Source organism: Lissotriton vulgaris, chromosome 9, assembly GCF_964263255.1.
Source record: "Lissotriton vulgaris chromosome 9, aLisVul1.2, whole genome shotgun sequence".
Lineage (NCBI taxonomy): Eukaryota > Metazoa > Chordata > Amphibia > Caudata > Salamandridae > Lissotriton > Lissotriton vulgaris.
This window is the reverse complement of record NC_141697.1, coordinates 416,568,188-417,721,620: the sequence shown is the minus strand read 5'-3', so window position 1 is coordinate 417,721,620 and position 1,153,433 is coordinate 416,568,188. Positions and strand designations below refer to the sequence as shown.

The 1,153,433-nt window shown below is 46.1% G+C and overlaps 4 protein-coding genes across 5 annotated transcripts; 3 read left to right on the top strand and 1 right to left on the bottom strand.

Annotated features, from left to right (window-relative positions):
* Positions 1–43,787: 43,787 nt before the first annotated feature.
* ANKRD9 (ankyrin repeat domain 9) lies at positions 43,788–70,288 on the top strand. The gene is made up of 2 exons (XM_086937836.1): positions 43,788–43,946; positions 63,611–70,288. Exon 2 carries the CDS (start codon positions 63,689–63,691, stop codon positions 64,571–64,573), a length of 885 nt encoding a protein of 294 aa, XP_086793962.1. The 5' UTR covers positions 43,788–43,946; positions 63,611–63,688; the 3' UTR covers positions 64,574–70,288.
* Positions 70,289–297,950: 227,662 nt separating this feature from the next.
* Positions 297,951–924,060, bottom strand: TECPR2 (tectonin beta-propeller repeat containing 2). 2 transcript variants are annotated; one of them, XM_086937834.1, is made up of 21 exons: positions 923,874–924,060; positions 865,804–865,916; positions 845,259–845,512; positions 831,625–831,753; positions 784,436–784,567; positions 763,876–764,033; positions 744,456–744,768; positions 727,146–727,278; positions 694,704–695,186; positions 672,549–673,543; positions 641,962–642,145; positions 597,525–597,698; positions 595,785–595,965; positions 562,642–562,783; positions 531,862–532,102; positions 525,325–525,414; positions 497,887–498,120; positions 406,829–406,977; positions 372,378–372,519; positions 330,178–330,327; positions 297,951–299,856 (listed from the first exon to the last, which is right to left on the bottom strand). In XM_086937834.1, the coding sequence occupies exons 3-21, from the start codon at positions 845,481–845,483 to the stop codon at positions 299,699–299,701; spliced, it is 4,413 nt and encodes a 1,470-aa protein (XP_086793960.1). In that variant the 5' UTR covers positions 845,484–845,512; positions 865,804–865,916; positions 923,874–924,060; the 3' UTR covers positions 297,951–299,698. The 2 variants fall into 2 exon arrangements, with proteins under 2 accessions (XP_086793960.1, XP_086793961.1); XM_086937835.1 differs by having other exon boundaries at positions 672,549–673,540.
* Positions 924,061–924,459: 399 nt separating this feature from the next.
* CINP (cyclin dependent kinase 2 interacting protein) lies at positions 924,460–1,018,735 on the top strand. Its single transcript, XM_086937831.1, has 5 exons — positions 924,460–924,907; positions 976,783–976,951; positions 986,437–986,554; positions 1,003,093–1,003,222; positions 1,018,407–1,018,735. Exons 1-5 carry the CDS (start codon positions 924,901–924,903, stop codon positions 1,018,607–1,018,609), a joined length of 627 nt encoding a protein of 208 aa, XP_086793957.1. The 5' UTR covers positions 924,460–924,900; the 3' UTR covers positions 1,018,610–1,018,735.
* A 59,615-nt stretch (positions 1,018,736–1,078,350) lies between these two features.
* Positions 1,078,351–1,079,409, top strand: LOC147690203 (uncharacterized). Its single transcript, XM_086936652.1, has one exon. It carries the CDS (start codon positions 1,078,351–1,078,353, stop codon positions 1,079,407–1,079,409), a length of 1,059 nt encoding a protein of 352 aa, XP_086792778.1.
* The last annotated feature ends 74,024 nt before the right edge of the window (positions 1,079,410–1,153,433 follow it).

The window sequence follows — 1,153,433 nt, the reverse complement described above, 5'->3', positions numbered from 1 at the left end:
CCATGCTACTAGGATAGCTGGTCTATAAGTTTGACTTACAACCAATCATCAATAAGGGTCGTTTGGACTGATACAAAGTACTCACTAGAATAGTGAACATTATATATCAGGCCAACTTCTCACATTGGTGAGCAGCAGTTGGGGGTAAAATACCATCACTCCGCATTTTTTACTCCGCATACTTTCACTCCTCATACCATTAGTACGCAGGTACCTTTACTCCGCATTTTTTCATACCGCATGCCTTTATATATTATATGCTTTTATCTTGCATGCTTTTATGACGAAAATCATTGTAAAAGCATGATTGGTAAAAGTATATGTTTTAAGGTAAGTTGTAAGGTAAGTATATGGGTTTTTTGGGGTTCAGCAGTATTTTAAGGGTGGGTTTGGGTTATGGGGTGCAGGGGTATTTAAGGGTTAAGGGTTAAGGGGTACAGGGGTATTTTTAGGGTTCAGGGGTAGGTTTGCGTTTTGGGGTACAGGGGTATTTTTAGGGTTCAGGGGTAGGTTTGCGTTTTGGGGTACAGGGGTATTTTTAGGGTTCAGGGGTAGGTTTGCGTTTTGGGGTACAGGGGTATTTTTAGGGTTCAGGGGTTGTTTTGGGTTTTGGGGTACAGGGGTATTTTTAGGGTTCTGGGGTTGTTTTGGGTTTTGGGGTACAGGGGTATTTTTAGGGTTCAGGGGTTGTTTTGGGTTTTGGGGTACAGGTGTATTTTTAGGGTTCAGAGGTTGTTTGGGGTTTTGGGGTACAGGGGTATTTTTAGGGTTCAGGGGATGTTTTGGGTTTTGGGGTACAGGGGTATTTTTAGGGTTCAGGGGTTGTTTTGGGGTACAGGGGTATTTTTAGAGTTCAGGGGTTGTTTGGGGTTTTGGGGTACAGGGGTATGTTTAGGGTTCAGAGGTTGTTTTGGGTTTTGGGGTACAGGGGTATTTTTAGGGTTCAGGGGTTGTTTGGGGTTTTGGGGTACAGGGGTATTTTTAGGGTTCAGGGGTAGGTTTGGGTTTTGGGGTACAGGGGTATTTTTAGAGTTCAGGGGTTGTTTTGGGGTACAGGGGTATTTTTAGGGTTCAGTGGTCGGTTTGGGTTTTGGGGTACAGGGGTATTTTTAGGGTTCAGGGATTGTTTTGGGTTTTGGGGTACAGGGGTTTTTGGGGGTTCAGGGGTTGTTTTGGGTTTTGGGGTACAGGGGTATTTTTAGGGTTCAGGGGTTGTTTTGGGTTTTGGGGTACAGGGGTATTTTTAGGGTTCAGAGGTTGTTTTGGGTTTTGGGGTACAGGGGTATTTTTAGGGTTCAGGGGTAGGTTTGGGTTTTGGGGTACAGGGGTATTTTTAGGGTTCAGGGATTGTTTTGGGTTTTGGGGTACAGGGGTATTTTTGGGGTTAAGGGGTTGTTTTGGGTTTTGGGGTACAGGGGTATTTTTAGGGTTCAGGGGTTGTTTTGTGTTTTGGGGTACAGGGGTATTTTTAGGGTTCAGGGGTATGTTTGGGTTTTGGGGTACAGGGGTATTTTTAGGGTTCAGGGGTTGTTCTGGGTTTTGGGGTACAGGGGTATTTTTAGGGTCAGGATGGGTTAGTGTTTAAGGGTGCTGGGGTATTTAAAGGGACTAGGGTGGAATTAGTTTTTAGTTTTTTTTTATATATATATATATATATATATATATATATATATATATGTTTGTGTGTATTATTAATATAGTTCCAAAATATAATGTAATTTTAAAGACATAATTCTTCATTTTATTTAAAAATATATATATATATTGCGAGCAATTTCAGGAGCGCTGAGAGCCTAAGCCACGGCTGACATTGGAGGGACAGTCAGCTAATCCCCTTGACATTCCGCCCAACCGGGTAAACATTTTTAACCCTGTGTGATGAAGCAGCGCACTCGTGCGTAGTAACCAACTACAACATCCAGAATGCTCGAGTGCGACGCCCACTTGGGCGGGACCTGATATCTAAATAAAGCTGATGGTCAACATTTACCTGCCTCGTTATTCAGGGTGCCAGTGATCAAGAGCGATTAGCCAGCTCGAAACGCGTATGGCATGCAGGAAGGCCGGAGGACACGCTGACGTCCTTCCACCCGTGACAGTGAGTGCTGCAACCTCAGCGCGAGTGGTGAATCCACAAGGGCAACCTTTTTTGGGGAGAATATATATATATATATATATATATATATATATATCTTTAAAGATAAAGTACTTTTACAAAGTATATGACTTCACCACACATGCATTTGCGTTATAATTGCATGCGGAGTGAAGTCATATGCGTTGTGAAAATTTGCGGAATTATGGCTTGAGGAGTAATGGTTTTTGCGGACTTAAAAATGCGGAGTGATGGTATGCGGGATTTTTTTTTGCGGAATGGAAAGATATATTCGAGGTTGGGATTTGAGCTTGCTGTTGTTTTACCACACGTATCCTAAGAATATCATTGTGAAAGATCACGTAAGTATTAAGGTACATATAACTTAGCTTAGAATACTCTGAGTTCTACTGAACCAGCTGTTGTAGTTCAACAGGGCCTAGCACACCCTGACTACAACTCTTAGCAAGGGATCAGTAGGCAAACAAATAGTGTAGGTAGGTGCATCACTTACACCACACTAGAAGCATGTCGGACAAAGGAGGGAACTCAGAAGCCCCCCTTGTGTCAGTGGACCCTCCACAGGCCACTTCACGATATGCTGCTCTTAGCTTCCAGGAGATTAGACAAATCTGTACATCCAGGAAGCTAAAACAGGGTTCTAACCCTACCATTCCTTTTCTGATTGGTCTCTTAGAGACTTATGATGTCAGGAGGACTGCCAACACAGATCCTTCTCATCCAGATGGGAATATGCCCCCCTTAGAGGGAACCCTTGGGGACCCTGAACGCCTCCTCAATGGCACTGGTAGTGAAGAGGAGGAGGAGGAACAGGAGTTGTCAGGGGATGAGGCAGACAACGGTCAGGTAGAAGTCAGTAGACTCACTAGGACCAACTTAAGTAGGCATGAGAATGGACTTGGGAGACCCCCAGGGCCACTCTCAGGTGGACTTAACATTGGGAATGGACGAGTTAGGTCTCTATCCAGAGGCTCTAACAGATCCATTCGAACCAATGGCTCTCAGACCTCTTCTCATAGAGGGATGTCATCCCCTAAGAGAAGGGAGCATGAAGCTAAGATGAGGGAAGCCAATCTAAGGATTGAAAGGGAAGAACTTGCCCTGGCCAAAGAGAGGCTTGCCTTTGCTAGAGAGCAAAAGTTAAGTGGACTAGATTCCACTGGTGGCAGCCTTCTCCCAAGAGAAAAAGACAGGGGTTTAGACACTAGACACCTGAGTAAGATAGTGCCCTGCTTTAAACAAGGGGATGATATCCACAAATGGATAACTGCTTTGGAGAGGGCCTGCACTGTCCAGTGCGTCCCCCAGAGTCAGTGGGCAGCTGTCTTGTGGCTCTCCTTTGAAGGCAAAGGTAGAGATAAGCTCCTCACTACTAGAGCTGAGGATGCTAACAATTACCAAGTCCTGAAAAATACACTGATAGATGGGTTTGGCCTAACCACTGAGCAGTACAGGTTGCTGTTCAGGGATACCCAGAAAACTCAGTCTCAGGATTGGTCTGATTTTGTAGATTGTGCCACTAAGGCTTTGGAGGGCTGGTTGCTGGGCAGTAAGGTTACTGATTGTACAGGATTGTACAATCTGATCATGAGGGAACAGATTTTAAACAATTGTCAGAACCAGTTGTTGCATCAGCACCTTGTTGACTCAGATCTGACTTCTCCCCAAGAATTGGGAAAGAAGGCAGACAGATGGGTCAGAACAAGGGTTAAGCAGAACCAGGGCCAGAACCAGGGTGGTCAGAAGAAAGCAGACCAGAAGGGTAATAATACCAAAGGTGAACAAAATGACCAGAAGTCTTCGACAGGTCCCCAACAAACCAAAGAGGGTGTGGGGGTCAGGCTTCCCAGAAGAAGAAGACTCAAGAAGGCCAGTCTAAAAGGTGGTGCCAATACTGCAAAAGTAAAACTCACTGGTTTAGTGTCAGGAGGACTGCCAACACAGATCCTTCTCATCCAGATGGGAATATGCCCCCCTTAGAGGGAACCCTTGGGGACCCTGAACGCCTCCTCAATGGCACTGGTAGTGAAGAGGAGGAGGAGGAACAGGAGTTGTCAGGGGATGAGGCAGACAACGGTCAGGTAGAAGTCAGTAGACTCACTAGGACCAACTTAAGTAGGCATGAGAATGGACTTGGGAGACCCCCAGGGCCACTCTCAGGTGGACTTAACATTGGGAATGGACGAGTTAGGTCTCTATCCAGAGGCTCTAACAGATCCATTCGAACCAATGGCTCTCAGACCTCTTCTCATAGAGGGATGTCATCCCCTAAGAGAAGGGAGCATGAAGCTAAGATGAGGGAAGCCAATCTAAGGATTGAAAGGGAAGAACTTGCCCTGGCCAAAGAGAGGCTTGCCTTTGCTAGAGAGCAAAAGTTAAGTGGACTAGATTCCACTGGTGGCAGCCTTCTCCCAAGAGAAAAAGACAGGGGTTTAGACACTAGACACCTGAGTAAGATAGTGCCCTGCTTTAAACAAGGGGATGATATCCACAAATGGATAACTGCTTTGGAGAGGGCCTGCACTGTCCAGTGCGTCCCCCAGAGTCAGTGGGCAGCTGTCTTGTGGCTCTCCTTTGAAGGCAAAGGTAGAGATAAGCTCCTCACTACTAGAGCTGAGGATGCTAACAATTACCAAGTCCTGAAAAATACACTGATAGATGGGTTTGGCCTAACCACTGAGCAGTACAGGTTGCTGTTCAGGGATACCCAGAAAACTCAGTCTCAGGATTGGTCTGATTTTGTAGATTGTGCCACTAAGGCTTTGGAGGGCTGGTTGCTGGGCAGTAAGGTTACTGATTGTACAGGATTGTACAATCTGATCATGAGGGAACAGATTTTAAACAATTGTCAGAACCAGTTGTTGCATCAGCACCTTGTTGACTCAGATCTGACCTCTCCCCAAGAATTGGGAAAGAAGGCAGACAGATGGGTCAGAACAAGGGTTAAGCAGAACCAGGGCCAGAACCAGGGTGGTCAGAAGAAAGCAGACCAGAAGGGTAATAATACCAAAGGTGAACAAAATGACCAGAAGTCTTCGACAGGTCCCCAACAAACCAAAGAGGGTGTGGGGGTCAGGCTTCCCAGAAGAAGAAGACTCAAGAAGGCCAGTCTAAAAGGTGGTGCCAATACTGCAAAAGTAAAACTCACTGGTTTAGTGAGTGCACCAAGAAAGGAGGGCAAACTCCTACCACTACAGCCCCTAAGGCAACTGCACCCCCTAGTACAGCCAGTAGTGGTAGTGCACCTCCCAAGGGATTAGTTGGGTTAACCTTGGGTTCTGAGGGGTATGACAACTTAGTTGGCACACTCACTCAGGCTGTCCTTGTCTGTACAGGGGATGTGGATATATCCCCTGATGCCAGTCCCAATACTTTGGGCAAATACAGACAGACACCGTTTATCAATGGCAAGATGGCTCAGGCCTATAGGGACACTTGTGCCAGTGTCACAATGGTGACACCTAACTTTGTGGACCCTGGGCAGATCATGCTAGGACCAGGGTACCTAGTGACCAATGCCAGCAATGTCACTACCCACCATAGTATGGAAATTGTTGATTTCTCCTGGGGAGGGGTAAGTGGCCAAAAGAAGGTTGTTGTTAGTTCAGACCTCCCAGTTGAATGTTTGTTGGGCAATGATTTGGAGTCATCCCTATGGTCAGAAGTGGAGCAGAGGACTCATATGGAAATGTTAGGCTTGCCGGCACATGTGCTTGCTGTGACTAGGTCACAGGCCAGAAGATGCCCCACTGAACAGGTGCTGGATCCTGGAACAATGGACCAGACACCTTCCAAGAAGAAGAGCTGTAGGGTTAAGGCATTGCCTTCCCCCTTGCCCCAGGTTGTGGATCAAGTCTCAGAGGAGGCTGACCTCAAAGAGCTGAGGGAAACTGAGCCTAAAGAACTTGAACCTGATCAGGTTGAGTTTCTGGGTTCAGGGGGACCCTCCAGAGAAGACCTGGGGAAGGAACAGTTAGTCTGCCCTTCCCTTGAACCCCTCAGACAGCAGGCTGCTGCTGAGGCTGCAGGGAACGCCACAGGTGCCCACAGGGTATACTGGGAAGATGGACTCCTGTACTCTGAGTCACGAGACCCCAAACCTGGTGCAACCAGGAGGCTGGTCATCCCCTTGTCTGAGAGGTTTCCTTCTCACCTTGGCCCATGAGATTCCCTTAGCAGGACACTTAGGCCAGAATAAGACTTGGGACAGAATTGTCTCACACTTTCACTGGCCTCACATGAATGAAGATACCAAGGAGTTTTGTCGCTCCTGTGTCACTTGCCAAGCCAGTGGTAAGTCGGGTGGCACAACAAAGGCCCCCCTTATACCAATGCCAGTGGTGGGGGTACCCTTTGAAAGAGTGGGGATTGACATTGTTGGTCCAATGGAACCCCAGACAGCATAAGGGCACAAGTTTATACTGGTGGTGGTGGACCATGCCACCAGGTATCCTGAAGCTATTCCACTTAGGACCACTACAGCAGCTGTAGTGGCAAGGGCCCTAGTTGGAGTGTTCTCCAGAGTGGGCTTCCCTAAGGAGGTTGTTTCTGACAGAGGTGCAAACTTCATGTCAAGCTATCTAACTGTTATGTGGAAGGAATGTGGTGTCAACTACAAGTTCACTACACCCTATCATCCACAATGCAATGGGCTTGTTGAAAGGTTCAACAGGACCCTAAAAGGGATGATTCATGGACTACCTGAAAAGCTCAGGCGTAGATGGGATGTCCTGATACCCTGCCTTTTGTTTGCTTACAGAGAGGTCCCACAGAAGGGGGTTGGCTTCAGCCCTTTTGAACTTCTGTATGGGCATCCTGTGAGAGGACCCCTATGTTTGGTGAAGGAAGGATGGGAGAGACCTCTCAAAAAGCCTGCAACCAACATAGTGGACTATGTACTTGGTCTCCGCTCCAGGATGGCTGAGTATATGGAAAAGGCTTCTAAAAACCTTGAGGCAAGCCAAGAACTCCAAAAAGCTTGGCATGACCAAAAGGCTGTCCTGACTGTGTACAAGCCTGGACAGAAGGTGTGGGTGTTGGAGCCAGTGGTCCCAGCAGCAATCAAAGACAAATGGTCTGGGCCCCACACAATCCTTGAGCAAAAGGGAGAGGTCACCTACCTGGTGGACCTTGGAACTCCCAGGAGCCCCCACAGGGTGCTCCATGTGAACAGGCTCAAAGCATATGTTGACAGGAAGGACATGAGCTTGCTCATGGCCACAGATGAGGGACGGGAGGAGGAGAGTGACCCTCTCCCAGACCTGCTCACTCAGAATCCTGATGATGGATCAGTAGATGGTGTTGTCTTTTGTGGCAGCCTCTCTGGCCATCAACAGAAGAATTGCAAACAAGTTCTTCAATCCTTCAGACATATGTTCTCTCTAACACCCAGTCAAACCAATTGGTGTACCCATGAGGTTGACACCGGTGACAGCTTGCCAGTCAAGAGTAAAATCTACAGGCAGCCTGATCATGTCAGAGACTGCATCAAAACAGAAGTGCAGAAAATGTTGGAGCTGGGAGTCATTGAGCCCTTAGATAGCCCTTGGGCTAGTCCAGTAGTTCTAGTGCCAAAGCCTCACACCCAGGGTGGTAAGAAAGAGATGAGGCCTCAATGCAGTCACTAAGACTGATGCCCACCCAATACCAAGGGCAGATGAGCTTATAGATAGATTGGCTTCTGCCAACTACTTAAGCACATTTGACCTGACAGCTGGGTATTGGCAAATCAGGTTAGCTGAGGATGCCAAGCCCAAGAGAGCATTTTCTACCCCTGGTGGGCATTATCAATTTGTGGTAATGCCCTTTGGTTTGAAAAATGCACCTGCCACCTTCCAAAGGCTGGTGAATCAAGTTCTCACTGGGCTGGATGACTTCTGTGCAGCAGATCTTGATGATATAGCTGTCTTTAGTTCCACCTGGGAGGATCACCTGGTCCACCTGAGGAAAGTATTAGAGGCACTGCAAGCAGCAGGTCTCACTATCAAGGCCACAAAGTGCCAGATAGGGCAGACACTGGTTGTATACCTGGGCCACCTTGTAGGTGGAGGCCAGGTTCAGCCACTGGAGAGCAAGATACAATCCATCAAGGATTGGGCTCCTCCAACCACCCAGACTCAGGTTCGAGCTTTCATGGGCCTGACTGGTTACTATAGGAAATTTGTCAGAAATTATGGATCAATTGTGACTCCACTTAATGAACTGACAAGTAAAAAGATGCCAAAGAAAGTTCAGTGGACAGCAGGCTGTCAAAAAGCATTCGATGACCTAAAGCAGGCCATGTGCACAGCACCTATCCTAAAGAGTCCAGACTACTCCAAACCATTCATTGTCCAAACAGATGCTTCTGAGTTTGGTGTGGGAGCTGTTCTATCTCAGCTGAATTTTGATGGTCATGACCAGCCCATTGCTTTTATAAGCAGAAGGCTGACCCCCAGAGAGAAAAATTGGTCAGCTATTGAGAGGGAGGCCTTTGCTGTGGTTTGGGCCCTGAAGAAACTGAGGCCATACTTGTTTGGCACTCATTTCAAGATTCAGACCGACCATAAGCCCCTCTTGGGGCTACATCAGATGAAGGGTGAAAACCCCAAACTGCTTAGGTGGTCCATTTCCCTAAAGGGGATGGATTTTACAGTGGAGCATAGACCTGTCACTGATCATGGCAATGCAGATGGGCTCTCCAGGTATTTCCACTTAGAGCAAGAAGACTCACCTGGTCAAGGTTAGTTTATTGTCCCAAAGTTTGGGGGGGGGGGTCATGTAGGAGAATAGGGTCTGCAATCCTATGATCACCCCAGATTTTTGCTTTTTGCTTCTCTGGTTTACGACTTCTCTGGCTGTGGGCCTGCTAATCAGACCCACAGCCTTGCTGTTCTCTCACTAAATTGACACGTGTACCTTAGGTGCATTTACCAATTGGTACTGGGCCACCTTATCAGACCCTGTAACTCAGGGGATAGGTGTACCCAGGGCCTACCAGGGGCTGCAGCATGTATTATGCCACCCCATCTAAATCTGACACAACTGGCTGCACGACAGCTGGGGCAAGGTGGTGTAAACACCCTTTGCTTTAGATATAATATACCTATATCTAACCCTAAAATGGACACATAGATTCCTATCAGTCACTCCTATGGCAGGCCTTGACAATCCTGAAGGCAGAGTGCTCGGAATTATGTGAGATGGTGCTCTGGCATGAGCTGAGCCCGTTTGCAGCTTGCGGAACCAAGTCCTAATAGCTGTTCCATGATAACGCATACCATATACTCTTAAGTGCATTATAATCCTCGCGGTTATATGCTAACTCTGGTATTGCTTTATCAAAAAATGTCGAGTAAGGTGTCATACGAATTGGAATACTAACCCCTCGCCAATTCTGGCGACGGGGTTAGCATTCCACCCTTCTAGAGGGACACGACATGTATGTAACTGTGAACCCCGGTTAAAGCTAACTCGAGCCTCAGCATCACAAAATGGATGCTGCCACCACAGACACAAGTCTGACCCCCTGCAGCTGGGAGTCCTTCCAGCGAGGGGAGCTTGGACAAAGGGTTTCCTGTCAGGGTCGGTGCTAGCACCATCCCAGACAGGGTTTTGTGTATCCTGGGTAGGCAGGGCTTTAGAGGAAGGTGACTGCAAGTGGCACCCCGGTGCTCACTATGCATAGGCCGGCTAGAACCAGTTCCAGGGGCACACCAGCCCCTGACCTGGGGAAAGTCCGGCATGGGAGAGGGGTGTAACCACCCCCCTTCCTGGTCCCACCCATAGGCAGGACCTAGTCGCGTGCCAGCCCCTTTTTCTAGTATAAAGATAGGAGCGGGCCCCCTTCCAAATTAGATCATCTTTGAATCCTGAAACTACTTTCTATGAAAGGAACTCTCGACTTCTTCTCAAGATTTCTCCCTTGTGGCTAAGGAGTAGTCACCCTGCATCCGCAGGCACCATCCAAGAACACTGCGGTTTCCTGCATGTCCTTCCTCCGGAATCCGACTGACCAGCACGACGAGACCCGGCTTCCCTGGCACCTCTGACCTCTACCCACATCGTCAGCTCAGCTGAGATCCGTGGGTGCGACGAGACCTCGAGGGACCGGCCATCTTCAAGACTGCACGACGCTTGCCCAGCACGACCGCCGAGGGATCCTCGAGTGAGTGCTTTGGGTTCCGAGAAGCCCCAACCCTGAGCAGCTCCAGCACCGAAGTTCAGCCTCCACGAGATCTGCGTGGGGCCCTTCTGCTTTTTGCTGCTCAACGCGTTGTCTGGCTACTAGCCCGCTGGCTTGTGGCCTTCCCGACGACGAACGACGACATCAACACTGCTGGTCTGGTTGCTCCAGACTGACCCTTGCTCCCCTCCAACAGAGGAGCACCCCGGACCCTCCTGGTCCACTCCAGACGCCATTTTGAGTCCACCGCGTGGGCTTGCATTTGCCAAGACTTGTTGCCCCAATCCTGGGTCCAGCGACGTCGACAGCAGATACCATCGCGGGACAGCTCGCACCTCCATCCTGGTCGCCGACAACGCCTCCTGGTCCGTGAGACTGCAGAGCCCAGCGTCGCCCACTCACCTGGTCGAGGTGACTCCATCCGGTGCCATCCTGGTGCCCAGCTAATCTCTGGCTAGTGATTCAGAACTTGGTCCCCTCTGCTTACAGGTGTCTTCCATCTTCGATCCAGGCTTGGATCACTTCGAACTTCTTCACTGGTCGCCTGCCAGCAACTTCTTCTTTCAGGCTCCATAGACTGCAACGAGGATTCCCGATGTCTTTCCAGACCTATGCATCCGCAGCCCCTGGGCTAGGTAACTTCGGCATTTCGGTGCCCCAGCTTAGCCTCACTATCCAAGGGTCCAGATCCTTTTTCTTTTCAGCTCTACCTAGTCGGATTCGTCCGATAACACTAACTTTGTAAATTCTTGCATCCATAGACTTTGTCCCGCATCCCGCGTGAGAGTGCACACTCTGCACCCGAGTCCCCTAGGCCTCCTGCTAGTAATCTGAAGGTTCAGTAGTCCAGTCCTAGCGATTCCAAACCCTATGAGATTAGTACTTACCTGCTAGTAATTTCGCATTCCACTTTTATAGTATATGGTTTTTCGTGCCCCTCGGGCATTTGTGTAAATTGTGCAATTAAAGTATTTTCGTAAGAGTTTTGTTGTGTGCTTAGTACCCTGTCCTCATAAAGAGTACAGGGCTGTTGTGATCTAAATAAATACACTGTTTATTTTCATAACAATTGTGTGGTGTCCTTTCACTTGGTGTTCAAGGGGTATATGTGATGGTATAACAGCTGGCTTAACACGCCCTCTAGAGTTTAGCCCGAAGACTGCTCATATCCATGCTACTAAGATAGCTGGTCTATAAGGTTGACTTACAACCAATCATCAATAAGGGTCGTTTGGACTGATACAAAGTGCTCACTAGAATAGTGAACATTATATATCAGGCCAACTTCTCACACTTGGCATCAGCACTTAATTGTCAGCACTAGCACTGTTGGCAGTCTGCCACATCGTGGCACTGATTGTCTAATTTGGAGGTGAGCACAACAACATTAGTTTATTAATTGAGTATATATAAAAAATGACTGATGTCTGCAGCCCTAGCCATTCTTATAGCTTTGGGGACCTAGAATAGTCTGGATTGTCACATTTGTAGGAATACAAGGGTTAGTGACTGTGTTTGTACTGTCATTGGCAGCGCTGGCAGGGGCAATGGGTGACGCAAGCTCCATCGGCCTCCTGCTGAGGGCACTGGCACTTATTTTTTTCAACAAATTAAACACTGGGCTGAGCCAAATACCACATCCACATTTTTGTGCCTGAAATCTACTCCACTCTTGTCCTTCAGTTAACAAGAAACAACCATTCCAAACTTCCCCTTATCTAAGCCACTGAGATTGTACTCACTCAAATGATCACCATGAGACACGATCATCAGTCAGAGCTTTGCGAATTAAAATATGCTGATCCAAAGTTCCTTTGAGTCCAATGTCTTAAAAATCTAGACTGATGATAGCACGGACTGGACTCAAAAGTTTGTCTTCAGTCAGGGTTTAGCCTTGTTGTTGGACTTGGCCCTTTTTGCAGGGTCATCCCTGAACTTTTTGCCTTCCTCCTGTACTTTGTTGTTTTTGTTGTTTTTATGACTCTGGACACTTTACCACTGCTGATCAGTGCTAAAGTGCATATGCTCTCCCTATTGTAAATTGATGTATGGATTAGTGATTTCATGATTGGCTCGTTTGGTTTACTTGTCAGAGCCTAGTACAGTGCACCAGGAGTGCCCAGGGCTTGTAAATCAAATGCTGCTGGTGGGCTTGCAGCACTGGTTGTGCCACCCACAGAAGCAGCTTGTAAAAGCGTGTCTAAGGCTTGCCATTGCAGAGCCTGTGCGCAGTCTGGTACTGCCATGTTGACTGAGCACGTGCACCCACTTGCCAGTCCCTAAACCTTCCCTTTTCTTCATATCAGACACCCCTATGATAGGCCCAAGGGCAGGGTGCATTATAAGTATAAGGTAGGACAAGCCCTGATGTGTGTGACATGTCCTAATTGTGAATTACAGACATTTTCGTTTTTCACTATTGCAAGGCTACCTATAGTGATTTCATGATTGGCTCGTTTGGTTTACTTGTCAGAGCCTAGTACAGTGCACCAGGAGTGCCCAGGGCTTGTAAATCAAATGCTTCTGGTGGGCTTGCAGCACTGGTTGTGCCACCCACAGAAGCAGCTTGTAAAAGCGGGTCTAAGGCTTGCCATTGCAGAGCCTGGGCGCAGTCTGGTACTGCCATGCTGACTGAGCACGTGCACCCACTTGCCAGTCCCTAAACCTTCCCTTTTCTTCATATCAGACACCCCTATGATAGGCCCAAGGGCAGGGTGCATTATAAGTACCCTGCCCTTGGCAGGGTACTTAAACATGGGACCGCAAACCTCCCTTTCAGGCATCCTTGTGTACAGACCACCGGGCAGGATGTATGACTTTATTGCTAACCTGTTGGAGGTCACCGCTCACCATGCGATTAGGAAAAAGAGCTTTCTTGTGCTCGGCGATATGAATGCCCATTTTGATGACCCCTTGGATAGGGAGGCAAGCGACATTAGGTCCGAACTCCACTCCTTACAGCTTGATCTCATAAATCAGGACCCCACTCACAGACTTGAGCACCTCCTGGATCCCATCTTTGGAAATCACTGCAGAGTACAATCCTCCATCCCGTTTCCGGTCCCCTGGTCCGATCATTTTGTCATTCCTTTTTGCATTCAGTCATCTGAGGATGACTCAAAAAAAGTTTCTGAGCAGCGGTACCCGCGGCGGAAATGGAAATCCTTTTCTCAGGCTACCTTCAATGAACTTCTCACAATAGGAGGTCCGATAGGAGGCATGGACTGTGAAACTGCGTACAGTCACCTACAGACCCGCATTTTAGGAGCCCTTGATAAAACCGCTCCTATTCGTAATGGGAGTAACCCCAAAAACACGAGGAAAACTACTTCGTGGTATACTCCTGAACTTCAAACGCTCAAATCTGGCTGCAAAAAGCTGGAACGTGAATGGCGTGTTAATTTTTGCCCAATGATTAAGGTACAATATAAAAAAATGCAAAGGGAGTATTACAGAGAAGTTCGCATCTCCAAAGCCGCCCATTATAAAAATCGGGTTGATGAGGCAGAGAACTCTTCTAAGGAGCTTTTTAAAATCTATAAGGAGATCTCTGTACTCTCAAATGATAATAGGTCATCTAGCGACTCAGTGGAAACCTGCAATAGTATCGCGAGATATTTCTCTGGAAAAATCTCGGACATCTATGCAAATTTCTCTGGAAGCCTGACCACTAGCCATGATCTCAGGGTAGACAGAGAGGTCAGTCCCACGGAGTCAGGTTTACATAGCTTTGTGGTCCCGCCACCTGATGTACTGGTAAATGTATGCAAAGGTATTAAATCGGGCTCCCCTCGAGATCCGGCCCCTCCTAAAGTACTGACTGCTGGTTTAGAAGTACTGGAGCCCTATTTTAGACACATCATCCAACTATCGTTTTCTTCGGCCTCCCTTCCGGGAGACTGGAAGAAGGCTATAGTGCTGCCAATAAAAAAGAAACCTAATGTAAGCCAGGACCTTCTAGAGAACTTAAGACCGATTTCCCTCCTACCTTTCCTTGCTAAAGTGACTGAAAAAATAGCCAATACACAGCTCATGGATCACTTAGAAGCTAATAAAGCATTGCACAGCTCCCAATCTGGCTTCCGGAAGAACTACTCGACCGAGACGGCCCTCTTGCGAGCGACCGAGACTCTGCGGATTGGAGCGGATGAAGGTCATACTATGGCTCTCATTATGCTGGACCTCAGCGCTGCGTTCGACACTGTGGCCCATTCCATCTTGCTACAGTGTCTGAGCAGTGCTGGGGTCACCAAGGCGGCACTGGGTTGGCTTAAAACCTTCCTATCTGACCGCAGCTTCCAGGTTCAGAGAGGCATGTTTCTTTCAGATAGCATAGCCTTGGAACAGGGGGTGCCTCAGGGCTCTGCCCTGAGCCCCACCCTGTTCAACCTGTATATGGCCCCATTGGCAGATGTGGTCCAATCATACGGCATAGAATTAGTATCTTATGCCGATGATACTCAACTGCTCATCTCCCTATCACAGACACCCACTTTAGCAGCGGCCAATTTCAAAGCCTGCATGCAGGAGCTTGCAGGCTGGATGAACCAACACTGCCTGAAGCTCAACGGCTCAAAAACTGAGGTTCTAGTGATAGGGGGAAAGGATACCAGCTGGACTCAGGAATGGTGGCCTCCTTGCCTTGGCCCTACACCTATCCCTGGCAGGGAGGCAAAAAATCTGGGGGTCTGGGTGGATCCCAAACTCTCTTTTGAGAACCACGTTAACAAAGTTGCAGGGAAATGCTTTGGGATAATGAAGACCTTAAACCGTACGCTGGACCTTCTGCCCCTGGAGGCTAGACGCACCATGACCCAAGCATTAGTCACCTCCCGCATAGATTATGCTAACGTATTGCTACTAGGGACTACTGAGAAGAACCTAAGGCGGCTCCAGGTGTTACAAAATACGGCAGCACGACTGGTTCTCAGACTCCCCAAAAGAACGGCATCTAAACCCACTCTATCTGCCCTTCATTGGCTTCCTATAAAAAAAAGGATCCTGTTTAAAGCACTTTTAATTTGCTATAGGATAACCGTTTTGAAAGCCCCTGAATATCTGATGGACCTAGCCATCCCTTATCAGCCCAACAGAGCACTTCGCTCCATGGGCATGGGTCTTTTGAAAGTACCTCGTATAAAGAAGGCCAGAATGGGAGGACGCTCCTTCCGAGTGTTAGCAGCCAACCAATGGAACACTCTTCCTACCGCAATTAGACTGGCCAAGTCTGAAACTATATTTAGGAAGCTTCTAAAAACACATTTGTTCACCCAGTAGACCGGTCATTGCCTTTCTGCCTCTCTCTCCATAGCGCGGGGACACGCCGGGATGGCGTCACCAAGCGCTTTATAAGCCCCTTTATTATTATTATTAGGACAAGCCCTGATGTGTGTGACATGTCCTAATTGTGAATTACAGACATTTTCGTTTTTCACTATTGCAAGGCTACCTATTCCCCATAGGCCAGAATGGGCAGTTAGATTATTACATCTTATAATCCTAACTGACTCAGGGAACATGGTAGAAATTCGAGTTGCCTGAACTCAGAATGATAAAATGCTTCTTTTAGTGAAGTTGGTTTTAACGTTCTGTGTTTCAAAATACCACTTTTAGAAAGTAAGTATTTTCTTGTCTACCTATCCAAGCCTAGCTAGCTAGATTGTGTTAGGAATTGTCTGGAGTTTGAGTGACAGGGGCTGGGGGATTCCAGGAGACAGGGTGGGTCAGCCCAGTGGTGAATAGAGAGAGCTGCATCTAGAGGGGTGGGAGGAGTTGTACCTGGGACCTGAATATTGTTGTGCCTTCTCTCCACAATGCTGGCTCCACCTCCTGTGGTGCGTCTGATATCACTGCCCTGCACTGTGAAAGGAAAGAAGGAGTTGTGTAAGCAGAGTGCTCCAGGACTGACCAGAACTGGTTTGAACTAGGCAAAGGCCTCTCTGCCTTCAGAGAACAAAGACAAACTGTGTATAAAAGAGGGGTCCCAAACCCCAGAGAATTAGATCACTTTTGGGACAAGAAGAAGAACCCTTTGCTGAGGAGTGGAACCAGAGAGACTGAGGAGAGACTATCCCTAAGCTGAAGGGCTGCTTGGGGGATTGGCCTGCAGTGGTTGCCTGACTGTCAAAGAAAGGAGAAAGGGACTTTGTGTACTTTCATCAACTTGTGTAAGGATCTCCAAGGGCTTGGAACAGAGCTTGCCTCCTGCTGAAGTCTCAGGGACAACAGACTTCACCCCCAAGCACTACAAGAGTTCTTTTGAAGTGCCTGCAGTTGTGCTGGACTTTCAGGACTTGCGTGTCACAAGGAGCTGGAAGCGCGACTCAAGATCAAGAAGCGTGTCGCCGAACTGCCGCTGCCGCTTGACAACACGAAGCACCTTGCGTCACCGCAGAAGAGAATCAACGTTGCAGCAGACGCCACCGCATCACCGGGAAGCGTGTTGCAGGAGAACAGGATCGCATCAAACACCGCCGCATCTCCGAGAAGCACGTCGCAGGGCTTGTCGCGGCTCATCGACGGAGAAGAGGATCGACATCACAGCAGATGCCGCTGCATCGCTGGGAAGAGTGTCGTAGGGCCTGTCGCGGCTCGCATCGTTGTGGAAGCAACTCGCATCCCAGGAGAAGAGGATCGATGTCGCAGCAGATGCCACTGCATCACTGGGACCATTAATTGCAACGGGGCGACCCTGTAACCCTCAGAACCTGAGCGGGTAGTTCAACAACTAATAATGGTTCTGCTGGGCAAAGATATCTAGTTGTGTGGTATCCTAAATCAATTACTTCATCAATATGTCCCAGTCGGGGTACATATACCGTGGTATTAATACCCTAAAACAAAGACAAAGACCACGATTGTAAAGCTTTAGTCAGTTACTCTTATTTTCCAAGAATTAGTTATGCTGTCCAAGCAATACATGACCATATACAATACAATACTTGGGTATTGGTGAAGGACTAGTGTACATTTAAACATACATACATAGGTGATACAACAACAGGTTAACACATTGCCATCTGTAAGTACAATAGTCCACATAGGTCTCTCTATTTGTATTTTGTTCCTAGTAGACTTTGTACAGTCTGAACTCATAAAAGATGCGTCGACGTTTCGACCCTGAGGGGTTGATGCGGTGATTTGCGCATATGGGGCAGGTCTTCTTCAGGAGTGATTGGTAGAAGGACAGCCTATGAATGTAATAAACATGTGTCAGGGACGTGGACCTTGCCTGGGGAATCTAAAAAGAAGGAAACCCTACTATGCTCACCTTCTGAGGTGTGGAATTCCTCTGTGTTTCGAAAGGGGGGGTGGTGTTAGTCAGCCAACTTAACACCTGTAGTTCTGGGTAGCTTTATTCTTTTCTACAATTAAAAAGTAATTGACAGCTCAGTGGTACTGTTAATGGTACCATATGATCGATAGAAAGACTGAGGCACTATTAAGTTTCCTACCTTTAGATGGTACTATAAGGGGGAAACATCATTTACAACGAAGTCTTTTCCACGCATGACGTTTTCAACGAGCCACTTACCCCGCAAACGTCTCTTCAACGAGGGAGCCTTCAACGACCGTCTTTACCACGCAAGTGGTATTCCTTTTGGTCGTCCAGCATGAAAGTTCTGCGTGGCCTTGGGGGGTTGGGGGGGTCTCCCCCCCATAAAAAAAAAAAAAAACGAGCAGGCTACATACAATGAAAACACGCACTAAAGTGTCATTAAAAAAAAAAGAAAAGAGCCGAGAGAAGACGTCATAATTGAAGTCCTTTTTTAGTGTTGGTAGACGTGTTTTAACGCATATTTCGAAGGAGGATGGAAGTAAAAGCTGGTGAACGTAACGTTTTTGAAATGCGAGTTTAGAACTTGCGTTCTAAAAAGCTGCGTGGTACAGCCACTTGCGAAGTAAAATTCGCGTGGTAATGCCATGCGGAGTATTTGTATTCGTGGTAAAATCATATATTCGTACTGTTAATGGTACCATATGATCGATAGAAAGACTGAGGCACTATTAAGTTTCCTACCTTTAGATGGTACTATAAGGCGAACGATTCTGGCCTGGGTACCTCAACAATCTGTGGAGTAATGATGATGCCGGATTTAGTCTGCTAATATTGAAAGGTATACAATGGTGCCTGTGAAGTGCTTTTTACCTACCTTAATATTTCTCTCATATTACAAAACATAACCTACACTGGTTGTGAGGCTGTGGAAAGTGATTTAACACTGAGTACTGTGACTGCACATTAATAAGTGGTGCTATGTTGTGTCAGGGGTGATTTAAAAAGATAACTTGCAACAATGGGTGGAGCCGAGTCCGATATCACTGTCATTAGACCTCGGTGCTCGGGTATCAAGGTGTCCGTGAAGTGCTGTTAGCCAACCGGGTCTGGCTACGTGCGGCCTCCTGAGTAATACGCTAAGCCAGCGACATTGTTTGTGGTGTTATGTGGAGAGGGATTTAAAAACAAGCGCTGTGGCTATACTGTTACGTTGTGTGAGGGGTGTTCTGGAAAGGTTCAATTGTGGCTATGCGGGGATCCAGTTGACTTTTAAGCCGTAAGGTGCGGTATCACTGTCATTAACACTTAGTGGGGAACAATAAGTTTAACACGGGCCACGCAGTCGCGGTGATTAAAAGACAATTCAAAGTGAATGCTACTTAAAGACATTGTGGGGTGCCCGCTGAAGGAGGCAAGAGGTCATCATTTCACCTACTTCTTTCCGGGAAGAAAGCGCACGTCAGTCTCCTCGGGATCCTTATTGCGGATTACCGATGAAGATGTGTTAACATGTCCTATTTGACATGCGGAAAGACGCAACCTACGTGTTCTACGTGCCTATCATGTGGATGTGCTGCCCTCGACTGGTAATACCGACTGGGCCTCGAGACCAACTTAAGCGAGTGCATCGATAGGTGGGAGCGCCATCTGGAGGAAATGGTCAGTAATGGTGTAAAGAAAACATCCTCTGTATGCCACGGCATATAAAACCGATTATGTGGTTGTTGCTCAATCCATCCTTATTAAAGCACTGACTTATGCGGAGTTTTGATCCTATGGAGCAAATACCACATTGTGGTGCTCTTGTGCATCGACCAAAGGATACATAGGCTTGCCATGGTGTTTCAATGGCGGCTCGTTAGTGACATTTAATAATTATCCTGGAGGGTTAGAGCAATGAATCATTGGGATACTGCAATACAAATGTCGTGTCAAATCGGAACCTGAACCTACTTATGCATCTCATATTCATACACAGTACATTGGGGACAGTTTTACAAGATTAACAAAAGTGGTGCAATGATTCAACATTTCTGGTATACAGTGCTTAATTCATAGCATGACATTGGCTCATTGTAGTGAATAAACAGAAGCACGGTCCTATTGTATTCACTAAAGTACTATAAGGTTATGTGCATATATCAAACAATTGCTTACATATGTGCTCAGTTCACTGCAAGTATATGTAGAGATTGGCCTGACAGAGCCCTGCTAGGGAACAATCGAGTCTACATTGCAGATCTGAGATATCAAAATCAGCTTATTTGTATGTATGTCTCTTCCTGCTCGTTGAGTCCATATGTGGTTGCTTCAGTGATATGTATTCATCTGCATTCTTTATAGTTCAGTTGATTAGAGATGTCACCTCCCCTCTGGTGAAGGACGACCTTTTCCAACACTGTCCATTCCATCTCTTCCGATGTGTAACCTTGTAGTGTATAGTGTTCAATCAGTGGTGCACCAACCACTTTACACTTAATCCTACTCTGGTGCTGGAGGAATCTGCTCTTTAACTTTTGTGTTGTTTGGCCTATATAGATGAGTTGGCAAGGGCACCTAATGGCGTGAATAACGTTCTGGCTGTTGCAGTTTGTGAATTGGTTCATAGTGTACGTTTTTCCACGGTGAGTGATTTTATTCCCCATTATGGAATATTTACACGCTTTGCATGCGCCACATCTTTGATGTCCCAACAGAGGAGGAAGGCCAAGTTGTGTCCTAATGTCTGTGGCCTGAGTGGTGTCCAGAAAAGAGGATACAACATGATCCTTGATGTTCTTTGCCCTTTTAAATACAAACATGGGTACCTCCTCTATCCCGATTTCAGGTCCTACTAGGTTTCAGTATTTCCTAATGATGTTGTTAATCTCATGGCTCTTGGTGTTGAATGTAGTTACGCACATTATTCTGTCCATTTTATTATTTCTTGTTTGGGTTTCCAAGAGTGTTTCCCTTGGTCTGTACCAAGCACGTTTTCTTGCTCGATTAAGGAGTCCTTTCGGGTACCCCCTGTCCCGGAGTTTGATGATCAGTAGGTCACTCTCATGGAAGTAGTCTTTCCTTCTCGTACAATTTCTTCGCACCCTCAAGAATTGTCCATATGGTAAATTGTCCTTCAAGTTTCTTGGGTGGTGAGAATTGTATTTGAGGAGTGTTTTTCTGTCAGTCGGTTTTTTGAACAGATTTACTATGCTTTTTTCCATCTTCTGTTTCCAAGGTGAGGTCAAGGAACGGGATGGATTCTTTGCTGTGTGTCATAGTGAATTGAATGTCCTGTGAACATGAGTTGAGCCGCGCAAAGAAGTGTAGTAGATCTTCTTCATTTCCTGTCCAAATCATGATGACATCCTCTATATATCTGTTCCAGGAGGTGATGTTCTTCTTGTATGGGTTGTGATCTGGGTAAAGATGTTCGTGCTCAAAGTTGTTCATGTACAGGTTGGCTAGACTAGGGGCGTAGCCAGCTCCCATCGCCACTCCCTTGCACTGGTAATAGAGGCAGTTCTGAAACATGACATCGTTTTTGGTCATGGCTATTCTGAGTAGTTCAATGAGAAATTTGGTAGGAATCCACTGCGGTGCCGGGCGAGTGTTGAATACTTCCTCTATCACAATGATCGCCTTCTCTTGGGGAATACTGGTGTACAAGGAGCACACGTCTAATGTCACAAATATTTGCTTGGTTTTGTCAAACGGCTGATTTTCTAAGATATTAATTGTATGCATGGTGTCTTGTAGGAAAGATGTAGTCTCTAATACGAATGGCTGTAAGAAATTGTCCAGGAATTGATTCACTGGTTCCAGAATTGAGACGCATCCAGAAACTATGGGTCTTCTAGGGGGTTGCTGTAAGTTCTTGTGGACCTTCGGGATCGTATATATGGTGGGGATCCTTGGTCTTTCATTGTTCAGGAATTTGTGCTCGGCGTCAGAAAGAAACCCTTCTTCCAATCCTTGTTTGGTCAAAACTCTGATGAGGCTGGCTATTTCTTTCGTAGGATCCCCCATAATGGGAGTGTAGCTATTCTGACAATCCAATTGCTGTCTGATTTCTGAGATGTAGTCCTCTCTGTTTTGGATCACCACGGCACCTCCTTTGTCAGCATTCTTTATTACAATAGCTTTGTAGTTCTTTAGCGAGAGTAACGCCTCTCTCTCTTCCTTCGTCACGTTATGTCTGATATATTTGGTATCCCGTAGGTTGTTCATTACTTCGGTCATGACGACCTTTTCGTATGCCAAAATTCTTTCATTCATCAGGTGGTTACCTGGGTTGAAGGTGGATGGTGGACGAAAGGGGGTTGCTGTAGCTTTTCTCGTGTAGTCATCCTTTTTGTGAAAAAAATATTCGAGCCTTATTTTTCTGAAGAATTGTTGGAGCTCTAATTTGATGTTAAAAGAGTTCGGAGGTACAGTCGGTACAATAGTAGACCTTTGGCTAGGACATCCTGCTCTGCTTTGCTCAGGGTATGCTTGGATATGTTCAGTACGGGATCTTTATCTATTAGCAGATTTCTTGGATTGGTCTGGGTGGTTCCAAGTTCCCTCTGGTCTAGACTTATTTGTCCTTGTTCCGCTGATGTGGTTTGATTGCGTGCTGATGCTGTATGTTCTTCTTGGAGTTCTGAGGGCGATACCGGTATTGGAATACCCATGTTACTTGCTTCACTCATGGTATCTGGGATCTCGTCAGTATTTTCAGGGATCATGTTGTCAAGGATCTTGTCAATATTTTCTGGGATCACTAGCCGTAGGTCTGCCTCCTGGTGCTGATTTCTCCATAGTTCTGTGGTGGTTGAACCTGGAAACTGACTCTGGTGTTGCCTTGACGGTTGCCGTTTCCTCTGTTCCAGCTCTGCGGGCGGTTCCAGTTGGGGTCTCTGCTGTTCCATCAGGGATCCCCTAAAAAAGACGAAGAATTCGGGTTCTGCTGGGGTCCAAAGGCGTCTTGGTATTGTTGTCCTTGTTGCTGGCCTCCTGTAGTGTAATTCCTCAGTGGTTGATAGGATGAACCCTGCTGGTATCCCCTAGTGTCAGAGCTAGTACTCACCCCTTCCGACTCGCTTTCCTGTCCACTCCCAAAAGAAGAGTTGGAAAATGAGGCAAATCTTCTATTTGACTGTTTATTCCGATGTGTGTAGTATCCTTGCGGATCCTGGATGTAGTATTCTTCACTCACGTATGGGTATGTCACTTTTTTGTCATACGTCTTGATATCTTTGGACAGCTTGTCCAATTTCTTATGTAGAGTGATGCTGTTGAATTCAATGGTTGCTTTTTCAGCTCTTTCAAGCGCTTCTCTTGCGTTCCTCAAAGATTTGTCTTCCAGTATTTCTTTTTTCAAGCCTGCAATCTCTTGCGTTAGCTTTTTTACATATTCCAAGGCAGTCTCAGCCCCTAACACCATCCAGTGTCTGCTGCAGTTTTTGGCCACAAAACTAAAGCGTTCTCGGAATTTTGGTAATTCGATGAAGATCCCCTGTTTGCTGCGTACTTGCAAACCTTTGGGTATTATGTTCTCCTTTAAATATTTAGTTAGGATATGCCCATGAAGGCGTGTACGTATCAGTTTCTTTTCTAGTCTTTCCAAGCGTGTAAGTTTATCATTTAGTGTGGCATCAATTAGTGTAACTCCTGTGCCCAGATAGTCAAAGTCTGCTTGCTCCTGGATCAGTTTTTTTATATATTCTTCTGTATACGAAAGTGTTTCGTTTTCTGACATGTTCCTTCACAGTCAGATCAATCCGTGAATGAGGAAAGAACCCTCGCAGGTGTGCACCTGCAGCTAAAGACCATTAATTGCAATGGGGTGACCCTGTAACCCTCAGACCCTGGGCGGGTAATTCAACAAATAATAATGGTTCTGTTGGGCAAAGATACCTAGTTGTGTGGTATCCTAAATCAATTACTTCATCAATAGGTCCCAGTCGGGGTACATATACCATGGTATTAATACCCTAAAACAAAGACAAAGACTACGATGGTGCAGAGAGTAAAGCTTTAGTCAGTTACTCTCTTATTTTCCAAGAATTAGTTATTCTGTCCAAGCAATACATGACCATATACAATACAATACTTGGGAATTGGTGAAGGACTAGCATTTAAACATACATACATACATAGGTGATACAACAAAAGGTTAACACATTGCCAACTGTAAGTACAATAGTCCACATAGGTCACTCTATTTGTATTTTGTTCCTAGTAGACTTTGTACAGTCTGATCTCATAAAAGATGCGTCAACGTTTCGACCCTGGGGGGTTGATGCTGTGATTTGCGTATCAAGGGCGGGTCTTCTTCAGGATTGATTGGTAGAAGGACAGCCTATGAATGTAATAAACATATGTCAGGGACGTGGTCGTTGTCTGGGGAATCTAAACAGAAGGGAACCCTACTATGCTCACCTTCTGAGGTGTGGAATTCCTCTGTGTTTCGAAAGGGGGTTGGTGTTAGTCAGCCGACTTAACACCTGTAGTTCTGGGTAGCTGGATTCTTTTCTACAATTAAAAAGTAATTGACAGCTCAGTGGTAATGTTAAAGGTACCATATGATCGATAGAAAGTCTGAGGCACTATTTAGTTTCCTACCTTTAGATGGTACTATAAGGCGAACGATTCTGGCCTGGGTACCTCCACAATCTGTGGAGTAATGAGGATGCCGGATTTAGTCAAGGATAACGCTCGGGCTGCTAATATTGAAAGGTATACAATGGTGCCCGTGAAGTGCTTGTTACCAACCTTAATATTTCTCTCATATTACAAAACATAACCTACACTGGTTGTGAGGCTGTGGAAAGTGATTTAACACCGAGTACTGTGACTGTGCATTAATAAGTGGTGCTACGTTGTGCAAGGGGTCATTTAAAAAGAGAACTTGCAACACTGGGTGGAGCCGAGTCCGATATCACTGTCATCAGACCTCGGCGCTCGGGTATCAAGCATGGAATCTTCCTAGGAACCTGCACTAATATGACCGTCAAGAAAACATTTCGAAAACATTATAGCAGGCTTCTTTCTCCATGAACCAATCAGTAGACAGAGTACTTCAGTAAGCAGGTTCAGCTCTTCCGTTCCCATGAATTATGTGCAAATAAACTGTTTATTGAATGGTTAGGTACACACAGTCTTGCATGATGAGATTCTTGAAACACCAAGCATAATTTCCATAGATCTTAAACACAAATCGACTTTCCACATAAAAATGTGTTTCTTAGCAAGAACAATTAACTACTAATTAAAAGACAATATCACTGTTAGGTAATGTATTAATTTATTTTATGATTCAATCATTATTATTTAAATCCACGGTTTTAAGTAGACGTCCCTGTGCTGGAGGCGTGCGTTCCCGACCCCTCGCTTCAACATTAGGCTAAGTAAGGACACCATCTGAGATAGCCCTGCTCACCCCCTTAGTAGCTTGGCACGAGCAGCCTGGCGTATCACCAACAAGGCCTAAATCATTGAGGACATCAATACTCTGATTATATTCTGTGTTGTTTGTTGTATAAGTCTTTTACTCTGCCATTGTGTGTGTTTTATGATGTCCTGTTCTTTGTATTGTGTAGGAGTGTAATTGTTTTAATGATTTTTGGGTATGATTAAAACTCTTTATACATGGTACATGGTTTTTCTTGATATTATGGTTGTTTCTGGCCTCCCTTTATCTGTTTTCTTTTTCTTAAACTTCTTTTTGTATGCATGATGCACATTTATGGGTATCTAATTTAGTCCGTGAATGTGTATGGCTCAAGAGCCACTGTTTGGATAATTATCATTATAACCCCTGGCTCTTGTACTAGGGTTGCCCCTGTGTTTTGAAAAGGCTTATCAGCAAGGCACGAGTGTTCAGTATGTGCAACCACGCTCACAGTAACCCCATGATGTCATCACAAATAGACTCCACACGAGTATTGATAAAATCAGTATAATCTTTATATAAGCAATTATACGATATGACCACACGATACAAAATCAACATATAAGAATTAAAAAGTATTCTTTCCGGTGGGTTGGTAGCTTCTACTCCCAACCATTGCTTCTAACCAACAGTTAAGCTCACTTCTAACCGTTTCCCAAAAGGTTAGGCAAGTAGTATTGCTAGAATCACACACGTTGCAAAAGGAAACAATACTGCAAAGCGTAACGATATTCTCTTATACTGTGCAACAGAGAAACAATGCCATACATAGCGCCACAGTCATGTACTTTGCAATTGAAGGAATAATACAATGCGTATCACCACCAGCTTGCCCTGTACCAGGAAGGAAACAAAGCAATGCGTCACCCTACAATCCTGTACGGTGCACTGAAGAAATAATACAATGCGCCACGTTACAATCAGGTAATATGCAAGGGAGAAAATAACGCAGTGCATAGCGCACCCAGCATAAAGTTCGTCGGGTACAAATACAACAGTCTTACGTGCTCCGTTAACAGTGCCCCCGCTATGGATCAAATGATGACACAAAAAGTAATGCTTCCCACTCCGGCCACAGTACTGCCCCGTCTTGGGTCAGCACGGGCCGGGATCCGAGCTGAAGCAACGGCTCTCGTAGCTGACTGAAGCGGGAGGCCGAGAGAGTGTCTCTCCGGGCCCGCGCCCCACCCCAGGTGTTGATCCATGTTACCTGGGGAGGCGCGATCCCACTCTCCTCACCGACGTCAGCGACTTTGGCCTTAAACCAGAACTCCGTCACAGGCTGCGGCGAAGTCGGGCCGGTGGCTCAGCTCTTCCACAGCTGCCGGTCTGGGCCGCTGCTGATTAACTACAGGGGCCCCAATGACTTGGCCCTCACTCCGGCAGTCTCAGCCCACACCAAGATCCGCCCTCAGCACTGTGCAGACTTTACTTCAATTCGGTGCACACCCGAACCAGGCACTCCTCACCAGCACCTCAGGTGGCACTTCGGCACCCACACCGTGCGTCCGAGACTCGCATCTTCCCTGGTGCTCAAGTCTATCCGGCGCTCTTCACCAATGCTCCGTTTTCACCTCAAAACGGACCCTGCGTGTTCGAACCTCTCCTCTTCTCCCGGTGCACATATTGTCCAGGCGCTCCTCACCAACGCCCTGGCTGCACCACGACACGCACACTCCGTGTCCGAGTCTCCCTTCTTCCTTTGGTGCAAATGAGGCCCAGGGCTCTTCACCAACACCCGGGCTGCACCGCGACACACTCCCAGCGTGACCGAGTTTCCTTTGAAACTTCAGGTGCCCACGATCACAGAGCACAACTTGCGAAGTTCTAAGGCTAGACAGAGCACACACACCCACGGCGTATCTGAGAGTCTTCTCTGGAAACTTTTATGTTCCTGTGTTTTCAAAACAGGGAGCCAGATCACCTTGAACCCTTGGGGGTACAAGATACAGCACAAGGCACAGTCTTTTTCAATCAGGGGCACCCAGTGCCTCCAAGCACAGTCCCAACAGTCTCTTCCTTAGTTAGAACAGCAAACTGCAGACCAGCACCAGATCACAAAGCAAGGATTGGTCTATCCACAGCAGTATCTTCAGTTGTTCCTTCTTTAGAAGAGGTTCCTCTTGACCACAGAATGGGTCCAAGCCTTTTCAGTCTCCATCCATATCTGTTTCATTGCCTCGTTCAGGGGCTTCAGCTCTCATAGTTATACCCCTTAACGTCTTTGAAGTTTGTATGTGCTCAGGGATCCCTGACCCCTCCCTAAACCAGTTCTGGATGTCTCCCTCCCAGTGTCACCTCTCTCCATTTGATACTGGGGGTCTGGATGCTTAATCACTCAGCAGGAGATGGGTCAATTGGTTTATAGTACCAGCCCAGGCCTTTTCACCTCCTGGGCTTCTCCTCCCCCTAATCTCCAGATGCAGGACAGCCTGGTGCCATCTCAACCCCTCCTTGGGTAGAGACCTCTCCCAGCTCCTCTCACCTTTTAGTTCCAGACATACAATCCACATTTCAGAGACACTCAGAAATGCTCAGAGCACAGAAACCAGCCTCTTTCTAAAAGAGTGGTTTATAAACACACAGTAACAAAACCACCTTCACAGAAAGATGCATTATGACACTGTGAGTTCATACATACCAAACGTCATCTCTACAATATAAAGTGAAAGAAAACTAGTCTAACAAACACAACACCCCGACTCCCCCATTCTGTCCTATGGGCAGAATGGCCTTTAAGCAGTGAAAAACAACATGGAGAGTTTTTCACTGTTAGAACATAACACACACCTCAGTTTATGTTCTGTCTTTTACCTACACTGCACCCTGCCAAGAGGGTACCTGGTATCTACCACAGGGGTGCCCCATGTGTAAGGCTTGCAAAGTGGTCACATTTGTCAGGACTACATGCTAACTTAGCATCCTGCGCGCAGGCCCTACACTGAAGGCCTGAGTTCCCTTCACTGCGCGCCCTTGCATTACTAGCCCTTGCACACACAGTGCACATACCTAGGGATTTTTACTAGTAAGGCAAACATACCAATCATGGCCAATCATGTACTCGATACGGAACCCCCATGATCAGCGGGAGCGGTTTTCCCTCAGAGGCTATTTCGTCCCGATTGTATTGACGGCTAAAGTTCACCCAGCCATAGCGCTTTAAGAAGAGGTCTATGTGAAACCTTTTTGAATTCAGGCCCACTATCTACAAACAAAAAGGAAGGGCAGCTTTCCAGTTCTTTTTTCATCTATACTCTGTGAGAATTACGGCGAGCGCCTGCAACAGCAGACTCTGCCAGGACTATTATCTATAAGAATAAGAAGGGCAATTTCCCCGCTTCCTCTCATACAAAACTTGCGAGACGTCCGGCACGCCCCTGCAAGAGCAGGAATATTCTCTACCAACGCTGAAACATAAATCCACAAGATATACCAATAGAGAACGTAAATTCCAGAAACCCGTTCCCCGTTCTCCTGGAAGGTGCAGATCTAATACAGGATCGTTTCTGAGAACTCTTGAAATATTGACACCTCAACAATAAGTGCGCTAGTATACGTACAGCAGAAAACCGTAGACTTCCAGGACATAACTCCATAGGGAAATTGTACAGACCCTTCATTACGACAGACAACAAAGAAATGTCTTGATAAAGGTGGACTCCATTTGTTCCGAACCACCGAAACGCGTCAATGCTTTTTTATTGTACAATTTAAGTCTCCATCACCCATGTTTATATTCAAAATTAATAGTGGTAAAACATAGGTGTTAATATCTGGCAGCTTTAAATGTACCAACTGTATTTTACAAGCTTTGTGTTTTACAATTTTTGTCTGTCTTTTCAATTGTGCAGGCCACAATAGATTGTGTTATTACTTGTAAGTTCTTTTTAATCATTTGATTAGGTAACCATGATATGTATAGGTATGTAATGATTTGTTTTTATTTTCGGTTGCATAATAAATATATTATATTTTATACTTTTGTGATTGTATTAGTTTTGACTATAGTGTGTACTCTGAGGCTATGTTTTACCTTTTCTTGTATTTATCTCAAGGGAACAACTTCTTCCTCCAATCATTTACCACTACATTTTACATAGGAAACTTCTGTACTTTGACACTGATCAGCAGTGGCAAAGTACCCAAAGCATCCAAAAGCAAAGGTGGTAGAGGCAAAAAGTCAGGGGTACTCATTCCAAGATATGCCAGGTCTAACACGCGTCCCCTCCAGTCAAAAAGTGGGGGGAACTACACACCCTCAAGGGAGTTCTCATCACTAAGCAGAAATATCTGGACCGACCGTCAGCATTGGGGTGTTCTGTTCCTGGACGGTGTTCCACCGTGAAGTCCATCCCCTGTAGGGAGATGACCACCTCAACAGCTTCGGGTTCTTACACCGCATCTGCATCAACCAACTGAGGGGCTTGTGGTCGGTCTGAACTAAGACGTGGGTCCCAAACAAGTAGGGCCTCAGCTTCTTCAGTGCCCAGACCTCAGCAAAAGCTTCCCTTTCAATTGCACTCCACCTCTGTTCCCTGGGAAGTAGCCTTCTGCTAATGAAAGCTACCAGTTGGTCCAAGCCCTCATTTTTCAATTGTGAGAGCACTGCTCCCATCCCATGCTCTGAAGCATCTGTTTGCACTACAACCTCTCTGGAGAAATCTGGCGCCCGTGACATGGATGCAGTGCACATGGCAGTCTACAGGGCATCAAAAGCGGTCTGGCAGGCATCGGTCCAGGCCACCTTTTTGGGCTGTTTCTTAAACATCAGTTCCGTTAAGGGGGCAACGAGGGTGCCATACCCCTTCACGAACCGTCTGTAATACCCATTAAGCCTGAAAAAGGCCCTCACTCATGTCTGGGTCTTGGGGGGCTCCCACGCCAGGATGGTATCAATCTTTGCCTGTAGGGGCGCCACCTGGCCCCTTCCCACCAGGTGTCCCAAGTACACCACAGAACCCTGCCATATCTGGCACTTACTGGCCTTGATAGTTAGGTCTGCCCTCTGCAAGGCCTTTGATACTTCACAGAGGTGCAGCAAGTGTTCCTCCCAACTGGAGCTGAACACTGCAATGTCGTCCAGGTAAGCAGCACTGATTCCTCCAGCCCACTCAGCACCCGGTTAACCAGTCTCTGGACGGTGGCAGGGGAGTTCTTCAACTCAAAGGGCATAACCCTGAACTGGTAGTGCCCTTCTGGAGTTCAGACCGCCGACCTCTCCTTGGCCCCCTCGTTTAAGGCAATCTGCCAGTACCCCGATGTCAAATCAAATGTACTGAGGTACCGGGCAGCCCCCAGCCGATCCACGAGCTCATCAGCTCTGGGGATGGGGTGCGCATCAGTCTTAGTGACCGCATTGAGCCCACGTTAATCCACGCAGTACCGAAGTTTGGGAGTGGCACCCGGCGCAGCAGCTTTTAGCACAAGAACCACTGAACTGGCCCAGGGGCTGCTGGATGGCTCAATCACCCCTAGCACCAGCATCTTGGAAACCTCCTCCTTGATGCTGGCCCTGACTTTATCAGCTACCCTGTAAAAATGTTGTTTTACAGGCAGGCTGTCTCCAGTGTCCATATCATGGACGCACCACTTGGTGACTCCTGGGGTCAGGGAGAACAGAGAGGCGAACTAACCCAATACCTGGTGACAGTCCCTCTGTTCCGGGGTCAGGGTAGGTGAGAGATACACCCCATCCACTGACCCATCCTTCTCCTTGGCTGACAGGAGGTCAGAAATGGGTCCACTCTCCTCTTCCACCCAGTCGTCTGTAGCCCAGAGCATGGTCGCCTCAGATCTCTTAAAGTGCGGTTTGAGGCAGTTCACATAGAGAACCCTCAAAGGATTCCCAGGAGACAGGAAGTCCACCCGGTAGGTCACTTTTCTCCTGCACTCCACCACCTCATGAGGCCCAGTCCACTTGTCCTGGAGCGTGCAACGCTCCACTGGGGCCCTCACCCACACTTTCTGCCCATGTTGAAACTCAACGAGAGTGGCATTTTGATCATACCACCGTTTCATATTCTCCTGGCTAGCTTCCAGGTTTGCCTGAGCGAGCTGCCTGAAGCGCCTAGTTTGGTTCCTGAAGGCCAGCATGTAGCTGTATACATCCTGGGGGGGGTTTGTTAGGAGCCTTCACCCAGCCCTCCTTCACCAAACTCAGAGGTCCTCTGACCGGGTGCCCATACAGGAGCTCAAAGGGACTGAACCCCAATGACTTTTGTGGCACCTCCCTATAGGCAAACAGTAGGCATGGCAAGAGGACGTCCCACTTACGCCTCATGGGTTCTTCCAGACCCATAATCATGCCCTTCAAGGTCCGGTTAAACCTCTCAACCAAACCATTGCCCTGGGGATGGTAGTGTGTGGTGAACTTATAAGTTATACCGCACCTCCTTCCATAGAGATTTCATATACCGTAATATGAAATTAGTACCCCTGTCGGACACCACCTGTCTGGGGAGCCCCACGCACCGGAGAAAATCCCCATCAGTGCACGGCCCACCATGGGGGCCGTCACCATCTGGAGAGGGATGGCTTCCGGGTACCGGGTGGCGTCGTCCACCAAGACCAGGATGAACCTGTTGTCCATGGCCATCTTGGGATCCAGAGGCCCCACAATGTCAATGCCCACCCTCTCAAAGGGTGAGCTGACCACAGGGAAGGGTTGTAGATGAGCCTTTTGCTTCCTTCCACTCTTACCACTTGCCTGACAAGTCTGTCAGGTCCTGCAATGAGTATCAGAAATCTTGAGCATCTGGGGCCAGTAGAAGTGGGTGACAAGCCGCTCAAAGGTCTTGTCCTGCCCAAATGTCCTACCAAAGGTACATCATGAGCCAACCCCAATAGGAAGGCTCTAAAGCGCTGGAGCACCACCGGCGCCTGGGCTGACCCCGACTCAGCCACCCCTGGCTAACTATACAGGAAATCGTTTTCCCAGTAAATCAAGTGTGATCCCCACTGATCACCTGTTGCCTGGTTTGCTGCCTGCTGCTGCAACGCCACAAGAGAAGGGCACTTCTTCTACTCCTCACAGAATACTTCCCTAGAGGGCCCCCCATCCTGCTGCCAATCAGTCAGCCCGGGTAGGTCCCCTAATTCAGCCACTTGTTTTCCGCGTAGGCTCCGGGGCATCCCCCTCAAAGGGTGCCTCCTCCTGGACCAAGGGAACTGTGGGGCCGATTTCCTGCGCCCCCTGCCGCTTCTCTTACTGGTAGGTACCGGGCCACTGTTTCAGGCTCCAGGTTCTCTTGAATACCTTTACTGGCTACCATAGACCGAGTGGTCACACAAGCCCACTCATCTCCAAATGTGCCTGGTGCTCCACCTCTTTCCAGGGGGGACTCTCCAGGTCATTCCAGAGCAAACAGTCTCCAGGCATTGACAGACTTACCACTGCCTTCCAGGAACCTGAGACTCCTCCCCATTCAAAGGGAACCAGTGCCACCTTGCAGAGGCGCACTGAATTGTCTGCTGACATTACAGGGTGAAGCACATTGGGAATTACTTGCTCTTCAGACACCCACTGACACCTAACAGATGTCAAACTGGCTCCGGTATCCACCCTCTGTCCATTGATGGTCATCCACTACATGTAATTTTTAGTGCTCTCAGGCAGAGGGATTTCCTGGACCATCTCTTGGTCTCCCAAGGAGACCAGGGTCATAATTGCTTGCTCCTCCCCATTCCAAGGACTCTGTTCCTCTCTCAACGCTACACTCACTAAACCAGGTGTTGGAGCACCGGTGGGTGTAGATGGATGACTTTTTGGGGCATTTGGACCAACTTCCTTACAGAAGTAACACGTAGGCAGACCTCGGGCTCCTTCTTGCCCTTGGCCCTCTTGGCCTTGGGGGACTGGGACCCTTTCTTTGGGGAACTACATTGGGGCCCTTTAGGGGTCTCCTTGTGGTTACCCTTGTCCTCCGCCACCTTCGGCGGGGGACCATGTGCACTCTTGGCAGTGGTATTCCCAATCCCCTTGTGGACCCGGGTACTAGTCCAATAGTCCGCCTCCTCAGCAAGCTTACTGGGATCAGTCAGCTTACTATCCAATAGATGTTGGCGCAGCTCTGGAACGCACAGTCTACTCAAGTGCTCCCAACTGTTTAAATCACATATGCCCTTAAAATCATTGAACTTGCTGCCCAGCATCCAACCATCTAGTGCCCAAGTGTACTCATTCAAACATTCTACCTAAGTACGGGATTCTAGTTTCTTGGAGGCTCTGAACTTCTGCCGGTATTGTTCAGGAGTGAGCCCATACCGGAGGCATAAAGCCTCCCTCATGTTGGCGTAGGTCAGGGTTCTCACCCTCTCTAAGGGTGTTAGAACGTCCCTCCCTGAAGCCTCAAAAGTGTTTCCATATGCTCGCCCCCCAATGCTTTTCAGTTACCTCATTCATCCTCAGTGATATCTCATATACTGTGAACCAAACATAAATGTCATCAACCCTCTGGTAATCTTGCACTAAATCTTTGGGAATGTACACCTTCCCTCCTGGCACTGGTGGTGCACTGCCACCAATCACACTGGACTCTGCTTGTCTACCTTTAATGTCCAGTTCCCTCATGCTTAACTCATGAGCTAAGAGAATCCATGTATCTTCTAATGGGAGCGTGTTCCTGCTCTCCTCTGGTGAAAAAACGCTCCCTGAATGGCTACTACAAGCCCCTACGGCTGGTCCTTCCACTGGCAAATCCTGTGGACCAAATCCATTCCCTGGGTCATCCTCATCCACCTCACCATCACCTGTCTCCTGAGCCTCTTTGGCTTCCCGCCAGGCCCTCAAGGCCTCCCGTGGATTGGTGTCGTTACAACGCAGGCTATTACAACGCCTGCTGTTACAACGCGGTTTTTACATCGCATACCACTACAACGCATAGTGCTTTTAAGCGCTGGATAGTGATTTATTTAATTTACTATTCCAACTCCAGTCCCCGTGGATAGTAGGGAAGGTGTTGGATAGTAAATTAAATATATTCCCTATCCTAGAGCGCCCCCCAGCGCAATGCGTTGTAATGGTTTGCGTTGTAATGGTTGCGTTGTAATGGTAGTGCGTTGTAATAAATGCGTTGTAAGTGATGTTCCCCCCTCCCGTAGCTCCTCCTTCTTGGTGCTACTCTTCATGGAACATCCCAAAGCCCTGCAGAATTTCCTCAACTAATCAAACTTGTAGGTAAACGGTGCCTCAATGTCAAACTCCAATTCTGCAATCTCAGCCTCACCAGCTATCTGGCTCTCCCCATGAGACATGATGTGTGGATTAAAGGATACTCAACACTAGAACCACCAAATCAAAAAACAATATGTTGTTGTATCGTGGTATGCAAACAACTTATGATGAACACCAAATACTGTGAGTGATTTTGCACATATGCATTTACTTTCTATTAGGATTGAATCCCACCGCTCTGCCGCCAAATGTTGGAAGTGAAGGTCCCTGTCGCTTATCGCCGTCACCAAATGCTGGATGTGTGCGTCCCCGACCCCTCGCTTCAACGTTAGGCTAAGTAAGGACACGGTCTGAGATAGCCCTGCTCACCCCCTTAGTAGCTTGGCACGAGCAGCCAGGTTTATCTCCACGGCACGAGTGTTCAGTATGTGCAACCACGCTCACAGTAACACCATGATGTCATCACAAATAGATTCCACACGAGTATTGATTAAATGAGTATAATATTTATATAAGTAATTATACAATACGACCACAAGATACAAAATCAACATATAAGAATGGGTAGTATTCTTTCCCGTGGGTTGGTACGTTCTAATACCAACCACCGCTTCTAACCAACAGTTAAGCTCACTTCTAACTGTTTCCCAAAAGGTTAGGGAAGTCGTATTGCTAGAATCACACACGTTACAAAAGGAAACAATACTGCAATGCGTAACGGTATTCTCTTATACTGAGCAACAGATAAACAATGACATACGTAGCGCTGTAGTCATGTACTTTGCAATTGAAAGAATAATGCATCGCGTATCACCACCAGCATGCCCTGTACCAGGAAGGAAACAAAGCAATGCGTCAAGCTACAATCCTGTATGGTGCTACGGTGCAATGAAGAATAATACACTGATACTGTGTACTCAGATACTGTGTACTGAAGAAATAATGCAATGCACCACGTTACAATCAGGTAATATTCAAGGGAGAAGATAACGCAGTGCGTAGCGCACCCAGCATAAAGTTTGTCAGGCACAAATGTGGTCAGGCGTCACACGACAGTTTGATAGTTCTTTAGCAGCAATAATGCAAAGTGTAATACGACAATCTTACGTGCTCCGTTAACAGTGCCCCCGCTATGGATCAAATTGTGACACAAAAAGTACTGCTTCCCACTCCGTCCGCAGTACTGCCCAGTCTTGGGTCAGCACGGGCCGGGATCCGAGCCAAAGCAACGGCTCGCGCAGCTGACTGAAGCAGGAGGCCGAGAGAGTGTCCCTCCGGGCCCGCACCCCACCCCAGGTGTTAATTCACGTTACCTGGGGGGGCGCGATCCCACTCTCCTCCCTGACGTCAGTGACTTGGGCATTGATACAAAACTCCGTCACGGGCTGCGGCGGAGTAGGGCGGTGGCCCAGCTCTTCCGTGGCTGCTGGTCTGGGCCGCTGCTGATTGACTCCGAGGGCCCCAATGACTTGGCCATTAATCCGGTGGTCTCAGTCCACACCAGGACCCGGCCTGAGCACTGTGGAGACTTTAACTCAATTCTGTGCACACCCGAACCAGGCACTCCTCACCAACACCTCAGGTTACACTTCGGCACAGACACTGCGTGTCCGGGACTCGCCTCTTCCCTGGTGCTCACGACGACCCTGTGCCTTCAAGCCTCACCTCTTCTCCCTGTGCACACGATGTCCAGGTGCTCTTCCCTAATGCTCTGGCTGCACCACGACACGCACTCTTGCACGTCGGAGACTCACTTCTTCTTTTGGTGCCTACGAGGCCCAGGCGTTCTTCACCAACACCCGGGCTGCACCATGACATGCAGCCAGCGCGTCCGAGACTCACTTCCTCCGTTGGTGCACACGATGTCCAGGCACTCCTCACCAACGCCCTGGCTGCACCATGACACGCACACTGCACATCTGAGTCTCGCTTCTTCCTTTGGTGCACACAAGGCCCAGGGCTCTTCACCAACACCCGGGCTGCACCATGACACGCTCCCAGCGTGTCCAAGTTTCCCATGAAACTCCCGGTGCCCACGATCACAGGGCACAACTTGCGAAGGTCTCAGGCTAGACAGAGCACACGCACCCACGGTGTATCTGAGAGGCTTCTCTAGAAACTTTTATGTTCATGTGTTTTCCAAAACAGGGAGCCAGCTCACCTCGGGCCCTTGGGGGTACAAGACACAGCACAAAGCATAGTATTTTTCAAGCAGGGGGACCCAGCGCCTCCAAGCACAGTCTCAACCGCCTTTTCCTTAGTTAGAAAAGCAAACTGCAGACAACGAAGCAAGGATTGGTCTATCCACAGCAGTTTCTTCAGTTGTTCCTTCTTTAGCAAATGTTCATCTTTACCACAGAATGGGTCAAAGCCATTTCAGTCTCAATCCATATCTGTTACAATTTCCCACTCAGAGGCTTCAGCTCTCAAAGTTATACCCCTTAAAGTCTTTGAGGTTTGTATGTGCTCAGGGGTCCCTGACCCCTCCCTAAATCCGTTCTGGGAGTCTCCCTCCCAGTGTCACATCTCTCCCTTTGATACTGGGGGTCTGGATCCTTAATGGAGATGGGTCAATTGGTTTATAGCACCAGCCCAGGCCAAGCTTCTCCTCCCCCTACTCTCCAGATGCAGGGCAGCCTGGTGCCATCTCAACCCCTCCCTGGGTCAAGACCTCTCCCGCTGATCTCACCTTTCAGTTCCAGACATGCAATCCACATTTAAGAGACACACAGAAATGCTCAGAACACAGAACTCAGCCACTTTCTAAAAGAGTGGTTTATAAACACACAGTGACAAAACCACCTTCACAGAAAGATGCATTATGACACTGAGTTTATACATACCAAACTTCACCTCTCCATTATAAACTGACAGGAAACCAGGCTAACAAACACAACACCCAGCCTAGGGCAGAATGGCCTTTCAGCAGTGAAAAACGAAATGGAGAGTTTTTCACTGTCAGAACATAACATACACCTCAGTTTATGTTCTGCATTTTACCTACACTGCACCCTGCCCAGGGGTTACCTGGTACCTACCACAGGGGTGCCCCATGTGTATGTAAATGGGAAAGTCAGGCCTGACAAGTGGTTACATTTGTCAGGACTACATGCTAACTTAGCATCCTGCGCGCAGGCCCTACACTAAAGGCCTGAGTTCCCTTCTCTGCGCGCCCTTGCATTACTATCCCTTGCACACACAGTGCACATCACTAGGGACTTTTACTAGTAAGGCAAACATACCAATCATGGCCAACTAATCACCACTACATTTTACATAGGGAACTCCTGTACTTTGACACTGATCAGCAGTGGCAAAGTACCCAAAGCATCCAAAAGCAAAGTTGGTAGAGGCAAAAAGTCTGGGGTAATCATGCCAAGATATACCAGGTCTAACATCCACAAATTATTCTATTCAAACTTTAGGTAAAACCAAAGAAAATAGGAAGTTCATGAATCATTCAAGAATTTAAAAAATGTTGCTTCTACTTTACTGAAAATGTGGGATCAGTTGACTCTGCAAAAACAGTATGGGAGGCTTTTAAAGTAGTTTTAAAGGGGCAAGCATTGGTGCTTAAGTTGGGATATCGGGAAAAACAGCAGCAGCAACGAATACAGTTGGAGAATGATCTCCAACAACTTGAAATCGATCATGCACAGTCCCCTAATGAAACTACGGCCCATTGCTTGGACCTTAAATAAGCAGAATATAAAACTCTGACTGGAAAGCGGGAACGGGCCCGTATGCTAGCTACACGGCATAGGTTTTATGAGATGGGGACAGAGATGGCAAACTACTGGCGTGGTTGAAGAGAAGGGAGCAGGATGAGCCTTGGGTGCCTAGATTGACACTCGACAATCAGCAACTTATCTCAGACTCGCAAGAGGTTGCAGATGCATTGGCGGATCATTTGGAAAAGTTTATACCTCCTCAACTACTGCCACAGCGGACGACTCCCAGCAATTGCTTGCTGACATCCAGCTACCTACCTTGTCCTTAGAAGACAGAGAGGCTTTAGAGGAGGATCTCTCGGGTGATGAAATGCTACCGAAAAGGGGTTCTGCCGGAAAACCAGCAGCCGGATACCATTATGGTTATCCGTAAACCAGGGAAGCCTGCGGACCACTGCCATTCCTACAGGCCTGTATCGCTTATAAACGTGGAGGCAAAAATGTTAAAAAAACTCCTTGCAACTTGCCTGCTCTCGAAGCTTCCGTCATTAGTTCATGCAGATGAATCGGGCTTCGTGCCTGGCTGAAACACGGCATTAAATATCCTCCGACTCCATAATGTCCTTGGTCGCAAACACGTCATAGCAAGAAGACGCAGTGGTAATGTCACTGGACCCCAAAATGGCGTTTGATTCTATAGAATGGTCATATCTCTTTGAGGTGCTTCGGCGCCTGGAGTTTGGCACGAAATTTAGGAACTGGGTTAAGTTACTCTATAATGACTTGAAAGCGAAGGTTAGGGTCAACAATCGGGTGTCTCAAATGCTCTCCTTGAAAAGAGGGACCAGACAGGGCTGTCCAGTCTCCCCTGATTTTTTCACTAATTCTTGAGCATCTGGCGTCATGAGTGAGGAGGGATCCACTCGTGAGAGGGCTCAAATGGGTGGAGGGTCAAGAGGACAGCATTTCTCTGTACGCAGATGATATCCTGCTATACCTCGCATCCCCTATGCATTGGTGATTAGAATCCTAAACATATTTACAAATTTTGGAAAATACTCGGGTTATTCAATAAACTGGAGTAAGACGGTGATCTTTGTAATTCAAGGTTCAATACCGAAACTACCTCGGGGTGTGAGGTGGCGAGGGCCACAGTGGATTCAGATATCTGGAGTCCTTATAACTCCAGACCCTCAGACCTTTTATGATAATAACATGGCTGTTCCACTGGAGAGACTTTGTAACGATGTCAAACATTGGAGGTCACTTCCCCTCTCCCCATTGGTTTGAGCTGCCCTTTTTAAGATGCTGTTGCTCCCCCGGTTTCTGAATATTCTTCAGAACTATCCACACAAGGTCCCCGACTCGTACTTTAGAAATATTGGCAGTGAGGTTAGAACTTTGCTCTGGGGTGGGAGGGCACCTGGGATAGATTTACATAAATTGACTAAGGGGTGGTATGATGGTGGTATAGCCCTCCCGGATATGCGACTATACTATTGGGCCTCCCAATTGATAGTGGTGAACCATTGGATGCATCGTTCACCAGTGGACCCAGCATATCTGCTGGATGTATATCCAGTGGCGGTGCGTCCATTGGGGGCGTTGGGGCGTTGCCGCCCTGCCCGCACCCGCAGCTCCCTCTGCGGATTGCTTTGAACTGAAGTAAACTCTCAGTTTACTTAAGTTCAAAGACGCTGAGGAACAATGCCTTTCAGTCAGCATGATGCAGGACCGCCCACCCCCTTCAGAGTGTGAAGGGGGGGGGGGGGCGGTCCTGTGTCATGTTGACTGACAGGCATTGTCAAGGGCAGGCAGCAGCACAGGTGCGCATGAGTGGGGACGGAGGGCACATTTTTCAGCCTTGCCCACTCATGCGCACTTGTGCCTGCTCGGTTGGCGCATGCCCATTAGAAGAGCAAAACCTCGCTCTCCTAATGGGCAGGTGGGCAGAAAGCAACCATGCCCTGTGTCAATCCTTGGCTGAGGACGGAGGGCGGGGTTTCCGCTCCAGTGAAGGCGCCAAGGTCCCAGAAGATGCGGCGCTGACCGGCGGTCAGGTAAGTTTTCTTCCTTCTTAATTCCCCAGTCCCCCACACCCCCTGCCCGCGCGACCCCACCCCACCAGTACAGACATCACAAACCATGTGCTTCAAAAAGGAGCCTATAGCCTACGTAGCAGAAAAAATGTGTCCCGTGGGGCGATGGAAGAAAGGGAACAGCAAAGCAAAGGATCTATTCCTATCCAGAGACCTCTACAAGTTTTGTTTTTTTACGTTTGTTTATTGGCATTTTAAACAACGCTTACATAAATTAACATAGCTTCAGCATTACTAGGAGGGGAGGAAGGGGAGTCGGAACATATTCAGCGCTTACCAGTTGACATAACAGGAATAATTACATAAAGTTGAATAAAGAAAGGTATACATTAACAGTACAATCATGGTCGGTAGTCAGAAAGTCTCAATTATGACAGTCAGATTAGAGGTCCGGATGCATGTCCAACGGCCCGAATAGTATTTCCAGAGTTATGAATTAGGGCTACTTTACAATACTGCCTCACATTATAGGACACCTTCTGCAGTACAAACAGGAGTTCCCCAGTTCAGAGCGACATGTTTCTAGGGTGGGGTGGTGGCGTGTCACGTGATCTTAGATACATTAAAAACGGTTTGCAGAGGTCTTTTGGATGAGCTTGCATAGGCATCAGCTTCCAATAGGTGGCCTATTGTTCTTTGCAATATGTGGCTTCTTGTAGCCACAGTGCAGCCCAAGGGCCGCTCTCCTCCCCCAATGTTTAGCTAGTTGGCGCTCATGCTAATGTGAAGAGCATTGCAAATAAGCGACGAGAAGTCAGTCGCAAATTTTTAACAAAGCCAAGGAGACTGACTAGCGGAGTTAAAGTAATCTGATGCCCAGTAATTTGCTGAAGTATAGAGTGTATCTCGCGCCAGTAGTCTGCGTTTTAGGACATTCCCAGGCCAAATGTAGAAACGAGGCCTAAGGTGCTAAGCATTTTTAACATAGTGCCTCCTCCCTCAACCACATGCGCTGCAGTTGTAGGGGTGTACGGTATAGTCTATGTAGAAATGTAAAGTGTATGAGGTGCAGTCTGTAGTTAGGTGATGCAGCAAACAGCGATTGTATGCATGCTTCTGTGCGTGTGCCTCCCAATGTTTTTTATGGCTGATGGCAACGAGGGGCAAATGTTAAGGCAAAAGCTTACAATATTCCATATACAATACACAACGTTTGTGTCCTTCATGCACCAAAAAAAAAAAAACCAGAAGAGTTTTACATATTTGTGATTTCTTCTGCTAACAGTATATACTTTTGTGTATTTGTGCTGTCCACGTGTTTGCTTTTCTCAGATGGTGCAGAGAGATGTGTCTTTACGGGTATGCTGTGCTGTTATTTCACAGTGTGAATTTGATTCTGTGACTTGAATTCACGGTGCGATGTTTAAGCTGTTCTGCCATGATTTTACTGCTGGTTGTTTCTGTACACGTTTGCAGCGCTTGCACACTGACATGGTATATTTTTGTGCTGTGGGGTCACAGTGAGCTATTACTGTTGGTTTTCTAAGTTATATGTCTGTCTCAGTAAAATCATGTTTCTGTAGGTTCACTCATACCTATGGAGTTTTTACATAAGGCTGGCCACGGGCAACAGTAGAAGTGTAGGGCATTCCTTGGCGCTTCTGGCAAAGATCGTCCTCTAGAGCTCATAAAAATTGGCAATTTCTTAAATGACAAATAATTCAATTGTATTGCTTTATTAACCTTCCTGCTTTCTCAAATTTGATTAAAAATGCACCATTTGCCCACTCTTTTTTCAATATGTTCTCCCCCGAGGCCCCGGAGGTTGTACGGGCTCACTTGCTACGCTCGCTTACCGCCATTCGGGCCGGCAATAATTTGCCGCCTCACCACTTTCAAATGTCACCAGCCGCCACTGTATATATCAAATGGGCAGGGAGGGCTACTTAGGAGCCCTCTACTCAAAAGTTTGGAAAAATCGATACCTAGGTCCGACAGCCCACACAGTAGAGATATGGCACCAAGCCACTCGAAGTTTGGGATGGTCTGGCCGACTGACTCAAGCTACTCCGCTTTGGTCTACCCAACAACTGGGTTTACTATGTCACCAACCAGGATTTGATAAGCGGGATACCATTGGCATCTCATCCATTGGCCACTTAGTGAAAAAAGGTAAAATGTTAACATTCGTGGAACTAAAGAACCAAAATCAACTAGCTCAAGGGGAAATATTCTGTTATTTTCAGATCCGTCATGACCTCACAGGAGCCCTCTCTGACTTTGCCAATCTCCCAGAGTCCTCCCCTCTAGAGGATCGATTGCGGTCCGAACCTATATCAGAGAAAGCTGTTTCGTTGACATACAGGAAATTATGCAATAATCTACCAGATCCGTTTTACACTCTTCAGGAGAGGTGCCAAGCCGATGTTGGACAGTTTGAAGATGACGACTGGCAAACAGCATTAATGTCCCCGAAGGAAGCAGCCATTTCTCTGAAGCTCTGCTTGATCCAATTAAAAGTCCTTCACAGAACACACCTCACTGGGGTCACGCTAGCTAAACTTGGGCACAGACCAGACTCAATGTGTTTACGTCATTGCAGTCAGGAGGCAACTTTTTACCATATTATCTGGGAATGTCCCTGCATACAGATTCTATGGGAAAGAGCCACGAGACACATGCAAAGGGCGTTAGGTAAAGAAATTAGCCATACGCCATGCTTAGGGATTCTTAATATTTGGGAGGCAATGGACCTAACAGAGGTGGAACAACAAATGACCACACTGGGATACACAGTAGTCAAGAGGGCTAATGCAATGAAATGGGGGTGGGAGAGGAGCCATCACCTAAAAGTTGGGCGCAGGAATTAGATAAATGTATGATAGCTGGGAAAGATATGTTTAAATTCCGGGTTTGGACTAAGAAATGGGATAGAAAATGGGGTAAATGGAACATGTATCAAGGTAAGCTGGGTACTTCGCCATGGAAATGACTAAAAGGGGCCGATCTGAGTCCGAAGTCATTATTGATTCCATTAACCATGTAGATGTTATCAATGTGGTGCATTATGTGAAACTATTTGACTTGTGATGTATGTTTTCTGTTTTAAACTAATAAAAATAAAAAAAATTAAAAATGTTGCCTAAAAGGGAAATACATTATGTTAAACCTAAAGATTCTGCAGTTATAACATCTCTAAGAATGTCGTTCCAGGGTTTAGCTACTACTTCAGGTTGTGCACACTTCATCAACATCGAGTTCCCCTCTGGCATGAAAAAAGCTTACTTCATGGCCTTTCTAAGGCTACATGTCCATGAATAACAACGAATGCCTACTGTGAGCTACCACATTTCCAATGCATGTTAGTTTAACTTAAAATTGTACACTTTATGGCACATTTAGCTTTTCATGTTAATTATTTTTTCGTTCTAATTGATTATATTACTGCTCAATTATTTTCATGCTTGCAGAGAAGCAAAGTCCTCTTTTCTGCATATTGTAACATTTTAGCATTCTTTATATGAAATATACATCAAGCGACTCTACTCACAACCTTCCTCGGTGACACTTACTGGTTAGTTTAGCTTGAATTGTGTCCAGGTATTATTGTGAAACCAGCTTCTTATTTAGAGCATCTCGATGACTTATCAGATCTGCATTATGCCGCACTGCTTTCGGCCAGTACAGGTGCTGCTGTTTTCCCTGTTTACAACGTCCCCGTGCAGGCCTCCCTCCTTGGCGGTTGCCCCCTCGAGGCCCTTGCCCCTCCCTCCTGTCACTGTCGGAATGCCAAACACAGCACAACTTTCTTGGAACTTTGCCCTTGTGTGACGCACTGTAATAGAGGAAGCCGGGCTCCCTCTTCGGCCAATCACAGGCGAGGGCGCAGCCGCCAGCCAATTACAACTAACCAGGCTCCTGACGACCTTCAGGGTTCAGGGAATGAATAAAAGCGATCCGGGCGAGCAGCAAGTGTTTGCCGGCAGGAGAAAGGAGGTACCCCCGGGAAGCCCCGGACGGAGGAGAGGAACGCCGACACCACCTCTGGGCAACCGCGACGGAGGAAAGGAAGCAGAACGAGGAGCAAGGTCAGTCCACAGCAGCATGTGTCTGACTGGAGCTGCATGCTTGTACACGAGGTATTTCATTGTGTGTGACTGGTGCGCCTCTGCGTACACGGGGAAATTCCATGATGTTGACTGGTGCCGCCCTTCTTTAGTGAGGGTTTCTTCGGTACATATGCGTGACTGGCTGGGCCGGTCGAAGATGGCGAGGTCCATTTCCCCACTCCAGTCACAGTGCATTATACAAATAGGTAAAGCGCCCCATTCCTTTCATTCACTCTATTTCACTGTCACCTTTCTTTCCTGCCGTTCTCTCCCTCCAGGTTTCTTTTCCACTCTCCCCTTCTTTCGCTATTTCCCTCTCTCTCTCTCTTCGGGTCAATCTTTATACACCTGGCCATTTTCACCCAGCACTCTCCCTTTCCACCACCCTCTTTTCCTCTCTTTAACTTTCACCCCTTTACTCTATCTTTCGTGTATTCTGTACATTAAGGACAGCTTTCCAGAGTGACCGAAGTAATAATATACAATAAACACTTGGTAAAATCATTCAGGGAGTGCGTTACTATAATTCATAGTCATCAAAAGGTCTAACATTTAAAAAGTGATGCGCTAATACATGTCTGTCAGCCACACACTCATAAGTCCCGCCACTACTTCATCATCTTTCACTTCTTTCTCCCAGTTTTCCTCTTTCTCCCACACTGTCCTTCGCCGATTCCCACTGTCCCCTCTTTGATGTTCATTATACGTACCTGGTCTCATGGAACAAAGTTGATTAAATGTCAATAGTAAATGTTTTCTTCCAAATAGCACAACTCTGCGTTCGGAATACCTCTCGGAAAGAAAATTATTTTAGCCTCTCGGATAAGTCAGTGAGTGTTAGTTATTTTCGCTGTCTTGTGGTACATGCAGTTGTGTTCTTCCCTTATAAATACGGAATTGATGGTAGCAAAAGTCAAGGTAAAATTCATACAGACTCATGGGCCAGCTAGAGATCTCCGTTGCATTAAAGGAGCCCTTTAAAAGTGATACCATGGCAGGCTTTTCGTGCTTTACCCCTTGGCAGTGCTTAATAGACAGGTAGAAACAATTATCCCTTGGTGGAAAAATATGCGATCCCTAGGTTAAATACTCAATCTCAAAGTACACAGCAAAAAAGTTTTTAAAAGTTAACAGCCCATGTGGTAGATCTCAATAAGTTGCACATACAACAATTGTAATATTCCTAGAATATATTCTTTTATTATAAAAAGACACAGATATCACAACAATGGTTAAAAAACGCTATGAAAACACACAAATACAGAACTTTGATCTCAAATTATTCTACAGTTGAAATCATGTATCCTATAAAAAACCTTAAATTCCTATATTTCTAATCATAAAAGTCTCCAACACTTAGTCATTCTTTAATAGAGGCGTACAGCTTGTCAAGCATGACACGAATAGGAGCGAGCACCCAGATGAAACGCATGAATCGGTTTACTGCAAGTCACAAATACACTCATGAGTTTTTTAATGGACTAAAAACCTTTGTTAAATGCGAAAAGCAAAAAAGTTATGATTTCTTCCAATGTTGTTTCCTTGAAGGCAGTCAAAGGAGTTGAGATTGTCAAATGCAGATGCTCGCATCTTTATTCTGTGGGTCATGCGTCAACACTTTAGGCTTCATTTGTAATCTTATTTTGCACATTGTGGTTGAATTTTGTTTTGAAATAGACATGAATTAGGTGACTGAATTCACAGATTATTTTTGACTGAGTCTGGATCTGTAGATATTTCTACCTGCAAATATATTTCCGCCTGCAAATATATTTCCGCCTGCAAATACAAGTTGTACTGTGGATAATTGATCAGTAGGCTAGATTGTAGTTCTAAATTTACTCGTGGGGCAGGAAAGGATGGGTTAGAGGTGATGATGGCCACCCTGGAAACAAATATTAGACTACTCAAGTAAAAGGTGTGAATGGGTTCCTCAATGGTAGGAAATGAAATGGAACACTCATCTTTCATGGGGGTTTAAAGGAAGAGGTTTCTCCAACTGGATTTCTATTTTACTGGTGCACAAAAAAGTAAAGCAAAACATCTCCAAATGTACACTTCTGCCTCATTGACAATTGACAAGGGCATGTTTGGATAATTAGCAGTACACGTGGACTTATGCGACTTGCATACAATTTCTGGAACATATGAGGGGATCTTTGTGAACCTGCAAAAAGTCAGAAACCTCAATAAATCGTAGCCAGAAAACGACTATGCATAGATTTCCACATCTTCAGCAAGACCTTTGAAGTTGGCCTAGACGGCATGTAAATTTCACCTATTGCACAAAATCCCTATAATCGCACCAGTTCACACAACTATTATGATTACGTTTGATGTCTCATAATGACGCGGAAGCAAATGACTGTCGTCCCTACTTTGGAACCCAAACCAGTGAGAGTCTTGGACGATCCATAAGAGTGACATGCTATCAGGCGAACCTGCACCGACATCTTCCTTGAACTCTCGAATAAAGTTTGTCACTAATGCTCTACTTATTCCGTGTGTGAATGATAGTGTCTGTGCTTATTCAGCGGTAAGGACAGTGTGTGTGGCTGATACTGCCCATGCTTACTGAGGGGGAGGGCGGTGTCTGCCCATTCAGGTTAGCACTCTGTGTACTTGTGGAGAGCAGTAGAACGTGATTTATATTGTCGGTTTATTTAGAAGTAGCGTATTGTCTGTGTCTTTTCAGTGTTGTTTTAGTGAGGTGCTCTGGTTCTGTATGTTCTTATGTATTGAAAGGTCAGTGTGCTCAGATACTGTGTCTTTATTGAAGTTAGAGGGTGGCTCTTACGTAGACTGTGTTTATTCACAGTCTGCGTATTCAGTGGTAGGTAGGTGTGGCTCTTATGTAGTCTGCTTATTCATTGTGTATTCTGTATTAAGGTAGTGCCTGGCTATTATAAGGTCAGCACATTGAGTGTTAGGTGTGGCTCTTATATACTGTGTGTCTCTGTTCACAGTCTGCACATTCCATGTTAACTAAGGACCACATTTATCAAGGGTTGCATCCCTTTTGCACCACGCAACGGGGTGCAAAAGCGGCTCAACCCTTGAAATGCGATTTAACAAGCCACGCAAGGCCAACTTGCGTGGCCTAGTGGCTTGATAAATCCAAAGTAATGAAAATCAGCTCAAATAGCAGCATTACTTTACTCTGCCCCAGGGAGGCGTTCCATGGGTGGTGCGTGGGTTTTCCCCTCGCAAAACCTATGGAATTTGACGTACTCGCAGATTTACCATAAGTGGTAGACATGGGAATGCGCCTAAACTGCTATGCCAGGTGAGGCGCAACGAGGAGAAATATGTTTATTTCTCCTTGTTTTTTTCTGCTTTCTATGGGTGATGCAATCTGCGAGACGCATAAAGGAAAATGCCTTAGGGGATTGTTTTTGTTCAGGAAGGTGCTCCTTCCTGCACAAACACAATCCTGCCAACAACACAGGTACCGTTGCACCTGAGTTGGCGCTAGGCAGCCTATTGTGCACCTGTGCTGAGAAAAGGCAGGAACACGCCATACAATGTTACGTACCCCATCATGCAGCGCAGCAAGGTGACTTGCTGCGCTGCGTGATATAATGATAAATATGCCCCTTGGTGTGTGGCGCAGTACGCACATTCAGTGGTAGTCATTGGCGCTTTTTCAAAGTTAGTATAGTGTGAGGGTCTGATTCACAGTAGGATATTACATGATTTTGAGCAGTGTCTGGATATAATTTGTGGGCTGGTGTGCCAGCAGATTTGAAACACCTTGCTGACACTGAGGGAAGGGATGAGGGGGTGCTGAGTGAGATGCTATCAGAACTACTATGTCTGCCTCTGGGAGGGCGTTTGTTTTTGGGGGTACTGCACATATGCTGCTGCAGGAGGGGTCTTCTTACCTGTGAAGAACCCGTTTGTCTGTGTCTTCCGGAAGCAGCTGTATTCTATGCCTCCCCCGAACATTGGAGTGTAGGTCTCGAAATGTTCCCAAATATTCAGGTGCACACTAGTTTGCTATTCTAACTCCAGTCCCTAAATATTAGGGATAGTGTATTTTTAAAGGCAAGATTAAGAGTAAAAGTTCTGTGCTATCAATTGCATGCGTGCATACCAGTGAACCTTTTGCCTCAAAAATGCGGGTGAAGTCAGGTGTTGAAGAAAGTTAGCACATATGGGTCAACGAGGAAGGACCGCTTTATTAAGTTTGAAAAGCAGGTTACTCTTAAAGTCTTTGTGGGCATTTCGTTTTTCAGGCGGGTGAATAGAAGTAAAAAGCAGGTGACACCTTCCAAATACGGGTGTTGACAGTTGTGTGTACAGATGACAGATATGAAGCTTCAGCAGAGACACAATATTGGCTGTAAAAACAAATTAAGTGTGAAGTTGGAAGGTGCTTGCTAGATGGTGTCTGAATAATTTATTGTTAATTGGCATTTAGATGTGACAAGATCTACCATTAGTATGGCACTGCATCACATTTTGATAGCCCCAGGGTATTACTTTCCAAACGTTTCTATCACAGAACGGTTGTTTAGAAGTGTATCTTCAGTTGGGTGAGTGTTGCAGTTTTCAGAAAATGTCAGGTCGGGCTCTACCAGATTTCTCACATATTTCCTCTAGTGTTACAGGTGCCCATTGCCCAGCAACTGAGAGGCTTGCACAGGAGGAAGAGTGAGAAATCTGAGAAATGGCATTGTATACGCCTCCAAAGAATGAGACGAGCGGGAATGGGGCTGAGACAGAGACCTGATCCTGTGTCTGAGGTTGGGAGCACAGCCAGAACCAGTCGGGGCCAGACACGATAGACAGGTTGAAGCGCCAGGTCCAGTTTCTGTGAGGTCTGTCAGGCCGTAGCAGGTTCCCCTCTCCTGGGACTGGCCCAGTCCTGCACTTTTATACCTAATATTGTGCAGAGTGATCGAGACTGCGGGCCATGTGGGTCGTTCGACCGGTTTGTGACGCTGACTGACCATGTGTAAAGAATAAATAAAGGCTCTTCATGTTCTGGTTTAGCCTGGGGCAGAAGTGGTTGGAAGCAGGCCTCTCTTACAGCTGGTATCCTTGTTCTGCACCTCTGCAGGAACAGGGGATAGGCAAAGAACCCCTACGATTAGGAACATTATTTTTATTTACTTAGGTTTTTATGTAGAGGTAACATTTAGCTTGGAAGATGCCAGAACCTCACATGTTCGAGGAGAATCATTCCGTTTCTTAGGTGTAAAACACTGGTATGTTATTGTCGATTCATGAAGAGAGAAATACATTGTTGACATCAACAAATATGTTTGAAAGTTATATTTTCTTGAAAAGTGGAACTTTTATTGGATACTCTTAAAAAGCCGCAACTAGTAAAAGAAAAACTTGCACAGGGGTGGGGATCCACTTTTAGAAAATAACCACATGTCTTTGAGCACTCTCATATCTCAGAGGGACAGGGCGAGAGAGTAAGGGAGCGTGGAAAATGACGGGAGAGAAGGTTAGTGTGAAGCATGGGACCAGCTGTATAGACTTGACAGAGCAGTAGCGGTCCAAAGATGATGTGTTCCATATCATACATGATTATATTCGCCCATTCTTGTGGCTTCAGGGTGCCCCTAAATTAGTGTATTCAGTCTGAGTAGGTCGAGGCTCTTAGGATAGCGGAAATGCAACTGTGTTTTTGGGCACCCCATCTGATAGTAATAAATGACTGGATGTTGACCGCTAGCATAGGGCCCTCAGGTACATAAAATGGGCTGGTAAGTTGACCCAGGAGTCTCCCCTGTGGCATGGCACATGGTTGGCCCCAAATCACACCCTTGACAGTATCCGGACCATGGGATCTGATGGACATATCGAAGTTGGGGGAATGTGTGCGACCTATGTATAAGAGCGGAGGACTGGGTGGTTATTCTTATTATTTTACTTGGAGCTGAGCTGGCCTTGGGCAGGGGTCCCCGGCTAACCATGAGTCAAATATGTTCAATAAGTTGCACATTCTGTATACGATTCAAATGTTAAATGCTACATGCAATTTGGTTTCTGTATCTTATTACTCACCACTCAGTCGTTGACGCCTCTTCGAAATATGGGGAGGACCTCCCCCACTGTACTGTATTATTGTTTCTTTCCAGATATTTGGTTCCTTAAGCACTGATATCCTGTATCACTGATTATGTACTGATATATGTTATTTTTCCAATAAATATAAACAACAAGAAGAGTTGGGAGATGCTCTGGAAGGAGACTGTAAGAAATCCTTTAGTGAGTTAGGAATTAAATTGAGCGTACATAAGTCCCATTGCTATTTATATCTACAAATGTCAGTGCATAATTGGTAAAAGAAAAGTGCTGATATGCAAAGGTTTGCTCAGAAGCCCGCAGCTGGCACTATCGAAAGCCGGGGTAAGTACCAGCGCTGCGTAGTCTTCTTTCCACCTCATGTCCCTTTAATCCACCACCAGACACTCCCTGCTTTTTTGTCCCACTCTTCCTTGCAGGCTCTTTTTCATCCCTGTTGTCTCCATTTGTCACTTTTTTTCCTTCTCTCGCTCTTGCTCCTGAACATAGGCTAATGAGGAAAGTTATATGCAGCAAAAATCAGTGCTGGTGGGTCCCATCAGCAATCACTGGCACAAATTAAGCACTGATACATACATCTGTCAGAGGCTTAACTAACGATTACTGAGTTGGGGGCAAAATGAGTTTCAATGGTTTATCCTATAATGATAGTTAAGGCACCAGACAAGGAATGCTCCAAGGGAAATTGTCATCTCATCTATGGAAATTGTCATCTCATCTATGCTGTGTCTAATTCAATTTGTATATTTACAGAGAATATACCACATGCCTGAATGACTGTAGAGAATGGAAAGAGGTTTCTCGCCCAGTTGTCTTAGGGCCTGATTATGAGTTTGGCGGTCCGGGAATCAATGTACCCGTGGTTGCGGACCGACCTCCGCGAGCTTAGTGATCCGGCACTCTGGCAATCATCTGCAGACTGCCATGGCTGCTGTATGAGAAAAGCAGCTGCCATAGTGCGGTACTGAGAAGATCACCGACCTCCGTATTATGAGTTGGCATTCAGACGAGCCGACCACAGCAGTAATACTGTGTACTTCAAATTTGGTGGATATGGGGTGCATACTCCCCCCTTTCTTGTCAGAAGTTCGATGTGGATCCCTTTCTCCAGGTCGCCCCTTCACAGCAGCATCTTCACCCCAAAGAATACGAGACTGTTTGTGGCGATATACAGGTAAGTCTGTTTTGTACCATACACCTATTGACTGGGCTGCCCGCATATGGGTAAAACTCCGGCAATTGGTAGGTGGAATTTTTCCACATGTATCATGCATGTGTACATTTCACTCATGCGCAGTCGAAATATACGCACATTGATAAATATGGAAAACCATTGACCACCGTCAAGAAGACCACTACTGGCCCCCGTGGTCTACTCTTAATACAGTGGTCGGAAGACAGCCGATACTGCGGTCTTCTAGTGACCGCGGCGTCCGGGAGGTATACCGCCAAATTCGTAATCAGGTCTTAAGTGTCATATACACTGATAGGAAAGTTCTTCCACCCAACCCTGTGAGTATGAGCAACACAGTTTTTGGCCAGTACAGTGTACTCTCTACTACGTATAACCTCAGGGTACACCAATAATTTATCGGGATTGCTTTTGATGGTTTGCATGATGCTTAGGAAGGTGCAGTCCCCATACCCTAGTCCCTCTCGTTTGTCCTCTCTCTCGCTGAGCGAGGGCTTGTGAATTATTAGAAGCACAAGTCTCGTCTGGGGCAGATATTGAGTTGTCCCCTAGGATGGTACTTTTGGGTCTGCTGGAGGATCTTGGGTGTACTCGGGCTCCTCTGAGTTTAAATACTAAGGGTCTGTTAGTAGCTAATAGAGATGTAGCTAGGCACCAGAGTCAAGCATATATTCCAGGCCATAGCAATCACCACTGCTCAATATATGCAGTTTCCCCTACGTCATGTTATGTTGCTATTTATATCAAATGGAAGTAAAGTGTTTCTAAAAAGAAGGGGGGGTGTGATGTGGCATAAATGTTTTGGTAAAAGGGAGCGGTGAGAGTAGGCGAAAGGAGGAATAGTAAGGGTCATAGAGTTCCGTGAGAAGGAGGCTCGGGCAGAATTAAGTTGTCTCCACAGCAGGTGCTCTGTCAGCATATATATTTTTGAAAAAGAAAATTAGGGCCCTTGCAAGATCTCTTGTACCTAATCAAAGGACAAATTGTGGGTGAGGAAGAAAGCAGAGCACAAAATACAGAAGAGATATGGCACCAGCAGAGTTTGGGGGGTCTTCAGGAGGCAGGCGCGTGCAGTCGGAATGCATTTGTTGATTTTTAAGTTCTCTTTTAAGGTCAGGTTTGACAGCACAGCTGTTTGCATGACATATTGTCACCAATGCAATATAATATATACATGGAGTGGGCTTTGCCTCGGCCCTGCAGGAGTATCTTGCCCTCACTTCATGATATTGGTTGTTTGGATGTATCTTTCCCCGCTTCTATTACAGTGCAAACATTACACTGTCAGCGCACTCTGAGCAGTGAGCTTTCGCAATAGGATTGAATCCGTTATCTACAAGAAACACTTCAATCCCAGCAGTTGTGTGTGCTAGGCCAGTGTTTCCTATGATGGGAGATTGTGATATAAATATTAAATAAATGCAGCTCTCTAAAGTAGTTGCAGCGACACATTGTACCCAAAGAAATTACGACCTGTATGCTCCAGGCTACACACAAGTGTACACATACTCACCTCTTTGCAGAAGATATACTAACCCAATGACTTCTGCCCCTGAAAGACCTGAATATTATATGGAGATCTCAACAGTAAGTGCATTAACTTGCGGAGAGGTGCTGCTCTTATTGAAATTGTTAGCAAAACAAAAAAAAAAGTTAATAACGAAATGCTTGAATTGATCTTTGCTACTGGTAATTACTCAGAGGCGCATTCCAGTCTATTGTTTTAAGCTCATATTGTAATATACAGCGGCTGCCAGGCTATCATTGGCCCCCTAAAAATTCAGAGCACTTCTCCCATCTCTGCCTGCCTCCAAACCTGCCCAATCGTGCCACTTGGCCTCAACTGTCCACCAACCAAACCATCCTCTGTCCGTGAGCACACAGACTCTAGTTGGCTATCGCAGGCTGAAGTTTACTAATCACATCATAAATCATTGATAAGACCTGTAAATCACAATTCAGTCAATCAATCAATCAAGGCATTTATAGAGCGTGCTTCTCTCACCTGTAAAGGTCTCAAGGTGCTGTTGGAGGGGTGGGGGGTGCTACTGCTCGAACTGCAAGGTCTTGAGTCTTGAGTAGCCTCCCGAAGGTCAGAAGGTCTGCCGTAGGAGGATGGGGAGGGCAGGGCATTCCAGGACTATAGGAGAACGATCTGCCACCGGGGGTCGTTCTTCGGATGCGGGTGGCGAGGGCGGCGGAGCGTAGCTGGCGGTTTGGGGTGTAGAAGGTGAGTCGTCTGTTGGTCCGGTGTTGTGGCGTGCCTTGTGTGCGTGGATTAGGAGCTTGAATGTGATCCTCTTGTTGACGGGAAGCCAGTGCAGGCCTCTCGGGTGGGGTGGGATGTGGCTGTGGCGAGGGATGTCAAGGATCAGGTGTGGGGAGGCGTTCTGTATGCGTTGCAGTTGTTTCAGCAGTTTGGCCGGGGCTCCTGCATAGAGGGCGTTTTCGTAGTCCAGCATGCTGCTGACGAGGGCCTGGGTGACCGTTCTTCTTGTGTCGGTGGGGATCTACCTGTAGATCTTTTGGAGCATGCGGAGGGTGTTGAAACAGGAGGGTGAGATGGCGTTCACTTGCTTGGTCATGAAGAGTGTTGAGTCGAGGAATGTCATTGAGGAGTGTCGTCACTCAGTGTTTGGCTAGACTGTGGATTGAGCGCAGCAACTTCTAGGTTTCCCTTGCTACTGATGCCTGACCTCGTAGGCTCCTCTGGCTGTGGCTGGGCAGCAGGTGCCATGTTTGCTTTGCGACTACCCCGTCAACTCCTCTGTTGCTCTCCCCAGTGCCCTGCAACATTTGGCATCCCAAGGCCCAATGGTATGGCAACCTTACCCTTCCTTAGGCCTTCCGGACGCTCATGAGTGTTCTTGATACCGGCCAATGGTGCTGCTTCCGTCCACTAAACCCTGGAGAGTTTGTGAATGCGAGACCCACAAACTTTGTTCCTCAGGTGTGAGCGGGACAACTTCACAAACAGTGAGGCTGTTGCCCTGTTCCGTGCCTTTTTGGCCATTCAGATTCGGTCACCCTCCACCCTCATTGGCCAGTTTGAATTGGTGTGATCCAATCCCCTGGAAGGCACATTCGTGCGCTTTTAGTGGGAGGAGGTATCGGGCCAGTATGGTACCCTGCCGGCATCCCCTTCTCTGCCCATTCCTACACCCCCTTTGGTCCTGCTATAAGGAGGGGAAGGGTCCCTCCCCCAGGTATCTCTCGAGCCACACCACAGCCAAGTTTTGGCCTGAGCCCTCAGGCACTTTAGAGTGAAAAGGCCTGCAAGGGCCGCCTGCACAGCTAAGCGTACACTCCTTACCCGTGTCAGCACGTTCACACACGCCAGAACTTGTTGCGTGCCAGCACGTACATGCGCGCATGTCTGTCTGCTTGTATGAGCAAAGTTACGTTTTTCACAATGTTGTTGTCGTCATATGATTAGATTGCAATTACTGATAAGTGCAGTATGTGTATGTACACCCACACATACTTGTTTACACAATTTCACAGACAGAAGATTCTGCAGAAGAGGTGCCAGAGCAGACTCTGCAGTCTAGAGATAGTGAATCGGTATCACACTGGGCCCACCTCCCCCATTTACCCATCCCACACGCCGTCCTGCTGGGCCTGCCTCCCGCCAGATAATCTAACGGATGTCTAACGGAAAGACTTGGGGGGAGGTGAAGCTGTGCTAGTGTTTTTAAGCGATTAGAGACCTTCTACTGACAAAATGCTGCACGCCAAATACCAGTAGCAGAGTGTCCCTGTAAGAGCAATAAGTTAATCAAATCCAGGTTTCATTTTTTGCAATCTGATACTTTGCGGTCAGGCCCTTAAGTTGTTATTGTTTTCTTATTGTTGGTGTTTGACTGCAATTCCCAGAATGCAAAGATAAAAAATAATTAGTGGGTCAGGAACTCTTGCCGACGTGAAACAACTTACTTTCCCCATTGCTGTATGCGGGGAGCACCTTTGAGGCAGGCAAGTCTCACAGCACATCTGAGACACCCTGTACTGCAGAACAACATAACATGGCCGTGGCATGGAAAATGCCTTTTGGCTTTGCAGTTTAGTTTGGTGCAGTACGCATTCCATCTAAGGTGCTGATGTTTGAAGTGCAGATTAAGCGATATGAAAAATAACTACAACATTTCCGGAATCCAAAAATCAGTGTTCCACGGGACGCCAAAACATTCGAGCGATGGAAAATGTTCACGTAAACAGCTCTGTTTTTAGCTTGTTTGGTAGAGGTCTTGTTGCTGTTTAGCACTTGTACTGACATTTGACACCCAAGGACAGCTGTTAATACCGTTTCAAAATTAAGATGCGCCATGTTATGCTTAGCGTGTGCATACACTTTTAATGGCAGCTGCACCAGTGCACTAATAGCCCCCCCAGGGATCCAGCACAACTCCTCAAAGAGAGTGATAATACTCCCCAATCAAAATAATAACTTGATTTTACATAGTGCTTCATGCCTCGCTTATGCCTTTTCAATACCTATACGTGACTGGGGCAGGTTACATAAACTTAAGGTGCAGATACCAGTGTGCAATTCATTTTGCACAATGTTGGCACTTTTCAAATATGGAATTGTCCCAAAAATGTTTGTCTGAGTCCACATTACAGAGAGATCTTTGTACCAGGGAATCGATTGTGGAACCATTGCCGACCATATAAATTCACCTTTTTTTGCTTATAAATCAATTTATGCGTTCATAGAGATCTTAACAGGCATGCCATTGTCCATGAGCAATTCTTTATTTAAAAGAACGAGCAAAGACACTTTTTTTTCTGCTGGTGGAAGGAAAAAATGGAGCAGACGGATTATCCTTCAGATGTAGTCCTCAATCGTGCGCATTTGAAAAATGCTGAACATGTTTTTTTCTTTACACCTGCTTATTAGAAAACTGTAAAAACCGTGGCTTCACTTTGTGCCTTGCTTGTCCTGGTGAAGCTATCATTTATCTGAATCCCTGTTACAAAAGTAGCAAAATGGTGCTAATAAATATGCTCTGATTTTGGGGTATCAGTAAAGTGTTTCTGCAAAACTCAGTGATGTTTCTGTCATTCGACTTAATAGTGCTCAGTTTGCGCACTTTTGGAAGATGGAACGCTGACGTGAGCTTTCAAGGATTAGAACTCGTGCCCTGGCGATCATTGCAGAGGGCAGACGGGATCGTCTAACTCACTGGCCCATCTTGGCGGCTAGTGATCTAAATGGGACTGCAATGTCGAGTACTGAGTATCTACACATCTTTATTTGGAGAGGGAGAGCCTGCACTTCCTATTCTTTAATGGGAAAGAACCGACCCTTTTCAGAAGTAAACAGGTACTCTTATATATAGGGTACCTGCACTTCTATTTTTCTTTTTAAAGCACTGTTGGCAGCATATATAAAACATATAAAAGGTTGTCCCAAAGATTTTCTAAAGGTGGCATTTTGGGCAGCAGTCACTACCCCATGCAACATACGCTTGCCACCCTTTGTAAACTGCTTGCATGCCCTGGGGTTTAACCCAATTTTATTTTTAAATTAAGTGATCAACTTTTTATAGTTGCAGTAACTGTTTTGTCAGTGCCTGTTGTCAAATATTTGCGTGCTGCTGCTTCGTTTCACAAACATTAAAACAGTTATGTCGTCCACTGGTCAAGTGTTCTGTGATCACCTCGGAGACATTTTTTTTCCGTTTTATATAGCGCGAACAAGACCTGAAGGTATTACATGAGCACCAGTTATATTACACAAGAACACATTCATTTTTGATAGGCACGGGGAGATTAAGTGAATTGCCCAGAATCACTGGATGTTAGCCGATGCTGAGACTCGAACCTGGTTCCCCAGTGCCAAAGTTGGCAGCTCTGGCCATTGCGCCACATCCTCTCCCCTAAGGGAGGCCTCTCCTTTAAGGGGCCTACAAGGTTGTTTCCGCTCCCCATTATTTTGCTAAAATGGTGTAGCCGAGTCTAGTCTTGTCCCCCCTCACCCTTCCCTTCTTATATGTTGAGGCCCTTCAAACAAGAAGCAGAAGGCGAGAGCAGTGGAGCACACGCTTGGCACCATGCATGTTATTGTTCCCTCCTCGAGTTGGCAGGGAAACCACACCAAGTTCTCCTACATTATTTTTAAAATTCATCAAATCCTAGTTTACTGACATATAGTGCTACCATAAGTTGTGGTGTGAAAACCTTCTTTAGAGAGAAATTTCACCGCTACCAAAAGGTTAATTGTATGTACATGTAAGAACAATTTAATACAGCTGCTAGCCACGAAAGTATATTTGCAGTGAATGGACACTTGACACATTCTGCCTCACTGTTTCAGGGCAAGTCTTTCTAGGCACCAAATAAACGTTAACGTGTATACTTAGGACTTCATTGATTGCCATGTTAGGTCTCCCTTATCTGTAACAAATGTAAAACTGCTAGTGTCAACCCCCTCTTGGACCTACTCCATACCAAGGGGCCCTTACCAACAACAGATGCTAAAACTTTTTTGCATCCCAAGGGAGTGAACTTATTGGTTGTCCTGATGGTGGTCTGCATCATTAATTGTTTAAGAACCGAAACATTGACTGATATACCTGAGCTCCTCCTTAATCAACTTCAAAATAGATACAAAATTATCGTCAAAGCCAGTAGGTGTGGGTTCAATGAGAAAATGCATGCAAAAACTAGCATGCAGACATGAGGTTTCCCTTTGATTGCAGAATAAAGAAACATTGGGAAATGCTTTAAGGTTCACCTATGTGATTAATAATAAGCTGCTTATTTGTTGTAAGTTGTAGCTTGTGGAGCAGCTGTACAAAAAGTCTGTTAAAGTTTTATGACTTGATTATATAGAAAAAAGCAATATATTGTGCTGTTACTAGTGGTATAGTGGGGGCGAGTAATAGCAACATTTTGAAAAATAAGAGTAAAATAATAAAATTAATTAATGTAATAGCAATATTATGTGTTTAGAGGAGTTCTGACAACTTTTGGGCCAGGTGCCACTGCACTTGCTGCACCATTAAAATTATGCCTCTAGTGCCTGCAAGATAACTGCATTTGTGCCTGTTTTGTAGTCAAATAAAGCAATATTTGGTATTTAGAGGAAATATGACAACTTTTGGTCCCGGTACCACTGCACCTTTCAAATCATGACCCTAATGCCTGTAAGGTAACTGCACTTGTGACTGCCTGTTAAGTAGTATTTTGCAATATTTGGTGTTTAGATAGGTCCCTAGACCTTTGGAACCTGGTGTCACCGCACCTGCTGCACCATTGAAACATGACCCTAGTGCCTGCAAGGTAACTGCACCTGTGACTGCTTATTTAGTAGTTAAATATAGCAATATTTGGTGTTTAGAGGAGTTCTGACAACTTTTGGGCCCAGTGCCACTGCACCTGCTGCACCATTTAAATCATGACCTTGTTATCTGCAAGGTAACTGCACTTCTGACCCCCTGTTTAGTAGTAAAATATAGCCATATTATGTGTTTAGTGGGGTACCTAGAGCTTTTGATACTGGTGCTACTGCATTTTAGTGGGGTGCCTAGAGCTTTTGATACTGGTGCTACTGCATTTTAGTGGGGTGCCTAGAGCTTTTGGTCGTGGTGTTACTGCACCTAATGCGCCATTCGAATCATGACCCTGTTGGCTGCAAGGTAACTGCACTTGTGGGTGCCTGTTTAGGAATAAAATATAGCAATATTAGGTGTTTAGTGGGGTGCCTGGAGCTTTTGGTCCCGGTGCCACTGCACCTGCTGCACTATTGAAATCATCACCCTAGTGCTTGCTAGAAACTGCACTTGTGACTGCCTGTTTAGTAGTAAAATATAGCAATATTTGGTGTTTAGCAGAGTTATGACAACTTTTGCCCCAGTGCCACTGCACCTGCTATACACCATTAAAATCAAGCACCTTTTAACTGCAAGGTAACTGCAATTGTGACTGCCTGTATAGTACTAAAAATAGCAATATTAGGTGTTTACAGGAGTTCTGACAATGTTTGGGCCAGTGCCACTGCACCTGCTGCGCCATTCAAATCATGACCCTGTTGTCTGCAAGGAAACTGCACTTGTCACTGCCTGTTTGCTAGTAATATATAGTAATTATAGGTGTTTAGTATGGTACATATAGCTTTTGGTCCTGGTGTCACTGCACCTGCTGCCCCATTGAAATCATGACCTCGTTGTCTTCAAGGTAACTGCACTTGTGACTGCCTGTTTAGTATTACATTTTAGCAATATTCTGGGTTTAGTGGGGTCCCTGGAGCTTTTGGCCCTGGTGCCACTACACCATTCAAATCAAGTCCCTTTTAACTGCTAGGTAACTGCAATTGTGACTGCCTGTTTAGTAGTTAAAAAAATAGCAATATTATGTGTTTAGAGTAGTTCTGACAACTTTTGGGCCCAGTGCTACTGCACCAGCTGCACCATTCAAATCCTGACTCAATTGTCTGCAAGGTTACAACTGCACCTGTGTGTGAAAAGAGATGGGTTTGAGTTGTGGACAGGAAGAAGTGGCGCTCTAGCAAGTACGATATAAATGTTAACCGTGAAGTGTGCTAATTTTATATGTGACCAGATTTGGACCATGTCACTACTCATATGTGATTTGCACGTATATTACCTTGTCTATTTGCTCCAACCCGTTCTCCGTGACATTGGGTATCTCGCCCGATACTGTACAAGCACCATTTTGTATTCTTTTAGGTACTACTGCCAGGAAGTGTCAATGTGTGATTTCTACATGTGCTCATAATTTGAGACGATTTCCCCATAATGATTTATTCATGTATGACGACAATAGATGTAACATGTTGCCTTTATATATATAATAATTTTTACTTTATACCTGATCCCACCAGCTTTTATAGCCACCTGTCTGGTTGTGTTTTCACAACATTCTATTGAAGTTACAGTGACTATTACCCCATGGCATAATTATTTTTGTCTTCTCTTAGGCACTAGCACCAGGCATTTACTCATTAGACCACTTGCTCTCGGTCTCTCCTTCCTGTCCTTTCGGAAGACCTTAACTTACCATCCGTTTAGATTTGCCCATCTGTATGTGTCATGCATATTCCGTCATACTTGTCCATAACATTACCAGCTCATACGTTTGACAATTTTTTCCGAAGATTACCTTTTTGCTATTTTCACCGTGTCACAACACTATTATGTTTGGATTTCTTCATTCTTTAGTCACTTTACTATGTCTTTCGCACAATATAGTGTCTCCACCATTAATTAGATAGGTGTTTTCTCATATGTTCACAACACCACCCATCCCTGCAATTGTATCCGGCTAAATACATGCACTATATCTCATGATTGTCATGCCTTATGTCCTTCCCAGCCCTGAAGAGTCATATCCTCAACACGGTGTGACGAAACACGTGTCGGTTTGTTGTACTTTTGTATGTACTGATCATAACTGCACCATAAACAAACACCTCGAAGTTGCTGGATCTCAACCTCCTTTTTGAACACTATCCGAACCTTTGAGCTCTTACTAAAGAGCTAACTAATTTGTAAATGTGTGCACAGGACTTGTTTTCTTTTTTTTTCACAACTGCACTTGTGTTTGCCTGTTTAGCAGTAAAATAAATATAGCATAGTTCTGGTATATAAACTTTTTTTTTATCGTACAATGTTTATTACAGCATTTAGAATTTGATCATAAAGACCAAATAGATTACGTTGAAAAAATCATTCCGATAATGCCTACAAAGGTCAAAGAAAGGTTCTGAGGCATGAATTTGGAAATGCCACAAATGTTCTAAGGCTAAAGCATATGCTTTACACAACTAAGTGATAAAAAGAAAGCAGTCCAGCATACTGTTAGAAGCTGTCTGCCTTTTCCGTGGGAAGAGATCTCATCTTGACAGTGAATGGGGCTTAAACAGTGTGGACAGCTTTAGTAGAAGTTAATGTCGGTGATGGGCTTAGATTTATACACAGGAAGTGATGGCGCTCTTGCTTGTGCATGTATGAGATATAGTTGTGACTGATGAGTATGCGGTGCAAACAGGTCAGGGGAGAACAAACCCAAATAAAACAACTCCTGCACTTGTGTGGATGTGAGTCCACACGTACAAATGAACAAAAGTCCTGTGCACACGTTTCTATGTAATGGGTTTTAGTGTCAAAACCAATTTTCAATACATGAATTTGTGCAAATAATGAAGGCTGAGACCTTGAAAGTTTCAGCAAATTAATTTATAAGTCAATCCAGATCAGTACATAGTACATTCTACCAGCCGACCTGTGTTTCGTCACAACGTGTTACAATTGTGACTCTTCAGGGCGGTTGAAAAAGTAGTCAAAGTCAAGCAATGTGTCGGTCATGGCTCGTTCTGTTGTATCAGAACGAGCCACGAGACGTGCTGCAACCAGCATAGCTTCTGCACCGTGAGGGACAGACCTGTCCTTTACTTTCTTTTTACCCAGATACGATTGTGATGTTTATGCGTACATCACCCGATATATATTAAGACCGTCACATTGCTTGCCTTTGACTACTTTTTCAACTGCCCTGAAGAGTCACAATTGTAGCACGTTGTGACGAAACACGTGTCAGCTGGTAGAATGTACTTTGTACTGATCTGGATTGACTTCTAGATCTATTTGCTGAAACTTTCAAGGTCTCAACCTTCATTATTTGCACAAGCTAATGTGTTGAAAATTGGTTTTTACACTAAAACCCATTACATAGAAACGTTTGCACAGGACTTTTGTTCAGCTTTAGCAGAAGTATTGTAAATGCATGCAGCCAGGAGAACTAAACAAAAAAAAAGTTCCACAAAAAAGCTATTGAACACAGTAATTCGGCCATGGGAACTGATTAGAGCCCCCTGTTTAGATATATTAAATACAAGAGATTTTGCAAGCGCTGTGCCAGCGAAACCTAAAAAGACTGACTGGCTTCATCATTGCTTGGCTGTGGTGGTGGTCAGAGGCGCAACTAGAGCCACATTTTGGGGGGGCTAAGAAAAAATTTCGGAGTGGGGCTGAAATATTAAGCCTGGTACTGGCACCTGTGAAGTGCTCGGGTGCGGCTGTGTGTGTGCCTGGGAGCTGTCGGAGCCCGGGCTGCCGCACACGACGGGAGGTGGGGGGGGGGGATGGGGGGGGACGACACTGAGGCCCTTTGATTCCAATGGGTGTTGCACGCCTGGTGGTGGTGGTGGTGTTGGCGTTTGTGATGGTGGTATTCTTGCTATTCCTGGCATTGGTGGTAGTACTGGTGGTGTCTGGCTATGCTCGTATTGGTGACCCTAGGTGTTGGTGGTAGTGGTGTGGTATTATTGATATTGTGGTGGTGATATTCTCTGTGGCACTGGTGGTGGCAGTGGTTTTGGTGGTGTCAGTTGGTGAGGTCTGGTGATATTGATAGTTTTATTGGTATTGGTGTTGTTTTGGTATTGTGGTGCTGGTATTATTGTATTGTTTGGTAAATTCCTTTATGTAGTGCTTACTATCCCTGACAAGGCATTCAAGCACTTTAGCTATTGCATTGGTGTGGCATTGCTAGTGGTGATACTAATGGGGATTTTTTTTGCAGAGGAATTTTTGGTGATGGTAGTGGTAATGGTGCTGTTTGTATAATGCAGATATCAAATAACTGAGTGTGACAGCAAAAGGTGTAATGGCTGAGTGTTTTTGTTGATGTAAGTCCCCCTCTTGCATTACAAATGCAAACTCCCTGAAGAAGGCAGAAGGATACACCAAGCAGCCAATACCATGCCAGTGAGAGAAATACTGGTCTGGGCTAATCTTCGTTGAGACTGACTGCCGAGCCGTTATATGTACGAAGAAAAAGATAATTGTGCTATAAAATATGAACATTCAAGTTTCTCATCATTGTTCGCCATTATAGTGTTGAAAAAATGTTTAATTGAATGACAAAACAATCTTTGCCTATAGACTTTACCTTTAATGAAGAACAATGTAAAAGGGTGAAAATACATGTATTTCTTTATGGGGTTCACCTTTGTTTAAGTGGGTGAATGTACCCAGATCACCCTAGGGGTATTCAGTAGCCCTAATAGTATGAAATAATTATTTCGGGGACACATGAGTAATACTGTCCTCCGAGTTGAAGGGCCATAATTGTCATTGCACCTTATGTGAAGAGCCCTTCGATGTAAAAATACAACATTTTAATTTTTTTATATAAAGTATAATCTACAGAGAAAGGGCGAATTACTAAAGAAGCATATTTCTACTTGTCTAGGAATACAAAATGCAGCTTAAAACCAAATAATTTGACTTGCGATATTAGGGAGTAAAATGCTTCATGTTTTTGGTTAATGTGGGTCACTGTGGTTTTTGTGTTAGCGAATAATAGAGAATGTTACTGCATTTAAATTGTTCTGAGTCAAAAAAGTGAATGAATAATGAACAACATTTTTTCTCTGCAGTAATATCGGATCCTTGCCCAATGAAGCGTTGTGATCACAGCGAGAAAGACGCGCCCTCCTTCAAAGTGAAATCTAAGAATGTCTGGGAACGTTAAATGGCTGAACAGTGGCAAAAGCGCTGATTATCAGTGCCAGAAGCGCTGCAAAAACACCTCCTTCGCCTTCTACCAAGCCGTGAGGGACCTGCGGCCTGTATGGGTCCTGGAGGACATGCGCATCATGGAGGTGCTCCATTGGCAAGAGGGCGGCAAGGTGAGTTCCTACACGCCGTCCGAGGCGCTGCTGTACGCCCTGGTGCATGACCACCAGCCCTACGCGCAGTACCTGCTGAGCAACTTCCCGCGCGACGCTCTGGCCATGCCCAGCATCAACTTCCATTGCTGCCTATCCCCTGCGCCTCACTTGGCTATGGCTGTCCGCTACAACCGCGTCAGCATTCTCCTCAGGATACTGAAGACTATGGAGGCCTTGCCGGACAGGCAACGACTCAGCTACCTCGACCGCAGGGGCTGCCAGCCCGTGGAGAACGGACAAACGCCCCTGCACTTGGCCTGTGAACTTCTGCACCCAGAGTGCCTCATTCTGCTGCTGGGGCATGGTGCCTCGCCCTCCATATTGGACGCTAATGGGTACACACCACTTGACACTCTAGTACAGCACATCGGGCGTAGCCAGCAAGACCTGCGCTGTAAACTGCTCTGCCTGGACGCGCTCTCGCTCTTCCTGCCAGAACAGGTTCAGTTCACTTCAAAGCAGCAGCTACAGGCCAACGAAATGTTCTGGCAGGAGCGGCTGGGCAGGAACTTGTTTCAGTGGCTCTCGGGTCAATGCCCGCCATCTTTGTATACTCGATCAATGCAGGTTTTAATCCGCTCAGTCCCTGTGGCACGGTTCCCGGAAGCCCTGGACGAGCTTCCCCTGCCTGCCCTTTTGAAACCCTGGGACCTAAAATGGAAGCACTGAGTGGTGTAACCCGGTGCACTTGTGCGTAGGTGCACTCTCCACAATGCATCTACTATGTGACATTTCTTAATGTGGATAAAAGCACTTTTTAAATATTTATAAAATTAACTTGTTGCACTTTATAACTTTTAAAAGTTAATACATGCGTTGAGTGCAGTAAAAGAAGGCAGTTTAGCACCATGCGCTCCAGGCAAGGCCGGCCTTTAGCATGGGCGAGCTGGGCCCAGGGCACCAATTTTCTGAGGGGTGCATAGAGCGGTGTGCATTAAGGTTATGTCAACAGCAGCGCCCTTGTCATTGTCCCTGCCTGTTCATTTGTGCCTGATTGGCCAGTTTAAAGTGGTTTTAGTCCTCATTATCACAGGGCGGGCAATGTATTTTAACACCCCTATAGCCCACTTCCTTCACCCTTTGACCACTGCTGGCACACATCAACAAAACCGTCATCTAACCGAGGCAGCTAAGCTATCGGTGATTTAGGTGAGCTGGGGGAGGTCCGGGATGTTTGTGTTCAGCGGCCGGTCCCTACTCATCCAGGTACAGCCCAGTGAACACAAAAGCCTGCTGCCTCATTTTATCACTCCCATAGCCCAGAGTGCTATTTTAGCAAAGGTCGGCTCTGGTTACAGGATCATAACATATTAGGTTATTTATTAAGATTTTTTAAATGTTTATGAATGTTAATCAATACGTTTGTATTGAAGTTAAATCTGATATGTGCAAACCTCTACTTTTTACTATAAAAATGCGATAAAACGGGAAACTACTTTCTGCTATTTATTGAACACTGTTGCAACGTCATGATACTTTCTTTCATGCCCCCAGAGATTATGGAACCAACTATATCTGCTGTAGCTCTGATTAAAACTCACTGGGGCTGGTGTTTCCTGATGTTGTTCATTTTTTTATTATCCGTTATTTTTAAGTGGCACACTTACAACACTACCATAGTACCCCAACTATGAATGATTTGTACACTGTAATGGTCCTCTCAAATAACTCGGCCTAAAACTTAAAAATCCTGGATGAACAACCACAAACATTTCCCCCATTTTTACACCAACATTTACATGATTGGTTGCCCCAAAATGTTATACAAAAATAAACACTTTAGGTCAGCCGCAAACTGTTTTTGCCTGTGTAGCTCAAGGAAGAGTGAAAATTAAAGTTGACACTGCAATTACGTTGCCCAAGTCTCATGCGATACCCCAGAGGAGTAGATACTCCCATTATTATGCTAATTTATGGAACTTTTCCTTTAGCTTTACTCTGAGATTTGTCAGCAAGTGAGTGACACTGTAGCAGTAGTGTAGCAAATACTGAGTTTTATACAATCAGTATGAGACACATTTACACATTGTTAAACGGCAAAGTAACTAATGTCCTGATTTTCAAGGAAATGGCTAAGGCAGCTAGATAAGTCACACATCTTTACTGGATATGAATTCTGTAAACTGTTTAGGCGTTTAGAAGAATAGTATTGCATGGGGAACTCTCCCCAAAATAATAAATTGCACAGCTAAGGCCAAGCAATTAAGCAGAGGAGCTGCTACTCAGGATCTTACACCTTGACATCAGTCTGTCCATTCTCCAAATTAGTAGAATCAATACTTTCTCCAAGAAACTGCACACTAGTTTATAACGATCATCATCAGCATCTTACTACAATGCACATAAGTTCTTCGAATCATCCTCCTTTTCCAGAGACTAAGACCTCAGTTTAGAATCCCGCTTAATTGCATTGCTATTTACCTCACTCCATAAATAGCTATACCTTGGGGCTCATTGTTTCTCAGATGTGATCAGTTACATCTTTTGCCATGAAAACGGAGCATATCATGCAGATTTTGGTGCTTACTGCACCGACAACTGCATGTCCCGTTATTTGCTGGGCTTCTTTCACCCATTCAATTTTGGCAGTTATCGGGTGAAAAATCAGACTGTTGGTAAAATCCAACAAACTTGTAATTCCGATACCTCTCCAAACAGTGGTTGCATGGCTGTCGGAATTGTTTAGAGCCACTCGCGCTTGAGGCTTAAGATGTCTCACACTGTCTTCCTGTGGCGTGTGTGAGATCTGGAATATTCTTTCCCATTTATCATGGCTTGAGATCTGTTTCAGCAGTCAGACCACTAGTGCCATTGATTGTCCACTCCAGTGTGTCGGCTCTTTAATGTGAGTTACCATTGTCCCCGATTTCTGTTCAGAACTTAGGAATAGCATAATTATCATCAAGCTTTCTTACTAGTGCTGTCCAATGCAAGTCCACTACAGAAGTAGCCATGCTACATTTTCAGGATATCCGTCGGATACGTTTGCATACATTGTATCCAAATGTGAGTCATTTACATAGTCACTTGGCATCTTGAAAATATTTACTTTGGACAGCTTTCACTGCGCTATTCATACAGGTTGATTTTCACATCCTAGAAGCCTCAGCTTTCATAAACTCCTCACTAGTTCCCCAGATTGCACTATATGACAGTGTCAGGCACACATCGGCTAAACTCAGCCGGGGCTAGATCCATACACGAAGTTCTTTTACAAAGTGGAAAAGAAATATGAGTGCCTTTCTGAGAATGATAACCAGAATATCGTAAATAAAAGAAACCATTTGCTTCATTGGTATATCATATGCATTGAACATCAGATCCACACTGCTGAAGAGTCAAAAGACTTCATTAATGTTGGGTGGCATCAGAGGATTAGTTGTTCTGGTTCCTTCAGTCCTACAAACGACTAACATCAAATCACATTGGGCACATTTCTCTCCAGTATAGATCACATCAACTACGATGCACCTCAATGCTTAGCTGTGTCACCAATGATTGTTTACATTTACTTGGCCCCTGCTGCTGACCTTTTGGACACATAAAATATTAATTATTGCATGTGTGTTGACAGCACTTCATTCCAGCTCATGTTAGAAGATTGGCCAGGAACCATCATTCTCAGTTTATCCTATTGCCTTTCACATTTGCATTGTTGGGTGCTGAACAAGTGGTTGTGCCTAAACAATGAGAAAACAGAAATCCTTCTCTTGAGGGTCTGTCAGTCATGCTCGCCTTCCATGTCTCTTGTGCTTGTGCTCTCTCACTGCAAACTGCCATTTACCCCTCAAAACAATGTGGTTTGCCTCTTCAAAAGGGTGGTCAGCTGATTTGCTACTGCTTACACCAGTCATTTCCTGCTTAGGTTATTATATTAGCCTGTACAAGGGTCTCCCCATTAAACCACTTTCAAAATGTCTGAAACTCCAAGATTATGTAGCACCTGTTGTTTGGGCAGAACCAATAAAATCACTTCACCAACCCGAAGACCCTCCACTAGCTTCCAGCGAAAGAAAGAATTAAATTCAAAACACTGTTGTACACAAGGTGCCATATAGACTCTTTCCACAAGCTCTTGCAAATTTTTTGTTCCCAACAATCAAACTGGAAGCCTATGGTCCACCAACTGAGGCCAGTTGACGACCCTATTATTTAACTATTTAGGCATAGACATGGTCGATCTCTTCATGGCCAAGGCTACTCCCTGTGGAATTCCCTAATATTACAACCGACTATCTGTATATTCAGAAAATCCTTTAAAGATTAATCACTTCACCCAGGCATTTGGATACCATCTTAGAGTCCTTTTGAGTGTTACCAATCCTGCCTGATCAGATGCCTAAGACTGGCTACTCTGCCTTCATCCAGGCAGGACTCATTACAAGGCTTTGTAATCAATTTAGGATTGTGTTTGACAATGGGTGTCCACCGGGACACTGCACTGTTATGTTTAGTTCCCCATCACCAGGTTTGTGTTGAGTGACTATATTGAAACCCACCACTGCTTTATGAGCCCTTACAGAAAAACCTTTCCAAGGAGACTGCAAGATGATTAGTAGTGCTTTACAAAAACGCCAAATTAAAAAATTTACACACACTGCTTATAAACAACCAAGTAAACTATGGTCAGTGCTTATGTGACTCCTTTCTCTCTTAATATTTAATTTATTTGTAGAGAATTTGTCAGAATGTGTACCTGCACATTGACAGTGTTTACTGATTCTATTAGCAATTAAGCCCTCTTTCGTAGTCTGTGCAGTGGTATACTGCCCGTTTCAGGGGTAGAGAACAAACAAAAAAGAAGTTGGTGTTGCCTAGAGAGTAGGCAATGCTTTGCCACATTACTGTAATTTACACAGGGATTGTACTTGAGCTATCACGGATAGTGACCTATACATCTTCCTCTATTCCTTGCACAGATAATATTTAAATGGAAATGTTTAATTTTAAATCTTTAAGCAGAGAGTGGCTTTGAGCATCTCTACCTCATGTATTCACGTCTACATTTTTTGCCTGCAAGCAGCTGTGCCACTCTTGCGAAGGTATTTCTTTGTCCATGCAAGGCAATCCTATCAGGGACAGGTAATCACTTGCTCAGGGAGCTCAGAACATGACTATCAATATCCATATCATCCGCACGGCGTGCACTATGGATTGAGAAACCTACTTTAAGGACTTATGAATGTCCCATTAATCTCAGTGGAGCTAGTAACAGAAATGACCAGCCACATCAGGATTACAAAAAGTCAGCGGCGTAGCTAGACGGCCTGCGGGGGCTGCAGGTTAAGATCGGGGGGAGGGTGCTGGTGATACCTGCGTACCTCGCCCCCGCTGCAGCAGCAAGTAAGAGCTGAGGGGGAGGCCACCTCCCTGCTATGCCACTGCAAAAAGTGCAGTAACACTGGAACTCTGAAGTTTTTCACCTAGAAACTTTATTTGGTAAAAGCAGGTGAAGCCTTTTAGTGAAAATTTAGCAGAGGATGTGTAAAATGTGCAGGAATCAGTGCAGAAAATAGAAATAAATATTCCTACATGTTATCCACCATTATCCTGCAATCATGAGTAATCTGCCCCCCCCCCCCACACACAGGTGTACCAATGCCCATAGTATCCATAAATCCACGTGGAGGAATTGGGGGGGATACCGGGCAATTTCTCGCTAATTTGTAATGATCTAACTAGAGCTGTGGCACCCATATCGCCATTCATGCCTTAGCATACCTAGCTTTTCACATCAGCCTTCCTTGAAAGAGACAGTTATATCATTTCTTCTGAGATGCTGGGACCTAGGTGTGCTCTAAGGTCATGGCTATCATGAGATAAAACCTTTTCCAGTTTTCCAGATGTTTGCAATAGCATTCAAGAAGCGAGCACATTCTCGTCATGTCATTATGTTTTGTGTTGGAGCACTTCCTTCCGACATCTTAAATACCTCTAACTTTCACTGTATTCCTCATCAATTTGAAATGCCTTGCACACTACGGTAAAGGCAAATTCCAGTAAGCAAGAGCAAACCGGTGCCTTACTGAGACTGATACTCAGCATATCAGCCACTTAAACATAACACAACTGCTCTATCAGTGCCTCATATGAAGAGAAGTAAAACACCCAACGCCACATAAAAAACATTTTGAATGGTTATCTGTTGTTTCAGTTAGTTTGCTGTTCAGTCCTCTGGTTTATTTTGTCATGTAACTTCAAGATCTCACCAATGTATCGGGATCAAATCCCCACCCACAAGCCCCACAGTGAAAAGGCCTTACATGGAAATAACTACTGTTTGCTTGACTGATCTGTGTACATTGTCCTCTTGTTAATGTGTTACAGTTTCTTTGAAAGTCAGTGTTTGTTGCTTATTCTTAAAATAAATGTTTATCCAAAACATTTGTGCAGTTTGTGCATTTAATTTTTTGTTTGTTACCCAGCGTCCCCCTAAAAGGGCATTGCAATATTTTACAGCGTACTAATAAAATACAGTACACGCTGTGACAAACAGGGGAGCGCAATGAGGAAAAATGTCTTTGGCATAAGACCCAGAAGCACACAGCTTAGAGCACGGCAGGTGCCCGGCTTTGGATGGAAGAACCACAAGCTGGTTCAGTCTGGCTATTCTAGCTGACCCATAACCTCAAAGGCAAGGAACTTCTAAAGTGCTGCACCCCACACTGTGCCTTAAAAAACATTGTGGGTGGATTAGTGGAAGACGATGCACAAGTGGATTGTCAGAACTAATGGGGACCAAATTTGTTAATATTTGAAGCTATGTGGCACAGAACCAAAGTTGCTACACTGCCTTGCATCAAAGGGAGAGAGAAAAAAAATGCACCATAACTACGGGTGCCTTTCTTCTCTCTCCCAGCACTGGTGCACTATTGGCTGCTATGTGCCAAAACATAAGCCGTTGTGCCCTAGTACAAGGGTGTGTGCGTTCTCTAAAGCATGGGTTTTACACTGGAAGGGCACTCTTCCAGTGCAAAAACAATCCTCAAATACTTTCCCCACTTTGTATGTGTGTTGTACAGTGCAACACACATACAAAGTTGAAAAATAAGGATAAATTAAAACATTTCTCCTGGTTACACCTGCCTCAAAGCATAACGTTTGGGTGCAAATCCTGGTCTATGAATGTTAGTAGATAAGGATTTGCATCAAAACCCATGAATAGTTGCAGGGAAATGCCCATCTGTCACCAGGAGTATGCCCCTTTGAGGCAAAGTAAAACAAAGTAATGCACAGTGCAACTTTGCATGACTTTGGGATACTTTACAACGCAAATCTTGTTTTGCTTTGGATACTAAGGGCCTCATTTATGAGGCCCCTTGCGCCATCGGAACGTCACTTTTTGTGACGTTCCGTGGCGCAGAAGCTTGTATGATATTTATCAGGCAGTACTAAGCCACTTTTTTGGGCTTAATGTTGCCTGATAAATATCAGTCCCTTTAACGCAGTGTTCTGCGTTAAAAGGCCGTGCAATGGGTGTTGCTGGGGGCGTTGCCAGCAACATCCATGGCCTTTTGACACTGCCCCAGATTTATGAGAAATCGTAAATCTGAGGCAGTGCCAAAAGCGTACTCCTCCCCGCAACGGGAAGAAATATCTTTATTTCTCCCAGTTTTTTAGGTTTCGCCTAGCGGATGCAGCGCAGCTGCTTATATCTTTATTTCTCCCAGTTTTTTAGGTCTCGCCTAGAGAATGCAGCGCAGCTGCTTTGCTGGCGAGACTCTATTGTTATGGCTTTCATTCACGAAGGGAGACAAACCATGTGCGCGCCTGGACAGGCGATGTGCAAGCGCATGGCGTCTCCTCTCTGGCATCTCCTTTGAAGTGATAGGGACCTTTACACGCTCCCACCGCGCCTTGATTTATTAGCGCTTGTATGTCCTTTGGAGCCTCTCCGCGCTTGATTTATTAGCGCTTGTCTGTCCATTGGAGCCTCTCCAAAAGTGCCCAAGTATCTGTTTCCGATCACCAGCTGTACATCAACAGACTGGTGTTAACATAATTGGCTCATCCCACAGTTGGCCCGGAAGCTAACTGTTAACAACGGCACTGCTGTGCAATTTAAACTCCACAGCATATAGTGCACATTTCTAAGTCTGCACATACCATCCAGTCTTTTAAGAATGTAATCCTCTTTGGTTGTGATTGGGCCCCTGTCCCAGTGTACTTGATTTGGTTAACAAGATGGTGCCTTTATAAAGGATCGAGCCAAAAGATGTTTCTTATTTGACCATGTGAAGGACGAACGCCATTTTTCTTTATGTTGTGACAGTAGCAGAAGTTCAGCCTTCTGATTTGCTATTGTATCTGTGTTGTTTTTTTGCAGAGCTTGAAATGTGTTATATGTGAATCCCAAAGTATTTTTTCCAAGAGGCCGGGGGGTACTGAACCGACTTCCAAGGCCTCTCGTTTGCATCCGATGGAGAACTCTAACCCCGATTACTGGGCTGTAATTCATTAGTCTGCGTTCTAGTCTTTCTCGTCACAGTACTTGCAAAGGGAGCGTGGCCTCATCCAGGAGACACCATTTTCCTAATCCGACCCTAGAAATGAATATTACCCACAAGTAGTTGGAGCACAGCCTCCTCGTCAGTGGCGCAACACTAAATGAGCGTGGAGAGGAGCAACTGTCAGAGCTGCCGACTTTGGAGCTTTGGCGTTGGCTCAGCACCCTATGATTCTAGGCAAATCACTTAATCTCCCCACCAAAAAAAGAATGTGTCCTTGTGTACCATAACCGGTGCTCATGCAAATCGTTCCAATTTTTTTCGGGTCGAGTTTGCGCTATATAAAACTGCAAACAAACAAATTGCATCAATCAAGAAAAAAAAAACGAGACCCACTGGGTAACGTTAAGAGCAGCCGAAGCCAAGAGGACACAACCCCACACACATCCTTCAGCGGGACATGCAGGAGACCAGAGATGCCCAGTTGGTCGCATTGGCAGAACAGCAGACGCGGAGGAACTGACCGACGCCTGGCACTTCAGAGAATTACAGAAATGGGTTGTCTCGAAGCCCCCCTCTCTGTACGTCCTCTTCCTTATTGTATTTTTCTAAGAATCGATGACTCAAGGGGGGACGGAGATAGCGCTGCCTATAGACATCCCGGAAAAGGAGCACACTTGCACCAAGCCCCAGACCAACCTCCGTAACCAGTTTCCCAATTGTAAAAGAAAGCAGCCCTTCATTGGACCACACAATGTGTTTGAGCATAGGGGCAAGCCCTCCGTGGGGGAGCGGAGCTCTCCACCCGGTGCGAGGCCTCTGCTGCGCGTCAGTGATGGATGAACGCACTTTGCAGCTAGTGTCTATGGTTTGCAGCTGGGCATGCTGCCAGGGAGGCGCGCGGAATTGTGTGCCCCACCCTGGCCCTCCCCTGACAGGTGTGCGATCCAGCAACGTGTCGTGCCCAGCGGCCCCTCCCTGTCAGCCTGGCAGCGCACCCCGACAGTGAATCACACCCCTCACTAGGAGACAGTCACCCACCTGTACTAAGCCCCTACATGCGGGGATGCAGAAGTGCCACTAACGTTTATCAGCGTGCCTTGTGCACATAACCTGAATGCGTGCGGCTTCGAGGTGCTATTACAGTGCGTAGCTGGGGTACTCATTCTGCCGGCAACGGATGGTTAAAACACGGATACAATTTCATCAGCGTATGAACCCTTAGCACGCAGCTGGCATCTATTTATTTATTTATTTTTGCAACTTATTGAGCACGAACAAATACCCGCAGGCGTCTCGGCGCTAGATTATTCACCTAATTTTCCCTAGATGAAAAAAGGCTCCTGAAGGTTAATTGTCGATATTACAGATTAAAAAGCCAGGTCTTCAATCTTTTGCGAAACTGCAAAAGTGAGGGGCTTGTCCTAATGTGCTGCGGCAAGGTATTCCATAATTTGGGTGCCGTGACTAAAAAGCGGCGATCACCCCATGAAACTGTTTTAGACCGTGGAACCACTAGTTGGTTGAGAGTAGCAGATCGAAGCTGTCTGGCAGGTTTATAGGGTATCAGCTGGTCCTTAAAATAATGTGGTCCTTGGTCATGAAGTGTCTTGTATACTATGCAAAGTGATTTAAATTTGATCCGATTGCGGATCGTCAACCAATGGTATTTCTTGATTGTGTCTGATATGGCCGAAAACTTGGGTGTTCTAGAGAGCAGACGTGCTGCTGCATTCTGTATTGTCTGAAGCTTATTGGTTACCCTGACCTGGGCATTTAAGAATAGGCCATTGCAATAGTCAAGGGACGATACAACTAAAGAGCTAACCAATGTTTTAGCAGCTACATCTGGCAAAAACGGGATGATTTTTCTGATCAATCTACCCATGTCTCAGCAGCATGCGCTGTAGCCCGATCAGTTATGAACTGGAATTTGACAGTGGAATTTGCCTGGGAAAGCTGGGACTTAATGCACCACATGACCTGCAGCTCCCACACTGACTTTAGCAACAGGTACATTGACTCCCCTCGGCCGTGCATTATTTAAATGTCAACACTGGCAGCTCTTTTGTAGGGAGGAGGTAGGTGTTACACAAGAGGAAACAAGCATTTACAATGCAATAGGTCTTGCTTTGACACAATTTTGAGCTATTGGCATTGCAATTAACAATGCCTTTTAGTTTTGTTTTCTTTTTTAAAACAAATAAAAGGCATTGCCATTTACAATGCCAATAGCTTAAACTCGCGTAAATGCGAGACCTATTGAATTGCAAATGCTTGTCCTTGTTCTATATGTGCTGCATTCTGCAGCACACATAGGAGGAAAAGCCTCTTGTGAATTTTTTTGTACAGAAAGGTTTCCCTTCCTGTACAAAAATAATCATCCCCGCAAGGCAGGCAGCCTTGCACCATTGTGCAAAGGTGCCTGCGTTGGTGCAGGCGGCCCATTGTGCGCCGGCGCTGGGGAAAATGACAGGAAAGCGATGTATCTTATAGATGCGTTGTATTCCTGCCCTTTTCTTTTGCCGTAGGGAAGCGCAGCAGGAAGGCCTGTATATCCAAACACACCTATGTAGCTTTGAGCTTGTAACAGAAGTGCACACACTGCATGGCCAGAAGCAGGCGTGCACAGCCGCTTTCCAGCAACCCCACTTATTCTGACCCACTCCGCTGACATAAGACTTGTTATCATGAAGTGAGTACAGAAACCCGATTGCAAAGCACACACTGTCTACTTGTGCCTCTGTTACATTTAAACATACAAAACTGGTTTTGCATTTGAGTAATTCCGAAATCCGAGAGGAATTCTTGAACTAATTTTTGGGAAAATGCTACTGTCAGCATTCCAAGAATAGCTGTGGAATTCTCTGTAAATTCTAAAAAAAAGTAGGGAATTTAGTCCAGCACGACGGGTGAAAATGTGCAGGTGTTTTGAAAATTGGGATCCTGTGATCAAGGTTTGAAGCCTCAGGGTTCTCCTTGGTCGCAGCTTTAGTAGAAAACAAGAAAAATAAAAAAGCTGAGACACAGATAAGTCTGCAGTGACCACCACAGCTAAGATGCTTAATCGTTTTCAGATTGCTTTTTCAGTTTCGGATTATAGAATCATTCACTCACGCTTTCATATTGGCTAGTTTAAATTATGTTACACCCTCACAGGCTGGATGTTAGCTGAGGAGGCGCACATGAAACTCAATAGACGGGATGATAGATTACCGGATGACTTAGAAATTTGGGCCACATTGCTGGATGCCATGCAGACGGACAGGGAAGGGAGTTGTGAGTAGGGGCCACAATCATAGGGTACTGAACATTCTGACACACAGAGGCAGCAGTCAGAGGACGAAGCGGGGAGGTGGCCCACCCATGCGGGTTTTAAGAGAGCCTGTGAGGTGGAAACAGGCCAGGGCCTACAGCATGTGCTCTGGGGGTTCGGATGTTTCGTTGGTTAGGGACGGCTGGTACGAATTGTGTAGAATTAGCCAGGGGGGGACAATGGGGTGAGACTGGGTGATGGGGAGGGTAGGGTCGGATCCTTGAGGCTCGCTGGAATTTTGAAGTGCACAATGATTTACTGTACCATTTGACGTATCGATTTTGGTTATTAATGTTTTTGCTGTAACTGTGTACTTGAGATTTGTGGTTATATGTGACCATGACAAAGGATTTGCCCAACAAAACCTGAATAGATAGGTGATAATTTACCCTTGTTTCTTGTGGTCTTCAGAGTCTTTTACAAATCAGCAGATCGAACTTTAAGATGGATTGTAATTTACCCTTGTTTATTGTGATCCCATACAAATTCTTTCCCATTCTTTCAGGTTGCTTTGGGGCAACCTGAAGGAATCATTTTTCTAGCCCGCTTTTGTTTTCACATGTGCGTTTATTTCTAAGGGTTTGCACAGCAATAACCAAGCTTCTCGGGCATGAACGTCCTGTACATGACTGGGTAATGTCCCAGTGAACCAGGCACACTTATTAACACATTAGAGGGCATTTTAAACAGAGAAAGGATTACATGGAGTGTAACCAATTCTTAGAGGGATAAAGGCTTCGGACACAGATCATGTTCATCATCATCCTGATCAATAATATATGGGACAAAGTACCCACCTTAGTACATTATAAGGATACAGCAGGACACTGAGGAGTTCTATGGACATATATAGACATGAGGCCAAAGGCTGAGCCCGTTAACATCACCTCGAAGTGATTTGCAATATCCTTTCAATTTACAGGAGAGGGTATTTTATTCCTCATAATACATAGGTACACTATCACCCATCCCACACGCCATTTAAATGCATGGGGTTGTGCTCTTTCGTATAAAAAAGATGGTATAGTTGTAGACATGAAAAAATGTACCATCTGCAGTGCGAAATTAAACACACCAAACAGCAGTTAGTAATTTGTTGCAAAAACATATTAAAATCAGTTTAGTGTAAATCTGATTTAAAATAATCTGCAGGTCAGAATGAATAGTAAAATGCAGAGATTATTCCCTGTACTGAACTGTAGCATGCAAAAAATAAACTTTGGTATAAATCGGCCCTTTGTAGCAGGCCCCCGTTTACCCAGGGGTCTCCGAATGGGGCACTTGGGAGTAACCATGGAACCCCTCTTTCTATCCATGCACAGTGTGGCAGGCACCATGGGGTGCACGCCACAGGGTGCAAGATTTTCCCCAACCAACCCTTTTTTCAATGGGAGCCTGTTCTAGTTCGGAGCACAGGTGACCATTAATTTCAATGCAAGTCCGATCGAATAATGTTTGGAAGCATCGTAATCGGTCAGTCGGACTCACAGAACCCAATTCGGTCAGAAACTATTCCGTAACCTATTCGGACAGAGGAGTTTCCGAACAACATCGTAATCAACCCCATAGTGCAGAGTTATTCAATCTGTGGGGTGCGCCCCGTCCTGGGCGGGGAAGTGCAGCACCATCTCTGGGCGGGGGGTGCACTCCACCCTAAACTCTTACCTTTGTTTTCCACTGTCCCACATCGCAAGTCTTGATTGGAGAACTCCGGAGCAGCAGCCAATCAGCGGGGGTTCGGTGGCATTGGAGGGTCATAGGGGGGAGGGAGGGGAAATCGATGGGGCACGATGTGCCCATGCGTTTGTATTTTCAAGAGCTAACCATCCTAGGACAGGGTTAATTCCTAGAGCTGAAATGCTTCAGCTACAGTGGGATTCAAGGAGTCTCCTCTGCTGTGAAACCGAAAGCAACAAACAGACAGTCCACTGTGGACTGTCTGTTCCTCCACGTTTGGTTTCATAGCAGAGGAGACTCCCTGCCTCCCACTGCAGCTGAAATGACTGTCTGTTCATTGCTTTCGGTTTTAGCAGTGGGAGACTCCCTGCCTCCCACTGCAGCTGAAGCATTTCAGCTCTAGGAATTAATCCCATACTGAGACGGTTAGCTCTTCCCAGAAAGTAGTCAAAGTTTCTCTTAAAATTACACAGGCAGGCGCGCAATGCCCACAGGGCTAAAAGGACTTCAAGTTGCCAAAAGAAAAATGCCAGCCATGTGTTGTTTAAACAGCTTGCAAACACCTCGTCTTGACACTAAATAGGGTTATAAATAAAGAAGTATGTATTCATTTTCAATGTGCGTTTTCTGTCTTTGTTCCCTTTAATTATCAGTTATGGATCATTCAGGCAGCCCTAGAACACAATTAAAAGAGCTTTCTATTTATATTTGCTGTTCAAAGTATGCCCAGATAAGTGCTGAATATACGGCTTTAAGTGACTATTTATTTTTGTACCTCCTGGGACATCAAAATAATGAGCTGGCAAGCCTAATCATAAAACTGAAAGTTTGTTGCAAGATCAGCACATTATTTATATCCTCCACCTGCATTCACAATGCACTTGCGCTGGTCACCCTGTACCTCACTCTGCAGTCACATGAGCACACTACTCAACCAGCACTCATGTGACACTTCACTCACCTGTCCCCCCTCACTGCTCAATCTGCAATCTCACTCAAATAAGCCCGTCACTAACCATACATTAATTCGTCCCACCCTGCACTTACATCTGCACCCACATTTATATGGTCCCCTCACTCACCCTGTAGTCACTCCTCTTACCCTACTCTCACACTGTCGCATCACTCACCGTGCACTCACATGGGCACTTCTGCCACCCTCATAGCGCAGAGGGTTAATGTGCCTGCTACAAAGAATGTGTACCATGCAGATCAAAGAACTGAGTGTGAGTAAATTATGAGTAGCGCTACAAAAAATGATATGTTTGTCAGAAAGGTGTTATTGAGAGATGAGGTGCATTGTTGGTGAGTAGTAGTGATGGAATTTATGGAGAAGGAGGAAATGGGGAAGGGGCGCCAAAAAAAGACTTGCACTTTGTGCGACCAGTGCTAGGGCCAGCCCTGGCTGGGAGTGTTAGCCCCCACCCCAAAGTTGGGGTACAGTTGCTCCCCTGTACACAAGTATGGGCATGTCATGCCCCATCAAGGTTTTTGTCCTAAATTACAAAAGTACACATTTACATGCACGCCAATCCAGCCTTTCAGGGGGCCCCTTGATGGAGGCAGCTGTTTTGCCTGATGGCCTGCAATAATTCCTAAACAGATTCTTGTAAGTACTATTTTTTCATTTCTTTTTAATATGATTGATGTGAGGGAGTCTATTACTATTTGCAGAGAAATGTGTTTGTTTCATGCAACAGCCATAAAGTTTATTTTAGATCAAAACGGGTCCTTACATATGAGAAATTGGAGGATGTCACAGATATAATTTGCTGTAAAATGAGTGGGCTAATGCTGTTACAACAATGAAAACACACATCACTATCTCTGAATATTAGATGTAAACACTTTTAGAATTTCAACCATAGTGCCTGTGCACTGTTAGTAGCCTGGCTAAAGAGGGTGTGGCAGAGCTGAAAGTGAATCCTAAACTCAAAGCTGTTCTGAAGAGGGGCCCCCAAAATAGTTTTGGCCTAGGGCCCCCAAAATCCTTAACTTGTCTGTCACCACAAAGTCTGTCAGACAACATTGCTCTAAAGTAAAATAGGCAACATCATGAATTTTTTTTATAAGTTCTATTTTTTTAAACATAAGCATGACGTGTCCTAAACCCCCACTGCTTCAGGCAAGCAACTTAGTGTACCACTAAGGAATTCTCAATGAGGTGTTCGTTCAGCGCCCTCTCTGTGGACTTTCACCTTTGTCTTCAGATCCATATCTATTTGGTGGGCAATTATCCCATTATAATGCTGCCTAGAACGTTTGTTAATGATTTCTAGAGAAGAATTGTTCCTCGTGTACCAGCTAGGTAGTGCCAGAAAAATCTGGTGAGACTGTCTCCCCTTACAGACATTCAAACATTTACATGAGTACAAATTCTGTCACACATAAACACATACTAGTGCGCATGTGCGCACACACACAGCTATCACTAGCAGCCTTGAAAGTGCAACAAAAGCTACAGAGATTCAAAGCGTCATACACACATTATTGCACTTAGCATGATTCCACATTGAATATTGATTTGGGCTGAAAAAGCATACTTAAAATTCTAATTTCTGGCATTTTTAGGCTTATTTTACATAAGAATGCTAACTCTTCATAGCTATCTGGGTTTGTAGGACGTTCGATGTTTGTAAAATCGAAGCAGTGAGGATGTAGTTTTATAGTCAGAGCTGCTGACTTTGTAACTGGGGAGTCTGGTGTGAATCCTGGCCTTGGCACAACATCCTGTGATCTTGGACAAAATAATTTAATTTATCCATGCATAAGATAATAAGTCTGAACCAGCACCCCCTCGGTAGCTTGGCACGAGCAGTCAGGATTATCTTAGAGGCCGTGTGTAAAGCATTTGCACATAACCGACAGTAATACAGTGTAAGCACTACAAAAGGACACCACACCACTTTAGAAAATTAGCCAATATTTTTATATACAAGATCAAAAATTAGAAGAATCCACAATACAGTACTTGAAAAGCTACAGTTATCAAAATACGCTTTAAAAACACTTCCTTGATGTCGATAGCTCTGTCCGGGGCGGTCACGGCGTTGTGAGCAAACAAATCCAAACAGTTCAGGCTGGTTGCGGCATCGCGCACCAGCTACGGTGTCAGAAAGACCCACAAACAGTACCTGTTAGAGATGCAGGGTGCCAAGGCCCTTGAAGTCACTCACGTTGTAGGTCGAGCTCCTTTCTAATGGGATCAGGAGCGCTGGCGACGGCGGGTGCTGGGGTGCGCGGTGCAGTGTGCGGTACCTTAAGGTCGAGGTGCGAGCAGCGGCTGAAGCGCTGTCGTCGGCTGATGAACGGGAGTAGATGGTGCCGGTATCGGTAGGCCAAGGCTGCGGTGCGGGATGAGGGCGGTGCGTCGTGTAACTTTACGAGCGGTGCCCTTGAACCATGGTGCAAGCAGCGGCGTCTATTTCGGCAGGTCATGGTGCGAGCAACAGCTCAGTGGTGGCGTCAGCAGGTGTCGTCAGTGAAACCAGGGCCACAGTGCGGCATTGGGGCAGTGCTCTCTGCGGTGGCCAGGCTTTGGCATGAAGCGAGGCGGTGCGGAGTGCGGTGCCCACAGGTCTCGTTCGAGCAGCAGCTCGGTGGCAGTGTCAGCAGGTGTCCTCTATGAGACCAGGGTCGCGTTGCGGCGGTGCCCTCTGCGGTACCTTCAGGACACTGAGTCGGTGTCGTAGACGTCGAGGAGTTCCTTTTCTTCTGTCGCAGCACAAAACGCATAGTCCCCAGTGCTGAGGGCAGAAGAACTTCAGACTTCTTGAACAGGGGGCAAGCTCTAACTCAAGCCCTTGGAGATTGCAGAAAGTTCAGTCCAGTCCTTTCACTGCCCAAGACAGAAGCAACCACTGTAGGCCAACACAGCAAAGCACACAGCAAAGTGGTAGTTCCTCACAGCTTCTCCAGCTCTTCTTCGTGGCAGTCTTCTTGATCCAAAAGAGTTCTAAAGTTCAGGGGTCTGGGCCCCAGTATTTGTATCCAAAAATCCTTTGATCCTATATGTCAGAGGGTGTCTGTGTCCACCCAGAACCAGTTCTGCCTTCTTTTTTCAGAAGGCATTGTCAGAGGCAGACCAGGATCTTTAAGGTGCAAGGAAATCTCCCCTCTCTTCCCCATCGCAGCCCAGGCCTATTCAGCCCTTTCCTGACCTACCTAGACTATCGGGAGCCACCCTTGCTTCCTAGCCTTCTGTTGTCCAAAACCCAGACAGGCAATCCACATTCCAGCAGAGGCACATGGGATGACTGAGCAAGAAAATACCTACTTCCTAAAAGTGGTATTTCAAATACAGAATGTAAAATTCACCTTTACTAAAAGATGCATCGTTAGATTCTAAGTTCAGGCATACTACATTTTATTTTCCCACCTAGTTCCCAGGGTCAGTTATGTTTATAAGATGTTATAAACAAATTCCCATTCTGTCCTATGGGGAACAGGTAGCCTTGCAATAGTGAAAAACGAAATATGCTGTAATTCACTATCAGGACATGCCACACACACACCAGGGCATGTCCTGCATTTCACATACACTGCACCCTGCCCACAGGGGTACTTTGGGCCTACCTTAGGGGTGCCTGACATGTAAGAAAAGGGAAGGTTATGGACTGGCCAGTGTGTGCACGGGCCAAGTTGACATGAGTTACAAGCTGCATGCAGACTCTGCAATGGCAGGTCTGAGGTACCTTTTCCGGGTCACTCATGTGGGTGGCACAATCCGTGCTGCAGGCCCTCGCGTAGCATTTGGTTCCCAGGCCCTGGCACACTCAGTGCACTTTACTAGGGACTGACAAGAAAACCAAACAGCCAATCATGGAAACACCAATCCATAACATACTTTACCACCGGAGCACTTGCACTTTACTACTGATCAGCAGTGCCAAAAGTGCGCAGAAACACTACGCCAGCAAAAACAGAGTCAAAACCGGGAGGGCAGAAAGCAAGAACTCAGGGGAAATACGCCAAAAGATGCCAAGTCTAACACATGTCACCTCCAGCTGAAAGTAGGGAGAACTACCCAACATTCTGAGAGTTCTCTTCACTAAGGCGAAAGAACCTGGACAGACCATCTGCATTGGCGTGTTCTGTGCCAGGACAGTGTCCCACCGTAAAGTCCATTCCCTTTATGGAGATGGACCACCCCAGCAGTTTTGGATTTTTACCCCTCATTTGCACTAACCACCTGAGGGGCTGGTGGTCTGTCTGAACCCAGAAGTGAGTCCCAAACAGGTAGGGCCTCAGCTTCTTCAGTGCCCAAACCCCAGCGAAAGCTTCCCTTTCTATGGCACTCCACCTCTGTTCCCTGGGGAGTAGTCTCCTGCTAAGGAAGACTACAGGCTGGTCTAGGCCCTCTTCGTTCAGCTGTGAGAGCACCGCTCCCACCCCATGCTCTGAAGCTTTAGTCTGCTTGACTAATTCCTTGGAGAAGTCGGATGCCTTGAGCACGGGTGACGTGCACATGGGGGCGTTCTGGGCATCAAAAGCCTTCTGGCAGGACTCAGTCCAGATCACCTTCTTGGGCTTATTCTTGGAAGTCAGCTCAGTTAAGGGGGCAACAACGGTGCCATAACCCTTAACGAATCTCCGGTAGTACCCGGTGAGTCCTAAAAAGGCCCTCACCTCTGTCTGGGTCTTGGGGGGGCTCCCAAGCCAGAATGGTGTTAATCTTTAGCTGTAGGGGCGCCACCTGGCCACTCCCTACCTGGTGTCCCAAGTACACTGCAGAACCCTGCCCGAACTGGCACTTACTGGCCTTGATCGTGAGGCCTGCCCTCTGCAGCTCCTTCAACACTTCACCGAGGTGCTGCAAGTGTTCTTCTCAGCTGGAACTGAACACTGCAATGTCAGCCAGGTAGGCAGCACTGAAATCCTCCAGCCCAGCCAACATCTGTTTGACCAACCTCTGAAAGGTGGCAGGGGCATTCTTCAACCAAAAGGGTATCACCTGGAACTGGTAATGTCCTTTCGGGGGTTGAAAATGTTGACCTCTCCTTGGCCCCATCGGTTAAGGCAATCTGCCAGTACCCAGACGTTAAATCAAACATGCTGAGGAACTTGGCAGCTCTCAAGCGATCAATGAACTCATCAGCTCTTGGGATGGGGTGTGCGTCAGTCGTGATGACGGCATTTGAGTCCACGGTAGTCCACACAGAACCTCAGTTCTGGAGTGGCCCTGGGTGCAGCAGCCTTTGGGACCAAGACCACTAGGCTGGCCCACGGACTACTGGAAGGCTCAACAACCCCTAATGCCAACTTCTTAGAGACCTCCTTGATGCTGGCCATCCAACCTGTACATTTTGTGCTTCACAGGGAGACTGTCACCGGTGTCCACATCATGGGTACACCAGTGAGTAACACCTGAGGTCAGGGAGAACAGCGGGGCAAACTGTCCCAGCAACCGGTGACAGTTGCTCTGCTGCTCGGCGGTCAGTGTCTGGGCGAGGATCACACCTTCCACTGACCCATCACCTTCCTTGGCCTACAGAAGGCCAGGGAGAGGCTCACTCTCCTCTTCCGCCCCATCATCTGTCGCCAGGAGCATGCTCACTTCGGACCTCTCGAAGTGGGGTTTGAGGTGGTTCACGTGGAGGAGCCGCAAAGGGTTCCTGGGAGTCTGCAAATCTACCAGGTAGGTGACCTCACTTTTGCGCTCCACCACCTCAAACGGCCCAGTCCACTTGTCCTGTAAGGTACAAGGTTCCACTGGGGCCATGACCCACACTTTTTGTCCAGGTTGAAACTCGACCAGAGTGGCATTTTGGATACACCACTTCTTCATTTCTTCCTGACTGGCCTTGAGGTTCGCCTGAGCGAGTTTCCTGAAGCGGCAGTTTGGTACCGGCAGGCCAGCATGTAACTAAACACATCCTGGGGAGTTTTCCTTGGAGCTGCTCTCAGCCTTCCTTCACCAAACTCAGAGGTCCTCTCACAGGGTGACCATACAGAAGCTCAAAGGGACTGAACCCGAGAGACTTCTGGGTTACCTCCCTGTAGGCAAAGAGAAGGCACAGCAAGAGGACGTCCCACTTATGCCTCATGGGTTCTGTTAGACCCTTAATCAAGGTCTGGTTGAACCTTCCTACCAGCCCGTTACCTTGTGGGTGGTAAGGGTTGGTGAACTTGTGACATCACGCTCCTCCACAGGGATGTCATATACTTCGATATGAAATTGGTCCCCATGGAAACCACCTCTCGGGGGAACCCCACGCGGGAAAAGATCCCCATTAACGCCCGGCCCACCACTGGTGCCATCGCAGTCCTGAGCGGGATTGCCTCCGGGTACCGGGTGGCATGGTCCGCCAAGACCAGGATGTACCTGTTGCCCATGGCTGTCCATCCCAACACTTTCAAAGGGTGTCCCAACAAGGGGGAACGTTTGTAGAGGAGCTTTGGCCTTCCTCCCACTCTTACCACATGCCTGGCAAGTTTGGCAAGACCAGCAATGTACATCTGACTGCCTTCACATTTGGGGCCAGAAGAAGTTGATGACAAAGGTCTTGTCCTCCCCCCAAATGTCCTGCCAAAGGCACGTTGTGAGCCAGACCCAGTAGGGAGGTCCTGAAGCGCTGGGGTACCACCAGCACACAGACTGGCCCAGGCTCAGCGACCTTAGGCTTGCTATACAGGAGATCATTCACCCAGTAGATCCAATGCGATCCGGACTGATCACCAGACGCCTTGGCTGCGGCCTGCCGCCTCAGACCTTCTAGAGAAGGGCACTCTTTCTGCTCCCGGCAGTACTCCCCCCTGGTGGGGACCCCCTTCTTGCTGCCAATGGGTCAGATCAGAGATGTCCCCCAGTTCATCTACCTGTTCCCCTGTAGGCACCGGGGCGTCCGCCTCCTCCCGGGCTGTGGGAACTTTGGGGACCGGTTTCCCGTGCCCCTTGCCCTTTCTCTTGGCAGGGACCTGGGCCACTGTTTTAGGCTCTGGGTCCCTCTGTTCACCCTCTCTGGCCGCCATGGACCGAGTGGACACGCATGCCCACTCTGCCAACCCAAGCATCTCCAAATGGGACCTGAGCTCAACATCCTTCCACAAGGACTGCTCCAGGTCATTACCGAGCAGACAATCTACACGCCTGGAAGGGCTCACAACCACCCTCATGGGACCTGCGACCCCCTCCCACTTGCAGGGAACCTGCACCACCAAACACTAGCGCTCTGAATTGTTGACTGCAATTACTTGTCGGAATGCCCCGGGTACTACCTGCTTCTCAGAGACCAGGTGACATCAGACTGAGGCCACATTTTCTCCGGTATCCCTGAGAGCCTCTACCCTCCTCCCATTTGTTTTCCCTCTCACTTTCCATTCTGAGTTTTTCCAACTTGATCTTCCTTGCTTCCCGCCTGTCCTCCAGCTCCTCTGGGGACAGGCTATTGTTGCCTGGCCTGAAGGATCCCCCCCCCTCCCAAAAGCACATCCATCCTAGGAATAGGCCCCTCCGCCTCTCCCCTAAGATTGCCAGATTGCACACTTGCATCTCTGGCTGCTACCCAGGCCCTCGGCTCCTATTATAGCTCGTCCTTCCTCTGACTTGGACGTTTAGGCTCTTGCATATGGATTTCAATTTCCTAACATTGTAGAGTTCCAATCTATCCTCCTCAAAGGCAATTTCCAGGAATGCAACGGATGATGCGTTTGAGTCCGGCATGACAAAGTAGCAAGTTCAAACTGGCAAGATGAAAAAATAGGCCAAAAAGAAAAAGGACTAGTATGTGGCACCTAATGGTCTGCAATATGGTAGTACTGCATACCAATCGGTGTAAGTCAAGTGCAAACACAAGTCCTATCCCACCAATTTCAGAAATATGGGTCTCTGACAAAGGTGCAAGCCCTTGCCAACTAAAGTAGGGAGTTACACACCTAAAATAACCCCTGCTCACCCCCTTGGTAGCTTGGCACAAGCAGTCAGGCTTATCTTAGAGGCAGTGTGAAAAGCCTTTGCACATAACCAACAGTAATACAGTGTAAGCACTACAAAAGGACACCACACCAGTTTAGAAAAATAGCCAATATTTTTATATACAAGACCAAAAACGAGAATAATCCACAATACAGTACTTAAAAATCTATAGTTATAAAAATATGCTTTAAAAATAGTTCCTTGATGACGATAGCTCCGTCCGGGGCTATCATGGCGTCGTGAGCAAACCAATCCAAAAAGTTCAGGCTGGTTGCGGCATCGCGGACCAGCTACGGTGTCGGGAAGACCCGCAAACAGTACCTGTTAGAGATGCAGGGCGCCGAGGCCCTTGAAGTCAGGGATCAGGAGCGCTGGCGTCGGCAGGCATCTTGTGCTGCAGTGCGAAGTGTAGCGGTGTGGCATGCGGTGCCCTCCGGTCGCTGTGCGAGCAGCGGCTCGGTGGCGGCTTCAGATGGCGGCACAGTGAGCCCAGGGCTGCGGTGTGAGGTGAAGGTGGTGCTAGTCCCGGTGCTGGCAGGTCACAGCGCAAGCAGCGGCTTCGTCGTTGCTGAAGCGCTGTCGTTGGCTGATGAACGGGAGTCGATGGTGTGGGATGAGGCCGGTGCGTCGTTTAACTTTACGAGTGGTGCCCTCGAACCACGGTGCAAGCAGTGGCGTAGATTTCGTCGTGGAGCGGCGGCGTTGGGGAGGCCTTGGCGATTGTCGTGAAGCAAGGTGGTGCATAGTGCGGTGCCCACAGGTTGCGTTGCGAGCAACAGCTCGGTGGCGGTGTCAGCAGGTGTCGTCGGTGAGACCAGGTTCGCGTTGCGGCGGTGCTCAGGCTTTGGTGTGAAGCGAGGTGGTGCGGAGTGCGGTGCCCACAGGTCGCGGTGCGAGCAGCTGTTTGGTGGCAGCATCAGCAGGCATCGTCATTGAGACCAGGGTCGCCTTGCGGCGGTGCCCTCTGCGATGACTTCAGGACACAACAGAGTCGGCAGCGGTGTCGTAGACGTCGTCGAGTTGCTTTTCTTCTGTCGCAGCATAAAACCACAGTCCTAAGGGCTGAGTGCGGAAGAGCTTGAAGTCTTTGCTGTTCCTGAGACTTCTTGAACATGGGGCAAGCTCTACCTCAAGCCCTTGGAGAAACTCACAAAAGTAGATTGCAAAAAGTTCAGTCCAGTCCTTTCACTTCCCAAGACAGAAGCAGCCACTGTAGGGCAACACAGCAAAGCACACAGCAAAGTGGTAGTCCCTCCTCACAGCTTCTCTAGCTCTTCTTCTTGGCAGTCTTCTTGATCCAAAAGAGTTCTAATGTTCAGGGGTCTGGGCCACAGTATTTGTATCCAAAAAGTCTTTGATCCTCTAGGCAAAGGGTGTCTATGCCCAGCCAGAACCAGTTCTGCCTTCTCTGGTGTGATTTCTTGGTAGGGGGTGGGGATGGCATTGTCAGAGGCAGACCAGGACCTTTGAGGTGCAAGGAAATCTCCTCCCTCTTCCTCCATCGCAGCCCAGGTCTATTCAGCACTTTCCTGACCTACCTAGACTATCAGGAGCCACCCTTGCTTCCTAGCCAGCTGTCGTCCAAAACCCAGACAGGCAATCCACATTCCAGCAGAGGCACACAGGAAGACTGAGCAAGAAAATACCTACTTCCTGAAAGGGGCATTTTCAAACACAGAATGTAAAATTTACCTTTACTAAAAGATGCATTGTTAGATTCTGAGTTCAGGCATACTAAATTTTATTTTCCAACCTAGTTCCCAGGGCCAGATATGTTTATAAGATGTCATAAACAAACTTCCCATTCTGTCCTATGGTGAACAGGTAGCCTTGCAATAGTGAAAAACAAAATTGGCTGTAATTCACTGTAAGGACATACCATACTCACCAGGGCAAATCCTCCCTTTCACATACACTGTACCCTGCCCACAAGGGTACTTTGGGCCTACTTTAGGGGTGGCTGACACGTACGAAAAGGGAAGGTTAGGGACTGGCCAGTGTGTGCACAGGCCAAGTCGACATGAGCTACAAGCTGCGTGCAGACTCTGCAATGGCAGGTCTGAGGTATCTTTTCCGGGCTACCTACGTGGGTGACACAATCCGTGCTGCAGGCCCACGCTTAGCATTTGGTTCCCAGGCCCTGGCACACTCAGTGCACTTTTCTAGGGACTGACAAGAAAACCAAACAGCCAATCATGGAAATACCAATCCATAACATACTTTACCACAGGAGCACTTGCACTTTACCACTGATCAGTAATGCAAAAAGTACGCAGAAACATTATGCCAGCAAAAACCGAGTCAAAACCTGGAGGGCAGAAAGCAAAAACTCAGGGGAAACACTCCAAAAGATGGCAAGTTTAACAGGGTTATAAAAAAAGAATTATGTATTCATTTGCAGTGTGCTTTTTCTGTCTTTGTTCCCTTTAATTATCAGTTATGGATCATTCAGGCAGCCCTAGAACACAATCAAAAGAGCTTACTATTTGTAATTGCTGTTCAAAGTATGCACAGATAAGTGCTGAAAATACGGCTTTAGGTGACTGTTCATTTTTGTACGTCCTGGGACATCAAAATAATGAGCTGGCTAGACTAATCATAAAATGGAAGTTTGTTGCAAGATCAGCACAATATTTATTTCCTCCACCTGCACTCACAATGCACTTGCGCTGGTCATCCTGTACCTCACTCTGCAGTCACACGAGCACACTACTCAACCTGCACTCATGTGACATTTCACTCACCTGTCCCCCTCACTGCCCAATCTGCAATCTCAATCAAATAAGCCCATCACTAACCATACATTAATTTGTCCCACTGTGCACTTACATTCACACCCAAATTTATATAGTCACCTCACTCAGCCTGCAGTCACTCCTCTAACCCTACTCTCACACTGTCGCATCGCTTACCATGACTCACATGGGCACTTCTGCCACCCACACAGCGCAGAGGGTTAATGTGCCTGCTACAAAGAATGTGTACCATGCAGATCAAAAAACTGAGTGAGTAAACTATGAGTAGCGCTATAAAAAAATGATAGGTTTGTCAGAAAGATGCTATTGAGAGATGAGGTGCATTGTTGGTGAGTAGTAGTGAGGGAATTCATGGAGAAGGTGCGCCAAAAAAGACTATTGCACTGTGTGCGACCAGTGCTAGGGCCAGCCTGGCTGGGAGTGTTCCCCCCTGCCCCGAAGTTGGGGTACAGTTGCATTCCTGTACACAAGTATGGGCATGTCATGCCCCATCAAGGTTTTCATCTTAAATTACAAAAGTACACATTTACATGCACACCAATCCAGCCTTCAGGAGGCCCCTTGATGGAGGCAGCTCTGTTTTTGCCTGATGGCCTGGAATAATTCCTAAACAGGTTCTTGTATTGTTTTTTTCAATTCTTTTTAACCCCTTCCATGCTGGTGACGAACCCCAGCCGTCATGCACTACGGTGCTCGTGTGCTGATGACGGCTGGGGTTCGTCATGGCCCGCCCGTGTTCGGCCGGCGGCCGCACACGGGAAAAAAAGCGGCCGCATCGAAGGGGTTAATGTGATTGATGTGAGAGAGTCTATTACTATTTGCAGAGAAATGTGTTTGTTTCATACAACCATAAAAACGTTTATTTTAGAACAAAACGGTTACTCACATATGAGAAATTGGAGGATGTCAGATATAATTTGCTGTAAAATTAGTTGGCTGCTGCTGTGTTACAACAGTGAAAACACATCACTATCACTGAATATTAGATGTAAACACTTTTAGAATTTCGACCATAGTGCCTGTGCATTGTTAGTAGCCTGGCTAAAGAGGGTGTGGCAGAGCTGAAAGTAAAATATAAACTCAAAGCTGTTATAAACAGGGGCCCCCAAATTAGTTTTGGCCTAGGGCCCCCAAAATCCTTAACATGTCTGTCACCACAAAGTCTGTCAGACAACATTGCTCTAAAGTAAAATAGGCAACATCATGAATTTTTTTAGAAGTTCTATTTTTTTTTAAACATAAGCCCGCATGTGTCCTAATCCCCCACTGCTTCAGGCAAGCAACTTATTGTACCACTAAGGAATTCGCAATGAGGTGTTCGTTCAGCGGTCTCTCTGTGGACTTTCACCTTTGTCTTCAGATCCATAACTGTTTGGTGGGCAATTATCCCATTATAATGCTGCCTAAAACATTTGTTAATGATTTCTAGAGAATAATTGTTCCTCGTGTACCAGCTCTGAGCTAGGGAGTGTGTAACACACCGCGGGGTCATCACGAATAAAAGACTCTAAACAACATGCAAATAGTCAATTGACAAATACTACCTCTTCCTCCCCACAGAACGTTGAAACCGAGGTAGACACGCAATCGACACAGTGGCCCTTTAATTCCGACTGGAACTTGGAATGGGAGGAGTCTCGTCAGGACACGGAGACCTCTTATGCCGGAATCGACGAATCAAGGACGTGCTTGTTCACCAGGAGAGAGGAAAGAGACGACGAGGAAGACGGAAGCGGAGCGGAGCGAAGGAGGACAGCGTATGAGGAAAGACAATGGAGAGACGACGAGGAAGACGGAAGCGGAGCGGAGCGAAGGAGGACAACGTATGAGGAGAGACAGCGGAGAGACGAAGAGGAGGACGTTGAGCCGGAGAAGCCAGGAGGCCACCGACACTACGAGCCGCCCAGCCATACACCCGCGGGAGGTGTATGGCTTAACCAGGTACGTGATAAACTCAAGGGTTGGGTTACACGTAAGATAGCAACGTCGGATTAAACCCGGGATACCCTCCTTCCTGGTGTTTCCCTACCCCGAGCACCAAACCCTTCACCACGGCAATAGTTACAGAGTGCATCACGTGTGTTTGATCCCTCACTCCCCTCCCTGTATCAAGTGAGACACCTAGAACGGTTTACTGATACACCGTTTGCCTTTTCCCTGTTTATTTACTTGAGGGGCAACACGGAAACCGACGGAGACCTACCTCGACGGACACCCGACCGAGGACGTAGAGCTGCATCTACGGAATCAGGGATCCGAAAAGCTGCGAGGAGCCGTTCCCCAAGACTATCCCAAAACACGAGGAAGAAAAGCTCAGATTCACTATATACTAAAATAAAACCTAGAACTACTAGAATCAGCGTACTGCCTATTCTTCCCGCGCCTGCTACAGTGGTGGAGAATGCGGGCATAGGCACCATCTGTGGAGTCAAGATGGAGACAGTTGTAGAACAATTAGTAAAGGGTCAAGGACGAACTGAGTGGGTGTTAGAACAACATTTAGTATCTGCACAAGCAGATAGAGAGATAATCAAGAAGGCAATTGAAGATAAGAACGAACAACCCTGGGTGGATCCTGTACAAAGGGGTGGGACAACTGAAAGAACCTTAACCCATGGAACTCCAGCCGTCTCCCTACAAAAGTATAGAAACGGAGAAGATCCCGATGCGTTTCTATTAAATTCGAAAGAGCAGCAAGGGCCTGTGGCTGGCCAGTATCAAAATGGCCGTTTTTTTTGGCACCCCTCTTAGGCGGAGAAGCCCAGGCTGCTTATCAAGTAGCAAATCCAAAGGGGGACACCACATATGCCGAAATCAAAAAAATAATACTAGATCATTTAGGATTAGATCCCGAGGCATATCGCCTAAAATTCAGAAAAGAGAGAGGGTCTGTAGGCGAAAATCCCAAAACTTTATTCGTAAGATTAAAAATGGCCGCGGACAAATGGCTAACACCCACTACCAGCACTAAAGAGGAAATACTTGACCGAATATATTTGGAGCAATTTCTTGAGGCTCTCCCCTACGCCACACAAAAGTGGCTTCGCCAACATAATAATTTAACAACTATACAAGCGGTGGAAATGGCCTCATCGTTTACCTGGGCTCAACCTAAAAGTTTCCCTTTTGAGATGGAGAGAAAGATAGTAGTACGACCTGAGAAAACTGTTGTACGAGGGAGAGAAACTACACGTCCCCGTACATGGAGGACTGAGAACAGTGCCAATACAGGGCCACAATGCTTCGATTGTGGTCAGTGGGGACACATTGCCCGGATGTGTCCAAGGAAAAGGAACGAGGAAGAACCGATGGAGGTCGGGTACCTCCCCAAGGCTGTGCTATTTTCCGCGGAGATGGGAGGATCCTTTAGAGTAAGTGTGAAAGTCAATGGACACTCATAATTAGCGTTATTAGATTCGGGCTGCCGACAGTCAGTAGTCCAAACTCCCTATGTAAGCACAGGACAATATGTTTCTCAGGGGGTAGTCAACATTAAATGTGTTCATGGGGATGTCCGGCCCTACCCCATTGCTGACATTGTAATTGAACCGACTGGGGGAGCCCCACAAACTGTAAGAGTGGGGGTAATGTCTAACCTACCCGAAGACTTAATAATTGGGACAGACAACCCTAGTTTCCTGAACATGTTTAAGGATAAACTAAAAACGGTATGCCACACAGGGGAGGAGGGTAGTTCCCAAATTGAACGTCCGCTTATACCTAGCCTCCAAGTTGTAAAATTGACTGAAAATTCGACATCCCCCACTAAAGGTTCTGCAAAAGCGGCTGGATATGACCTCTACAGTGCATATGATTATGTGGTACCCGCCCAGGGAAAGTCCCTAGTCAAAACTGACCTGCAAATTGCAGTACCTCCCGGGTGCTATGGTAGAATAGCTCCACGATCAGGGATAGCAGCGAGGCACTTTATTGACGTTGGGGCTGGCGTTATTGATGAGGATTATAGAGGTAACGTTGTAATCCTCCTGTTTAATTTTGGTCCAGAGGCCTTCCAAGTGAGAAAAGGGGATAGAGTGGCGCAACTAATTTGTGAGTGTATAGCTGAGACTAGGCTGAAAGAAGTCCGCAGGCTAGAAGACACTGAGAGAGGTTCTAATGGTTTTGGCTCTTCAGACACACGTAACTGGCCAGTGAACTCGGTTATTGCACATGATCCCTGGGTTCTGGATAAGAGCTTTAAATTTGCGCAGATTAGTGATCCCACTCTGCTTAATGCGTGGGAACAAGCACATCAGAGAGCAGAAAACTCCAAAATTTTTCCCGGGTTCATTATTGATGATGAACTGTTGTATAGAATAGGTAGAGAGGGGGAACCTGCTCAATTATTGGTGCCTGTCTCCTTCAGAGAGCAGGTCCTTTTCTTTGCACACAGCCATCTCGTCGCCGGTCACTCCGGCGCCGAAAAGACGGCTCAGAATATCCTCAGGCAATTTTTTTGGCCCGGTATTTATAAAGATACCGAATCCTACTGCAAGTCCTGTGAGATCTGTCAAAAGATGAATATGGTTCGGCCACCGGCGGTCCCTTTACAACCGTTGCCGGTCATTGGCAAGCCCTTTGAGAGGGTCGGCATGGATCTTATTGGACCGCTGCCTAAACTAAGAAAGGGTTACAGCACATTTTGGTAGTTGTCGACTACGCCACACGGTTCCCCGAGGCTTTTCCCTTATCTGCGGCCAATTCCAGACAGGTCGGGGACAAAATGATTGAGTTGTTTAGTAGGGTTGGATTCCCGAAAGAGATTTTGACCGACCAGGGTACGCCATTCATTTCAAAGTTAATGAAAGAAATATGTGACACGTTGAACGTCCACCAGATCCGTACCTCAGTTTACCATCCTCAAACGGACGGACTGGTGGAACGTTACAACCGTACCCTAAAATCCACCCTTCGTAAGATGATGGAAGTTAGTGGGGAGGATTGGGATCGTATGTTACCTTTGGCGTTATACGCCATCAGGGCGCAGAAACAGAGTAGTCTGGGGGTATCGGCTTTTGAAATGCTATATGGCCGTCAACCACGCTCACTGTTGGAAATGACCAGGGATGCCTGGATCAATGAACAGGCGGAGGAGGCGAAAGCTACTCTTGATTACGCCAGGGCCCTTAAGGCTAAATTGGGAAAACTGAGGGAATTGGCGTTTGACCATCTTGAGATTAGTCAGCATAGGCAGCAGACTGGTTACGACAAGGGAAGAAAATGGAGGCACCTTGATCTCGGGGACTGGGCTTTAGTTCTTCTGCCTTCATCATCTCATAAGTTCAAGGCGGAATGGATGGGTCCCTATAAAGTGGTGGAGGTCATTGGGCGTACTAGCTATAAGTTACAGGTGTCCCCACGGAAACAACAGTCGTATCACATCAATCTGTTGAAAAAATGGTTAGGTCCTCCTCCCGCCGACGTCCATGTGACTACTGCGCCAGGCTTGACATGCTTGTTCATAATGAGGAACTGAAGGCCCGACAACAGGTAGAGCTGAGAAAGACTTTGGAACATTATGGGGATGTGTTTTCCAACAGGCCTGGGAGGACCTCTCTAGCAGAACATTGTATTGACACACCGCCCAACAAAAAGGTTAGGATTAAACCCTACAGAGTCCCCGAAGCCAGGAGGGCTGCAATTAAATCGGAAGTGGATGAAATGCTGCGGTTGGGGGTGATTCGCCCATCGAAAAGCGATTGGTCTAGTCCTATCGTCATGGTCCCTAAACCCGATGGCAGTAGAAGGTTTTGCATGGACTTTCGTGCTCTTAATGATATTTCACTCTTCGACGCCTATCCCATCCCTAGAGTGGACGAGTTAATTGAGCGACTAGGCCAGGCTAAATACATTTCTACCCTTGACTTAACTAAAGGGTATTGGCAGGTGCCTCTACGACCGGAAGACATCAAAAAAACAGCATTCTCGACGGATGAGGGGCATTTTGAGTTCACGGTGCTTCCATTTGGCCTTCATGGCACGCCTGCTACATTTCAGCGCCTAATGAACACTGTCCTCGCGGGATTGTCGGATTTCACATCGGCATATCTAGATGACATTGTGATTTACAGTCCAGATTGGCAATCTCATCTCCAACACCTGTCTGTGGTTTTGATGGCGCTGAGGAAGGCTGGGCTCACTGTAAATGCTAAGAAGTGCAAACTAGCTATCCATAAGGTTAAATACCTTGGATATGTTTTGGGTCATGGTTTAATAGAACCACAAATTGAGAAAGTAAGGGCCATTTCTGACACTCCTTTCCCGTCCACTAGACGGGAATTGCGTTCTTTTTTAGGCCTAGTGGGCTACTATTGACGGTTTATTCCGCAGTTTGCGGACATTGCCGCCCCTCTCACTGACGCTTTGAAAAACGCTGGGCGAGCATCTTCTCCGGTACGTCCTACCGTACCAATGCAGGAAGCCTTTAGGGTATTGAAGTCCGTGATAACATCAACGCCAGTTTTGTCTTCCCCAGATTTCTCTCGCCCGTTCTCATTGCGCACTGATGCTTCGGACTATGGGATTGGGGCAGTGCTTTCACAAATTGGTCAGGATGGCCTTGATCACCCAATTTTATATGTCAGCAGGAAGTTGTTCCCTCGTGAGTTAAAGTATGCAACTGTCGAAAAAGAATGTCTTGCAATAAAATGGGCTATTGAAAAACTGGCATATTACCTGGAAGGTCGGCGTTTTGAACTGTTTACAGATCACGCTCCTTTGCTCTGGATGGCCCGCAATAAAGCTAACAATGCGAGAGTTTTGCGCTGGTTCGTCTCACTGCAACCATACTCTTTTTCTATACACCACCGAAAGGGCTGTGAGAATGTTGGGGCGGATTTCTTATCCCGTCACCCACTCACCGATCGTGAGTGTCCGGAGGGGGAGGTGTGTAACACCGCGGGGTCATCACGAATAAAAGACTCTAAACAACATGCAAATAGTCAATTGACAAATACTACCTCTTCCTCCCCACAGAACGTTGAAACCGAGGTAGACACGCAATCGACACAGTGGCCCTTTAATTCCGACTGGAACTTGGAATGGGAGGAGTCTCGTCAGGACACGGAGACCTCTTATGCCGGAATCGACGAATCAAGGACGTGCTTGTTCACCAGGAGAGAGGAAAGAGACGTCGAGGAAGACGGAAGCGGAGCGGAGCGAAGGAGGACAGCGTATGAGGAAAGACAACAGAGAGACGACGAGGAAGACGGAAGCGGAGCGGAGCGAAGGAGGACAATGTATGAGGAGAGACAGCGGAGAGACGAAGAGGAGGACGTTGAGCCGGAGAAGCCAGGAGGCCACCGACACTACGAGCCGCCCAGCCATACACCCGCGGGAGGTGTATGGCTTAACCAGGTACGTGATAAACTCAAGGGTTGGGTTACACGTAAGATAGCAACATCGGATTAAACCCGGGATACCCTCCTTCCTGGTGTTTCCCTACCCCGAGCACCAAACCCTTCACCACGGCAATAGTTACAGAGTGCATCACGTGTGTTTGATCCCTCACTCCCCTCCCTGTATCAAGTGAGACACCTAGAACGGTTTACTGATACACCGTTTGCCTTTTCCCTGTTTATTTACTTGAGGGGCAACACGGAAACCGACGGAGACCTACCTCGACGGACACCCGACCGAGGACGTAGAGCTGCATCTACGGAATCAGGGATCCGAAAAGCTGCGAGGAGCCGTTCCGACTATCCCAAAACACGAGGAAGAAAAGCTCAGATTCACTATATACTAAAATAAAACCTAGAACTACTAGAATCAGCGTACTGCCTATTCTTCCCGCGCCTGCTACAGAGTGCTAGAAAAATCTGATAACACTGTCTCCCCTTACAGACACTCAAACATTTACATGGGTACACATTCTGCCACACATAAACACATACTAGTGCACGTGTGCACACGCAGACACACACACAGCTTTCCCTAGCAGCCTTGAAAGTGCTACAGAAGTTACAGAGATTCGAAGCATCATACACACATTATTTCACTTAGCATGATTCCACTTTGAATATTAATTTGGATGAAAAAGCATACTTAAAATTCAAATTTCTGTCATTTTTAGGCTTTGTTAACATAAGAATGCTAACTCTGCATAGCTACCTGGGTGTGTAGGACGTTCGATGTTTGTAAAATCGTAGCAGAGAGGATGTGGTTTTATAGTCAGAGCAGCTGACTTTGAAACTGGGGAGTCTGGTTTGTATCCTAGCCTTGGCGCAACATCCTGTGATCTTGGATGAAATAATTTAATTTATCCATGCGTAAGGTAATACATCTGACCCTGTGTGATGTCACTGGTGCTCATTTAAAGTGTTTCAATGCCCAGGTGCTGAGTTTGCACAATATAAAACTGTGAAAATATAATATTTTTAAAGTAATATTGGCGCTAATTTTTCCCACTTTATCAAGGTGCTGTCCTAATCAATGGAGTCTTAGCATTGGCATAGGAAAGATTTATATTTTTAATACAATTAAAAAAAAAAGTACAGTGTGGCGGAATAGAGTATTCCAGGAACCCTCCTTGGTCCTTTCTAGATGCCATTCAGCACCACACGTTGTATGAACCGTTTTTATGCAGTAGAATAAGTTATTTTTTCCAGTTCTGTTTTGCCTTGGCCGTTCGTCTGTAATATTGCAAAGGCCTATGAGCAAAGGCCTGAGCTCCATGAAAATTATGCATAATTATTTTAACAGTCCAAAAACCACAATTAAGACCTCTAAGGTTGAGAATCAAAGGCAGTGCAAGTTTCTCACAGTGCCTGTGCAGAGTGCACATTAATTTAGTCACATGTACCAGTTGTGATTCTGTGCAAGATGTGTTGAAATATTAACACGGCACAAGTAAAGGAAACTATGTGCTTACAGGAAAGTGGGTTTGTTATGTATGGGGGATATTGAAGTGAAGGAGCTGCAAGGAAGTACATGGAAGATCAATTTAACAAACCTGAAAGAATGGAAAGTTTATTTGGCCCTGTCAGAAATCATATTTTTAACTTGCCGATCATGGCTATCTTACCAGCCATAAGGACTTCAAACTAAGAACTTGAAGATCATGGCATATTTTATTTGCCCTTAAGATAAGGCAGCAGGTAACTTCTAGGCATGTCATTCACTCCCTTGCCCATCACTATGATTCTGATCTCAGGGGAACTTTCATAGTGTCTCATGCAAAACATACTGAGAACATGCAAGTAATATTTCTTAAACATTTTCTCTTCATTGCAAGTGAAAAAGCTACTTGATTGCTAGGCCAAGGATTCCAGCAGCAGCAGGAACATCTGAGGAAGTGAATAAGAAGGTATGCATTTGTTTTTGAGTGATGGGTGAAGGGGCAGTGCTTACATTTGCCCTCATTATCCTTTTAACAAGTAACTTGCAGAGCCTCAATAGTGGTATACAGCATATACATACTGCCGCAGTTTTAGGAACAGCTACTTAAAGCCTGGATGAGCTGGAATTACTTTTTATCCACTTACCACAAAATTATTCTTTTATCCAAATGTATTTTATATAAAACAGAAGATATTTTTAAAGAGTTTTTATGAAACTACAAAGTAAACACCTTGGCTGCTTGACTTATTCCCTTGCTGTGCTGGACCATAATGGAAATGGGTGTGGTCATGACGAGCTCAGCTCGTCATGAGCACACGAGCACTGTGCCTCATGACGAGCAGAGCTGCTGTACCTCATGTAGATATAAAATTGCAGCCATGTACTGTTCATTAACATGCTGCTTCGAATTTTGTATCTTAGGTTAAGCAAACATTTGACATGGATTGTTTTTTGCTCCCAAAAGATGGTAGAGTGCTCAAGTGAAAGGCTGAAACAGAAACAGATGGAGAGAGAAAAGCTGCAAAAACTATTTGGATATTTCTTTCACTTGCATTGTTGTTCGTGGAAAAAGTAGACTACAGTGTGTGGCGTAATCTTAGCTAACAGCAGCTTGAGGCCAACCAAACTAAGACGTCACTTTGAAACAAAACATGGGTCCCTAGCAGGAAAAAGCAGAGATTTCTTTGCCAAGAAGTTGCAAGAGATAACTCGGCAGAAAGAAGCAGTTAAACATGTGGCAAATACTCCTGCAAATGCATCATACGAAGTAGCATACCACATTGCCAAAAACAAAAGGCAGTTTGTAGATGGAGAAAAGGTGATTCTCCCAGCATTACTCAACGTGGCTAGGACAATGTTTGGTGAAAAAGCAGCAGAGAAGTTCAAAAGTATACCAATCTCAGACACAACAGTTTGCTCCTGCATCTCTGACTCTGACATGTCAGAAGATATCTAGGGAAAGCTCATAGCCCGGTTGAAATAAAGTTTGTTTCCTTTGCAGTTGGATGAAGCAACTGATGTGTCAAAGGATGTCCATTTAATTGCTTATGTTCGATACTGCTATGAAACGCTATTACTGGAAGATTTTTTATTATGCAACCCAATCAAGGGATGAGCAACAGGATACGATTTGTTTGCCATTATCAATGACTTCCAGAGTATCCATGGCGTAAAATGGGAAAACTATGTTGGAATCTTCACAGATGGTGCTCCTTCAATGTGAGGTGCTGGGGCAGGCCTAAAAGCTAACATATTGAAAGTGGCTCCACATATTCTGTGGACCTATTGTATGATACAATGGGAAGCTCTTGCTGTTCAAAACATCGACAGAGAACTTGAGGATGTGCTGAATTCTGCTGTAAAAATAGTACATTTTTTATAAAGACCCATCCCACAAGCATGATGGCTCGCTGTTTCATACAGAAGTGCAGTGGTATTCCCGGGGGAAAGTGCTGACTCGCATCTTTGAATTAAGGAATTAAGTACAGCAGTTTCTTCTGTGTTTGGATCCCCCACAGGCTTGTGCTTTTAGCATACCTTGCTGACAATTTTGAGAAATAAAATTCCCTGAATCTATCTCTGCAAGGAGCTAAAATCACTTATTTTACCATGAATAAAAGAATAACTGCATTAAAGAAGAAGCTTGAATTATTGAGAAGACTAGTTGAAGAGGGCCTGTTTGAGCCGTTTAAATGGCTAGTAGATGCTCTTGAAGAGACTGAATATGAACTTCCAAGTGTTGCTGAGATAATAAAAAATAACCTGACGTCTCTCAGGGCCAGTTTACAAAAGTATTTTCCTGAGGAAAACGATCACTTCAATGACTGAGAACTAAGTCCTGGGCACACGCAATGAAGATAGGACACTGGTAGAAATGTCTAGTATTCGTATTCAAGTGGTCGACACCAGTGGATACTTTTTAAAAATTTTAATAATGCAACAAAAGAGCAATGACCAGCCGACACGTGTTTCGTCACAAAGTGGGAAGTATCCCGTGACTCTTCAGGGCTGTGTGGTGATGTGGGTGGATGTCATGATCACAGAGCCGATTGGATAACCAGAGCGGCCAAGGGGTATGGCGAAGACAGTGTTCAAAACAGAAATCAAACAAGGGATAATGTGAAAACAACCAATCCCGAGTGCCTGCTCGGGATTGTTTGTTTTCATATTATCTCTTGCTTGATTTCTACTTTGACCGCTGTCTTCAACATACCCCTTGGCTGCTCTGGGTATCCAATCGGCTCTGTGATCAGGACATCCACCCACACTGCCCTGAAGAGTCACGGGATACTTCCCGCTTTGTGACAAAACATGTGTCGGCTGGTCATTGCTCTTTTGTTGCATTATTAGAACTTTAAAAACGTATCCACTAGTGTGGACCACTTGAATATGAATACGAGATATTTCTACCAGTGTCTTATCCTCATTGCGTGTGCCCATTACTTTGTTCTCATTTACTGGGGTGGGTTTCACGACCTACACATACACGGGGGTTACAAGGCATTTCCCCGACCTGGCAGCACCGTGCTTACTCTCCTCATTACATACATCACGCATATTAGCTTGAGTGCCAAGCTTCCTGTCTTACTAAAAACCCTACATCTAAATAATACTTCAATGACTGTGTCATTGAACCAGTCTGGCCGAGGTGGCAAGCCATCTCCCGATTCATATGCAGGAAAAACTGATTCATCACCAAAGTGACCGCACTCTGCAGATGCCTTTCACCAAAGTCTCACTGGGAGAGTTTTGGCTGAAAATGTCTGCAGAATATTCAGCTTTGAGAGAAACTGCTATCAAAATTCTCTTGCCTTTCAGCTCGTCCTATTTATGTGAAATTGGGTTCTTTGCACTTGTGGTATTCAAGACTAAGTACTGTTCAAGACTGGATGTGGAACACAACCTGAGCAGCAGCAAACATCCATCCACAGATTGACAGTCTCTGTAGTGAAAATGTGGCAAACCCGTCACATTAATGTAGGTGGTGTTATCAATCTATGTCATGTGTAAAACAAAGCATCCTAGTAAAAACAATGTGTGCACATTTTGTCTTGAAAAATTGTGTTTTGAGCTGTGTCAAAATCCTCTGCCATTTGACCATACCAACTCGCAAACCTGCAGTTTACTAAACACTCTTATTGTGTTGAACATTATTTGCCGGATATGGCCCGGGATCTGCGGGGGCGGTCGATTATGTAGTGTACCAGATTTCAGAAATTTGTCAGGTGGGGGGCCGACATCTAAACAAATTCAGCTGGGGGGCTCATCCTACAATAGTTTGAATACCTCTTCCTTAGTGTATGCATAGGTGGTGCTAGAGACTCAAGACATGGGCATACAGGGCACAGAGATGTAGGAATAGAGGAGAACTTGGACATGCAACACATCAAAAGACTACATCAGAAAGATGTGATCTCCTAGAGTAACATATAATGGTACCCTTTTTAGAGAGGCGATAGGAGTGACTATGTGCCAAATAAAAAGACAAGAGACAACATTGACAGTCTGCGTAAAGTCTCTGCATAAGGCTACTAGAGATCTTGTATTTTTTAAATCCAGACATGACAGAAGATGTAATCTTAAAGTTATCTCCACCAGAACCCTCTCATTTAGCTGTCGTTTATATAGACAAAAAGATTTTACCATTTTTGGATCACTACTGAACTTAGGCTTGAGCCTTCGCCACCTCGCCCGGATTCTCCTCCAGTTGCCGTTACGCAAAGGAGAGGTGCCAAGGGATCAGTGGGTAGTGCGACAATGCTGGAACAGAGCCAATAGGCGAATTAAGGTGGGTCCCCCGTAAGCACCGGAGATTCCAGTGTGGCTTTATGAGGCGCTACCGCATGGAGGAGACTGGCAGAGGTTGAGGGACTGGGAAGATCTGGGGATCTCCAATATTGGGGATCTCAATGAGGGTGGTGTCCTCATACCATTTTAAGACCTCAGGGAAAGGTACGAACTACCTGCCCAAGATTTTCTCTTACATGCGGCACTGACGGCAGCTATGCGCAAACACTGAAAGAAGGGGATGGAGGAGCCACAGACCTTTCTTCTCTGTCAATACGTCAGGGAAAGGTACGAACTACCTGCCCAAGATTTTCTCTTACATGCAGCACTGACGGCAGCTATGCGCAAACACTGAAAGAAGGGGATGGAGGAGCCACAGACCTTTCTCCTCTGTCAATACGTGGTCACTTCAGCAGTAAAAGGTCAAGGCGGTTACCTGTCTATATTGGAGAGTTACACAGGGAGCTAGAACTCCATTAGAGGGGCTGCACGTTAAATGGGAGGAGGATCTGGGACATCTATAGAGGAAAAGCTGTGGGAGATGTTGCTGGAACGGACATGGAGATGTTCCCGGAACACGAGATTCCAGCTCATACAATTTTATGTGTTTCATCTGGCGTACCTCACTCCCCTCAAAATCAATGAGTTTTTTGGGTCTCACACAACCTGCCCGCGGTGTAAACTGGAAAATGCTGCGTTTGTGCACATGCTCTGGGAATGTCCACTGTTACACGGGTTTTGGGGGGAGGTCCTGGCCAGACTAAAAGAGGTGACAGATAGGGATCTGCAGCTGACTCCAGGTGTTTGCCTGCTACACTGATTTCCCCAGACTGCCCGTAACAAGATCACCAGCAAATTCTTAGACTTAGGGCTAGTCCTAGCTAAAAGGGAGATTACTAGCCATTGGAAAGCGGTCACTACCCCGAATACAGCGCAATAGCTGCGGGAATTTAGAAAATGGGTGGATTGTGAGGGGATTTTCCGACTACAAATGGCCCGTAGAACCAACAATCATAAATTACTGGAAGTGGTCAGGGCAAGGGTAGCGATGTTGGACCTGCTTAAGAGCCCGACTGATGAGGATGAATGAACTTTTGTAGGCGGGAGGCTCACCTTCCAGCTCTGGAACATTGCCTCTGGTCTGTAGATGAGCCGGGTGTTGGATGAGATGACGGACGTGAGAGCATCCACCTAGTGGGAACCCTGATCACTGAAATGAGGATTTTAATAGGATGCTAGGAATGCATACCTGGCAACAAGGAAGGTACGGGGGAGAGCGACATGTCTGAGGGGAGGGGGGTGGAAGGGTTGGATGGGGAAACAGGAAAGGGCGGAGTTGTTGTTTTTAGTGGCTTTATTGGGGGAGGAGGGAGTTAAAGTATGAACAACCTTAGAACAGAGTGGACTTGCTCTCCGGGATAAAATTAAAGGTTGTAAAAGGTTAGATAAATGCACTTTGCGGACAATATTACTGAAGAAGCTGGAGAAGAAGACCTGGACCGTGTAGACTGGGTTGCGCATGTGGCATACCTTACCCTTCATAGATGCAATGCTGTACGCTTGAATGTACTATGCAGAAGCAACATGGAAACTCATGCGCTTGCTTAAGGAAAGTTGAATAAAGTTTGTTTAAAAAAAAAACTACTGAACTTAGGCTTGTCCAAAAGATAATGGTTTTTTTTTGTTTTAATATTTCTTTATTAGTTTTATTTCTCCGAACCATTAGAGCCTGTGGAAATACAAATATACAACATTTCCATCTCAGCCGGGGTGGTGTTCGCGACCATAGTAATACATGGCAGTATGTAGACCATATATCACCTTCTCCCCCAAGCTATCCGGTGTAGGTTGGAATGCCTGTCCTGCTATCTCCTGAATCATCGCCCCCCACACCATTAGGACTTTGGGCCCTTTAACGTCCCTCCTGGTGTTCCGAATGTGTCCTCCTCAGCTAAAGCCCACTTTCTTAGGTCTGTTCTCCACTTTGCTAGTACAGGCCCTACTGGGTTAGCCAATGGATTGCAATACACCGCTTGGCTATAACCAGACCCAGCATCAGAAATCGCCTGCTAATCTTCCACTTAGGATCTCGGCGAATCAAGCCTATGAAACAGGCATGTGGGTCCAGGGCGATCGTCCACCCCGTGATCTTGGCCAGATCCTCAAGGACCGCTACCCAGTACGTCTGGATTATTGGGCACTCCCTCACCATATGTGGAAAATCCGCCTGATCGATGCAACATCTAGGGCAATGTGAATCCCTGGAGCTATCAATGGCTTGGAGCCTCCTGGGTTAGAGATAGGCCATGTGTATGATATTATATTGGATTTGTTTGAAGCGGTTACTCACCGACACCTTCCACACACTCTCGTGTATTTTTTCCCAATCTCACAATGTGATCTCCTACAGACACACCTGCTGCCATTTGTGTTCTATCTTCAGGGGGCCAATCGTCTCTCAATGCCCTGTAGAGGTGGGTACCAAGCTTTCGTCCCCCTGTCATAGAGATCATGGTGACCAGGGTTTGGGTGAGATCCGGAGCCTCTGGAAACGCGGGCCATAATTGCCGCGCCGTTGCCGCCAACTTAGCGTATTGCAAGAATTGCCCTGATCCCAGCTCGAAGGTGGTCACCACCTCTTGATAAGTGATGAATTTATTGTCCGGGTAGAGGTCAGATAACATCAGGCAGCCTCCTCCTTCCATTTATCCATAGTCATAACCTGGTCTATTTGAGCAAAGGGTGGCATCAGCCAGAAGTCATGTTCCAGGGCAAACAGCCGTTCTCGGAATACGCGTTGAACCACCCGATGCCATAGGGTCGCTACAAGCCTCGCCACGGGAGGGCCATGTTCGTGGTGCCCCCCCACCCGCCATAGGAGCGCTGCCGGTCCCCTATGTACCTGCCAGCAGGGATCTCTCCCACGAGGGATCCGTGTCCAACCAGGCTATTGCATGTTGCAATTGTGACGCAAAATAGTAACGTTCCAAGTCTGGGATCTCTAAATCCCCCTTACCCCGTCTACGTTTCATTACCTCTAGACTTATCCTACATCACTTCCCATTCCACAATAATAGGATCAGCAATGTATCCAGTTCCCTGAATACCCGGTGCGGAAGTTCAAAGAAAGAACCCTGCATAGTGTATAGGCATCGAGGTATGACCACCATCTTTATTAAGGCAATCTTACCCATTAGGGAGAGTTTAAGTGTGTTCCAGAAGGCAATACTACCCTGAAGACCCGGTATTATCCTTCCCATGTTATGCTGATGAAAGATAGTTGCATTCCTTCCAATCCAGATCCCAAGATAGCGAAGTGTGTCGTCCACCCACGGAAATCCCATCTCCGGGCGTTGGGCCCCCTCCCAGTCACTCTCCAGTCCAACCAGGTAAATCAGTGATTTTGTTTTATTAATGGAAAGCCCGGAGGCAGCTGCAAACTGTGACAGTGCAGCCATAAGTGTTGGTAAGGACTGAGTTGCCGTATCAGGTATATCAACGCATCATCAGAGTACATCGATACTACATGCTCCGAACTCCCCACCCATATGCACTGTCCTTTGAGTACCCAGCGGAGATGACAAGACAGTGGCTCCATCGCCAGGGCAAATGCGGGCAGCCCTGCCGTGTTCCCCTCTCTATGGTTATGATGTCTGAAACTTATCGCCTGTGCGAACCCTTGCCACCGGTCGAGCATAGAGCAATATCACCCAATTAACAAACCCCTCTCCATCCCCATTTTTAAAAGTACCTGCCATAGGTAGTCCCATCTGACCGAATCGAATGCTTGTTCGATATCAAGGAATACCAAGGTGCTCTGCTGAGCCCGTCCTTCCAGTGATTGCATGATGTGGGCGAGGCGATGAATATTCCGCAGTGTATTCCTGCCCGGTATAAACCCGGACTGGTCATCGTGGGCCAGCCGCCGAAGATAAGGGAGGAGCCTACTTGCCAACACCTGGCTAATGATTTTAAGATCTACTTTCAGCATTGAAAGGGGCCTGTAAGAGCCGGGGAGGAGGGGATATTTCCCCGGTTTAGGGATCATTACTATCAATGCTTCCCGCATGGATTCTGGGAGCATTCCGCATTCATTGGCCACCGCTGCGATGCCCAGGAGTTTGGGGATCAGGACCCCTCCATATTACTTATAGAGTTCGGCTGATATGCCATCCATCTCATGGGACTTCAGGTGGGCGATTGCCAACCGTATTTCCTCCCCCCTAATGGGGCCCCCAAGGCCTCCTGACTTTCCGAATCTATGCAGGGCAAAGTTACTTCAGCAAGATAGGCCTCTACGATCTCGGGGACTGTGGGGGGCTGGGGCTCGGAGTATATTTTAGTCAAATGGGTCTGGAATGCGTTGTTAATCTCATGTTGAGTGTACACCACCTGGCCCCGGTCATTCTAGAGCGCCAGGATCGTGTGATGTTGAGTCTCTGCTCGAATCAGGCATGCTAGTAGCCGTCCCGCCTTATCCCCTTCTGTATACCAGCGTCGCCTACTAGCCGTTCCAATAAATTTGCTGAACAAGTCCCAAGTGTCCCCTAACTTTAACTGCGCGTCAGTCCATCCAGGCAGCCTCTCCCTGCTCAATGGAAGGTCTTTCTCTAGTGCCGCCAAGCGCTCTTCATATCGCCGGAGGTCACGTTCCAGCACTTTATTAACCCCAACCTCCGTGGGCAAACATGTCCCATGCAGGGCCACCTTCAGAGCGTCCCATTCGGTCGCCCTGGTACCTCCTGAACCCCAGTTGACCTCCAAATAAGCATCCAGCCCATTCGAAATAGCGTCCTTATCGGTCGCGTCGCCAAAGGCCTCAGAGTTAAGCCTCCATAGTGGTATCTTCGATCTCGGCTGGCCTAGCGAGTAAGTGATTAATAGTGGGGAGTGGTCAGACAAATAGTGAGCCAGATAGTGCGTCTCCGCTATCTGATGTACCGCCGTCTTTTGAACAAAAAAATAGTCTAATCCACTGTGGGTATTGGCAGGAGGTGTGTGGCACGAGAACACTCGGCGACCAGGATTGCGGTGTCTCCATACATCCAACAAGCCATAATTATGGAGCATCTGGCCTATCGCCTCTCTGACTCTAGTTTTAACATCCAGCTTCGGGGGGTGCCTGTCTAACTCCTCATTTAGGGCACAGTTAAAGTCACCTGCAACAATCAATTCCCTGTCCGGGTCCAGATCTAACTGCCCCAGAACACGACTCAGAAACCCACCATCCTCACTGTTCGGGGCATAAATATTTACCAGCCATATACTACGCCCATCTAGCATCCCCAACACTATCACAAACCTCCCGTCCGGGTCCTGCTTAGTGAGCAGAACCTTAAAGGGAACTCCCAGTGCCACCCAGATTAGCGCTCCCTGGCAAATCCTGAATAGGATGTCGCGAAAAAATGTACCTCTCCTACGTTGGACATATTTAAGACAGTCTCACAATAGGTGTATCTCTTGAAGCAGGGCGATGCTCACCCCATAAAGTCTGAGGTATGTTGCCACCCTGATCCGTTGACAATATTATTGAGCCCCCAAACTTTCCATGTTATCAGTTTATACTTCTGCGTGTCACCTGACATGAGTTAGCTGTTGTTGATGTCGCAGCCCCCTAATCTCCGTGTGGGGGACCCTCTGTAGTATTGCAATGTGACCCCATAAGATGCATGCTCCTGCGGCCTTTAGTGATGCAACAATAACTAGACCCGGCATCAACCCCAACAAAACCATTTTCTGAAACCCCAAGTCCCCCCACCCACAAGCGGTAGTACCTCATTCTCTGAACGCAGTCCTGGCCGGAGGACTCAAATCCCCGCCCCAAAGCACCTCCCTCCCCCTAGATCACCCCCACAACTTAAAATATCAAATACAAATATACATACTTTCCCAATTCTGGAAAAAAAACCTTTCCTCCAAACTCTGATAGTCAGCCGACTGACTGGCACTGCACCGCCCTGCCTGACGCAGTGGTCTAGCCTGGCCGCCTCAGCACTCTACAGTCGTCGAGGCTAAACAGTTTATGGGCGCCAAAGTGCAACCTTCTCAGTGAAAAAATGAAAACATGTATCTAGCTACCCCTTCCATTGTCTCTGGGCCCAATGCCCCCCCCCACCCCATGGAAGTCTCTCATGGAAGCCTAGTACCCCTCAGGTCAAAAACAGTTACTCACAGTGTTCATGACCCCGAATTCCACGGTCTCTGCGGTAAGTCCACCACTCACTTGACTTCAGACCCCTCAACAACCGGGCTGGGGGCTCCTCCCAACTCCAACTGTGTTTCATGTACTAAACCTAATGGAGAGAACTGGTTCTTTGTCGGGATCGCCTCCAGTTCCGTAAGGAAAGTGCCATCTGGTCCCATCATAATACGATCTCCATCCGTCAGGTCTCGACCCCTCGATCTCTGCTCCTCCTCTCTACGTTTTTGGTTCCGCCGTCGATTGCCCCGGCGCCTCTGCTCTTGCCTGCCCTGGTTCTGATCTAAACCGGACATGCCCAGCGAGTCGATCCAGTCCGCCACCTCCGACGGGCTACCAAAAAAGTGTGTCTTGTCTCCATGTTGTACTCGGAGTCTTGCCGGGAACATTAAGCTGTTTTTTATATTGTGGCTACGCAGCCTGCGTTTAACACCCTAGAAGTCATTTTGTAGATCTTGCACCTTTTTTGTATAGTCCGGGTATATATGGATATCATGATTTTCAAATCTGGGCGGGCCATTGGTGTGAATGTGTTGCAGGATCGCGTCCCGGTCTCTAAAATTGAACAGTCGGGCGATCATAGCTCTGGGCGGGGACCCTGGTTTCGGTGCCAGCCCAAGCAATCTATGTGCTCTTTCCACCGCGAACATCTTGGAGAGTTGGAATATCGGGAATGTTGTGCCGATCCAGTCCTCGAGGAAGAGGTCCGCCGCCGGCCCTTCCGTTTTTTCTGGAAATCCCAGAAAGCGGAGATTGTTTCATCTAGACCGCCCTTCAGCATTGTCTGCCCAGTCCTCCAGCCGAGCTGTGTGGTCCTGAAGCACTGTTACTGTCTCCCTCAGCTGACGGACCTCCGCCTGCAAAGTGGTCAAGTTTCCTTCCCTGGTGGTAACCCTGTCTGCCATCTTCTGGAGGCCCAGGCGCAGATGGTTTCATCCCGTCCATTTTTGTTTCTAAAGCCAATCTGGAGTCAAGGATGGCTTGCAAAATGTCAGCTTTGTCCGGGGCTGCTGCGCCCCGGTGAATCCCCTGTTCCAGGTCTAGTCTGGGGCGCTCCATCGAAGTCGTCCCCGGGACTGTGTATTGCATGATTTTATTCGATTGGACTCCTCGTACTGGTTGATCTTTCCCCATGTCAAGTAAGGCTGTCTCAGAATGCTTCCCAGAGGCCCTCCGAAATATGGAAATAATATTGTATTCCGTTCAGTAAAGAGGATCCTTCAGGTGGTCTGTCTCATCCCCGGGGGCTCCAGCGTCCTCGAAATGCCGCAGGCACTCCCTTCCGCAAACCGGGCATGGTAGCCTAGACCACCAGCCCTCCCAGCGTGCTCCGCCACGTGATCTTGCCTCTTCCCATGGGCGTCCGCAGGGGGGGGCAAGGAGGGGCACTTGCCCCCCCCTGGAGTGACCCTCCTTGCCACCCCTGCGGACGCCCATAAAAACCGTGACTTCAAGACGGGGGGTCTCACTCTCTTTCCTCTCCTTTCTTTTATTTGCTTCCCTGTGAAATGGATCCAAAAAAGAAAGACGCTTTTCCTGGAAATGTCATATTTTTCTGACATTTTAATTCCAAAGTGCAGCTTTGGGAATGAAATGCTAAAAATATGACAAATAGATAAATAACTGAATAAAGTAAGACAGAGTGGTAGCAAACTGGCCAAACTGATTTTATTCACACTGAAACACATTAGCGCCACTTTTACAGAGTTTGCCAGTGAAGCGCTATTTTTTTTCTTGTCTTTGTTTTCCCTGGACTTGGAACTAGTGCACCAATCCTGGAGGTACTGCAATGTGTGGATTGGAAAACAAAATGTGTGTTGCGGCTCTGCGTCCAGGGATGTGGTCTTTTTACCCTACTGCTTATGTTTTGTAAGGATATAAGCAATGGCCATTGAAATGGGTCCATTCAGGGCCCTTTAGTCGTGTCCTTAACTTTTCAGGCAAAAGCACTAACTGATTTCTGAATAATGAGTGCAAAAGCATTAAGGTAACCATGTTGTTCCTGCTTACATTTCCCATGGTTTGCTAAATTGTGCATTCCTTATAAGTGTTTGCCTTTTCCAGGATGTTTTTTTCTTTTTTTTTTGTAGGCTGCATATTGCTCTTGTCTAGTGTGTAATTTAAATTGAGCTGCATCCAGGTGTTTATAGCGGGCAACAATTGGGTTATACTTGAAGACAGTGGGAGTTTTTCTCAGTTTGGCAGTACGGTGTTCAGTGGGGGAGAGGATGTGGCACTATGGTCAGAGCTGCTGAATTTGGAACTGGGAACCAGATTCAGCCTTAATAACCAGTCCACCAGACCACTCTCCAGGGGCAGCACAATTACATGCTAGACCTTAGAAGGCTTCGCAGCACCTTAGAAGTCCTGGTGTCTTCGCTCCAGCAGGTGGACCCTAGCATGACAAGTGTAGGTTAACCTTCAAGGCTTGTCCACCACTATCCATACTGAAGTTCACCTTCAGTCTTGCGAGCAGGCCTATGAAGCAGCACACCCTAGAACAACAGTCACTGAGGTCACAGGACCCTTGAGAAGGGCCAGCTCTAGGGCAGTGCAACCAATGTGACCGCACCGGGTGCTGACTTTAGGTGGAGGCATCATGTATGCAAGTATATTATGGTTTTAAAAACGCTTGCTGCCTCCTGCCTGGCCTCCAGCAATTTTCGGCAACAATAAAAATGTCATGATGACTCTGGTGATTAATGTTCTTCCTAGAGAGAGATCAGAATTTTGTCTAGTGTAAGTTTTGACTCGTGGAAAGGTAGCTCAGAGGATTAATGTACCGGCTGTAAAGAACATGCGCCATGCAGATCACAAAGTGCACATAATATAAATAGGTCAGTGGGCTACTGCTTTTGTCAGAGAGATCCTTTTGTTACTTACAGTTTATAAGTTAAAATCCTAACTTAGAACAGTGAGCTATTAACTGTCGTCTAAGAGCTGCATACAAACTGCAAGGTGAGGTAATATAAATTCTATGGTCATGTTGTGTTCCCTAGCGAGTACCCCACCGACTCCATGTACGAGTTAAAAGTGCATGTAACTTCCCTCCTGTACCAGCTATGAAGACGCAAATACATTTGCGTCCAACGTTAACTTGTCCTCTTTCAGACCCACCATGAATGGGTTTGATGGTCCGTTCCTAAGTATGCTATGCCAACGTCTTTTTGAAGTGTACTCCTACGTTTTTCAGCCTGGCTGAAAGTAGGCCCTGAATCTCTGCCACCGAGCCTCTTTTCTGGCTTCTGACTGCGAGGGCCTCTGCCCAAGCAGCCCCCGTACCCGTGAACTCTGACTTACTTCTAGCGCGGCCCTCCGTGCTCAGCTCAGCCTGCTGCCTGCCAAGATTGACTATAACCTTCGAGTTATCTGTTTTCCTCCCCGAAGATACATTCCGGCCTGCTAGCTTCAGTAAACATCCTTCCTCAGCTACAGGGCTAAAGGGCCGACCTGTCTTTATGCAAGTAATTCATAGCCTCTGTTGCCATGCTTCCATGGAAGGCCCCATGCCCCCACGCTTCTCATACAGACACTCAGGCGCTTATACACGCACTCACAGCAAGTATAGAATAGCTTCTGCTCTAGAGACCTTTCTGCCCAGATAGCTTAGTTCCTAAACATCAGACATCAGATATGATAGAAGCACAAGTTGATCTGACATGCCAGACTTCTGTCTCTTTCCGCCAGTGTAAATGTCAAGTCCCCTGCACCCCGTCTATCACACGTCATGCAGCTGCGCGCGCATCCAAGCTTCCGGTTTCCGCTGACATTGCAACATTCTGTTAGCACCACCCCTTGGTGCCACCCACTTGCGTCACCTATCAGTGACGTTTTCTAGCACACACCCTAGTTCACGCCTAGTTTACGCCTCTTGATGATGTACTAGCACCACGTGTATACTGTTATCTTGTCTTCTCTCAGCTGTTACGCCTCTTACATTGAACATTATGATGTAAATCAAGTATATAAGCTATGTATTGTCAATAAACGACGGCGCGCTCATCTATCCCTTCTGACATCCTGTGTGGTGGTCAGAACATGATATCCTGATTCCTTTATGAGGAATAAAACCCTTAGAAACTCTTACACCACGGACTCTGTTTTCCTTCTTTCCGATTGAGTTATTATTGATTAAGTACTTACCTGCATAGAAATTAAGAGAGTAAATTAATTATTTACATCAAAGGTATAAATTAGAGCGTTATGTCCCCCCAGTCTTTGTTTATCCTAATGTCCCAAAAAGTGTTCTTTTGGACAGAAATAAATTCTGATTATTAAGGAGAACCCCTAACCATGGTATTACGTTTTAAATTCCGGGTATTGTGTTTCTCCAGACCAATCACTATAAAACTATACAGGCTACTAGTATGGTTGTCATGTGACTCCTACACCTTGTAGTCCTTAGTCTCATGTAACATTTTCTATACAGTGATTTACACACATATTGATTGTCTGTGTAATGTGTGTGATGTAAACTCTGACACCCTACAATGGTATGAGTGGAGCTGTAAATCAAATTAAATGCATCTGCGAGAGAGTGGTTATGGAAACTTGAGGGGCGCAGTTAAAGGGTGGTAGTGAGGGACTCCATGGCAGAGGTGGTCATTGGGGGGCACTAACAAACATTAATGCACAGGACACCACCACTGCTATGGCTGGCCCTGCCCTTGAGGCCAGTCTGCCTCACCCATAGGTACTTCCATTGGCCTTGTTTCAGCAGTAGTAGCTGCAACTCACCAGAGATTGGCAATGCAGGATTCACACGCACACCAAACTAAGTTTGCAAACTTAGTCACCCGGCTTCATTCACAAGCATTTTTAACATGTTCTGCCTGCTGTGGGGCCAGTGGAATTAATTATGCAGCAAAGGATGACAACATTATGCCGTAGTGTTGACTAAATTATGCATTAAAAAAAAGGCTGCAGCGTAATGCATTATATTTTCAGATATTTTATTATTTTGATGTGTGAACACATGCTAACAGTCTCTGGAAAGATTTTGCCTTATTAGTACCAGTGTAACATACAAACGCAGCAGTGAGAAAGGTGACCAGTCAACCTTTACAATCGGCCATCCACTCCGCAGCAACACAAGTCACATTTTATATTAATTTTTGATATGTTTGAGCTACAAACCATTTATTAGTTTAAATGGTCAGATCATGCAGCAGATCTTGCATTATGAGGCAAATATGGCAGACCCATAATTTTAGAGAAAACATTTGCAAACTAGGATATTTTGCCATTCATGTTTGAACAGCCGTTATGGAAAAAGGGAAGTAGTGCTGATGACAGAAACTCCATGGCTCGGAGACAAATGGCTTGTGTTTCCACATTTTATCGTATTTGGTACATTCTGTGATTAGAAACATATCCCAATTTGTGAATATATTTTAATGTCAATAACTCATTATAACCTTAAATAATCATGTGTATCTATTGGTTGATTAAACTGGGCAGTGAAATGCCAAACAAATACTAAAAATGGGGATATCGGCGCATTTTGGCCACTCCTCTGGCTCCACCCACAGATCCAATCCTTGGGTTATTCCATCCCTTTGATTCTCTGCCCACTGTTACCCTACTTTTTTCCCCCCACTTTGACCACTGTGTAAGACTCAGCATCCCTGGACCTGTGATGTGCCGCCGCTGCGGGCGCCGCATGTGCCACGCATTTACGGTTCTGGGCTTCCGCATAAGGGAGCTGGCCATTATTGTATCCCTAAATGTGGGCTCGTTGTCAGTTTGACTTTGACTACACGGAGAGGGACTCCAAGTTTCTTTTTAAAAATATAGCTAACATTTGGACCTATACATTTTCTTTTGTATACATTAATTGAATGTGTGTAAAATTTAGCAATGCTCGGGGAATTCTAGTAAAGGGAACACCCATTGGTGAATCACTAGCGTGTGTGATTGCTGCATTATGTATTACTAACTTTGACGTTGTGGTTTAACTTTGGATAAAAGTTATCATGAATTCTAGCACCAAGAAGCCAATATTGTTAAATCTGTGTGCTACAAATAATCCCTAACATACACTGTGCATACAGTATATTTAATCAGGTGCTTTAATCATAGGCTGTTTTAAAGTATTCTGATGAAAATCGAATCGTGCTAGAGACAGCCTTGATTGGTGTTGGATCGAGGACCCGGAAGTCTGCACACCTAGCAGACAGAGATGAACAGCCACATGCATCAAAGGAAATTGCATTCGCAAACTGTGCGAATCGCAAAATTCGTCCGTTTGCGAATGCAATTTTCATTTTTGGGATGCATGAACATTTTAGTAAGTCTCGCAATTTTAGAAATCGCAAAATTGCGATTTCTTAAATTGCAATTGCATTTAAGGAATCTCAAATTGAGATTCCTTAAATGCAATGCATCAAACTTTAAAAATTTACAAATTCGCAAATAAGGGGAGCAAATTACCATGAAGTTGACCTTCATGGTAATTTGCGAAAACTTTGAAAAATGCCCTAAAGGGCATTTTTCAAAGTTCCATTTTACACACACACATGCCCTTGGGGCATGTGAGTGTGCAAAATGTACTCCTAAGAAGATTTCAGAGGTGCAACAGGGTGTCCTTTGGACACCCCTGCACCCTTGAAATTGCATTCTTAATTTGCGAATTTTCAATGCAAATTAAGAATGTCTTTCCATTCATTCCTATGGGCCTTTAGGCCAATAGAAATGGATGGGGAAGTATTCCTTAATTGCGATTCTCAATTAGAGAATCGCAATTAAGGAATTTTACGAAATCGCTATTTTTATAGCGATTTGTTGATGAATTGCATTTTGCAATTCCTTAATTGCGATTCCTTATTTTTCGCAATTAAGGAATCGCAAAATGCAATATTGATGCATGTGCCTGAAAGCACCTTGTCAGAAAGTTTAGCGTTTTCCCTACAGGTGGTGTTTGTTAGCCTGTGGCAGGGTCAGTCACATGTCCTGGATTCCTGGCATTTAATTGAGTCTATCCCAGTTCTGCGCCCCAGTGTTTCTTGTGCCCCACCTGGCACACATCATGTCGGAGGATGGTGATGACGTTAACATTTTGCCCCCCCCTGGAAAAATTTCTGCGGACGCACATGGGCTCTTCCCACGTGGTTGACCAACATACTGCCAATCCGCCAAGTGAAACCCTCAGGCCCAGGGCCACTCACACGCCGTATAACCCCATCAAGCCGGGGGGGGGGGGCCCGTTGATGCATGGGGGGCACCTCCACACCTCAGCTACTGGGCTCCAGCCTTCAAGTTCTGGCTGTCCACTCTGGCTCACCTGGTTCTCAGGTGTACTCAGGTATCCCCACACCACTTCCCACCGCTGTCCACTGTAGAACCAGCAGGTCTCACCTCACCAGCCCCTCTCAGGCCTCGCTCCTGGCCACAGATTTTATGTGGGGGCTCTTCCCCTCAGCAACTAGGCGATGATTGCTGGTCCTTGGAATTGCATATTGCTTGACGGGCCCACCAGCAGCCCTCGTTCTGCTCCAGGCCCCTCCCGCCAGGGTGCAGGAAGGCCGCACCACACTGGCCTCGCATAGGTCCCGGCCTCAGGATATGCCACTGCAGGGGTGCTCCTCACCTCCACATCCAGGCTCCGATTTTCAACGCAGGTGGTGTACCCGTACTTTCACGGGCCCCCAGGCGGCCCCTCACATCACTCTGGGGCACTTCCAGCCGGGGCACCCACAGGCCTCCCCACACCGGCCTGGCGTGAGACAGGCCCCTGGCCATCGGAGCCCCACCGACCACGCCGCCACACACTGCAGCTTAGGGTGACCAACCGTCCGTAAATTTCACGGACAGTCTGTAAATTGGACCTCACGTCCGTTGTCCGTGAGTATCCCTTTTACGGACGCCTTTTGTCCGTAATTTCGGGTCTTGCAGGGAACAGAGACCCGTTCCCTGTGAGGGCCTCAGCTCCCTGATGGGGCGCCTCGCACTCCTCTGCGAAGCACAGGAGCAGCCTCAACCCCCCCATTGTCATTCTGTGTGCCGGCTGATTTCCACACACAGAATGACAATGGGACAGCCAGTCTGGGCTGTGAAATCATGTGGTGGCCTCCAACAGTCTTGGGCAGGGCATTCTGTTAGGGTTAGATGGACTACATTTAAATGTAAGACTCCTCTGTAGGTGGTGGTGTGGAGCGTGACACTGAACACTAGTCTATATAGCCTACAGCAATATAAAGCTGACTTGAAATTTCATGACTTGCAATCCCATTTTGATTCTCACGCAAATCTAGGTGTGAGCTGAGCATTTAGTAAACCCCATTGACACGGGGTACAGCCTTTTTTCGGGTGACATGTTCCACTTCAATCAGTGTTGACGTTTTGACCCCCAGAATCAGGAATAACGGTTTACTTGTGCATGTTTTTTCCGACTCCAAGTTGCAGAAACTCAGATTTCTTTCACAGATTTCTGTGTGTGATTTGAGCCAGGATTTGCCTGGTGAAAACCAGGCAGGCAAATAAATACCCGTGGGGTGCACAATCGATGCCTTACTCAAATTCCCAAATCTGCTGCAGGTGGGAGTTGGCGGACAAATTGGGATTAGCTCTTGTTTCAAATGGGTCCCTCGTGCCCTTGAAGGAACTACAGCACACAAAATGTAGGATTCCCATTACTTACCATGACCCAGACCCTTTTCTGTACCAGGTATTGTTCCAAAACACTATTGCCACAGGCGCAAAAGATACACCAAGCAGGCTAACAAAAAGAATATATAGAAGAGAAGTACCGTGATTACAGTGTAAAAAAATTAAAAAGACCTTATAGTTCTTTCACACTCTCATCATTTCAGAGCTGAAGCATTGTTAATATGATATACAACAAAGCCATAGTTTCTGCTTTTTTATTTATTTTATGCAACTAACATCCATTGACAAAGCCAATAGTCATGGCTTGTAGTTGGTCTAATGTTACTGGATGCAATGATAGAAAGAGCAAAATACCAGTCGGGTGGCACACTATGTTCAGCACATATTTTTAGCTTAGGTGTTTTAAGCCAAACCCTTAATTACATCAGACACACCCCTTGGAGAGACCCCTCATTGTTTCATCCCACGAAAGCCCTTGAAACAACACCATGCCACAGTCACTTCACGTCCTGGCACTGTGCTTCATGCATGACTCATGACTTCCAATTTTTCAAATTGCCTGTGTGCAGGAGCATAGTGAACCCTCCCCCACCCCACCCCTTGCTTTAGGAACTACAGCGAGGGTGAAGTTCTTGATGGGCCTCTTCTGTCTGTAACTGGATGGGTGGGTGTATGGGTGGATGGGTAAAGTGTGGCTGGAAGGATGGGTGGCTAAGAGAAATGGGAATGGAGAGAGAAAGGGAGGGTGGATGGATGAGTGAAAGCATGGATGAATGATTGGCAGAATCGATGGGCGAATGGGTGCGTGGATGAGTGAAAAGAAGAATGTAAAGATGGATGAGTGAAAGAATGCATAATGAGTGAAAGGGAGGGTGGAGAGCTGGAAAAAGAGATGAGTGAAAGGGTGCATGGTTACATAGATGAGTGACTGGGTGGATGGATGAGTAAGTGAAAGGATGGCTGGATGGGTGAAAGGGTACATGGTTAGATAGATGAGTGAATGGATGGATGGGTGGAAGCGTGAATGGATGAGTGAAAGGAAGGCGTGGGTGAAAGGGTAAATGGCTGGCTGGATGAGTGTATGGATGGATGAGTGAAAGGATGGATTGGGTGAAAGGGTAGCTGGATGATGAATGGATGATTGACTGGGTGGCTGAAGGGATGGATGAGTGAAATGATGGATGAGGGATGAATGAGTGAAATGATGGATGGAAGGATAGATGATGGATAGGTTTGCAAATGATTGAAAAGGTTTGGATATGGATGAGCACAGAGAAGGAAGGACAGAATGAATGGTGAAAGATTGAATGATGGATGAAAGAATTAATGGATGACTAATGTAAATTATCATATGAAATACCACAAAAAGACCTGCGCAGTTGCTCAAAGCTGCACACATAATAAACGTGAAGTGCACGATTGTCTTAACCTAATATAAACTTATTTTTACTTGTACTTAAGTGGTTGTCTATTTACTTACTTATATACTATTTCGCAACTTCCTCTGATGTGTCTGAAAAAAGTACATTTATTCACAACGTTTTGTCCTGAATTTTGACCTTCTGCCCTGAATTTTTGTCCTGAATTTTGACCCTCTGTCCTGAATTTTTAACCTTACCGTCCTGAATTTGCACCCATGCCAGTTGGTCACCCTACTGCAGCTACTCCTTCCGGCACTGCCTCCTCGGGCCCAACAGCGGTCCAGGTCGGCAGCGGGGACCCGCACAGGTCCCAGGGCTCCCTCACTGCACCCCGATTGACGCCTCTCACAGCCACACGGAGGCCACCATTACCGGAGCCAGGATCACAACAGGACTCCAGTTGCCCTTCACGACGTTCTCCAGTGACAGGCCGTTTTCTCAGCACCGCTTCGGGACCCTTGGAGGTAGGGGGGATTCTGTTGCTGGTTCGGCTTGAGAAAGTTACTGATGCACCAGGATTATGCAGGATTTAACATTTGTGGGGCAGGAGCAGCGCTAAAACACGTCTAGCCGGCCATCTTGTCAGGCCACGCCCCATTCAAAAGATAATGGTATTGCCCACATGCACAAACACAAAAAAAACCACTACTTAATAGTGAATGTATACATCGTTAGCAAGCTTGCCTAGCATTGATTGTTTTTACCACAGCACACAATCCAGCAGTGGAATTGCCATTGGTTTCGATTGTGCAGTTGATTTTTGCTCCAACATTTTGAAAGCTAGCACAAGTAAAGTCTGATAAGAAACAACCACAGATGGGAGAATGAAGCAGAGAATATTGCTAGCACCCAACAGCAGGTGGCATCATTATCTGACAAATATAGATCAAAATCACCTGCTCAAACAATCATCACTGACCTTAGTATCTCCCTCTTACCTGAGCAATCAACAATACCTGCCAAAAACAGGTAAGCCCATTAGTCCAAACCACAGCAATAAAGGCTGCATTACGGAAACATCTGCTTCCTGCATCTCGTACGCTGCTGGAGGATACATGCTTGCTTTTCCTGAGCTACTCTATGGCTAGATGCAAACTACTGTTTGTCAAGATGATTGCTGTCTCAGAGCTACTTTCGTATGGATTTTGTTGCGACGAAGGCACCAAAGTGATGAGATTGACTTCAATAGGGGGCCTTTGACACCCTGGACCATAATGCTTTCGCCTCTGTCGAAAGTAATTGGCACACATCATGTCGGAGGATGGTGATGACGTTAACATTTTGCCCCCCCCTGGAAAAATTTCTGCGGACGCACATGGGCTCTTCCCACGTGGTTGACCAACATACTGCCAATCCGCCAAGTGAAACCCTCAGGCCCAGGGCCACTCACACGCCGTATAACCCCATCAAGCCGGGGGGGGGGGGCCCGTTGATGCATGGGGGGCACCTCCACACCTCAGCTACTGGGCTCCAGCCTTCAAGTTCTGGCTGTCCACTCTGGCTCACCTGGTTCTCAGGTGTACTCAGGTATCCCCACACCACTTCCCACCGCTGTCCACTGTAGAACCAGCAGGTCTCACCTCACCAGCCCCTCTCAGGCCTCGCTCCTGGCCACAGATTTTATGTGGGGGCTCTTCCCCTCAGCAACTAGGCGATGATTGCTGGTCCTTGGAATTGCATATTGCTTGACGGGCCCACCAGCAGCCCTCGTTCTGCTCCAGGCCCCTCCCGCCAGGGTGCAGGAAGGCCGCACCACACTGGCCTCGCATAGGTCCCGGCCTCAGGATATGCCACTGCAGGGGTGCTCCTCACCTCCACATCCAGGCTCCGATTTTCAACGCAGGTGGTGTACCCGTACTTTCACGGGCCCCCAGGCGGCCCCTCACATCACTCTGGGGCACTTCCAGCCGGGGCACCCACAGGCCTCCCCACACCGGCCTGGCGTGAGACAGGCCCCTGGCCATCGGAGCCCCACCGACCACGCCGCCACACACTGCAGCTTAGGGTGACCAACCGTCCGTAAATTTCACGGACAGTCTGTAAATTGGACCTCACGTCCGTTGTCCGTGAGTATCCCTTTTACGGACGCCTTTTGTCCGTAATTTCGGGTCTTGCAGGGAACAGAGACCCGTTCCCTGTGAGGGCCTCAGCTCCCTGATGGGGCGCCTCGCACTCCTCTGCGAAGCACAGGAGCAGCCTCAACCCCCCCATTGTCATTCTGTGTGCCGGCTGATTTCCACACACAGAATGACAATGGGACAGCCAGTCTGGGCTGTGAAATCATGTGGTGGCCTCCAACAGTCTTGGGCAGGGCATTCTGTTAGGGTTAGATGGACTACATTTAAATGTAAGACTCCTCTGTAGGTGGTGGTGTGGAGCGTGACACTGAACACTAGTCTATATAGCCTACAGCAATATAAAGCTGACTTGAAATTTCATGACTTGCAATCCCATTTTGATTCTCACGCAAATCTAGGTGTGAGCTGAGCATTTAGTAAACCCCATTGACACGGGGTACAGCCTTTTTTCGGGTGACATGTTCCACTTCAATCAGTGTTGACGTTTTGACCCCCAGAATCAGGAATAACGGTTTACTTGTGCATGTTTTTTCCGACTCCAAGTTGCAGAAACTCAGATTTCTTTCACAGATTTCTGTGTGTGATTTGAGCCAGGATTTGCCTGGTGAAAACCAGGCAGGCAAATAAATACCCGTGGGGTGCACAATCGATGCCTTACTCAAATTCCCAAATCTGCTGCAGGTGGGAGTTGGCGGACAAATTGGGATTAGCTCTTGTTTCAAATGGGTCCCTCGTGCCCTTGAAGGAACTACAGCACACAAAATGTAGGATTCCCATTACTTACCATGACCCAGACCCTTTTCTGTACCAGGTATTGTTCCAAAACACTATTGCCACAGGCGCAAAAGATACACCAAGCAGGCTAACAAAAAGAATATATAGAAGAGAAGTACCGTGATTACAGTGTAAAAAAATTAAAAAGACCTTATAGTTCTTTCACACTCTCATCATTTCAGAGCTGAAGCATTGTTAATATGATATACAACAAAGCCATAGTTTCTGCTTTTTTATTTATTTTATGCAACTAACATCCATTGACAAAGCCAATAGTCATGGCTTGTAGTTGGTCTAATGTTACTGGATGCAATGATAGAAAGAGCAAAATACCAGTCGGGTGGCACACTATGTTCAGCACATATTTTTAGCTTAGGTGTTTTAAGCCAAACCCTTAATTACATCAGACACACCCCTTGGAGAGACCCCTCATTGTTTCATCCCACGAAAGCCCTTGAAACAACACCATGCCACAGTCACTTCACGTCCTGGCACTGTGCTTCATGCATGACTCATGACTTCCAATTTTTCAAATTGCCTGTGTGCAGGAGCATAGTGAACCCTCCCCCACCCCACCCCTTGCTTTAGGAACTACAGCGAGGGTGAAGTTCTTGATGGGCCTCTTCTGTCTGTAACTGGATGGGTGGGTGTATGGGTGGATGGGTAAAGTGTGGCTGGAAGGATGGGTGGCTAAGAGAAATGGGAATGGAGAGAGAAAGGGAGGGTGGATGGATGAGTGAAAGCATGGATGAATGATTGGCAGAATCGATGGGCGAATGGGTGCGTGGATGAGTGAAAAGAAGAATGTAAAGATGGATGAGTGAAAGAATGCATAATGAGTGAAAGGGAGGGTGGAGAGCTGGAAAAAGAGATGAGTGAAAGGGTGCATGGTTACATAGATGAGTGACTGGGTGGATGGATGAGTAAGTGAAAGGATGGCTGGATGGGTGAAAGGGTACATGGTTAGATAGATGAGTGAATGGATGGATGGGTGGAAGCGTGAATGGATGAGTGAAAGGAAGGCGTGGGTGAAAGGGTAAATGGCTGGCTGGATGAGTGTATGGATGGATGAGTGAAAGGATGGATTGGGTGAAAGGGTAGCTGGATGATGAATGGATGATTGACTGGGTGGCTGAAGGGATGGATGAGTGAAATGATGGATGAGGGATGAATGAGTGAAATGATGGATGGAAGGATAGATGATGGATAGGTTTGCAAATGATTGAAAAGGTTTGGATATGGATGAGCACAGAGAAGGAAGGACAGAATGAATGGTGAAAGATTGAATGATGGATGAAAGAATTAATGGATGACTAATGTAAATTATCATATGAAATACCACAAAAAGACCTGCACAGTTGCTCAAAGCTGCACACATAATAAACGTGAAGTGCACGATTGTCTTAACCTAATATAAACTTATTTTTACTTGTACTTAAGTGGTTGTCTATTTACTTACTTATATACTATTTCGCAACTTCCTCTGATGTGTCTGAAAAAAGTACATTTATTCACAACGTTTTGTCCTGAATTTTGACCTTCTGCCCTGAATTTTTGTCCTGAATTTTGACCCTCTGTCCTGAATTTTTAACCTTACCGTCCTGAATTTGCACCCATGCCAGTTGGTCACCCTACTGCAGCTACTCCTTCCGGCACTGCCTCCTCGGGCCCAACAGCGGTCCAGGTCGGCAGCGGGGACCCGCACAGGTCCCAGGGCTCCCTCACTGCACCCCGATTGACGCCTCTCACAGCCACACGGAGGCCACCATTACCGGAGCCAGGATCACAACAGGACTCCAGTTGCCCTTCACGACGTTCTCCAGTGACAGGCCGTTTTCTCAGCACCGCTTCGGGACCCTTGGAGGTAGGGGGGATTCTGTTGCTGGTTCGGCTTGAGAAAGTTACTGATGCACCAGGATTATGCAGGATTTAACATTTGTGGGGCAGGAGCAGCGCTAAAACACGTCTAGCCGGCCATCTTGTCAGGCCACGCCCCATTCAAAAGATAATGGTATTGCCCACATGCACAAACACAAAAAAAAACACTACTTAATAGTGAATGTATACATCGTTAGCAAGCTTGCCTAGCATTGATTGTTTTTACCACAGCACACAATCCAGCAGTGGAATTGCCATTGGTTTCGATTGTGCAGTTGATTTTTGCTCCAACATTTTGAAAGCTAGCACAAGTAAAGTCTGATAAGAAACAACCACAGATGGGAGAATGAAGCAGAGAATATTGCTAGCACCCAACAGCAGGTGGCATCATTATCTGACAAATATAGATCAAAATCACCTGCTCAAACAATCATCACTGACCTTAGTATCTCCCTCTTACCTGAGCAATCAACAATACCTGCCAAAAACAGGTAAGCCCATTAGTCCAAACCACAGCACATAAAGGCTGCATTACGGAAACATCTGCTTCCTGCATCTCGTACGCTGCTGGAGGATACATGCTTGCTTTTCCTGAGCTACTCTATGGCTAGATGCAAACTACTGTTTGTCAAGATGATTGCTGTCTCAGAGCTACTTTCGTATGGATTTTGTTGCGACGAAGGCACCAAAGTGATGAGATTGACTTCAATAGGGGGCCTTTGACACCCTGGACCATAATGCTTTCGCCTCTGTCGAAAGTAATTGGCAGTCTGATAAGCCTTGCAGTGGATTGAGTCTTTTTCCCTTCCTTTCTACAAGTCTATTGAAGCCAGAAGATGCAGCACAAATGTAATGTGGATGACTTGGCCTGCAGATCTATACCGAGCACTAGCTGCAGCACCATGATTCTAAAGAGCTGCCGGACTCCACCCACAGTGGTGACACCACACATCTGTGGGACCTGTCTGGATGTATTGGTCAACATAAGTGTGCATAATGCTGTTTTTCAAAGAGATGTGTTGCTAGAGCATTATGTTTTAACCCCTTCCATGCGGCCGCAATTCTGTGGCTGAGCTGCAGAATCGCGAGTGGGCGGGTGCATGGCGGCCCCCAGCCGTCATCAGCACACGAGCACCATAGTGCATGACGGCTGGGGGCCGTCATCAGCATGGAAGGGGTTAATATACAATTCAAGGTGGAATGGGTGTAGTGTCATTGCTGTAGGAGGAACGGGAGGACATATGTGCTTTTTTAACAGATGCAACCTGTAACCCTTAACACATAGCGTGTACACACCTGGTGCATGGTGGCACCAGCCTTCCCATCGGACATGGACATGGACCTAAAGGCAGAAAGGTACCTTTGATACATTATTATATTATTATTATTTTATCAATTTATAGGGCGCAACAGCTACCCAAAAAGGGTTTCCCGGCGCCTAGACACAGCTAGATTGAGGGCAGAGAAAAGAGGTGACTGTTAAAGTGGTTATTGTTCATACAGCCAGGTCTTTACAAGCTTTCTGAACCTACAGTAGTTTTCTTCCTTCCGGATACAGGGGGGAAGCGTGTTCCAAAGGGAGGGTCCCAGATAGGCAAAAGATCTGCCACCTGTTCTTGCGCGTTTAAACCTTGGTATGCAGAAACGGGCTGCTGTCTGTGACCGGAGGTTTCTCTTGGGCGTATAGAGGCAGGCAAGAGATTGGAGATATTTTGGTGCTGTTCCTGCTTTTATTCTGAACATGTAGTTCAGGGCCTTGAAACGGATTCTGCTCTCGATCCTGAGCCAATGAAGATTCCGACGATGGTTCGAGACTCCAGAGTTCTTCGGAATATTGCAGAGGAGTCTGACCGCAGCGTTTTGCGCTACCTGTAGTCGTCCGATCACAGATTTGTTTGCGCCCAAATAGAGGATGTTGCCGTAGTCAAGCCTTGATGTGATAAGGGCATTGACTACGGTCTTTTGCGTTGACACTGGCAGCATCCACAGGATCTTCCTCAACCATTTAGCTATGGTGAGACAAAGGCTGGTTACTTTGCTGGCCTGTTTGTTCATGGATAAGGCATTGTCCAGTATAAAGCCCAGATTTCGAGCATGGGACACCGGGGTAGGAAAAGCGCCCATCTGGTCCGGCCAATGTGCAGGGTTCCAGAGAACTTGGTCCTTTCCCAAAATCAGTATTTACGTCTTGTCACCGTTCAATTTTAACTGGTTAGTTGTCATCCAGTTCAATATTTCTGATAGTCCTTCCTTAAGTAACGAAGGGGAGTGGGGACAAGATTCAGATAGGGAAAAAATGATTTGGGTGTCGTTGGCGTAGTTCATAAGCGTTAGACCTAACTTTCCAACAAGATCGGCCAGAGGTTTAAGATAAATATTGAAAAATAGAGGGCTCAGGATGGACCCCTGAGGCACTCCATGTGATGCAGGTAGGGTGTCTGACACGGCTTGTGCAGATGCGATCTGAAAGGTTCTATTTGCCAGGAAAGATTTGATCCAATCCAGAGCCTTTCCTCTTACACCATTTGTATATAGCTCTTTAATGAGAGTTTCATGGGAGATGGTGTCGAACGCCGCACTTAGGTCCAATAACAGTAGTGCGACCGTCTGGCCTTGGTCAAGAAGTTTTCTGATGTGTTCAGTGACACCTAACAGTGCGGTTTCAGTCGAGAAACCAGCCCTGAAGCCAGATTGCGAAGGATGGAGTAGGGAATTTTCTTCTGCAAAAGTGGCTAAAGTAGAGTGTACGTGTCTCTCAAGACATTTAGAAAAAGCTGGGAGCAGAGATATGGGTCTATAATTGGCCAGTATTTCTGGGTTGGCAGTTGGCTTTTTCAGAAGGGGTGTCACCATGGCATGCTTCCATAAAGCTGGGACAGTGGCGAGGTCGAGGGATGAGTTTAGGAGATTGGCAATGATTTCCAAAAACTGGTCATCCAATTTTTTAATAATTTTAATAGGGATGGGGTCCCTAGAGGAGCCGGATTTAACAGTTTTTAGGATTTCTTTCAATTTCTCTATTGAAAGAGCCGGCCAGGATTCCAGTAAATTTTCACCTAGAGAAGTGGGTTGAGTCAATATTGGGTCAGAAGTAGGGGGAAGGTCTGGATCCAAATTTTTTGTCTTAATGTCTGAGATAATTTTATCGATTTTCTCAGTAAAGAAGCATGCTAACGCCTGGCATTGTTGTGTGCTTAGTGGGGGTGCAGCAGCTGTGCTATGTGCGCCTGCCAAATCCTTGACTTTGGAAAAAAGAGTTTTAGGCATGTTAGTTGCTTCGATAATTGTTTTAGAGACAAAAGCAGCTCTTGCTTTTGTGCAGGCAGCGTGATAATGATTCCTGGCTTCATGATAGCTTCTTTTAGCATTGGGGTCGTACTTTTTACGCCATTTGCGTTCTAGTACTTTACATTTTGATTTTTCAATTTTAAGGCTATCATTAAACCATGGGGCCGGAGGGCGATGCCTACTCCCTTTGGTGCGAGTAGAAGGCAGACATTTGTTTGCTGCATTAGTTAGCCAGTTTTGTGTTTCAGTTGCTACGCAGTCCATGTTGGAGTTTAGGCTTGGAGGGTTTTGTTTTAGTGCCGCATTTAATGCATCAATGTCTACTGACTTCCAATTTTTTCTGTATGTGGCGTCAGTGTTTTGTTCCAAACTGGGGGAAGGTGGAAGGGTAATGCTAAAATTAATAAGATGGTGGTCGGACCAGCCGGAAGGTAAGGTAGCAATGCACGTAAATTCCCTGATGTTGGATATTATGGGGTCCAACAGGTGGCCCGCTATGTGAGTGGGGCTAGAATTTTTTATAGACAAATTTAGTGCTGCTAAGTCTTCCAACAGATTAGAGCATGAGGGAATGGTGGGATCTTCTAGGTGCAGATTTAAATCACCCAGCAAGGAAAAATTGCTTGATGACATATAGTAGGGAGTAATAAGATTTGCAAAGTTTGATACCCATTTTGAAGGGTTGCCTGAAGGTCGATAAATCAGAAGGCCTGACATTGTAAAATTGGGGTTCAAAGAGATTTTAAAAAGACCCGCTTCACAGTCTGGAAGCGATACAGATTCCAAAGTGCATTTGAGTTCTCTGTTAAAGATGATAGCTATCCCACCCCCTACCTGTTTTTCCCTGTCTATTCTGACAATGGCATAGTTATCGGGGAGGGCAATAGCAACATCCGGGCCGGCGCTGTCATGCAGCCATGTCTCAGTTAAGAAAACAGCACTAGGGCTTTTTTCGGTAAGGAGATTGAATATATCATGCTTATGCTTGGGCAGTGATCGACAATTTGTGCTATAAAAAACATAAGTTGGCGGCACGTTTTTACGTAACAGTTTGCATTTCCTGTGTCTCCTAGATGGGTCGGGTGGGGTTGATATATGGTGGTAGACAGCTTACATTCGGAGCAAACATGAGTTCCAACTTTATGAAGGTTAAACATAGAGCAACTCAGATTGGGGGTAGGGCGCAACGCTTTCAGAGCGGATGATGTTCTTACCAGCCTAAGGGGTGAAGTAGGAATGAGAGCCTCGGCCTCGTGCCCCGTCCTGGCACGGACGGGCACAGACGGGCTAGTCTTTGGCGTGTCTTCGGCGTGCTGATGGTGTGCCCGCTGCGCTCGACCGCTGCGCTGTCGAGAAGTGAGCATGATAAGGAGGAGAATAGAGGAGTGGGCGTGGCTACGTGGGTGGGCGTGGCCCCGAGTCACGTGGGTGCAGTGACGCTGAGTAGGGATTTTGATCTTCCCCCTCAGGCGCTGTTTTAGTGCAAACGAGCAAAACAAATAACTAAGTAAGTTTTAGGTTTTAAAATCAACATACAACGCAAGTGCAATTGACAATTTTAAAAATGCGCTAGTCTAGCAGCAACACAGACATCCCGGCTTCCGCCTCAGGGTACTTAGCTGGTCAACACCGGCTTAGAGCGAGCGCGGCGTTTTTCTACTTCCTGGAGTGGGCGTGGCTACGTGGGTGGGCGTGGCCCCGAGTCACGTGGGTGCAGTGACGCTGAGTAGGGATTTTGATCTTCCCCCTCAGGCGCTGTTTTAGTGCAAACGAGCAAAACAAATAACTAAGTAAGTTTTAGGTTTTAAAATCAACATACAACGCAAGTGCAATTGACAATTTTAAAAATGCGCTAGTCTAGCAGCAACACAGACACCCCGGCTTCCGCCTCAGGGTACTTAGCTGGTCAACACCAACTTAGAGCGAGCGCGGCGTTTTTCTACTTCCTGGAGTGGGCGTGGCTACGTGGGTGGGCGTGGCCCCGAGTCACGTGGGTGCAGTGACGCTGAGTAGGGATTTTGATCTTCCCCATCAGGCGCTGTTTTAGTGCAAACGAGCAAAACAAATAACTAAGTAAGTTTTAGGTTTTAAAATCAACATACAACGCAAGTGCAATTGACAATTTAAAAAATGCGCTAGTCTAGCAGCAACACAGACACCCCGGCTTCCGCCTCAGGGTACTTAGCTGGTCAACACCAGCTTAGAGCGAGCGCGGCGTTTTTCTACTTCCTGGAGTGGGCGTGGCTACGTGGGTGGGCGTGGCCCCGAGTCACGTGGGTGCAGTGACGCTGAGTAGGGATTTTGATCTTCCCCTTCAGGCGCTGTTTTAGTGCAAACGAGCAAAACAAATAACTAAGTAAGTTTTAGGTTTTAAAATCAACATACAACGCAAGTGCAATTGACAATTTTAAAAATGCGCTAGTCTAGCAGCAACACAGACACCCCGGCTTCCGCCTCAGGGTACTTAGCTGGTCAACACCGGCTTAGAGCGAGCGCAGCGTTTTTCTACTTCCTGGAGTGGGCGTGGCTACGTGGGTGGGCGTGGCCCCGAGTCACGTGGGTGCAGTGACGCTGAGTAGGGATTTTGATCTTCCCCCTCAGGCGCTGTTTTAGTGCAAACGAGCAAAACAAATAACTAAGTAAGTTTTAGGTTTTAAAATCAACATACAACGCAAGTGCAATTGACAATTTTAAAAATGCGCTAGTCTAGCAGCAACACAGACACCCCGGCTTCCGCCTCAGGGTACTTAGCTGGTCAACATTACTACATTGCATGCACCTCTCGATGTGATAACAATGTTCATGGACTGTGAATGCAAATACCACAAGTGCCATATTGTAATGTCAGCAGTGTGCCTGCAGAAACGTCACCCCTCGTACATTTTTGCTGACACACCAGTAGTGTCACAGAAACTGATCAGCTGCATAACCCATTACACGCTACAGGTCACCCTGGAGAGCTGCTGGTTACTCTCACTCCAATTGATGTTAAGCTGCTGCGGTACAACTTAGAGGTAAGGACACACAAAACAGTGACGCGTACCTTTGGTCCGCTGAATCCCCAAAGCTGCTGTTCCCCAGTACAGGTGGAGCACTGTTGTAGAAGGTTGATAAGGTTTGTAGGAATGTAGTATTGTTTTGCATGCTACACACGACTCCTGCGCACAGGGTGCTGTTATCAAGGGAAGTGAAACTAATTAGTCAGTGAAGAAGAGGAGGAACCGGGAGATGCCTTCAGTAAGACGAGATGTATGAGATAATTCACAAGGTAACAAAACAAGAGGGGTGATACCCAGAAACCGGTCCCAGGATGCTCGTTTCCGGTCTAGGGAGGACCTGGTCTAGCAATTCATGGGGAGCAGGGTCAAGGCTGATTTTCATATGACTGGCCAAACATCCCTGCACGTGGAGACAGGCGGGCAACTAGAGCTAAATTTGGGGGGGGGGCTAATTCTTCCAACCATAGACAGAGTGACTGAAAGAAAGGGTGAAAACACAACAAAAGCCTAATTTACAAGTAAATGGTCTTTTAAAGACCTGTTAAGTCCTCGGTGCGGCTGCAATTAGATGCTCGCCAGCCCGCGAAGCTGTGTCAGCCTGGGCTGACACACACGACGAGGGGGGGGCTAAAGCCCCGTGAGCCCAATGGGTGTTGCGCACCTGCGTGGAGACGTGGTGAGCAAAACAACAATGGATTAAACCCAGATCTGTGACTGGGGGTGAGATGTTAGCGACTGAAAACAGTCGCTAACATCGCTATCTCCGATTACCAACTTTTGGAAATATTCGCGCTAAGCGCGAATATCTCCAAAAGCTAACGCCTGCCCTGAGCAGTTCTTAGCCATGTTATCCAATGGTAGGTGGATAACATGGCTAAGAGCATTAGCCCAGTAATGCATGAATATCGCTGACTTTTCAGCGAAATTCATGCATTTCGGCCTTTTTTTATCGCTTAGGAGATAAACCTTGATAATAGCAAGGCTCCTAAGCGATAAAAATAGACGAAGCACGGCGATAAAATTATTGCCGCTAACCAAGCATGGCGATAATTATCGCTTATGCTTGGTAATATGCCCCAGAATCCCCAGCATCACCTTACCAATACCTAGCTTCAACAGACCCATCCAAATTACAGGCCATATTATCAAGAACGGTGATAACATTATCGCTGCTTTAGCGGCAGTTCTTATCGCCACTTTAGCAGCAGGAAACTGCCGCTAAAGCAGCGATAAGGGGCTTGATAATATACCCTTGTGAATTCCCCTAGAAGCCCAGGTTCTGGTGTGAACCTGGGCTTCTATGGGAATTCACAAGGGCAAATTATCAAGCCCCTTATCGCTAGCAGTAGTTTGCTGCCGCTAAAGCGGCGATAATGTTATCACCGTTCGTGATAATATGGCCCTGCATTCCTAAGCAGCAACATACCACCATCTCCTTAAGCCCACAATAACGTTCAAAACACAGTCTTCAGCACAATCATTCTCCCGTCCCTAATTCCAACATAATACTGAAAAGTGCAATCCCCAGATCTTGTACCCTACTCCGTTTCTAACTTCAACATACCCCTCCAAGCACAATACCTAAAAGCTGCACTCTTCCCTCTCAATGATTCAAAAACACTACTCCAAAGCACTACAGCCAGCAGCAGTATTTTCTTTCTCTCTACCCCAACATACACAAACATTTTACTGCTGAACTCTATCCCCTCCCTATTGCAACACGCCCTGGAAAATAGCGCATCACACAGAGGAAAACAAAAAGCAAAGGAAGGCGTGCTCGAATCAACCCACTTCACTGGTAACTACCATGGGCCGCATTCCAGCCTATCATTTTATTGATCACCCTGCCACCCCAGACGGAAACCCGCTATATACATAGTGGGAGGAAGACAACTGGCTTGAGCCAGAATGGGTTGAATTACTTTTGATCCCATGACGAGTTGCAGATGGCTTTCTTTAGGGTTGATCTGAGCTGACATTGTGTAGTGAGACTCGCCTGCAAAGTGAATATAGGAATTTTGTGTCTGTGGACTTTGTCACCCATGCTGAACTATACTTTTAAATCAGCTGTCACATTAACTTCCTGGGTGCAGGGATGTTTGGCCAGCCCCCAAACTGCCATCCACCTTTGTGGATCATGGTGAGCAATGGTTCCTCCTAGGTCCTCTCTACTTAGCTGGTGTGGTCTTCTGCAAAATCAGGTGCCTGTGCTTTTCCACTACCCCTCTAACATGGCAGTGTTGGTCTGCCCATCCTTCGGCTCATGTTGTATGGAGCAGAAGAACGGTGTTATCGCCTTCAACCTGTCACTCATATGATTGAAATCCTGGCCTTCTCACAGAAAAACTTTTCTGAGAAACTTTCTAAGCAGGGGGCCACAAACTCATCAGACAAAATCACAATTACATCTGAAAACTCATGTTTGTACCTTTCACCTGTTGGTGTGCCTATGCCTACAGGTTATTGATGTGTGTGGCCTTCGTGTTCACTGAACTGCAATACAGCAATTGATGCATTCAGGCTTTGGACATCTTAAAATGGTGGCCCAATTTAAGGAACTCTCATCTCAGTTGTATTTCTGGTCGCCATCCAGTAAGATGTGGCTATTTGGGAAACAGGAGCACTCCCTCGCTGCTACCTCGCCGCTACCTCGCCAACGTACCTTGTGAGTGCAACACGTTTTCTGCAAATGTTCAGTAGTGGCACATGCACTAATATCAAGTAACATTACAAAAATGAATACCTGCTAAATTTGACAGCAAGACTAAAGCGGGCACCGATGGAATTACCCATGGTGCTATGTTATGGGACGACACCATCAATGTAAAAATGAGTCCCACTGAGGTTAATTCTTGTAAAAATAGAGTTGAAGCTTTCTGATACAGCTGTGTAGGATCACTCGTGGTTTATAGAACAGCAGGTCTAGGCAAGACCCGCAGGTATCCGGGATTCCAGTAATCCTGTTTTATTGATGAGCATATACCCCAACTGCATTGCCTGTATAATATTGCATGGCAAAAATATCACATGGGCTACATCCACCTAAACACTACATCGCAAAGTAAGTCTAGGTAAATAGACAGTGGAAATACAAATAATTATTTACTTAACTTGGCAGCATAGTGGTAGTCAGTGAAGAGGATGCAGTTTTCTGTACCTCGATATTCTTGACCTCAAAGTGTCATGCAATCCTGGTAAGTCATAAAGTATTAGGGCCTGATTAATAGTTTGGCGGTCCTGTAGCGGGCTGCCCCGCGTCCGCCAAACTCGACCAGCTGCTGTCAGCCAGATTACGAATAATCTTGTGGTCTGGTGGGCCGTCCTTTGGCTATCCCACGCGCTGCCTATTAAAAAGGCACTGCAATGGGAATGCCGCAGCAAGTTCCTGCATGGCAAGATCTGTAAAGGCCATGCCGTGCATGAAAGGGGGTCACTGCACATGGGGGGGGCACAACAGGAGGACTGCCCATCTGGTTGTCCAGGAACCGCCACCAAGGGTTCGGTGGGCCATCATAATTGGGTCCTTAGTCTGTTTATGTTAGGAGATTCATCTATGCAGCTTGTCCATATCATCAGGGCACCCTCACGTATTTTGCATGGACTTTCGTTTAACAAACTATTGATTGGTTAAATTGCATGCTGACCTGTAAATAGTTCCAAAATCATGCATGTTCAGACTGTTTTAAAGAGCACTTTGAATCTGGTAGATTCCAGTGTTTGAAAGATTTTATGAGTATAAAAGCACATTATGATTTCCTGTCTTTCTTAGACACCTTTGAGTTTCCATTCGCTAAACTATAGAAATGCCACAATATACGCTTACCAAAAATATACTGGTTAAGGCACCACCCTAGTAATTCAACTGAAGATCCACAGCCTTGGCAAACACCACCATCTCTGAACCACAAGGATACAATTCTAGATACATTCAAGTTAAAAACAGCATCTCATCAAGGCTGATCATTCTCACTCGAAAACCACACTATTTAAAGCTGCAGTTAATCTCTGATTAAGGGCCTCCCCCCTCCTTCAACAAAGCAATCCGTTGTTCTTTGCTTATTCCATATTGTGGTGTGCAGGCTGTGCCATTTCAGAAGCTCGGCTGCCTGCTGTAATATCTCACTTCCCTACAATTTATTTATTTATTTATTTATTCATCCTCATACGCCAAAAGATGTGCCCAGGGTCTGCTGTGTTCGTTTTGCAGCTTCCCAAACGAATTATTAGCACCAACAGTACGTAGACTCTGATGATCTTAATGGATGCACTTTCCACAGATGCCCTCACAGTTTGTCAGTTCAGTTCTTCTAACTTGACGGCCCGTGTAACTGATCCGAGGGGTAAGTTTATCTGCAAAAAGGCATAATCATTGGACATATAGGTCACTATTATCCCAACTTGTCTAGCCAGCCTATACATGGCAACCCAATTTTTTTTTCTTTTCCATTTGACCCTGACTAGATTTAGTGTACATTTAATCGCATTTACCCAGTCTAGGTAACTCGGTTCAGTGCCCTTAAGCCAGCATTTACAAATATCTCTGTGAGCAAGTAAGATTAAATAAAACGACAGCCTACTAACTTCTCGAGGAAATAAATCAAAATGCTGAAAAATACCAAAAACAACTAAAATAATGCTCACCTAAATTTCAAAACTAAACATGGCTTCCATACCTTCGCAAACCGCACCCCAGAATGTATGTAACACAGGGCACCTTAAAAACATATGAATATCAGCCGCTTTTTCCTGCTGGCACTTCGGACAGTAGGGGATAGAACCCTTCGAGAATTTTGACAGCCTGTCTGGGGACCAATAAACTCTGTGGAGAGAGAAAAGATGATTTCTTTTTAAATTGGCAGCAGCCACTATAGTGTGTAGTATATCATAAGATACTTGCCATAATTCTTTTGTGTCTTCGTCTGGCAAGTATTCTCCCCAGAGCTCATTCGGTAATGTGAGATCTCCATCTGCCATTTCCAGCATCGTCCAATAGAGATTCGCTGTCTCTTTCTTATTCCGCTTTGTCTTGTGTAGCACCTTCTCCAGTTCGATTGTGACGCCCGCCACTGAGCCTGCTGCCTGGCTCCAGCTTCTGATTTGAAGATACTTAGGACTTAAGTCTTGATAGTTCCCTTTCTCGTCCCACGATATCAGCAAACCCTTGGGCATTAGCTGAACCCAATGTTCTATCCCTGCATCTTTCAATGGCTTTGCGAGTGCATCTTTAGTCCATTCTGGAGATCCTGGCATATCCCATATAGGTGCCAGGGCGCTATAATAACCAATTTTCAGAGCTTTTCTAATTTCTTCTTGAAGAATTGCGGATCTCCAAACGTATACCTAAAGCCTTGGTCTCCCCCTTTTATGTCCCATAAAATTTTTTTAAATATTGTCCCTGTATCTGAGTCATCAGGCTGATTTAGGAGCATCTTTCCTGCCCTTAATGAAAAAACCCAGGCATAAAGCTTTATATCCGGTGCACACAACCCCCCTTTATTCTTTTTCCTTCGCAACATTTTTACACGAAATCCTTATGCCCTTGGAGGCCCAAACATAAGAATTCATTCTAGCTTGTATTTTCCTTAGCTTCTCTTCCTTAAATGATAGGGAAATATTCTGAAATAGGAATATAAGTTTAGAACGAAGCATCATTTCCAATATATTAACTCTTCCTATTAATGTCAGAGGAAGAAACGCCCAACTTTGTAAAGAATCAGTTATTTCTTTATCCATCCTAGCTAGATTTCTATCAGTGATCTGATCGATATCCTGTGTGATTCTGATACCCAGGTACCTTATCTCTCTTTTCAGTATGGGAGATTGAACATTGATATTCCAGACCATACATTCTGATTTGGACTGGTTGATCTCGTAACCAGAGAACTGCCCAAACTGCGAGGCTATGTTGTATATTATTGGAATCGCCTCTGCTGGGTCGGAAGTGTATATCATCATGTCCATCTGCATATAATGATACTTCTTTTCCCAGCTTCGGAACTTGAAGGAAGCTATGTTGGCCTCCTGCCTGTTTCTCAGCCGGCGGCTCGATATAGAGATTGAAAAGTAAGGGTGACAAGGGCCATCCCTACCTTGTCCCTCTTTTGATTGTAACTGGTGCCGAAAGGTTACTATTTACCAATATTCTGGCTGTAGGATTTTGATAAAAAGATAGGATAGTTCTATAAAAGTTATCATCAAAATTACACCTCTGAAGCACTTGTGCTAAATAAGCCCAGTTCACTCGATCAAACGCCTTTGTGGCATCAAGTGTGATGATAGCTAATGGCAATTTGTGCAGAGTTGCTATATCTATTGCACCCATCAAGCTATGCGTCAAATACTGAATGCTCCGCCCTTTAACAAACTCTTTTTGATCCTTATGAAGCAACTTTCCTACTACCTCATTTAGTCTCTCTGCTAAAATCTTGGCAAGAATCTTATAGTCAAGATTCAGCAGAGAGATTGGCCTATACGAATCACAATGGCTTGGTGGCTTTGAATGTTTTAGAATCAGAACCACAGTTGTCTCATTCCATGACGGGGGTGCCTTCCATCCATCCTCAAAAATATGTGCGAATAGCCTTTGCAAGACAGGAGCAAGGGCTGGCGCTAGAACTCTGTACAATTCGGCTGGCAGCCCATCCGGGCCCGGCGCTTTGCCTTTCTTTCCCATCTCAATTGCGTTGGCTACCTCACTTGAGCTAATGTTTTTATTGAGAATATTAGAATTGACCTCGTCAATTTTTGCCAGAGAGTATTGGTCAAGCCATGATTGAATCAGGTTGTCTTGTGAGGTTAAATCTTCCTTATAAACCTGCTCGAAGTGCTTATAGAAAGCTTCTTCAATATCTTTGGGATTCTTCAATACTTTCCCATAGGTCTCGCAGAGGACTCCTTTAATCCTATTTTTACTTTGATCCTTTTTAGTTTTTCAGGCTAGGAGCTTTCCACTCGATTCTCCATATTCAAAATGTGCTAGATTACTGGCCTCCCACCTTTTCCTCACCCTAGCGTCGAGCACCCCGCTAGTTCTGATTTATGTGCTATAAGCTCCTCCTGGATATGTTCCTGGAGCATGGGCCTCTGGGCTAGGAGATCGAGTTCTAAGTTACGATTTTTTTGGTCTATACCTGATATCCCTACAATTTCAGGAGTAATAATAGTGGGGCTCTAATCAATTCAAATGGTGTAAATGTATTAAGAATATTATACCATGAGCAATAACGATGGTGTGCTCGTTATTATATGGCATTTAGAAAGAAATGTTGAGGTCACTTATCGCTATGGGAACATTGTTAATAGATAGTTTATGTGGCCAGATTCCTAAGGAGTTAGTGGGCGACCCCGTCTTATACTTCAGTGTATTTTCTCAGCTGTGCTGGTGTCGTAGACACCATTGTATGCACATCTATACAGCAGGAATGTTCCCCCATGCAGAATATCTGCATGGGTATGCCATTGGCATAGGGTGGGGGTGCAGGTGCACCAAAACCCGCCTTGTGTATGATTTACCCAGGTTTAAATGAAGGTGTGACACCTGACAGCATATATGGACAACCTAAGTAGAGAAGAGGATGAGGAGTTAAACGGCAATAAATTGAGGCCAACAATAACTTCACCAACCTGGGGTGTGGAATAATGCTGCCATTTCAGCTTTTAATAAGAAAGGCACAGGCAGCTGCTAGACGGCTAAACTCCTCTCGTAATAGATTTAAATAATTGATCAGCCATCCGAAAATATTATAATTCCATATGAATATCAAAACGCTTGTAGTCTTGGTTCAGGCTACTATACCCTAAGTCTACAGCTAGAATAGGGGTTAATTAACATTTCTCAGCACCAATAACTATAGGCAGAGGAATGGGGCAAGGGTGTGCCCTATCCTTTTAGCTGTGGCCGTGGAACCACTCAACAGCATACCAAGGGAATACCACTGTAGGTGGGGCATAAACTTTGACTATAAGGTCTTGCAGGTGCCAATGTATGCAGCCATCATTCTACTGTTGCTAAGACAGCCAAAACAGAATCTTAACCTGATAAAAGGTGAAATCATTGAATTTGGTTGGTGGCCCAATCTATTGATAAACTGGACAAAATCTGTCCTAATTCCACTGATCAAGATAAAAAAGCCCTTTTGACTTAGACTATATTGTTAAGTGGCAGACTGATCCAGTATACTCTCTGGGAATTCAATATCATTGGGCAATCTAAACAGTTATTGGAGTAATCTATGGGAAATGTATGACCTCAATGATTGCATCAGTCAAGAAATGGATAGAACTTCCATTGTCGGTGGCCGGAAGAATCGCGCTGAAGACAATCTTCATACTTCCCAAGCTTTTCAACTTATTTCAGAATATCTCAATCCCTCTTACAAAAGGGCTTATGGGAAATTTGATGGGAAGACTAGCCTGGGCAGGTCGACAGCCCTGGGATAGCATGGTATAAATTACATCTCCACTACGACAGAGGAGGATTTGCTGGGCCTATTGTTAAAGGCTATTATTTAGTCACACAGGCACAGTTGGCACATTCTTGACTGCAAAGTTAAAGACAGGAGCCACACGGCAGCCTCGGAGCTGGTCTATCAACCTCGAGCGCCCTTCCCATCCCGCTGTTTCAGCCGCCTTACAGACCCCACAGTGCGATGCACGATTTGGGCAAGGGATAGGCTATCCACAATGGGTGATATTGAGAAAGCATTCTCCCCTTTAAACCCCTTGGGTTCAGCATTACAATGACCACTGAAAGAACCCGAGCAACAGCTGCAATACAGAAATCTGAAGAAACTGAGGGACCTTTTTATAAACAACAATTTAAAATCACATGAAGAGAACCTGGACGGATCGAGGGTGACTTTGGTTGATGTAATGACATATCATAGACTAAAATCCTCTTTTGGGCGACCATTCGGGAGGGTCTGCCTGATGAGCCACCAGAATGGACACTACTTACGATGCTAGTATCTAACCCTTTCCCTAATCAAATACTAATGAGAATGTAGAATAATGTTGTAAATGATATTCCGAACGAGGTGTTTATATTGAGTATTACACACCGGTTAGCATGCTTCAGGGTGGCATCCCCTACCGACAGCAGGCGCTGTGGTGAACACGACGCTGAAGTACTGCATTTGGCATGGTTTTGACCTCAGGTATTTTCATATTGTCAGGAGGTTCTTGATACTTGAAAGAATGAATTGATGCTGATTCGAAGGCGACAACATGGATGGCCTTGTTGGGGTATGTCCAGGAGGTATCTCACATTCATTGCACTGGCATTACTTCCAGGCAAATGCATGGTTGCTAAGGGCTGGGGGCAGGACTGACCTCCTAGTTGAGACAGTTGGATCATGGGCCTATCAACCTGTCAGGAGCATTTGGAGGTGTGTGATTCCAGGCTTCCCTGCTCCTCACATCCTGGAGACATTTGGGCTCAACTACAAGCATACTTGACTCATGCAAACGAGGAACCATAGCAGACACCTGCAGGCAATGGTTAATACACTCATGTCCTGCTTGGATCTGGTCCACCACCCTATTATGGCATGATTATTGCTACAATTCACTTGAAAAAAATGTGTGCTTCGTACTGATGTGTTTTACACCCATATATGTTTAATAGGCCACATTCCTATGGGTTGGAGGAATAGAACTGGGTAATACACATTTGCGCCAAGATGTGTAACTAGTACTTGCTGATGCAATGTCGTCTGTTTGTAAAACTTCAAATAAAGTTAAAAAATATCTTGCCGTTTTCTAGCCCCATACCGCTGTCAAGTCTTTAACTTGTGGAAAGATATTGGCTAATTTCAGTATAACAAACAAGATTGTGTCTCTTCGACAACCGATGGTGGGACGAAGCCCAAGGGGTTTGCCTTGTTACGTCACGTCCTCTCTGCCCAAGAAATGACTTCTCAGTCCCTCAGTCCTGCATTACGTCGCTTTCTCCCCACATCTGCAACTGTTTCCCCAGCTGTGCATGTAAACCCTAGTACTTAAATTATAAAAACATAAGTGCAGGGGCCCAAAGATTTTCTCAGGAACCGACCCCTGATGGTGCAGAATCCGCGGCGTAAATGTCAAGTCTGCCTAGTCTTAATTCTATTTCATACTTATTTCTCCCACCACCTCACATTTCCTGTCTCTTTATCTCACACTTACTGGTCCTTTTTCATACCTGCTTTCTCCCTCTGTACTTCTTTTCTTATCTTTCTCTTCCTCCTTTGTTCACCATTTTTCACCTTTCTCTGGGTCAAGATCTGATGATAAAAGATATGTCTAGGAACTCAAAAAATGTGTGCTGGGCCCACCACCTAGAAGCACATATATAAATTAAGCACTTGTACACCATTGAGATTAATGTGGCTTCCCTCGCTTGCTTGGTGTAGTTTATATCGTATAATTCTTTGCAACCCATGGGAATCCTGTTTGTGGCTTCCAGATAAACAATATAATGTGTGTGTCAGGTTAATAGTGCATGCACATGAGGTTCTCCCCCAATTGTGTATCCGAACCCTAGTACTGAAACAGTAAAAAGATAACCGGAGGGACCCCACAATGTTTTCTCAGGCACCAGCGGCAGAATCCTGTGGGCCAAATGACAAGGATGTGCCTCGTCTTGACTCTACCTCACACCTTTTTCTTCCACCACTCCACACTTCCTGTCTCTTTATCTCACTCTTGCTGGCTCTTTTTCATCACCGCTTTTTCCCTATGTCAATCTTTTCTTATTTTTTTCTTCCTCCTTTGTTCACTGTTTTCTGTTGTTCTCCAACTAGTTCTTTGTCAAGGTCTGATGATAAAAAAAACAAGCCTGGGCCCTCAAAATGAGTGCTGGGTCCACCATCTGGAGGCTCTTACACAAATTAAGCACTTCTTACACCCATGAGGTTAATCTGGCTTCCTTTGCTTGGTGCAGTTTATGTTATCTAATGCTTTGCACACCAAGGGATGCTTGTTTGGAGCTTCCAGATAAATAATGCAATGTGATTATCTAGTTATTGGTGCAGGCACACGAGATTCTTACTTTCACAAGAGCCAGCTAAGTATTTTCTTAGGTAATCCATCGTGCCGGTTGGGTGTGGTACCATCATATCATAGTCAGCATATTGTCTGATATAAACATTGTGTCTTAAGTATTGTGTACAATAATATCACCCCATTTGAATAAATAACAGAAATTCTTCACTCAATGCTTAGGACACAGTACTTGTGTCAGAAGATGTATCTAACAACAATATCCGAGTCATCCGACAATCAGCAAGAGGTATAGCAGATGTGCTATGCGCCATAGTGCAAGCAGGGAAAATAGGTCTCTGATTACTGCATGGATGGCACCGCACAGCAGTACTCAGGGTTCCGTGGGGCCTGGTGTCACTGCACCTGCTGCACTATTAGCAACTACTCCCCTCCAATCAATCCAAATCGTGTCCAGGTAGGTGAAAGAACGACAACGTAGTTGCTTTTTATTTCAAACGAAATAGGTTTTCCATTGAATTTGTAGAGCGGTATGTACTCTCCGATAAAAAAAAAAAGGTAACCGCTCCTCAGAGCCTGGGCTGCAGGAAGGAAGGGCGTTTCCCACCACATAGCTGGTTTTAATGCGTGGGTTCAGGGTGCGTGGTGTCTCATGGGGTTGCGACAGACCGTGACATCACGTTTGGCAGCCCTTTGTTTTGTGTTAGTCGGGAATCTGCCGACGACGAGCTGCTCCCATGTGTGTCACGTTCGTCTGACCACACCCCTGCCACGCATGGACAGTCCGTGACTTGGCCTTGGACGTTCAGCGTGACAGGCGAGAGAACGTCTTGTGCCCGCAATCCGGTAATTAGGCGGGTTGTTTCACTCGAGGTGAACAAAAACTGCAACTCACGGGGATCTTTTTTGTCCAAATGAGTTCCACTGTCAGCAAATAGTCGCCTGGTATCTTTATTCCTCACATACGCACTGCAGAGCGGGTTGCTCATAGATTACTCGCAGAGTCGGGTAAATGGAAAGGCCAGAAAATGGCGCTCGCTAAGGGCTACATGGGCTACAAGGGTCGGTGCTGGGACGCAGCAACAAGGTGTGCAGCTCCTTGGAGTTCCGGTCGTATGCTTCTCTTTCAGACAATACTTGTGTCCTCAGGCCAAACTGTTTCCCCTTTCAGTGACGAGACCAAGCATATGTGCGGCATACATTGTCCACTCATTTCAAGTCATGCTGCTTTTCCACATAGTGATGTTTCATCAATAGGTCTGGGTTTTCTCTGTATGTGGTGAAGTAGAGGGATTTAAGTGGAGGGATATTAGTGACATACTGTTATCAGAGACTCTTCTATTTCTTTTTTTGTATAATGAAAGGGTGAGCTTGTTGTTGGGAGAGATCTTTGGGATACCGAGGAACCGATGGTCTAGATTTGAAATTACATGCTTAAAGCAGGGCACGCACGCATTCTTCGATGGTTTCCAGGAGTGCGTTGAAGGTGGAGAGTAGGGCAATGACACCAGAGGTCTGGGTGGTGGTGGTCTGGTGAGAGTTACTTTCAAGATGTATCTTGTTAACTTGGAAGACCTTGAAGGAGTGAAAGGTTTGTTTTAATTTGGTTGGACAGCTTGTTGACCACCAATTAAGTACACTGGCAGAGATGGCTAGATACATCTGTCCGGTCCAAGAATGTGGGTGGGTTGCAGAGGATGTAAGGTGACACTGAGGGGGTAAGGTCAGTGATGTGGCTTCAGGAGTAGCTTTATTCCGTGGCATGCTTTACCACTCTGGGTTTGTTGAGGAGGTTGGAGAGGGAGTCTCTTGTTTTCTTTGTGCTTTAATTGTTGGAGAGGTCGAAGTCTCATAGGAGGGTGTATGTTTATGTTGAATGGGCACCTACTCTCACACCTACCCTCACAACTCAGCGCCTGGATACCCCCACGGATGATAAGCAGCGCTCTACAAATCCACTTTACACGGTGAGGCGATCGCAGATTTCACCTATGAAGTCCCTGTTCTGTCTGGAATTCCTGTAGATGAGGTCAATCCGGGTGGAATGGGTTGCCAAGAGTAAATAGTGATGATTCATGAGGAGCTTTATGAGCATGGGTGCAGCTTGTTCACCTAGGGTGCAGGGCCAGGAGAAACTAAGGAAGACAGCAAGTCTCTCCCTATTTTGAGTGTGCATTGTGCACACAGAGTGTTGTAGCTTATGTATACAAGTATCTGTAGAGCCTTTTTGAAGGGCATGCCGGAGTGGACGTGCTGTAAGTTACAGGCGGTACGTACGCAGACTAATCTGTTTCAACTTTGGGCTCAAAATATAGATTTTAACTGCAATTCCTTAGAGTAGTGTTGAGGAAAAGGATATTTAATTTTCTGTTGTGCCGCATTGCAGCATCTACCCTTTGGTCCGCCACAGAGTTTCTGTGCAGAAAGGGTTAGGTTACTGCAGTTAATTCCCCACTTCCTGGTCGCCATCTTGTGAAGTCAGCGCTCTAGTGCTCCCTCCACGGGGTCTATTTGAAGGGCATGTCAGCAAGAATGCGCCGCTGGCTTGCTGAAGGTGCATCAAAGGCAAGCCCGGTTGCGCCCATCCGCGCCTGGACGGTGCCAAGGGCAAGGACCCCTGGTGGTTTGGAGTCAGCCCCTATTCAATACCCTAAACAGATACTGCTGGGACTCACAAATTACCTGCCTAAAGGTTGCCATCATGTGTTGGACCCTGCAATGGCAGAGTCTCAGTGTAAGAACTGTGGGTATCTACTCAGAGCTCTGCCAAGGAATCACCCAGTAGGTAATTTAATCTATATACCTCCGTCCATGGCAAAGTTTTTCTCTATTAGTTGCAGGTCCCTAGTCAAACACAAATTAGATGTGTAGGACTTTCTGGAAGAGCATCAGCCAGATGCAGTCTTCCTTATGGAGATATGACTTACACAGGATTTGCCTTTATGAGAATTGATAGGTGTGAGAAAGTGCCCTCTTTCTGCATGGTAGCACCAACTTTTTGCTGAATTGCTTATGTGCTTTGACTGAGTGTGACCTGGGCTCCTGCTAATCAGGTTCCCAGGGCCTTTGTTTTTTCCCTAAAACTGAATTGAAACCAAAACCGAATTGCCATCCCTGGCCACAGGTCAGCCCCTAGTAAATGGTACCACAGGTACCCAGGGCACTGTGACTAGGGAAGGCCTCTGAGGGCTGCAGCACTTATTGTGCCACCCTCAAAGATCCTGTACCTTTACACTCACACACTGCTTTAGCAGGCTGCATGTCTGGGTGCAGAACAATGTGAAGAGTGGACATGGCACCCATCCCTGTGTGCCATGCCTACAACCCACTGCCCTGGCATAGATCAGTCACCCCTCTAGATGGGTGCCCTATACCAGTGGTGAGGGTACAGGTGCATGAGCCCTGTACTCCTTCAGTGTCTAAGTCCATTTAACTTTGAACTTGGCTCCAACCTCTGCACTTGCTAGCAGCATCCAATGCTGGTAAGGCTCCCTTGTCTAGTCACCTTCCGCGACCGGTTCTACATGCATTAGGTCACTCCTACTCAACACACTATTCTGATCACCCACCATACACCTTGTCACTGCGCCTGAATTGTTTTCACCTTGTCACTGCGCCGTTCACACCCTCTCTTCCCCCCTATTTTCCTCCCCATCCCATTCCCGCGCCCTTTTAAATTCTCTCAAATTCTGTGCTTTAATGCAAACTGTCTTAAATTGTATTATGCACTCACCTAGCCGCTCCTTCCTTCACCAATGCTAATTCGCCGCATTGTACTCTGAATCAACTGTAACAGATAAGCATTGGAACCATTGGACAGTTGCCCTAATATCTACCTTTGTTTTGTTTTTCCAACTTTTTCCCTCCCGTTTTTAATTGTGTAAAGTGATGAAGGTTATTTAGGCACTTAACTACAGGCATCCATATTTTTAAGTCCTGAAGATGATCCCTGTAATTACGGTTGGGATCGAAACGTCGTCGTCGTCGACACCTTATAACTGCTCATACATATACGCTTGATATCTTTAATTGTTCGTGTAGAGCAGTTACTTGCGATTTGTTTGTTTAATTACTTACCCTCTTGAAAAACAAACCGTGAGCATTGCCTGAAACTCCCCTCCCACCTCTATATGTCTCCCAATTGTATGTCTCAATTGTCTCTGTAGTTGGACACAGGCTTGTGCCCCACTCTCAGTATTTGTCTTTGCTTATTCTCTTAAATTGTTTCTTAAATTAAATATTGAACCTCTGTCCAGCTGGACAAGTTTTTTTTGCCAATACAGTACTGATTGGGTCTGTATTCATTTTTCGTTTTGCGCATTTTCTGTTATTTAGTAGGGACCACTGTTGTGTTAATAATTGATTCCCAAGGTCCCTAGCAGACTTAATTGGAATACCCTTGTTGTAATAACAGATACAAACTCCACAGCACCATAATGGCTACACTGAAAACTGAGAAGTTTGGTATCAAACTTCTCAGCACATTAAACCCACACTGATGCCAGTGTGGGATTTAATGTAAAAGGCACACAGAGGGAATCTTAGAGATGCCCCCTGAAAAACGGCCTACCACTAGTGTCCAGGCTAGTGACTGCTTTCAGGTGTCACCACCAGACATGTTTCTGTACCCCTGGGTCGAGAGCCTGCTGCTCTGGGGTGCCTGAAACAATGAACATCCTGGGATGAGGTGCTAAGGCTCCTCCCCCAGGATAGGCAGGGTCCACAAAGGGGAAGCTTCAAAGGATTGCCGCCTATGTGAGCTTCCCCAGGCCATGTGCTTCTTTCAGCAACTGGTCCCCACTGGTTTTGACCCCCACTTTGGGCAGGAGAACCAGCGGGAAAAACAAGTGAGGAAGAGAGGTGTGCCCACCTCTGCCAACTTCACTATAAAAATAAACTAACATAACATAACCCCTCAGGTGGGGGAGGCGAGGTGAAGCACAACTCTCAGTCCCCGCCAGCTTGCAGATGGAGGGACCCAGTCAACCAGGGTGAGGCATATGCCCCCCTCCCACTGGAGGGTGGCATAATAGGGGGTGTACTCACCCCAGGGAAGGGACCCATTGGTTCCAACCTTTAACCTACCTGTAACACCCCTAAATCTAGTATTTATGGGCACCCCTGAAAGTTGCTTCCTCAGACAAGAAACCACAAGAAAAGAAGAAGTACCGAACAGCCATACCGAAGCTAAAAGAGGAAGACTCCTACTGACTTGTCTCCAGCCCTACTGGCCTGTCTCCACCTCGAACCTGCACCTGCGAAATCCCTGTGTGTCCTGCAGCCAGCAACCTCGAGAAACCCGGAGGACCTGCCTGCCTTCCATTCCAAAGACTTTTTCTCCCATGAACACCGGATTTGTTAATCTCCAACCTCTGGTTCCGGCCAGAAACCGCGAATCGGCACCACTCTGCACCCACTGTCCACGGCCTGAGCTCGGTGGGCAAACACCATGAGGAGGTCTCCCCGGCAATCCTGACCTGAGATCCAGCGACCCCTGACCTGCCGCCAGCCGACGCCTGCAGCCTCAATCCAGTAGGTCCCCCCAACTGCGACCAAGAGCTGGTAAGAAGATCCAACCCTAAAAGGCACCCCTGCACCCGATGCCCCACGACCATGGGTGGCCCAACCGATGGTGCCTAACCAACCCCCAGCATCCCAACTTACCTCTCCAAGTGGTGGTCGCACATAGAAGACCTTCATCCCCGAGCCTGCAGTGCATTTGCAAACTGGAGAATCCCCATTACAAGTAATAGGGCACCTGACATCGAAGCAGCACTCTCCAACCGGCCGCCCTAGTGCTGCTGAGGGTGTACCATTGGTGCTACTTTTTTCCCCCATTTGCCCTGAGCTAAAGTCCAGGAGCTTTGCTCCCACAATCCAGTGGCTTGCTTGTCAGCAGCCACCAACCAGAGGCCCTTTATCCCCCATTGGATAACATTGGGACTCAGCGCTCTGCACCCGGCCACCCTAGTGCCACTGGGGGTGTAACGAGAGTGCATCCCTGACCCTGGGGGACCCCTGAATCTACCCCCAGAATGCCAACTACCCCAACCGAATACCTCCCTTTAAACCAATAACACTATTTTCCTCTATAGGATAACATTGACTGTTTTTCTTTGAAAAGTTTCTAAGTGTGAAGTTGGGAAATCTAAGAAACCCTTTAAAACTGTAACTAAATAACCACAAAGCTTTTACTTCCCTGTTTACAGGAAATTTCCCAGTGCAAAGAATATTTGTATACAAAACCAATTGGTCTGAAGTTCAGTCTTTGAATGTGTGATATCATTTCCTGATTGAGTGTGTAGAACAAATGCTAAACACTACCCTCTGATACATCCTTACTGCTCGCCCACACTACCACAAATAGAGGGTGAGGTGCTATCTACTTTTACCTCTGCCTACCTTTGGGGTTCCACTAGACTCTGTGCACACTATACCTCACTTTGGTATAGTATATACAGAGCCAGCCTCCTACAATAGACAAATAGATTTTAAATAATTTTCAAGCAAGCGATAGTGTACCCTATCCAAGTTGAGCACTGAAGGTAGTGAAGAAGCTTTCTTTTTATTGGTGCTGACCACTAAATGTACGATATCAGGCAGTTTGATCTATCATCCACCAGGTCCTGCCACTAAATTTGTTTCACTGTTAGTAGATGTGTTGCCTCCTTTGGTTTAACTTTACAGTAGTTGGAGATCTTAATCTGCATTTTTCACTTGTCTGTGACCGCTGGCCTGGAGAGGCTGCAGCTCAGGCGCGGCTGGTCCATTTGGGAGGAAGGGCCCTGCCCGCCCCCTTTTCCCCCCGTAGGAACAGTGTCTGTCAGACTGAACAAAAGTCACTATTCACTTTCAGGTTAAGCAGCCAGGAGACACACATGCGCATTTAGCGCTGGCTCCTGGCTGCCTGAACTGAACTTTGCTGGGCTGAGAAAGTCACAGCTCCATTGGGAGTGACTTTCTCAGCTCAGCAAAGGTTGCTGAGGCTCTCCCCTCAGTGACGAGGAATAGCGTCACTGATTGCCTCACACCTGGGCGCTTCAGTTTTAAGCCCTGAAGCGTCCAGGGTTGAATGTCAATCAGTGACACTTCATCACAGAGTGGGGTGGGGTCAGTAGTCTCCCTGACCCCCTCCCACTCTGTGATGATGATAGGACTGCTGCCTTCCCTCATTGGCTGACCTTAGGTCCTAAGCCTCCTGGAACCTCCGAGGCAGAGCAGAGCAGGCTGAAGGTAAATGTGATATATTTTCTTTTAACATTGTTTGGTGTGTGCGTGCGTGCATGTATGAATGTTTGAGAATGAGTGTTGTGAATGAATGTGTTTGTGTGCCTGGTTGTGAGTGTTCTGTGTATGTGAGCATGTGTGTGTGTCCCATCCGTCCCCCTCCCCTCAAAACTTACCGGCCGCCACTGCTGCAGCTTATTCAATTTGTGACTTATCTCACACATAAGCTGTGGCATATTTTTCTAATTTGACGGGGGATAGTGACTAAACAGCCTATTCTCCTCATCTGTTCTGACCATATAGCTATTCTTTTCTTATTTACTTACCAGAAGGCGCCTATTAGTCATGCCGCAGCCTCGTCAGCACGGGCATGGCAGTAAGCCAAAATTACCACTCCTAAATGTTGTGATGCTCTGGACACTAGCTGGCCTGTTTTGGATAGCGATATAGACAGAGCAGATACACAAGTGAATAATTGGATCAATGAAGCATTGGATAAAATAGTGCCGCTAGAGAATCAGATCTTCTGCATCTTAAATCCATTGGCTGACTTGTTTTATGAGGATCTGCTGGTTTAAAAAAAAGAAGTGTACGCGCCCTAAGCGGCGATGGTACAGAGCGTATGATCCCGCCTGTAAGAGGGACTATGTGGCTCAGTGCTTAATTTTTAAAAGAATAAGGGCTCTCGTCGGGAAGCCACTGCAGCTTGCACCACACATTGCCCATGCCAGCTGCCAATGACAGTACAAACATAGCTACTAGCCATCACACTCTTACAAGTGTGACAGTTCATTCTATTCCAGGGCCACAAAGCTATAAGAATGGCCTGAGAGGCAGGTATTAGTCATTGCAAATGCAAATTGAACTAATACACAGCTGTTATGCTCATACCAGTATTGGCTCCACACTTCTGGAACACTCTTCCCTATGAACTCAGATCCTGTACAGTGCTATCTGTATTCAGGAAACTCCTTAAGACATGACTCCTTGTCCAGGCTTATGAATAGACCCACTGGGGCTCAACTTCTCCTGCCAAGAAACCAATCGGTGTGCGTGAGCTCCAAAAAATAATTTGAACATAACATAACATACCTAAATTAGTCAGACAGTGCCACCATGTGGCAGACTGTCATAAGCTCCGGTGCTGGCAATTAGGTGCGGGTGCCAAGTACCAGAAACCAGCGGCTCAAATTAAGCACTGATTTGGTTGCACAAAAGATTTATTATTGTCAAATTAAGAAAGCTCGCTGTAACTTCTACACCAAAAAAATTCAGTCAGCCCAATGCTCATCCCATGAAATATTCATGCTGGTGCAGTCACTTTAATCTCTACCTCAAGACTCAGCGCCATTTCACCTTCTGAAGAAGGGTGCAAAGTACTGGCCCACTTCTTCATGGAAAAGGTAACCAAGATATACAATCCTTTCCGGAAAAATCCAAAGATACCCAGTGCATGAGCTCTTGGTTCAATTGCCCAGAGAACAGCTCTAAGTTGTTGAATTTTAGGCCTATAAGCCTGAGGAGCGGACCTTGCTATGTATTTCGGTGAAGTCAGGCTCCCACTGGACACAGCTTCCCCGTCCATTTTGGAAAAACCAGTAGTAGGAAAACTGATTAACAGATTCCTGGCTCTGGCCGGGTACCTTGGCGATGGAAGCATGCTGTGGTGGTTCCATTTTAAAAACAAAATGCTGTTGGGTCCCACCAAGCTGGAAAATTACTGGTCTGTTTCACTGCTACCATTATTTTCCAAAATTATGAAGAAGTTCATTATTAAACAGCATTGAAGCTTTATAGAGAGTCACAATTTAATCCACTTGATGCAAACAGGCTTTCGCCACTGTAGCAGTACTGAGTCAGCCTTGCTGCTGGCGACTGAGTTGATCCGTAAGATTCTGCATGCAGGCGATTCTGCTGCCCTGCTATTATTAGATCTCAGTGCCACTTTTGAAATTGTGACCCAAAACATCCTGATTGAGAGACTCTGGAACTGGGGAGTGGGGCATAAAGCATTGATCTGGGCGGCCTCTTTTCTGCAGGGGTGTACCTTTCAGTCATAACAAAAACTGCACCAGTCAAAAGTACTCCCATTAAAACAAGGAGTACTGCAGGGCTCGTCTTTGAGTCCAGTAATGTTCATTGTGTATATGTGACTGCTTTAGGAGGTCATTGAACGCTAAGGGTTTACAATCATCTCAAATGCGGATGACATACAGCTAATCATCATGCAGTCACAAAACTCTTCCCACCTGGCTTCGTCCTTGTGCCTCAGCCTTGCAGAGGTTGCCAGGTGAATGGAATGGAACTGTTGTGAGCTCAATGCCGAAAGACCCATGTTCTGTCCTTTGGCAATCATTCAAACATCTGACCCACTGCCTGGTGGCCCATGAAGCTGGGTCCACTACCTGATCCAAAACCCAAGGTTAAGAACCTGGGAATTTGGTTTGATGGAAAACTGTTGTTTGACAGCCATATTACTGCAGTGGCAGAAAATGCTTTGGAATCCTCAAGATGTTGAGAAAAATGTTGTGCAGTAATTCGGGCCCTGATTGTATCGAGGCTAGATTACTGCAATGTGTTGTATCTCAGAGTTACACAAGGCTGTATCAGGACACTCCAAAGAGTGTAGAACGCTGCTGCACATCTAATATTTAACCTTCCATAGCGTGCGTCAATGGGGGCCGCACTTAACCCCTTCCGTACTCCTGTCCGCCAACGGCCGCCACGAGCACTACCTGGCTAGTGCTGCACACGTCAGTTGGCCGACCTGGCCCCTCCCACTCCCAAACCGCCGCACCGTGGTGGAATTCACGCCACGGTTAAGCGGTTAAGAATCACAAATTTGCTAGCATTCGCGACAAGAATTTGCAATTCTATTAAGGACACGGAGGCGAGGATTATGCTTCTCAATCTTTACTAGAAGTTCACAGCAGCCAATGAAAATGCTTGCTTTTCATTCAAATATAACGTTAAACTACATATCCCATCATGTCTTACACATAGACACGCCCCCTTAGTCCATAAGAGGCCTTAGCCTGCCGCCATCTTCCTCTTTCTTGCGGCTAACAGCTCCAACCAAAACTTGGAAAACTTCATAACACTTCCAACGGGAAGAAGAAACAACTTCAGGCGAAACATCCTGGCATTCTTTGAGTCTCAGTCACTCTTTTTATCAGAACCTGAAAGAAAGGATAAGAGACCTTAACCACCGTAACCATCTGGGTGGGCAAGCATTTATAAATACATATACAATGCCGGGTGGGATAATCCTCGCCTCCGTGTCCTTAATAGAATTGCAAATTCTTGTCGCGAATGCTAGCAAATTTGTGATTCTATGTCAGGACCGGAGGCTTCTGATTATGCTAGTTTAACGCTTATTGAAGACAACAGAGGTAATATCCCCCACCGGCTTATAATAAAACGTTTTGAAGGTCGATTCTGACGACCAGTCTGCACAATGCATGATATCATGAATGCTGGAACCCAACATGAACGATTTTGATGCCATAGCACCCCTGACAGAATGCGCACCAAACATGGTGATGTCAATGCCTGCTTCTTTCATAACATAACGAAGCCATCTGGCAATGGTGGCTGCAGCCACTGCTTTGAACGGCTTTTGTAGTGCTATCAAAAGCTGCGAACAGCCCTGAGGCCTAACAGCCGCAGTACATTCCTCATAAGTCTTTAGACATTGTACGACACATAACTTTTCATTTTCCTGAAATGCATTATAAGAAACATGTGTGGACAATGTTTTAGTGCGTCTAACAATCTGTAAAGAAACTCCTTCCGGAGTAAATACTCTACCTGTTATGTCCAGCGCGCGTACATCCGATGACCTCCCGCAAGCCGACAGGCAAAGTAACATGGCCAACTTGGCCGACAACTGCTTTCTGGAAAGAAGCGGGTTCGCTGGCCATTTGTCGAATAGGTCCAAAACCCGAGTAACGTCCCACAAACCAGAATACTTAGGTTTAGGGGGACTTTCTACTCTAATACCCTTAAACAATTTGCACACGACAGGGTGCATACCAATAGGCCTACCATCCAGCTGGACATGGCCCGCTGAGATGGCAGATCTGAAATTGTTGACCGACCGATAGGCCAAACCCTGTGACGCCTTATCCGTCAGGAAGTTTAGCACATGGGGTAAGTCGGCCCCCACGGGATCCAAATGTCGTTCCACGCACCAATCCACCCAGCCTTTCCAGGCCGAGGAGTATTGCTTCCTCGTGGAAGGAGCCCAGGCCTGCTTGATGAAATCTGCAGCCCTGCTCGAAATCCCTGGCACTTGCCACTGTTGCCTGAAAGCCTCCAGGCCATCAGCCGAAGTCTGCCCTCCATTATCAAAGGATGCCTCTCTTGATGAGGGCCCAGCAACAGTATCGTCGACTCCGGGAGGAGTCTGGGTAGGTCGCAGCTCCACTGCATCAGTTTGGGGAACCAAGATTGCGACGTCCACCAAGGGGTCACCATGACCACTTCCACTTTCTGCCTGATCACCTGCGACATCGCTCTGGGGATCAGCAAGAAGGGGGGGAACGCATACTGCACCCCCTGTGACCAGTCTTGGAGAAAAGCGTCCGTCGCTTGAGCCAACGGATCCGGCCTCCAACTGAAGAATCAAGGGATTTGGAAGGTCAGCCTCGACGCAAATAAATCCGTCTCGAACGGACCCCAAATCTCTTCCACCCACTCGAACATCCTCGGGAGCAACTTCCAGTCGCTGAAGTCCCTGAGGTACCTCGAGTTCCAATCCGCTACCTGATTGGAATGACCCGGGAGATATTCCGCAATGATCGATATCTGATTGCGCAGGCAGTAATGCCAAAAATCTTTGGCTATCTGCACAAGCATGGATGACCTCGTGCCTCCCAACTTGTTGATGTACCTCACTGCCGAAATATTGTCCAGTCGCAAGAGGATACAACAGGATGTCTGCTTCGGGGACAACGTTCTCACCGCGAACGAGCCCGCAAGCAGCTCCAGACAGTTGATATGAAGAGCGAGCTCTTCCGGGGACCATCTCCCTCCTGTGGAGATGTCTCCACAACGCGCGCCCCAGCCCCATCGGCTGGCGTCGGACTCTATCGTGATTTCCGGGAGGGAACCGAAGATCGCACGGCCGTTCCAAGCGTCGACGTGTCCCAACCACCATTGCAATTCTGTCCTCACCTCCTGCGTGAGGGGAATGCTGTCTGAATACGAGAGACCCTTCTGAAGATGTCTGATCTTCAACTGTTGCAGAGCCCTGTAATGTAGCGGGCCCGGGAATATCGCCTGGACTGAAGACGCTAGAATTCCTACCATTCTTGCCAGTGCTCTTAGGGAGACAGTCTGGCTGCTTAGCAGTTTCCTGATCTCTTTCTTGAGATCCCTTAGCTTGTCTTTCAGAAGGCACAACTGGGCTATTACCGAGTTCACCGTGAACCCTAGGAAATCTATAACTTGCGAGGGAATCATGACCGACTTCTTGGCGTTTATTACAAAACCCAGATCCTGCAAAATAGTCGTGGTCAGCTGGAGGTGCCGCAAAAGAGTCTGCTGGCACTGGTCCACTATCAGTATATCGTCGAGGTATATGATGAGGCGGATACCCCTCTCTCGGAGGTACGCCACCACAGGCTTCATCACTTTGGTGAAGCACCAAGGAGCCGAGGAGAGCCCGAAAGGCAGAACCAAATATTCGTACCATTGGTCTCTCCACCTGAACTGCAGAAACCTGCGATGCGGGGGAAAAATCGGAATAGAGAGATACACGTCTTTCAGGTCTAGCCGGACCATCCAATCCCCCACTTGCAGAAGATCCGTTAAGAGATGGATGCCCTCCATTTTGAAATGGTTGTACGTCAGAAATTGATTGAAGTCCCTGAGATTTAAAACTAGTCTGTTTCCTCCCCCTTTTTTCTGAATAACAAATATATTGTTGCAGAAACCGTGAGGGCTGTGAACACTTGGTGCTATCGCGTGCTTCTGCAGCAAGGCCGCAATCTCTTCCTCTATAAAACTGGCCTCTAGTTGGAAAAAATGGAGAGCTGAGGGTATGCTTGACTGAACAGGACGTGAGTAAAACTCCAAGTGAAAACCCTGAACCGTCTGTAAGACCCAGGCGTCCTGTGTAAGGTCTCTCCACCGCCCTAGGCAGTGTTGAGTCCGACCCCCCAAAGGAAGAAGGGAAATATCTGAAAGTCTCACCTGAGCTCTGTTGGTGCTTGAAGTTCCCCCTGCCATTTCCGGATTGGTATCTGTTCTTGCTGAACCTCCTACGGGAGGGGTAGAAGGTCCCTCCACGGGTGGAGTCAAAGTCATTTCTGCCCGTTCCGAAGTCGCCTCTGTGGGAGCCGGGAGGACCTCCTCGGCCTGACGAGCGACCCCCGCCTCGTCCGGCCCTGTGAAAAACACCCTGGTTCAGTGCGCGTTTGATGCCCGATTGGGCTTTATCCAACGCCGTAAAGGTACCTACGTACTTGGAGACGTCCTTGACGAACTTGTCAACAAACAGAAGGCCTTCTGCAAGGGGCCCCGGCTCTGCGTCAGCGAGCTCTGTTAGATTTAAATCCATCTTCATGAGCAAAGATTTCCTCCTCTCTGCAGAGACGGCACAATTAGCGTTGCCCAAAAAGCAGATGGCCCTTTGGGTCCATCCAGCCAGCACGTCAGGATCTATAATGACAGAGGTCTCCTTGGCCACAAAGGCCATCTCCAAGATTTTTGCCAAGGGGCCGATGGCATCCAGCATCTTGTCCTGACACCCCTTCCATGCCCTGTCCAATCCTCTCTTCGGATCCTTTGTGAACTTCTTTAAAAAGGTGAGAAGGTTGGGGTCTATCTTAGGCGTTTCCGCCACCTCATCGGGGGTGACGTGTACTGCGCCTCGTGTGGATCCCTTATGCGGCCCTTTTACGTGTGGATGCGGTTGTTTCACACTCTCTGCCCCCGTAAGTAGGGACTGTAGGGATGAAATCGCGGTGGCCATTAGTCCACAGTCTTATATCAGAATCTGGAACCTAAACGCTAGGTCGCTTGTCAGGCACCATCTAGATATTTTCGATCTGCTAGATAAGGATGCTCCTGACGTGTTTTGCCTGACGGAGACCTGGCTGCAGGATGCCGACTCGGCCGTTGTCAATCTGGCCTTCCCGCCGGAATACTCGGTATTCACCTTGAACCGAGCTTCTAGAGGCGGAGGAATAGCTCTTGCGGTCAAGTCCTGCTATTCATGTACGTGGCATGGTCAAAAAATCCCGGGTTGCGAAAGTGCAATGTTTAAGGTAGCTATTACACCTAATTTCACCCTGTCGGGGCTACTGATATATCGGCCCCCAGGGAGTGAAGTGGCTTTTAGAACGGCGCTACCTGACCCCATTAGTGAACTGGCTGCGGGGTGCTCCAATTTCTCCATCATTGGAGATTTAAATCTGCACTTTGACAACATAGCTAGCCCCACGGTGTCCAGTTTTGTGGCCGATCTCGAGGCGCTCCAGCTGATTCAGTTGGCGGCACAGCCCACCCATTCAGGGGGTCATACCCTCGATCCGTTTCTTACCAATCTTACGGATGCCTGCATCTCCAGCTACATACCTCTAGCATGGACTGATCATTACTTGATACAGATCCAGTGCCCTATACCGGCTAGACAATCTAAGCCAGTGGTGTGTACTATTCCAAGACGTCGCTGGAATAAACTCAAGCTAGACGAGTTTTTCCATCTCCTATCGGTCGACTCATTTGACATCACGGGGTCGGCTGATCAGGTCTATGACAGGTTTTGCCATTGGGTTTCCAAGGCTTTAGACACACTCATTCCCTTGGCATGCTGTAAAACTGGAACCGGTAAAGCCAGCCCTTGGTACGATGACTCGCTACGGGCACTGAAGGTTTCTTGTAGGCGTGCAGAGCGGGCTTGGCGCAAGTCTTATAACAGCATGAAGAAGGTTCTCTACCTGTCTACGGTGAAATTGTATCACCGGGCAGTGTGTAGAACCCGTGCCGCCTTCTATGCTGCACAATTTAGGACGAGTTCGAACCCGTCTAAGGCTATCTTTAAGGTACTGAAAGACCTCACGGCCAAGAAGGTAACTTCGACGCACCAGAGCTCGGTGGAGCACTGTGAAAAACTGGCAGAGTTCTTTCTGGAAAAGGTAAATGCCATTTATCGAGCTTTTCCGGTGACCACCCCCGCGGCTAATCCACCTCTTAAGCCGTTTCCATCTGAGGGGTTGCATTCCTTTCCTATCCTAACATCTGATAGTCTCGACACTTTGGCCCGGCAGGTGAAGTCGGGGTCCCCAGAGGACCCGCTCTGCCCAGATGTGTTCAAAGACCTAGCGGCACATGAGACCTCGCCGCTATGCTCTCTGATCAACTCGTCACTCACATCTGGCGAGGTACCACTGAAGTGGAAGCGAGCCATGGTTCGTCCTATCCTCAAGAAACCTAGCCTGGACGGTAGCAAGCCTGAGAGCTATCGGCCAATTTCACTTCTGCCGTGGCCGGCTAAGGTGACTGAGGCCCATGTCAACGCAGTCCTCTCGGAACATCTCCGCCATGCAGATATCCTCGATGCTACGCAGAATGGGTTTAGGGCCGGTCACAGCACGGAGACGGCTCTGCTTTATATGGTGGAGCATCTTCGCTCCGTGCTTGACGCGGGACAAACGGCAGCGCTGGTGCTATTAGACCTGAGCGCTGCCTTTGACACCGTCTCGCACCTGATCCTTCTGCGGCACTTAGAGGAGGCTGGTGTCACCGGCATTGCTCTCCAGTGGTTCCGGTCGTTCTTAGCCAATCGGGCCTTTAGCGTGACCGTCCCACCTTACCAGTCCAAACTCCATCCGTTGAACCTGGGGGTCCCCCAAGGCTCCTTGCTGAGTCCTACGTTGTTCAACCTTTACGTAAGGCCGCTAGCTGAGGTTGTCAGGCAATGGGGTATGACGATGGTGTCGTACGCCGATGACACCCAGCTAGCGGTCACGATCAGCGGGGATGCCGAAGTCGACGCCCCCAGGTTTCAACAAGGACTGCGGGCGGTCGCCAGCTGGATGACGTCCAACTGTCTCCAGCTGAACGCTAGTAAGACCGAGGTCATGGTCTTTGGCAGACAACCGGATCTTTGGGGAGAGAGATGGTGGCCAGGGGAGTTGGGTCCTGCTCCCATCCCAGTCGCCGAGCTTAAGAACCTCGGGGTCTGGCTGGACCCTACCCTTACGTTTGTGTGTCATACCAAACGGACGGCTGCCTGCTGCTTTGGTATCCTGCGTGGGCTCCGTCCAGTGCTTAGGTTTTTCGATGCCCCCACGAGGCAGCTCATGATCCAAGCCACAGTCATCTCTAGGCTGGACTATGCGAGTTCCCTACTGGTTGGACTGAATCAAGCAGAGATCGGGCGTTTACAACGGATCCAGAACGCCGCAGTTAGAGCGGTGGTAGGCCTACCAAGATTCTGCCCTACCACTAGCACTCTGCGTTCTCTGCACTGGCTCCCGGTGGCCCAGCGGATCCAGTTTAAGGTCCTCTGTGTCGCCTACAAGATTCTGAAGGGGTCTCCAGCAACGATTCTTATGGCTCTCGTAGCTCATTACACCCCAACCCGAGCCTTAAGATCTGCGGACCTGGAATTGGCTGTTGTGCCACGCTTTAAACGGAGTAGGGCAGGAGGGCGCTCGTTTCAAGTTCGCGCGGCGGTTCTGTGGAACTCCCTGCCCCCGGTGATTCGGGCTGAGAGGGACCTGCTCTCCTTTCGCCGTGCGGTGAAAACTTTCTTATTTCCTTAGGTTGTTTACTGTTTGTCTATTGTTTCGTTGTGTTGTGCTGCTGCCTTGTCGGGCGCCAGGACGCTCCTTAGCTGGAGCATCTGTGCGCCAAATACAAACGCATAACATAACATAACATAACATAACCTGATTCGGGATTTCGGGTCTAGGGCATTCTGACCGCAAACGATTCCTTACCTCCCTAGGGAAGCTCTTACGTAAGTTCTCATGAATATAAGCCGTCACCGCCGTAGGCGGCACCCAGTCCTGTGACCTGGGGTGTACTATTTCCGATGGGTCAAAGGTGAAGGGTGTGTGAGCCGGCGCAAGGCTCTTGGGCTGCGCCGCCTTTGCCTTCTTCGGAGGGTTGTGATCCTCTGAAGTGTCCGTGTCCGTATCCGTGTTGGTACCAGTGTCTGTGTCCGTGTCGGTATCATGGACCCTACGCTTAGCTGTGGCTTTGCCCCCTGCGTATGAACAGTCCGCCATGTCCGGCAAGGTAGCTAAGGCCTGCGTGTGAGGCCAAGTGGCAGTGTCCCCTGAAGGTGGACCCGAGGCGGACGCCTCGCCTTTCTTTTTCTGAGGTTTAATGAAGCCATGTCTCTTGGCGAAACCTTCTAGTTGTCGTCTTATGGGACGAAGGGCTGAAGCAAGTGCCTGTTGCACCGTCTGTGGGACAGTAGTCTCCATCGCCCTGTTAACTGAGGACTGGACCGATGCGTCCAAGGCACTAACCAGGTTGTCCTCCAAGGCAGCCGTCTGCCTAGTCTCAAAGTCCTCCTCCTCATTGTACCCTTCATTATACTGTTCTTCTGACATCCTGATGTATTGGGAACTAATCACCCTATAGGTTGTTGACACTCAGGGCCAGGCACAAGGAGGGTCGGGGAGGCTGGGGGGGTCAGCCCACACAGCACACTTAACCTTTCACCACCTTCAACCCCCTCAGCAAAGCTGTAGTCAAACTGGGCCAGGGTCCCAGGCCACCGCAAATTCCTTGAGCGTGTGCACACTCCAAAACGGCCTTTTCTTGTATTTTACAACCTCACCAGGCGATATCCGAGGCAGAGGGACCCTTCCTAACTCTCCGATGCAAAAAGCGTAAGTGAAACTAAATTCGCGGGTCGCGCCGCAACGCGCAGCCCAAACGCGACTGAATTCTACCAAAATCCAGCCCAATTCAACGCGTTTTGGGCGCCCGTCGCGGCCGAGAGCCACCCGGCCTGTACTCGCGTCAGCGGCGATCAGGGAAGCCAGCTGCGCATGCGCTAGACGCGCGTTCGTGAAGGGGAACACCGGGACCGATACACCTTGGCTCAAAATGAAAATAAAGGCGCCCGTCTGCCTCCGGTCAGCGACCGACGCTACCCTCGCGCCGCTGAGGCGCGTTCTCTGCCACAAAAGAGGAACTGAATTACAGAACGGCGGGCGCAGAGGGGGCCCGCCGAAGCACCGCTACTCCCCCTAAACAGGTAGCTACCTTAAGGAATATAATATGTGGAAAACAGTGCTCAATAAGGTAACAACCATACAGTAGTCATGCACAAATTAGCGAAAATAAACATCAGAGGGAGTAAACGAAGGTGCACTTAGCTCTGTGAGCAGCAAAGAAAGAGGAAGATGGCGGCAGGCTAAGGCCTCTTATGGACTAAGGGGGCGTGTCTATGTGTAAGACATGATGGGATATGTAGTTTAACGTTATATTTGAATGAAAAGCAAACATTTTCATTGGCTGCTGTGAGCTTCTAGTAAAGATTGAGAAGCATAATCAGAAGCCTCAGGTCCTGACATAGAATCTACACTGGCTTCCGGTGAGGCAGATGTCTTCATTTAAAGCACTGTGTTATTGTCACAAGGCTTTTGCTAATAAAGGACTGCGGTACCTTCCATCGTTGGCTAGATGATATGTACCGGCGAAAAACCTAGGATCGGCAGGGAATAGATTGCCTTCTGTTCCCAAAGTAAAGAGATCATGCTCATGTGGAAGTTATTTTACTTAGTTGGCACTGAAGTTGTGGAATGGTTTGCTGCTGGCAGTTTATCAGGTTCAGTTGGAGTGTGCCTTCAGGAAAAAAATTTAAACTTGGTTCTTTAGTGTCTGATCTAGGGGAGTTTAATTGTTGCACTTAGGGCTGCGGATACCTGTACCTAGTGCTGGGACACCTCATCTGAGGTAGCTATGCGCTTACAAAAAGCGTTATTATTAGGATGGGAGAAGAATGGGGCCAGAATGGGGCCATGTTTCAGTGATGAAGAATGCACTGTGTGTGTGATACTTGTATGAGGCCTGCAAAGCTGAGTACTGTAGATTATTGGCCAACAAGCATGAATTGTAGGGTGTGGCCATAGTGAAATACTGATCTGGTAACAAATGTGTTTATGAACTCAGTGTGATCACTGATGAAATCATGACTGGAAATCCTTGGGCCATTGTTAGGCAATAAGCTTACTGAATGTAGCAATTATAACCATCCTGAGGATATGTGGTGTGGCAGTAAGCCAAAGATGTATCATCCAAAATGTGAAAAAAGCATAAGCTTCATGTTTTTCTCCCCATGTGAGGAGGTGGTGGTGGAGCAATGGTACCAATTATAATGAGGAATTAAGGTGGTGCTCTCCTTCTTGGCCAATTTCCTCATACTTGCTGTTTTCCGGTTAGATAATTATGGCTGCTCTTGTACAAGGTTGCCATTATTTTTGCTTAATAAACCCAGCAGAATCGAAAACAAGTAAACAGGTGAGTTGTGCGGAGCATGGATTGTTATAGCGACCTTTTGTTTTCTTTGCATGTTGTAATGGATGAGTTTCATATTCTAAAAACTTACTATATCATTAAAGTATACCATAAATGTAACACAAATACCACTTCTAGGTGTTCAATGAAGGTAGCTGGTCAGCATGCCATATTACAGGATACTATATTAACATGCTGCTCTAACTCCACCTTGGGGTTCAGCTAACAAAGATCACTACTACCGAGATATCCTCCCTCCCTAAGTAGCTTTAACTCGACTATCGGATTGATCGCGAAGTGGCGCTATCTATCTGGCCTCTCCCCTGAGTTGTTGTTGCTCTGCTTATGGGTAGACATAACTCTGCTTCCAGGTACTCCTAACCGTGATCACTATAAGGTTCATCCAGCTTTCTCTCTGAAAAACGAATTTTGATATTGCAAAGCACTAATGGCCTTGAGCTTCAATGATATGTGCCTGTCTCGGAGTGACCAAACAACCAATAATAACAAACCACCTTAAACACAACACAACAGATCAACACCTCAGATTCCAACATGCAGAGATTGGAAAAACTATGACCTGTTAACAACATGGCCTGGGAGACCCAGCAATAAATTCAAAAGAAAGTCGTTGTTATATACTCAGGCCACACCATGAGCCCTTAGGTTAATCAAACAACAAAATTAATATTTCATAACAAATGGATACTAGGGTAGATTTTCTTACTTCTGGAATTCCCAAAGAAGATACAAGTAACTACTTACCTCATCATGTTACAGTTGGATTATGCAAGTTATCTGCATCCTGACGTACCACGCACCAACTATGAGACTCCTTCAAAGAATCCAGAACGCAGCAGCAAGACAACTTCGACATGTAAACCTCTGAACCCTCATCTCCCCTTTTATAGATGTAGTCACTGGTTGCCTGTCGGTAGATGATCTTCCGTCAAGGTACTATGCATTAGACGCAAGGCAATTATTGACAATAGAACACTATTCTTACAGGTGAAGCTTACATGATTCTCTATGGTCGCCACATTCCACATGAGCACCCGAGCTAGTCACTCCATCCCACAAGAAGAAAAACAACAGTTGAACCTTCTTCTCTGTCCAAGACACTAAAGTATGGAATTCACTTCAAGCAAGGAAACAAACCATCAAGACCCACCTGTATTCAGGAGGATGGCGAAGCACTGGATTTTTCGTACCTGAATCCTGATTTTCAAGAAGATAGTGAAGTTCTAGCTTTCTGCCTACCTGAATATATTGGAAACAGACAGTCCAGCTTCATCCTACTACAACCATGGCAGGATGGGAATCTCTGGATCCTAGTTAGAACAAGCAGAAACTTTGAACATATACCTGTCAACGCAAACTTGTTCCCATTATCACTCACTACACAAGACACAGGAGGCTCAGAGAATACATATCTCAAATGCAAGAGCAGCCATTGCAGACGAAATGGAGAGCTTTGGCTGCCAATAACGGAAAAAATAGAATGACAACAAAATAAGAGTATCTTTAACAAGCCAGAGTGTACCATTATCTACCCGCAATACATTCTTTGGGAGCCAACTAAATAACTGCTAATCTTCTGCATGACCGTTGTAAGCCTGTTACACATGTTGTCATGCTAAACATTTATGGTAACCACAAGGAGATGATGGACAGAGCACTGAAACTTTTCAGACAGTAACCCCCGGTCAAAGATCTGGGTTGAATCCATCATCGTTCTTTAGCTCACTCAGCCACCCCAGTTCAGACACAGCTATATGCAAATCAGTCTTGGCCCTGTGCCTCATGGCAACAGTCAAGCCCGAACTGCCAAGCCATGTCTTCCCTGGACTGGAAAAAGGCATCCTGGGACCAGTTTCGGGCTAACAGCCCTCATCAGCCAGGTTAGCTTGAATCCAGTGGCAAAGTGAGCAAGGGACCCACGTCTGGGCTGGGCGTGAGTGTCTGAAAAGTTTCAATGCACCGTCCATCATCTCCTTGTGTTTCCTTTGTTCGCCCTAAGTTGGCAGGGTATGCCCTGACGTGGGTCCCTTGCTCACTTTGCCACTGGATTCAAGCTAGCTTGGCAGTCGTGGGCTGTTAGCCTGAAACCGGTCCCAGGATGCTTGTTTCCGGTTCAGGGAAGACATGGCTTGGCAGTTCGGGCTGGACTGTTCCCATGAGGCACATGGTTAAGACTGATTTGCATATAGCTGTGTCTGAACTGGGGTGGCGAAGTGAGCTAAAGAAAGATGATGGATTCAATCCAGATCTGTGACTGGGGTGAGTGTCTGAAAGGTTTCAGCGCTCCATCCATCAACTCCTTGTGTTTGAAACATTTACGGTAAGCATAAACCACAGCTGAATGACCGCATGAATGAGTGCCTCAGAGATCTGATGGTCCAATTAGATTAGATTTTTTTGCTATACCTCGAAACAGCCATATTCATTAAACCAATTGGTAGTATTATGATGTTCATATACAACTAATGTTCTCCCATAACCAATGGTGTGAAGAAATGATCATGAGTTAACTTCTAGATGTAAGAAATTGCACAATAGATTTGCGCAAGAACAACATTGCAAAAATATGGCACAGCATGAAAACTACTTGACAAACTAACTATTATGCATGACTAATTCATTAACACTGGCCCCCCATGGAGAAGTATGCTACTCATTCACAAAGGCAAAAACAACAGTTGATGGACAGAATGCAGAACAATGTCATACATTCACCCCAGTACAGAGATCTGGGCCTAAATCCATCGTTTTTTGCACTCCACACCACCCCAGTTCAGACATGGCCATATGCAAATCAGCCTTGACCCTGTGTCTCATGGGAACAGTCCAGCCCGAACTGCCAAGCCAAAGGAAAACAACATTGAATGTTGCTTGTGGGCTTCCACCAGCCAGCACAATGGAGTGCTCAACATTCCAATGTCCTAATTCAGATTAATAATGTGTATATAGCATAATGAACATTTTGCACTAAAAACACAAACGCTGCATTTTGTAAAACTGATTTTTTTAATGTCCATGACTAAAGAAGGCCCAAACTTCTTTGATTTTAAACGCAGCCATGATGTGTGTTTCGTTTCTTGTTTCCTTACATGTAACAAAATGTCCACTTATGAAATGCCATGCGTTGACATGCTGTTCTCGAAGATCTCCGTAGAAGCTCATTCTCTTTCCTCTGTGTCATCAATTCAAGCTTCATCTCTTTCCTTACTGTACCACAGAAGGTATATCCTTCTATTAAGCTCATCATTGTATTGTGTGTAATAAGATGTGTACTATTACATCCGTTGACATTAGGGTCTTTTTTCAGTTAAATTCGGTTCCATAGTGCTGTACTGTGATTGGTTGAATCCATGACACGTTATTTTTTTTTTTTTATTCTTATACTTTATTTTTCCAGTTTTTGCATAAAGAAAAAGGTTAATCATTACAGTGCAGAGTACCGCATAGGTGATAATAAAGCACATGCATAGCAAATATAATGTAAAATGATCACAGGTAACAATGAAAATAGACGGTGCAATATGGTAAGATGTCGAGGATGTACAACCAGTGGAAGCAATAAGTTGTTTCGCAATATAAAGATACAAGAATCACAACAGCGATCAAGCATTACAAATAAGGACACATTGATATCTACAGTAGGCAAAAAAAATAGATTGATCCAACGTTCCTCTCAGAACTGACATCTAGCCAATTCCTTCGGGAACAATGCCGCTCGCCGTTTGTGATTCCTGTTCGGATTGAGTCTTGGCTATGTAGTCCCTATATGGGCCCCAGATATCTACAGGTCGTGACGAGCTAGGGATCAGGGTGGAGTATTCTTCGCAGTTCACATTGCAAAATGCCAAACTCCGGAGCCACACCTGCAGGGAAGGGGTTCTCTTGCTGCCCCATAAGAGAGCAATCTCCCCCTTGGCCAACAGGAAGCCCAGAGCCGCCAGCTTCCTGATCTTTTTAATGGAAATTGGCCACATAGCCCAACAGTGTGATCTCAGAGGTGGGTAATAGTTGCATGGACAGCATGTCTCCCAGTGTGGAGTGAACGAGGGGCCAGTACTGGTGTATCTTGGGGCATGTCCAGGCGAGGTGTGCAAAATCGGCAAATGGAGCCAGACATTTCAGACAATGATGGGGCCTGTTGTGATCTATTCTATGGGAGCGTGCGGGAGTGTGATACATTCTGCGAAGGAATTTAAAATGAAGTAACTTGGCCTGCTGTTCAACAAGACCTCTTTGGTAGCCCTACAGCACTGTTCCCATTGGTCGTCCGTGATGGGCCTACCAAAATCCACCTCCCAGGCCGCACGCACCTTAGCGTCGGATATAGGTCTGGACGCCCCGCATTGCTTATATAATTTCGAGACCAAATATGCACCAGTAGGGTTCTTTATCAGAGGTGTCAGAGGCGGGGTTGGTTCGGGGGCCAAAGGAAATGAAAGGAAAGTGGCCGAAGCATGGAGTGCATACGTGTCATGACGAAAATGTCCATAAAGAAACGCTCTGTGAATCGGGCCTCCTCTGATACTGAGAAGATGTGGCAGTCAGGAAATAGGTCGCCTATTGTGCGAATGTGACATTTCTCAAATGTACGCTGGACCAAGACTTCACCAGTAATTGGAAGCAAAGAAAGATTAGGCAGGGGCAGCTCAGGAGAATAGAGTAGCTCGAGTCCAAGCAGTCTGCGCAGCTTATCCCATGCCCAACATGTGGTGGAGACAGTTTGAATGTCTTGGGGATCCCGAGGGAATCCCTTAGGTAGGATATTAGAAAGGTGGCGTGGGAGCACCAGGTCTACCTCCGGTTTTAAATATGGGACGCGTGCGTCAGGTTGAAACCATACATGTGCGCAACAACATTGTGCTATGAGGTAGTACAAATAAAAATCAGGAACCCCAAAGCCCCGCCTCTCATACGGTAGGGTCAAGGTCTGCCAGCGAACCCGAGGTGTCTTGTCTCCCCAGATAAGGCGCAAAAACAATGATCGCAACTGTGTAAAATAGTCTTAGTAAGAGGTATGGGGATATTGTTAAAAAGATATGAAAACCGGGGGAGGACAACCATTTTAATTATGGCAACTCTACCAGCCATTGATAACGGCAGCCACAGCCACTTCGCAATTGGTGATTCAAGGGAGCTAATAGCCCTGCCGTAGCTAAGTCTGATCATAGTGATGGTATCTAGATGGACATAAACCCCAAGATATTTAACTGCCTCACTGCACCATTTAAGTGGGAACTCACAGGACCAGGCAGTCGTGCCAGTCGTTAGCGGGAAGATGACCGACTTATGCCAGTTAATGCTGAGCCCATAGAATTTGCCGAACCGAACAATTTCCAATATCAAGGGCTCCAGATTCAGATCTGGCATCCTAACATATAGAATAGTATCCTCCGCATAAAGCAAAACTAAAAGGGGGCCAGTGCGGAACTGGAGGCCGCGGTGCAAGTGTTTTTCATGAAAATGGCGCACTAACGGGTCCATGGCTAGAATAAAAAGCAGTGGAGACAAGGGACAACCCTGTCTCGTACCACGGGATAGAGTGAATGAGTCGGAGATGGTACCGTTGAGGCGTAATATGGCGGTGGGTTCAGTTTACAGAAGCGCCACCGTGGAAACAAAACATTCTGGCATACCCATATGCCGCATGACAGACAAAAAAAGGCCACTCGAGTGAGTCGAATGCTTTTTCGGCATCCAAGAGGATGGCGGCAGCCGGCGTGGCAGGGTCGATCTATGTAATACAGTGAATAAGGTCTGAAGATTCAGGGAAGTGGACCTATGAGGAACAAAGCCAGACTGCGCCGGCGAAATGATGGATTCCATTAATAAAGACAATCGTATTGCAATTACCTTAGCCAGTATTTTATAATCGAGGTTTAATATTGATAACGGCCTATAGGAGCTACATAATTTGGGATCTCATCCAGGTTTGGGAAGTAGAATAATGACCGCTTCTCTGAACGTCGGAGGAAGGGTGCCTATTTCAAGCGACTCCGCATAAACCTCCACCAATCATGGAACTAAGATGTATGCCTTATAAAAATCGGCAGAAAAGCCGTCGAGACCAGGCGCAGAAGAGCCCCGCAGTGCATCAATGGCTTCAATTATGCTCTCCTGTGACATGGGAATGGACAAAAAATCCTGCATATATCGTTCCAAGTAGACAAGTGCAATTTCGGCCAAGTAGTTCCCCTGTTCACGCAGATCTACAGTATTTCTGGAAGTATGTAATGTTTTGTAATATGAAAGGAAATAATCGCAGATTTCCGGGGTAGAGTGTTGTAGGTCGTCATGCGGACCGGCAATTTCCGTAATGTAAGCAGAGTCACGCGGAGGGCGTAGTGTGTGCGTTAGTAATTTACCAGGTCTCTCAACTTGCCATATCTTTGCGCGGCGTGTTGTTTATTAAGGAATAGTAACTCACGCTCAGCCGTTTCCCTAGGCGCTTTGCCTCTCCCGTACTGGAGGTCGAGCCACAACGCTCTCGGTCCAAGGCAGCAATGTCCTTCTCAATGCGATTCAGGGTAGAGAGGAGATCTCGTAGGACTCTGACATGTTTGACAATACAGACGCCTATAATATAAGCCTTAAACCCCTCCCAAAAGACCACCCAGGTGTCGACCGTCCCGGTGTTAGATTAAAAATACTCCTCAATTGCTTGCCTAACCTCCTTATTAAAAACCTGATCCAGTAGCGCATTTCCGGGGAATCGCCACTGTCGTTCGTAGCCTCCCGGCCTGGGGACATTCAATCGGAGCACGACAGGTGAATTATCTGAGTGTGTGCGGGGAAAAGTGAGTATACCATCCAGCCAGCCAGCCACCCCCGGGAATACCAACCAATAATCTATCCTGGTCCATGTGTTATGAAACCCCGAATAGTGTGTGAAGTCCGGAAGGCGTGAATTGAGTCTGTGTTCGACATCTATCAAAGAAAAGTGAGTACATATGTCTCTGAGGGCTTGTCGGGCACAGGGATTGGCGTCAGGGGAAGCTGAAGTACTGTCTCTGGATGGGTCCAATAATAAATTGAAATCACCCCCAAGTATCAATAGCCTGGGGTCAAGTGACAAGAGCTGAACCTGCAGCTTGTGGAAGAAGGATGGGGAGTCTACATTGGGGCCATAAACCCCAACTAGTGAAATCTTGTGCCCCATCAGTGAACCAGTGACGATCAGGGTTCGACCTTCAGCATCAATCAAGGTTTTGTGCAGTGAAAAAGGGACACGTTTGTGTACTAAAATTGCAACCTCCCTGGCATAACGACTATAATTGGAAAAATATCTATGGGAACCCCAACTCGTCGTTATAGGAGTGCGGTCAGAGTTAGACAGATGCGTCTCCTGCAGAAACACTGTCGATGTGGTGTCTGACGATATAGTTGAGGACTTACTTACGCTTCCTAGTATTATTTAATCCTCTGATATTCCATGACATCAAAGAGAGCCCGGAAGGAACGGGCTGGCGTCCTAGCTTGACCATTGAAGAATTAGCACCTCAATTGCACCGCAATGCATGTCTCTCACACGCCATAAACTAGCACCTTGATCAATAATGCAGCAAAAACCATTGAAACTGAACAAATGACCCCTCCCCCCCACCCACCACCCAGCCTCCTACTAACCCCAAAGAGGCATACCCCATCGTTGCTAACCAAATGCCTGTGCAATGAAATCAGTATCATCATTGTAGGAGTCAAAGGCGCACATAGCAAAGTGAACATATTATATAAAGATATTGTGGTATTCACCATAGGGCGTGGCAACGCAACGCCGGTCGGGCAATAGAAAGAACTATATCAGCATGAAGAAGAAAAATGTGTGCATGAATTAAACTTAGCATTACAGACTGATAAATGCATAAAATCGGTTAACCAGTCCCGGGATGGGAGAAAAGTTCTACACTGTCCTGTGACCCCCCCTGTGATGGGGAGGCGGGGTGTGGCACAACAGGTGACCCAGAATGGTTTTTCTTATAGTTCTGGCAGAACTCCTGTGCCTCCGTAAGGGTGTCAAATATGCAAGGTCTACCATCCACATCTACCTTTAATCTCGCCAGATACAGCATGCCGTATTTGAGCCCCAAGTTCTCCAAGGCAGCCTTGACTCCATGGTATTTACGCCTTTCCTCCTGAACCATGATGGTAAAGTCAGGGAAAAAAGCCAACTTGCTACCCTGCCATTGGACGTCTCCCATGTCGCGGGCCGAGCAGAGAGCAGCATTCCTGTCCCTGAAGTTCATGAGCCTTGCAATGATGGGTCGCGGGGGAAGGCCATACGACCAGTGGCGGTCGTCTCCGGAACGCCGATGATTCGGATATTATTTCGGCGGCCGCAAGCCTATAAATCTTCTTTCTTGATAGCTATCTCTTTGAGGATCTTTTCCACTCTGTCCAGTCGTTTCAGGGAGGCTGACACACCGTCCTCAAAGTCCGAGACCCTCGCCTCTACGACATCCAGCCGTCGGTTATGCGCCTGAATCTTAGTTCCCATGTCGGCCAATTTCTTGTCCAGGTCGTCGAATCGACCATCCAATGCCTTAAAGCCGGCTCTTATCTCGGCTAGCATGGCTGTCACAAGGGAAGGAGGGTCCCTGGTGTCACTTGGGCCAGCAGCCCCAACAGTCAAATCAGGAGGGACATTCGAAGCCGGGCCAGCAGCCTTATCAAACTGCAGCACATGCTGTTTAGGGTCCTTCTTCACCCATCTCAAGAGGAGAGGAAAGGGACTTGACTGTGGCCCAGCAGTTCTATAGCCCCGGCGAGACCAGAGGGCAACAAGACGAAGAGTGAGCATGTGGGTGTCTCACAGCCAAAGCGCCAGGTAACAGAATCAATACATGGCGGACAAATCAGCGCAGCAGCTGTTACAACACTAGGCAGCAAATAGAGGGTTGATAGGCTCCCACATGAGAATGAGCGTGAGGTCACACAGGATCCGTGATATGTACAGGGTAGAGCGCAGGGGAAATCGCAGAACGCTGCAGCTGCAGAGCGTCAACTAGGCACACAGCGCTAGGTGGGACGCACAGGACGTCTCGAGGAAGGCGGCCAGCTGTTTGTTGACGGTCTTCTCGATGACTTTGGCTGGAAACGGGAGTAGCGAGATGGGGCGGTAGTTCTTGAGTTCGGTGGGGTCTGCTGTAGGTTTCTTGAGTAGAGCGCTCAGTTCGGCGTGCTTCCAGCTCTCGGGGAAGGTGGCGGTGTCGAAGGAGGTGTTGATAATGTCCCGCAGGTGGGGTGCGATGACAGCGTCGGCCTTGTTGAAGACTTGGTGAGGGCAGGGGTCAGTCGGAGATCCGGAGTGGACGGAGTTCATCATGCGGACGGTGTCAACAGTGGTAGTATTAGCCCCCTGGAAGGAGTTAGTGCCTCCAATGGTCGCCAGTCATCAGCGGGAAGTCAAGGGCTCAGGACAGTTTGCGCCCCCAGGTCCACAGTATCCGGGGTCAAGAAGGCTTCTGCACCACGTACACGCTCGCGCGTGTGTTCACCCCAGGGTAGGCCGCTGCTCACTCCGGCCGCAGCACAACCAGGAGGGGCTGAGGGGGGAGTCAGCGCACCCAACGGGTCCAGCGCCGCCGCAGCTCCAGAGCAGAATACCGGGGCCTCCTCGCAAGCCCGCCTCTCTCCCCGCCGAGACCAGTGCGCCAGCCCGGCACAGACAAGCCCACAAGGCCCGGAAAGCCCGAGAGAGCCGTGCCAGTGGGGGGGGGGGGCCCAGCCAAAGCTGCAGCAAGGGGGGGCAGAGGAAAGCCCACGTAGAGGAGCGTGGGGGGAGCGCCGGGCGCCAGTCGGGGCAAAAACTCACCACCTCCGCAGATGTATTTTCCTCCGCCGGGGAAGGCCGCAGGGCCGCGCCAGGTCTTCACGTCGGCCCGTCTCGCCCCAGCCCCGGGAATCTCAGCAGCCCGCGTCCGGCATCAGGATGATCCCCACGGTCTCCGGGGGTTGCAGGTGGGTGTCTGCTGATGTTTAGATGCTCCTTCATCAAGCAAATAAAGGATTATTGCGCCCGGCCGGCGGAGCTTCAGGCAAAGGCGGCCTTCTTGGTCGCCTCCTTGGCCACGCCCCCGACACATGTTATTAATTTCATATTGACTACATTTCTTTGGCTGCCTATTTTGCTATAAAAAGCTTTATATTTGGAGGTGAGCTACTCTGGTTTGCCCCGACTCTATGAGAGCAGACAAATGTCAGTCTGCCTCTTGCTTAGGACTTTGAATATTTTTACTCTGAGACTTGACTTCCTGTCTGATTTTTTGCTGCATTTGAAAGAGCCTTATGATAATTCCCTATACTGATTTACAATGCATTTTGACAGATTTTAGGACTAACCATTATTTTTTCCTTCTGTATTGAACTTTAAATATTTAATAACTGTTCTTGGTTTCTAACTTTTGCTGGTCTTGAGCCTTTCTGACGGAGGCTTATTTAATTGACAATGCTGAATTGTTTACTGTTCATCTAATCTCCCTAGGGACACATTGCCTCATATGTTCTTGAGGACAACATTGTCTATGTATGCTTTTTTATTTTAAGATTACCATATAAGATAGTATCAACAGTTAGGCATCGTCGGTTGTGAAAAGAAAGGGACAAGCTCTGATTATGAAGATAGGATAGGAAGCAGAGGATTTGAAAATCATATCTGTTATTTATCAGCAGAGCTAGTCAACATTTTTATGGCTGAGGACTATTCCTGAACTAAAGGACAGTAATACTCCAAAGAATTGGTTCAAGATATTAAAACAACCTTTTTGAAATTAGTGACAATTCTTTGACCCTCAGAACGACAAAGTAATTTCCCATGGCAAGGCAAACCCTTGCGAAAGGTTGACAGTTCCCCTAACGGACCCTCTAGACTTCAAAAGATCATGCCTTTGATGTCTCTTTGATGTCTACAGTCTGACACATTTTTTTGATCTGCTCTATTTTGAGACTTTCCTTATGCCCGTGGTAAGGCAAAGTTAATTTTCTGAATGAATTCTGTCATACTATTTTATTTTTAATTGCTTCACATTTTTTTGTTATCGATATCATTGTCTTGATTCTTATAAATAAACATCATACTCAGTGTTAAGTTGCCTGGAGCGCCACTCCCTTTGATGTGTATTCTGATAATGCGTGCACACCACAAAACAAAAAAACACAGTATAAATGATGATTTTATTATCTGGACATCATTCTAGCACTGGTTAGTAACGCCAAGCCAGAAATTGACGGTTATGATAATCATGCAATAAGTGTGTGTACATAGTTGAAGACACGTCTTGCATCAGATAACTTCCCATCACACCCTTCTGCACATACGCAAGAATGCAAACATCATTCACATGTAAAAAAAACAGGGTGGAATAAGTGTGTATCGTTCAGTATGCTGAGAGTCTGAAATCTCACAATAGCAAGGAGGGATTGAAGACTTGGGCAGTGGGGCATGGGGACCGGAACTGGGACGGAAAGGCGGACACTGGGCCAAAGCGGCAGAGACACTGGACATTGGAGATACTGATAAATGCACTGAGGCAGGGAGATACCAACACATGCACTGGTGCAGGAAGATACCAAAACATGCACTGGCGCAGGGAGATACCAACACATGCACAGGCACAGGGAGATACCAACAAATGCACAGGGGCAGGGAGATACCAACACATGCACAGGGAGATACCAACACATGCACAGGGGCAGGGAGATACCATAACATACACTGGGGCAGGGAGATACCAACACATGGACTAAGGCAGGGAGATACCAACACATGGACTGGAGATGCCATCACATGCACTGGGGCAGGGAGATACAAACACATGCACTGAAGCAGGGAGATGCCAACACATGCACTGGGGCAGGGCGATACCAACGCATGAACTGGGGCAGGGAGATACCAACTCAGGGACGGAGGCAGGGAGATACCACCACATGTATGGGGGCAGGGAAATACCAACACATGGACTGGAGATACCGTCACATGAACTGGGGCAGGGAGATACCAAAACATGAACTGGGGCAGGGAGATACCAACACATGGACTGGGGCAGGGAGATACCAACACATGAACTGAGGCAGGTAGATACCAACACATACACTGGGGCATCGAGATAACAACACATGGACTGAGGCAGGGAGATACCAACACATGGACTGGAGATGCCATCACATGCACTGAGGCAGGGAGATGCCAACACATGCACTGAGGCAGGGAGATACCAACACATGAACTGGGGCAGGGAGATACCAACTCATGGGCGGGGGCAGGGAGATACCAACACATGCACTAGGGCAGGGACATACCAACACATGGACTGGAGATACCAACACATGAACTGGGGCAGGGAGATACCAAAACATGAACTGGGGCAGGGAGATACCCACACATGGACTGGGGCAGGGAGATACTAACGCATACACTGTGGCAGGGAGGATGCCAACACATGCACTGGGGCAGGGAGATGCCAACACATGCACGGGGGCAGGGAGGATGCCAACACATGCACTGGGGCAGGGAGATGCCAACAATTGGACTGGGGCAGGGAGATACCAACACATGCACTGGGGCAGGGAGGATGCCAACACATGCACTGGGGCAGGGAGATGCCAATAATTGGACTGGGGCAGGGAGATACCAACACATGCACTGGGGCATGGAGATTACGATGCCAACACATGCACTGGGGCAGGGAGATGCCAACACATGCACCGGGGCAGGGAGATACCAATACATGGACTGGGGCAGGGAGATACCAACACATACACTGGGGCAGGGAGATACCAACACATGCACTGGGGCAGGGAGGATGCCAACACATACACTGGGGCAGGGAGATGCCAACACTTGGACTGGGGCAGGGAGATACCAACACATGCACTGGGGCATGGAGATTATGATGCCAACACATGCACCGGGGCAGGGAGATGCCAACACATGCACTGGGGCAGGGACATACCAATACATGGACTGGGGCAGGGACATACCAACACATGCACTGGGGCAGGGAGACTATGATGCCAACACATGGACAGGGACAGGGAGATACTAACACATGCACAGGGGCAGGGAGATGCCAATACATGCACTGAGGCAGGGAGACGCCAGCACATGCACTGAGGCAGGGAGACGCCAACACGTGCACTGAGGCAGGGAGATGCCAACACATACACTGGGGGGGATGCCAACACATGCACTGAGGCAAGGAGATGCCAACACATGCACTGGGGCACGGAGATACCAACACATGCCCTGGGGCAGGGAGATACCAACACATGCACTGAGGCAGGGAGATATTTATTTTATTTATTTATTTATTTATTTATTTATTTCAAAGGTTTTATATAGCGCTGCTGGACCTGAGAGTATCAGAGCGCTTTACAAGGAAGGTAGACATAATACGATAAAGTTAACAATGTGCAGGAAAATGCAAGGGATATAGTATTGCAATCAGAGCGCTATACATGTAAGGACAACATAATAAGATAAAATTAACAATATGAAGGACATTCATAAGGGATATAATATTGTATTGAGAGGAGCTAGGGGGTAGAGAAACAGGGATGTACATTAATGGGAAGATGCATGCTGAGAGTTGAGGGAGAGAAAGGAGTGTAGAGAGGGTGAGCGAGAATATGAGAAGGAGTGGGATGGGGTGAGGAGAAGTATGGGCCAGAGAAGAGAAAAGAGTGAACATGATCAAAGACAATCAGCCTAGACACCCCAATATCTGTTGAGGAGGAGTATTTTGAGTTCTTTTTTGAAGAGAGAGTAAGAGGGGTTGCAGCGAAGATCTTTGGGGAGAGTGTTCCAAATCGTAGGAGCATTACCAGAGAAAGCACGGGCTTGGGTCTTTTGGCATTTAAGTCTGGGAGGGATCAGGACTAGGGAGTTAGTGCTCCTCAGAGACCTAGAGCAACCTGTTTTTTGTAGTTTGCTTGCAAGGTAAGAGGGGGTGTTTTGGTGAAGAGCTTTGTGCGTGATAGCGGCAATCTTGTAGGTGGATCTTCCTTCTATTGGGAGCCACTTGAGATTTTTGAGGACAGGTGAGATGTGATCAAACCTTTTACAGTCAGAGATAAGTCTGGCAGCTAGGTTGAGAACAGATTTAATTGGAGTAAGATGGACTTTTGGGGTGCCGGCAAGTGTGGCGTTGCCATAGTCAATCCTAGAGAGGACAAGCGATTGGACAACGATTTTGAAATCATCCGCTGGAAGGAACGGTTTAATGTTCTTGAGGTGGAGAAGGGTGAAGAGAGCGCTTTTGGCTGCATTTTTAATGTGTGGGATGAGATTAAAATTTTGGTGGATGCTGATGCCTACGGATTTAACAGAATTAAAGGTGGAGAGGGAGCAATTAATTGCTTTGATATCATTGATCCAGAGTTGGATGGGAAGGGGATTGTTTTTGGGGGTGAAGAGGATGATTTCAGTTTTTTTCGGATTCAGTTTGAGGTGATTCAGATGGAACAAGGCTTGAACTCTAGTCAAGGTGTCATTGAGGTGAAGAATGTCTTTGTGGGATTTAATCTTGTAGTATAATTGTGTATCGTCGGCATAGAGGTGGTAGCTGATTTAAGCTTGTTTTAGGATGAGGGTGAGTGTTCCATGAAATGATCAAATAGGGTAGGGGAGAGGATCAATCAATCAATCAGTGACACTTGTAAAGCGCGCTACATACCCGTAGGGTCTCAAGGCGCTGGGGGGGGGGGGGTGCCGCTACCGCTCGAACAGCCAGGTCTTCAGCTTCTTCCTGAAGGAGAGGTGGTCTTGGGTCAGGCGCAGGTCGGGAGGGAGGGAGTTCCAGGTCTTGGCGGCCAGGTAGGAGAAGGACCTTCCTCCTGTAGTCGCTCTTTGGATGCGGGGGACGGCGGCGAGGGCGTGGTTGGCTGATCGGAGGTGGCGTTTGGGAGCGTAGAAGTTGACTCGGCTGTTGAGGTAGCTCGGGCCTTGGTCGTGTAGGGCTTTGTGTGCGTGGGTGAGGAGGCGGAAGGTGATTCTTTTGTTGACGGGGAGCCAGTGAAGGTCTCTCAGATGTCCGGAGATGTGGCTGGTTCGTGGGATGTCGAGGATGAGTCTGGCTGAGGCGTTCTGGATCCGCTGGAGTCTCTTCTGGAGCTTGGCGGTGGTACCGGCGTAGAGGGCGTTGCCGTAGTCCAGTCGGCTGGTGACGAGGGCCTGGGTGACGGTCTTCCTGGTCTCGGTGGGGATCCACCAGAAGATCTTCCGTAGCATGCGTAGAATGTTGAAGCACGCCGAGGAGACGTTGTTGACTTGCCTGGTCATGGAGAGGGAGGAGTCCAGGATGAAGCCCAGGTTGCGTGCATGGTCTGTTGGTTTGGGTGCGGTGCCCAGGGCGGGAGGCCACCAGGAGTCGTCCCAGGCGGAGGGTGAGGAGCCCAGGATGAGGACCTCCGTCTTGTCCGAGTTCAGTTTCAGGCGGCTGGTCGTCATCCACTCGGCTACCTCTTTCATCCCTTCGTGCAGGTTGGCTCTGGCGGCGGCGGGGTCGTTGGTCAGGGAGAGGATCAGCTGGGTGTCGTCGGCGTAGGAGATTATGCTGAGGTTGTGTTTGCGTACGATGGCCGCGAGGGGGCTCATGTAGACGTTGAAGAGGGTGGGGCTCAGAGATGATCCTTGAGGGACGCCGCAGATGACTTCGGAGGCCTCTGACTTGTACGGTGGTAGGTGGACTCTCTGTGTTCTTCCGTCGAGGAAGGAGATGATCCATTCCAGCGCCTTGTCCTGGATTCCGATGTTGCTGAGGCGCCGTACTAGGGTGCGGTGGCAGACCGTGTCGAATGCCGCGGAGAGGTCTAGGAGGATGAGGGCCGCTGTTTCTCCATTGTCCATCAGGGCTCGGATGTCATCGGTGGCGGCGATGAGGGTGGTCTCGGTGCTGTGATTGGCTCGGAAGCCGGACTGTGAGGGGTCGAGGGATTCGTTCGTCTCGAGGAAGGCGGCCATCTGCTTGTTGACGGTCTTCTCGATGACTTTGGCTGGAAACGGGAGGAGCGAGATGGGGCGGTAGTTCTTGAGGTCGGTGGGGTCCGCTGTTGGTTTCTTGAGTAGAGCGCTGAGTTTGGCGTGTTTCCAGCTCTCAGGGAAGATGGTGGTGTCGAAGGATGTGTTGATGATGTCTCGTAGGTGGGGTGCGATGACAGCGTCGGCCTTGTTGAAGACGTGGTGAGGGCAGGGGTCGGTCGGTGATCCGGAGTGGATGGAGTTCATCGTGCGGATGGTATCTTCGGTGCTGATCGGGGTCCAGGCGTGTAGGGTGGTGGTGGGGGGTTGTTGTTCGGTCATGGTGTGCGTTGGTTGGTTGTTGAAGCTGTTGTGTATGTCCGCGATCTTGTTGTGGAAGTATGAAGCGAGGGAGTTGCAGAGGTCTTGCGATGGGGTGATGTCTTTGTTTCCTGCGCTGGGGTTGGAAAGCTCTTTCACGATGTTGAAGAGTTCCTTGCAGTTGTGTGCGTTGTTGTCCAACCGGTCCTTGAAGGATGGATCCTTGAGGGACACCGAGAGAGACAGGTTGAGGTTTAGAGAGGAAGTGGTTAAGCTTGATTTGCTGTGATCTGTTTTGAAGAAATGAAGAGAACCATTTGTAAACAGTGCCTTTCGAACCAAATCGATCTTTGAGAGTGTGGAGAAGAGTGGGATGGTGTACAGTATCAAATGCAGCCGAGAGGTCAAGGAGAATAAGTAGAGAGGATTCACCTTTGTCTAGGTAGCGATGTATGTCATCAGTAATGTTTAACATAGCAGTTTCAGTACTGCACCCCTTTCTAAATCCGGATTGGAAAACATCAAGGAGATTGAAGGAGACGATGTGCTTCTCTAATTGTGATAATACACATTTTTCAAGGGCTTTAGAGAGAAAGGGAAGGTTAGAGATAGGGCGAAGGTTATTAAGATCATTTGGGTCGGCAGAGGTGTTTTTCAGGATGGGTGAGATTTGACCAAGTTGAAGGGAGGCAGGAACACAACCAGTGGAAAGAGAGGAGTTGATAATATTGGTCCATATAGGGGCGATGATATATTTGAGTTTTTGAACCAAATGTGCTGGAAGAGGATCTTTGGAGTGGGAGGAAGGTTTGAGTTTGGTAATGATATTGATGATCGAGGATTCTGATATTGGACTAAATTCACTCCATGCAGCTTTGTTTTTAGCTATGAGGCCGTTGGGAGAGGGGTCTGGAAGGGGGAGATCCGGGAGGGGTAGAGATAGATCATGAAGTAAGGGAGAAGTGGGCGCAAGTGTATCTGGAGTGTTGGGGAGAGTATGTTGGATGAGGGGAGGGAGGAGTGGGACGGAGAGGGAAGAAAAGGATAGTTCGATCTTGTTGACTTTGTTCGTAAAGAAGCTAGCAATTTCTTCGCATCCGTCAGTAGATGCTAATATTTTTGGAGGGCCAGTGGAGGTTTGTTTTTTAACAATGTTAAAAAGTTCTCTAGGGCGCTTTCTAGCCTGGTCAAGTTGAGATCGGAGAAAAGAGGCTTTTTCGTTGAAGATGTGTTTTTTATATTGGGCTCTCGCAGTTCTAAGGAGAACCAGATTATAAGCTGTGGGATGGTTCCTCCAAACACGTTCATAGTGTCTAAGGGCTCGTCTTTCATTATTGAGTTCAGAATTGAACCAAGACTTGGGAGGGTTGTTTTTTTGAGTTTAACTGGAGCGATTTGGTCGAGGGCTTTAAGAATAGAATTGTTATAGTGGTTAGTTAAGTCATTGGTGCAGTCAGAGAGAGGAAGGAGAAGTAAGCGGGTTTTAATTGTGGATTCCAGTTCGGCAGGTGGAATACGGTGGAGGTTGCGAGAAGGTTTCATAAGTAGGGTGTTGATGGGGGTGGGGCGCGAAATGGATCTATTCAAGGTGAAGAGTATAAGGTAGTGATCAGACCAGTCTACCGGAAGTATATTCGAGAGGGACGCCAGATCATTGCTAGTCATAATAGCATCGAGGGTGGCCCCTTTGTTATGAGTGGGTGAATGGCAGAGGTGGGTCATTTTAGTGATATCCATGGCTCCCTTAAATATTATAACAGAAGGGTCTTCAGTTTTATTCCAGTGGATGTTGTAGTCACCAATGAAGATATTCTTGGATGGTGAGAGCGATGCTTGAATAATAAGATCGGACATCTCTTCAGTAAAGGAGATGCAATTTCCAGGGGGGTGGTAGATAGTGTGAAATCGAATGGTGGGGGAGCCGTGTATAATGAGATCTGCGCAAAGGTATTCAAAGTATGACGGGTCTTGTAGATGGACAGGCGAGATGTTAAGTTCAGTTTTAAAGATTAGGGCAAGGCCTCCTCCAGTTTGCTCTATTCTATCTTTCCTAATGATAGCATAACCGGGGGGAATGAGTAGGTCGAGGATAGGAGTGGAGGGGCGGTGAGCCAGATTTCAGTTAGGAATGCGATGTCAATGTTTTTTACTGATAAATGCACTGGGGATACCAACACATGGACTGGGGCAGGGAGATACCAACACATGAACTGGGGCAGGGAATTACCAACACATGCACTGAGACAGGGAGATACCAACACATGCACTGAGACAGGGGGATAATGATACATACACTGGGGCAGGAACATACTAATACACACACTGGGGCAGGGAGGTATCGACACACAGACCGGGGCAGGGAGAAACCAACACATACTTTAGGGCAGTGAGATACCGATATATACACTGGGGCAGGGAGATACCGACATATACATTGAGGCAGGGATTTACCCACATACACAATGGGGCTGGGAGATAGCAGCACAAGCAGCACAAGCAGCACAAGCAGCACAAGCAGCACAAGCAGCGGGACAGTAAAATACCGACACATACTTTGGGGCAGGAAGATACTGACACATACACTGGGACAGGGAGATACAGATACATACAGTGGGGCAGGGAGATTACTGACACATACATTAGTGCAGGGAGATACCGGCATATACACTGGGGCAGTGAGAGACCAACATATGCACTGGAACAGGGAGATACAACCACATACACTGGGACAGGAGATACCGATACATACACTGGGGCAGGGAGATCACGGACACATACATTCGGGCAGGAAGATACGGACACATACACTGAGACAGGAGATACCGATACATACATTGGGGCAGGGAGATCACTGACACATACGTTTGGCCAGGGAGATACTGACACATACACTGAGACAGGAGACACCGATATAAACACTGGGGCAGGGAGATCACTGACACATACATTCGGGCAGGGAGATACCGACACATACACTGGGACAGGAGATACCGACACTTACACTGGGGCAGGGAGATACCGACACATACATTGGGGCAGGGAGATCGCTGACACATACACTGGGACAGGAGATACCGATACATACACTGGGGCAGGGAGATCACTGACGCATACATTGGGGCAGGGAGATCACTGACGCATACATTGGGGCAGGGAGATCACTGACATACATTCGGGCAGGGAGATATCAACACATAAACTGGGACAGGAGATAAGGACACATACACTGGGGCAGGGAGATAGTGATACATACATTGGAGCAGGGAGATCTCGACACACAGACCAGGGCAGGGCGATACCAACATATACTTTATGGCAGGGAGATACTGACACACTGGGGCAGGGAGAAACGAACACATACACTGAGGCAGGGAGATACTGATACGTGCACTGGGACAGAGAGATACCAACACATGGACTGGGGCAGGGAGATACTGGCATATACACTGGGGCAGGGAGATACCAACACTTGGACTGGGACAGGGAGATACCAACACATGAACTGGGGCAGGGAGGTGTAAATGTGAATGTGTGTATACTTGTAAAGCGCACTGTCACCCCATCTCGGGGCATCCTGTTGCTGTATACCACTGTGGAACCCTTCCTGGCTTTCCCTGTGAGATGCCCCCTCCTGGGCACCCCCAAGGTGAAGCCAGGCATCCCAGCGCTGTTGGGGCCGTTGCGGAGATTAAGCAAGCTATTGCCCAGAGTTGCAGAGTGGGACCCATGATTAGAGTAGGCACCGAGGCGAGAATTATTGAGTACGCGGACATTGAGCCCAAGACCCTGCCGCGTCGGGAATTGAACCCTGGTCCCGAGCCTGACCTCTGCTTCAGGGTCTGCCGCTTCTAACTAGTGAGACACACTTCTCCACAATACCAACAGATACACTGAGACAGGGAGATACCAACACATGCACTGAGACAGGGACATACTGATACATACACTGCAGCAGGGAGATACTGATACACACACTGGGGCAGGGAGGTACCTACAAACACAGACCAGGGCAGGGAGATACCAACACATACTTTAGGGCAGTGAGATACCAACATATACACTGGGGCAGGGAGATACCGACATATACATTGGGGCAGGGATTTACCCATATACACACTGAGGCAGGGAGATAGCAACACCTGCACTGGGGCAGTAAAATACCAACACATACTTTGGGGCAGGGAGATACTGACACACACTGGGACAGGGAGATACAGATACATACAGTGGGGCAGGGAGATCACTGACACATACATTGGTGCAGGGAGATACCGGCATATACGCTGGGGCAGGGAGATACCAACATATGCACTGTGGCATGGAGATACCAACACATACACTGGGGCAGGGAGATACTGATACATACATTGGGGCTGGGAGATCACTGACACATACATTCAGGCAGGGAGATACCAACACATACACTGAGGTGATACCGATACATACATTGGGGCAGGGAGATCACAGACATATACATTCGGGCAGGGAGATACCGCCACATACACTGGGACAGGAGATACTGATACATACACTGGGGCAGGTAGATCACTGACACATACATTCGGGAAGGGAGATCACTGACACATACATTCGGGCAAGGAGATACCAACACACACACTGGGACAGGAGATACCAACACTTACACTGGGGCAGGGAGATCACTGACACATACATTCAGGCAGGGAGATACTGACACATACACTGGGACAGGAGATACAGATACATACACGGGGGTAGGGAAATCACTGACACATAGATTCAGGCAGGGAGATATCAACACATACACTGGGACAGGAGATACCGACACATACACTGGGGCAGGGAGATACCGATACATACATTGGAGCAGGGATATCCCGACACACAGACCAGGGCAGGGAGATACCAACATATACTTTATGGCAGGGAGATACTGACACACTGGGATAGGGAGCTACGGACACATGTTCTGTGGCAAGGGGATATGGACACATACACTGAGACAGGAGATACCCACATATACATTGGGGCATGAACATACTAACACATATTTTGGGGCAGGGAGATACCGACACATACATTGGGACAGGAGATGCCAATATATACATAGGGGCATGGACATACTAACACATACTTTGGGGCAGGGAGAAACCAACACATACAGTGGAACAGGAGATACCAACATATACATTGGGGCATGGACATACTAACACATACTTTGGGGCAGGGAGATACCGACACATATACTGGAACAGGAGATACCGACATATACATTGGGGCATGACATACTAACACATACTTTGGGGCAGGGAGATTCCATCACATACATCCAGAACTACTGAGGACAACACCAATGCTTAGTTTGCTAGTTTCATTGGGCATACATAAGACTACAACCATATGCAAAAAGACACTAACCGAACTTAAACATCGGTGGGTTGGAGGAATGAGATGAGGGACGCCTTCATCCCAAACAGAAGTGACCGTGGCAGGTTGATGCCCTTAGAATAGTCCCTCGGCCCTGCATGGACCATAGGAGTCTTCCTGACAATTGGAGGGGGAAGAACTGCCTGCTGAAGGTGCATGGGTGGGGATGAATTGCAGCACTCACATTTGCATTCACTGTATTCAAGTGTAATAGACAGATATTATATGGTGTTGTTATTTGAATAGTATTTTCTTCCCCCAAGTAATGCACAGATCAGTAGGCGGTAGGAGATTTTTCGACTCAGATAGTGGTGTTTGTTACTCAAGTATTGCCCTGGTAATGCCTCCTTTTGTAAATGCTGTTCTCACTTTTGAGGACATGCAATGGTGTCTACTAGGGAATGACTGCGAGAGTGCATTCATGGTCCCTCTAACAAGGTGGGCGAATGCTGTACAACTCATGTTTAACAACAACATTGTGTTGTTGCTGGAGTTATTTCACTATAAGTTACATTCACTTGAGTATTACGTGCCTAGTTGGGTGCTCTAAATAAACGGAGAGAGAGAGAGAGAGAGAGAGAGAGAGAGAGTGTGTGTGTGTGTGTGTGTGTGTGTGTGTGTGTTCGTGTGTCACAAGTTACAAGTATCACTTGAAATACACACATTTGGACCCATAAACCACTCTCACTTATGATATCTGGTCGATGAAAACCCCGCTGGTGAACAATTTAGGGCTTCTTTATATGTCTGTTTGCTTATAGAATTTTTTTGTAAATTCTTTTTATTGACATAAACAAAAGAAAGAAGCATCAGGTGACATACATCTTTTTCACAGTTGTCAATTATACATTTCCATAGAACAGAATGCAGTTAGGATAACAGTAGGGGTTACAGGGACTCCAGCACTGCCGTTTCACCGTCAACATCTGGTGGAGTGCATATATCCCCTTTATAGCCATTCCAAGCTCCCCAAATCTTCCCCCATTTCCGGGGCCGCCCCCTGGTTACATATACCGACCGTTCCCTGAACGTGCACCAGTCTAGATCTTCTATCCATTTCCCAATCTGCGGCACCTGAGTGGCCCCTCACATCTAGGCTATATTACGCTTGGCTATCATGCATGCCAGGGTCACCCACAGTTTCCCATGTGAATTCAGATCAGTGGGCTCCTAGACATTCAATATACAATGTCGGGTCTCTACCACCAACTCCACCCCCATTACTTCTCGGATTTTCTCTTCAATCCTGACCCAATATTCCTGTATTGCCACGCAATTCCACAAAACATGCATGAACGTACCAGTCTCTCCACATCCCCGCCTACATTCCCCGCTTTCCGCCAAACCCATATGTACCAACCGTGGACATGCTATATAGGTTCTACGTAAAATCTTCAATTGCACCAATCTAAGTCGCATTTGGATGGCTGCTACCTTCAGGGAGGAAACCGCCTCTCTCCAATCTTTATTGTCCAAGACTAAGCCATCTGCGCCCCACTGCTCCCTAAGAATAACCAGGGGGTCCTTCATGTGATTGATCAGCTTTTTATATATCAATGAAATAGTTTTTGTTGGAAGAAGACCATCTAGTACCCGGTCCTCTAGTGTGGAGGCCTCCGGGAGTTCAGAGTCCCTGGGAATATTTGCGAGCAGGGCGTGTCTGACCTGGAGGTATCTGAAACGCTCGCACTCCTGCATCTGGTGTCTTTCCTGTAAGGCAGCAAACGTGAGTATCCCATCCTTCCCCCATACGTCCTTTATTTGCGAGATCCCGATGAGGTCCCATCTATCAAAGCCCTTCGTCTTCCACAGACTACCCAGCCTCTCCGAGATCCACAGTGGGGTCGCCATAGTGAGCCTCCCCTCCCACTGAAGACATTGAATAGCCGCATGCCATACATGAATCGCATGCGCCGCCGGCCCAACAAGGGGAAATCGACCATTTCTAGCATACAATTCCCTAGTGAAATCTCCCCCAGGCATCTGTCCGCAGTCCATCGCCTAACCAGGATCCAAGGGAGACCCATAAATAGCATGATTTATGGCCGCCAGCTGCTTATAGAATTTTAACCTATTTTTTTACTAAGCCCTTCCTTACTCAAGGATCTATTAGTTGAGTTACAGTTGGTAATTAATGACATTAAAGCATTTACTTAGTTATTTCATTGAATAACCACAGACTAATTTTAAGTTTTATCTGAAATATTTAGTGAATTAAATACAAATTACATTGTTAACTCCATGATTCTGGAAAGGTGAGATTCAATTGCTTAAATTAGTCTATAGCTTTTAATGACAAGTACCTCAAGAAGACAAGACAGAGAGAAAAGGCACATTGACACAATACAATTATATTTACCTAGGATGGTGTGAGATCAGACCCCTCTGGCCAAGAGTTTGGACCCCACAAATATCAGATAACAGGTTCAGGACAGGATTAGGACAGGATTAGGACAGGACAGGCCACCTCTTCTGGATTCGACGCTTGCGTGAAACCCCTCTCAGAGACTAGTTTCCCTCCTCGACTATCTTCCGCACCTCGTTCCTAGTTCCCTCGCCTCCTCGGTCCTCTTCCGCACTCTCGTTCCTAAATTATATTTGTAAAATTCTAAGTCTGCTTTCAGGTAATCGGTCAGCAATCGGACAGCATCTCTATCTCTCAGCCTTCTGGCAGCGATCAGCCTACTTTATTTAGCTAACTATCCCAATTATGGGCCATATGTATCATCAAACCAATTTGCATTTCCTAAATAGCGAATTTTAAGGAATCGCTATTTAGGAAATGCAAAATGGTATGTATGAACAAAATCGCTTTTTTATAGCGATTCCTTACCATTCCTAATTTGCGATTAGCAAATTGCTCATCGCAAATTACCCATTCATTTCTATGGGCCAGGAGGCCCCATAGGAATGAAGGGGCAATTTGCGATTAGCAATTTGCTAATCGCAAATTAGGAATTTTTTCAAGGGTGCAGAGGTGTCTCAAGAACACCCTGCTGCACCCCTGAAAAAGACATTTGGGGGCATATGGCGCACATACATGCCCTAAGGGCATGTATGGGCGTCATATGGCACCTTTGGTTTTTTGGAAAAAAGCATTATTAAAAGAATTCGCAACTTACCACCAACTAGAAGTTGGTGGTAATTTGCGATTCCTTAATGGCATTTTTTGCATATTTTTTCTTTGATACATTGCATTTAAGGAATCGCAAAATTTGCGATTCCTTAAGTGCAATCGCAAAATAAGGAATAGCAAATTTTGCGATTCCTTATTTTGATGCAAAAATGTTTGATACATACCATTTAGGTAATTAGCATTCGCAAAGGCCTAAATTCGCAGAATTTCGGCCTTTGCGAATGCTAATTAGCTTCATACATATGGCCCTATACCTTCTGGTGGCATGTTCCACCCCCAAATGTTTCAGACTTGTGTATATTGTGTATTCTGATTGGACAAGCCAAGGGAAATGTTTGTCACACCACACTAAGTTTATCACTTTTCTTAAGAGCATTGTCTTATGTTCCCGCCCATTTAATTTGTTTCACCCAAGCTTTATTCCCATCCGTTTCTCATATTAAAATTAAACATTGTATAACTTTTATAAATTTCTTCATTGAGTCTTCAGGATGTTCCCTCATTTGTGCCTATGAGAAAAGATTGTCCTTGATCAGGTTCCAAGACTAGAGATCCCGACTCCAGGGTTGCTGTCTACTGTGACTGAGCGCGTTACCCATATAAGTTAAAGCCTTGTCTCTCAATTTAGGCCCAATTACGAACTAACATCGAAGTCAAAAAGACAAGACATTAGATTTAAATAAAATGGTTTCACTGTATACCACTTATGTCTACTCTAATCCCATTTAGTCAAAATAATTCTTTATGCATTAGCTCTTAGTATAAAACACAGTTTAGTTTTCAGCAGAGCAGATGCTTAGCATGTGGTTTCTGAAGCGGCCATTTTGCACGTTAGTGCGCAGAAGCAAAGCTTTCCCATCAAGCGTTATGTTATCATGCAGTTGGCGCATGCGCAATTCATTTCTCGCGGCCATTTTTGTCTTATTCCAGTTACTTGTTAGTAAACACATAGGCAAGTTTCCCCTGCTTCTACATTGTTATACTAATTTACACAAAATTTATACACAAACATTTATTAGTACTTTATTATGATTATACTAGAGGATTCATCCAGCAAATTACCTGTATGCAATCCTTGCTCCATCACTATTCCCTGGGAGAATCCTGTCCATTGTAAGAGCTGCCAGGATACTGATAATGTGACGTCCCCTGTCAAATAACATAGCGACACATGGATTGCAAGGAGACAATGCCCAGGTGTGTCATCATTCTAATCCCACAACATTTTATAAGAGGAACGCAGCTTGTGTGTCAACTTAGTTGAATGTGACACATCAATCAGGTGGGTTTTCTCCTATCCCAATTCAGGAAATGGGAGCTGGGATGAGTTCCTAAAGGAGGATTCTTACATTAACTAGCTTATGTGTAATGCCCTATAAGTTAAATAAGATACCTGGGAGGGGTAATGTCTGTCTGTGCAGGAACCCGCTTGTTATCTAATGGGACAAAAGGGGTTAACATGCTCTTCAGAGGAATATATTCTACTGAGCAAGCTAAAGATCTCCCCCATGAATATGAGTAAATTATTGGGTTTTTTTAAGGGCCTGACTCAGAAACGACCCGGGGATATAAAATCCTTCCATTTGTAGAGAAAACTGTAAATCTTAAGTTGAAGGGTTCTTTCTCAGCGGGGAATCATGAGGCAGACTTACCGCTTTCATAGGGATAATATGGCAGTGGCAGATCTGTGTGAATGTCTCCACCACTAGAGGATCTCTAAAGGGGGATTTACCACTTTATTCCCCAAATATAAGGATTTCCAGTCACTCCTGAACTTTAAATCAGGCCCCTGTTGTTTGATCTCCCCCGTTTGTGGCTGATGTGTTTTGTGTATGAAAAGGCATGCATTGATACCTTGAAGGGGCTGCTCATGAGCAGAGTGTGAATAATAGCCAAAGAAAGAGGTTTGATGACACTATTATTAATAGAACCCCAGCAAAATCAAACAACACTCTACAACAGCAAAGTAGTCCCAAGGATTCATGACGCACAACTTCTGCAGGGGACAAGAGGGTCAGGCCCCGTCTCCTGACTAGGAAGAGTGTAGGGTGACCAGTGTTAGTCATCTAAATTATAGTGAATCCTCGCAGGTGACAAAATGTGGCAGGTACAAAGGTGAGGCACGCGGCAGACAAATTATTAACAGATACATAACACAGCATCTATGCATAATCCTGTGACATTTCTCCATCTTCGCAGGCGGAAAAGCATACAGGCTTTGCAAGGTTTGTCTTGTACTTTCCCCAGTTGTTGCTTTTAAATCCAGGGGAATTTAAACATTTTTCAAAAGATAACCCTCAAGTGAGCTTGTCCGAGCCCATATAAAATACTTTCCAATTTCTCCATTGAAGCAATTAGACCAGTGAACATGGGTAACATAGTAGAAGTTTACAAACCAGACTGGTATATAGAGCAGTTATCGTAAGAAACAGCAATTCGGTAAACACACAAATAGCAAAGAAAAACCAGGAGCCCCAAGCAAAGAAATAAAACAAATGAAGCTTCCTCGATGAAGACCAGGATCCGAGCAAGCAAGGGAATGGTAGCACTGGGAGACGAACACGAATGTTGACAGTTTGACCAACAAAATAAGTGTATCCAGACTCAGGGTGTTTTGAAGAGGGAACCATTATCATAGCACTAACAATATACATTCATGGTGGTTTATTCGTTTTGTGAAAAGTACACCGTTGTTTTTGAAGTTGGTCATATTGACATATATTTCCCTAAATATAGACACAGATGGTTAAAACCATGGGGCATATCAAATTTCCAGTGGTTTCCCTGCGGATCAATTAAGCACCCCAATTAAGCGTCTGGCTCCTGATTAGAGTTTCTCTCCCTAACCACCAATGTGGCAAACTCGTGCTAGTCTGTATCTGAGCCACAGCCACACCCCTTCACGAGGCCCAACAACTGATAAATGTACTTCTGATTCCTTTGCAGGCATAGTCAAGCTGAATCGTGTTTTTGGAGTGATATCGGCCTACTGCAAATCAAACATCAGCAAAATCACAAACCATATGCAGATTATCCAATAAATCACATTCTTTTTGTTTCAGTGTAATGTAAAGCATCCTTCCCTTTGTTCCTTTTCCACCTAAAGGAACACATATGTCATTCACAACGTGTTGCCCTCAGTGCATTGAAAGGGAATCAAGTAGAATTTAAGTTATAGCCAATCTCTATCTCTGTGGATAAAGTCTGGTTTCATTAAATTTACGTTCAGGATTAAAATTCAACGAGGAGTTGGTCGAAGCGGCTCGTTCACTATCTCATATTTGCAGCAGCTTTGCCAGGATAGGCTAAAGTTATTGTCACATGTTATAGGTTTGCTTCTCTAAACTCCATTTCTAGAACATCTGATCAATAAAAGATAATTTCTCTCTGCTCAGCTCGGGTGGCACATTATGTTGGTGTCGTGTGAAGCACACACTACAAATTGAATCGACCCTCTGTGCGGCACCCAGGACCAAACTCTAAGGGGCCGACTCAGAAAAGCATTTATGAGTAAGGAACCAGTACTACAGGAGTAGTCTTTTACGTACTCCTACATGCCTTCATGAATTGGCCTTGAAGCAACCATCTCCCTATTAGTAAAAAGGTCAAAGAAGGCATGGTCCTTCCTATTTGTACTAATAGTATATGAACAGTCCCTAAATATTAATAATTTAGATGTGTGTTGCCAATTCACAAAATCCTGTAAAACTGCTCAAAAGAGTGCTACAGGTGCTCGAACGGCGTAGTCCAAAATGTCCTTGTGAATTTGCCCTTAGAGTAAAGGGTGAGCATGGAAGAAAGAACAGGGATTACAGAGAGAAAGGAGCTAGCAGTGAATAGTGTTTTAGGAAGGATGAAATAAAATAAGTTGTGAATTAGGATATTTCTGGGTAAAGAATAGAAGGGAAGGCCCTCCCTTCAAAATAGAAAGCTGGCAGGGATGTAGCTTGGTCAGTAAGATGGGGGGGGGGGGGGGGGGGGGGGGGGGAGCTTCAGATTTTCCAAAAATCACCCTGGCATATAATGTAAAAATACATTATATGGGGGCACGGCGTATGAGAGGAGGTTAAGGGGCAGTGGAAAGGGGGATGAATACAGCTTGATAGGGGTACTATGTGAGGGAAAATATAGTATTACTTCAATTTACCAATATTTGTTAACACTTTCAAAACAGAGAAAGAGGGAGAGTGTATGTGCATCTTTGTCTATGTGTATGTAAAAATTCATGGTGAAATCCGATAGACACCTCACCATATCCGACTGAAAGCACCTGTACCCAGCGATTTACCCCAAAATACATTTATTACGGGGGTATAACATGCTAAACATTCCCCTGAAGCTACGCCCCGAGTGTTAGCAAATATAATCAGAGAAGAAGATTAGCTGTGCTCCCCTGCCTCTACTTCCTTGTCCTTTCAATTTAGAACAGCTGTGGACAGCTCCTCTGGACACTGCTTTTATCTCCCTAAATAATAAGGTCTTCACTGGGCATAGCATAAAAAAAGGAAATGAGATAAAAGCTGAAGGATATTTATCCTATTTGCATTTGGGATGTGGGTTCTGAGAGAAAAGATATGTTACATCTTAAGTATGAGCACTACCTATAGTTTCGAGGCAGGCTGCCACCACCTATCCTTCACCCCTGCACTCATTGGGGCACTTTTGTAAGGAGAAGCCTGTGGCATTAAAATGACTATTCAATGTCGCCATCTTGGTTGCTTACATGAGATATATATATATATATATATCCTACTGGCGATAGCCAGTAGGTATATATAGTTAGGACCTAGCTACCATAGGAAATCCGCAACATTCTATTGGGAATAACTTTGGCGCCGGTTGAGGAATTTGCTTGCAATTTTCCAAAATTTAGGCCAGTACCGCTCCGCTTCTTCCCTGGAAGTTTCGGGGGGATTCGTCATGCGGGGGCCGAGAAAAAAGGGGGGTCCCAAAACGTGTTTTCCCCATGTTAATTTCCATAGGACGAATAGACAAGGCTACAGCCCGAACCGCTGAATGGAATTACACCAAACTTTGCAAAATTGTAGGGACTGGTACGCAGAAGTGCCTTTTCTGTATTTGGTGAAAATTGGTCTAGTGGTTTTTATGAAAATGAACTTCAAAAACACATATATATCTGGGCGGAGCCTAACCACACATCTCATCGTGAGATCTGATTGGCTGTCAGCACTTCATCCAAGAAGTGTTGGCAGCCATCTTGGGACCAATATACATGATAGCACCTCATTAAAAAGCATTGTAGTTAATAGTTACATTATAAATCATTTGTTGATGGTACCATACTCATTTTAGGAATTATGGTGTGTTCTAAGGTGATTTTACCATGTGAAAAAGCCTTCTGCTGGGATATCATGAATCATGTTTGAAAGAAAACTATTATCTCATGCTTTTCGCACAGTGGTTTGGAAGGGGATCTATAAGCTAAACTGAAAGCATATTTTCTGTAAATTCACATTATCTTTCTCAGTCATGTGAGAATGAAGTCTGACATTCTCAGTAAAACATGTACATACAACAAGGACAGAGACTGTCAGTTGATTCCTTTGTGTTCTACTGCAGCCTCCTAGAGTGTTCTAAAGAACAACTAGAGCGCTAACAGTCCTACTTATTACAAAGGTATGGCACACCTGAAGCCATCTTGATTGGAATAAAGTGGTAACTCTTAAAACAATTAATTTAAAAAGGAACAAAATGAGGGGGTATATTTTGCCATAGAAAGAATGATTAGTGCTGCAGAAAAAAATATTTGGGCACATTTTGAGTGACTTCTCAAATCCTCTTCTATTTCATAAAAAAATTCTGACATGCAGTCTCCCAAGATGGCCACCAGAGACAAAAGAGCCCAAATGTAGCCCAAATATCACCCAGATGTAGCCCAAGTATAGCCCAATGACAGAATGAAAAATTGTCTAGCAGACGCGACAAAGAATTTTCAATTCTATTAAGGACACGTAGGCGAGAATTATGCTTCTCTAATCTTTACTGACAATAACAGCAGCCAATAAAACTTTAAACTGGCATGACCCCGGAAGGACAACCCCCTCCACTGGTCTGCACCAATCACGGTCTAGTCCCACACATAACAGTCTCTGTAAACAGGAAGACCTCCTCTTTCTTTGCTGCTGCAGCAGCGAGTTAAGTACCTTTCCCCAGATTTTCTATTTGTCTAATGGTTTTGGCATTTGCGGGGTATTTGTAATAGTAGCGCTTGGGCGCTTTCAATGGTATTGCCCCGTTAGTGTTATGTACGTTTATCGGCGTTTTTTGAATGCTTTTGAGTGTGATGAGCGCGCGCAAGTAGCGCGATTCGGCTGAGCGCGTTGTGCGCGACAGGGGGCGGTGGAGCAGGAGGAGGCAGACGCGAGTCGTTCGCGCACAAGGAGCAGGCGAGTGCGGGCCCAATACGCTGTGCGCATGCGCGAGGCGCCGGCTTTCGATTTGAGTTGCCGGTTGCCTCGCGCATCGCGTTTCTCGGCCCTGCATCAATCCTTGGCCTCACAGAACACTAACCGGAGCGTGTTTGGATCAGAGCTAGGCTCGAGGAGAGCACTTGTGTGCATATAAGAGGGGTCTCCTTCCACCTTGAGAATTTGCCTCACAGTGTGTCGATATTTGAATCTTGATGTGTGTGTGTTTGAGGCACCCCTGGGCTGCTCCCCCCTTGAAATTTCCTCCTTACCTCCCAGCTTTAGAGCTATGGCGTACTACACCGAGGAGGGTGACCAATGGGTCGAATATAATGAATATGAAGAGTATGAGCCACACACGAGCCAATCAAACTTTAAACTGGCATGACCCCGGAAGGATAACCCCCTCCACTGGTCTGCACCAATCACTGTCTAGTCCCACACATAACAGTCTCTGTAAACAGGAAGACCTCCTCTTTCTTTGCGATTTCTTCATCAGTCCAAACCAAGACCGGAACCCAACGTGGCAACTCTCGCATCCAGTTCCGAAGGGAATCAACTTCTCCTCATAAACAGCACACCAATTCAGCTCGCAGGTTGTTCTTCTCAAGTCTGCTTATACTGATCACCTAAAACGAAAATATATACCATAATGGCCATTCCAACACTCTGGAATACAACAAGCCATAAACATCATTCGGGTGGGTAAGATACATCACATTTCCAAATAATAATGCAAGAATTCATCTCTGCTAGCCTGGGTGGGATAATCCTCGCCTCCGTGTCCTTAATAGAATTAAAAATTCTTTGTCTCGTCTGCTAGACAATTTTTTATTCTATGTCAGTCCACGGAGGCTCTGATTATGCTAGTTTAAAGTTTCTCCACCACCACCGAGGCCACATCCACAATAGGTGTATGATAAAACGTTTTAAAAGTGGAGTCAGATGACCAATCTGCCGTAGTCATGATATCCTGAAGCCGAGAACCGGCACCAAAGGATTTTGAGGCCATAGCCCCTCTAACAGAATGTGCTCCAAATTTGGAAGTATCAATACCCGCTAGACTCAGCAACCAGGAAACCCACCTGGCCAGAGTGTCAGTGGCGACTGGGCGGAAAGGTCTCTGCAATGAAATCAACAATTGACCAAAATCATTCCTAAATTCCCTAGTATAATCCTCATATACTTTTAAACACTTTACCAGCCATAATTTACTGTGGTGAGGAAATGCAGGGTAGGAAATACATTTTGAATGTGTTTTAGTTTGCTTTGAAATAGTAAAGGAAACTCCCGTAGGAGTGAATACTCTACCTGCCAAATCCAATGCTCGAATGTCCGATACTCGCCTGCATGAAATCAAACAGAGTAAAATCGTAAGTTTCGCTGAGAGTTGTTTCAGACACAGACCCTCATTAGCCGGCCAAGCTGATAAAAAACGCAAGACCACTGAAACGTCCCAAAGTTCAGTATACTTGGGTTGAGGGAGATACACTAAACGGATCCCCCTGACTACCTTACACACCAGGGGATGTTCCCCGACCGGTTTGCCATCTACATGCGGATGTCCCGCCGAAATAGCGGACCGAAAATTATTCACTGATCTATATGCCATGCCCGACCGCGCCAGTTCCGACAAGAAATTCACTATCATATGGATCGGATCCCATCGGATCTCCCTGTCGTTCGTTACACCAACCAACCCATCGTCTCCAAGCTGACTCATAGCGCTTGTGAGTGGAAGGTGCCCATGCCTGTGACAAGAAAAAGAGAGTGTCCTGTGAAACCCCCGGCACTTGACAACGGCGCCGGAAAGGCTCCATGCCATGAGGGATAATTGATCCTGTAGAACCAACGGGTGGCGAAGACCCACCGGGTCCGTAAGAAGGTCTGGAAACTATGAGATTCGCACTGGCGATGCACATGCGAGACTCATTGCGACCAGAAACCACGCTTGTGCCTTCCAACACGGGGAGATCAAGATCACCTCCGCCTTCTGCCGCCGAACTTGAGCCAGAACTCTCGGGATCATGATAAACGGAGGAAACGCATATAGAATGCCCGTCGCCCATGACTGAAGAAAGGCGTCCGAGCTGATCGCCGAGGGATCCGGACACCAACTGTAAAACTGGGGCACCTGTCTGTTGAGCCGTGAGGCAAACAGCTCTATCACACACGGACCCCATTTGTGGTCCAATGCCCTGAAAATCCTGGGATGCAACATCCAATCACTGGCATCCCTTAAATACCGAGAATTCCAATCTGCTGTCACGTTGACAGAGCCCGGTATATATTCCGCCATCACCGAGATTTGATGTGCCAGGCAATAATGCCAGAAGTCCTTGGCTATCTCCGCCAGGAGGCGTGATCTGGTGCCGCCGAGGCGATTTATATACTGTACCGCGGACACATTGTCCATACGTAGGAGAATGCAGTAGGACACTTTCTGCGGAGACAGAGTGCGAATCGCGAAGGAACCCGCCAGGAGTTCCAGGCAAATGTTGTGGAGGTTGAGCTCTTCGCGGGATCAACGACCCCCGTCTCCACCGAGCCGCAACGGGCTTTCCAGCCCCTCCGACTCTATCACCACCTCCGGGGAGTCCCAGAGTGTTCTAAAGAACAACTAGAGCGCTAACAGTCTTACTTATGACAAAAGTATGGCACACCAGAAGCCATCTTGATTGGAATGAAGTGGTAAGTCTGAAAATATTTAATTTAAAAAGGAACAAAATGAGGGGGTTCATTTTGCCATAGAAAGTATGATTAGTGCTGCAGAAAGAAAAATTAGGGCACATTTTGAGTGACTTCTCAAATCCTCTTCAATTTCATTAAAAAATTCTGACATGCAGTCTCCCAAGATGGCCACCAGAGTCAAAGGAGCCCAAATGTAGCCCAAATATCACCCAGATGTAGCCCAAGTATAGCCTAATGACAGAATGTCCCAGAGTGTTCTAAAGAACAACTAGAGCGCTAACCGTCCTACTTATTACTAAGGTATGGCACACCTGAAGCCATCTTGATTGGAATAAAGTGGTAACTCTTAAAACATTTAATTTAAAAAGGAACAAAATGAGGGGGTATATTTTGCCATAGAAAGTATGATTAGTGCTGCAGAAAGAAAAATTACGGCACATTTTGAGCGACTTCTCAAATCCTCTTCTATTTCATAAAAAAATTCTGGCATGCAGTCTCCCAAGGTGGCCACCAGAGACAAAAGAGCCCAAATGTAGCCGAAATATCACCCAGATGTAGCCCAAGTATAGCCCAATGACAGAATGTCCCAGAGTGTTCTAAAGAACAACTAGAGCGCTAACAGTCTTACTTATGACAAAAGTATGGCACACCAGAAGCCATCTTGATTGGAATAAAGTGGTAAGTCTCAAAACATTTAATTAAAAAAGGAACAAAATGAGGGGGCTCATTTTGCCATTGAAAGTATGATTAGTGCTTCAGAAAAAAAAATTAGGGCACGTTTTGAGTGACTTCTCAAATCCTCTTCTATTTCATTAAAAAAATTCTGACATGCAGACTGAAACATGCACTTTGAACACCAGCAGCAGACTTCCCTGGTGAGCAGTAGCTTTACTACAGTGATCTAATGAGCAACTAGAGTGCTAACATTCAGAACTTATGGCAAATGTGTGACACATCTAAATGCCTTCTTGATGGAACCAAAGTAAACAAGCACTGAAAATGCAATAGATCGCGCCCTTGTTTAAGTTAAAGCCATTCTGTTTGTAATGAGGTGGCGTTTTAGCTTTGCTTTTATTAGTGTTTTTAAAACTATCATGTAAATAACATGCATATGTATGCATATATGTATATGTATGCATGCATTTATATTTGTATTTATATAGATATGCAGATTATATATGTTTATATATGTATGTATATATATATATACACACATACATATATATAAATGCATATGCATATATATGCATATATATATGTGTATATGTGTGTGTGTAGAGAGAGGTAGAGGTAGAGAGGTAGAGACTAGTAGAGAGAGAAGTAGAGAGAGATAGAGTGGTAGAGAGTAGAGAGTGATTAATAGAGAGTAGAGAGTGAGTAGTAGAGAGTAGTAGAGAGCAGTAGAGTAGCAGAGAGTGAGTAGTAGAGAGTAGTAGAGTGAATAGTAGAGTGAGTAGTAGAGAGTAGTAGAGAGTGAATAGTAGAGAGTAGTAGAGAGTAAGTAGTAGAGAGTAGTAGAGAGTGAGTAGCAGAGAGAGAATAGTAGAGAGTAGTAGAGAGTAAGTAGTAGAATGAGTAGTAGAGAGAGAGAGTAGTAGAGAGTAGTAGAGAGTGAGTAGTAGAGTGAGTAGTAGAGAGTGAGTTGTAGAGAGTAGTAGAGAGTGAGTAGTAGAGAGTGAGTAGTAGAGAGTAGTAGAGAGTGAGAAGTAGAGAGAGAGTAGTAGAGAGTGAGTAGTAAAGAGTGAGTAGTAGAGAGAGTAGTAGAGAGTGAGTAGTAGAGTAGTAGAGAGTGAGTAGTAGAGAGTAGTAGATGGTGAGTAGTAGGGAGTGAGTAGTAGAGAGAGATTTGTAGAGAGTAGTAGAGAGTAGTAGAGAATGAGTAGTAGAGAGTGAGTATTAGAGAGTAGTGGAGTAGTAGGGAGTAAGTAGTAGAGAGTAGTGGAGAATATTCCAAAGTTTGGCACAGCACCACTTGCACAATAAGTCCAATCAAATCATGTCACTTAGAGTCCTTATTGAAGCGCTGAATCTTGGTGTATATTCAAATGCTTTTATTTTCCTTAAGTTTATGTATCCCAGCCAGCCGACGCGTTTCGTTCTGTACAACAGAACTTCTTCAGGGCATTCTTATTTCCTTCAAGTTATGTCGGTATCCTGTTGTCATATAGCTAGACATTTCTTCCAAATTTTAGACGAGACGTAAGTACATTCTTATTCAAAGTGACTAGGTATCAATTTTACCCACACAATTCGGGCAGACTTGAGTAATTTATAGCATCCTCAAAGTCAGTCTTGTAAAAATTCAAAAGTATAGGACATGATAATCCAAATCCAAATGTTTCTCAAGAAAATTCATTTTCGATCGTTTGGAATATCGGCGTTTGGGCAGATATGACCCAGGGACCCCCAGTATGCAAGGGGAATTTGTCCCACCTCTGCAAACGCGCCAGTGGCCTGCGTTGCAGAGAGGTGTAAAAAGGGGCATAGCCTCATTACACCTCTGTGCAATGCAGCCCCCTGTCGTATACTGGAGGTTCCAGGGGGGCTAGTTGGCCCCCAGGGACCCCCAGTATGCAAGGGGAATTAGTTCCCCCTCTTCAAACATGCACGGGGGCTGCGTTGCAGAGAGGTGTAAAAAAGGGTGTGGCCTCATTACACCTCTCTGCAATGCAGCCCCCTGGCGCATACTGGAGGCTCCTGGTGGGCTAGTTGTCCCCCAGGGACCCCCAGTATGCAAGGGGAATTAGTTCCCCCTCTTCAAACATGCACAGGGGCTGCGTTGCAGAGAGGTGTAAAAAGGGGCGTGGCTTCATTACACCTCTCTGCAATGCAGTCCCCTGGCGCATACTGGAGATTCCTGGTGGGCTTTCAGGTCTTATATAGTTAGGAAATAGCATTAAAAAAAACTTTGAAATTCACTGAAAAAAACATAGGTTTCAGGCCTTATATAGTTAGGAATTAGCATTTAAAGAACCTTTGAAATTCACTGAAAAAACCATAGGTTTCAGGCCCTATATAGTTAGGAATTAGCATTTAAAAACCTTTAAAATTCACTCAAAAAACTATAAGTTTTAGGGGTGTTATAGTTAGCTGGACATTTCACTCATACAAAACCATTGAAATTGCTCCTATATAGTTAGTTGTACTAACTATATATCGCGCACCCGCAATCCACTGCTGATGATGTCACATATTACATCATTCATGGCATGGTAAGTGACATCACTGATGACATCTCAAATGACATCACTGATGACATCATCCACATGACAATCACATACACCTTTTCATACACTAGTAAAATCTTTCATCACTCTTTGTAAAATACAGAGTATCATATTTGAATCCATTGTTACAGCAATACAAGTATCTAAAAACCCACTCAGTGATTCAAAGATGTATACACACATCTAATCACTTACCTGTAGATTCACTCATACATGCTGTCAATGAACAATAGAACACTATCAAAAATACTTATACACCTAAATCGACATTACACACCAGCACATATCCTATTCACATATGAAGTCATCCCACTCACTTTATGCAAACAATGGATCATACTTACATATTTACTTAGCTACACACTAATAAAAACACAACTTCATCTATTCATTTAGATAGTAAGTCATACTTAGTGAATTATAAAATCATTATTACAAGTATAAAGTTATCCATACAGTCACTTACACAATCATTGAGTCGTATGTATACTTATTTATATACAACAACTGACACATACACCGCCTTTTATTTTTCTAGTTTGTTGGACATGTACCATTGAGAAATATATTTGCTCATCACCACACCCATAAAGATATTCACTCACCTATACAACTGTTAGAAGATGTAGTTTTAACTTCATATATCTAGTGAATTAACTATTCACACATCTTTTGGCAGTCACACACCCCCCACCGAACCACACACACATTCACTCTCCCATACAAATACTCAGTTAACTAATCAATAACTAATATAGACTTTCACATAGCTAGTAACCAACTGGAGAACCAGTTTACACAACAACTGACAAAGTGATACAGATATTCAAACAGTTTAGTCACTATCCACTATATTTAGTGAGACGCTATAAATTGGTCAAGTAAACAGTCAATTACACTGCTACTAAATCCTCCATCCAAATATTTATTTTTATATATCCACTCATTCTTTAATGCAAATTGCTATATATATAATGCATATTTAAATACGAAGCAAACCACATTCACTGGATGATGTCATCAGTGATGTCATCAGTGATGTCATTTGAGATGTCATCAGTGATGTCACTGACCATGTCATGAATGATGTAATATGTGACATCAGCAGTGGATTGCGGGTGCGCAAAATATAGTTAGTACAACTAACTATATAGGAGCAATTTCAATGGTTTTGTATGAGTGAAATGTCCAGCTAACTATAACACCCCTAAAACTTATAGTTTTTTGAGTGAATTTTAAAGGTTTTTTAAATGCTAATTCCTAACTATATAGGGCCTGAAACCTATGGTTTTTTCAGTGAATATATATATATATATATATATACATACTATGTTGTCAGTGCCATACCGAAATCCAAGAGGGGTGGCAATAGAGAGCGACAGCTCAGGCAACTTGAGACCAAGTTCATATTAGATTTTGACAGCAAGTGGCCACAGGGATTAAACAACACAGAAGATATGCACACCTTCCTGTAAGGGTACAAGTTGGATTGTTGTGTTGATGATGTAAATGGTTATAATTATGATGTCTGTCAATTATTTGGTACCATTGGAAACTTACAAATACTTCCAAATAGCTAGCTGCTATCTTTCCTAGACCTTTCTTTGATTAATGTTTTTATAAGACAATGGTTTTTTAGCAATATGCCATTTTACGTAATAATTTTATAATTTTTAATACTTTACCCCGGCTGGAGTATTTTATTAATGATGGATTACAATATGTGCTTGCTATCAACTATTATTATTGTATCTTAGTACATTATTCAAGGTCTTAACATAATATATTTATTACTGCACTGCACTTTTTATGCTATTTTGCAAACTACTGTTTTTTGCACTGTCATATTAGTTCCTAATTTAGGACCTTAGCACTCAAGCACTTTTATTGGGTATTTTGGTTGCCTGGATTTATCCGGATAGAATTGTTATGTACATGGGCAGTGCATGTGTGAAAAAACAAAAAAACAACGCTGATTCAATATGGATTTATCCAGAGAGAATCTTTTTGCATTCACTTGCAATTACCAATTGTATTTAAACAATTGTAGTTGTTTAAATATGCTGTATTTGTTAAATTAATGTTGTGTGCAAAATACATCAACATTTCAAATTAAATGAATAGCATACAAGCATGTATTGGTGTAGGGCATAGAAAAAGTATGCTACACACCTTGCTTCTAAAGTCTTTTTACACTGTCTTCTGATCATGTGACTGTTTTTCAATGCAACCCAGGTGTGCACTTTCACTACATGTATAAAAAGAAAAAAAATTCGCAGTTTAAGCTGAATGTGATCAAGGGCTGCACAGCCCGAAACGCGTCGTCGTGAGAAGTGAACAATAAAGTTTTTTTTTTGCCTGAAAATCTGCTGCAGAGGCCTGAGTCTCCTTCCTCGCCAGGTGCTTGCTGGAAGTGGTCGGGGTAATCTTTTGATATACATATATATATATATATATATATATATATATATATATATATATATATATATATATATATATACACATCCACAAAAAAAGCGCTTCTTCCGGAGTGCTGGGACCAGAGAAGCAGTCCGGTATAATCAATCCATCAAGCAACAAGTAAGTTCATAATGCGCTCTCAGGCAGTAATGACAGCGGACCCAAATTTCTGGATTGCAGTTTATTACACAACGCGTTTCAGCTAAACAGCCTTGTTCACGTGTAACCAAGCACAACAAAGCCGGCATTGATAAAGTTTTCGGTCTCCACAGAATGCATGGACATGGAAAGAGGACATGAAAAATACAAAGGTGGCGGACATGTTGGAGTGACAAATCTTATCGAAGAAAATATATATATATATATATATATATATATATATATATATGAGGTAAGTTGTCGTCTTTCAACAGCAAGTCCGGCCAAGAAATAACGAGGCAAAACCCAGTAATGGTGCGTGGTAGTTTATTGTGCTAAACACCAATCCGCCATGACGCGTTTCGGCCTCACAAGTCCTTGATCACAGGATATATGGTATCCTTTGCGCTGCTGTGCCTGTGAAAATAAAGTCTGCATCTCCGGTATTGGGCCTCTGTGTGGTGTGTAACGGAAGTAAATGACGGGCTGCTCCATGCCCGTGGTTAGAGGCCGCCCTGAAGGGTTGGAGGCTCCTTGCTTGGAGGCATGTTGTTGGAGATTGAGATATATATATATATATATATATATATATATATATATATATATATGCAACTGGAGTCATCCATTAAAATAGACAGTGGCTGGTCTGGCACCATTGTGATTTCAGTCGACAGACACAGGGTGTATCAACTACATTATGTACAGGTTTCTGGAGAAGGTCCTTGTTGCGCTTACAATGCCAACAGCCTGTGCCTCATCCGTGCATGCTTTCACAGAGTCTCTCCTACAAAGAAATCTGGCAGCACCAGAAGGGCTGGTCTGACAGGTCATGTGTGGACCGATTTTCTGTTGTTTGTGGGCCTATTTTACGGTATGGTAGGCCAGTTTTACTGTTGACTTTCCTGATACATATTACTACAAAAATTTCCTGCAGCATAGACAAATGAATGCAGTCTCTCATACCTTGCAAACAACCTATACAGCATGTATATGTTCAACACTTCTCCTGATTTGCAAATGTGGTATGCGAGTCACTAATGGGCACAGTGGTGCTGGACGAATTTTGATCACTGCAGTCAAATGGACATTGACAGTTCAAGCGTCATAGTAAGTAAAAGTATAACAAATGAGCTTAGCCCATTCAGCAGGATAGTGGTAAGAGTGTGGTATGTAGCTGGTGGTGCACTTCAGAGCATACTGTCAACCATATATCACTAAAGCATGGAATGGGTAGTGCATCAATTTACAGGCAAAACATTGTCCAATAAAATGGCCACTACATTTATACAGACAAGCAATTTCACTGATTAAACTATATAACGTGAAACGATTATGGGGGTCATTAGGATGGCGGGCAGACTTTAGTCCGCCCACCACCCTAGTGGTAACGGGATCCCGCCTGCCATGCGGCAGTCCCGCCACCCCAATCATGATGAGACCTCTACCGCGACGGTCGCATTTGGCGATTTAACATTGAGGCGGGTGCTGCTGGATGCAGCACCCACCGCAATGGTAAAATGCCATGTGAATTTCCATGCACAACGTGGCAGGCACTGCACAGTGCCTACCACCTTGTGCATGAACATGCAGGGGGGTACCATAGGTACTCCTCAAGTGCACCCTCAAGTGCACCCCCAGGCCCCCCAAGGGCCCGCAATTGGCCCCCTAAGCAAGTCCCTGTAACCTTTCCATGGCTGCTTCACCGCCATGGAAAAGTTTTTAAAAACCAACATCGTAATATGGATGGAGGAGCCTGCTAGGTACCGCCATCATATATGTGCCCCAGCTCCGCCCGGCCAGCAATCGTAATGATTGCTGACCGGCGGAAAAGCGGTGGACGGACTTTCCGTCCACCGCGATACCCACCACCATCTTAATATGGCGGTGGGTAATTCATGTTACGATGATGGGCGGATTGCCACCACCGGGCCGGCGGTGGCGATCCACCCGCCATCGTAATCAGCCCTATGTGTGGGATTCGAGTTACATGAATATTTATCATTTGCCCATTACCAAGTAAATCACCTTGATTTGTATTGATCGTAATAAAGTCTGTTTCTATCATACTTCAGAATTACAAAAAACATTACTGTGGATATATTTTCCATAATTTGTACAGTACATATACATGTATTTAAATGTTGTAGTGTTAGGAAAAAATAATGTCCTGTTGCTTTTCATTTCACATTCCCTGTACCCCAACAAGATTTTTACATAGGTTCTTTCACAAAATGCTCTACCTTTGCAGTCAGAGAATTAAAAGTAAACAATTTGACAGAAGACTTAACCTAACATTTGACTCTGTTCCTGAATGCGCAATGGGCGTGACAAAAAGAAAACAAAAATATAAAGGCATCTATATTGCTCATTCAACTTTTGAACTCCAGCATAGTTATTTTGGGGGTGAAGCCCCAATGCCCCCCCCCCCCTTGCACCTACACTTCCAGCGCCTACGAATAAGTAGCCAATTTTATTTTGGTGCCTATTTTCTGTCCCAGTCCAGCCCTGTACTAGTATAGTCCTTCTGTGAGGCTGGGACAACCCTTCTCTGGCAGACATGAAGAATGGCATTTGGAGGGGTTTGGGAAGCATACAGTATCAGGCCCGAACAACAACTTGTTGGTCCCCGGTATCGACCACAGCGCCTTGAGTAGCTGGGGCAAGACTTCTAAAGAGGGCCTTTTGTGTAGAAGTGTGGAAGTGCAAGAGGCAGGGACAACAGAAGATATGCCTCATATGTACAAAATAATCCTTCCAGCCACGTCTCTCAAGCACCCCCCCTGACCCCTCCCTATACCCCATGTCAGGTAACTAACGAGCTGCATTGGGACTATAAAACTGCACCTTTACTACTGTTCCTCTTCTGAGATTTCAGTCAAAAAAGTCAAGATGATATTGATTATTATGTTAAAAGATGGTGAATGAGGTTTTATCATGGTGATGCTCATGCCATAATAGCACAACTAAAACTGTATATAATTCGGAAATATGAATTTATTTTCTTGATGCTGTGATGCTGAAAGCTACCCAATCTCAAAAAGCTACTTTCCCAAGATTCAGACGGCTCCTTTGGAATCCTGCCAGAGGGCCAACATTCTAACCCCAGTTCTTGATTATTTGTCAATGTGTATTTTTGGGTGCCTTAGATGACATCACAGGAAGGGACATCACGTGACAGCTGACCTTGGTGACATCACAGGAACTGATGTCACATAATCTATGTTTGCTTTATAAGGCTTAACTGAAGTTAAAAAGTCTACAATAAATGCTAATGAAACGATTCAATGCAATAGGTCTTGCATTTGCAAGAGTTTACGCTATTGGCATTGTAAATGGCAATGCCTTTTATTTATCTGTTTTGATAATTAACACATAAATAAAAAGGCATTGTCATTTACTATGCCAGTATCTCAAACTCTTGTAAATGTGAGACCTATTTCACTTCAAAGTACATTGCCCCGCGCTCCTTGGAAAGGGAAAGCGCGCATGGCATGCTGAACTTTGCAGGAAAGCATGTCGTGGCTGCAGGACCAGAAACTCATTAATGAAAATAGTGCTTACAGACAAAAAAAGAAGTACCATGTAACAACAGAAGTCAATGGGCCAGTCCTCATGGGAGGTTACAAATGAAGACAAGGTGGTACTAAGGAGGAACTAACAAGCCTATCAACGAATCAGAAGCCAGCATTTACAAAGGGCAATGACACAAGCCAATTAAAAATATGGGCGAACAGTTTGTGGAGCTTCAAGTACAAACTCCAGTACAGCATGCCTAGCAAAGCAGATCAAAGTGCATTTTAGTTATTAACTGTATACTGAGAAGGCTCATGTCAGGATATGTCAGAGGAACAAGTAGCCAAGGGAAAAAGCCAATGTTGACACTCTAGTTAAGGAAGGTATTTAACGCATGACTCTTTTAATTGTATTTGGCACTAGGTGCTAGAGGCAGCCAGGTCATTTGAAGGGCAAAGGATGGCAACCAAATGCCAAGCGGTTTACATGATGAGCGCATCGACAGGGAATGTGCAGTGGGTGAGACTGGCTGAGAGGATTTGGGCACATGCTGACGGCATGGAAAGTGACTGCTGTGGCTGTGTTTTTCAGTGTAAGCACGAAGGCAAAGTATTGTTGTAGTGAGTGAGTTTAGACTATACAAGGGGAATTTGAATTCTCAGAGAGCTCTGAAAATGAAATTACTTTTCTCGAGTTAGAACTTTTAAATATTGAATTCGAATCTCCTAACTATTGAACTTTAATCTGGGGCCAGCCCATTTCTCTCAGTAGAGAGATCCGAAGCAGCAAACCCATCATTAGGGAATAGAGAAATCGTTGAAAGATGCCATGCAAATTATTTTCCGGTGAGCTTCAATATGCCACATATTTCTGTTTTGACAGTAGAGATTGTTTATTTTCCAGTTGATCGTAGTTGGCAAACTATGCCTGTTGAGTATTTAAGTTTAATTGTTTGATGAGGGCAGGTGAATTTGTACAACCCAAGTATATACTGGCTCTCGGGGAGGGGTATTCTTTTTGATTAGAAAGAAAGAACAGATCTGGGGTCGGCAGGCCTGATGCACATATGTAGCTTTCATATTTGAGTAATTTACACTTTTGAGTATGTTTACGATGGATTAACTTTTATGGACCATGCTAAAAAAACAGCATCTACAGCTCATTTTAAATTAAAGATGATTAGGAAGATTCGTCCGTTTCTTCCGGAAACAGCTATCAAAACTTTGATTAGCTCATTAGTATTGTCCACCCTGGACTATTGCAACGGATTATTCCTTAACGCACAATCCAGAGTCTTAAGGAAACTTCAATCCATTCAAAATGCCGCAGCTCGCTTGCTTGCGAGGAAAACAAAGTTTGAGCCTACTTCAAAAGTCATAAAGGAATACCACTGGCTTACAATTAGGAACAGAATACACTTTAAATCCTTATGCATAGTTTACAAGGCTCTGAATGAGCAAGGTCCACATTTTCTGAAAGAGCAACTCCAACACTATAAACCAAGTAGACTGCTCCGATCAGCCACTCTCCGCCAGTTAACTGTTCCACGGGCCAGAACAGTTTCCTGGGGCGATCGCCGCTTTTTGGTGGCTGCACCGAAACTGTGGAACACCCTCCCCCAACATATCAGGCAAAGCTCATCCCTCTTCCAGTTTCGTAAACAACTAAAAACTTGGCTCTTCGAGCAATAATTTTCCACCTGTTCTCCAGTTACCCCAATGAAAATAAGGGCAGTTTTAGCGCCGAGACGCCTACGGGTATTTGTTGCGCTTTAGAAATGTCAAAAATAAATAAATAAATAAAATACTACTTTTCGGTATTCACAAACTCCACTTGTAAATGTATTACAAAGTGTAAGTTACATGTTTCTACTTCCTGGGGGTGGAAACTTTGCTGCCCTGCTTTGTGTGAAAGGAAGAGAGCAGAAATGTGTCATATCGGGAGGAGGAGCCAAGATGGCGACGGGAACGGACGTGTAGCCCCTCGGCTCCTCGATCCTTTGTTCCTCGCGATGATATCCTGACCTTTATCCTGCCGCTGGGTGATACAGAGTGGACGGCAAGCGAGCGCTGCATTTACTGGTGCTCCCCCGAGGTCCCTGCCTGCCCGAGATCCCGAAATATTACCAAGTGCTCTACGGTGTTCGTCCCTACCCCCGTAATCGAGACCCAGGCTGGGATGCAGGTATGGCGGCTGCCGGAGCTACGAGGGGGTATGGCTGCAGAGTGACCCTTACGTCTTGATTGGCGCCGCAGTCTCCGAATGTATGGGACTGCCTGCCACTTTTGGATTATGTACCTGCCGACCGGGAGTTCTCACGAGTGCCGCTGCAACCGGGACCTACAGGGGAGGTGAGTGGCGCCACCCCCATGATGGGAGACATTTGGACACTGTAGCTTCCCCATAAGCCTGCTACCGCTCCGAATTGATCTGCGTGAGGTCATATCACGGATCGCCCACTGCTTACGGATCTGCCCAGGGACAGCGACCTGAGTCTCTGTGATTCTCTAGTATTTGCGCCCCGGTGCCACTGTGATTCCCCTGACGGGGCTGCCAAGATGGCTGATCCAGCGGCGCTGATTACCAACGTTGACTCGATAAGCACTAGACTGTGCTGCGGGGCCCTGAACACTGTACTAACTTTGGAGACCGCGCCTGTACAAGTGGAGAAGATGGGACCCCTGGCTGCTCTAACTCCTGGCTCTATTCTCAGTGCACTCGACGACTTGCGGGCGGACGCGCGTGAAGGCTTTCTGTCGCTGTCCGAGAGTCTTGATGCCGCCATGACCGGGGTGGATCCTACACCATTGGCTTTCTTCTTTCACCGTGACGCTCTGCCTATCCTCACTCTAGACCGGGCTACATTGTTGCGTCACGACTGCTCTCCACTTCGGCTCACTGACAGTGCCGGCGGACGCGTTCTGATGCCTGTTTTCATCACCAGCGCTACACTGTCTCCATGTCTGTCGGAACTTGTAACTTTTGCCTGGACTTTGCTGCCTTCTGGAACGGCGCCGCAGGCGCGGCATTTGGTTAGCCTTATTGTCCACGCTCAGCTGGCCCTGCTTCTGCCTTTCATCATTCTGCAGCATTGGTTGACACCACTCAGTGGTGTTCATGGATTCGGTCTAGACTGGAACCGTCCATTTTGTCTTGGAACAACATCTCCCTGTCGAAAGCGGCCATCTTGTTCCTTTGTTTTACTAGTGGGGGTTCCCCCACGAGGGTCCCGGTCGGGGGGACGGGTACGGACTGGCCAGGGTTAGCGGACTTAAATTGGTGGATTGTAATTTCCTGGCTGGCGAGATCTCGGATTGAAGCGCTATTATACAATACATCAGTGAGACTCTAATGACTTTAAGTGATGCTTTCATCTCCCCGCTTCTGCCGATTCACATGTGGGGTGGTGACGACTTGGTTTCGATTGGCGGGTGGGGACTCGGACTGGGGTACCTCCTAAGTGCGTACTGCTGTGATACCCGTGATCTCTCCCTATTTTCTCAGTATTGTATGCTAACTATTCTTTACTGTACATGGGGTAGAAGAGGTTGTATGGCTGGGGCGTCCGGGGGACTTAGTATTTGGTGGGCTCCTCCTCCCTTCTTTTCTTCTTTCTTGGGAGTTACCCTTCTGTGGGTTTCTTGGGGCGACAGGCACGTTTGTGGGGGGGGAGGGCCATAGCCTCTTCAACGTGCAGGGTGGGGGGGTTGGGGCTTGATTTCCTTTCTTCTTGTTTCTATGGCCTTTTCTTCTTTTTCTTCCTCTTATTCCTCTTTTTCTTCTTGTCCATCTGGGGTCAGACGGGAGGTTGGGTTTGGTTCTTTCCGGGACGATTTTTTGTGCTTCGTATCTACGTCTTATCACATGGTCGATTGATTCTCTAACTACGATATCGACTACACTGCATAGCCACTGAATGATTACAATTCCTTTGCTCTTCCTTCCCCCTTTTCCACAATTGTTTGAGGGCGCATTATCTGTCACGAATTTTTTCCCATATAAGGAGTGCTTTATATACGTCGTCACATCCTTCCATTGCTGCTATTCAATGATCCCTCTAATATCCTATTATACTGTTGATAAGTTGGATTATAACTCCTTACTGTGATATATTCTTTGGGTGGGCGCTGACTAGGGCGATATGTGCTTCTGCGCTTGTGTATTATTATTGTAATAATGTATGCTAGTATTTTGATAACGATGTCTCCTTGTTGGATACCTTTATATGTTGTTCGCCCACTCAGCCACCCGATCTGACTTTAGGACGATTCGTCAAAATGATAAAATGAAACCCTCTTTATCCTTTCCCTCCGGTCCCTTGCCTGTTTAGCGCGGCGTTGTTACCTTTGTCATCTACTGTAGAGCAAGGTACCTTGGTAGGTTGGATATTGTCATAGCGGCCGGCCCGCAGTGGTTGTAGGCAGACGCTGTGTACTATGTTTGCGATAAATAAAGGTTTTCAAAAAAAAAAAAAAAAAAAAAAAAAAAAAAAAGAAATGTGTCATATCAACTAGCATATGGTGGATTGCCGCTGTCTCCTAGCGCTGGCCCACTGTGTGCAGCCTAGCACTGATGCTGGTGATAAGAGTGGATCAAATCCACCTGAGCGACTTACCTCACTCATCTATCATTAAACAATATAATAAGCCAGCCAGGCAGTGGAGAAGAATTAGACACATTTTATTGGCCATAATATTCATCTGCAGATGGGCCCTGTCAGGTCTACACCCCAGGGAGTGCATCGAGAGGACTGACCCCTCTCATCACAGCAATACATTATCACACCCAGCACCATAGTGCAAGGGTGCCTGCGTTACAAGCAGGATTGTTTTAATGCAGGAAAGAATACCTTCCTGCACAAAAACAATAATTGAGCGCAGGTTATTCTTTCTACATGTGCACACATAGCAAGAGGAGGTAACAACGAGAACTATTGATATTTCTTCTTATTGCGCTAGGTCCAGGGAGGCATAGCATTTGGATGCATTCTTAAGTTTACAAGCTTCAATAAATCTGGGAATATGCCAAAATTCATGGGTGGATGCATGGGAACGTCCATCATCCACCCATGGAACATCTCATTAACACAAAGCAATGCAAGGCAGCACTATACTAAACCTTGCATTACTTTTAGGGAAAAATTTAATGCAAACCCAGGCATATCTATTTGCGTGGCTTTGTAAATTCCAAATAACATTTTACGCAAGATGTTAGTTAATCTCCCCTCAAGTGTATAGAAATTGGCTTACTCTAGAGTGGGTATGTAACATCTGTCCAAAACGTACCGCAAAGTGCAGTTTGTGAATCAGACCCTGTTTGTTTAAAATTTCAAAAGGAGACTTACTTTCCTCAATGGCATAGTTTACAGATAAAAGTAGATTTTACAGTGCACACATGTTCTGTACACTAGACAGGAACATCAAATATACATTCTACAAGCATGTTAGAGGTGCTGAAACCTATACATGCTTTGATTATACCAGTTCCAAATACCGTTTTAGTAATGAAATCTTTGCTGTTAACTGAGACATGCAAAAACACTTCAGTCACTAACATATTTGTATATGAATTCACAGTTTACATTTAGCAAGTAAAGTATATACAAAATATACATACCATTGATTTGAAGAAAGCACCAAATTGACACCTTAAATAGACATTCACAATCATTTATTCGCAAGTTTAGTTTTTGTTTTTAGTTTCACTTATGGCCACATACTGTCTGCTGATCATTAAATTGTGCCTACTTACCTTCTTCTCAGAGCCAGATCAGACTCTAAAAGGTTAGCCGGTCCGGGTCAGTGTCTGTGACATGCTAGGGCAGCTCTGGCCACACTGGCCAGGAGCATGTGAGTGGTACGTTGCCACGCACCCTAAAAAATCTGGTAGATTTACGTAGAGTTAATTACTTGTCAGGCTGATTCCTCTAGATGGCTGGTACAAACTGAATCACAATTAGGGTTACATGAGATCTGTGCCACTTGGAGGAGAATGACCTTGGACATAGTTTGCCCATAACTATGGTCAAATGCCTCTGGAGCCTTCAAACATTGCGGACTACCCTGTCCACCAAACCTTTGGTTCACCTGCTCTATTTAGAGTCAGGCGAGCTGTCATGTTTTCACCAGCGGAGCCCCCACTGGCTCTGCTGGTAGAAACCAAAGACCCACGGGCCTACAGACTGCTGATGCTCAAAGTGCCTCAGCTGGTCCACCCTATTTAGAGCGGTCTTTCTGACATATCTTTTTAACTCTTGCCGACCAAGAAAAGAGTAGTGGTCTAGAACAGAATTTTTTTTTAAATGGCCACCACACTTCAGGGGAAAAGTCCAAGGGTGTCAGGGGCATTAGATTTAAAAAACCCAAAACACACAAACTCACCTGTTGGAAGTTTGTTTGTGAAAAACAGAAAGGTTTGCTGGGCGGACGTCTGACACATGGTTGCCACTCAGCAACCTTATAGTGCCTGGGGAGAAGCCACAGTCGCGATTTCTCCTCTGACAGCATAGAAATCTCCGCCAGGAAGACAGAGGTCCGCCAGGGCAAGGAAGTACAAGCATCTGCTGCCCTGATAGAATTGAGTAAAGCCTACACATTCCTGAATAACTCCTTAAGTCAGAACCTTTGGAAAGTTAGAAGATTCAGGATGCTATTAATCACAAACTAGCAGGTGTCAGAGGCACATGGGTCAGGCTTGGTCAGAACCATTAACAGATCAAGATGATGACTTAAAGCAATTTTCAGGCCCAGGCACCGTCAGTCACTTGACCTAACTTTGATTATTAATGGTCGAGTGGGATGAGGACAATTGGTCATGTGCGAAGCAAATACCTCTGAAAGTGTTGTTGAAGGGTTACTTACATTTCCAGTGAATGCCCCTGCATTACTGGTAGTGACAATATACTGTCAGTTGAATTTTATGTCATTGCATCTGGAATCTGAAAAGGCTTTGAGGAAGTCAAATACATGTTCGAGGAATGCTTCTGTAGGAGGGCTGGTCTGGGGCTAAGACTAATTGGTCTCTGGCCAGCCAGTCACAAATCAGTAGACAGAACCTGAACACAAATAAATATAAAATATACACATACTAGGGCCATTCACAAAGATAAATATGGTTGTATATTTACTCATGTGTATATTTGCTACCACATCTAGGTGAAACTGTATACTTTTTTGCTATTCAATATTTCAGAGTGTAGACTTACACCTAGGTGTAGACTTGGATTTTCCCAACCCCCTAAAATCAGGGTGTGGACCCTCCTAAAATGTGACTTACCAGCATAAAGTGACTTCTAGTAACTTTGCACAGATAGGTGAATATCGCCTGAGCCACCATGGCCAAGATTTCCCTATGGAAAAGTTTAGGGCACGTTATTAAACTTTTGTACTAAAATATTTTAATTTACAATATACATTGAAATTAATTTTATATATTTATTTGTTATCTAGAAATAATAAAATAAAGTTTTACCGCACACTAAATAAAAATAAATGTGTATTAAATAATGTATTTAAATATATATTCAGTTAATTGATAAACAATTTCAAACAATTTTAAAATGACACCCTCACTAACATTTTTAATTTTATTTACTAGGTAGTAAAGTTTGTTAAAAATGATGTGTGTAATGTAAATTATTTGGAAATGTTTAAGTAAAAGTAAAAAAAAATTGGAATGTATAAATGTATATAATTTAAATGTTTAAATAAATTAATCATCCTAACATTAATTCCTGTGGAATTCTTTTGGGTATTTGCCTGCAAGATTGATTTTAATGTGAGTGTATTGCAGTTCCTGTGATCAGCCATGTGTGGTGCTTGACTTACTCCAAGACTGCGTTGTATAGTTTATGAAAAGCAATAGTCTTACTCTTTTGTGGGTGTGCGTTTGTATCAGTATGTGGCTCCCTAAAGCTTGCCCTAAATTTACCTAAAACCCTACCATTTAATACTTAGGGCCTGATTTAGATCTTGGCAGTACTCCCGCCGACCCTTTGTGGCGGTGGTTTTAATGTACTCCATTGAGTTGATGGTACACCGCCTGCCGTATTTAGATGAGTGCTGGCTGAACTGCCACGGCAGACTACTCTGGTGGCTAACAGTACCCCGATTGGCCGGCGGTATTGCGCCGATCCTATTGAGATGTTCCCGTTGTGCTGGCGTTGTCCTAGCAGCGGAGTCCTGACAGAGTGGGTCCCTAGTGAAGTAGACACTGGTAAGTACCACCCAGTAATGTGTCAATACACATATATGCTCACTGGACCAACTTCCAAGTCTATGACGAAGACTACGTCTCTAAAATCCTATCTTCCTTAAAACTGTATAACCATTTTAATGACCCGCTCCCTTCCAACTGTATAGCTGCCGTCGCCCAATCCATTATTCCTAGCTAGACTGCAATAATTAACGCCTCTCTCCAGCAGGGATCGATGCCTGCCTCTCTAAAAGCCAGCTAAGTCCTCCCCATTTTGAAAAGACTGTCGTTGGATCCAGCTTCCCCAGACAACTTCTGACCCATCCCCAACATCCCGCTCCTAGCCAAAGTGCTGGAGAAGTGTGTGCAACAGCAGCTAAGTCAACACATCAACAACTTCCACCTACTCGATGACTTCCAATCCGGATTTAGACCTGGGCACAGTACTGAAACCACCATGCTCCACATCGTTGATGATTCCCTCCAACCCCTTGACCAAGGCAAAACATGTCTTCTAATCCTCCTAGATCTATCCTCGGCCTTCGACACGGTCAACCATGAAAAACTACTTGAATGCCTCAAACTCAGGATGGGATTGGATGGCACTCTTCTAGAATGGTTTACGTCCTTCCTCCTAAACCAATCTCAGCGATTCCTAATCAAAGTCAACCTATCTGCACCCGTCACAGTTGGAGTCCCTCAAGGGTCAACCCTGTCCCCCATCCTCCTCAACCTTTACCTAGAACCGCTTGCTAAAGTGCTGCACACTGCAAATATCTCCTACCATAATTATGCTGATGACACTCAGATCTACATGAAAACATCATCTCTCGAAGAGATTCTCTCCCTGAACGAATCCCTGAAATTCACTGTCCAAAGGCTCGACTCCAATCATCTCAAACTCAACGCTAAGAAAACTGAATTTTTCCTAATTTCCCCTCCTAATACCAACCACGAGATTCAAACATGGATTAATGCTATCATAGCCTTAAATTGACCACTGACCATCGTGGACTCGGCCAAATCCCTGGGAATTGCCCTTGACAGCAACCTGAACATGCGGGACCACATCAATTCGATGGCCAAATCAGCCAGATTCCACCTGAGCTACCTTAGAAAACTGAAACCCTTTCTTGATGCTCCTGACTTGAAATTGGCTGTCCAAGCACTCGTCATCTCTAGACTGGAATATTTTATTTTATTTATTTATTTGAGATTTTTATTGCGCGACAATTACCCTTGGGTGTCTCGGCGCATGTGGTTAATCAGATAAGGACCAGGCTGCTCTACCCTCTCAGGTTTACCCAAGATCTCCCTGGCACCTTTAAAAGCCTGCCTCAATGCGGCAGCCAGACTACTTATCGGCACAAGGAAATTCGACCATATTTCCCCACACCTGAAAGCTCTGAACTGGCTTCCCTTTGAAGCAAGACTACAGCTCAAGATAGCATGCATCATACACAAGGCTTCATACTCAAACTCCCCTGCATATCTTGCACGGAAACTTGTGATTTCCAGAGGAATCAGAAACTCGCAGGCTGCCAGAGACCTCTTGCTCCAACCTGCACACTTTTGGAAAAAAAAAAGTACAATCGTCCTTTCTCAGAGACCGCACCAAGAATATGGAACTCGCTTCCACCTGACAGCAGAAAAATCCCTTCTCTGGCCCGCTTCAAAAAGGACGCCAAGGCCTTCCTTATGAGTAAATTCCTTGTTTAAACTTTTCCCTCAACCACCACTATGGCCCTGATCTACGTCTGTCTATTGCCTCCCCTCGGATTACCTAGTCACCCCACAAAGAAACCTGGGATCTTGTCTTGAGTAAAGGTAAATGTAATCTGTAAATACGTGTCTCATCTTGAGTAACTATAAATGTAATTTGTAAATATGTGTCCTTCTATCTCTTATGAATCCTATACCCCTTGGTGATTCTATGTCTTTTTGTACAATGCTATGTTTCCTGTAAAGGGCTCTGATACCCTAACTGGTCAAGTTTGCACTCTATAAAATACAGTAATAAATAAATAAATAATAAAAAAATAGGTTGTGTTTGCTTTAAAATACATATGTAGGTAACGTGTAATGGCCATTCTAGATACATATTGCATGCCACACACACAACATGCACATCTACAAGCACCACAACAAATTCAAATTTTTCTTGTGTCAATACAGGTGTGTTCATTTTATATTGATGAATTGTAAAATGAACACTACTGCATTACACAGAAGAAAAAATTGTATGTAAGAGCAATGCAAAAAGACACAAGGTCACAGCAATTGTCAACGCATGATTCATAGTAAGACAATTGTTAAAGATGCCCACCTTGGATCCCAGCGACCACAGAGCTGTTTGGCATCATTGTGAAGTCAGAACAGCAAAGAAGGGACCTCAACGATGTGGTTCAAGATGGAAACAAAAGTGAAAAACTGTGAAAAGGTAAGTTCTTACCTCATTTCCTTCGATTCTGATACTCAAAGTAGGAGGTAACCCCATCACAGCTGCCTCGATGGAAAGGCTCATCGTGATTAGCTCAGCGGTAATGTCGATTAACCCTGAGAGCCGCTTCTACCTATCATCGCCATCGATGCGAGTGAAGATTCCTGGCGCAGTCAACAGAACTCTGGAGGTCTTTTGTCTATGGACCCGCCAACATCTAAATAGGGTGGGCGGACAGCCAAGTAGGCGGGCAGTGAATCAGTCGAAAAAGTGGCTGTGGAATTATTACCGCCAAAATCTAAATCAAGTTCTAAGTGTTCCCCATTTACCAGCCACTCCCCATTCTCCTTCCCACATTTACTACTAAAACATAAACTGACGTGTACGGAGGTCTCTGACATTGTGGCTGAGATCTTTGCACTGAAATTATATGAGAGGCGGACGTACGGCCTGTACGTTTGGGAATAGCATTTTCTATTACATGAGTAGTACTACTGTAGGAATACTGTTCAACAAAATCAGTTTTTGAATATGTTATGTTATGCCAGTATGACTGTACATATGCAAGCACACACACACATACATATATATATATTGATTGAAAAAATACAGTTGAAACGGAGTTCTGATTCTGACTTGAATATATAAAACCAGTGAAAATTGCTAGTTATGGTTCTGAACCTACACAACACACACCGTCTGCTATTTTGTTCTCCTGTCATCTGTTTTTGTATATCTGTCCTGTTGGCAAATATGTGTTTTGTTCATTGCAGACATTGTGACTTATGGCGTGTATTGTGTGCGTTCGTAATCCTAATTGGTGAATTTCAGTGGTTTTACACATTTGAGACAAACCATAGCATAGTTTTTAACAGTGATTTTTTTCAGTGTTTTTTAATTTATTTTTTATGACACTTAAAATCCAGCTCCAAATGGCTTGGGCACATGGCTTGTCCGTAGGCCAGGCGCTATGCCCAATGCATCATGGCCACACATCCCCCACTGCCACAGTATTTGGCCGTTCAGTGGGGGGGTTGGGTGCAGGGCCTCCTCTGAGGCCCAGTCCCCACTGTGCATGACCATGCCTTGAGCCCAAACCACTGCAGGTGGGCAAACACCAAAACGCACGACATGTGGCCATGAACAGAAGGGTTGGGTGCAGGACCTGAGCACAACCTGCTGCTAGAGGGCAATACCCACTTTTGGGAGGTGGGTACAGTACCTAATTTGTGCCAGGCCCTGTGCCCATGCTGCAGTGGGTACCCAACACCCCTGTGCACATTCTTCGGTCATGCACTGGGGGTGTTTGGGTTTGCTTTGACTGTATTCTGCACTGATGGCATTCGGCTCTTTCACAAGGAGCATATTTGCATACAAAGTAGTTCCCTATCGTGCCACGGACAACTAAGGCAATGTGTGCTTTTAAGACTAAAAAAAAGCTTGCTTTTTCCAGTGCTTTCAAAAATATTGGCTAAGTACCAGCAGCCCCTACAACATGGTATTGACAAAGCCACAAAGCTGGCAGTCAATGTTATTAATGGCTGGTTCCCACTGTCATGTAATACTCCTTTTAGCTAATGTGAGGACCAGCCTCACAAGTTTGGACATTGCATGATTGCTTTCACTGCTTGGAACCAGTCCTAGTAACTCATCCGCACAAATGGCTGTAAGGCCATACTGTTTAGGGTTCTCAGCTTACATGTCACTTCCCACCCCTCGCATTCCCACCTTGTGCGAATCTATATACATGCCAGTATTGGTCAAGCATTTGGAGTACTTGATACTATTTTAAACTTTTATACTGTGCGTTAATTAGGGTGTCATATAAATAGAGACTTTTGGCAGTATAAAAATACCCTGTGCCATCCCTGCAACCTTAGGGCCATATTTGTCCTAGGTTGGCTCACTTTTGCACCAAGCAACGGGTGCAAAAGCTACGCAAACCTTGAGATGCGATTTATAGAGCCACCCAAGGTCACCTTGTGTGGCTTGATAAATCAGAATAATGCAGCGGAAATCGCTGCGTTGCCTTACTCTGCCCCAGGGAGGCGTCCCATGGGTGGTGCATGGGTGTTCCCAAGTAAAACCCATGGATTTTGATGCATTCCCAGATTTACCATAAGTGCTAGACCTGGGAACGTGCCAAACCTGCTACGCCTCCCCAGGTGAAGCGTAACGGTTTATTTCTCCTCGTTTTTACCCCTTCTTGCAAAAAAAAGAATCCTGCTAACAACACAGGCAGCCTTGCACCATGGTGCAAGGGTGCACGCGTTGGTGCTAGGCAGCACATTGAGCGCCAGTGCTGGGAAAAGGCAGGGATGTGCCGTACAATGTTCGGTACAGAGCATTCCTGCTGTTTCCCTGTCATGCAGCGCATCAAGGTGACTTGCTGCATTGCGTGATAAAATGGTAAATATGGCCTTCATTTCCTCCATTGCATCTCTGTTCCATGCCTCCTTTCATCGATTTACTTTCTTAGTCTCAGTAGGTGAGCATACTTCATAGCGGCTCACGTTTTCCCTCTTTGCCTAGAATAAAGATCGCCTGTTTACTGTGAGTGTCTCTGGCTCTTGGGAAGGCAGACCACCCCTTTTGAATCACTGTGGCTATTTTTTTGCATATGTAAGGAATTGCCATTCCAGATTCCCCATTTGGTGCATAATTCTCTCATCACTCAACACCCTTCCAATATATCTTCCAAGCTTTGAGATTTTGTCTCTTCGCTCCCCGCCTTCATGAAGTTGGGAACATCAGGGGAGAGCAATGTATGCCATACTGTCAGTTGAGGGGTTTAATGAAGGTATAACCCTTTTCACCATCCTCTCATGTGCCAGACAGTAACTATACATTTGACACATGTAGGTAGTGATTTGTTTTCTTTGGTGATAGTGGTAGGGCTGTCAGCGCCGCTGGTTGTATCATTGTTGACTTGTCCTGTCAGTGGCCTCTGTTTCAAACCAGGGCATCATATATTGGAGCGGAGTAGCCCTATAACAGACTCTGAAGTCTAGGGCTGACATTCTCTCATCTACCAGGGCAGGTTGGTGTTTCTAGTCGATGTTATTCCTTCTCTGACCCACTCCTAGTGTATTGTCTCATCATTGCGTTTTGCATGTGGAAACACGACTCGAGGATGTTATCTGAAAAGCAAAGTCCACCGCAGGACTCTTTTATGAAACAGTGGGAAAACTCCTGCTCTTGTCTGGAGAATCCAACACTAAATGTAATATTTTAAAGAACAAAGTGGTCAGTACCTACTTTAGGAATGTTTTACACAAAAGAAAACTTTTTGTCATAGTATTATCAACATTGATATCCCTAAATGATCAAAACTTCCACAGAATTGGCACAAGAAGGGGGCTGGGGGGCGGGAGGGGATGGGGTTCTGAGCTAATGCTTTGTATATGTAGAGGTTTTCGTCAATTTGGATGCAGATATTGTGACAACACTAAACATACGTGCAGGAGACACAGTGCTCCAGTATGTGACTGAATGTGGAAATTATATACAAGGGACACAAACTAATATTTACTGGTTGCAAATATTTACAGACAGGAACATGTGTAAATATGGCATTGCACCATGTTCAATCATCAAGGAACAGTATACGAATGAGACGCTTTCGACGTTTCGACCCCTAATGTCTTTCAGGGTCTCTTCACGACAAAGGGTCATCTGACTTATTATCAATTATTGGTAATAGCGGAGTATGGACAGAATCATATACAGAGGGGAAGTGAGTCTCGGTCCAAAATCCTCCATGAGAACCTCACTGTGGTTAGTGGATCCATTGTCCCATCCACATAGCATGTGTCACTCAGCCTGTGCATGTATTTAATTCAGAGAGAGGTGCATTTCTATCCAGCTCCAGGGATGAGCACTGGCATTGTTGCATCACATGTAAAAAAAACATGGGGCCAATATAATGTTGCTCATTGCTAATTACTCCATTAATGACATTGGGAACTGTAACCATTTTGTTACATTAATGTCAAACGATGTCAACAGAGACCTCTCCATAATCTCATATACTATCTCATAATCATCGCTTATGTGTATACCTAGATATTAAAATGGTAATTGATAATATGTAGTCAGCAAATAAGAATATTCTGTGTATTGTGTTATTAATTGTCACTTCATCTTTCAAATGTCTTTTTCGCACTATTTGTGCCAGGGTTCAATTACTAATGCCAAGACTAAAGGGGACAGAGGGCATGCCTGTCTTGTACCTCTATTTATTTTCCACTGACAGATATTTGTGTGCCTGGTTTGACTCGGGCAGCGGCTTCACTATTAACGCCTTAACGGCAGCGGAAATTCCGCTGCGGTGCGGGCGTTCCATTGAGTGGGTGGGGCTGCGACGGCCGTTGGCCATTCGCAGCACTGGGGAGGGAGTGCTCGCCGACGGGAGCACAGAAGGGGTTAATGAGTAAACCCACTTTGAGATCATATCTGCTAATTCATATCCTTTGAGCACCTTGGCCATAAATCTCTGGTTTACCATATTGATTGCCTTGTGAGCATCCACATTTGCCAATGCACCATGTGCATGGGGTTTACCCATTACCATTGCTGCCTCAATTTAAGAAGGACAAATTCCGCTGCGGTGCGGGCGTTCCATTGAGTGGGTGGGGCTGCGACGGCCGTTGGCCATTCGCAGCACTGGGGAGGGAGTGCTCGCCGACGGGAGCACAGAAGGGGTTAATGAGTAAACCCACTTTGAGATCATATCTGCTAATTCATATCCTTTGAGCACCTTGGCCATAAATCTCTGGTTTACCATATTGATTGCCTTGTGAGCATCCACATTTGCCAATGCACCATGTGCATGGGGTTTACCCATTACCATCGCTGCCTCAATTTAAGAAGGACCACAAGACCTGGCTCTTCGACTGAACCACAGATTCACCCCTACTTCTCAGCACCTTGAGACCCTAACGGGTGAGTAGTCACACTTTACAAGAAACCTAATTGATTGATTGTTCCAGTAGAAGAAATACCATTCTAATGTTTGTTGTGGTATTACGACTTCTTACAAATCCTGACTGATCAGTGTGCAATAATTGTTCAGCTGCCTCTACCAGGCGTTTAGCTAGGGTTTTTCCCTAAGATCCTGTTATCTACATTTATCACCAACAGAAGTCTGTAGGGCTTGTAATCGATTGGATCCTTGCCTGCCTTTGGGAGCACCACACGTTCGCCTTCCTGAGTGGGCTGGTGAGCTTCTATTCCTAAATGCCTACTTCATATCCAGCAAAGGGGACTATTTGCACATATCCAGCAATGGGGGACTAATAAGTCTGCATATTCCCTGTAAAAGTCGGATCATGAGCCATCATTTCCTGGTGTCTTGCCTGTTCCCAGTTGCTGGATGGTCAATTTTATGTCATCTATTTCTGAAGAGGTTTTTAGCAAATCGATTATTTCCACATTTAATGTAGCAATTTGGCCTCATATACGCGGGCCATATCAGTCCATTGTTCATCAGTCAACTGCTTGTTGCTGATGTTATAAATTGGCATCAAAGTTCTGTATCTTTTATCAATCTTTACCTAATCTGCTTGGATTTGACCAGCCGCAACCGCACTGCTTCAGTTGTCCTGCCTCCTCTTTCTCTGTTGATCAGCCATGCTAAAAGATGTCCTCCCTGGTCTCTGTTTTCATGTTCCAGTACTAGCTCACTTCTGTACTCCTCTTTGCCTCGCCTATCCATTGCCTCATCTGGTTGCTCTGTTTTCTTATTCCTTTCATTGTGGTGACAATTTCCCAATAAACTGTGCCTATCTATGTCCTGAATGTCTTTTTTCAAGTCTAGTTATTTCATTTACTAGATTTCTTCTCACCTATAATTGTAACCTTGAAGTCTCCTAAACTACTCCAGGTGATTCGACTTAGTCTTTATTGATAGTTCAAGATTCTACAATGACTTCCCTTATTTCCCCCCCTGCATGGTTGATCCAATAGGGCTCCGATCTGTAGTTTCCATTGTATTATCCGGGTGTCCTGTCTTCCCTTGCCATTTAATTAGTAAAGGGCTTGATCTGATAATGTGCCATCTAGGTGTATCCCCTCTTTGAAGTCTCCTATCTGTTCTGGGTGGGTGAGCATGAAATTAAGTCTTACGAGAAGTGTCATGTGGTGGTGAGTAAAACAAGTATCTCCTTACTTCCCCATGGTGTGTGCTCCAGATTCTACAAAATTTAGAGGGTCCATTGCATTAGGCACTGCCATGGTGGAGAAACCCAGAATGCTTTCAAAGTTGCCCATCCATTTATAATGTACATATGGCATAGAACGTGGGCATATCTACGATTAGCGCATATTTTTCAGTAGAAAGGTGGGTTGGCCATTTAGTTTACCGGCTACCTCCCAATAAATGTATTTTCTGGTTGGAGGGGACAGTGTGGGATACTCCTCAAGCTGATGAGTTGAAGTCTGCCTGCCAAAATGTTCACCCCTCAACTTCAATTTGAGCTTCCAGTGCTTCAAGGACGTCGTGGGCTACCTGAAACATTACTATTTTGGCATTCCTTAATTTCAAGAATGATCATACACTTGGCCTCTTGCTTACCCCGTCAATGCCATTGCCATTCAATGATAGTAATATGTTTGCAACTTTGTGTTTTCATGATTTCTTTTGGGGGACAGCATTTCTTATTGGATGTAGGCTCCCTTCATATTCCATGATATCCACAACTTCATTCTGCAGCACACTTAGAAGGAGGAAAACACATCTAGGTTTGTTTATGTGCAGAAAGATGTCCCTTACTGCACAAAAACAATTCTGCCTGCAACACAGGCACCCTTGCACCCTGATCCAAGGGCGCCTGCATTGGTGCCATGCTGCACAGTGTACACCAGCGCAGAGAGAGAGCAGGAATATAGCATATCTTGATACATATGGCGCATTCAAGCTTTCTCCATTTGACCCAGTGCAGCAAGTTGTCTTGCTGCTTTGCTCTGCATCAAAGTTTGATAAATCCGTTCCCAAATATTTATCTGTCTGAGTTTCCATTTCAATGTTCAGATGTTTTTCTTCTCTTTTATGTAGTTAAGCTGAATTCAGGGTAGAATGAGAGTGGATTTTCATTGTGCATGGTTTCTCTTTAATGTCTTGTTGCTGACAATTTGCAAATCTTTCACAGAACGTTTGCATCCTCAACATAATCATCTTGGGAGGGGCCACCGGTGGGGGATGGTCACCTGGGGTTCTATGTACACCAAGAGTCCGTCAATCTCACAGATTTGGTAGAAACTTTTCCTGTAAGAATTCCAGTGGGTAGGCTTCTGTGCCCTCTGGTAGGCCAAAAATGTGTATATTGTTGCGCCTTGATCTATCGTCTACATCCGTGAATTTTTCAGAATGGCATTTTCGCAATCTGTTTGAGTGCAGCTGGTTGCTCTGCAAACCCACAGGTATTTTTTCTATTGTGGATATTTTGCATTCAGCTTCAGTGGTGAATTCTTGTGTATTATTTAGATCTTGACTTAGCAACGTAATACCGATCATTAGGTTATCCATTTGTCTTAACAATTGCTCTGTTGTCTTCCATTATCAGTTGTTGAGTGCTGTGTTGGAAGTAGAACTCCTGGCCTGGACAGCCTCCTGTGTCAGTTAACATACTCTGCTTGATTGTGCCATTTTTGCATCCCCATCCTCAATGTAATGCTTATTCCAGGTGTATTTTGCGACATCCCTTCCATTTATGCAGCTTTAGCTCAATTTCCGTTCTAGGTGCAGCCAGGTATGTAGACTCTTCATCGTGGGTGGTCTCTTTGGCATGACTACGCTTAGTGGGATGTCACACTGATACAGATGTCATTTGTGTTTGGTCAAGGATTCATTGTCAGGTTTACTTTGCCATTTTAGGAGGTACTGTCCTTTCTCTCTGCAGCACCTTTTTGTTCACTGTTCATATGTGTATTGTTGCAGGAGGCTGGGTATATCCTGTTTGGTCACAACGAAGACCCCGGTCAGACAGGTGCCGGTAAATCCCAGCTCATATATTTTCTCTGCAAGTGCACTACTGAATCGCCCTGTGGCGGGCCACTTTCTTCTGTTCCCTCCTGCAGAACACCGGCATGCCCAGTGCTGCAATAAATTGTTAGCTGCACCCCTCACAATATCTTTCATGGACTTTTTGTGGTTAGGAAATAGGTTTCTCCAAAAGACAGCTGAGGAATTAGGAGTGAAATGTTTAGGTACACCATCAATGGAGAGCCCAGAAGCAGGGTTGGGTGTGGATTGATGAACAGGAGAAGACAGCAACAGGATGGTGATAGAGGGAAAGTAAAAGGTAGGTTTACACTGGGGCAATAGTGGGAATCTCTCCTTGTTGAGATCATATTTTTTTGATATTGTTGAACCTCCACTGTGTGCCAGTTAGTTACAGGGCTCAGTTCAAAATGCCCAACTGGGTGGTTCGCTGTATGTAGAAAAACTATTTTCCGCTTACAAAGAAAAAACATGGCAGCTCCACCATTTCACTTCTTCTAATAGTAGACTATTTTAGCAGCCATAGCATTAACATTCAGAGCAGGCTTGCTTGTGCTTTAGAAATGTATTAATAGATACAGCAGGCGCGTGAGACCATGAAAAGCTCTGGGCCTCGTACATAATGCTTCGCTGCTCTCCCTTTGTTTCGACCATGGCTATCACTCTCTCGAATAAATCTCTCAAAGTTCTAGAAACAAATCTCAGAACACAGGTCTCATTAGCAACTACCCATCCTACCCCAGGACCACATCTTACACAGCTATGACTTAAGTCCCTGAGATCATTCGTTGGTGATTGTGTGCTTTACAAGAAGTTATTATCCTCGTCTGGGGGTTCACTAAACCTGTGATACAAAATTAAAAGATCTATTGGCAGTCTACATTTCAAGAAGTGCACCTTGCATGGATCCTTCTCAAGCAATGCTCCCTCAATCCAGAATGATGCGCTGGATAGATCTGGAGTTAAGTCAGAACAGCCAATTTGGGTCCTCTCTGGAACAGAACACAAACAACCCAAAATGGCTGTGCCATTTCGGGCTGGACTGTGCCTATTGGTGCAGGGTTGATTTGCATAAGGTTGTGTCTAATTTGATGTGTATGATGGGCAAAAAACAATGGGTTGGGATGCTACCCTAAGCATTTACTGATGGTTAGACTATTTGCAAGCATTCCTCCCATCCTCTTGTGTGTTTATGATAGTTATGTTGGTGTCAGAGATTACCCCCAAATATTGGAGCCACCATAAACATTTTAGAGGACTGGCTTCTAGAGTAAGCCAGTGCCTTTCAAGGATGCACACAACAGCAGTCCCATACACAATAGCACACATATGCACTGAGAAATTCACATACATATATGCACAAATCACTTCCACCATGTGAAACAAACCACTACCTATCTCCACTCATAATCCAGCCTGGACAGAGGAGAGACAGTAGCCCTCATCCTCCTCGACCTTTCAGTGGCCTTCGACACAGTCTCTCACCGCACCCTAACACGCAGACTTCACACGCGGGGATCCGGGACAGAGCCCTCGACTGGATCCACTCATTCCTCTCCGGCAGAACACAGCGGATCAAACGCCCTTCCTGCCAAGGCTGTTCAGACTAAATCCCAGGAAAAGATTAAAATAAAAAATCATGTTCTGGTCCTGTGTGAAAATATAATGTGGCACAAAGGTAAGCGTCTTATTTAGTAACATGTGCAAAACAAACGTCACCTACAATGTGCATGAATAGGCTAACATAGAGCAAAAAGCAATGGTCCACATGCAAAACACACGACAATGTTCTGTAGTATGGTTTAAGGCAATAAAAGGTAAAGCTACTAAAAAATATTAATATATATTTCTCTTTACTGCTTGAACCGCCTGACCACGAGAAGTTTATCAGCTTAGATATATTCGCCAGACTCCAGCACGTAGTTAATAGATCCTACTATTTCTTACACTTGCATTATGTGACTACGTAGTAAACATTGCCTCACCATATCAGTAAGATAAGAACTGTGGCAGTGTAACCCAATGACGCAAAGTCGAGAAGTTAATACTGCATGTAGCCTTATCGTACTGATTAAGAATCCAAGCAGGCATGGCTGATATTGTGAACGTGTATGGACTTTATATCACATTACGTAATGAAGCCTTAAGTTCTAGTCAAATGAACTTCACATTTCGCTTCGCTAAACTCACGCACTGCTTGGCTTAGTCGAACGTGATGACCAGTAACCAAGATGACCTCTCTCTGTCCTTCACGAGCAAGCCTCCTTCTCAGATTGCCTGTACACACCTAGAAGTAGCTATCTGCTTACATTCTTTGTGCTATAATGCAGCAGAGTAGGTGACAGAGCAGTTGAGAAGAGGATATTTACAACTGTGTTCCTGCCACAGCGAATCAAATCTCACATCCATTGATAAGGGCTCGGATGTCCTTTAAGTCATGAAATATTTAATATTTGATGAAGTCTGTGATGAAATAGCTCAGGCAGAAGGAATTGTTTTACATGTTAATGAATCTATAAGTTCAATAAAATGCTAACGTGTGAAAGCAATGAGAATAGCTTAAGGTAAAAGGGGATTAGCCGCGTGGCCAGATATGGGACCAATTCAGGCAGCTGGAGAGGTAAGTGTGGGACACTAGTTAAGATGGGCAGGCGATAATACGGGGCACATGGAATACTTCAGTTTTCAGCAGCCACTCACTGGTAGGCTGCTGGGCGGAAGCATCCTTGTGATATGGTGGCTTGCCAAGTGACTTACCGTCCATGCATGGGCAGCCTAAAAAGTCGCCTGCATCAGGATTATTTGTGTCATTGGCAGGCCAACTTGCTTTCATTGGACACTCCTGAAATTGATTACACCACGACCCCTCCCCACCAACCAACATGGAATAGTTGTGGAATGCCCGAATATTGATGTATTAACAGGGTCGCTGCCCCATTCTCTTTCCTTGTTGTAAGCAGGGCAGACCTTTGAGCGGATAGCACCCTGCGCAGAACCAAGGGGCATATTTACAAGAACAAAAGCATTGATGTGTCAGATTTCTGGTGCCTGACACAAATGACCTAACAATGCCATGGATGCACTGTATTTACAATACAGTGCTCCATGGCACAAGGATTCACGGATGCATCAGAAATGTTGACAAATCTTTTGGTGCTAAAGTGACACATTGATGGAGTTGGTCGTAAGACTGGCGCAACAACAGCAATGCGCCAGAACACAGAGGCGAGTCCCATGTTAACAGACCTGCATCAATCCTTACACCTAGTTTGAGAAGGCGTAGGGATTTTGCCACAGTCAAGTCCTAGAGTGACGCAGTGAAAAGTTGTACATTTCACTGCAACAGTTTTACGTGGCTTTTAACGTGGTAATGCTTACCCTGCACACATTATACCTGGCACAGGTATAATGTGACACAGGACTCTACAAACTGATGCATTGAGCCCAATGCGTCAGTTTGTAAATATGGAGCAGTGTGGAGCACTGAGTGCGCCACCACTGCATCAAAGAAAATGATGCTGCGGTGGCGCTAGTTCCTTTTAAATATGCCCCCAAATTTGGTGCCCCTTAATACTCTGCTTTTCACCCTAGTTGTAGCCTTATATACAAGGAGCAAATCATCATCGTCATTAACTTAGCAAAAATGTTTCCTTTGCTTCCTGATACTTGTAGCCCTATATTTACAGCGAGAAGAAACAAAACTGCAAGTACTAGAAATCAAAGAAAAATGGTAGAACTATTGTTTCAACATTTTTATATAGCGAACTAGTTGTTCCACTAAACAAGGTCAGATTAATTTAATCATGGGTGATTTGCCCAGACCTTCGAGATCTTAAGCCGATGCTGGGACCCGAACCTAGTTCCCCAGTTCCGATGCCACAACGCCACATTCTCTCCCACAATAAACGTAATAAAATACCAGTAACCGAGTAACACATTAGTTTTGTATTTGCAACAATGTGACCAGAAATATGTAGGAAGTTTCATGTTTAGAAACCAAAACTTAGAATTTAGTTTTATAGAGGTTCAGCAGTTCCAACTGAGAACTCCCTGCCAGGCTGTCAGCTGTGCTGTCCAACCTCTTCTGCCTCAGCTGTCTTAGGTGTCATCTAACATTTTCTTCCTTGCTGCTTCAACTAACTAAAATTTGCCAGGTAGGGGAGGCTGGGGGTTATTGTATTCAGGGCAGGCCTTGGCTGATGACACAGACGTTGCTATTCCTCCTCCATTTTCCCCTTTATTTATTTATTTATTTATTTATGCAATTTTATATAGCGCGGACCTTACCCGAAGGTGTCAGAGCGCTTCACAAAAGGACCAAAAATGACATACAGGAACAAAATACAAAAGCAGACAATAGGTTACATGGATCAAAAGTGACACTAGTGAGCAACCAAAATACATGAGGTAGCAATCGGTGCATTACAGGAGAAAAAAGTGAAATTGGTGCAGGTTACAAAAATGTACAAAATACAAGTAGAAGTATAAAATTGCAATAAAAGGCACCCTCAGCTTCAAGTGCAAGAAACAAGCATGATTAAACACAATGTGGGCTGAATTGCAGGAGCCATTTCAGAGGGTGACTGCTGCATGATCTGCATGCAGGCAGCTCCTTGTGCCCCTATGAATGCCAACACCCTGGGCATGGGCCCAGCTCGCCCGTGCTAAAGGCTGGCCCATGTTGCGAATGATATATCAACACTGCTGCTAGAAAACCCGGCCCTACCACGTCACACAATTATGGATGAAGTAAGACTCCAGCAAGTACCATGCATGAAGTATTTGGGCATTCACTTAATCAGTGTGGTTCACATCAGGCACAGCTGGCAACCTTAAAAGAATTTTCCTTATCTATGGACATGAGCTTCCAAAAGTTGTTGAAAAATATGCGTGCCCAGACCGTATTGGCATCTGTAGAGTAATCAATGGCAAGTTAATGCCAACCTTGATTTATGGCTCGTTGATATTCAAAGATCACCTTGCCACATGGCTAGATAAAGCCTAAACACAATGCTACAGACGGCTGTTCCAGCTGCCAGACGCCACCCCTTCTTCCCTAATAGGTTTGGAATTTGGCCTGTGCAAACAATCAACTATGCCTAACCCCTTCCATGCGGCCGCGATTCTGTGCCTGTGCGGCAGAATCGCGAGTGGGCGGGTGCATGACGGCCCCAAGCCGTCATCAGCACACGAGCACCGTAGTGCATGACGGCTGGGGACCGTCATCAGCATGGAAGGGGTTAAAGCTCGATTCTGAGATATTATGCTAAGCTCGCGGCGACCCCCATATGATCTCTGAAACATCTGGTACGGTTAGGCATTCAGGATAAAAAGCTCCATTGGGAGCCCTATGGGTAGGACTCAATTGAATTTTTTAATGCACAGTCTTTTTTAACAAAACATGCCGCCCAAATTAAGTGCTAAAATCTTTCCCAAAAATGCAAAAATAGAATCGGGCGTAGAAGACCGCCAAAAGTTAGCACTAAAAGCACATGCGGACCTGTGTGTAGCTTTCTACCAAGATCTAGGGAAGGCCGCTTACCTATGCAGCTCTTTGAACCTAGCACATAAAAAACAGAACTCATGAGACTGAGATATGGACGAATCCCTTTAAAAGTGTACACATTTGGGAGTTTATAAGGTTCTTCCCATCACAACCTGTAGACTGCACAATTACAAGCAAGAATCACTAAAGCATGTTGTGTGTCTTTGGCCTAATTTAAAGAGATTAAGGTGTTACTGCCTTACACCAATATTTTGTCACCTAGGCATAAACCAATGCAAAATAGCCATAACCACTTTATAGCGGTAAACGCTTAGCTATCGGCCAGGTTTGTGAAATTTCTTTGGGAGCCTTACAAGATAACAAACATAAGTTCTGGGGGCGGTTAAAGTTGCAGATGGTTTTTGCCTTCTCAAATTTAGCCCAAGTACAGTTGATGACCGGTGTCGCGGCTCATGATATTATACAGGGCTAGTGCTTTAAATGGGCCGGTACTCACCGGTACTGAGTACCGGCACTTCTTATTTTTATCCCTTCAAATACTGGCACTTCTCCCCCGCCAAGGAGGTACCGGTACTATTGTCTGATATATTGTTCATTGCTAATTCTGCGGAGGCAGGGTGGCTCCCGCCTCCATGATGCTCTGACAGCCAAAGTGCCCCTGTAGCCCTGTGCGGAGCCCCTGCGGAACCGGAACCGTTCAACAGCCGCTCATTGCATTATGTCTTTGACTTGTAGGTGTCGATAATTTCATTTTCACTCTGAGATTGACAGAGCAGTGTCCATATCATTCAGACACTGCTTTGTCAATCACATTTACACTATGATGTGCATTGTGCACACCCTGGAATCCAGACGACCCACTGAGAGCGGCCATTAAGGAAACCACAGGAGGTAAGGGGGTTAAAATGTCCTTTATCCAGGGTGAGCCTTTTGTGTGAGTGTTTGACTGCTTGTGAGTGTTTAACGGCTTGTGTGTGCCTAATGTGTAAGGGAAAGAGGAAGACATAGAATGTGGATAGTTTAAGAAGGTGTTTTAAAGAACGTGTGAAGACTGCTTTCTATGTGCATGCATGCTCGTGCCTGGCTGTGTGTGTCCGCACACGAGAATTTGAGTACTAAGCCCAATGCAAATAAATAATATTAATCAGAGCCACTGTAATTATGCGTCATGGTTGATTAAATTATGCAGCAACAAAAGGCGACTTATGCTGCGTAATGCAGAATAGTTCCTGATTGTATCACTTCATTATTTTGAAAAGGGCCTTCCACTGTGCAGCAGCATGTGTTGGTATGATTTTACTAACTTTTTTACTGTTTGAGTAGAGGTGAAGATTATGCATCAGATGATGTGGCAAATGCAGCATATCCATCATTTATGTGAAAAGGAATTGCATAATCCCACTTTCCTGACAATAACAGTGTGACATCAAGAAGCTACACTAGATGAACAAGTATTGGCTAAGCCATTAGGTTTGGCCTTGGTAAAGCTGGTGCAATTGTTAATTCAAAAAAGATTATTGCACTAATATGCCACACAAAAAGAAAACATGCCTCCTATATGTGGTGAGCTTAAGCATCCACAAATTACTTAAAATAAAAAAGGATTTACCATTGCATATAATCTAGCAGTATCAGTAAACCCTATCAGGCATGTGACTCAGAATAGCTTTTTGGTTGGGGGGGGGGGGCTTTTATACAGCACAAAATAGACTCCAAGGCATTAAGCACTTTACATGAGCACCAGTTGCGTTACAGATGAACACATTATTTTTTTTTGCCAGGCACAGGGAGATTAATTGAGTTGTCCAGTAGAGTCACAGGATATTGAGCATCCCTGTTGAGACTCGAACCCGGTTCTCCAGCTTTAAGGTCAACTGCTCTAGTTGCTCTCCTCAACTGGTTTAGAACCCCATTTTAGTTTTAATACACATCCCATGGAAGTATGATTCTTATTGATGTAAGGAAAAGCTACATTGGCCCTTAACTACTGTAACCAGGAGACTTATTTTAAACAAACACAATGACTACCCAAGCATTGGCATAGCCAATAGGTCTCGCCCTTGGGAACTTAATAATCCAGTCATTCCCATAATTTAAAGGAAGACATTTTAAACCCAATTAATTACTGGCCAAGTGGTGCATTATCTACGTATTAAAGTATTGAGTTTCCTTACTTACACTAAAGTCCTACCTGTTCAAAACTAACAACAAAGTAAAACGAATGAAAAAGCAATAAAAAAAGAAATAAATGTCACGGCCTAAAGGTGGCATGCATATGCTTGGAAAAAAGGTAAATTTGACCTGTTGCATACATAAACTACGACAACATGAAGCGAATGCTGAAACGGCCAACTAATTCTGACATTGAAGTGGACGACTTTATATGACGAGGACTAACATGCCAATACTCAAAGTGTAAAAAAAAATGTTGGTTTAACTGGGGGGACTCGGCACCCCTTACTGTAGTTCAAGGGGGAAGGAAGTAAATTGTGGACAACATTGGCACAGATCCATTGATAACGAGAGCTGACACAGTCCCTCTATTCATGTGAAATGTTTGTATTTTTGATTAACATTTTTGGAAAAATTAGGATCAGACCTAAAAAGGAGAGCAGAACACTACTACAACGAAAGGCGCTACGAAGCTGTGAGAGAGGCACGTGATTCCTTACCTGAAATCTATTATTTACATGCTAAGAAACTATGACAGAGGCACATGATGCCTTACCTGAAAATTATTTACAAAAATTGTAACACCCTAGTCTATTTACAAGATGTCCCCGGCCGCCTGGCACACGAAGCAGCACACTGTGTTTTTTGGCAGGGCACTTGGAAATTTGAGCAGAGGTTTTTAATGGCAACATAAAGTAATCTAATAGAAGAAATGCTAACGTTATTTCAATTCCTCAGACAGGATATTTGATTGCTTCTGGCAGAGAAAGGTAGTGGGCAGAATACCTCAGACATGGGTACCATTTTATGACATAGCCAACATTTGCCATGTGACCACAGATATTTGTCTGCTCAGTCGTTTAAGCGGGCACGCCATTTTCTGAACAGTGCATTTGATGTTGGTCATGAAAACTGCTTTTGTGTCAGATCCTAAAAGCACAGAGCTAGTTCATGAATTCAACTTTGGAAGAGATTATATTTCTAAATATATAACTCAGAAGCCAATATAATTGGGGAAAATGGCTGCAAGATGCAGCATTTAGCCTTGTTTTAAAATTGTCTGCAGGAGGGGCGCGCTTCTTAAATTCCCATGAGGTGTTTGTGGCTCTCGCAAAGCTCTCTACAGTTTGGAGCTTGTATTGCACACGTGGTTCTCAATTTGGCGCTGGAGGTAGAGATGGGGGAAAAAAGGCGGTGTGAGGTGGAGAAACGGAGAAGTGGAGGGAACATCGAGTTAATGGAAGACTAGGAAAATAAAAGGTGACATAAAAAAAGCAGAAAGAGAATTCACAGAAACTAGAGCCAGAGGTCCGCTGCAAGATGCGGTGAAAAGGGGGGGGGGGGGGGGAGCTATAGGTAAACTGATTTGGAGGTGGAAAAAAAGTGGAGAAGATAGGAGGAATTTCTAGAGAGTCATGTCTGAGCTTGGTTAAGGAACACATTGATAGGAAAATACAATTTATTTTAATTCTGTTATTTTCCGCCTTTTAATGATGTTTAAACTGCAGGAAAGCGAGGCTGAGGAAGGGGACGGGGGGGGTCGAGGGTTCTTCTAAAGTTAATGGCTGTGACTCATGGCTCGGAAATCTGCGCGAGGCTGCCAACTGCAATACAGTGGGTTTATTTGGTCAGTGTGAATGGAGCTCAGCCTGTCCTGCGAGGCTGAGCCCCATCCATATCCTGAGTTAAAAAGGCAGCCTGCCTCTTTCAGGGCACGCAGACCTACCTTGAAAGATAAAAAGAAAAGTTTCCCTACCATTAATAAAGCGAACGGGCGAAAGGAGCTTTAAAGCCCGTAATCTTCAAAGAAGGTAATGACACATCAACGGCTCGCACTGAATAAACATGCGGCGGGCATTTCAGTCAGTGATGGAGGGAAGACGGCGACTTCTGTGTGGAAACAATGGAGAGGACAGTGGGGGGACAATGCTTTAATTTCCACCAAGGGAAATGGAAGAGTGGCGAAACACAGCAACACAACAGCTTTTCACAAACGGAGACAGCAGCCCCGCCGGGTTGGTGCCGGGAGTTCTGGTGCCAGTCGATGAATGTAAACTCAGCTACCAGAGCCAGAGAGCAGATGGCCTGAGCGCCCCAGTACAGCCGCTGTTTGTTGATATAACTGGGCCAAGGGCGGGGGTATTCGGCAGTGCCTCATGCCACGACTGAACAAGCATTTGAAAATAGAGCATGGCTGCGCGTTCTGTTCAATTAGTATCCTAATCCAGGATGAGGAATGTAGCTGTCAGCCTGCACGTTGTTGCTCGCTCCCGAGAGCAAAACGTCGAAGGAGTGAACATCTGAAGAGGAGGTGGGACATGCACCCGCCTCTGGCCATTTGCGTGCTTTCATTACTGAAAAACACACGCAAAGGCCAATCAGATATGTGGGAGGAGTCTGACCCACACAGTGAAGTTTGGAGTGATTTCATGAAGCCTCCCATAGAGAAGCGTATGTGCGCTGCGCTAGGCTCGACCTAAAAATTTATAAAAACAGGGAAGAAAAAAGTTATTACCAAAGTAAAGTACTGGCCCACCAGCCTGGCATTGAAGTGCACTTTTGTAAGGCAAATTTGCCCATGTGATTAGGAAAAATGTCGTCATTCACAGTGCAAGGTAGTTAGTACCTTCATGGGATGCCGCTTTACCCCATGCCATTTGTTGTGCTGAGTGGAAGCAGAATGAGAATGATAGCTGAACGGACCCAGGGATAAAAACGGTTGAGTAAAATTCCCCTCTAAATGTGTATTTTTTATTTATGGAAATTAATTTCATAAGGCTGATGAAAATCTTACCAAACTTTAAAATGAAAAGGGGGTTAGCTGGGCGTCACTTTCCTGCAGGATCTGAAGAAGGACAGATCTGTGATGTTCTTTTGCTGCATGTATTGTTTTCTACTGCCCGTGTTAAGATGAGATGTCTAGGGACGTGTGTGTGTGTGTGTGTGCGGGATGGTGGGGAGGGGACGGCAATTAAAAGAATCTGGCATGGCTGGATAAAATGCATTAAAAGGGTTTCGTAGGTTGTAAGAGAAGGATCCTCTCCTCTATGTTATCATTTTACACATCATTAAGATGGGTAATGAATGAATTGGGTATAATTCCAAGACATGTCCAGCAAGCAGAGAGACTTGTAGAATCCGTCCTTTGTACTTAGTGAGTTCTTTCAGGTTGTCCTTGCACTGTAGGCAACATACCCCTGTTTAATCACGAATCTGAAAAGGAAATGCTCTTTGTGAGCGGAGATTCCTTCTGTGCCAGAAGACACCACAAGCCAGTCAGCCTTGATTATTTGAGGCCTCAAACATATTTCCATGTGTAACGTAGGATAGGTAGAACCAGGACCCTAGAAGTCCCTAAATGGTTGGTGGCTTCACCTTCTGACACCAACTAACAATGATGTAAGAAGACCAGGTGTGAGAGAGACACGATTACACATCTGCCTTCATGCTTGACTGTGCCGCGCATGGGCAGGTGGATTCGTGACTGATAAAGAGGGATAGTTAAGAACGTTTGACATCCCCCTGCCAGACACTAAAAATGTTTGTCATTGATTTGTTTCAAAAGCGATTAAAAACCATGAACTAACAAAGGTCCCACCCATCACTGACTCTACTCTGCACACCAGCTCCAGACCCATTATGACAGTGCCCTAATTAACATACTAAACTACCAACACCCAGTACGCCAAAGTGCTGAGATCTCATTATATATAAGAGGAAATGAGGATGAGCCCTTTAAATGAGGATCTCTTGAAAACTATGGTGCTAAAGGAGAGACGTTGCCCGGGACTGTACAAATACTGTTTGGTGTTACCTGGTTTAAAAGTAAAAAATGGAAAAGCAGTAGTCTAGGAGTGTGCATGTTGAAGCTGCTGTGCCAGGGTTTTCCCCTGCGATCGCCTTTCATGTAGTAAAGATAGGTGAAGAAACCATGGCCACATACATTACAGACCCCCAATGTATAAATGTCAACATATTGGGAATAGCAAAGAGTTATTAGAGAGATACATTTCAATTTTATTTTCTGTTAGCTTTCTTGAGAATGAAGGAAAAAGGATGAGAAAGTTAAAATATAATTTAAAGCTAAAAGTCTCCCCTCCGTTTCACAAGTTTTTGCATGCAACACATTATGAACTAAGTGCTATTCTCCATGAGCTCATCCTGATCTTTTTGTGGTCTGTGATCTCTGTGAGAAACAAGGTACAGAGCAAAGATCTGAAATTTGAGAGGCAAGGTCTGATAGGGCTGAACCAGGGCCCCAGATCACTGGCACAAGATAGTACATTGGTGGCCCAACATCATTCAGTGCTGGCCTAAATCACAGTAACAGCTCATGATCAGACAAAGAAGATTTAAAAATCACACAGTGTTGAGCAGTGTGAAAACATTTCTGGCCAACGACCACACAGAATACGTCAAGATCACTTTAAGTTCAATGGGCTGCATACATATTTTAGGGGGTCATAACAGCAAAAACCTATTAATTACAAAGCATGTGTTATGTCACATATGCAGAGGGAATCTGCACATATGGGGAATTTGAGATTACTAACAAGGATAATGCAAGTACAAAATGAATACACATCAGATGGAAGAAGTGTCACTGTATCATATTCCACCCCTAGCCCCACCCTTAGCCCCGCCCACTAACCACACCCCTAACTCAGTTTGAGTAGTACCTGCACTTATTGTTTTCCATTAAAAGCACTGCACAGTGCATTCTATTAACTGGACTAAGATTTTGCTGAACCCTGCTGGCAGACAGAATCACAGAATTTGTAGGCTTTTCCAATTTTCAGCTATGTCCATTGTGCGACAGGTTCGGTAGGCTCCTTGATATCGTATTATGCAGTTTATGAGTTCGATTGGAAAACTGCTATTCAAACACTTGTGTATACTGCTAATGCACGGTGCACTTTATCACTTTGTCTTATGATCTGGTGTCTGGTGATCTAATCTTTCGCAGCAAAGAATTACAAATGGTCCTTATTTATGAAATTACAAAATCAATATACCAACGGTTGCATGGTTTCACTTGACACATCTACTCTCTCGTCATTTGAGGATGAAACGTAAGTACAAAAGATAAATAGAAAGGAGGATTAAAAAACTGAAGAGAGAGGGAAGAAAAAATGAAGCTTGGAAAGGATAGCAAAAAGAAAGGAACAAATAAATAAAAATAAAAGATGGAAGGTAAGAAAGAAAAAAGGAAAGCAGAAAAATTGAATGGAAGAATGGAAAGTAGAAATGAGTGACCAATGGAAGGGCAAAGAAAGGAAGAAAAAGAAATAATTGACAAATGAAAGGAATACAAAAATAAAGAAATCTGGAAAGAAGGGCAAAGGAAGAACACAAGGTTGATAAAAAGAAAGGACGAAACAAGAAGAGAAGCATGGGAAGATGGAAAGCAGCAAAGAAAATTGAACAAGACTATTGAGAAGGGCTGAAAGCTAGTGTACACATGAAATGAAAAAAAATGGACAGAAGGAAAGGAGGATAAAAAGAAGTAATGAGGAGAATGGAAATTGAGGAAATAAATAGAAGGTAGGAAAGAAAGGTAAACAAGCATTTACAATGCAATGGTTTTGCCTTTGTTAAAGTTAGAGCTATTGGCATTGCTCTTGACATTATTATTATTTTTCTTAACATAAATAAATGGCATTGTCATTTACAATGCCACTAGCTTTATCTCTCGCAAATGACACACACAAACACACACAGAGCCCCCCCCACACACACAGAGCCCCCCACACACACAGCCACACAGAGCCCCCCACACACACAGCCACACAGAGCCCCCCACACACACAGCCACACAAAGCCCCCCACACACACAGCCACACAAAGCTTCCCACACACACAGCCACACAAAGCTTCCCACACACACAGCCACACAGAGCCCTCCACACACACCCACACAGAGCCTTCCACACACACCCACACAGCACAAGCAGGCAACAGGGGCACAAGCAGGCAACAGGGGCACACGGAGGCACAAGCAGACAACAGGGGCACACGGAGGCACAAGCAGGCAACAGGGGCACACGGAGGCACAAGCAGGCAACAGGGGCACACGGAGGCACAAGCAGGCAACAGGGGCACACGGAGGCACAAGCTGGCAACAGGGGCACAAGCAGGCAACAGGGACACACGGAGGCACAAGCAGGCAACAGGGGCACACGGAGGCACAAGCAGGCAACAGGGGCACTTACGGAGGCACAAGCAGGCAACAGGGTCACGAAAACAAGCACAAGCAGGCAAAAGGGTCACAAGCAGGAATTGTAATTTAGACGGGGCTGAAGTGGAGAACGGTCAGTAGGGAAGTAGTGCGGCTGGTGCAGTGGTACCAGGCCGAAAGGCGAGAGGGGCTGTCTGCACCCCAGTTTGGACAGTTTCCACTACCTAACAGGGATTGGTGGGAGGGGGGCGTATTTCTTGCTTGCTTTAGGGCTGTTACTTCGGGGACGCAGTGCACGCTCCTGCCTGCTGCCTGCTGCCGCCGGGACACGACAACAGGCAGGGAGAGGACAGGCTGGGAGAGGGCAGGGAGGGGACAGGCTGGGAGAGGGCAGGCTGGGGGAGGGCAGGGAGGGGACAGGCTGGGAGAGGGCAGGCTGGAAGTGGGCAGGCTGGGAGAGGAAAGGCTGGGAAAGGGCATGGAGGGGACAGGCTGGGAAAGGGCAGGCTGGAAGTGGACAGGCTGGGAGAGGACAGGCTGGGAAAGGGCAGGGAGAGGGCAGGCTGGGAGTGGGCAGGCCGGGAGAGGGCAGGCCGGGAGAGGGCAGGCTGCGAGAGGGCAGGCTGAGAGAGGGCAGGTTGCGAGAGGGCAGGTTGCGAGAGGACAGGCTGCGAGAGGACAGGCTGCGAGAGGACAGGCTGGGGGAGGGGAGGCTGGGAGAGGGCAGGCTGGGAGTGGGCAGGCTGGGAGAGGGCAGGCTGGGAGAGGGCAGGCTGGGAGTGGGCAGGCCGCGAGAGGACAGGAAAAGGACAGGCTGGGAGAAGGCAGGGTGGGAGAGGGCAGGCTGGGAGAGGGCAGGCTGGGAGAGGGCAGGCTGGGGGAGGGCAAGGAGGGGACAGGCTGGGAGAGGGCAGGTTGGGAGAGGGCAGGCTGGAAGTGGGCAGGCTGGGAGAGGAAAGGCTGGGAAAGGGCATGGAGGGGACAGGCTGGGAAAGGGCAGGCTGGAAGTGGACAGGCTGGGAGAGGACAGGCTGGGAAAGGGCAGGGAGAGGGCAGGCTGGGAGTGGGCAGGCCGGGAGAGGGCAGGCCGGGAGAGGGCAGGCTGCGAGAGGGCAGGCTGAGAGAGGGCAGGCTGAGAGAGGGCAGGCTGCGAGAGGGCAGGCTGCGAGAGGGCAGGTTGCGAGAGGACAGGCTGCGAGAGGACAGGCTGGGAGAGGACAGGCTGGGAGAGGGGAGGCTGGGAGAGGGCAGGCTGGGAGTGGGCAGGCTGGGAGAGGGCAGGCTGGGAGAGGGCAGGCTGGGAGTGGGCAGGCCGCGAGAGGACAGGAAAAGGACAGGCTGGGAGAAGGCAGGGTGGGAGAGGGCAGGCTGGGAGAGGGCAGGCTGGGAGAGGGCAGGCTGGGAGGGGACAGGAAAAGGACGCCTGGCTAATTCTGGCCTAATGTCCTTGGTGATGAAGTAGCCTCCGCCTTCCTGGCCCCCCAGGGACAAAGGGGGGGGGGGCCAGAATAACAGCAGGGATACTGAAGTACCTCGACAGCCGTTAGAAGGAGCGGGGAGGAAAAAAGATAACAAGCATTGACATAGGCAAAGTCTTGCAGCCAATGCCAGACCGATTGGTTTAGCCAGTGCTGGTTTGGTCCACCGGTGGAGGTTCTGTCTTTCATTATGAAAGTAGCTGGGAGTCTTCAAAGCTGTAGAATGCTGGCCCTCCGTCTTTGACACATCCCAGTCTGCACCTTCAGATGTATATTTATTCCAGAGTCAAGATGATTTTTGTTAACGTATGTTTTTTCACAGAGAGATGGCTTTATCGAAGGCAGCAGTTGGAAATTAAGTTCACGTCGTGCTAAGGCCTGGTCTGCTGTATGGGTATTTAGTAAGTAAGTGAAGGTTGTAAACAGTATCCCGAGCAGTCATCTGAGGACTATCTGAGCGTGCTACCGCCAAAATATCAGTCACGCATGCAGAGTTACAACCTGTCGCATAGTTATACTCGCAAAGACTCAAATCACATACATCGCCATACAGGCCTAGGCAAGCCCCCCCCCCCCGGATTTCTCCCGTGCCCCTGCCTGGGCACGGTACCGCCTGTGGCCTCTGGGTGGGGACATGCGTAGGACAGAGAAGGGGAGCAGACCTGCTCCACGTCGTGCCTAGCATTCGCCCGGCTTTGTTCCTCTCTCTGCCTCTGCGTGGTGGGCAGGATGCCTCACGCTGTCAAGTGTGGGAGCGGACGGAGTGGGTGGTCCCCGGGCTGGCTCTCAGCGCACCACAAGGTGATTCATGGCGCCGGCATGTCATCCTTGGCAATAGAGAAGCGACGGGATGTGAGTGCTTCGGCTTCTGCACGCACTCTCCCAGGTGGGGGCGAATGCTCTCATCTCCTGAGCCTGAGTCAGCCTTCCCTATGTGCAGAGACCACCACGTGCAGAGCGATGGGGGTGTGCACCGCTCGTGTGGTAAACATTTTTACACCCAGGGTCCGCTAAGCCGCAGGCCCCTCCTCTCCCCTAGAAAGTGTCTATCGCAGAGAAGCACGACAACCGAAGGGGCAAGTGAGGCTCGAAAACGGAACTTTGACAACTCCAAGCAAGGCAAACTCCCCGCCCCTCCCCTCCTCTCGCACCTCTTCCTCGTGGGTACCAGTGCGTGGTCCTTGGATATTTCACTTCTCTCCTCCAGCTTCCAGGATTGCAAGAACCCCCCCATGTCTGTGGGCCCTCCTACCTTGGGTCTCATGATCTCCTATTGTCTACCCTTAATAGGCCTTCTGTGCCTTCCCATCCTGACAGTCCCATGGATATTGGGCTTTCTGGGGCAGTGGGGCCCCTCACGGGGACCCGCGAACACGTGGGTGCCTTTGTTTGGAGTCCCCCCTCTGGGGGACTCGAGATGCCTGTAGTGCCCCTTGAAGCCCTCGTGGCTTCACAATGGCAATGAGCGCGAGCTCGCGCTACGGGGGGGGGGGGAGGGGGGGACACCGACAATGTGTCCCGGCACCCCTCCCTCTCCTTCTGCCCCACTCACCGGGTGTCTCGCGGCGGCTCTGCTCCTTCTCCCGGAGCTCTCCCTTCGCTCGGGAGCCTCGGCAGGGCACGGCAGGCTGCTTCCTGCTTCTTCGGTCCTCCCAGCAGCCAATCACCGCGCAGGTCGCCCGGCGAGCCTCCCGCTGCCTAAACCAATGGGAGCGCGGCTCCCGGGTGACGTCAGCGGTTGCTCCTTCGGCGTCTCCTCTGACCTGGGGCTGAGGCGGTGATGCGGGTCTGAAGAGGGGTGGGCTCCCTCGATTAAATAAAATAAAAAATCCAAACGGAGTCGGCACACGCAACCACGGGCAAATAAAGGTGGCAAATGAGTGGCACCCGCGCCGCTCGGTCAATCGCTCAACGGAGAGTGAAACCACGCCACGGAGAGTGAAACCACGCCCATGGAAAAAATCTCGGGAACGCCCCCGAATCTGGTCCGGCCTTGATGGACAGATCTCTGTTCCAATGGCTAGCCTCCATTTATGGAGCTAGCCAATGGAACAGAGGGCGTATTCAAGTGTCCCTTACTGAAAACTACAGATTTCTCCTGGGGGCGGAGCTAAAGCTCCGTGCCCCAGGCAAAACCTAAAAAGGAAAGAATTAACGAAAGTAGTTAATACTGGTAAATATGTAATTTTCTCAAATTCTTTTAAAATAATGATGCAAAATGCGTCATTTTAAAGCACTGTACTAAAGGGGAAAAATTCCACTAGCTCTTTAATAAAAAGTGTCGGGATCACTAACTTTGGTAGTATATTTTTACTTACTTACTTACTCCACTATCAGAAGCAGAGAAAAGCAGACTAGGGGCCAGATGTACCACAGTTTTTTGCAGTCGCAAAGGGGATTCAGCCCAATGTACTAACCCTATTTTGCGAGTTGCTAATCAATTGGCGACTCACAAAATATGGTTAGAGACTCGCTATTAGGAAGGGGCGTGCCAAGGGTGTCACTTCCTAATAGCAAGTCCATAACCTATGTATGAATGTTCCTTCTCAGAAGGGTGGTAAAGCACTCCTTTGGGAATGGAGGTGCAAAAATATTTTAAGATTAGGCAATGCCTGCCCTTAAAAACGGGCTGCATTAAAAAAAACTGCTTTATTGACAAAGCAGTCCCAGACATGGTGGTCTGCTGATCCCAGCAGGCCACCATCCCTGGTGCCCACCATTTCCAATGGGGTCGCAAATGGCGTCAGCTTCATTAATATTAATGAGGCATGCAATTTGCAGCCCCTTTGGGATTCACAAACAGTGTCTGACACACTGTTGTACATTGGATTTTGCGACTCGCAAATTGTGATTCGCATATTCCAATGGTCATCCATCTGGCCCTGGGTACCTCTGTTATCAGAAGCAAATGGAAAGTAGATCAGACAGATCAAGTATCTCAACCAGAAGCAACGGAAAAACAGACCAGGTACCTCTGCTATCAGAAGTAGAGGGAAAACAGATATGGGGCTTCTGCTACAGTAGCAGAGAGAAAGAAAACCAGGGGCAGTATTACATGAAGTGCCTTGGAGGTGCAACAGATGTGTGCAGCTGGGTTCTGCGCCCCTGGGGCACTTTGGTATTACATAAGCGACCATACTGTAATACAGATACCACCAGCGCCATCTTAAGGAGCCCATGCAAATGAGGGAGATACATTGCCTCAGTGCCTGCACTGTATTATTGGAAAACAACTACGGGGGGGCTCTAATCAGCAAGGCTGAGCCAAAATATCAAATGAACAGAAGAAAATGCCAGTGCTGATGTGAATACTATTTAAACAACTAATGTCCAAACCTGAACTCAAAAATAAGAACGGGGTGCACTATTTAATAGTTTTTTTATTTAAACAAAATTTAAAGCAAACAGAATTTTTTTTCAATGTTTTCATTTACACAGGGACGTATTTACAAAAGGACACAAAAAGCTAAGATCGTGATTTGGAAACCATCAATCATACAAGATTTCATACATGTCACATCCATTCAAAACACAATCACACCATACAGGGACAAGGGGAATATACAGCGTGGTTAAAAATCTGTACACCAGGATATACTACAAAATCAAACAATAGGCCACTGTCTGCGAAGACCTTTTTTCGAGAACAGATAACAAAACAATTCAAATCGTTATGTATTGTACAATCCTATACAAGTTAACAAACAAAAACTTCTTAGTGATAGAACACGGTATTGTACTAGCGACCAAGGGAAAGCAAATAAACTCTTGTCGCTCTGGCAGACACGTTGTGGCTGGGGCCTACGCGTTTCGAATCCCGTTGGCTTGTAAGGGATTCTCCTCAGGGCCTTCTGTAGTATCTGAATGAAAAAAATGGAAAACAAAAGTACAAAAAGAACAAATTACCAACAAGAAACAAGTGTTTTAAAGTAATCAAGAGACTCAACATCAGTAAACCCGACAAAGTGAGTTTCCGTGTTTGTAATTTCTTACCAATGGAAACAAAACCAATTTTGAGCTGGAGCGGGGGGTGATACAGTGGTCTTAGTGTCTAGAATAAGAATGCATGTTTTTAGATTAACATTATGTGACTCGGTGGAATTGAGAGGTTAAAACATAGTTGACAATCCTACTTGCCTGATGTCCTTGCTTAAGGTACCGGCAGAGACGTTAAGAGAAACCGGGGACGGAGTTCCTTCAATAGTGTGAGCTGGCCTTGAAGTTACAAGGTTGAACCCGCAATCTGGTGCTTTATCGTCCGTTCTAAGCAGATGAAAAAGTGGTTATAAACAGCGCTTCGCTTGCCACCCTTTGAGAAGTTTGTAGTTGTCGAACTATTATTACCTGGGCTCATCCAGCGCGGCGCGTTTAAGGAGATTTTCTAAATTCTTCCCAGGGCAGGGAGAAAAAACGCTCAGAGTATTTGAAGGAAATAGTAATTCCTGTATCGAAAGGGATAAGACAGAGGATGTAATCAAGCACGATGGGATTAACATAGGCTCAAGCATACTATAAGCCGCAATCGCTTACCGCATAGTATATCAATCAGGCTTTCTAATGTAGATAATTCTGACACGTTCAGAAGATTTTAACTTTAGTGCGACCTGGAAAAAAGCAGGCTGGGTTTTAGAGGAATTTAGTCGCACCACCAAGGGAACAAGAGCAAGAAAGGGATTAATTAACTTACTTGTGCGTTCAGCCGGCAGCCGCCGGTCCACTGGCGTTGTAAGGAGTGCTAGTCTCTGGCGCATGCGTCTCACGAACCAACGGTTGTGGCTAACTCAACTATATATAGGGTTACGTCGCGCGCTTTTGAGAACGGAACAAAATCCCGGATTGGATTGCAGGCCTAACGTACTGAATGATCAAGGATGAAAGAAAGGATTTCATAGTTTGAAAATTTCACTTAATTCATTCAGGCCGGATGTGGTAGTGTCGAATTTAACGATGAGATATGCCTCTCTTTTGGACAACTGTAAATCCATGTCCCCCCCACGGGGATCTTTTTCAATCCGTGATATCACCGTCCATTTGAGGTCACTGATGTTATGCTGTAATTGTGTCCAATGTTGCACCAAAGGTGCGTTCTCGGTTTTATGTCTCAGTCTGGATTTATGTTGTGAAATGCGCTGCCGCACCTCTTGGCTGGTTTTACCTATATACAGAAGTAGACAGGGGCATAATATGCCATATACGACATATTTACTTTTACAGTTGCTGAAAGAATTGTGCCTCCAAGATATTCCATTATGTTGGAAAAGGGAACCTTCCAATGTGGAGTCACAACATAAGCAACTGCCGCATTTGTGATGGCCCGTCACAGGTGGCATTCCCATCATTTGTCTCAGTGTAGGCGGTCTAGGTGTGGGCAAGGCCGCACGAACGATGTGATTGGCTATGTTGTTTTCCTTCTTGAAAGCGAACAGGGGTGGTTCCAGAAGGTTGTCATCTAACTTGCTCACTAAATGCCAATTTTGATTGATGATTTTTTTGAGTTGATTAGCATTGGGGCAGAATGTAGTTACGCAAACCTGTCGTTTCAATTTGGCTTTCTCTTTACGTTCTAGGAGGGTTTCACGAGGGGTCCACTGGGCTCGCTTTTTGCAGTTTTTTACTAGCTTTTTCGAATACCCCCTCTCGCACAGTTTAGATATTAGTTTCTCTGAGTGTAGATGGAAATCCTCAGTGTACGTGCAGTTTCGGCGAACCCGTAGAAACTGCCCGTAGGGGAGATTCTCCCTAAGGCTGCGCGGGTGATTGCTGTTAAACATCAGGGCTTTGTTGCGATCTGTGGGTTTGGTAAACAGCGTGGTAGCTAATTTACCTTCTCTCGGGAAGACTTCCACGTCTAGAAAAGAGATTTTACTCATGGACTGAGTGAGGCTGAATTTGATGTCGGTTGTCCTAGAGTTAAGCCACTGGTGGAACAGGGATAGAGTGTTAGTATCACCTGTCCATATCATGAACACATCGTCAATAAATCGGAGCCAAGTTCCGATATATTGAATGAAGGGATTGTTGTCATGTATAAAGGTATCCTCGTACAGGGACATAAATAGTACCGCCAATTCGGGCGCAAAAGGGCAGCCCATGGCTACACCTTTTACCTGAAAGAAGAACTCTCTATTGAAACTGAAGTAGTTCCTCTTTAAGGCAAAAGTGGCAAGATCAAGTAAAAATTTGGTCGGTACTCGCATTGGGCGTGGTCTTTGATCCAAAAAATGGGACAGAACAGCAATTGCCTCGTCTTGAGGAATTTGTGTGTACAAAGACGTCACATCAAGAGTGAGTAAGATGTCATGATGTTCACAGAACTCAATATTAGACAATTTGTTAATAAAGTCTGTGGTGTCCTGCAGGTAAGATGTCACCTGGCACATACTATGCGGTAAGCGATTGCGGCTTATAGTATGCTTGAGCCTATGTTAATCCCATCGTGCTTGATTACATCCTCTGTCTTATCCCTTTCGATATAGGAATTACTATTTCCTTCAAATACTCTGAGCGTTTTTTCTCCCTGCCCTGGGAAGAATTTAGAAAATCTCCTTAAACGCGCCGCGCTGGATGAGCCCAGGTAATAATAGTTCGACAACTACAAACTTCTCAAAAGGTGGCAAGCGAAGCGCTGTTTATAACCACTTTTTCATCTGCTTAGAACGGACGATAAAGCACCAGATTGCGGGTTCAACCTTGTATCTTCAAGGCCAGCTCACACTATTGAAGGAACTCCGTCCCCGGTTTCTCTTAACGTCTCTGCCGGTACCTTAAGCAAGGACATCAGGCAAGTAGGATTGTCAACTATGTTTTAACCTCTCAATTCCACCGAGTCACATAATGTTAATCTAAAAACATGCATTCTTATTCTAGACACTAAGACCACTGTATCACCCCCCCGCTCCAGCTCAAAATTGGCTTTGTTTCCATTGGTAAGAAATTACAAACACGGAAACTCGCTTTGTCGGGTTTACTGATGTTGAGTCTCTTGATTACTTTAAAACACTTGTTTCTTGTTGGTAATTTGTTCTTTTTGTACTTTTGTTTTCCATTTTTTTCATTCAGATACTACAGAAGGCCCTGAGGAGAATCCCTTACAAGCCAACGGGATTCGAAACGCGTAGGCCCCAGCCACAACGTGTCTGCCAGAGCGACAAGAGTTTATTTGCTTTCCCTTGGTCGCTAGTACAATACCGTGTTCTATCACTAAGAAGTTTTTGTTTGTTAACTTGTATAGGATTGTACAATACATAACGATTTGAATTGTTTTGTTATCTGTTCTCGAAAAAAGGTCTTCGCAGACAGTGGCCTATTGTTTGATTTTGTAGTATATCCTGGTGTACAGATTTTTAACCACGCTGTATATTCCCCTTGTCCCTGTATGGTGTGATTGTGTTTTGAATGGATGTGACATGTATGAAATCTTGTATGATTGATGGTTTCCAAATCACGATCTTAGCTTTTTGTGTCCTTTTGTAAATACGTCCCTGTGTAAATGAACATTGAAAAAAATTTCTGTTTGCTTTAAATTTTGTTTAAATAAAAAAACTATTAAATAGTGCACCCCGTTCTTATTTTTGAGTTCAGGTTTGGACATTAGTTGTTTAAATAGTATTCACATCAGCACTGGCATTTTCTTCTGTTCATTTGCACTGTATTATGGACATGGGCGCAGAAGCAGTGAGGAGGTGCACGGACTATGCACCACAAAGAGGTGGTGCACAGTCAGCCCTCTGGAGATAGTAAGTGGGGGAGGGGTCCCCCAGACACCCCCTGCAGGCTGGTGTAGTCACTCACTGCACCTTCCTACAGGGGGATCTCTGTCCACCTTTGAAGGGCAGGCCAGGTGCCGCCTACACATTGAAAGACAGAGCGGCTGCTTGTAACAGCTGGTCATCCTTTCACTAATGTGCTGCCACTAGGGCAGCCACGACATTGCGGCTCCCCTGGGGGCAGTACCGTATTAAGGTGCTCTTCCCCTGCCTGAGCCTGCTGCACCTTGCTTAACCAAGGCATAGGAAGGCTCACAGCAGACTACCTGGAAGTCCTGTGATAATGCACAGTATTGAGAACTTGTACTGTTGGTCGTTTCCTCTGTGGTTAAAGCTACTGGAAGTCAGTTTTAAGGCCCATACTGCAGGCACTATATGAGGGCTGAGGAAAGAAAAAGAGAGAAAATAAGAGAGATAAAGAGAAAGAAAGAAAGAAATTGAATGTAGAGAAAGAAATGAGACAAGAAAAAGGGAGAGAGTTAGAGAATGTGAGTGAGTGAAAGAACAAAGGCGGGAGAGAGAAAAAGCAAACTCAGTTGGTTTCAACATTTTTGACAGGTCTACATTTGGGGGCATATTTATCAAAGTTTTGTGTTGCCCTTGTGCCACGCAAGGGTGCCGGAAAACCTAAATGAGATTTATCAAGCCACGCAAGGCCTTGAGAGTCTTGATAAATCTAGAGTACAGCATGGCAGCCCAAATCACTGCCTTGTGTTACTCTGTGGCAGGGAGGCATGCCCTGGGTGGAGCGTGAGGTGGGTGCTCCCACTCAACTACCCATGGACACTGACACATAACCAGATTTAACAGCACTGGTAGACCTAGGACTGTGTCAGAATTGTACACCTCCCCACCAGAGGCACAACAAGGAGAAATATCTTTATTTCTCCTCGTTGTTTCTTCTATCTACGTGTGCTGCATTCTACTGCATACTTAGAAAGAAGAAAATGCCTCAGAGGATTGTTTTTGTGCAAGAAGGCATACCTTCCTGCACAAAAACAATCCTGCCTGCAACACAGGCACCACTGCAACATGCATTGGCGCTACATAGCCAAATATGCGCCAGAGCTAAGAAAAGACAGGAATGCGCCATATAATAGTAAGTACGGCACATTCCTGTTCTTTCACGCAGTGCAGCAAGGTGGCTTGCTGTGTTGTGTTGCATGAATTTTCGATAAATATGGCCCCTCCGTTCTCAGTTAGGTGAAGTTCGGGAGTCTACTTTTGGTGAGGCTAATGACCAGGAACCCCCCAAGAACAGCTCTGGATACTAAGTGCGAACACTTAGGATCGGGCTCTGATAAAAACACATATTGGAAGCTGGGGAGAGGCATGCTATTATTCCCCAGCTCCTTTTGAGTATTTTAATGCAATTTCGTACCGTGACAGAAAGTTGCACCACTTTCTCCATATAGTTAGGCCCAAAACATGTTGATGTGTCCCCTTTAGAGAATCCCATCAACAGCCAGCTTAACAATGCCCCAAATCATACTTCAAACACCCAAACTGTAAATATTGTGGGACAAAAATAGAAAAGTGAGTAAAGAACACCTCATATAGTTAATTTGGAATCAATTTGGAATCAGGATCTGAACACGCCTGAGGAATAACTTGAAAATCAGTTGCTGCACCCTTTTCCTTTAGTGTTTGCTTTTCAAATGTATGTTGGGTGCAGCCATGTGCCTTGTCAACAGCATTATTGAACAAGTCACTATGGTAACTAGGAAAGACACACCTAGCCTCTTATGACTTAGGACCAACATACTTATAATACACCCAATATTCAACAACAAAACATTTAACTACCTCATGCTGCCTGCTACCTACCACAACTGACAAGTACTACTAGACTCTGATAGGAGATGGAATCCGCAAATCCATGGAGTGAAAATACTGACTCCTACTGGTGCTGCGAGGCAATACCAATGGCAGCTTGTGTACAATACAAAAACATAACATTTGAGCAGCTGTGTTTCAACAAATTCAACCCTTTGCAAAATGCGTATCAACATTTTATTTTTGAAGTGAATAAAGAATGTGTGCAACCGTCTGTATTCAATACTACAACCTACTGTTGCTAAAATTAACCTTTTCTTTTAATGGTACGGCTAATTGGATATTGCTACCAAAAAGAGTGGGCTTGGAGCCTACCCACTAATTACCGTTGGTTGGTTTTCTTGACCCTCTCATGTGCTTGTTTTGTATTCAAGACGAAAATGGGTCAACACAGTAAACCAGGGACCAGGGTAGGAAAATGATTAGTAGAGAAACAATGGTCCTATGAGGGAAGTGTAAGCCCCAACTTCCGTGGCAACATGTAAAATCCATGAATAGATTGGTTTAATCTGAATCAAAACAAAATGTATTTAGTACATTTTGTAAAACATGAATTAAAAGATGACTTAACAAATAAATTGAACTAGGGTGCTCCAAGTAATGTTGTAGTGCAGTGCAAGTGATATCGGCGAATTTAAAGTGTGCGAGTGCTATACAGAAAGCATACATATACAAGTGACTGATAGATATAAATAGATGTTGTACATCACTCTGTGTAGGAGTGTTATCTAAAATCAATTAAAACAGTCCACTGAAAGAATTGTCGACGTTTCAACTCCACAAAGAAAGTATTTATACAAGGATCATCATCAGGGCGAGAGAATAGGATGGAAGCACCTAGAAGTGAAAAAATCATGTTTCAAAGTAGAAAGAAGATGTTATCAAGTTATTCCATAGTACATCACACTAATCGGTTGTGTTAATCATTTTCAACTAGTTGGTACGTTGTAGCCAACAGTAAATATGTAGTTATTGCTTAGATCCCAGATTATACCCAAATTACTGAAAAGTGATTTGCTGCCGGGCCACTCTGCTTTCCATAAAGCCCTTTGCAGAATTTAGATTTTATTTTTTTGTTATTTACCAATCTAAGTCATACCTGCTATGTTACATAGGTAATAAAAACAGAAAGGCACTGCATCATTCTGTAGGCAGGCGCACACCTACATTATCACGCATGAACGCATCCTCTTTTTGCTCTTTTTGTTTATTTGCTGATGTAGCACAGCACTGGCATAAAGCGTTGCAGAAACCAGCAAGTTAACAACGCGAGACCAATTGGCTTTGTCAGTGCTTGTTTTTAAAAGCAACTGTTTGATTTGTATTCATTAGCAACGTCATGGTTAATGTCTTTGGGGTTTGTATAATGCTAAAAAAAATGTAGTGCTTTATTTCGAACTCATTTGCATTTCACAAAGCACGCAATGTTCACATGATCACTCGTCAATATTAAATGTAATGCATTAACAGAAAATAACAGTTGCATCTTTGCAGCACACACCTGAGGCCTAACTCAGAAGCCTTGCCATAGGAACACATGGAGCACGACTTGCATAGCATGACCTCCTGGGGTACTGACAGTGCCAGTTGTTTAGGTCGAGCCTGGGCAGCGCATGCGCTGCTCTGCCAGGCATGCTGAATTAGAGCATGGACTTGAAGCCCCGCCCACTCTCCACCCATATTTGTCACTGGCTTGTGTCATTGTCCTTTGTAAATGCAGGCTTCTGATTCGTTAATAGTCTTGTTAGTCCCTCCTTAGTAGCGCCTTGTCTTCATTTGTAACCTCCCATGAGGACTGGCCCTTTTACTTTGGTTGTTACACAGTACGTCTTATTTAGTCTGTAAGCACTATTTTCTTAAATGAGTTCCTCCTACTGCAGGCATCGCATGCCTTCCTGCAACATTCAGAGCGCCATTCGAGCTTTCACTTTCCAAGCAATAGGGCCTGCATTTACAAGAGTTTGAGCAATTGTCCTTGTACAGAACAATACCTTTTATTTATGTGTTAATTATCAAAACAGATGAATAAAAGGCATTGCAATTTACAATGCCACTAGCTTAAACTCTCGCAAAAGCATGACCTATTGCATTGCACACGCTTGTTTTACTCTCCTCATTTGATGAACAAGGCCAAAAAAATACACTACCCCAAATAATCGAGGAGTGAAGTTAGGAAGATAAATCATACCCTCATCGAAATTTTTGAATAATTCTATGCCTCTTTTGGGAGCTTGAGGGGAGGCATCGAAATGCAGGAAGTATTTCTGTGTCGCTCCATGAGTTCCGGTGACAGCATTGAAATACAACACTTCCGGAAGCCATGGGCAGAGAGGGAACTTGAATGGACAGAACACTGGACTGGGAACCAAAGTCAGCCCTGGCTAAAATGTTCTAACCATCCCACACTGCAGGAAACCGTGACTAGAGTGGTGCCATGGAGGCATGATTGGGTCATGGCAGTTAGGACCGGCTTTTGGGAGGTGTGACTGGTGCAACTACACGGGGCGCTGACCTGGAGGGTGGGGGGCACTGACCTTAGGGGGGCGCTGTGTTTAGCAATACCTTACAATTTGAAAGCACCTGCTGCAGAGCTCCTTGTTGGTACAGCTTTTAGGCAGCAATAAAAATGGCAGAGAGAGAGTGGAGTTTTTTCTAGAGGCAGCTTTGACTCGTATAAAGTAGCGCATTGGTTAATATGCCTGCTGCAAAGAAAAGATCTGTATTTTATATGGATAGCTGAATGGATTAGTAAAACCAGTCTCTACCAGTGCTTTAAAACAAATGAAATGTATGTGAGAGAGGAGCTATGGAGAGATGAGAAGCACTTTTACTGGGTGGTAAGGAGGGAATCCAAGGCCGAGGAAAAAGGTAGGGGGGAATAGACTGTCTCAATAGGCGCCACCAGCGCTAAAGCCAGCCCTGATGGCAATCCACGAGCCCTGAAAGCAGCCACTTGTTTGGTAGACCACTGACTAGGACTATAACCAGTCCAGCTCTGCGCAAGGTCAACAATCTTGAACAATCATGGATTGGAAAGTGGGGTTGGGGTGACACTTATGATGGGCTGACCATCACCAGAGCAGTGAACGTGCTTGGAGAAACATCATTAGCATAACATCCCCCCAGGAGCACTCTTACAGCACCTACCAGGGACCTCACTGTCAGCCCAGTTGCAAAACACACAGTGGTGTGCAGCACCTCCTCAGAGGCAGGAGTGGGGCATTTGTGACTATGGTAGGATGGCGGTGGAGAATGCCACTTGAAGGGTGGCTTGGTTTTAACTTGAGGTTCCAGAGCTCCAGCTACAGTCTGGTTTGAGCCTTTAGTTGCTCGCCCACCTCTACTCTCAACTCTCAACAATGCCAAAACTGAAAGGGGTTTGGGAAAAATTACTGCACCAGCCAGGATTCCCTCTATGAAATGCTCTCCTGGTGCATCTCGCCAGGAAAAAAGCAAGATTACTATCCTAGATAGCGGCTTGGGACAGGGGTGGTGCCACAGGTTATTATGATTGTTAGGGCAAGGTTGAGAGGTGACGAAAATTGAGGGGAATAGAGAAAAGGTATAATGATGTATCTTGATTCGATGACTAGAAAAAAAAAACAAAGTTGGGTAATAAAAAAAGATACTTTAGGTAGGGTTGACTGTAGACACGTCAAACTTCTCCTTCTGTTTTAGAAGTAAGTCCAGGTGTTATCAGGCAAAACTTTACTGGAATCAATTGAGCCCATTTTGGTATTCATTGGCGAACACATCTTCCTGAAGCCGGACTGATCTACGGGGATTTCCGAAGATTCCCAGGTCTACAATCTACAGTAATGCAGTCTGTCTTGGTTGTTTATTCATGAACTACTATCCTCTTCATCCATTTCAAATCAAAAACCGACGCCATTCTGGGCAATTTTTTTTGTACAAAACCATGACTAGAGGTGTTTCAGATAAGCCTCAATGGGAATGTCTGGGAGATTGTCAGCATTTGTAAATAATGTTCTGCTTCACCATGACCATATCACAGATGTTCTTGTCATGAAAAGGGGCTATTGATTCACTGGCCCGGACAATGATGGAAGATCTTTCTTGATGGCATTTTTTAACCTCTTCTCCTTCCTTGAAGCTTTTTTCGTATCTCCCATTCCTCTCTCCGATTTAATCTGGAATCTCTGGGTGCATTAATTACACAGTTTTTCGTTTGGAATTTCCATTTAATTTCCGAGTTATTTATTTTGAAAAGGGAGTTTTGCTTCTTTATCACCAGTGAAACTCCTAGGGCCATATGTATCAAGGTACCAATTTGCGATTCTGTAATAGCGATTTTTAAGAAATCACTATTTCAGAATCGCAAATTGGTATGTATCAAGAAAATCACATTTTTTTAGTGATTTCCTAATGTTCCTTAATTGCGAATTCGCAAATTGCTAATTCGCAATTAAGGAATACTTTCCCATTCATTTCTATGGGCCAGGAGGCCCATAGGAAGGAATGGGAAATTTGCAATTCGCAATTTGCTAATCGCAAATTGAGAAGAATTTCAAGGGTGCAGGGGTGTCCAAAGGACACCGTATTGCACCCCTGAAATAAGCATGGCTGCACATGTGGTGCACATACATGCCCTAAGGGCATGTATGTGTGTCACATGGCACTTAGAAAAATGCCACAATTGGCATTTTTCAAGAAATTCGCAAATTACCACCAACTTGAAGTTGGTGGTAATTTGCGATTCCTTAGGGACAATTTGCAAATTTTTTTAACTTCATACATTGCATTTAAGGAAGGAGTTGCTTTTTGGACTCGCAGAAACTTGCCTTGCTGACGCTTGACACTTCCTGGCGCTGATACCTTCTGGCGCTGCTATCTCCTGGACTTGGGCCCCTCGACGCTGTTTACCGGGGGTGCTTGCTGGTGACTCTCTGCCCTGTAGCCGTTCCCCCCCGCCGCAGGCGCCGCAATCCATCAGGCGCAGCCGCAGAGTGGGGGGAATCAGGCACAACAACTTGCAGGTGCAATCGCATTGGCCACGCCCCCTAAACGCGAACGGAGGCGCTTTAAAAAGGCGCTGCATCTGCTGGAGAGCGGGTTGCTTTTTGGACTCGCAGAAACTTGCCTTGCTGACGCTTGACACTTCCTGGCGCTGATACCTTCTGGCGCTGCTATCTCCTGGACTTGGGCCCCTCGACGCTGTTTACCGGGGGTGCTTGCTGGGGACTCTCTGCCCTGTAGCCGTTCCCCCCCGCCGCAGGCGCCGCAATCCATCAGGCGCAGCCGCAGAGTGGGGGGAATCAGGCACAACAACTTGCAGGTGCAATCGCATTGGCCACGCCCCCTAAACGCGAACGGAGGCGCTTTAAAAAGGCGCTGCATTTCCCGCAACGCGGGACTTCGCCGGGCTAAGCCCGGGCAAAGGGCGGGCCGTCTGAGGCCGTCCGAGGTCGGCCAAGGTTGGGTTGGGCCTGGTCTCTTGGTTTGCTGATCTGGAACTGACGCCTCTGCATAACAACACATCTCTGCAGGCTGCTACGTAAGTTATTCTGACTACAGCTGTGTACAAAGTGTATTATGCCTCCTAAAAAGTTAACCACTCCTAGTAACTCTATTGAGAACTATCTGGTACAAGTAGTTGAAAAAATTAACAACAGCAGAAGAGCATCTTTGGGAATAGATTCATCTACCCAATCTCCCTTTATTGACATCGAGGCTGACGATCCCTTTGGCCTTCTAATCAACAATAGCACTAATAGTGCTGCACCTGACTTGTTTCCGGATACTATCACTATACAGCCCAGTGGTACCGTTGCTGGAACTGAAGACCTTAGCGTCAATGAGGTACTGTCTGATATTATTATTAGTCAGGATCATTCTACCTCCCCTCCAGCACCCGTCCCGGGTAAACGGGAATGTCTCAGGTCAGCTAAGAATAAAGTAGCAAATCCCCCGAGGAAACACTCTGAGGAAGAGGAGCATGACCTGACTAATGAGGCGTATGTTACACTTTCAAATGCCCAATTTAACAAACTATTGGCTCTGATGGACACAAAAATTAAAGGTGTGGTCAAACCCCTGGTTAGCAAAATAGACAAGTTAACTTCTGAGGTTAACCGACTGGAAGGTCTATTACAAAAAACCATGGGTGAGATAGGGGAACTTCCGGTAAATGTCTCTGCAAAGATAGAGGAATCTTTAAACAAATCAGTAACCAACGCTATTAGTGGTCTCATCCCTGCCCCTGTATCAAACCCCCTGATGGCAAGTAACAGTACTCTACCTGGTGATTCCCATATTACCTCGATCCCTGCTCCTGCTGTTGAAGACCCATTTACTGAAAAAGGGACTTTCGAGCTTGTGGTTGAAGCATCCCCATTGGTACTTGTCCTCGCCAATGTTCCTCCCTTGGCTCAAGGTGAACGGGAAACAACATCTTCTCTAAGAAACAAATCCTTATCATGGTTAACCACCAACATGGTAATTACTCCCTGGGGAAAGCAGCAACTCTCTGAAGAGCTCGTCAAAGCAAGAAGGGTACAGTGGATCGGGGACAGGGTGAAAAAATTCAAAGGGGAGTGTGTCGTCCTCCATTTCTCTGACCCTGGGGTCTTGCCTAACATCCTACCAAATATCTTACCACCACAAAGGCGAACAACTTCAATTGTTCCATTGACTTTGGACTTCTTCTATCCTAGAAAGGGAAGCGGACCAAACTCAAGTATTTTAAGAACCAAATGGAACATTGTGACTAAGAGGGGGAGAAAGGATGTTGCTTCAGTGGACTGGGGTTTGGGGTTGGAAAATCGTCTTTCTGCATTGTCTAACCTAAGCGATTGCGATTGACAACCATCCACCTGTAATTCTGTTACCGTGCCTCTCTGTGCCAAAAGTACACCTGATTTAGCCTGTAATCTACCAACAACTAGCCCTCTGGGGCTTCTGACTGCCGATTTACCTGGGCTATCTAATGTTATAACCATAAACAAGGCTACTGGGGGTAGGACGCCAAACAAGCATATTACAAACCCCGGTACTCCTATGACACCTATTTCAGGGAATCTTTGGTCATGGAACGTGGCCGGAATATCTTCCAAAATGGACAGCGTTGATTGGTTTGAATTTATTAGCAAGTATGACCTCTGTATTTTTCAAGAGACCTGGGCGTGTGAGCCTACTTTTGCATTGGGGTATGTGAATTTTCATGTTCCTGCTATTAAGGGCCCTAAAGGGCGGCCGATGGGGGGCCTTACTATATGGGTTAGGCAGTCTTTAAAAATTGCTGTAAAATGTGTGGAACTTGACCAAAAAGATATCCAGCTTATCAGATTGACCAGTGATTTACCCATCTCCATGGATATTTATAATATCTATGCTAGAGGTGGCAGCAAAGGTAGATCTGAGGTTCTTATGTGCCTTTTTACACTTCTTGAGACCCAATCTGCAGGAAAAAACATTCTAATTGCAGGTGATTTGAATCGGACATTCGAACCTCTCATCACTGGGGATTTTCCTCTGGGATCGGAGGAAGATAAGCTTTGGGACATTCCTACACTAGAGTCACCCCCGATAACTCGGTGGACGGCTGACATCCTAGGTCTAAACGCTATGTGCTTGGAGCATGGGCTACGAGCCCTGAACGGCCGAACCCAATCAGACCGTGTTCCCGCCATGACGTTTAATAACGGGCGAAGCAAAAGTCGCATTGACTACGTCATCTGTAGTATATCGATATGGTCATTACTCAGTGACATGGTAGTTACAGTCAGGATAGAAAGCGACCACGACCCGCTATGCGTCTCACATAATTGGTGGACACCTAACGTAATTACTCCAAACCCCTGTGACCTACTTGTCCCCCCAACGATTACGCCATCCAATAACATGCGTAGGTTAAGATGGTCTGGTGTTAAGACTGACCAGCAGGCCCTGGAAAAGATAGGAGAAGCGGCAGATAAGGCCATTCTGGCCCTGGAAAATATTACTGACTATGTACAAGGACATGAAGATGTCAACATAGTTCATACGACTCTCTTTAATGAAGTCAAAAACTTCTTCCTAAAACCCGCCCGAAATAATAGGGCTTGTCCATTTAAACCAGCAAAGTGGTACAATAAAGATTGCAGGGCAGCAAGATTTAAATTAGGAGCTGCAATCAAAAGCAATAAATTGAGTGAGATTCGGTCTGCCAGGAAGCACTATAAAACCTGTATTGCCAGGGCAAAAAGAGACTGGGACGAAGACCACTGGCAGAAACTGAGATGTGCTAGTGAAAGTAAAAATTCTAGACAATTTTGGCATATTGTCACATGGGGCCATGATAGATCACCAGAGCCTCCCAACAATAATGTCCCTCATGATGCTTGGGTTAAATTCTTCAGCGAGCAGTACTCTTCCAGATATCAGCCTGTTAGCAACTCAAGCCTAACATACCTGTTCGCAGATGAAGATATTTTTATGCTAAGCGAGGTCCTGACTGCCCTGAAATCTGTGCATAGGCATAGGGGCCGTGCCCCGGGTAATGACGGAGTTCCGGCGGATGTCTTCTTAGATGACACCGACAGGTGGAGCAAGTACATCTGCCTTTTACTAAACCACATAGCCAGGGGCGCTGAAATCCCGGTATCCTGGCGGGGTGCTGTCATTATCCCAGTATATAAAAAGGGGGATCGTGCCCAACCCTGTAATTACCGCCCAATCAGCCTAATAGACACGGTCCAAAAAGTGGTAGGACGTGTAATCATTAATAATTTGCTTGATTGGGCTGAGGAACAGAACGTCCTATCCCCTTTTCAGGCTGGGTTTCGCAGAGCAACTAGCACTGTGGACCAGGTCTTCCGCTTCCAATTGATTCAATGGCGGACAGTGGTCCTGGGCAGATGCAGTCTCTACGCAGCTTTTGTTGACCTACGAGCTGCATTCGACCTGGTGCCGAGGGCAAAATTGTGGGAGGTGTTGGCAGCTCTGGGGGTCCCTATGACTATTTTAACCTTGATCATGAGACTCCATGAGGGCACTTATGCTAAGATCCAATGGGGTGGCTACGGCAATGATACTATTGACTTCCCTGTCGAGCGTGGGGTTCGACAGGGTTGTTCTATGGCACCGACATTGTTTACTCTTTTTATAAACGGAATTGTTCCCCGTATGCAAGCTGAGTCCGTAGATGCTCCCTCACTCGCTGGTGCAAAAGTTCCTATTTTAATGTTCGCAGACGACACCTTAATTTTATCAAAATCCCCTAGCGGTCTGCAAAAGGCATTGGTAATTTTTGACAAATTTTGTAGTGATCATGGCTTGGAGGTAAACGCAGCTAAAACAAAACTCATGGTTTTTAATCCTTGTAGGAATTTCAAATCCAAAATAACCATGAGTGGGCGCTGCCTTGAAGTAGTGAATTCCTTTACTTATCTGGGGATACATATCTCAAATGACAACAGATGGAACCACCACTTAAATCTGGCAATATTAAGACATAAACAACTGGCTGGTACCATTATTAAGGAGCATATGAAATCCTTAACTAAACCAATTAAACCGCCATTAATCATATATGAGGCTAAAGCAATAGGGTCTGCACTGTATGGGGCAGAGCTGTGGGGGCAAGAAAACCTCCAGGAACTACAGAGGTCAGAGAACAGCTTCCTCCGAAAACTAACTGGCACCCCACAGAGCAGCCCCCTCTTGCCACTCAGATATGATCTTGGCAGGAAGGAAATCTCGGCTATGTGTAAACTTAGACCGATATTATATTGGCGTAGAATTTGGACCACCCCCGAGTTGTCACAATATGCAGAAGGATTTGCTGATGTGATCAGAGCAGATCGATTCCATAAAATCAAATGGTTTAGATCATTAAGAACAGCATTAAGTGAACTAGGGTTAAGCGAATTGTGGTCTGATCCAACCGGGTCATCCTTTCCATCTAAGTTGTTTATAAAAAACCTCTATTGGGAACAGGTTGAAAATAAGAGTCTCCTTAACAATAATAATGGGTCTATGACGACTGCCTTCCTTGAAGCTAAACTGTTTCCAATGTTTGAAATTTACTGGGATATTATAACCAAACCCATGGACAGGAAGCTGTTTTTTCAAATGAGGGCTGGCTCTCTACCTCTTGGTAATTTAACATCTAATTGGAGAAATGGAGGTCCAGCTACTTGCCCAGTTTGTGGGGAAGGTAAAGAGACGTTGGGTCACTTCTTGTTTGTTTGTCATGTATATTCTGTTCCTAGACGTGTTTGGTTGGCCCCCATGTGTAGAAATTTGGGTACTAAAAGCAGCATGGTAGCTCTACGCATTGTTAAAACTACCTCCTTAATTTGGATTATTATAGCGACTGCTAAGTACCTGGGGTGGGCGTGGGTAACTAGGCAGAGATTGCTAGTAGGGTGACTACTCTCTGCCTAGCTGATCAGAGACTGCTAGTTTATCTATTCTCTGTCCCCATGCCAGGTGTCTATCTGACGAAAATCTTTTTTTTTTTTATATATCAATTTTTAAATATGAAGTAGGATTGCTTTTAAATATGACCTTTATTATATGAACTTTGCACCTTATGGTAAACAACTAGATGTAAATGTTATTTTAAACCCCTTTTTTACTGTGTTTGTGCTTAAAGTCAAGTCTGACTTTGTAATTTAATTGTATTTTATTATGTGTTTGTTTGTCTGCTTTTATGAGTAAATACTCGAATAAAGCACTTTTGAATTGAATTGAATTGAAAATTTTCGATTCCTTAAATGCAATCGCAAAATAAGGAATCGCAAATTTTGCGATTCCTTATTTTTCACCCAAATTCCATGATACATACCATTTTGCGAAAATGAGTTCGCAAACGCCGAAATTCTGCGAATTTCGGCGTTTCCAAACCCATTTGGCCTTGATACATATGGCCCTAAGTCTTAGTCGACACTCTTCTTCTAATAGTCTCCTGTCCAGAGTTCCATGCTTAATTTTCAGGAACCTACCCAACTCCTCTCTAAATCTGATGATTAGGAATTTCTTGAATAATAGTTTTGTACTACAGCATTTCTAAAGTGTTAGTCGTTGATTTGCCACAGATCTCTCTTGTCTGACTCTCCCCTATATGTCACAGTGGTGGACAAATTAACAGATAGGAGGAGGTCCGAGAAGATTCTATTTAGCGTGGTCGCCATTGCCGGCTGTCTGCGACGCTCTGTATTAAGATCACAACTGGCTATAGACTGATCATTTTGTCTGATGGTAAAGTCTCTTAGTTCCTAAACTGATTCCGCAATAGAATCACCAGATTAATACCGGACAAGTCTGTTTCATGCATTTTCTACACAGGATCATTCTCAATCTTTGCTGGGTTGGAAAAATATCAACATAGGAAGTTTGCTGTGGCCTGGGGGAAAGAGAGGGAAGATGCAGAAGGTGCTGTAAAGTTTAAAGAGAGTGTTGATTTGGGAGGCTTTTTACACCCCATGCTTCTATGGGTCCTTCAAACCGCATCTGCATTCTAGTGTCCCTGTTATCTAGCACAGATAGAATGCAAATGCAAATAGCTGGGGTAACAGGTGGCAAATGTGGGGTATCTGCTGGCATGATAGAGAGTGCTGAGAACATTATTCGGTATATCTACCCCTCTTTGTTGTAGGATCAAACTTCTTCTTCATTCCACCTATGTGGTTATCATGGAAAAATTTCTGATGGAAGGGTAGCTTACCCTCACCACTTTCTTTCATACAGAACCAGATTCTTTCAAGAGAATCACACTTCTCTTCAAAAGGGAAGGGGGACTGTGGAGTGGGTTAGCGTAGCGACTGCTAACACCTCATGTGCGTCAGGAAATCTAAGTGAGGCTATACTGCATATAATCATTGGGTCTTTGGTGCTGTAACAGTCTGGGCCTTCTTAGCACAGAATTCAGTAATATTGGCCTAATTATTGGACTTCACAGATAAGAATGCAATGGATGTGCCAGTGAAAAGCATCACTCCTGTTGTCAGCCAGAGATGCCCAGTTCTGTACGCCTATCTGATACCCTTAAAATACATAGGAGGGTCCCCGTAACCCCTTGACAATTTGGTATAAGTAAATTCTCTAAAGTGTAAACACATTCTAAATTGGGGCTAGATAAAATAAAAGTATTTACGAAAGCCAGCTCATCTGTCACTGCTTTCAAAATCCATTTATGGAATTTTACTAGGATCAATTGCTTACACAATAAGGAGTTTGTTTCATTTGTCTTGACCCTTAGAAGATACACCATGGGCTTGTGTGTCAACAGTTCCTTGCACTTTAATCATTTTCAGTTTTATAAACATATATTCCTATTTCTTTTTAGACAAGCCAAAATATTTTTGAAGTCCTTGTAGTTATGTTTCATTGCAAAAAAGCCACTGAAAGTGGATTTTAATTGGCAATTGGAGGCACATTTCCAACATGGAAACTGAACTGTTGTTATCCCGTTCAGATGTTGCATATATTCCACTAAATGGCCTTTTATATGTTGGCCTTCCTTTGTGTTGATGACACATTTTGGCCTCTATTGATTCACAGGTCTTCTCAGGACAATCAGAACAAAGGTGATCAAATTAGTTTGAACAACTCAATTCAAAAGTTCTTGCCTCTCCAATCCCATCCACGGTCCAGGCTTTTACATATTACAATTCAATTCAGAACTTACAGCATCTGTATAGTCCCCATTGTTAGACATATTGCATCATGGTCCATATCTTTGTCAGATATTCTATACTAAAGAAGGGCTGGCGAGTGTGCTACACAGGGTCTACACACACCCAGGGCCTTGACTATAATTGGGCTGTCTGGTGTCGAATCTAGGTTTTTTTTTGGCAAGCAGGCTAGTTTCTGCTACTTCTGGCGCGTAGGTCTGCACAGATTCCAATAGGTGTAATAATGGAATATGCCTGAAATATGAAGGGCTGGCTCCAACTTGACTCAGAGCTTAGGAGATTCATCATGGTGGTTCATCCTTGAAGTCTTGTCCTACACATTTTCTTGGCTCTCAGAGACTGTTACAAGACAGGATCCAGGTTAGAATCAGGCCAAACGAACTGGGCATGCGCACGCCTGCTCAGTATCATACTAAGAGCTCATGCTTAATACTACTGGGTATTAGGCATAGGAGACATTGCCAGACTATCCAGAGCAGGGCCATTTCTAGGCATAGGCGGTCACTTATGACACTACCTGCCAGGAGCGCTGCTAATAAACTCCTTGAACAGGCATGCTGCTACAAGGAGTGCTAAATCGAAAGAGCCCTAAAACGGGTGTGGCTTAAGAAGTCCTTACTCGAGGCGTGCCCATGTATTTATTACACGTGAAACAGGATCCTATCTTATAACAAATTCATAAACAGAGCCTCACTGTACAAACCATAATCATTATTCACAGGATATTATAATTATGGTTCAAATCTGTTTTGTTATGTGTATTACAAGACAACGTACAACAGATATGCCAACGGCATGTATTCTATTTGTGCCACAGGAGCCAGGCATAGGTTACAAGGCAATATATTCGATTTTCATGAGCACCAGTTAAGGACACATTTATTTACGGGGAGATTAAGTGATTTGCCCAGAATCACAGGATGTTGTGCTGACTCCGAGACTCGAACCTGGTTCCCCAGCTCTGAAGACAGCAGCTCTGGCCGTTACACCACATCCTCTCCCCACTTTCATGGTGAGTTCTGTTTTAGTTCTGCTGAAGAGGCTCAGAGAGGCAGGGGTCGACGGCACCGCCCTGTTCTGGTTCCACTCATACTTGAGAGATAGAAAACAGGCTGTGTCCCTCCCCCCTTTCCAATCCGCTGTTTCCCCAGTACCTCACGGTGTACCCCAGGGCTCGTCCATTAGCCCGATCCTTTTTAACGTTTATCTAAAACCACTGATCACGTTAATCAAATCCCACAGATTGAAAACGGTAAACTACGCAGACGACACCCAGCTCATCCTCTCCTGGGAGGGGGAGGACTCAATCCCCATGGAATCGTTCCATGACTGCTTAAGAGACACAGCCGGCTGGCTGCACATGAATTCCCTGCAATTCAATTCCTCCAAGACCGAGGTCCTGTTCTGCTCTGCGAGCCGGATTCCTCGCCCATTTCCTATAGAATTCTGGCCGCCGGAAAACCCAGAAAAACCACAGCCGGTCACTAGTGTCCGCAATCTGGGTGTTATGCTAAACAACAACCTCAGCATGGAAACGCAGGTAACCAAAACAGTCTCTACCTGCTCAGCCCTACTGCGTTCTTTATGTAAAATCATGCCACTACTCCCCGCCCAGGCCTGAGCACTAATAGTCAGGTGCACTATCCTTAGTCGCCTCGACTATTGTAATGATCTTTTGCTCGAGTCTCCAGCTGTTTTACTGGACAGACTTCAAAGAGTCCAGTCAGCTGCAGCCAAACTGGCCCTTGGTTGGACCAGGAGATCCTCGGCCACAGCAGCCTTAGCCGAGCTACATTGGCTCCCTCTGAAGCAGCAAATTGCTTTTAAAGCACTCTGCCTCGTCTTCAAGGCACTACACGGAACGGGCCCAAGATCCCTACAAAAAATGTTTTCCTGGTACACCCCCACCAGAACTCTCCGATCCACCTCAGCCTGCCTTGTGTCGGTACCCAGATTTAACAAGGTAAGGACCGGGGGAAGATCCTTTAAAGTGGCCGCAGCCAAACTTTGGGACAGTTTGCCAGTCGACATTCGCCAAATTCCAAAACTCCTGCCTTTCAGAAAGCGAATCAAAACCTGGCTCTTCCCCAAACCCGTCCACTGCTAACCCCCTAATTAGCCTCCCGTCTCTTTCCATCCTAAGGAGTGAGCCTCAGCGCCAGGATACCTGTCAGGTGACAGTTGCGCTTTACAAGTGTTTTAAATAAATTAAATAAATAAATAAATTAGGCGATGACAACAGGAGAAATGGGTTGGTGCAAGCTGCCTCCCGGGGCTTGGGCCTCAGGAATCAGGCATAGGACCCACAGATATTTATGGCATGTCAATTCGGTAAACTCTTTGAAAATAAATGAGATAAAAGGGCCCCTCAGCGCTTGAAATGCCTTTCTCAGTGTTACACTACCAGGGTGAGTTTCTCCATACCCAAGGTCCAGCACTGCCTATGTAACGGTGTGGTGTGTGTGGGGACTGTGGTAGTGTCCCACTGTGTGAGTATGGTCTGAAGTGCTGCTCTCAATGCTAGCCTAATCTGGCGTCACCGTCTGGATTTTAATAGGCATGCCTGGGAGTTATGTGGTAAATTAATTTTACCGAATCATTTTTCCATATAATTATCAATAAAAGACAGCTCATTCAAATGAGAGGCAGAGTCCGTGGGATCTGAGTTATACGGGCTTTAATGGAAAATCCTCGAGGATTGGATATCATGTTCCATCACCTCTAAGGTTCAGGAAGGGACATTCAACGTTTTATTAGCATTACACATTATATATAGTAAAATGGTACAATTGAAACCAATACAGTAGGCGTAACAGGTGAAAAGAGAGAGATAAGAACACATGTGCGTAACAGGAGGCGTGTAAAAAGGCGTACACATGGGCGTGCACTGTACATGTCAGAGAAACGTCACAAGAAACGTCACATGTGGGTGGATGCATAGAGAAAGTTTGCAGGATCAGCAGAAACCTATGACCTGAATGCGCGCGCAACTAAGCATGACGTGGAACTGGGGAGAACTGGGGGCTTTGACTTTAGCACTAGTGGAGGAGACTGGTGTCTGGGATGTCAGGGCAACCTGTACCTATAACATATCTGGTATCTTATGTTTGGAGGATGTAGTGTCTGAAGTAAAAGGTCTCTCGGGCAGAGGCCGTTCAATACTGAATGCTAGTGCGTGCGTACGTGTCTTGGTGCAACGTGCGGAGCCAAGGGCCTACCATGGTAACGGGTTCAGTAAATCACTTGCAAGGAGGACAGGAAGGCCGGGCCCTTTGCTCTGCAGCCGGGAATATGTTTACCTATTTCACTAGACTGGAATGTGTTTTCGAGGAGGCTGAGCAGATAACTGTAGGCAAAATACGATTTTGGCAGGCAGTCCAGGCCGAGCCGGGCACCGCTTCGCTGGCAGGAAGTAAGGCAGGGGTCAGGGATACATACAGCTTTCGGAGACAGGAGAGATGAGGCTCGGGGCCTCGTTTAAGGGCCTAGCTCGACTGGGCCAGGAAACATGGAGAAAACGTGTGCGAGATTCAGAAGTGCACCATGTAAAGACGTTGGCACCATATGCCTAGAAGCCTAATTAACGGGATTTCTTTGCATGACGGGATAGCTGACATGTTAAGGATGGACGCAAATGTATTTGCGTCTTTCTGGTATGCACGGAACAGAAGTTACACGACATACAAGGAACATGGGTGCATGGATAGGGTGCGAGTGGGGGACACATTAGCTACCTGAAAATTTCTATTACCTCATTCCCTCCTTGGACCCTACTACACCCTTTAGGATATATCTATATTCATGAGACCATCTATCTGTTCGTAAAGCATCATTAGTTCTTCTTTCTTTATTCGGGAACGGGAACGTGTACTTGGACGGGGAATACAAGCTGTGGCGTACAAGCCGCAAATCGCTGGCCCACATTGCAGACAGAGACAACAACTGAATACTATGACCAATATTACTCCTAGGAATGATAACAATTTCCATCCCCAGGCGGATATTACACTCCAGAGCCAACCGGACCAAGTCCAGGAGCCTGGATTCTGGTGTATCAGGTGAGCAATCTCATGAAGCCGAGTTATGGCCTTATAGACGGATGGCGCGTTATTAGGAACAAACACGCAACAACTGGATCCGATGACTCTACAAGCCCCGCCCCTATCTGCCAGGATGACGTCAAGGACAAGGCGATTTTGAAGAACAACAAGTCTCATAGCAGACTGTTCCTCAGTCAGGTTACCTAAGGCAGAAGTAGTCTCGTTCACTACTGCTTCTAAAGTTCTAGTTAATTTGCGTATCAATTTACTATTCTGGACAGGACCTACAAAGAAAAAGAATCCTTTATTGAAATCTGTATATTGCTCCCATGTTGTTTCAGTCTGGTCGACAATCGGGGTCTTGATCTCCCTTCTATGTCTTACATGCACAAGGTGTGGATTTCTGTGATAATCAGGCGGGGCTAGGAAAACAGGTGGCAATAGGAACGCAATATAGCACGTCCCATCCCAATCCAAAGGCAGACGTACATAGGCTGTCTGACCACATATAAAATAAGAATGGCGGGAAGCTTTGAAAGTAGACTTTCCTTTATCACTGAATTCGACAACAGTATTACAATCACTGTGTCCTAGACTTACTGAACCATTCTTTCTGACGCATAATTCACCTTTCACTGGCAAGACTGTAATAAACGGCAAGTCCGAATTAGTCTCAGACTGCACATTCAGGATCATGAGGTTAAGTGTAAAATTACCTAATCCATACACTTCATTTTCTAGATCGGTCCCTGTCCTTTGGGGAAGACCTTCTTGGTCTGGGAAACATATTTTATTCATGACTGTATTCAGGTTCCCCCATATCCAATTGCCTTGGGAAACCTTGGACTTACTATCTGGGGAGGACATTAAAGTAAACCATGCACCACACGAACCATTATGTGTGAACGGGTAAGGAAAAAGGGGCAGAGCTCCCTTGTATTTCTGATAGGGAGGGAGTCGGCCACATACCCAGCAATTGGTAGCATTGCTGGTTTGGTGAGAATGGTGTAACATACGGATGAATGTATTGTTGCGCATGGCTAAACGATAGGACAATTCATGGGGAGGCAGGTCACTAAAAGTATGCTCTATAGTGTCATTAGAGGAAGCATGTACATATGAATCAAGAGGAAAGAAAATGTGTAGCATTAAACTAATGCATATAATCGTAAGACTCAGAAGAAACATAGAAATTAATGCGATAATGCATCTGCTGTGCAAAACTTTACAGTACTGTTTTCTCTTTTCGCTACGCCTATCTCTCTGACTACTTGGGTCTATCTTATTCATGTCAGAAACCTGTCTAACCGCTTCACCCGAGGGGGACTTAAACAATTAAACGCTGTCTGACTTACTAGACCTTAATTTTGAACGATACTCCTCTTGGGGAGTTTTCTCTAGCAGGGGGAGTTTAGAGTCAGTCTCTAAAAGTGGGCAGTCCTTAATCGGGATTTCTGGACACAGTCCGTGAAGTTTTTTAACGTGGCTTGAGTGCAGCCAGCCCTTGCGTCCTTCCAGCTTGACTGCAGTTCTCGTTGACATCAATACCAGCTTGGGCTGCTTCCATCTGGGTTCCAGCGGACTTTTCCTATCAAAGTTCCTCACAAGGACATAATCGCCAGGGATGACTTCATGCGGTTTTACTTGGGTGTTGTCCGGAAAGGCAGCCGCGACCTGTGAACGACAAGATTGTAGTGCAGACATCAAGGAAGCCAAGTAATCTGTCAGCATAGTATTATCAACATCTGTTATGCGTCTAGGCATAGGCGTACCCCACATGTTCGGGGGACGACCAAAAGTAATTTCGTACGGAGACAATCCTGTTCTAGAATGGGCTACCATTCGCATGTAAAAGAGTGCAACTGGCAGGGCAACCATCCAATCTACACCTTTCTCTGCACATATTTTTGCTAGGCGTGTTTTCAGGGTTTGATTATGTCTCTCTACGAGACCTGCGGCTTCGGGATGTCGGACGCAGTGGAACTTCCATTGGTAACCTAACAGGAGTGATACCTGTTTCATGAGCTCGGATGAGAATGGCTGTCCATTATCAGAGTACACGACACGGGGCAAACCATATCGTGGGAAAAACTCACGTACCAGCTGTTTGGCAGTGGTTGCAGCAGTGTAATCGGGGACTGGATATGCTTCTGTCCATCGGGAAAGAGCACATACGACTACGAGGACATACTTGAATCCTTGGCATCTGTCCATCTGGATATAATCCATCTGGAGGACTTCAAAAGGATGGTCAGGAGGATGAAATCCACCTTGTTCCACGGGGACACCTTTTCCTGGATTGAACTGACAACAGATCATGCAAGTACGCACTTTCTGTTTTGCTGCTGCTCGTAAATGTTTGTTGAACCAGAGATTCTGTAAACTGTCTAACATGGCTTTCTCTCCTAAGTGTGCTGGACTATGTGCTAAATTAATAATGATTTGAACCATAGAGTCGGGGAGGAACCATGTGGCTCTTCCCTTCGTCATCCATCCCTGATCTGTTTGGATCCCTCCTTGTTCAGTCCATTTCTTGATTTCATCTGGGGTTGCATGTGTCTGTATGTCGAGTACATCTAGAGTGGGATCCTTAACTGTCAGGCAATGTGTCAGTGTAGGTACATCAGTCTTTGTCATGTCAGTCGGAATGTCTGTCTGAGCTGTGAGTTTGGCTGTTCGATCTGCCAGGTCGTTACCCTGGGAAATAGTGTTGGTGACTTTAGTATGTGCTTTGCACTTCATAACGGCTATGGCTGTAGGCGAGTGCATTGCTTCTAACAGGGCTTGAATGAGGGGACCATGCTGAATCTTGGTACCGTGAGAAGTTAAAAAACCTCTCTCTTCCCAAAGAACTCCGAAGTCGTGAACGACTCCGAATGCATACTGTGAATCTGTGTATATGTTAACTTTCTTGTTTTTGGCTAGTATACAGGCTTGGATCAGAGCAATAAGCTCTGCAGCTTGAGCAGATAGTGTATCAATACGGTGTGTTTCTATGACTTCAGTTTCAGTGGTCACTGCATATGCGGCCACTAACTCTCCTGTGCTTGTTCTCATACATGAACCATCCACGTAAAGTGTCAGGTCTGGGTCGGTCAATGCAATGTCTGTCAAGTCCTGTCGGGGCTTTGTCACTATATTAATGACTTCTACACAGTCATGTGGTGCTGGATCAATTGTACTCGAGGGTAACAATGTGACAGGGTTGAGTATGTTGCAGCGTCTGATTTCTATGTGTGGCTGGAAAAGTGTCAGTTCATAACCTGTCAGTCGTGCTATGGTCAAGTGTTGAGTCTGGGTTCGGTTCAGAAGAACTTCCACGGAGTGTGGAACGTGTACTATCAAGGGATGTCCTAACACTATTGAATCGCTTTGTCTGATAGCTAGAGCTGTTGCTGCAACTGATTTCAAGCACGCAGGCAGAGCCTGGGCTACTGGATCTAATGTACTAGAAAAATAAGCACAAGGCTTATGGTGTCCTGCTTGATCTTGTGTGAGAACAGATAATGCTGTGCCATCACGTTCTGTGACAAAAAGTGTAAAAGGTTTGCTGTAACATGGTGTCGCTAAAACTGGTGCTTGACATAAAGCTTTCTTCAAGTCATTAAAAGCTTGTGTATGTTCCTGGGTCCAAGGGAGGACAGTCGAAGTCGCTGCCTCCTGTGTTGTCAACTGTATGAGTGGCTTGGCTAGAAATGCATACTGGGGAATCCATTGTCTGCAGTACGAAGTGAGGCCAATGAAGGCCCGTACTTCCTTTTGTGTCTTGGGTTGTGGCAGATGTGCTATTAACTGGATACGATCTGGTGTCAACTGTCTACCCCTCTTGGACAGCAAGTGTCCAAGGTATACCACTTGCTGGGCACAGAATTGGAGCTTCGAAGGGGACACTTTATGCCCCTTTTCGGCCAGAAAATACAAGACTGTCAGTGACGCGCGCTCGCAGTCACGTTCGGTCCGTGCTGTGATCAATAGATCATCAACATATTGCAGTAGAGCAGTGTCAGTAGGCATGTGAATACTGTCTAGTTGTCGTTTCAGTGCTTGGCTGTAAATACTAGGACTTTCCGTGAACCCTTGAGGTGCACGTGCAAATTTGAAGCTTCGGCCATTTAAACAGAATCCGAAAAGGTATTGGCTATCGGGATGAATGGGGACACTAAAGAAGGCGTTCTTAAGATCAATTACAGTAAAGAACGCAGCTTCAAAATCAATGGCAGTCAATAGGGATGAAATGTCTGGGACCACTGGGTACTGTGGTACTATGCATTTATTGAGTTCTCGAAGATCGATCACCAGTCGGTAGACTGGAGGTGCATTTGGGTCAGTTCGTTTAAGAATCGGAATGATTGGAGAATTACATACATTGGAGTCAGTTTCTACAACTACTCCTTGAGCAATGAGCTCGTCAATAATTTTCAGTAAGGCTGCTACAGCCTCGGGGGGCAATTTGTATTGTCGGATTCGGGGCAGTACAACACCTTGCTTGAGTGTGACACGATAGGGAGTAATATGCATACAACCTACATCAGTTGGACCTTGCGCCCATAAATGCTGTGGAACATTTTTCAATCTTGCATCAAAATCTCTCAACACATAATGACCCTTAAAGTCACGTAAAAATAATCTCACTCCTTCCGGAGAACAACATATAACGGCTCCTAGAGCTTTTAACGTTTTAATACCAAGCAAGTTTTCGGGACATGATTTCGTAAGTAACAAGTCTGTAGTACGGGACAATGGACCAACTGCAAGGGGAACTGGCTTTGATACTTCGTTAACAATAGGCTTTCCTGAAAATCCAAGGGAAACATTCTGTGAGCCTGAGAGGGGTGCCCCTGGAACCTCGTCATGACTAATGGTAGTTCTGCTCGCCCCTGTGTCAATCAAAAATTTTCTGTCTTTCCCTAATACCTGACTATGTACATAGGGACCATCTTGATCTACAGGAACCTCGATAAGGGGCAAGCCAACCTCCCTCTCTAGGCTGTTTCATGTGTACTGCTGATAATCGGGGTAATCGGACTGTGCATACTGATACATTTGCTGTGTGACATGTTGTGTTGCGGCAATGGGTTGGGGTTGGGGTACAGCTACTGTCTGTTGCTGTGCATTCTGTGGAGGTTGCGTATTCTGTGGAATATTCTGTGGAACGTGTTCTGGTCTAGGCGGACGTGGTCTTTCTTTAGTTTTGCCTGTAGAAATATTGTGTCTGAGGACGGCACATTCATTTATGAAGTGACCTGGCTGTTTGCAATAATTGCAATTCCCTTTAACAGGAGCTGCAGAATGACTAGTCTGTGTGTTCTGCGTGTTACCCCTCTTCTGACCATCTGCTGGAATGGACTGGGCAACTAGTACTTTCATTTTCGTGTCTTTCATACGTCTCTGTTCATGATCGTGTTCCTCTCTAATTCTGTTCTGGTGGTACTGTAACATTTGTAACATCTGGGAAGGTGTATTTGCTTGCCATGTGCTTTCGACTTTCAGTACTCTGTTTTTAACCTGGGGTAAGGAATTCTCGACTAATTTGGTCACAAAAAGATGTGGATATGATTCGCTACTTGTTTTCAGGCCACTATTAATAATGAAACATTTCTCGAATCTGGAATAAAAATCACTAGTGTCTTCGTCTTGTTTCTGTTTGCAGGCTGAGATTGCATCCCAGTCTTCCTTTTTAACTGTCAATAATCTAGGCAAAACTTGTACTAATAATCCTGGTAATGCTTTAGTTTTGTCCCCAAGACCTAAACCTGGGGTACGTGTCTTTTCCTCGTCTTCTAATTCAGTCCAAATAATCTTTTTATCTCCCACCTCCCATTCTTTCTCTTTCAGTTTTTCGTAAATCCCTGCTGGCAACAATACTTTTAACATTTTAAGAATGTCGGAATACGTGTAATCTCCCATCAGTAACATATCTTTTAATTCACGGTGGAACCCTGCAGGGTCTTTATCGTGACAAGGTACTATTTTCTTCATTTCCAATAATTCCATTTTGGTCAAAGGAGTGTATACGAATACGCGTTGAAGCGCACCCCCTGGAATCTGGACGGGATGAACTTCTCGTAAGGGATTCTGTCTGTCTAGGTGATATGGCTGTCTTACTGGGGGTGGAACAGAAACAAAATGTGGAGTCAGGAAAGTTCTGTATTTGTGACGTTGTTCTAGAATGGTATTAATTAAATCGGTACCTAGGCCTCTCCATCTTCTCAGGAGTAAGTCTTGCAATATATTATACAATGGACCTGGATCGGAGTGCTGATTTTCATATAGTGTAATGAGATGTTGGATCATGTATATACCAGCTAGTCGCTGTTCGTCTGGGGTAAGGCTCAAAAACGTTTGTGCTACTGAATCATCTTTATATATACTGTCATTTCCAGCCCATTGGACTGCTGACCGTGCTAGTTCCTGATCACGCATGGTACTAAGTTCATGATAACCTATTCTTTCTTTCAGTATTTTATCAGTATCTTGAAATACATGTTCAAGAGAACATTGCTCTGGTATCGGGGAAAGGAAAAGTTTCTTGTTTTCTAGACGAATGGGTCTCTCAAAAGGTCTGTCAAAAGAATACTGTTTAGGGAGCTTCACTCTACCTACGTACGCCATTGTGCCTTGATTCTCTACTGGATTCTCTATTTCTTCCTCCTCTGAGGATTCATTCTTGTCTGACTCGGCTTCCTTTTCAGCCTTCTGTTTGTCATGCATCGTTACTATTTCTTTACGGATCTTTCTGGACATGGCATCTATACAATTCTGTTTATCATGTTTACAATCTGCAATATTCTGACTCCATTTTATCAGTACATCCATCTCTTCTTTGACAGTACCTGGGCGGTCTCGTTCCCTTATCAAACAATTAATCAAGAATCGTAATATTAAACCTTGTGTCTCAGCTTTCTGATATGCCATGGCCTTGCGAATACATTCTGGTCTCTCCCCCGTTCTAATAAAATGATATATATTGTCTAGATGGTTTGTCATTTCTGGTAATAACATCAAATAATCTGTAACACGTCGTAGACGTAACGAGGCTAACATCATGTCTCCTTCCTTGCCAGGTACTGGATCATATCTACAATCTGTAATATGCTGTCTAAGGTTTTCATATGTGACCGCTTTCGGTGTACGTTGCATTGCTAATTCTCTGATTGTCATTCGTTTCACTTGTGGCGGGGTGCGGAGGTGGCCTCCTACGGCACCTCCTGAGGCGGAAGCGAGGGTATGAACTGACTGGGTTGTAGCTGTTGAGGTCATGGCGGGTATAAGAGGCATATGTAATGGGGGTGGACTCTGGGTTGCAGCTGTCGCAAAAGGATTGAGAGGACCAATAGTAGGGGGAACAGTAGTAGGGGGGCCAGTACCAGTAGCAACAGCAGTAGGGGAAGTGACAACAGGCACGGGAAGCGAGTCTTGGAGACGTGGAGGGGTCGTGGCTTGAACAGACGGAGCAGGCTGCTGTACATTATTAACGGGTGGTACGGGTACATTGGTATATGCTGGAGCTACGCCATCTAAATAGGAAGAAAGAAAAATGTCTGCTGCGGTCTGTTTGTGACGGAGTTTAGTCGGAACCAATGGTGGTGGCAAGTTACGGGGTACTTCCGGGGTCGCCTTGGGCAGGCCCTCGGCAAGAACTGGATACATGCCTGTAATGAGTGCATTTCTTTGACGGTCTAATTGTTCTAATCTGACTTGTTCGCCTTCTTCTAGTAACTCTTTTTCTCTAGCTTTTTCGGATTCTTCTCTACTTTTCTCTGCTTTTCTGATTGCTTTTTCTGTTCTTCTATGCGATTCTTTACGCCACAATTCTATGGCATCTTTCTGAGATTGTCTGGCTTTCTTTTTCCACAATGCTTCTTCTACTCTCATGATGCATTCAGCATCCCATGTCCCTGAGACAGGCCATCTAAACTTCTCTTCCAGATCCTTGGTATAATCCACCCATAAATCTAAATACAGCACGGCATCTAAGCCATGCTTGTGGTACATAAAATATCCTGGAGTGTCCCTAGGCGGGACAGGAACTGCTTCTTCGAGTATCCCTTTCCTAGTACCTATCTGACGTAATTTCGAGAACAGTGGCATGATTGGAGTGATTCGAACGTGAACACAATAAACACAGTAATAAACAGTAAACAATCATTCACCCCACGACATTAAAAACACATTAAAACATTTCAGACTGAATTACCTAGTACACAGAAAACACATATTCTGAAAATCTCGAGATAATACTGAATAACTAGATGCACTGCTAAAACAGTACAGACAATACCGGTCCCATAAAGAGACACGTCGGACCGTATTCACCTAAGTGAACACGTCAGGACCAGGTCTGTGTACCCAAACCTGTCTTGACCGGGCACAAATTAATGAACCCGTCTAGATGCGTTCCCAACAACGGTACTCACCGGGAAGCAAGAAACTGAAGGCCTCGGAAACTGGACTGGACTGGACTGGACTGCTACGACATCTGACTGCCACGCATCACGCTACCACGCATGCGCTTCGGAACAGGTGGGCCTCCGGACACCTAGGACCTTGCTCTCTCGACTAGGGCTCTGGTCGGGATCCTCCGCATTCCTCACCGCCTCGTCTGGACGTCGGACCGCAGTCTCCGTCTCCCCCGTGGGCCCGAGGGAAGATAGCAGGAAAACCCGCAAACGTGCACGGTTTCCGTCGCGGCTGTAGAAGGGGTCAAAGCCTGCGTGACTTCACCGGCGAGTGGGGAAGGGGGTCCCTGTTCGGGCACCAAATTATGTGGTAAATTAATTTTACCGAATCATTTTTCCATATAATTATCAATAAAAGACAGCTCATTCAAATGAGAGGCAGAGTCCGTGGGATCTGAGTCATACGGGCTTTAATGGAAAATCCTCGAGGATTGGATATCATGTTCCATCACCTCTAAGGTTCAGGAAGGGACATTCAACTTTTTATTAGCATTACACATTATATATAGTAAAATGGTACAATTGAAACCAATACAGTAGGCGTAACAGGTGAAAAGAGAGAGATAAGAACACATGTGCGTAACAGGAGGCGTGTAAAAAGGCGTACACATGGGCGTGCACTGTACATGTCAGAGAAACGTCACAAGAAACGTCACATGTGGGTGGATGCATAGAGAAAGTTTGCAGGATCAGCAGAAACCTATGACCTGAATGCGCGTGCAACTAAGCATGACGTGGAACTGGGGAGAACTGGGGGCTTTGACTTTAGCACTAGTGGAGGAGACTGGTGTCTGGGATGTCAGGGCAACCTGTACCTATAACATATCTGGTATCTTATGTTTGGAGGATGTAGTGTCTGAAGTAAAAGGTCTCTCGGGCAGAGGCCGTTCAATACTGAATGCTAGTGCGTGCGTTCGTGTCTTGGTGCAACGTGCGGAGCCAAGGGCCTACCATGGTAACGGGTTCAGTAAATCACTTGCAAGGAGGACAGGAAGGCCGGGCCCTTTGCTCTGCAGCCGGGAATATGTTTACCTATTTCACTAGACTGGAATGTGTTTGAGGAGGCTGAGCAGATAACTGTAGGCAAAATACGATTTTGGCAGGCAGTCCAGGCCGAGTCGGGCACCGCTTCGCTGGCAGGAAGTAAGGCAGGGGTCAGGGATACATACAGCTTTCGGAGACAGGAGAGATGAGGCTCGGGGCCTCGTTTAAGGGCCTAGCTCGACTGGGCCAGGAAACATGGAGAAAACGTGTGCGAGATTCAGAAGTGCACCATGTAAAGACGTTGGCACCATATGCCTAGAAGCCTAATTAACGGGATTTCTTTGCATGACGGGATAGCTGACATGTTAAGGATGGACGCAAATGTATTTGCGTCTTTCTGGTATGCACGGAACAGAAGTTACACGACATACAAGGAACATGGGTGCATGGATAGGGTGCGAGTGGGGGACACATTAGCTACCTGAAAATTTCTATTACCTCAGTTAGGTAGGTCCAATATCATATAAGTCAGAAAGCGAGGTAACAGTGTGTCCATGTGCGCATCTATATCCACTAGTATGTCTTTACAGTACCAGTTTAGTTTGGGACAGGGCCACGGGAGATGCAGTAGCATGCCAGTTTTGCTCTGCAGCCCACCCGGTATGTCTCCCTACGTATGGGATTCAATATGTGTAGCCCAGTTGGAGTGAAGTATTAGTATGTGGTAACCATAGTGGCCTTTGGGTGCTCACTACATTACATGCTATGTGTTGCACTCTCTAGTATACTTCTCCTTATTCCTTGTGTGTGAGGGGACGTCCAGCATCGTCATCCCAGTGCAGCTGAGCAGGGAACTTCTCATTCATGGCTGCCCATGAAGGAAGGATGTAGAGTTTTGTTATTAACCGTTTATCGCCTTCATTTAGGAAGACTCACTTATTGAAAGGGCTAAGTGTTCCCTGTGCTCCACTCCTCTTGGAGGGCTGCATGACCCAGTGTTGAATATGGAGATATCAGAGGCATTCAGACTCCAGTAGATCGTGGGCTGTCTTTAGGCGGTCAAATGGGATTACCCCGTCTTAGTCGACGAGGTGGGAGAGGTATCCTATCAACTTGAAGGCAGATTGCTGTCAGACAGCTAAGGCATTCATGTGGAGGCTTTTGGGTGAAGCCTCTGTTGCTCAGAAAGGGAGTCATTGGCGAAGGGAACATGGGCAGTCCTTCCCATATCGCTATGGAGTCCTAGGTTGCTAGTGTGGCCCTGGTGATGGGGAAGTAATAGAGCTCCCGTGCTCTATGCCAGCGAGGCAGCCAAAGGATTTTCCATGTGTCCCCACTATCATAAGGACCATGAAGCACCAGTGTTTCTCTGAGTTGCTCCGGTGCATTTCTACAAAATACCTACGCTGACCGACCTGGAAGTATTGGATCAGGCTAGAGACTCCCAAACTGCCCTCCCGTGTGGGGCGATAAGCTAAGTACCTATGGATGCGAGGTCGCCTACCAATTCAAACAACAGCGAAGGAGTTCCGCTTGTAGAGTTTCTAAGTATGGCCTGCGGGACTGTAAGTCGGAGTGCTATGAACAGATACAGGGCCATAGGGAGCCCTGCGATTTTCAAGGCCACAATGTGGCCAAGCCACAAGAGGTAGTATTGCTTCCATTGGGATAAATATGATTTGACTTGGCATAGTAGAGTGTGGTAGTTACGTGTAAATGTGTCTTTGAGCATAGTGGCTATCTGCATGCCTAGATAGGAGTTAGAGGAATAGGACCATATCAGGGGATATTGGATAACTGGTTGTGCCTGAACAGCTGGTGTGACTGAGATGTTGAGGGCCTGAGACTTCTGCAGGTTTATTTAAAAAGCTGATGCCCTCCAAAGAACTGCAACTCTTCTAAAAAGGCTTGCAGGTAGTGTGTGGGTTCCTCAAGAGAAACCAAGACATCATCAGCGTACTGGCTGATGGTATGCATGTCCCCTCTAAAGCGGACCCCGGTGATCCATGACTCATCCCAGACTCTCTGTGCCAATGTTTCCATGTAAAGGGGGGACAGCAGGCATAATTGCCTGCCTCCCTCCCTGCGAATGGGGAAGGGGCCCAATGTGATGGCGTTAACTCTCACCATCCCCTGTGATGCACAATAGCCACTTCGTATCAGCTGCAGAATCTGTTCCCAAAACTGAAGGGTCTCAAGGTAACGAGAAGATAGGGCCAGTATAGCCTATCAGACTATTTCTCTGTGTAGGCCACCTGGAGGATTATCTCCCATCTGGAGCGATTTGCCTCACTAAGCAGGTGCAGAGTCCACTTAGTGTTATCCTCACATTTCTGATGTGGGGTGAAGCCTGCTTTAATCTGATCGACTAAGGATAGCATAAGGGGATAACAGCATTATTATTATTAGTCAGATTTGTATTGCGCATAGCTGCCCCAGCAACGGGGCGGCCCAGCGCCGCCACAGACCTTAGACGTGAACCAAGGGAAGAAAATGAAAGGTTAAACAGGGAAAAGCCAGGTCTTTATGGCTTTTCGAAAGGCCAGGTGGTTCTGGATTGCTCTGGTGGAAGCAGGGAGCGAATTCCCGAGTTTCACAGCCAGACTGCGAAACGAACGGCTACCAGCTCTGGCTTTCAGAACTCGAGGAATGCAGACCAACGCTTGGTCAGCTGATCTAAGAGGACGCCGTGGCACATAAAACTCTAACAAATTGGCCAGCCCCAAAGGTGCCTGTAGTGTCAGGATCCTGTGCGACACACAAAGAGACTTGAATTGAATGTGCTTCTCAACAGGCAGCCAATGAAGTTTAGGGAGCACATGAGAAACTGAGCAGGATTTCAGAAGTGCCACCTAAATGTGAGCCGCTGCATTCTGTAGTCTCTGCAGAAGCTTCATGCTGGCCTTGGAAGCGCCCAGGTAGAGGGAATTGCCATAGTCCAGTCTGGATAGGATTGACGCCTGGACAATGGTTTGACGCACTTTGGGAGGAAAGAAACCCAGCAGCGGTTTCAAGCCGTGCAAAAGCCCAAAACAAGCCCCTGCCACTACTTTCGATTGAGTGCGAAAGTCAGGCCACTATCGAACCACACGCCCAGGTTCTTCACAGCCTCCTTGGGAAAAGGGGCGGGTTTAAGACGATCCGGCCAACACTGCTCGGACCACAACTCCCAATCCTTCCCGAACAATAAGATCTCGGACTTACTGGCGTTCAACTGCAAGCAGTTTACCGCCATCCAGTCCGCGACCGCTAAAAGGTCCTCTTTGAACTTGTCCAGATTGGTACAACATTTCTTAGAGAAAGCGAGCACCAATTGAGTGTCGTCGGCGTACGACACCAATGACAATCCCCTACCTTTGGCTACCTCAGCCAGGGGTCGGACATAGATGTTGAACAATAAGGGGCTCAAGACTGAGCCCTGCGGCACCCCCTGATGCAAAGCGAACTCCTGTGAGTGAAAAGGTGGCACGGAAACTTGGAAAGATCTCCCCTCCAGAAAAGACCGAAACCAATCCAAAGCCACATCCCTCATACCAGTTTCCTGTAGGCGTTTTAGAAGCATCACGTGAGAGACGGTATCAAATGCGGCGCTTAAGTCCAAAAGAACTAAGGCTGCTGAATCGACATCCAGGCTCCCCCGGATAGCTTCCGTCACTACCAACAGAGCGGACTCGGTGCTGTGACGCGCTCGAAAACCATGCTGTGACGGGTCCAGGATGGCATTCTGCTTAATAAACTTAGCGAGAGTGGAGAGCATGCTGCTAGGATACCTTGAAAGAGTTTAGCATTATTTATCACATAGATGGGGCAGTATGAGCTGCACTGTAGACCATCCTTCCCGGGTTTCAAGAGGACCATTACGAATGCCTTGAGCATTGATTGTGGAAGGGTCCCCAAGTCCTCAAAGGAGTTAAACATCCTGGTGAGTAGTAGGGCCAATACCTGACAGAAGATCCTAGAGTAGAAGGAGTTGAAACTGTCTGGGCTGGAGTATTTTAGGGCCTTCAGGCGAGTGATGGCTGAGATGACTACCTCTATGTGGATAGGTTTATCTAAGGACACAGCTTGTTGCACAGTCAGCCGTGTAGTGTGCACTCCTCACAGGTACTCCAGGAAATCTGGCTCACTATGATCCTGGGAGTTGTAGAGGGTCTTATAGAAGTCCCTGAAGCATGTCGCAGTGACAGCATCGCCAATCACGTCAGGGCCATCCGGCGTTTTAGGAGATTTGACCTGCTTGTAGGAGAGTAGGGTCTGCAATCCTATGATCACCCCAGATTTTTGCTTTTTGCTTCACTGGTTTACGACTTCCCTGGCTGTGGGCCTGCTAATCAGACCCACAGCCTAGCTGTTCTCTCACTAAATTGACACGTGTACCTTAGGTGCATATACCAATTGGTACTGGGCCACCTTATCAGACCCTGTAACTCAGGGCATAGGTGTACCCAGGGCCTACCAGGGGCTGCAGCATGTATTATGCCACCCCTGGCTGGCCATCTAAATCTGACACAACTGGCTGCACGACAGCTGGGGCAAGGTGGTGTAATCACCCTTTGCTTTAGATATAGTATACCTATATCTAACCCTAAAATGGACACATATATTCCGATCAGTCACTCCTATGGCAGGCCTTATCAATCCTGAAGGCAGAGTGCTTGGAATTATGTGAGATGGTGCTCTGGCATGAGCTGAGCCCGTTTGCAGCTTGCGGAACCAAGTCCTAATAGTTGTTCCATGATAACGCGTACCATATACTCTTAAGTGCCTTATAATCCTCGCGGTTATTTGCCAACTTTGGTATCGCTTTATCAAAACATGTCGAGTAAGGTGTCATACGAATTGGAATACTAACCCCTCGCCAATTCTGGCGACGGGGTTAGCATTCCACCCTTCTAGAGGGACACGACATGTAGGTAACTGTGAACCCCGGTTAAAGTTAACTCGAGCCTCAGCATCACAAAATGGATGCTGCCACCACAGACACAAGTCTGACCTCCTGCTGCTGGGAGTCCTTCCAGCGAGGAGAGCTTGGACAAAGGGTTTCCTGTCAGGGGCGGTGCTAGCACCATCCCAGACAGGGTTTTGTGTATCCCAGGTAGGCAGGGCTTTAGAGGAAGGTGACTACAAGTGGCACCCCGGTGCTCACTGTGCATATGCCGGCTTGAACCAGTTCCAGGGGCACACCAGCCCCTGAGCTGGGGAAAGTCCGGACAGGGGAGAGGGGTGTAACCACCCCCCTTCCTGGTCCCACCCAGGGGCAGGACCTAGTCGCGTACCAGCCCCTTTCTTTAGAATAAAGGTAGGAGCGGGGACCCTTCCAAATTAGATCATCTTTGAATCCTGAAACTACTTTCTACGAAAGGAACTCAAGACTTCTTCTCAAGATTTCTCCCTTGTGACTAAGGAGTAGTCACCCTGCAGCAGCAGGCACCACCTAAGTATCTTGCGGTTTGCTGAAACGTCCTTCCTCCGGAACCAGACTGCGCAGCTCGACGAGACCCGGACTCCCTGCCCTCTCTGACCTCAACCTGCCTCTACAGCACAGCTGAGAACCGTAGGTGCGACGAGACCAGAGGACCCGGCGACCATCAGAACCAGCACGACACTGAACCAGCATGACCACCGAGGGACCCTCGAGTGGGTGCACTGGGGTAAGAGAAGCCCCAACCCCAAGCAGCACGAGCACCGAAGTCCAGCCCCCCAGCATCCTCCAGATCTGCGTGGGGCCCTTTTGCTTCCACGTTGTCCGGTCACTTGCCCGTTGGCTAGTGACCCTCCAGACGACGTCCTACGTTTGTTTCACCGCTGGTCTAGCTCCTCTAGACTGGCCCTAGTCTCCTCCTGAAGGGGACCCTCCTCGGACCCTCCTGGTCCACTCAAGACGCCATTTTGTGTCGCCACGTGGGCTTGCCGTAGCCAAGGCTTGTTGCCTCCTTCACCGGATCCAGCATCGCCAGCAGCAGACATCCGACGCGGGACAGCTCGCAGACCTCCAGCCTGGTCGACATCAGCGCCTTGGTCCGTGCAGCAGCAGAATCCAGTGTCACCTCTTCGCCTGGCTGAGTGACCTCGTCCGGTGCCATCCTGGTGCCCACCTAATCACTGGCTAGTGATTCAGAACGCGGCTTACAGGTACTCTTCTTCAACTGATCCAGTCCTTGGATCAGCCCGGAACATCTTCACTGGTCGCCTGCCAGCAACTTTTACTTCAAGCTCCTGGTTCGTCAACGAGGATTCCCGACGACACTTGAACCCTATGCAGCCGCAGCCCCTGGGCTAGGTAAACCGAGTACCACGGTGCTCCAGCGTAGATCCACTCTCTAAGTGTCTAGATCCACTTTAGTTTTTGACCTACCTAGTCGGGTTCGCCCGAGAACACTAACTTTTGCATTTACTAGCATCCATAGACTTCGTCCCGCATTGCGCGTGAGAGTTCCCACTCTGCACACGACGTCCCTAGGCCTCCTGCTTCTAATCTAAGGGTTCAGCATTGTAGGCCCAGCATTTCTAAAGCCTATGAGAGTAGTACTTACCTGCTAGTAATTTCGCATTCCACTTTTGTAGTATATGGTTTTTCGTGCCCCTGGGGCATTTGAGTAAATTGTGCGACTTTCAGTATTTCTTTAAGAGTTTTGTATTGTGCTTAGCACCCTGTCCTCATAAAGAGTCCAGGGTTGTTGTGTTCTAAATAAATATCCTTTTATTTTCATAACAACTTGTGTGGTGTCCTTTCACTTGGTGTTCAAGGGGTATATGTGATGGTATAACAGCTGGCTTAACGCGCCCTCTAGACTTTAGCCTAAAGACTGCTCTTGTCCATGCTACTAGGATAGCTGGTCTATAAGGTTGACTTACAACCAATCATCAATAAGGGTTGTTTGGACTGATACAAAGTGCTCAGTAGAATAGTGAACATTATATATCAGGCCAACTTCTCACACTGCTTAGCACCAGTCTATGAGAAAGCAATCTGTTGCATCAGTTCCCCCGGTAAAAAATGTATGCAGGAGTCGGAGGAGCACATATTCTGCGCTATCTATATCCAGCTGCCATAGTTGTGACCAAGCGGCATCCAGCTGTCACCATATCCTGGGGGCCTCAGTGCACTTATTAATTGTTTCTAGCCCTGAGACCCAACATTGTAGTTCTGCCCTTTTTTCCACAGTTTATTAGTTGCGGGATGCAAATGAGTTGCCCCCTCATCACCACTGTCAGCGTCTCCCAAAGGGTGGCTATGCATGTGTCCCCTATGTCGGCTGTCAGGCAATCCGTTAGGGTAAGAGTCCGTTTTTGGACTTTGTCGGATCGATGTAGGAGAGTGTCATGTGGTCTCCATGGGCCAGGCAACAAATTCAAGGGTTCTATGGCAATCTCCTGGACTCTAGATTGTATTGCTGAGGAACCAAGAAAATGATCAATGTGGGAGTAGTGTAATCCCTAACATTCGGGTGTGCTACCCTCCATAAGTCACCCAGCCCCACTTCCTGCAACTAATCCCAATCCTATTGGATATAGGTCCTGCTTGGCTGATGCTCTGCCCGAATCTGTCCAAATCATTATCTATTACTAAGTTAAGGTCCCTCGCCTATAAGTATTGCTTGATCAGGTGTCTCTAACATGTCTAAGAGTGTTTGTTTCAGGAACCTTTTCTGGTTGTTGTTTGGGACGTAGATGGTTGCACTCGTAAGCAGGTGCCCCCCAAACAGGATATGCAAGGCCAGTAATCTACACCAAATCTCTACCACTTTGGTTACAATAGCCCCGCCAAAGTAGCCCAAAACCAGGATGGAAACCCCCCCTTCTTGTCCGGACCAGAGGAGAAGTATTGAGGAGGGAAATGTTGTGATCTCAAACTATGACAATCTTGAGACACCAAGTGGGTTTCTTGGATAAGGCACATCTCCCCGCCACCCAACCCTCAACTCCCCCTCAACGACTCCTCCAGCTTGGGTTAGAAACTAGTAACCTATTGGGAGTCACATTTGCCCATAGATACTCAGGGGGAATAGTAGCCCTATGTAGGATTGTTTTTACTTGGTTCTTTTTCAATAGAGAGAGAGAATCCCAGTCTTATTTGAGGCTATTAGGTGGAGTACTCCCATTGTTGCCAAATATGGAAGGAGATCTCAAGATGGCTGCTACCATGTTGTCATCATAACTTAATCCTGGTAATTCTGCCATTGCAAAAAAACTGTTGGGAACGGACACCACCAGAAGTGAGATAAGGTCAATTTTTACCAAATCTAATTAGTTGCGGCATTATCCCAAGAAGGGGATTTGCCTTCTAACCTGCCCTCTTGTAATAATATAAATCATGTCGCCCACAGCTGGAACGTTGTGCTGAAAACAAGGTAAAGTGGAGGGAAAGAGAGGATGCTATCAATCCAGAACACTTCCTCTCTAATGCAGTTATCGAAGTATACTCTGTGTTTAACATTTGCTGATTTAAATAGAGCCCGACATGTAAATTAGGCATTAGTATATTGGTCCTGACGAATTGCCACTGATCCAATTAGGGACAGTTCTAGGCAAAAAACGTTGACCCAGGCTAAATTTCATGCAACATTATTTCCCTGGTGTCTCCATTCTTTATAACGTTAACAAAGGTCACCCAGGATTAAAAAAGTATTTAAGTGGGGATCCTTTAGTTAATTTTATATTCCCCTTCGCAGCGGTGGCTGCTACCTGTTAGCAGCAGTGGGTGGGGTGGGGTGGAGGGAAGGGGCGCAGGGGTCAAATAGGTTAAAAAAAATCACTTACCTCCCGGCCGGCCAGCTGCCGCCTCTCCTACGTCCTCTTCCTGGATTCTTCGGGGAGACAGGAAGCAATAAGCCCCAGAGCTCGCAGGCACCCTGCATCCAATCACAATGCTGAAATGAAGCGTTGTGATTGGTCTGAGCACCGTGATGCGGCGCTCAGCCAGGGGCTAGAGGGGGAGGGCATGTTCTCCATACAGGCTGTAATGCTTCCTGCATTGGGAACACATATGTGCGCATGACTGTTTTGGGAGGCCCGAGAGGGCTGACCAAGCACTCATGCTCACATAGGGAGTGTAAACCACTCCTCTCCCTGCTCTGAGAGCAACCCTGCCCACAAAGATGCCAGAACGGGGAAAACAAAAATGATAATAACCTCAAGTTATCATCATTTTATTTTTCCTTTTTTTACACAGCAAAAAGCAGTGGGACAACGCTCCTGCGCCTTAGCGGAGGAGCCGCCACTGCCCCATTGCTCATTTTTTGACCAATCTACTCAGCATCCACGTCAAGTCCGAAACTTTAGATTCCAATGCCGATTTTGAAAAAGATCTCTGGAAAACAGCCCCCATGAGGAGTCCATCGGGCAATTCGGCACCAGCTCGACAAGGAGCACAGCCCAATGACGAAGCATGCCACAAGCTTGTGCTCCATAACACGAATACTGTGTTTGACATCCATATGTTCTACTCGTCATAATTGAGCGCTTGAACTACGCCTCCGGAACTGTACACAGGATATACTTAGATTACTGCATTTTGAAGGAAGTGTGCTGGTGTGACCATATCCTCTCTCCCCCTCCACTTTAACTTTTAACATCAGTAGCCATCCATCACTTCGTCCCTCTGTCACAATAGGGAATTCTAGTGTCACTGCATTGCAGCATTTTATGTGAACGAAAGGAAGGTAAGATTTTTTCAGCAGCAATAGAGGGCAACATATGGTCGTGGCTCAATGCCAGGCCCTGGCCTACTTAGAACACTGTTTATAAAGAAGATTGTTGTCACTTCAGTGCTCTGCCGTCTTTTGGCTAGGTTTGTGCTACCGAAATACCACATGCACACTTCATTGTTATAAAGCAGGCCCTTGACGACATGACCTCCTTAAACCTCCTACTACTCCATCACAAAACCCATACCCAGTTTGAACAGTTTTTCCTAAATATGCAAGGTTATAGTTTGCTAGTTAATATGTTAATAGCTGTTTGACTATTGAAGTGGGATGTAGATGTAGGAATAATATCGATGGAATGGATCTGTTTTAAGTCAGTGAAGGATTAATGGTCTCCCTTTGGGGGTTTGGAGCTCTAGCTGGCAGAATAAACAAAATGATATTCGTAAAGATTACTACTGTAAACGTGATGGTACCATAGGAATGATGCATTTTATTCTGCAACTAGACATGATGATGGTCCCGAAATCGACCTCTCAGAGCAATTTGGAAGAAGCTTCAACATGGCCTCCAGATGGGAAGTCATTGGTTTCCCTGGGTACAGCATGGAACAATACCTGTACTTCCTACAAAAATGTCTGTCCAAAAAAAGCACATATGATTCGTTTTAAAGCTATAAACAACTACTTCATAGTGAGATCACTTCCACACTGACCCTGCACTTCAGTTTATTCAGAGAAAAGTTTCTGTGAAAAAGCTTCAACATGGCTGTGCTTGGCTCCTTTCAGTCAGGCTAAGCAACGCTCTCCAAAATTCCATAGGCCTCAAACGTTTCACTCGGGCTAGTATTTAAACAAACACAAAAGAGTAATTAGTTCAAGTAATGTAAATCATTCTGTTACCCACCCTCCATTGCTAATGTTAACCCATTAATATAAGTCACCTAGCAGAAGCGCACAGAAAAAGCAGCACATTTAAAATCTACCATTCTTCATAATGTCCAGCAGGATTCTTTATATATCTGAAAAAGATAAAAAGATAAACAGACACAACATAGACAACAAAACAACATAGACAATGGCACATATAAAATAAGAAACAAAACAGGTGTGTGGAGGGTCTGGGGAAATATTTTATGACCTGTCTACTCATTCCCCTGTATCAATATGCAAAACACACAAGAGCAGACCAGGTCAAAGAATGGTGTATAACTACCACAGCTACTGTGAAACAGAGAAGGTGGGTGCGTTGAACAAGTTGTTGAGAACAGCAACTGTGGATGACAGAAGGCTGAAACAATTTCCATCAGACCCCACGCAGGTGGAGTGTTACATCACGTGGAAATTGCTGATCATACCATGCTGACTCCGACCGTAAAGTGTCGGTACGGACAAGATGTCAGGAGTTCTCCTAATAACGTACATCCTAAAGTGGTATGAAAAAAGTGCAGTGCTTATGTAGTGATAGTGAATAAAAATGACTACTCAGACTCCAGATAGTATTTACACAGGAGGCTAAGTGACAAGGGTTAAAAACACGCCAGGTGGTGAAGTTGACCTATGGCGCTGTGCAGTACGGTCGACATGTTTCAGCCTAATGGACATTTAGCCTGGCTTTCTTCAGGACCTTGGATAGAAATAGCTACTGCAGTCACATATGATATATTGCATTACAAGTAACAAAAATGTACTACTAGAGAGTTACATCTATATCTTAAACTAAGATACTTAAGTGTCCACTGAGGAGGGAGGAAGAGGGCTCGGTCACCTTTTTCACCAGAGAGTGACTCACAAAGGCGCACATACGCTTTGTAATTTAAGGTCTCTATTGTATATGGTGTTATGACTCTTTGAACACTGTATGGAACCTAACAACATCTTCTATTTTTATTAACATCGCTAAATTCCATAATGGGAGATTTGTTCTTGGAAATAAAAACATGATCCTCTATCCTTCTCTTCTTGCCATTGAAAGTCCCTATAAACTGCTGTGCCCGGGTCGGTATTTTTCACAGGGCGCATGACAGAGGAGCAGTGGCTCTCACCGGGTTATGCTAACGAATTACATGAAGAGATTGAGCTATTCAGAAACTGTACTGGACTTTTAACACCTTATTTTCATAAGATTAAGAACGACTCCAACAGAATTCACACTTTCTACATGCATAAAAAAACGGCATACTTTTGATGCGCACGATCAGAGGTTTGCGCGTGCGCCAGGGATTAGTGACTACTGCTTCTCGCGCATGCGCGATAGTAGCAGCGTCGCCCTCCGTCACTTGGCCCAATCTTTACGCGATGGAGCTCTTGTCACGTCTTAAACGGATGCTACTTAATGGAGGAATGGCGGCATCCCGCTTACCTCCACTTCCGCTTGTTACCGGATTTAGGGCACCGACGGACAGGTCAGTCACCGGGCGTTTTCTCTTATTTACAGTCAGTTCCTTCTCAGGACGCTACATTAACTATTGTCGGCAAAGGGAGGAAGTTCTGAAATAGTCAGGATGATACTGATCTTCCTTCATACTTTGCTTCTGGGAGGTTGGTCTGTCGTTTAGATATTCGTTGACAGTCAAGGAGTATAAAACTATGAGTGGCCCATTTTGCTTCCCTCGTAGGTTTTGAAGTACCCCTACCCATTGCTTTATAAAAAATATTTTCCTACAGTGTGCTGAAAATAAGTGTAATAAAAGCCATTTAAGATCTAACTAGGGAGTCAGCAGTAACCCTGTATCATGGCTCACATAGTAACAGGTACCATCCCTATGCGCCCTTGGGTAACCCTTGAGTTGTGGGTGTTTGGCATGGCAGCAGGGCACTATCACACGTGTGTTGAGTTTTAGGTGTAGAGCCATTGGTCTGGACACTGTAAAGTAGTGAGCTTGCTGTGTCCTTTTTCTCTACACTGCAGAGCGGGGCCTTGCACTCCCGAGCGGTCGCCGGGTGAGGTGAGGCCATCACCCACACAAAGCTGGGTGAGTATCACTCCGAGGAAATGCCTCGGTGCGATTAAGCTAGTATGCTTTTTACTGTACAGGTTGTAAATTACTCCTGTAGGTGTGGCTATACGGTCTCTGTGTACATATTTAGGTGGATGTGTTTGTTTGAGTGTTGATTTACATATGGTCCAACTTTTTCTGTTTTTTTGTTAGGAAGAAGACGTATATCTTCCCCCTCAGTGGACACTTAAGTATCTTAGTTTAAGATATAGATGTAACTCTCTAGTAGTACATTTTTGTTACTTGTAATGCAATATATCATATGTGACTGCAGTAGCTATTTCTATCCAAGGTCCTGAAGAAAGCCGGGCTAAATGTCCATTAGGCTGAAACATGTCGACCGTACTGCACAGCGCCATAGGTCAACTTCACCACCTGGCGTGTTTTTAACCCTTGTCACTTAGCCTCCTGTGTAAATACTATCTGGAGTCTGAGTAGTCATTTTTATTCACTATCACTACATAAGCACTGCACTTTTTTCATACCACTTTAGGATGTACGTTATTAGGAGAACTCCTGACATCTTGTCCGTACCGACACTTTACGGTCGGAGTCAGCATGGTATGATCAGCAATTTCCACGTGATGTAACACTCCACCTGCGTGGGGTCTGATGGAAATTGTTTCAGCCTTCTGTCATCCACAGTTGCTGTTCTCAACAACTTGTTCAACGCACCCACCTTCTCTGTTTCACAGTAGCTGTGGTAGTCACATATAAAATAAGCACATGCCATTAATTAATCAGCCGCATTAGTGTTGACAAAGACAATAGGACAGACAAAACAACATTTGTTATGTATTATAAAACATACTTGCAAATGCAACATGAGCACATTAACATTAGTCCCGCGTGTAATGCAATGATGAATTTTAATCTAGATTGATTTAGTATAACAAATCGTGCAATAACTCATTAATATATTAGTTCATGTTACAAGAGATTTAATTTCACGAGCCAGATTAAAACTATTTCTGAAGCTCGCTCTATCAACTCCCTCATCTGGTGATTTCAAAATCACCAAACAACACCCAAAATTTAGAAAATTTTGGACCCAATTTAGAGACGTCACATTTTGAGTCCTTTCAGTATTAGTCTCCCTAAACCCCTGTCTCTTCGCATTTCCTATTCAGCTTCCACAATGGGTTCTTTAGGTAGCCGATTCATTCATTGTTGGGCTCCCTCCGCGACAGTGACCATGCGCGCGGATAAAATAAAATATATAAAGTAAGTTCGAGGATTTATCAGGTTCACCTCATTGCTGTCGTTTTTTAGTATTATGTTGAACTTTTGAGATGATGTTCGCTTACACTATTTCTGTTCAACACACAGCTTTTCAATCAAGGCACAGCCTAGACTTCACAATCCCCACGTGAGACAAGCTCGTTGACTTGCCACATTTCGGTAAAGCAGCACTTTATATTTTAGGTATTTGTCTGAATTTCTTCCTCCGCTTTCAATAACAAGTCCAAGCATGACATAGAACTCTTCTCCCGATTCTTTGCTGTTTTTATGTACAGTCTCAAAGATGGAAAGAGAACATACGAGATTGATTTATCGACAATAGAACTCACAGACTGCCCACAAGAGACACAAATATTCTAGGCAGGTTTTCTATACCATTGAGCCATACCTCACCTGATATACATGGATCGCTGGTCTCTTACATGGTGTCTCCTCTTAATACAGGATAAACGTGGAGGTCCCCCCACAACGCTCCCAAAACAGTGTGTAACACTTAGATACAGGTGCACGCTCTATCACAAATAGGTAGTCTTGAGAGTAATTTCACAGAGCAATATGCATGTTCGCCATTTCTTAATTCAAACATGGTCCTTAGCAAGGCAATACTGCATGTATAAGCACAGATAGGAACATTTAAAGTCAAAGACAAGCCGGTACTTTATTAATCCTTCGTGCACTTTGATTTCTTTTACCGACACATAAACATAGTGCAATATAAACGAATCCATAAGGTGATTGGTCCACTTAGTACACAAACCGTTTTTAACTTACATATTAGTCTTTTTTTTAGATTTTATAATCTAGTTTTTTGAGGGCACATATCAAAATTAAGAATATATATATTTTTATTTTTCACTGTCATTACTTTGATTCATCTATCCTGTGGCTTCCTGATGAATGCAACATGCGGAAACGTGTATAAAGAAAACTATATTTCTTCAGAATTCTGTTTTTTAACCACAAATATGTTTAGAATTTGGTATTATTAGCACACTGAAATAGCCTGTTCAACTCTGTGATATCGATGAATAAACATTATGGGGGTCATTACGATCGCGGACGGACTTGAGTCCGTCCGCGACCCCAGAGCATGAGGGAACGTCCGCATGGGCTGCGGCGTTCCCTCTGTGCAGATTAGGATGTGACCGCCTGGGTGGCGGTCACATCCTCTATTTTAACATTGCGGCGGGTGGAGCTTCAAGCTGCACCTGCAGCAATGTTAAAAAAGCATGCACAGCATTTGCGTGCACAAAGCGGCAGGCACCGCGCGGTGCCTGCTGCATTGTGCATGCAAATGCAGGGGGTTACCATAGGTACCCCCCATGTGCACCCCCCACTACACCTAGGGGGCCCGCAACGGGCCCCCGCAGTGCAGTTACACATGCTTTTTCACGGCGGAAAAGCCGCAGCGGAAAAGCATGTTCAAAAGCACATCCTAATCTGGCTGACGGTGTCTGAGAGACACCGTCACCATTTTAGTGCTTTCCCGCCGCGGTTGTAAGCCAGCCGCGGCGGAAAAGCTGCGGACCTAAACCATGACCCACCAGCCATCCTAATGTGGCGGTGGGTCCTGGTGGGTCCGCAGAGGATTTTCCGCATCCTCCGGGCCGGCGGTGGCTTCCGCCGGCCCGGAGGATGCGGAAAATCCTCCATCGTAATGACCCCCTATGTACTTCCAAAACATATTGATAATGAGAAAGATGAAGAATGGAGGCTTGTATGCATGAGTATGTCTAACGATTGTAACGCATGTTATTTATACAATTTATTTTTTTATCGCTAATTATTATGCTTAAAGACACAGTGATATTGTTCTTTACAGACAAACAAACAGATGTCTAGACACCCTTAGGGCTTCATTCATCCTTTCCAGATGATATTTCAAAACTGTATTTGTTTATTCGGACAATGTGTCCATATGATATATACATTTCTAATAATTAATACACCTGCAACTACTGGCACAATCTAAGCACTTCTAGCTGCTGCCTTGCCGTTATTTTTCTACAGCAATCTACTTATTGCCCGCAAAATAAGCGGTTTTAGGTCTACATTATTCTGTAAAATACTGATTCCAAATGGCATTCTCAAAACAAAATGTGGGTCCACTTTGAGGAAGTAACAGTAAAGTTCCCACCCAATTTTTTTTTCTTCATAATCGCTCTATGTGCCTCAGTGCGAGCAGCTAACACAACCCCTTCTGTGTGTTATTGAAAATGTTGGTGACATTTTTTGATCTTATCATTACTAACCTCATTTTCGGGTGTGTATAGCTCTTGATAGTACTGAGCAAATTGCTGCAGAATTGCTTTAGAATCCTGGAATATTTGATTATTAGTCCCTTTAATTTCTTTAATAGCCATTTGAGCTCGATCTTCAGCCACTTTATACGCTAAAATGTTGTCTATCCTTTCACCCCCTTCATATTGACTTAATTGATATTTTTTAAGTTTAATAATACTTTTTTCCCTAAGTAGATTTTTTAGAGCTGATTTTAACTCAATTAATTTAAAGTTTAATGCTTCCACCTTATACCCTTTTAGCAGAGCTTCAGGCAATAGATTTTCAATATAAAGTATATAAGCTATCGTTTTCTCATTTTGACACCTACGTTCCTTATTTTGTTGCCAGATATACTGTTGTGAGAACCCTCAAATGCTCGCTTTACATGCATCCCACACTATCCTTGGTGAGACAGAGTGAATATTTATATCTATGAATTCTTTTATATGTTCTTTTAATTGATCTAAAAAGATAGCATCCGAGAATAAATATCTAGGGAATGAAAAAGGGCGAGGAGCTTGTCTTTCAGTCATTACCTCAAATGTCAAAAGAATAGGGTTGTGGTCAGTGCTAGTTTCCAGGATAGAATCCGAGACCCAGACCATATCTATGCGTGAGCATAATTTGTGTGCGGCAGAATAATAAGTATAGCCAGCTAAGTTAGGGTGTAAATATCTCCAAGCGTCTTTAATTTGATCTATTGCCGTCAGATCCCAAATTGCAGCCCTAGTCTTTCGCATCTTTGGAATGATCCCCTTCTAGTTATATCCAAATTGTAGTCCATAATGCAATTAAAATCTCCTAGCACGATACACTCCCCTTCCCAACTAAGCAGCTCCACATTAATTTGATCAATAATTCTAGGTTCATCTATATTAGATGCATAGATACCGCAGATTGTATATTTACAGCCTTCGATTGTTAACTGTACAATTGCCCATCTGCCGGCTTTATCCGTCAATGTTTTGTTTACTTCTAACTTAAGCTGTTTATGTTTTAAGATTGCCACCCCCGGAATTGAAGCATTAAAATCCGTGCATACCAAAGTATCATAACCAAGTTGTTTAAATAGTTTCCTATCTTTGTATGCTACATGAGTCTCAGTTATTACTGCAATCTGAGGATTATACATTTTAAGCTCCTCAGACACCAGACTTCTCTTAGTCCTACTATTTAAACCCGCCACATTCCATACCAAACACTTTAATTGATACATTTGATATAATACATTTTCATATCCTTGATTTCAACATACCAAAATAAATCAGCCTCGCTACACCGTAGTATTATTAAATTACTTGCCCCTATGATGCCTTTTTTCCCCTGAACCATACCACCCCCCCCCAGCCCCTACCTTGCAGAGTACTGTCCCACCCCCTCCCAGTTCTGTTCCTACCTACAGGCGCCCTATTATCCCAGCTGCCGTTGAAGTGGCAGCAAACGCAGAGTCGCGGCCCTGAAGAGCCGGCCATGCAATACTACAAACTCGTAGCTACGTATCATATCTTGCAGTGTCTTGTAAAACAAAACAAAAAAGGGAAAAAATTTAAGATTTTTCGAATTTAACTGGAAGTTCAACTAGTAAACGACCAAAATCCAATCATGATCACCCTGTGTCTAAAATAATTCCATAATTCATCATTATTCATAAGATAGACAAGAAATATTTCAATGTCAATTTTTCTCCCCTTTCCATTTACCCATAATATGCTCAACCTCTTTGTCTTCCATAAAGTAATATACCCGACCATTCTTTAAAACCTTTAACTTGGCTGGTTCTTGCAGAAAAGCCTGACCCCCCAAGTTCCTTTATCGGGTCAATGTATTGTTGTAATTTCCATCGCCGCTCCATAGTTAGTTTGCATAGATCCGATCTGACAAAGAAGGTAGTTGAATCGATAGTGACTGGGATATTAGGTCTTGCTTTAAGTGAAATCGCCTGGCGAAGTAGAAAGTTACCAATACAGATCAAAATGGGGCGCGGGTATTGATTACCCTTATTTCTTTGAATCAGAGGGAGCCGATGGGCTCGTTGTATTTGTGAGTCCCAATCCCAGTCTGATAGCTCAGGGAATGCCTTTTGGAATAACTGTACAATGTATGCTCTGGGATCGGCTCCTTCGGCCCCTTCCATTATGCCAAAAATTCGAAGATTCTGTCTTCGCTGTCGATTTTCTAAATCTTCGAGTTTGATTTGCATTTGAAAGATCTGAGCCTCGTGTTTAGTCACTGCTGTTTCACAATAAGTTGACTTTTCTTCTGTTAAGACAACCCTCTGTTTCAGCTCTTCCATCTCCTGAGAAATAGCCCCTAATTTATGTGGCATCTCCTGAAGCTATGATAGAGTCCTGCTACTATCCTCCTGCATCTGTTGATAGTGAGACTGTTTTTGCTCGCTGAGCAACTGCAAAATCATCTGAAATGACGAGGAAACCTCCCCATGCAGATTCCAATCAATATGTGTATCAACTTGAGAAGAGGTTAGGGAGGGTATACTGTTGATATTACCTGCCCCTATTAGCGTAGGACCAGTATCTTTTATTACTACTGCAGCTGGGGCTAACCCGGATAGTACAGTTACTGAAGCTGGTACGGGAGCTATCCCTATTGCTCCCAACTGTGGAGCAGAGGGAAAAGAAGAGACATCTTCCATTTCTTCCAATGTAGCAGTCGCAGTGTCCGATCCGTCGGCCAAAACCACTACAGGGGGTGTCTTATCACCAAGACTATTTGTCTCCCTTGATATAATGCCTGTCTCAGTAGGGCTGTTCCCTGAGAGCCTTAGGGCCATAGATTTAACGCCACCTTTAGCCTGTACCCATTTCCGTATGGGGCTATTCTCTGCTATCACTTTTGCCATCATAGGTTTTGGTTTATTTACCATCTTTTTTACTTTATTTTTCACTTTACCTCTCCCTTTCCTTACACTATTAATTTTATCTTTAGTTAGACACGAGGGTGTACTATTGCCTGGGTCAGGAAAGTCACTATAATTCTCATCCGTATCAGTTCCCTCAAAGTGTTCCACCTGATCAGCTTCCCCTGCTACTTCTGTTTCCCCAATATTCTCTCCTCCTTCAGCTGACAGTTGACCAACCTCCGTTACTTCTCCTTCGATCAGTTCATTATCGCCCCCACCTTCCGTCATCTCTATCAGTATAGACGCAGGTGCAGATGAAGTCGGTAGAGGTGGCGTGATATTAGCATTAGGATTAGCATTATCATCAGTCTCATTTTCTAGTTGAACTTCTAATTGAGTCTGAGTATCAATGCTGGGAGGACAGCTTTTAAGGGAGATTGTATTCAGTCCCATCACATCATAAGAAGTGCCGGCGGTGGTTTTTAAGGCGATGGTTGTAACATTATTCTCGCTGTTTGTTGAGTTAGCAAGAATGTTACCCTGTAACCCCGGGGAACCGGGGGCCTCCGATAACACAGTAGAGTCATTAGCAGTAAGATTTTTTATATTTTTAACAGGTACCAAATTAGGTACTAGGTTAGTTTTAGCAGAAAGCGGTAAGCGAAGAAGTGGCTTACTGGCATTAAGTCCGGGTCTCTCCTGCTTGCTCATCTTCTTTCCGCCATCTGGAATCTGCATTGTCGGTTTCTCTGTGGTAGCCTCTGTCGTCGCTATAGTGGATGCCATTTCCTTATCCACAAGATTTGCCCCCGTCTGTTTTGTAGATCATGCATTCCTCGTCTGAGGTTTTGGCGCCATTCCGGGTAAATCCGCCGCTGCCGTTGAATAAAGTTATGACTATTGAGGCAGAACAATCAGACCAATTAACGTGGGATATCACACCGGCAGAAATCAGAATAGCTATTAATTCTTTGGCACCTGGTAAAGCTACGGGAGAAGATTCGATCCCTATAGAATTATTTAAAACCTGTGCGGAGGAATTGATACCTTTATTAGTTAAGGTCATTCAAGCTATCGGGAATGGGGAGCAAGCGCCAAAGTCCTGGAACTCGACTCAAATCATTTTTTTTTCTTAAAAAAGGCAAGCCAGCTTATGAAAGAGGGTCTTATAGACCTATATCGCTTATAAACAGCGATGCTAAAATATTTGCAAAGATATTAGCAACCAGGCTGGCACCACTAATGTCACAAATGGTATCACCCCAACAACATGGTTTCATCCCTAAGAGGGACACTACGGCCCATATCAATGTGGCCATTATGGCTTTTGATGTGGCGCGGATCGAGCCAACCCCACTCGGTATGATTTTATTAGATGCAGAGAAAGCATTTGACCGAGTGGGGTGGGGCTTTTTATGGGCCACACTACAGGCTTTTGGCATAAAAGGCCAATATCTGAAGTGGATTCAATCACTTTATGATGAGCCTATGGGTAAAATCTCCTATATGGGCAAATGCTCCTCTATTTTTCCGATTAAACGTGGGACAAGACAGGGGTGCCCTCTGTCGCCTCTTTTATTTGCCCTTATAATGGAACCATTCTTGATTGCATTGCAGAGTCAAGATATGATCTGTCCTTTTGTAAACGGCACAGACTGAAGGGCATTATAGCAGAGGCAGGGGAATTCGGCTTGGCTTCGGGATACAGACTTAATACTGGCAAGACCCAAATTGTTATGAATTATAAACCATCAAGCTCAGTGATGGGGGTATGTGAAGACGTTTTAAGTATTTGACTCGGATTAACACCCACAAAGTATAACATCAAATATTGATCTGTGTCCCGAAATGGGCTAATAACGATTACACCGATATTGATTTTATGCTTGTCAAATGTGGCTGCCCCACCACACCACACCATACCATACTAAACTACTTAAGGTTGATACTTCGATTTGATAATGTGTCTTCTTACGTTGAAGTAGGGTCTGACAATAACTGTTGACCTCACATTGATTGTTCTGATCCATTTTCTTCAGTTACCTAGGACATGGGTAAACTTTCTTGGGCTGGCTGTTTTCCTAGCCAATCAGAAGAATGCATTAAAGTATATGAAAAGAGGGGCACACCCCCAATGTTGATGATCAGATGACGGGCCCAGCACTGTGTAATTTTATGTTACGAGTTCATAAAGCGGATGCAAACTCACGAGTTTCTTGCTGAGGTAGACCGGAACTAGGACTAGAAAATGAAAGTAGGTTCTGGGAAACAAGAAGATTTTGATCATGGGTTTAAACTTACTGTGGTATGCTGTCACTGATCGGTGAATTCCACAGTCTAGCAGGACAGAGCGAGAAGGTCCGCCCTCTCAAACTACTTCTAGAGGACTTGGGGATAGTGACCAAGTAGGCAGAGAAGGAATGTAGTGTTCTAGAAAGTGTAGGTATGATAACACCCACGTTTGAATGAGGCAGAGAGAAATATCACCATGCAAGATCCTGTAAACGAAGCAGAAAGTTTAAACTGAAGCGGAGTCAACTTGGTGCTGTGAGCAGGATAGAAGCGTCCATGGTTCCTCCTATATCAGTCAGTTTGTAGCAGTTATTCAATTGTTTGGCCACACAATTTTCTTACAATTTGGCAGCAGCTGGTTGGCGGTATAGGACATTATTAGGTCTCGCGACCTATCAATGCGCATGCGCATTGAGCGGAGCGAGAATTCAAGTGCTCAAAATCCTCGTCAAACCAAGGGCTTCTTGGTGCGGTTTTCTTTGAGTTCACGTGAATCACGTGACCAAACAAGCACGCGCATCAGCCTCCCTCCCTCCCTCCCTCCTAATTGCATTTTTTTTAACGGCCGCCACCACATCAAAGGGCTTCGCATAGCGTGCGCTCTGCGGCTTCTCCTCCCCTAATTATTCATGGCTGGCTGGTGGCCGGCCGTACTTTCAGTTTCCCTGCCACTCTTGTCTATAATAATCCCTGCCATGGTTTCCCTTCTCTTTCATACTCTTCCCCTTGTTTCATATGTCTTCACTTTCAGCAGTAACAATGGTGGCTGCGCAGCTTGCCAAACCGTGAAGCCTGCTTTATGGAGGTCGCGATACAACTTTCCTTCCCATAACCCCTCATCCATCGTCCACGCTTCATAGTTCGTGAAGCACAGCCAAGCAGTCCGGCACCCCACTTTTCAGCAGTGGTGACCGCATACATCACTCATGGGACTATGCCATTGTTTTTATTCTCAGTGCGCCATGCACGCTTTCACTTTCATTTTTCATTGTTATGGTATTCGAACGGTTTGGGAATCAGCGCATTGTACTTTCTTTCCAACAATTAAAAGGAAATGGACTGTTCTGGTCCTTTGGTCACGCTCTGCCCAATTGCCCCGGCTTCGCTTTAGCTCCATTGTATTCTTACGCACTTTCGTCACCTTAGCTCGAGAGATGTCCCGAAAAGTTTGTGCTGTTCACTTTCCCAGCTTTTTTTCTCCATTAACCACATCTCTGCTTCATACCTCCGCTTTCTTTTTTCTTCCACGCCCTTTCTACTTTACAAGTCTCTCTCCTCACTTTACAGTGCCTTATTCCAATTAGGCTAGTCACATTTCATAGAGCCCGCCTCTCCCTACTCCCTCTCCCTAGCATTATATTTGGCATCGCCTTTTTGGTTAGCTCCACCTAACAACCCTCTGCTTCTTTCCTTCTGTAGCTCTGCCCACAGCCCTTAAACTACATCTCTGTAGTACTTCAAGTACTTAACCTCTTTTCCTCCTTTCACCTCCTGTTTGCCTTGCTCCTTCCTGATTTCCAACCCTCCTCTCCCACCCTTACCACCTCATCAGCTGCTGCAGCGCATTGTGTCAGAGGACAACATGGAGGACGCATTTTCCTGGTATTGTATGTGTGCAGCAAGGACCCTGGGAGTTTGGGAATTGCAACCCAACTGTAAAGGTGAGCGTCTGAGTGGACAGGTATGCTGCAGGTCGTGGCTGCAGAAAACGGCGAGAGAATTCCTGAGAGGTAAGAAACGGAAAACCAGATCCAAATTTTATTGCAGGGTGGCGGGGCGGAGAGCAACAGGGTGGGCGGAGCCCATTTTTCAGCCCCAGGCATTACAGCGAGTGAGAAAGAGAGAGGTCAGTAAGCATGGGAGTTGTTAAGTACATGTTGGCAGTTTTTTAATGTAAGTTACTTTTGACACGTCGTTTCAAAGTAAGGGACCTACATATATGTCACAAAGAGTACTTATTATTGCAACTGCTGTCAGCCCTTGCACTACTCACCAGGGTGAGTTTTCTCATTTAACATCGACATGCCTACAATAGGACTTTATAGCATGCACATCACCTGGCTCACATTGTATTCATGTTCGTCATCTAAACTCATTATAAGTATCCTCATAAAGATACCCCGAGCCCCCATTTGCCACATACACATTGGCTTCATTAGTAGCAGACCCTGGTGGCGTAAGATGATCACTACTTAATCTAAAGTCTGTAAGGTGTTCTTTAAGGAGGTTTTTGTATAGGTGGTGGGAATCTGAGGGTCGTCATCCAACACATAAATAAACAAGCACTGGCGTTGCCAATAGGTTTCGCATTTGGAAAGTTGGAGCTATTGGTTTTGTAAATGACATTTTATATTTATATATTGTTATTGACAATGCCAATAACGATATATAAATATAAAATGTCATTTACAAAACCAATAGCTCCAACTTTCCTACTGCGAGACCTATTGGCAACGCCAGTGCTTGGTTTTTTTATTGTTGTGGAGTCCAGGCCTGGTTTTGATGTCGGCAAAATCTTTGTAAACTAAAAAAAGATTAAAACAAGCTTTTTAAAAACCCAGTCCTTACCATTGGTTGGTTTTGATGCAACTCCTTTCCTTGCTTCTTAATATTAGTCGGTGCCTCATGCTTCCCTCCTGCTTTCTCCAGGCGCTTCCAGTGTTTGTCCCTGCTGTGGAGCCTGGACCACATTCAGTTTCCTGCCTGCCGCTAGTGTCCATCCACTGGCCGTGCACTCCTGAAGTAGCTTTTAATAAAATAAAAATAATAATTCATGCACTCTGTAAGAGTGCATATGTCTGCTGTCCATCCCCTTCCCTCTGTCTGTCCTCTTGCCTCATCCGCCCTCCTCCTACTGTGCGTTGTGTTGCTGCACCTTCCTCGTGTTGCCTGTCTCACCCGCCTTCCTTCTACTGTCCATTGTGCTGTTGCTCTCTCCTCCTCCTCCACACCTTCCTAGTGTTGCTGTGCAGCATGTGTAAAAAACATTGACAAAACCAAAAGATCTTGCATAGACGAAGCCTATTGGCTTTGACAGTGCTTGTTAAGAATAGTGGTAACCAAGGCGTTTTTACAATATTTAAGAAATAAGCCCTGCATGAGTGAGGCGTTGAGGAACTTTTGTAAAGGGAGGAGTTGCTCTGCAGATTCAGTGAGTAAGTCTACAGGTCAGGGGTCAGAGAGTTAATCTGAGTAAACTGATTGTGAAGAGCGCTACACAACACGTTTGCATCCTGAGCAGGAACATAGGGGTATTTGGACAGAATACAGATTATATGAATCAATTACACTCGGAAGAGGTAGCCGAGAGATTGATTTTCAGAGAGACTCAATAATAGATGTTCACTTTACCTTCCCAGCTACTAGCGGGGGTCTTATAGGCATGGGGGTATAAGCTGATTGACGGCTATTGATGCACTTTAAGGACACCATAAAGATGAGCTAGACTATGTAACAATTGGACAGTAGAGTAGTACCTTCGAGAAAGCTTACATTCCCCTTTTAACCCTTATTCAAATGTTGTGTAGTTTTAAAGAACACCACAACTAAAAGAAAACACGCACAGGCAAATGTATTAATGTTTACTTTATTGCACATTTTTCATAACAAAAAAAATCTGAGAAAAAGCTGTTCTAATAAATAGTACAAACAAGGGAAGTTAAAAACTGTTTTAATAATTTGCCACCAACTAAAAAAAGGACATATTTTATTGCACTAAAAAACTTGGAAAAATGAACAAGGAGTTTACAGTACTGCACGAAGAAAGCAAGATGTGTTACAACATCCCAAAGCACATCTAATAATCGCAGCACAGCCAAGTGTCACTCAGCTCGTGTAAACCCGGTCTCCCAATACCCATTTCCTGTAGTGCACTGAGATGTCCCTCTCTCTTAGAAATGTTTTCGGCCCTACGCAGTTCAGCAGACAGCTGTGCACGTTCTTCATTTGGACCCACAATGTCACTCCCTTTCTCTCCTTAAACTTGGCAGCTCCGAAATTCAGGGTCATTTTCGGTGTGACTCAAAAATATTAAGTGCCAATACAAAATGGCGCTAAGTCTGCTTCTGGACTGAGACGGTTAAACTAGCTAGCAACAGTCCACTCTGTCACACGTGGTCCCCTTTCTTTAACCGTTCTTAAATTACTACACTCGCAGCAACACTACACTCTGCTCAGTACAAGCACCCCTTCCAGAAGGCTACAGGCCCAAGGGTGTTCCTGAAAGCAGAAACCGCTTGAGGGGTCTATTTATGGCTACAGTATCCTGTGTGAAAACCCACTGGATGTATCCCCTGAAGGCACAGTTCAGAGGCCACGATTATACAATTGTGTCTAAGTTCTGTAACCTTTCTACAACAACTTTTGATCACAGGGGCATAAAAGCTCTACAAGGTTCACATTCGGGTGAGTGGCATTTCTTAACTTGTAGTTGCTACTTCCTCTGACTTGTGAGTTTCTCTCTCGTCCACCTGTTGACATTTTGTATTTAGTGACGTGTTATACACCGACAGTTCACATTATGCAGGAATCCGGTCTAAAGGTACGAATTGTACCGTTGTAAGATTACTAATGAACGAGGCCTTGTCTCCAGCGCAGCCTTTTGGGTCAAACGAGGACGTAAATAATGTAAATATGTTGGGAAACAAACCACTTTGTAAACGATCGAGACAAACATGCCGCATTTGTTTAAGACACGGATCTCCAGAACCCACAAACTCACCATTTTGTGCATGTTGATTAGTAATAATATAATTTCATAATGCGACTATAGTGACGTAGAAACATGCACCTTTATGTGGCAATGTAATGTTAACTCGAATGAAACCAGGGTTTGAGGGACGTTTTTTAATGTGCAAAAAACGTATGCTTCGTGTGCTGTAAACAAACATTATGAAACAAAGAGATATGTAGTGAAATGAAGATATGCAGTGAAAAAGAAGTGATACGTAATGAAATGCAGCAGAAATGCAAAGGTGTGTATTGAAATGAAGAGATCGGTACAGTAATCTGATGCAGGCATCATTACATGATAGCAGCTTTGGTCGATGTACTCGACAGACACGTGAAGGCATGCTGTTGTGAAACATTCGTGCTCACTATTAATAAAGACTATTCACTGCACAAGTGTTGCATCGTTAGTATGTTGAGCGGACTTCCTCAAAGTCTAAGTTACATGAACAGTTCTCTTATGTGATTAAAAATGAACATTAGTTGCCTGACGTCAGTGTTTTTAAAGCAGCAAATAGTGGACATCACAACAAGGCTCCCACAGACATTTCTCACTGCTTGTAGAAGAAACCTCAAAGGTGGACATCATTTCATATGACTTCCCATTCATCTTCAAAATCATCGGCGTGGACAAAAAGCGAGTGGTCGCTGTTCTTCTGAGTACTCTGCGAATGGCTGAAGGTTTTCGTAAGGCGTTGCAACAGATACCCTGAAGAACCTACCGCCCACAAGTCATCCATAGGTGTCACTGCAAAGGGAAGGTGAAGATGCGTTAGTCCTAAGCAATACAACAAAAAATAGAGAAACCACTAAAACAAGCTTTGGTAAACCCCGAAGGTCTGGCTTTCATTTTCTGTTATTACTCAGAGCATGGCCCCGGAAAAGCTGCGGACATACTGAATTTGTATTTCAACAACAGCCCAGCATCTGAATATGGTTGCTAGGACGCCAAAGATTCATACTCTATTTAAGACTATTAGAGGAAAGTAAAATTTGCGTCCCCAGCAATGTATTTGGTTTGCTGTTTAGTGAACCAATGTGTCTTGCTGTGACAAAAATAACAAAAATATTTTTTTAATATATAATGCACGTATGGGATAATGTATTGGATGTGACAAGACCTTTGATGACTGAGTGTACTTTTCAATTATTAAATATTTGATATAATGCATTCCAATGAGAGCACTTTCTAGGCTGTAGAAGGATAAACCTAAACAAACAACAGAATAGGGAGACTAGAATACTCTCTGGGCAACTCCAATATCTGATAGACAATGCCTCAAGCCAATGACCAAAGGGAGCCCACCCATGCAAACCAACACTTTGACGGTGACTGCACCAAAGCCTACCCACTTTCTATTAAGCACAAGAGGTTACATGCAATATACGTTACCTTACCAGTTTTCTATAAGTATCACTTTACTGTACCAAGTTTTCCAGATATTAAACATCATCATTATTATGAATGTATTCTAAGTACCATCTACGACTCAATTAGTAAAAATGTGTACTTGATAACAAAATGAGTTAGGAGGCCAAGATACTCGCATTGCAATGGCCAAGGAGAAGATATACCTCCTGCAGTGGACCTCGATAAATGAGAGCAGTGTAGGGCATTTAAATGGGTCATTTGGTGAATGATTTCACAGTTGGTACCAAAACCTATGCAGATATCAAATAAAGGCACATTCTGGAATTAATATTGTTGCTGATTGTTAGCGAGGTAGGACTTGTTGCAAAATAACCAGGTTTTTTTCAAAACAGGATAGCAGTTTTATTGTAAAGGTGAGAGTGAGTTCCAACAGGCTGCTGCCATAAATGAGAATGCATACCCTACCAGGGCTGAATGAAAAATGTTTGGTTTAATTTGGTTTAATGAGGCACATATCCACAGATGAACTTAGCATTAAGCTACTGCACCTCAGATACACCTGTAAAGACTGCAATAAAGCCAACCTTGCAGAGTTTTGAATGTATTTCCCAAGATCACAGGTAACCAGTGCAGGACACACAGGTGATCAATGCTCAAAACAAGGGAGAAGCTGCAACATTACAGCAGAAGATGTTTATGTAATGAGGCCTTCGACCCAAAACACCCTAAAAACCCAGAAATGCCAGCAGCGTCAGACCCATTGCAGTCATTTCCTTACCAAGACAAGTGAAATACCAGCTCAGACTCAACTAATAAATATGGCGACCAATGCAAGCCACATAAGAAACACAAATTTGAATTCAGGCTAAAGCATAGCATGGAAAGAAATACTGCCGATCTTCAATAATGCTAGACTTCGCCGGCTGTTTTTATAGTGGGTACAGCTCCGACACGCCCATTTGTGTGGTTCGCAGGCTAGCTATTGTGCTGGAATTCAATTCAATAATTGCTGCAGTGGCGAGTTTTTAGCTGCTCTTTCTTCTTCCATCCTCTGGATGCTAAATTCATTATGGCTGTAAAGAACTCTTTTCATCAAATTGCTATCAAAACCATTAAATCTAGGTTCTGGTAGTAAACATCAAAGCTGGCTTGATCAATGTCAATTTGGGCCCTCTTGCATGTCTTCTGCAAAACCTCAGGTGGAGTTTCTGTTTATATGCAGATTAAAACAAGTTTTATATAAGGAACTAGAGAGTAACATCTAATTCCTGTCTTCCTCAAGCTCTTGACGCCATCAGATGGTGGATGAAGAAAAGTAGTAAAAATTGAATCCTAAAATTTAAATCATGCCTGTTGGAAACTGACCAAATAATGGTCCGCACAAAGATCAATTTGAATTCACATAGTAATAGTTTTCCTCCATTCCCGTCGTATATGGTAGACCCACTAAAACAAGTGGAGCTACGACTTCTTTGGCAGAAGTGTGAGAATACAGGGTGGTAGGAATTTTGTGGATCCCCACAGATTCCAGAACTTTACCTCATAGAAAATGTAGTGGCATTCATGTAAGACACACCACCCTGGATTTGTCTGAGTCAGTAGGTTCCAGAAATTACCTGGGTTCATGGAGCTCCTTGGTTGCCTCTTGACCCAGAGCTCGAAAAGAACAGCATTTTACCATGGCAGCTGAGAGGAGATTGGATTTGAACTCCCTCTAAGCCGGCCCACATGTCAAAATTATGCCTTGAAGAAACCAAATATCCTCTTGCTTGCCATTAGGTGGGAGATGCTCTAGGCGAACAGAAAGATTGTTGGGCGCTTAGAGGTGGAGGTAAGGCCTGATGCCAGGGCAGGCCACCCTACTAGGCCTTGGCAAGGGCAGACCACCCCACCACACTTTTGTTTTCCCCCCAAAAAATATCCCTACCGTGCCCTGGAGGGAGCAGACTGTGAATAAACAACCAATCGGCCCTCATGGGGTGGGACAGAAACACTGACGTGCCCTTTAGGGGGAGTGAGTCAGGCAGATTGTTTGGGCGGGCTGCCCCCACCAACATATTTTATTTCTTAGTTCTTCCCAACTGGGGAGAAGACAGATTGGGGGTAAACCCCACAAATCTACCCCCAACTGGGGTGGGCACAAAGCCAGCTACACTGATTCTGCGGTGGGAGCATGGCCCGGTGCCACGGTGTTCGGCTTACACTTCCTTCCACCCTTCTTTTTTTACCATTTTTCTCGATGTCTAGCAGCCATTATGTCCAACCGGTGGGGAGACAGTAAGATTAATGCACCTGTTCTAGGGGGGTCGTGGTCAGATGCAAGGGGGTGGGAGGCATGGCCCGATTCTAGGGTGGGGCATGGCCCTATTCCAGGGCGGGCTGCACGTCATCACCTTTGAAAAAGAATTATTGATCTCTGGTGTCCAGATGGATTTCTGCCCTCCCAGGAGTGTGCATGGATCCACCTGGGAGAGATAAGCTGGAATGGGGACATTGTCCTCTTTCTAGCTTTACCTCTCCCACACAGATCAGTACTCAGGTGGGCTAAGTTATGCCCCCCCACACCCCCCACCTGCACACCCCCCAGCACCGATCAAAGTGAAGGAAGTCCACTCCTAATGGTGCTATACACTTTCATTTTTGTTTACTGTGCCTTCAGTGTGCAACACACCACATTACGTTTGTTTTTTAACCAGAAGGATTTTCTTCTTTTGAGTGGTAGACAAACTGTTCATGTACACCATAACATAGAGGTTCTAGGGGTTTATCCAAAAATAATTTTTAACATGGTTTGTCCAAAGTGATCAGTTCTAAATTGCGCTATCATCATTCTACCTGAATGTCCATATTGGCAAGGTGTGAAACAAAGGATAAATCATTAGGGCAAGACAAGGCCTTTTGTGGATACAAAGGATTCTATGGTTAGGATAACAGTAGAGAAACTTCTCTTTTCAGCCCCCAACAAATCAGAAATGAATGCCAAATGGGCCATCTGGAAATCACAAGAATTACTGTGTAGCTTAGTGCAGAAACGGATAATTCTGGAGATCAACGGCTGGCACAAAAACAAGACTGGAGAAGGATGGCCTGGAAGGAGGAGCACTAGAAGCTCCCCCTTTTCTTGTCTGATGATCGGGTGAAGGCCTGGGAATAAGCCTTAGCTGCAATGCAGCCCTTTCATGAGGCGAATTTACTGGCTTTCGTGGACGGTAAAATTGGGTCCGCTGTTCCCACAACTGGTAAATCTGATCAACTCATAATAGAGATCTTAGTCAACAGAGCTTATCCATTTACTGTTTGTGTACTCCCATCCCGTGAATTGATGACAGAAACAAATGTGGTTTTCAGAGCTCATTTCCATAGGCTCACCACAGCACACAGAACAAAGGATAACCTGCACAGTCCATGTTTGTGAATGTAAGATATATTGGAGTATTACAGCTTGGATCAGAACTCTTTTGTCTTGGATAAAAAGGCAGCAAGCTTACACTGATCTGTATCAGTGGCGCAGATTAAGGCGTGTCATGTACATTGGTAACCACAACTGGTGAATTTCATTGGGTTTTGTATGTTCGAGTCAGAAACATAACTCAGTTTTTAACTTTGTTCAGTGAATGTCCTTTTTTTATGCACTTAAATTCCAAACCTTTACTGTTCACGGCTGTATGCTACCAGACCTTCCATCCAATCTGTGAACGGCCAAACACCACTGCTAACACTTTTTAGCAGTGCATAATGTTTTTTTTTTTTTAAACTTTATTTTGGTTATGCAAGAACAGAAACATTCCCCCCAATTGCGGCATCATACAAAAACTGTTGCATACAGAACGACAACCTCATTAAGGCACATTAGGGACACAAATATCACTAAGCAAAAATTGGACAGTGGGACTATCAGAAAAGCCAGGCATTACAAACAAATCATATCAACAGTGAACATGAGGCAGACAATCCAGAATTAACCGTCTCCAACACCCTCCCCCTCCCCGTCAGTCCCCGACCCATCAGGCGAGAACAGCTCTGCACTAATCCCCTCAGAATCACTCAAGGTCAGACCAGCAGTGCACATAACTCTCCATGCCAACAGGTCTTCCTGCAGTCTCTCGTCCCTGCGCACGCTTTTCATATGAGTCTCCTCCGTCAGAGACCACTCCCGAACATCTCTCAACCATGCGGGAATCTCCGGGGCCCTCCGCCCCATCCAGGTAATGGCCACCCTACGCCGCGCCAGGACCAACATAAGCTGTAATAGTTTATAGGGGATTTTCCGTTTCCTAGGCCGGGGAACCAGAGCCAACAGACAATGGAGCGGGGTCAAGTCTAGCGCAAGGCCAGTAGCGGCGGCTATACGTCCCACCACCGCCGTCCAGAAACTTCGCACTAAGGCGCAATCCCAGGCTAAATGTAGGAACCCCGCCCTCTCAGCTCCGCATCTGGGACAAGTGTCCTCCCTATCCGGTGAGAAGCGCTGCAAGGAGACCGGTGTCATATAAGTGCGGTGCATAAAATTCAAGTGCGTGAGCTTGAATCATGCGTTACATGACTCCTTACGGGTAAGCCCTCCTATACGCCTGCGCTGCCCGGCCTCCAGGGTCTCCCACAGATCCGTTTCCCAGGCCCCCCACGCAGGCTGGACCGGCAGCTCGGAGTCCTGACGTAGTGCAGAATAAAGCAAGGATATCAACTTACGACCCTTACCACAGGAGAGAATGATGTTCAATGTATGAGAAGTCTGAGGCGTCTCCGGGAACTGGGGCCAAAACTCCCTCGCCACCCCCTGAACGCCGCGGTAATGTAGATATTGTCCGCCCCCCCCAACTCAAAGGCCTCCACAGCCTCCTCGTAGGAGACAAACGAGTCTCCCGGATAGAGATCAGCTAAGGTATGGCAGCCTCCAGACCTCCAGTCCCTAAAGGACATGTGCTCCTCCATGGCCACAATGGGAGCTAAGATCCAAACCGGCAATTCCCTATGAAAGGGGGCCCGGCGCAGTACCCGTTCCACACACCTCTGCCAGATTGCAGTCGTGTGGCGCACCACATATGGTAGGGTCACATCCGCTCCCCTCCCCTTCATCAACGCCACCTGCAACATCCGATCGGTGGCACACCCAGCCAAAAGCTGCATCTCCCACCCCTCCGCATCCGCGAACCACCTCGCTGCCGGCAACAGTTGCGCTGCGTAGTAATAGAAGTCAAACCTCGGAGCTTCCAAGCCACCTTCCTCCCAACTCCGAACCAGGGTATGTAGCGCAACCCGGCTACGACGTCCCGCCCAAAGCAGCAACGAAATATTCGCGGTGAGATCGAGCAGAGCGAATTCTGGAGGGCATATAACGTCCTGGGTAGCATCACCATCTTTGTGACAGCGAGCCGTCCCATAAGGGAGAGCGGCAGTGCATTCCAAAAGGTTACCGAGCTCTGCAAGGAAGTAAGTACCCGACCGATGTTTCGAGCCAGCACCTGGGAGTCTGTCGGGGCCAACTGAATTCCCAGATACCTAAAGGCCTCCTGTTCCCATTGTAGTCCAAGGTCTAGAAGGCCCGCCGCATCCCCATACCCCGCCAGGGGAAAAATCAAGGACTTGTTACGATTGATTCGCAAACCCGAGGCCTCCCCAAAGCGGGCAAGATGACGCAACAATACAGGTAACGATTCCTCCGGCGCCCTCAAATAAAAGAGAGCATCATCTGCATACAAAGAGATCACGTTACACATGTCCCCACCAGGATACCCCATTGAGCCTTTTCAGCGCGGATCTTGACTGCCAAAGGCTCTATAGCCAACGCAAAGAGGAGCGTCAAGAGGGGACACCCCTGCCGCGTCCCCCGACCTAACCGCCATTCCGCAGAACGCCCCGCACCCAACCGCACTCTGGCACAGGGAGCTGTATACAACAGGCGGACCCAGCAACAAAATTTGGGGCCCATACCCACCACTCGGAGGACCTCCAGGAGGTAGCCCCAATCAACCGTGTCGAACGCCTTAGCGATATCGATAGACACGACCACCAACGGTTCCTCCCGCTCGCGAACTTCATGTAGAATATGATTCAGCGCCGCAAGTTCATGGCGGTGTTGCGGCCCGGAATAAATTCACATTGATCCGAGTGTATCAAATACGTGCATAATGGGGGTTAGCTGCAGGTCTGGCCTTCAGCCATGCCTAGCCCCCAACTAACTGCACACAATCAGGCCAAGCAGTTAACTCCCGCTGCTCATTGCCTAAGACGGTGTGCAGCGGGAATTGATGGGGAGCTTGGTCTGTGGCCATGCCCTACACCCAGGCCGTTGCAGGAGGAGTTAACTCATGGAGCTTGACTTTTGGACCGCCTTTTTATTTTTTATTTTAGAACTGTTAATCCAAGGCCAGTGTCATATCCCAGTACCACAAACCCAAGGATTCCTTATCCCTGATAAGCAATGCATGTGACGGAGAAGTATGCTATGAGTTTGCTGTACTTAAACAGACGGCTGTTCTGGATTGCAGAACCTTTTAGGGATTCGCAGTTCCAGACACCTTAAATACTGACTGGGTTCCACAATACCCGTCATAGTACTTTGGACAATGGCTGCCAATTTCAGTGTCGGGATACATGGATCCTGAAAAGTACAGAGGATAAGGTCTCAATTTAATAATTGTAATAGTCTTTTTTTTAAACTTAACTCAAGAGGAAAGGCTTTTAAGGTCTCCAGATTATGGCTAGGGGGTCAGGGTTTGCTCACTCTACCCCTTTATATGGCCTTTAAAAAAAACCAGGAAGTAGGGACAGTGTGCAGTGTCCTGAAATAGCCACGGTAGGAGAAATTTCTCTTGCAGTAACCAATCACATCGTTTGGTTCGGCAGTACAAGCTCTGTAACCGAGAAGCCAAAAGGATGAAGGGAGAAAAGATTCACTTGTTCAATCTGATTCCTTTTTTATTTTGGATTAACTAAGGAGTCACAAATCCCAAAACGCACAGATATACAAATGTTTTAACTCTTAAAGCCCAATTAGCAACTTTTATAAACACTTACATCTCCAAAAAGTCTGAAAAGATTAACAAAAAACCAACAAAATCATAATATCGGATTACGTTCAACTTTCATGCCATATTTGGTGTCAATCCGTTTAGCAGTTTGGGCTGTAGGCGGGAGCAAAAACTTCCTATGCGACCTACAATGGGTAAAAACACATCTTTTTAAATTCTCCATGCATTTTATTCTCTGCACAGACCTGCATGAAAACCTTAGCTGACTACTTCAAGCAACGTCCAAATCCTTCCACAGGGTCAAAATTAATAGGCACATTTAAAAAAAGCATTTTCAATGGAAAGTGTGGCTAACCATAATTACACAGCAGCACGCATCACTGTGTAATTTATATTTGTGCACTGACAAATAAATGGGGCTTCAATAAACAGACCCACTTTCTCAAATGTATTACAATAGCGAGAAACTCAGTTCCATGTAGTTACCACAGTACAGTTTAAATTACTTGGGAAAACAATGCTGGTTGCAATGTAGATTCCATCTACAATCACTTGAAAGACGGAAACAACTGGAACTTAACTGGACTTAACCCTTATGCAGTAGGTTGAGTATATACCTTTGTGAATAACGAGTGTATATACAAACAGTACGGCATAAACCATGTCTGCATATTCACTGAGTATATCATCATATTTATTACCAATAATTCTGTATGACTATCTCCAGGCTGGAAGAAAAAAACTTTAGCAAAAGGTGGTCTGAGATAAATATTGAAAAAGCAAAATACAACATCGCCGAAGATGAATAAACTCAAGAAAGGAGCTATCCAAAGAGAAACAACAACACACAAATAACAAACAGCAAGTCTAATAATGAGTTGACCAGTTATAATTTATCAACTAGACCTTTAATTGAACTAGAACAGAATGTGTTATCAAAGTGCTTGTCCTTTTATCCCACTTCTAATCTTAAACTGGTCTACCTTCAAACTGGATCTGCTTCACTTTACACACAAATTGAGTCCAATTAAATATTCTACATGACACCTAGGTTCAATTTTACAGAAAGAGATACTGTAGTAATTAGTTATTTGCATTTCAAGGAGTTTGATGTATTAGATGCTTTGCATCATCTAGACACCAATGCAGACATGGAAGATAACGTTGATATCTAAGTGTTAAACCCTGAAGCTTGAGAGTTTGCTCAGTCTTCTATTTAAATTGGCTTTAAACCCAATTTCAATTTAAAAATTCAAGTACGATTACTTAATCTCAGCATTTGAGAAATTAGCTTGGGATGAGTGTAGCTAAACTTTCTCAGAGAATCAACGAGATCTGCATTTAAAGCCCTGAGATGGCGAAGTTCAATTTTACCCCTCCCACGCTTGTGACGGAACGGTTCCGTCATGGCCCGCTCGCCGCGCCTGCGTGGCGCGTTCTATTGAGCGAGCGGGGCCGTGACGTCACGGCCCCCCCGCCCCTTAGCACTGCGGCGGAATAGCCGCTGCAGTGAAATGGTTATTAAAGCCCTTATATAAAGGAGATTTTGTTGTTCTTGATAGAAAGCAATATTTTCTGCAGCTTATAGACAATTAAATGACAAAAATAACTATATTAGATTGCACAGACACCTGACTAGAATGCTTCAGAAGAAACTAGTTATCCTTACTAAAACATGTACTGAATTAGGTATTAGTGACACAAAGACGGAAGGTAAATGTTTATTTAAGGAGCATTCTACAGCACCAGTCATTTATTTGTTGCCTAGGACTAATAAATCATTAACCTCACCTCCAGGAAATTCAATATTGATATCTCAGTGTATCTGGACACATTTCTAATTCTATGTGACATGCTAGGAACACTGGGAATTTCATGAACATTTGAAGGGCTTCCAATTAAAAAAAATGATTGTATAATCATTACCTCAGATGTCTTTTCCAGTGATACTTCTATAAAACATACAGTTTACATGCACTGTAGTATTCTCTTTCAGGTTTACCAGCTTCTCATTTAAGACACAGAAAATGTTTACTAACTATGTTACTAGAGAAGAATTTATTTATGCTCATTGTGGAGCATTTTTTACAATTATGTAGAAATGCTTGACCTTAATTGAAGGGTAAAAAACAATAGTTCACATATATCATTCTTCTAAAAGGAGACTTCATCTAACTGTGTTAGAAGCCTTCAGCTGTCATCCAAGAAGCATGATTAAGGCAATAACCTCTGGGGAATTTCTGCATCCAAATTGTAATTGCACATCAGATACTGAATATCGAGAGGTTGCTGATGACATGACTGTTTGCTTTGCTAGAAGAGGATACTCAAGTAGGGTTTTGAATAAAGCTAGAAGAAGCCTCATGGGAACAGTCCAGCCCGAACCGCCAAGCCATGCCTTCCCTGGACCGGAAACAAGCTTCCGAGGACCGTTTCTGGCATTCCAGCCATCTTCAGCCCGGCTTGCTTGAATCCAGTGGTGCGGAGAGCATGGGACTCACGTCTGAGCATACCCATCCCACTCGGGGTGACAAATGCAAAAACCACAGTTGATGGACAGAATGCAGAACAATGTCATACATTCACCCCAGAACAGAGATCTGGCCCTAAATCCATCGTTTTTTTGCACTCCACACCACCCCAGTTCAGACATGGCCATATGCAAATCAGTCTGGCCCTGTGCCTCATGGGAACAGTCCAGCCCGAACAGGGCAGGCGGTGACACTTTGATAGGCCGGAGCCTCAGAAACAGGAGGCAAGCCAACAAGCCTGGGGAGATCACTCTGGGTTCAGAGTCCAGTTCTTTTTCAGCAGGGTAAGACGACGGCAAGCAGCAGCGCAGCACAGCACAGCAGAAAAGCAGTTCTTTCACAGCAGCAGTCCATCAGAGTGACAGTCCTTGTAGCAGCACAGCAGTCCTCCCTGACAGAGTTCCTTTAAAGGTGCAGAAGTGCCTGATTTGGTGGGGTCAGAGACCTAGGACTTACACCCAGTTGTGCCTTAGAAGTGGGGTGAATTCATAGCGGGGTCTTTGAAGTGCACAGAGGTCCTTACTTCTAGCTCTGGCTCCAGACTCACAACAGGGGGGTAATCAACTCTCTGTGTGGGGACAGGCCTATTGAGGTGTGTCAGTTTGTCCATCCCATCCAGCCCAGGAAGAGCCATCAGGATGCAGATGGGCACTCAGACATACCTAGCCTTCCTTTGTGTGAGGCCATCTAGAGTGAATGCACATAGTCAAGCTGTCTCCCACCCCAGATGTGTATTGGAGACAGGATGCAGGCACACAGAGCTTTAAGAGCAGAGAAATACCAACTTTCTAAACGTGGATGTTCTAAAATAGTAATGTTTACCAGTAAAGAGAATTTATCATTGCCATTCAAATGACATGAACCATTACAGAGCTACTGCTTCTCAATCAGGAATTACAGCTTAAAAGTGTAATAAGGAATTCTAAAGTTAACCTAGGAGCGGAGTAGGCCTCGCCGTAGGTGTTTTTCACTACCAGGACTAGCAGAACTTAAAAGTACCTGTCCTACCTTTTAATTAATAATGAAAAAGATGGTGGGGGGGGGGGGGGGCGTGGCAAAGAGAGCCATCATGAGGGATGCAGCCTGAGAGAGCTCCGTCCCGCCGATAGTCAATCCTTATCCTGGTTCCCCCTCACCATACTGAGTCCCGGAGGTGTGGGAAGGAGGAAGATAGCAGCGGCAGGCTCCGTGGTGAATTGGGGCAGCCTAGGGGCAAGAGCAGCCGCGATGCAGACATCAGAGCGGTGAGGCCTACATCGAAAGGTGAAGCCGGGGTGCTTGAGTTTGGAGCACCCCGCAGATTGCTGTGGCTCGAGACAGGCGGAGCGGCGCAGGAGAGCGGGTGACAGGGGAGTGCCCTGGTGATCTGGGCCTCTGGCGGAGACTCCCGCCCTGCAGCGGGCTCCGGGGGGGCTGACACCGGGAGTGTGGAGTGGACTTTGGCGGGCGGCCAGGAGGTGCGGCCTGCTATCCACCGAGAAGCCGGGGCATCGAGTTTTTGGCGACCTCCCCAGCAGGAGCAGACCTGGACGCAGGGGTGAGGGAAACATTATGTGGCGACGGCGGGCCTTATAGGGCCGCAAGTAAGGCGGCTCATCGCCCACCCCCTCCCCCCCTTTGGACAGGTGCCTCCGGGTGCCGCCGAATCTGGGGCGCGTGTGGCAGCTGATTCGGCGGCTGGTTCGTGCTGCAGTGGTTCTGGGGACAGGTGAGGAAGCCCCCCCACGAGATCTAGAGGGCCATGCCGCTCGCTGACCAGACGGGACGGTGAGGGAGGTTCGGGCCCTCTTGAAAGGTGGCGACGGCGGGAACGTCCTCCAACAGACAGACAGGCATCCGGCGGGCCCCGTCGGTTCGGGCCGGGCTCCCCCATGGCACTACATTTGGTCACTGGCCGCCGCCCCGGAGGGCGTGGGATATGGGCACTTGGGTCTGTGCCTTTGCGAGCTCCCGGGGTGAGAGGAGATAGCCGAGCCCCTGAGGGCTGGTGCATAGGGGCGAAGTGATCCTCCTCCAGTGAAACGACATCGGGAACCAGAGGGACACGTGCGGTGAAGCCCGGAGTGGAGACCCCAGCGGCCACCGGACATGACCAGAGGCGGGAGTGGTGGTGGTGGTGTCTCGAAGCAAGGCCCGATAGACAAGTTCACGGGCCCAGGTGGGGGTGCTGGGGCCTCTGGAACCCTCCAGACACCGGGGTCGGACAATGCAGCCCTCATGGTGGCCATTACACAATCTAGAGACATGCTGGATGCGAAGATCGGGGCCGTGGGGGCAGATGGCACTCTGTTACGCCAAGACCTGCGAAATGCTGTGGCCCGTATCACAGAAGCTGAGACCAGAATAACGGGAGTGGAAGATGATGTGGCGACCCTAAAGAAAAAAGTAGCCAACATGGAAGGGGTTCAGAAAGGCCAACTGCTCCGAGCGGAGGACGCGGAAGGGCACGCTCGACGCAACAACTTGAGGTTCGTTGGATTTCCGGAGGGCTGCGAGAAGGGCAACATGGAGACCTTCCTGACCCAATGGCTGGAGGGATGGCTCCCCCAGGAGTCCCTCTCACGCTGCTTCATAATCGAGCGGGCACATCGAGCGCTAACCCAAAAGCCTCCGGTGGGCGCTCGCCCCCGGCCGGTGATAGCCAAGCTACTCAATTATCACGATCGAGACACTATCCTGCGACAAGCACGAGTGAAAGAGCCCCTTATGTATGATAATCAGAAGATCCTGATTTTCCCTGACTACATCAGGATGGTGCAGCAGCAACGGCAATCTTTTACAGCGGCCAAAGCACGCCTGAGGGACCTCAATATCCAATATGCCTTGATTTACCCAGCCGGCCTGCGGGTGATATTTCAATCCCGCACACTATTCTTTAATACTCCAGAGGAGGTGTTTGCCTGGACCGATGAGACTGTTCGCGTCAGAGTGCACACTCTGCCTGCCAGAGACTCTGACTCATCCTCGACGACGACGCAGCCGCGGATCCCCAGACGCTCGCGAAGTAGGAGCAACTGGAGATCCAGACCGTTGAGACGCTCTCCATCCAAGGAGGTTGAAAAGGGGGAGACCGTCGCTCCAGACACTCAGAAGCCAGATTCATGAGGGTTCGAGGCGTTCCTCTTCAAGGCTCATTGTACGGACCTGCGGACGAAGATTGAGCCGACATATATGGTCCAGCTACTGATAGACAATGATTATGGGAATTACTATTGGGGACGTGTAGATGCTTATGGTATTGTTGACACAGGATGTGAGTATGGGTGGGGGGGAGTGAACTAGAGGGCAGACACCCATCCCAAGTTCAGAGGAGGACATCTCCCAGGGGGGGTAGGTTGGGGATTAGGTGGGCTGTTAATGGGGATCCATTGGGATAGAAGGTCTCTGGTCTCCCGTTGGAGGTCGGGGATATCCTATGCCGCGACAGGTACTTCAATGTTGCTGAGGTATGGGTGGTGGGGCAGGGGAGTTGGGGGGGAGGGTATGGGAGTTGTTGGTTGGGGGTAGGTGGGGGGGGAGGGTTGGGGGGGCACAATGTCGTCTGGATCGCTGTTCATGGTGTGTGCATGCCCGATGTGCCCGTTGCTGCGCCCGGTGATGTGCTTGCAATTAGATGGCGGTTGAGGGCCCTGGACTGGGGACGCCTATGAGAGTACTAAGCTGGAATGTACGAGGGATACTTGATAAAATTAAAAGAGGCGCAGTTCTGAGACTGGGGAAAAGAGAGAAAGCGGATATTCTCTTGCTCCAGGAGACACATCTGTTCGGTAATAAGATGCTCAGCCTGCAGAGATATGGCTATGACCAGGTCTACCATGCTGGGTTTGTGAGAGGGTCCCGAGGTGTAGCCATACTGGTCCATCGTAGATTGTCCTATATCCACTCGACACAGTGGATTGATCCACAGGGACGGTATGTGTTCATAAAGGGGATGATTGGTGCGGAGCCGCTGGTGATTGGGAGTGTGTACGCCCCACCCCCACTACAGTGGTCACTAATTGAGAAGTTGTATACGGTATGGGCGGAGATTCCTGAGAGCCTTGCGGTGATAGGGGGTGATTGGAATGATGTTATGCAAAGTTGCATGGATCGCTGCAGACCCGGGGAGGGACAGGTTGCTGACACACCCACCAAACTGGGAGACATGGTGCAGGGAATGGGATGGGTGGACACTTGGCGCTATCCACATATACATAACCGGGAATATACATTTGTCTCAGCAGTACATAAATCGTTTTCTAGGCTTGACTACATCTTTGTCCCCAATGCAGTGATAGGGAGGGTAGACGCGGCATCCATCCTACCACGCGGACTGTCAGATCATTCTCCAGTGACGGTGGACATTACTTTAGACAGGGGGAGGCAGCCATTTCGGTGGCATCTTCCGGCTTGGACTTTGCAACAGGAAGGCTATCAGCGCCATATGGGCGAGGCCGTAGCCCATTACTGGGAGGATAATATTGGCACAGTGTCAGATGTGGGGACGTTATGGGAGGCCCTAAAGCCCACGCTCCGCGGGGTGGATATTGCCTGGTGCGTGGCGGCACGTCGGAAACGAAAGGAGGAGTTGGTGAAGGCGGCAGCTGCGGTGGAGTTGTTGGAGACCCAATGTAGGGGGACTCAAGACGGTGGGGATGTGGGACATCTCCTTCTGGCACAGCAGTCCTATGCGTCCCTGCTGCTTGACGAGGCTCGGCAAGTATGGCTGGCGACACAGAGCAGAATTTATCAATGGGGCGATAAATCTAGTACGATGTTACATAGGCTCTGCCAAAACACATTTCAGCCGCGGGTGTTACCGGGTCTTAGGGACGAGTCTGGGGCCTCGATTTCGGCACTGAAAGGGCTGGCGGATAGCTTCGCCCGGTACTACACGTCCCAATATGCTCCATCGGAGAGCCTCCCAGCGCCAGACATTGATGACTTTATCACGGCCCTCCCGCCCCGCGCACTCCCAGAGGACGTGCGGGAGCAACTTGGGACTCCGCTGTCGGCAGACGAGCTGGGCACACCCCTGGGAGAGCTCAATACGGGTAAAGCCCATGGGCCAAATGGGTTTCCGAGCAAGTTTTTCAAGAAATATCATCTTTAGTTAGGTGCACACTATAAGGATGCGCTGAAAGCGGCGAGAGAACGGGGACTCTTGCCAGCGGATTGGAGACACACAGAAATTGTTGTGTTTTGTAAACCCGGACGACCCCATGATCGGCACGAGTCATATCGACGATCTCTCTTCTGAATATTGAGGCCAAAATACTAGCTAAGGCGCTTGTGAACCGGCTCCTCCCATATATCACGGACCTAATTCACCCTGATCAGGCCGGATTTATGCCCCGTAGAGCGACAAGACATAACATCAGACGAGCACATATGGCGGTGGAGGCGATCGGGAGAACTGGGACCCAGGCAGCGCTGCTGCTAGCTAACATTGACAGGGCCTTCGACTCCCTAAGTTGGGTATACCTCTTTGCACTCCTCCCGCGTCTTAACTTTGGGTCGCATTTCCTGTCATATCTGAAGCTGTTGTATACTGATTTGACGGCCTCGGTGAGGGTAGCGGGGGCTGCATCTGAGGCCTTCCCCATAGGGCGAGGCACTCAGCAGGGGTGCCCTCTGTCGCCGTACCTGTTCGCTCTAGCTATGGAGCCACTGGCGGCGTGGGTCCGGATAGACGCGCAAATGGTTTGAATGGGAGGCGGGCCATCGGACAGAATTGCACTGTATGCAGATGACGTCCTATTTTTCCTTACAGATGTGAACAGATCTGGGCCCAGAGTCCTGGAAATCATGAGCATCTTCGGGGAGGTGTCGGGATTGTCCTTAAATCCGCGTAAATCTACCCTTTGGGTGCTAGGAGATTGTGGGGAGATTGGACCATGGGCATCCATACTGCAGGAAGCGACTGGTGGTCTCAAGTATTTGGGGGTGTTTCTGACAGCCTCGCCCGCTATTGCGTGGGAACGCAATATAATACCTGTCTGGGACCGAGTGCAGACGGAGATGAAGTCGTGGTCTCGTATGCCACTTAACCTTTACAGTAGATCGGCTATCTTCAAGATGGTCGCCATTCCGTGCCTTCTGTACCAATTACAGAATCACCCATATCCGATCTCACCGCAGTGGTTCAGGCAAGTACATTCGGCCCTGGGGCAGTTCCTGTGGGCGGGAGGGGCAGTGCGAGTGGCCTTGCGCACCTGCTTTTTGTCCACGTACTGTGGGGGACTGGCGACGTCAGACATTCTGTCCTATTACCAGGCATCCCACCTTCTGGTCCTGAATGAATGGTGGTATGGGGACAGGGGAGACCCAGCCTATGCCCTTGAACCATATCTAATGGACCCTGAGACGCTACACACTATTCTATACTCTGCACGATTGAGGAAGGCGCTGCCCAGGGCTACGCAAGTAGTCTTTCAGATCTGGCGACAGTCGTTGCGGCGCATGGGATGGTGGGGCAGGCTTACGGGGGAGACCCCACTCTGGCGTAATGGGAGGCTGCCGGCGCTGACATCGCTGCGGGGCTTCCGAAACTGGGATTCTATAGGAATCTCCACCCTTGGACACGTTCTGAAGGGCACGTCTCTTAAGTCCTTTCAGGAGCTCAGCGAAGAATTTAGTATGCCCCGAACGCAGTTCTTTAGATACCTACAATTCCGTCATGCCATCGCGCCCACATTGGAGGGATTGGACTCCGTGCCTGAATTTAGTCCGATAGAGGCGAAGGTGGTCATGAGAGACCTGGAGGAGAAGAAAATATCCTGAATTTATCAAACACTAATCACGCATTGCTCATCCTCTCTCCAGACTCTGCGGGACTCCTGGGTCAGGGATGTGGGGGAGCTAGAGGAGGAAGATTGGAGAGAAGCCCTCGAGTACCCTAGAGTTGTGGCCATAGCGGTACGTCTGAGATTCATCCAGTTTAAATATTTGCAGAGGGCCTATTACACCAGGGAGAGATTGTGGCGAGCTGGGTTGATTGAGTCCCCAGTATGTTTGAGATGTGGGCAAGAGGTGGGCACCTTCCTACATACAGTGTGGAGTTGTGGTAATTTGACAAGGTTTTGGACTGGGGTGTGGGACTGCTTGTCTGAGGTGTTGGGTTGGGACCTCCCGCGCACCCCTAAATTGGGGCTTCTTCACGTCCTTGAAGGCGTTGGTGGCAATATATATAAGAGACACTTACTCCTGCTGGGTCTTGCAGTCGCAAAGAGGGATGTGGCTCAGGCATGGAAAGACCCCCGGGCTCCCAAGGTGGGGGTTTGGAAAAAAGGCCTCGATTTTTGCATGGGGCTAGAGCGACCAGTGTTTGAGGCCTGGGGCTGCCCCAGGAAACATTACAAAATATGGAAAAGATGGGCAGATTACAGGGGACTCTGGCTGGAGCCGCCAGCATTGTTAAGAGACGCAGAAGGGCAGATGTGATGGGGACATGGGGGCGAACAGATACACTCTGATATATATATATATTTAAAAAAAATCACAGGAATAACAGAGACATTGTGCGGGGGAGGGGGGGCTTGGGTTGAGGGCGAGGGGGGAGCTGGAGGGGGGCAGTGGGTGGGAGGTTCAAGGCTATTGATATCAGAAGTAATATAGATCGCTGATTATATTGTGATTTGTATGTGGCAGTTCCTCCAGGGTACGGAGTGCTGTGTCCTTTGTACGATCTATCAATAAAAAAGAGTTGTTAAAAACAAAATAATGGGGAGGAGCCAAGATGGCCGACAGGACGGACGTGTAGGCTCCCAGCTCCGCGAGCCTCTTATTCCTGCACCGGTATCCTGTCATTAATCCTGATAAATAGCCGCGGCGCCACGACCGCATGAACGCGCAGATCACGACCGCGTTCCTCCGAGGGCTCTACCGGCCGTGTGGACGAAGATACGGTAACGCGAGCCGTTCGCCATTGTATTCCCCTGGACCCCGCTCTGCTGGCCGCCGCGGGATGACGCTGCGCTGGGAGGACTGACACGGGAGGCACCGCACCTCGTACCAGAATTGCTGCCGGTGGAGTGAAACGGCGAGGTCATCTTCTTAACCCGGGGCTCTCCGGACTTGGATGCGGCGGGCGCTGGCGGGATGGGACCCCTAACCCCTTTGTTTTCCGGAGTGACTCGGCTGGAGGGCTGACTCGGCTCCGGCTGGCGGCGCCGCCTGCGCCGGGGGCTGCCTTCAGACCAGCGGCGAGGGGTCGCTTGCTCTTTGCCACTCTGATATACGATCTGCTCCCCTGCCGGCGCCCCCGCCTGCTGCATCCCGATTTTCGATCGTCTCTCTCCCCCCCACCCTTTGTTTCTGGATTGCTGCAGTAAAGATGGCGGTCTTGGGGAGATGATTGCTTCATTGTCCCCTGGATGTACTGCCTTGCCTGCACTGCCCCACTCCTGTTCGCCGGGGACATCGACCCAAATGCCGTATTGTGAGGCCCCGCAGCGGGCCCCGACTTGTGTGGAGGTCCTGGCGGCTCTTGTGGATCTGGGTTCCGCATGTCGGCAAATTGCTAGTGAGTTGAGCCGCAAGTTTGATGAGGTGATTTCTGCACCGGGACACCAGCTGCCTGCAACTATCCATGGCCCGGATACTATGTTTCAGCTGGCGCCTGCCACGGAGCTGATGGTTTCTGGCGACAGTGTTACTGACTTGCCTGCCGATGTGAAGGGGGATACATTGTCTTTCTCCACCCTGCACTCTCATGCTCAGCCTCTGCCATTACTGCTTCCACATGGTTTGCTGACACCCCGGCTGCTGGACTTCCTTGCTGTTCTTGCTGCTGGAGCTTCATCCTCTCCTCAGTCGGTGGTACCTTCTCCTGTGTGTGCTGGGAAGCCCCCCCTTTTTGTCAGTCATCCCCTTGTGGACCGGGACCCTGCACCTCTTTCTTCCAGGTTTTCTCCTCGTTGGGGACGGCCATCTTGTCCCTTTGTTCTGCCTTCGGCATGGTTCCCGCGGTGGCCATTTTCGGACGGACTGCAACGCTCAGGCCAGGGGTGATGTATCTTTGTACTGACTTTGCTTGCCTGGCTGCCAGATCTCGGGACTCTCGACCTATTTTGGAACTTCTGACGGCGTTTTGTATTGACCAGCATGGGGTTGTATTTGGTGGGCACAGCTGCTGATTTCTGCTTGAGGGATGGGGGTTCGGCGTGCGGGCGGTCCTGGGGTATGTGCAGATGGAGGGGTCCCTGCTGCGGTTTTCTTTATTTGGCTGGTTGCATTTTGGATTGTGTTATCCCTCGATGTACTGGGAGGCTACATGGTTGGTATACTTGCTTGTTCTGTGCTACATCTGACATGGTCTCTGGTGGGTCGTGGTTGTCGGGTGGGAGGTTAGGTGTGGGCTGGGAGCCTGGGTAATAATGTTTCTGGCCCTCCTCCGGGATTCTGTTTTATGGGAGTGGGATTGGATTTTCTTCTCTTACTCTCATACTTCAGTCACTATCGTGTTTCCTTTTTCTTCCCTCTTTCTTTCTTACGCTAAATTTCGGGTCTACTGGGCGACAGACACACTGCTGGGGGGGGGGGGTAGGCCGTAGCCTCTGCATGCGTGTAGGGTGGTGGGTTGGGGGATGGGTTTTCTTATTTTTGGTCTCTATGGTGCCTTGTTTTTCCTTTTTATGATTTCTCTCTTTCTTTCTGCCTTGGGCCTGTGTCGGGATTGTGTGCGGGTGGCTGGGGGTGCACACCAGATAGTTTATTGATCCTGATACCCCTGTTGGTCGTACTTGAACCCTATGCTGCCTGCGGAACCTTGATTTTATATCATTATCTGTATGGTGGACATACCGCCACCGATGCGTTTACACCTGCACGGGCCCTGCCTTATTATTCCTCTACCCTTATCTTGTATTTTATATTGAAACAGCAATGTTGGACTTTAATTGTTACCGAGGAAAAACCTTTAAAATTAACCTTACAGCTCCTGTGACGCGATATCACGTTAATTAATGGTGTACCTTTTTGATATCAGCCTGTGTTCATTCTGTGCTACCGTGTCATTGTATTGCTTGCGACAGTGCTGCTACAGTTTTTCGTGGCCGGCCCGAGGGTTGTAGGCCCGTATATGTACTGCTACAAATGCACAATAAAGGTTTTCCAAAAAAAAAAAAAAAAAAAAAAAAAATATAATGAAAAAGATGGGTCTGCACACCTGTGATATTTTATCAGTTGGTTAGTGTGGTTATTTGTTATTAATCCTTAGAGACATTAAGAGGTTTATTCTTGCCTGCGTGCACGTGTGACTGGGATTGTACCCTACTCACTAAAGGCAATAAGTGGAAACCAAAGACTACGTGTTGCACAGCTGCAATGGCTCAAAGAAGCCTAATAAATAAAGTTGCTGTATCTTTAACTGTTGTGTCTGAATGATTTCAAATAATACTCAAAGTTATCGTTTTTCTTCAAAAGTATCAGTTCTTTTTATGTACATACTCCATATTTGTGGATAACATAAAACACTTATTATTTCAGTTCATTAGTGATGAATGCTGGTTATATGCAAACATAAATATAAATTCTTTCAAAACAAGCATTTACAATGCAATAGGTCTCGCAATAGAAAAGTTTGAGCTTTTGGTGTGTAAAATGTAAAACATTTTTAATTTTTGTTTAAGTTTTTCAAAATATAAAAGTATAAATTTTGTTATTAGAAATGCAAATAGTTATAAAGTTAGCAAATGTTAAATCTATAGCATTAGTAAAGGTACATGTTTAGTTTTCCCCTGTCTTACATGTATTGATCTGACAAATCACAATGTTTTAACAAGAACAGAAGTGAAAACATTTAACATCTTTTTATGACATTTGTAATAAAGCTTGAAACATTGACAGAAAATATTTGAACCACTTGCTGTTGAATGGATGCACAGATTGATGCTGTTGTAGCGCATAGTGATGTTGTGGTGCCCCTGAGTGATGCTGTAGTGGTGCTGTGGTGGTGCTGAGTGGTGCTGTGGTGGAAGTGTGCACTGCCGGCTGGTGGTGTGTGTGCCTGGTGGAAGCGTGCACTGACGGCTGGTGGTGTGTGTGCCTGGTGAAAGCGTGCCCTGACGCTGGTGGTGTGTGCTTGGTGAAAGCGTGTACCGACGGCTGGTGGTGTGTGTGTGACTGGTGAAAGCGTGCACGGATGTGGTTGTGCGTGAGGTTGTATGTGTGGTAGTATGTTGTATGGCGGGCGTGAAACTTAAAATACGGCCGGCCGGAAAAAAATTAATTAGGGGAGGAGAAACCCTTTGAAGTGGTGTCACGGCCGCAATTAGGAGAGGGGAGAGTGGTGAGGAGAGTGGTGTTGAGAGGGGAGAGTGGTGGTGAGAGGGGAGAGGGGAGAGTGGTGAGAGGGGAGGAGAGAGTCAGGCCTGGAGAGAGTGAGGAGAGGGGTAAGTGAGGAGAGGGGAGAGAGGCGAGAGAGAGGTGAGTGAGGAGAGAGAGAGGGATTGGAGAGGGAGTCCTCAGAAGGATGAAAGGCTGAGTGGACCCACCAATATTTGAACCTGTGACCATGAGGTGAACACAGGCCGCTACAGTGGTTGCATTCTTCCACTGAACCACAAGACTCGGCATAGCAGGGTCGAAAACCAGGTTATGGAGTAGCAGGCCAAAGCATGTGAAAAGGGACAGAACCGGTGAGAAAAGTGAGACAGGGGATGGCATGTGAGAAAGTACAAGGAGATCAGCGAGAAAGACGGGAGCTGAGATAAAGGAGGAGAAGAGGGTTAAAGAATACCGCAAGAGATGACAGATACTCTAGCACAAGACCAAATGTTATGTAGGCAAGGGGGGGCCTGGGGAGAGCGCAACGGGGGTGGGCAGGAGAAGCAGATGCGAGTCACGGCCTGCGGCCGTGATGGAGAGGGAGGGGGTGGTGATTAGGGGGGAGCAGAAGGGAGGCCGGCCGAGCGCACGCTGGGGAAGCCTGTGGGAGGGATGATTTGATGAACATCGATAAAATTCCTGCAAGCAGCCACGAGGAAGCAGCACAAGTTTTAACAGGCACCCATGATGTAATAATAACTGTGTGTGTGTGTGTGTGTGTGTGTGTGTGTGTAGAGAGGGGAGATGGGGGGGTTGGAGGGGGTTAGGGGCGGATGCAAAGATCAGTGCTGTGTTAGGAGTGAAGTGCAGGACCTGGGGCCTGTGGATTAATCCCTTCACACCAGTAATCTGTGCTTGCCCTCGTGATCGCAGGTTCAAGTCATGGTGGTGCCACTCAGCCTTTCATCGTTCCGAGGTCGATGAAATGAGTGCCATTGACAACAATAAACATCTGTAATACAGCTCCAATGTATATGTGCTTTATAAATGCACGTTATGCACAATAGCAGCATGTTGTGTGTACTGAGTGCCGATGTGAGTGTGGTGCGTCAGCGGAGCTTTGCCTAATGTTCCTCAGGATTAAAGTACATCGGAGACATTTATGTAAGCGTTGGTCCTGGGTGTCTGCTGCGCCTTCTGACTCTTGCATGGCAGCGTGGGTGGGGTACAGCATCGGTACCGTGTTTCTTCTGTGTGTCTCAGGAAGGAGGTTCCTCGTCAGAGCCGTGTGTAGATCAGGAGTGAGGTGCCCTGGCAGAGTTCGATTTCCTGAAGAGTGACCGCTGTGGAGCCAGCGCTTTCCCAGGACTCTGCGTTGTCCCAGTTTTTAACTATAAAAAGGTCTCTTGCGGTTAGGGACTGGGTGTATTGGCTGCGCTGTTTGGGCCGCGGATGTGAAAGAGCACTGGTTTTTGTAAGTGAGGGTGGAGGTGTAGTGACCCAGCTACGGGTGGGGTCTGATACTCAATTCGTGGATTGTTGCCTGAAGACCATCCTGGAAAACCCTGGGCAGAACTGGAAGTGCTCCACAGTACTGGAATAATTGGCAATACAGACATTAAGGGCTGATTTACATTGGTAGAGCTTTATGGGTATTGTAGTACTGGAACATACATACATAGCATGTGCATTCCTAAAGCACACGTTCACTCAGAAGGGTATCTTCACGCTGAATTTCAAATGTTTATTGTTGAATTTCAGATGTTTATTGTTAACCAACTCAGTGGTACTTATTTTATTGACCTCAGAAGGATGAAAGGCTGAGTGGACCCACCAATATTTGAACCTGTGACCATGAGGTGAACACAGGCCGCTACAGTGGTTGCATTCGTCCACTGAACCACAAGACTCGGGATAGCAGGGTCGAAAACCATTTTATGGAGTAGCAGGGCAAAGCATGTGAAAAAGGACAGAAGAGATGAGAAACGTGAGACAGGGGATGGCATGTGAGAAAGTACAAGGAGATCAGTGAGAAAGACGGGAGCTGAGATAAAGGAGGAGAAGAGGGTTAAAGAATATCGCAAGAGATGACAGATACTCCAGCACAAGACCAAATGTTATGTAGGCAAGGGGGGCCTGGGGAGAGTGCAACGGGGGTGGGCAGGAGAAGCAGATGCGAGGGAGGGGGTGGTGATTAGGGGGGAGGAGAAGGGAGGCCGGCCGAGCGCAGGCTGGGGAAGCCTGTGGGAGGGATGGTTTGATGAACATCGATAACATTCCTGTAAGCAGCCACGAGGAAGCAGCACAAGTTTTAAGAGGCACCCATGATTTAATAATAACTTGGAGAATTTTCGCCTTTGGTTCTCGACTTTGAGACATATGCTGACGTACTATAACTTTTCATAGGAATCTCATCAGAACTGCCTGCACAATCTTTAACTATGTTGTAAACTGTGCAGCAGGTGGTGGATTATGCTGAAAATGCAGCAAATCCATAATTATGCAGACAGAGAAAGGGTAGAAAATCCAAATGAGGAAAGGTTAGATATAGGTATGCGATATTGAGACAACCAGGTGGGACAGACAAAGCAGTAACAATGGTGGGAGACAGGTGAAAAAGGTTAAAAGGGGCAGAACCGGTGAGAAATGTGAGAAAGTACAAGGAGATCAGCGAGAAAGACGGGAGCTGAGATAAAGGAGGAGGTGGACAAAGTTAAAGGAGAGATATAGGTATGCGATATTGAGACAACCAGGTGGGACAGACAAAGTAGTAACAATGGTGGGAGACAGGTGAAAGAGAGGTGAAAAGGGACAGAACCATTGAGAAACGTGAGACAGGGGCTGGCATGTGAGAAAGTACAAGGAGATCAGCGAGAAAGACGGGAGCTGAGATAAAGGAGGCGGTGGACAAAGTTAAAGGATGCACGGAGAGAGAGGGACAGAGAGGAGGAAAGGTGGGAGGGAACACGGCCTGGGGGAAGCTGGCTGGGGAGGGGGAGGAGAAATCCGAGTAAGGCTGTGTGCGGGGAGAGAGAGGGGAGGTGTTGGAGCTGGGGAACAGATGGCCGTGAAGCAGGGGGCGGGGCAGCGGAAACCTTTGATGTGGCCTGGCGGCCGTGAAAGGAGAAATGCTGCTGCCAGGGGGAAGGCTCGTGCATGAGAGCAGGTCACGTGATTGTGATTCACGTGAACTATCCAAAATCCGCTGGAGGAGAGCCCTTGGCCTGAAGTAGTGGTTCAGCGGCATTAGACTCACAATTCATTCCTTGCGGAATAGAATAGGCGAGACCTAAAAATGAATGAAATACAATAACAGTTCTTTCAATTCTACATGAAAAACAAATCCCAATGCATTTCGGGTTCATCTCGAACCCTTCTTCACGGGATTAGCATAAGAAATTAAAAACAGTTTTTACAATTTTGGGAATTGATTTCTTCAAAAGTGCTTTCGTCCGGATCTACAACACAAAATTATATTTTTCAGTACATGATGCCATTGCAGCTGTGCGACACGTAGTCTTTGGTTTCCAAGGACTCCTCTTTATATACTTACTACCTTTTAATTACACAGCACCTTGCCCTATGGGCTACCTAGGGCCTACTTTAGGGGTGACTTAATAAAAGTGGAGTTTAAGCCTCTCTTGCCATTTACTCAAAACAGCCTCAGGATGCTGCTCTTGGTGCCCTCTCCTCTTCACAACCCACCCTCTGGGAATTCCCGCAGCTGAGCCTTGCTGCTTCATTAGACCATCTGACAAGCTTGAAGTCGGGCTCTCCTCTAGATCCTTGCCCGGTCTCTTGCCTTAACAAAATAGCCCCTGTGCTAAATGGCCCCATCAATTCCATTCTTAATTCCTCATTGTCTTCTGGCGTAGTCCCTCAGGCTTGGAAGAGTGCTCTCATCCTTCCACTCATAAAAAAACCAGCTTTGGATCCCATCATACATGCCAACTACAGGCCTATTTCTCTCCTCCCTGCTCTGGCAAAGGTGGCGGAAAGACATGTGCACAGATCTATCTCTGACTTCATCGAGAATAACAATCTGTTGCACCCCACTCAATCTGGGTTTCGTGCGAATTACAGCACAGAGACCGCGCTACTTGAAGTCACCACTGCCATCAGAGAGGTCTTGGATACTGGAGGAAAGGCCATGTTGGTCATGTTGGACCTGTCGGCGGCGTTCGACACCGTTCCCCATGATACCCTCCTAATTCGACTCTGGGATTGTGGTCTCCGGGGGACGGTGTGGAACTGGCTCAAATCATTTCTAGCTAGCCGTCGACAAACGATCTGGGCGCCACCTCACTCCGCAGCTATGGCAACTCTGGAAGTGGGGGTCCCTCAGGGGTCTATTCTTAGCCCCCTGCTCTTTAACATCTTTCTGGCCCCCCTTGCAGAGGTTGCGGAGTCGTTCGGCGCTCAGATCGTGTCTTACGCTGACGACACCCAGCTCTTGTTCACTTACGACAAGAATGAGGTGTTCGATGGGATCCGCATCAGAGGCTGCCTAGAAGCAGTCTTTGATTGGTTCAAAAGACACGGCTTAAAAGGCAACTCCGATAAATCGGAGCTGCTTTTTTTTGGATGTGTCTCTGAACCAAACTGGAAAAGTTGGTGGCCACAAGACCTGTTTCCACCGGTTAATGCAAGTACCAAGGCTAAAAATCTAGGTATCATTGTTGACAATGAGTTAACCTTTGGGCCTCAAATATCCTGTCTTTCGGGGAAATGTTTCGGGATCCTGCGGATGCTCAGGAAATTCCTCCCCTTGATTTCTATGAACCATCGAAGGGTCATTGTCCAAGCACTTGTCAGGTCGCGTTTGGACTATGCAAATGCCCTCTATCTAGGACTCCCTAAATATCTCGTGAGGAGACTTCAAGTAGTCCAAAATTCAGCTGCCAGGGCTATTTATGGACTCCCTAGACGAGCTAGTGCTTCTGACTTGTTGAAGGAACTGCACTGGCTTCCTATAGCCAAGAGGGCTCTCTTTAAAAGCCTGACGCTGACCTACAAGGCCCTTCATGACTCAGGCCCTAGGTACATTAGGAAGCGCCTTGCTCTTTATAAGCCGAGCAGAACTTTGCGATCTGCCTCATTGTCTAAAATGGTTGTTCCAACCATCAAGCGAACCAGACAAGGGGGGCGCTCTTTTCATTACCTGGCCCCGCGCGCCTGGAATGAGCTTCCCATTTCTCTCAGACAGGCCCCTAGTCTGATGTCGTTCAGAAAGGCATTAAAAACCTGGCTGTTTACCAGTTAACTTCGCTGTTCCTTTTATTCTGCAGTTATGTTTCCTCTTCTTAAAGGACCTCTTCGCTAAAGCGCCGGGACACTCCTACTGGAAACAGGCTCTGCAGTGTAAGGCCTGAGACAGGTTTAAAGGGCTACTTATGTGGGTGGCACAATGTATTGCGATTTATATAGCGCACGTATCACCCGAAGGCATTAAGGCGCTTGCCTTGGGAACCCGTCCTGGTATTCCCCTGTGAGACAACCCCAGCAGGGTATCCACAAGGTGAAAGCCAGGCATCCCGCCGCGAGGGGCCGTAGTGGAGATTAAGCAAGCTATTGCCCAGAGTCGCAGAGTGTGAACCCGTGAGTCGAGTAGGCACCGGAATAAGAATTATCGAGTCCGTGGAATTTTTGAGCCCAAGACCCGCCGAGGCGGGGAATTGAACCCTGGTCCAGGACCGATCTCAGCTTCTGGGTCTGCCGCCTCTAACCCCTGAGCCACACTTCTCCACAATCAGTGCTGCAGTCCCACTAGTAGCATTTAATTTACAGACCCTGGGCACAGGGAGTGCACTTGACTAGGGACTTACAAATACATTTGATATCCAAATTATAGCTCAACCAATGTAAACATGTTTAGGGGAAAAGCACATGCACTTTAGCACTGGTCAACAGTGGTAAAAAGCTATAGTCCTAAAGCGAACAAAAAGAACCAGCAACAAACAGGAGATAAGCAGGCAAAAGGTTTGAGGGAAGACCACATTGAGAATGACAAGTCTAACACAGGCCCATATGCTCAAACATAAATGAATATACACTCACTCAATAATAAACATCCCTTGGTACTACATCTTCGTTTAAATGCAGCCAGATTATCATTATACACATGAAAGTTAAGATACCCTACTGTGGCCTTTGGTAGCTGCAATGGTCAACTATACACTTACAACATAATTCCCTCTGCGGATATACATAGTGGAAGTGAAGAGCTTATATAACACACACCGTTGTAACCTTGACAATGCTGACATACTTAAAAGTAAGCATGGACATTAAATCATGGATCAGGATGGCACCACTGTGGAAAACATGTGAAAAGAAGCAGGGATACAGTGTCACTGTCTTCCATACAAAGTGGCTGAGTGAGGACATCAATGGTATACTTAATGATCACAGGCAGAAGTGGATTGCTTGATAGTGGTTGTACCCCTGTTATTGTGGGAGAAGTTCACAACACAAGCACATCCTAATATTTACTATTTAGCATGGGCTGTTATCTACCAGAAATGTATGCAGCGGCAAGGTGTCCCTCAGGCACAACACACAAAATACAAATGGTCAGAGACAACAATGAAGTTCCTTGAGATCTTAGCTGGTGGTGTTTCTAATAATCCTTAACAAAACAAGCATTTGCAAAGCAATAGGTCTCACATTAGGAAAGTTTGAGCTACTGGTATTGTAAATAACAAATTCTTTATTTATGTGTTGGTTTTGAAAATAGCGAAATTAATAGCTTTGTCATTTACAGTGCCAATAGTTTTAACTTTCGCAAATGTGACACCTATAGCATTTGTAATGCAATATGTGTTGTATTTACGTGACTTAGATGTATTGATATTACAAATAACAATGGCTTTTATTTTTTTAAAAATAATTAATACTTAAATAAAAGCTATTGTAATTTATAATGGCAATAGCTTAAACTTTTGTAAATAACTTTTTCGAAGATTATGTTCAGTGTATTTTATTGTGACCAAAATCCAAGAACAGAAGTGAAATATTAACATTTTTTCGTGACATTTGTAATAAAGCTTGAAACATTGAGAGAACATATTTGAATCAGTTGTTGTTGAATGGTTACACAGATTGATGCTGTGTGAGATAGATAGACAGATAGAGTGAGGGCGATAGATAGATAGATAGATAGATAGAGATAGATAGAGTGAGAGCGATAGAGTAAGGGCGATAGATAGAGTGAGGGCGATAGATAGATAGAATGAGGGCAATAGATAGATAGAGAGAGGGCGACAGATAGAGTGAGGGCAATAGAGAGATAGAGTGAGGGCGATAGAGTGAGGGCGATAAATAGAATGAGGGCGATAGATAGAGTGAGGGCGATAGATAGCGTGAGGGCGATAGATAGATAGAGTGGGTATGGTTGCCTCAGGTAACTTATTCCCCCTTTGGAAAGGGAGAACCACCCACCCCAATTAATTTATTTTCTTCCTGAGTCCATTGTTGTTGTATATTAATTGTTATTTACTTAGAGACATATCAGGGAGTCTTGACCCTCCCCATCTTCACTCACTTGACTGATATAGTAACCCCACTTCTGGTGTTGATGTTGTATTACAGGATTTGTTCTTATTTTAGTTTATTGGTTGACCTTGTGGCCAACTGTCATTGAAACCAGAAGGTTTCAACAACCTTCTACTGCAGGTCGACTCAAGGGTGCACAACTTCATACAACTGCTGGTTTTGTACTGATTCCTGGTAGCCAAAATAGGTACAAATCACTGGATATATTCCACAGACATAGTCATTACTAAGACATTGCTGCACTACCAAATCCATCCTGACCTAGCTCCAAAAAAACTTAGGAGTCCTTATTTCATGGAAAAGTTCAATGACAATTACTTTCAATCGTGAGAACTCAGCTTTGAAATTCACAAATATTACTCCCATCCTCAGTACTAAACCGCGATCACAGTTCAGACCTTACTATTGTCAAATACTCCTGTGCTGGTTTGCCAGATATTTACTGCATTGAGGCCCCCAAATATTCAATAGGGATGTCTTGGGTGAGCCACTTACTGAAGTTCTTGTTACTTGTTCCTGGCAAATCCGGGCCCCCTCCCAACAGGGTCAGAGTAAGGTACACTCCCAGATTATGTGTAGGAACGTGTCTCTTTGCCCACCTTCCCTTGCACATTCAGGAGAGGCCGCCCACCCCATTCTGAATAGTGTAACTCTAGTCTAGTACAACCTGTGTAGTACACACAATTGCACTAATCTGAATCCTTCTCGGATTGCAATTTCTCAGGGTCTCCTCCCATTACCCCTCTTCCATCTCGCCCAGGTCCACCTCCCAGTCTATTTGTTTTCGGGCAGGTGAGACAGGGGAATTGTTAATTATTTTTCGATAGGTTACCAATATTGATTTTTTTTTATTTTAAACCAAAGTTAATTCTCTATACATATTTTTGGATCACAGACACCGATCTACAAAAAATACTTTAGGCTTCAAAGATGATGTGCTGGCTCTTGTGGGATGCATATGTGCAGCATACTGACAAAGTTCAATCTGGAATAGACAACTAGATGCATTCCTTCAAACCTGGGGACGATAAAGCATAACTAGCTATTTAGGGTTTAACAGCAGCACTTATTAAAAGTAGGATAGAGATTTATTAGTATAGGCTTGTCTTAAAGGATTTCTCGGGCTTTCATGTGAGGTATGACATTGAAAATAAACATATGTAAACGTATAAAAAAAAATAGGCTTGTCAGTCTATGTGATAACAATAGACAATATTACACATTTCAGTCACTTGAAAATACAGGAACTGTATATTTTTGACACCACTTTAAAATAAGTCAGAACTTTATCTGACTTACCAAAGAAATTGGTCTATTGTAAATTATATAGAAATGATAGGGGCCAGATACAGCGGGCCAGTAATCATTTAAAACACTCTGAAAAATGTAATTACCTGCTAAGCTAGACATATGTCCTGGAATCTTCTTCCAGTAGTCACCTGCTGGATTTTTATCTGTGATACCATACCGCCTTGCTACATCTCCATTTGGGCAAAGTGCCCATACTGTCCTTGTGCTGATAGCCAGTCGACATGCTTGCAGCCCTTATTAAAAGAAAAAAGATAATGTCATTAGCAGAAGCGTTCTATCTGTGGGAGAGCACTTTAGCAATCTTTTTGATAAAGAGGAGCCCAAGAAAATTATGCCTTGTATGCCAGGCATACAATTGATTTTAACATGCAATACTACTACAGAACAAGCTACTTACCTTTGGTAACAATCTTTCTTGGGGATACAGCAGGTTCCTCACCTCTTGTATCCTTCCAGGCACAAGACTGATTCTGGAAACATATAATAGCTCCCCTGCTCTGGCATGTAGAGCCAGAGCTTCTTTTCATTTCTGGGAATCATCCTGGGTATGACATCATGGAGACGTATAAGGCACCGCCCGACACAGTGATCTCAGTTCCTCATCAATTTTCATGCCCACAGAGGCCGATGCTGACTTGATTCATAGAAGTTTCAGTACACCAAAGGTACATTTGGGCCTTATTAATAATTTTCTGATCATCCCCAGAATGGCAAGTTGGGAGGGATAGATGAGGAATTTGAAGGTAGAGTATCCACCAGAAAGACCGAAGATAAGTAACTTTTTCTTATGGATGTCACTTACTGCAGAATGTTCATCTCTTGCACCAATGCTATAGCAGTACTGGAGGTGGTGGGTCTGAGGAAACCAAATAGCCCTGCAACAAATATCTAGCAAAATAGCCATCCCTGCAGACTTCAGAATCAAGGCAACACTGTGTGCAGAAGGCAATGGTGGAGCCGGGCAGATATCCAGGACAAGAACACCATTGGACATTGCCAAACAGCCAACCTCCACACAGGTGAAAGGGGCCCATGTGTCCCGAAGATGGCCTAATTTCACAAGTGCATAGTAACTCTTAACGCACATCATGATCCAGCAGGAGATGATCTGCTTCTTAATCACTTTTTCTTCTTGCAACGAGCACAGCCAAGGAAAAGCGGATCATCAATCTGGCACTCATGAGTCCTATCAATGCAAAAACTGAGGATTCTGTAAAGATTCAGGCAATCCTGTCTCTTCTCTGCTATGGAGGAATGAGGAGGCAGGAACAGTTTTGACAGAACAATGCACTGATCCAGGTGAAATGGGGTCAGCAGCAAGTCTTCAGCAGGCAAGAAACCTTGGTCCTAAGAACCAGCTTGTCTAAGGAAAAAAGTGGTAAAAGGAGGAAAAACAGGCAAAGCAAAATGGAGCTCAAGAACATGGTACGCAACCACAAAGGACATCAGTGTGTATCCTCAATGGGAGAAACTATTGAAAACACAAGCACCAAGTTAAGGTCCCATTAAGGCAAAACAAAGGAAGAATGGGGAATAAATTAATCATCTCCTTCAGAAAACACTACAGGAGAGTTAAATAAGGGTGACTGATCTGATACATAAAGAAAATCTGAAAGTGATGACAAATAGCCCTCAACTGTGCCCAGCGCAAAGCCTTGATGGGCCAAGAAAAGTGCAAAGTGCAACACATCATGTAAATATGTTCTGCTAGGGGGTTCAACTACTGCTTCAGTGCACCAAGAGACAAATTGGAACCAGAGCCCAGAAAAAAACAATTTGACAAAGTGGCAAATTTCATTAACCACCTCAGCAGGCAGATGTAAAGGAATCAGATTGTCCCATTGAATCTCTAGACATGAATGCAGAGACTCTGGAGATTCAGATACAGAACCATTCCTCCCACTGTGAGAGGAGCTCTGCCAGAAGTAAAAAAGCAAGGCACAGGGATGGATGTAACAGGCCTAAGTACCATACCCTTCTTGGCAAATCCGGTACATTTAAGATCATCTGCGCATGGTGCAGACACAGCTTCATCATAATACAAGGAATCAAAGGGATGGGATAAGATCAGTAGCGGAGATGCAAGTCCTTCCTCAGACAGAACATAACTCCTAGGGCTCCTTTTAGTGGAAACTGCAGGGTGCTGAACAGCAACCACTGCATGTTTTTGTGAATGGCAAACATCCAAGCAACAAGCAGTGCCCTGGAGGTCGAATACGGCTCAGACTACCTCTGGGTGAAAATGCCAATCGTGGTCAGCAAGATGGCTCCAATATTGATCATGGCCCCTACACAGTTTGTGATCCTGTCCGATGGTTCACTATCAGCCAGATATCATGAGACTACACCCAAGACCAAAGACTTAGTGCTTCCAGAAACCAACTTCTTGTTGGCATATTGTGTTGTCCGTCAGGACCAGAATCCAACGGCCACAAATGGAGTGCAAGAATGCTTTAAAAGCAAGGCTGATCACACAAAGCTGTGATCTCCAGTGCATCGAAATGCCCACCCCACTGAGGGAGAAGGCCTCAGTCACCACGGTTGCTACTGCTGGTGGAAGGTAGCCAGGCGTTCCGCATGTGAGGTGATCCGGCACCAGCCACCAGTGAAGGGCTCGAGATTTCGCCAAAGAAGTCTAGATGCTGTTCATGAAGGCTCCCCATTGTTGGGTCAACTTGAAGCTGCATCACTGCGTGAGCAGAAGCATATGTTATCAAGCCTGCTGCACCATCAGAATGCATGGTGCGAGCAGGCACAAAAGGCACAGGGCCGCCAAGGCTGGAAGAAGAGCTCCTTCCAGAAATAGAAGGATCATAGCCTGAATGTCCTAAGGCGACTGGGAAGTGGGAAGACATTCAGATAGCCACTATCTAGTCCACTCTGAAACAATTGGGAGGGCTGGAAGTGCAACTTGTGGAGGATGGCATACCCCCGATTGAAAAGCAGGGAGATTGTAGCCTGCAGATGGCCTTCAGCAGCATCCAGCTATTCAGTTAAGAAAATACAGAGATTCACGACACGCAAAGATGTGCCAAACCAACCTACATCACCTTTGTAAAGTCCTGAGGTGCAGATGTTAATCCACACAGAAGAACCACAAACTGATCCTGGGTGGGCCCCATCACAAGGCGCAGATACCTTCGGTGTGACCATAAGGTTGGTATATGAAAATATGCCTACTGCAAGACAGCTAAAGGAACCTTGGCCAACAACAGCATCTTCAACTGCTGCTTGTGGAGAAATGCTTTCAGAACTTGAAGGTCCAGATTGGGCTCCATTGTCCTTGAGAATCAGAAAACAGCAGTGTCTGTACCTGATTTCATTCTCTGTAACCAACTATATGACATCTTTGCTTAGAAGAGCCAGATCCTCCTGCTGTAAAATGGGAGCCTGGTCACCTGAGTTGATGGAAGGGAAGGGAAAAAAAGAGGGGGCAAGTCCTGGTAGGGCCTAACCTAGCCCAACAAATTGCAGGGTGCAATGGTCCAATGAGATGGCCTGTGATTGGACATCCTTCCCTCCACCAACCGCACCTACACCGCCAAGGGTGGATTAAATCGGTTTTGAAAGGGAAGGTATGCGAGAAAGAGAAGGACTAATACTGCTGCCCATGATGGACTCTTGAAATGCCCCATCCGTCATTGCTCCAACAGAGCTTGTTGGTCTGCTGCATTGGTTGCAAGGACTGAGCTGTCGAAAGGGCAGACCGTTAAACTGGTTCTGCTGATTGAACAGCGTGCAGGGAAAGTCAGCCCCAAGTAGTGGACTATGGCCCACCCTGGCTTGTAGTGCTCCAGGGCTGGGAAGGCAATGTTGTCACTGGCGCAGTTCTTAGGCTCTTGATTTGTTTCACTGCATCTGCAATTAATGCATAACTTCTGCAGAAGGGTCACCAAGATGATTGGGAAGAATCAATCAGAATGAGTATTTGTGAAATTTCCCATAAGGTGTAGGAGTAATGGGGCAGAAGGCAAGCAGTATTCCTGCAACAAAAGGTATGGCTCCCCAAAGACAAAAGAGAAGACCTTCTTCCTCATGGCCTCAATCTTCTACTCCATGTCAGCAGGGGATGTGGGAAACAAATCAAGGTGGAATGGGCGGCAAAACCTCTTGTGAGCAGTTTGGTCTTATTCTCTTAAACAGAAAAAGATGGCTCAGTGTAATCTTTGGCCTTGCATAGGATCTTGGTGGAGGAGAAAAAAACTCCTCATAGTGAGGTCCTAATGGACACTCCAAGTTCATCTCTGGAGAGGTGTCTAGGTCACTTATGTTCTGTTCTGCAGGGCCAAGTACTTACCAATATCCATACTGGGGGGGGTTGGTCTGTATCACTGTATCGTCGTTGTAGTGATAAATGATGTTCGGCATCTGAATGGTGCTCGAATACAAATGAAAGAGCTCCCCAAGGCTGCCCAAGTACTAGTTAGGAGGCAAGGGCCTGTAGCGAGCTTCTTCCAATAACTGCTGCAACCTGCATTTGGAGCTGACTAGGGTGGCCTTAGTCTTCAGAAACTTCATCAAATTGTGCAACGGATCAGCAGTCAGTGCTGATATCTTCGGACTGTGTGCTGATGCCGACACTGAAGAACCAGAAAGGCTTTTAGTGAAGGGAGTAGGCTCGTCCAGTGCCTGAACAATGTCATGGGGCACCAGAGTGAGGTCAACCAATGCTGTGGGTGGAACCACCAGCAGGGGCCCAATCAGTGCTCCTGAAAGCTCAATGGGGCCCTGAGGTGCACCAAAGGGAGTCGGAGTGGGTATCTTTAAGAAGAAACCCAGCATTGTCTGGGTGAAGGCCGCAATTTGTGTGGGGTCAGCGCCAGACGTCAGGAAGGCCAGAAAGAGATTGGAGGGCTTTGCATCTGAAGCCGGGGCCAAATCCAGTATTGATCGCTTCTCTTCCAAGTTCGACTCCGAAGTCAATGTTAAAGCTGAAGTTGGAGAATGTAGCTGCAGACAGTGAGACCTACCTCTGGAGTGGGAACAAGGTCATGGAGATAGAGGATGTCCCTTCTGTACCCTGTTGTGCCTTCCGGGAGGACGTCTCTTTTCACCTTGATGGGCCCTCTTCAAGGATTGCGTGTTGAAGGCAAGAAGATGCTAAACTTGATGTGGGACCTGAAATAACGTCACTTATCCTGGTGTTCACACTAAGGCCATGTCTTGAAAAGTTTAGCCTCTCACTTTTTAAAGGCCTTAGCGTGCATCATGCAGCCACACTTTTAGCATGACTTGGATTTGTGCTTAAAGCTGAAGTAGCACAAGCAGATGTCATTCAGGTCTGAGAGTGAAATTTGCCTGCCATACGAGTGGCACTCCACAAAGTCTGACATCTTTGGGGAAGACATTCTTCCTATTTAACACTGCAAAAACCAATTTATTGGAAAGGTTTCCAGGACAGCAACTCCAGATCGGAGTCATAAGGTATGGTTAAAAAAAGAAATGACCTCAGTTCATTGGGGTTGAATGTTATATGACTCCGAGATGCCATGTCCGGGGTGTTTCCTGGAGCTGCAGCTGTGGTACCAATGGCTGACACAGGAGAGTTATTGCAAGCTTCTGGATCCAGTCTGGCACCTGTAGGGATTCAGGAGGTGAGGAATCTGTAGATAAAAGTATCCATCCGAAAGACCTACTACTCTGAATTAAGGTTTATGCTGTGCAGCATCTAGAATACAGAGCCAGTTTGTGGCAGATCCTTAAAGACATGGGCATTTCACCTCTAATTCTTAACCTACTAATCTGTCTCCATGAGGGAAACTATGCCCAGGTGAGATGGGGAGCCCAAGCTCAGCTGACAGAGCAGATATCGGTTGACAAGGGAGTCCGCCAGGGTTGCGTCATGCTCCCACTCTGTTCTCTTTATATGTGAATGGGGTGGTGAAGTTCCTACAAGATGATCTAGCTAACGCCCCTATCCTGGCGGGGGCGAGAAAGTGCCAACCCTCCTATTCGCAGACGACACCTTGTTGGTGTCAAAGACCCCAGTAGGGCCACAAAAATTAATGAACAGATATCAACTTTTCTGTGACTCACGGGGCCTAGTTATTAACACCACAAAGACAAAGCTCATGGTTTTTAACCCCCATAAATCTTTTAGGAATAATTTTACACTGAATGGTATCCCTTGGAGAGAGTCAAGACCTTCGAATATCTTGGTATTCGACTCTTTGATCAAATGCATTGGAGACCCCATTAGCCAAAATGCTTCTGTATCATAAACGTGTGACCGGGGCACTAACCAAAGAACACCGCTGCTCGTATAGCAGACTGTTCGCCCCGGCTCTCGTAGTCTATGATGCAAAAGCAGTTAGTTAGGCCATTTACGGAGCAGAGCTATGGGGGTTTGAAAATGTAGACGAGATCAGCAGGTCTGAACATACATTTTTGAGGGACTTGGTCATGCTTCCCCGTAACACCCCATTAACACCTCTAATATATGACATGGGTAGGCGGCCATTTAGAGCCATTGCTAGGCTCCGCCCATTGCTCTTCTGGGCCCGTCTAAGACGCACCGCAGAGCTTACCAACTATGCTACAGACCTAACTTAGGTAATGAATTTGGATGTGGACCATAAGGTCAAGTGGATATCATACGTGAAGGAAACCATGATACTACTTGGCCTTACAGAATCATGGGACACCCAAATGCCGAGATTTCGCGAACGGATGGAACGAGCAAGTGTAGGAGTCGGGAATTGCAGCCGGTAAGCAAACTTGCACTAAAATACAGACCATAAGGGAGTTTTGCAATTTATATAAACAAGAAGTAACATTGAACTAAATATCGTGATACTCCTTTAGAGAAAAACAACCGAACAGACTTGGAGAGCCCAAACCTGTCACCCTCAAGCACACACAGGAAAGCATCTCCATACGAAAAGGTAGGAAAGGCTCAGATTATAATTGGAACACTTATTAGCGGTAGACATGTGTGACAGATTACAATATATTGATTATCGTTTTCACAGTTTCCCGTATATTCACTTCTCCACGTCCTGCATAATTGTACAGAAAATAAACGTCGAAGGATAAGGTAAACTAACTTCATTATTTACGGATTATAGATATCACTTCCGTTAGGAACGGTCTACTAGGTCATTTAGCATTCTTAAGCGCTCATTCAGCTAACCTTACATTGCATGATGCTTCAAATCGTTTTTTTAAAAACACAAACAGGATCTTTGAAAATGAAGTCCACCCAGGCAGATAAATGTGAATTTCAACCCCCCTTGTTTAGATAACAGGAACACACTTATTCAGTGAATGGAACCACTCTAGAATGGAACTGTATAATTAAATATGAATTCATAAGGAGATATGTTCATTAATAAGATATTGGTGATTGATTTGAAACTAAAAGTGTCCTTGAATACAAAAGGAAAAGCAAACAGAATATTCATAAGTTTAAATTTCATTTACAGGAGGCCCCCGAAGAAGGGACAGGGTCCCGAAATGCATTGGGCCAATGAATCCTCAATCGTCGTTAACAATTGTTATGGGATTTGTTAATGTGTGATTAGAATCACACCAAAGATAAAATGTATATGAAATGAATAATATTTGATATGTTATGGACAATATGCAAAGCAAAATAATTTAACATTATATTCATTGAAAGAAAAGATTGGTGAATAAAACCAAGTGAAAACAACTGAAAAATTGTGTAAAAGTTGCAAACTAATTTAGAATAGCAGCTTAATTAATTCAGCTGTGCAGTAGGTCAGGGAGTAACAGTCGGTTACCACCCGCTTGATCAAAGTATTTCAGACATAGGGGAAAGGCAGCCCCATGACACCTGCTAGCACGCAATAGGTGGAACAAATAATTTAAGTATCACTAAAACAAACACAAAGTATTAGGTGTGCCAAGTGCCTATCATTCCAAAAATAACTGGGATCAAAGCCATACATGGGGTAAACATAACATAGGCTTTTTCGACACTAGAGGAAACCAACAAAGTATTGTAACTTTGCACTTTTTAAAACCACAGATTACATCGGGATGTCTCTATTAACCTAGACTATCTCTTGAGTTGAACATAGCACCTGCACTTTATATAAACATGATTGTGATGAATTGTACTCTTTTTTTATCCTGTGTTCTTTTATCCCTATTTTAACAATTAAGTATCTGAGGTGGTAGGAATTGATATGAAATTGGTAAGCATGCCCTTAGAGTCACTTGTTTTTAGTGATGTCCGTTTCATGCTTTGCATGACAACTTGTTGCCAAAATTGTTGCATTAAGACTCTTAAAATGAACTTTTGTATCTTAAGATCGTTTTATCATTCAACACATCAAATCTAATCAAATAAACTTTATTCGGATTCATAAAAGAAAGCCATAAAAGTTAAAACATACAGAGACCTAAAACCTACTTACATTAAAAAGATACATATAAAATAACATTCCAACATTCCAGTAGCAGGACCCCCTCAATTTAATGCATATAACCAAGTGTGTAAAAAGCACAGGTTAAGAAAAAAGATCACATACAATACATATAAAACATAACATGCAGTTATAAAGTGACACGTGCCGAGTAAGACGTTTCTCCCTCTACATATTTGACCTTGTAATGTGGGCTAGAACTTCACATTTTTTCAAGAACCTAGTTATCCGGGCACTAACTAGGCATCCAAACAGGCCCTGGTCTTTACAATAAATTTCAAGTATCACACGATAAAAAAACTTAGAATCCTCTTTCAACAACTGCAAATAGAAAAGGGCAGATCGAGCCTGAGAGAAATTCAACTTCTTTAAAATGGGAACCAGAAAATGCCTTTGGGGGGTTTCATAAAACCTACATATAAACATTAAATGCAGCAAACCCTGTGTCGACTGGCCGTAGTAGCCACAGGATGCAAATACTTGTCCTCTACTGCATCCCTTAGGCCTTGCTAACAGGAGGTGAAAAAGATTCATCCGAAACCTTGATAATAAAAACCTCTTGTGTATAGATAAGGACCCTAACATGTAAGGCTCCGTTAGGAACCAGAAAATGCCTTTCGGGGGTTTCATAAAACCTACATATAAACATTAAATGCAGCAAACCCTGTGTCGACTGGCCGTAGTAGCCACAGGATGCAAATACTTGTCCTCTACTGCATCCCTTAGGCCTTGCTAACAGGAGGTGAAAAAGATTCATCCGAAACCTTGATAATAAAAACCTCTTGTGTATAGATAAGGACCCTAACATGTAAGGCTCCGTTAGCGGGGTTGTTTTAAGCATTAAACACTTTCTAACACTTGGTTTCAGCACCTCCTGTTCATCCCTTTCCATTTTCTTTTTTAACAATAGTTTCAGGTTTAAAAAATAAATCAGCTCCACCTAACCCTTGTAAACTACTTCTAATGTATCTTAACCAGGGAATTTGCATTGTCTTATCAAGAGACATGCACTCCCGCAAAATCAAATGGTTTAAAGTTAACTCCTCGTTCATCCAGCACTTCATCCAAAACACAAGAGTGCGTAGAGCCAGAGTGTTCCTTAAAAAGGGGACTCCCAGCTCCTCATGGGCCGCTAAATTGGATAAACCGCACGGAACACAAAACAACCGCTTCAGGAATATATGCTCAAACACCTGAATGGGATTCACAGCGATATGTCCCCAAATTTCGCTTCCATAGCTAGCTACAGCCACGCTTTTGGAATGATAAACTATCAACATGGCACCAATAGGTTTCCTCCCTACTTTGGAAGCAAAGTTAAAAATTGCTGCGTTTCCCCGAGACAGGTCCCCCTTTTTCTTCGTAATAAGTGGCCCCCAATTTAGCTGGTCATCCAAGAATACCCCAAGATAAAAAAAAAAACATTTGTACGAGGGATCTTTGCAGATCCAATGCTAAATTGATAACTCTTTATAGGTCGCTGCCCCACTTGCATTATATAAGATTTAGCATTGTTTACTGCCAGATTACAATCCGTCATAAATTTGGAGAATGCATTTAGTAGAGATTGCAGTCCTAATGAAGTCCTGGATAAAAGAACGGCATTGTCAGCATAAAGTAAAACTGGGATGCCGCGCCTACCTACATATGAAAAGTCTACTCCTGTGGTTCTAAGTACACTATCCAAATCATTGATATAAAAATTAAATGCAAAAGGTGCCAAAATACAGCCTTGACGAACTTCCCTCTTAATCTCTAGGTCCCTGGTAACCCTAACATCCTTAGAGAACCTAACATTGGCCATTGTGGACCTATGCAGATCCTCCAAGAAGTTAACACTGTTGTCCACCCCCTTTGCCCTCATGGACTGCCACAGTTTGACACTTTTGACACAATCAAAAGCTGAGGACAAGTCCAAGAAGGCAAGGTAAACAGTGCAGGACGGGCTACTGTGTACTTACTCAATAACATAGAAAGGTTGAGGCACTGGGCAACCGTTGACCTCCCCTGTCGGAATCCAAACTGGATATCCGACAGAACTTTATGCTCCTCCGCCAAAGTAGTTAGTCTCTCCAGGAAAACACAACCTATAACCTTGACCACGGAGTCAAGAAGGGAGATAGGCCTATAGCAGTGAGTGCTATTCCTATCACCCTTTTTGAAGACAGGAACTATAGTAGAAGTGGCCCAGGACTGGGGACAACCGTTCCTTGCGGTTGTGTTAAACACAGCCACAAGTACCGGAGCCCAGAATGAAGGGTCAGACTTGTACAAATCCGGGGGGATGCCATCTGGGCCCAGAGCTTTGTTGGTAGAGAGCTCTGCGATGACCATCCCCACCTCCAGCTTGATCAAAAATGATTACCGGGGCATTTGAATCCAGAGTTTCTTTACAGGGACTGGAGTGGTCCATTGGGTTTGCGAACATGGATTTAAAATGCACATATTTATATTGTACAAATGTCAAACAATGCTTTTATATACATGCTGTCGAATAAAGCAGTTTGAATTGAATTGAATACAAAGCACAATCCGAGATAAAATGGTGAAAAATGTACACAACTTTCTCACCGCCGACTTCTTGCAAAATCACAAAACACACTTCATGCACTTTTACCTCCAGAGGAAAACTACTTTTCCAGCATTTGATAATAATCTAAAACAAGTAATACCGACATACTTCATATATTGCTAACATACTCCATATATTTTCCTAATAAGGCACCAAAATCTGTTGAGGGGATTTTAACTTCTCCTCATCTTCTTTGAAAATATGCACACCTCTAAGTAAGATTTGACAAGGATCATATCCAACAAAACAAGTGTAATTGTTGCACGATCTGAAAATACTAAGACAAATGCATTTCTACAAATAAAATGTTTTAAGACCTTAATACTTTCACCACATTCTTGCACAACAGTTGAGTAGCCAACAATCTTGAGGGTTTATACAGCAGTGACCTGTACAAAGGTTCTGAACTAGCAAAACTAATATGGTTAATATATGTAAATAGAAAACTTCATCAAGGAGAAAAGAGGGATCAGTACACTGCCTACTTGCATTTGGAGAGAAGAAGGAGGCATTTCCCTCCCTCCTGCACCTCACTCCAAAATGCTTCCTATCTCACCACTACTAGAAAGCGATCTAATCAGGCATGAACTATTCACTCTTTTCACATCAAAGTTTCTTCACTAATTGTTTTCTCAATGCTCTTAACTAAACTAACTAAAAACCTCTATCTCTCCTTTTGTGGTAAACTAAGCAGGAGTCTCTATAATCACTGAACACTTCTCTCTTGATTTTGCAGATCACACATGGCATAAGAACTAAACAGGAAACCAGCTCCTTGCCAAAAAGGAGCCAGCTCCTTGCCAAAGCCCCTCCTTAAAATCCTGGGGAATCAACCTAGCTCACAAACATCAGACATTTGGAGTTCTTGTCCATTGTAAACATGTCTCACTGAGGCTTTCCCAACCTTTGGAAAACGAGTCCCCGCCAAATGTTGTCTAACTCTAATTTGAGGTTGTCCAAGTTCCTCCTGCTGAGACTGTCCACCCATTTGTTCTGAAAGCCTAGCTCACGTTCCGCTGATCGATCCACATTGTTATCCAGAGCCCAGAACCAAAGGTTTTGAAATATATAGGATAAAGGAAGAGATACATTGTGCACTTTCACGCTGTCTTTGTATGTTTTCTTACCTAAAATGCGAATAAACTTGATTATAAAAAAAACTATCCCTTAGAAATGAAAGACAGTACCTCCTGAAGAATGACCATCTGGAATTTCAGTTTATTGAGCTATTTGTTGAAGCGCCTTAGATCTAGCACCGGCCACCAGTTATATTTAGTACGAGAAAGAATCTCTAATAAATCCCAGACTCTTTTGTGAGGCTGGCACCTCTTCTTTTACATCTTTTCTTAACATTTTGCTTATCTCGAAGTTTACTTCTTTTAGATGCTTGTCCTCCCCCTTCCTTGGGAGGATAAAATGATGGTTACTCCAGGATTTGTAAAGTGATTCCATGTTCTACTATATCCAGTACTCATCTCTCAGATTTTATCTTCTGACAAACCTGTACGAGGGGTCTATCCTGTCTCTCAGTTGCAAGTCAACAGGGAAGAGTAGAACCTGATCAAGTCATGTTCGACCTACTTTCCCTCCAAACTCCTTTGCTCTTGTTTGATGAACTGGCCTTGTTGTTGCCTTTGTTGGTTATAGAAAGATGACACAGATCCACGGTCTATATTGTTGGTTTTGACGAAAGCTGGACCCTGGGGAAAAATTGCATTGGTTTTGGCTCCAGTAATGTTTTCAAGGCTGCCTGTTCTAAGTCTCCCTATCTGCCTTCATTGCTTGCAGAGTCTTGGCTATATAATTGCTAAAGACATTCTGATGTTAAAAATGCATGTTCCTAATTTTTGATTAAGCTTCATGGCTAAAAGCTGTACTTTTTAGCTATCAATAATGTCTCATAACTGTTACCGATTTGACAAAAGCCACACACTGAAGATTACACTGCTGCGTCTATTAGTGTAGTGGAGAACTGTTGACTGTCTCATAAGACTGCTCTTATTTGAATCTCGTCCTCCTTTGGGAGCTCCTCAATGAATGGGGGTATGTCACGCTATAGTTGATTGTCATACCTGACTAACACTGCTGAAACATTTTACCAGCATCCTCTGCTAACATGATGACCTGTTTTTCTATGGAGTCCAATTTGCAGCTCTCTTTATCTGCGATGGTCGGGTTTTTGGGGGTGCAGTACAAGGGGTTGCAAGCCGTGCCTTACATTGCACCGCTACCAAGACTACAGAATCAACCTTCACCAGTTTAAGCATACAGGCAAGAGCTCTCTCAGATGTCTTATATATTGTTTCTCATTGCATGATACATTCACTGTTTGCAGTTGCTGGATCCTTCATCAATAGAAAGTCCTCCTCCCATACAAGGTCAGGATAGTATTTGAAGTAACACCTTAATGGGACTTTTCTTAGAAATCAAACAGAAAACATGATTTCTCTATAGAGGGCACCGGAAGACAAACACTGTGAAACCTTCATCAGTGAATGAATCTTTGAAATTAATCCTGTAGGAGAATCCCTTGGTATGAGGATCTGGGCTTGCATTGTCCGGGCATGTTTTCACACAAGTCAAGCAGAATCACCCCCATTATCACTGTGGGCTTCATACACTCTGGATCTGTTATTCACATCCTGATCATGAAGCAGGTTCACCTTTGTGCTGAACATCGCTGTCTGAATGTGATGCATCATCATTCTTGTCAGCATCTCATCATGCAGCACCTTCAGAGAAAGGTGCAGAGGAGTTGTTAGAATTGCCTTAGGAGGCTGATCTCGTGGGTCTGGAGAGCTCAGAGAGTTTGAGGAATAGGACACAGAATAGGAGGCTGTGGGGTGAACACCAATACTTGATGTTGTTGCACATGGAACACTTGAGGTAACATTTGATAAATGTCCCAGACCATGCTTTGTAAGTGGTCAACAGTTTTAGTGACAACAGCACTAGCTGCATCACAGGAGAAAGTGCCTGACTGACCTGATAGTGATGAGGTATTGCTGGAGGCATTGTTGTTAGGCCCCCTCTGCTTCAGAATGGATATCCTTTCCACTTCTTCTTGTTAATCATCTATATCCACGTACTGTATGAGGAGTCTGGACTTCGGATTGGTCCTCGTTCTCAGTAAAGAATACCCCATATGATCAAGATCAGGCTCTTCATATCTTTCATCCCTTCTTGTATAGAAGATCGATATTACAACATTTTCTTGGGATTGGGGGTGTGGCTGTAGAAGCACTGCTGAAACCAAAAAAGACTTCAAAGTGATAACTGGAGGCAGATGAACAACTTCCATAGCTAATGACCCCAGAGAAACCGTCACTCAGCGACGGCTCCTCCGCTATGACAGAGGAGTGTGGCCACCCCTCCCCTGTCAGCAGCCAAATAACTAAAAATTAAACGATAATGAACCTGTGTTTATTATTGTTTTATTTTTCTCTGTAGTTTTGTCTAGGGGTGGAGCCATGGGGATTACAGGCAGAGGGGGAGTGGTAGGTGCACTGGTTATCAGTGCGCATGACTGTTTGGCCGGCCGTCTCAGACCGGCCAAACCGCCATGCGCACTGAAGTGCTCTCCAACCCCAGCTGCATTCCTGGGTTGGAGAGAGCAAGCACAGGATCCCTGTCTACCTAGGGGCCCGAATTCACAGTGCTCGGGCCAATCCTGAGGCTGCTTTCATGCCTGTGCCTGCAGTGAATGAATGAATGAATGAAAGCCATCTTATAATGCGCAACTTAGCCTTCGGGCATCAAGGCGCCTAACAAAAAACATGGTATGGAAGCCAAAGTGCCAGATTACAGATAAGCCTCGGCAAAAAGCCACGTCTTTAGTGCTTTCCTGAAGAGCACCTTAGAAGGTTGTGCTTTCAGTTCCGGAGGAGGGAGTTCCACAGCTTAGGGGCCAAGAAGGAAAAGGCCCTTCCTCCCCACCTAACTCTACGAACCCGAGGAACAAACTGGAGCTTCTTGCTGGATGAACGAAGATTTCTGTTGGGTAAATAAGGAACCAGCATAGATCTTATACCGTCAGAGCTTTCACCAAACAAGGCCCCGTAGACAAGGCACAGGATCTTAAAAGAGATCCTGGCTTGAATCGGGAGCCAATGCAGGCTCTTCCTAGCTGATGTGTCAGAAGAGAGGCGGGAGCAGCAAGGACAAACCTGGCTGCCGCATTTTGAACAGTCTGAAGGCGTTGTATCAGGCCTTTATTAATGCCTGAGTAGAGCGTATTGCAGTAGTCTAACCGTGAGGCGACTAAGGCAACCACGATCTGTTTACGGGTTTGAAAGGAAAGATAGTGGGTCATTTTCCTAAGGATCCTGATAACCCCCCAACAGGTGAATACCGTTCTGTTTACCTGCTGAACCATGGCCAGCGAGGTGTCCATCATCACGCCCAAGTTCCGAGCGGATTTCGTGGGCAGTGGGAAGGCTCCAAGGGATGGGGGCCACCAGTCACTTGACCAGATGTCCTGATCTCCACCAAAGACCAGAACCTCAGTTTTCTCTCCGTTCAGCTTCAATGAGTTCCAGACAATCCACTGTGCGACTGCCTCCATGCAGTTTCTGAAGCTGCACAGTGACGGAGCCAGAGAGGAGCATCAAACAGGTAAGTTCTTTTATTAGGATTCTTTTTTTTTTTGGTTGTCCGTCTCTAGGTCCCTCCTCTTCCTCCGCCCTGCCACTTTGCCCAGACACCGGCCGTTACTGCAGTCACTAAGGAACCTGGCATGCTGAAAGCTGTAGGAGTCTTAAAGAAATCCATAGTCGATGACAGCGTCGTTGATGGTTGTAAGTCAACCATGGAAAATGTACAAGACATTGATGAGGGGATGTACTTCGTAAATGAGAAAGTTGTTGTAATTGTCAAGAGTATTGCTGACTATGAGATAGCAGTTGTTGAAAGTTGCAGCATAGACGGTTGGGAGCTGGCCATCATCTGTCAGTGGCGAGGATGAAGTGTGGCTCACTGGTTAGAGGAGGCAGACCTGGAAGCAGAGGTCAGCCCGGGACCAGGGTTCAATTCCCGGCTCGGCGGGGTCTTGAGTCCTAAAAATGTCCATGGACTCAACAATTCTCGCTCTGGTGCCTACTCGATTCACGGGTTCACACTCTGCGACTCTGGGCAATAGCTTGCTTAATCTCCACAACGGCCCCTCGCGGCGGGATGCCTGGCTTTCACCTTGCGGATACCCTGCCGGGGTTATCTCACAGGGGAATACCAGGACGGGTTCCCTAAGCAAGCGCTTAGAAACCGCTCGGTGATTTGCGCTATATAAATTCCTGTACATTTACATCATCAACAATGCTGTCATAGCTGTTAATGGATATTTTTGAGTCAGTGTTAACGCTGTCGGAGGTCCTCTCATCAATGAGGTGGAAGAACATTTTACAGGCTCATTTTTGGGAAAACCTCATCCTAGACGATGCAATCTTATTAAAAGCATGTGAACTAATTGATGGAAGAGTCATCGACTATTGTGATACTGCCAAACTCATCACTGAAGCCATTTTGTTGTGGCAAATCAGGGTTTGCTGGCACAGACCGTTTTGCCTTCTATGAATGCATCCTGGGAAGGCCATTTTCTCTCTGCCTGCCATTTGAAGACGTTCATGACTGACCAGAGGTCTGACACAAAACAACAGGGTCAGAGGGTCTTAGAACCAGAGTTGAAGTCTAGGACTTCGACTTCTCAGAAGAGAGTTTAAAGCCTGCATCTGCTTAGCAGGCTTAAGCCTCTTCTTCTCGTACATCTAGAGCCAATCTTCTCCTGCTGTCCTTCAGCAACTTTGAAGAGACATTTCTGCAGATGGTGCATTTCTTCAGTCTGTGACTAAGATGCAGGCATGATAGACATTTGGTGTAAGGGTCAACAATATAATTTGTTCTCTTGCTACAGGCTTTAGAATCCTAGAATAGATCTTTCTTCTCAGCAGCCTCAGGTCATCTCAAAAGAGGAAGAAATTCAGAGCCAAAACTGGGACAGAATATCGCCTTACTGCTTGAAAGCAGTTCTGAAAATGTAGAAATTGAAGGTGTTGTGGAAAAACAGCTCAAAAAGTCAAGTGGAGACAGACTCCTGAGAATTCCCTTGGAACCCTTTTTCAGGGGAAGGAATGTGGGCCTTGGCAGCTGTTTGGTTGAAGTCAGGGTCACACAATGAGGTGTACCGGTTGTACATCGTCTATGGTATGGTTTTTTCAATTTTATTGTGTGTAATGGAGATTACTATGCTAACATTTATTATTGAGGGTTCCCATTCTGATGAAGGGGAATGATTCAAGCATGAGAATGTATGAAAGATCCAGTTCTGGAGAACACAGTGTATTACAAAAACAGCTTCAATGCAGATTATTTATTTAAGCGCGAGATGAACTATCTAAACATGGAGAGCACTGTTCAATCTTCACAATGTTATTTTCAATCACTTTTTTAGCAATTTTCATAAATATTAGCAATCGTGCAGTTTGCTGTGTATTACTGCCTTTCTTGTTAGGAATAGTAGTGTCCAAACAGAATCTGGCCCATACCTTAACAAATACGGAGCATAGCCATTCTCTGCATTGACTTAATAATGAGGGAAACACAGCCACCAAAATATGCTGGAGTGATTTTAGTCTGCAAACACACACAATCTGTTTTCTTTCCTAACCTCAGTCTTCCATTGGGGATCAAATTCCCAAAGGCTGACTAGGCAAATTTTAATCAAATAAATTACTTTTTCTCAACAGGTTTGCATCTTACTTACCAAAAAGCTTTTTTTTTTAAAAATATTGACTTCTTTAAAGGCGTAACTTATTCTCAGGCCCAGAGCCATCTCTGTCCTCATTTAAAGTCTTATACTCTTTGTTAATCTCATTTTGGGCCTTTAAACACCTTGAGCAAATGCCTTTGCAAGCCAAAGCCTGGGGTTTCTTTCTCGAGTCAAAGAGTTTTCAAGAGCTAACTGAACAGGTGCTGAGATTAGTGACTACCAAATTCCACAATGCTAACCTGTTTTTTGTTAGGCCATTAGTTAAGTCGGCAAAGAATCCTTCAATCTCCTCTATACTCTTGCAGGCCTGCCAACGCTAATCAACTTGCGCTGACCATTTTATAATTTGATATTAAATAGTCCCCTCCACGACCCCAACTTCAAAAGCATGCTTAGATGGAGGGAGATTATTTTAACCCAGAAAACCTGATGGTGAGAGTAGGAGTCTATTCATTTAAGAATTCAATTCAATACTCTTTATTCGGATACGAATATCCGTAAAAAGCACAATTCAATCACCACCAACAGAAATACCAACTCTTATTTAAATTCTTACTTAAAACCGCAGTGCTTAAAGCTAGGTAAAAAAAAGTGGCTTTGATAAAAAGACTACAATTGTATACAATGTTAAAAAGGAATAATATACGACAACAGTACCATAGTAACGATTTACAAGTTAATGAACAAAGTTAAAACGTTAAAAGAGGTTGGACAGGCACTTAGCAGCAATATCATAATAAAATAAAGTGCAATTAGTTGTAAACAGTAATAGCAGCATAGTACAAGTCTAACTGATGACAATGACTGTGTTCAAAGGAACATTATCATGTGGGCACGTGCCCTTAGCACATTAAAAATCACTCATGGAGATACGTGAGCGGACTGTCGCTTTCAGAAACTAGCTTGCACGGAAAATCAAGTTGTCGTTTTCGAGTCTAAGAATCTCGAGATGCGCTGATCTATAATCAATGTTGGCAAATGCCTTAAAATACGGAATCAAATATTGTTTTGTATAATTTCCGTAAAAGTTACAAAAGAATAAAAAGTGTACCACCCTTTGGCTACTGTCAGTACCACGTGGACAGGGCGTTTGCTGAAGGTTATTGTTAAATCTCAAAGGTAAGCAAAGTGAGTACTTTATAGTGCCATCCATAAGGTGAAAAAGCAGACTCCTCTCCCATCGTCCAATACTCTTCAGGAGGTACTTAGATGGCATATATGTTTGAGGGCTGTTTACCTCCAGTAGGGACATGTGCCTGGCAACTGAAGGTTTAGAACGCTCTGTAATGTGTCTTTCATTGTTATAAGATTCACACAATAGACCCATGAGTGCTCTTTTGTTCATGCCCTCTAATGCTGAGGGGTGTAGAAAAACATGTTCAAGGTTCACACTATTTAGGCTTTCACTGACAGCGGAAGCCAGGGTATAGATCCTCCCTTATCACATTTAAGGCAGTCTACGATGATCTCCCTTGTTAAAGATGCTGCTGGGTTTAGCCATATTTTTAACCAAAATAGCTGGGCGTGACCTAATGAAATCTTCTATATAATACAAATTTAATTCCCTATGACATACGTAGGTCGGGGAAGAAATTTGGGCCCCCAGGATTCTCCTGCAGAATCTATTTTCTTCTCTTTGAATCCCGCTGCAGTATATAAAACCCCAGACTTCAGCGCTGTATGTGGAAGTGGGGATGCACTGCCATTTATAGATCTTCATTAGGGGTAAAACTACTTCTGCCTGTTTTGGTTGGGGAAGGCTCAAAATAGAATTAGTTGCTTTTAAAAACTTACTTTTACTATGGGCAGCATGAGCTGCCTAAGATCCTGTCTCAGAAAAACCTAAGCCCAAATAGGGAAAAGTGCGAGTGCGTAGTAGGCGTTCGCGGCCTGAAGTTATTGAGTTAATGCAATATTTTTCATTATGAATGATTTATTAAAATTGGTGCAAAGCTCTAAATCAGCCATAAAGGATACAAAACCCCCAACTAAAGTGCGCAGTGCGTTTGGGGTGCGGCCCTTAAGGACCGCATCATCCGCGTATAAGAGCGCGGGGAGTATATTACCATTGATTTTTGGTACACTATTAGTGAGTTCCGACAGGGTGTTGTGTAATCATTTAGATAAAGAATAAAGAGTAAAGGGGCCAGTACACATCCCTGTCTGACCCGTCTACCGATGGCAATGTCACCTGAAACCTCCCCATCATTACTAATCCTCACCCGCGCCTTTAAGTCCCTGTGCAAATGTGCCAAAAAGTCAACCAAAGCCTCATCTAACCCGTAGTTGAAAAGGACAGACCACAAGCTGACCTGTTTACAAAATCAAACGCTGATGTGAGGTCCATAAAAGCCAAATAAATAGGTGACTTCTGTGCTATTGTATACTTTCCAACAATAAGATTTAGGTTAAGACACTTTTCAATTGTTGGAGTACCCCCTAGATGCAAAATATACAGTGCAGGAATTTCCTCTGTATCTAGAGCATAAGGCTCAGGTTAGCAATAAGTGCCCCAACCCTTAACCGGACAATAGTTGTCCTTTTGAGAAGACCCCTCACTCACCAACCTTTTGGAAACAGTGCTTTCTTTTTAGAAATGGACCGGGGGTGATCTTAAACAAGTGGAGAGACTATTCAATCCAGGCATAGATTGAATAAAGAGCTAGGCAAGTGGGACTTGAAAATCTCAGTATCTAAATTAGGTGGCAGAAATCTGGGTAACTTTATAGATGTGGTAGACCTTGCAAGAGTCCATATTCTTTCTGGACTTTTTTAGTGTGTCTCTGTTTCCATAAGACCATATAGGAAAACTGGAAATTAACTCATTACAGTGTAATAGGGACAAAGCACTCAAGAATAAAGTCTTGTTGTGAGTAGTCTTGTCCCTTTTTAATACACTTTTCACTGTTATTTTTTTCACATATAAAAAAAACAAAAGAACCCGCTCCACTGTAACCAGGTGTCGCAGCACACCCTATGGGCACTCGGCTATGGGGTGGGACCCCAATGATGAAGCATGTCACCAACCAGGTTGGTGAGTGAGGGGTCTTCTCAAAAGGACAACTATTGTCCGGTTAAGGGTTGGGGCACTTATTGCTAACCTGAGCCTTATGCTCTAGATACAGAGGAAATTCCTGCACTGTATATTTTGCATCTAGGGGGTACTCCTCCATTGTTGTTAAAAACTTTTCCCGGGGACCAGGAGTTCCCACTACACCTAGCCTGTGTAATCTCCCTTACTCTCTCCTTTGATTTACACTTTTCAATTGTTCCCAGTTTACTTCTGAAACCCATCTGGCACTGATTTAAAATGTTATCCTTTTCGGCCAATATCCTGATTTTGTTCAACACGACCCTTCCTAAGATTTTTAGGGTATTGTCTATCAAGGAAATTGGTCGGTAGCAACTAGGATTAGATCGATCTCTTTCTTTAAAAATGGGCACGATAATGCTGGTGGACCAAGTACTTGGGATGACAGTGTTATTAAAACCATTACATAAAAGGGGTGCCCAGAAATCCGGTTCATGTTTAATAAGATCGATTGAAAGCCCGTCCGTCCCTGGGGCATTGTTCCCCACGCTTTGGTGTATGGCATCCTCAACTTCTGACACTGATATAAATACTTTAGTGACGGAAGGACTAATAGGCATATTGGCAGTCTTGGGCGGGGCTGTGTAAATCCTAGCAAAATGAGCCTCCCATGATTCACTCGTTATATTGCAACTTATGGGGGTAAGGGTTAAGCCCCAGGATCTCATAGTTTTGACTGCCGCCCAGAATCTGTTTTCGTCATTGAGTGTAGCCGCACAGGCAAGATTAACCCAATGTTCCTTTAAAAGCTCATCTTTTCGCAACCTGGTCGCTTCTTTGTAACGGATCGTAAAGATCTAACAAGGGTTGTGTCCCTGGGTGTAGCCGCTAATGCTACATGCAGTTCTCTATTTGCCCGTGAGCAGGTGCCATTAAACCATTTGGGTTTCTCACTGGTGTTTAAGGCTGGTCTAGAAATCATATGTTTGATGCCAGCGCATAGGCTACTAAACTCCTCAATAATCTCTGTGTTAGGGTCGCTGGTTGACAAGCAAGTTTCAATGAGCAGTGGGTATAATTTTATCATATTGGCAAATAGAACTGTATTGTCTATGCCCTTCCAGATTACTCTTAGTTTGTCAGTAGATACCACTAAATTATTGGCCACAGGTTCTTTGACGGGACTAGGTTTAGGAGAAAATCTGATTGTAGTTGAAATTGGATTACGGTCACTCTGCGTGGTACGCAAAACCTCTGCCTTTACTAAAAGGTCCTCCAATGAGGCAGATATAAAAACATAATCAATTGTAGAGAAAGAGCCACGACACCTATAGGTAGGTATTGGACAATTTTTGTTTTGATATGCGTCAGCTGTTTGCATTACATTAGTTAAATTGCAAATAGATAAATGGTCCAATAGTTCCATCCCTCTTTAACATGGGGGAGTGGCCAAAGAAATAAGAGTTGGTCCGTTGTCCCTAGGAGGTCTAGCATTAAAGTCTACGCCCAGACAGATTCCAGCCAATTTATCGTACACATTCTGATTTTGTAAATTGGCAATAAACTCAAACAAATTAATAAAATTCATATTTGGTAGTGTATGTATAAATCATTGCTTGGAAGTTATCATTATTTGTCACAAGAGACTTTATGCTCCCCCTGCTAAGATATTAATGCAGATTGAAAGACCACCTTATGGGCGGCCTGCTTTAGGGCTAGGTACAATGCTATTATTACATACAAAGCCTTCTAAAAATGGTTCATTTGTGCACCATGTTTCTTGGAACATTAAAATGTCATATTTCTAGACTATGTCGACCCACTCTGTAGAATGTAACTTAGAAGCTAGCCCTGCAAAATTCCAACTAAGCACATGTAAATTTGAATCGTTCAGTTTGGGGCCAACAGCAACGGGAGGGTCTGTGGAAGGTCCATTAATGACAGATACAGCAGGTGATGAACAGGGAGACAGTCAATCCAGGCTCTCTAGACTACACAGAACAGAGAACCTGTTATGCATGGTGTGTGGGGGGATAGCAAAGTTGTGTGAGTCCCGGGATGGTTTGTAGAAAAAAAACCAAGGGCAACGACCAAATGAAGTTTGAAAAGTTGTTATTAAGTTCCTGTACTGACAATAACCATTTTACCATTGGGGGGTGTCTAAAATTAACAACAATACAGTCCCCTTTGATGTTCTTTTGTGAGGGTCCAACCCAGCCCACCCTGCGTACCATTAATATCTCGCTGAAATTTGCCATCCTAAGGCCTTTAGGTTTGGCTAACCAGTCGGCGCTCTTATTCCGGAGTTCTTCCAAAGACTCAGTTTGGTTTTTCCTTAGAGGGGGAACGCCAGCTAAGACTAGGACATAAGGGCATGCTTCAGGTGGTAAATTAAGATCATCCCTCCTGGTCTCTAGGGACGGCCGGATATTATGGTTGTCTGGGATAGGGGTGGCATTTGAGATGTTTAATTGCACGGGGCCAGGGTTGTGGGGTTGTTGGATGCTGAAGGGTTGCTGATGAGACGTTGCAGTGCAAACTATTGCTATTATTACTAGACACTGTGCATGTTGAAGGAATCTCACTGGGAGTGTATCTGGAGAGTAAACTATCTTTGTTTGCCACACATTGCAATACCGATATTGGAAAGAGAGGGTTCCCCCCATACCCCGCCCCCACACCCCCGTGTTTTATTTGTAACTTTGGGTGTGCATGTAAATTTATTAGATTTATTTATCAGACTCTCAAGCCGATCTAGGAGTTTCAAAAAAGCATTACAATTTTTTTCCACCAAATCTTTCATAAGTTCATAAACTGAGTCCACTATGGCATCAATTGAAATGTCACCAGGCCTGATACGAGTCATCGAGGCGATTATGTACTCAGTTTGTGTACAAATGGAGTGGTTTACGGCTTCTGATGCAGTCAAATCAACAGTGGTATCAGTTGTGAAGATGGTAGGCCCTGTGTTTACTGTGGTCACTGGGGCAGCTGTGCCTTGTATCCATGAGCTCAGGGCTGTGCATTGTGGTATAGAGCAGGGTGGTTGTTTTCTCTTAATACTAAGAGGTTTCACCACAGTTCTTTTTCTTTTAGCCCCTGTTGTTTTGGGGTCGGGGAAGCATTTTGGACAATGTTTTTTGCGTGAGTCAGAGGTTGACAATCCGTAGGGCCTTCAATGACCTCATTACCCACAATATTTGCCAGCTCATGACAGTCTTGTTGTGTTGGTGAATGTCTGATGGTACTAATGATTACATTAGGTGACAGAGGGGGGCTGCTGTGATCCTTCAACTCCTCTCCTTCCAGCAAGGTGGGTTGGGGTGCCATTAATCCCAAGGATAGGCGCCTCTCTGTTAACTCAATCTCTGTTGAGACAATGCTTACAGCTCTTTCTAACATGCTGTCTATAGTGGCAGTAGCCCGGGAGCCTGGTGTAACAGTACGTTTCCCCATATCACAGTATCTGGTTACCACTCACCTCACTCACTCTAGAAGCGCAGCAATTCTGGCAGTACCTCTCACGGGGTGGCCCAGCCTGGCCTCCTCCGGCCTCTGACGTGCGCAAATGAGCCCGCCCTTGGCCCGGGCTTCAAGCAGCCCCGCGTCCCGCGCTGCGGGGGGCTGGCACTGCTTAAATCGTGCCTCCAAGCATGCTCCGCCGCGTCAGGACAGGCGGCGAAGCAAAGGACTCTGGGGATTGAAGTCCCAGTCCCAAGGAGCCAATGAAGGTGTTCCCCTCACGGCAAGAAGGTGAGGGCGTCTGCAGTGATGGTAGCGATGACCGTTGCCCTCACAGCGGTGGTAAAGCAGCGGTTTCCGGAGTGCTGCTGGCCCCGCTAGGATCCTCCGTTTAGAGCGTCTAAGAATTTGAATATCGGATATTAATGATAAAAGTTCTAGAGCTACTGCTGCATGCTAATTTTGTGCTTTTATGTGGAAAGGTATGTGTATATGAGACAGGGCGGTTCAGTGGAGACCTTCCATTAAAAATATGCCACCCCCATACTATACAACTGATCAACTAAGAGAATGGCCAATGTGTCATTCCCCTGGATGTGCATTCGCAGTATATTCCAAATTCCATGTGTCCATTAACGTTCTACTACCCCAAGAGCTCCCAGGCATAAATTAAAGTCTCATGTGATAATCCTTGAGACCTAATAATGTTATTTTCTCCTATCATGCAATGTATCTGTCAGTTTTTCGACTAACGTGTGTCCTTATACTTTGGATGTAGGGAATCTTTGTCTAAAATGACCTTAGATACTACTTCTCAATCACCCGTATCTATCATTAAAAACATAGGTCACTGGCCACTAGCAGACAACAGGGTGGCATTAAGATGCAAGTGGTGCCTACCTCAATGGCCAGACCACTTTTGGCCACTCCTTCGCCCATCTAATTTGTGGTATCTTAGTACTGAGTGTGCTTTTAATGCCCAGATATCCAGGATAAACAGATATAGAAAGAGAGAAACATTGAGAACCTTAATAAATCTCTCTTACACCCTACCGTTCCAGAGGCATAGACATACATTTCTTTGTTCAGAGCACTTACAATGACTTAAACTAGTCGATTTAAATTGGTTAAAATTGAAAGTACACTGAATCTTGTCCGATGTAATCGCCAGTGCAACCCAGCTCCAGCTGCTGTCTTACATGCTGTGTTGGAGTGGCTGCACGTGGCCTGTCCTTACTAGCTAAGTCTCACTAATAGGGAATTCTAAATTAAATCATTTGTTTTCTCACCACTGGGTGCATCTCAGTAGGGCAGCTTGCTCTATTATCAGGGAACTAGGTACTGTGTAGACAGGCTTGTTTCCAGTAAGAGCAATGGGGAAGCTTCTGTATTGGGTTTTGAAACCGTGATAGCCCAACCTTCAAAAACAGATTTCTGTTTAAAGACAGCAATATCCCTTCAGGATGAGACCACTACTGAGGTTTTGTGTGGTGAGAACTGGGCAGGCCCCACACAGAATGTCATTGATAGAAATGAAAGCATGCATGGAAGGTACACAATCCTGAGTTTGCGTAAAAATGTCTCATGTTCACGATGAGGAAGTCAGCCAGAGACCAAGGACGGCTTTTATTTCCACTCAAGTAAGCAAGCCAAAATGTAAAACGCCGAACACTTTTGGGTATGATGAGCTCTTGTGAGTCATGCTGATAAAAGATCACAAGGGATGTCTGGTAGTCTTACAACACCTTAAAATAGTATATATTTTAGGGCAACAGTGATCCTCATGCACTGTGGTTGTGAGCCCGTGTTCTGTACAGCTTGGCAATTTTTACATGCGTTCCTCAGTTAAAACAACTCATTGATTTGTAGTCTATGGATCATATTTATATAGTCACCTTTAGGTTTAATTTTTGCCCGTGTATATCTTTCTTTCTATTTTTTTTTTTTTACAATTCTTTATTGCTTTTTAATGTAACAAACTCAGCAGTTTCAATCTATAAACTGGGATGAAATTACACTAGAGGTTGCAGATTTTTATCCGATCTAATGGTGCAACAGCAGCCAAGGCTATTTAAGAAAAGAACCTAGGTTGGTGGGTGAGGGCTTCATGACCTAACCAAATGGTTCTGTCCACATACGTACCCATCGAGTCTCCTTTCACAACATAGCAAGTCCTTTTTAGGTTTTGCCTAGCCAATGCGTACGAAGTACGCATGTGCTAGGAAAAACCTAATGAGTATAGTATAGGGGTTGGAATCCGCCCCCGTCTTCCATTGGCTAGCTCCATAAATGGAGGCTAGCCATTGGAAGACACGTTTGTCCGTCAATGCAGGACCAGATTCGGGGGCGTTCCCGAGAGTTTTTGGCTTTTGGCGACGTCAGCCGAAAGCCTGTTCTCGGGAACGCCCCCGAATCTGGGCCGGCATTGGAAACACCGGAAGAAGATGTCCGGCCCGCCGCCTGGTTGTGGGCGGGGCCGGGAGGACGTGGTTTCCGCTTCCCCCTTCCTTGGGGAAGCCATTTCCTGCCTTGCCGGTCTCCCGTGTTGTGAGGGAGACCGGAGATGCTGCCCGCAGCGAGATCCGGCCCGAAGGAAGCAGCCGTGTGCCTCCAGCCAGGGCCGCGCTGGGATTGGCCCAGCCGGCCGAGCCTCCGCCACGTCTCTCCTGCGCTCTCAGCGCTTCCGGTCACCTTCCCCGTGCTCCTCGTTATGCCCCCACAACAGTCGGGGATCTCTGGTGACGAGTTCGCCACACGCGGGGTAGGCAGCAGTCACGCGAGGGCCCAGGGGCTGGCAGGAGGACTTCCCCGGCAGCAGCGCCTCTTCTCGAGGGGCACAGGCGTGCGTCCAATCCGTGCGCGGCTCTCGGGACGAGCCCCTGATGACGCCGCACGCCTCTCCGGTCCTCGGCCAATAGGAGCGCGGCTCCTTCGTGTAGACATTGGCGGTGGACCAATGGCAGCGCGTCCTTCTCAGGCGAGCCTCCCTGAGTGATCCAATCCCAGCGCGGCCGCTCCGATGCTGCTCACGGGTCCCGGGCCGCTGGCGGTGTGTTTTCTTAGCAGTTATGAGTCCCGGGTCGCGGCGGTGATGCGCGGATCTGGGTGGTGTGGCGGGAAGGGGCAGGCGGAGGTGTAAATATTCCCTTGATGGTATTGCACCCGTCCCTTACCAGGTGTGAATTCAGGATGGTAAGAACTTTGGAGAAATTTACATCCTAGTTTTATATAATCATATTGTAAACATTCTCGCATTAAAAATAGTGATCATCAGAAGGACTGGTCATCACATAACATTACACAATATTTTTAAGGCGTTTCCATAAAGATAAACGTGGAATCACAAAGATTAAATGTTGCAAATTTTATCTATGCTTCTTCATGATCGAGAGATAACAGCCCATGAGTGAGAAAACAATTGCCAACACGTCTTGACGTGTAGCTTTTTCAAGACTATAAAGTGAATGTCGGGCTAAAAACGATTCTCTGTCATTGCCAACCCATTCTCTGCAAAGCTTGAAGTAATCGTTTTAGGAGTGTAACTCTTCACAATTTAAGGTTGTCCTATTGAAGGCGTTACTGGTCTATCGGATGATGCGGTTTACAGACCACATGAGCTTACTCATTCTGGATGTCCCAGTGGCTGCAACTTAAGAGGACGTGACACACACCGATATCGGGCCCCAAGATGTACCTCAGCCGACAGACCAGTTACATTGACCCGTTTTCATCCAGGAAATCCTGCTGACCTTGCCTTCATTCAAGGAACTACTTTAATATTTTTCTTAAATTACTCTATGGGTGTGTGTGTGTTTTCTAGCTCTCTCGCCCTTGTGTTTTTTTCCCCCTTCAACTTTTCCCCACGGCTCCTCGCTTTCTGTGTTGCTTCCCCCACCCCTTCCAATCCTGCCCTTATCGTTTTATTATTTTAATTTACCAGTCTAATATGAGTGTTAACAATGACACGTGACCATCCACATCACATTCATTTTAGAATGTGCTTTCTTTAATAGAAGACCTATTTCAAAACTGCTGTTGAATACTAAGCTAGCCACACCTCACAATGGCAGTTCTTTTAGTGCTTATTATTATTAAATAGTATTTATTAGCAATAGAATTAATTTAAGTTAAGATGTGGTCTGTTTTCATATTTACTCTGTGACCATTTATAATAGCCACATTTATTTTAATATCTGCTGTAATAATTTTACATATGCTTTTTGCATAAAATTTTGTTAACCTTATAAACATTGCTTTCGATTTATTGTATATATACTATTGGCTGAAATAGAGATGGGAACTGATAGAAATCTCTGTGTCTCTGAGTAGTATTATTGTAATATTCCTACGTGAAATATCTCTTGGTAAATTCAGCAGAGATTTGTGGGTGTCAGACTCCATGTCACTGTGTTTCAACTGCCTGGGTTGAGTTTCTTTCCCTCTGTTGTCTCCGGGGTCCATCTTAATATTGCTCTGCAAACCGAGCCAAGTACAACCCCATAGCAATTGACACTCAGTAGTACGAATGGTGAGCAGTGACAGTCTTCTCAGCAATGTAGTATGAGGGTCAGGACTCAACACACAACAGTATGATTGCCGAAATCAAGGGAAAAAAATGACGATTTCTGTTGGCAAAATAGTACACACTTTAATATAAAGAAAAACAAGCGCAAAAGGTCAGTCAGCTCTAAAGAACTAAGGGGCATATTATCAAGAACGGCTTTAAAAATGATCGCTGATTTAGCAGCAGAAAACTGCTGCTAAAACGGCGATAATTGGCTTGATAATATGCCCTTGAGAATTCCAATAGAAGTCCGTGATCTGGTGTGAACATGGGCTTCTATTGGAATTCTCCACTGCATATTATCAAGCCCAATATCGCTGTTTTAGCGGCCGTTTTGTGGCGCTAAACCGGCGATAATTTTAACGCTGTTCTTGATAATATGCCCCTGGAATCTGATCCTCGATTTAGTGTGACACACAGCTTCTTATGTTTTCTTATAATTGTGAATATGGAACACATTTACATAATCAATGAACATCTTCTACGAACAACATTGTTATCAAAAGCAACGCTTTCTGCAAAAACGACTAATCACGTGGTTTCGAAAATGCATCTCCGGTGCACATGTTATCATTGGTTACGCTTTCACATCAATGCAACACTACTGGTGACCTTGGTGTGTCTTGAAGAATAGCAATCCTCTACTTTCTACGCATCTGCTGCTTGGCAAATCCTAACCTCCCAATTATACTGCGCCTCTGGCTTCCTTATCTACATTATTTCTCAGATATGTATTCTTTCAAAGCGGGCTTGTGACGTTCATCTTGTACTATACCTGATTATATATTTTTTTTTTTTTTAAACCTTTTTTATTAATTGCGGTCAACAGAGATACATGACAGTTATAGCATCAACATTCCAATATAGCATGACAGTTATGGTACATTCAGTAGTAAAACATTGGCTGGACATGGGCTGGTACATCACATTCAGGCCGGTCAACAAGATACATGCCCCAGTGATCAGCATTGCGAGGATTACCACGGTTGAGCACGCCTCCCACCCATTCACGGCCATAAGGTGTGGGGACCCCTCAGTACCTTCGCATAAAGGCGTTTTGCCAATCAAGGAGGGGAGATGCCACGAAACCCCCCGACCTCCGACTGCCTCAGTCCCTACCAGACAACCAGCTACGTCACCGTGTGTATTAGTGTGCCTCATTTGTGTCAAGGGGAAGGTGGCCTCCCTCGTCACCCCAGGAGTCGTGCAGTGCACCGGCAATAGAAGAGCAGCACGTCAAAAAGCGGAGCACAGTGCTCACCCATGCAAGTGCCATCTCTACCGATGCGCAGTCACAGGAGCCAATGTGTATGTTCACCCCCTGCTGACTTATTGTTCTAGGATATCGGGAGGGCCTGGAAGGCGTGCGTTGTGAGTAGCAGCACATGGCGTGTAAGTACCCCAAAGTCCCTAGCAGCACTCCAGCAGGAAGCCCAACACCCCAGTCGAAGCAGGAGGGGCTGAATTCCCACCCATCGGTCGATATGTAGTATGGTGAGTGTATTACGCAACGGCCACATGCTCAGAGGGCGGGCAACGGATCTTCATCCCCAGAGGAGTCGCTGTGAGTCGTCTGGGACAACCAGTAAACCTGTAAAGGGGACCAAAAATCACTGGGCCTACAGCGGGCGGGAAGCAATTCCGCATAGATGCCATGCTGGTCTTGGCAGTACGTGAGGCCATCCAGCCATTCCTTAAACTTCGGTGCCCTGCCCCTCCCCCACCTGCAAGCGATCCTCCTCTTAGCCAGTAGCAAAGCAATATTAACAAACCTCCGGTCCGCCTTGGGCACATCCTTGGTATACCCCAGCAACATCACCACCGGGTCCAGAGGGAGAGGGCCAGCAATCATGACTTGGAGCGCAGTATGTACCTGCGCCCAGTATGCCTGTATCGCTCCACACTCCCAGGCCAAATGAAGGAATCCCGCTCTTTCCGCGTGGCAACGCGCACTCCTGAGTCCTCTGAAAGGTGAAAACGCAGCTTCCGGACTGGAGTGTAATAATATCTCTGTACAAACTTGTAATGAATAATTTTCAATTGACAGCTGGAGGATATGTCAGCCGTGACCGAGCAGCAATACTTCCACTGCTCGTCAGTGAGGTCGACGTGCAGTTCAGAGTCCCAGGCAACCCGTGCCTTTGACAGAGCCGGCGGCCGCTGCTCACGGATGGCAGCATACAGTTTGGACACCAAGTGCCTGCCATCCGACACCAGCAACACATGCAAAGGCAGAACTGTCCCCGGCTCCTCCGGGAAGCTAGGGAGTATGTTCCGCATACCCTGACGAAGTCTAATATAATAGAACACCTCCATCGGTGTCGGGGGGCCGGCACAAAACACCTGATCTTTGGTGTGGAACAACCCATCCTGGAACAAGTCACCCCATGTGGTAAGGTGTACTCGTTTGCACGTGGACCGAAACCCAGTTTCCAGTAATAGCGACAGCTTTGGGTGGTACGCAAGGGGCATTGCCGGTGAGTAAAGCATGGGCGCCCCAAGCAGTTTAGTCACTCTTCTCCAAGAGTCAATAGTGCAGGTAACAGTGGTAGCAGGCGTCTCGACATCGCCAACCTGACCCAGTAGCATGCCCTTGAGCGGGAGTGGATGTACTATCCAATCCTCGGCAGCAACCTGCGGCATAAAAGGGGCGGGGCTAACCCAGTGATATGCATGCTGCGCCTGAGCGCTGAGATAATACACTTCTAGATCAGGGACATCGAATCCGCCCCTATCATATGGCTGCGTCAGGACAGTCCAGCTAAGGTGCGGTTGTTTGCCGCCCCAGAAGAGGCGAAGCAGCTCAGTTCGAAGCCTTTTAAAGAAATAGTTTCCCGGGTAATAGGGAATGTTCTGGAATAGGTACAGGAAACGCAGAAGTATGACCATTTTTATCAGTGAGGCTCTGCCTGCCATCGACAGCGGGAGGGCCAACCAGCGGGTCACATTATCAGTCAATTGCGAGATAGCCACTCTGTAATTCAACCGAATTGTGTCCTCTTTATTGAGCGATATCTCAATGCCCAGGTATCTCAGGTCAGAGCCACACCATTCTAAGGGGTAGTCCAATGGAAATGGGGTAACTGCGGCCGTGAGGGGGAAGAACTGCGACTTCTGCCAATTAATGTGCACTCCGGATATGCCGCCAAACACGATAAATTCTCGCAGAAGTGGGTTAAGGTTTTGTTGTGGGTGCCGCATATACAATGTAACATCATCTGCATAAAGGGAAATCCCAATCTGCCATTGGTTACAGTTAAAGGCGCTGGCCTTATGTAATTGCCGGATCCTGCAAGCCAGTGGCTCAATTGCCAAGGCGAAGAGTAGGGGCGACAGTGGGCAGCCCTGCCTGGTACCTCTCGTGATAGGCATTTGGGCAGATAACACCCCATTAATGACGACCCTAGCGACTGGAGAGGTGTAGAGCAGTTTCACCCAGGCAATAAATATCCGAGGGAACCCCATTCTGCCTAAGATAGCCATGAGGTAGCCCCACTCGACTGAATCGAACGCCTTGGTGGCGTCCAGGAACACAGCAGCGACCGGTAGCTCAGGCGCTATGGTGGGTATAAGGGAGAACAGCGTACGAAGATTATGCGATGTGGCTCGCCCTGGAACAAACCCAGATTGATCCGGCAGCACCAGTGTAGTCATGAGCAGGGACAGCCTAGTCGCCAGCACTTTAGCAAGTATTTTTGCGTCGCAATTGAGCAGCGAGAGGGGTCTATAGGCGTCAGTATCAACCGGATTCTTCCCTGGTTTCAGAAGCGGGGTTATCGCTACCTCCCTCATTGAGCCCGGCAGTATCCCCACCTCCAGCGATTCTTCAAAGACTTCCTTCAGCACCGGTGCCATGATGTCGATGTAGCACTTATAGAATTCGGCCGGAAGGCCGTCCAGCCCCGCAGCCTTGCCATTGCTGAGGGACATGATCGCTTCCCTGATCTCATCAAGTTCAAAAGGACATCCTAGGAATGCCCTATCGCCGTCACTCAGCCAGCATAGTGCTATGTCATCTAGGAAGTTCCCGAAGTCCACCTCGCTTTCCTGCTGTGTGGAGTACAACCGTTGATAGTGCTGCAGGAAGGTGTCCTGGATTCTCTCAGTGTCCTGATAGGACCCACCTTTGCCATCAGTGATTTCTAATATGTGGGTGGCATGGCGCTGGTGTCTAGTAAGTGCCGCGAGTACCTTACCCAGTCGGTCCCCCTCACAATAGCGCCTAGCCGTCCAGTACTTGCCTCGGAACTTCACCTCTCTGGCTGCCTCCTCCTCAAAGGACGAGAGTTTGGCCCTGAATTCCTCCGTCAAGTCAGGGCGAGGATTTCTGACCATCTCTGCCTCCAGCGCTTTAAGCTTTAATTCAAGTTTAGACAACGTGCGCACTATGGCCCTGAGTATACCACAGCTCTTAGAGATCGTGACGCCCCTAACAGTCACCTTAAAGGCTTCCCAAATCGTTTCCACCTTATCGACTGACCCCTTATTTCTAGGGAAGAATGCCTCAATCTCCTCACCAAGTTCATGTTTAAAAATAGGATCAAGCAGGGCAGAGGGGAAGAGCCGCCACGGCGGCCGCACTCTGGCATACCCAGGCATCTCCAACACAGCCAGTACGGGGCAGTGGTCCGAGTAAGTACGAGGCAGATGTTGCACCCGAACGACACCCCCAGCCAGACCCCGCGAGATAAAGCAGTAGTCAATCCTCGCCCATGAGCGTGCGTGCGTCGTGAAATGTGTGCCCTCCCTAGACACCGGGTGTGTGTGCCTCCAGATATCCAATAGGCCCGCCTCCGACAGTATTCCTTGAAGAGCGTCCCTAGCTTTCGTGTTGTACTGTCCACTACCATCTGACCTATCCGCCCCAGGATTCAGTGAGAGATTGAAGTCCCCCCCCCAGATTAAGTGTGTAGCTTCCACCTCCAGTACATGACCCCACAATGCGAGGAAGAACCCGGGTGTGTCAATATTGGGTGCATAACAATTAACAAGCATGACCACATCAGTGCCCAATCTGCCCCAAAGGATCACATACCTCCCCTCATTGTCCACCCTCGCGCCCAACTTCTGGAAAGGAAGCACTTTATTAATCAGAATAACCGTACCCCTCGAGTAAGTGGAATACGAGGAAAACTCCCTCACAGTTGCCCATCTACTTGCAAACTTAGGAACATTACGTGGGTTTAGGTGGGTTTCCTGAAGCATTGCGATCTGTACATGATGCCTATCCAAATATGCAAGTACATTTCTGCATTTCCGGGGGTCATTAAGGCCCCGAACATTCCAGGACACGATTGAGACGTTACTCAAGGCGACATCACCCATGCTCATCATCACATCTCTGAAAAAAGCCCATGGGCAGTGCACCAGCCCTCGCTCGGAACATACCAACGACAAGTCTCTTTGCTGATTGGAACCTTCGCATCGCCCATCCACTAATGCACGCGCACACTTCGACATCGAACTCTGCATACATGCCATGAACACCTCCCGCAAAACTGCCCCTAGGGCCAACAACGCATACCCCCACAGTCATACACCCCCCCACCCCACACGCGCAACTCCCCAACCCCCACACTCCAAGACCTCCCCCCTCCCACTGAAGCAACCCAAACTTGCCAGTATCATACCCCCCCCTCCACCCCGATCCCCGCCCTCAACAACCATAGAAAAACTGTATGGGGAATCCCCTTCTGGGGGCATCAGAGGTACACACCAATACTCCCCTACAATCCCCTCCCGCCCCGCACAGACCATACGGGAACAGTCAGAGAAGGGGGGGTGGTGCCTGGTATATATTACCCCTGCAGGTCAGAGCCTGTCCAACATATCAACGTCTCTCGCGGCAACCTCCCCTGGTGGAGAAGATGCCAGTCAGGCCCAGTGAGCCGTCTATGTATCCGCCGCTGCGCACACCTCCCCCAACATTACCACCATCCTGGACATTCCAATACCAAACTCAACCCTGGAGTACAGCATACGACCTGTCCGCCAGTCCACATCCAGTTCACATAGTGATGACACTGCAATCCAGTTCTTCAATCCAGGTCAGGACAACCAAGGCTAAGACAGGTCGAAGGATCCAAACCGAATGCCAGTTCAGCAACGGGAGGTCAGCCAACTAGCAACAAATAGTCAACCTCAATCTTCATCTTGCTCCTCTGGGTCTCTGTCCGCATCTCCATTGTCCGCGTTTCGTCTGTCTCTCCTGGTAGCTCGGAGTTTCTTGATGTAGTCCTCCACCTGCTGCGGATTGGTGAAAAAATGTTGTTTGCCCTGATGGGTCACCCTAAGTCGTGCCGGGTATAGGAGGGCGTAATCCACCTGCATGTCTCTTAACTTTTTCTTCACAGCCAGAAACTTCTTCCGCTGTTCCTGCACCAGCGGCGTAAAGTCCGGGTACACTGAAAAGGGCACTCCATCGCAAGACAAGTTGTGATTCGTCCGAGCTGCTCGCAGTGCCGCGTCGCGGTCACGGTAGTTAAGCAACCGGGCGATGATAGGCCGCGGCTGCGCGCCCCTGGCTTGGGCACTGGGCCCAGGGAGCGGTGCGCCCTCTCGACGATAAATTGACCAGAGAAGGCCTCTCTGCCCACTGCTGCGACCAGGATTTTCTCTACGTATTCCTCCATGCGACCAGTGTTGGTGGATTCCGGCACACCCGTTACGCGAATGTTATTGCGCCTACTTCTCGCCTCCAACTCCTCATTCTTAGCCGCTATTACTCTCAGTATGTTGTCCATTCTGGCGAGGCGCACGTCGTGAGAAGCCGACGAGTCCTCCGAGGCAGAAATACGTCTCTCCGCTTCCGTCAGGCGTTCTTCATGGACCTCCAGCTTCTGTACGACCCCATCCATCCTGGAGGACAGGCGGTCCACCTTGTCCACTATTGTGGCGAAGCCCTACCTCATCTCTTCCAGCATTACACGCATCTCAGGGGCCATGGACGTGGAAGGGGGCTCAGCGCCCGATGGTTCGTGGGCACCGCCAGCGCCAGTCATGCCACGCAGTTGTTTCTTGGGGGGTGCGGGCTCAAAAGAGAGTTTAGGCTGCTTATTGTCGTTCTTCCCCATTGCGCCCCGCCTGTAGGAGCCCGAGGTGCCCAGCGAAAGGCGATCAGTTTGGCGCTTACTGCCCCTCGCCAATCCTCTGTGCATCCGCGCCCCCTGTGCAGTGGTTGCGTCGATGGCAGTGTCTTCTGCGTGAGGAGCGGGGTAGCAGTGCCAGAATGTCTCCCCCAGCTCCAGTGACCAGGACTAGCCGCCACTGCTTACGAGGGGGGTTGGAGTTCCAGCTGGCCACGTTGTGTGGGTGGCGGGCAGCAACGTGCCGGTGAGAAGCAAGCAAGGTCCGCACTCAAAATGCCCTGGGGGGCGGTGGGGGGGTAGGCCCAGCGCGCCACCACCGGGCAGCAATGTCCGCAGTACGATCTCAGCCCGTGGCCCCCAGTGGTCTCAGGTCGCTCCTCGACCCCCCAGTCCCCAGATGTAGCGAGCCCAAGGTAGGATCAGGGGGCACCGCCGGCGATCCGCAGTCAGAGGCCGGGGTCCCGGTCAAGCACCTCCCGGCTCAGGCGGTAACACACGGCACTCTCCGCACCCCCAGCAGGGCTTAGGTCCGCCAACCAGCACCACCGCACGGTGCCGCGGCCAGAGGAGGGGGAAGACTCACCGCCGCCGCCGACCTCCGAGGTCCGGCAGGTCCCGCACCTCCCGGGCCGGTCACTCCAACTCCGAGGCCTACCTGCCTCGTGGCCAGCCCCGACCTCGCGTGGCGCCGCACGCAGGCTGTCGCGCCGCCTCTCCCCAGCAATGCGTCCCGGCCAGAGTCTTCGGTCGGCTAAGTCCGGCGCCGATGCTCGGTTCGTCCCCAAAATCGAACTGGAGCTGCAGGGTAGGAAGACTCACACTCGTTGAGAGTTTCAGGCATAGATCCGCAGGAAAAACAGGATAAAATTAGGATAAAGCTGACCAGGCAGCCAGAGATTCACTAAAGTGCGTCCATTAGCTTGTGCGCCCTCTAGCGCCCCCCTATACCTGATTATATTTCCTATTCTGCTGAAGCTCTTATCCACTGTCCTCCCCCAGGGTCCTGTCTCCTTCTGCGCTCTTTTTAGGTTTTGCCTCGGCGATGCGCACGAAGTGTGCATGCGCTAAAAAACCTCATGAGTTCAATAAGGACTCGGGTACACGCCCCAGGCTCCCATTGGCTAGCTCCATAAATGGAGGCTAGCCATTGGGAGCCGAATCTATCCGTCAACGCGGACCAGATTGGGAGGCGTTCCTGTGTTTTTTTCCGTGGGCGTGGCCACAGAAGGATGGGCGTGGCTACAGAAGAAGGAAGCCGTGCGTTTGTTTTCGTCATTCCGTGATGACGAAGTCCAGGTAAGTGCTTTGTTTGTTTACCCTCCGTGCTGGGGCTAGGGGTGGCTCCCTCCCGCTATCCGTGTGTCCGTTCCCGCCCCCGCACCCCTCCTCCCGCTATCCGTGTGTCCGTTCCCGCCCCCGCACCCCTCCTCCCGCTCTCTGTGTGTCCGTTCCTGCCCCGGCACCCCACATCCCGCTCTCCGTGTGTCCGTTCCCTCCCGCTGATTCTCCCTCCTTCTCTCTCGCCCCCTCCCCTGGTGGCCCTGTCGTGGAATGGGGTGTATGTCGTCCGCAAACACCATGAGGCAGCGGCAGGGACGAGCACACAGCACCCCTCAAAAGCGTGCATCCGTGTACGACCCTTGCTGCGTGGGGGGCCGGTGAGCCGACCGATGTGCCCGGCGGCGCATTCAGGGGGTCCTGGAGAGTCAGGCGTATGTCGCTCTTACAGCTCCCACTACCGCACCTTCCTCCGCCCTCAGTATTTGTGAGGTAGTGTCGGGCTGGTCACTCAGAGCTCCCTCGCTCCTCACAGTATTCAGCAGGAGGATCCGGGCAACAGCAGGCCCGCCGCACCCTCGTTCGCTGCCCGGACAGAATTTGTCCACCTACCCTTTCCCCGCAGAGCAGCAGGAGCCGGGGCTCCCAGTTTCCAAGAGAGGGTTGGTACAGTGATGACGCCCACCAGTGTCCTGTGCTACGGGCGGCCGAGTGGTCAGTGCCGAGAGCTCCACACCTTAAGGAGGGGGGTCAGTACTCACAGAATTATGGCGCTATAACATGCCCCATTTTCACGGCGTCCTCAGTCCCAAGGCACAGCCCGGTAGTGTCCTGCCTGCAGTTGCCTCCGTGTGCCCCTGTTGCCTGCTTGTGCCTCCGTGTGCCCCTGTTGCCTGCTTGTGCCTCTGTGTGCCCCTGTTGCCTGCTTGTGCCTCTGTGTGCCCCTGTTGCCTGCTTGTGCCTCCGTGTGCCTGCTTGTGCCTCCGTTTTCGTGCCCCTGTCGCCTGCTTGTGCCTCCTTTTTCGTGCCCCTGTCGCCTGCTTTTGCCTCCGTTTTCGTGACCCTGTTGCCTGCTTGTGCCTCCGTTTTCGTGACCCTGTTGCCTGCTTGTGCCTCCGTGTGCCCCTGTTGCCTGCTTGTGCCTCCGTGTGCCCCTGTTGCCTGCTTGTGCTGTGTAAGTGTGTGTAGAGTGCTCTGTGTGGGTGTGTGTGGGGGGCTTTGTGTGGCTGTGTGTGTGGGGGGCTTTGTGTGGCTGTGTGTGTGGGGGGCTTTGTGTGGCTGTGTGTGTGGGGGGCTTTGTGTGGCTGTGTGTGTGGGGGGCTTTGTGTGGCTGTGTGTGTGGGGGCTTTGTGTGGCTGTGTGTGTGGGGGGCTGTGTGTGGCTGTGTGTGTGGGGGGCTCTGTGTAGCTGTGTGTGTGGAAGGGCATTGTGTGGGTGTTTGTGTGTGTCATTTGCGAGAGATAAAGCTAGTGGCATTGTAAATGACAATGCCATGTATTTATGTTAAAACAAAACATAAATAAAAATAATGTCAAGAGCAATGCCAATAGCTCTAACTTTAACAAAGGCAAAACCATTGCATTGTAAATGCTTGTTGATATTCTACTATATTTAAGAAAAGAGTCAGGATACAAAACCAACTGCACGGGGCACCAGTTGCGCTTAAATTTCTTGCTTTGGCAGTGCAACTATACTACATACTTCCAAAGGGGCTTCTGAACATAAAATTATTCAAACAGGCTTTCAGCCGAACAGAGCACCAAGAATGCATTCAAACATGCCTAGAGAGGGGAATGGAGCACCAAGGAACTGTTCAACTGTGCAGAAAATGGAGACCTTAAGCTGCAGTGACCAAACAGCACGCAAGGACTGGCCACACACGTCTAAGCACCCACACCTTTCAACAAGTTACTATCCTCATCCTTCCCTTCTCCCATGTAATTGACTTCACACACATCAGCCTAACCTCAGTTTAACCCAGAAGAATGACTTGTTAAATTTTGAACAAATTCACTGACATTACTACAACTACATGATCTATAAATTATCCCCGAAAGTTTCCACCATTAATATGCCTGACTTGTCAAGAAACTGCTATGAAATATCCGGAACGTGACAGATTTGGTGTAAGAGAAAATTAATCGTAAATCATTAAATAAATGTGTTTCAACAATAAGAAAATAAAAATAACACTTAAAGTGCTCATTTTTGACCCAATTTTTACAAAGCTACCTTAAGCTAAAGCACTAATAATGTACATATTGCAGTCTCTACATTGCAGTATCACATAACTAGGTGTTTCAGCTTTGACTCTTCCACCATGCTATCCTTCTTAAGAGAATTGCTTTGCCTATTCCAGTAACGGGTGCATCATCCGTAAATCTAATTCTGTATGTATTAATAACAGATCTCCTTTTTTATGTTGATGTGTATGACACTTGTTTAAATTTATTGCACACACATTGTATCCTATGCTCAATTTAAGGGAATTTGGGTAGCTTCTTTCAGCCTTAGGGTTTTTTTTTTTTGAAACTGTGTTTTTTTCTCTTGAAAACAATACAGGCCATATGAGAAATATCAGTGCAGAAGTAAAAAAAAGACAGGAGCATCCTTACCAGTGGGAACAACCCAAAATGTGCCAGTCAACCTCATGAAACAAGATACAGAACAAAAAATGAAAAAGTGCAACATCAGCGTCATTGTGCATTCGCCCATATTACATGAACAAACATTTGCGGTCTAATACAAATGCCCTTGGCTTCTTTAGTTCTAGAACCATCAGTCATCTGCTTGAGCTACCTTGGATCAATCCACAGGAGCATTTTGGTCAACCCATTTTTGTTTAGGCTATTGGGGTGTGTCCTTCCGCTGCCACTGGACTGTATGATTACATCTGAAATCAGTCAGTGAGCAGCCCTTTAGCACTGGGGACTATGAGTTGACAAAAGCATCTGAAACAATCGAGCTATAGAAGAATAGGTTTGCTTTATTTTCTGTAGCATCCATTTCAGACGCTTTTATCATTGCTCACTCTCCAGTGCTGCTGCACCGCATGAAGACTGACTATAAAGCTATCTTCTAACAGTACTGTACATACTCTATTATTGATTTACTGTTCCAAGATTGCTACCACATTGATATCAGTAGCCAAGTGGCCCAGGTGTTCTATTCAACAGTGTCCTTCACTCATTACAGGTGAACACCACCAATATTCCCCAATAATAAATTAAATAATATTTGGCTAGGTAACTAAAATGAGTATGTATATGCATCCCCTCCACATTGGGAGCACAGACATTTGGAACACCTGCTGCACTGGGGAGGAGCTGCTGCAAAATCATCAAAAAACCTTTCCGTAGATTTTTCTTTTTCTCCAGATTTTGTATCTGTGTTTTGTTTCCAACAACTTCAGGATAAACAAGCATTGTCAAAGCCAATAAGTTTGTATCCCATGGGCCCCATACAAAATTAAACCTTGTGACTTTGCTAATGTTTGTTTAGAGCACTTGCTGAACACTGCAAATATTTTAGTTAGTTGCTTTTAACATCTCTTTTATAACTGTTTTTACCTTCTTGCCATTAAAATTTTGGTGGCCGTATTTCATTCTGGGGGCACAAAAGGTCACACCGAACTCCAATATAATAACATTTGAATTGTATCTGCTGAACGAGAGGACATCACATATATTTCCCATAATTGCCTCAAGACCATTTAAATACAGAACATGTAATACTCTTATAGCAGCTGTCATATGAGTTGACTCAGTGGGCCATACAAAGAATGTGCCCAGATACAGGACCTGACAAAGGAGCCTCACTGAGGAGAGCGCCTCCACCTATATCTGATCTCTTCGCCTGGAACATGGCACTTAATGCAACCGCAAAGGATGTAGGTTCTCAACGGCCGCTCCTAAAAACAGGTACATCAGGAATCTTACTGTGTTTCAGAAGTGGAGACTAAGTACAGTGAAAGGTCGAGATGGAACTAGTATCATCATTATTTTCGCTCCACGTTGGAAGCTGAGAAAATGAAAGTCTGCTGCTGCATCCTCAGCTGGAAAAAAGAGTTTCATCACAACAGCAATCCGAGGAGGGCTTAGCCAGGTGACGCTCCATGTGCCAAGTTTTGTGGCAGGCAAGGAATAGGATGTGGAATTCACTGCCGCTGGCATTAAAGAAAGAAACTGAACTTCTCTCTTTTCGTAAACTTTTAAAAGCATGGTTATTTAAAAAAACACTAAAAAAAGGAATGCTAAGTGGGGTTTTTCACTACTGTATTTTTTTGTCTATTTTCTATTGTTTGAAATCTGAGTTCTCGCGCCTAGACACCCTTGTGTATTAGTGCGCGTTACACAAATTACATTTTCATTTAATTTCTTTACCAAATGCAGACACTTCACCCTGGGGCGCAGGATTGATACTGGGCATTAGCAGAGATATGCAGATTTCAACCGGAGGTAAAGGACCAAACCGCCAAATACCTTAATGTCAGTTTTACTAGGCTTAGTTTTCAATGTATTTTGGTTCTGTTTGCTCATTAATTGCCAGCAACAACAGCTTTCTGTGAGATCAATAAGTGGCAACGTTTGAACAACAGCTGAGCGGTTTACCAGTGAATGTAGAAATTCAGATAAAAAGAATAGTTAAGCCAGATCATGGAGTCGCTGATCTACAGTTTATAAAAATGTGCTACCATAATCACAATTGGAGCCCAAACAGTTCTATCCCAACATATAATCACTTAATATACAGCCTATTCCATATTGTGTGCTTCACCTTGATTGTTATATTATTAGCCTCACCCACTTTCCTCCTGCGCATTTCATCACTCTTTAGCCACCCGCTCCTTTTTTGGGATCAACCAGAAGGCCCCAACTTAGAACTTTATACAAACTAATCCCACATCACCTCTCTTCAATTACTTAATTTAAGTTGCAGTGGTTCACTTCATGACCTTGGATGTTTGCGGTGATCATGATGCTGCTCAGGCGAAAAGCACATACTACGCAGCTATATCTACTGAACTGTAGTTTCTAGCCTTCGCAACTCTACGGCAATCTATGGCCATGACAACAACAACAGATCACAGCCCCACATCAGTATCTACCAAAGCCCAATGCAGAAAGAGAGTGTACCTGGAACATGCTCCCAGTCAGTGCCTACGGGCATTTCCTCTGTGATTCCTACTCGCACATGAACATTCCATCGGTTATCAGTGGCCCACAACATCCGATCATTGGGGCTCGAGTGGACACTGATCAGGTTCATACCTACAGGCTAAAACAGAAAAATTCAAATTAATTTTAAAATAACTGCACAATAATAGTGATATTAAATCCATTTTCAAATGACACATTGCTTTAAATTAAGACTACATCTACAGGTAGCCTACTCAATTATGTAATAAAGCTTTTAGCTAAAAAAAATTATCTGGTAAGAAAGCAACTGACGGTCCTTCACTGCGGTCTTAGTTGGTGAACTCTCTTCTCTCTGCTTTGGAACAATTTAGCAGGTTCATTTTCACATATTCATCACCCAGTTCTTAGACATGAGGGCAGACTTCATGCGTCTAGTGCAGTGGTGGCTGTTAGGGAACGGTGGCAGGGGGTGGGGTAGGTTTAGAAGAAAAGAAGAGACAAAACTAGAAAAAAGACGACGTACCTGTGATGTTCCTTCCTTCTCCTGTTATCCCTTTCTTCCCCTTTAAGATGTGTCATCCTCCTTTGCATTCTAAGTTCTCAGAATGTACTTGCTTACATGATTCTCTACTTGTCAGTTACCTGTGGCTGTTTATGGATGAGGTTTTTATTAAACCCACTCTGCCTATCCAGTTTGACTTCTTCTTCGTTTATTACCTAAATTGTACCATATTATAGTACCTGCAGGTCGCCGGCCGCCTCGCCTCCGTTCTCCCTCCGTTCATGGCGCCTGGCAGCCCCCAGGCTCCCAGACTCTGCTAAGCCAATCACGACGCTGCTGTCACAAGCATGACCCCAGCATCGAGATTGGTCTAAGCGGCCTGTTAGGCCACTCAGGCAGTGCCTGGGACAGTTCTATGCCCCGCTGTGCAACACAGCCAGGTGGAGAAATGCTAAGTGCACATGACGATTTGGCCAGCCCAAAGCGGCCGGACAAACCATAATGTGCCTCTTAGAGAGTGCCCACCACTCCTCCTCCCCCCTCTGACGAGAGCCCAGTGCACCCCACCCAAACCTGCCTCCATACTAAAAATAAAATGATAATAACGTTGTGTTATTATCATTTTATTTTTCCTATTCTATTGTGACGCTCCTCTGCCTCAGAGGAGGAGCCGCCACTGTACTAGTGGCACCTGAGCAGGGGCGGATTGGCACTGCGGGCACTCTGGCATGGGCCGAAGGGCAGGTGTCCCAGTGTCCTCCGTGGGCCGGTTTTTTCTCCCCTTTCCCAGTGCTCTCTGTGGACTGGGAAAGGGGAGGAAAAAATGGCCCACAGAGGGCACTGGGACAAAGACAGAAAGGAAAGCAGCTTCGCTGGTCGGCCATGATTTTCAGCTATGGCCTCCTTCACCCCCTGCCATGCACAGCAATCACGCAGTGGGTGGGCTGGGGAGGGGTGATTGTGTGGCCAGAATCGGCCTCCCTGGGGGCCAGGTGTTGCTCAGTCCTTTGAACAATTTTCACATCGACCCACCTGGGGCCCACGCAGCCCAAAAACTGTTTGTTTTAACACCTCGCCCACAGCCCTTCACATGCAGGGCATAGTGGGCGAGGAAGAGGGGAAGAATGGGTCTCGCAGTGGGGGCCAGGCGATGTTTGGAACGAGCACATCTTCATCTCAGCCTCCCCCTGGCTACCATGGATGACCCAGCAGCTTTACTGCGTTACTAGCCTTACTGCATGATTAACCACTTTCCTACAGGCTTTAAATGAGATTGTGCAGCACAGGCCGAGAAGTTAAACATTTTTGACCACCATCTGTGGTCTGGTGATAGCAGCTTTTTTGTGTTACCCTGATAGGACATTGCCCTGAGACCCTAGAGGGCTGAGTAATTTACTAATAGCAGGGTCCTCGCTGCTTTTCAGGTGCTCCTGCGCTGGAGGGCTAAAATAATTTTGCAATAGAAAGGGGCCTGGCTGTTTTATTATTTGCTCAGCTTTTAGGCCATTGTCACCTTGGCCCTGTGTCCTTCACAAGAACAGTATCCCCCCACTTACATTCCTTGTGTGTGCATAGGCATATATGGTCTGATGCCAGAGTTGCAGAGATGGGGAATCATGTTTGAGTCCCAGCGTCTTCTCAACACCCTGTGATTCTGGGCAGATCACTTCATCACCCAGGCCCTTAAATAAAAAAATCGGATCTTGAGTACTGTAATTGGTGCTCATGAATAGAACTCAGGTCTGGTTTTCTAATGTTGTGGATTTCTGATTTATGTGATTAGAGTCAAGGACATAGCTGGTTGTGAAAGAGTATCTAACAACATTGTGCAGGGTGTTAAGACTGCAAGTAAGTATTCGGTTTTCAGAACTATAGTGCTCCTAGTCTTTACTAATGTTACTGGCTCTTTAAGCTTTAAAATGCTTAATTTACTAAATATTTCTCTACAAATTAGACCTCAAAGAGTAACCAAATGATATTTCATGGAAGGGCACGCCACGTGACTGTAGGGCACGCCCCTTGAATGTAGGGCACGCCCCTTGAATGTGGGCCACGCCCCTTGAATGTGGGCCACGCCCCACAAATGTGGGCCACATTTTTCGTCAGTGCTGGGGCCAAATTGTGATCCCAATCCGACCCTGCACCCGAGGACGAATTTGCACTCACTCTGGGTGTGATTAGCTGACAGGTAGGTCGGAACCAAAAAATTAGAACTCCTCATTGAAGGATAGTAAGTCTGAGCTAGGCTTTGAGCCCTGCACAGTGACAGGGGCAAGACAATGGGAGGCAGCGGCACCCAAGACGGATTGTGCAGAAAAGAGCAAGCCATTCCAGAGACGACTGAGAACATAAAACAGAAAGCCCATTAACTGGGAAATGGCTCAGGGCAACGGCCATTACCCCACAAAGTGAGAAGTGTGCCGTGAGTGATGGAGAACTCCAGTAATATCAGTGGAGGCCCAGTTGGAACCTGACTTTACTTTGGAGAAGGCAGGTGAGAGGAGCAGCAAACCTCTTCCCATTGCAGGCAGATTAGCAGTTGTTTGTCTACAAGTTACGGTTGTTGGGCTTTATCATTTTAAAGTTACCTGGATGAAGCCCAGATTGGCAGAGATAAAGGGGCCAGTTAACAGTGCTTAAAGTGAGATGGAAAAAGTGGCGGTCTCAAAAGGGGTATGATAATGAAACATAACTAGGATTCCTTTAAAAGGGTGGGGCCTCTATAACGAAGGGTGTGGCCAAGTAGACAGGACTATACCCCTGTGCTACACAAATAAATAAACAAACAGTTCCTTCAAAAAATCATGCGCAACAATTTATTTAAATGTATGCAGAAACATCTTTCTGTGCCACTAGAAATAGTAAGTCTGTAAAATATTAATTTTTTTTTTCTCCAGAAAATACTGGTATTTTTAAACCACTGACACATTTTATGTGCTAGTTACTACAGGTAGCCTATTTCCAAACTCAGCATACAAATGTCTAGAGGAAATTATTTGGGTTATATTTATGTACCAGCAAATGGAACAGTACTGTTCACTTTGGGTTTGAAAATATTACGTAGAGATAAGATGCCTAATAGCTATTCTATAGATTCTATTTCATTCTGAAAGTCTTGGTGGCCATGGGAGAGTGAGAAACAAGTAGTAAGTACTGAATGAAGGGCTAAAAAAATCCACGAGTGACAAGCAGCAATGACAAAGAGCACCATGGTGCATGAAAGCCAGAGATGAACAAGTTACTTACTTACGGTAACGCTTTGTCTGGTAGGGACTATCTAGCCGACAATAACCACAAAAATTTAGAAAAAGGGTCCAAGGGATATATAGTTTAGAAACCAACACCTGATTAAATCCCCAGCTCCTACTTAGTGTATAACACAAGAAACACAGGGGGTCTACCAGCTGAATATTAGAGCTGTACTGTCAAAACCGAGTCCACAAGATCTCAGAGTGTGTATATCAAAAAGACAGTGTGTTTGAGAGAAAAGAAAGAAAAAAGGGTGAACTATACATGCATAGAAGAGACCGATACATCATAGGGTATTCATAAATGGCTAACCAGTCCAAAACAATTCAAATAGGGTTTCCATCAAACAGACTTAATGATCAGTCATATCATTTGGCCAAACCCTTGTGCATAAAAGGCTGATCCCTTGATCATAGGGACAAAAACCGCACCTTATCGCTGTTTTTGGATTTGGTCCACCAACATAAACAAAACGTCCATGATGACTGATCTTTTGATGGTAGAATAGACAAGTGCAACAAAACAAATGGTGAAATTAAAATAGGCAAAAAGGACAGTAACAGATATCTTCCTATAGAAGGGCCCTTCTATAGGCAGATATCTGTTACTGTCCTTTTTGCACTGTTCTGGTTTTTAATTAGGAGGTGTGTCTTGTCCGCAGAATAAAGTTGTTAGAAGGAGGACATTCCATCCTATTTTAATTTCACCATTTGTTTTTTTGCACTTGTCTATTCTACCATCAAAAGATCAGTAGAATAGACAAAATATCTTGTCTGTTTGATGGAAACCCTATTTGAATTGTTTTGGACTGGTTAGCTATTTATGAATACCCTATGATGTATCGGTCTCTTCTATGCATGTATAGTTCACCCTTTTTTCCTTCTTTTCTCTCAAACACACTGTCTTTGTGATATACACACTCTGAGATTTTGTGGACTCGGTTTTGACAGTACAGCTCTAATATTCAGATGGTAGACCCCCTGTATTTCTTGTGTTATACACAGGGACTATCTAGCAGCAGATTCCTTACCTTACAATATCCTGAGGCGTCTGATTGGATCCGGAAGATTTTGGAGCAGTACACCTTCTTTTTGGTAGGTGGCGCTGTTCTGCTTTGCATCAGCTGCACTAGAAAGGACAAATTGGTACCTATGTAGGTGCTACCTTGGCGTGCTGGGGTCAGTTACTTTACATACACAACAGCTTCGGTGCCCAATCCACGCACCCAACCACCGAACAAATGCCCCCCACCACCACCCTCCGCACCTGGACCCCCGTCAGCACCGAAGACACCACCCGCGTGATGAACATCATCCACTCCGGCTCCCCGGCCGACCCCTGTCCACACCACATCTTTAACAAAGCCGACTCCATCATCGCACGCCATCTCAGGAACGCCTCTAACAACTCCTTCGCATCGGCCACCTTTCCGGAGGGCTGGAAACATGCGGAGCTCAGCGCCCTCCTCAAGAAACCCACCGCTGACCCCACGGACCTCAAAAACTTCCGCCCCATCTCGCTCCTCCCTTTCTCCGCCAAAGTCATCGAGAAGACCGTCAACAAACAGCTAACCGCCTTCCTCGAGTCTAACGGTTCCCTTGACCCATCGCAGTCCGGCTTCCGAGCAAACCACAGCACCGAGACCGCCCTCATCGCAACTACCGACGACATCAGGACCCTGCTCGACAACGGAGAAACTGCTGCCCTCATCCTCCTCAACCTCTCAGCCGCATTCGACACAGTCTGCCACTGCACCCTAACAACTCACCTCCACCACGCCGGGATCCAAGGAAAAGCTCTGGAATGGATCACCTCCTTCCTCTCCGACAGAATTCAGAGAGTCCACCTCCCCCCTTTCCGCTCAGCGGCCACCAAGATCATCTGCGGCGTTCCTCAAGGCTCCCCGCTCAGCCCCACCCTCTTCAACGTCTACATGAGCCCACTCGCAGCCAACGCACGCCAACACAACCTAAACATCATCGCCTACGCTGACGACACCCAGCTGATTTTCTCCCTCACCAACGACCCCGCCAGAGCCAGCCTCCATGAAGGAATGAAAGATGTCGCGGATAGGATGAAGCTCAGCCATCTGAAACTGAACTCAGACAAGACGGAAGTCCTCATCCTCGGATAATCGCCCTCCGCCTGGGATGACTCCTGGTGGCCCCCCGCACTCGGCACCGCCCCCAAGCCCACGAACCACGCTCGCCACCCGGGCTTCATCCTGGACTCCTCCCTCACAATGACCAAGCAAGTCCACGCTGTCTCATCATCCTGTTTCAACACCCTGCGCATGCTCCGAAAGATCTTCTGGTGGATCCTCACCGAAACCAGAAAGACGGTCACCCAGGCCCTCGTCACCAGCCGACTGGACTACGGGAACGCACTCTACGCTGGAACCACAGCCAAAATACAGAAAAGATTGCAGCACATACAGAACGCCTCTGCACGACTCATCCTGGACATCCCCCGTCACTACCACATCTCTGCCCACCTGAGAGACCTGCACTGGCTCCCCGTCAGCAAGAGGATCACATTCAGGCTCCTCACCCATGCACACAAGGCTCTCCACGACATGGGCCCCAAATACCTCAACAACCGCCTCACGTTCTACACACCCACCCGCCAGCTCCGATCCGCCAGCCTCGCCCTCGCCACCGTCCCTCGGATTCGCAGAACCACCACCGGAAGATCCTTCTCCTACCTGGTGGCCAAGATATGGAACACCCTCCCCTCCCACCTGCGGCTGACCCGGGACCATCTCTCCTTCAGGAAGCAATTCAAGACCTGGCTCTTCGAGCAGTAGCAGCACCCCCCGCCAGCCCCCCTCCCAGCGCCTTGAGACCCTAGCGGGTGAGTAGCGCGCTTTATAAATGCAATGATTGATTGATTGACTTTTACAACTTTTCACGCCAAGAGCGTGGAGTCACGATGAGGACTTACCACTGGCATGGAAAAGACCAAGGACCCAAAAAAGCTGTTCCTTACATCTTAACTGGTACACAGCGTGGGGAGTATGGGCGGGTCGGTAAGCAATATACAGCTAGATAGAGTCTCCACCAGATAAGGCATTACTAAAAGTAAGTGACTTGCTCATCTGATAAGAGACTTCTAGCCACAGATTCCTTGTCTTACAATAGATACCCAAGCAATACCTCCTCAGAGGTGGGTCTGCAAACCCCATTAGACCAAAAAGTCCTGCTGGACAGAACAGGTGAAGTACTCGTCACAACGGACCTATCCGTCCAGGCACTAATGTGTGCAGTGATGCCCACGTCACCTCCTGACCGATGTCGAGGTTATTGACGCTGTGCACTAACACAGTGATTGCAGCTTTGGCTCTGGTGCAATAAGCACAGAGGTCCTCAGGGGGCTGTTTCTTGGTCAATGCATAGCAGATCTTAATGCACAGGACAATCCATCACAAGAAGGTCTGCTTCTGCACAGCCTTCACTTTTTGGGCTCCAACATAACTCATGAAGAGTTGATCACTCACCGGACTCTTTTGTGTGGTCAAGGTAGAACAACAATGCTCTTTTTGGGTCCAGGCTGTGAAGTTTCTACTCCTCTTTGGAGGGATGAGGCGGGGCAAAGAAGGTAGGCAGGGTAATGCTCTAGCCTACATGAAAGGAAGTGAGAACCTTCAGAAGGAAGGAGGCACGCGTCCGGAGGACGAGTTTGTCACGGTAAAAGGAGTTGTAGGGATGGTGCCCATAGAGGGCCTGCAATTCACTGACCCCCCTGGCTAATGTAATGGCCACTAAAAAGGCCGTTTTAATGGTCAGCAGCCAAAGAGGGCAATTGTGCAAAGGTTTGAAATGGCGCACACATCAGGAAAGTGAGAACAAAGTTGCCACTGAGGCATGATAAATGGTGTTGAGGGGAAACAGGTGCTGCAGACCTATAAGGAACCTGGCTACACCAGGTGATTTGAAAAGAGAGGGTTGGTCTGGCAACCTAAGGAATGCAGGGATTGCAGAAAGATACCCTATGACAGTGTCAATAGCAGGTGCATGCTGGGCCAAAGAGAGGGCAAACAAAACACCCTTGGATAAAGGTGCAGAAAGGGGTTCAAGGTTGTGGAAGGCACACCTTGACACAAACGTATCGCAACAGCAGACGTATGCAGACTTGGTGGAGGGACGCCTGGCTGCCAGAATAACATCACAGGCTTCGGGCGGAAGGTCAAAAGCTGTCAACTGTCGCCACTCAGTCTCTACGCATGCAGGTGGAGGATGCACAGTTTTGAGGGCAGAACCCTCACCTGTTGCTGTGAAGAAGATCATCCTGAAGAGGCCGCCTGATTGGAGGACTAATGGTCATACTCAACAGCAAGAGATACCAGACTCTACGTGCCCAATCCTGAGGCACAGGAATGATTTGGGCCAGTCTTCTTGCATGATCTTCTTGCAAACACTGGGCAGGAGTGGTACTGGCAGAAATACATACTCGAGATGAAAAGCGTCTCCGAGCGAGAGTCGCCTTGGAAACTCCAGCGTACAAAACTGATGACATCACACATTCTCGGCGGTGACAAAACAACCTAACCAAGGCTCTCTCCACTGCTGAAAGAGACCTTGTACCACTTCCGGATGGAGAAACTATTTGTGATCTGCTAGGCATCAGCGGCTGTGTTTGTCTTCTCTGGCGTTCAGCGAGCCCACCAGGTGTTGAACCACCAGGGAAATGCCCTGATATTCCAGCCATATGCGGAAGCACAGGGCCTCTTGACACAGGATCCATGACCCACCCCACCCTGCCCTGTTTGTTGCAGTACCACACCCCTACCAGGTTCAGCACTCAAAGTTGCAGCTAGGGCAAAATCACAGGCGCATACTGGCTCGGCGCCCTCAGCACTGATCTGCCTAGCCCCACAGAAAAACTTGACAAAGACATCAACAACTGGATCAAGAACTACGCAGACTCCCTTGAACCCATCAAACCCAACAAGCATAGTAGATCAAACAAGCAGGCCAGCTGATACACAGAAGACCTCGGAGACACCAAGTGACATTGTAAACAGCTGAAGAGTCACCCACAACACCACTGACCGAACTACCTACAAGACTGCACTCAGAAGCTATCCCCAGCAAATTAGACACACCAAGAAAAAAAAACAAATGGACTCTATCGAAGGAGGCTCTAACAGATGTAAGGAGATCTTGTCTATCTTCAAGAATTTCACCTCAGCCACTGTCAACAACATTGCTGCCTCCCAAATAACCTATTCAACTTCTTCCACAGCAAAATCTCAAACATCTACAGCAACTCTGCACACCAACCCCTGAGAACTCATTGCTACCCTACCCACCACCAATCAAGACGGCCGCCTGACAGAATGGACAACACTCACCAGAAATGACACAGCAGCAATCAAGCAGGACCATCCACTAAGGGGCTCCAACTGACCTATGCCCTCACCACATCTACAACCTGAGAACACCATCAATCAGCACAACTCTGTCCCACATCATCAACACTTCCATCACAAATTCCACTTTCCAGGATGAATGGAAATTTGCAGCAATCAACACTCTCCTCAAGAAGCCCTGAGCCAACCAGAATAAACTGAGCAACTTCCGACCCACCACCCTGCTCCCCTGACCAGACAAAGTGATTGAGAGGGCCAGTAAAACGCAACTCACAACCCACCAGGAATTTCATAATCTTCTAGACAAATAACAATCAGGATTCAGAAATCTCACTCATCGTGGCCACTGACTACATTCGAAAAATCCTGGATCGAGGAGAAACAGGGGCCTTCATCCTGCTCGACCTCTCCGCGGCCTTTGACACAAGATGGAAGTACTGGTCTTTGGCAACAAGCCCTCCCCATGAGAGTTTACCTGGTGGCCGTCGGAGCTAGGACCAACACTCACACCCCCTGACCACGCAAGAAATCTATGAATTATCTAGATGTCAAGCTCAACAGGACAGCTTCCACGTCCTATGCATGCTGTGAAAGATCGTCAAATGGTTGCCTCAGAACACCAGACAGACCATCACGCAAGCACTCATCACCAGCAGGCTGGACTACAGCAATGTTCTATATGCCGGAATCTCCAAATAACTACTACACAGACTCCAGACCATCCGGAACACAGCAGCAAGACTCATACTCGACCTACCATGCCACAGCCACATCACACCACACCTCAGGAAGCTTCACTGGCTCCCTGTTCACAAGCACATCCAATTCAAACTTCTTGAGCACACATACAAAGCCTTACACAACAGAGGACCAGAAAACCTATACAGCTGCATACACTTACACCAACCCAACAGACACCTACACTCTGCCTCACTCTCACACACTCCCCACACAGGACCTCACCCGCTCTGCGCACTACCAATGCAAATGAGGCTAACTCTCAGTGGTGGCTGGTGGGGAACAGGGGGCAGGTGGGCAGGCAGGATGGGTGGTTGGTTGAGACAATATATAAAAAACAAAAATAAACACCTCCCCGCACCGCGGATGCCTCCATCTCTCTTCAGTTGTTGCCGAAGAGTCCGGAAGCACACAGGCTCCCCATAGACAATTATAAAGCTGCAATGCAGCGTTGTGATTCGTCTGTGCACCATGGATCAGAGCTCAGATGTGGACTGGGCATGTTCTACACCAGGCTGTGTAATGCAGCCTGGTGGAGAACATGCAAAGTACGCACAACGGTTTGGCCCAGCCAAGACTGACGCCCAAGCAGTCAAGCACACTTAGTGTGCACAGTCCCTTCCACCTCGCTCATTTTATTTTTCCCTTTTCCACTGCTTTGAGAGCACTGGGGCAAAGCCAGGTCTTCCCTGAACCGAAAACAAGCATCATGGGACTGATTTCTGCGTAACACCCTCCATCAGCCAGGCTAGCTTGAATCCAGTGGCAAAGTTTCTGGTCCAGGGAACACATGGGTTGGCAGTTCGGGCTGGACTGTTCCCATGAGGCACAGGGTCAAGACTGATTTGCATATAGCTGTGTCTGAACTGGGGTGGCGAAGTGATTTAAAGAACGACGATGGATTCAACCCAGATTTGTGACTGGGGGTGAATGTCTGAAAAGATTCAGCGCTCCGTCCATCATCTCCTTGTGTTTGCTACAGTAGGAGGGGAAACCAGGCCAATATCAGATGGGGTTTCCAACCCACTGGCCTCCCCCTGTTTCTCAAACCAGTTGTCCTGTCCTCAACTGGTTCACCTTCATAATGTTCTATAGACCCTTCGATATTATTTCCCACACCAGGTCTATCCATCAAATAACACACACGCTCCGCTCTGGGAAGAATTTAGCCATTGATTAAATGGGGTAACCCAACTGAAGTCGGTGGACCAGGGGAGCAAATGCAGTAAAGAAAACAATGGTCCTGGACCAATATCTATTTATCCATAAATTAATTCAAAGGTACTGATAATCTCAACAAGAGCTACTATTAAGTCAGCTCACATTATCAGGAAACTAATACCAAAAAACAGATGTGCACCAAACATAGTCTTTGCAATACAGTTTTTCAAAAGAGAGCATATCTTTTATTTCACATATGTATGTATAATACAATAAAAGATCATCATATGATTAAAAATCAGTCAGGAAAAAGAGGGGGAGAAAGGGTTGCTCCAAAGGGGAACGTGAAGGAATTTATGTCCTCAAGTGTAAAAGGATTTAGAACAGGGAAAGATTCCCAAAAAGAGTAAGAAGCATATATTTACAAAATTCAGTGTAAGCCTGGTAATTATTAACCAGTCATCGGAAATCTGGCCCAATAATAGTACATGTCTTGAGTTTACACAATTGATTTATAAAAATTGGAGAATTATGTCTCCTTTGAGGGAGGGGGTGGGGCCGGAAAAGAAAGTCCAGGTTTCCAAATTGGAGGGGGTGTGGTGTCGACGTTTCGACCCGACTTGACAGCACGAGAGGGAAATTTTAACCTCAGCCACGCGGGTCTTCTTCAGGACTGGGACAGGACAACCCTCACAAGTTCATGGGTAAAGCCCAATGTTTTGAACCCGCCTAATGAGTGTGGTATGGTGCCCAAGGAATGGGAGAAGGACCCCGCAAGGGATTACGCGGGATTCATTTAACATGAAAGGGACCTGTGTAGTCTCATTCTACAGGGTCCGCATTGATTGCACGGTAGAGAATCGATCATTAATAGATTCTCACGATGTCGGAATGTCTCGACCTACCGGAGCTTGAGCACCATCGGTCGCTGTTTATCTCCACACGGCATCGAGCTGCATGGAGATAAATAGTGCACAAGGAACCCGTTTAAATGGAAGTGAACACGCCAAATTGAAGACATGATGGAAGGCCATATTTAGTTTAGTGCTCATGTTGCATCTTGATTACAAATATGCTGCCTATAACTATCTAAGCACAGGACAAATGTGTTCCCAGGATTTCATCGACCCTCAACCCTCCATGCTTTCTGTAATAGCACACTGTCAATAGGAATAACAGGGCAGAGAACAAGTTTGTGGAACTTAAAGTAAGACTATCAGAGGTAAAATTATTTCTCTGCAAGAAGTCAAATCTTAGAAATCCTTTATGGCTAAGCTGGTGAAGGCAATCCGTTTAACTCTGGTACTCGCATGTACCCCTAATACTGGTTAAAGTGCTGGTTTACAGTGTGATTAAAAGGTATAAAGCCTGTATAATGCCTTTATTTCCTGTTGATTAAAACAGAAGATAGTTTGTAGCAAAGTACAAAAAACTGACCTAGTGGTGCATTATTAAAGGGAAGCAGTAATCCATTATTGGTACTGGATTTTAAAACACATGCAAGCTTGTTTATATTGTCTTCAGCTGTAGGTACAGAGGTGCCATGTGCCTTAGACACTATTGCCAGTACTGCAGAAAAAGATTCAGATTCTTCTGTCAGGGTGATGTAGTGATTTTGAATGTCAAATTTGGCAAATTGCCCAACCCACAAGGTCTTTTTAGATACATTTTGCTTATTATTATTAACATAGCCAATGCACATTAAGACACAGCTTGTCGCCTACAACCCAAAGGGGCCGTGGTGGTACGAATATATGACAGCATCCGCCTACAACCCTGGGGCTGGCTGCGTGGTACAGGCTGGTAAAATGTAAAATTAATGAGAATAAACATTAATCACCCCCCTTCACATCCTTCAGGCTTTTGGAAAAACAAGCAAAGTAGCTAATATCAAATATGCGAAAGAGATTACATCTGGTACAAGAAATGGCCAAGGCCGGCTACGCCTCTAGGTGAAACATCTCAGGAGTCAGGCGAAGCAGCCGAAGCTAGGACACCCGCAATTTTGGTAGAGAGGATGTAAATGAAGGGGGACCAGAGCTCGGAGTAGGAGGAACAGTCCGAGGTCGCCGCTAGGGAATATTTCTCCATCTCCAGAACAAACCACAGTCTATACAGCCATGAAACATGCATGGTCTGGAGGCCTATCTGTACCCCAAAGTGAGAGTATCACCTTGTGGGCCACATTGAAAGCAAGGGCCATTTGTCTTTCCCTGTTGGAGGGTAGGGGATAAGTCACAAGATTCGGGAGTCCCAAGATGGTGTAAGGTGGGAATTGAGGGATGGTAGTGTTAAAAGCTAAGTCAATATCATCTAAAACCTGTTCCCAATATCTAGTGAGTTTGGGGCAGTGCCATAGAAGATGAAGCAGGGTCCCTGCATCTCCAAAGCCCCTCCAACAGTCTCCGGAGCACCCCATGTTCCATTACTGAGTTTCATTGGGGTAAAATCCCAATCTGAGGCAATTATGTAAGTGTTTTCAGTGCAGGGGATAGTGGGAGCCATGTGGTGGACCCGGTAAAATAGGTCATACCATTATTTGGTGGAGAGAGATTTACCAATTTTGGCCTTCCATCTCAGCTGTCCACGAGATTTTATTTGGGGCCCCTTATCTCCCAATAGAGCACAACATTTGGATATTAGGCGTCTATCATCCACCTTGAAAAACATGCATTTCTCAAAAGAGGTCATCGGTCTACCGGCATTCTGTCGCATCTCACCCAGTGTCGTAATTGTAGGTAGGAGATGTGATCGGAATCAGTCAAGGAATAGTCTGATTTGAGTTGGTCAAAAGGGATCAGTCCGTGTATGTCAAAAAGGCAATCCACCCATTTGCAACCCCATCTATCCATCAGCGAAATCTACCCCAACACATACCAGGAGTAAATTGAGGCTGGCGAAAAGAGGAGACATTGGCCAGGCGAAGGTGGTCAGACCCGACTTAACTGCGTCCCAGACCTTGAAAACTGCATTCGTCACCGGTGATAGATAAGGGCCCTAGGCTCTATGCTTTCGGGGAAGCCACATTTCCTTCCAAATCTGAGTGTCTGCCACAGCTTGATCCATAAAGGCCCAACGTTTTTCGGATAGCCACTCAACCAAAAACCGTACCTGGGTAGCCTAATAATAACGAAGCAGCTGGGGAACCGCAAGTCCCTCCTCCTGCTTTGAGCGGTATAGAAGGTGTTTATATAGTGGAGGCTTCCTCCCGCCCCATATAAATGTATTGGTATCCAGTTGAAGGGAACAAATAATATTAGGCGGAGAGGTCAGGAGTAGAATCTGAAAGATATATAGAATGCAGGGGTGGATAGTAATTTTAACTGCTGAGGCGCACCCCATCCTGGAAAGAAGAAGGCGATTGCAGGACGCCAGATCCATATGAGTTTGGGTAACAAGAGACTTGTAGGTAATAGCTAGAGTATGAGATATTGTGCGGGCTAAATAAATGTCTAGATATGGAATGGCATCCGTAGCCCAGTCAAAAGGAAAATGATAATGTAAGGCAGTCTCAGTCGCAAAAGTAACCGAAAGATTTATAATGTGTGACTTCTGCATGTTAGCCCTGAACCCAGAGATCGCACCAAAGGTCTGGAGCTCCGTAACTAAAGCCGGGAGGGAGGTTGAGGGCTCTGTAATGGACAAATTGGTGTCATCAGCATAGAGGCTTATCAAATGGTGGTCAGTTCTGAAAGGAATCTTTTTGACGACCGGGTTTTTCACGGAGCTGCTGCACCAGGGGCTCCATACATAGAGCAAATAAAACAGGGCGAAAGAGGACACCCCTGACGTGTGCCCCAATGGATGGAATATGGGAGGGACTGAGCTCCACTGACCCTGACCAATGCCGGGGACCGCTGTATATGCTCCGGATCAACCTCCAAATATCTGGCTAATGCAAAAAATCTGTAGTGTATCGAAGAAGTAAGGTCAGTGTGCCCGGTTAAACGCCTTTTCAGCATCAATAGAGAGAAGCAAGGCTTCTTTGCGCGACCGATGTATTTTATCCATAAGATAGAGTAGATGCTTAGTGTTGTCTCCACACTGGAGGGAAGATATGAAACCATTGGTGGCTCGCACTGGTAATGCTGTGGGGAGATGAGGCGGGGTGGGGTGGTAGTGGAATACGACAGCGGGGGCAAGGTAAGTGGGTTTATTTATTTACTTTCACCTTTCCTGTCGTACTCCACTATCACACCACCACACCCCGCCCCATCATCCCACAGCGTTACCTGTGCAAGCCGCCAATGTATCAAACCTGACTGATCAGGGTCTATAAGACCCAGGATTAAGGTGATGTGCTAAGATGCTAGCAAACAACTTTGTGTCCACATTTACAGGAGAACAAGGTCTATACGACCAACAGAGGGCTAGATCTTTGCCAGGCTTGGGAATTACCCAAATGACAGCTTCTAGAATGGTATCCGCCAGACAGCCCATTTCAGAAAACAATTAATAAGTAGAGTGAGTAAAGGAGCTAAGTGTTGCCAAAAAGTCTAATAAAACTGGGCACTGAAACCAGCCGATTTCAGTGGCTTTAGGTGCGCAATGGCCAATGCCACTTCTTCCAGATGGATAGGCTGATCAAGAGTGCAAGACTTCTCTGTAGGTAGGGAGCTAAGAGCAATACTGTGGACATACACAGGGGCCACAAACAGAGCCATCGGTAGACAAATAAAGAGGCATGGAAGGCCTGAAAAGCCAAGGCAATACCTTAATCGCGGCTGGATTCCGAATTAGGACCAGTGCCGATAGTTTTTACTGAACCTTTGTGTATTTTACTGCAGAGACGGTAGGCCAACATGCGACCACAGCAATGGCTGCCAAAGTAAAATTTCTGCTTGGCGCGTAGCATAGCAAATTCTAGGTCTAACTGTTTGAGCTGAAGCTGAGCCCTCTCCAGCTCCCTCTATCTGATGGATGGCCTTCAATAAAAAAAACATTTTCTCGAGTCTGCCATGTTTATCCAGACACCAACGATTTTCATCAGCAGAGAGAGCTATAAATTCTCCCTGAACCACCAAGTTAAGGGCCTTCCAAACTGAAGTAGGGCGGTTTCTCCATTATCGTTAGTAGCTATGTAATCTTAAATCACAGCTCGAATCGCGTTGACTATAGGCTGAGATTGCAGCATAGTGTTGCGGAAGCGCCATTGTGGGCAGGGGATGGGGAGGGTGAAAGCCGAATCATCATGTAGATAGGTGCATGATCTGAGAGTGAGTGACGATCAATAGTAGCATCTACTAGGGTCGGGATGACTAAAAAATGATCGATCCACGCATACGTAAAACGTGTAGTTTTTCATTTTGAGATGCAACCGTCACCTGACATCATGTAGGCCACAGTCTGCTAACCAAAACAGCCCCAAGGGCAAAAAGGCCTCAGTCTGAGCAGCGCATTGGCTGGAATGGTCTAAGTCATTGTTCATGACGAGATTCATGTCAAACCCAACCACTATTGATGCATCAGGGGTCTGAAGAACAGAGGCTAGTGAATGTGTCAGGAAGCTCTCCTGTTGTTCATTCAGGACATAAACAATGACTAAAGTAAGGTGGAAAGAGCCTATCTTAAGACAAACTTCAAGAAGGCACCCCTTGACCTTCACCACAGTAGTCAAAATTTCCCCTGTAAAGGGTTTGGAAAAGAGAATGGTGACTCAACCCATTTTTGAAGGACCAGATGACATATGTTGGCGTGGAAACCAATGGGATTGCATTCTGTGAACATCTTTAGGAACAAGGTTGGTCTCTTGGAGAAGACAAATATCACCGCCTGACTGCTCAACGGAGAGAGAGGATGGCTGATCTATTGGTAGGATTATTCAAGCCCTGGATATTAGGGCTGACAATATTAAGCCCAAGGAGGCCTACAGTGGGAAGTGAAGCTCTGAAGAGGCTCCCTGCAGGAGCGTGTGAGGCACATAGCAGAACAGTGTCATCCAGTACAGACAGCTGGTATCAAGAGCATAGACTAACCCAGGTTGAATCGCAGAGTGAGAGGGAAAAAGAAAATCCTCAAAAATCCCACAACAAAAATGTTTTTTAAAAACCTGTGTGCTAACAATCGTAACATGTCCATCAATCAGGAAAACAATAGTGGAGGGATAGTTCCATCAGGTACATCCAGAATCAAGACATCATTAGAGCCTCAAGACCCATCACCACAAGCCCAAAGCTCAACCGCCTATCCAGTGGCATCAAGTCGAATGTTCCAGTGTTCAGATTTCCTCAGTCACAGCACTGTCCCCGGACAATGTGCGCAGCGCGGCTTCCTTTTCTTGTGCTACGGTCTCAGGGTCAGGACGTAAGCCCTAAGGGGCCGATTTGTGTCAGGTCCGGCAGCGCCAGCGAGACACCAAGCGATCTTGCGTGCCATAAGATTGAGCATTGTGGGAGGGATGGTCTAGACTCAGTCTGCAAGCCTCAGAGATGGATCTGATTTGGTGGACCCTCCTTCAAGGAGAAAGACAATCTTAAAGAGATGTCACCAAGAATAGGAGACGCCAATGTCCCTCAGGTGGGCCGTGACTGGGCAGAAGTCAAGCGGTTTTTGAAGTATGATTGTCGCTAAATCTTAAAACAGTTGGGGTGAGTGGCCCCCAAACTGAATTGAATGGGCATCTTGGGCCTTGCGCAAAATTGATTCCTTAGTTTGAAAATCATGAACACATACCAAGTTGTCCTCTAAGGTGGGGGTTCCTCACCGGCCTCGGCAACCAAACACGATGGCATCTATCCAACTTAATCGTCGTTTCAGCCGGGGTCTCTAAGATGAAATGAAACAACTTGAATATTTTCCTTCAGATCAGCACATTTTGCTTCAGTTAGAACAACTCTAATTCAAATAATGTTTTTTCTAAACCTGTTTTCAAGATCTTCAATGTTTGCCTGGAGGTCAATTTGTCGTTCCTGGAGGTCAAGCACCTTCTCCTGTAGGCCCTCAACTTTTTCATTCCTCTTCGTGACCCCATCCTCCAGGGGCGGCGACCCTTTCCCTCACTTCGTCCAAGTCTCTATGGACCTCCGGGAGGTCTGAGGAGAGGTCTTTCTTGACCACCTGCAGGTCTTTGCGTAAAAAGGTAAACAGGGACTCCATGAACGTGCGGGTGACCGGGTTTTCTATGTCTTCAGCTTCAGTTGGGGACTCCATGCTCGCCGCAGTCGTCTTGTTGCCCGTAGCTCCCTCGGGGTGTCTAGTGAGCATTTCCCGTACGAAGCAGTCCTTTTAACCCTTAGTTGTGGACATGACTGCGAACTTTACCAAGAACCACAGCTGCGACAGGGGAAATCTCAACAGGAGCCAGGTCTGATGGAGACACACAAGGAGCCTGCGATTCCCAGTCAACTCTCTCTCAGCTGCGTGTCGACATCCCAAACAGCACGGCTTACCTGACTGCCAGCGGGCAAATGGTTTCTCTGAGGCCCCGTTCTAGACGTATTTTATTCTGCTTTATAACAGGGTCTTTTTATGGTGTGATTAGCACCAGTGAGTCAGTTGCACTTCTGTTTCCGACCCTGAAAATATTACGCTTCGAATCTCACAAGTAAAATGCTATCCAGAAATGTATTTTCTGTCAGCTCCAGAGCTACGGCCATTCCCTCTAGAGCCCCCGATAGCATTAATCGATGTGCAGCAGCTGTGCATGATTGAAGTCTGAGAACTGCTTGTTAGAGGAAGCAGTACGAATCAGCATATAATAACTGTGAGAGGCTTAAGAGTCACTGTGGCCCAATGGTTAAGGTCTTAGACTGTTACTCTGAAGGCTAACTGTTCAATTTCTGGTGTTTTAATGGCTCTGTGTGCTCAGTTAAAAAATATATATGAAATGGCACTTTCTTTTCAGCCTTCGCCTCAAAGGGACCCGCCGAATGAGCAAGTGCTTGATCTGCTTGCATGTTTATGTCAAATAAGTAAAGTGGAGGATAATGCTCTGCTGGATGGCCACGAGTTAACCGGTCGCCATTAACGCAGGCTGACAGATGATAAGACCAGTGATAATCCGAGCAGATATTGCTTAGCAATCAGTCTTGGAAGTTGATGGGGCCCCAGACTTCTCCAATGGCAAGTGGGATCACAGATTTCATTAGCCGGAGCACAGTACGGAATGCAGGCCTCACAATGATAATACCCCAGTCATAAAATGCTATCTTGTTGCGGTTTTATAAGAACCTCAAAAAGTGCTGGCCGGCCTCACTTGTGCCGCGCTCTCGGCCTCCGTCATTTCGGGCAAGCATAAAAAAGTTGAGATAACTCCAGTGATTAATGTTCTTCCTGGAGAGCGGCCGTAGTTTTTGTCTTGTGGATTTTTTGACTCATCGAGAGGAAGCGCAGAAGGTTAATACGCCTGTCGCAAAGACTATGTCCTAAGCAGATCTCAAAGTGTTTTAAGATAAATAAGTCAGTGGGCCACTGATTTTGTCAAGGAAATACTTGTGTTATTTGCAGCTTAGTTCAAATCTTAGTTAGAACAGCGAGCCATTAACTGTCAGCAGAGAGCTGCATGCAACGGCAAAGTATAGTTTAGAGCGTTATGATTTTCCCAGTCCTTTGTTATCCTAATGTTGCAAAAAGGGCTTATTAGGGTAGAAATCAATTCTTATGATAAAGAGAACCCCAACTATAGGGTTACGTTTAGAGTCTGAGTTAGTGCTTCTCCAGACCAAGCATTCTGAAACTATACTTATCATTAAGGTTGGCTTGTGACTACAACACCTTGTAGTCGTCTGTATTAAGTAACATTACCTGTACACTTATTTAAACGCATATGATTGATTGTTTCTGTGAAATGTTTGTGAATGGTGTAAAGTGCTCTCACACCCTACACTGGTATGAAGGAAAAAGTGCCAGGTCTCTTGTCAGGAGGCCACCTCAGCTTGCACCTCCAATTGCTATTGCCAGCACGATCAGTTATGGTCCCCACACAGCTACTAGCTGTTGGAAAGTAGGGTCTGCTTCTTATGGTTAACCCCACTTTTTGCTGGATGTTACACTGTTTTTGACTAGTCTGAGTGGGATCCTGCTAATCAGGACCCCAGTCTATCTGCTTTCTCCCTAAGCTGTAATGACATGTACTTAGGTACACTACAGATTGGATACCGGGGTACCCTTATAAGTCCCTAGTATAAGGTACCCATGTACCCAGGGCATAGGTACCCCAGAAGCCTCCCATGGGCTGAAGCATGTATAATGACACCGCCGAGAGGCCATGTAAAATGGAACTACAGGTCTGACATTGCAGCCTGTGTAAGCTAGTGCTGACACCACTTACGTTATATATAGGTTTACTATATATATAGGTCACTACACTTAAAACTTATAAGTCACCCCTATAGCAGGCCTTGACAATCCTGAAGGCAGGGTGCTGGGTTTTACGTGGGAGGGTGCCCCTCCATGAGCAGAGTCCCTCTGCAGCCTTCGGAGACCAATCTCCCGGGTTGTCTGTGACTCAGCCAGACATATAGGTAGAGGTGCATTATAATCTCGCTGTAAATGCTATCTCGAAAACGGCTGAAACAAAACATGTTGTGTTTGGTATCTAAAACCTTGGAATCATACCTCCACACTGATAACCGGTGTGTGGGAGGTATGATTCAACCTTTCTGAAGCGAGCTTAGTGGGGTCACTGTTCTTTCCGGTACCAGCCTTCTCGACCCGGGCAACACAAAATGGTTGCTGCCGACCAGAGACGCATATCTGCCCTCCTGCTGCTGAGCCAAGCTCGGCAGGAGAAAGCAGGACAATAGGCATCCTGTCACAGGAAGGTGTGACCACCTCCCAGACAGGATTTAGTGTATTGGGGCTGGGTGGGTGCACTTCCAAAGTGGCTGAAAGTCTGCACAAGGGGACCATTTGGTGTCCCTGTGCATAGTCCAGCTCAAACCAGTTCTGGGAGCCGTTGGCTCCAACTCTGGCGCGAAACTGGACAAAGGACATGGGAGTATTCACCCCCCTGTCCTGACCCTCCCCAAGGAGGGTCCCCGGAATCTGTCCAACCCTCTCCCGTGGGTACATAAGGGCTTACCTGGCTGTAGGACCTTATAGTTCACGTGGACAAGATTCTGAACAAGAAACCATTGACCTTCGACGGTCTGGACACTCTAGACTTCGCCTGGGCCCGAATTTGTCTCCCTCTCCGTCCAAAGCATCGTCTGTGCCCGTGCACCATACAGGCTTCGTGCAGGACCTGTGGAGCATCAATGACATCTGAAGAATCTCCCTTGGGGTGAAGGAGTCCCTCTCCTGCATTCACAGGCACCAAATCGCAACTGACTGGTCTGCTGATCCTGAGCTCCTGCAGTCTCCGAAGGCTCCAGCAACACAGGAGATGGGTTCCGACATTCCTTGAGGTCGAGTTGCCCTCATCAAGTTTGAGGCCAGTTTCCCTCGTGGGGACCGCATAACCCAAACCCCTGTGCAAAGCGTATTTTTGCAAGTGCATATGCTTATTGGTGATTCCCGAGCTTGTGCATTGGACTCTGTGTAGTCCTGACCCTGAGCAGTATTTCCACCAAAGAACTCCGGCCTCCTCGCACCAAGTGCTCCGTGGGCTGGTACTTTGTGATCTTGCTCGAGGTCCCCTTGAGACTCTGGGTCATGCGGCCTGTGGGTCCTCCTGAGGGTCATCTTGAATTCTGTTGGGCTTCCCTCGTTGCTCCAGATGTGCCCTGACTCCCCATTGCTTGGTGAGTCCCCTGGACCTTGCTTGTCCACACTATAACCTGCTTGACCTTCCTGCGTGGGTTGCTGTTGCCAAGACTTGTTGGTGCCCCAGCCGGACACCGACCCCTCAGCACTCAAAATCCTTCGTGGGACAGCTCGTATATGGCTCCTGGTCATCCACGATGACTCCTGGTCCTCATGGCTGCAGAGTCAAGCATCCCTTCTTCGCACCCGACTTCGTTGGGCATTCGTCTACTGAGCCCCTGGTCACCCTGAGGTGACCCAGACTCTGTCCCCTTCAGATGTGCCCTGACTCCCCATTGCTTGGGGAGTCCCCTGGACCTTGCTGGTCCACATTATAACCTGCTTGACCTTCCTGCGTGGGTTGCTGTTGCCCCAGCTGGACACCGACCCCTCAGCACTCAAAATCCTTCATGGGACAGCTCGTAAATGGCTTCTGGTCATCCTCGATGACTCCTGGTCCTCATGGCTGCAGAGTCAAGCATCCCTTCTTCACACCCGACTTCGTTGGACATTCGTCTACTGAGCCCCTGGTCACCCTGAAGTGACCCAGACTCTGTCCCCTTTGCTTTCAAATTCCTTCCATCACAAATCCACCCTTGGATTCCAACTGGCACTTTTCTAGCTTCCCGGCAGCAGCTCTTCTTTGAATCCTCCATTAAAAACAACAGCAGTTTCCAACACTAATCCGGACCTATGCATCTGGCTTCCCTGGGATAGGTAACTTGGGTACTCCGGTATCCATGGGTGGGGTGGCTGGGGTGGCTCTCCAACCTCCTAAGTGTCAAAGGGTTTTCTCAAAGTCCACAGAGAAGGGTTCTTCAACTTTAAAATTGTAACCGCGACGTCTCCATAGAATTGTACGGAGCCTGAGGTCGTGTTAGCACACTGCACCCGTCCTCCGTTGGGTCTCTTTTTACTCACCTTGGGGGGTTCCTTGGGGTACCAGCGATTCTAAGTGTTCTACACACTGTCTCGACTCAAGTTGTGGTTCTTAGACCACTATTTTAGTATATAGCTTGGTTTCCCCTGGAGCCCACTGTCTATTGTGCTACTTACAAATGTTTCTTTGCTAAAGTATTGTGTGCTTTGTGTTGTATCCTCATGTATAGGATACTAGAGAGTGTTATATAAATAAATACATATTTTTAAAACTACTGTGTGGTTCTTCTTTCATTTAATTAATACTAAAGGTGATATTCAGGTAAAACAGTAAAGCTTTACATTCCTTCAAGATTAAGCCTGAAGGCTGCTCTACACAGCTACCACTAGGATAGCTTTCTAAAGGTTGTCTTTGACCTCATACATCATAAGGGTTGTTTGGACTGGTGCAAGGTGCCCACTTTAATTCGTGGACAGCATATACCAGGCCAACTTCTCACACTAACATCACATTGCTGCAAGTGTGACAATTTAAATTGTTCAACACCCCCAAAGCTATTAGAATGGCTTGGGCGACAGGTAACAACAATATACGTAGTTACATGAGCTCGGTTACCTTTCTCCCACCTGTGAAACTGTTAAACAAACTGATTCATTGATACCTTAATGAATTAAACAAGCAAGACTTTCAGGCATGACAAATCAGGTTCCAGTGTCCGTAAAGTTGATAGTTTTTAAAATAGCATCATAGTGAGATGCGCTATTTGGCAACCCACACATATCAATTTTCTTGCACAGCCGGAAGAATTTAGTCCAATTGTGCATGATATAGCCCAATCTGGCATCACTGATCTCACGGCAGAACATGCTCTGCCAGGCGTGTGAGCTGATTGGTTGTGGAGTCTGAGTTTCTGGTCGAGGTGCTGCAAGTTCAGAGCACTCCTACGAAAGAAGAAAAACAAGCATTTACAATGCAACGGTCTTGCCTTTGCAAAAGTTAAAGCTATTGGCATTGTAAATGACCATGCCATTTATGTATCTTTTTTCAAAACCAACACATAAAAATGTTGTCATTTACAATGCCAATAGCTCTAACTTTTGCAAAGGCGAACAGGCAGACAGGGGTGCAAGACAACAAATACAGTGTGATCTGTGTACCGACAACAAACTACTACGTGTGCAGGCTCCACTCTGGTAGATCACAACTACAAGGAGACTGATACTTTAAATACTCGGGGCACGCAGTCACCGGTTTATTATTACAGAGAAAATCATGAGTGAATTTAGTACCATGCACACAGCGTTTTCGGTGTGTCTCAATTCTAACTAGTCTCTATCCACTAGGTAAAGCAGGAACTCTAGCACGTGTGTATTCCAGCCAATGTGACACTGTCACAGGGACCAATATCAGCGTCTTGGATCATGCAAATGCATGCTTTGGTTTGTCATCGTGTGCATCAGCACACAGCTCGCGTGAGCATTTAGTGAGGCACTTCAATGGGTCAAGCAGAGTGCACACACTGCTCTCTGCAGCCGAAATTACTGCAAGCGAGGGAATATCCGTTCTTCGGTTAAGCCCTATTAGGATGCTTTGAATTCCTATTAGAATGCTTTGAATTCTAGCTAACAAAATATGGTAAAAAATATAAAAGACAGTAAGTCCTAGACTCCCCTTGATGCAACTTAAAGCCTCGGAAAGAGTTTACCAGTAGCTACTGGGGAGTTTATTTATAACCCAGTCGCTGCCCGAGTCTCCTCCACCACTCCCACCCACTCGCTGCTGTTCTGCCTGTCGCTTTACTCTGGGACTTTAAATGCAGGAGATTCTTGTCTGGCACCACACGCATCTCTCGGGAGTCTCTTCTTATTTGCTAAGGTAGTCACAGTCATGCAAGGCAGCCGTGTATTCAGCTTTTCAAACATCAACGATTATAACTTCTGATGAAGTCAAATGACAACACGTTTCAGGTGCAGAGTTTTTAGAGCGTCCGCCTCCAAACACTGCAAACAGTGCCACCTCGTGGTAACTGTGCAGCACTCCAATATCAGGTGCGTCAGCCGGCTGGTCCAGGGGGAGCTAAGACTCGCACTTCCCTTCCCCAACCACTCTGGGTGAGGACGCATGCTGCTATATCCATGTTTCACGCTATAAAAGCCTTTATAGGTTTTGTGGGTTTCATTCAGCTTGCAGGCACACATCCCATTGTCTACAACCACCAGGCCGTAAAAGCCTGTTTTGGACTCTTTAGGCCAACTACAACCCTGGAAAAGTGACGTACGTGTATGAGGTGGGAGATGAGGGGCTGGTTCGTACTGTACATCACCGAGGTTGTTCCTTCGGATATTGAATGGGTGCGAGAGATGGCTGGTTCGTTATACTCTACATCCCCAAGGATGCCCATTCCGATTTGAAGATTATGCCCGGGATCCATGCTGCTGGAGGCGCAGGGCAGAGGCTAGGAGGAGCGGAGGAGCAGGGCAGGCGCCAGAGGGGTCATTTGGAAGAGCTGGGTGCACACGGGTGAGAAAGGCACTCGAGGACTGCACAGTCAGAGTCTCCTTGGGATCCGGGCCAGGTCTGGCAGCATGGGCCGCGGAGACGGCCAAGATGCTGCCAGGCTCCCATCCAAGGCCACCCCACTCTCGATCCTGCAGCCCCTCCTGTCTCCAGCTGGACGTGTAAAGAGGGGGGTCAGAGAACCTGTCCGACCAACAGGTCAGCTGCCCAACACCGAGGAAGAGGCCACTAAATTCTGGAGAACCACTGGACAAGAGGAAACAAGAAGGCATGTCAGCGATGAGGGGGGTAGGGGGTGGGAGAGATAGAGGGAGGATATCGAAGGGCTGATAAGACCAGCAGGTGACCCCGCACAACAGTACTAGCCTCAATGCTGGGAGCCATGAAATGTCGCATTCACAAACATTCAAATTCCGCTGTAGGTTTCCACCCAACCCTTTAAATCAATGCGTTTTTGTGACCCCGGAGGCAAATGAAAACTACTGGGACACTTTTACTGAGTTGCTTTGGGATGTATTAGTGTGTATGCAGACCAGAACAATGGATAAGATGCCAGGCTGGTATCGTTACTAAGCAGTCGCAAAACTGTGTAGTATAGGACAACAAGCGCTCGCTATTGGTCTCGAAGCCCCGTCCTTTTCAGACTGGGCGCCCCGACTTCCTGCTGGGGTAAAAGGTTCCTTATCTTCTTTATGGGGCCATCTGGACCCACAAAGAAGATAAGGAACCTTTTACTTCAGCAGTAAGTCAAGAAACGCAATCTGAAAAGGACGGGGCTTAAAGAAAAAGAAGAACGTCACTAGGACCTCTTCTCCAATGGCTGGCCACTGTTTAGGAGGCCAGCCAATGGAGAACAGGGGCTGGGCTTAACCTCGCTAGTGATATTCTCTCTATCTCATTCAATTTCGCCAGCGAGACTGCGCAAGCGCAGCCATCGCAGGCTGAGACCTAAAATCTCCAACTAACTAGTATCCTGCGTTGACATTCAAAGGCAGGGAAGCTGAAAGCTGCGAAGAAATTAGGAAGGGGAAATTGAGTCGAATTCATTTATTTAGAGGGTAACACTTTGGAACATATGCTGCCATTTGTGAAGCTATAGAAGAATATTGCCTAACGGCAGCATACTTGGTGCAGGGATAATGCTTGAGTCAGTAGTTTAGCATCACAGGTTTGAATCATACCGTTTTACGCTACCGGGACCAAATGTGGTAATCTCCTGTAACTGTCAGCATGCCTACTAGTTGCATTATGGGATGCCTGAACCTGGCATTATTAAATAATATATGGATTCTGCAGTTTACATCCCTGTACATGCTCTAGGTGGGAAACGCACTGGTTCAATCTGGGGCTAGTTTAAGCTGGTATAAGAAGCCATGGGGCTTCATGGCTTCTGCAGTTGTCACAGCTCATAGTTACACACTTACTGCTCAGGCAGGGCATTTCAATAAAAGCCAAATACACAGGGGCAAAATCGGTGGGTAGTAGTGCAGCATGTCTTTGTTTCCAACCACACCAGTGTTAATCTATTGATTATTATTAGTGTTACTACTGTGATGAAATGTTTTCACTTAACCACAGGGGTCACCGAATGCACTCCGTGACAGCTTATAGGGCATTCATAATGCTTCACTAGTGTTTCTTTAAATAGAAACAGTGCACACTGGTGGAAATTAGAAGCTAGTTCACGATTTCCTAAGGAGCCATGTTATTTCATGTGATAGTTGCAATTCACAGGCTTTCACTTTATTCAGGTTGGAGTCCTCTGGTCGGGGGAAGTTCAGCCTCTCTGCTGCTGTTTCAATGATGCAGGATATCAAAATATTTGCTTGATATTACTGATAGCGGGACAGTTAAAGTAGGTACTTGGGCAATGTGGTCAGTGAAATCACCCGACTTGCTCAAAGTCCGCTGAAAGGCTTCATGGTTGAAGGGAGTTAGGGTGGCTAGGTCATCGCCGCAGCAGATAGCAGATGGGCTCAGGCAAGGGGGGACAGCACAAAGGGTCAGCAGAGGAAGCGCAATAGCCAAAGCTGGAGCCGTTCAAGTGCATGCCCATGGGATGCCTTACGGCAGGGGCATGGGGAGCAGGCTATAGGTCAGCATGGGGTCAGCAAAGGGTGGACACAACACTTGAAGCCCGGGTCAGGCAAGAGGGCTGCCCACAAACCTTGGCAGCAAGGTGTAGCCTAAAGAGCGCATCACAGCTGACAGACTTCGCTTTCACACACGATGAGGTCAGGGAGAGAGTCATCCAAGGGCTGGGTCACTAGTTTAAACATCAACAGGCGAGGACGAGTAGAGTCAACGGCGAAGTAACAGGGCTCACATTGGCACCAAGGCTGTACACAATCGGAGATATATGATCAGGAGCTCCACTGAAACGGATTTGGGGGAGCTCTTCACTTGAGGAAGGAATAGACGGAACAGATGTGTTTGGTGAGCTAGGTTACTCACAATACCCGTAGAGCAGAGATAAACCTGAGCATCATCATACCGCACCCTCTGGTTCAGAACACATGCGCATATTACGTTAGGAGCACAGGAATCCAATGGGGTACACCAGGACACGAGCCATTGGCCACGAGCCAATCCGTAGGAAAACCAGGACTTCCGATTGGGTCGTTGCATTAGGGTGAAGACATGTAACTCACTATCGCGGATGGACATGGCGAAGTGGGAGACTGCAGAAGTCTGGGAACTCCCCCACCCCCTCGTTGTGTCCACGGGGATGACTCAGAAAACAAGGTACATCTGACTAGAGGAGAGATTGAAGAGACATTATAACTGTAAGAATGATGCAGTGCAGGACTAGGCAAGTTACGGCAGTGGTTAATTTGTAAGCAAATAAGTTCTGGGGCTCTCGTCAAGAGGCAGCTTGCACCAGCCTATTTCTCCTCTTAGCGTCGCCTAAAACAGAACCAGCTACTATCCCTGAAAGTGAAGGGAGGATGTGGCCTAATGGCCAGAGCTGCCAACTTCGGAACTGAGTAACAAGGTTTGAGTCTCCGTGTCGGCTCAACATCCTAGGCAAATCACTTAATCTCCCTAACCATGCCTACCATAAATGAATGTATTCTTAACTGGTGCTTATGAAAAGGGCCGGTGTTGATGATAAAGTGCCTGTGCTGAGCACCGGGAAGCACTGGCTCAAATAAGCACTGAGTTACGGATATTAATATGCAATAAAGTATAAGATGTGCTCTGTATAACCTGTTATGAAAATACCTTACGTTGTAGTCTAAGATAAGCAAGAAATGAGCATGTTAATGACCAATGCCATCATGACAAGTGTGTACCAACTTATGATGTGATTAAACTGCAGCTGTCTAACACCACGAAAGGGGGGGTGTTAAGGACAAAGACAGTTTGGGGTCAGGTTCTTACAGTACCTCTTCAACACGTCAGGCAGAAGGAACCCCTACAGGTCTCAGTGAGATCTCATGAATGTATTTTGCTCCAACGCCCTCTGGAGCCGTGTAAACATTTTCCAAGCCTTGTCCAAGCTTGCATTTACTTTTATTAGATAGTGAATCAGTTATGTTCGTCGCAATTTCCATTTATATGAGGACTACTCGTACTGGTAATTTGGGTTACTGACATTTTTCTGATCCGGGTATAGACTACCTAAACTGCTATTACAAAATTCGTTTCCAGCAGCCTGGTTTTCTGTAAACAATCTGCGCCAACTCTATAAATGTTGCCAGGCAGTGGGTGTTAATTAGCATTTCCAGCGGCAAGCTTGACAATGACGGGAGTGTTAAATAATATTGTTGAACAGGAATTAAAAGTGCAAGCCTGAGGCGGAACCTTCAAGATGCTACCTTGTTATTACAGGGCGCCATTCTTCACGGAACCCTTTTCGACATTTGACCCACTTGCGATTGAAATTCATTTAGGCTAAATCCGAAAATTCTGTGTCAAATTATACAATTGCGCCAAGTGTATATTTCTCGAATAACATGTATTTAGGAAGCAAAGTGTCCGAGCACATTCGAGCACCACACAGGTGACTTCGACGAGAATGTAGGCTTTGCCATGGAGATGAGCAAACATCTCAGCTTCCAAAAACGACCGTTCCAGAGCGCGCGCCCTGCCGTTCCAGAGCGTGCCTGAACATGGCTGAAAGGGGAGTGGAGGGGAAATTAAAAATAAACTTGTGACGTAAATGTATTAATCTTCCCTGCTCCTTTTACTGAAAGAGCATCTTGCTCCTGTCCGTGCAACTGTGGGCCAGTCCTAGTGCTACTAATTTGGTTATTTACTTAGGAGTTTTATAAAGCGGTGACGAGTGCTCGCTTTACATATACTGGTACAAAAGGGGGTGGTGATGGACGGAGCATCTGAATCAATCAAACACTCACACCCAGTCAAAAGATCTGGGTTTAATCCATCACCGTTCTTTAGCGCACTCTGCCACCCCAGTTCGGACATGGCCATATGCAAATCAGTCTGACCCTGTGCCTCATGGGAACAGTCCAGCCCAAACTGCCAAGCCATGTCTTCCCTGGACCGGAAACAAGCTTCCGAGGACCGGTTTCTGGCATTCCAGCCTTCTTCAGCCCGGCTTGCTTGAATCCAGTGGCAAAGTGAGCAAAGGACTCACGTCTGAGCATACCCTGCCACACTTATGGTGGCCAAAAGTGGTGCAAAAAGGGGTGGTGATGGACGGAGCATCTGAATCAATCAAACACTCACACCCAGTCAAAAGATCTGATTTTAATCCATCACCGTTCTTTAGCGCACTCCGCCACCCCAGTTCGGACATGGCCATATGCAAATCAGTCTGACCCTGTGCCTCATGGGAACAGTCCAGCCCGAACTGCCAAGCCATGTCTTCCCTGGACCGGAAACAAGCTTCCGAGGACCGGTTTCTGGCATTCCAGCCTTCTTCAGCCCGGCTTGCTTGAATCCAGTGGCAAAGTGAGCAAGGGACTCACGTCTGAGCATACCCTGCCACACTTATGGTGGCCAAAAGTGGTGCAAAAGGGGTGGTGATGGACGGAGCATCTGAATCAATCAAACACTCACACCCAGTCAAAAGATCTGATTTTAATACATCACCGTTCTTTAGCCCACTCTGCCACCCCAGTTTGGACATGGCCATATGCAAATCAGTCTGACCCTGTGCCTCATGGGAACAGTCCAGCGCGAACTGCCAAGCCATGTCTTCCCTGGACCGGAAACAAGCTTCTGAGGACGGTTTCTGGCATTCCAGCCTTCTTCAGCCCGGCTTACTTGAATCCAGTGGCTAAGTGAGCAAGGGACTCACGTCTGAGCATACCCTGCCACACTTATGGTGGCCAAAAGTGGTACAAAAGGGGTGTCCCACGGCTGCAATGGCTAAAAAATGCCTAATAAATAAAGTTGCTGTATCTTTAACTGTTGTGTCTCAATGATTTCAAATAATACTCAGTTATCTTTTTTCTTCAAAAGTATCAGTTATTTTTATGTACATAATCCATATTTATGGATAACATAAAAAACGTATCATTTCAGTTCATTAGTGATGAATGCTGGTTATATGCAAACGTAAATATAAATTCTTTCAAAAAAATGAATGAAATACAATAACAGTTCTTTCAATCCCACATGAAAAACATGAAAAACAAATCCCAATGCATTTCGGGTTCATCTCAAACCCTTCTTCAGGATTTTATCATAAATGTACCGCTTTTTGCCGCCATAAGTGTGGCAGGGTATGCTCAGACGTGAGTCCCTTGCTCACTTTGCCACTGGATTCAAGCAAGCCGGGCTGAAGACGGCTGGAATGCCAGAAACCGGTCCTCGGAAGCTTGTTTCCGGTCCAGGGAAGACATGGCTTGGCAGTTCGGGCTGGACTGTTCCCATGAGGCACAGGGTCAGACTGATTTGCATATAGCCATGTCTGAACTGGGGTGGCAGAGTGGGCTAAAGAACGGTGATGGATTAAACCCAGATCTTTTGACTGGCCTGGGTGTGAGTGTTTGATTGATTCAGATGCTCCGTCCATCACCACCCCCTTTTGTACCGTTTTACATATACTAGCGCTCATTTACACCATAGCAAAAATATGGAGCCGCCTTCCGCAGTAGTGTAAATCTGCTGAGATGTGAGGAGGGCCTCCCATCCGGCGCTCTTCAGCCGCTTCTCTGCTTAGGACTTCAGCCGAAAGCAAAAGTCTGTTTTGAATGTAATAGGGCTCAGTCTCCCAGTCAACATACACCCATGGGATTGTAACACAGGCCCCCCAACACTTCAGGGACCCCCCTTCTGCCCACGCCCAATTAATATCTTACATCTGTGAGAAATGGGAGGCTCGGGGGCCCTCCTCACATTCAAAGGGGGGGGGGTTATTTTCCTTTACGCTGGCCGCTGCCTCCTCCTTGTGTTAGCCAATTGAACCAATTAACATTGATATTGTGTTCTTGCCTTCTATGATTTTACCATACCTCTTCTAGTCTCCTATTGATTTTTATAACGTTCTATTCTGTAACATTTCTCTCATGTAACGTAACTGGTTCTATTGTACAGGGCTCTGACACCTTCGGGTAAAGTCCGCGCTATATAAAAATGCGTAACATAAAATAAATAAAAATAAAGGATGGCTTCCGGACCCTGACTGAAGGGGCCGACCTGAAATCCTTGGCAGTTATGTAGAGGGGCGCCAGCTTTCAGACGCCCCCGTGATTTTTATCCCAGTAGACGTTGCGTGCAAAGCACAGTCTTGTAAAAAGTATTCCTTTAATTCACTGAAAGAGCGTTTACAAAGCAACGGTTAGACGTGCCAACCCGGCCTTTGTAAAACCGATAGCTGGCAGACTCTCTGCTGGGTGTGAGCTGGAACAGGAACCTTTCACTGGTATACAGCGTTAGGTCGCTGCTTTGTTCTTCAGTTGTGGGTCGAGGATGAAGGCAGCGGTGTTTTCTGTCACATGTACTTTAGTATAGATCATTTAATTTGGCTAACTGGAGTAAAAAGAATCAGAACGTGTTGATTAAAGGCACGTTTTCTAGTTTGTTTACATATTTAAAAACGTGTTATTTATATAAAATAAATGTGTTTTAGAAACCCACACGTGCAGAGATAGTGTATCCTTTATGCGTTTTATTAATGATATATAAAAAGAAACAGGGTACACAGGGCTTGGTGGCAAAAGGAGAACAATTACTAACCATGGTGGGAATTGTGAACCTGAACCGGTGTGTAAAGTGGATGAAACGTTTTCCAATTACTTCCACATTTGTATTTATTTAAAGGTGGGTATGGGGAGTAGAAGAGGAACTCAGTAGAAGCAAATTCCAATATAACCACATTTAAGGAAATCGGGTAGGGATACCACATGTGTTGTAAAGAAGGTCCAAGCAATCCGAGAAACACCATAAGGATGGGTGAACAAAAGTAAAATGGGTGGTGCACCACTGGAGTTCCAATTTCCTCTCTCCAAGGTCAATTTCACACAGCCTCCTTCTGACAGAGTGCCACACAGAGTTCAAAAATGTCAGAGGCGACAAGATCCAGGCCTGTGGAGTCAGTCAGCCTGACCTCCAGAGAAATCATGGAGAGCAGAGACAGTCATGAAGGGAGATCTGCTAAAGAGCTGAGCCACGTCTACACAATACCTGATAAGTTTAGATGATCAGAAGGACGGACACAAGTCAAAAACAAGGGAGAAAAATGGATCAAGTGTTGGGAGTGTGTGCAGCGTTCGGCTATTTTGGCACCTCGGGTCCAAACTTGATCTTGGGTCACAAATGTACCTGAAGTTACCACTGGTAGACGGCGCCGGCTCCTCCGCTAAGGTGGAGGAGTGTTGCCCCACTGAGTGTAAAAGGAAAATTAAAATGATAACGCAACGTTAACGTTACATTATTGTCATTTTATTTTTCTTAAGGAGCTGAGTCAGGTTAGCGTAGGGCAGGCCGGGAGGTGCCTCAGGGAGTGGGAGTGGCATAATGTGAACTTAAGTGCACATGACGGCTTAACCAGCCAAACCGTCATGCGCACTTAGCATGTTCTCCACCCGGCTGTATTTCACAGCTAGGATGAGAACATGCACAGGCTCCCACTTCCTGTCTGAGGGCTAAACCAGGCCGCTCAGATCGATCACGAAGCTGCTGTCAAGCTAGTGATAACAGAGTTGTGATTGCCTTTGGGGAGTCTGGGAGCCTGTGTGCTGCCAGGAAGAGTAGAAGCGGCGGCCCTTCAGGTAAGTGAACTTGTATGTATATATTTTTTTTCATCGAGACCCCCCACCACCACTAATTTTCCGAAGCGCCCTCCACTGCTGTTAGAGTATTCAATGGAATAAGCCACCCAATGACTGCAGAAATCCTTCACAGACTGGAGTTTCTTCTTAGAAACTTTAGCAGGTACTCAGGGACTAGGTAAAGAGTTTAGCCATCATATATTTCAAAGTGTAATAAATTCCCCAAAACACTGCACTGGGCATATACCAAAGATGTCCATCAACCAATGTAGGTGGCTTTTGAGTCTTCTAGCTGAAAAGGAAATACCGATGCTGCAAACCATAGGTTAACTTTCTTAGAAATATGGTCAACCATATCCACATAATTTAAATGATTTGAACTGGAACATAAGAGGTAGATAAAGCAGTGGAAGGGAGAAAAACATTACTGAGAAACTAGAACAATAAGAAGGGATCCCATATGTGGACTAAAGACGTCCACTCACTAACCTTGGAGATGAAGGACTTGAGTTTGAGAATGCTGGGTAGGGTGGCAGGGGGGGGGGATTGGGTTTAAAGTGCATAACGGAAAAAGGCAATGACCACAGCAAATCTCCAAATGTTTTTAAAACTATGTATGCTGTATAAAATGGCATCATCTACTTTCACCATTAGAAGACCCCCTTCCCCCCAAGTCTTGAGCACGGGAAAATTGGTGGTTAAGGGTGTATTGTGAGATTAGATCCTGTCCATATACAAGAACCTAAAAAGAATGAACTGGTATTATACAAAAAATATTTTTTACTAAGCTAAATAAAGGGAAATATTAGTCCATACCACCTACATATGGTCCACCAAAATGGCATTTAAAGTGCCCAATATTTCATTCAGGTATGCTGAGTTGCCTTCTTGTCTCCATTCATCTGGTTCAGTCACCACCCACTCTTACCTGGAGCAATTCAAAGATGCTCTGCTGTCAGACAAAGTCTTTCTTATTGCCTACTCATATGGTGAAGCGCGTGGCACAACATTTTACAGATTCCATTAAAAAAGCTTACATTGCCATCTATCATTAGCAAATAAATTCTGATTCTGTACATGCTATTTCCTTCAAATGGGCGTGATGAAGGTATACCAACACTATCACATGTAATAAATCGTAACCAACTTGGCTACAGTTACCTGTAAAGGAGGATCAATAATTATCCATGCAGGGAGCATCATACTTGGATTAAGAGGCTGAGTTCCAACTCTGAAGTATATCAGTCCACTTGAATCACAGGCCCAGATGTGCTGGTTCCCACATGTCAGACTGATCAGCTTAACACCACCTAGAGACAAATGTATACAGGTAGTGTTGGCTCGCAGTATGAGGCGATCATAGCAAACCGGACCAAGCACACTTATTTAATCTATGAGAAAGCAGTTGCTCACAACGATTAAAGCAGAACAAGAAAAACATTACAATTAAAGGTGAAAACAGATGTCTATTTTGTTCTTCTGCTCCACTAGATTCATTCCCACTTCATAAATTGGCAGAAGTCTCCCAATGGACTCTTAGCACCCACTGAGCATGGAGTTAGAGAAGTCCATGGTTTGCTATAGATATAAGCTACTCATGACATCATTTGTATATGACCATAGCTGCCTTTAAGTGAAGTGATATCTTGCTGGTAATGATTGCAGGGGTTCATTCTATTTGACTGTTTAGTAACAGGGCCCTATATGTTGCAAACTTTGATTAATAATCTATCCTTTCCACGATTATTCCTCCAAATCCCAGGACTTAAGCAAGTATTCTCTGTACTCGACCCAGATCATCTGTTTTTAACAGGAGACAAAAACCTAGGATACATCTCAGGATACCCATAGGCCTGCTTAACCTGTGTGCCCCTTGTCCATAATTCTGTCCAAATTGGACACATTTCAGGCTTATTTATGGAGCGGGTACAGGGCCAACTCTGCAGTCCATTTCATTATTGTCAAATTGACAAACAGAAAGGTCTTTTAAAACAAGAATTGTTTGAAAACTATTTAACAGTCTTTGGGTAGGTTTTAAACTCTTCCTTAAAGCCAAAACCATAGTAACTGGTCGTGCAACTTACTACCTGCAATTTCCTGGAAGCGATGGCCCAGATTTAGACTGGTCAACCAACCGCAAAAGCAGATGCCATTGTGTAACAGTGTCACTTCTATCTCGACTATGTGAATGAAATTTATCTGAAAAATACTGCAAACAACTCTGGAATAATTTCTGTTGCTAAGGCACGTAAATGACTAAAACTTTCTGTGCTCTGTCTAGTCTCCTCTTCAGCATGGCCCTCAGCCAGTGTTTTCAGAAATCTTATTGCGGGAGGGGTAGATACCTGGAAAAAGTACAGACATAGCATCTAATGTAAACTGTTGGTAGGCCCTCACTAAACCAGAATCTGACAGATAAGAAATGCTACGCAGGGAGAAGTTAAAGTTGGTAGGCACAGCGTCCCATGTACCCAGGATCTAAGTGTTCCACCCAGACACACAGCAGGCGATTCTGAGCTTCTGTACCTCAGGGGTTTCGCAGGACTGGTCTAGAATATGTAGTGCCTCACAGAGCTAGGGTGGGATCGCAGAATTTTAACTGCACCAGTAAGAACACACATCCCTGCAAGGCAGCAAATACGGAAAACAACTGGAAAAATCAAAAGGTCAACTAGCACATGTTGCTGGCCTCGTGGAGTGAGTAATCTGTGCATGACCTAGGGAGGTAGAGTGGCACATATATGGAAAAAGAGAGCCTACGAGACTGTGGGACAGTTTTAAAGTAGGCCTGTCTGAATAGAACATTTGGAAACAATTAAAAGGAGAAAATTAGAAGATATATCTTAATAGTTAAGCACCACAGAGGTACTCCAGAGTACTGTGAAAATGAAAATGAAGAAAATACTCGCCTCTAAACAACACTGTTATCAATAACAAAGAGAATAATATCTTCAATGTCTCGTTTGAAGTGCACCACAATCACACTGATAAAACAGGAAAAATTGTGGCAGCTACAATGGGCACCTTGGGGGGGCTGAAAACAAAAAATAAATGGACCAGATGCAAAGTAAATGTCGCTGAAATCCTATAGGAGGAATAAGGCAACTTTGGATACATTGAAGACTGCTCGATAAGGCAGCAAGAAAGATGTGCAAGGATTCTTGATAACCTTTATAACGCTGATCATATTAGAAACTTGGGTCTCAACTACTTTCAGAAAATGATGACCTTAAAATTTTAATTAGTTTTCACACCACCCATATATATTCTGAGGAGTCAACTACCCTAATACTTCTCCTAAGAAAAAATAGAAAAATCGGGCAAGCCGGTGGGTTCGGAACATTCTTCAGAAGCCACAAAACAAATGGAAAATCGTGATATAGTACAATGTAGACTGACAACTATCAAAAAGACAGAAAGCAGTCCACCATGGATTGTGCCATAGGAGGGGTAAAAAACGCACAGTGAGAGGCGACTTGTTACTTTATTTTATATCGACCTTCCTGCACTGGGAGCTACTAAATCCATCCCCTAAGGGCCCTGCGCTAACATGTATGCCTTGTTCAAAAGATGCAGACGCATTGTACTCAGAAGCCAGAATAGTAGCCCACAAAGGATCTTTTATTGTGCAACGGAGCATGGGCCCCTCAGCTTGCCAATCCTCCATTGAGTCCGCTACCTTTAGGCTTCTCAGTGCAGATTACTCCCACATCTTAGCCAGCATTTTAACACGTCCTTCCTGTTAACACAGGATGAATCTAATAGTATCAAGTGTCTCCTGAGGTCGGAAATCCTGTGATCTCATTGCTTGCCCACAAGCATAACACCTTTTGTTGGGCTCCTGGGAGAGTCGGTGATTACTGGACAGCATCCTGTATGGCTACTGTCATTTTTCACAGGTATACTGGTGCACTCCTGCTGAATGGCCACATTACTAATTTTGGACAGTGATAGCAGGGTCAAATAGTGAACTCCAGGAGGTGGGAGTAGGGGTGGAAATTAGGACAATGTGATACAGAAAATAACACTGAACTACAATGTGCAGTCTTTGCTTATTGGGAGATAGCTACAACATAATGAATGGGGAATGGGCGAGTTTCGCCCGGTGAAGAGGAAACCTACTCTGGACAATGGGAATGGTGTGATACCCTCCTGAACCCACTGTGTGCAGAGGGTTCACGGATGGAGGCAGAAAAGATTTATGAGCAGGCTGTTATATCTAGGATTTAGAATACTGGCTTACACAGAAGTAAATATTGTTTTTGCCGCATGCAAATGTGATCCAAATGGACTCGCTATTTATCAGTCAACCCGTGAACTACACATTCACACACACATAAACACATTCTTAATACATCCCGCAGATATTGTGAAGGCAGGGGACTCGATTATAGGGGCTGGGCTAACTTTTTACTGAGTTGAGCTCATAGGCAGTATCCCCAAAGGATTGAGAGTCAAAAGGCTTGTGCTGTAGACCAGCAGTTTTTAACTGGTGGTCCGGAAATCCGTGGGCATTTGCTACACGCCTACTCAGGAGGTCTGCGACTGCTTAGAAAATTAAATATTGTTAACATATTAATGAAGTGTATATGAATAAAGTAACAAAACTGAAAATGCTAAAACGTTCTGTAAATGTGAATGAATTTGAAATTGGAGGTTAAAAATGAAGTTGGTATCCTCAGATTGATTTGTGAGATTAGTTCAAGTGCATTAGACAAAATATAGTATGGACGATAGGTGGCCTCAATTGAATTTAGAAAAGCTCCAACGTTCCCAATAAAATAAAATGTTTACTTTTTTAAATTTGTGAAATATATAAAATATTTTAACATTTGAGTATTTGGTGAAAGCTTGGTTCTGGTTTTCATTGTTTTGTTTTGCAGTTCAAAACATTGAAATTGCTTAGGCCGGCATCCACATATACTGCTAATGATGCACAGAGGGACCCTAGATTTTAGTAATGATTAATTGGGGGCGTCCAAAGAAGTCAAAAGGGTAAGAACTCCTTCCGTAGACTATGATTACGTTACCATAAACAAATTAAGGGAAGTGAATAAGTGCTGTGGAGCAAGGGGTAACCCTCCTCTGACACAGAACTTTACACAAACTATAGAGCCCAACTCGATTTGATCAATCTAAGAACCCTCCCTTTGACCTAAGGGAAAAAGAATAATTTTGCTTTAGAAAACTCTCACCCACCTAAGGTACCCCTTGGTGGCATGCTTCATCATACAAATGCAAAAAGAACAATTGATGGACAGAATGCAGAACAATGAGAGATCTGGGCCTAAATCCATCGTTTTTTTGCTGGTCATTCCAGTTTGGACCCAGCCATATGGAAATCAGTAAAATGGGGTGGCATTGGGAGCAAAAGCACAATGGATTTAACCCAGATCTCTTGACTGGGGGTGAAGCACAAGTTACTACCTGTGCAACGATATATCTGTAGGAGACATTAGTTAGTGATAGATTCCTTGCCTTAGAATATCCCCAGGCATCAGAATGGATCCGGAAATTTTTTGCGTAGCAATACCCCTGCGCGTCGGAAAGGCGTCGTCCGCGGCTCAGCGTCCGTCGTCGGCGTCGTTTGCCCCGGAATGACGTCGTCGGAGTACTTAGACGCCGCCCATGCGGGCTGACGTCAGTTCTGATACACAGCTTTTCTGCGCCAGATACGCAGAGCCATGATAGAATCAACACTGGTGCCATGAAACTAGGGCCCTGAAAGGGGATGACCGTAACCCTAGATATTGGTTCGCAGAACGAGGAGGATGGGTAGGTCGGTAAGGAATCTATCACTAACTAATGTCTCTTACAGATATATCGTTACAAAAGTAGTAACTTGTGCATCTGAAAGAGACACATTAGTGATAGATTCCTTACCTTAGAATAGATACCCCAGCAATACCAACCCCGGTGGTGGGTCTGCGAACCAATAATCACACCAGAAAGTCCTGGAGGACGGAACGGCCAAAGAAGCCATCCCTTCGGACTTGGCTGCCCAGGCAGTAGTGTCTTGCAAACGTGTGCAGCGAGGCCCACGTAGCTGCCTTGCAAATGTCCTGCAAGGGCACTCCTCGGCCCAGGGCAGTTGTAGTTGCCGTAGCCCGAGTAGAATGAGCCCGCAATCCAGCAGGGGGCTCCTTTTTCGCCAAGGAGTAGCATGCCTGGATACACAAGATGATCACCGCGAGATGGTCCTCTTGTGCACCGCCTTTCCCTTCTTAGCGCCCAAGTAACCAACAAAGAGTTGGTCATCCACCCTGAACTGGCGTGTGCGATCCAGATAGTAAGAGAGCGTACGTTTTGGGTCCAGACGGTGGAGCCTTTCTTTCTCTTTAGAGGGATGCGGAGGCGGAATGAAGGTGGGCAAGGTAATGGACTGCCCGATGTGGAAGGCCGTGACAACCTTGGGCAGGAAAGAGGGTCTCGTCCACAACACAACCTTGTCCGGATGGACAGAGAGGAAAGGAGGTGTAGAAGAAAAAGCCTGGAGCTCACTCACTCTCCTGGCAGAGGTGATGGCCACCAGGAAAGCAGTCTTCAAAGTAAGAAGACGGAGAGGACAGTTATGGAGCGGCTCAAAGGTAGCACACATTAGGTAAATAAGTACAAGATTCAAGTCCCACTGGGGCATCACGAAGGGAACAGGAGGGAACATGTGTGTGATGCCCTTCAAAAACCTATTTACAATGGGGGACTTGAACAAGGAAGGCTGATAATGCAGCCGTAAGAAGGCGGAAAGGGCAGAAAGGTACCCCTTGAGAGTGCCCAGAGCAGCGCCCTGCTGGGCAAGGGAAAGAAGAAAGAGGAGAACCTCAGAAAGGGGTGCAGAGAGTGGGTCCACAGCCTTTGCTGTGCACCATGCCACAAATTTGTTCCACCTGCAGGCGTATACCGACTTTGTGGAGGGACGCCTGGCTGCCAGAATGATATCACAGACTTCGGGAGGCAAGTCAAATGGCCTCAACTGCCGCCGCTCAATCTCCAAGCTTGTAGGTGGAGACTAGACAGGTTCGGGTGCAGAACCGTCCCCTGCTGCTGCGACAGAAGGTCCTCCCGAAGAGGCAGACGAATCGGGGGATCAACTGACATGCTGAGTAGCTCGGGATACCAGTATCTTCGTGCCCAGTCCGGAGCCACAAGAATAACCTGGGCCCGGTCGTGCCTGATCTTCTTCAGCACTCTGGGCAGAAGTGGTATAGGCGGAAAGGCGTACAATAGACCGCAACTCCACTTGTGACGAAAAGCGTCTTCGAGCGAGTGCCGCCTTGGAAATTCCAACGCGCAGAACTGATGACATTGCGCGTTCTCTTCTGTGGCGAATAGATCTAACCAAGGCTCTCCCCATTGCTGAAAGAGGCCTTGCGCCACGTCCGAGTTCAGACGCCATTCGTGATCCATCATGCACCGACGGCTGAGTTTGTCCGCCCTGGCATTCAGAGAACCTGCCAAGTGTTGAACCACCAGGGTCACGCCCTGAAGTTCCAGCCACTGCCAGAGGCGCAGAGCATCCTGGCATAGGGTCCACGACCCCACCCCGCCCTGTTTGTTGCAGTACCACATGGCGGTGGTGTTGTCCGTGAACACCTGCACTACACTCCCCAGGACAGAGGGGAGGAATGCCTTCAGTGCTAGTTGGATCGCCCGCAGCTCGAAAAGGTTGATATGGAGCCTGGACTCCGCCGGAGACCACAGGCCTCTAATCTCCGCCTCTCCCATGTGGCCTCCCCAGCCCTGGAGGGACGCGTCCGTCACAACCACGTGCTCCGGGTGGGGTAGGGAGAGGGATCTGCCACTGACCCAATCGCGGTCCGTGTGCCACCAATGCAGCTGTCTTGCAGTGCCCTCCGAGATCAAGACATGATCGGACAAGTTGCCCTGATGCTGGGCAAACTGAAACTTCAGGTCCCACTGCAGAGCCCGCATCCGCCACCGGGCATGATGCACCAGAAGGACGCAGGAGGCCATCAGCCCCAGAAGCCGCAGCGTCAACCTGACCGAGACTCGGGATAAAGGCTGAAAGATCGGAATCAGAGCCTGAATATCCCAAACCCGCTGTTCGGGTGGATAAACCCGAAACTGCGCCGAGTCTAGAACCGCTACGATGAAGAGGAGCTTCTGAGAGGGACACAGGTGCGACTTCGGCACGTTGATGGAGAACCCCAGCAAGTGCAGGAGGTCGGCCGTAGTCTGGAGGTGGCTGACGACTGTCTGGGGCGAGCCCGCCTTCAACAACCAGTCGTCGAGGTAGGGGAAGACTGACACTCCTAACCTGCGCAGATGAGCTGCGACCACCGCCATCACCTTCGTGAACACCCGTGGGGCGCTGGTAAGACCGAAGGGGAGCACGGTAAACTGAAAGTGCTCGTGGCCTACCGTGAACCGCAGGTAACGCCGGTGGGCCGGCAGGACGGGGATGTGAAAATAAGCGTCCTGCAAGTCCAACGCTACCAGCCAGTCTCCAGGGTCCAGGGCAGCTAAGACCTGAGCCAAAGTCAGCATCTTGAACTTCTCCTTCCGGAGGAAGCAGTTGACGTTCCGTAGGTCCAAGATAGGGCGTAGGCCCCCTTTGCCTTTCTTGGGTACCAGAAAGTAGTGGGAGTAACAACCACACCCTACTTCTGGCCCAGGAACGCGCTCGATGGCCCCTTTGGCCAAGAGGGCCGTGACTTTCACTTGCAGGAGTTGCAAGTGATCCCCCGACACGCGGTGGAATTGCGGTTGCATGGCTGGAGGGGTCGCCTCGAAGGGGAGGGAGGAGCCCCTTCGGACGATCTTCAGCACCCACCTGTTTGACGTGACTGTGCGCCAGTGGAAGAGGTGATGGCGAACCCTGCCTCCCACTGGCGTCACGTGTGCCTGAAAACTCGGACTAGGAAGGTTTTGAGGCAGGTGCTGCGGAGGGAGGTGTGGACTGGCCTCGCCGTTGTCCCCGGCTGCCGCCACGGCGGTTTCCACGGCCGCCACCGCGCTGTTGAACTTTCTGCGGTGCGTGGCTGGCAGCACGTGTGGGGGCGCTCCTTCCTTGGCCACGAAAGGAGCGAAAGGCATCCGATTGCTGGCGTGTGGCCGAGAGGCCCAAGGACTTGACCGTAGCCCTGGAGTCCTTAAAACGCTCAAGCGCATGGTCTGCCTTGTCGCCAAAGAGGCGACGGCCATCGAACGGCATGTCCAGAAGTGTGGCCTGGACATCGGCCGAATAGTTGGCGTACCTCAACCAGGCGTGGCGTCAAACCGCCACTGTCGTTGCCATCAACCTGCCCAGTGAGTCTGTGGTATCCAGCCCACACCGGATGGAATATCGCGCTGCATCTCGGCCCTCCACAAGGGTTTGGGCGAGTTTAGCCCGGACCTCCTCCGGACATTGTGGCAGCACGTCCGCGACCGCGTCCCGCAGGGTGTGGGTGTAGCGGCCCAAGGGACAGGTGGTATTGACAGACCGCAGCCCTAAGCTTAGGGACGAGAACACTTTCTTCCCGAACTGTTCATATCTCTTGGATTCCCGATCGGGCGGAGCCGACGGGAATGCAGTCTGGGAAGTGGAGGCCTGGATAACCAGGCTCTCGGGGTGGGATGGGTGGACAAAAAGCAAGGGTCGCCCGGGGCCGGGCGGTAGCATCTGGCCACGTTCCTATCCACAGGCGGACCTGTGGCGGGCTTGGACCAAGTGCCCACAAGAACGTCACACAAGGCCTCATTGAACGGCAGCAGAGGCTCGCTGGAGCTTGACTGCGGTTTGAAGACCTCAGTGAGGAGGTTAGTCCGCGATGGGGAGTTCAAGGTTTAAGGCCTTGGCCGCCCTCGTCAGCACTACACTGTAAGTAGACCCCTCCTCCGAAGCCACGGTTGGAGGGGAGACAAATCCAGTGTCTGGCGAAGTGTCAATACCACTGGCCTCCCCAAGCTCATATGTCCGGTCCTGTTAAGACTAGCACTCCAGTGCGAGAGGGTCCTCAGACCCCTCCCAATCTCCCTCGTCACCAGTCTCCTGTAAAACAGGATTAACAGACGGGGCCTCCTCATGGAAATAAAAATCTCCAAAGGCCGTCGGAAGCGGCGCCGTTCCGGCGCCAGAGTCGGACCGAAGGGAACATTGGGGACAGCGTCCACAGTGGGCGCCGGGGGCTACACCCGTGGGGCCGGCGCCAGTGAGGTCGTGAGGTTGACCAGCGACGACCCGGATCCGGAAGCGGATCGGGTGAGGTCCTGCGGCGCCGGGAACGAAGTCGCCGGCGGCGTCGGGGCCTAAGCACCCGACGGCGTCGGGGCCGAAGCACCCGATCCGCTAGGGCCTCCAGCCGGGACCGTTGGGCCCGGAGGCGCCACGGAACCCAACTGAGGAGGGAGGGACCTCATGGCCATGAGGTACCGCTCGATTTCCTCCGGCGTCGCGCCGTGCCCAGGGACCTGAAGGTGTGGGGCAGGCGGCGACGCCTGCGACTCCCTCGGAGCCGCGTGGGCGGTGTCGCCCGAACCCCCGGCCGCATCGTGCGAGTGTCGGGGTGGGCCGGAGGAACGATGATGTCTCTCCCACCTCTCATGCCTCTTACCTGAGGACTTGGATCCTGACGACCGATGACCACTCCCGGAGCTGCGATGACTCCCACCCCGCGACCGGTCCCTCGACCTCCCATGGGACCGGGACCAGGACCTGGAACGGCGCGGGGCCGACTGCCGGAGCAGGTGCGTCGTCGTGGTCGAGGCCTAAACACTTCAGGCACCGGCGATGGGGGTCAGTAACCGACATCTGTCGGTCGCACTTCGAACAGGGTTTGAACCCGGGCATCCCTACCGGCACCGATAGAGTCGAAGACTCGAGGAAAGAAATGATCAAAAAGATCAAAAAGTTCAGTCAAAAAATGACTAGGGGTAGAGCTTCTCCGGATCTGCGCTAGCTTGCGCGGAAAAAAGAAGAACTGACGTCAGCGCGCATGGGTGGCGTCTAAGTACTCCGACGACGTCATTCCGGCGCCAACGACGCGGACGACGGACGTGGAGCCGCGGACGACGCCTACCGACGCGCATGGGTATTGCTACGCAAAAAAAATTCCGGATCCAGTCTGACGCCTGGGGATATTCTAAGCTAAGGAATCTATAACTAACGTATCTCTTTCAGATTGTATGATTCAGTCAGCATTCCGTCCATCATTTGTTTGCATAGCACTTTTAACCCTAAGTGGGATGGGTATGCCCAGACGTAGGTCCTTTGCTCACTGTGCCACTAGATTCAAGCTAGCCTGTCTGTTGAAGGGTGATACCCAGAAACCGGTCCCAGGATGCTTGTTTACGGTCCAGGGAGGACCTAAATTGGCAGTTCGGTCTGGACTGTTCCCATGAGGCACACAGTCAAGACTGATTTGCATATGGCTGGGTCTAAACTGGGGTGGCATGGTGAGCAAAAGAACAATGGATTTAACCCAGATCTCTTGAATAGGGGTGAATGTATGATTCATTCAGCATTCCGCCCATCATTTGTTTGCGTATCATGCTTCATCATACAGTTCCGTGGGAGAATGGGGCGTTCTACAACTAGTGAGATTAACAGGAGAGGAGGACTTTGTTAGAAAAAGAATATGGTAGTGAGTGGGGGCAGAGTTACTCATTTTTCTTTAATTGCTCCTACCACTGTCTTACCCATGTGTGGTGCCATGGTGTGCTACTGGCAGGAAGACTGCCCAAACCTTTCAATACTTTCTGAAGTGCCAGGAGAATTTTAATCGATTTGATAAAAGCTCAAAATTAGGGACGGGGGGCGTGGCCAAGGCGGCGAACATGGCGGACGCAGCCTAAGAGAGCTCCGTCCCGCCGATAACATATCCGATGAATATCCTACGTCTCCCCGACCCTGACACATCCTAACCGGGGTATTTGGCTGTCGGAGGTGAAGGAGGTGCCCCAACGGCGATCTGAGCAACTTTGACGCCTGCTTGATGGTGACCCAGACCCCAAAGCGGCGAGGCCTTCCTGGCGCACGGAAGCCGGGACCTCGAGTCCGGGACCATCCGGGCGGAAGTGCAGCGCGGCCGGTGAGTGGAAGACCGGAGTGCGTTGACGGCGCGGCGTGGAGAGGTCGCTGCAGTTAACGACGCCGCAGCCACAGTAAGCTATCGGAGGCTGCGCCACCAATGATGGTGAGGAGTGCGGGGGGGACTGGGCAGGCCCGCTCGGCGGTCGTGTCGGGGGGAACTGCTAGTTCGCGGGTGATGTGGAGAACCTCTCATGCTCCCCTGCTGCCCTCCGACGGATCCTAGACGACAGCGACAGCGCTCGCCACAGGGGAGGCGGATGACTTCTGCCGAGCTTGGCAAACGGCCATAACGAGATAGCGCTTCATGCACGGCGCGCCATTACGCACCCCCTGCTCGGCGGTGTGGTCGGACCGCGGAGGAGACCCTTTGGGACGGGGGCCTGGGCGCCAAAGACTAGCCCCTGAGTGGCGACAAACAGAAGGAAACACGGAGGGGTTCAGAGGTGGAGGCGAGCAACCACTCGCAGATCCTGCGACTGCTTACGCATTGAGGCCCCTGGCTCTCTGCGGAGGTCGCTGGCGGAGGGGTGGCGATGCCCCCGGAGTGACACCTGAACAACGGTGGGTCCCATACATCCCCTGCATTGGCCGTGGAGTGTCTGTTTAGAGTACAGATGGAAGGGGGCGCCGAGACATTGGTGCGATACTGGTGTAAAGAGACGAGATAGCGCTGGCGGGCACACAGATTGGCCTAAGAGTGGACAATAACCTCCTCAGTGCCTGCGACTGCGGGGAAGGCCCAGACACGGGTCCGCTACTGAAGAGGTTGGAGTAGCTGATCTATACTCCCATAGCACCCTGGACCCTATACACATCTCCGTAGGCCACCATGACGTGGGGTGGCAACAGCCGAGGTACCTCGAAACAAGGCACAATAGACAAGTTTACTGGGCTGACTGGGGGCGCCAGAGCCTCCGGGGGCCCTCCAGGGTCCGGCCCGGACAATTCAGCCCTCATGGCAGCGAATACACAATCCAGAGACATGTTAGATGCAAAAATAGGGGCAGTTGGGGCTGATGTTACTATGCTGCGCCAGGATCAGCGAAACGCTGTGGCCCGCATTACAGAGACTGAGACTCTACCCGATTTTCCATTACAGAGACTGAGACCAGAATCACGGGGGTGGAAGACGGTGTGGCGACCCTGAAAAAGAAAGTGGCCAACATGGAAGGGATTCAGAAGGGTCTTGCCTTGCGGGCCGAGGATGCAGAAGGGCGTGCTCGGAGAAACAACCTACGATTTGTGGGATTTCCGGAGGGCTGCGAGAAGGGCGATATGGAAGCCTTTCTGACCCGTTGGTTGGAGGGGTGGCTCCCTCCGGAGTCCCTTTCGCGCTGTTTTATTATTTAGCGCGCGCACCGAGCACTGGTCCAAAAGCCGCCGGTGGGAGCTCGCCCTCGGCCGGTGATAGCCAAGCTACTCAATTACCATGACCGCGACACGATTCTGCGACAAGCACGCACGAAGGAGCCTCTATTATTTGACAACCACAAAATCTTGATATTCGCAGATTACACCAGGCTGGTACAGCAACAACGCCAGTCCTTTACCGCGGCCAAGGCGCGGCTGAGGGGCCTAAATATCCAATATGCTTTGCTCTACCCGGCCCGTCTGCGTGTGGTCTTTCAGTTCCGGACCCAATTCTTTCATACTCCGGAAGAAGTCTTTGCCTGGACAGATGAGACAGTCCGGATCAGAGTAAATACTCCTCCGGGTCGAGACTCAGACTCATCCTCCACGGCGGGGCCCCCGCGGACCCCCCGGCGATCACGAAGCAGGAGCAATTGGAGGTCACGATCTGAGAAGAACCCTCCTCCTGATAATGGGGCGGTGGAGGCCACTAAAGCTACAGACTCTCAAAATCCGGAATTGTGAGTTCCAAAGGTGTGCGGCGGCTTTCAGACAAGGGCCCGGGGAAGGGGCTGGACGCCTCCTGGGCGAAGATGACTCTTGTAATTTATCACCTGAGACTCCTGACGAACAAGTAATTTTGTGACTATGGGACGCGGGTTGGGGGACGACAAAGGGAGGGCGTTCACGACCCCTCAGTTCAGAGGAGTTTGTTAGTGGGGGGTAAGTTGGGACTGAGTGGGTAGTTCATGGGGATCCATTGGGATAGTGGGTCTCTGACCTCCCATTGGGGGCCGGAGATGATCTATACCGCGACAGATACTTCAATGTTGCTGAGGTATGGGGTGGGGGAGTTGTGGGGGTAGTTAGGATCGGGGAGGTAGCGGGGGGGTCAGTTGGGGGTGAGTTGAGAAGGGGAAGGGGGGTTGCTTTCATCTGAACAGTGTTCTCTCAAGTCCTATGGAAACATGATATGTGTGTGTGGTCTCTGACACCTGGGCCATTCCTCTTTCTGCCTATAGATGGCGGTTGATACTCCTGAGACAAGCCCTCAGAGGGCATTGATGCGTGTGGTGAGCTGGAATGTACGGGGAATGCTAGATAGGATAAAGCGAGGCGCAGTCCTGCGACAAGGTAAGAAAGAGAAAGCTGATGTGTTACTGTTGCAGGAGACTCACCTCATGGGAACCAAGACTCTTAGTTTACAGCGCTATGGATATCAGCAGGTATTTCATTCTGGTTTTGTGAGGGGATCTCGGGGAGTGGCTGTCCTAGTACACCGCAGATTGTCCTATGTTCATGAGGCTCAATGGGTTGATGCACAGGGCAGATATGTATTTGTCCAGGGCAGGATAGGCACTGAGGCGATAGTCTTCGGTAGTGTATATGCCCCACCTCCACTACAAGGTGCTCTTATTGAAAAGTTGTTTGATGTATGGGCCGAGATACCACAAGCTCTGGCAGTAGTGGGTGGTGACTGGAACGATGTGATGAATGCACGAATGGATCACCACAGACTGGGGGGAGACGTGCCAGCGGACACGCCTACTAAACTGAATGGCATGGTGAGAGGGATGGGATGGGTTGACGCATGGCGACACCAACACACCTAAAGTCGTGAATTCACATATGTCTCGGCAGTGCACAGGTCCTTCTCCAGGATCGATTACTTGTTTGTCCCCCACTCCTGGGTTGGGAGAGTGGACTCCACTTCTATCCTGCTGCGCGGCCTGTCGGATCACTCTCCAACTGCGATTGACTTACTTCTTGATGAAAGACGACAGCCATTTAGATGGCGCCTTTCCACATGGCACTTGCAACGAGACATCTACCAGACACACATGAGGGAGGCCATTGCTCACTACTGGAGCGATAATGACAGGTCTGACACAGACGACATGACCCTGTGGGAGGCCCTGAAACCCACGCTCCGTGGGGTAGACATTGCTTGGTGTGCGGCTGCTCGTAAGACACATAGAGAGGACATAGTGAAGGCTACGGATCGGGTCAGAGACCAGGAAGAAAAATGTAATACTGGAGAGGGTGCGGAAGACGTGGGTCAGTTGCTACTGATGCAGCAATCGTATGCCTCCTTACTACTAGATGAGGCTAAACAGCTGTGGCTGGCGACTCAGAGTAGGATCTACCAATGAGCCGATAAATGCAGCTCGATGTTATATAGGCTTTGTCAGAGCACTTTTCATGCGCAGTCCTTCCCGTGTCTTCGTGATAGTGAGGGAACAACCATGACGGCCCCAGCAGCTCTAGCGGCCAGCTTCGCACCGTACTATGCCGCCCTTCCGAGACCCTTGACCCTCCCCCTGAGACCCCCAATCCTCAAGAGCTGTCTGGACTTCCTCCTCAGGCCCAGAAGCCTAAATTAGTTCGATTTGCTTCCACTACCCCTGAGAAGCTTCTACCTGTCCTCCAATCAATTAAAAGCGGATCGCCGTTAGATCCTGCGCCTTTAAATATCTTAAAACTAGTCACTCCAACCATATTGCCTTACCTGGTCCACCTGATTAATGCCTCTCTCTCTTAGGGCATGGTGCCACCGAGTTGGAAAAAGGCTATTGTCAGAGCCTTGATTAAGAAACCCAATCTGGACCCCCTAGAATTGAATAACTTCCGTCCAATCTCTCTACTGCCAGGTGTCAGTAAAATAGCAGAAAAGATAATCAATCATCAGATCTCCGACTATCTGGAATCTAACGGTCTACTTAAATCTTCTCAGAAGGGCTATAGACCAGGCCAAAGTACCGAGACTGCAATGGTGGCCGTGGTCGAAGAAGCCAGAAAAATCATGGATGAAGGAGGGTCAGTGGCAGTGATCCTCCTGGACCTCAGCGTGGCCTTCGACACCGTGAACCATTCCATACTGGTTCACAGGCTTAAGGGGATGGGAATTTCAGGGTCCGCCCTGTCTTGGCTCAACTCTTTTTTAAGTGACCGGTCCTTCCAGGAGGCAGAAGGGAACTTCACTTCTAAAAATATACCTATACATTGTGGGGTTCCCCAGGGCTCATCATTGAGCCCAACCCTTTTTAACGTATATATGTCCCCCCTGGAGAGTATTGTCACCGCGTCAGGGATTAAGTTACTTACCTACGCGGATGACAACCAGATGGTGGTATCTCTTAGTCAGCAAAATCATCCATCCCCTGACCTTTATACCCGTCTTGGAGAGATAACTAAATGGATGGACAGATCCCATCTGAAGCTAAACAGCGGAAAGACAGAGATCATGATTTTGGGAAACCAATCCCATTTCCGCCCAGAGTCCTTATGGCCCCCATGTATGGGACCCCCTCCATCTCCCAAAAATGAAATTAAGAGCTTGGGGATTTGGTTGGATGAGGGTCTCACCTTCTCCTCCCAGGCCCGGAAAACAGCGGGCACCTGTTTTGGCCTCTTACGAACCTCTAGAAAATTTTTGTCTCTGCTTCCCCCCCCATTCTCAAAAACTCCAGATCCAAGGATTAATACTGTCTCGCCTAGACTATGGTAACGCCCTTTACCTTGGAGCCCCTAAAAAGGTTGTTTCACAACTCCAGGTCGTACAAAATACAGCGGCACGTCTTCTCACGGGCACGCATAATCAATGTTCAGCTAAACCCTCCCTTAAGGTCCTTCATTGGCTGCCCATCCAACAAAGAGTGCATTTCAAGGCCCTATGCACCACACATAAGATCTTGCACAATAAGGCCCCTCCCATTCTGAAGGATCTTATCATGCCCCACACATCCAACAGAGCCCTCCGATCCTCCCATCTTCACCTTACTTCAGTGCCTAGAATCAAGAGAGCATGATCTGGAGGCCATCTGTTCTCCTATAACGCCTCCAAATTGTGGAACTCTCTCCCGCTGGACATTCGGGCTGAATCGAATCTGCTCTCTTTTCGTAAACTTCTCAAGACATGGCTGTTTCCTTAAACTCACTTCCCCCCATTTTGTCTTCTTTCATTAGCGCTGGGACGCTTACGGGCAGCCATGCGCTCTACAAATCAGTAATAAATAAAAAAATATATATATATATGCCCCCCGAGAGTCCCTCCCAGCAGAAGATGTTGACAAATTCCTTGCTGACCTCCCGCCACGGGCGATCTCAGATGAAGGGCTTGCCCTCTTGGAACTCCCTTTGTCAGCGGAGGAGCTGGACACAGCCCTCAGCGAATTAAATGTTGGCAAAGCCCCCGGACCCAACGGGTTCCCTTGTGAATTTTTAAAGAAATTTCACCTCCAACTAGGAACATACTACAGAAGGGCGCTGGTGGCAGCCAGGGAGTGCGGCAGACTCCAGAAGGACTGGCGACACGCTGAAATAGTGGTCTTCTGTAAGCCGGGGAGATCCCCTGAACAACATGAATCCTATAGACCAATATCATTATTGAACACCGAAGCGAAACTATTGGCGAAAGCACTGGCCAACCGTCTACTCCCGTACATTACGGACCTTGTCCACCCAGGCCAAGCCGGGTTTATGCCCCACAGAGCAACAAGACACAATATTCGACGCGCACAGGTGGCGGTCGAAGCAGCCTGGGCGGCGGGGATTCCTGTGGCGCTCTTATTAGCCGATATAGATAGGGCCTTCGACTCAATGAGCTGGGTTTACCTCCGCGCACTCCTGTCCCGCCTAAATCTCGGGCCCCACTTCCTATCATATTTGCAGCTACTATATACGGACCTGACGGCTGTTGCCATACTTATTTGCCCTGGCCATGGAACCGCTGGCGGCGTGGGTGCACAGATGCGAGGTATCGAATGGGAGGAGGGGCTTTTCGATAGAATCGCACTCTACGCGGACGACGTTCTATTTTTCCTTACGGACCTGAATAGATCGGGCCCGCAAGTCCTTGACATTATGCGAATATTTGGGGAGGTTTCGGGCCTCCGCTTGAATTTACGTATGTCTGTGCTGTGGGTGCTGGGTGAGCGCTGTTGCCTGAGGTCCTGGGCGGCGGCATTACAGGAGGCGACGGGAGGCCTTAAATACCTAGGTGTGTTCCTAACGGACCTGCGTGGGATCTCCTGGACACGCAACGTAGTACCCGTGTGGGATCGAATCCGATCTGACATGGCCACATGGTCCTGCATGCCCTTAAACGTTTACGGTTGATCAGCCATATTTAAAATGGTGGCCCTCCCACGTTTATTATATCAACTGCAAAATCACCCATACCCTATTCCACCGCAGTGGTTCAGGCAGGTGAACTCGGCACTCGGTCAGTTTCTCTGGGCGGGGGGCGTGACAAGAGTTGCACTCCGCACATGTTTCCTCTCTACGTATTGTGGCGGTTTAGCGACGTCGGACATTTTGTCATATTATCAAGCCTCTCATTTATTGATACTGAACGAGTGGTGGTATGGGGACCGGGGTGACCCGACCTATGCCCTTGAGAGACTTCTAATGGACCCTGACACGCTGCACACCATACTTTACTCGACAACTAAGAGAAAGAGGCTCCCGGTGGTTACTCAGATAGTGTTTCATATATGGCGTGGAGCACTTCGCCGCATGGGGTGGTGGAACAGATTAACGAGGGAAACCCCATTGTGGCAGAACGGACTATTGCCTCCGCTGGCGTCCCTGCAAGGGTTCCGAGGCTAGGACACAATCGGTATATCAGTCCTAGGCCACGTCGTCAGAGGCACAACCCTCAAGTCGTTCCAGGAGTTGTGGGAGGAATTTGACATGCCCCAGACCCAATTCTTTAGATACTTACAATTCCGCCATGCTATCACACCCACCCTGAATGGCCTAGACTCACTGCCTGAATTTAGCCCACTGGAAGCCAAGGTGTTTATGGGGGAATTGGAAAGTAAGAAAATATCTAATATTTACCAAACACTGGTCACACACTGCTCCTCCTCCCTGGATAACCCACCGACTAAATGGGAGAGCGATGTTGGGGCGCTTGAGGAGGAAGACTGGAGAGAAGCGCTTGAGGCTCCAAGAGGAGCGGCAATTGCGGTAAGCCTGCGATTCATTCAGTTCAAATATTTACATAGAGCCTACTATACTAGGGAACGGCTGTGGAAGGCAGGCATGATTGCGTCCCCCGATGTGGTCGAGAGGTGGGAGCATTTATACATACAGTATGGTCGTGTGACGGACTGAGAAGGTTTTGGTCGGGTGTGTGGGACTGCTTGTCTGAGGTGTTGGGCTGGGAGCTCCCCCGCTCGCAACAGTTGGGGCTACTCCATGTCTTGGGACAAGTGGGGGGGGGGGGAATATCTACAAACGCCATTTACTGCTTTTGGGCCTCACAGTAGCTAAGAGAGGCGTGGCCAGAGCCTGGAAAGACCCCAGGGCCCCCCTGGTGGGAGTTTGGAAAAAAGGTCTGGATATGTATATGGGGCTGGAACGCCCGATCTTTGAGGCCAGGGGCTGTCCCCGGAAACATTATAAGATTTGGAAGAGGTGGGCAGATTATAGAGGACTATGGCTGGAACCGCCAGTGCGCGATGAAGCTGAAGAAAGACAATTGGTCACTGATCCCGGGTGACGAGGAGTACACACTGAATGTTTTGTGACATGTTTGTTGTATATAGACTAACTAGATGCTGTGCAGGGGGCGGGTTCGGGTGGGGGGAGGCGGAAGGGTGAAGGGAGGGGGGGATGTAGGAATGTTACTTTATTATTTTTATTTCACATACAAGAAAACATTGTTGTTTGAATTGCCTAAATGTGATCATTCCACTAATGCTCACAGCTTCTCCGGTGTCCGGGGCGCTGTGCTTGTCAGACATCTCTTCAACAACATAATAAAATTTTGTTCTGAAAAAAAAAATTAGGGACGGGAACAAGGGCCATACACATTCTTGGGGTTAGTGTTGTTACACTAATTTAAACCTACAGAATGCGGGTTTTCAGACAGATTTGATCAGAGGAGAACAGGGTGCATAACCTTGGCAAAGGGTCAATCACCACACCCACCTCCAGAAATCCATTTTACCATGCATCTGACACTTTTCTGAATGAGAAAACTACTCTCCATGTCAGACAGATTCTCAATGCATCCAGGGTCGGACTGGCTGTAGCTGGCACCGGGCGTTTTCCCAGTGGACCAGAAGGGTTTGGGGCCGGTTCTGGAACGGTGTGGGGCATTATTGTTACTGGGAATAGGTTTTGCAGCAGCACTGCAGTATTGGCCCTCTGTAACAAACAAAGCAGAAGTGATTCCACAACCCCCCTCAGGGCCCGGTCCGGGTTAATTGCCAGGGCTGGTTTGCATTCCCAATTTGTCCTTGGATGCATTCTTAGAACAAGGTAAGAGCTGGGCTCAAATCCCTGGACTTGTGATAGAGAGGCAACAGGAAAAGAAAAGGGAGCTTTATTTTCCTATTTAGATGTACAACAAAACCGTAAACATGGAAGGAGCATGACTAAATTATTTTCTGAATTGGACACAGAGAGCAACAGAAACCTAAAATGATAGATTTGACCAAAACCGGATTGATCGCTAGATGCATTAAGGGTGTAGGTCTAAGGAACAAGAGTTCCTTGAGGCTATGTCCAAGGACATCAACTCATACAGCCCACAGTTTATACATCAGTGGTGGCTCCTCCGCTAAGGTGGAGGAGAGTCGCCCCACTGCTTCAGCTGCAAGCTGAATACAAAAAATAAAATGAAAATAATGTTTGTTATTATCATTTTGTTTTTTTGTATTCAGCTTGCAGCTGAAGCCAGGCAGGCGGGGTTGGGCTTCCCATGCATCACAGGGGTAGAAGTGGTGGCAGCACCAAAAGTGCCACTTCATTCACACTCTGCATGTTCTCCACATAGGCTGTATTACAGCCTGCGTGGAAAACATGCAAAGCCTGCCAGCCACTGTCTGAGCGCAGAACTACGGCGCTCAGAACAATCACAATGCTGCTATGGCAGCGTTGTGATTGGTCAGGGGATTCTGGGAGGCTGTGTGCTTCCTGGCCGGAGTGCCGGCAAGAGGACGGAGGAAGAAGAGGCGGCAGCAAGAGGTAATAAGTGCTTCATGCTTTATTCCCTCCCTTCCCTCCGTCTCCCCCTCCCCCGCCACACCACCCCCGGTCGGTAGCAGCCGCTACTAGTCCTGGTGAAACTATTTGCAACATATGGAGCCTGACAGTTTCTCTCCGTGTGAATTCAGAATTTGTGGGTAAGTTTAAGAGTTCTCACTCACATTGCTAATGCCACAAATACCCAAGGCAAGTTGACAACAGTACTCGCATCTAGTTCCATTAAGTATCAAGGGACGCTTGAGATAAGGAAAAGCTTGGGGCCCTTTGTTATGCAAGTGGTGGAGAGGCACCCTGAGAGATCTCAACACTTAATCTAAGAGGAGAGATCACAAACCGACCGGGTGGCAATTGTCAGGGCAGGTGATCACACTATTTTATGCCAGGTGGCAGCCAACCGCCAAAGACAAATAGTAGGTCGCTTGAAGTTGGCTGCTGAGGCGAACAATGCTCTAGGTCAGTGGAAAGAGGAAGGGCATGAAACAACGTCAAACCAAGGTGTTGGGGGGGGGGGGGGGGCATGAATAAAAAAGATTAATGCACAAAGTCATTTTCAGCCCACACTGTCTGAAACAAAGCAAGGAACAAAGGTGGGTGAACAGCTCTACAGCGAAGCTTGCTTAACATAGCATATTTGGTGAAAGAGATTTCTAACAAAATAATGTACAGCCAAGCCACTAAATGTCAGGACCAAAAAAAAATTGGCACAGGGTGGGGACAGGACTCAAACGCTATGCATCCATTTATTGGTATAGTACTATTTTGCATATGACACACAGTAAAGCCAGTATCAATTAGTATTCACCAGTGTATTCTTCAAACTATCTAATGCAAACGCCAATGCAATAAACAATGTTTTAGCTGTATAATGTTTTTGTTCCACTGCTCATCAGGCACTATACCAAAACACGTTTAAAAAGTGCCACGATTGTAACCCACAGCATTCTAACCAAACATAATAAATGTATATAAAGCTAAAAAAGCATTTCCCTCATTCCTCTGCACTCCTCAAATCAATTCCACACAGTGACCAATTTCAGGATAACAGCACCACTGTTGTCCCCACCGCGACACCAAAACATAGGCCACACCACAATCCAACATTCTTTCGATCAAGCACACCAGAGGTTGCGATCCTTGCATGCTAATATAATGAACTCCTGTGCTTCGACGGGGATATGAAGGGTTATCTAAAAAACAACTACAACACCCCGGAGCCTTGGGTGTTTTTCAAACTAGAACAGGGTAATCACTCTCACAAAATCAGCAATCAACAACTGAGGGTGATTGGAGATAAATAGATTAGCGAACAACAACCACTCTGCAAGTTTTCATAGTGGTAAGCATAAAGTCTGCAACCACAAGGGCACGTTGTCAAGCTGCCGCGGTGACTAAGTAGCCACCCTACATATATACCGCATTTCCGTCACGCGCACCGTGCATTGGATATCACTGACAGGCGCATTAAAGCTCAGCTGCTAAAGCACTTGAACGCAAACGGTGTCAGAGGCCCACAACAAGGAGTCACATATCACCCGGTCAGCACTGCCCCCCACTTCACACCGACACATTCCAAGTGCTGCGCGCGCTTGACGTACCGTGTTTACATTCTGATTGCGTTCAATGCAAAGCTGCTGGTCATAATTAATTACTCGCTGACCGAGTCCTATCAGGGCGCCCTCTTACGAAAGCGATTTTCGATAGGGTGGCCTTCTTCAGTGCCCTACCCTTGAGCTTAGGACACCGTGTTCAGAAACGTATATGCCAAAGGTGACCCTCAGCCAATGACGTTCGTCAGACGCGGCGGGCTACGTTAATAGACGCACGGAGCCTGGACAGCGTTGAGAGACGCTTGCCACGCGCACATTCTTTCCGACTGGCTTTAAATACACGGGAGAATACAACGTATCCAGAATACGGTCCTAAGAATAGCTGCGTGGTAGTCGATGATCGAGTAATCGGAGACACCCCGGCAACTCGACATCGACGACCACAGTACTGAGACCGTATTCCTCTATCTAAAACGATCGAGGGTTTCTTGAGCACACTCCGCTCAAGCTGCGAGGTTACCCGGCCGCTGCCCATGCAGATCTGAAGACACGGGGATGGCTAGCTATCGGGAACTAGAACCAAAATAACACAAAAAAAACCCTAGCTATCTGTCTCCACCGACTGGCTATACAGTCCAGCTCCACACCACTTGGAGAATCACAAATCCCATTATAGCTGAGTGATCCTATTGCTGATATTAAAGATTAGCTGTTGGCCCTGATGAGAACCGGACAAAAAGGGTCCGGTTTGAAACGCGTCGACCTTGTTTTTTTGGTGTACTCTACGTTGTTTAGTTAGCTTTATTTGATCAAATTCTTGTAATAAGAAGCATACAAGTCATTATTATTTAGTGGCTCATTTTGTTTGTGATTTAGGTTTCACGCAGCCATTTATCAAGATATGATTGTCAAAGTTGTACTACTATAAAAAACTTCACGTAGACACCATCACAATTTTTTATAATTGTTTTTGTCTGCACAAATACATGTATGTTTTGTCTTCTTTATGTTGAAAGTGTGTGAAGAGAATCTGGTTGTGATTGAGGGAGTGATTGTGAAATAGGGTGGATGTAATTTCTTTGTGGAGCACTTGTATTTGTTTACTGACGTCGTCTGTCTTTATTGACTGCACATATTTATAAAAAGTTTGTATATTCCTTTGCAAAAATTGAAAAATAAAAACCAAATGTTGATTAATTCAACTATATGACTAAAAATTGACGTTTCTAGTCGGTCACAAAAATTATTTAGGCAATTCAGTTTTCAGTGCTGGCACTTGTTTTGTTAGTTTTTCATGGGAACAGTCCAGCCCGAACTGCCAAGCCATGTCTTGCCTGGACCGGCACAGGGTCAGACTGGTGAAGGCAGGCAGCGTATCCACCAGAAAGACCATTACAAAAGAGAATTAAGTTTTTCGTCTGATGGATAACACCTGCAGCAGAAACAAGATAGCGCACAACAAAGATCACCGAAGAGGGTGCCCTACATGGCTGCACAAAAGGTGAAGAAGGATGTGCTAAATTTTAACAACCGCAACCTCAAAATTAACACAAGCGGCAACAACATCAACACATACTAACAGACAAACTAAGTCCTGGAAAGAGCCAGAGTACAAAGGATGATGATGGACTGCTAGCCACAGACAGCACACTGGCAACCACACAGAAACCATACACTTGCCAGAGAAATCCTAACAGTGAGTTGTAGTTTGAACCCAACTACGGTTCCAGTGTAAAGGAATAGGCATGAGGGTGCAGAATAAACGAAAAGAAAGGAACCAGCTAACATTGCCACTCCTTCACACACTAGTAGAAGAACCCCCATTAACACCGAATCCTTGCAGGTCAAACACATAACCCGCCATGAGGAAAAGGCATTACACAGGGCACAAATCAGCAAGAGGTCACCTGTCTGAAGGTATTATTCAGAAACCATAGGCAATTGCACTAAACCAATTCTACAGCAAGGCACAGCAGAACTGGGCAAAACTATGCAATGCCCGCTCCAACACACACCAACAGGCTGCAACAGAGATCAAACAGAATCACTCACAATTCTTATACAGAAAAAACAAAGGCTCAGATTAACCCAAAAATCATCAGTCAAGAAAGGTGGAAAGTGGAGTAGTTGTCTAAAATGGCCAGAAACACACTAAGGAACAATCAGAAACAGTGTAGCATACTCTACCATTACAGTTAACTGGAGGACAAACTACATCACCAAAGGTGCAAACTGACTACTCACAACAAAACTGCCCAGTTGGACATAGGACTCTGCCATGGGCAACAGCAGCCCAGAGTGGAAGAACGCCGAGCCCTCAAAATCTGAAACAAGACCGAAGGGGGACCTCCTCATAGGACACTGAGACTTCCAATATGTGTATGCATTATCAAAGGGTACAGCTGGACATCTCAGAAAGAATCAATCAGAAAGAACAAGCCAAGACATGCTATCAAATGCCAGCCCAAACGCGTAGGAACTATGGGAGGGAATCGCACTAAAACCAGGCATTGTCCCCAAGAACAACAGGAACAAGATCAACAGAAATGTCAATGCAAACACCAGAAGGAAACCTGGTCATAACAATGAGCATGGCCACATAAGCACTAGTCTGCATTATGTCGGAGGGTGAAGCTCAGCAAAAACACCCCCAAACCATAATGAGAAACTCGAAAGGCAGAGCATATCTCTTCAGCATCAACATGAAAAAGAAATACAAAGATAGTAGGCAACAGCATTCCAATGGCCAAAGTCACAATCAATCATTAGCCTACCTGTGCAATCTATACAATCCCTGCACAGGAGAAACCTGATACTTAGGACACTAAAGAGTATGCGCCTACTGTACTTCCTCCGCACCTGCTCAGCACCTACTCCGAGATGACCAATACAGAAAATATGCTCACTGGAGGGACCCAAGAGAGGAATAAGGCATATGATATAAAGAAGTCTACTGATCTGGCCATTGGAGTAAGCAAAGATAGAAGTCTGAGCCAACAGTGTCCAGAGCGGTGCAAGTACCGGAGGAAAACACCATGACAACGACAACCAAAGGCGTCAGAGACAGGACTGACAGTTTGGAAAAACTTGAAAATCAACAAAAAAATTCAGAAAAGAGCGCTGAACCCACGTGAAAGGTGAATGGAAAGATGTCAAATCACGGGGTGGCCCAATTAAGGCAGTAGGTTTCAATGCTAAAGCAATCACATTAGTGGGTTGGGTATTTTTACCCTCTCAAACACCTGTGAAAAGAGAACGGTGTCAACTGCACCCTGCAGCACCAGTACTGTTCCATTGAGAAGTAGTTTAACAAATTAGCCCGTTGTGCAGCAATCTTAGTACTTTCTGTTTTTAGAACTAAAATGTCTTAGCTTTACAGTGCTATAAGTGTAACAACACAAAATACTGTCTGCCCTTATGAAAGATAAATAAAGAAATAGGCCCATGCTGACTCCTTACAGACCATACTATGCCCACTACTTCCACCACTCCTTTTTGTGTTTCTGTGGCAGCCTCAGGACAGGTAAACAGTTTCTTCAAGTTTGGCAGACCAGTTCATTCCCGCTCACCAAGGGGGGAGGGGATGGAGCACTCCAGTGCTCCGTGAAGTCCCTTTTGGCGAGCCCCGTCCGCATACCCAACAAAATACAATCTACCTGTGTTCCCCCCAAATCATCACCAATACCAAACAAGGCAAATTTGAGGAACAGGTCCAAGAATTTCCCGGTCAATCGGGCGAGCAATGCAATTTTTTGTTGTTGTCAATACTGTTTAATGGGGACAGGCCCACACTACATGGAAGAAATGGGCCCTATCCTCTTGCCAGCGAGTGCAGGTAGGCATAGCTAGGGTGTTGGCTTGCCATAGTCGAATAGGCGCATGACAGGTCCAATGGAAGTAATTGAGCTGCATGAGTCCGAGTCTGGAAGAAATGACCAGTGTTCTGGGTAGCACGCATGCGTCCCTGCAGTTGAAGTTGTCAAGGGGCCCAGCCATGTCTCCTATCGAGACTTCAGGGTGTCAAGGGAGCTCAGGGAGTGGATGATAAGAATTTCGTTTCAGCCTGATTTCAGTAACCTTCCCTGCAGATATTGGACTGCTGAATAGCAATGTGGTTTGCCCAAAAATGTAAAAAAGCATAGGCCTGGGTTTACTGCATCAATATGAGGTGCGCTTAGAGGCTTAGCAAAAGTTTTTGGGCAAAAAGCAAGGAAAGAAATGTGCTTCTCTGCCAGCCAGTTGGGTAGTAATAGGCATAATTAAACCCTTGCCCCCTGTGCCATGGTGCCACTGCACTGCTTCTGTTGTCACTTGTTACAACTAAAGTGTAGAGCAAAGAGATTTCTATAGCACTTAATTCGTCATATATATATTCACTGAAAAAACCATAGGTTGGACACCAGTTATAGTTAGCTGGAAATTTTACTGACATAAAACCATTGAAATTCCCACGTTATAGTTAGTTGGAATCACTATGACTTGCGCGTCTGCAATGCACTGCTGTTGACGTCACATATTACATCACTCATGACATGGTCAGTGACATCACTCATGACATCACTGATGACACCATCCAGTGAATGTGTGTCTTTCTGAAAAATAAATATGTTTTATATATGTATATGTAAAGGTCGATGGAAGAATAAATGTTTAAATAAGTGTCTTAATGGATGTTTTTAAAAAAAAATTGATTGGTTAACTGGCTTATTAAGTGTATCTTAGTGAATACATATGTTAGCGAGTATTGATTAAATATTTAAATGTTTGTATCTGTGTTTCACTTTGTGTATAAGTAGCTGCATGGGTTGGTGAGTAGCTACATGTGTGTGTATATGGGTTATTAGATTTTTTTTTAGTATCAGTATGAGTGCCTGTATGGTTTGGTGGGGGTGTTATTGTTTGTATGTGTTTTGAAGACAGCATATGTGCAGGACTGTATGGGTGGATGTGTGTGTATATGTGTGTGTTAGTGAGTGAATGACTGTCTCACTAGTGTCTTTATCAGTAACTTCATATGTTTTAATCTAGTATATGTGAGTATTGATGTATATAAGTGAGTATATGTGAGAGTGAGAGATGGAAAGAGTTCTTGTTTAAATAAGTATGTGTTTCTATAAGTGATTGTTTAAGAGAGTAAGTATGTGTAAGTTTCCTTAGAAGTAAGGTGGTAGTGTGTGTATAGCTGTATATGCAAATAAATGGATGTTCAATAGTTTATTTGCATGTGTGATTATGTGTGTGAGTAACTTTTGGATGACTGTCGGTGTGTAACAGGATGTATAGGTGTTTCACTACATATGATGAGTGAATATATGTATGAGTGACTATATAGAACTGTTGGTGAATGAGTGGATGTGTATATAGATGGTGGTATTACTGAATTGGTTGTTGTAACTGGTATGGGTATCTCTATTTTTTTGAAAATGTTTGTTTCTATTTTTGAATATGTGTTTCAAGGGTTACATTACCCTGAAACGAGGTCTGTCACTCTGTCACAAGGATGGTGTCATCAGTGATGTCATGAGTGATGTCACTGACCATGTCATGAGTGATGTAATATGTGACGTCATCAGCAGTGCATTGCAGGCGCACAAGTTATAGTGAGTCTGTTGGACCTGGGGTCTCCAGGTCACATAGGGTAGCTTGGCACTAAGTAGAAAGGCCTAACTCAAAGGTACATGTGTTAAGTTTGCGTCACACCCTCACAATAACTCAGTGTCCATCTGCCAAAAATAATGACACTACACCGTAATTTATAAAAGCAGGAAAAGCTTCATCTTTCCTTAAATTAGTTTAGCTGAAGCATGTATTCAATTTCACTTAGCATTTAGTCTACGTTCCAGTTACACTTGTTTTTGAGGATATATGAGAAAGCATAGAACAAGTTTCAAAGACTACCCTCACTTGTATCAAAATTATGAGGTTATGAATTAGACATATTCCTACAATCATTACATTTCCTAATAGAAAAGAAGGAAGATTCTGAGGTTCTTTGGTTACAATAATACTCTGAAAAGAAAGAATTTTATCAGTTAGCCGCCTAGCCTGCTAGCTGTGGATCAAGAGGAACATCATTACATTTCCTTGGCACATTCTCTACTCCTTTGCTTATGGTTATTGAACAATTTCCCCTTTTCTCTCAGGCCTTTGAAATTCTAGGGGAATTCACCCCCTTGAAGGGCCGACTCCCAACACAGACTATCACCAGGAGGAAGAGTTTGTCCACTCGATGTGCAATGACCTCTTGTCTCTCCCAGCGCAAGCCTCAACTCCCCTTTTGGGGTATCACCCAGAGCGCCAGATTCAGGACAGCCCAGAACCCCTAAGTATGGCTCCTGAGCGTTCAGTTCAGTTGGCTTCTCTCCTCCGGCTCTGCTGTGAGATTCTTCGATTTCAGCCAGAGGAGGTGTAGTACATAGGCTAATAATCACTCGGCTCGACCGGGGACCCCAGAGCACTGTCGGGCCTCTGTCAAGCCCAATTCCCCACCTTTCTTGTTGTCAGTGGCGGCAGAGAAGGACCGGTGAGCGCTGTAGGCGGTGTCTCTCAGCTCCGTCGTCCGCCGCTTTCCTCAGCTGCGAGGGCCCTTTGCGGCTGGTACACGGAAGAGGATCTCCGTCGACTTCGATCGGCGAACCCGCCTCCTGATGTCCCCTCCCTTCCGTTCACCAAGGAGCAGGGAACCCCTCCAGGGTCGGCTTCCTTCACGCTCGTCCCGCCTCCCTGCGCTCTTTCTTCACAGCGCTGGGCGGGACTTCCCTCGGTTACGCTGCTGTTCCCCTCACAGAGAGTGCGGCACCCTCGTTCTCTGTGCCGGTCCACCACAGTGGGGCAAACGCTCCGATGGTCAGCGGTCCCCTCACCCACGTCCACCAGACCCCGCAACAGAACCTCAGCGGGTCCGACACCACCAGGTACTCACTTAGCTAGCCGGGGGCTGTGGCAGTCAGAGGGGGGGGGGGGAAGACCCGCGTTGGAGGGCAAGTTCGGAGGGGCGATGTTAGGATAACTGGAGTCTGGTTTTCTGACGTCACCGGTGGCCGTTCATCAGGAAAAGGGGGGGTGACGAAGAAGATTAGTCACAGTTCCCTTCAGGGAAAAATAGTTTTCACCACTCCTCCTGTCGACTGGTATGCCCCGACTCCCTAACACCAGATTCCCTCTCAGGAGGCGTTGAAGGAGGGTAGAGAGATTTACTCCCAGTCGATAGCAGTGGGGCTAGATCCACAAGCAGGGGACAATGTCAATCATGAGGGTTCAGCAGCCCCAGGGGGTAGTCAAAACTCTCCCACAATGCACTAACATCCCTGCCCAGTAGTCTAAACTCCTCACTGCACTGACCTGGTTCTAAAATGGCCGCCCTAGTGCTGACCCTTTTATAGGCTAACCTCAGGCTTCCAGAACCAGCTGGAAGGTTCTGGAGTTCTCCTATAATACCCTATGGGCCCCTTCTCCTAAAGTGTCAGTTATGGCAGTTGCTGACCACCATTTTGTGTGTCTTGTAAATTCAGTCAGGAAGGCTCCTAGGCCTCAGGCAAAAGACTATGAGGGCAAAGAGTTCCTAACCCCAGAGTCAACACCTGAAAAATTCCAGTGGACATCAAAAATAAAAGGTTTGAAGGACAAAAAGGGGACGAAAATAAATAATGAGAGGAGGGACCACCCAAAAGGCCTACAGGTCTTACAGAATCCAACTAACTATAACGTGGGAATTTCAATGGTTTTATGTCAGTAAAATTTCCAGCTAACTATAACTGGTGTCAAACCTATGTTTTTTTTCAGTGAATTTAATAGGTTTTTTAAATGCTAATTCCTAACTATAACTGGTGTGAAACCTATGGTTTTTTCAGTGAATTTAAAAGTTTTTTTAATGCTAATTCCTAACTATATAAGACATGAAAGCCCACCAGGAATCTCCAGTATGAGCCAGGGGAATGCATTGCAGAGAGGTGTAATGAAGCCATGCCCCTTTTTACACCTCTCTGCAACTCAGCCCCGTGCATGTTTGAAGAGGGGGAACTAATTCCCCTTGCATACTGGGTGCCCCTGGGGGCCAACTAGCCCACCTGGGACCTCCAGTATGCGCCAGGGGGCTGCATTGCACAGAGGTGTAATGAGGCTATGCCCCTTTTTACACCTCTCTGGAACGCAGACCACTGGCGCGTTTGCAGAGGGGGGACTAATTCCCCTTGCATACTGGGGGTCCCTGGGTCATATCTGCCCAAACACCGATATTCCGAACGATTGAAAATGACTTTTATTGAGAAACATTTGGATTTGGATTATTATGTCGTATACTTTGGAATTTTTGAAAGACTGACTTTGAGGATGCTATAAATTACTCAAGTCTGCTCGAATTGTGTGGGTAAAATTGATACCTAGTCACTTTGAATAAGAATGTACTTACGTCTCGTCTAACATTTGGAAGAAATATCTAGTTATATGACAACAGGATACCGACATAACTTGAAGAAAATAAGAACGCCCTGAAGAAGTTCTGTTGTACAGAACGAAACGTTTCGGCTGGCTGTGGTACATAAACATAAGGAAAATAAAAGCATTTGAATATACACCAAGATTCAGCGCTTCAATAAGGACTCTAAGTGATATGATTTGATTGGATTTATTGTGCAAATGGTGCTGTGCCAAACTTTGGAATATTCTCCACTACTCTCTACTACTTACTCTCTCCTACTCCACTACTCTCAAATACTCACTCTCTACTACTCATTCTCTACTACTCTCTACTACTCTCTCTCTACTACTCACTCCCTACTACTCACTATCTACTACTCTCTCTCTACTACTCACTCTTTACTACTCACTCTCTACTATTCTCTACTACTCACTCTCTACTACTCACTCTCTACTTCTCACTCTCTACTTCTCACTCTCTACTTCTCACTCTCTACTACTCACTCTCTACTACTCACTCTCTACTACTCACTCTCTACTACTCACTCTAATACTCACTCTCTACTACTCTCTACTATTCTCTACTATTCTCTCTCTCTGCTACTCACTCTCTACTACTCACTCTTTACTACTCTCTACTACTCACTCTCTACTGCTCTCTACTACTCACTCTACTACTTACTCTATACTACTCCCTACTACTCACTCTCTACTACTCACTCTCTACTACTCTCTAATTCTCACTCTACTATTCACTCTACTACTCTATACTAACTCTCTGCTACTCTCTCTACTGCTCTCTACTACTCACTCTCTACTCTATATTACTCACTCTCTACTCTCTACCTCTCTCTACTAGTCTTTACCTCTCTACCGCTACCTCTCTACCTCTACCTCTCTACCTCTACCTCTCTCTACACGCACACATATACACATATATATATATGCATATATATGCATATGCATTTATATATATGTATGTGTATGTATGTATATATATATATACATGCATATATAAACATATATAATCTATATATCTATATAAATACAAATATTAATGCATGCATACATATACATATATGCATACAGATGCATGTTATTTACATGAAAGTTTAAAAAACACTAATAAAAGCAAAGCTAAAAAGCCACCTCATTACAAACAGAATGGCTTTAACTTAAACGAAGGCGAGATATATTGCATTTTCAATGCTTGTTTACTTTGGTTCCATCAAGAAGGCATTCAGATGTGTCACACATTTGCCATAAATTCTGAATGTCAGCACTCTAGTTGCTCATTAGATCACTGTAGTAAAGCGACTGCTCACCAGGGAAGTCTGCTGCTGGTATTCAAAGTGCACGTTTCAGTCTGCATGTCAGAATTTTTTTAATGAAATAGAAGAGGATTTGAGAAGTCACTCAAAATGATCCCTAATTTTTCTTTCTGAAGCACTAATCATACTTTCTATGGCAAAATGAAACCCCTCATTTTGTTCCTTTTTAAATTCAATGTTTTCAGACTTACCACTTCATTCCAATCAAGATGGCTTCTGATATGCCATACTTTCGTAATAAGTAGCGCTCTAGTTGTTCTTTAGAACACTCTGGGACATTCTGTCATTGGGATATACTTGGGCTACATCTGGGTTATATTTGGGCTACATTTAGGCTCTTTTGTCTCTGGTGGCCATCTTGGGAGACTGTATGTCAGAATTTTTTAATGAAATTGAAGAGGATTTGAGAAGTCACTCAAAATGTGCCCTAATTTTTCTTTCTGCAGCACTAATCATACTTTCTATGGCAAAATATATCCCCTCATTTTGTTCCTTTTTAAATTAAATGTTTTAAGAGTTACCACTTTATTCCAATCAAGATGGCTTCAGGTGTGCCATACCTTTGTAATAAGTAGGACTGTTAGCGCTCTAGTTGTTCTTTAGAACACTCTAGGAGGCTGCAGTAGAACACAAAGGAATCAACTGACAGTCTCTGTCCTTGTTGGATGTACATGTTTTACTGAGAATGTCAGACTTCATTCTCTAATGACTGAGAAAGATAATGTGAATTTACAGAAAATATGCTTTCAGTTTAGCTTATAGATCCCCTTCCAAACCACTGTGGGAAAATCATGAGATATTAGTTTTCTTTCAAACATGATTAATGATATCACAGCAGAAGGCTTTTTCACATGGTAAAATCACCTTAGAACACACCACAATTCCTAAAATGAGTATGGTACCATCAACAAATGATTTATAATGTAACTAAAGTCCTAAAACCCTCTATTAACTACAATGCTTTTTAATGAGGTGCTATCATGTATATTGGTCCCAAGATGGCTGCCATCACTTCTTGGATGAAGTGCTGACAGCCAATCAGATCAGATGTGTGGTTAGGCTCCGCCCAGATATATATATTTTTTTGAACGTAAATTACTCAAAATCCACTGGAGCACATATCTTGAGACATAGCAAAGGCACATCGGGCTACCAGTCCCTACAATTTTGCCAAGTTTTGTGGAAATCGATTCAGCCGTTCGGGCTAAAAGTGAGTCCAACCGCCCTATGGAAATTAACATGGGGAAAACACGTTTTGGGACCCACCTTTTATCTCGGCCCCCGCTTGACGAATCCCCCCCAAACTTTCAGGGAAGGAGCGGAGCGCAGCGAGGCAAATTTAAGGAACATTACAGGCAGATTCCTCAACCGGCGCCAAAGTTATTCCCAATAGAATGTTGAGGATTTCCTATAGAAAACAATCCTAACTAGAACTACCTACTGGCGACCGCCAGTAGGTAATATATATATATATATATCACGTATAAATGGACATTAACCAAGGAATGTCCGTTCTCATCCTTTCTTTGTCGAGCCCTACGCTTCAGACAAAACAAGACTATCAATGGAATCACAGTGTCAGGAAACAAAAAGAAAGAAATACAGTAATTCATGGTCGCAGATTCACTAAAATTACAAGGGTGGCAGAAAAAACATTGCACACCCTTTGGCATCAAATAAAGCGACCCCATGTGGCCTTTGACCCAGATGTATCACAGGAAATGACATCGGGTGACATTTGATCCTGAAGCCGTCAAAAGAAGTAGAATCACGGACCTTTCAAAAAGCATTCAAGTGAGGGTGTCTTCCATATAGTCACATTTCAAATAGATAGCAAAAACATTCACACCGAGAGATGTGTTTGGGAAGATGGTTTAAGTTATGACCTCTCACTCACGTGCCCCTTGTCAATATCTCGCCTCTCTAGTTAAATAGTACTTAATATATATAAATAAAATACAGTGTGACAGAACGACATCTTTAAGAATGATGGGTTGTGGGGGCCCATGAGCACCATATTAGCATTCGGTGTACAGGAGAAGTAGAACAAAAATTGGTTTATTTTTAGTCTTATTCAGGGCTACTTCAAATTGTAATGCGCATGTTATTATAGAGGCTTTTGTAGCGCGCTCTGTTACTAAAAAGTATAGTATCCTGGCGCGAATAGTGTGTGGTAGGAAGGCACATTTATATAGGAAAAAGTGCATTTCGAATTAAACATAAAATCACAGACAGATACTACCCTTGGGTGTCTGTAGCAGGATGGTCACTGCATGCAATAAAACTATAACTTCACTTGAGTTGAAGTCATGCACATCTTTCTGGTTTTCCTGGTATAAATACAGGTTTGAGCGGTGCATGTTCGGGAATTTTGCTTCCATTTTGTTGGTGAGGTTAATTTAATTGCAGCATTCTTATCACCGTTTAACGATCACCAAAACAAGTGTCAATTGAAAAACTAAAGAAAATTTATTGCCAAGATGTACTATGCTTAAAAGAAAATAATATATTACCATGTGTAATATGAAAACTAAAATATAACACAGCTCTGCATAACGTGATCAGTCTTTTCAACGTGAAAACATTTGCTCTTTTCCATGTTAAGTTTGCATGTATAATTTGGAATCTTCAGAGCATGCAGCTTTGTTTGAAGGTCACCTGTGAATCTACCACAGGACACCACCAGAAGGCTCAAAGGGCAAGCTAGGGCGAGCAGCTCATACCTCGGACGACTCCTAACTGATGTCTATTAAAGTGTTCTTGTGCAAATATGCCAAAAAGTGCACAAGTGCTGGATCAATTCCTCGGTTAAAGAGAATTTGTCATAACTTCGAGCGGTTGGCATAGTCAATCGCTGAGGTCAGGTCCATGAACGCCAAATATAGAGGTGTTTGTTTGGCAACAGTGTATTTGCCCATGACCAGGTTCAAATGTAGGCACTGCTAAATCATCCCTATGCGCTTTCTGAGCCTATACTGACAAGGATATAACATTGACTCATCCTCTATACACTTCTCAATTCTATTATACAGGACACTCCCTAGGATTTTAACAGTTGCATCTATTAATGAAATAGGCCTATAGCAATCTGGTTTGGACTGATCACCTTTTTAAAATATAGGCACTATAATAGCTGTTGTCCAAGAATTAGGTACTAGGGAGTGGGCAAGATTATTAAAAACATTCATCAGTAATCGAGCCCAGAATTCAGTGCGGAGCAACAAGTCGCCTTCTACTATTGATGTCCTTTCCTCTTTTTTTTTCTTAGATATCTTATTGAGCAGTCCATTGGAGTGCATATCTTTCTCCTTCGGCTCTGGTAGCAGTGAGAGAATGATTAATTTGTACCTCGCGCCTCACCCAACCAATCTCTCCCCCATCACCCCCACAACCCTTCCAGTACTCTTCAAAAGGGTGCCGGGTGCCGGGTGCCGATGCCAGACGTCCTATTTGGTGATATTCACATGTTATCTTGTAGCCCAAATCTCCATGACCTGGTCTCTCCCACTATTCCTTAGAGGTGTGCCAGGAACCGAATAGTTGGCTTGGTGATGGCCTGGATGATGTCTAACAATAAATTCTTGTGCCTCTTAAAGGCCCCTTTTTCTTGCCTTTTCTCCATCTCCATTTACCCCTCTCTTGCTCCAAAATCGCATCCACAACTAGTTAGATACATTTAAAATGTACTGAAATTGGCAAAGCAATTACTACCCACCATCATAAAAGTACAGAAAACACTTTTTTCCATACCTATAGAATTGCCACCAGGATGTTTGATGCAACACAGCAGTGCAACTGGGTGGCCATCATAAAAGTATGGAAAACAATCTTTTCTTATTTTCATGAGGGTTGCCGGACTGTGTGATGCAATGTGACAGTGGAACAGGGTGGCCATCTTGAAAGTATAGGAAACTATGTTTTCTATATGCCGCATCACGTTGTGTCACACAATGTGGCGGCAATATCTTGTAAGTATGAAAAGAGTGGTTTCTATACTTTCAAGATGGTCTCCGTGCACATCATCAAGTTGCATTGTGCAAGGTGGCAGCTGCAGTGGTGGACCTAGAAAACTTTTTTTTTTTTTTACAATTTCAAGATGGCAACTAACCACTTTTGTGTATTTGCTAATGCAGACATATTATAAAAGCATCCAGCATTGTCAAAGTTGTAGCGGCTACTGCAGGGCATTGACAAATCATGAACGACTGGCTTTAACGATGGAAAAAAAAAATTACTAAGTAAAGACTGAAGTTTCCTCTGAGGAAAATTGGTCTATTTTTTTAGAAAATGCTAATGTGATGTTTGTAACAGGGACATTAGTTTATTTAGTTAAAAATTAAAAATGTATATCTAGGGGCAAAATGGGCATTTCTTCCAAATATTCTGAGTGGCGATCTGAGTGATAATTCATGCAGATTTAAGGACACCGGTTGCTGATGTTGCAGAATAATCTCCTTGGTTACAAGAAGGCACTTTCCTGCTCTGTGGCCGTTACTTTAGGACTCCTATGGAGGCATTTCATGCTCTACAATCCCATTAACATATTAATGATAATCCTTTCATTCATTTATTTTCTCTCTATGTAACTGGAGTGCTCTACTGCAGCTGTAGGATCCATATGGCGTCCTTCCGGTCAAAGGCTTCGGTGTTTACAAGATCTGTGTAAATTTGACATATTCCCATGCAACAGATTCTCAGATATTGTATGTGAAACTGTTAGAAATGGGATCTCTGGTTGGCTAAGGCTTGCGCCAAAGTCAGGCAGAGACCACCACTCTAGTCAGGGCAAGGGAGTTACACGCCAAGATAACCCCTGCTCACCCCCTTGGCAGCTTGGCACGAGCAGTCCGGCTTATCCCAGAGGCAATGTGTAAAGCGTTTGCGCAACACACACACACACAGCAGCAACACACTAGGCACACCACAAAAAGGAACTCCACACAAGGTTATATATAAAAATAGCCTTTGTATTACCATAAACACATTAGATCATAATGACACAGATACACTGTGCCAACTGGCACTGGGCAGTATTTATAGGGGATTATTTACACATGACAGGGCCACGTGGCCCACTGTCAGAATCTTAGTACTTAGTAGAAATAGCACTTAGTAGAAATAGCACTTCTAGAACATAGAATAATTGTAGCACAAAATAACAAGTGTAGGACACAACCAGTAACCACTGGTAAAAGGTAGGTACACACAACGCAATACTAATCACTATAGGCATAGGTCACGCAGTGAAACATAAATTGACTAGCATAAACTATACTAGGCAAAACAACCTCCTAATCATAAAAACAGAGTTAGAGGTATCACAGGCATAAAGGCATTGCACATTACGCATAAATCACACTAGTCATAGACACAGTGCGCCCCAGGCGGGGGCACAACACAGGAAAACTGTCCCCAGGCCAACTGGCCTCTCATGAGGCTCAAACGCCCTTTGTCCCAAATAGTCAGGGCTGGCTCGGCACACAGCCAAAAGCAACAATGCAAGAGAACAGCCTAAACGTGGCAGCTGCCCACTAATTGCTGGGAAGCTGTAGAATCACCAAGAGATGGGCACCAGCTCTCAATGCCCCCTAAGAACAAATGCCAACAAACAAGCACTGGCACTACCGTGCCCCTGGGCTCCGTTCTGAGGCTCTTTGAACAATATTGCCTCTGTTGGAGCCACTCAGGGCTCTAAAATAATGGGGCCCCCGTGTTGGAGCCACCAAGGCTCTCAGAGCAATCAGCCATACGTTGCAGCTGCCCACTGTCGGGCCGGGCAGCTGTAGAAGAGATTAGTCCTGGCGCCACTGTGCCCCTGACCCCTCACTGGGGCCCTCCCAAACGAAAAATATGCCCAGCGTTGCAGTTGCCCGCTTCGGTGGCGCCACTGATGAAAACTTGGCCCCCTCATGGGGGACAAACTTGTCCCCAACGTTCCAGCTGCCCACTGGCATTCGGGGCAGTTGGGAATGTTCCAAAATTGAAGCCCTCACTCACCAGGCTTCGGGGATGCTTCCTTGGTCTCCCTCCTCGTAGTCGGGGTTCTCCTCGGCATGCAGGCGGAGCTCTCCTCTAGCCGCGGTGGGGGCAGGCACCGACAATGTGCCTCGTGCCCCCTCCGCTTCTCCTGATTGGACGGGGCTTTTCCTGTGGAGCCTCCGAGGCTCCAGGGACTTGGGCAGCACGTGGGGCTCTCCTCAGGCACCTGGGCCCCGCCCGCACCTCCCGTCACTCGACGCTCCTCCCTGGGCACCACGGGGCTCTCCCTCGCTCTTGGGGGCCCCGGGTGAAAGCGCCGCCTTTCTCTGTGTACAGGAGTGCGGGGTGGGCTCCTGTCCGCTTCCTGTTTACTTCTCCTGTGGGCAGCCAATGGCAGCGCGGCCCTGGGCATCGAGCCTCCGGCTCAGGGAAGCCCTCACCAATGGCAGCGCAGCCCTCACGATGAGCCCCCAGGCTCCGGGGCGCGATAGCCAATGGCGGCGCGACCCTCATCAGGAAGCCCCCGGTCCGGCGTTGGTGATCTCAATACTGGCAAAACGAGGGGTAGGCACCCTCGAGTTTAGAAATAGAAAGTGGGGTGGGCACCCGCTGTTATTCAGGGCAAAGTCGCGGGGCATGCACCCACGCAATTTAAATAAAAGTAACCACGGCAGCCATAACGCAGGGTGGGCACCCGCGATGCATTACAAAACAGGCGGCGGCCAGTTAAACAGCGAAGCGCTCTCCCCCACAAAGCGCAGGGTGGGCTCCTGCTTTACCAGCGGAGCACGGGAGAATCCTACATGGTGCAGCTTGGCGCTGCAGGCCCCCAGCAGTCCTCCTGGGGCAGCAATACAGCGCTCCTCAGCCCCTAAGGCAAGCGCTTCTCAGGCACTTGGCAGAAAAGTCCACAGAAAGTCTTGTAGAAGGTAGGGGGGCAAAGGCTGGGCCCAGGGGCCAGCTCACAGGGTCCTCCAGCAGGGAGGCAGTCTCCAGTGGCGGTCCTCCTGACGCCCAGCAGCAGCAGCAGGCCCCCCTCAAGTTATGATCAGAAAGAACATTTTTCATGGGGTCACAGCCCCTTTTTATGCACACATTTCCTTTGTCTAAGGCTATAGGGCTGGGGGAGAACCAGTTACAACTGGTTCTTGAGCACTTTGTTTTGCTCAGACCCTCTCCCTATTCACAGGACAGGCTAGGGACATCAGAAGCCCCACAGGGGCGGAGCCAGAATTGTGGAGGGAAGGCACAGCTCTATTCAGGTCCCAGGTGCAACTCCTCCCTCCCATCCCATCTACATGCAGATCTCCCTATTCACCACCGGGCAGACCCATCCTGGCTCCTGGAGCCAGGCACACCAGCCAGCCCCTGTCACTCACAAGCCAGAGAGGCAATCCACATTCACTGCACACAGACATTCCAACTTCTAGAAGTGGCACTTCTACACTAGTCACATTACATCTGCGCACACCGTCGCGCAGCACTTAATCTCACGAGTTTGCACATACCAAACTCGCCCCTGCACTCCTCTCACATCAGGAACTACCATGGACACCCATCTCCCCCATGCATTCCTATGGAAGGGCAGGCCAATCTCACCACACGCACTGAGATTGTGCACGCACTTTACAATGGGACAAAGTGGTAAAGTGCGCAGAAGCCAAAAACAACTAACACCAGGTCAAATTTAAAAGCAAAAAGTTTGGGGTGAACCTGCCAAAAGTGCCAAGTCCAACAGAAACAAACTACTAAATGGGACATATTGGAAATATGAAGGAGCATTAACAAAGCCAGTAGGTCTGCCGTGGAAAGCTGCTGCTGATTACTTTTTTAATTAGATTTTTTAAGCATATGACACAAAAAGGAAAAAAAAAGTGAGCAGATTGAATGGGGGTGCTATAAGCTCAATAAAATAGAAATAAAATCACATTCACATTTTTTAAAGAGATCCGTCTAACCTCTTCCTAGAAAGCAGGTCTGTTTACAACAAGTATGGAAACCCTTTTGGAAGTTAAGTACAGCACAGGAAAATAGGATTTATATTGCTGCAAAGACAAGGTAATGCTAGCTTTGAATTACTGCACACTGAAGACCCAGTTTAAGCATAAAATGACGTCTAAAAAATAAAAAAAGGATTAAGAATGTAAAGAAAAAAGCACTGGCAAAATAAAGCATTGACCCACTGTTCCTGAAGTGCACTTCTTTTTAGGCAGATGTGCACATGATCAGGAAAATGCGTTGCTCAGACTGAAAGAGAACCAATGGCAGATGGGGGCTGATCCGTGGCCTCAAGCTGTAAGCTCTGGTTAGTGGATGCAAACATGTGGATGACGGGTGAGCAGACACTTGATGAAGAGGACTGGCTCAAACACCCTCTATGTGGGAATATATTTTTTATTTATGAATTTTTTGGTTACATGATGCGAGGCCAGACCTCAAAAGTGAGAGATGAAGAGAAGGGAGGGAATTGCTTTGTTCTTTTGGAATAACGATGGCGGTTAACTGCGTATCAAATTATCTGTACTGCTTATAAATCATGACACCCATGGCTTTTTATCATCTTCTTTGGAAAGATATGATGTAAAAGGCACTGCTTGTTTATTTTCAAAAAATTGTGGGAGGTTACTATGAACACAGTGAATAGAAGCCCAAATGTTATTCTTCACAGGAAGAGAAAGAAAGATGGGGTCTTAAAGAGGGGGAGCTCCTGGCCCTTGCCCAACAAGGCAGCCAGTTCTCCAGTTGATTGCAGGTGTACTGCATATACTCTCTTACAATTCTTTTGATATATACAAGCCTCTGCGGGATTGGTTACAGTGTGAATATTTCCACGTTAAATAACAGTGTCAGCAGAGAACAGGTAGTGGCTGATGCCAAACACTAAACCAGAGTAACATTTAAAGGCCACTTATGACCGAGGTGATGTCAGTCTTTCTAGTACAATATATCAGGCTACCGGGGACAGCATTCAAAGATCCCAGGACCTACTTCAAAATTCAAAGTCCCCGCAGTTTATAATGGCCTCACCCAAAGTGTGGATGGGTACCGGCTTTTATCCTTCTTGATGAGAGGAAATGTCCGATTGATTCTGCTCTTCATGTTTTTGTGGCTTCTCGGCTCAGAAAATATTAAAGACATACACTGAGTTCATCTTCTCACTTGTGCAGCATCTTGGAACTTCTTCTGCAGAATAATTTCAAAACATATCATTAACTTCTTGGAACTTTTCAAAGAATAGCCTTTCATCCTTGTAGCTCTTCAACCTCTTCCAGCACTATCTTCAGAAGCCTCATGCTAGTGATCAAACTGGGAGAGTTAGCTTTATTTGTTTGGAATGTAAAACTACTGTTAGATTCTTGAAATGTTCCTTGAATCAATGTGCTGGATCTCTGCTTTGCAGTCTGACTTGTGCTATAACAACCACTTGTGGGGCCTCCACAGAATTATTTACAAATCCTGAGGGAACATTTGTGTCTGTTTAATGCCTCAAGTTGTGAAGCTTTAACAACTGCGTATAGACCATCGGAACAAGACCAGTATCAACACAATTCTCTGGACTCTTCTAGAGTAAATCTTTGATATTTTATTTCAGTGTCTGTAGACTATTACCATTCATGTGCACTCCATATAAAAGAAAAAAACTGCATGCATTTGAAATTAAAGTAAGAGAAGAGAGTAACTGCAGTCTTCTGTTCTGTTTGGCATGACTGAGCTGTGAATTGTGAGACTGCAGAATACATGAGAGAGCTGTGACAGTTTGCCTCATCTATGCGGCAGGCTATAGCGGAATCTGAGGATGAACTGCAGGATTTGGGTGTAGGAGAGTAGGGTCTGCAATCCTATGATCACCCCAGATTTTTGCTTTTTGCTTCACTGGTTTACGACTTTCCCTGGCTGTGGGCCTGCTAATCAGACCCACAGCCTAGCTGTTCTCTCTCTAAATTGACACACGTCACTTAGGTGCATTTACCAATTGGTACTGGGCCACCTTATCAGCCCCTGTACAGTATACCTTAGGTATCCAGGGCATAGGTGTACCCAGGGCCTACCAGGGGCTGCAGCATGTATTATGCCACCCCTGGCTGGCCATCCAAATCTGACACAACTGGCTGCACGACAGCTAGGGCAAGGTGGTGTAATCACCCTTTGCTTTAGATATAGTATTCCTATATCTAACCCTAAAATGGACACATGTATTCCTATCAGTCACTCCTATGGCAGGCCTTATCAATCCTGAAGGCAGAGTGCTTGGAATTATGTGAGATGGTGCTCTGGCATGAGCTGAGCCTGTTTGCAGCTTGCGGAACCAAGTCCTAATAGCTGTTCCATGATAACGCGTACCATATACTCTTAAGTGCCTTATAATCCTCGCTGTTATTTGCCAACTTTGGTATCGCTTTATCAAAACATGTCGAGTAAGGTGTCATACGAATTGGAATACTAACCCCTCGCCAATTCTGGCGACGGGGTTAGCATTCCACCCTTCTAGAGGGACACGACATGTATGTAACTGTGAACCCCGGTTAAAGTTAACTCGAGCCTCAGCATCACAAAATGGATGCTGCCACCACAGACACAAGTCTGACCTCCTGCTGCTGGGAGTCCTTCCAGCGAGGAGAGCTTGGACAAAGGGTTTCCTGTCAGGGGCGGTGCTAGCACCATCCCAGATAGGGTTTTGTGTATCCCAGGTAGGCAGGGCTGAGAGGAAGGTGAGTGCAAGTGGCACCCCGGTGCTCACTGTGCATATGCCGGCTTAAACCAGTTCCAGGGGCACACCAACCCCTGAGCTGGGGAAAGTCCGGACAAGGGAGAGGGGTGTAACCACCCCCCTCCTGGTCCCACCCATGGGCAGGACCTAGTCGCGTGCCAGCCCCTTTTCTTAGAATAAAGGTAGGAGCAGGCCCCCTTCCCAAATTAGATAATTCTGAATCTTGACTACTTTCCACGAAAGGAACTCTTGATACCTTCTGAAGACTCTCCCTTGTGGCTAAGGAGTAGCCACCCTGCACCAGCAGGCACCATCTAAGTATCGCGGTTTGCTGTAAGTCCATCCTCCGGATCAAGACTGCCCAGCTCAACGAGACCCGGATTCCCTGGCATCTCTGACCTCTACCTGCATCATCAGCCCAGCTGAGATTCGTGGGTGTGACGAGACCTGAGGGACCGGCCATCTTCAAAACTGCACAACGCTTAACCAGCACGACCGCCGAGGGATCCTCGAGTGAGTGCTTTGGGGTTTGAGAAGCCCTAGCCCTGAGCAGCTCCAGCACCGAAGTCCAGCCCCCCAGCATCCACGAGATCTGCGTGTGGCCCTTCTGCTCTTTGCTGCTCACCGCATTGTCCGGTCACTCGCCCGTTGGCTAATGGCCCTCCTGACGACGCACCACGACGTTTTCACCACTGGTCTGGTTGCTCCAGACTGGCCCTTGCTCCCCTCCAGAAGAGGAGCACCCCGGACCCTCCTGGTCCACTCCAGACGCCATCTTGACTCCACCGCGTGGGCTTGCCTTTGCCAAGGCTTGTTGCTCCAATCCTGGTTCCAGCATCGCTGACAGCAGACACCTTCGTTGGACAGCTCGCACCTCCATCCTGGTCGCCGACAACGCCTCCTGGTCCGAGGGACAGCAGAGTCCAGCGTCGCCCACTCACCTGGTCGAGGTGACTTCATCCGGTGCCAGCCTGGTGCCCACACAATCACTGGCTAGTGATTAAGAACTGAGTCCCCTCTGCTTTCAGGTCATCTCCATCACCGATCCAGGCTTGGATCACTCCGAACATCTTCACTGGTCGCCTGCCAGCAACTTCTTCTTTCAGGCTCCATAGACTACAACGAGGATTCCCGACGTCTTTTGAACCCTATGCAGCCACGGCCCCTGGGCTAGGTAACCTGAGCATTTCGGTGCTCCAACGTAGGTTCACTATCTAAGTGTCCAGATCCTTTTTCGTTTTTAGTCTACCTAGTTGGATTCGTCCGGAAACAGTGACTTTAGAATTACTAGCATCCATAGACTTTGTCCCGCATCCCGCGTGAGAGTGCAAACTCTGCACCCGATCTCCCTAGGCCTCCTGCTCCTAACCTTAGGGTTCAGTAGTGTAGTTCTAGCGATCCTAAAGCCTCTGGATCTTGTTACTTACCTGCTAGTATTTCGTATTCCACTTTTAGTGTATATGGTTTTTCGTGCCCCTCGGGCATTTGTGTAAATTGTGCGACTTAAAGTATTTTCTTAAGAGTTTTGTATTGTGCTTAGCTCCCTCACTCATAAAGAGTTCAGGGTAGACTTGTTATAAATAAATATCCTTTTATTTTCATAACAACTTGTGGTGTCCTTTCACTTGGTGTTCAAGGGGTATATGTGATGGTATAACAGCTGGCTTAACACGCCCTCTAGAGTTTAGCCTAAAGACTGCTCTTGTCCATGCTACTAGGATAGCTGGTCTATAAGGTTGACTTACAACCATTCATCAATAAGGGTCGTTTGGTATGATACACAGTGATCACTAGAATAGTGAGCACTATATATCAGGCCAACTTCTCACATTGGTGAGCAGCGGTTGGGATTTAAGCTTGCTGTTGTTTTACCACACGTATCCTAAGAATATCATTTGAAAGATCACATAAGTACCAAGGTACATATAACTTAGCTTAGAATACTCTGAGTTCTACTGAACCAGCTGTTGTAGTGTAACAGGGCTTAGCACACCCTGACTACAACTCTTAGCAAGGGATCAGTAGGCAAACAAATAGTGTAGGTAAGTGCACCACTTACACCTCACTAGAAAGCATGTCTAACCACGGAGAGTCTTCAGAGACTCCCCTTGTGGTTATTGACCCTCCACAGGTCATGTCAAGATATGCAGCTCTTAGCTTCCAGGAGATGAGACAACTGTGTACCTCCAGGAAGCTAAAACAGGGTTCTAACCCTACCACTCCCTTTCTAATAGGTCTCTTAGAGACTTATGATGCCAGGAGAGCTTCTAACACAGGCCCTTCTAATCCAGATGGGAGCATGCCCCCCTTAGAGGGAACCCTTGGGGACCCTGACCTTAACCTCAATGGAACAGGAAGTGAAGGAGAGGAAGAGGATCAGGAGTTGTCGGGGGATGAGGCAGACAAAGGTCAGGTAGTAGTCAGAAGGCTCACCAGGACCAACTTAAGCATGCATGAGAATGGAACTGGGGGACCCCCAGGCCCACTCTCAGGCAGGCTTAACATTGGGAATGGACAAGTTAGGTCTCTCTCCAGAGGCTCTAACAGATCCATTCGTACCAATGGCTCTCAGGCCTCTTCTCACAGAGGGATGACATCCCCTCAGAGGAGAGAGCATGAAGCTAAGATGAGGGAAGTCAATCTGAGGATTGAGAGGGAAGAACTTGCCCTTGCCAAAGAGAGACTTGCCTTTGCCAGAGAGCAGAAATTGAGTGGGGCAGACCCCACTGGTGGCAGCATTATCCCTAGAGATAAAGACAGGAGTTTAGACACTAGACACCTGATTAAGATAGTGCCCCCCTTTAAACAAGGGGATGACATCCACAAATGGATGACTGCTTTGGAGAGGGCCTGCACTGTCCAGTGCGTCCCCCAGAGTCAGTGGGCAGCTATCTTGTGGCTCTCCTTTGAAGGCAAAGGTAGAGATAAGCTCCTCACTACTAGAGCTGAGGATGCTAACAATTACCAAGTCCTGAAGAATACACTGATTGATGGGTTTGGCTTAACAACTGAGCAGTACAGGTTGCTGTTCAGAGACACCCAGAAAATTCAGTCTCAGGATTGGGCTGACTTTGTCGATTGTGCCACTAAGGCTTTGGAAGGCTGGTTGCTGGGTAGCAAGGTTACTGATTACACAGGGTTGTATAATCTTATCATGAGAGAACAGATTTTAAATAACTGTCAGAACCAGTTGTTGCATCAGCACCTTGTTGACTCAGATCTGACCTCTCCCCAAGAATTGGGAAAGAAGGCAGACAGATGGGTTAGAACAAGGGTCAAACAGAACCAGACTCAGAACCAGGGTGGTCAGAAGAAAGCAGACCAAAAGGGTAGTAACAAGAGTGAACAAAATGACCAGAGGTCTTCAAAAGGTCCCCAACAAACCAAAGAGGGTGGGGGTCAGGCTTCACAGCAGAAAAAGAAGACTCAAGAAGGCCAGTCAAAAAGGTGGTGCCAATACTGAAAAAGTAAGACTCACTGGTTTAGTGAGTGCACCAAGAAAGGAGGGCAAACTCCTACCACTACAGCCCCTAAGGCACCTGCACCCCCTAGTACAGTCAGTAGTGGTAGTGCACCTCCCAAGGGACTAGTTGGGTTAACCTTGGGAACTGAGAAGTATGACAACCTAGTTGGCACACTCACTCAGGCTGTCCTTGTCTGTACAGGGGATGTGGATATATCCCCTGATGCCAGTCCCAATACATTGGGCAAATACAGGCAGACACCTTTAATTAATGGAAAAGTGGCTCAGGCCTACAGGGACACTTGTGCCAGTGTCACAATGGTGACACCTAACTTTGTGGACCCTGGACAGATCATGCCAGGTACAGATTTCCTGGTGACCAATGCCAGCAATGTCACTACCAATCATAGTATGGCAGTTGTTGATTTCTCCTGGGGAGGGGTAAGTGGCCCAAAGAAAGTTGTGGTTAGTTCAGACCTCCCAGTAGAATGTCTGTTGGGCAATGATTTGGAAACATCGCTATGGTCAGAAGTGGAGCAGAGGACTCACATGGAAATGTTAGGCTTGCCAGCACATGTCCTTGCTGTGACTAGGTCACAGGCCAAAAGATGCCCCACTGAACAGGTGCTGGATCCTGGAACAATGGACCAGACACCTCCCAAGAGAAGGAGCAGTAGGGTTAAGGCATCGCCTTCCCCCTTGCCTCAGGTTGTGGATCAAGTCTCAGAGGAGGCTGACCTTAAGGAACTGAGGGAAACTGAGCCTGAAGAGCTTGAACCTGATCAGGTTGAGTTTCTGGGCTCAGGGGGACCCTCCAGGGAAGACCTGGGGAAGGCACAGTTAGACTGCCCTTCACTTGAACCCCTCAGACAGCAGGCTGCTGCTGAGGCTGCAGGGAACGCCACAGGTGCCCACAGGGTATACTGGGAAGATGGACTCCTGTACTTGAGTCAAGAGACCCCAAACCTGGTGCAACCAGGAGGCTGGTCATCCCCTTGTCTCAGAGGGGTTTCCTTCTTACCTTGGCCCATGAGATTCCCCTTGCAGGACACTTAGGCCAGAACAAGACTTGGGACAGACTTGTCCCACACTTTCACTGGCCTCACATGAATGAAGAAACAAAAGGAGTTTTGGCGCTCCTGTGTCACTTGCCAAGCCAGTGGTAAGTCAGGTGGCACAACAAAGGCCCCCCTGATACCACTACCTGTGGTGGGGGTACCCTTTGAGAGAGTGGGGATTGACATTGTTGGTCCAATGGAACCCCAGACAGCATCAGGGCACAAGTTTATACTGGTGGTGGTGGACCATGCCACCAGGTATCCTGAAGCTATTCCCCTTAGGACCACTACAGCACCTGTTGTGGCAAGAGCCCTAGTTGGAGTGTTCTCCAGAGTGGGCTTCACTAAGGAGGTTGTCTCTGACAGAGGTGCAAACCTCATGTCAGGATATCTGACTGCAATGTGGAAGGAATGTGGTGTCAACTATAAGTTCACCACACCCTATCACCCACAGTGCAATGGGCTTGTTGAGAGATTCAACAGGACCCTCAAAGGGATGATTCATGGACTACCTGAAAAGCTCAGGCGTAGATGGGATGTCCTGATATCCTGCCTCTTGTTTGCTTACAGAGAGGTCCCACAGAAGGGGGTTGGCTACAGCCCTTTTGAACTTCTGTTTGGGCATCCTGTAAGAGGACCCCTTTGTTTGGTGAAGGAAGGATGGGAGAAACCTCTCAAAAAGCCTGCAGCCAACATTGTGGACTATGTACTTGGTCTCCGCTCCAGGATGGCTGAGTACATGGAAAAGGCATCTAAAAACCTTGAGGCCAGCCAAGAATTACAAAAAGCTTGGCATGACCAAAAGGCTGTCCTGACTGTGTACAAGCCTGGACAGAAGGTGTGGGTGCTGGAGCCAGTGGCCCCAGCAGCACTCAAAGACAAATGGTCTGGGCCCCACACTATCATTGAGCAAAAGGGAGAGGTCACCTACCTGGTGGACCTTGGAACTCCCAGGAGCCCCCTCAGGGTGCTCCATGTAAACAGGCTCAAAGCATATGTCGACAGGAAGGACATGGGCTTGCTCATGGCCACAGATGAGGGACAGGAGGAGGAGAGTGACCCTTTCCCAGACCTGCTCACTCAGAACCCTGATGATGGGTCAGTAGATGGTGTTGTCTTTTGTGGCAGCCTCTCTGAACATCAACAAAAGGATTGCAAACAAGTTCTTCAATCCTTTAGACATATGTTCTCTCTGACACCCAGTCAAACCAATTGGTGTACCCATGAGGTTGACACTGGGGACAGTCTGCCAGTCAAGAGTAAAATCTACAGACAGCCTGATCATGTCAGAGACTGCATCAAGACAGAAGTGCAGAAAATGTTGGAGCTGGGAGTCATTGAGCCCTCAGATAGCCCTTGGGCTAGTCCAGTAGTTCTAGTGCCAAAGCCTCACACCCAGGGTGGTAAGAAAGAGATGAGGTTTTGCGTAGACTACAGGGGTCTCAATGCAGTCACTAAGACTGATGCCCACCCAATACCAAGAGCAGATGAACTTATAGATAGATTAGCTTCTGCCAAATACTTAAGTACATTTGACCTGACAGCTGGGTATTGGCAAATCAGGTTAGCTGAGGAGGCCAAGCCCAAAACAGCATTTTCTACCCCTGGTGTGCATTATCAGTTTGTGGTAATGCCCTTTGGTTTGAAAAATGCACCTGCCACCTTCCAAAGGCTGGTGAATCAAGTTCTCACTGGGCTGGATGACTTCTGTGCAGCATATCTTGATGATATAGCTGTCTTTAGCTCCACCTGGGAGGATCACCTGGTCCACCTGAGGAAAGTGTTAGAGGCACTGCAGAAGGCAGGTCTCACTATCAAGGCCACTAAGTGCCAGATAGGGCAGACACAGGTTGTATACCTGGGCCACCTTGTAGGTGGAGGCCAGGTTCAGCCATTGGAGAGCAAGATACAGGCCATCAAGGACTGGGCTCCTCCAACCACCCAGACTCAGGTTCGAGCTTTCTTGGGCCTGACTGGATATTACAGGAAATTTGTCAGAAATTATGGATCTATTGTGACTCCACTTAATGACCTGACAAGTAAAAAGATGCCAAAGAAAGTTCAGTGGACAGCAAGCTGTCAAAAAGCATTCGATGACCTAAAGCAGGCCATGTGCACAGCACCTATCCTAAAGAGTCCAGACTACTCCAAAACATTCATTGTCCAAACAGATGCTTCTGAGTTGGGTGTGGGAGCTGTTCTATCTCAGCTGAATTTTGATTGTCATGACCAGCCCATTGCTTTTATTAGCAGGAGGCTGACCCCCAGAGAGAAGAATTGGTCAGCTATTGAGAGGGAGGTCTTTGCTGTGGTTTGGGCCCGGAAGAAATTGAGGCCATACTTGTTTGGCACTCATTTCAAGATTCAGACCGACCATAAGCCCCTCTTGTGGCTAAATCAGATGAAGGGTGAAAACCCCAAACTACTTAGGTGGTCCATTTCCCTACAGGGGATGGATTTTACAGTGGAGCATAGACCTGGCACTGATCATGGCAATGCAGATGGGCTCTCCAGGTATTTCCACTTAGAGCAAGAAGACTCACCTGGTCAAGGTTAGCTTATTGTCCCAAAGTTTGGGGGGGGGGGGGTCATGTAGGAGAGATGGGTCTGCAATCCTATGATCACCCCAGATTTTTGCTTTTTGCTTCACTGGTTTACGACTTTCCATGGCTGTGGGCCTGCTAATCAGACCCACAGCCTAGCTGTTCTCTCTCTAAATTGACACACATGTACCTTAGGTGCATTTACCAATTGGTACTGGGCCACCTTATCAGTCCATGTACAGTATACCTTAGGTATCCAGGGCATAGGTGTACCCAGGGCCTACCAGGGGCTGCAGCATGTATTATGCCACCCCTGGCTGGCCATCCAAATCTGACACAACTGGCTGCACGACAGCTGGGGCAAGGTGGTGTAATCACCCTTTGCTTTAGATATAGTATTCCTATATCTAACCCTAAAATGGACACATGTATTCCTATCAGTCACTCCTATGGCAGGCCTTATCAATCCTGAAGGCAGAGTGCTTGGAATTATGTGAGATGGTGCTCTGCATGAGCTGAGCCCGTTTGCAGCTTGCGGAACCAAGTCCTAATAGCTGTTCCATGATAACGCGTACCATATACTCTTAAGTGCCTTATAATCCTCGCGGTTATTTGCCAACTTTGGTATCGCTTTATCAAAACATGTCGAGTAAGGTGTCATACGAATTGGAATATTAACCCCTCGCCAATTCTGGCGACGGGGTTAGCATTCCACCCTTCTAGAGGGACACGACATGTATGTAACTGTGAACCCCGGTTAAAGTTAACTCGAGCCTCAGCATCACAAAATGGGTGCTGCCACCACAGACACAAGTCTGACCTCCTGCTGCTGGGAGTCCTTCCAGCGAGGAGAGCTTGGACAAAGGGTTTCCTGTCAGGGGCGGTGCTAACACCATCCCAGACAGGGTTTTGTGTATCCCAGGTAGGCAGGGCCGAGAGGAAGGTGACTGCAAGTGGCACCCCGGTGCTCACTGTGCATATGCCGGCTTAAACCAGTTCCAGGGGCACACCAGCCCCTGAGCTGGGGAAAGTCCGGACAAGGGAGCGGGGTGTAACCACCCCCCTCCTGGTCCCACCCATGGGCAGGACCTAGTCGCGTGCCAGCCCCTTTTCTTAGAATAAAGGTAGGAGCAGGCCCCCTTCCCAAATTAGATAATTCTGAATCTTGACTACTTTCCACGAAAGGAACTCTTGATACCTTCTGAAGACTCTCCCTTGTGGCTAAGGAGTAGCCACCCTGCACCAGCAGGCACCATCTAAGTATCGCGGTTTGCTGTAAGTCCATCCTCCGGATCAAGACTGCCCAGCTCGACGAGACCCGGATTCCCTGGCATCTCTGACCTCTACCTGCATCATCAGCCCAGCTGAGATTCGTGGGTGTGACGAGACCTGAGGGACCGGCCATCTTCAAAACTGCACGACGCTTAACCAGCACGACCGCCGAGGGATCCTCGAGTGAGTGCTTTGGGGTTTGAGATGCCCTAACCCTGAGCAGCTCCAGCACCCAAGTCCAGCCCCCCAGCATCCACGAGATCTGCGTTGGGCCCTTCTGCTCTTTGCTGCTCACCGCGTTGTCCGGTCACTCGCCCGTTGGCTAGTGGCCCTCCTGACGACGCACCACGACGTTTTCACCGCTGGTCTGGTTGCTCCAGACTGGCCCTTGCTCCCCTCCAGAAGAGGAGCACCCCGGACCCTCCTGGTCCACTCCAGACGCCATCTTGACTCCACCGCGTGGGCTTGCCTTTGCCAAGGCTTGTTGCTCCAATCCTGGTTCCAGCATCGCCGACAGCAGACACCTTCGTGGGACAGCTCGCACCTCCATCCTGGTCACCGACAACGCCTCCTGGTCCGAGGGACAGCAAAGTCCAGCGTCGCCCACTCACCTGGTCGAGGTGACTTCATCCGGTGTCAGCCTGGTGCCCACACAATCACTGGCTAGTGATTAAGAACTGAATCCCCTCTGCTTTCAGGTCATCTCCATCACCGATCCAGGCTTGGATCACTCCGAACATCTTCACTGGTCGCCTGCCAGCAACTTCTTCTTTCAGGCTCCATAGACTACAACGAGGATTCCTGACGTCTTTTGAACCCTATGCAGCCGCGGCCCCTGGGCTAGGTAACCTGAGCATTTCAGTGCTCCAACGTAGGTTCACTATCTAAGTGTCCAGATCCTTTTTCGTTTTTAGTCTACCTAGTCGGATTCGTCCGGAAACAGTGACTTTAGAATTACTAGCATCCATAGACTTTGTCCCACATCCCGCGTGAGAGTGCACACTCTGCACCCGATCTCCATAGGCCTCCTGCTCCTAACCTTAGGGTTCAGTAGTGTAGTCCTAGCGATCCTAAAGCCTCTGGATCTTGTTACTTACCTGCTAGTATTTCGCATTCCACTTTTAGTGTATATGGTTTTTCGTGCCCCTCGGGCATTTGTGTAAATTGTGCGACTTAAAGTATTTTCTTAAGAGTTTTGTATTGTGCTTAGCTCCCTGACTCATAAAGAGTTCAGGGTAGACTGGTTATAAATAAATATCCTTTTATTTTCATAACAACTTGTGTGGTGTCCTTTCACTTGGTGTTCAAGGGATATATGTGATGGTATAACAGCTGGCTTAACACGCCCTCTAGAGTTTAGCCTAAAGACTGCTCTTTTCCATGCTACTAGGATAGCTGGTTTATAAGGTTGACTTACAACCAATCATCAATAAGGGTCGTTTGGTATGATACACAGTGATCACTAGAATAGTGAGCACTATATATCAGGCCAACTTCTCACATTGGGGATCCCAGAACTTGAGGATCTACCACAGAAGTGTGCACTGTAGTATTCAAGGACTGCAAAACTATAAAAGCATCACCAAGAGGGTGGCTGAGTGCTTGGCTTTCCACACAGTTAAAGAGTAAGCCTGTGCCCGGACTCAGCACTTCAACTGTTCCCTCTTCTTGGGTTCTTCTCTTCATCTATGTTTCAGGCTCTCTTGCTAAGACTATGTTCAATCCAGGCGCCGAGTGAATTCCCATTGGAGATTTCTGCTTGTATTCCTTTTGTAACTTCTTCTGCAAAGTCATGTCAAAAAATGTCTGTACATTATGAGAGCTCTTCGACCTCTTCCAGCGCTGAGTTCAGCCGCCTCATGTTAGTGATTAGCTTTGGAGAGTTAGAGATTGTGAAACTACTGAGCGTCTTGTACTAGCTTTTGCACCAATGTGCTAGAACTGCCTCGCCTTCTAAGCTGTCCTGCAATACATCTCTCAGACCTTCACAGAGTTATTTATCAATGCAGAGTAAACCTTTGTTACCTTCGGTAACGATATATCTGTAAGAAACAGTAGTTAGTATTAGATTCCTTACCTTAGAATATCCCCAGGCGTCAGACTGGATCCGGAAATTTTTGCGTAGCAATACCCCTGCGCGTCGTTAGGCGTCGTCTCTGGCTCCGCGTCCGTCGTCGGCGTCGTCTGCGCCGGAATGACATGCGCGCTGACGTCAGTTCTTTTTTCCGCGCCAGCTAGCGCAGATCCGGAGAAGGTCTACCCCTTAGTCACTTTTTTTTTTTTTTTAACTTTTTATTTTTGTTGTTGCTATCACATATTAAACAATGGCAATCAGTCGTTCCGTAGAGCAGCTTCAACATTCCGCTGACTACGTTAAATAGAGCAACTTTTTATATTTTACCCCCCCCAACATAAAACTCGCTACTTCAAGGGTTACAATGCATGATCACAAGTTGTATTCTAATGCAACATCGGTGTGTATCTAGGCGTACAACAGCCCCAAAGACCGTCTCTGGTGATTACAGTCTCCCCATCGTTTATGTTCCCCAGGTCCCTGATCAAACTGTGCATCTGGGCCTCCCCCCGCCCATCGCCCATTACTCCAGGTCCTCGTCCTCCCCTGAGCTGTCCCCATCCTCCTCTTCGGACAAAGGCTCACAAATGTCCCCCCTGTATGTGTTCCACGGAGTCCAAATTCTGTTCCATTTACGTGGATTATGTCTCTGTTGATACACTGCCCTCTCTGTCACCATGAGCACATCCATATTCTTGCACCATAGCGCTAGCGTTGGTGCCTCTAGTGCCCCCCAATTTTTAGCGATATCACGTTTTGCCATCATTACGCCAATGGTCACCCATCCCTTTGCATGCAATGACAAATCTGTTGGGCCCCATATATTTAGAAGGCATGTTCTGGGGTCCGGCGTAAACGGGTTCTGGAGGGCCTGGCTGATCGTGCGTGTGACACGCCTCCAGTATTCCCGTATGATTGGGCAGGACCAGATAGTGTGGAACAGTGTACCCTCCTCCCCACAGTTTCTCAGGCAATATGGGTGTTCCGCTCTGTGTATTTTGTGTAGTGTGGTGCGGGTGTAGTAGACCCTATGAAGTACTTTGAGTTGTACCAACCGAAATCTGGTGGAAATACCTGCCTCCCTGGGCGATGCTAGGGCTGCGTTCCAGTCCGCCTCATCTAGGTCTCCTATCTCGTCCTCCCAGTATCCCTTCAGCTTTTCAAGGGGATCCGGCAGGTTGTTCATCAGCTTGCGGTAAGTGAGGGAGGTCGCACTGGACTCCATGTAGTCCGTAAGCAATCGGTCCTCTAGCGGGGCCGATTCCGGGAGCGCCACACCTGGTTCCAGCACTGACAAGAGTGCGTGCCTAATTTGAATATATCTGTACGTCTCGGTCACCTCCATGTTATACTGCTCCCTCAGGGTCGCAAAAGAGAGCACGCCCTCTCCTGTCCATAGGTCGCCCACCAAGGAGATCCCAATGGTATCCCATTGATCAAACCCCTTGGAGCTTCGCAGGCTACCGAGTGCTTTGGTGTCCCATAGTGGCGTGAGTTTAGTGATCACCCCCTCCCAGGCCAGTCGCCTTTGCGCTTTGTGCCAGATGGCTACCGTGTGTTTGGTGGGTCCCTCCAATTTTCTCACTATTCCTTTGTTGTAGAGTGGGGCCAGAAGGGTGGACGTGCCCAGCTGGTGCCTATCCGCCTCATACGCCGGGTCGTTCTGTGCCGCGTGGACCCATTGGTTGATCACCTTGAGGTGAGCGGCCCAGTCCCTTAGTCACTTTTTGACTAAAACTTTTTTTATCATTTTTGATTTTCTTCAAGCCGTTCTCGACTGTTCAGGTGCCGGTAGGGATGCCCGAGTTCAAACCCTGCTTGAAGTGTAGTCGACTGATGTCGAATACCGACCCCCATCGCCGGTGTCTGCAATGCCTAGGCCTCGACCACGACGACCGTTCCTGTTCCGACTGTCGAGCTCTGACGTCGAAGGCTAGGCGGGAGCGGTCCCGCAAGCGGCTCGAGCTCCGGCAGTCGGCCCCGCGCCATTCGAGGTCCCGGTCCCATGGGAGGTTGAGGGATCGGTCGTGGGGACGGAGCCCTCGCAGCTCCGGAAGTCGGCATCGGTCTTCTGGTTCCTCCTCAGGTAAGAGGCATGGAAGGTCGGAGCGGCGTCATCGCTCCTCCGACCGCCCCCGACGCTCGCCCGACGCGGCCGGGGTTTTTGGTAGCACCACCCACGCGGCTCCGCAGAAGTCGCTAGCGCCGTATCCTGCCCCACACCTTTGGGTCCCTGAGCAGGGTGCGACGCCGGAGGAGATCGAGCGGTACCTCATGGCCATGAGGTCGCTCTCTTCTCCACCGGACCTCACGGAGCCTTCGGGCCCAGTGGGTCCGGCTCCGGGGCCTAGCGGGTCGCGTGCTTCGGCACCGACGCCGCAGGCGGCTTCGGCCCGGCGCCGCCGGCGACTTCAGTCCCGGCGCCGCAGGCCCCGGCCGGATCCGGCTCCGGATCCGGGTCGACGCCGGTCGACCTTACGACCTTACCGGCGCCGCCCCCAAGGGTGTCACCACCGGCGCCGACTTTGGTCGACGCCGGCCCCAGTCCTTCTATCGATCCCGTTCAGCCGTCGACACGGCCCCGTTGGGCGCCGTACGAGACAGCTTTGGGTACATTCTACTTTAACGAATGGGCCCCACTTGTTGATCCTGGCTACCAGGCATTGGGTGACGAAGAGGACTGGGAGGGGTCTGAGGACCCTCTGACACAGGAGTGTCAGGACCAAGCGGACTGGACAGAGGAGCTTGGGGAAGCCAGCGGCCTGGATCTCTCTCCAGACACTGGTTTTGTCTCCCCTCCAACCGTGGCTACGGAGGAGGGGGCAGCCTATAGCGTAGTACTGATGCGGGCGGCTAAGGCATTAAACCTTACGCTCCCCTCAGCGGCCGTGAGGACTAATCTCTTCACCGAGGTCCTCAAACCACAGTCAAGCTCGGTCGAGCCTCTGCTGCCGTTCAATGAGGCCTTATCTGACGTTCTGCTGGGCACCTGGTCCAAGCCCGCCTCAGGACAGCCTGTGGACAGGAACGTGGCCAGACGCTACCGCCCGGCTCCGGGTGACCCAAGCTTCCTGTCGACCCATCCAACCCCCGAGAGCCTGGTTATCCAGGTCTCTAACTCCCAGACCGCGTTCCCGTCGGCCCCTCCCGACAAGGGAGCCCACTCGGGGTGAAAATTGCAAAAAACACAGTGGGCTGGGTATGCTCAGACGTGAGTCCTAGGCTCTCCACATCACTGGAGTCAAGCTATCCAGGCTGAAGAAGGCTGATAGCCAGAAACCGGTCCTTGGATGCTTGATTCCGGTCTAGGAAAGACATGGCTTGGTAGTTCGGGCTGGACTGTTCCCATGAGGCACAGGTTCAAGGCTGATTTGCATATAGCTATTCTCTGACCTAGGGTGGTGTGGAGTGCAAAAAAACGATGGATTTAGGCCCAGATCTTTGTACTGGGGTGAATGTAAGACATTGTTCTGCATTCTGTCCATCAACTGTGTTTTTTGCAATTTTCACCCCGAGTGGGCTGGGTATGCTCAGACGTGAGTCCCAGGCTCTCCACATTACTGGAGTCAAGCTATCCAGGCTGAAGAAGGCTGATAGCCAGAAACCGGTCCTTGGATGCTTGATTCCGGTCTAGGAAAGACATGGCTTGGTAGTTCGGGCTGGACTGTTTCCATGAGGCACAGGGTCAAGGCTGATTTGCATATAGCCATTGTCTGACCTAGGGTGGTGTGGAGTGCAAAAAAACGATGGATTTAGGCCCAGATGTTTGTACTGGGGTGAATGTAAGACATTGTTCTGCGTTCTGTCCATCAACTGTGTTTTTTGCAATGGACTACACAGGGGCAAAGAGAGACATTGCATGCCATGGAGAGACAGCGATCCTCCGATAGTCGTAGAATGGACAAGAGACATGGACCACCGTGCCAAGCTTAAATAACTGGTATAGAAAAATAGAGGCGTGGGTAGGAAGCCTGCTAAAATATGGGGTCCTTGGCTTGATGGTAACGCACCTATGTGAATGTTATGTGGATGCTGGAAATTTCGCTAAACCCCTTCCTGGTTTTGCTGTACCATTATGACATTTACTTGTTCTGCATTATCACAAACTGTACTGTGACAGACACAAAGTTTAATTTACCTTTCAGGTAATGTAACTCTAAAAACCAATAAAAGTTTATTTTTAAAAAAGCTTTCTCAATACAATTGTGTGCCTGTACATCAATGCAGAACATGAATAAAAGTTGTTTAAAAAATTGTTGCTTGGGAATTCCAATATTTTAAGATGGGAGCAGGAGCCAGTGGAACTGGTGAAAATGAATGCAGACTTGTCGACCAGCTAATCGAAATGGCATTACTTAAAGAACCTAGTTCCTATACCCTAAATGAAAATTATTTCCCATTTTTATTCAGAGATGAGGTGAAAAGATGTAATGTTGGATGAACCCCATTCAGCAAAGATGTTTTTGAAGAACTAGTTTGTTTAAAACCTGTGGAGAACATCTGTTTATAATTTTGTGTTCCTGGCAGGTTGCTGGTATTTAATGTTTGACCTCTGGCTAGGGATTCCAAACAGATTTGCTGAGCTAGTCGGACAAAGGTCTCAATCTCGTTGTTGGTTTAAGTAAAACATGGTCATTGTGTTGTCTTTCTGAATGAGAATGCTGTTGCTCGTCGGAGATGATAGGAAAGCCTTGAGGGCTAGGGGTCTGCTCTGGACCCTAGCTGAGACGACAGTGGCTCTCCCTCTTTCACCATAAACTTTGCACAGAAAGGTCACCCAGATAGGCTCCCCAGGCAGGCAGGGATGTTTCTATGACTACGTCTACACAGTAGGATCATGCTGAAAAGACAACCTAGTAGAAGCCCGCCTTTTGCACCACCAGGAAAGAGAAAGTGTTGCTGTTATTGAGAGTTTGCATTTATTGTTCCAGTTGCTAGGTCTTGACTGCACATGCGCTGTTTGCTGCAAGACTTTAGCTTACAGTGTGCTTAGAGCCTGGCAATTGTTTGGGTTGATTGTCACTCTCATTTGCTTCTTATTCGTCAGCTTGTGTAGGCTTTAATTATGCTTCTTGTGTTTGTCCCACCACTGGAACACGGACGCATTACTTGTGTCCTTCCAATGCTTGCGTTCCAAACACTACTTTATTCTTTTCACTCCCCAAAAGTGCATGTGTTTTCTAGATGTGTCCTTTATGCATTTCTCTCCACTACTCCGGCACAGTACATGTTCCTCTCGCTCACCTTTGTGCTTTTGCCTGCTAGCTCCACATTGCTCTCTCACCAGTTTGATTTCCTCCCACCCATCTTTGCTTCTGCCCCCACACCTGCACCTCCTTCATGCTGCTTTCACACCTACACCCGTGCTCTCTGTGTTGTTTCTTTTTCTACATGTACCCCCGTGTTGCTCCTGTCCCCAATGCTTCAACCACCCTGTCCCCAATGCTTCCACCACCGTGACATTTTGTAGGCCCACGCATGTGTTGTGCACGTGCCTAAAACAAATGACATGGCAGGTCGTAGCATAGGCATTTATTTTTATTCTTTAGCTATGCTGCACCGCATCAGGGATGTGCAGGCTGAGCAGCTTGGCTACTCCCCATTGGCCAAGCCAATAGGAATCACAGGTGCAACCTATTGCCTTTGCAAATGCTTGTTTTCCCATTGAACCCATTGATCCTCTGGACACTTGGTGAAGTGGACTCATAGGAAGTTCTGCACTTGGGTTGTTCAAGATGGATGATGCAATGGATGCCAGACGGGAGAATATTTGAAGAGCTGTTGGACAGTGTGTTTTGAAGAGGAGCTGGCTCTTCTACCAGATTGATAAAACTATTTCCTCTGAAGGAAATACTTTTCCTTGTGCTGTTACAAATGCGGCTCCTATCTAGAACAGGATTTGCAAACAGGTTGTCACTAACCTTTGAATGGTCACCTGTAAGCCAAAGTGGTGTACCAGGAAGGCTGGCATCTGTAATCCTTTGCCACTTCATTTGGTTATAGAGTTTTATGAATTAATAGTCCAGGCATGGGTAGATAAATATTCTATGACAAGAGAAATGGGCTGCCACTAGTGACATGCACTTAGAGAAAGTTTGAGGGGCAGACTTCAGACCAAAGGGTAGCACTGCATATTGGAAGTGGGTAAGACCTACTACAAATCATCGACATTTTCTGTGTCTTTTAGCACCAGTAAAGTAGCCATCGGCAGGTCCACGTGCAAATCCATTCTCCTTGCTTGAAAGGTGAAAAAATGTAATGAAGTGCTAACATGGGCAATTTCTCTCTATTGGGCCACTTTTTTGAAAGACACTCATGCAGGACTGTTCTGAGCTCCTTCTTTGGGCTTTTTTTCCAAACCAAGACATATTTTGATTCCCCTTGTGGAAAAGGGGGAGTCGTTCTATTACTTGTTTTTATACCACTGATCTATCCACCTTGTGCACCTCAGCCATATGGACTTTGGAAGACTTCTTTGGTGCCACAACCAGTGGAGGTGCCTTGAAAAACAGCGAGTTGCTGCATTTTACAATAATTAAGACCCAACTGTGATTTTTTTGCCACTCAATTAGATGTTGTGTTATGACACTGCCCAGCGGAGTGGATGACGGAAGGAGGACAAAGAATAAGTCACTGTATTGTCATCCGCGGTTGAATTTGAAATGCTTTATTTCACAGACTTCATCTCTGATGATACAAGTGCCTTTGGCCCTCGTGGTGTTAAAGTTGTTGCGGCTGTTGGTTGGGCCAACAAGATTTAAACATTTGTCTAAAGTAGGTTGTGCGCCTCCATAAACTGTGATCTGCAGAATGTCTGCTTTTTCGATCAGGTTTCAAGGTCTCATTCTTAATTCTCTGCATTTCCTCTACAGTGGGTAGACCAGAACCTGTAAAATGAAGGATTAATATGTTCAGATGTCTGGTTTTAGAGAAGTAAGAGGTAGCCAAGAAGAGTATCTAAAGGTTAAGGTGTAACAATTATCAGAATCTGCTAGTTCTATAGAGGTATAAACAGCATCGCAATGCCCTTCGCGAGTGGCCTTTTCCAAGTCTTGTCTGCAGTCCTGCAGTCAGCCTTCAGACAACTTTTGAAGGTTGTCCCAAAGTTCTCAATCATTTCGTACAGAAGCGCTGTTGCACTTGCTGTCCTAAGAGCTGTAGCATAGATCTTTTTCACTCATTTGTTTACGCTTCATCGATAGTTGCAGAAGTTTCCAGGCATGCTTTCTGCAAATTGCCTATTGACAGAATCAGGCTTGCTATCAAACCTCAGAAAAATTGGCTCTTGCTGGAGAGTCTTGTACTTTTTGAGCAAGTGAAGTGTGGCTGATTTCATACTTACTGGTGTTAAAGTTTTATTTTACGATCTTTAATAGAGCTAGTAATAGAAGCAACCGAGATATGAAACAAGGTCTTGCCTGAATAGTCTCCATAACCGTAAACACATTAGGTTTGGGTGTTTCAAGAGCAAAGTTCAGCTTTGTTGTGCCTGCCAAAACAACACATCATAGAGAATGTGGTCATCATCCATGGTGAAATCCTCAAGGGGGAGGATGTAAAAGATGTGAGAGTACATGAGGATGATGTGTTAACATCGGAATGGGAGAATCCTGAAGGAGGTCTTGTAGGAAACCTTTTGTGCCTAAGCTTAGGCAAAGGCTGACCAAAAGCCAAATATCCAGTGGGCAATACAGGCTACTGTGTTCGTTATACTAATGGAAAGTCCAGTCCATAGGTGTCACTGGTTCCCTCCTTACAGTTGACATGGATGCATGCCTGGGACAATTTTGCACATAGGAAAATACAAAAAAGTCATGGATGGATTGCTTGAAATATTCGTAGCCACTGGTACTTACTCTGAGCTGCAATCCAGACCATTGCTTTTTGTTATCACCATGCCACTCGAGGCAGGAACTAGCCATATGCAAACCAGCCTTGATCCTACTCCAAAAGGTCCTCTCTGAGTGGAGACAAAAGTAACCCCAACACCCGTACTGGCTTGCTTGGTCTCCATCAGTAGGGTGCAGCTCGAGTCCTATGGCACACTGAGCACCGTGACCCACGCATGGGAATGCCCACTGCACGTAGTGAGTGGCACTAAGGAAAGCAAAAAAGTGAAGTTCTGAGGAGCATGTGTCTTCCATGCACAGGAGGGCAGAGGTACATCCAGAGTGTAGGCATCACTTGGTACATTGCTTTATGGCCCTGCACTAGGCAAAATATGCCAGTGAAATTAAAACAAACTACATTTCCCAGAGCACACACAGATCTCTCTTGAGACTCGCAATAGTGCCTGCAATCTTAGATCCATAGAGTACAAATTCCTTATGTTACAGATTGATCCTTTTAGGCAATCTTGATGTAAATTGCTTCAGTCAGACTTTAGTTGCCAGCAAATTGGAATACATTATGCTATAATTAAGAGTTGTCAAGGATCCTGTTCTCAGATATGTATTCTTGATAAACCTTAGAGACCAGGGATTTTGATTTTCACTTTAGTTTTAAAGTCTACCTTTCTAGTATTACAAACTATTTGCATCTATTCACAGGAGGGGCTAGGTAGGTCACTATACTGCATAGCCTTTGTTTATGTTGAATCACATATGGTGTTAAGGTTTTGCTGGTGGAGGGGAAGTCAAAGTATACAGTCAAGAGTGAAAGCACACTACTAATGAGTAGTCATTATGTTACAGCTGATGAACTATGTGTACTGAGAATCTTTCCGATCACATACTTGATTTCTAACTCCCTTGAGGCAGCAGTAGATATACAAACTTGTACTACAGTTCAGGTTATTTCATACATTGTTTACAAAGGTTATTTCTTTCTTTGGACTCTAGGAAATCATGGATTTATCTCAGTGAGCTAGTACTAAAAGAAATATTTTAGACATCAAAGCCTCTGAAGTACAGGTTGAGTTGAGCTCTACGAACAGGCGAGGTGAAGTGATCCAGTGTCTTGGTTTCTCTACATGTACCATTCTTGTTTCCCCTAATCTACCTCCAATCTGCATAGATATTCTTTGCAATAGATCCTAGGTATCTATGTCATGCTCACCCCAGTACGAATCCATAAATCAACCCCTACTCATAAGCCATAATGTGCCGTATGTCAAGGCAGGGGACGGCAAGATCATTGCGGTTTAGTTCGATGCACGGTCAGTAGCTCGTGACCCCCGGATCTACTGTATCACTACCAGGGATTAAGTATAATAAGACTCTTGATACCCACCCTAATTCAGGGGTAGAAAACATATTTTTTTGGTCCTGAAGAAACCCTAGGGGTCCAGTACAAGACCAACATAGCCTGAAACATGTCGACCTGAATAGTAAAACCACGATAGTTCACTACAACACACTCACTTAGTAGTGGCTTATCATAACCTTCCACACTACCGCATCTTAGTTTTTAACCTTACTGAGACTCTCTCAATAAAATTTGATCTCCTTTAGGTAATTTTAAGATCACACTCTCCACCTTACACATTATACCCCAAGCACCTGCATGCAATGTCACGGCTGATACAAGAAAATATCTCAGACAAAGATCCCTCTCGCGGGGCCCTTGGGGCATTGCAGCACCGGTCCCATGAGGAGCAAAATGCCTGATGATGAAGCATGACACCCAGAAGGGTGTGTGAGGGCAACACTTCCAAATAAGAAAGATCCACCTGGAATCATATATTCGAACCACACCTTTTCTTTAATATTTTCTCCACATAGGAACAAGTGACCACACTGATTAGATGTATCAGTTATAGTGAGGAGCATGGGTAGTGGACCTTAATCTGGCTCCTAGTTCCCCTCTTTTTGATTCATGATTTATGTTTGAGGATGAGCGTGATTGTGTTCGAAAGTGAGGATGCACATGCTCGAAAGCAACCTTGACTGTGTTTGAGAATAAGCATGATCTTGTTTGAAAGTATGTATGTGCACATGCTTAAAAGCAAGTGTGCCCACATTTGAGTGGGCAAGTATTTAAAAGTTAGCTTGTACAAGTTCAACAGTGGCTGAGCATGAGTTTGAATACCAGCATGTGAGATACTGTGTGTATGTGCATGTCTAACAACTAGCATACATGCATTTAGAAGAGAACATATGTGTTTTAGGGACTGCATAAGAATATGTATTTGAAAGTGACGTTTACAACTAAAGCATTCATCATTGTAAATGTAAAGGATCTTTAAGCATAACAACCCAGTGGAGACATGCGGCTCACTGGTTAGAGGAGGCAGACCTGGAAGCAGAGGTCAGCCCGGGACCAGGGTTCAATTCCCGGCTCGGCGGGGACTTGAGTCCTAAAATGTCCATGGACTCGACAATTCTCGCTCCAGTGCCTACTCGATTCACGGGTTCACACTCTGCGACTCTGGGCAATAGCTTGCTTAATCTCCACAACGGCCCCTCGCGGCGGGATGCCTGGCTTTCACCTTGCGGATACCCTGCCGGGGTTATCTCACAGGGGAATACCAGGACGGGTTACCTAAGCAAGCGCTTTGAAACCGGTTGGTGATTTGCGCTATATAAATTCCTGCACATTTACATTTACATTTACCCAGTAGAGACAACGTGTGTCTAAACTACACTGTTTGTGCGTGTTTAAGACACATAATCTGTACTCCAGGTCTCCACTTTCTCTCACACTGGAAATATGCGGCTCAACTTCCAGAACAGTACTTTGCTGGTTGGTAAGTAGGCTCAAGTCACTTCATCTGTACTCTCATTGCAGCCAAGAGGCACAAACCAAACAAGCAATTTACAGGTCTTGCATTACAGAAAGTTTGAGCTATTAGCGTTGCAATAATATTTACAATGTCAATAGCTCAAACTTTCAGTAATGCAAGACCTATTGGATTGCAAATGCTTTCATTAAAAATTAACTGCGAGACCGTGTTGAAAAAAAATCGAATGGCAGAAGGTGGGGTGCAAGACCGGAGCCTGGCACCCAGAAAGGAGTTTAGTGTCTGTGCAACGCGGGCCACCACCTCCCCAGCACTGTGGAGGCCAGAGCCCAGGCACAGCGAGCCACAGAGATGGCAAATGAAATACCAGGTGAGAGAGGGACAAGGGGGCAGCACTAACATGGTAGGGGTGGGAAAAGGGTAAGGAGGGTAAACCTCCAGTCCACAAAAAGCGACAGAAACTGAAACAACTAAAAACTATTGTTTTTAAAAAAAATACAAAAGCAGGCACTGTGCTCAAAGTATGGCGCCTGTGTTGTAAAAATGAAAGCGGGCGACATGCACGTAAAAGTTAAGCGCATGGCACCCGTGAAGTGACTGGTTTGATTTACAATGCAAATAATGCGAGCCGCGCATATGTTATGTTATGTTATGTTATGTTATTTTTATTTTGTATAGCGCACAGATGCCGCAGCCAAGAGGCGTCCCGGCGCTTTTGGAGATGAAACGCACAACACAACAGAGAGGACCAGAAACACTGAGCTATACAGAGGAAAATAAAATGAGTTTTTAATTGTTTCCTGAACTGAAACAAATCAGGGATGGAACGAAGTGAGGCAGGCAAAGAGTTCCATAATGTAGCCGCCATCACCGAAAAGGAACGTCCACCCATTCTGGACTTTTTAAAGCGAGGAATAATGGCCAAATTAGACCCTGCAGACCGAAGAGCTCTTGAGGGGACATAGTGGAGAATGGTCTGGGTGAGAATAGGAGGGGAGGCCAGATTGAGAATTTTAAAAGTAAGGCACAAAGCCTTGAACTTGATTCTTTGGCCTACTGGGAGCCAGTGGAGGTCATGGATAGTGCTGCATAAACAATGGTACGTGGCCGCCGTTCTTTGAGAGAAAGCATGGCATGGGGCACTTTAAAACAAAGTTTATATTTGGTAACCTGAATAAGGTGAGCTGCGCACAAAGGGGAGCAGCTGCCATTGTTGAAGTGAAATTGTAAATTAAACAAAAAAAATACTATGAGGTCAAGCAGTGGTGTGGGGTATGGGAAATGAACCTGCCAGAAGCAAAGTAAATAGAACCGTGAGCTAAGAGTGGCGGTCAAGCACTGTTGTCAGAGGAGGAGAGGGCATGGTAAAATGAAGCTGGCAGAACCGAAGTAAACAGAACAATTAAGGATCAGATGCACAACAACAAAAAGAAAAGAATGCAGTCAAAGGTCTATAAATAGCCCTGACCAGTATGATACACGTAACAGTTTGCATGGGAGGTAACAATGGAAGAAAGGGAGGTACTAAACAGGAGGAAGGAGGGACTACTAACAAAATGAACCAATGAAATTTAAGATCCTCTTTTACCTCTCAGAAGCTGGATAGTTGCCCAGGTAGGAACTCTTTTTATGAAAGTGCAGTCGCAAGTTTTACAGGTCCTGTCGAATCATTTTACTTTTCACGATCATTCACCACGCTCAGAAATTAAACCACAAATAATACCAGACGAACACAATAGCATTACAACAAAAATATATACCCTCCACAGGAACTAATATTATACGTTTTCTGGAAGTCACAGGTCAACAAGGATCCCAAGAATATTTTTACAAGAGCATTCTATTAAAGGTGGAACCATCTTTGGAATTGCAGCGGGTCAAATTTGTATTTCCTTATTTGGAAATATTGTTACAGCAATGCAAAATCCAGTACAATAGGAAATGATTCTACATGGCACTGACCAGACAAGCGACAGATCCAAGAACTCGCTGGCATAAAATGTCTAGTACTCTATGTGGCTCAACATTTATGCGGCCAGACTAGAGAAAGTAGGCTGTTTGGGTCTGGTGAAGGACTCTGCACTACTTCCTATGAAAAGAAAGAATTAAACACTTGCAATAATCCCAAATACTTGCCATGACTGATTAGAAGTTCCATACGCCAAACTTCAGTTAATATAAGGCAACCAAAATTGTTACGATTTCACAATGGCCCAAACATACTGAGAATCAGGGTGATGATTAGAATTTACAAGAAGGCAAGAACTGGATGCAATGTTCAGGGAACCATAAGAACAAGTTACTTACCTTCGGTAACAATATATCTGGAAGAAACAGAAGTTCGTATTAGATTCCTTACCTTAGGATATCCCCAGGCCTCAGACTGGATCCGGAAACTTTTGCGTAGCAGTACCCCTGCGCGTCGGTAGGCGTCGTCTGCAGCTCCGCGTCCGTCGTCAGCGTCGTCTGCGCCGGGATGACGTCACCAGAGTACTTAGACGCCGCCCTCGCGGGCTGACATCAGTTCTTATACACAGCTTTTCCGCGCCAGAAACGCAGAGCCATGATAAAAACCAACAATGGTACCATGAACCGAGGGCCCTGAAAGGGGATGACCTTAACCCTAGATATCGGTTCGCAGAACGGGGAGGATGGGTGGGGCGGTAAGGAATCTAATACTAACTACTGTTTCTTCCAGATATATCGTTACCTGACCTGACCCTGGTCGGTTACGGTCGCTTCACCCACCGCGCAGCTCTCCCTGAGTGTGCCCGGTCTCCCTGCCTGCCTCGCCGCTGCCCTGTGACATTGGGCTCCACTTCTCCTCGTTGCTGCTTCTAGTGCTTGTTCCTATTTTTTCGTTCACTGCTACCAGTGCTCGTTTTTTTTAGTTTCTTGCCCTTCTGTGCCCCTACCTTTGTGTTCGTCGCTCTTCCCCTCGGGACCGCTTTTCCCGCCTCTGACCCCTCCCTGCTCCCTGCCGCTGCTCCCCTGCGGCTCGCTCCCTTTTTTATTCTGTACCCCGATCCCCTTCCCCGTGCCACCCCGCTCCCGCCTCCCAGCTGCTCCTCCCTCCCACTGCGCCATTTATGGCGGAGTCCTCGTGTACGTGCAGCGGGCGCGCCGATTGCGCGCCAAAGGCAAGCCCGTCTACGCTTGTCCACGCCTGGACCGCGCCCAGCGCCAGAACCCCTGGACCTCACCAGAGCCAGCCCCCCGACAGAGATACGACGCCGCCGCCATCCACGCACTCAACACCGGCCGACAACCAGCCTGCTACCAAGCCACCCCGAAATGCACGCACGGAGCCTTCACCTGCCACGCCTGCAGCTTCACCTGCAACAGACCCTGCTCCGCACCCACCATGCCAGGCTCCATCAACGATCACCTCAAGTGCATCCTGCTCAACACCCGCTCCGTCCACAGGCACGCCGTCGAACTCTGGAACCTCCTTGACACAACATCTCCAGACGTCGCCTTCCTCACAGAAACATGGATGAACGCCTCCTCAGCTCCAGACTACGCCATAGCCATCCCGGAGGGATACAGGATCGCCCGGAAGGACCGCGCCAACCAAACCGGAGGAGGCATCGCCATCGTCCACAGAAACACCATCCGAATTACGACCAGCTCCGACGACACCCTCACCGCCGCCGAACACCTTCACTTCCAGATACATACCGACCCCAAGACCACCCTCAGAGGCACCCTCATCTACAGACCCCGGGGACCACGCACACAATTCAGCGAAACCATCGCAGACTTCATCAGCCCGCACGCCCTCACCTCCTCAGACTACATCCTCCTAGGAGACCTCAACTTCCACCTGGAGAACAACAATGACTGCAACACCGCCACCCTGCTGGACAACCATGCCAACCTCGGACTCAAACAACTGGTGAACACCCCCACCCACTACGCAGGCCACACGCTTGGCCCCGTCTTCTCCTCCAGCAAGCACATCTCCTTCAGCCACTCCACCGGACTATACTGGACAGACCACAGCTTTGTCCACTTCAACTTCAGGAGAACCACGACCCACCACCACCCTCAACGCTTCCCCCGCAGAAGCTGGAGCAAGATCACCGCCGACCATCTCACCACCTCCCTCAGTCTGATCCACCCCACCTACACGGCGGACCCCAACGAAGCAGCCCGCAACCTCACACAGTGGCTCACCAACTGTGCCGAGAAAGCTTGGCGCCATGACCAGACTACAGAAAACATGACAGCCCTCAAGTATTCCACCCGCAAGCACCTCCAACTGATCCGCGCCGCCAAAAGGACCACATTCAAAGAACGACTGGACAACAACTCCCACAACAGCAAAGAACTCTTCAGCCTCATCAAAGAGCTCTCAGCCCCAGCGCCTGCAACAACGACATCACTCCCTCACAGGACCTCTGTGACTCACTCGCCTCCTTCTTACACCGCAAGATCCGCGACATACATAACAGCTTCGGCACACATACCACGCACCCTACCACCACTCCGGAACCTCCCACCACCGTCCTCCGCACCTGGATGCCAATCAGCACCAAAGATACCACCCGCACGATGAACACCAGCCACTCCGGCTCCCCCACCGACCCCTGCCCACATCACATCTTTAACAAAGCCGAATCCTTCATTGCACCCCAACTCTGGGACATTATCAACAGCCCCTTCGCAGCCGCCACCTTCCCTGAGAGCTGGAAACACGCCGAGCTCAGCGCCCTCCTGAAGAAGCCCACCGCGGACCCAACGGACCTCAAGAGAGACGTCGCAGAATGGATGAAGCTCAGCCGGCTGAAACTGAACTCTGAGAAAACGGAAGTCCTCATCTTGGGAACATCCCCCTCCGCCTGGGACGACTCCTGGTGGCCCCCAGCCCTGGGCTCCGCACCCAAGCCAGCGGACCACGCACGCAACCTGGGCTTCATCCTGGACTCCTCCCTCACAATGACCAAGCAAGTCAACGCTGTCATGTCATCCTGCTTCAACACCCTGCGCATGCTCAGAAAGATCTTCCGATGGATCCCCACTGACACGAGGAAGACGGTCACCCAGGCCCTCGTCACCAGCCGACTGGACTACGGGAACACCCTCTACGCCGGGACCACAGCCAAACTACAGAAAAGACTCCAGTGCATACAGAACGCCTCAGCACGTCTTATCCTGGACACCCTCCGCTTCAGCCACATCTCGCCCCAGCTGAGAGACCTGCACTGGCTCCCCATCAGCAAGAGGATCAAGTTCCGACTCCTCACCCACGCACACAAGGCTCTCCACGACGTGGGTCCCACATACCTCAACAACCGCCTCGCCTTCGCCACCGTCCCACGCATCCGCAAGACCACCGCTGGAGAAAGATCCTTCTCCTACCTGGCGGCCAAGACATGGAACTCCCTCCCCACCCACCTACGACTGACCCAGAACCATCTCTCCTTCAGGAAACAGCTCAAGACCTGGCTCTTCGAGCAATAGCGGACCCCCCCCCTCCCCCCCCCCCCCACTTCCCCCCCGCGCCTTGAGACCCTACGGGTGAGCAGTGCGCTTTACAAATTCCGTGATCGATTGATTGGTTCATCTGATAAAAACAGGTTAGTATTAGATTCCTTACCTTAGAATAGATACCCCTGCAATACCAACCCCGGTGGTGGGTCTGCGAACCAATAATCACACCAGAAAGTCCTGGAGGACGGAACGGCCAAAGAAGCCATCCCTCCGGACTTGACTGTCCAGGCAGTAGTGTCTTGCAAACGTGTGCAGTGAGCGAGGCCCACGTTGCTGCCTGACAAATGCCCTGCAAGGGGACTCCCCCACCCAGGGCAGTAGTAGCCGCCGTGGCCCGAGTGGAATGGGCCCTCAAACCAACAGGAGGTTCCTTCTTAGCCAAGGAGTAGCATGCCTTGATACACAACACGACCCACTGAGAGATGGTCCATTTGTGTACCGCCCGTCCCTTCTTAGCGCCCACGTAACCAACAAAGAGTTGGTCATCCACCCGGAACTGGCGTGTGGGATCCAGATAAAACGAGAGCGCACGTTTTGGGTCCAGACGGTGGAGCCGCTCTTCCTCCTTTGAGGGATGCGGAGGCAGAAAGAAGGTGGGCAAGGTGATGGACTGCCCGATGTGGAAGGCTGTGACAACCTTGGGCAGGAAAGAGGGCCTTGTCCACAACACAACCTTGTCCGGATGGACAGAAAGGAAAGGAGGTTTGGAAGAAAGAGCCTGGAGCTCACTCACTCTCCTGGCAGAGGTGATGGTAATGGTAATGGTATAGATCTTATATTGCGCAACTAAGCCCGGAGGCATCAAGGCGCCTAAAAAAACAGTATCATAAAAGTGGTCAGATAACAAGCACTATGGATAGGCCTTGGAGAAAAGCCACGTTTTCAGGGCTTTCCGAAAGTTCTAGACCGATGGCTGTGTTTTAATTCCAAGAGGCAAACTGTTCCACAATTTAGGGGCTACAGCTGAAAATGCCCTCCCACCCCATTTGGTTTTACGAACTCGAGGAACCACCAGCAGATTCTTGGTTGAGGATCGGAGAGCTCTCTCCGGAGCGTAAGGATGCAGCAGTTTCCTCACGCCACCAGGAAAGCAGTCTTCAGAGTAAGAAGGCGAAGAGGACAGTTATGAAGGGGCTCAAAGGGAGCGCAAATCAGATAGGTAAGAACAAGGTTCAAGTCCCACTGAGGCATCACAAATGGAACAGGGGGAAACATGTGTGTGATGCCCTTCAAAAACCCATTTACAATTGGGGACTTGAACAAAGATGGCTGATCAGGTAGCCTTACAAAGGCTGAAAGGGCAGAAAGGTAACCCTTGAGAGTGCCCAGAGCAGAGCCCTGCTGGGCAAGAGAAAGAAGGAAGAGGAGAACCTCAGAAAGAGGGGCAGAGAGAGGATCCACAGCCTTTGCTATGCACCATGCCACAAATCTGTTCCACCTGCAGGCGTATACCGACTTCGTGGAGGGACGCCTGGCTGCCAGAATCACAGTACAGACTTCAGGAGGCAAGTCAAATGGCCTCAACTGCCACCGCTCAATCTCCAAGCATGTAGGTGGAGACTGGACAGGTTCGGGTGGAGGACTGTCCCCTGCTGTTGCGACAGAAGGTCCTCCTGAAGAGGCAGACGAACCAGGGGACCGACAGACATACTGAGTAGCTCGGGATACCAGTACCTTAGTGCCCAGTCCGGAGTCACAAGGATAACTTGGGCCCGATCGCGCTTGATCTTCTTCAGCACTCTGGGCAGAAGTGGTATAGGCGGAAAGGCGTACAACAGACCGCAACTCCACTTGCAACGAAAAGCGTCTCCGAGCAAGTGCCGCCTGGAAATTCCAACGCGCAGAACTGATGACATTGCACATTCTCTTCTGTGGCAATAGATCTAACCAAGGCTCTCCCCACTGCAGAAAGAGGCCTTGCGCCACGTCAGAGTTCAGACGCCATTCGTGATCCCTCAAGCACCGTCGGCTGAGTTCGTCCGCCCTGGCGTTCAGAGAACCTGTCAGGTGTTGAACCACCAGGGTCACGCCCTGATGTTCCAGCCACTGCCAGAGGCGCAGAGCCTCCAGACAGAGGGTCCACGACCCCACCCCGCCCTGTTTGTTGGAGTACCACATGGTGGTGGTGTTGTCCGTGAACACCTGCACTACAATCCCCCGGACAGAGGGGAGGAATGCCTTCAGTGCTAGACGAATCGCCCTCAGCTCCAGAAGGTTGATATGGAGCCGGGACTCCGCAGGAGACCAGAGGCCTCTGATCTCCGCCTCTCCCATGTGGCCTCCCCAACCTAGGAGGGACGCGTCCGTCACAACTACGTGCTCTGGTTGGGGAAAGGAGAGGGACCTGCCGCTGACCCAATCGCGGTCCGTGAGCCACCACTGCAGCTGTCTCGCAGTGCCCTCTGAGATCAGGACATGGTCTGATGCTGAGCCCACTGAAACTTCAGGTCCCACTGCAGAGCCCGCATCCGCCACCGGGCGTGATGCACCAGAAGGATGCAGGAGGCCATCAGCCCCAGAAGCCGCAGCGTCAACCTGACCGAGACCCGGGATAAAGGCTGAAAGATTGGAATCAGAGCCTGAATATCCCGAACCCGCTGTTCGGGAGGATAAACCCGAAACTGCGCTGAGTCGTGAACCGCTCCGATGAAGAGGAGCTTCTGAGAGGGGTACAGGTGTGACTTTGGCACATTGATGGAAACCCCCAGCTGGTGCAGGAGGTCTGCCATTGTCTGGAGGTGGCTGATGACTGTCTGGGGCGAGCCCACCTTCAACAACCAGTCGTCGAGGTAGGGGAAGACTGAAACCCCTAACCTGCGCAGAGGAGCTGCAACCACCGCCATCACCTTCATGAACACCCGTGGGGAGCTGGTAAGGCCGAAGGGGAGCACGGTAAACTGAAAGTGCTCGTGGCCTACTGTTAGGTAGCGCCGGTGGGCTGGCAGGACGGGAATGTGGAAATAAGCGGCCTGCAAGTCCAACGCTACCATCCAGTCTCCTGGGTCCAGGGCAGCTAAGACCTGAGCCAGTGTCAGCATCTTGAACTTCTCCTTCCGGAGGAAGCCGTTGACGTTCCGTAGGTCCAAGATAGGGCGTAGGCCCCCTGTGCCCTTCTTGGGTACCAGAAAGTAGTGGGAGTAACAACCACACCCTACTTCCAGCCCAGGAACGCGCTCGATGGCCCCCTTGGCCAAGAGGGCCGTAACTTCCTCTTGCAGAAGTTGCAAGTGGTCCCCCGACACGCGGTGGTATTGCGGTGGCATGGCTGGAGGGGTTGCCTCGAATTGGAGGGAGTAGCCCCTTCGGACGATTTGCAACACCCACCTGTCCGAAGTGACAGCGCGCCAGTGGAAGTGGTGATGGCGAATCCTGCCCCCCACTGGCGTCACATGGGCCTGAAAGCACAGACTAGGAGGCTTTAGAGGCGGATGCTGCGGGGGAAGGTGTGGATTGGCCTCGCCGTTGTCCCAGACCGCCGCCACAGCGGTTTCCATGGCCGCCACCGCGTTGGATTTTAGTCTGCGGTGCTTGGCTGGCAGCACGTGTGGGAGCGCCCCTTCCTTGGCCACGAAAGGAGCGAAAGGCACCAGTTTGCTGGCGCGGGGCCGAGAGGCCCAAGGACTTGACCGTAGCCCTGGAGTCCTCAAAGCGCTCAAGCGCATGGTCAGCCTTGTCACTAAAAAGGCGATGGCCATCGAACGGCATGTCCATAAGAGTGTTCTGGACATCGGCCGAAAAGTTGGCGGACCTCAACCAGGCGTGGCGATGAATCGCCACCGTCGTTGCCATCGCTCTGCCCAGTGAGTCGGTAGTATCCAGCCCACACCGGATAGAAAACCGTGCTGCATCTCGACCCTCCGCAAGATCTTGGGTGAGTTTAGTCCTGACCTCCGCCGGACATTCTGGCAGCACGCCCGCAACCGTGTCCCATAGAGACTGGGTGTAGCGGCCCAAGAGGCACGCGGTGTTGACTGACCGCAGTCCCAAACTCAGGGAGGAGAATACTTTCTTACAGTAATGCTCGTACCTCTTGAATTCCCGATCGGGCGGGGCGGTCGGGAATGCGGTCTGGGAGTTGGAGGCCTGGATGACCTGGCTCTCGGGGGTGGGGTGGGTGGACAGGAAGCAAGGGTCGCCCGGAGCGGGGCAGTGGCGTCTGGCCACGTTCCTATCTACAGGCTGACCTGTAGCGGGCTTGGACCAAGTGCCCAAAAGAACGTCTGACAAGGCCTCATTAAACGGCAGCAGAGGCTCAGCCGAGCTTGACTGCGGTCTAAGGGCCTCAGTGAGGAGGTTAGTCCTCACGGCCGTGATGGGGAGCTCCAGGCCCAAGGCCTTGGCTGCCCGCATCAGCACCACACTGTAGGCAGCCCCCTCCTCCGAAGCCACGGTGGGAGGGGAGACAAAACCAGTGTCTGGCAAGGTGTGAAGCCCACTGGCATTCCCAAGCTCACCTGTCCAGTCCTGCTGAGACTGACACTCCCGTGCCAGAGGGTCCTCAGACCCCTCCCAATCCCCCTCGTCACCCATCTCCTGGTAGTCAGGTTCAAAGGATGGGGCCGGTTCGTTGAAGTAAAAATCTCCAAGCACCCGACGGCGTCGGGGCCGAAGCACCCGACGGCGTCGAGCCGAAGCACCCGGCGGCGTCGGGGCCGAAGCACCTGACGGCGTCGGAGCCGAAGCACCTGACGGCGTCGGAGCCGAAGCACCCCACCCGCTAGGCCCTCCAGCCGGGGCCGCTGGGCCCGAAGGCGCCGCGGAACCCGGCGAAGGAGGGAGAGACCTCATGGCCATGAGGTAGCGCTAGATCTCCTCCGGCGTCACGTCATGCCCAGGGACCAGAAGGTATGGGGCAGGCCGCGACGCCCGTGACTCCGTCGGAGTCGCGTGGGTGGTGTCACTCAAACCCCGTCCGCGTCGCGCGAGCGTTGGGGTGGGTCGGAAGAGCGATGAGGCCTTTCCGACGTCTCATGCCTCTTACCTGAGGATCTTGAACCCCAAGACCGATGCTGACTCTTGGAGCTTTTATGGCTCCGACCCCGCGACCTGTCCCTCGACCTCCTGTGGGACCGTGACCACGAACGGCGCAGGGCCCGGCAGTCGGAGCAGGTTCGGTCGTCGTGGTCGAGGTCTAGACACTGAAGACACCGGCGATGGGGGTCGGTAACCGACATCAATCGGCTGCACTTGGAGCAAGGTTTGAACCCGGGCATCCCTACCGGCACCGTCGGAGTCAATCGACTCGAAAAACAGATCAAAAGTTTAGTCCAAAAATGACTAAAGGGTACTACTTCTCCGGATCTGCGCTTAGCTGGCGTGGAAAAAAAAAGAACTCACGTCAGCGCGTGAGGGCGGCGTCTAAGTACTCCGGCGACGTCATCCCTGCGCAGACGAAGTCGACGACGGACGCGGAGCCGCAGACGATGCCTACCGACGCGCAGGGGTACTCCTACACAAAGGTTTCCGGATCCAGTCTGACGCCTGGGGATATTCTAAGGTAAGGAATCTAATACTAACCTGTTTCTTTCAGATTCACATCTACAAGAGCTCCCATCCTCCGTGACTCCTTTGAGTAAAAACCTGGTGCATTTCAGTTACGTTGCAAAGAGGGACACCAGTGTAAAGATGTGTCTATCAAATGGTCAAATTAAAGCTAAAATCTCAAAAAGACAGGAAATTGCATTGACAGCGTGCAACTGTGGACAAATACACTTTGAAGGAGTAGCATGCCTTGATACACAACACGACCCACTGAGAGATGGTCCATTTGTGTACCGCCCGTCCCTTCTTAGCGCCCACGTAACCAACAAAGAGTTGGTCATCCACCCGGAACTGGCGTGTGGGATCCAGATAAAACGAGAGCGCACGTTTTGGGTCCAGACGGTGGAGCCGCTCTTCCTCCTTTGAGGGATGCGGAGGCAGAAAGAAGGTGGGCAAGGTGATGGACTGCCCGATGTGGAAGGCTGTGACAACCTTGGGCAGGAAAGAGGGCCTTGTCCACAACACAACCTTGTCCGGATGGACAGAAAGGAAAGGAGGTTTGGAAGAAAGAGCCTGGAGCTCACTCACTCTCCTGGCAGAGGTGATGGTAATGGTAATGGTATAGATCTTATATTGCGCAACTAAGCCCGGAGGCATCAAGGCGCCTAAAAAAACAGTATCATAAAAGTGGTCAGATAACAAGCACTATGGATAGGCCTTGGAGAAAAGCCACGTTTTCAGGGCTTTCCGAAAGTTCTAGACCGATGGCTGTGTTTTAATTCCAAGAGGCAAACTGTTCCACAATTTAGGGGCTACAGCTGAAAATGCCCTCCCACCCCATTTGGTTTTACGAACTCGAGGAACCACCAGCAGATTCTTGGTTGAGGATCGGAGAGCTCTCTCCGGAGCGTAAGGATGCAGCAGTTTCCTCACGCCACCAGGAAAGCAGTCTTCAGAGTAAGAAGGCGAAGAGGACAGTTATGAAGGGGCTCAAAGGGAGCGCAAATCAGATAGGTAAGAACAAGGTTCAAGTCCCACTGAGGCATCACAAATGGAACAGGGGGAAACATGTGTGTGATGCCCTTCAAAAACCCATTTACAATTGGGGACTTGAACAAAGATGGCTGATCAGGTAGCCTTACAAAGGCTGAAAGGGCAGAAAGGTAACCCTTGAGAGTGCCCAGAGCAGAGCCCTGCTGGGCAAGAGAAAGAAGGAAGAGGAGAACCTCAGAAAGAGGGGCAGAGAGAGGATCCACAGCCTTTGCTATGCACCATGCCACAAATCTGTTCCACCTGCAGGCGTATACCGACTTCGTGGAGGGACGCCTGGCTGCCAGAATCACAGTACAGACTTCAGGAGGCAAGTCAAATGGCCTCAACTGCCACCGCTCAATCTCCAAGCATGTAGGTGGAGACTGGACTGGTTCGGGTGGAGGACTGTCCCCTGCTGTTGCGACAGAAGGTCCTCCTGAAGAGGCAGACGAACCAGGGGACCGACAGACATACTGAGTAGCTCGGGATACCAGTACCTTAGTGCCCAGTCCGGAGTCACAAGGATAACTTGGGCCCGATCGCGCTTGATCTTCTTCAGCACTCTGGGCAGAAGTGGTATAGGCGGAAAGGCGTACAACAGACCGCAACTCCACTTGCAACGAAAAGCGTCTCCGAGCAAGTGCCGCCTGGAAATTCCAACGCGCAGAACTGATGACATTGCACATTCTCTTCTGTGGCAATAGATCTAACCAAGGCTCTCCCCACTGCAGAAAGAGGCCTTGCGCCACGTCAGAGTTCAGACGCCATTCGTGATCCCTCAAGCACCGTCGGCTGAGTTCGTCCGCCCTGGCGTTCAGAGAACCTGTCAGGTGTTGAACCACCAGGGTCACGCCCTGATGTTCCAGCCACTGCCAGAGGCGCAGAGCCTCCAGACAGAGGGTCCACGACCCCACCCCGCCCTGTTTGTTGGAGTACCACATGGTGGTGGTGTTGTCCGTGAACACCTGCACTACAATCCCCCGGACAGAGGGGAGGAATGCCTTCAGTGCTAGACGAATCGCCCTCAGCTCCAGAAGGTTGATATGGAGCCGGGACTCCGCAGGAGACCAGAGGCCTCTGATCTCCGCCTCTCCCATGTGGCCTCCCCAACCTAGGAGGGACGCGTCCGTCACAACTACGTGCTCTGGTTGGGGAAAGGAGAGGGACCTGCCGCTGACCCAATCGCGGTCCGTGAGCCACCACTGCAGCTGTCTCGCAGTGCCCTCTGAGATCAGGACATGGTCTGATGCTGAGCCCACTGAAACTTCAGGTCCCACTGCAGAGCCCGCATCCGCCACCGGGCGTGATGCACCAGAAGGATGCAGGAGGCCATCAGCCCCAGAAGCCGCAGCGTCAACCTGACCGAGACCCGGGATAAAGGCTGAAAGATTGGAATCAGAGCCTGAATATCCCGAACCCGCTGTTCGGGAGGATAAACCCGAAACTGCGCTGAGTCGTGAACCGCTCCGATGAAGAGGAGCTTCTGAGAGGGGTACAGGTGTGACTTTGGCACATTGATGGAAACCCCCAGCTGGTGCAGGAGGTCTGCCATTGTCTGGAGGTGGCTGATGACTGTCTGGGGCGAGCCCACCTTCAACAACCAGTCGTCGAGGTAGGGGAAGACTGAAACCCCTAACCTGCGCAGATGAGCTGCAACCACCGCCATCACCTTCATGAACACCCGTGGGGAGCTGGTAAGGCCGAAGGGGAGCACGGTAAACTGAAAGTGCTCGTGGCCTACTGTTAGGTAGCGCCGGTGGGCTGGCAGGACGGGAATGTGGAAATAAGCGGCCTGCAAGTCCAACGCTACCATCCAGTCTCCTGGGTCCAGGGCAGCTAAGACCTGAGCCAGTGTCAGCATCTTGAACTTCTCCTTCCGGAGGAAGCCGTTGACGTTCCGTAGGTCCAAGATAGGGCGTAGGCCCCCTGTGCCCTTCTTGGGTACCAGAAAGTAGTGGGAGTAACAACCACACCCTACTTCCAGCCCAGGAACGCGCTCGATGGCCCCCTTGGCCAAGAGGGCCGTAACTTCCTCTTGCAGAAGTTGCAAGTGGTCCCCCGACACGCGGTGGTATTGCGGTGGCATGGCTGGAGGGGTTGCCTCGAATTGGAGGGAGTAGCCCCTTCGGACGATTTGCAACACCCACCTGTCCGAAGTGACAGCGCGCCAGTGGAAGTGGTGATGGCGAATCCTGCCCCCCACTGGCGTCACATGGGCCTGAAAGCACAGACTAGGAGGCTTTAGAGGCGGATGCTGCGGGGGAAGGTGTGGATTGGCCTCGCCGTTGTCCCAGACCGCCGCCACAGCGGTTTCCATGGCCGCCACCGCGTTGGATTTTAGTCTGCGGTGCTTGGCTGGCAGCACGTGTGGGAGCGCCCCTTCCTTGGCCACGAAAGGAGCGAAAGGCACCAGTTTGCTGGCGCGGGGCCGAGAGGCCCAAGGACTTGACCGTAGCCCTGGAGTCCTCAAAGCGCTCAAGCGCATGGTCAGCCTTGTCACTAAAAAGGCGATGGCCATCGAACGGCATGTCCATAAGAGTGTTCTGGACATCGGCCGAAAAGTTGGCGGACCTCAACCAGGCGTGGCGATGAATCGCCACCGTCGTTGCCATCGCTCTGCCCAGTGAGTCGGTAGTATCCAGCCCACACCGGATAGAAAACCGTGCTGCATCTCGACCCTCCGCAAGATCTTGGGTGAGTTTAGTCCTGACCTCCGCCGGACATTCTGGCAGCACGCCCGCAACCGTGTCCCATAGAGACTGGGTGTAGCGGCCCAAGAGGCACGCGGTGTTGACTGACCGCAGTCCCAAACTCAGGGAGGAGAATACTTTCTTACAGTAATGCTCGTACCTCTTGAATTCCCGATCGGGCGGGGCGGTCGGGAATGCGGTCTGGGAGTTGGAGGCCTGGATGACCTGGCTCTCGGGGGTGGGGTGGGTGGACAGGAAGCAAGGGTCGCCCGGAGCGGGGCAGTGGCGTCTGGCCACGTTCCTATCTACAGGCTGACCTGTAGCGGGCTTGGACCAAGTGCCCAAAAGAACGTCTGACAAGGCCTCATTAAACGGCAGCAGAGGCTCAGCCGAGCTTGACTGCGGTCTAAGGGCCTCAGTGAGGAGGTTAGTCCTCACGGCCGTGATGGGGAGCTCCAGGCCCAAGGCCTTGGCTGCCCGCATCAGCACCACACTGTAGGCAGCCCCCTCCTCCGAAGCCACGGTGGGAGGGGAGACAAAACCAGTGTCTGGCAAGGTGTGAAGCCCACTGGCATTCCCAAGCTCACCTGTCCAGTCCTGCTGAGACTGACACTCCCGTGCCAGAGGGTCCTCAGACCCCTCCCAATCCCCCTCGTCACCCATCTCCTGGTAGTCAGGTTCAAAGGATGGGGCCGGTTCGTTGAAGTAAAAATCTCCAAGCACCCGACGGCGTCGGGGCCGAAGCACCCGACGGCGTCGAGCCGAAGCACCCGGCGGCGTCGGGGCCGAAGCACCTGACGGCGTCGGAGCCGAAGCACCTGACGGCGTCGGAGCCGAAGCACCCCACCCGCTAGGCCCTCCAGCCGGGGCCGCTGGGCCCGAAGGCGCCGCGGAACCCGGCGAAGGAGGGAGAGACCTCATGGCCATGAGGTAGCGCTAGATCTCCTCCGGCGTCACGTCATGCCCAGGGACCAGAAGGTATGGGGCAGGCCGCGACGCCCGTGACTCCGTCGGAGTCGCGTGGGTGGTGTCACTCAAACCCCGTCCGCGTCGCGCGAGCGTTGGGGTGGGTCGGAAGAGCGATGAGGCCTTTCCGACGTCTCATGCCTCTTACCTGAGGATCTTGAACCCCAAGACCGATGCTGACTCTTGGAGCTTTTATGGCTCCGACCCCGCGACCTGTCCCTCGACCTCCTGTGGGACCGTGACCACGAACGGCGCAGGGCCCGGCAGTCGGAGCAGGTTCGGTCGTCGTGGTCGAGGTCTAGACACTGAAGACACCGGCGATGGGGGTCGGTAACCGACATCAATCGGCTGCACTTGGAGCAAGGTTTGAACCCGGGCATCCCTACCGGCACCGTCGGAGTCAATCGACTCGAAAAACAGATCAAAAGTTTAGTCCAAAAATGACTAAAGGGTACTACTTCTCCGGATCTGCGCTTAGCTGGCGTGGAAAAAAAAAGAACTCACGTCAGCGCGTGAGGGCGGCGTCTAAGTACTCCGGCGACGTCATCCCTGCGCAGACGAAGTCGACGACGGACGCGGAGCCGCAGACGATGCCTACCGACGCGCAGGGGTACTCCTACACAAAAGTTTCCGGATCCAGTCTGACGCCTGGGGATATTCTAAGGTAAGGAATCTAATACTAACCTGTTTCTTTCAGATTCACATCTACAAGAGCTCCCATCCTCCGTGACTCCTTTGAGTAAAAACCTGGTGCATTTCAGTTACGTTGCAAAGAGGGACACCAGTGTAAAGATGTGTCTATCAAATGGTCAAATTAAAGCTAAAATCTCAAAAAGACAGGAAATTGCATTGACAGCGTGCAACTGTGGACAAATACACTTTGATCAAATACCAGTGCATACATAAACAATGTCATTTACAATACATTCTAATATTACACCTGGAAAGCAGTGACTAGCACAGCTTTCTAGAAATAACCTGTGGGGTTTAGTGAACTTCAGAAAAACTTGATACTATTGCTACGAAGGTGCGTAAATCTCTTAATATTCCTTCTCATTTTTCTTTCTGAACTAGACCAATCTGGTGTTCTGTTTCACCAATCTTAACTCTAAGTGTCGGTGCTGGCCAATAAACGAAAGCCGCATTCCCTCCCCAGTGTGTTTGACAGCCATCGCACAACACTGGGGAGGGCTTTAAAGGAACCTCTTGTGCTTGCATCTGAGGATTGCTTTTTTATTCTTTAAAGGGTGGAGGCAAAGCGGACTTGCTTCCGCTTCAGCCCCAGACATCCCTCCCGCGCCCATCTGTGATAACAGCCACGAGGCGTGCTGACATCACAGATACCCATCAGAGGCAGGTGAGTGCTTTCGCCACAATCCCCTGTGAAGGACTGGATTTTTCTAAGACCCAGCGGTGCCAGGGATAACACCTAAAACCTTCGTGGGTAACCTGTTCCGGCGTACAAATGACAGACACGGGACACTTCCTTCGGCGTCAAAGATTCGAGGTTTATTACTGCAGGGAACACAGAAGTCACGAGAAGTACATAGCATGTAAGTTCACGGAGACTGCTTCAAATTGTATCTGTGGATCGCTCTTCTTATACAGTTTTCAAGCATAGGATAACATGGTGCACAAAGGATTACAACCTGGTTCCCATCGTAAAGATCATAAGGGGTCGCTTTCATGTATTCAAGGCCCGGAACATAATTACAGTAACATTTGGCAGTTCCCAACTGTAAAAGTACATCTTCCCACCATTAGTACATTCCATTCGGCAGTAAACGAATCAAGGAAGAGACAGAAACAGATGCAGAGGAAGATGAGGACAGTGAACAGATCGGAAAGGGTATAAAAGGGGTGGTATCAGGAAACATGAGTTGCAGGCATCAAAGGGGACGTGCCTAATGAATGCACAACTGAGACAATAGACCGGCACGGCAAGATGAGCCTCAAGCGGGGCCATCTGCCTTACAGTATCATCCCCCTCATCATAAAGACACCTTCAAAGGAACACGTGTCTTCCGCAAGAGTTTGGGAATCCCAGGGTCGCGAAGGGGACAGCGTCCGTTCGCTGGCTACTTGAGGGCAAGAAACAAAATGGATGCCGTATCTAAGATGGAACCCGTGGGTTCAGATAAAGAAACCCACGAAACAAACCAACGGTTTAGGCTAGCACAGCGAAAATGCGTACACCCACTAAACTCGTCATTTGCGGTTCATAGATACCAGACTCGACCATATTCGTGCGAGTCAAAAACACCGCTTACGATTGTCACGGAACCTCACCTGGGATGTTAGGGGTTTCAGGAAGGCAACAATGCCTTTCAGAAACAGTATCCTGGTTGTGGATTGCGGTAGCACTGTGATTCACAGCACTAGGCCACCAGGAACCTGTGTTTGTGGGGATGAGGGGGTTGGCTCTCTTTGTGAACAGCCTGATCCCCCTGGGGACACAATATTTGTAAACAAACTTCCCAAGGGGGGAAGTGGAGTGGCACGATTGCGACTCAGAGGAAGGGAAAAAGAGATTAATTTTTTTTAAATAATAAAATTGTTCGGGGTTCGGACCTTCCAACATAAGGGCTGACCCCCTTTTGGACCCATATTTTGTGGGAAATGTGTGCTGATTGCAACTCCCAGGGAAAACTACACATTTCCAAAAAAAAAGAAATAAATTGTTTTGCTCTGGGTGGGGGGATTGCGTCCCCAAGGGGAAAACACACAGTTACATAAAAAGAATATGCAACATTTGTCACATAATCTACCATCTGCTGCATAGTCTGCAGATGGTAGTAAGTAAAAATAGGTTTGCTGCTCAAAGGGATCAAAAGTTACTACAAATATGGCAACATGTTTACATGCAGTGGATGGCCCTGCGCAAAGGTTGACTGGCCATTTGATGGATATTTCAGTTGCCTGTTTCGCTGTTTGGTTGCTAAACTGGTACTAATGAGGTGAAATCTTTGGCGCGACAGTGTTACCATATTCATAAATCACAAAATAATGAAGAAACCCTATCAAAAAATGTGCTGCATTATGCCGCATAATTTTGCCTTTTTTTGATGCATAATTTAGACAACTCTTACATAGTTTGGTGCTCTTCTGCTGTGCAATTCAGCATAATTCCAGTGCATCGGTTATAGCACTGTGAATTTTCACACGGAGCACACCTCCACACAAAGTTGCAGGGGCTGCTATGCGAATGAGTGCTTCTTTAGAGTAAAGGTAGGTTTTTGGCTTTAGAAATTACTATTATACTGGCTATGGCTTAGCAGCTCCCCCAACAATAAAGTTTTGCATAAGCCGTAGAGGTATTTGGAGAACTTGCAGCTGCAGTGAAAAAGATCTCTATTTTTTGTTTATTTACTATAGTATACATCTTGCAGATGCACACACCCACCTACTGATTTAAAATCATACTTCTGCTTTCTACGTAGGACAGTGTTTTAGAAGGAAGGTTTTAGCCAATCAGCAGAGATGCAGGGGATGACTACTGCCCAGGGCCTAACTTGTGTTAGAGAGGGCCGCTCGGAGGCAGGATCAGATACCGAGACAAGACCTGAGGGAGAGGAAAATGGAGCAGAATCTACGATGCTTCATCTAAAGTGACGTACAAAGATCTCATTAAAGGCTATCATAGGGCTATCATTGCAGAGAAGAAACGGTACTTCTCTAGAAGAATTGACGCAGCGGGTAACATTAGCAAAGAAAATTTTAAAATTGTCAAGGAGTTTACTTCCCCTTCCTCCTTAATCCCAAAATCCTCCCCCTCAGAATCCTGGGTCAAGCAATTGGCTAGTACCCTTACCAACAAGATTCTAAGCATCCAGGCCTCTTTTTTGCCTACTGTTTCTACAAGTGATACTGGCTCAAATCCTTCTGTAATGTGATCCCTCCCTGAAAATCATATGCTCTTAACTTTTTCCCCTCTATCTCCCCAAATGTCACTAGATCTGCTATTAAAATTAAAATCCGGCTCACTGTCTGATCCTTGCCCTGCCAAAATCCTGGCCAAAATGGCACATGTTATCAACCCTATTGTTAACCCGCTCCTCAATGCCTCTCTCGAAACTGGCACCGTCCTGAGTGTATGGAAAAAGGCGCACATCGTTCCACTGCCAAAAAAAACGAATTTGGACCCCTTAGAGCACTCTAACTATAGACCGATCTCGCTGCTCCCTGCTTTGGCTAAAATTGTGGAAAAGCACGTTCACTCCACTTTGTCCAACTTCCTTGAAACGCGAGATATCCTGCACCATACTCAGTCCGGTTTCCGCTCAAATTTGAGCACTGAGACTGCGTTATTGGAAGTCACCGAGTCTATTAAGGAGGTGTTGGATAGTGGAGGGAAGGCGATGTTGGTGCTATTGGATTTGTCCGGGCCTTTGATACTGTCCCTCACGGTCGTCTTCTCTCAAGACTCCAGGAGATCGGACTGAGAGGGACGGTATTCAATTGGTTCGTGTCTTTTCTGTCTGGCCACCAACAAGCAATCTGGTCTCCTCCCTTTTCGGCTACTGTTCCCCCGTTGGATGTGGGAGTTCCACAGGGTTCAGTATTGAGCCCCACTCTTTAATATTTATCTGTCTCCCCTGGCTGACCTGGTGGAATCTCATGGAGCCCAAATTGTGCCCTACGCTGACGATACGCAGCTTCTCTTTACCTGCGACAAGAACACTGAGTTCGCCGGTAATTCCATCAGGAGCTGCCTTGAGGCCGTCTTTTCTTGGTTTTAACAGAACCAGCTAAGATGCAACTCGGATAAGTCTGAGAATATTTTCTTTGGCTGCCCCCCTGACGCCCATTGGAAATCCTGGTGGCCTGCTGATATGCATCCTCCATCATCAGCCACCTCGTTGGCGAAGAATCTGGGTGTAAAAATTGATAGCAGCTTAACCCTCAAACCCCAGATTCTTAATTTAGTCGGCCAGTGTTTTGCCCTGTTACGAACCCTTAGGAAATTCCTTCCCTTTCTCTCCCATAGACACAGGAGAACTACAGTTCAGGCATTGATCTGCTCTCGGCTTGACTACGCCAATGTACTCTATTTGGGCCTTCCGGATTACCTTCTTGCTCGCCTCCAATCGGTTCAGAACTCGGCGGCCAGGACCATTTTTGGCCTCAGCCGTAGGGCCCATACCTCAGCTCTCCTGAAATCGCTACATTGGTTGCCGGTGCAGAAACCTATCTATTTTAAGACTCTCACCATGGCCTTTAAATCCTTGCATGGTATTGGTGCTGTCTACTTAAGGAAAATAGTCCAGTTCTATTTTCCCTCTAGATCTCTTCGCTCGGCCTCGCAAGCATTGGCTATTGTCCCAGTCACCAAACGCGCGCGCATTGGTGGTCGTTCATACAGATTGCTGGCCCCTCAACTTTGGAACAAACTTCGCAAGAGCCGAAACTGGCTTTATTAGGAATGTCCAATGATGTGGATTTACCACGCCCACTTATAATTTTCCTGGTCCTAGCACTGGTGGTGGCCAAAAGGGACATTGCGAAACGATGGGGGTCTCCGTCTCCTCCTGACCTAGAGGAATGGAGGCAAGGACTAGACCGCTACATGGCGGCTGAGAGGGTGACCTACAAATCCAGGGGGTGTCCTATGAAGTTTCGCAAAATCGGGGCTAAGTGGAGACAATATCATGGACTGGATGGAGGATTGGGGAATGACTGAGCTTGCCGGGGCGTTCCTAGTTCATATAGGGGAGGGCGGATGGGGATGGAGGGGGGAATGGGGAGTTGGAACCTTGATGCATAGTCCTTTTTTACAATTCTACAATGTACTGCATATCCACAGTGTGTTTTTTCGGGGGGGAGGGAATGGAATTAGAGAGAGGGGAGCAGTTGAATACATGACTGTATTGTTCAGTTGTACACAAAAAGCAAGTAAAAATGTGTTTAAAAATAAGTTGGGGATGGGTGGAGGGGGAGGGGAGGGGGTTAAAAATAGAAAAGCAGATGCAAGGACTTCCTGCTGAAAAGTTACACTTGTTCTCTCCTATGATGCATATAGCGCTTTTATGAACAATGTCGCCCATCCTCCGGGATACAGGTTTGATGGCTGTGTAATGTTTTAGAAAAATAACAAGAAGAGGGAGGGAGAGGAAGAAGTGGATTCTATCTCCCCTGGTAATTTTCTTAAACAAAAGGAATCCACTTTTTGTAGTGGTAGTGATCCCTACAGTGGTGGGGAGCACACAGTGTTGTTTAAATACCCCTCACACACCAACAGGCCCCTTGGTGTCATGCTTCATCATCGGGGTCTTCGCACCCCTCTACGGGATGCGGGGTGCTGCGACTCACGGCTACGTAGGAGCACTGAAAGTGGACTATGTGTTGATGTGTGTGAAGGAATTAAATGTGAGTGGTGAGGTGAAAGATAGTGATTGTTAAAAGACACCTGGCTCGTAGGAGAAAAAATAATAAAAAGTTTTTATTAAGCCCTCGGCTGGTGTCGTTAAAAAAGTGCAGAGTGAGGTTGTTGGTACTATTTAGGGTACATCAACCTCTCAAGTGCGTCGACATGTTTCGGAGTAACAAGGACTCCTTCTTCAGGACGGGATGTGCACTAATATCCCCACCTTACTCACATGTGTGTAGATGTCAAAGTGTGCTCTACAAAATTGGTTTGAAAAGGTGAAATGTACCTAATCGTGTTATGGATGCAGTGGCGTAGTTAATACAGAACTTTCTGATAAAGGCTAAATGGCCTCATGAGCCAAGGCGTCGGAGCCGCGTTGAGGGGAGGAAAACCACCAGATTTGGCAGCAACCGTTGCTACATTGGGCAAGAAGACAAAAGAACCCCCAATACCACGCCTTGGCTCATGAGGCCATTTAGCCTTTATCAGAAAGTTCTGTATTAACTACGCCAATTGGGCGCAACAGACTGCATCCATAACACAATTAGGTACATTTCACCTTTTCTAACCAATTTTGTAGAGCACACTTTGACATCTACACACATGTGAGTAAGGTGGGGATATTAGTGCACATCCCGTCCTGAAGAAGGAGGCCTTGTTACTCTGAAACATGTCGACGCACTTGAGAGGTTGATGTACCCTAAATAGTACCAACAACCTCACTCTGCACTTTTTTAACGACACCAGCCGAGGGCTTAATAAAAACTTTTTATAATTTTTTCTCCTACGAGCCAGGTGTCTTTTAACAATCACTATCTTTCACCTCACCACTCACATTTAATTCCTTCACACACATCAACACATAGTCCACTTTCAGTGCTCCTACGTAGCCGTGAGTCGCAGCACGCCGCATCCCGTAGAGGGGTGCGAAGACCCCGATGATGAAGCATGACACCAAGGGGCCTGTTGGTGTGTGAGGGGTATTTAAACAACACTGTGTGCTCCCCACCACTGTAGGGATCACTACCACTACAAAAAGTGGATTCCTTTTGTGTAATGTTTTATTCAACGACTTATGCCTTGTCAATCTCAAAGCAGGAATGTGGATAAGAATGATTATGCACTGTAGGTATCTGCAATAAAAAATATTTTTAAAAAAACAAAAAACTTTGGAACAAACTTCCCCTTTCCCTTAGGAAACTAGATAATCTGTTGTCCTTTAGGAAAGGACTGAAGACTTGGCTTTTTGGCCTATAGTCTGTCTGCGTTTCTCTGGCCACTCCTCTACAGATCTGTATAGCGCCGGGACACTCTGCCCGAGTAGCCGAGCGCTTTATAAGACACCCAATAACATAACATAACATAACAATCTGGAAGTTATTTCTCAATAGGCAGAGTTCCATCCGACGATTCATCTTCCAGAGATTCTGAGGAACATGGTCATGGCATTCGTGATGTTTTTTCACAAGCACACTCTGTGCAGTGTGGCGGCCCTCGCAGGCCAGATCAACCCAGAGAGCCGGGATGCGCAGCAGCAAACACTGACTGAGTGCTCTCTTGGCAGCCCCCAAATTTAGGGCAACCCAAATTCTCCCGTTCATTGGAGACGTTGGATGTAAAGTCGATACAGCAAATTCTATGCCGAATGAGCTAGAAACATTTTTTGGGGGTAAAATCTTCAGATTATGCAGCAGATGATGGATTATGTTCCAAATGAGAGAAATCTAGAATGATGCAAAACACACTGCGGCTGCTCAATCACATAATTCCAGTGGCCCTATCTTTGGGGAATTTACGATTGCATTTCCCACCATGTTTCCATGGTAGATATGCTCACACAGTGGAATGTGAGTCTTAAAAGGCAGTCTTGGGCGTCCCCCAATTTGCATCCACAAACTAGAAGGCATTGGATTTAGCACAGTGAATGTGGTAAAGGTGCATGAAAGACATGTCTTCCTGAGCTTCATGTGGCTGTCATGAGAGCCATTATTAAAGTTTCAATAGGCATGCATTCGGTAATGCTCAGAGTGTCGACGGAGACGGATACTTGGCAGGTAGTGAAAACTTACTTAAACCTTTTTTTATTTGTGAAGGTTGTTGACGGACCAACCGTCAACCTGTCTAGCCATGTATGTAGTTGTGTGCTAGTGGTGTGTTTATTTGCAAGTTGGTTGATGACTGGGTGTGGTATTCCTAGTTTTCCGCCGTAAGTTGCGCCCTCATGGCAGCACTTTCTGCCATTCACAATTACTACTTTTCAACCATTCTTAAAAATACTTTGAGAATTTATAACTTTTCCCAAAATATTCAAGGACTGGAGTTGAAATACTAGATAAGCCTCCTGGAACATTTGGGGGAAAGTTGTTCTTTCCACAAATATTGTAGGACTGGTGTTACAATAGTTCATATTGACTTTCCAGTGTCCACCACGCCCACTGCTGCCCTGGAGGTGCAGTTCAGGGCAAGAAACAAACAAGCGTTGGGCGAGAGCTGGTTTGATTAGGGATTCCGTCGTATGGCGTATTAATGTGATGGGCCTTTGAACAGGCACTGATGTGTTGGATTGGTCCCTTGCCTGACAGTAAAATAGTATTGTGTGTGGTGCGTGAACAGCGTGTGAATGGCCAGTAAACCAGTAGGTACTTTACCAAGACTTCATCGCTCACCTTCTGTAATCATGCTTTCAATATTTTGATACTGTGATTAGTATCTGTCCTTTGAAGCTTGCACTTCAGGAGGTGTCAAAATAAATCTGTAAAAGTGGTGTTATTTTGAAAGTTTAGTAACAACCCCTCATGTTTTTTTTTTAAACTGAACACCCACAGGTGTTAAGGGTGGCATAACTTGCATTGATTCCAATTCTCCACAATGCCCTGCAAAACTTGAAGGTTTGCATAGACGGCTAAGATCACTCCTTTATTTATAATTTGTGATTGATATTTCTGAACTCTGTTGTGATCAACAAATTGCAAAACCACTCAGCGTTATCACGTATCCACTTTAAAATAAAAAGAATTTCTGTGGGTGGCCCTAGCGCCCACGGTTGGAAAGTGCTAAAAAGGAAATCTGTGGCTCTCCTTAGATACCAGAACATTCAGTCATAGAAATGTACGTGCCTTTAGGCAAAGGTTGAGGTTTGCTAAAGCTACTGGTTAAAATTACCTGGTGAGTGTCACACAAGTCAAGCACCCCTGGACACACCTAGGTGTCCAGTGTTCAAAAATTTACAGGTTTGCTAGGTTTGCCTAGGTGCAGGCTGAACTAGGGCCCAAAATCCACAGCTACCCACATTGCAAATAAATTAGTCAGTTTTCATTGGAAAATATGATGCGTCCAAGTTGCGTTTTGGGCAATTTCCTGTCGTAGGCACTAGGCCTACCCACACAAGTGAGGTAGCATTTTTATTGGGAAACTTGGAGGAATGCTGGGTGATGGGACATTTGTAGCTCCCTACAGATTCCAGAAGTTTTCCTCACAGAAATGTGAGAAAATGTGGGTTTTTAGTCAAAGTTTGAGGTTTGCAATAGCGGATGAGAGCCATGCAAGTCACCCCATCCTAGATTCTTCTATGTGTCTAGTTTTCGAAAATGTGCAGGTGTGCTAAGTTTCCTTAGGTGCAGACTGAATGTGAAAAATGTGATGTGTCCAGGTTGGTTTTTAGCCTGCGTCCTGTCGCGGCACCTAAGCCTACCAACACAAGTGAAGTACAATTTTTTTAAGAAGACATAGTATAGGAGAACATTTGTTATTACCAATTGGATCCTGCTGCATTTGTGTCTTCCAAATGTAAGCCAATGTGTAAGAAAGAAGACATTTTGAAAAATGCCCTCTGAATCACATGCTGGTATCGGTCCTCACAAATTCAAATATGCAGGATTAATCACAGCTCCTAAACTTCATATCTGGTGCCTATTTCTGAAACACATAGGTTGTCTTGATACCCATTTTTCACTATACAGATTTCACCATATGAATTGGTATATACAAAGTACACAATGAAAAACCACTGTACAGTGCAGCTCAGCTGTTGTCTCTGGGTACCTCGGGTTCTTGGACAACCTACAAACTCTATACATCCATGCAACCAGAAGGGCCTAGCTAAAGTAATGGTAGATTGATTTTGTAAATTTGCCATTGTGACAAAAAGTTATAGGTGAGAATGTCACAAATGCCCATTTTTTCCTACTCATTTTCAATAATTCCTTATTTCAACTGTTAGTTTCTTTGGGAAAACCTTGAGGAATCTACACATACGACCCCTTGCTGAATTCAGAATTTTGACTACTTTTCAGAAAGCTATAGCTGTCCTGGATCACCGGTTTTACACAGGTTTTTATGACAATCTGGAAGTAGGCGGAAAACACAGAAAATAGGAGAAAAAAAGAGCTACCTCTTTGAAATATGCCAAAACTGTGGTGAAAAAAAGACATAGTTTTTTGATTCAGCTCTGAGTGCCCCCGACTTTTTTGTGGAGCATCTTTTTTTCTATTTTTCCCCCAAAACTCAAAAGTTATATTTTGACTATTTTCTTGGTCTCCTCCAGGGAAATCCACAAACCCTAGGTACCTTTAGAATCCGCAGGATGTTGGAGAAAAAAGGACACAAATCTGGCGTGGACACCTTATGTGTAACAAAAAATACTTATGGAGGTCTAAGAGCGAAGCAATCTAAACAGCCAAGAAAGGGCTCACTCAGCTCTGGGGTGAAAAAGCCTCAGCAGATAAGGGCTTATTAACCAAACTTGTTCCTTTTCTCCCTTGCAAGCTACCAAAGCCTGTCCACCCCAACCTACCTAGCCCTCATGCTTGCTAGTAGTTCTACTGGCAGAACTTCACCCTTCTTTCCTCTCCTCCACTAGCCAGTTGCCACAATTTTTGCTTTGCATTTCAGGAAATGTGTTGTCCAAAGTATAGCAATACATTGTTTCTTTGAGCCTTCATACATCTTCTATAATAAACTACTTTGGTTAGAGTCCCGGGTAACACCCTCAGAGCATTAAGACTTCCTTTTGAGGGATGGTATGGAATCTACATGCTCTTGTAAGGCAAGAGATATCGCAGCCATTATACCTTGGAAAACCTAGCCTTTCTTTGACCTAAAAGCCGCTACATAATCCGATAAATGAGAGAACCGAGATAAGAGATTTGCTGATTTAAAGACTTAAACTGGTTATCATGATCAGACCAGATGCTCCAATTGATTGCACCTTTAACCCTTTCCATGCGGCCGCGATTCCCCTGGTGTGCTGTAAACAGCACGAACAGGGGCGGGCCGTGACGAACCCCAGCCGTCATCAGCACACGAGCACCGTAGTGCATGACGGCTGGGGTTCGTTATCAGCATGGAAGGGGTTAAGCAAAATAGCGCATATGTAATAAAACATGATAAAGAATAGAGACCAGCTCAATCAACATAGGAAAAAATGAATTACAGATCACGAAGCGGTCCATAATTCAACAGTTCATGTAACAACAATTTTAGACTTTCGTGACCCAAATATATAACTCTGCAGTTCAAAATGTCAATTTGAAAGCCCCACAGGTAGAAATCTTTGATCTTGGGCAGCAGGTCGAAATTTCTGCAGGCAAACAGAGTCAGATGACATTGTCTGCATTAGTGTGCACACATTAAGGCACATATTCCCCATATTTTGAGAGCTATAGTAATAATTTAGCGCAAAATCATCACATTTAAATTATGGCTTGCAAAATAATAAAAAGCCTCATAACCTTACCTAGCTGAGATAGGTCCAGTTGTGTCCAGTGCATGCCTATGGGACAACTTTTAGACAGAGTCCGGATAAAAACGCGTCCAAATGTATCCAACAACCAGACCGCATCCTGGCAGGCGGCAAAATGCACCATTTCAACTTCAGGAGGCAGCTGCACCGTTGACGGACGGAACTGTGAATTTTGATCAGTGACACAAAACAGATCTTTGTTGCTCTGGCAAAGCCACAGGAAGGCGCCTATGGAAAAAGCATTAATCGTGTTCAATCCTTCATACCAGAAGACACATTCTGTTCCTTCTATATTAAGGAATATATACAGTAGATGCCAATTCCTGTGACAAGGTCAAATTTCAAGTTCATTTATTAGTTTGAGTAACGTATTTAAAAACGAAAACCCGCATTGATAAAACACAAAGAAATCAGACTCTTAAAAGTCAAATTGTAAAATAACACAATTCCAAACTAATTGCTACAAGGAAGTCGGTTTAAAATCACAAGCATTGGTCCTACTGGAGCCTAAGAGTTAAGAGAGACACTTGCATCATCGCCATCAGTTTATAGACTCAATTTAATAATTCAATTCAAAATTCTGTCCCCTGCCTGGTTGGTTCCGACAAGTTAATGCCACAAACTCACTGCAGTCTGCACAGCGAGGCATTTCAGTTTCTTAACTGCAAGCAAAAGGCATCAACAAAACCATGTTTTTGTGGAATTAATAAGACACATACTTACATTTTCCTTTCCCTAAATATAGATGACATTTCAGTGGTTTAGAAGCTGGCAAATTGTCAACAGGTGTCTTCAGTGCTTGCAGCGCTGCTGTTCAACTACTGTGCCACTTGTAAATCCAACAAAGGGACAGGGCCAGCCAAGCTCCCAAGATGTGGCACGGCTCCATCCTCGGATCAGTGCTGGGAGGTTAAGGGGGTGTTGGAGTGGTGGAGACTGTGGAAGCAGCGGTGCCTCCAAGTGAGGGGCTCCCCCGTTCTCCATAATCCCACAGACTCCAGATAGAAGCCAGTTCTGATGACTGCATTTTTTGGAATAGCGGCACGAGGACGGTCATAGCCTAGTCGCTTGTGACTGCAGCATCAGAAAGGGGCTTGAAGAGGTTGTGGTGATGCCAGAGTAACCCTGCTGGAGCCAGAATCTGATGGAGGGACCTTTCAGGGGCACACATAAGAGGGAAAGATATGCCCGGAGATGTACAGGCATTGGCAGGCCGCTGCTTCAACACCTACTCTGAGGTAACTTGCTGGCACCCAAAAGACCTGAAGAGAGATACTGCGCCTGGTAAATGAGGTCGTTCTAGAGGAGAATATGCATTATAAAGAGCTGCACTGAAAGTTTCCCACATTCCAAACAAGAGTTGCTACGGTTCTGGGCAGATAGGAGTAGAAGAGAGAAAAGCATGTGCAAATAGTTGACCAAAGCAGGTGTCCTATAGAGAGATTTGTCATTGTAGGGATCCAAGAACCACATCTACCCTGACTGCAATGACCTACAATGCAGGTGAGGCTTGCAGAACATTAAACAAGACCTGATCTCCCTGTGAATATAGGTTCCCTAATGGTTTCCTGTTAGGTTGCGGATTAAGGATGATGGAAATAAATTTGTGTCCTCCAATCTCAAGCCTGAATAGGACTTTCTAAATGAGACTTTCTAAAAACAGAGGGAGTGCAGAGGTCACCACTGAATAATTGGGAAGCAGTAATGTTATGTTGTTGAGATGGTTCAGTCCACAAGCTATGTTTACCCTAAATAAGCTAGTAAAAACACTGACTATTGAGAGGACTCACATATTATTGAAATATATGTCGGAATTTAGGTGTGGGTACTTCTGGGAAATTTTCTGTGTTCTTTGCTTTGCTTCTTTTTGGTTCTCACCTCTCCTTCCTTCATCCAGAGAGACTTTCAGGGCTGAAGCATTAGTTCCATGGCACACTGTTGAGTAGATATATACCCAAACGTTCCTCGCAGGTTTCAGTGGGGATACAGGCACTTATAATTATTGTCAATATAACTTACAAAATGGCTTGATGCTGTAAACTTCTGTGCTATGCCTATAAAAAAAATATCCAAACCATATTCCAAGTCAAATTTACTGTGTTCGACCTCAAAAGATTGGCAACGCGGTTGAAAGAAACACGAGATGTATATTACTTAAATCTTGCTCCTGCAACTAGATATTCTCATTTTAGTGTTTGGGCTCACTTCAACATTTACTTAGTTCCAGTAAATACAATTGAATAACACACTTAAATATATAATTTTATTTTAACTTAAAACCATTACAATAGATACTAACATTAAGATTTCATATACCAAGCTTTTCCAATAAATGATAAAAACAAAGGGCAGAGTGTGAAACAGCAGCAGACTTTCATGAACAGGACTTAAATGCGAGAGCCAATGCAAGCCCTTTTAAAGCGAACGCATAGTTTTGCCCATTAGGCCTTAAATAAATACATACAAACTCAAGGTCCGCAACACACCGCTATCCCCATGAAGCTATAAAACTGACATTTCATAAACGAGATCCACAGTAAAAAGAGTTTAAAAAGTAGCATTGATGCAGGTGGGAGTCTCAGCAGGGTTGGGATTGAGCAAAAGTTAAGAGTTCTTTACATGCTGGGAAAACCTCAGATGGGCACAGTGACCAGGCTTCCCAAAGACACTATCAACTGGCCGTTCCTTTGAGTCAAACCCGCTGCTCTTAGAACCTTCAACTGCACAAGTTAGCCTCCGTGTGTTGTGGAACAGACGGTCCGTCATATGAGATGTTTAAAGTTAAGGTTGATGCCACACCCTGGATTGTGACCTCCCGGCTTAGTTTATTAATCGCTAGGGCTTCAGACCCGACCAGCAAAATGTTCAAAGTGGTGTTGTCAGGATTAAGGGCTTGTACCACCTGGCTAGGTGTTTCAGAAATGGCAGCCCCCTAGCCTAAGAGCCATAAACAATCGTTTTTTATATTTTGAGAACGTGAAGGCCAAATAAGGTTGTCCATGCCTCAGCTGGAAAGAGCTGAGACTGCCCAAGAGTGCCTATGCATCGCCAGAATGTCCAGGGCTAGATTTGGACTGAAAGGGTATCTTTCCAGTACAAAGCCTATGCTAGCCATATCACACACACCTTTGCCTCATTGGGCAAAAAGGTCTTCGTGCTGCTAGGAAGCCTGTTGCTCACCAGCACTAGGGAAGGAGAAACACCGTCACATCTCAGTAGGTATGGCTCTGCAATGCACTCTCTCTCCCTAGCGAAAAACAGCATAGCACCTTTGATTGCTGCACTGATTTGTGCTATTTTTTTTAAGTAAATGTGGCCTTGAGTTTCAGTGAGTCACTGAAAATTAAGTGAGTTATAGAAAAAGTCACTGCAAGTGACTGAATGAGAGTGGATGATAATAAATAAGCTTGAAGGAGTGCTAGAGAGTGTAAGGGAGCATGTTAAACATTTTTTTAAATTATTTATTGAGCGCTTGAATACCCATGAGCAAGAATGAATGCGTGGCAGTAAGCGAGGGTAACTGAGTGAGAATGACAATCAAAATGAGTGAGAATGAGTGAGATTGAGTGATGAGAGTAAAAGTGAGTGTAAGTGATGAGTGAGTGATGGTAAAAGTGAAAGAGCATAAGCAAGAATGAGAGAGTAAGATTGCAAGTGAATGAGTGAATTGGAGTTTAGAGTGAGAACATGAGAGTGATTAAGAAAGAGTGAGATTAACAGTGAGTGGAAGAGAATGAGTGAAATGAATGTAGCCATTGTGTTATGTTTGCTTGGGGATTTGTTACCACTGCAAACAGGCCCAATGCCTTGGGAAATACGTAAAACGTACAAAATTGTGACTCAATTTGGAAAGAGAGACTATAAAAGAAAATTTGTAATTTTCAGTTTGTGTTTGGCACCTTGCCTGGAATATGATGCATCAGATTGAGAACAGATCTGTTAGGTTCCCTCTTTAACTTCTTGCTGGGCTTGGGGTTTAAGGTGTGAAACCCTGAATGATTGCGCTTTCATTAGTACATCATGCTAAACATGGAAGCTGCACTTTGGGTCTACAGTTATTTCTCTCTAGTGGTGCTCCCGGTCTCATAGTATGGAGTGGTGATTTACAGTTATTCTGTTTCATGGCATGCTGGCCTCCTCTTTTTCATATGGTTTAACTTAGAGCTTCAGAACTAGGTGTTTTCATAATGAGTATGGAGTATATAAGATCATTATATACCTATTTTGGCTGTGAGGGCTCCCTGGTAGGTTGAGAGCTTGTTTATTATGATTTGATTGCAGTTGTTTCCTTATTTGTTCCATGCTTGTAATGCATATCAGTGGCTGGAATGTTTCAGTCTTGACCATCCTGGTTCCTTGTTGGCTACCTATCCCTTTGGATTCACCGAAATTTTCTCGCAGTGTGGGAAAATTTCACGTGTGCGCAAATCGGACGTCTCCCGGCCGTCAGGCACACACACACCACCCGTGGTATCAGAAGGCCGGGGGCTGTCCGACGCATCCAAAGGGTTAAAGGTCCTGAGGCTTGCACAACTGGTACCAAGTCTGTTGAGATTTGATGTTGTTTTGCTTCACTTTGTTAAACCCTGTTGGGTAAGGAGTCATGGGATTTTACCTCAGTGACGCTTTATAGGAGTCAGCTTTTTGTGGTTTAAACACAAGTTAAATTAGATGCTATACATTATGACGGGTCTTTTTTGATCATGCTATGTTTAGATCTGAGTTCTAGGATCATGTCTAACTTTTGGTTGTTCCTCTTGTGGTCCTTATAAACTCAGGTGAATTAGGTTTTGATCTCTTTGGATATATTGTCCATAGCATTTTATTTACCAGAACTTTTCCATTGTAGTTTCATATCCAGTAGGGTTATTGAACTCACTAGTTTCAATGACACTTTTCTCCAGTTTGGAATACATTTGTCCTTATTTTCACTTAAAGTCTGACTGTAGTTATTTCAGATTTTTCAAGGAGTCTTCGATAGGTGAAATCCTGGTGATTAATTTGGCTTCCTGTTGACTACATTTTATGTTTAGAAGATGGGCTTTAAGACAGAGCTGCACTGTTGGCTATAAATATGTTTTGGATTTCGGAACTTGTATTTTGATCCATGGTTAATCTTTTTCCTTATATATTTCCTGCTGGTTTGGAGCATGGGGTTCAAACGCTTGTTTCTGTCCCTGCTGGACATACACTGTGATGTATCTGTCAATAGTCTTTCAGCTCTATATAGGTACTCTGCTGAGTTATAGTTGTGGATTATCTTTGACAGATCGTGATCCCTCTTTTACCTTTGCTGGGCTTGGAGGCTGAGATAAATAGAAGTGGGGTGAATTAGTCACCTCCTTGCTCTATTTGCCAGGCATGGATGAGGGTGTCCTAAGTCATACCATTGTTGATTCCTAAGTATTCCCTGTCATTCTGGGAATTTAAAGTGTAATTTTTGGTTCCCTTTTTATGAAACTGCATGGGTTAAGGAATGAGGTTATATGAACAAGTAGACATTTTAGTCACCTAAGTAATTCTATTTTGGATAATGTGGCTCTCCAACATGTGTGAATGTCTGTGGGCAGTATGGGAATTTGCAGATTAATTTTGGCTCATCATGTACCCTCTTTTGCACCTGGCATTGGGATTTGAAGTGTTAGAACCTGATCACCTTGGCCTCGGCTGGAACTGCAGGAGTGTCAACAGAGGTGAAAGTTTGACCAGTATAAATTTATGCTTGTCGCCTTTTTAGGCTGCTTAATAGCCTTGAGGGGTTAGGACCTGGCCACATAACTCTCACTAGTGTTTCCAGTTGGGCATTTAAGGTAGGGAATTTGCTGATATTTGTTTTGGTGCATTATTGTGGTTTCCTCTTTAGCTCATGTCTCGGCCTTAGCTTAAGGTGCATTACATTTGTATTTGCAGCTGAGCCTGGAAGGTCGGTCAACATTTGTTTTGTGGCTTTACTCTGGTTCCTTATTAGTCTCCTTGCTGGGCTTGGGACTGAAGGTGTTAGAACCAGGTTGCTTTGGCTTCCACTAGTACTTTCAGCTTGGGTACGGAAGGTGGAGGGTTGGTCACTATTTGTTTTGGTGGGTTATTTTGCTTCCCTCCTATGTCCCTTGCTAAGCTTGGGGCTAGAGGTTCGAACTGGCTCACTTAAAGATTTCTCTTGCCGTTCTCTTGGAATGTTGAGTTTTGTTTTTTTGTAAGAGCACTACTGAGAAGATTGATAGGCATAACGGAGGAGAGTGACAGTGACCAAAGTTGCCTTTAGGTTGTTCGTCTCTTTCAGAGGCAGTGGGAAGGTGGAGTAGTTGCTTCACACACTTCTAGTTCATTATGCAGGGAATAATCAATTGCAGGGCAGTGCTATAGTTCCCTTGGAATGCTTTGGCTCCTTGACCAATGGATTCTGGTCCACTGTCTTTCTTGGTCTCTAATTTCAGGTTGTCACGAGTTGATTGCCCAGAGCTCTGCTTCCATTTTAGGTCAGACGGTTGTTTTTTCTGATTTATACTCAAGCAGGTTAAGCCTTAAGTCCGGAAATGCTGGTTAGTTTCTTTATGGTTTTAATCATTCAGAGATTTCTGAGGGCCTGATTATGAGTTTGGATGTGTGGCGCTGGGTCCGCCCTTATGCCGCATCGCCAAACTCGTGGTCGGGCAGCCCACTAGATTATGAGTGTCTCTCATATCTGGCAAGCTTTTTTTAGATGTAGTAGATATCAAAGGAGAATGAATCACATGTCCTGTGTATTACTAGGGTCTCGGGTTCTCATAGTTTGGAGACCCTCATTTACATTTAACATCCGGTGCAGTATATCTTAGTTCTCCGCACTATTAGTTACGCGAAATGCATCACCATTGGGTCTTTTTCATTAACTTGAGTGTTCAGTTCTCCAAGTGATATACTTTCCTCCACTAGAAGGGAGACCATCTGGTTTGTCCAACATTTGTGATTAGAAAGTGCGAGAGCATGTTTGGAGTTTGGTTAAAATTACCTCCTGTCCTCAGTACGGTCTTTAATTTCTCAAGGACAGGGTAAGATTAAAAGAGTAAATGGTGCTTGGTGGAGGAGTTACTGTTCCACCCCACCTAGTAACGGTTGTGACTGGTCGATATGTTTTGGCCCTTTGGTGCCCCTACTCTTTTGATGATGTTTTCTGCTGGTTAGACGTCTAAGTCACACGTAATACAGGTTTTGATATAAGTGTAGAAGGTTAGATGGCTTCTTGCATGATGTAATCCTGACTCTTCAAAAACCCTTGTCTTCATTGGTTGTCCCTCCCTTTCCTCATTCTACTCTAAGTTGCAAGGGCATTTGGGAGAAATGTGTCCCAAAGAGTAACGCTCCTGACATTTGGGGATTTATCACTGTATTCCTGAATGTATTTTTGGGGGGGCATTGTCTCAAGAGGTTTATGTAGAAGAGGAATCCTAAAGGATTAGACTGAGAGTGCAGACTAATTAGCGAAAGACATCAACAAGTAGCCAAAATGGTTGGCATTTTAGGTTTCTCCGAGTTAAAGGGGGTTGCGTCTCTATCAGCAAATATTCCATGTGTCACAGTGAAATTTTTTAAAAAGATGACTAGGTCAATCAAATTCACGGCTGGAAAGCAGAGGTCTTTAAACGGCATCACATTGTTAGGAGTTGTTTTGGTGAATGTTGTTGAAAGCTGTGCTCTTTACATCAAGGACCATAAATAGCGATACTTCCTTGACCTGAAAGCAACAGAGGGTTTTGACAACCAGACAGAAATGGAGATTGCTATATGTTCAAGTGTCCACTCATGCCACAATGCTGTACTCGTTGATATTTTACTTTTATTGATTTAAACTGAAATGTAATCAGTAATAAACAGTGCTCTGAAGATTGACAAGTGCAATGTAGAAGTCAGTCAAGTAGACTAGAACACTATGATGAACAATGCATAACAGGTCAGATATATAACAAAACACCACCACTTTGTTAGTTCTAGTGTAGTATTATTAAAATAGAAGAGGTTCTGGTTTAGATGAGAAGAGAATCATCAGATTTCAGATAACGTAAAGTCAGGACCTCAATTTTTACATTTAAGCACAATATGTTTTCATTCATCTAGCAACATATGTGCTAAAGAAGAGTGAGAGAAATGAAAATATTTTACAAGAAAAGGTTAGTATAGGGGCTGCCAATATGAAGGTAAAATGTGCGACATAGTGCCAAAATACCAGCAACTGGTTGGATTTTGTTAAATTTTGCAAGATGACAAACATAGGTCATAGCATACATGGATTCATCGGTTTAGGAGGTAGGAGCTGAAACACATGGAGCAATTGCCAGTGGCATTTCCGCCTGTGTCAAAACTCAAGCAGGCATCTAGCTTTGCAACAGGACTAGTAGTACGAATGCTAGGTGTGCCACAATCCCACGAGTGGAAGTGGTACAGAAGCAGAAGCAGAGAATTGGAAATCAAGCTTAGGAGTGTGCCCTCAATTATTTCTTCATTTTTCTTATGTGAAAGTAGTGTAGAATCTCATTACACACTGATGTGAATGGACAAAGGAGGGATGGTGTCTTGAAATCATATGTTGTACTGAACAACCCTCTGAGTCTGTACAAATATTTGTAAACCTTGCCTGGATATGGTTATCAGTACTATCGACTGCAGTGGAGTGGAATCCTTCTAGATATAAACCTTTTTAAAAGAAGTGACAGGGTGAATGACTTGTGTTAAAGGTGTCAAAAAACAGACAAATGTAATGGACTGGAAATAAGAGTTTCTGTCTTGGGAACAGAAAAACCTTCATAGTTCAAATGGGTGCAATTTTGCTCCAGGGCAGACTACTTGATCCTTCTCAAATACATTTTGTGTCCTCTTAAAATAGAGAGTCAGTGTTAGAAAAGGGATCTCCGGCTGGCCAGGGCTCAAGCCAAAGTCAGTCAGAGACCACCACTCCTAAGTCTGGGCATGGGAGTTACACGCCAAGATAACCCCTGCTCACCCTCTAGTTAACGTGGCGCGAGCAGCAAGGCTAAACTTGGAGGCGGAATGAGTTAAGTATTTGCGCACGCACCCCAGCAACAACACCCAAGGCCCACCACAAAGGAAACTCCACACAAGGTTATATAAAAAATAGCCTTTGTATTATAATAAAAACACATTAGATAACACACGCAAACTTTACAATGTGCCAGAGGCACGGGCAGAATTTACAAGGGAATTATGTACAGGACAGGGCCACATGGACCACTGTCAGGGGTAGGCACTTGTTAGAAATAATACTTGTAGGTATACACTTAGCACATAAACATATAATGATTAGCACCAAAATAGTACATGTAGCACACAACCAGTAATCACTGGAGAAGAGTAAATACCTCCTACGCAACCCTAAAACACTGTAGGAAAATCACGCAGGGAACTAGGACCTTATCATCAGGACCTAAGGAAGGAATACCAACACCTAAGCAGGTCACTTTTAGCAAAGGGAAGGAAAACCTAAACAATCACCTAAGCAGGTCAGCAAAGGAGATAAAACATAAAATGGGACGTCAACAATCCTCTAAGCAGGTCACTCTTAGCAAAGGGGATAAACATAAAATGGGACATCAACAATTGCACGTGAGGCATTAAACACATTCAGAGGTGCAGGTTAGAACTTTTGCGCAAGAATCACATACATCAGTAACTTACAATGCGCAGGGTGCATGTAGCACAACACTAGAACTTGTCCCTCAGGCCAACTGGCCTCGCAAGGGGCTGAAATGCCCTGAGTCTCAATGTCAGGGGGTCTGCGCAGGCAGCACAAACCACAAGCCTAAACGTAGCAGTTGCCCACAAAGTGCTGGGCAACTGGTGCAGGGAAAGTTAGGGCAACGTTGGAGCCTCGTGGGCTCAAGAACACAGGTGACTGGCACCTAAGAGCTTCAGCGCTCTAAACAATGAAATGCCCCCAGAGCCTCTCTCAGGGCTCTAAATCAATGTGTGGGCCGGAGCCTCGCTGGGCTCAAAGAACAGCTGGCTCCTCAGAGCCTCGGGGCTCTGCAATACTCATGCTCCTCGAGCCTCTGTGGGCTCGCAAACTCGTGGGGGCGGGGAGCCTTTCGGGGCTCAAAATGCACAGATTGCCCCCAACGGGGCCGCTCGACGAACAAAGGACCCTGTCCCCGCACTCACCGGTACCTCGCTGGTGCTGCGGGGGCAGGAACACTGCCGGCTCTCCTCGCGCAGCTCCTCTCTCCTCACGGGGAGCCTCGGGCACGGCCGGCTGCCTCTCTTCCTTGCTGCTCGGCTCCGGGGGCGGGACTTCCGGTTCGCCTCTCCCGGGCCGCACAGCAATTGGCTGGGCACACGAGCACTTCCGGGTCGTCGCAGGCAGCGTGGCGGCCCGGCAGGGGCAACACACACTCCTGGGCTGCGGCGGTGATCTCGGGGCAATGCCGGGTGGGCACCGGCTTCGAAATAAATAAACACAACGGGGCAATGCCGGGTGGGCACCGGCCTTCGAATAAAAGGCAATGCGAGGTGGGTACTCGCTCTGCCGAAAATCGGCAAAACAGAACGGGCAGATGCCGGGTGGGCACCGGCGACACACAAAGCGCTCCTAAGCGCTGGCAATGAAGGACAGGTGCTCCAAAGCGCCACAGGACAAAAATAAAGCGCTCACAGCGCTAGGAGCCAAATAAAGCGCTCTCAAGCGCTAGGCAAGGGATTCCAGCGCTCCCCAGCGCTGAAGGGCAGAGAGCAGCGCTCTCTCAGCACAAAGTCAAGCACAAAGTCTCTTAGGCAGGCAGGGGGGGCAAGGCAGGGCCAGAGCCAGCTCACTGGGTCTCCAGGCAGGGAGACAATCCAAGTGGCGGTTCTCCTGGCCCCAGCAGCAGCAGCAGCCCCCTCTGGCAAGGGTCCACAAGAAGAACCAAGGACAAATTGTATGGGGACACAGCCCCTTCTTATACTGTAAAATCCCTTTGTCTGTAGGTGCAGGGTGGGGGAAAACCAGTCGCAGCTGGTTTTGAAGTACCCTTGATACCTCAACCACCCATTTCATTCACTGGCAGGGCTAGGGACATCAGTCGCACTACAGGGGGTGGAGCCAGCATTGTGTGGGGAAAATCCAGGCCCATCAGGGACCAGGTGCACTCCTCCCAAGCCATCAACATGCTAATCTCACACTCACCACCGGGCAGACCCATCCAGCCTTCCTGGAGCCAGGCTCACCAGCCAGCTCCAGCCAATCACACGGCAGGCATATTTTACATTAATATGCCAAGTCCTAGAAATGGCATTTCTACACATGACACACACATGCCACATACACCATTGCGAAGCATTCATTCTCACGAGCTCGCACATACCAAATTCGAGCATGCACTCCCCACGCATCAGGAACTACTAGGGACACAGACATTCCCCATGCATTCCTATGGGAGAGCAGGCCAGCCTAACTACATGCACGCACTTTACTCTGGGACACAGGGAAAAAGTGCGCACAGACCAGAAAATCATCCACATAGATCACAGATCTAAAGCAAAAAGATTAGGGGTGAACCTGCCTTAAGGGCCAAGTCCAACATAACCCCCTTCCAGCCAAAACGCAGGGCAGACCAATCACCACCGTGATGGACTTCCCTGCTTGGGGCGATAAAACACGGACGCGGGCCCGCAACTGCAGGGACACCCTCCTGTTTTACGCCACGGTGAACCCCTGGGGTTCTTTCTAAAACTATGGTAGGGACTAACTGGACTACCCCACTGGTACTCTCCAGCTGCCCTCGGCCAGGACCAGGCCCTAGGCCACCCAGGTGCCACTGGATCCTGCCTACTCACAAAATGGGGGGTAGTAACCCCTGGCACATAACAGCCATTCTCCACTCTTCCTGTCTGCAAGACAGGGCTAGACTGCCACTGGTTCTCCAGCCTAGGGTCTACAACCTTAGGTGAACCAGGAGTCTCAGGGAAGGCTCTCCTCCCCTTACCTCTTCTCCTAGGGTTCCTCCTCCTCATGCGAGGGGTACCATCTAAACAACTTTCTCCCAACCTAGGGTTTAACCCCTCAGGTGGTACCGGGGTCAGTGGTGGGCTTTCCCACCCTCTGCACCCCCTTCCAGAGTCCTGCTCCCTCCCAACCGGGGCGGTACCTCTGGAGAAAGAACTGGTCAGGACACTGATTACAGTATTCCCACCCTTCAGGTCAGGCAAACCCTGAACCTGGACCTCCAACCTCCGGTTTAGAACCTTTGGTGGAACCACTGCCTGGCACTCCAGGACTTCTGGGGACTCACATCCTATCCCCTCACCACTCTTTTCACTGGACTTCTGTACTCTCCCTACTGGAGCAGTACTGCCAGACTCTACAACTGTAGGAAGGGGGAGGCTCTAGTTGGCGCAGTGCAACACTAGCGACAAGCAGGGACTCTCTCTTCCTCGTCAGGGCTGAGGGTTACCTTCCAGACAACCTCTGCTTACCCTCTAGGTAGTGTGGCTTAAGCAGTCGTAGGCTAATCTTTGGGGCACATAGGGTTAAACACTTGCAACAGTACACCTTTACAACCAACCCACCACACAACGAGACCAGACTGTATTCTGTAAAAATATATATCTTTATATAGATTTTAAGCAGGCTTGCGAATACAGTCAATACTTTATGAAAACGGTTGCAGATTACTCAATTCGGGTTACCACAGTTCTTATGCAGTTCTCTTGAGGCCCGTAGGCCGGTGTTACTCAAAGTTCTTGTGGAGCCGGCGGCTTCCAGGGGATCTGTCCCACGTCGCGTTGCCTTCCCGGGGTCGCTGATCGTTGCGGCTCTTCAGCCGAGCAGGTCACGGGTCATCCGGGGCAGCGGTGTTCTGTGGCGGCAGGGTCCTCTCCTCGTCGTCCGCTCCGACCCTGGAGGTGGCGGCTGTGCGGTGGTGACAAGTGGCAGTACGGTCCCCAAGTGCAGGACGTACCCAGCCAAATGTCGGTGCAGCTGTGGGCTCACAGCCGGGCTGTCGGGCAGACTACCGACCTTGCGGATTCTCGTAGGGCAACTGTCCGTCTTTGCAGGTGAGTGGCTGCTCGTTATGCAGTCACCTCGGGAGCTCGGACCGGACGGGTCCTCCTTTGCTTTGCTCTCGGGCTCCCGGTGCAGTTGCGGTCAGGGTGTTCGGGCCAGTGGCGGCTGGTCCTTACTTTGCTTCCGCTGTTGCTTTGGGCCCCGGTCACGGTGGTCGGGAGGTCGTTGTCTTGGAGGAGATTCCTCCGTCGGTGCTGCGGCGATGGTCAGCACCCGCAGTCGCTTTCTTCCAAGGGGGTAGCGTCCACTGGTCCTGGGACGCTGGTCAGGGGGCAAGTTCAGTTGCAAGCCCTTGGAGATCTCTTTAGCAGAGTTTGGCACAAGTAGAGCAAAAGTCTTTTCGTAGTCTTTTTGTCTTCCTCTCCTTCAGCAGCAAGGCACCAGACACAGGCAAGAGTCAGCACCCTTCCTTGTCTCTCACGGTCCTTCTCGTAGGGCAGAGTCCTTCTGTGGCCCAAACCGGATCTAATTTTCAAGGAGCAGGGCTCCTTCTTTTATAGGCCAATTCTTTTGTTCTCGCAGGCCAGGGGGGCCTTTGCATAGCCACTCTCAGTTCTGGAGTACCCCGGCGGGTGTACTCCGGCCTCTCCTTTCAGTGTGAGGGGCAGGCGCATCAGACGCCCCACAGGAGGTGGAGCCAGCATTGTCCGGACAGGGGTGGCCAGAGTACCTTGTTGATGGGGGCTTCGCCCTTCCTGGGCCAGGTGCCGGCAGAGTCATCCGCCGCTCCCCAGGAGGGTGGAGCCAGCATTGTGGTGGCCGAGCACAGTGACAGTTCGAGTCAAGAGGCACTCCTACCTCCCACTAAGGTGTAATCTGCGCATTCACCACCTGTCATCCCTCCAGCCCTGTCACTCACACATCCCAGACAGTCAGATACACATACCAGCAGAGGCGGCTGAAATGGTTAAGCAAGCAAAGGCTAACTTTCTAAAAGTAGCATTTGCAAACCCAGGATATTAAAATAAACTTGACTACAAGAAATATCTTATCATCCTGAGTTCAGGCATACTAAACATGACTCGCTACCATGCTCCTTGAGCCTGCGGGGATTATAGGGTGTAATAATCCTCGCAGCTCAGTCTGGCCTAATGGAACAGGTAGCCTTCAATAGTGAAATACGGTCTTCGTTGTAAGTCACTACTAGGACATGCCACGCTCATCAGGCTTGTCCTACCTTGCACCTACAACGCACCCTGCCCGCAGGCCTACCATAGGGGTGACTAATATGTAGTCAAGGGAAGGGTCGGTGCTGGCAAGTGGGGACACCTGCCCAGCTAGCGTGACAGTACGAGACCGCACGCGGGTTCTGCGGTCGCAGTTCCCAGACACATCTTTACGGCTGCTTCGGTGGGTGGCGCAACCAGCGCTGCAGGCCCACCAGCAGTATTGGCATCTACAAGCCCCGGCACTCTCTCGTGCACGTTACTAGGGACTAACAGTAAATCCAATGCACCAATCATGGATACCAATCGTATGTACAATTTACAGTAGGGAGCACTTGCACTGCGGCACGGATCAGCCGTGGCGCAGTGCCCTGAGTATCGGAAAACCAGCAAAACATCGGAGGCACATCAGCAAAAAGTGGAAGGGAGACTCACGCCAAGGTGCCAGGTCTAACATGTGTCCCCTCCAGCTGAAATGTGGGGGGAACTACCCTTCCCCAGGGAGTTCCACATCACTAAGGCGGAAAAATCTGGACAGACCGTCAGCGTTGGCGTGATCGGTGCCCGGGCGGTGTTCCACCGTAAAGTCCATACTCTGTAGAGAAATGGACCACCTCAACAGTTTCGGGTTCTCACCCCTCATTTGCATCAACCATCTGAGGGGCCTGTGGTCCGTCTGAACTCGGAAGTGAGACCCAAACAAGTAGGGTCTTAGCTTCTTCAGCGCCCAGACCACAGCAAATGCTTCACGCTCTATTGCACTCCACCTACTTTCCCGTGGAAGTAACCTCCTACTTATGAAGGCTACGGGTTGGTCAAAGCCCTCCTCAGTCATCTGTGAAAGAACGGCCCCTACACCATGCTCTGAAGCGTCTGTTTGCACTATGAATTCCTTGGAGAAATCAGGAGCCAGGAGCACGGGCGCCGTGCACATGGCAGTCTTCAGGGTGTCAAAAGCCTTCTGACAGGTGTCAGTCCAAATCACATTCCTGGGCTGCTTCTTCGAAGTCAGCTCTGTCAAGGGGGTCACGATCGTGCCATAGCCCTTGACAAACCTCCTGTAATACCCAGTGAGCCCCAGGAAGGCTCTCACTGCAGTCTGGGTCTTGGGGGGTTCCCAAGCCAGGATGGTTTCGATTTTGGGCTGCAAGGGGGCTACCTTGCCACTCCCAACTTGGTGTCCCAAGTACACCACTGAACCCTGCCCAATCTGGCACTTGCTTGCCTTGATTGTGAGGCCTGCTCTGCGCAGGGCCATCAACACTTCCCAGAGGTGTCGCAGGTGTTCGGGCCAGGTACCGCTGAACACTGCGATGTCATCCAGGTAGGCGGCACTGAACTCGTCCAGTCCAGCCAACACCTGGTTGACCAATCTCTGAAAGGTGGCAGGGGCATTCTTCATCCCAAATGGCATAACCCGGAACTGGAAATGCCCATCTGGTGTTGAGAATGCCGACCTCTCTTTTGCCCCATCGGTCAAGGCGATCTGCCAGTACCCAGACGTTAAATCAAACGTGCTGAGGAACCGGGCAGCCCCTAGCCGATCAATGAGCTCGTCAGCTCTGGGGATGGGGTGCGCGTCAGTCCTCGTGACTGAATTGAGTCCTCTGTAGTCCACACAGAACCGGAGTTCGGGTGTGGCTCCCGGCGCAGCAGCCTTCGGAACCAAGACCACGGGGCTGGACCAAGGACTGCTGGAAGACTCAACCACCCCGAGGGCAAGCATCTTGGAGACCTCCTCCTTGATGCAGGCCCGCACCCTGTCAGTTACCCTGTAAGCCTTATGCTTCACAGGTAAGCTGTCTCCAGTGTCCACATCATGGACGCACCAATCTGTGACACTCGGAACCAGGGAGAACAGGTCTGGAAACTGCCCCAGCAACTGGCGGCAGTCCTCCTGTTGTTCGGCGGTCAGGGTGGGTGAGAGGTTAACTCCATCCACTGACCCGTCCTTCTCACAGGCCACCAAGAGGTCAGGAAGAGGCTCCGACTCCTCCTCCATTCCGTCATCGGTTGACAACAGCATGCCCACTTCGGACCTTCGCAAGTGGGGCTTGAGGCGGTTGACATGTAGGACCCGCAAAGGGTTCCTGGGCGTCTTCATGTCCACCAAGTATGTCACGGGGCTCTTGCGCTCCACAACCTCAAATGGTCCTGTCCACTTATCCTGAAGGGCACAGGGCTCCACTGGGGCCAAGACATACACCTCCTGTCCAGGCTGAAGCTCGACCAGAGTGGCATTCTGATCGTACCACCGCTTCATTTCCTCCTGGCTCGCTTCCAGATTTGCCTCGGCAAGTTGTCTGAAGCGCCTGGTTTGGTTTCTGAAGGCCAGCATGTAGCTATATACATTCTGGGGAGGTTTCCTGGGAGATTGCTCCCAGCCTTCCTTTACCAAACTCAGTGGTCCTCTCACGGGGTGGCCGTACAGCAGTTCAAAGGGGCTGAACCCTAGGGACTTCTGTGGTACCTCGCGATATGCAAAAAGCAGGCATGGCAAGAGGACGTCCCACTTACGCCTCATCGGACCTTCTAGGCCCATGATCATGCCTTTGAGGGTTCGGTTGAATCTTTCAACCAACCCGTTACCTTGGGGATGGTAGGGTGTGGTGAACTTGTACGTTACGCCACACTCCTGCCAAAGGGACTTCATATATTTCGATATGAAATTGGTCCCCCTGTCGCTCACCACCTCTAGAGGGAATCCTACTCGTGAGAAAATTCCCATCAGTGCACGCCCCACCACGGGAGCCGTCACTGTCCTCAGAGGGATGGCTTCAGGGTACCGGGTGGCATGGTCCACCAAGACCAGGATGAACCTGTTGCCCATGGCTGTCTTGGGGTCCAGAGGCCCAACGATGTCAATACCCACTCGCTGGAATGGCGTACCGACCACAGGGAAGGGTTGGAGGGGAGCCTTGTTCTTCCCTCCCGTCTTCCCACTTGCCTGGCAAGTCGGACAGGTTCTGCAATAAGCGTCTGAGCTTTTATGCATTTGGGGCCAGTAGAAGTGGGTGACAAGCCTGTCATAGGTCTTGTCCATCCCCAAATGTCCTGCTAAAGGCACATCATGAGCCAGACCCAGTAGGAAGGCTCTGAACTTCTGGGGTACCACCAGCACACGGGCTGACCCAGGTTCAGCAGCCTTAGGCTCCGAATACAGGAGGTCGTTCTCCCAGTACACGTAATGTGTTTTGGCCTGAACACCATTGGCCTGGTCTGCAGCCTGCTGCCGCATACCCATGAGAGAAGGGCATTCTTTCTGCTCCCTGCAGAATTCCTCCCTGGAGGGTCCTCCTTCTTGCTGCCAATGGGTCAGCTCAGGCAGGTCCCCCAGTTCGGCGATCTGTTCCCCTGTAGGCTCCAGGGCATCCCCCTCAAGGTCTGCCTCCTCCTGGACCGTAGGAACGTCAGGGGCCGGTTTCCCACGCCCCCTGCGCCTTCTCCCTAAGGCCGGTTCCTGGGCCTCTCCTTCAGGCCCCAGGACCTCTCGATCACCCCTACTGGCTGCCATTGACCGGGTGGTCACGCACGCCCAGTCAGGCAGACCCACCATCCGCAGGTGAGTCGTTTTCTCCACCTTTTCCCAAGGGGAGTGCTCCAAGTCGTTCCCTAGCAAACAGTCAACAGGCATGGTTTTTCTCACACAGACCTGCAGAGTACCAGAGACCCCCCCCCACTCGAAGGGAACTTGAGCCATCGGACACTGACTCTCAGAATTATCAGCGTTGATAACCCTACAGTAGGCATGGGGTACAACCTGCTCTTGAGACACCAGGTGCTGCCTCACTGCAGTCACACTGGCTCCTGTGTCTCTAAGAGCCTCGGCTTCCTTACCATTGCTGATCACCACCTGCCCATATTTTTTAGTGTTAGAGGGCAGGTAGTTCGTAGGGATCATCTCGCTGTCTCCTAACGAGACCAGGGTCATGTGAACGGGATCTCCACCCCCCGGGACCATCATTTCTTCTCCCAGGTGAACGCTAGTCACTTGTCGGGGCGGAGTACCAGTGGGTGCAGGTTTTCCAAATAGGCGACACTTGGGGTCACTGGATATGTGCCCAGGCTCGCCACATTTGAAACAATTGAAGGGCCCCTTTGGAACAGGTTTACCTGTCGGGGCCCCATTCTGCTTCGGGGGTGGGGGAGGCTGAGAACCCTGCTGCGGATTCCCTTGGGAACTACTTTGGGGGCCTTTTTGGAACCCTTTCTGTTTTCCTCCCTTGTCCCCCCCACTCTTCTGCTGGGGACCCTGCCCAATCTTGGCGGAGTCTCCCACGGGACCCTTGTGGACCCTGGTGCTGAGCCAGCGGTCCGCCTCCTCAGCAAGCTTCCTCGGGTTGGACAGCTTGCTATCGATCAGGTGCTGGCGTAACTCAGGAAAACAGTGATCAGACAAGTGCTCCCATGCAATTAAATCAAAGAGACCTTGAAAATCATTAACTTTGTTACCTTTCACCCAACCATCCAGTGCTCTGCAAAAGTAAGTCACATACTCCACATACGTATTCCCAGGCCGCTTAGTACATCCCCTAAACTTCTGTCTATACATTTCAGGGGTAAGCCCGTACCTGTTTAATAAAGCTTCTTTCATGTGGGCATAGGATCTCTGATTCTCAACGGGCAAATCTAGCAAGGTATCTCTCCCTTCGCTAAGGAACCTCCCCCACAACCCCGCTCCCCAATCCTTGTCAGGGACCCGGTGGGAGGACATGGCTACCTCGTATGCCCTAAACCACTGTCCTATGTCATCCCCCTTAAAGAACTCCTTAACTACGTCCTTCGGGATGTGCACTCTTGACTCTACCTGCACTGGCGATGTGCTGCCACCAGAGGGAGGACGATCCAAGTCTCTTTCCTTGAGACTTATCTCCCTCATTTTCACCTCATAATCCATCTGGTGCTTTCGCTCTTCCAGCGCCATTCTTTTCGTTTCAAGCTCCAGCTGGATTTTCAATTCTGCCAACTTTCTTTCGTGATTCCGGGTTTCCTTCCTGTCCGCCAGCTCCTCTGGCGACAGGCCTTTTCCAAAGCTGTGCTCGCTGTCTTGCCTCTCGAGATCGATCAGATCCCCAAGCGCATTCTGCTCCTCCGTTGCATTCTGCTCGGCGAGGACGTCTTGCTCCTCCGGGGTCTTTCGGGACTCTATCCAGGCTTTCAGGGCCTTGGAGAGCTGCGTCTTGTTTTTGCAGCCAGCGTGCGGGACTTTGAGTTTTTTGCAAAAGAACTTCAGTTCGTCTTTGGAATATTTATCCACTTTGGCGGGGTCCCACTCCACCTCCAACACCTCGGAGGTCGTGGACTCTGCTCCATACAGGCTCTTTGTGCCCGGCATGGCTTCTGCACTCGGAATCTTCTTTCAGCAAAATTCACAAATCAAAGTCTGTGGCTAGTGACTGGACCGTAATCCTTGTGTAGTGGTCAGAAGCTCAGGTATAGCTATCGCAAGTGTAAATTCGAAAATCCTCTCGCTGCTGCCAATGTAGGAAGGGGGAGGCTCTAGTTGGCGCAGTGCAACACTAGCGACAAGCAGGGACTCTCTCTTCCTCGTCAGGGCTGAGGGTTACCTTCCAGACAACCTCTGCTTACCCTCTAGGTAGTGTGGCTTAAGCAGTCGTAGGCTAATCTTTGGGGCACATAGGGTTAAACACTTGCAACAGTACACCTTTACAACCAACCCACCACACAACGAGACCAGACTGTATTCTGTAAAAATATATATCTTTATATAGATTTTAAGCAGGCTTGCGAATACAGTCAATACTTTATGAAAACGGTTGCAGATTACTCAATTCGGGTTACCACAGTTCTTATGCAGTTCTCTTGAGGCCCGTAGGCCGGTGTTACTCAAAGTTCTTGTGGAGCCGGCGGCTTCCAGGGGATCTGTCCCACGTCGCGTTGCCTTCCCGGGGTCGCTGATCGTTGCGGCTCTTCAGCCGAGCAGGTCACGGGTCATCCGGGGCAGCGGTGTTCTGTGGCGGCAGGGTCCTCTCCTCGTCGTCCGCTCCGACCCTGGAGGTGGCGGCTGTGCGGTGGTGACAAGTGGCAGTACGGTCCCCAAGTGCAGGACGTACCCAGCCAAATGTCGGTGCAGCTGTGGGCTCACAGCCGGGCTGTCGGGCAGACTACCGACCTTGCGGATTCTCGTAGGGCAACTGTCCGTCTTTGCAGGTGAGTGGCTGCTCGTTATGCAGTCACCTCGGGAGCTCGGACCGGACGGGTCCTCCTTTGCTTTGCTCTCGGGCTCCCGGTGCAGTTGCGGTCACGGTGTTCGGGCCAGCGGCGGCTGGTCCTTACTTTGCTTCCGCTGTTGCTTTGGGCCCCGGTCACGGTGGTCGGGAGGTCGTTGTCTTGGAGGAGATTCCTCCGTCGGTGCTGCGGCGATGGTCAGCACCCGCAGTCGCTTTCTTCCAAGGGGGTAGCGTCCACTGGTCCTGGGACGCTGGTCAGGGGGCAAGTTCAGTTGCAAGCCCTTGGAGATCTCTTTAGCAGAGTTTGGCACAAGTAGAGCAAAAGTCTTTTCGTAGTCTTTTTGTCTTCCTCTCCTTCAGCAGCAAGGCACCAGACACAGGCAAGAGTCAGCACCCTTCCTTGTCTCTCACGGTCCTTCTTGTAGGGCAGAGTCCTTCTGTGGCCCAAACCGGATCTAATTTTCAAGGAGCAGGGCTCCTTCTTTTATAGGCCAATTCTTTTGTTCTCGCAGGCCAGGGGGGCCTTTGCATAGCCACTCTCAGTTCTGGAGTACCCCGGCGGGTGTACTCCGGCCTCTCCTTTCAGTGTGAGGGGCAGGCGCATCAGACGCCCCACAGGAGGTGGAGCCAGCATTGTCCGGACAGGGGTGGCCAGAGTACCTTGTTGATGGGGGCTTCGCCCTTCCTGGGCCAGGTGCCGGCAGAGTCATCCGCCGCTCCCCAGGAGGGTGGAGCCAGCATTGTGGTGGCCGAGCACAGTGACAGTTCGAGTCAAGAGGCACTCCTACCTCCCACTAAGGTGTAATCTGCGCATTCACCACCTGTCATCCCTCCAGCCCTGTCACTCACACATCCCAGACAGTCAGATACACATACCAGCAGAGGCGGCTGAAATGGTTAAGCAAGCAAAGGCTAACTTTCTAAAAGTAGCATTTGCAAACCCAGGATATTAAAATAAACTTGACTACAAGAAATATCTTATCATCCTGAGTTCAGGCATACTAAACATGACTCGCTACCATGCTCCTTGAGCCTGCGGGGATTATAGGGTGTAATAATCCTCGCAGCTCAGTCTGGCCTAATGGAACAGGTAGCCTTCAATAGTGAAATACGGTCTTCGTTGTAAGTCACTACTAGGACATGCCACGCTCATCAGGCTTGTCCTACCTTGCACCTACAACGCACCCTGCCCGCAGGCCTACCATAGGGGTGACTAATATGTAGTCAAGGGAAGGGTCGGTGCTGGCAAGTGGGGACACCTGCCCAGCTAGCGTGACAGTACGAGACCGCACGCGGGTTCTGCGGTCGCAGTTCCCAGACACATCTTTACGGCTGCTTCGGTGGGTGGCGCAACCAGCGCTGCAGGCCCACCAGCAGTATTGGCATCTACAAGCCCCGGCACTCTCTCGTGCACGTTACTAGGGACTAACAGTAAATCCAATGCACCAATCATGGATACCAATCGTATGTACAATTTACAGTAGGGAGCACTTGCACTGCGGCACGGATCAGCCGTGGCGCAGTGCCCTGAGTATCGGAAAACCAGCAAAACATCGGAGGCACATCAGCAAAAAGTGGAAGGGAGACTAACGCCAAGGTGCCAGGTCTAACAACAACCATAGAAGCTCCGCTTACAGATGCTCCAGGTCCTCCACACACTAGGAGATCTCCCTCAAGTGGACTAACAGGTAAGCTTAGGTCCCCACCCTGGTGTTCCCTAAAGAAACCATCCAGACTCTGAGGCAGGGCTTCGGGCGTCTGGGGACTCTCAGTCTCACACTCACTCCCGCTCCACTGAGACAGGCAGTAAGCCCCTACACCCTCCTCACTATACTGGGACCTAGCTGGGCTACTCTCACCCTCCTCCACCACGCTGGGTTGGAGAAAACCTGACCCACTATTGTTGGAATCACTCACTATCGACGCTAAGGAACCTCTTGCACTTTCCCATCGGTCTGCTTCATCTGCCAGCTCACCTGGTGTAGACACTCCACACCCTAACAGGTGCTGGCGCAACTCTGGACAAACAACACTGAGCAACTGCTCTTTGAAAAACAAATAAAACAATATGTTCCAATCACATTTCGTGGGACCTCGTACCCAATCACACAGTGCTGTACAACAGTCATCCACAAAATCTTCCCAAGACTGGTGAGACGGTTTCCGAAGGTTCCTAAACCTCAACCTATTCTCCTCCTCTGGGGAAACAGGAACCATACTCGGGGAACTGGGAGTGGGACTGTCTACACTGACACTTAAAAAGCTGCCACCACTGGACTCCACCCTCCCTGGGGAATCCAGACAATTACAACTGCACTCAGGGGGTAACCTACTCTCTAGGGCTACCTTCTCCCTGAACAAGGCCCTCTCAGCCTTCCTATCCAGCCACTCCTCTGGGGACAGGGAAAGGGATGGGGCGCTGGTACTGACACTGGACCCAGCAAGGGACTCCCTATCTATGGGGTCCTCACTATCTGCTGACATCCATCCACTGTCATCACCATCCAACTCACATTCTTCATCAGAATCTTCAGGGCTCACCACAGACTCACCACCCTCATGGCGTGCGGCCCGGGCCCTATCTCTCTCACTGTGCTCAAGATCCCACTGATCCTTTTGCCACAGGATCAGGCTGTCCCTAAGCTGGGACTGAGTATCCAACTCACTCACCTCTATGCCTCCCTTTTCACAGAATCTGACCAGCTCTAACCTACTGTATCTAAAAAGACCACAGAGATCAAAAACTGGCTCCATTTTGGCGGACGTTCTCAAGAAAAGTTTGACACAGGGAACCTGGGGGTCTGAGCTAAACAGGAGAATACAATTAACAAAATTCAGCAAAATTCCTATCTCAGAGAACTTGCACTCCTCTGTCCAGTGTAACACACACTCATTCACACACAACCCTCCCCTCGGACTGGTAAGGCAGTTTCTACCACCCCTGATTTTCTCAACCTGACCACAAGCGACACAGGTACCAAACTCTGGGAGCATGGCGGGGAACAAGGTACTGGACAAAATACAAAATGACACCTTTCAGGAGAAGCAATACTGATCTTCACCTAAAAAACAATAATCCCCAAAATGAGGTTATCTAAAAATGTAGAGCTTTGAAGTGTGGCCTGTCACCACTGTGGTACAGCGCAAACACAAATCCTTATCCTCACCGCTTGCCGCCAATGTTAGAAACGGGATCCCCGGCTGGCCAGGGCTCACGCCAAAGTCAGTCAGAGACCACCACTCCTAAGTCAGGGCAAGGGAGTTACACTCCAAGATAACCCCTGCTCACCCTCTAGGTAACGTGGCGCGAGCAGCAAGGCTAAACTTGGAGGCGGTATGAGTTAAGTATTTGCGCACGCACCCTAGCAACAACACCCAAGGCCCACCACAAAGGAAACTCCACACAAGGTTATATAAAAAATAGCCTTTGTATTATAATAAAAACACATTAGATAACACACGCAAACTTTACAATGTGCCAGAGGCACGGGCAGAATTTACAAGGGAATTATGTACAGGACAGGGCCACATGGACCACTGTCAGGGGTAGGCACTTGTTAGAAATAATACTTGTAGGTATACACTTAGCACATAAACATATAATGATTAGCACCAAAATAGTACATGTAGCACACAACCAGTAATCACTGGAGAAGAGTAAATACCTCCTACGCAACCCTAAAACACTGTAGGAAAATCACGCAGGGAACTAGGACCTTATCATCAGGACCTAAGGAAGGAATACCAACACCTAAGCAGGTCACTTTTAGCAAAGGGAAGGAAAACCTAAACAATCACCTAAGCAGGTCAGCAAAGGAGATAAAACATAAAATGGGACGTCAACAATCCTCTAAGCAGGTCACTCTTAGCAAAGGGGATAAACATAAAATGGGACATCAACAATTGCACGTGAGGCATTAAACACATTCAGAGGTGCAGGTTAGAACTTTTGCGCAAGAATCACATACATCAGTAACTTACAATGCGCAGGGTGCATGTAGCACAACACTAGAACTTGTCCCTCAGGCCAACTGGCCTCGCAAGGGGCTGAAATGCCCTGAGTCTCAATGTCAGGGGGTCTGCGCAGGCAGCACAAACCACAAGCCTAAACGTAGCAGTTGCCCACAAAGTGCTGGGCAACTGGTGCAGGGAAAGTTAGGGCAACGTTGGAGCCTCGTGGGCTCAAGAACACAGGTGACTGGAACCTAAGAGCTTCAGCGCTCTAAACAATGGAATGCCCCCAGAGCCTCTCTCAGGGCTCTAAATCAATGTGTGGGCCGGAGCCTCGCTGGGCTCAAAGAACAGCTGGCTCCTCAGAGCCTCGGGGCTCTGCAATACTCATGCCCCTCGAGCCTCTGTGGGCTCGCAAACTCGTGGGGGCGGGGAGCCTTTCGGGGCTCAAAATGCACAGATTGCCCCCAGGAGCCTCGGGGCTCCTAATCACAAATGTGGGCTTCGGTTGAGTCCCTCACGGGGGACTCAGAACACGGGCAAATGCAAAATGCCCAGGAGATCCTCAACCGGCTCTCCACAAAGGACTGCTGCGCACGTTGGAGCGGCCCTCTCCCAACGGGGCCGCTCGACGAACAAAGGACCCTGTCCCCGCACTCACCGGTACCTCGCTGGTGCTGCGGGGGCAGGAACACTGCCGGCTCTCCTCGCGCTGCTCCTCTCTCCTCACGGGGAGCCTCGGGCACGGCTGGCTGCCTCTCTTCCTTGCTGCTCGGCTCCGGGGGCGGGACTTCCGGTTCGCCTCTCCCGGGCCGCACAGCAATTGGCTGGGCACACGAGCACTTCCGGGTCGTCGCAGGCAGCGCGGCGGCCCGGCAGGGGCAACACACACTCCTGGGCTGCGGCAGTGATCTCGGGGCAATGCCGGGTGGGCACCGGCTTCGAAATAAATAAACACAACGGGGCAATGCCGGGTGGGCACCGGCCTTCGAATAAAAGGCAATGCGAGGTGGGTACTGCCTCTGCCGAAAATCGGCAAAACAGAACGGGCAGATGCCGGGTGGGCGCCGGCGACACACAAAGCGCTCCTAAGCGCTGGCAATGAAGGACAGGCGCTCCCAAGCGCCACAGGACAAAAATAAAGAGCTCACAGCGCTAGGAGCCAAATAAAGCGCTCTCAAGAGCTAGGCAAGGGATTCCAGCGCTCCCCAGCGCTGAAGGGCAGAGAGCAGCGCTCTCTCAGCACAAAGTCAAGCACAAAGTCTCTTAGGCAGGCAGGGGGGGCAAGGCAGGGCCAGAGCCAGCTCACTGGGTCTCCAGGCAGGGAGACAATCCAAGTGGCGGTCCTCCTGGCCCCAGCAGCAGCAGCAGCCCCCTCTGGCAAGGATCCACAAGAAGAACCAAGGACAAATTGTATGGGGACACAGCCCCTTCTTATACTGTAAAATCCCTTTGTCTGTAGGTGCAGGGTGGGGGAAAACCAGTCGCAGCTGGTTTTGAAGTACCCTTGATAGCTCAACCACCCATTTCATTCACTGGCAGGGCTAGGGACATCAGTCGCACTACAGGGGGTGGAGCCAGCATTGTGTGGGGGAAGTCCAGGCCCATCAGGGACCAGGTGCACTCCTCCCAAGCCATCAACATGCTAATCTCACTCTCACCACCGGGCAGACCCATCCAGCCTTCCTGGAGCCAGGCTCACCAGCCAGCTCCAGCCAATCACACGGCAGGCATATTTTACATTAATATGCCAAGTCCTAGAAATGGCATTTCTACACATGACACACACATGCCACATACACCATTGCGAAGCATTCATTCTCACGAGCTCGCACATACCAAATTCGAGCATGCACTCCCCACGCATCAGGAACTACTAGGGACACAGACATTCCCCATGCATTCCTATGGGAGAGCAGGCCAGCCTAACTACATGCACGCACTTTACTCTGGGAAACAGGGAAAAAGTGCGCACAGACCAGAAAATCATCCACACAGATCACAGATCTAAAGCAAAAAGATTAGGGGTGAACCTGCCTTAAGGGCCAAGTCCAACAGTCAGTATCTTCCACCACGTAACCCTCTGTGAGGTTCCTGCATACACTACAATGTGTGAGTCTCGGGTCTGTTCTTGAATGTGTTTGCTCTGGGTAGTTTGCTCAGCCCAAATGAACGAGTGAGTTACCTTTGGAAAAAATCTACTGATGGATATAATAGCTCCAGAAGATTCCGTAAGTGACCCCATTACCAAGTACTATATGAAATCCGGAAAACTTTTCCTCAGGAAAGTCTCATAACTAGCCCTATCTATCCCTTTTAACCTGTGACATCTGTTCTATATAAATCACGCCCTGGCACACATAAAATAGTATTCAAAGTCAATCACTTGTAGTCAACAAACAAACATGACATTTGTGTATGATTTTTATTGTTCACTTGTAGTAGCTCCAGCCAACAGGTGTTTCGTCGCTCGGGACAAGAGACCTGCGACTTCCTCAGGGCGGTATGTATACCGGAATAAGTAATGAGCCTTCTGACTGGTTATAATTCCGTCGAAGCCTAATAGCGTCTGGGAAAGTCCAAAGTAGCATAGATATTTCAGCAGTCCTTATTAAATCTGACACACACTTATAAGTGTTGTGTCCTTCGTTCCGGTTAAGAGTGGCGTTGTATGAAATGTTCGCGATACGCTGCGTGTTGCAGCATCTGCAATGACCTCCGATATCGGCACCTCGGGTGTCGGATTTAATAAGGACTGGGGCATTGGGTGATTACTCCCTCCCTGGGCACCATATACCTAAGAAGTGCAATATCAGATACACAGGTTATAGTGAGCGCCACTCCCACCCAGGGCACAATCATCTGGCATCTGTTCTGTCCGACTCTTTCTGCACACACACAAAGGTGGAGGTCATAGACATTGGAGTTTACTGTGATGTGTTTACTGTAGCATTTACTCGAAGAAGCATGTGTAAAATATCTATTTCCTCCATTAATTTATAATCTGACATGATTTTCAACATACATGTGTTAACATTGTTTTCAGAAAACATTATAGAAGATTAAAAAACAATGCACTGACTACTGTACTGACCTTCTTTAGTAGACGCAGCAGAGGCAAAGACAAAAGCCCATTTGGTAGCAGAAGCAGTGCCACGGGGTACAACATTATTCCAGTAAGTACCTAAAAGAACGATCAATCAAAAAGTAAATACAGTAAAATATACTATAACTTAAATGCACTGTGTTCTAATACACAACTAAGAGCTGAGTGAGGAATGTTGAATAGAAGGATGATCACCAAACAGGTGAGAGCGGTTGAGACAAGGCAGCTGGGAGAATGAAGACTCATTGGTTGCTTGTGTACGCTACAGAATCAGCACTAAAAGTGGTCCTAGCGACCCCGAGAGTCCATTTCTTCAAAAGTTGCTGGAATGAAATTGGAAAGAGTTTAGAGGAGATATGAATTGAGCATTGGAATTCAACCCATCATACCTGATCTGTCCCTGTTACCATGATCCTATGTGAAAACACATCCAACTTTAATCTCAAAGTGAGACCTCCTGTGTCAGAGAAAGTGATATGCTCACTTGAGCGATGATGAAAACTGGTGTTGTGGCATCACTCAAGGAGCAGCAAAATAATCTATGCACTTGTGTGTGGGAACCTATGTGAATAGAGGGGAACATGTGACTGGAAGTCATAAAAAACTGCCTTTTTTCAATACAGTGTGGTCATAGGAGGTGCTTGGGTGTTTATATGTTACTTTAAAAGCTGGCACTTGGTTACATGAATAACTGGACTTGTGTACATTGACTGTAATGGTGATGTCTGCTTGACTGGTGGACTCGAAACGATGATCTATGGCAGGTGCCTTCGCTCAGAAGAGCCCGTTGCAAAGTAAAGGTAGAGGAAAGAAAGAGCACATGGAGTCACCAAGGCAGATTTCAGGGACAGCAGAGTTTTGTCACTGCATGGAGTGGGATTTATTGCCCATCAAGCAAGGCCATTAGTGTGAGCCAAGGTGAGTTACTAAGTAACTGAAGCAAGTATGTGAATGTTGCAAGACCTAGCAATTAAGGACAAAGCAGCAAACTGGAAACCAGTGTAGACAATAATGCCTATGTGTGGCATAAAGCTTCTTATAGAGAAGGCAAGGGCACTTCTTTTGTATAGTCGAAAGTATAGGCCTTTGTCAAACACCAAAAATGTGAAATAATCCTGAAAGCTTGTATCTTCAACTCTGTGTCAAGCACATGAGCAAACACATGACCTGCTTGTGACTTAGCTGTTTCCCACAGCTTTTTGAGGTTACCTGTTAGTACCTCAAAGAATGCATCAAATGTAGACTAATACTGGCTCTTAACGCGGTGCACACCTTAAATTAGGTGGTAACTTTAGTGGCAACTGTTGCTTCAAATAAACTAGTGATTTCTTAACTTCAAGTGTCAACCTTTGTTACCAATTACTATGGAATTAAATGTTTAGTTATGAAAGACAATTTATCTCACTGTGAATACAAATAGTAGGAACATATACTATAAACTAGAGGAACTATGTTCTAATAAATAATAAACAACTAAGAGCCGAGTGTGGAATGATGGATACACACACACACACAATAGGCTTCTAAAAGGTAATATTGCGCACAAAGTTTAAGGAACAGGGATCGTGTGCCAAAGAACATTCAAGCTCGAGGTGATCAGTTCACTCAGAGGATAGCTTCTGCATTTCTCCTCTACAATAGGTGGTATCTACAGATTACACTATGCGAAATCTAGGTCTACCCTGGGCCTAAGATGTGAAAGCCGGTAAACAAATGTATTGGGCTGCCCACCCAGTTGCATTATAAAAGAGATCAGCTGGGGTCCTGACAGCCAAGACTAGTCCACTCAAATGTTAAAGAGGCCAGGTTCACAGGCAAGCCAACTAAATATTCAAATGGGATTAATGGAAGCATGATGAATTTGAGGACACATCAATGAATGTACATAAACATCCTTCAATTGATGCTGATAAAAGGAGGGCAGGTGCAAAGCTGCAAAAGAACACCATGGAAACACCCAACAAGTTATATTGATATAGGGTGTTAAATGCACTAAGGAGACTTTTACACATTCAGCACGATTATGCACAATTATGTTGAGAACAGACCGTAAATACAAAGTGGCCCCCAGAACACAGTCCTAATGGGACATGCAGACCCAAACTAAATAACAGTGACAACAGAGAGAAAAGTCCCACCCATTCCTGCGTCACAGGAGGCCTCAAATCAGAAGGCGCACAAAAGACCAGAAGCAGTAGGGTACAAACAGTCTGGAGCATCTGAATCCTTGAGCACCGCTAATTCAACAACACTGTTATGCCCCCATGACAACCATCAGTGTAAGGATATCGGAGATTTATTACAATAATTTATAATGAGCATAGAAGAGAGACTAAAGCTGTTTTAGCAAAGGATTATCTCAAGACTTATATTAAAGCATCTTGCAATGCAGCAGAAAAGGCTAGGAGGCAGCTATCTACGGGAACGTGAGACACAAGCCCAGGTAATTACTTACCATGAATTTAGAAGGCAAGAAGCTAACTGTTAATTGGCTAAATATTAGAAATGAGGCTGTGAAAACAAAATTATTTAAGTCCAATCAGGTAACTTGTAGTAGCCATCTCTTTCTAGGCATCACCAATGTATTAATCAACTCACAGTGAAACAAGGGTTGTACTTTGTGCCCAAGATGTGAATTTCCAAAATTGCTGTTCTTGTAGAATAATGAGTAGCCACGCTCTGTTTAGCTACAAATGAAAGACACTTCCTATGAGTTACACTGCTTCCCACTTTAACCAGCCTCCCAGAGAATTGAAATTTACACCCATATGAACCTATTCCAGAAACTTTTGTGGCGTAGATGTGTGCTCTGGCTTACCTCTGGGAGCTATTGTCCCAGCCGGGTGTCAGCAAAACCTCTGCTTGATATTTTGTGATCACACCAGTGAAACACCAAGATGTAATGCAGGACAACTGTCCTGCTGATCAATTTGTTAGGAAATACCACGAAACAGACCAACATGGCAGAGGAGTGCAACAGACTGTCCTTCAGTGTGTGAGCAAAAGTTGTATACAGCTATGGGATGCACCTATGGGTGGCATTAGACATCATGATTTACATATAAAACAAGTGGAATTTCCTTGGGGTACTTCCTCACTGACGTGGGAGCGCCTTCATCAGAGCACATGCATCTGAATATCTTCTTGAGGACAAAGTGCTTTGACCCATAATGCAGAAGGTTTCAAAATCTAGGTTGTCAAATTGTGATCCAGCATCCACCTTTCAGTGGCTGAGATTAATTTAATTACTACGTCCATCACGTTTTAGGGTGGCTACAGGAAGGGAGCATCAATGGACATAGCATCTTATTTTCAGTATTTAAGCGTTCTATCTCATGAGCATTCTTGTTTCAGTGTTCTCAACTAGTGACATTTTGGAAAGTGTGGTAGATTTGGAGGCCAGTTGTAGGACAGTAGGGTCTGCAATCCTATGGTCACCCCCGATTTTTGCTTTTTGCTTCACTGGTTTACGACTTTCCCTGGCTGTGGGCCTGCTAATCAGACCCACAGCCTAGCTGTTCTCTCTCTAAATTGACAAGCATGTACCTTAGGTGCATTTACCAATTGGTACTGGGCCACCTTATAAGTTCCTGTACAGTGTACTATAGGTACCCAGGGCATAGGAGTACCCAGGGCCTACCAGGGGCTGAAGCATGTATTATGCCACCCCTGGCTGGCCATCTAAACAGACACAACTGGCTGCACGACAGCTGGGGCAAGGTGGTGTAATCACCCTTTGCTTTAGATATAGTATTCCTATATCTAACCCTAAAATGGACACATATATTCCTATCAGTCACTCCTATGGCAGGCCTTATCAATCCTGAAGGCAGAGTGCTTGGAATTATGTGAGATGGTGCTCTGGCATGAGCGGAGCCCGTTTGCAGCTTGCGGAACCAAGTCCTAATAGCTGTTCCATGATAACGCTATACCATATACTCTTAAGTGCATTATGAACCTCGTGGTCAAATGCTAACTTTGGCATAGCATTATCAAAACATGTCGAGTAAGGTGTCATACGAATTGGAATACTAACCCCTCGCCAATTCTGGCGACGGGGGTTAGCATTCCACCCTTCTAGAGGGACACGACATGTATGTAACTGTTGTCCAGATCGACGATCAGACACCGCCAACAGCAGCAGACTACGTGGGACAGCTCGTGCCTCTAGCCTGGTCGTGAAGAACAGCTCCTGGTCCGCACAGCTACAGAGAGAAGCGACTCTTCCTCCACCTGAACGCAGCGACAGCATCTGGTTCCCTCCTGGTTCCAGCACCGTCACTGGCTAGTGACCGAGACTCTGTCCCCTTCCCTTTCAGGACTTCTTCTTTCCAGTTCCATCCTTGGAACCACCGGACTCCTTCATCTGGCTGCCTGCCAGCAACTCCTTGTTTCAGGCATCATCGGGATCAACGCAGCAAACCAGACGCAACTTCAGCCCTATGCACCCGCAGCCTGTGGGTTAGGTGACTAAAGCTTCTAGGTGCTGAAGTCTGTGTACACTATCCTAGTGTCCAGGTCCACTGTTGTTTTCCCTCCATCCAGCCGGGTTCGTCCGGAATCCGTAACTTTCTAAACTGTAAGGTTTGCCAGGCCCCCCTTCTTATGAACTGACAGGATCCCAGCTGGTCTCCATGAAGTAAGAATATCCAGTCCAGAGAGGATGGCATTGGATAAGATGTTTATATATGGGTCCAACACTTACAGCTTCGCCTTGTATAGGTCATTTGGTATTCTGTCTAGTCCCGGAGTACGAGCATGAATGCACAAATTAATAGCAGCCGGAATGAAGGAATTGATCGCAGTCAAAGTCTCATTTAATGATAACGCAAGGATACTCAAATCATCTATAATGCCCTCATCTAGGACTATCACCACCCTCAGAATCAATAATAACGAGCAATCCACGACAGACCCTTCCCCCCATACATTTACAAAGCCCTACTAGAACTCCAGTTTTGAATCCAGTAGTGAAGACAAATTACAATCCCCACCCACCACTCACTCCTTCCTCTCCACAACAAGAGCATAACGTGCCCCTTCGTATTACATCCATAGCCCAAGGAACCTAATGCAGCGCATGTGCCCCTGGACTACCCCGGCAGGCGCCCAGACACAAAGCAAGAGATACCACCTCCGTTTCCCCTCAGGACGGTGCGTCATCTGCCTGAGAGTCCATCCATTCTCCTCTATAGTGAAGTAGTGTGGCTCACTGGTTAGAGGCGGCAGACCCGAGAGCAGAGGACGGCCCGGGACCAGGGTTCGATTCCCGGCACGGCAGGTTTCTGGACCAGGGTCAGCAGACTCGATAATTCTCTCGCCTCGGTGCCCACTCTGATCAGCGATCACACTCGGCAACTCTGGGCATTAGCTTGCCTCATCTTCACTAACGGCCCCACCAGACCGCCGGGGATGCCTGGTCTCACCCTGGAGATACCCATTAAGGGACCATCTCTCAGGGAAGCCAGGAAGGGTTTCGCAGCGGTCGAAGCGCCTTGGGACCCTACGGGTAAGTAGTGCGCTATATAAATGCCTATACATTTACATTTACATTTACATTTACATCTATACCGCCTCCTAGCCGCCCATATTTTCTCCCATTTCTTAGGACAACCTCGACTTTTGTAGATGGCCTATTGAGCCCGTTGGCACCAATCTAGATCTCTCTCCCACTCTTCCACTGTAGGCAAGAGATCACTGCCCCATAACCTCGCGATATTTCTCTTGGTCACCATACTCGCCAAAGCTAACCAAATTTTGTCCCATTTCAGCCAGGTGATGTCACTGGTGACCCCTTAGATATGCCATCTGGCCTCCATCGGAACGTCGCAACTAACCACAAAACAACACACAAAGATACAGTAACAATCATTTGTCAAACGAATACACAAAATATTAAAAGTTGTTTTTATTCACAAACAAATAAATAAAAAAAAGTTTTTCTAAATTTACTAGAGGCCACCCATACTAGATTCTGTTTTATACACTTGCACTGCTCCCTGCGAATATATTGGAAGATTGTAAGTATGGTCTGTATTCTGCTAAAGAACTCTTACCATTGCAGCCGAAGAACTCAGCACAAAAACAAGAATTACTTCTGCTGCTCTATATGATTACAGTAGTATAATGAGTGGGGATATTTCAATCAGACTGGCTATGGAGGATTTTGCCTTAAGGGACTAAAACTGTTAGAGTATGAGCAGTGCCTGTCTGAAAACGGTGTAACCTATGGGTACTAATGGAAAGAAAAGGGAAAGGAAGGGCGAAATTTTTGAAGAAACAAATAATGATCTTAAATCAAAAATTGTTAAACTGATAAAGGCATAATTTCATATGTGGAATGTGCCAAAAATGAGATACTAACTAGGAACATGGTAGAAAGTGTATGGACCAATCCGGCAGTTCCTCTCTTTTGGCATGATAGACTCATTAAGTCTACGATCACTTGTAAATTCCATTTCAGAAATCTATTTAAATGTTTAATATCCATAATAACTGTGCATTAAAAACTGAATATCAACACACCTATTAAGCTTCCCTTGGCAACGTGGAACTCATTTTTGCCTGATGTGATCCAGACACCACTGCTGTTGACACCAAGGAGGCTGGGTGGAGACTGAGGCTGCTGGGACCAGAAGGTCATCCGAAGTTTGTCCGCCACCTTCTCAACAGGAGCCTGAGCCACAGTTGCCACCGTGTGTGTAGCATGCATAATTGTCTGGAACAGACTGTACTGGTCAAACACGACGTAATCTGTAATGCTTACCTGGAAGAAAAATAGTCTATTAACCAATGAGCTATTACAAAGCAAAACAGTCACATCAAAACAAAATCTGGACAGCAAATGAGCTCACATAGAACTCCTCTTATACTACAGCGTGGAGTCAAAGTTCAAATTAAAGTGAATCACATATGGGTGGCATTAGACATCCTGATTTACATATGAAACATGTGGATCCCACAGCCCCTTTTATCAAATTGTAATCATAAACCAATTTCTAGCTCTAAAGAGGTGTCTGCTATTGACCTAAAAATGAGATGTGTTGTGGAGATACAGCACCTCTGTCATGTTATATTTGCTGGCCTGGGCTGTGTGTGATAAACAAGCAGTGGGTCACTCTGCATGAAAGAATCCTTTGAAGAGGTGGCTGCTGCACAGAACGTCCTGGCTGAAAGTTATAGGGCAAAGGTTATTCAAACTGGTCAGATCACATGGCAACTGCAACTGCAGGAATGGCAAATGAGGGTCTTGGTCGGTTTTCCGGGTGAGGTGATGACAGAGGAGAAATGTGGAGAGTGAGCGACCAAGTGAGAGGGCAGTTGTAGAAACTGGAGCTTGGAAATGAAGTGAGAAAAGCTCTGAGAGGTTCTTTAGCAAAACTCCCCCACACCAGATCAGCAGCACCCTATTCAATAAGCCTTGTGACAGAGGAATTGTGCCACATATCTAGGGAAGCAAGTGGATGAGAGGGACACCCTGCAATCACAGCGCCTTAAGTCGGCTACCGGATTCTAGTTGCTTCAGGAAACATCTGGGAGAGAATTTCAGGCCTGGCTACCGACCAGAGCTGGACAAGGCTGAGAAGAGCACGGCCGTGGATGATATTTTGTCTGGATTTATTCCCCTTTGTGAGAGATTGATGACCTCACAAGCCACTTTTACTTATATAGAGCTACGTACGAGCTCTATTCCTTCCTAAACGCACACTCGTCGTGCCTCCTCTACAAGCGCTCTTCTCAGCCTTGTCCTGAAGAAGACCCCAACGCGAGGACACAAGTTACCCTCAACTCCAGGGGTTGAAACGTAGACTACATACAAACCCCAATCACAAGCTCAATGGATAAACAGTGACGAATAACATGTACAATTGAGCTATGTCTATACACAGGAACAGTTGACCTATGTTAGGCTAGAAAGGTTCTACCCCATGTGTAAATGATGTATATATGTCACCATACCTTTTCCCTGTCCTTCCCTCACGGACTCACCATCATCCATCCTACCCCCTTTTTCTTCTTCCCTCACATCAAGAGCAGAGTAAATAACAATTTCACTGCTATCTTTTGGAGCAACTGTGTTGCCATTTAATGCTTTGAAGTTAAATAGCATTTAATGCTTGTCAACCTTGGAATTAAATATGACTAAAGCATTATAAAAATATGAGTGGTGAATGCTTTTGTGCTATTAATTTGTATTAGAATTTGCTACCATGACCACTATTATACTGTACTGCTACCCAGACCCAGGTCTGGTAGTTTTACATGGGTCACCCCATTAAAACTCAACACAATGGCTATGAGGCCAGCATGAAAGTTTGATTTTCTTCCATCCTTTCTTCAGTCCGGCTGGGGAATCAAGCACCTACGATATGTGCCTTGTCAGACTAGAAACTGAATGGGTGGACTCAAGAAAAAGGGTTTACCAAGATATTTGGAATAGGAAATCTAGCATGCCAGATGACCATTTATGTTCAAATCCTACTCTAGGCTCTGGGTTGTTCCAGAAGTAGTGTATGGTTAAGGATGCTTCTCCCATGCAAATGTTTTTAGGCTTTCTGATTTATGCATATCTACCGTGAAAATCCAATGGGCAGCAATTTAAGGCCTCCCCATATCATGGGATGTAGGTGGTGGTTGAGGGGAGCCACTGGCAGGACAATTATTGAAATTTTCTTTATCAGATATCTCGTTAGATTCATCACTTTGCAATAGGCCCTGAGCTAACAAAGGGAGAAACACTTAACACTCATAATGTTACAAGAATTATAGGGGTACTCGAATCATCGCCAGAAAAAATAATAACAGAAGGAATGATAGGGCATATCATGAAAACGGAAAGCGAGGTGGGGTGCATGGATCGAAAGCTTGCAGAACTAGAGAAGAAACTGAGCATGCAGGAAGATAGTTCCAGGTGTTCTCAGCAGTTTGAGGATTGTGCTAGCTTCCTGATACATTTCCCTGACAACAAGGTGGAACTCCATGACACTGAGGTAACAGCTGTAAAGTTAAAAGTCCTGGAACTATCCCAGCCCTCAGTAGTGTGGAGCTATACGAGCTACTGCAGCACTGCCTCATTCTGACATCTCATGGACGAGGAGGAGTCACTGAGCTAACAGCGACAAGACTGTCAACCAGGGGCCTTTAGGGGAAGAATACTAGACTAGGCACAGTGTTAGTGGTACACGGCAATGCTCTACAGATATAGCGTGTAACCCAGGCTTCTCCAACAAGTAGCTTGCGGGTGACCGGTAGCTCTCCAGCTACCCGCCAGTAGCCCTCCTATTTGCAGCCCAGACTACTAAATTAGAAGCTTTTGCATGCTTGCAATAATATATGCATACCAACATTGAAAAGTGTTTATTCAGGACAAAAATAGCTTATGTGTGGGGAAAAGGGTTTCGGTTTTCTAAATATATTGAAAGTTATTTGAGGGATGAATTCTAGGTGTGGGGGAGACTTGTTACTAATAATATTAAATTGGTTCCATTGTTATTACGGCTATGGCTGTGATATATTACCCATGTAAGCACATTTCACATTTACGAAGCATTTTTAAATGAATGCTAGCATCCATGTCTGATGCACTACGGTGATCACTGCTGGCAATCGTGCAAATTGTGACTAATATCGTAATCTAGTCTGATCTGGGTTCAATATTCTAACCTTAATATCATTACTAGCTCGGGGGGCTTTTCTATGAACATAAGTAGTTCTAGTTACTCAAAAGGTTGGAGACCCCTGGTGTAAGCGGAGCAGTGGTGAAGAGGACGAATCTAACAGTGGGGGCCTCCAGAACATACACACTCCTAGACCTGAGGCACAACACACTAGTTACAACAAGAACTTCAAATGATTACAAAAGAAATGTTGCTGCCCTGTGTGACCTCCATGTGGTTTCCAGCCAAATATAGGAGCTGTAAACGAGGAAGGACATGGTGTATCCACCCCCACAGTGTCCAGAGATCCTCCACAATCTAGAGGTCAAGGTTCATGCTGCTCGACTCGAGTGGAGATGCCTGATTGGCTCTTCGATGTTTCCCACTGAGTTGAAACAAAGTAGTACTTAATTCTTGGCATAAGCCGCGCTCTTGTTGCCGAGTTTACTGCATTATTGCTCCACTGAACGTTCAAAGTTCTAATTCTTACACAACATGATGATGTAATTGAAATGACATGGTACAATGTGTCTCTTCCGGCCCTCCCGACCCCTCAATCGGTGTTTGTTTTCTACCAAGAAAGATTACGTTTGAGAATTAGTTGTAAACGTCCCTGCCCCGATGCATAGTGGTATATTTCTGCGCTTAAGGTTCTCTCTACTATTATTTTCTCAATAAAGAGAATTAATCAATCCACCTCATACTCTTAATCAAAGTCTTAACTACTCTAACGTGCTGTAGCTCATGAAGAGAATCGCACCCAAAGCATGGCTAGTCGCTCCCATTCCAAAGCGGCCGCACACCGACACTGGTCGCTTGTGCAAGGCTTTGGCGTCCGGTATACGCGTGAGATGACGGGCAGGAAGTCACTAGGCAGGAGACAGGAAACTTACTTTTTTCTTCCCTCGTGCACTGTGAAGTACATGAGTCCCAGCAACCTGGGCACACCAGACGGTACCGTGGCTTAGTGGGTGTTCCAGGACCCAGCGCTTGAAAGTCCCTGCTCCAAACATCGATCCAAAATATCAACAATAAAGTATGAATAATGAATGTAAGTGTGTAAATGACAAATCTCAGCTGTCCATGCGGACACAGGAACCGAAGTTCGCAAGCGTCTTTATTCATCACTGAAGTTTTATGCATTTACGGCCTCTGTAATGACCCCCGGCCTAAACCAAGATGAGGAGTGCGATATCACAGCATAACAGGCATTTGCAATGCAACAGGTCTTGCATCAGTTAGAGTTAGAGTAATTGCCATTGCAATTACAATCTTGCATAATGTTTTTGTTTGTAGTGCAGTGAATGTATTTGACAGATAAAGATGGTGGCAGGAGGAGTAGGTAGCAGTAGTGGAGTATTTACATATGCATAGCTTTATTGCCATTGGTATAAAATAGTGAAAGTAAAAGCATTGTAATTTTTAACACCAACAGCTCTAACTTTAACAATTGCGAGACCTATTGCATTGCAAATGCTTGTTAGTGAAGGTAGCTAGCAGGACCAGCAAAGCAAGTAAACTGAAATATAACGAGGGGAACTGGAAGTGAGCAGATTCTAGTACTCTTAATGCCACCCTAGCATAACAATTAAGGCTTCGTTTGGTGAAGGCAGAGAACAGGACCGGTATAGTGAGCAGATGCAATATAAAGTGGAGAGGGCAGGCTGGGAGGCAGAATCGAATGAGTTGCGATACCCTTACTGCCATTCAAGTATCATTTTTTATTGGTTTGTTTAAGGAGAATGGAGAGTAGATGCAGACCTTGATATCCGAAGATTATAGTTCGAATTCAATTGCAAGTAGATTTGGCTCTATTTTCTGCTAAATAACCAGCACTGAATAAAAGGTCACATACAAGTATTATGTTATATAAAAAAGCAATGGTGAGCAAGACGACAGGAGAAGGAGCAGAAGAGACGCAACAATCGAGGCATGATGAAAGGACGAGTAACCAGAGATGATTGCCTGCCACCTTGTTTATTAAATAATTGCCTCATTCCGTGACTTCCATCCAGTCTGCAGCCCATTAAATAAACAATGCTGAGGAAGACGACATGGGATGGGGCAGGAGATGCAAGATCGGGGCAAGATGCAAAACTTAAAGAAATATTTATAAATATTTTCTCTCTAACCGGCTGTGAGCGTTGTTTCCTATGGTACTTATATGAGGAGAAACCTCCACGTTCACAGTAGAGCGTGTGAGGAACTGGATGCGGCTTGCAGGATTTTGGATGCACGCAGCATTAGGGGTGGGCGGAAATTGCATAGTCGCGCTACGCAAAGCTCTGCGAAACAGTAAAAAATGTACGTGTGGTGTCAATAAATAACCACGAGAGATAGACTTCATGTAGGTTCTTTAGTTTAATGTAAAGAGAAACGAGCCACCGCACCACTCTCTAGTACAGAGGGTTACCAACTGTCCAGCACAGAACTGGAACCCTACCAGCCCCATGACAACAGAGATGTTCCAGAGGGCGAGGCTAACAAGCACATGTAAATACAACATAATCTCTTTTTTTTTAATAAAAACACATAAAAAACAAGTGAAGAAAATAAAAAAAAACAAAAGGAAAATAAACAAAAAAAAAAAAGAAAATGTTCCACGAAGGAAACATAGAAGGAAAGAACAAAGTTTAACGTAGCTTCCAAGGAAGACGGGTCACACGTGTAGATTTTCTCACAACAAAAGAGTTTAACTCAATAGGAGGAGATACAATTTGAGACCCACACCCAATGGGACTCTTGGTTTGTGGAGCATACAACATGAGACTGTTTGGACAGGACAAGTCGTCACAACTTCCTTTCACCTTGACAATTTTACCAACATTCCACCAATGTCCACCTTTCACCATGACAGCATTACCACACACTTTCTCAACGCAAACAGCTTCACCAAAAGTATCCGAACCTTTCCTGACAGTCCTATAGTTTTTGACAGGCACCAAATCACCAGGTGAAACATCAATTACTTTAGTCGATTTCTTAGAATTATATCTGACAGCCATTTTATCTTGGGCATTCTTGACACGTGTTTCTAACTCAGAGTTGTCATAACGACAAGAAATCTTTTGAGAAACCGTTCTCATCAGCCAACCAGGATAGAGAGTTGAAGTCGGTAACCTTCCCCTGAGGGAAACCAATGGTGCAATTTTAGTGATGGAATGTGGGGTTGTGCGATAAAACCAAATCATTGATCTCACAGCATTTTCCACATCAAAGTTGTTATTCTTTGCCTATTTTATGCACTCCACAACCACACGGTTCATTCTCTCAACTAAACCATTTGTTTGAGGATGTCCCACAAAACTCCTCAAATGCTTCACACTAGACTCCGACAGAAAATCACGCATTTCAAAATTGACAAATTGAACACCATTATCCGAAACTAGGGATTCAGGAAACCCTTCCCTCATGAAAATTTCTCTAAGAAAGAGAATGGCACAGTTAGCAGTGGGGTTAGCACAAAACTTTACCTCAGGCCATTTGCTATGAAATTCCATTAGCACAAAAGCAAAACGAAGGTGATTGGGAAGAAAGTTGAAGGGTCCCACTAGGTCAATACCGACCTTTAACCAAGGTTTAGAGGGAAAAGGAATGGGTTGTAGGGGGAGAACAGCAACCTTAAAACCCTTTTCTGCGCTGGCACACACACAACACTCCTTGACTCTGAGGAAATATAAATTTTATGGTCAAGTTATGTTCCCTAGCGCGTACCCCACCGACTCCATGTACCAGCTTAAAGTGCATGTAACTTCCCTCCTGTGCCAGCTATGAAGACGCAAATACATTTGCGTCCAACGTTAACTTGTCCTCTTTCAGACCCACCCTGAATGGGTTAAATAGTCCGTTCCTAAGTATGCTATGCCAACGTCTTTTTGTAGTGTACTCTACATGTTTTTCCTGCTCTGACAGAGTAGGCCCTGAATTTCTGCCATCGAGCCTCTTTTTCTGGCTTCTGACTATGACAGCGTCAAGCCCAGGCTGCATCTGTACCCGTGAACTCTGACTTACTCCCAGCGCGGCCCCTCGCGCTCAGCTCAGCCTGCTTTCTGCCAAGACTGACTATAACCTTCGAGTTATCTGTCCGCTCCTCGAAAATGCATTCCTGCCTACCAGCTTCAGTAAACATCCTCCCCAGCTGCAGAGCCAAAGGGCCGACCTGTCTCAGTGCAAGTAATTCATAGCCTCTGTTACCATGCTTCCATGGAAGGCCCCGTGCCCCCTACGCTTCTCATGCAGACACTTAGGCGCTTATACACGTATCCACAGTTAGCATAGAATAGCTTCTGCCCTAGAGACTTTTCCGCCCAGATAATATGGTTCCTAAACATCAGATATCAGATATGATAGAAGTACAAGTTGATCTGACATGCCAGACTTCTGTCTCTTTCCGTCAGTGTAAATGTCAAGTCCCCTGCACCCCTCCAAGCACACGTCATGCAGCTGCGCGCGCATCCAAGCTTCCGATTTCTGCTGACATTGCCACATTTCTGCTTGATGCCACCCACCCGCGTCACCTATCAGTGACGTTTTCTAGCATACACCTCCAGTTCACGCCTAGTTCACGCCTCTTGATTACGTACTAGTACCACGTGTATACTGTTATCTTGTCTTCTCTCAGCTGTTACGCCTCCTGCACTATTACTTATGATGTGAATTAAGTATATAAGCTATGTATTGTTAATAAACTGCAGCGCGCTCATCTATCCCTTCTGACACCCCTGTGGTGTTCAGAATCCGATATCTTGGTCACGACCATTCCTTTTTGAGGAATAAAACCCTTAGAAACTCTAACACCACGGACTCTGGTTTTTTCTTTCCGATCTGAGTTATTATTGATTAAGTACTTACCTGCATAGAAATTAAGAGAGTAAATTAATTATTTACGTCATTTTGGCGCCCGAACAGGGACCCCTCCCCCACCTCACGCGCCGGTTGGCGCATTGCAAGCTCTGTCCCCTGCCATCAGTTAGACGGAATCTACGCGTACTGGCAGGATTTCCTGCATCTCCCTCTGGCCCACGGAGGTGACGAAGACTGCGATCAGTGCCCAGACGAGGCGGTGAGGAGTGCGGAGGATCCCGACCAGAGCCTAGCCGAAAGAAGCAAGGTCCGAGGTGTCAAGAGGCCCACCAGGTTTTCCGAAGTTTTCCGAAGTTTTCCGAAGTTCCCCGAAGTCGAGCCGAGTCGAGTCCAGTCCAATCGAGTTTTCCGAGGCCTTCAGTTTCCGTGCTTCCCGGTGAGTACCATTGCTGGGACGTATCTAGACGGGTTTGGGTACACAAGTCCGGTCTGCACTGTTTTTAGGCAGTGTATCTGTACTGTTTAGCAGTATAACTAGTATTCTGAATTTCTGCACTGTTACACCAGTGTATCTGTACTGTTGAGCAGTACATCTAGTATAGGGGGTAGTCATCTATGTCTCAAAAATGTCTTTTCATGTGATTAATGTCGTGGTATGAATGTGACCGTTTAATGTGCATTTTTGTGTTTCTTGTATAAGGTAGCTGTAACCAGTATTAAGTAGTAAGGATCGAGTATTCAGTAATAAGTAAACAAAATGCCGTTTTTCAACAAGTTAAAGCAGATAGGAACTAGGAAAGGGATACTGGAGGAAGAAATTCCTATTCCCCCTAGGGACACTCCAGGTAACTTTATGTATCATAAACATGGCATAGACGCCATATTATATCTAGATTTATGGGCCGATTATACCAAACACCTAGACGAAAGACACAGATGGCCTGTTACCGGAACATGGGATGCCGAGTGCATCATGAAGGTAGAAGAAGCATTATGGAAAAAGAAAGCTAGACAATCACAGAAAGACGCCATAGAATTTTGGCGTAAGGAATCACATAAGCGTGCTGAGAAAGCACTCCGTAGAGAAGACAGACTTAAAGAATCAGAAAAGGCCCAAGAAAACGAATTAGTTATTGAAGGGATCCGAGTAAAAACAGAACAAATAGACCGTGCCCGAAATAATCTTGTAAACGGTATGTATCTTGCGGCCGAGGGCACACCTGAGGCCCTATCAGAAATACCGAAAAACTTACCGCCACCATTAGTTCCAACTAAAGTAATGCATAAGACTACTAAAGACATATTCCTAAATTCTTATCTAGAGGATGTAGCACCAGCTTACACCAATTTGCCTGTTCGTGCCCTGCCTACTGACAGGGACGGGGGTGGCACTACGCCCCCAGATCATGTTCCGCCAGCTCCGCCACTTCCCATACCGAAAACTGACCTACCGAAACCACATCTACCTGATCCTACCAAACGACAAATTCAAGTTCAGGTACAGACTCCACAGGGAGACAATGCCCAAGCATCCGCTTCAGGAGGTGCGACCGCGGGTCTACGGACCCCGCCATTAACACACAGATTCAATCTCAGGGATATGCAGAGTCCTCTCACGTTCAGGTCACCCCGACTTGACGCATTTAAAGAAAACCTTTCCGTTTGCAGATATGATCCAGTACCCGGTAAAAACGATCTAATGATATTGGCATCACTACGGTTAAGATCTGCTACTGATATCTTGCTATGCTATGTAGGAATGAAGGGCCGTCTAGATAGAATATATGAGTTTGTTCAGACAGGGAAAGACCCTGACAGTATCAAGGATGCCATGGAGAAACAGAAAGTTGACATTCAAGCACAAATACTACGATTTTTTATAAATTGCCTAATAAGAGAACGAGACAGGCCCGGAACAGATCAAAGTGAATTAGATGCACTAAACAAGTGGGGTCAAAATATAGCCGAAGGAAAACATGACAAGGGGGCTTGCATAGCCAGTATGTACAAGAAAATCAGAAAAGCAGTAATAACAGCACACCAGAAAGAAAAAGCTTCCTCCGAGGAGGAAGAAGAACCTGAAGAACCAGAACGAGCTACAGATACTATAGCGTATGTAGGTAAGGGAACTTACCTTAGGAAAGGCATCCGTCCAGAAAACAAGAGAGTTTTTCTCTCTGCTTTAACAAACCCGAATTCTTCTGAACACCAGTTCCAGGAGACTGATAAAAGGCTTCGAGACCGAATGGGGTACCATGTACTCAATTCTATGGATGAACAGGAACTAGCCCGGTCAGCCGTGTTATGGGCCGAAAACCCAGACATATATCATGATGATACGTTAGCGCAGACATTCTTGAACCTCTCCCCAGACGAGCAGAAATTAGCAGGTGTATACATGATTCAGCACCTCCTCATCAAGTATAGAAACCAACATTCTGATCCAGGTCCCTTACACGAAACATTAGAAGCACTACTCATGGATAGATGGAGAGGTTTCAGTACCAAGTTAATACAAATAATTCTAGAACAACGACATAAATATAACACTTTCATAAGTTCTGAATATGTTCCCGCTCCGCCCCCAGAAAGGAAAACGTATCACATACAATGCCTGAGTGGCATTGAAAGCCAGAACCCCTTACGAGAAATACACCCAGTTATGGGTGCGGACCATGCCTTGAAACGTGTATATGTGCACACGCCATTGACTAAGTTAGAGCTGTTAGAAATGAAGAAACTAGTTCCGTGCCATGATAAAGACCCTGCAGGTTTTCACAGAGAGCTTAAAGACATGTTACTGATGGGGGATTACACGTATGATGATATTATGAAAATGTTAAAAGTACTGTTGCCCACGGGCATTTACGAGAAATTAAAGGAAAAAGAATGGGAGGTGGGGGACACAAAGATTGCATGGGCAGAAATAGAAGACGAGGAAAGCAAACGAATCCCAGGAGTAGGCCTTGGGGACAAGACTAAAGCATTACCCGGTTTAATAGTACAGGTTTTGCCAAGATTATTGACAACTAGAAAGGAAGATTGGGACGCCATCTCGTCCTGTAAACAGAAACATGATGAAGATACTAGTGACTTCTATTCAAGATTCGAGAAATGTTTCATTATAAATAGTGGCCTACAACCAAGCAGCGAATCATATCCACACCTTTTTGTATCAAAACTAGTCGAGAACTCCCTACCATTAGTTAAAAATAGAGTGTACAAGGTTGAAAGTACTTGGCAGGCAAATACGCCATCCCAGATGTTACAAATGTTACAATATCATCAGAACAGAATTAGAGAAGAACAAGATCAGGAACAGAAACGTATGAAAGACACGAAAATGAAAATGTTAGTAGCTCAGACAGTTCCAGCCGACGGTCAGAGAAAAGGTGGGACCCAGACAAGTCACACTACAGCTCCCGTTAAGGGGACATGTAATTACTGTAAACAGCCAGGTCATTATGTACATGAATGCCCAGTCCTGAAACATAACATAGCAACAGGTAAAACTAAAGAAAGACCGCATCCGCCTAGACAAGATCAGGTTCAGCAACAGACCTCACAAAATGTACAGCCAATGCAGAATACACAGCCTATGCATGCTCCATCTCATACAGCACAGACAGTAGCAGGACCACAGCCCATTGCCGCGACTCAGCAAGTTTCGCAACAGATGTACCAGTATGCCCAATCTGCATATCCAGATTACCCCCGATATACATGAAACAGCCTAGAGAGGGAAGGTGGTTTGCCTCTTATTGAAATTCCTGTAGATCAAGAAGGTCCTTATGTACACAGTCACGTATTGGGAAAAGACAGAAAGTTTTTAATTGACACAGGGGCAAGCCGCACCACTATCAGTCATAATGAAGTCCCAGGGGCACCCCTCTCAGGCTCACAGAACGTTTCCCTTGGTTTTTCAGGACAGCCTATTGTAAATGAAGTATCGGAACCAGTACCATTGGCTGTGGGTCCATTATCACGAGTTACAGATTTATTACTTACGAACTCATGCCCAGAAAATCTGTTAGGAATTAAAACACTGAAGGCTCTAGGAGCTATAATATGCTGTTCCCCGGAGGGAGTTAGACTCTTTCTACGGGATTTCAAGGGTCATTATGTTTTACGAGATTTTGATGTCAGATTGAAAAATGTACCAGATCACCTATGGGCAAAAGGCCCAGCTGACGTAGGTTGTATGCATATCACTCCATACCGTGTTACACTCAAGACAGGAGTTGTTCTACCCAGAATCAGACAATACAAGTTACCACCCGATGCTGTAGTGGCTTTACTGAAAATCATTGAAGAGCTTATTGCCCAAGGAGTGGTCGTAGAGACCGACTCCAATATCTGTAATTCACCTATCATTCCGATTCTTAAACGCACAGACCCCAATGCACCGCCAATATATCGGCTGGTGATTGATCTTCGAGAATTAAACAAATGCATTGTACCACAGTACCCTGTGGTCCCCGATATCTCTTCCCTATTGACTGCTATTGATTCAGAAGCAACGTTCTTTACTGTAATCGATCTCAAGAACGCTTTCTTTAGTGTACCTATTGATCCGGAGAGCCAATATCTCTTCGGATTCAGTTTAAATGGACGAAGTTTCAAATTTTCCCGCGCACCTCAAGGATTCACAGAAAGCCCCAGCATCTATAGTCAAGCACTGAAAAGACAACTAGATTGTATTCAAATGCCAGTTAACACCGCTTTACTGCAATACGTCGATGATCTACTGATCACCGCACGAAGTGAGCCCGAATGTGAACAAGCATCATTGACAGTTTTACATTTCCTGGCAGACAGGGGACACAAGGTGTCTCCTTCGAAGCTACAATTCTGTGTTCAGCAAGTTGTGTACTTGGGTCACTTGCTGTCCAAAGTGGGGAGACAGCTCACTCCCGATCGCATTCAGTTAATTGTAAATATGCCACGACCACAGACACAAAAGGAAGTGCGGGCCTTCATAGGCCTCACCTCGTACTGCAGACAATGGATTCCTCAATATGCATTTCTAGCTAAACCACTCATCCAGTTAACGACGCAGGAGGCAGCAACTTCGACTGTCCTCCCTTGGACTCAGGAACATACACAAGCCTTTGAGGAATTAAAGAAAGCATTATGCCAAGCACCAGTTTTAGCGACACCATGTTACAGCAAACCGTTTACACTTTTTGTTACAGAACGTGATGGTACAGCATTGTCTGTCCTCACTCAAGATCAAGCAGGTTCACATAAGCCTTGCGCTTATTTTTCAAGTACATTGGATTCAGTAGCCCAGGCACTCCCTGCGTGCTTAAAGTCAGTAGCAGCAACAGCGCTAGCAATCAGACAGAGCGATTCAATTGTTTTAGGTCATCAGTTAACAGTACAAGTTCCACACTCTGTAGAGGTTCTTTTAAACAGAACTCAGACTCAACACTTGACCATAGCACGACTGACAGGTTACGAATTGACACTATTCCAGCCACACATAGAAATCAGACGCTGCAGTATCCTGAACCCAGCAACACTGTTACCTACCATTATGACAGATCCAGCCCCGCATGATTGCATAGAGATCATTAATGCAGTAACAAAGCCCCGACGAGACTTAACAGATGTTCCATTGACAAATCCAGACCTGACACTTTATGTGGATGGTTCATGTATGAGAACAAGTACAGGAGAATTAGTGGCCGCGTATGCAGTGACCACTGAAACTGAAGTTAAAGAAACACATCGTATTGATACACTGTCTGCTCAAGCGGCAGAGCTCATCGCTCTGACCCGAGCCTGTATTCTAGCCAAGAACAGAAATGTCAACATATACACTGATTCTCGTTATGCGTTCGGAGTTGTACACGACTTCGGCATGCTATGGCAAGAACGAGGTTTTCTGACCTCTCATGGTGCCAAGATCCAACATGGTCCCCTCATTCAAGCACTGTTAGAAGCAATACATCTGCCTTCAGGAATATCCGTCATGAAGTGTAAAGCACATACTAAAGTCACAGATTCTGTTTCCCAGGGTAACGACCTGGCAGATCAGACAGCAAAACATACAGCACTGACTCACACTCAGACAACTGATACAACAAAGACAACAGAACCGACAAATTGCATGACAGTCAGGGATCCCACACTAGATGTTATCGATATTCAGACACATGCTACTCCAGAAGAAATAAAGAAATGGATTGAACTAGGAGGGATCCAGACAGATCAAGGTTGGATGACGAAGGGAAAGTCTACATGGTTTCTCCCTGACTCTATGGTTCAAGTCATGATTAATACAGCACATAGCCCAGCACACCTAGGAGAGAAAGCGATGTTAGACAGTTTACAAAATCTCTGGAACAATAAACACTTACGAGCAGCAGCGAAACAGAAAGTGCGTACTTGCATGATCTGTTGTCAGTTCAATCCAGGTAAAAGCGTCCCTGTAGAGCAAGGTGGATTTCATCCTCCCGATCACCCTTTTGAAGTCCTCCAGATGGATTATATCCAGATGGACCGTTGTCGAGGATTTAAGTATGTTCTCGTAGTTGTCTGTGCTCTGTCCCGCTGGACCGAAGCATACCCAGTCCCAGATTACACTGCCCCGACCACTGCCAAGCAGCTGGTTCGTGAATTCTTCCCACGATACGGCCTGCCTCGTGTCGTGTACTCAGATAACGGTCAGCCATTCTCATCTGCCTTAATGAAAGAAGTTTCTTTATTACTGGGATACCAGTGGAAGTTCCATTGTGTCCGACACCCCGAAGCCGCAGGCCTTGTAGAGAGGCATAACCAGACACTAAAGATCCGCCTTGCCAAAATATGTCAGGAGAAAGGGGTCGACTGGATAGTCGCCCTGCCAGTGGCACTATTCTACATGAGAATGGTCGCCCATTCGAGATCAGGGCTATCTCCGTACGAGGTGGTCTTTGGCAGACCACCGAATATGTGGGGGACGCCCATTCCGAAAAAGATTACTGATGTTGATTGTAATATGTTGACAGATCACCTTGCCTCCTTGATGTCTGCACTCCAATCATGTCGTTCACAGGTTGCCGCAGCCTTCCCTGACAACACTGATGTAAAGCCACACGACGTCCGTCCTGGCGACATTGTGCTAGTTCGCAACTTCGACAGAAAGAGTCCGCTGGAGCCCCGCTGGAAGTCCCCGAAGACCGTTCTTCTCACCACAAGGACGGCCGTGAAAATCGAAGGAAGAAAGGGGTGGGTTCACACGAGTCATGTGAAGAAATTTTTTGGACTGAAACCTGATCGAGACTCGTCCACCCCCACCAAAGACTGTGTCGAGACAAAAGACTTCACAGAATCTGAACGAGAAAAAACTCCCCAAGAAAATTATCGCATGAAACTCCGATCTAGCAAGTCAGACAGTTTAATTGTTTAAGTCCTCCCCTAGGTGAATCGGTTAAATAGTTTCTGACATGTATCCCCTAGATCGAGATAGAGAGAAAGAGAGAGAAGCCAAGAAACGTACATACTGTAAATCACTTCGTAGTCACTGTATAGTGGCACTATTAATAATGTTTATTCTAAGTATTCTAATTATTGTTGCTAGCATCCTATTACCTATCTATTACCCTATTTTCAAGCGTGAACAATCTGCCTATAATATATCTGCTGAACACACTTTCAGTAAGTTACCTCCACATGAACTTTCCTACAGACTTGCGCTGCGCAACAATACATTCATTAGTATGCTACATCATTCCCATCAAACTAACAATGCTACAGACTGCTGGATATGTGGCCGACTCCCTCCCTTCCAGAATTTCAAGGGAGCTCTGCCCCTCTTTCCGTACCCGTTCACTCACAATGGCTCCTGCGGAGCATGGTTTAAAATAATTAATTCCTTAGATCCTGATATTGCTGTTTTCGATGGGGGCTGGGTTTGGGGAAACCTGAACTTAGTCCTGCTTGACGTCTGTTACCCTGATAAGGAGGGACTCCCCATTAGAATAGGAACAGATCTAGAAAATGAAGTGTATGGATTAGGTAATTACACGATTAGCCTTATGATTCTTACTGTTGAATCCGAAGACACGCCAGTTATACCCACTATGTCAGTATTGCCAGTTACTGGTGAATTATGTATCAGGAAGAAAGGTTCAGTACACTTAGGTCATAGTAAATGCACTACTGTGATCGAATTCAGTGATCATGGTAAATCGTCCTTTAAAGCTATTAGTCATTCTTACTTTGTTTGTGGTCATACCGCATACATACGTCTACCTCCAGATTGGGATGGTACCTGTTACATTGCATTCCTTCTGCCACCTGTTTTCCTAGCTCCCCCTGATTACCATAGAAATACCAATCTAGTAAAGAATAGACCCAGAAGAGATATCCCACTTGTCGACTACACAGAAACGGCATGGGAACAGTACACTGATTTTAATAAAGGATTCTTTTTCTTTTTAGGACCTGTTCAGAATAGTAAATTAATACGTAGATTAACTAGAACGCTTGAAGCAGTAGTGAATGAAACTGCCTCCGCCTTAGGTAACTTAACAGAAGAGCAGTCCGCCATGCGGGTTGTTGTCCTTCAGAACCGTCTTGTTATTGACGTCATCTTGGCAGATAGAGGCGGAGCCTGTAAGGTCATCGGGTCAAGTTGCTGTGTTTTCATACCACAAAATGCACCATCTGTATATCAAGCTATTACACGTCTCCATAAAATTGCAAATCAGATACATCAGGATCCAGGCACCTGGACTTGGTCCGGTTGGTTCTGGACAACGTTAACAGCTTGGGGATGGAAGATCCTATCCTTCCTAGGCATTGGCCTAGTCCTAGTATTCAGTTGCTGCCTGTGCCTGCAGTGTGGGCCAGCGATTTGTGGACTGTGTGCCACCTCTTGTATTGAACATTCCAGTTTTTTCTCGAAACGTAAAAGAAAGAAAGAAGAACAAATGATGTTACAAGAACAAACTGATCGATTCATGAGGATCGATATATCATTAAGGGTCCGTAGGGAACAAGGAGGGAATGAGGAAATATAAATTTTATGGTCAAGTTATGTTCCCTAGCGCGTACCCCACCGACTCCATGTACCAGCTTAAAGTGCATGTAACTTCCCTCCTGTGCCAGCTATGAAGACGCAAATACATTTGCGTCCAACGTTAACTTGTCCTCTTTCAGACCCACCCTGAATGGGTTAAATAGTCCGTTCCTAAGTATGCTATGCCAACGTCTTTTTGTAGTGTACTCTACATGTTTTTCCTGCTCTGACAGAGTAGGCCCTGAATTTCTGCCATCGAGCCTCTTTTTCTGGCTTCTGACTATGACAGCCTCAAGCCCAGGCTGCATCTGTACCCGTGAACTCTGACTTACTCCCAGCGCGGCCCCTCGCGCTCAGCTCAGCCTGCTTTCTGCCAAGACTGACTATAACCTTCGAGTTATCTGTCCGCTCCTCGAAAATGCATTCCTGCCTACCAGCTTCAGTAAACATCCTCCCCAGCTGCAGAGCCAAAGGGCCGACCTGTCTCAGTGCAAGTAATTCATAGCCTCTGTTACCATGCTTCCATGGAAGGCCCCGTGCCCCCTACGCTTCTCATGCAGACACTTAGGCGCTTATACACGTATCCACAGTTAGCATAGAATAGCTTCTGCCCTAGAGACTTTTCCGCCCAGATAATATGGTTCCTAAACATCAGATATCAGATATGATAGAAGTACAAGTTGATCTGACATGCCAGACTTCTGTCTCTTTCCGTCAGTGTAAATGTCAAGTCCCCTGCACCCCTCCAAGCACACGTCATGCAGCTGCGCGCGCATCCAAGCTTCCGATTTCTGCTGACATTGCCACATTTCTGCTTGATGCCACCCACCCGCGTCACCTATCAGTGACGTTTTCTAGCATACACCTCCAGTTCACGCCTAGTTCACGCCTCTTGATTACGTACTAGTACCACGTGTATACTGTTATCTTGTCTTCTCTCAGCTGTTACGCCTCCTGCACTATTACTTATGATGTGAATTAAGTATATAAGCTATGTATTGTTAATAAACTGCAGCGCGCTCATCTATCCCTTCTGACACCCCTGTGGTGTTCAGAATCCGATATCTTGGTCACGACCATTCCTTTTTGAGGAATAAAACCCTTAGAAACTCTAACACCACGGACTCTGGTTTTTTCTTTCCGATCTGAGTTATTATTGATTAAGTACTTACCTGCATAGAAATTAAGAGAGTAAATTAATTATTTACGTCAACTCTTTCATCAACATCGCAATCTATCAACGGCCACCAATAATGTAGTCTCAACCGCCTTTTAGTCACAGTAACTCCAAGGTGACCATCATGTGCACAATCTATTAACTTCACCGTAGCTCCATCTCTCATGACAACACCATCCTCAATAGATAAATCTTCAGAGACCTTCCAAAAGGGTTGAATATTAAAAGGTACACTCTTTTCCTTTGGCCAACCGGCCACAATATACTCTTTGACTTTCAAGAGAGTGGCATCAGCATTCTGAGCATCTATCTATTCATACTCACTGCAACACATATTCTCTGCAGCATCTAAAGCAGCTATAAAACAGTCTTCCCTATCTTCTTCTAAATCCAAACGTTCATTATCTATCAAAGGAAGTCTGGAAAGCATGTCTGCAGTTAGATTCTCTTTGCCGGGAATGTGTTTAGTAACAAAGTCATATTGGAGCAGTTTGGTCGTGAGACGCGCAATGCAGTGGCATACTTGATCCGATCACCACTTAAAATGTAAACTAAAGGCTTGTGGTCAGTTTGTATTACGAACTTTCTGTACCAAATATAGGTCCGAAACTTCTCACAAGACCAATAGCAGGATAAAAGTTCCTTTTCGATCACCAAGTAATTTGCCTCGGGATCCCTCAACACTCTAGAGGCATAACTGATGGTAACATCTTTTCCATCTGACCTTTGGGTTAGAACAGCCCCTAAACCATAATTGCTCGCATCAACCGTGATCGTACAACTGACATTAGGGTCATAAGCCTTCAAGGTCTTAGCATTGACCATCTTTGCCTTAACTAGGTCAAATGTCTGTTGACAAACTTCATCCCACACAAAAGCAACACTTGATCTGAGCATGTTAGAAAGTGCCTTCATCTTGCTGGCATAATCTGGAATGAATAGTGAATAAAATTCACATAAGCCCAAAAATGAGCGTAGCTCATCTTTATTCTTAGGTACAGGACAATCAACTACAGCCTTGATTAAACCAGGTCTGGGAGAAACACCATCCCCAGAGACTAAGTGTCCTAGGAACTCCACTTCCCTCTTCCAAAATTCACACTTGCTCTTCTTCACAACAATACCTTTCTCTTCAAACTTTCTGAGAACTGCCTTGAGAGTGTGATCGTGTTGTTCTAAAAACGTGTTAAAAATCAGTACATTGAGGAGAGGAGCTACGTCAGCAAAAAAGATGGCTGCTTAGGCTCCCGGCTCCGACGACCTCCGTATCCCGCCACAATATCCTGTACATTATCCTGAATTTACTCCGAGCCGCTGTGTGCATGAACTGCTCTGCACCCCGATGGTGAAATCCGGAAACTTTTGTCGGCTGACTTGACGAAGTTCAGTTGAGTTGAAGATTGTGGCCTACTCCAGTGGTGAAGCCGGGGCCTCGAGTATTTTCACAGCCGGACTGCAGTGCAACAACATCGGCTGGGAGACCCCGGCTGGGTCCGGTCAATCGGAGTGGAGGCTTTGTTTAAGCCCGAATTTAGTGGCGATCGTTTCTATTGCTCAGCATCGATGGAGGAGTGATTCTGCTTGCTGTTGGCTGCGGGTGGGGGTCCCCGTCCCGCGGACCCGGTACTGGGCCCGACGGAGTTCGGTGGGTCGGGGTCTCTGGCCTGCGTCTTTAACCGAGTGGACCGTGGCTGCGAATAAAGACTGGTCACCCTCCGCATCTGCACGTTCGAGATCCTGTTTGTTCCCCCCCGAGGTGCCAGCTTCACCCCGGGAGGTGATTGTGATTGGTGTCGGGCGTGAGACTAGGGATCGAACGGTGCTTGAGTCATCGCTGAGGTCAATACTTGCAGAAATTTGGGCGTTTCATTCATATGTGGATGTCTTATTGAGCAAGTGGACACGCGCCTATCTGAGATGCTCCTGGTGGGACCGGACCCAGCCTTACTGTCGGAACAGCAATCTGCAGCCGTTCAAACTGCGGCCATTTTGTCTCTGTGCGAGAACCCCGTGAGGAAGCAAGTATTGAAACCATCGGATGGTGCCCTGGAGGACGGTGTTCCCGAGGTTGTGAGTGTATTGCCGAACCTTCCACCACCATTGCCTTCTGAGGTACTGAAAGGCGTCTCCCTCCCGGACACTTTTGTTCGTGACTTTCCATTCATTTTGAGGTCGTCTTTCCCTTTCTTGGTGACTTTACGACTCCTGGGCAAGGTAAATTGGGTCTTTTTATCTAGGAGGGAGAGTTCTCATGCGTCTGAAGTTTTGGTGGACTCACTGCCTATGAGTCGCCATAGATCGATTCTGGATGACTCCCTTCTCCTTTATTACTCCTTTGTGTGCCTCTGGGTCTCGCTGGGGGGGGGGTTCGTGTGCTGGTTCGGAAGGGCCAAGGATAAGCTCAACCAGGTCGGGACGGGTTGGAGTGGCTTTTACGGGTGTTAGACCTACAACTGTTTGATCTAAGAGGCTGGGGGTGTATCACGGTGCCCCCTAATTTCTCCTATAAGTGTTGTCATACTTTGGTCTTTTAGTGATAGGGGGTGTCTGTTTCTGGCGGGGGGACTAAAGGGGCTGGGAGCCCAAACGGATAAGCCCTCCTCCACTCTTTTTCCTACTTTTAGGGTTTTAGTTATTAGGGGCGACAGGCACACTGCTAGTGGGGTTAGGCTGTAGCCATTTGCAGGGGTGCAGGGTGGGGGGCTGGAAAGGGGTTTTTTATTTTGCCTTTTTTATTTTCTATGGCCTTTTTTCTCCCTCTCTTTCTCTTCCTTAAAGGATCAGTATAGCTGACGATTAATTCGGATTTTTATCGTGTACTTATATTTAGTGCTTATGCTTTTATGATATCCTGATTCCCGGGTGGGCAGGCCCTGAGAACTGGCGCTCAACATTGAATGTATATTGTATTGTTGTCTGCACTGATCCATATGTTTTAGCGCCAATGTTCCAATATAGCGGTTATTATGTGCATATCCTGTCTCTTGTCCTGTCCCCCATATTCTTCTGTTTGATTGTATGGCACCTGATCCTTCCTTAAAAATATAAAATGGAACCTCTGTCTCATCCTGGACTCAGTAGTGCATTCTACAACAAGTTTTATCCTGAATAGCTGCCGGACCCCAGGTTTGTCTGCTGATGAGCTGTGTCTTACTTTGATATAGACGGTCTCAATTTGTTTAGCGGCCGGCCCCTGCGGTTGTAGGCCCATGCTTGTATTTTTACTGAATGCAACAATAAAGGTTTAAAAAAAAAAAACAGTACATTGTCTTGAAAAATAACTACACCTTTGACATCCTTAAGCACACTCTGCATAACCCTTTGGCATACCGAGGCTGCCAAAGCCAGCCCAAACGGCATCCTACAAAATTGAAAGGTACCAAACGGAGAATTGAAAGCGGTGTAGTGCCTAGACTCTAGATCCAACACAATTTGGTGGTACGCCGAGGCTAAAACGATTTTTGAAAACCACTGCACATCTCTCAACTCCTCCAATAGATCTCCTATTTTAGGAAGTGGTTGAGCATCCACCTAAATCTCCTTATTGAGACTCCTGAGATTAATGCATAGACGAATCTCTCCATTCCTCTTCCGCGCAACCACCAAGGGACTAAGCCACAAACTAGACTCAATAGGCTCAATTATACCAATTTCCTCCAATCTCTCTAATTCCGCTTTAAGATCAGCTCTTAAACTAAAAGGAGCAGACCTGACCTTGTGTTTCACAGGTACCGCATTGCTCTTCACCTTAATCCTATGTTTGAAACCAGCAATTTCCCCTAGCGAATCAGAGAAGACACCTGGAAACTCTTTCTCGAGACACAGCGGATTAGGCATATCTTGCACAACAAGCACCTGTTCCTTGGCACCAGGCCTCAACACCATGCCAAACAGACCTTGGTGGTACCAACCAAGAATGTTTAGGCCTCGTACGGCTACATAAATTTACCATGTATCTTTCTTCCCTTAAATTCTAAAACATCCTCAATGTAGCCTTCCAAATCAATCTTGCGACCCTCATAAGAGACAGGCGCCCTATCAGGAGGAAACAATTTCCTATCTTCCCAAGACTGTTTGAACACATCCAAAGTGATCATTGTTATCCTAGCTGCAGAATCCACAAGGAGTTTTCAACAGACATCACCAACCAAAATATCCACATAGGGATCCACACATTCAGAAGGATCACCCGACACAACCCCCTCATCCGTAATAGTGACTATCATGTCCTTGAAGTCTTGGACAAGATCGCTTTCAGACACATGTTCATCATCCACTACACAACTAACCTTCTCAGGTCTACTCACATTAGCTTGGCAGACTTTAGCCAAGTGACCAAACTTGCCACACTTATATCATTTAGCATTCTTGCCAGGACAAAAACGTTCGTCCTTAGTGTGTGGAGAATAGCCACACCTGTAGCATAAATTTTTCTTAAAGAAACCCTTCTCATTGACCTTTTCTCTCCTCTAATTACTAGTCTTAAGACACAGAAGAAACAACAGCATTTACACTTTCTTTGTGAACACTCAACGTACTTAATTCTTTTATAGAGGTTTGGGTGAGTTCAAGACTCTTAGCGACTTTTATAATTTCTTCTAACGAGGGATTGCCCATAGTGAGCAGCTTCTGCTGTATGTGTTTATCACTGCAATGAGCAATAAATTGATCTCTCACTAGCTGATCACGAAATTCACCAAACTGGCACTCAGCACACAACTTACGTAAAGCACTTAAATACGAATCAACATCCTCACTTTGAAGTTGTGCTCTCTTAAAAAATTTGTGCGTCAGCACAACTAAACTTGGCTGTACATCAAACTTAATAACAAGTTTCTTTACAGTTTCTTGATATTCATCAAGCATTTCACCTTCCCCAAGAACCAAGTCCGGTAAGTGCTTGTACACTTCCCTCCCTTCAAACCCCAAACAGTTCAGAAGTAAATATTTTTTTCTTTCTGCCCTATATCTTGAAGCGCCAATGGCACCAATGTATGTCTCGAATGCGTCGAACCACTGTCGCCATTGAATTTGTGGGATTCCAGGGCTTTCTAAGAAAGGAGGTGGTTGATTAACAGATTGCATTGTAGAAGTCTAGACCCATACAATACGTTAAACGTGTTCAGAAAAAGAAAATTACAGTACACAGAGTAGCAGATAGCCCAATACACTAATGTTCCAAATGTACACCAGTAGATCAAATTCTTCCAGAAACCGACAAATAGAAACAGAGCACAGTCACTAGAAAGGACATCCAGCTTGTCAAAGAGTATATTATCTCTTACTTCTCAAACAGTGTTGCATTAAGTACTCACACTGGAAAATCGCTGAGTCCTTTTCCGTTTCCTGAGACGATACGCGACCTCTGGACGTCAAGCGCATACCCACAGCGTCATGACAAACAGGGTGACAGGCAACGCGCTGCAATTTGGATGACACGCAGTGCGTCCGCTGAATCCCCCAGCACGTTCTAATGCGTCATCATTTGTAGCAGTCACTCGGCGAGGAAGGACCTTGTAGTTTAACGGACACTGTGTGCTCACAAGAGCTGCTCTGATCCACACATCTGGAAAAAGAGGTAAAACAGCTCCCTCATGTAGATTTGCTCACGCCAGCATATCCTTTTACTTCTCAAACCCACCCCTCGTCCTCCTCACCTTCAATTCTGCTGACCACTGAATCTGCCCTGGGGAAAACCCTTTCCTTGCCGTTCTCAACTGCCGCTGGAGAAGGTAAGAGGGATAGAATTCTTTGATTTATTCCGCAATAGTTAGTTAGGCTGAAAACAACGCACCACTTAGAAATACGCAAATCTTTTAAGGGAACTGCGCAGGAAGAAATCTGTAGCAATGGCTCGAGACACAAGGGGTCCTCGTCGCCAAAAATAACGTGGTGTCCATAAATAACCACGAGAGATAGACTTCATGTAGGTTCTTTAGTTTAATGTAAAGAGAAACGAGCCACCACACCACTCTCTAGTACAGAGGGTTACCAACTGTCCAGCACAGAACTGGAACCCTACCAGCCCCATGACAACAGCGATGTTCCAGAGGGCGAGGCTAACAAGCACATGTAAATACAACAGTACGCAAGCACGCAGAAATTCTGCGAACATGCGGAATTGCTTGTTCTGGCCGTTTGCGATGCTTTTTTCCTGTTCGCGAATGCTGTTTGCGTGCTCGGGGGGAAATATCTCACAAACACGCATTTTGAAAGAGCGAACAACCCAAAAATTCCGCAAAGCAGCGAATTGCGGAATTTTGGGCAATTCCGCGTTCTCCGCGGTACGCGAAATAACCCAAATCCACGAGCAGAACAGAATTTACTGCCCAGGCCTACGCAGCATGACAATGCGACTGGGACATTATGAATAACTTTTAAAGTCTAAATAACCACAAAAAAGCCCATTGCCGCCCCCTCTCCCCCCCCAAAAAAAGAACAGCACATGCAGGGTATGATAGTATAAAGAAACAATCCTACCTGGTCCCAGTCCTGGCTCCTTGCGAAGTGTGCATGGTTTTCTGATGGCAGCACAGCATGACGGGAACTGTGGCTTCACTTTGAGAGTGAAAGCCGCTTTAGATGCCACCGAAGGAAGGGTCATAATCAGTGGCTAAGGGGCGTAGGCCTTTGCTCTTATTTCAGTAACCGTTAGTATTACCAGATACGATTGGCTGCCATGTTTAATTAATAAACGCCTAATGTAAGTTCGTCCTGCCTGCAGACAGTTATGTAAATCACATAGATTACGAGGTCTCAGAGAATGGCAAAGTGGTAAAGTGCTAACAACAGCAAGGTAGATTATATCCATCTCTGTCAAAAGTTTAACCAGAGATGATTGCCCGCAATGTTCTTTAGTAATTAATTGCCTCAAGCACATTCCGTCCTGACTGCAGCCTATTAAATAAAGATTCCTGGGAAATTATATGGTGAGTAGCTCGTAAGGCGGCTTAGTACACTAGTTACGGTGCTAGGGCACTTAGAGCTTCTTTTGACGGCAGACTCAGTGTTGCTCGCTGATGTGTTGTAGAAATAGAACAAGAATGGACACCAAGGCTTAGTAAAGCGAAAGCACTGCATAACAGGACGCAGTGCCGCAGCTCGCTAAAGTAGATGTGGCCTGACAAACGAATGCCTCGCATAACAATAATGGACGCTGCGGCTTAAAAAGCGAAAGCGCCGCTGTGTACTGTAAGAGTACAGAAGTACATAAGTGAAAGCGGCATGAGAGCTGCATCGGAGGACGCTGCACCGCAGTTCGCTAAAGTAGATGCGACATGACAAACGAATGCCTCGCATAACAAAAATAAACGATGCAGCTTAAAAAGCTAAAGCGCCACCGACACATATACATCCAACCGTGTGAGACCGCCAGTACAAAATCCAGACCGTATGGGCGAGGCAGGAAGGAGACAGGGAGGGAACCAAAATGCCTAACACCAAATGAAAAGCAAGCGTTTTATATAAAGTATGACGCACGCCAATGGAAAGCGTAGGCGGAGCTTCCATCCCACTTCCGAAGGAAACCGGACAGAAAATCGACGACAATAGATCTTGCAAGCGAGCAGCGCATGCGCTGCAACGCTAGGCAAGATCTGAAAAGGTGTCTGAACAACCATATTAACATTTCCTTACAAATAATCTTCATCTGACAACTTACCCTTGAAGATTACAAGAAATATAATAGAACCTAAAATGTAACAGGCAAAACCATAGCTAACACTAGTTAGGCAAAGGGCAATAGGCTCCAAACCCCACTTTGAACAACCACCTATACACAACCACTTACACATAGCGCATTCACACAGTTTATATTGAGAGCTGTGAAGACCTTCCTCCTACGAAATACTCCCGCAGAGGCCACGCACACCCTCAAACCACATCACCAACACCATTACGCGCTCCTCCTCAGCATACTTATTACAAATACCAGAGACAAAGAAGATTAGGCAAGGAGGCAGATCTTTTGCATACCAGTTAGTGATAAAATGTAATTTACTTCCCCAAAATCGAAGAAGTGAAACTGATTTTGGCTATTTTTGAGTAACTAGGCGCAGTCTTACGTAGTATCTCTGTAAACTCTGCACCAAGATCCCTCTGGACAATCACACGCCTAATCAAAAACAAATACTAACCAATCATGGAATCCTTAAACCTTCCCCACTGAGAATCTCCTCTGGGAAAAGCTTGTATTTTTCAGGAAAAAGTGTCCCAGCCATCCATCGCCTTAGTGGTCTAGCTCTCTCTCTCCCTCCCTCACAGATCACTTACATTTCATTCCTGATCTTCGATCCCCACTCACATTCTACTGGTTTGCATATGGCAAAATGTTATGTTATGTTATGTTATGTTATGTTATGTGGTTTTTATTAGGCGCGCAAATGCTCCAGCTAAGGAGCGTCTTGGCGCCAGACAAGGCAGCTACACAACACAACTAAATAAAACAGCACAGAACACACAAACTAAGGAAATAAAAATGTTTTTAAGGCGCGACGAAAAGAGAGCACATCGCTCATGGCGCGAATTGCCGGGGGCAAGGAGTTCCACAGAGCAGCGGCCCGCACTCGGAATGAGCGACCACCGGCCCTGCTTCGCTTAAAGCGCGGGACCACAGCCAAATCGAGATCTGACGATCTTAAGGGTCGTGCCGGAATGTAATTGGCCATGAGTGTCGTGAGGATCATTGCAGGGGACCCCTTCAAGATCTTATGGGCGACGCAGAGGACCTTAAACTGAATCCGCTGCGCCACAGGGAGCCAGTGCAATGCTCGAATGGTGCTGGAGGTGGGACAGAATCTAGGAAGACCCACCACCGCTCTCGCAGCAGCATTCTGGATCCGCTGCAGGCGCCCTATCTCAGCTACATTCAGTCCGGCCAACAAAGAGCTAGCATAATCCAATCTAGATAAAACCTATCAAGGAAATCACACATTCCCCCTGAACAAGATCAACAAAACGTTCGCCCTTAAGGAAACATTCTAAAATGTGACATTAAAGCACAGGAAGATGGTCTAACACCATAAATCACATGGTCACCTTAAAGATACAATTACAACTAATTGAAAATAACATGTAACGGTTGCGCTCAAACAAAAATAACTGTGCAGAAATCAAAAGAAGCATAATAGAGACATGTATATACATTACATAATCATCAAAACATTTAGGGGTTTTACTCCCTCTGTTACGTCTCCACAGACCTCCTTGTACATGGCCCCTTTCATTTTGTCCAATCCTCTTATTAGCTTCCCCAGCATTCTTTTCCTGTCACACTTACTCATCACAGTACTAACCCTACTTGAACATAACTCTATTTAGATTCCACACTCATTAGTAATCTGTCTTTACTGCATTTTTTGTACACTTCAGTCACTCTAATGGGTTCTGAAACCTTGAATTCCTATTTAGTGGTTGTAGGACTCTTAATCCGAACCAATTCACCAACTCTCATCACCATTCTTTTAATAGCTTTTTTAACATTATTCCAGGCCTTCCTTTAGCTATTTTTCCCTTCTTCCATTCCAGGTCTGTTCCATTCACGATCATACACTTCTCATTCAGCCACGATGTTGAAACAAGGGAATTAGTCTTCTTTCCTCTAACCAGTTCAAATTGTGTTTTTGTAGTGACAGAATGTGGATTTAACCTATATACCTTGACCCTTCTATCTACTTCCTCTTTTCAACATTTCCCATTCTCCTTGGATAACTGAATGGTCTCCTCACCACCCTATTAAAGCATTCCATAATACCGTTAGCCTTGGGATGGTACAAAGCACATTTTATTTGTTTTATTTCATCCTTCAGAAACGACTCCATCTCTCTTGAAACCAATTGTACACCATTATCCGTCAAAATGGTGGTAGGTAAACCTTCCCTCCTGAACAGCCTTCTTAAGCACTCCGTTCTACTCATTAAAAACCTTTCTGGCACATTGAATACATATCCAAGATCACATCAACTTATACTTGCCTTCTTTCATTGTCAACAGGCCCTAAAATATTCAAAGTAGTGCCACTCGAAGAAGTCCACAGTAACTCTCTGATGACCATGGGTTGAACATGGGGTTTTAAGACGTTAACACTAGCAGAACACCGCCTACAGTCTTTCATAGCTCTTGCCACACAAAGATCCATTCACGGCCACCAATACGATCATCTCAATCTTTCCTTAGTCTTTGACATGACCTGGTGCCCATCATGCTAAATTAATCAACCGTTCCCCGAGGGATGTGGGTGGAACCAACCTGGATCCTCTGTTTAACAGACCCAATTATTCAGCTAATTCATCCTTTAGAAACCAACATTTTCTGCATCCCTCACTACCATCACGCCGCTTCCACCCTTTATTGACACAAGCTAAGACCTCTTGTAGAGCATTACCCTCCTTTACCCCATTTCTGAACTCAGACTCTGAAATTATGCTGCCTTCAATCTCACACATTTAGCTATCCTACTCTTCTTGTTCTAATGCCATCTTCTTCCTGAACGTGCATCCTAGGACTAGGATGGCTTGTCACATTGCACGGAGCCTGGACGAGGAAACATTGCGTAAGTGAGGGGCAAAGCTCAGCGTTTGAGAGGCATAACAAAGGCTGCTGCAAGCCCCTGACGCTACCCGCTCGCTTTAGAAAAAACTTGATGTTTGAACACGCTTGGACTGTAGAATGAACAAGACAGTCCCACAAGGGAGCTATTTAACCCTTGTGCCTCATTGAAACCCACAGGTATCAATGGTCGTTATCTCGCCTTCAAAGTAATATTTACAATGCACTATGCCTTTACTGTTTAAAAGAGTGGAAACTTTCTCAAAACTCACGCACAAAGTTATGTTGGTGGGAGGAAAAACACTGAACAGGCTTAAAATAAACTCTTTCCACTGGGCTTCCACAAGTGCAGTCGGACTTCACACTGACGATAGCCATCAGGCATGGACAAAAGAGGCTAGAAGTGCACTGGGGCACCCAACACCAGAAGCTAGGTGATTTGGAGCCCTTAAACCCAATGACCCTTAAAATCCAATTGGAGGCAAGGGCTCACCTTAATGTGATGTTGAGACACTACTCCACCTGTGAGGTCGCATTGTCGCTCGTCAGCAGTGTAATATACTCTAAAATGATGACAGTGACCAGATGGGAATGATAAAGGCGACCAGATGGGTGCACTGAAGAAGCTTTTATTTTACAGGAGAAAATATCCCAGACATTCAAATGCCTCATTGCTCTAGACCTCTCTCCTCCTCGCAGCTCCTTTCCATTCCAGTCTAGAACTTCACCCCCACCCACATTCCACTGGTTGGCATATGTCAAACCCATTCAAAGATAGCACAAGACGTCTGTCGACAAAAGCACAGAGAGATTTGCAAATCAAATATATCAATATTAACAATTTGACACAAACCTGGGACTCAAAACTCATTAACCGTTGAGACGAGTGAGATTCTGTTTTACTGTTATGGAACCATCTGAAATCAAACAGTGTTGAGACTCGCTTCTAAGGTAATACTGGTCCCCAATGGGCAGGAAGCAGAGCAGGAAGTCAGAAGTTCAACAGAGCAATATACAGTGGCTCTCAAGCAAACCACTGTTTGGCCTAAACCCAATTGCTGTATTTGACTAGTCTTGCATTATATGTCTGCTTCTACCCATACAAATGAATGCAATGACAATACTATAGAATAAGGAATTGACCACAACTAATAACTTTACAATGGTAACTTCTTGAAGCAGTCCAGTTCCTCAAAACAATGAGATGTGAAAAACACACAGTTTCTAAACAGAGGAAAAGGTCTTGAAATGAGGACAAAAGATACTATAACAATAAACAACCACCGGCAACCACATGTACATCAGTGTCTAAATACAATAAGGGCTACCGTTACTCTAGTTTTTACAAAGATTCAAAATAGTAAAAGTACTGTAGTAACTAAATGTTTTTTCTATTACCCATTGGAATGGTATTATTTTTATGAAGCTCAGAAGAAAGAAAGGAAGTTAGCCTTTTTAGAAACCATACTCTTGACCTTCAAGACACAGAGCAGTCAGCAGTAACCACAACACTCAACTCTATCATTGGGATAGCTGGAGACAGAGGCCTATTAGTTTCTAAATGCTTCTTCAATATATGGGCGCCAGTAACATTATATCTATTTAATAAGTGGGTACTACAGTTAGTTGATATCTTCTGGCAGACGAAAATGGGCATCTGCACTAAATATCAAACAAACATGAACTCCAGGACTTGAAGAATAAACTCTGTAGCTTTTAGAACTATGGTGCTCTGTGTAGCCTAAGTGTATGTGTACTGTTAAAGAGAATTTTTTTCTCTCCTGAAATAGAGCTGTATTTGATAAATGAAAAGGGCCCAGAAGTGTGATTATACAAGAGGCAAGTAAAGTAGCAAATTATCACTTTCACTGTTGACTGTTATAAGCAGGACTTGAACTTCACGTGTACATCAACACCTATCTCCTATCATTTATCAAGTGTGAAGTTTAGCCAACTGTAAAACGACTTATCAGCAGAAGAGGATTATTTAACAAGTGCCTGATTTGCGGTCCAGTGCAGCACTCAAATATGAAGCTAGACTAATACAACCATGCACAAACACTATTACTGTACAGGCAGTACAACATTATCAAAAAATAAGGGAAAGTGCCTACTTGCCACCAATGGTCATCATCTCCCTGTGGTTTCTTAGACGTGACACCAGTTCTAAACCAGAGATTGCCTTCATTATCCAGGGTCCAGACTGTCTGCTGATCCCCTAGAGTTATGCACACTGGCTGTAAACCCTGTCTTTCGCTGTTGATGAAAAGAAAGAAAACCAATTATAAATCTTTATCAACGTAAGTCAACACGCAAGCATTTACTTCAACACATCTTTGATTTCTTCCAAAGAAACAGTCGGCACTTGAGTGGTTACCCTGTAATTAGTAATTTTTTATGGAGCAAGTAATGGAAAACACTGCCTGTTGACACGTTTCACCCTCACAGACTTGGTCAAAATATGGTGCTGTCCTTCTCCGGTGTCATTTTATAGTGTGTTACTTACATCTCCCTACTCGTTTACACATATGAACACGTGACTGTATAAACATCATTTATATTTTACAATTTAGTGAAGCATTATTCTTTAGTTTTATGTGTTTCCATTTATTGTTTCGGTCTTTATTTTACTCCTCAAAGTTCATTCTGTGTATGTTTTAATACAGCAAATCTCTTTAAATGTCAATTCTCTCACAAGCTCTTCAGCCTTTAATTCTCTGCCCTGTTGTGTGCTATTAATCAGAACATGCAGTTCATTGTATATATTCAATTATGTGACTTCCCTCTCATTTTTGAACGTTTCACAGTCGTTCTAGTCCTACCTTTTCTTTGGATAATATATTTAGACTAACTGGATGTTTGTCTGATTGGAATGCTTTGTTGCATAATTGAGCAAATCAATTAATCCAACACTACTTATAGAGCATGGCTAATCGGCCCTGGGGGTATTCAGGTGCTGAGGTATCGCAGGTCTTAGTCGAAGAGCAAAGTCTTGAATCCCTTTCTGAAGTATGTGAGTGAGAGTGATGGCCGCAGGTGGAGGGGGATGTCGGCCCGGAACCTGGCGGCGAGGTAGGAGAAGGAACGACATCCGCTGTGGCTTTGGCGAATGCAGGGCACGTGTGACAGTGTGAGGTAGGCGGAGCTCAGTTGTCTGGTGGAAGCTCAGGTGGTGGTTAAGGTATGCTGGACCCCTGTTGTGGAGGACTTTGTAGGTGTGGGTCAGCATCTTGAACTGGCATCTCTTCTGGACGGGGGAGCCAGTGGAGGTTTCAAGGCAGGGGGTGATACGGATCTGTTTGGGGAGGTTGAGGGCGAGTCTGGCTGCTGTATTCGGTATGGTCTGGAGTCTCTTGAGGGATTGGGTGCTGATTCCAGCATAGAGTACATTTCCGTAGTTCAGCCAGCTGGTGATGAGGGTTTGCGTGACCGTTTTACTTGTGCTGATTGGGATCCACCTGAAGTACTTTCGGAGCATGTGGAAGATGTGGAAGCAGGCAGATGAGACAAAAATTGTTATTAAATGTACAGGCAATTCTTCATCATGATTTCAAACTTTTGGGTGTGTTATCTTTAATGCAATGATAGACTGAGATTCTGTTTGACAGCTTTCTCTCCCTATTGCTGCCAAATGGAATCAAAGTCGCATAAATGAGACCTATGGAGAATGAATTGCTGCCACATATATCTCTAAATATAATCTTTTCCACTACATACGGAATGAGTGAGAGCGGCGTAAAAGCATAGGCAAACATCCCTGACAAGTTCATCCATAGTGCATTGCCAATGGATTGGGGGTACGGGAATCTGGTGGTAAAGTTTTGGAATTTCACTTTTTCTGAAGTGGCAAACAGGTCCATGGTCGGTGTTCCCCACTGTTGAAAGCACTTGTGAAGGACTTTGGGATGGAGTTTTCACTTGTGGACTTGTTGGTGTATCCTCCTAGGCAGGTCTGCAAAGTTGTTCTCCACTCCTAGCAAATACTCCACCAACAGGTGAACTTTGTTGCGGATCTTCTGAGCCATTGTAGAGAGCTGGGTGAAGTAGGTTTCCCCCCATTTCTGGATGTAGCACACAGCAGTCAGTCATATTGTCCATCTTTAATATAACCGTCTTGCCCAAAATTAGCTAGAAGAAAGCTCTGAAGGCTAGTACAATGGCTAGCATTGGCAGGTAGCCTATGTGACTCCCCTGGTACTGAGCCTTTCAGGTGCCTTAGACAAAGTGTGGTCCAGGCCGGACAGTGACAGGACCCAAGCCTTCCCCAGTTTCCCCTTAGACAATTACCTGGCAGAGGGGAGCATCTCACCCCGCGACAGATGTGTCTATCATGATGGACACCTGCGGAAGGGTGCCTAGAAAGGCTCTCATGAACAACAGGTGGTTGTTCTTCCACTAAAGCAGAGAAAATGATGAGCCCTGGTTGTCACTACATCCTTGAATGCCTTTAAGCTTGTGCCCATTGCTTCGACTAGCACTCCTGGAGAGGGTGCATATGTAATCTGGTGCCTGGCACAATCATTATGCATGAACCCCCGATCCCGAACAGTTTAATTAATGTTTGTGCATTGATGGGACAGTGTGCGTGTTGGCAAAAGAAGCAGCAGCTGTTGGTATGCCATCACCTACAGTTCCTTGGGGTATTCTTCCTCTGCTACCTTTTTTAACACAGAACCCAGGAAGGGCTTGATTGCCTTCAGTTTAAAGTGCAACTTTTTCTCATTAATGGTGAAACCTAGGCTGTGAAGTAGGAACCCTGCTGACTGAGTGTGTTCTAGGATTTAACGTTTGCTACTACTCTTTATGATCGTACAAGTACACAAAAAAGACATGTATGCCATTTTTTGCTCTGATGCGCTCCTGCTGATGATGGTAGTAAAGAACAACAGGAGTATAACCCATAGACCGGATTGAGATCTGGGTATTTATACGTTTTTCAATAAACAATGTCTCAACCGGATTCAATGAAAAAAGGCAGATACACAGGTATGTACACAACATTACAAGGTAGCAAATAAATGAGAGACTCCCATTTTTTTTCCCAAAAGTGCTCATGGCATCATATATTAAAAAATTTCACAGTTCATACAGGACAGTTAGAACAGCACTGTGGGCATGAAATGCGACGACAACCCAAGGGAGCTTTGTGCATGTAGTGCTCGTGAAAAAGACTGACGGCGCGAGTGACAAGTGGAAACACAGCGTGGCACGCAAGATGACAAAATGAAGAAAATTATATACTAAAACAATGGTTCCTCTTCAATGATTGGAAGACATGTAACTGTTTGTGAACCAAAGTTGAGGGTGCGTCGTGAGTTGCGCTGTATAATCGGTCGACGGCGTTTCGATCCTCTCAAGTTAGGATCATCATCAGGACCGGGTTGCCATTTTTAAAGGTGCTGTTTAAGAGAGGAAAAGGCAGAGTGATGGCCAGGGAGGGGCAAGGAGGAGGTGTGGCTAGGCGGACGGAGCGAAGGCCATTCCGGAAAAGGGCGGTGAAGCAGTGATGCTAAGGCATAGCGGCAAGCAGGTGGGGGCGCTGGAGGGGGCTAGGCTAGTGTCCTGGTGGGTCTACTGGAGGGGATGGATGGGAAGAAGAATAAGAAGTGAGGGAAAATTCTGTGGTACAGCAGGAAGGAGTGTCAGCGAAGGAGGCAAGAAGGGAAGGCAAGCGGGGAGGAGGCAGTGAATGAGCAAGCAGGAACTATAGCAGTGAGTGACAGTGTCAACAGGGGGAAGAGGTGCCAGGTCAGATGAGCAGGAGAGTAAGTGAAGTACCTAGGTTGGACGGTGGGTGGGGTGCCACGGGGGTGGATGGTGATGACAAGGGTGCCAAAAGTAAGTGAGAACGGGGCACACTGTGGCGGCCAGGGATAGAAGAAGAGGAGCTGACGAGAAGTTGAGGAGGCAGCAGAGGAGGCTAGCTGGGACTGTGGTGGTTGCCAGTGTGCCAGAGGCCTGAGGGTTACCAGGGCAAGAAGTTGCGAAGCCGCTGGTTGCATGTGTGGGCCAATCGTGCTGGTGGTGGGCATGAGGGGGGGTTGTGGGGAAGTAGAGACCAAAGGGTAAGGGAGCGGCACAGCGTACTTACATGTTAGGGATGGAGGGAGGAAGACAATGTGGCGCAGAAACGGAGATCAGGTGCTGTACAAGGAGGCGGCTGTAGATGGGATTCGGCAGCCCTGTGGAGGAGGGAGGGGAGGGGAGGGTTAGGGAGGGCTAGCGTTGGGGTGTGGAGGAGTGAAAAACGCGCTGGGGAGGACTCGCGTGGTGGAATACGGAGTGAGCGTAGGAGGAGCACTGGCGCAGGGTCGGATCACCGATCCACTGTGAGGCACACCTGCTGATGATAGGCACACTGTAAACACCCCTGGTGCCGTAGTGACTCCAAAAGGTAACACCCTGAACTGGTTGTGTTTGTCCACTTACCATAAATCGAGGTACAGGTGATGTGCAGGGTGGATCAGGATGTGAAATTACGTGCCTTTCAGCTCCAGAGCTGACAAAGTCACCTTGGTGGAGCAACAGGATCATGCCTTGCATGGTGGCCATGTGAAAATGTTAGGAAAGATTGAACCTGTTCAAAGGTCGGACATCGAGGTTCAGCTTGGCAGAGCCGTACTTTTTGGGCATCAGGAAGTATGGGGAATACACTCCCTTCCTCGGTTATTGGGCAGGTCCTGATTTGATAATGTCATTTGCAAGGAGTGCTTGGTCCTCTTCGTCTAGGAGGTGGGATGTTGCAAGGGATGTGTGGAATGTGAGGCAGTACCCTACTCACACCATGGAGAAGAGCCACTGGTCTGATGTGATAGCCTTCAACTGAGGGAAGAAGTACCTCAGTCTTTTACCCAACAAATGTCAAATGATAGGGCTGGGGAGTCACTCCATTCTAGAGGAGAAGCCTCTGGAGGAGCCACCTCGAACATTTTCACTCTACAGGCCCACACTAGAAACTCTTGGTTTGCTGGAGGCCCTAAAAGTGCTGTTGGTATGGGGGTCTCTGGCTTGAGCCTGCGATTTTCGCATCCCTCCTGTTTTGCTGCCTACATAAGGCAGATCTGGGAACAGGTTGCAGGGCACCCACGGACTTGAGAATGTCAATCTCCTTTTGATTTTCTCAAAAATCTGGTCCACCTGGGGGCCAAAGAGTCTCTTGGCATCAAAAGGGACATTCAATAGGTACTGCTGGACCTACGGTCTAAACCCGGGCACCCTGAGCCAGGCACACATACGGAAGAGGATGCTGATGTTCAAGCCTCTCTCTGCAGTGTTTGCCCCATCCATGGTGCATCTAATGTTGGGGTTAATGATGGCCTTATCTTCAGCAATTAGCTTCTGCCCGCATTTGTGGTGAACGTCTGGAAAGTGCTTCACCAGCTCCTCCATCTCCTTCCAGTGGTAGTAATTGTTTAACTAGAGGGAAGGATCACTGAGTTTGCAATCCGCTAATGGGTGGTTGTGGCTGCCCCACGGGCCACCCACTTCTTTGCTGCATCAATCCACTTGGGTTCTTTATCAAGAGGCGGGCATCCCTGTTGCCTACGTGGACGCCCTCTTCCAGGCAGTGTGCTCTAAAAGCAACTCTGGGGTGATTTAGGTACAAATATAAGCAAGGTCATCGGGGACTGGCCTGTGCTTTTTTTCCACTTTAGGTGTGACCATTCTAGCCTTCACTGGCTTCTTGAAGCTGACCGTAGCCAACCTGAGCACTCCCTTAAGCATTAGAAGGTAATGCACTGTGCGGTCTGTCTTGGACAAGGTCTCAACTAAAACGTCGACCTCGACCTACACTGTATGCGGCTTTGCCTGATGGTGTGAACAGCCTGAAAGCAGTAATTTTGTCAGACAGTGATGGTTTGGCAAGGCAGGGTTCGAGGTAGGGATCATCTTGGTGGCTCGACTACAAAGTCCCCTCAGGGATCATCTCCTTCGCAGGGCCTAAAGGGCTCGTCTTAGCAGTCCTGAGTGTAATAGGGACAGTCGGGATCTGAATCAGTGTCCTTCGGATCAGGGGGAAGGCAGCATAGGGGAAGTAGTGGTGATGGTGGAGGTGTTGCGGGCAAGGGTGGAAATAGTGTGGGCTAATGGTTGAGGCCCAAACTCTGTTGGGAGTGGGTGGCATCAGGGGGTCAAGCCCTAGTTCTTCCTCAAAGCTTAGCTAGCATTTCGTCGAGATGCGCATGACTCCTAGAGCCGGAGATTTGTTAAGAATCCTGCCCGTGTCTGGGTTTCTTTTGTTTTGTATCCAAGACCTCAAACAGCTTCTCAAAGATTAACCCCTCTGTGGTGTCTCACTTCAGCGTTGAGGGGAGCCTTGTCCAAGCCTGATGGTGGAAGAAAACAATCTGAGGTGCAACAAGTCCACTGCTGCATTGTGGACTATGGGTGGAGTAACAACAAGTCTTGTGACTCAGACTTCTTCAAAGAAAAACAAAAACATCTTGACCCAACACTAGGTGCCTAGAGTATGCAGAGCATGTAGATCTACAGCAACATATTCTATGAACATACACACGCATACATTATATATATATATATATATATATATATATATATATATACTCATACATTATATGTACATACATATATATATATATATATATATATATATATATATATATGTACATATATATGTATATATATAAAATATATATATATTCTGAGAAAAAACAAAAGGTTAAAGTAACGTTATAGTTAGAAGGGATTAAGATGTTTTTGTTTTTAAAAAAGTAGGAATTTATAAAAAAACACAAAGGTTAAAGTAACATTATAGTTATATATCTGTGGTTGTTTATCAATGTAAACTAGCCTATCTGTGAAGTATATGATATACGGTTAATGTTGCACATAATCCATGGTTGCTACACCCAAGGGAGTTTTATCTGTGATGGTATTAATGATACTTCCTATTATTCCCAGCTTTTTTGTACTTACTTTCAGGCCTAAGATGCTATACTTGTTAATAGAGCAAAGTGTGCATAAGAAGCTTGGATGAAGTCATCAGTGATATCATCAATTAGATCATTTGAAATGTCATCAGTGATGTTATAACTGATGTCACAAAACATGTCATGAGTGATGTAATAGACGAGGTCAAAAGCAGCGCATGGCAGGGGCCTTCTGCTAACTATAACTGGTGAATTTCTGGGTTTTTTTCTTTTTATCTCAAAACGCTAATGTTTTCACTGACCTATTCACCTACATTTTTTAAGTGAAATTCAAAAGTTTTTAAAAAAACGGATATTTTTATCACACCTAACTATAACATTAACGTTTGCTATTTTCAGTGAATTTTTAGGTTTTTCTTTTTTATATAAAGCAATATTTTATTACCCTACATAAAGTCAGACCCCCACCACCATCCTACAGCCAAAGGCCGTGTGCAGGAGGGGGTTGGTCACTGGGCATAGCCTGCAGCCAAATCCCCAGCGGGCTGCCAACCCAATACTGTGCATCGCTCTTGTCATGCGCAGCATAAGGTTTGTCTTTGGGCCACAGGGACCCAATCCGGAGTAAAATATGAGAAAAAAGGTGAAAGGTGCAGCGCATCCCTTATCCATAACCCTCATTAGGCCCTCGGTACGCCATGCCCCATCGCAATAAATATCTGGCTGGATGAGCAAGCATTGCCTTAAGCTTAATTCAGATAAAACCGTGATAGTGATTTTTGGTAACCTTCAACCTAAATGGGATGACTTATGGTGGCCTATTGAAATGGGCGGACTACCAAAACCGTTATCAAAGGTCAAAAACCTAGGGGTACTGATTGCTAATCAGCTATCGTACTCACATCAAACTAATGCTATTGTTTCTGCGGCCTTTCATTTGATCATGAAACTGAAGAAGGTTCTTACATACATTCCTACCAAGTCTAGGAGGACAGTTGTGACTACCCTTGTGCTATCAAAACGAGACTGCTGCGATGGACTGAATATGCAGAAACAATATCTAAAAAAGCTGCAGATGGTACAAAATGCAGCCGCAACTCCTATTGAAGCGGCTTGAATACGAGTCAGTTACTAAGGAAATTCGGAAACTGGCTTCCTGTAACAAGTATGCTTAGCGTATAAAGCCTTGAATAACATGGGTCCCGCATTCTTATAAATGCATTTTTCATTGGTATCATCCTGGTAGATAGCTACGCTCTACTGACGCTAGGCTCATGATGGCTCCAAGGATTCACACCTCCTGTTGGGGGAGGGGGGAGGGGGGCTGGGGGTTGAACCTTTGGTTAAGGTACAGCCAAACTATGGAATCCGCTCCCAATACATATGAGGTCAGCAAGTTTGCTATCCTCCTTTAGAAAGATTCTTAAAACCTTGCTGTTTCAAAAACAAAATCTTGATCCCCTAGGCATTCTTTTAGTCTCAGCGCCAAGACATCTCCGGGTATTCACTCACTCAATAAGTTAACATAACATAGAACATCTTAAAGGGAAGGAAGGCTGCATGGCCCCCCTCCCTGAGCCTCTTTAGGTCCAAGGAACCCCATCCCCCTGTGCAGTTTTTTTTAATTTAATAGGGGAGGAGGGCCATGTGTCCCTCAACTCCGAGCCTATTATGGTTCTGGAGATCCCATCCTGTATATATTTATTAAAAGGGGAGGGGCCCTCTCCTCTAGTCATTATAGGCCCAGGGAAGCCCACCCCTCTGGCCTAAACTTACAAAAATGTGGAGAGGGCAGTGCCCCCCCCCTTCCTGAGTCTCTTTAGGCCCTGGGGACCCTATCCCCCAGGGTCACTACTTGTCTTAAAGGGGAGGGGGCCAAGCAGCCCTACTCTCTATGCCATTTTCGGCTCCCTGTGACCTCATACCCGGTTGGCGCATTATTGCAAGGTAGGTGGCCTTGTGCCCACCCAGGGCAACCCCCATTCACAACGCTGGTGGGTGAAGAGGGAGCCCCAGGGCCCTCAAAGCCCCAGTCGGTTCCCTGCATGCTGCGGGAGCCAGCACCATTCCTGCCTACAGGGAGCAGCTATTTATACTGCTCCCACCAGGCGGGAACAATCTGTTCATCTGTTTCCCAGCCGCACCACAGCGAGCAGGGAAGCATACCAAAAGTCTGCTTGCAGATGGCAGGAGCATTTTTTAAGCTCTTACCCGCTGGGAGCAGACTCTGTGTTTGTCTCAGCATGGCAGGAGATTCAAAAATGTTCCCACCAAAGGGGAGCTAAAACAGGTTTCGCTGCCCGCGCAGGACAAAAATCACTGTATCCCAGGGGTGGGCATCTCAGGACATAGCTAGTGTGGCGGTCCCGGGCGTAGGGACAGGGGCCACCTTCCCCTTTTGATAATACATCGGCCCAGGTGGGCTCCCCGGGGTCTGTGATGACTCGGAGCAGGGGCCCATGTGACCCCCTCCCCTTTTTTTGGATGATTTTGACCCTGGGGTGGGCTCCACTGGGCCTGTGATGGCTCGGGGAGGTGGACCACCCATCCCCACATCTTATTTTTATTATTTTGGCCCAGTGAGGTGTATTCTCCAGGCACTGTGAGGGCTCAAGGAGAGGGGCAGTGTGGCCTCCACCCCTTATTTGGATGATTTCGGCCTTAGGTGTGTGTACACCAGGGCCTATTAGTGCTGAATGTGGGGCCAGTCACAATTATTATGGAGTCCAGCGTGATTGAAGCAAAATGTGCAGATTTCGTTTCGTTTTTGGCCCCAGGCGGGTCCCTCTGGGTCACCCTCATGGGGGGGGGGGGGGGCAAGGTATCCCTACCTTGCCTCCTGACGTTTCTTTTATTTTTATTTAACCCTTCAGGACAAGGGACTGAGTCCCCAAGTCCTGTAATGGCTGACAGCAACATTTTTCTCCAGCCACTCAGACCAATCAAAGAAAATTCAGCTAATGCTGAACACAGCAATTAACATGTGAAAGCATGTTGCCTACTACATGTGAATGGCACCAGTTGCTCTCTGAGCTACAGAGGCTTTCGGAGAAGTTTTTGATCCAGGACCAGGCTTGGTGGAATATGAAGCATTTATTAGCCTTGCATGTGCCTCTTTGCGCAGCCATCTTACCATGAAAACCTCCCGTTGTCCTTCCATTTGCTGCAACAAAAGATCATCTATTGAATCAACTATTAGCGATCTGGAATGTATTTTCCCGAAGTTCTTGCAGTGCATTGCAACACACAGTGTAATATTTTCATTTATCCTTCCTGCCTTTTTTGGGGCCTGGTCTAGACCTATTGAAGAACCGTTCCTTACAGTACACACAGTGAGTGAGCTTTGGGTCCACCAATTTTAAACACTGGTATTATTTAACCATCCTCTTCCAGCCATTGGTTTGAGACTTTGCCAATCACATCTTGGCTCAGTATTCACCTCTCACCTAGTGCCACTGGCTGCTTGAATGTGTCCTTCTGCTCCTCCCTGTCTTTGCATTGAGGTACGTGTGGGACTACTTTGCAACTATAGCCCTCGCTGTCCACTCCTCAAACTCCCTCCCATACATCTTCCTCTAATGTGCCACCTCTGCATGCGTTAACACATTTTACCCAAACCTGGTGGCATTGACAATGCATTTCTTAATTTGTGAAACCCTGCCTTTGCTTCATTATGTTTTAGGTTTTACTGAACTTTGGAGCTGACTTGTGCAAGGTAAGTTGTGTTTGGCATCTCTCTAAAATAAACTTGAGGCTCTTCACAGCAGTTGAGGCGAGCCAACAGGGGTACTTACTGATGTGCATTAACCTGCCCCTTGGTTCAGACTTCTAGAGCAGTGATTTGTTAACCGTTCTAATGAGAATGCCACCCAGAGAACAAAACAATGGAAACAGTGACAGTGTTTTAATTAAATGGACACCAGCTCTCAGGGAAATGGACTGCACTCACTGTCTCATTCCACAAAGACCACCAAATAGGCCAACAGATGACGATTTTTAATTACATGCAATCTAAAAGTTAACAGACTCCTGTCCCCCTCTGTCGATGACATTTACAAGTTTCTAACAAGGCAAATACCGAGCAGTAGCGGCATTCCCCACCCCCAGCGCCTTGAGACCCTCATGGGTAAGTAGTGCGCTTTATAAATGCTATGATTGATTGATTGACTTAATGAAAGACATCTTAACCTCACTGGAGATGCTTGGTCTCATCTCAACTCTACTATAATGGATGTCTCCATTCACTATTTATGAAATCATAGAGGGGAAGTGCCACGAAACACGTTTTTGTGCACTGATCACAGAATCATCCAGTCATTTTATGTTTTCCAATGTCACTTCTGTCACTTTTCTCCAATCTTAACAACTGTAAATTAACAACCTTCTTTCTCACTATTTGCCATGTCCTGATGCGTAATAGAGGCACTATTACCGGTAATTCACGTGAAGTAATCATGCCAACACGTTCGGGAGGAAGGAATATGGCTCCATGCCTCAGTTGCTCATTCATCTACTTTTTGTTGCATGCTGGGATTTATAGTCCTGTTTAACCTATTATACAAGTCCCACAATTCAAAGGAAAATCCCGGACTGACTGAGTTTCTCACGCATGGAAAAGGGAAACTTGAGAGCTCTGCTAGTTGTTACAGTTGGGAAGGGTGACACATGAACGATGGATGGTTTTGGGATTGTGACACATTCTATGGTTTAAACCAAGTATTTGTAAAGCAATTGGTCTTGCATTTGTGAAAGTTAGAGTTCTTGGTGTTGAAAATGAATTTTGTTTTACTTTAGATTTTTTGTTTGCAGTGGAGTGATGATATGTGTATAGCGATATTGCAGAACCACAAAATGGGAAATAGGTTATAAAGGAGGGGAGACAAGTAAAATGCTGGCTGAAAAATAAAGTAACAACATCCTGGAAATAACAAACACTCATAGAGAATACAAGATTAGGTAAATTAAGCATATGAAATGTAAGCAGGAACATCATGGTTATCTTAATGCATTTACACTCATTATTCATAAATCAATGAGTGCTTTTGCTTGAAAAGTTAAGAACCTGACTGCAGGGCAGGAAGGGACCAGTTTCAATGTTCATTGCTTATATCCTTACCAAACGTAAGCAGTATGGTTTAAAAAGACCACATCCCTGAACACATAGCCGCAGTACACATTTTCTACACTAAAACAAGGAGAACAGCTGATAAGAATCACACTAAAATAAATGTTTTCCACTTTAGGCATCAACCAGGGATTGCAGTACCTCCACGAATGGTGCACTTCTCCACCCAGGGAAAACAATGTTGTTCAAAAAAGACGAGAAAACCAAAGTAGCGCTTCACTGGCAAACTCAGTAAAGTGGCACTAATGTGTGTGGTTGTGAATAAAACCAATCTGGCCACTTTGCAAACACTCAGTTTTGCTTTATTTAGTTATTTTTTCTTACATTTTTCATATTTTGAACCTTTTTTCACTCTTCATCCCGAGGCTGCACTCTGGAATAGAATATCAGAAAAAGACGACATTTGCAGCCAAAGTGTTACTTTCTTTTTTTGGATCCATTTCTCAGGGGAACAACGGAAGGGAGAGAGGTAAGAGCAGAGCGAGACAGAGACAGAAAGAGAGGGATTAAGAGGAACCCTATGAGGTACTAGAGGCAGAAACATTCTCCATGCTGCTGCACTTGAGTAAGATTTTCCGAAGCCTGCGCTCATTCACATTTCTACAAGTTCTTTATCTGTCAGTCAGTGTTACTGCCCCACCCGTGGAGTCGTGTCTGAGAGCGCCACGTGGGGCCACGGCGCCAACATATTGCTCATCACGTGACAAAACCAGCAATCCGCTCTGCAGCAGGCAGACAAGTATTTATGTAGTGTGTTCTGCAATGTTTAATATGCAGTGGAACAGCCTTTAAGAAAGAACTGCTCTGTCTGTAGATGACAATGAGGTGGAATGACTACAAATGTAAAAAGCAAGAAAGTATCTGAGCAAAGTAGACTTACAAAACAAGCATGTGTCACTCAGCTCTGCAGTGCCAACACTTAGAAAACTGCGATAAACAAGCTGTAGAGCTTTATAATACAGGAGATTCTGTAATTGCTGTATAAACAGTAGTCACTGCACCAAGTCGCTGACTATAAAGAAAATACATCAGAACTCTACTATTATAAGTTATTACAGTTGCGTTCTGATGCCACAATGCCTGTTCCAAGAGCCAGCAGCTGAGGTGAAAGTCACAGAGCATAATTATAGCAGCTGTTTAAAGCAACAAACGGAACATTGCTTTTCTTTCTAATGCTTTATTTTAATAGCTTACAAGACAAGCAGAGAGACTGTTTATTTTTTTGCACTCCTTAGATAGAGAAAGGCTACAATCTTTCTGCATGTTTCTACACGTTTTGAGCTACTGCAGCTTTTCTTTTAAACTGGGTTATATTGAACCGTTTCTAATATCTGTTTGCAACAAAATACCTAACAGTTTTTGATGTGTTTCATTTTGGCACTAGAGGTATTATTTTTTATCCTTCATGTTTGCAAAGATGCTTGCTCTTTCATATGAAAGAGCTAGGCACCAAGGTTTCAAGTCGTTTGTGAGAAAGGTGATGGCGGTGACCATGTATGGGATAAAGTACTCCCTAGCATACATGATAAGGATAATGCAAGTCACCTCGGGGTTCCGTAACCTTATATAGGAACTTAGCATATGGTTGTGGAACTACCCGGTGACATGCAATATCCTTACTATGTTCGTCCTGGGGTACTTTACCCCCTACATTTCAAACAGATATATATATATATATATATATATATATATATATATATATATATATATATATATATATATATATATATATATATATATATATATATATATAAAACAATCTCTGCTTTCTCTCGCCTGGAGCCCAGTCCTGGATACCGTCGGCGCAGAAGAAGAGAGGAGACCCAAATGCAGGTGAGCAGTGTTTTTATTTAGTAAGGAAAACGGCACACCTCAGCATAACGTTTCGGCCTTCACAGAGGCCTTGGTCACATGACGCATCCAAGGGAGGAGGCAACATTTAAAGTGCAAATGCTATTCAAAGTGTAAAGCCATTGGAGGAATATGGTCACATGTAAAGTGCTCTCAATGATAGACACAGACAACATTTTAGCGTTTTGCTACTACTTACATTACGGGATAATCCCTTATGTAGTTTGTAATAAACATTTTCGCAATGTGCAAGATATCAATAAAGTGCAAATGCTAAGTGTTATCAACATTATACATAAGACAGCTCTCATCTCGGGAAAATCCCTTGAAATGTTTGGAGCGTGCATATATATATTTATTTAACATTTAGGGTTGCTGTGGGTAGTGGTATAGGGTGGATAAGGTCATTTTAGGGTTTAGGGGTGGGCAGGGTATAGGGTGGTAGGGTTATTTTTTTAGATTAAGGGCTGGGTAGGGTTTAGGGGTGGTAAGGGTTTGTTAGGTTATAGGGGTGGGTACAGGTATAGGGTGAAAAGGGTATTTTTTAGGGTTACAGCTCGGCAAGGACAGCACTGTGCTAGTCCTATGCTTAAAGACTTTGCTGTATAAATTGCAAAAGACTTTGTCATATTCTATCTCGGCTTGGATAGCACTGTGCTTAATCCTATGCTTAAAAACTTTGATAGAAAAACAGACATTTGAGGTGAGCAGATCTAGAGTGTCGATGGTGTTGAGAGTGCTCTAACAGGGGCTGCTTTCCACCTAAACTTGAGAGCTACCCAGAGTTCTCTCCTCCTTTTTCGCATAATTTATGCGTCACTCTATGCCTGAAAGGGTTTTGTTTTGACTTAATACTGGGTGCTCCCTTGTGTCTGGACAAAGCTATACCTCTCTGAAGAGCTCTTATTAGAGCGAAACACTGTGTCAGGGGTTGCTTTTATTCATTTCAGGTTGGCTTGAGTTGGTATTTCACTAATTCAAAGCTGTAATATTGTGCCTGGAGTGATAAATGGCTTTTGTAATTTTACAGCTCGGCAAGGACAGCACTGTGCTAGTCCTATGCTTAACGACTTTGCTGTATAAATTGCAAAAGACGTTGCCATGTTCTATCTCGGCTTGGATAGCACTGTGCTAATCCTATGCTTAAAAACTTTGATAGAAAAACAGACATTTGAGGTGAGCAGATCTAGAGTGTCGCTGGTGTTGAGAGTGCTCTAACAGGGGCTGCTTTCCACCTAAACTTGAGAGCTACCCAGACTTCTGTCCTTCTTATATATATATATATATATATATATATATATATATATATATATATATATATATATATATATATATATATATATATATATATATATATATATATATATATATATATATATATATATATATATATATATATATATTTAGCATTTAGGGTTGGTGTGGGTAGTGGTATAGGGTGGAAAAGGTCATTTTAGGGTTTAGGGGTGGGCAGGGTATAGGGTGGTAGGGTTATTTTTTTAGATTAAGGGCTGGGTAGGGTTTAGGGGTGGTAAGGGTTTGTTAGGTTATAGGGGTGGGTACAGGTAGACGGTGAAAAGGGTATTCTTTAGGGTTTGGGGTGGGTAAGGGCGTAGGGGGATGAAGGTATTTTTAGGCTTTAGGGGTAGATAAGGGTGTATATATAGGGTGGTAAGGGTATTTTTAGGGTTTAGGGGTGGGTAGGAATTTAGGGTGGTAAGGGTATTTTTAGGGGTAGTGGTGGATGGGGTAGCGGGGGATAGGGAAATAGGGTGGTAAGGATGTTTTAGGCGTTTATTGGTGGATAGAGGCATAGAATAATAAGGGTATTGTTAGGGTTTAGGGGTGGGTAGAAACATACAGTGGTAAGTGTATTTTCAGGGGTATGGGGCAGGTAGGAGTATAGGGTGGTAAAGATAATTTAAAAAAAGGGGTGGTTCCCCTCCGCTAAAGAAAAGAAACTACATGTATAATTCATTTTTAAAAGTTTGTATGGGGGGGGGGTGTCATCCCTACCAAAAAGAAGAAAATGAATTTAAAATTCCACACACATTACCTTAACTATATTTCATTGCGTGGTAAAGTCATGTGTGGTAAAGGCATATGCGTGGTAAAGGAATGCGTGGTAAAGACATACATTCCATCACATTTTTATCACAGAATGAATAAAGGTAAAAACTCTTTAGTTATATAAGCACGTTATGTAGAGCTGCTGCACCACTGGGTATTACATTTCCACAGACACAAGATATAGCGACGAAACAACATAATAGCATGGTAAACAGAATTACAACAGTCTTAAGAACAACTACTTTGTAGCAGAACATATTTTGTACATCAATTATAAATTTACGGGACCATTAGTTAAAGAAAAGCACAAAACTAACATTAACATAACCATAACATGTGTATTTGTAAAGTGCATGTTCAAGCATCTTGGCGCTGAATAACAGGTTTTATGTAACTCATTTCAATGCGAGTCATTTTATCGACCTCAGAAGTATGTTAGACTGAGAGGAGCTCATAGCCACGAACCCTAACTCTTTATGAGCTCGTGGACTGATAAGAACGTACTCTGCCATTGAATGTGTGAATAACAGAGAGGAAGGAAGCAGGATAGGCTTGGCAAACAAACAAGACATGTGATGTACAATTTGTTTATTGCTTGCTTTGATTATAGCACTACAACATCCACTACCAAAGCTCTTAACAAACATTGAAAAATCATGTTGTTACCAACCCCAAAAAAATGTTTTGTGACCGTTACAAGTTGGATTTGTCACTAAAACACAGAAAAGTCGATCATTCGACCAGTGCTTAACTTGAGCAGGTGGTTTCCAGAGCTCAGCACGGGCACCTAATTGTCAACACTTGTACTTATGACTGCTGCCACATGGTGGTGCTATTTATGAAATTAAGAGAAAAGCAGAAAAGTTGTTGATTAATTCAATATACATTAAAAACAACTGAAACCTGCCTCCTAAGCCATTCTTATAGATTTGGGGGCCTCAAACAGTCTGAATTGTCACACTTGTAGAAGTGTGATGGTTAGTAGTTGAATAGGCACTGTCGCTGGCAGCGCTAGCAGTGGCCATGGGGTGCAAGCTACGGTGATCCCCTCACGAGGACACTGGAACCTGTTTTTTAAATTATTTTTTATTTTCTACAAATGAAGCACTACATTCGGAATCTAGCTGGTGGAGTGGAAAGGACTTCTTATGCTAGTCCTGAGGTCTTCAAAGGAGGCAGTCGGCTGTGACGAAGGTCCACATTTCTGGGTTGTGGCTGCAGAATGAGAGTTTCAAGTTAGAGCTTCTCATGAATTTTGGGCGTTTAAGACACAGATAATTTTCCTTGTAGGGTCTTATCCCTAATGATCCATTTATATGGCTTTCATGAAGCACACACCACTTCCTGTGATCTGAGGTTGGTGATATCGAGAGGGTAGAGCTAGGTGCGTTTGTGCTACTGAGGGCCACAAGCACCACATGATGTGCTGGTCTGATTGGGGCAACCATTGTGGAACCAGTTTGGATCACCTCCACTCGTGTTAGGTTAGTGATGTCACGCAAAGGGTTTCTTTTGGGCAGCTTCAGAGTATGGTCTGGTTTTACATTTTACGGAATGCGGTACAGTACTAAGTGCTTGCTCTTGAGGCAGTGTTTTCCATAAAAATAAAGCAGAAGATACCCGCTAGGACTGTTCTTTCTAAATTCTTGATGCAAATTGAGTTCTATGCATGGAACGCAGGACCACATGAAATGTTTTCTGCATTCCACTTATTTGTCCGGTATAGTACGTCATATAGGAAATGACAGGGAGCAATATATTAAAGACTCTAATGCCCCGCAGAACAATTAAACATGTTTAACCAAGTTTGGAGCACTACTTAAAAGAGAAAGGGTAGGAGGTCATTAGAGGAATGAAGGTCCTACCAAGTAGAAATAACCTTCTGGAAACCTTCATTACAGACAGCAAATCAGCTCTGTAAAGGCAGCTGTCACAGAGATGACCCTCTGTACAAGGAACACAGACTTTGGCCAATGAATGTGGTATGCCCATATTATTCTGCAAAGCCGTGTAAGTCTGACTGAGAAGATGAAGCCTGCATGGCTTCAACTTCCATCACAATGTAGAGCTCCCAATTAGATCGAAACGTAGATGGGGTTGCTGGTGTCCCCCTTCAAAGAACACATGGCCTGGCAGTTCAAGCTGAACAGTCCCTTATGTCATTGGAATAAACAGATTCTAAAATGTTTTGCAATTATCAGTAGTTGCATAGATGAGCTAAACACAGTAGAATGGTGTGGTATGCACCCCAGTAAACATAGTAATCACCAGTGGTTGAGAGCGCTAAGAAGATTCAATTGGATCACTTTTTCTGAGGAAGCACACTTATGAGCTCATTTTCTTGCCTTTCATCAGCTGGGTATGAGCAGTAACAAATGACATGAACAAAAAAGTTTCTCTTGTAAATGTTCTGTGATCAAATGAAAACACCTTAAATTTAGGGATGCTGAGATAAAAAAAGAAAATTAACTATACTTGTGAACAGTGCTTGCCATCACAGATTTACCATTTTGCAAGGCTGCAAACACGAGCTACTATTACCTTCTACAGAGCAAAATCAAACGGCTACTTCAATTCAGAAGACAGACTAATATTGGAAGACAAAAGTGAATCAAAAACTATTTGGCTGGATTTACCCTCACTTACTACCCCATTTCCTATGCCTGCTCGGATCCTGAATATAATTCACACTCTTATTCCAAAAAGGTCAAATTTCCTGGATAGGTTGCCCGCTCTGTTTGAGAAAACGGTTTTTAAAGAGATTTTTATTGTTGCACCAACACTCATTCTTGCAGTGGTGACTGGTCATCTTTTAAAATAGAGAGGCGTAATACTTGTCCTGAATTCCAACAAGCGTGCCCAACTTCTTCTAGGGTGGTTCGGGGGTCCTCGTTCCGAGAAAGCGTTTAACAAATTGGGGTCAAATACTGCATTTCAAAATATATCCGCCACATACATTTGCTCAAAAGGTCACTGGTTAAATATTGAAGCACTCTTGTGGTGTGCCATGGCAATAAAGCCTGGCATTGACCCCATTGGTTCAAAATGTGCCGTGGGTGCCCCTGTGCAAAAACAACAAGTGATGGACCGAATGTGGATCAATGTCACACATTCCCCCAGTCAAAAGATCTGGGCCCAAATCCATCGTTTTTTTGCACTCCACACCACCCTGGGTTAGACAATGGCGATATGCAAATCAGCTCTGACCCTGTTGCCCCATGGGAACAGTCCAGTCCGAACTACAAAAGCCATGTCCTTCCCAGAACGGAATCAAGCATCCGAGGACCGAACCGGTTTCGAGGTAACACCTCTCATCAGCCCGGCTAGCTTGACTCCAAGTGGTGTGGAGTGCCTGGGACCCACGTCTGGGCATCCCCAGCGCACTTAGGGCGGCAATTGCAAAAACAACAAGTGATGGACCGAATGTGGATCAATGTCACACATTCCCCCAGTCAAAAGATCTGGGCCCAAATCCATCGTTTTTTTGCACTCCACACCACCCTGGGTTAGACAATGGCGATATGCAAATCAGCTCTGACCCTGTTGCCCCATGGGAACAGTCCAGTCCGAACTACAAAAGCCATGTCCTTCCCAGAACGGAATCAAGCATCCGAGGACCGAACCGGTTTCGAGGTAACACCTCTCATCAGCCCGGCTAGCTTGACTCCAAGTGGTGTGGAGTGCCTGGGACCCACGTCTGGGCATCCCCAGCGCACTTAGGGCGGCAATTGCAAAAACAACAAGTGATGGACCGAATGTGGATCAATGTCACACATTCCCCCAGTCAAAAGATCTGGGCCCAAATCCATCGTTTTTTTGCACTCCACACCACCCTGGGTTAGACAATGGCGATATGCAAATCAGCTCTGACCCTGTTGCCCCATGGGAACAGTCCAGTCCGAACTACAAAAGCCATGTCCTTCCCAGAACGGAATCAAGCATCCGAGGACCGAACCGGTTTCGAGGTAACACCTCTCATCAGCCCGGCTAGCTTGACTCCAAGTGGTGTGGAGTGCCTGGGACCCACGTCTGGGCATCCCCAGCGCACTTAGGGCGGCAATTGCAAAAACAACAAGTGATGGACCGAATGTGGATCAATGTCACACATTCCCCCAGTCAAAAGATCTGGGCCCAAATCCATCGTTTTTTTGCACTCCACACCACCCTGGGTTAGACAATGGCGATATGCAAATCAGCTCTGACCCTGTTGCCCCATGGGAACAGTCCAGTCCGAACTACAAAAGCCATGTCCTTCCCAGAACGGAATCAAGCATCCGAGGACCGAACCGGTTTCGAGGTAACACCTCTCATCAGCCCGGCTAGCTTGACTCCAAGTGGTGTGGAGTGCCTGGGACCCACGTCTGGGCATCCCCAGCGCACTTAGGGCGGCAATTGCAAAAACAACAAGTGATGGACCGAATGTGGATCAATGTCACACATTCCCCCAGTCAAAAGATCTGGGCCCAAATCCATCGTTTTTTTGCACTCCACACCACCCTGGGTTAGACAATGGCGATATGCAAATCAGCTCTGACCCTGTTGCCCCATGGGAACAGTCCAGTCCGAACTACAAAAGCCATGTCCTTCCCAGAACGGAATCAAGCATCCGAGGACCGAACCGGTTTCGAGGTAACACCTCTCATCAGCCCGGCTAGCTTGACTCCAAGTGGTGTGGAGTGCCTGGGACCCACGTCTGGGCATCCCCAGCGCACTTAGGGCGGCAATTGCAAAAACAACAAGTGATGGACCGAATGTGGATCAATGTCACACATTCCCCCAGTCAAAAGATCTGGGCCCAAATCCATCGTTTTTTTGCACTCCACACCACCCTGGGTTAGACAATGGCGATATGCAAATCAGCTCTGACCCTGTTGCCCCATGGGAACAGTCCAGTCCGAACTACAAAAGCCATGTCCTTCCCAGAACGGAATCAAGCATCCGAGGACCGAACCGGTTTCGAGGTAACACCTCTCATCAGCCCGGCTAGCTTGACTCCAAGTGGTGTGGAGTGCCTGGGACCCACGTCTGGGCATCCCCAGCGCACTTAGGGCGGCAATTGCAAAAACAACAAGTGATGGACCGAATGTGGATCAATGTCACACATTCCCCCAGTCAAAAGATCTGGGCCCAAATCCATCGTTTTTTTGCACTCCACACCACCCTGGGTTAGACAATGGCGATATGCAAATCAGCTCTGACCCTGTTGCCCCATGGGAACAGTCCAGTCCGAACTACAAAAGCCATGTCCTTCCCAGAACGGAATCAAGCATCCGAGGACCGAACCGGTTTCGAGGTAACACCTCTCATCAGCCCGGCTAGCTTGACTCCAAGTGGTGTGGAGTGCCTGGGACCCACCTCTGGGCATCCCCAGCGCACTTAGGGCGGCAATTGCAAAAACAACAAGTGATGGACCGAATGTGGATCAATGTCACACATTCCCCCAGTCAAAAGATCTGGGCCCAAATCCATCGTTTTTTTGCACTCCACACCACCCTGGGTTAGACAATGGCGATATGCAAATCAGCTCTGACCCTGTTGCCCCATGGGAACAGTCCAGTCCGAACTACAAAAGCCATGTCCTTCCCAGAACGGAATCAAGCATCCGAGGACCGAACCGGTTTCGAGGTAACACCTCTCATCAGCCCGGCTAGCTTGACTCCAAGTGGTGTGGAGTGCCTGGGACCCACGTCTGGGCATCCCCAGCGCACTTAGGGCGGCAATTGCAAAAACAACAAGTGATGGACCGAATGTGGATCAATGTCACACATTCCCCCAGTCAAAAGATCTGGGCCCAAATCCATCGTTTTTTTTTTGCACTCCACACCACCCTGGGTTAGACAATGGCGATATGCAAATCAGCTCTGACCCTGTTGCCCCATGGGAACAGTCCAGTCCGAACTACAAAAGCCATGTCCTTCCCAGAACGGAATCAAGCATCCGAGGACCGAACCGGTTTCGAGGTAACACCTCTCATCAGCCCGGCTAGCTTGACTCCAAGTGGTGTGGAGTGCCTGGGACCCACGTCTGGGCATCCCCAGCGCACTTAGGGCGGCAATTGCAAAAACAACAAGTGATGGACCGAATGTGGATCAATGTCACACATTCCCCCAGTCAAAAGATCTGGGCCCAAATCCATCGTTTTTTTTGCACTCCACACCACCCTGGGTTAGACAATGGCGATATGCAAATCAGCTCTGACCCTGTTGCCCCATGGGAACAGTCCAGTCCGAACTACAAAAGCCATGTCCTTCCCAGAACGGAATCAAGCATCCGAGGACCGAACCGGTTTCGAGGTAACACCTCTCATCAGCCCGGCTAGCTTGACTCCAAGTGGTGTGGAGTGCCTGGGACCCACGTCTGGGCATCCCCAGCGCACTTAGGGCGGCAATTGCAAAAACAACAAGTGATGGACCGAATGTGGATCAATGTCACACATTCCCCCAGTCAAAAGATCTGGGCCCAAATCCATCGTTTTTTTGCACTCCACACCACCCTGGGTTAGACAATGGCGATATGCAAATCAGCTCTGACCCTGTTGCCCCATGGGAACAGTCCAGTCCGAACTACAAAAGCCATGTCCTTCCCAGAACGGAATCAAGCATCCGAGGACCGAACCGGTTTCGAGGTAACACCTCTCATCAGCCCGGCTAGCTTGACTCCAAGTGGTGTGGAGTGCCTGGGACCCACGTCTGGGCATCCCCAGCGCACTTAGGGCGGCAATTGCAAAAACAACAAGTGATGGCCCCTGTGTGCCAATAATGAGATCCACTGTGCAAGGGCCAGCATTGTGTAATAGATGTACCCCAGATGCATGGAAGTCGATTCACCAAAATGCCAGGGATAGCGGAAATTACATTACACCTTAATGACATCACAGGAAGTCACATCATTTGGCCTTTGACCCTGAATATCCAGCGCAAAAAGAGTCACATGATCTCAACACTAACAGCATAACAATAATTGACACTGGTAAAGTACCTTAACTGCATGATTACTGTAACACAACACACACAAATATCCATTTTAGAAAACACCTACATTAGGGTGCTGACATGAACTTTGAAAGTGGTGTGAAGTAATAATGTTCCTAAATTGTTGCAAGACAGACCTCTACTAGGAGATCTTGGGGGTTCTCCCCTGAGAAAAGTTTGAGTTAAATGGTATTAAAAAGTGTATTTAAAAGCACAATGTTCACATAATTTTCCTAAAAACATGGAATCTGAAAGGATACTCACTCTTATTCAGGTTCTTTCATGGCGTATGAGGAAATGAAACCTGACACGCCTGAGGAGAAGACCCTATAGTTTTTTTGTTTCCGAATGTACTATGGGTGCCCCCCATATGTCAAAGATTACCTCCACTGTGCCAGGGCCAGCATTTGATCATGCAGACCAGTCATATGCCACAGGTGCCCCCTTATGACAAAATCTACCTACAATTCACCAGTGTCAGTAGTTTGAAATTATTTCCATCCATAGATCTTATGTCAAATGATCTCTAGTAAGTCAGGGCCAGTAGTTTATCCTGGTTGCCCCCTCCCAGAAGCCATCATTTTCCTATGTTATGTCAAGAAGTACCTCCAATAAGCTAAAGTCACAGGTGCCCCAATGCCAAAATGTTCCTCCAGTATGCCAGTGTCAGCATTTTTTCCACGGGTGGCCTGTAATCCTTGAGTTGCTTTTGTTATGCCAGTGCCAGTATTTTACTTAAGGGTGCCCATTATCCCTGTAATTAACTCCAGCATGCCAGTGCATGTATTTTGCCACATATGCTTTTCTTGTTAACAATTGCCTACAGTTTGCCAGCAAAAGTATGTTTCTTCCATGCCTGTATAATTCAAGAATTACCATCAGTATGCCAGGACTAGTGGCAGACACTAAATTCTTACCCACGCTCACACTCACTCATTCATTTACACTTAATTGCACTCTTTCACTCGTATTCACTATATTGCACTTGCTCTTATTCACTCATACTTACTGGCACAAAATCGTTCTCACTCACTACATGTCACTGATTCTCACTCACTCCCACTTACTCACACATACAGACACATGCTAAAAAATTGACACTCTCCCTTGCATACAAACACACACTCACCCACAAGCCGGCACACAACATATACTTAAAAGCGTTGTTTCGCTTACGTCAGCTGCAACTGGAGATCCCGTTCTAGCTCTTGGTGCTCCATTTTTATAATTAAACTAATAGTGCTTAATAAACTATTATTTACTGTTAGTGTCATACACAGCAGGTGGAGCACCCACACCCCTAACCGCAAGCTACCTCAGCCTTTTTGGCACTGAATTTAATACCTCTGGGGCCAGGGACTGCAAAGGCAATGCCTGGGATGGCAAGGGGGCATGCCAGGGGTTGCAGCTGTGACCCCTAAATGACGTCCATGCCAACATTTCAAGGATTTCACAATGATGCCAAGAATTACGTACAGTATGCCAGTGCTAGAATTTTGCCATTGAGTGCATCCATATCATGAGTGTCACATATATCCAAAATGACCTCCTGTATGTCATGACCAACATTTTGTCATGAATACATCTTATTCTGAAAACTACAAACAATATGCCAGAGCCTACCCACCCACATGCCATGGTTATCTTCCATAATGCAAATTATCTGTCTCCAGTACATCAGTGTTAACGTTTTGCCATGTGTGTCCCGAATACCAAGAGTTACCACTTGCGTACCTGCATTTTGCTAGGGGTGCTCCTTTTGCTAACAATTATCTCCAGTACACCAAGGCCAGTGACAGATTAACAAGCATAACACACTCGTGCGCACTTGCATTCACTCACTTATTGTACCTCACTCACACTTTCACACGGCCTCACACTCATTCTCACTCACTGTCACTTTCACTCAGTCAGTCACACTCTCATTCTCACTCACACATACTTACTCTCAACTATTCCCGCTCACCCCCTCACTATCACTAACTCTCTCTCGCTCTCACACACACACACACATTTACACATCCAAACACTTACAGATGCACAAGTTACTTACCTTCGGTAATGATATATCTGTAAGAAGCATTAGTTAGTGATAGATTACTTACCTTAGAATATCCCCAGGCATCTGGAACTGTTGTGTGAGGTTGAGATAGAATGAAAGTGCACGTTTTAGGTCCAGACGGTGGAGCTTCTCTTCCTCTCTGAAAGGATGCGGAGGCCGAAATAAGGTGGGCAAGGTAATGGACTGCCCAATGTGAAAGACTGTAACAACTTTTAGCAGAAAGGAAGGATGGGGCCTGAGCCCAACCTTGTCCGGATGGACCGATAGAAAGTGAGGCTTACAAGAAAGAGCCTGGAGCTCACTCACTCGCCTAGCGGAGGAGATGGGCACCAGGAAGGCAGTCTTCAAGGTCATGAGATGAAGAGGACAGTTGTGGAGAGGCTCAAAGGGAGCACACATTAAGTATGTTAGAACCCGATTCAAGTCCCACTGTGGCATCACAAAAGGAATGGGAGAAAAAAGGTGTATAATGCCTTTAAGAAATCCATTTACAACCAGGGACTTGAAAAGAGAGGGCTGATCGGGGAGCCTGAGAAAGGCCGAAATAGCAGAAAGATAACCCTTAATAGTGCCCAGAGCAGAGCCCTGCTGGCCCAAAGAAAGACGGAACAAAAGAACCTCAGAAAGAGGGGCAGAAAGGGATCCACAGCCTTTGCTGTGCACCATGCCACAAATTTGTTCCACCTACAGGCGTATACCACTTTAGTGGAGGGGCGCCTGGCTGCCAGAATGACATTACAAACTTCAGGAGGCAAGTCGCTCAATCTCCACGCAAAGAGGTGGAGGCTGGACAGGTTCGGGTGGAGGACCGTCCCCTGCTGCTGCAACAGAAGATCCTCCCAAAGAGGCAGTTGGATCGGGGATCTACGCTCATACTGAGTAGCACGGGATACTATACTCTTCGAGCCCAGTCCAGGGCCACGAGAATGACTTGTGCTGGGTCGCGCCTGATCTTCTTCATGCACTCTGGGAAGAAGTGGTTTAGGCGCAAAGGTGTACAACAGACCGCAACTCCACTCGCAATGAAAAGCGTCGCAGAGCGAGTGCTGCCTTGGAAATTCCAACGTGCAGAACTGATGACTTTGCACGTTCTCTTTGGTGGCAAATAGATCTAACCAAGGCTCTCCCCATAGCTGAAAGAGACCTTGCGCCACCTCTGAGTGAAGACGCCATTCGTGATCCATCATGCACCTGCGGCTGAGTTCATCCACCCTGGCGTTCAGAGACTCTGCCAGGTGTTGAACCACCAGGAAAACACCCTGATGTTCCAGCTACGTCCAGAGGCGCAGAACCTCCTGACAAAGGATCCATAAACTCATCCCGCTTTGCTTGTTGCAGTACCACATGACGGTGGTGTTGTCTGTGAACACCTACACTACACTCCCCTTGACAGAGGGAAGGAATGCCTTCAGTGCAAGTCGGATCGCCCGAAGCTCCAGAAGGTTGATATGGAGCCTGGACTCCGCCAGAAACCAGAGGCCTCTGATCTCCGCCTCTCCCATGTGGCCACCCCATCCCAGGAGGGATGCATCCGTCACCACTGTGAACTCCAGTTGGGGAAGGGAGAGGGATCTGCAGTCGGCCCAATGCCGGTCCGTGAGCCACCCCTGCAACTGTCTTGCAGTGCCCTCCGAAATCTGGACGTGATCGGACAGGTTACCCTGATGCTGCGCCCACTGTAACTTCAGGTCCCACTGCAGAGACTGCATATGCCATCAGGCATGATTGATCAGCAGGATGCAGGAGGCCATGAGACCCAACAGCCTCAGGGTCAGCCTGACCAAAACCTGGGACAAGGGCTGAAAGATCGGAATCAGAGCCTGCATATCCCGGACCCGCTGTTCAGGAGGATAGACCCGAAACTGCGCCGTGTTCAGAACAGCTCCGATGAAAAGGAGCTTCTGAGAGGGAATCGGGTGCGACTTTGGCACATTGATGGAGAACCTCAGCGAATACAGGCGGTCGGCCGTAGTCTGGAGGTGGGAAACGACTGCCTGGGGCGAGCCCGCCTTTAACAACCAATCATCGAGATAGGGGAAGACTGAAACCCCTGATCTGCGCAGATGAGCTGCAACCACCTCCATCACTTCCGTGAACACCCGAGGGGCGCCGGTAAGGCCAAAAGGGAGCACGGTGAACTGAAAGTGCTTGTGACCTACCATGAACCGCAGGTAACGCCGGTGGGCCCGCAGGACTGGGATATGGAAACATGCATCCTGCAAGTCCAGCACAACCATCCAGTCTAGTGGATCGAGAGCAGACAAGACCTGAGCCAAAGTAAGCATCTTGAACTTCTCTTTGCGGAGGAAGCGATTGACGTTCAGGAGGTCCAAGATAGGACGCAGGCCCTTGTCCTTCTTTGGCGCCACGAAGTAGTGGGAATAACAACCACGCCCTACTTCTGGCGTCGGAAAGCGCTCGATGGCCCCTTTGGCCAAGAGGGCCGCAACTTCCTGCTGAAGAAGCACCAAGTGATCCCCCGACATGCGGTGGTACTGAGGTGGCATGGCTGGAGGAGTAGTCTCGAAGGGGAGGGAGTAGCCCCTCTGGACTATCTCTAAAACCCACCTGTCCGATGTGATGGTGAGCCAGTGGGGGAGGTGATGGCGAATCCTTCCGCCAACTGGCGTTTGATGGCCCTGAAAGCTCAGACTAGGAAGGTTTGGAGTCAGCAGTGGCAGGGGTGGAGGTGGACTGACTGACCCGCTGGCCTCTCGGTCCACCACGGTGGAACCCTTTTCCCCTGGGATTGTTGTTGCGCAGGCTTGTGGCTCTGATGTGAATGCTGCAGGCGCCTCTTCCTGTGACACAAAAGGAGCCAAAAGCAGATGGCGGAGAAGGGCGGACTGCAGAGAGTCATAAGGACTTGGCTGTAGCCCGCGAGTCCTTGAACCTCTCCAACGCGTGGTCAGCTTAGTCACGAAGAGTCATCGGCCATTGAAGGGCATGTCTATGAGGGTTGATTGGACATCCCCCGAAAATCCAGTGGTCCTCAACCAGGCATGGCATCTGATGGCCTCCGGTGTTGCAATTGATCTGCCCAGTGAGTCAGTGGTGCCTAGGCCACAACAAATCATGAACTTTGCTGCATCTCTTCCCTCAGCAACAGCCTGGGGGAGAGTTTTCCAGGCCTCCTCCGGACATTGGGGCAGAAAGTCCGCCACCTTATCCCACACACAGTGGGAATAACGGCCCAAGAGGCATGCAGTGTTCACGGACCGCAGCGCAGAATGGGAAGAAGAAAAAAATGTTCTTCGCAAACTGAGCCAGTCTTTTGGATTCCCTATCCGGAGGTACGGAAGGCAAGGCGGTTGGAGAAGTAGAGGCTTGGACAACCAACCTCTCTGGGGTGGGGTGTTGGCAGAGGAAAATGGGGTCACTCGGAGCCGGGCGATGGCAGCGGGCCACGGTCCTATCCACAGGAGCCCATGTGGTGGGCCTGGAGCAGCGGCTCCGCAGTTGTAGCTGCTGGCTGAAGCACTTCTGTTAGGAGGTTAGTCCAGACGGCCACCGTGGGGAAGTCGAGGTGGAGGGCCTCGGCCGCCCTACGTAACACCACTGCATAACTAGTGCCCTCCTCCGTAGCCACGGTAGGAGGAGACAGCATACCATGGTCAGGAGAGGTATCCAGACCACTGGCTTCCCCCAACTCTTCTGGCCAGTCCTCTTCATACTCGCAGTTGGCTGCGAGAGGTTCCTCAGACCCCTCCCAGTCCTCCCCTTCATCTACAGGCCGAAAAAAACGAGTAGGGACATAGGCATAGAAATCCCCGAGCGGCGTAGAGAATGGCATCGACCTACGCCAGCCCGACGTCGCGTCGTCCTGAGGAGCGGGCGACGTCGGAAGTGGTGCCGGTGGGGTCTACGTCGGTGGAGGTGAGATAAGGTCAACCGGCGTCAACCGGGATCCAGGCCTGGATCCACAGGGGTCCTGCGGCGCAGGGGCCAAAACCGCTGGCGGTGCCGGGGGCGGAGCTGCCGGTGAAGGAACGCGAGGACCCCCGGTCGGGCCCGCGGGGAGCCAAAGGCGCACCAGCGGGAGCCTACGGCCTGAAGTATCGAGCCACGGCGCACATAACCTCTTGTATCTGGGCTGGAGTTGCCAACGGACCCGGAAAGGGTGGGTAGGCCGGCGGTGAAACCACAGGCTCCGCTGGAGCCACAGGGGAGGCACCACCCGCACCCTCAGCCGCATCGCGCAACCGGAGAGGGGAAGGTGGAGAGTGTTGACGCTTCTTCGACTTCTTGTGCTTTGCCTTACCTGACCCGGAGAGAGAAGACTTGGAACTGGAGGACCGATGATGATGACTCTGCGCACGGTCCTTCGACCTCCCGCGGGACCTATACCTCGATCGGCGTGGAGCCAACTGCCAGAACTCAAGCAGCTTTCGGGACCGCTCCCGCAAAGACTTCGGCGCCATCGCCCGGCAGCCGAGGCACGACTTGGGATCGTGGTCGGGCCCCAGGCAGAAAAGACACAGTCGGTGCGGTTCTGTCACCGACATCATATGGTGACAGTCCTCACAGGTCTTAATACCAGGCATCCTAACTGCTCCAGGAGTCGAAGAATCGATGAAAAAATGCAGACAAAAAGCCTCAAAAAGTTAGTCAAAAAATTACTAAGGGTCCTGCTCTTCCCAGATCTGCACTTGCTGGCGCGGAAAAAGAAAGAACTGACGTCAGCGCGCAAGAGACGGAGTCCAAGTAGCGCCTGCAATGTCATCCCGGCAAACACGATGCAGACGACGGAGGCGGAGCCTCACAACGCCACCAACCGACGTGCAGGGGTACTGCTGACGAAAACCTTCCGGATCCAGTCAGACGCCTGAGGATATTCTAAGGTAAGGAATCTATCACTAATGTGTTTCTTTCAGATGCACACTTACACACGCACGCATATATCATTTCAGAGAATTTTTTATTTGCTTTCCGCTGTCTGCGCTGGTATGCTTCAGCTGCGGGTGAAAGATTGACCCCCGGAGCAGGAACTAGCTTCGCCCCCCCTCCCCTCCAGCACCAAAGTTGAAAACTACAAGCAAGAGCCTATGCAGTCATGCATAGGCTCTGGCTTTCAGTTTCTTGATTATCACAACATCCTCTCTTATCTCTCATCACAGGTTGGGGTCAGTAAGGCTCCTGACTCCACCCCAACCAGTGACAATATGGGAGAGGGATCAACTTAAAACCAGATAGACAGGTAGCCGTGGACACTACAGGGTTAAACCTAAAGGGTCCATGGCTACCTGTACCAATGATGTTGCAGCATGTCAGTAATGGGGAGGCCCTGAGCCATGGCAGGTCCTTGAGGACAGGTCCAGGGCTCCGTCAGCCCTGGGCATTCAGTCGAAAGGCTGATGTAAATACTTATATGACCATTGCCAGCCATGAAACAGAATTAGTGCCTCAGTTTGCAGCGAGGGTTGCCATCTTTTTTATTATACAAACAGTGAATAAAAGGTTATTATTCACTACTTTATAATGAAAAAACGGCAGAAAGAAGGAGGGTAGAGTGCCAATGTCCAACTGATGAAAGGAGAGCAGAGAACTGAACACAGCTATCAAACAATGGCTCTTACACTTCACCACCACTTACCTCTCAAGGGAGAGGAAGTCCTATATCAGTGGATTCAAGGGAAGTTTTGCCAACACTAGTTGGCATCTGGAGGTAAAAACAGCTGACAATGCCAACATTACACTCAGTATTGTCAAGGCTTTTCTCATTCTGCTCCCGCTTACCGAAGGGGTAAATTTCACGATATAGTTTTTATTTTAACTAAATCCACAGTTTCAGCTTGTGGCGTGATAGTGGATTCTGGCCCATTTGACCTAGAGTAGGCAGAAATTGACCACTATATAAGGTACTGACATACATAGGAGGGAGGAGACAACTTTCATCTCAGGGGCTGAAAGGAGGTATCAATTAGCATCATCTTCTTTCCAAAATACTTAATCAGTCCCACCTGCTGGAGCCAAAATGCACAAAGATTTTGAGCTGCTTACCTTTTTGTGGTGGCCATTATAATAAAACAAGGCACACAATTGCATGGAACAGATTACACATAATGTTTCTGTTAACACACCCAGGACATTGAACACCTATATTATCAGAATTATGCCAAACCTCCTGCTATTCAGAAATACATTGAAGAAGTTATTTGTTTGAGAACACTAACACCCCCACAATAGGAAATCGCCTATTAACTACCTGTTGTAAATGATGGTCTTGAGTTGGCCTTTGGGCTCTTGCACCCTTGTTCACTCATCCACTGCTTTTCATCTAGGTCTGTGCTACAGAAACACCATTACATATATACGTACACACATATACACAAACTTTCATATAAACACATCTTTTGAAGAACCCGAAGGTAAAGAGCAAACTGCACCTGTGGTGGTTATTGCTGAAACAAAAGTATTTCTATTTCAAATTAATGCAGATGCCAGCCATCCAAGTTAGTGCAATGTTGATGCCAGTTAATGAAGGTGGAAAACTATAGTCTGTCATTTTAGGAATGTTAACAACTGAAATAAAAATATCAAATGAAACGCATTCTCCTTCATAAGAGAATAGTAGTCAACTGGGCCAGACAGCAGGCCTCTATCTCATTAACAGTAGTAAAAAAACTAAGGGAAAACACACACATTAGGAGCACTTACAATTTCCATAAAGACTCAGGTGTATCAAGTATGGGAATTTTTTTGTAACAGCACCTATATAGTGGTTCAAAACCACAATAAGGCAAAGTGCTTTTGGTGGACTGATGGCATGCTACCATGAACCTTTTGGACCATGAGTGAGATGAACACATTCTTCGATTCTTTGCTGGCACTTCCTTGCCAAGTGAAGTGGGGATGAAAATGATTTATACGAGCTGAGAATGTTCAGAAAAACATGAGATAATAGTTATTTTAAAGCTGTTGACCATAGCCTTCAGAGGTAAGAAATGCATGTTACACAAAGTGAAGTGGCTTACCACTTAAAAATTTATATTTCCGTCACCAAGTAATTGACAGTTCATAGTGCTGTCAACCGTACATCAAATAGAGAGTGCTTACATTTTAATACAGCAGAAGTAGAATCATCAACTATAAGGCAGGGTGCCAAGCAGTTGAGGCTCTTCCGCAATGGCGGAGGCTTGCCGCCCCACCGCCAGGCTCAGAGCCAGCAAATGTAAAATAAAATTATATTTTTGCATCGTTTTATTTTGCATTTGCCGGCTCTTAGCCAGCGGTGTTGGGAGGGGCAGGCCAGAGGCATGGAGGGGGAGGAGGAGTGCTATGTGTACTCCACTCCCTAAGTGATCATGTGGATTTGGCCAGTCATCTCAGGCGGAACAAACCCACATGCACAACTTAGGTTTTCTCAAGCCCAGTTGCATAGAGCAGCCTGACTGGAGAAACCATACAGACTGCCTGGTCTGAGCAGGGCATCTTTCCTGCCGGCTCAGACAAATCCTTGCGCTGCTCTACAGCGCAGGGATTGGACAAGGAGTCTGTCCCAGGGGCTGCTGGGCCCAGGCAGGAAGAGGAGAAGCAGTGGACGAGATGCGACCCTGGAGGCGGCCAGTGGCAGAAGGTATGTTTTTTTTATATGGTATTTCTAACCTGTCCTCCAACCCCGTGCAACGCCTCCTGTGCGACCTCATCTGCCTCACCACCCTTTATTTATGGCGGCCACCGCTGGTGTCAAGGGCATGTACTGTGCATTCACTTTGTGCATCTATTCTGGTTGTGGTCAGTGATTCATGAAAGCTGGGCAGCTGAGGTTGTGAATGTAGTGCAAAAACAATAAAATTAACAAGAGGCTACTATGGGAGGTAATTGAAAACATCACAAAATCCAGGTAACAGTTAACAATTTTGGTTCATTGCAGACCAGGAGAAGGACATTTGTGCGCTGTATCAAGGGAACTCAACCCACCCATAGAGCTAAAATATTTCATTCATTTCAATGAGAGGAGGAAATATTTTCAAGATTTAGAAATCTCAAGTGTCAAGGATACCTAAGAAGTCTTTAGAAAGTTTTGCTTGAGAGAAAATCAGGATTATGAGTTGGGCTGTCTTAAACACAAAGTAAACAGCATGCGTATGGTTTGCTGGGAAAACCCTCAAAATGCAATTGGGTGCAAGTGATGATGGAGTGACTTTTGTACATTCTGTTCATTTTGAAAGAATACAGATTCTAGACAATACATACAACAAACCTCTGCTGGTTTAAATTAGAAGGATTACAGAGATCCACAATCAAAACCTATAAGGTTTTCAAGTTCAGAATTGCCCTTTAGTACCTGATAATATCACTTTTCCATAGTTCTCCTTCAGGGCAGAAGCTACTGACTCCCTCTCGATACATAAGACCTTGCTGCTCAGTCAGTGCCCACACAACATTATCCCTGGATGTAATTTGTGACAGTGGACATAGACAATCAACCTTCACTGCTCGGGCACAAGGACGATCCACACTTAAACCTTATGGAGAGAAAAAATCACAATAAATTAAGCTTTCACGCCAGTTGCTATTTAAAAGAATATAAAGCATCACGTTTAGGACAACATCAGTTTACTTTCTTGTAAACTCTACATAAGACAATCTTGTTGGTGACTAAGCATTAAAAGGAAAGCAAAATCAACAGCAGAGACAAACACAGAAGCCTGGGTGGGTAGCTTAGCACTATCATATGGAGACTAAATTTACCCTGACACTATCAATTAATTTATATATTAAAGGGTTTTGCAGAGGATAGTCTTTCAGTTACTTGAGACTGATATGAGCAAAATAGAAGTTGGGCAGGGGAACAAATGTGGTATGGGAAGAGGTGGAGTTATGGTGGACAAACCCAGATTATCCTAAAATGCAATACTCAGATATGAAGATTGATTTAAAGGTGATCCAGAATAGTCTAGTTTAGTTTAGGCCCTTCCTAAAGCCCATGAGGTAGGACTTGCCCTGAGGTTTGTTTTTAATGCAGGATATTGGAGTAGTCTAGGTTGGTTTAGCCAAGGATGCTGGACTCCCAAGTTTCATTCGACTTAAAGTCCTTGTGACATTCAAGTGAATAGAAGTAGAACACAGGATCTGTTAGTCATGTAATGAGGTATATGTCAACTAACCACTCATAATAAAGAAACTTTTCAAATTTCTGGTTTCTTTTTAACTGACACAAATAATGGATAGCCTGCAAAGGGAACAACATTAATGTTAAATTGCATTCCCATAAATTACAAACCAATTGAATGTGGGTTTCAACAATCATGCTAATTTCCTACCTTTTACAGCTTATTTCTGAGTTTACGACTGTCTTAGAATTCCTTAAATGCAGTTCTGATAGAAAACGAACTATAACACCGTTATTATTTCACTCTATATTGTAGACATTGCAATGGCGTGTTGTCCTTTGACCACTTTCATAAAAACCGTAGGATTAACTATTACTTTGGAGCACTCTAATTTAATTGAAAATCCTCGTTTCTAAAAACAAATTGCCACTTCTCTCGGAGAAGGGGAGAAATTATTCAGACAAAAACTTCACAAATGATGGAAGACTTCATACAGTTTAAAATCTTTTTAACACCCACAAAGTAATTGTTTAGGAAAGACCAAAATACCCTGGGGAAAGACTGCAACCAGCCGGGGCTAAACATTAATAACTCGCCACTCAGATCAGTTAGCACTAAAAAGAGGGAAGCAGGCACTTTTGTATCTAGCATTAGAATTTGGACTGCCCGCCATAGCAAGCAAGATTTGAATTGGATCCCATTCAGTTTGGGACCACATTAACACATCATACATTTTCTTAAATCCCTGGAATCAGAAGATAAAACTGGCACAGCAATGCCATGAGACAGTAGATCTAGTGAGCACAATATAAATGTGATCAACCAATCACAAATTTAAAAATGTGTGCACTCTTGCTTAGAGAAAAATGCTTAAATAGGAAGTCCTATTCCTGCTTTATTCGTACCGCTAACTTTCCAACTAAAAACAACCCCCACAGATTGAATGACGTATGTGAACATATTGTACGTACCAGTCTGGAGGTATAAATCCCCATTTGTTCTAATGATCCAGGCGGTATCATCACTCAAGGCTACAAAGGCTGTTTGGGGAAGGGCCTCGTACCAATGCCGCTTTCCCTTTATTGTAACTTTTCCACATGCAAAAGCTTTGTTTGATTTCTGCTCAATCTTCCACAGAAGAGCACCTTTAGAGGTATAAAACACACAAAAAAAGATATCACAAAAACTATCTCTTAAATAGAATTTTAGATGTCAACCATGTAATCAGCTACACCTAAAACATGATTATATTGTTTTCAGTGTCTGCTCATGAGTAACTCTACTGGACAACTAAAGCGTCCAAGACTGTGGTTGCATTTAGACATTTCTGTACTAAAACAAAAACTAAGATTACATTATACTATAGATTATATAATTTCTCATCACTTACATACAAAGCACAATAATGTGACACATCTAAGATGACCCCTTTCCCAATAATATCCAGTTTATCTCAGATAATTCAATAAAAACTACAAGCCTCAAAATAACTGCACAGTTTAATTGGACAATTCACACATTTTACACTATCAGTGGATTACAACAGAATAAAGAGTACCTCTTTCAAATATGTGTATAATGACCATATTACTTACCGTTGGTAACAATCTTTCTGGCGGATATTCTATATAACTACGAACTCCTCATATTAGAATAGACCCAAGCTCCAGAACGGATCCAAAGATTTTCTCACAGCAGTACTAGCACGGTCCACTTTGGGACATTGGATGTGTGAGAGGCGCAACTTATCACAGTGTGGCTCTGCGTGGGCTCTATAGCACCTGGAGGGGATGGAGCAGAGCTGCATATACGTATCACCCATGCACGCTGAGGCCATTTTCTTATCTTTAACGTTTCTGAGCTCTCAAATGCAGAGAATGAACAATTGTTGGCAACAGTGTGCGGAATACTACTTGAACCTTTTTAGATGTTATAAAAACACCACTCCATAGAACAGGAATGTGGTAGGACAGTGAGGAATCTGCGGTTAAATAGATTATCAATCAGAAAGAGTATTACCAAAGGTAAGCAACTTGCTCTTCTGATGGATACCTCTAATCCCAGATTCCTCAACACATAATAGATACCAAAGCACTAACTCCCAAAGCCACAGGGCCTGTGGAGTGGACTCAGACCAAAAGGTCTTTGCAGAACCAAGTAGGCGAAGAGTCAGTTTTGCTAAACCTGGGTGTTAAGGCAGTAGTGCATTGCGATTGTTCGCATTGATGTCCATGTCGCAGCCTGGTAGATATCAAGGACAGACACACCCGCACAAATGCAGTGGTAGTAGCAAAAGTCCCGGTGAAATGAGCTTAGAGGAGCTGCTTCCTGACAAACGTGCAGCTGATTTTACTGCAAAGGACTATCCACCTCGACAAAGTCCCCTTCTGCACAGCCTTCCTTTATTTGCTCCAGAGAACCCAACAAAAAACGAATTATCCATCCGATGATCCTCAATATGATCCAAGTAAAAGCTTAAAGCCGTTTTAGGGTCCAATTGATAGAGCTTCTTTCCTACTCTTTCAAGGGGGGAGGTGGATCAAAGGACGCTGGCAGAGTGATGGATTGCCCAAAGAGGAAGGAAGTCAGGACTTTTGGTAAGAAGCCTTCCCAAGGCCCCAGCACCAATCTGTAAGGGGAAACATGGTGTAGGAGGGTTGCATTGAGAATGCCTGTAGTTCACTCATGTGATGAGCTGACGAAAGACAGTCTTCAAAGTCGGGAGATGTAGCGTGCTGCTATGGATCAGCTCAAATGGCGTGGTCATGAGGAATGAATGGCAAGACCAAGTTAAGGAACCCCAATGGCATGGGAGGTAATGTGTCAAACTTTTGTTTATTCCAAAACTCTTAATATTGAGTCAGCAGATATAGTAATTGAAAGCATTACAGTAGTGAAAGCATACAGTAGTCAGTATATTGGTTTCTAAGCAGGTGACTATTATATAACATTTGTAAAATAAGAAAGTAAGCCATTCAGGTCCGTAAACGACAACCCCAAACTTTCTTAACATCTGGGTCTTATACCGCATAACAAAACCCTGGTCATGCCCATCACATCAACCCCATCTATGTACTTCATAGCTAATGTAACAACCTTACAAAAATTAGACGTATATCGAACTTTTAATAAAACCCATAGCAACAGGTGATCTGAAGAAAGATGGTTGGTTTGGCAAATGTAAAAAGGCCTAAAGAGTAGCTAAACAACCTTTTATCGTGCCCACTGCAAGGCCTTGCAGGGCTAAAAGCAAAACACATTAAAGGGAGTTTGATAGCTTTGTCTGCGAGGGGTCAATACTGCGACACCACACCAGGTAAAAAATGTATCCCAGTGGCCGGCATAAATGGATTTTGTCAAGGATGAAGTGCATCACTTGAGGAGGCAAATCAAACAGTCAATTATAGCTACGCAATCTCTATGCATGTAGGTTTAGCTTGCATAGATTCCGGTGGATGACCCTGCTCTTTCGCAGACACAAGCAGTCCTCATGAAGTACAAGGCTGATGGGATGACAGATGTCATGCCCAGTTCCAGATACCACAATTCCCAGGCCCAATACGGAGTCATTAAGAGGACTTGGACCCGGTTGCTCATCATATTTTTCAGAAGTCCAGGCAGGACAGGTAACTGCAGGAAAGGGTATGGGAGCCCCTTGGTCCACTCCTGCCTGAATACATTGCCTAACAAGTGCTCTTGCAGAAATTCCTACACGCAGAATTAATGACATTGCACATTGCACATTCTCGATGGTGGCAAAAAGATGTAGTCTGCGTTCTCCCCACTGGTAGAAGACACCCTGCACCACCTCAGGCTGCTGACAGGCTGCTGACACAACTCGTGATATTCCAGTTGACGTCTGCTTAGTTCGACTGCTCAGTTGATTGGTGATCAGGGAGCGGGTGCGGTGCTCCAGCCACCTCCAGAGATGCAAAGCTTCTTGGCCTAGATTCCAGGACCCCACTGATTGCTAGCACATGGCGGTGGTGCTATCCATGAGAACCTGAACCAGTCTTTTCTTGATAGACGGCAGGGAGGTCTTTAAAGCCAGGTGAATGGCCTGCAGGCCTGCAGCTCCAGCAGACTGATGTGGAGCTGCCCCTCTGCTGACGATTAGAGTCCTCTGATCTCCACCTCCCACAGACCACCCCAACCTAGCAGTGAAAGGCCCATTACTACAGCATGTGTTAGGGAGAGGGGCCAGCCACTGGACAAATTGCGCTCAATCAGACACCACTGCAGATCTCAAACTGTCTCTTCGGAAATCTGGGTCATCTAAGATGGCTGGCCTCCAGGCAAGCAACACCATGGTCTCAGCTATGTAGCCATTAGTGTATCTGTGTGCTCATTATTAAATGGAAGTAGGGGCTCAGATGCTGCTAGCCCAGGCAGCAAAATTTCTGCGAAGATATCTGATTTTTTGTACAAAGGAAGGCAGCTGTAATTCTAGTACCTGGACTGCCCTCCGAACCACCACTTCTAATGAGGCACTCTCTTCCATTAGTGGCCTATGTGGCAAGTCAAGTTCTGTCCCAGAAGAGAGAGATTAAGTCCACTGGCATTCTGTAAATCAAGGTATAAGGTGCCATCAGTATAAAGAGGGGGCAGCATGTCAACCCCTTCAACATCATCGTCATCATCAGTATCCTGGAGTACAACCTGATCCGGAATGGATCTAAATCAAGGTCAAAGAGATAATTAAGACTTTTATAGCTGGTAAGTGGTAGAGGCCAGGATTGGAACCGGGGTGCATGACAACGGATTTTATAACACTGGTCGACCTTTAGCCGATTCAAGATCTGAGATGGGCGCCTGTACTAGATCACCCTCCTGCGCTATTAATGTTGGGGTAACAGAAACCAGCGTGCATTGTGGGGCCGGAGTTTAAGTCTGTAACAGAGTTGGTACAAGCCTTTTAATGGGTCCCAAGGAGATACGGGTGATGGGGAGGGACCTGCTGGTGGAAGCCTGATTGGAGGTCCCTGCAGTTCCGTGGGGCCGCCAGAGAGACATGGAGGCACACTAAAAATTTGCAGAGTGGGCTCTTCAAAGTCCTCAACTGCTGTGGGGTCAACAATGTCCAGGAAAACACAGGGTACATCTGGACCAACTTAGAAATCTTTTGTGTAGCTGGTAACCTCAAACGAGTGCAACTTACATAGTGACACCCTTGCACCTTCTCTTTGATGGCAGAGTGGCAGGATGAGTCCTGCTTTATTTTTTTCCAACTTGCATTTAAACTTGGACTTTAACTTTGAGTGCAAAGTAAAACGGTCACAGAAGTGGCCCTGAGACTGAATCCGGACTCGTGACTTAGAGCAGGATCTTTTGCTACAGCTGTGCTTCTTCTTGAATTTAATGACATACAACATAACCTCCCAGTCTTGGATTACCTCCAAGTGTTCGAGGGGGCACTTATCACACACCCTATGGCCTTATTTAGAGTTTTATGGATTGGTTACTTCACCACAATCTAACAGCTATCTGGTCTTCCTTACTACAAATGCCATAGGATATATGCACTTGTAATATGGCAGACGGAATATCTGCATGTTACCTGCCAGATTATAAATCAGGCCCTTACAATCATGTGTCGAGCCCAGGCACCACAAACCTCATTCAGGTCCATGACTGACATCTGAAACCTGTTGTTTTCGGTGAGGACATCGCTCCCTAACAGATTGTGAACTGTTTGGAAGTCATCAGAAAACCACAAATTTGGAAGCAGAGCTCTGGATAAGTGTTGAAAGAAGCAGAAAGAAAGTCACTGAAGTCAGCACACAGTGGTGTCGCTTATATTCAGCTCCGCCCCAACACTTCCAGGGCATGTAGCCCAAAGTGGAGTCACACGATACCATCTCTGGATTTAGTATGGCACTTGGGGGTTTGTATAAGGTGAGGAATCTGCATTTAGAAGCATCCATCAGAAGTCAATATTTAGGTGTGGTCAGTGTCTGGCAACAGAGATGTTTGATCATGGAGCATGTCCAATCTGCTCTTCTAAAACCTCGCTTCTAAACTTCTGACACTGGGCACTTAAATATTTCATTCTTAAACTGAAAGAAAGATTCAGCTGCCTATTTCTACAAATCCCGACTTCATTTCTCATTCCTGGATCAGTCTCCCAAGTTTTTAGACCTAATATTTGCAAGTGTATTTTCTTTTTCCATTATGGTGCTTCCTCCACATACTTAAAAAAAAATAATAATAATAATAATAACAAATATATATCTCAAACACTCCGAGTTTTTTAAGACAGTCAGTGCATCACCTTCGCCTTCCCCAAAACGGACACGGACAGGTATTTGTGCAAAATTATTTATTCCTTTTCGTCGCCATAACGTTTCAGCTCGTCTGAGCCTTGATTTCATGACAATGTATCGTTGGATACCTCCCGGAGGAGTGAATGGTCTGCATTCTCATTTCTTTGCAGCATTTTATCAATATCCTAGATTAAATACTTCCACCCAGAAGCAGTAGCATGCTGCCATTCGAATTAAAAAGTTCTAATTATTTGGAATACCACCTTTATTAGATCAAAAAGAAAAAGTTACTTACCTTCAGTAACACCTTATCTGGTAGAGACTTCATCTAGCCGCAGAGTTATTGTTTCAGCGTAGCGGCGTTGATGTTGTTTGCAAAGGAAGTGAATTTTGCAGAGCCTATATAGGCACCACCCAGGAGAGCTGACATTAGTTACTTTTCGTGACTTTCCAAGACAGAAGCGCGGAGCCAAGAAGTACACCGACCACTGGTGTGGAAAACTAGGGCCCTGAAAAGGGAAAAACCCTGTCCCTAGAAATCCATTCGCAGTTCGGGGAGGATGGGTGGGTCGGTAAGGAATCTGCTGTTAGATAAGGTCTCTACCATAAATGGCATTACCAGAGGTAGGTAATTTGTTCACCTGATAGAAACTTCTAGCCTCAGATTCCTTACCTTTGTAGATACCCAAGCAATGCCTTACCAGAGGCTGGTCTGCAGACCAATTTCAAAAGAGAAAGTCCTGCAGGACTGAACAGGTAAAGTGACCATCCCTACGGACCTGCTTGTACAGACAATATTGTTTGGTAAATGTGTGCAGAGATGCCGATGATTGTGCCTGGCAGTGGCCCAGGACTGGAACTCCGCGAGCTAACGCTAAGCTAAGCTAATGTTGCAGCTTTAGCTCTGGTGGACTTGGCACGCACACCCTCATGGGGTTACTTTTTAGTCAATGTGTAGCAAATTCCTAATACAAAGAACGATCTTTCGTGAGATGGTCCTTTCCTGTACGGCCTGTCCCTTCTTCGCTCCGGCATACCTTGCGAATAGTTGGTTATCCACCCTGAACTCTTGTGTGTAGTCAAGTTACAACGCTCTTTTCTGTCCAGATCGGGGAGTCGCTCCTCTTCTTTAGAGGGATGCGGAGGAGTGTAAAAAGTAGGCAAGGTCATGGATTGGCCTACATGAAATGGAGGTGCTGTAGAAACACGGGTTGACCCAATGAGTCGCTGGGACCTGGGTAGGTTTTTTAAAATAAGAGTTAATCTCGGATAGAAACCTCTCCAACTATCGGACCCGAACGCTAATCGCTGACTAACTTGGATTGCTAAAACCCCCGTATAAGCCCTGGAATCACTTCTTCAGACTTTGGACCGACTTATGCGGCCGTTCTATACCCCATCGTAGCGACAATACGTATATCAGACCCCTGTGGCCACCGTTGATCTCCTTTTAAAGAATTTGGACTTCTCTTGGAGGCTGTATCAATACCGACCTCTACTAATTTGTACTACATTAACCGGACTCCTTGGAAAGTCCCGTATTTCCCAGCGCATCAGAAAACGTCTTTTTCTACCACCGGAGACATGTATTTCTAAAAGAACCCTCCAGGGCCAGTGGCTTTACCAATAATCTCAGGTCCCGACCTGCGTGGCAGATTTCCCATCTATCAAATGACTTTGTTTTATTGATGAGATGTATTGAACGGTACCTAATACCTTGTATTGCTGCCCAACTTGAAAGATCCTATTTCCAATTGACTGCCCCCTATTCGTCCCTGTCCTGATGAAGACCCTCTAGCAAGGTTCCATCGAATACCTGCATTAATTCGGGTCGAAAAGTCGACACTCCTTCCGATTTTCAGCCTCCTTCCTGATCTATCATTTGCCATTTTGTTTTTGTGAGGCATGAGTTTGTTTAATTAATTATTTTATGAATTGTGATTTTTAGCCTGTGATAATCAATTATCAGTATTTTTATTGAGGTCATAGTGACCATTGTTTCATTATCTGTATAGTTTCCTCACCTTCCAACCACTACCCTTCCATTCCCATTCCATTAGGGGCACTAATTGTGATTCAGTATCGATGTATTTTATGAATATCTTTCTACTGTACACGTTGTGATTAAAAACAATGTTGTGATATTGTTCTTTTGAATTTATTTGAGATAGCATTCATTTATAGTATCTGGGACCACTTTGTTTATATCACTTACATGAAATGGAGGGACTACTTGTGGAAGAAAGGAGGCTCTTGTGCGCAGCAACAGTTTGTCAAGATAAATGGTGAGGTAAGGAGGCTTGGAAGACAAGGCCTGAAGCTCACTGACATTCCGGGCAGATGTTATCACAACCAGTAGGGCCGTTTTAATGGTAAGGAGCCCCAGAGGACAATTGAGCAGAGGCTCAAAGGGAGCGCACATAAGGAAAGTGAGGACGCGATTGCGACCCTACTGAGGCACAACAAATGGAGAAGGTGGAAACAAGTATTGTAAACCTTTCACAAACCTAGGTATAATATGGTATTTCAACAGTGATGGCAGATCAGGCAGCCACAGAAAAGCAGAAATAGTGGAGAGATAGCCCTTCACAATGCCCAGAGCAGAGCCCTGTTGGGCAAGGGAAAGGATGAATGGAAAGACTTGGGAAAGGGGGGCAGAAAGGGGATCAATTTATCTTTCTGTGCACCAAGCCATACGTTTTACCCCACTGCAGGTGTAAACCGTCTTGGTAGAGGGACAACAGGCTGCTAAGATAACGTCTCTGATTTCGGCCGGTTGGTGAAAGGTATGAACTATCACCGTCTATTCTCCACGCAAGAAGGCAGAGCGTTGACAGGTTCAGGTGGAGAACTCACCTGGTGCTGTGACAGAAGATCCACCCAAAGGGGCAACCTGATCGGAGAGCCGATGGCCATGCTAAACAGCTTGGGGTACCAGACGCTCCATGCATAGTCAGGAGCCACAAGAATGACTTGGGCACGGTCATTCCTAATGTTCTTGAGAATTCTTGGCATGGATGTTATGGGCTGAAAGGCATATAGAAGGCCTGAGTTCTACTAGGGATGAAAAGCATCTCTGAGCGAGAACCGCCTTAGAAACTCCAGGACGCAGAACTGCTGACACTGCGTGTTCTCTTTGGTGGTGAACAGATCTAACCAGGGCTCTCCCCACTGCTGAAAGATACTTTGCACCACCTCTGGATGTAGACGCCATTCGTGAACCGGTAGGCATCTTCCCCTAATTTCGTCCGCTCTTGTGTTCAGAGAACCTGATAGATGTTGAACCACCATGGATAAGCTCTGCTGTTCCAGCCATGTCCAGAGACACCGGGCCTCTTGTCAAAGAGTTCACGACCCCACACCGCCCTGTTTGTAGCAGTACCACATGGTAGTAGTGTGGTCCAAGAACACCTGCACCAGCTATCCCTGGATCGGGTGTAGAAAGGCATTTAATGCCAATGTGATCGCTCAGAGCTCCATAATGTTTATGTGGAGTTTAGATTACACTGGAGACCACAGTCCTCTGATCTCCACCTCTTACAGATGGCCGCCCTACCCCAGGAGTGACACATCTGGCACTATTGTCAGATCTGGTTGGGGGAGAGACAGGGGTCTGCTGCTGAAGCAATCGCGGTGCGTTAGCCACCACTGCAGATCTTTCGAAGTTCTCTCCGAGATCGGGACCATGTCGGAGAAATTTCCCAGAGCTGCGCCTACTGGGTCTTCAGGTCCCACAGCAGAGCCTTCATATGTCAGAGAGCATGAGTCACCAGCAGGATGCAGAAGGCCAGGAGTTCCAGCAGCCTCAGAGTCAGTCTCACCGAAATCCAGGATAGAAGCTCAAATATCAGTACCGTTCGGAAGGATAGGCCCAAAACTGCACCATGTCCAAAACAGCTCAGAAGAAAGGAAGATTCTGGATTCTGAGAGGGAGTTGGGTGTGACTTCGGCACACTGATAGTGAACCTCAGCGAATGCAGGAGTCTGCTGTAGTCTGGAGGTGGGAGACAACAGCCTGGGGAGAGCCTACCTTCATCAGCCAGTTGTAAAAATAGGTATAGGAAAAATGCCTTTGTTGTTTTTGGGCACCAGAAAGTAGCGAGAATAACAACCACAACCCACTTCTGGCATCAGCACTTCCTGTTGGAGAAGAGGTAGGTGGTCCTCCGTCAGCCTGTCGTAAGTGGGTGGCATGAAGGGAGGGGTAATCTCGAAGGGGAGTAGCCACTTTGGACAATTTGAAAAACCCACCTGTCTGATGTCATGGACTGCCAGTGGGGCAAGTGTTGGCGAATCCTGCTGCCCACTGGGCACCCGTGACGGTAAATGGCCTGACAAGGAAGGTTTGGAAGTTGCAGCAGCTGCTGGGGTGCTGGACTGACCCGATCGCTCGCCACCTGACCCACTGGGCCGGCAGGAACCAAGTTCACAGCCGCTAAGGATGAGCCGGTAAGGACGCGGCTGCATGCCCCTTCCATAGCCACAAAAGGAGAGAAAAGTGGATTGAGGGTGACAAGGGGCCAAAGAAAGCCCCAAGGACCTGGCCGTAGCCCTTCTATCCTTAAAGCCCTCCACCGCAGAATCCGCCCGATCTCCAAAGAGATGGGAGCCTTCAAAGGCCATGTCCATGAGTGATGTCTGGCCATCCCCAGAAAAGCAAGTAGTCCTCAACCAGGTGTGGCGTTGCAGGGCCACTGTGAACGAAACCCCCCTACCTAGTGAGTTGGAGGTGTCTAGTCCACACCAAATATTGACCTTCGCTGCATCCCCCGCATCTGCAACAGCCTGGGAGTGCACGGCCCGGGCCTCCCCCAGGACTGTTGGTAGCACCTGTGCAACTGTATACTGTATCCCACAGAGCTTAGGAATAGATGCCTAAATGGCACGCAGTGTTCATGGACCGCAATGGCAAGCTGGTGGAAGAAAACAGTTTCTTGCCTATAGTGCCCAGGTTCTTAGATTCCTGATCTGGTGGGGTGGTTAGGAATGCGCGAGGATTTACTTGGGATGTTGAAGGTTGGACCACCAAGCTCTCAGGAGTGGGGAGTTGGGCGAGGAAGTTTGGGTCCTCTGGAGCATGGCAGTGGGAAATCATCCTGTTCACAGGAGCCTCTGTGCTGGGCTTGGACCAAGTCCCAAGCAGGAGTCAGAAAGTACCTCATTGAAAGGTAGAAGCAGTTCTGATGGGGACACTCCCGGCTGAAGCACTTTCGTCAAGACATTGGTCTTGACTGCCATCAAGGGCAAACTAAGGTCCAGGACCTCAGCTGCCCTCCGCACCACCATTGCGAATGAAGCTCCCTTCTCTATAGCCATGGTAGGGACACAAAGCATGCCAGTATCTGGAGAAGTGTCTAGTCTAGTAGCCTCACCCAGATCCTCACACCAGTCGATTTGTTCTTCATAAGGCTGGTATTCCTCAGGACCCGCCGACCTCTCCCATTCCTCCCTGAAACCTAGTTCATAAGAAGAAGGCTCAGACTCTGGCTTGAATAGCATGGCTCCAGTCGGTACCAGTGTTGGACGACGCCTCTCCGGCTGCGTGCCGGGGATGGGGACAGCACGGCCAGTGAGTGCCGGCGCCGCTAGGAACCCCGGTCTCATGGTCCATCTGTGGCTCCCTGGGGCCAAACAGGCACCAGAGCCACCAGCGTAGATTCAGTAGGATCCCCTCCCTAATCAGCGAGGCCCAAAGGCCAACCGTAGGGAACAGGTTGCACAAATATGAGGTGCTTGGCCTCATGTGTGTCTCAAAGAGACATGTTGTATATACTTTGTGGGCTTCAGCATGCATATATGCTTCTCATTTGCTGGCTCCATCGTTGCTCTCATCCTTTCTTCACATTTGTCCAAAGCATGCATGCGTCATTGCTCGTCCTGTGTTTAACATGCCCCAAGAGCATGAACCAATTACTACTATCCATCCCGAGCTCCCATTTTAGTAAATGCTTTTGGAACTACTTTTTGCTTTGATTTGGAGCACTTTACACAAGCACTCATTTCTTCACTCGCTCTAAGCTCCGTTTCTGTAAAGAAGGCTGTAAATCTTGTTCTTATATCATCATAAACTCTGCTGCTCCAGGATGAATATTTACATTTTCCAGGGGGTGCTAAATAATCGATATGGGCGTGTATTTTTGTGTAACTCTTGTTGTCATTGTGTGGCATAGTGCTTGCTTTAGTTCCTTTTTCCATTTGGATTTGTACTCGTTTTGAGCTTTTTTTCCCAGCGCTCCAAGCTCCGTTTCCCTTATCCGTCACCCTCACCGCTGCTTGCTTTGTGCTTGAGCACTCATATAGATTTTCCAAACACCATAGCATCTATGCTGTGTTACTTCCCATGGCTTAGGTGATGTGGGGGTTCCTCTTTCTGTACCATGTTCATTCTCTGAGAAGATACACAACATGCATCCTCTAACTAAGAAAAGAATGACTGCGTTGATAAGGAGTCAAGCGGAATCATGAAATGAAATGAAAAATTGCACTTATATAGCGCGTAACTACCCAGAGGCCTCGCAGCGCTTTAGACTGATTGCTAGTGGCGGGCATTGTTCTTTCGGAGGGAAAGGGGGAGGGAGTTCCAAAGTTTGGCAGCGGTATGGGAAAAGGAACGACCACCCCAGCGAGCTTTGTTACTTTTGGTAGTGGTTACAAGCTGTAGAGAGCTAGAGCGTAAGGCTCTAGACGGTGCATAGGGTATAGCTATAGGGTGCAGAATTGCCGGGCCAGTGCGATGGAATGATTTGTGCACAATGCACATGGCCTTGAACTGCACTCTGGCCGCTACAGGGAGCCAGTGAAGTTCTTTCAGAGCTTTCTTAGCTGACTGCCAGCGGGGGATGTTAAACAGTAGACGGGCGGCACAGTTTTGTGTGACTTGAAGCCTGTGGGTCACTGCTGCCGGGGCTCCCAAATAAAGGGCATTCCCATAATCCAGGCGGGAGAGGATCAGGGCCTGGACCATGATCCTCCTGGCCTGGAATGGGAGCAGGAGGAGCACCTTACGAAGCATTTTCATCATCCCGATGCATGTGGAGGCAGTTTTGGTGGCTTGGGCTGAAAAATCAAGCGCTTTGTCCAGCCAAATTCCGAGGCTCTTAATCTGGGATTTGGGTGGAGGAGGCGGGCCAAGAGATGGAGGCCAGATGGATGCTAGGGCAGATGGAGAGGGGTTGCCCAGCAGCATGATATCTGTTTTCTCCCCATTAAGTTTAAGAAATGAGGATTGCATCCATCTGGCGACAGCCTCTAGACAAGTACCTAAGGTGGAAGACGAACCCTCGGAGTGGTCAAGAGAGACCACCAGTTGAGTGTCGTCTGCGTAGGTAACAATACGCACACCAAAGGGGTGGACTATACTCTCTAGGGGTTCCATATAGGCATTAAAAAGAGTGGGGCTCAGGGAGGAGCCCTGGGGTACCCCACAACTAAGTGGATGCTTAGGGGAGACAGACTCGCCCTCAAACACCTGGAAGAATCTGTCATCCAGGAAGGAGGTTAGACATTCCAGGGCCGCGCCCGACACGCCCAAACCACTCAGTCGTTGTAATAATGTGGAGTGGTTGACAGTGTCGAACGCGGCACTGAGGTCAAGTAGTATAATGGCAGCCTTGCCTCCCTTGTCCAGCACAGCTCTGGCTTCTTCCGTCACCGCCAAAAGAGCGGTTTCAGTTCCGTGCTGAGGACGGAACCCTGTCTAAGAGGCACGAAGCAGACTATTGGACTCAAAATAGTCCACTAAGATGTTGTTAACGTGCCTCTCAAGCAGTTTGCTCATCCATGGAAGTAAGGAGATAGGTCGATAGTTGGCCAAGTTGTTCTGGTCCAGTGTGGGCTTTTTCAACAAAGCTTTAACCATCGCGCACTTCCAAGGAGGCGGAATGGTTTTAGAAGCAATGGAGTCATGGGGACCCTGCCCACTCCCAACCTCTTAGCACGGCTCCCACGCTAAGGCGGGTCATTTCTACTTCAAATAAAAGCTTGAGTAAGGACAAAAAAAGCATTTTAACTTCAGAAACCGCTTCAAGGTATGAAAAACAACAAGGATTGTAATATCTAGTACTTATGACCTGCCGAGTCTATGGATGTTTTTTTGACATAACACACGCATGCAGAGTTGGTCGAAGGTTTAAACAATTTTAATTAAAATGGACCAGTAACTACTAAATTATTGCTTACATTATATAATGAGTGGAATATGATGTGCCCAGGTTGATGAAAACTGTTCTAGCAGACCTGCTAATTAAAAAAGTGCCCGCTCTAAGATAGCAATCTGTATAGGGAATTTTTGTTATATGGTTCGCTTGTCGTATCACACCCCAAAGTGCAATGTAGAAAGCACAAAAAAGCATGCTGTGTTACTCCTTGTGTTAATACACGACTAGTGTTCTGCTGATATGACAATTTTTTATGAAAATGCGATAAATTGCGACGCGAAATACTAGGCAATTTGTCAGCTATAGAGTTTCTTACAACTGACTTACCTATAGCAAAGTGCACATCCCCTAAATTCACAATTTTTTAAAATTCAATTAATTCTGTCTTTTAGGTCACTGGTATAAGATGACCTATTCTTTGTTCTATGTCAGATATCACAATCATTCAATCCATCTTTTGCATCATGGGCAGAAGCCTAAGTACTAACTCAGTGTAAGTTAGTTGTTTAATCTATTAGTTGTTAAAAACGAAGATGGCTGTTCTGTTTACAGTAATCAACTATGGCTCCTGTGCCCATGCTTTTGTGTGTAAAGGGACGTGTAAGTAGATGTCATGTCTCACATAAATTGCCTTTCAATGTGCAGGGTTGCAGTGTTGCCAATCATGTGGATGAGGGTTCTTTTCTTGCACCCTGATCTGGGTATCGGTGGTACGGAGAGGTTTGTCCTAAATGCTGCCTTGGCCCTGCAGGCTCGCGGCTACTCTGTGGAGTTCTGGACGTTGCATTATGGTCCCCATCATTGTTTCCTGGATTCACTTCACCCGCGTGTCTCTTACATTGGTGACTGGCTGCCGCAGGGTATCTGTGGCTACTGCGCCACACACTGTGCCTATCTATGCATGGTGTTCCTAGAACTTTATGTTATTTTCCTTAGCTGTGCCAAAAGTGATGTGTTCTTCGGTGACCAGGTGTGCAGGAGGACATGGTAACATCGCTGAGTGAGCCAGTCTTCAACCCGGACACTACTTTTGGTGACTGATTGATTGAAAGTGCTTTCTAACAGTGAAAACGTTGTCCAACATCTGTTTTCCATTTTCCAATGCGGTGTAGAGGGCTGCATGCATCTCTTCATGTTTCACTGCAGGAAACCGTCTGTTTCAGACTCCTCCAACAAGTAGCTCGTGAGCTACTGATAGCTCGACAGCTACCTGTGAGTGGCTTTCCGGTATGCAGTCCATTAGTTGAATTACTATATGTATAGCAAAACAGAAAAGTGTGTATTTAATATGAAAATATGAAAATGTGTGTACGTATCGCTAAAAGACATTGACAAATGCAAAAAGAACAGATGATGGACGGAATGCTGAATAAATCAAACATTCACCCCAGTCTCAGATCTGGGTAAAATCCATCGCTTTTTTGGACGCCATGCCATTCTAGTTTAGACCTAGCCACACGCAAATCAGTCTTGATCCTGCTCCCCATGGCAACAGTCCAGCCTGGGACAGGTTTCGGGGTATCCCCCCTCATCAGACAGTCTAGCTTGAATCTTGTGGCACAGCGAGCACAGAATCCACGTCTGGGCACACCCTTACCACTTAGGGAGACAAATACAAAAGGAACAGATCACAGACGGAATCCTGAACAAATCAAACAATCACCCCCAGTCACAGATCTGGGTTAAATCAAACATTATTTTGCAAGCCATGCCATTCCAATTTATACCCAGCCTCATTTCACAATTAGTTGGCGTGCTGTAGAGGCTTAAGACATCATGCACCTGGCATGTTAATGTGTTTGCTTGGTATATTGAGAAATGGTATGTTTTATCCCAACCCAGATCAGATATCTGCATAGTAAGAATGCACTGCTCTTGGAGTGTCCTAGTTTCATAATATCACTATCTCAACATCATTCATTCTCAGGTGTGGCTATCACTACCTGGAACTCATTACAACACAATTTAAAACAAATGCCTAACCGTATGCCCCTCCGTAACCATTCAAATACTTATCTTCTCAGAATATAATTTCCTAATGACACCAGGGAGAGGATGTTGTGCAGCGGCCAGAGCTGTAGACTTCGGAGCTGGGGAACGTGGTTTGAGTCTCGGCATCGGATCAACATCCTGTGATTTGGGGCAAATCACGTAATCTCCCCAAGCCTGTGGACAGTGCCCGGATACTCTCACAGGTGATAAGCCGCACTATATAAATCTACAAATTACAATTACTAATGAGTAGCTGTGCTTCAAGGCTGACCCCCATTTAATAAACACTCTTGGTTCCTTTCATTTCATATTCAGATGAAGACTGCTATTGTTCCTTCAGTATTAAATCTCCCTCCCAGACACTTATTTCAGTTGGGTTACATTAATATTTTACAGTTTTTTCAATGCCTGTTAATGCATTTATTTGTGTCCATTTATTCAAATCCAACTCGTGTTTTGTCCTCTATAACGCATCTTTCAATGACCGGTGAGCCAATATGTCTACAACTCTACAGGAGTGGACATGTGGAATCATTCAAATTTCACTGTATTATTCATGTTTGTTTTATTACTTGTAGAACTTTCCAAAACCCCACTGTAACTGACCACACTTATGCCCTTTACTTCATTTGTTTCTTGTCTTTTTTGGTATTTCGGGTGAATTTATTTCCCCAGGGTGTTTGTAATCAATTCCAACTTTTAGGTATTTGGAAACGGTTAGATGTATTGAATATTCACTATGTAATACAAATTAAATATTGTATCTTTGACACAAATGTATGCTGTCCTTTTTATTCTCTTTTTTCAAAGTTGTCTTGCCTCGCTTTCTCTTTTGGTTTTGTGTTTCTATATTATTGAAGCTTTTGGTTGTGCTTCATCTCTAACTTCATTTCTGCAATGCATGCATACCAAAAGCAGGTACCTGTATTTTCTCTTCAAAAAATTTACACTATATTACAATTTTATTCATGGCAAGGAGTGGTGCAATCTAAGAGGAACCAAACACCCACTATGATATAAGTGCAAAAATTTTCGAAAAACAGCTCCCAGAGTTTAAAAACAAAACTAGTTGGATTACTATACAACAGTCGTCCATAAAGGAATTTACAGTGACAAAAATTAATGATATTGTTTTCTTAAAGTAAACCTAGCAAACCATCAGAATGAAGAGAAATTGTATGCAAGGGCCTTACTCAACAAGCAGGAGCAGTGTGGAACAAGTGTACAGCCTAAGGTTGAGGAAGACAGTTGGAGCCATGGATTCAAGATGACTCAGTGTGCAGAAAGCAATTCGTGGCAGCCATTAAAACTGCAGAAAAACAAGGGTGTGTTCATTAATGTCGCTGAGGGTGATGCAACAGCTCCTCACTTGGCTTGTGTTTGTAGGGATGGGGATGGGGAAGTTTGTTTTAGGCGGATGTCTCAATGTACTCTCTTTCTTGTATTGTGGAAAAACACAACTAGTCAGTGGAGTCATCAGTGCTGCAGACCATTCTCAACGAAGCAAATGTCTGTATACATCTAACCGAACCGGACTGTCCCTACAAATAATTCCAAACTAACAGGTTTGTTCTGGTATTAACAAGCAAAGAGAGGATTTTAATCACAGCTAACGATAACAGGTCTTCAAAGCTGCCAGCCTTGGGGAGAAAAAACATGGCGGCCGGCGAGTAGCAGGTCGCGGGCGGCTCCCGGAACGTCCGTGCATTTTTTGGCAAAAATATAGGATAAGGATTAAAGTACCTGGAATACTTTTGGAAAACCTCTGTATGGGTCCGCCGGCTGATTAAAGTGCCTTAGATTAGAATCATTAAATCGCCGCCTGCCCGGTTCGCCGGGCCAGCCTCTCTTCTCCGTGTTGCAGCCTTGCTTCATTCAGCCCGGTGCAAGCAGGACGGAGGGGCAGGGGCTCGGCAGGCGTTTGGCGTCCAGAGTGGCGTTTTCACTTCTTTCTTTTTCATCACGGCGCCGGAGCAGGTTTGGCGCAAAGCGGCCCTGGAGCTGCGCAGGGGGAGAAGAGCCACGGCGAAGATCGCGTTTTGAGGTGCCTGCAGTGAAGCCCCCTGGAATATTGTGCAACTTATGGACAGCGGTGGCTGCATCAAGAGCGCTGAAGGGGAAAAGATCGAAAGGACCGCACTACTTGGTCCAAGACGAGTAAAAAAGGAGGCTAAAGGAGGTAGGAGGAAGGGGGCACTGGGAAGCACGCTGGCTGGTGACATTGGGGAGGCAAGGACCAGGTACCCCTTGCGGAGCACAAGAGAAACGTAGGTTAAGGGGGCAGGTGGGAACAAGGCGAAGCCCGAGGCCAGAGTGAGATACCCCAGGAACCTGATAGTAGGAGGACGAGGGCGGAAGGAGGGGAGGAAGAGGGTGAGGAGTGTGGGGGGCGAGAGGAAGGTGGCAAAGTTGATAAAAGGGCAGAAGTAGGAACAGAAGCAGTTGGTGAGCCCCTTCTCATGAAGGTTAAAGATTCGAACCCCCCCCATCTATAAAACAAAACATAGGAAAAACTTACAAGAGCACATACAAAAGAAGAAGCCGCAAGCACTTAAAGTCAAAATTACTCCCTCCCTCAAAACCTATTTTAGAGTGTTGCCAAAAACTTTAATTCTGGGTGGAGAAAAGATGGCGGGGGTAGCAAACGAGGCCGAGAAGCAGTTAACATCTGCTGATGAGATCCTAGTCTGCCCACAGGAGGTAGGACATGAAGCAGGGGGGCTGCTAAGAATTACAGACCAGGGGGAAAATAAACAGATTCTGGCCCTGACTTACCCTGCTAACGAGGAACTGTCAGTAGGTGCACTCCTAGCATCACTTTCAGATGAAATTAGGAGTAGATTTGCGACATCGGAGTCTAACCAGCTTGAGATTAAAAGGGCGTGCGAAATCATGAAGAAGAAGGTTGATGGCCTTAGCGGAGAACTTCAACCTTAGAGAAGGAGATTATTGAGCTCAGAGAAACAGTGCAGGCAAACTGTGTGGAGATTGATAAGTTGAAAGTAGCTGTTAAGGAGGGTCTGGATAGAGTGGAAAGGTTGGAGAACTACCAAAGAGGAAATAACCTGAAGATTTTGAAGGTGCCTGAGGGCAGAGAGGGGGACGATATTAAATCTTATTTTGTAAAACTGATTAAGAATAAACTTCAGCTAGAAGAAACAGAAGATGAGATAGCAAAAGACTTACAGCGAGTCCACAGGGATCCTTTTCGTTAATGTAAGTCGGCCAAAACCTAGAAAAATTCTATTAAACTTCTTGACTTATTCATTAAAAGAAAAAGTACTTTCAAAAGCCTTGGGGATGAGATCTATTGAGGTAGAAGGAACCCGGTATGAGATAAGATCCGATGTCTCTGCTACCACCTCCAACAGGCAGTGGGAGATGGGGCAGAGGATCGACAGCTTGAAACGCCTGGGTGCTTCAGTTCATTTAAGATTCCCCGCTTATTTGAAGGTCATGCTAAACAATAAGATGCATATCTTCCACTCAGTAGAAAAGTTGGAGGACTTTATTAAAAGTCTCCAAGCAGGAAGTTAGGGATCCAATACCCCAGGATCTCAGGTTTCTGAGCTCCTCTACTCATACAGATAAATCCATGTTGTTACACTAATACACTAATACTGCCAGGCCCTTTGTTAGGTACAAAAATAGGCAACCTTAAACCATAGGGAAAGTTACAGTTACATTTCTTTCCTCTTTTTTTTTTTGAGGTTGTTTTTTTTTATGCACGCACGTTCCAAAGGGATTTCGTCCATATGGCCTTGTGCCATGTAGCAGTTGGGGAGGGTTTTTCCAGGGATGGGGGTTTCAGGGGAGTACAGGGTGGGGAGCAGTGGGAAAAAATGAAAAAGAGAAAAAAAACTCAGGTGCCTCAAAATTGTTTTCCTGTCTTACCGTTGAGAAGCTTTGCCCGTCTCTCCTGTATGGTCCTAAACATTTTTTTTTTTAGGTTTCAAGAGTAATGGATGAGAAGAGAAGAAAAGTAATAAAAATTCTTTCTTGGAACGTGGATGGTCTTAGGGTGCAAGGGAGGAAGGATAGAATCCTACAATACTTAAGACTGCCCAGCCCAGATGATGATGATAATGACATTTGTAGAGCGCTTGGTTACACTATACCAGTGTGTCCCCGCGCTGCGGCACATTAAGCATAAAATTAGTGTTAGGATGGGATGCACAGCTTGTAAGCGAAGATTCAGTATGGTTGGGTTCACCTCGGGTGGCGTTAATACCCCTAAAAACGCCGTTGATAAGTACTCAAGATGTGATTCCAGCGGGACACTGGGACCATCCCCTTGGGAACACCTTAATTTCCTCTAATATATAGAGAATTCCACAATGATTAATGTTTCAAGTTAGTCTTTTTATTCTTCAAAAATTCATTAAATGTTGATTCAAAAAAACGTGTTGTTTCAGTTCATGTTTTCACTCATTAGTAAGCATGAGTGAAATTTTAATTATTCAGACATCATTATAGTTCAATGTATCCAATGCATTTCGGGCAATGCTATATGCCCTTCATCAGGGAATAATGCTGTAACAAAAGAAATATTCTGAATTACCATCTTTCTTTCTTATGCCATTAAGCAATTCATTCAATTATACATCTCCTGATTACTAAAAACATGTCTCTATGTGATTATCTGGACCAAATCTCTATGCAATTGTTTGAATCAGAAAGCTCATTAGTAGTCACAAGTACATGGTTGATCAATTGTGCATTAATAAACAACTCACATGTCCGTGGGTTAGATCTCGGCTTAATCGTTGTGTTAACGCTGTGGTAAAAATAAAGAAAACGCGGGTTGTAGTGTGTGATATCCACACGAGATACGAAAAGCATTAAGGCTGCTGGGTGTCGTAGGAATACACTAACCTGCTTGCCAATGGATTCAAGCGTGAGTCTGGCCGCTCGTTCGAGGGTCCGTACTCACGATAGTTTGCGATTTCAAATTGCAACAATGTTGCTATTCGGTTTACACCTTGAAATGCGATGCCGATCACGTGGTTAATAGAAACGAGCAAAAGACTATGCGACTCGTTTTGTTGTGTGTACTTGCTCCTTAAATGATATAAGTGTACCCAACGGCGTCAGGGAAAAATATGAGCCTGGTATATATGAACATGTGTAAATAAAGATCGTGAGATAATAATAGAAAATAAAAATGTCGTGATGGAAATGTGCCTCAGTTACGTGACGTAGTATCGAACCGGCGTGTGTGAAAAGAAATCGTCCGGAGCATGCTTTAGTCAGTGGTGCTATTGAAGAACTGTGTTTGGATGCATGAAGAATGTTGATAAGAATGTGGTAAATACTAAACAGGAGAACCAAGCTGGCAGTACATCAGGGCAAATTTACATGTTTACAATATCTATCACAGATAACATGAGAATTCATTTCTGTCATTCAAACCAAATGGCTTTTGCGTGCACAATTTAAAAATCCAGTAATTCTCTCTTTGGAGAATGTATTTGGTGTTGTCTCTTCCTTCTGTTTTGTTGATGGTCTCTAAGACTATGAATTTGAGCTGGGCAATGCTGTGTTTAGCTTCCATGAAATGCATTGCAACTGTTGATTTTGCATTCTTCAAACGTACATTAGATTTATGCTCAGTGAGCCTGATTTTCATCTTACGTTCAGTCTTCCCAACGTATAACTTGCCACATGGGCATTTGAGGGCATATATGATATTTGATGAATCACAAGTCGCATTAACTCTCAACTTGATTTCTTGTCCTTTCATTGGATGGTTGATTTTATTGCCTTTTATTACATTATTGCAATGTCCGCAATTATGACATGGTCTGGTTCCATGATAGGTTTCAGAAACAGAAATTCTTGGTTGAATCATTTCTCCTAGATTTTTTGTTCGAGTAAATGCGAATAGAGGATATTCCTTGAAACTCTGATTAAAATCCGGTTCTAACATAAGCATTTGCCAATGTTTTTGGATGGCTTTTTTGTATTTGTAGCTTGAAGTTGAGAATTTGGAGATGGCAACAATTCTTGTTTGCTCTTTCTTTTGACTCGGTTGTAAGAGAGTGCTTCTGTCTTTTGAATCAATTTTAGATTTGGATTGGTCTAGAATGTGTTGTGGATATCCTCTTTGTTTGAATTTGTCTTCCATTTCTTTTAGTCTTGTTTGTAATGTACTATGTTCAGATGTTATTCTTTTGACTCTAGCCATCTGAGAGAAAGGTAAGAATTTCTTTAGATTGTGCTCATGAAAACTGCTGTAATGAAGCATATTCATTACAGCAGTTTTCATGAGCACAATCTAAAGAAATTCTTACCTTTCTCTCAGATGGCTAGAGTCAAAAGAATAACATCTGAACATAGTACATTACAAACAAGACTAAAAGAAATGGAAGACAAATTCAAACAAAGAGGATATCCACAACACATTCTAGACCAATCCAAATCTAAAATTGATTCAAAAGACAGAAGCACTCTCTTACAACCGAGTCAAAAGAAAGAGCAAACAAGAATTGTTGCCATCTCCAAATTCTCAACTTCAAGCTACAAATACAAAAAAGCCATCCAAAAACATTGGCAAATGCTTATGTTAGAACCGGATTTTAATCAGAGTTTCAAGGAATATCCTCTATTCGCATTTACTCGAACAAAAAATCTAGGAGAAATGATTCAACCAAGAATTTCTGTTTCTGAAACCTATCATGGAACCAGACCATGTCATAATTGCGGACATTGCAATAATGTAATAAAAGGCAATAAAATCAACCATCCAATGAAAGGACAAGAAATCAAGTTGAGAGTTAATGCGACTTGTGATTCATCAAATATCATATATGCCCTCAAATGCCCATGTGGCAAGTTATACGTTGGGAAGACTGAACGTAAGATGAAAATCAGGCTCACTGAGCATAAATCTAATGTACGTTTGAAGAATGCAAAATCAACAGTTGCAATGCATTTCATGGAAGCTAAACACAGCATTGCCCAGCTCAAATTCATAGTCTTAGAGACCATCAACAAAACAGAAGGAAGAGACAACACCAAATACATTCTCCAAAGAGAGAATTACTGGATTTTTAAATTGTGCACGCAAAAGCCATTTGGTTTGAATGACAGAAATGAATTCTCATGTTATCTGTGATAGATATTGTAAACATGTAAATTTGCCCTGATGTACTGCCAGCTTGGTTCTCCTGTTTAGTATTTACCACATTCTTATCAACATTCTTCATGCATCCAAACACAGTTCTTCAATAGCACCACTGACTAAAGCATGCTCCGGACGATTTCTTTTCACACACGCCGGTTCGATACTACGTCACGTAACTGAGGCACATTTCCATCACGACATTTTTATTTTCTATTATTATCTCACGATCTTTATTTACACATGTTCATATATACCAGGCTCATATTTTTCCCTGACGCCGTTGGGTACACATATCATTTAAGGAGCAAGTACACACAACAAAACGAGTCGCATAGTCTTTTGCTCGTTTCTATTAACCACGTGATCGGCATCGCATTTCAAGGTGTAAACCGAATAGCAACATTGTTGCAATTTGAAATCGCAAACTATCGTGAGTACGGACCCTCGAACGAGCGGCCAGACTCACGCTTGAATCCATTGGCAAGCAGGTTAGTGTATTCCTACGACACCCAGCAGCCTTAATGCTTTTCGTATCTCGTGTGGATATCACACACTACAACCCGCGTTTTCTTTATTTTTACCACAGCGTTAACACAACGATTAAGCCGAGATCTAACCCACGGACATGTGAGTTGTTTATTAATGCACAATTGATCAACCATGTACTTGTGACTACTAATGAGCTTTCTGATTCAAACAATTGCATAGAGATTTGGTCCAGATAATCACATAGAGACATGTTTTTAGTAATCAGGAGATGTATAATTGAATGAATTGCTTAATGGCATAAGAAAGAAAGATGGTAATTCAGAATATTTCTTTTGTTACAGCATTATTCCCTGATGAAGGGCATATAGCATTGCCCGAAATGCATTGGATACATTGAACTATAATGATGTCTGAATAATTAAAATTTCACTCATGCTTACTAATGAGTGAAAACATGAACTGAAACAACACGTTTTTTTGAATCAACATTTAATGAATTTTTGAAGAATAAAAAGACTAACTTGAAACATTAATCATTGTGGAATTCTCTATATATTAGAGGAAATTAAGGTGTTCCCAAGGGGATGGTCCCAGTGTCCCGCTGGAATCACATCTTGAGTACATTAAGCATAAAAAACACATAATCCTCAGGTCACCTCCCAGTCGGAGTATAACATCAGAAAGCTACTCATTTGGAAAAAGGAACGTTTTCAGCTTTTTACGGAAGGTCACCTCCGACGTCTCCATCCGAAGCCCCCACGGGAGTCTATTCCATTGCTGAGCTGCCACAAACCTAAAGGAGCGCCGGCCCATCCTTACCGTCCTGACTCTAGGGACAGTAACCTGTCCCATCGCACTAGATCTTAGTTGGCGGGAGGGGACACACGGACTCAGAAGATTATATAGGTATGCAGGCCCCTTCCTTTGTAGGATTCGATGGCACACACAGAGAGCTTTGAACTGAATTTGCTCCTTATTCGGGAGCCAATGGAGAGCGACTAACACCTTCCTTGAAGATGCTCTCCTGGGCAGCGTCAGAACCAGGCGGGTTGCTGCGTTCTATATATGCTGAAGCCTCTGTACACAGCTGACATTGGCCCCAGGTAGAGCACATTCCCGTAGTCCAGCCTTGAGGTTACTAAGGCATGGACCATGGTCTTCCTAGCTCCAGCGGGCAAGATGTCCAAGGTCTTGCGCAAGCTACGCAAGATACCAAAACAAGTTCCTGCCACTCGCCTCGTCTGAAGCTCAAACAAGAGCTTTGGGTCCAACCACACCCCTAAGTTCTTAACTTGTTCACTATGAGCCGGGGCGGGACCCAGGGTCTGAGGCCACCATGCCGATGTCCACACAGAGGTTGCCTTACCAACAACCACAACCTCTGTCTTACTCCCGTTCAATTTAAGGCAGCTCTCACCCATTTATACCGCCAGTTCTTGCATGCAGGAGTTAAAGTTGGAGGCCGCCTTCTCATCTGATTGTGTTAAGGCCACCACCAGCTGCGTGTCATCAGTTTAAGACACTGCTTTGATCCCGTACCTTCCAGTAATGTCTGCCACTGGTGCAACATAAAGATTAAACAGGGTCGGGCTGAGGGTGGGCCGCTGAGGCACCCCCTGATTAAGCATGATACACGTAGACCGATACGGTCACAGTGCCACCCGAAAGGTGCGATCTTGCAGAAAGGATTCCATCCATGACAATGCCTTCCCTCCCACCCCTCCCTTCCTGAGACACTGGAGCAACGTACAATGAGCAACAGTGTCAAAGGCTTCACTCAGATCCAGTAAGATTAAGTCAGCTGTCTGACCCTCATCAACGCACTTCCAAATGATCTCAGTGGATAGGAGTAGTGCGCGAAAACCAGACTGAGTGGGATGGAGAAGATCATGTTTACCAATATGAGACGTAAGCTGGATGTTCACCACCTTCTCCGCAATTTTCGCAAAATAGGGGAGTAGCGAAATGGGACGTAAATTGTCTAACTGGTCCATGTTGACATTCAGCTTCTTCCTCAGTGGGAGGACCACTGCTTCCTTCCATCTTTTAGGTACCATGCCTGAGCTAAAAGAGAGCTCTAACAGATGCCTAATACTGGGTTCAAGAAGTTCCATACTATTGATATTGCAGGAGACACACTTACCGGAGAAAGAGTGTTTATATCTCTTTAAGCGCCAAAGTTGGGTCTCCCAAGTTGTTTGTACATCTCACTTGGCTGTTACAAAAGGTGTTGCAATTCTAGTCAGGAAAGAGTCGCAAGTGGTTTTGGAAGCACATAGTTCATATGTATCTGGAAGATGGCTAGTGGTTAAGGCAAAGATTTCAGGCAATGCCTTTACTTTAGTAGGATACTATGGCCCCAACCAGGATGATGTTTCCCCCCTGGGGGGTGTTTTAGAGAAAATGGTAGTCTACAGACCCAATCATCATGACAGGGCACTTTAACGCTGTCTTAGATTATGAAATGAATAGGACTTCACGTTGTAGAGCCCGAATTAATCCAAAAATGTCTATGTTTATCAAACAAATTATGAGTCAGCTGGGCCTCTGTGATGTCTGGAGGCAGAAGGCAGGACAGAGAAAGGGTTTCACTTTTTTTTAATCAGAAGTATAGGCACCAGCCAAGGATAGATTACTTTCTTACCAACAGCAGCCTGACTAAATGGATTGAAAAGATCGAACATGTGGGTGTTCATTTGTCTGACCACTCGGCTGTAATTCTGCATTTAAAACTATATGATAAAACCTTTCAATCCAGATGGAGCCTTGATCGCGCTATTCTCCAGGATGAGGAGGTGATAGCGACTCTGACTAGCGAAACAGAAGAGTTTTTTCATGTTAATCAAGGGTCATCCTCATATGGAATTATCTGGGATGCCTATAAAGCATTTCTTAGAGGTAGATTAGGGACAATAGCGGCCGGAAGAAGGCGGGGTTTCTATGATGAGGTGTCAGAATTAGAGAAACAAATCCTGATTTTTTAGAAGGATTTGTCGGATCCTGTGATAGAGGAAGAAGCTAGGGAGAACTCATTGCAAAACCTACAAACAGGTTAAAGCTAGCCTTGCAACAATTTAGCATGAAACAGTGAGAAAGAAATGGGACGCAAGCAAGCTTACCCATTATGAATACAGCGAAGGCTGTAGCAAATTGCTGGCCTGGAAGGTGAGAAAAGAGCAGGGGAGAAATAGAATCGAACAGCTCAAGTGTGACAGCAAAGATGCTCTCATTTGTGACGATGAGGAGATCGAGCAAGTTTTTCATAATTATTACTGTAAGGTGTATCAGGAAGATCAAAACCCCTCTCAAGATGCAATTGAAGCTTGGCTAGGTCTGAATTCAGGAAAGTTCCTGGAAGATGAGAAATGGTGTTTAAACCAGGCAATTGGGGAGGAAGAAATTGACCTGGTATTAAGACAGGGAAAGAAAGGGAAGGCTCCAGACCCAAACGGTTTGCCTCTTGAGGTTTATAAAGCCCTGGCTAATATATTAAAACCTATACTCTTAGAAATTTTTAACAACTTTTTTATTAATGAGGCAGAAATGCCTGCCTCATGGGCAGAGGCGAATATTTCCCTAATTCTGAAGCCCGGCAAAAACCCAACCAATTGTGAATCATATCGGCCAATATCCTTATTAAATTGCGACTATAAGATCTTTGCTAAGGTATTGGCTGATAGACTGAACGGTCCCATTGCAGATCTGATTCATTCAGACCAAAAAGGTTTTATTTGTGGAAGATTCTTAAAGGAGTTTACCTTTTCTTTGATAGGGTCGATAGATCTTGCTTCTACTTATGGGCTCCCACTTGCGGTCATAGCTTTAGACGCTACTAAAGCTTTTGACCGGTTTACCTGGGCCTTTTTGTGGGCGGTGGTAAAGGCTGCTGGCCTGGGTCAGAACTTTAGCAGAGCATTGAATGCATTATATAGTGCACCAAAAGCTAGATTATTGATTAACGGCTCCTTGGCGGCCCCGGTCCTTATTGGTAGAGGCACTAGGCAGGGGTGTCCTTTATCACCACTCTTGTTTAACTTATACAAAGAGCCCCTGGCAAGTAAAACTAAGGGAGGACCTTGAGATCATATCGTTTCAATTTCAGGGTTGGAGCAGGAAACTGGGCTTATACGCTGATGATATTCTTATTTATTCAATCAACCTTCAAGATACCTTAAATCGAATCATGATGATCACAGCCGATTTCGGGAAAGTATCAGGTTATGATATAAATAAAAGCAAGACTGAAATCATGTGTTGGAATGTGGAGCCTTGGGAAGTCATTAAAAAGGAAGTAATGAGATATCTGGGGGTTATGATCCCGCGGGATATTTCCAAACTTTCAAAAATTTATTTTGAAAAGGCAAAGAAAGAGATTAGTGGGCTTTTAAAAATTTGGGAACATCTCCAACTCACTTTATTGGGACGGGTCAACCTAATAAAAATGATGATCCTCACAAAGTTAACATTTCTGTTTGACTCTATTCCACTCCCATTTGAGAGTGATATGCTGAGGAAACTACAAGGCCAGATCACCAGTTTTATTTGGTCAAGCAAAGGTCCAAGGATAGCTTGGAAAAAATTAAGAAGGAGGGTGGTGAAAGGTGGTTTAGCTTTGCCAGACCCGCTTTTTTATTCTTGGGCCTTTTTATTAAAGAATGGGAAAATGTTACTGAATACACCTACACTATCTGAAATTGGGAGACTGCTGGGAGCCATGACAGCACAGGAGTTGGGAGGCTGCCAAGGCTTTATGTTCAAGTATGCAGACCCCAAATATTTTAAGAAGGTTAGGCTGAAGATTCTGAGGAGCCTTGCCGAAACCTGGTACAGGGTCAGAAAAGTGCTTAAAATATCATATTATAGCTCAATGGCCCCTATCTGGGATTTACTAGGATCGCCTGAGTGGGCAAAAGACGCTTTAGCCAAAGCTTTGACAGAAGAAGGTCTAATGAGTTGGAACGATATTACAGTTGACACGCAATTAATTAGCTGGGAGACGTGCAATCTTTTATCCGGTCGACAAATATCCAGGTTTAAATATCTACAAATGTGGAGCTGGTTCGAAGGCTCCCGTGTTGGGATTGGAGCTATAAAGGAATTAGAGGACAGACTTCTGGATGAATCACCTAATAAGAAAGAGCTGGCAACGATTTATTGGCTGCTGGAAGATGGAGACTTCACACTACCTACGGAATTATGGGGAAGATGCTTGCCGGAGTCTTTATTGGAAAATAAGTGGCAAGTATCAATGTCTACGCTTTTTAAAATTGTAAAACCTGTGCTCCTTAGAATAAATCACCTTTGCTCCCTCCACAGAGCGTACTAGTCGCCGCAGAGGCTGTCAAAGTTTGGGAGAGGAGGTGATGTGGCCTGCCCAAAGTGTGGCAGTCTGAAAGAGGATGATGTGCATATGTTTGTACATTGCCCTGAGATCCAGCTCTTCTGGTCTGATGCGAGTAAGGTGCTGTCCTCTTTGTTGGGGTCTGACATTAAGGTAAGCGTTCTTTCTATCATTTTTGGCTATGAAGAATCGCTTACAGGATATTCAGAAGAAAAGTCAAGGCTGTTTTTTTATTCTATGCTACTGGCACGCAGGGAAATTTGAAAAACAATGGATATCAGTCTCCCCTCCAAGTTTTCTGGATTGGTTGTCATCTGTTAAGTATGTGGCCTGTCTAGATATGAAGGTTTTTAAAAAGCGTAATTTCTGGTCCCCGGTTTTTAAGTGGTGTTAGCAACAAACAAACGCTGATGTCCAATGATTATGCCCTAACTGCCCAGTACGGCTGGTCCGCCGTAGGGATGTCGAGAGGGAGAGGCTAAGTTTCCTGACCAGGGCAGGTACGAGTTTGAAGCAGGCTCCTCCTTTCTCTCCCCACCCCCCCCGCTTCCTGCATAAATGTACAAAAGGGCGTGTTTCCCCTCCATTACACTGGTGTAAGTGAAATGGCTATCTCTTTCTTTCTCTTTGGAAGAGGCAAATGAGGACAAAAAAAAAAGCAAGCAAAGAGAGTCAGTGTCTGCTGATGTCAGAAAATACATGTGAAAGTCGAAAAACTGTAGCTGTGAGCATCTTGCCCACTGGCCTTACCCAGCTACTGTTAAAGTGTCTATGAAATTCAGCTTTTCCTGCATTGGTGTTACTGCTGCAAGCTAGCCTGGCTGATGACGGCTGATAGCCAGAAACCGGTCCTAGGCTGCTTGATTCCGGTCCAGGGAAGATATGGCTTGGCAGTTCGGGCTGGAATGTTCCCATGAGGCCCAGGGTCAAGGCTGATTTGCATATGGCCATGTCTGAACTGGGGTGGTGTGGAGTGCAAAAAAATGATGGATTTAGGCCCAGATCTCTGTAATGGGGTAAATATATGACATTGTTCTGCGTTCTGTCCATCAACTGTTGTTTTTGCAAACTATTACCAACTTCACTTGGATACAAATACAAGGCGAGTAACTGCCACCATTAGTCTCTGTTCTGAAGCAGATTTTTAACTTAGCCAATTTCCATTCATTCCAAAGGTTCTTAATGGAGGTAAGAAGCCCCTAACATGGTTTCACAGGATGCTCAGCTGATTCTCTACATCGCCACCTCACTGAAAATGTGATCAAGACCTGCTTAATGAGCTTAAAGCAATAGCAGTGCTTCCCCACCCAAGCCAATCAAACTGAGTGAAATGTGCAGCCCAAGCTGTCACAGTTGGTAATTGCTTTGGATGTTCCACAGAAGGAACCAAAACTGGATTTCCCTGACACAAGAGATAGCACTTAGAGGATATGACGTGGTGTTATGGTTGAGAGGCAAACTATATGGATGGAAAAATCAGGGGAGAAACATCAGAGAATAGGGTTGCCTGAAGGTTCCATAGTTACTCTTTTTTGTGAAAATCATTTTATTGGGGTTTTCACATGAAAACAAATTAAGAAGTCACAGCAGTGCAATCAAAGGAACACACCCAGGCTGCAGGATTGGCGTTGATCCCCAAGTATAGAACAGTGCAGCACGAGAAAGATCATTGTGTTGTTCCCTTTTACCATGCTACAAGCGGTGCCGCTCCTTCCTTTCACCCATGTCAATCATTCCATTGTACTTCGATAATCAGTAATTACGTTGTGTAAACAGCCATTGTATTGATTTAGGAATAAGGTACTAAAAACATGTTCTCATTATTGATGTTAGATACCATGAGATACTGTAACCACAGCCACCACGGTGGGACTTGTTCCAGAAGTATGTTTAGACAGTAGAGGGGAGGCCCAGTGATTTCCATCTTAGTTACTTACAACAAAGGCAATATTAATTTTTTCAAGTTGGAAGGTTTTAGGATAGTGCCCCTTTTAGCATGGTTACCCACCATTTTTTACCCGACACATGATGCACTTTGACTTGGTGTGCCCTGGGTCCCTGCCAATCAGGTTCCCAGGGCCTTTTTTCCCCCCAAAGTTGTACCTTTGTACCCACAGTTGGTACATCTCTGGCCAAAGGCAAGCCCCTTGTAAAATCAGGGACACTGTGACCAGAAAACCAGGGAAGGCCTCTAAGGGCTTCACCACCTATTGTGCCACCTTTAGGCACACTGTACCTTAGCACACACACACTGCCATTGCAGGCTGCGTGTTGTGGTGCAGGAAAAACCGAACAGTCGACATGGCACACATCCCTGTGTGCCATGCCTGGAATCCACTGCCTGTGGCCTAGGTAAGCCACCCCTCTAGCAGGGTGCACTAGACCACAAGTGAGGGTACAGTTGCATGAGAACTGGACCCCTACATTGTCTATGTCAATTGTCAGACATTGTAAGTGCAGTAAAGCCATAAAGAGTATATGGTCTGGAGGTTGGTAGTTACGAACTTCACAGCTCCATAATGGCTCTACTGAACACTGGGAGGTTTAGTAGCTAACGTCTCAGCATATTACACCCACACTGATGCCAGTGTGGGATTTAATGTAAAATGCACAGACAAGGCATCTTCGAGATGCTACCTGAAAAACAACCAGCTCTAGTGTAGTTCATGATTGGCTGCCCACCATTTGCCAACACCAGACAGGTTTCTGGTCCCCTGAGTAGAGAGAGTGCAGGACTTGGCCTTTTTGGCTAAAGTTCCCTAAACTTTTTGCTTCCCCCCAGACCGTTTTCCTGACAAAGAGTGCCAATTTACATGCTTTGGGTACTTTGCCACTGCTGATCAGTATCAAAGTACAAGTGTTCCCTATGTAAAATGTAGTGGTAAATGATTGGCCATGATTGGTATGTTTGCCTTACTAGTAAAGTCCCTAGTGATGTGCACTGTGTGTGCCAGGGCTAGTAATGCAAGGGCGCACAGAGAAAGGAACTCAGGCCTTCAGTGCAGGGCCTGGGCGCAGAATGCCAAGTTAGCATGTAGTCCTGACAAGTGCAACCACTTGTCAGGCCTGACTTTCCCTTTTACAATGTTGGACACCCCTGTGGTAGATCCCAGGTAACCCCTGGGCAGGGTGCTGTGTAGGTAAAAGGCAGAACAAATACTGAGGTGCGTGCTATGTTCTGGCAGTGAAAAACTCTCCATTTCATTTTTCACTGCTGAAAGGCCATCGTGCCCATAGGCCAGAATGGGGAGGCTGTGTGTTATGTTTGTTAGCCTAGTTTCCTGTCAGTTTATAATGGAGAGGTGAAGTTTAACATGTATGAACTCAGTGTTATAACACATCTTTCTGTGAAGGTGGTTTTTTCACTGTGTGTTCATAAACCACTCTTTTAGAAAGTGACTGAGTTTTGTGCTCTGAGAATTTCTATGTGTCTCTGAAATGTGGATTGTCTGTCTGGAACTGAAAGGTGAGAGGAGCTGGGAGAGGTCTTGACCCAGAGGGAGATTGAGATGGCACCAGGCTGCCCTGCATCTGGAGATTAGGGGGAGGAGAAGCCCAGGAGGTAAAAAGGCCTGGGCTGGTGCTATAAACCATTTGACCCATCTCCTGTTGAGTGATTAAGGATCCCGACCCCCAGCATCAAAGGGAGAGAGGTGACAATGGGAGAGAGACACCCAGAACTGATTTAGGGAGGAGTCAGGGAACCCTGAGCACATACGAACTTCAAAGAAATCAAGGGGTATAACTAGGAGAGTTGAAACCCCTGAAAGTGGGAATGAAACAGATATGGATTGAGACTGTAAAGGCTTGGACCCATTCTGTGGTCAAGAAGAACCTCTGCTGAAGAAGAAGTAACTGAAGAGATTGTGGCGGAAAGACCAATCCTTGCTTCATGATCTGGGGCTGGTATGCAGTTTGCTCTTCTTACTAAGGGAGAGGCTGTTGGGACTGTGCTTGGAGGCGCTGGATTCCCCTGCTTGAAGAAGACTGTGCTTTGTGCTGTGTCTTGTAACCCCCAAGCGCCCAAGGTGAGCTGGTTCCCTGTTTGGAAATACAGGATCATAAACGTTTCCAGGGAAATCCCAAACAATGCGGTGTGCGTGTGCTTTTGCAGCTTGAGACCCTCAGAAGTTGTGCCTTGTGATCGTGGGCACGCAGGAGTAAGCTGAGTCTTGGAAGCACAGGGTGCGGGCCGTGCTGCAGGCCAAGGCGTTGGTGAGGAGCGCCTGGTCATCGTGTGCACTGGGAGAACAGGTGAAACTCTGACACGCAGAGTGCGTGACATGGTGCAGCCAGGGCATTGGTGAGGGCGCCTGGTCATTGTGTGCACCAGGAGAAGAGGTGAGACTCGGACACGCAGGGTGCGTGTTGAGGTGCAAGCAGAGGCGTTGGTGAAGAGCGCCGGGTCATCGTGAGCACCAGAAAAGAGGCGAGACTCGGACGCGCAGAGTGTGTCGAGGTGCATCCAGAGGCACTGCTGGTGAGGAGCGCCTGGGTAGTGTGGCACCAAATTCGAAGTAAGTCTCCACAGAGCTGAGGGCGGGTCTCTGTGTTCACTGAGACCGCCAAAAGGAGGGCCAGGTTATTGGGCCCTCGGAGTGAAACAGCAGCAGAGTGGACCAGCAGTCTCGGAGGAGCTGAGCTGCCACTGGAGCTCGCCGTACCCATTGACAGAGTTCTGGATCAAGGCCCAAGTTGCTCAAGGAGGAGAGGAGAGTAGGGTTGCGCCCCCCCAGGTAACGTGGATCACCACCTGGGGTGGGGTGCGGGCCCAGAGGGACACTCTCTCGGACTCTCGCTTTCTGTCAGCTGCGCGAGCCTGTAGCTTCGTCTCGGATCTCGGCCTGCGCTGGCCCAAGGAGGGGCAGTACTGGGGCCGGGGTGAGAAGCAGTACTTTTGTGTCATCATTGATCAATATTGGGAGCACTATTAATGGTGCACCTAAATTGTCGAATTACACTTTGCATTATTGCTGCTAACGAACTATCTTATGATGCCTGACCTCATTTGTGCCGGACTAACTACATGCTTGGTGCACTACGGACTGCGTTTTTTTTTCCCTTGCAGAGTACATGATTGTAACGTGGCACATTGCATTATTTCTTCATTGCACAGTATCTGATTATAATGTGGCGCAGTACATTATTTCTTCATTGCACAGTACATGATTGTAGCGTGACGCATGGCTAGCTAACCCTACGCGCCAGACCTCTCTGACGACGTCCATGCGCATGGCGGACGGGACCGAAGTACGCACTCAGCCTGAGATTCTGAGCTGCTACCTGCACTACTACGAACATTTGTACCGCAGTCGCTCTGCCAAAGTCCCTGACCTGCTCGATGATTATCTGCGGCCCCTGGAGCTCCCAACAGTGGAGCCTGACGTGGCGAAAGCCCTGGGATCCGACATAGAACTGGGGGAGATTCGCAGCGCCATTAAAAAGATGGCGAGAAATAAGACCCCGGGCCTGGACGGCCTTCCGGTAGAATTTTATGCAGCTTATGCTGATCTCCTAGCACCACGGTTGCTGATAGTGTATAGAGAGGCGAAGCAGCTTGGTCGGCTCCCCGGCTCGATGTGCGAGGCCTTGGTGGTTCCCCTCCTTAAGCCGGGAAGGAACTCGTCCGATCCGGCGTCCTACCGTCCTTTATCAATGCTGACGGTTGACTATAAGATACTGAGCAGCATCTTGGCTTCAAGGTTGCTGGGCCACATGAGTTCCCTGGTACATGAGGACCAGGCTGGATTCATCCCCAGGCGTAACACGACCATGAACATCCGTAGGCTGTTACGCTTGCTGGGAGAACCGCTAGTGAACGGCCCTTGCCCGGTGGTCCTATCGGTAGATTTGGAGAAGGCTTTTGACAGCCTGGAATGGGACTACCTGCGCACTGTGTTACTGCGATTCGGCCTAGGCGAGGGTTTCGTCAGATGGACCACGGTCCTATATGCCTCGGCGTCGGCCAGGGTCCGGGCAGGCCCGCTGATCTCCTCACAGTATCCGGTGGAAAGAGGCACGAGGCAGGGTTGTTCATTATCCCCGCTCCTCTTCGCATTAGCGGTAGAGCCACTGGCGCTACTACTCCGCTCGGGAGCCCATTATGGTGGCTTGTGGACACCTTCGGGCACACATTACATTTCGCTGTACGCCGATGACTTATTGCTCTTCCTTGAGGACCCGGTCGCCGCCCTCCATGGAGCTGAGACGGCGCTCACGGCGTTTGGGGAGATCTCGGGCCTCCGGGTAAACTGGGCTAAGACTTGTCTTTTTCCGGTCCGCAGAGGCACACCTAGCCCTGTTCTCAGTAGGGAGATTAGGTGGGAACCTGATTGCTTTAAATACCTGGGGGTATATGTCTACCATGAACCATCCGACCTCTTGGATGGGAACATAGCTCGCAGCACTCGAGCGTTACGGGGTAGCATGGACTTCTGGGCTACTCTACCGCTCTCAGTGGCGGGACGGATCGCATTGCTCAAAATGGTGGCGTTCCCCCAGTTACTGTATTATTTCAGGGCGCTCCCGATCTGGATCCCGCCGGCCACTTTTCGACTATTGCGGTCAATGGTGGTTGGATTCCTCTGGGGCTCGAGCCGCAGAAGGGTGGCCCTCAAGACCCTGATGAGGCCGAAGTCCGAGGGTGGGCTTGCGGTTCCGGACTTTGAGAAGTACTATTTAGCAGCGCAGCTACAGACCCTCACCCAGGAGATCGCTAGGGAATTCCGGGGTCCGGAGGACAGGAGAGGCACGGGGATGGCTAGGCATGTTCTCTCCTTCATGGCGCTGCGGCAACGCTTGGCCTTGCAGGACTTGACGCTAGAGGAGAAGACCATTCGCCTGTGCTGGAACCGAGCCCACACCCGGGGCCAGTTGCGAATACCGTATGCACCCGAAATACCTTTGGGTATGCTGACGGCGCTGCCCCATGGCGGTGATTGGTCACGTTTAGCGGACTGGGAGGAAGCGGGCCTACAATTGGTAGGTGACCTCTACGAGGACGGAGTGCTTTTGCCCTTTCAGGAGCTCATTGATCGTTTCGAGGTTCCTCGCGGCGACTTTCTACTGCACTCGGCCCTGGTCCGAGCAATCCAAGCGCATTGGAAGCACGGGCAGGAGGAGCCTCCAACGTCTCAGGTGTGCCAATATGTTATGATGTCAGCGGGGACGGTGAAGGCGGTCACTTGCCTCTACGGTAGATTGCTCAACGAGGGGCTGGCCCCCCTCACTACCTTAAGAACCAGTTGGGAGGAAGACATAGGTAAGGAGATCCCAGAGACGACCTGGTCCCAACTCGTGCGGCGAGCCTGGAAGGGCATGCGCCACGCCCGCTTTCAATTGGTCCACTACTACATACTCCATAGGGCATATTTGACCCCGGCGAAAATCCAACAGTATTTTGCTACGAGCTCCGCGGACTGCCCCAGGTGCCAGGCACCGGATGCAGACCTTCTCCACATGCTGTGGTCTTGCCCGGGATTATCCTCTTACTGGATGGAAGTGGGGAAGACCTTGGAGGAGGTGACGGGGAGGTCCCTATCGGTGGATGCGGCAGTCGGACTCCTACACTGGTTTCCACATACCCCCAAACACAAAATTACTAGCAAATTCATTGATTTGGGGCTTCTCCTTGCCAAACGAGAGGAGACCAGGAACTGGAAGGCACGGGTTGGTCCGACGGGGGGCCGATGGCACAGTGAACTCTTGAAGTGGGCGGCGGGAGAAAGCACGCTGAGGTACCAGTTAGCTAGGAGACATCAGAATGAAAAGGCACAGGAGGCAGCGCTGGAATGGGAGACATTAGTGCAGGCTCTCAGGGATTATTGCGCCCCCAGCGATTCCGAAAGTGAGGAAGCAGCTCGCCCCGAGTCCCGATAGGCGATTGTGCTTTACAGGTCTATTGCTTCCCTCGTGGGTCCTCTCACAGATCATACTGCGGTTGCTACCATGCGCTGATGGCGGGGTTGGGTGGGAGTTACTTTGGTTCAGAGTGTTTTGAGGGAGGGGTTTTCTTTTGGTTTTGGTAGGCTTGTTTAGAAAAGCAGATGACGGACGATGGATTATCCGGGCCAGCTTCGATTTCCTGTTGAGTCCCCATTGGATATCGCCGCCCGACCATTGGGTTGTGGGCTGAATGGCTGTGTAAGGATATATAATGCTGGGGGACGGAGGGTTGTATTCCACTGATTTTGATTGATTTATACTGCTGGCCGAAAATGTACCACTATACTAATTCCTGCAATAAAAATATATTTAAAAAAAAAAAAAATGATTGTAGCGTGACGCATTGCTTTGTTTCTTCCTGGTACAGGGCATGCTGGTAGTGATACGCATTGCATTTTTCCTTCTTTTGCAAAGTACATGACTGTGGCGCTACGTATGGCATTGTTTCTCTGTTGCACAGTACAAGAGAATATCGTTACACATTGCAGTATTTCTTTTCTTTTGCAACGTGTGTGATTCTAGCAATACGACTTGCCTAACCTTTTGGTAACGGTTAGAAGTGAGCTTAACTGTTGGTTATAAGCGATGGGTGGGATTAGAACCTACCAACCCACAGTAAGGAATACTAACCATTCTTATATTTAGGTTTTGTATTGTGTGGTCATATTGTATAACTTCTTATATAAAGATTATACTCATTTTATAAAAACTTGTGCGGATTCTATTTGTGGGGACATCATTGGGTTGCTGTGAGTGTGGTTGCGCATATTGCACAATCGTGCCTTAGAGATAAGCTAGCTGCTCGTGCCAAGCTACTAAAGGGGTGAGCAGGGCTATCTCAGACGGTGTCCTTACTTAGCCTAACGTTGAAACGAGGGGTCAGGGACTTCCGCCTCCAGCATTTGGTGGCCGCGGTAAAGGATAAAAATCCCCACTTCCAACAGAGAGCCTCCGCTCTCTGTGTCCAGAAACAAAGCCCATCCTGGGCAGAGGTTTCATGCCTCCTCCCCAAGGATGGGCTGGGTCCACCAAGGGCAAGCTTCAAAGACTTGCCCCTTTGTAAGCTGTCCCTGTCTTTTGCTGCCCCCAGCAACTGGCTCCCACCTGTTCTGACCCCCACTTTGGGCAGGAGAATGGGCTGGAAAAACGAGTTAGGGGAAAGGTATGTCCACCTTTGCCAACCCTCAGATGGGGGAGATGTGAAGCACACATCTAAGTCACCTCCATTTTGAAGATGAGGGGACCCAGACAATTAGGAAGAGGCTCATGCCTCCCTCCTACTCGAGGGTGGCATAATACGGGGTGTACTCACTCCAAGCAAGTGATCCATTGGTCCCAACCTGCACACCCCTGTAAATGCCCCTAAATTTAGTATTTAGTGGAAACCCTGAACCTTGCCTCTACTGATTCGAGGAAGAACAAAGAAGGACAGAGGAGCTGTGCTGCCCAGGAAGACGAGGACACCAACAGCTATGGCCCCAGCCCTACGGGCCAGTCCCAACTCCAGCCTCCAAACAGCGAAAACACAGCGTGTCCAGCAGCCCCCCAGAGCCCGGAGAACCTTTCCTGCACTCACATTATAGACTCTTTCTCCAGTGAGCACCAAATTTGCTCAACAAAGACTCCAAGACCAGAACCTGGATCCAGGCAGCTCCACGGCGAAGCCCATGGCCCGAGTTAGAGTGGCCCAATACCACAAGGTCTCTCCAGCGATCCTTACCTGGGATTTGGTGGTCCCCGACCTCCCTCAATCTTCAGGCCAACACCTACAGCCTCAACCAGAACCTGAATAGTCCCTACGACCAGAGCTGGTAAGAAGATCCCAACGCCAAAAGACAGCCCTGTACCAAATGCCTCACGGTCTTTGCTGGCCCAACCGATGGTGTCCAAGTATCTTTGAAGAACCCAACTTACTGCTCCAGCTGGTGGTAATCCTCAGGAAGCCTCCCTGTCCGAGCCTGCAGCATATTTTCCGACCCGGAGATCTTCATTGAAATCTACAGGGTCCTTGGCACTCTGCATTCGGCCGCCCCTGTGCCACTGGTGGTGCAGCTCCTGTGATGATTGTTGGCCCCTGCAAAGTTGATCTTAAACCCAGGAGCTTTGCTCCCACACCCGAGTGGCCTGCTTGTAAGCAGCCTCTGATTGAAGGCCCGCTGAGCCCCATTGGCTAAAATTGGGCCTCTGAACTTTGCACCCGGCCATCCTAAGGCCTCTGGTGTTGTAATTTGAGTGCCCAACTGAACCTTAAAGAACGTTGGTTCTAACCCCCAAAAACTATTCTTTCAGGTCGTTTACTTACCTGCAAACTGATAACCTTCTTTTCCCCATAGGACACAATGTTGTGATTTTTGTTCGTAAAAATGTTTTGTCGAGCTTAACTTTTGTATGAAAAAAGTAACTAAATTGCAAACCTGATAAAGTCTTACTTTCCTTGTATTGTAAGATCCACTGTGTGATATCTAGGCATATCACCCAGAGTAGTCAATGTAATTCTAATGTAACGCAAAAGTAGTCAAAAGTAATTTCTGTGTAATTTATACTGCTTTTAAAAGCACATACAAACCTCTAACAATTGCACATCCATTCCCAATTGCATTACCTTGTAACGTTTTACAATTGCAAGTACAATTTACCTACCTGTACCAAGTCCTGACTGGTTCTAGAAATAAAACATAAGTATACAATTTTTATACTTACCCAATTGGTCTGGATTCTGTCTCTGAGTGAGTGTAATCAGTTCTTGATTGAGTGAATACAATAAATGCTTAACACGCCCTCCTGATAAGCCTAGCTGCTCGCCCACACAACTAAAAAGAGAGCTGATAGTACTTATCTAATTTCGCCTCTGCTATACTTCTGGGGACTCCCCGGGCTCTGTGCACACTATACCTTACTTTTGTATAGTATATACAGAACCAGCTTCCTACAAAGGTACATCAGAAAAATATTATATCAGGTGGCTGACGTTTTTTTTTTTGGTTTTATTAATTTTACAGCAAATATCCATTCATGATAAAGCGATACAGAAACACATTGATACATGGCTTATGTTGACATTCAGATTAAAAGAGTACATATTCATATTGCAAAGGGTCAAAGAGATACCCTATTGAACATTGCATAAAGTCGTAAATTGTTGCACGAGTCTCTCAACAGTAGTCCATTGCGGGTAATATAAAACAGATTCGCATACATCAAAAGACCAGCATATCATGCCATTTTTTTAATCAAATATAACAAGACCTATCACATCTATTCCATACAAAACAAAACTCTCCCAACCCTCCCTCCCCTCCACAGGCTCGACAACAAGTGTCCATACAATCATTTTCACATGTCTAGATCTGAAGCATGAGTGTATCTAGGTTACGCAGACTGTATCAGATGTACTATGCAGTATTGCAATTATAGGTAATAAGTAATAAAACCCACTGACTATGCGAGGAGCTGATCTGTCCTACTGCCATTGGTCCATGCCCTCAGTAGATGGTGTCGCGACTCCCTAGTAGGATAATATATCTATTGCTGCATATTCTTCCATGATTGTATTCCAGCTCAGCGATATCAGTGCTTTCTGCAGGCCTCTATACTCCTCTCTCTTTAGTTCAGCTCCCTCCGCCCAACCACATCTCAACACCTCTGTATGCCAATCCTGCAGGGACGAAGCCCTAGCGGCTTTCCACCGTGTGGTTATGGCTCTTTTAGCTAGAAGCAGCGCAAGTTTAGCAAAACGACAGGTGGGACTACCCTTCTTCCCGCAGGTTCCTAGTCCCAATATACAGTATTCTAGTGTGTTGTTATGACGCACCGAGGGTATATCTGTCAATACTTTGCATACTGTCTTCCAGTAGTGTCCCAGTCTAGGGCAGTCCCACACCATGTGTATTAGCCCTGCGTTGGGTGCATAGCAGCGCGGACAGGTATCACTTGCTCCCATAGCACACAATCTGCGTGGGGTTAATTAAGCTCTGTGAAGTAACATTAATCAGGTGGCTGACGTTGAGTGAGAAAAGATCTGAAGCTTTCCTTGGTCCACAGCATACCAGATTTCCTCAGCCGGGAATAAAATCTGGTAAGAGAGTCTAAAGCTTTGCCAAATTTGATGGGGGGGTGTGTAGAAACAGACCCACATTTACTTGTGAGGTTAAAGGGCTAACTCCTGCAATTCTTTTAAGGCATTAGTCAGTTATTTTGCAGAGCGGCATGAATGTTACCACTACATAAGCATCTGGAGGCTTCTGTCTGACAGCATTCAAATGAATTTGAAGCCTGATAACGTTGACCGCATATGGATGAAGTTATCGGAGGAGGCACAAAAGAAGGAACCACATGTAAAATCTGAACTTTAATAGAACCAGTAGCACAAGAGTGTGAATGCAGGGACTTGTACACAGACTAGTAGTAGCAAACCATAATCTATAAGGATGTAGTGACTGATCCAAGACATAACGATGAATCAGTTCAGTAAAGAAGATCCAGTCCACAAATCCTCAGCTATAAAAAAAGCATTTCCAAGAAAGTAGTCATATGTTACGTACTAGGTATGGGCAGTCCTATTCATTTGTAGATCATCTAATATTAACACAAATTCCACACATTTTTCCAGTAAAAAGGAGAGCAAAAAAGGCTCAGGGAAAGGAAAGGTGCGCCTGGATTGCAGTAGGTGCAAGGTGTTTGTAGCAGGACATAATCTGAGCTGCATTACTTTGGCTGAAAGCTCGGCCTTGTCACCAAAATGTCTCTTCTCACTGTAGTGCAAGCTTCCTGGTCATGCCAACAGGCTAAGCGATTTCCCCTTTATTGATCCGTAGTTGGCAACCGCTCTTCTAAGCCCAGTCAGAAGCCACGTGATCAGGGCACAAGTCGGGAGTGCATAAGTGTGGACTATTTTCTCAGGGTTGACGCCATCCACCCTGCCAAGAAGTTGGGCCCCCCCACTCCCCCCGAAAAATATGCTCAACTTATCCTGGTGTAAATTACAAAGACTGGGACACATCTTTACGTTGTCTGCTATTGATCCACAACATTGTGCAGGCACGGAGAGGGGATTCTTATTTCTGACTCCAGCCGTGCCCATAAAAAAAAAAGCTGATTTTGAGGGGTCATCGGGTCTCCTTTTGTTTGAGTCTCGTGGCTGAGGGCATTCTGGAGTCTCACACCTTGATGCAAATGCAGTTGAGGGGAAACAAAGGTACACACCTTGTTAGAACTTCAGACGTACTTAAGAGAGGTTTGCTTTTGACTTTGTTCAGTCCCTGTATACAAGATATACATGCACTGTAAGAATGTTAGATGTATTGGTCTTTCCCGTGTTTACACAAAATAAATTGCATTTATATAGCACTTACTACCTCCGATGAGGCGTTGAAATAAATGTAAATATCGTCATTGTTTTCTTTTATAGCTCTGCTCATCCCAATGCAGGGTGTTAAGAGCGCTTTAGATCCCACAAGAACATTACATATACAAGAAATCATATACATTTGTAAATCAATGTACAAATATGTAACATAAAACAATGGCGGTTCCAAGGTGTAGAAGTCACCTACCATCCTTCATAGCTCACGATGCTATATTAGAAGGATGTTCCATTGAGCCCTACACTTTGACGCTGTGCGCCTCGACGCAAAGACAACCGCTCTTCTCAGCCCAGTCAGAAGCCACGTGATGACGTGCCCCTCGACGCAAAGGCATGCGTACATAACTGCGTGTAGAAAGAGAGCAGTCTTTTTCAACAGTGACTTTCCACCACACACAGTGAGCGACTCATAGTTTCCATTCCATTCAGGAGAGAGGAGAAACAGTAACCGTTTAATCGTGCACTCTGGCTTGTAAACCGCAGAACGGCATGTTCCTTTGCTTGCATGAAGGGAGTGTGACTGAAAGGCACCTCGTTCACCTGGCAGCTGTACAGTACACCGCGCTGGGGTCGCAGAGATTTAATGAGGCCAGCTGCACCTCACACAAGCCGAGCACGAGATGTTGTCAGCGGCCATCAGCATGTACTGTTCTGCATTCATTGTCACGGATCCAAGCAAACTTTGGACCTACCGCTCCGTGGGGCATACCGCTGAGTCGGCAAACAAAAAAAAGTTCAGCAAAACTTAAATCGCATCAAAGGGAAAGGGACGTGACAATGCATCAAGGATTTGTTATAAATGCCTATAGTGGCCAACGGCGTCAGTGACGTCACATAGGCCCCGCAGCCCCTGCGGTTCGTTGGGTCCCCAAGCGCCAGACCCCCCTCAGCACAGTAACATAACCTGAAAGCTCCTGATTAAAACTGGAGGGAGACCCCTCCATGTATCTTGCAGTGCGGGCGCTTAAGTTTTTATACACCACCACTGAGTGGCGCAAGGAACAATTATAAGGCCACCCCGCAAAGTGCCTTCAGAGGCCCCTATACCTCATTTATTTATTTTATGCGATTTTATATAGCGCGAACATTACCCAAAGGTGTCAGAGCGCTTTACAAAAGAACCAGTTACATTACATAAGGACTTTGGATTAAAAGAGTTACATAAGAGATATAAACAGAAAAAAATTGCAAATGTACAAGTTGTAAAGTCATTCAAGGAAGAGATACAAACAGATAAACTCTAAAATCACATAGGAGTGGTAGTAAGTGCAATGGTCTACTATATATACTAGTGGTTAGTTAGATATATATATATATATATATATATATATATATATATATATATATATATATAAATTACAAATTCACTCAGGATTAAATTTTAACAGCGATTAGGCTTGGACAAATATATAATACATATTTACAGTGCAGGAAATTCTTGCCATCGTTCAGCCCGGTGTTCAGGTGGTATTGGAAGGAAACCACTGACCAACAGTGAAGATCAGTCCTAGTGTCAGTTGCAGCCGCAAGATGGAGGGTCCAGGTCATGGAGGTAAATACCTCACGACAAAATGGCAGGCAATGCATGCAAAACCGAACCGCTGAACAGTCAGAGAACATCTACCCCTGAATGGGAAGGCAAAGTCACCAAAATTTGAAAAAGGAACAGCAGGGTGTTGTCGTTCCGCCGTCGGGCATCCAAAGTAAGGGGAGAAGTTAGCGCATCCACTGCCTGGAGGGAGAGGGGTGATCTGAAGGGGTGATAGTTGCTGTGGCTCTAAGCGGTCGCCAGTAATGAATTAATTGAAGTATGAAGTCAGTGCGCCTGGGGAGCTCTCTACACTCTCCAAGAACTGAAACAGACCTGGGGTAACTTAGCAGTGGGTAGAGAAGCAGGCCAGCTCCTAATTTGCGTCTTCGTCCCAAGGGGCCGCCATCTTGAGGTCAGACAACCACGTTCGCCCATTTCTCCACTTTGCCTGCTTTCATGATTGAAATCTCGGTGACCAGGTGAGTAGCCTCTACTTTCCACCTTGAGGGCACTCACCAGTGTAGTGCTCGGATCCTCAGGACAGCTCCGCTCGGATCCCTTTGCCTTGTTGATCTGCATCATCCCCTAGACCGTGGGTGATCGGCAGCAGATCACCAGGTATTGATCCACTGGGGCAGCTCCGATGAATCAATTAGTCAGCCCCAGTATGGGCTGAGCCGGGCTCGTGAGAGATCTATTGCCTCAGTGTTCTCCAGGTGCAGGGGGGATCGAGCTCGTCCTGTCCCCTCCTCCTCCGGCGGGATGCTCTCTGCAGTCATGGCGGCTTCTGACCAGGCGTCGGACACCTTGGAGGTGATCATGGTCGGCTTCCGAGAACCCAGGGGGAACGCCGGACCGGGCATTCAGTCGCGGGGGCGCAAATCGCCAAGGGGAGATCCCTAGCCTGGGAGCAGCTGAGTCGCAGGGGCCTGCGTTACATGCCTGATAATGTCACTTTGCGCCTTTTCAAATGGTTTGTTTATATATGTGCTTCACATTGAATAAATCAGTGCCATGTTTGGGTGGATTTTTTTCTGTTGCAGTTTGCACCCGAGCATGTAATAAAAAACTAAAGTTAAATATGGTTCTTCCATGAGAGCCTTGGTAGTGCACAATATACACGATATGAAAGTAGTTCCAAAATATATAATGTCTTTAAAAAGTTAATAGCACTAAAAAAGAAAACACATTGCTTGCAACTAACCTGAGGGGGAGACTGCCACCTGCTGGACGAAATCTTCAAATTTCTGCCACCGAAGTCCAGCGCTGGGCAGGGCACTGCAGTATAAAGTGCCTCTATAATCCAAGCACCAGATATATTTTTCGGAGACAACTATGCTGACTATTCCATAACCAGGTCCGCTGTAACCCATCCAGCTCTCGGCAAGCTAACAAGAAAAATGGAAGAAGAACACAAAATAAACTTTGTGTAGAAAGAAACCGCAAAACCATTCTACAAGTCATTTACAAACAAACCTTGTCACGCGGTTACAAGTAACTCCCAAAGAGTCATAGTATATTTATTTCAGTTACTAAAAGCCATAATGTTTTACACAGCTGGATCAATAGAATTAACTCCGTTAACCACCGTGGCATCGCCGTCAAACCCAGATCTACAACTACAGTGCCTCGTAGTTTACTCCACCTAGACAGCCAATCTTAACCTAAATCTTACCTTTAACCATATCCGTAGCTCTCACCAATAATAACGTAGTATACAGCAAGTTGCCTATAATATACAAGGGCGTAGGAGACATGACATTTCTGGTGGGAGGAGGGGAAGCGACAACCTGGGGGAGAGCCGAGCTGCCTGGAATTCCAGCTTGGCATTAGGAGCCAAAGAACTGGCCGAGCCATGTAAATAAGGTAACATGTTATGATGAATATGATAAAGTCTTTAAAATTTAAAAACAACACTTCAACATTCCTCTGTGTCTCAGTTAAGAACATATGATTATATTACTAAATTGAGTGACATAGCACCCTCATACCCCGAAGACCTTCCCACGAGCTACCCAAAATGTGTCAGTTTGTTGTGTGCGCTGTTTTCACAGCCTATGTTGTCATTAAAGGTGAAGCACTATTATTTCATATTAACCATATGCAAGTGAGGGTTCTGTAGAGCGCAGATTCTGTACTAAATTACTTCAACGTGCTCTCAAGCTGAATGGCTAAGTAAAATGATACATAATCAAGTAAACCGATGGCTCTTGATCCCACAATTTGGTCAATCTGGGAAGCTGTGATTTGTTGTGTTATGAGTATTTGTAAAGCACACTATCACACAGGAGGGAATCTTGGTCTGTTGCAGGTGTTAGCCTTGGAAGCCCTTGGGCTGGCGAGGCGCCTATTCGGAGAGCCATGTCATCCATCCGATTCTTACGGAACTCAAGAATTGAAGTAGCTGCTGTGATGTGTAATGGCAGGTCGTTCCAGGCTTTGGGAGTCATTTAGGGAGACAGTCCAACCATTGATTCTGGTTCTGAATATTCGTGGGATGGGTGAAAGAAGTAGTCAGGCCAATCGGAGGTGTCTGGTTGGAGTGTGAAATGAAATGTGGTTATTGAAAACAAGAGAAGGGGGCCAATGTTGATTAGTCCTTTGAATGTGTGTGTGTGAGGCGTCTGAATTGTGTTTTTTTGTGCCCTCAAAGCCAGTGGAGGTTTCTGAAGTGCAGTGTGCTGTGTGTGGTGTGGTAGTTTGATTCTGGCTGCTGAGTTGTGGATGGTATTACGTCATCGGATAATTTGTTTGTTGATCCCAGCTTAGAGGGTGTTCCCATAGTCAAGCCTGCTTGTGACAAGGGTGTGAGTCACAGTTTTGCGGGTGTTGGTTGGGAGCTATTTGAAGTTTTGAGCCCAGAATTGCATACTGTACATTTCAGAGAATATTGGATTACGTCCTTCTCTTTTTCATTTAACACCAAAGGTTAGTACTTTGTGTTCAGTTTTTCAATCACTGTTATTCAGATCATGTTGATATATGTAGTTAGATTTAAAAAAAAACACTTATCACACCTCAAATCAAACTGTCTCTATGGCCACGAATATACACGCGCGTAGTCATAATATGTACACTTGCACTTTTCTGTTTGGAACATTTCAACAGATAATTAAGATCAATCGTAGTAACAGAACATGCCTGTCTGGAACCATGCTAAGCTTTGCACGCGTCCCCCTGAAGAAATGTAAACTAAGGAGCAAACTGTGTGGGAATTTGCTACACTTGGGGGGGCAGATAGGGCCCATGCCCCCTTTCTTTTTTCCCCTGGTCCCTACTCCTTCGGCCTCACCACTGCAGCTGCTGAATGTGCCTAGAGGCAAAACAGGAAAGAAAACATGCATTGAACATTGGCACACACATTTATATGTCCATCAACCTTTCACTACAGAGCAGTTTTTGTTTGAGGCGATATGTAAGTGTACACATTTGCTTTAAATGTTTAAATCGGACTTTCTATGTATGTGTGTAAATAAACATTTATATAAAAATCATTCGGTAAGATTTAAACATCTTAAGCAAATATTATATATATATATATATATATATATATATATATATATATATATATATATATATATATATATATATATATATATGACACACTGACGAAGGCTTACGCCGAAACGCGTTTGTGCTTTTTGTTTCCCGATTAAATTCACCGTGATACCTCTTAGTCTACGAGTGCTGCCTCTTTCTGGAAAGCTAAGAAGAGTTTCGAGCGCAATATATATATATATATATATATATATATATATATATATATATATATAAGTGTTAAAGGTGTGTATGAGTTTGTGTAGATATATATGCGTGCAAACACTCTTTACAATTTTCACATGGCCCCACCAGTTTTGTCTGTGTCCCACTAAAAATCACTTCCAGAGATACCACTGTCAGTGGGGGCTCTGAGATCGCTTCATTTTTTCTACTTACTTAATTTTGGTTATTCAGCCGAACAAGCAGTAACATGACCATAAAAACGACATCTTCTGCAGTTGCCTTAAAAAACAGCAATTCTAGGAGAGACTAATCAGCTTAATGGCGACAAATAAACATTTAAGAGAAACAAGCATTGGGAAAGCCAATCGGTCTTTCTTAAGCGAGACCTATGGCCTTTGTCAATGTGTTTTAACCATAATGTACAGTGTGCGGGCAGTATGGCTAAAAGTAAAAAAACACAAAAAGCGCACTTTGACGCAATTCACGCTTTTTGAGTCATAATGCTTTTTATGCTCTGCATAGGAAAAAGTCCTTTAGCAATCGATTCACTTTTGCAGGCAAAAACGTGCATACGTTGCATTGCTTTCAATGGCAACGCGTGCACGTTTGGCGATTCCCTTGCGGGAGCAAGCTTTCAAACCATCTGTTTGTAATTAACAGATGGTTCCTGCTCGCTCCCGCAAGGGAAACAGGCACCGGACCACTCCTCTCTCTCCTCTCCCTGCTGCCTCCTTTCAGCGTGAGGCGCGCGCGCTTGTTGACTCTTTCTATACCCGTCCCTCATTAGCATTCTCTCCCCACCTCTGTACGTTTCTCATCTTCTTCCCTTTCTTTGTCTTTCCATTTTCTCTTTCCTTTTGTCCTCTTCCCCGCCTGTTTAAAATTATCTGCTTTCTCTCTTTGACACTTTCCCTATCATTCCTTAATCCCTTCACTTTTCCTTCCTCCATTTCCATGTATGTGTTCTCTCTCTCTCTCTGTTATTCGCCCTCTTTTCAATATCTACTCTGTCCCTCTCCAATTTCCTTCCCCTATGTTTCCTTCTCCGCTGGTACCTACTCCATCCATATTTTTCTTGCACTCAAACTTTTTTCACCCTTCTGTTGTCCTTCTCATTCTCTTTTACTCCGTCACCGTCTCTAGTGTAAAGCTGTCTTTCCCTTGGACTCAGAGGCATGTGCTTGTAGAGCTGTAGGGACGGGAATTCAGCTGAAAAACTGCAACTCCTTCTGTTTCTTGCAGGTGGCTCGGCGGATGGAGCAGTAGGTGGCGTTCCCCCTGCTGCGGGTGCTCCTGTGTGTCTCCGGACTGCTGCTGGCCCAGGTAAGGATGTGTCTCTTGCTGTCGCAGGCCAGGGGTGTATGACATTATGCGCCTGTTTGGATCCCGAATCCGCAACCCAAATTGGGATGTCCCAGCCATCATGCTGGAGCCTCTTTAAGACACAGTCAGCAGTTCCTACATTATCAGGGGCACAGTTATGTTCGCTGATTAAAGAGAAATAACCTGTGCCTTGTGCTCAAATATATCACATACTAATAACACGGGCCGCGAGGCGGGGAACACTCGTTAGGTTGAAACTTCATTAGTAATTATGATAACTCATGAACAGACACAATCTGCACAAACTCATACATGCAACCTACCATCTCTCCTCATGTTTATAAACAATATATTTACAAACAGCCATGTGTGACCTCATGTCACTGTTCCCCGCCTGTCCTCCGCTCACTAAACAAAGATTTCACATTACAGGGCCTCTCTTTGCCTATTTAAAGCATCTGCATGAGAGCAAGGATGCCATTTGTGCACTGCGAAAATAATGTGACTTCTGATGTTTGTTACTGGAATGTACTTGAAACGTTAAATTTGAGGGTGTTTGCTGTTGCACCAGGGAGCACATTTTATGTTCTTTCTTTTTATCTCTGGCATATGTTACTTTCGGGTGAAGTTAACTCTTAGCAAAACTTGAAAACCATATACTTTTTTTACTCTTTTTATGTGGTTCTTTATTGTTCTCATCTTCCCCGTGTGACTTGTTTCACATCTCAGTCCCCTTCCCCATGTTCCCACCGATGGCGCCATGTATCAGGTGGATCTTGACTTGACCTTTCTTTCTCCTGTGAGCCCTTTGAATTGTGCTTAATCTCTTTGGAAATGGCCCAACAATTTGTGGTTAGAAGAGAGAGAGCTCTGAATTACCTAGCTTGGTAACGTAGGTTTAATTTAAGGAAGCATTCATTCTTTTTAGTGCTCCTAATCTACATCATCTTTTTGTCCTGCAAAGCACTCCAATATGGAGTCTGTAAAATTATCATCCATTTTTTTAACATTTCACTAATAGTCTAGTGCTGGTTTCAGTGTTCAATCCAAAATATGATGTGATTTGGGGCAAGTTATATTATCTCCACGTGCCTCACGTTGTAAATAATGTTTAAGGTAAATATTCATAAACAGATATACTTTGTTGTTTAGTAGGGCCACAATTACCATGATCACCGACAGCTAAACCTAGGTACCGTATAAACATAGATGAGATCCAGATACACTCCAGTGTATACAAGCAAATATATATTCGGTGGCACATCATCATTGAAGCACCCAGAATAATATATATGCTGCATGGCAAATTACTTATAAGGTCCCAAAGGCGAGACCTATTGGCTATGCCAATGCTTGTTTTCTTTACTTACTTAGTCCTGCTGCACAGCAGCCTCGCTGATGCACAACATGGCTAAAAAAAGAGACATTGCGTAAGTGAGACCTATTAGCTTTGCTGTCTGTTTTTTTGATTTTCAAAATCTAGTCCCCTCGAAGTGCTGTAAATTGCAGTTTGGCTTTAAGTATTAATAATGTGTTAATAATAATAATGTGCGGCTTGCTTGAGCACATTATTATTATTATTATTATTATTATTATTATTATTATTATTATTATTATTATTATTTGAGCACTGCTGCCTAAAAAAAAGAAAGCCGCAAGTAAAAGTGGCATTATGACCCTGGAAGAACCAGTTACCGTGAAATTTCGTGCGCAGGGTAAGGCATCACATTACAGAGCAAGAATCCTACAACACATCAAGCCAACTGCAGAGATTATTAAATTGACATCCTTGCCAGCACTTGGAGGTGTGTTTTTTACACGTTTCGGGGAACTGGGGTTTAACAACCGACACACATCTAAAACCAGCCGGACTACAGCTTTTTCAATGGTTGTCTGTGTGCGCTATGCAGAGAGGCAAAGGATTGGATGGGCATGTATTCACAACACCGTTTTGACCCACTGACACCTACTGCAAGGACTCGCACTGCCTTCTTCCTGAACACCAGAGCTCTCCATCGTGACCATTACAAACACTTGGAGGATTCTCTGTTCAAAGCATTAACTATACATGATTAATATGCCACACGAAAATAAATGCAAGAACACAACGTCCTGGGGACAGCTAACACCTTAATGGAGTGTACAACTCAGTAAAATACGTGGAATATAAACGGGAACCAAATCACTGCCATGGATTACCCGAACATGTATAAGACTAACTGTTTGAAATCGTGCTTGTTTTCCCAATGGAGTTAAGAATATGAATATTGGGCCCGATAGGGATCCGTTTCAATGTCCGTTCTAAAATACAATCTGATCTGAGACACGGAAGGACCCGGCCCACTTAAAGTTCTGCGCACTTTCGAACATTGGGTTATTGAACCTGCAGTGGAGTCAAAAGTGCCAAATACTTTAAAGCACACAGACTCTGTTAAGATGGGGAGAAAGAAGGAAAGATTCAGAAGGAGGTGATACCAAAGGAAGAGAGGTCATACGGAGCACTGCCCTGATTACTTACCAGTAATCCTCATTAATCTTAGTCCTACTCGTCGTCGACCCAGTCATAACAAATGAGGTAGTATCCAACCACAGGCCGGAAACAAGAGAGGAAACAAAACAGGAAACGCTTGCTAACCCCACCCACTGTCCTGCCAAGGGCTATAATACAATATGCAACCCTTAGCACTTCCTGAAATAGCAAGCAAAACAAAGGCCTGATAATGGGAGGGTGTGTGGGAAGTACAACTGGGACGAGTAGGACTAACAGTAATGAGGATTACCGGTAAGTAATCAGGGCATTAACTCTACGTCCCTCGTCTTCGATCCAGTCATAACAAATGAGGTATACCAAAGCACATGCCCAAATAAAAGGCCTTTTAAATACCTCCAGAAAACAAAAAAACATCCAGGATACAAGCACACCACAGTGTGCCATATCTAAGGAACATACAAACAGGAGCAGGAGGCACCACAGCCTGTAACACACCACTTCCAAGATCCAAACGAGCAGTGCAAGCACAAGGCAAATGGCAAATCCGAGAAACAGGAGTTCAGATGCCCGAGATCCTGCAAGGCAGATCTTACCCAAGGGGACCTCATAGAATGTGTCCCATGAAGCCGACACACTTCTAGCGGATCCAGCCTAGGCAAAGGCTGGACACAGCAAGGCAGAACCCAGATATGTCAACTAGACATTGACCACAACCCAACGCCCCAGGGACACCACAGAATTGGTGTCCATGCCCTGCAAGACTAAAGAAAAAGCTTTAGAAGAACGAAAAACAGTAGAACTGTCCACGTATACAGACATAGAATGTCCAGAAGACAGAAAAGGACAGAAAGAAGAAAAAAAACAGTTCATTGATGGCATGAAACTGAAACCGAACTTTTGGGAGAAAGCCAGCATCCAATGCAAAACAACAGCATCCTACAAGACACGCAGAAAAGGAGCAGAACACAGCAAATCAGAAAGCCCCCCCAAGCTCATGGCAGATGGAACAGCAACCAGGAAAGCCATGATGAAGGACAGGTACATCAAATCCACTATAGACAAAGACACAAAATAAGAGGACTGATGGGCCTGAAGGACTAGAGCGATATCCCACTTAGGGACAGTAGAACAGACATTGGGGAAAGAGAGAGAAAAAAACTCAGAACAACCAGCAACTAAAAGGCATGATGGCCGAGGAAAAGGAAACTGAATGTCTGAAAGCCTAAGTAGCTGACCACTGACCCTACAAATGACACAGAGCACACCCAAATGAAAACCAGTCAAAAAGAACTGAAGAATAGAAAAAGACGACAGAGTAGAGGCCCAACGAGAACCTGGGATCACCGAAACAAGATGGGAAGGCAAACTTAGCCACCCCAGGGCCCGGAGCTCAACCTCCAACCCCTAAGGGCAGAGGGAACAGTGATTGAAGGAAGACCAAGGAGGAGAGTGTAGTGAAGTTCCTATATTCCCAATAGGCTCTGCGCATTGGAAAAATATATCCTATAGATTAGACGTAGGACTGAGGTCGACTAGGTCTCTATCGAATATATTAAACTTAATAGTGAATGCCAGGTAGCTCAGAGGTCACTAGAAACTTTCTCGAATTCACAAGAAGGGATTAGTTTCTGACAACCACATAAACATGACCACTTTGTTTCCCAAGAATGAGAAATGTATCTCTAGAGTCGCGGAAACAATAGATAATATTTCACTCAGTCACTAGTGCATGCTTCGTTTCTACAGAGGTGCAGAGAAATAGAGAGACAAGCGTTTTCAATAAAAGGTTTTATTGAACAGTCTTCTTTCTCAGGCAAGTAAAGTGAACTGCTACAATCATAATGCAGACTGCAAAGTATAATGCGTACAGTGAGAACAATATTATAAAATAATACTGTAAGAGCATTGTATGGTTTCTAAACCATATATAAATACATAAATAACAATGGGTAAAAGTACTCAACTGGTGCATCTAAAATACGCCTACCCCAATGTACCTAACCTAAGTCTAGTACACGGGAAGGAGTAAGTGTGGTGTAGCATAGGTTTCGTTTTTCTTTGCCAAGAATCTACCCAAGGTTTCTCTAGGTTCTAATCAGCTCCATACCTTTAGTTTAGAATGAAGGAGGTCTGGTATCTCAGTCTCGGGACTCGATTTCCCAACACCCCGCAAGGGGAGCTTGGAAACACTGGAGGTGGATTCTCGCTGAGAGAAATGCAGCCTCTCGATCAGTGCGTCAGCTGGAGGGTCGGCTTCCTTCGGCACTTGCTGTAGCGAGCTGTGTCAGGCAAGTAAATAGTCGAACTGCTCCGAACCACCGTGTCTTGCTAGAACAAGTGAAGGCATCTTTATACCTTGGAGGTGTCTAGTTTGATGTAAAGTCGGGCATAATAATGTCAGGAAAGAACCCCAAGGAAATAGTAGTTCTTTGTAAAGTACATGAGTTCTTGGACAAATCAATTTTCAAGCAAGGGAAGGTCCCTGACTGCTTAAGCCGATTTTCCAAGAAATCGTTGTGACGTTTTGGTATGGGTGGAAGTAGCCATGCCTGTATTTGATCTGCATGGGCTATGTCTAAACGAGGGAATGATTTCTATGCCTATATTAGGGCAATGTGAATTGTACCTATATAAGGGCATGAATCGGGAAAATTCACTCTGATCCTAAACCCCATACAACACCCACTCCACTTTATTGTGTACCATATTACTAAGTTCTAAACACATAAAACATATCTAAAACATGATGTGTTAAAACCCCATCCTAAATACAAAAAAAATGCATTCGAAAAATGGTTGTACACAAAAAGAGCATTTGTGCTGTACGCATTTAAAAGCAATGTTTCATTCAAAGGATATAGATGACATTTTGAAAACGTTATCCAAATGAATCATGAAAATACATTTATGAAATGGCTCTTAAGTACAGAAGAAAAAAGTCGAGACCATTCCATGACATACTATATAAATTGTTTGGTTGTGGACAAGGTCAAATATTGTCCCGTGGACGTATTCAAAGAATTCTTGTTCTCTAGGAATAGTTCTACTTTAAGCAGATTACTTTGTGCCCCAAAAAATAAAAATAAAAAATGTCAATTTTGGAAAAAAATCAAATCATAGAAAAATAGAGTTCCAAAGTTAGGAGTTTGTTTTGGAAAGTGAAGGTCGAATTCAGAGTCTCACAGAACACTGTGTGCTAACTTCAAAAGTCAGTGTCATTGTTTGGAGAAAACATCAAATCTTCTAAGCTGGTAAAGAATTTGTCTATTACTGTAGGTGAAAGTTGGACTACCTCGTTAAACAGATCAATTGCACATAGATGAGAAGGATCGCCGTCAGCGTCAGCCGCAATAGCAATGTTTGAAGTAGAGGGCACCTGTGTGCCTGTTGCTCCACGTATCTCAGCGTCTTCAGTTTGCGTCTGTGAGATCTCAACAAATGCCGTCATCAGGATTGGTAGCCGCTGAGGACAACACAGTGCATGAGCCGTTACCGGTTCAAGCAAAGCATCAACATCCATTGGCAGGACTGATGGGAGTGTCAGACAGATGTCTAGCACGCATGCTTCTCCACATAGCAGGCATCGTAGAACAGGTAAGATGCAATCTTGCCAGATTGGTCGGAATGATAGAAACAACGCTGTATTTAGATCTCTTAAACGAGCCAAGCCCAGAATTTGTATCATGCGCTCACGACACTTCATTGCCAGGAGGGTGTTCTCCAAGGTGATCTGGGTGTCGATGGTGACTTGACTTGCCATATAGGAGCAGAATGAGTTAAAATAGTATTCCTGTTACAAGACCCAAAACAAGAGGCAGGCCGCCAAACACAGAGTGCACAAAGTTTGGAAATATGCCTAGGACTGCTTCAAAGGGTGCTAACATTATCGAAAAAATTGTCTTAAATACATGTACAATACCACTCGTATCAGACATGTTTAAGACACGACCTAACATTTCTGAGAAATGTATGGGGCAGTTTGTATATAAAAGCACATGTATCTCTGCAGAAGTCCTTGCAACTTGCAGATCATACGTCTCTTTGGCTGAGGTCAGTGGCACCGTTTTTGTAAAAGAATGGCTTTCAGTCTGCTGAAAGTATCAATTCGAATAAAAGAGATGTTCAGTGACGGCCATAATGGCGACTTCCCGTCTGTCTTAGTTTTAGGAAACAATACTTGCATACAAAAAGTGACCCTGGCTGACACGCTTACGAGTAGGGGGTTCCTGGCCCCTCTCTGTGCCAAAGTGATTTGTTTATCTGTAAGGTTAAACTCAGAAAACAATGATGTGGTGTTGATTAGACGCCATGGCACATTGCCAGAACGAGGGTTTTGCAACATCCAGCCCAAAAGCATTATAGAACGCAATTGAGACTGACCATGCTGTAACGTGACCAAGTCCTGTTCCATTATGCCAGTGGCAGAGGATACTATGCTGTCCAAAGAATATATTCTGGATGACAGAGTCGTTAACCCATTGTCAACTACAGAAAGAGATTTCTCTAAATTAATACGATCGATTTCTCGCATCCGTTCTGCAGTCACTGCTTCCGTTGTTTTCCATGCTTCATTATAGATGGCATACATATCGGCGTATATAAAACGTTTATGATGCGGTTTCGCAGGTCCTTGTACGAAGTCCTTGAAATCAACGCCATTTTAAAGAAAAAATAAGTGTTGTTTTACTTCCTTTAGTGTAGATTTTTGTAGCCACTCAAGGCACAGCTTTCCCACACTGTATGATGTTACTATCCCTGGATGTTGTCTCTGGACATATCTTGGATCTGGCCTAGTTAATGTGAACCCCTGTGTTTTATTCAGGAATCTATCTTGACAGTTGTTTGTGTCCGTGGGCCAGATTATCAATTTTTTTCCAATCAGGATCTGCTCTGTTGTTAAGTAAAATAGTTTTTACGTCGACCACCTCCTCTGAAGTATTACTGCTTTCAGGTGTAGGTGTAGGTACTGATGGTTTATTTAAATCTTTTATCTGAGCTAATCCAAGACAAGATGTCTGTTGAACAGTATCATTCAAAAACATTATTTGTTCTGGGATAATGCAGGCTCTAAATAAAGCTTCTAAGCCCTGCACCTACCTGTCTTTTGTGCCCCAGACAGTTTTTGTCTCAATGGTGTCTTTCCAAAAGTCAATACCTAATGTAGACAGCTGAGCATAAAAGGCTGCAGAATAAATTTGTATTTGTATTTGTCAACATACTTTTAATTCCTGTCCTATTAACATTTTTAAAGTAAAATGATTCTGGATTGGAAATATTAAAGCCCGAAAAGTACGGAAATTTGTCATAAAATGTTTTTGAGCTACCTTTTGTTGGCGGTGGACAATGTTCCCATTGGTTAAAAGTAAAATTATTTCTAGGGTTTGCAGATCTATGCAAGAAATAATGACCATAGTGATTATAACAGTACATTTGTTCATAATCTGATGAACCTTCTAAGAATTCATGATTTGTAAATTTTGCAGACATTTGTAAGTCCGACATCATATTATTAACAGTCTCAAAGTCCCAATCATCAGAAAATGTGCTGGGTAAAACAACATCACTCAAGGAAGCCTTGAATTGGTGTGGAATCTTCAACAGCTCCGCCGGACCAAGACTGTCATATTCAGTTCTGTTCCAAGCTATACCACCTGGTATAGGAATGGCTATAATGTTTACTGCTGACAAGCCTCTTTGTTCACGATGGGATGATTTATGCGGCTTGAGGAGTAAGTTGATGTTCCTTCTTACTGTGTCCTTTGTACAATATTTCCCACTGATCAGCATTCCCAAGGTAAATACCATAGTCAACCATAGTAGAATAAAAAGTACATCTAAGACAATCCATACTTCAACCCATGGTGAGACCAGATATTATTATTATTATTATAGTCATTTATATAGCGCACAGCTACCTCCAACGGAAGTGTCCCGGCGATGATGTATTTTCCAGTTGTTGAAAGAGACCTGTTATTTGAAAGTTTTTTTAGCTGGCGGCGTTTCAGGTTCACTCGGATCCTCGGAAAACATATCAAAGTTAATGAAATAGCCAGAGGCAGTTCTGTCAATTGTAGGGATTGCTTCCGGATTCGATGAAATCGCTGGAATCACTTGCCATATTAGTATACTCGGATGCTATATCATTGTAGACAGGTGTTTCTTGACGTACTGTTATTTGGGTCTCAAGAGGCACAAGTTCCATGGCTTTGTTACATAGTCCTTTGTTCTGTGCTGCAGAGACTTTGAATGTTATCAGTCTCTCAGTCTGAACCTCTTGGATTGTAGCCAGATTTGGGCGTCTGCTACATCTGTGGAGTCCACTCGGCCTACTACTTATGATTGCCCACATGATGTAGTTTTACGAGGTCGATGGATACAAACCTGTTCTCCTTTCTTCCAGCAAGGGGCGGCAGTAATACTGTTCTTGATCCGTGAATTGCTAAAACAGGTACTGGTTGTCTGTATGAAGGTTCAAATTCCTTCTTCACCGCGATCTTTTGTCTGACCTGATCCCCAATCTTTGGAATCCAGGCAGGCCTTGCTGGGACAGGTGGTTTTTCTTCAGTTGTCGTTGGCTTCAGGAATACGTTGCTTTGACTTTTTCTTGTTTCATTTAAGTCCTGCAAAACAGCGAAACGGTCTTTAATATCAAAAGGTTTTTGTTCTACCACTGAAGTGTGACGATCAAGGTCCTGGACATTCATTCTAGTTCCAAAAAGGATTTCATATGGAGTGATTCCCCCTAGAGAACTTCTTGGCAGATTGTCAAGACTACGTTGGACACTTATTAGATGTTTGTCCCACCGCACCCGAGCCAAGTACCCTAGCTGTTACAGATTGCTTTATGTCCCGGGTTTTTCTCTCCACAAGCAAATTTCCCTCAGGATGGAATGGACTAGAATACCGCAATGCAACGCCCAGATTGGCCATGGCCTCCTTGCAAGCTTTTAAGCTAAACGCAGGACCCTGGTCAGAATATAGCGTGCCGACTGCATATGTGCCAATAAAGACTTGCAAATCTTTTATAACAGTTCGGGCGTCAGCCGAGCGCTGGGGCCACATCCAAATAAATCTCGTCTTAATATTTGTGGGACCGCATTTGTCCATAGGGATATCTGCGTGTAGATAGTCAAATGCTGTCTAACAATGGTGTCTGTACTGGGCTGGCTATGCTGTAGTCAGGAATCTGGTGGCGTTCTATGCTGCGATCTCTGTTGCAGTCATGGCAATTAATTGCAAATGTGTAAATGTGACTATTCATCCCTGGCCACCAGTACATCTCTTTTAATTCTAGTATAGATTTAGAGATCCCCTGATGCATCAGACCCTCTCCAAAATGAGCATTGTGTATCAAAGCTACTCTACGTTTCCTGTTTGGAATTACTCTATCCCCCACTCCAGGAATTCGAGCAAAAGGAAAGGAGTTGGCATCAATTATGTATGAATATTCGAGTGGATAGTTTTGAGGTAACGCTGCACCGCTGCCTTTGCTTGTCGCATTGACAGCTAGCATTATTTCACCTTCTATTTTCGTTTTTGAACGAGTGATTGCAGCTACGGAACCCGTTTGCACAGCTGCCTTCGTGGCTTAATCAGCCAATGAATTGCCTGCAACATGAATGTCATCACGTTGATGACTCAGTGTATGGCTCACGTGAGCTTTTTGTAGTTCTTTTCATGACTGAACTACTTGTTCCCAAAACAACTTATGCTTGATTGTGCACCTTTCGCATCTTTTAAACCGTTTTCAATCCAGTTCTGCAAATATTCATTATAAGATTGAACGCAATAATAGGAATCGCACACTATGAGAGTGGGGAATACGCGATCTGTATTTTCGAGCGCCATCTTGAATGCCTGTAGTTCAGCTAGCTGAGCTGTACATTCTCAGAGAGATTATGTTTTTGTGACCATAGGGTGGAATTTACCATCGCGCCAGCGTCCTTTAACCATTGCACACGCAGCACTATAAGCTGGTTTACCCAAAATAGCGGGCTGTGCTGATCCGCCGGTATAAATTATACAATCATACTGTTCAAGAGGCAGAATCTCAGCTGGCAGAGGACATTTTTGTTCGTATTGTAGAAATTCTTGTGTTTTCAAATACGGGTCAAAAACGTATTCAACGTCTGTTGCAGCAAGAGAATTAACCCATTGTATCCATCTTGGATGTAAAGCCTTTGCATTTGGAATGCTCGCTTTTGTCACTGCTTCTAAGGCAGGTACAGGAGTAACGACCATTATGTGTTTTCCCTGTGCGAGGGCTTTCTCTTTTGCTACTGCAGTTTGAACCGCTGTCAAATTTTTTTCTGTAGAAGTGAATTTCATTTCTGCTTGTGTGTACAAGTGTGATTTATAAGCAATTGGTACTTATTCCCCTTCATTAAAGGTTAAGTACGTGAAGCCGCATCTTCCTGGAATGATTCGTATTACTAAGTTGCGTATGTTTATGCGTGTTTGTAAATGTGTGGTTGATAATATGTCTGTTTGCACTGAGCGCAAAATTTGTGTGTGTTTTTGAGTCCAATTAATTTGTTTGAAATCTGGTTTGATTAATTTGTAGAGAGGTCTAACCCTTTCTGCGTAATTTTGAATGTAAGTTCATCCGAAATTTAGGAAACCTAGAATTGACTAAGTTTTTCTGCGTTCTTGGAGGTTGGAGCAGCGCACATTTCACTAGAACGTTTGCTGTGAGGCTTTTGCCTTCACTTCATAATTCATATCCTAAAAACAGGACGTTGAGGTGGGTAATTCGTGATTTTTCTAAATTGAATTTGTACCCCTCAGAGGCAAAGCCCAATATTATGGTGTTCATCCTGTTCAAGTGCCTATCCAAGTCATTATCTGTTAGATAGATGTCATCGACATATGATAATGCTTCATCATCATACGTTTGTAGTAACTCTGTTACTCTGGCTGAAAATAACCCTGGACTATTCCTAATTCCCTGGGGGAGACGACAGAATTGACGCTGTGTCCACATACTTGAGAAAGTGCTCAAATACCTGCTTTCGGGTGCAATATTTTGACAGAAGAAATCGTTAGAAATAACTAATGTAGTTTTATATTTTTTACGCACAATGTTATTCATTAGTGCTGCACTGTGTGTATTTTGTACTGCAAAAGTTTTGCAACAGGAGTTTAAATGTCTGTAATCCAAAACTAGATGATGTGTATTGTCTGGTTTGGATACAGGAAACAAAGGATTGTTCATTGACAAGGTGCATGTTTCAATCATACCTTGGTCTTCAAGTTGATCTAAGATCTCCATGACTTGTTTTTTTAGCTTCTTGCTTAACAGGATACTGCCTTTGTGCACTTGGTTGAGTTTTTAACTGTATTTTATGTTGAGGAGAATCCTCATCCCATCCCACATGATTTTTATATAATGCAGGTGCCTGGGCGACTGCCCATTTCCTGGCATATGTGTATTTTTAATGAATTGCAATATGGTTGGAGAAGGCTGGCATAATGATGCCTTCGCCATGTGGGCACTCCCTGACAAATTCAGGTGGCCAGTCTTGTTCAGCTAGAAGAATCTCATAACCCTTATAGAGCTTCTCCCAAAAGAATGCTCTTATTTTTCTAGTTATGTCCCCCTCCATCCGGAGTGTTACTTCATATAAACTGTGTGGGACACTAACCCTGGTATCAGCAGTTTCAACTTGGATGTATTCATTCAAGTCCACTGTCTCCAGATGATCCTTCAAGATCTTGCAAGCTACGATTACTTCTGCTGCGCTGTCCAGCATTGTCTGAGCCCACTCCCCGTTCTTGAGTTGTGTCCTCAAAATCCTTGGCATGTCTGATTTTTAGAACTGCTACCTTCTTTTTGGTGAATTGACTGTTCATATTTTTTGGAACGTGTTGATCGTCTTTGGACTTCACACGTTCTTCCTTTTGTTCTGATCGCCCTCTTCTTTCCGATTTCTGTGATGAAGTCTGAAAGGTAGGAGAGGAACGTGTATCAGTATTCTGATATCTATCAGGTTTTCTCAAATTATCCCTATTCCTGAGGTTATACCTCCTTTCAGAGGGCTCCTTTTGAGGAGACCAACCTCGAGATTGAGAAGGCTTCTCTTTAGAAGTTTGTTTAGTGTTCTCCCACTTCTTTTAGGAACAGTGAGAGTGTTTTTAATAAAGACCTTTTCAGGACTTTCAGTCAGCTGGGGTTTTACTGGTTTACCACCCAAACTGTCTCTACCTAGCTCTTCATAGGATTTTTCGATTATTCTAGCTAGTTCTTGAGGTTGCTCAGTTACATCAAATTCTCTTAACTTTTGGCGGATGCTGCTTCACTTTTTTCATATTAGCTAATATTATTGTTGAGACCTGTTTGAAATCTTTCAGTAATTTCATACCTAGATTTAAAGCAGGCTCTGCCCCGTATTCATTTTGAATCTGTTTCAGGACATCTGGTATTACCGCCATAGACGGAACACCATGTGTTTTTGTGTAGATTACAGCAAAGACTGTACCCCAAGTGTCGCAGTCCTCCAGGTGTGGTGCGATCCCCATTGGTAAACAGATTGTTAAATTCCTGTGTTTCTCATGAGGGGTAGTATCAGGAAATACTGCCTCGACTGGAGTAATTTTTTGAGCTATCCAGAATGGAATTTGTTCCCTTTTTGAGAGTAATTTACCAATGACTGATTGTATAGTCTGTGGTGTGATTTTATTTGTGTTCCCCTGGTAACGGGCGTGTTGTGGAATCCTTATAGGAGGTTGGACTGTTAGATTCCGCATGACATATTGAACCAATTGTCTATGTATTTTGATTAGTTGTTAGTTGAACTAATAGTTCTGCACCTGTCATTTCTTCAATGTCAGGATGTGGTTATAGCTGGCTAGTACCGGCCATGTTGCTCCTGGTATAACTAGTGGACCGAGCCTGGTAATGGAATTTTGATGTTGTAGGGCGCCTTTAACCCAGAGCGCATGATCTTGGTAAGTTAGTGGAATTTCAATATCCTCAAAAGGAACGTATTCCATTGGATGTTCCTCTACTTTGTAGAAGTGAAACACATGTGTTATTGAATTTGCTTCAGGGAAGATAATCCATGAATAGAATACCTCTGTTTGCCGATATTTGTGTACCTCTATCACAAAAATTACCCTACCACCTCTTGATGATAGGCCATTTGTTATAAGTTTTATAGTGATGGTTTTCCTTAAATTTTCTGGGATGATTATAGCTTCCGGGCCATCTTGTTGGAAACCTGTAACGTCTTAGCCTGGTAGGGATGCAGCTGCTGCAGCTCCACTGGTTGCGTTGTTGTCGCCGTTAACCAACATTGTATAATGAAAGTTGCAGAGCAAGTTTCAAGGAAACAAAGATAAGGTGCACAATATTTTGGAACACTGTATCCTTCAACGTTGAACAAACCGAAAACTAATACATAGGATTTACGTCCTATTCAGTTATGGCAGATATTTTATCCTTTTACCCACTTCAGGCGTCTATTGGAGTATTTTACGGGAATAAGGGGTCTCTGAGAAAAGCACGACTGAGTTACTGTAGTATCTATCTATAAATTAGTGCCTTACCAAACGTTGGGCGCCATGTAGTGTAGTTCCTATATTCCCAATAGGCTCTGCGCATTGGAATAATATATCCTATACATTAGACGTAGGACTGAGGTCGACTAGGTCTCTATCGAATATATTAAACTTAATAGTGAATGCCAGCTAGCTCAGAGGTCACTAGAAACTTTCTTGAATTCACAAGAAGGGATTAGTTTCTGACAACCGCATAAACATGACAACTTTGTTTCCCAAGAATAAGAAATGTATCTCTAGAGTCACGGAAACAATAGATAAGTATTTCACCTAGTCACTCGTGCATGCTTCGTTTCTACAGAGGTGCAGAGAAAAAGAGAGACAGGCGTTTTCAATGAAAGGTTTTATTGAACAGTCTTCTTTCTCATGCAAGTAAAGTGAACTGCTACAATCATAATGCAGACTGCAAAGTACAGTGCGTACAGCGAGAACAATATTATAAAATAATACCGTAAGAGCATTGTATGGTTTCTAAACCATATATAAATACATACATAAATAACAATGGCTAAAAGTACTCAACTGGTGTTTCTAAAATACGCCTACCCCAATGTACCTAACCGAAGTCTAGTACGCGGGAAGGAGTAAGTGTGGTGTAGCATAGGTTTAGTTTCTCTTTGCCAAGAATCTATCCAAGGTTTCTCTAGGTTCTAATCAGCTCCATACCTTTAGTTTAGAATGAATAAGGTCTGGTATCTCAGTCTCGGGACTGGATTTCCCAACACCCCGCAAGGGGAGCTTGGAAACACTGGAGCTGGATTCTCGCCGAGTGAAATGCAGCCTCTCGATCAGTACGTCAGCTGGAGGGTCGGGTTCCTTCGGCACTTGCTGTAGCAAGCTGCGTCGGGCAAGTAGATAGTTGAACTGCTCCGAACCACTGTGTCTTGCTAGATCAAGTCAAGGCATATTTATACCTTGAAGGTGTCTAGTTTGACACAAAGTTGGGCATAATAACGTAAGGAAAGAACCCCAAGGGAATAGTAGTTCTTTGTAAAGTACATGAGTTCTTGGAAAAATCAATATTCAAGCAAGGGAAGGTCCTTAACTGCTTAAGACGATTTTCCAAGAAATCGTTGTGACGTTTTGGTATGGGTGGAAGTAGCCATGACTGTATTTGGTCTGCTCAGGCTATGTCTAAATGAGGGAATGATTTCTATGCCTATATTAGGGCAATGTGAATTGTACCTATATAAATGCATGAATTGGGAAAATTCACTCGGATCCTAAAACGCCATACAACAAGAGAGTCTCCGAGGCAAGAACCAAGGAGGACCCACAGCCAGATCCAGCAACAATGGAAACCACGGCCTCAGAGGCCAATACTGAAGAACAGCCACCGCAAGCGCCCACTTCAGTCAGACCCTCGATAGAAATGCCTGAAAAGAGGAGAAAGGGAGGGCAGGTAAACAGCAACAGAGGAAGTCAAGGAATCAAGAAGGCATTCACATCCAAGGCTCCCACCACCTGAATTGAGGAGGAAAAGGCTTGCGAAAGAGCAGTGGTCCTGGACGCAAACAAAACCACCTCCGGACAACCGAACCTCCAGCAGACCATGTGAAATACCCTGGGAGAGAGACAGAGACCCAGGTAGGATGGTAACATGCCGCACAGAACACCCACCACCACAATGGCCGCACCGATGAAGTGATGAGCAGAATTAGCCAGAGATGGAGCACCGCACAACTTGTCACTACACAAGTCACCAGATTTAACGAGGTACAGTGAGAGCTGCTCAACTGTATTGTGGTACTGCACCAGAACATTCCACCACGACAGGAGCTGCACAAAGCATCTAAAGGCCCTTCTACAGCCGCCAGCCATTACCAGATGGAGGAACGAAAGGCCTCCGATCCGCACCACCATGATGAAGACTTCGGGTGAGAAACATACTCCGACTGGAAGTACACAAAACTGTCAACGACAACCTTCCAGAGAGAACACTAAGAAACTCCAGGAACCTCAACGCCACAGCCACATGACATGGAGGTAGGCAGCCAACACAAAGCGCACCTGAATCAATGGGATAAACCATAGCAAGGTCTCCAACAGGTATGGAATCTTCCACACAGAACGGAGCAGGGACCTGAGGCGGAACACCATTCAGAAGCCCCACGTAACCCCGGCACCAGGAACACTATGGAAAGAGTGCCCCAATCCCACCATGACTCACGAACCGGAACAATTGACATCTACTGCAGGAGCAACTGAATCCCATCCAACCACGCCTTTCCCCACAGGGCAACCTTCTTAAGTGGTGACACCACTGTCCGCGAATTGGGCAAAGCTAGGAAATGAAGTAAGGCAGAATAAGATGCACTGGAAGCTTCCACTCATTCAAGAGAGCACCATTCGCAAAAGGATGAATGGGTAGGACTTGAGAAGAAGCCCTGAACAGAGCAAGCACCAGGATATTGGAAGGTCCGGCCACCTCCACAAACCTCTTGCATCACCAACACGGGTCAGAATCTCATGCAACACGGCTGCCAAAACATACTTCTCACATGTTCCAAAGAGCCCAGAGACAACACAGCAGAAGATTCAGAGCTGGAATTGGCAAAATACAGCTCCTGCCCACTGCCAGAAAGCAAACCAGCATTTATCTTCACCAAGGACAAGCGACGAAAATCAGCCTCCACTGCATCACCTTCTCACCCAACCTCTACGACATAGGGGGAATGGCAGACCCAGGACTCACAACGGAAGATGGGGGTGACGGCATTGGGGAACAAAGCATCCACGCCCTGTTGTCCCTGGACAGCAGTCCATAGAGACCACTTCATAAACCAGGTAAACAGGATGCCAGAAACCAACATCCAGAACTCTCTGACACACCCCCTACATAAATGCAGCAACAACTGCATGAGAGCAGAACAAGTGTGTGGTTGATAGTACCGCAAGTAAATAAAAAAAAATATGTAACCAGGTCCTTGTAAACGTGTAAATCACCCTAGAGCGCCTCAAAGAACTAAATTGTAGCAGGGAGATTACGTGAACTATCCAGAATCAGAAAATGTTGATGTCTATGCAGAGACTCAAACCTGGCTCCGACCGGCTCCGAAGTCAGTAGTTCAAGCTGTTAAGCCACATCCACAACCTCAGAAGAAAGCTGTCAATAGCTGCTCGGACATGTGGACTACAGGAACCAGCACACGTCAGAGTGCACACAGGAAGGCCATCAGCAACGTTCAACGCGCCCCTCACCGAGAATGCAGCTGGATCGGCAAGAGGGAGCTGGTACCGCCAGAACAGGTAAGGCCCTAGAACCGTAGCAAATATGCTGCTGCCATGAGCAAGATTCCTCAACCTCTCCCACAGCCCACATACACCATGGAGGGCAGCCGCAGAGGAGCCAGCCTCTAGGACACAGCTCCAACAAAAAGCCCCTTGCGCAGAACCAGCAAAGCAAGGGATGAACATACCTAGTCACGAGCTCCGTCACATTCAAATCAGTCACCGGCCTATGTAGAGCAATCAAGGAAGATATAAGGGAACCCCTGGATGCCCTACAGACCCGCTGGGAGGAGGACCTGGGAATACCTATACCTGAGGGCAACTGAGCGATGTTGCTCGAGTGGACCCCCAGAGTATCACAAAACGCCTGATTTAAACTAATCAATCTCTGTATCCTACACAAAGCATATCTCACCCCAGAGAAAATAAACAGGCATTTCAGCAGAATCGGGGCGGCATGTCCGCGATGTGGATTAGTGGGGGTATACTTATGCCACATGCTGTGTCTTTGGCCACTGCTAGAACAGTAGTGGGAGAAAATAACTCATACACTTGCTGACATCACACTAAGGGAGGTCCCCTGCATCCTGGGACACTGTTGACTGAGCTGGTGCCCTCACACAGCCAAAACCAAAGTGATCAGTAAATTCCAGGGCCTAGATATTATTTAAGTAAAAAGGGAAATAATAAGACATTGAAAAGCTACAATGGGCTCTCCAGCTGCAACCTCGCGCAAGGTTTTAGAGAGATGGGCAGGATATGAGTGGAGTACGGCTTCCTGAGGCCAGGCAGGGACGGTGTTCCCTGGAAGTGACCAGGGTCTGGGAGGCAGTAGTTGACAGCCTCAAGGACCTGGATCCCCCCCTCACCCCCTTTGTGGGCAGTGTCCCCTGGAAACCGAATAAGCCTTAACCCCAATTGTTCTGCCTACTGGGATTACAATTCCATGCCCTGCTATGTTTACACTGGTGTGTTAGTTTCCCGAAATTGAATACAGTGGACTTTTACTCTTAATCTGCTGGGTGCGTCAAACCATACTGGGGCATATATATGAACTGGACAGGCTGATACTTTGATGCAAATTGGGGTGGTGAGGAGGATATAGTTGGGGAATTGGGGGTTATGACAAATGAATATGCATTGAAGGTGTACTACATGATGCCTCTCTTTGGCCTAGTGTACGGTGCTGCTTTAATACTCATTACATCTAGTTAAAAAAAAGTGGGTGTGACAGTGAGTGGAGGTACGTCATAAAGAGTAAGTGAAAGTGTTAGTGAGTTTGAGTATTAGTGAGAGTTAGTAAAAGTGTGAGTGTAAGAGAATTTTTGTAATTAAGTTTTATTTATTATGAAATATTTCTCATTGCTACAAACTGTTACTAATATTATAATGTATTACCAGCCATATGGCTGCTGTTAATCAATTATAGGTTGCTGATTATTTTATTAGCCATTGCTGAGTTTTTTATTGAACGTAATGTTCTTTGCTTTTGTTTTCTTTTGTTCGTTCGCTGGGATGTGCGCGATACTCAGGTGGAATGATTTTTAGATGCCAGGAATGGATGCGGCACTCCTCTTGTATTTTAATCATACAATACAGGTTCAGCTCAATTACCTTGACTACGGTCTATGTTTTAAAAGATTCATGCCCTTGCTTTCTAGGGGATACTGGCAAACCAATGAGGACAGATTGTCTTGCTCAACAGGTTATTTGAACAGGTACTGTTGCATTGTATGGTAAAAACCGATTTTTAGCAAACACAAGATGATGGATGGATTGCTGAAACTTTTTAACCACTCACCCCAACCAAAGATCTGGGTTTAATCCATTGTTCAAATTAACAATGGATTAAACCCAGATCTGTGACTGGGCGTGAGTGTTTGACAATGCGCAATATTCAGTCCACCATCTTTATGTGTTGCATTTTCATCCTTAGTGGGAAGGGTATGTCCAGATGTGGGTCCTGTGCTTGCTACGCCACAGGATTCAAGCTAACCTGGTTGATGAGGAGTGATGCCCAAACACTGTCCCAGGGTGCTTGTTTTCCGGTCCTGGGAGGACCTGGCCTTGAAGTTCGGGCTGGACTGTTCTCATAGGGGTACAGGGTCAAGACTGATTTGCAAATGGCTGGGTCCAAACTGAAATGGCGTGGGGAGCAAAATAACAATAAATTAAACCCAGATCTGCAAATGGGGTTGAATATTTGACAATGTTCAACATTCCGTCCATCATCTTTTTTGATTTGCAAAAAACATTATTACACATTGGCACTATTAACTTCTCCAGGATCAAAACAGAGTTTAAAACTATTCATAAGTTCAGCAAATGTGTTCCTTGTAAGGGTGTGAAAAATATGCGACAGTGATGCTTGGAATAGCCATCAGTACACATTATTCCACTGCTTCACCTCCTACCACACTATCAAACTGCGAGGAGCATTTCTCACCCTATGGATGAGAACACAAATATGTTTTGTGCCACTGAATGCTTGTTATTTAAGATAATTCGCTTTGTGACAAAAATCGGAGACATTAGCACCAGTTTTGAACGGCAATATAGGACGACAGGCAAAAGTTTAGATTTACATTGTTGCACTTTCCATTTTATGAGATACCTGGTTTTATTAATTTTAAGTAATCAATTTCAGTACATTTATATCGCACTTGGCACTTTGGAGACAGATATAAGTTTGATTATGTGGAAGAAGGGGGTCCTTAATATTTGTACTTCGGTTTAGGACTATCGTGGTGTACTCGGGAGCCCTTTGCCCTTTTCACTACTAGTACGCTAATTCTGGGACTTGTGGTTTCACGTTTAATAATTTAGTGACACACTAAAAAACAAAAATATTAAAAGTGATGCTAGTTTAAAAGGCAGAAATTGCCCACGGTATCACGCCTGACGTACAGCCATCTGACAGCTAGAGTGTATTATTCAAGCTGTGAGAAAGTAAAAGGCACACATTGACGGAATGTGGAACAAACAAACATTCATCGACAGTCAAGAGATCTGGGTTAAATCCATCGTCCTTTTGCTCCCCATGCCACCCCAGTTTAGACTCAGACATATGCAAATCAGTCTTGACCCTGCTCCTTATGGGAACAGTCCAGCCAGAACTGCCAAGCCAGGTCTTCCCTGGACCAGTTACAAGCATCCTGGGACCAGTTTCGGAGTATCATCCTCATCAGCCAGGCTAGCTTGAATCCAGGAGCACAGTGAGCCCGGGACCCACGTTGGAGGGAACAGGGAGGCACACACGGCCACACTGCACCTTGATGAATGTGTGACTACAGGGCAATGTTCCCACTCTATCCCCAGGTTTAGACTACGATCAATAAATCTCAGGTACGCCATTTGAAGTGTGTCTACTAAGGGAAAGTATCGCCACATACACCCTCCCTAACAAATAGTGATTACGTAGGAGGGAGTGTTACAAAGTTTAAGAGATCTGTATCCTGAGGAAGGCCTTTGACCCTGTTGGGCAATAATGAGAGGCTGAGACATGTTGGTACAGCAGACAAGGTAATGGAGACTTTGGTTCTCACATATACCCGTTCATAACGAGTTATTAATCCTGCCAGGAAGACCCTATAATAAATAGATAGCCCACTTAGACAGTTTTAGTCTTATTTGTTCTCTGCACTTGGGTTCCCTAGTTTGAAATAATTCTGATTCATAATCCTTTTGCAAAAATAATATCGCCCCCATCCTCAGCGTTGGGTTGCGCCAGGATGTGGCAGCAGCCCTATGATAAAGCATGCCACTATCTAGTGGGTGAGGGCAATAAACAAATTCCCAAATTGACTCGACTGCTTGTTGATCAGTTTGGGTTGTTATGGCCAGGAACTAAGTAGTCTAGTCTTCTGCTTTTCCCTATTTTCTGGTTCTATTCCCTTTCTATGTTTAGTTTAATTTAGTTTTATGTTAGGGTCCTTCTTGTTGTGCAAGTAATATAACACAGGCTATGACAAAAGCACTGAAGACGGGAATAGGGACGTGATGCACAAGACTTACACCTCAAAACTGAAAGTTCCGAGCAGCCCGCTGAGTATGAAGAGTTTTATATAGCGTGAACATGACCCGTCAGGGTATTAGAGTGCTGTACATACAGCAATCAAGGGAAAAGGGAAAAATGCAAGAAGGAATATGCAAGTAGCAATACAGATACAATATAAACAATTGTCCTGATATTTGCATATTATATTGTGGTTTATGTTTTCATATGCTGTACTTTTATTGCTTGGTAGGTACAAAACCAATTAAAGTTTTAAAATACGGTAAAAGGAATAATGTTATGTGAAGACATTCCGGTATGCGATGTAAGCTTATTACTAAAGGAACATTTCGATCATATATATGGCACACGATAAAAGTTACATTTATCTGTAAAGGCAAAATAAATATAAGCAATGCAGTGACACTCACTTCCAACCAAACAGTCAAACAAACCTGCTGGGAATTTTACAGCTGAGAGCAATGCTTGGGTGATTTTGGAAAGGTAGCAAACAGACAAACAATCTAAAACAATATTTGTTATTAACAAGAACTGATTTCCAACATGCGCCTGACAAAGAAGAGAAAATTGCACAGTAAGGTAGAAGCGCAGCGGACAGCTATTACACTGTTGGTATTTTCGGTACTCTTGACCATCTAATACAAACATGGCATTCATTCTAAATGAAAAGCAAAAGAAAGGACTGCACGCCTATGATAATAACTTGCTGCAGCAATTATTATCATAATTAGTGTCCAGCCGCAAATCTTCATAAATTGTCTACATCCTTATCAAATTTGTAAGTAATAAATAATCCCAATTAATGTTTTCATTTCTTTGAATAAAAATAAAATGCAAATATAAACAACGAATGAACAGCAGAGAAGCAGCATCCCCAACCACATCCTATCTCTGGAACCTGCCTCCTCACACACCAAAAAACAGAAAACTGGGCGTCCCAATCCACACATAGCTGATTCATATGTTCAGAATTGTTCCTTGAAAAGTGTCTTTATTTTCTTTCAATGTACTTCTACATACAGACCTCAACAGTTTCAATACAGAGAGTTTGTGGGCACAATACTTTAATAGTACAGGTGATTTCAAGATCTTACAGTTACCGTTGAATCACCCCTTACCAGTGGGTTTACCTACCAAACAACAGGAAAAACGACTTTTACTTGAATGAACAGAAGTTGCGATTCTTGCAATAATATAAACTATATGTTCATAACATATAATTAGACTATAAGAGGAGAACCGCCTGTCTTTGGGTTTCTTGGACGACGAAGGAAGACACCTGCTGTGTAATGCTTGCTAATCACTTCTGTTTACGCACAGCCTTCTGGAGCTGGTTGTGGGCTACAGCATATTTGAGACATCTGACTATTTTTACACTAGGCAGAGCAATTATTATTTCCTCTTTACTTTCGTGTCCCCATGCATGTTTGTGTCAACATTTCAAAATCTGTGCTTAAATGTACAGCAATGATAAGACATTAGTTTGTCAGAGTTAAAGGTCATAACTGTCAGGCCAAAGCACAGAGGCACTGCTCACTCGTCTACAGCTCAGATTAGAGTTCCGTTAGAACCAATAAACACTATCCTCTTGCAAAAGGTTCAGCCCGTAAAAGATGGACAGGGTTAAAACCTTCACCTCAACAGAAGCCATAATTGTGTTCATACGTAAATGAGCTAAGAAATACTGTACTCCACATGCTAAGAAATGTACACAGGTTTGCACAAATTGATGAATGTCTGCAATGCTGGCTGCCCTGATCAGACAGATATTTTACAGCAAAACTTTTCCCTAAGATGCCTCACACCTCATTGTGAGTGATGAACGCCTGATGCGTGGTACTTAGTAGGGCTGCCTTTGCCTTGAAAACATAACCGTCATGAACTACAGTTAACTATGTTTCTTCGTTTATATATAGAACCAGTTGCTCCTGTTGTACTTGATAAATCGAAATGCATGTGCAGAACCCATGGTGGGGTCACCAAACAGAGATGTAAAGTAGATCTGTATGTTTGCCATATGCCTATGCAATGCTAAGATGAAACTCAATAAAAATTAGTTTAAAAAAACCTTATAAACAAAAGATGTTCTGACTTATTGGAAGGCACTAACTTTGGCTTTTACAAAGAAATGATGTCAATGAATTGTATTTTTATACATCCAATGTGTTTCACCAAACTGTCTTTTGCGGTGGGAAAGCATGTATCTGCAGAACGGGTTCTTAAATGAATGTAGGACAAAAAGCAAGAATGTGAATGAAATCGTGAAAGAGAAAAAACAAATGAGGAAACAACTGGAACTAAAAGTCAGTGTGTGGAAGTCAGTATAACAACAATAGAAATGAGCAGCAGAGAGTGTTTGAAAGAAAGAGAGAGGGGGTTGGAGAAAGTAAGATTGAAAAACTCAGAGTGCGAGAAAGAGTGAGACTGTGACAGAGTGAGACTGTGACAGAGTGAGAGCAACAATGACTTAAGTATGAAAGATTAAAAATAAGTATGATCGGTTGAATGATGAAGCTAGAAAGCAAGTGTGGAGAGGTACGTTACAGAAATCAGAGCAGAAGGGAAAGGGAGATGGAGAAATAGAGACATACTCGAAACAGATGCTCGGAGACATGGGGAAAAAGAAAGCTAGAAAGAGAGTGTGTACAGCACCGTAAGTGATAGAGGTATTCTATTGGTAGCAACGGGTGGCTCGGGGGCAGATGATCGACACCCATCGTATAGGACACATTACAAATGTCACAGTAAAGAAATAGCAGGCATTCTTTTGGTACCATTTAGGGCAGACAATCTCTTGCAAAGTAACGAATAGACCAACAAAATGACTGGTGGCATGCTCTGGAGCACGGGTACTCATAGTACGGCCCGTGGGCCTCCAGCGCGCCGGCAAGCCTTCCGTTGCTCTAGCCCCGCCCCCACGCCCACTGACCCCGCCCCCACCGGTGCGGCCCTTGGACACAAACCAAACTGTAAATGTGGCCCCCGAGAGAAAGTTTGTGAGTACCCATGCTCTGGAGGCACAGTACCTGAGAGGAGACACTCTGGAATTTAGACATACAAGATATGTCACATGGTGATTCTGATAAACGTATATAACACTCACATAGCTATTGTATCCCCTTCCACAGAAAGAATATTGGGTGATGCTTCTACCGGCACATGAGCTCTGACTGTCACACCTGTTTCTACTGGCATATGTGCAGTTTCTACAGTTGGCCCCGACTTCTACCGTGGTGCTTCTGACCAATATGTGGCCCTTTACAAGTAAAAACTGTTCTCATGCAGCTGAGCGATTGTGTGTGGGCAAATTTTCAAAACGTTTTGGATTAGTTCACAAGCTCCCAAATGGAACAGCCTCAAAAGTGTAGGGTGACTCAATCCCTCCAGATCATTAACGTTACTGTTTCAATAACTGGAATATTTTTGTGATATCCTACCGCATTCTCAGTGTTTAGGCCTTGCTTTGCTTCCACTGAACTAATTATACTAACACTTCTGAAATCAATGACCAGTAGGTGAAAAGTTCAGTACTGTGTCAGTGTCCACTGGGACCTGGAGACAGGTGGTCACATTTCTCAAATGCTTTGCTCTTTGGACAAGACAGCTGGAAATCTATGCTTTAACATTTACAATTTAGAACCATTAAAAAAAATATAACTTCTGTTCCTCGCAATATTCAATTACTTGTGATAGTTCACTCGCTCACAAATGCCTTATCTCATCATGCCGCTGTGCATACATCGAGAAAAGGGTGCATGTAAACTATCTATTTCCACACAGAGGAAAACAATTAGAAGGGCCAATTGCATCTGGATGTGGAAGAGGGTGAAAAAACCAGTAAGGTGGCAACTAAGACATAAGACGTTAGATCAAGAGTTTAAGATTGACTGGATTAACATGAGTCTGGTGTGGTGACCTGGATTTGTGGTCAATGAAAGCTGTGAGAGAGAGGGATGCGGTTCCTTTCCCCTTTATGAAGTGGTGGCAAGTAGCACTGGGATGGAAAGATGTGTTCTCTCGTGTAGCCTGATGACCTATCAGGAAGGGGTTGGACCCATGGAGTGTTCGGATCTGAGGTATGAAAAGAGGAGCAGCCAAGCTTGGGTGAAAACAACATCAAAATGTATTCTCATCAATCAAGAAGTCAGCGGAAAGTAATGTTTCTATTTGCAATTGCCTCACTACACATGGGCTGCTTCAGGTAGTTCTGGAAAGACACAATATTGGCACACATTGCTCTAATCCTAACCCTTTTCTTACACAAGAGTATCACTAGGGCAGGCTGCGTTATAAAAAGGCTGACCACACCCTGGTGCTGTGTTTTTCTCCAGCATCCTAAGGAACAGCATATTATCTATTCTGTGGAGGGGTATAGGGCTTGTTACCATGTCAACGTATTTTGGAGTTTAGCTACAACATGGAAAGTAGGCTGTTTGCCTGCCTAGGTTATGCTCCTGCACGTGTTTTCACGAGAGGGCCCTCAGATATGCAAATGTTGTCCAGTGTGATTGAGAAATAATTATAAAGAAATGTATGTTGCCCATATGATGTAAAGTGTAGACTTGATGGTTGGGATCACTACAGATCTTGGGCCAGATGTACGACCATAGCATTTTGTAACTTGCAAACTGCGACAAATTGCGAGTCGCAATTATCGAGTCGCAAAGTACTAAGTACAAAATTGTCAGAGACACTGTTTGCGATTCGTAATGGGGTCGCAAATTGCATGTCTGATGAATATTAATGAGGCGGTCGCAATTTGCGACCCCATTGGGAATGGCTAGCACTCCCAGGGATGGTAACCTGCTGAGGTCAGCAGACCACCATGTCTGGGACTGCTTTTAAATAAAGCAGTTTTTTTTTCAAATGCAAACCGTTTTCCTTAAAGGAAAACGGGATGCATTTAAAAAAGAAAAATGAACTTTCAAGTTTAATTTTTTAAGGGCAGTGGTCCCTGGGACCACTGCCTGCCCTTAAAAAATAATTGCGAATGCATTCCGGAAGGGGTCCCCTTCCCGTTTGCAAGTGCCTTACCGCCCTTCAGAGCAGGGTGGTAAACTGCAAGTTTTTGCGACCGCAATCCCGGTCGCAAAATATTCATACATTGGTTTTGGAGTCACTATTAGGAAGGGACGCCCTTAGAACGCCTCTTCCTAATAGAGAGTCGCTAACCCTATTCTGCGAGTCGCTAATTGATTAGCGACTCGCAAAATAGGGTTGGTACATAGGCCACACATTTTTTGCAGTCGCAAACAGGCCTAATATCCCTTTGGAACTGCAAAAAACAGGCGCACATCGGGCCCCTTGACGCTTTCCTTATTCAAACAGTCTTCAAATACACATATTTGAAACAAAAGTAAAAAAGATACTGCGCGACAGAATGTTTCAGAACACGCAGATAGTCCATATAATGAAACTCTTACTTTTTTTTTAATGCTTGGCCTCTTACCTGATCAGATTTCAGAACCATTTCCTCCTGGCATAGTCTAGACATATCCTGGGCAGAGATGGTTACACTGATCTCTGCCACACTTGTTTCTGAATTGGAGTAGGGAAGTCCGTGGCCATAGATATCATCTTCATCACTTGAGGATGCATGGCCGGCTTCCTCGTGTTTGTTTTGAACAGCATTGGCTGCTCCTTCAGAAGGTCCAAGGCATCTTTGTTTAGCAGACTCTCCAATGTGAGATCTCTTAACGGGACTGCTTTCAGGATTACAAGCTTCCTTAGCAGAGCCAGGTTGGGGATGAGCAGATATATTTCTAGGGGCAGTGTCTGTTAGGTCAGAATGTCGCTCTTCTGTACTTGTTTCATCACTTTTCCTATTAGATGATGATCGCTTATCTTCTCCTATTAAACAGAACACATCTAGAGATTCTTTGTTTATTAAGTTGTTTTCCAAAACTAGACTACTTGTTTCAGAACTGCTCCTGTTGCTTGACGTTTCACCTAGTGCATGCTGTCCAGCGAAACTATCTCTTTCTTGGAAGGACAATAGTACACCATCTTTTTCAAAGATTATTTCTTGTCGCTGCTCAGTTTTATCATAATCTCCAGAATTAACAAGAGTGCACAGAGAAGAGTCAGCAGTGATTGGAGCATGTGATGTAATCGATGTAAATTCTTCAGGTTTCAGGTCCGTACACTGTGGTAGGATCTTTGCGTCTTCGTCGTCCAACTGACTCCCGGATTCAGAAGAATGAAGCACACTGAACACATCAGAGCCGTTCTCGGGCTGCAAGAGGCCGTGAGACTCCCCACTGTACACACTGTCTCGATCTGGGGAATCGGTACTCCATTGGTCTACACTACTACTCATCAGGCTTGTGGTACCAGAAATCAAATCACTGTTCAATACGTGTGGACTATCACAAGGGAGCCGACGCTCATAGCTTGGTGTAGTTTCCAGAGAGCTATATTCATGCCTGTTACTTCCACTTTCTGCTTTGAAGAAAAGAAGCACACAAAAGAAGCATTTAAGCATTTCTTGCAAATTAAGAACAGATTGTTTATTTTTTTTAAATGTTTAATGTTGGTTACAAACTGTAAAACATGCCATAAAGTCGCATAAAAACGTACAGATTTTTTTTTTAAATCAATATCCTTACCCCCTTTTCTCTTTCTTTTATATTTCACTTCATTAAGTCCCAAAACTTACACATCACCTTGATTACAACTTTATCATTCGAACCTAGCAGATGCGTGGCAGATCTGTGTTGGTCAGGTGTGTTAAAAAGTCGAACAATACGATTGATAAGCGAAAACTGTCAAAATGCACACATTCACTTGCAATATTACCAATTGCCTCAACTGAGCTGGAAGAGCAGAATTTGCAACAGTGAATGACCTATGGAATGTCCAAGCAGGCACCAGTGTGCTCGAGATGACTCAGTCGGATCAGAAAAATAGGATATGCAATGGTGTAACTTCTGCCAAATTAACGCAATTTCAATAACGCCTGTTAATCTCAAAGAGAGGGAACAATTACTTATGTTTAGCAAAGGTTTATCAGCGTGAGCATCCTCTCCAGAGTAAGTGCTTTAGAATCTTTCCCTACAGAGGACGATACCACACAGTGCTTGTCCAACATGTTAAATCACATTTTACAGCGTACGAGTGCAATCTAAGATATCTATGAACATGACAAATCACGTGTCAAAAAGATATTGCCTATTTGATGTTAAAGATTCACAGAAATCTTATAAACCTGATGGCCCAGGATAAAGTACGTGAACGTGTTCCCTTCAATTTGTATTTTTCGTGTTTAGTTGCACCATAAACCGCTAAACAAATAGAGGTTGGTGGTCTCATATGAACCTGACAGGATATAAATGCAGTACAAATTTAAATTGCTCAATCGTTAATATAGTGCTCCAGAATTAGTATCATTTATAGACTTGCATACTGTTAATGCCAGACTTGGGAATTTTTTTTTGTACTAATAGAGAATTTACATATTAAACACACCCTTTTCAAAGCCCTACCAATACCTTAAAAAAAAAAAGTAACCAACTTCTTTTTACCGACTAGCAGTTGCCCAGATTACCCTATAGATCCTCAAGTAACCCCATCCTAATTTGATTCTGAATACCCACATGCAACATATATAAGGCTCCTCGTGAATTTAAAAAAAGATGGCAATGATAACCGATTATAAGGTTAATTAACTTATATATGGTTCTTTTGCAGACTTGCTAACTTTATTGAATTCAGTAAATAGCACCATATATCTGGAAGGGGAAATACAAGCTTGCTTTTATTTCAAAAGCATTTTTAGGACTACCTGTACAGCCCTCATTTACAGTTTAATTACTGTTGAGAGATGTTAAGCGACTTTCATGTTGTTGATTTGCATATTTCAGTCAATGGAGTGTTTGCTAGAGTTCACACTGTGATGGCTTTCCGTCTTGTGCTGTGCGCTATAACCCAGCTGGGAACTATGTGGATACAAATACACCTTTAATAGGTTTGCTGGTTGAAAAGTTAATTAATCATGTAAGGAGTGGCTTACACACTCTGTAAAGTCACAGATTATAACTACGGGTCAAAATGCATTGAAGCATAGCAAGAGGTAACGCCATTGTTTAACCTTTTATTGTTTTTAAACTGACGCTAATATTATAACGGTTAATGTACAAAAATAATTCATTCCAAATGGGCCATCCGAGAACTGTGTTTTAATAGGAATAGATGTGCTGTTACTTTAAGGGAGTACTTGGATATCGTGGAGGTATTATTATTATTATTATTATTATATGAAATTTGTAATGCGCTCAGCTTACCCGGGGGCATCCCGGCGCAACAGACCAAAGAAGGAGGAACTCGATAACTCACTACTGTGGAAACAAGTAGGTTTTAAGAAGTTTCCTAAATACTAGGATCTTGTGCTCTGAGCGAATCTTAAGGGGCAGAGAATTCCACAGAGATGCCACCTGTACCGAGAAGCGCCTGCCCCCAGTCCGAGCTCTCCTGACTCTCGCAGATTGCAAAAGATGTTGCTGGTCTGAGCGCAAAAGGCGGGGAGGTTTATAAGGACGGGCCATATTAAAAAGGATGGGGGGGCCTTTGCCATGAAGAATTTTATGGGCCGTACACAACTCCTTGAATTTCACCCGCTCCTTAACAGGGAGCCAGTGAAGTGCTTTCAGGGCCGGGGCAGCAGACTGCCTTCTAGGGATCTCCATCAAAACTCTGGCAGCTGCATTTTGCACCTGTTGGAGGGTTTTAAAGGTGGCTTCAGGGGCACCAAGAAACAGGGCATTACCAAAGTCAAGCCTTGAAAGGATTAAACCACGCATCAAAAGCTTCTTAGCTGGATCCGGAAGCAGTGGGAGTACCTTTCGGGCTGACTTCAGTAGACCGAAGCAAACCCCCGCGGTCTTTCTGGCGTGGGTCCTAAAGGACAGATCTTCCTCCAACCATACTCCCAAGGACTTGATCTCCTTCTTGGGAGATGGAGGGTCGCCAAGAGACCGGGGCCAACAGCTGGCAATGATGGAGGGACTGGAGTTGCCCAAGAGCATCAGCTCAGTTTTTCCTCCATTGAGCTTCAGAGCTGAGTTGGACATCCATTGATAGACATTAGCCAGGCAGTCATGCAACAAGTTGGGTTGTTCCGCCAGCTGAGTGAGGCCCACCACCAGCTGAGTATCATCAGCATAGCTGATGATCTTCAACCCCGAGGGGGCTACCACTCTTTCAAGTGGAGTCATATATGCATTGAACAAAGTAGGGCTCAACGATGAGCCCTGAGGGACTCCACATTGAAGAGGGAATAGGGAAGACTGCTCTGCCCCTTCCCAGACTTGGTAGAAACGGTTGGAGAGAAAAGATCCCAACCATTTCAGGGCCGTCCCTGAGACACCTACCTCTGACAGGCGTTGGAGGAGCACCTGGTGACTCACGGTGTCAAAGGCAGCACTCAAGTCCAGGAGGATCACTGCCACTGATCCTCCAGCATCAAGAGTGCTCCTTGCTTCCTCCACTACCGCCAGCAGGGCTGTGTCCGTTCCTTGGCCGGGACGGAAACCAGTCTGGGAGTCTCCCAACAGGTGGTTGGACTCAAGATAGTAAGAGAGCTGACGGTTAACCAGCTTCTCTGCGATTTTAGAAAACCCCGGCAGAAGCGAGATAGGCCTGAAGTTGGTCAGATTGGCGGGATCCAAGCCTGGTTTTTTTAGTAGGGCTTTTACTACTGCCTTTTTCCATCTCAGAGGGACTATACCATGAGAGAGAGAGAGGTTGACAAGGTCAGTGAGGGGAGCTGACAGAGTATTAGCCACAAGTTTAAGATGTTTCATAGGCACTGGATCACTCGGAGATCCACTCTTCATCTCCACCAAGACCTTTGTAACCTCCTCCTCCGAGAAGGGACCAAAAGAGACAAGTTCGGTCGGGCAGCTTATAGGACCAGTAGCCGGCTCAGAGATTTGAGGCATAGCGGGCAGAGAGGATAGGATAGTATCTATTTTAGAATGGAAGAAACTAGCCAGTTCTTCACATTTGTCTTTAGGATTGACGTGCACGACTGGCGGGACTGGGGCTTTGAGGAGTTCTTTAAAAATTTTAAAGGATTCTCTTGGAGAGTTACTTGCCCTCTCAATCTTATCACTAAAGAAAATCTTTTTGACATCCTTCAGTGCACTTTTGTATTTTCTCATCTCTCTTTTATAATTAGCCCGCTTTCTTCCGTCTGCTCTCTCCTCCAGGCACGTTCAAGCCTTTTGCAAGAAGTTCTGCAACTCCTGAGTTCCGGAGTATACCAGGGGGCAGAAGCAGTTCTTCTCTCCCTGATAAGCCTCCTTTTTTTAGGAATCAGTCGATCAAGAGAGTTAGTGAGCCAATTAGCCAGATGTTGATCAGCAATATTGGGGTCATCTACAGGGTCAGGGCGAGTTATCGCTAGCTCTTCAACCTAACTTTCAACCGGCAGCTTCGACCAGAGTCGTTCCACAGTGTATTGTCTAGGCACGGGATCTCCCCGGTTCTTCAACAACCAGCTGAAAGGAATAAGGTGGTGATCCGTCCAGGGAAGGGCCAACATCTGGAGGGCTTGCAGGTTGGCAGTATTAGCAAAAACAGCGTCAAGCTGATGACCTCTGTTATGAGTGGCTCCCAAATGAGCGAGGTGAAGATCGAGAGCATCAAATGAGCTCAATAAATCTCTTGCCACCACGTCATTGGGGTCATCAAAGTGAAGATTAAAATCCCCCAGAAGTACAAAGTTGCATGAGGCAGCGGCTAATGGAATGATGGCCTCAATAATAGAGTCCACAAAATTCCCCAGCGCAGCAGGAGGGCGATACAAAAGGAGGCCGGAGATGGAAACGGAGGAAGATATGCCAAGGGAGAAATGACAACTTTCAGTGTTGGTAATACCGCAGTCTGCAGCTTTGCACACGAAAGTATCTCTATAAACGATGGCCACTCCACCCCCTCTCCCATCCGGCCTATCAAGATGGAAAATGAGGTAACCCGGTGGGAGAGCATTGACAATATCGGGACCTGAACACGCGGTCAACCACGTTTCCGTTAGGAATAACACATCCAGACAGTGGTCCAAAAGGAGGGAGTGTATTTCTATTGCGTGACAAGGCAGTGATCTGCAATTAAGCAGAGCCATAGTGAGTGTGTTTAAAGCCACACAGTGATTAGACACAGGACACCCGAGACAGTGTTTAAAGGCAGTACCCTCAACCCAATTATAATGGCAACTAGGCAGTTTAGTCGCGCGAAGCGAGAGCAGAGAGTCTCGTGAATACCTGAGGGGAGGGGCCAAATGTCTAGATGGATTGAGCAGAGTGGTGTGCCCTGAGCCCGTCTGGGCCCGGACGGGCACAGACGGGCTTGACTCTGGCGAAACTCCGGCGATATTCCGGCATCCCCGCTGCGCGTCTCCGCTGCGCGTGGACATGGCAGCTTTTAAGCCCTAGTCGCCTCCTAGAGAGAGGACTAGCGCGTGCACCCTCTTCCCCAACCAAAGATGTCCGCCAACAACCAACAAACGAAGGCGAGGGACCGGCAAAGAGCGGTGATTCCACCGATTACCGTGCGTGTCAGTGGATGCAAATACAATTAGGCATATGCCAGCTGATTACACAACAGGGTCAACAATTTTAATTAAAAGTACAAATTTTACAAATTGCACGAAAACAAGTGATTTTAAAAAGCTCAAGAGAGCAGCTAGCAAGTCAGCATGGAGTGGAATGGAAGCGCTGTGTGTAATGCGCTAGTGGTCAAGAACGAGCTGCCTGATTTGTCTGCTTTTAAGCCCTAGTCGCCTCCTAGAGAGAGGACTAGCGCGTGCACCCTCTTCCCCAACCAAAGATGTCCGCCAACAACCAACAAACGAAGGCGAGGGACCGGCAAAGAGCGGTGATTCCACCGATTACCGTGCGTGTCAGTGGATGCAAATACAATTAGGCATATGCCAGCTGATTACACAACAGGGTCAACAATTTTAATTAAAAGTACAAATTTTACAAATTGCACGAAAACGAGTGATTTTAAAAAGCTCAAGAGAGCAGCTAGCAAGTCAGCATGGAGTGGAATGGAAGCGCTGTGTGTAATGCGCTAGTGGTCAAGAACGAGCTGCCTGATTTGTCTGCTTTTAAGCCCTAGTCGCCTCCTAGAGAGAGGACTAGCGCGTGCACCCTCTTCCCCAACCAAAGATGTCCGCCAACAACCAACAAACGAAGGCGAGGGACCGGCAAAGAGCGGTGATTCCACCGATTACCGTGCGTGTCAGTGGATGCAAATACAATTAGGCATATGCCAGCTGATTACACAACAGGGTCAACAATTTTAATTAAAAGTACAAATTTTACAAATTGCACGAAAACGAGTGATTTTAAAAAGCTCAAGAGAGCAGCTAGCAAGTCAGCATGGTCTCATCTGCTTTAACAATCTGAAAATTTGGTGATATAATAAATATGGACAAGAGTTAAAACAAAAATGCTTTGATTTATGCTTAAGTATGACTATTAGATCCACATTTGTTACTGTTGAACGTGACCAAATTATTCCAAAATGATTGTACAGTTGTCATGTAACTGATATTGGATGGATGCACAGCAATATTTTTGATCAGAGCTGAATTGGAGTTGAGAAGCGTTTTTTGGTTGTTTTTTTGGTGCTCCGCAAGGAGGCGTCGAGGGCCCACCGACGTCGGACTGAATGTATGAAAATGTGAGGCTAGAGGACCTCTAGTCTCATCCCTTCGCAGGCACACACATGTTTGTCATTCCTTAAGTCAAGAAAACGACTTTCATTCAATGTTCTTAGTGGTTCTTTAATTTATTTGCTGATTCATTTTTTCAATTTTATATTGATTAGTCAAATCTCTTCAAAATCAGTTTCAGCAATTTACTTCAGGCATTGTCTTTTTAAACATGTCCAATGCATTTCGGGCATTAAAGGTGTGCCCTTCATCAGGGAATAGACACTAAAAAAATAATAATATACATGCACATTAGTGTGAGTATTAACTGAAAACATCACAATAAAAATACAGACATCGTGACAATGTAACATAGTTCAATACTGTTATTAGCTGCCTGCAAGTATATCAATGGTGAATGCGCAAGAAAAACAAGGCTGTTTGTTTGCAATACTGGGAACGTGAAAAAATGAATTAATGAGTCACTTACATGCCGGTGGGGAAAAGATCGTGTGAAATCTGCAAGAGGGGAAGGTGAAATGAGAGAACACGATTAGCGTGAGAGGGCTGGAATGCACGGAAATGTGCTCGAAATTGGGAGGCGGTGAAAACTAACCTGACTATATTCGGAAAGTTAGATCGGTCCGGTCCTAATCTCCGTGGAACGCCGGCGAGAGCATAGGGGTTGCCGCGTTCTTTAAATTCAAATTGCTGTCATGTGATCGTCACGTGGGAGCAAGGGTGGGGGAAACACTATGTGTGCGGATTAAATCGGCAGTGCTTCACAGTGTCCTAATCGGCTGAGCATACAGCCAATGTAAATAACTAAACATTCAGAACGAATGGGCTTGTGGAATAAAGGAATGAGTATGTGAAAATAAAAAAACGTGGGTGAAAGACTGGAAACTCCTATGAAAATTAAAATTAAAATAAAATGTTAAGGTCCGGTGGAGGATCGAACTCGGAACCATGGGGTTGAGGTGCTCGGTAAGCTACTCATGTGGCTACGGCGGGATGTGCTTGAACAGTGTTGAAAAAAGGTGTCTATGTAGTTGGAAATAGGAACACGCACAATAGCAGCAAGATGGGTGTAAAGAGCAATTCATTACAGATAACAGGCAAATTCAATTCTGTCATTGAGACCCGTTGGTTTCTGGGTTGATAATTTGTAAATCCAATAGTTCTCCCTTCTCAAAAGGAATTTGTTATTGTCTCTTCCCTCTAATTTCGACACAGTCTCTAGGATGATAAACTTGATTTGGGAAACATTATGTTGGAATTCGACGAAGTGTGCTGCTAGGGCTGACTTTGAATTTTTGAGTCTAATATTTGACTTATGTTCCGTTAGGCGCACCTTAATGCGTCGTTCGGTTTTCCCTATGTACATCTTGCCACAGGGACACTTTATGCCATATATCAGATTGCTGGTATCGCAGGTGGCGTTGACTTTGAGTTTAATTGCATGACCTTGACTTGGATGATGTATTATGTTGCCTTTGATGATGCTGTTGCAGTTGCCGCAATTTAAACACGGTTTGGTTCCAGTGTAAGTAGCGGACTCTTTGGGTTTATGTTGTACAATTTCTCCCAGATTCTTAGCCCTGGTAAAGGCAAATATTGGTGGTTGGCTGAATGAGTCTCCAAAATCGGGTTCAATGTTAAGAATAGCCCAATGTTTCATGATGATTTGTTTGAATCTCTTGCTGCTGGTTGAATATTTCGAGACCACTACTGTACGTGATTGTTCAGACTTTGCCTTTGGAGTTAATAATTTGGTTCTGTCCATGTTTTCAACCCTTTTCTTGGTTTCTTCAACTAAAGATTTTGGGTACCCTCTATTGGTAAACTTTGTGGTCATTTCTTCGAGTCTTAGTTTAGCGGTGTTTGTCTCGGAAGAGATCCTTTTGACTCTTGCCATCTGGGAATATGGTAGGTTTCGAATCAGATTGGGTTCATGGAAGCTAGAATGTAGCAACATGTTATTCCTGTCGGTTGGTTTGACAAAAAGGTCCGTGCTGAATCCTTGTGAGGTTATCGTGATTTTCACATCAAGGAAATTTACCGAGGTGTCTGAAATGTCCCAAGTCAGTTGGATTCTTTTGTCGATAGCATTAAAGTTGTTAAGCTGATAGCACGCCCTATGTAACTCACATCTCATATATCTCAACATGAGCAATTACGATGACATATCAAAAAGCACTGAGGCCAGAGCCTCCACCTTTGCGTTTGAAACTAAAGATGTGGACCAAATTTATTCTCTTATCAGGGAGGAACTCACACAAGAAACTTCAAGTCGGTCGAAAGAGCAAAATATCAGACAGTTACTCTACCTATCCAAAAGGAAAACAAACCAACAACTCCATGCCAGTACTCTCATTAAGTACCACAAGAACCAACGCATACCACGTGGGCTTAGAATTGCACTTAAACCATCCCTATGCAAACATTCAAAAAAATTCCAGGAACGGTGGTACGAGATTCTTAACAAATGTTCACTGGATCTTATACTCCTAATTATACAAGAATTGTCTTCTATCTTAGAGGAACTTTCAGTAGAAATTCAGGAAACATCAACAGAACTCTCCAAAATGATGACAGAAGAGGAACTCAATACAACCCTAGAAGATATCAAGAACCAAATTGACCGTCACTCGAGAGAGATTAACGAACGCAAGATTCGCAAATTTAAGCGGGACACCTTGGATTACAGACTGGGAGAGGTCTATACATGGGCAGACATCTATGCCCAGAAACGAAGAAACCGTCCCTACAATTCAAACACAGACACTTCATCCACGGATAGCGAACCAAGTCATCAACAACGCAAATCTCAACCCGCACGTACAGCACAAGAATCAACACCTGCAGCGGAACCTACGACAAGTAAAGCCCCAGATACTAGCCCTTTTTTAGAACAGGGACAAGCTCAAAAAGGAGACCCAGGAGAGGGCAAAGAAAAGGAGAAAGAAAGAGACCCTCCAAATACCCGGAGCACGACCGCAACAACCAAAGAGAAGGAGAAGAAACCCAAAAAGAACCAACCTCAGAACACCTAGTGATTAACATCAGTGATCAAGTTTTCAGCTCTTACGAACTGGAATTATTACAAAAAGGAACATCATTTGTCCCTACCACTTCCACGGATCACCTGGAACTTGATGTGAGTTTTTTCAAGTTAATGAGAAAACTTAGACTCAGACATTTTTTTGACAACGTCATACCTGAACGTCCACAACAGGAGAAAGATCAATTACTGGGATTACGCCCACAAAGCACATTCCAAGCACCTGTGAGCCACAAGACATTGGACCTATTTGAGAACATAGTGAAACAAGATCTCAGTAAAATCAAACATGTGAAACCAAAATCTAAAAACATCACACAAAAAGACCTAGACACACTCAACAAAATAGCCAACAATGAACATATAATACTCACTAAAGCTGACAAAGGGGGAGCGATCGTCATCATGAACACCACCATGTACGATAACAAAGTGATGGAACATATCAGCGATATGACAACCTACAGTAAACTCAACTGTAATCCTACTATGGAATACTCTACCACCTTAAGAAACATCATTGATAGAGCACAAAAACATGGGACTATCACTGAGAGGACCAAAACTTTTCTCACTACCTCCAACCCCAAAAGTCCAACATTGAGAATGGTACCAAAAATCCATAAGAACATTAACAATCCCCCCATGAGACCTATAGTCTCCACACGAGGGAGTCTACACCAACCAATTGGCCAATTGATTGATAAATATTTACAACCGTCAGTGCAATCTATGCAAACATATATCAAGGACACCACAGACTTTCTACTGAAATTACAACAAACACCATTTAATCCCACAGAAAAAGTACTATTATGTACAGCGGACGTTTGTAGCCTATATACCAGCATACCCCACGACATGGGGATTGAAGCCATGGAATCTGCACTCCTGAACACAGATCTTGACCACGAATTGCAACTGTTTCTTATGGAACTAATGTACTTTACTTTGTACCACAGTTACTTTAAAGTCAAGGATGAATGGTACCAACAACTCACCGGGATGGCCATGGGCAATTCAGCTGCACCTGTGTACGCTAACATTTTTATGCAGTGGTACGAAACGCAAAACATCCTCAAAAACACAAACTGGATCAAAAATCTCAGAATGATAGCACGATACATAGATGATTATTTCATCGTATGGACCGATACTGAAGAGTCATTGAGAATGGAGCTTAACAACTTTAATGCTATCGACAAAAGAATCCAACTGACTTGGGACATTTCAGACACCTCGGTAAATTTCCTTGATGTGAAAATCACGATAACCTCACAAGGATTCAGCACGGACCTTTTTGTCAAACCAACCGACAGGAATAACATGTTGCTACATTCTAGCTTCCATGAACCCAATCTGATTCGAAACCTACCATATTCCCAGATGGCAAGAGTCAAAAGGATCTCTTCCGAGACAAACACCGCTAAACTAAGACTCGAAGAAATGACCACAAAGTTTACCAATAGAGGGTACCCAAAATCTTTAGTTGAAGAAACCAAGAAAAGGGTTGAAAACATGGACAGAACCAAATTATTAACTCCAAAGGCAAAGTCTGAACAATCACGTACAGTAGTGGTCTCGAAATATTCAACCAGCAGCAAGAGATTCAAACAAATCATCATGAAACATTGGGCTATTCTTAACATTGAACCCGATTTTGGAGACTCATTCAGCCAACCACCAATATTTGCCTTTACCAGGGCTAAGAATCTGGGAGAAATTGTACAACATAAACCCAAAGAGTCCGCTACTTACACTGGAACCAAACCGTGTTTAAATTGCGGCAACTGCAACAGCATCATCAAAGGCAACATAATACATCATCCAAGTCAAGGTCATGCAATTAAACTCAAAGTCAACGCCACCTGCGATACCAGCAATCTGATATATGGCATAAAGTGTCCCTGTGGCAAGATGTACATAGGGAAAACCGAACGACGCATTAAGGTGCGCCTAACGGAACATAAGTCAAATATTAGACTCAAAAATTCAAAGTCAGCCCTAGCAGCACACTTCGTCGAATTCCAACATAATGTTTCCCAAATCAAGTTTATCATCCTAGAGACTGTGTCGAAATTAGAGGGAAGAGACAATAACAAATTCCTTTTGAGAAGGGAGAACTATTGGATTTACAAATTATCAACCCAGAAACCAACGGGTCTCAATGACAGAATTGAATTTGCCTGTTATCTGTAATGAATTGCTCTTTACACCCATCTTGCTGCTATTGTGCGTGTTCCTATTTCCAACTACATAGACACCTTTTTTCAACACTGTTCAAGCACATCCCGCCGTAGCCACATGAGTAGCTTACCGAGCACCTCAACCCCATGGTTCCGAGTTCGATCCTCCACCGGACCTTAACATTTTATTTTAATTTTAATTTTCATAGGAGTTTCCAGTCTTTCACCCACGTTTTTTTATTTTCACATACTCATTCCTTTATTCCACAAGCCCATTCGTTCTGAATGTTTAGTTATTTACATTGGCTGTATGCTCAGCCGATTAGGACACTGTGAAGCACTGCCGATTTAATCCGCACACATAGTGTTTCCCCCACCCTTGCTCCCACGTGACGATCACATGACAGCAATTTGAATTTAAAGAACGCGGCAACCCCTATGCTCTCGCCGGCGTTCCACGGAGATTAGGACCGGACCGATCTAACTTTCCGAATATAGTCAGGTTAGTTTTCACCGCCTCCCAATTTCGAGCACATTTCCGTGCATTCCAGCCCTCTCACGCTAATCGTGTTCTCTCATTTCACCTTCCCCTCTTGCAGATTTCACACGATCTTTTCCCCACCGGCATGTAAGTGACTCATTAACTCATTTTTTCACGTTCCCAGTATTGCAAACAAACAGCCTTGTTTTTCTTGCGCATTCACCATTGATATACTTGCAGGCAGCTAATAACAGTATTGAACTATGTTACATTGTCACGATGTCTGTATTTTTATTGTGATGTTTTCAGTTAATACTCACACTAATGTGCATGTATATTATTATTTTTTTAGTGTCTATTCCCTGATGAAGGGCACACCTTTAATGCCCGAAATGCATTGGACATGTTTAAAAAGACAATGCCTGAAGTAAATTGCTGAAACTGATTTTGAAGAGATTTGACTAATCAATATAAAATTGAAAAAATGAATCAGCAAATAAATTAAAGAACCACTAAGAACATTGAATGAAAGTCGTTTTCTTGACTTAAGGAATGACAAACATGTGTGTGCCTGCGAAGGGATGAGACTAGAGGTCCTCTAGCCTCACAGTTGTCATGTAATCAGGCAACTCTGCAATAGAGAGGATATGAAAATTGTTGAGTGGTATTGTGAACATACATATTCTAAGAATAGGAGGTTCAGAGTTCGATTCAAAGGTATTGATTAATTTTGATTAATTATGGACATTAGACCCAAGTTTCATATTCTTCAACATGAGTAATCTACTCTAAGATGTTATAATATTGTAAGAAGTCAATAAACATAGTCGACAAGTGATTAGACAATTCTACAATTGTGAGACTACAACCTTAGTCGAGTGGTATTGTTAATATACACTGAGAATAGGAGGTTCAGGTTTCAATTCAAAGGTATTGCTTTTTATTATGTCCCACAGTGAAATGTCAATGTATTTTTAAGTCTGTACAATAAACCTGTAAAAAACAGAGAGGTACCCCTTGTGTAGGCCAAGGGAAATAGGGTTATTCAACCTAGGTAAGAGAAAGAGTTCCCTTAAGGCACAGATAAAGACAGGTATAAAATAACGTACCTTATGACTTAACAAATACATACAACAAAATATGGAAAAGTTAAAAATTCATTTATTTGAATATATTAAAAAAACAATCAATAGGGATAACTAAACTAAATCCCTGAACTAAAACAAGATAAAATTGAGACAATACATATAATTGCGACCTGCACAATTACAAGCAGACAGAAAAGTTACAACATACAATTGTTGGATACAGGTTTGTATATTCTTTCTCCGCTCTAATATCACCAGAGTAGTATCACTACTAAATCAGCGTATCTATTATGGTGTTGGATACTTGAATTATACGCTTTAGGTTGCGTCGACGCGTTTCGGTGATAACTCCTTATTATGATCACCTTTATCAAGACATAAATTTTGTCTGCCAGAACCAGAGGGTATGTAAAATCGCCCCTGGGATAATATTGACTATCCTTTATAGGGATCACTTCACGTTTCCTAATTGGAGCGTGGGCTTCTGTAGTCGCCTTATACAATGCTGCTGGTAGTAGTATATTTCTGTTTCTGTTCTGAATAAATGCGATCTTTTGTTGTCCCCCTGACCATAGGAGACCAAGGAAAAATGGTTGTGTTGTAGACCATAAGTATTATATGCAATCAGGCCACAATTGCCATGTATAAATATAAATGTAAATATCACGAATTCTCCACTTCTGACGGGTTATGTTGCAGAAGGTTGCGGTTGTAATTCTCTTTTAGGCTTCACAAAGATAACCTAATGGGACGATATAAGCTTTCACAGTCCCTTGGTCATCGTGATATGGCCAAACATAATGAGAGTCTACCTAGTTAGTAGATAAAGGTTCTGCTCTCTGTGGGGGTCCGACTCGGTAGACTCTCATTATGTTGTGGCCTGATTGCATATAATACTTATGGTCTACAACACAACCATTTTTCCTTGGTCTCCTATGGTCAAGGGGACAATAAAAGATCGCATTTATTCAGAACAGAAACAGAAATATACTACTACCAGCAGCATTGTATAAGGCGACTACAGAAGCCCACGCTCCAATTAGGAAACGTGAAGTTATCCCTATAAAGGATCGTCAATATTATCCCAGGGGCGATTTTACATACCATCTGGTTCTGGCAGACAAAATTTATGTCTTGATAAAGGTGCTCATAATAAGGAGTTATCACCGAAACACGTCGACGCAACCTAAAGCGTATAATTCAAGTCTCCAACACCATAATAGATACGCTGATTTAGTAGTGATACTACTCTGGTGATATTAGAGCGGAGAAAGAATATACAAACCTGTATCCAACAAATGTATGTTGTAACTGTTCTGTCTGCTTGTAATTGTGCAGGTCGCAATTATATGTATTGTCTCAATTTTATCTTGTTTTAGTTCAGGGGTTTAATTTAGTTATCCCTATTGATTGTTTTTTAATATATTCAAATAAATGAATTTTTAACTTTTCCATATTTTGTTGTATGTATTTGTTAAGTCATAAGGTACGTTATTTTATACCTGTCTTTATCTGTACAATAAACCTTGCGTTATTATATGAAATTTAATCTGATAATCAACACTGGATAATCAGCTTTTTCATTATGATGAGGACTCAATATCAAATAGATGTAACACTACTACGGAGCTTGTTTACCGACACGTGGTGGTGGCCATTTTGAAACACTGCTATTTATAGGGTGCCCATTTTGAATAGCAGGTTGAAAACATCAGCAGAACAATAGGCAATAAGCCAGCAAAGGATTGTTTTTACTCATGCCTGGACCTAAATTTCCAGTCTCTTTAAATAGTATTTAGTGTTACAGGTCACTGTCCCAAGAGTAAAAGATCTTGATTAACAAAAGGATTAAGGAACAGCCCATTTGTTAACAAGAAAAGGTACTGAAAATTAAATTGTAGACAATAATTGTTTTTCATGATGTAGTTCATGCATGCCGTAGTTGGACTAAGCATGTACATTGTGAATATAAACAATTGGGAAATTATCTTTAGAAATGATTTCTCATGCAACGATAGTGTTGTAAGCATACGCACTGTGATTGCCTACCTCTTAACCAGACCAGGTTCCCAGTGGATACAACTACTAAATACAAGGGAGTAATATGCTATTTTAGTTGAGAGGTTGAGATTCCTTGACCACAAGAACTATCTGACTTGAGCACTTTCTGATGCAGAAAGATCAGGGTGCCTGGAGAGTGATGGAGGCATGTCCATCACCCAAAGAAGCCTGGCTCCATGACAAGTGACCAAATACCAGGTCAGTATTAATGCATCTTTCTTACATTACATTGGAATTTACACAGGGCAAATAATAAGGTACATTCTGCAGCCCCCTTAGACAGTGGCTTATCTACATAGGTTAGCCCTGAAAAAATAACCAGAAACAGTAGCAAACCAGTTCAGGAGTCTCATTGCAGCTAGTGAGATCCAGAAAGCACTAAAGTCATTGGCCAGTGGTAAAACGGTACAGGTGGCTTGCCAAGTGAGGTCTTCTGCACGTATGCTGGATTGTTGATACCCCATTTACTCAAGATGTGCATAGAGGCATGGGAGAGAAGTAGCTTCCCTAATTCCACAAAGAGGCATCAATAGTCCCTATTCCTAAGAAGAGCAGGAGAACCCACTGACAGAGCCTCATACAGAGCACTTTCGAAGATGAATCTTGATTCGAAAATTCTCAATAAGAGACTCCATCCCCATTTGACAGCGTTCGTTCATCATGATCAAAATGGATTAATTTCCACTAGAAATGCTGGTCTACATGTCAGGCATCTTCTATGGATAATGAACCAAAGACTGACAAAATGCTGCAATGCACAATGGTATTAGCCATGTATTTAGAAAAAATATTTGATTTGCTGAGTTGGTGTTTCCTAATTGAGGTGCTCAGGTATATGAACATGGGAGGAGCATTGATCAGGTGGATCCAACTCTTATATAATAGCTCCTCAGCTAGGGTACAAGCTGGGGGGGGGAAGCTATCTGTATCTCAATACGCTGTGGGACTAAACATGGTTGCACCCGTCCCTCATGCTCTTTCCCCTCGAAATAGAACCCTTTACAGAGCACCCAAGAGCACGAAACAGACAAGGAAAATCCTCTGACAGATGGTATACAAATGATCATGCTTCAGCAATCCTGATGGCAAGCAAAAGGACGTTTTGATTCTCAGAGGTGGTAAGCCTTCCCTCCACCCATTGTGTCTCCTCTGGTTGTCAGAGACTATTGGGTGCCTGGGGAAGAAGCCAATGACAACACGGACCAACACCCTACTCCATTCCTTTTTTACACCAATCCCTGGTGACTATTGAGCTTTCTGCTCCCTGGGGCAGAAAGACAGGTGGTAAACCCCCCAATCTGTCCCCTGAGTGAATAGAATGGCTGTCTGGTTCCGGGGGATGGGGTCTGCAATTCGGTGCCAGGACGGGCAAGTCTGCCCCCATTCTGTTTTTCACTTTTATACCTGCTGGTCTGGTGGGCTCTCTGACCTACTTCCACGATGGCCAGATAGGGTTTAAACACCCCAAACTGACCACCAGACTACCAAGAAAAAAGTGATCAAAGAAATGGGGTGGGGCAATAGACCTTCTTTCCATCTGTATCCACCGATGGACACCAGACAGTATATCTGTCCCCGCGCAGAGGCAGAATGTGGGGTTTATCCTCTCTCTGCACTCCATGGAAGTGCATGTATTTACGTGTTCTGTCCTCAGTACTTTACTTCTACCTTCACTCTGTCCACTTCCTCCCTCGCTTTGTGTTGCTTCCTCCCCCCACACTGAGCGGGGCATTTCCAAGCATGGGCCGCTGTGAAATCGGCCACTAAACTCCAATGTTCCTTTGAATTGAGAACAACTGCTTGAGGCGCACTTTGAAAACAGTGCTGTGTTTGTTTGTTTATGTGGGCTTCATTACAGCCACCAGAAAAGCACAGCAACTTTCAGCTAACTGAACAACAGCTGAGTCATTGCCCTTTAACATACCAGTGTTAGCTTCATTTTCGGATGTTTTGACTGTTGTGAACTTTTAATGTGCAAAGATTTAGCAGTCGGGATTGACTGCAGAGCTCATTGAAAAGTGACCTTTAAAAAACACACGGTGTGACTGAGATCTTCCTGCTTCATTTCTGTACCGATCAACATTGTTCTCATCTCCTACACTCACTATGGCAGGATCGCCCTGCTGGACATCGAGGGAAAAGCTTATGCCAGTGCAATCTTGAGGGACCTCACAGACTGGACGAACGCCGAAGGTCTCCTCCCATTCTGTCAAACTGGATTCAGACCAGGGTCCTCCACAGTTGATAACATCACTGCACTCTCTTATTTGGTCCACCATGCTCAGGCACCCAAAAGCCTCCCCTTATTCGCCTGCTTTATTGACTATTCGGCGGCGTTCGACAGGGTAGATCGTGCCATCCTGTGGAGAAAGTTGGCCCAATGGAACATCAATCCGGCCCTGCTGAGGGCGATCCAATCCTTGTACTACAACACGTGGGTAAGAATCAAACTCTCGAGGGACCACGCATCCACAAAGATCAACACGGACCGTGGCTTAAAACAAGGGTGTGTGCTAGCACCAATGCTATTTAATTTATACACAGCGGACATGGAGAGGGCCTTGTCTGGGGCGGCTCTGCTTATTCCAAAGATCGGCGGGACAAAAATCCACTTTATGCAATACGCCGACGACTTGGTGCTCTTGGATCACACAAGAACTGGGCTACAAAAGGCGCTGACTGCACTGGCCGCATACAATGAGAAAAATAAGCTGGTAGCAAATTCATCCAAGTCCAAAATTATTATCTTTGGAAAGTACCCAAAGAAAAAAACAGCAAAATGGAGGCTTGGCCACCTTCTGCTGGAAAGTACTCAGCGGTACACGTACTTGGGAATTTGCTTTCAGGAGTCGGGGCTCTCAAGCGCGCACCTAAAGACCATCCAAGGTAAAGGCAAAACTATAACTTACGGTATCTGCAAGCTGCACGCCTCCTTATATAGCCCGTCCACATTGGCCATCCAACGAGTACTCAAAGCAAAATTAATGCCCGCCCTAAATTACGCGCTTCAAGCATTTCCAGGCAAACTGCATAAAGAACTAGAAAAAATCCATTGCAGAGCCTACAAGAGACTATTCCATCTTCCGAGGTGTACCAGAAACACTCTTGTCCGCCTGGAGTTCTCACTTAATCAGCAATATCTGGAAGAGTTGGCCGCCCTAAGTAAATACTACTTCTTAACAACGACGGCAAAGGAGAACACTCTCAAGGCAACGTTGAATTGCATCTTCAGAGAGCCAGGGAATCCCAGGTCAGCCACTCTCAAGGCGGCGAAGGACCATCTCAATCTCGCCATTGAGTCTTGGAATCCGGAACTGGTCAGCTATACGGCCATCAAACACTCCATCAAAAAACAAGTGCGGGCGCAGTCAAGAGATCTGGATCTGGAGTCGCTGGCAAAAAAAAGATCTACACGAGTCCTTGTCCTTACCACATATCCTGCACAATCCTAAATACCACCTTAAGCAGGCCGTGGGCCGCGCAGCCCTTGATAAGATCTTAGCGTATAGACTACATCCGCTGCCTCTTAAAGAACTATATGCTTTTGGCACGGCCGGCCCAGGTGCCCGGGAATGCAGGCACAAACGTGAGTCTTTGGCTCATCTACTAGTCTGCTGCCCGGCCCTGCGCACGGCCCGCAGCCTCCACCTTAGGCCAATTTTAAGACAATCAGGAATCCGCACTGCAAAGGAGGCGACCATCTACCTCTATACCTTGACAACGGTAAAGTATATGGCCTCCTTCGGAAAGTTCATCTACCAGACACGAACTCTAGTGAAGGCCACGGAGGGCCTCTGTTCACAGAGACCTTGTTGACCTATGCCTCAACATGATCCTCATGCTCCGCAATCCCGCCCCCTGGGCAGCAGAAATTACTTTGGTTTTAACTTTTGTAATTTTATAAACTTCGAATTATGTTTTTAATGTAATGGTTTTCAGTATCCAAACAATAAAGAATTCATTCATTCTATGGCAGGCATGAACAACAGACACAAATTAACAGCTGTGGCTGGAAGTTTCGCATAGACTTAGAAACAACTGCTAATTAGTGCACATTTTTACCTAGTTGTACGGGTTTAAGAGTATCAGTACAATGCTCTCAAGGGCAGGCCTTCCCTCCATTAAATATTTTACTTACATGTAACCAGTATCTCTCAAAGGCATTTAAAGACTGGTTTTAAAGACTGGTTTGAATTAACACATTGCATCAATTTATTTTTTTGTGGTTCTTTCTCACATGCTGTGTCAATTAGCTGGCAAATTTCCATCTGGTGAGTTCCTATACTACCCTCGTCTCTCACCCATCACAGGGGCAGGGTGCCAGACTAAATAGGGTTTGAACCAATACCCAACTAGAGCTCATCCAACAGTTGCTCATCTGCCTTTTGGAGCCGTCGAGAGCATGAGAGGGCCTTTGGACCGAACCGCTGCTCAAAAACTGGAGTATATGAAATCTGGGCCTTGAAATATTGTGTAGGTTCTGCTCAGGCCTCCCACCTGCACTGCTCTTCTGCTGCTTTGTTTACTCATTATGCCTATTTGTAAAGCAGTAGGTGCATGCCTGCCTTCAAAAAGGTGCACATCTAATGCTAATGTCCCCAACTTCTATACTTGGGAGAGGTGTGGCGCAGCAGCCAGAGCAGCTGCATCCGGACCGCGGTTCGATCCCCGGCGCTGGCAGCAGGTCAGCATCATGTGACTCTGGGCATTAGCTCACTTAATCTCCCCGCTTGTGCTATATAAATTCTTCAATACAATATACAACAATGTTTTTCCTTTAAAAATATATTCTGCAATGTATCAAAGGTGTGATTATATGTATGCCTTTATATTAGGAAAGGTGTAGTGAACATTGGAATGTGACCCAGAGGTCCCATACAGGTACAATCACAGATGTACAACAGCTCCTCAGTAAACTACAATTTTAGAAAAGATGTAGAGGCACCTAATAGACTTGCAGTATCTCAATCAACTGATGGAAATAAGAGAGAAGGTCCCACCAGGACAGAAGAAACCCTTGAGGGCAGTGGACTGACAAGAGCCAAGACGTCCAACTCTATGACACAAGAAGGAACAATCAGAATATAGCAATCAATCAGCTAGCTACAGACGCAAAAGGAAATTCATCACACCTCATGGACAGCTCTTGCAAGGCTCGCATGCTAACTGCGTGAGATTGACAAGAGAAGGCCTAGTGTGGACCACAAGCTATAGTTATTATGGGTACCCACATGTAATCGCCCTTGCCAGCATTTGGCACGACGAAATGGGGCTCCTGGGCAGTTGTGAATATTTTAGGTTTCTCTGTTTGCAAGACATTCCGTGCGGAAAATACAAATGTCCTTCATTTACTGGAATTTTCAGTGATGAATCAAACAAAAGAAACTCCACATTTGAAGGACAAATTAATGTGCCTTTATGCTACCCTTAGATTTCTGGTTTTGCTTTCTGTGAGCAAAAATGTTGTTGTCTATTATAATTTTAATAAGATGTACACTCTTTCTATATCAAGAGATGTCATTTATTTGTGGAGAGTTAATCTGCATACTGTTGAAACCTTCAGAAGGCTGTAGTCAAGGTAATGCCTATGTATGAATCATGGTCAGTAGCTCAGTTACTAAAACATGTGGCTTAGAAATTCTAACATACCTGAAATTCACTAAACTGGCAAAATATTTCAATCATAATCTGCTGGGATGGAGTATCAAAGGGCAGGCCGCAAAGGTGATAGGTATGCCCCCTCTCCCCCCACCCACAATACCTTAACTGTAGCAGCCATTAACCTGAAGAGATACATTTGTTTAGCGTAACCATGAATAAGGTTAAAGGTGGTCTTTCATATAAATCTATAATCTCACTGTTTCGCAGGGGTAAACATGTAAGGTCCTTTTCAGAAGTACCATCAAATTCTAGCCAAGATTGTCTGAGTTGGGAATTTGTCAGATATGAATTTGGATATAAATAGGGTTCAAACATATTTTCTGTAAAAAAAAAAACTAGGTAATAACCGCACACAGTACCCAAGTGAAATAAACATCTGACAGTAAACATATAGTGAATAGTTACCTGGTCTTTTCTTTTTTCTCCTCTTCACCTTAATGGATTTCACAATAAGCTCCTGATCAAACTCTTCAGTGCTGATTGTGCTGAACCGTTGAGAAGGGGGTGGGTCCTCTCTTAAGACTTCCGGCGCTTCATAGTCCCCAGCTGCAGTTGAGCTAGAACCGCTGTCCACTGAATTGAGTGAGCTTGTTTCACTTGCTGCATTGTATCCTCCTCTCCTTAGGTCACCGCTCCCAGAGTCCTCCACCTTTTCATCAAAACTAAGGCTTTGCAACTGAATTTTCTCACAGAATATACCACATTCTATGTCGTTTTTCACAGACGAAGGCACAATATGTTCACCATCACCACCGGTTGAGATGGTGTGTGGCACAGCAATAAGTGAATCTTGCTTGAATTGGGTTGAGTGGGTTTCCAAAGGAGAAGCAGGCCTGGGTGATGGTTTTAGACTCATTGGAGACTGTAATTTCGTATTACCATCAAAAGCTGCCAACACAAAAAACAATTCAGTGTCTCTTTACCACACGTTTATGCGAAACAAGTACAGGGCATGAAAGAACAAGAGGGTATAAATAATTCTATACCAGGCTCTAGTTTCAGCAAGAAATCATTTTATTTATGCCACATTCATTTAAATTCAAAACCTTCTTTAAGTAATGAACATACCCAAACACGACTGATTCAGAAGGCCATTTTTAGACAGGGGATTACCACAGGCCCCAGCAGCGTGGGGGTGCTTCCAACACCCCAGCACCCCCCATCCTTCAAGAGGAACCCCATTCAGACTTGAGGGGCCCCTCATCATATTCTGCAAGGGGGCCCATCATTTTTCATTAGGTCACTGTTTTCAGACTATCAAAAACCCCAAACATATGCAGAGACTTTATGTTTCACATGTCCATGCTTGAGTGGCTCATCCAGACTAGATTTTGCTTTTTGCATACTGGGATATGTATTGTCCCATTATTTAGTTTAGATCTCTTTTATTGATTTTCAAGACAATATGTCAACATACAAGCCAACGTGTTTCATGCCTATCAAATACAATCCGACACAAGGATCATTGCTTTTGGCAAACTTTACAATAACAGAAAGAACAAACACCCCCCCTCCCATAGCTTCGGTTGAGTATTCTTCTGCGATGGACGTCCATGATTATATGAAAGATGACCTTTTGGGAAGGGGTCTTACTGAGTAGCAGAAGTGTCCGAGGCTGTTTGCTTGGGTGGGTCTGCTAGTCGCAGCAATCTCAGGTATTTAGGGCAGGTGAGTTGCGTGAACTCGGATGTCAAAAGTTTGAGAAAGGGTTCCCACAAGTCGTGAAATGAGGTGCCCGGGTTTACAAGGGACAACAAGATTTTCTCCAACCCCAGGAAACCCCATAGCCTAAGGTGCCATCATAGTCAGGTTGGGTACTGTCGGGGTACCCCAAGGAGAGAGAATATTTTGTATGGCCGCCCCCAGAGCTAGTGCCATTTGCTTACCCCTCTGGGATTTAAGTGGAAAGGTGACTGGGTTTGGGAGGCACAGGAGTGTATACACCAGGAGGTGCGGAATTTGAGTGGCAAAGTGAGTGTCAATGTCATCCAAAATCTGCTTCCAATAACCCACTAGAGAGGGGCATTCCCACAACAGATGTGTGAGGGTACCTAGCGAACCACAAGCTCTCCAACAGAGGGGTCTACGAGCTGGGTTACCTCTGTGAAGACAGGGAGGGGTCAAATACCAATAGGTGACTACTTTTGTGGCCGTTTCAGTGGAAGCTACATTATGCGCCGTGCGGCGGACCCTATAGTAGACGCCCGACCACTCCTTCTGCGTCAGAGCCAAGCCCAACTCCCCCTCCCTGCGTAGCTGGCCCAGTGTTTTCCCAGTGGTGTGTCGCGTGAGCAACCAATTCTCGAATGATGTAAGATATCTCTCAGCACCTTCCCTCACCTCGGAGTGGAGCACCCAGTGTCTGATCTGTGGCTCCCGTACTGAAGATTTACTATTCTTAAATTAGTACCTCAGTACTTTATGGGGCGGAACTATGGGGCTTTTCAGATTTAACACCCCTGATTGTAGCCCAGAACAAGTTTGTGAGAACTCTACTTTCCCTCCCTCCATTGACCCCCCTGTTGCCTCTCTATCTTGATTTGGGCTGCAACCAGTTAGAGGATATCGCTCGTTTTAGACCTGTGGTACTTTGGAGAAAATGATGGGCTACTCCCGAGCTGTCTCTGTATGCCCGGGCACTGCTTGAAATCAGGCAGGCCAACACCTCCTGTAAGATCTCCTGGTTGAGAAGGATTGAAACCACCTTGAGCGACATGGGGATGAATGTTATATGGGAAAACCCTGAAGGCAACTCTCTTCCTTCAAAGAAAGAGTTTAAGACAGCCTTTTGGAACATGAATAGGATGAAACTTTTTTCATCCACCATGAGTCCAACCTTGACGAGGGACTTCCTGGAGAGGAAACAGGAGTACCATTACAAACCTTATTGGGATTATATTACGGTATCACTTGACAGGAAACTGTATCATCAATACAGAGTGGGCTCACTTCCAATTAAGACTTTTACCTGCAAATGGCATCCTCTGAATGACGATAAATGGAACACGTTCATTGCAGAGGGAAACTATACCACATGTTCACTTTGTCTGTCCAGCCTATAAAGCCCCTCGATACAGATGGCTCAAACCAATCTGTCTAAACCTTGGTACTAGGGAGGGTACCGAGGCACTAAGGATTCTAAAGACAGACACAAGTGAGCCCATAACAATTGCCCTAGCTAAATTCTTGGGCTGGATGTGGGCCATTCGCAGCAAAATTGCCAAGGTTCGGAATGTAGCTAATATGTAAAGGGTTAATCCTCTCACAATCAGGCCATTGTAGTCATATTTAAATATTTGTTAGTTCCCAGGATGATATTAAAAATGTTCTTATGTAGTTGATTTTATAATTTTTCACCTTTTTAAATGGTAATATGAATGTATAGCAGGAAGGATTAACTTATGGTTTTATGTGAATTATTCATACTGGTTTTATCAATCTTAAAATATTTGTATGGATAAGCTGCTATAAACCTTACTTTATGGTGGAAATTAACGGTCCACAATATGAATTTATTGATGTACTGCTGTCTTTCATGATTTGATAATCGAAATAAAGACCTAATAAACGAAACGAGAGTCAATGTCATCCAAAATCTGCTTCCAATAACCCGCTAGAGAGGGGCATCCCACAACAGATGGGTAAGGGTACCTAGCAAACCATAAGCTCTCCAACAGAGGGGTCTACGAGCGGGGTTACCTCTGTGAAGACAGGGAGGGGACAAATACCAATAGGTGACTACTTTTATGGCCGTTTCAGTGGAAGCTACATTATGCGCTGTGCGGCGGGCCCTATAGTAGACGCCCGACCACTCCTTCTGCGTCAGAGCTAAGCCCAACTCCCCCTCCCTGCGTAGCTGACCCTGTGTTTTCCCAGTGGTGTTTCTCGTGAGCAACCATTTCTCGAATGGTGTAAGATATCTCTCAGCACCCTTCCTCACCTCAGAGTGGAGCACCCAGTGGCAGATGTGTAAATAATGATATCGTTCTGATTCGGGCGTGCCCTGGTCCCTGCGGAAGTCAGAGAAGGATCGTGGCCCTGTGGTGTCAAAGAAGTTCCCTATGGAATGCAGGCCCTCCTCAGTTCAATGTCGGAACCTCACTGAATCTAGCCCTGGGGTAAAGTCGGGATTATGAACTATGGGTTTGATCGGGGACAGGACGGTCGTAAGCCCTCTAGAGGCAGTGAACCTGTCACAGGCTAAAAGAGTAGGACGAGTGACTTGGGAAAGGTACAAGTTTCGATGTCTCGCCATTCGGGTAAGGAAGGGGACCCCCCACAAAGGCTGTCCAGCGAGTGCCCAGTCCATGAACAGCCAGTGTGGCTCGGACTATGGGCAAGACCATTTAACCAGCACTCATATTTGAACCACCACCCAGTAGGTCTGCAAGTTGGGGACACCCAGACCTCCTTCAATGGGATCCTTGTATGTTTGTTTTCTGCGCAGTCGAGCTCTCTCATCCCGCCAAATAAAACGTTCTATGTCCCTCTGCAGCGAGAGTATAACTCCTGTCGGAGGCACTAGTGGAAGTGTTTGAAACCGATAGATGATCTTGGGAAGTATCATCATTTTTATGGCCGCTATGCGACGCAACCATGACAACGAGTGAGGCCGATATTTCTTAAGGTAATCCCGAAAGTGCCTTAACAATGATGTGTAGTTCATAGTGTTGGTGAGCTGTATGCTAGCGGAAAGTTGAAGACCCAGATAGGGAATAGAGTCTCGTGCCCAGTGGATATGATAGGACCGCCTCAGCAGATCCAATGTATCAGGTTCAAGAGAGAGGTTAAGAGCTTGTGTCGTATGCCCATTGATCTTGAAGCCCGAAATTGAAGCAAACCTATCCAGTTCCGCAAGCAAGGCAGGAAGAGATTCCATGGGGTATTCCAGTGTGGCCACAACATCATCTGCATAGAGGCTGAGTTTGTGCTCCGACCCCCCAAAGAGCGCCCCTGCGATACAGGTATGGTCCCGGACCTTTGAGCCATAGGCTCCATTTTTTTTTTTTTTAATTTGTTTTTATTGCAGAATTAGAGACCAGTACACATAATAGATTAACCAGTACACTCATGGTGTCCCAATGCATGGATAAAGTAAACAGGATATCGTACACAGCCATTCAGCCCACAACCCGGAGGCCGGGCGGCGTATCAATCCGTACTACCAGCAAGAACATCACAGTGATCATCCCAGAGGGATAACTGGTCAATAGCATCATTCTGTATCTGCATTTTACCCCCCTAAACTCCCAACCCTCCTCCTACACCAGCCAGCATTCTCTAGCGATCCAGCTGAGCGACTTCACACTTGTAATCCTGGTCTCATACCCATCTACTAACGGATACCTATCGTGTCGACCTAGGGTGTCTCCACATTGCCCTCGCCACCAGTCTGGCCCCTCTCTGTACTCTTTGAAAACATTTCTAACCTTAGGTTCAAAGGCAGTATCTCTCTGATCATGGCCTCGGTGCCTAACACTTCCCCCAAACAACACCCTTCCCCCCCCCCCCCTGCAACCGCTGCTGACGTGGGCCTGGTCTTGCCAACGCTACCATGGGTCTCGCTACAGATCGAGTGATGCCTTTACTCTCTCAAGCCTCATGGAACCCCAGGTCTACCATTAGTCTATTCTTCGTCCTCCACCATGTAGTCACGTAACGCCTGGATTATCGTCTCCCACGCCCTTGACATTTCCAAGCTCTTTTCATTATCAATCCTGACCGCCTGTCTCATCCGGAGCACACTCTCACATTCGGACCATTTCAGCAGTTCATTCACCCTTCTCCTCACCGATGGTCCCTCCTTAGACTTCCAGAAGCCAAGTAATTTCTCTTTGCGCCAGTATAAGCCCCAGATCAATGAATTTGCTCGTTACTTTCGTGTTCTTTGTGTGTGGAAACCAGAGTAACAGACACGCTGCCATATCAAAATCCACCTCCCGATCAGTCACCACATTTAGGAGTACCCCTACCTCCAGCCAATACGACCCCAACTTTGGACAGCCCCACAACAGGTGATCTATGTCAACCTCTGGTGCCAGGCACCTCGGGCACAGCGCTTCACTCACCCGGAAGTATCTTTTGATCTTTTCCGGGGTCAGGTAAGCCCTATGTAGGATGTAAAAGTGCACCTGTTGAAAACGTGCATTCCTTGTCCCCTTCCATGTTCGCTTCAGAATATGTCCCCACACTGTGTCTGGAATGGGCCTACCTATACTATCCTCCCATTTCGATTTCAACCCCAGAAGCGGGTCCAACCTGTTGTGTAGGCAGGTCACCGCTTTAAATGTACCCGCGGCCATCACTACATACTGGCAGGCCATGGTCGTCTCTGGCTCAAGGAGCCCTCCTTTCCAGTGTTTCTGTATCGCCGCCACCACTGCCGCATGTAAAAGGAAACTCCCGTCTGGTAATCCAAACTTCCTGCAACGTCTGGAAGGGGACCGAGCCATAGGCTCCACATACAGGGCGAACAAGAGCGGCGACAGGGGGCATCCCTTTCGTGTTCCTCGCTGAATAGAAAAGGAATTTAAGACAGTTCTATTAACCCGCGCCGAGGCAGTTGGTTTGGTATAACTGCTGAGTACCCAATCGATGAAGCAGTGGGGTAGACCAAGGTGACACTGTGTCGCTCAAAGGTATGGCCAGTGAACCCTGTTGAACGCTTTCTCCGCGTCAAAGGAAAATATAATTCGTTCGTTCAGCCGGAAAGCACTCAGATCTATCCACTAGGTGTAGGAGTCGCTTGGTGTTGTCAGAGCACTGGCGACCCGGGACAAAATCGGCACTGGTCTGGATCTATCAACCGGGGTAGGTGGGGAGAGAGTCTCCCTGCCAGAATCCCAGTAAAAATGTTAAGGTCCACATTGGTGAGGGAGATGGGGCAAAAAGATTCACACATGCATTTATCTTTACCCGGTTTGGTCAGAACTAACTAAGCCGTAGTAACTCCATGTAAGTTTTGGGCTGGGCCTTCCTCAGATAAAATCTTGGCCTCATATAGAGTCGCATAAAACTGTCGGAAAGTTTTGGCAATTTCTTGGTCCGCAGTTTGTTCCTCCCCCTGCTGATCTACTACTGCAGGATACCTGCCGCTGTGCATGTAATCTGTTGGCCAAAAGTCTCCTGCATCTGTCGCCCCCAATGTAAAAGGCATGCTTTAGCTGAAAAGCAGCATATTCAGCTCTGTCCACATCCAAACGCACTAACTGGGCCCTTGCCGCCTTAAGTTGTTTCCAGACCCTGGGTGCGCACATCCGCTGGTGGATACGCTCCAATTCAGTAACCCCACCCATTAGTTGTTCTCTTTTCTCCCTCCTGATCTTATTGTCTGCTGCTGCTATTCCCAGGAACTCCCGCCTGAGCACTGAATTCAGTCCGTCCCACAGAATTGCCGTTGAGGTGTCAGGAGAGTAGTTGAGGGTTAGGTAATCACTTATGGTTTTGGTGACCTGTTGTACTACCGAGGATCACTGCAACATCGTCTCGCAGAGATGCCAGAAACAACGAGCGGATTGCAGGTGGAGCAAGAACAGGGACACCCTCACTGCCTAGTGATCAGATAGGAGGCAAGGAAGAATCTCAACCTCCTGTGTCTGTTGCGTCAGCGTATTTGATGCCATTACTTAGTCAATCCCGGTATTCGTTTTGTGGGGGTGCGAGTAGAATGTGTATTCCCTGGATCCCGAGTGACGTAGTCCCCAGACATCCGTGAGCCCATCCTCTGCAAGGAAGCGCTTTCCATTTCCAGAAAGTGCCCCAGTGTGCCCCCAGCGCTGCAAAGATCTATCAAGTTCATTGTCAAAGGCCAAATTGAAATCTCCCCCTAAAAACAGGGATCTGTCGGGAAGGCACGTCAGCTCCTGAACCACCTCCCGAATGAACCCCTCCTGCCCTTCGTTGGGGACATAAGCTAAGGCCACCATAAAAGAAAGCTGCCCTAGCGTAAAGGTGTGAGCCAAGAACCTGCCTTTAATCTCAGCCTGTTTATGGCCTATCTGACCCCGGAACCTAGAGGAGACCAATATTGCCTCTCCCGCTGTTTTAGATGCCCGGGAAGAAAACAGTAGATGGGTGAATGCTTTGGATCTTAATCTGTGGGTGTCTTGTGTAAGGAGATGTGTCTCCTGAAAGAGGCAGATAGGAGCATCCGAGTTATCTAAAAAGGACAGGACAGCTCGTCTTTTTGTAATGGTATTGAGTCCCTTGACGTTGAGGGACCGGATCTTGATGTCAGCCACATGGTAATGGATGCAACAGTGCACTAGTAAGGCCTGCGCGGTAACCACGCCTGCCTGCAAATTCGAATAAATACCACAACCAGTAAAACTTAATGACCCACCGTGTCTGGAAGGAGGAAGAGAGGACCCCATTGCCCCTGGAAGAGAACAAACAAATGATAACAACAACGTACCAAGTCAGGAAATGTCCTGGGCCATTAGCTCCATGGGGAGATGTGAGATGTACAGCAGGAACCACCCGCCGCCCCAGTCCCGCCCAAGACCTAGCTATAGAAAGCTAGATGAGCCCCACTAGTAAATTGAATCCATATTACCAGCTCTGTACAATGTTCAGTCTGCAGCTGCAGTGTCCTCTGCCAATGTAGCGATCATAGCCTTACGCTCTTTAGCCACTGTTGCAGGGTCTAGGCGAAGGCTCAGTGGAGCCCTCCCCACTCGCTGCCATCTTGCTACTCCTTCGCGACTCCCAGCTGTGTCCTCCCGCTCCAGGGTATCTCGTTCATCCACTGGCAAATTAATGAACGAAGCAGCCTCCTACAGGGAGCGGATCTGGCGGAGTTGGCCCTCCCATTTAAAAATTATCCTAAAAGGTTGGCCCCAGGAGTAAGAGATGTCCTTTGAGTGCAGGAAAGCTGTGACTGGTCGAAACTCCTGCCTTTTCTGCAAAGTAGAGGCCGCTAGGTCGTGATACAAAAGTGGCCTGGAGGAGCAAAAGTCAATTGTATGCTTGGCTCGCGCCTCCCGCAGGATACGTTCTTTGAGTTGAAAATCATGTACGCATGTTAAGATAACCGGAGGGGGGGCAGTCGCTGACCTCTTGGGCCCAACACGGTGGGTCCTATCAAGTTTGATCTGCTGCTCTGGGGTGACCTCCAAGACGTGGCGGAAAAGCTCCTCAACGAAGGCTTCAATGTCCTGACCCTCACCCCCAGATTCATCAAAGCCACATTCTGCGAATTCCAAATTGCAAAAATTACCAAATCGCAATTTAGAATTCGCAGAATGGGATTCATGAAGAAATGCGATTAAAAAAAGCGAATCGCAATCGGCCGCAATTGCCGTTTGCGATTATGCCAAAATCGCAGAATCGCCCTTTTTCCGTGTAGAAATTGCGATCTCGCGATTACCGAAATCGCAAATTGCGATCTCGCTAATTGCGATATCGCAAAAACGGGAAGTCGCATTTCGAGCACAATGATGACATCACAACCAGGAAGTAGGCAGTTCCCTCCCTCATTCTGCTCACTGAGCCTGAAAGTGGAAGCAGCACTGGCCAGAGCTTCACTACAGACCACCTGCAGCAGCAAACCAGGAGACAAAAAACCCCAGAATATGTCCCAGGAAGCAGCAGGGAGCAGTGCCCCTGGAAGGAAAAGGAAAATTAAATTTTCCAAGCAGGAACTTGAATATTTAATTGAGGGAGTCACAAAGGACCATGATCGGCTTTTCGGTAAGGATTCACGGAGGGTGCCTGAGGCGGACAAAAGGCGCATTTGGCTGCGCATCCGCACTAAGGTCAATGCAGTGGGAGTGACCCAGCGCTCTATTGAGGAACTCAAAAAGAGGTGGTATGACCTCAAAGGAACAAATTGCAGAGAGGTTGGGGGAGCAAATTACAACCGGAGGAGGAGAGCCCACTGTACCACCCAACACCCCACTGGAGGACCTCGTGTAGGACACCCTGAATCCCGAAGCATGCGTGGGGTTCACCAGGCTGGACTCCTCCCAACCCACCCAACAATCCCAAGGTAAGTGCCATGCAACTGCGACCCAGTCCCCTGACAATGGCCATGACTCCAGAGCTACCCATTAGAAAACCCCAGTTATGCAGGGCATTCACACCAGAAATGCCCAATTGCATTGTGAGACTTGTATTGTGACCACAATTTCCAGATAGCCCCATACAGCCAGACCTGTCAAATGAGAGTCATTCCTAAAGCCAGTCAGGGAATGCTAGCCTGCATGCATGTAGCAACCTCCCATGTGCAAGAAACATGTCATTAATCACGGTCCCATTTACATCAAAGGTGGCACACAACAACCCAGCAGCGACAGTGAGGCCCTACACATCGACGGCAACCCCGACGACACCGAGGGAGAGGGCCATCCTTCCCTTCAACCAGGATCATCACAGCCCGCACCAGCAGCAGTCGTACTACCACCTGCCCCTGTGGACAGTGCCACCCCTGCAGCCACAGGCACACCGCAACCACACCGTGTAACACCCATGGCAATGGCACAGCCCACAACAGTTGCAGCCAGGAAGCAGACAAGGCGCACAGCCACTGTGCGATCACAGTCCAGCGGACTGGTGAGGGAGCAGCACGACAACACCACGCGCTGGCAGGGGGGCAAATGTCTGGGGTCCTGGCCTGTCCATTGAACGTCGGATGCTCCGAGTCCATCAGAAGCAGGCACGTCAGTTGGCAGCCATCCACCTGCAGCTGCACAAGACTGCACGTAATGTAGGACAGCTCACTGACAGCATGCAAACCAGGACCGCTGCTGTCCGTGAAAACAGCCAGGTCCTGTTGTCCCAGCAGGATGTCAACCGCCGCCGCTGCCGCCAGCTGCTGACCCACCTTTCAGCGTACACACGCTCAAATCATATCATCAGGAATGCCACCTCCCAACTATCGCGTCGCTCCCTAGCGATGCAGATTCAAATGGTGCAGTGCTGCCAGGACGTCGCTAGGGCACTGGAGCAAGTCACCACAGCAGTGCAGGGTCTGCAGGCGACTGGCCATGGCCAAGCTAGTGGGGGGGATGATGCCAGTGAGGGCAATTCCAGCCACAGCAGCCTGTCGTTGCCGCTGGTGACGGTACCCCGCCGAAGCACCAGGCCCACTGCAGCCTCACGGGCCAATGCTGATGTGGAGGAAGTCGAAAGGCGACTGGGAGTGTCCGCCCGGAGGCGCCACTGACTCTTTGAAATGTACCTGCAGGGCCATGCTGATGATACAAGCATGCCCTCTTCACATACATGTGGATGTATGAGTTAATACAGCTCTCATGCAATATTAAAAAATATTACTACATTGTGAAAAAAACAATAAGAATTGATATGCACAAGTTAATCTGACCCATGTCATTATTTAATTTGTCATGCATGAGTGAAGTGTTGGGTGAGGGGAGTGGGTGCACTTGAAACAATTCATTGTGATTTGGTTGCAGCGGCTGTGTCTTTCAGCAGGATTCTCCCCGCGTGCATGACGCACATGTGCAGGTGGACGGTTGTCCCCTTCCGACTCACTGCCAGAGATCTCTACAGGTATCCTCCGCTTGGTAGCAATGTTGTGGAGTATTGCACACACGGCCACGATGCGGCAGCAGACCTCAGGTGTGTATTTGATGGCCCCACCAGTCTTGTGTAGTATGCAGAATCGGCTCTTCAAAAGCCCAAATGTGCGCTCAATGTAATTTCTTGTGCGGATGTGTGCAGCATTATAACGCTGTTGCTGTGGTGTGGCAGGGTTGAGGTATGGGGTGAGGAGGTACTCACGGAGACTGTAGGCGCTGTCACCTAAATGAAAGGAGCAGAGGGTGAGTGCATGTTATGCGCAGCTACATGGTCGCAATGTACGGTTTGTTGGCATGTGTACTTACCTAGAAGGTGTCCTTCGCCAAAGTCTCCCCTGGCCAGTTGTGTGTGCATGCCGCTGTGCCGGAATATGAAGGAGTCATGTGTGCTACCCGGGTATTGTGCCACTATGTCCGTGATGATTGTCTTAGCGTTGCACACCATCTGGATATTCAGTGAGTGGTAGGACTTGCGGTTCCGGTACATGTATTCTGTTTGTGCAGGTGGGCAGATGTGGATGTGGGTACAGTCAATGCATCCAATTACATGGGGGAATTGCGCAATGTTGTAAAAATCAAGCTTGGTTTGATTCAAGTCCTGTTGGGTGGTTTGGAATGTGATGTAATGGTGTAGACGGGTCAGCATGGCCTCCAGGAAAGTTCTTAGGCAGCGGGACATGGTGCTCTGGTAGATCCCCCCCCCTGCATATGCAACTATCCCCTGGAAGCTTCCCGAGGCCAGGAGGTGCAGGCTGCACAAGACCTGGACATGGGTGGGCACGGCATTGGTCCTCCTTGTTGGGTGCTGCATCAAGGGGTCAAGGTCCTGGATGAGGTTTGTAATCATTGCCCCATTCAGCCGGTACATCCAGTAGATTTGCTCCGCAGTTTGGCCCAGAAGTGTGATCCTCTGGCGGAATATTCTCTCCTGAATCCTGCGTCTGTTCCTTGCTGCAGCCTGGAGCCTTCGCTGCCTAACCACCATGTAGAGTCCTGGCATTGTGAATGTCCTTATGCTCCTACTGTGTCTCCTTAAGTATGTTTGGTCAGGGCTAGTTTGTGATTTTTTTTATTATTTTTTTATTGACTTTAAGGTTACTACCTGGTTTGGGTTCTTCTTAAATTGCGCATCGCAAATAGCGATTTTGTGGTTTTTCGCAATTTGCGATTTTTGATGAATTTGGTTTGCGATTATTTAGCGAATTCGCAAATGAAATCGCAATATCATTGCATTCTCGCAAATTCTGATTCGCTAAGGGGGTTCCACCTAGATTCTGTGATTTAATTTGCGATTTGGCTAAATCGATTTTGCGATTTCCCTAACTGGTCTTTTTTTTTCATGAATTGCAGATCATTGAATTGCGATCGCAATAGCTAATTCGCAGCTATTGCGAACGCAATTTTGGTTGATGAATCTAGCTGTATGTTCCCTGAGGGACCACCCGAATCCTGATATTATTCCACCTGGAAAGATTCTCGAGGTCCTCCGCGTGGGCCTGGAGGTCCAGTTGCTGATCTTGAAGGCGGAGGACCTTTTGCTGAAGTTAAGTGATCTCCTAGTCCTTCAACAATGCTTGCGACTCCAGTGCATCAACTCTTTGTCCTACAGAGTCAATGTCCCTGCGGATCTCGTGGAGCTCCGTAGTCAGCTCCTTTTTCATGGCGTAAAATTCCCCGGTAAGGGAAGCGAAAAGAGATTCAAGGATATCATGGGTGACTGGTCCGTCTGCTTTGCTCTGGTCGCGCTCAGCTAGGAGCCCCCCGGTGTTGACAGCCCCTCAGCACCTCCAGCGCCAGCCTTGAGGAGGAGATCCTTCACCGATCTTTCCTTGTTGGATTTAGTGGTGGCCATGATCAAGTGTGTTTGTTTCTCTTTGTGTGCTAAAGTTGAAGAGCCCAAGCAGAGGCCGAAAGCGCCAGGCCAGCAGAGGCCAGAGAGGGAGCCAATCAAGTTCTAGGCCTAAAGTGGCTGTCTACGGTGATTCCCAAGTCCCCCACTCTGGCGAATGCGACACACTGCAGACCGGTCACTCCCCTGACCACGTCACGGACCCCTCTCAGCAGTCATGTCTATAGGCTCGAGCACTGTTTAGCCACCTCACGAAGCCTCCCAACCTCTTCGCATGACAAGCACTCAGTGGTACAGTTCGGCGCCTCTCATTCTAGCTGTTGGTCCGGGCATGCACTCTGGCGCATTGCTCACACCTACTGAGGCACCCGCCGCAGCGCCTGTCTCAGCCACTCCCCCAGCAATCCCGGCCCGTCCTCCAGCTGCCTGGGCAAGCGCGGGTCTGGAGCCACTGAAGTGAAAGTCTTCAAAGGAGGCTGCGCTGGCCCGCCGTCCCCTATGCGCCCTGGCATCCAGGTCCTGTTCCTGTCCCAGGGGGCCGCAGAGCTCAACACTGCGAGGACCGGGGGGGGGGGGGGGGGATGTAATGTGGCGCGGTCCACTCAAGGAGGGCGCCTGGGCCCAGGAGAAACGACCCAAACAGCTCCGATGTCGGGCTCACCAGCAGCCGTTGTTCTCGGCCCAGTGCATCCGTCGGCCTCAGGGCCCGGGCTCGCTCCACACGCTTCAGATCAGAGGACCTCGATGAGCCAGCACCTTCCAAATCACCGTTCCTTCTCCGTCGAGGCTCGTAGTCTGGGGGGGGGGGGGGGTAGGCACCCCGCTGTTGAGTACCCCAGAGTGTCGTCCGCCCAAGTCGTTTCAGGTGCCGTTCTTGGGATGCGCTCAAAAGAGCGGTTCCTCAACGGGCCCGCCTGCTCGGCACCTGCCGGGCAGGATGCAGACTATGTGGCACAGGGCAGCAGACGCCGATCTCTGGTGATCACACTGTGAGGCTGCTCCACTCCCGGACCTAGGCCGCCGCAGGACAACAACCGATGGGGCGAGCTGTCGGGCGCACCGTCTAGGCCCGCTATGTGCAGCTATAGGGCTGGGGCATAGGCAAAGACCGGAGCGTAGAGCAGGCACGTCCTACTCGCCCGCCAACTTGGCCACGCCAACTTGGCCACGCCTCTCTTATTGTCCCATAATAAAGTCAGCACTACAAGCTCCAGAATTCAAATAATAAAAGAGGAATGGAGGAGCTACTAAGACATGGACCGAGGAAATTTAACAGCTCTGCATATGCAGAGCGGTTCACAATTTCATTTTAGAAGTTTAACTGAGGGTTGGTTCATAATGTTACAGTGATATAACACACTAGCAAACATGTTTATGTATCAACACACTAGAATTTATTTTTCTCTGGGCCAGAAAATACTGGGCATCACATAATATTCAATGTTAGCATATTTAACCCCTTGTCACGAGTCTTGTTATTTTTTGCAATCAATTTCTCAGCCAATACACTTCACTTGTCTTCCTGCTGATGGAAATGGGATGCCAAACACTGGATCCTTCACACAAAGATGGCGCCTAGGATAAACATGGAATGTGAGAATCAATGTACACCTCAAAAGAAGGACGCAAAGAGAAAACAAAGATCATCACAAAACCACTTGGAAGAATCGAAGCCTCGACCTTACAAAAGGCAATAGAAGCATTGCTGTGGTGAAACACATATAGTAAATAGTATAAAGTGCATAAGGCTTCCACAAGCCTGTTTCCTACTCACGAATGCTTCGGAGCTATTTTGGAGAGTCAGACAAAAGGTTTAAGAACCGTAAAAGAAGAACAATGCCATGGATAACAACTGTATGAGCATGAGGATCTGTATGTGGGGGCACAAGATGGAGAGCACCTATGCCTCACATACTACACTAGCCACAGTCATGGAAACAGAAGCAATCAGCCCGATCACTGTCAATCACTAGGTGGATCCACTGAAGGGTTAATTCAACGAGATGAACAATGGTGTCAGAGGGAGAGACTCATGGAAATAGTTGTCTCTCATAGAAGACAGAACAGACCTCTGCTCGTAGACAGAATCATTATTTTGCCTGCAATGTAGACAAGGAAAGAGCCTACAACACCCTCACCATAATGTTCTTCTAATAGACCTATACTTTCACTGCATCCTCAACAGGACCACCTATGAATGGTATCAGAAGGCTTTGGTTCACTTCTAAGGTGATGAAAAACAAGAAAGAGATCAACAGACCGGGACGTGGGAACTTATGGTCGATGGCTCTCTGCTGAACATGAGCATTCAGCGAGACAATTTTAAAACTTTCTTTTAAAATGAGGCATTAGAAGAGGCATTGAGCCGTCTATCAGGACTGTATAAAAATATTCTCTGCCATTTCACCGGGAAAATTACAGCTGGAATTTAAAAAAGGCAGTGGTTTGGAATCTGTGCTAAAGAGTGTATATTCTGAAAAGAAAAGGAAAAGAAAGGGATAATTTCCCTTGAAGGTGTTACACAACAGCTGTAAATATACACCACATAAATTATAATGTAATATGAACTTTTGATCCACTGAAACACTGCAAGATGTGATAGGTGATCCCCTCCAACTGGGCTCTGGACTTCACCCTAGATCCCCCTCATACCTCCTGCCCACTCCAAAGGCAGGACAGCCACAGGTAATAGCATATCCCAGCTGTGTGCAATCCTACAACCCCGCCACTCTTCCATGCCCCGAGCATGGAAGGAGTAGATAATAGTCCCTTGGACTCTTGTAGCCTGCCCTGGCTTCCCCTTCTCTGAGATGCCGATCCCTACCAGATCTCCCGCTGACATTTTCTGCCTGCCCCAGAATTTGTCCTCAGAATTTGGAACCACGACGTGGAAAAGGACCCGGGATTTCGGTGTCCATGTAGATATTCCCCTTTGCCTAGCCAAAACTCTGAATAGCCACAAGTTGATGCGGTGATAAAGGCTGGAGTCGTAGATAACATTTCCCCTGCATCCCTGCTCAAATTTCACATAGCTCATAACGAGGCACTTAGTTTATGCTAATCTATTTACCATCTACTTGAAACTAAATAAAATGAAATGATCAAAACGTATAAGGTGCGCAAAGGCCCATGGGCTTCTAGGCGCTATAGAGTTGTTGTAGTGCACGTGAACAGGTAGAGAGCTTCATGAAGTAAGGTCTACCTATAGGGTAATTATATAGTTTATAGGGTAATTATACAGTTTATAAGGGCTTTCCTAAATGGGATATGCATATTGAAGAATGAAAGAGGACAAGGTAGAGTTTTTCCAGAGCCTATCTGCTTCAACAGAAAAAGCTCTGCCTCCCAATTTCTTCTTCCCGGACTTTAGGGACCGTTACCCAGTTCTGATATGCCGAACAGAAATTTATAACAGGCACATACCAAAAAGAAACATGGCTTTTGCACGTTATTTATAGTGGGTGTGGCTATGGCGCCACGCAAGATGGCAGCGTGGTGTCTCTCCTCTTCACCGGTTCTCCTCTTCGTGGTTTCTGGGGGCTCCACAACGTCTCCGGCTGCCTACATGCCACGAACCATCTCCGGAACGTGAGCTGCTTCAAACGCGCCCCTTTCATTGATCTTCTGAGAGCGCGTTATTTATTGCCAGCATTTCGCATTCTCGGAACCTCCCGCGGCCGCCATTTCATGGGCTCTTCCCTCACAGAACATGCGCCTCACATTAATCTCGCAGTAAGACTTTTGGCTCTGTTTTATTCCCTTGTAATGCGAGCTTCGGATGTGGACTGCTCTCGTTTTAAAGCCTAAGCATTTCTTTGCATCATTTTCACTCGAGCAGTTTTCCTCAATACTATGAAGGCTGTCAACATTATTTATGGCTGTACTATTGCACTCTCTCTTAATGATAACAGCATGTAATTCTTGCTGCAATATCTCCAGTAAGCAAGTGGATATAAATCACTGGTTCTTGGCAGACTTAGGTTGCTTTATTTTCTCCATTTACTTTATACATCTTACTTGTGCTTTAAAGCAGTGTTTTCATGTCTCTTCATGCTGCAGAGTTCTCTTACCTATCAACTCCCTATGATGCAGTACATTGCTTTGAAATAATCTTCTGTCAGCGCATTATCAATTTGTTACCAGTGATGACTCTCTCTCAGCTTGTCACCTCAGCTTTTTACTGAATGTTTTCACCTCACGAAGCAAGCTTCTCTACAGCCTCATCCATCTCTTCATGCTAAACTCCTCCGTGACTCATAATTTTTCAACGGCTGTCCTCTTCTTCTATCCGGCACAGGAAGAGAGCATGTAATTCATTGTTTTGCACTGGCTTCTACGTTCTAATGCTACAGGACTCTTGCTTCTTTTACATCTTCAAGATCAACTGACTATTTCTCAACGGTTATAGTGTATTGCACATGCAAATTATCATTCAGAGATGTGTGCTCCTCTCTTCATTGTCACCAGCAGTTCCTCTGTTTAAATTGGATTTACTAGCCAACGGAACTCTATTTCTGTATATTGCAGTAATTCGGTAGCTGTGCAGTTACTCATGGAATAGTTTGTATATGGGCAAATTGTGACAGCCCAAGTTTGTTTTTGTCCCCTCTAGACCTCATCAAGAGTCTTCCACTTTAATTTCTTCTGGTGTCTCTGCAACGGTGGATCAAATGGCTAATCTTCCCCCGCATCGTTCTTCTTCATCCCAGCCTGCGTCAAATGAACCTTCTCCTCCAACTACTTCGAAACGTCTAAAACAAGACCCTCCCTCACCGGTAAACCTGCTTCTCCAATCTCAATGGAGTTACTTTTAGAGGAGATACGTGCCCTTCGGCCCTTTGTTGAAGAAACCAACAAAGACATGCAAATTTTGAAAGAGAACTGGTCGTCGATGGATACCAGAATTACTTCTGTTGAGCAACAAGTTTCGGTTGTGCAATCTAATTCTCAACGCATTGCTTCTTTGGAAAAGTCAGTTCTTGCTCTCCAGCAACATACCGGGGACTTGGAAAATAGGAATAGAAGGAACAATCTTCGCATTTATGGTTTACCAGAATCTCTGGAAGGTCATGACCCTGTCACTTTCTTCACTTTCTTCACTTCCTTCATTCCTAAGCTATTAGATATGCCCCCAAACACCTCTATTATCATTCAGAGAGCTCACAGACTGGGTTCACGTTCATCTGAGTCCCCGAAGCCAAGAAGTGTTATTATTCTCTTTTTAAAATTCACGGATCTCCTTTCAGTTCTTTCTGCAGCCAGATCCAAACAACAAATTTCGTGGATGGGTCAGAGAGTGTTCTTATCTCAAGATATCTCCAATGCAACAGCATCCAGAAGAAAGGAGTTTCTGAATCTTCGAGCACCTCTATGATCTCTCGGCGCTCGATATGGGTTTTTTCACCCTTGTATTTTCAAAGTTACTTACCAAAACAAAACGTGGACCTTTCAAGATCCTGGAGAACTCAGAAACTTTTTTTATCTTCACTCTGGTGGCGCCATGGATACTTCGAATTCTTCTAGTGGCTGATCATTTCATTTCCTTTTTTCGCTTTGTCCATGTTGGATTCCTCCTTATAGTAGGTTTTCTGCTGTTCCATTTTCAACTTCTCCTTCTTGTTCTTTTCTAGTCATTTTTAGGTCTCGCCTCTCAATGCGCAAGGGCATTGAGCAGAGCGAGACTATAGCGTCTTAAACAGACTTTACCTAACTGGGCGATTTGGTGCTGTGCCCGTGGCTTTTAGGTCAATGCGCAAGCGCATTGACCTAAAATGCGCGTGCACATCATCAAATCGCCGTCTGTTCCCTCAGCCGCACTCCTCCCACACCTTTGAAGTGAAGCTTAGCTTCACTTCAAAGGCCCCTGCTGCTTTCACACCCTCTCCCCGCTCCGCCCCCTCCCCTGCCCGCCGTGTCGCATTTCTCCTCCCCCCCCCTTCTCTGCCTTCCCTCGGTCTTGTTTTTTTTAAACCCTTTCCATGTTTTGGTTTTCCGGACTAGAGTGGAATGTTAGAGAAGGTTGACATTTGGTGCTGTGCTACCGCATTTTAAGCTGTTATCAACTTATGTTGATACTCGGACCTGTATGTTACTGCACTTTAAAACCCATAGCTCTGTCATCTTGAATAGTGGCATGAAAGTGACACGGTGAAGCAGTCTGTTACAGTTGATGCTTGTACTTGTGGTTTGCGCAGACCTGTCCTGGTTTCACGCCTTTTCTTGACATTTTTTCCGTGAAATGTATTGTGAAAGACAAAAGGTGTTTATCAACTGTGCCTGGGAGAGCTGCAATCTGACCCTGGCACATCTCGCCACATGCAATTTCCCAGATAGAAAAAATGCGTTAGGCTGAAATTCAACACTTCTCTTCAACCCCCTCCGTTTGTGTACATGTCTGTGCTGCCGTCTTACGGCTAGAGCAGCCAATGTAAATGAGAACATAAGAACATGTGTTTATGAGAGATTTCCGGTGCCGAGATTTCTTTTTAGTGAAAAGGCGACAATATTTTTTTTACAAATTGGTTAAAAGACAACCTGTCATGCTGCACTGTAAATGTCACATAGATGGAGCAATTACTTGGACGTAACTGTATATAGACCTGTGCAGACGGGTAATAACATCGGTGGCACACGAAATTGCTACAATAAATTGAGTTGTCCAACCCTCCCCTTCTATTCCAGAAGGCACCCTTCACATCAAGTACCTTTTTAATGCAGCGCTCTCTGCGTGCTTGTAATCATATTGTTTGCCATATAGTTTGAAGTGCGTGCATCGTTAAGTCTTACATCCCCAGTCTCCTGGTGCTAAAGTTCTCGATATGTAACACATACACACCTTACGTTTTCAGAACCCATGGCTGGTGTTTCCTGTGTCAAACAATCATTTGGTGATTTAACTGTGAGTCAGTCGGGAGCACCGACTTGTGAATTTCTCTCATCTCTACCTGATCTGTTTGATGAAGGAGTTTAGTGGAACATTTAGCCATATACTTTGAAGTATATGGCTACCTCCCCATGAGGCACGCGTGGGTGACTATAATTACTGGTGCTGGATGGGTATGCTACTCTGTGATTTCAACTCTTGACCATTATAATGAAGGTCCTGGTAAACCTGGTTCAAGGTTCGGGAACTTCTGCTCACACCAGGTACTTCTGGGTTTCGAAGTGCAGGCTTAAAACTCAGAACCATATGTTAGCGATCCAATGTTAAAGTGCTCTTCACAGAGGCTCATGAACGTTTTGGGGTCGGTTGAGGAAGGGGTCATTACTAGATGTTAACTTGTCAGGTATTGCCTCGTCAGTTGTTGCAGTATCTCATCCATCATAAAATTACACCGTTTCTGTTAGCTGGTGACACTCGGGAACGATCTTTTGGCATGGTTACCTCATTGGTTTTTGTAGGGGGTTGCATTCATTAGTTTTCACACCTTTTCTTGACATTTTTTCCGTGAAATGTATTGTGAAAGACAAAAGGTGTTTATCAACTGTGCCTGGGAGAGCTGCAATCTGACCCTGGCACATCTCGCCACATGCAATTTCCCAGATAGAAAAAATGAGTTAGGCTGAAATTCAACACTTCTCTTCAACCCCCTCCGTTTGTGTACATGTCTGTGCTGCCGTCTTACGGCTAGAGCAGCCAATTTAAATGGGAACATCAGACATTTGTTCAAGTATAAACTGCATATTAAGTATACAGAAAATAACAATGTTAACTTGTTTGTAGGTGCATAGTTTAAAGTGAAGAAAAATAAAGCGCCTTGATGCGGTCTTGCGTCAGCACTTTTTTTGAAATTCTAAATTTAAACTATGCGCCCACCACACAGCTCCACCGATGCACCCACCACACAGCTCTACCTACACAGCTCCACCGATGCACCCACCACACAGCTCCACTGATGCACCCACCACACAGCTCCACCGAGGCACCCACCACACAGCTGCACCGATGCAGCCACCACACAGCTCCACTGATGCAGCCACCACACAGCTCCACCGACACAGCTCCACTGATGCAACCACCACCCAGCTCCACTGATGCACCCACCACACAGCTCCACCGACACAGCTCCACCGATGCACCCACCACACAGCTCCACTGAGGCACCCACCATACAGCTCCACCAAGGCACCCACCACAAAGCTCCACCGATGCACCCACCACACAGCTCCACCGATGCACCCACCACACAGCTCCACAGATGCACCCACCACACAGCTCCACCGATGCACCCACCACACAGCTCCACCGATGCACCCACCAGACAGCTCCGCCGATGCACCCACCACACAGCTCCACCAATGCACCCACCACACAGCTCCGCCGATGCACGCACCACACAGCTCCGCCGAGGCACCCACCACACAGCTCCGCCGAGGCACCCACCACACAGCTCCACCGATGCACCCACCACACAGCTCCGCCGAGGCACCCACCACACAGCTCCACCGATGCACCCACCACACAGCTCCACTGATGCTCCAACTAAGCTCCACCAACGCACCCACCAAACAGCTCCACCAATGCACACACTAAGCTCCACCGATGCACACACCACTCAGCGCAACCACAGCATCACTCAGCGCAACCACAGCATCACTCAGCGCAACCACAGCATCACTCAGCGCAACCACAGTATCACTCAGCGCAACCACAGCATCACTCAGCGCAACCACAGCATCACTCCGCGCAACCACAGCATCACTCAGCGCAACCACAGCATCACTCAGCGCAACAACAGCATCACTCAGCGTAACCACAGCATCACTCAGCGCAACCACAGCATCACTGGTTCAAATATGTTCTTTCAATGTTTCAAGCTGTTTTCAAGCTTTCACGCTTTATTACAAATCACAAAAAGATGTTAATATTTCACTTCTGTTCTTGGATTTTTGTCACAATAAAAAACACTGAACATAATCTTCACAAAAGTTATTTACAAAATTTTAAGCTATTGCCATTACAAATTAAATAAATTATTTAAGTATTCACTATTTTAATAAATTAAAAGCCATTGTTATTTGTAATATCAATACATCTAAGTCACGTAAATACAAAATATGTTGCATTACAAATGCTATAGGTGTCACATTTGCGAAAGTTATAACTATTGGCATTGTAAATGACAAAGCTATTAATTTAGCTATTTAAAAAAACCACAGAAATAAAAAAAAAATGCCATTATAAATTACAATAACTTTTTATTTAAGAATTAATTATAAAAAAAAGGCCATTGTTATTTGTAATATGAATACATCTAAGTCACGTAAATAAAACATATTGCATTACAAATGCTATAGGTGTCACATTTGCAAAAGTTATAACTATTGGCATTGTAAATGACAAAGCTATCAATTTAGCTATTTTAAAAACCAACACATAAATAAAATATGTGTCATTTACAAGACCAATAGCTCCAAATTTTCTAATGCGAGACCTATTGCATTTCCAATGCTTGTTGTCTTTCTTATTGCATGTGTTCTTTAATTAATTATTTTATTTGTTGTGAAGAGTGTTTTGCCCTGTATGCCGACAATGTTATTTCCCAATTGATATTTGTCTTTTTTCTCTTCCAATATAGGTTCCTGATGGTCTACCTGAGTCCGTTTGTGTGACATTTGCATTTCCTTTGTCCTGGTGTGGTTTGGATTCACACCCCTCGCCTGGTTCGTCTTGTTGAGTGTCGCCATTTCCCCACCTTCCTTGTAATTGTTCCCTCAGGTATGTTAATAACAGTCATCCTTTGGATATGTACTGTCTCTTTTTCTGCAATTCTCTTTCCTTCCTTCCTTCCCTTTTCATTCCCCTTTTTTCCTGTCTCTTGGTTTTTATTCTCTATTTTCGCTTATTTTGTCTCTTTTGTCTAACGGTTATTTCACGTTTGCATGCATTTTTGTATTTTTCGATGTTTTTATTCCTATTACACCTGCATTTTGCTCTTCGGTATTCTGTTGTTTATATATCTTGTTGCAAATTTTGATGTTGTCATGTTTATCCTGTTTACAAATTTAGAGTCATTTCATGGAATTTAAAGGTTTTGTTAACCCCATTAAGCAGCAGAGAGTACTTTCTCATTTGTCCTCTTATACCCCTGACATTGCTCTTCTACAAGAGACTCACCTTGATGAACCTGAGTCCCTTAAGTTAAAAAGGAGTTGGGTGGGTACAGTTTTATTTTCTCTCTCTCCCAATAAGAACAAGCATTTACAATGCAATGGTCTCGGCATTATTAAAGGTAGAGCTATTGGCATTGCTCATGACATTTTTTATTTTATTTTGCCGAACCAACAAACCGGCAACAGATAGACTGACTAATACAGCCTAGTAAACGTGAGCACACATACAGTCAGGCTACACACAAACTGGCAAACACAGACTGACAAACACAACCATGCATACACACTGCCAGATTAACAAACAGACAACATAGAAACTGCCAAACAGAGACTGGCAAACACAAGCATACACACACACACTCAGGCAAACACACAGCCATACCAACAAAAAAGACAACACGCAGACTGAGAAACAGACACTGATAAATAAAAGTATACATATCAGGCCAGCAAACTACCACAGGAACACACCAATGGACGGACTAACACAGACTGGAAAACACAGAGACAGATGCACAAACAGAAGTACATAGTTACACACAGTCACACACACTCACCAACTGGCGGGTAGACAGAAAAACATGCAGAGATTGACTATCACGGTTATACAAACGCAGAGAGTGGCCACAAGTGACACATTAAATTAACAAACCTATAAGCGCACAAGTGCACTCAAGCCCATTAGCAAAAGACCCTCTTCACCCACAGAGAAACGTGCAAAGTCTTAAAACAGACTCATAGACACACAAGCACTTAGAAATACTGTCTGATGGGCCGATAGTTACACACAGACTGACGAGCATGGACATACAGACTTATAAACAAAGAAAATGACAGCTTCACAAACACACTTCTAGGTGTACTGACTAACAGCCTGAACGGATGCACATAAACACGCACAAATCGACACCCAAACTAACATATAAGAGCATGCAAACATGCAGTTCATAAGTACTTACCCACAGTAGTACCGCAGAATAAGGCATAAGCACGCAGATGCACAGATACAAACAGGCTCAAACATGCACACACAAGCAAATGTACACATTTAGGCACACAGAAGCACACATGTAAATTGATAGAAACCAAAACTCACAAGTACACATATATGCATAGACACACACAACACGTGCCCCACTATACCACCCAGACACGCACAGACACTTGTAGAAGTGCTCATTTGAACATTATTATTCAACACGCAGGCAGAAAGTACACACCCACAACACATAGTGAAACAGACAGAAATACACTGAGCTCTAATCCGTTCCCAGGGTTCTCTCGCCTCCTTCCTGTGGCCCTAATGGCTCCTGTTTACGTTGCCTGTCAGACTCCTCGATGGATGGCCTGCACTCTCCAGGCCAGGGCTCAAGCTTGCCCCTGACCGTGACTCTTGCCTCCACACCTTATTAGTCTCACACCTGAGCCCTGGCCCTCTGCTTCCATTTGTCCCGCTTGCCTCTGGAGGGGAGGTCGAGAGTGCAGACTCCAGCTCTAGAGGCTGAAAGGCCCTATAGTCTGAGCCCACCCTTAACCTCTGAGGCTTCCCCTGGAACCTAAAGGTGAGCAGACTGAACGTCCTTATCCATAAACAACTGATACACGATCACACATGTCAGAGGAGGTTTGTTTTCATCTGGCTGAGAGCGGATGAGGACAACTCCAAAGCGGTCTGCTGATCAGTGGTGTATGGCAAAATGATGCCCCCCGCCCCCAAGCAGAAGGTGGGAGGGGCCACTGAGCCCCGGTCACTGTGCACGTGGTGGAACCAATAAAGTTTGGGGGTGCCTACTTGGGCATGCCACTGTAGAGACTACAGTTAATGGGTGGCTTCATTCACGATTGCAGGGCTCTGCTTATCAAACTGGCTGGTGAATCCCCCAATACTGCGCCCTCGTCGGAGGAGCACTGAACATGAGTCAGCCACAGCCACAGGCCAGATGCGGCTCTCCTCTGATGTCTGTAATTGAAGGCGGTGACGGCTCAGCGAGGCGCCATACCTCAGCCTGACATGCGGGAGAGCCATCCGTCTTTGAGGCTAATAGAAGCAGGGCACTGACGTCTGGTCCTGCCTACCAGGCGAGAAATACGTCACAGCCCCTCGGGGTGGCAGGATCACTAACCCTCGCCCTTCCGACAAGGGTCAGACTAGGGAATGGCCTCAACCTTCATTTGGCAAACCTGTATTTAGCAAGTGAGCTTTCGCCCATCTCTGCCCGCCTGACCCCCGCCTCCTCTCAGAGACAACACACAAGCACTTAGAAACACTGTCTGATGGGCCGATAGTTACACACAGACTGACGAGCATGGACATACAGACTTATAAACAAAGAAAATGACAGCTTCACAAACACACTTCTAGGTGTACTGACTAACAGCCTGAACGGATGCACATAAACACGCACAAATCGACACCCAAACTAACATATAAGAGCATGCAAACATGCAGTTCATAAGTACTTACCCACAGTAGTACCGCAGAATAAGGCATAAGCACGCAGATGCACAGATACAAACAGGCTCAAACATGCGCACACAAGCACATGTACACATTTAGGCACACAGAAGCACACATGTAAATTGATAGAAACCAAAACTCACAAGTACACATATATGCATAGACACACACAACACGTGCTCCACTATACCACCCAGACACGCACAGACACTTGTAGAAGTGCTCATTTGAACATTATTATTCAACACGCAGGCAGAAAGTACACACCCACAACACACAGTGAAACAGACAGAAATACACTGAGCTCTAATCTGTTCCCACGGTTCTCTCGCCTCCTTCCTGTGGCCCTAATGGCTCCTGTTTACGTTGCCTGTCAGACTCCTCGATGGATGGCCTGCACTCTCCAGGCCAGGGCTCAAGCTTGCCCCTGACCGTGACTCTTGCCTCCACACCTTATTAGTCTCACACCTGAGCCCTGGCCCTCTGCTTCCATTTGTCCCGCTTGCCTCTCGAGGGGAGGTCGAGAGTGCAGACTCCAGCTCTAGAGGCTGAAAGGCCCTATAGTCTGAGCCCACCCTTAACCTCTGAGGCTTCCCCTGGAACCTAAAGGTGAGCAGACTGAACGTCCTTATCCATAAACAACTGATACATGATCACACATGTCAGAGGAGGTTTGTTTTCATCTGGCTGAGAGCGGATCAGGACAACTCCAAAGCGGTCTGCTGATCAGTGGTGTATGGCAAAATGATGCCCCCCGCCCCCAAGCAGAAGGTGGGAGGGGCCCCCGAGCCCCGGTCACAGTGCACGTGGTGGAACCAATAAAGTTTGGGGGTGCCTACTTGGGCATGCCACTGTAGAGACTACAGTTAATGGGTGGCTTCATTCACGATTGCAGGGCTCTGCTTATCAAACTGGCTGGTGAATCCCCCAATACTGCGCCCTCGTCGGAGGAGCACTGAACATGACTTCAGCCACAGCCACAGGCCAGATGCGGCTCTCCTCTGATGTCTGTAATTGAAGGCGGTGACGGCTCAGCGAGGCGCCATAGCTCAGCCTGACATGCGGGAGAGCCATCCGTCTTTGAGGCTAATAGAAGCAGGGCACTGACGTCTGGTCCTGCCTACCAGGCGAGAAATACGTCACAGCCCCTCGGGGTGGCAGGATCACTAACCCGCGCCCTTCCGACACGGGTCAGACTAGGGAATGGCCTCAACCTTCATTTGGCAAACCTGTATTTAGCAAGTGAGCTTTCTCCCATCTCTGCCCGCCCGACCCCCGCCTCCTCTCAGAGACAACTGGAAGACAAGAGGAGACAACGGGTGCAGCAGAGGGGTGAGCCGAGACTGGCCGGGGAGCCTTCTGCCTCTAAGTGTCCGTGGGTGCAACCCACACAGGGCAAAGCAGGCAACAGGGAAACGAAAGAGGGGGGTACATGTCTTCCGGCAGCCGCTGGTATACCGAGTCCCAGGGCTGCAGCGACACGGGCTCCGGGGCATGTGCCATGCTGTCCCGAGCCAGAGCTAAGCACTAGACTAGACGGGTGGGAGACACGAGGGCAGAACCTGGCAGGGGCAGGGCACAGGAGGGAATTAAAACAAGAAAAACGGCACTTACTGGCTGTTTGGGGAGGCGGCGGCTCCTCTCTACCGCAGGCAGGGCTGCTGGGCTTCTCCGGTCGCCGGAGGCTGGGGACGGGCTTCTTGACTAGACGGGTGGGAGACACGAGGGCAGAACCTGGCAGGGGCAGGGCACAGGAGGGAATAAAAACAAGAAAAAAGGCACTCACTGGCTGTTTGGGGAGGCGGCGGCTCCTCTCTACCGCGGGCAGGGCTGCTGGGCTTCCCTGGTCGGCGGCGGCTGGGGACGGGCTTCTTGACTAGACGGGTGGGAGACACGAGGGCAGAACCTGGCAGGGGCAGGGCACAAGAGGGAATAAAAACAAGAAAAACGGCACTCACTGGCTGTTTGGGGAAGCGGCGGCTCCTCTCTACCGCGGGCAGGGCTACTGGGCTTCTCCGGTCGGCAGCGGCTGGGGACGAGCTTCTTCTCCTTGCCGGGCAGGAGCGCGGGGAGACCTCCCGTCCGCTTCCTGCCTAGCCCACTGTACTTCCGGGTCGCGGCTATGATTTTCGGGTGTCCTGGGCTGCGGCGGTAATGCGGGGCTGATGAGGGGTAGGCTCCCTCTTTAATTTAAATAAACAGCGGGGTGAGCACCCGATGGGGGTATCCCCACGCCGGGACTTCTTCCGGCAGCGGCGGTGGTCGGGCAGAAATGGCTGCCTCAAAGCTTCCGAAATTTTTCGGATTTGGGGGCGTGTTTTGCTGTCCTGAGTGACGGACGACGTCATGAGCTAAAGAACAGCAAAATTTACGCCCCCGAATCCGAAAAAGACGGGGCTTGTTTTGAGTGACTCACTTCTCTTCCAATGGCTGGCCTCTGTTTAGGAAGCCAGCCAATGGAAGCGAACGGAGCTGAGAGGCGGGTCTAAACTGCCCTACTATACAACATAAGATCTCTGTACATCCGGTTTTGCCTTCGGCAAACCGGATATACCTCGACCTAAAAATGGTGTTGCTATTTTAGTTCATAAAAAGTTAAAATGTAAAGTGTTATTGGAAGAAAATGATTCGGAAGGGAGATGGATTTTGGTTAAATTGCTAATTAATTCTATTTCCATAACAGTTTTTAATATTTATGGTCCTACTCAACCTGATTGTTTGTTTTGGCCTTTAATCACAAGCAAATGTATTCAACTCAAAGATTACTTTTTTCTTTTAGGTGGAGATTGTAATCGGATTATTGATCCATTTCTCGACCGCAAATCCACTGTGCGTTTCATTCCCCACAAAAGTCATAAGCAGTTTTTGAACACTATCCTTCAAACAAATCTCTCTGATTCTTTGAGACTCACGCATCCAGACACTCTAGACTATTACTTTTTCTCACACCCTCATGCCTCTTCTTCTAGGTTAGACTATATCTTTCTCTCTCAATCTCTCACCCAGAATCTCTTATCTTCCTCTATTGAGCCTATTGTTATTTCAGATCATGCTCCTGTTATAACGGATATTGATTTACTTCCTCCTCGTCCTAAGCCCTCTCGATGGCGCTTCAACTCTGCTCTTCTTACTGACCCTAACTTTTCTTCTTTATTTCGTACTTTTACTGTTGACTACTTTCAAACTAATTCTACCCCTGACACTCCTCCTCATATTCTCTGGGACTCTTTTAAAGCTACGGCAAGAGGATTTATTATTGATTTTGTTTCCAGAAAAAAAAAGAATTTCTCCAAAAACGTAAGTCCTCTCTTGCATATATTAAAAAATTAGAACATCAATTCAACACCTCCTCTGATAAATGTATGTCCCCTGAACTTTTACGTGCAAAGATTTCCTTTAATAAATTCACTACAGACAATGCCTCCTCCATTCTTCTCCGTAGCAGTGCGCGTTATTACGGTGGTCATAACAAATCTGGGAAGCTTTTAGCTAACTAGCTCAAATCCCCTAAGGAACGTACTTCCATTGAATCTATTTTTTCCTCTGACAACGTTCTTCTCCACACTAATGAGCAAATTCTTGAACAATTCCAACCTTTTTATCAAAAACTTTATACTCCAGAATCCCCTCCTACCTCTTCTGTGCTCCGTTCTTACTTTGATAAATTACCGAAGCCCTCTACGTCTCATCTTAATTTTTTATCCCTTGGTCTTGATCTCTCCCTTCATGAACTATCTGCGGCTCTGTCTTCTCTTACTAAGGGTAAAACTCCTGGTCCCGATGGCTTTTCGGGGGAATTTTATTTGCATTTTTCTGATCTTTTATTACCCAAACTCTTATTTCTTTTTCAATCCTTTTCTTCTTCTGGTATAGCTGCAGGTACCTTTCGAGATGCCACCATTTGTCTCATCCCGAAAGAAGGTCGTAATCCTCAATTTTGTAAAAATTATCGCCCCATTTCGCTAGTTAATGTTGATTATAAACTTTTCGCCAAATTACTTGCTTTGCGTTTGGATTCCTTTATGCCACATCTTATTGGTAAAGAACAATGCTGTTTTATTAAAGGGAGGCTTACTTCTGATAATTTTCGTCTTTTTCTGAACGTTTTAAATAAAGCTCCTTCTTTCTCACAACCTTTAGCTGCTATTTCTCTCGATGCTGAAAAAGCTTTTGACAGAGTAGACTGGTCCTTTTTATTTGCTTCACTTAAATGGCATGGCTTTGGATCTAAATTTATTTCTCTCATTTCCTTATTATATTCTTCACCCAAAGCTTCTGTTCTTGTGAATGGTCATCTTTCTTCTTCTTTCACTCTTCAAAGAGGAGTTCGTCAAGGTTGTCCTCTCTCTCCACTTCTTTTTATTTTGGCCCTTGAACCCTTTTTATCCTCCATTCGCCACAACACTTCCATTTCCGGATTTCCCTATGGTGAACACCAATTAAAAATATCTGCATATGCTGATGACATCCTTTTATTTATTTCAAATCCTGAATCGTCTATCCCTCCTTTATTGCCCGAATTTGAAGGATGTTCTCTTGTATCTGGTTACAAGATCAACTCAGATAAAACAGAAATTCTCCCTTTGACTAAGTTTTGTCTCCCGCACTTCTTTTCTTCCACTGATTTTACCTGTAATAGTACTAAGATTAAATATCTTGGGTTTCGGTTTTCTAATTCTATTTCTTCCTCTGTTAAGTTAAGTATGTCTGCTGCTCTTTCCCAAATTGATCAGTTATTTTCTTCTTGGAATCCTCTCTTTCTTTCTTGGGTGGTCGATTGGATTCTATTAAGATGATGATTGCTCCTATTCTTATCTATACTCTTTCCAAGCTGCCTGTACATATTCCTACTCTTTATTTCAAACGTTTTGACTCTTCTATCTCTAAATTTCTTTGGAAAAATAAAAAGTCTAGAATTTCTCTGCTATCTCTTCGTAGACCTAAATCAAATGGTGGTGTTATTTTCCCAGATTTTCGTCTATGCCATAAATCCTTTTCTTTTCGTCAAGCCTCACGTTGGATCCCCTTGGACTATCCACTCTCCTCTCCCCTCTCCGGCTTTCTATTGAAAGTTCCTTTTTATCGCCCTTTTCATTTGACGAATTCATACGCTACTCATCTAAATCTCCTTATGATTCTTTTCCACTTCCTCATTTCATAAACCTTTATTCTCTCCTATATCTATGTTGCGTGATTCCTTTCTAAACTTACCCAAGAGGTATAATTCCCTTCTTCTTGTAAATAATAGACCTATCAGCTGGACCTCGTGGAGACTTAAAGGTATTATCTGGATCCGTCAGCTCTTTGATGGTGTAATGCCTTGTTCTTTCCCACATTTTCAACTTCAATTTCACTGTCCTCGCTCTTTCCTGCAGAAATACACTCTTCTTATGGAACTTATTCTTGATCGTTATTATTCTCTTCCTTCATCAACATCCATTGCTTCCCCTTCTCATCTTTTAACACTGCTTCATACTCTTCCTAAGGCGTCCCTTATTTATGAATTATTTTCTTCGCCTAATCCGAAGCGTCTCAAATCCAAGGTGGAACTTTCCTGGGAGGCAGATTTGGGATGTGCTTGGCCCATTTCCTTCTGGGATAGAATCTGATCCAAATCCTTGAAGATTTCTCGATCTGCTTCCTTCACTCAATCTCTCTTTTTTCTTTATCATAGACTTTATCTTTCTCCTCTTTCCCTTTCTTCATTTCTCGGCTTCCTCTGACTCTACCTGTTAAACTTGTAAATCACCTAAAGCTGATCTTCTGCATATGTTCGTTTACTGTCCTACGGTTTCCATTTTTTGGAAACAGGTTTGGTCTTGTATTTCCTGTATTTTCTCTCTTTCTGTTTCATTCTCACTCCCTCTTCTCTTTCTTGGCAGTCTCTTTGATGCGCTAACTTTACCCTCAAACTCCCTGGGTCTCTTCGACCTTCTGCTTGCACTGGCTTTTCAACATATATCCTCAAATTAGAAATCTCTTACAAATGTTTCTATACAACATTGGTGGAACTCTTTATGTCACTTTCATAGACTTGATGTCTCCTTCGCTTCCTCCTGTAAACCATCTCGTAATGTTGACCTCTACTGGTTACCTCTTACTGTATACCTAGATCATTTAGCTCAACAGAAAACGTTTACTATCAATTCCGAAAATTTCAAACCCCCTTGAATGATTTTACTCTCCCCTCCTTGTAAGTTTCCATACTGTTTTACTGCCTTATTAAGATAATGTTTTTGCATACCCCATAGAGCTTCTGATATTTGTTTGTGTGGTTTTTCACTTTTACCGTTATTTCTTTATAGCAATGGTTAGTTTATTTTATTCCCCCCCCTTTTTTCCTTCCCCTCCTGCCCCCTTTTCCTTCTCAAAATACCATAAAATGCTTTTAACTCTCTAGCTTGTCATTAGGATTGTTATATTCCTTATTTGAATTGTATATTTTATATCCTCCTTCCTGATGTCAGTTGTTATCATTATTATAATAAATAAAGCTTTTCAAACATAAAAAAAACACAAAAAAATATGGCTTTAATGTCAGCTGGGTTTATCGCATAGAGTGCTTTATCTACTGTGCTGAGAGACTTGAACCGAATGCGTTTCTCCACTGGAAATCAGTGCAGTTCTTTAAACCCTTTCGATACTGAGTGCTACTGGGGGATGTTCAACGTCAACCTTGCCATTGCATTCTGCACAAGGTGGAGGTTGGCGAGGGTCAAGTTATTAATCTCCAGATAAAGCGCATTACAATAATCTACCCTAAAGTAGCGCAGCCACGCAGTCTAAATATTCTAAAGCAAGAAGACAGTTCAAATAAAATTTACCTTGAAAAGAAACTAAAATAATTCATTTGATTAAGCAGTGGTAAAATTAGCATTAACACAGACCTGTTGAAGGCAGTCCTTCGGGCCTATTTGAAATTCTCAGGATGTCTCGGTCGCCTTTTAGTAGAAATATTTCATTATTTGTACACGACACCGAAACAATGTCACCGAATCCTTCCAAACCACCAATGACAGCCTGCCAAAAAATGGAAAAACATATTAAAATGTGTCTGCTAAATTATCAATACTGTCTAACATCTGTATAATTTAAAAACAGCAAGTCTGAGAGCGGAGGAAGAAACACAGAAGTTAGGCATCGCTAAACAGAAAGCTCAATATCAAAGTGCAGCACACTCGCACACTTGCTTCACAATAAACTTGTAGAGTTTTGAATATCGGAGCAAACTTTGAAAAGACCGCAGTTAAACTTGATTACAAAGGAGAGTAACTATGAAATCATGGCAGACCATAAATGCGCATATTAGAACACTGGAATGTGGAAAGCTCCATTAAAGATTATGGCGCGACAGTGGAATAGGCCTGCTGCTGTCAACTTTCCAATGCCCTGAATCACACCCTCTGCATCCCTACTGGCATGTGGATTGTGCAGGGGAATGGGAGAGCCAGGGGCTGTAGAGGAGGGCACACAGCCAGTGGCTGGCGTAACAAAAGCCCTGAAGTCACGGTGGTGCGGGCGGGGCGGCCCAAAGCTCCAGGGGCTCCCTCCGGCATTGGCAGGCACCTGGCCTGACCGCGTCTGACTGGGTCCAAAGACAGGGGAGCCCCCTGCATGTACTTTGCATGCCCCCCCCCCTCAAGTTTCGTTACGCCACTGTACACAGCAAGCATTCCCCTATCCCTTCTCCCGTCGCGCTCTGTGTCACCGGAGCCTCGGGAGGATTGAGGTGGGATTCTTCTCAGCTCTTGTCTCGCTCGACTCAGTCAAACAAAGAAATTCGATTTGGCAGAACACAAGGAAAATCAGGGGCTGGCTGGTGCGCACTTTCAGAGCTCCCTTGTGTGGCGTGTTAGCAACTGTCAGGCACACACACAACAAGAGCTGTGAAAGGCACACAAGCTTCAGAGAATCAAGGGGTTGTAAATCCGCTGTGTCACCAAGGAAGCTACCTTCTTTAATCCGGATACTCCCCTTTCGTGTTCTAATACCCTTATAACCCACTGCAGGGGGCAATGCTGGCCATTAAAGGTCTGCTCCCTTGTTATAGGCCACAGCTGAAGGCGCAGGCCTTTAAAGTCCAGTATAGCCTGCAGCGGTATGCTACAAGGCTATAATTCTATGCTATTACTACCAACCAGTGCTTTAAATGGTCCGGTACGAAGTACCAGCACTTTTTTTTTATTTTGAGGGAGAGTACCTGCACTTCTCAATAGAAGCCTAATACTTCTAATTGGAGTGTACCCGCACTTCTCAGAAACGAGCAGGTACTTTGGTACAAAGTACCTGCACTTTTGTTTTTCTATTTCAAGCACTGTCGCCAACGACATGATGGCCGATTGTGATTATAACATTGATTATTAGCCAGACAGTCTCTAGCCTGATTCCTGTACCCACCCCTACGCCCTGGGTTTTCAGCCGAGAGATAAGTCGCCGATTTTAAACAGCTTGAAGAAAAAAATCCAAGCAATCAATATTTTGATGTGCTGTGTTTTGAGGTCACTAAAAGAAGAGCAGCTTAGCAAACACAATGCAGAAAGGACTGTCCGCTGCCGAACTGAGCTAGCAAGATCTGGGACGAGGGTGAATAGTGGTGGAAGTGCACATAATACCAACACCACAAATAAAAGGTTATCACAGGTCTAAGCAGAAGGTTGCGGAAAATAAGGGGTAAAAGAGAATCGGTAGATGGCAAAGGAACAGAGGGCCATAAAAACCATTAAAGAAGAGGAACAAGTAAACACTTTCTTTCATTCCCTTGTTGCATTCCTGCCAAAAAAAGGACATTTAGCAAATCAATCTAAAAGCTTCTGGTGCTTTGCAACATAAATCCTTCCAAATTAAAAGGTTGACATGCAACCAAATTTCATACTACTTGGGACCAAATTTCATACTACTTGGGATATTCAGTTGCCCTGGTTAAATCAGGTATTATGTTTTGGCACTGGGAATGTAGCGCTGCCAGAAGACTGCACCGAGTAACGATGGAGCCAGTTCATTATTCAGTCATTTAGCTACTTAGTGTCAAGCCAGTGCTTAAGGTTCGACAAATGGGTTTTCCTATGCTTAGCACCAGCACGTAATTGCTAACACCGGCACTTGTGTCAGTCTGCCACGTGGTGGCGGTATTAGTCCAATTTAGAGACGAGTTGTTTCTTAATTCAATATGCATTCAACAAAATGACTAATCAGATCCCCAGGATATCGCGATTAGCCAAGAAATCGCATAATTGGCACGATTTTTACAAAAGTGTCCGCAAAAATTGGCATTTGAAATACATTTGAGGGCGATCCTTCTTTTATTGGCTCTTCTCTGTCTCCCACCGATAATTTTTTTGTAATGAAGAGTGAGTAAATTATGCATTTTCAAGCAATAATGAGAAGAACAGACTGAATTGGTGATGAAAATAACGGAAACAAAAAATGAGAAAAAGAGAAGGGATCAGGGTGAGGCCTGCAAGGGATGGACAGGTTGTGTGTCAGGTCAGAGATCTACAAATGGGGACTGAAGAAACAGTGCGATGGACCTGGCAGGCGCAGGGGGTGATGGACCGACAGTGTGACCAAGCAGGTAGGTAAGTGATGTACTGATCTTGTGTCATGTATTAGAACAGGAAGACACAGATGGGTGATGGAGGTACAGTGTTTGTCTGAATAGACAGTGTTATCAGGCACGTAGACTGTGGGTTGTAGATAGAGGGACTGAGCGAACAGGCATGAGGTAAGTGATGGACAGAACGCGAGCCAAGGTGTCAGGATAGGCAGACAGATGCCTCGTACAGGGGATGTTGGTGATGGGCAGAGGGGGTCAGGAGAAACAGGATGCAGGTGACATCAAAGTTCCAGAGTGTCCAAATAAAGAACATTCAATGGCAATGCCATTACAAGTAAGGTCCCGTAATCACAACCGAACTATGCATTAATATTTCAGGTAGGGTGCAGTAATCATAACAAATATATTACACTGTCACTCTACCTCTTATTTGTGAAGATGTGAAAAGAGCACTAGAGATGCAAATCTACACTGCAGTCCATACTTCCCACTCAAATCTCTCAGGCTAAATTAAAGATCCATATTAAGTAAACTGAACAATGGGTGAGCAGCGCTGACGCACGTTATAAGAGATTCGAACAGAGACTTTTAGTGCTACTGTATGGAAGGGAATGCACGCCTTTAGCATGTGCGAACTGGGACCACGCCTAGGGCACTGACCTCTAGAGGGGCGCAGGAGCGGTCTGCAGTTGTGACCCTCTGACCTGGGGGGAGTGTGTTTAAAAACAGTGTCTGAAGGCTGCCGGTGCTCGTGTCCGCCTTTTGTCTCTCATTTCATAGCCCTCCTTAATCAAGCCTCAAGCACCTTCCTGGTACTCCTCAGAAGATTTCCACACAGAGACAAATAAACAGCACGAGTGTGAAGGGCCCCATATTTGGTTTCGCCCAGAGCGATATCTGATCAAATGCCAGTATTTGGTGGGTCAGGGTTAGACGATCTGAGTTAATTAAAGGGGGCAGTTCAAGGTGGGCAGTGGTCACTGATAAAGGAGGCAGATTGGCTGAATATGTGTGGGTAGAGCGAGTATCTTGGGCAAAAGAGCGCAGTTCAAGCGGCCAGTAATGGATATGTGGAGAGGGCATTTAACGCTCAATGAGTTGGAGTTTCTGGGCACTAAAGAAGCGATTTGGAGCAGTGGAAAGTCAGGGCACAGTGAAGGGATGGGTTCCCTTCTCCCTTCTCCCCAGCCGCCTCTTCGACCAGTGCTTCGGTGAGAGGTTCTTTGACACCGACCTCCTCCATGGCTTCTCCGGCAGCGTCTTCCCCTATGCCCAGACCCCCAGCATGCACTTCCTGATGGAGACCGGCCTCTCCGAGGTAAGTGACATGTGGTGTATAAGAGTGCAAACTACCGCAGAATCTGTTGTTGCATGAGGCAGGCAGTCGTGGCAAGGCATTAACCTACCGAGATAACTTATGAGACTTTATACCCCGCATATGTCTGCATCAGAGTATTAATTGTCTGGGTTATGCACAGTGACCTGCAGTGGCTGGATTTATTTACCGGTTTGCAGGTTATTCCAAGCTCAATGTAACAGGTTAAGAGCTCTTCAGCAACTCACTAAGCTCATCAGGTGTGTGTAGATCGCTGTGCTATCTGTGTGTACGGGACGCTATACGGCGAAAAACTTTAAATGACTGTTTCTAGGCTCTTTGAAACTCCATTCATTGAGCGACGCTACGTTTAAATGTAGGTAGGATAGGTTTGCTACAGCATTTATATAATGAGGTGGTGGGGGTGAGGGGGTGGTAACTAGTATAGTCCACAATGCCCTGCAGGGGGAAGACAAAGCAACAGGTTGTGTATATGTGCCCTTTACCTTTTGCAGCTACGAGAAGAAGCTGCGATAACCCGCTAAGCTACGTGACTACGCTGAGTTGTAAAATATAATAAACATCTATCCTACCTGATCAGGTCCACACCGCCTCAAGAGTCGGGTCCGTTAGTTGGCACCTACACTCAGGAACAGCCCATCACTCCTGGCAAGTGGCAAGTGCAACCCCTCTCAGCCAATCCTGGCCCTGCTCCAGCACCAGGATTGACTTGGAGCATGATTACTCACCGCCTGCCTGCCCATTAGGAGACCGAGGTTCGAGCCTTTGCTCAACCCTCGCTCTTCTATCGCATGCGCAATTCAGAGCAGACACTAGAGCGCATGACTGGGCACGGCGCAAATATTTGCCCGCCGTCCCCAGTCATGCGCACTTGTGTTGCTCCCTGCCCCTGGTCTGACAATCATGTCAGTCAACATGACGCCAGACCGCCAACCTCCTTCAGACTCTGAAGGGGGTGGCCGGTCCGACGTCAAGCTGACTGACATGATTGTCAGTTCTCCCTCGGCATCTCTGAACTTAAGTAAACTGAGGGTTTACTTAAGTTCAGAGATCCTGAGGGAGCTGCGGGCGTGGGCAGCTTGTGGGCAACGCCCGAGCGCCCTAATGGACGAACCGCCCCATCTGTAACCCCACATCCGCTCAGCGTGCCAGGGAAAAAGGAGTCACTCCCTCCTATGTCTCCTCTCTTCCGTGAACACCCCTTCCCACAAAAAACCCAAGACACTCATGGCCCAGTCTCCTCACCCCCAATGCTCTCCCTCTCTCGAGTCTCCAGGTTACCGCCACGCCATTTGCCCCCTGCTGTAGTGTGCCCCCTAGGAATAGATACTGCCCGATGCCAGAGCGTACTTTTCAAATTTAGAAATTGTAATTGCATTTATATAGCGCTTACTACCCCTTTTCGGCGAGAAGCACGCTACTTCAGAACCCAAAAAGTATGAGTAGTTGAAGGAAAGTAGATCAGCTTTCATGGTTACCTCCACTTTTTGACTTGTGTCAGTGTGTTTTTGACCTAGTCTGTTGGGCTCTTGCTAATCAGGAACCCAGCAACCATGTGCACTCCCCTAAATTGGTTCTGGTAAGTACGTTTTTATTTTATTCAGTTCTCTTGCGAGAACAACAAGTGTATGAACAATAAAATTTACAATTTTTTTTAATAAAATTATCACGTTAATATAATTTTAAAAAAGACTTAAAAAAGTTATACATGTTAATGCAGAGAAATTCATTGGGTGGACTTTTGAAGACCGAATTTATATTACATTTTGTTTTGATCAGAGTGATATATCTGTTTCTGGCTGCTACCACGATCTCATTTGGGCATGCAAATAGAACATGTTCAAGATCTTGCACCCCACCTTTGCATAAGTCACATTGATTAATCCCTCCTTGATTTGATGACCACTTAAAGGTGTGTGATTTCAGAGGTAGTATTCCTAGTAGTACTTGAATAATATTTCGCCTTACTCCATGTTTTACGTTAAAAAAGATATTTGGCTGCATTTTTTTAAAAACTAATGTGGCCGCGTACTGTTTGTACATTGAGAGCCTGGAGCAGAGTTGGATGTCAAGTTCCATGCTTAGCCTTGGTTTTAAGTGCTTCAGTGCAAGTTTCAGCTGGGCAGGTGTCCAAGATTTTATCATTTCTAAGGAAACTGAAGTTAGTTTAAAAACGTTGCTTAGGTTTGTACTAAATATATACTTTGGAGAGTCTTGCTCCAGTGACTATTTTTAACAGGGCTCTAAGGGTTCCTGGACGGCATGAACCAAGTTGTATGCCCATCTTATTATGTGTGTAATCCCCCTGGCGTAGGAACTGGTTAACGATAGTTCTAACCTAAGAGCTTGGACTGGAACTGCTTGCGGCATCCTGGTTAACTTCCGCAGGATTTTTCCTTCTTTAATGTCTATTTGAATCAATTCTTTTATTGGGATACATTCTATTGCATATGATAAAACTGCTGGGAATTTTGAATTATATACCTGGAGCAAGCAGGAGAATTGTCTTTGAGCTGTGGATGAATAGAGTCTTTGAAGGGCTCCTGGGTGGACATCTGCACTTCGACCCATTTTTTGCAGATGAGGCTGGTTGTGCAAAGAGCAGGTAAATGTTCTCCCAAGGTATATGTATTCTTTAACAATTAAGTAATGTAATGTAATGTAAACTCTACTTAGAAAGCACACTGTGACCCAACGGGTATCCTGGCACTGAGCGACGGGGGACCTGTGGCCAGGGGTCCAGAGGATGGCATGGAGAAAGACTAATTTTATACTCTAGGATAGAGCCAGGTCTTAATTTTCTTTCTAAACGACAGTAGGTCTTTCATCTGTTGCAACTCCTTGGGTGGGCTGTTCCGGAGCTGTGCTGCAGCAAAATCTGAAGGCTTGCCCCCCCAGTTGAGCTCTTCTAATCCTGGGTACTTCCACCCAATTGGCCGAAGACGACCAAAGACAATGAGTAGGGGCATACCAGCTGAATTTGTTCTTCAGCGGTTTGGGCCCCCTGACCGTGCAGTGCCTTAAACAAAATACAAAGGGATTTAAACTGAATCCTCTGCAAAATTGCGTGTCAGTGAAGCTCCTCAATGGCCTGAGAAGTAGAGGACTGTCGAGGTCTCATCAAGGCAAACTTGGCCGCCGCAGTCTGGATTCTCTGAAGTCTCCCCATTAAATACTTGGGGACTCCAGCAGCAAGGCGTTACAGTAATCGAGCCTGTTCATGATGACGCTCCTTACCACCAATGCACGTGCTTGTGGTGGTATCATAGGGAGAATCTTTCTAAGGGCCCTAATAAGGGAGAGAGGTATAGGTGCCTTCAAGGTAGTTTGTTTAGACGACAATTGGTAATTCAAATTAGCTAAGAAGGATAAGTTAATGATCCTTATAGGAAATTAATTCATCAAAGTGGATTATTGATTATATTCAGATAGTATGTATTATAATGAAATGATAAGTCAATTACTTGACAGGGCGCTTTCCTGCAACATTAGATATGGCCACCTTGAAGATAGGGAATAATATCCTTGGGCACTTATACCAAAGGCCCTTGCCCTTATATGACTAAGACCTCTGCTTTGATGCATGTATATGAATAAAGATCATTATCAAGATGGATTTAGGAATTATGTACAAATGGGGAACTAAGAATTACTATTTAGATATATTCAGGGAGTATGGACAATTTGTAAGACCTGTAATGAAATAGATCTTCATGCTATATAATATGTCTTACAATTGCGATACTGCATGTTAGAGCTCACAAAACAAGTAAAGTTTCATTGAAACAAAATAAATAAAGTTTTATTGAGGCATGAAAATGAGGCTTGTAACTCGCCCCATTGAAATGAAAGCGAGGCTTGGTACCCGTATGGAGGGACATAAAAACGAGGCTGAAACTCGCTAGTACTAGCATGAAAGCGAGGCTTGAAATTGAGTTGGAAGGAGTGATGCTTCCGGGTCAAATAAGGAAGCAGGTCGATGTAGTACAAACGCCGCAATATGCAAAAAAACCAAGGGGCACAGAGCAGTCACACCTGAAGATAGTTGATGAAAGGCCAATGACGGGACAAGACACGATATTTAAACGTGAAGGGAAGTCTCGCAACATTTTAGCGGTTCTGAAAAGGCCAGTGTGGGTGTCTGTGCGAGGAGAAACCAGGATTCATGGTGAGGAGAGACGGAGCTTTGAGTAAGAGCAATAGGAGTTAGATTATGTTAATATGGATACAAATGCCCTAACAAGAGGACTTCCTCTTGTGTTTACTCCCTGTATAGAGCAAGTACTGACAAGACCCTGAGGGCAAAAGAAATATAAAATGACAGTGATCACCCGGCGCCAGAGTTGGATTGGGTTCAGGTGAGGCATGGTTCCCCATAGCCAGTATCCACATTTATGATATAGAGCAATATAAGAGCATACTGATATTAGTCCCCCTTTCTTAACAGATAGAGCCTTGAGGTGCTAGTACATTTTTCTGAGGAAGGATTACTGCTGCTTTCCATTTACAGAAATATTTTGAGAGGGAGAAGACATCGCGCAAAAGTGGCTTTTAAGCAGGTATATACTAGAGAATATTTGATAAAAGACCCTAGGATCTTCTGTGTGCTTATTAAGAATCAGGACTATAACATCTGTTTCTTTTTAGATGAGAGCATGATTTTAATGGATTACTCATACTGAAAGTACCATACCTACAGAAGGGACAAACTTCATAAATAAGATATACAAGGTGTCGTGATAAGCAAGGGTAAAGATTCTTGGTTGGTCCTAAGCATAGCATCCAGCCTACCCTAAAGAAGGAAGGATAGAATAACAATGAAATCTAATTACTTTTTAGGAAACGCGCAGGTCATGGTAACAAAATTCAAGACATTGGGGATATCAATGAAAGAAGTGATTGACATGAGATAAGGTAAACTAATAATTTCCTTCTAGAGTGCCCCCACAGTACACGTTGAGTACGAATTGTAAAATGGTACTTAATGACAGGGGCAGGTTCTTCTCGTTCCCCTTAACTAAAATCAGGTTTCCGCTACCCTAGACCCACGAAGAGGGCAGACATATGTAGAAGCGAATTGGGGGTTGCAGGAGCAGGGGACCATTAAAGAATAAGGGAAACAGCCCATTTATTAGAATGAGAGAAACAAAAATGTTTGTGATAATGTTGTACAAATAAAGACAGGGTATAGGATGCTCAGAAAATGTTATGCCAATAAGTGAGGAAAGTATACCCAATGCAATTTGTGATAGGAATATGGTGATACTACTTTGCTTTACAAAGAAAATGTATAGTAGAAATGAGCACCTTATAGAATGTGCAGGTATAATAGGTGCATAAAACCAATTTAAAAAGGAAATGTATAGAATTGGACAATGTAAGTTTGCTGTGTTTGCTAAAAACAATTATTTAATTGTGTTTGTCTACAGGAAACAAACGAAAATGGCAACCAACCAGTGCCCAATGTAAGAGAGACATATATAATTGTCTTGATAAAGGTGGCCTATCATTTTTAACCATTGAAACACGTTGAGGCCCTATTGCACACACTCAAGGGACACAGCATATCCTGTAGATATGAAAGATTGAGGGTATCTAGGAAAAGCTAAGAAGTATTTTTATCCCTGATGTGTGATTTTATGACAAAAATAGTGTCTGTTTTCTGTCTCTCTTTTGTGGTGTATTGCCTATGAGTATCTAGTTTGGGCAATTTTACTGTTAGTTTAGAAAAAACCCTTGTTTTTTTAATCAAATGTTTGTATTAGATTGATGAAATACAGATGGATACAAATGTTATATCACTGTACACGTTTTTAAATGGCAATGTATGTTTAGAATTGACTGTTGTAATGCTCAGGATGTTGTTTTAAATAAAAAAAATAAAGAAATTACAGTATTTACCCATTTTGCCATTAATGGTGTTAGTATCAGGTGCTAATTCTAATACATGGGCTATAATGATGTGAAGAGCACACAGAGTAGTTGATGTAAGTTTGTCCACCAAGGCATCTCCCTTTTTTTACTGACATTATTTACTCTCCAGAGAGTCTGAGATTCCCGAAACCTAAGCTCAGAAAACAGCTAAAAAGACACCCCTCCGAAGCGTTTCTCCAGAGTCAGACTTCAGTACCGAGACTTATGATATGTATGCAGGGCTCGAAGATATTGATTACTTGAAGGATAAATGGAAGCCATAACTTTCGCTTTATGAGGGCACGCTTATAATCTGGACTTTAATCAAAAGGAGACTAGCTAAACTTTGAGGGGGGTTTAACAAGATTTAGTATTAAAATCTAAGTGACTCAGTCTTGTTTTGTCAAGGGATAGTGACACCTAGTAGGTGTGCTCATGAAGCCCTCACCCACCAACCTAGTTGGTGGCATGCTTCATCATCGGGCCCACCCAGTGACACCTAGCGTGTCCCGGGTGTGCTTCGACGCCTGATTACAGCGGAGCAGGTATGTCGCTGTGTGTGCGGTGAGGGATGCTTTGAATGTGAATTTAAAACGGCTTGGCGGAGGTCCCAGTACCCGAAGGTGAATAAACTTTAATACCTGGGCCACCGTCAGCGGTTAAAAATAAGGCTGTGGGACGTTAGAGGCGAGTTACGACCTCCCACGTCCTTTGATGGGTCAACATGTTTCAGCCAGTGCCTTATGAATATGCTGGCTTTCTTCAGGACAGATACAAGGTGTGTGCAATTAAAACTAGTGGATGTGTGATACAGACTATGTGTCTACACGCCCTAAAGTGTATCTATGTGTGAGAGGGGGATTCCCTTCTCAAGAACACCTGTACATGTAACATGTAAGGACAAGGACAAAACAAACATGGGAAAAAGAGAGTCACTAGAAAGTATTGTATACATACTCATGACAGCCGACTTTATAGCGTTGGGGGTGCAGGCTATAAGCGGCTAGGGTGTAATGATACTGGTGGTACCATTATTGTGAGGATCGCACTTGAATTTCGTTGGTGGGGTGACTAAAAAGACGGTATTCACAACAATTAGTGAAAGCAGTGGTAATGAAAAAGGAAGCGCAGGAATACTTTCTTACGCTAGTTTTAAGGAGATTTTGCTTCAAGGTTTTTTGAAGTGGCAAGGGGTTGGTCCTATGGGAAAGAAAAAGGTTTTGCCACTGGGGTTAGGAGACCTGTAGGGAAAGAAAAGTCGTAGCGCTTACCCATAGTAGAGATGGTAGTTCGTCATAGTCACAGGATTACTGGCCAGAGCCTGCTTTGGACCTGTAGTGCCTCCTTCGCAGAACCCGTAAGTGATGGCCTGTGCTGCTGGGTTTTATACTGCAGTTGATTGGCTAATTGTGCGCACCTGTAAGGTTTGGGAAATGGTAGACAGACTCGAGCTGCTGAGTCATAATAATACCCAGGTGCGTGAGGAGTGCTAGCGAGTCTGCGCGCATGCTGGCGGGGTTGTGGCCAGTGTGTGCGCATGCGCGGTGGATCTCGCTCTCAGAACGCATGTGCGAACGAGAGTGTCTTCGCACATGCGCATTAGTGGGTGTATGCGCGAAGTATTGGCGCGCCTGTGCAGACCGATCTCCGCAGTGTTGTTGTGCAGAGGGGCATTAGACCTTGCAGGAGGGCATCGGAATGTCTGTGCCCTGATACAGTTTGGATAAAACAGTGACAAAAAATAAATAATGAGAAAAATAAAATAAAATGGGCAGTGTGCCATTGTGAGGCTATCCTTAAGTAGAGGTGCCAGGGTAATTTACAGGGGGGTCATAATCATGGGAGGGGATCCACAATCCCATTTCTCAGAACTAGGAGGCTCTATCTCAAAGGAGATATTTTACAAGGGGGATTCTAGTGTCAAGTGGGCAAAAATGCCCCTTGGTTACAGGGAAGTTAAAGAATTCCACGGAATGGCATCGTTCAGACCATCAGTGGCAGTTGAAAGGCGATATATCCATTGTTGCTCTTTACTGAGGAGTTTCTTATCGTTGTCAATGGGGCTTTCTGGGATTTGTTCAATGACTGTCCAGCTGAGGTCATTGGGTGTATGGCAGTGGGTGATAAAGTGATTAGTCAGTCTACTGATGTTTTTCTTGCATCGTATAGTACTGCAATGCTCGGTTATTCTGGTTTTGACTTTGCGTGTGGTCATCCCCACATATCGGAGGCCACACGTGCATGTGAGAAGATATATCAAGTTACGTGAGTTGCAGTTAGTGTGGTTCCGTTGAATCCAGATCTTGTTGGGTTCAAGGTTCAGAGTTTTGGTGTGGGTTGTGAGGTGACACACACTGCAGTCGTTGCAGGGGTAATGTCCAGTGATCTTGGGCAGGCCCCATGCATTGAGGATTGTGTTTTCGGGTGACTTTGGTGGTAATCTCGGTCGGGTGCTCACCAGTTGATCTTTTAGATTGTTGCACCTCTTGTACGCATATCTTGGTGCGTCCCAATTCCTCTGCCCGGAGTTGATTATTCTCCAATGTTTTTTAATAATCTTTGCTACCTCGTTGGAGGCCGTATTGTAGGTTGTGACGCAGGTTATTGGTTGTTCCTGATCCTCCTTTGTGATGGTTTCAAGGAGTGCGTCACGGTTTTGGTTTCTCGCCCTTTTCTGTGTTTTTCGAATAATGGCTTTTGGGTAGCCACGGCTTTCCAGTTTGGTGGCTAGATCTGCTGATTGTGATTTGTAATCACTGACGTTGGTGCAGTTTCTGCGTATACGGAGATACTGACCGAATGGTAAATTTTCTTTGAGAGGGCGAGGGTGAAAGCTCATGTAAAGGAGCAATGAGTTCCTTGCTGTTGGTTTGTAATATGTGGTAGTGATAAGGGTCCCATCTTTGGCTGTGATTTCTAGGTCTAAGAAAGGTAGTTGATGGTTGCTTGCTGTGCTAGTGAAATTCAGATATGGATCCCTGGTGTTGAGCCAGGTCATGAATTTGTCCAAGTCATTCTGAGAGCCTTGCCAGATGACCAGAATGTCATCAATATACCTGTGCCATTTCAGGATGTGATGGCTGAACGGGTTGGTTTCCACAGAGATGTTGGTGCATTCAAAATGGTGTACATATAATCCTGCCACGCTCGGGGCGAAAACACTGCCCATGGATGTCCCGTTTGTTTGTAGATAAAAGGTGCCCTCATACTCGAAATTATTTTCTTTGAGGGCCAGAGTGGCACATGCCAGTATGAAACTCCTCGGAGTGTGGTAAGGCCAAGGGGATTCTTCTAAGATGTCATGGAGAACTTCCAAGGTGGCATCCTGGGGGAGACTGGTGTACAGGCTCTCCACGTCTAACCCTACCAATAATTGGGTATCAGGGTCAAAGTCCATATTGTTTATGACCTGTAGTAGGTGCTTAGTATCCTTTATGTATGTAGGTGTTTTTTGCACCAAAGGATTCAAGAAAAAATCACAATAAAGCGATAATGGTTCCAGTAGGGAGTTTATGCCTGAAACAATAGGTCTGCCAGGTGGTGGGATTTTGCCTTTATGTACTTTGGGTACAGTGTAGAAGTACGGGGTCCTGGTGTGTTCAGGGCATAGGTATTCAGCTTCCTGATTGGAGATATGTTCCGCATTTGCTGCCCTCTTGACAAGTGCAAGGATAGTCGCTCTTAGATTTATTTATTTTATTTATTTATTTATTTAATTTATATGGCGCGTTATAACCACAGGGGTCTCTAAGCGCTGATTAGCACGCAGCATGTCTGTTGGATCCTGTCACCTCACAACCCACACCAAAACTCTGAACCTTGAACCCAACAAGATCTGGATTCAACGGAACCACACTAACTGCAACTCACGTAACTTGATATATCTTCTCACATGCACGTGTGGCCTCCGATATGTGGGGATGACCACACGCAAAGTCAAAACCAGAATAACCGAGCATCGCAGTACTATACGATGCAAGAAAAACATCAGTAGACTGACTAATCACTTTATCACCCACTGCCATACACCCAATGACCTCAGCTGGACAGTCATTGAACAAATCCCAGAAAGCCCCATTGACAACGATAAGAAACTCCTCAGTAAAGAACAACGATGGATATATCGCCTTTCAACTGCCACTGATGGTCTGAACGATGCCATTCCGTGGAATTCTTTAACTTCCCTGTAACCAAGGGGCATTTTTGCCCACTTGACACTGGAATCCCCCTTGTAAAATATCTCCTTTGAGATAGAGCCTCCTAGTTCTGAGAAATGGGATTGTGGATCCCCTCCCATGCTTATGACCCCCCAGTAAATTACCCTGGCACCTCTACTTAAGGATAGCCTCACAATGGCACACTGCCCATTTTATTTTATTTTTCTCATTATTTATTTTTTCTCACTGTTTTATCCAAACTGTATCAGGGCACAGACATTCCGATGCCCTCCTGCAAGGTCTAATGCCCCTCTGCACAACAACACTGCGGAGATCGGTCTGCACAGGCGCGCCAATACTTCACGCATACACCCACTAATGCGCATGTGCGAAGACACTCTCGTTCGCACATGCGCTCTGAAAGCGAGATCCACCGCGCATGCGCACACACTGGCCACAACCACGCCAGCATGCGCGCAGACTCGCTAGCACTCCTCACGCACCTGGGTATTATTATGACTCAGCAGCTCGAGTCTGTCTACCATTTCCCAAACCTTACAGGTGCGCACAATTAGCCAATCAACTGCAGTATAAAACCCAGCAGCACAGGCCATCACTTACCGGTTCTGCGAAGGAGGCACTACAGGTCCAAAGCAGGCTCTGGCCAGTAATCCTGTGAGTATGACGAACTACCATCTCTACTATGGGTAAGCGCTACGACTTTTCTTTCCCTACAGGTCTCCTAACCCCAGTGGCAAAACCTTTTTCTTTCCCATAGGACCAACCCCTTTCCACTTCAAAAAACCTTGAAGCAAAAACTCCTTAAAACTAGCGTAAGAAAATATTCCTGCGCTTCCTTTTTCATTACCACTGCTTTCACTAATTGTTGTGAATACCGTCTTTTTAGTCACCCCACCAACGAAATTCAAGTGCGATCCTCACAATAATGGTACCACCAGTATCATTACACCCTAGCCGCTTATAGCCTGCACCCCCAACGCTATAAAGTCGGCTGTCATGAGTATGTATACAATACTTTCTAGTGACTCTCTTTTTCCCATGTTTGTTTTGTCCTTGTCCTTACATGTTACATGTACAGGTGTTCTTGAGAAGGGAATCCCCCTCTCACACATAGATACACTTTAGGGCGTGTAGACACATAGTCTGTATCACACATCCACTAGTTTTAATTGCAGCACACCTTTTATCTGTCCTGAAGAAAGCCAGCATATTCATAAGGCACTGGCTGAAACATATTGACCCATCAAAGGACGTGGGAGGTCGTAACTCGCCTCTAACGTCCCACAGCCTTATTTTTAACCGCTGACGGTGGCCCAGGTATTAAAGTTTATTCACATTCGGGTACTGGGACCTCCGCCAAGCCGTTTTAAATTCACATTCAAAGCATCCCTCACCGCACACACAGCGACATACCTGCTCCGCTGTAATCAGGCGTCGAAGCACACCCGGAACACGCTAGGTGTTACTGGGTGGGCCCGATGATGAAGCATGCCACCAACTAGGTTGGTGGGTGAGGGCTTCATGAGACATACTAGGTGTCACTATCCCTTGACAAAACAAGACTGAGTCACTTAGATTTTAATACTAAATCTTGTTAAACCCCCCTCAAACTTTAGCTAGTCTCCTTTTGATTAAAGTCTATATAAATTGGGGATACGGACTAGCTAACTGGTCCTCTCTCTCCCTCTTGATACACGATCACGCTTATAATCTGCACACTATGAAAAGTACAACGGTTTTATGTACAACGCTCCGGTAGCCACAAGGGTGCACTTCACACTTTATAAAAATGTAAATATGCCGGTAATGGATAATCGGCAACTTGACTTAAAGCATACTGTATCAGCACCACAGCCCATTACAGTGTAGGTTATTTTGCCTAGAGGGAGCAATATTTATTAGAAAATGCCTCAGAGTGGGACTACAAAAGACATTACACTTTGAATTCAGTTTCCCCAGCAATTTAACAACTCTTCCTGTCTTCTTAGGTCCTCTTAGAAAGCTAGGTTGTAGATTCCAGCTTCAGGTTTATACAAAAGGTGGCAGTTCTTCATCCTATGGTGGAGCCTTCCCCTGAAACTCACTCCCATGCTCTTTATACTTCGATCACAAACTTGTCCCATTCCTTAAGTCTTTTTTAAAAACATTTCTCTTCAATGCCTGTGTTTCTGTATGCCTCACTGTGAGTGCCAGAGCTAGGGCGCCACTGGGCAACGTGCCTGTGTAAGCTCTTCATTCATTGATTACTTCATTCATTGATTGATTCATTCATTCATTCAATGCCTACAACCACTTCCCCACAGTACATTTCCCATCTTCAGCAACCTGATTATGTACTCCAGATACCAAATTATCAGTGAAGTTCTATAAATGTTATAGTGTCCTGGTATTCTCTCTTGCACATGAAACTCACAGCTGCTGATGTGTATCTGACTTCTACAGGCCTGCTTAACGTACAAGCGCGGTACTCACGGCGACAGGTCTGCGTCACTTTATTTTAGAATGAGGCATGGCTCGCGGTTCGAACATGAACACTGCTGCTGACCCCAGTGGTCCTCTTCCCACCACTACAAGGCCTCAGACTACTTGTCAAAAGTGCACTAGATGACCCACACACGAGAACCCAGCTTACATCAGATGCCTCTAGTGATCTTTCATTACCGGCCCAGTGTCCAAGAATATGGAAGAATATTGAGTGCACTTACTTCAGAAAAGCCTTTACCCCATTCGGCAAAATTCCTCTTTAAACACAAACTATAAGAAAAGCAGACAATGTATCTCAGGGCTGCAGCCTTTAGAGGCTGGGGAAACATACCGGAAACATTCCACAGGTCTTTTTGTAGGAAAACTTAGGATGCTGTCTAGAATGCTTACGTCAGTCAGGTGAAGACTTTAAACCTGCTGATTAGCGCACTTGTGAATGCCTCGGGCTCAAGCCTGTGAATGGCACAAGAGGACTCGGTTTGTGTATTTGATGATTCAACCTAAATTGTGATACTTGTAAGATTAGTACTAAAGTACATGTTTTTTATTGTGTGGAAATTAGTAAGAACTCAAGGATTAAGGTCTCCTAAAACAACAGTATTGTAAAACCTAGACTACAATTGAATCCAAGCAGAAATATTACTAGGTTCTTTGCTTTCTTCAAGGAATATATAACATCTTGGCACAGTTACAGATAAGCAAGCAACCAGATATTTCCAATACCACTCCATACCTGATTTATAGTATCTAGCAAATAGATATTGTACTCATCCCAGCTCAGCACCCATCCTTCCTGGAAGAAACTTGACACAAGCCCAAGTTGTCGCTCAGGCAAACTACACCGGCCAGTGTGAGGGCACTCTGACCGAGGGTACAACTCGAAGGGTTTCATGCCTTCAACTATCAAGTCCTTCAAAATATATGTTGCCTGCACGCATCCGCGAACATCAGACTTCCAAACCCGCAGCCCAGGTCTTGATGCATATAGAGTAAGGTCACTTTGCCTGCACAAGCCAGGTATAAAGCAGGCTCCGAATTTCCCATTGCTAAAAGGAAAGAGTAAAAAAAAAAAGGTCTGTTAGTAAGTCAAGCAGCGTCTGAACATACAAGCAATAATCATAGTGCTAAGACATTTTTAAGCAGCGCAGAATTTGGAAAGGTCAAGATCTAGAAAATAATCAATTCAAGTGCAAAATGCAATGGATGAAAATACTTGAAATATTCTCTCAATGACTCGCCTTAAATGAGACTTGGATGTTCAGATGGGGCTCCTACAAACTGCTGTGCCATAGGACTCAATAGGTAACTCATCAATGATGTCCAGCAATTCCAAAACATGTCTGAAGTTGCTGTGTTCCCAATACAGAGGGAATGCAGCCTAGCAGTTCAGAAGGAACGGGGAGGGTCAAGACCAATTTGCCTATGGTTGACCTCAGTATGCAGTGGCTCAGTGAGCAAAAATGACAATGGTTGAAACGCAGATCTGGGAAATTACCAGTGTCTGACATAAATTTAAGTAATCCAACATCAGTTAAACAAATTCCATCCAGCACATTGGGTCATGGCTCAAACTGGCACAAAATGCAACACAGCAAACACAATTAATCAGACTGCTATTCCTGTGGTGCATAATATTGGTGACAACTCCATCAATGGTTTTATTACTATTATCTAAGTATAAAAAAGGCCAAATACTTTCAACTAGTTTTCATAAAGAAGAGATCAAGAGGGTAAAGCTGAAGATATGACGGTTATCTGAACATGGAAAAATACTGCTCCTGTACGCCAAGATTACTGTTTAAATTCCCAAGAATTATGAAATTACTTCTAGTTCTAGCTACACGCAAAAATCTTTGGGAAGCCCTATATTTACAAGGGCAAGAATTACAAGCACTACATGTCAATAAGCGCTGAGAAGTTTTAGGTGCATAATTGCCCAACGGTTCATACACACTCCTCAGGCAACAAGCTAAGGGGTAAAATGATTATATATAGTGTCTTTAGGCAAAAATAATAACTATGACAATGTAATATTGGTAAAAGAATATAGTCAAACCCCAATACCTAGTGTTTCAAATAGAGTGCTCCATTAAAGGGACCTTAAAAAAAAGCTGTCAATTAGACTGACAAAGCTCCCAGGACATACCCATGGGTACATTGGTCACTAAACTGGCTCCATTACTTAGAGACCTTTTTAGATTATGAATCAACTACATGTCGCTTTGCACAATGAAAAATAGTGTGTAGCCCTCCACTCAAAAGGGATGCTAATATTATCTCTTCCCCAGAGCTAATATTGTCCATTGCTTTCAACCCTACAATAGGTAGAGAAATCGTATGAAAGGCTAGAACTGTATGTGTTACTGATAAATCATGAAGAATTGTCTTATATTTTATGTGTGTTGTTGTATTCTAATCCCTAGTCTTACCTTTCGAATGCAGAAGTAAAAAGCATTGGTCTCACCTATACAGAGCTATTGGCTTAGCCAATGTGTATTAGCCATGTTGTAAACCAGAGTGGCTGCTGTTCAGCAAGGCTAAAAGTTAGTGGCATAGAGGAGAGTGGAATGGAGTGGCGAAGAGTAGAGTGGAGAGGCGAAGAGTAGAGTGGAGAGGCGTAGAGTAGAGTGGAGTGGCGAAGAGTGGAGTGGTGTGGAATGGCACACCGTAGAGTGGAGCAGAGTGTTGGAGTGGAGAAGAGTAGAGTGGAGAAGAGTAGAGTGGCATAGAGTGAAGTGGCATGGAGTGGCGTAGAGTGCGGTAGGAGGGAGTGTCACAGGGTGGAGTTTCGTAGGATGGCACAGAGTGGAGTATGTATGGTGTGTTAGCGCACTGCCATCACAGGCAACACATTTACAATTGAAATGACCATTACATTTGCACATACAGTTTTACTGATAAAACAATACAGCACACAAATGATAATGTGTGGAAATGGCATCATCTAGAGTACTGACTTGTTTGGATCGTATTCAAGTATTTGATTCCACTACACTTCCGAATTACAACAAAATGTGCTTCTTTTGTGCTTTTCTAATACTGATATATTCTGAAATATTTGCACAGTCCATTTACAGACATTTAAATGTTGTTGTGTGCTAGAAAAACCTTTTCCTTCTCAGTACCTGGAAAGATTGTCACATAAATCCTCTCACTTTGAAGTCAGAGAAGAAAAGTAAATACCAAGCTCCCCCGGAATACAGAGCCTGACATTTGACCTCTGTACTTGAACAAAAAGCAAATGTGAAAAGATAAGAACAAAATTTAAAGGCCTGTTTACAGAAAGCGAGTACTCGTGGATGAATACAATGAACGCTGGTGAATAAGCTTTGGTCCACAGGAGGAACAACGAGATGCTGGAGAGTGTAAGACAAATAAAGCCAGCAAATAGAAAGCAAGAAAATGTGAGTTACAAATCACAGAGTCAATGGTAAGCAAAAGGTGAAATGCATTCCCAGGGAAACTTTCAGAATGCCCACAAGAAGTATTTTCATATCCAGACAGCTGCACTGTGTGGTAGTCTCCGACTTAAAAAGGAAGCAATGCTATTGTCTCTCGCATATCCTTCATGCAAGAGATGAAAAATTCACGGAGTGTCGAGTATAATTTGCAGAGGAACTTGTAAAGCTGGTAGAGAAGCCATCATATTTGGCACCCTTTTTTTTACCTCAACTCTCCTGCTGCTAAAACATCATCTTTAGGACTGGAACCTTCAAGAATCTTGCCTTCTAGCTCCGAGTGTTTGGGCAACAGTATAATGTCTAAATAGGGTCTACACCATCTTGGATCAACTCTTCAGAAGAGTATAATTGTGCGTTAATATTCCTAGACAGCTAACTTTTGGCACACTTTCTGAGCATAAAAATCTCCCCACCATTCTTAACAGCCTGAACTGATCTTTATTTAATCCTAGGTTTTCGCCTATATGGCTTGTTACCTCACTCATCATATTGTTACTTGTTTTTCAGAAGAAACAACTATACTTTATTCAAAAGTAACCTTGCACCCTTAATATTGTAAGACACTTAAAGTTGCAAATTCGATCGGTAGACCGATAATTTTATGGGCACAGTACTTCATCGCAACATTGGGTTCAATTCAGACAGTAAGAAGGTCCCAAATGAAAACATGTGTATGGATTGTAGAAAATATCTCAAATTCTATTTAAAGGCTAAGATAATGATTCTTCATTTCTGTGAAATGGGTCGGTTTAATTCTTCTGTGAATCCAAAAATGGGTAGAATGATGTCTATCCCTACAGTAGCATCCACTACTAAGAACTCGCTTTTCTTAGTTTAGGACTAGATAACAGATAAACCGTTCTAGACAGTCTTTGTCAACCTCTTCAGAAGAGATTTTAGTATTTGTTTTGTAAGATGAAGAAATTGCAATTCTCGTATTTGCAGCATTATAAGTCTGATTTATTTAAATGGGCTGTTTGTTGCATTCGTAATATGGCTTTTTTCAAAAGAACAAATTAAGCATTAGATTTTAAGTTGATCTATTGGGGGGAGATGGTGGAACATTTGAGTACGGTGACTGAAACGATTGACGGTTCTCCTGAACCCTCCGGGGTGGTATCCTCGACTTCGCCTTATGAAATTAAAGAGCGCGCATGCATTGTGAAGCTCGCAGTTCCAGTAAATGTGCCAGAGTTTGCTCAGTGGAGTGCCAGGGGCTTGTGCTGGACACTTCATGATTTGTGCTACTGTGCTGAGTTTTGTTGATGTGGTGGGATGCTCACCCTTTCTTGGGGGAGTGAGGTGTGTTAGCGAGACATCTCATGTACATTATGAATCTAACCAGCTTCTTGTGTTTATCTTTGCTGCAATGTTTTGTTATATTGATATTTTAGGTCTTCGGTATGAAAAATGCTAAGAAAGACAAGTTAAAAAAAAATACAAGAGTTTATGTTTATGTTGATGTCCTGAACTGATTATATAGTTAGTTACCAGAGCAGTTGAAAAAGTATTTTTTAGCATCAACTTTTGGGTGGTAGTTGGTGGGGTGGGGAGGCATAGCTAACACAATCCAGGCATGTGTGCATCTGCAGCATATTGCCACTAATGTGTGCACGGCCACTGGAAGTATGAAATCATGATGCTGGCAGGTACATTTTCACCTAAGCCTTTCTTCACCCTGTAAGGTACATTAAAAACAAGCATTTACAATGCAACGGTCTCGCCTTCGGAAAAGTTAGAGCTATTGGCATTGTAAATGACAAACTTTTTATTTATGTGTGTGAAAACAGATAAATAAATGGCATTCTCATTTACAATCCCAACAGCTTAATCTCTCGCAAATACGAGACCTATTGCATTTGTACCACACCCACACACAGAAAGCCATATACAGAGCCACACACAAAGCCACACACAAAGCCACAGAGACACACACTCACACAGAGCGCCACACACACACAGCCACACACACAGAGCGCCACACACACACACACAGAGCGCCACACACACACACAAACACACACACAGAGAGCACCGCACACACACAGAGCGCCACACACACACAGAGCGCCACAAACACACACACAGAGCGCCGAACACACACAGAGTGAAACACACACACAGCGCCAGACACAGAGCGCCACACACACACAGAGAGCCACACACACACAGAGCACCACACACACACACACACACAGAGCGCCACACACACACAGAGTGCCACACACACAGAGTGCCACATACAGAGCGCCACACACACAGAGCGCCACACACACACAGAGCGCCACACACACAGCTGTTGCGTTTGAGTGTTACTAGCATGCACAGACCTGAAGCATGCTTGTCAACATTTGAGAACACCAAATGGCAAGAATTTTCTGCAGAAAAGGAGGGCGGCTGCCACCTGGCAATGAGTGAGCCATGGTTAAGTAGGAAGTTTTAAAAAAATAAGTTTTCAAGCATTAACACTTTAGGGGCGAGGGGGGGACGGAGGGTGGGAGCGGGGACTCGGGCTCCTTGCTCATGGCCTGCCCTAAGCTAGCCGAGAACTAAAAAGGTCACTGTGAAACGGCTCATTACTTCATCACAAATTAATGGACAACAGCAGCTTGCGTCTTCGCTGCTTCAAAGTCACATCCAGCAGCTGTACATTTTCTCGCGGTCTTTGTTCAGTCAGTTCGCCACAAACATTCCTGTTGGAACTGCAAGTCAAAACCTACAGCAACAAAGCATGAACACACACGTCCGACCAATTAAAACATTTAAAAGTCGTTTGAACTGGCGCACCACCTCGCTCCAGCCCGCCCGCCCCCGGGGATCCCTGCTTGAGGGACTCCCTGCGGCGCGGCTCGGAAGGAGTCCCGGCGCACAGCCGGGGGTAGAGGCGCGCCTCGGGGGGGCTGCACGAAGTCGTCGGTTGGCATGAAATAGGATCCCGAGGGGGGACGAGAAAGAGGCGCCGTGCTACTGCTGGGGGGGCCGAGACTCAGGCTCCCTGCTCGCGGCCTGCCCGTGCTCCGGCCGGGGCGGCGGGGTGTGCTCCAACCCGTGAGAAAACACCGGAGTGAGGTAATAGAAATTTTGTATGGTCAATGTGTCCCCCACTCGCACCCCATCCATGTACCCGTGCCCTATGTATGTCCTGTAAGTCCCTTCCTATGTCTGCCATGATAATGTCTCTGTATTTCCGTCTAATGTTAACATGTCAGTTAGTGAGCCCTCCATGTATAAAGTACTGATCCCGCATTAAGGCCTACGTTTCCAATGCATTTACATGGTGCACTTTTAAATATCGCGAAACACACGTTTTCCACGTTTTTCTGGCTCAGTCGAGCCAGGCCCTTAATTGAGGCTCCGAGCCTCTTCTGTCTCAGAAAGCTGCAATTTAGGTATGCATCCCTGACCTCTACCTTACTTCCTGCCCAGCCGAGCGGTGCCCGGCTCGGCCTGGCCTGTCTGCCAAGACAATATTTTGCCTACAGTTATCTGTTCAGCGTCCGTGAAAACACATTCCAGTCTAGTGAAATAGGTAAACATATTCCCGCCTGCAGAGCAAAGGGCCCGGCCTTCCTGTCTTCTCGCAAGTAATTTACTGCACCCGTTGCCATAGTAGGCCCATGCCCCCACGTAATGCACAAAGAAATATAGGCACATCTTAGCATTCAGTATTGAACGGCCTCTGCCCGAGAGACCTTTTACTTCAGATAATACATTCTCCAAACACAAGATATCACATATGCTATAGGTACAGGTCGTTCTGACATCCCAGACACCAGACTCCTCTACTAGTGCTAAAGTCAAACCCTCAGCTCTCCCCAGTTACACGTCAATCACACGTCATGACTAAAAGTTGCGCGCGCATGTCGAGTAAAGGTTTCTGCTGACCCTGCAAACTTTCACTTTGAATCCACCCACCTGTGACACTTCTGTGACGCTTCCAGCACACACCTCCGTATACGCCTCCTTACACGCCTTCTTTTACGCCCATGTGTTCTTATCTTTCTTTTTCACTCGTTACGCCTACTGTATTCATTTCAATTATACAGTTTTACTATATATAATGTGTGATGTTAATAAAATGTTGAATGTCCCTTCCTGAACCTTAGTGGTGATGGAACCCGATATCCAGTGTCTCGAGCCACTTAATTAAAGCCCGTATGACTCAGATACCACGGACTCTGCCTCTCATTTTATTGAGCTATCCTTATTGTCATTTAATGTATAGAAAAATAGTCCCGGTAATTTTATTTACCACATAATCTGGCGCCCGAATAGGGACCCCTCCCCTTCCCCACGCGCCGGCGATGTAACGCAGGCCCCTGACCCCTTCTACAGCCGTGACGGACTCCTGTGCACACCTGCGGGTTTTCCTGCTAACTCCCTCAGGCCCACGGAGGAGACGGAGACTGCGACCCGGCATCCAGACGAGGCGGTGAGGAATGCGGAGAGTCCCGACCAGAGCCCAAGCCGAGAGAGCAAGGTCCGAGGTATCCGGAGGCCCACCTGTTCCGAAGCGCATGCGTAGTAGCAGTCAGACGACGTAGCGGTCCAGTCCAGTCCAGTATCGAGTTTTCCGAGGCCTTCGGTTCTGCTTCCCGGTGAGTACAGTTGTTGGGAATGCATATAGACGGGTTCCTTAAATTGTGCCCGGTCAAGACGGGTCTGGGTACACAGGTCCGGTCCAGACGTGTTCACTTAGGTGGATACGGTATGACGTGTCTCTTTATGGGACCGGTATGTCTGTACTGTTTTAGCAGTGCATCTAGTAATTCAGTATTCTAGTATTGTATCTCAAGATTTTTCAGAAATTGTGTTTATTCTATGTACCAGGTAGTATCTGTCCGAAATGTTCTAATGTGTCTACTGTCGTGGTATGAATGATTGTTTGCAATTCATTACTGTGTTTATTGTGTTCACGTTCAAGTAAGTTCAATCATGCCGCTGTTTTCGAAATTACGTCAGATAGGAACCAGGAAAGGGATACTCGAAGAGTCAGTTCCCGTCCCGCCTAGGGACACTCCCGGACATTTTATGTACCATAAACATGGCTTAGATGCCATACTGTACTTAGACTTATGGGTTGACTACACCAAGGATCTGGAAGAGAAACATAGATGGCCTGTTTCAGGGACATGGGATGCTGAATGCATCATGAGAGTAGAAGAAGCATTGTGGAAAAAAGAAAGCCAGACAATCTCAGAAAGATGCCATAGAATTGTGGCATAAAGAAGCGCATAGAAGAACAGAGAAAGAAATCAAGAAAGCAGAGAGAAGTAGAGAAGAATCTAAAAAAGCCCAAGAAAGAGAACTACTAGAAGAAGGTGAACGAGTTAAAGCAGAACAATTAGACAGACAAAGAAATGCCCTTATTAAAGGCATGTATCCCGTTCTTGCCGAGGGCCTACCTAAAGTGACCCCGGAAGTACCCTGTAACTTGCCGCCACCATTGGTCCCGACTAAACTTCGTCATAAACCGACCGCAGCAGAAATTTTTCTTTCTTCCTACTTAGATGACACCGTCCCAGAGTATGTAAATACAAATCCTCCTCCAAATATTCATCCTCACAACCCTGTTAATGACACGATTCCCCCCACTGTTTCTCCTGCCATTGGTCCTGCCAATCCTTTTCACACAGCACCTGTAACCCAGGACCAACCTACATTACCTACACCTACTTTACCAGCACCAATATTACCAGTACCAGTGCAACATGCAAGCCCCGGTGGCTCAGATCTAGGAGCCGCGGGAGGGGGTTTCTCCACCCCTCCTCAAGTAAAACGAATATCGTTACGAGACTTAGCACTGGAACAAACGCCAAAGGCAACATACGCAAATCTTAGAAAGAACCTTACTGATTGTATATATGATCCAGTACCGGGTGAGGACTCATTGGTCTTACACTCGCTACGATTAAGGCGCGTTGCAGATTACTTGATTACTTTACCAGGCATGAGAGAGAAATTAGACAAAATATATCACTTCATTAGAACGGGGGAGGGACCAGAAAGTATTCACGAGGCCATGGCACACAGAAAGGTGGAAATTCAACGTATGGTTTTACAGTTCTTGATAAATTGTTTGATCAGGGAACAAGATCAACCACACAGGGAAGTAACTAAACGTATGTTAAATTGGAGTGACAACATAGCGGTCGGAAAGCATGATAAACAAAGTAGTGTAGAGGCGATGTACAGGAAAATCCGTAAGGAAATTCTTGACATACGTGAGAAAGAACGGGCCTCGCCACAGGCCGACGAGAACGAAACTGAGAAAGAGGATGAAGTCTCAGAAGACGATGATATAGAAACTGAGAACCCAAATAGAAAAGCTACGTAGGTAGGGCGAGACCCTTTGACAAACCCATACGCCCAGAATGTAAGAAACGTTTTCTTTCTCCCATACCAGAACAATGTTCTCTTGAGCATCTATTCCAAGCCACTGATAAAGTACTGAAACAACAAATAGGTTACAGTGAACTTAGTTCCATGCATGAACAGGAACTAGCCCGGTCAGCAGTACAATGGGCTGGCAATACTAGCGTATATAAAGATGACTTAGTAGTGCAAACATTTTTGAATCTTTCCCCAGACGAACAGCGATTAGCTGGTATGTACATGATTCAACATCTCATTATTGTACGAAAGTCAGCGTTCTGATCCAGGTCCCCTATATAATATATTGGAAGAGTTACTCCTAGGTAGATGGAGAGGCCTAGGTACCGATTTAATTAATGTCATTCTGGAACTGCGACACAAATACAGGACTTTCCTGACTCCACATTTTGTTCCCGTTCCACCCCCAGTAAGGAAAACATTTTACATAGACAGACAGAATCCCTTACGAGAAGTTCATCCCGTTCGGACAACAGGTGGTGAGCTTGAACGAGTATTTGTTTACACCCCCTTAACGAAAATAGAACTATTGGAAATGAAAAAATTAGTGCCCTGTCACGATAAAGATCCAGCAGGTTTTCACCGTGAATTAAAAGATATGCTCCGCATGGGGGAGTATACGTATCCCGATATTATTAAAATGTTAAAGGTACTGTTGCCTGCCGGCATTTACGAAAAACTTAAAGAAAAAGAATGGGAGGTGGGAGAGAAAAAGATTGATTGGGCAGAATTAGAAAACGAAGATAATACACGAGTCCCTGGTACTGGTCTTGGGGAAAAAGCTAAAGCATTACCAGAGTTATTAATACAGGTTTTGCCAAGATTACTAGCTACTAAAAAGGAAGACTGGGATGCTATCTCAGCCTGAAAACAGAAACAAGACGAATACACTAGTGATTTTTATTCCAGATTCGAGAAATGTTTCATTATTAATAGCGGCCTAAAGACAAGTAGTGAATCGTATCCACATCTTTTTGTGACCAAATTAGTAGAGAATTCCTTACCCCAAGTTAAAAATAGAGTACTGAAAGTCGAGAGTACATGGCAAGCAAATAGCCCTTCCCAAATGTTACAAATGTTACAGTACCATCAAAACCGAATTAGAGAAGAACACGAACAGAGACGTATAAAAGACACGAAAATGAAAGTACTAGTTGCCCAGTCTGTCCCAGCTGATGGTCAGAAGAGGGGTACGGTACCGCCCGGTCATTCTGCAGCTCCTGTTAAAGGGAATTGCAATTACTGTAAACAGCCAGGTCACTATATAAACGAATGTCCCTTCCTGAACCTTAGTGGTGATGGAACCCGATATCCAGTGTCTCGAGCCACTTAATTAAAGCCCGTATGACTCAGATACCACGGACTCTGCCTCTCATTTTATTGAGCTATCCTTATTGTCATTTAATGTATAGAAAAATAGTCCCGGTAATTTTATTTACCACATAATATGGCGCCCGAATAGGGAAACACAATATAGCTACAGGTAAGACGAAAGAAAGATCGCGTCCACCTAGACAAGAACATGTTTCACTAAATATCCGGCAGAACACGCAACCTCCACAGAACGCACAACAGACAGTAGCTGTACCCCAACCCCAACCCATTGCTGCCACACAACATGTCACACAACAAATGTACCAGTATGCACAGTCAGACTACCCAGACTATCAGCAATATTCATGAAACAGCCTAGAGAGGGAGGTTGGCTTGCCTCTTATCGAGGTACCTGTAGATCAAGAGGGTCCCTATGTACATAGTCAGGTATTAGGGAAAGACAGAAAATTTTTGATTGACACAGGACGAGCAGAACCACCATCAGTCATGACGAGGTTCCAGGGGCACCCCTCTCAGGCTCACAGAATGTTTCCCTGGGATTTTCAGGAAAGCCTATTGTTAACGAAGTGTCAAAGCCAGTTTCCCTAGGAGTTGGTCCTTTGTCCCGCACTACAGATTTGTTGCTTACGAAATCATGTCCAGAAAATGTGCTTGGTATAAAAACGTTGAAAGCGCTAGGAGCAGTGATATGTTGTTCTCCGGAAGGAGTGAGATTGTTTTTACGTGATTTTAAAGGACATTATGTGTTGAGAGATTTTGATCCAAGGTTGCAGAATGTACCACAGCATTTATGGGCGCAAGGCCCGACTGATGTAGGTTGTATGCACATTACACCATATCGTGTTACTCTCAAGCAAGGAGTTGTACTGCCCCGAATCCGACAATACAAGTTACCACCTGAGGCTGTAGCAGCCTTACTGAAAATTATTGACGAACTCATTGCACAAGGAGTGGTTGTAGAAACTGACTCCAATGTGTGTAATTCTCCAATCATCCCGATTCTTAAACGTACTGATCCGAATGCACCACCGGTCTACAGACTGGTGATTGACCTTCGAGAGTTAAACAAATGCATAATACCCCAGTACCCAGTGGTCCCAGACATTTCCTCCCTATTAACTGCCATTGATTCCGAAGCTGCGTTCTTCACTGTAATTGATCTCTTTAGTGTCCCGATACATCCGGAAAGCCAGTATCTTTTCGGATTCTGTTTAAATGGCCGAAGCGTCAAATTTGCACGTGCTCCTCAAGGGTTCACAGAAAGCCCTAGTATTTACAGCCAAGCACTGAAACGACAGCTAGACAGTATTTACATGCCTACTGACACTGCCCTACTCCAGTACGTTGATGATCTATTGATTACCGCACGAACAGAACGTGACTGTGAACGTGCATCACTGACAGTCTTGTATTTTCTGGCCGAAAAGGGGCACAAAGTGTCCCTTTCGAAGCTGCAATTCTGTGCCCAGCAAGTGGTATACCTTGGACACTTGCTGTCCAAGAGGGGTAGACAGTTGACACCTGACCGCATCCAGTTAATTGCACATCTTCCACAGCCCAAGACACAAAAGGAAGTACGGGCCTTCATTGGCCTCACTTCTTACTGCAGACAATCGCGTCCACCTAGACAAGAACATGTTTCACTAAATATCCCGCAGAACACGCAACCTCCACAGAACGCACAACAGACAGTAGCTGTACCCCAACCCCAACCCATTGCTGCCACACAACATGTCACACAACAAATGTACCAGTATGCACAGTCAGACTACCCAGACTATCAGCAATATTCATGAAACAGCCTAGAGAGGGAGGTTGGCTTGCCTCTTATCGAGGTACCTGTAGATCAAGAGGGTCCCTATGTACATAGTCAGGTATTAGGGAAAGACAGAACATTTTTGATTGGCAGAGGGGCGAGCAGAACCACCATCAGTCATGACGAGGTTCCAGGGGCACCCCTCTCAGGCTCACAGAATGTTTCCCTGGGATTTTCAGGAAAGCCTATTGTTAACGAAGTGTCAAAGCCAGTTTCCCTAGGAGTTGGTCCTTTGTCCCGCACTACAGATTTGTTGCTTACGAAATCATGTCCAGAAAATTTGCTTGGTATAAAAACGTTGAAAGCGCTAGGAGCAGTGATTTGTTGTTCTCCGGAAGGAGTGAGATTGTTTTTACGTGATTTTAAAGGACATTATGTGTTGAGAGATTTTGATCCAAGGTTGCAGAATGTACCACAGCATTTATGGGCGCAAGGCCCGACTGATGTAGGTTGTATGCACATTACACCATATCGTGTTACTCTCAAGCAAGGAGTTGTACTGCCCCGAATCCGACAATACAAGTTACCACCTGAGGCTGTAGCAGCCTTACTGAAAATTATTGACGAACTCATTGCACAAGGAGTGGTTGTAGAAACTGACTCCAATGTGTGTAATTCTCCAATCATCCCGATTCTTAAACGTACTGATCCGAATGCACCACCGGTCTACAGACTGGTGATTGACCTTCGAGAGTTAAACAAATGCATAATACCCCAGTACCCAGTGGTCCCAGACATTTCCTCCCTATTAACTGCCATTGATTCCGAAGCTGCGTTCTTCACTGTAATTGATCTCAAGAACGCCTTCTTTAGTGTCCCGATACATCCGGAAAGCCAGTATCTTTTCGGATTCTGTTTAAATGGCCGAAGCTTCAAATTTGCACGTGCTCCTCAAGGGTTCACAGAAAGCCCTAGTATTTACAGCCAAGCACTGAAACGACAGCTAGACAGTATTTACATGCCTACTGACACTGCCCTACTCCAGTACGTTGATGATCTATTGATTACCGCACGAACAGAATGTGACTGTGAACGTGCATCACTGACAGTCTTGTATTTTCTGGCCGAAAAGGGGCACAAAGTGTCCCCTTCGAAGCTGCAATTCTGTGCCCAGCAAGTGGTATACCTTGGACACTTGCTGTCCAAGAGGGGTAGACAGTTGACACCTGACCGCATCCAGTTAATTGCACATCTTCCACAGCCCAAGACACAAAAGGAAGTACGGGCCTTCATTGGCCTCACTTCTTACTGCAGACAATGGATTCCTCAGTATGCATATCTAGCCAAGCCACTCATACAGTTGACAACACAGGAGGCAGCGACTTCGACTGTCCTCCCTTGGACTCAGGAACATACACAAGCTTTTGATGAACTGAAGAAAGCTTTATGTCAAGCACCTGTTTTAGCGACACCATGTTACAGTAAACCTTTTACACTTTTTGTCACTGAACGAGATGGCACAGCATTATCTGTTCTCACACAAGATCAAGCAGGAAAACACAAGCCTTGTGCTTATTTTTCTAGTACATTGGATCCAGTAGCCCAGGCTCTGCCTGCGTGCCTAAAATCAGTTGCAGCAACAGCTCTAGCAATCAGACAAAGCGACTCCATAGTATTAGGACATCCCTTGACAGTACAAGTTCCACACTCCGTAGAAGTTCTCCTGAACCGAACCCAGACACAACACCTGACCATAGCAAGACTGACAGGATATGAATTGACACTGTTTCAGCCACACATCGAGATCAGACGTTGCAACATATTAAACCCTGCTACACTGTTACCTTCGAGCACAGCAGACCCTGCACCACATGACTGTGTGGAAGTCATTAACACAATTACGAAACCAAGACAAGATTTGACAGATATAGCATTACTCGACACAGACCTGACACTTTATGTGGATGGTTCATGCATGAGAACAAGTACAGGAGAGTTAGTGGCCGCATATGCAGTGACCACTGAAACTGAAGTCATAGAAACACATCGTATTGACACCTTGTCTGCCCAGGCAGCAGAGCTCATTGCTCTGACCCAAGCCTGTATACGAGCCAAGAACCTGAAAGTAAATATATACACAGACTCACAGTACGCATTCGGAGTCGTTCACGACTTCGGTGTCCTCTGGCAAGAGAGAGGTTTTTTGACTTCTCACGGAGCCAAAATCCAGCATGGTCCCCTCATTCAAGCTCTGTTAGATGCAATACACTTGCCTACAGCCATAGCCATCATGAAGTGCAAAGCACATACGAAAGTCACTGACACCATTTCCCAGGGTAACGACCTGGCAGATCAAACAGCTAAAGTCACAGCTCAGACTCAAACAGACATACCGACTAACACGACAAAGACTGGAGTAACTCCACTGACGCATTGCATGACAGTCAGGGATCCCACACAAGATGTACTCGACATACAGACACATGCCACTCCAGACGAAATTAAGAAATGGACAGAACAAGGAGGGGTCCAGACAGATCAGGGATGGATGACGAAGGGAAAAGCCACATGGTTTCTCCCCGACTCTATGGTTCAAGTTATCATTAATACAGCACATAGTCCAGCACACTTAGGAGAAAAAGCCATGTTAGACAGTATCCATCATATTTGGTTCAACAAGCATTTGCATGCAGCAGCAAAACAGAAAGTGCGTACCTGCATGATCTGTTGTCAGTTCAATCCAGGCAAAGGCATTCCTGTAGAACAAGGTGGATTTCATCCTCCTGACCATCCTTTTGAAGTCCTCCAGATGGATTATATTCAGATGGATAGATGTCGAGGATTCAAGTATGTCCTCGTAGTTGTATGTGCCCTTTCCAGATGGACAGAAGCGTACCCAGTCCCAGATTACACTGCTGTAACCACTGCCAAGCAGTTGGGTCGTGAATTTTTCCCGCGATACGGCTTGCCCCGTGTCGTGTACTCAGATAATGGACAGCCGTTCTCGTCCGAACTGATGAAACAGGTATCACTCCTGTTAGGGTACCAGTGGAAATTTCACTGCGTACGACATCCCGAAGCAGCTGGTCTCGTTGAGAGACATAATCAGACTCTGAAAACACGGTTAGCGAAGGTCTGTGCAGAAAAAGGTGTAGATTGGATGGTAGCCCTGCCGGTTGCCCTCTTTTACATGCGTATGGTAGCTCATTCCAGAACCGGACTATCCCCGTACGAAGTGGTCTTTGGACGACCACCAAACATGTGGGGTACGCCTATGCCGCGCAAGATCACTGATGTTGATTGTAATATGCTGACAGATTACCTGGCTTCCTTGATGTCTGCACTACTCTCTTGTCGTTCACAGGTCGCGGCTGCTTTCCCGGACAACACCCAAGTGAAACCGCATGAAATCGTTCCGGGTGATCTAGTATGCATAAGGAACTTCGACCGCTCAAGCCCTCTGGAGCCCAGGTGGCGGGAGCCGAAGCTGGTGTTGATGACCACGAGGACCGCAGTGAAAGTAGAGGGAAGGAAAGGCTGGCTCCATTCCAGCCACATCAAAAGATTTCATGGACTGGGTCCAGAGACATTTCCCAAGGACTGCCCCGATTCTGATACCGACTCTAAACTCCCTTTGTTAGAGAAAACTCCGCAACAGGAGTATAAAGCAAAGTTAAGGTCTAATAAGTCAGACAGCGTTTAATTGTTTAAGTCCCCCTCGGGTGAAGCGGTTAGACAGGTTTCTGACATGTATGAGATAGACCCAAATAGTGAGAGAGATAGACAGAAAGTCAAGAAAATGAAATACTGTAAAAATCTACGTAGCAGATGCATCATTACACTGCTTTTTATGTTTTTTCTGAGTATTACGATCATATGCATAAGCTGGACGTTACATGTTTTCTTTCCTCCTCTTGGCTCACATGTACATTCTTCTTTCAATGACACTATAGAGCATACTTTCAGTGACCTGCCACCACACGAATTGTCCTATCGCCTAGCACTGCGCAACAACACTTTTATCCGTATGTTACACCATTCTCATCAGACCAGCAATGCCACAAATTGCTGGGTATGCGGCCGACTTCCTCCTTATCAGAAATACAAGGGAGCTCTGCCCCTCTTTCCCTATCCGTTTACACATAATGGTTCGTGCGGAGCATGGTTTACTTTAATGTCATCATTAGACAGTAAGTCCAAAGTTTCCCAGGGCAATTGGATATGGGGGAACCTGAATACAGTTATGAATAAAGCATGTTTCCCGGACAAGGATGGCCTTCCCCAAAGGACAGGGACCGATCTAGAAAATGAAGTGTATGGATTAGGAAATTTTTCCCTTAACCTCATGATTCTGAACGTCCAGTCCGAGACTAATTCGGACTTACCCTTTATAACAGTTTTACCAGTGAAAGGTGAATTGTGCGTTAAAAAGAATGGTTCAGTACATCTAGGACACAGTGATTGTAATACTGTGATCGAATTCAGTGATAAAGGAAAGTCTACTTTCAAAGCTTCTCGCCATTCCTATTTTATATGTGGTCAGACAGCCTATGTACATCTGCCCTTAGATTGGGATGGAACGTGTTACATCGCGTTCCTATTACCACCTGTTTTTCTAGCCCCATCCGATTATCATCGAAATTCACACCTCGTACATATAAGACATAAGAGGGAGATCGAGTCCCCAATTGTCGATCAGACTGAGACAACATTGGAGCAATATATCGATTTCAATAAAGGATTCTTTTTTCTTCATAGGTCCTGTCCAAAACAGTAAACTGATACGTAGATTACCTAGAACTTTGGAAGCAGTAGTGAATGAGACTACTTCTGCCTTAGGTAACTTGACCGAAGAACAGTCTGCTATGAGACTTGTTGTTCTTCAAAACCGCCTTGTCCTTGACGTCATTCTGGCTGATAGGGGCGGAGCTTGTAGAGTGATCGGCTCCAGTTGTTGTATTTTCATTCCTAATAACGCACCATCAGTGTATTCAGCAATAACAAGACTTCATGAAATAGCTCACCAGATACACCAGAATCCAGGCACCTGGACTTGGTCCGGTTGGCTCTGGAGTGTGATATCCGCCTGGGGATGGAAAGTGTTATCATTCCTAGGGATAGTATTGCTTATAGTATTCAGTTGTTGTCTTTGTCTGCAATGTGGGCCAGCGATTTGCGGCTTGTGCGCCACTGCTTGTATTCCCCGTCCACGTCCACGTTCCCGTGCCCGAAGGAAGAAAGATGAGCAAATGATGTTATACGAACAAATAGATGGTCTCATGCAAGTAGATATATCCTAAAGGGCGCAGTAGGGGCCAAGGAGGGAATGAGGTAATAGAAATTTTGTATAGTCAATGTGTCCCTCACTCGCACCCCATCCATGTACCCGTGCCCTATGTATGTCCTGTAAGTCCCTTCCTATGTCTGCCATGATAATGTCTCTGTATTTCCGTCTAATGTTAACATGTCAGTTAGTGAGCCCTCCATGTATAAAGTACTGATCCCGCATTAAGGCCTACGCTTCCAATGCATTTACATGGTGCACTTTTAAATATCGCGAAACACACGTTTTCCACGTTTTTCTGGCTCAGTCGAGCCAGGCCCTTAATTGAGGCTCCGAGCCTCTTCTGTCTCAGAAAGCTGCACTTTAGGTATGCATCCCTGACCTCTACCTTACTTCCTGCCCAGCCGAGCGGTGCCCGGCTCGGCCTGGCCTCTCTGCCAAGACGATATTTTGCCTACAGTTATCTGTTCAGCCTCCGTGAAAACACATTCCAGTCTAGTGAAATAGGTAAACATATTCCCGCCTGCAGAGCAAAGGGCCCGGCCTTCCTGTCTTCTCGCAAGTAATTTACTGCACCCGTTGCCATAGTAGGCCCATGCCCCCACGTAATGCACAAAGAAATATAGGCACATCTTAGCATTCAGTATTGAACGGCCTCTGCCCGAGAGACCTTTTACTTCAGATAATACATTCTCCAAACACAAGATATCAGATATGCTATAGGTACAGGTCGTTCTGACATCCCAGACACCAGACTCCTCTACTAGTGCTAAAGTCAAACCCTCAGCTCTCCCCAGTTACACGTCAATCACACGTCATGACTAAAAGTTGCGCGCGCATGTCGAGTAAAGGTTTCTGCTGGCCCTGCAAACTTTCACTTTGAATCCACCCACCTGTGACACTTCTGTGACGCTTCCAGCACACACCTCCGTATACGCCTCCTTACACGCCTTCTTTTACGCCCATGTGTTCTTATCTTTCTTTTTCACTCGTTACGCCTACTGTATTCATTTCAATTATACAGTTTTACTATATATAATGTGTGATGTTAATAAAATGTTGAATGTCCCTTCCTGAACCTTAGTGGTGATGGAACCCGATATCCAGTGTCTCGAGCCACTTAATTAAAGCCCGTATGACTCAGATACCACGGACTCTGCCTCTCATTTTATTGAGCTATCCTTATTGTCATTTAATGTATAGAAAAATAGTCCCGGTAATTTTATTTACCACAGGAGGAGGGCCGTTTTGACAGGCGGCAGTTGTGGGTGAGCATGAGAGGTAAGAGACAGCGCAAGAAGGGCTGTAAATTGGCATAGGAGGGGCAGGAAGGCAGTCGTACATATTCATCTGAACCTCGGACCACGCTATGAACACCACCATGTTTCTCCGAGGTCAAGTAGAAATGGATCTGAGAAATGCCATGTCATTTTCAGACTGGGGGGAGTGTTTTTCTTTTTCCCCTCTTCTCCATTGGCTGGAATGTAAACAACGGGCGTGTTTTTGACTGTTGTTGTTACATTTCAGCCAATGGAGAAGAATGAGAAAGAAACGAAAAAACACACCCCCTCAATCCGAAAAAGACTGGGCTTAGCTGGCTGACATTGGAATCACCATGTATACACAATGGTAACATGAAACTAACTGGCAATATCATGGTTGCTGCCTAAAATAGACAAGTTTCATTTTATACAACAGGAATGATGTGTTTCTCTAGCTTCTAGACACCTTGAATTTCTTGGGCCTAGAAATGCTAACTACTAGACTGCCAGCAAGGACGTGCATTGTCGGTCTTGAGTCTGGTAATGAAACTTGTAACATTCGGAATGTCTGTATGTATGTATGTGATTTCTACTGCTATTTCTCCCTGTAATGTACTGGATCACAAATGAACAAAGCAGTTCTCAGGCAGTACAAGACTCACATTTTCCTAGGCTGGGTTCCAACTTGCTGGACAGACTTTTCTTCTGTGTAAAATAGCAGACTCCTTTGTAATGTGGAGACAAGCACCACTTTTTGGTTGTATTCCAACTGTACAATAGCTGAGGGTTCTTCCAACACTACGTTGGAATTGCAGGTACCCTAAATGGAAATATGAAAAAATAAAAACACAAACATCAGTCCCACTGTATTAGCTCAACCCATTCTACAGTGACTGTTTATATACTCAACAAATATTACTAATGCACATTTTAATGCATATGAGAAGGGTTTGTAACACGCGGTTGACAAACTGGCATGGATCATTTAAAAATTGCTTGCTACCTATTTCAGAATTTGAGGCTCTTCTTACACTAGTCCTGAGAAGCCTTTACTGGCTCTGATCTTCAGCCTTAGTCACATCCTAACTGCTCACCATCTCCTCACAGAAATCTCCAGAGATATCCTGGGGTATCATCATCATATCATCATAGTGTATAGATCAATTTACATACCAATACAAAAGCTCTCCTGAAACATCAGTCTCTATGCCTTCCCACAGGCACTAGGAAAGAGGAAACGGTGGGAAGACTCATCAAGCGCTGTATCTGTGTACTGTACCTGTAGACTCAATGACTTTGAAGTTATTCTTGTAGGCCCACCTGCAAGATGCACTGGCACATTGCACCCGATTGCCACTGCACACTGCCTGCCACAACGTTTCTGCAATGATAGTACCTGGTATTGTCTGCACCAATCTAGTCTCTGCATTCCGCCCAGGGCCAGTATCAGCTGGGGGTCGGTTAAGCATTTGAGAGCAATTTCATTGTCATCTACACTATTCAGTTTCCACTTACAAGATCACAATGGTTGCATGGTCCAGGAGACGCCAGGCTCTGTCCACACCTCTGTTCTTCAGCATGGCATGAGCAACTTTCAGCCCATTCTACAAAAGGTTACAAGGAGACACCTTTCTTCCATTATCTTGGTGGTCCAGAGAGGCTTCAAGACCAGTTTCCCTGTATGAAATGTCTTAATGGCTGAAGGGGGTGTAAACCTTACTCAAGCAACAACCACATTCCTTGTCAGGGTAAACCAAAAGTCAGTAAATTAACCTGTACTTAACCCTCTGGTAGCTTGGCACAATATCAACCAGGCTTAATTTAGAGGCAAGGAGTAAAGTTTTAATTCAGCACACAAACAGTAATTAAGTAAAACATAACACAAGAAAAAGGTAAACAGATTTAGAAAAATAGAGCACATTTTGATAAATAAAATGATACCAAAATGACTGAAATCCAATAAGTAAAACTGGAGATAAGCAATTTTCATTCATAGCAATTTGCGGTAAATGTCCTGGACTTATTTTGAGGAAACCCACTTTTTTTTGGCTGGTTGGGACTAGGAATGTTTGCCCTCCAGAGAACTGTTTTTGGAGCCTTTAGAGTACTCCTTGTTTTTATTTTTATTTTCCCCCTCTTTCTTCTGTTCGGACCCTGCCCCCCATTTTGCTCCCTGGGGTCATTAAGCTTACTATCCACTAGGTGTTGGAACAGCTCAGTAAAACAACTGCTAAACATGTGTTCTATGGTAATCAAATCACTGCCCTTCACCCAGCCATCCAGTGCTTTGCAAACATGATTCACAAAGTCCACCCAGGACTGATGGGACAACTTCCAACTTTCCCTAAACCTATGCCTATACCTTTCTGTGGTGAGACCATACTTTCAGATAAGGGTGTCCTTCATGAGTGGATATCTCGTCCGGTCTTTCTATCCTAGGGCTAACAGGGCATCCCTCCCTTCACTGGGAATGTGCCTCCAGTGACTGGCTCCCCAATCTTCCTCGGGGACCCTGTGCATCTCTAAAGCAACCTGACAGACCTCAAAGTACTTCTCAACATCATTGTCCCAACAACAAGGTTAGGCACCAGGTCCTTGGGGATTATGGACCCTTCTTTCTCCACTGGGCACTGGGGTATCACTGTCACCATTGTTGCTGGACTCTGAGTCCTGCTTGGCTTTTAGGACCACATCGTTTACGCATTTAACCTCTTCGCCGCTAATGACAAGGGTAACTCGTCATGGACTTTCCATTGATTTCAATGGAAAATCAATGAAAAGAAAAATATTGCCTTAGCAGCCAAGTGGTTAATGGGCCAGCTCAACTTCTTTCTCCTCCAGGGACAGTTTTTTTTCCTCCAGAGCCATGTCAGCCGCAGCCCTCTTTTGCCAAGGCTCTATCTGCCTCAGCTTTTCTTTCCTCTGTAGCCCTCTGGATGGCTACCTCCGAAGTGCTGGAAGCTCTCCCTCCAGATTACAGTATATGCAGATTAGACAGACCGTGCGGGAGGGGGGGGAATCGCAGTTATTTATAGGGACGAGATTGAGTGCACCATGGAGACCACCTCGATATCTGATAGCAAGGCAGGCACCTTTTCTATAACTGTTTCTAAAAACAGTTATTAAAGGTATTCTAGTGTACAGACCTCCTGGAAATAGTAGCCCGTTTGTTGCTAGTCTTATGCAAAATATACTATTACCTGCTTTGCGCTATGAAAAATTCTTGTTGCTGGGCGATTTTAATATACATTTCGACGATATCGCAAATACTCCAGCCCAAGAGGTTTGCAATGAACTGTCAACTCTGCAATTACTTTTAAAATCTTAATTACCTACTCATCGACTAGGCACATGTTAGACCCCATTTTTTGCAACTGGGATACTCTCAAAGTGGACTCCCCAGAACCTATGATCTGGACTGACCATTACTTGGTGCCATTTCAGATCAATTGTTCCTTGGGAATGATCCCAGGGAAAGTAGATGGCACTTTTAAGAAACAGAGGAAATGGGCTAGGTTTTCCCCTGCAGATTTTAGGACCAGCTTGTTGCTGGGGGGACCTCCGGAAGGCCTTGGCTCAACTATTGATGTGGCCTGTGAAACGCTTGATCTGCGCATCCAGGCTGCCTTGGATGAGACTGCCCCTTGGTCCAATAGGGGACCCACGCGGCGTACTAAATCCGCAGCGTGGTTTAATGATGACTTAAAAAGGGCTAAGACAGCCTGTAAGCGTCACAAAAGAATTTGGAGACAGGGGTATTTGCCAGACCATGAGAAGGCATATAAATTGAGTCTTAGAGGGTACCATGTCTTAATAAGGAAAACCCGTGCTGCCTACTACACGGAGCGGATCGACAAAGCTGATTGCTCCACGAAAGAACTATTTGTAGTATATAAGGAACTATCCTCATTGGCCTCTTTGGAAGAACGTGAGGTGACCTCTGTGCAATCATGCAATCAGATAGCCGACTACTTCCACAATAAGGTACGAGATATCTACACTGCTTTTCCCAGTACGGCCAGAGCTTGGCCCAGTGGAAACATACCGAAGGAGGAAGGACTCTTGGTCACAAATAGTCTGTGCGCTTTTACTGTCCCGGACTTGGACCAATTGGTCAAAGTGGCCGGAGGCATAAAATCTGGCTCTCCTAGAGATCCTGCCCCAGCCAAAATTATGCGAGGCAACATGGAGGCGTTAGCGCCGTATATGAAGCATCTTCTCACTCTGTCTTTTGAATCGGGCAGGGTACTGATAACCTGGAAACAAGCAGTAGTACTCCAAATTAAGAAGAAACCACAAATTAGTTTAACTCAATTGAGTAACTTACGGCCTATCTCACTCCTTCCCTATATTTCGAAAATTGCCAAACAATTGGTCAATCAACGCCTTTCGGCTCACATCGAAACCCATCAACTGTTACATCCCACTCAGGCAGGCTTCCGCGCTCTCCATTCTACGGAGTCAGCGCTACTCTACTCCTCGGAGATGCTGCGGAAACATGTGGCTGAAGGTCAAACAGCGGCACTGATTCTTCTTGATCTCAGTGCCGCGTTTGACACTGTGGCACATCACACTCTGCTTCAGCGCCTGAGGGAGGGTGGAGTTGGTGATAAAGCATGGCAATGGCTGGAATCCTTTCTCCACGGGCGCAGTTTTTGCGTGGAGCAGGGTCCCCATAGGTCCAGGGCTATTGCCCTAACCCAGGGAGTCCCGCAGGGTTCCAGTCTGAGTCCCACTTTATTTAACCTCTATGTTGCTCCAGTGGCATTAGTCACGGAGAAACATGGGGTTGATGTGGTAACGTACGCTGACGATACTCAGCTGGTTGTGGCTCTGTCACAGCCAGCTGAAAAGGCGGCCAGTCGATTTGCGTCATGTCTTCAGGACTTGGCCAGCTGGATGTCAAACAACTGTCTTAGGTTAAATGGGGACAAGACGGAGGTGCTAATTGTTGGCAAGTCTCCTTCAGTTTGGACATCTGCATGGTGGCCCCAGACTCTGGGTCCTCTTCCCCAACCTAAAGATCAGGTCAAGAACCTTGGCATCTGGATGGATTCGAATCTATCTTTCGAGTGTCATACTAAACGTGTAGCTGGAATGTGCTTTGGCATCCTCCGTTGTCTGAGGAAGACCCTTGACTTGCTCCCAGTGTCAGCTAGGAGAGCCCTGGTCCATGCCCTGGTTACTTCCAGGCTGGACTACGGGAATGCCTTATATTTGGGAGCCAATGCGAGATGCCTTCAACGATTGCAGCCTATTCAAAACGCTGCTGCACGCCTAGTGCTGACACTGCCGAAAAGATCCTCCTCCATGAAGGCCTTGAAGACGCTACACTGGTTGCCAATCAAGGAGCGTATCCAGTTCAAAGCCCTTTGTATTGGTCACCGGATCGCCCATGGGACGGGCCCCAGGTTCCTGCGGAACCTGCTCACATTGTACAAACCCTCACGGCTTTTGCTGTCTGAGGGTGCTGGATTAATGTGTATCCCAAAGACCACTAGGGCCAGGATGGGTGGCAGATCCTTCCGCCTTTTGGCGGCTCGGAGTTGGAATGCTTTCCTCTTAGACTCCGGGCGGAGCCCTCCGAAAAAGTTTTCTGCAGATAACTTAAAACTCATCTGTTCCCTAAAGATTAACTGCATTAGATTGTGAGCTGTATTGGAGGGTTTCCTAGGCCACTGAATAGCGCGGGGACACACTGGCTAGTGTAACCAGGCGCTGTATAAACTCAGTAATAATAATAATAATAATAATAATAATGTTCAGTTGGGCCATCTGCAACCTCAGTGGCAAATGCTGCAGAAAGAGATACTACTGCCTCATGTGGATCTGGCTGGGGAGCCTTTCTCTTTCTTCCGGGGCCACCATCGGGAGGTTGGCATATTCCCAATCAAACTCCTCCCCCTGCTAATTTTCAAAGTCCACTTCCTCATCATCCTCCAGTGCTGTAGAATAGAACTATCTGGCTCCCTCCCAGGCCCTGGGGCCTTCTGGAACTCCTGCGTCTTGTAGCTCTTATTTACTTAAAGTCTCTTCTCACTGCAGAACTTCTTGAGCTCAGCCACAGTGTAGCTCTGCAGGCTGTTAAACTCAAAATTAATCTCTGCAGGCAAGAGTTACAAGTGCACAAAGTCAGGTGGAACACAAGTAAATGTGGAAAAAGCGGCCAATTGAGGAGAATTTAAAAAGGAGGTCAAATAAGATGTCAGATTATTTATAGGGATTTTTAGTGTTACACCAAGTCACTGAATGGTACTGAAAGTAGTGTATCCCACCTGTAATGTACGAAATTGTGTTGCTGGTTGATGGGGGTGTAAACCCTACTCAGGCAACAATCATAATCCTTGTCACAGTGAACCACAAATGTCACTAAATTAACCTGTGCTGTGAAAGTATTCAGGTTTAACTTATAGGTAATGTGTAAAGTATTTATCACACACACAAACAGTAATTGAATGAAAACACAAGAAAGATCCCAACCCAAATATATACAAATAAAGTACATCTTAATAATTAAAATTATACCAGAACAACAAATATCCAAACAGTATTTATTTATTTATGTGTTTGTAGAGCGCCTGAATCAGCCCCGAAGGGGTATCTCCGCGCTTTTGCTTCCGTTGGGGTGTTGTGTAGACAGACAAGGACGATACTGCAGTATGGTAGGGGAATTACTAGGCCTGAGTAAAAAGATATGTTTTTAATTTCTTTCGAAAAGAAAGAAGATTGGTGGTATGTCTCAACTGTGCAGGCAGGGAATTCCACAGAACTGGGCCTTTGAGAGAGAGAGCCCGACCACCTTGTCTGGCTCTCTTCACTTTTGGCACCTGCAGCATCTGGGAATTACTGGAACGCAAGACGCGGCCGGGTGTGTACAGTACAAATATATCTTTTAGATATTTAGGTCCTGATCCATAAATGCACTTGTGCATTATACAACATGTTTTAAAATTGACACGTTGTCTCACTGAAAGCCAGTGGAGATGAGAAAGAAGGGGACGTAATGGGGTGCGTGGTTGGGCGTTCACGATGAGTCTTGCTGCAGTATTTTGTATCACCTGCAGTTTATCCATTTGTTCCTGATTGGCCGAAATGAGAAGTCCGTTGCAGTAGTCCATCCTGTTGATGACTAATGTCTGTACCAACGTCTTCCTGTGGGGGTCAGGCAGGAAGGGAAAGATACGTCGAAGCAGCCCAATTACCCGGAAGCAAGTTCCAGTGACTTGGTTGACGTGATCTTTCAGTATCAATGCTTGGTCCAGACGCACTCCCAGATTTTTAATGGTCTGCTTTGGGGCGGGAACCGGTCCCAACTCCAGGGGCCACCAATCTGGGGACCATAGTAGAGTGGCCCCTCCAAACAACATGACTTCGGTTTTAGTCACGTTGCATTGGAGAAAGTTCTGGGCCACACAATCCGCTACAGCTCTCATCCAGTCTGCAAAGGACTGCATTATTGTCGACGTAAGGGTTTGGAAGGGGAACAGCAACTGGGTGTCATCGGCGTAAGATATTGGAGTGAACCCATGAGATCTTATTATGTCCGCCAAGGGGGCCACGTACACGTTAAAGAGCGTGGGGCTCAAACACGAGCCCTGTGGCACTCCCTTAGTGAGCTCCCTACAGATGGATTTGTGGGAGCCCAACTTGACACCCTGTTGGCGGCCTGTGAGAAAGCTTTCCAGCCATGACATGGCGGTCCCTCCTATTCCCATCTCCCTCAGACGGCCGAGAAGTATTCCATGCGACACCGTGTCGAAGGCAGCGGACAAATCTAATAGCACCAGAATCACTGAGCCCCCCCCCCATCAAGTGACATCCTGATGTTATCAGTCACTGAAAGGAGGGCCGACTCTGTGCTATGATTTGGCCTAAAACCAGATTGAGAGTGGTCTAGGCCGCCCGCTGCCTCGATGTAATTGGACAGGTGCGTATTGACATGTTTCTTGGCTAGTTTGCTAAGGTATGGCAAGAGGGAGATGGGCCGGAGGTTGGCAAGCTCCGTCCAGGGGAGGGCAGCGTTCTTACGGATGGGGTTCACCACCGCTCTCTTCCAATCAGTTGGCACGTGTCCCTTCATTAAAGACTGGTTTATAACATCTTGAATGTAAGGTCCCAACAGAGTACTCAAAGGGGCTATGATTTTGGCGGGGAGGAGATCATCAGGGGACCCAGTTTTTACATGGGTAATCAATAGTTGGAGATCTTTACTATTAATTTGAGGAAAGGCAGTCAACGAGGAATTGATGTTATTAATTGAGGAGGGAACTTTTAGGATACCTTTTTGCTTTTGGGATGTTAAGATTTTTCCATAGATGGAGTCAATTTTATTCTCAAAATAGAGAGAGACCTCATCACACAGAGTCTGTGAGAAGTCGTCCGGACTGATACATGCCGTGGGCTTAACAAAGGTTTCAAGAATCCTGTATAGCTCCCTAGGTGAATTTCCTGCTTCGGTGAGTTGTTGGGCCAAGCTATTCTTGCGGGCGGCTTTGATGTTTTTATAATAGTTTGCTTGCGCTATACGATGAGCCTTCCTATTTTCCTCAGAGTGGACTCTCCTCCACCTCTTCTCTATTCTCCTACATTTCTGCTTCTCGGTTCTGAGTGCCTCCGTGTACCATTTTTCCTGTTTGGCCACAGGAAACTGCCTAAATGATTTCAGGGGGGCAATTTTATCTATGGCCTCTGTGAGTGAGTCATGGAATTTGTTAAGTGTATATTCCACTTCGTCTGTATCTCCGAGGTCGGGCTTCTCCCAGGCTTTTTGTAGTGCCTCAATGGTTAATTTACGCCATTGTCGGCGCATTATTGGAGATAGAGGTTTTGTACTGGAAGATTTATTAATTTTTAATATATTGAAATCTATTAAAAAATGGTCAGTCCAGTCCAAATGGATCGTGTCATTTCAAAGTATATTTCCACAGTTCGAGAAGATCAGGTCAATACAATGTCCTCCCTCGTGTGTGGGTCCCTTGTTTTTTAATATTAGACCAAAAGTAAGCAAATCTGCTAACAAGCTTTTGGTGTCTGGGAGTTCTGGTAGATCAGCATGGATGTTGAAGTCGCCTAAGAGTAGGACATCTCTTTTGCTCGTATGTGTGGGGCAAGTATTTCCAAGAGGGAAAAAGAAAAACCCGAACATGATCCAGGTGGTCGGTAAAGGAGTGCTCCCTTGTTGGTCTTTCTGTTGGGGAAAGAGATTCTAAAAATTATGATTTCCAGTTGTGGACAACATTTTTTATATAAAATGTCCAATTTCAGATAGTCTTTGTAGATAATGGCTACGCCACCACCTATTTTGTCAGGGCGGTCGGAATTATGGAATTTGTAGCCTTCAGGGACTCCCAAGGCAATTGCGGGCGTCGTGTGGGGCTTTAGCCAGGTTTCTGTAATGAAACCTATATCTGGGGTTTGAGTGTGTACTAAGTCCCAAATAGCGAACTGGTGTTTGGGCATAGATCGAGCATTTATCAGGATACAGTGCAGGCCATCAGTAGGAGCATTGATCCTATTAGGTTTGATGGGATAGGAAGTGGTAAAATGGCAGTTTAAACAAGAGAAAGGCCCTTCTGGGCAAGGCCAGTTGTCACGAGTGCAACCGGAAATGATAGGTTGTCTTAAGTTTAACAACTCTAAGGCTTCGTACCTGATAATTTTAGGTTCGTGAGTGCTCGGCATAGTGAGGGACCCCTCAGCCCCGTCCTGTCGCGGACGGGCGCAGACGGGCAGCTCTTTGGCTGGTCTTCGGCGGGGCTGCGTGCTCAGAGAGGTGCGAGGGCTAAATAGCCCTGAGTGCAGCCACTAGAGCGCTAACCGCTCCTAGTGGGACCGGAAGCGGTGGAAATGCCTACCACCCCCTTGCTAGAATGGGAGGTGGGAGGCGGCTGCCAGCGCTCTAAAGCGAAAAATAAAGGGCACAAGAGTGTGGCCAGAAGCGAGTGTTGGTGCGGTGGGGTGCGGGGAAATGCGGTATTTCAATTCCAATTCTCCAAATGTAAGCACAATATTTAAAAACACACAATTTAAAATACGATGCAGTCGCTAGTAGATCCGGAGATATGTATTTTCAAAGTTTTAGGTAAGTATAGCACCAAAAAGCACAAAGGATCACCCGCAGTCATCTGATCATGTGGGCGGGATACAGGGACCAAGTTAGTCCAGCTGAAAAGGTGGACTAGTGAAGGCTGTGAAGAGAAAGAAGAGTGTAGGCTGTGAAGAGAAAGAAGAGTGTTGTGGATCGGTGTCACTGTAGCACTAAGTGCAGATCTCGCTTTGCTGATTGTCATGGACGTTGGCAAAAGCACGAAGAATTATGTTCACCGTAGCTTTGCATTGGCTGCAATTGTAGGCAGCAGAGTCTTGGCGCGAACGTGCCTGTTTGGCGTCATAAATAGCCCAAAAGTTTAGGATTTATCCTTTTCTTTCAAGGAGTACACTCTGATGCCAGCCAAGGATTTAGGAATTGGGGAGGCACCTCTTGGGGATCATAATGCAAATGCTACTTACCAGTATGCATCTGTTCTTGGCATGTAGGGCTGCTGACATTCATATCTGTGCATAGATCGCCGCCTAGTGTTGGGTCCGGATGATTGCACATTGTTGTCCTGGAAGAGTCTTCGAAGTATCACGAGATAGGTGGCTCCTCCCCTGGACTACAGTGCGCATGGGCATCGCCTCCATCCCCAGATTGGTTTTAGCCATTGGCCGAGATGGAGTGAACTATATGAGTGATGACCATGCTATGAGCGTATATATATATATGAATACTGCAGCTGCTACAGGCGCCGGGGAGGAGGGCGGGCGATATGAATGTCAGCAGCCCTACATGCCAAGAACAGATGCATACTGGTAAGTAGCATTTGCAGTTCGAGGCATGTGGGCTGCTGAATTCATATCTGTGCATAGAATACATAGCAGTCCTCCTATTATTGGCGGCCGCCCGTGCCAGCTGCAGCAGTTTGAAAAAGTGTTTTGAGAACAGCCTGGCCAACAGCTGCCTGCTGTTTAGAGTGCACGTCTACACAGTAATGTTTAGTAAAAGTATGTGTGGTAGACCATGTGGCTGCTCTACAAATATCCTCTAAGGGAATGTTACCAAGGAAAGCCATAGAGGCCCCCAACTTTCTGGTGGAGTGGGCTCTTGGTGGAATTGTAAGAGTGCGTTTAGCCTTAGCGTAACAGATCTGAATGCATTTCACGATCCATCTAGCGATACCCGCTTTGGAAATAGCGTTTCCCTTGTGGTGTGAGGCAAATGCAACGAAAAGTTGCTTGGTCTTACGAAAATCCTTTGTCCTGTCAATGTAGTACATTAAGGCTCTTTTAACGTCAAGGGTGTGGAGCATCCGCTCCGCCAGCGACTCAGGGTTTTGAAAAAACACTGGCAACTCAATTGTCTGGTTCATGTGGAATTGAGATACAACCTTGGGTAAAAATTTAGGGTTAGTGCGGAGCACCACCCTGTTAGCATGTACTTGGAAAAAAGGTTCTTGGATGGTGAGTGCCTGTAACTCACTAACCCGCCGTAGCGATGTAATTGCTACTAAGAAAGCCACCTTCCAAGTCAGAAACTGAAGCTCACAAGAGTGCAGTGGCTCAAAAGGAGGACCCATCAGCCTTGTAAGAACCACATTGAGGTTCCATTCTGGAGCTGGTGGTGTCCGTGGTGGAATGACCCTTTTGAGTCCTTCCAGAAAGGCTTTGATGGCAGGAACCTTGAAAAGTGATAGGTGTTGCCTATTCTGGAGGTATGCTGCCATCGCAGACAGGTGAATGCGGATGGAAGAATACGCCAAATTGCATTGGTACAGATGGAACAGGTAACAAATGATGTTTTGAATGGAAGCATCCAGTGGGTCAATGTCGTGGTTCACACAATAAATGACAAACCGCTTCCATTTAGCCGCATAACATTTTCTAGTAGTGGGCTTCCTTGCCTCCCGAATGATGTTCATGCAATCGGGGGGGAAGGTTGAGGTAGCCAAACACTAGGACTTCAGGAGCCAGATCGCCAGGTTGAGCTGTTGCGGGTCTGGGTGCTGAATGTCGCCATGGCTCTGCGTCAGAAGGCTGGGTGTGAGATGAAGCCTTTGATGCGGTACCACGGAAAGTTCCAGAAACGTGGTGTACCATGGTTGGCGAGCCCACGTTGGAGCAACCAGGATGAGAGTCATCGAGTGCTGCCTGAGCTTGCGTGCCACCAGCGGTATCAGAGGTGCTGGGGGAAAAGCGTACGCAAATCTGCCTGACCAGTTCATCCACATCGCATTGCCCTGCGATTGCGGGTGTGGGAACCTGGCGGCGAAGCTTTGGCATTTTGCGTTCTCCTTTGTGGCGAACAGGTCTATCTCTGGATGACCCCACCTTTGGAAGTACGGTTGGAGTACTGATGGATGTATCTCCCACTCGTGCATTTGGTGGCTGTGCCTGCTGAGCAGGTCTGCCATCTGATTGTCCTTGCCTGGGAGATGCTCCGCCATGAGGAAGATGTTCCTCTGAATGGCCCACTTCCACATGCTCTGAGCCAGATGAGACCGCTGCGGAGAGTGTGTGCCTCCCTGCTTCTGAATGTAGTACATGGCTGTCATGTTGTCCGTCCGGATCAACACGACCTTGTTGCACAAATGTACTTTGAATGCCTTCAAGGCCATGAAGATTGCCATCAGTTCCAATACATTGATGTGCATCTTCCTTTGCTGTAGTGTCCATAGTCCCTGCACTGTGTAGTGGAGTACATGCGCTCCCCATCCCTGGAGAGAAGCGTCCGTTGTCAGGATAATCTGTGGCACAGGCTCTTGGAAAGGTCGGCCCCTGCAAAGGTTTTGTGGGTTCCACCAATGCAGAGAGTTGTACGCCCGACCGCTCACCAACACTAGGTCTGTTAGTTGTCCATGAGCCTGAGTCCACTGACGTGCTAGGCACTCCTGAAGCGGACGCATATGCAGTCTCGCGTGCGGGACGATGGAGATGCAGGAGGCCATCATGCCTATCAACTGCATGAACACCTTCGCTGGAAGCGAGTGCTGAGGTCTGAATCGTTGGATCAGCGTCTGGATACTGGCGACTCTCACTGAATTTGGCTGCGCAGTGGCTGCCAGAGTGTCTATTGTCGCGCCCAGATACTGCCGTATATGGGTGGGTTGGAGATGGGATTTTGGGTAATTCAGCGAGAATCCCAGATCGTGCAGGAGATGAATGGTGCGGGACACGTGGTCGGCGCACTGCTGTTCTGTCTTTGCCTGAATGAGCCAGTCGTCCAGATAGGGATAGACGTGGACGTTCTGGCATCTTAGATGCGCTGCCACAGTCGCCAGGCATTTCGTAAAAACTCTTGGCGCTGTGGTGACCCCGAAAGGCAGAACCCTGAACTGGTAGTGCTGGTCTTGAACTGTAAATCTGAGGTACTTCCTGTGAGAAGGATGCAGGGGGATGTGAAAGTATGCATCCTTGAGATCTAGCGTAGCCAGGAAGTCCCCTTGTCGAAGCAGAGGGAGAACCTGCTGCAACGTGAGCATATGGAAGTGCTCCGACAGAATGTACCAGTTGAGGGGCCTGAGGTCCAGGATGGGCCTGAGGGATCCGTCTGTTTTGGGGATTAGAAAGTACAGAGAGTAAACTCCTGTTCCCCTTTCTTGCAGTGGCACGAGCTCTATTGCCCCTTTTTGCAGCATGACTTTGACCTCCTGCTGCAACAAGTGCAAGTGCTCGCCGGACATAGGACGGTTTCTTGGAGGTATGTTTGGTGGTGTGGAAGTAAGTTCCAGACAGTAACCGTACTGGATAAGAGATTTGACCCACCTGTCCGTGGTGATGGATTTCCACGCGGGCAGGAACTGCTGGAGTCTCCCCCCGACCGGTGTTGTGTGGTCGGGGGGCAGTGACAAGGCGTCACTGTTTGTTGGTGGTGGAGGACCTGGAGCTGTTGTTTCCACGTCCTCTGCCTTTGACGTTGTTGCCCCTGTAACCACCTCTACCCTTGCTGGTGTATGAGGTCTGGGTGTTGCTTTTATAGTACTGCGTGGATTGTGATGCCTGACCCCTTGAGGTGCCTCTGTTATTGGAGCGGCGAAAGGAACCACCCCGAAACTGCTATGACTGGAGGGCCCCCATAGACTTAGCCGTGTCCGTGTCTTTCTTCATTTTTTCAAGGGTTGCATCCACTTCAGGGCCAAACAGGTGGTCTGGATTAACTGTTTGGTTTAAGACGGTTGTCTGTATGTCTGGTGTGAAGCCTGATATCCTAAGCCATGCATGCCTACGCAGTAACACGCTAGTGTTTACAGCCCTGGAGGCGGTATCAGCCACGTCCAGTGCACACTTAATGGAAGCATTTGTGATTAGCTTCCCCTCCTGAATCAACATCTCAGCTGCCTCTTTGTACTGATCAGGTAAGTGCTGCAGAAGTGTTTCTAGGGTGTCGTAGTGCGCCCTATCGTAGCGTGCAAGTAGGGCCTGCGTGTTTGAAATGCGCCAAATGTTAGCTCCTGCGCAGCAATACGTTTTCCTGAGGCTTCAAAGATTTTTGACTCTTTGTCTGGGGGAGGAGCGTCACCCGTGGTCTGCGAGTTCGCCCGCTTGCGTGCGTTGGATACAACCAAAGAATCCAGTGGCAAGTGTCCCTTGATGTACCTTGGATCAGTGGGCGCTGCCTTGTATTTTTTGTCAATACGAGGATTGATGACTCGCGCCCGAGTGGGCTCTCTGAAAACCTCTGGCGCGTGCTTCAGCACTCCCTTGAGCATAGGCAATGTCTTGACCGACTTTTCAGCCACTGAGAAAGTGTCAAACAGAAAATCGGCATCCACAGGGTCCGCATGGAGGTCGACATCATGATTAGCCGCAGCACTCTCAATAAGAGCGTTGAAGGCTGCAGAGTCCTCTGTTGGAGAAGTGTTTGCTGCAAAAAGCTGCGGTTCGTGACCTGACTGAGGGTCCTCAGGGTCGCCTCCAGCAGACCAAGGCTCATTGACCTCCTCCGGGTCCGAGTACGCTGGATAGTTGTACTCGTCCTCCTCATCCCCATCACCTTCCCCAGCGTTAGAATGGGTTGGTGAGAGTTCTAGATTTTGTGGAGATGCAGGCTCTACAGGGGCAGCAGTACCTGCAGAGTCCAACTTCTTTTTCAGTGGAATACGGAAATGTTCCAACACTGGCTCCGTGGTGATTTTCCTTTTAAGGAGAGAGAGTTTGCCTGTGTTGGCGTTGATGACAACCTCTCGACGTTCCTCGTCTGCGAGTGGCTGGATCCGAGGCTTCGGCACCACCAATGACGCTTTGGGCGTCGACCCCAGCTTCAAGGGCACCCCGACCCCATGCCTTGGAGCGAAAGCCCTCGGCGTCGTCTTCGGCGGCAGCGTGAAGCGGATCGGCGTCTGCGCCTTTGCCGGCTTCTGTGTAGGCTTCGGCACCACATCCTTCGGTTCGGGAGCCACTGCGTCCTTCCGAATCCGTTGAAGGGACTCCGTGACCTTCTTGGTTAAGGACGGGGAGGGCTGGACCGGCTCGAGCGAGTCCCCCGAGTCCGGAGTCGGGTCGGCGATCAAAGGCACGGTCTTCGGAGCCGACACATCACCACCCTTGGCCTTGACGACCGGAATCGGCGCAGCCAGAGCTTTGGGGTCGTCCTGCCGCTTCTTCGAGACCCGTTTCGGGTCGTCCACCTCGACCATCTTCGGCGCCGACGCGGCCGCGTCGGTCGTCTTCGCCTTCGGTTTCGACACTGGGGTCTTCGGATCGGCCATCTTGGCGTGGCTCTTGATGTCGGCGGCCATTTTGGGCTTTTTAGGCGCTGAGGCCTCTGGAGCCTTCTGTCCCACCAGTGCGACTTTCACTTTCGGTTTCGATACCGTTGGTGTGGACCCCGATGGCTTCACTTTCGGTTTCTTCACCGGGAGTGGCGCGTTACCAATGTCCGTGGCCGGGCCTGGAGGCGGGGCCGTGGGACGAGTATTAAGGTCTTGGGTAAGGCCCGAAGGCGATCCCTCGACCTGGGCCGTATATTGGGGATCGACCCCTGAGTCAGTCTGAGGATGCTCCTCCTCCGAGCTATCCTCCACGGTGGCAATGGCCCCGTCGTCGTCCCCTACCTCTCCGACGACTTCATCAAACTTCTCGTCCCCCGCGTCGTAGGTCTCATCCTCCGACGCCGGGCTAGAGTCCGAAACTTGAAATACATTGTCGTCTCCAACTTCTTCTTCGAAGATGTTGTCTGGCGGGGGCGCTGATAACTGGGCCTGGAGTCTAGCGGCCCGACGAAGCTTGAGAGTCTTCTTACACCGGAACTTGGAGCAGGCCATACACCTGGCCTCATCATGGTCCGGCGACAAACATTTGTTGCACACAGGGTGCACGTCGAGGTGTGAATACTTTGAGGTGCACACCGGGCACCTCTTAAACGGAGTTCGTTCCATGTTAAGTAGCCTGGAGCGTCGTGTAGGCCCGTCCGCGCCGACAGCACGCTTAAGGACAGCAAGAGTTCGGAGCCGAAGAACAAACAAACCCGAACGATGGACAATACCGACGTTAAGCCTAAAGACCTTTTGGTCTCAAGTTAGGAAAGTTAAACAACTATCGATTCCGACAGAGGGAACCGAAACACATCCGAACCCAATGGCGGAAAAAAACAATCTGGGGATGGAGGCGATGCCCATGCGCACTGTAGTCCAGGGGAGGAGCCACCTATCTCGTGATACTTCGAAGACTCTTCCAGGACAACAATGTGCAATCATCCGGACCCAACACTAGGCGGCGATCTATGCACAGATATGAATTCAGCAGCCCACATGCCTCGAACACTCACTTAAGGAGACACCAGCAGTGCCCAGGCAGGTCCAGTTGCAGCAGGTCAGCTCGGCAGTTGCAGGGAGGTCTCCGGAGCTTGTTGTGTCCCTGTAGAAGTTTGTGACCCTTGGAGTCTCTCAGGTTAGCCTAGGATGAAGAGAGCAGGTACAGCCTTCCTTCACAGAGAACAGGGCAGGCCTCAAGGAGCTGGGCCGTTCCCCAGAGAATAAGGCAGGCCCCAAGTACCAGGACAGTCCTCTGCAGAAGGGCAGTCCTCTGAAGAACAAGGCAGGCCTCAAGCAGCAGGGCAGTCGTCCTGGGAACAAGGTAGTTATTCTTCTGCAGTTCACTGGTCCAGGAGTGGACTGTAGAGGTGGTTCAGGAGGTCCAATATTTATACCTAGTGCCTGTCTTTGAAGTAGGGGGTGACATTCTGGCTATACAACATCTATCTGGTTTTGTGAAGTTCCTTCCTTCCCCCTGCCAAGGCTCCAAGTAGTCTAAGGTGAGAAAAGACGGGTGTCAAGTTCCTTTGTCAGTGTGCTGGAAGTAGCCTTTGAAATGTAAGTGGGGCGGCAAATAGCTCCACCCCACCAATCCTGGTAAGATGGTCCATCCTGCCAACACCTTGCCCCACTTTGTCTAATTGTCCGGGAGGAATATGCAAAGCCCAACTGCCAAGCTATTAACAGTCATGTGACCCAGGACACTGGGTGCAGGCACCAATTGTTAGGACAAGAAAATGCCAACTTTATAAAAGTGCTTTTTCAGAATGGTGACTTAAAAACCATCTTTACCAGTAAAGAGGGGTTTAAACTACAATTCATTTGAGTCCAAACTTGACATTCCTTTCTGCTCCCGATCAAAAGTTAGCACTTATTAAATGCAATAAGGTAACAGAATGTTATCCTACGGGAGAAGTAGGTCTCGTAGCAGTAAACATAGTGCATTTCGGGGCTTGTCTTTTAACTTTTATATGAATTAGTGTATACTCTGAAATTCCAGCTTGCAAAATGTTGCTGGCCAAGCGCCATGCGTGATGAAGGTTCAAACATGACATTGGCCAGCTTGGCAGCAACTCTCGACGCATCTTCTGATGCAGTATATACATGTGATGGGTACGGGCGGCACCTGATAAAATGGTTTGCAGAATCAATTTGTGCACACACTTTGGCCGACTTAACACCATTGGATAGTAGATGGGAGGCAGACTTGTCCCGCCCCTGCACACCTAAAGAGTGGGCCATGATGCTTGAGAGTCCCAGATATATTTCCAGAAATGCAAGATTCAGGATGATTCAATTCTAGATCACTCATAGAGCATATCTGTCCCCAGGTAAAATCAATAGTTATTTTAACAGAGTGGATACTTGCTGCCCTCGTTGCAAGCGGGTAGGTGCCGATCTCCTGCATATGCTGTGGGCATGCCCCAGGTTGCAAGAATATTGGCTAGGAGTGCAACAACTACTGAACTTAAGCACGGATAGGGTATTTGCGAGTACATGGGAGGCCTGCATTACAGGGATATTTCCGAGAAATAAAAAAATACAAAGCCACCTCTAGATTTTTAGACTTGGAGCTAGCAGTGGGAAAAAGACTTGTTACACGTCGATGGCAAGTTGTAGACCCCCTATGCTTAAAGCCTGGTCACAGTCTTTGCTGACCTGGACTAACGCTAAGGCTGTCTCGCTGATTAGGGAGGACACACTGGGATTGCGTAAGTACCCCATTTCAGCAGCTTGGAAGGCACTGCTGACAGTGCTCCAAGTAGCAATAACCCCACACGATCCTCAAGACATCCCTTATACTGATTAACCTACCTAGCACATGTATTATAGTCTGGCCTGGTGATGGTGTGATCTGGAGCACGCAATTCACATTGTGCATACTGACCAAGCATGCAGTATTATGATCCTAATATAGATACTTATTTACCAGTGAAAATGGCAGCATCATAGAAGTTATGGACCATCTTTCGTCACCTTTGCCTACCATAACCCTCCTTCCCCCTTTTTGTGTTTTTATTTTCTTTTGACTTATTGTTATAAGTCTATATTGCTATGCATATGGTGGTTTGATCATTAATTTTGGTTCCACGGTATAGCTGAAAGAAGTCATGCGAAATACACGTTAGAAGAAAATGGTATGGGAACCAAACAATTGTACTTGGTTTATTCATGGAAATGATAACCTGTATTGATAGAAATTATTTCATTGGTGTATGGAATGTGAATTAATATGTTGTACAGATTCAGGGAGCATGACAATTTTTCCTGCTTTGGGATACTGTCTAGAAATTGCGATATCTCTTTATGCTTAGGGGTTTTGTAGATAAGCTGTATGATGTAACATGTATCATCTACACACACAACATAATCAACAGATCAAACAAAAAAAGACGATGGTGAAGTTGATGCCAAAAAACTAGGTAATCTCAACTTGGTTTATCCATCTGACCACATTGCATGCTCTTTGGCCTCTACATTAATTTAACTATTAGTTGTTTCCTTATCCCTGAATGTTTATGAGAACTCAGCAATAGACTAGATATCTGTGAATCCCCTTCCATGGACTTTATATACAATAGTTTTTTACTGAGAAATGCATTTTCATCAAATTCCATTTGCTGGCTGCTCCTAGGAAACAAAGAGCTATTCATAAATGTCTAAACTATCATATAATAGAGGTAAAGCACTGAAAAATAACATTCAGGCATTTGTTTGTGAATGTATTCAATCACAAATGATAATTATTGAGTAACACACGTTCAAGCTTTCACAAAGATGGTTCTGTGCGCGCGATTAAATAAGAATACATCTGCAGATTTGAAGCAGGATCCTAGTGTATGTTTGGGGTGCAGAACAAGAAGTCTTCATGTTCTTTGTCCACTGGACAAGTAAGCCTATCCTCTGCAGTACAAATACTTTTTCTGCCAGTTTACTATGCCAATGTATGGATTTGAGGATCAGGGTTGCATGCCACTAAGGCAAGTTTTGTATCCCTTTGTATATGATGTTTAAACTAGTATGTATGATTCTTAAATGCAAATGCCTTTGATTTTAGGAAGAGCACATTAGTAAAATATAGTGAGCTGCGCTCTCAGCTTACATAACTGGGTATATATGTTCATGGGTATATAAGTTTACTGACAGTGGTTCGGGTACATATGTTTACAAGTGTAACAACTTGAGGCTACCTGTGATGTTCCTAGAATACTCCCTGATTATATGCAAATAAATGTAGAAGCATGAAAGCAAGATTGGTGACTATTTGCTTTCAAAATAAAATGCATGCAAAAAGAACTGCAACTTTATGAAAATGCTTTGTTGAATCTATCTTAATTTACTAAAACGTGTCTGATACATGTCAGCATTTAAAAGGAAGACTAATAATGCGGAGTATGACAATAAATTAGGGACTCAATTCTTTAAAAGTCATAAAAGTGCACCGCAGATATAGGACCTTGTACTAATGCAGATATACAACTTTCAGGGATTCATTAGAGTTTACAGAAGTAGGCCTGGAGCCTGTACTCCTAGCAAACGTTTCGGATTTAAATGTTTCCATGAGCAAATATACAAGTTGTATGTTTGCTCATAGGAAAATCTGCCAAGGGAAAAAGAGGGCTCTACAGCCCTCTTTTTCCTATCCTGGAAAACATTTTTACTCCTGCCTCCTGTCATTGTCAGGAGCTAATTGCCAAACTTTTCCAAAGGGGGAATGGATTTGAGAGGAGTTAGTGAATACCCCTAAACATACAAGTTTATGAGTGTGCTCAAGGGTCGTTCTAAACCTTCCCCCTACATCAATTTTATTAATTATTATTTTTAATATGTATATGGTGCAAATGAATACCCAAAGGTACCTTGCCGCTGATGGCTAAAATGGGTTAGAGTCAATGCAGTGAATCCTGAAACGTAGCAATGACTGAGATGAAGCATAGAGACACATCGTTCATGATTTCCTACATTTCAGCTCTGCCTCACAAAGTGATTCATGAAAAAATGGAAACCTCTCACAAGAAGGGCCGATTTAGATCTTAAACTTCGTATCGGAAAAGTGTGAGAAAACTTCAGCCAAGAGAGATGGGGTATATGCATGGAGAAGGTGGGCGATTGCTCTTCTAAAAATGACACAAAAAAAAAGAACTGTAGCAGAAAAAAGTTGCACGATCTACGGCAATACTCCTTGTCCCAAGTGAAGGCTTTAATTAAATGTCCGTTTAGACTTTGACAAAGAAGTTTTCGACTTAATGTAATGAACAGTCATAGTTCAGTAACTGCACTATCCCCACACACCGGGAAAAGATCTGCATTGATCATTCAACTGAAGCAGAAATATTTCTACAGACTATACAGATTAGCAGCAATAGGTTTTACTGTTCAAAGTAAACACTAATAATTTTGATGTAACAGAGAAACAATATGTAAAGGGACTTACATGGTCTAGATCGAGGGCCGAATAAACAATCTTCCCTTTCTCGTCTCCAGAATACAACTTCATTCCATTTGGACTCCATGCCAATGCAGTGATGCTACTCCTGTGAATACCAACTACATCAAATCTTCTCAGCTGTGACAGAAAAGCAAAGAATAACAAATGTTTCCCGTACACCATTTGTATTCTCATATTTTTGCTACATTTCATGTTTTTTGCATGTCTTATATAAGTGAGATAATTTTATTAAAAGCCTTGGCACTGTTCAGCAGGTGAGTATTAAATTAATAGCTTTAACCTTTTACAAATTAAAATACAAGCTCATATGCTTTGCCTTTGATACGAAATAAATAAAATGGTTTCATTCCAAGCAGGAAGTTAATATTGAATGGAGGTTGGGAGCAGTGAGCACACTGCCTCACATCCCAGAACAGTTCACCCCTTTGCATCCTGGTAAATGCAGTACACAGTTCATGCTTTCTGCGAAATTAGCTGGAGTTTTTCCACCAAAGTTGGTGCAGACATTGCTGTATATCTGTAGACACGTGGTTCTGGGTTGAGCCCTTCATCAGTAGACAGCAGCAGTATTAGAGAGAAAAGAAAAATCATCTGAGGTTGCTGGAAATCCTGCCAGGTTCCTCTAAGGTCACAGTACCACTCACAGGCACACTGGTTCATCTCCAACGCTCGTCAGCTTGTTCCCTTGGGTCATTGAGCTGACGAGCTTTTGGAAATGCACCTGTGCGCCAGAGAGAGGTACTGAGACCTGAGAGGACTGTGGCAGCTTTCTCAGCAACCCCAGATGAAACTAGCTTTCATCTCTACTGATGACAGATAGTATCAAGAATCATATGTGTCTAGAAATTCAAAGCACTAACCTGCACCAACCTTGGTGAAACACTCCAGCAAAAATTCAAGTTAGCATTTAAAGTGAACGGTATTCACAAAAATGAAAAGAGTTGAATTGTGCTGGGAGGTGAAACAGTGTGGTCCCATCGCCCTTCAGTTAGGAAGTTGTTTTTTTCTTTGACAGCTTTATTCGATTGCTATTTCAGACAATCATAAAAGCAGAAATATACGAAAAACATGCACATGATTAAAACGAAAAAAAAGAAAACATCCTATATACAAGTTATTAGTTCAATTCATTGTAGATGGGATAAAAAGCCTAACCATTATTACAAGAAATAGCACTAGAAAGCTAGGCTCTTAAAAATCTTAAATACATGGATATTACCAAAATTTCCTTTGCTCCAATATAATCCTTTAAACTTGAATAGCCATCCTTTTCCTGAGACTACCTTCTTTAAAAACATTGCTATCTTCCAGGTCCTATGTACATTGTCTAGAAAGTGTAAAGCAATGAAAGCTGTCCGACTGTGTCTCAACCCAAAGCCTTTTAGGATAGGAAGAATACACATTTTTCTCAGTTCTCTGTAAAACTTACAAAACAAGAGGACGTGTTTGTCCGATTGAGCTGAAACATTATCACATAAACACAAGTACAGTTCACAAGTCCAGTCATTCATTATCGGAAAGCAAACGATTCTAAAAACGATCCCTAATCTAAATCTTGTTAGTAAAAATCAATTGTATCCCCCAGGAACCGCTGTCAGACATGGCTGAATAGAAAAGGTGGTTAAAATCTGATGATTGTGCAGGACGCTGGGCTTTAAGATCTCGGCGGACATCCTTGTAGCTTCCAAAAGTTGAAGGCCCTCTTTTCTTTGGTTCTTTCTTGTGATCATATGTAAAGTGCTTGGATTATTAAAAAACTCAGGATGTCCGAGATCATTCATAAAATTGCGAATGTACCTTACACCCAAGGGATTTTTAAGACCCCTCCCAGTTTCAGGCTATCCAATAATATACCTCTATTTAGCTGTGTCTCTATGTTTGTCCACACACTGTGCCATAAGAGAATGGGCTCAAGTTTAATGAGATCTGATATATATGACAGGCCCAGTTCCGCATGACACACAAACGAGGATATGCTGGTGGGGACAGATAGAATGTATCTCAGGAACTTGTTTTCAATTATTTGTAGAGGGTGTGTGTTAGCAAACCCACATACCCTGGCTCCGTATATGGCTGTAGGAACGCTTTTAGCTTTGTATATCTTTATAAACTCCGCCGGGGGTCTCCTACCCAGTTTCCTCGAAAAATTGACAAGAGCTGTGGTAGTCCTAGAAAAGACAAATTTTTTTGCTACTATTGCGTGAGTCCATAAATCTTTTTGATCAAAGAGTATCCCAAGATATGAGAAGCTCTTTGTGGGCTCTATCTTTTGTCCCTCCACAAACATGTCTTTGTATCTTTGACTTCCCTGGCCCCACCTCATAACGAAAGTCTTTGATATATTAACCCTGAGTCCAAGACCATTCACAAAGTTAGAGAAGTTATCTAGCACCTTCTGTAAACCATTTGGCGTACGAGACATTAAAACCACGTTGTCCTCATACAGGAGAGCGGGAATAAAACGACCAGCTATCTGGGGGAAGTCATGCCTATCCTTAAGCAGAGCCTCTTCCAGACCGTTAATATAGAGGTTAAAAAGAAAGAGGGCCAGAACACAGCCTTGTCTGACCCCCTCCTAATAGGAAATGGGTCAGTACATTCTCTACTTACACCCAATCTGACTCTGCCCTGTGCGTTGTTATAAAGGTGCCTGAGAAAAACGATTATTTGAGCTTCAACCCCGTTGCTTCAAGAATCGTACAAAGCTTATCATGTTGCACGGAGTCAAAAGCAGCAGTGAGGTCCACAAAGGCTAAAAACAGTCTGCCCCCTTTCACCCAGGTGTATTTCTCGATAAAAATTGCTAAAAATTCAGACTCTGCTCCATTGTTCCTAGGCCCTCCCTAAACCCATATTGGATATCTGCCCAGGAATGTAAGAGTTCTAAAATTATTCAACCCACAACTTATACCAGGGAATCCAACAATGAAATGGGCCTGTAACAGCCCGGATCCCAGCGGTTACCTTTTTTAATAATAGGCACAATTAATGACTCAGTCCAGGTATCTAAAAAGGGGGCATAACAACAAGCATTGATTACCTGGGTAACGATTGGAGCCTACAGGATCAGATTTACCTTAAACAAGTCAGCCGGTACCCCGTCAGGGCAGGGTGCTTTGCCATCCAGAGTTGCAGAAATGACGCAAATCACTTCCTCCAGAGTGAACTCAAGACTGCAATGCTGGATATCACTATCCGGTAAAGTATTCCCGAAGCTGACTTTAATATTATCACCAGGATCATATACTTTTGTAAAATGGTCTATCCAAAGGTTCTCGCTTATGGCGATTTCCATAGACGGACCTCCTTTGGTGTTCCAGAATGCCGAGCTGTCACCTTGTAATGCCACTTTATGCAAAGATTCCCCGGCATGGTTTCGTAATTCAGATTTTCTTTTCTTAAGGGCTAATCAATAATCAGCTCTTGCCTGTCTCACACCAATCGGGTTTCTTGGGGTCTCCTGCAATAACTTTTTTAGGTTTTCATAGGCTTGAGAACAGATTCTATCAAACCATCTCTCGGTTTTCCTTCTATTGAAGGTCTGCACATGTAAAGCCTTCCTCACCTCCGCTGAAATAAATTGAAAGGAGGACAACATATTATCCAATGAAGCTGTATCATTTAAATGTAAATGTAAATGTAGTAGTACTTGTATAGCGCACAAATCGACCCATGAGGGTATCTCGGCGCTTGTACGCATACCGCTGTGGAACCCTACCTGGCTTTTCCCTGTGAAGTGCCCACTCCTGGTCACCCCCAAGGGGAAGCCAGGCATCCTAGCGTTATTGGGGCCGTTGTGGAGATTAAGCAAGCTATTGCCCAGAGTTGCAGAGTGGGACCCATGCTTAGAATAGGCACTGAGGCGAGACAAGTCTCAACTGCAATCTTACAGTTAGGAAGTTAATATTGGTCACTACTTATAGGGCTATGGGGGACTGGGAATTAAATAAAATTGTAGACCTCTTAAGCACATTCCTCTTCTTTCAATCACAGCTTATATTTTCCTATTTCTATAAATAGACAATTTATTTTTGACAATTTTATTAATAAACTGCATGATTACTTAAAATCTTTACAGTATAAGATAAAAAAAAGCTTTATGAACTTCCCGACTCCCCCCCTCACATGCCCCATCCACTCATAAAAGTGAAAGTCACTTTAAGTTAAAATACTAACATATTAGTCCTGATTAGCTGTCCAAAACAGAGTTCTTTTAAAAGGAGTGATGTATAGGTTGCACCAGTGTTTCCCAACTGATAAGGGGAGGCACATGAAAGTTCGGTAGAGTCAATTCATGTACCAAGGGCTGTTGACGAAAAATGGATTCTTCGTGGATCTTTAAACCAGCCCAGGTTGGATAACTGGGGCCGAAGGCTTCCAGTTACTTTGCAGACAATGCCGTTAAGTGGGAGTCGAGTGCCATTTTTACCTGGTGTATAAATTTCCCAACTCTGGCTATCAAACAGGTCGTGGAGACCGAGAGGCACCAGTCCGAAGCCTCTCTGCAAGTTCTATAGTCCGTGTTCCGTAAAATCGGAAGCAGCAAGCGATGGCGGTCATTGGCCAACTTTGTGCAGCAGCACAACAAGTGTAGCCAGGATTCTCTACGGTAATTGCATAGACGACAGGCTAAGGTGCCATCCGTACGGGACCATTTGGGGTTGAAGTCCATGATCCTGAGGGCCAAAAGTCGAAAGTACAAAATTTTCTTTCTCGCGTAAGTGGATACTGGGTCTTGCAGGTAAGGTTGGGGTTAACCTGGAATATATGATTTGTCCAGGGCCTGAGTTAGTGGATTTTGCCGAAGAGATGCAAGGTCAAGTCCAAAGGAAATGATCCGGACTTGGCGCTTAACTGCTTGGGCCCAGGCTGAGAATGGAATTTCGTGCAGGGGCAAACTCCTTCTTTCGATTTTCAATGCTGCAATAGCTTGTCCTACCTTTGAGTGCCAAGGGGAGCCCACCTCATCAAAGATTGATTTTAGGGAGTGCTTTAGCGAATGTTCTGGCGCTTTCAATACTCTAATATAGAGTTTTAAAAGGTCCCCCAGTAATACCAGCTCAGGTCGCTTAAGGCCTATTTCTAGCCTTAATCTATTGTTCCTTGCGTATCTAGGGGCCTGTAGCACCATCTTATAGGCTTTCGCCTGGGCCACGTTGACCACTTTGTCAAATGCACCTGGGTAGGCTATGTGCCCATATGCAATGGCAGGGATCATTTTTGCTCGGAGCACTGTCAACATTGGTTCTGCTGAGGCTCTGTCCAAGCGGTGGCATAAGCGTCTTAGCGACAGAATGGTTTTGTCAATTTTAGGTTTAAGCTCCCTCAGATGTTTAACTGCAGAGGCACTCTCAGAGACCCAGGTGCCCAGATAGTTGTAGGATGGGGCAGGGACGATACGGTGCTCCCCCAGAGACCATGAAGCTTCTTTTTTGAGGGGGTATTTGCCAAAAATGACGATTTTGGTCTTGCCCACGTTGATCCGGAAGTCATTTGACTTATTGTATAAGGCCAAACTGCTTAAGGAGCCCCACCCTAGTGTGGTCCATGATCACCGTGTCGTCTGCATACTGGAGTGTTCCCAAGACGAGCCTCCCCAGTTTTGGAGGTGCTAAGTTAGAATCTTTCAGAGCTGTTCCCATGTCCGCAGTATACAAGTTGAAAAGCATGGGGGCCAAGACGCACCCCTGCTTGAGGCCCGAGTTGGTGTCAATTCTTGCAGTTGTTATTGTAGGGCTTAGCTTCACCTTGACCCAGGTGCCCTCATAGAGCGCTTTTATAGCTTTTAGCAGAGCCTGTGGTAGCCCCCAGGAGTCAAGTTTTGCCCAGAGTCGGCCCCTGTTCACTCGGTCAAAGGCTGTGGAGTAGTCTATGAAACAGCAGAACAGGGGCGGTTTGTTCCTCGTATTGGCCTTCTTCGCAAGGTAGGAAAGGGCTAAGATGTTGTCAAGAGTGGAGCTATGAGCCCTAAAGCCGGTCTGGGTGGGCGGAAGAATGCCGTTCTTGTCCACCCAGTCCTCCAGATCCCTGAGAAGAAGGCGGGCGTATATCTTTGCTTCTACGTCGAGGAGAGCTATAAGCGTGTAATTGGCCGGGTTCGTGTGGTCCCCCTTTTTATGGATGGGGAATAGAATAGAACCTTTCCAAGAGGATGGCAAAATTGCTGTGGCAAAAGAATGGTTAAATAAAGGGGTGAGTCTGGATGCAAAAAAGGCTGAGGCAGTTTTCAGAACCTGGGCCGGAATCCCATTTGGGCCTGGAGCGCCATCAGTTCTAATGGCCTTGATGCACTTTAGTACCTCCATTTCTGTGAACGATCCGGTGCAGGTCGAGTTTACGCCTTCTGACGTAGCTCTTTCGGGTTCAATAATTTCCGCCGCCACCTTGGACCACGCACGGCTTCCTGCGGTGGCCTGATTTGACTCGCAGGTATACAGCCCCTTGGTATACTGTTCCCACACTTTCCCTGCAACACTATTTTCCTTTTGCTCTCCTCTGGGGGTCAGACTTAATGAAACGCCAAAGCTTGCTATTGTCATTTCCTTTAATTAAGGAGAACACAGTCCACCAATTCTGTTCAGTCTGCAGTTTTTTGTGGGCCCAGACTTTCTTTTTATAGTCTGTTCGCAGAGCAGCAATGGAGTAATTCCCTGACAAATGAGTGCCTTTCTTTTGTGCCCTGATTGCCTTATTTAGAGCACACTTACACTGTGACAGGCACTACGATGTTGCACGGCGAGGATCAGAGTGGAATTGGCGACTTCTTGAATGGTGATTATTGCCCAGACGTTCCAATAAGTCGGAGGTCAGAGTTTCCCAGAGGTGGATGATGTTCTTAGTTTGAACTGGGTTAGGTTCTTCCTCCCTTCTAGCTACATAGTCTAGCAGGCTATGACTGAGATTGGTTGACCATTTTATTCTTTTAAGCACTTTGTGATGTTCCTCCCCCGTGGTAGTTCCAATAACTACTTGTAATTCTGCTTGTACCCGCGCCAGATTGAATGTGGCGCAGAGGGGCCTATGATCGCTTTCCTCTCTGTCGTCCACTGTAAAGTTGCAAAGATTGTGGGCAAGCCCTTCGTTGATAAAGATGTAGTCTATAGTAGAGACATTTCTAAAGGTCAGGTTGGTGGTCCATTCAGGTTGGGTCTTTTTTTGTATTCTATGGGTGGAGTGCAGCTTAAAATTTGCGAGAAATTCAGTCAGTAGGGCTGACTTCTTGCTTGATGGTGCCTCCGAAATTAAACCCAAGCCTCTGTGATTGAAGTCGCCCGCGATTATTACGTCTTGGTCCTTCCAATTTATTAAAAGATCTTCCAAAATTGAAATAAGTGATTTCATGGCCTGGGAGGATTGATACTTAATTGGGTTGAAATAACAATTAATTAGTAGAAGGGGGCGAGATTTTTGACCCGATGACAACCCACTGATTAGGATGGCTTGAAGATCAGGAGACTCCAACTTTAATTCAGTTGTGTTAATTTTGCACGCATGACTTACGTACGATAGAGAGACCCCCTGACGGGCGTCCAAAGATTATCCTTTTGGTCGCTGGTTTAAAATGTTCGTAAAAGCCACCAATGGCGGTCGTTGCCCTTGCCCACGTTTCCTGAATACACAGTATGTCCCCCTGTGCGAGGTATTCAGGTGTAGTTATGTCCCTAAAGATGTTGCTCACCCCCGCAATATTCCATGAGATAGTGGATAACTCGCGGACTAGGCCCCTAAGTGGATTTGAACAGGCGTAATTTACATGGCTGTTTATTAGGTTAGGGACACTGTCTCCATGTGGCCTCCAGGTGATCTGATGTCTGGTAACGCCCTCCGTTGCCCGTCGTTTTGCTGGATTTTGATTTTTAGCGGGGTTTTTGCCCGCCCTGATTTCGCCCCTATATCTGGGCGGGTGTGCCTTATGCCTTTAAGAATGGATGACTGTTCATGTGTGTCCTGTTGCGGCAACAGGACGTGTGGATATTTCAGTGTCCTTGGCGCAACAACTTCAATGCCCCATTCAGCGAACAGTGTTGCTTCCTTAAGGACAGCCTGTTGGACTTGCTGACTCGCAAGTCCGATTATGGGGGAATCGTCATGGGTGTCTGTCTCCAGTCTCTTGAATATCACCCACTCAATATTTTCTGAGGTGATATGGGCCAGCGAGGCAATATAAATATAAATAGAGGTCCATCACTCTTTCACAACTAAGTGAAACCTTAACCATGTAATTGAAAATATACGGTTAGTTAACCAAATGGCAGCCACTTGCATGGCTGATGCACTAGAAATTGTCTGATTAGTTACTGGTAATCCTCTTAACTTGGGTTTGTGGTTTTCCTAATCAGTTCGTACTCAATGAGTGAAGAATTTCCCAAAATATATACATTTTTGTATATAACGTGTTACTAATAATTTTTTCAGCGCTTCATAGCACACATTTTTACGATTTTATCTGCTATAAATAACAGCTGCTACATTAGCTCAATTTGATTTTGCTCACTGTATAAGCCGTTGAAGGATGAAATGCTAAGATGGCCCAACCGGGATAAAAACATTAATAGACAGTTCATGCCATGTCAGCAGCAAGCATATTAACAAGCTTCATTTGTTCATGGATATGTGTATGTATGAACTCCTGTGCCCATTACAGAAGAAGTATGCAAATGAAAGAAAGCATGCATGCACACAGATGCACTATGAGAACCAGTTTCTGCACAAACACAGCAGGCAGTCCTTAGGCTACTAACACTTAGAGAGGGGGCTGGTGTCCAACTGAAATCAGCTTGGGGACCCCTCATGGTCATCGAAGATGTGCGAGGGCACAAGAGCAGTCAGGTTCAGATAGACACAAAACCACAATCATCTGTATGGATTCTGCCGACCAACAATCATTTTAAAACAATCTTGAATCTTCGGGTTAATCATTTTTATTAGAAATGAGTGTGCTAAGTGTTATCCGCGGTATGGAGTGTGAGATCAATGCATTGTCATTGCAGGGTATTACTATCAGGGCAACAGTTTAGTGGGTGAAACATGATCAGGAACAGGGAGTTCTATGCAATATTTTACCTTTATTATTTTGCGTCATGTGTGGAATGTAGGCAGACATAGGCCAGGTTCCATCTCACATCTATGTAGAAAGGCAAACTGTAAGAAGCTGTGGTGCTGGAGTGTGAATCAGGAACGTGTCATGACTGCACACATAATGAATCTTAAGCAATGTATATGGCAGTAACATAAGAACCAATGTAACACCCACATATATGTGCCTTATAAAGGTGGCTGCCAGGGGATCTGTATTTAAAATACTACCAAATACCTGGTAGGCCCTAGGCTAAATTTTCCCTTGGGCAGAAGCACCTGACCTTCATTTCTACAAGCAGTCCTTAAGCACACTGTCTGGCAAGCCCTCATGCCAGGGTTCATTTGCATACTGATGATGCCCTGGGGTTGGGTCACAGGCTGTACCATTTCCTTACTTTCAATTGTCGTTTGTCCTCCTTGGTTATATAATTCAAATGTCTATGTGGCCAGAGCACAACAAATGGACAGTTATTATTATTATTATTATTATTATTATTATTATTAATAAACATTTTATAGAGCGCATAGCTGCCCAAGGGCTTCCCAGCGCTAGGAGATAGAGGTGCGGAAGGGAAATGTGTTGTTGAAGTTACTGAGGGAATAGCCATGTCTTTAACTTTTTCCTGAATCTGGCTTCCACTACTAGCAGCCTTAATTCAAGGGGCAAGTGTAAGAAAGTGGCTCTATATATACTGGACCCAAGTAAGGTACAGTGTGTATAGAGTCCCCAGTCCCCAGAGGTTTGGCAGAGGCTAAAGTTAGATATAACCTTACTCTCTAAAGTGGTAGCTTGGTCGAGCAGTAAGGCAGTATCAGAGGACAGTGTAAAGCATGTGTTGTACACACTCAGTCAGCAAATGGTCTCACACACTCAAGAACTGAACTCTAGGCCAATTGTTTTATATCAAAAGATGAAATGAAATGAAAATGGATTTGTAGAGCGCATGGCTGCCCGAGAGCGTCCCAACTCTATAGAACAAGGAATGCCAAGGACAGTACCATCGTCAAGGAGTCCTGGGGGAACAAAAAGGTTTTGAGGAGCTTTCGAACTTCGGATAGCTCGGCTCCATCCGAATCCTGGGTAGAAGAGCATTCCACAGGGTCGCTGAGTTCACTGAAAAACGGCGACCCCCAGTTCGAGTCCGCCTTACTCTCTGAACAATGGCCAAATTGCCATGATCGGAACAAAGCAATCTAGTGGCCTTGTATGGGCGGACAAGATGCCCTAAAATGGGGGGTTGTGAGCAATACATAAGGACTTGAATTTGACCCTTTCACGAATTGGTAACCAGTGGAGGGCTTTGAGTGCAGGTCTGGCTGACGATCTGAGGGAAGTGCCAGTAAGCAGTCTCGTTGCCGAGTTCTGGACTCGTTGGAGAATATTAATTGTAGATTCGGGGGCAGCCAAGAAAAGGGCATTACTGTAATCCAGTCTTGATAGGATCAGTCCCTGAATAAGTAGTCTCCTCGAGTGCTCTGGCAATAGGGGAAGAATCTTACGAGCAGAACGAAGTAGCCCTATACAGATGCCCGCTGTCTTTTTTGCTTGGGTCCTAAATGTAAGATCCTGCTCCAACCATACCCCCAGACTTTTTAATTCATTCTTTGGGGTGGGTGCAGGTCCCAGACAGGCAGGCCAGATGGAATTAGGTATGGATGTTATATGGTGGCCTAGCAGCATAAGCTCTGTTTTAACTCCATTCAATTTAAGACGTGAGCCTTTCATCCAGGGTTGGATTTCTGAGAGACAAGAGTGAAGATTTTCCGCGCAGTGTTTTTCATGTGAGAGTGAGACGACCAGTTGGGTGTCGTCAGCGTAGGTGACTACTTTAATCCCAAATGGATTCACCACATCCTCTAGGGGGGCCATATAAGCATTGAATAAGGTAGGGCTCAGTGAAGAGCCCTGTGGGACCCCCCACTCGAGGGGGGTTAATTTGGAGCGTGCTGCACCTTCACAAACCTGAAAGGTCAGATTCTCCAAAAAAGATGTGAGCCATCGCCGCGCTGTACCTAGCACTCCCATGTTGCTCAAACGATGGATTAAGATCTTATGGTCCACCGTGTCGAAGGCTGCGCTTAGATCCAGGAGGATCACCATTGTTGATCCCCCTGAATCCAAGATGCACCTTGCCTCCTCCACGACTGATAATAGGGCAGACTCTGTTCCCTGCCCTGGGCGGAAACCTGTCTGGGAGTTGCGAAGCAGCTTATTACTTTCTAAGAAAGATGAAAGCTGCTGATTAGCTATTTCCTCCGCCATCTTGCTGATACCCGGCAGCAGCGAGATTGGTCGGAAGTTAGCCAACTCGGCGGGATCGAGCTCTGGTTTTTTAAGGAGCGCTTTGACCATGGCCCGCTTTCAGCTGGGCGGGACAATTCCCTGAGTCAAGGAGGCATTAAGAAGGTCTGTGATTATTGGGGCAATGGTGGCAGCTACCCGATCCATAATATGCATAGGAGCAGGGTCATTGGGAGAATCACTCTTTACGGTATGCAGAATTTTTAGGAGGTCGTCCTTTGAAATCGGGGCAAACGAGTCAAAGTGAGGGCCGGAAGGAGAGGCCAAAGAGTGAGCTAGGCCAAAGAGTGAGCTAGGTCAAAGGATTGATCGTTCTGCGGCAGAGTTTTTAGTATATTTTGAATTTTGCTTTCAAAGAAAACGACAAATTGATTGCACCTAGCTTCCGATGCCACTTGCACCGTCGGGGGGCTTGGTGCTTTAAGGAGATTTTTAACAATCTTAAATGTCTCTCTAGATGAATTAGAAGAAGTTCTGATTTTCTCCTCATAGTAAGCGGCTTGAGCCAATTTCCGGGATAATTTGTAGGTCCTCATGGCTGCTCTATACTTTATACTTTAAAAACCTTGCTCTTTTTTTCCAGTGTTTTTTTAGGAAGGACGGAGTCAAGGGAGCTATTGAGCCAGTTTGAGAGGTTTTTATCCGCCTCTACGGGGTCAGGATCCGAAGGGGGAATTGTCTGCTCCAGTCTGTGAGTCCAGCTTTCCAAAGGGAGTTTGGACCACACTCTCTCTAAAGTGCGGGGCGCCTGTATCTGTGGAAGGTCAGTATTATTTTGCCACTCAAATGGGACCAAAAAATGGTCGGACCAAGGTAGAGGGAGGGGGGCCTTGATACCAAATGTGAAACATTCGTAAATATCGGGTCAAGAATATGCCCTTTAATATGGGTGTCATCTTCATTTTTTTGCTCCAGCTCCAGGGATTTTAACTCGATCTTAAGATCTATAGCCCCCTTATCACATGGGTCATCAAAATGAAAATTTAAATCCCCCCGTAGGATAAAATTGGGTGCAACCGAGGCTAAGGCAATGGTGTTCTCTAAGAGCGATCCTGTAAATTGACCAGGACTGCCCAGAGGGCGATATATTATTAGGCCTGATAGTGATTTATTCGGCGTAATTAGCAAATTAAAATGAGTGTTTTCGCAGTCATTGACACCACCCTCTGATACTCTGCAGACAAATTTGTCTCTATGTATTATCGCTAGTCCGCCCTCTTTCCCGTGAGGCCTATGTTGACATTGCATACTGAAGCCACCTGGTAAAGCCGCGACAATATCTGCTCCTGAATTCGGTGACAGCCATGTCTCCGTTAGAAACAATAAATCCAGTTTCAAATTTTGAATCAGTAGATTGATTTCGACGGCATGTTTTGAAAGGGACCTACAGTTTAAAAGTGCCATGTTGAGGAGAGCCGTGATTTTTCCGGCGTTTTTCTTCTCCTGCATGGACCCCGCCAAATCATAGATATAGTTGTTTTATTTTAGAACCAACAAGGTATCAAAATAAACTTTCTCAGAATGAGTTATTTTTGATAAATACTTTTCAAACCGGCATTAGACTTTTGAAATCCAATAGTTACAGTTTGTTGCAATTGGCAACACAATTTCAAATACAATGCAACATTGAGTTCAAAGGGAATTTTCAGTTAAATGCAATCAATTACTTCGTAGATTACTTTTCTAACCACAAGACTGGATCCTAGATTCAGTCAGGGGACATGTCCTGTAAACAGTTAAGTAAAAGCGTTTTGGTTATAGTAGTGATTTTTAAGGAATATTATAGTATTTTAAAAGTTGACACTTAGAAACTTTTTCAGTTGAAATTACCAATGTTATCCTATAGAAGGAAATTCAAGTTGCAGGTAAAGTATGTTCATGTTACTTTTGTAATCCAGTACTGGACTCCTAGGTTTAGCACTGGGACATCTATATAAAACAGGTAAGCAATTATGTTTAGGTAATTGGTACGATTTTTAAAGAATATTTGTAGTTTGCAAAAATCGACACGGAGAAGAAATTTCACAGAAAAACAGTCAATGATTTCCTATGGAAGAAAATTCAGGTTACTGGTAAGTACGGTTAAAATGACTTTTCAGGGTTTGTGCTGGGCTAAAAGATGCAGCACTGAGGTTTCTCCTGATAACAGGTGAGTAAGTCGGAATTAATTGTTCAGCTGATTTTAGGTGAATATTTTTAAGTTCCAAAACTCGACACTTAGAAGAATTTTCAAGTGAAACCAGTCAATGTTAACCTATGGAAGGAAAGTAAGTTATCGACTTTTAGGTAAGTACTCAACTGGCAGAGTTAAGGTTCTGGGCATAGACTTAGGGGTCTTCAGGGTCAGGTAGGTACAGTTGGTACACCCTCAGCGGCACAGGGGCAGCCGGGTGCAGAGGTAGTTAGGCCCAATGTTATCCAATGAGAGGCAGGGGGCCTTCGGTTGGTGGCTGCTGGCTAGCAGGTCACGCGGCGGTGGGAGCTGGGCTCCTGGTCACATGCTCAGGGCAAATGGGGAAGTAGGATAGGACAAAGGTTGCACGGCCAGGGGCACTCGGGCGGCTGGGTGCAGGGTGCTTTTGAGCCGTTGGGCGCTCAATGTTATTCAAAGGGAATCGTGAGAGGTGAACAAAGGCTGCAGGCTCGGGGACGGAGGATCTTCGGGAGCGACCAACACTTCGAGAGGTAAGTTGGGATCCTGAAGGATAGGTGAGCACCCCGGAGTTGAGCACAAGGGGCCGGGTGCACGGGTGTCTTTTGGCGTCGGAAAATCTTACCCCTGCTGTTCGCGGTTGGAGGGGTCCCTGGTTCTGAGTCTGCAGGCATCGTCTGGGTCGTCGAGAAGGGTCCTTGGGCACTGGATTTCAGGTCAGAATCGCCGGGCGGGACTTCCTCAGGGTCCTCTTGTTAGCAGCTGCACGGCGGGTCTTCTTCTTGGTCTTCTTCCTTGTTTCGAAATCGGGATCTGAGGAAGGAAGGTTCAGGGTGCCCCTGAATACTAAATTTAGGGGCGTTACAGGTAGGGTGAGGGCAGGGACCAATAAGTCCCTATCCTGGGGTGGGTAACCCCCCTAACCTGCTCCTCTCCTGTGGGAGGGGGGCAGGGGCCTAGCTGTGAGTGGGTAGGGCTCCCCATCCTCAAGATGGCGGTAGCCAGGAGTCGTGCTTCACCTCGGCTCCTCCACCTGAGGGGTGGAGTTGGCACAGGCTGGCACACCCCCTTTCCTGACATAGGGTTTCCTGCCAGTCTTCCCGGCAGAGTGGGGGTCAGAACTGGTGGGGGCCAGCTACTGGGTACTGCAAGTGGCCTGGAGAAGCTCACAAAGGCGGCATGCCTTTGAAGCTTCCCCCTGCCCATCCTGGGGAAGGAGACCTAGCATCTTACCCAGGATGTGCATTGTTGCAGGCCCAGGAGAGCGGGTGGCTCTCCACCCAGGGGTCCAGCAACATGTCTGCTGATTGGCAGCCTAGGCAACCTCTCAGACAAGACGTGGATTGTAGGTTAGGTTTCAAGGGGCATGTCTAAGATGCCCTCTGTAGTGCATTTTACATTAAATCCCACACTGGCATCAGTGGGGGTTTAATGTGCTGAGAAGTTTGATATCAAACTTGTCAGTCTTCAGTGTCGCCATTATGGTGCTGTGGAGTTTGTAATGACAACTCCCCAGCACCATATACTCTTAATGGCATCACTGCACTTACAGTGTCCAGGAATGGCCCTGGGTACTGTAGGGGCACAGGGCTCATGCACCTGTGCCCACACCACTGGCATAGGGTACCCAGCTAGAGGGGTCTCTGATGTATGCCAGGGCAGTGGGGTTGTGGGCATGGTACACAGGGATGTGTGCCATGTCGACTCTTTCTTTAGTTCTGCACCAGGGCACTCAGCCTGCAAAGGCAGTGTGTGTGCGTCAGGGTGCAGGGCCCCTAAGGGTGGCACAATAAGTGCTGCAGCCTTAGGTGTCTTCTCTGGTCAAAATGCCCTGGGTACCCATGGTACAATTTACCAGGGGCTGACATGTGGCCAGAGATGCCAATTGGGTTTTAGCTTCAATACAGTTTTAGGGAATGAACATAGGCCCTGGGCACCTGATTGGCAGGAGCCCAGGGCACACTTAGTCATAGCACATCAGCAATTCAGCAAAAAGTGGGGGTATACCATGCAAGAAAGATGGCCCATTCTCACAGCAAAGCAGTCCAAAGCTTAGGTACCAGATGTGAAAAGGATCTGCTACCCCATCTTGCTCTCTTAATTCTTGTGGATCTGAGAAGGCGTTCTTGGGTTAATATTAGATTTATATTGGGGACATGAGGAACAACCAGGCCTCTGATTTTAGGGGACCTCTGTTGATTGCTTTATGTGTCAAGCAAAGTGCGTTAAATGTGATAGTCGCATCAATTGGGAGCCAATGAAACGGTTTCAGGTGCTCCCTTGCCGATTCAGGAGTTGGGATTTTGCAGAGAAGCCTGGCTGCCGAGTTCTGCACAACTTGTAGTTGTTTTATAACGTATTTCGGAGAACCCAGATAAACGGAATTACCGTAGTCCAGGCGGGAAACCACCATTGATTGGATTACGGTTTTCCTTAAATGCTCTGGGAACAACTCTAGGACCATCAGGATCATTCTGAGTGACCAAAAACAAGTGCCCGTGAACAGTGAAGTTTCTACTGTAAATTCAGCCCTTTCTTTGCAATATTTTGAGTAAATACCATATGGTTGACATACTGTTTAATTTTGCATCGCATACTTGAGGCCGGAGATCAACTCCTTTTCCAATCACTACTGCAAAATATAAAACTATGCAATATTTCAGTGGGCTGATACAAAATTTGGAAGACACTTTTTCAGCAATGGCTTGAAGGGGGCTGATCCAAACAAACCAATGGCTGAAGGGTGTTTGCTCAAAGCCCCATCTGTGTAGCTGTGTGTGCTGATCACATGAGCACTGACACACAGCTAAAGCTACCTGTAGCCAGACCAAAAATGTTCTTCTTGTACAAATTTATTATAAATGCAATTAAGGTTTCAAAGTCTAAACTCTCAGCTCCTACGAAGGGTAGACTGTTGCCAAGCCCCAAATGTTCATTTCTTTAAATCAAACAAAATCTCTGCATTTCAACAATGACTAGCACAATAAAAGCGCATTCAGGGCCACGTGTTCAAATACACACAAAAAATATACTCTGATCATCCTTATTCTCTTAAAGTATCTGCTGCTATATAATATGTGACTGTACCCTAATCCGGAGTTCACATTTCCATAGCTATCCATTAGTTTACGGCACGCAACTGTAATGGAATAATGAAAACTACAAGTAGAGAATGTACTGTGATGCAACCTCAGGTGTGCAAGACAGGATAAACACTAAATACCTGGTACGGGACAACCGGAGATCTCTAAACTCATTTTTCCGATTACCTGAGATATTTTTGATAAAGTACCACCCACCACCACCACCATATAGGTGTACAGCAAGTCACCAAGGTGTTCCCTGAACTTATAGTGAAATGAGGCTGAAGTCTGAGTTCCTTTCTAAGGACAGGGAAGCATAGGATTAAAATATCCTTATAATGTATGGTAGAGTATTTTACACCATCACCCATGATACAAACCACTCAAACCCTTGGTGTTGATGGAGCAGATATGTTATCATTCATCTATTTACGATAATTTTACACAGAAAAGGGATTGTGACACTATTTTACATGACAAAGACAAAGTGTGTATATGGTTTCCATTTTTAAAGAAACACGAAGGAAGTTCTGATTTAGATATTGCATGGTAAAAGCATGCAGAATGTCAGAAGTAGATTTCCGATCACACTTAACAGTCAATAAGCTGATGTGAAATGTGACATTTTTGTGACATGTTCTTATGCATAGATAAACGCGACAAATAAACGATAACATAAGAAATTTCAATGTAAAAATAAATCTGTTTCATGCGTTAGGAAAATGGATAACACTAGAATGGGTAATTTGTGGACTGACATAGACAAGAAAAGTAGATATTATATTACGTTATGTTATGATGTGCACTTCCTAAAAGTTCATTTCAGGTGTGCTTTAAATCCTGTATGATGTTTTAACATTTAACATGCAAAAGAGATTTACCAAAATTATATGTGAAATGATAGTGAGGATTTAGGAGTACCCTATACTTACTTGAATTAATTGCAAATTATATTGAAGCAAAATTAATATGCTTAGTTGTAGAATGAATGCACTGTTTTATGTAATGCGAGATTCATATTTTAGCAGAATGTTATCGTGCATAAGCTAAATTTCATGAAGGCATCAAACTTTGCTTCCTTTTCAAGTATGAACTTATGAACCAAAAAGACTAAAGCCTATGGGAACCTTTCGTAACGTTTTCACTTGCGTTCTAACACTCAATCGTCTTCATTCACATTTGTAGCTTACTTGACTAGTCTTGCAACACAAGTGTTACTTCCTGGAGCAATACTTGAGAATGGACTGACAAGAGATGAGAGCATGAACTCGCCTACTTTCTAAATACAACAAACGATCATAGGACAAAACTACAGTGGTCTTAAGGAAACTGCAAGCAATAGATTACTTAATTCTTCCGGATTTGTATACTTTTTATTTACTACATCATCTCATCCTGACGCGAGAGTAACCAATGGTACAGAATGGTCAGACAAATTTGGTGATGCCAAAGGGTGTAAACCTGTATTTGATGTAGTATAATTACCTACATTTTGAACTAAGGAGCGTCTCCCCTCTACCTATCTTACGGTACAGAGACTGGCGTTTGGGACTTCCAGAAACAACGTGAACTGTGACGAAATACTGCGTTTGCTGCTGGCTGGTATGCTATTGTAGTGGAACCTTTTTGGCTGAAAGGTTCATAACAGAGCAGCTGCTGCATTGACGCAGCAGTGCAGGCAGAGGCAGATCATTCAGCCTATGAACTGGAACTGTCATTTGATATTTGCCGAATTTTCCTAGAGAGTTGGTATGAGATTCAACTGATTTCCTGCTAATTTACTGTTCTAGAATCAATTAAAAAAACTTCCTTGGCTGAGGAAGATAACACTCTCAATTCTGAACCTCGCAGAGTTTGCAAATGTTCATTAAACTTGATCTAATTTGAAATTAAGCGTAATGCTAATCCTTTGATACTTAAGCAGAAGTATATTACGATAAAATATTCTGATGGTTCTGCTTCTTTTATTTGGTTGTGGCAAATTTCAAAATTGATTTGATGATCAACTAATTAAGAGTGGGTTTTACATGCAAGATTGCTTTTATCATTGAATGATAGTGATTATCTATTCTAGGTCCTCATGTGATAATCGCTTATCCCCTAAATAGTCCAATCCCTTTCAGCACAGAAAAAGATCCATCGGAGGACCTAGGAGATTTGATATGGTAGCTCAGGTTATTCTGGAACAAGAAAAATGTAATTGCATAAAATTTTTTATGAAGCCAAATACATTAGCACTATACCAGTTCTTCAGGTAGCGCATCGGATGGTTTACTGTCTAACAAAATAGGGATATGAGGGGGATGTGTAATAAGGTCACTACAGATTAGCCCAAACCCCAAGTTCAGGATTCTTTGACTGAATGCCAGTTCTGAAGATGACGAGACGACAGGACAAGGGGTGTGATTGTCAATAGGGTTGTGAAATATTGTTGCTTAAATGTGTTACTAATGAGAATTGGTTGAGAAATGTTTTAGTGTTTTAGGTAGAATAGAGTTGTTGTATTGAAGTTATCAGGTCCGAAGTGGCCCTAAGATCCCGGAATATACACCTAAGGGTGGTCTCAGTGTGGCATAGGTTTGTCTGCTGTTTCGAAGGTGCTGTGCGGGAGAGGTCATCGGCATTACCACCAGAGAAGGGAATTTTGTGATAGTGTGAAGATTTAAAATCGTTGGGAATTTCCTCCAGTACACGGAGATTAATTGTAAGGATTTTCTAGGTGAAGTCACGCTGGTCGAGATTTTACTTAGGTTGGATGAATAAATTCTGGTTGTATGGAGGTCTACAGTTTCATTTAGTGGTGCAGACAAGAATTTATTGGTGTTTAGTGGATTTTTAAGATCGAAGTTTGCAATCCAGCTTTTTTTAAGGGAGGGTCAGTTGATGCACGGAGTTACTTTGACATCATAGAGTGTTGTGCTGTGATAGGACGGTTGGTGTAGAGCAGCACTGGAGTTGGTTGAGGGTGTCGGAGAGAGCCTTGCAGTGATTGGGATTTAGAGCGATAATCAGGAAATATATTTCTTCGGAAATACAAGTAAAATAATTGTAAAGGACAATAAAATATTTTATTTGGAATCAGGAAAATTGGAAAGAGTTTAAAACACTGATACATGGAGAAGTGCTTGTACCTACTGGAGAAGAAGTACCAACAGCACCTGAAGGCACGGCTGCTTTGTACATGTCTTCAAAGAAAGGATATCATACGTGTACTTGGTTAGAAAATTGGATGAAAAATACTGAGAAAGATGGACCTTTAACTTTCCCTCAATATACTAATGTACGAATTCTTGAAAATTTAAGGAGACAGGTGAATGATATTAAGTCACCGCCAAGACCTATGCAATTTGAAGCTCTTGAAGAATGGGAACTTGAGGCTCATCAAAAAGAAAAGGAGAAATATCAGGGTATAAGAATACTTTAAATAAGTATGAAGAGGTTAAGTGGGACTCTGAACAGAGAATATGGATATTATTGTTCCAGTATGAAACAGGAGAGACAGACTGAAGCACCCAACAGAGTTATTATCTAACTCAAAGTGAAGTGTGTGTGAGACACCGGCTAGCCATCTCGCATTGCACAGCCTGAATAAGACACATAGCCAGGAGAGCATTTAAAAACTAATCCTATTCAAATATAGTATACCATCACAGACCAAAGTTGGTTAAAAGCAAACACTGCAATACTACTGATTTGCTTAACCCAACTGCATCTAGGGGCCAGACAAGTACCAGAGTATTTGCCATAATTGGTCAAATGCAACAGCCTGCCATTTCCTGATTTTGTAATTGAAAAAACAATCATAGGAACTGAACAGCACTGAATGTGAAAGCTCACTAGGCAACAGAAAAGAAAACTTTATCTAATTAATATGCAAAAAATAAAATACCTGTCCTAAAACTACCACACATAACCTTTCCAAACATACAATACCTTACTATAAGCAAAGATGCAACTTTTAAAGCAGCAACAGTGAGGGCGCATTAACTAAGCAAACATGTATGTGTATGTTGCAAATTAAGAAGTGAGTGGAGGTATAATGTTACTTTACATTGATTGACAAAAGCTTAGTGGGGAACATAAGGAACTCCATGTCTGCAGATGTGTCAGTGAAGCAAACGCTGAACTACATGTATATAGAGAAAACACTGGTGAGCCACCAGGTGAATTGTCTACAGCCAAACACTCTAAAGCCCACCAAAATACTTAATAGCCACTTGAAAAACTCAACGAGCCTCCTTTAACCACAAAAGTTTTGTCTTCACACACAAATCTGCCTATCACAACCATTCTCCTCCTGGTACTGGTGTGCGTCATCCACAGCATTTCAACACTTTTAACCAAATATTTGAACTCCTGACCTTCGGGATCCATGGTATCACTGAGGAGTTTGCTCATCAGTTAAAATAGCAGATATCTGGAAAAATCACAATTGTCCCTGGAATATAGATCAAGTGTTAGTTTCCACAGGTTGCTCAGCAACAATTTGGCCAAAGCAACCATGCCAAATTAGTGGGGCATTGTGCATTTTTACAAGTAAGAATAACCAAACTAATGATGGTTGCATCATTCATTAGCAGGCAGACCATCCCAGCAGAACATCATTGTCAAGTAAAACAGTCCAAAGCCTACTACTTTTTGAAAAGCTTGATAATACCAGGTCCTGCAACACTCGGACCAAATACGCACTATAACCCAGGTCCAAGGGGGCGCTAGAGGGCGCCGGACAAGATGGCCGCACTTGCGTGAGGCTCTGTCCAGACCTAGCAATATTCGCCCATTTATCCTTTCATTCCACATGCCTGCACCCTGCAAAGACGCCGAGAGTACCCCGCTGACATCGGGGGTCGACTGCGACGCTTTTTTCCGGAGCCAGTGGTAACTGTTTGAGCCCCTGGGAGCCGGGACGCTCTGCACCGCGATCGCGCCAGTGCGGTCTGGCGACCTCGTGGAGGAGATGCCCTGCTGCCGCCCGACTTGAGGACACCGTTGCCTCCTGCTTGAGCTGTCCCGGAGGCGTGGAGTCGGCGGCCTGCGGAGACGAGTCGGAGGAGGTGCCAGGTAGCGGAGAGACGCCAGAGCGGCTGCGGAGCGGCCTGGACCCGGCCTGCCGGCGCTGGTGAGTGGGGCGGGGCACTACGCAAGCCCGGGGCTGCGGAGGTGGCGCCGGGCATGGTTAGGCCGCGCCGCGCGACCTAGGGCTGGCGGGGGAGGGGCGGAGGAGCTGCGTTGAGCGGACCTGGCAGGACTGCGACCCTGAGGGTGCGCTTATTGCCCTGGGATGTAGCGGTGGAGAGTCCCTGGTAAAATCGGAACCGTTGGGACCCCGAGCTGCATTGACGGACTGGTGACCTACAGTGCGTCCGCCATTGCAAGAAGCGGACATCCAGATCGGAGGTCTTTGGCTTTAAGGGGGAGCCTTATGCAACGAAGCCACGGACTGTACAGTGTGTACACGCGATAGTGGGACTCTGCTAAACTCCATCCGCAACTGTGCTGGGTGTAACTAATAAAACTGCGGAGAGCCTGAAATTGCGACGAGGTGTGCATCTGATTCCTTACACGGCGGGCGGTTGGCCTGCTAGTGCTACACTGAAGTGCACGGGACGAGGCTGGAAATAGCACGGGGTAGTGCTCTGGACCCGACCTGTGAGCATAGCCTGACGTTGCTGCGTCTCTGATTGGAATCTCTCCTTGAGCTGAGCTACCCGCCACCATGGGCAGGCCGGACAGGAATCAGCCAAAAATAACATTTGAAGCGAATAAAAAAACTGCGCACACATCTTCACAGGCTCCTGCTGACCCTGATCAGGGGGGAGCTGTGGGGGGCACCCCAAACTTGGAATCCACCCTGGTTGCCATGCAAAAGACCTTGCAATCAATTGAAGGAACCATGGAATCTGTCAACCACCGCCTCGATCACATGGCGGCGCAATTCGACCGCCAAAACGAACGCATGGGGGAGGTAGAACAGAGAGTTTCTGCCACGGAAGATGGTCTGGCCACAGTCTCTTCTAAGGTGTTCAGCATGGAGAGGGTATTGGCGGTCATACAGGCCAAGAACGAGGAGTTGGAAGGGAGGTCCAGAAGGAACAATGTAAGGGTCACGGGCCTGCCGGAATCCACGAATGTGGGGCGCATGGAAGACTTCATGGAACGTATGATTATTGATATATTCGGGGCTGATCAGCTGTCCAGAGTCTTTATAGTGGAGCGGGCCCATCGCTCTCTAGCCAAGCGGCCTTCGCCTGGAGCACCACCGCGCCCGATAGTAGCCAGGATACTCAACTATAGAGACCGTGATACCATTCTTCGGCTTGCGAGGGAAAAAGGGGCTATCGAATACCAGGGCAACAAACTCGAGTTCTACCCTGACTTCACCATGGCGGTGCAGACGGCTCGCAAAGAATTTACTGCGGTGAAGCAGATGCTGCGAACTGAGGACGTAGCATATGCCATGCTCTACCCGGCACGCCTGCGGATCGGGCCCCCTGCGGACAACAAGATATTTTCCTCCCCGAAGGCGGCCATGGACTACGCCAAGCAACTGAAAAGGAGAGCTAAAGGGCCGAGGGACCGTCGGGACGGCGATGATGGCGGGCAGGAAGAAGCCGCCTGATCTGAAACTGTACAGTTGCCTGTGGTGGGGGCCTTGCTGCGAGTCACTGCGATCTGCCACCTCCACTTTCGCTTGGGCTGTTATAACTGCTAGGGCTTGGGGTCCACTGGGGTCTGCTTTGCCCTGCTCAGCGGCTGCGTACAATGTGGATGGGGGGGCATGCTAACTGCTGGGGACTCTGTGGATTGTGCGGCACTGACCCGTTATAGGTCATTTCACCTGTGTGAGCACGGCTAGGCCGGGCTGCGGACCACTGGGGTTGTGAGTGGGGTGCACGTGCTGCGGTGCGCATGCGGCGCCCCCCTTTGCCTAAGAGTTCTGATATGTTTGCTGAGGGCCCGTGCTGGAGCAACTCTAACATTGTGCCGGGGGATACTCGATTGTCTGATACTGTTTTATTCACGGAATAGGATTGCAGGTATGGGGATGTAGTTCTGAATGTTAGGTCTACGCTCTCGTCCATACCTGGCGTGAGTGGAGTGCCACTACGCCCCCCAGGACGGGAGATCCCCACACGCAGCTGTTGGTATTGTTGGGGTTTGGGGTAGGGGGGACAATGGGATTGCTTTGGCATTTTGGGTACGCTGAAGTGGGTGGAGGGATGGGGGTTGGGTTTCTGGGGGATGTTGGGGGAATGTTCTTTTTCCTGGTCAGGGAAGTGAGCTCTGTGTTGCTATTGGACTATGCTTGGATGTTCTGGTACTGGAGCGGTTTCTGTAGTGGAAGGTCCTACATCCTTTATGTGCTGATGGTGTCTGTGGATGGGCCTCTGATATGGACGCCGGGGAAAGCCTATTGCGTGGAGGGTGGATTGAGGGATTGGTGTTATGGAGAGGGGGGGTAAGATTAAATGCATTACTTGGAATGTGCGGGGACTCAATAGGCCGCAAAAGACTAGACAGATGCTTGCCTTTCTGAATAGACATGGCGTACAGGTGGCATTCCTACAGGAAACGCACCTTCAGGGTAAGGCGGCCGAAAAGGTGGGCAAACAATGGGCGGGGGTGAGGCTGGCTACGAGCTACTCTTCCTATGCAAGAGGGGTGATGATCCTGATAAAGAGAAATGTTCCATTTGAACTTATGCATGAAGACATTGACCTGAACGGTAGATACATCATAGTACAGGGTAAATTATGTGGCACGCTGATAACTCTGCTCAATGTTTATGGACCAAATGTGGATGACCCTGAGTTTTATGTAACTCTCTGGAACAAGATATATTCACTTGCACCTTCAGCTATCATTTGTGGGGGGGATTGGAACGTCACTCTGGATCCAGACCTAGATAGGAAACAAGACAGGACTCCTGTGCGTAAGAAGGCGGTGGATGCGGTGTGCGAGGGCATGGATGGGTTGCGTCTGCTGGATGTATGGAGACTACGTAACCCGAATAAGCGGGAGGGCACCTGCTACACCTCGGCACACGATACATGGTCGCGATTGGACTACTGGCTTACGACACGAGATGTCAGTGGGTGGGTGGTGAGTGCTGACCATCTACCTCGTACTATCTCTGATCATGCGCCCGTCACACTGGTGCTGCAGCTCCCATTTCATGTCCCCCCCCCTTTCGCCTGGCGACTTTCCTCTGGGGTGCTGACGGATCAGGTGCTGTCTGAGAGACTGAGGCAGATAATTGAGGAGTTTTTTACTGACAACGTGGGGTCTGTAGACAAAATGGGTACGGTCTGGGAGGCCTTCAAGGTGACGGTGAGGGGCGCGTGCATTGGGCTGAGGTCAGGGGTCCTCACGTCCATTAGGGGCTCCATGAACAGGTTAGAAAGAGAGTTACGGATTCTGGAGCGGCAGTTAGAGGAGGGGGTGGATGGCACGGTCCTTGCTGACATTCGAACGAAGGTGGACGAATATAACGATCTGGCAGAGCAGGAGGTAAAATTCCTCTCTAAGAAAGTCACAGCTAGGTATTATGGCGAAGGGGGCAGACCAGGCAAGGGCCTGGCAGATCGGATCAGGGAGCCATGGGCGCGGCACTGCACAGTGCAGGAAATTGTGGATCAGGGGAATGTGGTTACTAGCACGGAGGGTATACTGACCTGCTTCGCCAAACATTACGAGCAGCTCTATGCACGTAGGGACACAGCAGATGAGGAAGAAGTGAATCAATATTTGGAAGATGTAGCCTTGGTGTGGCTGTCTAGGGGGCAGCAGGAGTTCCTTATGCATCACGTCACTGAGGCCGAATTCAGGGATGCGATAGCGGCCCTCCCTAGTGGTAAAGCGGCTGGTACGGATGGCTTACCCTCCGAATTTTATAAAACATATGCGGATTTACTGATCCCGCACCTAGCACAGGTGTTGGAGGAAGCGTTTGACTGCGGACAATTGCCGGCAACCATGAGGGAGGCACTGCTGGTAGCGCTACCTAAACCGGGTAAGCCGCCAGATAAGTGTGACTCATATCGCCCCCTTTCACTTATGAACACTGATGTGAAGATTATTGCAAAAGTACTGGCCACACGGTTACGGTTGCTGCTGCCTGTCATGGTCTTACCGGACCAATCGGGTTTCATTCCACTCAGATCCACTACACATAATTTGAGGACACTTTTCGCCGTACTGCACCTGCTTAAACCAGAACTGCCTGCAGCTGCGGTCATGCTCGACGCGGCTAAGGCCTTCGATTCGGTGGCTTGGAAATACATGATGGCTGTCCTGCACCGTATGGGGGTACCGTTCTTTTTCACATCACTCATCGCCCTCTTATATACTGCGCCCACGGCAAGAGTCAGGGTCAACGGCCACGTATCTTCCTCGTTCCAGATACAGAGGGGTACGAGACAGGGGTGCCCTCTGTCTCCGTTACTGTTTGCCATCATGATGGAACCACTGGCCTGTATTTTGCGTCAACGGTATGCTGATGCTGCATTGAAGTTCCCGCTTCGAGCTCTGGCGGTGTCAATGTACGCGGATGACATGGTCCTGTATGTTAGAGAACCGGCTCTCCACCTGGAGAACATCCTACGCGAATTCATTAAGTTTGGTAGACACTCTGGTCTCACTATAAATTGGGACAAATCTGTGGTGCTGCCACTCACGGAGGCAACCCGCCAGACCCAGCTGGAATTCCCCCTGGAGTGGGCAACAGAGTCAGTTCGGTATCTGGGGGTCTGGGTGCACAGGGACTGCCGGGAGGTTATCCGGGCCAACTATGGCGTTGCCGTCTCTGGCCTAGAGGATCAGGTGGCGCGCTGGACTCGACTCCCGTTAACTCTAGCGGACCGCATATCCTTAATCAAAATGGTGGTGTTACCCAAACTTCTCTACCTTTTCATTAATATTCCTATTCTATTGAAGTCACATTTTTTTGCGAGGATCGGATCGCTCCTGATAACTCTCACGTGGGCTGGCAAGAAACCAAGAGTGACTTGGGAGGTGCTGACCAAGCCGTATGCGCTGGGGGGGTTCGCCCTGCCGGACATGAGGCTGTATTATCTCTGCGCACAGGCGCATTTTGCGAGTTATTGGTTGAATGCACCGCCATACACCCCGCACGTGGCACTTGAGGCGAGTGCGGTTCTGCCGTATCCGCTGAGGGCCATGGTCGTTAACAAACACTCGGTTTTTGAGAAGGGAGAGATAGACACAGTGAGGATTACGGCGACAGCTTGGGAACACCTTGGTCGAAGGGCGGCTCGCCTGCCGTTATATGCGCCGGCTATGCCGTTACTCTACCACTCTGATATTTCCGTCACTGGTGAGATCGGAGGGTTGCAAGTCTTGAGGGAAGCCGGATTGCAATCCATGGGGGACCTTTTTCCTGGGGCGTCGTTTCTTTCTTTGCAGGCTATGACGGCTGGATCGACTAACACGTGCATGCCTACTTTTATTTATGCCCGACTGAGGGCTGCGATAAAGGATTTGTATCCAACATACCCAGAGGAGCCTCCGACACTTGGGGCATTGCAGTTGCTCTACACAGCTAAGGACAGGGCTAAATTGGTCTCTAAATTATACAAGGCTGCGCAGGAGGATGAAGGAGGGGGGGCGGACCAGGCCAGAGCACGATGGGATAGAAGTCTTCCTGACCCTCTTACTGATGACGAATGGCATGAGTGTTGCAACATGACGGGAGGATATGTGATAAATGGAAACTTCCGTCTCTTGCATTATAAATTTCTGCATCAATGGTACTACACACCGATACAACTAGTGAGGTATGGGCTTCGTACTGCTGCGCGTTGCGTGAGATGCGGTGTGGAGGATGCTGACTTTGTACATCTTGCCTGGGGTTGCCCGCGAGTGTATGCTTTTTGGAAGGCGGTTACTGAGTGTCTGACGGTTATGACTTCAGTTGAGGTTAACCTTGATGTGCGGCTCTGTCTGTTGGGTATAGCCTCTGGGGTGGCAGCACAATCACGACGACTAGTGGTACTGGCGCTCCAATTAGCCAAGAGGAGAGTCGCTATGGGATGGGGGGGGAAGGAGGGCACCAGACGTGCAACTATGGCTGAAGGACATGGCTTACTGCAGAGACCAACTGCACTGTTATTATGAGGATCTGCCGGAGAGGTCTCGCCCGCGAGACATATGGGCTCCATTCACACTGTATGTCTTATCTCTAGAAGACTCAGATAGCGAAAGGAATACGATTGTTGAATTGCAGGAACATGATCATGTATCGGATTGAATGTTGTTTGAAAGCGGTGGAGATGGCTGCGTTGTGCACTGTGCTCGTGCTGTAGAGCTTTAGGTGTACTGGACATTTGCTATGATAGATAGAACAGGCCAGACCGTCTTATGCTGCCCAGCTGTGATCCGAGTATACGATGTGAGACTTGCAATAAGCTACCTACGATGGCCACGCCCCCTGGGCCGTTGTCTGCACCAGCTCAACCTTGAGAGTTGTATATGTCCACATAGTAAGGCTCACTAAGACCAGGAGTGGGAGGGGTGGGAGGGTGTTGGGATTGTTAGTCAGTTGACTTTGTTCTACAAAATCAGAAAATGAGACCGAGATCACATGAGGGCTGAACGGCCGACATCAACGTGTGCTCTGACCACTGCAATTGGAACATATATGGTGCCTACAGGAGCTCAGTCTGGGACTGCAATTGTACCAAAGATCTGTATTACTGAGATCCACTGTGACTGTATGGTGCACTGATTGCGGCCGGCCCTGCCAGTGGGTTGTAGGCACTCCGCTGTGTTTATTCATAATGTGCAATAAAGGTCTACCAAAAAAAAAAAAAAAAAAAAAAAAACCCAGGTCCAACAATCAGACAACCAATCACAGAGACTGGCTGGGAGATTGAAAATACACAGTTGTGCTGCTAAGAATTTAACAGTTTATAATAAAGCTTTACAGAGATATTAATTATTTTTGTACCATAAAAGAAAGAATACAATTATGTCTGATAATGCCTTTTAGATTTTTATGCTGGAAATGAGTTTGTGGCAGTGAGTTGTATATGCGCACAGACCTACACCCACAATCTTGGCCAGCATTGGGATTTGTACTTAAACACTGGGTTTTGAATCCTTTCTATGTTGGGAGGCACAGAGTGTCTTACTGGTGAAAAGCATATTGGTCTTTCATCATGGTATGATGCTCAGTCAGTGGTTGTGTGTCAGGGTGAGCTGAGAGGGGCTATTGCTAGGTAGGACAACAGAGGCCACTTAACATCTTTGCTACATGAGGAATTTATATCATCATGTTTTCATGTCTTGATTCACGAAATAATCTAGGTGATATGTTTAGGTTGTTGTGTGTGGTGTTTATCACCAAGTCTTGGTGTTCAAGTTTGTTTGGGAGAGTGTTGTGTGATGCAAATTCCATTTTTTTTATTCATCTTTATGTAGAATCATGCTGTCGGTTTTCATTTGTTGTCTTTGTAAATCAGGGAGAAGTGATATTGAGATGACCATTGCTCTCATTAGTAACTTCCTTGGTTTCAGCGTCTTCCTTACGAAGAGGAGTCTTTAGGTTAGGATAGTAAGTCAGGGGACAGATATGTAACATCTGAGTGTTGGGCACAGGAGCCTACCACAATGTCACAATGGCACAGTAGTTTTAAGACATTGCTGAACAATGCCTTGGTTGGGGGGTGCTGAGCCACATGCAGACTTTTTCTTTATTTTATAGCCAGTATCTAAATCACCCACAGATAATGCACCATTATCACTTAAGTCACTCAACTACTGCATTGATGAAATCAGACTGGTAGATCTTAGGAGAACACGTCATACCGATATAGATGAATACACATATTACTCAGCAACACATCACACCCTATCCTCCATACATTTTTCTTGTTCTACTTGACTGTACTGATGGGGTAGGTGAGCTTGATCAAGCATTTACCACCTGTAATATCAGGCAATTTTCCAGTAATGCTGGCGCTTAACGTACCGCCCAGGCCAGATATAGTGAAGCAATGGTGTTTTCTGAGAGATGGTATTCAATGACAAATAGCCATGTCCATCAAGGAATACTTCACCAATTAACAAAGGCAATGTCTCTTGTCAGGCTACATTATGGGGGGGCCTGCAAGGTGGTCATAAGGGGGGAAATCCATTTCTAAACAAACAAGTGGGAGTCCCCAGTTTCATCAAAGCACAGCTCCACAGACAGGTCCAAGAAATTACATGACTGGAAAATTGCTATAAATCCTACCAAAATAGAGGTAAGGACATAGAAGGCCACTGAGGAGCTTAACAACCTAGCTGAAAAAGGGAAGGGAAATATTTGGGTACATATGCCCAGGCATTGGAGCAGGCAAGCCGTTTGCGAATGTTATTAGTTTACAATACATGCTTCCCAATGCCAAAATACGTATTACTGGTCACCTATCCTGATCAATAGAGATCAGAGGGGGGTACTCACTCTCACCCCTGATATTTACCCTGCCATGGAAACGTTGGCATTCAGTCAGGAAGGAACACTGGTGCTGCGGACTGATATACAAGGATGGTCACCTTGTTTTTATCACTGTATGCAGATGACATCTTGTATTTATAAATCAATATGCTGAGAATCTCCAGCCAATAATTTGAGAAATAGTGTGCTTTGTTGCATTAACGGGGATTAATATAAACAGGACTAAATCGGAGCTATTTCCAGACAGATCACTGCGATACTGAACATCCACTGATTTAGTGCTCAGACTCAGTGGAATATTTTGGTATAATAATTAAACGGTCTCAAAAATACCGATCCATTCAAATTCTGGACCTGCTATGGATAAACTGGCTAAGGAAGACAAGAAATTAACAAAACTGCCACTCCCATTTGCTGGGTGGATATCCTCGACAAAAATGCTAGTCCTGCCATGTTTTCTGTATCTGTTTTCGAATATCAGAAGCCATTTTTTACTAGACTGGTGAGCCATCTACCCACTTAGTTTGGAGTGAGTGGAATCCCCAGAATAAATTGTCCACCCTAATTTTACCATTTGATAAGGGAGTAGGAGGGTTTCAGGTCAGGACTTTCAGCTCTTATCACTTGGTGACGCAGGAACACTATGCATTTTATTGGCCCTTACCCCTTCCATTGCTACTACACTTAATGGCTGAGACAGAGGCAGAAGCACAAGGCACACTAGCGACATAAGTAGATCAAAGGACTCCACATCCAAGGAGAAATAGGTCTACAGTGTTGTGCACAGGCAGAGCGTGGGACTAACTATGCATGCTGGTGTCCATTCCAGTTGTAAACTACCCAGATTGTCCACTGGAAAATCCAGCACTCCCATCCACAATGGAAAGGGTTGTGATAAATATGCTTTAGAGACATGACTGGACACGTATGTGGCAACTGTTTCAGAACTTGCTGATTCTTACTTTGGAACGATTCACAAAACGAGGCGCTAGAAGCCCGATAGATATCTTTGTACACCACAGACTTCATAACGCAGTAAAATAAAATTAGCCATCCTTCCCTGATGAGTCAATGGAATTGATTCCACTTACTCGGACCAAAAACAGGGAGCAAGGTTGGGTGACTAAACTGTAAAGATGGTTTGCAGACAACAGATGTGATGTGAGGTGCCAGCAATAGATACATGGGCAACTGATACAGGAGAACAAAGGTCGAAGAAAAATAGACCTATTGTTGTGCACAGACTGCACAAGTGTCCTCCAATTACAGACATCAATCAATATATTGTAAGTTTCTACATGGATATTTATAACCCCAGTTCGACTACACAAGATGAACCCAGACAGAGACCACAAGGTGTAAGATCCTGCATGCTGGTTTTAAACACATAGTATGGAATTTGCCCTCTGATCTGTGAGTTTTGGAAAGCGATAGTGAAAGAACTCATTAACATTTAACCTATGTAGTAATATGCACATCATTGGTTGCCCTATTGGTTGGGCTTTGTAACAGATATACCTACACCCAGTCACAAGTTCATTGCCCATCTGTTGTTATTAGCTAAAAGGAGAGTCACACTAGGTTTGTGGAAGGAGCACGCCTTGAGAGCGATTGATTGGATGAGAGAAGTTATATGGGGCAAATCTACTTCAGAGGTTTATACTACACTTCTCCCTGACAAGCCTAAAGACAATTGGGAGGCATTTCGAACACATTGTAAACAATTCTGGCCCGACCTAATGACCAAAGACATTTGTCTTTAAACTATTTATTGTGAATAAATGATCAAAGAACTATGAAAATGTGGAATTTTGCAGCCACTTCGTATTGATGGAACTTTTCTTCACTTTTGTCAATCACACTTTGCTGCACACGTATATACATCAAAATACACGACCAGTGCTGCTGTACTTTAAAGACAATTTTAGAAGATGTACACATCAACTCTTTAAGTTATGTGCAATTAATTAAGTTCACTGATCCCGAAAGGGGACTATTTTTTTATTTTTGTTCTTGGACCCGCATAGTCCTGTTAGCACTAGTTTCGTGATTTCATTAAATGCTCCAACATATTTATCGTTTTTTTTACCCGAGTCCTACTAATCCCTGCTTTATTTACTACAGAGTATTCTACTCTCGTGAGACTTTACGTGTTCTTGCAATACTTATTTTGTCACCCTTCCCCCTAATCCTCAGGAGAACACGCACACCTGTTGCTTAACAACCCTTCTGTTTTGTCTGTCTCTTTCTCGGAGTGGTTGCATGCTGCTCCACCAGAGATGGAAGAACCTTCTATTCTGGGAAACCTACTGCGGTTTGTTCACAATATTTTTTTCTGATGTACATGTTTTATTAAGCTAAAACAGAATGCAGCCCTGTCCTGTAACTTAAAGCGCTGAGTCTGAAGCGTACATGGTTTTGAGTGGCCATATGCTCTGTCTTTCACGTACATTTCCAATATTATGATCAGAGTTATGATCATTCCATCATTATTGAAAATGATGCTTGAATGATACAGTGAAAATGATCACCAGAATAATGATTTAAATTGTAACGCTACATGTTGAGAGACTTAGGCATTGATTCTGGCACTCTCATGACGTTTTATCTATAACTGGATGGGGGTCTATTGTGAGCTACCTAATGCTACATAGTGCCCTTAGTTATGTGGCCGCTGATGAGCTCATCAACTGCCTTAAAATGAAATGCCACATACTGGTCCCCCAACTGGGCTGTCTGGGGCCTGTAATACAACCTGTATCTACCCTAGTGTCTCCAGTGTCCTCTACACTCTTCAAACAGCTCCTTTCTAGCACCAAGACCCTCAGATAAATGACCAGACCAAAATACCCCTGTCGGACTTGCTGACGTGGATAATAGCAGTTCTGTAAAAACTTATCTGTGGTGGTTGCAGCAATAACTAGGAAACGTAGGAACATGAAAAAAGTTCAGATTTATTACACCATAAACACCGAGATGCTGGTGGTAACACAGTAGGAGAGTAGCTGCAGTTAAATTTAAACCAACATTCTCCCACAGATAACAGAACACAGCCCCAACATTCTATTCAACAGATTACTACATAGAACGTCACCATATACAAATTTATAGTAAAAGAAAAGAGAATTGCATCGATAACAAGGGTATCACCAATCATAGAGAGAAACAGAAAAAGGGGTCATGAAGAGCAATGTACACCAAGAAACATGCATATAAATATCAGATCATCCAAAAAATCTATATAATACAGTACATTAAGATAGTGACGGATCATGACCTCGCAGCCAAGGCCTAGAACGACTTCCACCTCCGGCAAACCCCGACAATGCCAAAGTTTAGGAAGGACCCCAAGACCTGGCTCTTCGGATGATCCCAGAACTCAACGAAATACCCCCCACCCCCCCTCCAGCCCCTTGAGAGCCGCTCTGGTGAGTAGTTGTGCTTTACAAACCCCTGATTGATTGATTAATTGATTGATTGGTGACCAGCCAAGACCTCAAAAATCCAAACCCTGAATGGATCCCAGATCCGATTTAATAAGATCGACATTTATCATTTTCTACTATTAACTTTCATAGAGAGATTTAGGAAAATGTAGCCATGCAATGTCAGGTTTAATTAAAGGTCAGTGTCCAAGTATTATCAACGTATAGGTCAGACTATATCAACATGAATATATCATCTCAACAACCCTAAATGCTTGCACAAGCTGCAAAGATATGGGTACCTCTCGCCCCTTCAACTCCGCACCAAAAGCATTTCCCATCCAGTCTTAAATTCAGTTTGTACAGGAGATGTGGTGTAATATACAGATCATTCATATAATTGAAATGGCGGACCTTGACCCAAGAAACATTCTGCGAACTCTGTGCGAGGGTATTACTACTCTTAATTTAATTATATATCACTTTAACCCCCGATGTCCACTCCATTTGTCAGCCCTAAATTGAAATAAGTCTGCTTTTCCCTCAATCCCCACTTCAAGCATACTTTTGTAGGCCGAACTTATATTGCCTTTGTGAAGATTTCTCACAAGATAGTCAAGAAAATTATTTAGGGAGCAGTTTTCCTTCTCTACTTTCCAGCTGTTTAGAAAACTACGAAGTAGGAGATACCTGAAGAAGCCCAGGGAGACCCGCTGCTGGAAAGCCCCTTCGGATAATAGTGTTGTATCCTCTTACAATATTCTCCCACAGAGTAGAGCACACAACCCCAACATTCTATTAAACAGATTACTACATGGCTTTACCTTTTTACAAAAATTACACAAGAAAACCATACATGACAAAAGAAAATATAAACAATCAAGTAATACATAAAATTATACTTACTTGTACTAAAACTTAACTTTAATTTCCAACTATCTTATGGAGGACCTTATGAGAAAGAACTATAGATGACACACATAACATTTACATTTCAAGCCTACTGATCATTGAACTTGCGAGGCAATTTTTTCATTCTACTGCTGCTCCTCAGCACAGACTCGGAATCACTGGACATGGGTACCAGCTTACTTTGCACTATCATTTTCAAGTACAACAATTTCCTTATTCTCAATACCTCTTCTGCACCCAACTCTCACTACACGCTTATCGATGTACTATTGTCCACCTTCAATTCTGATACTATTTCCTCTTACCTCTAAGATTTTAACAGGTGGACCAAACCTGGATCTGCCTTTCTTAAAGTGTACAGGTTTGCACCACAACACCAGCTTCAAACAGCATGGATTTAACCCAAATTCTTTCATCATAACATTTTTCAGTTTCTCCTGTGTGGTTTTCACTTTTGCCCTGATACAGTCATCTGATCAATTAGGTTTTATGCTTAAACTCACTTGTTCATCCATGCTGGACAAAACCAAGTAGCAGACTTCCTTCCTCATAATAACGCAAAAAGAGAAACCCTTGTGAAAGAGTGTGGGGTGGTGCAATAAAACCACAACATGAATTTTATGCCATTCCCTACAATGCACCAATTTGCAATTGTCCACTGGACACCATGTTCATTCATTCCACTAAACCATTGGTTTGAAGAGGATAGAGGGAACTCTTTAGAAGTATGATACCACTGGCTTGCAAAAACAAAATGTACTTCAATAAATACAAATTGTACATCACTGTCCGACACTAACGTATCGGGAAATCAGTCTTTGAGAAAGACAACCCGAAGGATCTCGACAACTACTTTGGATGTAACCTCACTCACAAACTTCACCTCTGACCATTTACTGTAATAGTCCATCATGACCAGAGCAAAACGAGACTTGGACGCTAAAGAATTAAATGGACTCACAATGTCTATACCTACTTTCTCCCATGGGAAACACAGAAAATCAATAGGACACAATGGTAGTGTCCTTACTTTTGTAGATTTGACACAGCTTGAAGAAATGATACACTCCTCTACGATTTAATCCATTTCTTTATTTATCGATGGCCACAACAAAGATAATCTAACACGTTGCTTTGCCATCGTAGATCCCAAATGACCATCATGACCTTTGAGAATAATCTCATTCCTAACAGAAATGGGAGGAACAAATTTGTCAGCCCTCAACAAGAATCCATCCTCAACAGACTACTCATACGCCACTTTAATAAAAGACTTCAAATCTGTCTCCAAATTTCTTTCTCTAGGCCAACCTGCCTTGATAAAACCCATTACAGCACAAAGTGTGGCATTGTTTTTCAATACCAACCGCCAGCCTTCCTAGTTGAATGCACCACTCTGCAGTATATCAACCGATGCATTATTGCAAACCTCTTAATCCTCTTCACTTTCACACTTCGTGGATTCATGAGTACTTAGCGGGAAACAAGACAGATAATCAGCAAATACATTTTCCCCACCAGAAATATATTTTGCAACAAAATCAAACTGCAAAAGTTTTTGGGAAACTCTAGCTATTCTTGGAGTAAGATCTCGAACATTCTTCCCACTGAAAATGTAAATCAAAGGTTTGTCATTAGTTTGAATCCTAAATCTCTTACCTCACAAATAATTTCGCAGTTTCATGACTGCCCACCAATAAGCTAAACATTCCTTTTCGGTAAATGAATATTGTGCTTCAGTAATAGTCAAGACACATGAGGCATAACCAATCATAAATACTTCCTCACCTTTCTTCTGTGTAAAACATGCTCCTAACCCAACATTTCTAGCATCCACTGTCAAATCACAAGGTGAATCAGGATTATAATGCTTAAGTGATATAGAGGAGGTTAACTATTTCTTAACTCATTCAAAAAACTTGTTGACAATCTACACACCATTTGAACGTTTCACCTCTCATTAACATGAGAGAAAGAAGTCTCAATCGCAAGGCATAATCCTGTATGAATCGTGAATAAAAATCACACATACCCAAAAATATTTTAACTCTGTTTTGTCTACACGAGGTCTAGCCATCACTATACTTCTGACTAAACTGGGTTTAGGTTCAATACCCTTACTGGAGACTAAGTGACCTAAATACTCAACATCAATAGCGAATTTCTGCGAACTGCACCAAGAAAAGCGGTTCTTTTACCCTCTAAGCAGGTACACATTAGTAGAACACCGACAGGTGGAGGGTCTATGACACACAACTCTAATTTGTCTTTGTCCACATGACAGAAATAACTCCTTGGCTTTCCTAATTTTCCTTTTCCCTTTTAACTCTTGGATCAAACTATATGCCACCTATTCTAACTTTTGGTGCATGTTGGAAACCTTGAGTTTCATCTATCTAGTCACCTTAACTACGTTGGAGCAATAGTCTCTCCAAACAGGCATTGCTATGCGAGCCTGAGTTTTTCCGCACAGTAGCACTTTATAAATGAAAATGTAAATTAAGTTTTTTGTAAATAGGATGCAACAGGCATTGTTAAATTAACATTCTTATTTTCAGATGTAAAGGACCCCCTGATTTTAAATACATATGTGTATTAGTTTTTGTCTTTGATGGCCCTGATGAAGGTGATAAAATAAGCTCACCGAAACGTACGAAGGCCCTATACACCTGAGACCCTCACATAAAGAGGCAAAAAGGAGAAAGAAGCTAACGATTAAATAACTCATAAACTGGATATAACCAAGCGAAAGAGAAATGGACATTTAATTGCAAAGACCTTTTGGGATCTCAGTTGTATTTTTGTCCTTTGTTTGTTTCTATTGTATTTTTGTCACCAGTGTTAGTATGCAAGATTGTGAGTGAATGATGTGGAATGACTGATGGATAGACTGACAGCACTTTACAGTTCCTTTGTGGGGTTCATATCAAATTTTAGTATTGCAAATAATGAATTTCTTGCACTGAATTATTTATTTGTTTTTGTCTTTAAAAAAATATGAAAAATGTTATAAAAATGTTTCTCTATTTCAAATTAAGAAAATGAAAATAAATGGAAAACTAAGGAATACCATGCTATTTTGAATATCTTTATTCATGTTGCATCCTATGTGAAGTGATTAGATTCAGTCTATAACTTGAAAAATAAATAGGTCAGTTAAGAGGCTCCAGTTTCCAGTTTTTGTATTTTCACTCCCCCCTCTAGACCTAAAATTAAATTTTGGGAGTACCCTTGTTTACACTCTTCCGGTGTAGCCAAATTGGCCGAGTACATCTGTCCTCTCCATTTCCTTGAGAGCTTATGTGCTTCCGAATCAGTGAGCTGTTTCTCCTGTATACATGCAACTGCGACTTTGTGGCGTTTCAGGTATGGGAGTACTCAATGTCTCTTTGTACATCGCCTGAGTCCCCAGACACTCCAGGTTAGAAATTGGTAGTCAGTCACCATATCTGAATGCTCATGTATACAGAGGGGAGTCAAAACACCTCAGGGACCAGCAGAGCACTGCCAGTCCAAGACTCCCCATGTTTACCGTGAGGAGGTGGGGGGCAACTTTCTGCTTAGACTTGATTTCCCAATTTACTGGGCAGAATAAGGTGATCAATTGATCACACTTATAATGTAACCATCCCCCTGCTTTACTAATTCTGTCTGCCACAACATCACAGCTAAGGACCACTTATAGTGGTTACTTACTTGTGTTTTATTCGCATCTGGGCCAGTGCCAAGCTTGCCTTAAGACTTTCCCAAAATCTTATTCCTTCCAATCAATTTGAAAACTTCAGTCATCCAGATCACAGAGTCCTCCACAAAACTTGAAGTACCCTCTTTGCTGGCCTTCCAATCAATTGTTGTCAGAAATTATCATCTGATGATTTAGAGCTGTTAAAGGATTATTTTATCTTAAATCGATGAATAAAAGTCAGCCTTCCGTGATCAAATTACACTGGATGGTAATCTCAGCAAGTATCCTCATAAAAACCACATACATCATCCATGGAGAATTCTAATGGCTACCGTGAGTGAATCATATTAATTAGAAAGTTTGAAAGCTCACTGACAAAAGAAAACTCAAGATCTGTTTCCATGAGGTAATGTGCTTTTCTGGGGGAAAATTGAGCACCTGATGAATACCAATTGGGCATATAAATTACTAAATCCACAAAATGCATAACCTTCGGAGTGTTGGACCTCAGAATAGGAGATAATGTGCACATTTCTAAGATTTTCCCTCATTCCACAGTGTATGACCCATAAATTTCTGCTGTTTTCGGTCAGTAAAACCTGGGGGGGAAATGGAGGCAAATATCATTGAGTCAGGAATTTTTACTCAACATGGAATAAACCTGGGGTGCAAACTATGACTTGTGCATGAACAAGGATTAGCCTTATGCCTGGAATTAAGGCCTAAGACAGAGGTCTTGCAGATGAGAATTTTGCCCTACTTGGCTCCAAGCCTTGATTTACCGATTTCAAAAGAGCTGAAAGAGATTGATAGGAACCTATTTGAGCAGGGGGAAAAAATAATACTTGTCTCTCCCTTAACACCTACACTCATACACTTAGACACTGTAACATTAGCCAACCCTAAAGAACTGCAACAACAACAAGGTGATGGATGGAATACTTGAATTAATCTTAGCCACTAGCAATCGCTAGGGCCACATTCCAGTCCATCCTTTTTCATCTACTATGCCACTACAGACAATGCCTACACAACAACGGACCCTAATACCTCAAAGACAGAATCAACTTCCACATACCTAAAAGTAAACCTCCGATCCTCAAACCTTGCACTGGCTGAAACCCTGCGCATCCACAGACCCAGAGAAGGCGGGAGATCCTTCCCCCACATTGCAGCCAAGACCTGGAACAAGCTACCGGCAGACATCAGACGAGCCCCTACCTGAACACCTTCAGGAAGACCCTCAAGACCTGGTTCTTTGGCTACACTGATCTAAGGACAACCCCCCCCCCCCTTCAGTGCCTTGAGGCCCTCACTGGTGAGTAGCGTGCTTACAATTCCCTGATCGATTGATTAATTGACAGACAAAGACCCACCTTTTGCAAATCAGTACCAACCCTGCTCCTTATAGGAACAGTCTGTCCTGAACTGCCAATCGAGGCCCCCTCCAGAAGGGACCACAGGCAAATCCAGACTGGTTTTACTCTGCTCTGGGCTAGTCAGTAGGATTTAGCTTGAGTCCTATGGCACAGCGGCAAGATGGCGGCCGCTTGAGTGGCCGGTGCAGAGCTGTTACGGCGAGAACGCTAGTTTGGATGAAACCCTCGGTATAGCGTACTGTAGAATAACCCATCAGTATAATAGAGCATAAAGGCTCATGCAAATCTTGTATACCTTGCTTCGAGGCGTGTTTTGCGCTGGAGTGGAGTAATGTGGCTGACCCTCGCACGGCTCGGATCTTCGAGGCAGCGTCTGAGGGCTGTGCTGCGGGCGCTGGAAGCTGTCATTCCTAGCTACTTCGAGCCGAGAGGTGGGCGGAGTCAACTGCCGATTCGAAAACAGCCGCGGAGCTCGACTCGGCGTCGGCGGAGTTGGGAGAGGAAGCAGAAACCCTTCTGCACCGGGAGCTGCGGTCGGGCTGATTATCGGCAACTGAGGTACGAAATGCCTCCTAAACAAAACCTCACCTCAAAATCAGGCAATGCCAGGAAAAAAGCCCCAAAGGATGAGGCTGAGACTGAAATAACAGACCTTACGCACGGAGAAGAGCTTTCCGTACAAGACCAGCAAAGAAAGAGACAGCAGGGGGCCCCCCAAGACCAGACTGGCTACCGCTACTGTTCTGGATATGCTGGTAAAAGCTGGTAAGGAGAAGGGGCGGAAGGTTTTGGGAGAAAGTGCTCCCTTGAATGAGCATGATATACCAGGGAACCTTGTCACACCCCATATTACCCAAGTATCTGTGGGAATACCCGTGGAAGGAACGCCCATTGAAGTAGGTTGCGTAAAGGAGATGCTACCTAGTAGTAATAAAAATCTTGAGACCTCGAGTGATGGGAAGACTAGATCTGCGGGAGTAGAAGGTATACCTGGCTCATTAGAAATCCTGTTAGAACCCCCAGTCTCTGAAATTGAAGATGTGATTGATGGGGCAACAGCGGGAGCCATTGGTGAAAAGGAGAATGAGCCCAGTGAGGCTTTCTTTTTGGTCTCCGAAGGCGGGGGTGAGTGGTCAGAAGAGGATGAAGAACATAGCTCTTGTGAAGAGACAGATACTGACCCCGAGAGTGATATGCCAGCCACCGCCATGAAAACTAAGAAGACTGCCTGGAGTCAAGAGCAAGCGCAAAGAGAATTAAGTTGGGATCACTCTTCCGCCCAGCCCTTAATAGGTACTCCCTTGTTGGAACAGACACAACTATCCCTGTTAGAGTCTATGCACCAAGAGATTTTAGCCCACAGAGAGGAGACGCGCCAGGATAGTCGGAAATCGCAGGCTGCGATGAGGAAAATGCAGGGAGTGGTGCGGAAACTCTCTAAAGCCTGTGCCACTACGGGAGACAGAGTGTCAAACCTGGAGGAGCGTGTGGTGGCAACAGAAACTGAGGTGGCAGGAGCTGTATCCAAGGTCGATGCTCAATGCTCTCAGGTGATAGACATACAGTGGAAGCTGGAAGAGATGGAAAATAGGCTTCGAAGAAACAATCTGAGAGTTTTGGGAATTTCGGAGGGGGCCGAAGGTTCGGACATAAGGGCTTTTATCATCAAGCTGTTTCAACAAGCCTTCCCTGAGTTATCTAGCTGGGACTGGCCAAAAGAGCTACAAAGAGTGCACCGATTTCCCTTTAATCAAAGAAGGAACGCCAAGGAAGGTGATAAACCCAGGGCAGTACTGATTTTTTTGGGTAATTTTGTCCTTCGACAGGCGATTGCGGATAAGGCGAGACCTGATGCCAGGAGAAATGTAGATGGGGTGTCGTTCTTTGTTCCTCCGGACTTCTGCCACGTGACTGTTGAAAGACGTTGGCGTCTCAGGGGGTTAGATAAAACCCTTTCAGGATAAGAAACTTCAAGCCTATTTGATTAACCCTGCACAGTTAAAAGTAATTAACGAAGGGAAAACGCTGTACTTTTCCTCTGAAGTGAAGGCTAAGGAGTATCTAGACAGTCTGGGCAAATAGATCCAGATAAACTGATAGTTTAATTAGTTTACAAATAGTATAAGGGTATAATAGGCATAAAATAATGCATTGTTAGGTCACTGGTAAGGGTGCGCAAAACTTTTGAATGTACTTTTTGTTTCTCTCTTTGGGTTTCTTAGGTTTTTTGTTTAGGTACTTGAAATGTATTCTAGCTGCCCTCGCCGTAAACAATGCACTTCCATCACATGCACAGACTAGATCTGTGCGCCTCACAGAGAGGGGAGTGGGGGGGTGAGGTGGAGGGGTCGGGGAGTAGGGGGGGTGGAGTGCTGGGGGCTGGGGGTGGGGGGGTGGAGGGGTGCAGTTGGTTGAAAACGGAAAATGGGAATATAAAATGCATTACTGTTTTGATTGGTTTATCTGGACAAAAAGAGCAGACAATCAAGGATAATAGCTCTAAGCGACAGGGCTCACAGGGACGTCAAACCAATAGTCAGGATGGTAGACTGTAATATCTGTACATTGAATGTGGGTGGCCTAAATGACTGGAGAAAGAGACAAAGACTGGCCCACTTTGTTAAATTTAATAAGATAGATGTACTCTGTCTCCAGGAGACGCATCTCCCTTGGGCGAAAAGGCACCTTCTATTCTTAAACGGTTTGAGCTGGTCGCCTGCTCCTCACAATCTACAATGATCAGGGGGTTTGCCATTTTGGTTAGGAAATCCCTGAGTGGTGTCAAAAGGGTGAAGGCTGACAGTCCTGGGAGATGGGTTATCTCAGAGTTGGAAATTGGCCTAAGTCTATGTGTAATTTATTGCTCTAACGGAGATGACCCAGAGATTTTTGATTTTTTGGAGATTGAATTAGCCGACTGGTCGGGACCTCTAATAGTTTGTGGAGATCTAAATATCTCAGCAAACTGGGGCAATAATGCAAAGTATGTTGGTCGAAAACCTAGGGTTTTCAGGGCAATTAAAGCACTTATGGGATCGTTGGCTTTAATCGATGTTTGGGGCACTAAAGAACCACAAAACCCTGGCTTTACATACTTTTCGAACCCAGCCCAGAAGCATTCCAAATTGGACTATTTGTTTATATCCTCTTCAGAAATTAATAGAGTTACCATCACTAGGCTACCGAGGGTGTTGTCGGATCACAACCCATTGGTAATCATTTACAAAAGGGTTGGAGGTCAAAAAATTAAATCCCCCAGGACCTTTGAGAGGAGACTATTGGCAGATCCAAGATTTGTAGCCCATTTAAAGAATTGGTCGGAAGCATTTTTTGATGCTAATAGATATAGCGCCTCTCGTAATATAGTATGGGAATCTTTCAAAGCGGCTTTGAGAGGGAGACCATTAGTTTTTCAGTAAAACTGAAAAAGGAAGATAGGTTGGAGGAAACCAAACTATTGGAGGGACTATCAAATATTGAAGAAGAGCATGGCAAGATTATAGCATCAGGTGGGGATGGAAACAATAGTAATAATGCCCTCTCTGCTATTAAGGCAGAACAACAGAAATTGATAACTCAAAAGGCGATAGGGGAATATCAGGCCACTAGAACCAACCGTTATGAAACAGGCGAACATGCCGGTAGAGGTCTTGCTCTCCGTTTAAGACAAGAGAGGTCCAAAAATGTAATCTCAAAGATAGTGGAAAGGGGTAAAGAATATACAGAAGCTAAAGAGATCCTACATGTTTTTAAAGAATTCTATCAGAGATTATATGATGAGGAGAATAGGGATGGTGAACAGCAAGATAGTATGGAAGATTCAGGACCGCGCCTTGATACCTTATTACAAGAAGTACTAGACAAGGATATTACCCAACTGGAGGGCATGACCGCCCTACATGATTTGGCCTCAGGGAAGGCTGCAGGTCCTGACGGCATTCCCCTGGAGGTTTATAAATGCATAGAATCGGAAATCATTATTCTCCTGGAAGATCTTTTTAATGGGATAGCTTGCTCAGGCCAGACCCCGGTCTCTTGGAAAGAGACGAACATTATTATATTCCATAAAAAAGGGAAACCCATTGAGAATCCGGGGTCATATAGACCTATTTCGCTTAACAACTCTGATACCAAGCTATATTCTAAGATTTGGGCTTTGAGGTTGGGCAGGATCATAGGCGGTCTTGTTTCTCCGTGGCAGCATGGGTTCGTCCCCGGACGTGGCACGACGGATCATACCAGCAGAGCTATAGCTTTATTTGACGCCCATGCTGCCACGGGGGGGGGTAGGGGGGGGGGGGGGGGTAGATGGCCATGATCCTGCTTGACGCAGAAAAGGCTTTTGACCGGATGGTCTGGAGCTATCTTTGGGATATTTTAGCAGCAAGGGGGTTTGGACAGAAAACCATAAGAGCACTTAGGGCGATGTACAAAGATCCAGTTGCTAGTGTGACGATTATGGGTGAGAAATCGAATCTGTTTTCTATAAAGAGAGGAGAGGAACCCGTCAGGGATGCCCGTGCTCTCCGATTCTTTTTTCCCTTTTTATTGATCCACTAATCCAGGCTGTATTAGAGTGTCCCAGGTTAAGACCAGTGGTTTTTAACGGATATGAAAATAAAGTTTTAGCTTACGCGGATGATATCGCGGTATTCTCATCCGATCCCCAGCAGGCAATGGAGGTCCTGTCAGATCTAACGAAAAAATTTGGTGCTAGGTCAGGGTACCTAATAAACGAAGCGAAGACCCAGATCATTTGTACAAAAAATATTGTGAAAGTTGATTCTAGATTTGTGGACGCAGCAGTATATTTAGGGGTGACAATCAATGCTACTGTAGATAAAATTGTGGAAGAAAACTTTACACCACTTATTAAATCAATCAAATCCGATTTGAGAAGGTGGGACGGGCTACATCTATCATTGATTGGGAGGGTGAATGCTGTCAAAATGACAATGTTCCCTAAAGTATTATATTTATTTCGAGCCATACCATTATTTCTCGAGGAGAAAATAATTACGAATCTAGAATCAATGTTTATCAAATTTATTTGGCAATTTGAGAAGGTTAGACGGTCCACTAATTTGTTGTCCCTCCCGAAAGATAGGGGGGGGTTTGGCTCTCCCTAATTTAAAGTTGTATCATTGGACCTGCCTTCTGACCCAAATGACTGTGCTTTTCCAGCCAGAGACATTTCTTAATGACGCAACCTTAGAAATTGAGCGTACTCCTTCCATATTCGAGCTATTGCTAGGAAGGAAGGCGCTGGGGCTAATGCTTTGTGAAATCGACCGTAGATTTGACAAGAAGGCAAGGTACAAGATTATTGATGGTGTCTGGCTAGTTTGGATGGCCTGTAGAAAGTTCTGTAACATCCCTAAAATTAATCCATACCTACATATTTATAACTCTAGCCTCCTTTCAGCAATAGAAGCAGATAGGACTTTCAAAGTATGGGGAGGGTTGGGCATCAAATCGTTGTGGCAAGTAATGGATGGAGAGGGAGTAGTAAGTTTTGATGCTTTACAAAATACGTATGGAATCCCTGACAACCACTGGTTTGTTTATACCCAACTGGTACGTTCATTAAAGGCTCAGAGACCAAAATTGCTACCCCCCGGTATCTGCCCCTTATTGGAGGCTCTGACTAGAGGGTGTAAAAAAATTAGGATCCTGTATAACACTCTTATTTTAGAGATCCAATATGATGTGGATAAGACCGAGGTAGCTTGGGCCAGAAAATTGGGAAACCCAGATATAGATGTTGACCAGGCCCTTCTACTGAATAAAAAGATTTTTAGAGCCACTAATTTAAAGGCCCAACATTACAAGACGGTATTTAATCTGTACTATATCCCGGCGAAATTATTTGCATGGAGGGGTCAGGATACTGTGGCTCCCTCCTTCCAAATGTGGCTAGCTAGGCTGCTTGGAATCCATAATATTGAGTCCTGCCTATATGAACAAAAGGGATTAAAAACACGGGATTTTGGAAGAAGGCTCTGGGCTCCTGTCACAGGAGGAGGTTGAAGTTGTAAATAGCATTGATGAAACTTTGCCATTTTATGGACTGCTATCACCATGATTATCCTTTTAAGATCAAACTTTTATGAATTGTAAATAAGATGAATTTGGTCCTGTCGTATTGCGCTGTCAGAATAATTATGTATTGTCGTATTATCCTTTGATTGTATATTTGCGATGAATTTGACTTTTTAAGAACTGCTGCTTTTACGTCCGGATATTATCAGTAATGTTTTTTATCCATTGTAATTGCATTAATATTCCCAATAAAATAAAAAATAAAAACATTTTTTTTAAAAAGAGTCCTATGGCACAGTGGGCATGGGACCCAAGCATGGGCATACCGGTCACACTTACACTGTCAACTGGAACAACAACAACAAGGTGATGGATGAAATGCTTGAATTAATCTCAGCCACTGGCAATCGCTCGTGGCACATTCCAGTCCATTGTTTTTTTACCACCATGCCACATTAGACAAAGGTTTGCTTTATGAAAACAATACAGACTCTGTTCATCATGGGAACAGTCTGTCCTGAGCTGCTAGGCGAGGTCCCCTCAAGAAGGGACCGCAAGCAACCCCAAACCGGTTTCGCCTTGCTTGGGACTCGTCAGAATAGTGTAGCTGAAATCCTATGGCACAGTGAGCACAGGCTGCACTGTTCCTATTTGCACATGGCTGGGTCCAAACTGAGGTGGCATGGTGTGTAAAACAATGGTGGACTGGGATGAGAATTCAAGCATTCTTTCTATCACTTTTTTGTATACTTCTTTGCAACACCCTAAGTGCAACAGGTATGCCCCCTTGCTCACAGTGCTACCGGAGCAAAGCAGCACCTGACTGAAAATGCCCCAATGAGGGTGAAACTGGTCTTGGATTGCTTGTGCTCCGGTTCAGAGAGGACCTGGCCGGGCAGTCTGGGCTGAACTGTTCCTCTTAGAGTAGGGTCAAGACTGATTTGCATTCACGCAGTCCATCCTTAACTTTTTTGAACCCTTCAGAAAGAAACACTTGAAAACCAGCATGAAACCACAGTTGCTTCACTATTACAGTGTTTCTTTTCCACAAAACACTCTGAAGTAGCCTCTGCAGCTTGTAGCTGCTAAAAACAACCAAATACAATTCAATGAAAACACAAGTTATGGAATAGAACAATAACCTGTGCCTCCTAGCTGAGACAGCAAAAACAAAAGTAAAGAGATGAAAGCTATGTAATTCAAGCAGAAAGGGGCACACAAACTGCTATCTTTTTGGGCCTATTAATTGAACATCGGTTTTTATTTTTCACACAGGGCTGCAACATTATCAACGCTTTTGTAGGTGCCTTTGTTCTCTTACATACTCTGGTGGATGATACCTAAAGAAATGCAGTGTATTTTATTTTTTGACAAATGGTGCTGAAGAATTACTTGCTCTTATAGAACAGTTGCTTTGCTTCCTGGTGAGCAAGTGCAACCCAGACTCCTCTCTTCTTCACTTCTATTGAATCACATTTTCTTCCTTCTAACAGGTCTTCACCTAGAAGCTGGTTCTTGTGGAGATGGGAAATCATCAATTCACATACTGAAAGGTGTTACTCTACCTCAAGCAGAAGGAAAACATTTCTTAAACTAGGAAGCTGGTGGGGAAAGTACAAGCAAGTGAACCTGGAGGAAGAAAATTATAATGATTTACCTGTTTATTTCTTCCAGGCAACGAAGAAACCAGCTGAAAAATGGCAACCCGTCCAGAAGCCGTACCAACGGCAACAAGGTCATCAAAGCAGTTCAAAAGTTTTGCAACAGTTATCGATTCAGTTTTTCCCTAGAAAGGCAAAAGAAATATGCATTGCTGTCACTACAAAGCAGGCACACAGGGAAAAGAGAACAATATATACTTCTTTGAACACTAATGCAATATTTTGCAAACGTGTTTGACCATGTATCGCAATATTTACAAAAATTGCAATATTCAGCTGAGGTATAGGTTTCATCACAATACTAACTCCTCTAATTATATAATACTCTGTTCGTTCTCTCTCTATATATATATATATATATATATATATATATATATATATATATATATATATATATATATATATATATATAGAGATATATAGATGCTTATTCAGGTATTTCGCCCATGAACCAACTGAATGAACTCAGCTTTAGATGTGCCTTTGAACTCCTCTGATTAGGCGATGCTTTACTTATGATCGAGACCAACCTACCAACAAATGACAAAATTTATTTGTGTATACTGATTTTCAAGTAGCACTTTTACACATCATGTTTCTGATTTTGACAGATAAGTTTCACTGCTGTTCCAACCATAAGGCATGAATGAGTTCACTGCTGTCATGCATATGAAAAGAAACTCTAGGTGAAAAATGGGACGTTATATTCATTGTTCTCACACATTGTAATTTGAAGAGGGGTTGTTCCGGAATAAAAGCAGAGGTGTTGCAAATTGATAGGCAAATCTTCAGATGCGGAGGACATAAATGGTGAATGACTGGGCCATATTAATGCCCTTATCCAAATTTACCAATTGAAAGGTATCTCTCTGGTCTCATATGGGCGTGATATCTGGGGCCATAAAAAAGCTATTGAGAATAAATTCCTGAGACGCCTTTTGACAGTGCCCCAATTCACTGCTTCCTTTGTGGTCCATCAGGTGTTAGTTGTGGGTTATATCACAGATCTGTTGTTAATCAGTCCCATGTTAAAATGGATTTCAATCTGGATTAATCCTCAGTGGGAGCTAAATAGGTTACTTCTGGGGATTTGCATGCTTTTGGAAGAAGCTAAACTGACCTCATGGTAGAACTATATCAGATATACCGGTTGGGAATTGGGCCACCCAGAATTATATGACCACCCTGAAAGTACAAGAAAAAGTGACTTGACCTGGGTAAACAAAAAATGGTGCCAGAGATCAGGCTTCTAGGAGTGCAGGGAACTAGTTAAGCCCTCGGCCCATGCATATGTTATCTTTTCTACTTATGGGCTTACCGAACCCAATTTTACCTTCATCACAAATCCCCAAACATTGCTTTATGCTGACTCGTTTTAAGTTGAACCAACTGCATTGGCTTCTAGCAGATCTTGTAGGCTGGAATCAAGTTGACAATTTAACTCCATGTAGCTACAATAACTTTTCGGACCAGAACACTTTACATTTTGTCCTGTTTTGTGAATTTTATTGCGTTCCCAGCAGGCAATTCATTCTTCCACTGCTAAGAGGGAAGCAATTTACTCAGGCCAGACCCGCTATACTTTTCTTACAAATGCTACCCAATGAATAGGTCTATCTTGAATTCAGTCAGGATTAGAAAAAGAAGGGGGTAACTGGTATATTGCGTATTATATGCAACCGTGGTTATTTGATGATGTTTTTCTACCCTACTGTGCCATCGTTACGCCTTTTAATATATTTTCTAAATGACTTTGTATCTCCTACTGTATTTTAGCCGTTATTGTGTTTTTTTTTACCTAGTGATATGAATTCTGTTTTTGATGTACTGCATGTTTTTTTACCTGCTACTTTGGCATTGAACCTCATATATAAATTGTTGTATTGCATTGTATGAATCGTTTATGGTTTTAATTAACCAATTAATGATTATTTTGACTGACTGAGCCACATTCCTGCTTTTGTAAATGGTAAGCAAAGCAATTCTATACTCCCAATGCATAGTATAAAGATGGCTGGAGGTAAAGTGCCTTATAACAAAGGCACTCTACTTTGAAGACAGTACAGGCTTTTTATGGGGGGGGGGGGGGGGTTGAGAGACAAGGACATAGGTAATGCTCTTATAAGTTGCAAGTGAAGGTGAGGAGGAGTACCACACCATTTGGAGTTGTTTAAAGCAGCCAGGGCTAATTTTGATAAGTCATAAATGATTGTGCTAAGGCGCTATCTTAAGCAATTTTGGTGGTTGATCTTTAGGTGTAGGACACTTGACTCACAACAGCAGTACCGCAGGCATTTGAGATTGTGGTTAAGTATTGAGATCATTTTTAGGTCTCGTGGTGTTGCAGTGCGAAGCACTGCCGCCACGAGTCTTATAGCTGCTGTCTGTGCCTCCAAGGGAGGCAGAGCTAGCTACAGACCTGTGCACGAGCCGATTCTACTCTGGGCACGAGCCGATTCAGGTCTGTGAACGCGCTTCACAGTGGATCAGCTCGCGCTCAACAGTGGATTGGCTTGTGCACGTTAATGAATGTGGAGCACATCAGGCGCCCAAGGAACAATTATCACAGCATGAGACCCCACTTATCACAGCAGGACAACAGGCGCCCCAGGCTGCTGGAGCACTCAACTATAATTAATGCGCAGTTGAGTGCTCCAGCAGCGTGGGGGCCTCTCGGCATGCTGTGTTAATTAGTTTACTTTGGGGCCTTATGCTGTGATAATGCTCACTTTCAGTGTTGTGATCGGGAGCAGGGTATTACTGGCGCCACTGCCACGCCTTCATGAGTCATAAAAGCTGCATAATTAGGGCGGCATGTTTACTTAGTGCTATTAGTGATATCTATTTAAACGTGCAGCACTGAACATTTACAAAGAAGGCGAATCAGCGACATTCATTGGAGACACGACCTATTTGAAGACGACCTATTTGAAGACGCTTGTTTTACTGGGGTAGGTTCTGTGAACTGTTTATTTTCTTTTTATAGTATAACTGGCAGGGTTGGCTAAATTATGCGAGAAAAGGAAAAATATGCAGGAGATGATGGTATGAGGCAAGTGTGGCAAATGTATAATTATGCGTAATATATAAAAGCAAGTTGCAAAATGTCCTGTGTTGGAGGTTTTTTTTTTCCATTCTAATCAGCTCACAGTAATGCCTTTAAAAAGAATAGTGTTAAGTGGCCATAACAGAGTTCCTTCGTGTTAACAATTTATTTGCAGCCGAGTAAAAAAAAAAAAGTGTAAACCAACTGTCAAACTTTGCTTTTCCGATTTCCCTCGTGACACAACCCCCTTTAGGCTTTCTCCGCTTGCCACCAATTTATGGGGGTCCAGATGAATTTTTTTCACTTCTAGCACTGCTTCTGGAGCACCATAATTATCATGCAGAAAAACTCTGGTCGTTCTTGCCACTTTCGTAAGACAACGAGGCGTGGCACTAAGAGAACTCCTTCTCTAGTAAACCTAGTAACCTTACTAAATAAAGACACGGGCACCAAAACCAGGCGGCGTTTGGTTAGCAGCACCACGTTCTGATCTTGTGCTTCCGTGGCAGGCCCCACGAGAGTAAGACACTGGAGGTGCGGTAAAAAGGAAGAGAAGATAGCCGCAGATGTCCTATATCAAGTGACATAACTGCCAGTTGTGCTGTGCACGTTAAAGGCCAAACCGTCGCGCTGGGTGAAATGTACACAACGGATAAGCTAATGCGTCTGATAGTTTCACAACAGCCTCCCCACATACACCCTGAAAAGCCCCAGTTCTTAGCTTAACGCACAGAAAATACCAACACCAACAATTACAATCACCGCCTTTCTACTCCCCGGGTTTCCCAGTGTCACTAATTTAAAAAGCCCTCTGTCATTGGTTAGACGGTTCTGAGCGAACTGTTAATGCCGATTGGTTAATGCGTCACATCCAACCCTCCAGTGGATGCGTTTTCTTTGGGCAAGTAATTTGTTCCTACTGGAGTCTCTAGTTTGAAGTTTGCGATTGGACACTGCCGGCCGTATGCGTGCAGGTTACAGTGCACGAGCCACAAGACCAGAAGCAAAATAATCTTCTCGTCAGAGGTCTTCCTTTGATATGTGTAGAGTGCGCATTTTGTTCATCTCGAACGTATAGAAGTGAATAGAGCTAAAAACAAGCATTAAAAATGCAATAGGTCTCGCCTTTCATTAAGTTACAGCCATTTGCTTTGCTATACAATACCATTAGCAAAGCAAATGGCTTTAACTTAATTAAAGGCGAGACCTGTTGCATTTTCAATGCTTGTTAAGTTTATCTGGGTACTATTTGAATACTGACATGAGGTTATGTTTGTTGTGTTTAGATGTAGGACATACAAGAAACTCGAATGATAAGAAAAGGCCAAGGTAATATGATTCAATATATTTTGTATTGATGTTATTCCAAATATAAAACAATGATAATAAAGCAAAACGAACCCCTGTTTATTACCCTCGTCCCAGACACCACCCATCAGACCCTTACTGGGTTCAGAGTCTCACAATGAGTAAAACAGGCTCAAGCATACAACTGCCTCATCTGGTGCTAGCACAGTATTCCTTCTGGTACAAATAGCCATCCAAACATCTTACAAGCGTCAGTAAGAGAGCATTCAAATAGGTAAAATCTTCAGTGCTCTTACTATCCTCCTGCATGTTCTCTTGAATCATGTGACATTTTTTCCTGAAGGCAGCACCATAGCCTCCTAAAGGTATGCCCCGTTTCTTAAAAATCACACTGCTTTTTTCCATGACCGAGATAAACTATAATACCATCCTTGCATGGTTGGAACTTTTGGTGTCCCCCAGCTTTCCAGAAGAACCTGTTTGGCCTTTGAATGCATCACAGTAATACATGGTTATCAGGGTCATTCAATTCAATATTGCACCTTCTAAGACAGAAGGTGTCTCGAGGACTATAAGTGCCCACATTACTCTAGTGACTCCTCTCAGAACCTCCTCAATACAAACACAAAATATATTATTATCCCTTTCTAATCACACCCTTCCCAACACACTTGTGGCCCACTTTGGTCAATAGTATACAGACACACAAGAGGGAAATTCCACCTAAGTAATATTTTGTCCCCCACTTCCTCCCCTGTGCATGTGTAATTCCCTTTATGGGCATTCTCCAGTAGCCCTCTCCATTGTTGTTCATGGAAGCACTTCACCAGTTCTTCATCCCTAGCCTGCAGAAAATGCCACTCACAAGGCTTTCTGTCTGCTAATAAAGTTAGAGCTCAGGTGTGTCTCATCAAATAAAGTCTGTAACAATTTCTCAAATGTCAACAGTTCCCAATAGCACCTGGGTTAATCGAGGGGTTGTGCCCACTATGCCAGGTCAGTGAATATCTAAATCTCTCCCATTCATTTGGACTATAATTCTGTTTGGACTATTCAAAGGACTTGATTGGTCCCTTTACATCTGAATAATTTTGAGTTTTAAAGCATTAATAAAACATAAGACGGGCATTTCCAGTTACATCCTTTGCTCTTACACCACACCCATCCCTCAACCTATCCGTTCCTCAACATTCCTCCTCCTCCCCTCATCCTGTGCGAAGCCAATCCCCTCCTTATTCCCCCAGCCCAGAGGCTTTTAATGTTTCAACACCATTTTCAGGCTTGGTCCGTTTCTGAAGTTCCGTCCAGGCATGTCAGCCCCCTTCAGTCCTTTTTGAGACCGAAGAACACCGTATTCCATGTTTGACAAAATTTCCGCTCCATGTATGAAGGTGCATTATGCCGATTTCTGGTGACTCAGCAGTGGATATAATCTCTGTAACCAGAGAACAATCTGCACCTGGACCCTCCCAGGCAACAGCAAGATTGTTTGCTTGGGGGCTAATAAGAGACAGGACAGAGTCTTCCCTCACATTGAATTTAGGTTAAATGTTTCCCTTCATAGGGGTCCCAGTAAAATGACCTCAGATCATCTCTCAAAATCTTTGTTTAATTTCTGCTAAGATTCCACGCCAAAATGCAGAGTCTTGGGAAGCTCCACATATTTGAGATTGTGCTTTTTCAGTTACACCCCATCCACAATAACAAGTGCATAGTGTCATGTACATAATATCTTAGAGGTTGTTTCCTTCCACTGTGCACGCCTAGCATAGTGGTTTACTCTCTGATAAACCTCTTCTCATTATTATTATTATTATTATTATGTTTCTTATATAGCGCCTGAATCGACCCCCGAGGGGTATCTCCGCGCTTGCCTTGGGAACCCGTCCTGGCTTTTCCCTGTGAGATAGCCCCTACAGGGCATCCCCAAGGTGAAAGCCAGGCATCCCGCCGCGGGGGGCCGTTGTGGAGATAAAGCAAGCTTAATGCCCAGAGTTGCAGAGTGTGAACCCATGATTAGGTCAGGCACCGAAACGAGAATTATCGAGTCCATGGACATTTGAGCTCAAGACCCTGCTGCGTCGGTAATTGAACCCTGGTCCCGAGTCTGACCTCTGCTTCAGGGTCTGCCTGCTCTAACCAGTGAGCCACACTTCTCCATTGCTTCATATCTAGGGCAATACCCACCTCCTCCTCCTCCCACTGGGTTTGAACCCGAAATTTCCGTAGTGTTAGTAATGAATTAAGAAAGTGACAGAGGGCCCAATTTACACTTTGGTGGACAGGTTACTCCATCACAAACGTGAAGGATATCCAGTCTGCTGTATTTCAAGTGCCACTGGATATAATGCACTTGTAAGACGATGGACAGGATATCCATTACATTTGTGACGGAGCGGCAAGCCCGTCGAGCTTTACATCAGGCCCACAGTTTGAATACTAGCCTTGTGGACAATAATGCACAGAACCTTAAAAAGGGGTGACTGCTATAATCACTCCCTTTTTAATCTCGAATAGTAGCACCCACTACAGTATTTGTAGACCATGAAATCTGTCTGCCTGGGAATGGGCAATCTCCTTTTTAATGTTCTCTATAGATTTAATGGAATGCATGTCAAATGAACTTGAAAAAACATCCAGAGCTGTAGACTAAACTCATATGGTGTGGAGCCTTTTGTGTAGTACTATATTTGGGGCTCCTTAGAAATCCATCTTGGTCCACAAGTATCATTGAAGGTATCAGCACGTCCAACCAGTTTGCCAGAAGCCTCAAAGACTTTGGGATCTAAGTTAAGCAGCAATATGGGATGGTATGAGATGCACAAAGTAGAGTTCTTGTTAGGCTTGAGAAATAAGGAAACTGTGGCTTCCTCCATGTAGAGTGTCATGCCTGTAGAACCTCTAAACCCATTAAACAATTCAGTCAATGAGGTGGCCAGATGGGGGGGGAAGGATTTATAGATTACGGCTGTAAAGTGGTTGAGGTCATGTACATATAGCCAGTGCCTATCCAGTCTTTGATGGTATTTGTCTTGTTGCTTACACTTAACCATATTAAAGTCACCTCCAGCAATTAACGGTCCTTAGGCAAAATCAGTTATCTCTAGTGATGCCTGCTTAGAAAGGTCTCTTGCCCCTGGCTGGGGGCCTATAGTAAAGCTAAGAAGGAAACCATTGAGGTTGCCATTGCTCACTACTCAATCGTCTTCTCCATAAATGTTTTCCTGGGCCAATCACCACCACCGCCTCAGGTATTCTCCTTGAGGATGACAACATGAGCTGGTATGGTGAAAGGCGAGACCAAATTCTTAAATGGTCCACCTATAGGAGATACGTCTCCTGCAGAAAGAATAAGTCTACCTTTAGGGTGGCTAGATCCTGCAAGAAGCTCAGTCGCCTGATCGGATTATTAAGACCTGTAACATTATAAGTGATGACTTAAACTCCAACCTGGATGGCCTTATGTGCCTCAGGCAAAATCAGTGAGTGTAAAAGAGCCTTCATAACAAGATCTTCCTTGTTGTGTGAAGGAACTGAGTATAAGGTCATACAGGGGCTAACATATCTGTCCCAATTAATTTCAAGTGGATCCCGTTCGTGTCTGGTACAGCCAGCACACTTTACTGGCACCTGCCTTCAGTGGACAGTCATCATGCAATACTCTTGGCCATTGTCCTTTAAGTCTAGCTATTCTCTTAAATCTCATTCTTTGGTAGATTTAAACTCATGTCAAGGTCTCAGCATCCCCACTGACTACACAAAAGTGTAGATTGACCTCCATCTTGCTAGCTATAATTTTCGCAGAGTCTGAGCAAATGGTCACCTGCCTCTTTTCCATTTCTCATGCAGGGATCGGCAGGGTCAGTCTTGGTCAAAGGCAGACTTAACTCCTTTCTGCAGAGGCAACCCCAGACTAAACCTGCCCCGGGAAGCAGAAAGCCCTCTGTCTCCCCTCCAAACTGAACTGGATTCTAAATGGAAGGCCCAACTTGCACCTGATGCCTTGTCTCATAGGTGATCAGTAAGGGGTCTGAGGCTTTTCATCTGGTCAGTGTTAACATCAAAAACTACTGAAATAACTGGAGTGCCCCCTCCATTAAAAGAGATCAGACTCCTCCTCACCACCTCCAGATGAGCTTTGTTGATAATATAATCCTAACCTCAGGTGAAGTGGACGCTCACTAGGAATTCTGGAGCGTAATTCTTGTCTGATATCATGGGGGTGTCCTATGAGCATTGTCGGCCCTATCTATTGCTCTTCTAGCAGCAGGTTTGGGGCATGAAGTTGTTTGAAGTCATTCAGCTGCTCATACATAGTCTCCCTCTAGAATGCTTACCTGTCGCCCTGTTCAGATACATCTTTGCAAACCTCATTTAAATCATGCTGTAAGCTTATCTTGTCTTTGAGTTTGTTTAACACATGGATCGGAAAACTCTTGGTGATAATGCTTTCCAAGCTATGTGATGTTTCTCAACAATCCTCTGATATATCACCTTCTTTGTTGCCAACAGTGGTATTTTCCCCCGTAGTAAGGATTTTTACAACTCCCTCCTGGAGCATTTTTTTAAAGATTCCCTTCTATCTTATTCTTACCACTAGTCATTGCAAGGGTTGTCAGGGGTGATTACTTCAGTCGCTGCTATCTAAAGAACTTGAGTTAAAGTCCCCTACTTCACAGCTCCTGGGAACACATCTAATACTCAGCCACAGAACCCGGATAGCTGGACATCGAAGCAGGCACATGTGGGAGTGCTTATAAATATGGAGGCTAGGGGTTGTAAGGGTTTTGGCCTGGTTCTCCATCCCCTCCCCCTCCCTTCAGAGGAGTTACAAGGATATTGAGAGGTAGGAGTCTCCTGGCTATGTTCTACCACCAACTAATGCCTTTTTCCAGCATCCAGGCCTAATAAAAGATCCTGTCACTTCAGGGTTGATTTATACGAGTTCTGGAGGAGCAAAGCAACGATCATGCAGGTTTGAGGCAGCCCAGTACCAGCAGCGCATAATAACCAATGAAGGTAGTGAAGCGCCAAGGCAGCTCAGCTCATCTTTTTACGATAGTGGCACTGGAGAAACTTGCCGCAGGGACCTTACCTCCAGATGCCTTACTCTCAGCCAGGCTGTTCCACTCGCTAGGTTCACATTAATAGCTCTCTGCCTAGAGAGATCAGGAAGGTTCTGCATCTTGGATGCCATATGGTTATTTAGGAGAAGACACCCAGCAATGGGCCCACTGCAGCACTGCAGATCTCCTCTGACCACTACCCTCCCCAGTAATGCCGATCCCACCAGCGGGCAGACATCTGTCGCTTTCTCTTCGGCACTGCACTCCGGTCTCTGCATCAGACTGTGTGCACAGTCATTTTGACATTCTAGTGGTGCACACAACACTCTACTCTGCGTTGCTGCACCTTTGGTCAGCATGTTGGATCTGCCAGGAGTTTCCACCAGCCTCTGTAATATCTGGGGTCAACTTGCTTCACCGATGGGTGAGACGGAGTTGGCGCAGATTGTAATGCTTGAGAGGTGGTGAGTGGAAGCTCTACACATAGGCATCTGCCATCTTCTTGTGCCAGACTCCTTAAAAAATATTGCTAACCTTTGCACAGGGAGCCAGATGCCACTGAAGGAAGGCCTTCCTAGCTAGTCCCAGCTAAAGTCACTGTTCTCAAATAAAGCTAATTAAAGTGAGGTGAAGCTGATGAATTCTTACTTTATTCTTGTAGTTTCCCACAGTTTAAAAGTACTCTTGGTAAAAAGCAAGACCAACAGAATGAGCATTCTATCCCACGGAATAATCAAGGCACCTCTCAGAGCGACCTTCCACATTCGTAGGATCAAAAAAGCACCATGGAAGTTATGTTACTGTCCTAGAAGAGCCCAACAAATATCTAAGATGCAGACTGAGAGTGGGGCACAAAGTCAGGGATGCTCACCTCTTCCCCATTCCCTCATCTATATGTTTAGTGGCCTGTCCAGCTTCTATTCTCATTTTTCTACCCCTTCCTATGAAACTGGAACTAATATGTTGCATCTTATAAATACATTTTTGCTCTAAAAACATAAACAGAGCTTGTAAGAGAAATATTATTTTTGGAAGCATGAACATTTACAGGTAATTAGCTCCATACAAATCAGACCTCAACTGTCAGATATACCATGGGAATTTACCGGAGATAGAGGGCCATCAACATAGCAGAAACATGTATGTATATGTATACAGTATTTCTATAGCGCAAACCTAGCCAAATGGCAGTATAGAGCACTGTACATGGTCAAAGGCAAGCTTATCAGCGAGTAATAGTAAAGGAAGCAGAGTAGTGCATGGTTAATGCATTGTGACGATGTGTTCTTTAAAGAGGCGAGTTTAACTCTTTACTAAATTGGAGCAGCGTTGGGGAGGTCCTGATGGATCCAGAATGTTGCTCCAGATCCTGGGTACATAGATGGAAAGGGCCTGTTGTCTTGTTTTTATTTCCTTTTTATATTTCTTAGTATGTGCTCTGATGGTGTCCTGGCTGCGAGTGGGCCAAAAACAACCAGAGATGTGACCTTGTCTGCCCTATGAACATGGGTGCTGGGTGTGATGGCTTTGTTACAAGATGCAACTTGTTTTGAAAATAGTGCAGGTTGGCAAGGGGAGCCAACGGATTTCCATCATGGTGCGGGTGTGATCGCATTTCTTCAGGCTCTGGATCAAATATCCTGTGATGTGTTGGGTGCCTTCAAGGGGTGCCAGAGTGGAATTAGGTAGGTTATGGAGTAGGGAATTATCATCACACAGATGCAAGAGTACAGTTACGTTAACAGAAGTTCTGAGGTCTTTGTCTGGAAGAAGAGGACTGACTTCTTTAGAAGAGAGAGATAAAACTAGGCTGTCTTTGTTTTTTGACAATTATGCCATGGGAGAGAGAGCGAGGTTGGTGTCCAGGGTGAGTCATGGTGACTGGAATTCCGTAAGAGCTAGGGTTCAAAACCAGCAAGGATCATGTCACTGAGCCAGGTCAGAACTGTATCTTGGTTGATGATCTTGGCAAATAGGAATGTTGTCTTTTGTTGGTGTTGAGCTTCTGGTAGCAGCTGGACATCCATATCTAGATTATGTGTAAGCAGTGTTTGAGGCGTTGGATGCCGGACATAGATGAGACTGCAGTGAAGTTAGATTTGCAGTGGACATCGAGAGGTTCAGGGCCACTGATTTTGTCATATTTATCTGAAAGTCAGTCACTTCCCTAAATTGGTAAATGGATTCTATAAAAGGGGGAAGGCATCTACCCAACTTTAACAGTTTGTATATTTTCTGTCATTCTCCCGTTCAAAGCCAGTGGCTCTAGATAAAACTAATGCGAAGCACCTTTTCTGGTGCCCTTTGAATATATACATTTGCTAATCCCTCCCATTTAACCTCAATCATGTTCCATAGACACCATAACTTGCCATAATCCATTTTAAAAAGCTGGAACCAAATCCCTTTGCAAAATTATAATCCTTAATAAACCTCCACTCTATCCTATTGAATGCTTTTGCATTGAGGTAGGCATAGGAGCACAGTCTCCCTCTTACTCTGATATGCAAAATGAATTATGACTAATAAGAAGATAATAGGTCTGGCAATGACCTAACCTGGTCAGCTTGAACCAGTTTTGGCATTAGTCCTTGTAATCTTAAAGCTAAGAGCGTAGTAAAAAGCTTCACATGTACTTAAGCAGGGATATCAATAAGGTTCTTCTAGATTTTTGCCAGGCTTTATGGAGGACAGATCTAACATATCTGTCCCAATTAATTTCAAGTGGATCCCGTTCCTGTCTGGTATAGCCAGCACACTTTACTGGCACCTCCCTTCAGTGGACAGTCATCATGCAATACTCTCGGCCACTGTCCTTCAAGTCTAGCTATTCTCTTAAATCTCATTCTTTGGTAGATTTAACATGTACGTCCTCAAATTTTCATCCAGCAGCCTTAGCCCTTTGCCGCCATGTACTCCAAAAGCTCCAGTCAGGCTTCATTCCACAGCAATTGATCACCCGGATATCCAGGTCATGTATTTCAAGATTTGCTATACTTCGGCTGCAGTTTTGAGATGAAAGAGGGAAGGCTGGGACTGAGGTCAGGCAAGGCATGTCCTACTCCACACCCTTCTTGGCAATGCCTCATTAAGCGCAGTTTAATGTCCAGATAGAAGGGCACCCACAAATATGGGCAGACACCACAGCCAAAAGAGACCAACTGATAAGAGTCAGTTAGGAATCTTTAACCAAGGAATCCAGAACACACAAGCACATGAGGCCATGATAAAAGCAAAAGATAAAAACAAGTGTAAGCTATTCACACTCAACAAAAGAGACATGATCCAATATTGTTTAATCCAGATATTAATATTGTATACAACGAAGGAAGACAAACTAGATCATGATACAGGAATCATCAGAGTGAATATATTGTGGAAATAATTTTTTTGTCATGCGTAGTCAAGCGCACAGGAAGAGGGACATATTTGGAGGTATCCATATTGATAACCCTGTACATTGCCCCATAATGAAGGTCAACCCTGGGAGGACCAAATTATTTTCAGGTGATCAATTAAGACGAATGCCAGCCAAATAGAACTGAACTAGAATTAATTACATAACGTCACTTTACATGTATAGTGGATCCTTACCAACATAGAGAGTGCCAGAGTGGTACAGATCTAAAGGATTTGATGATCCAGGTGCTGTTGATGGGTTTACTGTAAAAATGGTGGCTTATGAGCAGTTTGCTGCTCTTAAACCTACTTGAGTCGGGTCTGGGTCCTCCTAACAGGAGTACCGCAATTTATAATTCTAGTCCATACGAAAAGGTGCCTTGGGTTAAGGAGATAATGTTGAACCACACTAAAACAAAAGCTGCAGGGATTATATTATTTGAGTAATTCAATGATTTCAGAGTTTGGGGATTGTACATAAATTAGGGCTGGGTTTGGTGTGGGTACAAAATGATACATTTCAGTGTTTACTGCAGTCCTGGTAGGGCTCTGGTGATGTTGGTTTTGACCAAGTGCATTAGGAATACATAACATCTTCAACTGCTGACCATATTCTTTATAAAATTGGAATACGCGACAAACACACAGTACGATTAATAATATAATTGTTCATCATGTAGCTGTACTTGAGTGATTAAATAGGAGACAATGGGTACACTATAGATAATTTCGCTACATGCAGAACTTTCTAAAAGAGAAATCACGTAAGTCAAACCTGTTCTTAAAGCTTGGAAACCTTTGATATGCTTACCTCCAAGTTATATTTTTTCATGTGATTGGTTTGTCTGCAGTGCAGATACAGCATCCCAATGCTGCTGCCAATAGCAATATAGTCCCCATTGGCATCAATGGCTGTTAAGTAGACCAGAACAGATCGAAAGCCTTTCTGGATCTTTGAAGGGATGGCATTCAGAATGGAATACAAAGGACAAAATTCCTTAAACACAACATCTCCAGGCCCGTAGACAGATGCCATGGCAGTCACAAACAGGCCCAGTCATCCCTCTGAAACACAAACAGGAGCATGATCAGTGTTTACAAGGAAACTCCCCAGCCTAAAAAAAATGTTCGAAAAACAAACTACAAACCATCATAAATAAACATTATAAAAGACACCTTTTGAATTTTGAATTTGAATTTAAAAACATTTATACAGCGCTCGTTTACGCAGCGGTTTCATGGCGCTAGTGGTGAACAGTGGACGGCAGCAGCTAAAGGGATTTAAGTTGAGTAGGCTTGCATAAAAAGGAAGGTTTTAAGGTCCTTCCGAAACTGAAGGTAAGAAGGTGAGGTGCGCAGAGTAGCCGGGAGGGAGTTCCAAAAGGCTGGAGCCAAGACAGCAAATCTCACTCCACCCGCCTTCTGTTTTTTAAAACGGGGGATGGTTAGGAGGGCCAAATGAGTGGAGCGAAGTTCTCTGCCTGGGAGGTAGGGCTTAATGGCAGAGCAGATGAATTCGGGAGCAGTGCCCGATCTGGCCTGGTAGGTGAGGCAACCGAGTTTGAAAAGGGCACGTTCTTTCACAGGGAGCCAATGTAATGATTTGAGTAGTGGGGTGGTCCGGTGGTATTTGGGCAGGCCATGGATCAGGCGGGCAGCCTGATTCTGTACCAGTTGCAAGCGGTGGATCGCGTAGGCAGGGGCCCCGTTATAGACTATGTTGCCATAGTCTATACGAGACAGTACCATGGCCAGCACAATTATTTTTAGAGCAGAGGGAGAAAAAAAACGGGAGACTTTCCTGATTATTCTGAGGGGAAAAAAACAGGAGGAAACCACAGAACCAACTTGTGAGTGGACAGTGAGTTGAGAGTTAAGAAGGATCCCAAGGGTTTTTACTTTGGGTACAGGGAGTGGGGGGGCACCAAGGGAAGGGGGCCAGAAAGAGGGGGACCATGGACTGCAACCACCTCCGGTCAGGACCAGCTCGGTCTTGTCCGGATTAAGTTTGAGGTGGTTGCAGTTCATCCAATCTTGAATGAACGTCATTACTGTCTGGACGTTCAGGGCGGATGAAGATGAGTGGGACAGGTTAAAAATTAGCTGGAGGTCATCCGCATAGTTGAACACGGTGACCTCCAGTTGCTGTAACATAAAAATGAGGGGGGAAATGTATAGGTTAAACAAAAGGGGGGAAAGTGATGAGCCCTGGGGGACCCCACACTCTACCTTGCGGGAGGCCGCGGCGAAGCCAGCCAAATGGACCGCTTGAGCTCTCCCAGAGAGAAAAGACTCAAGCCATGAGAAGGCCAAGCCTTCTATGCCCGCCGCCCTGACACGGTTGAGGAGGATGGAATGGTCCGCCGTGTCAAAAGCGGCGGACAGGTCTAGAAGTATCAAGGCTTGCGGAAGGTTGGTGTCGATACCTTCACGCAGTTTGTCCATTACTGAGATGACCACTTTCTCCGTAGAGTGCAGGGGACGGAAACCGGCTTGACAATCAAAAGAAGAGAATCAAATGATAAACAACCTATAAGGGTCCTTATTGCAAAAACAATTGTAATAACAAATCTTACTTGCATCCATATTTGGTTATCCTACAATTGAATGAAAATAGGTACTGAACATGGAAGGCCGATTAATGTCTTTGATAAAGCCTTAAGAAGGAAAGTAGCATTTAACTAGATTTCTTTTCTTGGTTTAACTTGTTTTGAGAATCTAGATTATCAGCTAGGAAAAATAAATGCAAATTCCCCACACAGTTAAATAACAACTTCCAAGAAGCAAAAAACACATTTCAGTAAAGAATCATGGCCTTAACGCTTGAATCTGTTGCACAAAGCATAGGGCTTTTTAAAATATTTTGTAAAATGAACCTTTATTGATTAAAAAGACAGCAAAAAACAACACAAACTGGGAAAAGGATAAGGAAGTGTGAATGCTTAAAGAAAAAGCAAACTGTGTCCATAGCAATAATAGGGAAGACTGAATCCACTGCTAGTATACGCCGCCGGATGACTGCGCCCTAAGAACACTTTCAGGCTGACTTTGGGGGAGTGGGAAGGGGAAGAACTTGTAGTTCACCTTGTAAAATGTTTTACCTTCTACGTCAGTCATTTTCCTGGATGTAGAAAAGTAGTGGTGCAAGACTAGGCCATTTTTTCTAGATGTAGAAATCTTTCAGTGGTGCAAGACAGGATGTTGTTGCTGCTGAGAACTCCACAAGGTTAGAAAAGCTGAAGTCAGGGCCTCGACGAAGCCTTGAGTTTTATTGCCAAAGAATCAGATTAGAAAACTAGACATGCAAAAATCTCCTTGCTACTGGAGTAATTTCGGTATTTTTTACTGTTCTTCTACACTATGTGTAGGCTTGATCAATCACTGTTTTAAAGCTCAGTATCATCAAGCATAGCTAGGTTGAGAACCATGGCTGGGCAGGGTTCCACAACAATAACACAAACAGTTCTGACGAGAAAACAAACCAGAACATCTTGTCTGACAATGTCACAGCTTTCTTAGTCCCAGGTAGGTAGCAAGCAGCTCCTTATTGTCTCCAAACCTAATAGAACTTTTAAAATGGTGGTTGCACCCCAGTACTTAACTTGCAAAATAAATAAGTGCCAAGGCTCTTATCAGGAGGCCACTGCACCTTGCATCACATATTGCCCCTGATATGCTTCCAATGATAGTAACAACACAACTACTAACCATCACACCCCTACAAGTGTGACAATACAGACAATGTTAAGCCCACAAAGCTGTAAGAATGCCTTGCTCTGAAGGTAATAGTCATTTTTTATGTATATCGAATTAATAACTAACTGTTGTCGTGGTGATCTAAAAATTAGCCAGATAGCGCCACCTTGGGGCAGACTGTCACAAATACTAGTGTTGAAAATCCGGTGCTTGTGTCAAGCCCTGGACACAACTGGCTCAGATTAAGCAATGGTGCACCCAGATATAACAGTGCCACAGCAGTGATGAGGGAAGGTCCTGAAGCTATCCCATGTCCTTCCTAAAGTTTCAGATGTTCGCTACATATATGGCAAACAAATCCCAGTAAGTGCTAATCTAGATGCTGCAAAAATAAATATTTCTAGTGTATTCCAAAGTCAAGATATTGAAATATGGATTTTAGAAACAAACCAGGACTGAAAATAGAAAAGGCCGTTTCAGCCTACGCAGAAAACAGTCCATTTGATTACTGTTACTCCTGAAATATTTCTAATATATACCTCGCATGTCTTGCTTGTAACAATTAGGTACACAGGTCTTGGCTTCAAGATGCAATTTACAGATGGCTTACTTAATGTTAAGAGTAAAACTTCCTGCTTCAACTTGGTGAACAACAGTCCAGCACTACTTGAGCAGCCTTGGCATCTTATCTTTAAGTTTCTCTCATGTAGGTGGTGAAAAGAAACATTACAATCTACATGTAGCATTTGACCTTTACACTCCCTGTGACTCTTTGGGAACCTTACAATATAGCGCCAAAGAAACACAGTTTTTCTCATACTGAAATATAGTTGGTAAGATTAAATTTTACGCCACTACTACCCAAACCTAGATGGGCTGCAAAGTTGAAATCAATGCTTTAAAGACAGGAAAGAACCCATTCAGTTGTAAGTGCCTGAAATCAACTTATATGCATCTAGTTTTAACCTTTTCTATTCAATGGTGACAAATACATACATGTTCCTTTTTCTGTACCTTAGCTTTCACAAATAATGCATTATCTTTGAGGGGTACAGCAGGGTTGTGGAATGCGATTAAATATCTACTTTGTCCAAGGGACAGGATGCTTCTGAAATCTACTTGTCAAGTAAAAAATAAAATCAACTAGTCCCTTTTGGCTACATGAACTGTTGTGACAAATTATGGCAGCATTCTCATTATATCAGTACTCTGATAACAGCCTCTCTGCTAATGCCAGGTCCTATACAGGTACTGGAAGTAGGCAGGAAAGAACGGTTTTCGTACCTATAACCAGTGTGCTCTGCAGGCGGCGTGCGTACGCGCACAGTCTTGCTACTTCCAGCACCCATGATCTCTCAGGGAGCACACACGTTGTTCCTAGGCTTACTACACATAAAATGGAGATTTTGTATGTCAGAAGGCCTGTCTCCGCTTTCTGTAGTATAGCAGTGGTAGGCGGCCTCTGGCTCCCATGACAGCCCTGTCAAGTCTATATGCTAGCCCCCCCTTGGTCTCCAAACACCCAACCATTCACAGTGACTAGTTAGGAGGCCCAGTAATACAGTTTGACATTGAGTTTCGGCAGTCCCCCCTCGTATACTACTATCTGCAACTTACACAGAGCAATGCGAGGCGCACCTCCACCCCAGATCAGAGTTCGCAATTCGGCATCTAATTTCTGGAATAAAAGTGATGGGACCAGATAGGGTGTGTTCTGCAAGACATATAACATGCGAGGCAGTGTCGTCATCTTGAACAGGGCTGAGAGGCCCATCAAAGTAAGTGGAAGCATCTGCAAACGCTGGGCATCGCTGATGAATGTCTCTAGTTGCATCACCAGATTCCGCTCGAGAAACTCTTGCGGGTTTCTTGATACATATATCCCCAGGTATTTGAACCTCTTCATCGCCAACGGGACATTAAATCTGGATGTTAATTTTGGGAGGGTCGCCTAGCAGCGGAAACAGGGATTTATCCCAAGGTATTTGATACCCAGGATGTACTCCGAAAATACGAAAAATGTGTAATATTCTGTCAATAGATTGTCTCGGCTTCATTACGTACAACAAAATGTCATCTCCATATAGAGAGATATGCTTGTCCCATCCACCCCCAACTGGGATAACCCATATCAGAAGGTCTCGTCGGTCCCATGCCGCCAGGGGTTCCAGGGCCAGAGAGAATAGTAATGGGGACAGTGGGCACCCTGCCTCGTCCCTTTGTGAAAGGAAAACACCCGGGATACTGTTGTGTTTACTCTCACCTGCGCTAATGGCTGCACCTGGAACAGCTTTACCCACCTAAAGAATTTCGGTCCTCATCCTAGGTGGCTCAGAACAGCCCACTAATACGGCCACTTCATACTATCGAAGGCCATCCTGGCATCTAGTGACAACCCACGTGACATGCAGGATGCCAAAAAGTCTGCCTAAGTTCGGCCTGGTCCCCCTCTGTGGGATAAAGCCGGACTGGTCTGGGTGAATGAGGAAGGTCACCGTGCAGAGGTGTGTAGACAAAGACTTTGCCAACAACCTTTACTTCGTAATTGAGGAGGGTAATCAGTCTATACGATCGATACTCCCCTGGTAGCTTCCCCCTCCTTTGGTAATACCACAACCACTGCTGTTCTCTTATCTGGAGGCAACACCCCTATTGATTTGGCTGCTTTAAACATGTCTAGGAGATGTGGTGTCGTTTTGTATAACATGCACTTGACCAAATCTACTGGCAGACCATTTGGCCCAGCCGCCTTTTCCGAGTGCAGAGCCATTGCTGTCGAGCTGACCTCCTCCACAGTCAGATCGCCATCTAGTCTAGTACTCTCCTGTATATAAAATAGCGATGGACTTTGCAGCCTAAAGAAGGCTAGAAAAGGCTACATTTTGCTTACTTTTTACTGTTAAAATATCTTCAATTATAGGAAAATAGTCACTAAATCTAAAGTGACTTTAAAGATCACTCAGTCTCATGCAAAGGCATTCTCTCCTGTAAATCTGGCTCCCCCAATGACACTTCTCACCCAGCCATTCTGCATAAGGCCGCTGATACTGTCAACCTTTTAATTAAAAAAAATCTTCACTATCTCAATGGCTGAGTTCTCCCAAATTGGAAGCAGGCAGTTGTGAAACCACTGCAAAACAAAACCCTTGCAGATTCCACCACAGTTCGCCATCTAGTCTAGTACTCTCCTTTGTGGAGAGCCGCAGTAGGGGAAGGTCCTGCAGAAAGTCCCCACACCCTGTTTCGGAGTTCTCTGTTGAGGTCGAACATAGTGCTTTGTAGTATGTTGCGAATGCTTCTGCTATCTGTGCCCCCGTTTTAAGTCGCATCCCTTTTGTCTGATATACCAGGGACCCATTTATTCGTGGACACTTTTTTCTCTAACCTGGCTAACACTTTTTTGTCTTTGTCTCCCACTTCATATAATCTGTGTTGGGTGGCTAACAGCTGCGCTTTTTTTCCAGTAGCTCCTGCAGTTCCTTTTATCACTATCAATGGTTGAATTCTCCCTGACTGAAAGCTGGCAGTTGTGAAATGCTAGTAGGTAGGCTGCACATGCAAGGCAGACAAAAACCTGGACTATGCCTTTGAAGGCCTCACATTTCCTTCATCATGCTCCCAGAGAGAATAGGTTGTTTTTAAAGAAATTATACGATTCTGGGCAAGGATGAAAACCTCTGTTTTAACCTATGGTCCAGGGAGGAAGGAAGGAGGATTGCTTATGACTCTGATGAGGATTGTCTCCAAGGCGTCAAAAGAGCCTTGGAGGCGAGCAAGTCCTTTTTGGTAACTTCCTTGCCTTTTGCTGAGTCTGTGAGGGGTTTGCGTGCTCTACCAGCGAGACGCCAAAGAAAACGAACTGACAGTGCCCTCCCGCCGCCGTTGGACACACCTGGCCGCCGAGTGGAGGAAGCGGGAAAACTACTGTTCCCAGGGGGCATAGCGGAGCCCCACGTCATCGCCCGACACCGGAGGCGCTAGAAATTGCGCGCTCTCCCGGTGGAGCGGGTCTTTCTTGCCTTTTGCTGAGTCTGTGAGGGGTTTGCGTGCTCTACCAACGAGACGCCAAAGAAAACGAACTGACAGTGCCCTCCCACCGCCGTAGGACACACCTGGCCGCCGAGTGGAGGAAGAGGGAAAACTACTGTTCCCAGGGGGCATAGCGGAGCCCCACGTCATCGCCCGACACCGGAGGCGCTAGAAATTGCGCGCTCTCCCCGCGTCGTCGGACGAGAGCGGGACGCCCGGACGAAGCCCGGACAAAGGGCGGACAGTCTTAGATAGTCCGAGACAGAACGGTACTGGACTGGCCCTGGATCCTGCCTGACATGAACCCTATGACGATCTGTGCACAAACTTTGTGAGATTTATTCTTTGTTTATCCTTGTGGTCCTTGAATGTTATTCCCTCACTTGGTATTGTGAAGTAGTGTGGCTCACTGGTTAGAGGCGGCAGACCCGAGAGCAGAGGACGGCCCGGGACCAGGGTTCGATTCCCGGCGCGGCAGGTTTCTGGACCAGGGTCAGCGGACTCGATAATTCTCTCGCCTCGGTGCCCACTCTGATCAGCGATCACACTCGGCAACTCTGGGCATTAGCTTGCCTCATCTTCACTAATGGCCCCACCAGACCGCCGGGGATGCCTGGTCTCACCCTGGAGATACCCATTAAGGGACCATCTCTCAGGGAAGCCAGGAAGGGTTTCGCAGCGGTCGAAGCGCCTTGGGACCCTACGGGTAAGTAGTGCGCTATATAAATGCCTATACATTGTAACTTTAGGCTTCTTACTTTCAATTTTCTTTATTCTTGAGCACACATAATTTGTGAGGTTAGTTAAGGGATTGATATCATGTCGAAGCAAAAAAAACCCTCAGTGCCAAACACTATGGATAACTATCTAGTACAGGTCGTTAATAACATCAACAGCAAGCGTAGGATGTCGTTGGGGTTAAGTGTTTCCCCTCCTAGCAGCTCGCAGAGTCTTCCTCAAGATTCCCTCAACACAGCACTCCCATCGCTGGACATTAGCTCTGTTGCACTGGACATAGACATCCCTGCTAGTGATATTATGGATGATAATGTATCTCCTGTTGTACACCTAGAGAATGATTCTGAGGATGACACAGAAATTATAGCAGATAAGTCCCCATCCTCAGTGGCTGCGCCCGCTCGTAGAGTAGTGAGAGCGTGCAGGGTTAGTCATTCCAAGCGGGGTGGCCTACGATCGAGCAGAAACAAGAAAAAAAGATAGCTTCTCCCCCCAAAAGAAAAGCTATAGACGAAGGGAACGGGGCACAAGAGGGAAATATGATGTTGGAAGACGAGCTCATTAATAAATTAGCTAGTATGATCGACTCCAAGATCAGGTCTATCACTAAACCGCTGATAGCCAAAATAGATAGGCTTACTGCTGAGGTCAACAGATTGGGGGGGCTCCAAAATAAAACAGTGGAGGAGGTGGGTAACATCTCAAAACTAATTGTAAACAGTGCTCACTCAGTTGTAGCCCCCCAGGGAAGCGTGGTGGGTGGTGGGACGTCAGAGATCCCTCCACCCACTCCCCACCAAGCAAGATTTGATGTCCAAATGCCTGCTATAGAAAACCTTCTACCTAGACCCATAGCACCATGTTTAGAGAAAGTTGAATTGGTTGTAGAAGCCTCTCCCCTTGTCCTTGTTCTGGCCAATGTACCCCTTTTGAAATCAGGCCAGATAGAAACTACTTCTTCGCTGATGAGCAAAGCCCCACATTGGCTGACTAATAATATGCTGATAACCGAAAGATGTAAACAACAACTTGCTGGGGAAATAACAATGGCAAGAAGGGTGGGCTGGGTAGGGACGGGCCTGAAAAAATTTGGAGGTGACTGTGTTGTTTTGAATTTTTCAAGCCCAGAAGTACTCCCAGAAGTATTGTTAACTATACTCCCCCCCCCCAACGTAGGAGTACTGATATAATTCCGCTCACACTTGACTTCTTCTATAGCAAGGGGGGTACAAGAGCGAATTGTAGTGTTCTAAGGACTAAGTGGAATTTGGTATCGAATAATGGTAGCAGGGGCGTTCAAGTGAGTGAATGGGGGGTTAACCTGGAAAACAGATTTGCTGCATTGTCCAACTTAAATGAATGTGATTGACTTGGAGGAGGTGTTGGCACCATGATCATTGAATCTAGGGAGCTTGATAGGAGCTTTGTACCCCCAATCTGGGGATCCGTCCTTTCCAATGGCACCCATGTAAACATAGAAAAGAGGGCGGGGTTTCAAATATCTCAGGGACCTTATCGGAGTTCAGCAGCCCTGTGCGGCTGGATCTTGGTAGGCATCCTGCGATTTGCATCAAGCCGAGCCCAGATTTCCTCTTTTTGGCCACAGTAGGCCCCACGGTTGCAAACTCAGGTTTTGAATCTGGAGAGGTGGCTTCAATCCAAGATCATTTAACATCTCAAGACCTGCCATGCCCCTCTGTAGTGGGGGCTAGGCTGTTCATCTTCTAATGGAACCTAGCGGGAATTTCTAATAAGATGATGTCTCCAGAATGGTGCAAATTTATTGACCAATACGACATTATTTTATTTCAAGAAACTTGGTCATTGATCCCAGTGCATCGAGTTGGGTTCCTTAGCTTTCATGTGTTGGCCACGAAAAATCCCAAAGGGCGCCCGTCTGGTGGGCTAATAATTTGGGTTCGCCAGTCATTACATTGCAAAATCAGGCTCAGGAATTCTCCATCAACTGATATCCTGTCCGTAAACATTACATGGCCCAATGGACAGGGAATGGTCATTTTTAACATCTATGCTAGGGGGGTTGTAGGAGGCCATACCTCGGAAGTAATTGCCACCCTAGATCGTGAACTAGAGCTGCTTACAACCCCAGTATCAATAATGGTAGGGGGTGATGTTAATACCACATTCGAACCGCTGGGACAGGAGGAACAATTTTTGTCTGCAGAAGAGGATAGTAAGTGGGGTGTGCCTCAATTGGAACTACCAGGGGTTCGAAGATGGTCAGCAGTGGCCATTCAACTTAAAAGCTTATGTTTGGTGAGAGGATTAAGAGCAGTGAATGGTCGCACGCCTTCCGATCGACAGGGAGCCAATACTTTTGATAATGGGAGGTCTTCGGGCAGAATTGATTATTTCCTTGTGGATATCAGGGAATGGCACAGGCTGATTGATATGAGGATAAGCAATAGGTTGGAAAGTGATCATAATCCGCTTTGCATAGAAGTTTTAGCCTGTGAGGGCTCAAGAGAAACAAGGCAAGGGGGTAGAATGGTTCCCCTGGATATCGTAACCTCGAATAATCTGAGGCACATAAAATGGGAGAGAGTGATTGAGAACCCGGAGAGCTTGGAGGCCCTTAAAAAGGTGGCCGCTGAAGAAGTAGCGAATATTAACCTATTTAGTAAAAATCCCCACTTTCCGTTACTTATGTTAGAGGCCCATACAAAATTTTTCATCAAGCTCCACGGGTATTTCATGAAGTCTATAAAACCTGAAAACGCCAACAAAAACCCTCCCGTAACGGGGTGGTACAACCAGGCCTGTAGATCAGCTCGTAAAAATCTTGGTATTCTACTTAGATCAAGGAACAACCAGGCAGTAAAAGAGGCAAGAGACAAATATAGGAAGACCCAGAAAGCAGCTAAGAGGCAATGGGACGAGGATTATTGGCGGGATTTAAAGTCCGCATGTATGGCAAAGGATCAAAAACGTTTCTGGGCCCTCGTCAAGTGGGATAGAGGAGGGAGAGCTGAAACCCCAAAAAACAACGTAGCAAAAGACCAATGGATTGATTTTTTCAGACCTCAATATGCTCGTGATCAAACTGTAGGTGATAACATAGCACCCCCAACAGTATTCTATCATCATCAGCCATTTACGGCAAAGGAGGTTAATATAGCACTGGATTGTGTGACTGGTGGCAGGGCTCCTGGCATGGATGGGATACCAGCTGACATATTTTTGAGCGATCGGGTAACTTGGAGTCAGTACCTTGAATGGCTGGCAAATTCAGTGGCCATGGGGGCACCCGTTCCTGACTCTTGGCTGGGTGCTGAAATAATCCCGGTGTTTAAAAAGGGGGACAAAGCTCTACCAGGCAACTACAGACCTATCAGTCTCATTGATTCCGCACAAAAAGTGATAGGACGGTTAGTGCAAAATAAATTGCAATCCTGGGTAGAAGAAAACAAAATTTTGTCACCTTATCAAGCTGGCTTTCGCCCTTGCACGAGCTCAATCGATCAAGTTTTCTTTTTCATTGCTCTTTATTGGAGGAATGTGGCCATATCTAAGGGGACCCTTTATGCTGTTTTTGTTGATTTAAAATCAGCATTTGACTTGGTTCCTCGTAACAAACTTTGGAGGGTGCTTGCTGATGCTGGGATGAGCCCGGAACTGTTAACGTTGATCGTCCGTTTGCATGAGAACAACTACGCTAGAATTAGGTGGGGGGCTCAGGGTGAGGTGACCGACCCATTCCCTGTCGAGCGGGGTGTTCGGCAGGGGTGCGTCTTGGCACCCACACTGTTTTCTATCTACATCAATGGCTTAGTAGACCATCTGAGCCAGTCCCCCACCGATGCTCTTGTTTTGGCAGGCGCACGCGTTCCGGTTCTCATGTTTGCGGACGACACGTTGATAGTTTCTAGAACTCCAAGTGGGCTATAGAAGGCAGTCAACGCATTTGGCGAGTTCTGCCAGATGCGCGGCCTAGAATTAAACACATCAAAAACTAAGTTTATGTGCCTCAACTAGCGTAAATCCTTCAAAGGGAAAATTAAGTTTAATGGAACACCCTTAGAAGAGGTAGAGGCTTTCACATACCTCGGAATTTTGCTCCAGAGCAACATGGGATGGAAAAACCATACTGATATGTCAGTATTGAAATTCCAGCAAAATGCGGGCGCAATATTAAATAAACAAAGCGTCAATGACAAAACTAATTAGTCCTGCCCTGGAAATTTATAATATGAAAGCAGTGAGTGCCTCCCTGTACGGGTCGGAACTTTGGGGATTCTCGAATTTAAAGTAACTAACACTGGCAGAGAATAGGTTTCTGCGTAGCTTAATAGGGGTTCCCCAAAGTACTCCAACCATCCCAATAACCTACGATCTGGGGAGAAAGAAAATAGAGGATTTGGCACGGCTCCGCCCGCTGTTTATTGGAGAAGGGTAATGACGACCCCCGAATTGTCCCATTATGCTACTGCCCTACAGGATGTTATTGGGGCAGATCGTTTTCACTGTATTCCGTGGCTGAAGGAACTAAGGGGTTTGTTAGTCAAATTGGATTTAGGTCATTTATGGAACAGCCTTAATGATACAGGGTTCCCATCAACGGTATCTTTAAAAAAAACATACTGGGACATGATTTGGTCGCCTGGTTATAGTAACAGTCCCATTACTGGGCTGTCCGAACGCTTTCTTGATATCAAGTCCTTACCATTTTATGAGCCGTTTTGGGACATTATTGAACGGCCTTTTGATAGGAAATTGTATTTCCAATTTAGAATTGATACCCTTCCTTTAAATACATTTACTAACAAATGGTTTCCATCTAAAGGTGACAAATGCCATCACTGTAAAACCATGCTTGAGAATATTCCTCATTTGATGTTTGTATGCCCCTTGTATGCAAATCCTCGCCGTAGGTGGCTAAAACCCGTGTGTTTAAATTTGGGCACACGTAGTGGTATGGAGGCGCTAAGAATACTTGAATCAGACTGCACTCCGTGCATAGCTATTGCAGTTGCAAAATTTTTGGGGTGGGCATGGACTTTACGTGCCCGTGACATTCAGCGTTCCATTGATGCCATATTGAACTATTGCCATTGAATTTTGTAGGATCAAATTGTATCTAAATGTTAAATAGAATTGTTTTAATTAATGATTATGAATTGTTTCAAATTGAATAAGACAGCTTAGTTTAATATGATTTTAATACGAGAATTTTTAAAGAAAGTATAGTATTTATTCATTGTAGGTTGTAATGTGGTGTAATGCTTTTATGACATGCTGTCGAATAAAGCTTTGAAATTTGATTTGGTAACTTCTCTTCATCTGGTACATGATCTTCTTTTTATGGAGTCGCCTCAAGAGCAGATTTAGGTGGAACCTGAGGAACCACTTGCGGCTTCACTTGCTGAGGTTACCTTAAAAGGTAGGGTAACGGGTGGTGTTATAGAAAAACATAAGAGAAACAAACCATTGTGGTGCAGGAGTAGGTGACAAACTAACCGAACTGTGACTTCTTGACATCAACCTCAACATTATGGATGTACTATGCCTCGATGGTGGGTATGTGCCCCAGAACCGGTTGTAGATTTTGAAGGTCTCAATGTTGAATGGGATCTTCTTCTTTCTTTCCTTCTACACTAGTTATATCTACCTCTTGGGTAGTCCCTTGTGTGAGAAGAGGGTGCTGAGGTAGATGGTGAAACGTCTCCTCATCACTTGTGACATGCTGAAGCTGCCTTCTGATGTCTCTCCTACATGATGTGCAGCCTGATCATTCTGTCTATCATATAAGTTCCTCTTGGTCATTTTGGAGAATGTGCAGAGTTTTCAGGATGGTGATCCTCTGGAAGGCATAAGATAAAGAGGTCATTGGCATCTGACTTGGCAAATTCTTCTTGCGACAGGCAGGACGCCTAATAAAACGAGAAGTCATTCCAACTGGAATAAGACTTTTCAGTCAGAAAACAGATAAAAAAAACTTCTCTAATCCTAAGGGATAGCAAATTAGGTGGATTAAACCCAGTTAAAAAAGGTTTTATGGAGAAAAATCCCACGAAAGCAAGGGTCGTTGCTCCAGAATCCTGTTGCCAGGAACCAGAAAAATTAACTAACCTAACTGAAACGTCTGGGGCATGAAAGGACACTGAAGGAAGGGAGGGCGAACCACTTTATATTTAGCAACTCGTTTTTGATAACTGGAGATATTTGTAAAGGATAATTAAACTAAATGTAGCTACTTATAGACTTCTTTCAGCAGCAAAGCGATTTCTTTTTAAGTATATGAATTTGTTGTCTTCAAAAAGAGCTTGGAAATATACAGATATATACTATGCAAAGTGATCAGGGATCCCACAAGTAGGTGGGGCAGTTCAGTGCGGATTACTTTGATAAGGATCACCTGGAAGTAAATAACCACCAAGCTCACTTCCCTGCTTCTCCGTTTATTTGCATGTAATCAGATAATATTATGGAGCAATATAAATAGCCTCAGATTGTTAGTGTAGAAGAGTAACTTGTATAATTTCATACAGTATAGCAGTAGACTTGATATTATGAAGACATTTCTTGCATCAGATTTTATTATTATCACAATCTTAGAGAATAATAACTCAGTCTTTGCTCACAAGGTAATCACAACTATGCAAAAATGTGGTCTTACAAAATGTCTCCAGGCTTTTTTGGGTGGGGTATGGAGATTCTATAGTTCCTATCTTGAGATATACCTCAAAATTAGTGTATTTTCAGAAGTCGAGGTAGATTTAGTATGTGGGCTTGGATCTCACTCTGTCCACAAAAGTATGTGTATTAGGCTTAAATTCATTTGACACCAGGAAAAAGGCAGCTGCGGTTACCATACAGTCATTCAATCATTGCGTGTAGCTTAAAACACCTACGTCACTTTTGATGACAGATTTTTCAGGTCCAAACCCCTGCAGAAATGCTTTGACACAAGCCTTCAATGACTGGTGCTTTGGCAGTTTACCTGTGTATTGCACTTATCCAAGCACACATCTGGGATGCTATTGTGAATATGCATACCAATGCTAATAAGCGTCATGATGTAACTACCTGTTTTTTTATGTTTAGTTCTTATGTTTGAGATGTCGGTTTGTGTAGCGAAATCTGAACAAATAGTTTTGTTTCTGACACATTGCATCATGTTTGAATTCTCCTCCAAGAGAAGGTTTTCAGTGCAGTCATACGAATGAATCTTAGATCTCAAAGAACTTTCAAAATCACCTTCAATTGTCCATTCTCTTATGTGCTAAGCTAGTTTAAGTTTGTACATTTTTAGGAGGCGTGGCCAAGCCATCGCCTGTAATGGCCGCGCGGCAATGAAGCTCCGGAACCGAAAGTCTACATCCTGAGGGCAGCGCTTTCCATCCTCGCTTTAGCCGACCATCAAGGGGAGTTATCGCACCCTTTTCACCCCAGGAATGCTGCAAACTGCCACTGGACACCCGAAGCCCCCTACGGCCATCGGGACTCACTGAAGAAAGGTACGGCCTGACTTGCCTTAGAGGCCCCGTGGTGACATGAGCCACGAGTGAGCCAGAGGCCTGAGGCTGCAGAGCCTTGCTGGGCACCCTCCCCATTCCAAATGATGCCTACAGAATTGTCTCACCAGCCATTGCTGCTCAGCCAGCGGGGGCTGTCCCGACTTGCCTCGGAGGCCCCGTGGCGACAGGGGCCGCAGGTGAGCCTGAGGCCGAGGAAGCGGCTACTCGCTGAGCCCCCTCCATGGGCCATCATCTGCTGCGGTCTTGTCTGCAGCCACTACGACTGACTGCCCGCAACATAGCAAATGCCCGACATCTATCATGTGAGTCGTAATCCGCTGGGGCCTGAGAGAACGTGCCCCTACCTTCTGTGTTTGCGGCCCCGCCAACCACACCTTCTGTGACCAGCTGACTTGTCTGGGCCTCCGCGGTGGACCTACTGGGCCGGAACCCTGCTGGGTCCTGCAGTGCAGAATTGAGCCGCCTCCCCTCTGTCCCCTACCTGCGGGTGCTATTTGAGTCCACTGTATGGATACCTCCTTGCTACCGCAATCAAAAGTGAGTACCTACCTGCAGTGCCCTCCTACCCTATGCATCAGTTTCGGCCCTGTGGTTTGTTCCTGTTCGCCGTTAAGAGTGGGGCACCATCATCGCTACTGCCATTTCGCTCCTCACCCCATCAATTGGGACCCCTCTATGTTGACTTTATCACCAGTGCTGCAACCAGTATTAACCTGTGAGCCCCCCCCCCCCCCATATTGAGCAGCAGACCGGGAATATATCTCACACATGGTGCTCCCGTTCTCACCACCTGCCGCTTTTCCTTCAGTTGCTAGCTGGCCTCTTGCCACCTAGCATAATGAGCAACGAGTTCCGAAGCTTTGCTTGACCCCCATCCCCCGTCCCCCAAAGGAAGATTCTGTATTTTGATCTGTTGGGATCTTTGACAATGGTTTGGTTTCTATGGGGATTCACTAGGTCTTCTTCACCTAATGTGGGTGGGTCTATTGCGGTCTTGTTGTGATTTATATTGCTATATGTATTTTACTGTTATATCTTCCCTTTCTATAGCAGAGGGGGTGACACCAAGAGTGAACTATTTTGCAGGACTTGACATGATTGGAACTAATCCATACTTCCTTGATGGGGGACACTAGACGATCTGTAGACCTGACACTCCTCACCTGGAATGTCTGCGGTCTGAACAACCCTCGGAAGGGGAAATTGGTGTTATCGTGTCTTAACCATCATGGTGTTAAGGTTGCATTTCTGCAGGAAACGCTCCTCCACCCACCTTAACGGTATCATGGAGCCCACATAGATACTTTGCTAATTACAGCTTTTGTTTCAGAGGGGTCTGCATCCTTATACATTAAAGCCCACCCTTCATACATTATGCTACCATAGCAGAGGACAGGACTGCTACCTCTTAGTGACCGGGACAGTGCTGGGGTGGAGGCTTCTCTTTTTAAACATATACGCCCCAAACACCGATGATCACCTCATTTTCCAAAACATTTTCACTCTCTTAAGATAGATTTGACTCAGATGCCATTTTAATAGGGGATGACTTGAATTTACGTCTAGATCTAGCCTTGGCCTGTACACACACCTGTTCGGGACGCAAGCCACGGTCCTTACTTATCCTTCAGCATATTGTTCACACACACCCTCAAAGATATTTGTCGAATTCTCCACCCCAACACCCCAGGTTACACTTTTAACTTTGCCCCACAAGCGGTGTGAGCAAAGCTGGATTACTGGTTTCTCTCAGCAAACAGCAGCCCATGGCTTCAAGATATACAGGTATTGCCGCATACACTTTCTGATCACGCACCGGTCAGGTTGCTGCTCACCCTCTCGTACAGTGGGGGTTGGGAATCCCGCTTGTCGTTCCCCACAACCGCCCTGCTGGATGCGTTTTTTTGTTCTAAACTTCGTGTTAACATAATCTATTATTTTGAGATAAACACAGGGTCTAGTAGTCATTATGCCACTCTTTTGGATGCCTTTAAGGCATACATTCGTGGGATCTGCATTTCATAACACAATGGGGTATTATGAGATATTCACAACAGTTTAGCACGAGTAGTGGCCAAACTCATAGACATTGACAGGGAGAATACTCCCCATCAGCTTTACATAAGCGCTCAGTTCTTCTGGAAGAATTTTGTAATCTTGCTGAGGGAAGCAACTCTGCTCGGCAAATACTCTGCAACGCGGAGATATGGTGAGGGTGAACACCCTGGACGAACGTTGGCGTCCCCCCTCCCCCCCAGCTTCCAGGCATATTACCGAAGTTAGCCTCCCGGGTATCGACCAATGAAGGTATAATACATGAGATAATCACGTACTATAAATCTTTATGTACTACTCGCTTGTCATCTGATTCTGCAGCACGCCATACTCATCTCAAAGAGGTTGCCATAGTCTGGCTTACCACCGGCCAATCTAAGTTCTTAAAAGAGCATTTTGCCCGGGCAAGAGACTCCTTGGATGGCACTAAAGACCCTGGCCTTGATGGCCTTCTGCTGCTTTTTAAAAAGTGTATAAAAACATCTTAATTCCTCAGCTGTTGACGGTCTATGTCGTACAGACCGCTTTCCTTACTTAAGTTTTACAATAAAATTCTTGACAAAGCAATCGCTATTAGGCTATCATTGTTGAATGACCAAATAATCTCTCCCATTCAGACCGGGTTCATACCACAAAGGTCCATGTCGCTTAATCTTCGTGTCTTCTTCTCCATTCTGAATAGGGTATCTCCTGAAACACCTGCAGTGGTCAGCCTTTTAGATGCGGAGAAAGCATTTGATTCTCTAAAATGGCTTTCTCCATGCGACATTACGCAAACTTGGCATTCCCAACAGATTCACTTCCTTTGCTTGTCTAATATATTCAAACCCCACTGCCTGTATTCAAATTATTGGCTCCATCTCTGAACCCTTGCCAATGTCCCGAGCCACCAGACAAGGCTGCCCACTTTCGCCATTATTATTCATCATAGCCATGTTCCCCTTGATACGTCACCTTAAAGAGCACCACATGCACCAGGCCTTCAATTTAAATCTGGGTCTCTTCTCGTGTTCATGTATGTTGACGACATACTATTATCTGTCAGACATCCCTCAGACTACTTGGACCCTATAGTTCGGGAGATTGTCAGATTTAGTGGCCTTTCTAGTTTGTGCATCAATTGGGCGAAATCAGAATAGCTACCTCTTACTGATGCCACCATTTTCCCCCACTTGTGAATATCCTTTTAAATAGTCTGCCGATACCACCAAATATCTCGGGTTGTTTTACACAGAGACAAGTAACAAATCATTTGCTTGAAGCATGGTCCTGCCCTGGATAGACTATCAACGCAGGTTGACCGGTGGATATGACAACCCCTCTACATGGCTGGCCATATAGCCATTATAAAAATGACGGTCCTTCCTGGTTTCTTGTCCTTATTCGTTAATATACCTATTCCTACAAAGAACGCATTCTTTACATTGTTACGCAGCTTACTTCTGAAACTAGTTCGGGCTGATCGCAAACATCAAATCGCCTGGGAAACCCTCCCTGTTCCGTATGATCACAGCGGCTTCAACATTCCTGATTTCCTTATTTAATTTTTGGTCGCCCAGGCTCATTTTGCATACTATTGGTTTCACCCAGAGGCCTGTCTACCTTACATCAAACCAGAGCATGATTTAGCAGACCCCATTCTGCTAAATGCTCTACTACCACACGGCCTTCAGTTGGACCCACTGAACATTCAGACCCTGTCTACTACCTGCTGGGCATGGCGGAAGCCTAGAGGGGCACTGGATTCCGATTTTTTTTTATTCCCCCGAATTACCCATTTTCATGAACCATTGGCTACCACGAACATCTGAAAAGCTGGTGCAACTCACCTTGGCCACACATTTTCTCCATACCGTTGGGGATTTGTTCCCCTATGAGCATGCTTTATCACACACTAACGATGCTACACATATATGGATAGATTTGTCATTAATAGGTTACATAGCCTGTTGCAGTCCCATATACCTTCCTACCATCTCGCCCTTGAAGACTTCCCTCCACTCACTCTTTTGATAGCCGACCCAGACAGATCACATTTGATCACCTAGCTTTAACGCACTTGCATGGCTCTTAAAACATACCCATGACAGCAAGGTGCAACAGAGCTGGGTAGAAGACCCGGGTCACCCCATCACCAACAAAGACTGGACCGTTTGCTGCGCACAGATTAAGCAGGTATCCAAAAACCATGGTCTTAAGCTCCTCCATTTTCGCTTTTTGCATAGATCCTATACTACTCCTATTGGACTAGCCAAGATTGACTCTAGTAGGTCATCCCTCTGCTCTAAGTGTCGGCTCCCAGAAGCAAATTGTCTACACTTGACTTGGACTTGTCCAGTCATTGCCACATACTGGACGGAAGCATTCATCTTCCTTTCACAGATGATCTCCCTATAACTAGACCCCTGATCTTCTCTAGCATTGCTGGGCAATGTTTCAACCATTCCGGTAAGCTACAGCAGATTTACTGCCATTGCTCTATTACTGGTGAAAAGAAAGATTACAATCCATTGGCGTAATTGTATATGCCCCACCAGTAAAGCCTGGCTCCAAAGCATGAGATGCTGCTACCTAATAAGCGAGGTCTACTCCACCCAACAGCCCCCCTCTGCTCGACCAAAAGACATTAGGCAGCCTCTCCATGCTTATTTGCTTCCCTTAAACGTAGACTCCCCATTGCTGTCCCCCCAAATACCCATTACCTCACTATCCTCATATCATACCAGCCAATACACTAATACACGACACCTCATAGGCATTCCAATCTATTTCTCCTAAAACTTCATATTCGTCTGCTCCCCTGTATACGTATCAATGACCTTTTTCCTTTTATTGGTACGTGACCAAGATGCATTGTCCAACTATGTCAAGCTATACACATATGTAAAACTCATAATGTTGTCTTGGGCCTCGCCTTCTTTTAATTCCTTTCTATCTGTATTTCACTTATGAAAATGCTTCAAAAAACATTTTAAAAAAGTTTGTACATTTTAACTCTTCAAAACACACCTAAATGCCCAGTACTGCCTTCGTTTTTCCAGGTCAACCCACCCAACTGACCAAAACTAAAATGAAATGTTTATCTTTTGAGAGACATTCTCTTGCACCAATTTGTTACCTGATCTGAAGGAATGTTCCCATGACTATTGTTTAAAAGGTTAGACAGAGCTATAAATGTATTTGCTTCATTAGGCTCTGCTAAGAGAAAACAGTGGCTCAGTGTCTGGCATCTTGCTATTCCTCCGAGGTACTTTGAATTCTTCATAAGTATGAACTATGCAGATTACTGAAATGGAAAATAGATTAATAGACATGCATTATGTAGAATATCAAACTTACCAGTGTACTTAGTGATGGCACATACTGATATGGACTTCTGCCAACCTTCAAGGTTCTAAATCTGAATGGATGTATTCTCTTCTGCCTAAAGTATGTTCTGGAGAAACTGCATCCTAAAAAAAACCCAAAAAAGATAATTCTGTTATCAATGGTGACATGTTGAATGCGACTGTCACAAGGGTAATAAACTTACTTTACTTTCCCACTTTATTTCTGTCATATCAATACAACCAAAGAGTAGCAGAAGGCAATCTTCATCCTACTAACATGTCTGGAAATGAATGACCTTTTCCATTATCAAGACATTTGATTAATTACATCTATGAAAAATAGTCTGACATTTTTGGGAGCCCCTGCACTCAGGTGGAGCCAGTTTGCTACTGGCACTCTGGACTGTGTATTATAATATCTATTTAAGGCATGTAGACTCGCCTGATAGTCGTGAATATTTTAAGTATCATTTAAAGGGAGAACGAGGCAACAAAAGTGGAGTATAAACAGTGCGGAAGGCGCTTCGTGTCAACTGGCAATAGTTGTCCCGTCTCCGCCTTCTTTCCTCAGTGACTGCATGAATTTGAAAGGGATGTAAATGATATGGGATGTTTTGTTGTTGCTGTATGCTGCAGCAAGATAGGGTTTCTTTGTGGGACTAATGTACAACTCGGTAGGAGAATATCCACAGATACCCCCAATAAACAATGCCAATGTGACTCCTACAGAAATGGCTCCAATGAAATCTTTGAACCAGCTTACAGCATTTTGCAATGCACAACATTACCTGTCATGTCCTTTCCTACAGCCCTGCTTGGTTTAGCACTAGACAATCAAATGTATAGATTATCATCAAACATATTTCCGAACAGAAACTAAGAGCTCTCATTGGATCTAATCTTTGAACATGCTGCTCTGTCCTGGAAGAATAATGAGGCATAAAAGGGAAACTGGCTAACTCTGCAGCCTGCATTACATAAGTCCTGGGTGGGCAGGGCTTTTGTTGGCGGGAAGAACGGTGAGCAGCAAGACCCGGGCAGTGTAACTGGATCAAGCCGGAACAAGCTGGAACTGGAGGCCACACCAGGTGCAGGCTATGTGTCCAAGTGCCTATTATTGAAATGAAAACATACCATCAAAGCTAAATGTCTCCCTATGAGATCTACTCCACAAAAACTTTATCAGGAAAAAAAGCTGTCATTGCTGTTCTGTTTCCCAAGTAGGCCCACTGTGGGTCAAACCATAACTGGGAAAAATGCAGGACTATTTTGAAAAGGACTTTACATTTATGGTGGGACGACAGTTGTCTATGGAGTGTGTTTACTTCCACATTCAGAACAACCACCATATGACCAGCTATAGACATCAAGTTTCTTATCCATAGCTAAAAGACAAAACCGCATCCCAGGACCGAAAGAAATCTCTTCAAAGCTAAATGTACTGCCCTGAAATCTAACACATTTAAGTGAATTGGACTATACTCCTGGCTTCAAAGAAAACCCCCTTTTTTGGCTAGGTGGGCTCCCAAACAAACCAGGTATGCATCAGTTTGATTCACTATCTGAGGCCTATGGGTCTGAAACAGAAGCCCATAACGCAATTTCTTGGACTGCCCCCATCACAAAATATGTTGCATAGGGAAAGCAAAATTCTGTTCTTGAACATAATGTTGTTGTTTTTTTTTAAAGTCCTTCTGCACCTACAAAACCTACAGAATGAGTTTTCTGTGGAGACCGATGTGGGAAACACGCAAAAAATAAAACATACAATTGTCAGGTTAGCCCAACTTTTAAGTCGTATGATAGAGTCTTTTGCAGTGGAAATACAAACTCTACAACTATATCTAGGATAGTGCAGATAAAATTGTATATGTTGTGTCGATATCAAAAAATATCTTTTTTTGTTAATGCAAAAGCCAAGTCATGTAAAACAGTGATGCTATTGTCTAAATATTTGATAACTTATTTTGTAGCTATCTTTTGATCAGGCAGTCATCCAGGTAAGGAATGCATGGATGCAATGTATTTGGAGAACAAACACCACTGCTGCTATTATTTAAATGAACACTCTATGGAACTAACAACAGGACAGCAAATTGGTAATGTCTCCTATGACGGAGAGATTGGAAAGTATATTGGCATGACCAGTGCAAGATGGCATTCGGGGAGCCGATAAATAACAAGATCATGGAGGAGAGGGGCAGCTAGTGATGTGACCCAAAACCACTGAGCAGGCTATTTATGGACAAAAAAAGATCTAAACGAAGGAGGAGAGAAGACAATGGTGGAGGAGAACGAGCAGGGAGAAGAGACAACACCGGAGCAGTAATCACACGGACAGGGCACAGGAAGGAGAGGAGTTGAGGCAGTAACAGCAAAGGTAGAAATAGCATCAAACGATTCTGAGGTTATGGACCGGAGCGGGACCCAAGGAAGATCGGGATGGAGTCGGCTGAGATGGGAGCGAGTGGGTTTACACTTCCAGAACCCAGCTAACCAAGGATAGAGGAACAGAGTTCTCCGACATACACCATGCTGCATGGACAGAGCCGTGCCTACATGCATGCTTGTACGTACCAAGCTACATGGACATTTGCTCACAGGGTACCTCAGATCTAATATCATTCCAACGGGGTTACAAGTCAGAAACGAACCAGCTATATTCGTTGATAATCCCAAATTTAAAGAGGGTTTTAGCTTTGTGGCCAACAACTGCTCCCGGCACTGGATGGTGCTGGGAGTAGAGACTGCTAAGGATCAAGTAGAACAACTCACCAAGGAAATCCAGGACCTCAAAGCAGAGATCGAGAGCCACTCAGCATTTGCAGATGCAAAAAACACCCTTGAGAAACTAAACAAGACCTTGAAAGACTTTGATGTGGAGACTCAAACAAAAAAACTAGAGAAACTTGCAAAGGACATCCAGTACTACGATCGAAAAAAGACATATCCCTACTTACAACCGGACTATTACAGACAGGACAACCAAGGCCGCTTTCAAAACAGAGGACGTGGGGGATACAGAGGCAGACGATTCACCAACTTCTCTGACTCATCATATAGTGGAGACAGTGAGAACGAGGGCAACCAATCAGGTGGTAATTATAATCAGCAAGACCAATGGTATCAACCCCCCCAGCAACACATGAGTGGACCCCAATCGCCTTTTTTAGGAGATACCCAATGGAGACCACCGAGAGGAAGAGGCAGAGGGGCGTGGAGCGGACGCTCGAACAGAGGCCAGAACCAGCAGAATTGGGATGGTGGAAGACAACAAGGCCAGACCAACAAGCAGGTGAGATTCCAACCCGAGGACCACGGGGAGAGAACCACCAGGAGGAAGACCTACAGGTGGTAATGCCGAGGATCAATCCTAACACCAGTCCCATCATTAATCTTTCCAGTTATACACTAACACAGAATGAATCAAACATACTCTGCAAGGGACTATCATTTGTGCCTACATCGCATCCAAATCGATTTAATCTACAAGCAGAATTAACTGGATTCTTCAGAAAACTCAGATTAAAATACTTCTTTACCAACAAACCCACAGGAATCACAACTGCCTTTACCAATCTGAGACCACCCTCTACCTTCATGCCAAGCATGGCCTCCGTATCACACAAAATATTGACCTATGAAAGTGTGGTCTTAAGGGATGTACTCCAAGTACTAAAAGAGAAGTCATATGTGAAATACAACATCACAGCAGGTGAGAAGATAGCACTGAACTCCCTCAAGAACAACAAGTCCATAGTAATTAAACCTGCGGATAAGGGGGGCTCCATTGTCATGCTTAACACAGAGGATTACAAGTCGGAAATCCATTCCCAACTGATGGACGGCATCAGCTACAGACCAGTGATGGGTGACCCGACCCCGGGAATCAGAAAGGAGATCCAAACACTGACCAAACAAGCCCTGGAGTTAGGCTTTATTACGAACAAAGAACTGTCATACCTCAATGTGGAACAGCCAAGGACACCTACAATCTATGTACTCCCAAAAGTCCATAAGAACCCACTCAAACCACCTGGACGCCCTATCATCTCAGGATGCGGATCGCTCCTGGAACCATTATGCAAATATGTTGATGTTTTCTTAAAGCCACTGGCAGAGGCAACCCCCACTTACCTCAGAGATACTATGCAAGTCATCAATTTCATAGATCAAACACCTTTTAACAAGACCAGCCAAATCCTGGTGACAATGGATATTATTTCACTTTACACCAGCATACCCCAAAGACCTGCATTAAACTGTATCAAGAGAGTTCTTGAAAGACGAGACCAACCAGCCACAGTCCCCACTGAATTCATAGTGGACTTACTTGAAATTGCGATGACCAAGAATTACTTCATTTTTCAAAACAAATTCTTCATTCAAAGCAAGGGAGTCGCTATGGGTGCTGCATTCGCACCGGACCTGGCGATTCTCTATATGTCTGAATATGAACATGAATGTATACTGGCAGCAACCAATCCTTATCGTGACATGATCTCCACTTGGCATCGATACATCGATGATGTCCTGATGATTTGGACAGGCGATGAAGGCTCTCTACATGCATTCCTAGCATGGTTGAATACTCAATCAGATGATATCAAGTTCACCATGACAATGAGCACAGAATCTATCGACTTCCTCGACATCACCATTAAAGTGGACAATGACCACCTCTATACCACCCTCTTTAGGAAACCGTCTGAGCGGAATTCACTTCTAAGGTATACTAGTCACCACACAAGGGCCCTGAGGGACAATTTACCTTTTGGTCAATTCCTCCGTCTACGGAGGAATTGTTCCCGCAAAGAGGACTTTTTCAAAGAATCAGATGATCTAATCACCCGTTTGGTGGACAGAGGATATCCGCAACGCCTGGTAAAAAGATCACGAAAAAGAGCTTGGTACCAAGATCGATCATCTCTTCTAATACCAAAGACACGGAACCTCCCAAAATCACGTATGATCTGTGTGACCACATTCTGCACTAAGAGTAATGCAATACGCAAAATAGTGAACAAACACTGGAACCTTATCGCAGACACCCTAGACAGCCCGGACCCCCCGATGCATGCTTTCAAAAAAGCGAAAAGCATAAAGGACCATGTAGTACGCTCAATGTTGGAAAGCCCTACAGCACCTACTCTACAACGGATGTGGAATCTCCCCGATGTAGTGGGCCATTTCAAATGTACAACATGTAAAGCATGTCCAACATGCTGGGAAACCAAACAACTGGTGTACAATGAACTGACTATAGATCTCAAGTCTTTCACGAACTGCAACACAAGTGGAGTCATTTACGCCATTCTATGCCCCTGCAACTTGATGTACGTCGTACAGACTAAACAAAAAGTAAAAAATCGAATCTTTCAACATTCCAGCAGAATACGATGCTCTACAGTTGGAGCACCACTGGTGGAACACTTTAAGGAACACAACCACACTCCTGAATCACTGAGATGGTTAGTCCTGGAAAAGATAACTCTGGGACCACGTGGGGGCAATGTGAACTCTATAATGAACATCAGAGAATGCAAATGGATGCATTTATTGAAAACTGTGAGCCATGGACTCAATGAAATGGATGCCAATTTTGCCCAAATGGCCGGACTAAATCCAGATTGACATCTTGCTAAAATAGGCGATTTGACATTCCGAATAATCCATTAGGTTTTTTTCTGAATATATTCAATTGGTAAAAACTTGGTCTCTCGATATGACCAAACCAGTTTTAGACAGATTCTAGTGGCTGCCAAGACTGCGATAGCATTGAATGGTAATCTATATCATTAACTTTGACTTACACCATGAAATGGGAAGAGAGAGACTTTAACTGTGTTCCTTAATGATATCCAACAATAACTATCAACTTTCCCTATAAGCCTTGATTTGTGTGGATTGTCCTTCCTGTTTTTGAATAATGTAATATCAATGCTCATTTGTAAATGCAGTTACACTAGAATGTACTATATACTGTTCGATTGTTAATGTAATCACACTATTACCATTTGACATTTGCTCCCAATGTTTCACCAGCAATATGGATGTTCACCACGACACCACTTTCCATCCTGGGTAGAATGGCACTTTGTAGACATTCCCCTTCTCGCCTAGACATGCTCTTTGCAGAGATCCCCTCCCTCACGCAAGATGCGTTAGTAAAAGCCGGCGCTTTAAGCCCCGTCCTAACAGTGATTGGCCCTTTGAAGTCGAGCCTCCAACCCGACTATCATCCAGCGGCTGCACCGCGAGTTGTTCATTTCCAAACCAGAACCCCAGTGGTCGGACCACGAACGGCGAGATTAGAGTAAGTCTTGCTTTCACCCGACTAGGATGAATTAAGCCTTAGTGTGCACTCGTTAAAATGCTCAGATCATTTCCCAGCCGTGAACCCGAGAGATCGGTTTCCAAGCGGCACGCTTTAAACATGCCCTACTGCAACTCGACTTTGTTGTTTTAATACTTAACTTGCACGCGCGATTATTCCCCAAATCAAACAACAGACTACATACGTTGGTCTGCGTTAAATATTAATCTTGGGTTGATTTATTATTTTCGTTTAGTGCGTTTAGTGGCACATGACTCATCTGATTTTAAAGGAGCTCATTTACCATTGCAGCGGCTCTGTGCGTTTCTCGAGGCAATTAAATGGCCGTTTCTTTTCTTTTCAACTAACGATAGTCAACACTCCGTGGGGGTATTAAAAATATTTTTTAATATCTTTCCACACAGCGCGCTCAACATCTGTGACTAACAGGACACAAGCCTGGAGCAACTCGTTTATACGTGTCAGGAGCAGTCCCATAAGTAAGTTCCCCTTTCCAGCCAGAGCTTTATTTGCCTAGCAGCATGTGTTAGCTAGCGACTGAATTTCAGTCTTTATTAATTTCTCAACAGATTTCCCAGGAGCACTACCATGCCCATTACCAGACGGCAAAGGTCTTTACCGTCTTGAAGATGTATGTAATTAATTAATTTTTACCAAATACTGAATGTAGTATATACACCCACTCATTCATAATATAGAGGTGATTGATTCCCTTACTATATATTTTTGTAGGCTCTCACTACTCTCAGTCCTGATGAAGACCCCAACATGAGGCAACAGTCACCCTTACAGCGTATTTTGGGGGTCGAAACGTAGACTACGCCACTCAAGCACAACATAGGACGCAAGGAAATTAATGAATTTAAACCTATGTTTGATGCATCTTTGGAACCATGTACCTAACGATTGTAAAGGCATCTTGATTTTTACGTGATGTTCTTAAACCAGTCACACCACCTTTACCCGGTCCCTCACAACTTGCACACCTTCCCCTTTCTTTCCTCTGAGAGCACATTTAAATGTAATGATTATATAATTGCATTTTATCTCTTCATGTGTTTTGGATACAAGCTCAATAGCTCGCAAAGTAATAATGCGTCAATACTAACTATGCATAAATAAATGCATACTAAATACACATTTGGTTCAATGTACATTACTTTAACTTTTTTCATGTATGACGAATGAATTTGTGGTGGGTACTATTTTGATACAAATACTGGATTTAACATATAAACTGTAATCTAACCAGGACCACCGTTTTTCTGTATCGACTATTGGACCCCGGTCCTGGAGTTTTTAGGGTCTACCCCTTTCTTACTCCTACATGCATGTAGCACAAACCTTTATGTGTATCTGGCACAACTGGTAGCACCCAGAGTGGCAGGTTGACATTAAGCACTGCGCATTTTTCCAGCAAGCTAGGTGAGAGCCTATACCCCCAGCACATGTGTAGTAGTAAGGGTTGTTATGCGGACATCACTAAATTAACCAGTTAATACAGAGTCTGATACAGTGGTATTTTTGTACTTCCTTTTGCTGGGGACCTGCACTAGAGCCTCAGAAGTTGTTAACTGCATGGAAACAGGGAGAAGGACAATACTCAGGGAGCCAGGAGTATTAAGACTCCTGCTAGACTTTCTCCTCAAGATACTATTCAAAAATATATAGCTGTGAATTCCCGATGTATACTGGCAAACCAGCATCCCAACAATAAATCCCTTATCAAGCCTGATTTGGTGGTGTCCAGATATAAAATAACATAACATGTGTATTTGTAAAGCACACGATTACCCGAAGGTGTCCTGGCGCTGAATAACAGATGTTTATTGTTACCAAACTTATTGGTACTCATTTTATCGACCTCAAATGGATGAAAGGTTGAGTGGACCCGCTGGGATTTGAACCTGTGACCATGTGGTCGAACACAGGCCCCTGCAGTGGGTGCTTTAGTCCACTGAGCCACCAGACCCGGCTTACTGAAGCACTAGTTAATGAATTGAATGGTGAGAACGGGCAGCAATTCTTGCCATGTCTTGGTACAAGGAAATATCTGGAATATGACCCTTAACTTTCTATCAAGCGAGAAGCATTTGGTATAGTTCCTTCTGCAAAAACACATGGAAACATGGAAATAAAAGGTGGAAGGGTGTTTACAGCTGTAAGACTTCTGCCGAATGGGAGTGCCCATAAATAAAGCACCCAATGATCGGGGGTAATGGCCTCCCATCGGGGCTAGAAGGCTTCCATCTGTCTACCAAGTGAAATACCGAGATATATTGATATATTGATATCATCCTAAATCTGTGCTGCTGCCACTACAAAGACTGCAAGATGTTTTTGGACTGTTGAAGAATGCATTATAAGGAAAACATTGGTGGTACAGATGGGGAAACTGGCATTGTGGAGTGACTAATGCTCATGGGCCTACTCTGCTTGAACTTGTTAGTGGTAAATCTAAATCTTTTTACAACTACAAATTGCAGGGAATATTACACCTCCTCAGCAGCTCTTTTGATAAGTGCAAAGAATGCATGCTTCTCATATGGTGGTCCATTTAGCAGTACAGGAGTCATCCTCAGTGGTTGGATCTACTCCACTAGCATTTTACAGGACAAGCTAGAGGTCCTTATCGGAACGCTGCATTGGAAGGAGGTAATTATTCTCACCATCATCGTCATTATGCATGAAGTAGGGTTCAGAGCATCCCAAGATGTCTGAGGAAGCGGTGTGGCGCCGCGGCTACGGCGACTGACTCCGGAATCTGGGGATCACGGTTCGATCCCCGGCACCAGCGGCAGATTGGCCCAGCACCATGTGACTCTGGACAATAGCTTGCTTAATCTTCCCGATGGCCCCCAGCGCCTAGAGAACCTTACGGGTGATTGCGCGCTTTACAAATGTGGATTATTATTATTATTATTATAATCTGACTCAAATAAATCTTTAAATCTGGTCATAATCGCATGTCTCATTATCTTTTTCGTACTTTGTTATTTCTTCTTCTCCAAGTTATACTTTGCCTTCCATTTTTGACTATTTGGAGAATGAAACCCGATCACAGAGAATACAAGTACCACTGGCTAATGTCAAATGCAGACAAGGAAATGGGCTGGTCTAACCTGGACCAGAAAGTCAACTCTCACCATTGATTCCAAAGAATCATTAGGGGCGTTGGGTGGCATGTCAGAGGTCAAAGGATAGGATGCCATCAAAGATCGCTACCATTGACTATTTGAAAGTGTGTGTTTGGTACTGCGAGGACCTAAAAGATAGACAAAATGTTAGGTTTTATATTTGCCCCCACTCTAATCAAGGACAAGGAAGTCAGTGTCATTTTGCAACATCTACTTAACTGAAAGTTTCATAGGGGTGTTACAGCAAGAGACATTTGCGAGTCAAAGCTAGATTACTTTTCACCAGTACAAACAAATAGTATAATAAAGTTACAGACATTGCACAACTTTGCCGCAAAAGTGGTTTGTTTTATCCATGAGCAGTAATCTGAAGATTCCACTGCCTGGGCTGCCGTTTTATGCGGAAATGATGGTTAAAGGCCTGGCACTTTCTAAGACAGTCATATCTAAAGGTAGGTTGCATTCAGCACAAGCAAGCCAGCTCTGAATTTGCTCCTTATTGTAGCATATCAGTTTAAGTCCACTTTTCAATTCAGGAAACAGATTAGGAAATGTTGTTCTAGTCTTCTCAGGTTGGGTTCCTATTGGTCAGAAGTCAATTCTTGGGGTGGTTTAGCGCTCTTTGGCGATGACCATTCAAATGGAACTGATCATTCAATTAAGCCAGGTATCCTCTTTCTCCTGCTTCGGCATTTTCAGATAATAAACAACCCTTTTTATCTCCCACAGCTTTGACTGACACAGAAACACACACACACACATACACACACACACTTACCCTCACCCTTTTCTGTGTGGTCACCCCCAATTTTATGCCTTTTGCAGGACCCTATTTTTTGATGGTTTTAGAATTCTATGCACTTTACTCCTGGTAAACCAGGAGAAAAAGTGCCTGTGCCCCCCTTTACATATGTTGTATTGGCTTCTCCTAATCAGCATTATTATCTTGCCAATGAGCCCATATTATATGGCATAGGAAGAGCACAGAGGGCCTGGAAGTTAAATTCCACTAGTGAAATGCAGCACCTTTTGTGCCATCCACTACAGGCAGGGCAAACTTGACTTCAGGCCTAATATGTGTAGCCTGGCTACTGCAGTGTTAACCCTGCAGTACGACCACTCAAAATAAACCTTTTTGAGAGGATCAAATCTTCCTTTTAAATATTGCTATCCACAAGGTAGGGTGAATGGTGTTTAAAAATGTAACTTATAGAATGTTACCATGCCCCTGCAGTGACAAGGCCCCAAAAGCTATTTTCACTGAGAGGCCTAGTGGTCCTATGTAGAAAACCAGAATACAGATTATCATACTAATAATGTATCTTCGGAATGGGACCAGCTAGAAAAATAATTAAACAACTATTTTTAACAGTTATTAGAAATCTAATTCAATGGGGACATCAGATGTTTAACAAATATTAAGGAAAAGTGTTTTTTAGAAAAACACCCTTTACCGGTCTGAACTGTCAGCAGGCTAATTGACATAAGTCTCTGCCAGTTCTCAGCCCGTGCTTAGCCTTCCAGGGGCACGTTTGGAAGATGAGAACAGAATGACAAGTCTTCCGGATCCGCTGCCTAGTTGCTGAAGGACCCTGCTTTTGTCCTACTAGACTTCAGACTCTGGGTTTGCTGGGGGTACAGTACCTGCTTCAAACTCTATTTTAGTGTTAGAATTGAGGGGGCACTAGAATTACCATAGTAATCCCCCCAAACCCTTGCCCTCAGAGTCCACGTTCAGTATGGCAGAAGACTTTCCGCATCGTGAAATTGCCCTGACATGTGGCATTTTGGCCTTCTTGCTGTAAGGCAAACAGGAACTACTGAAAAAGCGGGTGGAGTTGACCCCAGGAACTTTTACTCCAACCCGCTAGCTAGTGTCAGGCATAAAAGTGGCATCTTCAGTCACCCACTTCAGAACACTTTCTGGACCTGCAGAATGTTATAAGAGGATTGGACATGCTCTTTATTACCCAATCGGAGCCCCGTATATCTGAACCTGCTCCCTCTTGTACCTAGGGCAAAGAAGTAGACTCCAAGGGACAGTTTGCAAGCCTCTTTTGTGGCTACAGAGGCAGCACAAGTTGCAAGAAGCCTTTTCCCTAAAGTGCTCGCTGACTAGTGACAACTGGACTTGGACTGGTCTTTTCGTCTGTCTTTGCCCTGATACCCCGAGACAGTTTAAGTGTTCTCCCCTGTGGTCATGCGGGCCTTAGAAGTATACTCTAGTTGTTGGATGGAACTTAAAAGACTAAGTCAGAAGGTAAAATCTTTCACCCGGTCTAAAGAGGTTGATGTATCTGACCTGCACTCCACCTCAGTCAGCCTCAAATCACACTTAGGTCCAGCTTTAACTGGACCACTGACTATCATGTTACTCTATTTTTTTAATTCATTTTGGGATATTATTGTTTTGCAGTTTCACTATACCCGTTTTGGTACTGCATAAATACTGCCCTAAGCCAAGCCTGTCTGCTCTGTGCCATACCTACCAAGGGGGTTAAGCTCTGGTTAAATTGTTAACTTGGATGGTTCTCCCTGACAAGGATTGTGATTATTACCTGAAGTGGGCAGTCACTCACCCTGAAACATAATCAATTTTCTTACACATAATTAAAGGGGTGGTGGGTCACTCCTCTCCTTTAACTGGTCTACATAACTGACATTCAGATTTAGCTTTCACCCACCACAGCATACGGCATGGACCAGTGGACCAGCCCAGTTCAATCACTGACACTCTTACACAGTGAGTGACAGCATTTTGTCTGCACATGGGTGTGCATCAGTCTAAAACAAGCACTGGCGTTGCCAATAGGTTTCGCATTTGGAAAGTTGGAGCTATTGTATTTGTAAATGAGATTTTATATTTATATATTGTTATTGACAATGCCAATACCGATATATAAATATAAAATGTCATTTACAAAACCAATAGCTCCAACTTTCCAAATGTGAAACCTATTGGCAACGCCAGTGCTTGTTTTTAGGATGGCATGCAACTTTAGCACAAAGTTCTTATTTCCAGAATGTGATTTGAAGCAGTTGTGCGGATCGACTACTTTCATATGTAACTGTTCGAAAATCAAAATCCAGATGCCCAAAAGTTCCAAAAATACGTTCTCCGCTGTTAAAAGTAGCATGAAAGCGTAAAAAAGTAACCCCAGCAGGCAGTCACAAGGTTAGGAGCTGCTGCATACTTTCTACCCTTTGTCATCAGTTGTGGTCTATTTTATATACCCTTGCTAGGCTGAGAGGGTTTAACTTTGCAAAGGAGGCGAGCCTAAACCAAGTGCAGGAAAGAATGCGTCGGAGCGAGGCTCCGAACAGCCGTATTTGTGCAAGGAAACCAATTGCATGTGTGTGGGTGCGAGTGGAGATTCCAGGGTTTGTCTCCAGCCGAGGGGAGGGGAGGGGTTCGGAGGAATGCAGGGAATCTGGTCGGGCTGAGTAGGGGGGAGGGGACTGCCTTGGGATAACTTTCATCCTGTTGTTGCATAAACTTGTTAAAAGAAAACCTCATGTGTGGTGAAGCTAGCCTTGAGATGTGTACTCTAGGGGAGGCCAGGCCGTGAGCCCCCTCCAAAACTCAATGCAACGGGAAGCGGAATCAGATGGGTGGAATTCTAGAAGTGTTGTTTTCCATGGAGGTCTCAGAATCACTGTAGGTAACGACTAAAGTGCTTGGTGTCAATTTGTTTAGTAATTGTTTATCGCCCCCTTTCTGCTCTAGCCTGTGTAGTCCCTCTTGAGATCCGTGCTCCCTTGATTCCTGTGTCCCCTGCCATGGGTGGGCCCCGGAGAGTGAGCGGTGCCCCTCGAACTGCATGGAGTTTGCCATCCAAACATCCCGAACGCTGGCCAAGGATTCATTCTGTCCACAGCTGCTCATCTCCTCCGTACACCCAGAAACTCAGTTGGTCTTTTCACCCCTGAAGAGTTTCCTCTTAGGCTTGTGGCCCTTTGTACACAAACTTCAATTAGGTCTTATTTAAAAGGGCGGGTCTGACGTTAGTTTGAAATCAAGTCTGTTTTCCATTTCTTGTAGCCGGGAAGTTCTTGGCAATTAAAGACTAGCAGCCGCCACACCTGCCCTTCGTACTTTGGCTACAACAGGTTGGTGGTGGGTGAAGTATCCCCGAGGAAATGATCAAACTGCCACGTGCTCGGGACTTTCATGTGTGGGGCTGCTACATTGTGGAGAACTGTGCATTCATGTCTTGCAACACTTTGTGCTTTACCTGCGCTTGGAATACATTTGTGACAAGATCGCTGTTGGTTTGGACTGAAAGTGGAGGACTTCACTGACGGAAATGATGTAAAGCTAAACCAGTTGGAGGGAAGCCGGATGGGGGTGGGAGAGCCTGGTGGGGGGGCGGGAATGCGAGCGAGGGGAGGAGAAGTGTGGCAGGCGGATTAGGGAGATGCGCGTGCTTGTGTGGTCACGTGACCCGTTTTTGTGGTCACGTGACTCACATGCACTGTGGAAAAACCGCAGTGGTTTGACGAGTCGGTGGAGCACTTGAATTTTCGCCTATTACATTCGCAAGCGAATGATAATAGGCGAAACCTAAAAAAGCATTTCTATGAAAGTGTTGTTTGGGCCTATGTTTTACTTTGCCAATACTTTTTCTTTCTAACCTTTTTTTCGTTGTTTTTTTTGTCCATTGCTTGTGTGAACTGTACATACCTACTCTCGGTACACTTGTTTTACACTGACCAAACACAGGAATTTATCTCATAATTGAATAACCCTTTTCTGCCAACTTGCAAAAATGTAAATACCAGGCTAAATAGACTTGTAAGTTCTTAAAATGGATATCTGATTATGCAGGTAGGTTTAGCCTTAACTTGTCTTCAGACCTGGCACTCGAATCATGTGCTGTCAACAATAACATAAAACTACAGTGATACATGGCTGGAAAATGAAAAAAGACCAGAAATCCATTGTTTAACCACAAATACATAAGGTGTGTTTCGGAACTCTGAAAGAAAAGGATAAGAGTCAATAGCGAGGGACTTGATCAATACGACATCTTTTATAAGAGGCGTTTCAGACCTATTTGAGAATGTGCCATGGGGTCTTCAGTACAAGTGGAAACGTTTTAGAAAGTCCCATAGCAGAATTTGAAGTGAGGTGAATTTAATTCCAGGTGATGTGCCTTTGGTCACGTATTACCCATTTAGAAAACAACTCTTCCAACCTGCATGTATTCACTTTCCATGGCTGTGTTGAGAAATGTACCCTAGATACCATGGGTAACAATTAGTCATCCACTACAACTAAAGAAACTCTATTAATGCATTTTCAATTGCTACACCATTAAGTAGTTCGTAACATCAAGAATGTATCTTTTCTATGCTGCTTTTATTTGTCCAAGTGCCAATACCTGAGAGGGTCAGGCTGTAATATGAAAAGAGAACCTAAGTGCCAAACAGGACTGTTTCAGCTGCTGCCAATGCACAGGAAAAAGCGAAGAAGTGCTGCCTAATGCCAGAAACCAAGATTCTGCTAAACTAATGGAAAAAGTCACCACCTTGAATACATCTTCTCATGAACAACGTAAAGCTGGAGTGGGAAGGAAGGAACTCCAAGGACATTTCGTGAAAGAGGAGGAGCAGCATGTCTATGGGCCTTTTAAGTTGTCCCTTCCCCCTCAACAGTCAATTTCTAGCCTTCTCAGGGAAGGGTGGAGGAGGGATACTGAAAAGGATACTGGTAATGACTGCCAACAATATTTGATCAGATTCTTCCTCATACACCCTACAGGCTACACAAAGCTCTCAGGATTTCCAGGTCCTTATGTCAGTAGCTCATCCAGTTCAGGTTTCTTGTGTCCTACAAGAAACAAACTACAAGTATTAAAATGCATATTCAACTGAGAAGCACTATTTCTTCAACTCTCTTTTTTTTCTTATTGCTTCCCATTTACGCAGGGTATTCTTGCTGCATTAGATTTAAAAGTTCATTCTTTAGACAGGATTCTATTCAGTGATCTAAGTAACAAGAGCTCAAATTATTTCACTGTAAGAGATCCTGTTTGGAACAATTCCAGTAGTCTGATCCTGGAGCATGGAAAATACAAGCATGTGCCACACACTAATAATGCATAAGATACTAAGCTGCTATTTGAGAGTGTTCTCTTTGCAAGATGTAAAAACCTGGTGCCTCATCTGTGGGCTTCATTGCCCATTACTCTCTGGGATCCCATCATCTCATAGACAAAAGCATGGAACTGTGGAGTTATTGCCTATTCGACAAAAGAAGTGGCCAAAATGCAAAGTAGTTCTTGATATGAATGACTGGCGATTTCTCAGTATTACAGATGGACTCAACATGGTCATAAGGAGCAATATCACTTGGATAGTTATATGGGTACTGCTGGCATCTAGTTTGACCTGCCAGTCAGTGGACTGAAATACAGCAAGCCAAACATAGTGTTTCTTCCTTCAGAGGTAAGTAAAAGTAGTACCATTAAACTGCGTGATAGTAGCACCTGTTCTTAAAAGAGCTTGGAAACAGCAACAATAGTTGTGTTAAGTGCTACTTAAGAAAACAATGGTAATTCTTTTGCAGTGTCTCATAGGAGCAACACTGACATCAAGTGCCAGTAGAATCAGTTATTCTGACCACTTTAGAGGCAGAAGAAACTTACTACAACCTTAAAGATTAGCTTCAGAGATGGAAAGAGATCCTTTTCACCCCAACCCACCAGGCAATATCAGATTTCTTCCTGTAGACCATGTCATAAACATTTTGAAGAAGTTCTATGCAACAAATAGTTTTTACATTATTGTTACGGCCCCTAACTGGCGAGTGATAAATGCCTTACTTCAATTCAACAGTAGATAATATAAAATAAGGCACTTATTGGGCACCATAAGGTGTGGGAGAATACATACAGACAGAACATCACTTAATTGTCTTCTTGACTCCTACAATAATGCCCCAGATAGATATGGAGTCATCTAGAAAGCAAAGAATTAAATCGGTATGTGGATGACACTGAACGGTTTTACAGAGACATTGACAACAGTGACAAACAGCCATATCATCCTGGGCGGGCAAAAAATGATTACCCGTCCTCACTCTTCTGGTCCAAACAAATTGCATTTGACAGCTGGTGGCTGACTGTACAATCTTCCCACACTGATGTAGCTAATTTCTCATTCTTTTGAAATTCACTGCTCACTTTTGATACCTGAGTTTATGAGGTAGATGACTTTCATGTCCCTTTGATTAAAAACAAATGGTCACTAAAAGCAAGAAGCCTGGCCCTTGGTACTCCTCTTAATTAACAGAGGTTAAAACAAAACTCTGACAATTAGAACAAAATTACTGAACAGGCCTACTCCTTTGGCATAATGAAATCGCTAAGAATACTCAACAAGCATTTGCAATGCAATAGGTTTCGTTTGGTTCTGGAGTAGCGTTCTGCTCTCCTAGAAGTGCTTGAACGCCTCATCGGGGCTGGCAAGCGCTATACAAAGGCAAACTTTTTTCCTCTTCTATCCCTGCACTATCCTTCTCAATCCAAATAACAGACCAACATATACACAGCTCAAATTAATTTCATATTACGCTATACTAATATTATCAATAATCCTCTATGGGTTCCCGGAGAAGCGTGCTACTCGCCGAAAAAGTGGTTTGACGCCTCAGCAGGGGTGGTAGGCTCTATATAAATGCAATTACAATACAATACATTGCAGACACCAGTACCATGGGACTACTAGAGGTACTAACACAGCACTAATTTGTTGATAGTTTTCTATCTTTACCCCTGTTGCAAGGCCTCAGAATTAATCAATTAGTTTTTTAAAACCCCTATTGTTCCGCGTCATGTAGAGAAATTAGTACAGAATGTCAGCAGTGTCTTTCTACATCATGACATAGCTTTTGTGGGGTCATGCACCTGTCTTAGGCAGATGCATATGAGAGCACTGCAACCAGTTGCACCCCTCTTCCTGCAAAAGCCTTAAACTGGAAGTCAGAAACACAGGTGCAGCCGCCTCCTGATTCGGCCAAGGGAAGTCTTTCGAGGACAGTCATGCCTGCTGCATCTCCGACAACAGCCTCGCAGCTCTCCCCAAGACTGCACTGGGTGGACGGGGACGCATCCTGCTAATTACAGCGTGCTTGTCCTGGGAAAGTAGGGCAGATTCTCGGCGAGATCCCTTTCTCTTTAAGAACAGTGCAAGACAGGCTGCGCGTTTCCAAATAGGCATCAGTTATAAAATACACGTAAAAAGTTGCAGCGGCACATTGTCCTGAGGGATGGGTTGGTCGAAGTGTTCTTCCAGGGATGAGCGTGCACTACAGGGTGGGTGGGGCCTGCGGACTTGTCGGGCATCGGGTCTAATGTAGCCAGCAGACTTCAACAATGCAACCTGTAGAGGAAAATCACACGGGGGCTCTCTCTTAATTCCAGTCCTCCCTTACCCGTACCTCTTACCTCTAAGGTGGATATGGCTACCAGGCGGCGCGAGAGATCTCTAGCCAGCAGCTCCCTCGGGCTGCTTGTGCTGGGAGAGGCCCTGCGACTCCCGTCGGCAACAGATGCTCCCGGCTCAAACTCCAGACAGGGAAAGAGGTGGTAATCTCCCAGGAAATGGCGCCCGTCCACCTCCTCCTATACCGCAAATTAATTCCTATTACCCTCCTCCTCCTTTACCCCGGCCCAACACCGCCCCTTCCTCCTCCTCCTCGCCGGCCCCTAAAGGGAACACAGACGCGTCTTCAGTACCCTGAGTCAGAACAAACGGTTCGTCCCCCCCGAGGCTCCGCCCACTTCTAGAACAATTGGTTCTGCGCCTCTGACAGCTCTGCGTGAACCCCGCCCATTCACCAGGAGCCGAGGGGGCATCGGCACAGAGGAGCAGCAATTGAATCTGAGGTAGCGGCGCGCCTCAGTGTCTGCCGTAAGAGTAACCCGTGTCGGGGAGGTATTCCTACATTCTTTGCCTTTAGATAGTGTGTAACGCTCCTTCAATTCTCTGACTGGAGCTAGAACAGTAAATTCGTACCCGCTTAAACTGAATTACTCTTGCCCCAAATATTCTGAACGTGAGTTAGAGTGGTAAATTAGCCGGAGTAGCGTCAGCAGCGAGACTGCTGCATTGAGGCACTAGATTATGACAGCAAAACATGAAACCCCAAGGCCGGTGAATGCTGCGTAGTGAATGACCGTTCCCAATCAATGACAATGACAATATACCATGACAGTAAGGAGTCTCTCGGGTTCTGCTCTAGCACCTCAGGAGAAATGGTTGCAAGTTAGATAAAGAAGGCACAACAACTCCTTGTGGGCGTGTTTTTCGCCCTCTCCCCTTCCCATTGGCTGGAAGGTAAAATTCCAGCCAATGGGAAGAGGAGAGGGCGGGACTTAAAAAAAGACACAGAAACGCCCCCGAATCGCGTTCCGAGGGGGAAAGAATGATTGAATGCTACTCTCTTCCAATGGCTAGCCTCCATTTATGGAGCTAGCCAATGGAAGAAGGGGCGGATTCAAGTCCCCCATACTGTAAACAAAAGCTTTCGCCTGGGCGGAGCACTGCTTCGCAGTGCTCCGGCCAGGTCGAAACCTAAAAAGCAGTATTTTCACATTTGTAATGAATTAACTCACTATGTCCAGGCAGTTGCAAGATATATCCCCTTCTCAAGAATTATGTGGTCAGCTCAACCCATTATCTATTGAGAAGGTCTCAGTCTTATGAGATAACCTAAACTCAGGTCCCTATCCATTTGCTGCAACAGAGTTGTAACATTGCTCCTTCCCTCTTAACATCTTCACGCCCTTTTCAAAAGGGTCTGCAAAATCAGGTTCATCGTTTGACCCTTGCCCTATCTTTATTCTTAATCAAATCTGCCAGGCAGTTGCCACCCCTATGGATGCTCTCCTGAATTGCTCATTGGAGCATGGCTCTATTACATCTACATTAAAAGCAGCTATTGTTATTCCTTTCTTTAGAAAGCATTGAGTAGACCTACTAATCTGAGCAACTTCCATCCTAACTATCTACATTATCTGGAAGACCACGTTGCTAAACAATTCTGTGCTCACTAACAAAATAATACATAGTTGTACAAATTGAAGGAGGGCTTCCGCCCAGCCCACAGCACAAAACTGTCTCTTTTCTCCATCACTGATTATCTTAGACTGAAACTAGACTTGGCCATATCAATGTTTGATTTAATTGGATCGTTCAGCTGCCATTGACATGGTGAAGCAATCCATATGTTTAGACAGAGTCAGGGCAAGTGGCGATGCTGGTATGGCTCTCCATAGGCTAATAATCTTTCTTTCTGGTTACACCAGCTGTGAAGCTTGCTTTCTATAATGCTCAGCAGCTCTTAGCATTAGGGTTTGGATTTCCTCAGGGCTTCTCGCTTTCACCTTTTTAACATCTATATAAGTCCACCTGCAAGTGCACTCTACAATGGACATCAGAACATACATGTATGCGGATAATACAAAGCTACTGCTGCACCTTGCTGGCAGTCCTTCTTCCCACCATGCCTTCCATCAGACCATATGTTTATTATGGGAATGGATTAGCAGCAATAGGTTTAAGCTTAATGCAGAGAAAAATCTAATTGTGATTCTCAATGGCAAAAGTTATTTATGGATTGATACGAACTGGTCTACGGAGATGGGCCTACTGCAACTCTGTAAAAACTTGAGAGTAACAATTCAAAAATAACCTCTCCCCGGCTGGCCAGGTGTCCTTGGTAGTCTACACTTGCACTTAGTGTCTAAGATCAATGAAAAAGATTATCTAATTTCTGGCAACAGATGGCAAATGCATGACAGTATCTGCTCTCATTAGATCAAGCGTAGACTATGGTAACTCACTCTATCTTGGTTTTCCACACTAATTGCACAGAAACTCCAAGTTGCCCAGAATGCAACAACTCACTTACTTCTTGGGGCTTTTCGCTGTTCTTGTGCTAGCCCAGTTCTTTCTCATCCATACAGGTTACTTATAAAGGAACTGATTTATTTTAAATCTCTATGTATAGTGTACTCTTTGGAGAATTTCTCACATTTATTAGGAGCCATTTTTACAAAAGGTACTGTCCAAATAGAACGGTTCATTTCATCTCGACCAACAATTTTTTGTTCCCAAGTCAAATAAACATAGGATTGATGATCGCAGATTTGCTATATGCTCCATTAAACTATGGAATTTTCTACTTGATACACTTCAACATGAAAAGTCTCTCCTTGATTAAGGCATTCTCCTAAGACTTGGCTCTTCCTTCAAGCATGGAGATCTTCATAAGCAATTTGTTTCCAATTGTACTGGTCAGTTATGTTATGTTATGTTATGTTAATTTCGATTTATATAGCGCCAAATCACCGACAGGTCTCTTAGCGCTTGCTTTGGGAACCCGTCCTGGCTTTCCCTGCGAGATAACCCCTACTGAGCATCCCCAAGGTGAAGACCAGGCATCCCATCACGGTGGGGCCGTAGTGGAGATTAAGCAAACTATTGCCCAGAGTTGCAGAGTGTGAACCCATGATTCGAGTAGGTATCGAGGTGAGAATTATCGAGTCCGTGGACATTTTGAGCTCAAGACCCTGCCGCGTCGGGAATTGAACCCTGGTCCTGGGTCTGACCTCTGCATCAGGGTCTGCCTCCTCTAACCAGTGAGCCACACTTCTCCACCTCTTCTTACTTCTTTGGCTCACTTTATATAGCGTCAATGGACCTATGGTATTTGAGTGCTCTAAAAATAGATTTAACATACCATAACATCTGCTGAGCTTTCCTGTTTGTGCCCCTGTGTTTTCTTTCCTGTGTTGCTCCTTTACATCCTTTCTTGTGCTCTGCTGTGATTCACACCTGTGCTCCTCTGCCTTTATGCCCAATGACTAATCTACTTCCTCGTCCATGTACCTTTCTAGTCTGTGCCTACACCCTTGCCCTAGGCACTCTATTCTATGCATGCAAAGTGTGTCCCCAGATTAGCTTTCCTCCCGGTCTATCCTCCCCTCTTTGATTGACTGTGCCATCTTCCTGTGATCCACTCATGTCTGGCTTCTTTTATGGTATACATGCACTTGCTGGGGAATACTTTGAGTCACAGCAGTCGGTTTAAACTAACGTCACCCAAATGTCAGCTGGTCTCCAGGGTAACTTTTCCTCAGAAATCAAACACATCTCATCAACAGTCAAAGATATCAAAGTAGTCAAGAATTTCTGCCAAATACAGGTACTTTCACAGCACAGATGCAACGTGTCCGAGGTGGGCTGAACTGATACACGTTATGGAGCTGCCCTAGAATACATACATACTGGCACACAATAGGCAGACTGCTACATGCATGCACAGGCCGCGACATACCCTCTGAATGGACTGTACACCTACTGCACCACTTTAGGAGGACCCCGCCACAAAGGTAACCTCCAGGTTTCTGGACCTGGGGATAGTGGTTGCCAAGCGCCTTTTAACTAAACAGTGGAAAGCGAAGCACCCACCTCACGCGTGCGTGGTGTTGCTCGCTGCTAGCATGGGCTAAAGCGGAGGGGATTGCCATTCAGCAGGAAGAAATACTGGGACTGCGTAAAGAACTCATAGCAACCCAATGGGAGGGCTTCCTCCATGCACTACAGCAAGCAGAATAGGGAGGTCCTGAGGGGCGACCCGAGCAGGAGGAGTGCGAGCCAGTAACGGGAGCCACACAAACCACCAGGTAAAGGCCGTGATATTCCATGGACACATGCGAGCCAATTGACTGCCTACATAGAAGCGGACACCATGGACAGGGGGGACAACTGTTAGGTTGATCAGAAATTTCTAGGAAGACGCGTGCGGGGAGGCGGAGGGGGGATAAGTACACATAGACCGGTCAATGTTGTTGTTGTTTTCGTTTTTGGTTATATCATCTGTTCGGAAGCCCACAGTGAATGAACTGGAAGTACTTTTGTGGATCATCATCACGATCTTGCCGATACTCCAATGTAATTAGCTGTAATTCTATACAATATGTAACATTGGTCGAAGACCAGGGGCTATCCTTGATCCATTACGGAAGGAATTGTATGTTATCAACTGTACGCCTAACACATACGCAAAGAGAAATGTATGTCATAATGATGATTGATGGTTGTACCTGTATCATAGCCCAACCTCTTTTCCCTTTTTTCTCTTTTACTGTATAGACAGCTACCCAAACATTTGTTGCCTTTTATAAGAATGCAAAAAAATCAATAAAAACAGATTTAAACAAAAAAAAATTAAAGTAGTCAAGAATGAGTTTCTTACCTGAGGCTCAACCTAAGCCCTTTCTTGCCTCCGATTTTTCTGCTGTAAATCAGTGAACTTCAAGCATGGTATTTTACAGTATATGCAAAGAACGTCAGTGTGATGATGGATACATCTCTTTTGCCTTTGATGAGCGCATCAATACAGTGATCACCTTAAGTCTCGAAGGTCACTCCTCTTAAAAATCACCTCCAAACTTGAGGAGTACACTTCACTCCAGAAAACCTCAACTGTCTCCCTACCCAAAAAACTTCAATCTCTACCGTACTCAGGAAATTGACCTTTCTGAAACTCTATTACAACGACATACCAACCATCTTGAAATAGGGCCATCTGTTTGCACAATCTGCCAATTCAAAGTTCCTATTCTCACCCACAAGTCTGTAAATAACAAGCCCCCATTAAATCTCTGATCACATCCCCCCTCACCAAACCACAAGACAGTAACAACTATGCTCTTCGATGAAAAACCTGCTTAACACCCCAAACATCAATTGCTTCTGTTTCACTGGAACAAGATTCTCCGACTGAGGCTGGCCTGACTGTGCCTCAAAACCCAGGAGTCATCTAAAATATCTTCCCGTTCTGCAGTCACTTAACAAACTGACTTTTATCTAAAGCATGTAACTAGAAAACATGTTGCACCTCTCAACTCTCACCTACTGTCTCCTGGGGACTTTGTCCAGTCGTCTTCTGGCGACTTTGTGGCTTCAACAATATATAGAACTGATAAATGTCCCAAATAAAAGGATGCTGATTACATTAGTAAAGAACTTTCTTTAAAACATTAGATGCAAAATTAGATCCTAGAAATACCTGTATACAAAGTACCCATCCGGAATTGAAACTAAAAATAGGCTTTCCCCATAAAGATGTGGGTAGGTGTGGAAAGGAGCAGAGATCAGTAGGATGCCATAGAGGGGAGAATACTTTAAAATTAATCTGTTTGCAAAAAATATATTCTCTTTACTTTAGGCAAGATAAAAGCTGGCTTTTAGAGAAGACATTAAGAGAATCTGAGAAAATCAATTGGAAATGCTCAACTTGTCCTTCAGCTTCAACAAAGTGTAAAGTTGGAAGGTCCAAACACTATCATCTACGGGCACAAAATGGATCTAATAATTTGGCATAAGCTCACAAGCTCATTATGTACCATGCTTAAAGCCACCTGGCAAAGAGGTGGTGAAATAGTGAATAACTTGCGTAGGTAAGAAAGTATTATCGTCCCTGGCTTGACAGCATAAATGCACTGAAAACACATGTCTAACTTCTGTTACTTCTCTTGTTTCAAGAAATGCCAGTATCTTTTCACAAGTAGGAACCTTATCAGTCATCAATAAACATTTCTATGTGTGGGGAAGCGGAACCTCAGAATAAAAAGTATGGTCCTCATGGCTGAGCCTGCTGAAAGAGGAGGGGTGTGGTCTGTAGCACAAGATGGTAGTCGCCATCTTCTAATGCTCCCAAGCGAGCCCCAGCAATCCAATACCATCCTGCCCTGCAACCTCTTGATTTCCACACCATTGAGGCTCTTCTGAGCCTGTAGCCTAGCATGAACACTTGGGCTGACTTTGGTCTCAGTGCCACTAACGTCGAGGGGATGAGGACACCTCTGGATCGTGCATCAGTAATGGAGGCTGCACCAGACCCCCGGTGAAATGCCCACTGTTGTCTGAGTGGCTCACGTAGGTGACAGTGCAGGTTCTCTGGCACCTGTTGTCACAGGGGTTGCCTAAATGCACATGCCCCCGGTCTCGGGAATCGCTTGTGGCCGAGACAGGATCCTGCCTACAGGTAGGCAATTGCGACTGGGATCTTGATAGGGAGTGCCTGGGCCCTGTTGAGACCTGCAGAGCAGTTGGGCAGTTGGGCATTAGGAGTCTACTCCCTTTAAGCCCCTTGAACTGTACAGAGTGGATAAAGGGCCTGTAAGGGGGGGCAGGTCCACCAAAATTAGCACGCTTAACACGGGACAAGGGCAGACATGGGTAGACCATTTAAATTGTATGGAGGGGCCTACCGGCCGGTCTGGAGGACCTTAGTGCCCTTCTGCATTATCCTTACTCCAAGGTGGGCTTGAGCATGCACCAGCCACAAACAGGTACCCTGTTCGCCGGCCTTGTGCTGCATACCGATGAAGTTCCTGTGTCACCAAAATTGGTGCCTACTGCCCTGAGCCCCCACCAGATCTACAAGGTGTGACTGGTACCCATGTCGCTAAGTTTGTGGTTGTTCTACCGCAGAGCTGCAGCACCAGCAATTTCTGATGATTAACATCATGGGAACAATATCTGTCTTTTTGTGCTGCCCACCATGGGCAGGGCAGCAAATACAAGCTCCTGTCGCCTTGGGGGTTTGTGGCAGATTTCCATCACGGTGGAGTACCGGACTTGGGGTTGACCTGGTTGCTCACAGATAAGGACAAGATGATCCCGAAGAAGGGGAACATGGACAAGTACGTGAAGACCCTCAGCCACCAGGTGGAGGGGGGATTGGTGGGGGGAGTGTGGAGGAGTCCTCCCAGGCCGCCGCTGCTGTAGCAGAGCCTCAACTAATCACATCCAAGGAGCAGATCCTGCAGGCTAGCTTTTGAGAGAAAGATAGGAGAGGTGGGCGCAGACGTGACCATGCTGAGAGAGGACCTGCGCAATTAGGTTTACCAGGAGGCGCATGCTGAGGTGCTCATCCTTGAGTTGGATAACCCTGTGAAAGGCGCAGGAGTTGTGGCAAACCACCAGCAGCCTGACGCCCGTGCTGGGGATGCAGAGAGCCCCTCACACTGCAACAACTTGAGGTTTGTGTAATTACCTAAAGGGCAGAAGATGACATATACTGAGATTTTCACTGTATTTTAGTTGAGGAGTCTCCTCAGGGAAGATGCGATCACCCTATGATTTGTGATCGAGCAGGAGCATCAATCCCTCACACAAAGGCCGAAGCCTGGCACCTTCCCTCATTTGTTACTTGCTCCCTTCCTCAACTACCAACACAGAGACCTGGTGCTGCAAATAGCACAAGAAAAAAGGGAGGCAGACACAAATTTTCGATTATTCAGAATTAAATCAGGTTTGCCCAATCACAAACCCTTTGAGCACATAAAGCAGAAACTAGAGCAATTAACATGAAATACATGCTCTTGTGCCCAGCTAAATCCAAGGTGTGTTCACAGATTAAGGAGTTCTTCATTGGCCCACCCAAACAAGTGTGGCTGTAGACTGAGAAGCGACCCCTCAGTTCAAGAAACAGGAAGAGCATTCTGAGAACCAAGGGGTTTGCCTACGAGATTTGTTGAAGCCCAGGTTGCGTGCAAGTACAGCTGCATCCCACAAGGGAGGTGACAGGCAGAGGACAGAGTGTCATCAGAAATTAATCCCTAAGTGAATCATCAGTCTCTGAGCAACATGTGACAGCAGACCCCTGGATTCCTTAAGCGGTGAGCCCCGCATCAAGTCAAGTCAAGTCAATATATTTATATAGCGCGCTACATACCCAGAGGGTCTCAAGGCGCTTGAAGAGGGGTGGGGAATTACTTCTCGAATATCCAGGTTTTAAATTGCTTTCTGAATGCTAGGTGGTTTTGAGTGAGGCGAAGGTGCATGGGAAGTGAGTTCCAGGTTTTGGCCGCTAGGTAGGAGAATGATCTTCCTCCCATGGTGGTTTTGTTGACGCGGGGAACAGCAGCGAGGGCTTGGTTGGAAGAGCGCAGCTGGCGGGGGGGGGTGTAGAAGGAAAGAGGTGTATTGAGGCATTCGGGTCCAAGTTCGTAAAGAGCTTTGTGTGCGTGGGTGAGGAGGCGGAAAGTTATCCTCTTATTGACGGGGAGCCAGTGGAGGTTTTTCAGGTGACCAGAAATGTGTTCTTTACGCGGGATGTCTAAAATGAGTCTGGCTGATGCGTTCTGGATGCGTTGGAGTTTTTTCTGAAGTTTTGCGGTGGTACCAGCGTATAGGGTGTTTCCGTAGTCCAGGCGGCTTGTAGCCAGTGCGTGGGTGACCGTTTTTCTAGTTTCGATGGGGATCCAGCGAAATTTTTTTTGAGCATGCGAAGAATGTTGAAGCAAGATGAAGAGACGGCGTTGACTTGTCTGGTCATCGAGAGTGAGGAATCCAGGATGACTCCTAGATTCCGTGCGTGATCCGTCGGGATGGGTGCTTTTCCAAGGGCCTCTGGCCACCAAGTGTCGTCCCAGGCGGAGGGGGAGGTACCTAAGATAAGGACTTCTGTTTTGTCTGAATTCAGTTTCAGACGGCTATGCTTCATCCATTCGGCTACCTCTTTCATTCCTTCATGTAGGTTGGTTTTGGCGATGTTTGGGTCTTTGGTGAGTGAGAGGATCAGTTGAGTGTCATCAGCGTAGGAGATGAAGTTGAGGTTGTGTTGGCGTGCGATGGTCGCGAGGGGGCTCATGTATACGTTGAAGAGGGTGGGGCTGAGAGAAGATCCTTGTGGCACGCCGCAGAGGACTTCAGTGGCCTCTGACTTGAATGGTGGGAGGCGTACTCTCTGAGTTCTTCCGGCAAGGAATGAGGTGATCCATTCCAGTGCTTTTCCTTGGATTCCGATGTTTCTGAGTCGTTGTAACAGGGTGTTATGACAGACTGTGTCGAAGGCTGCGGAGAGGTCGAGGAGGATGAGGGCGACTGTGTCTCCATTATCCAGTAGAGTTCGGATGTCGTCTGTTGCTGCGATGAGTGCGGTCTCAGTACTGTGTTTGGCTCGGAAGCCGGACTGTGAGGAGTCGAGGGATTTGTTGGCTTCGAGGAAGGCGGCGAGCTGGTTGTTGACAGCTTTCTCGATGACTTTGGCCGGGAATGGAAGGAGCGAGATGGGGCGGTAGTTTTTGAGTTCGGTGGGGTCAGCTGTGGGTTTTTTCAGAAGGGTGCTGAGTTCGGCGTGTTTCCAGCTTTCTGGGAAGGTGCCGGAGTTGAGGGAGCAGTTGATGACGTCTCGGAGGTGTGGTGCTATGATGGAGTCTGCTTTGTTGAAGATGTGGTGAGGGCATGGGTCTGTGGGGGATCCTGAGTGGATGGAGTTCATTAGGCGGATGGTGTCCTCAGTGGAGATTGGGTTCCAGTCATTAAGGATATTCAAGGGGGTGAAGGTACGGCAGAGGGTTGGGTGGGTTGGTCTTCGGGTTGGTTGTCGAAGCTGTTGTGGATGTCTGCGATTTTGTCGTGGAAGAATGAAGCTAGTGAGTCGCAAAGGGTTTGAGAGGGGGTGATGTCGTTGGAGTTGGCAGTGGGATTGGTAAACTCTTTGACGATGTTGAATAATTCCTTGCTGTTGTGGGCGTTTTTGTCTAGTCGGTCTTTAAATGCGGTTTTCCTGGCAGTCCGGATCAATTGGTGGTGTATGCGGGTGGCGTTTTTGAAGGCGTCCCTGGTGTTGGTGTTTGGGTCTTTTTTCCAGGCCTTCTCAAGGGAGTGACAGAGTTTCTTGGATTTCTTAAGATCCTTAAGACACTCCATCCTTGGAGTATAGGACGACATGCCCGCAGCCACTGTAGGGAGGTGTGATGTGGTCAGGGCGCTCGTCATCACCTACTGAATGCCATGGGCACACTAGGGGCCGATCTGCATTAGGCCTGCATTACTAGCAATGCAGGACAATCTTGATGGTTAGATGGTTGTTTCACGTGCTCAAGAGCAGATGAGCAGATCACAGGCAGCTTTATTCGTTTTCGTGATACATGGGTATTGTAGTTAGTGCCAACTTTCCTTTTAAATATACTTTTTAGGTTGGCAGGTGCTTCTTGGTAGGAAGTATAGAGTGGGCGTAGTTGTATGGCGATGGGTGTCATCATAGTTAGCTTTAGAGTTCCAGGACGTGGGCACACAAAGCTTATCGAATACGCCGAAGATGCTACAGATCTGGTTGCATGGTCCCTACCTCATAATGACGAAGAATGTTAATGACAGGGCTTCGGGGACGCAATTCATAAAAGAGCATGCCTCAGGGATTCCTCTAAAAGAGACTCGCTTATGGAGTACAGAGTGCAGCTCCTTTGGCTTTAGAGGGATTGCCATCTCTTACACAAGTCTTCTCCCTTGGCTCTTTCCAGTCTGAACTGATGACCTGGGTAGGTTTGTCATAATAACAGGCATGTTTGATGGTCTTGCGTGGCCAATTCGGAGTGTGTATATTCACCCTCTAACCTAACTATAGCACTTTCTGAGCAGTAAATGAGTAGTTAGAGTCTCCCATGGGTATGACAGAGGTGGGTGGCGACCTTATCGCGGGCATGAACGTGTCCCTAGACGTGAGCAGCCTCTCTCCATCTCCAAATTCCACGCCAAGTGGGCAGACTCAGTGAGCACACCAGCGACAAACAATATACTTCATTACTCTGCACATCAACACTGTTTCTCCAAGCAGAATTTTCTGTTCAACCCTCCAGCCAAGCTGGGAGTGACTCATAATGCAAAGATATTGGCGTGAAGGCTCTCTGACCATTCCCCTGCAACAATGCAGATTCACCGCCCTGACATCGGGCACAGGGCATATGACCTTTAAATGCTTGGAGACTAAAAGATGACTTTCTCGCGGACTGACTACTGGGGGTGGGAGGCAGAGGAACACTTCTGACTCAACATGAATTCAGTCTCATCTCCAGCTAATGTCTGGGAGGCCTACAAGGCTATTATCATGTGGGAGCTCATGTGCCTGTTCCTAGTACTGAAAAAGAATAGAGACAGGGTGCAAGATATACAGTTCCTAGAAGAGCAAACTGGATAGCTTGAAAACTAGCTGATAGTGGCATAGAACCTGACACCCCCACGCAACTCAAACTCATCCGAGCATTATTGAGAACAAAAATGTTCAACACACCGAGGTGACGTGGACAATGTCTCAATACAGAGTCTACAAGCTTGACAACAAAGCAGGCTAGGTATTGTACTGGCTTGCTAGCAAGGAGTCGGAATCCAGAATTATTCAACAGACAAATTATATTGTTACACTTGGGCTCTCTGGCGATTGCAACCTTATTTTCAGCATTATACACAGACATCTACCACACACATACCCCCACCCCTGAAAACACAACACCGCATTGCAGCAGGCCTCCCTCTGGGGTTACTGCTGAACTCAAATTTGGTCGACTTGAAACTTACCATTACTGCAGTAGAGATCCAGACAACCACTGTGGGTTTGCCCTATTGTAAAAAGACCTATCCTCATGGCTTCCTACCTGAACTGCTTAAAAAGTATATTTCTCTCATCACACCGCACCGGCTGACAATGTTCAGAGAGGGGGAATGCAAGACCTCGCTTCCCATGACCTCAGTGCTGCTACCATATCACTCATCTTAAAGCCTGACAAACCAATAAACAAATGACAGCATACTGCCCGATTTTGCCAATTAATATTGGGGCCATGATTCTCGCCAGCAGATTAGTGAAAGACATACGCTCATAGTTACACAATGGTAAAAATAGCTTTATACCAAGCAGGAGCTCCCGACACTGCTGCGCTGGTCCTCTTTGAAAGGTGTTTCAATTTAGATTACTAACCTTTCATGTTTCAAGTGCGCCGCAGAATGTACTATGGCCCTCGATTCTTTACCTGTATTGCTACATTATACGACTCCCCTTGGGCCCAGCTGTGTACCTCTCCATTTAGAGAGGTATATGCCAGGGCTATGTCCTCCTTGCCATGACCATGGAGCATCGGGTGAAGTGAATCGGGGTAGATGTCCAATTTATGGGCTTTTGTTGGGAATTTGTGAGCAAAGACATGGGTTGCTATATACGCTAGTGATGTGCTGCTCTACATGCATTGGCCAAATTCATGCACTGCCTAGGATGACCCAGATGTTACAGACCTTTAAGGAGGCATTGGGCCTAAAGGCGATTTAGCGAATGTCAATGTACATGTGTGTCACAGACGCTACTCCAGTTGGCCAGGCATGCACCCATCTCAAAATTAGTTGAAGACCAATTTGCACACCTTGGTATTAAAGTAACTTTAGATCAGAAGAAGAGTTAGGAGTTGAACATTGAGCCCCTGCTTCCTTGTATGATGATGGAAACTGAAGCGGTGGTCTTCTCTCCCCTACTCTATAATGGTTAGGTTGAACTTATTCAAAATGATGTCCCTCCACCAATAGCTCTGCACACTACAAAACTACCCTTGTATTATTCAGGATAGCTTCTTCGTGGAATTACAATCCATGGTCTCCAAATTTCTAGGGCGGGTAAGGAACTCAGGATTACTTTTTGCTGGGTACTGTGGACATTCATCTATAGTATACTATCTAGATTCCCAGATTCTCCCCAGAAATGAAAGGCTGTTTGGCAACAGACAAAACCCAGCAAAGCGGCTGGAGCTCAGTTTGTTAGAGAACCATAGGATACATCCATTATTATTATACAGATCACCAACCTACCCTTCCTATGCTGGCACAATGCATTGAAACACTGTAAACCAAAGGGGTAAACTGACTAAAGAGATCCACACTCTGGCACTGGACATGGTTAGCATTTGTAACTAAGCTCCGGAACTTCCAGACCTGGGACTTAACAGGAATATAAAATTTAGGAGTCACCTGGACGAGCACTCACATCAAATCCTTTGAACAACTAGCAAATGAGTTTGAGCTGCACCATAGGCAGTTCTTTACATATTTGTAACTATATTATGCTCAGGAACCCTAAAAAACGGCCCGACACAGGTCCTGGAGTTCAATCCTTTGAAACGCAAAATAGCAATGGAACCAGTGCTCTGCAAAGGAATTTCTAGAGTGAACAGGTCTGTCGTTTGTAACACACCTAATTGGTTGAGAAAGATGAGGAGTAATTGTGAACTAGATCTCGGTGATACAGAAGACTACGAATGGCAGGATACAAAATGGAAACTCGCACTTTACTATCTCATCAAGACTCGGACTAATCCAGGATTACTACTTTCACAGGGTATATTACAACCCTGAAAAGTTGTAGAAAATGAGCAGCACACCGGACCGTTTGGTCTTAGATGCAAAGTGGCCGACAGAACTTCTTACCACACTGTATGGGCTTGTCTAAAGATTCATACCTATTGGCAATAGATATATTTAAGGATGAATAGAGCCCTCAGGAGGTCCATTCACTTAAACCCCAAGGTGGCTTTAAAGAGGATGATTGAAAATGGGGGTGACTCCAGATCGACTCGTATCCGGTTGGGTATGGAGCTCCTGATCACCAGACATGATAGATCATGCCACTGGAGGAGTAGCGATTGTCTCTCACTTGTGTCTCGCTTGACAATTGGACCAGGGGAATGTATTTCTGCACCAAAGTGGATGAGATGATTTCTAAATGGCAAGGGTACGTCAATAAATACAAGAGGGTCTGGAGTCCACAGTGGCACCACACCCAGTATTCATAACCATTTACATTAATGTAAATATCATAATATACACCTTAGGTCTCCTTTCTTTGTGACACGTCATTGGAAACTGTTGTTATCAAGTTTAAACATGTGTGCCATCTGCCCGATTGTCATGCATTGTTTGTTGCTATTGGTAAAAACCCAATAAAAAGTGTTGTTAGAACAAGCATTTGCAAAGCCGATAGATCTTGCCTATGTGAGATTTAAGGGCTTTGCTAATGTTTTTAGCTATGTTGCAAATGGCTGAAACGCCTGTGTAATTGCTGAAGCCACTGCTGGGAGAGGGAGCGGGACAGGAATCCAGGTCCCAGGCTCCTTTGCAGCAATTCCGCCGCTGACGCCCGCACCACGCGTCTGGAGGTGCTTTGAAGACTCAGGAGGGCTCACGCAGTGGGGGCGCCCATGTAATTGCTGAAGCCACAGCTGGGAGCGGGGCAGGACACCAGGTCCCAGGCTCCTTTGCGGCAATTCCGACGCCCACACCACGTGCCTGAAGGCGATTTAAAGACTCAGGAGGGCTCCCACAGCGCAGGACATGCGTGGGCGGGCCCATCTGCACCAGGCAGAGGCCGGGCTGGGCAACCCCTCTTTCGTGTTGAAGCCAACATGGGTAAGGGCAAACTCCCTTGTTCATATGACCTGTTAAAGACGAAAGCAAAGGTACCTCGTAATTGTGCTTCCATTATGTCCTACCTAACAACTGCTGTGGGTGCTATGTGGAGAAGTGTGGCTCAATGATTAGAGCGGCAGACCCTGATGCAGAGGTCTAGCCCGGGACCAGTGTTCCATTCCCCGCCTCGGCGGGTCTTGGGCAAAAAAATTCCACGGACCTGATAATTCTCGCCTCGGTGCCTATTCCAATCATGGAGTCCCACTCTGCAACTCTGGGCAATAGCTTGCTTAATCTCCACAACGGCCCCCACAACGCTAAGGATGCCTGGCCTCCACCTTGGGGGTGCCGAGGAGTGGACGCCACACAGGGAAAGCCAGGATGGGTTCCACAGCGGTATTCGTACAAGCGCCTTGAGACCCTTGCAGGTGAGTAGTGCGCTATACAAGTATTAATTTATATTTACAACTGAGATTCATAATGTAGAAGCGCAGTTGGTTATGGGAATTGAGACAGTCTCTAGCAGTACCCCACCATTGGCAGCCCCGTAGGAACAGATGCCGCTGCTGACCCTATAACGGGGGCTTGTGACTCTATTCAGGCAAATGAAATTATGTTGTACTCATGTCAGGAACAACAACCTGGAGTTGGTGGAAGTCTGGATATGAATACACTTATGGAATCGATCACAGCCCCTACTAAGAAAAAGAGGAAGAAGAGTGTAAAGGCAGGATCGAATAAAAAGGAACGGGTTATTCAGGAGGAGTTTAGAAGTCATCGAACTTCAGAGGAGCGACTGCTTTCATATCCTAATACTACAGCCATGGACTTAATTTTAACTCACATTTACACTCTTTTTGGGACACTTAGGGAAGAGTTAATCAATTGTGTGAAATTTGGGGTAGATTGCACTATGAAGAAGTTATCCTGCTTAGAGAGAAAATTGGATGATGTGACTGGTTTTAATACTACCCCCAGGGAGAAGGGTGGAAATGTAATGTGCAGTAAATCATCCAGTATCAATAATATACAACATGCAGATAAGGTGACACCTTCGGGGGAGATTGTCTTAGTACTTCTTACTTAGGGCCCTGGAAGACCAATGAGCTTTCCTCAGAACCCAATGGAGGCCTAAAACAAGGCTTATGGCAGGATCTGGCAAATTACAAGTGTCTAACATTTACCTCCTGAGGCTACACCATTGGTGACAGTTTTAACAGGGGTACCCCCCTCTTAAGGAAAATGGTAGGAAATCAACCAAAGAGCTTATTCGTAAAGTCAAATTTTGGTGTACAACACACTCTGAAGGAGGGTCTAAAGCATCATCATATATTTTAATGGCTAGGCGGGTTGGATGGGTTGGTCACCGTCCTCAACAAAAAGAGGGAGATTGTGTTGTTATTAATTTTGACTGGAGAGATGTTGCGGGCTGGAATTTTCAGGGAATCCATCACTGTGGTCAAGGGGGAATTACTGCATTACCTTTGGGTTTTTATTACCTGCCAAAAACGGCTGTGCTGGCAAATAACCAAATTCCTCTCTTAAGACAACCACCAGGAGTAGGAAGGAAGGAGCTGGGTGCTAGATCTAAGCCCAGTGGTGGTCATCTCTCTCAGACGAAGATGTGTTGGCATTCCATTGCTCAGATACCTCTGGTGGATGTCGCAAGAGAAAGCGCAGTCAACAGTAGGTTGGAATTAGTAAATAGATTCACCCCGTTTTTTTTTTGTGTTCAAATCTGTTTTTATTGATTTTAGTTTACCAAGTACAACAGGCGGTATATATATGCAGGTTTACAGCCATACATGAGGTCCTTCATCTATAGCGGGGCATGTGCTGCCCTTCGGGTTGGCATGTATACAGCCAAATCTGACATGCTAAGGGCATCACTTGCACAGGAGCGAGATTAGTGCATGTTACAGATTATATGCAATACAGCTCAGTAGTAATGTGTTAACGTCCTGCAATATATAAAGTCTATCCCTGTTCATTCACAAAGAACAAAGAAAACCATAACAACAGCAGCATTAGCTGGTGTATATACATTGAACTTCCTCATCCCCACCCACGCTACCCGCCTCCAGTGCTCACTATCCACTTAGTGATTGTGTCTGTGCACCAGATACAACTACTTCTGCTTGGAGTCACGACCGATGGGTAGAGCCTAGCTGGAATATCGCGGCAGTGTGTTAGTGGAAGGCACGTCCCCCCCTCGTGTGTCAGCACCATTTCTCTCGGGGCTCCACTCCGACCCCTCCTTCTCCGTTTGTTGCAGCGTGCAGAGCATTCTTTCCCAATTGCTCGCTATGGGTTCTTTCCGCAGCCGCAGTGTTTCTTCCCTCCGTATGGCGAACCCTCCGAGTTAGCCCATGCCAATAGCGAAAAGCACGAGGCCCGCGCATGCAGTGGGTCTCGCGCCTTCCACCACTTTGTTATAAGACGCTTCGCATCCACCAGCCCCAGATCCAGGAACTGGGACGTCACCTATTCAGCGAGGATTCTCTTGAAGTGATGTAGCATATGCACCGGCCACTCCAGGGGTACAGTTTGGCCTGTGCAGACATGTAACAGTCTGTTAATTGTGTGCCAGTATGCATCTAGCCTAGGGCAAGTCCATAACATGTGCAACAACTCCGCCCCTTGTTCCCCACAACAGGGGAATGTCGCATCACTGCATTTAAAGTACCTGGTGATTAGCGCAGGCGTGAGATATACCCTATGAACATCTGTATTTGGCGGAACCTCATATTTCTGGGAACACGCACCGGACTTTTGAGTATCCTCTCCCACTCCTTATCCGCTAGTTGCGCCCCAAATCTAGTTCCCATGTGTGGCGGAGTGGGTCTAGGTTGATTGCCGTGTGGGTGCAGAGCGATGCCGCGAACCAGCAGACAGGGTGCCGACCTCTCCCCATAACGTGCAGACACTGTATGGTTAGGTGCTGATTGGGCTCCGTGGTCATATCCCCCATTTGGCGGTCAGTTTCGCCACTAAAGAGCGGCGCGCTAGGACCTTCCCTGGTGCCTCTTCCGCCACCAAGGATTCATATGGCATGAGCGTGCCGTCTCCATATAGATCTCCGAGGGTTAGTATATCAGCTTTGCGCCATTCTGCAATTGTAATAGACTAGCGGTATTGCGGGGGTATATGGAACAACAGCCCTGGTGAGATACAGAACCCTTCGATTGCATTTGTACGCCACTGCTAATAGGAGCGGCGTCGGCGGCGTAGCAGTGGCAGCAGGGTGGAAAAGTCTGGTTATTTGCTAAAGCGTGTAGGGCGGCATCGTGGTTGCCGTGTCCTCCCGACCCCGGTCCGCAAGCTAGTGGCTATCTATTGCAATTGAGCTGCAAGGTAGTAGTGTTCAAAACAGGGTGCCGCTAGGTCCCCCCTTGTCAGCCGGCAGATACAGCTTCACTAATGCCAGTCTATGCCGAGCGTTGCCCCAGATAAAGTTTCTCATCAAAATTTAGAGAGTACAGTGAAAAAGGTTGAGGTACATATAAGGCAAATTAGCGAAGTAGTACAGGAGTCGGGGAAGCATGACCATTTAGGCTAGAGCAACCCTGCCAGGCAGTGTGCTCCAGAAGCGTACCTGCGATTTGATCACCGTTACTGTCACAATCGGCTCCTCCTCGGGATCAGGGTGATGCTGAAAGGGGCCCACCTCCTGATTTCCCCACACTCTGACAAAAACAATAACACAGAGCGTAGAGGTAATCAAGCGAGGGATAAGTCAGGGAAGGGTAAGGGAAGGAACAGCAGCGGAAGGGATAGCCCAATAATCAGGAGGTGACCTCTGCCTCTCTGTTTCATAGATAATTCTCTATACGATTTGCTTCCCTTATCTCACTTCCCCGGAAATTATAAGAACTCTCTCCAGTAACCCAGAGCTGGAAATCCTCATCAATGAATAAAAGTCCGTTCAAGGCACTGGAGGGTAAGGATTCAGTAAAGTCAATAGAACGATACCAGTTCATCCAAGGATAGAACAAAAATACACACCAAATAGTATTCCTAGCTGGACCCAACTAAATATGGAACACTAAAAAACGATTAGAAATAGATCCAACCCCCTCCGAGGCTTACCAGCTTGTAGAGTGATTTGATATGCACCTTTAGTGTCTTGTAGCCAATGCGATATGTTAGTCAATATACCAATCCACTGTATTTGCACTCCCTGCAACAACTGGTCTCCTCTGAACGAGGCTAACGGAAATGCCAAAAAACAGGAGCTGGGATTCCTTCCGCGTACAAAGTCCAAGCCAACAGATCTCCGTTAAGAACACAGAAGCATAGTACACTTCCTCGCGGCAGCCGCACGCGATAAGGGTGGAGGATCGGGAAATGGAAGGACTTCCCTCTGCCAGTAATCCCAAAACAAACGTGTCTCCGCCGAGAATACGCAAATCCTTCCTCGCGGCAGCCGCACGCGGGAAGAAAGGACTGAAAACAACGTTCGATTTCCGACGTCTCGTCCAAGGCGGTTAATCTTGCATCAGGAACGCCTTTGAGGTCTCAACGCTTCCTTTACTCGAATTCCGAACAATAGTTCCTCAACAAGGAACCCACAACGAAACAAACAAGGTTCAGAATAGTAATCTCTTACAGCGCGCCCTGGTGAACGCTGGGAATATAAGGGGTTTGACTCCGCCCTCCCCTTAGCATTCTGGGAGTCGTAGTCATGCAGGCGCAATTAGACAGATCATGACAGTTACAGCCTTTCCCAGGTTTCCATCGAGCTGGTCTTTTGGCTGGCTGTATATCTGTATCCCCTGGTAGCGGAAGGTACACTCTCTCCACTGCACTTGCGTACCACTAGGAGTGTACACAGGGTCTAGGTTGCCCTCCCCAAATCCATAGATGCAGGACTTGCCAGCATTCACTCTGAGTCCCGAAACAGTGCCAAAGGTCTGCAGTATGTGTGCCAGCCGATCAGGTATGTTCCCTACGTCCACCACATACACCATCAGGTCGACTGCATACAGTGACACTTGATGCATCGCATCCCCCAATGATATTCCATCCCCCCAATGTTGCGCGTATCGCCACCCCACAGGCTCTATCGCCAGCGCAAATAGCAGAGGGGATAAGGGACTCCCCTATCTGGTACCCCTATCACACTGGTATAGCATCGGAGACATATGAGCCCAACCGTACTCGGACTGTGGGGTTTTTGTACAAGAGATCAACCATCTGAAGGAACCCCGCGCCCAGGCCGTACCTCAGCAGCACCGCCGTCAGGTAGCTCCATTCTAAGCTATCAAATGCTTTTTCGAGGTCCAGGATGAGACATCTCGCCCTAGGTCACTCCCATCCTGCTTCGGTTGCCACTCTGAAGTACCTACAGAGGTTCAGCGATGTGCACCATGCGGGTACAAAACCATTTTGGTCAGAGTGAACCAAGTGGGGGACCACCGATGCTAATCTTTCCGCCAATACTTAGGCGAGAATTTTATAGTCTACATTTAGTAGCGCCAAGGGTCGATATGACCCCAGGGCTGTGGGGTCTCTGTCTGGCAGGGAGACCAGATATGCTTCCCGCATCGAGGGGGGTAGTGTGCATTCCTCCAGTGCCGTGGTGTATAGCGCGTGGAGATGTTGCACCAATAATTCACGGTATGCTTTATAGTATTCGGCTGGCAGTCTGTCTGGTCCGGGCGTTTTCCCGGATACCATGGATTTTATCGCCTCCCCAATCTCCTCCAAGGACAGTGGCTTGTCAAGTTCGTCCGTATGTGCCTCCGAGGCCGTGGGCAATTGGACAGAGTCCAAAAATCCCTCCAAAACATGTCTAGGGCCACTCCCTCTAGATCTGTAGAGTTGGGCATAGTGGTCAGTCATTGAGTTATGTATCTCCCGCTGTGTATAGACCAGGGTCCCCTCTATTGTGAGTATTGCTCCTATCGGGGCATGGCTGCCTTCTTGTAGCCAAGCGAGTAATCGGCCCGCCCTGTCGGCCTTAGTGTGCGTTCGGGCTGTATGGGCCGTGTAATTATGGCACCTCAGGCACTCCAGCAGCTCCACATGTTGGATGCAAAGCTCCTCCAGTCGGCCCGAGTGTCTACCACTCCCCTCTCCTTATCGTTCATATTGTAGCATCTTGGATTCCAACTGTGTGAGCGAGGTCGATAGGTACTTGTGTATATTCCATGTGGCCCCTAAACAGTGTCCCCTGGTCGCCACTTTGTGGGCATCCCACTCTACCAGAGCATTGCTTGCCGTCCCCTCATTATTGTCAAAATACGTAAGGATTGCAGTCCCCAGCGATGAGCGAAACTCTGGGTCCTCCAACGCACTCGGCTGGAGTAGGCAGGTGGGCACTGGGGGCCGGCCTGCCTCCCAACTGAGCTGGAGCTACAAAGGATTATGATCGGAGTGTGTCCGTCCCAGATACTTTGATTTCACAACCAGCGGGAGCAAGGATGGGGAACCTACCAGCCTATCCAGCCGCACATGGAGATCATGCATTGCAGAGTAATATGAGTATATTTGCTCAGTTGGTTTGAGGACGCGCCATATGTCTTCTAGTGCCCAATTCGAGAGCCAGTCCCTAAGTGCTTGGGCATTTGACACCGTAACTATCGGGGTGTACATCAAAACTTCTGTAACATATATGAATTTTTAACTGGTCCAGTATGGTGCCTGGTGGGTGCGCACGCTGGAGGTGATTTGTCCTTACTGCCTTCCCCTATTGTTCCCAGTGTGCTTAGGAGATGCATCAACGTGTTGAGTGTCTAGGGCAGAGCGCAGGTCAAGTGTGGGTCGCAACGGAGTGCCACTATCCTCTAGCCATCGCGGAGCGACTTCCGGTGCAGTCAGACTGCCGCACAGCCGTCCCCAACTATCTCGCAAGGCAGCGCGTGTCCCAGTTTACGTCTTAGCTGCACTTTTGTAGTGTGGCGCGCACAAATAATGTGGAAAGAAACAAGTGAACGAAGCACTGCTTGCGTAGGTTGACTAGGATTGAGTCCAGTGCAGCTTTACGGGATCATATGATGCCATCAGCAGTCTGTGGGGTTACCCTTGGCAGGTTCATGTCTTCTGATATTGTAGTAGAAGGGGATGATGGGCCGCTAGTTCCTGATGGGTCATGCATGAAGACGTCCCCAAGGTCACTACCATGTGCAGTTCCGAGGGTTGCCACCGCCTCTAAGATATTCTGCCGCTCCATCCTGATTTTCTCTGGACTTGGCGCTGCATGACTTGACCGTGCAGCTCGAGTTGTCCCGCGTCGTCTCCGCCTCCTTTCTGTCAAGCTGCCAGCGGTTGGGTCCGGAGGGCGTGCTCCTGTCCACATCCCCGATTCCTCCAGCCAGTCCCACGCCTCTGCGGGGGAATTGAAGAAGCGGGTCCCCTCTTTTGTTACCACTCGCAGCTTGGTGGGGAATAGTAGGGAGTAGGGCAGCCCCAGTTCCCAGAGTTGATGTTTTATTGCTGTGTAGTTACAGCTGCGCCGCTGCACAAGTCTGGTGTAGTCTGGAAAGAACATGACTTGACTACCGCCCACTTTCAGGTCCCCCAACTTCCAGGTTTCATGTAGCACCACTTCTCGGTCTCTGTAGTTGAGGAGTTTGAAGAGGAACGGGTGGTACCTGGTGCCCGGTTGGGGTTTCTGCGCCGGCACCCGGTGCACCCTCTTCACTATGAATTGTGGTGACAATGTCCCCTGAGGCAACAGGTCTCCCAGACTACATCACAAGTTTTTATTGTTTGATTAGTTAAAATCATGACAAAGACCCCCATAGAAAAAGGAATAAAAAGCTGCCTAGGCGAATAGCATTATCGTGCAATAAAAGGATTGATATACGTCACTATTTTATATTACAAGAAGTACATGGCAATAAAATTCAATTATTAAAAATATTACTTTAACGATTTTAAAACTCGAGTAGCAAAATTAACAAAATATACCCTTTGAAAAGGATGTGAGGGTGATTTAACGTGAATTTGTATTTAGTCTACGTCAGCTTGCAATAGGAGACTATTGACAAATTTCATGAATTTAACTCCTCGACAAGCCAGGATACACGACGAGCCCTCCAACCAGCGTATCACTGCTTGTCTGCTGGACCGGATGTTCAGTTCATTAAAAATGGATTTTAAATATTGTCTCCTTTGGATTTGGATGGCTGGACAGGTGCATAATAGATGGATTAGGGTTTCTTTTTTGAATCCACATAGTCGACAGGATTCTGAATTGAAAGCTGGTTTCCATGAGGGGTATAGGTCCTTAGAGTCATGCACGCCCATTCTAAACTTTATGAAGCTCGTTTTTAGATAAGAGCTGAAATGGGCGGATAAATAAGCTAGTGGCTTTGAAAACCTGTACGAGTTTATAACTGTCCATCCGTGCCGCCTCCTGGTGAGTGCCATTTTGTCCTCCAGTAAAGATTTCTTTTTGGCTGCGACATTTATTATTTTGATGAAAGTTCCTCCATCCATCCCTTTGTCTCACACTGATTGTAAATCCATCTTGACCAGAGAGTTACTCAGGAAACTGCCCCAGGAGTTTGGCATTTCCTGCTCCCTCTGAGACTTGATTTCATCCCAGCATAGGCTGTTCAAAGTGCCCGGGTCAGAGGAGCGGAGAGTGTGGCAGAGTTTTATAAAGCTACTCATTCCCCTGTACTTCTGATGCTGGAGGCCGAATTCCAATATGACCTGGGCGGGCGAGGCACATTTCGGCAGATCAAAGACAGCTTTGTATATTTTTGACTGCAACTCATTCAATAGATGAGAGTCTTTGCCACACCAAGGGGCCAAACCATAGGACAAACTGGGTTGGATTTGGGCGGCCATTACTTTTAGCAAGTGGGAATAGTTTGGGCAGTCCATTTTTTTACGTATTAGTCTATAAGCATAGATCAGTGATTGTGCCTTAGCTTTGAGTGCCAGTTTATGTTCTTTATGAGTTGTGCCCTGCCCGATTATTATGCCCAGGTATTTGTATGAGCTGTTTTCTTCAACATTAACCCCGTTGACCATCCATTTGAACTTTGATTTTTTGCTATCGACTAGGCGGACGATTTTTGTTTTCTCTTTATTTAGCTCCAGCTGTTCCTCTTCCAAGTAGTATACTAGATTGTTTCTTGATCTCTGTAACCCAACTGGGGTTTGGCTCAGCAAGACTATATCGTCCGCGTATTGTAGGATAGCAACTGGTTCGTTGGCCAGTTTCGGGTGGTGACAATCTGGTTTTTCTATGTATGGAGATGTCAGATAAGAACAGGTTGAAAAGGCTGGGGGCAAGGACACAGCCTTGTTCCAGGCCGATTTGTGTGTAGATGCTTGCGGTGGTACTCAAACCATCACCCAGCTTGACTCTTGCGCAGGTGTCAGTATACAAAGAGATAATGGCATTAAGCAGTATGATCGGCAAGCCCCATCTGTTGAGCGTTTTCCATAACTGACTCCTGCTCACTCTGTCAAATGCGGATTTATTATCTACAAAGCAGGCGAACAGGCGGAGTTTCCTTTTTTGAGCTTTTTCCGTCAAAAGTGCTAGAGTGGCATGGTTGAATATAGTACCCATACCTTGCCTAAATCCTGTCCGGAATTTAGGAATAATGTTTTTTTCCTCCATCCAACCTTGCAACTGGATTAGCAGGCACGAAGCATACAATTTTGCTACAACGTCTATCAGTGAGATTAGTCTATAGTTTCCTGTCTTACAGTGATCTCCCTTTTTGAATATGGGGTCGATGATGGTCCCCCTCCAGGAAGCCGGGATGTTGGACTGAATATAAATCTCATTGAAGAGTGAGGTGAGGATGGAAGACCACAGCTCTGGATTATACTTAAAAATTGATTTAGGAATGCCAATTGGCCCGGCCGCTCCGTCAGACTTTAGTTTCACTATAAGGCCACTTAGCTCTTTCACGTTTGTCAGAGAGTTTGGCTCGTTGATAAGTGAATTTAATTGAGATGTGCTGCCTTCTGCAGGGGCCGGAGTCGGGGAGGCTTGAATTTCATTCTGTTCGAGGTCTAGCCCGTGGGGCTTTTGTTCGGTGCTCGTCTCAGACTTGTTAAACAGGGTTTTCACGTGGGCAATCCATATATCAGCACCAATTCCTGCTTCTTGACGAAGTATTGGGCCAGATGTTAAAGTATTTACTATGCCCCAGAAGTCGCTACTGTTGGACTTTTTACTGGCATATAATAATTGCAGCCACATGGACCCTTTATGTGCTGTTTTTGCTCTTTCCAGGTTCCTCCTATACGTGCGCCTTAGAGCGTGCAACTTTGTTTTTTCTTGTTTTGGACCCTTTTTTCCTGCTCGAGTCGCACTTCTCTCGCGATCTCTCTTTTTTGCATTCTGAGGTCTTGGTTGAACCACGGGTCCCTTCTGGTGATTTTAGTTGAAATCTGTCCCGTGGAAGCTGGAAATTTAAAGACCAAAAACTGGGTCAGCCGCTCCCAGAGGCTTACGTGGGCGTACTCTAGTAGTGAGCCTTGGTTTTCCTGGAAAACCTTGACTGTCTCCTGAATGGATTGGGCGGCCACTCCTCGCCATTTTAGCTTACGAAGATTGAACGTTTCAGGCGGCTGCATGATGGTATTGATTTTTTGAGCGCTTTTTACTTTGTTCTTCAAGTTCAGAGTGAGCGGGAGGTGGTCACTTTCGGCTTGTGGGATAATTCTGAAGTTATTAATTTGTGAAAGCAGGTTATTGCTGATAATTATGAAGTCTATTGTTGAGGCGACTTTTCTGCTCAGATATGTTGCGGCGGCTGGCGAATCCCTCGGAGCTTTGCAGTTCATGATTGTCATGTCGAGGGCCGCTAGTTTACACACAAGCTCGGTCGCACCCTGGGAGGATTTACTATTACTTCCCCGTTGAGTCGTTAGAAGGTTGCTGTTAAAATCACCTGAAATCACTATTTGGCTATTCATGTGGCTTTTCTGCAATGATGTTAATAACTTTGTTAGGGTTAGATGTTTTCCCTTCTGCTTTTTTCTCTCCGGATGGATGTAAACATTGATTAATAGGAGTTGTCTGGATGATTCCTTGCTGCTTACCTTGATCACTTGAATCCAGTTTGCCCCCGTGTCTAGTTCTTCCGTTGCCCAGTTTAATTTTTGTGTGATGAAGATTGATAAGCCCCCTCTCGGATGGCCATAATGTGAATGTCTTTCTGCCAGGCAGTGATGGTCTATGAAACCAGGAATTGAGCTGGCCCCCAGGTTCCAAAAAGTCAAAGTCAAAAGTCCGGTCCGGTGTGTGCCTTTGGAGTCAGAAGGAGGGCTGCTGTAGCCACGGACCTTGCTTCCCTGCTTTGCTTTTCCGGCCACTTCTCCACATCTTGCGGGCCCCGCTTCGCGGGTGTTGCTCGCCGGCCTAGGAACTTTGCTGCCTACGTCCTGTCTGGGACCCAGTGGTCTTTGCTGATACTGCCTGCACCACACACGGACAGAGGCGGGACTGCGAGGACCAGCCTGCCCAGCGGCGCTGATCGGCCGCAGCTGGTCCTCTTCCCGCCCCCTCCAGCATAAAAGACCCAGCTGCGAGTGTATCCGGTGTGTGCCTTTGGAGTCAGAAGGAGGGCTGCTGTAGCCACGGACCTTGCTTCCCTGCTTTGCTTTTCCGGCCACTTCTCCACATCTTGCGGGCCCCGCTTCGCGGGTGTTGCTCGCCGGCCTAGGAACTTTGCTGCCTACGTCCTGTCTGGGACCCAGTGGTCTTTGCTGATACTGCCTGCACCACACACGGACAGAGGCGGGACTGCGAGGACCAGCCTGCCCAGCGGCGCTGATCGGCCGCAGCTGGTCCTCTTCCCGCCCCCTCCAGCATAAAAGACCCAGCTGCGAGTGTATCCGGTGTGTGCCTTTGGAGTCAGAAGGAGGGCTGCTGTAGCCACGGACCTTGCTTCCCTGCTTTGCTTTTCCGGCCACTTCTCCACATCTTGCGGGCCCCGCTTCGCGGGTGTTGCTCGCCGGCCTAGGAACTTTGCTGCCTACGTCCTGTCTGGGACCCAGTGGTCTTTGCTGATACTGCCTGCACCACACACGGACAGAGGCGGGACTGCGAGGACCAGCCTGCCCAGCGGCGCTGATCGGCCGCAGCTGGTCCTCTTCCCGCCCCCTCCAGCATAAAAGACCCAGCTGCGAGTGTATCCGGTGTGTGCCTTTGGAGTCAGAAGGAGGGCTGCTGTAGCCACGGACCTTGCTTCCCTGCTTTGCTTTTCCGGCCACTTCTCCGCATCTTGCGGGCCCCGCTTCGCGGGTGTTGCTCGCCGGCCTAGGAACTTTGCTGCCTACGTCCTGTCTGGGACCCAGTGGTCTTTGCTGATACTGCCTGCACCACACACGGACAGAGGCGGGACTGCGAGGACCAGCCTGCCCAGCGGCGCTGATCGGCCGCAGCTGGTCCTCTTCCCGCCCCCTCCTGTGCCTCCTCATTTAATAGGATTAACTACAACGCGTACGCGGGACGCGCGCGGGACTGAGCTCGGGGCTAAGCCCGGGCAAAGGGCGGGCCGTCTGTGGCCGTCCGTGGACGGCTGAGGACGGGACGGGCCACCCTACTTACGATCATCGTATTCGGTCCCTGATATTCACTCAGCTTTTACACTGGTAAATATTCATATCTGTCTATGGTGAGTATATTGGGGATATTTAAGCTTCTTCTTTAAAGCTTCTTTCTAACACTACAATTCCCAACGATACTAGAGACGATACAAGAGATTCATCATCCCTAACGACAACCGGAGCACAAATGGGCTTCAAGAAACTGAGATCTCGGACTGTCTATATGAAAAGAATGGGAACTGAAAATGCAGTACGAAACACCACTGATAAAGCCATTAAACAAGGTCGTTTAACCCATACACCAGCTATTACCGCCAGCTATTACCGCCTATTTCCTGGAGCAGGATTATGTGTTGTTGCATAAGAAACGATACGGCTTCATGGTCTTGCCCCATTTCCCTGAAGCCGTGCACGTTTCACGAGCAGGGCGAGATGTTGGCTATTTGGGCATCTTCCGTTGCTATTGTTGTGCTTTTTTTTACTTGGTTAGGAATGCTTATTGTTCAGCGTTCTTGGGATCCAGGACCAGTCCTTGAGTTCCTGTAGGCTTCCCTCTGTATTACCAGGGCATTCACTTTTGGGATGCCTAATCTTGCAAGAGGAAGCTACCGGTGAGTTGGAGAGCGCACCACGTACACATGTGGGCTGGTGTTTTCCTGGGGTTTTCACTTTGTTTGGGCGCTGGTGTGCCTTTAGCTTGACTCCCCATGCTCCAAACCTTCCACTCATAGCTACTATTTTGTCCAACTACGAGGCAACAGGTCTCGTAGCCAGCACTCAACATAGTGTTCCGGGTTTCTGCACTCTTCCCCCTCCGGCAGGCCCACCACGCGAACACTTTTGCGCCGGGAGTGCCCTTCTGCATCTTCTACTCTGTCTTCGAGCGCATGCATGCGGTCCATTATATTCTGTAGCGCAGCCGTGTGGTTCCAGGTGACAGGCTGAAGTTCCTGGAGGGTTTGGTCGTGGACTGCAACCTTCTCAGTCAGATTGCGGTGGTCTGCATGAAGGAGGCTGAAGTCTGGGGTTACTTTGTCGATCCTTGATTCCAAGGATATCTTGGTCTGTTCTAGGGTGTCGCCAATCTTTTCCACTTCAGTGAGCACTGAATCCATTTTGGCTGCTAGAGTCGCCGTCTGCGATTCAATCTCTGCTCCTTGCTTCCCATGTGGGGGGGTCTAGGATTCCCGTGCGCGTCGGTCCCTGCGACGCCTTGTCTCGGAGCCGGCCCATTACAAGCTGCTGTGCTGTTGCCATCCGTAAGCAGCCCTTAGCGTGGTTGGTCTTGGCTGTCGGTGGGTGGGTCACTGGTCTTGGTCTATGGAGCTCCGGGTTCAGCCCTAATAATGTACTGCTTGTGTTACCTGACGAGGTTTGTATTCTGTGGGTGTTTTTCCCTATGGGTGTTGTTTGAGTACAGGAACAGGACTCGTGGCAGGCAAGCTTACTATCCCTGGATGCACCACAACGAGGGACCGTCCGCGCACCACGTGCGGTGGTCGGTGAGGGTGTCCCCAGCAGGTTCCTGTGTTATGTCAGTTCCCTCGCTGCAGCGTAGGATGCCACTTCCAACCCAGCTCTGCCCCAGAGGCGTCACAGAGGGTACGGGGGGTTCCGCCTTGTGCTACGGGCACTCACCACATCACAGTCTCAGCAGCGATCTCGGCCTGCAAGATGGCGCTCGCCCGGCCAGTCTGCTGTCGCCTTTTCAGTCTCAGGGCTCCTGTGGCCACTCAGTGTCGCTGTGGCAGGGGTTCCCAAGGTTATGGGCCACAGCTAAACAGCGGACATACGGCCAATGGCTGTGTGCTTCCCTTGGATTGTATGCTTGGGCTAACGGTTTACTTCCCCAATCTGCCAGACTGGGAGGGCGACCCAAACTGCAACAGTGGGTTTCGACTGCCCCTGCCTAGGACCAGTGTTTCCCTCAGGTCAGTCGTGGTGCTCCGTAGCCACCCACCTCTCCACGTGGCTGCTGGTCCGCGCTGCCTTGTGGACTCCCAGTGTGTCGCATCTCCCCTGCGACCTCCACCACGGTGTTGTATAGTATTTTAGGACCCTATCGTAATTATCCCGATTCATGCCCTTATGTAGGTATAAATCACCATATCCTTATATAGGCATAGAAATCATAACCATATTTAGACATAGCTCATATAGTCCAAATACGGCAGGGCTACTTCCACTAGTTCCGAAAATCCACAACGATTTCTTGGAAAACCCGGCTTCAGCAGCTAGGGACTTCCCCTTGATTGAATACTGACTTGTCCAAGAACTCATGGAGTTTTCAAAGAACTGAGACTCTTTGATGACGTTATTATGTCCACCTTTACGTCAAACTCGGCACCTTCAAGGTATAAATATGCCCACACTTGCCATAGCAAACACACGGTGGTTTGGAGCAGTTCGACTATCTACTTGCCGGACGCATCCTGCTACAGCAAGTGCCGAAGGAAGCCGACCCTCCAGCAGATGCACCGAGAGAGACGCTGTCTTTTCTCCTGCCTAGGAACCCAGCTCCAGTGTTTCCAAGCTACCCTTGCGGGTCGTTGGGAAATCGAGTACTGAGATTGACCTTCATTCTAAACCAAGGTACTGAGCTGATTAGACCCTAAGAGAAATCTTGGATAGATTTTTGGCAAAGGAATACTAAATTTATGTTACACCTCACTTACTTCTTCCCTCGAACTAAGCTTAGGTTAGGTACATCGGGGTAGGCGTATTTTAGAAGAACCAGTTGAGTACTTTTTAGCCTTTGTTATTTATGTATGTATTTATCTATGGTTTAGGAACCATACAATGCTCTTACAGTATTATTTTCTTCTACTCTTTTTACTGTATGCATTATATTTTGAAAGAAGACTGTTCAATAAAACCTTTTATTGAAAACGCCCGTCTATCTATTTCTCTACACCTCTGGTGAAACGAAGCATGCACGATTGACTGAGAAAAATATCTATCTATTGTTTCCGCGACTCTGAAGATCAGTTTTATCTTGGGAAACAAAGTTGTCATGTTTATGCAATTGTCAGAAACTAAATCCCTTCTTGTGAATTCGAGAGCATTTCTTGTGACCTCTGAGCTAGCTAGCACTCACAATTAAGTCTAATATATTTTGATAGAGACCTAGAAGACATAAGTCCTACGTCACATCTATAGGATATATTATTCCAATGCGCAGAGCCTATTGGGAAAATAGGAACTACACTACAACGGGTGGTGGTTATCAGGAATTAACCCACAGCTGAGACATGTCACGCCCCGCACAGTCGATCCCAATAGTAGGCCCCGCCAGGGACCCGCCGCTCCCCTACGGTAGTAGGGGACCTTGCCTGCATCGACCTGTGTCCACCACTACTGCTTGGAGGCCGCTGTCGACCCGTTTCTTCCCCGGTGTGTCTTCCAGGTGTCCCAGGGGTTCTGCCCTGAGGTTCAGCACCACACTGTAGCACAGCCGCAGCAGCGACAGCGGTGATTGCAGCTTACAAAATGGCGCTCATCCGGTCCAGTTGCTGCCGCTTTATCAGTCCCAGAGCTCCTGTGTCCGTTCAATGCCGCCTCTGCAGGGCTTTCCGAGGGTCTGGGCCGCAACTACAGTGTGATCATCTACCCAGTGATTTTTCGCCTCTCCCCTGGGGTTATATGACCTCAGCGTCCCCCACCACAGGTGGCAATTACTGGGGGCTGCTCCCAAGCGCAGTTCTTTTCGCGCCCTGCCCAGTCTCGCAACCAGCGGCAGGGTCCCGTCAGGAGCCTGCTACTCCCCTCTGGCGGTATGGCTCCCTGTCAGTTGCGGACAGTCTCTCCGGCCCAGGCCGCTGCCACTTGTCCCTCACCACTGCCGTAGGCGCTCGCCTCACTCTGTCCACATTCCTCACCTCAGCCGCTGGGGTTGATGCGCTTCAGGTCAGCTCAGCGCTCCTCCTCGACTCGTTGCCGCCACCACCGCCAGGCATCCGAGGCCACTCTTGACTACTCCAAGAGTTTCCCCGCTTTCTGGCAGTCGGCCTCGTGGATCGGCCATGTGTCCGCCGGCCATGGGGCTCTCCTTCTCGCCGTAGCGGTCACTTTCACACCCAGGGGTTACAGGCAAAGGAGCAGTTGCGAGCATCAGCTGCAGCCCCCTGCCGCAGGCCGCCTCTACGCTTGTTCTAGGCCCCTCGACTTCCGTGGGCCTCGGCCTCAACTGCGTCTGTGGGATGATCCCCCCCACCGGACCCCCCAGGCGCCTCTCCTCAGTATCTCGCCAGTCCCGGACGTTTTCAGCACGAAGAGTTCCTCTTAAGGATCGATTTAGCGGATAATCAAGGGATATTGGCTGGAGCGCTAGAGATTTGCGTCTGCCATGTTGGCTGGCTAGCCATGCACCCCCCAATAGATTCATCCCGTTGAGCCAGTTGGATAGTAATGACTGACTAACCATCTTTTCCCCCATACAAAGGCAGGAAATTGGTAAACGCACGGAGCACATAAATAACCAGACCCGAGGAGATGAGTCAAGTAGAGTAGGGCAAGTCAAAATACTTAGCTAGATATATCACAGGAATAAGAAATAAAATGGATGATTCTATGTGGAATGGTTTATTAATGGAGCATGATGTGACTGGGCTTCAAGAATCATGGGAATCGATAATATTCTCAGGCTGGACGGTTACACAACTTACTTTGAACCTGCAAGGCCATCTACAACTGGTAGACCAAAAGGTGGTTTAATAACACTCATTTCATTGAAGGTCTCAGGTAACCATCGTAAATTGGATTCTGGGTCAGTAAATGGTCTAGCAGTTGAAATCACGCCTACTAACTCAGCCAAGGTATCGATGGTTAATTTTTATAATTCATTTGAAAGAATCTCTGATATTGAGCATCTGTATAACTTTAATCGTTTTTTTGAGTTTTATAAGGAGAAACCACATCACACCTTATTCGGTTATTATTTTAGGGGATTTTAATATACATTTATTTCTAAAGTATTACCATGTTACTGATAGCTTAGGGCGAACAAAGCAAAACCAAAGGGGATGATGGACGGAGTGTTGAACATTGCAAGCATTCACCCTCCGTCAACTGATCTGGGTTTAATCCATCATCATTGATGATAGCTTAGGGCCCCACAAGTGTTCAGAGACACATTTCGAACATAAACAACAAGGGGAATTCCTAGAGGACTCCCTAGCGGAATTTGGTCTTCTGTAACCCAATGATTTGTGTGGGAAGGATGACATACCATCTTTTAAAGGAAGGGGAATGGACTCCACCATTGATTATATTTGTATTAATACTGCTCTTGAACCCTATGTTATAGTATATACAGCTATGTGGTCACAGTTTAGCTATCATAATCCTATACATCTGATACTGGCAGGGGGAATTAGGCTCAACTCTGAGACCAACAGATGTGTCTCTACTTTAGCCATTAAAGCAAAAGATCAGGGCCGTAGACTTAAGTGGTGTAAGGTTATTCCGGACGAGTTTTGTAATGATCTAGTCACCAAAGTGGGATTGGAGATGGATCTCTGTCTTGATGATAGGATAAGGGATAACACGACTCTCACCATTTATGTTAATATATGTTATCAGGTGGCTAGAGCCCTAAATATATGTGTACGGAATTTCCCAATAGAGGAGAGAGGTGGTCTGACCACAATTGTACAGTCGCTCATCAGAAGCTGTTGGTTGCTTTAAATAATAAACCACAAGATAAACTTTTTATAGTTATCCTCAGAAAATACTACAAACTAACGATACACACACATAAATTGGAAATCAAATATGAGGTATGGAACCATTTACTGTCTATTGATGTAATCAGGGAAAAGGGCCAAGTTTTGAAATGTTGTGAATAAACAGTTTTTTTCAGATAATAATGGTAGCACACTGGAATGTAATATTCCGGGGTGAGGAGTGGTTTAACCATTTTAAACAAATATATGGTGATCAGGGAGACCATGGACCCTCAAGTACGTCATTTGTAGTTGAGGATTATATTTTGGTTTTTACTGATAAAGAGGTAGCGGTGGCTATTGATCAAATGTCAAGTAATAAAGCTCCAGGACCGGATGGTGTCCCAGCTGACCTTTTTAAAACCAACATAACATTATGGTCCAAATTATTAGCCAATGTTTTTAAAAAGGCCTGTTAATTTGGCCTGCCTCAATCATGGTCCTGTAAGTTATAGTCCCGGTTTTTAAAAAGGGGAATAGAGGAGACCCACGATGCTATAGGCTAATCTCACTGATAGATTCGGCAGTGAAAGCTTTAGGAAGAGTGGTCCTAGGCAAACTCACTGACTAGTTAAATGACACTAATATTCCCTCAAATTTACAGTATGGGTTTAGGAAAGGGAGAGGCACTATGGACCATTGTCTTTATTTGCTTTTATTGGCCGGGAAGTATACGATTGCAAAGAAAGGGACACTTCATTTGGCATTTCTGGATCTCTCCTCGGCCTTTGACCGAGTAAATAGATCCAAATGATGGCAATGGTTATTAAAACTAGGTCTGGACAAGAATATTGTAAATTGTATGGCTGATATACATCGGGACCTTACAGCCACAGTGAGATTTCATCAAAAAGGCAACCTTCAGCAAGGCACCTACAAAATACAAGCAAAAAGAAACGTAATAGCCAGATCTACTCTGGCGTTCCTTGACTTTGCACGTAGATTAGGGGCAAAACCAATGCACACAATGTAAAATATATATAGGGCCAAATGCATTGCCATATCTAATTATGGCTTGGACATATGGGGATATAGAGTAGCTAGGGATATCCAAATAGTAGAAAATAAATTCCTAAGAAATCTGATATCTGTGCCACATTCAACATCTTCTTATATAATCCCCCAAGAAACCGGTATAGGTTTCGTGTCAGATTTAATTGGTTTGGCACCTTTACTTAAATGGATAGTAATTTGGAAAACCCGGAGATAGGAATGAATCACGAAATTATTTGTGATTGCCTAGCACTTGACTGAGCTAGTAGCATCCCCTGGTTGAGCTAAGTAAAAAGGCTTACCATTCAATTACGAAGGCCAGAGTTATTTGACTCACTAGAGAAACTTTTAAAGGCAGATATACTCTGGGCTACAAATACTTATTTGCAGATGTCACAGATGGATAGAGAGGCCAGGGAATTGGATAAAGCCATCGGTACTGGCACATCAATTGTTATCTACTTGGTGCGCGATTTAAACCTATTAAAACATAGTAACCAATCAGCATCACAGTTTCCTTTTAGTGAGGTTTAGATTTATTCATTTGCACTTACTTCTCGCTGAACCAAAGGGATGGAAAAAGATTGAGGACCTGGTGGCTTGCACATGTGATAATTTTTCTACCCAGGACTCCTTGCACTTTGTTTTATTCTGCAAGCATATTTTGCGCATTCGGAAACGGTTCATGTTACCTATTTTAAAGGGGCAAAGGATTTTTACAGGATAGCCCAGCTTTGATGTACTTACAAATGTTGACCAATGTCTGAGAAATTTTTAGTATAGCTAGCTTTTTGACAGCAGCGGTCAGATAAAAAAAAAAAAGAGAGAAGGATAGTTGTGAATTAGATCATTTTTAATCATTTTTAGATAATTTTAATCAATTATAATATGAATTATTCTTTTGTATATTGATGATTAAGATGTATGTTCACTGTATTTTGTTGGCGCTTGTGCTACTTTAGCTTTCGAACTGTTTTTATGTAGTATGCTTTTAAGGTTTTAATTAACCGAATAAAGTGAATTTGACTGACTGACAGGCTGAAAGTAATGTAAAAAAAGCTTGGTTACACAGTCAGTGTGTCCGCGTTATGCCCCCCAGTGAGGCTGCACTGAAGCTAGCGCTGCTGTATAATATGGCTACCAAAACATTGACAAACCCAATAGATCTTCGATAGGCGAGACCTACTGGCTTTGCCAATGCATGATATGGAATGTCATTGGGTAAGTAATACGTATTTATATAGTGTTTACAACGGGAGAAGTGCTAATGTTAGAGAATGCCCTTACCAAAGTGTTAGTGTGTCCGGATTCAGAAGCAGTTTAGGACCACACAAAAAATTAAAGTGTGCCATATAAATGCGCTGAATGTGACATAAGTTGTAGGTAGACTGGAAGGTCCAACTGGGTACAGTTTTTATTGCAGTGATGCTTTAGGCCATGCGTTAATTTGGGTGCATGGTTAGAAAAGAACCAAAAAAGACCCCTTGACTGCTCGATTAGTAGTAAAATATAGCACTAATTGGTGTTCAGTTGGTTTCCTAGAGCTTTTGGCCCCTGTGCCACTGCACCTGCTGCACCATTCAAATCATGACCCTAGTGCCTGCAAGGTAACTACTTGCAACTGTTTATTTAGTAGTAAAATATAGTAATAATCTGTGTTCATTTTGAGCCATTGAGAGATAAGTGGCAGAGGGATGTTGGAGATCTAGAGGATGAGGACTGGGGATATGCGTTACAATTTCTCCGACAAGTAGCGATTAAGGCCCGTTACAAATTAATACAATTAAAAATCCTATATAGAGTCTACTATACCAGAGTTCAGTTATATAAAATGGGGAAGGTGTCAGATCATTGTTTGATGGGATGTGGAGACCTAGGGACCTTTCTACATAACCTTCGGGATTGCCAGCCCTGAGTGAGTTCTGGAGAAGCCCACAGGCTAGAGCCTGCAACAGATGTACAGATAATCATGGGAGCTCCACTGATCCTATTGGGGGTTTGGAGCGAATCGGATGCAAATTCCTACCAACACATATTGTTCAATTTAGGGTTCCTGCTCGCAAAATGAGAAATAGAGCGTAAATGGGATCCCCAGTGGCCCCAGGCATAAAAGCTTGGGAAAGGAAAATGGATATAAGCAGCACACAGGAAAATGATAGTGATGCCGGAGACTTCAGCAGGTGGGAAGGTCAGGGGGAGGGGGGTAAGGTGATGAGTCGGGATAGCAAGTACATGTGCTATGGTTGAAAAATGAATAAAATACTTTCATTTTAAAAAAAAGACGGTGTTCAAAAGGTTGCGTTTTCCATTCTTTCTGGCTTTTTAAGTATGGAATCCAGTGCTCCCATCATCTCTTTTTGTCCCTTGGCTAAGTTACTTATAAAGAGCAAAAGATGAGGCTGAGGCTGAGATTTGGGCTGATCTATCTAAAAGCTTACGGGTATGGTAGGAGGGGCAGCGTATTGAGATACTGTGCAGATTGTGCCAAACTGGAGCAGAATCTCCTATCCATGTTATCTGCATTTGTAAAAAAGTGCAACTACCCTATAGAAAATTCTGGGTTTTCCCCAGTTTTAGCACTATAAACATACCCTCCTGCAAGGAGGAAACTGAAGGCTGCTTAAAGGGGAATCCACCCAGATGTCCTCACGCTTCTTTAAATTCCTAAAAGTAGCAATATCCACTCTACAAGCTGATCCAGAAGCCCTAGGTTTTTCAGGTTCCATGATCCTTGTTGTGCAGAGGTAACAGGGGATGGCCATGATTTCTCCCTTCGAGGCAGCCACTCAACTCCCCCTTGAAAACAGCTAAGGGAACAGAGACTGGTCAAATCTCCATCCCCTTGAGAGGCAGCTAGACACCTTCCCTCACAGGCTTTTGCAGGGATGACATGTATGGCTTTGTAAGTAGCATTGAAGCACCCAGAATAAAATGTCCATAATACCCTTGCCATTATGGCCGCATTTAGGCACCCCCATTAACCAGCTAGGGGTCATAGGGATAACGTCAATAGCACGTTAATAGTACTCTGACGCACTTTAATTTGCACTTTAATCTGCAGCCTGCCTAGCAGCGATTGTGTGTGTGCAGAAAATGTATTTCATGAGAACTGCGGCAGCTATGCATCCACTTTTACGATCCTGGAATGGCGTTAACAGCACTGTAAATAGAGCCAGGAAACACATTAACGTGCTCTTTAAACAGCACTTTTATTGACGGTCTATTTAGCAGTACTTCCCCCTGACCCTGCTGTGTGCAGAGATTTTCTCTACAAGACGTGTATTGCATGTATAGCACTTCAAAATATTTTCAGCTGCTGTTAAGTGGGCTCCATCACTACAGTTGCTTTTAGATATGGTTCGATCTGTGTTTTCCAGCTTGTCCGTACAGACTTACATAGTATGCCCTAGGGGGGGTGGGGGGGGGGGGGGCATTTACACATTAATTTTCTACCGCCGCTTCTGTAAGCAGTGGCTGCCGCTCAGTACAGACTCTAACTTCTAGGAGACTAGGGCATGGCCACAGCCATGTTGTTATACACTCTCAAAATAGGCCCTATAGCAGCTTCTAAGTCAACCCTAAAGCCATAAGGCTTGTGGTTGATAAATGTAAAGTAGTATATTAATTTATGACCAACCTTATTTGCTATTGTAAAGTTTTTACTGAAGGTTTAAGTCTTTCAGTTTTTTCAGCAACAACACTACAATAGCTATTCACAGCAATCTTAAAGGTATGATGAATGTTTTTGATCAACTTAAAGGCTTAAATTAAATATAATATATGTTCAATCATATTTGCTATTGTAAAGTTTTTACGAATGCTTAGTCCTATCAAAATTGTACCTGTGGCGCCTCAATAGTAATGACTTTTCATAACTGAACACTATTATGTACTAGTTTTTAACACCAACTTTGAAGCTGAACGACCTTTGAGTGCCAATCGACTGGCACGGGTTATTGGAATAATTTTTCTTCTTTTAACATATGTTAAGATTCATTAGAATTTTAGCAGCGGGGGTTAATATTATAATGATTATTGAAAATTGTACAATTGTTCAATAAAATCTACGAAATTGTTTAAATATTTTTCCTTGCAAAAAGTAATGATTCTTTTTTAAGAAGCTGAAACATTGGTAGAAAGAAACCAAACATAAAGTAAAATGGAACAAGGAATTATCTAAGTATGTTACATTTGAAAATAACTTTCACCAGGCACGGACATCCATGAAATATACAACACAGATGACTCTTCAAACCACAAATTACAGCTTTATGGAATTATGTACCATGTGTGGTAGCATAATTCAAATTTCAGTAAGTGAAAGCAACCATCTCAGAGCATGGGTATTAATTAAAGAGTTTGTGACGATCCCACATGAAAGATTTAGAAAACTTTTATTCAGCATAACAACAGATTTGGCTAGAGAAACCAAAACCCTCATTCTCTACCTGTTAATTCCTATTCTTGAGTGAGAGGCATCCTGGTGCATAGGAAAGGGATCCTAAAGCTAACACAGATTGTATCAACAGCAGGATTATTAATTATGTCTAAGCATACAACTGTGGTAAGGGGTGGATACATTACAAGAATAATTTTAAATCCATTATTTTCAAGATGTTGATTCCTTTTTTGAGCAGAGATAGAGCGAATTACATTAAATAGCTACCATCTTAAGACACGGACAGGGAAATGCAACGGTTAATAATAAAAGGGTTGTTCTCAGGGGAGCTAAGGAGCCTACATTCAAACGTAAAGTGGCGAACAAATGATGGCATGCCAAGCCAAAGAGAAGGAACCTGGGCGAGATAAGCCTCTAGACTTGCCTTTCATCTACAGCATTAACTGTAAATATGAGCTTACTTAAAACATACCTCAAAGAAGAAGCGTTAGCTGATTAGGAGCAATCTTATAACATGGAAGTATGAAAAACACATTTCACATCGCAAACAATGCACACTAATATGAAAAATCACTATAGACCACATCTAAGTAGTCTCATACCCTAGTAAGGGTCTACCTAAAACCAATTAATTCCATGAGTGTGAAATCGCCATACCAAACGTAAACACCTGCCAGAGTCTATCTGCCTCTTTGGCAAATAATCTCATCAAAAAAGCAGAATTATGTACGGGATAAATGCACTTCACACAATTATAAATCCCCACATTGCTCTGTAATCTCAATCACATAGGTGCTACAGAAGTTAAAAAACAGAAGGTCCAGCTGTCAATATGGCCTCCAGGTCTGTCTTCAGGCATAGGTAGGTTAGAAGTAAAATACAATATAACGAGGGTTTTGGGATGCACTTCTATTTTAATAATGTAAACAGGCTTTGACATATGATGAACAGTTTTCCAAGTATAATCAATATGTAATAAGAATAATATATTTTCTATCAATATTTTCTATCAATTCTTCTTATTTCTGACATGATCAAGCATAAAATAGCCAAAACATGTTATTCCTAAACATATGGTACTTCCTGAGGGCAAGAGTAACGACACTAAAACAAGAGTCCATAGTGTCATTCTATAATTTATAATAAGAAAAAAGGAAAAGGCGTATGCTGCTATGATCAGCACTGACTCGAAAAGATGATGTACACCACAAATATATGTGAGCATCTGGGTAAAAGGCACAAAGGCAGAACCCCAATACTACATACGTATAATTTTCTTAAACAACAGTCCAGTACTACAAATGATGCAATCCTGTAGCATACTGCCGCCTGGTAACCATGATTTTTCAAGATGCTGGGTTCCTGGATGTGCATTAACTAACAACTCGGCCCATGTTATGTCAATTCGGTTTTTAGCCAAAAGCATGTATTGTGCTCGGACGTACAGGCATACTTCGAAAATGAAACTACAACATCAGGAGTCTACTATGTAGTTAACTAAAAGGTCAGACGTGGCTACTGGTAATACTAATGGGAAAGGGCTTGTTGACAACTATGTGGTCCTGGGACAATATCAGTTATTTGGTGTCTGATGGTGCGCGACAATACAGTCTGGCACAGATCATCAGGTGTGTGTCTGACTGTCCCCTCTTTCGCTTCAGACTCGACCTCTATCATGATACCCGCTCCTCCCTTCCTCCGTCATCTACTAACCATTACAGGTGGCATGTTCTTGACGATGCCAGGTCTCCCAGTAGCATCTTCATCAGGTGTAGCGGTTAAGCGAAACGGAGGCTGCAGTTCAACTCCTGGGTGAGCGTGAATCTACGACCTGATACTGACAACCTACTAACCGACCAATCAAAGTGGCTCCTTCTCTGACATTCTCATAACAGGAAGTGACGATGAAACTCTGCCCGCGACATCGTGCACTAGGAAACAGAGTAACTTTCTATAAATGAGAGATAAAAATGACGGACAACGCTGAAACCGCACCATCAAGTTGTAGAACTAATAGTTGTCTTGGTTCAAAGTTATCCCGCCAAACAATCGAATGTTTTTTGGGGAAAAGCGCTTTAGCTTACACAGCCACTTCATATATGAAGAATATTATTTGCTCGAATTTATTAATTCTGTTTCGTTAAGTATACTGCGAAAACGTGATTCATGTAATTTGGAAGTAATTATCCTTTAATAATTCTGCCTATATTTTTTGATGTGTTGGAGTACAGCTAAAACCGTACGTAAAGAACGTTGAATATAGGGTCATTTCAAGATGGCTACCCTCTTTGTCCTGCTCGATAGAGCGGCTGCCGTTGCTTTCCATCCAGTCATATGGACAGTAGCTCGTTCTAGAGTTAATTCAGTAGCTCTAAGTTTTCCTGTCCTCCTCGGGCACGGGCATCTTTCCGCCTTGTATGTTTTGGTTTTATCTGGCGCTCTGGCATCGTGTTGTTGTTCTATTTATTCACTTTTTCTTTTGAAATATTCCCCATTTTCTGTATTCAGTTGGTCTTCAGAACTCCCTCTTTTGCTGTCATTTATTCTTCGACCTAACGTTTGGCCATATTTTGGCTATTTAAAAACAAATATCTGACAAGTGCCCGTGCAGCATTTTCGCATTCCTCGTTTTCGGCTCAGTTGTTTTGGACTACTGCATTGCCCCGCGGCTGAATGATCGTGTCAGACTGTACAAATGCTGCAAAGGAAGTAGGGACAGTTTTAGTAATGCGCACATGGGATGGACGGTGAGTTTGTCCGTGAACATATGTAACATGTAAATTTACACTGGAGGAGATTTTGTATATATTAGTTAACAGATTTCTGTAGTGCTCGTGCACTATGAGGAAATAAGGATGTTTTATAATTAAGGCTCCTAGTTTTCTGTTTATTCTGGTTATTACAGATAAATACAGAAAGGCAACTATTTTCTAGTCTGTATTTTACATGCCAATAGACCCGATTCGGGTGGGAGATTCCCGATTTCGAAGCAAACAAATTGCGTTATTTTTGCTCTCCTGCCTGAAATTGCTTCGCCGTCAATGGAAATCAATGGGGTAATTACATTCCCTTGATTCTTTTTTAGAATCTCCCACTTTAATCCTCTAAAATGTTGGCATATATACATACTGTGGTTATGTTTAACTGTGGATGTCAACGGAAATTAAGTTGTGTTTTGATGATAAGGCCAATAGCTGTGTGCATTGACAGGTAAGATGGTTTTAAAAAAATATATATTTTAGTAATGAGACTTCTAAAGCAGTAGATAAGCACAGAATTTGCCTGTTTTCATGGACGTGTATTGATTTATTATATGTGGGTGCGCATATACTTGAAACCTGTCAAGAATTCAAGCAAAAATGTACAGTTATTGGTTAAGCAGATGTGGAAATATATTCAATTCAATTCAAATAAAGCTTTATTCGATTTTTACAAAGAAAATCATAAAAGCACATATAATACAGCATAAAAATGAGTATGAATTGCAATCAAAGAAACATACTGCGTATTAAGAACAAGTTTTTTTTTAAAATTGAGTTTGTGCAAAATTGTGCAAATTTTGGCTGGTGGGGAGCAGAAGACAGTTAATTCATAGATGCTCTGCACCTTACTGCGAATTTCAAAAAGCTTGTAGCTGCATTGATTGTAAATTCATCTTCAAGCATGTATAGCTTAAGTAAGGCTGGCCTGCACTGTCTTAAGCCCCAGAATTTAAGGAGTGGGAGAAGATGTTTCCTTCTACCCCAGTCATAAAATTTGCAGAATAAAATAACGTGAATGTGGGGTTGCTTGGAAGCATTGTCACAAGGACAGGCCACCAAGGTAACCGACCAATCGTTTACGGTGGGAAATGTTAGTAGACGGAAGAAACAATCCGTCCTCATCCTTGTCAGCAACATTCTCGTATAGGGTGTGGTGATCGGAGAAAGGTAGGATGGGATGCCGTCGTCATAAAGTAAGAGGTTGTGATTGGCAATCGATAGTTTGTTACCTTCAAGATAAGAACGTCTGTCTGAAAGTAAGCCTAGACAACGAGCCTTGAGGTCCTTTTTAGAAATCGTTTGACACATTGTGGGGTTAATATACATATCAGCTAGATCCAGTGAGGTTAAACATTTCTGTACATAGGCGAGCCAGGGTATTTTTCTTGAATTAGTTAAGGCCATGCAGTCCTTAATTATATCCTGGTTTAACACCGTTTTTTCCGAGGACCAAACTTTATGCCATAGCAGGATTGGTGCGGTTTTAATTATGTCCGAGATATGTACTCGTGCTAGCTCATTGTGGCAGACTGTGGTTGAAATGGATCGAGGAACAGCCAACAGAAATCTTAAAAACGCGTTCTCGCTGATTTGGATCTCTCCACATTCCGCCAGGCCCCAGATACCTGCTCTGTATATTGCGGTAGAGACGCATTTGGCAGCAAATATGTCCAACAAAATTCTAACTGGTTTCCCACCTAGTTTAATCGCAAATTTCTTTAAGGCTCCAATTTGTCTGATAAAAGCCAGGTTTCGAGTGTGTACGTAGGTGAAGGTTTTTGTGAGACTGATCTTGTTTGCATCAATAAACGTATTGCAAGAGATGTTCTTTTTATTACTGCAACACATTGTAAAGGTTTTGCTTACATTGATCTTAAGACCTCTCAAGTCCATAAAAGTAGAAAAGGCAGTCAGCGCTTTTTGAAGCCCTAGTTGGGTCCTGGACATGATCACGGCGTCGTCCGCGTATAAAAGGATTGGAACCGCAAGGCCATTTATTTTTGGGTAATCAACATCTAGTTTGGCCAGGCAGTCGGCGACGCTGTTGATGTACAGATTAAAAAGAAAGGGGGCAAGGATGCAGCCCTGCCTGACCCCCTTTCTGATAGGGAACTTGTTCGTGCAGGCTCCATCCTTCCCGTATCGGACCTTGGCCCCAGCTCCTCGATAGAGTTCTTTTATGAAAGATAAGATATTAGGGTCAACGCCCATATTGATGAGGGTAGACCAGAGTAGGCTATGGTTGAGGCAATCGAAAGCAGAGCTTAAGTCCACGAAAGTCATATATATATTGCCTCTTTTTGCCAGCACATGTTTGTCAATGATCAGAGCTAGATTTAAGCATTGTTCCACTGTCCCGAGGCCAGAAACGAACCCATATTGAAATTTAGACAAAATGTTATTTTCCTGTGCCCATGTTTGTAGTTGATTCAAAAGGACTCTCCCGGCCACCTTCATCATGGAGTCCAATAAAGAAATTGGTCTATAACATTTTGGGTCCGTTTTTTCTCCTTTTTTAAAAATGGGTATTATGATCGCTTCTTGCCATGTTGCAGGGAATCCTTTACGGGCATAAGAATTAAGGACGTTAGTAAGAATAGGTGCCCATAGTTGAATGTTGTCTTTAAATAAGTCTATAGGGATTCCATCAGGGCCGGGCGCTTTGGCATTAGAGCTTTCAAGAATAGCCAGTTCCACTTCTGAGTAATTAAAGTAGATGGAAAGTGGGAACGGCTCTGAGTTATTGATTTGCGATTCATTACTCTCCATTGGTTCAATTCGGTCATCTAGTTTGTACAGTTCGGTAAAGTGGTTTATCCAGACTTCTTCCGTGATGGCAATTTCTATGCAATCGGTTGACCTATCGCTAAAAAGGGGGCGTTGACCTCCCTCCAGAAGGCCGTGTTGTCTCTTAAGGTACTGGCTTTCAACAGAGCTTCCCAGGCCGCATTTTTCAGATCCTTTTTTCTGTTCTTAATTGCCTGTTTGTAAGCGGCACGGGCGGATCTGATTTCCATCTGGTTTTTTGGAGTTTTGTTAAGGCTGGCCTTCAAGATGTCACGAGTGTTTGAACACTCGTGATCAAACCAACCTTGGCTCTTGGGAGCATTGCTTTTGTTATTATTTCTGGTCAAGTTTTTTCTGATTTGCGAGGCGATTTGGTCAAAGGCAGAGATGATTTCTTGTGGATTGGGTGGGAGTTCTAAGCAGGTCCAGAAAAGATCAGGAACAGTTTTGATCAAGTTTTCAAGAAATTTCAAGGTGTCAATTTTTGCCCATTTTATGGTGTATCCGTTTCTTGATGAAAGTGAAATGGTATGTGAAAAAAGATTTTCCATGTTGCTCCTGGACTTAATACCACTGGAGGGGGAATATATTTTGACACTGATGGGGTAGTGATCGCTCAGAACCAGCTCCTCTCTATTGAATTCTAGGGCGTCTCCATGATGACCGTGAGACAAGAGGAAAAAATCTATTGTCGTGAGCGATCCCCTTCCATGAAATGTGGGTAGAAAGTCAGTCGGGGGCACAGTTAGATCGTTGAAAAAACCCAGGTCCCACTCGTGTAATAGATTGTTCAGTTGGGAACCCGTGGTTGAATGTTCAAAATGGGTAGTATGTTCTCCATTTGGGGCTTTTTGATCACAAACCCTGGTTCCACTATATGGGCATAGGTGACAATTGAAATCACCTAGTATGATCAAGCGCCTGTCTAAGGAGGACCCTCCCATGCCCTTCTTTATTAGTTTAGAAAGAAACTCCATAAATTTTAATTGATCGTCTCTCTGTACACTATTATATAGATTTATGATGAGAGAGTTGACTACCTCTTTCCCAGACATTTTAAAGGCCTGAAGTAAGCGACCAAAGGACTTTGAGCTGCGATCAGTTTGCGGGAGGTCAACGCGTTCTAAAGATACGTTTAATCTATTTGAAACGTACAAGCAAAGTCCTCCCGAGGGCCTACCTCTGTGAGACTGAATAGATGGGGTAAAATGTGTACTATAACCGTCCAGATTTACAGGTGTCAGGTCCCAACATTCCTGGAACGCTAAGATGTCAAAAGTATGTATGTAGTTCAGGAAGGTTGGGTCATTTATTTTATTTGAAAGTCCGGCTATATTCCAAGATAAGATTGAAAAATATTTATCGTCAACAGAGTGCGTTGAAGAGCAGTGTGGGGGATTGAAGTCAGAGGTTGAGGGTAAAAGGGAAATCTGGGAGTCATCAGTTTGTAAACTTCCCGACCCAGAGGGGCCGTATGACAGGGCCAGACTGGAGAAGTCCACAGTGGGTTGAGCTGGGGCAAGGTTCCCATGTTTACTTGGAGACATCCCTAGGCTAACAGGAGACGGGGGGGGTCTTAAGCTTGTTATTAGAGGGTAGATGGTTATTTAATGGTCAGTCAACCATTTCTAAGGTTGAAAAATAGTTACTAGTTGGAGCCCCTCTCCACCCCTTTGCGTGTGGTTGATCTCTTCTTGGGTTCCAAGGCTGATAATCCCAGTCCCTCCTCCTGTTACGCGTTTCGACTTGAGACCAACTCCAACCTGGGGATTGGTCCCAATTTTGAGGGAAATCTTGTTCACGTGGGAACCTCGGTGGGTAAAAGAAGGACAGACGGTTAGTGTCTATACTTCCCTTTCTCTCCAAGGTTGACCAGGAACATACATAACTCACTGTCTCTGGGTTATCAAAATTGATAATAATACAGTCCCCTTTTATTCTTTTCCTTGTTTCCCCAATCCAAGGGACTCTTCGTACCATGGAGAGTCTACTTTTGCAATGTGAAGGAAGGGGTCTGTTAATCTGGAGCCACTGCATAACTTTATTTTTCAGTGACCAGGTAGATTCACTCATATGTTCTTCCAGTTCTGGTACCCCTGTGAGGATCACAGTATAGGGGCTTGCTTCTGGAGGAAGGTGGACTGGTCTCTTTGAGCTAACTGGTTTGCTGGGTGCATCAGCAGCCTGTTGGGTAACCAAAGGTTTGGGCGAAGGGGGCTTAGAATTCATTCTAGTGGGGTCAGCACGTGTTACTGGTTTTCCATGTACTTGTTTGGTGGAGCCCTTAGTACCTGTAGAAGTTGCTTGGTTAATGGTTGGGGTTTTAGGTTTTTTTTCCTGTGGGTAGGGGGGTTTTATGTGTTGTAGGTTGGGGCACAGGTTTCTGTACAGTAACAGCCTTAACATGTTTGACAGTCGTAGGAACTAGTGGCACTAAGGTGGTGGCGGAAGGTTTGGGATGGCTGGTGTGATTAGTTAATCTGGCAAGATGCTTCTCGATATTATTTAGCGTTCGCTCTATTGGGAGTAGTTGCGATTTTATGAAATCCTTAATTAAATCAAACACTTGTGCATTGAGTTCAGGATGGTTAGTATTAACAGTGTCATGACCCCTATGAGTCTCTTCCACCGATGCGGCCAGAAGAGAGGAGTCATCCACGTTGTCAGGCAGTGAATGTCTTGTGTTCTTTTGAAGGTTGGTACAAGAAGATTTTTTAGACCTAGTGCGCTTCGGTGGACAGTGCGACTTAGTCTTGGGTATTGACCTTGCGCTAGCTTGTTTGGGAATGGCACCCTCCTTTGACACTTTCTCAGGTTTTGAGGGGGAAGCTACGACTAGTGGTGATGGCAAAGGTTGTGACTCTGTCAAAGTTAACGGTACGGTTTGAGTGGGGCTAATCACCAGGGTAGGTGTTTTCTCCAAGTCATCCATAGAGGCTTCCCCTAGTGAGAGATGAGTGACAGATAAGTCGACGCTCATTGGGATGGTGTGAAGTTCTGCACGGATTTCTTGCAGTAATGGGACGTTGGTTTCCTGGTGGATAGGTGTTTTGGCTAAAGCCAGAAGGCCCATAGAGGATCTTCGTGCTGCAGCAAGGTCCTGGGAAACACGTCTTTCAAGCAATACAATCCCCTGATTGATAGCGTCATTAGCTTTTGTAATAAATTGATCAATTGGGCCAATTACTTGACCCACTCCTTGAGCCGTCTTGTTCCTCATAGCCCTGGTAGTCATGTTAGCAAAGTAGCACCCGTGGGTTGATAAGTAGACAGAGTAGTGGTGAAAAGCACCCAATGTAAGTAGTAATCAACAGTGCGAAGATGAAGATTAAAGAGAGTTGGCCCAGACCAGACTTGCCCAGGCTTGAACGGGCTTAAACGGGCCCGCCCTTGGCCCGGGCTTCGCCCGGGCGTCGACCCGCGCGCGACCCGCGTCCCGCGATGCGCGTTGTTAGCCCTGTTTAAGTAACTGTGATGAGATGTAAGGAAGGGGCGGGGCACTGGGAGGGGGTGCGGCCCACGCGGGAAGAGGAAACAGCTGGTGTTGCTAACGCTGTGCCTCGCAGTCCTGGGGCCGCGCCTCTCACCTCTGCGGCCTCGCGTCTCCTCCCTCAGGGTCACAATGTTCTTGGCAGATGGTAGCTACTCCTGTAGCGATGTCAGGTAGGACTTTGGAACGCTGGAAACGCTGGAAACAACAACCTCTAAGGCGAGCGGCTCCCGCGAAGCGGGGGCCGCGAGAGGTTAAGTACGCCTTGTAGGGGGCGGGGCACTGGGAGGGGGCACGGCCCACGCGGGAAGAGGAAACAGCTGGTGTTGCTAACGCTGTGCCTCGCAGTCCCGGGGCCGCGCCTCTCACCTCCTCTGCGGCCTCGCGTCTCCTCCCTCAGGGTCACAATGTTCTTGGCAGATGGTAGCTACTCCTGTAGCGATGTCAGGTAGGACTTTGGAACGCTGGAAACAACAACCTCTAAGGCGAGCGGCCCCCGCGAAGCGGGGGCCGCGAGAGGTTAAGTACGCCTTGTAGGGGCCGGGGCACTGGGAGGGGGCGCGGCCCACGCGGGAAGAGGAAACAGCTGGTGTTGCTAACGCTGTGCCTCGCAGTCCCGGGGCCGCGCCTCTCACCTCCTCTGCGGCCTCGTGTCTCCTCCCTCAGGGTCACAATGTTCTTGGCAGATGGTAGCTACTCCTGTAGCGATGTCAGGTAGGACTTTGGAACGCTGGAAACGCTGGAAACAACAACCTCTAAGGCGAGCGGCCCCCGCGAAGCGGGGGCCGCGAGAGGTTAAGTACGCCTTGTAGGGGGCGGGGCACTGGGAGGGGGCGCGGCCCACGCGGGAAGAGGAAACAGCTGGTGTTGCTAACGCTGTGCCTCGCAGTCCCGGGGCCGCGCCTCTCACCTCCTCTGCGGCCTCGCGTCTCCTCCCTCAGGGTCACAATGTTCTTGGCAGATGGTAGCTACTCCTGTAGCGATGTCAGGTAGGACTTTGAAACGCTGGAAACAACAACCTCTAAGGCGAGCGGCTCCCGCGAAGCGGGGGCCGCGAGAGGTTAAGTACGCCTTGTAGGGGGCGGGGCACTGGGAGGGGGCGCGGCCCACGCGGGAAGAGGAAACAGCTGGTGTTGCTAACGCTGTGCCTCGCAGTCCCGGGGCCGCGCCTCTCACCTCCTCTGCGGCCTCGCGTCTCCTCCCTCAGGGTCACAATGTTCTTGGCAGATGGTAGCTACTCCTGTAGCGATGTCAGGTAGGACTTTGGAACGCTGGAAACGCTGGAAACAACAACCGCTAAGGCGAGCGGCCCCCGCGGAGCGGGGGCCGCGAGAGGTTAAGTACGCCTTGTAGGGGGCGGGGCACTGGAAGGGGGCGCGGCCCACGCGGGAAGAGGAAACAGCTGGTGTTGCTAACGCTGTGCCTCGCAGTCCCGGGGCCGCGCCTCTCACCTCCTCTGCGGCCTCGCGTCTCCTCCCTCAGGGTCACAATGTTCTTGGCAGATGGTAGCTACTCCTGTAGCGATGTCAGGTAGGACTTTGAAACGCTGGAAACAACAACCTCTAAGGCGAGCGGCTCCCGCGAAGCGGGGGCCGCGAGAGGTTAAGTACGCCTTGTAGGGGGCGGGGCACTGGGAGGGGGCGCGGCCCACGCGGGAAGAGGAAACAGCTGGTGTTGCTAACGCTGTGCCTCGCAGTCCCGGGGCCGCGCCTCTTACCTCCTCTGCGGCCTCGCGTCTCCTCCCTCAGGGTCACAATGTTCTTGGCAGATGGTAGCTACTCCTGTAGCGATGTCAGGTAGGACTTTGGAACGCTGGAAACGCTGGAAACAACAACCTCTAAGGCGAGCGGCTCCCGCGAAGCGGGGGCCGCGAGAGGTTAAGTACGCCTTGTAGGGGGCGGGGCACTGGGAGGGGGCGCGGCCCACGCAGGAAGAGGAAACAGCTGGTGTTGCTAACGCTGTGCCTCGCAGTCCCGGGGCCGCGCCTCTCACCTCCTCTGCGGCCTCGCGTCTCCTCCCTCAGGGTCACAATGTTCTTGGCAGATGGTAGCTACTCCTGTAGCGATGTCAGGTAGGACTTTGGAACGCTGGAAACGCTGGAAACAACAACCTCTAAGGCGAGCGGCCCCCGCGAAGCGGGGGCCGCGAGAGGTTAAGTACGTTTTGTAGGGGGCGGGGCACTGGGAGGGGGCGCGGCCCACGCGGGAAGAGGAAACAGCTGGTGTTGCTAACGCTGTGCCTCGCAGTCCCGGGGCCGCGCCTCTCACCTCCTCTGCGGCCTCGCGTCTCCTCCCTCAGGGTCACAATGTTCTTGGCAGATGGTAGCTACTCCTGTAGCGATGTCAGGTAGGACTTTGGAACGCTGGAAACAACAACCTCTAAGGCGAGCGGCAATATATTAGTTTCAGTTTCGTTTTTTCACAAAAACCAGAAAAAAGAGATAAAATTTGAACAAGCATTTGCAATGCAATAGGTCTCGCATTAGGAAAGTTTGAGCTATTGGTATTGCAAATGACAAATTTTTTATTTTGGGTTGGTTTTGAAAATAGCGAAATTAATAGCTTTGTCATTTACAATGCCAATAGTTATAACGTTCGCAAATGTGACATCTATAGCATTTGTATTGCAACATGTTTTGTATTTACGTGACGTAGATATATGGATATTACAAATAAGAATGGCTTTTAATTTTTTTAAATAATTAATACTTAAATAAAAGTGTCAGGCTTGACTTGTCCTTTAGTGACGTAGGTTAACCAATCTAGCAATGCCCAATGCAATTGCCAATCATCTTACATGTCTTGTTAGTGCAGGTAAAAATGAAACATCATGCAGCAGCGCCATGCAGGCAGGGAGCATATAAAGCCAGTATTCGTCAAGTTTCGTGCCTACACATCTGTGTAGTTCTGTGTTTGGTGCTAAATATATGTGTGTGTACTTGTTTTTTTTTTTATTCAAAAGATCTTTATTGAGAGCAAAGCCATTGACACCACCAATTAAAACGCATGAACACAGTGTACCCCCGGATGCTATACCAACTTCTCGTAAACAGCCAATAGCAATTCGTACACAGCCTTTGTGCCGGCATCCCGGAGGCCCGGCGGCGAGGTAATGTATAAGCAGTACAACTGTGCCAATTTGGAGATCATATCGCAAGCAACATGCTGGTGTGGTGCGGCAACTGGCAATCAACTTGTGCAAGTGCAATACAGCGATCTAACGTCGAGGCGACAACAAGAAAATAAACAGTTCCCATCAAACTCCCCCCCCACCCGCTAGTGTGTGTCTGTGTGTCCGCCTATCCTGTCCCAACTAACAAGTTCCCGAGTATACCTACCCTGTGACCCGCGCCCATCCCCCCTTAAAGAACAGCCCTTCCTCAGTAGCCCCCCACCAAAGCATCCCCGGGTTCTCACAGCCGCCCCCAGTTAACCAGGAACGTCCCAACTCCTTCCCTCCCCCGTGCCACAGTGAACAGTGTCAGCATCGAGCTCCTCTATTCTATCCTGCAGTTCCACCGCCTCTGTGGTGTCAGAGCTGTCCTCCTCTACCTTCTGTATATGCTCTTTGTAAAGATCCCAGAAGTTCTTGGGCCTACTTCTGGGCGGGAGCAGGTCGCTGTACAGTTCTGTCTGGGTGCAGCAGAACTGTAGGTCCCTCAACCATTTCGCCTTCGTGGGGAGGGGTCCTCGCATCCAGCACGCCGCAACCACCCGCCTTGCCAAAAGTAGCGCCATGTCCACCAGGCGACATAGTCCCGGGGCTAGTGGCTTTGAATAACCGAGAAGCGCCAGGGCAGGAGTGTGAGGTAGGGGTTCCCCTAGTATTTGATCGAGTTCCGCAAAGACTTCTCCCCAGAACGCCTGCACTCCAGGACACTGCCATGCCAAATGGAAAAAGTCTGCTACCACTGTCCGGCAGCGTTCGCAGTCAGCCGAGGTACGGAGACCATAGCGATGAAGGCGCTCAGGAGTATAGTACACTCGCTGTAAATATTTGAAATGCACCAAGCGGTGCCTGCTGTTCAGGGATATCTTACGCGTGCTAGAGCAGCAGTATCGCCACATCCCGTCATCTATGGGGGATTGGAGGTCTGCTTGCCAGGCCTCCCTGGCCTTCGACGGCTGCAGTCGCTGCTGCGTCACACCCAGCTTGTTAAGCTGTGAGATGAGCTTCGCCGAAGAGGTGGACTTAAGTATATAGGTCAATTCCGGGATCTCCTCAGGTTCCTCCAGGTCTGGGCCCAGTATTTCACGAAATGCCGAGCGGAGCCTGTGATATTGGAATTTTTGTAGCAGGGTGTGGTCTGCCTCAGCGACAGTCAACTGGTCCCATGATTTAAGTATGCCGCCCTCAAACAAGTCTTCCATTTTAACTATACCAAGAGAACGCAAGGCCTTAATCACTCCTTTCTCACCTAGTGGGTCAAGCCAAAGGGCCCACTCCACAGGCAGCAGTGGGGAGTACAGCAATGTGCAGCCACGAGAGCGCACCAAGCAGTTCCAGGCGTGATTGGTCGCCTTCAGCGAGTCCATCCGGCCAATCGCGCGGTTTGTGGGCAGGCAAACAGTTGCGGGCAGAGGAAGCGGGTCTGCAAACAACCGCTCCAATATGAGGTGCGGGGTCCGAGTGTCACCGTGCACCCACGAGTGTAAATGCGACGCTTGAGCGACCCTATAATAGCGTTCCAGGTCTGGTGCTCCCAGTCCCCCCATCTCGCAAGGGAGTATCAGAGTCGTCCAACTAATTCTGGGCTGCTTGCCCCCCCAGGCCAGTCTCACCAACACCGAGGTGAGCTGCCGAAAGAAGGCCCTCGATAACACCACCGGCAAATTCAGGAAGAGGAACAGGAAACGGGGGAGTACCACCATTTTCATTAGAGCGATTCGACCTGAAAGGGAGAGCGGGAGTCTGATCCGCTTATCCACATCATCGACCAAGTTGCTATAAGCCACCCCGTAATTGTCTCGGACTAGGACCTCAGGGTCCGTATGAAGGCGGATGCCCAGGTAGCGAACCGAGTCGGTGGACCATTGCAATGGGTACTCCATAGCGAACGGTCGTGTCACCGGGGTGAGCGGGAACGCAATCGATTTATCCCAGTTCACCTTCAGGCCCGACAGCGAGCCAAAGCGGACCACCTCGCGGAGCACCGCGGGCAAGTTGACTTCCGGGTCTCTAACGTACAGCAACGTATCATCTGCATAAGTCGATATCCCAATTTTATAAGTGGGGAAGCTAATACCCTCCAGGCTGTGGTACTCCCGCATGGCACACGCCAAGGGCTCCGCCACCAGTGCATAAAGCAACGGCGACAGGGGGCAGCCTTGTCGCGTGCCCCTTCCAATGCTTATCGGGTCCGTCACCCTATCACCCAGACGCAGCCTGGCAGAGGGTCGATGGTACAGCGCCCCAATCTGCTGCAGGAACTGTTCGCCCAGGCCCAGTTTACGCAACACGCGGACCATGAAGGGCCACTCGACCGAGTCGAATGCCTTTTCCATGTCAAGGAAGATAGCCAGCGCGCTGTTCTCCTGCTTGACATGTTGCATCGCGCCTAACACTGTGCGGATATTGTAAGTTAGATTCCTGCACGGGACAAATCCGGATTGCTCCGGAGCGACCAACCCAGGGACCAATAGGGCCAGTCGAGTGGCCAGAACCTTAGCGTAAATTTTGGCATCGACATTGAGCAGGCTGAGCGGCCTGTACGAGCCACAAAGATCGGGCGGTTTACCCGGTTTAGGTATAGTGATGAGCAGCGCCTCACGCATGGTAGTCGGCATTTCACCGTTCTCGCAGATGGCATCGAACAGGGTGACCAAGTGTGGCAACAGCAAGTCCTTAAAGGCCTTATAGAAACCAACCGTGAGGCCATCCGAGCCCGGCGCGCTTCCCGAGCGCATACCTGCCAGCGCCTCTAGTATTTCATTTTGGTGGAAGGGGGCCATCAAGAATTCCCTATCCGAGTTCTTAATGAACGGCATAGCTATATGATCTAAGTAGTCATCCATCTCGCTCTCCACTCCCTGTGTTTTGGACTGGTATAAATCTGCGTAATATCTCCTGAACGTCTTTAGTATCTGTTCCTCGTCCGTCACTGTGTCTCCCTCCGGAGTCCTCAGCTCCTCAATGACTAGTGGGCGTCTTGTGCTGCGGACCATGTGTGCAAGCAACGCTCCAGGCCTTTCCCCCTCCCCATACTGTCTAGCTGTGGCGTATTTGCCCATATAGCGGACCTCCCTGTCCGCCAGCGCCTGAAACTCGGACAGAAGGTGGGAGATCTCCTGTCCCTCCGCATCGCCGCCCAGCTGCAGTCGCCTAGCCTCAAGCTCCGCTATCTTAGACTCCAGAGTAGCGAGGTCCCGCCGAATGGATCTTAACACACTAGAATGTTTCGACATCGCCACCCCCCTGATGTAGACCTTAAACGCCTCCCAGACCGTAAAAAAGTCGTCCACAGTGCCTATGTTCGTCGCGAAATACTGTTCTACTCTTTCAGCAAGCTCCCCCCTGAAAGCCTCATCCAGCAACGCAAAAGGCGGGAACCGCCACGTGAATGCTGGGATCCCCTTCCTGGTCGTAGCGAGGCAGAGAAGAACAGGGGAGTGGTCCGAAAGCGTGCGCGGGAGGACTGCGCATGCACTAATGTTGCTAAGTACCAGGGGAGGCGCTAACCAGTAGTCTATCCTAGTATGAACATCGTGAAATGCTGAGTAATGTGTAAACCCACCCTTCTTTGGATGTCTCTCCCTCCAGACATCTACCAAGTCAGATTTGATCATTTCAGCTGCCATGTACGAGGCCGAGGCCACAGGTCGCCGATTAGGGCCCGCAGAGCGGTCCAGAGCTGGGTCGAACACAAAGTTAAAGTCCCCGCCACACAACATCCACGGCTGTGCATATGTTCTAGCAAGAGCGGACAGAGTCGCATAAAATTCAGGGTGATCATAGTTAGGGCCATAAACGTTCACTATCAGCAAGTCCATCCCCTTACCCACACATCTCGCTAGGACGTATCTACCTTCCGGGTCAGAGTGCACAGGAATGAGCCGTAGCTGTGACAATGGATTGGCCCAAATTAACACCCCACGGGCATGTGCAGTGAATCCCGCAGCAACTATGTTCCCGGCCAGTCCCCTGGACTTTAGCATTCTGCTGGAGAGTGGCAGGTGTGTCTCCTGCAGCAGAGCTATGTCTACATGGTGTCTACTGAGATAGTTAAGGACCTTTCTCACTTTACGGAAGTCATTCAGGCCCCGTACATTCCAAGTCATTAGATTCAGTTCACTCGGGGCACGTGCATGCAAACTTGGCATAGTATCAGCCATTACCAAGGTTCTTCAGAGCATAGTCATTGAGGATAGGTAAATCAGGACGCAGCAGGTCACACAATCTCAAAGTCGCCAGTCGGCGCTTCCGAACAGGAACAGCATTACACTGCAATCCACACACTTCGCAGTCGAACCCCACAAACAACCCCAAGCAATCACACTCCCCAACCGTCCAAATTCTAGTTCCCACCCCCAGAACATCAACCCACCCACAGCCGCCCTCCCCCAACCTGGTCAGACAGACCCCACTCACCCTCCCCATGTACCCTCAACAGGTGTAGTGTTCAACAGTCTGACACTAACCCCTCAGAGAGTAAGACAACCAAAGGCACCAGGGCAGAGCGCACCAATATAGTACACCACGAACTGTTCCGAGAGAATGTCTGTACAGCGCCCCCTCCAGCCCCATTCGAGTGTCAGTGCTCAAAGCATGTCAAGAGGTATGACCCTTTCCCACCCAAACTGGCCCCCCCCGGGCTTGCCCCGCTTGTCCAAGGTACTCTCCCCCGATGCTCACATCACCTTACCAGCTGTGCACGAGTCCATTGTTCAACCAAGGTGTCCATACCCAAACAATAAGGCAAACGCCTCTGCAAAGCTGGAGCGCACATGTTGTCAGGGCCCATGAACCATCTGCAGTGTAGAGTGTCAATCCTCACCCCAAACGCCTTTAGTCCTGTTCCTCCAGGTTCGATGTCGAGCCGGCCTCGTCTTCTTGGCCTCGTCGGGTCTCCTTCCGTTCCCGTGTCCAGGTCTTGAGGGACTTATGAAGTTCTTTCGGGTCTGTGAAATAATACGACTTCCCACCAGTGTTGATCCGGAGTTTGGCGGGATACAGCATCGCATAGTCCAGGCCCAGAGTACGGAGTTGCTTCTTGTATAGCGCGAACTGTCGTCTTTCTTCCTGCACCCTGGCTGTAAAGTCCGGATAGAGGGAAATATCCAGGCCCTCATGCTGGAGTTTGCCCTTCTCCCTCGCCACTCTCAATGCAGTGTCCCTGTCGCGATAGTTGAGCAGTTTCGCGATTATGGGGCGAGGAGGTGCGCCAGGTTGAGGCTGTGGGCCCAATGTGCGGTGTGCGCGTTCCACAATGAACATGGGGGAAAAGACCTCTTCACCCAGTAGCAGTTTCAGCAGTTTCTCCACGTACAATTCCATCTTCCCCGTCTGCGTGGATTCCGCCACTCCTGTGATACGGAGGTTGGATCTGCGAGAACGCGCCTCCAAGTCCTCCGTTTTGTCCCTGATAACAGTCAGGAGTCTATCGAACTGCTTTCGTTCTTTGTCCCACTCCATTTGGGCTTCCTCAGCTTCAGTGAGCCGGCGCTCCGCCATGTCTAGGCGTTCCGCGTGCTTGTCCACTCGCTCCGCCATTCGATCCATGCGGTAGGACAGAGCGTCTATCTTGGTGCCCACCGCTGCAATGCTATCCTGAATGCCTTTCTCCATTGCGGCCAACATGTCCCGGATCTCCGTGGGCGCCGGGGTCGGCGCCGCAGCAGCTCCCTTCGGCGACGTGTCCGGCGCTGTCACCTCCGATCCTTTCAGACGGCGCCGTTCAAAGGAGATCTTCCCCTGGGTTGCATCGTTCTTCCCCATTGTAGTCTCCGACGTGTGATAGTACCGAACAAGAAGGCTGACCGATCAGGCAGTGACAGGATCTTCGCTGGCTCTCGATACACTGCTGCCAGTAGTCGAGTGTCCGGTGCGCCGAAAATGGCGACAGCAATCGCGGACAGGACCCTTCCGTTCACAAGTCTCAAAACCTCCCAGTTCCAAAGGTGGCCAGGTCCACACTGCCAGCCCCAAGCAACCTAGCCCTCAACAGGATAGGTGCGGTCGGTAGTGCCGTATGGGACCGCTGAGTAACGATCAGGCTGCGGCACCGATCCAGTGACCGCCCCACCTCGTGGCGCAGGGCTCCGGAGTTGTTTGCTTCACCGCTCCGCCGTGTCTCCAGGCCCCTCTCTCACGGGGTCTTTGTCGAATAGTTAGCAGAGGACGATTCGGTCCGAGAGATGTCCCAATTGCGAGACAGTTCGCACGCAGCCCGACAACTGCCAGTGCTGAGGCCGCACGTCCAGTGACGTCGCCCGGCCTCTGTTCCAGGATAGTGCGCTGCTTTCGGCCTAGTCCGCCACCGCTGCGCCTCCGGGCACAATACCCCGAAATGATCAGGAAAGCTCGCCCGCAGTCGGCCAAAGAGGTCCTCAATCGCAGCCGGGGGTGCCAGGAGATGTTCTGGAGCCAGCTACGGCTTTTTCGAGCACTACAAGGATAGGTAAGCAGGATAATTCTGGGGCTTTGCGAGGAGCCGAAGGCTCACGCGTCCGCCATCGACGCTGGCTAGCTCCGCCCCCCATGTGTGTGTACTTGTACATGTTTCAGAGGGCGTACTTGTACTTCTAGCTGTGAGTGTGTGTTGGGCTATGTGAACATATCTTAGGTTATGTTTGTAAGTCTGAAACTGTGTTTACGTTTGTGTAGGGTGTTCGGTTGTCAGCATGTCTGTAGGCCTCTATCTGTCAGAAAGTGTGTGTGTATTTTACAGACTGTATAATGTCTCTGCATATTTATATAGGTGCATTCGCGTGGTTTTTAGGTGTCTGAAGATGGCTAACCGTTTATATCCGTGCCAGGCTTTTTGTAGGACTGTGGTTATGTGCTTGTAAATGTCTGTTGCGTTGCGCTGTGTCTGAGGCTATTCTTGCGTGTTTGTATTTGTGTGATGCTGTGTGTTCTTGTGCTTAGTGTTGTGTGTGATCGCCAGTGTCTGACGCCGTATGTGCATGTTTGTATCTGTTTATCTGACCCTATGGCCGGTACATCTGACCGTGGCCCTGGATTCCCCGATTCCAACCCTCACAGTTTGACATATGGAGGAGTACTTTCTGGTAGGCAGATCTCGGCGGATGCGACGAAAGACAGGCCACCTCCCTGAGACTGGCAGGGGGTGACAGCTCTTTTATTGGCTCTCAGCTCGACATGATGTACAGGACACACTCTGCAGCTGACGCGGTGACAGATCCAATCGGAGGAGCCTGCCAGACGCCCACTGTCTTGAATTAATGCAGTGCGGAGAATAATGCCAAAAGGGAGTTCGTTCGAAAAGTAGCCTTTCTCCCTCGCTCACACTTTACATCCCTGCCTCTCCCTTCTTCTATTCTCTCAAATAATTGAGCGACTTGCGCCTATATGAATGCAGAGGTCACGTGCCCCAATGAGTCATGAAAATGGTAGTTTAATGGATTACTGAATGTGCTGCAGAACCCGATGTTCTGTCTGGATGTAATTGGCCTGTATTTTGAATACTGGGTTTTTGTAATTTCGGGGTCAAAGACTCTTTGCATCTAACTTGTGGATCTGCAGAGATACTCCTCTGCACGACTTAAAAGGGAAACTTTGGACACTGTGCGTGACGTCAGGAACAAGGCGCTTATATCCCGCCACTGATAGGAAACCATAAAATAGGAATTGTTCAGTGAGTTAAACACCCGCAGCCGAGAACAGTACAACCAACAGATTACAGGTTAAAATAGCTCATGCGACTTAGCATTTGCCAGACAGAGGCCATAGACTCCAACACAAGCGGTCTTGGAAGTTTAATGCAAGTACTGCAAGGCAGTGCAAGCCTGTGAGTGAGCATATGTGTAAAAAAACCTACAGAGTTCACGTTCCATTTCTGGTGAAGCTGCAGCTGATATCTGTGTAACCTGCAACTAACATAGTACCATCATCGTGGCATAGCTTATGCTGCTACTGTGCATATGGAAAGGGCTGTGTCTCCCTGCAGGGGGCAGGTTCCACATTCTAAAAAGAAATGATTATAGAAGATCGTGGAATCTCTCCAAGCATTGAGATGTCGTGTGCTTGCTACTCGCTGAAAAAGGGCTTCCACACCTCATCAGGGGTAGCAAGCGCTATATAAATGCAAACCTTTTTCCCTCTTCTATCCCTCCACTATCCTTTTCAATCCAAATAACAGACTAACATATCCCCCACTCAAATTAATTTCATATTTCACTGCACTAATTCACCACTATTCTTTTATGGGTTCCGGAGTAGCGTGCTACTCGCTGAAAAAGAGCTTCGACACCTCGTCAGGGGTAGTAAGCACTATATTAATGGAATAACAAAACAATACAATACAGGATTGCATGCACTCACGAAAGTGCTGCTGATACAAAAGGTTCAGAAAAGGGGGTGGTGATGGACAGAGTATCTGAATTAAACAGAACACTCGTACCCAGTCAAAAGATCAGGGCTTGATCCATCACCGTTTTTTAGCTCACTGCACCATCCCAGCTCAGAACCTGGCTACATGCAAATTAGTCTGTCCCTGGCCCAGTGCATCATGGGAACAGGGCAGACCAAACTACCAAGCCAATTCTTATACCGGAAAGGAAACAAGCTTCCGGGGACCGGTTTCTGGCATTACAGCCGTCTTCGGCCCGGCTTGCTTGAATCCTGATGGTGCAGTGAGCAAGGGACTCATGTCTGAGCATACCCTTCCACGCTTATGGTAGACAAAGCGATTCAGAAAAGGGGGTGGTGATGGACAGAGTATCTGAATTAAACAGAACACTCGTACCCAGTCAAAAGATCAGGGCTTGATCCATCACCGTTTTTTAGCTCACTGCACCATCCCAGCTCAGAACCTGGCTACATGCAAATTAGTCTGTCCCTGGCCCAGTGCATCATGGGAACAGGGCAGACCAAACTACCAAGCCAATTCTTATACTGGAAAGGAAACAAGCTTCCGGGGACCGGTTTCTAGCATTACAGCCGTCTTCGGCCCGGCTTGCTTGAATCCTGATGGTGCAGTGAGCAAGGGACTCATGTCTGAACATACCCTTCCACGCTTATGGTGGACAAAACGATTCAGAAAAGGATGTGGATCAAGCCCTGATCTGTTGACTGGGTACGAGTGTTCTGTTTAATTCAGATACTCTGTCCATCACCACCCCCTTTTCTGAATCGCTGATACAAAAGGACGCAGACACTGGCACAGCTGACACCACTCTGGGAGTGTCATCATTATCAACTTCAGAATGGGTATCCTCAGAGGGTGATACCCCCTCACCTTTGCTCATGATACGTCCATATCTGTGTGACATTTTTTGAGGAAGAGATATGAGCTTGTGGGACATATGTAATTGTAGACAGCAAATCTGTACACTTCAAACAAGAGCGTTTTTTAACCCGGAGACTGGACTCAGAGCCTTTAGGTATCTAGAAAGTGTGAGCGAAATTCACGTAATTTTCATTCTTGCGATTTAGTGACATTTTAGGAAAGTTAAGTGTAATTACGCAAGAATAAAAACCGTCAGGGAAAGCAGAAAAAAGAAACTAGCGGGGCGTATACAATCCCGGGCGAAAGTCAGGCAGGCCGGGGGCGGTACGTCAAGACACACCGGAAGCCCAGGCGGGAGCCTACCCAGCACTGGGACGTGTGGGCAGGAGGAGAAGGGCGGCTGGCGCTAGCGGGGCTCCCGTGAGGTGAGAGAGCCCCGCACCGAAGGAAGAGACCGCCGCCGCCTGCAACGAGCCCTCGCATGGAGAGCTGGAGACGAGTACCGGTGAGTGGGGGCCTTTGCTGAGCTGCGAGGGCGGGTGGCATGTCTGTGTGTGCGTGCGGCGGCTGGGGGCTCTGTATGTGTGTGAGCGTGCGTGCGTGTGTGTATGTGGCTTGGAGTCTGTGTGTATGCGTGTGTGTGTTTTTAAAAGAGGCCGATGACTGTGGGGGGGAGGAGGGGATGTGTGTGAGCGAGCGAGTGTCTGTCTGTGTGTGTATGCGCATGCATATGTGTATGTGTGCGAACTTCAAGAAATCGGAGCCCGGGGATGTGCACGGCGCGGGAAATGCTGAGAATGTGGACGGAGCCGACGTGCGCGTTCACGCAGGCAAATCCAGCAGCAGAAGCGCGTGCCACCCTCCTGTCCCTAATTCCCCCGAGACGGACGGCTATACGTCTCTAGCTGGACGCATCCTTCGGATGCTACTCCAGCGAGACCTAAAAATGTAGATATGGAGGAATACAGTCTTAAAAGGTCGAAAAATAAATACTATAAAAGCACAAGCCCTATTTATAATATCACGAGAACAGTGACACAAAGGTCTTGCATCTAATAATAAATAGTGTGAGCTAGTGAAAGTACGGGAGAAGAGCGTGAGATAGTGGAAGTGTTGGAACCTGGTGGAATTCAGGGAAACGAAGGATGGTATAAGTAAACTAAGAGGTAGACCTGCATGTGAGGATTGAACGGGCAAAGCAGAAAAACACAGGGGAGAGAAAGAGGCATGGGGAGGGACCAAAGAGAGAGGAAATGTAAAAGCACCCAGAGGCAATAGAATATGTGTTCAAAGACATTTTTGTGACAAATATTTTGTATCACTTCTTTGGTTTTTAACTGGGTAATCCACTTAGCATTACTGCATGTTCACGTATATATTTATAGCCAATAGCCGGTGACTGTCATTAAACTATTAAAAAGCACTGAATGAAACGTTGGACACAGAAAGTAACATATTCCCGTTGTTCAAATAGCACTCCAGTAGTCAATGGCCAAGTACATGAAAGGCAATTTATTTTCCTCATCAAGTGTTACAAAAAATGAATCCAGGGTTTGCCAAAAATGTAGCTGTTTTGTTCTCAGATCAAAATAATTGGCTTTTAGGCGTGTGCAGCAAGTGCAATATATTCAGTTAAATTGCTCATTGCAACTGTAAGTTAGCAATAAATCATTATGTCCGAAAAACTAGTTAGTTGCCTTAGATATTGAAAAAAAAACATTTTGAAGGATAGAAAAAGCCTCACATATATGCATATTTATTACAAATCATTTCAAGCTTTCAAAAGGCTTAAAAACATGAGTGAGCATCAAAGCCATGATAAACTAACAGAGGCAGACCTGTAAAAACAAAAGGCAATGCATAACTTACAAATGATTCCAACATAAGCGGTCCACCTTCTCAAAAAATATTACTGGATGGCACCCTAGCATACACCTAGATGTGGTCTGCTAGTCCGTATTCAAGCGAACATGTTTATTACTGGTCATCTAAATATTAATTGTAAACTACATTCAACATATAAATTAAGTTCTCCATTACCCTGTTGTGAAAGTTGCCAAACCTGCGTTAGTGCTCCCCTGTGGCTGCCACTTGAAGAATTTAAACAGAATCAAGCGTAGAAGAAGTGGTATTGCTGTGATCTACAGAATACGCTTGCCTACAGCCTGACCTTATGCACCATGGCTGATTTGAAAGCGCCCTCTTCATAATGTCTTTGAACTGCAACTTTTCTCACTCAAGGCTTCTAATCTGTCGGCCCACAGGCCATTCCAAAGCCTTCAGAGAGGCACTGACCAATTTTATTGCTCATCAAATCAGCCAACTTTAATATCCTTGAGGATCTCAATCTCCACCTTGACACCACATATGACAGCGATATTCACAACTTCATTGACGATCTCGCTGCTATGCAGTTAACCCAATTAGTCACAGACACCATACAATCCGGTGGCCACCTCTTAGATCTGATCTTTTCCAATCTTATCTCCTTATGGGCCATAACCTCTCTACCCATGACATAGACTGACAATTAACCTTTTTAATCCATCCATCCATCTGGCCAAACGCATATGTAGGCCCCAACCCGATTTCTAAACGCCCTTCGCATAAGCTTGACTTCCAAGAATTTGAGCAGTTTATTCAGGCTAGACGTCCTCAGCTACCTCCAACTTAAAGGCAGCTAACAACACCCTGCAATCCAGGCTCAAGTCGGCCTTAGATGTCTTTATCCCTGCCAGACCGGTCGCCTCCAAGAGGAAGCTTGCTGCCCTTTGTTCAATGAGACGCTTATCCGGCCAAAAAGCACTGTAAAGCCCTAGAATGCTCCTGGAGTAAAGTATACAAACCTTCACTAACAACTCAATACAGATCAGCAATCAAAAATGATCACAAACTGATCATGAAATCTAGGGCAGAACGTTTAGCTATTAAAATCATTAATATTAATGACCCTGCCAAAACTTAGCGAACAGCCTTATCGAAACCAGTGCTATCTGCAGACCCCATTGAAGCCTCCAGTGGTTACTGCGAAAAACTTGCAGATTATTTTACTGGCAAGACAGAACACATCTACTCACACTTTCTCTCTGTTGTTTCCAATGCGAGGTCAGATGGTTCGATTCTGTCAGCTGACAGTTATCCTACGTCCTCGCTCAACTCATTTATTCCCTTGTGCCTGCCTGCCCTCCAGACTCTGCAGCCAAAATAAATCCAACTCCCCTGATGATCCGCTCAAGCCTGATCTTTTTATCGAGCTGCAGGATGCCCTCCCTGTTTGGAATTGATCCATCTCTCTCTGTTATCAGCTGTTGTGCCCGGCCCATGAAATCAAGCTAAAGTTATCCCCCTCCTGAAGAAGCTGTCTCTGGATGCCTCTATGCCTGAAAATGTCCGTCCCATTTTGATCTTGCCTTTTCTTGCCAAGGTCCCAGTGAGACATGTCAATAACATCCTGACCAAATTCCTGGAAGACAGCCGTATACTAGACTCATCCAAAAACGGCTTCAGGACTGCACACAGCATGGAATCCGCACTCCTTGATGTCAGTGAGCAACTCTCCATGCCTCTGGACGAAGGCAGATCATCCGTCCTAATCCTGCTTGACTTGAGCACCACATTTGACACGGTGTCTCACAAAACATTACTCGAGCGCCTACAGGGCATTGATGTAGGCAAGTCTGCTCTGTCGTGGTTTGCCTTCTTTCTATCTGATTAAACAACAGGGGGTGTGATGGACAGAGTTTCTGAATTAAGCAGAATATTCTCACCCAGTCAAGAGATCAGGGCTTAATCCAACACCGTTTTTTTAGCTCACTGCACCGTCCCAGCTCAGAACCTGGCTATATGCAAATTAGTCTGTCCCTGGCCCAGTGTATCATGGGAACAGGGCAAACCAAACTACCAAGCCAATTCTTTCACTGGGAAGGAAACAAGCTACCGGGGACCGGTTTCTGGCATTTCAGCCGTCTTCGGCCCGGCTTGCTTGAATCCTGATGGTGCAATGAGCAAGGGACTCACGTCTGAGTATACCCTTCCACGCTTATGGTGGACAAAATAATTAAACAACAGGGGGTGTGATGGACAGAGTTTCTGAATTAAGCAGTCAAGAGATCAGGGCTTAATCCAACACTGTTTGCAATTTTCACCCCGAGTGGGCTGGGTATGCTCAGACGTGAGTCCCAGGCTCTCCACACCACTGGAGTCAAGCAATCCAGGCTGATGAAGGCTGATAGCCAGAAACCGGTCCTTGGATGCTTGATTCCGGTCTGGGAAAGACATGGCTTGGTAGTTCGGACTGGACTGTTCCCATGAGGCACAGGGTCAGAGCTGATTTGCATATAGCCAGTGTCTAACCCAGGGTGGTGTGGAGTGCAAAAAAACGATGGATTTAGGCCCCGATCCTTGTACTGGGGTGAATGTATGACATTGTTCTACATTCTGTCCATCAACTGTGTTTTTTGCAATTTTCACCCCGAGTGGGCTGGGTATGCTCAGACGTGAGTCCCAGGCTCTCCACACCACTGGAGTCAAGCTATCCAGGCTGATGAAGGCTGATAGCCAGAAACCGGTCCTTGGATGCTTGATTCCGGTCTGGGAAAGACATGGCTTGGTAGTTCGGACTGGACTGTTCCCATGAGGCACAGGGTCAGAGCTGATTTGCATATAGCCAGTGTCTAACCCAGGGTGGTGTGGAGTGCAAAAAAACGATGGATTTAGGCCCAGATCCTTGTACTGGGGTGAATGTATGACATTGTTCTACATTCTGTCCATCAACTGTGTTTTTTGCAATTTTCACCCCGAGTGGGCTGGGTATGCTCAGACGTGAGTCCCAGGCTCTCCACACCACTAGAGTCAAGCTATCCAGGCTGATGAAGGCTGATGGCCAGAAACCGGTCCTTGGATGCTTGATTCCGGTCTGGGAAAGACATGGCTTGGTAGTTCGGACTGGACTGTTCCCATGAGGCACAGGGTCAGAGCTGATTTGCATATAGCCAGTGTCTAACCCAGGGTGGTGTGGAGTGCAAAAAAACGATGGATTTAGGCCCAGATCCTTGTACTGGGGTGAATGTATGACATTGTTCTACATTCTGTCCATCAACTGTGTTTTTTGCAATTTTCACCCCGAGTGGGCTGGGTATGCTCAGACGTGAGTCCCAGGCTCTCCACACCACTAGAGTCAAGCTATGAAGGCTGATGGCCAGAAACCGGTCCTTGGATGCTTGATTCCGGTCTGGGAAAGACATGGCTTGGTAGTTCGGACTGGACTGTTCCCATGAGGCACAGGGTCAGAGCTGATTTGCATATAGCCAGTGTCTAACCCAGGGTGGTGTGGAGTGCAAAAAACAATGGATTTAGGCCCAGATCCTTGTACTGGGGTGAATGTATGACATTGTTCTACATTCTGTCCATCAACTGTGTTTTTTGCTTCTTTCTATCTGAGAGCTCCACCCAGGTCATATCTCCTCCTCAGAGCTCCCAACCTCACACTTTACATTGTGGTGTCCCCCTAAGCTCTTCATTGAGCCCTACCTTGTTCAATATATCCTTTCAACTTCTGGCACAGGTCGTTAAACCTTCGGGGCTTGCGCTGTTTCATGCTGGGGACACCCAGCTCTTTCTTTCGCTCTCCTGTAATTCTAAGCAGGAGATGGCCAACTGCCACAAGGGATTGATTGCTGTAGCAGAGTGGATGAACTACTAGCTTATAATCACCTGAATATTAATAAAAACCGAAATACGTTTACTAGGCAAACATGCCCTTGTATGGGATGACCACTGGTGGCCTACCTCCCCTGGGTCCCCACTCAAGCCCAAGTTCTCTTTCCAAAACGTAGGAGTCTGGATTGACAACACTTTGGCCTTTGAGGCTCAAGCTAAATCGCTAGCTGGCACTTGATTCTGGTTTATATAAAACCTTGAACCCATCCTAGGCCTCTTCAACCCACACACCCATCAAAACAATCAGTCAGGCGGTCATTCTGCCCAGATTAGATTTCTGTAACACTAGTGGCGGGTCCTCGAGGGAGTGCTGCGGGCGGTGGGGCAGATTGGGGGTAGTAAACTCAGGAATACGGAGTTGAGTAAATAAATAAATAAAACTAATTACATTGTGCGCTGCATCACCGATTTGGCGTTGCAGAGCGCGCAATGTAATTTGTTTTATTTATTTACTTGACTCCGATCGGCCGTATTCCGGAGCTTACTACCCCCACCCTGCCCATTCCCCTCCCCGCATCACTCCCTCGAGGAGCCACCACTGTGTAACACTCTGTAACTTGGAGCTAAGAAATCTGTCACCAGAAGACTCCAGCTAGGCTGCTATTCTCCTTCCCAAATTGGGCTCCACCTGTGGTCTTCTCCACAGGCTGCATTGACTCCCTGTGGACAAGCACATTAATTTCAAGACTGTGCAACGCCCACAAGATCCTGCACTTCTAGTTGGCCCCCATCCCTTCTAACCTCTTTCACTGACTAGGCTATCGCGGCCTCTGCCAGCCATTAACCTGTCCATTATTCTCCGAGTCCGGATGGTAAGAGCTGACTGCCGCTCTTTCCATTTTCTGGCCCCTTTGCTCTAGAACACCCTCCCTCTCTACATCAGGAACATCTAGAACTTTTCTCCACCTAACCTCCCCCCTTCCTTTCCTCATTGCCAGCAGTGGTAGCTCGTCTGTTGTCTGGGTCCAGTGCTGAGAAGCCCCGTTACTGGGGCAGCTATGCGCTTTACAAACCTATTAACATAGCATAACAGCATTAATGGTAATGTGACAAAAACAAACTTCAAGCCCCCTTGGGGGGGGGGGGGGGGGCTGGCACTGCTTTCATCAAAATGCATCAAAACGAGGTATTGAGGTTCTCAATATCTCAAGGCTGAATATTGCTTTGTTATCCTGTTGCACAATTCTTCCATAGCCCTCTTAATCCATAGATCAAATACGTGTGATTGCAATCAATTTAATTGTGTGTCTGACATCAAGAATTTCCATCACAGCAGCATCGTAGTTTCAAAGTTTTGTGATTTTTCTAAATAGAAGGCGTTTGTCAATTAGTTGGCCTGGTAAAACACTTTTGTGCTAAGTTTTTTGCTGATGTGAAATTGTATATAGGAAGCTCTTTGACTGTCCCAGCCTACCCTGTCAGGAAATCTACTGATATTCCTGTAGAAGGGCCCGTTCCAGACCTCATTCTGTATATTCTTTCAGCACGGCACACATCCAGATTGAATTAATACTAACTGGCCAGCGGTGGATCAGGTCTTCAAGGCATTTATCAGCCGGTTGATGGCTCACCGAGGCCAGGCCACAGGCCTGAGGAAGTTATGTTCTAGGCCCTGACTGACTGTTTAAACATAGAATGACAGCATCTCGACAGATTAAACAGTGAAGACAGTAGACCGAGTCTGATTGGCCTACAGCGAAACCAATCAGTGTTGGTCCAAGTCGTCTTTGAGCAGAGAGAAAAAGCATTGGATACGACTGTAGCCTTCCTTGAAAGTACTAAAATAACAAACATTTGCAATGCAATAGGTCTCACATTTACTCGAGTTTAAGCTATTGGCATTGTAAATGAATGCCTTTTATTTATGTTGTTAAATCAAAAAGTAAAAGGCATTGTTATTTGCAATGTCAATAGCTCAAACTCCCGTAAATGCGAGACCTATTACATTGCAAATGCTTGTTTTTTAATGTGGCATCTTAAGTGGGACGGATGTGCCTCAACAGTATCTCGTGCTCACTGTACTATTGGACTGAAGCTGCACATCACTGATCAGGCCAAAATAGGTTAAAACCAGTCTGGGGTTGCTTGTGATGCAGTCTGCTCCTACTGAAACAGCGCCAAGCCTGATTTGCGTATGGCTAATCTAATTTCTAGAGTGGAACAGTTGGCAAAAACGTGATGTACTGGTATGTGTTCCTGAGTTATTATCAGTGACTGACATTAATTTCAGCATTCCACTCTTCACCTTTTTTGATACTCACGTTAAATACACTGACTCAACACAAAGAGTAGGAAAATCACTACCCGGTGAGGCCTCTCCATATCTTCCAAAGTAAACAGCTAAATTTGACTTCAGTTTGTCGAAGGCCGCTGCAATCGTGGAAAGTAAACAACTTATTTATTTATTTTTTTAGTCCTCATTTGTGCAATATAGTTAGTAAGGAGTTGTCGGGGCCCTAATATATCTTTATCCTTTGCCTTCACTTCCATGATTCTGGGTGTGTGGGACTAGGCAGTACCCCTGTAGAGCTTTGGAGATAGAAGGGTCCCCTTATTTCCATTACTTTGTCGAAGGATTTACTGAGTGGGGGGGAGCTAGCCATTCTGGCTACTCTTGCAGGCCTTCTCCTGGCTTTCCAATGCTCACACATAATCATTGGACTGTGGTAAAACAGGTTTGAGCCGGTCCATCTATCAAACATTAACCATAGGGTTATCCCCAAGGCTATCTAGGTATTCCTAATTGATAGTTTTCCCAAATCTCCCAAAATGTGAACTTTTTACTAGGTGTTTTCCTTTTATCTAGTTTGTATATTCTTAATACTGAAACCAACCATTCTCTATGTAGCAGGGGAACTGGGCTGACCCATTTCACACAAATCTCTCTCCTAGCCAGTAATATCAGTAAAAAAAGAAGATTTTCCTGTGTTTTTGACAATTTTTCTAAGACATTTGAACTTATTACCCCAAAAATGACTAGATCCATTCTTACATTCAGATGTCTTCCTAGTACCTCATCCAATGTCTTACCCACATCATTCCAGAAACCATCAAGAAGGGGGCACTGCCGAAACATGTGGAGGTCATCGGCCTTTTCCAGTCCGCATTTCTGGCAGACCTTGACTGATGCCCCGGTGAATTTGGAAAGCTTTTTCGGAGTCCAGTATGCTCTATGAGACGTAAATAAATGGTGCCTCTTTAGGGCAGCCGATGTTACAATTGACCAGCATTTGCTCATAGATACTTGCCATTGGTTATTTAACTCCAGCGTCAGCAGATCTTTCCCCCATATTCTCTCTGGTATCTGGAATTCTTCCTCCCCTGCTAAGATCAAGGCCCAGTACCAATACGAGATTTCTTTGTGGATAGCATCCTTTTTCAGCATTGCATTTTCCAAAGTTATGTTACCTGCTTTAACTTCTTTTATAGAATTCGCCCAACTTGAAAGCTGGTAGTATTTAAATTTTGCTAGGGAAGCATTTGTTGTTGAATATAGTATATCCCAATCCATTATTTTTTTCTGAGACAAGAGTTGCCCCCACTCTGTAATTAATCAAGCCAAGACGGAAACCATGTGCTGGAATGAACACACAACCAGTCCTTATAACTAGGATAAAATCCGATATCTAGGTATAGACCTCGTCAAAGACTTAGACAAAGTAACACAAATCAATATGCAAAGAATTGAAAGGGAAACTTAACTATTGAAAGTGTGGGGAGGACTGCCGTTGACACTACTGGGCAAGTCCAACATAATAAAAATGTCAATTTTACCGAAATTCACTTTTGCCTTTGGTGCTATTCCTCTGGAATTCAATAGAGAAACAATAAAGAAAATCCAAGGAGAAATCACAAGCTTTATCTGGTCTTCAAAAAAACCCAGAATTGCCTGGAGTAAGCTAAGAAGGAAAAAAGAACAAGCTGGAATTGTCAGTCCCGATCTCCTAGAGTACTGTAGAGCCTTCCAATTTAAATCAAGCAGGAAATTGCTAAGCACATTCGAAAACTACCCGCGATATCTCCAAATAATGACCAATAAAACCAGCCATTTCTTACACAAATTCGGGCATCCGAAATTCTTCAAAAAAGTTAAACTAAAGATGTTGAAGTCAGCTACTAAATTATGGTATTGCATAAGATGTACTCTAAATATCCCTTATTACAGTGATTTGGCCCCAATATGGGATTCACCAGGCACTCCCGAGTGTCTTAAAGACAAACTAGCACTCCCTATAAAGGCAGAAAGTAAGCAACTTCGGTAAATTATAGCCCCGGATACTGCGGACCTGGAACACTCCACACAGAAACAGGTAAAGAAAGAGCAGTGTAGAAAATATGACCAACCTAAAAAAAAAGTTGTTTGTTAAAGATAAGTTTGCATCAGCTAACCTAACAGGGAAATTAGGTACGCGCAAAATATTTAGGCCAGCAGTCATAAACCATTACCCCTTACCACAGATGTGAATGCTGTTTGCCCTATACAAAACACAAACATTATATGACTTCGGGCCAGATGTAGGAAGGCTATTACCGGTCGGTAACGGCCGAAATTAACGAATTTCGGCGTTACCGACCAGTAATAGGCTTTTCTGATGTAGGGGCCGAAATTAACGATTCGTAATTTACTGAATCGGTAATTTAAGGAACCGTTTTCTTAAATACAGATTCAGTAAATTACCGAATTCCTAATGTAAGGAGCACTTAAATGAGTGCTTATCCCATGTTAGGACTCGTTATTTACCACCAACTAAAAGTTGGTGGTAAATAACAAAAACACCCCAAAAAGCAATTTTATGCAAATTGCTTCAGTGCACTTAGGGCATGTATGTCTGCAACATGTGCACCCATAAACAATTGAGGGGTGCAATAGGGTGTCAAAGTGACACCCTGCCACCCTTCAATGTTTTCTCCCTTTTACCGAATCGGTATTTACCGATTCGGTAATTGCCATTCATTCCTATGAGCCTGGAGGCCCATAGGAATGAATGGCAATTACCGAATCGGTAAATACCGATTCGGTAATTTTTACCGAATGATTTGCTACATAGCATTTACTGATTCGAAAATACTGAATCGGTAAAACTCGGTATTTTCGAATCGGTAAATGCTATTTACCTACATCTGGCCCTAAATGAGTTATTATCAAGCAACTCTGTGGTACTTATTTCAACCACTATGGAAGAGTGAAAGGAAAATCATCAAGATTTTAAAATTCGGGCTCTTCATATTTCACCCAGATAGCTATCATATGTGCACTAAATGAATTAACCTCATCCAGGGTAGCAGGAGAAAACATACATCCCTTCTAACAGTGACATGTTATTACTGGTCCTGTGGAACTTTAATTTCATTCAAATGTAACCTTTATTGCAGGACTAGATTAAGGGGAGTAGACAAAGGTGTTAACTAAAATGTTCTATGTGCAGCAGAGAGAATTTTATAGACTATGGTGCGCGGTCGTAAGCTTACCAACGGGCCCTGTTGCAATCCTACCAAAGGGAATCACGCTCATGAACTTTACCCGCTATTTACCAGTAGTGTAGAGTAGTGAAAACCGAGTCACTCAATCAAGGGACCCTTTTAATTACAGGAACATTTCATTACAGAAAAGTAAATAGTATTGGGTGCTGTAGCTATGGCGCATTTAATCACCACAGACTCTTTGTATAGCTGGGTTGGATGGTACCTAGTGCCACAAAAGCGTGCGTTTCGTTTATCGATTACAACCTGTAAACCCGGTCAATGGAATCTCCCTTTCTTCTCCTAACAAGTTGTCGCAGTGAAAGTGCGCATGGCGCGCGTTCTGCTCAAACGCCTCGAGCGCGGAGAGGAGATGTGCGTGCGTGCGCACATCTCCTGTCCGGGCCCGTGCCATCTCCTGTCTCCCTTCGCTAGCAAAAGCGACGACTATAGGTCTCGCCAAGGTGAGCAGCACATGCCCTGCGTCACTAGGCGAGAAGCGCATGCGCTGCGTCGCTAGGCGAGACCTAAAAACAAAAGTCAATTGCCACTGTTAAAATGTTTTAGGAGCCAATGTCTATACCGCAAATGTTTATGCAGAATGCTGGATGCCTACAGGCCATTAAAATTGTAACTTTCTTTAGGTTTAAAGCATTTTATTAAGACAAAAACATAGGGAGAGGGAATAGGAGGTTAGAGTTACATACATCATAGCAAAGAAAATGAGGTGATATCACGAGTACGACGGTGGACTAGGCCGCTGTGAAAAAGGAAGCAACAGCAAGTGAAAAAGGCTCAATATAAGCAATACCTCCATTCCGAGCATAGTCAACACCATCAGTCTGAGCATTGAAAATAATAAGCAGTAACACAAAGAAACCCAACCCGCCGTCCCCTAGAACCCTCCCCCAAACACCCCAACTCCCCCCACCACCCCCGTCCCACGTACTGCTAGAAACACTACCTGCTCCCCACCGCACCCCACCCCTCCAGGAACCCAGCCCCTCTACCCCCCTAGTCAGCTGGAATCACCAGTGGCATCAACCTTAGGAGCCTGAGGTACCTCGGACAGGTGAGTTCCCTAAATTCAGTAGTTAATAGTGCCCGAAAGGGTTGCCACAGCTCGTCAAATTGGTCTATCTCCCCTGCCACCGTGAGTGACAATTTTTCCATACCTAGCACATGCCACAGCCTGTGCAACCAGCCAGTGATGGAGGGGACCGTGGTAGTGCGCCAGTGGATGAGGATGTTCTGAACCGCTGAGTCCAGCGCAATTGCGATTTGCCTGCCCCTACGGGACTTCAGCGGGTACATCAGGCCATTAGGAAGGCCCAGTAATACATACGCCGGAAAGCGCGGTAACTCAATTTCAAAGTGCGTATCCACCTCATCAAGAACCTCCTTCCAATATGCGGCCAACAAGGGGCAATCCCAAAGAATGTTCGAAAGGGTCCCCACCTGACCACAACCTCTCCAGCACTCCTTCTCAATATGCCTATTCATCTCGTGCAGTCTCTCTGGGGTGTAATACCAGTACGTGGACACCTTGGTGAATGTCTCAGTGAGGCCAGTGTGATACGCTGAATGTCTCGCCCGGTGTGCAATCTGGTCCCACTCCTTGTGGCTAAGTGTCCTACCCAATTCCCTGTGCCATCGTTTCCTGCCCGGATTATAATGATGAAACGGAGGAGGCTGTAAGAACTTGTAAAGATCAGTGATCAGTTTAGCATCCGAGGCGCGGGTCACCAGCCCCTGCTCATATGGTGTTATCTGACGATCAGCGGTGTCCCGCACCTGGGGTTGAAGCGCCCAGTGCCGGACCTGCATATATCGCAGTCTATCAGACTCTGTCAGGGGGAACTCCTGTTGAAGTTGCTGAAAGGGGACCACCCCCTCCGGCCCATAAATCTGAAAGAGCGCTCGGCAGCCCGCCAACCGCCAATGGGAGAACGCGCCCGGCTCCATCCCTGGGGAGAAATCAGGATTATCCACAATGGGCGTAAACGGCGAGGGGAACGTGGTGAGGTCCCGAGTCTCGTGTCCCATACCCTCAGGGGGACGCTCGTGACAAAAGAAGCATAAAGGTTGGGAGGGCGGTGAGCTCGACGCAAGAATGGAACTTCCTGGAGGGTGCGCCCTGCCACCGCCTGGTCCTGAAAGAGCCAGTGCTTATCGGATTCCCACCTGCTCCACTCCACAAGGTATCGCAACTGCGCCGCCTGAAAGTATTTCCGGAGGTCCGGAATACCAAGACCCCCCGCCTCCGGAGCAAGCGTGGAGAGAACTCTCTTCATCCGTGGCTTGCGGCCATGCCAGACAAAGCGCGCGATGTCAGCTTGCGTCTGCCTGATCCAACCCACCGGAGGCTGGAGCGGCAAGGCTCGGAAAAGATACAGGATCTGGGGCAGAACCGTCATCTTGACCGCCGCAATCCTACCAAGCCAAGACAACAGGCCCTTACTCCAGCGGCCAAGTTCTTCCTTGATCTTCTTACTGAGAGAGGTGTAATTAGCCGTTACCATCGCTGGCAACGTCGGCGCCAGCAGAATCCCCAAGTAGGGCACCAGGGACGATGACCACTGCATGGGGAAGAGCCGCTGGAGGTCCCGTCTAGTGTCCGCAGCCAGAGACACGTCCAAAGCCACCGACTTGCCCATGTTCATTTTGAAACCAGCCACACGTGAAAAAGCAACTCGTGGATGCAGGCGGGAAGGGATCTCCTGGGGTCATCCAGAGTCAGCAGGACATCATCCGCATAGAGGCTAACCGCGTGAACATACTGCCCCATCTTGATCCCGATTGCGTCCGGGTTTTGGCGGATCCTCTGGGCAAACGGCTCAATGTAAAGAGCAAAGAGGAGTGGGGAAAGGGGGCATCCCTGCCTCGTGCCGCGCTCGATTGCAAAACTACGGGAGCTGCACCCGTTGACCCTCACCACTGCGGAAGGGTGCCTGTAGCAGTTGAAAACCATCGAGCAGAATTTATTACCGATGCCAAATTTTTTGAGCACCTGCTCGAGATAAGGCCAGTGAACCCTGTCGAAGGCCTTCTCGGCATCCACCGCCAGCAGCATCCGCTCGCCCGGGATCCGCGAAGCCTTCTCCAGAATGTGCGTCACTTGCTTGGTATTGTCGACTGTTTGTCTGCCGGGCACAAAACCAGCCTGGTTGGCCTCAACCAGACCCGGGAGGTGCAGGGCCAGCCTGGACGCCAGAATCCCCGTGTACAACTTGAGGTCGACATTCAGGAGCGAGATGGGCCTATATGAGCCGCATAAGACCCGATCCTTCCCCGGTTTCGGAATCACCGAGACCGTCGCTCTCAGGAGATCCGGTGGGATGGCTCCCGATTCGGAGAAGGAGTTAAACAGCCGAGCGAGGATAGGGGCCACAACCGGGCAAAAGGTTTTGTAAAACAGGGACGTGTAACCGTCCGGGCCCGGGGCTTTCCCGTGCTTAAGTCTGGCTATCGCGGAAATCACCTCCTCAACGTGGATATCGCGCTCAAGACATTCCGCCTGAGCGGAGTCTAGCGCCGGAAGGGCCACAGATTCCAGATAGTCCACGGTTTCCCGCGGCGAGGAGGGCTCCCCGGTGTACAGCGCCTCATAGAAACCACAGAAGGCTTCCGCCACCTCCGCGTCACCCGAGACGGCCACCCCGTCCGCACCCAAGAGCTCCTTCACTACGTTTCGCTGTTGCGCGACTCGGAGCCTATGCGCCAAGAGTTTGCCACACCTATCCCCCCTGTGTAGAATGCATGCTTTAAACGTAACGCTGCGTATTCCGCCCTGTCCATGTCCAGCGCTGACAGTAACTTCCTGGCATCCTTCAACTGCCTCCAAACCCTTGGAGCACCCGTACGGCGATGGACCTGTTCGAGCTCCCTGACCTGGGAAGTCAGCTCCTCCCTCTTCCTTTGCCGCTCCCTGTTTTCTGCTGAGGAGATAGAGATAAATTCCCCCCTGAGGACTGCCTTCAGCGCCGCCCACTGTGTCGCCAACGAGGTGTCCGAGTTACTATTGTGTGCCTGGTAGTCCCGTATCGCCTCCTCAATGTGTTTTACCACTGTCTTCTTGTGCAGAAGGGTGTCCCTAAGGCGCCACACCCCTCGAGAGGGGGGGGGACGCCGGCCACGCAAACTCACCCACGACCGGCGCATGATCAGACAGTGTCAGGACCCCAATGTCCGCCACCGTAGCAGCGGCACGCATCGGTCCACTAACCAGAAAGTAGTCTAACCGTGCGTAGGTCCGGTGCGCATGCGAATAATAGGAGTAGTCCCTATCTGTAGGGTGGAGGGTGCGCCAAAGGTCATGCAAATCCATGTCGGCGATACGGGCCTTCCCGGCCTGGGAAAGTTCCCCAGTCTGCGGGAACCGCTGCGCCGACCTGTCTACTGCAGAATCAAAGACAATATTCAAGTCACCCCCTAGTATGACATGACGATCGGGGGAAGCAGTTACATCCACCAGCACTGAATCCAAAAAGCGTTCCTGATGGTCATTCGGGCTATATAAGGAGCCAATAGTGAACGATATGCCCCCCCAGGCGGAGGCGGTATGCCAAAAGCCTCCCCTTTTGTTCAGCAAATTTATACAACACCTCCCCCTTAAAGGAGCTCGCTAACAGAATAGCCACCCCCGCAGTTTTGGACGCAGCAGAGGAGAAAAACTGGGTGGGAAACCTGGCAGAGCGCATTCTATGGCAGTCGCGGGACAGCAAATGGGTTTCTTGCAGGAGGCATATATCAGCTTGCGTCCCCTCTAGCAGAGACAAAATCGCCCTACGCTTAACAGGGTTATTCAGGCCCTTAACATTAAGGGTCACCACCTTCAGGGACGACATATCTCCCAGAGGCCGGAGACGCTACGTCGCGGGCAGGCAACCGGAGGGGAAGGGGCGCAGGGCAGCAGCGCAGGACAGGCAGAAGTAGGCCAAGTGTGTACACAGGAAACATCGGACGGTTCTTTCCCAACCCCAGAACAACACCCAACCCCACCCCAAACGAACCAATGGCAACTAGCCAAATACCAACTCAAACAACCCATTGTCTCAGTCATGCCCCAAAACGGACAGGTCTGCAGAAAGTACCAAAAGTGGACGTCCGGCCACTCAGTTCTCCCGCTCCCCCCCGACCCTCCCTCCAACCCCCGAACCTGGCACCGAAGAAGCTATGTCCATCTCCCCCCGGGGTGAGTTTAGGCCGTCAAGGCCACACCGTTCGAGTCAGCTGAATCCCTGGCCGCTTCTCTCAGGGCGCTGGCCATGTCCGCTCTGATGGTGGGCGAGTCAGGCCGCCCAGCGCTCGCCGCCGATCTCCGTCTCGCCGACCTCTGTCGTCCTCCTCTATCTGAGCGCCTCCAAGACGGCGTCGCTCCATCCTCTTCCGTAGCCGTGAGCCCCAAGACTCCGCAAATGTCCTGCAAGGAGCGCAGGTGGTGCAGCACCCCGTTCCAACGAAATATCAAACGAAAGGTATGCCCCCAGGAGTACGGCGTCTCGTGCTCACGCAGGAAATCAGTCGCAATCTTGAAGGACCTGCGTTTCTGCAATGTGATGGCAGACAGGTCCTGATACAGTGCCACAGGTCGCTCTCTAAACGTCAGTGGCTGTTTCCTGCGGGCCTCGGACATGATGCGCTCCTTCATCGGAAAGTCAGGAAGGTAGGCCAAGATGTCTGGCGGAGGTGCCGCCGACTGTCGCTGTCGGCCGACCCTGTGGGCCCTATCAATGCGGATCGGAAAATCCGCGGCCTCTCCTAGAATGTCCCGGAACAGGTCTTGCAAGTAGCCCACCAGGTCTGTCCCCTCATCTGAAGATGGTACACCCCGTACCCGGATATTATTCCGCCTCGACCTGTTCTCCAGGTCTTCGGTGTGGGCCTGGAGTTCAACACACTGCTACCTGAGACGGAGAACGTCTTGTTGCAGGTGGACAATCTCGTCGTCCCGACGTTGGGCCGCTGTCTCCACCGTCTCTATCCGCTCACCAAGGCCCTCCACTTCCCTGCGGACCTCGCGTACCTCGCTGGCCACCTCCTGCTTCAGCATCTGGAAGTCCGCTTTAAGCGAGCTGAACAGGTCCTCCATGAAGGATCTCGTGACGGGGGGCTCACCCCCGCCCGTGTCCGCAGTGGCCCGGGAAGAGCCCGGAGACGGTTGCGCCCTGTCCCGTTGTTGCTGGGCCCTGCTAAGCATGTCCGGCAGGGTACGGTCCCCCTTCCTCGATCCTCCTTTTCCAGCCATTCGCGTCTCGTACCTTGTTGCGACCAACTGAAGCAGGGACACGGGCTTCGGCCACTTCGAGGAGTTTCCAGTGGTCAGCAGAGTCCCTCAAGAAGGAACTCCCGGCCAGATAGGGAACCTGCGCCACAGATGACAAAATGGCGGGCCAGTCCAGTCACAAAGAGCCGATCGGCGCCCAGCCAAGAGTACAACAGGGGCCCCCGTCGGGGGAACTCCGGCCGGAGTGTCCCGCAGGAAGGGAGAGGTGTGCAAAAGCGGAGGTGCAGTAGGCGACTTCAAGCGACATTGAAGGAGGGCCGCCTCACCTTCGCTGTGAAGACAAGATGGCGGTTGGGCGGGGCCGGGAAGATCGTCCAAGCCCGGCGATGTCACCGGGGACACTCCAGAAGTCAGGCCCACGGGGAAAAGTTCCAACCAGGGCCGTCGGGCAAGGAAGGAGAAACAGTAGATCTGGCTCCGATCCCAAGCGTTGTCGTCAACCGGCCACGGGGCCGGGGCTCGCACCCCTTGGGAGGCCACCACCGCTAGTCCAAGCACCACCTCGCTCACACGGCAGGGTCCCCGTGCAGGGAAGTCACACAGCCGATATCCCTCAGGCGATCCTCGTCGAGCATCGGGGCAGTCTCCACACCAGATCGCTAGACATCAGCACCAGGCCCCAGCCGGGATGTCCGGACAGCGCCCCGATCAGCTCCGCCTTCAAGGCGCTCCGCCGTCCTGAAACAGTCTTTTAAGGTGCTTCCACCGGAGCGATCGGGGCCAAAGTAGTATCAATACGTGCCCCAAGGTCTCCGCCGTCCGTCTCTCATCCGCTGAGCTTCAGCGGGGAGAGAGAAGCTGACGAAAAAGGGCTCGGGCCTAGTCGGGTCGGAGGAGCTGCGGGAAGAAGCGTCCGCTCACCCCGCCATCTTGGCCACGCCCCCCGTAGCTTTCTTTAAGAAAATAATTTTTGGCATTATAAAATAGTTTAATAATTTCTATATTACTATGTCTACATTATACTGTCACGGAAATAGATGATAAACCTGCAAACAAGCTTCATTTCTGCTTGTTGTGTTTCATAGAGCAATACATCACACAGTGGTTTTACATTAGACAGCACAATATTTATTTCTTACAAAATTAAGTTGCTAACACACACTCAGTCATGTTTTTAAATGTTTTAATGCATATGTGTTTCGTATGTTGTTAAATAATTGCATTTGAACTATATATTTATCCTCTAAGTTCCGATAGAAGTAATTTGAAAACACGTTGTTTTGTCATTTCTGCAGTCTCGAATCCTTGCCCAGACAGTTAATGGTTTTGTTGGCTATTTAGTTTGTTTGCCGAGACCAAATGTCCATAATTCGGGACGGTTGGCTGCTTTAACTCGAAAAGCTTCCTCAGGCGGCCGTTTATACCCCTGAGCCCCTATTGGTCACTGCTTTTGTAGCACCAATAATGGATATTCCGCTGAAAGAATTACTTTGCTCTAGTGGATAAGTTACATGCAACTATCCAAGGAAGGACATGGGGGATATAAGTACAGCTCGAATACCAGGCACTAGATGCCACTCTCCTGGAACAAGGTGACTTTTTAGGTCTGGCCTGGGGACAGCGTTAAGTTTTTGCCAGCCTCTATTAATCACAAAAAAATGAATGCTTGAAATAATAATATAGCCCCCGTCAGCTGTTTCTCGCAATAGTGCTGTTATCTTGTTTACAGCAACAAGCATTGGCAAAGCCAGTAGGTCTCGCCTACACAAGAGCTATTGTCTTTGGCAATGCGTTTTTTCCATGTTGTACACCAGTGTGGCTGCTGTTCAGCATGTCTAAAGGTTAGTGACGTGGAGAGTCCTGGACTGGAGTGGAGGGAATAGAGGGTCGTAGACTGGATTTTTTGGATTAAAGTGTCATTGAGTGGAGTGGTTGTGGTAAAAGTGTCATTGAGTGGAGTGGTAAAGTGTAATCGTTGAGTAGAGTTCAGTGGCAGAGAGTGTCTTATAGTGCAGTGCTGTAGGGTGCAGTGCCGTAGGGTGCAGTGCCATAGGGTGCAGTGGGGTGAACTAGAGTGGAGTGGGCTGGAGTGGATTGAAGTAGTGGAGTGGATTAGATTGGAATAGAGTAGATTGGGGTGAATTGTATTGGGGTAGAGTGGGTTGGATTGAGTAGAATGGGATTGATTGAGCAGAGTGGGGTGGATTGAAATGGGGCGAGGTGATTTGAGGTGGACTAGATTGGTTTGGGGTGGATTGGATTGGATTGGGGTGAATTGGGCTAGAATAGAGTAGGGTTGTCTGTAGTGTGGTGGAGTGGAGTGGAGGGGGATGGATTGGACTGAAGGGGGTGATTTAGAGTAGGGTGGATTGGACTGGAGTGGGGTGGATTGGAGCGTGGTGGACTGGATGGAATGTTTTGAGTGGGGTGGACTGAACTGGGGTGGGGTGGGGTGGATTGGATTGGGATAGAGTGGGGTGGATTTGAGTAGAGTGTGGTGGATTGGAGAGTGGAGTGAGTTGAAGTAGGGTGGATTGGAGTGAAGTGGATTGGACCGCAGTAGGTGGAATGGAATGGATTGGATTGGAGTGAGGTGGAATGGATTGGGTGGGGGGATTGGATTGAGGTGGATTGGTTCGGGGATGGGTGAACTGGATTGGAGTGGGGTGGGTGTATTGGTTTGAGGTGGATTGGAGTGGGTAGATTGGATTTGGGTGAATTGGATTGGAATGCTGTGGATTGGATAGGGGTGAGGTAAAGTGGATTTGAGTGGGGTGGATTGGAATGTGGTGGATTGGAGTTGAGCAGAGTGTATTGGATTGTAGTGGGGCTTATTGTTTTGTATTGGAGGGGCAGATTGTTTTGAATTGGAGAAGGGCAGATTGTTTTGAATTGGAGAGGGGCAGATTGTTTTGGATTGGAGAGGGGCAGATTGTTTTGGAATTGAGCGGGGCAGATTGGTTTGGATTGGAGAGGGGCAGATTGTTTTGGAATTGAGCGGGGCAGATTGGTTTGGATTGGAGCGGGCAGATTGTTTTGGATTGGAGCGCCAAATTGTTTTGGATTGGAGCGGGCAGATTGTTTTGGATTGTGGTTGATTGGAGTGGGTGGATTGCAGTGGATTGGGTTTGAGTGGGGTGGATTGGGGAGGAAGTAGGGTGAATTGAACTGAGGTAAAGTGGATTGGATTGGAGTGGAGTGGGGTGGATGTGATTGGGCTGGATTGGAGTGGGGCAGATTGTAGTGAGGCAGATTGTTTTGGATTGGAGTGGGGCAAATTGTTTTGGATTGGAGTGGGGTGGGTTGGGAGGATTGGAATGTGGTGGATTGGATTGGGGTGAGTGGTTTTGATTGAAGTAGGGTGGATTGGGTGAAGCGGATTGGTGTGGGAAGGGGTGGATTGCATTCAGGGTACTGCACGATTATGTGGTAGAGCACCTTTTCAGAAATTTTACATTAGAGGGAAACAATGCTGCTTTGCAATAAGATAATCCTCATCTTTTGAGAACAGCGCCCACGAGCAAAAACAACGGAAAACATGAGTGCAAAGTGAGGATAGAAGACATGGCAAAAAAAAGAAAGTGAACTATAGGAAAAAAAATCTTTGCAATTTTGTTTGTCCTGCTGGGCACGGTTTAGTCAGTTACATGCCTTCTGTTTGCAAGGCACATAAACATTCAAAAGAACAAAATAGTGCCTCAATTACGTCAGGAGCAGCTGGTGGGCCCTGATTAAGTTGAACCAATCAGTGCTTGGTCCCTGCGCCACAGAGAAGACCGGAAATGATTGAAGAATTACAAGGCTGTAAAGAAGAGTGCCACGCAAACCAACAAATCGAGAACAGTGGGTGGGCTCCAGGCTTTTTTTTTTAACAACAGTGTTTTACAAGCAAGACACGCGCGCTAGCACATGCGCTCGCAGGCTCGACCCAAAAAAAGGGCAATAGGCCATCTCATTTCATCTGTTGGCTTTGCTCTCAGTGTCATTTGTGTTTTGACCAGCTTAGTGGACTGCCATTCGGTTCTAGGGGTGTCAGGCAGTGAGAGTGACAACTTTACATTTAACTGCATATGGCAAGGGCAGCTCTTTTCTCTGAGATGCAAATGGGTGCTTACTTAGCCACCACTAGAAGCACGGCACGCTAGCCCTCCAGGGAGCAGCTCTGTGCAGCTCAGGGATAGAAACTGGAGGAAACAACAAGACCTCACACATTGAGGGTGAAATAAGTGTGTAGCTTGGTGGCAGAGCATCTTTCTTTGCGAGACTGCTGGGTGCATGCACCCATATTCAAGCTTACATTCTATTGTTTCGCTGTTGCTGTCCATACACCCTCGATGTGCAAAGGCCATACTGCATCTCTTACTTCACTCTTGACATAACACACACATGAATGGACAATGGGCGGGGAAGACACACTGGCAGTAGAAATGAATCCCTTGGTTGTGCTCATGTGAGACAATGATGCAAATATAAGAGGTTGTTGCCAGAGCTTGATCTGTGCTGCTCTCTCGCTGAGAAAAGTTCAGCCTGCACTCACATTACATACTCCATCTTTGGCTACCATAAATAAAAACGACGTTTGTAGCTGGATTGTGTGCCAGATATTGATACTTAAACACTGCAATGCACTTTAAAAGAATCTGAAACAATCCCTGAACTGGTTCTCTGTCATAAGTGAAAATGGTGGGCAAGAACCTCTTCATCACGACTGCCGGGAACACCACTCTTTGTCCACTTTGAGTAGTGCCCCAATTACCTAAGTGTTATCTTCCTTACTCTTTTTTTTATAAATCTTTTTATTGATTAATCTTTATTACTCTCAATCTAACCCGTCCTCATCTTGGTTATTACTTGGTGAGGATTGTTACTATTTTGAAGATAAGAAACAAAACGGGAATGCTTCTAATTTACCGCACCTACCATCAGCTGGGTGCTATAAGTAGTCTAGCATTCTCCAAGCACTTCCTGTAATCCAACTCTCTATCAAAGGCCTGGACGTAGAGAGGGTCGGCTGGTCATAATGACTTGTATGAGGACTAAGAGTAAAGAATATTATCAGTAAGTAATTGGCGCATTACCTCCTATGTCCCTTGTCCCAGTCATTACTTATGATGTATACCAAAACCAGAAGGCCTTTGACCAAAACATGATCACCAAATAATGCAATACCTATTGATTTATTTGCAGTTAGAAAATTATAATGAATCAAATTTAATAGGAGAATACTGGCAAACTATCACATTGCTGACTGAGACACTCCAAAACCAACATTGTTTTGTTCTCAAAAACGTAGAGTAAGATTTGAGAGTGGAAGGTCTTCTGGAACCTTGACCTGCTTCTCCTAACTGTGGAGACATTCACTGTTTTTACAGATGTAACCTTTCAACCTCCCAGATAACAGGGTGAGTTTCACAGGAAGTAGAGAAGAAGACAAATGTGGAAGAACCCAAAGAGGTTGAAGCACAATCCTTTTAGTAATCAATCAATCATCAATCATATCATTTGTATAGCGCGCTACTCACCCGGAAGGGTCTCAAGGCGCTTGGGGGAGGGAGGGGGGGGGGCGCTACTGCTCGAACAGCCAGGTCTTGAGTTGTCTCCTGAAGGCGAGGTGGTCCTGGGTCAGCCGAAGGTGGATGGGGAGGGAGTTCCATGTCTTGGCCGCCAGGTAGGAGAAGGATCTGCCTCCAGCGGTGGTTCTTCGGATGCGTGGTACGGCGGCGAGGGCGAGGCTAGCGGACCGTAACTGGCGGGTGGGCATGTGGAAGGTCAGGCGGTCGTTGAGGTACTTGGGTCCCAGGTTGTGGAGAGACTTGTGTGCGTGGGTGAGGAGCCTGAACGTGATCCTCTTGTTGACGGGGAGCCAGTGCAGGTTCCTCAGGTGGCCGGAGATGTGGCTGCGTCGAGGGATGTCCAGGATGAGTCGGGCGGAGGCATTCTGGATGCGTTGTAGTCTTTTCTGTAGCTTGGCTGTGGTTCCAGCATAGAGGGTGTTTCCGTAGTCCAGCCGGCTGGTGACGAGGGCCTGAGTGACCGTCTTCCTGGTTTCGATCAGGATCCATCGGAAGAAGTTGCGGAGCATGCGGAGGGTGTGAAAGCTTGAAGAGGAGACGGCGTTGACTTGTCTGGTCATCGAGAGGGAGGAGTCCAGGATGAAGCCCAGGTTGCGTGCGTGGTCTGTCGGCTTGGGGGTGGTGCCCAGGGCTGGGGGCCACCAGGAGTCGTCCCAGGCGGAGGGTGATGGTCCGAGGATGAGGACTTCCGTTTTGTCTGAGTTCAGTTTCAAGCGGCTGTTCTTCATCCACTCGGCGACGTCTTTCATCCCTTCGTGGAGACTGGTTCTGGCGGTGTCGGGGTCTCTGGTGAGGGAGAGGATCAGCTGGGTGTCGTCGGCGTAGGAGATGATGTTGAGGTTGTGTTGGCATGCGATGGCTGCGAGAGGTCTCATGTAGATGTTGAAGAGGGTGGGGCTGAGTGATGATCCTTGCGGGACACCGCAGATGACTTTGTGGCCTCGGAACGAAACGGTGGGAGGCGGACTCTTTGTGTTCTTCCATCGAGGAACGAGATGATCCACTTAAATGCCTTCTCTTGGATGCCGGTGTTGCTGAGGCGTTGGACTAGGGTGCGGTGGCAGACCGTGTCGAACGCGGCGGAGAGGTCCAGGAGGATGAGTGCCGCTGTTTCCCCGTTGTCGAGAAGGGCTAGAATGTCGTCGGTGGCTGCGATGAGGGCGGTCTCGGTGCTATGGTTGGCTCTGAAGCCGGACTGCGAGGGGTCAAGGGATCCGTTCGTCTCGAGGAAGGCGGCAAGCTGTCTGTTGGCGATCTTCTCGATGAATTTGGCAGGAAAAGGGAGTAGCGAGATGGGGCGGAAGTTTTTGAGGTCGGTGGGGTCCGCTGTAGGTTTCTTCAGTAGGGCGCAGAGCTCTGCATGCTTCCAGCTCTCCGGGAAGGTGGCGGTGTCGAAGGAGGTGTTGATGACGTCTCGGAGTTGGGATGCGATGGTGGAGTCAGCCTTGTTGAAGACGTGGTGGGGGCAGGGGTCAGTCGGAGATCCAGATTGGATGGTGTTCATCGTGCGGACTGTGTCTTCGGTGGTCACTGCGGTCCAGGTGCGGAGGGTGGCGGTGGGGTGCGTTGGTTCGACGGTTGGGTGCGAGGATTGTGCGCCGAAGCTGTTGTGGATGTCGGCAATCTTGCGGTGGAAGAACGAGGCGAGTGAGTCGCAGAGATCTTGTGACGGGGTGATGTTGTTGTTGCCGGTGCTGGGGTTGGAGAACTCCTTGACGATGCTGAAGAGTTCCTTGCTGTTGTGGGCGTTGTTGTTCCGTCAATCCTTCCGTGATTTCTTCTTGGTGGTGCGGATGAGCTGGTGGTGCTTGCGGGTCGCGTGTTTGAGGGCGGTCATGTTGTCAGTGGTTCGGTCGAGGAGCCAGGCTTTCTCGAGGGTGCAGCAGGTCTTCTTGGAGTCCTTGAGTTCGTCGGTGAACCAGGGGGCCTTCTTGCTTCTGGGTCTGCTGGGAGGGTTCTTCAGTGGTGCGAGGTCGTCGGCGCAGGCGGTCAGCCATTGCGTGAAGTTGCGGGCTGCTTCGTTGGGGTCCGGTGTGCTGGCAGGTGGGTTCTGGCTGAGTGAGGTGGTGAGCTGGTCGGCGGTGATCTTGCTCCAGCTTCTGTGAGGAGTCTGTTGCAGTTGGTGGTGGTTGGTGGTTTTTCTGAAGCTGAAGTGGACGCAGCTGTGGTCGGTCCAGTGAAGTCCGGTGGAGTGGCTGAAGGCGATGTGCTTGCTGGATGAGAAGACTCGATCAAGAGTGTGGCCGGCGTAGTGGGTGGGGGTGTTGACCAGTTGCTTGAGTCCGAGGTTGGCGAGGTTGTCCAGCAGGGTGACGGTGTTGCGGTCCTTGTTGTTCTCCAGGTGGAAGTTGAGGTCCCCTAGGAGGATGTAGTCGGCGGAGGGGAGGGCGTGTGGGCTGATGAAGTCTGGGATGTCTTCGCTGAATTGTGTGTGTGGTCCCGGGGGTCTGTAGATGAGGGTGCCTCTGAGGGTCGTCTTAGGGTCGGTATGAATCTGGAAGTGGAGGTGTTCGGCGGCGGTGAAGGTGTCGTCGGCGTCGGTCGTGATGCGGATGGTGTTCTTGTGGACGATGGCGATGCCTCCCCCAGTCTGGTTGACGCGGTCCCTCCTGATGATCTTGTACCCATCCGGGATGGCGATGGTGATGTCGGGGGCTTAAGAGGCGTTCATCCATGTTTCAGTGTGGAATGCGACGTCTGGTGATGTTGTGTCGAGCAGGTCCCAGAGTTCGACGGCGTGTCTGTGGACGGAGCGGGCGTTGAGCAAGATGCACTTGAGTTCGCTGCTGGGGTTTGGCTTGGCGGGCGCGGTGCATGTTCGGAGGCAGGTAAACTTGCAGGTTGTGCAGGTGAAGGGCCCGTGGAAGCGTTTCGGGCCGGCCTGGCAGCAGGTGGGGTTTCGGCCGGCATTGAGTGCGTTGAGGGTGGCAGCGTCGTAGGTCTGTCGGGTCGTCTTGAGTCGGTGGGGGCCAGGGGTCCTGGCGCTAGGCGTGGTCCAGGCGCGGACGGGCGCAGACGGGCTTACCTTTGGCGCGCCTTCGGCGCACAATCGGCGCGCCCGCTGCGCGTTCGCGCGGTCACTTTAGTAGTGGTAACTGTTTACTTCTGGGCCTGAAAAAAGCACTACAATAAAGTGACCTTTCTCCTGTTGAATCTTTAACAACCACCTCTGGATTAATGGAAATAGTGAAAAAGCAAACCGTTTGTTTGACCATTTGAGAACAAGTGGATCCTCTCCCCATGCTCCCTGTTCCAGTAACCTGGAGCTAAAGCAAAAGGGAGAAGGCGTTCATTCGGGAAGCAAAGAGGGCCTTGAAAGGGGTTCCAAACCTACTGCATATCTACTGGAAGGTTAGCCAATCAGCGGGCAGCACGGGCGGAGCCTGCTGTGCTCCCCGAGGCTTCAAATGCACACTGGTACTAGGACGCGCAGCGGGCGCGCCAAAGGCAAGCCCGTCTGCGCCTGGCCATCACCAGGAGCCAGGGACCCTGCCTCTCCTAATGCTCCAAGACTCAGTTACTCTGGGGAGGAATTAAGGGCCCTAGACAGGGCAGTCACCTGTGGGATTCATGGTTGGGCCTCAGATGAGTGCATTGTACTTTTAGCCTGGTCCCAGTGAAGCACTCTACACTATTTTTTTTTTTTTTTTTATGTTCTTGTATAGCGCTCGAATCACCGGGAGGCATCTCGGCGCTTGCCTTGGGAACCCGTCCTGGCTTTTCCCTGTGAGATAGCCCCTACAGGGCATCTCCAAGGTGAAAGCCAGGCATCCCGCCGCGGGGGGCCGTTGTGGAGATTAAGCAAGCTTAATGCCCAGAGTTGCAGAGTGTGAACCCATGATTAGGGCAGGCACTGAAGCGAGAATTATCGAGTCCGTGGACATTTGAGCTCAAGACCCTGCCGCGTCGGGAATTGAACCCTGGTCCCGGGTCTGACCTCAGCTTCAGGGTCTGCCTGCTCTAACCAGTGAGCCACACTTCTCCACATATACAGTGCTACTACGTCGTTATACACCTTCTTGAGTATAAATTGCCGCTCTTTAACTAAACACCATGCAGAGGTATTAGATCTTCTCCAGGACCACTCACCTGAGATTCTCTTCCTAAAGGAAACCTGGCTTTGCACGTCATCTGTGGCCATACCTGCCCTTGCCCTGCCGACAGGTTGCACTATACGGAGTATAGATAGAACTGGAGGGAGAGTAGGTGGTATCGCGATTATATATAAATCAGTCCACTCCTGCAGCCTGTCCCCCATAGACCTTCCAGATTGTGAGAGCGCACTCTTTAAAATCGCACTAGGTGCTAACTTCACCTTTTCCGGCCTTCTTATTTATCGCCCGCTCGGTCCTTCTAAACGCTTCAGAGAAGCTCTGACAAATATGGTGACAGCCCTTGCCTTACATACTGCCAATTTTAATATCATAGGCGATCGAAATCTTCACTTAGAACTGCAGGACTCTCCGGAGATTCTCAGCTTCATTGGGAACTTGGCAGCTTGTCAGCTGACTCAATTGGCCCCTGGTGCGATACATAGAGCAGGAAATCTTTTAGATCCGGTATTCTCGAATTTAGAGATATTGGAAGTGGTAACCCCGCTCCCTATGATCTGGACCGAACATTTCCTCGTCTCAATGCGGTTAATGATAATTGGCGCTAAATCTCTGCCCAACCAGCAGCCCTCACTTAAACGGCCATGGCATAAACTTGATCAAGCTGACCTACGCACAGCTCTAAGCGCAAAACCTCTGCTACAATCAAGCAATGTAGAAGAGGCTGATGCGCTTTTTCAAAAATGGATTATCCAAACCCTAGGCACGTGTATTCCCATTAAACTTACTCCCTCCAAAAGCACTCGAGCCAATGCGGGGTTTAATGAAGAACTCACGCAGGCCAAAAAGAAATGCAAAACTCTGGAAAGATCCTGGAGAAAATCATATGACCTCCAGGCTAAAATATTAAATAGAACAGCTATTAATTCATACCATAAGCTGGTGCGTAAAACTAGAGCAGCACACTATTCCAGCTTGATCTCCACTAGTACTAATCGCAGTAAAACAATATTCTCGCTACTAAAGAACCTGACTACTCCACCAGCAGAATCTGGCAATACTATCTCCTCTAACTCACATTGTGAGGAGCTGGCGACTTTCTTTTTGAAGAAGGTCAAAGATATCTATTTAAAATTTGGGCACAACACTTCCCCCAGTGCCTGTAGTAGGGATGGGAACCTCGGTCCCAAATCTACCCTTCTTGCATCACTCCCCTCCCATGCCCTTTAAGAAACTAGAGAGATTAGTGGCCAAAATTAAATCTGGATCCCCTGTCAATCCCCTAAAATCAGACGTTTTCAGGAAAATTCAATCCGATCTCATACCCGCATGTCTGGAATTACTTAATCTATCCCTCTCCACCGCGATAGTGCCCAAGTCAAGGAAGCATGCTAAAGTAGTACCCTTGCTTAAAAAACCCACTCTTGATTGCTCCAAATCAGAAAACTACCTCCCAATTTCACTGCTTCCGTTTCTGTCTAAAATTCTGGAAGCCCACGTGAATAACACGCTTGCGCGATTCTTAGAAATCAATAACATTCTTGACAGTTCACAGAATGGTTTCCGTCCTCGGTATAGTACAGAGTCGGCCCTGTTAGCAGTGGTTGAACATCTCAAATCTGCGCTAGATGCCGGCAGCACGTCAGTTTTGGTGCTGTTGGATCTAAGCGCAGCATTTGATACAGTCTCACATGAAATCCTGTTCCACCAGTTGGAGGAGATAGGTATTGGAAATACTGCTCTAGCTTGGTTCTCTTCCTTCCTGTCTGAGCGGACGTTCCAAGTGACTTCTCCCCCTTTTGTCTCTTAGGTCCACCTGCTTCGTTGTGTGGTTCCTCATGACTCCACACTGAGCCCTACGCTCTTTAACATTTATATGAGCCCCCTGGCCAGGATGGCTAAGGCAAGAGGAATGTCCCTGGTGTCATACGCCGATAACACCCAACTGGTGATCACCTTATCTAATAATCCCACTCAAGACAAACAAAAATTCAAAGAGGATATCTCCGCCAGAGCAGAATGAATGACAAACAACTGTTTGCAATTGAACTCCACCAAATCAGAAATCCTCCTGGTGGGTAAAGATTCCCATCTCTGGACAAATGAATGGTGGCCTTAGGCATTGGGTAACCCTCCTGACCCCAAACCCATGGTAAAAAACGTGGGCTTTATATTGAATAAAGATCAGAATTTCGAAATACATGCTAAAACAGTGGCCGGGAAATGCTTTGGGATACTCCGTGGCCTGAGACCGATTCTGGGACTTTTTGATGCCCAGACACGCCAGTTGATTGTTCAAGCTTCTTTCCTGGTTCGCCTGGACTACTGCAATGTGCTTCTTCTCGGTTCGAATAAATCTGTGATGAAGAGATTGCAGCGGGTCCAGAATGCGGCAGCACGCGCCATCTTTGCCCTGCCGAAATTCAGCCACGCCTCTAACCTTCTCTACCGTCTACACTGGCTGCCCATTGAGCAGCGGGTTAGCTTCAAGACGCTCTGTACCATGCACAAGATACTGACATCAATAGCCACAGACATTCTTAATGATCTGTGCACCCTGAACACTGCAGCACTCGCGCTGCGCCTAGCAAACCAGTGTCTTGCACGCACTCCTCGTATACGTAAAGCGAGATCTGGTGGCCGCTCTTTTAGACGACTGGCTCCCACACTCTGGAATTCCCTTCCTCTCTACATTCGCGCAGAGACGGATCATAAGATCTTTAGACGGCATGTGAAAACCTGGCTCTTCTCTCAGATCTAATCCCTGCCTATGTTCTCCGCTCTGTTCTGCTTCAGCGCTGGGACGCCTTTTTGCCAAGGCAGCCATGCGCTCTATAAATACTCTAATCTAATCTAATGTGTTAGGTTTTGGGAGGAGGCAAACAGTCTGCTCAAGTGAGCTGCTTCCACATTGCCCAGACCCTTAATATGCAGTGCCAATATTGAGAATAGATGTTTCACTGATCAAAGACTCGTTGACGTTGATACAGGCCACAGTCACCGTATTTTTGGACCTTACCAACACATTAGAAGGATGAAGTTGTTGTTTGAAATGAAAGAGAGATTTGAACACCAGTGTTAAGTCCCTCCAATTCGGAGATTTTGATGATTCTACTGGGTTCCATCATGTTTGTATACAATATAGCCATACACCTAGCTAGGCTAATCTTGTCGGAGTCCTTCCATTCATTATGAACAACATCCTTCACTTAATGATGAATCCGTAGATGAACCTCTGTTTCTTTCACTGGAAATCCTATATTATCATTTATTTGATTTAAAAGTTCAGGCAGTGTAACTTTGGAAATATGCATTCCTTTTTAGGTCTCGCCTACGCAGCGTGCATGCGTTGTATAGGAGGGCCTTTAGCCTTCGCTCTGCTCATTTTTAAGCACACACTAGTGCTTGTGGCAGCATCCACCTTGCGGGAGCGAGCAGCGGCACGCCACAAGCACGAGTGAATTGCTTGAAAAGTGAAGTCTGTGCGCGCACGCACCACTCGCTTGTTTTCTGTAGGCAGCTTGCTTCTCATTCGCTGCAATACGTAGCTGTAGTGCCTGTAGCGGTGGTTCTCTCTCTCCTCCACTCTCCCTGATCCACTCACTCCTGCTCCTTTCGCTGTCTAGTCTGTCTGCCTTCCTGTCTATCTGTCTAATCCCCTCTGTTGTTTTCTCTCTGTTCCTCTCTATCGGCCTCCTTCCTTCTCACTATATTACCTTCCATATTGTACATTCTCTCTATTGGCTCCTTTCTGTTCCCATCTCTCTCCCCCTTCTCTCAACACGTCTTTCTCTGTCTTTTTGTTTGTCTTGCCCCCCTCTTTCTATCCCTCTCTTTCCCAAAGTATCTTTCCTCAGTTCCTTTCATTCTCTCTTTCAGTATCATTTTATATCCCTCACTTCCTATCTCTTTCACTCAATCTCCATGTTACCAGTGCATGTTGGTCTCGCTCACTCCTCTTCTCCATGTGCTGTCTCATTCCCCTCTCTCTCGAACTCTTCCTATCTTGCCTCGTCTTTGCTTTTTCTTGCTCCACTTTTTCCTGCCATCCTCTATACTTCTATTTCTCCTCACCTTTCTCCCAATCACACTCCTTCTCGACACTTCCGGGTCCCATCCATGTACTTTCTCCTTTTCTCACCTACTTTCCCTTCTGCATGGTTCCCGCTCCTTTCTCATTCCCCCCCCCCCTCTCCCACCCTGCTTTCCGCTTTGGTTGACAAGACCCGGAACGAGTGAGAAATGGAAATTGCAAGCCTGAACACAAGGGAGACATTGCGGCTTGTTCCTGTGGTGTGAGATCCATGATTAAAAATCACCTTATGAAATCCTAAAATGAGTGAGACATACCCCGAAAAAGCAGGCCTTTTCGCTATACTACACCCACCACCACCACACACCCCTTCATCCCTACTCCCCCCCCTCACATCTTGACATCCACCATCACCTTCCCGTCTATGTCGCTCTTTGACCATCTGTGACTTTTCAGTAAATTAGGCTTACCTTGTCACCCAATCCCAGTTCATAAAATGGAGCTGGCACTCTGTCACTCTTCCCCATTCTGGCTCCTTGTTCGAGACGCTAGCGCCGAGGCTCGGCTCTCTCTCCCTAACTGGGTGCACCCTCCGCCGCAAGGGTCCCCGCCTACTCGTCTTCCTCAGGAGCTTGAGATGACACGAGGCTACTTCACCCCCGACCCTCACTTGTTTGTGATGTCACTCCTTGGATCGGGAGATCAGTGTCTGATGTGTTGTCTCGTGAGATGCTATCTTTTTTTTAAAGTATTCGTGAAGTGAGACTTTGTGCATCCCCCCGCAAATTAATGATTTGGTATCTCCAGTGCTTGAAGTGGAAAAATAGTAGTGCAGGTACTCTGTAACGGTCCCTGCTTGTTTCTGAGAAGTGCCAGTACTCTCCAATTAAAAATATCAATTCACTCTTGAGAAGAGCTGGTACTTTCCCTTTCAAAATAAAATAGTGCCAGATTAATTGACATCTTATTAACCATTTTAATACTTAACGTCTTACAAACATTGGCAAATCCAATAGATCTCCCTCAACACTTATAAGGTCCCAAAGGCGAGACCTATTGGCTACGGCATTACTCGTTTTACCTTGAGGCGGCAGCGAAGAACCATCAGAGAATTTGGAAGCAGGTAAATGTGAATACATAGTTAACTTCTCAACCGGTTCATCCTCCCATTTTCCTCCTAAGCTTTTTTTTGAGAGAAGGAGGTCTGCTTGATGAGGAGGAAGATGGTGACACGTGTCTCCTTTTTTTTTTTTTGTGCATGCTTCCTCACAATGCATAACAGCAGCAACAGTCCACAAGCAACTCCGTACCAAATCACCAATTCAAGTTTAAAGCACACTGATTACCCTTTTTGTATGCAAACAGACCACCATAATTCAACTAGCTTGCTTTTCCTCCTGCTAGAAACAGTCCGCGCATGTGCAGACCATCGGTCTCCTCGCATGTGCAATCCTGACAGCCGGTAGCATCTCCACTGTAATAAAACGCTTCTCAAGGCATCAGTAAGTAAGATGAACATACTCTTACTTAATAAGTGGGTTTAGGGATACAGTCACAACTCACCACAGCATATTGCTACCACAAACGCACAGTATTTGGAGACTAGCCCGGCTACTTCTGCCTCAACGCTCCTAGTCCTCATCCTATAAGACAGGAAACTAAGCAGTAAGTGCTGGGGAAATGTTAGCCTACTTATAGCACCCAGCTGAAGATGAGTGGAGTTAGCTAGAAGCATTCCTGTTTTGTTTCCTGCCCTTAACAGTGCCTAATGCCCATGTGTACTGCAGAATGTTCCCGAGACATAGAATGGGTAAAACCCTTCGCTACATCTGGCTCTTGGTAATGACTGGGACGAGGAGGAGAGACGTAGCAGTAATAACACTTGGCGAGCCCTAAATTTTGAAATAGCACTTAGTATTGGCTTTGCAACTAACTGTTTTATGTGTGGTTTTGCTTTACCTAATACTATACTTTACAATGCTATAGATTGTATGCTGTTCATATGAACGAGCCAGCTGTGTCTAATCTGGCATTAGGAATTGCCATGTCTTTAGTATTTATTATAGATGAAGGCTCCCTAATCCTTTATTGCGTTTGTTTTCTTTTATGCAGCCAAGAGTCCTAGATCCATCACCCCAAAGAGACCCGCCGTATCTGGCAGCGCGAGAAAAGTTAAAGACAATGCAGCAGATTGGCACAATTTTATATTGAAATGGGAAAAGCTAAATGACATTGGCTTCAACGCAGCGAACAAAATTGTAAATTTAAAAATCAGTACACTGTAAGTATACATCAGTAAGTATTTGTGGGTAGTAGCTAGGGAAAACTGCAGCATTTGTTTAAAACAGAACAAGAAATATTAGAATGGCAAGTAAATACCAGCAAATTCCAAAAGAGCTACATGCATTCAATGGATTGGTTTCTAAGTATAGATGCAAGTATTTATGAATCGTGTTGCAGACTACATTTTTTTTACTATCCTCGCAAAATTATTTAATTCGGTTGGTTTACATGTGTTACATATTGCAATATCTGATACTTCATTAAGTTATTTTGTTGAACAAAAAAAGGGATTGTTCCTTTTCGAAATAAAGGGTCTGATTTTGGTAAAGTCACGTGTTAATAAAAAAAAATGTCTTATTGTGAATAGAAATGTACACAGATCATTAATGTGTTAGTGTTATTAGTTCTGGACATGTGAATAGTCGTAATCATTTTCCTTACCCTCTCTCTTATTGAAAATATGAGGTTGAATGAGGCATTTCCAAACCCAATTTGCACACCTCCTGCATCATTTTCTACCCCTAAAATTAAGTATATAAATTGATTGTGAAAATGCCATTGATTTTGATTGTGAATACTCGCTAAGCTTTTAAAGTGTCGGTGGTTACCATACTTCCACGTGCCAATCCCATAAAACAAGTATCACATACTTTTAGTCAAGTGGGGAGGTCGGCTTTAATACTCTGTGCTGTAGTGCCTAATGAATACAACTTTATGCCTGCGTAAGTTCCAATGTTTTTAAGCTGTTGTACAGAATGTTTCAAGCTGCCTTTTCATTTTACGACTGCGGATATTCTAGCAGTTTTTTTTATTTTGCTAATCAAATTTATGAGCATTTGAGGAAAACAAAACATACAGATCCAGCATAGGCATATACGGTGTATCAAAGTCCATCACCAGTAAACAACAGGAGACCGAGCCCAAGTGTAAGGCCCTCGAACAAGCCATCTCGTGGGAAAGGGCAGTGTAGCAAGACAGGAGAAGAAAATGCACAGCAATCTAAACAGTAAATTTAGCCACTTGCCCCAAACCTTTAAGAAATTTTCAGGATATCCCAGGCCTCAAAGAAGGGTTCTTCTTGGGCTGCACACCAGTCACCCCCCGTCGCCAGTTACGTACAGTAGGGGGTTTGGCCTGTGACCAGGCTGCTGCAATATCTCGCTTGGCCACCGCAACTGCAGTGCCCAGGAAGCGTTTGTCAGCTCTAGAGCTGTCGAGGCCATCAAATACTCCAAGGAGAAGGCATTGGGGATCATGGGGGACCAGCCACCCCAAAGTATGTGTGAGCTCTGATTCCACACCCGCCCATAATGCAGCGAGTCTAGGATCGCAGGGCCTTTGTTCACAAGAGAACTGTAAATCCAGGACACTAAGACCCCCCCCCCCCCCAAGTTCCCCATCATGGCCTGGACTTCTAGCGGGATGAATTCAGGAAGTGAGGTGTTTGGTAGGATATGCACGGTGAGGGCATGTCCAAGCTGCAAATACTTGTAGAATTGGGTGACGTGAAGGGAGTGGCGTTGCTGCAGTTCAGAGAAGGCCCTGATGTGGTCCCCCAACCAAATGTCCCCAAGGCGTGAAATCCCAATCCGATCCCACTGACGAAAGCCCTGAAGGGTCAACCCCTCACGTAGCCAAGTGCTGTACCACAGAGGCGTATGTTGAGTACGCTTCTTGACCCGTCTCATATAGCGCAGAGCAGAGTGCCAGGCCGTTAGGACCGCTCTAGTGATTGGTGGGATAGTATGCGGTATGTGAGCCTGGTCCAATAAGCTGGGTCAGACCAGCCCCCAGTGAACCAGTCGTTAACGACAATGAGTATAGTGGCCAAATAATAAAGGTGGAAGTTGGTCACACCCTTGCCATCGTCAAAGGGGGGTATCCAACAGCGTGCCAGGGCCATACGTGGCCTCCCGCCCCCCCCCCCCCAAGAAGCCTGGTAAGTACTCCATCGAACTCGCAGGACCAACTACCCAGCAGATGAAAGGTGATGTTTTGTAGAATGTATAAAAAACGGGGGAGAATCATCATTTATTCTATCAGTTTTATGGTAATTTCACAAACGTGACATTAAGTTAGTGTTCCACTGGAGTATTAGGGACATTTTCTTGAACTCCCAGCGATATGCACACTCATTTCCACTGCTGCATTTCCAAACTTATACCTAAATGAAGCCATTTGTTAGTGGTTCATGAAGTGAGAAATATTGCCCCCAAAATGCCAGTTTTCTTTGCAGAATTAGGAGGAGGTGGAAAGATTCCTCTTACAATGATTTAATGGAAAATCAATTCCAGGAAGAAAAAAAGTTAAGAAAAATATATTTGCGTATGTTTCTGTGAGTTTGTAAACTTGTGCTATAGGGTTAGGAAATAGGAGAATTCTTTAAAATATATTTTTGTTTCCTTTTCATAGAAAAATATTTTCTTTGAAATGCCTTGCTCAGCTCCACATCCCTATGAACATTAGGCATTTTGGTGCAGGTGCCGGTGTGGTTGAAGAAGCACTCTGGGGTAATTCCTAATCCTACTATTCCCAAATTAGCAATTTTCTACTATGCTTTCTGTCCCTTTATAAAATAGTTTTCTGCTTCTTCAACCCCACCAGTCACAAGTTACAGCCTGCTGCTTAGTCCTTAGGTCTGAAGGAATCTACTACGTTCAGGAGGTTGTTTTCATTTTTGTTTTCTCGTTGGGCCCCTATGCCTTATGTCTTTTTAGGTCGAGCCTAGCGCAGCACGCATGCGTTCCTCAATGGGAGGCTTCTTGTAAGTACTCTAAACTACTCTGTGTGGGTCTGACTCCTCCCACACACCGGATTGGCTTTTGCATGTGCATGTGTCTTTCACTAATGAAAGCACGCATATGGCTAAAGGCGGGTGTATGTCCCAACTCTTTCAGTAATGTTGACTCCCACGGCGTTTTGCTCCCGGGTACGAGTAGCGGCGCGCAAGATGGCAGCTGCATTCCTTGTGGGTCAAGTTACTGTTTAGACAGGACGAGCCTGCGCTTTCGGTTGCTTTTTGTCTATGCGTTAGTGCTTGCTTCTTTATGTCTGTTTGGATCACCCTTGAAGTGTTTTTATCAAAACGTATGTTTTTTTAATCTTAGATCGTCCATTTGCATGGCTGTGCTCTGCATGTGGGTCTGTCTTATCTGTGCAACTGGACATGGTATGTGGTTCTTTAGTGCAGCTGGTGAAAGTGTGCAGGCATTGCATGCTCACTGTCTTGGGGTTTTTCTGAACGTTCAATTGTGTGCTTAATGTATTACTTTCTAAGAAAACGCTACATGCCACAAAAATGTATGTGCCTTTTTGCCTGTGTGTGTGTGCCATTGAAGTGTAAGTGTCTTTATCCGTGTGCCTTTGCGTGCGACGCACGTTTGTTTTTCTTCTCCACTAATGCCAGAGCTGTGATGTGAACATACAATGCGGTTCCTAGAATCTGCTTCTTCCTGGAATAGATAAAAAAAATCCCCATAGCAAGCAGCAAAGAGCTCAATATCAGGTAACGCATTCCTTCCCTGGCAGCAGCAGAGGCGGACGTATGACCTAGCACTCGCTCTCTCTTTCGCTGTCTCTCTCATATTCACCCCATTTTTACAAATAACTCCCAGTTTTGGGTCTGCAGTGAGCACAACCAGCCCACATCCGCATTCTACACTTACTTAGAATACTGTGTGGGGATTACGGTCTATTTTCTTTCTCTTCACATATATAACTTCTCGTTTCGCAAAGTTTTTATTTTCATTTTCAGGATTGATTTTTTTTGTCTTTTAAGTTACACGAGTATCTGGGGGTTCCCCCTGAAATTCCTTTGTGTCCGATTTGGCAGCAGGCTCTTGGCGCCAAGGTGCCGTGTTCTTGCCGAGGGCACTTGCCTTTGTAACTGGCTTTTCTGGGCCATATGTTGCTTCGTGGACTTGGAGTCACAGCAGTCCTAAGAGTATCGTGGGTGATCTGAAGCAGACGCCCGGCAGAGAAGACGAAGGAGCAGCCTCGCTGCTTGAGTAGGGACCCACCCATGCCTTCAAAGCTCTCATGCTTTTCCCCTGGTCGGATATGATTCTCTGCCTGCAAGGGTAAGCTTCGTCCGTCACTGCGGGCTTCTTACGTGCATTTGCTGCTGGTGAACCTTTGCTTTCGGTGTCCGCATGCTTCACGTATGATCTTCCGCAGCCGGCACCCATCCCTCACGCTTACTCTGCTTCCATGCCCCTGATTTACCTATAACATTTCCCTAATTATGTCCCCACATGTGCAGTTCTTCTCTTGACTCTGTGCTTCACTTGTAACTCTTCCACGCGTGTACTACTGCTTCACAAGTACACAGCTTCCCATGCCTGATGCTTTACGTGCACTTTTGCCTCAAGTGTAACCATCCTCCACATGTGCCAGTAGCTCTGGCTAAACACTTATAAGGTCCCAAAGGTGAGACCTATTGGCTATGTCAATGCTTGTTTATCTAAGGCAGCCACTATCCTTGCTGGGGAGCAAAGAAATGGCGTACTTTAAGGGGGTGTTAAGCTATGATAGAAGTTGTTGTCTGTTAAGTGGGGATATATATCTTTTGAATTAATAGTATTACTTTACATGTCTACACTTGCATTTTGCATACTTATCTTTTACGACACTGAGTGACTAAGTGATTTGCCTACAATAAAATGGCCTGGACAGACTATCGTAACATATGGGGTATAGGAACAGTTTGCGACCAGTTTGGTATTTTGCAAACCAACCTATGTACTAATAGGTCGGTTTGCAAAATACTGTTTCGTGTTGGGTGCATATCGACCTACCACAAGGCTAATAATGAGCTTGGTGGCAATTTGTGACACACTAGAAATCACAGCCATCAGAGGGATGGTGGCCTGCTGGAGTCAGCAGACCATCATGTCTTTTTTTTTTGTTTGTAAAGAAAGCTATCTTTTTTCTTGCAAATGCAGGCCATTTTTCTTCAGGAAAAACAGGATGTGTTTATATACATTTTAAGAGTAGGCAGCTTCATGACTCTGAGGACCCAGCTTCCACAGCTGCATTACTGCCAGTGGCAAGCTGACACACTAATCTGAACCATATGGGCTAATCCAGCCGGCCTAGAACTTAAGCCTTGGATTAAACTATTATCGCCAACAATGCTCTATAGACTGAAAGCAGTAGAGTGACAGCACAGCGCCTGTGGTATCGTGTGAGTTAGAGATGACTGGACCCTTTTGGTTCCCAATGGACTCCATAGAACAGTGATGCGGGTGATAGAATTAATGATGTAGAATGTTCAGTTAATGGTTACACGCTGAGGAATAAAGACGTGTAATATTAAGCTCCGTGTGTGGTGATCATTTGCATGCAACCGGGCTGGGGAGGATGCAACGAGATAAGGGATTATGTAAAACCTGTGACCCGAAAAACTGAGCGTGCTCTCCCTGAGATTTTGTTGTGGTCCAGCAAACTGCTTGTTCGTGCCAGTGCATCAGTCGAATTGAAAATGGACTGTTGGTGTATGTGGAGTCAAAGGCCAATCCCGCTGATACAAGGCCTGTGAAGACATTGAAGGCCTTACAGAAGGTTCTTTCTTCCTTAGCTAAAAATTTGCTGGTAAAGTCGAGACAAGAGGTACTGCACCACAACGCGACACAGAGCTGTCATTCATACAATACGACCACGCTAAAGGCAGTGACAACCAGATACAGAGAAGCGCTAAAGGCCAATATAGCCGAGTGCAAGGAAGCTCTAAAAGCAGAAACATTTCTAACACAAATAAATGCTAAAGGCAGTAGAAACTAGATACAGTGCAAAGAGGTGAAAAGGGTGAAGAACCTGTGCAAGAAACAAAGTTACTACTCACCGCCAAGGAAGAAGACCCGTTGTGTAGGTTCCTACGAATTCCCAGGTTCTGTGTGTTTTAGATGACCTAAACTGAGGGCTTGGTGACCAAACCGATTCCGGACACCCCCACAGTATACATCAGCCGTTAGACCAGCTAGCTCTAACAGTGCCACTACGACCGTGGTGTAGGTTTTTTCTGGCAACCACTGAAAATGACAACCCCGATACCTCCGGGATCGTGGAATACAGTACTTTTTGCTTGGTCACTCGTGCTTACTTATTCTTAGAAAATGCACAGGATGGCGGTTAGGATGGTTCAATAAGTATTTATTGGTCTAGCGTCAGTCTTGTGTAAAACATATTAGCTGCAACAATTAGGAGATAGAGCATACGAAACTTGAAAGCTGTAGTAGTGGGCTGCTTTGACGTTACTGAAAATTCAAGGTTCATTCATAGCGACTATGAAGCATAAAAAAACAAAAGTACATGCACTAATTCATGTCTTGCCAGGCACTTAATTGTGTGCATGTTTACTCAGTTTCAGTACTGCTGCTGACATGGGGATGATTTCTGTAAACTACAATGTCAATGCCTATCATGAGAAGGTGAATAACTATCCCCCATCCATCCTAAAGCTGCTTCCCACCGTCTTCATTCATGTACAGTCGGATCTGTGCAAATAGCCTTGCTAGAAGGTGCACACTGTGCCCACTCCTATGTTCTCTGAACACCGAGCCTGTGGGTTTCAGCCAGCCCAATATCCACAGTATCTGGTGTGCACATCTGAAAACTGTGTGCTGTGAGCTCTAGGCTCACCCTGCTCCAAGCTCCGTAGCCTAGGTACCCATAATGAACTGCCTTAAGCGATGTGCAGCTGTCTCTCGAAACAAGGCATTGCCTTGGGCCACAGCCCACAACTAATATCCATAACCAAAGAATAATGTGCAGACAACCTTTTGCATGTTTCACAGTGGGTTCCGCTTACAGGACATGGTTGAGTCTCCATGCCATCATTCCTCAGTTCAGCTCTATGTGTTTTTTATACTTCCACAGATCTCACAGTAGCAAGCTGTTGCAATAACAATGGGAAGCTGTTGAATATCCAGGTCTCCCTTTGAGTTAGCGGATCACATAATACCGCAGCGTCTATTATAATGCGAGTAGTAAACTTGCATTATACAAGATTCTGTATCTGTATGGAAACCCCCTTGATATATCCATTCTTGTGAAACAACATACGCTGGTTAGATTATTAGAATGTTCTGATAAACGGGTGACGTTGTGGTACAGCTGAAGAAAAAATAGACCATAATTCACACATTTCGCCCCTTGAAAGCCTTTATTGAGACGAAATACATTGGCTGCGCAAGCTGAAAAGAAATGGAATAAAAAGAGAAAAGTTCACTAACAAGGATTGATTCATCCTGTTTCCTGGAGTACTGTGCTTAAATTGTTGCTTTTTACACTCTGGATTGTAGTTGCCTCTCATTCTATGTTCTAAAGTATCTGCAAACAGCCCCCATACTTAGTGCATTGGGAGCCCTAGCTCATTTCACGTAGTCAGGGCATTATAGCCATGACCCAAATTACAGAAGCACTGAAATATCCAATTTGGGTATCTAGGTCTCAGGAGGCTCTCTACAGTTGCTGTCTGAGTGTAGAATGGCAAGGCATCAACAATTTGTTTTTTCTTTAAAAAAAGCTTCTATTAGTGTAATTTGCAAAGGAGTAAAGTTCAATTCAAATGTTTACAAGAAATTGTCTTCAGCCTGAAACAAGGGCATACACATAAGTGGAGAAGTGTTTTCCGGAAATTGTTTTTTTGTTGATTACCACCCTCTTAATCTGGTTTTCCTGCTTTTATCCTTCAATGATCTCCTTTCTCCATTGTAAGGTGTTGATTTTCTTATAATATTACTTGTTTATGAATGTCAATGAACTTATACTGATGGGTGAGGTAAGGTTACATATGTGCAACACTGGTCTTCCATCCAATCGTTGGTAGATTTTAGCTTGTACATGGATCTCATGAATGCCTTAATGACAGATGAGGACATCAGTATCCAGAAGTAAACAGGTGATGGCTCTAACTGAGGGTCTCGCCAATATACACATTTACCCATGCACTTCTGAAATTGTACATTTAGAGTTATTGCAACCTACTAAATGTAACACTCCACGTTTATGTTTCAAAGCATTATTGATCCAGTAGTAACCATAAGCATAGCTTTCCAATTTCAGAGAATTTTAATTCTTATATCTTATTATAACATTCTTTGATGTTTTTGTTATCCGTGCACTTGAGGGGTTTTTAATGTTATGCATAATCCCAAGCAATGGCACCTGTAAATTGTAGTGCCCATCTACATATATAACCGTAGAAATATATGATGTCCTTGAGTCCTTCAATTTCCACAAATTGAAGTACTTTGTTTAGAAGCTCTTCAACCTCTACTTCAAAACATAAATATACTCTTTTATGTACATTAAGATCATTTTCCAATGCTGGAATGTCCTCTGTGGTAGTTCCTAGCGTACCCAGACATAGCCTGTCTCGCTCTTATTATGCAACCGAAAGTCCCAGGACTCTGCAAAAGATCCCAATCTTGCCACCTAGCTAAATAAGATAGTGTTACCTCCTAAACAGCTAGTCAGCTTACAGGACATTTTGAAGCCCTTGAGCGTCCACAAACACTGTGTGTGCCTTTTCATAGCCATTTTTAGATCTCATCTAGCAGACAGCACAAGTTATCTGTTGTTGAAGAGACCTACTGACAGCTTACGAGTTCAGAGCCCACCCATTGCTTAATATTGGTGGCTTTATTGTCACTCTCATTTGCTTACTTTTTATTTGTCAGCTTATTTAGGCTTTATGTCCCCCTCTTATGTTTATCTCTTCAACAGCTCACTTTTGGAGCATTACATTTTTCTTTGTGGTTAAGTGCTCCATGAGAGTGTATGTGTTTTCCAGCTGTCTCCTTCATGTACTGATATTTCATCCCTCCCACGCTTTGAGTTTCTCTCATCTGTGTGTCTCCTGCATTGCTTTCTCTTTGTCTGCCTCCTCCAAACAGCTCCACGTTCCCCTCTCTCGTCTGTGTTGTTCCCCCCCCACCCTCAGTAGTGCTACTCTCACAGCACCCTTTGTGTTGTACCCACCCCCAGGCCTCTGTATTGCTTCCTTCCCCACACGTGCCATGTGTTGCTTCCCTCACCTACACCCTTGCTTCCACACAACTAAGCCGTTCATGTTGCTTTGCTTCCCCCTACCCCCTGTCTCCAACAAAATAGAGAGAAAATGCTTTGACAATATGTCTTTTATATTTTTTATTTGCCAATCCAACTTGGATCTGTAAATTAAAAAAAAAAAAGTAGCTGTGTCATTTTATTAGGTGCACTTATGCATCTTGGGTGTGCCTACAAAATGAGGTGGGTAGACATGTCATCTGGGCTTTGATAATGCTGGTTTATCATTAGAAAGAGAGGCTTTCCGTCTACTAGTATGTGCACCAGAGTCTTGCATAAGGCCAGAAATACTTGGTGATTTTCTGTTTAAGATACCAGTGATATCGAAGTGTTGTTATAGGCAAGTAACTTTTAAATTCTTGCTAATTGCCCAGAGAAGTAGACTGTTATTAATAATAAAACTTAATTTTTCAGTACCAAAGATAATAAGTTGGAGACAGAGAGCGACAATGCTATTGCTGGAAATCCACTTACAAACAACCAGGAGCTTGAAACGTACTGCACTGAACTCCTTGATACTTTTGAAAATATGGTAAGGTTTGCAAAGTGTACTGTTGCAGCATTTTTCTCAGAAACACAGTAACATATTCAGCACATTCCTTCTAAACTTTATCCCAATGTTTTCAAGCCCTCCTCCACTTCCATGTTTCATCCATATTTTAGAGCTACTCTCTACGTCCTGCTTCCACATGCTACTCCCCTTCCTGTCTCTTAATGCTCTCGTCTGTCTCTTGCACCAACTCTCCCCTTTCCATATTTTCTAAGTACCTGAAATTGTTAAGTTAAAAATGTAAAACTGAATTAGTCTATATGTGCAGTTGCCATATTATATGTAATCCTCTGTAAAATATGAGGATAAATTATGTTTTTTAGGTTTGCTCCTGAAAGTAAATACTTTATGTAACAATAGATCATATGTATTTTAACTGATAATAACTTGTATATCTAGTAGATATTATTACAGAGTTGTAAAGTAAATGCCATTTCTGTACCTATGTGCTAACACTGACACAAATCTGTTGACAACCCAATGTATTGCAAGGCATTCCTTTTATGAGTTATTTTAGTGACCACCGTGAAACACCCCTATATCTAAACAGCAATGCTTCCGGAAGGTGTGGCATAAACATCCTAAAAATGTAAAGTTCAAATGTGGCTCTTTCAATAAGAAAGTGCTTCTAATAAGTGCTTATTAGAACTTGTGAGCAAACAACAATTCTTCAGAGTGTGAGAGGCAACATCTTGTAAGTCACTCCATCAGTAATGTTTTGTATGGGAATATAATGCATACCATTAACATCCTTAAAGGAAGTACTTATTCCTGTATTAATGTGCTTATTCTCGTCTGAATGTGCATGCAACTACATCTAGCTTGCAAAGAAACTAGTGTATTGTTTTTTTTATCCTGTGCCTATTTCTACTGAGCACATGTTTTGAATTGTGCTCATCAAAGTAGTCAGACATGTTGCCTTTCTCGATGCTTGCTTTTTCATGTGGGAGAACCTATTGTCTCACCTTGTGAACTCATTTTTAGGTTTTGCTTGACAGCACATATGTCACCAGACTTCATGTGAACATCAGAAAAAGAACTATAAGAAGCACCACAGAGAGAGGGGCTTACCCTTCGTCCCTATATTAATCCTCCTCTCTACAAACATTTGATTGGTCAATGTTTGTGTTAGTTTCCCTAAGAAGTAGTGCATTACAGTGGCCCAGGACAACCCACATGGACAGTGACTTGCCTATTCATTTCAAAGCAGGGGCATTATATAACTATGGATGTTCCAGCCACCCCTTCCTTTTTAGGTTGAGCTTTTGAGACCTGTTGTATATACTTCAGTATATACTTTTGTGTTGGGTTAAAGCCTTCACACTGCATTTCATTTGTTTGTTTCAGTGTCCTATAAAAATCTTTCCTTGCTAGTGGTCAGTCCTGCATCTTTGTCCTGCATTTTTGTCTTTCGTTTCCTCCCACAGAGCAGTGACCAAGTACTGTAGCTTTACGCTTTGGTTATTTATCTGTGGTTTGGGTGACTATTTTTGTATTTCTTCCCTGATCCTGTTACACTGTGGGTGAGTGTTCAGCTTTGGCATATTTTATTGCATCTTCCCTCCTGCACCTTCCTTCCCCTGTTCTTGCTGCCATTCCTCCTGCACCTCCCGCTTCATGTTTCAGCCGTGTGGGGTGAGTCCACATTGCATGGTAACGGCGACTGCCATGTCATTCCATGCAACTTTTTTTTTTTTTTTTTTGCAGTTTAGCGTCCGCTTCGCAGACGCCACTCTTCATGTTTCAGCCACGGTTTGTTGTATTTCTATCTAGGACCCTAATTCGATATTCCCGATTCATGCCCTTATGCGGTTATAATCAATAATATCCTTCTAGAGGCATAAGAATCATATCCATATTCAGTAATAGCCCATGCAGTCCAAAGCACAGCACGGCTACTCCCATCGACTCCTAGAAAGCACAACGCGTTCTTTGAACAAACCAAGCCTCCAGCAGCCCGGGAAATCCCCCCCTGCTTTTGTTTTGATTTGAACAAGAACTCCTGGAGTCCAGCAAGAACTGTTAGTTCTTAGTGACGTCTTATGTCCAACCTTACGTCAAACCCGGCACCTTTCAGGTATAAAATACCAACAGTTGCCTTAAGCAAACACACGGTGGTTTGGAGCAGAGCGGCTATCTACTTACCCGAGAGCCCAGCTGATGCGAGAGCCCACGGAAGCCGCCCCTCCTCTTTGACGCGCTGGAGAAGCTACTTTTTCTCACGCCGAGAAAATCCAGCTCCGGTGTTACCGAGTCACCCTTGCGGGTGGCTGGGAGATCGAGTCCTGAAGAAAGAGATACCAGACCTCCCACATTCTATTACTAAGGTACGGAGCTGGCTAAACCCTTAAAGAGAATTCTTGATTCAGATCCTTGGCAAAACAATCTTAACCAACTTAACTTAAACTGCTACTTACTTACTCCTTCCCAAGTATTAGGCTTAGGTCAGGTACACCGGGGTAGGCGTAGTTAGAAGCACCAGTTGAGTACGTTAGTCAATGGTTTTATGTATGTATATATATTTTATCTATTTTAAAGTATCATATGGCTAAGAAACCATATCTATGCTTTTACAGTATTATTTCATAATACTACTTTTACTGTACGCACTTTACTTCATAATAAGTATTGCAATTGTGGCAATTCATTTCTCTTGCATGAGAAAGAAGACTGCTCAATAAAATAACACCTTTTATTGAAAACGCCCGTCTCTCTATTTCTCTGCACTCTGGTGAAACTAAGTATGCACGATTGACTGAGTGAAATAGCTGTCTATTGTTTTTACACAACTCTAGAGATACACTCTATTCTGAGGGAGCAAAGTTGTCATGTTTGTACGGTTGTCAGAAGCTAATCCCTTCTTGTCTAAATCCGGAGAGTTAACTCTTTCCTGAACATTCGAGAAAGTTTCTAGTGACCTCTGAGCTAGCTGGCAAAACTAATTAAGTCTAATATAGTCAGTAGAGACCTAGTCGACCTCAGTCCTACGTCTACACTGCTGTTTATATTATTCCAATGCGCAGAGCCTATTGGGAATATAGGAACTACACTACAGGTTGAACAAGTAACAATGGAGGCTGGCCACTCTGGGTCATCTACCGCGCTGCCGTACCTCTCCCTCCTGACGTTTAGATTAGCGAGCAACATTGAAACTGCATCCTAATCGTAAAATATTTGCTGCCAGTCAAGCTATGGTCACTAGGTGTCTGTCTTATGCACATAATGAGACTGTTGACACAAAAAACGCACTCTCTGATGATTACTCGAAGCCGTCATGGAGCACGTCACATGACTGGGGGGGCGCTGTTCACAGGAAGAGCTGTGCTGCATATTGCTTCTGGCTCTCAAGAAGCAGCTGCAGAGCTGAGGTTAAGATGAGGAGTTGTTAAAGCTGCAGACAATGGACTCTGAGTATCTCCTTTCACGCCATGGGCATTACCTGTCAAGCATGCTATGCAGGAGCCAGTAACAGGCTTCCAGGGATAGGTGGGCCAAGCTGCAGGCATGAGCTGCGAGGGGGAATATCTATCTTCCATTGAGTGCAGCTATAGTGTCTCTTGTTTCAACAGCTATATCTCCCAGTAATGCGTGGGGAAGACCAAGCAACATATGGAACAAGAGTGGTTGCTTCACGGTTTATACACTACAGTTTTAATAATTGGAAACCAGGAAATACCTATTACAGGTCTTTAGAAATGTTGTATTCATGCCTTTACCCGAATTTGGGATTACACTGCTTCCTCCTCAATGCTCCTATATTGTCAGCAAGCTTTGCCAATTCCAATCCAAGGGTGCAAGAGTTCGGGTTCCTGCCGTACAGCGCAACAATTGCAGGGCAGTGCCTCCCTTCTATTTCGTCTATTTCACTCTTTTTGTTTCACTGGTATATACTTATTCCATGTTTTATTGGGGCGGCCTCCTGCATCCGCTTGGAGGCCCACAACAACAGCCACAACCCCTGTTTCCAATTTCAACACTGGAGCACAGGTCCCAAATCCTCTGGTCGTTTATCTTTCACCAAAACAGTTAACATATACAGTTAACCTGTACATTAACTGTATATGTACTTTTCATACATTACCCACCTTGGCATGCATGTATGTACGTCCACATGCTCTGTAAATGCTTCACAAAGACAGGCTGATTGTATACAACACATTTGTGTGTCTATGTATATGTCTGTTTTCACATAGCGGGGTTTGTGATGAAGGTTGGAGTGAGATTGGTTTAAAAAACACCATGCTTCCCCCTCTTCAGTCTCCTTCTCAGGGGTTTGCCCCACCTCTAGAATGCTTTGTTTCAGCTGATATCCTAGAGATAGATTCCTTTGCTGATATGTCCAACATTGAATTGCTCTAATGTGGACTATTCCAAAATGTGAATGATACTTACAGCATTCATGGCTGTGGGAAGCTTGCTTTTATCTCCCTGTATTATGAATTGATTCCAACAGATCTTCCTAACAGCCAAAGCTATCTCTGCCCTAACTAAAAACAGCAAATAAAGAAAAAATAAATGTGTTAAAAAATGATACCCCCACAAGAACAGCTGTTCGTAATAGCAGCATTTACGGGTCGCCTGACAGCCAGTCTATTGTTTGAACATATTCTTGGACTCAACTGGAAGTGGAAGGGACTAGTAATTGTGTAAAGGAACCTAGGAGTGGATCATTCGTGTCACCTCTGCCAATCCTAGTGCCCTGCACAGAATCCAGAAGGGCTTATTCTCCGAGAGAGATGTGTTGGCAAATAGCTTCGCACTTGCATTGTAATCTCTAAAAGTGAGACGTATTGGCTATGCCAATGCTTGTTTTAATAACTACCGGTTTTTCTTCCATACCAGTGCCGTGTCACGTCATGGCCAAACACCACACACCACAACCTAAGCCCATAGAACCCATAACCCCTTATGTAGCCTCTGTCTGCCTTTCCATCCACACCGGATCCAGCAGTCTCCACTTCTCTCACCTGCATCCTCAGCCTGACCCCCAGTCGTACGTCATCCCACAGCCTTACTCCACTTCTCACTTGCATCAACATCTTCCCTTTCCTGCACCAGTGAGTAGTAGGTATGGGCATGGGTACCTCCCACCTGAACACAGAAATGCTTTTATGTCGGCAGACTGCATCAAAATGGTCACATAGTGTAAGTACCCGCTTCCCCAATCCAAAAGATATGAAAAGATCACTGTAGCCGGAGTCCTGAGCACCTTGTCACCGACGTCCGTGGCACCAGCTCCAACTCCGAAGCAATCTCTGCTGTGCGACTGAAGAAATAGACTCATTACCTGCGATGTGGCTGGAATATCGGTAAATGTATAGAAAGGGTCCCCGTGAGGAGAGCGTGTAAACACACAATAACACGATTACAAATTTGAATAAGAAAAAAGTGGTGATTCTAATGAGAATGTTGTCATTTATTCAACAACACTACATTTTGATTTAGTGAAGCATTATTACAATCACTTTAAGGAGAGTAGAAAATTGGAAAATGAAATAGCCCCAATATGGGAGGGGAGGGAAGGAGAACGTGGTGCTCGAGGGCTGTGAAAAGGGTTAAGGAAAGTACACTGACTTAAACATAATGTACATAAATACCAGAATCAAAGGAATTGGGAATTATTCCAAAGACCAAAACAGCCTATGTAAATTAAGGCAAGTATTGAAAACACAATTCAACTATGGACATTCTACGGTCACATATGCAGTTCAGTGTGATCCAGGGGATGTGCCGGACGTCCAAGAGTGAAGAGGCGTCGACGTTTCGACCCCTATTTATAGGCTAAATTAAGTCCTTTTCCGGGGTCTTCATCAGGACCGTTACAGTGGGGGAAGGGACGAAGTGGGGCCGTCCTGTCTGTAAAATTAAAAACCAATATCAGAAACTGGGGTATTGAGTTAAACAACACAGTCACTGTCCTGTAAACCGTAAAGGTTGATTAATCAAGGCAGAATAACACCATGGGGTCCGGGTCATTAAGACCTCTGGACAGAGGGAACTGGGAGCTGAGAAAGCAGCATGTCATGCTCAAGCTCAGTAGTATAAATCTTAATTATCAAAAGCAACCCTTGAGTACCGAGGAAAAACAATAGCCAACAAGAATATTTAAAAGATATATACAATATTATACAGTATCTGCGGGAAAGACTCATTTGGAGTAGAGGAGAGACAGTGCAGTTGCCCATCCAAATGGTGTACTGCTCCAGAAGGGGAAGAAACTTGCTCCCAAGAGACTGTCAACTGTAGATTGAACCACAGGTGTTCATTAGTCCAAGTATCAATGTGTCGTGGTAAATTACCATTACACGGACAGGATTAAATAGCTACAGGTCCAGAAAGGACAATTAAGGTAAATTGTAGGCGGGTATGAGATTACCTTTAGTTAAATCAAACACACTCCATCAGGATAAACATCAGCGGGAAAAATTATTGCCAAGACTGGTGGGCGGCGTGCTGGTTTACTGTGGAACTAGCTGTCAAATCTAGGTCAAACCAAATACTTCAAGATATTAGAATGTTAGGACACAGGTGTTCATTAGTCCAAGTATCAGTGAGTGGTGGTAAATTACCATTACACGGACCGGATTAAATGGCTACTTAAGGTAAAATGTAGGCGGGTATGAGATTACCTTTAGTTAAATCAAACACACTCCGGATAAACATCAGCGGGAATAATTGCTGCCAAGACTGGTGGGCGGCATGCTGGTTTGCTGTGGATCTAGCTGTCAAATCTAGGTCAAACCAAATACTTCAGGGTATTAGAATGGTATGATGGGATAAAACGCTGGACGTCATATTAGTACATGATGGGAGACACTACATTTGTTGTGAACATAAGGGTTGACATTGGGCCATGTTGTTAACCAATAGCGAATCAAGAATAATTGGCAGGAAGAGCCCTATGGCCACTGGGGACAAGGTATGCCTGAGTCACAGTAGGTTAATACCTTGTATAGGTCCACGCAGCTTTTATGTGGACAGGAGACCACGGGTGCACGCGGCGGTCGCCATGAAAAATCGGTCGACTGGGTGCCGTCACGGTTGCTTCCTGGAGAGACAAGGAATATTAATAAGGGAACGTATTCCCGTTTCTATCAAGTTTGGGGTCAGGGCGTCTAAATGAAACACTTACTTGATGCACGGGGAACGAGGCTCAAGCCTTCTTTCCGATAGCAATCCTCAGAACTCCGTCAGCCGCTACGCGGAGTTTGGGGGCGGAGCCTGTGACCTAACATGGGTAATGAATATAGAAGAGATACTGCTTCGTCCGGGTCTACCTGACTCATAGACCCACTACGCGGAATATAAGAGCGGAGTTAGGTGGTAATAATGTATCGTCTCGCCAGTGAAATAGAAATACAAGTGACATTGAGCTAACATAGTTCACAAAGCATTACAGAATATTTGCCAAAATACGCTTAATATATTGCGCTCGCGCACTACCCAAACAAGGGAGTGTAGGCGAGCTGGCACATCGAAAATCCAAATAGGCTGTCAAGATAACAACAACTTAATATGTCAACAAACACTAGATCTAACATTGAAAATTCACAATTATCAGGTAAACGCAAGGCATGTGAGCATAGAATAAATCGAGAGATTTCACATATATGTCTGGCTAGGTAAAAATTGAAAAATCAAAATATATTGAGCTCACGCACTACCCAAACATGGGAGTGTAAGTGAGTCGGCAAAGAATGAGAGTCGTAGAACTCGTGCACCTATCATGCATGGTGGTGTAGACGAGTAACCCATGGATGTAGCAAGGTCAAGTTAGTGTGAGTGAGCAAACAAATTATTGGGAAGGGTGTTTGATACCTCTCAAGTGACATCGTTTAGCTAGTGCAGTGTACAGCGCGGAGGATTCTATCATCTTAATGCAGCCAATTGGGCAAAGCTGCCGTCCTGTTCGTTCAAGCCATTTTTGATGGAGTCTAGGAGAGACATCCATTTACACTCTCGTAAATTCAGCACAGATGCTAAATTCCCACCTCTCCTGCCTAGGGACACCTTCTCAATTACCAGCCACTTTAAGTCTGCCACTGTGTGTCCAGTGTTCTGCCAATGGTCCACCAGGGGGGCACCTAGGACCTTGCAACGTAGCCTGCTACGGCTGGAATATCAACGCAGCACCTTTACTGCCTCATCGGCCCAGTATATTAGGATTTGTGATCGCACCTGTGCACCAAGTTCTTCAACGATGTAGCCCAGCAGTAAGGAACCGAAGCTGTTTGTCTGGAGATAGACGCATCACCTCCCCTCGCAGTAAGGAATCGACGCATCACCTCCCTGACGGTAAGGAATCGACGCATCACCTCCCCTGCAGTAAAGAATCAATGCTTCATCTCCCTTGGCAGTAAAAAAGTGATGCATCACTTTGCTTTTCTGGTGCCTCATCTCCCCTGTGCCTGTTTTCGTCTTTGATTTTGACGTATCCCAGGTACTTTGAGATAAAAGTGACACATCCATCGTTTCCTATGGGCTGAACTGTTTTGAACCCTTTAAAGTGATATCTTTATTTGTGTATGTTGGATTTTTGTCGCTTTTTTGTAGAACAGATTTTATTTGTCAAATAACAAATATATTACTGAGCGCTGTAACCCAACAAGTCATGCATACAAATTGCATAATAAGATATCTTTGACAATTTCAATAATAGGACAGGACAATTGAAGAGCAATGCATTTGAAATATTGACACAAATAAAAGAAAAACATAACCCACCCCGTCCCACTTACTCCTACTCCAGAGCAATACCATACAAGAACAGTCGCATCAATCCAGACATAGTACACCAACATCCCAAGGGCGATAATACATATCGACTATAGTTGGATGGATGCCAACTCCGTAGATCTGGCTGCCTAAACTCGTTCTAATTCTAGGCCACGGTACTCTTCCCAGCGCTGCCAAATTTGATAATGTTTGAGCGGGCATCCCCTGGCCACAAAGATGGGGATCTCCAGTCCCATACAGAAGATGTTTGTCATTTTGATCAGGTTTTTTTCAGATAAATATTTGTTTATTTTTCTAAACTGGTGTGGTGTCATTTTGTAGTGTTTTCACTGTGTTAGTGTGTGTGTTTGTACAAATGATTTACACATTGGCTCATAAGACAGGGGTTATCTTGGCTGTGGAATCCCCATACCCTGCCTAGAATAAGGGTCCTTACTTGGACTGGGTGGAAACCACTGCCAACTATGAGACCCCCATTTCTAACACCAGTGCTGAGGAAGACTCTGGTCCTTTTTCTCTGTGAATCATAGACCATCGTTTTTTTATTTTTTATTCAATGACCCCTTTCTGACTTTAATTGCCATATATTGAGATTTTCTTTTATTTAGCTGTCACTTGATGGGGAATGATAAAAAGGGTAAAATGCGTTTTAACTGCAGAAACGGAAAGTAGCTTGCTTCAGGCATGCTGCCAGTCTGTGGTGCCTGACTATATCGACCAGAACTAACCAGATTGCATTCCGCTCTGCTTGGTGTTTGGCACAGGCCAATGGAAGGAGCCCATGAGAAGGAATCTGAAGGAATTCATTGTGTTTTGAAAGGTGAAGTCAAACGAATTTCATAAATTCTAAAGTTTGGCTTTTGGTCGTTCTTTGTTATCCACCACTCTATCTCTTCCAAGACAGAGTAATATTAGAATCAGTCTCACTATCATTATTATAAAACATAGTGACATCTTTAACCACTTAATGTAGTTATGTAAACCACTGGCCGTTTTTTGGGTCGACATAAGAGAGATGAAAAGTTGAGTCAGACGCACCTGGATCAGACCTATACTGCCTGAAAGGGACCCACTGATGTCTATGGTAGGGGCTCTCCCATCTGATCTTACTCGCCTGGTTCAGTTTAAAGAATTTGCTCTTGTGGTATTCAATTTGGCACCAGAATTGCTAAAACCACTGGCACAGATATATCATTTGCACAGATTGGCCACTACAAAAAAGCTGACGTTTTGTAAAGAGTGCCAAATTATGCCGATAAAACATTCTGTTGAGGTAGTTCATCTCCTTTGTGTAGTGCCTTTTATGCATCTCATATTACTGGCCCTTGACAGCGAAGAAATAGGCCTCAAATTGTCCCTTTCACCACCTACATGCTTGTGAGCAGCCAATGAGCCATCCGCTCTGCTTCCAGTTTCATGCACACACACTCCCCAAACAAGCAGGGCAAACCCAAGGGAGCAGCAGTTGGGCAGCGTACAGGTATGCAGATGATGGTAGTGGCCACTCCTGCAGCCTGAAGTAGGGAAGAGCTGATATGAAATCCTGCAGTGTGGTGAAACTTAATAAAACAGGTTTCAAAGTGGTGTACACATTAGATAGTCGATCCTATGTTTTGAAAACTCTGCCTATTTGCAATCCAAAAGGCGTCACAAAGTGAGTTTTATGAGTTTTGATACAATATCATATTTTTCCTCGTTCCCTCAAGCTGGTATAGACTTGAGGAAATGTGCACAAAGATATGTTTGAAGTCAAATTCAGAACATAATGTTGCTGAATTGTTTCAAATTCTACCTGCCGCTGCGACACTAGGTGTACTAAAGTCCATCCTTCAAGTGGTCATTCAGGAGAACCCACAGAACTTTTTTTTCTGAAATTCCCAATTGCAATTCACATCTCTCTTCTGTCTTATTGGCAACAAAACCTATTGATGAGGGAAATGCATACGAATACGTCCATCGACTGTTGTGACAAGCCTGATAACATTTTTCATGGGTTATGTGCCCGAAGAAGTGCCCGCACTCGGTCATCATTACATTTGTCACTGGTTCTATACCTGAAGAATTGCCTGCACTGTGCCATTGTTAAATATTTTTTGGGTTCTGTACTGAAAAAAGCAGGTGCGCTGTGTCATTGTTAAATGTTTTGTGAGTTCTGTACTAGAAGAAGTGCCTGCAATGTGCCAGTGTTAAATGTTTCATGGTTTGTGTACCGGAAGAAGAACCTGCGCAATGCTATTGTTAAATGCTTTAAGGGTTCTGTACCGGAAGAAGTTGCTAGCTCTGTACCATTGTTAAATAGTAATGCGGGTCTGTATCGGAAGAAGTTCCTTCACTACGCCACTGTACTTTTAATGTATTCTCCTGAGTATCCTTGTTATTTTTGGATCAAGCCAGGGCAGCGCATGCGTTGCTGCGAGGCAAGCTGTATTAGGGTTAGGCATACAAGCTACGCCCATTTCCCCACCTATCCATTTAATTGGCTCCTGTTACTGTCCTTGCATAATGGTGTCTTTTTATTTGTGAATAGGCTTGTTAGTCCCTCTTTAGTACCGCCTTGTCTGCATTTGTAACCTCCCATAACGACTGGACCTTTTACTTGCCTTGTTACACGGTCTGCTTTTTAAGTCAGTGAGCACTATTTTGTTTAATGAATAATGGGAACAATGGTAGCTGCTGCTTCAATTTGCAGCTCGCCCTCACAGCACTTGCGGGATAATGATGGCCTCTTCTTTTATGGAGCGCTATGTGCTTTCACTTTAAAAGTGGCTGCCCCCACCTGACCTGCACTCTGCCTTTAATAAATATTTCATGGTTTCTGTACGGAAAGAAGTGCCTACACTGTGCCATAGATTAATGTAATATGGGGGTCTATACCAGAAGAAATGCCTGCCCTGTGCCATTGTTAATTGTTTCAGGGGTTTTGTACCAGAAGTTCCTGCACTGTGCTGTTGTTAAATGTTTCAAGGGTTCTGTACCAGAATAACTACCCGCTCTGTGCTTTCGTTCAATTTTAATGAAGGTCTGTGTCAGAAGAATTGCCTGCACTGTGGCTTTGTACACTTTATGTGTTCTCCTGAGTATCCTTGTTATTTTTTTCCTCAGTGATCAGGCTAGCCCATAAGCCAACTGAGCATGCTCTATATTTTGTTTGCTCCTGTGGTAAACTCAGCTCAACCAGAAGAACACCCAACATAGACCTCTCAGCAATGGTGGAGAGTGCCTACTACTCCCACAATAACCCACGGAGAGAGTTCATGGTTGGTGCTGGCTAAATTTCTAGTGAAAAGGGAGAGGGGTGCGGTGAAGGGGATAGTTTCAGATATAAATGGAGAGGAAATTACTAATTTTGGGATCCTCTATGGTTTTGTTGACCAGGATTACCATTTGAACCATAAGGAAACCTATCTAAAGCAAGCATTTGTACATTTGTACTCCATGAAGTGCTCAGCTCTTCTAATTTTACATTAAAGTCGGAAAATCTTAACATGTTTCATTGTCCGCCCGCAACCAGAAAATTGTTAGAACGCAAGAACTGACAAAATAGTTCTTACTCTAGCGCTCCTCAGTTGGAAGATAGTGGACTTAGAAATAAGTATTGAACCTCCCTCCTACACAGAACTACAGTCTTACCCTAACATTCCTTTATACAGTACGCAGACTCAAGCTCTCTGTTTCTATGGCAAGTACTCCTAGTACTAGGGTAAACCTGCTAAAACCATATATTTTCTAAATCTCTAGTCTCTTGGAAGTCGACTCATCCGTAGCATACTCTTCTCTCCTTGCAAGTCAGGAGACATGGCAGAACTTGGACAGTTTTTAGATTTATCACGATATTTCTGGAAATATAAAAGGCTCCCTGTGCAACTGTGACAGAGAAGAATTCTACATCAATTGTTACCCCCAGGTTTCACCAGTGTAGCATATCACAGATGTGGAAGAGGTGTGGCCCTGCGGCCAGGGCGACTGACACTGGAATCTGGGGCTCATGGTTCGATCCCCACACCAGCGGCAGGTCAGCCCAGCACCAAGTGACTCTGGGCAACAGCTTGTTTAATCTTCCCGATGGCCCCCAGCGCCGGGATGCCTTCGGGTAACTCTTTGCGCTTTACAAATACTGGATTTACATTTACAGACAGTTTTTGATCTTCTTCTTCCTAATAATCAACACTTCCTTCTTAAATTCTTTTGAGCGTCCTGAAGACCCCAATCCTCCGTTTCTGTGCAAAGTGGTCCCAACAAGTAGGGACATCTTCAATTTTTGTTGTTTTTGATTTCTGAATCACAAAAGTAATCAATCTGTGTTTGACATACTGCGTTGCTCTTGATTATCCGGTCAAGAGACCACACTGAAAGTGCACTACCCCTGAATTTGCATGGAATTGCCACGATCCTGACTCGCTGTGAGGCCTCACTTGCACAAACTACTCTCTTAGACATTTTCCACTCTGTTTTCTGAGCATTGGTAAATACAGAGGGCAGCGTGTAACATTTTCCGAGTGTGGCATTGCTTCCTATTTCGAAATCTGTACCTCAGAATGGGTAAAAACAGGGTAATATTCCACTTTTTATGCCTTTCAGAACTGCAGCTCTGCAATATTTGCAGTGCAGTGTTTTGTATTTTCCCTGTTCAATTTCCATCAGGTTTTAAATGTCAAAATTTAAGTGGGAAAAATAATTCTGTGCTTCCACACAAATATTATCCCTTTAATCTCAAACTGGGGGCAAACTAATGTTTGCGTACAAGCTGGGATTACTTGCCCTCTTGAATAGAGGGCCAATGAATGCTCCAGCCTTTTGCTTCTTTGACAGGTAAATACAAGAATTGTGAAGAAATTCAGCATTTCCTAATATGAATATGTTCTGCATATGCTAAGAAATACATTGATGTGAGTAGACGCTGCTCTATGGTTTGATGAGATTTGTGGTTTCGTAGAGCGCTCAAATTCTTGGAGGCGTCCTGGCACTGCATCTGCCTTTAAGAGAAGGGGCTGCTAAACCTAGTTACAGAAAAAATAGGTTTTAAGTGATTTTCTGAAAGGCAAGAGATTCAGACTGAATTGTTCTTCAGAGTCATGGGGAGAGAGTTCCAGTTTTGCTGTTCTCAGAATAAAACCTCTACCTCCCCTTGAGGCTCGTTTAATCCTAGGCACCACCAAAAACTTGGCTGCTGATGATGTAAGTTTCCTTGACAGAATATTCCAGGTAAATCTGTGCCGCAAATGTTCTGGGCCAACATTCTGTAAAGCATTAAAAGCTAAACATAATGCTTTAAATTCAATTATCTTTTCCACTGGGAGTCATTTCAACTTAACCAGTGCCCAAGATACAGCTAGCTGTATAGGAATTCCCAAGAGAAGCTGAGCTGATGCATTTTGTAGTAGCTGACGTTTATGATTGAGTCTTTTTTGAATACTCAGACAAAGGGCATTGCCGTAATCTACTTTGGTTAAGGCCAATGGGGTCACAACAGTTTTCTAAAGATCTGACAGAATAAAACAGAAGAAACAAGCCCATTAACCTGATCTTCAAAGTTTAATTTATTGTCAAAGACAATACCCAAATTCCTGACTTTTCTCACAGGCTGGGGTAATGGGCCCATTTCCTCAGCAACCAACTTGGTGACCAAAAAGAGTTGTCATTACCTAACAGAAGGACCTCTGTTTTCCTGTAGTTAAGGTTTAAACAGTTAGCCTTCATACAGTTAACAATCTGACCAATGCAGAAATGAAATCTTAATGCTGTCTCATCTGGGTTTACGGGAAATCGATTCCACTATTTGAGTATAGTCAGAGTATGAAACAGCAGACTAGCCGAAAGATTGAATAAGCCTTACCAGTGGGGCTTCAGTGGGGTCTAGCTTGACTGACAAAGAAATTATGTTCAATATGCAGCTTCTGTTCCTCTTGAAAGTTCGGTTAAACTGACAATTCTCCTAAGTCAGTAGGCCTCCCTCATACATGTGCTATACTTCTCTTTCTTTGCTTGCTTAGGGTGCTGCAGTTTTTTTATTCCCTAAATCTGAGGTGATCATGCTGTACGGCTCCACAAGCCTGCGAAAAAAAGATCATTTTAAGATATAGAAAGAAGCACGTTGCACATACAGGGCATAAATAGTCTGTGTACATTTCTGCTCTTTTGTGTTAGCACTTTAAAGCCAAAAAAGTTGCATATTAGGAACTCAGTATGCTCGGGCTAGTGCAGGAGGTCTGCTGCAGCGTGGCTGTTGCTTGCCACACACCTACGTGTGTATGCAACCTTGTTGTAGATGGCAACGTTTTTAAATGGGAGATTTTGAAAAACAAATCGGGGGGGAATGTTTTCTTCCCATTGACCTATATTGAAGCAAAGGCAATGTTAGACGGAAGACCTTACAAAATCGTGAGCCTCCTGCCTGAATCGGGTCTGTTGTCATGTATACCTTGTACTGAAGTCTAAGGATCTCAGATCGTGAGTACAAATGTGATCTCAGCTTACTTGCTGAAAGGACAAGGTGCTCTAGCTGGTAATGGGAATTCCATATTAAGTGAATCTGAGCGCTTCGGAGTGGTCTTTCCTCCCATGTGTTGAAGCAACTCAAGAATAAAAAAGAAGCCCAGACACGTTACTGGAGCCCAAGTTCCCTCAAGTCAAACGTAAATCATAGGAAGAGCCAACTTGGCAAAGGTGATCAGCTGTGTACAGACACAAAAAGGCCCCATATTGATGACAGCAGACCGTAATGTGCAAACAACTGACCAAGAACTTATAATAACAAAAAGAAGTATCACATATTTTGTTTAATTTTCTTACGAGAAAGGCCACTTACTGTTGCATCCTTCTCTGTGTCTTTACGTTTGAATTTGCTTAACTGATCTATGTATTGTATGGCGTTTTCACATTTGTATAGCAGGTCATAACTAATGGGGCCACAGTCCTCTCGGAATTGCATCAGTAAATGGGTGCACTTTCAGAGAGTATGATCGGTAGGGTGTTGGTTGTTGTCTTATGGATGGGGGGCATGAGGTTCATAGTCACACTCCAAACATGGTGCACGGTGCGTGGCATGCTCAAGAATGTAAGGTTGCATAGAGTTTGAGGAAAGTTGCATGCAGGCGTATCTACATATGCATTTTAATTCTAAAGATCAAATTTTGGATTTTTTTTACTCTAACACTGGAAAGAACCATGTTTTGTCTTTCCTGATTTGGAGATGCTGTCAATTCTCCTTATTTAAGCAGGCACTGAGTTAAAGTGTTTTGGTTGATTGGATGAAGGCAGTCTCACTAGTTGTTATTGTTTTGAAGACAGGGGGAGACAGTATTGTGGATTGCTTGTTGAGCTGTGTGCATTGCTTTAAATATGATTTGTATCGCCACTCTGAGACAATATGGGGAAATGAGAGTAGGCGTGCCATGGTCCTCATTTGAAAGTTCAGCGTCTGCCTTGCGGCCTCGTTACACAATCTCTTTAGTTTCTGGAATGCTTTTAGTGGTGCCCCAAGATATATTCTAATGGCGTGGTCAAGATGAGGAGTAGAAGCACAATGGTACCTTCTGTGAAAAAATGAAGTATGTGAAAATTTGACGTTGTGGATGCATTGTTTGGCAACTTGAGAAGTTGAGATCTGATAAGCATGTTTGTGAAGATCCTCTTCTGGACATATTTTGGTCTGCTTTGCTGCACTATACATGGAGTATTGCAAACTTAGATATGTAAATCATGTCTGTAATTTGCATGTGAAAATTTTCAAACTTCGCAATAATGAAATCCACTTGGAAATATTCAGTCTTTTTTTTTTATTGCAGTCAAAACTGCAGTTGAAAATGGAAAGGTTAACTTCAACATTTAAAGGGGTTTGCAATCTTGAATCATACCATCATGGCGAAGACCAGAACACAACCCCTCTCTTTCATACTTGGCCTACCACACATTTCTGTAAGTAATATTTTAATTTCTTCTTGTGCGTTATACTTTCAGTAATACACTGGGAAGGTTGTTGATGGTAAACTAGAGAAATGTATAGAGGATAACAGAAATAAAGTGTTTAAACAGGCAGCAAGGGGGCCAATATACAATAGTGTAGAGGGAAGGTGGCACTATTCCAGCCAGTCAAATCCGATAGTGAAGATTTTTTTTTTAAACATCTGTTTATTGATTTTTAACATCAAAACAACAGCCAGCACAGTACACACCCAATGCACATCCCAGTAAGCAACAGGGACAGTTAAGTAAAAAAAAGACCAGCAAGAAATAAAATACCCAGTGGGAGATATACACATTGTAGATGGTCACTCAGGATTGTAGGGGCGTCAACAAAGGGGTCGGGGAATGTTGCAAAGGAGATGATAGATCTTCAGCACTACTAAGATATCTCCTGAAGAGAGCCCAGATATCTTTCGTACGTTTAGTAGGTTGTATAATAGCAGCATATAGTTCAGACAGTTCTTGGCAGTAGATTGTATCGCGAAGCCATTGCCCACGCATCGGTGCGCGCCCTTACATCAAAACCATAGCAATCCACCTTTTTAGCCAGCACCAGCAGGGTAGAGGTAAGCTGTTGTTGTCCAGCGGTTAGGTCCATGGTTTTTCATATTAAAGCTGTTAGGGGAGCTCAAGGATCTTGGTTATGGTATCAAATACATCTTGCCAGTATTTGGCAAGTGCCTACGTGCCCACCACTTATGTAAAAAAAAAATCAGCTGATACAGTGCCACAAAGTTTACATTTGCTACAAGTGTTCCTCCCCCACCCCATAAATTTGGCAATACGTCCAGGGTGTAATAATAGTGGTCCAAGTATTTAAACTGTATCAGTATTTAGTCGTATTGGAGAGGGTTGTTTTAACTTGAGCACAATAGTAAATCCATACTTTATCCGTGAGATTTTATCCAAGGGAGTTCTCCCGTTTACTCCTAGCTTCAGTGAGTGGATATGATTTGCTTGACAAGTAGTTCAAATATAGGTAATTAATAGAGTGACCAAATTCAGCGCAACCATTATAGGCCATTGGAAGAGCCATTTCCCGGGGCTCATCGGGGATTTTAGGGATCCCTACGTTAATTACCAAATTAATCTTCAAATAACAAAAAGGCACCAGTGGTGACAAAGCCACACAGGCAGAAAAACTATTTTGTGTAGAAAGGAGCTCTTTTCAGAGAGCTGTCACAGCATTGACAGCCCCATATTTCTCAGCAAAATCTTAACTGACCTTTCTTTTGTAGGTGGGATCTAAGGATTGCCTGCTAGGGGTAATAATGGAGAGCATGGGCTCCATTCCCTTTGCTAGTTCCCACCATAGACTGGACGTTGCTGCAAGGGCATCAACATAATTTGCACCACGCAGAAACGTACCCAAGAAAAGTGTGTATCCTAGCTATTGCATGTGCTGCTCCCATTTGCATTGGCCCTGTCTGGGACTGGGACCAGTATTTTAAATAATGGGCCTATGTGACTAAATAGCATGAATTAGAAGTCTTGGAGCAAGAATATCAACACATTCCTTATAAAACTCCTCGGAGAGACAATTGCCTCCAGGGGCTTTTCCACAACACAGGCTACTAATTGCCTGCTGGACATTCACTAATGTTGTGGGTGAGTTTAATACCGTATTTTCCGGCGTATAAGACGACCCGGCGTATAAGACGACCCCCTACTTTGCCTGAAAAATTTTAGGTTTTGTGCTATACTCGCCGTATAAGACGACCCCCACTTCCAGCGCAGTCCAACGCAGTCCTGCATACGGTAGCCATTCCGAGAATGTACCGGTATTTTGAACTTACCGTATTAGTCTAGTCCCCCTCCCTGTGGGTGAGCAGTAAGGCTTTATCAGTGGACAGTGTTACCTAAGCGTTTATTTTACAAACTCAAAGACTGAACTCAAACAAATTGGTTGTATAAACAATCTTGCTTTACTCGCAATATTTTTATTTAGAACCATATGAAAAACTGTCACTTCTGAATATACCGGTACGGTACGGTAAACATAAATTAGTGCATGAAACAGTGCAAGTGGATTAAACTTCCCATAACTTCCCATAAATCCAAGGGATTTCTACAGGATTTACAACGTTCCCTTTAAAAGCCTTCAAAATCCTCCTCTTAGTCATCTGATCTCATAAGTAAGTCAATGAGATCTTGTGGTACATCTGTAAGGCAGTCATCGTATGGATCTGGTACCAATTCCGTATCAGATGATGTGGTCTCTTCTTCGGCATCCTCTTCACCTTCCCACAAATAGTCGTCATCCATACCATCTAATGAATTTGATATGCCACACTTCTTGAAAGACTTTATTACAGTTTCTGCATCAATGTCGTTCCAGGCCTTTATAACAAAGGTGCACAAAACATCCAACTGTGGAGCACGCATGTTTCCTCCTTTTGTGAATGTTTTTTCACCGCTAACCATCCACTCATTCCACTGTTCTCGGATGCGATCTTTAAATGGCTTGTTTAGGCACACATCCAGTGGCTGCACCAACGATGTCAATCCTCCAGGTACAACTGCAGCATCTGTTTTTATTCTTGCCAGCCTTTGCTTGGTGCTTGGAGTTAAATGAGCCCTGAACATATCCCACACCAGTAGACTACGTCTTTGTAGAAGTCCACCTGGTCGCCTGCTCCATACATTATCAAGCCATAGCTTTACCCCTTCTTCATCCATCCATCCTTTCTCATTCACATGCACAAAACAACCAACAGGGAACTTGAGTTTCGGCATTGTTTTTCTTTTGAAAATAACCATTGGTCTCAGCTTTGCGCCATCAGCTGTGCATGCTAGTACCACTGTGAAACTGGACTTCTCATGTCCTGTTGTTTTTATTAAAATTGTCTTTTCGCCTTTTTGATGGACAGTTTTGTTGGCAATCATATCGAAATTCATTGGAGTTTCATCCATATTTCCGATGCTACTTAGCGCATAGCCATGTTCATTGCGCAGCCTAATAACGTAGCGATGGAAGCTATGCATTTTGGAATCAAGATCCGCAGGTAATTTCTGGGCAATTTTTGTCTTTTGCCGCAATACCAGATTATGCCTTCCCATGAATCTGGTACACCAGAATACAGTGGCCTTAAATCTGTGGCTGAGATCTGGATTAGATTTGGCCCACTGAAGTGCAACCAATCGGATTTTATTTCGGGTCACGACATAACCGCTTTGCCGATGCTCGGCCACCATGTCTGCTACATGCTTTTCGAGTTCTTGCCAATGTGGGGTGCCTCTTCTTAATGCACACTTGCCCCTTGGCATACTCCGTAATGCTTTCTCATTTGCTCTCCAGGCCCGAACCATCTTTTCTGTCACTCCATATTGTCTTGCAGCAGCACAGTTATTATGTTCCATGGCAAAATCCACAACTTTAAGTTTGTAACTGGCTTCATATTTCCTTCTTCTTGCCACTCCTGGAGCCTTGCTGAGTTCTTCACTGCCAGCCATTTGCACTGGATGTGCTGCTGGAGCCTTGCCGGGTTCTTGACTGTCAGCCATTTGCACTGGATGTACTGGTGCTGTACAGTATGAACAGGTGCAGAGACTGTCTTCAACACCACACGTACGGTACGGCAAATACGGTATCTGCTCACCAGACTGCCTTTCCTCTTCGCAACAACCAGCCAATCACGGCAAGTGCTCTACTGCCTTCGGTAACATTCGGGAACATTCTACAGTCCCCTTTCTATGCCCACGCCCATGTCAAGGAGAGAGGGGCGCGTGCCAAAACGTGCCAAACGTGTCAACACACCGGGCGCTGCCATCTTCGGCGCTGGCTGCCCGTTCCCATATACCGTATTTCGGACGTCCTGCTGCCTCGTCCTGCTGCCTCGTCTGCCTGGGGATGTGCAAGTGGTTGGAGGCGCGTGTACAGCGGCAGCGGCAGTCGAGGTAAGACTCATGGCGCCATTTGCTCGCTTGTGAAGCGGTTTGACACCTTCGAGTGAAGTCCTTGCTATGAAAAAAACGCTCGCTTTCGATACTTCATGGCGCGGGGCCTGGGTGTGGACGTTGCCAGGGCTGGTGACTGTATTTTTTAAAATAAGGTGTGTTGTTGCTTGTTACATACGGTATTTCCTATTGTGAAGCGGTCTGACACCTTCGAGTGAAGTCCTCGCTATGAAAAAAAACCGCTCGCTTTCAATACTTGCACAATTCATGGCGCGGGGGCTGGGTGTGGACGTTGCCAGTGCCGGTGGCTGTATTTTTTAACATAAGGTGTGTTGTTTCTTGTTATTTCCTATTGTGAAGCGGTCTGACACCTTCGAGTGAAGTCCTCGCTATGAAAAAGCGCATGAAAATATACCATAACATTTTGTACCCGGCGTATAAGACGACCCCCGACTTTCCAGAAAATTTTAAGGGGTTAAAAGGTCGTCTTATACGCCGGAAAATACGGTACTTGAACTAACCAGAAAACCTAGGGGTCTAATAAATATCTACTAGTCTACACAAAGTGTGTCTACAGTGATCATAAACTCATATCTACACAGAAAGAGTTGCAGAGTAGAGAAAGACCCTTATGAGTGGTTGGATTCCCATTAAACACTTAACCTTGATCAGACTTATCATCTGGGTCTCCATCCACTTACTCTCTTGATCATAGAGGGATGAACCGTGGATTATGTCATGAAGACGTGTGAAATTGAAATAACGCTGGCAGAAAGTTGTGTTTAGAGGCTCTTTGGGCGACAACCGTTCGCAAAGTACCTGACAATACCGTACACTGTTTCCCCTATAGCCTAACAGAGTTATAGCTAGTATGCATCAGTAGTGGTATGGTGAAGCATGAGGTTAACTGCGTTTGGAATTAAAACTACGCCGGCAGAAAGTTGCGTGAAGCGGCTGTTAGGGCAGCACCGGTTAACAAAATACCTTAGGGGCATCAGCAGCGGTAAGGCAAAGAATGAGGTTAACCATGCCTGAAATTAAGAGTAAAAGCACAATTACGCTGGCAGAACCTTGCGTGGAGCGGCTGTTTTAGTTGCCAACGTTAGCAAAGTACCTTCGGGGTACCAGGCGAGTAGTTTGTGGCCTTGGTGGGGGTGACGGTTTATTGAATAGAGCGCCTGATAGACATCACGGGTGGGAAAGATATAATTCAATAAACAAGCCTGCATTGTTCCTTTATAACTGTGTGTAAAAAAGAGAAGAAGTACCAGCTATCATTTAATGACAGAAGTCGCAAGCATGGCGGCTTGCTAACAAACTGTCTCAGCTAAAGATGCAAGACCATAGGAGCGCAGGGAGCATGGTAATCGTGAAACAGTGTTAATGCGTAGTAACGATTCCGTAGAGTGCTCGTGTTTAGATGGCCATGGTACGGGGTCTTTATTTGAGTGATAGCTCGCCTAGCGTGCATGGTAAGCAGGTTTAGCAGTATTGTGGCAGAGTCTAGGTCGGTTACTCACGGTTGTCGCGTTGTGCATGCGTCCCTTGACCTGCCCATTCCACCGGGTCCGGGAGGTGCCTGTGCTGCCACTAGTGCGAGATTAAGTCAGACTCGTGGGAATCATGTGACCGGTCACGTGGTGCTCAAAGGGAGGTGATATTGCTGCACTATGGTGGCGGCCATTTCTTAGGTGGTTGCAGGCAGCTCATGGAAAATAATGAAAAACTGGGATCTTGTGTCTGCGTAGTGTCTGGTTTGTATCAGTGTATTGTTCGTAAGACTAACCGTGCCTATATCGCCCATGAATATCGATGTCCACAGCGCCGCTTTCTTTATAACAAAGATAGGTGTATACACCAATAATTAAGCCTGATGCCCAATCTAATAACTGGGGGTGTGCCCCGTTCCTTGGATAGCGGCTATTCTCGAGTGGTAACAATATGATATATGTGGTAAAAGCAGCTAGGTATGTATAAGGCCCTGTGCCTAAAAAATTTGTAAATGGCGGCAGCCATTTTAACATGGTGTTGTGACTGATCTATTAAGTGGCAATTGATGCAGGGTTAACGTGGGCATGTATTCTGCGGGGTTTGGTATCTGTATGGATGCTTGTTAGTTCATTAAGTTTACCCCCTTGTTGAACTTTTGGTCTGTTGCAGCTTTTGTTGCAAGTTCATAAGGCACTCCAAGGAATATCCTCATTTAAACCATTACAGTGTTTTGATAAGCAGTGAATCCATCTTTGTTGTCTGATAAAGAGATTTATCTTTGAAATGTTAGGGGAGGCTTCCAAGATGACCCACTTGAGGGAATCTGGTGTATGCATTTTTTCCAGGTAGTGGGTACACATCTTGGTGTTTGTTTTGTGGCAGCGGAAACTACCGCGATGTTCAGAGATACGCTGTTTTATGGGTCGTGTGGTCATGCCTACATAGTAGAGGTTGCAAGGGCACGTAAGTAGATATATGCAGTTGGCAGTATTGCAGTTTGTGTGGGTGCGCATCTCCCACACAAATTTGTTGTTCAACGTGATGGTTTTGTGGATAGAGGTGTACGCACATGCAGTGCATTAGCCACATGGATAGTGGCCTGTGACTGCTGGTAATTGCCACAATGTTCCCTGTTTGTTATTGACCTTGGGTTTAGGTCTGGTGTTGATGAGCATATCTTTCAGGCTTCTCGAACGCTTAGATGCAAAACATGGTTGGTCAAGTTGTAGTGATCCTGTGTTGAGTATATTCCAATGTTTTTTCAACACCTTGGTTAGCTGGTTGGATATTGGTGTGTAGGTCGTCACACACATTAGGGTCTCTGTTTCGACTTTGTTTTTTACCTCTAGCAGGCTCTCTCTATTGTTGTTACGTGCTCTCTTTCATGAGAGGGTGATATTTCTGAGAGGATAATCTCTGTCAGAGAGGTTTTGTGCCAGGACTGCAGATTCAGCAAAAGGCTGTTACGGTCTGTGCTCTTTTTATACCTTGTTGTTATGAGCCCCCCTCCAGTTTGATAGTCAGATCCAAGAATGGTATCTGGGAAGGAGAAGCAGAGATAGTGAATTTCAGGTAGGGGTTCAGGTCGTTAACCCACTTGAAAAAGTTGTTGTAAGTTTCTCTGTTCCCATGCCAAAATATCAAGATGTCGTCGATAAAGCGTTTCCATAACCGTATGTTGTCACGGTATGGGTTGGATACATCATGGATATAGCGTGCCTCAAAGGATGCCATGTAGAGGCAAGCTACACTGGGCGCAAAGGTACTCCCCATGGAAATACCCTGGGTCTGGTGGTAGTGTGGACCTTTGAACTCGAAAAAAATTCAGTCAGTGCCAGTGTGGCACACTCTATGATGAAGCTGGGAGATGTAGGTGACTCCCAATTGGTCCTCGTGAGATCCTCCTCTATCACATCTAGGGTGGCTCTTTGTGGAATGTTGGTGTAAAGAGCTTCCACGTCTAGTGTGATGAGGAAGTCGATCTCGTCAACTCGTGGAGGCTGGGATAACAAGTGTAAGACATCTGTGGTGTCTTTGAGGTAGGAGGGTATTAATTTCACCAACAGTTGTAGGAAATGGTCACAAAATTGTGACAGTGGCTCCAAAAGCGAGTCTATGCCGGAAACAATCGGTCTCCCTGGCACAGGGCTCACTCCCTTGTGAATTTTGGGTAGATTATAGAAGCTGGGGGTTCTCGGATCTTTTCTAATGAGGAAGGAGGCCTCCTTCTTACTCAGGGTAAAGCAACATGAGTATAACCCGTAGACCAGATTGAGATCTGGGTATACATATGTATAAAACAACAATATCTCAATTGGATTCACTAGAGCGACAGATATATTTGCATGTACAGGACATTACAAAGAATCTGGACGTAAAATAAAGAGAGACTCAGAATTTCAGTTTTTTAGAAGTGCATATAGCATTGTATATTTAAAGACAGATTTTTATGCAAAACAGTCAGAAAACAGCACTGGAGGCATATAATGCGGTGGCAACCCAAGGGGGCTTTGTGCACTAAGTGGTAGTGAAACAAAGAGTGACGGCGCGAGTGACATGTGGGTGAACACAGCGAAGGACGCAAAGTGGCACAGTGAAAAAACAGTATATACAAAGTTGTTGGTTCCTCCTTAAAGAATTAGTAATTGATATTAGATTAGGAACCAAAGAAGATAATGCACCATGAGTCACGCTGTATTGAGGGTCGACGGCGTTTCGATCCTATCGAGTTAGGATCTTCATCAGGACCGGGTTGCCGGATAAGGTGAGTGCTAATAAAAAGTAGTCCAACTGGATATTGGGCAGTCTGTGGTGTTGGTAATGTGGATGGGAACCGCTAGGCTTCGTGATGGAAGGGAACCCAGCTGGAGTCAAACAGGCTCATATAGGTCCAAGCTCGGAAGTAGGAGGGTGAAGGCTCAGATGTGGAGCCCCGTTCTGGTTTGAGGGCAATAATGGTTTGTGTTATGTGGCAGGGTTGATGACGCACGATCCACTATGTAGGTCCAATTAAATTCGGGTAGGTAGTGGCACAGAAGCAAATCCCCATTCTGGCCGGAAAGGCAAAGGATGATGGAAAATTAACGAATGCATTTGTTCGGTTCAGTATGTCCACTCAATGATGCGTGTAATTGGGAGGAGGCACAGAGACGGAGCCCTGTTCTGGCCCATAGTTCCAATTGAAATACTTGTAGGACAAGTACGGCAGGGTCGAAGGATCCACTGCTTAGGTCCCAACAGGATACCTAGAATTGGGTGTAGTACCGCCGTCACAGTCCGGGGGTCCAAGGGCGGCGTGTGATCTGGTCGGTAGACCACGATCCGCAACTGGCACCCGTGACTTTCTGCTGAGTCCACTATGCCTGTGATAGTTTTGATAACCCTTTCAGTGGGATTCTTAGTGATAGAGTATAGTATTTGCGGTCACTCAATTGTTTGAGGCACTCTGTGTCGTAGTCGGAAGTTGCCATTATCACAGTCGCCCCGCCTTTATCGGCTTGCTTGATGATGATTTTGGGGTCATTGGCTAGTGTCTCCCACAACAGGTAGATCCAGGCAGGTTTAAAGGTAATTTTAGGTAATAGACATTACCTGGGTGCGCAATTACGTATGCCACTTACCACAATTGTAGATAGCTTTTTTCCAAGGTCCTGAAGAATCGCAGGGTTATTGAACCGATAGTGAGAAACCTGTTGACCCACACGTTCTAACAAGGACACCACCACGCGAGGAAACCCCTTGGGCGAGTGCCTTGTACACTGCTTTTAATTAGGACAGGAGACCCCCCGAATAAAATTTGCGGTTCTAGGTACTCCCAGTCCTATTTTCTATCACTACCCTGCATCTACACAGTCCTGGCCCCATTCCAGCACTTCATCACACGGCAGTTGGATAGAAGATCTCCGATAAAGAGCCCCTTTTTAGGGAGCCCGTTGGGTATTGCACCACCGACACAACAAGGAGCAGCCCAGATGATGAAGCATGACACCTGCAAGGGTGTGTGAGGACATTATGATCCAACATATGAATCCCCACCTTTGCCCTCTCTAGGGTATAGTGGGACCAAGTCACTCGTAACTCCAACCAGCACCTTTAATAGAGGAACAGCATAATCCCACTTTTGCAGTACATTCTGCCAAGGGTACCCCCAGCCCCAGCCTTGAAACTCAATGCTGTGTTCACCGTACGTAAGGGGTGCCCCTTTGAGTCACTGCATTCATGCCCTTTGCAGTTTCTCTTATGGAAGGTCGCCTTCCTAGTAGCTATAACGCCTCTCAGACATATTAGTGTACTACTGGTGCTCATACTGCAGGAACCTTTTTTCCAGGTACATCAGGATAGGGCTAACCAAACCATCCAGCTCCCAGTCACTTCACACACTTGAACTTAAACATGCTGTTATGAACAACATTGATAGAACTAATTCCTGTAGAAAAATGCAAAAACAGTTTGTGACTTTTTTTGCAGCCTCAAAAAAGCCAGACGTTTTCTAGGACTGGAATTAGTTACCAGGTGAATTGTCCCTTGCCCTCCCCCACCAAGCAACACTCCACTCGCAAACAGGGAGCTACTATGGTCTTTTTTGGGAACATACCTATAGCATACATATGTAGAGCTGCCATATGGTCCACTCCACACATATTAACAGAGCATTATTTTGTGGACATTCTTGCAAGACAGCAAGCTAGAGTTAGTCACACTGTCCCATGGACTCTGTTTCAGAACTCTGCACAATAGACTGGCTAGCCACCAGTTAGGGGAGTATTGCTTTACATTTGATGCTGAGTATTTGTTTCTACCAGGGCCGGACTGGGATCGCAAACCAGCCTTGGCAATTACGTCCGACCAGGGTGGGAATGGTGGCCGGAACCCTCCTGCAGTGCTTTTGTTACAAGGGGCTGATTTTGCAGGACTGCTGCAAAACCGGCCCTCAGTAAGAAAAATGGCCTGCAGCTGTCCAAAACCATCCCCCACTCTTCCAGCCTACCGGGGAAACACCTGGTGCGTGCTACGGCCAGCCCGGCCCAGGGTTCTACAGCCATACATGCTACAAACGGATTATGTTACTTACCCTGTAAGCATCTGTTAATTGTTTGTAGTGCCGTAGATTCACATGATCTCATCCTCTTCCCCAGACGACAGTGTTTCAGTTATTATTCACTTCATATAATTCTCTCTTTACATGCATGAGCACTTTTCTTTTCTGCTCACTGCTCTATTCCTACTCTGAGCCGTTTGGCCGAAAAACTATCTAACAATAGAGTTGGTTCCCATGCACCACCAGAAGAGGAGTCTCCGACACCTTGTGACTCGAAAAACAAGTTGAAAGCATCCAAGCCCAACACTAGATAGCAAGTATGAGGAGCATGTGAATCTACATTCGTGCATGCAACTAACAGATGCTTACACTGTAATTAGATATCATTGGGACATGGTCACCAACATAATCATAAGCGTTTTGGTACTCAAGCTGGTCACAATCTGTAATCACTTCAATATACTTCATTTAGGTGAAACTAATTTCATGTCTCAAAGCACTACATTTTTGTTTTCCGATATAGTACTCCTGCATTAGTTGCGTGTGTCGTGTTATTTCTGGTTCATTTCTGTTTGTCATTATGTACAGCTGTATCTATCAAGAACTACATCTATTGTATTTGTATTCGTTGGAGCCTTGAAAAAGTTGCATACAGATGAAAATGCATGTCGGCTGCCAGCTTTGCGTATGAATTTTCAATCGAGACTGCAAACACTTAGGACATTTTATCAATAAATTACTAGAATTATTGAACCGGTCAGGGATGGTTCATCTATGCTACTACATAGACTACGTGTGACGTGTTCTTCGGTGTCATTGTCAGCTACACACATCAAACATATCTGAGCCCTAAACATGTACACAGCATTTATACCTCTGTCCCTCTCTCGTGCCCAAGATGTGGGGAAGAGTGGCTGCATTCATCCACATATTAGGACTCGTCCTGTCCTACAAAGAGACCCATTTTTGTTTGCAGTGGTAACAGACTGAAAGCCTTCACTGGGTGAAACTTCACATGTAATCTTAAGATATGCTTTTTTACACTGATGTCTCAAGAAGGAGCTATATAACTGTATATTTAGAAACTTGGCCTTATTAATGGCCAAATTTTCTACAGTATAGAGACCCATCTCTCTCCAGGTCATCACAGACACTGTTTACAGTCCTAAACTTTTGTGTGATAGCCTAATGCATTCTGAGTGTTGTAGTTTCATCGAGCTATATAGAGTACGGTTCAGGCCTGGAGACAGGGTCCGTAATGACCTGGAGTGAGGTGGTCAATTTACTCTACAAGCTCTGACTTGGCGATCTCCCTCTTTTGTCTCATTAAAGTGTATGCATGTTTTTCATGCTTCTATTCCTAGTCCTAAGGAATCATATTGTTTTGATTAAAATTTGTACTTAAGGTGATAACACAGTGGTTGACCACATAAAATCGATAAAGACAAATTTACAACAAAAAAACATACCGTATTTTCCGGCGTATAAGACGACCCGGCGTATAAGACGACCCCCTACTTTGCCTGAAAAATTTTAGGTTTTGTGCTATACTCGCCGTATAAGACGACCCCCACTTCCAGCGCAGTCCAACGCAGTCCTGCATACGGTAGCCATTCCGAGAATGTACTGGTATTTTGAACTTACCGTATTAGTCTAGTCCTCCTCCCTGTGGGTGAGCAGTAAGGCTTTATCAGTGGACAGTGTTACCTAAGCGTTTATTTTACAAACTCAAAGACTGAACTCAAACAAATTGGTTGTATAAACAATCTTGCTTTACTCGCAATATTTTTATTTAGAACCATATGAAAAACTGTCACTTCTGAATATACCGGTACGGTACGGTAAACATAAATTAGTGCATGAAACAGTGCAAGTGGATTAAACTTCCCATAACTTTCCATAAATCCAAGGGATTTCTACAGGATTTACAACGTTCCCTTTAAAAGCCTTCAAAATCCTCCTCTTCGTCATCTGATCTCATAAGTAAGTCAATGAGATCTTGTGGTACATCTGTAAGGCAGTCATCGTATGGATCTGGTACCAATTCCGTATCAGATGATGTGGTCTCTTCTTCGGCATCCTCTTCACCTTCCCACAAATAGTCGTCCTCCATACCATCTAATGAATTTGATATGCCACACTTCTTGAAAGACTTTATTACAGTTTCTGCATCAATGTCGTTCCAGGCCTTTATAACAAAGGTGCACAAAACATCCAACTGTGGAGCACGCATGTTTCCTCCTTTTGTGAATGTTTTTTCACCGCTAACCATCCACTCATTCCACTGTTCTCGGATGCGATCTTTAAATGGCTTGTTTAGGCACACATCCAGTGGCTGCACCAACGATGTCAATCCTCCAGGTATAACTGCAGCATCTGTTTTTATTCTTGCCAGCCTTTGCTTGGTGCTTGGAGTTAAATGAGCCCTGAACATATCCCACACCAGTAGACTACGTCTTTGTAGAAGTCCACCTGGTCGCCTGCTCCATACATTATCAAGCCATAGCTTTACCCCTTCTTCATCCATCCATCCTTTCTCATTCACATGCACAAAACAACTAACAGGGAACTTGAGTTTCGGCATTGTTTTTCTTTTGAAAATAACCATTGGTCTCAGCTTTGCGCCATCAGCTGTGCATGCTAGTACCACTGTGAAACTGGACTTCTCATGTCCTGTTGTTTTTATTAAAATTGTCTTTTCGCCTTTTTGATGGACAGTTTTGTTGGCAATCATATCGAAATTCATTAGAGTTTCATCCATATTTCCGATGCTACTTAGGGCATAGCCATGTTCATTGCGCAGCCTAATAACGTAGCGATGGAAGCTATGCATTTTGGCATCAAGATCCGCAGGTAATTTCTGGGCAATTTTTGTCTTTTGCCGCAATACCAGATTATGCCTTCCCATGAATCTGGTACACCAGGATACAGTGGCCTTAAATCTGTGGCTGAGATCTGGATTAGATTTGGCCCACTGAAGTGCAACCAATCGGATTTTATTTCGGGTCACGACATAACCGCTTTGCCGATGCTCGGCCACCATGTCTGCTACATGCTTTTCGAGTTCTTGCCAATGTGGGGTGCCTCTTCTTAATGCACACTTGCCCCTTGGCATACTCCGTAATGCTTTCTCATTTGCTCTCCAGGCCCGAACCATCTTTTCTGTCACTCCATATTGTCTTGCAGCAGCACAGTTATTATGTTCCATGGCAAAATCCACAACTTTAAGTTTGTAACTGGCTTCATATTTCCTTCTTCTTGCCACTCCTGGAGCCTTGCTGAGTTCTTCACTGCCAGCCATTTGCACTGGATGTGCTGCTGGAGCCTTGCCGGGTTCTTGACTGTCACCCATTTGCACTGGATGTGCTGCTGGAGCCTTGCCGGGTTCTTGACTGTCAGCCATTTGCACTGGATGTACTGGTGCTGTACAGTATGAACAGGTGCAGAGACTGTCTTCAACACCACACGTACGGTACGGCAAATACGGTATCTGCTCACCAGACTGCCTTTCCTCTTCGCAACAACCAGCCAATCACGGCAAGTGCTCTACTGCCTTCGGTAACATTCGGGAACATTCTACAGTCCCCTTTCTATGCCCACGCCCATGTCAAGGAGAGAGGGGCGCGTGCCAAAACGTGCCAAACGTGTCAACACACCGGGCGCTGCCATCTTCGGCGCTGGCTGCCCGTTCCCATATACCGTATTTCGGACGTCCTGCTGCCTCGTCCTGCTGCCTCGTCTGCCTGGGGATGTGCAGGTGGTTGGAGGCGCGTGTACAGCGGCAGCGGCAGTCGAGGTAAGACTCATGGCGCCATTTGCTCGCTTGTGAAGCGGTTTGACACCTTCGAGTGAAGTCCTTGCTATGAAAAAAACACTCGCTTTCGATACATCATGGCGCGGGGCCTGGGTGTGGACGTTGCCAGGGCCGGTGACTGTATTTTTTAACATAAGGTGTGTTGTTTCTTGTTACATACGGTATTTCCTATTGTGAAGCGGTTTGACACCTTCGAGTGAAGTCCTCGCTATGAAAAAAAAACGCTCGCTTTCGATACTTGCACAATTCATGGCGCGGGGGCTAGGTGTGGACGTTGCCAGTGCCGCTGGCTGTATTTTTTAACATAAGGTGTGTTGTTTCTTGTTATTTCCTATTGTGAAGCGGTCTGACACCTTCGAGTGAAGTCCTCGCTATGAAAAAGCGCATGAAAACCTACCATAACATTTTGTACCCGGCGTATAAGACGACCCCCGACTTTCCAGAAAATTTTAAGGGGTTAAAAGGTCGTCTTATACGCCGGAAAATACGGTATTTCCTTTGCATGCATATCTTTTTTTTCCTCTCTAAAGACCTCAGTTTAGGGAGGTGGAAATTAAAACTTATTCTATTGTAATTATCAGTACATTTAGTCTCAAAACTTCTTAGCCTCAGGTGTGTATGGAAATAAACGCCAAGGCACCAACAGAGTCTTGTAACAGAAAGGAGAATAAGGTGTCTGTCCGGAATAAAAAATCACAGCGTTTTCCAACCTGCCAACTTGAACTGGACACCGGGTGCTTGGTAGATAGATTCAGAGTTGGACACCAAAGAGTAATCTATACAATGTTAGGCTGCGGAAATAGAAAGTAGTTGATGCAACTTCAAGTGATTCACTGTTTTCCTGCCTAGTCTGTTTAATGAATTTATTAATAGTGTAGCTTATGTTTTCATTTCAGATGATGTTTCTCTAAAGCTCTCGGACATGTACAAGAAAGAACTGGAGCTTAAACAAACGATTGTTCAAGAGATTGCACATACTGGTGACCAGGACCTCATGATGGTTTATTTATCTTCTTGGTTGTACGAACCTTACATTGACAATAACACCAAACTGCTATTGGAAAGCATGCTACTGGAAACAGGACACCGGCCACTATAACATCTTTACAAAATCACAAATTGTGAAATGATTTTATTCCTAATAATTGTATTACAATTAGAAACACAGTTTGAACAATATCTCAGTCTACTGTGCAATGGAATGATACTTTTTATATTAACTTAACATTTTTTATAAACCATTTTCAAATCTTTTGAAATACAAATGTGTTTTCCTAGTTTCTTTGTAGTCGTCAGTTATGGTACTTCAACACAAAAATTGCTTTGTGACAGTTAATATTATCTGTGTTGTGTCAGATTACTTAAAACATTTTGGTAGTCTTTTTCTTATACAGAATCAGCCTTTGTTTTGCATTGAACCAGTTATTATCTGAACCAGGCTTCATGCTTTACGGATTTGTTTACAATCTTTAAAGTACCAGTTAGTAACATGTATACAAATGGTTATGATGGATACTAAACTATCATTAATAAGGTAAATATTTATCCTTGCAGGAGTCTTTATTTGAAAGATTCTAATATGGCTGCATAACATCTTAGAAGTAGGGTCCTCAGATTGTTAACTTAAAGAAAGTCTGCCTAATGTTATGTTATATTACTGATCCTTCACAAAAAGCTTACATGTGTGCAGGAAGGTCAAGGCATTAGTAGTTTGAAAAAATATGGGGTAAGGACCACATAGCTAACTTACAAAACCAGATCAAGGGACTAGTGGTTTGAGAAAATATGTGAATGTAACACTCCTTAAGAATTCTTTTGTAGTGGCTCTTCTCCCAATTGAATAAGTGGTTACCTACCTAGTAGGGAGGAAAGTTGTTTGGTGCATCATATCAAGTAGAAAAGCAAGCAGTTGTACATGAAGGTGGGGTTTGTTTACTATGTAATCCCTTTGGAGGCTCTGCTGTAAGCTACAAATATCCCGCCATATTGCAGATCCGGCACGCGTTGCTCGCAGTGATTGCAAAGGGAGAGACACCACCAGACTCTGCCCCACTAGAATATAGGGTCTTAGACGGGAATCTCCCGGGGAAAGCTATATCATTAATATTTTAAAAACTCATCAATAACACAACAGATCCCCTTCTCCGACTTAGAGCCAATTGGACCACAATGTTGCGGGTTTGAAGGATGAAGAATGGCTTGAAGCCTTGGCTTCTCCTCCAGAGACTGCCATCTCCTCATGGCTTAGACTTATACAACTGAAGATACTCCATAGAATATACCTTGCGGGACCAATTTTGGTAAACATGGGATATAGTACTGAGGCCAGATGTACAAGGGGATGCAGGTAGGAGGGCACTTTCGTACACATACTCTGGGAGTGTATAGTCATTCAGAGATACTGGTCATCATTGAAGAAGTGTATGGAGCAAGTAATGGGCAATGAGATTGATTGTAATATAAAGCTATGTCTCCTGAATATTTGGGGCCCTACAGACTTAAACACCAAAGAGAGATTATGGGTTACACATGGGAGGATAATTGCTAAGAGAAATATTGCGGGATTGTGGGGGGCGCAGGAACCACCAACACTGTGTGAGTGGGGGAAAGACATGGATTGGAGAATGGCAAAGGCAAAGACTATATATAAGTTGAGGGGTGCCCCACCAAATGGACACAATTTGGGGTACTTGGAATGAATACAGGGGAGAAATATGTGATCCCCTGCAGCCTAGACGGGGCACTAATCTGGGATGTTCTGTAACAAATGGACCCAATGTAAATTGATTTTAATAACTCTATGGTCTCAGATATACTGTTAAGTTTGTGCCAGCACAAAACCTCGACTATACATGTCTGTATAATGTGTTTTAACCTTGTCCCAAATAAAAAGTTTTATTTAAATATATATATATATATATATATATATATCTCCATCCACGACCAAATGTCCCAAGCAGGGGGAGCGGCTGATTATCTGGTGCTGGCGGCGAGGTTTGGGACAGCCTCGCAAATAATGCTTCAGCAAGAACCTTCTATTAAAAAGACGCTACACACCACTTCAAAGGTTTACTTCAGTTGTTTATTTTCTTGTAGGTTCCCCACCTACGTGTTTCGGACCGACACGGTCCCTGATATGTATGTATATGTATATATATATATATATATATATATATATATATATATATATATATATATATATATATATATATATATATATATAACCTAGCAAACACCTTGCCTGCTGAATAGAGAGCCCATTGACAGGTAGGTCCGTTGCCAACTCTTGTTTATTGCAAATGCAGTGAGGATGAACTGCTCAGTATCACAAAATTCAGTTCCAGCTGCGCCTGACGCGTTTCGTGTATGCTACACTTTATCAAAGGCACCGGATGCACAAACAATGTCACAGCAGTTTTCGGCACCATTTGAATAAAATCCCTGCCCATATAGGCGTGGCCACAACTGTGGCATGTTGGGTGATGTGGTCCCGGTATTTCTTCAGTGAGATGCCGTGTCAATGTTCATTAATTCGCCAAATCAAACCCCAGTGGGCTAGTGGTGCTGGGCTCCAGTCCCCGCTGCAGTGGGATTACATGCAAGAAATTGGCTTCTGTCCCAGATACGGTGGCGTCATTCGGCGTCACTCCTGGAATGCTCAAGGCACATGGGCTTGCTCTGCGGCTCAGACAAACGCCACATACCATCCAAACAACTTGCCTGCTGAATAGAGAGCCCATTGACAGGTAGGTCCGTTGCCAACTCTTGTTTATTGCAAATGCAGTGAGGATGAACTGCTCAGTATCACAAAATTCAGTTCCAGCTGCGCCTGACGCGTTTTGTGTATGCTACACTTTATCAAAGGCACCGGATGCACAAACAATGTCACAGCAGTTTTCGGCACCCTTTGAATAAAATCCCCGCCCATATAGGCGTGGCCACAACTGTGGCATGTTGGGTGATGTGGTCCCGGTATTTCTTCAGTGAATATGGAATTTGAGAAGTGAACATGTTAGTCTGTTAATTTTGATTGAAAAGGATAGTGGAGGGATAAAAGAGTGAAGGATTTTTATTTTTATTTATTTATTTATTTATTTAGGTCTTAGCAGTAGGAGTAGGCTTTTGGATGAGTAAAAAGGAGTTTTGGAGGGGAGGAGTCAGAGGGAAGAGTTTAGAAAGGTTTCTGTTAGGGGATCGGTATAGTAACAAGAGGTGTCAGATGATGCAAGTTGGGGTAGAGTAGGAGAGAGTCTAGAAAGGGTTATTTTGGCGATCATAGTAGTGGTATGGGGTTTGGGATAAATGAGAGAGTAGATGTAGAGGATGTATTGATAGATGTATAGGATGAGAGATAGGGTAGTGCATTGGAAGGAGTAGTAGAAAGAAGACTGAGATGAGTCAGAAGGTTGGGCTAGAAGATATATTGAGCGAAATATAGGCTGAGAAATAGGGTAGTGCATTGGAAATGCTAAATTAGAAGAAAGTGATAAATATATAGATCCATAAGTATATTGAAAGTATATAGATACATAAAGGAGGTAAGTATATGTAGATTAAAGATATTGATAGAGGCACACAGATCCAAGTACATGGAAGGTACATAGATGCACAATGGAAGTATGTACATGTAGACCAAAGATGATTTTTATTTATTTATTATTATTATTTTTTCTCTTAACAACCTAAAATTATTTTACATGTTTATACAAAGTAATACACAAAGATAGGTACATATCTATAGTGAAAACAAATGCTTATATACAGAGGGATATGCTGTAAATTTCTGTTTGCGTATGGTGCTTATGTGGGGAAGAGCCACATCTTGAGTAGTTTTCTGAAGATAAGGTGGTTGTCGGTGGACCTTATGTTGGGGGTTAAAGAGTTCCATAGTTTGGCTGCTTGAACAGAGAAGGATGTGCCACCCATGGTTTTTTTCTTGTATGGTGGGATTTTGAGGCGAGATGCTCCTTTAGAGGCGAGGTTCCTTTGTTGAATGTGTTTGGTGATTTTATTCCTGATGAAGAGTGGTCCTAATCCATGTATTGCTTTGTGGGTGATACAAAGCATCTTGAACGTGGATCTTCTGGCAACTGGTAACCAATGCAGGGCTTTCAAGGCAGGGGAGATGTGGTCTCGCGGTTTGATATGCAAAAGTAATCTGGCAGCCGAGTTCTGAATCCGTTGTAGTCTTTTCATGGTCGTTTAATGTGATCCGTGGTAGAGGCTATTGGCGAAATTGAGTTTGGACAGAACAAGGGAGATGGTAGCTTAGACCTTGTGTGGAAATCCCAAATGAGGGAAAATTTGTCGCATCGTTTTTATAGTAGCAAAGCTTGATCTTGCTAGTTTATCCACTTGGACATTCATCAACAGCTTGGAGCAAATGGTCATTCCGAGGTTTCTTACTTCCTTCGATACTTTAGGCAGTGATCCCAGTTCATCAGGCCATGCGGCAAGCGGGTTGTAATGTTTCCAATTGCCATACCCGAGAGCAGAGGACGGCCCGGGACCAGGGTTCGATTCCCGACGCGGCAGGTTTCTGGACCAGGGTCAGCGGACTCGATAATTCTCTCGCCTCGGTGCCCACTCTGATCAGCGAGCACACTCGGCAACTCTGGGCACTAGCTTGCCTCATCTTCACTAACGGCCCCACCAGACCGCCGGGGATGCCTGGTCTCACCCTGGAGATACCCATTAAGGGACCATCTCTCAGGGAAGCCAGGAAGGGTTACGCAGCGGTCGAAGCGCAGAGGTACCCCTTCGGGAGTGATTCCAGCGCTATATAAGCACACAATTAATTAATTAATTAATACGTGAGTATTTCAGTTTTTGAAGCATTCAATTTGAGATGGCTCCAAGTCATCCACTGATCCACGGCTCTGAGACAGCTGAAAATTTGTGATTTTCCAATGTCTTTGGGGCATTTTATTTGAAGGAGTATTTGCGTGTCATCTACATAGTATTAGCACGTGAGGTGAAATTTATTGATCAGTACTGGTAACGATTTCATGTAGATGTTGAAAAGCATGGGGGAGATGATAGAACCTTGAGGGACCTCTGCTTTTGTGGAGTACGGTTTGGACAAGAAAGGTAGGGTATGGATGACATTAGTTATGTTTCGAAGGTAGGACGCGATCCAGTCTAGAGCACTTCCCTCTATGCCGGCTTCATAAAGTCTTTGTCTCAGAGTGTCATGGTCAACCGTGTCAAAGGCAGCTGAGCGGTCCAAGAGAAGTAGCGCAGCAACCCCGTTTCGGTCAACTGTATTCTTTAGGTCATCCCAGATGGCAAGAAGGGCAGATTCAGTGCCTCTTCCCAGACGGAATCATGTTTGAAAGTCTGAAAGTATGTCACTCTCTTCAATGAATTGTGACATCTGGTAGAACACTGCTCTTTCTATCAGTTTGCCCAGGAAAGGTCCATTTGTATTGGGTCTGTAGTTGTAAAGGTTCAGCGGGTCCAAGTTTGTTTTCTTCAGTAAAGGGCGTATGTATGACTTTTTGAGTTCTTCTGGAAATAGTCCAGTAGTTAAGGAATCGTTGCTGCTTCTTCTTACTGGAGTGGCAGCAGAGGTTGTTAAAAGAATTGTCTTGAAAGTTTGTGGCGGAATGTGCTGATACCAAACCTCTCAGTTTTCAGTTTAGCCATTATGGTGCTGTGGAGTTTGTAATGAAACTCCCAGCACCATATACTCTTAATGGCAGCACTGCACTTACAATGCCTAAGAAAAGACTTAGACACTGTAGGGATACAGGGCTTATGCACTGTACCCTCACCACTGGTATAGTGCACCCAGCTAGAGGGGTGACTGACGTATGATAGGGCAGTGGGCTGTAGGCATGGCACACAGATGTGTGACATGTTGATTCTTCACTTTGTTCTGCACCAAAATATGCAGCCTGCAAAGGCAGTGTGTATGTGTAAAGGTACAGGGCCTCTAAGGGTTGCACATTAAGTGCTGCAAACCCTAGAGGTCTTCCCTGGTCACAGTGCCCTGGGTACCTGTGTATGTATTGTATTGTAAGGGGAATTTGTAAAGCGCGCTGACACCATGGGTTTCCTGGCGCTGGTTGGAAACAGAAAGACCAGGGGGACTTAGCTGGATTGAGGGAAAAGCCATGTTTTTAGGGTTTTACGGAAAAGAATAAGAGAATTAGAGGTTTTGAGAGAGAGGGGAAAGGAATTCCAAAGTTTTGGGGCCAGGAATGCAAATCGCCGGCCTCCAGATCTGCAGAGTTTTATAGGGGGGATAGACAGGAAGTGAAGGTGGGAAGATCTCAGGTTCCGTGAAGGGCAATAGGGCTTGATGAGAGATTTCAGAAAGACGGGGCAGGAGCCAGATATAGATTTAAAGGTAAGGCAGCCGATCTTAAAGGCTGCCCTCGAAATGACAGGGAGCCAATGCAGTTTGGAAAGAAGGGGTTTGGCGGTTTGCCACTTCGGAATCCCAAGGACCAGTCTCGCCACTTGATTCTGAACAGATTGCAGTCTGGAAAGAGATGTTTTAGGCAGACCATGGTAAATAGAGTTCGAAAAATCTAAGCGGGAGAGGACGAGGGCCATGATGACTTGCAGAAGGGCTTCAGGAGTGAGGAGATAGGCCACCTTCCTGATCCTGCGCAGCTGGAACATGCAGGAGGAGACCACCGTCCCCACTTGGGTCCCGAGAGAAAGGCCGGAGTCAATAGTGACCCCGAAACTCTTTACCGAGGCCACGGGGGTGGGGGGGGGGCTAAGTTCTGCCGGCCAAAAGTGCGGACCCCAGTGGGTAGAGCTCCTGCCAGGAAGAAGGAGCTCCGTCTTTCCGGGGTTTAGTTTGAGCTGGTTTTGACACATCCACTGAAGGATGTGGGACATAGCTGCCAGGAAATTAGGGATAGCGGAGGGGGAGTTGAGAGGAAAGATGAGTTGCAGGTCGTCCGCGTAATTAAACACGGTGACGTCCCACTGCCTCAGAGAAAAAAGAAGGGGTCGAAGATAGAGATTAAAGAGAAGAGGGGACAAAGAGGAGCCCTGGGGGACCCCACAGGGCGAGTGCTCCCTAGGAGCTCTGAAAGTGCCCAGGCTGAGGGTCTGAGACCTCCCGGTGAGGAAGGATTTGACCCATGCCAGCGCCAGGCCCTGGATGCCAGCCTGCTCGACACGGTGGAGAAGGATGTTGTGGTCCACCGTGTCGAAGGCGGCTGACGGGGCTAAAAATACCAAGGCCTGGGGGGTACCCTTGTCAGCGCCGTCTCTCAAGGCGTCCAGCACGGCCAAGATCACAGTCTCCGTAGAGTGGCCGGGTCTAAAGCCGGCCTGGTTGCCCTCGAGGAAGTTGGAACTCTCGATGAACTGTGAGAGACAGGCGGTGGCGTGGGCTTCCAGGATTTTGGAAAAGAAGGGCAAGAGGGAGATAGGGCGGTAATTCGCCGGAACGGCGGGGTCAGCACCAGGCTTCTTCAGAAGAGGCACCAAAACGGCCTCCTTGAAGGAGCTGGGCACTGTACCAGACGAGAGAGAGGAATTCAGCAGGGGAAGGATGCAATCAGGTAGAGAATGGCAGATGTCTCGTAGTATGGTGGGGGGACAGCAGTCGTCTGGAGATCCAGACTTAGTGCGGGTAGCCAATGTGGCCAAGGATGTGGGGTCTAAGGGAGGGAACTGAGTGAAAGAGAGGGCATTGTGGGGAAGAGAGACAAAACCAGCGCCAGGGGGGATAGCCGGGATGGTGTCTTTAATCAGAGCAATTTTCTCAATGAAGAAAGTACTAAGCGCGTTACAAGATTCCTGTGTGGGGGCCTGAGTCGGGAGTGTCCTGGGGTCGGAAGTGAATTCATTAAGAACTTTAAAAATCTCTTTGGACTTGCAAGGGCGGATATGATTCTTTCTGAGGCGTAAGCTTTTTTGGCTGCGGAGATGGCTGTTTTGTACTTATTGCGCGCAGTGACATATACGCCTCTGCTAGGCAAGCAATAGTCTCTCCTCCACCTGCGCTCTGACCGGCGGAGTTCCAATTGCAGGGTCTTGAGATGGGGGGTGAACCATTTGTGAGAGTTGCGGTGTCGGGATCGGGGGAACTTAGTTGGAGGGGCAAAAATATCGCTGGCTGTCGTGAGCCAGTCAGAGATATGCCCGTGAAGCTCGTTGGTGCTTGAATCGTTGGGAAGCAGGGGGCGTGTAAGGGCAAGGCGAGATAAGAATTTAGAGAAATCGGCGGCTCTCCACTTGCGGGCGGTGCCGCCCTCCTGCAGTGGGATCCTAATCTGGCCGACAGCCAAGAAAGTGGTGTCAATCAAAAAGTGATCGGACCACACACAAGGAGTTATAAGCGGACAGGAGGACTTGACCCCGTGAACCCAGATGTGATCAAGAATGTGGCCGCCACTGTGGGTGGCGGACCTGACTAATTGAGTGAAGTTCCTGTGGTACCTTTTACCAGGGGCTGACTTATTGCTAGAGATGCCAATTGGGTTTAGGCTTCAATGCAGTTTTAGGGAAAGAACATATGCCCTGGGCACTTGATTAGCAGGAGCCCAGGGCACAAAGTACATCAGCAATTCAGCAAAAAGTGGAGGCAACCATGCAGAAAGAGGGCATTTTCTCACAGATAGTGGTCTTGCAGCTGACCTTTGGTGTAGAGTCTCAGAAATGACTGAGGACGTTGCCTGAGCAGTGGGCATATCAATATTAAATGTATGTGCCCCTCTAGCCAACACTTAGCAGAAGGTGTTGATATCATCCACAGGAGAGATCCTTGAAGGTGGGCTGTCCGTTAGAATGGGAGGGTGATCTCTCTTTGACGAGTGTGTGGAGGAGGACTGTGAGAAGTTAGCCTGGCATATGATGTCCACTAGTTCTAGCGGGCACCTTGCACCAGTCTAATTGATCCTTATTGATGGCGGTTGTAAAGTCAACCTTATAGAAGGCTATCCTAGGGGTAGCTGTGACGAGCAGTCTTCAGGCTAAGACTTCAGAGAGCGAATTAAGCTAGTTGTTTTACCAATTATAATCCCTTGAGTACCAAATGAAAGCACACCACACAAGGTATATATCAAATATATATGTATTTATTCTAAACACAACCCCTCTGCACTCTTTATGAGGTCAGAGGTAAAAGTACAATACAAGAAACTTAATTAGCATACGATAAGTTGCACAGTATACGTTTTTGCCCTAGGGGCCCTCACAAACCATGTACTAAAAGAGTGGTATAAGAACCACATCTGAGATAGAAAGCAGGCCTAGGGCCTGTGGAATCGCTGGGGCTTCTAGGAACAACCAAGGGTTAGGAAGTAGGAGGCCCACGGGAGACACGTGCAGTGTCTAAACACAGGTTACCATTGACTTTCTATGGGAAACAAACAAGTTACAAATTTACAATTTAAGGATACTTCCGAATGGACTACGATGGAACCTTTTTAGACTTAGACACTAGGAGGGCCAATACCCTTGAGACAACCCGAGTACTCGTGTTACCTCACCCACGGAAGCTGGGTGCATAGGTGTCTTTTGGTGTCTGGTTCCTTCGTCGATTTCAATGGAGAGCTGCAAAGAAGTGCTGCATGCGTCCAGAGGAAAAGTGTCCGGGTGGATCCAAGGGTGAACCGATCGAAGACCTGAAGAACCTGAAAGCAGAAGGGACAGAGTCTGGGTCACCTTCCAGTGACCAGGATGACGATGGAAAGCTGCCAGCCAATGTCGGGTGATTTCAGGTGAAAAGGTGAAGTTTGTCTCTTCAACCACGAGGTCCAGCAGGCATGGACGACGACCAGGAGCTGGATTTGAGCTGTCCACGAAGGATCTAGTTGACTGCGGTGTCGGTATCCGGATTGGACCCAACAAGCCTTGGCAAACACAATCCACGCAGGATGTCGAGATTGGCTTAGTTGCAGACCAGCAAGGTCTGTGGTGCTTCTCCTTTGTAGGGAAGCTGGAGCAACCAGGAAAGCAAGTTTGATTAAAAAGTAAGTCTTCCGGGGGCTCACTAGCCAACGGACTAGGAACCAGGAAGACGGGTCGAGCTGAAATGCAAAAGCGGGGCCCACCGGACACTCGTGGAGTGTGGGCCTTTGAGCTTCGGCGCAACTGGTGCTCGGGGCTTCAAATACCCAATGCACAACTTCGGGATACCTCGGGAAGTCGGCGCAGGTAGCAAAATGCAGGATGTCCAAGAGTTCCGGTCCCACATCTCTCGTGTCCGCCACAGGTCTCAGCTTTGCTGTGAGCGAAGGTCGGGGTCAGAGATGTCTGGAAGTCAGTGTCCTGTGTTGCAGATTCTTCGGGATCCCGCGGGAGCCTCAAAAATGCAGACCGGCAAAGTTGCTGTTGGTGCCTGTTTGCACAGGGTGGTCACTCCTTGACCACAAGGGAGATGTCTTCCAGTCGAAATGGAATGTCGTAGGTCCAGGATTTATGTTTCAGAGTTTCGTCCAGGGTAATCTAAAGTCCTAGAGACTGGGATCCTATACTTATACTAAGTTTAGGGGCTGGACTACCTTTAAGGTCCCTCCTATGGGTGGACCTGGGAATGGGGGTGGTTACACCCCTTTCCCTTTGTCCAGTTTCGCGCCAGAGCTGGGGCAGAGTGCCCCAGCAACCGGTTTGAACTGGGAAATGCACGGAGCACCTAGTGTGCCCCAGGCAGTGTCTGGAAAACATTCACTGAATGCAGCCCTCCCCTCCCCAATACACAAAAGCCTGTCTGGGGAGGTGCCAGCACCTCCCTGGACAGGAAACCTGTTGTCCAGGCCTCCCCTGTCGGAGTTTCGTCCAGCAGCAGGAGGGCAGACTCGTGTCTGTGGCAGCAGCATCCATTTTGTGATGCTGAGGCTCTGTTTACCTTTAACCGGGTTTACCAGTAAATACATGTCTTCTCCCTCGAGAAGGGTGGAATGCTACCCCCGCCGCCAGGACTGGTGGGGGGGGGGGGGGTAGTGTTCCAAAGTGTTTGACACCTTACACTACATGTTGTGATAAAGCCAAAGCAAAGTTAGCATTAACCGCGAGGATTAAAATGCACTTAAAGAGTATATGGTATGGCTATATTATAGAACAGCTATAAGGAGATGGTTCTGAAAGCTGCAGAGGGGCTCAGCTCATGCTAGGGCACCCTCTCACATAAAACAAAGCACTCTGCCTCTGGGATTGTCGAGGTCTGCCTTAGGAGTGGCTTATAGGTGTACATGTGTCTATATAGGTATATAGATATAGGTATTCTATATCTAAGTAAGGGGGATTACACCACCTTACCCAGGCTGTAAGAACAGACCTGTGGTGTCAGTTTGGAAGGCAAACCAGGGGTGGCATAATACATGCTGCAGCCCCTGGTAGGCCTAGGGTGCACCTATGCCCTGGGTACCTATGGTACACTATACAAGGGCTCACAATAGTGACCCAGTAACCAATCTGGTATGTACCTAAAGTACATAGTATCAATTTAGAGAGAGAACAGTTAAGCTGTAGGCCTGATTAGCAGGGCCACAGCCAGACTAAAGTCGAAAAACTAGAGAAACACAGCAAAAAGTGGGGGTAACCGTAGGAAGCGGACCCAACTCTCCTTCAAGGACCACATGAGAAAGCAATGCCTTGGTGGCGTACGATGCCTCCGTGTCGGTGTCCTTGACCTTCTTGGTGGGAGACTTGGCATACAAGCACGTTCCTGACCTCTGGAAAAAACTGTAGGAGGGAGTTCTACAGCTTGTGCCACCCAAGCAAGAGGTAAACGGTGGAGAGGACTGGAGTAGTCCAGAGGTAGCTTTGCTTTGGCAGTTGAAGGATTCTGTCAGTGAAGTACTGGTGACAACTATCAGGGAGACAGGTGCACAGAAGCTTTGGAAGGGGGGGGCCCTCTTGTTATGAGCTACGCCACGTTGTATGGGTGTCCTGCAGAATCTCATTCTGTGTCCTCTTGTCAGGAGACGACAAAAAGAAACCGCTCAACAACTACAGTGGCACCCTCCAAGATGATAAAAGCAGCTAAGTACTCCTTCAAGGTGCAATAAGCACCTACAGACCCCTGTGATGTGTGGATGCGGCTGTTGTTAAGTCAGTGCAGCTTGTGCCTCGGGGTAGCAGTTCTCCTGTCTACAAAGGCATCTGTGAAGGTATGAACGAAGCCTGCATGCAGATAAACCCCAGGACTATGAATCAAGGTGGCCCTCCAGCACTTAGTGGGTCTTCAGGGCACTAGTTTACTGTTTTGGCATTGCATCTCCCTGCAAAATCACTCCAGGTGTATTGTCTGACCTGTAATCCCAACAAAATCATTGAGGACATTATACCCTCCCTCTGCAAAAGCCCACATAGCTAGCAAAACTCTGCTGGGGCATCCAAAGGTGCAACATGTGGTCTGGGCAGGTTAGAGAGCAGCAACCCTTAGTATGGAAAAATAAATTGTTGCAAGCTCTACCTGCCATAAAAAGCATCAAGTCTAAAGTTGCTTGGGAGGGCCAGTGCATAATCAAAATTTGACTTTTTAAAAGGTCCTGTTTGGGCTATTCTCTCCAGCACAGCTGAAATAGAAGGCCTTCCAACACCAATTTCCCCAGCCATAATTTTCAATAGTCTCTCCCACGAGGCAACCTAGGAAATGGCCCTCACAAGGTGTGGGAGGGTGCTGAAGCTACACTAGAGAGTGACGACAACAAAGACATAGCCTGGCAACTGATATGTAGTTGCTCACCTTTAGGTCATTATCGCCCTACATGCCCCCCAGACTATTAATAGGAATAGAAGCTCCATTACCAATTGAGGTCAGGACATAGTGGTAATAGGCCTGAACCGTGAACCAGGACTTGATGTACAAGATACATCCCAGCAAGAAGCTTATGGGTCTCTGAAAGCACAACTGTCGAGTCAAAGATCCATACCCATCTCCCCTCAACTTGACCCAAACTTTGACGTGGCTCAAAGACAACAAGAATAAGTTTGGGGTGAGTCACGGCCGCACAACCTGACAACAGTAAGGGTAGATCAGTCACTTGATAATATCTCTCATAGCCATAGAAGAGCTCAAATAAGTACCGAGCACCCACCAGAAGTGGGTGAAAATCAGTTCTGGGACAATTTTAACTCACCCTACAGCTCAAATTAGATACCTACCTCCAGCAGTAGAAAGGTAGAAATAGGGACATAAACAGGGCCAGTTACAGAGAGTAAGATATCTGAGAAAGAATACCTTTCAGACTTTCCAACTAAAGGGGCCCAATGCACCAACAATGTCGGGGATGTATGGGACCTGCTGTTTAGAATTTCAGAGCTGACATTAGGGGCCATATAGATGAAAGTTTGGTGTTGCGATTCTCAAATAGCGATTTTTTTAGCGAATTGCAATTTGAGAATCCCAGTGTAAGAATTGGCTTTTGTAGTTTGGTTTGCACTGTTCCCATCATGCACTGGGACAGGTACAGACTAATTTGCATACAGCCAGGTTCTGAAACTGGGATGGTGCAGTGAGCTAAAAAACGGTGTTGGATCTAGCCCTGAGCTCTTGACTGGGTGAGAGCTTTCTGCTTAATTCAGAGACTCTGTCCCTCACCACCCCTTGTTGTAAATATGTTTAGAATTTCAGAGCTGACATTAGGGGCCATATAGATAAAAGTTTGGTGTTGCGATTCTCAAATAGCGATTTTTTTAGCGAATTGCAATTTGAGAATCGCAAAACGCTATGTATGTAAGATTTGCAAATAATTTAGCGAATCCTACATATTCCTTAATTGCAAATTGCGATTCGCAATTGAGGAATACCTCCCCATTCAATCCTATGGGCCTAGAGGCCCATAGGAATGAATAACAAAACATTCTCAATTTGCGATTCACAATTAGAGAATCGCAAATTGAGAATGCAATTTCAAGGGTGCCAGAGTGTCAAAAGGACACCCTGTTGCATCCCTGAAATGTGCATGTGTGCACATGTGGCACACATACATGTATGAGTGCCACATGGCACTATGAAAAATGCAAACAAAAGTGCATTTTTCAGAGAAATCACAATTTACCACCAACTTGAAGGTGGTGGTAATTTGCGATTCCTTAAGGCCAAATTGCACTTTTCTGTGCTTCTTACATTGCACTTAAGGAATAGCAAATTGCCATTCCTGAAATGCAATCGCAAAATAAGGAATCACAAATTTAGCGATTCCTTATTTTGCGAGGCAGTTTTTCTTTCATACATACCACTGAGCCAAATTGCGATCACAAACGCCGAAATTCTGCGAATTTCAGCGTTTGCGATCACAATTTGGAATGATACATATGGCCCTAGATGCTTTGTCCTATCAGTCAAACAAAATGGAAGTACAAGAAGAGCTGTTAAATTCCTTGGCTGTATTCATCTCTCGCATTGATCATAAGGTGGCATATTTAAATAAACTGATAACCAGGGACAAAAACTACGCAGTGGCAACTTACACAGACTACTTGTGCACCAGGCATGGACTCGCTTGCAACAATCCCAGCTGTCCAGGGCACTATACTCAAAGACCTAAAAAATAATCTAGCTACCTATGCTCTAAAAGGAACATAACGCCCCTAGCACAACTTAGCTCCCAGCGTGATCCCTGCAATGCAAATACAAGGACAGTAGGAAAAAATGGAAATTGTTCATGTACAATGCGCACCGAATAAAAACAAGGACAGCTCAAGAGGGTAATCCCAACAAATATAGTCTGCAATCAGGTCAACAGATCTATTTGAGATGTATAACACAAATAAGGCTTTGGTACCCTCTGTATTAATTTAAACTTCACAGACCACAATGAGACCATTCAATTGGATATCCAAATTGCATCCGAGAACAGAATGACAAACAAGCATTTACAATGCAATGGTTTTGCCTTTGTTAAAGTTAGAGCTATTGGCATTGCTCTTGACATTATTTTTATTTATGTTTTTTTAACATAAATAAATGGCATTGTCATTTACAATGCCACTAGCTTCATCTATCGCAAATGACACACACAAACACACACAGAGCCGCCCCACACACACCCCCACACAGAGCCCCGCACACACAGCCCCCACACACACAGCCACACAGAGCCCCCCACACACACAGCCACACAGAGCCCTCCACACACACAGCCACACAAAGCTTCCTACACACACAGCCACACAGAGCCCTCCACACACACCAACACAGCACAAGCAGGCAACAGGGGCAGACGGAGGCACAAGCAGGCAACAGGGGCAGACGGAGGCACAAGCAGGCAACAGGGGCACACAGAGGCACAAGCAGGCAACAGGGGCCCACATGTCAGCTGTTGGTTTATATAGCTGGATGCAAGAACAGAAAGCACAGCAAAAACCAAAATACTGGTTGGGTGATACAACCCCCCGCCCCCCAACCTCCAACTTTTTTTTCATGCCACTTAAAACTTTGAGCTGCAGATACAGGAAAGCCTGAACACACTGACTGCAAAGGGGCATCTTCAGAAAGTGCGGGTAAATGACAACATGAACTACGAGCTTAGCAGGCCACCCAGGGAGATGGCATATAGAGATGAACTACAGAGAGCTTAGAGGTCACCTACAGACTCTGCGTGCAGCATAGGAATTGAAACAAACAAATCAGAAGGTAATCTCGAGACCAGCTGCAGAAGAATCACAACCACCTAGCCCGCAGGAGTCATGATTAGAGACTGTTAGAAGAAGGTGGTGCCGTGGTACCCGTAGCTTAGTTCACCTCCAGAGACTGCAGCCAGAGTAGGAGGAGGATATTCCACCCATACAGCTGGAGGTCATCTCTAAAGATGGCCTGCAATGAAGGCGCTGAAACCCACATAGTGACAATGAATCAACCTCAGGGAGAAAACTAACTTCCAGAGGCTAGAAAGCTACCTCAAAAGACTGCTAGCAGAAAAGGGGCAGAACTCGCCTACAGCTCAGAATATTAGCTTCAAAGGCTATCTGAGGAAGAGGTACCAATTGCTGCAAGCTGCTTGGGATCCCATCTATACATGCCCAGCACATAAAGAAGTTACCCTTGGGGTCACCTCTAGAGATCACAGAAAACTAAGAATGAAGTACACCAGAACGCCACCTTGTTACAGTAGCAGTCATAATTTCCAGAACTCAGAAGGGAAGTGCAGAGGAGGAATCCGAGATCAGGCACTAGTCAAAGAGGAAGTGAAAAAGTTGTACAAGAGCAGAAGTTCCAGCCAGGACCAGACATCCAAACTATTGGCCACATCCACGGCGTTCAGCGTGTACAAAAGTAATGCATGCAGACATCCAGCTCCTCCCACATCATACATTTAAAACTGGAGGGGCTCGATGTTTCATTGCTTGCCTGTAAGTTATTTAAAAGGCTACCGTCTGGATTACGAAAAAAAAATACTTGGAATCGAAGTTTACATAAGAAACTTTAGTCTATTATTTGAAGTTAAAATCACAGGACACCAGGCATGAACCCACACTGAAGAGCATTTAGATGAGCAGCACCTAGAGGCCCCCATTCCTTGGTAAACACATGCAGTTTGGCAGAAACAGTAACTGGAAGCCACACCCTCCTGTGATCACATGCCCAATACTAATCAGACCTTACAGACAATCATAGGACACCAACTCCATTCATTCGTATGAGGGAACCCGACGTACTATCAGAAGTAGGGACATCAGATGTCTAGCTCATATTAAAGCCACAAGAAGGAGCCAACTGTTAATGCTCACCCACATGCCATCACCCGAGACCCAGGTTTCTAACCCTGCCCCAAGTTAGGTCTTCAGTCCACAGAGGTCATTCAAAGGTCCCTCTATATACAGCGGTCCACAACTTCGTCGCTGTTCCACTATCCACTGTATCTAATCCACAACTCCCCTCCCGTCGATTCCACGGACCTCTCACACGTCTTCCCCTCCTCCACAACTCACCACTGGCCTTCCACTCACCCACAGGTCGCCCCACGGAGGTCATGTCACAGCTCCATCCATACAACAGGAAACAGTCCACTCCCTCGCGTTTCCTTACTTCTAATTCCAGACTTATTTGAAGCACTTACTTCAGGGCTCTCATTCCTCAGGACTTAAAGGGCGTTATCACCAGGGCTCTCAAGTTTTCCAGTTCCATGCCAGATTGTCTCTTCTACTGGAGTTGTTGCTTTGCTTTCAATGGCTTACAGCCCTAAATTCGTCATGGGCTACACCGGACTGAAAATGACAGACTAGTGCCCTGCCCAGCCAGCATATTAAGGTCTTGCTGTGCCACTTAGGTGGAAACCGCAGAACCCTGCATCTGCGCGCTGACCTCACCTCATATGCCTTTCACCCTGCATCTGCGCGCTGACCTCACCTCATATGCCTTTCACCCCAAGCTCCTGTACAGCACATCCCTCAGCTTCAAGAAGCCTTCTTTTCAGGGTTGACAAGGTACAGCTCCCTCTGCAGTGCTCCCCAATGATGCAATTCAACAGCTCTGTCGCTGGTCTACCCCTGTGGCCCCTAACCCAAACCATCCCCGAAACAACACATCCAACAGCCTCCACACGCCCCCTTCCAGAGACACGGAGGAAAGGTCATTCCAACGCCACCCCCCCCCCCCAGCTCGTACCCCCATCCTCCCCCACTCACCAGCATGATGACCCCCCAAATACTGAGCACGATCCCGCAGGCCGCCATCTTCGGCCCGCAGCACAGGAGGGACACCATCGGGGCGCAGAGGTGAGAGCGCGGGCGCTTGTGGTGTGGGTGGACGGACAGCTGGACACACCGGGCAGTGGGGCAAGGGATCAGCGCCGGCACAGAAGGGATGAAAAGCTCGCAGTGTCAGAGCTGAATCGCTTCCTTCTTGCAGCCTCTCCCCTGCCTACTTTGGGGGCACGTAGCACAGGCATGTTAGTGACGGTCTTGGCGGGAGTTCAGGGGTCCCCTCAGCCCTCACCATATGCCCGGACGAAGGCAGCACTCACCCCCTTTCTCGCCGATAGCGGGCTGCAGCTTGGCGGCTTCTGCGCGCTGACCTCACCTCATATGCCTTTCACCCTGCATCTGCGCGCTGACCTCACCTCATATGCCTTTCACCCCAAGCTCCTGTACAGCACATCCCTCAGCTTCAAGAAGCCTTCTTTTCAGGGTTGACAAGGTACAGCTCCCTCTGCAGTGCTCCCCAATGATGCAATTCAACAGCTCTGTCGCTGGTCTACCCCTGTGGCCCCTAACCCAAACCATCCCCGAAACAACACATCCAACAGCCTCCACACGCCCCCTTCCAGAGACACGGAGGAAAGGTCATTCCAACGCCACCCCCCCCCCCCCCCCAGCTCGTACCCCCATCCTCCCCCACTCACCAGCATGATGACCCCCCAAATACTGAGCACGATCCCGCAGGCCGCCATCTTCGGCCCGCAGCACAGGAGGGACACCATCGGGGCGCAGAGGTGAGAGCGCGGGCGCTTGTGGTGTGGGTGGACGGACAGCTGGACACACCGGGCAGTGGGGCAAGGGATCAGCGCCGGCACAGAAGGGATGAAAAGCTCGCAGTGTCAGAGCTGAATCGCTTCCTTCTTGCAGCCTCTCCCCTGCCTACTTTGGGGGCACGTAGCACAGGCATGTTAGTGACGGTCTTGGCGGGAGTTCAGGGGTCCCCTCAGCCCTCACCATATGCCCGGACGAAGGCAGCACTCACCCCCTTTCTCGCCGATAGCGGGCTGCAGCTTGGCGGCTCCAATCACCAAAACGATGCCGAGGATGAACCATTCCTTGCGGACACGTTCCAGTAGGCCCATGCTGCCGGGAGATCTGAAACGGACTGTCCCAAGAGTCAACGAGCAATCGGGTGGGGGGGGGGAGCAGGAACAGACACACACGGACAGGCGCGGAGGGGGGCGGGAAGACATAAGGCAATAACAAGAAAAGCGGGAGGGGGCGGAGAGACGCCGACGACGGCCTTGGAGCAGGAAGGCGGCCATGAGGAAACAAGCGGGAGGGGGCGGGAAAGGGGGAGGAGAGACGGAGCACGAAGGAAGACGCTGACGACGGAAGGCGGGTGCCGGCAATGCCGGACCAGACACGGGGGCGTTCCCGGCGTCCCGTGACGTCGGCAAAAGCCAAAGAATGTCGGGAACGCCCCCGTGTCTGGTCCGGCATTGACGGACAGGCCCCTCGTCCAATGGCAAGGCTCCGTTTACGGAGCCAGCCAATCAAGGACGAGGGCCGAACCAAGCCACACTATGCAACTCAACAGGATTTCGCCTGCGCCGAAAAGATGCGCAGAGCGCATCTTCGGCGAGGCAAAACCTAAAAACGGACGATGAAGCAACAAATGTCCAGAAACAAAACAAAAATCAGCTGAGTAACTTTACCCTGCACAAGTACGAATGAAACTGTAATACACACACAGGCATTAGACAAAGACACACGCAATTGGGATGCCATGTCAGCAAGGACCCACTTAAGAAAATGAAGTCTTATCAAATATCCATTAAAAGTTTGAAAAAAATTTATTACCGAGTAACACTCCTCCCCGTTAGGACTTTGGAGCTGTCGCAGGCGGGCTACCATCTTTAGACCAAGCTTTGCTAACACCTAGTCCAGCCCTTGTAGAAATAATACAATCAAAGGCACCAACTTCTGTGGAAAATTACTTAAGTGAGGCGCCTTCATTTTACCATGTACCTCTGATCCGCGAACATGATATCGTGAGAGCTACATCAACAACCACTTTAGAAAAAGTCTCTGCTCAGCCTACCTCCTCAAAAAGAGAAATTGACCACACACTGAGAAAACATGATTCGCCAGTCCGATGGCATGCGCAAATAGCTGCTTCTACCTAGAGCATGAATGATGATGCACTCCTGGCTCACGACCAAAATGCCTAGGATCCTTTAAATCATGGCCAAGTGTGGGCCTCGCAAGCGTCTGGATACTTAATACACAGCAAGCTTATGGACCTCACCCAGAATACCATCTAGGGGTAGGCACGATATCTTAAATTGTGGCAATATCCTAAAACTGCTACATGCTGTGCCAACTCTCGAGCATATGATCTCCGCAGACATTAAGCAGTCGAATTCTTAGTCCCCATAGAGGGCGACACACGGGGGTTCACCCTTGTAATATGGGCCTTAAGGTACATAGAATTGGGCTGGCTATCATCGGCTCTGCATAGTAGAAGGTAGTTTCGACATGTTGACACCCAATGCTGCAAGAGAGATCAACCATCCGATCTAACAAAACTTTGCTCCTGGAACATAAATGACTTTCACAACAAAAATGTCAATAAAGTTCTGATAGACTATCTGAGGAATTTTTCAAATTATACTGTTACACGAAACATGGTTGATACTACCATTCTCCCTTGAAGGGTTTGTAGGCTACTTCAGCCCAGAGTTCAAAAACAGGAGGTTTGGCAGCCGAAAGGGAATCTGGCAACCTTTGTGGCAGCCTCACTTAAGTTAGAAAGTCAATTGTTGGCACTGGATGATTAAAAAATATCCTAATGGTTACACTGGGGAAGTGGCACATAACATTTGGCGGACTCCTTTTATTCATTAACCTATATATCCATCCAGATCCTGAATCGAAGGAAAGCCTTATCACCTAAACTATCAAACATTCTTTTAAACTGATTGTATGAACAAATGTTTCCGAATATCATAGTAACAGGAGATTTTAATATGAACCTGCTGTGGCCTTTTGTCTGTGATAACTACATCACACAGCAGGACCATCTCTGGCATGTTTCAAATCAAGCTGAAAGAATCAAAAATAATAGAAACAAGCATTGGCATAGGTCTCGCTTTGGGACCGTTTGAGTATTTAGATATGCAGCATAATATCCTTGCATGGCTAAACACTTATAAGGTACCAAAGGTGAGACCTATTGCCTATGCCAATGCTTGTTATTATAAGGTGTTTGTTTTCAAAATGCATCTGAAGTGATTAGTTGAGAGGTTGTTCATGTAACTAAGTGGTGTGGGAACTATAACAAATGAAAGGGAGTGGGTCCGTAAGTAGTGCTGTAGCAGGGTTTCCGTTCTCCCACAGAACTGTGCACAGAGATCTAGAACCTGGGTGAGTTAGGGTGACCCAAAACTCACCTTAGTTTCAGAAATCCCCTTACCAAGCTAGCTACAGTGTCTCATCGGTAGTAACAACTTCCCAATGACTTAGACAATCCAGAACATGAACTTAGGGTACCTCAGGTATCGTGGAACACATGAACACTCTTTCGTTAGATAATCATTACAAACCGAAACTGGGAGGCAAAGAACACACGTGCAAGTTTGAAATGTTTATTTTTCAATGCAAAGTTCTCAAACGCAGTATCTTAAATAATATCAACATACATATTATAAAAACCAGAGTTAGCAGCATAGTCACCAATCTATAATAAGCGAATGGTGATAGCATATTATAATGCAAAATCTATAGAACTCTGTATCACCTATATTTCGTGCACCCTAGTTAGCATATTATATTATATCTAAGAAGGTCTCATTTGGGTTCTAGCAGGGCGGGCCCATACCTCTAAATTTCAGTAGGAGTAGATCACATCAACAGCTACCAGCTCTCTGCAAGCGAAGCATCAAGTGTGTTGATTCATTCCCTGTAACTCTATCTTAAACCCGCGTAGAGCCCAATGTTGGCAGCAACATTATTTGTGTTATGTCTAATGTGGTGCGAGGATCAGGCTTTCAGCAACCTTGTGTTAGGTTATTCTTAGAGGGTGCAGTTCTCAGTGTGCAGACAGTTGTACCAAGCACGACTGATATCAGAGCAATAACATATTATTCTCAAATAAATCACATCTTTCGTCTAGGTTGAAAGCTACAATAACAATTAGGTGTCATGTGCAAACTAAAGCCGAAGGAAAATATGTCGTTTAAACATTTAATGAACTCATGCTAACTTAACACCATATATAGAAACGTAGTAACCATATGACACCCCCCCAATGATCCGAGGACGGTTAAAAAAGCGAGAAAATACAAGCCAATACTATATGAGAGGCAAAACATGAAAGCAAAGTTCAACAATATTGAGCCAAGCTAAATGTATGTAAATGTATATAAGTCTTTAATAACAAAAAATATGTATGAATGCCTATAGTGGCCACACAAAAAATATAAAAATTCGAACTTAAGGCCAACTTCAAGTTTATAGGCCTAGTACAAATGAAATTCGAATGTTCGTAATAAAAAAGGCACCATTCAGAATTACTAAAAAGTCACGTGCCATAATAATGAAAGTCTTCAAAGTCATTCATGGGTTGAATGAATACGCAAAATAGGTAGCTACAGCTTCCAACATGAAATCACTGTCATCATCCGAAAACAGTTCAGCCATCCAATTAAGCAATGGGAAAGAACATACGTGCTCCTCCAGCACCGAATCCTCTAGCAACATCAGAGGACAACTCGGTGGGTTCTCGAGAACGCTATGTGCCAGAAAGTCATGCGCCGCTGGGGATATGTCCCACTGACCCATTAGTCCATGCATCGCTGCCACGGCCATAACCCTTTCGCCAGAACAAACCAACTCGTGAGCAACTACGGGGCTCAGTAGCTGATCAAAATCGACGTCAGGAGAAGTCGGTAAGCAGAGACACAAATCAATGGCCCAGTCGAAATCACAGCTCAGGCAATGAAACACAGGCTGGACACATGTGAAAAAGGAAAATCGGAACGATAATCCAAAAGCCGTGCTCAAAGTCGCAAGCGGCAAGGAGCCATAGTAATCAAGCATCCGGTTGCGAAACTGCATCAGTAGGGGCTGAGCGTTTCCTTGCGCAGGATGGGCATCCATGTTTTATAAAGCAAAATATCACCAGAACGCCTGCAGCCAAAGCCAGCAAAACAGGGAATCCGCCAAACAAGCTTGCGAATATAGAATGAAAGAACGCAGGGATAATACCAAATACTTTTTCAAACGTAGTCACGAGACCACTGCTAACCAATTTAAAAAAATGTGCTAGGCCATTTGTGGAGGAGGCATTGAAGATTTGATGAACCAGCTCGCAGAAATGAAACGGCAAATCAGTATTTAAAAGTGCCTGCACTTCTGTGCGTGTGTTAGCTATGTGAAGGACATAGGTTTCGCGGGCCGAGCTCAGGGCCACTTCTTTCTGAGACAATAGTGCTCTTATTCGGCTCAAACCATTGAACTTCGCTCTCAAGGTTGGTATTCGGGGCCAAATAGAAAAATCTGAATTCCCATGCGTGGGTGGGTATAACACATTCTTGCAACACACCACACGTTCTGATACAGTAACCACATAGGCGATACCGACCATTAACCCACAACACATTTCGTTATTCAAAAGTAAATAACTACCGTTAGACAATAAAGTGAACGTGGGAACTATTGCAGGAACCGGTGTCCCTTTTAAAACACAGGCTAAATTAGGCTTGTCCTGATTGCAAGAACCATGCAACTGGATGTGTCTGCATATTAGTGAGCGGTCAGGCGACTGTGTACATTCTTCACCATTCAGATTCACTTCCTTCCCCTCCTTTAGACATCTGTATGTGTATGGTAAAGACCATGTCTCATGGAGGAAAGCACTGCCTAATGGTTCATATCGCCCTATAGCAATATATCTCATACAATTTGTAAATTTATACAGAGCAAAAGGTAAGGTAATAATACCATGGATAAGCCATGTAGCAGCAGTTACCTCAGCCACAGAAAAGGGCAAGGATTCTAATTTTTCAATGTGTAACATAGAAAATGATGCATCTCGCATGGAAAGCATGCGCTGTTTTTCAGTCAAATTAAATGGGGCAAGTAGTGATGAGACGTTCATATAACTCCAAGGCAATCGACCAGCCTTCAGAGTCTGTAGTGTCCAAGCAAACTGCATAACAGAACGCAATTGATTTTGACCATGATACAACACGGACACTTCATCATGTAAAATGTCAACAACAGAAGACACAATATTGTTCAACGTGTAAATTCGGGAAGAAAGCGTGTTAATACTGTTATCGATAACTGCAAGCACTTTTTCTAAATTTGCTTGATCAATTGCTCTTAGGCGCTTAGCAGCCTCAATTTGAGAAACTTTCCAAATTTTCTTGTAAATCGCATAAAGCCATCGTTTAGATCTACCTTTAGCTGGGCCTTTTATAAAATCGTTCAAATCCACATTATCAGTTAATTGAGCCAGATGTAGCTTAGCTGAAGCTAATGTGGAATGTTGTGACCAATTCTGACACAGCTTCCCCACAGAATAAGTTGTGACAGTATAATCTTCTTCAAAACGGGGATCAGGTCTGACTTCTGTGAACCCTTCAGCCAAACCCAGAAAACGACGTTGGCAAGAATCAGCACTCCTATGCCACATCAGCCAACCCTTGGAATCCAAACTGGAAACGTTAAAGGATGAATTGTGCAATAGAGCTTGCAACTCATGAATGGACAATTCAGTATAATTACCCCAACCTGAATATTCCTCTAAATCTGGGATGGTTGGTGTATTTAATTTTTTTGAAGTAGCCAATCCAAAGCATGTTGTTTGGAAAATGGATGAATTTAGAAACAACATGTGATTCGGGATGAGACATGCACGGTGCAAAGCCTCAGTGCCTTGTACCTGCCAATCTTTGGTACCCCAAACCGATTTAAGGTCAATTATTCCTTTCCAAAACTCGTAGCCATCTACAGCCAACCTGTCTAGAAAGGACTTCGAATACAGCAATTTTGTATCGGTAAGTCTAACTTTGGACATGGACTTTGTGTCATTTTGAAATAAAATGACTGAGGATTTGATTGATTAAAATCTGTGAAATAAGTGTATTTTTTCAGAAACGTATTGGAGCTGTCTCCTAATGGAGCAGGGCAATGTTCCCATTGTGTATAATTTACAGCAACCCTCCTGGAATTTGTCTTATGCAAAAAATGATTACCATAATGTTGAAAACAAAACAAATCACCATAATTAATAGAATCTAAATACAGATCCTCAGCATCGAAGGCAGCATAGTACTTCAAATGAGAGAACAATGCTTCTACTGCCTGAATATCCCAATCATCAGAACGTATATCTTGTTTAATCACATCTCCCATGTTTACTCTAAGCACATTCGGAACATTAATCACTTCAGTGGGCCCATGTATTTGAAATCTAACCGCATCCCACACAATCCCATCAAGGACAGGCCAAGCAGTAATGTTGACTGTATTCAAGTTTCGTTTCAGTCTGTGTGCTGAATGTGAAGAGGAAAGAGGGGCCAATGTTCCATTTAGGTACCGAATCCCTGTTCTTTCTTTAACGTAGTGACCATCGATCAGGCGGAAAAAATAAAACACAAAACCAATTGACATAAAAAGGTAAAATGAAAATAGGATCAACCAAATGTATGTCCAAGGGGGAATTAAAAAAGTTTTTTAAACAACGTGGCATATTTCGCAATAGTCGAGGGTTTCTTTGAAAGTTCCGAAACAGAGTCAAAAGAGAATCTGGACTGGTCGGCCAAACGGGGCTGTAAATCAGGCATCGATAAATCAGCAGGATAAATGTAGTTCAGCTCATCAATGTTAGTAACAGGAATAGTATTTAATAAAGGACTGGATATGGCAGGCATCTCAAGGGACACCTCCTGTTCTGCACCAGATGTTCTTGCCAGCACAGAGTGCCTCACCATGGAAGGACAGGATACAGCCGGTGTCATGCTATGAAGAATCGGCCACCCTGTGTGTCTTGACATTGTCAATAGAAATAAATCTGTTTTCCTTACGACCTGGAAGTGGTGGTAAAATGACTGTTCTTGTGCCCTTCACTCCAAGAACTCGAACCGGCGCTCGATATGAAGGACCAAACTCTTTCTTGTTGTCGATCCTCTCTCGAACCAGTTCTCCAACCTGGGGTAGCCAGCCAACTACCGGGATCTGCAACGCATCATCCGACGTGGAGGGCAAATGTTCCTTTGCTAGACTGTCTCTGGTCTTTTGTAGATCCTGTAAAACATTGCAATGTTCATCTACGTCAAAGGCCGAGGCCTGGGCCTTGTAGTCTAAACCATTGAGGTCAGGGACGTACATCTTGATACCAAAGAGCATTTCGTACGGGGTCCGCCCACCCAGAGACCTTCTAGGGAGATTATTAAGCGCACGCTGCACGCCATTGAGGTGGGCTAACCAGTTTCTGCCAGTGCCTATAACTCGGGCTGGCAAAGATTGCTTTAAGTCACGGTTCATTCGCTCCACTACACTATTACCCTCGGGTCTGTACGGACTTGAAAACTTGACTTGGACCCCCAACGAAACCATAGCATCCTTATACGCCTTAGAGGCGAAAGCCGGACCCTGATCCGAATGGAAGGTACCACAGGCAAAAATCCCTATAAAGACACGCAAATCTTTGATGACAGTCCATGAATCAGCGCTCCGATGTGGCCATACCCACACAAAGCGTGTGCATGAATCAACTGCTACTAAAATGTACTTGTATGCAGTATCAGAAGAAAAATGACCGCAGTGATCCAAATAAACGCAACCAAGCGGTTTATTTGAGATGTACAACTGTGTCTGAGGCGGACGCGCAGCAGTTGAAGGTTTAATCTGCTGGCAAATGTCACATTGAAGGACATAATCGCGCGTCTGTTTGTACAGTCCCCGCCACCAGAATCTCTGTTGTAGCTGAGTTACAGTGGCTGAGACGCCCGCATGCGCAGACGCCACACCTTCATAAGCCGCTGTAATCAAAGCAGCCCTGCGATCCGAGTTGGGAACTAGACGTTCGCCAACATCAGGAATTTTCACATAAGGAACCTTATCGGGACTTAAGTGGTATGTGTATTTAGAAGGGAACCCCGCAGGATATTTACCTCCCTTCTCGGTTGCAGCAACAGCTGCCAAGATGTCATCATCTATTTTGCTTTTGGACCTCGTGACTGCTGCAACTAAGTATTTCGATACCGCTGATTTCGCTGCTTCATCAGCAAGCGAATTACCAACAGCGTGGACCCCCACGCGCTGATGGCCGATGTAGGAAGGTACATCCTGACTATGGTTGCCCCCAATTTTTTTGCCCTGTGTTTTAGCTGGTTTTGGACATAGTCGACCTGGGACCCTGCCAATCAGGACCCCAGGCCTACTGCTCTCTCTTTAAAATGGATTCCATGTACCCTAGGTACATTTCCAATTGGTACTGGGCCACCTTATCAGACCCTGTAACTCAGGGCATAGGTGTACCCAGGGCTGCCAGGGGCTGCAGCATGTATTATGCCACCCCTGGCTGGCCTCCTAAATTTGACACAACTGGCTGCATGACAGCTGGGGCAAAGTCGTGTAATCACCCTTTGCTGTAGGTGTAGTATACCTATACCTAACCCTAAAATGGACACACAGATTCCTATCAGTCACTCCTATGGCAGGCCTTGACAATCCTGAAGGCAGAGTGCTTGGAATCGTGTGAGATGGTGCTCTGGCATGAGCTGAGCCTGTCTGCAGCTTGCGGAACCAAGTCCTAATAGCTGTTCCATGATATCGCATACCATATACTCTTAAGTGCATTATAATCCTCGCGGTTAAATGCTAACTTTGGTATTGCTTTATCAAAACATGTCGAGTAAGGTGTCATACGAATTGGAATACTAACCCCTCGCCAATTCTGGCGACGGGGTTAGCATTCCACCCTTCTAGAGGGACACGACATGTATGTAACTGTGAACCCCGGTTAAAGTTAACTGAAGCCTCAGCTCCACAAAATGGATGCTGCCACCACAGACACGAGTCTGACCCCCTGCAGCTGGGAGTCCTTCCAGCGAGGGGAGCCTGGACAAAGGGTTTCCTGTCAGGGGCGGTGCTAGCACCGTCCCAGACATGGTTTTGTGTATCCTGGGTAGGCAGGGCTTTACAGGAAGGTGACTGCTGAGTGGCACCCCGGTGCTCACTACGCATAGGCCGGTCTGAACCAGTTCCAGGGGCACACCAGCCCCTGGCCTGGGGAAGTCCGGCATGGCTGAGGGGTGTAACCACCCCCCCACCTAGTCCCACCCATAGGCAGGACCTAGTCACCGGGTCAGCCCCCTTTTTTAGTATAAAGATGGGAGCGGGCCCCCTGTTAAAAATTAGATCATCTTTGGAATCAAGATACCACTTTCTTCGAAAGGACTTCACGATTTCTTCTTCAAGATTCTCCCTTGTGGCTAAGGAGTAGTCACCCTGCATCCGCAGGCACCATCCTAAAAGAACACTGCGGTCTGCTGCAAGTCCTTCATCACGAATCCGACGACCCAGCTCGACGAGACCCGGCTTCCCTGGCACCTCTGACCTCTACTCACCTCTACAGCCAAGCTGAGAACCGTGAGTGCGACGAGACCTCAAGGGACCGACGATCGCCAAGACTGCACGACATCTTTATTGCAAGCCCACCGAGTCCTCCACTGGTGAGTGCTTTGGGGTCCGAGAAGCCCCAACCCTGCGCAGCTCCAGCACCCAAGATCAGCCTCCCTGCATCTCCACGATCGGCGTGGGGCCCTTCTGCTGTTTGCTGTGCACCGCGTTGTTTGGCTACTAGCCGGCTGGCTTGTGGCCTTCTGAACGACGCCCGACGACAACTCTTCTGCTGGTCTGGTTGCTCCAGGCTGGCCCTTGCTTCCTTGTTCAAGAGAGGCACCCCGGACCCTCCTGGTCCACTCCAGACGCCATTTTAGGTCCACCGCGTGGGCTTGAATTTGCCAAGGCTTTGTTGCCCAATCCTGGGTCCAGCGACGCCGACAGCTTCTATCTTCGTGGGACAGCTCGATCCTCCATCCTGGTCGCCGACAACGCCTCCTGGTCCGTGAGATCTTCGAGTCAAGCGTCACCCACTCACCTAGTCGAGGTGGCTACCATCCGGTGCCCTCCTGGTGCCCACTGACTACTGGCTAGTAGTCTCGAACTTGGTCCCCTCTGCTTTCAGGTGTCATCTATCTTCAAGATCCAGGCTTGGATCCGACTGAACTTTCTTCACTGGTCACCGGCCAGCATCTTTTCTTCCGGCTCCTGGTCCGTCTACGAGGATTCCCGACGTCTTTTCAGACCTATGCAGCTGCAGCCCCTGGGCTAGGTAACTTCGGCATTTCGGTGCCCCAGCATAGCCTCACTATCCAAGGGTCAGAATCTACTTTCGTTTTCTCCCTACCAGGTCGGGTTCGCCCGAGAACACTAACTTTCTAATTCCTAGCTACCATAGACTTTTGTCCCGCATCTCGCGTGAGAGTGCACACACTGCACCCGAGTCCCCTAGGCCTCCTAGACGTAATCTAACGATTCCCTAGTCAAGTCCTAGCGATTCCAAAAGCTATTAGTACTGTACTTACCTGCTAGGAATTTCGCATTCCACTTTCAGAGTATATGGTTTTCCGTGCCCCTCGGGCATTTGTATATACTGTGCTAACTTAAGTATTTTTGTAAGAGTTTTGGTTTGTGCTTAGTACCCTGTCCTCATAAAGAGTACAGGGCTGTTGTGATCTTTAAATAAATAACTGTTTATTTTCATACCACTTGTGTGGTGTCCTTTCACTTGGTATTCAAGGGGTATATGTGTGGTAAACAGCTGGCTTAACGCGCCCTCTCGAGTCTTTAGCCTTAGACTGCTCGTATCCACGCTACTAGGATAGCTGGTCTATAAGGTTGACTTACAACCAATCATCAATAAGGGTTGCTGGACTGATACATAGTGTTCACTAGAATAGTGAGCACTGCATATCAGGCCACCTTCTCACATTGGTGAGCAGCGGTTGGGATTTGAGCTTGCTGTTGTTTTACCACACGTATCCTAAGAATATCTTGTTGAAAGATCACATAAGTACTGTTAGGTACACATAACTAAAGCTTAGAATACTCTGAGTTCTACTGAACCAGCTGTTGTAGCTCCTCAAGGCTTAGCACACCTTGGCTGCAACTCTTAGCAAGGGATCAGTAGGTAAACACATAGTGTAGGTAGGTGCATCACTTACACCACACTAGAAGCAGTATGTCGGTCACAGGAGGAAACACTGAGTCTCCCCTTGTGTCAGTTGACCCTCCACAGGTCATCCCTTCAAAATATACTGCTCTTAGCTTCCATGAGATGAGACAAGTGTGTACTCTCAGGAAACTAAAACAGGGGTCTAACCCCACCACTTCCTTTCTGATTGGTCTCTTAGAGGCCTATGATGCCAGTAGGGCTGGTAACCCAGACCCTTCTAATCCAGAAGGAAGTATGCCCTCCTTACAGGGTCCCTTTGATATCCATCCCCTCCATGAGGCAGATGATGCTGAGGAGGAGGATGAGTTGTCTGGGGATGAGGCAGATAAGGGACAGGTAGAAGTCAATAGACTAACCAGGTCCAACTTAAGCAGACATGAGCTTGGTACTGGGGGACTCCTGGGCCCACTCTCAGGTCAGCTTAACATTGGGAATGGACGAGTTAGGTCTCTATCAAGAGGCTCTAGCAGATCCTTTCGAACCAATGGCTCTCTCAACTCTTCTCACAGAGGAATGTCTTCCCCTAAGAGGAGAGTGTATGAAGCTGAAGAAAGGGCAGTCAAACTGAGGATTGAAAGGGAAGAACTTGCCCTGGCCAAAGAGAGACTTGCCCTTGCTAGAGAGCAAGAATTATGTGGGCTAGTTCCCACTGGTGGCAGCAATAAACCTAGCAATAGGGAAAGGAGTTTTGATAAAAAGCACCTGAATAAGATAGTGCCCCCCTTTAGGGAAGGGGATGACATCCACAAATGGATTACTGCTTTGGAGAGAGCCTGCACTGTGCAGGGTGTTCCCCAAAGTCAGTGGGCAGCTATCTTGTGGCTCTCCTTTGATGGTAAAGGTAGAGATAAGCTCCTCACCACAAGGGTGGAGGATGCTAACAATTACCAAGTCTTGAAGAATGTACTGGTTGATGGGTTTGGTTTAACCACTGAACAATACAGGATGCTGTTCAGAGACACCCAGAAAACTCAGTCTCAAGATTGGACTGACTTTGTTGATTGTGCCACTAAGGCTTTTGAAGGCTGGCTACTGGGTAGTAAGGTTACTGATTTTAAAGGATTGTATAATCTAATTATGAGGGAGCAAATCTTAAATAATTGTCAGAACCAGCTATTACATCAGCACCTGGTAGACTCTGAGTTGACCTCTCCACAGGAATTGGGTAAGAGGGCAGACAAATGGGTCAGAACCAGGGTTAGGCCTAAAAACCAGGGTGGTGACCAGAAAAAGGAATCAACCAAGCCTCAAGAGAAGGGTGGGGATAAATCCTCAGAGAAGACTTCCCAAGGGCCCCAAAACTCCAACAAGGGTGGTGGGTCCCAGAACACTCCTTCAGAACAAAAGAAACCTTATTGCCATACCTGTAAACAGGTGGGTCATTACAAAAGTGATGTCAGTTGCCCTAAAAATGGTAATAAGGGAAACATACCCCCAGGTAATACTCCTAAACCTCCTGTTACCACTAGTGGTAATCCCCCAGGTGGTGGGAGTGCCCCCAAGAATGTGGTGGGCATTACTTTGGGCAATCAGGAGGACTATGGCCTAGCCAGGTTCCCTGACCACACTCTTGTCTGTGAGACTGGCATGGGGTTTGCCAACTTCACTACTGGACCCCACATTTTGGGAAAGTATAGACAAGAAGTTTTAGTGAATGGTCGGAAAGTTGAGGCATTCAGAGACACAGGGGCCAGCCTCACCATGGTGAGTGACCATCTGGTCCCCTCTGCTCAACTGACCCCTGGTTTTACTTATCAGGTGACAGACATCCATGGAGTGAAGAGAAGGCATCCCATGGCAGTAGTCAAGCTCAGTTGGGGTAATGTCACAGGGCCCATGAGAGTGGCAGTGACAGATAACCTACCTGTAGATTGCTTACTGGGGAATGACCTAGAACTCTCAGCATGGGCTGAGGTGGAACAAGAAACTCATTCCAGAATGATAGGCCTATCCAGACCGGTTAGTGGGGCAGTAATAGCTACAGCCCCAGTCCAAGCACCATTCCTCCCTGAAAAGGTTGGAAGGGCAGTGGTAGCCACTGCCCAGGCTCAGACAGAATTTCCAGAACAGGATAGGAGGGCTGTGACAGTCACAGCCCAAACACAAACTGAGTGCCCTCCTGAAAAGGTTGGCAAGGTTGAAATGGTCTCAGCCTCTACTCAGACAGATAGTGAGGTTGTGAAGCCTGAAACAATGGATCACTCCACTCAAACAGAGAGCATTGAGGAGGAAGAAGAGTCTTCCCCCTCCCAGACACTAGGTGAGAGCCAGCCTCCTCAGGGAACTGACTCTACCCCTGTTGAAGGAACTGCCCCAGAGGTAGTCAGGCCTAGCCTGGCAGAGCCCCTGATGGTAGTGGACCCTTCCCAGGTGGGACCCAGTCTGGAGCAGGTAAACTGCACCTCTCTACCCTGCCTTAGTCAGCCCAGGGCTGAAGAGGTCAGGGAGGCCAGTGGTGGACCCCAAAGGGCCCCCTGTCCAAAAGAACCCCTTAATCAGCAGATTAGGATCACTGAAGCTGGTAAACCTAGCCGAGTGAAAATAGAACAGACTCCTGAGGGATCCCCCTTAAAAGTAGTTAGGGAACTCCCACAGCTGGACACTGTTGGGCACAGCCAAACATGGGGCCTAAAAACCCCAGACCTGACCTGTCCCTCCAGTAAGCCAAACAGAGGGACTCAGCCTCCAGCTTTAGGTAGCCAGAGGCTGACCCTGAGAGCTCAGTGCATCTCAGCTAAAGAAAGAAAGGCACATATGATGGATGGTGATTGGAGGAAGTTGAGCCCAAAGGTAGAGGAGCCTCACTTCAGTACTCCATCCCAGCATCAGCCTTTTGCTTTCCCAAGACACACCAGAAACAGAGATTCCCTATGGTGGAGACCCTCAGATACCCTTAGGGTGAGGGGTTGCCTAGTGGACCATGACACAGGGGGAAACCAAGCCAGAGCTGGTCCTTCCTTATATGGCCACTTAGGTAATAGAGGCTTACCTGGGCAAGGATAGCCTTATCTCCTTTCGTTTGGGGGGGGGTTGTGTAGGAAGGTACATCCTGACTATGGTTGCCCCCAATTTTTTTGCCCTGTGTTTTAGCTGGTTTTGGACATAGTCGACCTGGGACCCTGCCAATCAGGACCCCAGGCCTACTGCTCTCTCTTTAAAATGGATTCCATGTACCCTAGGTACATTTCCAATTGGTACTGGGCCACCTTATCAGACCCTGTAACTCAGGGCATAGGTGTACCCAGGGCTGCCAGGGGCTGCAGCATGTATTATGCCACCCCTGGCTGGCCTCCTAAATTTGACACAACTGGCTGCATGACAGCTGGGGCAAAGTCGTGTAATCACCCTTTGCTGTAGGTGTAGTATACCTATACCTAACCCTAAAATGGACACACAGATTCCTATCAGTCACTCCTATGGCAGGCCTTGACAATCCTGAAGGCAGAGTGCTTGGAATCGTGTGAGATGGTGCTCTGGCATGAGCTGAGCCTGTCTGCAGCTTGCGGAACCAAGTCCTAATAGCTGTTCCATGATATCGCATACCATATACTCTTAAGTGCATTATAATCCTCGCGGTTAAATGCTAACTTTGGTATTGCTTTATCAAAACATGTCGAGTAAGGTGTCATACGAATTGGAATACTAACCCCTCGCCAATTCTGGCGACGGGGTTAGCATTCCACCCTTCTAGAGGGACACGACATGTATGTAACTGTGAACCCCGGTTAAAGTTAACTGAAGCCTCAGCTCCACAAAATGGATGCTGCCACCACAGACACGAGTCTGACCCCCTGCAGCTGGGAGTCCTTCCAGCGAGGGGAGCCTGGACAAAGGGTTTCCTGTCAGGGGCGGTGCTAGCACCGTCCCAGACATGGTTTTGTGTATCCTGGGTAGGCAGGGCTTTACAGGAAGGTGACTGCTGAGTGGCACCCCGGTGCTCACTACGCATAGGCCGGTCTGAACCAGTTCCAGGGGCACACCAGCCCCTGGCCTGGGGAAGTCCGGCATGGCTGAGGGGTGTAACCACCCCCCCACCTAGTCCCACCCATAGGCAGGACCTAGTCACCGGGTCAGCCCCCTTTTTTAGTATAAAGATGGGAGCGGGCCCCCTGTTAAAAATTAGATCATCTTTGGAATCAAGATACCACTTTCTTCGAAAGGACTTCACGATTTCTTCTTCAAGATTCTCCCTTGTGGCTAAGGAGTAGTCACCCTGCATCCGCAGGCACCATCCTAAAAGAACACTGCGGTCTGCTGCAAGTCCTTCATCACGAATCCGACGACCCAGCTCGACGAGACCCGGCTTCCCTGGCACCTCTGACCTCTACTCACCTCTACAGCCAAGCTGAGAACCGTGAGTGCGACGAGACCTCAAGGGACCGACGATCGCCAAGACTGCACGACATCTTTATTGCAAGCCCACCGAGTCCTCCACTGGTGAGTGCTTTGGGGTCCGAGAAGCCCCAACCCTGCGCAGCTCCAGCACCCAAGATCAGCCTCCCTGCATCTCCACGATCGGCGTGGGGCCCTTCTGCTGTTTGCTGTGCACCGCGTTGTTTGGCTACTAGCCGGCTGGCTTGTGGCCTTCTGAACGACGCCCGACGACAACTCTTCTGCTGGTCTGGTTGCTCCAGGCTGGCCCTTGCTTCCTTGTTCAAGAGAGGCACCCCGGACCCTCCTGGTCCACTCCAGACGCCATTTTAGGTCCACCGCGTGGGCTTGAATTTGCCAAGGCTTTGTTGCCCAATCCTGGGTCCAGCGACGCCGACAGCTTCTATCTTCGTGGGACAGCTCGATCCTCCATCCTGGTCGCCGACAACGCCTCCTGGTCCGTGAGATCTTCGAGTCAAGCGTCACCCACTCACCTAGTCGAGGTGGCTACCATCCGGTGCCCTCCTGGTGCCCACTGACTACTGGCTAGTAGTCTCGAACTTGGTCCCCTCTGCTTTCAGGTGTCATCTATCTTCAAGATCCAGGCTTGGATCCGACTGAACTTTCTTCACTGGTCACCGGCCAGCATCTTTTCTTCCGGCTCCTGGTCCGTCTACGAGGATTCCCGACGTCTTTTCAGACCTATGCAGCTGCAGCCCCTGGGCTAGGTAACTTCGGCATTTCGGTGCCCCAGCATAGCCTCACTATCCAAGGGTCAGAATCTACTTTCGTTTTCTCCCTACCAGGTCGGGTTCGCCCGAGAACACTAACTTTCTAATTCCTAGCTACCATAGACTTTTGTCCCGCATCTCGCGTGAGAGTGCACACACTGCACCCGAGTCCCCTAGGCCTCCTAGACGTAATCTAACGATTCCCTAGTCAAGTCCTAGCGATTCCAAAAGCTATTAGTACTGTACTTACCTGCTAGGAATTTCGCATTCCACTTTCAGAGTATATGGTTTTCCGTGCCCCTCGGGCATTTGTATATACTGTGCTAACTTAAGTATTTTTGTAAGAGTTTTGGTTTGTGCTTAGTACCCTGTCCTCATAAAGAGTACAGGGCTGTTGTGATCTTTAAATAAATAACTGTTTATTTTCATACCACTTGTGTGGTGTCCTTTCACTTGGTATTCAAGGGGTATATGTGTGGTAAACAGCTGGCTTAACGCGCCCTCTCGAGTCTTTAGCCTTAGACTGCTCGTATCCACGCTACTAGGATAGCTGGTCTATAAGGTTGACTTACAACCAATCATCAATAAGGGTTGCTGGACTGATACATAGTGTTCACTAGAATAGTGAGCACTGCATATCAGGCCACCTTCTCACAGCCGAGAGTATGAATCACAAACACGAGTGGCAACTTCTCTTTAAGTTCCGCCACTCTGACCCAGATCATTTTATGGTTTATTGTGCTACCTTTGGAATCACGAAACTCATTCTGAATCCAAAAGAACAAGTTCTCATTGTAAGACTGGACACAGTAGTAAGAGTCACTTACGATCAAAGTCGTCACACTAGGATCTGCGTACTCCAATGCAAGCATCAGAGCATGAAGCTCTGCTAATTGTGCTGTGCAGTCCCCAAGCGTCTGCGTGTGCACGACACTGGACTTGAACTCGTCGTTCACCATGGCACTGACCACAATGGCGCAAGCGGAAACGTAGGCATGTTTAGAGCCATGTGCAACCTGCGCCGAACCATCAGTGTAAATGATGCAATGGAAATCCTCCAACGGCCGCATTGCTAGAGGAGCAGGATGAACAAATTCATACTGTAAGTACTCCTGCGACCGTAAAGTGGCGTCAAAAATAAACGTGACATCCTGGGATGTCAAGGATGCAGCCCACTGAATCCACCTAGGGTGCAAAGCTTTGGAATTAGGTACACTGGCTTTCGTAACTGCCTCCAAGGCAGGACACGGGGTAACAACCAACATGCGTTTTCCTTGTGACAGGGCACTTTCTTTAAGAACTGCCATCTGTACAGCAGTTAAAACTTTCTCCACAGTGGAAAAACTCAATTCACCTGAAGTGTATAAGTGTGATTTGTAAGCAATAGGTACTGTATCTCCTTCATTAAAAGTCAGGTACGTGAAACCCACCGCCCCAGTGATAATTCTTATCACCAGGTTGGTCTGGTTATCACAAGTCTGTAAGTATTCAGAAGCGAGCAAATCAGCCTGCAACGTTTACAGAATGGCTGAATGCTCAGGCAGCCAGCATGATTTGGAGAAAGATGGTTGTATCAAAGCATACAAAGGCTTGATACGCTGGGCATATTCCGGAATGTAAGTTCTCCCGAAATTCAAAAAACCCAGCAAAGATTATAATTTTTTCAGTGTTGTCGGAGAGCGCAGCTGTGCGCATTTCTCCAGGAAATGAGGTGCCAACCCCTTTCCCTCGTTGTTAAGCTCGTAGCCGAGGAACAACACCGTGTACTCTGCAATGTGCGACTTTGCAAAGTTAAACTTGTAACCAATGTCTGCAAAGTTACAAATTATGCTATTTACTCGGCACAGATGCTCCCAAAGATTGTCGTCTGTGAGATAAATGTCATTCATATACGAACAAGCAACTGGGTCGATGCCCTCAAGAAGAGAGACAATGCGGGCGGAGAATACCCCAGGACTATTCTTATAGCCCATCGGGAGACGCCAAAACATTTTTTGCACACCGCCGCATGTAAAACTGGTCCATTGGGAACTTAGGCCATCTAATCTATGGGCATAAAAACCATTGGAAATGTCAAGCGTGGTTTTGAACCGTTTACGCTCAAGACTATTCACTAAAGCAGAGCCATGAGTATTCTGTACTGCGCGGTTACGGCAATGCGAGTTTAAATGCCTATAATCCAAAACCAAACGATATGAGCCGTCCGGCTTGTTTACAGTAAAAAGGGGGTTATTCATCGGTGACACACAAGGATAGCCGCGACTGAAGCTTTGGCGTCACGCCGTATGGGATATTGAGGTTGAGGCTGCGGCTGAGACCGTAACGGAATCTCATGGCTTGGAGACAATTTATCCCAGCCACATTGATTGCGGTACACAGCCGGCGCAAGCGCCAGAGCCCACTCTTCTGCAAAATGCAGCGCTTCCACTCTCGATACAGTGTGCACGAAACTGGGGAGGATCACCTCCTCCCCTCGCGGAGCTGCGAGAACAAAAGGTGGGGGCCAGTCAGCCTCCGAAAGCAAAATGTCATACGTACACGAAAGATTTTCCCAAAATACCCCTTTTACAGTTCGCTGCCGCACGTCTTGAACATTACGGCTAGTGTAATGAACAAGCGCTCTAATCACTGCCACTGCGACTTCATGAAGTTGCCGCAGATCAGCCACGTTGCAAGTGGCGCGATTAGGGTGAGGAGTGAATCCAGCCAAAGCGGGCCAAGGTGTGCCCGGAATGGACAAAGGACCCAACCTCGGAGCGGTTAAAGCGTGTGGTAGGGCGCCACCAAACCAAATTCCATGCTGCCAAGCATCAATAGGAACCTCCAGTGCTCTGTACGGAGCATACGCAGCCGGTACAGCCGTAGCAGTGTAGGTATGGAAAACGCCAGAGTTAGTGTTCACCGCCGGAAATGTCACCCACGAATAAAAGAGTTCGTACAGGTAAGCACGTTCCGCACTCACCACTAGAACAACAGCCAAGCCTTCAACCGGGACATTATAAGCCCGCAAATGGTCACGCACCGCAATGCGACTATGCTGCGGGATGTCCACGGCTTGTGCCATGATAGCACAGGAAGATGAAAAAACAAAGATTACTTTGTAGCACAACTGGGTAGTAATTCAAAGAAACCGTTTTAGATAAATTCAAGCTTGAAAAGACCTATTTCAAAAATAGGTAGGTTTCCAACACCACCGTTTTCCGGAAACGGGAATGAAGGGGTTAAGGTTTGAATGATATACTACTCGAGTGTCATGATATAAGGCCAACAACGTATGGGCGCCATGTAGCAGGATTTCCGTTCTCCCACAGAACTGTGCACAGAGATCTAGAACCTGGGTGAGTTAGGGTGACCCAAAACTCACCTTAGTTTCAGATATCCCCTTACCAAGCTAGCTACAGTGTCTCATCGGTAGTAATAACTTCCCAATGACTTAGACAATCCAGAACATGAACTTAGGGTACCTCAGGTATCGTGGAACACATGAACACTTTTTCGTTAGATAATCATTACAAACCGAAACTGGGAGGCAAAGAACACACGTGCAAGTTTGAAATGTTTATTTTTCAATGCAAAGTTCTCAAACGCAGTATCTTATATAATATCAACATACATATTATAAAAACCAGAGTTAGCAGCATAGTCACTAATTCATAATAAGCGAATGGTGATAGCATATTATAATGCAAAATCTATAGAACTCTGTATCACCTATATTTCGCGCACCCTATTTAGCATATTATATTATATCTAAGAAGGTCTCATTTGGGTTCTAGCAGGGCGGGCCCATACCTCTAAATTTCAGTAGGAGTAGATCACATCAACAGCTACCAGCTCTCTGCAAGCGAAGCATCAAGTGTGTTGATTCATTCCCTGTAACTCTATCTTAAACCCGCGTAGAGCCCAATGTTGGCAGCAACATTATTTGTGTTATGTCTAATGTGGTGCGAGGATCAGGCTTTCAGCAACCTTGTGTTAGGTTATTCTTAGAGGGTGCAGTTCTCAGTGTGCAGACAGTTGTACCAAGCACGACTGATATCAAAGCAATAACATATTATTCTCAAATAAATCACATCTTTCGTCTAGGTTGAAAGCTACAATAACAATTAGGTGTCGTGTGCAAACTAAAGCCGAAGGAAAATATGTCGTTTAAACATTTAATAAACTCATGCTAACTTAACACAATATATAGAAACGTAGTAACCATATGACAGTGCAGTAGAAAGCAAATTGGAGGGTTCATATTAATAAGGCGTTGATTGAGTTAATACGTTTCAATGTATTATATGTGATTTCACAAAGCGGTGCAGTGATTTCACATTATACAAGATGGTATACAACCGTTACCACGCATCTTTTACCACGAAATACTGTTACAACGAAACTATTACAACGCAAGTGTATTTACAACGCATGTATTTACAACGCATTACACTACAACGCAGATACTATTACAACGCATACCATTACAACGTAAGTATAGGTAAGTTTATCTTTTTTTTAAAAACATTTATTAGGGGTATTGGGTTATGGGGTAGAGGGGTATTTTTAGGATTCCGGGCTGGGTTTGGGTTATGGGGTACAGGGGTATTTTTAGGGTTTAGGGCTGGGTTTGGGTTATGTGGTACAGGGTTATTTTTTGGGTTCAGGGCTGGGTTTGGGTTATGGGGTACAGGGGTATTTTTAGGGTTCAGGGCTGGGTTTGGGTAATGGGGTACAGGGGTATTTTTTGGGTTCAGGGCTGGGTTTGGGTTATGGGGTACAGGGGTATTTTTAGGGTTCAGGGCTGGGTTTGGGTTATGGGGTACAGGGGTATTTTTAGGGTTCAGGTCTAGGTTTGGGTTATGGGGTACAGGGGTATTTTTAGGGTTCAGGGCTGAGTTTGGGTTATGGGGTACAGGGGTATTTTTAGGGTACAGGGCTGGGTTTGGGTTATGGGGTACAGGGGTATTTTTAGAGTTCAGGGCTAGGTTTGGGTTATGGGGTACAGGGGTATTTTTAGTGTTCAGGGCTGGGTTTGGGTTTTGGGGTACAGGGGTATTTTTAGGGTTCAGGGCTGGGTTTGGGTTATGGGGTACAGGGGTATTTTTAGGGTTCAGGGCTGGGTTTGGGTTATGGGGTACAGGGGTATTTTTAGGGTTCAGGGCTAGGTTTGGGTTATGGGGTACAGGGGTATTTTCAGGGTTCAGGGCTGGGTTTGGGTTATGGGGTACAGGGGTATTTTTAGGGTTCAGGGCTGGGTTTGGGTTATGGGGTACAGGGGTATTTTTAGGGTTCAGGGCTAGGTTTGGGTTATGGGGTACAGGGGTATTTTTAGTGTTCAGGGCTAGGTTTGGGTTATGGGGTACAGGGGTATTTTTAGGGTTCAGGGCTGGGTTTGGGTTATGGGGTACAGCCGTATTTTTAGGGTTCAGGGCTGGGTTTGGGTTTTGGGTTACAGGGGTATTTTTAGGGTTCAGGGCTGGGTTATGGGGTACAGGGGTATTTTTAGGGTTCTGGGCTGGGTTTGGGTTTTGGGGTACAGGGGCATTTTTAGGGTTCAGGGCTAGGTTTGGGTTATGGGGTACAGGGGTATTTTTAGGGTTCTTGGCTGGGTTTGGGTTTTGGGGTACAGGGGTATTTTTAGAGTTCAGGGCTAGGTTTGGGTTATGGGGTACAGGGGTATTTTTAGTGTTCAGGGCTTGGTTTGGGTTTTGGGGTACAGGGGTATTTTTAGGGTTCAGGGCTGGGTTTGGGTTATGGGGTACAGGGGTATTTTTAGGGTTCAGGGCTGGGTTTGGGTTATGGGGTACAGGGGTATTTTTAGGGTTCATGGCTAGGTTTGGGTTATGGGGTACAGGGGTATTTTTAGGGTTCAGGGCTGGGTTTGGGTTATGGGGTACAGGGGTATATGATCACCTTCTACAACGTATAGAGCTTAATGTTAAATGCCCCCTCCATCAGCAGGCAAGTACCGTGCTTGGGGAAATGGAAATCATAAACTATATTAAGTTATGTGGCCCGAAGATACTATGGGTGCCACTTGAGAAGCTGCAGCAGACCTCATTGGACATTGCTTTATTAAGAAGCACCTAACCCTGATCTCCACATGGGAAATTCGACTATAAATCTAATAAGCAAATATCCACCCTAGAACAGCTCAACCACACATAAAATTATAAAGGGCTCTCAAGGCCCAAAAGGAATCCTATATCTGCTTTAGGTCAAAGCATAAAGAGAAAACGCAATAGAATGTTGAGTATGTCTCGGTGGTGCTGCATGGCTTTGGCTCAGATGGAGCTGTACACAGACTCCTGGCTGAACTCTACCATCTGTAGGCATCTTGGCCTCCACCTTCTGTATTTGGCTCCCATAGTTAGAGTGGGGAGACCATAAACTGTTAGCGGCCCGCTGAAGGTGCTGGAAATCCAGCTGGCGTGCAAAATCTGGTGGACCTCGGGGTTCGGCATGCAGCGTGGCCGCAAAGAAAATGGTGGTCTACCGTCGGCACTGGGCGGAAAAGTGACACAGAGAACCCCAGTTGGAAGTCGGATCCCCGGTTGCACAGGCCAGCAGCACACTATCACCTAGGTGCATCGGGAGGGGTGAGCCTTGCAGCGAGAGGTGCCCACCTGGGTGGCTGCGTGGCTGATCAGCCCTGAGGCAGCGAAGCTGCATTTGGACGTGCATTGGGGTGCCCAGAGGGAGATAGTGGCTGGGAGCTGTGGGGCCTCAACGGACTGTGAGACGAGCCTGTGCTGCTGGAAACACTGTTATGGACCCCGGCCGGACTGCAGCAGGGACTGGGGCCTGCTTGCTTCCCCTCTCTCCTGCCCTACTGTGCTCCGGCCAACTTGACAAGGCCAGTGAACTGATGATGCGTCCTGCCAGGGATGGCGGGTCTGTGCTGGACTAGAGCAGCTGGAGGGCATGGCATGACGATGTGCTAAGCAGCGGCTCCCTAGGGTACTTGGCATCAGGGGGCGGTGATGAGGCAAAAACTCTGAGACCTCTGCGGTGAGGTGTTGCCACCTTTCTCAAATTCGCAGTAGACGCCTGGGGCCTCTCCGTCATCCCAGTAAGACGAGAGGAGCATTGCTGGGATAGGCAGACTGGCTAGCTAAGTGTGCGGAGAACGACTGCGGGGGGCACGCAGCAGCCCTGCAGATGCTGGTACTGGCTGGTGGGGAGGCACCGCAGTGACATTAGCGGATACCTTCTGCGGATTCATGTTGGGCCTGGAGGTTCCTCGCTGACTCCGAGCTGGTGGCTGCTTTTGGGAGACTGCCTGCCATGCCCCTCACCCATCTTTGGATTCCCTGCGGACTAGTCTGCAGTGGTCAATATATGGCTAGGTTGATTGTGACCTCTGCAACCTCCTGTAAGGAGAAGAGGAGTATTGTCAGGGTCCCCACCTGATGGGGAGTATTGCTGACCATGCTTGGGATACATGTGGTGGCCCTGCAGCTTATGTCGCCGACTGGCGGAGGGGTCCTGCTGTGACTGTGGCTGATGCCTTCCTACCCCTGCAGCTCCACGGTTGTCCTGGAGAGACACCACTGAAACTAGGCGGGTGGCTCCTCTCCTGCCCACCCCGGCAGCCTGGACTATAACACTATTTGGGGGGCTGTGCAGACTGGCTGGTGGCCCAGAGGGATTACTCCCTGCCCCCCTTCCTTTCTGAGGTTTGTGACAGCTGAGGACGCTGGACTAGGCTGCACTGCACAGGGTGTTCCTGCTTGCACCTCCCGAGCTCTCGCCGCTGCTGTTCGTGACTGAGCTGCGGGCCCTACTGGGACCGGATCCCTACTTTTTTTCACCTGTAGGGCTGCCTCGGCGGCTCCTGCCCCTACTACTGCACAAGTTATATTTCTAATTGGCTGAGAGGTGGACTACGGCACTTGTCCTAGGAAATCACTGCCATGGGTAAAATCACCCATAGAACTGAGCCTTGACCCACAGAGGTGCTGGGATCCCAAGACCTGGTGGGACCTGCCCTGAAGGCCACAACCGGAACCCACATTGACCACAATCTTACAGGCCATTGTCATCTCTAAAGAGCCACTTGAACTCAAGTTAGATACAATGGGGGCGGACATGGGCATACTGTGAGATGATCAGAGGTGACTGGCTGAGTCAGTCACCTCCACTGAGTGGTCTGTTAATGACCTCACCCCAGGGCTGGCCGATGCAGACATGAATGTTTACTATGAAAACCAGATTTACCACCTTAGAAATTAGGGCTGAAGATGCTGAAAATAGGTCACTGAGTAAAAACATTCAGATTATTGGCCTTCCCGAGCACATTGAAGGATCCGCAGTGAACATGTTTGCCTTTCTGGAAAAGTGGCGAGGAGAAGGTGGCCCTAGAGGGTCTCTTTCCCTTCTACATGCTGGAACACTCTCATTGTGTCCTTGTAAGGCCCTGCTTCCTGGCGCGGCTCTGCGTCCAATAGTGGTGAAACTCTTACACTATTGAGACTGAGACCATATCCTGAACCAAGCCAGACTCTGGGGAGACATTATGGTGGAGCATGAGGAATGGGACCCCCTCAAAAGGATAATTTGCGACCAAGGAACAGAGGGGAAGAGAGAAATTTGTTCTAGAAAATTGTTCCTTCAGTGGTCATATATATCTATAGGCAATATACATCAGATAATTTTGAGAAAGGTGACAGACTTATATAAACATGTTTATTTTGTCATAGTTTTTATTTTCATTTGCTTAAGTTTTTTTCATTTCAATTTCTCATATACAAATTACATAATTCATCATAAATACATTTTACAGACTCGAAAATATTTTTTTGGGTTTTTAAAACACACATTATTGGTCCTCGGCGGTTACCGCCGAGGACCGAGGAAGATCTGAGTAAACTTCGAGACCCCACATGTACAGATGGATGCAGTGTAAAGAACGGGGTCAGATTCATCAAGCTGAAAAAAGTATTATCACTATTCCCGGTCCAGGAACTGGCGGCAGATCACTAGCCATATAAAGAAATGATTCCTTCATCTATGCACATAACGAGACACCGCAACTACTGAGACCACATCTTACCGATTCATTTTGTACTACTGTGGGCATCATCAGCCATTTAAAGTTTTTAATTGACTCCCTGGAGAATAAATAATCGTCTCTGAACAGGTTGAAGTAATCGAACCCTGTCTCACAATGAAAAGTGGTGTTTTTAACAAGTATTCAATCTGAAAATCTAGCAACTGAGTACGCAAGGAATCCATATTGGCCTATCCTTTCTTGTCCCCTGATATCTTTGACCCACGAGAGAAAAAAAGGTCCTGAGGAAGGTGGTTATCCACCGAAACGCGCGTCGACCAATCATGTGCGGGGGTCTTAAGTTTTTCTGAGACCCTAAAATCTGACAACCTGTGAACTTGTCAGTCCATACGTAGTTTTTCTTCCCTTTTTTCCCCTTTTGGTAGTGTAATTGTGGTATGCATGTGTGTATGTTTGCTAATTGAGTTGTGTATTTAAATATCAGGTGGCCTTCTTAAAAATCAATCAATTTCTTTGGTCTATAAATAATTCTTTTTTGTATTTCTGGTGTGTTTTCAATAATGTGTGTTTTAAAAACCAAAAAAAATATTTTCGAGTCTGTAAAATGTATTTATGATGAATTATGTAATTTGTATATGAGAAATTGAAATGAAAAAAACTTAAGCAAATGAAAATAAAAACTATGACAAAATAAACATGTTTATATAAGTCTGTCACCTTTCTCAAAATTATCTGATGTATATTGCCTATAGATATATATGACCACTGAAGGAACAATTTTCTAGAACAGAGACATTATGGTGGACAACCAGAAAATTATGCTGTTCCCAGACTTCACAAGAGAGATCTAGAAACAGAGACCTTCATTTGTCGATGCCAAAAGACGCCTTCGCCAGCTGGGTCTCACATATGATATGATGTTCTCAGCCACAGCGTGGGTCACCACAGGTGACACGTGCACTTCTTCACATGACCGCAATCGCTTTGGGAATGGATGGACCGCTTCCCTCAGCTTCTGATTCTGGGAATGGGGAGTTGGTTTGACTGTTTTTGTTGGTGAGATAGTTCTTGGGTTACCTGTACCTGCTGACATCAAAGGTTAGCATTATACAATGGGGGCCCCCCATGACCTATAACTCTATATCCTGGAATGTCTGAGGGCTAAACAATATGTCCAAGAGATATAAAGTTGATGTTTACCTTACAAGACTGGGTGTATGCATAGCCCTCTTGCAGGAAACCCATCTCAACAAGTAGTCAAACTCCTAACCAAATTCTAAATAAAAAAGCAATTTTTAAACTTTGCAAGTCAAATGCATCTGTTACGCAAAAAGCGCTTTGTAACACAAAATACTTCTTATGGCAAAATTAATCAAATTTTTAACTTGTGGATGGTATGATTCTGCGCACCAGTAGTATTCATAATGACATATATACTCTTTCTCCATTTACCCACTCCAGTGTTGCACAATGAAGTACCAAAACTCTTTATATTTTAAATCCATGTATATATGTGGTATTTGTGTACCATAAGCCTAGCCAAAATGTAGCAGAGCGCTGTACAATACCAAAAGAAAAAATAAAGGTAACATAATTGTTGGGATAGCAGTGTTCTGAGAGCAAAGGTGGACTGTTACTGCGTGATGTAGTGTTAATTAAAGCGGCAGGTCTTCACCTCATTCCTAAGTAGGCACAGGGTTGGGGTGGACCTGATGAGCACAGGGATATTGTTCCAGATTCTGGGTGCGTACATGGTGTTGGGTTGAACAGGATGAGATCTTACCCTGTGGGTTCCTAGATTTGGCTTAGGGACTCCAGTAGTGTGAAACTGTCATGGACATATTGTTTCCTTTTGCACCTACAGATGGATCTTATGCTGTCAGCAAGGTCTTTGGATTAAAATGATTCCAAAGTGTTTGGTTTGTACTTGTGCCTTTTCATTGGAGTGTAGGTGTTTACATTGTTTTTAGAAATATGTTGAGGTCATTTAGAAAGGTTTTGACATCAGACTGGAGGTGGCAGGGTGAGGTATAAATTCAAGGTTAGGTTGTTAATGGATACCTTTTTTAAGGATTTGGAAGGTGGTTCTCTTTTTGGTTGGTGTGTTGGTTGGACACTGAGAAATGTGATAGGCATGTCCAGGTGGTTGGTCCATTACATGCATTTGGAAAGTTTGCCCTACAAGGTTGGCTATGTCCAGAGATTGAGAATTTGGTCTTTTGAATGTATTGCTTTGATCACATGCTGCACTGCGTTGAGTGTATTGAGGAGGAAAACTTTTTCATGCTTGAATTGTCTGGCAGATTTAAGTCACTGAGGAGAGAGGTGTGTAAGATGAGTGTTGAGGTTAAAAAATGTGTCTGTAACTTCCTTGTTCTGTCCAGGAAGCGCATATATGAGTTGAAAGATGGTGGACTGATATTAGGAAAGTGGGAGGTGGCACATGAGGTGTGCCATAGATTTGAGTTTTTTCCTATGGTGCAGGACTGGGAGGTCTTATGGATAACAATGATACCTCCTCCCTTCCTAACAGCATGGCCTGCATGCTGTAGCCTGTGGGAGCAAGATCATCTAAGATATGGGGTTGAACCATGTTTTTTATGATGAAGAGTGTTTTAAAGTTGTGAAAGGTGATGAGGTCTGGAGTATCAGTGGTGTGAGTACTGCAAAGCCTGCTTGAAAAGGGATATGAAGGAGTGTATTCTCTTAAGTTTGTGGGTGTGTGGTGGTTAAAGGGATGTGTATGATATTGGATGTGTGTTGTAACGACCTGGTGCAAGTGTGTGGTCTCTGGCAGTAAATGTGAGGATAGGTAGTGTGGGGTGTTGGGCAACACACAGGATGAAATCGTACCTTGTCGGTGCTTGCTGGGGTTGAGTGGAGTGTGAGTTTGGGCCCAAGTCTCTTCCTGACTCCAACACTCTCTTAAGATTGATGCCAGTGTCTGCCCTTAGCTGTGAATGCCCATTGAGTGGGACTCCCAGGGAAGTTGACTGAAGTAGGTGAGGAAGAACGTTTCAGGCGGGAATGAAGTGATGTCACTTCCTGTGGAGCTTCTTTTTAAAAAAATTTTTTTAGAGTTTTATATAGCGCAAACCCGACTCGAAGGTATCAGAGCACTTTACATGAGCTCCAGTTACTTTACAGACAGCCACATTAATTTTTGGTAAGCACGGGGAAATTAAGTGATTTGCTGAGACTTGAACCCAGTTCTCCAGCTTCGAGGTCGACCGCTCTAGCCATTTGGCCTCATCCTTTGATGCTGAAGAATGAGGTCAGGTAGTATGACTTCCTCTTTTAAAAATGTTTTTGTTAGGAAAGCAGTGTTTCCCGCCAAATGTGTGTCCTACAAAATTATTGATTTTATTGGACCATAAGTATGGGACTTCTCTAACCGATTCATTAGTAGAACCTACTGAATAAATGCACTGGAATAAAGGTTAATATTTGTTAGACAATATGTCTTTTGAAGTGTAAGAAATTGGGGTGTTGGTTGACTGGGCACTGAGCCCTGGTCAAGCAGTAACCACAATCCTCATCAGGGAGAGGCACAAGCTATCCCTAAATTAACCTGTGTTCTGGTGGGTTGGCAAAGAGCAGTCCAGCTTAACTTAAAGGCAACGTGTAAAGTATTCATGCAACACGTCAAACAGTAATAAAATGAAAACACCACACAAAAAGAAATTCACACCAAGTTAAAATAATAGAGATTTATTTATTAGATAAAACAAGCCCAAAACAATAAAAATCCAATCAGTAGAACCAGAGATATGCAATTTTAAAGATTTTAGTGAAAATAGCTCCAAAAAGTGCCAACTGTCGATTACTGGTCATTCTGGACTGGGACAAGTTCAGACCGACTGTGATGAAGCGTGAGCTGGCTACAGGAACCCAGTTAGGCCATCTGAACAAAGTACCTTAAAACCTGCTGTGGAAGCATTGCCAGGATCCGCGTTTAAGATGCGTCCCTCTGCCAGAGCAATGCTTCGGTTTTGAGGTGCTGTGATGTGAGGTCCTGCGTCGTCATCGAGAACACCGTTAGCGGGGGTTTGCGATGCGTTGTCCGGCATCAAGAATGTACCGCTCAGTATGTTTAATTCCTCAGTTCGGAGGAGATGTGAGACTGCGTTGGGGAGTCCTGCATCGTCGAAGTTGCCGCCAATGAGGGATGTAAGGGCCTGCGCTGAGAATGCAGACTTGAGAAGAGTCTGCAGAAGCCATACAGGTCTTTGCAACCAGACCAATCTATGCAGAAGTGGCGATGCATTGGTTCTGCTTAGGGTTGCTCCACACAGCAGAGGAGATATGTTTGTTCCCCTGGATTCACAGAAGCTGGCAGGGCACTTTAAGCCCATTCGACTCCGACCTTTCATTCGACCAGCACGTCAGGACCGTAGCGGGCCGATGCTTCGGTATCATAAAATCTTTAAAAAAAATTCTTCAACTTTCTCCCACTCGATTCCAGAAAAACTGTAGCAGTAGCCCTTATAATCTCATGCTTGGACTACTGTAACGGTCTCCTTGTGGGAGCAAAAAAGACAACACTGACCAAACTTCAAAGTGTTCTTCACACTGCTGCCCGACTGGTTCTAAAACTGCCCAGAAGGGAGGCGTGGCCAAGATGGCGGGCTGAGAGGTCGCACTCGCCGAGAGCTCCCGGACCCCTGAATTCCTGCACCGCTCGTAACCGCTGATTCCCCCCCGGATCACGCGGCGACTGAGCCTGGTGCCCCCGGTAGAGGTGTGGAGCGACTGCTGAGCCTTGTTTGCACCGTCGGTGGTGAGATCCTGACCGGTAAAGCTTGGGTCGAAGCCCGCTGAGCGGCCTGTGTGTGAGCCGGGAGCCGCGAGACCCCCGACCCTCGGAGCCTGACGGAGCGCTCTGCCGCCTGTGTGAAGCCCGCTGTAGTGCCTGTACTGTCGGAGTGGGGGTCGGCAGCGACTTCGCGAGCGAAACGGAGCTGTCCAACGGCGGATGTGCGGAGCGGAGCTGAGCGGAGGTGATGGGCGGAGGCGGAGCCGGCATCGACTTGCTACGCCGGCCCGTGGCTTGAGGGGGCTCGTACTGAGAGGCCGCTCCGGCCAGCTGTCGGTGGTGGAGCAGTGGAATTGTGCTCCTGGAGCAGATCTCCCCCCGGGATTGCGGGCCCCGGCGACCATCGCTCCGTGAGTTTGCCTACCGGCTGGATTTCTAGATACCGGACCCGAGACGGGGAAGGGACCTCCATCTTGGGCGTTGGCCTCTCGATATCACAGGGCGGCCATTTTGTGAACTCCGGCCTGGCAGCTCGGCCTTCCTAGTGCTCTTTGTGTGGCGCTGCCCCCGGCTGGTGTATAGCCGCGCCGGTACGGCTGCTCTCTTTGCCGGACAGAAAGCTTCGACGTCCTCTACTCAGCTGCAATGTCGAACGCTAGAGGACAGAGAAGGGGCGACCGAACCTTGCCGGACATGCTGGGGCGCGGCGCCCTGCGCAGTGGTGGAACCCAACCCACCACGACCTCGACCACGACCTCCCCGGCCCCGGCCAGGGGTGCAGATGGCGGAGAGCCCCCAGTGACAAGATCATTTCTTGAGTCGCTCTTCAGCTCCCTACGGGAAGACTTTCAAACGCTCAAGCGTGAGGTGGCCGGGGAGGTCCGTGAGGTGCGGAGAGAGATGGACTCCCTGGGGGAGCGTGTCAATGCAGTGGAGGAAGCGGGTCACTCCAGGGACGAGGAGATCACCCATCTGCAGCAGGAGGTCCTGCGACTGCGGGAACAACAGATTGAATTGCAGGCCCACGCCGAGGACCTTGAAAATCGATCCAGGCGGAATAACATCCGGGTCCGCGGAGTGCCGTCCGGCGAGGAGGGTGAAGACGTGACTGCATACCTAGTGGCCCTCTTTCGTGCAATCTTGGGGGAGTCGGAAGACTTTCGGATCCGCATAGACCGAGCACATCGGATGGGTCGCCCCCGCAGAGCCACGGCGCCCGCCCCGGACATTCTGGCCTTCCTCCCGGACTTCCCCCTGAAGGAGCGGATCCTCCGAGAAGCGCGTGGGCAGCAGCCCTTCCGATTCCGAGACCACCCTGTGACCCTGTACCAGGACTTATCCACGGTCACGCTGCAGAAGAGGAAATCGTTCAAGATCGCTACTGACTTCCTTCGGGAGCAAGGGACACAGTACTCCTGGGGGCACCCTTTCCGCCTGATATTTAGATGGAACGGAATTTTGCACCAGCTCCGGTCCCTCCAGGATGTCTGCGCGGTGCTGGGCCTCACAGCATCAGATACGGATACCCCGGCTCCGCGTCGGAGGCGAAGCACTCGTGACGGATGGCAGCAGGTGGGAGAGAGGAGCTCTCCACCGTCGGAACGACCGGGCTCGCCCACGATCCGGGCGGACATGGCGGCCGCCATCCAGGAGGCCTCCAGAGTGGCGGCGAATGGCGAAGTGGCCCTGACGGCCTGAACTTACTCCGGGGGGAGTCTGCTCTAGCTTGTTCTTTTTGCAGGTGCGGGGATTCGGGGGGAGGGCGGGGAGGAATGGCGAGTGCTGGAGGTGGTGGCTGGACGTCCACTAGACTGATTTACCACGGCCTTGTCCGTTAAGGACCGGACTGGGACAATGTCTTTTTTGCAAAGTTTGAGAAGTGGGGTGTGGGGACGGGACTGGCGGGGGGATGTTTTGATTTCGGGGCCTAATGGGGGGGTTTGTTGCTGGGAGTGGTGTGGATTTGGTTGCGTGGGATCTCGGGGGGAGGGGGGGTCTTTCCAGTTGCGGGGTGTTGGGGTTCGGGGACTGTACTGTGCCATGGGAATGTTCAAGGTTGCTCTGTGTTGAGGCCTCGTGTGGTGCCTTCTGTGTTTGCCTGCTGGGCTTTGCTTCTTGGTATGTGCCCCACTGATTCCCCTCCTTGATGGCTCTTAAAGTGCTCACTCTAAATGTGAAAGGGCTGAATAATCCGGTTAAGAGGCGGGCAGTGTTATCTTTGTTGGAAAACTCACAGGCGGATATCTGCCTGTTGCAGGAGACCCATTTGCTAGCTAAGGACTGCTCAAGAATGCGTACCCCCAAGTTCCCCACGCAGCTGTTCTCCTCTAGCGCTTCTAAGACGGCAGGGGTGGCGATCTTGTTCTCTAGGGGGTTCAGGGGAAAGGTCGTGTGCAAGGTGGCAGAACAGAAAGGGAGACTTCTGGCATATAAGATCAAGATGGGGGGTTTAGCACTGACTGTTGGCACCATCTACTGCCCCAATAATCATCAGGACCAATTCTTGCACAGGGCACTGGAGGACGTGGCGTCCACCTCTGATAGGCACATAGTGTTGGGGGGTGATTTGAACCTGGTTTTCGATGCGGCAATGGACAGGTCTGTGCAGCGGCGCCACCAGTTGGGTGAGCTTTCGGGCTCGGTTCGCACTCGACTTGAGGAGCTGGACTTGCATGACATGTGGCGCCACCTTCACCCTACCACCCGCGCATACTCCTACTTCTCACATGCCCACAGATCCTATGCGCGACTGGACCATCTACTTGTGTCGGGTCCAATGCTCCTTTTGGCTTCGAACGCAGATATGGGGGTCCTCTCTCTTTCCGACCACGCGCCGGTGGAGGGCGCTTTCACTCTGCCGCCGGTGGTTCGGCCGAGAGGGGTCTGGCGGCTCCGAGACACGTTATTGCACAGGCGGTCGATAATGGACCAGATCCGAGCGGCCATTTTGGATTTTCAGACCGTGAACGATAATGAGGATACTTCTCGTGCGACACAGTGGGCAGCCCTGAAGGCGGTGCTCCGAGGCGAATTTATAGCTATCTCCTCGGCCGAGAATAAGGACCGACAGCTCAAGAGGGATGAGCTCACCCGGCAGGTGAGGGAGCTGGAACAGGTTCATCATAGGACAGGGGCCCCCAGGGTTTGGAGGCAGTTGAAGGCGGCACGGAAACTCTTGGCAGCCCTTGATACAGACCGGGCGGAGTATGCGATGCTCCGCCTGAAACACAAATATTACACGGGGGGCGATCGGTGCGGGCGGCTCTTGGCCAACAAACTCAGGGTGCAACACCAACAGCACCGAGTGAAGGAACTAGTTGACCCGACCGGAGGTAGGGTCACGGCTGACGAGCAAATAGCAGACGTCTTTCGCAGCTTTTACGCTGACCTCTACACCGGAGAGGCCCCCTCGGCCCAGGCTGAGGTGGACTATCTGGATTCGGTGACGCTCCCGTCGTTGACGCTGGATCAGGCTCAGTATTTGGAACGCGACATCCGTGTCGAGGAGGTGATCACGGCGATATCCCGGCTCAAACTGGGCAAGGCCCCAGGTCCGGATGGCTTTATCCCTCTGTTTTATAAGACCTTCTGTCAGGAGTTGGCGCCTCTACTGACCCGCCTTTTCAACTCCTTTGCGGAGCCGGGTGCCATCCCCTCCGAATTTCTCCAGGCCACGGTTTCCGTGATCCCGAAGCCGGGCAAGGACAGGACCGCCTGTGGGGCCTACCGTCCTATCTCGCTGCTGAACACAGATTTGAAAGTGTTCACCAGCATATTAGCTGCACGTCTGGCGTTGCACCTCCCGGGCATGGTTGATTCGGACCAAGCGGGCTTTGTGCCTGGTAGGCAAACAGTAGATAACACAAAGAGGGTGACCCACATCCTTGAGAAAGCTTCCAGGATCCCAGGGGAGAGGATGCTCCTGTCCATAGACGCGGAGAAGGCTTTCGATAGGGTGCATTGGCCCAACCTAGAGAAGGTCCTGGGCAAGTTCGGGATCGGGGAGAAGTTCCGTCATCTGATCTTCAATTGTTACCGGTTCCCATCTGCAGTAGTCCGAGTGAACGGAGGCAGCTCTCGGCCCTTTCCCATTGAACGGGGTACGCGACAGGGGTGCCCACTGTCCCCTTTGCTCTTTGCCCTATACATGGAGCCATTTGCTCAAAGGGTTAGGCAGAACCCCGACATTGTCGGTGTCAAGATGGGTGAATTCCATCATGCGATCAGCCTGTACGCGGATGATGTCATTCTGACACTAGATGACCCGCGGAGGTCGCTGCCGGCTTGCATTGAGGAACTGGACCTATTCGCCAACGTGGCGGGCTTCAAGGTGAACCTGGGGAAGTCAGCCGCCCTTGACATTTCGCTTACTAGCACCACTAGAGCGGAACTGCAGAGGCTTTACCCTCTGAACTGGTCCAAGGACCGGATTCCATATTTGGGGATCCTGTTGGCGCCCTCCCTCCCGGAGATGGTCACGGCCAATTATGCGGCTTTGAGCACGAAAATCAGGGAGGAATTAGGCCGGTGGGATAAGGGTACGCTGTCGCTGCTAGGGAGGGTGGCCGCGGTGAAGATGACCCTCCTGCCTCAGGTGCTTTACCTCTTCAGAGCGTTGCCGCTCCAGCCCCCCGCGGGGTGGCTCGCGGAGACCCAGTCTGCCATCGCGCGGTTTGTATGGCAGGGCCGCAGGCCGAGGATCAAGAGGAGCATCGCTATGCTGGCGCCCGACTCTGGGGGGCTGGGGATACCGGACTTGCGGAAATATTTCCAGGCCGCCCAACTCCGCTATCTGGTGGAATGGAGCCGGTGGGAGTCTGATAAGCACTGGCTGTTCCAGGATCAGGCGGTGGCGGGTAGGACGCTACAGGAAATACCATTCTTGAAGCGGGCCCATCGACCCCCTAACCTCTACGCGTCATTGGTGACGCGGGTCCCGCTCCGGACGTGGGACTCGGTGGCTGTTAGGTACGAGCTTACTACCTTCCCCTCTCCCTTTACGCCGCTCATTGGCAACCCGGACTTCGGCCCCGGGATGGAGCAGGGTGCTTATGAGCGCTGGCGGGCGGCCCGCTGCTGCACTTTGTATCACTTGTACAGCCCTGAGGGAGTTGTCCCCTTCCAGGACTTGCGGCGGGATTATGGCATCCCAGAAGCGGAGCGCATGCGATACATGCAGGCGCGTCACTGGGCACTACAACCCCAGGTGCGCGATGCGGCAAACCGGGAGATCACGGTGTATGAGCGCTGGTTAATCACTCGCACGTCGGACGCTAAACTGATCTCAGATTTGTATAAAATGCTGCAACCCCCCTCCTTTCACATTCACAACCCCGGTCGGGAACGGTGGGAGCGGGAGCTCGGGCGAGTGTTGAGCCACAAGGAATGGGAACACATCTCCTTCCGCGCACGTCACTCGGCCTATCACACGGGTCTTACGGAGACCTTCACCAAAATCTCGACCTACTGGTACCGCACTCCGGAGAAACTGCACGAGATGGACAGGGCAATACCAGGGACGTGCTGGCGCAACTGTGGCAATACTGGTACACTAACACACATACTGTGGGAATGCCCCCTACTGGCTCCTTATTGGGAAGAGGTCTTGGGTGAGGTGGACAAATGCTTTGGGATAGAACTGCCGAGGTTCCCTGCCTATGTTCTACTGGGGTTGCCAAATGGGTTGATGTATCCCCTTAGGTCTAAGAGGGGTAGACAGATCGCAATTGCTCTGGGGTCAGCGGTGCAAAATATTCTCATACATTGGTGCACTACCACACTTCCCTCTGTAGTTGGCTGGCTGCATAGATTATGGCATGTCCTTGGAATGGAGAAGATGTCCTTAGTAGCCCTGGGAGATACTGATACCTTTGAGGAACTGTGGGCGCCCTTTCATAGCCTGTTATGTTCTGAGTTTCGGGAGATCACCTGTCCCAGATATCTTAGGTTGTTACGGCTGACACCGCCACCGGACCCGCCTGTCTGACCGGACGGGGTCTGTACTGTATAGCGGGGATTACTGGAGGGTTGAATGAAGAGGGAGCTGAAGGTAATGGCACAGTACAGGGGGTGGGTTGGGGTATGGTAGTTGGGGGTTCTGTATGGTTGGGTAGGTTTTTGGAGCGGAGATGCTTCTCCACCCTTCCCCCCCTTTTTTCCCCTCCCCCCCCTTTTTTTATTTATTTTTTCTTTGTCCCCCCCTACTTTTCTCTTCCTCTCCCCTCCCCCGTCCTTCCTTCCCTCCCCCTTCCCCCCCCCCTCGTTATTTGTATGTGACCACAGGCGCGAAAGCTGTGCTCCCGAGTCGGATGAAGCCTCTTGGAAAGTTGTAACTGCATTGTTGTACCTGCTGTATAATGCGCACCGATTGTGCGGTTCCTGTGGTTTATCTTTTCCTTGCCCTATTGTGTCCTACCCCACCCTGCTTCAATAAAATACTTTAAACCTAAAACTGCCCAGAAGATCATCCATTTCCGCAGCTCTAAGATCCCTGCATTGGCTCCCTCTGCACAAAAGAATATTTTTTAAAATGTTGATTGTTGCTTTTCGGGCTTTTAACCTATCCGGTCCCAAATACCTCACCAGACGCTTCCCCCACTACATCCCAAGTCGATCCCTTCTCTCTTCCCAGGATAACCTCATCCTCCCTGCTAGGTACAACCTGAAGACAAAGGGCGGAAAAACCCTAAGCGTCCTGGCCACTAAAGCTGGGAACCTCATGCCCAAGAATCTCAGACAACAAACTCACGAAAAACCTTTCAGAAAACTGCTTAAAACTTGGATTTTTAACCTCACCGATGACTACACCAAGGCAGCCATCTAAACTCAAACTGCTTCAATAGTGGTTTTCGATCCCACCACCAGGAATTTCAGCGCCAAGATGCTCCCTCCGGAGCGAACGTTGCACTTTTGAAATACCCCCTCAAATATCAAATATCAAATATCATTTCCAAGGGGTCCAGGGCTGGGATGGCACAAACTCACAGATGGCAGAGTCCAGCTGCTGGGGTTGAGGTTGTTGGAGCCTTCTGTCCATGAGGCTCAAGTCAGGAGGCCTACCAACTAGCCCCTGGAGTCACTCTGGTGATCCTGGGTTCAACAGATGCAGGTCCACTACTTCTCACCCAGGCAAGAGGGCAGCAGGCTGTTGGTTAGGACAGCAGGGCAGCAGTACTTCAGGGCAAAGCTCCAGCAAAGTGACAGTCCTTTCAGCAGCACAGCAGTCCTTCTTTCTGGCAGAGTATCTACAGGTCCAGAATTGTACTGAAGTATAGGTGTCTGAGGTCCAGTTGTGCCTTTGAAGTGGAGAGGAGCTTCTAGATGCATGTCTTTGAAGTGCACAGGTGCCCTGCTTTTCTTGCTATCGCTCCAGACTAACTACAGGGGGTATGCAGCCCTTTGTGTGGAGGCATGACACAGCCTATTCAAATGTAAGGGTGCCCAGCTCCTCCCTCCCAACCTGCCAGTGATGGCCCACCCAGGCACGCCTAAGCTCCTTATTGTATGTGGCAGTATAGGAGAAACACACAATGCCCAACTGTCAACTTCATCCTGTCATGTGACCCAAAGACAGGCTGTAGGCACCAAATGGCTAAGACAGGAAAATGCCAAAAGTTTAAAAGTAGAAAAGATATTTGGTGGGAGTGTGCGTTGTAGTACATATTTTGTAGCACACAGAGAGATGGCATTGAGCAGTTGGTTGAGCTGTTTTTTCTGTTTCAGTGACCCCTGATGAAGAGCCTCACAGCTCAAAATGCATTGGGTATAATGAAGTGAGTCTACTTTTATGAATGATTGATCCTCACGTGTCGCTGTAAAAAGCCCGGATGGGCATGCTGGAGTCATTTGAAAATGTTGAAATACACGATCGTGGTGTAATCATGCTGTCTCCCCAATGATTTAAAACGACATGGATGAACGACGTAAGAAGGATTGGTATACCTATTGGCATACTTTGATTGAAATACTGGATTACACAGCAAGGATTGGCTTATTGCAAGGAAATATTCCTGTTCTCACCAGTGCAACAGACGGGTGCATAAGCCACGCACCTTGGGATACCTTTTTAAAAGTTTAAAAGTGGCATTTTCAAAATTGTAATTGAAAATCCAACAACACATAAGTTAGGATTTTTCATTACAATTCCAAAGACCCCAAACATGACTGAGTTTCCTGTTCTCATTTGGAAGTTACAGCTTATTAACCCCGTGGCCGCGGCGGTAATTCCGCTGCGGCGCTGGGGGGGAGTGGGGGCCGCGCGGCGCCGCCATGCTCGTGACGGAACCACTCCGTCACGAGCCGTGGGCGTGCTGTGCTTGAGACGGAGTGGTTCCGTCACGGCCCCGCCCGCTCCTTAGAACGGCCGCGCAGGCGCGGAATTCCTGCAGGGTGGGCAGGACGGCCGCGCTGTGACGGAACCACTTTTGATGACAGATCACTACAGACCGGCACAAAGAAGAGAACTAGAAAGACTAAATGCTCATATTCAGGAAATGACCCAAGCGGCATTTAGAGATGGATTTATCTGTGAGGACGAACTGGTCTTCCTCAACAAATCATGTCCTACCATTTCTGCACTTTACGGTCTACCCAAGACACATAAGTCCGAAACTTATCCCCCTATGTATGTATGTATATGTATGTATAAATTGTTTTGTAACGCGCACTGTTACTTGGGAGTATCCTGGCGCGGAGGGAAAGAGCAGAGGAGAACATGCAAGAATCGTCTTATGTCACACTTCTAAACAGGTGGGTTTTTAGATTTTTCTTGAACTGGGAAACACATTGACTGGAACGCAGAAGAAAGGGGAGAGCGTTCCAGGCTCGAGCCGCTACCACTGCAATGGAAAGGCCACCTAGCCTGGTTCGCTTGAACCGGGGAAGGGTCATTTTAAACAGCGAAGATGACCTTAGTACTCTTGTGGGGGCATAGAGAATAAATCTCTTCTTTAGATAGACCGGACCTTGGTCATGAGTGGCTCTGAATGAGAGTACTAGAGCTTTGAGGTACTGGGAGCCAGTGGAGGCTGGACATATGAGACCGCACGCTCTTCCATCTCGGAACGTTAAAAAGGAGACGGACAGCGGCATTCTGAATGACCAGCAGACGCTTGACCAAATAAGCAGGAATGCCGCTGAACAAGGAGTTCGCATAGTCTAGCCTTGCTAAAATAAGTGCTTGAGAAACAGTCTCCCTGGCCTCTCTAGGAAGCAGTGGAAAGAATTTTCTGAGCATTCTTAGGGTAGCGAAGCATATCCCGGTTAGTTTTTTTTACATGGTCCTCAAATCTTAGATCCTCCCCAAACCAGATCCCAAGATTTTTCGCAGGGCCGCCCATCACTGTAGGACAGGGGATATTCGGGGGCCACAGTGAATTCTTGAAACTGAGAGGGAAGGAGCCGTAGAAGAGGACCTCCGATTTGTCCTCGTTGCATTTTAATTGGGCCAAGGTTAGCCAGCGAAAAGCTGAGGATAGGCAAAGCTGGACTGTTGCAGTGTCCAGATGGTCGTCTGGCCAGGTAAAGAGTAGCTGCGTGTCATCAGCATACCCTATAATCTTAGCCCCATACTGTTCCGCTAGATAAACCAGGGGGGTGATGTAAATATTGAACAGTAGGGGGCTAAGAGTAGATCCCTGTGGGACCCCAGTAAGGAGTGATTTTGGCTCGGAAGCATAAGGTGGCATCCAGACCTGTTGTGTCCTGCCCAAAAGAAATGAGGACAGCCAGGCCAGGACATTGCCGCCAACGCCAATAGTGGATAGCCTGGCAGTGAGGAGCACGTGGGGAACAGTGTTGAAGGCGGCAGAGAGATCCAATAAAATCAGGACCGCTCTGCCGCCCCCGTCCAGACACTCCCGAATCGACTCCGTCATCTCTACCAGTGCCGTCTCCGTACTATATACCGCCCTGAAGCCTGATTGGGCTGGATGCAGAGCATTAGAGGTCTCTACGAACCTTTCCAATTGTCGAAAGACTACTTTTTCGCATATTTTAGCCAATGCAGGCAAGAGGGAAATGGGCCGGTAGTTTCCAGGAACAGTGGCATCGAGGCCTGGTTTCTTCAGAAGCAGCAGAAGTTTTGCCTGCTTCCATTTAACAGGAACCACTGCCGAGGAAAGAGAAAGGTTCACGATCTGGGTAACATCCCTACAGACAATGCTGCCCACCTCCGACAGTACCCGGGCAGGGCACGGATCGGAGGGAGAGCCTGATTTATGGGACTGAAGAAGAGGCAAGATATCACACTCTGCCACCAGCAAGAAGTTAGTAAGCTGTTGAGTATCGGAGGTGTGGCCTGATGGAAAGGTCCTTCCCTAAACTCTCAGCTGGTACCGCAGAGGACAGGTCCTGCTGAATCTTAGCAATTTTGTCTATAAAGAAGTTAGACAGAACTTCATACCATTCCGCAGAGGACGGGAGTATGGTGGTTTCTGCGACTGGGGACACGAAGCTTTTAACAATAGAGAACATTTCTCTACTGTTATTTTCCGCTTTAGCAATTCTCCCTGCATAATAAATCCCTTTAGCAGTTTTAATAGCAGCATAATAGTTTTTTTGGGCTGTACGCAAGGCGGCCTTTGCGTCCGAACTGCCTATGCGACCTATAATATCTACCATAGGGTCATATACTGAGCCCTTATCCAAATACGTGGACACCTTTTTGTGTCCCCTCACGCACAAGTATGCTTCGTATATCCGTGACACTGGCGATATTATAAAAAAAATTGAGGGACTTCCATACAATTCTGAGACTGACATCCTTGTGACGCTCGACATTGAGGCGTTATACACCAATATCCCTCAGTGCCGGGCGTTGCAGGCGGTGTCAGCTCTCCTCCATAGGTTCCCTGACAATCGCCCAGATGTTTTTATCTTACAATGCCTCGAAGTTGTTCTCTTGAATAACTTCTTTGAGTATATTGGCTCTCTTTATAAACAGATTAAGGGCACTTCAATGGGAGCCTCTTGTGCCCCTAGTGTTGCCAATGCGTTTATGGGTGAGTGGGAACTACGTAACCTCTATAATGAATTGGCCCCATTTTTTGAAAATATATCTATTTGGAAACGCTTTATAGATGATATTTTCTTCATTTGGAGTGCATCAATTGACATGTTGGAAGCGTTTGTTCTCTGGCTCAATGCCAGTGACCCAAATCTCAGATTCACAGTAAATTATAACAACAATAAGGTTGACTTTTTGGACATCAGCATTGAGGGCACCAGCGGACAATTGAAAGTCAGCCTTTTTAGGAAACCTACAGCCAAAAATACCATCTTAAAATTTGACAGTTACCACCCCAACTGTCAGAGAGAATCCATCCCATTTGGGGAATTTCTACGGATTCGCCGTAATTGTACGGATATGGCTGCTTTCCACAAACATGGAGATGAGCTTAAAGATAGACTACTCAAGAGAGGTTATCCCCATCGTCTAGTACGACACGCCTTTAAAAGAGCTAAGTACTATGATAGAGTAGCCTTACTACAAGGGTCCAATCGCTTGAAAAACAATCAGATTCCCTGTGTTCTAAATCATTCCACCCTGAATTTCAAGATCAGGAACATTATAAACAAAAACTGGAGAATTCTGAATGCCGACGAGCATGTTCCCGCTATGCCTTTACCCTTACTAGCATACAGAAGAAATAAGAACTTGCGGGATATGTTGGTGCACACTCTCCAGACCAAAAGGTCTCCTTCAGATGGCATCCGTTCCATTACGGGACTTCCTGTCATTCTGGGAAACCACAGATGTGGTTCGTGTCATGCTTGCGACTCAGCAATTACATCTGAGACCATTGAATATAATGACAAGGAAATTAAGCTTCGTCATCTCACAAACTGCCGTAGCAGTAATATAATTTATATTCTATTCTGTGGTTGTGGGTTGGCATATGTAGGAGAAACTGGCCGTGAATTTCGCACACGCTTCAGCGAACATAAATCTTCCATCAGAACAAAGAGATTGACGGCACCGCTAGTTGAACATTTTTTGAAAATGAACAACAATGAGCAAGACATTAAATGGTCAATCCTAGAGAAAGCGCAGTCAAGATCAGGTCAACTCATAGAAACAACACGCAAGAAACGTGAAACTTTTTGGATATACCACTTGGACTGCGTCAAACGTGGTCTAAATGAGGAAATTTCATGGTATATCACGAAATAGTGTCCAATCTACACCGCACAGTGACTCTATGTGATTTCAGCTTTGATACTGTGTATTTATTTAGGACTATTGTGCCCTGTTCCGGCAGCATCAGTGTTGTTCACAGGTGACTGTCTGCAGTACCAGAACTCGTCTGTCTCTAGTGAGACACTCACAGACTAGGTATTTCCTTATTTTACAAAAATACAAATGTGCGGAGGGTCAGGAGGGGAAATAATTTAACGACCTGTCTCCTCATGCCCCTTACAATAACATGAAAAAACAAACAAAGAAGACCAAATTCAGCCACAGTAGTGCTCAAAAAAATGATGTAGTGGCCTCCCCTTCCGCTCGGATTGGAGTATGGGGTACCGACGGACAGAGCGGGGCCTCAATTGTCCCGAGCAGTTGCCGGGCGAGGTGAGGTCTTCACCCACACAAAGCTGGGAAGAAGATTATTCCTGTGATCAGTGGACACTGGGGTTCCAAGTTTTGAGGGACAGATGTGACTCTCTTAAGTATATTACGATTAACTCATGTGTATACAATTACCACACTGTTTTGCAGTAGCTTATTATGTTTAGGTCCTGATGAAAGCTGGAGCAATTCTCCTTCTAGCTGAAACTAGTTGACCACTTTGTACAGCGCCATAATGTAGTCTTACTCAACCACTACTAGGCGTGTTTTTAATCTTGGCACCTAGATCTATTTTTGTAGCGGTCCCTTATATCTAGGTAGCTAATTTTAGTAATCACACTTTTCTACAGCACTGCACTCTTTACTACATCATTTTTTTGAGCACTACTGTGGCTGAATTTGCCGCTCTCCATATATGCACCGCCACTTTAAGGTTGAGGCGGTGTTTGGAGCAACCACTTATTCCCATATGATGAAATCCGCCAAATGGGTGGTCTGATGGGTTACTTTTCAGCCCAGTATGACTCAATACACTGTTTTCGCACTTGTATCCCTGTGATTTCATCTCACCATCCAAGCTAGTACACCACTATTGACCTGGTCTTCTTTGTTTGTTTTTTCATTTCCTTATTTTATCCTTATTTCTCCTTTTTCCCCTCTAATTGGCCATACCTCACTTTTCATCATTTTCTGACGAAGTGACATCTTTTGATAAGACAGCCTTTCCCCCTACCCACTTTCAGTTTATCATCAATATGAATGAAAACTTATTGGGTTCGTTAGACTAGGTAATGTGGTGGACTTTCTATTACATACAACTGTGCTTCTGTAGGATGTATTACCCGCTGTTCCGACACTGACCAGATCTCTGCAGCAGGGCGCTTGTTTTTGCCCTCTTGGCACCCTTAAATCAGGAGACTCGTGTTTATTTGTAGACATTGTATTCGGGAGTCCTCTTTTTATTTTCATCATTTAACATTTGACTATTTGTCAAAATATCGCGAGACTTCCGCCGTCTTCTCTTGCTTTAAAACAAGTCCAGGAGACTTGTGATACATTGTATTCGAGAGTCCTGCCTTTATTTTCATTATTTAACATCTGACAACTTGTCAAAATATCGCGAGACTTCCGCCGTCTCCTTTTGCTTAAATACATGTCCGGTGGAGCTTATTTGTGTTTGGAACCACACGTTCCTGTGGGAGTCTACATTGATCTGCACTTCGTGCGAGGCTGTAGTAAGTAGTTATATGCATTTGAGATGGACGCCTTGTTCTATTTCCCTTACGCGACCAGTATTACGCTACGCATCCTGTATTGCGTTGCGCTTGCTATACGTTTGCACGGTTAACATTTTTTTCTCCTTAATAGTCATTTGCGTTAGCCGATAATATTGACGTATTAGGGCAGTGATTATTTTTCTCATCTCATAGGCGTTTAAATGTATATAACATTAGACACAAATTAACTCATGTAGGCAGCCGCTCTTTTGATTGCATCCGCACGCCCGAGAGTTGTTAATTATGCCGCGTTTGACTAAGTGTTTTCTTGCCTCACGCTTCCCCGCCTTCTTAAATGCCATCCACATTATCCGATAACATCTAGGTTTTTGAGTGCACAAGCACTGTCTGTTTTCCATATGCGAACATACACAGAGAATGCTCGATTAGGACAGACTAACAGAGGTAGCCACTTTTTGTTCTAATTCGCACGCTCTGAAGGCATAGATACTGTCTGTGTATCTAATGTCTTGCTTCCAATATTTTCCCTGTAAGTGCACTAGTCCTGTGTGTACTTTGTTCCGTTTAACATTTTACGGTACAAGATAGACTGAGACTTCATCTCCCTTTATTTTTTAGGCTTTCTGAAGATATGAGACGCAGTCCACTTGTACCCCACTCGATAATAGAACACAACTGAAAGTAATTACACGGGGACAGAGAACAGAATAACATACTTGATCTCAAGGTGGGTCCTTCGTATAGGTAACACACTATTAGTACTAGATGCCACTTAGAGGATACATATGGTCTTTATTATATCTTCTCTTTTTTTGTCGCAATTTATCATTTCAGTTGAATGAAAAATCACGAGTTGCTCTTTTGGGTTTGCGATACCGCCTTCCTATCATTCTGTTGGACACCTATAGAGACTCCCACATTCAAATTATAGGTAAGGCATGCACATCCTTTGGAAACATAACTTGCTCGTTTACTTATTCCATATATCAGTTCATTGAGTACGCTTTCCCTTTTTAGACATTGAGAAACTTCTGAGTTACCCCTCTACGTGGTTCATGCCGGGGATACTGTTCCTTGGGAATCAAACAGTATTAATAGTTTTCAAGTGTAAGTAACTGGACATCTGTTATGACCAGATTCTCAAACCAGATAGGACCAGCTCACCAGAGCACCACCAACCTGGCCAAAACGTAACCACCTCCCTCCTCAGGACCCATCTATCCAGGCACCTGGGTACCTACCTGAGGATGGGGAACTCGCAATATACAAGCTCATATCATCAGAAACACCACTAAATCTATAGGGATTACTAGGAATACTCACTGATTACTAAGGACGTCCATGCCCTACACCACACTCATACCTCATAGTCTCGCGACCACATGGGTCCAGACTAATCTACCCTGGGGCAGTTCTGATTATTTACCATTACACACTGACTACAGTCAGTGCTCACTCGGCACCTCTGCAATCCTGCGTGCCTACACACCGGTCTGCAGCCCTAGTGCTCTCTTCCTCACAGCCCGGTCCACAATCCGGCGGACCTAAGCACTGGTGTCCTCCCCAGTGTTCTCTAACTCACAGCCCGGTCCACAATCCGGCGGACCTACACATCAGGCTTCCACCTGATGCTCTCTTTAACGCCGCTTACCAACGACGATCACTTTCCTATGAATACTTTCAGCTCTCTCTCTCTCTCTATGTTGGGAAGTTTCTCTCATTGACTACTCGGGATATGATACTACAATATTATAGCACACAACAGTTTACCAAATTAGATAATGTACTATCTATTCTCCTCCTCAAGGGGCCCCTCTCTCCCTCATTGCTCAGTCACTACTTACCTGACCGGGAATTACATCCGTTCATGAAAACAATGCCTGACTAGAAGAACAGGTTACCCTGATTGAACAAGAATACAAGGCACATGCTGGTTCACTACTACAATAATATTATAGAATGGCCGAATTACTTAGTGTATCAATGTTCTTTTAGCCCAAGGGCTCCTCTCTCTCCCTAATTATTCAGTGGCTACTTACCTGATCAGGGGCAGCATCTGTTCTGGCTGTAACACCTGACTAGAAGGAAAGGTTACCTGCGCTTTAAGAACAAGAGACACACACTGTATGCAAGAGTTATTCCCTGATTTAAACGCTCTCTATCATAAGAACAACACATGCACACTGGTTCACTAAAACTGGGATATCTTTATTACAATAACAATAGAATGGGAATAGACACATACACAGATCTGCGGGGTCGCTGTAACTAACAGGAACTGTAACACACCGCTGAAAGAAAAGGGATTAGACATACAGTATAAGGACAAGGTTAATATTTGAAAAGTAAAGAACCATATCACCTAAGGAGTGTGGGGTCTTGCTCTAGCTGTCATCTGGGCTCCTCTCTCGTCTGTGCCGTAGCTCGTCCTCTCCTGCACTCTTGGACACACATCTGCGCTGATCACTCTGCACTGGACTCCTCTCCCCCACGAACTCTCTCCACCTTCCAACTTCAGTCTAATGGTTTCTGCCGCTCTGATAACCGTTCGCTCCACTAGCTTCTTCACTCTATCTGATTGTCTCCATGCCAATGTCCAATTCACTCAAGCTGCTCCCACAGATTAATCCACGATATAACTTCAGTCTCTTCTAAAAGGCATTACTTCAGACTCCAGCTATTCACAACTCCTCCTGATAAGTAACTGCTTCTGACTGCTTCCTTCAGTTCCAGCTCACTGACTGTCTGTCTGTCTTCTCTCTGTTCCAAGCATCTTCTGTCTCTTCTACTCCTGCAACTCCACTCCTCTCCTCTGCTCCAATTCAACATAAACTCTTTCTGATTCTACACTCCTTCTGCAACTCCACTCCTCTCCTCTGCTTCAATCCAACTCAACTGCTTCCAGCTCAAACTCTTTCCAGCTCGAACTCTTTCCGCTCCTCCAACTCAACCAACTCCAGCTCAACTCTTTCTAGCTCGAACTCTTTCTGCAACTCCAGCTCAACTCTTCTGCAACTCCAGCTCAACTAACTAACTCCGCCTCTGCACTTCACTTCACTAATATAGAATGCTCTTCCCTCATGGAAATTTCCAACAGAGGGCTGCCTCCCACCGAATCCCTGTGCCAGCTCTAGGGCCCCTCGCGCAACCGCAGTGACCATCTGCATGTTACGTCTGAACCCAAGAGACAAACACATTCCTCGGATAAGAACCAGTCCTGGCTGGTTTTCCCCTAGCAGACAACAGGCTTAACTATAAACATTACCTTTACCCTTCAAGCATCTCAGCTCTGCAGGGATAGAAAGCAAAATGGAGTCTCTCTAGCTCTGGGCCTTGTAGGCCTGAGAAGGATGAAATAACCCTTAGCTCTGTCAGAGTACCTACACAAACCATACCAATATGTAATATAAAGTCAGGACCACAGGATCCACCCTCTACTATAGGCAGGATAATGAAAGGACACATAATTATGTCAAAGCCAATAGGCAATAGATGGATTAGAGTCAAGAATAAGGGATCTATCATCATATAAAGCAGCTATCCTCTTCTAGGTCTGGAAAAAAGGGCTTAAAAGGGCCAACACAAGGTAAGAATACAGATTATGGATGTGAGCAAGCTTAAAGTCTTCATCACTCCGAAATAGAGCCAAAAACCATGTCAGAACAACATTTATTATGTATCTTTATGTATGCCAACTATCACAGCACTTGTTGGGTCTCCTGGCCCCTGTCTTCTCTACTTTTTGGAAATGTATGCTATACTATTAGACTACAGAGTAACATGTATCAGTACTTATATCAAGTACTACTCTAAGGTTTTCTCTTAAGTTCTGCACCAATTAGGGTTCATGTACTACCACTGAGGATTCGGGTTGTGTTGTGTCACATGTTGAGCTCAAGTGTCAAAAAATAGTTTTTTAATTATGTAAAAACTCTTGTATATTAGCTTTGTTTTTTTTCCTTGTTTTAAAAAATATTAATGGTGACAGTGTATATGAAATATTCTTTTTCACTACACTTTTTAGGTCCCCTGTTCATGTGGGTTTTGACTGCCTGGAAGAGGTCCTGAGGAAGGTGGCCGTGGGCGGGGTCTCACACTCAGCTTTGAGACTCATAGTTGGCAGGGGTTTCCCTGCTGATTAATACCCAGATTCCTTTTTCAGACGTTGTGGATGTGTATGTAATGAGAGTATGAATGTGTTAGTCTGTTGTGATTGGTTGTGTGCTATCAGGGGCATATGTATAAATTGTTTTTTCACAAATAGGTATTGTCACTATATTTCCCTTTTTGTGTATGAACCATGAAATTAATTCTTGAAATTTTTATATTGTGATTACATGTTTTTCATGAATTCTAAGTCAAATGAACATATATAAACTTGAAAGCAATGGTAAACACAAAAAATTAATTTTTAAAATATTTTTTGAATAAAATAAAAAGTCTGTTGTGAATCTGTCACCTCCAACATAAACCATGTGATGCATACTTGTAATATAAAATTGTGGCCATTGAGGGAACTTTTTCTCCTGTTGTGCTTTATTTTTTCCCCTCTGTTCCCTGGCCGTACTTAAAATTTGAGGGGGTCCCATCACTACTGCTTTTTACTGAACCACTCTGTCACCAACACAGCACGTCCGTGGCTCGTGACGGAGTGGTTCCGTCACGAGCACGGAAGGGGTTAAATGTAATGATAACTCTAGTGTTATCCTATGGGGGAGAAGTAAGCCTTGCAATAGTGAAAAACGGCTTGAAGAGTTTTTCACTATGATGACATGTAAAACTAAAATGTACATATCCAAGTTTTTAAATACCCTGCACCTTGCCTGTGGGCTGTCCAGGGCCTACCCTACAGGTGGCTTGTCGAACTTTTTCCGTAGAGAGGAGGAAAAGGTGTCTTGCCATCATATGGCAACCCCAAGGCCTTGTGCAACATGCCATTATTAAAATAAAAGTTCATTCCCATTCAAGCTAAAGTGCCCATAGCCTTTACATTCTTTAGCTTTTTTTCTGAAGTGTTAACAATTTTGTAGGTTCTAAGATGCGATCCTATCCTACCTTAATTTGACAAAGCCCTGGGCAAATGTTCAGTTAGGATTTCCTCTCCCCTAACTTTCAGAACCTTTTCTTTCTTTATCAAGAAAAAGGAAGATCTGGATCTGTAATTGTAAATGAACTGAGCTGTCCAGTGCAGTGAGAAACAAAGTCTGAAACTGAAAGATATTTTTTCTTTTAAACCTCAGTGGATGATTTCCATTTCAATTCAAGAAGATGCATTGAATAACTTTCTTCAAAACGTTGAGTTGTCTACTCTGGTGGAAAAAAATTAAAACGAAAAATCAAACTGTTTTCTTGCTCCATAACCGCCCTGCATGTAAACCTAAGAGACAAAACTGTAACAGCAGATACCACAGTGAAGAAGCAGCTGCAAGACTTATCTGGCAGAGAGGTTGTAGAGAGGCAAAGGCTTGAGAAAGCTGCAGGCAGGGTTCAGGCAATAGATATTAGATCTACACTAGCTGCGATGATCTCTCTGTCAGCTCCTTGTTGAAGCTGGATTCCAGAATTGAGTTCCTTGACAATATGGGTAAGGAAGGCCGACTCCTCTACTGAGTCTGGAAAACTGATACAGGAGGGGTGTTAATTGTAAGCCAAGGGCGGCCACAGATCTGTGAAGGAGAACTACTATTTTCCTACAGTTTTAAAGTCACGGGATAGTTTGACTAAGTGTAATGTCTAGTATTCGTGATTAGCTTTTTAAACGCGTTTTTAGAATTAATATTACAAACGGACTCAACTCTGATTGGCCCTAAGTGATATGATATTTTATTGATGTTCAATTAATTAAAATCCTTATATCACAACACACATGCATAACAGTTTAAAAAAATCATTACATCAGGCAAAATATCTTAACCGTAATATTCGATCACTTAAAATGATTACATTCCCGTACCTATATTTATACCCAAATTCATTTCCGCAGGCTGGATCTCAGAAGCACCATAGATTGTTTTCTTCCTCCTTTCCTGCAGGTAAATCGCTAAATGAGCCCAACCCTTTTTAATGTATATGTCTCCCTACTGGCCGACCTCATAAAGAGATTCGGATTTTACCTAACGTCATATGCAGATGACACACAGATTGTTGTCTTGATGGCAAAAGACAATCAATCAATCAATCAATCAATCAATCAATCAAGGTATTTGTAGAGCGTGCTGCTCACCCGTGGGGGTCTCAAGGAGCTGGGGGAGGGGGTGCTGCTACTGCTTGAAGAGCCAGGTCTTGAGTAGCCTCCTGAAGGTTAGTAGATCTTCGGTCTGCCGTAGGAGGATGGGAGGGTGTTCCAGGACTTGGCGGCGAGGTAGGAGAACGATCTGCCGCCGGAGGTTGCTCTTCGGATGCAAGGGATTGTAGCCAGGGCGTGGTCGGCTGAGTGGAGCTGGTGGTTCGGGGTGTAGAAAATGAGCCGTCTGTTGAGGTATGCTCGTCCGGTGTCATGGAGTGCCTTGCGAGCGTGGGTGAGGAGCTTGAATGTGATCCTCTTCTTGACGGGTAGCCAGTGCAGGTCTCTCAGGTGGGATGTGATGTGGCTGTGGTGGGATCAGTCGTGCAGAGGCGTTCTGTATGCTTTGCAGTCATTTCAGCAGTTTGACCGGGGCTCCCGCGTACAGGGTGTTTCCGTAGTCCAGCCTGCTGCAGACGAGGGCCTGGGTGACCGTTCTTCTTGTGTTGGTGGGGATCCCCCTGTAGATCTTTCGGAGCATGCGGAGGGTGTTGAAACAGGAGTATGAGATGGCGTTGACTTGCTTGGTCATGGAGAGTGTTGAGTCGAGGATGAATCCCAGGTTGCATGCGTGGTCGGTGGGTCAATGCTGCTCCCAGGTGCCGGCCACCAGGAGTCGTCCCAGGCTGAGGGGGTGGAACTGAGGATGAGGACCTCCGTCTTGTCCGAATTTAGCTTCAGGCGGCTGTTCTATTCGGCGATGGCTTTCATTCCTTCGTGTGGGTTGGTTTTGGCTGTGAGAGGGTCCTTGGTGAGGGAGAGGATCAGCTGTGTGTCGTCGGCGTAGGAGATGATGTTGAGGTCCTGGAGTCTGGCGACGTGTGCGAGCGGGGCCATGTAGATGTTGAACAGTGTCGGGCTGGGGGATGATCCTTGGGGTATGCCACAGATGATCATGGAGGCTTCGGATCGGAAGGGGGGAGGCGAGCCCTCCGTGTTCTGTCGATGAGGAAGGAGGAGGTCCAGTCCAGTGCTTTGCTTCGGATGCCAGTGTCATGCAGGTGCGTGCGTAGGGTGCGGTGGCAGACAGTGTCGAAAGCGGCTGACAGGTCCAGGAGGATGAGGACCGGGGTCTCGCCGTTGTCCAGCAGGGCCCTGATGTCATCGGTGGCGCCGATGAGGGCTGTTTCGGTGCTGTAGTTGCTCCGGAACCCGGACTGGGACGAGTCCAGGATATTGTTCTCCTCGAGGTAGCGGGTCAGCTGTTTGTTGACAGTCCCTTGGGTCTGCCTTGGGTTTCTTGAGCAGGGCGTTTATCTCAGCGTGCTTCCAGCTCTCGAAGAAGGTCGCAGTCTCGAAGGAGATGTTGATGGCCTTGCGGAGATGTGGTGCGATGGTGGCGCTGGCTTTGTTGAAGATGTGGTGTGGGCACGGGTCTGACGGGGAGCTGGAGTGGATGGTGCTCATGATTTTGATGGTGTCGTCGTTGTTGATGTTAGTCCTGGTGAGCAGGAGGTCGCTGTGGGTGGTGGCCGTGGGGGCTGGGGTGCCGTTATCTTTTGTGGTGGCTTGGTTGTCGAAGCTCACGTGGATGTCAGCGATCTTGCGGTGGAAGAAGGAGGCCAGGGAGTTGCACAGGTCTTGTGATGGTGGGATGTCGTTGGTGTTGGAGCTGGGGTTGGAGAGCTCCTTCACAATGTTGAAGAGCTCTTTGCTGTTGGGTGCGTTGTTGTTGAGGTGGTCCTTGAAGGAGGTCTTTTGGCGGCTCTGATGAGGTGGTGGTGTTGGCGCATGGCATTCTTGTGGGCTGCTTGGTCCAGTGTCTGTTCGTGGCACCATTTCTTCTCCAGTTTTTGTCAGGTTTGTTTGGAGGTCTGGAGATTCCCGGTGAACCAGCTGGCATTTTTGTTGGTGTGTCTGTTGGAGGGATTTTTGATCAGAGCGAGGGTGTTGGCGCAGTCGTCGATCCAATGTCTGAGGTTGGTGGCGGCGGTGTCCGGGTCGATGGGGTCTGTGGGTGGGCTTCGGGCGAGGACGATGTTTAGCTGGTCTTCGGTGATTTTGCTCCAGCTGCGTCGGGGGATCTGTTGGGTGCGGTGGTGTGTGGTAGGTTTCTAGAAGGTGAAGTGGATGGAGTGATGGTCAGTCCAGTGGAGTTCGGTGGTATGGCTGAAGGAGATGTGGGGACTTGCGGTGAAGATGGGATCAAGCATGTGGCCGGTGGAGTGGATGGGTGTGGTCACAAGCTGTCTGAGTCCAAGGTCGGCGAGGTTATCGATCAGGGTGGTGGAGTTGGTGTTGTTGTTGCTCTCGAGGTGGAAGTTCAGATCTCCGAGGAGGATGTAGTCCATGGAGGCTAGGGCCTGCGTGCTGACGAAGTCAGCGATGGAGTCACTGAACTGTTGCTGGGGTCCGGGGGGTCTGTAGACGAGGGTTCCTCTGAGGGTGGTGTTGGGATCGGTGTGGATCTGGAAGTGCAGGTGTTCGGCGGTGCTGAGGGTGTTGTCGGCATTGGTCGAGACCTTGAGGGTGGACTTGTGGATGATAGCGATTCCACCCCCGACACCGTTGGTTCGGACTCTGCGGGTGATCTTGTTGCCGTCCGGGATGGCTATGGCTATGGGGATGTCGGGTGCCGAGGAGGGGTTCAGTCAGGTCTCTGACAAGAAGGCGATGTCCGGGGAGTATGTGTCAAGTAAGTTCCAGAGTTCGACGGCGTGTTTGCGTGCGGAGCGGGTGTTCAGGAGTATGCATCTGAGGTGGATGTGTCCTGTCCTGGTGGGTGGGTGGGTGGGTTGGTGGATCGTATGCTGGTGAAGCTGCAGCTACGGCAGGAGAAGGATCCTTGAATGCGCCTCGGGGTAGCCAGGAAGCATGTTTGTGATCGTCCAGTGTTGAGTGCGTGGAGAGTGCTGGTATCGTAGCGGAGTCGGGCGCCGTGGCGTTCGCGGTGGCCTGGTGTTCTGGCGCTGGGCGTGGTCCAGGTGCGGACGGGCGCAGACGGGCTTGCCTTTGGCGTGGTAGCGGCGAGACCGCGCAGCGGCCACCATAAGAAGGGGAGTTGGGATGGAGGAGCAGCTAGGAGGAGGCAGTGGACGAATGGGCATGCGGGGGGCGGACCACAGGGGACGCAGCAGCGGGAAAGACTGGGCAGGAGCAGCGAAGGACCAGAAGGCAAAAAGGGCACCGAGTTTAGGGGGAATGAGGAAGAAAATGAGCAGTAAACAAATGGGTAATACAGGTCCAAAAAACAAAGGGCACATAATACAAAGGGGAAGGAGGAAAGAAAACAGGCAGATAATCAAATGGGCGATACAGGTACAAAAACAAGGGGCACAGAATGCAAAGGGGAAGGAGGAACGGGCAGATAAACAAAATGGGCAATACAGGTATAAAAACAACCTAATAAGCAGAAGCAATACAATTACAAGAAACGAACAGTTAACCAAATAAGACAAACCTACAACCTACCACTGGCCACCAGGGATGAGGTACAGGTGGTAGCCTGTGGGTGGAGGCGGGCCTCGAACTCGGCACAGCAGCGGCGGCTGGGCTCAGGGCACAGTCGCACAGGTGGTGCTGTGCGTCATGGAGAGCGACCTGCCTAAGGAATGGTCAAGGGTTGCTTGATCACAACACTGGCCTTAGGTCTAGTAGCTGTATGTAGGCCGTCAAACCATGGATGGATAAGAACTATCTGAAGCTTAACTCAGCAAAGACGGAAGAGTTACTGTTCGGAGGCCACACCTCTTTTTGGACTCCATCAAGCTGGCCTCAGGACCTTGGCCCTCTACCATCGCCAGTAAAGAAGGCTTGCAATCTGGGTGTCTTGATGGAAGGCAAGCTATCCTTTTCTGATCACATTAGCTAAGTGACTTCATCCACTTTTTATACCTGGAGGACCATTAAAGAATACTACCTTTCATCCCATATCATCTCCGAAAAAACTCTTGTGACATCACTGATTATGATGAAATTGGACTACTGTAATGGTTTATTTTTCTCTGCTAACTAAGTGGTAATAAATAGATTACAAACCCTTCAGACTGCAGCTGCTAGTCTTCTGTACAAAATCCCCAAATATCATTCAGCCTCAAAGGCTATATGATAATTGCATTGGCTCCCGATTAGAACTAGAATGACTTATAAAGTACTTTGCATCACCTACAAAGCGCCACACGGTCAGGACCCTCTTTTTTCCAACAAAGCTACGCACGATATACCCCTGGCAGCCACAGCCAAACTAGCAGGGCCTTCCCGGTTTAAGCGGGCAACCTGGGGAAGAAAGAGCATTGTAATGGGAGCCACAAAAGCCTGGAACACCCTCCCCTATACATCAAGGAAGGCCCCGACATACTTGCCTTCAGGAAATTGTTAAAGACCTGACTATACAAATCCCTGTAGTTTCTTCTCTTTGAGGGCCACATCCTGCACCAGTAATTTCTTTTTTAGGACAGCACCAAGACGCCGCTGGGTATTCGAGCGCTTTAGAAACTAAATATAACATTTATATAACATAACTACCTTTATATTACCAGCCCCCATGGGTCCCAGTTTCTCAGTGGCCGCCGCGGCAGAAAGGGCTACATTTAATTAAACTGCTTTGTGTGAGTAGATGGTGCTTCTGGGTGGTGCCCGACTTACGTTACAAAGTCCACCAGTAAGGACCTTCCTATGCCAACACCCAATGGTAGTTGTAGTTCGAAAATTAGATAGTTAAAACCATAATTCATTCAAATCTACTATTTTTACTGTGCATATCTCACCACGGTACGGCTACATAAAGCAGGATTCCTCATGACCCTAAAAAGGGCCCCGCTGTGAGGAGGAGCCTTCTGATTTTTATCATATGGTCTGGTCCTGTGTCAATTTCACCAAATACTGGGCGTCGATCATGGCTGAACTAAGTAGTGTACTGGGTTGGGCGATCCCTCTTAGTCCTCTTGCTCTTATCCTGGAAGTGATGGAGGAGTTGGATGGCTCCCGTGCTGATAAGGTGTTCCTAGGGACTGCTATTTTAGTGGCTAAGAGAGACAATGCAGTGGCCCTGGAAAGACTCAACACCTCCCTCCATCGCACAGTGGCGTAGAGGAGTGGACTGGTGTCCTATCCAAGAGAAATCGGTGTACGAAGCACGAGGCTGTCCGGCCAAACACTAATGCATCTGGGGCAAATTGCTGGGCTCTCTGGGTTGACATCTCTGCAGGAAATATTTGATGCTCTGAGGAACAATACGGGGCTTGTCTATCATGAGACCAAATGGGGAGATAATTCAATAGATGCTTTCAAATGCTTTCTATGTCATGGTGATGGACTGTTAATTTTCTTTCTCATAAAAAACAATAAAATTGTGTATAAAAAAACCCATAATAAAACATTTGTGATGATTAGAACCTCTTACTAAACAGTACAAATAAACACTAAATAGAGCAAATAGTTCGGGAGAGCATTGGCCCTAGTGCTCAGAATAGGTGCAACTAAATAAGTAAGACTGCCTACACATTCAAATTAAAGGATCTAAAAAGATAAACTATGCAGCAGAGTCGGTCAACTGTTACCCTTTTAACTTTATTTAGATTCTGTAGAAGCCTATTATCTGTTGAGACATGCTTCGTCCATTTGGTTCGTAGGCCTGCCCATTCCTACTGCAACACAGGATGAAAATGAATGATAGAAACAACCTGCCTCGGTTCTCAAAATATTTTAAACATTTCCAAACAGAAGAAGAGAAACACGCGCCTACCTCTTACATGCATGGTGCCAAAGGTGTTGGCGTAGTACAGCACTGCAGACATGTGTTAGGGGGACCAAAACCCAATAAGCACATGTAAAATAAATGAGCATTCTAAGTAACACGTATATAACACACATGTTGGGTGTACAAGACAGAAAAAACTGCATCAACTTGTTTACGAAACGTTTGTCAAATTAACGGGGCGAAATACTTTACGTCATGATCAGTCTGTAATCACCTGTCTTAGTTAAAGCTAACGTGACTGAGTCTGCTAGGAAGCTGAGGCAGGAGAATGAATACGTTTTAAAGTGCATTTAGGCCAACGCTCAAAAATAGGTGACTCCCTGACAGTACAATGAGGATTTTGATGTAGTCTGTTAATGGGTATGTTGCATTCTCGGTGCATATGTCTGATGGCCTGTGAGAAACAGGATGAAGATATGTAAGTGTTTCTATCAAGGGACCCTTCTGTGGTGTGTATGCCTATGTGAGAGCCCTAACGGTCTCAGTAAGTCCAAAATGAGGGCACCATATTGGAAAACCCTGTATGGTAGAGCCTAGAGCACTCAAGACCAATAACAGATTTGCCTGTACATGACTTTGGTGTGGAATAGAAATATCAGTTCAGCTGGGTGCCTTATGACGAGGTAAGGTCAGAGGGGTAGCTGAACTGTGGAGAAGCGTGGCTCAATGGTTAGAGCGGCAGACCCTGATGCAGAGGTCTGGTCCGGGACCAGGGTTCAATTCCCGCCTCGCAGGCTCTTGGACTCAATCTCCCCGGACCTGATAATTCTGGCCTCGGCGCCTACTCTAATCATGGGTCCCACTCTGTGACTCTGGGCAATAGCTTGCTTAATCTCCACAACGGCCCCAGCAGCGCTTGGATGCCTGGCTTCACCATGGGGTGCCCAGGAGTGGACATCTCACAGGAAAGCCAGGAAGGGTTCCACAGCGGTATGAATACAGCGCTACGAGACCTCTGGGTAGAAGGCGCTATATAAATACAAACACATTTACATTTACAACTGTGTAAGCATGTGACATAGGACGTGTACTGCAGATATCCTAACAAAACCGCATTGAAATTAGTGACCTCTGACCAATATTCTCTGACATTGTTAAAAAATTCAGCTAGGGAAATATAAAAGCGTGAGTAAGACACTTCATTTAGAATAATCAGTACATTAAATGAAATTGTGCTGGATGTGTTGTAGGTTAGTGATAGTTAGAGCGCTATATTACTAACGGGCAATTGAGTAATAGGAGCAAATGGAAATTTTGAAAATTGATATCAACGCATCAGAAGTGGCACAATGTTAATGTAACTGTCTTCAGTTTCACAAGAACTTTCCACACAGTGTAAAAACTGTTAGATCCATTAAGCACTTATGATGCCCCTGTTATAAAGAGAGCAAAAGCAAAGACCCATAATGGTGCAAATCAAATGCTAATCTTGAAATCAAGCAAATGCAGACACTCAAATTGAACAATTATTATGAAGAACATGTTTAGGAAGATTTATAGCAGCCAGTAATATATATTCTGAGTATTTCATCCACGTTTTGCAGTATCCAACTGAATAACCCAGGCACTTTCATGTTTTGCAGTCTGAGTAATCAGTCCTCTCCACACTGTTACTGATGATTTCTTTTTTCAGTTCCCAGAATTTGACCATTTTTAGTGTTCATGAGACAGTTGAAAGTGTTTGGCTAATGGGGGGATATGTTCAAGATTATTATAGTATTTATAAAGTACACATTTTAGTTATACTCAAGGAGTATGAGGGAATTCATGCAAGTGGTGTTTTTAGTAATGCAGTTTATTAAGAAGAGGATGGAGCCTTGGTTGTTCCGATGCACAAATGTTATGGCTTTGAAGAACAAGTTACTTACCTTTGGTAACGCCTTATCTGGTCTCTACCTAGATACAGATTCCTTCCCTTAGACTATTTCTCAGGTGTGAGACTGGATCTGTAAGTGTAGAGCCATGATGAACACTGACTGGTGTGCATGTCTAGGGCCCCTAATTTTCCTGGAAGGTTTGACTATCATTTAATGTAAATGGTGAACGAGAATCTGCATAGGCATTGATTTTCTTGCCATCCAACCAAATCTCATATGAAGGGAATCTAACTTTGTCATTATCTTCCTGAGTATGAACCTGAAAAATTAATTTGTTAACATATTTTGATTCTTTTTCATCAGTATTATCCATATGCATATTCTTTCCAGTGTCCCAAACTCGACACATGTTTGCTTAATGCCCAGTCTTGTTGCATTTTCTATATTAAACTACGTTGGCAGAACGTTTAGGGTAATTGGCAAGATGATTCATTTTACCACATCTGTAGCACTTCAGTCTCTCATTTTTGACATGTTTCCTACTACCTGTTTTTCATCTTGAATTTTGTAAACCTTGTCTTCCTCTTTTACAACATTAATTTCCTTATCATCTTTGATGCTATGTTTGCTCAGTGTCATCTCGTTCATGCAAATAGCAGTGGGCTCTATACTCTTGGATATGTTTACCACTTCCCCAAGGCCAGGAACTTGAGTTAAAAGTCGCTCTTGGACTTTATGATCGTTAGTACAATGGACCAATTGGTCCCTGATAAAATAATCGGTTAGGGGTCCAAACTCACATGTTGTTGACAACCCTCATAAAGCAGTTATATATAAGAGGTAACCTTCTATTTTTTCCCCTGCACTCTGTTAAAAAATGTATGCCTCTCAAGCACCATGTTTAGTCTATCTTTAAAATGGGCTTCTAATTTTCTTAATGTGTCTGAAAATACATCTTTATCCTCTTCTTCATCAGCATCTCTGTTACCATTATTGCTTAGATCTGATAAATCATCATATACCTTTCTTCCTTGTACCCCTAAATTGTCTAATAATATATGTTGCTTCCTTAATGAAGAAACTTTTTCCCCACCAATAGCAATTAGATCTGAATGGAATATTTTTATACATCTATCCCAAGGAATGTCTGGTTCTCCTTCATTGTTTAAAAACGGTGGAGCTGGCTCATGCTTGTTGCTGCCATACTGTACAATGCACAATGTATGTAAAAACTGAATACAGGCTTAATTAATACTTTATAGCAAAAAAAAACCAAAGGCTACTTTCAATACTTTATAAGCAGTATAAGGTGTTGAATAACATTGCATAACATACAGCAAAAATAGAGTGCTCTATATATGCTGTTTCAGTACAATAAAACATTTCTGACTACAAACATTCAGTTTGCAAGGTAATTTGTTCCTGCAATACTGGTCAAAACATACTTCCCCTTTAAGAACTGGGAAACAGCCTTTCGACTCCAAACTGAGAAATTTCCCTGTATGAAATACAGGATGTACTTACTCAGACAGCCTAGAAGTGAATAGGCGTGGAGAGATTTAACATGCTACCCGTGTCCGAGATCCAGTTGCTGAAAAGTGACTCTAGCGTAATTTTTCTTTAAAAATGCATCCAGTGAAAACTGTGCCTTTAGGGAACCAGCTGGGTCTGTCAGCGAGTCAATTAGTTGCCCCTAGAGTGAAAACAGCCTCAGAAACGCTGTGTGTGTCAGCGAAGCGCAATGAAGATTTATTAAGCTGTGCTAGTCAGCAAAACCCCAACAAGAATGCCAACAAGCATTAAAAACAATTTAGGAATGCTGTGCTGTGCCTGTCAGCAAGCCCTTGGAGTGTGTCCCTCAGTGAAGCTTCCAATGAGCAGGTAATGAAAGCCTAACAAACTGTGCTGGTCAGCAAGGCTTAAAACGAGTGACAGACAATCACTAATTAAAATTCAACAGCGCTGCGCCTGGCAGCGAAAACTCCAGATCTGCATATATCAGAGAAGCTTCAAACAAGAAGGCACCGCACCGCCTGTTAACCTCTGACAGGCCTATAATCTTCACCACCGCTGCCTCTATCACCCTCGTCAACAATCGCTCCAACGACCAGCTGCTAGCACCCACTGTGAGCTTAGCACAGGCAGGGTGTTATGCTGGGTCTGTATAATATCCTCAACAGTGCTGCTGCCCCACAGATTTTCCCTCCATAGGCAGATCCGGTTTGCCCGTGTGAGAGAATCACACCTCAATTCTTAAGAGGGAAGACAGAAATCTCTCAGTCACAACTGGTACAGGACTACAAGGAACTTGTGAGTAAAAGATTTACAGTATATAGATCCCATTAACGTCATTACTTGCATCAGCTTACAGGCTCCATATTACTCGCACTGCAATCACAGGTAAAGACTTCACTGATATTCACTTCCAAACAGAGCCGTTCACTTACACAGCTTCAAATTCAGTAAGGTGTTTCAAATAAGTGACCTACCAGAGTAGGACGTCCATTGATAGTTACAGCTCAAGGAAAAGTAGGTAGGCAATAGTATACCACAGGGTTGGGAACACCAGACTGCCCCCTTCAGTGGTCCTCATGATTTTAAATATCACTGTTGCCCAAATTGCCATATATGTAATTATACACTTGTTTCTAAGCATAATTGTCACCCAAGTGGTCAATATATACATTTTGTAACCATCATGATAACCCTTAGTAGGCCATCTTCCAATAATACTTCATGATATATGGCTTATAATCATCTTCTATTCCATCATATACGTTCTGTTCTGAGCAAAACATATTCTTCAATACTATAAATCTAATCAATAATTTTGTTATCATCTATTAAAACCAATGAATACATTGAAATAAACATGCATGGTAATTGCAATAATAATAGTTAGCTACAAAACCAGAAAAATAAGCAAACACGTTGAATGTAAATAAATTCAGAATATCCTATATACATTTTAAGTGTGTACCAATTTAAAGGAAAAGAAAAGGGGCTGCTACTCGTATATATACACCACAGGTTACTTATATGTGTACGACAAGTTCCTCATCCAAATTGAATCCTATTGGACCTTTGTATCCAAGTCAATTATTAAAAATGACTCTAGGATGCAAAGTCATTTTGCTTTGTCTCCTCTTAGTAACTTATCAATCCTGTCAATACCAAAACATTGGAGGATATCTGAGTCACACTCATGTCTTTGTTGGAAATATCTAGCAACAGGCTATGTTACATCATAATTCTTATTAGCACAAATATGTTCCAATATTCTCTTTTTGAGTGGGAATGTCATACTTCCCAAGTACCATAACTTGCATGGATATTCCAGAATATAGACACAATGATCAGCCGTGCAGGTAATAAATCATGCAATGGCTTTTTCTTTTCCATTAGGCAATACAAAGGTTTTAGATTGCTGCTATGCTTTCAAGCTTTACACTTCCAACTTTTGTGAAATCCACCTGCATTTTTATGCTGCCCATCCTTTGTGGGTCTCTGAAAGTGACTATGTGTTAGTGTGTCTTTCAGTGATTTCGTTCTCCTGTCGGTGATACCGATATGAGGCCCTACAATGGATTTTAACACTGGGTCTGCTCTCAAGGCACATCAATGTTTATTCACCAATCATTTTATAACAATGGATTTGCAGCAAAAATCTGTGATGAATCTTATTTGATTTGCTGTCAAAATTCTGTGTTTTTTCTTAAAGAGTTGATCCTACCTTCTTAGGGATGAGACTCTTTCTTGAGCTGATCTCTGTTTAAGGTAGCCTCTTTCTTGGAATCTATTTGTCCTGGTAGAGCACAGCATGCCATAAAATCCTTCATTAGAGCAGTTTCTTTTGGCATGGAGTAATTCGCCAAATTAGATGCTCCATTTTAGGCTAGTGTGAGGATAGCTGTTGGCATATAATACATTACTACCAGCAGTTTTTTTCCTATGGAGTTTAGTTACGAATTGTGAGACCCCTTGTTGTTTGGTGTACCCATGATCAAGGCATTTTATGCCAAAATGATTCTGGTGTTTTCGGTGTTGACGCATGAAATGCCAAAATAAACATTTAAACCAAGCAACTTCGGAGTGAGCGTATCCTTGAAGAAACACATAAGATGTTTTTATTTTGGATCTATTGTATGGTTTCATATGGAGACAAAATAGAATGATTTCAGGAAGTGTATAAATATTAATCTGCCAATGAAAAAATAAACTGAAGCCATGATGTAAGTTTGGTCAGTAGGGCCTCAGTAGATTTATCTTGGAGGAAATTAAGATAGTACACTATTGTCATCTGCAAGAATGACTAAGGGGACAGCCACATCATATACAAAGCTGTACATGTTTTATTAATATAGGTAGTGACTGTTTTATACTGGTCACCATGAATACAAACTTGGCTTGAGATGTGTTTTAGTTTCTACTTTTAACTAACCATAGTTTCTTCGTTTTTGCTCTTCTTGAACTAAAATATGTCTGTATCTCCTCTTTCTGTGTTTTATTACCTATATGAAAAGGTTAGTTTTAGGTTAGGCTTTCCAGACAGCACGTTGTCTGGTTGCAAAGCACATTTTGTGGGCTTACCAAGAACATACCTGGGCTTTCTCCCACCTTTCCTTAACTTTAGTTTCTTTCCTGTCATTTGCCTGCTTCTTATTAGATTTTTTTGTCAGTCTTGCATTTGTCCCTGCCATGAAGCACATCCTCTTTCGTCATGTCTTCCACTATTTTTGTTCAAGGACTCCTTGAGAGTGCAAGTGATTTCCTGCTGTCTCCCTCATGTGCTTATATCCCCCCTCTCTCTCCTTCCATGTGCTTCTCTCACCATCCACACTTATATTGCTCTCTCGCCCTTGTACTTCTGCCTCTCGCCTTCTGTGTTGCTGTCTTTCACCATGTGCTTCTGCCCCCCACACTCCACATTGCTCTTCTTCGCACACTCCACATTGCTCTTCTTCGCACATATTCTTTCCCATTAGTTGCTTCTTCCCACCCACCTTGCTGCTTCACCACGCCCACTCCTGCAACCAGCACTCAAACCTTACTCAATGGTGTGTAGGAAGAAATACAGCCTGTGATTGCTGCTAACAGTGAGGTAAAACACTAAATGCCTTCATTATTCTTTAAAGAATATCTTAGTGAAATCTCAGCTATTAAAGTGCATGATGATTCTTTGCCAACGCGGTTGACAGAAATAAAGGACGACGCAGATACAGATTTTGAAGAAAAGCCCTGTGGCCAGACATCAACGGGAAGGTCATATAAAGGCACCACTGGAAATGCTATTCCAACAAACAGTTCAAGAGGTCAGATTTGTGGCCAGGGCCCATATAAGATCTAACCAAATCTCTGTAAATACCCATGTAAATTCTAGTAGGGTCATCACGCTTACAAAGGTCCAAAACCTCCACAGCTGTCTGAGAGCATGTAATTGCATTAAAGGTGCAACTCCTTGCAATTCTTTGAAACTTCTGGGATGATGTGATAGGAAAGTGTGAGTTTCACAGATCTAGGTCAAGTACTCTTAAAAACAAGACAGAAGAACCTTTCTCTATCTCCAGAGTAATAACCACCAATTCTACCCTGAATACGCCTCCAAAGGCCCACACGATTTTTAGGTTTCGCCTCGCCGAAGGCTGCGCTCTGCGCAGCTTTTTGGCGCAGGCGAAATCTAATGTTAGAACAGTGTGGCTTGGAATCTGCCCCTTTGTTCCATTGGCTAGCTCCATAAATGGAGGCTAGCCATTGGAACAGAGATCTATCCGTCATGGCTGGACCAGATTCATGGGCGTTCCCGCGATTTCTTCCCTCTCCGCCCTTTTCGCATTGTCATCGCGGCGAAACGTTTTTTTAAATGTGTTTGTTTTCGTCATTCCATGCCGACCACGGCTGCCGGAAGAAGTACAGGTGAGTGCTTTGTTTTTCTTGCCTTCCCGCCCCCCCTCCCCCTGTCCTTGTGCCCGTTCCCGCCCCCCTCCCGCTGGAGTGTGAGTCCTTTGGAGAGGGGCCGTTATCAGGGGGTAGTGAATGAGGTGTAGGGATTAAAGACTGTTTTCAACTTTCTTAAATATATTCTAGTGCCATCCAGTCATAAAGGAACACAGGAGTGGGGGCGTCCGTGATGTAATGCGGCCACGGACGCCTCTCATCTTCTACCTTTCTCTCCGCAGCGACCTCCGTCTACCCGCTTCTGTTCAGCCACTGCCTCTGGCGGTCCCGGCACTCTCGCCCTCGGTGTCCCCCATGTCTTTTTCCCTCAATACTAATCGAGCCCTCTAACCCTCATTCTGGCATGCAACTTCCTTTTGTGTCGCACAAGTAGGCTCAAGCGGGGCACGAGACAGAAAGTGCGCCAGTCTGAATAAGGGCAGCATAAGAGACAGAATTACTTTATCTCGGTCTCTTTCACCCTCATTTTACCCGTCCATTGTGGTTTCCTTTCTTCTTTTTCTTCTTTCTCTAAAACTCCTCTCCTCCATCCACGTTCGTTCCCCCCGCCCCCTTCATTCTTTCTCTCTTTCTTTTGCTGACTTCTGATCTTTTCTCGGTATCCATTCCCTCTTACTCGTTGTCTCCCTCCCCCTCATCCCCCCCCCCACCCCTTACCCCTCTCACTTCCTCCCCTCCGCGTGCCTCAGCCTCTCTCCTCCCTCTTGCTCGGGCTTGTTCGCGTCCCCTGGCTAATCCCTCAGACTGAAGCTTGTCAGAGGCAGTTCGGACCGGGCTCCCACGTCAGCCAGCCCCACGGGCGGGGAATAAAAGGGTGAAGGGGACGCGGAGCACCCGAGGGAGGAGGCAATGCCAGAGCGGCCAGCCCCGGGAAACGGAGAGCAGCACGGTCTGGGGCTCCAGGGAGCCTGCGCCTAGAAGAGTTATTGAACAAGAGAGGTGCTAGGTCCCGGGGGAGGGAAGTGACTCGCAGGTGAGTAACGCGGCACTTGACCCGTGTCCTGCACTCGGGGAACAAAACGAAGGGACTTATATAGATGGGTGGCTCAAATGTAGCAAATGACTGCGCATTGCGCAGAGCTTTGAGTATGCAAAGCGACCAGATGCCTCCATCCTCGAACCCTGTCCTTTTATACATCAACCTGGTGCGTCCTGGGAATTTCATTTTTGCTTGATTTTAACTAATCTAACCAGCCTAACATAACTGGGAAACGGTCCTCTAAAATTAAACCCCAATTCTGGAACATGGGGTTTCTGGTGACCTTACGTAATAAGGTTTTTAGGATTAAAGGAACTTCTCACTTGACTTTACCCAGCAGTGCCTCACACTTGGTTAGACTAGTTAAAGGGACGCTGAGACTTCCTTCCCTTACAATTTATCTAGCCCTGAAGGATGGAAGGCTGAAAGGCTGAGTCGTCATGTGTGACTCACGCGCTGTGACACAAACAACTAAAGTGTGTTAAACCACCGAGCTTTCCGCATCCCGTGGTCCGAGAAATCAAATGAGTATTTCGTGCTTGAAATAATTAAAGCTGAGAAAACAACTGGAAATGAAAAATTATGTGTATTAAGAACACTGCATTGGTCACGAATACGTCAGAATTATCAGGTATGTTTAGGCAATGCAGTATGTTTAGGCAATGCAGAGTGCATAGGGAGTTCAGAGTGCCGAGTGCATAGGGAGTTCAGAGTGCATAGGGAGTGCAGAGTGCATAGGGAGTGCAGAGTGCAGATTGCATAGGGAGTGCAGAGTGCATAGGGAGTGCAGAGTGCATAGGGAGTGCAGAGTGCATAGGGAGTGCAGAGTGCAGAGTGCATAGGAAGTGCAGAGTGCATAGGGAGTGCAGAGTGCATAGGGAGTGCAGAGTGCATAGGGAGTGCAGAGTGCATAGGGAGTGCAGAGTGCTTAGGGAGTGCAGAGTGCAGAGGGAGTGCAGAGTGCATATGGAGTGCAGAGTGCATAGGGAGTGCAGAGTGCATAGGGAGTGCAGAGTGCAGAGTGCATAGGGAGTGCAGAGTGCATAGGGAGTGCAGAGTGCATAGGGAGTTCAGAGTGCATAGGGAGTGCAAAGTGCTTAGGGAGTGCAGAGTGCATAGGGAGTGCAGAGTGCATAGGGAGTGCAGAGTGCATAGGGAGTGCAGAGTGCATAGGGAATGCAGAGTGCATAGGGAGTGCAGAGTGCATAGGGAATGCAGAGTGCATAGGGAGTGCAGAGTGCATAGGGAGCGCAGAGTGCAGAGTGCATAGGGAGCGCAGAGTGCATAGGGAGCGCAGAGTGCAGAGTGCATAGGGAGCGCAGAGTGCAGAGTGCATAGGGAGCGCAGAGTGCAGAGTGCATAGGGAGCGCAGAGTGCATATGGAGTGCAGAGTGCATAGGGAGCGCAGAGTGCATAGGGAGCGCAGAGTGCATAGGGAGTGCAGGGTGCATAGGGAGTGCAGAGTGCATAGGGAGTGCAGAGTGGAGAGTGCATAGGGAGTGGAGAGTGCATAGGGAGTGCAGAGTGCATAGGGAGTGCAGAGTGCATAGGGAGTGCAAAGTGCAGAGTGCATAGGGAGTGCAGAGTGCATAGGGAGTGCAGAGTGCATAGGGAGTGCGGAGTGCAGAGTGCATAGGGAGTGCATAGTGCAGAGGGAGTGCAGAGTGCAGAGTGCATAGGGAGTGCAGAGTGCATAGGGAGTGCAGAGTGCATAGGGAGTGCAGAGTGAGTAGGGAGTGCTAGGGAGTGCTAGAGAGTGCAGAGTGAGTAGGGAGTGCTAGGGAGTGCTAGAGAGTGCAGAGTGAGTAGGGAGTGCTAGAGAGTGCAGAGTGAGTAGGGAGTGCTAGGGAGTACTACAGAGTGCAGAGTGAGTAGGGAGTGTTAGGGAGTGCTAGAGAGCGCAGAGTGACTGCAGAGATTAAGCTAATGGCAATGTAAATGACAATGCCATTTATTTATCTGTTTTCAAAACCAACACATAAATACAAATTTTGTCATTTACAATGCCAATAACTCTAACTTTTCCAAAGGCGAAACCATTCCATTGTAAATGCTTGTTTAAATAAGAGCAGCATACTGAAGTTGTTGAGTAGCTTCTTCTCTGGTATCTGACAAATGGGGACCTAGAAATGATAGAGTTCTTTCCACCCTGGGGTATGTACATAAATGAGCCAGCTTTGACAATGTGCAGGAGGGCAGAACAGACAGCTCACATTTTTCAAGAAAGAGAGAGTTTCAGAAAGTGGGGAATCAAGAGAATCGAACATGTAAAGAAACGACTTATGGTCCCTACTCAATTTTTTTTAAAGCATAGGAGAAAACATAACCGACAGAAATATAAGTGATCAATTGTCAACAACTGGGGGAACACAAATAAATCATGAGGGGTAGGAAGGGGTCCAACAGGAAATTAGGCAAAAAAAAGAGCGAAGCCTCGACAGGTTGTGGGTGCCTTCAGTACCAAACACCAGGTTGGGCCTGTGATGTTACTGCGATTCTACCTTTTGATGTTTATGGATGGAATCCGTTGTACACGGGCTCTTGTTTGCTGTAAAAACCAACTTAAAAAAAATTTAAAAACACCAGGTTGGGCAAGTGACGTATAAAGAAACAAATATTGCAGCCGAACAGAATGGGACAAATAATATGCTCTTGAAACGTGAATGGCCTACACAACTTTATAAACGATTCAGAGAATTAAAAAAAATCTGCTGGCGGGACTTCAACATCGTTATTTTACAGGAAACCTGCATCTTGGTCCAGATCCCTCTTATTGGCTACATTGAATTTAGCGATCTGGCACAGAATGCAAAGATGAAAGACAGACCAAGAGGGGCGCTGGCATTCTACTCACCTCAGACATAGGATAGCCACCAAAGCAAATCGATTTGACTTGGATGAATTAAGATAATGATTACATTGGAAAACTGGTCACAGGTATGCCAGCAACCACTGGTCAAAGTAAACATCTACATCGATCCCTGTACAGCGAAAAAGTGCAGTATCGTCCTAAAAGTAGAGGATTTAGTCTTGATCTTAGTGCAAGGGTAAGGCAGCCAAAACCCCGACATTGCTCTCTAATATGAAATTATTCCACGCCCATCATGAAGATGAGCTGATATGTTACATGACAAACAGTAAAATATTTCAGAACAGAAGACGTACCTTAAAAAAGAGATCTAGTGGGCGAAAAATACATTAAGCCTATGCAGCTTGTGGGCTTACATGTTTTAAACGGTACAAGCCGCCAGCATGTACATACATTTTAATAAAATCTGTATGAATAATAGATTATAAATGACTGTCTATCATTATTTAGATGTATAAAAGTGTTTAAGATAGACCAGTGCCCAGATACGACTATTTGCCACAGCACCTGGAGCTATATAGTAAAGGAAACACTCATGAAAAAGCGAAATTTTCAGGAAATAAAATAAATACCCACAGTCTAGAAAGATTGAAGTGGAATGGTTGGATTGCTTATGGCATTTTGGAAACCAGCCAAAAGTATATAGGCAACTTGGCTTAAAGTTTGGACTACCTGATAACATTTTGGGAGACGGCATCTGAAAGATTGGTAAATTACTTCGAGTCTAAATCGAAGCTTATACTTTGGCTGCCAAGAAAAACGAACCCAGCTAATTAACCCAAGAATGTACTTCTGATGTTTTCACCAAGGGATGGTATTCTTGTGCTTTGCAATCAAAGCGTAAAGGAAAGAGACTAACAAGCCGATCCGGGAAGCCAGTCACCCGAAAATATTCTGAGGCATAATAAATAACCAGGAAAATAGAAACAATGCATCAAACAACACCAACATCCCAGAGCATGAATGGATGACTTTCCTGATTAGTATTGTAGAAGTCTACATGAAATCAAAAACAGATTCTATAGGCTCACATAATTAAAGAAAATGTATTACAGCGACACAAAGACAGTTGACATAAGTCAAGTGCCCAAATTAAAGAAGTTCAACACAACCTTTTTATGCCTGCAAACCACAAAAAGGGGTTTCATTATATGTCACAAGAATAAGAGAGTTTCTCGGCAGCTATGGACTCGTACATCACATGTCCATGAAACAGACAGTTCAAGTTACACAATTATTAGATGCTAAGCCAATCAGAAGAAGCTAATATTGTGTGATACCTGCATGATACAGGGTGGTATATTCTGACGTGTCCAGATTGTGACAGTGGGGTATTTCCAAGCCTATGCAAAGCAGAACAAGCATTTGCAATGCAATAGGTCTCACATTACGAAAGTGTGAGCTATTGGTATTGTAAATGACACATTTTTAGGTTTCGACCTGGCGAGGGGCAAAGCCCCTCCCAGATCGAAAACTTTTGTTTTCAGTAGGACCGCCTCTGTCTATCATTGGCTAGCTCCATAAATGGAGGCTAGCCATTGGGAGACAGAGGCTGTCAATCGCGCTTTCTCTCGAAAACGCGATTCGGGGGCGTTTCTGGTGCTTTTTTTAAGCCCCGCCCCTTTGTCCCGGGCCGCGCTGCGATTGGCTGCCGGCCCGGGACACCCTCGTGACGTCATTCCCGGGCCGCGCTGTGATTGGCTGCCGGCCCGGGACACCCCCTCACCCCCGTGATGTCATTCCCCGGGCCGCGCTGTGATTGGCTGGCCGGCCCGGGACCTGACTTGTTTGTTTTGTTCTCATAAGTTTCTCTAGTTGTTTACATTTTTCCTTTATCCCTGCATTACTGCTTATTGCTGCTGGTTTCTGGGTAGTGGAGTCCTTGTTAGGCACCACATCATCGTTAAACATAACGGCCGCCGCTTCCTCCGTTTCTTTCATGGCATCTGCTGCCAACATGTTGTTTGTACTGTATGTCTTAATTTTTCAAAATAAAGGTTGCTGGCAGTGTTGCGACTCGATAAGGTAGTCTTTAAACAGCACAGCTTTCCATTTTGCCACAATCACCCCCAGGACGAAAGAAAAGGGGGGGCCAATCGGCCCCCACGCATGCATGGCGGGGCCCGGCCCCTCCCATATCCCGGTCCCTTCGTGGTGGCTTGCCCCCTCGCCCCGGAAGTAGTTGTGCGCTTCCGGGCCGAGGGGGCGGGGTCGCGACCGCGAAGGGGTTAAGAGCCTGGGGAGCGCGGGAAGCGGCCTCTTTGTGCCCGCGCTCCCCAGGCTCGCTCCTCGCCCCACCGTGGGGCTGTTTAATTTTCTTTCCTTTTTTCGTTTTTGCAGGTTATAAGGGCGGCGTGAGAACGTTTGACGTCCGGCGGATCGTGGAGCTCCGTAAAGTGCATCGATGGGCGAGCGTGGAAGTGGCCCCCCATTTTGCGGTGACCCGACCCGCGGTATGAGGAGAGCAGCGGGGCTTGGCGTGCGACCAATGCTGTGATGGGCCTGTCGGCGGAGAAGGCAACTCGCTTCGGAGGAACAGCTGCGTCGGTCAGCTGCGGTGCGAGTAGCTGCTTCCACCCACCGCTTCCTTTTATTGATGGTGAGTTGGTTGGCAGCGTAATTTATGTCGCATCGTTTTGGACATTTCGAGTGTGCTCCGTGTTGCCTGGCCGGTTAGCTCAGTCGTTAGAGCAAGGTGCTCATACCCCCAAGGTCGTGGGTTCGATCCACGTACGGGCCTGTAACTCGAAATCGGAAAAAATGATGTATGTAATTTAAATGTGCGTTCATATATGAGATGGCGTTTGAAATAACACCTTATTGGCGTGTTTGTTTTTACAAATAATTAATGCTTCTGCCCGGAATTACGTTTGTTCACAACTACTCACAAATGACTGGATATCTGCCTACCGTTTAACTAGACATTGTATGCCTGAGTTGCAACGTTCGGTGCTCGAAGCCCTGATAGCTCCGTCGGTAGAGCATCAGACTTTGAAGCTAGGGGTCCAGGGTTCAATTCCCTGTTCGGGCGCATAGCATTTTAAGAATGGATTGAGTGCAGATTAATACGTGTTGCACTTCCATTTCAAACATAATAATAATAATAATAATGTGCTTTCCATTAGTATTAATATAATTCACACTTGAATGCATGTCCGCTTAATGATGGCATCTTTCTGGAAGACATGCGGTGAACTCCTTTGATACAGTCCGGCAAGCGTGGGAAAGGCAATTACAATTAGCGTAAAATCACAGCGGCAGTGCCCACCTTACCCTGACTTTCGAGTGATGAACATGCAATATTCGAGCAGTTATTCCCCAAAAAGGGTCATTATTTATAGCGCTGTGAGGGGTATGTTACATGTTTTGGCGAGGGAATGACCATACGGATCCTAAAGGTTTTGTTGTATGATCTCCTGTGCAGGCTGGGGCGTACGAATTGTATGCGGCTAGGGAGGCATTACAGCTCTGCTGTTACAACTAGGCAGGGAGTGTATCCAGCATGACTAAGGGGTTTTTCTTCCCCTGGGGACGTCAGAACCTGCGCCAATTGTTGGGTATCCATCACCTACAGCTGTCGGGTGACAAACGCAATGTATAACCAGGCCATTTATTAAAATGGATAATATCGGATTGAACATGCATGATGAGAGGAGAGCGCAGGACACAATATGAATCATTTTCTCAGGCGCATGAGCTGAGGGCAGACCTCTGTGTGTTAGCCGCCAAAAAATGCAGGTGCTGTGGGATTGATGAGGCAGGTTTGTGAGAAAAGCGTGGCGGCATGTTTCCGCTCACTAATTAAATTTACACTCCTATTTTGCTTTAACTAAACACTTCTGTTGCTTAATAAAATGCACTCTAACAGTGCGAAATGGGATACTTTCCAGCAAAGTGTAAAACGAGGGGAGTGAGCAAGCTGACGGAAGTCTGGTAGGGAAACGTGGGGCTGATTTATGTGTTTATTTTTTAAAATGTTATATACAAATCATGGTTGCTGATTACGTATCTTAGGCAGCAGACAGCCATTGACAAAGCCAATAGTCCAGGTATGCTACCGGTAATATATAACTAGGGGTAATGATAAAAAATTACAAGTGGGCTGCACATTAGCTCTTTAAACTTTTAGCCAAACCATGGTTGCTGAGTACTTATCTTAGGCAGCAAACAGGCACTGACAAGGCCAATAGCCCAGACTTACAGGTAAGATACTTGTAATAGTAATAATTGTGGTAATAACAGAAAAGACTACAAGTGGGTGGCTAGCCCGCAGTTTTTGGTCCTGTGCAGGAACTAAGGCAGGTCCAGAGAAGAAAGGGTTGAATCACTTGGTAAGTGTCAGAGCAAGGGGGAACAAATGAGCGTTATGCAGGCGAGTCAGTACTCCGAGCCTTAAAGCGAGACCGACTGGCTTTGCCGGTGCCTGTTACTAATGCCAGGAAGCAGAGAGGTTAAGCTGGCGTTAATGATGCCAGTCTGAATTTGTGGCCCATGACACTGCGTTTATAATTGTTTAAACCGAATTGTCTCTGCAAGGGCCAGGTGTGCCTCACAAACATCATTTTCATGCGCAGGCAGGACTGTCGGGCAGAGGCGAACGGAAATACAGTTTCTGTACAGTACTGAGTTTCATGATTTCAATGGTGCAACAGGTGCAGTGACACAGGGGCCCAAAAGTTCTAGGAACCCCTCTAAACACCTAATATTGCTATATTTTGCTACTGAACAGGCAGTTACGAGTACTGGTAGCTTGCAGACAGCAGGGCATGAGTTGAATGGTGCAGTAGGTGCAGTGGCGCCAAGTCAAAAGTTGTCACAATCCCTCTAAACATTTAAAGTTGCTATTACCCAGGTAGTGGGGTCCCTGTGTGTCTTGTATAAGTTAAAAACAGATCTGCACTGAATACACAATTTAAAGTAATCCGACGAGTGTTAATGCTCAAGGAGTGTGATGCATAGAGCACTGCCTATAGACCTGATGAGAAATGCACAGTGTGATGTTAATGTCCTCTTCTTCTATCAGTATCCTTACATTGCCATGATTCTTACCCTTTAACTATTGAGATCCTGTAGCGCTTTGGTATGTGATATCACCGTGATTATAATAGATTGAGCCTAGGAGACCATTTAAATGTTAAGTTCCCCGCCTTCCTCATGCGGGTGTAAGGAGGTTGGGCAGATATATGCTATGAGGTTGATCTATGGGTTAGGGACTGTCATTTAGGCCCCCCCCCCCTTTCTCATCGGTTCGGAATAGCATTCTGCCGTGGAGTGTTAGTTAGTTGGATTTTAGAAACTACAACAGCAGCAAGTCCATGGTTTTGTTTTCTTGCTCCGTTTACTAGATGGGACTGGCCCAAAGCTCAGGATGGCTCTTGTATTCATAGTCGAATGTGGCTCATTCCTAGGGTGGGTGCGTCATGTGGTTATCTCATGAACATCCAATTCTTCTCTTCTGAACTTTATGCATTACTGAATGCAACGAATCTCAGGTGTGCGGGGGCTCTGTGTGGGGGGGCTCTGTGTGGGTGTGTGGGGGAGGCTCTGTGTGACAATAGATTAATCTATTGGCATTGTAAATGACAATGCCATTTATTTATCTGTTTTCAAAACCAACACATAAATAAAAATGTTGTCATTTACAATGCCAATAGCTCTAACTTTTGCAAAGGCGAAACCGTTGCATTGTAAATGCTTGTTTTGATATGTGTTGGCTTTGAAAATATATAAATTAATAGCATTGTTATTCACAAAGCCAATAGCTTTTAATGCGAGTCCTATTGGCTATGGCAATGCTTGTTGGTAGCAAGCAAGGACAGTGCTGTTATGGTGCTGAGTGATGATGTGGTTCGGCTGAGTGATGTGGTGGTGCCCCTGAGTGATGTGGTGGTGCCCCTGAGTAATGTGGTGGTGCCCCTGAGTGATGTGGTGGTGTTTCTGAGTGATGTGGTGGTGTTCCTGAGTAATATTATGGTATCCCCGAGTGATGTGGTGGTGTCCCCGAGTGATGTGGTGGTGTCCCCGAGTCATGTGGTGGTATCCCTGAGTGATGGAGGGTGGAGTTGGAGGGTGGAGTTGGATATTGGAATTTGGAGTGTGGAGTTGGAGTTGGAGTGTGGAGTTGGAGGGTGGAGTTGGAGTAGGAGGGTGGAGTTGGAGGGTGGAGTTGGATTTGGAGGGTGGGAGTTGGAGGGTGGAGTTGGAGGGTGGAGTTGGAGTTGGAGGGTGGAGTTGGAGTTGGAGGGTGGAGTTGGAGGGTGGAGTTGAAGGGTGGAATTGGAGTTGGAGGGTGGAGTTGGAGGGTGGAGTTGGAGTTGGAGTTGGAGTTAGAGGGTGGAGTTGGAGTTGGAGTTGGAGTTAGAGGGTGGAGTTGGAGGGTGGAGTTGGAGGGTGGAGTTGGAGGGTGGAGTTGGAGGATGGAGTTGGAGGGTGGAGTTGGAGGGTGGAGTTGGAGTTTGGAGTTGGAGGGTGGAGTTGGAGGGTGGAGTTGGAGGGTGGAGTTGGAGTTGGAGTTGGAGGGTGGTGTTGGAGGATGGAGTTGGAGGGTGGAGTTGGAGGGTGGAGTAGGCGGGTGGAGTTGGAGGGTGGAATTGGAGTTGGAGGGTGGAGTTGGAGGGTGGAGTTGGATTTGGAGGGTGGGAGTTGGAGGGTGGAGTTGGAGGGTGGAGTTAGAGGGTGGAGTTGGAGGGTGGAGTTGGAGGGTGGAGTTGGAGGTTGGAGTTGGAGTTGGAGGGTGGAGTTGAAGGGTGGAATTGGAGTTGGAGGGTGGAGTTGGAGGGTGTAGTTGGAGGGTGGAGTTGGAGTTGGAGGGTGGAGTTGGAGGGTGGAGTTGGAGGGTGGAGTTGGAGGGTGGAGTTGGAGGGTGGAGTTGGAGGGTGGAGTTGGAGGGTGGAGTTGGAGGGTGGAGTTGGAGGGTGGAGTTGGAGTTGGAGTTAGAGGGTGGAGTTGGAGTTGGAGTTAGAGGGTGGAGTTGTAGGGTGGAGTTGGAGGGTGGGGTTGGAGGGTGGAGTTGGAGGGTGGAGTTGGAGGATGGAGTTGGAGGATGGAGTTGGAGGATGGAGTTGGAGGGTTGAGTTGGAGGGTGGAGTTGGAGGGTGGAGTTGGAGGGTGGAGTTGGAGTTGGAGGGTGGAGTTGGAGGATGGAGTTGGAGTTGGAGGGTGGAGTTGGAGTTGGAGGGTGGAGTTGGAGGGTGGAGTTGGAGTTGGAGGGTGGAGTTGGAGGGTGGAGTAGGCGGGTGGAGTTGGAGTTGGAGGGTGGAGTTCGAGTTGGAGGGTGGAGTTGAAGTTGGAGGGTAGAGTTGGAGTTGGAGGGTGGAGTTGGAGGGTGAAGTTGGAGTTGGAGGGTGGAGTTGGAGTTGGAGGGTGGAGTTGGAGGGTGGAGTAGCAGGGTGGAGTTGGAGTTGGAGGGTAGAGTTGGAGTTGGAGGGTGGAGTTGGAGTTGGAGGGTGGAGTTGAAGGATGGAGTTGGAGTTGGAGGGTGGATTGGAGGGTAGAGTTGGAGGATGGAGTTGGAGGATGGAGTTGGAGGGTGGAGTTGGGGGGTGGATTTGGAGGGTGGAGTTGGAGTTGGAGGGTGGAGTTGGAGGGTGGAGTTGGAGTTGGAGGGTGGAGTTGGAGGTTGGAGGGTGGAGTTGGAGGGTGGAGTTGGAGGGTGGAGTTGGAGGGTGGAGTTGGAGTGGAGTTGGAGTTGGAGGGTGGAGTTGGAGGGTGGAGGGTGGAGGTGGAGTTGGAGGGTGGAGTTGGAGTGTGGAGTTGGAGGTCGGAGTTGGAGGGTGGAGTTGGAGGGTGGAGTTGGAGTTGGAGGGTGGAGTTGGAGGGTGGAGTTGACGTGTTTTTGCTGAACTTTTTTATGTGGCCATTTACAAAGTAGGCATGTAAACGTACTCAACATCTGAACTTTAACTGAAAAATAAAGCATCAGTGAGGGCTAAAGAAAGAACCTTGTGTTGGGGCGCATTGAAATGATTTTTGATGAACAAGGCACTAGCGGGTTCCATTAATTCCTTTACAACAGCATTTTACACAGTTCTTAAATGCTAAAAAGAGCAGGGAAGAGGTAGAGGGTAATTCCACACATATGTGAAGCGATGAAAGCGAGCATCAGGTAATTATTTATGCAAGGAGAGCCCGTGTGGATGAAACCTCAAGTACGGTGGAAAGACAAAAACACTTAAGTAGTATATTTTCGGCAAAGGAATGAATGGCGGAAGGGGCAGAATGATGTTTCTGCCCGTGGAAAGAGAATGAGGATCAGATTTTCTAACGCATGCAACGCATTGCTGCGTGAAAGTCTGCAGGGCTTTGCTGCACGAAGCAGGAGAAATAGTGCAATGCTATATATATTTAATAAGAGTTACTCACTGATCTCACTAGAAAACAAGCTCTCGGCATTGCTGTGGCGGGTGGGAGCGCATTCCTTTGAAGTCTGATGGGGAACGAGCGGGGGAGCAGCAGCCTTTGAAGTCTGGGGCGAGGCACAGCATAGGCATTTGACACCGTAATTGATTAGTGAAGGAGACAGCTCGCTGGAAGTAGGTGAGACATACAAGACTGAGAGGTGGGGATTAGTGAAGGAGACAGCTCGAGCAAACTTTCCCGGGGAGCAGCAGCGGCTGGTCGTATCACAAGGAGGATTAAAAAAAGAACCTCTCAGCATTGCTGTGGCGGGGGTGGGTCGGGAGCGCATTCCTTTGAAGTCTGATGCAAGGCACAGACAAATGGTGGTTTGTGACGTGCCTGGTTTGTGCACGCGCATAGGTCACATGAACTGTGGCTAATCCGCCGTTTTGGCAGACTTTTCTGACCGCTTACTAGAAATCTCGACAAGCAAGCATTGCTAAAGCAATGCTTTAGATCGAGACCTAAAAACAATCGGAGGATGTCACTTTGTCTTATCTATAGTAGGTGCGCTAACAGGGCCTAACGATCCCTATTACTGGGCTAGCATGCAATTGCAAGTCACAAGTTATGTCCTTGAGCAAGCCTTACATTATAATGTGGTAGATGCTGTTTTTATTTCAACAAGATACATTAGTTTACAGAAGGTCATATGCATTCTGTGCACGTCTACAGGCCTTGTCATCATTGAGTATCACAGAAGTGATCAAGACAAAATGGATTCTATGCAAGACAGAAAAATATGCTTCCCCATCATCAAGAGAATCTCCTGGCCCTGGTTGCATAGCCACCAAATATCTTGACCTTCCCGTCTTTTCCATGGGGGATAGTGACTTAGGATCGGTAGTATCCTCAGCCTATATTTCAGGAACTGTATCTTAATCCAGTCGCTATAGGATTCGCTTAAGTAGCCCTGTGGTTTCAGCCTGGAAAAACGATGAATATTCATCCAACCATGTTTTACATTAGATAGGCAGTTTTTGTCCTCAAGCAATGACAGCAACTGTATGTTTGCTTTAACTAGGTTTTTAAACTCCAGGTGGCTTATAGGTAAGTCCCAAGTGCTGGTTAGAACAAGAGGGATGTATGATGATACATCGCCAACCGTAAGAACGCAAGCAATTACCACGCTGTAGTGACATCGTTAAAGGCATGACATCGTTAGGGTGACCAACCGTCCGTAAATTTCACGGACTGCCCGTAATTTGGGCCTTTTGTCCATTGTCCGTGAAGGATTCTTTCACAGACGCCTTTTGTCCGTAATTTCAGCTGCCCCCTGCAAGCAGTCCTAGAGTCCTGTAAATGTCACAGCAGGGGCCAGCTCGCGCTCCTGCTGTGTTCAGTGGCCTGTGGCAGCCCCTCCCCGACATGGCACAGATTGCTATCAGGCCCATTATCATTCTGTATGTAGGCCTAATTATCACATACAGAGTGATAATGGGCCAATGACAGCATTTGCTGGGCCTCCTCTTTCACTCACTGTTCTTCTCAAGGATCGATCCTGTGTACAGCAGCATTGCTCAGTGAGTGTTACCAGCTGCCACTGCAATGCCACTTTCATCTTTAAGGCTAAGGGGTTTCATTAATGGCTTCAGTTAATCAGGGGCCAGCGAAGCTTTACATACTCCAGTTTATGCTGTGCCTCCTACTCGCTCAGCATTGTTAGGGTGTAGTGGAACTACTACTCAGTGGACGACTGGAAGAGCAGAGGTACGACTAACAAGCATTTGCAATGCAATAGGTCTCGCATTTATGCGAGTTTAAGCTATTGGCATTGTAAATGACAATGCCTTACATTTACGTTTTAAAACAAAAACAAAAAGAAAAGGCATTGTTATTTACAATGTGAATAGTTCAAATGTGCCTAAATGCGAAACCTATTGCATTGTACATGCTTTCTGTCTGTGGTATGCCCTGTTGGGATCAGTTCTAGAAGGCACTGGAATTCCTTTGTACTTGTGAGAGGGCAACCTTGTGAAGAGCTCTGTCTTGATAATGATGACTTGGACCACGTTGGATTTTACTTACAATGACTTCAGGGAGATTTCCTCAGATGTAAGGTTGGTACTCTGCCAGAAAAGGAGACATCTTAAACCAGTGTGTGTGCTACTTAGAATAATTCTCATACCAACAGCAGGGAGCAATATCCAACTCTTCACATGAATCTACTGGAAAACATACTGGTAACCTGCAACATGTTTGCTTGTTGTGTAGGTAGGTATATTTTAGCATTATCCCTGTTATTTTTGTCACTTGCAATTCCTTCCCCATTTTATTAAAATTAATGTATTCCTTTAATTCTTTTTATTTTTAACAGCATTGTTGTTTGGTTGCTTTGTTACAAACACCACACATCACAAGAGGGGGGGGGGTTGGGGTTACTGCTCTTGGCACACGACCAATAAACACTGGCAAAGCCAAAAGGTACTACTTGTTTAGGCTTATGTGTTGAATGTTCTTCAGTAACATGGTTGTATACTGCATGAACAGAAAAAACACATCTGAGCTCCCCATATGCACTAGACAATACCAAGATGCACATATACACTCAGAAACACACAGAGAGTTAAACAACACATATAAGTGCCCATACAGTCATATTTGTATGACAGCTGGATGAATGTGTGGATTGATGGCTGTGTAAAGAAGGGTGAGTAGGCAATTCAAAGCTGTGGGTGTCTACAGTGTTGTGGGGAGATTGAATCAGTTGTATTGTTGGACTGATACATGCAGACTTGGTGTGGGCGGACAGGTGAATGAATGGATGTTGGTGGTGGATATGACCTAGAGAGACGGCGAATGATGGGCCCATGGCTAGGATAGGTGGATGCATGCCTGTGTGTAGGCACAGGAGGCAGATGGCCCAGAAAGAGCATCAGGGGGAAAGGGAGCATACGAGCAATGTAAAGGTGTCAAACGATAGCACAGGAGACTTCTAGCACACATACACTGTACTGGAACTGAGGGAATACAGGCAGCACAAGGGGTTGACTGGCTAGGAACTAGTGGAGATAAGGGAGAGCACAAAAACATTAGGGCCTGGCAGGAGGGAAGACAGAGGCTGTGGCTCGAGAGGAGCCAGGGCAGATAGAAATGGGCAGCCATGTCAGACAAGCTAACAGCTATGTGGTTATAATAAATAAGCGGTTACCTTCGACAAATCTCCTTATTGACCTACACTTTCGCAATTGCTTTACTAACCTTTTTGCTTTCTCAAATATTCTTGGAAAGGCACCATTTGCCCACTCTTTTTGCAAACTTTTCTCAAGAAAGAACACCCCCTTCCCCCGGCCCCCACCGCCACCACCCCTTCTAATGACGTTCAGGCTCCCTCGCTGCGCTCGCCACCGGGCACTCATCACAAGTTTTTACGCCCACCACTTTCAAATGTAACCAGCAGCAAATGTTCCTGTGGAGCCCAGGGCATGGCAACGTGTTTTTGTTTATGGGCTCCTGTCACCTCACCAGGGACCAGGCTCTGGGGGGTGGAGGTTTCATTTTGGCTAATGTTACCCAGGTGCATCCAATATGCAAACGCATGTATTTAAGTTTCATTACAGCACACAACAGATGCAGTGCAAGGTTCTCTCAATCTAATATAACCTTATTTTGACTTGTACTTGTGTTGGTTCTCTGTTTACTTATGTAATATTGCGCGACCTCCTCTGATGTGTCGGTAAAATGTACCTTTTGTCCTGAATTCTAACCTTCTGTCCTGAATTTTTGTCCTGAATTTTGACCCTTTGTCCTGAATTTTTAGACTCACTGCCCTGAATTTGCACCCATGCCAGTTGGTCACCCTAGACATCGTAGGCATTTACTAGGCATGCTGCTGCCACGCGATTGTAGTGTCTCTGCTGCTTTGTGTCATTAGAACGCAGTTCACCAAATCGCCTGCTGTTATATCGTTTTTATTTCCTTGCTAGCTTGATATTGCTCCGGGTAACTGGAAGGATATTTTTCCCAAAGTTCCAAAAGTGTTTTTGTTTCCATTCCTTGACTATTTAAAGTGCAGTTTGTAAACAAAAGCAATTCTAGTCTTATGTATGTGTTCTTGCAGTCCTTCACCAGGTGGCTGCGTCTCTTGTGTTGTCCACAAGGGGAAACACCCATTTCTGTCATCATCGGCTAATGTAATATTTAAAACATCTTCCGTGGCTAATATTTAAAACGTACATCTGTCATCTGTCATGTCCATGCCATCCATCTTCCGCGGCTAATGTAATATCATGTAATGTAATATCATTGCAGGCTATGTCATCTGTCATCGCGTTGTAATTGCTAGAAGGCAGCACATATTTAAAACATCTCTTGAGGCTAATCTAATATAATAGGTCATCGCAGCACAGAAGGCAGCACATATTTAAAACATCTTCTGAAGCTAATGTAATATATTCAGTCATCGCAGCACAGAAGGCATCCGTTGTAATTGCTAGAAGGCAGCACATATTTAAAACATAATTCGAGGCTAATGTAATATAATCGGTCATCGCAGCACAGAAGGCAGCACATATTTAAAACATCTTCCGAAAAAATTTAAAAAAAAAAAAAAAAAACATCTTCCGAAGCTAATGTAATATAGGGCCATATGTAGGTGGCCAAATACCGGTCGGTAAACCCGAAAACGGGTCGTTTTCGGCGTTACCGACCGGTATTTAGCCATTTGAGATGTATGTAATACCGAATGGCATCGATAATAACGAATCAGTAAATAATTACCGATTCCTTATTTACTGATCGGAGAATACCGAAACAATGAATACCGAATCGGAAATAACGATTCGGTAAAAACCCCCAAAATGCGATGTAGCAAACCTCGTTATTACCGAATTTGACCAAAATCGATAATAACGATTCGGTATTTACCACTTTTCCAGAGCAGGTGGTAATCAGGTGCAGTGCATAAAAACAGCCCCAAAATGCTACAGTGTGAACACAATGGCGGGCCTCTACCTCATAGCAAGGCGGCTACGCTTGAGAGCAGCAGGAGTGAGGATCTGGAGACGAGAAGAGCGGGTGTACAGACTATGCATCACATTGTTCCAATTGACTGAACCTGAAATCCATGAAAGGTACAGACTGCACCTAGACACCATCCTTGACCTAATACAGGACCTACAACCCTATCTGGAGCATCAGACACCAAGGGCGCACGCAATCCCCACCCATGTCCAGGTACTCTGTTGCCTGCACCTCCTTGCATCATGAAGTTTCCAGGGTGTGATAGCCGCAGTGGGTGGTGTGTCACAGAGCTGTCTATCACGTTTCTTTACCACCTTCCTGGATGCCATGATGGACAGAATGGAACATTACATCGCCTTCCCCAGTACACAGGCGGAGCTGCAGAGGACCAAGCTGGAGTACTACCAACTTGCGCAGTTCCCACACGTGATTGGCTGCGTCGATGGGACCCATATACCCATCTGCCCACCTGCAGCAAGTGAATATATCTACAGAAACTGCAAATCCACCCACTCCATCAATGTGCAGGTGATATGTAATGCCAAGTACATTATAACTGACATCGTGGCCAAATTCCCCGGGAGTAGCAACAACTCGTACATCTTCCGGAACAGTGGCATCCATACACGTCTGCTTGCTGGTGAATTTGGAGACGGATACCTACTAGGTAAGTCAATGTGACACACCCTGATGTACACCCTGGCCCAAGCTGTTGGTCACACAAATTAATGGCACTTTCTTCTGTACATAGGTGACAGCGCATATGCCCTCCGGCCTTAACTACTCACACCATATCTCAACCCAACCACCCAAGGGAGAGGAGATACATAGTGGCACATAGGAGCACACGCAACTTGGTGGAGCGTACTTTTGGATTGCTTAAAAGCAGATTCCGTTGCCTCCACAAAACAGTAGGTGCACGTCTGCACAGCCCCATCAAATGTTGCAAGATAATCGCTACATGTGCAATGCTACACAATCTGCCCACAAAAAAAGGAACAGCAGTGGAACTGACTCAGAGGACGGGGATGAGGACAACCCTCAGCCAGAGCCCTGCGCAGCAGGTGTTGCAAATGAACATGATGGGAGACAGAGACTGGCAGAGATTACGTCAAACTATTTCTGAGTGAGTAACGAGACAGAGCCAGTAACAGTTACATGTTAAGGTGTTTATTAGGCACACCTCCAGTATTGTGATCAATGTCCAATCGGACATGGGTTACATCACCCATCTCATGTATGGCAACAGACATAGGTCTCTACTTCCTGCGTCCACGCGCTGCACGTGCACGTTCACTAGCAACACTGTCGGTTGTGTTGGACTGTTCCTGTGCCGCCCCGTGGCGTTCACTGCGCCTCCTGCACTCGGTGGGTGAGGGCGTAATGCTGGTATCCTCCTCACTGTCCCCCCCCCCCTCCATTGTGGCTGCCTTAGCATTCTGTAGGAGCTCTAAAGCTGAGGTCATGGACACCATCCCCCTGGCCACATCCCTGCTGCAATGCACTATCTCCTCCTGAATGGCGATAGACCTGCGACACATCAGTGATGTTGCAGTGGCCAGCTGGTTTACAGACTTGTTATAGGCCTGGAGCATCTGCCTCTCCCTGCGCCTGCCAAGATGGTCCTGCTCCAGCTGGCTGCAGAGGTTGTCCACAGAGGTTGCTGCTCTCTCCATAGCCGCGCACAAGTTCTCTCCCATAGCACTGATGCCCTTTTCCATCCTGTGCATGTGCTTGTTGATGTGTGCCACCTCCCTGTGCATTGATTTCATCTCCCTCCATTGCAGGCGCTGGACCTTCAGCATGTTGCCTTCCAGTTCAGCAAACGCACTTTCTCCCTGCTCGGATGCTTCAGGACTGTCCGGCCTTGCCCTGCGACGCTGGGATGAACTGTGGGCGCCCTCGGATGGAGTACCAGCACTCTCCCTGTTGGATCCCTGATGTATTGGACTATGTTTGCCCACTGTGCCCTCCTCTCACGACTCCTCCATCTGCTGGAGGGTGGGCACGGCATGCCTCCTGCCTGACTGTGGTGGTGGTGGTGTTGGTGATCGTCGCATTGGGGACTGGGTGAGAGCAGATTGCGGCCCTCCCTGGCGCTGTGGTGATGGCTGTGGTGGAGGATTGGGTGGCTGTGATGGCGCCGAGCTTGTGGTCCCTGCAGGCATGCTGTCATCCTTATGTTGCCTCCCCTCTGGCCTGGCTGACTTGCCTCTGCTGCCCTCTGCTGCACTGCGAGATGACTCACCTGTAATGACACAAATGTAGAAGTACTCACTGCTCTGTCTGCAATGGAATTACATTAAACATAATGCCTACAGAGCACAGTGATTGTCCTGACGTAGCCAATTACTTTACCATGCTATTGTGTTTGCTAGCCTGACTGTCCTATACATAAGTTCCCTTTGACTACATCACCCATAATGCATTGCAGGTAATCAGTAAGACATGGAGTGGAGTGGGAGCCCCTATGCCACAATGGGGAATGGGGTTGGGAAGGGGGTAGCACAGCATGCTTGGCATGCTTCTTACCTTGTTTTCTTGCTGCTCTGGCGGAGCTGTCTGCGTCTCCCAGGCCACTCACACTCTCCGGCTGGATGGTGGACTCCACCATCAGTTCCAGTAGTGTTGGTGCTGGGGCTCTGTTCTTTCCTCCACCTGTTTTGGCAGCCTGCCTCTGTCTCTCTGCCATCCTTAGTTTTGCGGTCTTCCTGAGGTCATGCCACCTCTTCCTGATGTCCTCTATTGTGCGCTGGGTCACACCTATTGCATTGATTTTGTCACGAATGCCACTCCAGATTTGCCTCTTTTGTGACTCGGGCACTTGGTGGGACTGTGCTCCAAACAGCTTGTGATGTTCTTGGCTGACATCCTGGATCAGTACCTCCAGCTCCTTGTCACTGAACTTCAGTTTTCTTTTCCTGTCACTTCCCTCCTTCTCCCTGTCCTGGCTTGCCATTTCAATGCTTGTTGTTGTCTTTTTTTTTCTTGCTGGTAGCTGTGAGGCTCTGTTGCTGCTGGCTCCTCAGCTCACCTGCCTGCCTCACAGTGAGCTCCAGGTCCTGTGCAGCTGCCTGGGTGTGGCCACTTCCTGTTTGGGAGGTAATTGGGTGATACAGGATTGGCTGATTCAACGAATTACGATTTTTTGAATTATCGTTTCGGTATTTACCGATTCGGTAATGTATTCTGTAACTCCGAATCGGTATTTGTATTTCGGAATTTTAATTTATTACTGAATCGTTCGCATTCGGTATTTATTACAGAATTTTAACAAATCTGTAATGTTTAGCGATTTTTTATCTACATCGCGTTTACCGAATTCTTAATACCGATTCGGTAAAATTCGGTATTAAGGAATCGATATTCTTGATTTACCTACATATGGCCCTTAATCGGTTGCAGCACGCAGGCTATGTCATCTGTCATCCTGTCATCGCAGCAAGCGTTGTAACATGCCATCCATCTTCACATATTTAAAACATCTTCCGAGGCTAAACAGGCATTTAACTTTTGCTGAGGTGTGCGTGCGCAGTAACAGTGGAGCGCTTCAGAGGGGCACAAGGCGCCCACGCATTGTAGTGAAGGTGGAACTCTTTCCGACTCAGCAGATCCATTCATCCAGCAGGAACATATTTTGCATCCACCCAATTTTCGCCATCCATCCACCCATCATGCATCCATCCACAATTTTGCCCATCCATGCATCCATCCATCCACCCATTCATCATGCATCCATCAACAATTTCTGCCATCCACCCATCCATCCATCATGCACCCATCCACACTTGTAGCCATCCATCCATTCATCCACCCATCCATCCATCCATAATAACATCCATCCACCCATCATGCACCCATCCACAATTTTCGCCATCCACCCAACCACCCATCATGCACCCATGGAGTGGTGTGACTCACTGGTTAGAGGCGGCAGACCCAAAAGCAGAGGTCGGCCCGGGACCAGGGTTCGATCCCCGACGCGGCTGGGTCTTGGGCCATGGTCAGCGGACTCGATAATTCTCGCCTTGGTGCCTACTCCAACCATGGGTCCCACTCAGCAACTCTGGGCTATAAGAAAGGTTTTAACTATCTAAAGTATCCCGTTTAACCAAGGTCTAAAGATCATTTCGTGGAACATCGCTGGAAGAACAAACAAAAAAATGAAGGAAGTCCTCAGAAACCAACCTGACATATTGTCCCTGCAAGAAACCTGGGCAATAGACCCTTTTTTACAAAAAGGATACTATGTATACAATATTAATGCGAAAGCCTCGAATCGGGGCCATGCCAAAGGGGGACTGGCGTTTCTAATAAGAGAGGACTATTCGTGGGCCCAGGAGATAGTGGAAACCAGCAGTGAAAACGTGCAATGTATGAAACTGTCTCTGAAAGCCTCAAATCTGACTACAAATAAACCAACATTGTTTTTCAATGTATATGCTCCTCCAGGAAAAAACCACGACAGCTTATATGACGAGACCTTGCAAACTATCATACAAATAATTGAAACCCATACATCTTTACCCTATATAATCATGGGAGATTTTAACGGGAAAATTTCTTGTACAGAAATAAAAAAATGGGGAAAAATCCTGGAAGAAGAAAGCCTGGACCATGTAATCCCCCAATTCCCCAACGACATTCGATCTAATAAAAGAGGGAAAATGTTGCTGTCTGTATTGCTCACTATAAACGGAACAATTCTTAACGGGAATGTGGAAGGCGACATCCCGGCAGGGTATACACGACAAGGAAACGGGAGACCATCTATATTAGACTATATTATTTGTGGTAAAAACCAGCTTGAAACAATGACCCATCTCTGTTCAAATTTCACTCCAGAGAGCGATCATGCTGTTTTGCAACTTGTAACTAATTGTTCGGCTCTGTCTGATGAAGAAGGCTTGATGACCCTTGAGAGAAAGGAAACTTTGGTAAGCAGCGATCAGAGACGAATCTTCTGGAACCCCACCTCATTGAGTAAAATGACAAATCTGGTCGATCGACAACAGTTTTTAAGGAATCTATACTCAGAAGATCCTATAGAAAACTTCGAGACCATGCTCACTGAGCTTAAGGAGGCAATAATCGAAAGGAAACATCAAAGAACTGATATAACCCTAAAAAGAAAAAACAACAATAAAACAGGGAACTCATTGACAAAGAAAACCCTAAACAAATTAATACGCGCGCAATATCTACATTTCTCTCCCACTAAAAAGAAAGAAATAAATAAATTGAAAAACCAACTCAAGAGAGAAAAAATAAGCGAGAGAAAATCTGTTGAAGACCGAATCTGGGTAGAATTACATAACGCTGCGAAAGAACCAAACCAAAGAACGTATTGGTCTATAATAGCCAAGTTATCTGGGACAAAAAAGAAATTACATGCAGTACCTGTTCCTCCGAAAGAGTGGGAAATTTACCTGGCAGAACTGTACAAGAAAAACGGGGACAAACTACAGACAAACAGTCCAGAAAAGGTAAAGGAAAAATCTATTGAAAAAATAATCCCGAAAACTACTACTATAATGGTTGAAACTCATATTCGGAGGGCAAGAAGCTCAGGAGCCTTTGGTCCTGACCAAATCCCTATAAAGGCCCTACAAATAAACTCCAAGGAATGGAGCCTTTTTCTAACTCCACTCTTCAACCATATCTTTTCCTCTGGACTGGTCCCCAAGTCATGGCAAGGGAGTACAATAATCCCCATCCATAAAAAAGGTTGTAGAATGGTAGCAGGTAACTACCGTCAAATAGCCCTGATGGACGCGACCGGAAAAATCTTCGCGGCAGAGGTATTATTGCAATTAAAAAATTGGGCCTTTTCGAAGGGACTGATCCCTATGTTTCAGGCAGGTTTCAGACCCAAACATTCGGTCATGGACAATATTGCAATAATCCAATTTTTTCTGGACAAATACGTTACAATAAGAAAACAAACGGTCTATATGGCCTTCATAGATTATTCAACCGCATTTGATCGCGTGGATCGCCCTACCCTGTGGAAAAAATTGAGGAGGCTGGGAATTAACGAATACCTGTTACAGGCGATAATAAGTCTCCACACAATGACGTGGTGCCGTGTTCAAATGGGAGGCCAGAAAGGATTAACGAAATCAATAGACACCGAAAATGGACTTAAACAGGGCTGTCTACTAGCACCCATGTTGTTTTCGTTATATCTTAGCGATTTGCCAACACAACTGCAAAAGGGCTCAAGTCTGCCCCCGAAAATTAACCAACAAAGAGTGCACCTGCTGCTCTATGCGGACGATATAGTCCTTTTCGATCTCACTCCGTTTGGTCTCCAAAAATCTCTGGATATACTGTCTATATACTCAAATGACAACTATTTAATCCCGAATATAGGAAAAACCAAAGTCGTAGCTTTTTCCGGGAGGAAGAAAAGTGCCAAATATATCTGGAAGCTAGGTGAGGAAAAGGTCGATGAAGAGAAAGAATATATTTACCTGGGCAGGATTCTCTCCAAGAATCTAACAAATATACATCACATCGATAAGTTAACGAAAAAATCTGAAATACATGCTGGTGCTTTATCGAGATTCTATAACGCCACGGGGAGCAGACACTTTTCCTCACTAATAAAAATTTACAAAGCTAAAATTCCTGCGGTCTTGTCTTATGCCACGGAATGTATTCCAATTCAACAATGGGGCTTCATGGATCGTCAAGAGGGAAAAATCCTGAAAAAAATCATGAAGGTCCCTACAGCAACTCCAGTTCAAGTCCTTCGGCTGGAATTCGGAATCACCAGTGCCTTTGCCACGGCCGTGGCTAATATAATTAGATGGGCATACCAGCTACTACACGCTACGGAAGGAACTCTCCGGTTTTTGCTACAAAAAGAGACTTTTGGCACAGATATCGTTAATCAAAGTTTTATAAAGAACATGTCTGCGGCGTTTCAAATGGCTGAAATTTCGAGTGAAATTTTACAGACTTGGTCCACTTCACAATTAAAACTATTTCTTAAAAACTTTACTCCAAGGTTAAGTTATGACTTGGACTATGCTCATAGCTATAGGCTAAAAACATTCAAGCTATTTATAACAGTCATTGAGTATAAACATATACAGCCATACATTTCTTACTGTCTCTCTCACAATGCAAGGAGGGTAATTTTTATGTATCGAGCAGGGATTTTACCTGTACAAGCCTATAAAACAAAATGGCTACCCGGAGATCACCCCAACTTATGCACGTTATGTTTAGGAGGTGAGCAGACTGTGGAGCACTTATTGTTCATTTGCCCTAATTCTAAGGTGGTAGCAGCTCGCGCCCATTACATTTTACCGATTTACAGATCCTGTAAGCTAACAAAGGAAAAAGAATTTTTAACAATGGCTATAAATCCCCCGAATGAATTTGTATGTTATAATTTGTACAAATTTTTTAAATCCATGTTAGCTTTATATTGATTATTGTTGTACTTATCTTACGTAATGTTATTCTATTATCTCATGTATATTTGTGGTCCTCGGTTGAGTACCAACACAAATAAAATCTTTTTGACTTTGACTTTGAGCTTGCTTAATCTCTACTAACGGCCCCATCAGCCCCGGGGATGCTTGGCTTCACCTTGGAGATGCCCAGGAGGGACAATCTCACAGGGAAAGCCAGGATGGGTTCCCCAGCGGTATACAGCGCCGGGACGCCCCTTTGCTGGGGCAGCTGTGCGCTTTACAAGTATACGACATTTAAAATTTAACATTTAGCCATCCATTCATCCATCCATCCATCCATCCATCCATCCATCCATCCATCCATCATGCACCGATCCACACTTTTCTCCATCTATCCCTCCATCCATCATGCAACCTTCTACAAACTTCCCCATTATACTACCCAAATGAGCATTTAGGTGGAATATACGCAGCCTGCACATTTTTGTTTGGTTTTTAGGTCTCGGCGTCAACGCGCGGAAGCGCGTCTCCGCCGAGATCTTTTGTCAGCGACTATCATTCCCAGGAGACAGTCCTGGCCACGCGCATCCTTCCAGGCGATTTGTAACTGGAACGCGCGCTGTGGCCAGGCGCTGTCTCCTGGGAAGCGCAAGCACCACACACGCATGCGCATACACACACACACAAGCGCCCATGCACGCACGCACATACATACATACAGAGACACCACCCCTGACTCATACACACACGCGCGCGCACACACACGTGCACCGAGGCCCCCCTCCCCCCCCGCCGTACACATACATACACACACACACGAGCATACACACACACACACACGAGCATACACACACGTGCACCAATCCTGCTCCTGCCTTTAGGAACTTACCTTACCTCAGCACGCGGCGCCCAACCTCCTGCTGGCGCGGCCCCGGGGCTCTACACCGCTCACAGGAGCCCCGGGCCGCGAGACGCAACGACTCCGCCTGCCTCCTCTTCAGTTCCGGTCTGAACGTGGCCACGCCCCCGTCACTGGCGACCGTGCCTGACCTCCGGGGCGGCCGGATACGTGCCTAAACAATAGCGATGCGGGCCACTTCATTTTTGGATTTTCATCCTAATCCTCTGGGGGCAAACATACATACAACTGCCCAACTATTTCAAAAAACGTACCCTAACAAAATGACAGATCTATTGGCTTTACCAGTGCATATTTTGTAATCCTTGCGTATTATTCAGAAAATACATATTTTTACTGTTTCTTACAAACGTGTTTTGACCTTCAAGTTATGCTAACTTTAATGATGCTTTAAATGTTTGTTGCATAATATATCCCTCACAAATCTCTGAAGAGTTCTGTGCTCCGCTATGTTAGCAAGTAGGCTCAAATACCTTCCAAGTGGCCTGGTTTCGCTGATAGGGAGCTCTGTTGCAGCTCACATAAAGACAGTGACCTCTCACTGCCTTGGCCTTCGTGTCGGAGTACCTACTTTTATTAAGCATTTTACGTTGCTTTTATATTGCACATGCTCAAAAATGGAAAGTTAAGTGGATTCCTGTTTGTCGAACAGCTGGTTTCTCTGTGTGCATATTTTTGCTACCTACATCCACTGGGCATGATCCTCGCCCTCGAAATCTCTGATTAAGCGTGGAACTTGCCACTCAATGTTTGCACTGGCACTGCCTTTATTGTCCTTTCTATAGTCTGTGAAAATTCTGGAATGCGGAAAAAAACCTTCACTAGCATAACAGTACCTACAGTAGCAAGAGCAGAAATGGAGGTGGCTTTAGATCGGTCATGCAATGTTATTTTTCTTGTTTTTTTTTTAACATACTAGTTGTTTATCTTTTGTTGCATGTCTTTCTACTACTGTTCCACTAGGATTTGGAAGTAGCTCTGCCTTTGGAAGCAACACCACAGGCGGCTCCTCATTTGGATATGGAACTGCAGCTAAGCCCTCTGGAAGTCTTAGTGCAGGTTTGTATACAAAAACTTATTTTCCCTGAGGATGGCGCTGTCTGAACTATCCACCGTTTCTGTTTTATGACATTCGCGTCTTCACTTCCCTCGGATTCTAACAGGGAGGTGCCGCTTTCTGTATTTTTAGTGGTGAGTGGTGAGGGCAGAGTGGTGAGTGGTGAGTGCAGAGTGGTGAGTGCAGAGTGGTGAGTGCAGAGTGGTGAGTGCAGAGTGGTGAGTGCAGAGTGGTGAGTGCAGAGTGCAGAGTGGTGAGTGCAGAGTGGTGAGTGGTGAGTGGTGAGTGGTGAGTGCAGAGTGCAGAGTGGTGAGTGCAGAGTGGTGAGTGCAGAGTGGTGAGTGCAGAGTGGTGAGTGCAGAGTGGTGAGTGCAGAGTGGTGAGTGCAGAGTGCAGAGTGGTGAGTGCAGAGTGCAGAGTGGTGAGTGCAGAGTGGTGAGTGCAGGGTGGTGAGTGGTGAGTGCAGAGTGCAGAGTGGTGAGTGCAGAGTGCAGAGTGGTGAGTGCAGAGTGGTGAGTGCAGAGTGGTGAGTGCAGAGTGGTGAGTGCAGAGTGGTGAGTGCAGAGTGCAGAGTGGTGAGTGCAGAGTGGTGAGTGCAGAGTGCAGAGTGGTGAGTGCAGAGTGGTGAGTGCAGAGTGGTGAGTGCAGAGTGGTGAGTGCAGAGTGGTGAGTGCAGAGTGCAGAGTGGTGAGTGCAGAGTGGTGAGTGCAGAGTGGTGAGTGCAGAGTGGTGAGTGCAGAGTGCAGAGTGGTGAGTGCAGAGTGCAGAGTGGTGAGTGCAGAGTGGTGAGTGCAGAGTGGTGAGTGCAGAGTGCAGAGTGGTGAGTGCAGAGTGCAGAGTGGTGAGTGCAGAGTGGTGAGTGCAGAGTGGGGAGTGCAGAGTGGTGAGTGCAGAGTGGTGAGTGGTGAGTGCAGAGTGGTGAGTGCAGAGTGCAGAGTGGTGAGTGCAGAGTGGTGAGTGCAGAGTGGTGAGTGCAGAGTGGTGAGTGCAGAGTGGTGAGTGCAGAGTGCAGAGTGCAGAGTGGTGAGTGCAGAGTGGTGAGTGCAGAGTGGTGAGTGCAGAGTGAGTGCAGAGTGGTGAGTGCAGAGTGGTGAGTGCAGAGTGGTGAGTGCAGAGTGGCGAGTGCAGAGTGGCGAGTGCAGAGTGGCGAGTGCAGAGTGGCGAGTGCAGAGTGGCGAGTGCAGAGTGCAGAGTGGCGAGTGCAGAGTGGCGAGTGCAGAGTGCAGAGTGGCGAGTGCAGAGTGCAGAGTGGTGAGTGCAGAGTGGCGAGTGTGCAGAGTGGTGAGTGTGCAGAGTGGCGAGTGTGCAGAGTGGTGAGTGTGCAGAGTGGTGAGTGTGCAGAGTGGCGAGTGTGCAGAGTGGTGAGTGTGCAGAGCGGTGAGTGTGCAGAGCAGTGAGTGCAGAGCAGTGAGTGCAGAGCAGTGAGTGCAGAGCAGTGAGTGCAGAGCAAGTGTGCAGAGCATTGTGTGCTGTTGAGTGCAGAGTGCTGTGTATTGGCAATGTTAATGACAATGGCCATTTATTTTTGATTTAAAGAAAAAAAATGTCATGAGCAATGCCAATAGCTCTACCTTTAATGATGCCGAGACCATTGCATTGCAAATGCTTGTTGTTCTTGAAATAAGGCTTCATATCGCTTTTTATGAAAAACAATTGTTTGCCTCCCCTCCATGTCTTCAACAGCTGTGTCCCCGTTGTCATCGCGGCTTTTCTCCTTCCGCGCACACTGGCATTTCTCTACCTCCCCTCCCCTCCATGAAAACAATTGTTTGGCTTTTGTTCTTGAAATAAGACTTCATATTGCTTTTTATGAAAAACAATTGTTTGCCTCCCCTCCATGTCTTCAGCAGCCGTGTCCTCGTTGTCATCGATAGCGATGTAATCGATAGCGATGTAAATCTCACTGCGACGTTGTAGCATGCGTTATGAATGCATGCGTTAGAAAGTCGCGTTGCGATGGCACAGCATGCAAACACCGTCGTTGTAACAGGTGTTTCCCGAACAAGAGTGTTCAAGGCTTCAAAGCAGATAAAACTGTGCTGGAGAGCTATGCTTTGCTTCCAATTCGGACCAGAGGTAATGTCCCAGGGAGCCTTCTGGTCCAGCTTTAGCTTTTGGCAGTACAGTGTGAAGGCCGCCATCTGGGCCAGTGACTGTTTGGCAGAACCAAACTCCAGTCTAATCTGGGCCGGGGATGAGTAAGAGGGTAGCTGGAAGATTGACCTATACACCTTAAGTATCATTTTGTCTAGTATTGCGCTGTCCCACCCCCTATGAGCCTTGCATCCATAGGTCAAAGTTGGAAGGGCCACCTGCAGAATTGGTGTGAGTGTTGGGCCTTCCAATTTGTTTTAAAGAGTCCTAAGGCCGAAGTCCAAAGCGTTACCGTTTTTTCTGATTTCCTCTAGCTGTTCACTGTACCTCCCGTTCCCGTTGAAATAGACTTTGAGATACTTGAAGCTTTTTGTCAACCACTCATTTTTTTGGGCCTAGAAACCTTGCGGGCTTTTGAGATCTAGTGCCTTGGACTGCTAAGATTTTTGATTTCTTTCTGTTGATTGTCAGTCCATTACTTAATGAGTAGGCCAATGTTGCGTCAAGGAGTCGCTGCAGGCAAACCATGGGTCTGCTAATCAGGACTAGATTGTCCACATACAGAAGATTTGGGAGCTGAAGTTGACTGCATTAAATATTTAAATATGAGAGTAAGATCTGATAGGAACAGATTAAATAAATTTGAAGCGAGGATGCAGCCCTGCTTCAGGCCTTGCGTTGTTGTAATTGACCTAGATAAACAGGAGCCATCCCCAAATTTAATTCTGACCCATGCGTATGCAATAGTTCCAGGGCCCTTAGTAGGCCATCCGGGAGGCTCAGTGTAGCCAATTTCCACCAAGGCCTTCCTTGGTCAAACCTGTTGAACGTAGACTTTTAGTCAATGAAGTAGACTTGATGGTTTCTGGTCTTTGCCAAGTCGGTTAATAGGGAGAGTGCAATGATGTTAACTAAGGTCCCTGTATGCTTGGTGAAACCAGTTTGATTTGGTTGTATGATGGTGTTAACCTCAGCCCAGTTCTGTAGTTCTTCCAGTAGTACTCCTGTGAAGTATTTGGTGTCATTGTCTGTTAGAGCTATCAAGCGATAGTTCCCTTGCAATCCTGTGTCTCCTTCCATGAAAATTCGTACGAGGATCGAGCCCTGCCATGAGAGAAGGATACGATAATGCTGTAAGATGGTGAAAAAAGCTGAGTTAATTGTGTAGCCCAGAATGTTATGTCGTCCTTGTATATGGCTGGTGGGATTCCGTTCAGGCCGGTTGCCCCCTCTCTGCAGCCCTGTGCTATTTGCTTCTAATTTGTACTTAATTTACATATACGGTTTTGGCAGGGTTTCTGCAGGCTCTGAAGTATCTGCCTTTGAGCTAGATTGATCCAGCTGTGTTGCCAGATTAAAGTGGTCGAGCAGGAATTGATACCAGGTTGGCTCTGAGATGTTGAAGGATGCCATGTTTGGGATATATCTACCAACTGTTGTCTGTCTTGATGTCGTACAGCAGCTTTGCCCAGAAGGAATTGTAATGTTCCCTTTGACTCTTCCTTTTGTCCACTTTTAACAGTATCGAGTTGGTTGTGCAGTAATGCAGAGTCCGTTGGTGACCTTTTGAGTGCTCTCCACAGATGGTTTACCCTCATTTTAGCACTTCTTATCGAGAGGTTATTCCCTCACCCCTTGGGGGGAGAATCTGTAGTTTGCTTGGTGCTTCTTTTTGGCAAGGACAGGCTGTGTGTGCTGGTTTGTAAATTGTGTAGGAAACCTTCCCAGCAAGACATGGGGTCTTTCCCACCATTAGCATAGATGCCTTTAGTTGTTTATCATCATAAACCAGTGTTGAGAGGATAGAAGTAATACATTTAATGAGTTTGAGGTTGATTGTGTAGTTTGTAATACTTTGATCCGCAGCATAAGGGTAATCTTTAAGGCCTATTTCAAGGGTTATCTATTGTGCTTGATTATCACTTTCCAATTTCTCCCCAAAGCGAAGCTGTTCATCAGGGGGAGGCTCACAAAGGTATAGTCAATGAGATATGCCCCAGAGGAAGTTAAGTATGAAAGACTGATTGGTTTGTCCAGGAATGTGTGGCTGTTTAAAGCCCTGAGGCCAAGATGTTTAAGGTTACCTTGTATGGTCTGTCCTCTTTTGTCGTCTTTATACCACCAAGGAGTACCTTGAGGTGGTGTCATCCAGTGAGTGCCATGCGCCTTTGTGATCTCATTTGCAGGTAGTGTACTTATTGGCTACATGTTGACGTCTCCTGATTTAATAGGGTCATTGCTGAACTTCCTCGTTCTTAGGACCATTATGATGTCAATCAGCTATCAGTGAGCTTTGTCCTTAATCTTACGTTAGAATGGATGTACACATTCACCATAGTGATTTTCTTGTTCTTCGTTGTTTTGAGAGTCATCCTGACTACCTTCTGACCTGTATCATTATTTTCCTTTTCCAGACATTCAATTGCACTGGTGTCAGATACGTATATTGCAAGTGCGCCCATGCTTGTGTTTTTTTGTTGCAGCGACGAAGTGGTTTGTATAGCCCTCCAGATAGAGTGCCTCCTGTGACCAGGTCTCTTGCAATGGCAGTACTTGGAATGAGCAGAGAAATTGAAGGGTTGCAGGGTCTTCCAGCTTGCTGGCCAAGCCGTTGATGTTTCAGGACCATACCATTAGTGCCTGATCAGTAGAGTAGGTTGAGTGGGTGCTTTGTCATTGTTGAAGTCTGATCGTGTTTAGAGCTCCTGACAGCCAGTCCCATTCAACAGCCACTTCTGAACCAGAGGTAGGCTTACACGGAAACCTACCAACTTGTTGTATTGGGGGACCTAAGAATTTGCTTAGGGCATTTTAAAAACAGAGTAGACAGGTCTGAATGTGGGTCAGTGTGGTGCCGTCTTTCCTCAAGCTCTCCAGGACATGCGGATACCCCGGATTCCTTGGCGGGGTAATTATAATCCCCAATGCTTAAAATTCGCAGCTTTTTCCAAGACCTTCTAGGTCAACTCGGAGAAACCCTAATTTATTTTGGTCATTTTGTTACTCTGACCTGGACCTGGGTCGACTTTCCTGGCTAATAATCACACAAAGGTGACAGCAAGCCCAAAAACATCATTTTGGTGCACAGGAAAACAATTTGGTCATGCAAACAAGGTATACTGAAAACGAAGACATTTGTAATAAAAAATAGAACACTTGAGGTAATTAGGAATGCACATAACGACGGTTTTCTGCGACCGAATGGATTGCCTCAAAGTTTTTTTTTACTTAACAAGACAAACACCTATGCACACTCTCGTAATTAAACAAAATTGTCAATGTGGACATATAATACAATGGACACAAAGCCTTTCAATGAAACAATTCAAATCATAATATTTTGTGTTCTTGGAATTGGTCGTTTCGATAAAGGTGTCTTTAATGCTCAACAGAAACTAGCCGACACGTGTTTCGTCGCACAAGGGACAGTCTTCCCGCGACTCCTCAGGGCTCAGAGGAAAAGGAGTGTCATTGCGACACTCCTTTCAGTGGAGTACAGAGCACATTACAAGTCCTATTGTACCGCATTCCGCCCCATCTTCCCAGATGGCCAGCATACTACCTGATCCTCCCACTCACTTCAATTAACTTCCTGTTGGGTTTCAAGCAAAGATGGGGGCTGTGCTGTAGCTGGTCCTGGCGTGTGCTGTGCTCACCATGTTACCTAAAGGGGTGCAGGGCAAGCTCAAGAGGTTTCTTTCCGACCAGCAGATCTAGGTCGAGGCATTGCGCGCACTCCACAAGATGAGTCACAAGGACATTGGTGAGCGTGCGATTGGAGGTGACCCTGATGGGTAAATTTCATGCACACTAGTTAAGTGTATGCTTCTCTAAATGTATGAGAAAAAGTTCCCCCCCCGCAAAGAGTTCTCTGCTAACATTTGCTGAAGCATGTTTCATCAATTTTGATGGTAGATTGTGTTTGTATGGCTGTCCGTCTGTCAACAACCATCTACAACACAATGATGAGTCACCGCGCTGAAAGTAAAGCTGAAAATTTACGCACTCAGGCAACTTGTTCAAAAGTGAAAAACTCTGTTCGACGAGCAATTAAACTCTGCACCGATACATGCAATAGAGTCACCGAAGCGGAGGCAAGAATCCTGGCTTTGGAAGAAGAGACTGGGTCACAAAAGCAAGAACTTGAGAACATTAAAGCACATAGAGACGACCTCTCCTATAAATTGTCTGGCTTGGAGAATCAGGCCTGTAGAAATAATTTACGCTTTTTAGGGATACCTGAGAAAAAAGAGGGGGCTGATTCCAGGCGGTTTATTATTGAAATATTAACAGAAGCCTTTCCTGAGTTGACATCATGGGATTGGTCTAGAGAGGTGCAAAGAGCACATCGATTTCCATTTTCTGTTAGGAGATCTCGTCAGGGGGATGGGGAATACCCCAGGGCAATTTTAGTTTGCTTCAATAATTTTCTTGACAGATAACAAATCTATGCGTTAGCCAGATCAGACAAAAAAGCAGTCGCTAAACAATATACGTTTTTTGTAAGGCCAGATTTTTGTCAGGCTACAGTGTCTAAGCGTTGGCAATTCCGGCAGTTGATACCCGACTTTCAGAAACAAGCATTTGCAATGCAATAGGTCTCGCATTGGGAAAGTTTGAGCTATTGGTCTTATAAATGACAATTTTTTTTATTTATGTGTTGGTTTTGAAAATAGGTAAATTAATAGCTTTGTCCTTTACAATGCCAATAGTTATAACTTTCGCAAATGTGACACCTATAACCTGGGGTTGCGCTGAGTGATGCTGTGGTGGTGCTGAGTGGTGCTGTGGTGGTGCTGAGTGATGCTGTGGTGGTGCTGAGTGATGGTGCTGAGTGATGCTGTGGTGGTGCTGAGTGGTGCTGTGGTGGTGCTGAGTGTTGGTGCTGTGGTGGTGCTGTGGTGGTGCTGTGGTGGTGCTGAGTGATAATGTGGTGGTGCTGAGTTATAATGTGGTGGTGCTGAGTGGTGCTGTGGTGGTGCTGAGTGGTGCTGTGGTGGTGCTGAGTGGTGCTGTGGTGGCGCTGAGTGATGCTGTGGTGGTGCTGAGTGGTGCTGAGTGATGCTGTGGTGGTGCTGAGTGATGCTGTGGTGGTGCTGTGGTGGTGCTGAGTGATGCTGGGGTGGCGCTGAGTGGTGCTGTGGTGGTGCTGAGTGATGCTGTGGTGGTGCTGAGTGATGCTGTGGTGGTGCTGAGTGATGATGTGGTGATGCAGAGGGCTGAAAGGCACACAAAACGAATCTAACGGAGGGCAGAAGGGCAGAAAAACAAGGGAAAAATGTATTAATTTTGTTATTATAAATGGGATTATTTTTTTTGAAATTGCAAATGTGACACCTATAGCATTATTAAATGTACATGTTTAGTATTTCCCTGACGTACATGTATTGATATGACAAATTTTAATGTACTTATAACTTTCGCAAATGTGACACCTATCGCATTTGTAATGCAACATATGTTGTATTTACGTGACTTAGATGTATTGATATTACAAATAACAATGGCTTTTAATTTTTGTTAAATAATACTTAAAGTGGTTGTAATTTATAATGGCAATACCTTAAACTTTTGTAAATAACTTTTGTGAAGATTATGTTCAGTGTATTTTATTGTGACGAAAATCCAAGAACAGAAGTGAAATATTAACATCTTTTTGTGACATTTGTAATAAAGCTTGAACCATTGAGAAAACATATTTGAACCAGTTGTTGTTGAATGGTTGTGCAGATTGATTGATGCTGGGGTGGCACTGAGTGATGCTGTAGTGTTGCTGAGTGATGCTGTGGTGGTGCTGAGTGGTGCTGTGGGGGGTGCTGAGTGGTGCTGTGGTGGTGCTGAGTGATACTGGGATGGTGCTGAGTGATACTGGGATGGTGCTGATGATAATGTGGTGGTGCTGAGTGATAATGTGGTGGTGCTGTGGTGGTGTTGAGTGGTGCTGTGGTGGTGCTGAGTGATGCTGGGGTGGTGCTGAGTGATGCTGGGGTGGTGCCGAGTTGTGCTGTGGTGGTGCTGAGTGATGTTGTGCTGCTGAGTGATAATGTGGTGGTGCTGAGTGATAATGTGGTGGTGCTGAATGGTGCTGTGGTGGTGCTGTGTCTGCCGTCTTTAGTTATTTCAAAAATATTCACTATTAAAATGGGATCATTATCTTTGGCGGTGCAGTTCCAATGTTTATAAACATAAAACAATATCCTGTGTTGGACAACTGTAGGGTTTGCAGGGTCGTGCCAGAGGACCGAAATAATTACCCACAGTCAAAGTATAACAGATGAACAGTTGGCAAAGGTCCATCAGATCTCACATAACTGTAGCATGACTCGAGGCTCCCAGGGCCGCCAAGGAATGAGTTGTTAGGATCAGAAAGTGAGAAAGTGTTTCGCAGGCTTTACTACACGGGGAGGCTACACCACACCAGCATGAAATGAACAGGGAAAACATTTTCCAGAACAGCAAAAAACAAGTGTTGGACACATTATTTTAGCTCGGTGGAAAAACTGAAATTACATATGATACTGTATGCAGTGCAAGATAATAGGAGCGAGTGTTTGTGCCACACAACATTTTAACTATATAGTCAAAAATAAGTCTAAAAGTGTATAACAATTCCAAATCGGAAACAACCTGGTCAAACTCGCTTCCTACATATGTACAGGTCGGTCCATATTTAGCTTACATGGAGTACAGCCAACAGACACCAACCACGTGTGGCAGAGAATGAAGGCGAGAATGTGCTAGCATAACACGCTCTTGGCATTGCTGTGGGGAGGGGGAGGGGAAATGCGAGACACGCCCGCCAAGACAGGATGTGGCATAACGCTAGAACGGTCGCTTTTGAAGCTGGGGAACAGAGTTTGAATCTCGGCGGGAGGGTCAAGATCCTGTGAATCTGGGCAAATCACTTAATCTCTCCATGCATAAAAATTAATCTGTCTGTGTGCACTGCAACTGGCTCATCATGTAAAGCGCTCCGATACCATCAAGCCGAGTTTGCGTTATATTAAAGTGAAGAAAAGACACAGGAGACTGAGTTCAAACACATGCACTTGTATGGAGTGTGGGGGCAAAGGGACGGCCGTATGTGCTAGCATAACATGCTCTTGGCATTGCTGTGGTGAGGGGGAGGGGAAATGCAAGACACTGCTGCCAAGACAAGGTGTGGCATAACGGCTAGAGCGGTCGCTTTTGAAGCTGGGGAACAGAGTTTGAGTCTCGGCGGGAAGGTCAAGATCCTGTGAATCTGGGCAAATCACTTAATCTCTCCATGCATAACAAGGCAACTACAGCCAACGCCAACTCAGTGCAGAGTTTAGGAGAATTTATTTAAAAGTCAGAAATCTGCCTAGGTAATTTTGTACCACTCAACGTCACATTTTGGATTGGCAGAGGATATACTTTTTTTTCCAATGCTAGGCAAAAAACAATACCTGAGGTTTTGGCAAAAAGTGTACACTCCCACCCTCAGTGGATATTAAAAGAATGTCTGTAGACGTCCTGTGGTTAACAACGGTCCGGTGATTACCACAGCTGTACTCGGCCTCCAATACTTTAAAAAAATCAGTACAATCAATACAAATCATTAACGTGTAATATACATTTACTGCCATCTTCAATTTAAATAAATAAACTCCAAAGCGTTTGATATGGAGACAAGTGTTCCGATTTTAAAGCGTTTGATATGGATTTTAAAGCTGGCAGTACATCTGCTTTTATCTTTTTTTTAAACGTGAAAATATCAGTTAAAAGTACACTGTGGGATTCATAAATCAGAAAAAATCCCTACAGCCCAGTAATCCAACCAATTGCAAGCCTTGTGGAGTTCTTCTGTTGCCGTTTCTTTAAATTGAAGCTCGCAGAAAGTTTATGTTGGTGTGGGAGGAGGGAAGGGGGGCAAGTTGGAGCCCGGCACAGCGGCTCATTACTGTAGCTGGAAGAGGCTTGCGTGCTGGGGGGGAGGGAAGGGGGGCAAGTTTTACTGTAGCTGGAAGAGGCTTTTGCCAAGTGGGCAGGCTGTTTAAGGCAGATGGCGTCTGCACGCGTTCATGCGGCCTAAAGCTTGCATTCATGTGCACGTGAATGCAAGCTTTAGGCCACATGAACGCAAGCTTTAGGCCAGTAAAACAATCTTTGTTTTTTCATTAGTGTCTGCGTCATTCTGAAGGTACGGTCCTGTCAGGGTAGGGGATTTTTTGTCCTTGTCCTGGTTATTTTTGGGGTCTATAGTGGTGGTTACGATTGTTATGGTACATAAAGCTGCAGCAGTTTGAGAGGCACTCTGGGTGTTATGTTAAGCGGGCAATGAAGACCTCATTCAGCCTGGTGTGTTGTCGCAGGCCTTCGTGGATGTCACATCCCAAACGCTCTGCTGCCAGTGAGTTTGCAGCTGCAGTATTACCATGTTCGCCTCAACAACAAACAAGCGTCGCAGATATGTCAAACATGTAAAGTATCCTCCACTGAGCCGGGTTCATGGGTGGCAGAGCTGTCAAGGGTGTACTGTGAGGACGAATGGCTGGAGATAGGCAGGCTGGCGAAAAGGGACAGAGAGGTTCGAATGGGGTGGGGATAGTCTTGATTACGGACAGGGATATGTAATAGGGCACTGGTGTTAGAGGTGAAGCAATGGGTTGTGATCGGAAGACTGGGGACAACTTGGTGTTGTATGTATCATCTACCGTATTGTAGGGATGGGCAGAGTAATGGTAGTGTTCAATTGAAAGAGCTCCCGTGCTCAATGAAATGACCTTTAAAGTGGGCAACTGAGCACCGTGAATGTGATCTGAGGCGGAGTGGGTGCCCGGGCCTCTCTTGATGCACTCGGAAAAGGTGGGGGGAAGGGAACCAATGCATTTGTGCTCGAAAGGTGGGAGGGTGAAAGCAACAAATAAAACTAGTGCTACATCATAGGAGTGAGTTATGCGCTTTAGATACAGAAAAAAACGAGGGAGGCTGTCTATGAGATCCATACATAAATGGCCACGCCCCTACCGTTTTCGTGTCTGTAACTGGCCTTGTGTGCGTTCTTGTGACATAAGTCAAGTACCATCGTTGCCTTGTTTCGCGCGCTGAAGTCGATGCTTTGTGCTCGCTGTTAGAACCAGCAGCACAGTGGAAGTAACGTTCGTGGAGAAGCGAGGGTTCCTATTGGCTCTCTTCCGCACTGTGAAGCACATGCTTCGAAGCGCTAGAAAACAGGATGTGGTCTCCAAGCAGTGACGTCAGGTCTCCATACAGGGAAGTTAAATACTTCGAATTTGAAACCCTTCTCAAAACTCGTCCTAAATACTAAGTAACAAATAACGGTACATTTTGAAATTTGCAATACTCTTGTGGGTGAGAGTATTTTGGAGAAAAAGGAGACAATCGCCAGATCAAAATCCTACTTGTTAAAAACTATAATTCTTCATCGGTGACAGTAGCGGTTTCTACCTGGGCTCAGAAAACGTCCTCACAGGACTGTGGGGGCTGTGAACGACTGGCTCGGCCAATCAGATAGACGACAGAGCAGCTCTGAAAGTGACTCCTGAGCGTACAAGAAATGTAGCATTGCTGGAAAATTAGACATTTAAAGACCATGCATGAAAGTTGTCCCTATACCTTGACATGTCCTTTCGCTCACACAAAAAAGTTTGTAATGTTTGTATTTTCAAATATTTAAACATAGTTGCAGATATTTCTCAAACGAAAGGCTCAATACACAAGATGTCAATCAAGGAACATTCACAGTTTGCTGGCGAAAACAAAAAATCAAGAGTAACAACGCGCTATGGGGAATACAGCACATTCAATAATAGTGTGCTTTCGAATGCACACACGGACATACGAATAGTTTTAAAATTGTTCCAATGACCGGTTTTAAATTCCACTCTCTGGAATCCCTGGTGGTGACTGTTGTCGTGTCTGGATTGTAGCAGCTCCTGACAACTGGTATCTGCCTCCCAGCGCCTGCTGCTCTCAGCCAAGGCATTCCTTCTGAGCGCTCCAATCTGCTCCAGAAGACCAGATCAAACCTGCTGCAGTAGCCTACAGACTCGCCATAACCCTTCGGCTAATGGACGCTCTTTCCATTAATATCAACTTGTTGATATAGCGCTTCATACCTCAGTGTTTGTCTTCTGTCAGCCCTGTAAATAACAGATGTAATTACGAAAATGAATGATAATCAATTAGCTGCCTTGACGGATTGGAGGCTGAGTTGGCCTTTCTGTAACGTGAACGAACAACCCACGGGTCACTACAGTACAGATGGCGAGCGTTTATCTGATTTAGCTGACACAATCCTTTTCACATAGAGCCGCACAACTGAAACAAGCGACACAGAGTGCGGCAGGGGGAAGGACTCGAGGGTGTGGGGGTGGATTTCTGAGGGCCTGGGTGGGGGAAAGGAAGAAAGAGAACGAGGAAACTGGGGGGGGGGTGCGGGGGGATAAACAGATGGCTGCCTGTGGGAGGGGGGCTGATGATGTGATGGCGGGCAGAAATCTGCGGTCCAGTAAGTGTGTCACAGTGAGTGCGCTGGTGCCGGGGATCTGCTCGCTTCAGTAAGCTGACCAACAGATGGCCTGAGAAGCGTCTGTGAAGCAGGGCGTGGGGACCGAACCCTTTGATGTAGCTCACGGCCTGGCCGCCGTGAAAACAAGCAATTAGGGGGAGGAGAAGGGAAGCCAGTGCGCACTGCGCACACTGGGGAAACCTGTGGGAGGGAGGCTGATGGCTGGCTTTGAGGTGGGGAAATGCGCGTGCTTGTGGTCACGTGATTTCATGTGAACTGTTGAAAATCCGCACTCGCAATCCGGATGGTTTAACTTTCTGGTTTCACCGCAATAGGTCTCTCTGCGAGACCTAAAAAGGGGCTGCTGTATTTTTGCAGAATCCTGCAAAATTGAAAGTAGTTATGAAAGGGCAGACCAAATTTTTCTTCTCAGAAGTTAAAGCTAAGGAAAACTTAGAAACTTTATGAGTCCCTTATAGTAAGGAATCTGCAGTATAAGTATGATACTCTGAAGCTCTTCCTCGCTGTCTGAATAGGGTCGGGCTGATATTATTCTTTAATTTTTTCTTCTTTGCTTTAATATATTTTTTCACTCAAGGTTTGCGGAGGCAGGGGGCACGGCACTCCATATTTTACTGGAACTGGAAGTTCCTGAGCCTCATGTGGTGGGGAGGGGGAGGGGGGTTGGTTGCTGGTTAGGGGGTTGGGGGGTATGGGTGGTGGTGGGAGTGTAAGACAGCGGCAGTTACTATTGAAAATACAGCAATTCTATGCTTATTAAGATTAGTTGGTAGGAGTTTGAACAGGGAAGCAACAATTATGTCATGTTTAATGTTATTTTTGTGTTACAATGGTCAAAAAAATTAAACTATGTACGCTGAATATTAATGGCCTAAACGACTCAAAGAAGATAGGAATCTTACACAAAATAATTCAGTTATCACAAATTGATATTCTTTGTCTACAAGAGACACATATTTCCTGGGATAAGCGCAATTTGTTGAAAAATTTGGGTCTTGATCTTTTAATGGGGGTTAAAAGAGGAATTGCGATTCTTATGAAACAAGGGGTTGGAAAATGTCTCAGAACATTAGCGGACAAATGAGGGAGGTGGGGATTAGTAGAAATAGCACTTGATGGCAATAAGTTTACTATTTGTTCTTTATATGGTCCAAATTTAGATGATAGTGAGTTAATGAATAGGGTCAATTTAGAACTTGCTGCTTGGTGTCAACCTATAATTTTCTGTGGCGATCTAAATGTGCATATTGAATCTGATTCTAACATTAGGGCCACATGGCGGTATAAAGGTCGTAATGTAAGGACCTATAAAGCTCTTAGGGAATTAGTACTTGGAAATGGTCTGTTCGATGTCTGGAATAAATTACGACCCACTGACCCTGGTTATACTTTTTTTTCTGCCCCACATCGAAAGTTTGTTCGTTTAGATTATTTTTTATTTCGTCATTTTTTTAGAAGGCACAAATATTGATATTATGCCACAACTGGTCTCAGACCATAACCCTGTTGTATTAGAATTGTTATTATCTTCCCAGAGCCCTAATCCGAATACTCAATGGTCGTTTCAAAGGAACTTGCTGTTAGATGAGCACTATCTTTTACATTTGGCTGAAATTATCAAAGAATTTTTCGTATATAATAATGAGACAGCCACGATTCAAACAGTCTGGGATACTTTTAAATCAATAATAACTATTAGCTATTCTAATTTTCAGCGGAAGAAAAAACAGGAAGAATTCAAGAATAAACTTGATAAAGTGATGAAGGCAGAGTTAAATCTAGCCACTACTATTAAAAATGATCAGGGTATTGAGGAGCCTCAACGTGCCCTAACTGTTGAGCGCGCTTTATCGTACTCTTATTTAGCTGACCAGGTAGCAGTCAAATATAAACAACATAAATCTGAATGCTATGAATTAAATGAACAAACGGGCAGAATTTTAGCGCAAAGACTTAGACAGAAAACTGCTATGAATGACATCACAAAAATAGTTGATCTAGAAGGAGTAACTCAGGAGTCCAGAGCCGGGATTTTAAAAGCGTTCCATGACTTTTATAAATCATTATACAATAAGTCAAATAACGAATTGAGTGCAGTTAATGATCCATTTGATTATTTGAGAAATCTTGATAATTCTCCTCTTACAGAAGCTGATAATGTGTTACTAGCTGCTCCTATTACTTAGGAAGAGGTAGAAGCAGCTATTTTAGGTCTAGCGCCAGGTAAAGCAATGGGGCCAGATAAAATCCCTTTGGAATTTTATCGTGCCTTTTGTAACCTGCTCAAATCGGGACTACTTAAGATTTTTCAACAGGCTTTTCAAGGTCATCCACCTACTTCCTGGTCCTTGGCTACCATAGTAGTTTTTAAGAAGAAAGGAAAAGATGGTGCAGAACTAGGGTCATACAGGCCGATATCTCTTATAACATCGGATAGTAAAATCTTTTGTAAGATCCTGGCAAATAGATTAAATGATATAATGCCTAGTCTGGTTTCTAAGATTCAGCACGGTTTTATTAAGAAAAGGTACACAACTGACCATATTAGACGCATTATTACTCTGCTAGATTGGGCGCAGGCCACAGGATCCCCAGTCGGGGTTGCCCTGCTCGATGCAGAAAAAGCATTCGACAGGGTCGACTGGGGGTTCCTGTGGTCTGTGTTGGTCTGGAAGGGGCTCCCTATAGAATTTATTCAGGCTATTCAGTCGCTATATATTAATCCTAAAGCTGCAATTCGGTTGGCCACTGAGACGTCCAAGCCTTTATCGATCACAAGGGGGACAAGGCAAGGGTGCCCCTGTTCACCCTTGCCATATATCGAGCCCTACCTGAACAGACTAATAAAAGAAACTGGCATTCCTCCTGTTATAATCCACCAAGTAAAGCATAAAGTCTTCGCATATGCAGACAATGTTGCGATAGTCACTTCTGATATTAATTCCTCCTTACCCAAAATCATAGAACTTGCTCAAGAGTTTGGTGAGCTCGATCGGAGGCCACCCGGCCTCGTGGTGTAGTGTCCAAGATGGCGCCCAGGTTGGGCGCGCGGGCCAGTAGTGGATCGTGCCCACGAGGTCGATATGTTCAGAGGCAGGGGTCCCGGAGGGGACGGAAAACGTGAAGTGGTGGTGTGTGACACTGGAGGGACCGGGCTCGGGCCTGGTCGGGCAGAGGGGGAGCGGGCCCTTCATGTGGCCTGTCCAACACCGACAATGTTTGGTGAGACTAATAGAACCAAGCTATAATAAAAAAAGAAAATTTAAAATTATGGTTTCAGCCTTGCAAGTCTGGAAGCAGTTTAGTATTAAATCTTTTTATTGTGCAGCACAGAAAAACATAGCATCTCACACCGCCAATGCATCTGTCGGAGTACGCGGCGGCCATGTACAGTTCAATAGCGTGAATACAGCCAGTAAGTGCTCCTACTGCAAGTGTTAACACAGCAAGCCGCCTACAACCCATCGGGGCCGGCCGCGTCATAAAGGCTGAGATGCATATGCAGGCGACGCTGACAATAGAGTACAAATATGCAAGAATAACAGAAGAAGGAAAAAACAAACCCCAACCCCCCTCCCACCTCCCACAACCACCCATCTCCTTGTCCATAGTGCAAAGACTAATACTATAGGGGATCACTACCTTAGTGGGTGCCATCGGGTGCGTGACTCTTCGGTGCCTTGCGCTATTTGCGGCTGCTGCGCCTGGCGGACACTCCGCTCCCGGAGCCCAAGACGCTTGGGCTCCGGGAGCGGAGTGTCCGCCAGGCGCAGCAGCCGCAAATAGCGGGGACAACTCAGCTCCCGGAACTCCCCTGTCAGCAGGGACAGGAACGGTCGCCAAAGTGCTGCAAACTCCTCCCTCTTCCCTGCCCTGGCCAGTGACAATTTCTCCATTCCCAGGATTGCCCACAGCCTATGTAGCCAGCCTATTTGTAGTGGCGGTTGGACAACTCTCCAGTGTGCCACAACATTTTGCAAAGCAGCCTTTAGCGCGATCGCAATAAGCCTCCCTCTCCAGGATTTAAGGGGGTACATCAGAGTGTTAGGGAGGCCCAGTAGGACATAGGCCGGAAACCTTGGCAGCTGGGTATCTAGGTGGGAGTCTATCAGATCCAAGATCGAGTTCCAGTATGGCTAAAGGTGGTCGCAGCTCCAAAGCAAGTGTTCCAACGCTCCCAGTCCCCCACACCCCCTCCAGCAGCGGTCACTGACCCGAGGATCCCATTGATGCAGCCGTTCGGGTGTATGGTACCAGTAGGTGGCAATTTTGGTCATAGTTTCGGTGAGGCCTGTTTGATGGGCAGAGTGCCTAGCTCTGTTATAGACTCCCTCCCATTCCCTGCGCGTGAGTTGTCTCCCCAGGTCTCTATCCCACCTGGCCCTCCCTGCATTGTATGTGTATATGTTGGTGAGGAGTAAGTGCTGGTACAGATCTGATATTAACTTTTTGTCGGATGTACGTGTCAACAGCCACTTCTCGTATGGGGTAAGGTGTAGCTGCGCGCCGGGCCGGACCGACAGGTGTAGAACCCAGTGACGAACCTGTAGGTAGGGCAGTCGATCCGTTTCAGGTATGCCATAATCTTCCTTCACTTTTTGGAATGGGAGAATGCCCTTCAGATCGCACATGTGTCCCGCATCCCTACACGGTGTCTTCCGCCATGTCGCGTAAGCCCGGGGGTCAAGGCCAGGCGAGAAGTCAGGGTTATCGAAGATCGGCGTCATGGGGGAGGGAAAGGAGGTGAGGTCTCGCTTGACTGCCACTCTGTCCCAGACATCTAGAACAGTACTGGTGATCCGTGAGGCGTAGAGGTTAGGAAGGCCTATGGCAGCGCGGCAAAAACAGGATGCCCTGGAGTGTATGCCCAGCAACCGCCTGGTCTTGAAAGAGCCAGTGTTCGGCGGATTCCAGTTGGTGCCACTCCACCAGAGTGCGTAGCTGAGTTGCCTGGAAGTAAAGAGTGAGGTCGGGCACTCCCACGCCACCATGGTCAGGGGGGAGTGTGGCGATTGTGTGCTTAAACCGCGGACGGCGGCCGTTCCAGATAAAACTTGTTAGATCTGTTTGGGTCTTCTGAAGCCATCCCGCTGTCGGGTGCAGAGGAAGGGTCTGGAATATATAAAGAATCTGGGGCAGCAGGGTCATCTTTACGGCAGCAATCCGACCCAGCCAGGATAGGGTCAGGTGTTTCCACCGTTTGAGGGTATCCCGAAGTCGGGAGCTGAGCTTGGCATAATTAGCATCCGCGGAGGCCTGCACTGTCGGGGCCAATAAGACCCCCAGATAAGGGATGGTTGTCTCCGACCACTGAAGGTCAAATTCAGCCTTGGCATCCTCTAGCACCTCCGGTAACAATGACAGATTCAGGGCTTTCGACTTCGCCACATTAATCTTAAAGCCTGAAGCCTGTGCGAAGGTGTGAAGCTTGATAAAAAGCGCCCGGAGGGATTGCATCGGGTTGGTCAGGGAAAGTAAGATGTCGTCAGTATATAAACTGCTCGTGTGTGTGTCTCCACCAAACGGTATGCCTGTAATGAGGTTGTGATCTCTCACCCGGCACGCCAACGGCTCCATGTAGAGCGCAAAAAGAAGGGGAGAGAGTGGGCACCCCTGCCTGGTCCCCCTGCCAATCGCAAACCTCGGGGATGTGTGACCGTTGACCCGGACTGCGGCGTTAGGTTGGCGATAACAATTGAATATACGGTTGCGGAGGGTTTCTCCGATTCCGAACCGTTGCAGCACTAACTCTAGACAGGGCCAATGCCCCCTATAGAAAGGCTTTCTCCGCATCAATCGTGAGGAGCATGCAGTCCGGTCTCGTCCGGGATCCGCCCTCGATAAGGTGGAGGACTCGCTTAGTGTTGTCACTTGTCTGCCGCTGTGGAATGAAGCCCTCTTGGTCAGGCTCCACCAGCTGTTGCATATTGGGCGCAAGCCGACTGGCCAGGATGCCGGTGTAGAGCTTTAGGTCGATGTTCAGCTGGGAAATCGGTCGGTAGGAGCCGCACCGGGTGGGGTCCTTTCCCTCTTTGGGGATCACCGAGATGGCAGCCTCCAGTAGGTCCGGCGGGATGGCGCCAGGCGTGTCGAAGTTGTTGAAAAGGTCCTTCAGCAGCGAGGCCACTTGTGGGCAGAAGGTCTTATAGAATGCCGCTGTGTAGCCGTCTGGGCCAGGGGATTTCTACAGTTGCAAGCGAGAGATCGCTGAGACGACCTCCTCCAGGCCTATGGGTCGGTCGAGGAATGCCGTCTGTGCTTCATTGAGCGACGGGAGAGTTGCACCTCGCAGGTAGCTATGGCCATCCCACAGGTTGAAGCTGACTGCTGTGTAGAGGTCAGCGTAGTAGTCGCCGAAGGCCGCGGCGATGGCCGCGTCTTCAGTGATGGGGCCGCCGGAGCTGGGCTGGAGGGTTCGGATCTGCTGCCTCTGGCGCTGCTCCCGTAGCCTGCTCGCCAACAGCTTCCCGCAGCGGTCACCCCCAGTATAGTACGCGTGCCGGAGACGCATGGCGGCATATTCCGCTACGTCCTGGACCAATGCCGCCAGCATCTTCCGTTCCGTGCAAAGTTGCCGCCACGCCCGTGCAGCCCCCTGTGCGTTGGTGCATCTGTTCCAATTCCGCCACTCGCTGAGTGAGTTCGGCCCTTTTCTGCACGTGTTCCCTATTGTTAGCTGTGGCTAGAGAAATGAATTCTCCGCGGAGAACCGCCTTAAGGGCCGCGCATTACGTTGCTTTAGAGGTATCTCCGTTGGCATTATGGGAGAGGAACTGAGCGAGTGCTGTTTTAATCTGCTCCAGCATGGTCGGGAGCTGCAAAAGGTTATCGCACAACCGCCAGTGCCGCTGCGGGCCGGGCGCCGCCGAGACCCGGAAGGACGCCACCACTGGTGAGTGGTCAGACAAAGAGGCTGGGAGAATTTCCACGTCGCTTGCTTGACACGCCAGCTGGGAGGAACACAGAAAGTGGTCGAGTCGTGCATATGTTTTGTGGGCAGCGGAGTAATAAGTGTATGCTGTTGCCCGCGGGTGTGCGTGTCTCCATAGATCAACGAGATCCAGGTCTGTGATATGAGCGTGTCCCGCCTCTGAGAGAGCTCCCACCTGGTCGGACCGTTGACCGGAGCGGTCTGCTGTGTTGTGAAACACCAGATTCAGGTCACCCCCGAGCAGTATATGTGGATGCGTGTTAGCAGTGGTGGCCTCTAGGGCAGTGTGTAGGAATTTCTCCTGGTTTTCATTGGGTACATAGATAGTGCCCACCAATAGTGTCTGCCCCGCTACTTGGAAACGGTGTACCAGCAACCTACTCCTGATCTCCGCCTCTTTTTGCAGGACCCTGCCCCCAAATGACTTGGCCACCAATATCGCCACACCGGCCACCTTCTTGTTAGCGGATGAGAAGAACTGCCAGGGAAAGGATAGGGATTTGAGCCTGTGGTGATCTTTGGGCAGCAGGTGGGTTTCCTGCAAGAGGCAGATGTCTGCCTTTGAGTGCTCTAGGAGAGACAGGACCGCCCTGCTTTTAATAGGGTTGTTGAGCCCTCTCACGTTGAGTGAGAGAATTAAGTGGTGTGTCATCTCAAGCCACTACGTGCGTCACCAGGCCCGCACCGGCCCGTAGCTAAGCTGTTCCCCGAGTTGCACGCGATGGCCTAGATAGTCCCGGGTGAGACACAAAATATTGTGGACAAGGAGATCCATCCCTCCCTCCACTCCTACCCCAACATCCCCAAACTCCCGCAACTCCTTCCCCCCCACCCCCCTTCTCCCCCACTCCAACCTCGAGTGTCCTGAATGCGAACATTGTCCCAGCTCCAGCCATTAGACCAGCTGGATCTGTGGTAAGGTAGAACGTCAATGGGGAAGCAATGGCAACGGCAACCTGTCGGCTTCCCGCCCGGCCCTCTCGCCGCTCTGCGGCTGTGTACATCAGCGGCTCAACCCGTCAGATCCCCCGATGTGCTAGCAGTGTCTTTTGTCACTTCTCTGATGGCGTCAGCTTGCTCTTGCGCCACTGTTTCGGGGTTGGGATTGCTGATCTTCTTCTTGGGTCGTTTATGTGGAAGCAGTTTAAAAAGAGATTTCGTTGTTGTACAGATCTGAATTACTATAGGTCTCTTCGGAATAATCCTGTGCTCCCCGATATCTTTAGAGATGGCATTATACAGAGATGGTATGATTTCAAGATCTGTTCACTAGGAGATTTATAACAGGATGCGCAGTTTGTCTCATATTCCTATCTGCAACAAAAATAAAACCTCACTAGAAGAGATTTCTTTAAGTAACTTCAAATCCGTAACTTTTTGGAGGCAAGGAATTTACTAAATACCAGTACAATGGGTAAAGTTGATGTATTAGAAAGCTGTAGGAAAAAAACAGAATTGGTGTGATCTACCAATTTATGCTTAACAGAATAAAAGACAATTTAGATGTATATACCGATAAGTGGCAAAGAAATTTTGGAATTGAAAATGTTGACATATCTAGATCTTTAGAAATGGCCGGTAAGGTTTTATATAACAGCCCATTTAAAAGCCAGCACTTCATGTCTATTTTTGATTTGTATTATACGCCAGCCAAACTGATGAAATGGAAATCTAAAAAAGGTATTAAATGTAGCCGCTGTGGATATCTGGCTGCGGACTCAGTCCATATCTTTTTTTACTGTCCTAAATTAACCCAATTTATTACGGAAGTACAAGGTTTTTTAAACAATGTTCTAGAGAAGTCAATTTTCATATCTGCTGAATTGGTAATACTTGGAATTCAAACTGATCAAATTGGTATTCAAACAGCTGAAGAAGAAGGCTTTCTATTTATATCTATGTCAGTATTTAAATATTGTATAACTTCCCGCTGCTTAGATGTCGATCCTCGGCTTTTCATCATTGGCAATCAAAATGACTAAATATTTATCAACTTGAAAGTGCGGTTTATAAATTAAAGGGCCGGAAAATAAAGATATTTGGTCAAAAACTTTGGTTTCCTATTTATAATTGGATTTAATTAGTTCCCTGTATTATAATTTTATTACTTCTCTTTTTCTAGAACACATTGTAATCTTTTTAATTCTTTTTTCTCTTTGTTTTTCCAGAATACTGCTTTGCTGGATTTGTACTTCTCTTTTTTGTATTTAAACTGGATGATATTGTATGTAACTTCCGGCTGTCATAAAATCAATAAAAAAATAAAAATAAAAAAAAAGAGAACAGGATGGTGAGACCCTCATGTCACCTATGCTAACCAATCACATTGCAAGTTTCTACTGCAACTGCAACATTATTAGTATAGTCAGCCCAGCCAAGAATTAGAGTATAAAAAATGACCCCATAGGGGCGGGTCAGCCTTATGCCTATGGCTTAGAAGAAAGAAGGGAGAGGAGCAGATTCTGATCAGACATCATATGGGATTAGGTATGTGAACGTCACAGGTGCAGCCTCAGAGGAGATTGCATCCGAGGAGAGACAGAGAGAGGAAGGGGCAGAGAGGCATAGGCCAGCCTTGCAATTTCATATTTTTGGCAAGGCAGAGCACATTCCTCTGTGGTCTTGTTAAGGGAGGGCAGCCTCTCTCTGTGAAACACAGAGAGAGAGATTGAACAGACCAGGGCAGAGAGAGGGCAGCTGATGGAACAGGTTTAGATTTAGATGCTAAAACTCTAAGTTTATGCTTTGACTAATCAACTAGTTTTGAAAAGATTTGTTTGTCTTATGCATTTATTTCTCTTTATGGGGGTTTTTTGCCAATTATTAATTATCGATCAGCTTTGCAAAACTCACTTTTGAATTATATTTTTCCTGAACTCTTTAAAGAATTCTGACTGACATTTGATGCTCATTCCCTTCCTTTATGGAATACTTTGTATGCAACCTATAATATGTTCTGTATTCATTCTATTTTTCCTATTTTCAATTCTGTAACCTGATTGATATTTGACTAATGAATAAAGGGTCAGAGAACTTTAACTTTTTTTTTTTCACAACCAATTTTATTGAGCAAATGAGCAATAAAAACGTGGCACCCCCAAGGCCGGAGATCACCACAACAATATCGGTACAATAAATCACATAGGTAGCAAATGTCCAAGCAGGTCTTAAGAATAGGCTCATTATGAAAAAAAAAACCAAACCCACCCTACCCCCCAATCCCGCCCCCCAACACCCAAACTCCCCTCCCACCCCCATCCACACGTGTACACATAGCAATAGAATAAAAGGTGTAGGTGCAGCGCGACTGGAGCGTCGCAGACTCGGGCCAACAATGTCTTTGCCATCAAATGTCCTCCTCTCGCTCCGCTGGGGGATCCAGTGACAGACCCCGGTAGTCGGCCCATCGCTTCCAAATTTTATAGTGTTTGCGCGGGCACCCCCTCGCCTCAAAGATCGGCCTTTCCAGGCCCATGAAGTAGTCCAGCCCAGCTTTCCACGCCGACAGGGGGGGGGCCCTCACCGCCTTCCACGCCCGGGCCAGGTCCCGCTTGGCGACAACAAGCCCCAAAAGCAGCAGATGGCACTTATATATGTTCCCACCGATGCCATCCATGACATGCAATAAACCCAGCCGATGGGTGCCGGGGAGGTCCCAGCCCAGGACCTCGGACAGACAACTCCACACACCTCTCCAGAAACCAGACAGCCGACCACACGACCACACAGTATGTATCAGAGACCCAGGCACTGTCCCACAGCGCAAACATTCCGAGGATGCAATCAACCCGGCTCTCCACAATCGTTCACGGGTATAGTAGGCCCGATGCAAGTATTTAAATTGGATGAGTCGGAGCCGTACAGCAATGGCGGTTCCGCGTGGGGATTCTAGCGCCTCCCTCCAATCGTCCTCATCAAGAGGGCCAACGTCCACTTCCCACGCCGCCCGAAGAGAGTGTAGGGAAAGGGTCAGAGAACTTTAACTTTTAACTAGAAAATAAAACCCTTTAAAAATACTTACAACTCTCTTTATAGGCTTAAATATTAATTGTATTTTGATATTCCATGTTTATGTAAAGTCTCCTGGAATTGATACACAGCTGCAAAGGTCCAATCACCTTTAAAGCGGTAAACTAGAGGTAAATGAGGTTTTGCATTGAGAAATTACCGCTGGATCAGTGCCTCGTGCATGAACCCTGTATTCCTACTCAGGTGAGGGTGGAGCCTGCTGTCCCCTGCGTTGCTTCCTTTTCACTGCGGAAGCAGTCCAGTAATTTGTGTCCTGGGTAGAATGGTGTCTCTGCTTGCCTCACAAGCTGTTCTTACTATTCTAGCAAGTCTGTTGGCCACTCTATCTCTGCTGGGGCCCCAGGGGCTGCATTTTGGTTTGGGTTATTATCAACCTGTAGATTACTCACATGTGATGTTAATCTCCTTTGGAATCAGTACAACAGCCAGGAATAAGTATAGCAGTAAATCAAATATTTTTTCTCCCCCTTCACTCACCCTGCCTGCTGCTCGTCCATAGTGCTTGCATGCCACTCCACAATCAGGGGTCTACATCAGGGGTCTCCAACCTTTTCTGTAGTGAGAGCTAATTCTGCTCCAGGAAAGTCCTGCTGAGCTACTAGCATATTTTATCACTGTCAAATGCTAATGATATGTATTAAAATTACACTATGACAACCCTAAGCACAATTATCAGTAGTAACCACCCAAAAATTCCAGGTGAAGTTATGAGCAGAATGCTAAGAAAACGTTTATCAATATTAAATGCTTGTAATCAAGTAAAATTCAAATCATCACATGATGTGTGCCACAAAGGGTATTACCACAGCAGTAAGTCTCCTCAACTCAAATTGAATTATCATTCAGCTAACAACTTTAAATGTGTTTTAGAATTGCAATATTTTGTCGTCATTAGCTTATTAGTTTTTGAAAATACACATATCAAAATCCCTTTCCACTTTGAGCAATCAAACTCAATTTTCCAGAAGAAAAACCTTTTCTGAAAAAGCATAATTTTTTCCTTAAAAATTAAATCAGTTCCAGGATTCCAAAGATGCTTCCCAACTGAAGCCTGAGATCCCGGATAAATTAATGCAACATAACCATTTCGGCCCTAATGACAACAGTAAATGGGGAATAGAAAAGCTGGCTGTGCAGGAAGAGGATACAAAAATCGATCTCCTTCTTGGAGATCGGGTTTTCAAACATTGACATGAGCCTGTGCGTGGTTCTGTATGTTGCCTCCTCTTTATTCCTGATGGTCAAGTACTTTTTCCTCCGAATGAGATCCAGGAGATATAGCCGTCCATATGTGTGGGACTTTTTTTTATCTTGACCAGTTTTTTATTTTCTTCAAATGGCATTATCACCCTATCCAGAACATCTGTGCCAGATACCAGCTTTAATATTTGTGGGTGCGTGTGTTTTATAACTTTTTCATTGCTCTCCTTCACTGGCCCTCATCCGAGGTTGCTGTTGCCTACTTCAACAATAACTGTAGAGTTCCACTGTTTTATTACACACTCAAGCACGTTTTTAAAAAATATTTATGAAATACAAAATAAATACAAGAAAAAAACTCTATTGTGAAAAAAACCCAACTTTTTTTATGGCTCAGTGGTCCGCTTCGGTTTTTGAGCCATATTGTAATTGAAAAAATAAATCCTGTTTGCAGAAGCCACAATATGCTCAACATGTATGCAAACATTTTATTGCTGCAATGTTCTTTTTCCCTGCTTTTGTTTTAGAAATGGTGGTCTTTTTTTTAATTTAAATGGCAATTTTTGTAGTCATTGGTGGTTTTGCTTCTTTTTCCAAATATTTTTCTTCCTGTGTCAATGTCAAGTTTGGGATTTTTTTGTGCTTCTCATGACCAAATTAACACAGTGGACCAATTCCTTTTGGGGTTTTACCCAATTTGACAGCAAAGCCATTGGAACAGATAGTTGATCTGCTCCCTCTACAACTTTTCACTGATCTATCTTCTGAATAGTTTTTGGAAATCCATCCCATGACATTCCAAGCGGAAAGCGCCCAAGGAATATTTTTAAATGTACTCTACTTCTTCTTGTTTCTTTTGCTTCTAAGGTTTGCCCATGGCAGTCCCCCTCTGCTCCCACCTCATAAGATATTTTATTTAAGCTTCTCATTTGGAAGATGCTGATGGTGCTGCAGTTTCTTCTTCAGAAGAGAAACAATCAATTATTTATTTTTGGTGGCTATTGCTTTTGCAGCTGTATTTCATTTTGCACAATGTGACTTTGACTTCCGGGTGTTTCTTTCTTTGCCTATGATCACAGCAAAGGATGTGGATTTACAGGGAGCTTTGGATCTTTCCGAGGCCAAGATTGGGAGAGATTTTGCTAATCTCTGTTGGACTGATGGGAGGTGGGGGGTTGGTGAGCAGGAATAAGGCTGGGAGAAGGGTCCTTGATATCTCTTTCATGCTGTCATTGTCTGTGGATGTTTATAAGC

Excerpts from the sequence above, each read along its gene's own strand:
- LOC147690203 (XM_086936652.1), top strand. The coding sequence starts at position 1,078,351 with ATGTTGGAAGCGTTTGTTCTCTGGCTCAATGCCAGTGACCCAAATCTC.
- ANKRD9 (XM_086937836.1), top strand. The coding sequence starts at position 63,689 with ATGTCTGGGAACGTTAAATGGCTGAACAGTGGCAAAAGCGCTGATTAT.
- TECPR2 (XM_086937834.1), bottom strand. The coding sequence starts at position 845,483 with ATGGCATCTGTCTACGGGCCTGGAGATGTTGTGTTTAAGGAATTTTGT. Across the intron at positions 744,769-763,875 it reads GGAACCCAGCCTAGGAAAAT|CAATGGGAAATTCGGAGCCT; the intron begins GTGAGTCTTGTA and ends CTTTCCTTTTAG. Across the intron at positions 525,415-531,861 it reads TGCCAAGGGAAGCTTAATAG|GTACTTACTGGAATAATGTT; the intron begins GTGTGTTGATAT and ends TCGTTCTTTTAG.
- CINP (XM_086937831.1), top strand. Across the intron at positions 986,555-1,003,092 it reads TTGATACTTTTGAAAATATG|TCAAAACTGCAGTTGAAAAT; the intron begins GTAAGGTTTGCA and ends TTTTTATTGCAG. Across the intron at positions 1,003,223-1,018,406 it reads TTGGCCTACCACACATTTCT|ATGATGTTTCTCTAAAGCTC; the intron begins GTAAGTAATATT and ends TTTTCATTTCAG.